Source organism: Ambystoma mexicanum, chromosome 4p (genome assembly GCF_040938575.1).
Source record: "Ambystoma mexicanum isolate Mex_15411 chromosome 4p, UKY_AmexF1_1, whole genome shotgun sequence".
Classification (NCBI taxonomy): Eukaryota; Metazoa; Chordata; class Amphibia; order Caudata; family Ambystomatidae; genus Ambystoma; species Ambystoma mexicanum.
In genome coordinates, this window is record NC_090927.1 from 1,247,303,161 (window position 1) to 1,248,387,905 (window position 1,084,745).

At 45.8% G+C, this 1,084,745-nt stretch overlaps 1 protein-coding gene across 2 annotated transcripts; it reads left to right on the forward strand.

The window, feature by feature from the left end:
- Positions 1–210,889: 210,889 nt before the first annotated feature.
- Positions 210,890–972,976, forward strand: GALNT2 (polypeptide N-acetylgalactosaminyltransferase 2). 2 transcript variants are annotated; one of them, XM_069606911.1, is made up of 17 exons: positions 210,893–211,071; positions 365,169–365,288; positions 538,228–538,309; positions 553,449–553,602; positions 614,847–614,945; positions 615,735–615,802; positions 648,914–648,979; positions 696,912–697,033; positions 714,950–715,037; positions 767,879–767,966; positions 834,386–834,489; positions 865,226–865,352; positions 889,084–889,176; positions 921,027–921,110; positions 928,503–928,629; positions 956,738–956,857; positions 970,389–972,976. In XM_069606911.1, exons 1-17 carry the CDS (start codon positions 210,967–210,969, stop codon positions 970,542–970,544), a joined length of 1,803 nt encoding a protein of 600 aa, XP_069463012.1. In that variant the 5' UTR covers positions 210,893–210,966; the 3' UTR covers positions 970,545–972,976. The 2 variants fall into 2 exon arrangements, with proteins under 2 accessions (XP_069463013.1, XP_069463012.1); XM_069606912.1 differs by lacking the exon at positions 365,169–365,288 and having other exon boundaries at positions 210,890–211,071.
- The last annotated feature ends 111,769 nt before the right edge of the window (positions 972,977–1,084,745 follow it).

Consider the following 1,084,745-nt stretch of genomic DNA (forward strand, 5'->3'; position numbering starts at 1 on the left):
CTAACTGTTATAAGCAGGGGGCTCATATGTCGGATTAACGTAACCCACTTCTGCTTTCAATTCCTTTAAAGGATAAAATCCCTTCTCCTCTGTGTCTAAGCTCTAGTTTTCAGGAGGGGAAATTGGAAACATCCACTCCTTCGCTGCTGGATCTTCTTTCTCACTCTGGTATATCTTCCATAGCTCTAAAACAGCTAACGTTTTCTGTAAATTCTTTCCCTTTATGTAGCATGCAAATACGTTGTCACATGTCGCAATACTGTTTTTGACAACAAACCCTCCTGAGGCCACGGCATGAGTGTCTTATTAGTCGTGCCTCAGACCCATTACGAATGATATGGCCTTATCTCAGCTGGTAATGTCCTGCATAAGTGTAGAAGAGGAGTGTTTCCCATAATGACAAGTCAATTTCGACTGCCTGTACGTAAACCATTTTTTATTCTTCTCTTTATGTTATTAAATATACCACACTGATCAATTTGAGCAGGCACCATCAATTGCTGCTTAATTATCAGAAAATCCAAATATTTTATCCGCTTTTTAAAACTCTACACAACAATGTTCTTTTTGTTCCTTTGTTTACACTTTCTATCAATGTTTGAAATTTCGTTGTTCTATGTAAGAAACCAGAAAGTGTCTCACCCGCTAGTCCCTGGGGATCTGTCATCCAGGTGGCCAGGACATGGCCATCGCTTTTGGATACAGTTCCTGGGGGCGGACCAATGCGGGAGGATCACCTCGATATGGGGTCTTTGGGGAATGGGAGTGGGACACCGGACGATGATATGTGGTATACCCTTCCTCGTAAAACCTTTTCCCTGTCCTGCCAGGTAGGATACTTAGGAACTCAACCCTCCTCTGCCCCCCGCCCCCCTTTCCTGACAGGAACACTTTTTCACAGATAGTTCACTGAGAAAGAAAACAGACTAACACCTGAGCTGTATACCTGACATGTCCCAACACAAGGGTCGGGGGAGAGTCAGGCAATTACTGCTAACTTAACACACCTGACTTCCATCACACTTCCCCACACGGATAAAAGGCGGAGCACAAAAGCACACTTTGAGCAAGACAAAACACACGAGGAAGCAGAAGTTGAAAACAAGGAGAAAGACGGCAAGACCAGAAAGGGTGGCAAAGAGGGTATTGCCCTTGGCCTTTTTGGAGAAAAACCGCTACTTTCACAAGCCCTCGAGAATAAGAAACATAAGACCGAGAATTAAAGCTGAAGAAAGGTGCTTTGTGTGTCGAAGGTATCCTGGGCTCTCCCCCGTCGATAGCCGAGGCGGGGAGGAGTGCTTGTCGCTGTAGTACTGTTGTTGACTCCTACAGCAAAGCAGCCTCAGTAAAGTCAGCACAGTCAGTGAGCCGGAGAGACTGATAGCAAACCAGTCTGTGTTAGAATCAAGGTTGCAAGTGGCAACATTGTATGAAGAAATCTGCAAAGAACAGAGTGTGAGGCATATGTGATGAGTGACGCAAATATAATTGAATATCCAAGGAGTGACTGAACTTTTGAAACCAAGACAGGTACCATATACAGAGTGGTCTGGCACTACGTGGGTGCTCATTCAAAGGTCTCTGTTAGGTATCCAACTGAGAGTGTGATATTGTGAACTGTGAAATTGAAGTGGTCCTGCAATGGGTCAAGCTTAATCCAGTGCACTTTCGAAAGTCTTCAATAGCTGATATGAACTGTAATTGGTCCAAGCCCGGCTGAGGGAGACTAATTGTGTAAAGGGATCTGAGCTTGGCTGAGGGGGATCCAGGGTGAGCCGTGAGTTACCCAAGAAAAGATATTCTATAAACATTGAAGAAGAGGATCTAAGCTCGGAAGAGGGGTATCCAAACTAAAGGTTATGGTAGAAAAGGGATCTGAGCCCGGCTGAGGGGAATCCAGGGTGAAGAGGGAATCGCCCAACTTGAATATTTGTAAGGGAACTATTGATTTGTTTTGGTACATCAGGACCTCTGAATGGAGAGACTTTGAGAACTTAAGAGACTTGGGCACAGAATGCCCTGATGTTGGTAATAGAACTGTGTCTTCGTGCCGAAGAAGCCCAAGAGTGTGCTATGCTCAAATGAAACGCCTTGTCCTGTGCTGAAAATTTGGTCAAGGGAGGCCAATGGCCTGAACATCCTGACTTATCATTTTGTGAACACTTTTCTTTTTCATGAACAATACCCCATACAACTTGCTTTTAGTGGCAAGGATTGGCAATAGCTTTTTTAGTATAGGCCCTTTTTATTTTGACAAGAGTCCACTAGGCATTATTATTATTTGATGGTTGTAGCTTGCTCCCATCTACCGATTTAGGTTTAGATTGGCGTTTATCACACCCTTGATAAAGTTCAATAAACACCCTTGGACTGTGGTCACTTGTGTCTATCTTACTTTGATACCATGCCTTCCTTACATTTATCATTGATAATTTAAGTCTCGTCTTTATTTATTTATTAGTTTCCTTTGATTTTTATCCTTCTGATTGACGTAAATCTATTGATCAAAAAATCAAAAATCACCTTAATGTTTTACTATTGTTTATATCTACTAGTTTAAACACAACAAAATCTTTACACTGACATATTTATAACCCCACACATGTGCACTTTAATAAATGTCCCCTGCGTACACCTTCCTTTACTATCTTTAGTAAATATATCTCATCTAATTTTTGCCCCAGTTTTGAGCTTTATATGCACTCGTCTTGTTAGCTTTGCCTCAGGAATCCTTAACACACCTATTTGGAGTCTTCTTAGTGTGTACCCTTCTGTCCCGTTGGAACCAGGAATTAAGGTATCTACTTCTCTTCTTTATAATCCCCCAAAATCCTGTTACTTGTATATATATATAGTCAATAGTGACGCTGGTCGGTTCACTTTTGGAGAATGTGTCTAAATACATTGACAAAGTTCTTTTCCCCTTTGTATCTTCGCTACCCTCCAACCTCAGAGGCACCAAAGATTTCCTTTCTAGAATTGACTAACTACTTCGGGAACTCAACTATATTCTGGTGACCATGGATGTTGTATCCCTATACACATCTATACAACATGATCTAGGGAAAAGGGCTTGTGAACAACTCTTAAACACCAGATCTCTCAACTACCTGTGACACACTGTAATAGTCCTTGGCATGATAGATCTCTGTCTAACGAATAATGTTTTCATGTTTAACAACGTGTTTTTCAGACAACTGCAAGGAACAGATATGGGCACTACATTTGCTCCGTCATATGCTAATCTCACCATGGGGCACTGAGAGAAATTTAATGTATGGTCCGAACAGAATGAAGCACAAACAGAAAATATCATATTGTTGCTTCATTACATTGACAATCTGTTTATCATCTGGGAAGGGACAGAGCAAGAGTGGGTTGATTTTGTCAGACTACTGAATAATAACACCCACAATCTCAGCTTTACTGAAAACCATAGCCAGAACTCTATAATCTTTCTAGATGTCAATGTGAAGATAATCAACCAACATCTTGCCAGTGCACTTCACAGAAAACCTACCGGATCCACCACTCCCTTCCATGCTATGAGTGGACATTCTAAAAACCTAATATGGAGTATCCCGTATGGTGAGTTGATTAGATTACACAGGAACTGTTCAACTGTGGATACATATGACAAAGAAAGTAAAATTACAGCGTGGGGCTTCCAACAACAGGAATATCCCAGGAGGGTCATAGAGCGTGCTTATATTAAAGCCCTCTCTGTGTAATAGACATATTCTACTATCACGACACACCAAAGACAAGATTGTTAATACAGATAAGGACATTACACGCCTTATTTTAACTTTTGGCATACAAGCACAATCCATTCGACATGTCCTGAAAAAGTACTGGAAAGTTCTTAAGGCTGACAATGACTTATCTAGCACACTCAACGAAAATCCAGACATCAGCTTTCACAAAAATTGCTAGTTTAAAGACACATTTGTCAGCAGTTTTATTAACTGTGATGATAGAAACAAATCCAGCAAGTGGCTTAGCAACCATGTACAAGGCTTTTTTAAAGGTACCAGATGTACGATCTGCAAATTAGCACACAGATGTACCTCATATGGACATCCCATATTAGGTAATTCCATCAACATTGCTAACAAGATAACCTATGAGTCAGACTTTGTAGTCTATGGCCCTCATTACAACACCGGCGCTAAACCATGGCGCTATTAGCACCATGGTTGGTGCCGGTGTTGTAACGGGTCCGCCATGGTTCAATGGGGAATTACCACCCCATTCCAAGGTTGGCGGGCTGTAATTCCCCATTGAACCATGACCCTTCCCCATTCCCATTTTCACCCCATAGGGCTCTATGGGAATGGGGAAGGCGCTAAGTATGGTACTGCAAATTGCGGTACCGTACTTAGCACCAAGTTCCCTTTGCGGGTCCCTACTTTAACGTCTGGTCTAGACCAGCGGTTCAGGACGGGTCCCGCAAAGGGACCTCGTAGTAAGGTGCTAAGTGTTTAACGGCGCCGCAGCCTTTTACGGCGCCGTTAAACACTTAGCGCCAGGGTCCTAATGAGGCCCTATGTCTTGAGATGTACGTGCAACAAATGGTATATCGGAAGCACAAAATGTAAGGTTAAGGTTTGTATCCAACAACATGTGAATTTGACTTTCCTTAGCTCGCTTTTCAGGGAGCTTTTGCAAACTTGACACATTTAGATTTCTGGCATACGACCCCTCCCAAACGTTGTTGGGGTCCTGGGGGAGAAAGTGTAAGGGCTTTGCTGCATGTGTTTTCTTTGGCATGCCTTCAATATGCCCGCGGCTCGCCATGCAGCAAGTGATTTCCAGAAATACCTCCCTTGTGCCAAGAACACCTCCTCTCCAACTATCTTTCATCTTGGCGCTGCACCCCCATAGAATACAGTTGAGTCCCACGACAAATTCGTTCCAATTGTACAGACAGCCCCTCTACCTTTTCCTTCATGTGCATCTTATCTCTCCCTCGCGCTCATCCCAACTATCTACATGACTTTGCTTCTCCATGCCACTACCGAATGCTCTAGCATACTCCTCCTATGCCTCTGCGACAGGCAAAGTGCTTCGCAGCCATAAACTATGACATGAGGCGCTATACAAATGCAAGATAACATAACATAATTATGTACTTGGCCCAAAGGATTTTGCACCTTAGTCAATCCACATATGCTCTCCCGTTACATCTCCCCTAGAACACTTGACTTTTCGGTGTTCTTTCACTAATCTTTCACAATTTCAGAAAGCTACTATTGGTCGCAAAACCTTTTCTGTGATGGCCCCCAGAATTTGGAACTCTCTTCCCACATATCTCAGCGACAAGTGCAACCACTTAGTTTTTAGAAAGAATTTCACAATGTGGCTATTCAACTTGAAACCTTAGCCTTCTCTCTCAACGTTTCTTTTTCTCCTTAGGGTGGATTGACACTTCTGCAGGTTGGCCAATTTGATGCCCTTTAGGGTGAATAGCAGTACTTTATAAAATCGCCTACATACAAACATGCCTGAATTCAAAGTAAAACTGGTCATGTCCTGAGGCCATGCTCTGAAGACACTGTTCATTGATACTGCAAACACAGTGCCAAAGGCCATGGCCTAAGCACCTCAAACACACCCACAGGAGCCACTGGGTATGGTCTGCGGTCATGAGCAGTGAACACTGATAAGCTATGCCTGGTGCATGGTGCCAGACCATTCCCCAGGCTCCTGAAAGAGAGAGACCCAATGTTCCTAGCGGGCATGGCCTGCAGCCATGTCCTGTGGACTCTGTAGGTGGGGACGTCCTGGACGCTGCTAACAAATCCAAGTGCCCAGTGGGTATAGCCTGTGCCTTGTGGCCATGTTCAGTGGACACTCTGCCTTTTCCCATGCACGGGCATTTCAAAGACACCCAAAGTGCCCACTAGGCATGGCCTGCAACCATGCCCAATGTATTCTATACTCCGGGCATGGCCTTTGCCCATGTTCCAGTATTTTCCGGTATTGTAAATACTGGTATCGCAAACTCACGCAAGTGCCCAATGGTCATGATCTGCAGTCATGCACAGTGGCACTGGGCCCATTGGATGGCTGGTTGCAATGCCATGGGGACCTCAAACGCATTCGCTGTTCCCTGATCAGTTATGCCTAGGCACCACAAAGAAACCCACAGGGGTACTGGGTATGGCATGTGGCCATGCCCATTGTATACGTCAATGGAGTATAGCCTTCAGCCATACCGCGGGCACTGCAAACACAACCAAAGTGGCACTACCCATGACTAAAAACTATGCCTGGTGGACACTGTAACTCGGACCACGGCCAAAAGCTGTTCCTGTGCCACGGTAAGTGCACCCACAGTGCCCACTCTGCTCTAGCCATAGAAAAAGACCAGGTCCCAGATACCTCAAGCAAACACTGCCCACTGGGCTCCATGAACCCTACACAGGCCCACATCCTTGATTGGCCGTGGCTCACAGCCCTGCCCAGTAGACCCTGTGACTGGATTGGGCTGCGCCCATGCCCCCAGACACCAGATAAACACGCGCAGTCCTGCAGCCACCTCATACAGATCCACAGTTTGTCTGTTTGTCCGTTTGTCCGTTTGTTTGTTTATTTATTTGTATGGCGCACCCAACCCAGAGGTAACTGGGCGCCTTTCCGAAAATAGGTTACAATTATACTTTAAGCTTTAAGCAGTGACCACTTGGCATGCCCGGAGGTCATTATGCCCGCAGCATGGCCTGCGCAATACCTAAATACAAAAGTATAGGACTACAAATCAATACAATAGATCTATTTATAAAAACAATGAATATAGAACTACATGATTAAGACAGGAATGAAAGACTCCTGACAAAGAATGATTTTGTTTATAAATAACAGTATGCATACTCATGTTTGCGATGGTTACGCCAACAGTGGGTGGCGTTTATGTCCCTTCCATTATCACGGCGTCCTTGTGTGCTGACGAGAACCACCGCAGATCAAATGACGAACGACTGCCGTTTAGCAGCAATAATTGAATACAGAACAGCGTGTAAAGTCCTGTGAGAAAAAGTGCTGAATACACACTTGAATTATTATTTCCAATTACCCACCATATTAGTTACTTGACCAAGAAGGAAACGCCGAGAAGTGTGTATTCCACCGCCAGCTTTACATCTCTTTCCTCAGATCCTGCTCAGATAACGGTGGGGTGGCAGCACAGAGCACTGGCACTGCTGCCTATGAGCATCTCAATGTATTCCTTCATTAAAGCCTGGAACGTATAAGCGTCTCATAAATTCAGTCACAGTTTGCACACAGCGTGCCCTGCAGACTCGCCCTCTACCAGCAGAAGAAGGTGAAATTCTGCTGCTGAATGGCAATGCTCCTGAGAGGGGCAGGCAGGCACCAGGAACCTATGCCGAGGGGTGACCCCATATTACACAGTGCCCACACTCCCAAAACCTCAAAGTGGGGTTCAGAGAAGTCTCCCACAAATCCTTTGGAAGAATAGGTCCAAATGGTGAATTTTAAAGCATGTTTGCCCCTATAAATGGATTTAAAAAGAAGTTAAAAGTAACTTAAATAAAAAAATATAATATGGGTTAAGAGTTAGGGCTAGCATGCTGGAAACTTTATGACACATTTTTTATTTGCTGGGATGTTGCACAAGAAGAGACGTGGTTCGAGGTGGAAGGTGTGCAGAGGGGAGAGGGTAAGGGGAGGAGAACACCAGGTTACCCACTCAAAAGAAGCCCACGGTGCAGAGGCCCACCGGGACATTTCCAGAGTACCCTGTAGGCCACTGCACCCCTGCCTAGGCGGAAATTCGGATTTAAATGAACTTATGGTATGTCCTTCTGGGCATGTCCACTTACAAAGGCCATGGCCTCCAGTGACATTGCCTAGCTGTTATTGAGATGTTCCTAGTCTGGGTGTTATGCTGCAATGTCTGGTGATGGATTTGGGCTCAAATGCATCTTTGCTAGTCTCTTTGTTCCCCGCTGGAAATCAGTGAGATAGAAACTACATCTCCCAAAAGCACAGTGTTGAGCAACCAGGAGAGTTGAAAATGGGATACGCATTGTTCAACTTTCATGATGCTGACATGCAGTTGCTGGCTCATAGGACACAGACTTGCAACACCAGGAGGCTTTACAAGTGCAGATTCATGTTCCAGGTTTTCCAGTAGTTCAGCATGGTGCATCCTGGGAGATGTTGTTTCTGACTGTGTGGTATCCAGAGGAATAGTATCCAGAAGGTTGAAGAGTGCCAATGCCAGTTTTAGGTCTTCAAATAGTGCATCAAGGTTTGCTTTGGAAGATAAAGTGTAGTTAAGCCGAATTCCGATATTTTCGATCAGCAATTCTGATGGCCCTTCTGGGCATGTGTGAAATATCACTAATTTAACACAAGTCAGTTAAGTTTTATTTAATCAAAATGGGTAACAAAGTTTTGAGCAATTTTAAAATTGCTCCCTAGAACGGGGCAGGGCACAGCTGTATGTGAAATTTGTCCAAGTGAGGTACTAAGGACGATACCGAGAAATCTGTCATGAAAGGTATTGCAATGCTTTTGATGAAATAAAAACTTCTTTTTCACTTTCCTAAAACTTTAAAATCATTCACCTACGCTCACCAAACTTCCCAAGTCACACAATGGAGCTCAGTTACAGTGTGGCTTCGAAATGTAATTTCTGCCACGAATCTGCCGAAAAACGGTCACAATAGTGGTGGAAGCCAAAATGCCATGTTTCTGCTGATCATGACTATATTGACACTGACAAACGCCAATCCGCCATTCACACCGGTAAACCACTCTCAGAAATGCACTCAGCCAGTGGACTTGCGTACAGCGTACGTACATCTACCAATGAGGAGCGGACAGTACGCCACAACATTGTTGTGAATACTTCGGGAAACAAACGCCATGGTTGTCTCCATGACCATCAGTCTGGCTTCATAGCTGCCAGAAGCATGGAAATTGCTCTCCTGAACATCCGTGAAGACCTGCTCTCTAACCTTGACTCCAATACCCCCTCTGTCCTCATCTATATTCATCTATCGTCTGCCTTTGATACAGTAAACCATGCCATCCTGCTCAACCATCTCCATGATAACTTTGGTATCACGATCAGGCCCTGGCTTGGCTGACCTCCTTCCTCTGCCTTCAACCCTCCCATGTCCAACTTGGGTCCTTCCTCTCCTCTTTCTCTATCTCTACCTGTGGTGTTCCCCAGGGGTCTATCCTCTCTCCCTGGCTTTTCAACCAATGCCTGGCACTTCTTGCCCACCGCATCGCCGCTCTGTGCCCCAACTATCAGGGCTATGCGGACAACACTCATCTCATTTTCAGGCTCCCTTCTGCCACCTCCTCTCCTTCTCTCATCTCTGACTGTCTATCTGCTATCCAGGAGTGGTGTGCCGCCAAAGATCTCTGCCTTAATGCCAGTAAGGCTGAGATTCTCCTCATTGGCACACCTGCTCCCTACTTTCCTATCACTCTCTGGCCGGCCTCTCTTGGCCCTCGTCCTTCTCCCACCTGTGAGGCTAAAAACCTTGGGGTCATCTTCGACTCCACACCCTCCTTCTCTCCTCACGGCTCTGACGTCTCTAAGAAGTCACACTACTAGCTGCACCTCCTCAGAGATATTCTTACTTTCTTCTCCTTCCCCCAGAAGCTCACTGTCTCCAGAGCTCTGGTTCTCTCTAGGCGGGGGTACTGCAACAGCCTCTTTCTTAATTTGCCTGCCTCTACTCTCCGCCGTCTGCAACTCATCCAGAACAGGACTGCAAGACTTGTCCTTGGCCTCAAGCCCAGGGATCGTATCTCTCTAGGACTAAAATCTCTTCACTGGCTCCCAGTGGCTGCGAGGATTAAGTTCAAAACCCTCTGAATTGTCCACAACGCCTTCTGGGGCCTCAATACCTTCAACTCTCTCTTTCTAAATATCGTCCTTCTAGGGCTCTTCGCTCATCCGCCTAAAACTCCCTCAGGGTCAGTTGCTTCTCCAAGCAACAAGTGGTAGATCTCTTTCTTCGGCTGAGGCCTCCCTCTGGAACAGCCTCCCTGACTCCCTGAAACTTGAGGAGAACCATCTCCGGTTCCAGAAGCACCTCAAGCCCTTCCTCTTTGCTTCTGCTTTCTCTCCTCCTCTCCCCTCCGGAACTCCTGACTGAAACTGCACTGGTCACTTGGCTACCCTCTGATCTCAGGCCGAGGTCCCCTCCCCCGCCAGCTGCACACCTGCACTGCCTCCCAGGCAACCCCTGCACTTGGGGGCTGTTTCTGTATCCCTACAGTCCCCACCAGCTCTTGACACTTGATGTCTGCACTTACCCCTGCACTTGCCACAAGCTGGCCGCATCTTTTACCTATTGTTTTTTTTATTTATTACTGTTGATCCTATGTACAGCACTGCCCCCTCCCCCTTCGTCCCCCACTTTCCCTTTCCCCCCTCCACTGCACTTGCGCGATCTCAATGTCACCTGGCCTACTAAGATCGTTGTCTCTGTCTTCCCACTGTTCCCCCTCCCTAGCCTCACGCGCCTTGTAACACTTGTGTATAGGTGCGTTATAAATGCCATATCATATCATGACAGATTTGTATTTTATATTTGTATTTGTATTTTTATTGTGCTTTATACAGCACCTTTTTTCCAAAGCGCTTTACATAAGACTATCAACAGTACATAAAATCAGCAATGCAAATTAGCATTCAACTACTGCCGGTATCAATCAATCAGAGGACTGAAGCAGGTGAGTTTTTAGAGAGGAACGGAACAAAGGATAAGAAGTATTGGAGCGAAGAGACAGAGGGAGCAGGTTCCAGTGAAGAGGTGCAAGGAGCTGAAAGGAACAAACGCGGGATTGAGCATAGGGGAAACAGAGAACATTAACTCTAAAAAGACCAGCAGAGCGGTGGCAGCGAGAAGGAGAATAAAATGAGAGGAGAGATGCAAGGTAGTCAGGGGAGAGTCTGTGATAAGATTTAAAAACTAGACAAAGAAAGTTATATTTAAGCTGAGAGTAGAAAGACAGCCAGCTGAGTGAGACAAGAGAAGAAGAGATTGAGTCCCGATAAGAGAGAAGGCAGAGTGAGCAAATAGAGGAATGATAGATTGATTTAAGAGGAGGGAGATGTGAGCAGGGAAGACCAAAGAACACGACAGAACAATCGAATAGTCGGGGGAAGACTAGCGAAGAGACAAGAAGTTTTGTAGCGTGAAAATTATGAAAAGGGCGGACTTTGTGAATATTTGTCAAACTCACAAGAGAATAGGGGACTCAACCCCCTCTCCCGAACCACAGAAGCCGAATAGATCGACCCTCCCATCGTGGTTGGCACGGGCACCTGAATATAATATCACAGGGAACCACGTGGCAGCCAATGGGGGGGAAGACGGAGTTAGGGAAAGGGGGTGGATTGACAAAGGAAAGGAGGGGAAAACATAACAAGAAAGTACATAGCAATAATAATACCTATTAGGTCAATGCTCCTGAAACCTGTATCTTACTCCTATACCTGTATCCTAATCTCACATACCCATAATGACCTTAGTACATTTCGTAGCAAGCTCTTCATATTTTTAGCAATGTTCTTATGAAACACCACCCTTGCGCACAACAAATGAATGTTAGCAATTTAGACTTGACATAAGACGAAACCCCTTTTGAAAGCACTCTTGAAACATAGGAAGTTGCAGACAAGCAGAATGGCACAGACAAATTAATGTACGAGACTCAACGCCCAAGGGGCACATTGAAGCAACAAACATGGGTTCACAAATACTAAGCACATGTCCTCTGGTTGTTCTCTGAAATCATATTTAGCTCTAAGTGAGTCTCTTGTTGTAAAACGAATAATAGCCAGTGTTAGCAGATAGCTTATTCAGAAATTAGATGGCGTGTTTAAGCATGAGCTGTGCACACAAGAAATAGCGTGTTCCTTCACACGCTCTCTCTTTTCATGGCATCACATCATTCAGGCAATACGCTCATTAATATGCAAATACCATGAGTAACTTAACTGACGGTCCGGACGCCTGATAGGACATCCGAACCCTGAAGATCAATGCCCAACACCAAAGCTGTGGTTTTCAGTAGAGAAATGCACCATTGCGGGCCGGGATACAGCTTCTCAGTCCTCCGGCGTTTCAGCATTCCGGCATATCATCGCGTCCTCAGCTGCCACCGCCCATGCAGACAATCTGTAATTACCTGCACTGAGGCACGGGCAGCAGCGGTTTTTTTAAGCAAGCAGACCAGCCCACAATCAGAACCAGCTGGCGTGCCGCGCGAACGCTAAGGACTACATAATTCCCAAAGCATGCTGGGAAGTGTAGTTTTTAGATACTTAGCGCCTTTTTGGATACAAAAAACACCTTCCTTTGCCCCATATTTGATTCCTGACAGTACCTCCTCTCTTAGGGCCCTTTCCAAGTTTTGCTTTCTCCGGATGTTGTAAATGAAATAAGCGTACCAATCGAGGTGCATGGACCGCGCTAGCCGGTTCCCATGAACAATCCTCAGGTCCATACCCTGCCCATTGAATAAGATACCATAATTGATTCTGTCTCCGTCGGGAGTCCAATATCTTCTTCACTTCGAATTCCATCTGCCCATCCTTGATAATTGCTGGTGGTCTCTGCACTCGTGTCCCGGGAGCTGGGGGTTTAAGCAAAGACACATGGAACACTGGATGTATCTTCAGGGTTTGAGGAAACTTCAATTTGACCGCTACCTTAGATATACATTTCACAATCTCGTATGGTCCAATGAATTTAGGGGCAAATTTACGAGGTCCTTTCAAAGGCAAATTGTGAGTAGCCAGCCATACCTTATCTCCCACCTTATACAAAGGAGCCTCTCTCCTTCTTTTGTCTGCATATTTTTTATACTGTTCTTTAGCCTGTTCTAAATTAGCTCGTGCCTTCTGTCTGATGTGTAGAAGTAACTTTTTTCTATCCTGAAGCATAGGAATATTCTCCATGTCCGGTAAATGCTCTGGTAACATATTCTGTGTTTCACCATACAAACATTCGTTTGGAACCATACCCAATGAAACGTGGTCAGTATTATTGTACGTGAACTCCGCCAACCATAAAGATTGTACCCAAGACTCTCTGCCATCATTTAAATAACAGCGCAAATACTGTTCAAGTGTCTGATTTACTCTCTCTGTTTGTCCATCCGTTTGTGGATGATAACTGGTGGACAACGCACAGTCAATTCCTAACATCTGACAGAAAGCACGCCAAAATTTGGAAGTAAATTGAGGGCCTCTATCTGATCCAATACTTTTAGGTAGACCATGTAATCTGACCACATTTTGTAAGAACAACTCTGCCAATTTCCACGCTCCCGGAATGCCTATACAAGGCACGAAATGGGCTTGTTTAGATAAATAATCCACTACCACCCAGATTGTGTTGTACTGGTCATCTGGAGGCAAATCAGTAATGAAATCCATAGATATATGTGTCCAAATCTTTTCCGGTGTGGGTAAAGGTTGGAGTAAACCTGCTTTCTTAGTATGATCTGATTTACTTCGTACACATGTTTCACACTCTTGAATGTATTTAAAAGAGTCTTGTCTTAATCCTGGCCACCAGAAATACTTTTCTAACATACTTTGTGTCTTTTTGCTTCCAGAATGTCCGGCTAGAGGGGAATTGTGACACCATTGTAACGCTTTTCTTTGCAATGCATGCGTTGGTAAATACAATTTCCCTGCATAATAGGGGAGACCATTATGAAATGTTTCCGCGGGAGTCACCCCTCCCCACTCCATCTTTTTCTTTCCTTTCATTTCTTGTTTTACTTGTTTCACTAATTGAGTCATTACCGCTCCTACTACTTTTTCCACCGGAATGATGGTCTTAACTTCTGTTATACTGCGGTCCAGATTTTGCTGCCTAGATAAAGCGTCAGCTTTACCATTATTTCTTCCTGGTCTGAAAGTAACCACAAAATTAAACTCATTAAAGTACTGTGACCACCGTAACTGCCTAGGACTCAATGAATGTGCTGTCTTGAAATATTGTAAGTTCTTATGATCTGTGACCACTGTAACTTGATGTTTGGCCCCCAACAAATAATGTCGCCACTCCAGAAAGGCTGCTCTAATTGCCAATAACTCTTTATCCGTAATAGAATAATTTTGTTCACAACTGGTAAGCTTACGAGAGTAGAAAGCCACTGGATGCCACACTCCTTCATCCTTCTGAGACAATACTGCCCCAACAGCCACATTGGAGGCATCAGTTTCTACTTGAAATGGTTTCTCCGTGTTAGGGTGTCTCAGGACCGGAGCTGACGTGAATGCTTTCTTTAACCCCTGAAAAGCTACTTCTGCCTCAGAGTTCCAACACAATTTAGTGGCCTTTCTTAACATTTTAGTAATAGGCGTAACAATTTGTGAAAAACTGGAAATAAATCGCCTGTAAAAATTTGCAAAACCCAAAAAGGATTGGATATCCTTGATACATTGAGGCGCTGGCCATTCAGTAACTGCTTGCACCTTCTTTTTGTCCATTACAATACCAGAAGGAGTCAAAATAAAACCAAGAAATTCAACTTGGGTGGTATGGAAGGCACATTTTTCTAATTTTACATACAACTGATAGTCTTGTAATTTCTTCAACACTGCCCTCACATGCTCTATGTGCTGCTCTTCAGAAGATGAATAGATCAAAATGTCATCAATATACACTATGACAAACACATCTAGGAACTCACTCAACACCTCCTGCATAAAATATTGAAATGCTGCAGGAGCGTTACACAATCCAAAAGGCATAATAAGATATTCGAACAAACCAAACTTAGTCCTAAAGGCTGTCTTCCACTCATCACCCTCCTTAAAGCGAACCAAATGATAGGCCCCTCTCAAGTCTAATTTGGTGTAAATCAATGCCGTTTTCACTTGGTCCAATAACGCTGAAATCAAAGGTAAGGGGTACCTGTTTTTTACTGTCACCTTATTCAATGCCCTATAATCAATACATGTCCTAAGAGTGCCCTCTTTCTTTGGGACAAAGAATAATGGTGATGAAACTGGCGAGGTGGAATGTCTAATAAATCCCTTCTTTAACATATCATCTAGATATCCTCGTAAATGCTGGTTCTCTTTTTCAGTCAGAGCGTAGATTCTACTACATGGTAACTTAGCTCCTGGTTCCAAATCAATCACGCAATCATAAGGTCTATGGGGTGGTAACCTGTCTGCTCCCCCTTTGTCAAAGACTTTAGCTAAATCATGGTACTGATTTGGGATATCCACAGCCATTGCTCCCACCATTTGTGGTTCTGCCACCTGGTCTGCCAAATATAATGCAGGTCTAACTTCTTCCTCCATGTGACCCTCACATTCCACCCCTGCAAACACCACCTCTCGCTTAATCCAATCAATCCTGGGATTGTGCTGATGTAACGAAGGATTGCCCAAAATGAGTCCAAACTGAGGTGCCGCTATTAAATCGAATACAATTTCCTCTACATGTCCAGACTCACACCTCATTACAATGGGCTGAGTTTGTTGACAAATGGGCCCCGAAACTAAGGGTGATCCATCCACTGATAGCAACCCCTCAACCTGAGATTTTTCTCTTAACTGTAAATCCAACCTTTTTACCAGTCCAATGTCAATGAAATTACCCGTGGCTCCAGAATCCACCATGGCAGACACTGTTTCGCACAGGCAAAAAACAATGTTACCAAAATGTACAAATGTGAATTTCTTTTCCCTATCGTATTTGCTATCCAATTGGGGAACCTATTTTGTTCTGGGCCTGTCGCCTGAGTTCCCCATAAGGCCGGCCCAATCCTTTTCCCGTCTCCCCCTGTTTTCTGTCCACACCTGCTCCTTTCTTTGGAGTATTCGGGCATGTCCTAATATAATGTCATGGCTGTCCACAATAAAGGCACAAGTTATTAGCCTTACGTTGCTCCTTCTCTGCAGTAGGCAATGGCCCCCTTACTCCACCAATCTGCATAGGCTCTGCTTCTTTATTCCTGTTCCCCTTACCCCAATCTAATCTGGCAAAGGGCAACACTTCTGGTCTTTTCTTCTCTCCCCTACGCTCTCCAATCCGATGATCCAGTCTTAGGGCTAAATCAATCATTGCCGTTGTTAAGATTCAGATTACAGGATTTATTGTGGTTATTGAATATAATTAGAACGACACCAAATAAAGATACTCTGATGTAAAGGATACAAGTTGAGTTCCTGTAGAGCTTCTCCCGATTGACTATTCTGAGTGTCTTCTAAGGAGAAGAATTTGATGATTGAAACCTTCCAACCAATGCCACTCTCAGACTATAATTAACAAACACAGCCTGAAAGAGTAATTAGTGGAAAGGTCCAGATATTGGATGGATTCACCAGTCTGTAGGATAAGAATAATATGTTTTAATCACTATTCAATTTTAACCTAATTCAATGTATGTGTCAGATTAAGGATATGCACTAACCTGTAGTTGTGGACTGGAGGATGAAATTGAGTTCCAGGAAGAATATTCAAAATAAAAACCAACGAAGGAAAAGGGGAGGTTAGTAAGGAGACTAACCCGAACGGAACGAGGGCCGCACTAGGGACGGGTCGGTGCACACCGGATAGCGTCCATAAAGTTCAGTGCACAGTTCTTGAAAGTAGAAATAACTTGAGGATTTGGAAGAGGAGGTAATCCTAGAACATGAATGTCCACAATTGACTGAGACTGGCTGGGACCTTTGGAATGAAACAGGAGACCAGAAGAACAACAGCGCAGATCCAGCTAGTAGAAAGGAAAGGCAGTTTAGGAACCACCAGAAATAGCAGCGCGGATCCGGCTAGCAAAGGGTAAGCAGATTGGAAGCTGCTTAGAAGCAAAGTAGAACCAGGCTCCGGAACGGAGATCCAAGAAACAACGATCAGAAGCGCCGAATAGCGGGAGACTTCCGTTTAAATAAGAGTCAGCTGACGTAAAATGCGTGAGTAGCGCGTTGACGTCCAGTCATGTGATACTCACGCATACTTATCGAATGGACTGATAATGTGTGCAGCGTGTTTGACAAAGAAGTTCGCCATGTTTTAGCGGAAATGAAGGCGTTTACCAGGAATCTTTCCCCAGAGTCGCCACCGAGTATAAAATGGTCTGGCTGATCTCTGGGCTGTAGATGTAGGGTGCTGAACTCGGACGTGAGAGGGCCCAGCAGGCATGACAGTGCCATCCCCCAAAGGGCGCGCCACCCCCCTGGAATTGTGGAACCGGCGCAGGAGAGCGGGTGCATGGATATTAGCGAGAGGTTCCCAAGAGCGGTCCTCCGGGCCGTAGCCCTTCCAATCGATGAGGTAATGTGGAACCCCTGCACGCATTCTCATATCTAATATGGCCTGTACCTCATACTCCTCGGAACCCTTTACAGAGAGAGCCACAGGCCGAACAGGCAGCCGAGTTCCGGCCACGAACGGTTTCACTAAGGACACATGAAACACAGGATGTACTCTCCAATGCGAGGGTAGCTTCAAACGTATAGCCACCGGATTCAACACCTTGTTGATCTCATAAGGTCCAACAAAACGTGGCAGCAGCTTTCTTTTCCCCGGCATTCTCAGGTCCTTGGTGGATAACCACACCGACATACCCACTTTATAAAGTGGAGACGGACGTCTGTTTTGATCTGCGTATTGTTTGGAACGTGCCTGTGCTTTCTCCAGATTCTTTTTAATAGAAGAATGCAAGGATGACAATTCCTTCAATTTATCGTCAGCCCTAGGAACAAGGCCGGAAGACTCTAGGTCCGCTGGAATGGACCTTGGATGCTGTCCGTATAAGGCGTAGAATGGAGAAGTCCCTGTTGAAGAATGTACCGAATTATTGTATGCGAATTCGGCTGCGGGCAGTACTTCCAGCCAGGTAGATTGGTACTGTAAGGTCAAACACCGTAGGAATTGTTCCATTGTACCATTAACCCGTTCCGTCTGTCCGTCTGTCTGAGGGTGGTAGGAACTAGACATGCGTTCATCCATTAGGAGAGCTGTTGATAATGCTTTCCAGAAACGAGACGCAAACTGTGACCCTCTATCGGTGATGACCACTGAGGGTAAACCAAAAAACCGAAACACATGTTTCAAAAACAGATCAGCTAGAAAAGCCGCAGAAGGAATACCCTGACAAGGCAAAAACAAGGCCATTTTCGTAAAATAGTCCACCACGACCCATATCGTGTCGAACCCTTGGATAGGGGGCAATTCCACCACGAAATCCATGGATATCATAAACCAGGGTTTATGGGGTACTGGCAAAGGATGTAAGAGCCCCATTGGTTTCTGGAGCGATCCCTTACTTTGGATACAAACAGAGCAAGTATTGACGTAGTCTATCACGTTTTTGGACATGTCCGGCCACCAGGCCCACCTCCGGATTAATTCCAGTGTTTTCTTCTGACCAGGATGGGCCGCGACTAATGAATCATGACCCCAGTTTAATGCCTTGGCACGGGTGTTTTCTGTTGGTAGATACAAGAGACCATTATAGTATGGGAGACCACCACGAATATCTAGATTCAGACGTTGTACATCTTGATGATTCTGAGATACCCAATCTATAATTTCTTGTTTCAAAGATGGTTGAACAAGGCAACTGCAAATCACTCTATCAGCCAATAAAGTCGGTTTGCTTGAATCTTCGGTAACAACCGTATGGAGCCGGGATAAAGCATCGGCTTTGGTGTGTTCTCTGGCAGGACGATATGAGATCCGAAAATCAAACTGGGCAAAGAATGAATGCCATCGGGCCTGCCGTGCAGTCAAACACTTCATCGTTTTAATGGCTTGAAGGTTCCTGTGGTCTGAATAAACACAAACCGGATATTTGGCCCCGAGTAGATGATGCCGCCATGTCAGAAAGGCATCTTTGATGGCCAAAAGTTCTTTCTCCGTGACTGTATAGTTTCTTTCATAAGGGGCCAATTTTCGGGAGAAGAAAGCCACAGGATGTTCTGCTCCAGTGGATTTGCAGACCTGAGAAAGAATAGCACCAATTGCCATGTCGGAGGCATCCGCCTCCACTATAAAAGGCAAACCAGGGTCTGGATGCTGTAGAACCGGTGCAGTGGTTAAGGATTCTTTTAGCAGATCGAAAGCCTTTTGAGCCTCTGTCGTCCAGAGAAACTCAATCTTGGAACTTGTTAAGGCAGTGAGAGGTGCTACAGTCTTAGAGAAGTCATGTATAAACCGCCTATAAAAATTCGCAAAACCAAGAAATGACTAAGGATTTGACAGAGGCGGGTACAGGCCAGTCTAGAATGGCCTTGACTTTGGACTGGCTCATTCTAACTCCCTGACTGGTGATATCGTAACCCAGGAACTCGACCTCAGAAGTGTGGAAAATGCATTTTTCTGTTTTTACAAATAGATGGTTTTCTCTCAATCTTTGGAGAACCTTGATGACATGTGTAATGTGATCCTGGATGGAGGTTGAATATATCAGTATGTCGTCAAGATAAATAACTACAAACTGATCGATTTAATCACTGAAAATATCATTCATAAAATATTGGAAGGTTGCGGGGGCATTGCACAGGCCAAACGGCATAACGAGGTATTCAAAAAGACCGTACCGGGTCTTAAAGGCGGTCTTCCATTCGTCGCCTTGTCGAATACGCACAAGATTGTATGCTCCCCGCAAATCCAGCTTGGTAAAGATGACAGAAGCACCCAATTGGTCCAGAAGGACGTTGATTAGAGGCAATGGGTACTGGTTCTTAATAGTTATGGCATTGAGAGCCCTATAATCAATGCAAGGCCTGAGGTCCCCCTCCTTTTTTGGAACGAAGAACAAAGGAGATGCCGCCGGGGATTGAGAAGGGCGAATAAAACCATTGGCGAGAGCATTGTCAATGTACTCTTTCAGGACTGCATCTTCCTTTGGAGTAAGTGAATAAACCCGTCCAGTTGGTATCTTGGCACCCTCCATTAATTCAATGGGACAGTCGTATTGTCGATGTGGTGGCAATACCTCCGCTTTACCCTTATCAAAAACATCAGAATACGCATTGTATTCAGAAGGCACTAGAACGGTGTTAGAGCTGAGTGCCCCAATACTGGGAGAATTGTCAAGGAAGGCCAACACAGGAGTGGACACCACATTCGACTCCAAAAAACAGTTTTTGTTGCATTAGGCCGATGGATATTGAATGTGACCGGTTACCCAATCAACATGAGGGTTATGCAATCTGAGCCACGATAAACCCAAAATCAATGGGTACTGAGGAGCAGCTATCACGTCGAAGACCAGGTATTCAGTGTGACCATCAGGCAGAGTTACCTTAATAGGAATGGTTTCTTCCGTTACCAAACCAGAGGACAAAGCTGACCCATCAACTGTATTAACAGCTTCGGGTACTGCTTTAGTAACAATGGGAATACCTGATTGTGCAGCGAACGTGTTGTCTATGTACTTGTTAGAAGCACCGGAGTCCAACATTGCTTTTGAACAAACGATGGTTCCGTTGAATTCCAAAGAAACTGCTATCTCTATAGAGGAGGCGACATATAAAGCGGAGTCCTGTTTGGTACTCGGCAAAGGAACCCCTGCTAGTGCCGAGCTTTGGCGTTTCCCGCTTTTTTGAATGGTTTTTTAGGGCAAGAGGCCAATAGATGCTCAGCGGAACCGCAATACATACATAGATTGTTCTTACGGCGATTCTCGCGTTCCGCGGATGACAAACGTCCACGTATAACGCCAATCTGCATGGGTTCAGGTTCACTAGGAATAGTTTGAGACACACCAGGGTGACCAGAAGTTGACGTAAAGGATTTTTTCTCCCCTTTTCTTGCAGATCGTCGTGCATCGATCTGGAGGACTAAATCCAAAAACTCTGAATAGCCAGCAGGAACCACAGGAACTGTTGACAAAGCGTCTTTTAGTTCTTCTGTTAGTCCTTTGTAAAACACTGCCGTTTTCTTGTCTTCAGGCCATTGGGTCTCTGTCGCAAGTTGATTGAAGCGAGCAAGATAGGCCAAGAGTGTCTGGTTACCCTGTTGTAAATTTAAAAGCTCCAAATCTGTCGCCTGGTTAGCATAGCGCATATCGAATACCTTACTCATGGCAGATAGTATTGCGTCACAGTCATAAAGTAAAGGACTGTTTGACTCTAATAACGGATTGGCCCAGGCTGCGGCAGAACCACCTAAATGAGACAGCACAAAAGCCGCTTTAGTAGTCAAATCCGGAAAGGAGCTGGGTCTACAGAGAAAGTGCAGACGACATTGGTTTATGAAGGTACGATAGCATTTAGGATCCCCCATAAACCTCTCGGGCGGAGCCAAGGGAAACTGTGTAGGCATCAAGACCTGTAACTCCCTGGAGGGAGGAGGAAAGCCCGAACCGGAAGCCACTGGTTCTCCACCTGTCGCTCCCTGTGGTGCAGATTGTATGGCGTCCTGCATAACGTCCATACGATGACGGAGGGTATCGTGAGCAGATATCATCTCATGTCTTAAATCAGCTATGAGTTGTGTGAGGACTTGTAAGGGATCGGTACCCTCCATCTTTTAAGGCTTCTGATTCTGTTAAGATTCAGATTACAGGATTTATTGTGGTTACTGAATATAATTAGAACGACACCAAAAAAAGATACTCTGATGTAAAGGATACAAGTTGAGTTCCTGTAGAGCTTCTCCCGATTGACTATTCTGAGTGTCTTCTAAGGAGAAGAATTTGATGATTGAAACCTTCCAACCAATGCCACTCTCAGACTATAATTAACAAACACAGCCTGAAAGAGTAATTAGTGGAAAGGTCCAGATATTGGATGGATTCACCAGTCTGTAGGATAAGAATAATATGTTTTAATCACTATTCAATTTTAACCTAATTCAATGTATGTGTCAGATTAAGGATATGCACTAACCTGTTAAGGTGGACTGGAGGATGAAATTGAGTTCCAGGAAGAATATTCAAAATAAAAACCAACGAAGGAAAAGGGGAGGTTAGTAAGGAGACTAACCCGAACGGAACGAGGGCCGCACTAGGGACGGGTCGGTGCACACCGGATAGCGTCCATAAAGTTCAGTGCACAGTTCTTGAAAGTAGAAATAACTTGAGGATTTGGAAGAGGAGGTAATCCTAGAACATGAATGTCCACAATTGACTGAGACTGGCTGGGACCTTTGGAATGAAACAGGAGACCAGAAGAACAACAGCGCGGATCCAGCTAGTAGAAAGGAAAGGCAGTTTAGGAACCACCAGAAATAGCAGCGCGGATCCGGCTAGCAAAGGGTAAGCAGATTGGAAGCTGCTTAGAAGCAAAGTAGAACCAGGCTCCGGAACGGAGATCCAAGAAACAACGATCAGAAGCGCCGAATAGCGGGAGACTTCCGTTTAAATAAGAGTCAGCTGACGTAAAATGCGTGAGTAGCGCGTTGACGTCCAGTCATGTGATACTCACGCATACTTATCGAATGGACTGATAATGTGTGCAGCGTGTTTGACAAAGAAGTTCGCCATGTTTTAGCGGAAATGAAGGCGTTTACCAGGAATCTTTCCCCAGAGTCGCCACCGAGTATAAAATGGTCTGGCTGATCTCTGGGCTGTAGATGTAGGGTGCTGAACTCGGACGTGAGAGGGCCCAGCAGGCATGACAGCCGTACATGTACTGGGTTGAGGTTCTACTTGGGCAATAGCATCCTTTAATTCCTCTTTCAGCCCTTGGTAGAACAACACTGTCTGTTTATTCGCAGGCCAATCTGTTTCAATCACTAACCTGTTAAATTGAGTAACATACGATACCAAGTCCTTAGTTCCTAGTCTTAAAGCTAATAATTCTTTGTCTTGAGCCAGGGAAATTTCCCGACGATCAAACAGTCTTCCAAATTCCCCCAAGAAACCATCCCAATTAAACAATAAAGGATCATCCTTCTGTACCAAAGGCATTGCCCAAGCTGCCGCATCACCCGTTAAATAAGAAATAACGAATGTGGTTCTAGCCTGTACGGTCTCAAAAGCCGTAGGTTTACACAAAAAGTGCAGTCGGCATTGTGTCAAGAATGTCATATATTTCTTAGGGTCTCCTGTGAATCTTTCTGGTGCCGCTAATGGCACACTACTAGGGGACTACACAACTACTGTAGGGGTGACTCTACCCGTTTGACCTCCTGTAGAGGTTCCTGCCCCATCCAGAGGGGTGCTCTGTGCTACCAACCCCTGTACTTGGGCTTTCAACCTACTGGATTCCTGTCTATCCTGCACTAACTCTATTTGTATATCTTGTAGTGCTTTTAGACCATCCGCTAAAGAGGGAGGATTCGTATCCATTTGGCCTGGGTGGTTCAATTACCCCGAAATCAGGGGCAGGTAATTCTGTCAAACTCACAAGGGAATAGGGGACTCAACCTCCTCTCCCGAACCACAGAAGCCGAATAGATCAACCCTCCCACCGTGGTTGGCATTGACACCTGAATATAATATCACAGGGAACCATGTGGCAGCCAATGGGGGGAAGACGGAGTTAGGGAAAGGGGGTGGATTGACAAAGGAAAGGAGGGGAAAACATAACAAGAAAGTACATAGCAATAATAATACCTATTAGGTCAATGCTCCTGAAACCTGTATCTTACTCCTATACCTGTATCCTAATCTCACATACCCATAATGACCTTAGAACATTTCGTAGCAAGCTCTTCATATTTTTAGCAATGTTCTTATGAAACACCACCCTTGCCTACAACACAACAAATTAATATTAGCAACTTAGACTTGACATAAGACAAAACCCCTTTTGAAAGCACTCTTGAAACATAGGGGGTTGCAGACAAGCAGAATGGCACAGACAAATGAATGTACGAGACTCATGGCCCAAGGGGCACATTGAAGCAACAAACATGGGTTCACAAATACTAAGCACATGTCCTCTGGTTGTTCTCTGAAATCATATTTAGCTCTAAGTGATTCTCTTGTTGTAAAACGAATAATAGCCAGTGTTAGCAGATAGCTTATTCAGAAATTAGATGGCGTGTTTAAGCATGAGCTGTGCACACAAGAAATAGCGTGTTCCTTCACACGCTCTCTCTTTTCGTGGCATCACATCATTCAGGCAATACGCTCATTAATATGCAAATAGCATGAGTAACTTAACTGACTCTCCGGACGCCTGATAGGACATCCGAACCCTGATGCTCAATGCCCAACACCAAGAACAAAGCCGTTCAACGCCGCAGCCGGGCGCTGTGGTTTTCAGTAGAGAAATGCACCGTTGCGGCCCGGGATACAGCTTCTCAGTCCTCTGACGTTTCAGCGTTCCTGCATATCATCGCGTCCTCAGCTGCCGCCGTCCGTGCAGACAATCTGTAATTACCTGCACTGAGGCACGGGCGGCAGCGGTTTTTTAAGCAAGCAGACCAGCCCACAATCAGAACCAGCTGGCATGCCGCGCGAACGCTAAGGACTACATAATTCCCAAAGCATTCTGGGAAGTGTAGTCTTTAGCTACTTAGCACCTTTTTGGATACAAAAAACGCCTTCCTTTGCCCCATATTTGATTCCTGACAATATTGTAGGGAGGAAATCGACAGGCGCGGGATGTCAGGGAGATAAGGAAAGATTAGATTCTAAATAAATACCAAGATTACGGGCAGTGGGAGAAATAGAGAGACTGGAGGGAGGAAAAGAAATAGAAGAGGGAGTAGACTGTGACAAGAGTGTTGGCGGGAAAGAATAAGACTTCAGTCTTCCTGGCTATTAAAGTGAGGAAATGAGTGGCCATCCAGGGTTTGAGGGCAGAGAGGCCGGATGAGAGAGTATGATGAATATCAGGCGTGAAAGATGAGAAGGAAAGGAAGAGCTGAGCATCAGCATAGAAGTGGTCTAATACTCCAAAAGAAGAAATGATAGGGGCAAGAAAAGAAGCATATAAGGAGAATAGAAAAGGATGTGTGGAATGGCATAAAACAAATGGAGCAAATGCCTGCCTATCCACCACAGTAAAATGGTGAATACAGAGGCACACCTAGCACTAGTGACATCCACCTGCACACACGGGGATGACAGCAAGCAAGTCATGCAGTGGTAATGCCAACACAGGACAGAGAGGGAGCATGCAAAGACAGAGTAGAGCCAAATGACAATGCAGCACAAAATGTGTGGTAAGTGGAGCAAAGGAAATGCATACATATGTGGGGTCCAACGTGCCAGGAAGGACATGGAAACAGGCACTATCTACAGGCCACCGGCCAGGTAACCCTCTTGCTCTCTGAAAGGGCTGACCACTCCTGCTCTCTCCTTGCTTCTACCTCTCAACTTCTCATCCTTGGAGACCTCAACATCCAATTGGATCCTTCTAATCCCTCCTCTGGGCTCTTCCGCAACCTCTGCAACATGCTTTCTCTCTCCATTCTGCCCTCTGGTCCGACACACTCTGTCGGACATACTTTGGATGTTCTCATCGCCTCAGACATCCCCATCTCTAACCCTCTCACCACTCCTCTCTCTTGGAATGACCACTTTCTACTTTCCAATCACCTGAAACTCGCTGTCCCTATGGCAAAGCCCACCTCAGCACTGTCACCTACCTTCGCGGTCATTCGGCCCATGAAGTGTGCGTCTGTGGATGCCTTTGCCTCTACTTTCTCCGCTCCTCCTGCTCCTGCGGTTGACTCACACTCTGACACAGCCCTCTCTAATCTGCATATTTATGATATGATCTTTTATTTATATTGAGCCCATACACAAGTGTTTCAGGGCGCAAGGAGGGGAGGATGCGGTACAAGAGAGGACAAAGCAACGATCTTAATGGGTCCTGTGACATTGAGAATACGCAAGTGCGGGGAGGGTAAGTGCAGGGGCCAGGGGACAAGTGGAAAGTGCTCAACACAAGTAGTGCGGCTAGCGGGTGGAAAGTGTATGACTAAAGCGCAGACAACAGGTGTCTAAAAAGTGCAGGTGAGGGGACAGTAGGGTTGCAGATACAGACCCAAGCGCAAGGGTTGACAGGAGGCAGTGAAGGTAAGCAGCAGGTTTGGCAGGGATCTGGGCCCAAAATCAGAGAGTAGCCAGCTGCCCAATGCAGGAACAGATAGAGATCAGCAGGGAAGAGGAAGAGAGATCTTTCTATCTCCATCACTCTGGACATCCTTGCCCCTGTCATGAGAGTCCGGCTGAAGCCTACCACCAAGTGCAACTCTTGGTATGTATCCGACCTTGCCATCCAGAAACAACGCACGTGCAGGGTGGCTGAGAGGAAGTGGAGGGCTTTGGTCGCATCCTCTGACAAAATGGCCTGCCGCCTGCTCCAAAAGCAATACAGACTCTCTGTCCTGTCAGGCCCACATCTCTGCAGCCTCTAACAACACGGCCAAACTCTTTGAAATCTGGAATGAACAGGCCAATTCTGCTGCAGTCTCTACCTCTATATAATAAAGTAAGATGATTACTAACTCCACTCGCTCAACTCACACCTTCCCACCCCGATTTAGCACCTCTCTATGATCTCACGTCCTGAAAAAATGGACTGCATGCGTTAATTACCTTACAAAAACAATATTTATTCAACTTGATTCAAAATGTTTTAGATATTTTGAATCAAATTGAATAAATATTGTTTTTGTAAGGTAATTAACGCACGCAATCAATTTTTTCAGGACGTGAAGTGCCGGGAGATCATACAGAGGTGCTAAATCGGGGTGGGAAGGTGTGAGTTGAGCGAGTGGAGTTAGTAATCATCTTACTCATTACTTTATTATATAAATCTATTCCCCTGTTGGTGGAGTGAGATGAAACATTCAGAATAGGGACGTTTTTGTTTACCTATTTGAACATACTGCAGTCTCTACCTCTCCTGTTCCCTCCCAGGCCATCTGTACAGCTCTGGCCTCTCACTTCACCACTAAAACTCAGGACATGCTGTCCTCCATCTCCTCTTCCTCTCCCTCTCCCTCTCTTGACATCCCTTCGGCCAATTCTCCCTCTCCTCCTTTCTCCTCTTTCTCTCTGACTACACCTGGTGAGATTTTTAGAGAAGTCTGATCTATGATAGTGTCGTACAAACAGGTGCTCTCCTGCTCCTCTAGAATCATCAAGGGCCACGTTGACACACTCACTCCAGTCTTGGCCGATTTCTATAATCACTCTTTCGCCACTGGAACTTTCCTCTCTCTCCTCATGCAATCCTTTGTTCACCCCCTCCCCAAGAAGCCATCTGCCGATCCTACGTGCCCGGCAGACTATCGCCCAATCTCCATCACCCCTTTCCTGGGCAAACTCTTGGGAAAGCTGGCCATCTCCCAGCTTACTCTCCACACTGAATCTGTTGGTTGTCTCCATGACCATCAGTCTTGCTTCAGAGCTGCCAGAGGCACAGAACCTGCTCGCCTAAACACCTGTGAAGATCTACTCTCTAACCTTGATTCAAGCACTCCTTCTGTCCTCATCCTCCTTGATCTTCCCTCTGCATTTGACACGGTCAACCACACCATCCTGATCAATCAAATATGAGAATCTGGGCATCATGGATCAGGCCCTGGAGTGGTTGTCATCCTTTCTCTTGGACTGCCCCTCCCAGGTCCAACGTCGTTCCTTTCTCTTCGCCAACTCTCTATCCACCGGTGGCATCCACAGGGCTCCATTCTCTCACCCTGGTTTTTCCACCTCTACCTGGCCACTTTGTCTCACGTGATCTCTACCTTCTCCCCTAACTTTCAGTCTTATGCGGATGATACTCAGCTCTCCTTCAAGCTCTCCTTCAGGCTCCCCTCAGTCTCCTCTCTGGCTTGTTCCTGACTGTCTATCCATGATTCAGGACTTGTGCACCTCCAGTAATCTCTGCCTTAATGCCAGTAAAACGGAGATCCTTCTCGTTGGGCACCTGTTCCCACTTTCCCTCGCTCACTCTTGCCGCCCTCCTTGGGCCCTCCTCCTTCGCCTTCCTGTTAGGCAAAATATCTTGGTGTCATCTTCGACTCCACTCACACCTTCTCTCCTCACATCTCTGACATTGCCAAGAAGTCCCACTACCAGCTGCACCTCCTCAAAGGTACTCTTTGCTTTCTCACCTTCCAACAGAAGCACACTGTCTCAAGAGCCCTGGTTCTCTCTAGGCTGGACTACTGCAATAGCCTCTTTCTCAATCAACCTTCTGCTACTCTCTGCCCTCTGCAAATAATCCAGAACAGGACGCCAAGACTTATCCTTGGCCTCAAGTGCAGGGACCGTATCTCTCCCGCCCTGAAATCTCTCCACTGGCTCCATGTAGCTGCAAGGATCAAGTTCAAGACACTATGCAGTATCCACAGCCCAAACTTGAGCCGGACCACCTGAAGTTCCGGAAGCAGCTCAAAACTTTCCTCTTCTTCTCTGTTTTCTCTCTCTCCCTCCCCTGCTGACCTACCTGTTGGCCACACAGACTGGTTGTTTTGCTACCCTCAGAGTGTCTCACTGGGTACCAGGCTCTCTCTTGATAAGTCACCCCTGCACTGTCACTCGGTCTTCCGCGCACTTATGGGCTGTAACTGATACCTCTACAGTCCTCTGCCTCCTTGCACTTACCCAGAGCCGCATTGCCCTGTGCTGCACTTACTTAGAGCATTGCTGTCCTGTTTCAACGTCCCACTCCAATGCACTTCCCCCTGCACTTTCTCACTCTCGCACTTGTACGATCTGAATGACACAAGGCCTAGTAAGATTGTTTGTCTTGTCTTCCCTCTGTCCTCCCTTGTATACAAGCGCATTATAAATGACATATCATATCATACTGCATGCAACCCAGCAGGGCAGGCGAAACATGTCACCAACAATACGCCCCTCTGTGTGCTGCACTAATAACTGCTTGGACAGAATTACATATTACCTGGGGACATGCAACGAATGGGGTGTGCATGAAAAGTATGCAATGCACACAAAGATCCAAACTGCTAATTGGAAATTGGCACATCACAGACGGTGGTGAAGACCACGTATCCATCAGCCAGGGGCATTTCTCCAGGTGATGTCAGCAGATCACTCATTCAGCATCTACAGACACAAACATAGGACGATCATGGACTTGACAGATAGCGTAGCAGCAGATCGAGAGGCACAGATCAACATTCTCACAGCCATTCCACCAAAACTGAAGGTGATGAGTGTCTTGCATTTCTGTGCCCGTGACTCTTCCAGACCTTTTTGGGACATGTAGCTGGCATCTCACAGCCAGCATTCAGTAGGATCCCCACCCAGGTCCTGGACGCCACCATCTCATGCTTTAAGGAGCACATCCTATTCCCAACAGATGTCCCCACCATTAACCCCTTTAAGACTAAATGTTACAGTGTGTCTGGTCTGGCAAGTCAGAGAGAGGAAACAGATTAGTGGACATTGTTGAACAAGTTACATTGTTCACAAACTTAAAGAAAACCTACTCTGAAAGAGGGAAGAGAAAGAAGTGAGACTAAGTCTTAGCTTAGTCTAAGGGTTACTCCCATTAAAAGATTAGTGGTGGCTGGTTTTCTGTACCCCAGTCACAATGATCCTGTAGTCTCTTAGAGTTCTTGGCCTCATAGATAGTTCACAGCAAAAGTCCACTTCAAAAAGAAAGATAAGTCTCTTGACTTTGGATAACCCAATGTCTTGGTCAGGTATTCCTAAAAGAATGTCTTTTCGGCTTCTCTTTCTACAATTTGGGACTTTGGCGATTGAGCGTCGGGATGCCGGTACTTTGTGTCACTTCTCCAGTCGCTTCCTACCTCATCAGCCTCCTTCGGCTTGGGGTGACCATCTTCATTGAAGTGGCAGTATTCTTCGCAGAGCCCTCGGTCTCCACCCACCAAGTCCTTGTGTGTTTCTCTGCTCTCCGGGTGAGGGATGCTTGTGGGGGGGCGGAATTTCATGTTCTCTGGAGGAGTCTGCCCTTGTCAGCTGACTTCCTCCTGGCTTTAACTTCCTCCCTGGATGTTAGGCAGAATCCTGTGCAGTTCCCTTAGGGAGCACTGCAGAAGATTAAGACTAAAGGTATATGCAATGAATCCCCTTTGGTATCAGTCTGTACCACAAAGATTTAGTTGCTAGCTGTGGCTAAGCAGTCAGACTTATCTCAAGAGGAAGATGAGCAGTATTCAAAGTTTACACAATAGGACTACAATACTATGGAACAAGGAAACACTGACCAAAGCTTGGTATCAAAAACAATATATATATTTATTTTACACACTCTGATGTTCACCCACAAATCACTATTATTAAAGTAAGTTAAAACAGCCAGGAAAAGTATACACAACTCCCTATTTAAATTATAGACAAGTTTGAGCAAGAGTGAAAACTGAGCAAAACGGCACATTGTTAACTAAGCAGATATGGCACTCTAACAATTTCTTCAGAGGGAGGGAAATAACAAGTTATACAGGTTTAGACTCCTAAAACACACCAGCAACACTTCCCAATTGGATTGGGAATAGGTTAAGCAAGGCAGCACATTAGCATCAACAGTACTTTGGTGAAAACCGAGCAAAATGGCACTTCAGCAATATATAAAGGGGAAGGAAAGGTGGTTATAAGAGTTTTAGGTGCACCAACACATTTCCTGAAGAGAAATGATCTAGAGAAGGCAGTTGTAACAGATTTAGCCAGAGTCAAGAGGCTTGTGCCAGAGTCAGTGGTACAAGGAAAAGTGCCTAGGTTCAAAATTTTCTAGTAGCTGCAGTCAAGTCTTTGTTAAACGATTGAAAAGGCAGTTGCAGGACGTAGAAAGATAATGTTAGATGAAAAGGCGACCAGCCCAGAAGGTACGAAAAGTTTTAAAACACCTTTAGCAATACCCAAAGGAACGGGAGGCCTGGCGGAACAATGTACCTTGAAAGTGGAAGAGGCTCCTGCGGTGACGGTAGTTCCTGGCAGTTCCTGCAGTTCAGGAGATCCAGCAGAGGAAGAGAGGTGCTCGTCGCGGAGGAAGGTTTGAGTTACTGCACTGCCCAGGGATGAAACCAGCCGCGGTGCTGCCAAAACGAAATAAAAGGTATGCTCCTTTAAATCGCGGTCATGGTGGACGGGTGCCTGGCTATCCAGTCTCCTAGTGCTTGGCACTGGCGATTTGACCAAGGTACGTCCTGGAAGGCGATTGGCAAACTGGTTGACCCCAAACGCTCAAGGGAAGAAGAATCTTGCAGGTGAAGATCTTCTCGAGTCGTTGGAAAAAAGTGGTGAGGATCTGCAGCAGGGCTTCACCGGTGGTTCAGTCATTGCAGATGTCTTTGGCTTCTCTCCTCTTCAGCTTCTTAGTTCCAGTGGCGACGTCTTGTCCTCCAGTACTTAGGATCCTGCTTTTATGCAGCAAGACCCTCATTCATACAGCCTAGCTGTCACCCACACAGTGGGGTGGCTATCCTGGTGGGATAACCCCCCAGCCTATCAGGGCAGAGTGCGACTAGGGTTGCCTATGTAACCCTGTCCAAGGTGCCTATTCCCCCTCCCACACATCCTGTCTACCCCAGACTCAGTGTCGCCGAAAGGAGGGCTTCTGTGCAGAAGCCCGCCACAAGGACGAACAAAGGATCCCCGACCTGGGTTAGGATTTCAGAGAAAGACACGAGAAATAAATATTATTAAAGTTCTGGCAATAAAACCTACCAGGGTAAAGTTGATATTAAAATAAACCAGCGGTATGTTAGAGGCTGTCAGTAAAAGTTATAGCCTCGAACAATGGGAAAATCCCATTGGGAAATATTCGTGGTTGAATATTTACGGTAGTAACCACTGCCACCAGCCAGAAACTTTGGAGAGAGGGACTGTACGGTACCCCCTCGAAAATGAACATTAGGGAAAAACTATTAACCCTTTCCAGTACTTCCATAGTAAGATGGGTTGTATTGGTTAAGTTCATAATTATTGACTAGTAAAGTCAATGGGGACTTTACATGCCCTGGGAGAAAGTAGTCAGTCCCAGGCTATGGAGTCTATGTTTGGGGGTCGCTACGACACCCCTGTGGTACTGCACTGAGGGTGCTGTGTAACACACATGTTAAAAAGATGATTCCTATGAGCGTGAGAAAAGCCCCATAGACCATAAGCACACAAGATAGCCTGGAAGAAAAAGGGTCTCACTCTTAGCAGGAGAAAGAAATAAACCCTTCAAATCCAGCAAAGCTGCTGGGGGACTCTATAGGTAAGGGACATTAACCTTAGAAGAGAATTCTCCCTAACACTGGAGTTAAGGCAAAAAGTCCATTGGCCATCTGCCTCTTCAGCAGGTGAGCATGAGTATTGGTCAGTAACTGCACCCTTATCCAGTAGGCTGTGGTCAGTTCATTTTCTGCGTCTTTTCCTTGCAGGTGGCTCCTGGTCCTCTGGTATAACCTCTGATGATGGTGTGGGAGTGGGGCGGCTGCATGTGCAGGTTGTGCTTGTGTCCTGGGATGTCATGCTGGACTTGAAAGGTAGACTACTGTGCTTGATGCAGCTGTAGAAGGGCCTTTGCCGTGATTGGTTCTTTCGTTCAAGAACAGTCTTCAGACACTCCTGCAGCCTGTTAGTGGCCTCCATACAGTGAACCAAATCGAGATGCATACTAACAACTGACGCAGCACGGCTGAATCCCCTACTTGATGCTGCTATTTCAGCACTGCTTTGCTGCAGCCTCCACCTGCTTTTGACGGACTTAAATTGGACCACTCTTTCCTTTTAATGTAGGCCCATGATGGCTGATATATGCAGGTCGAGCGATTCCTTTTTTTCGGTTTTTAAATTCTCTTTATTATATTTTTTGTAATAACAACAAACAAGACAGCATTTCCAAGAAAATGAAAGTCAGTGCCGCACAAAAGCAGACTGCACACATTTTCCACCACGCAGCATATTGACATATTCATTTTACAATTTCCGTCCGTGTCCACCCCTACAGAACATACAGCATCAGGTTAACTCTACAGGCCTTCAGACGGGGTCAGTGAATTGGATAGTAGATAGTTCTTATAAGGGCCCCATATATCTTTAGGTCTGGCATAAAGTGATGCCTGGGTCTCCTTCTGGCATGTGAGGAGTTGGCTGTGCTGCTCAAGATGTGGCAGGATCCTCTGCTGTCTGTGCAGCTGTCCTGCTGCATCAGACTCAGGGACATCATTTGGGGGTCGCGACCCCTGAGGTCTCCCTTGCGACCCCTGTGGTCTCCCTTGCTACCCAGTGCCATGTAGCTCTTTTGTTTCTGGGGCGGCTGGCTTTCTTGTTCAGACCTCTTTCAAAAACAGGCGGTACTACATTTGTAACACTTAAGCAGTGACCCTAAATAAGAAAGAATTGAAATAACAAATAATTTGTCTTTTTGGAATTCTATACAAAAATTGCTAGACTCATTAAAGGTTTATTTCAGGGGTGAGTCACTGATTTAGTCTGCTCTCAAATACCTCAACTCAAGGGGTGAAAGGTCACGTTCCATCGCTTCCTGTGATGTCATTTTGAGGTGGGGTCAAATGACATCACTTCCTGTGATGTCATCAGATGTCAAGGGTCGTGTGATGTCACTTCCGCTACCCCAGCCACTTTGGTGAAATTTCATCCCTGATCAGACTGTCTCCTGGCCTCGTGGAGGAGGTCATTTCGGCCTGCATCTAACTACGCAGACTGATCCCATATCTTAGCATTGTCATGTGCAGTAGGTGTGTTCAATGGGGTAGACGTCTGAGGTGGAGTGGTTAGCCAACCATCAGCCTGGTCGTCTGAATATTGTTGCTTTCCTCTATGCTTATGTTATGTTGTTATGTTATGTTACTTGGCATTTATTTAGCGCTCTATATATCATTGGTATGACCTCAAAGCGCTGGTAGGTTGAACGCCCTCGGGAACCGTAGTTCCGGTCAGTAGAGAGAGATAGAGTCGTAGGGTGCGTGGGTGCACCAGATATGTGTGCAGCTGATGTAATTGCCAGATAGTAGCTGCATTCTAGCGTTAGTGTGGTGCTGAAGATATCAGTTGGATGTGTGCAGTCTGGTGGGTGGGCACCCAGACTTGGCTCTGGCTGCGTTAGGCCTGAAGGACGCATATGTGAGCGACTAGGCCGGAATGTGCTCGGCTAGCTGCGTTTTATAGGGTGATAAGGTGTTCATGGGCTCGTGTTCGTATTTGAACAGCTAGGCCGAATTAATCAGGGGTATAGCTGTGTTCTAGTCGAATGATGGTGTATAGTAGAGAGTAAGCGTAGTGATGTGATATGATGGTTATCTTTAAAGTGCCCAAGACCAGGCACGTGAGCAGGATGGCAAGGAACAGAGCGACACACGGACACATAGAGACGGTCTGGGTTTACAGCGACGAGAGGGGGATAAGGATATATAGCAACAGCATGGGGAACAGGAAAGCAGGGTACACAGTGATACACGTGTGGGGAATGTTAACATTTACATTCGCATTTCTATCCAGATGTGATTCAGGCTATTGTTCACAGCTCCACCCAAGTGTGGGACAAGCCAACATTTGTATTTCTATCTAGAAGCTACTCAGGCTAACGTTCACAATCCTGTCAGGTCTGTTGCGGGCTAATGCTCACAATTCTAACGAAGTGTGGCATTGCCAACATTCACAATCTAGTATGGGTCTGGGCAGGCATGATCACAGTTCCAACCAAGTGCGGCATTGCCAGCATTTACAATCCTGTCAGGGTCGGTGCAGGCTAATGCTCACAATTCTAACGAAGTGTGGCATTGCCAACATTCACACTCTAGTATGGGTCCGGGCAGGCTAATGATCACAGTTCCAACCAAGTGCGGCATTGCCAACATTCACAATCCTGTCAGGGTCTGTCTGGTGCAGGCGAATGCTTACAATTCTAACGAAGTGTGGCATTGCCAACATTCACAATCTAGTGTGGGTCTGGGAAGGCTAATGATCACAATTCCAACCAAGTGCGGCATTGCCAACATTCACAATCCTGTCAGGGTCTGGTGCAGGCTAATGCTCCCAATTCTAACGAAGTGCGGCATTGCCAACATTCACAATCTAGTATGGGTCTGAGCAGGCTAATGATCACAATTCCGACCAAGTGCGGCATTGTCAGGATTCTCAATCCTGTCCGGGTCTGGCGTAGGCTAATGCTTGCAATTCTAACGAAGTATGGCATTGCTAACCTTCACAATTTAGTGTGGGTCTGGGCAGGCTAATGATCACAATTCCAACCAAGTGCGGCATTGCCAACATTCACAATCTAGTATGGGTCTGGGCAGGCTAATGATCACAATTCCAACCAAGTGCAGCATTGCCAGCATTCTCAATCCTGTCTGAGTCTGGCACAGGCTAATGCTCACAATTCTAACGAAGTGCGGCATTGCCAACATTCACAATCTAGTATGGGTCTAGGCAGGCTAATGATAACAATTCCAACCAAGTGCGGCATTGCCAACATTCACAATCCTGTCAGGGTCTTGCCGTAGGCTAATGCTCGCAATTCTAACAAAGGGCCTCATTACGACCCAGGCGGAAAACCATGGTGCTAGTTGCACCATGGTCCATGCCGGTAACTTACCGACTCCGCCATGGAGAAAGGGGGAATTACCACCCCATTACAAGGTTGGCGGGGCGGTAATTCCCCCTTCCTCCATGGCCCTTCCCCATTCCCATTTTTGCCCCATATGGCTCAATGTGAATGGGGAAGGCGCCAAGTACGGTACCGCAAATTGCAGTACCGTACTTAGCACCAAGGTCCCTTTGCGGGTCCCTACTTTAACGGCTGGTGTAGACCAGCGGTTATGGTCGGGTCCCGCAGAGCGACCTCGTAATCAGGCGCTAAGGGGTTAACGGGGTTAACCTTCACAATCCTCTCTGGGTCTTGCGTAGGCTAATGCTCGCAATTCTAACGAAGTGTGGCATTGCTAATATTCAGAATCCTATCTATAAGTGACGCACGTTACAGTTTAAATCTAACTAAGTGTGTCATTGCTAACAATCACTGTCCTATCTAGGACTGGCATCTAAGTCTGGCACATGCTACCATTCACAATTCTACTTAAGTGTTGGACATGCTACCATTCACAGTTGCATCTAAGTGTGGGACGTGCAGACAATTGCATTTCTATCTAGAAGTGATTCAGGCTAATATTCACAATTCCATCTAAGTGTGGCACATGCTAATATTTACAATTCCATCTAAGTGTGGCACACGCTAGTATTTATAATTCTACCTAAGTGTGGGACATGCTACCATTCAGGCTAATGTTTGCAATTCTCTCTGGAAGTTGGACTATTTAACATTCACAAACATGTCTGGGTCTGGCGCAGGCTAATGTTCACAATTCTAACTAAGTGCGGCATTGTTAACATTTACAGTTCTGAGGCAGGGTAATGTTGAGTGGCAGGGTTTTCCGGAGTAGAGTAATTGCTCTACATTGAGCTTCCACGCCGGGGCCAGAGCCTTCACCGGCGGGAATGAGCGAAATAGTCCTTTGACGAACTCCTTGACCAAACGATGCGACCATAAGGATGATCGTCCAGGAGATCTGGTGTAGCGGGAAATAGCCGCCAGATGAACTCTGATGGAAGCATGAGCCAGTCCTGCCTTGGCCAACGACAACAAATACAGGAGCCCCTGCAGAGCATTGAGTCACAGAGGGTCGAACTTCCATTTGTGCCCGTAGCATTTTAGAGTAGATGAAGCTCTGGCCTTGCCAAGCACCTCCTTACAATCCGCTGGGAGATCGTAGCCCCCAAACTCTAGTGCTGCAGGAGCCAGGCCTTCAGGTCCAGCGATCCTGGATCGTGGTGCAAAAAAAATGGGTTATTCACAGAAGTATTTTTATCCCACTTTGAAGAAACAAAGGAGAAGGAAGCAAAAACCTAGGGGACGAAGGCAGCAGAGAGCACCATGGCAAGGAAAGGGTGGGAGGCTGGCTGGAGGAGGAGGGACAAGGGGAGTGATTGATGGCCCCAGGAAATCAGGAGAGACTATGGAACTGAGGGGTCCTTTTTCTCGTTTTACTTTGACAGGAGGAACCGGAGGAAGCGGAAAGCTTTGAGTGGGCTTACTGAGGGACAGAAACCGTTTTGTCATTGATAACCAGCCCGCGTTGGGGCCGGAAAACAGGAAAACACAGAAGAGTTTTGCGAGTGCCACAAGAGCGCTATTGAGGAGCCGCCCGTTTTCGGGGATGAGCAATGGTCGAAGTGTATGAAAAGAAGTAGTGGAACTATGTTCCCTACTGGCCTGCTCCTACTGTCCACAAACCCCATCGCCACGCCCCATCCCATGCACAATACAAACCCCCAATCAAACACGCCTGCTGTTTAAGGGAATGTTCAGTGAAGTGCACTGAAAGTGCAAGTTTTAATTTCTTCCTGCACTTTAATTTTAAAACGAAATCATTCCGGAACGGTTTCTTTTTAAAATAAAAGTATGGGAACAGTAAAACTTAGTTTAAAAAAGTAGAGGAGCACCGCTCCCAACCGCTTCCGCCTACTTCGACCAATGGGGCTGAGGGACCAATAGAAGCAGTACCTGTCAGAGCATCGCAGGAGCCCTATTGCGAAGCTGCCCGTGTTCGGGGCTAAGGGGCAAGGAGAGGAGGTGCCGGCTCAAACACCGCCAGACCACTGAGGAAGGACAAGTGTGCAGGGCTAAGACACCGAGAACTGAGGGGCCATTCCATTCTCTTATGCCCTCCCTTCCACCGTTTGTTCTTGGTGTGTGCCACACTGCACGCCAACCGGCGCAGTGAGGGGGGGAGGGGGAGGAGAGAGAGAGAGAGAGAGATATATATAACTGGGAGAAGAAGACTCGAATTCTATGTCTGCCTCCTCTAATGGATAACATGACGTGGGGAAGAAGGGGCATGGTAAAGAGAATGAAAGGGGGATAGCGAGAGCGTTATGGCTCCTCCGGACTGCAGCCCCAACCTCCTTTTGTTTTCCAGCTGAAAACACTGTAGCAGAGACAGAGGGCATCCTCAGAGTCCACAGCTGTTTATATTACAGCACCAAAAGACCTAAGGCCGATTCAGCTCCATCCAAGTCTGGAATTCTGTTGGGTTTGTTGAATTAAAAGTTATATGTGAAGAATCCCACAAGAGTTTGTACTTATTCCCACACTGCACGTGCTTACACCCACCCTCACACCTGTTTGCCGCCGAACCTCCCTCCTGCAATATCCCCTTCCTGATAGGCACTCCCTAATCCACACGTTGAACAAAACGTCCATGTCTGTGTGTTTTTGTAGTAGCTGTCTGTGACAATATAAATACAGCATAGAAAATCCAAACTGCACAAAATGTTTAAAAAAGGGCATATTCAGCCACTTCTGAATTTCTTTTGCAACATTGAGTGAAGTTACGTCATGGGAGTGGAAGGGGCACGGCCCTTATAGGTGACAGTCCCAAAAGATGGAACCCCACTCAAATTCCTACAGGACCTCTTTGCTCTCATGTAGCGACAAAGCTGCTGGAGACATCTGGAGACATCGAAACCAAACTCAGACAAATAATCGACAGGTGATTTCTTTTTATTTTGTTCAATTCTTTACAGCATTTTTAGGAAATACACAAAGAATGGAACACAGAGACATGGGCCTGAGTTTCCAACTCACCCTGGAGTACGTTTGGTGATTGGTAAGTTCGAAATATTGAGTTTGGCACTTAACAGCAATCTTGGCTCTGCATGCCCAAACTCAGGTAAGTGGAGGGTCATATGGCAAGTCTGAGGAGATCACCCTGGAGTGGGGGAAGACCAGGACATGTCCCACAGAGGCAGAATGCACCCCTTTTGCAGGCCAGTGCATGTCCTAGGTGGCTGGAATGCCATCCCGCTTCGAGAAACAAGTTCACATTTGGCCCGGTAGTCAGCTGCCCTAGAGGGTGTGCATGCGTTTTCTTCGCTATTGTGATGAAAAGTGCCCCTGGTTCTGCAGAAGTCATTGAAAGTCTGAGGACCGCAGGGTTAACAACTGCCATCCGATTTGTGAAGAGGGTACAGAAGGAAAGGTCACTGTGTCTGGGGCATAGCTGCAGTCCATGCGCTTTTGGCACTGTAGGCACAATCTTTGTACCAGGACATGACCAAGACCCATGCTCTGAGGCCAGTGTAAGGGGCATGGCTGCACTGCGGTCACTGCAGCAAGAGTCACTCTGGCTGGGCATTGCTGAAGGTGATGTCCCGGATCCATGGCCCAAAGCACATGGGTGAAGGCCATGCCTTACAGGCACTGCAGGCAAGGTCACTCTGCCAAGGCTATGGCCAAAGGCAATGCACCAATCCGAGTGCCTGCCCGGCATGGCTGCAGACCTTGCCCATTGGGCTCTGCAGGCAGGGTCACAGTATTGGAGTCCTAACTGAAGGCCATGCCCAGTGAAGGTTGCCCACAAACTGGCTAAAGCCGTCTGTGCCGGCACAGCTACTGTACCTTGTGGCTACTGTATTGATGGGCACATCTCTAGAGACCTGGTCATAAGGCGTGACACAGATGCAATTTCCACAGGGCATGAAATCAGACCATGCCTTTTGCATACTATGAGTTACAGCACTGCGTCTATTGGCTGGCAGCCGTGCCCTGAAAGCAGTACCTACTAGTCATTGATGGCTTCATTGGTGATGTCATTTTTCGTGTCACCAGGGATGTCACCAATGATGTAATTTGTGATCTCAGTGATTCAGTCTGGGATTTCCTGATCAGTGTGATGTGGAGGAGGAGAGTTGTAGCGGCAAAGGCAACCACAACTGGCCCATTTCACTGGTGTTTTAGTTTTCGATTTTCGATTTATCATCCCGTCAACTCATGTATCTTCTGGGAATTTGCATATTTTATAAGGCTGCTCATTTTATTGCATCGTAACAAACACCTTGAAATAAATTCCAAGGTGCTGCAAGCTCAACAACGGTTCACTGTGTTTAATAAGAACTTCCCAGATGAGTTTTGTGATGAATCCTGCAGAGTCATCACTTATCTGCCGCCTGAAGTCTCCTCCCATGTGGCCAGAGGAAGGCAGCCGCTACCTGTTCCTGACCCTGGGGATGGTATTATGAGGGTGGATCGCATGGGAGGAGATGGCTATCAGGGGAGAGTGATGACTAAAGTGTGCTCAAAACTTTTACCATAATCATCATTATTTCAAAAATACTTAGGTTTCACTGAATGAGAACAAATGATTTTGCTTAACACTGTGTTTTTAACCAGAATATCTAATTTTCTGGCATCTTTTTCCTTTTTGCATAATTTGTGTGCTCAACATTTAACCTGAATCCTCTGCTGGCAACCTTTTGCCTTCTGACATGTATTTATTTGGATGCCTCATGCTCAGTATCGCTTTGACCAATTTTACTTTTTGGGTTTTTGGTTTTTAAACCATTGTGAATAAATTTGAACATTAACTAGTTCAAAACAACATAACATACAGTCATTGCTTATACTGAAAACAAACTGAATCAAAGCAGTGGACCTAGTCCTCTGCTCTCACTACGTGCTGCGACTCCCACTAATCGCCCAAGTGCACATGTATTTTTATTCAATTACCAACAAATAGGGTTTACATCTACAAAGCTCTGTTGGTGTGTTTTCTCTACCTCGCGAGAGTGGTGACTACAGCAGCAGAAAAGCAATATTCTTCTCTTTCTTGGGAGGAAGATCCCTTAATTCCAGAGTTCTTGATAGCATGTTGTGATTATTCAGAACCATTTAAATGTAAAAATCTGATAACTACTTATTTCAAACAAAAATCTATTCATTCTACAAGTTTATTTCAAACAAGAATCTATTCATTCTACAAGTGTACATGATAAGTCTAGAACACATCCAACATCTAATGGTTTTGGTGATTGTTATTTAAATACAACTGTCCAACAATGTAACTTAAAATAATTTGAAACTTCTTTGGACCCCAAGTCCCAGAAAGCCTCAAGTACTGAGAAAAGGAGCACAGAGTCAATGTGGATGGAATGTGACACCAAGTAAAATGTGCAGTCTAGTTGTCAAGATCCAAGCCAGCTGCGCGGGACATTTAAACATGGAAGGGGACGCTTGCCCAATGAAAACTCCTTGCAGCAGCTGCACGTTAAGCCAGCGAGTCAAGTGTTGGGGGCCCAGGGACGTGTCAATACCTTAATGAACATCTGGGAAGCATTTTTTAATACGAACCAAACAGAATTGAAAAGCAAAGACAAATATGGTACAATTCTCCTGATATGAGATGTCAGTTGGGGTAAACCTGGAACCAGCATTGCCAAAAGCCAAAAAACATTACAGAAGAAAAGCAAGGGCAAAGGTGCTACAATTCCCCCAATATGAGATGTCAGTATGGGGAAATCTGGAACCAGCATGCCATAAGCCAAAAGACATTACAGAAGAAACAATAGTGCAAAAGTTGTACAGTTCTTCTAATGTGAGATGGTAATTTGGGGGCAATCAGGAACATGCATTGCCAAGTGCCAAGTGATCTTGAAAGAAAGGTTGACAGAGCTTGGACAAACCTTCATATATGGGATGTCAGTATGGGGGAAGTTGAAACAGTAATACCTGAAGTCAATGAAGGTGTATTATTGAAGAAGTGCAAATGTGTTTTACAGAGAGACCTGATGAGAGCATCAGCTAATAAACCATTGTTAAGAGTGATATCACGGGAGTGCTGCGTACCTGTTTGTCTTGCAGAAGATCTTGGATTGGAAGCCAGACTGTCTGTATTTCACCGAGGTAAGTGCGACACGGGAATTCAGCCCAGACCTCAACCCAAGATTAAACAGGGCGGAGGGTGAACCGACTCCCAACGTCACGGTGTGCTCAACCCTGATTTTCGTGATGTCAGAACAGTGCAAGCACTGGCAGGGGGAGCGTAGAGATGTCAGTCCTTCAGCAGTTGTAGATAGTCCCAAGGCAAATCCGACAGAGAGGGGAAGCTGAAGGGTCTTGTCCACGGTGGGAAGCAAATCCGGCAGAGAAGGAAGCTGAAGGGAAGATTCCACGATGGGAAAACTAGCAGGCAGGAGAGGAGAGGGAGGCAGAACCAGAAGGCAGGCAGGAGAGGTGGAACACGATCAGAAGGCAGGGAGGAACCAGAGAAGGCAGACTGGAAGGGAACCAAGAGCAGGCAGGACTGAAAACCACCCCGGGAGCTGAACAGGAACCAGGCTGGGAACCAAGGGGCAAGGAACCAAAGAGCCCAGGGAAAGGACCAAGAGCAGGGAAGGCAACGGGCAGAAAAACAGGAAGCAAATTACGGAGCGGGAACACGATCAGAAACTAACCGCGTTGAGACGCAATCAGCTACTGCTCATCGCTCCTCTTATAGCGCCGCCAGCACCTGAGAGGCCTGGAACGCAAGCCGCCTCGTTCCCAGGCGCTGGCGAGCCCAAAACGAGGCCTGAGAAGCAAGCTCTCGTAACTCCGAGTGCCCAATCCAACGCGCATGCGCGGAAGCGTGGACATGGTCGCCCACGCATGCGCAGAGGAGCCTGATTCTGAACTCTCAGAGCCCCCGGGAGAGTGGAAACCCAAGCGCGGAAGCGCGAGTAGACCCGCCAAGATGATGCTGGTCGAAAGGAAGAGGAAAAACCCAGTCTCCGGGCAAGTGGCGTGACACTATGACCCCTCCCAGAAAGACCCAGAGCCCCAGCCTTCCAAGGGAACAGACGGTAGAATTTGCGAACAAGACGGGGAGCGTGCACATTATTGAATGGTTCCCAAGTGCGATCGCAAGCTGGATACCCTTTCCAATCCACCAAAAAGTGAAGCACTCCCCGACGTATATGCGAGTCACATATCTCCTGGACCTCAAATTCAGGAAACCCTCATACCTGAACGGAGGCCGGGCGAGGACAGGCACGCCCGAAATTGTCAACCACATAGGGCTTCAAAAGGGAAACATGAAAAACAGGGTGGACCCGCCAAGAGGAGGGTAGCTGAGCTGAAGGTGTAAGGCCACAGGGGACAGACACTGACCGACCTTAAATGGACCAAAATAACGAGGAGCCAGTTTGACAGGCAAATTACGGACTGGCAGGTTCTTGGAGGATAACCAGACCCGATCTCCCACCTGAAAGCCAAGTTCCAAGGTCCGACCCCTATCCGCCTGCCTCCTCATGCGTTCCTTAGCCTCAGCCAAGGTTCCACATGCTAGCTCGTGTTGTCTCTGTATGGTTGCCACCAGTTGATCAGCAGACGGAACCGCACTGGGCGGTACCGGATGAAAAGGCATCAACTTGGGATGTTGTCCTGTAGAACAATAGAACGGACTTACTCCAATGGAGGCATGAATGGCGTTGTTGTAGGAGACCTCAGCCAGGTCCAGATGCGATTTCCAATCGGATTGAGTGGCATTCGTATAGCATCGAAGATAGTCCTCCAGGGTCTGGTTTGTTCTCTCAGTTTGGCCGTTGGACTGCGGGTGGTAACCAGAACTCAAAGCCCTACGAATGCCATGATCACACAATTTGCTCCAAAAAGAAGAAAGGAACTGAGACCCTCTCTCCGAAATGATCTTCTCAGGTAAACCATACACTCGATACACCTCGTGTAGAAAGGCTAAAGCCATCTGGGTGGCAGTAGGTATCTTGCAGAACGGAATTAAATGGGCATACTTGGTGAAGCAATCCACTACTACCATAATACAGGTATAGCCTTCAGAGGGTGGTAATTCGACTATGAAGTCGGTGGCTATGGTGTTCCAAGGATAAGGCGGTATTTCAGTGGGTCTCAACAGCCCCAAAGGTTGTCTCCTGGGAGCCTTGACTTGAGCGCAGACTGGACAACTGTCCACATAAACCTTGACATCTCTAGCCCAGCCGGGCCACCAAAACTGTCTGGACACCAGGTCCCGAGTGGCTCGGACGCCACGATGACCACCGAAGTGCGAGTCATGGAAGCCATGTAGTATGTTCTTGCGGAGAGTATCCCCGGGAATGTAAATCCTCTTCTGAAAGAAAAGCAGTCCGTCTTGTTCCGTGACAAATGCTCGTCTGAGAAGAGCCGCTCTTTCAGGGTCGGCACCGGTCTCCCTTTGAATGTTCTGAAGATGGGAAGACAGCGTCAACAAGAAATGATCAGGTGAGATCAAAGGTAAGTCTTGATTGGGATTCCCCTCCTCCTTTTCCAAAGAGCGAGACAAGGCATCGGCTTTCAGATTGGAAGTACAAGGTATGTATGTTATGTTGAATACATAAGGAGAGAAGAAGAAGGCCCACCGGGCCTGACGTGGTGTCTGACATTGCAAAGAACGTAAGTACTGCAGATTACGATGGTCGGTTCGTACCTCCACCGGAAAGCAACCTCCCAGCAAATGGTGTCTCCACTCCTCAAAAGCTGTCTTAATGGCCAACAACTCCCTTTCAATTACTGCGTAATTCCTTTCACTGGGAGTCAATTTGCGGGAGTAGTAGGCCACCGGATGTTCAATGGCGGTGTCTTGATCCTTTTGCAAAAGAACAGCCCACACAGCAAAATCGGAAGCGTCAGCCTCCACAATATAAGGTAGCTCGTCCTGAGGATGGCGTAGAATGGGGGCTGTATAAAAGGCAGTTTTCAGAGAGGAAAAAGCTTCAGCGGTGTGTGAATCCCACAGATAGGGTATCTTGTTGCTGGTTAATCTAGTAAGAGGAACCGTAACATGGGAAAAGTGTGGGATAAAACGCCGGTAAAAATGAGCGAACCCCAAGAACCGCTGAAGAGACTTGACATCATGAGGTGGCTTCCACTCCTGGATCGCTTGGACCTTTCTGGAATCCATCTGAACGCCCGTGCCACTGATCACGTAACCCAAGAATTCCATATTGTCTTGGTTGAATGAACACTTCTCCGCCTTGGCGAACAGCCGGTTCTGTGACAAGCGATGGAGAACCTCCCTGACGTGTCTGAGATGTTCATCCAATGAGCAAGAAAAGATCAATATATCGTCCAGATAAACCCAGACAGAAATGCCTATCAGGTCGCCAAAGATGTTATCCATTAGACGCTGGAAGACGGCTGGGGCGTTGCACAGGCCAAAGGGCATAACCCTATACTCATAATGCCCAAAAGGTGTCTTGAATGCCGTCTTCCATTCATCACTGTTTTTAATCCGGACCAGATGATAGGCTCCCTGCAGATCTAATTTGGTAAAAATCCAGGCAGAATGTAGCGTTTCCAGAATACTACCGATCAAAGGTAATGGATAGCGATCCTTCACCGTAATGTCATTCAGCTGCCGATAATCAATACAAGGGCGTAGTGATCCTTCCTTCTTCCTGACAAAAAACAACGGAAATCCTGCGGGTGATTTGGAAGGAACAATGTATCCTTTTTTCATACAATCGGCCAAGTAATCTTGCAAAACTTGTCTTTCGGTCTGAGTTAAAGCGTACACTTTACCATGGGGAATGTCGGTACCAGGAATCAGGTCAATAGCACAATCAAAAGGCCGATGTGGTGGCAAGGGAATGTCAACAGGTTCAGAAAATACATGTTCAAAGTCAACGTATGCCTGTGGAATCTGAGACACAGAATATAAACCAGACGTATTGCCATTTTGTTCCAGAGAGGTAGTGATATTCGAGTCTTGGGACAAGACAGGCGGATTGCAATGCAGAAGACAGAAGGCAGAAGTAAAAGTCAAGGTACGGTTTCCCAATTGATCACTGGATTATGAAGTTGAAGCCAAGATAATCCCAAGACCACATTCGACGTGGGAGATTTGATCACGTCCAGAGCTATACGTTCCTTGTGTTCAGCGACCTGGAGAGATAGTTCCATGGTGTGTAAACGGATGGGTCCTGAGGACAAGGGTGTTCCGTCGATGACTTCTACCGGTAAAGCAGACCCTCTGGACAAAAGCGGTATCATATTTGTGGTAGCTAACACCTCATCGATATAGTTCCCCGAGGCTCCACAATCCAACAACCCATGGACCTCCAGAGATCGGTCAAGCCATTGTAAGTGGATCCTCATGGTCATCAAGATGGCTGGTTGCATAGGCTGGAGTACCGAACAGGAGTGGGAAAGGACTGAAAGAGGAGTTTGACCTGTCGTTGCCCTTCCATTGAACAACAGGTCCTCTAGTTTCCCGCCTTCTTTTGAGGACGTAGAGGGCATGTACCCAAATAATGACCAGCAGCCCCACAGTACAGGCGTAAATGCAGATTTCTTCTGCGTTTCTTTTCTTCCTCGGACAAAGGACCTCTTATGGCCCCCAGCTGCATAGGTTCGGGTCCAGGATCCGAAGAACCAAACGTACCAGCAGGCACACTAGACGTTCTGGGATTTGATCTCTCAAACCGAAGTCTCTCAGCCTTCCGTTCACCCAATCTTTGGTCAATCCGAAGTACTTGCTCAATGAGACGTTGGAAGGTATCTGGCTCCGGAATGTGTAGAAGCTCGTCTTTGTACTCTTCCCTCAGACCCCGGCGAAACAATGTTTTCTGAGTTATTTATGGCCATTGTGAATTGGTTGCAACTTATCTGAAACGACTTATGTATGATATTACATCTGCGTTCCCTTGTTTAATGTCCATCAATTGGTTTTGCGCGGCTGAGGCCAAATCGGGCGTTTGAAAGACCTCCAAAAACGCCTTTTCAAAAGCCACAAAATCATTTTGTATGGGACTGTTGTTGGCTACCAAAGGAGTTGCCCAAGCCAAGGCATTTCCAGCTAGGTTCCCCAAGATGTATCCGATCTTGGCCTTGTCGTTGTTGAAGTGAGTTGATCTGAAGAGAAAGCGAATCTGACAATGATTGCAAAATTCGGCCACATGCCGCGGATCTCCATCAAACTTGATTGGTGCTGTATGGGCTAAAGTACTTTCGGCTGAAGAGGCTCCCACAGCCCCCTGCGTTACCAATTGCCGTAATGTTTGATTTTCTTGATGTAATACTGTTATTTCAGCTCTAAGGGCACGCAACTCATCACGAAGATCGTCCTCCATCTCGGAATCGGAAGGCAAGCGTCCCAATCTGTTAAGATTGATATCACGGGAGTGCTGCATACCTGTTTGTCTTGCAGAAGATCTTGGATTGGAAGCCAGACTGTCTGTATTTCACTGAGGTAAGTGCAACGTGGAAATAAGCCCAGACCTCAACCCAAGATTAAACAGGGCGGATGGTGAACCGACTCCCAACGTCACGGTGTGCTCACCCCTGATTTTCGTGACGTTAGGACAGTGCAAGCACTGGCAGGGGGAGCGTAGAGATGTTAGTCCTTCAGCAGCTGTAGATAGTCCCAAGGCAAATCCGACAGAGAGGGGAAGCTGAAGGGTCTTGTCCACGGTGGGAAGCAAATCCAGCAGAGAAGGAAGCTGAAGCTAGGTTCCACAATGGGAAAACTAGCAGGCAGGAGAGGAGAGGGAGGCAGAACCAGAAGGCAGGCAGGAGAGGTGGAACACGATCAGAAGGCAGGGAGGAACCAGAGAAGGCAGACTGGAAGGGAACCAAGGGCAGGCAGGACTGAAAACCACCCCGGGAGCTGAACAGGAACCAGGCTGGGAACCAAGGGGCAAGGAACCAAAGAGCCCAGGGAAAGGACCAAGAGCAGGGAAGGCAACGGGCAGAAAAACAGGAAGCAAATTATGGAGCGGTAACACGATCAGAAACTAACCGCGTTGAGACGCAATCAGCTACTGCTCATCGCTCCTCTTATAGCACCGCCAGCACCTGAGAGGCCTGGAACGCAAGCCGCCTCGTTCCCAGGCGCTGGTGAGCCCAAAACGAGGCCTGAGAAGCAAGCTCTCGTAACTCCGAGTGCCCAATCCAACGCGCATGCGCGGAAGCGTGGACACGGTCGCCCGCGCATGCGCAGAGGAGCCTGATTCCGAACTCTCGGAGCCCCCGGGAGAGTGGAACCCCAAGCACGGAAGCGCGAGTAGACCCGCCAAGATGATGCTGGTCGAAAGGAAGAGGAAAACCCTGGTCTCCGGGCAAGTGGCATGACAACCATATGGGAAGAGATACATGGTAGGAGAGTACACCAGGGGATCTGCATGAGCCAAAAGGGAGATATTCCTGGGAGGGGAGTAAACCAGGATACCAAGAGTTTCAGTTGAGAAGTTTCCTGGCAGGGAAGTATACCAGAAAACCCATTTAGGACTGGTGTGTTAAAGAGATAGTTTGTCATATCAAGTTGTTGTTTAAATTGAACATTTTGTCAACCAGAGAATTCGAAAATACTTGCCTTTTGCCATACTTTAACCAATATTGGTGAAAAGACATTTCTTTAACCATCTTGAAAATAAGGAAAGACTTTCCTTTGTTATATTCCAAACAGTGTTGCGGAAAAGACATTGGGCCTCATTACGAGGTTTGCCGGTAAGGCAAAAACGATGCCGGTATGCTAATACCGGCATCATTTACCATCCCGTTGCCTTCCGACCCGCAAACGACCCCTAAATAACGGTGCCGACGAGCAAATACCGGCATGCCGGTAATAGGGGATAATTCCAACCCACGCATACATGCAAATACTGGCATCGCGAAGCTGGTAATCACGGGCTGCACGATGCCGGCCGTACAGGGATCGCGGACCACCCGCAAACAGCAACAGGATACAAGGCAGCTGCCACAGGTCCACACAATCCCCAGAGCTGGAGTCAATGAAGGCTGTGCCAGTATAAACTGAGCACACCCACACACCACAACCCCCCCCCACAGGTGTAGGCAATGTTTAGTGGCCCAGTACAAAAGGAGCACACCTACACACGTCCCCCTTCCTACACCAAAATGCTACCACTAGCAGTTGCAATCATGGCGCTGGAAGACATGCCTATAAAGCTACAACTACAGCAACAACAGCAACAACAACTACAGCAGCAACAACAGGCAGCACAGATGAGACGCAGGAGGAGAAGGAGGGTGAGACAGGCCCAGAAATTACCACCAGCGCAGCCACCAGTGCCTCATAGGCAGCCAACAATCCCTCGCACCAGACCCAGCCCATTCAACCTAACCCCTGAGCAGATCCACACCCTGTACAGGTTGGACCGGGACACCATCACCCCCATAGTGGACATGATACAGAACAACATTGCCAGCCACATAGAAATACGCACTGCCATCCCCCCACTACTAAAGGTGCTGTCTGTGCTACACTTCCTGGCCACAGGCACCTACCAACACACAGTGGACCAGCTGCATGGCATTTCACAACCACTATTCTCACGCATGCTGGACCACGTGCCTGGCTGCTCGGTGAGTTGCACAACAGGCCCATACTGTACCCGGGTGGGAAAGGGGGGATAGTGCACCTGGGTGGCAATAGGCAGTGATTGGAGAATGCATGCAGATCTAAACACACCTCACCTGAACAAGCCAAACGGAACATGACACATTACTGGGCCACATATCACAAATAATGCATATGGATGACAACAAGTAAGTGGCACAACCAGGGCACCATGGTGATGGCAAGCAATGCATGACTGAATAGGATGGCAACTGTGGCAATGTGGCTAGTGTGACCATGCATAGTAAAGAATATACAGCATGAATTGGAGGCTATACATTGTTGCACTACCACAGCACATCTGCCTCAGCATGCATATTTACACCCTGCATCATCTATTGAACCCCATCCAGTGTACCGCACCTCTTTACAGTATACATTCCATATAGGTGACTATTTTGTACACGTACTGGGACATGTGCATGCCCACACCAAATAGCTGCTGCCATGACTGTGCTCCCTGAAGGTGGCAGTTCAGAGTGACACACACCTATTTGTATCTGCTTGCAAGTGATGGAGGATATCCCTTGAGGCCGTGGCTACTTACCCCTGTTCGGAACCCGCAGAACAGCCATGAAGAGGAGTACAATCGTGCGCACACTCATACCCGTGTTGTGAATGAGCAGACCTTTGGCCTGTTGAAGGCGCGGTTCCGCTGCCTAAGTAGGGCTGGTGGGGTACTCCTATGTAGGCCTGATAAGGTGGCGAAGATCACCATGGCCTCTGTCAAGCTGCACAACATGTGCGTCCAAAGGAATGTACCACTGCCACCTGACATTGACATGCATGGGCTGGGTGAGGATGAAGGGGATAGAGACGGAGGCGAAGGAGCCCCCCTGCCAGTACGTGATGCATGGGATGGGCATGCTGTACGCCAAGCACTAATTGACAAATACTTTTGAAACGCAGGGACCATGAAAGTAATGTGCCTGTGACACACTGGCTGCATGTGGACATGCACACTTGTTTTGTCAGAAGTGCCCCACTGTACACCATCACACATCAAATGTACATGCACAAAAAGAAGTATGTCCAGCCAATGATTTTCTTGCACACAACAGGTTTATTTTCCAGACACGTGATAATGTGAACATAATCCCCTCACAACCCCCAGTGAACTCCCTAACCCACCCTACAAACCCCAATAATACCCAAGTAAACTCCCTCACCCACCCTAAAAACCCCCAAAATACCCAAGTAAACTCCCTCACCCACCCTACAAATCCCAAATGTCCCCATATGTACAACAAACACTGGTCCCTTGACCAACGTACATTTTCCAAATGTCATTGTCGACCCACTCTATTTCTTTGCTATTTTGGGATCTGGGGGTGCCATGGTCAAGCGCCGTGCACTCCTCCGTGTCAACCGCACGGGGCTCGATTGGGCCGAGGTAGAAGGGGTTGTGGCAGTGGAGGTGTCGATGGTCAGTCCCATGCCTGCCCCAAGGTGTGGGCGCTGCATATGAGGCAGGTTTGCAAGCAGGGCCTGCATAAGTGCCCCCAGCCACTCCCTCATGGCACTTGTGGATGCCTCAACAGCAGCAGTGTTGGCTGCGATGGCTGTGGCAATGGCCCAATGGCCCTCATGGAGTCATTTCCATCTAATATTTGTTGCCGCATCAGTTGGAGCATCGACTCCTGTCATGCCTCAACCCTTGACAGGCGAGCCTCGAAGGAGTCGTTGGCTGCAGGAGTGCTGGTGACCGGGGTGCTGGTAGGCAGGGTGCTGGTCGGCAAAGTGGTGGTCGGCAGGCTGGTGGTCGGCAGGCTGGTGGTCGGCAGGGCGGTGGTCAGCAGGGTGGTGGATGGCATCTGCGTGGGGCCCACGTCCAGGGCACAGTCCTCCTCAAAGAGGCCTATGTCTGAGTCTCCAAGGTCCGAGTCATGGAGGCAGGGATCGTCAATGTTCTCGGCCTCTGTAGGGGGGGGGTAGGCTGGTAATGGGGCTTGGGGTGGGTGTGCCGGACATGATGTCACCCTCATTCTCCACCTCTGTATCCACAACGTCCGTGGTGGCTGGCGGAGCGGGAATGGAAACGCCTCCCACTGTTGTGGGTGGCTGCTGCTGGACTGTGGCTGCAGGTGTTTCCTGCAGGGTTACTGCCCGGTGTGGCACACTGCCTGTTGCTCTGGGTATTTTCTTGGGCTGGGGGGTGGCGGTGGCCCTGGTCCCTTGCTGTGCAGTGGATGAACTTACACCCCTGTCCTGCATTCCATCTTCCTCATCGGTGCCTGGGGGATAGAAGAGATGCAGGTCATCAGTGATGGTGTCACATGGCAGCTATAACGTATTGCGCTGTGATATGTTCATACATTCATGCATCAATTTATTTCAGGGGTGTGGCATTTGGTGTTCTGAGGGGGCATGTGGGCAATCAATGCATGGCTGGTGGCATGGCATTGGTATGGTGTCTGTGTGGCGAGTTCCATGGGCACGGTTGGGTCATGTTGCACTTGTGTTGGGATTGGGATTAGCACTCAGCATACGTGTGTTGCAAGGTGTGGCACACATTCTTGACTGGATATGTTGATGTGAGCCTGGGACATGCATTACCTTGCCTAGTCTCACTTCCACATCACTTGTGCCACATCATGGTTTGGCCTACATGGATGTGTGGATGATGCGGCGCCCACCTCCTGGTCTCCGATTCCCTCTATGGATTCAGGATCTATAAAGCTACTGGTGGTCTCCTCCCATGCCATCAACTTCACTGGGGAGTGTGGGCCCCCGCCTGTCGCCATTGCGGCTCTCCTGTTCACCGCCAGGATCTTCCTCACCCTGAGGCGGAGGTCATCCCACCGCTTCCGACAGTCGCGCACACTCCTTGGGGTGGTTCCCACTGCCGACACCCCCTGTGCGACCTCCTGCCAGACTTCTTTTTCTTGGTTTGGGCCGCATGCTTCATGTCGGTGCTCCTGATCGTGTCGGGCATGCTGGGCCAGGGTGTCTGCGAGCATACTTAGCTCAGTGTCTGAAAAACGCTGTTTTCGCTTCCTGGGGGTCGCCTTCCTGGTAGCCTTGGACATCCTGCTTCTAATCTACCACAGAACAACACAAAAGAACTGGTGGTTGTAGAGGATGGCAATGGATTGTGTTTTTAAAGATGGCCGCCGGCCCATTTCCCGTTCCTGCGCGATGCCGTAATTTCCGTGTCCGTTTTTTGCGAACACGGTAATACCGTGCCGGTATTACCGTGCCGGTATTTAGGAGTTGGTATGAGGCGGTAACGCTATGGGCGGGCCCCGCAATGCCGGTATAGGGGGGTTGGTGGCCCTTTACTTGCATGGCGGTATTGCCACTACCAGCATGGGGGAAAGCACATGCTCGCGCACTTGTAATCACCCGCTGTTAGCGGGTTCATACGAGCACGGACCCGCTCATTCCGGCATGCCGGTAATTAACCCGCTTTTACCGGGCAACTCGTAATGAGGGCCATTCTGTTTGCCATCCTGAACAAGGAAAGACTCTCTCTTTGTTATATTCCAATCAGTCTTGTGGAAGAGACATTTGATTTGCCACCCTGAGCAACGTATTAAGTGAAAGATACATTGTATTGCCTTTAATAGACTATTGTTGAAATAGAATATTTTTGAACAATTTTCCTGAAACAATTCAGGGGAAGGGAACCAACCCCCGGACACAAGGATTGTTTTGTTACAGTTATAGTTATACGTTTTTGCAAATTTTTGTTGAACTGAAATTAGAAACATTTACCTTGCACCTTTTGATTGTGTATGTTAGGGTGAGTGTCAAATTTAGTTTGGACACATTTTCGGTGTTTGTTTGTTTGTTCACTTATTACGCGCTCCAGACCCAAAGGTAATAGGCGCAACATTATGAAGATGCAAGGGGTTGCCAGACATTTCGTCGAAAAAAATTGGTCGACCAGACAAATGGTCGAACCAATTTGGTCAAAAACCAAATGGTCGAAATTTTTTTTATTTTTATTTTAACCCTTTTTTTTTGGGGGGGGGGGTCCCCCACAACCCCCTTTTTTTCTCTAAAAACCCCTTTTTTAACTAAACGAAAACCCGAAAAATAAATATATAAATAAAAAAAAAATTCGACCATTTGGTTTTCGACCAAATTGCGTCGACCAAATTGCAGTCGACCATTTTTTTTTCGACCAGTTGACTGGACACCGATGCAAGGCTTACAGAGTTATACAATATACAGAGTTATACAATATACAAAGATATGCAAATATAATAGTAATTACAGTAGATGCAATGCATACTTCAAAGGGCAAATGTGGTGGCTATATAGTTACAATAATATATAATGTACAAATATACAAATTACGGAAGAGTCACTCTGTGGAGCCCTCGGACTCGGGGTAGAGTAGAGACACATAAATTCCAGCAGTAAGCAGAGTTCAAATATGCAAATTACAATATGTTCCACTACCATGTAACAGTTAGACTCACAGGTGGAACAGATTCCACATGTAATTCAAAGGTACCATATCGTTACGTGAGGGTAGTAAGTGAAAGGACTAAAGGGTGGGAAACTATGGGTCGGTCGAGATAATATGTTTGATAACATTTTTCCTGAATGATGAGAAAGGTTGGTCACTACGCAGGTCTTGAGGCATTGTGTTCCATAGTTTTGCTGCCTTTACAGGGAAACTATTGCCACCAATGGTGGTGAGCCTGCATCTAGGTATAGTCAGACAATTGGTATTGCCAGCTCTACTTGGTCTAGTAGAGATTCTTCTTTGGAATGTATCTGAAAGGTAACTGGGGGCAGCATTATTAAGGGCTTTGTGGGTCAGGGACAGCGTCTTGAGCTGAATTTTGTTACCTGTAAATAACCATTTATGTTAGCGTCTCACAGATGAAATATGGGTTCTTTTATTAGTACCTAGGGCTGCTCTTAGGGCATTATTTTGTCGTATCTGGAGCTTCCGGGTGGTAGTGTTATTGGCCCCACTGTAAAGGGCATTACAATAGTCAATTCTGGAGCGTGTTAAAGCTCTGGCCAGAATCAGACAACTATCATCCGAGAGGAAAGGTTTGCCTGCTCTTAGTAGCTTGCAGGTGTAAGCCGTGGATGAGTTTAAGGTATTTATCTGTTTGCCAAAAGACAGTGTGGAATCCAGATAGAAACCAAGGTTTTTTACCTCCTTGGAGACTTTAATGGGATTCCCATCGATATTGAATGAGGCAAACTCCTGTCCTAGTTTTTTGATGTTGGCATGTGAACCCAGAATCAACAACTCAGTCTTATCATCGTTCAAGCATAGGCCATGAGTGGCCATCCATGCTCGGATGATAAGATATACCTTGTTCAGCAACTCTGTGTCCTTGCTATGATCCCCAGAAAGCGGGAGGAGAATCTGAGTGTCGTCTGCATAATTCGTGTAGGTGACACCCAGAAGGTCCAGATCCTCAAATAAGGGCTTGGTGAAAATATTGTAGAGTGTTGGCTAGACACAAGACCCCTGAGGAACACCGCACAAAATGGGTTCGGGTCAGCAGCTGCCGATGAGGAAAACACTCATCGTTCTCTTGCTCAGGAAGGATTCAATCCATCTAATGGCTTCCTGGGAGAAGTGGGCAGCTGAGTCAAGGTGTCTACAGAGGACCTTATGATCAATCGGATCAAATGCAGCTGAGAGATCAAGTAAGAGCAGAAGTACTGTCTTCCTTTGTCTCTCAGCTCGTCTATTTGTGATTTTAAATCGATTAAGGCTGTTTCCGTTCTGTGTAGTGGGTGGAAGCCAGATTGTCTATTGCCTAGGCGTTTGTGTCGTTCAAGGTGATGTTGGATTTGATTATAGGCAGCTTTGTCCAATATTTTGAGTAGAAATGGAACCGTGGTGATGGGACAGTAATTGGTCGGAATGAGGGGATCTAATGTCTGTTTCTTGAGGAGGGGGAGCACCCAAGATTGTTTGAGGCTGGCCGGGATAGTGCCTGTAGCAAAAGAAGCATTGATTAGTTTAGTAATGAAAGGAGATAATTCTCTAGCAGCATGTTGTATTAGTTGTGCTGGACAAATGTCACCTTTGCAGTTGGAAGGCTTCAGTGACAAGATTATTTTTTCTACTTCCAATGTAGACATTTTGGAAAAATGGAATGTATTATTGTGTGCTGTCAGTGATGCACTAGGCAAAGGGTTATTTGACAAGCACTGTAAATTTAGAGCTTCTTTTTTCTGCTGAATTTTGTTTTGGAGCATGTTAATTTTATTAGCTAGGGCCTGTTAATACTGCGGGCTAATATAGCTGGCGGTAATACCGCCGAAAACAGGGATTTTCACCTCCAGAAAAAAACTGGAGTAAAACAGCCCATTTAGCGCCCATCTCGTGATAGGGCCAGCCCTTAAATGTGGCGGTAATACAGTTACCGCCACATTTAAGGGGTACAGCCCAACTCTTGATGAGACCCTTTGTCTTTTCTGGGTACCACAGGTTTTCTTCATGGTCTGTGTAGTTGATTTTTGAAAGGCATAACTTTACTTTTTCTGCATCGTGATTATGGACATATTTTTACATAAATGTTGTATTTGCAATTCCCATTTTTTTTAGATTTCACACATGCACATACTGGAACAAAGGGATGGCACCAATACTTCTTTTGATATATATTTTTGGATTACGATCGAAAGTATCGGGACCTGATTCATTGTTTCTTCATGTTTTTCTTTTTTTGTTGGTTTTTTTGTTATAAGGTATCTCCAGCCCTAAAGACAGGGGTATGTCTGAAATGCATTAGCTAGACTGCTATTGCGTTATTGATTCTATTCCTCTGAATTGTAGATATAAAGTTTCCTTTTCTGATCAAGTTATGAACATTGTTCAGAGACATTGAAATTACAGTAGCCTTTAAGGCCCGGTTGTTGAGATTGCAGCACCTTGGACATTGTTTTAATGTTTCTGTTGCTAATATTTAGAACCCAGAGTGTCAAGGGTTGTTACTGCAATGCTCCAGGGATTTCGTATGGAGGCCACTAGGGGGCACTGCTGCAACCCTTGCTGCCTCGGCTGTGATCCCTGCTGTCTCCCTTGCTACACCGGGCCACTTTGCTCGTTCCACCTATTAGCACAGTTTTCCCACATTAGTTGGCAAAATCCTACATCCTAAATATGACTATGTTGCCAGCAATCACTAATTTACCGACATAGTCAAACACAAAACATATGACAACTGTTAAATATATTTTTACAGTACTTGTCATTTCTGTAAAATCAGATATTACTTGCAATGTAAAATACAGTGGATTATGTTATCTGTGTTTAATGCAATGTACAGTAATGACAAAGCAGAGAACTGCTCTAGCAGTTCAGTTGCACTGCACTTTCTCTAATGGCACAAAAGGAGGAAAACCGTGATTTTGAGAGTTGTCCCAGCCAACACCAAGTGGTTATAATACATTGTTATGATGCATTCACAACTTTCCATCCATCCCACTTCAGTTTTGATTGTCTTCCTAACTGAGACAAGTATGCTCAGATATGGACCCTGTCCTTAGAGTGCCCAGAGGGCCAATGTACACCTCAGGGATGATGCCCAATGAGGCTAAAACTCGTCTGAGATTGCGTGTGGTCTCATGCAGAAGGGATACCACCAACAGTAGCAATTGGGGCTGGCCAGCTCCTTTTGTGTTGGGACCAAGCCTGATTGGCATATGATATTTCCCCTTAGGTAATGGCATTGCTGGCTGAAAAATGGTTTTGGGGGTGGGGGGACTGGGTTTCCAGAGAAATGCTAGTGGTTACGAATCATTTAATATCTTCCAACCACCACTGTTCAACTTTCTTCCAGCTCACGCATAATCCAAAGGAAAAATCTTAAAGTGAGTCAAGTCCTGCTCACAGAGTGGTATAGCTAAAAGGATACTCAGGTGGGTACCAAGAGGGCCATAATGTCCTTGAGATGGGGCCAGAAATTGGACCGACCCCTACACTGTCCGTAAACATATGGTGAGGTCACCTATTTGGTCAACTTTCAAACCCTCAGGATATCCATATTGTGCAAAATCAGTGCAATCCTTCCTACAGTTGTGAGGAAATGACTGCTCTGCTCTTAGTGCTAGAAAAGTGGAAGTGAGCCTCTCACTGTGGAAGGAGTGAAACTCACCACAACTGACATCCAGGGAACACCTGGCCAATAACATTATATGAACAGTTTCCCCCTTACCATAGTGCAAGCTAAAAAAGGACACTGCAGACAGCATGCCTGTGGAAAGTTACAGGATTTCAGATAATGTCTAGGGTTGAATCAAAGTTCAGCTCACCTAAATGTAGGACCTAGGGGTAATTGAACCCTCCCAGAATCCATGGTCCAGTCATGTTGCTTTTGTTCTAAGACCCAGAAACTCAACTGCATGCTTTGCATGAGTTTCAGAGGGCTCAATGCTGTAAGCAGGACACCCTTTCTTGCAAGCTGTTCACCTTGTGGATAAGCTAGGGGCAGCTCAGTTTCTGACCACCTTTGTCTACTTCACCTCAAGTTAATGGCAGATTGGCTTAAGTCAATGTGCCAAAATGAAGACAGACATTTCTACCCTGAAGACCTCCACTCATGGTAATGGTGTTTGGATGCAAATGCACCTACCACTTTCAGGGCTTGGTAAATCATACCCCACAGGCTTGAAGAGCTACTGTCACCCATCTACAAGACATAACTGTCATCAACTGTAATTTTGAACACCTTTTTAATCAACACAAGAGAGGAGTTGCAGGCTCTTCGAAGCCGTTAATCATCAGTGTTTCACTACTCAATGACCTGCAATCACATTGCCTCCACTGTCGCTCGCTCACTTGTGAACGCGCTAACCTTCTTTCACCACACGGCTCGCAGCACAGTGGGCCTCATTACACGGATGGCGGTAGGGATTTACCATTACCGGTATTGGAATACCGGTAACGTTAAATCCCCATGCGGATCACGACCCGGCACACCGCTATTAGCGGCATCGCAAATTACGGTGCCACTAATAGCGGCCAGGCCGTGTGCGCGCGACCCTCCATCCCGTAAATTACGCCATGCCGCTATTAGCACAGCATCACAAGGCCAGTGGACATGCTAATAGCGGCATGGTAAATCCACCCAAACCCCTTACCGCCATGGTGCTAATACCGGCATCGCGGACCACCCGTTAAGAGGAATGAGCAGTGTTCCCACCTGCCACAGGTGGACACAATCAGCACAGGTGGAGGCAATGGAGACTGTGGCAGCTCAAAAGGAGCACACCACACCCCTTCCCACACCCCTTCCCACACAAAGATGGTTCCAATACTGGCAGCAGTACATGGCCTGGGGGAGCTCATTGCAGCGCAGCTGCTACTACAACAGGCAGCACAAAGGAGACGCAGGAGGAGGAGGAGGAGGAGGAGGAGGGCAAGACAGGCACAGCAAGCACCACAACGGCACCTATTCATACCACAGAGGCACCCACCAATCCCCAGGATCAGAGCCAGTCCATTCAACCTAACCCCTGAGCAGATACACACCCTGTACCGTCTGGACAGGGTTACCATCACCAGCATCGTGGACATGATCCACGACGACATAGTGAGCCTCATAGACATCAGAACTGCCATCCCCCCGCTACTGAAGGTGGTGAGTGTGCTCCACTTTCTGGCCACAGGCACCTACCAGCATACAGTGGGACAGATGCATGGCATCTCACAAACAGTATTTTCACGCACGCTGAACCAGGTACTCAATGCACTCCTGAAGCATGCACCTGAACACATATCCATGCCACGGACTGCCCAGGAGATTGCAAACACAAAAGTTGGCTTCTATTCACTGGCAGGCATCCCAAGTTGCATTGGGGCCATCGACTGTACACATGTGGAATTGGTGGTCCCACATCACAATGAAGTAGTGTACCGAAACAGGAAGCAATTCCACTCTATCAATGTCCAAATGGTATGTGACGCCAACAAGATAATCACACATTGCTGTGCCAGATTTCCAGGATCAACACATGATTCCATGGTCCTGCGGAACTCAACTATCCCACGCTACATGGAGCGACACCCCGGACAACGTTTGTGGCTACTCGGTGAGTAGCAGGGCAAGCACATGGCAACGTGATTGGGGGGGGGGGAGAAACATACTGCAACTGGGAGTGATTGGGGGGGAGATACATACTGCAACTGGGAGTGATTGGGGGGGGGGAGATACATACTGCAACTGGGAGTGATTGGGGGGGGAGAGATACATACTGCAACTGGGAGTGATTGGGGGGGGAGATACATACTGCAACTGGGAGTGATTGGGGGGGGAGATACATACTGCAACTGGGTGTTGACTGTCGTCCGTAGGAGAAATGGACATACAGATGTACACCAATGTGCATCCGGGAAGGCCACGATGTACTTGGAATGAACCCACATGCAATTTGAAGCTGCACAACATCGACAACAATGCAGGTTGCAAAATATCACACATCCATCCACATTGAACATCCCACCATGCCACATTTCACAAGAATCTGCAACATGGTGTCAAGATAGTAATACACAATCAGCGCAGCACAACATCAATCCAGCAATGCGCACTTGAATGCATGCAAAGGGATCACCCCTAGACATAGCACTGAACCACACACCTATAGCACCACTGAAGTGATGCCTCACAGCATGGCCACATTGGTGTCAGAATGTCAGTACACTCGCAGTGTGGTACCAAATTTGCCTGGGACAGGGACACCTAAGACCTGGCCTCACCCAGGACATGTCAAATACTGTTGGAGGCATTAATGTTGCATTACTACTTGCAGGGTCAACCTCCCCCTTGCACGTTGCTGCCACACAGACCATCTGCATGTATGCTGTCAATTCAGTACTTGAATCACAATGCAATGTCAATTAGTGTGATGTGAACAGGCCGCTCTTGAGGTGAACAGTAACAGGACCCTGTTCATTCCCCCATACAGGTGATGCGGGCTATCCCCTGAATACCTGGCTCCTCACACCTGTACGGAACCCACAGAACAGGCACGAGGAGGAATACAATCGTGCACATACCCGTACCCGCATCGTGATCGAGCAGACTTTTGGACTTTTGAAGTCACGTTTTAGGTGCATTAGCAGGTCTGGTGGTGCTCTCCTGTATGGACATGAGAAGGTGGCCAAGATCACCATGGCATGTGTCATGCTGCACAATATGTGTATCAGACGGAATGTGCCACTGCCCCCTGACGTTGAAATAGAAGCACCTGATGAGGACGATGATGGTGATGAGGACGGAGGTGAAGGGGATGCAGGTCTTGCAAGAGGGGATGGGCAGGAGGGACGTGCTCTGAGACAGCATCTGATCAACCAAATATTCTGAGGAACATGTTTTCGTACTGTCACATGGTAATGGGGAGTAATGCACTGGTGTATGTTTACGAGCACGCAATGGACCCTGTCCCCAATAAAGTACACACACACAATTAAGTTGTCCAAGCCAGTGTTTAGATCTGAAACCAGTGTATTGAGTAACATTAAGGTGTGAAAGTGCAAGTCCAAAAACATCCCACCACCCTTCCCCCCACCCCCACAACAGACCCATAACACCCTTCCCCCCACCCCCACAACAGACCCATAACACCCTTCCCCCCACCCCCCACAACAGTCCCTCATGTGTTTGCCAAGTTTGCCCTGGCCTATGCACACATAGGGATCCCTATCGACCCCCTATTTTCAATAGTCCTCAGGGGGATTCAGAGGGTTGGCAGATGTGCGCCTGGTGGTGCGCGTTGACCACCGGAGGGGGCTTGTTTGTCTCGACCCAGAAGATGAGGATGGGGCAGACTGGCCTTGTTGGGAAATGTGGCGGTCCATAGTGTCAGCCATGCGTACCAGGACCTCCCTGAGCCTCCCTATCTCATCGCACAGCCTGTTGGTGTTGGCGTCCATCCGCTCTGTGGAGTGCCTCAACGCCTCCACGATGTTCTCACTGCGATTGGCAGCCTCCTCAACATGCTGCCCAACCAGCACAGACAGCTCTTGTTGGTGCTGCAGGATGGTGGTCAATTGGTGGGCAGTGCTGGGTGACTGTGCACTTGAGGCTGTGCCCTCGGATGCATCCACTACAGCAGGTGATGGCAACATGGGGGACATGATTGCAGGGACGGTGTCCTCAACTGTGGAATCAGACGCAGGGGTCTGGAATGGCACTGGCTCTGGTGATCCAGGGGGGCTTGGGGTGTGCATCTCCATGGCCTGGTCTAGGGTGTCCTCCAGATCGGATAGGGGGCAGTGGCGGCTGCCTCACCAGTGGAGCTTGCCGCAGCTGATGGTGGGCCCTCGGTGGCTGGCATCGGTGCGGGTGGGTTCACCACCGGTGGTGGGGCCGCAGTTGGTGGTGCAGCTAGTACTGCCGTGGCAGTGGCACTCCGACGAAGTTTGGCACTCGTCTGGTGCGGCCTGCCCCCCTTGCCCCTTGATGTTGTTGGGGTATCCGCCGGCTCCTGTGCCCTTGGCCTCTTGCATGTAGCTGTTGGCTGTGTTGCATCAGCGGCATCCTCCCCATCTGTATGTGAGCCTGTCATGGACGAGACGGGGGATGGCATTGGTTGCGTTTCAATATACTTAATGCAGATTACATTAATGATGCAGTTGTGGCAATTGGGACTTAGTGGTTGTGGATGCAGGTGATGTGCCAGTTCTGTGCCTCATCCATGCATGGTTGTGTTTGGGACTTGTCTGTGGTGTTGTGTGCATGTGTGTGTGTGTGTGTGGGTCTGACACAGGCATGGTGAGGGATGGATGCATGTGTGGATGTGTGTCCATGCATGAGAGGAGTCTGTGCTCACATATGGGGGGTACCGTACATTCACATCGCATCCTGTCATGTGTACACTCACCTCCATCAGAAGTGGTACCCACGCCGAGCTCCATGCTGCCTACTCCCTCTATTGACTCGACGGCAATCATGTTAGCGCACGTCTCCTCCCATTCCTTCATCAGGATTGGGGATCCATCTCCACCAGCACTGGCAATGCGGTGGTTCTCCGCCAGGATGCCCCTCACCCGCAGCCTGAGGTCGTCCCACCTCTTCCTGCATTCGCGCACAGTGCGCGTGCTGGTGCCCACTGCACTGACTTTGGCTGCGACCTCCTCCCAGATGGCTTTCTTCCTCAACAGGGTTGGCCGGCGCATGTCATTCGCGAAGACCACCTCAGCATTCTCCGCAAAGGTCTGTGTCAACATCACCAATTCCTCATTGGTGTATTTTTCTTTGCGCAGCCTGTCAGTCGATTTCTTGAGTGCCTTGGGCATGATGCAGGTGTCCACAATTGTTTGGCACGGCTCACGAATCAATACAGGTCCAGGGGGCAGAGGATGGCAATGGATTGTGTTTTTAAAGATGGCCGCCGGGCTCTTTCCCGTTCCGGCGCGATTACGCTATTTCCGCTTCCGCTATTTTGCGGTCACCGCTAATAGCGGTGACCGCTAATAGCGGTGACCGCAATTTGCATGTAGCGTGAGGGCGGAGGTGCTATCTGCACTTTCGTCAAAGCCGGTAAGGGACTTTTTTGGGACTTTTGCGGCATGGCGGTAGGGTCATTACCGGCATGGCGCTATGCTCGTGTCCGCATACTCGTAATGGTGCGTAATTAGCGCCCTCTTACGAGGGCGGACACGTTAATAGCGCCATGCCGCTAATATGCGGTTTTTAGCGCACAACGTGTAATGAGGCCCAGTGTCTCGGAGTCACTCAGCTTCACTTGACTCACCGGGGACGCAGTCTTCCAGTGTCCTTCTCTGCTTTGGTCGGTCCTTCGCTGCTGCAGCTGTTCCCTGCTCAACAAGCTCTTCATCCTGGGCATCCGACAACTGGGGTCACCGGAGTGGGAGTCCTCTTGACTCCAGGAGGTCGGCAGCCGAACTCTGCCACCGGAGGCCTTCTGACAATGCCAGACAGGCTCTGCTTCTGCGACTCAACAGCTCCTTTGCGTTTTGGACACATGTCTCACTGCCTTCTCCTCTGGTTTCTCCACCTGCAAGCACCTAACCTTCTTCTTCCCCTTCTCTGATTCCTTGAGCATCACCTGAATGGGCCATTTATAACGCCCCTTTGGCTCCAGGTGCAGGCTATTCACATTGCGCTCACAACGGTGTTGGTACGCAGCATCCCTCTTCCTCATCCCAGTACCAGAGTAGTGTGTGTGTGTATGTCTGAGTCAATAAAGAATGAATGCAAGTTCCTGTCTCGTCTCTTCCTCGTCTCAGTACCACAGTGGTATAAATTGGGAGATGGTTTCCTAACACAATAGGGAAGGGTTTGGAAATATCCCATGAAAGCTTGGGGGGTATTTGATTCTTGATGAAAGGGAAATGGGTGTTACTGTGTCTCACCCAAGGGTGCCTCAACCCCACTTCCCAAGTCTCCTCCTCCCAGGTGATCCTCCCTCGCATATCGACCCAGAGGGTCAGGATCCAAGAGTGATTGCTCTTTCCTGGCCACCTGGGGGGAGGATATTCTGGGGAAAGAAGTGAGGACGCCCTCAGATTCCTCACAGAACCTTTAACATAACATACCATGTATGCCCTTATGGGATTCTTACAGAGAATCAATCTAGTGTCTAAAGTGGCTCAGTGATGAATTTAATTTTTAATCGAGATGCATTGTTATTGTGAAGATTTTTACGGAATAAGAGTAATTTTCTTTTTAAACAAAATGTAAGAAGAAAATGTTAAAATGCTACTAACTTGTACATTGAGTGGATTTGCTAATGATTTGTTACCCTGCCGAATTCTATTTGTAGGGTTTCAAAAAGAGGTTGTAAAAGTGAGAGTACTCATTTACTTAACATGCTGGCCAGTGACATCACAGACACCAGAGACAATACTGGGGTGCATATAGTTCTTTTGCGACTCGCCATGTCAACACTGCTGCAGTTTGAAACCAATAAAGATAGGAAACCAGTTATTCGAAGTTACACCCTCTCTCACCACTTTCAGAAAGTGCCTCATATAACCCTGCCCTGCCCCTCCATCTCCCTGCTGCCACGTGTATATCCTAATCTTTCTATCCTAACCTGAAAACATTGTGTAACTTCTGTTGCGCCTCCCACCTTTTCAACCTTTGAACCGTGTAAGGTGTTAAACTGTTAGGGCCAGCACTGAACAAACATTCGAATAAATAAATAAAATGCACCATTTCATTACGTTCTTGCATTTTAAGTGTCCTAGTAACCAGGGACACACTCGGCTTAGCAACTATACAAACGAGTGTGCCCTAACAGTGATATTGGCCTATCTGTTTCATTAACTTCTCTTCCGACCCTCTCCCTCATGTGCCTCGTGGTGTGTCTTCTCCTCCACTGTGGTGTGACGCTAACCGGGGTGTGGCTGTCTGCTTTCTTAACGTTAAGATATTTAGGTATTTTACTGACACTTCGATACATGGCATTTGTAACATAAGCTTACTTGACATATCCTCTGTAAGAAATCTCCATAATACTAACCTTAATGCATCAGAGGAGGGGGACTTTCTGTGAATACCTTTGCCTCATTACATCTGTCAGTTCACATTGGCAAAGAGTGGGTCTTGTTCTTCATACAGTGCCACATTAGTAGTCCCCTTTCTCTTTCCTTCACGTTACAACACTAAAACCTTCACTGACGCTTATGTAGCTGACAAATGGCCAGCTGCTTAGGGGTAGAGAGGGCATGTCCCACCCAAAATCTGTACAACCCACTGTACTGTGGCCTGAAATGTGAAATGTGAAAGTGATCGAGGATCCTGTCAAAAGGAGAAACTCCCTAGCCTCTAGAGAACCTGCAGCAGTGACATTTCTTTTCTGCAGAAGATCCACTTTAGCAAGCAGGAAGCTGGCACATTCATGGAAAACGTGGCTAAGAATGAGATACATAACTGCTTTAGAACTAAATAAAGAGGGCTCTCAATCTTACTGCACCTGCACCTAATAGTGAAGATCCTATGGCTCATAACAGATAGTGAGGGATGGAACCTCATGGTTAAACTCATCGTCAATGAGCGGGATTTCATGCTGATCAATTAATACATGTCTAATACACAAATGAGCTACCGTTTTCTACTTCAAACTAGGTGAACTGCCAATGTCAATGTGGAGCGTGCTAATAATTGGGTTAGGCATCCATCTACTGCTAAAACCCCTTCCAGACAGGACCATCACAAAGGGAACATCGTATGACAGAGATTGGATGGCAATGCAGCTGTTGATGAAGGATTTGGGACAAACTTGTATATGCCGGAGCACCCAACAACCAGAGACTTTAACTTCTATTCAAGTGTGCGCAATATGCACCCAAAAATGGACTCCTTCCTAGTCTCAAATCACTTTGTAGATAGAGTGGTAGATGCTGAATAAAGCACAGTAACTCTGGGGGACCACACATCTCTGTTCCTCTTTCTTCAACACCAAATCCCAATACTTGGTGCGAGAACACTACAATACTGAGCAACAACCAAGTAGTGGAGGAAGTATAAAAAAAGGCACTGAAGTCTTTATCACATGAACCAAGACATCTGTCAGTGCCTACAGTATTGTCTGTATTTCACTCAAAGGCTTCCTGTGGTAGATTCCTGTTAATCTCTTCCTCATTTAAAAAATAAATGTTGAAAAATCCTGGGAGATTTGAGAGAAAGACTTGAGACAGCAAAAGCAAAATTTCCCTAACAGCAAATTAGACCTCCAGCTAAAAACTATGCTTGAGCGGTTAACAGATAAGGTTAACAAGATCCATAGGGAGCCCTCCTAGCCACACACAGCATCCACATCCACGGATACGCTGACGATGCACAGCTGTACCTAAAGAGCACCTCCATCAAGGACATCCATGGCTCAAAATCTGCCTCTCGCTGATCCAGTCTTGGACGTCAGCGCATACTTGAAGCTCAACCCCTCCAAGACCGAATTCTTACTCAGCACCAGCAACACCGAACACCCAGCCATACAGACCTGGCTATCAACCATGAACTCTGAGGGATTCACACCTGAGCTCACCTCCTGTGCCAAATCCATTGCGTTCCACAGAGATAAACACCTCTCCTTCAAGACACACATAGCTAAGAAAACTCAGACAGCTTGGTATCAGTTCTTCGTCCTGCGAAAAGTCAAGCCCTTCCTCCCTCCGGCCAGCTTCAGAGCCACCGTTCAAGCACTGGTCCTGCCCACCTGGATGGGGGCAATGCACTCCTCAAAGGCCACGCATCGTCCTCCCTTGTGCCCAAGAAGTGTGCTACACGCAGCTGCATGTCTCTTCAAAGGTCTAAACAGATACGACCACATCACCGCGGCCTTCATTGACCTTCACTGGCTACCACTGCATGCATGAATCACCTTCAAGTCTTGCGGCATCATCTTATAAGGCTTCACCCTCAATTCACCCAGCTACCAGAGCATTTCCGGCGGACAGAGCACCATCAGAAGCCAGAACATGTGCAGATTTTAAATCTGCCAATGCAAACGCAAAGGACCAGAAAACAAGCCTTCTCTACTTAAGTTCCAATATTATAGAAACTTCTTCCCCGTCAGCATCAGACTCACCCCAACACTCCTACAATTCAGAAAAGAACTCAAGACCCACCTCTTCAAGGAATCTCTCTGCCTCAACACCTAGTTCATCACATCGCCCCTTGCGCCACCTAACTTGCTAGACGCCACCTACTCTCTCCTCCCCGCCACTCGGTACAGCTGTACCCCTCCTCTGTGCCCCTCTGTATCCCACCCCCAGCTGTATATCTGTTCTGTTGTTACCTCTGAAAAGCGCTCTGTTATGCATCTGTACTGTTGTATACTTCTGTAAAGTGATCTGTTATGTATCGGTATTGTTGTATCTCGGTAAAGTACTCAGTTGGTTCTCAAATCAGGGTACGCGCACAATAAATACCACAATAGTGATCATAATAATAACAGGACCAAGTCAAAATATGCGCAGTTTCACTTTAAGCAAACGTACAGGTACATTGGCAAAACGTATGGAAAGTTACTGGTCTACAGGATCAGAAGGCACAATCTTCTAAAATGATATACTCGTTCATAGTAAAAACAAGAGAAAGGTGTATAAAATGTGAAGATTTTGAAGGTCACCTTTACTCCAGGAAGGTCTGTAAATCTGAAAAGCTTAAAGAATACCTGGACCGTCAGACTATTGGCACAAACTCTCAGGAAGACATGCTTGAAATAGACAAAGAATTAATGTTCAGGCCAGAATGTGCTGCTCAGATAGTTCTATGGACCTCCCTCCTGCTCCATTTTACATTTACTCTCTCTTCTAGCATCACAAGCTCTTTCTCCTGGATACCTCTGCCCTCGTTGCTGCTCTACACTCTCATCGCCTCATGACTCACCAGTATCTCCTCCTTCTTAGTCTCTAGTGACATGCTCTTTTCACTCAGGGTCCCGGGCCATGGCCTCCCATGGTCTACAGTTCTCCGCCTAGCAGCTCTCTCGTAGAATGAAAGGGCCTGTCGGAACAGGGTATCTCCTCTTCCTGGATGATAGCTTGGGATATGACATGCAACTGTGTAGTAAGGGGTGAGCTTCCATGTGATTGAACCATGTGCCTGTGGTCATGTGGGTTGGAAGGGGTAGGGCCTGAGGTTATATCAGCTGCTGCCACCATTTTGGATGTCAGACAGGCCTTTAATATATAGATGTCCTTTCCCGTACCTCCCTCTCTGGAGCCATGTGTGCTTCCCAAGCATGTGTTTTGGAAGCCAGGAAATCCACTGGTATGCAGGAGAAACCGTTTCCTTGTGATAGAATGCATTCATCACAGGGGAATTGAAACAGTAAGTGACATCCCTCTTATAGACACCCCCATTCTCGCACACAATGGCACAACATGATAAACTACTAGACAAATCAAATTGATATGCATTATTTTCTTATTTTATTCGTATTTATATGTTTATAGAGCGCCACAGCCCACAGGCATCAGGGTGCTGAACAAGGAGACAGGACAACAAAAAGATAACAGGACATGCGAGTATTTTCAGTGGAAGCGGGGGATAGAGTGGTAGGTTATTTATCTGAAAAGCGTTGTTTTCAAGTTCTTTTTAAACTTGACGTAGTTAGATTCAAGTCTAAGGTGGAGTGGAAGTTCATTCCATCTTGCAGTGGCTTTGGCAGGGAAAGCTCGTCCAAGTCTGTTTGCTTTTTTTGTATGACCTGGTTTAACAAGCCCTTTGTTTTCGGATCTTAAGGACCGATCAGGCACGTATGGGCTAATTTGCTTTTTCAGATATCCGGGGGCAGCTCAGAGTATACAGTGGAGAACCAGGGACATGGATTTAAAAGTAATACGATCTTTGATCGATAGCCAATGGAGTGGTTTTCTCTCGTTGGTGATGTGGTCCCTTTTCGTTTTGCCAGTAATTGTCCTAATAGCATTGTTTTGATCAATTTGGCATTGTTTAATGCACTTGTTGCTGGCCCCTATCATAAGAGAATTCCCGTAATCGAGCCTAGATAGTATGATGGCTCTCGCGATGGTAGAGCTATTTTGCTGGCTTAAGTGGGGTCTGGTTTGTCTTAGCAACTTTTGATGGCACCGGCACACCAGTTTAAGATGTGCAACATGCACATCTGCCCCCAGAGAAGCCTGTAGGTATATGCCAAGGGTCTTTACTTTGTCTGAGACCTTGACCGATGTGTTTTTGATTTTATATGCCGTGTAGGCTAGGTCAAGTTGGGCTCTGCTTTGGGGAGAACCGAAGACCATGAGCTCAGTTTTCCCTCCATTGAGGCACATCCAGTTGGTCTTCATCCATGCCTCAATGGAGTTGTAGATGGAATTGAGCTTGTCGCTGTCAGCAATGTGACAGCCAGTCAATTCTATGACCAGCTCTGCATCATCTGCAAAGCTAGTAAAGAATATTCCCAAGTTGGTAAGGAGGGTGCAGAGACAGCGCATATAGATGTTAAATAAGAGGTGCGAAAAACGAGCTCCCTGAGGCACTCCACAGTCTACCGGCTGGGGGCCGATGAATGGTCGCCCCATTGAATCCTGGAACTCCTGTTTCCAAGAAACAAAGAGATCCATTCAATGGCTTCCCAGGAGAAATTACCTGCCTTATCCAGCGCCTCTCGGAGCTTCTGATGGTCCAGCAAATCAAAAGCTGCCGAGGGTTCCAATAGGATCAGCAGTCCAGATTTGCCCCTATCCATTATCTCCAGCATTTTGGTCTGAAGATCCAACAACGGCGATTCGGTTCCATGGGTTTCTCTGAAACAGATTGTTGGGTGTGAAGTAAATTGTTTAGATCAATGTATTTTTGTAGTTGGCTTGTGGCTACCTTATCCATGATCTTAAGTAAGAAATTACAGTTCGTAATGGGGCGAAGGTTAGCTGGATCTCGATCCAGACCGAGTTTTTTGACTAGTGGTGTCACCGTTAATCACTGCTCATCAAACATACTCACATTCCTAGTTCAAACATTTGCTAATTAACCAATAATCACATTTTAAACATTTATAACTTCCTAAGTTACCTAACCAAAATAAGTCCTGCTAATGACCATGTGCATTTGGAACTGCAGAGATGTTGTGGGCATGCAGGAGCTGTATTAATATAGCCACTCTTTGAACTTGTGCTGTAGTGCATAAAACAATAACTCGAGAAGTCACCTTGTTTTATCCTGATTTGCAACATAACCATCCAGCTACAAGACGTGGCAAGATCAAGAATTTGACCTTTAACATGAGAAAATGACATGCCATAGAACCCCACATTTGAAAAGGTGAGTGTGATCTCTACTCAATCACGTGCAGGGCACCAAGTGAGGACAGCGTGTATAGATTGAGAGTGGCCACACTTTGCAGCAAAGCTTATATTTTGGGGGATCCGTTTTACCAGATGGAAATCTTTTTTTTAAATATATTTTGAACCAAATAAAAAATAGAAGTAATCACGTGTGACAAAAGCACCCATGAAACTTCAGTTCACTAAGCAAGCAAGTTCACCACTGTAGAGCCAGGGTCGACATGGCAACATAAAAATACTTAATTAAGGAGAAGGATACACATTTTCTAAAATGCAGATCAGCATAGTTAAAGTAAATCAAAGGCGTTTTTTTAAAATCTAACATTAATAAACCAGTTAATCATGTGCATTAAAATTGCTCTGAATTGGAAAAACGTCTCTATTTTTAAATCTTTTGTTTTCGTTTGGAATTATTATTAATATACTCCTTTATGGTTCTTTTGTTATTTATCAAATTATGTAAGGGTGTGTTACTGAATTAATTGTAGGATATTCATTACATTTTATCACAGTCGAACATTGTATCTAAACGGTCACTAGGTGGCGGACGGTTACAACTTTTCAATATTAAATGACTACAGTGGCGCAGTTGTAACTCCCACAACTAGCATGAATGGGAGGCAATGTTCCTTCGTTCGTGCTGAGAACACACATACATTTTCCTCCCATTTTCTTTACATTGTTAGGAGCCCCATTCTATGAGCACGGGTCCCAAGCTTCTCGTATCTTGGGAACTTGGACTTTTGATCTCCTTGGCAAGGCTGCTGAGGGAAATGTGAATCTCCACACACTCAGAATAACTTTGGAGTTAGTTAGTACCTGTTGCTTCAGAGGGAAAGAGTGTGATGATGTTTCTTCTCCTGTATTGGGTGCGCCTGCAAAGGAGCTTCATGCTCCAAACATCTGGTCTCCTGCCCTATCTGGATCTGGGTTCCCTTGGGCCCTGAAAGTATGAACCTCACATGGTAGATTGTAATGACCTACCTCCTCTAGCGACTTCTGAAGGTGCCACGGATTGTTGGTCCTGTTGATGTAACCTATACTGCCCTGGGAGCTCCACCATCTTCTGACAGTGAACTTTCCCAGAAGGGTTGTGGCTTGACCCAGTCGGGGAATGGTACAACCTCTCTAGACCTGGTGTGCTTGGTGTAGTCGGAATGAAGCCTTGGGTCCTTCTGGATCACAAAAGATTCCTTTTGTTGAGTTTCTGTGGTTTCGAAAAACTGATCTCCCTTCACCGTCATCTAATCCCAAGGATGACTTCAAGTACCTGAGGGTTATTATTTTATTTAATGTATTTGTTTTGGCATGTATAGCAGCACACCTTACCCTCAGGCATCAGGGCGCTAGTAACAGTAAGTGCGAAGGGACATTCTTCAAAGTGCAAGACCACGCACAAGGGTTACAACATACAGGTGGATCTTGAAAAGCATAATCTGGGAGAGCCATTCCTCATGTTGTGGTGGGGGGGGGGGGGGCTACTGCAAGTGTACAGGTGAGCATGAAATACAGAACTGGAGTAGGTGTCAGTCTGGGAGAGCCACGCCTCAAGGTGCGGGTGACTACTGCGGGTGTACAGGTAAGCATGAAATACAGAATTGGAGTAGGTGTCAGTCTGGGAGAGCCACGCCTCACAGTGCAGGTGACTACATCAGGTATACAGATACGCAAAAGGACACAATTATAGGGGGTTACAGTTAGTAGTAGGTAGGCGGTAGGCATCCCTTGGTCTCTAGTTGTGATCTAGAGTCACTGGAGTTGCTCCCCAAACGGCAAGCAACACAAACAGCAGTTGTCTTCACGTTGCTTTGCCAAACATTGTTGAAGCAGAGTCTTTACAGCTGTGGGTGAAGTAGCCAAAGTCATACAGTTGGTTCTATGCCACTCAATGATAGTTGAAAATCTGTTTTTTGTAATTCTTCAGCTAAATTTGGCAAACATAACCCCTTTTAAGAGTGTCTGTGCTGTCTTACCTCCCAATATGAAGGTTATGATGATTGACATTTTTCAAAACATATAACTATCATAACAACGAATTCCCCAATAAGATACAGACATTCTGGTACTTGAAGGCTTCTTGTTATATTTAGGTTGCCAATCGGTGCAACTGGGAGGTTTAGAAATTGCTAGGTCTAGCAGATGTTGCTCTCAACAGAGGCATACAGTTACCTGCCTGCCTGATTTGTAAGCGGTGGTCTCGTTTCATCCATAGACACTCTGCCTTCTGGGCAGTAAGATATGAGGGATGGTGCAAGTTAACACCCACCTGAGCTTTACCCTGATTTAGTATATAAGCTGGCACGGTCCCATGAGTGAAAGCTGTTCTGTTCATTGCGTCCATTGCTGATCTAGGGACAGCTGAGCATAGATAGGCACAGTGTATGCATGTTGCTCGTGACAAAGGTATTCACACTCAGTGCAGGCAGCAGAGTTGGAAAAAGTGATGTTAATCAATCCTAAAGAAAGATCAGAAAAAATAAAAAATACTTTATTTACTATGGAATTGAATTAGGCACAAAGACCATCCCTTTCTTTGAAAGAGAAATGTGTCAAATGAAAGGAAATCTACATTTTGTGACTGGAACCCATTGGGCATTTCTATATATAAAAAAAGAAAAAGCAGTAAAGCTATGTCATCATATTTTGCATACAAGTTGCAGCAACAGACTACATCATACATGGTTATGGTGAGTTGACTTTATTCCAAGAAAGGCTTACTGAGAAGTTAACATAATATGAAGCCCTCTGCATAATCGGTTTCAACGTTAAGGAAGTGTTTGTCTACATCCTCAGCATTCCTTAAGGATGTGTAGTTCTAGACCTGATTAAAAGGCCCAACACAGTGGCAATCATTCTTGCCCAGGAAAACGATTAAAGATATCAGAACCCCAGCGTACCAATGGCCAAGGGAGATTTGAGAACCAAAATTCCCAAAGGTTTTCTAACAAATCATATTATATAATCATAATGCTATAATTAGCTGACAAATAGGCTTCTCCTAGCTTCTTATGGGCAATCAATGGGGGCGGGTGGCAGGTGTCGTTCTATAAGCTCCCAGGTATTGTTGTTAGATACATTATATAAGAGTCATACAGAAGAGACACACAAGCTATTCAGAGAGACTGAGGAGAGTAAAAAAAGAGACTACAGAGAGGTTAATACCCCAGCTGGGAGCCCAATTTCACCTCATCCAGCACAACAGAGAGGAGTTTCCAGAACCTTCGAGAGAGTGCAAATGAATCCAAGCAGTTGATTGCAGAGGACAACACATGTTTTTCATGCCCTTCACTCCAGTCATCAGTCACCCCAAAAGTAGGTAAAGGCAATGTCACCCGGGGTACTACACTTATGAAAAGCATTAACAGCTGCAAGTATAACTTCTTTGTTTTCTTGTAAGTCACAATAGTACACTTGGCAGCACTGAATCCGAGAGCCAGTGCCTTGTCTCATTTTCAGGTATACACTCAATGCAGATAGGCTAAGCTCATTGCAAAGCGTAGACATTTCATGCGACCGGCCGTATTAAAGTCAATAATCATAAACATAGTTTATCTGCACAGGATTTGCTGATAAGCTCAAAGTCCAACTCACTTGTCAGTTATCCTATGTGGTCAATGAATTACCTGTTTTGAAAAAAAGTGTTTGCAAAGGGTTGAATGCGCTTGTATTTATTGGTTGCATTTCCAAGTAGAGGCTAAAGTGTGGGAATTCGTTTTGCGCCTCCATTACTAAGGAGACATTATATTGAGATCACATTTACAATCATGTCAATATAAACCATAGGCACATCATTAAGCAGAATGAAAAGTGAAGGATCAGAAATGATAATGTTATACTTGATTGTATGTGCTTTGCCACCAATACATACATAATTATTTTGCAGTTCTAAATGTTAGAACATATGAAATTCTGACCAATAATCCTTGGAATTCTGACGGAATTTGAAATGTATGTTACTCGTCTTATAGGTAACTAGAAACTACACTGAAAGTACTGCATTTCCTGAGGCAGATAAGCAGTATAGATGTTAGGGCAAGTGTACACAATTGCTTGCTTCAGGTGCTGTGCACCTCATGGTGTGGCTGATGAGCAAAAAAAAGATTACAAAAACTGGATGAAGACTGTGTGTGTCGCTCGCCTTTTAGGGGAGACCATTATTCAGTGTGACAGGCTACCACTGTCATTATGACCAGGGGTGTTGCTAGGTCTGGAAAAGACCCGGAGCTACACTAATGTCGTAGCTGTCGGGACTGGGGGCTAGCTGGCCTTTTGGTTGTAGCTCCTGAGATTCTATCCGGGGCTACACCCAAAAGACCAGGGGCTGTAGCCCCCTTAGCCCCCCCCCCCCCAGCAACGCCTCTGATTATGACTGTATTCAGTACATGTCTTTTTGTAAGTAACCACAGGGATATTGTCATCAGTGTTGACAGTATTGACAAGCATAGCCTTGTTTATAGGATCATTCCTTTGATATCATATGTACCTTAGCTGTGTATGAATGCAGGAAGGTATTGATCATACATAGTTATGGTTACATCAAACTTTGCATAACAAAATGTAAACATTCTTTCCTCTGTGACTTTTGTTACCATCCATGCAAGTTCACCAATTGTACCCACTTTGCAGTACACACTGTTCGGCATTGCTTTGTGTGCTCCAATCTATTGCGACACATGTTTCATCTACACCATTGCTTAGCATGTCTCCAGAGCCCATGCAATGGGCACTAAAATTAAGGTGTACCACAAGGAGACTGCTCGAAGATAACAAAGCAAACAATCAAGTAGGTCTAATACATGCGCCTAACACTAGAAAACAATATACCGATTCCCCAAAAAAGCCACCCACCCAACATGGATGCCGTAACAAATAGTCAAGCACTTTGCATTGATATTATGTGCTCCACGTCACAAACAAACTGGTAGGTATAACAAACATTTGCTCGACTACCATGTTTTTTTTTTAAATGTGAAATGTATTATTGTAACTGTATCATTAAGTGCTCATTTATATCATACTGGGAATTTTGTAGTCCATCTAACTATACAAACCTTGCCATAAAAATATATAATAAATAAAAGATCTTTAAAAATATATATGTAAAACACTACCACCATCACCACACAAACAAATCAGATAACAAAAAACGTTACTTTTATTGGCTAATGGAAGACAGTCCTCATGACACCCACAGCACTCACTAAAACTCCACACAAACACACCACTTAGTCAAATTGCGTTCATCCAAGTGCAGTCTGAAAACACAGGCTTTGCGTTCAAAGTGTACAAAAAACAAATCAGATCACCACACATGTTAGTTACCAATGAACATGGAATCCTTTTAGACACCCCGGTACTCACTTACACAATACTCAAACACAACTTTGAGTAAGAAAGTTTGATTTGATACATGTGCCGTTCACCAGGAAACGATCCTCAAACATGAGGCAATAAATGCACAACTACACATGTTACAGATCTATAACACACAAATAAATGAACAAAAACCTTGCGCCAATGATGCTTAACACCCCCACATGGACCCCTAAAAACTGCATGTGGGACAAACCTTTATACTATCATGCAAGAAATAAATCTCCAAGTCCTGAAGGCGAAAACCTGTCACTCCCACAATTTATTTTGAGCGACCCTGTCATCCATCATGAGATAAAAAGGCACATCAGGGAATACTTGTGTTAAATTCCCCTAGTGACACATCACGCAACATGGCGCATTGGTCGAGTGCCACTGCGCGTGCTGCGATCTAGAATTGTTAAGAAGCTTTTAAGCTCATTTGAACTTTATATTGGAAGACAGCTCTGTTCCCCCTTTGAAAACTGGTAGGACGCCGTTGCCGAGCTGTGATTGGACTGCAGAACGAAACTCATTCATCTCATTGGCCAGGGATATCATTGTCCCACCTACGGACCAGAAAGCTCTACATCTGCGGCACCCGCGCGCAGTTGCGCGCACGCATTGGTCGAGTGCCATTGCAAGTGCTGTCGGCTGTTCGCCTGCTTACCAGCAATCCAGAATTGTTAAGAAGCTTTTAAGCTCATTTATTTATTTATTTATTTTGCATTTGTAGAGCGCACCAAGCCCAAGAGAATCCAGGCGCTGGTTACAGTAGACAATACTTGAAAATCAATATTTTTGATAGTAAAAACTCTTAGTTGGGGAGGTACTTAGCTACTTTGAAAAGTCATGTAGTTGGTAACAGGGATTGCAGGAGATTAGAGGTCTTGTGAGAAGAGGCAGGTTTTTAGATGTTTGCGAAATATCCAGTATGAGGTTCTGCTCTTAGAGAGAGCGGTAGTGCATTCCAATGTTTTGCCACCACTACCGGGAAACTGCAGCCTCCTGCTCGTTGCAATTTGGATCTTGATGTCGAGAGGAGATGAGCGTGAGTGGACCGTGTGGGTTTAGCCAAAAGGGGTCTGGTACAGTTTTGTGCAAGGTATCTGGGCGCAGTGTTAGAGAGGCATTTGTGGTTTATATAAAGTGTTTTAAACAGAATGCGTTCTCGAATGGGTAGCCAGTGTATTTTTCGTCTGGCTTGTGAGATGTGGTCTTTATTCGAGATGTTTAGGGCCGCTCTTATTAAATTATTTTGTATGATTTGAAGCTTTTTGATATAACTGCTGCAGGATCCGGCAAAGAGCGCATTACAATAGTGCAGTCTGGAGATTATGAGTGCTCCTGCTACTGTGACACAACTCTCCATTGAATGGAAAGGTCTACTGGCATTAATTAGTTTGGTGGTATATGCTGTATCGCAGGCTTTAGTTAAGGATAGTGAAGCATCTAGATACACCCCCAGGGTTTTGACATCTTTTGAGACTGGGATAGTGTTGCCGTCAATAATTAAGGACTTGTAAGCTCTGTCAAGTTTATTTAGGAGTGGTTGTGAACCGATCAAGAGTAGCTTGGTCTTGTCATTGTTCAGGCACAGTGATTGCATGGCCATCCAGGTCTAAAAGGTTTGATAGATAGTTTGATGTGTGGGAGTCAGTGTTGTAAGAGCCTGATAAAGGTAGCAGGATTTGCATTTGAACTTCATATTGGAAGACAGCTCGGTTCCCACTTCAAAAACTGCTAAGACGCTGTTACCAAGCTGTGATTGGCCTGGAGAAGTAAACTCATTCGTCTCGTTGGCCAGGAATATCATTGGCCCGGCTCTGGAAGAGGAAGTGCTATATCTGCGGCACCCACGTGCACTGGCGTGCACGCATTTGTCGAGTGCCTTTGCGAGTGCTGTCGGCTGTTCTCCTGCTTATCTGTGATCCTGTCTAGCTCTTGTTGGTCGTGCAGCTTAGTACCACCTCCGTCCCCAAGCACCACACAGTCAGGAAATAATAACACTGCCCGTGCAGCGCTTGAAGTCACAGGTGGAGAATGTCGTCTTATCAGGAACCAGAAACGCCAAAGGACCCCCTGACCACTGTAAGGCAACGGAGGGTTAATCAACACAGGGAATGAACAACAAGGCCATATGATAGGATAGCAGAAATGGGCTTACCCGAAAGTGAAGGAGAGGGTGGCCTGAGATGTATGCAGGAGTAGTGGGGGTACAGCAGGCACTGGTCGGTTGTGTCTCTGACAGGACTCGAGATGGGAAAACCTCTGAGGCAAATACGTGGGACAATCCGTGAGCAGTCCAAAAGGCAGTTCCGGGGTCAATAACCAAAAATTCAGTATTCAATAGGATATCCGTGGGGCAGTCCAGTGAACAATTCCGAGTCAAGAAACCAGTAGTAGACAATGGAACCCAACAGAATGGCAATGCACGGGTGTTTCCAGCAAGGCAGACAAACAGCGTGATATCCGGGACAGAGATGAGGCAATCCGTGTACAGTTCCGTGGTCGAGTAATCGTGGTAGCAAAATATCCAAAAACGCCAAAGCAGTCCGTGAAGGAAGCAGCTGTGAAGCGGTGCTTCCGTGTTTCTCTGCTCCCTTTAACTTGTGTGGAAGGTCACATGATTCACTTCACGGGAGGGGAACGTGAAAAGTCCGTGTCACATGACCCGTGATGATGACGAAGGCCGTTGTGGATGCCTTGTCACGTGACGTGCGGTTCTGCGTGTGCCCAATCGGCAGCGCCAGTCGTGCGAAAACCTCCATGGGAGGTGCCAGTGAAGGAAGGGGCGAAGATCCCTCGGACCGTAACGTACGGGTCTCCTTTGTTTGGCAGGAGATCGCCGCCGTTCGTGTGCAGGGACACGAAAGTCACGTGAGTCTCGATGGTGGCGAATGTTGGGAGACACGACAGATCCAGAATTGTTATGAAGCTTTTAAGCTCATTTGAACTTTATATTGGAAGACAGCTCAGGTTCCCGCTCCGAAACGAGCTGTGATTGGCCTGAAGAACGAAACTCATTCATCTCATTGGCCCGGAATATGATTGTCCCGTCTCCGGAACAGGAAGTGCTAAATATGCAGCTCGGTTGAGTGCCATTGAGAGTGCTGTCGGCTGTCTGCGTGCCTGCGCGTCGGAGAGGAGGCTAACCAGCTATTTAAGTAAATGAATATTAGAAATTGCATAATTTTCGTGAGACTTCAATATGCCGGGTAAACAAAGGACAAAGTCCATCAGATACAATCTGAGGAGAGGGCAGGAGACTATGAACACTTTAGTTCCTAACCTTCTGCAGGATTCAGCTAAATCTCAGTCTGAACCCTTGGAAAACGCTGTAACTAAACTGAGTAAATGAAAGAGGAAAATTACCTCGTTTTTTCACACAGAGCCCGTGGCCACTATGCCCATTATGAATACTACAGATAAGTTCCTGGGTCAATTGAGTAATGTGACCCAAGGGCTATTGAGGCATCAGCTTCTGTCATTTGATGACATAGGGGGTCATTACGAGTTGGGCGGTAAGGGTTAACGGTCACTGGTAATGATGCCGGTGCCGGTAAACACTTACCGCCCTATTCCGAGGTCCCTTAGCGGGTCCCAGCAGGAACAGCTGATCTGACCAGCCGTTCTCTGCGGGTCCTGTTAAGGGACCTTGGAGCTAATAACGGGCCCACAATTTTCGGGCCGTTATTAGTGCCTTCCCCATTCCCATTGAGCCCTATGGGAGCTCAAAAGGGAATGGGGAATGATTAACTGAATGGGGACTTACCGGGTCCGCATAGGTCGGAATGTCCTGGTAAGTCCCCACTCAGCCAGACCGGACCCGGGTTTGGAGGCAGCCATGCCGCTAATAGCGTCATGGCTACCTCCAAACTCGTAATGACCCCCATATATAATCATTTTTTATTAAATCTTTGTTACTCTTTGCAGCAGAGCATGGCTGTGCCTTTGGACAGGGTTACTTCTAACAATGGTCTGATGACATTGGTGGAATCACAATGAGATCGGATGCCAGTTTTGACTTAATCAAAGATACAAATCGCTTATCTGCGTCACCATATTTGCTTATGCACTCTTCGCCTCACAAACAGTCTGATGAATCAGTTCAAAGTGAGGATGTTTACACAGAAATACAATCTTCTTTAGCCTCAGTGCAATTCGCCTTGAAGATTCTTTTAAAACTATGTGGCAGAATATGTAATTGTGTACAACCTCAAACTATTCAGACAAACAGCATTCCGGAAATGAGGGATGTTGATCCGCAGTTAGATTTGGGGCGTCCTATGACATTGGCAAAGAGCCCTATCAAGATGGCCGAGGTCCCGGACAGTAACAGTGAAAATAAATGTTAAAACGATCAAGAGACTGCAAACGTATCAACTGATGGGACGGACGCATTTTATTCTAAGAGACAAAAGCGTCTGGCAAGACGCCCTCAGGCACGTCATATGAGTAACAGATGATAACTAGCGAACAACCTAAGTGCCCCAAATGTTCAAAAAAGAAACTCGCTTGTAACAGAAGAACAAGTTACTTACCCTTGTTAATGTTCTTTCGACTGGATGTTTCTCGCATGTATTCCTCATCTATGAAATCTCCTATATCCAGTTTATGGAAAAGATTTCGGCAAAGGGCGCTGTATGTCGATGAGGTTAACTCGATGTCCCTCGTGGGCCTCTGTCTCGAGGATGAGATTATCGAAGGTATATATGGAATACCACCGCCCGTTGGTTTCAGTTCTGTTATTTTGTGTAGTAGAACTACCAGCATTAATGTGGTTTAGTCCATGCCACATTCTGAAGGAGCGCAAAGTGTAAATCACAGAAATTATACTGCGGGGTAGGCTGGGAGGGGCGATGAGGAATACGTGGGAGAAACATCCAGTCGGAAGAACGTTACCATGGATAAGTAACTTGTTATTCGAATGGATTGTGTCCTCCTATGAATTCCTCATCTATTACAGCATCCCAGGGCAGTATTAGTTTTGGCGGAGGGAGTACGAATTTTGCAATCAAGGGTTGTTATGAACCGAATTAAGTACTGCTTTCCCAAAGTTTGCATCCTGGTTTAAGGTGGAATCAAGGCAGTAATGCTTGTAAAAGTGTGAATAGTAGACCAAGTGGCTGCCTCACAAATATCATTTATTGGAACCCCGTCTTTGCAGAGCAGAAGAAGTAGCCATGCTCCTAGTGGAATGGGCTCTCAAGCATTCTGGGCGATCTTGCCCAGCCAGTCTATAGCATTCAGTAATAGCTAATATCCATCTGGACAAGGTTTGTTTAGTTACAGCCTGTCCCAGTATATCCTATAAACAGTTGGCCATCTAGATGAAATTTTGACATTCTTGAAATGTAAAACTCAGAGCCCTTCTTGGGTCAAGTCTGTGTAGCCTTTCCTCTTCCTTACCAGGATGAGGTAGCGGGTAAAAGGTAGGTAATACTAACGTTTGTTCCAGATGAAAATCTGATGTAATCTTCGGTAGGAAAGAAGGTTTGACCTTAAGAATGACCTTGTCCTTATAAAAAAGCATACAGGGTGGTTTAGAAGATAGTGACTGCAACTCACTCACCCTATGGGCTGATGTTAACACCACTAACTAGTTGGTTTTGAATGTTAGTAGTCTTAAATGACAGGAATGGAGTGGTTCAAATGGTGCACACATGAGAAATTTCAAAACAAGATTAAGGTCCCAAATAGGAACTTGAAAAGGAGATGGAGGGAACACGTTAGTGAGTCCTTTTATAAATTGTACTACCAAAGGTATTTTAAAATATGATGTTTCCTCAGACGAGCACTTGAAGATGGAAAGGGCTGCCAAATAACCTTTAATGGTTCCAACCTGGACCCCCAGATTGGCCAAATACAGCAGAAAAGATACCACCTCCGGTGTTTTGCAAAGATAAGGATCCACATTCTTATCCCTGCACCAGCTGTACAATTTGTTCCAATGACAGGGGTACAAAGACTTTGTTGCTGGCCTTCTTGCTGAAAGCAAGATCTCCATTGCGTCCTCTGGGAAATCCCAATTCTTGTATCTCAACCTCTCAGAAACCATGCATGAAGGTTGAGCGTGTTGACCTCTGGAGAGCCCGGCCCGCCTCTGGCGAGAGAAGGTGCTCTCTTTATGGAAGATGTTTTGGAGGGCAGATGGACATGTCCAGAAGGTCCTGGTACCACGTCCTGCTGGCCCAATCCAGAGCAATTAGGATCATGAATTTCCTGAACCTTCTCAACCTCCTGATCATGTGAGGAATGACGGGGACTGAAGGAAACGCATACAGAAGTGGAAACTCCCAGTCCACTACGAACGCATCCCCTAGAGCGCCTCTTGGGGGAATTTCCCTGGAGCAGAACCGTTCACACTTCCGGTTGACACTGGTCGCAAACAGATGCACTTGTGGGGTTCCCCAAAGGGTGAAGATCTCTTGAAGGACTTCCTGAGCTAGTTCCCCCTCCTGAGGAAGTTGTTCAAGCATCTCAAGTCCAAGATGGGTCTCAGTCCTCTGTCCTTCTTGGGGATTAGGAAATATGAAGAATACCATTCTTTGTTCCTCTCCGTTACAGGTACTGGCTCTATAGCACCTTTCTCTAACAGGCTCAAAATTTCCTGCAAAAGGAATGGATCTGGAACCTTTAACAAATGGTTTCCGGGCAGATGATTCTGAGGTCTCTGAATGAAAGGGTGGCAGTAACCCTGGGCTCTGGTTTCTAATGCCCAAGCATCCAAAGTAATGCCTCGCCATTCTTTCAGATGCTGAGACAGTCTGCCTCCCACTGGGGTGTCGTGAGTCAAGACGTCAGAGAGGTTTTCAGGCGGCTGAAGCTGTGGCTGATGGTAAAGATGCCGCTGCTTAGGCTGCTTTGTACCTCACCCTCGTCCACCACAAGGGAATCTTCTTTGGCCTCTTTGACCAGTCATTCCTCTCGCTCTTCCAACTGAGGACTAGAAGCAAAAAGATCTACTCCTCCAAAAAGGTCCACTGGCGTGTAAAGGCTTAGGCTGCCTGATGGCGGCACCTAGAGACTTGGCTGTTGCCTTCGAGGTCTGCAGCTTCTTGGGGCATTCATCAGCCTTGCTGCCAAAAAGATGAGACCTGTCAAAAGGCATACTGAGGAGTCTAGACTGCACATCTGGTGCAAATCCAGACTTCCTTAACCATGCAAAACTGCATATCACAGTGATTGCCGCCATGGCTCTGCTGATACTGTCAGAATCCAAACCTGACTGTGGAGACTTACACAGGGCCTCTTTCCCATCTTTTACGATGGCCAGGAAGCCGTCTCTTTCTTCCCCTTTGGGAATATGTTCAACCGCCATGTATACACAGTCCCATAGGGTGAAGGTAAATTTTACATGGGCACATGTAGAGTTGGCAGACTTGAGATCCATGCTCCTTGCAGAAAAGACTTTCTTTGACCAGGGATCTATACGCTTATCATCCCAATCTGGTGGAATGGTTGGATGGGCAGCTTGCTTGGAGGTAGAGGTTGCTGCTTGCACCAACAGGCTTTCTGTTGTAGGGTGTTTAGATAAGTAGTTGGTGTCACTACCTGACGGTCTATATTTTTTTGTCAAGTTTCTATTGACTGCTTGACTGCCTGACTGCCTGACTTGATTCTGGTGCTTCCCAGTTTGCACTTACTCTTTTTTGTAGAGCAACATGAAATAGTAGGATTGGATCCCTTTGAGGACCTTTGTCCAGGATATCCGTGAGGTGATCCTGTTCGAATTGTAGAGCAGGCCTGCTCCATCCCAGATAATCAATACAAAAGGGATCCTGGTCAAGACCCTATTCTGCCCAGGAGGGCTAACTTGTCGGCAGAAACAATTGAACAGGTCAATGGAGAAACATACATTACCACCAACCTGGTCTAGGCTTTTTTGGACAACAACCCTTCAATTAATGATGGTCGTACCCCCTCCATTGTTTCAAAATGTTTTCATTGCAATTTAGAACAATCACGTTTCAATGTCTATTTGAAGACATAACACAGAACGACAATATATTACCAAAACAAAATGAATTGCAGCAAGTGAAATACCAAAAACAAAATTTGTGCTGGCGTCTACACAGTCTGTTAAATGGATATCCTGCTGTCTAGGTACATCAAGACAGGGGTCGAGACAAGTGAACAAGTGAAACATAAGATGCAAGTGCGGTTAGACAACATTTACAACAAAACACAGTGTGTCTTTTTGAGGCACTGGGACACTAAAAGTCAAAGTTTACACCACAGTGTTTCGGCCCTTCTGGGGTTCATATATGAGCCTTTCTTGTGGGGCCTTCATCAGGACAGGACGGATGGGGCGTTTAAATGTTCTCTACATGTTCTCTACAATTCGAACAGGATGACCTCTCTGATGATTTTTCATTGACACAAGACCACAGCAGCTCTCGTCGAAAATCGGGCCTTTCGGCACGGGCTTGAGGGCGTGCAACATTTGGCTCTAGGAGATTTATAATGCCTTTTCTTCAATTGTCTTGTCAACCACAAGGAGTGGCGAGAGCCACTCCGTGACCTAGACCTTTTTACTTTTCTTCCGTCGAGGAGAGTGATCTCTCACTTCGTCGGAGGAATGTTTTTTTGACGGGTAGTCGAAGGGGATTTTTTGGGGAGTCTACCTACCGCCAATTTCCCTTTACACACCTTCAGAGCTTTTCCTGTCATCGATTGGCACGACTGACAGGTTGAGGTCTTGTGCTCCACAACAAGGCACCGCAAACACACCCGATGTGGGTCCGTCAGCGAAATTTTTGTGCCACAGTCTTGGCATTTCTTAAATCCGGCCTTTGGGGTTGTCAGAGCCGAAGACAAAGACATTACAACGTAATATGAAGCGTGCGGTAGTTCATGAAGTGATAGCTTACTGTCACAAGGGTCAGCTATGTCCTCTTCATCAAAGGAAGACTCCGTCTCAAAACCCTCCCCTTCCTCCTCACCTTTATCTTTCCTCCTGGGTTTCCTTTTCTCTTTGCTACCGGGCCTCTCCTTTTTTTTATGCAGATAGGGACGACCGCGGAAGGACGCCACATTGCCACTCTATAGGTGGGATGGTGGGCGATCCTCCGTGACCGTCTGAGAAAGGGGAAAAAGCCAAAGGCACAAAAAAACCCTGTGTGAAGTGTTCGGACGGATGTCGGAAGATCCGGGGTCCTTGGAACGTGGACGATGTGCGATGAGGCAGAAGGAGACCCAAAGGCTTTCAAGGGAATGGATCTCAGGAGGACGAGCAAGAAGGTACAGTTTAACAAGCTGAGGCAATCCAGTATGCAGGCAAAAGGTCCGGTACACAGGGAGGCAGGCGGAGACAAATGCAGGAGGCAAAGGCAGTCCAACAGAGACGCAGGGGAACTGGTACACAGAAGAGCAAAGCAGCACATGTCAGGAGGCAGAGGAGTCCGTAAGCAAGCCGGGGTCCGGTACACAGGAATCAGCGGGTCCAGCGGGTAAGGAGGAGGAGGTAAGCACGAGAGAGAGCAGGGGAGAAAAGAACAAGGAACCAAGGAAAAGAAAAAGAGGCGGACCGAGGTCCGAAGCGAAGGAAAGAGGGGAAACAACAGAACGAGCAGAGAAGGCAGGAACACCGGAGGAGGGGAGCAAAAGAGAGGATGATCCCAGGCAGGGGATCACCGAGCGAGAGAGGAAAAGAGCGGAAAACCACACGGAAGGCGAAAGCACAGAGCGAAGGCAAACCAAGGCGAAACCAAGGAAATGTTGCAACGCGCACGTAACACGGAAGTATGGGAATAAGTACTACCGGTTACGTGCGCGAAGCAGAAAAGGCTAGACCTGCACAGGACGTTCGGGGAAAACGTGAAGGGACATTCAATGGCGGATTACGGTGCCAGAGATCCCAAACATGCCATCTACCCCAAGGTGTGACAGTATGCCCCCTCCTGAGACACACTCTCCCAGGCTTACCGGGATGAAAATGATAAAATTTGCGTAGCAAAAGGGGAGCATTGATGTGAGATTTAGGCTCCCAGGAGTTTTCTGACCAGGGGTACCCTTTCCATCGTACCAGATACTCTAGTCTACCCCTGTGATGCCATGAGTCACATATCTGGGCCACCTCATACTCCTTTTGTGTAGTGTCTGTAGGTAGAGGGCAGAGCTTAGGTCTGCGGGACCAAGTATCTTCTTGAAAGGGTTTGAGCTGTGATGTATGGAACACTGGGTGTATTCTCTGAAGGCCTGCAGGGAGTTGAAGACGAAAGCCCACAGGGCTTATTTTGTGTAGAATCTTATAAGGCCCTATATACCTAGGGGACAACTTAGAGGGATGTACCCACCGGGGCAAGTATCTTGTGGAAAGCATGACTCGGGAAACCACTTCCCACTCGGGAACCGGTCTTCGGTGTCTGTCTGCTTGCTTCTTGTTGCGATTTTGTGCCATTGGAGGCTCATCTTCACTTTCTCGTGGACTTCTTGGATGAATGAAAGGGAAGTATCGACAGAGGGTATGTTAGTGGAGGTTATCGAGAGAGGTTGAATGGAATGCGGGTGATAACCGTAGGTGCAAAAGAAAGGGCTAATGCAAAGAGCGGAATGGGTAGAATTGTTATAAGAAAATTCGGCCAAGGGCAAAAAGGAGACCCAGTTATCTTGCTGTTGATTTATAAAACACCTCAAATATTGCTCAAGGGTCCCATTGAGGCGTTGAGTCTGCCCATTGGATTGAGGGTGGAAGCCTAATGTTAATGCTCTCTCAATGCCTAGTCTTTCGCAGAATGCTTTCCAAAAACGAGAGGTGTACTGACTACCTCGATCGGAAATAATTTTAGAGGGTATCCCATGTAACCGGAATACATCCTTCAAAAATACCTCCGCCATTTCGGTTGCGGAGGGGACCCCTGACAGGGGTGAGAAGTGAGCCAGTTTAGAGAAAGAATCCACCACCACCATGATACATGTACAACCCTGGGAACGGGGTAATTCGACGATAAAATCTGTCGAAATGGTATTCCAAGGTCCAGTAGGTATGGCATCGGGTTCTAACAATCCTATTTGCTTCTGATGAGGCACCTTGTTTCGGAGACAAACAATACAGGACTGGACGTACTGCTCAATGTCTTCTTTCATGTTTGGCCAATAAAAGTACCTCTGGAGGTAGTCCTGAGTACCCTTGATGCCTCTGTGTCCAGCAATCTTAGTATCATGACACCAGTAAAGTGCCATCTCCCTTTGGGCAGGTGAAGGTAGGTACAGTTTATCTTTCACCAGGTAGAACCCATCCTTGATGTCATAAGAGATCCCCTTAGGATGTTGTTCTACTTCAAACGTTCCTCCGGAAGCTTCCCTGACTTGTTTTAGAAATGTGGATAGTACCTCTATGCGCTTGGTACGGGGAAACAAAAGTTCCTTAGCATATTCCATCTCTGCGGTGTAGTCACTGCGGCGGGAACGAGCGTCCGCCACTAAGTTCTGTTCCCCTGGTATGTATGTGATGTTGAAGTCAAATTGGGCAAATAAATTTGCCCATCTTGCTTGCCGAGTGTTATAACACTCGAACTGTCTTAATACTTGCAGATTCTTGTGGTCAGTCCTGATCGTAAAGAGATATTCGCCCCCTTGAAGTAGATGTCGCCACTCCAGACATGCCAACTTCATGGCGAGTAGCTCTCGTTCGATGACTGAATAGTTTTTCTGACTGACACTGAGAGTCTTGGAAAAATAAGAGATGGGATGTTCTTTATTCCAGTGTTCCTGAAGTAGAACCGCTCCAATAGCAGCTGAGGAAACCTCAGTCTCCACAATGAAGGGAAGTTTCTGATCAGGCTGACGTAAAATAGGAGCAGAACAAAAGTCTTGTTTGAGAAGAAGAAAGCTGTCCTCAGCAGTAGCAGACCAACAGAATGGAACCGATCACTTCTTGAGCAGAGAGGGTATGGGCAAAACTTTTTGGGAGAAGGTCGGGATGAACTTCCGATAAAAGTTTGCGAGACCCAAAAATCTCTGCACTTCTTTGACAGACTAATGTGAAGGCCAATTTAAGATTGAAGTGACCTTCCGGGGATCCATCGAAATCCCCTTGCTAGAGAGGATAAATCCCAAATAGGAGATGGAGGAGGCTGAAAATACACATTTGTCCAGTTTGACTGAAAGATGGTTGTCCTTTAGTCGCTCGAAGACTTCCTTGACATGCTCCTCGTGTTCTTTGGATGATCTAGAGAATACCAAAATGTCATCAAGATAGACTATGGTGGTGTGACTTAGTAGATCTGAAAAAAGTCGGTCCATAAAACGCTGAAAGATGGAGGGGGCATTGACTAACCCAAACGCCATCACCTGATATTCATAAAGTCCAAACGGAGTCCTGGAGGCCGTCTTCCACTCATCCCCCGCCTGGATCCGGAGCAGATGATAAGCATTCCTGAGATCTAGTTTAGTAAAAATGGTGGATCCTTGGATGGCTTGGATGATCTCCGTTATAAGACGCATGGGATAGTGGTCCTTGATGGTTACTTTATTCAAGCCCTGATCTTCTATGCAGGGTCGTAATTCTTGAGACTCTTTCTTGGGTATAAAGAATAAAGAGGCTCCAGCCGGAGACCTTGAAGGCCTGATTAGTTCGTTGGCTAGATTCTTGTCCAGATATTCTCTGAGGTAACGCCTTTCTTCGATAGAAAGAGGGAACATCCGACAAAAAGGAACAAGAGCCCCAGGAGTGAGGTCTATGCAACAGTCTTCCGGACGATGAGGGGGAAGATGCAAAGGTACCTTTTCGGTGACTACCTCAGTAAATTCCTGCAGATGATTTGGCAGACAGTGTACTGCTCTGGACTCACAGCATCTTGCTGTCTTCACAATTTCGAATTTGGGTTCAGGCAGGCATTCCGCCTTACAGATGGCGGAGTGGAAGCTAAGGAGATTTTTAGTCCAGTTAATGGTGGGGTTGTGCTTCCGTAACCAACCTATACCAAGGATGAGAGGAAAGTGAGCCGCGCGGATGATGTCAAAGGCAATCTTTTCGGTATGTTGCTGTATATACATGACAATTTCTTCAGTGGTGTGAGTTATTAAGCCAGAGCTTAAAGGTTCGCCGTCAACACCCTCCACCTTCTGATCCTCCTTCTTAGTGATAAGAGACACTCCCTTCTGGGCAGCCCAATGAGTATCCATGAAATTGCCAGCGGCTCTGCAATCCAGTAGGGCCTGAGACTGTATCTCGGAATCGCCCATTTGTAGGGTCACAAAGAGAACCATGAGGCGAGAATCTTCAGTTGTCTTCGGGGAAGAAACGGAGGGAGAGAGACATAAGGACTTGTAAAGGCCCCTCGGAAGTGAGTCCTAACACTTACCGAGGCCGATCGTTTCCCGATCGTCTGGGAGGAACATCAGGACAGTCCCTAAGTAGATGTGTGGAAGCCCCACAGTACATGCACAGGCTCCCTTCTCTATGCCTTTTCCGTTCTTCTGGAGTAAGAGGGGCCCGAGAGGTACCTATCTGCATAGGTTCTTCTCGGTTAGCCCGCGAGGTAGAGGAAGAAGTGGGAGGAAGAGGGTCCAAGAGAGGAGACACATAAGATTTAGACTTCTTCTTCTCCACCCGGCGCTCTATCAAGCGGAAAACAATACGAAGGGCAGCAGTAACACGTTCATCAAAAGTTGTAGGGCGGGCTATCCGGGCCAACTCCACTTTGAGATCTTCTCTTAGACCACGTCGGAAGATGGCATACTGTGCTTGTTCTTGCCATCCTGCTTCTGCGCGACTTTCTTGAACGTCGTGATGTAGGTGAGTAGATCGGAACTGCCTTGACGAATGTCAAGTAGGTCTTCGGATGCTAAGAAGGCACTCTTAGTATGCAGAAACGTCTGTTGTAACAAGGTTTTGAAGGGGCTGTAATCTTGCAAAACAGGGCCGGTTTGGTTGACCAGCGGGGTAGCTCATGCCAGGGCATTACCGGTCATGGGGGTAATCATAAATCCAATCTTGGAGTGATCTGAAGCAAAGATCTGGGCACGAAATGAGAAGTGTAGATTACAAGCGTCCAGAGACCAAAGGGAGCGGAGGCAAATCTGTGAAAGGGCGCTCTCGCTCAGTCATACACTGCTGTAAGGCTGTGTTGGCACCCTTAAGATTCTGTACCTCCAAGTTGAGGTTCTGTACAGCGGCTACAAGTTCCTGAACCTGTTGAGGTGTAGCCATGTTGATATCCAGGTGTTGCAAACTGTCACAAGGGTCAGCTATGTCCTCTTCATCAAAGGAAGACTCCGTCTCAAAACCCTCCCCTTCCTCCTCACCTTTATCTTTCCTCCTGGGTTTCCTTTTCTCTTTGCTACCAGGCCTCTCCTTTTTATATGCAGATAGGGATGACTGCGGAAGGACGCCACAGTGCAGGACGGTGGGCGATCCTCTGTGACCGTCTGAGAAAGGGGAAAAAGCCAAAGGCACAAAAAAACTCTGTGTGAAGTGCTCAGACCGATGTAGGAAGATCCGGGGTCCTTGGAACGTGGACGATGTCTGATGAGGCAGAAGGAGACCTGAAGGCTGTCAAGGGTATGGATCTCAGGAGGACGAGCAAGAAGGTACAGTTCAACAAGCTGAGGCAATCCAGTAAGCAGGCAAAAGGTCTGGTACACAGGAAGGCAGGCGGAGACAAATGCGGGAGGCAAAGGCAGTCCAATAGAGAAGCAGGGGAACTGGTACACAGAAGAGCAAAGCAGCACACGTCAGGAGGCAGAGGAGTCTGTAAGCAAGCCGGGGTCCGGTACACAGGAATCAGCGAGTCCAGTGGGTAAGGAGGAGGAGGTAAGCACGAGAGAGAGCAGGGGAGAAAAGAACAAGGCACCAAGGAAAAGAAAAAGAGGCGGACCGAGGTCTGAAGTGAAGGAAAGAGGGGAAACAACAGAACGAACAGAGAAGGCAGGAACACCGGAGGAGGGGAGGATGATCCCGGGCAGGGGATCACTGAGCGAGAGAGGAAAAGAGCAGAAAACCACACGGAAGGCGAAAGCTCGCAGCGAAGGCAAACCAAGGCGAAACCAAGGAAATGTTGCAACGTGCACGTAACCCGGAAGTAGGGGAATAAGAACTACCGGTTACGTGTGCAAAGCAGAAAAGGCTAGACCTGCACAGGACGTTCGGGGAAAACGTGAAGGGACATTCAATGGCGGATTACGGCGCCAGCGATCCCAAACACGCCATCTACCCCAAGGTGTGACACTTACTCAGAAAAACAGAACTGAAGCCAATGGGCGCTGCGCATTCTATGTATACCTTTAATTACATCATCCTCGAGACAGTGGCCCTCGAGGGACATTGAGTCGACTGCATCGATGCACAGTGCCCTCTGGTGAAAAAAAATAACTGAAGCAGCTGAGGCGGGATAAGAGAGATATCATAGATGAGGAATACGTGGGAGGACACAATCCATTTGAAAAATGGCAATTAAAGAAATCTGGCAAACTAACCAGCTGGTTGGTTACCTCTAACACGGATGAGGATCCAGCTGCTGATTCTGAGGCAAATGACTTGGACGATACCCCAACCTGTGAAGGATCGATGGAACAGACGTCCACACCAATTCCACCATCAAATAACTTGAAGACGAAGATAAGCATTTGCTTTAAGAAGGTTGCAATAAAGAAATCTAAGGAGGTGTTTGATTTAAAGAATGGTAAACTGTTGATAAAAAAGTTTAATAAAAAAATAGATCAACGTGGCTTTGTCATTCTGAATTTTTATCCTCCCTAAGCCACATTCCGCAACTGTGAGTTTTTGGTTTTGGACGATTTTGCATTTTTTGAACCATTGAATTGCATTAACCCAAATGTGTCTATGATACACTACAAAAATCCAGGTACTGAAATCTTACTCCGGAGATTTAGAGATCTTCACTTCAATTGTGGGGTGGAACTGGACGTTGACAAGGATCTGGACGGCTGTTCTCTTCCGTCAATTCGGTCAGCTAATTTGAATACTGGGCAACCTGCTGTATCTTGTTTGTCTGTAAATACTGCCAATGTTCAACTGTCCAACAGTCAATCTATTCTAAAGCAGCTAGCTGAATGTTCCCATGCTGTGCTTTCGCTCCAGAATTGACATTCATCAATACTGTCTTTGAACACACTGAGCTTTACCCATCTTCTTTCACCAAAAGGCTCCTCAAGTTTATTATCACAAAACCATGTCTTTCTACTGCAGGAGACATGGCTTATGTCTAATATATGTGTTTTGACAGGTATTTTTTACACTAGGTATCAGCAAAGAAAGGAGAAAAGGGAAGACCTTTCGGGGTACTCGTAACAGGAGTCACCCATATGCTTAAATCACATAGAATTCCTACTTCTGGCTCAGATTATGTTCTGGCTGTTGAAGTGGAATTTACGTATCCCACTTTTAGACGACCACCATTGAATATTAATATATATGATCCACCTGGTGCATCACACAGTGAACATATACAGTTAATATTGCAAGATCTGTTTAATACATGGGCGGAGGGAGATGGTGAGGATAGGCAGTGATTTTAACTCACATTGTGTATGTAAGGAAGATTTATTTGGATGGAGGGGATTCAGCAGACACAGCTATATGAAACAATCTACACCTAATATCTATGGGTTAAATTGGAAGAAGTTCAACGAGAACTTGAATCTTAAAATGATTAATGGGTGTGTTGTGGGAGACAGCCCTGGGGAGTAGACCTGGGACTGGGACAGAGGAAAGCCACATTAGATTATTTCTTTGTTAATACTGAAGCCCTTTCAAGTGTGGGGAACATGTGCGCCCAATGGAATAATTGGAGTGATCATGCGGCTTTGGTTTTGTAAAAGGGCATTGTGGCAATTGAAGTTAATCATTCAGGCAATCGGATTAGATGTTCTTTAAATAATATCCCGTGTCTATGATTTCACTTGCTTAACTGCATTTTTGGGTTAAATACATAGATGAAATTGAAGCTTGGTTTTTGGCTTTTTCTGAGCATCATGCGACATTCAATCAGCCCATTAATGTTAGAACATAAAGTACACATGCCTGCTACAACAAGGTAACTGGAGATAGAAAACGCCAACTGTGACAGGAACTGAATAGAATTAAAGCTAAAACGGCTTGCCTATTGACGGCTTCAGGGTGATGAAGTTAGTTAATAATGCCTATAGGAATTGGTTGCGTTGGTGGCACTAGTCAAAGGGCCTCATTACACGGATGGCGGTAAGGATTTACCGGTACCGGTAAAATACCGGTACCGGTAAATCCTTAACGCCTTACTACGAGGTCCCTTTGCGGGTTGGGGGATTTAACGCCTGCTTTTTGCAGGCGTGAAAAACCAACCCGCAAAGGGACCCAGGGAGCTAATTACGGTACCGCAATTTGCGGTACCGTTATTAGCGACTTCCCCATTCCCATTGAGCCTTATGGGGCAAAAATGGGAATGGGGAAGGGCAATGGTGGAAGGGGGAAATACCGCCCCGCCAACCTTTGAATGGGGCGGTAATTCCCCTTTCCGCCAAGGCGGTGCCGGTATTTTACCGGAATGAACCATGGCGCTAATAGCGCCATGGTTCTCCGCCATCCGTGTAATGAGGCCCTTTGTCTTGTATTCAGTGGCAGAAAATGATCAAGGTCCTTGCCTCTGGTAACTCAAGAAGTATTTGGCCATTGCTTGGCAAGGCAAATGGGTAGTGGAGTTTGTAATATTTTTAACCCTATTAGCAAGGAGCTTGGAAGCAATTTTTGGGTGAGCATAGCTCAATTGTGGGACCAGCTAAGGTTGAGAGAATTCACATTCACTCTGGTGGTCCTACTTTTGAGATAGATGAGGATGACATTAAAATTGAGAATAGGAAGACAAAAGTCATCGACGGCCCAGGGGCCCGGATGGACTTGCTAATGTAGTACTCAAGAAGGATACCGATTTTTGAGTCTTGCTGTTCAAGATTTGATTTGATAAAATCCTCGCTGAGGGCAGAATACCTGCTTCTTGGAGAACATCTATTTTGATTCCTGTACTGAAGGAGGGTTCCCCATTATCCCTGGGCAATTAGCGCTTATTATCTATGCTTGATTGCACAGGGAAGCTTTTCTCAACTTTTTTGTTATTGGAGTTACGGAAATGGGTGGCAAATACTGGACTCTTAGACAGGTTTCAAGGCGGCTCTCGGTCAGGCTATTCGATGCTACATAATTTAAGGCTTATGGACTATCTGACAGAGAGAGCGCAGCTGAAGGATTCCCCGGTTCTTTATGCTCTCTTTGTGGATTTTCAATCTGCCTTTGATTCAATTGACAGAAATCAATTATGGAAGCTATATAGGTGTCCACCTACAGTTCTATATTTTGTGAAACTCCTACACCCAAATAATACAATCAGGATAAAGTTGGGTGGCGAGTGAGCCTTGACTACACCCATCCCCATAATAATGGGGTGAAACAGCTTCCCTGCTTTTTAACTTGCACCTAGCAGACCTACCTTCTTGCTTAGCTAAAGCAGGGTGTTGCCCTCCAAAGATTCACTCAATTCATTGCCAAATGCTTGCGTAAGCAGGTGACCTAGTGCTTTTAGACCACACATTCATGGGCCTTAGTCGAGTGGCTAAGGTTTTATGGAACTATGCTGAGGAAAATTGTTTGAAGATAAACGGAAGCAAAACACAATTTTGCAGCAAAAGAGGCTGCTCGCCCTCGCTTGATTTTTCGAGACTTAATAAATGAATATGTGAACAAATATAAATATCTAGGAGTAGAACTTGAACCTCACCATCTCGCATTAGTAAAGCCGCTCAGTTGACATCTCTAGTCTATCAGTTTCTCAATCAAGCAGGGTGCTTTACTCTTGAAGGTGCTCAATGACTTTACTTATAATACTTTGGACTGGCTATTTTTTATGGCCTGGAAAGCCTCATAATTATGGATCTTGCTTGGCTTCAAAGCATTGAGGGTAAGTTTTGGAGAAAGTTTACCACCCTGTGTTCCAATTGCTATTATTAGGCTGGAGCTCGGTCTACTTTCCTAACAAACTATGATCATGAAAAACAGGCGCTGATGGACATACAGACAAATAGCTGTCCTGAGGTGCATTCCCTACACAATCTGGGTCTGAAACCTGGTGGTAAGGGAGGAGGCGCCAAATACAAGACCTCTTTTGTTAGGCTTTTTGAGCAGTCAGGTTAGTCCCCAAATTGTGAGGAAGGGTATTATTCTCTAAAAAAATATCTGGGAACGAAGATAGAGCTTTGGGATTGGGTAGAAAATGTTTTGTACGTGTCAACATTAAGGAGTTATGGTTTTGTATCAGAGACGATATACTCTTTTAAGAAACCTCAACCATATTTGATTATTTGTCCTTCTAAGAATTTATACTTTTGTTACGTTTAAACCGTCTCCCGGTTCTTTTTGTATTAGGCCCTTTGACCACGGTCCCCGGGCGGAGAGGTACTGTTGAATTTGTCAAAACCATCTGGTGCTGGAGACGCCAAAGAATGTCTTAACAGAGTGTGTCATATTGGGTCCCACCTATAAGCATTTTCTGGGTGAGTACATTCACCATCTGGACACAATTAAATAAAATTCTTTTTGGCAACATTGTCGTAACACCCAAGGCAAATCTCTCCAACTAGCTCTATACAGAGTTTGGTTGGTAGCCTGCGAGAAATTTTGAAAACGAGATTGTTAAACTGAATTAATTGGGGTAGAAACGGTAAAGGTAATGTTTGATGCGATTTGTATCTTATTTTAGGTTGCTTGTGCTTATGGGAATTGATATATGATGTTTTTAACTTTGTAAATGAGTTGAATCAATTTTAAGTATATTTAAAAGCAATTGAAGGTAATGATTTAAAGAATGATTGTACATTCATTTGTATGTAGTATTAGGAAATGTGTAAAGTTTGGTTTACTTAAACACATTAATAATACAAATTAAAAAAAGAACTGGGATGCATTCAGGGCTGTTATTAGGGTGAAATTTATACACCTGGGGCTGACTTGGCGAAAACGAGAACCTTGGAACATCAACCTTTGAACTGCAGAAGTTAGAGCCTCAACAAAAATACTGTCTCCGAGAAATTACTGCCTAAGCGCTGGTGGGGCAGACAACAGCTTCATGTTTTAGCTATCAATAGGGCAGAGATATCTATACTGAACCTCAAACAAGCATGCAAGAATTATATTGAAATGAGAAAAGATTTACTCAAATGCGCCAACTTTAGGTTTGAAGTATATCTTGGTGAGTCAATTGATCTTTTAGTAAACACATTTTAGAGTTCACTTTTTGTTTTCAAAAAGAAAATTCCAAATAGATAGTATTTTTCAAAATTCTTTAATTAAGTATTTCATTGTAGAAACAAGCAGTTATTACTACCCTAGTGTTCGCATCACATCTGGTGGTAGTAGCAGAAAAAACAAACAAGTTGTGTCTGCCCAAGTGTTGTTGTCACACCTGGTAACTTTCAAGTAGATTTACACTCTACAAGTGGATTCTAACTCAGCCAGTTGTCACTCAGATTCTAACTCAGTTGGTTCTCAGTCAACACGTGTTTCCTCATTGCAAATACCAATGGTTGATCAGGAGAGAGAATATTTTCTATCAGAAAAGGAATAAAGAAAAAGAAAGCAGTACTCAATTAATACAGTTTTCTTAATTTATAATGATGCTATTTGTATCAGATTCAATAATTTCTAAATGGTAATATCATATTTAATAATTTGACTCACCCTGTTTTATTATAAAGTTTGCTTATAAATGTCTTGGTAGTTCTTGACAACTTCAAATTCACTCAATGGTTTAACTAGGTTTTTTGTAATACTGTTTTTTTTTGTTTTTCCAATATTTGTTGATTGAATAAATATTTTGGAGCAGCTGTTGGAAAGAGAAGACTAAATGAAGTTTCTATTTTGTTTAAATATAATGGGCTTGGAGACAAACATCTTATTAAGCTAAGCTAATAAGACTGCTGAAAAAAGACAATAATTCTTACCTTTTGGTCAGTCTGAGTCCAAATGGGACTGAAGATATCCTTTATGCCTTCATAAGCACGAAGACAAATTACTGGGCTGGTTGTGTGGCGTTTGTATTTGAAAAATGGCTTTTTATAGCTCAAGCAGTGCGCGATGACGTCATCACGCCGCGCACAACGCTGTTTTACGTGACATCATCGCGTTTTCCTAGCGTTCGGCAGACATTTTTAAGGAGCAATGTGCTCTGAGATTAATTATTTTTTTCTTTTTGGTGTAACGGTAGGTTATGTCCTATCTAAAGGTATTTAATAGTCTTAACTGTAGATCCAATAAACAAAGTATTGTTAATTTGGATTTAGTAGTAAATATGCTATCAGTTGTTTTTCATATTCAACGCGACTCGATTATGTCATCGCTTTAAGTACGTGCAGCTCACACAAACCTACTGTGAACAAATTAATAGGCTTTAATCATATTTCTTTAAAGCTGAAATGAAACTGTTGTATATACATGCAACAAAGGACCCAAAGGGGAATAAATTATATGATTATAAGTTCAAACTTGAGAGATTCAGAAATGATTTATAAACATTTATAAACCTCGGAACACTCTGAGCCAGAAGAAGTAGCAAAATATTTGGCAAATGCTGCATTACAACAAATTACTGCCACTCAGAAAGAGAGCTTAGAAGAAACCATCAAAACAGAAGAAGCATTACTCTATTAAATCACTTAAGGACAACAAGGCCCCAAGTCCGGATGACCTAACAAGTCAATTCTACAAGCAATGTGTTAGAGTACTGTTATCCCCATTATGATCACTTTTTAATTACAAAGACAAATAGGGGAAGGTTTCGAAGTCCATGGTGGAAGCAGCAATAAGTCTGATCCCTAAGAGCAGAGAGAACCTGAAAATTGTGGCCCTTACAGGCTGATTGCTTTTCTGAATGCCGATGCCAAAATAATGTTTTTTAAATTAGTAAACAAATTGGACACCTTCTTATCTAACATCATAAATTCTGACCAATCTGGCTTCGTATTGGGAAGGCAGGCATTCGTCAATGCCGGGAAAGTGGCGCATTTGATTGATAATGCTAAATGGTTTGCACTGTATTGGAAGCTGGATAGAATGTGTTCTTTGGGTCTGCAGGGTGATGGTTGGTGTTGGAGGTGAGGCAGCATGGGGGGGACATTACTGCACATGTTGTTGGGTTGTACTGGGGTGGTTGTGTTTTGGAGGGAAGGCCTTGATAGCATAGAGTTGGTTGTGGAAGCAGGTGTTTTGAGGTGTCCGAAACATACATTACTGTGGTTGAGTGGGTGTAGCAAGGGGGTGGCTTACTGCTCGAGAATGTGGCTTGTCAGGGTGCTGTTGGTTGCTCAGAAGCAAATATTAAAGGTGTTGAAGACCAGTAAAAACCCTTTGACAGATGAGTGGATACATAATTTGGTTGTACTGTCTGCATATGAGAAAGTGTTGTATAAGAAAAACAATCGCTCCAATATGTATGGCGAGGTTTGTCATCCTTGAGTGATCTATGTGGGTAGTTTTTCTGTGACTGTTAGTGTGCTGCGGTTTGGTTGTGCGTTTTTGCGCAACTGATTTGTGTGCTCGGTTTTTTTGTTACTAGTTGTAGGATCTCATTGTAGTTGAATGTGTTATTGAATTCTTCACAATGTTTCCTTATTATATTACTGGTTTGCTGATTTGTTGTGGTTCTGCAGCATTCTGCAGAGTCACTTCATTTGATTTTATGGAGCTGTATTGTACTTCCGCTTTGCTTCTTGTTTGATATTGTGGCATATTTGGACTTTTATTAATTAAAATCTATAAATAAATTACATTTAAAAAATGATATATCACAATTAAAAGACCTTTGAATATTACGAATATGTTAATATAATTGATGGGACTATGAAAACAGGGAGGATAAAAGGAGAATATAAAAAAGCCAGGCTAAGCTGACTAGAGCCTGCCCAATCAAAGGTGGTCTGCAATGCCCGGATTTTGCAATATAGTACAACGCAGCACAATTGAGGATTCTGGGAGAGTAGTGTATGGTGTGATTGGATAAAGAATGCTAGCACATGGATAGGGGCACAATGGAATCCGCTTGTGGAGAGAGTTTTTGACTACCGAAGTAATCAAGGCCTTGTTCACTTTACATAAACCCTGTCACAAGGTTAATGTGCAAGGCTTGGGATTCAGTGGCGGTTTCCTTGAGACTCACCACCTTAGCACCCCACCTGATGCCAATAAACAACAGTCCGGACTTCTCTCCCACGTTCCAGACATCTTCGTTTTGAGAGTGGCGCCATAACAAAGGCTGGTGCATATCAGATTTATTTATTTATTGATTTTGTGTATTTAGTACTTACAAACTTTAACACACTTGAGTAAACATTTATACAAAATACATGAAATCATTTAAATCATAAATATTATTCATATTGCTTTTGTACCTAATAAATATCCTATATGCATACATAAAAAGAGAATAGAAGAAAAAAAGAAAAGAAAAACGATTCATTTATAAACATTCTCCTCTAGCAGTTCATGTATTTTGCATAAAACCCTTATGAGTGCAATCACTAAAGATATCGAGTCCCCACTCATAACTCATGTCCAGAAATAGTTGTTGAACAAGAATCATTGGCACATTTGCTCAACACTGCCTTCCACAGTTCATAGATTGTTGCACAAGAAATCAGCAGATGTTTTAAAGATTCTACAGAGCTTGTATCACCAAATAATCAACATGGTATTTCATTTATACGAATGCCTCTAATCGGCCCCTACCTCTGCATAGTCTCCAACAAATGAAATTGAAATCTCATGAATATAGATCTATAGCCCTGGTCTGGGAACGTCCTTAAGTATAGTGGGACTTTGTTAGATTTACAATGTAGCATAGCCAATTCTGAATGAGTTTTGTATTATGAAATCTGATCATGCTCCTGACATATTCCACCATTTTTTATTTCCTATATAACTTTGTAGGTGTACTTGTCAGATTTTCTTTATTTGAATCGCCAGCCACTGACAGATCTTCACATTCTTTAGTAAAAACATTCAAGCTCCTGCACATTTTTTAATCATGTTTCACTTTCAGGTCCTCAAATAAGGAACTCTTTGGTGGAACCAAGGTTTTACGATACAACCTTAGCTTTGCCTGGTTAACATATAGTTTCCACATGACTAGACTCAGCTCATGTCTTATTATTGTGAATGGTATTGAAGCTGGTAACCCCAGTAAACATTTCCAAAAAGAACCTTACAAACTGTACATAATCTTCCAATCCACTAAAGCAAACTCTGCCCCATAGAACATTGATGTGAGAAACTTTCCAAGATGAAAAGGTGTAAGTAGGACCAATATAAACCTACAAAAACTATACTTGATTTTCCTTTTTTGTGAACAGAGAGGAGTCCATTTTGCTTTAATTCTATCATATGTGTCCTTATGAGTGTACATCCAAAAGAGGAAAGCCCACGTATACCAGTTTATTTGTAGCCAACACAGGACAGCCCTCATGTGCCATTTAAAGTTCTTTTTCATTTTTGCAATAGGTGTTATTAATATTGATGATTTTTCTAAATATATCTTTAAATAATGTTTGTGTAAGTATGCACTGAGGGCTCTTTGCAAACCAATTTGTGTCATGTTAACAATATCGATAGCTATTTCAGCAAATAACAATGCTGGTATCCTCATCCTTCCTATATTAGGTGGGAATGTACGGGGACCCTCTAGCTCCTCAGCAAGACCTGAAATATATAAGTTGAAGATACTTGGGGCAAGGACGCAGCCTTGCCAAAGACCCAAAGTGTTTCCATTTCTGCACTAAAGCTACCCTCCATGTTTAATCGTATTCGCATTAGAGTATTAGCATGCTGTTCTATTATTAAATTCAGTAAGCCCCCCAGTATGCCACACCTAAGGAGTTTATTCCAAAGCTTGTGTCGATTGACTTGGTCAAATGCACTAGTGAGATCAACACAGGCCATAAACAGCGGAGTATTTCCTTTTATATGTGATTGCTGTTATAAACGTCTATTAGAATTCCATTCAGTGAAGTGCCACAGTCTTTTCTAAAGTCTGTCTGCTGTTTGGTTGGTCTACTCACTGATTCGGCCCATATATTTAGATGCTGCAACAATAACCCTGCGAAGATCTTAGACAATGGCTACAATAAGGTAATAGGTTGATAGTCTGCTGGGTTATTCAGATTGCCTTTTTTATATATGGTGTGACAAATCGAGGGACTCTGTCTCTTCCCCCAAGGGATGGGGGCTTCTTCTATTGAGGCTGGGGAATTGAGCCTGCTATGCAACATTCCGCCAGGGATGGCGGTAAGCAGGGCCTCACAGGGAGAGACTCCACTCTTGGGGGAAAAGGACTCCCTTTCCTATATGCAACTACCTTCTTACTATTCCACAAAACCCAGTACGACTTCATCAAGTGACAGACAACTAAACTCCTATTACAAGTATTATTGTGATATACTAGAAGAACAATGTCAACCTGATACTGTGAACAGTAAGAACATGAGAGTAATGAAGAGTGCTTGTCTGTCAAATACTGACACTAAGAAACCAGCAGAAGGCATAATGAATATGAACCCAACACAAGAGAGTAGCTCTCGTTCGATGACTGAATAGTTTTTCTGACTGACACTGAGAGTCTTGGAAAAATAAGAGATGGGATGTTCTTTATTCCAGTGTTCCTGAAGTAGAACCGCTCCAATAGCAGCTGAGGAAACCTCAGTCTCCACAATGAAGGGAAGTTTCTGATCAGGCTGACGTAAAATAGGAGCAGAACAAAAGTCTTGTTTGAGAAGAAGAAAGCTGTCCTCAGCAGTAGCAGACCAACAGAATGGAACCGATCACTTCTTGAGCAGAGAGGGTATGGGCAAAACTTTTTGGGAGAAGGTCGGGATGAACTTCCGATAAAAGTTTGCGAGACCCAAAAATCTCTGCACTTCTTTGACAGACTAATGTGAAGGCCAATTTAAGATTGAAGTGACCTTCCGGGGATCCATCGAAATCCCCTTGCTAGAGAGGATAAATCCCAAATAGGAGATGGAGGAGGCTGAAAATACACATTTGTCCAGTTTGACTGAAAGATGGTTGTCCTTTAGTCGCTCGAAGACTTCCTTGACATGCTCCTCGTGTTCTTTGGATGATCTAGAGAATACCAAAATGTCATCAAGATAGACTATGGTGGTGTGACTTAGTAGATCTGAAAAAAGTCGGTCCATAAAACGCTGAAAGATGGAGGGGGCATTGACTAACCCAAACGCCATCACCTGATATTCATAAAGTCCAAACGGAGTCCTGGAGGCCGTCTTCCACTCATCCCCCGCCTGGATCCGGAGCAGATGATAAGCATTCCTGAGATCTAGTTTAGTAAAAATGGTGGATCCTTGGATGGCTTGGATGATCTCCGTTATAAGACGCATGGGATAGTGGTCCTTGATGGTTACTTTATTCAAGCCCTGATCTTCTATGCAGGGTCGTAATTCTTGAGACTCTTTCTTGGGTATAAAGAATAAAGAGGCTCCAGCCGGAGACCTTGAAGGCCTGATTAGTTCGTTGGCTAGATTCTTGTCCAGATATTCTCTGAGGTAACGCCTTTCTTCGATAGAAAGAGGGAACATCCGACAAAAAGGAACAAGAGCCCCAGGAGTGAGGTCTATGCAACAGTCTTCCGGACGATGAGGGGGAAGATGCAAAGGTACCTTTTCGGTGACTACCTCAGTAAATTCCTGCAGATGATTTGGCAGACAGTGTACTGCTCTGGACTCACAGCATCTTGCTGTCTTCACAATTTCGAATTTGGGTTCAGGCAGGCATTCCGCCTTACAGATGGCGGAGTGGAAGCTAAGGAGATTTTTAGTCCAGTTAATGGTGGGGTTGTGCTTCCGTAACCAACCTATACCAAGGATGAGAGGAAAGTGAGCCGCGCGGATGATGTCAAAGGCAATCTTTTCGGTATGTTGCTGTATATACATGACAATTTCTTCAGTGGTGTGAGTTATTAAGCCAGAGCTTAAAGGTTCGCCGTCAACACCCTCCACCTTCTGATCCTCCTTCTTAGTGATAAGAGACACTCCCTTCTGGGCAGCCCAATGAGTATCCATGAAATTGCCAGCGGCTCTGCAATCCAGTAGGGCCTGAGACTGTATCTCGGAATCGCCCATTTGTAGGGTCACAAAGAGAACCATGAGGCGAGAATCTTCAGTTGTCTTCGGGGAAGAAACGGAGGGAGAGAGACATAAGGACTTGTAAAGGCCCCTCGGAAGTGAGTCCTAACACTTACCGAGGCCGATCGTTTCCCGATCGTCTGGGAGGAACATCAGGACAGTCCCTAAGTAGATGTGTGGAAGCCCCACAGTACATGCACAGGCTCCCTTCTCTATGCCTTTTCCGTTCTTCTGGAGTAAGAGGGGCCCGAGAGGTACCTATCTGCATAGGTTCTTCTCGGTTAGCCCGCGAGGTAGAGGAAGAAGTGGGAGGAAGAGGGTCCAAGAGAGGAGACACATAAGATTTAGACTTCTTCTTCTCCACCCGGCGCTCTATCAAGCGGAAAACAATACGAAGGGCAGCAGTAACACGTTCATCAAAAGTTGTAGGGCGGGCTATCCGGGCCAACTCCACTTTGAGATCTTCTCTTAGACCACGTCGGAAGATGGCATACTGTGCTTGTTCTTGCCATCCTGCTTCTGCGCGACTTTCTTGAACGTCGTGATGTAGGTGAGTAGATCGGAACTGCCTTGACGAATGTCAAGTAGGTCTTCGGATGCTAAGAAGGCACTCTTAGTATGCAGAAACGTCTGTTGTAACAAGGTTTTGAAGGGGCTGTAATCTTGCAAAACAGGGCCGGTTTGGTTGACCAGCGGGGTAGCTCATGCCAGGGCATTACCGGTCATGGGGGTAATCATAAATCCAATCTTGGAGTGATCTGAAGCAAAGATCTGGGCACGAAATGAGAAGTGTAGATTACAAGCGTCCAGAGACCAAAGGGAGCGGAGGCAAATCTGTGAAAGGGCGCTCTCGCTCAGTCATACACTGCTGTAAGGCTGTGTTGGCACCCTTAAGATTCTGTACCTCCAAGTTGAGGTTCTGTACAGCGGCTACAAGTTCCTGAACCTGTTGAGGTGTAGCCATGTTGATATCCAGGTGTTGCAAACTGTCACAAGGGTCAGCTATGTCCTCTTCATCAAAGGAAGACTCCGTCTCAAAACCCTCCCCTTCCTCCTCACCTTTATCTTTCCTCCTGGGTTTCCTTTTCTCTTTGCTACCAGGCCTCTCCTTTTTATATGCAGATAGGGATGACTGCGGAAGGACGCCACAGTGCAGGACGGTGGGCGATCCTCTGTGACCGTCTGAGAAAGGGGAAAAAGCCAAAGGCACAAAAAAACTCTGTGTGAAGTGCTCAGACCGATGTAGGAAGATCCGGGGTCCTTGGAACGTGGACGATGTCTGATGAGGCAGAAGGAGACCTGAAGGCTGTCAAGGGTATGGATCTCAGGAGGACGAGCAAGAAGGTACAGTTCAACAAGCTGAGGCAATCCAGTAAGCAGGCAAAAGGTCTGGTACACAGGAAGGCAGGCGGAGACAAATGCGGGAGGCAAAGGCAGTCCAATAGAGAAGCAGGGGAACTGGTACACAGAAGAGCAAAGCAGCACAGGTCAGGAGGCAGAGGAGTCTGTAAGCAAGCCGGGGTCCGGTACACAGGAATCAGCGAGTCCAGTGGGTAAGGAGGAGGAGGTAAGCACGAGAGAGAGCAGGGGAGAAAAGAACAAGGCACCAAGGAAAAGAAAAAGAGGCGGACCGAGGTCTGAAGTGAAGGAAAGAGGGGAAACAACAGAACGAACAGAGAAGGCAGGAACACCGGAGGAGGGGAGGATGATCCCGGGCAGGGGATCACTGAGCGAGAGAGGAAAAGAGCAGAAAACCACACGGAAGGCGAAAGCTCGCAGCGAAGGCAAACCAAGGCGAAACCAAGGAAATGTTGCAACGTGCACGTAACCCGGAAGTAGGGGAATAAGAACTACCGGTTACGTGTGCAAAGCAGAAAAGGCTAGACCTGCACAGGACGTTCGGGGAAAACGTGAAGGGACATTCAATGGCGGATTACGGCGCCAGCGATCCCAAACACGCCATCTACCCCAAGGTGTGACACTTACTCAGAAAAACAGAACTGAAGCCAATGGGCGCTGCGCATTCTATGTATACCTTTAATTACATCATCCTCGAGACAGTGGCCCTCGAGGGACATTGAGTCGACTGCATCGATGCACAGTGCCCTCTGGTGAAAAAAAATAACTGAAGCAGCTGAGGCGGGATAAGAGAGATATCATAGATGAGGAATACGTGGGAGGACACAATCCATTTGAAAAATGGCAATTAAAGAAATCTGGCAAACTAACCAGCTGGTTGGTTACCTCTAACACGGATGAGGATCCAGCTGCTGATTCTGAGGCAAATGACTTGGACGATACCCCAACCTGTGAAGGATCGATGGAACAGACGTCCACACCAATTCCACCATCAAATAACTTGAAGACGAAGATAAGCATTTGCTTTAAGAAGGTTGCAATAAAGAAATCTAAGGAGGTGTTTGATTTAAAGAATGGTAAACTGTTGATAAAAAAGTTTAATAAAAAAATAGATCAACGTGGCTTTGTCATTCTGAATTTTTATCCTCCCTAAGCCACATTCCGCAACTGTGAGTTTTTGGTTTTGGACGATTTTGCATTTTTTGAACCATTGAATTGCATTAACCCAAATGTGTCTATGATACACTACAAAAATCCAGGTACTGAAATCTTACTCCGGAGATTTAGAGATCTTCACTTCAATTGTGGGGTGGAACTGGACGTTGACAAGGATCTGGACGGCTGTTCTCTTCCGTCAATTCGGTCAGCTAATTTGAATACTGGGCAACCTGCTGTATCTTGTTTGTCTGTAAATACTGCCAATGTTCAACTGTCCAACAGTCAATCTATTCTAAAGCAGCTAGCTGAATGTTCCCATGCTGTGCTTTCGCTCCAGAATTGACATTCATCAATACTGTCTTTGAACACACTGAGCTTTACCCATCTTCTTTCACCAAAAGGCTCCTCAAGTTTATTATCACAAAACCATGTCTTTCTACTGCAGGAGACATGGCTTATGTCTAATATATGTGTTTTGACAGGTATTTTTTACACTAGGTATCAGCAAAGAAAGGAGAAAAGGGAAGACCTTTCGGGGTACTCGTAACAGGAGTCACCCATATGCTTAAATCACATAGAATTCCTACTTCTGGCTCAGATTATGTTCTGGCTGTTGAAGTGGAATTTACGTATCCCACTTTTAGACGACCACCATTGAATATTAATATATATGATCCACCTGGTGCATCACACAGTGAACATATACAGTTAATATTGCAAGATCTGTTTAATACATGGGCGGAGGGAGATGGTGAGGATAGGCAGTGATTTTAACTCACATTGTGTATGTAAGGAAGATTTATTTGGATGGAGGGGATTCAGCAGACACAGCTATATGAAACAATCTACACCTAATATCTATGGGTTAAATTGGAAGAAGTTCAACGAGAACTTGAATCTTAAAATGATTAATGGGTGTGTTGTGGGAGACAGCCCTGGGGAGTAGACCTGGGACTGGGACAGAGGAAAGCCACATTAGATTATTTCTTTGTTAATACTGAAGCCCTTTCAAGTGTGGGGAACATGTGCGCCCAATGGAATAATTGGAGTGATCATGCGGCTTTGGTTTTGTAAAAGGGCATTGTGGCAATTGAAGTTAATCATTCAGGCAATCGGATTAGATGTTCTTTAAATAATATCCCGTGTCTATGATTTCACTTGCTTAACTGCATTTTTGGGTTAAATACATAGATGAAATTGAAGCTTGGTTTTTGGCTTTTTCTGAGCATCATGCGACATTCAATCAGCCCATTAATGTTAGAACATAAAGTACACATGCCTGCTACAACAAGGTAACTGGAGATAGAAAACGCCAACTGTGACAGGAACTGAATAGAATTAAAGCTAAAACGGCTTGCCTATTGACGGCTTCAGGGTGATGAAGTTAGTTAATAATGCCTATAGGAATTGGTTGCGTTGGTGGCACTAGTCAAAGGGCCTCATTACACGGATGGCGGTAAGGATTTACCGGTACCGGTAAAATACCGGTACCGGTAAATCCTTAACGCCTTACTACGAGGTCCCTTTGCGGGTTGGGGGATTTAACGCCTGCTTTTTGCAGGCGTGAAAAACCAACCCGCAAAGGGACCCAGGGAGCTAATTACGGTACCGCAATTTGCGGTACCGTTATTAGCGACTTCCCCATTCCCATTGAGCCTTATGGGGCAAAAATGGGAATGGGGAAGGGCAATGGTGGAAGGGGGAAATACCGCCCCGCCAACCTTTGAATGGGGCGGTAATTCCCCTTTCCGCCAAGGCGGTGCCGGTATTTTACCGGAATGAACCATGGCGCTAATAGCGCCATGGTTCTCCGCCATCCGTGTAATGAGGCCCTTTGTCTTGTATTCAGTGGCAGAAAATGATCAAGGTCCTTGCCTCTGGTAACTCAAGAAGTATTTGGCCATTGCTTGGCAAGGCAAATGGGTAGTGGAGTTTGTAATATTTTTAACCCTATTAGCAAGGAGCTTGGAAGCAATTTTTGGGTGAGCATAGCTCAATTGTGGGACCAGCTAAGGTTGAGAGAATTCACATTCACTCTGGTGGTCCTACTTTTGAGATAGATGAGGATGACATTAAAATTGAGAATAGGAAGACAAAAGTCATCGACGGCCCAGGGGCCCGGATGGACTTGCTAATGTAGTACTCAAGAAGGATACCGATTTTTGAGTCTTGCTGTTCAAGATTTGATTTGATAAAATCCTCGCTGAGGGCAGAATACCTGCTTCTTGGAGAACATCTATTTTGATTCCTGTACTGAAGGAGGGTTCCCCATTATCCCTGGGCAATTAGCGCTTATTATCTATGCTTGATTGCACAGGGAAGCTTTTCTCAACTTTTTTGTTATTGGAGTTACGGAAATGGGTGGCAAATACTGGACTCTTAGACAGGTTTCAAGGCGGCTCTCGGTCAGGCTATTCGATGCTACATAATTTAAGGCTTATGGACTATCTGACAGAGAGAGCGCAGCTGAAGGATTCCCCGGTTCTTTATGCTCTCTTTGTGGATTTTCAATCTGCCTTTGATTCAATTGACAGAAATCAATTATGGAAGCTATATAGGTGTCCACCTACAGTTCTATATTTTGTGAAACTCCTACACCCAAATAATACAATCAGGATAAAGTTGGGTGGCGAGTGAGCCTTGACTACACCCATCCCCATAATAATGGGGTGAAACAGCTTCCCTGCTTTTTAACTTGCACCTAGCAGACCTACCTTCTTGCTTAGCTAAAGCAGGGTGTTGCCCTCCAAAGATTCACTCAATTCATTGCCAAATGCTTGCGTAAGCAGGTGACCTAGTGCTTTTAGACCACACATTCATGGGCCTTAGTCGAGTGGCTAAGGTTTTATGGAACTATGCTGAGGAAAATTGTTTGAAGATAAACGGAAGCAAAACACAATTTTGCAGCAAAAGAGGCTGCTCGCCCTCGCTTGATTTTTCGAGACTTAATAAATGAATATGTGAACAAATATAAATATCTAGGAGTAGAACTTGAACCTCACCATCTCGCATTAGTAAAGCCGCTCAGTTGACATCTCTAGTCTATCAGTTTCTCAATCAAGCAGGGTGCTTTACTCTTGAAGGTGCTCAATGACTTTACTTATAATACTTTGGACTGGCTATTTTTTATGGCCTGGAAAGCCTCATAATTATGGATCTTGCTTGGCTTCAAAGCATTGAGGGTAAGTTTTGGAGAAAGTTTACCACCCTGTGTTCCAATTGCTATTATTAGGCTGGAGCTCGGTCTACTTTCCTAACAAACTATGATCATGAAAAACAGGCGCTGATGGACATACAGACAAATAGCTGTCCTGAGGTGCATTCCCTACACAATCTGGGTCTGAAACCTGGTGGTAAGGGAGGAGGCGCCAAATACAAGACCTCTTTTGTTAGGCTTTTTGAGCAGTCAGGTTAGTCCCCAAATTGTGAGGAAGGGTATTATTCTCTAAAAAAATATCTGGGAACGAAGATAGAGCTTTGGGATTGGGTAGAAAATGTTTTGTACGTGTCAACATTAAGGAGTTATGGTTTTGTATCAGAGACGATATACTCTTTTAAGAAACCTCAACCATATTTGATTATTTGTCCTTCTAAGAATTTATACTTTTGTTACGTTTAAACCGTCTCCCGGTTCTTTTTGTATTAGGCCCTTTGACCACGGTCCCCGGGCGGAGAGGTACTGTTGAATTTGTCAAAACCATCTGGTGCTGGAGACGCCAAAGAATGTCTTAACAGAGTGTGTCATATTGGGTCCCACCTATAAGCATTTTCTGGGTGAGTACATTCACCATCTGGACACAATTAAATAAAATTCTTTTTGGCAACATTGTCGTAACACCCAAGGCAAATCTCTCCAACTAGCTCTATACAGAGTTTGGTTGGTAGCCTGCGAGAAATTTTGAAAACGAGATTGTTAAACTGAATTAATTGGGGTAGAAACGGTAAAGGTAATGTTTGATGCGATTTGTATCTTATTTTAGGTTGCTTGTGCTTATGGGAATTGATATATGATGTTTTTAACTTTGTAAATGAGTTGAATCAATTTTAAGTATATTTAAAAGCAATTGAAGGTAATGATTTAAAGAATGATTGTACATTCATTTGTATGTAGTATTAGGAAATGTGTAAAGTTTGGTTTACTTAAACACATTAATAATACAAATTAAAAAAAGAACTGGGATGCATTCAGGGCTGTTATTAGGGTGAAATTTATACACCTGGGGCTGACTTGGCGAAAACGAGAACCTTGGAACATCAACCTTTGAACTGCAGAAGTTAGAGCCTCAACAAAAATACTGTCTCCGAGAAATTACTGCCTAAGCGCTGGTGGGGCAGACAACAGCTTCATGTTTTAGCTATCAATAGGGCAGAGATATCTATACTGAACCTCAAACAAGCATGCAAGAATTATATTGAAATGAGAAAAGATTTACTCAAATGCGCCAACTTTAGGTTTGAAGTATATCTTGGTGAGTCAATTGATCTTTTAGTAAACACATTTTAGAGTTCACTTTTTGTTTTCAAAAAGAAAATTCCAAATAGATAGTATTTTTCAAAATTCTTTAATTAAGTATTTCATTGTAGAAACAAGCAGTTATTACTACCCTAGTGTTCGCATCACATCTGGTGGTAGTAGCAGAAAAAACAAACAAGTTGTGTCTGCCCAAGTGTTGTTGTCACACCTGGTAACTTTCAAGTAGATTTACACTCTACAAGTGGATTCTAACTCAGCCAGTTGTCACTCAGATTCTAACTCAGTTGGTTCTCAGTCAACACGTGTTTCCTCATTGCAAATACCAATGGTTGATCAGGAGAGAGAATATTTTCTATCAGAAAAGGAATAAAGAAAAAGAAAGCAGTACTCAATTAATACAGTTTTCTTAATTTATAATGATGCTATTTGTATCAGATTCAATAATTTCTAAATGGTAATATCATATTTAATAATTTGACTCACCCTGTTTTATTATAAAGTTTGCTTATAAATGTCTTGGTAGTTCTTGACAACTTCAAATTCACTCAATGGTTTAACTAGGTTTTTTGTAATACTGTTTTTTTTGTTTTTCCAATATTTGTTGATTGAATAAATATTTTGGAGCAGCTGTTGGAAAGAGAAGACTAAATGAAGTTTCTATTTTGTTTAAATATAATGGGCTTGGAGACAAACATCTTATTAAGCTAAGCTAATAAGACTGCTGAAAAAAGACAATAATTCTTACCTTTTGGTCAGTCTGAGTCCAAATGGGACTGAAGATATCCTTTATGCCTTCATAAGCACGAAGACAAATTACTGGGCTGGTTGTGTGGCGTTTGTATTTGAAAAATGGCTTTTTATAGCTCAAGCAGTGCGCGATGACGTCATCACGCCGCGCACAACGCTGTTTTACGTGACATCATCGCGTTTTCCTAGCGTTCGGCAGACATTTTTAAGGAGCAATGTGCTCTGAGATTAATTATTTTTTTCTTTTTGGTGTAACGGTAGGTTATGTCCTATCTAAAGGTATTTAATAGTCTTAACTGTAGATCCAATAAACAAAGTATTGTTAATTTGGATTTAGTAGTAAATATGCTATCAGTTGTTTTTCATATTCAACGCGACTCGATTATGTCATCGCTTTAAGTACGTGCAGCTCACACAAACCTACTGTGAACAAATTAATAGGCTTTAATCATATTTCTTTAAAGCTGAAATGAAACTGTTGTATATACATGCAACAAAGGACCCAAAGGGGAATAAATTATATGATTATAAGTTCAAACTTGAGAGATTCAGAAATGATTTATAAACATTTATAAACCTCGGAACACTCTGAGCCAGAAGAAGTAGCAAAATATTTGGCAAATGCTGCATTACAACAAATTACTGCCACTCAGAAAGAGAGCTTAGAAGAAACCATCAAAACAGAAGAAGCATTACTCTATTAAATCACTTAAGGACAACAAGGCCCCAAGTCCGGATGACCTAACAAGTCAATTCTACAAGCAATGTGTTAGAGTACTGTTATCCCCATTATGATCACTTTTTAATTACAAAGACAAATAGGGGAAGGTTTCGAAGTCCATGGTGGAAGCAGCAATAAGTCTGATCCCTAAGAGCAGAGAGAACCTGAAAATTGTGGCCCTTACAGGCTGATTGCTTTTCTGAATGCCGATGCCAAAATAATGTTTTTTAAATTAGTAAACAAATTGGACACCTTCTTATCTAACATCATAAATTCTGACCAATCTGGCTTCGTATTGGGAAGGCAGGCATTCGTCAATGCCGGGAAAGTGGCGCATTTGATTGATAATGCTAAATGGTTTGCACTGTATTGGAAGCTGGATAGAATGTGTTCTTTGGGTCTGCAGGGTGATGGTTGGTGTTGGAGGTGAGGCAGCATGGGGGGGACATTACTGCACATGTTGTTGGGTTGTACTGGGGTGGTTGTGTTTTGGAGGGAAGGCCTTGATAGCATAGAGTTGGTTGTGGAAGCAGGTGTTTTGAGGTGTCCGAAACATACATTACTGTGGTTGAGTGGGTGTAGCAAGGGGGTGGCTTACTGCTCGAGAATGTGGCTTGTCAGGGTGCTGTTGGTTGCTCAGAAGCAAATATTAAAGGTGTTGAAGACCAGTAAAAACCCTTTGACAGATGAGTGGATACATAATTTGGTTGTACTGTCTGCATATGAGAAAGTGTTGTATAAGAAAAACGATCGCTCCAATATGTATGGCGAGGTTTGTCATCCTTGAGTGATCTATGTGGGTAGTTTTTCTGTGACTGTTAGTGTGCTGCGGTTTGGTTGTGCGTTTTTGCGCAACTGATTTGTGTGCTCGGTTTTTTTGTTACTAGTTGTAGGATCTCATTGTAGTTGAATGTGTTATTGAATTCTTCACAATGTTTCCTTATTATATTACTGGTTTGCTGATTTGTTGTGGTTCTGCAGCATTCTGCAGAGTCACTTCATTTGATTTTATGGAGCTGTATTGTACTTCCGCTTTGCTTCTTGTTTGATATTGTGGCATATTTGGACTTTTATTAATTAAAATCTATAAATAAATTACATTTAAAAAATGATATATCACAATTAAAAGACCTTTGAATATTACGAATATGTTAATATAATTGATGGGACTATGAAAACAGGGAGGATAAAAGGAGAATATAAAAAAGCCAGGCTAAGCTGACTAGAGCCTGCCCAATCAAAGGTGGTCTGCAATGCCCGGATTTTGCAATATAGTACAACGCAGCACAATTGAGGATTCTGGGAGAGTAGTGTATGGTGTGATTGGATAAAGAATGCTAGCACATGGATAGGGGCACAATGGAATCCGCTTGTGGAGAGAGTTTTTGACTACCGAAGTAATCAAGGCCTTGTTCACTTTACATAAACCCTGTCACAAGGTTAATGTGCAAGGCTTGGGATTCAGTGGCGGTTTCCTTGAGACTCACCACCTTAGCACCCCACCTGATGCCAATAAACAACAGTCCGGACTTCTCTCCCACGTTCCAGACATCTTCGTTTTGAGAGTGGCGCCATAACAAAGGCTGGTGCATATCAGATTTATTTATTTATTGATTTTGTGTATTTAGTACTTACAAACTTTAACACACTTGAGTAAACATTTATACAAAATACATGAAATCATTTAAATCATAAATATTATTCATATTGCTTTTGTACCTAATAAATATCCTATATGCATACATAAAAAGAGAATAGAAGAAAAAAAGAAAAGAAAAACGATTCATTTATAAACATTCTCCTCTAGCAGTTCATGTATTTTGCATAAAACCCTTATGAGTGCAATCACTAAAGATATCGAGTCCCCACTCATAACTCATGTCCAGAAATAGTTGTTGAACAAGAATCATTGGCACATTTGCTCAACACTGCCTTCCACAGTTCATAGATTGTTGCACAAGAAATCAGCAGATGTTTTAAAGATTCTACAGAGCTTGTATCACCAAATAATCAACATGGTATTTCATTTATACGAATGCCTCTAATCGGCCCCTACCTCTGCATAGTCTCCAACAAATGAAATTGAAATCTCATGAATATAGATCTATAGCCCTGGTCTGGGAACGTCCTTAAGTATAGTGGGACTTTGTTAGATTTACAATGTAGCATAGCCAATTCTGAATGAGTTTTGTATTATGAAATCTGATCATGCTCCTGACATATTCCACCATTTTTTATTTCCTATATAACTTTGTAGGTGTACTTGTCAGATTTTCTTTATTTGAATCGCCAGCCACTGACAGATCTTCACATTCTTTAGTAAAAACATTCAAGCTCCTGCACATTTTTTAATCATGTTTCACTTTCAGGTCCTCAAATAAGGAACTCTTTGGTGGAACCAAGGTTTTACGATACAACCTTAGCTTTGCCTGGTTAACATATAGTTTCCACATGACTAGACTCAGCTCATGTCTTATTATTGTGAATGGTATTGAAGCTGGTAACCCCAGTAAACATTTCCAAAAAGAACCTTACAAACTGTACATAATCTTCCAATCCACTAAAGCAAACTCTGCCCCATAGAACATTGATGTGAGAAACTTTCCAAGATGAAAAGGTGTAAGTAGGACCAATATAAACCTACAAAAACTATACTTGATTTTCCTTTTTTGTGAACAGAGAGGAGTCCATTTTGCTTTAATTCTATCATATGTGTCCTTATGAGTGTACATCCAAAAGAGGAAAGCCCACGTATACCAGTTTATTTGAAGCCAACACAGGACAGCCCTCATGTGCCATTTAAAGTTCTTTTTCATTTTTGCAATAGGTGTTATTAATATTGATGATTTTTCTAAATATATCTTTAAATAATGTTTGTGTAAGTATGCACTGAGGGCTCTTTGCAAACCAATTTGTGTCATGTTAACAATATCGATAGCTATTTCAGCAAATAACAATGCTGGTATCCTCATCCTTCCTATATTAGGTGGGAATGTACGGGGACCCTCTAGCTCCTCAGCAAGACCTGAAATATATAAGTTGAAGATACTTGGGGCAAGGACGCAGCCTTGCCAAAGACCCAAAGTGTTTCCATTTCTGCACTAAAGCTACCCTCCATGTTTAATCGTATTCGCATTAGAGTATTAGCATGCTGTTCTATTATTAAATTCAGTAAGCCCCCCAGTATGCCACACCTAAGGAGTTTATTCCAAAGCTTGTGTCGATTGACTTGGTCAAATGCACTAGTGAGATCAACACAGGCCATAAACAGCGGAGTATTTCCTTTTATATGTGATTGCTGTTATAAACGTCTATTAGAATTCCATTCAGTGAAGTGCCACAGTCTTTTCTAAAGTCTGTCTGCTGTTTGGTTGGTCTACTCACTGATTCGGCCCATATATTTAGATGCTGCAACAATAACCCTGCGAAGATCTTAGACAATGGCTACAATAAGGTAATAGGTTGATAGTCTGCTGGGTTATTCAGATTGCCTTTTTTATATATGGTGTGACAAATCGAGGGACTCTGTCTCTTCCCCCAAGGGATGGGGGCTTCTTCTATTGAGGCTGGGGAATTGAGCCTGCTATGCAACATTCCGCCAGGGATGGCGGTAAGCAGGGCCTCACAGGGAGAGACTCCACTCTTGGGGGAAAAGGACTCCCTTTCCTATATGCAACTACCTTCTTACTATTCCACAAAACCCAGTACGACTTCATCAAGTGACAGACAACTAAACTCCTATTACAAGTATTATTGTGATATACTAGAAGAACAATGTCAACCTGATACTGTGAACAGTAAGAACATGAGAGTAATGAAGAGTGCTTGTCTGTCAAATACTGACACTAAGAAACCAGCAGAAGGCATAATGAATATGAACCCAACACAAGAGAAGGGCTTTCCTTGTAAGCTGGGGAAGTCCCAGCCATGCGTGATGAAAAGAGGAGGAACAAGAGACAAGGAAGTGAGACCCAGGAGTTTCAAACTGGCCGGATAAAGGATGCTGGAAAACTGTGGGAGAAGCTATCTTGCCTATCCAAAAGCAGCCACAGAGATGAAGGACCAGCAGAACGCTGTCCGACCAACAGAGAGCAGGACATTCATACTAGTCCCTGGAGGGACGCTTGGGAAGAGCCAGTGGAAAGCCCTATCCTTGGCAGCCTGAGTAGGAGATACGCCAATAACAGACCCAAAAAGGTCTATTCGTGGTTGGAGAACCTGACCAACAGACCAAAAGAAGAAGGTGGTGGCATGGAATGGAACTGAAGGAAAAACCCTTTCATCGCTGAAAACCACCAAAGAAAAGTAAAGCGTGTTAGGAGAGCGACACAGGAGGGACCAGAGAATCATCCTGACTGGCCATGGAGAAGAGAAAGGGAACCCTGATCCAGTTACGCAGAGCCCCTTCAATACAGGGGAGAGTGGGAGACCTGGGAAATGAGGTGGAAAGAGGGGAGATCACTCAAAGACCTTGCATCCTTGTACCAATGATTGGCAAAAGTATTTGAAGAGTGAAGGGGTATGACCGACTCATCACAGTGATTGGCTAAAGTGTAAGAAATACTTAGGAGTACATGATACATACTTCTGTGAGTAGCAAGACTGTGAGAGGAATAGGAGTAAGACAGAGACTTAGTCTACACATCTTGAGAAGAAGAAAAGTGTTTGGAAAAATAGGAAGAACAAATACATTTGTGCCTAGGAAGAGCCATTGAAATAACTGAAGGAGCACAGAATAGCAATAGACTATTTGAAGATATCATACTGAAGAGAGTTGTGCTGAGAAGCACCCACAGGAGAAGGGAGTCATTCTCCAGCTCTTTTGGTATGTATTAATAGTCGTAGAATCAGCTTAGCCTAGTTTTGGCAGAGGATGGAGTAATAAGTTTGCACGTCACATCTGACGACGAGCACCTCAGTTTAGTTTTGTAGCAGGGCATCCCATAAACTAGGGTCATTGAGGCATTTTCTATATTATTTAAATAAAAGCAAGCTGAATAAGACACCTTTTAGTCCGTCTCCTCCTTCTGACCTAATATATAGGGCACTACATGGCTAGCCCTCCATGAAGCAGGTAGAATTTCCCACTGAACTATTGACAGAAACAAACTGTACAGGATCCCTGCCTAAACATACATACAAACATACATACATGCATACAGACATACCACTGTCACTCTTTAAGATTAGGATAGGCAGGTCATCAGGGCCCATTGCTCAGGAGCTTTTAGCTTTCAATATTCCCAGTGATAATTTCCCTTTCAGCATCCTAGATTTCCTTGATTACATAAGAGTGTCATCTTATTTGGAAACCCATATTTCCCTTTAAAATACTTTAGCCAAGAATCCTCTGAGATTTGAATATTAAGGGCAGATTTCTGGATTCCCTTTTACACAGCGCACTGTTTACAATATACTAAAAGGTGTGTGATTACATATATGTGCAATGTGTAACATTTCCTGACTATCAATTATATCTATCTGTGAATGGTAGAACCTCAGCAAGTTCCTATATCGCTGTTTTAAAAAGTTGATCTGTAACAAATGTGTATTGTCCCGACTCTTTCCATTTCATATAAGTGATCTAATGGACTTCATAAACTCACGTTTCTTGAGTATAACATATGAGATCCAATAACTACCCTTCTTAAGGAAGATGCCCCCTTTGACTGTATTAGCTATTGAGCAGAATCTGACAAGAAAGTAGAAGTCTTCGGGTCTATCACATAGTTATCCCTAAACCAATTCATAATATGAACTGTCATACATTTATTATTGGTTCACACGTAATATGATCTAGGACTGCTTCAAGGTCCTGAAACAATTTGTTGGCAACAATGCTTGCAATAGATATTGACCACTTCTATGTCTTTAGACGGAAATTTGATCTTTACCCGCTGTATATACAAGTTTGGCGCAGCCTACGGTTGTATGAGGATACCAGATGTTATTTTAGTTGCAATTAGAAGACCAGGAGTTGGTCTACCTTTGAGAGAAGTCTACGCTGTGAGTAAAGAGACATTGGGCCTCATTCCGAGTCTGGCAGTAACCCTGCCGGTGACACCGGCAGGTTGCTGCCGGACTCTGAATAATTTACCAGCGCCTGACCTCCCGGTGAGTCTGGCAGCTGGGAAGTCAGGCAAACGTATGTTTGTAAATCCCCACTCCCGTAGAGTCCGATGCTAACGGTGCCGGTGCTCCCATGTAAAGTCTGCCTACCGTGATCGCTGTGCCCGGCAGGGTCAAACATGTCGGGTACAGCGGCCCAGGCAGGCAGAATTGTAGTTTGTCGTTTCAGATACAAGGGTGCCAGTGAGCTTACCGGCACCCTTGTTTCTGAACCGGCAAACTTATTATGAGGCCCCTTGTGTCCCTCCCAGAGAGGTGGTTCCGTGAGCCAGGTCTCCTGAAGGGCCACGATGTCGTAGTCATTTAAATTGTTTACAGAGGCGTCCATGAGATGAACAAATCTTCGGGTGTTCCAACTTGCAAAATTAAAGTTTTGCTTGGGTTGTGCCTTGAGTGGTATGCATGACATACGAGCGGCGCATGCTGATAGTTCAGTTTATCTATGGAGGAATCTGGATGCTGGGTAACATGCCGGGCTATGGGTGAGCATGTAACTTTCAGTGATGGTAATATGGCCGTTGTGTCATGTCGGACCATCAAGTCGTTTGGGTTCAATGGAGCTATCTAAAAGCGAATCTTTAGAGATAGAAAAGCCCAAGGCAAATAGTTCAGCTCTTGCTTGCCATACTACATTGAGGACAACTCCCGATTGTATCCACAGTGTTGCTACGGATAGTTCTGCGTCCCTGAGAAATTCAACATGATTTATGTCCGAAGATGTTATATCTTCTAAGCTAGGGACATCATTGAATATATTAAGAATGCTTGATCTATTAAGTTCATATGGCGAATAAGGACTGGGTCGGCACTGAATAATCAGATGGTGCTAGGGCGCTTGTTGAACTTTATGTTGACTTGTCCGCTGCACCCTTCATTTTTGGTTTGTTGACTGAATCGAAGGCAGTGAACTATTTCCCACTGCCTGTAAGTGTCTATTCAAATTAAACAAAGTTTGTGTAGGAGAGATACAATTGCCAATGTGTGGAGGTATGTAGTCATCTGACTAAGTCAAGTAGCGTGCATTTAAATCTTTAGTATAGTTGTTGCCTGTATTTTGCGAAGAGCTAAAGTACAAAGCGACAGATTTTTCTATTTCAGCTCGTCTGTTCTAGCGTTAGAAATTCACTACCTTGAGTAGCAGGTAATATAGCGAGAGATATTCCAATAGTCAGGGGAGGTGTTGCTTCAGAAGGAATTGGAACTAATGAGTCAGCCTTCTGCTGATCCGTAACAGCTGATACAAGCTCATCTAGAGGCTGAAAGCTTAAGCTGGATGCTAGGCTTCTATTGTTGTTGACTTTTTGTTTTGCCCAATTTTCACATTTATTTTTTATTACAGCCGACCTTGCTGTCTTAATCTGTCTGTTTGGGATTGATATGGATCGTATAAAGTGCTTCAAACTAGTTTGTTTTTGTGAGGAATTGACTTTCATTTTTTCATTTTGGGTATAGATTTGATACATTGAACCCACCAAATCCGTTGCAGCTTGCGCTAGTGACCGAGTTGTCTCCACGTGCGGAGACATGGTAGTGATGGCATTATGATCACAAGTTGTTTGTTCAGAAGGAAGCAATATCTCAGCCGGGGGCAGCATGGTACCAGAGGCATCCCTGCTTTGTGTTTGTATGGAATGCAACTGCTTGGGTTTGGCCTGGAGCTGTTACAGGCGGCGGCACAATAGCGTTTGACCTTGCATCGGGAGTTAACTTTATATTAGTTTACGCCTCGCGTTGGAGAAGTTGGATGATGTGGGACGTCTGATGGTTAACTTTATTGTCCAAGCTTTTGAACAATTTAGTTAAAGAAATCAGCGCTGTACTCATTGCAGTTAAGGTAATGTTCAGAAGAGGGGATGCTGTAGGTCGACACAGTCGTTGGCTGTCGATGAGGTACTACCCCTATCTTTCTCTGGGTCGGGTTAGCAAAGGATATTGACAGTGCAAAAATAATTGGGGACTGGGAAAGATTGAGCCTGCACGTCGGCGGAGGAGAGGCAAGTAAAAGCATCTCAGTTTGCATCGCCATAGACAATAGATCTGTCATGGTGTCTCCGGTTTGTGGGATTATAATTTGAACAGTTTTTTGACAATAATCTACGTTCAGCTGTGCTGGGGCATCTTGTATTGAAGTAAGATCAATAAGAGATCTTTCTATGTTTGATGATAAAGCTTTATTGTCAGTTGGTACTGTGACAGAGGATTTCTCTTGCGTGGATACTAAATGAGTTGCGGCACGCTTTTCGGTTGGTGAAATGGAATCGTTGCTGAATCAGCTATGATGGGGTGTTTCAACAGGGTGATCGCAAAGCCTGCAGCGATTAGCGAGTCAGGTGGAGTGCTCAGACTGGTAGTGCAAAAGTATGTATGGGAAGAGTTTATAGAAGGTAAAGCCAATGCAGTGACGGTTTTGCCATGCTTAATCTCGGACTGCGTTATAGTTATTGGAGGCTCAAGGTGATAGAAGTCGCGGATGTCAATGGTATGAATTTTTTGCAGGGTTGGCCCTGAAATGCACGACTTCTTCGACGTGCTCAGAGTGGGAGGGGTTCTGCCAGAATTTGCTTCAAATGCATTACTAATTTGCTAGTCTCTTTCTGCAGGGGCATAGTAGATTTCAACGTATAAATACCATTCGATATAACTAAATTAGGTGGACACACTAATGTGTGAGTGATATGTTGGGGCTGCAAGGGATATTTAATAAAGCGGAACAATGGCTTGCCTGCTGAGAAATCAGCAAAGAAGTAGAGAGGCTGGGATGCCGCTGCCTACTGCACAGCTAAGCAGCCAAGCAGCACTTCTGATGCACTTCCCGAATGCGAGTGCGCGATCTTTAAATGGAAGTCTGGGTAGGGTGGGTGGGGCTTAATAGCTCTTCATTACAAACTTCTCCAAAGATACTGAGAAATTCTAAAAATAAAAAACCAACAATGTTCAGTTAGTATGTATCTGTGCCTTCCAGTAGCAGCACTTCTTAAGTCAGTAGATAGGGGCTAAGCAAGACTTCCAGCCGTACCGCTTTGATATACTTTGGAGGAGTTCCACAGGGAGGGCAATCAGGGCAGCCAAGCAGCACTTCCGATAAACTTCCTGAATGGACATGGTTACATGTTTTTATAGCTTCGCTAGATCAGACAATCCGATTTATTTGATTGGAGTGATAAGATCCTTGGGGCCAGCCCAATTCTGTTGGTGCCCGGTTACTAGTACACATTCTAGGGATATGTATGCATGCTCACTTGTCAAGCAAAATTTTCCATTAAAGCTATGGAGCATTGGTAGTAAATTCTCTGATGCAAAAATGTAATCTTTGTGGAAAATACTACCATCCCCTAGGCCATGTTGGCTTATTTGGAATATCACTGTAAGCATTCCCCTTCATTTTGTGTAGTGACCATGAGTAAATTAAAAGTGGCAGGCCATTATGCAAGTCTATGCAAAAAGGACGAGCATACTCATCCTTGGCACTTAAGGGGTTAACTCTGCCCATCGTAAGCCATGATCCTTTGATGTATTCTTCTTAGTAAGCCCTTCATGGCAATACCCTGGGGTCATGTAGTCTGGAACCCAGCAATTCAAATCTCCCATTAATTTAATTCAATGAAGCCCAGAATGGGTGTACCAAGTATTCAGAATTTCGTTTCCATGTCCCGTAAATTCATGCTCTAACGTTGTACGGGCATACAACTAAATGTTAATCAAAACCTTTGTTGGGTTGCTGCCTTATTTCTCACAGCAGGCCAACGTAATTTAACAACCATAATGTCATTATAATTTAATTCCCATATTTTGCTGTGTGGACAAAAAGAGTTAATTATGCCTAAAATAAAAAATCCAGAAGTCCGACCATTGTGGCCCTTTTTTGCCTTGTTTATAGACAAACTATAACCATTCAAACTGCGAAGAAGTCAGCCACACTTCTTGTAAAGCAAATATGTCAAAAGATGGTAAAACTGGGGAATCATTATGAGGATTTATGACACTTGAATGGCCTCTACTATTAAAACAAAGGAGCTTAACCAAGTAACTGCTAAAGGTTATTAGGATGTATGTAAGTATTTGGTTTGGCCAGTAAGAATGCAAGCAAAGTCTCCCCCCTCTCTGCCGGGATTATGAGAATGTTTAACCTCTCCTCATTACTAGAAATTACCACCCTGTAACCTTCACAAGAAAAAGTACATTTGAAACCATTTCCATCATCCTTAAGATTTGTGTTAGTGGCCTTGACGCAACACCATATCGAGCCCATCCTTCCTCTGTTAAATGCAAAGACCGAAAAATGCAAATTTAAAAAGGTTTCCGCCTCTTTCAATAACATTTTGAGAATCAGTCTTGATCTGACATTAATCATTACAATGTCCAGTCACTGATCATTTATGAATTTAATTTTAAAAAGATCCCCAGTTTCTGCCAGTCTAGGTGCTAGGATCTCTGAAAATAACACCAGAATTGATGAATGATTTAAAATGAGGCTATTGCAATCCTTAAAAATACTGGTAATAGCAATTTGACGGCTGGACTACATTAACAACGCTGTTTTGCAAGGAAGCTTAAGAGTAGGGAGTACAGGAGCAAAGTTCAGTGCTATTTGAGATCTCAGCCCCATATTGGATCTTTTATTAGTTTCCCTGTCTTTCCACAGCAGAGGAGTGACCCATTTGATACCACATTTGAAGCCCTCAAATGAATTGGACCCAGTATCAATTCTTATACTCCTTTGATTGTCCAACATAATGTCCTGCTCCACCAGGCTGACTTCTCCTACTCTTATAATATCCACTCCACTAATTTCTAGACTTCTATCGCAATTCTGTACTTGCTCCAGCCATATGGTTTGTACCTGGTTGGATTGGTCTAGCTTTGCCGTGTAGTAGGACATAATAGACGCTTGGCACACCTGTACCCCTCAAGGATGTCTGAGGCTGAGCCAGAGATTTCACTGCCTTCGTTTTGTTCCTTGTATTTGCTTTTGCCGCAGTGATTTCACTTTGTACTCAGCCCTCTTCTTCTGGTAGGACTATCACATTGTGGGGTGCATTCAAAGGCCCCAAACAGAAGTTCCTTTCACAGGAACAGCAGGATTGTAAACACTAAAACAAAAACTGCATGGCCTTTGTTTTGTTTTTCCAAGTAATATTGAAGAGCCATGTGGAAAAGGGGCCTACCTCTTAATACCAAAGCAAGAGCAGCATTTTAATTTACAAAAATAAGGAAGAATCAAAGATCCCTTTCAAATGAAAGACAGTATTTTTAAACAGGGACCCCAAAAACAGCTGGCACAGGTGTGTGCAAATGAAAGTAGTTTAAAGGTGAAAATGTATCAATGCTAACAGACAAATGTCAAAAAAACATGATGTGCGGGTTGACAAAAAGCAATGCATTTTATGTTTCACATACAAAACTTCAGTGACATTTTAAAAAGCCACTTTGTGTTCCTGAAAAAATGTCAGCCCAAGACAAACCCTTTTGCTATGGTGGGAAACTTCACAAGGAACTCTCCCTCTCCCAGCCAGGATGCCATATCTCCCATCTATTTACCAATTGCAATAAAGTGTCCTGCTAAAGGTGTCAAAATTCAGTGTTCTCCAGACCTGCTGGCTCTGAAAGCATTGACTGCAAGACAAGTTCCCCTTGGCTGGTGCATGCCTACAATGTGTGAAATTGGGGCAGCAACTTCACAGAGCAAGCTTCCAACACAAATGAGACTGATCAAAAAAACTGGGTACAGGCTGATCCACTGAAAACAAATGGCCGGAAGGCAGGATGAGGGCCATTCGTCCCACATGAAGATGCACAATTAATTTAAATGGACTATTATCATGTAGGTCTTTTTCTCAGCAACCATAAGCCATACTGATTTCATGTATGTACCATTTTTATGTAATTTCCAGGCGATTTTGAATATATAAAATTCATCCACCTGCGACTCATGGAAATGTAATATCTATCTAAGATGTGTTTCTGGCTGATCGGAACATGTTCCAAATGTGAGCGTTGGTGAACGGGTGGAGAATAGAATCAGGGATATGGGTAATAACTTACATATTCATAACTTTTGTTTTTTATGGAAACGGCAGAAAGGTGCCACATGGCGGTGCTACATGGTACGCACTTGGTTGTGAGCTTATCTAATTCCCCATGATTAGCTGAATCAGAAAATATGTATATTATGGCGGTTGATAGTAAAATTATGAAGTTGTGATACATTACTAGTTTTTTCCAAAGATTTGAGAGGAGAACAAAGGGCAATTATATATGGTAATTGCCATATGTTGCTCCAGACCCCTAAACCAATCCTGACTTGGAGAGAAGGGTAACTGTCCAATACCAGTTGTGGGAATTATTGCAAGATTGTAAATTGGTGGAGTCATCACAGCTATATAAGGGGGACTGCACTGAGAGAGCGGGAAACTGACAAGAGACAGACCATCAGGAAGGCGGTTTAAACTTACCATCTGACAGCTGTAAGGAGACACCAGAGGAGATTGCTGTGAGTGCATCTGGGTGGAGCTGACTCTTTATAGGAAGGCCTCAAAGCTGACTGTGTCCTATGGTGGAGAGCAGGAGGCCATCTTTGAGAGTGGAGTGACCAGACCCCTGCCCTATCTTTCCAGAGTATCCCGAGATGCAGCTGGCTTTCCTGAACTTTAAACAGAGGATTTCTATGTAAGTAGAACTGAACCCTGGGAAACCAAAATGTGGGGGAGTCTGCCTGCCTTAAATCCTTTCCAATTATAGTGGGCGGGAGGCAAAACCATGTAGATCTTTAGTCTATTTAACTAAATATATTAATTAATTAATTCCCCATTTGACAGAACACTACGGGGAGAATTTTGTTAAAATTTGAAATCAACAAAGCTCACTTCCTAGTGTGCGCTGAAAACTATATCCTATAATTTAATTGGTAATCATTTTTGTCCTGCTGACCCAGACTTCTTTAAGGAAGAAGGGTGTCTTTGTTCTTAAATCAGTTCAACCTTTTTATGCAGCTTCCCCAACACAGGTCTTTCAGTCGAGGGGGGTCTGAAATCCAAAATTCCCCAAATTATTCATATTTTTCTGTCTGACTCCCAACATAGACCAAAGAAAGGGTGGGTCTGAAGAACAAACCACTAAATCACCCTGTGTTTATTTTAAACCAAAAGTGTGGGCAAAATCATAATTGCCATATCTATTTGTACCAATATTGAAATCCTACTGCTAGCCTTTTAAGCCTGCAGGAAAATCAAAATCGCACAACACCACATGATAATTGCTTTCATTATTGATCAGTGTAATTATTTTGTGAAGTGCAATTTGTAGCAAGTGAAGAATTGTGATTGTGTTCTTTTCAATTCACTTTTGTGATTTATTGTCATGAGCACTGGGCCAAGAACACAGACACCACACTATCAAGTGATGGGGGTAATGGGTCACAGGGCACATATACACAGGGGGCCCGGCTGGACGCAGTCCTGGCGCCTTTGGTGCCAGGCTCATGTAAGGATGTAGCAGGAACACTTTATTTTTGTGCAAGAGTGCTTCATTCACAAGAACTTTTCTATGTGCTTTTATTCAGGAACACTTTCCATGGGCATACTGTTGGGGTGTGGCTCTACAGGCCCTGGCTGCACATGCAGACTCTAGGAGTGGCAGGGTGTGGCAAGCAGGACAGGACTAGTGGGCGTGGCCCCAGGAGCACAGTTATATAAGCTGTTCCATCCCCAATGCCAGCGCTTCGCGTTACTTTGCATTCTCATGCAACGTGATGCTCACCGCTGCTTGGACCAGCTTACTTACCCTTTTGGAACCCAGAGTTTATCCTGCATACTCACCTTCTGGAATCCGGCATTCATCATCGCCGCGTTCCAGTACTTCATGAACGATGTACTAAGGGAATTGATCGACGTATGTGCCCTAGTTTACATCAAAAACATCATGGTATACTCCTCTTCTAAACAGGACCATGTCAGGCACGTTCGCTCCATCCTTGCAAAACTCAGACAGCACCAGCTATACACCAAACTTGAAAAATGCTCCTTCCATGGCACCGAAGTCGAGTTCCTTGGTTTTGTCCTCACTCCCAGAGGCGCCCGGATGGATATGCACAAAGTAGACGCCATCCTTAACTGGCCATCACCGTCTTCAGTCAAAGGTGTCCAAAGTATGCTCGGCTTTGCAAACTTTTATCGCCAATTCATCCCGGGTTTCTCCCAGATTGTGCAACTGATCACTTCTTTATTACGAAAAAAACAACAAACTGTTCCAATGGACAGAAGAGGCGCAGAAGGCTTCCAGGAACTCAAGAAAAGATTTACCTCAGCCCCGGTGCTACGACACCCGTGCCCAGATCTCCCATATGTAGTCGAAACAGATGCCTCCAGCATGGCAATGGGGGCTGTTCTTTCCCAAAGGGATCCCGAAACAGGCCAGTTACAGCCCATGGCCTTTTGGTCGCGAAAATGTACTATACCTGAACTTAACTATGCAATAACAGACAAGGAATTCCTAGCAATCAAGGCAGCCTTTAAGGCTTGGTGGCATTACCTCATAGGCACCAGACATACCATCACAGTAATCACCGACCATCACAACCTACAATACCTCAAGACAGCAAAGGCTCAATTATCGCGTCAACTGCGATGGGCTTTATTCTTCACAGAATATGATTACATAATCACGTACCGACCTGGAGTCCAGAACGGAAAAGCCGATGCCCTATCCTGCATGGGTATTGATGAGAACACATATTCAACCCCAGATCCAGTGGCCATTATTCCAGGTGACAAACTACTAGGACTTACAACGAAGTTATCTCTGGATGAACTCCAAAAGGAAATTCGGCTCCTAATGAACACTGAGGCTCGACAAGACTGGACCACTCAAGCTGAACATTATACAACAAAGAACCAACTCCCGTATTTCAAAGGGCGTTTATATCTACCGAATAAGGCACTACAAGAACAAGTCATTTCTGGTTATCACGACCCCCTGATAGGACATCCAGGAATTGCCAAGACCCTAGCCAAGATGAAAAGAAATTATTGGTGGCCGACCTGCCGAAAGAACATTACGCAGTTAACTCTGTCATGTGGCATTTGTGCACAGAATAAATCCCAGAAACAAAGACCTGCGGGCCTTCTTCAACCCCTGGAAATTCCACCTGCACCTTGGCACACACTCTCCCTCGATTTCATCACAGATCTGCCTCCCTGTCAAGGGTTCAACACTATCGTAGTGGTTGTTGACCTATTCTCTAAAATGGCCCATTTCATTCCGCTTAAGGGTCTACCAAACACATCCAGTCTGGCAAAGGTGTTTTTAGAGCAAATCGTACGATTACATGGTTTCCCCTCCGTCCTGATTTCTGACCGAGGGAGTCAGTTTGTGTCTAACTTCTGGAGGAAGAGTTGTGCAATTGCCCAAATCAATATTCATCTGTCCACTAGTCAACATCCCCAAACTGATGGCCAAACGGAGCGGACGAATCAGACAATAAAGCAATACCTACGGTGCATGTTACATCAAGTGGAAGAAAGCTGGAAGGATGTGCTGTGGATAGCCGAATATGCCTACCACAACTCGCCACACAACAGTACCGGACAGAGGCCATTCTATACCGTATATGGAAGGCACCCACGTACTTCGGAATTAGATACCCCCACGGCCTTGGAAATGCCCGCGGTGAAGACTTTACATACGACCATCACTCAAGCCTTCAAAAAGGCAGCAAAACACTTGATCCAAGCCAAAGAAAGACAGAAAAGATTCTCTGATCAACACAGAAGAAAAGCCCTAGACTACCAAGTCGGAGATGAAGGGCCTCATCACGAGTCTGGCGGTAACCCTTAAATGCGGCAGTAGCGCTATTACCGCCGCATTTAAGGGTCTGCCAGATCATGGCTTTGGCGGATTTCCCCCCAGCTCTGAGCTGGGGGAAATCTGTGGAAAAATTGCAGAATTCCCAAATGGGCCCAATGGGGAATGGGCAATAACCCTTCCGCCAAACCCGTGATCTGGTGCTAATAGCACCGGGGGGTTTGGTAGTAGGGCTAATAGCGCTGGTGTTACCGCCCAACTCGTGATGAGGCCGAAGTCTGGTTGGCGTCTCGGCATGTGCCCATAAGAGGAACTCGAACATTTTGTCCCAGATATCTAGGGCCCTATACCATCAAGGCTATTATAAATCCTGTGGCAATAAAACTAGCTTTACAACAAATATGCAGATCCATCCCGTATTCCACGTGTCACTCTTAAAACCTGTTCAGCCTGGAACTCGGGTCAAAACACCACCAAATCCGGGACTGGTTAATGGAGAACCCGAATTTGAAGTTAAGGACATCCTAGATTCTAAACTCACCAGGTCCAAGTTATATTACTTAGTGGACTGGAAGGAATACAGCCCTCAGGACAGGACATGGGAGCCTAGCGAGCACGTCCATGCGCCACGCCTGGTAAGACGATTTCATCTGAACCATCCGACCAAACCAGGACCAGACGGAGGAAATACCTTGAGAGGGGCCTTAGGGGGGAGTGCTGTCAGGATCCATGCCCCTGACCCCCTCAGGTATAACAGGTATAACAGCCCCCTGGCAGCAGTGTGGCTAAAGCCCTTCACACTGGCCCCAAGGGCCTTAAAACTCCATCAGAAACATACATGGAGTCAGTCCTGGCGCCTTTGGCTCATTATCAGGAATAAAGCAATACCAGTTTTGGACCTTAATCCAACATGGAGGCCTTTTACACAGCTCAGTTCTTTAGAACCAAGCCATGCAGTCTAGTGTTTTGGGTGTGGCTGGGCCTGGAACTACTTGGCCTGGAACTACTTTACCTGGGCTATTTAAATCACACCCAAACAGCAGAACATGCTTCACGTTATTCTGCAGTCCTGCAGCGTAATGCTCACCGTGTCCAGCTCCTGCTCACCTGCTTCTCCGGCGGCCCGATCCTGAAGCCCCAGATCCAGATTCCATTAATAACCTGGAAGAACAAGAACAGCATCAGAGAGCAAAAACACTTACCTGTGAAGTAACCGGTCTTGAATTCATCCTGCGCTTCTCTAATCTCGCCCATCTCCGTGTTTCACCACAACCTGCAAGGGAGAAGGAACAAGATCAGCATTAACAAAGCACTTACCCGGGCAAGCAGCGCTTCGATCGCTCATCACTCTGGAACATCACTGCAACCTGTACAAAGAGAAGAGAATACAGGTTAGCAATTAACACCAATAAACAGCGCAGCGCTCCGCATCAATAACTCACCGTGGTCTTCGCCATCGGCGCGGCAACTCCGAGATTGCAACTGTCCCTGTGAAAACAAAAAGAGACATTGTTAGGGAACAGCGTAGTGGAGCAAGACGCAGAGAAGACAGAGAAAACTGAGGGAAAGAAAGAGACAGAATAAAGACGGAAAAGACATTATAACTCACCTGGAAGACAGCAAGCAGAGTCGTTGTCACAGCCAGTCTGGACCTGACGTAATGGCACATGGATCAGTGAAGCAACTAGGTCCACAGAACGCCCGAACCAACCGCGCGCCCCTGCACAGAGACGCAGGATGTAGAGTTCAACGCATAGAAACCTAAGGAGAGCAATAACCCCAAGGGATGGGATTTGGACCAGAGGGAGGTGGGAGTCCACCCATCACAGAACCAGTATCTTAACCCTTAATTCTCCTGTTATAGGTGCTACCCAACGTCTGGCACATAACCAAGAAGGGAGGGGTCCGGGATAACGCTTAGACCTCCAACCAGTATCGTGTGACGCCTCTGTGGATACCAGGTGAGCGTAACAGTCATATAAATAGCCATGATCGTCGGCGTGTTTAAGGGGTCTACATCCATTGAGCTGTTATAGGATTTTGTCCCACGTGTGTAACTTCTCTAGAAGAATCCACAATCCTAGAGGACATCCTCTCTTTGACAGTAGTCTCCTCAGCTATAGTAGATTGCGCAAAGCCAGCCTCAAAACTTCAACACTGTTAAGGCACCTAGCAGACTTAAAGGTATGTACTTCTTTAGTTGAAGCAAGGAACATGTGGAAAATGAAACTCGGCTGCAGAAGGGAATTATAAAGTCACATTGTGAATGCCAGATTTAAACGCAGGATTTAATTTCCAGCTGCAACAGTAAGAATGCTGTTTTCAAATAAAGAGACGTCAAGTAGAGTCTGGCAGTCTGCGGCAGGAGAGTCCGGGAGTCTTTCCACACTGTTGTTTGGTCCGGAGGAGGAGCCCTGCCACTAACTCCCCTGCTCGTAGCAGAGCGTGGCGGAGTCAAGGCAGAGTCTGGCAGTCTGCGGCAGTCCGCGGTGGACCAGTGGCCCAGCCGAAACCGAAACCTGCATTTATTAATACTAACCGTGTGAGTTTACCATCCAGCTGCGGGAACTGCGGGAAGTGCGGCTTTGGGTCATCACAAGTGCAACCGCACCACGATTTGAACCTGCATTGAATGGGGACCAGAAGTTGAAAACTGTAACTGTTTGACTGGAGAAAATTGACTCCCCTGCCTATGTTGTTGTCGATGCCTGGTTTGTCTGCAGCTTACATACGTGCTTCACTCTTCACGGCCCCTGGTGGTTACCCGAATTCCCCTAATCTAATCCTAATCTAGTGCACTGTGTGCAATTATGACACGGTTGTTTCCCTGCTACTAACTTTTTCTCCAACCGCATCATTTTGTGCTAGATGCTTGCTGTTTAGCTTGCAGCTGGCAATTGGCAGTCAGAGGGACGGGGGAGAGTCGGACCCTGTCCTTGGAGGCTGTGTAAACTGTATATTAGTCTTCTTTTTGGGGAGACCTGCGCTTTATGTGCTTTTATGTGCTTATGCTCTTTTTGGAGCTGATGTTACACGATTTCTGTCGGACCTTTGCCTGAGCTCTAGTCTATTTTTTTTTTTTTTAAACAGTCGGCACAAAGCGCTATCAGGTGTGGGGCTGCAAGTATATCTCTCCCCTCCCCTGTCCTGCTTACGGAATGTTATAGTTCTGTCCTTTTTACTTCTGTCAGACCATATTTATTTTAACCCTTGCATTTATTAACTTGTGCATGTGTGCTTTTATATTTGTGTGAATATTACCTGTCCCTTCATTGTACCCTATCCCGTAGTTAGCAGGTTGTTAGCAGGCTGGTGGGATAGTATCAAGTCTTGCTACCCTTGCTTATATATTTTTAATATTTTATACCTGCTGACACATTTTTTCTCTGATAAATCAGTATACTTGCACCCGCACTTTAGGACTACTCCCTAAATCATTAGTGGGGCATTGAAACACTTGTGTATAGGCGCGTTACAAATGCCATATCATAAATCATTAGTGGGGCATTATCAGCTAGGAGCACCACATGCATATCTCAGTGGGCAGTTACTGTTGCCTGTTCTGCCACAATATGTCTAAACGTAAGGCTAACGCCCCGCCGTTGGTGCCTAATAAAACAACAAAAAAGTAAGCCTAGCACCCTAGTTGGTCTGTCATGAACGGATCGCGGTCTTGGTCGCTTTGGCACCGTTGGCGTCACGTTCACGGCATCTCTTCCCCTACTACCAAGATGGCGGCCAAAGTATTAGTCAGCTGTCTAGAGCTTGGGAGGGGATCGCAAAGAGTGACTCCACCCCTTTCCTGGGAACCAGTATTTCCTAACAGGGAACCGGAGCGGCGTCGTGTTGCAACTGCTTTCAGACGCTACGCTCAGTGAGTTAGAATTATTACTCGGCTTTTCTTAGTCTGAAATAATTTAATTCACTAACTTTCTGTCCCTCTTCAGCTCACCTAGCCTCTCCTCTGACGTACGTGATCCCGCTCTGTTTACCTCCGAGTTCGGCGGTCAAGTAAGCAATTCCCATTTAAGCCTTTTCAGCTCTCTGTGCTGCCCCGCTGAATTCAACATCTTGTATGTTTTCCCTCATTAGTCTTCAATCACCCGAACCCTCGCTCGGATCCCCCTGACCAGCACGCATCTCTCCTCTCCCGAGAATCATTCCTCCCTCGGCCGAACGATCCCTCCTCACACAAGGACTGGTAGGTTTCACTTTCACATTTCACACAGCACCCATTAATCTTGCCAAAACAGATACTTACGTACTCTCTTTCCCAAGGGTGCACTCCCGTGCTTTCCACAAAGACCTCCAAGGCTTATTGAATGAACACGACTTCCAAGACAGGTATATAACCTCATTTAAGTGATTTACATCCCGCACTTATATCCACTCTTTAATCCTGCTGTCTCCCTTCTACAGCGCTTCCGGGAAAGATCACCGGGTTCACGCAAGTTCTCCCTTCGCTTCTAACCAACGCTCTCTAAATTCCTTGAAGCCAGTTTCATCTCAGCTTTTGTGCTCCCGCGCAGCAGGGTTTTTTTCCCCAGGAGGGTTTCCCTTGCGTTTTCTCTCCCAGTCAGGTTTGTCTTAGGCTGGTCGAGAGAACCTCAGGTGAATTACTCAAATCATCTATATAACCCGAAGAACAGGTCAGTGGACTGCTTTATCTATTGTTTGCGGGCTGAGGGCTGTGTGTGTTACTACCTTACTCTTGGAATATCTATTTGATTCATGTGTTTTCTATCTAACCTTGCACAATTCTAGCACTCGAATTGTGCACAGGTTACATGGTCTGGGTGGCTCTGAGGTTAGTTCCAATGTCTCTAAATCGGAATTAAAAAGGACCAAAAGCGCTCAGGACCCTTTAGAACAAACAACACTAAATGAGTATCTCAAACATACGGCGGGCAAAATAGAAGAGGGTATCTAACATAGTGTAGGGCTATTGAGGTCGCCAGTTTACACTCTAGTGAAGTTTGTGAAAACATAATGCCCTCCCTACCATCTCCAAACACTTCTCTGCTAAGTTTATCGCAGTGCCTTGAAAACCCCCCGAATGACAGTGCCACAGAAAGCGATCTAACGGAAGTAGGTGGTTGAGTGGGGGCTCTCTCTCTGTGGATATGGTATGTGACCGAGAGGAAGGAAGGATCTCTATAGGCAGTTTGGGGGGGATAGAACAGAAACCTCCTCCAGTTGTATGTGTGAATGACTATATGGACTCAGCCTCAAGTGATTTTAAAATATTGGATGAGGTGCTGGACAAGAAATTAGGCCCGGTTCTCGATAAAATAGGGGCCCTTAAAAACTCATTGAGCACCCCACTCTGTATCATGGATGACCTAACAAGAAGCCTAAAAAAAGACATTTTGGAAATTAAAGGTCTCGTTATAGAACGAAATGCCTCAACTGTAAATGGGACCGTGGTAAAAAGCCCAGCCCCACCACTGCCAAATACTACTAACAATCAACATGTGGGTGGATTGGTAGGCCAGAAGCCTTTAGTTTCTGCTCTCTTAACCCCTATCCCTGTACGTCCGAGCGTATCCCTCACCAAGGGGCCCGTATGGAAGGGTAATAGGGGCCCCACTGTGGTTTCTGCTGTGGGGTCTCATAGGAATTTTAAAGGATAATGGCCCCTCTCTTGAGCAAACGGTGCTTAACCTAACGCCAGAATCCGCACCTTTGGTTGGAGTAATCACAGGACTACCATGCTTGGACCCTGGCATGGTGGAATCTACTACTTCCCTCCTAAATAAAACAGCACAATGGATTAACATGCGCCTACCAGGGATGAAGGTAAACACTAGAGGCATTTTGATGGCTAGAAGGGTATCATGGGTGGGGAAGGAATCTTAAATGGGCAGAGGGGGACTCTGTGGTCGTCTCTTTGATTGCTCCAGCCATGCCTGATTATGTGGTTACTTGCATAAACCCTGAGTGGCGGTCCTGCAGAAGCCATACCCAAAACAATGCCTTCTTCCCCCTAGCAATTAGGCAAAACCAACAGGTAAGTATTCTGAGCAGTTGAACCAGAGAGACTACAGTGAGGAGATCAGCTAGAAAAGGCTTAGGGCTAAAGTCAATGGGTCAAAAGTCTTTTGCTCAAGATCACACAGTTCAGGGTCGTTCGTGGTAAAGTTCGTGGCACAGATTCCGGATGAGGTTGGTTGGTAGAAAAGTTAGTTCAAAGAGAAGAGAAGGACAAGCTCTTGGATTGGAGAAAGATTTCAAAGACTTTCACCACGGCTAAGCGAAACGCACAACCGGATTTGCACAGTACCTTAAAACGGAGAGGGGGCTGTAGCTGAGGCAGATGTTCCTGGTAGTTCCTGCAGGCTCACGGCTCCTGAAGCGACTGTCGGACTGATCAGAAGTAGGAAGACTGGAGGGTCCTGCACTACCCAGGGAAGAAACCAGCAGCAGCACCAAACAACAAATAAAAGGTGTGCTCCTGAAAACCCAAGCCGGGTCCGACCTTCCTGGCTATCTGGCCCACTGTAGATGTGTACAGCGAATTCGACCACAAGAGGGGTCCGGGCTTGTAGTTTGGGCAAACTGGTTGGTCCCACCAGCTCAAGGGAAGCAGTTTCCTGGAGGATCTTCTCTGTCGTCGGATTTGGAGATTCGGACCTGCAGCAGGACTTCACCGGGCGGTTCAGTCGTTGTAGGGGTCTTCTTCTTCCAGTTCCTCGTTGGTTCTTTCGTTCCAGTGGCGACTCTGCTCTTCCAGTCCCAGAGACCTGCTTTTTATGCAGTTTTCCCCCATTCATACAGCCTGGCTGTCAAGCACACAGCAGGGTGGCTGGCCTGGCAAGGCCAGTCCCCTTAGCCAATCAGACAAGAGTGTGACTTGGGTTACCAAGGGAACCCATGGCAGTGGTCCGAAGATCCTCCCTCACATCCTGCCTATCTAGACTCAGAAGCCCGCGGAAAGACAGCGAACAAAGGAGTCATCCCCGGTTTGGAGCGCAGAGAAAAACACAAGAAAGACTTTAACAAAAAGAAATGGTGACTAAACCCAGCCGGAACCAAAATAAAACATATATGGTCAAGCAGGTTTTATGTTCAAGGCTAATATAATAGCCTGAAACATTACCACGTTATGTAAGATAACCGCGGTAGAAAAGTTAGGGTAGATACCACTGCCACCAGCCAAGTCTAAATGTTAAGGGAGCGAAACAAGGCTCCAAGAGATACAGACAAAAAGGGATAAGAGTTAACCCTTTCCAATACTCCATCTAAGATAGGGTGTACTGGGTCTGTGGTTTAAAGTGACTATATAAAGTTAATGGCAACTTTGCCTGTTTCTGGGGGACAGTAGTCAGCCCCAGAAAAATGGAGTCAGGGGGGAAGTCTCAAAGACAATCCTGTGTCACTGCACTGAAGGTGTTGTTTAACACACACAAAAAGTGGTGCACATGTAGTAGGTGAGGCTCCAGTGCCCAAGATCACACAAAGTAGAAATACACATAGCACAACAAATGTAAGAGTGGGAGAAAAAGGCTCACATAAATCCTAGAAATCCAGCAAAGCTGCTGGGGGACTCTTTGGGTAAGGGAAATCAACCATTTATGAGAATGCTCCCTAACAGTCCTGCGGGAAATTGAGGAACTGGACTAACTTGTTGCCTTGGGGGAGGATGTTCAGCATAGGGGGAGGCCCAGAAAGGGACGTGAGGAATGGCAAAACCCTATTGGTAATAAGCTGGCGCCACCACACACAGTCATGTCCTTTCTATCCTGGAACATAGAAGGAGCTGCCACTAAGCTTTCTCAGAATGTGATGGCTACAGCTTTGCGGGAATATGATATAATATTCCTTCAGGAGACGTGGGCCCTCTTCCCTTTATCTTTGAATGGATTTGTTTCGAAATGTGTTGCAGCTAAGAAAGGTGGGCATGGGCGCTGTTAGGCAATGGTGGTTTGGCAATTCTGTTGAAGGCTTCATTAAATTTTACTCTAACAGTCAGGGAGACAAAAAATGTGAACATATAGTGCATTAGTGCACATCCTGAGCAGAACCGAGTAATGACTTTGGTGAATTTTTATGACAGCCCACACGCTTCTAATCAAGGGTGCCCAGGGGCATTGAGGGACTTTGTTGAATCACAGTGTATAGCTAATGGGAGTCAAAACTCTGTTAATCTTGGGTTGTGACTTTAATGCTAAAATGGGCTTGGGGATAATGCCAGAGAAGACTTTGCATATGGGATAGCCCCTATCCAAATGGCAGATGAAAGAATGTGTGCAAGGGAATTGCAGTTCAGTGAGTGGTTCCTGCACTCGTTATTCGCTCGCTGAACGGCCGCGTTGGCGTAGATCGACCTGGGAAGCCGACTTTTTATGGCACTCAAGGGACATGTACGATTGATTACTTTTGCATATATACAAAGGATTAGTATTTAATAAAGGAGATTGAGGTGGTTGAAAAACTACTTATAGTGTTCACCATCTGTTGAGGTTGGTATTAAGAGTTGATCTGACAGTGGCCCTGCATGTTAATCTGCCAGAATTGGGCCACTGCGAAATTAACCCAGTCTGTGTAAGTGTTGAGTAAAATGGGCTAAACCGGATACTAAGGCTACACAGTCTATGGTTTGTAAGAGTAACATAGAGGAAATTGCCATTATTCTCTCAAATGGGTCAAATTCTATCTCAATTTTTTTGGCCTCACATAAAATATGGAGGTCGATGACTGATACCTTCCAGCAGGACTTTAGAACAGGGAGAACGAACACTCAGACCTGGTTAGATGAATCATGCCGTACAGCACAGAATAACCTTAAAGGAATTCTACATGCAAAGGACAGTACAAGACGTGAGACAATTAGTGCCAGGCACATTATAAAAATGTCCTGACAAAAAGAAAGAGTTATCTAGAAGTGCTTGCTTGGGAAGAACTCATTCAGGCCATAGAGCTAAGAGACTCCAAATAATTCTGGGTGTTTGTGGCTGATGGGCCCCCTATAAAAGAACCAGGACCCACAAAGAGAATAGTGTAAGTGCAAAGGCATGGTCCAACCATTTTAGTTCCCTATATAAAGCGGATCCCCCATTACATATTCCGGGGTCAGAGGCACGACCATGTGACTAACTGTAAATGAGGGACAGGTCGCAGTAAATAGGCAACTCCACAACCGAGTTCCCAGCCCGGACGCTATCCCAGCTGATACTTTTTCGCAATGAGGCGGATTTGTAGTCCCCATTGCTAACTAATTTTTTGAATGCCTTTCTGGAACTCTGTACTTGTCCAGCCTCCTGGCGACAGGCAATAATTCACCCAATTTTTAAGAAGGGTGATCCAGGCAGCTCTTATAGACCGATATCTTTGTTGGATACTTCTTTTAAAAGTTTTGGCCGGGCTGTTCTGGAACGGCCGGAGCAGTGGATCTCTGACTCAGGGGTACTCGCAAAGATACTATATGGCTTCCGCCCCAGTTTGGGGACTAGAAATCAGGTTTTGAACTTGTACTTAGTGGGTGCAACATCAGTATTTGTCAGGGGAAGCCACTGTACTTGGCATTCATGGACCTGAGCACAGCGTTTGACAAGGAGGATAGGGCTATGCTCTGGGCGGTGCTCAGGTCCATGGGTTGTCTGGAGGACCTGGTGAAGGTTCTCCAGCTGATTCATGAAAACACCTCAGCATGTGTCAGATTTGGAGACCAGGGACAATGCACAGTCTTCTTTGAAACTTTTTTGGGTGTCTGTCAGGGGTGTGTGGTGGCCCCTGTGTTATTAGCCCTTTAAATGAATGGAGTATATCAGGCTCTGGTTGAGACCAATGCCGATTTTATCAGGGTAGGTGGAGTTCTGCTCCCAGTATTGGGTAATGAGGACGATATGCTTATAATTGCCCGTAGCCCCATAGCTTTACAATGTCTGGTGGATGCCTACACAGAGTTTATGTCCAATCAAAACCCCTTTAGTCTTTCTGTTCTTTACTGTATAACTCTCCCCATAGTACAGATTCGACACCCCGTGAAAAAAAATAGGGGAGATTCCACTTATTTTTCTGCAATCACAAACTGCCAGTGAACTCCAAGAAATTGGCAGTTATGGCCTGTAGGAGCACAGGCGGTAAACAACTCAAGATGCGCACAATTTGGAGTGTTGGAGAGTCCATACCGAGAGTCAGTAAATGTGAATACTTAGGAGTCTGCTTTAGTGAAAACCGGCGGGGGTCTGGCCATGTAGATAAACAATGCCTGAGCATGAGGCAGGTTCTTGGGGGGCTGTCCCGATTCCAAAGGAAGTGCCTAGGGCAACCTATTAATCTAATCCTGGAAGTGTATAGAGCTCAAACCAAAACTGCCACTAACTATGGGGCATGGAGAAAGTTACTAACATTGAAAATCTGGAGAATACCTTTCTGAAAAAATTGCTTGGGCTATCACAGTCTACACCCAATTATTGTACATACTTGGAATTGGGGTGCCCGCATATTGGTGATGAGTGGTTCATGGCCCCTTTGTTGCACTGGCTGGCGATATGGTCAAACCCAAAAGCCACGCTATCGCATACGATTGTAAGAGCCTTGGTGACTAGCTCAGTTAAACAGAAAATTCTGTGTCTCTAATATATTCAGAAATATATTGTCCAGCTAAACTGTGAGAGCTTGTTATGTCCACCAACATTTTTGTCTTCTTGTTCAGTGAGAAAATATAAGCAACTTTTTAATGCCATCCTTGTGTCAAACAGGGAAACTCTTGCTTTGGGGAACCCCTCGAACAGAAGGCACATTGTTTTAACAACCGTAGAGGGCATCCACCCGTATCTGCTTCATAGCCATAAGCCTTCTGACCGGTGGGCACTGACACAAGCTTGTTTTAACTTTCTATGGCTTGGGGCACAAACAAAAAAATCTGGTCACATAATGAAGAGCCTATAGCATGCCCATGCTGTCAATGGCCTGAGGAGAATCTATTGCATTTTGTGTTGTTCTGTCCGGCCTAGATGGATTTGAGAAGAAAAACATTGTTATCATTGCTTAAAAACGCAGGCCTCACCCAGGCAAGACCCGCTTTATTCTATTTGCTGTCAGCTGCCTCAATGTCCGTGGCTTGGGGTTCTGTGGATTATTTGAGAAAAGCATGGTACCAGCGGAACAAACTTTCCCTTTGTAATCTGACTGAACATTCATAAAGCCAGGACCACCTAAGAATTTATTGGTACTGGTGGAACACATTCTTACTGTAACTTGACTATGCACATGCACTTTTTATCTTCTTTTACTTGGTTCTCTTTTTTTTATTTATTAAGTATGTGCTGATGTTTTTTAAACAAAATAATTGTACTTTGTATTGATTCTGTATTTTATTTTGTAATGCGGTTTATGGATAATTTCTTTCCGAATAAACTTATTTGATGATGATGAGAAATACACTTATTCAAAGGGCACTTGCATGTGATTGATAAAACCAGGGAAAAACGAAGGCTTATTCTACATGTAAAACATGGCATTTGCAAACACAAAAACTGTGATGTCTAAAAGGGTGTGCATTTTGCAGTTTCACATGAATACACAGAGAATAATGTTCTCTCGCCAAAATGAACATATCATAAGGATAGAAATGAACAGTGGTGGTAGATGCAATTCTATTTAAAATAAAAAAAAAGGCCAAAGAAGAATATCCTTCACAAATATAAGTATCTGTTTCTAGAGGCATAACTGTAAGTTTCTATTTCCTGAGAAGGGCCCAGTTTCTATTCAGAATACTCGAGTGACCCGGAAATAATTTTATTTGGGCCTGTTCTCTGAGATAAGACGCTGGGCACCCATTAGCCTTGAGCGAACAAAGGCTAATAACTTCACGCCAGGCTCATGTCAACAGTGAAGCAGCAGAGCCTGGAGCATATGTTTCAAGAGAACTAAAACCCCAGACAAGAAATGAAACCTTGAGGGCTGTTTGATGGTCAGAATTATATATATGAAATGTGGTGACCATTTGTTTATATTAGGAAGATGTTTTCCCTATTAACATTTGAACCATGATACTTACAGAAATCAGACATATATCATTTTAAAGCTAATTACGAGCCCGTTTTTAAAATGTGTTTCTAGCTCTCCAGGCAATGTCGTGAAGCAGAAAGTTGGGGAGCTGGTGGCTTATTAAATGAGATATTGGTATCACAAATTTCAGGTTGATCATGGCTATAATAGTTGTATAAACTGCAAAGAAATGCTAGACCTGCAACCGTCTTCTGACACAGGGGTAATGTTAATGAATCTGTCATGATTAGCTAAATCTAAAAATCGTATCTAGTCTTTGCATCGAATCCCAAAGCATTGAATGCCTTACCATAGGAAAAAAAGCATCGAAAAAAAGCATTGAATGCGTTTTTTTCAATGGTAATGGGTTTATTTTAATTATAATGGGTTTCTGAGGTTAAAAAAGGGGGGGGAGGAGTGGGGCTCCCCATTAAAAAAAATGAAAAAAATGCATTTGATGCTTTTTTCAATGGTAAGCCATTTGATGCTTTGGCATTCGATGCAATGACTATAAACCTCTAAAAATATATATTTTATTCTTATTTGTAAAACCCCAGTTTTTGTCACTTAGGACTTTTTCAGTGCAAAATGACATGTGTGAAAAAAATGTTAATACAAGTAGGTGTGTTCTTTCTTCCCAGGCTTTAAGTTTCAGAACACCCACAGCCTATTGGCAGAGAGGGGCTGGGCTTTGGGGAGGAGAGGACCATCAGGGTCCAATTATAATTTAGAATGAATAAGCTGGCACCTTCCAATTTTAATATTTGTGAGGTGTGGTTTAGAGGGTAAAAAGGCCTCAGACAATGGGAAAGGGGGGAATTGCCTAAAAACCATCTGTGTCATGCGCCAGCTGTGGCGTTTGTGGCCTCGATGAAATTACCAACATTGAACGGTACGGAGCATCTGCAATGGTACCAGAAGTGACTGTAACGGACTAGCCTTCACCCAAGATGGCCGTCCGACGTCACTATAACAACACCTCACGCGATACACGCAGTGAGCTGTATCCGTCTCTGCTGGTTATTCCGCTACTGCATCCCGCGGTTCCCTGCCTTTGGATTGCTTCCCCTGTGTTAATTCCTCCCTTGCTCTCTCTCTCTCTTTGGGATACCTCCGCGTTTCCATTCTGTCCCTCTGACTGTTTTCCTCTTATTACTTCGTTCTGTCCTCTCTCTGTTACCGTCTCTCAGTGTTCCTCCTTCGGCGGTCGCTTTTGTTTTGTATAGTTGCGGTTCTATCTTTCTTCACCTTTCCTGTACATCTGTACATCCTAAAGCCACTCTGGTGTTTCTTCCTCACTTCTCTTTCTCTTTTCAATGTATACTGTTTCTCTCGTCCTCTTTCTATGTACTATCTGCAACCCTTTGATACTTACCCTTTGACGTCCTGGCCCATCTCTCTTTGGCTCGCGGGCACACCTTGTCTTAGGAGAATCCTTCCGCCCGCTCCTGTGGAGTCCCTGACCGACATTGATAAGGAGTGGATAATACCGCCAGCTTTTCAAGGCATTTGCCAGGACTACATCAACTGCAGGTTTTTTTTGATGCTTCAAGCTTTTTTACCTGCATTTGGGGTTGGCTCCCCGGGGTTCCCCTTTTGGTTGGACTCTAGATCCTGCCAGGGTGGGGTCCGGGGGAGCCAGAACTTGCCTTTACACCAAAAAGGAAAGGAAGCCTAAGAAGACTAAGGAACACCAAAAGACTCGCTACAAATCCTCCTCCGAGGACCGGCATTGCTCATCTGGAGAAGAAGGTGAGGAGGGGGACTAGGGAGGGTACTCCAGAGTCTACACGCCGTGAAGGTACACAGTATACAAGGTATAAAGCGCCTAATAACAAGTATGGCGTCTCTTGAACAGTACCAGGAATTAGTAGCAGCTATCAAGGCTTGACTGCTGAAGTCCAGAATGTACAAGCAGAGAACGCCACACTCAAGCAACAGGTTGCTAATAGGGATAAAGCTAGAGGTGATCTGCCTCATATCCCTCTGCCGTACGGGAAGTACGATGGGAATCCACAAAACGATCAAAGAATTTGTGAACGTATGTCAGGTGTACTTCACCTTTCGCCCCAGGACTTTCGAGACAGCTCGATCTCGAATAGGATTCTTACTATCCAATCTCACGGGTATCGCTCTAGCGTGGGCTACCCCGATGGTCACCAACAATGACCCGGCTTTACAAGATTACACCCAATTCTTTTTTTTTACCAACTTTATTTGGTTTTCAAGAGCATAATCATAGACATGCATACATTAAAGAATAACAAACAGTAAAATGGCCCATGTCTCTTTTTTTCCCAGAGTCCAGTTGCTCATGAGTTTTTTGACTGTTAGAATATACCCCCCTGCCTCCCCAACAAATCCTCCCAACTTTTGGGTCGAGTACTACATCTGTTTGGGCTTTCTTGAATGTTCCATGGGTCAGGTCCCCTTTTTTCTGCTCAAGGTTTGTATTGGCTGTTAAATGACGGACACCTTGCGAAGTAGATTAGGTTTAAAATACATCTGTTCTCTATCGTCTGTGAACTCATGCAACGGCATCCAGGTGTTCAGATATTCAGATATTTCGAGTAGGAGTCATGAGCTATTGCGTTACTTTTTCCATGGCATAACACCCCATAATCTCACCCACCACATGGCGACTACCGGCCCTTGTTTATTCTTCCATGCTTGCGCCAAGGTGATTCTAGCCGCACTCAGCACGTGGGTGATAAGGTTAGCTCTCGCCCCAGAGTTTGCATAACACCCTTCAACTGCTTCCCCCAATAACACCACCACTGGGTTGTGAGGCAATTGCACCCCCGTTATTTCCTTGACATGGCTCAAAATTTCATTTCAGTAGGTCTCTGCCAACGGGCAGGACCACCACATGTGGATCTATGTCCCCAGATTGCCCACAGATTACACCCAATTCTTACAACTGTTTCAAACAAGATTTTCAAGACCTGAGGTCCTCATCACATCCTATGAAGCCCTGCTAGACCTTATGTCAAGGTACCTCAGATGTATAGACCTATATTTCGTGCTTTCAGAAGCTAGCAGCAGAAGCCGGATGGCCAGATACTGCTCAGCAGACATTATTCCGGAGGGGGCGCCACGAGGAATTACCTACCGAGAGGAAGTACCTTTCGGGAACTTGTTACCCAGACCCTGCAGATCAAATACCGATTAAGCGAGCGGAAACAAGAGAAACGAAGAACCTGTAACTACCCTCCTCAGACTGGTCTTCCTGCTCCTATCAAGGAAGCAGTGTCACCTGATCATTCCATGGAAGAACCAATGCAGATCAGAATAACTCAAGGACCTTTGACTCCAGAAGAACGGCAGAGAAGGAGAGAATCGGTCTATGTATGTATTGTGGCTCGGCTAAACATCTATTGAAAAACTGCCCGTAAGTCCCTCCTAGAAGGAACGGAAACTTCAGCCCTCGATCCTTTGCAGGGTGACAAATCGTGGGAAAACATTCTAACCCTGCAACCACACTCAGGCAATCCGACCAGAAGGAGACACAAGACTGATGGTGTTTCCCGTGCACCTACAGAGCAACTCTCTAAGGGAAGTAGAGGTCTTAGCCATGTTGGACTGCGGAGCTGCAGAGAACTTTGTTGATGTGGATTGGTTAAAAGATCAAGGTATCTCTCTAGTTGACAAACTTAGGCCAATCCCTGTAGAAGGTGTGGACGGCACTCCCCTGTCCTCGGGACAGATATAAAAGAAACAGAAGTTCTTCAGCTGCGGATGGGAAGATATCAGGAAGAATTGGAGTTTGGCATCATAAGGGCTGCACACTTTCCAATAATCCTAGGAATCCCTTGGCTTCACAGACACAATCCTAGGATAGATTGGAGGCAGAACATTCTCAGTTTTGACTCTTCTTATTGCTATCAGCACTGTTTACTTCCCTCCGAAATCGAAGACACACACAAAGGACAGGCCCTTCCGGTATCACATCCAGTGGTATCTGCCATACCTCCCCAATACCAGAAGTATTCCGAAGTGTTTGAGGGCAAGAAGCCTAGATTACTGCCTCCTCATAGACCGGAGGACTGTTCTATTGATTTACAAGATGGAGCGGCAGTACCTTTTGGCTGTATGTTTCCTCTGTCCTTACCTGAGCAAAAGGCACTCCGTGAGTACCTTGACGTCAACCTGCAGAATGGTTTAAAAACAGAATCTAAGTCTCCAGGAGGTGCTTCTCTCTTCTTTATTACCAAGCGGGGTACTACAGAATTGAGGCCCTGTATCGATTACTGGGGGCTCAACTGTATTACCAAGCGAGACAGATATCCCATGCCCCTGATAAGGGATATCTTGGAGGCTGTTCAGGGCGCCGTAATCTTCACCAAGCTTGACCTCAGGGGAGCCTACCATCTCCTAAGCATCAAGAAAGGGGAAGAATGGAAGACAGCTTTTTGCACCCCCCCTGGGCCTCTTTGAATACAGAGTGATGCCTTTTGGACTCTTGAATGCGCCTGCTGTATTTCAAAGATTTGTGGACAAGATCTTTTCAGATCTGTTGTTCAGATCTGTAGTGGTATATCTAGATGATATACTTATTTTCTCCTCCTCGGAAGAGGAGGACCGTGGACATGTTACAGAAGTGTTAAGGCGACTACACTACCACAGACTGTTCGCCAAACCAGAGAAGTGCCAGTTTCACGTACCATCTGTATCATATTTGGGGTATGTCCTGTCAGAGGCTGGAGTTCAGATGGACCCAAGTAAGGTTGATGCCATTGTACGATGGCCAATACCCCAGAGCGTCAAGGAAATACAGAGATTCTTGGGTCTAGCAAACTTTTATAGACAATTCATTCCTCGATTTTCCGAGATCGTCTTACCCATTACTGCTCTGCTCAAGAAGGGTACGGTTTTTCACATGGAATCAGAGGCTGTCAAGGCTTTCCAATACCTGAAGACTCTGTTTACCACGGAACCTATACTTGCTCAACCCGACCAGACCTGCCAGTTTATTCTTGAGAATGATGCCTCTGATGGTGCGCTGGGAGCCGTACTTCTTCAAAAGGCAGCAGATGGGCAAGAACACCCCATAGCATATTACTCAAGAACCCTTACAGCCAGTTAGCGGAATTACGCAGTACTCGAAAAGGAACTATTGGCCATCAAGCAGGCATGCGAAGTGTGGCGACATCTTCTGCAAGGCACAGCTCTGCCTTTTTTGATCAGAACTGTTCATCACAATCTTAGAGTTCTGCAACAAATGGAATGTACCAACACCCTACACGCCAAATGGGTGTACTATTTCTCCCAATACGACTTTTTATTGACTTATATCCCAGGGTCTCAGAAGCAGGTAGCAGACGCTCTCTCTAGGAGTCCACGTTTAATGTCTGAGTTACCACCATACCATGAACCACTCATACCGAGAAAGAAGTTCATTGCCCTGGTGTCTAGTTTTTTACAGGAAGCCCAGAAAGAGAACCGGAAGAGGACTACATATCCTTCTCATTTAGTCCAGAAAGACGGTTTGCTGTTTCATGATTCAGCTCTGTTCGTACCTACCAGTCCCTTACAAGAGACTGTCCTCTTTTGGTGCCATGAGTCTCCTTTAGCAGGTCACAAGGGGCAGAAGGGGACTTTGGATCTGGTCAAACGGTCCTTCTGGTGGCCTACTGTAAACAGAGATGTCAAACAATATGTCAGGTCATGTCCAATCTGTGCTTCCAGTAAGACAACTACGGGTCATCCCATTGGACAATTGCAACAACCTTCTTTACCATTTGGTCCCTGGGAACACGTTTCAACCGATTTTGTGGTAGATCTTCTGCTTTCTAATGGTAATCAGGCGATTATGGTAACTGTTGATTCCTATAGCAAATTGGCACATTTTTCTGCCCTGCCGGGGGTGCCATCGGCCCCTGAGCTGGCCTCAGTCTTTCTCAAGGATATGGTCCGTCTGCATGGTCTACCAAGGACTCTACTCTCTGACAGAGGACCGCAATTTACTTCGAAATACTGGTCAGCCTTATGTGTCCAATTGGAGATGCAGAGAGCTCTCTCCTCTGGGTTTCACCCACAGAGCAACGGTCAGACAGAGAGGTTAAATGCTACACTTGAACAGTATTTATGTTGCTTCTGCAACCGGGATCAAGACGACTGGTCAACATTACTCTCATTAGCAGAATTTTATTACAACAACACATACCACTCTGCCATCCGGATGAGTCCATTCTACTGCACCTTTGGCTTTAACCCCCGACATCTACCTTTGAAGGACTTAACTGCTACTAATACTCCCTCAGTAGACCGGTTGCTTCATAACATACAGGAAGCACATGAGAATGCCAGAGAATCACTGGAAGAGAGTAGAAGGGAATAAAAGGATCAGGCCGATCATAAAAGGAGAACTAATCCTGATTGGAGACCTGGCACTCTGGTATGGTTGGCTACCAAATACTTACCTAGGTGGGTTCATGTTGGAAAATTCTCTCCTAGGTATCTTGGTCCCTATCCTGTAGTGGAACGAATCAATCCAGTGGCCTACAAGCTTCGATTCCCCAGAGTTGTCAGAGGGTCCATCCAGTCTTTCATACCTCTTTACTTAACGAATACATACCTGATCCATTCCAGAGGAAGAGGAAGACTTTTCGGACTAAGGCTTTCATTGAACCCAGGGAATATGAGGTCTCTCGGATAGTGGACTCTGGGTACAGAAAAGGCATTCTGCAGTACCTGATTCATTGGAAGGGCTACTCGGAACCCAAACAGACTTGGGAGCCCAGAAGTCATATCCATGCCCCCCAGTTACTACATAGGTACCATAGGCTGTTTCTGGGGAAGCCTGGGGGGAGTAACGAGAGGAGGAGGCAATACTGTCATGCGCCGGCCGTGGCGTTTGTGGCCTCGATGGAAGTTCCAACATTGAACGGTATGGAGCATCTACAATGGTACTAGAAGTGACTGCAACGGACCAGTCTTAACCCAAGATGGCCACCTGATGTCACTATAACACCTCACGCGATACACGCAGTGCACTGTATCCGTCTCTTCCGGTTATTCCGCTACTACATCCCGTGGTTCCCTGCCTTTGGATTGCTTCCCCTGTGTTAGTTCCTGCCTTGCTCTCTCTCTCAGGGATACTGTCATGCCTGCTCTTCCCCATTCCCCGGCACCCACGCATTCACCACCAGGTTCCTTCCCCGGTCCCGCTCATGTCCCACCCAGATCCTCATCGCATCACAATACCTGCCTCCCCTCCCAACAGCAGCGGGATGCTTCGGTCACGCCTCCCTCCAGTGGACTCGCGGGAGGACGAGGATGGTGGCGTCCGAGGTCCTGGCGACTATGGTCACGGTGGCTCTGGGGAACATTGGTTTCCACTGTTCGTGGCCAAAACAGACCGCCGCTCTCACTGGTTGGGACTTCCCGGTCACGTGGTTGCACGCAACGTCGCTCGCATGGACCAATCAAGGAAGTAACCAGTATAAAGAGCTGCCGACAACGCAGGGCCACGCTTCTCAGCTGTTGTTTTTGGCAGTGAGTGGCGTTACAAACTTTTGGTGTCTTTTGCTGGATTTTTGGACCTTGCTAACGGATTACCCTCTTGGATTTGGCTTATTGGAACTCTTGCTTTCCTGGTTTATTGACTACTGCCTTTGTATCATGGACTTCTTTGGATTAACCCTTGAAACCCTGCATTTTTCCACGTGGCAAGCTATCATCTCTACCCTTTTCATCAAGGTGCAATCAACATCGCAGGTTACCACAAGTACTGGGTAATACCCGTTCATCTTGCTGCTGTTGGGCTCCCTGTTTCCTGACACCCACCCTAGAGAGAGACAGCAAGAGATTTGCTTTCCTTACTGCAGCTTTACAGGCTACTCTGGTAGGTGTCATTTCATTCCTTGTATTAGAGAGTTGTTACAGTCATAGTTGTGAAGTATTCATACTTGATTGCCTGTTCCTTTGCAGCTGCCTGGTTAACCGAGTTACCTGAGTTCCTGCTTTCTGCACCTGTGGCCTCAATAACTGGCCAGGGAGTGTTATTGACTTCTCTCTCTGGCCGGTGCTTGGTGATGGAGGTATACATAGTCATCGCTGAGCCTCATCTGACAGATTTTGACAGATACCTCTGTGTTTCCATTCTGTCCCTTGGATTGTTTTCCTCTTATTACTTTGTTCTGTCCTCTCCCAGTTACTGTCTCTCAATGTTCCTGCTTTGGCAGTCGCTTTTGTTTTGGACGGTTGTGGTTCTATCTTTCTCCACCTTTCCTGTACATCAGTACATCCTAAAGCCGCTCTGGTGTTTTTCCCTCACCATTTTTTCTCCTTTCAAGGTATACTGTTTCTCTCGTCCTCTTTCTATGTACTATCTGCAACCCTTTGATACTTACCTTTTGACGTCCTGGCCCGTCTCTCTTTGGCTCGCGGATACACCTTGTCTAAGGAGGATCCTTCCACCCGCTCCTGTGGAGTCCCTGACCCACATCGAAAAGGAGTGCACATTACCGCCAGCATTTCCCAGGACTACATTAACTACAGGGTTTTTTTGGTGCTTCAAGCTTATTTCCTTGCATTTGGGTTTGGCTCCCCGGGGTTCCCCTTTGGCTTGGACTCTAGATCCTGCCAGGATGGCCTCTGGGGGAGCCAGACCTTATCTTTACACCAAAGAAGGAAATAAAGCCAAAGAAGACTACGGAACACAGAAAGACTTGCTACATATCATCCTCCGAGGACCCGCACTGCTCATCTGGAGAAGGAGGTGAGGAGGGGAATAGGGAGGGTACTCCGGAGTGTACACGCCGTGAAGGTACACGTCCTGACAATCTGTTTAAAAACTAGGAACGAACTGCCTAAAAATCATCTGCGTGAATGCTGAAAGAGGGTGACAGACTTTAACCTTACCAGGACAGCTGCCTAAACATCATTTATGTGCAACTATTGAAAGCTGGGTGGAGATTTAACATTGCCTGGGAGACAGCCATTGGGAGAGTCAGATGCTGGGATCCCTGCCAGGAGAGCCACATAATGGGTCCAGAACTGCTGATGTCTTTCCTGAGCGGGAATTTGTTTGATTTAATATGTTCGCCTTCGTTAATGGGCGGGGGTATGGAAGTAGATCCTTATTATATTTGATAAATAATACTTCTATTAATTCCCCTATAGCCAAATACCACAGGGTGATTTTGATAATATTCCAAATTAACACATTCATTCCTAGTGTACTTTAAAAACTATAGTCATTTAAAGTAATTGGGTACACCTACTTTCCTTGTCAACCCCAGACTTCCCTAAAGGGGTGTCCTTGTCTAAAAACAAAATACATAACTGTCACCATTTCTCAGACCTGTCCTTTAAGCAGAAGGGTGCTGAATGTAACTGAGGTCTTGGTTTTTGGTGCTGGGTTGATAAAGGCTTTGCTAATATTCAAAACAAATGTAATTCCACAAGTGAAAAATGCACACTCTTGTTGTGAGAGTGAGAAAGTGACCCTGATAGCAGAAAGATTTTGTATTGCTTTGGGGTGATGAGGGAAGAAGGGTTCTATCAATCCAAAGTTTTATCAAAAGTCTGTTGTGATTTCAAAACCGCTAGCATGTTTAAGTGAGAAGGGAATGTAAACATATAAAGTGCTGCAGGAATGTAAACATACAAAGTGCTGCATGTGTGAAATTGCTTTTGCAAACAGAACAATTTTGCATTTGATTTAAATCCAAACCTTATCAAGCAATGCTAATGCTTATGATCTTATAATGTTGCAAGGCATTGTTTAATTTTGACATTCAGGGGTTTTGTGGGACAGGAGTGTTGAACTGTTTATTTGGCCTCTGTTCCGTGTACATGAGACCCAAAAGGGAAATCAGAAATAAATGAGATTTGGATTGAAGCTTTGTTTTGTGCAGCAGAGAAGGTGGCATGTGTAATCAGTTGGGGCAAATATTCATTGAGACTACTATTTAATAAATATCTATTCTTTCTGTACCCCGGCCTGGTTCTTGGCTTATTGGTGCACTGGAAAAGGGATCTAAGTGGCTCTATAGGAGTCATAGACAGGGCTAGAAGAACAAAACAATATCTTGTGGGGTGCTTTAACGGGGGGGGGGGAACTCTCCAGGTTGAGGGTAGTATCTTAATATATTGTTACGCTATGCTGCTAGCAGCTAAATTATCAACCAGGACGAGTGGAGGGGGGTGGGGGATCAGATGTGTCACACATCAAATCAATGTATACTGGATTAAGCTATAGCACTTAATGGCCATCAGGAAACTCTCCATGGATGCCATGGATCTGGGTGAGAACCGCAGTACATTGGCAGTGAAGTAATGACCACTGCTCAATTTCTTGACACGGGACCACAGAGAATTGACCTGTCCTCAGAGATTATGTGCTCCGAATCTTTTCTGACTTGCAATAAATACTGCAGAGGGGGAGAATGAGGCACAGCTCAGACAGAACGAACAGAACGATGCAGGGTCGCACACCAGTAGATGTTCTACACTACAGTCTATGTAAGCTACTCTGTCGTAGACAAAAGAAGATTTAAACATGCTTTTAGGAAAGGTACCCTTTCTAACAAGCCACTAGATTATGGTGTAAAACGCTGGCTGCGGGGGGTGGAGGGGATAGAGAGGGATCAACCTCGGGATCAACCTCTCATTACTGGATAAGCGCTATTTTGTTCTGTAATAAAAATACACTTGCTCATTATTAAAACCAAATAAAGTGCATTTGAAAGAAAATAGAAATACTATTGATGAAATGTGTGACAGCGTCAGGTATTGACCCTAACAAGGGGGAATAGGACCACTCCCAACATGGTGTAGCCAGCCTACCAGGGCGTTTGCCAGAGAACGATTCTACCCCAGAGGAGGGCTGAGGAAAATGGGTGTGCCCCAGTCCCTGAACCCCCTAATAGTGCTGGGCATACCTGTGAACTTGGTACAGCTGTCTGTGACACCATGCCTTGCAGCCTCTTGCCTGGCAAAAGTCCTTTATTGTTTCTTGCCGGAGTACAGGTTTCAAAATGCCGTTCTTCCCAGAGGGAAACTCTATGATTGGGAACACACAGTCCCAACACGATTGTCGCTCCCCTCATCACGAGAGTCCAGAAACCCTGGGACACCGCAACAGCAACCCCACGCACAACGGTGTGGGGCTAAGAGGGGACACTCGCAGGGAAGATGTGAAAACTTGATTGGCCGAGAGCAGGTTCGGACTGGGGCAAGAAATAGTCTGGGCACCTAAATAAAAGTGGCCCTCAAACCCTTATCTGTGAACCGTGTGAATTCATGACTTTACAGAAAATGCTACTTACCGAGGCTTAATGTTGTTTGTTGCATTTAAAGTTTTGTGTAAACGCTTGAGAAAACCAGTGATAACATTCCTTTTGTGTTTTCTTAAGAAAGGCAGCCAAAGTGGCTGACATGCGCTTTACAAGACCGTGTTACATTACACTGCATGGAAGATATACAATTACTAGTGGTTACTTACCCACAATGATGGGCTTGTCTGGCTGGCTGTTGGTAGCTCTGCTAAAGCCTCCCTGGAGTGGATACTTGAACAACAGTCTGCCTGCAAAAACAAACAAAGTAAAGATGATGAAAACCCAATGAGCCCATTATACATCATATAAATACAGTGCGGGGCTTGTAAAAAAGATATGATGAGCACCACCTGGATATCAAGCATAACCCAATTACTAGGGGCTATCCATTTGGTTCTGGGCTGAAGAACTACTAGAGCACAGCATGCAGGAAATCTAACTTCCACACAAGATGTAAACTATAACATTTGCACTTTTAAATGAGTCTCAATGCTGCACCATTCCTGCAGGGCCAGGAGAAAATGATATGCCCAGGTACTTGCAGCATTTTACAGCTGCTACCATTGATGGCCAGTTAATGCCACTACAGCAGTGCCTGGCAAGTGCCCTTTCCCATGCCTACTAAAGCCCAAACTGTTGGCATTGCCAGCGCTAGCTGATATTACAACTAGAGCCTGTAATCTGCAGGCTAAATGCAAACCTCTACAGCAGAGGTACATTAATTCCAAACAATTTATGAAGAACAGAATTTTAGCACCTGAAGTTAACGCTAGCTCTAGGTTAAATGATGTTCCAAAAATCATGTTTGTTGTATCATGAGGCTTTTTTATTCCAAAAATGATCCTCCAAAAATTTACAATTTAAATGACTGCCTGTTTTTCTCAAGATTGAACCTAATTTTGTGCCAATTGTTATTTTTGTGATACAAATATTGTTCCTTTGCTTTCACAGTGCTAGCGATGCACATTAGTTATATACATGATTTTTATTTCTTTTAGGCATGTTTATATCTAAATCAATGAATTTGAATTGAATTTTCTGTTATAAATCCCTCCTGATGAGCCAATAGATTTGGTGAAACACGTGTAGACGGCACTACTATTTAAGAACAATTTTTGGAGGATCATTTTTGGAATAAAAAACCCTCATGATACAGCAAACATGATTTTTGGAACATCATTTAACCTATAGTTAGCGTTAACTTCAGGTGCGCTAGAAGGTGACTTGAAAATTCTGTTCTTCATAAATTGTGACACACTCGGCAGTCTGAGTGTTACTAGTCACCACCAAGCAGCACCCAAATTACCTTTATCAAAATAAAAACACAGTCAACCAAACACCAATTCGCTATCAATTGTATTTGAGACTTCAAATGTATAAACATTAACTCCAAACAAGGTCTATTTTTCTCCATGGCATTTCTATGAATAGTGCCAAGAGACCTCTTGAGATATTTGATCACAAACCCTTAACTCTTACGAATAATAAAGCAATGCCTACATGTGTGTTTTTTTATCGTTCTCATGTATGAATTATTCTTAAAGCTGCTAGGTGACGGGTCAAAGAAACGTAAGCATGTGATGCACCATTAGTTGGATATTTGTTCAAGGTGTTGTGCACCTGGTGTGAGAACAGGGCATCTACTTATTCCTTAGATTTGAGATTTTTCAGGCCATGGTCTGACTGGATTTATAGTGCTGCGAGAGAGCGCCGACGCGCCACTCTCACAGGCCGAGCCTCTGCGCTGTTAGACCAGGATTGCTGGCACAGTCAGTGTTAAAACATGCATAACACATTAACATACATGTGTCTAATATTTGCTGATTATTCATGTCATTTGTAATGCTGGTGGTGTTTGTACACATACTAGTAACGCTAGCGTTATTGAAAAAAGTTCTTTAAGATGTATAATTTGCAAGACCATTTACCAGACGCTCCCCCCTCACGTACTATCGGAAGAGCCCGCCTAACATGTGGACAAGGAGAAGAGGGAGAGTGGACTGGAATGGAGATGGTGAAGGACATAACCGATGGAAGGTGGAGGGCTCATGGATGAATGCTGAGACAAAGGACTCAGTAGCGCAGAGTGAGCAAAGACCTGGTGACCCAGAGTATCGGAGGGGAAAACATGAGGTAAAAACAAATGGCGTGTGCCATTGAGAAAGTCACTCTGAAAGCCATGATGCTTTCTGGAACTTAAAGTGCACATTTTTAGAGTGCATTGAGAAAGCCACATTAAAAAGACACACTGCACGCTGGAACTTAGAACCAGTCTCTGGCTGGCCTATAGGGCAATGCCCAGACCAAAACCACAAAATGCTAGTGTGAGACCGTTTTTTGGGGGTCAAAGTTGGCCACTTTTTTGGCCCATGTGGACCAGTTTGATAAGTTACGTCACCATGCGACTAGTAGTTTTGACCAGTGCTACTGAGTAAATATGCTTTAAAATGCACAATTTCCATCACATTTTATCAAAAACCTCCTACTACGCAGTCTGTCACAAAAGAAATGAATTGCCAATAGCAACTCAGTGGGTCACTTTTTTTTATTGGTGCCAGGGAGACCATTTTATGCCCCAGTCGACCCTCTACTGGTCCATTGCCCCCTAGTATCTCCTTCTCCATCAGCTTCCCTACACATGGCTGCAGTTCTGTGGTGGAGCTATCCACTGCTTTTTTGGATGCCAAATTGCAATGCTAGTTTAACACATTTGAAAGGGCTTGCAGCTGTCCATTATTTTTTATGATGTGGCTTTAAAATAAGCTGGTGGATGCTGGGAGGATTTCCAGATCCTCAAAAAGGGAAGATGCTGCCGCCACTGAGCTCCTAGTTTTATAGTCGGTAAACATTAAAAGCCCTTTGGGGATGAAAGGAACGTATCCAGTTAATGTCTAGGTGCACACCTATGGATTATAGTTTTTGTGTTCGATTTTTTGATAATGTGTGGGGTGCAAGGGAGAAAAACGAGCCCTGACACAAGGTGGCACAAATAATGAAACAACAGCAGTGGTCCACACTCTATTGGGACCCTCGCGCCCCTCGCACACCCTTTGTATGTTGTAAACCAACCAATAATGTTGTGTTTTTTGAACTATTACTCAAATCACTTGAAATAATGGTTTTAGATAAATTGTAAAATAGGAATTTACTTTTTGTTAATTTTATTTCATATGAATAAATACCGATTATATTACTTTTACATAGAACATCTTAACACATAATTAGAAGAAAACCAAGTTTATACCAATGTCATCATACAATGTTTTTATCCCCAGAGATTATTGCATGCACACCAATATAGTTATTTTCCATTAAATGCCAGCTCATTTCTCATGTCCTTGAACTCTTAATATTGGTGGCGTTGCAATCTCTTCAGTACTTGCTTTGCTCTAATCGTTTCGGGGATTGATCTCCTTCTTCAGGAGCTTTGTATTGTGGTATGATTTTAATGCTTTTCTATCTACAAGATAGTTTTACAATCTTTCATTAGACTCCATTGGTTTTATAGACAACTGTCAACAGATTATCAACAATGTTTACTGTCATGCTTAATCCTTATATAATCACCTGGATGATCTAGTCATTTGCTGACTCCTTCCGATTTTCAAATTTTCATCATAAAACTGCTCAAAATAGGGCACGTGTCTTCCTAAAAAATAGGGGAAGCGTTATTGTGGTCACCCGTTCTTTCCTTACTTGCACCAAATCATATTAAGTTTGTCTATTCTGAACACAGAAGTTGTTGTCATTTATATGTTAATTCTACTGAAAAAGATATTAGAAGGTATAGTGAGATAAAAATACAATCCCATGAAAAATATTCTCAATTGTTATCTGTTATTGGAAAGTGGATTAGGAGTTTTACCTGTTTGTCATAAAGCCTCAGCTATTCGGTACTGGCAGTGAAAGAATGCTGGCTAGTCACTGACTTCATGCAGTTTATGCTGCCTTAAGTCCCCCTAAAACCAGATCAGGGTTCGTATAAGTCTGTGTATTTCCGGGTATAATATGTAAATATCTTTTATATGCTAATTCTGAGTAGAGCTCAATTAGTTTCTTAAAAAGGCTTAGCCTTCTGGTGTGTTGTGACCATGAAAGTATCATTCCACTTTGGCCATCACTATCCAATAACAGTATCTCCACGTGCCATTTAGTGGAAAAATACCAGAGCACTGCTCGGATTGTCTCTGTGAATAGCAATATAAGAGGAAGGATGTTGGAAAACCTCCTCAGCTACAAAATTAGCTAATCTGTGTATAAAGTGTTCAATCGCATTGGATCATGAGATAACGGCTCACCATCTCTTTGTATCTCTGAGCGTATTCTGTATGCCAAACCGGGTCGCGAGACGGGCACAATCCAAAATGGGCGTTATTTATTGACATACGTCATCACGTGCTAACTTGATGAAGTCTCGTGTTGTTATTCAGTGCACGTATCAGTTATGGTCTCATTGAGGAGGTCAGAGCTCCTAAATGTAATAATGTTTTAGAGGTACACTAAATGTCAAGTGTCACCTCTACAAATAGGTGTTCATCTTCTGTATAGATTAAAGATATTATCAAGAATGGGCCAAGCTCCCGTGGTAATCCACTTGGAGACCACCAGGGCCTCTTAATGTTCTCCTGGATGAATATTACTATATTCCTTTTGATATTTTGCATTGTGCACTAGTAATGGGTAAAGTCTAACTTATATCTTTATCACTTAGGATAGTTCAGAGACCACCAGGCCTCTATATGGACTCGTTGGTAGACTTTAATAAACCCAATTCTATACGATAAATGGTACAATGTATGGCCCTAGGATGTGGCCTATTCTAGTAACTCAATATTGAAGGATTTGACATTTTGCGCTTTTTATTTGTTCCCTAATGACAGCTAAGGTCTAACGAGTATCAGTATTTATTCATATGAAATCAAATTTACAAAAAGTAAATCAATTTTTACAATTTTTTGTATCTAAAACCATTATTTCAAGTGATTTGAGTAATAGTTGAAAAAGCACAAAATTAGGGGTTGGTTTACAACATATAAAGCGTGTGCGAGGGACGGGAGGGTCCCACAAGAGTGTGGACCACTGAAAGTAACTTAACCAGTTCCGAAGTACACAGCCCAATCCACTGCCCTGCCACTGCCAGTACTGACGACATACACTTCTACAAATCGGGCAATGGGTTGCCTTCCTCGCAGATGCCACATCACATACCCCACTTCTGTTCTATGGCAAGTTAATACGCATCACCAAAAGAAACCTCAGAGAGAGGTAAACAAGGTCAATATGAGTGAGGCCTTATATATATTGAATGATTTTGGTAGAACGAGCACCAAGTATGTTATTTGCACTTGCTGTTTTGCGTATACAATTTAAACTTCCATGAGCTCCCTACAAGCTTGCACAAGAGGGCGGAAACTTGTTTTCAACATGTATACACATTTTCTCAGGATAGTAGATGGTTGATCAACACGCCAACATCTTAAATAACACAAATAGGCAGATCCCCTTTCCGTCAGCCTGTATTTAGATGTGCGTCACACGTTTTTATCTGTTACTGTCCCTAGGACCATTTGCCAATTAGTGGCCTGTTCTTAGACTCTCAACAACCCCCAAAAATGCCAAAGTAACTGTATTCACACAGCACAATCACACTCTACACTGAGCTGCACTGGCTGAGCCTGATTTTGACTGCCAGGGACATCAGATGAATTCTCCACGCTGTGCATGGGCACGGGTGCTATGTCAGAGCAGTGTATTTTTGGCCAGTCTTGGATGACCTTTCTTTCCTTACATCAGTGTGTGTAGCTAGTATTGTCTCTCACTGGCGCTGCTGGCTGCTGCTGGCTGCTGCTGACACTGGCCTGACCTGGACAGGCTGCTCACTCAGTCAGTTGGGGCAGGTGGGCCTTGTGTCAGCGGTGGGCATGAAGGCATGCGCTACCATCGGGCTCAGCCTCCCTCTCTCCTCCTAGCTCCTGCTGCTGCAGTTCAGTTCTGTGGCATCTGTGCACTGCAGGTCACTGGGTGCACGTGCACCAGATCCGGATCCGGTGTTGGGGCTGGAGGTGGGTGACCCTGATGATGCCTGCTCCTTCTGCTTGCCTCATAGTCAGGGCAGGATCCCTGGCTGGCTGCCACAATCTGGTGCATGTCAGACGAGACCCCAGTCATGCAGAGAACAATTCGCTCCTCGGCAGTCGGCACTCAGAGTCTCGCTTCCTTTTAAATGCAAAATTCAAAAGGAAGCAAAACGAAACTGAATGCCAAATGGACTGCTACCACATGGGCACTGGGGGCCACTGAATGCCAAATGGACGGCTAGTGCTCTCGCCCGTGGATCCAATGGGCACTGGGGGCCTGTTACTTTTAACAATAACAGAACCAATGCCCAGGCAGCCCCGCAGCCACCATCAGACTGGCTGAGAGCAAGGCAGCTGCCTGAGAGACTGGCGGCACTGCCTCTGCGTGATATCATGGAAATTGTAAAATATATACATATATATATATATATATATATATATATACATATATATATATATATATATATATATATATATATATATATATATATGTCATTTTTAAGCAGTCAGGCCTTCAAGTAGTAAATAAAAACCGGCCCACTCGGTTCTCAATTGTATTCGGCCCTGGGCCGAATGCCCGACTGCTCAGTCCGATGCTGCCTTGAGAGGTCAGTTGTATGAGGAGATAAGGGGTAAGAAGTGATGAAACAGGAAGACCTTGGGTGCCAGAAATGGATCAATGATGTTCTTGTGAGGTCAGGGGGAGAGGTGGCATCTGAGAAACCAGGTGGAGAAAAGAATGTGGAGCATTGTGCTGAGGATGTGTTGGAGATTGTGTAATAGAGTGCACATGTGGTATTGTGTATGTGTGTGTGAGAGCGGGAAATGGCAAGTCCCAGGGCTTGTAGGGGTTGTTGTGAGAGTGTGTGTTGAAACATCTGAAAGAGAGTGAAGAACAGAGAATAAGAGTGAGAATAGAGTGGGTTAAATTGTGAGACTGGATAGATGAGAGAAAATTAGTGCAAGAGAGACTGGAGGTGAGGTTGGAAGAGAGTGAATACAGGTGTAGAAGGCAGAGGATGGAGAATAGGAGGCAGCAGTAGTACTTGGAGGGAGAGAGGGAGAAAAAAGGATAGTGAGAAAGATGAGAGGGACAGGTGAGTAAGGTGAAGAAAGAGGGAGAGAGTAGGAAGAATGGTGAGGAAGACCAGAGGGAGAGGCAGGTGCTAGAGAACAAAGAGGAGAAGAGAAAAAAGATGGAAGCAGGGTGTTTTAAGAGAGAGAACAGAACAGGAAGAAGGAGAATGGAGAGAAATAGAGACAGAGAGGAAAGAATAGAAGCAAGAAGGCAGAGGCGGCGAAAGAGAGGAGGGAGAGGAAGGAGAATCAGAGGAGAGGGGTAGAAAGGGAAAGGAGAGGAGACAAAGACTGTGAAAGAGAGTGAGAAAGAGAGAGAGAGAGAGAGAGAGAGAGAGAGAGAGAGAGAAGGCATAACATAAACTTACGTTTCTTGTGGAACATCAGAGTAATTTCCTGAAATAGAGAATGCTATGGCCTTTAGTTCAGTTTAACATTAGACAGTAGGGGTTACCTGGCATTATTACTTACCCAACATCTGGAAAGTAGGGGAGTCTGGGCTAGGGTGGAGGGAGCCCAGGAGAGGTTGAGGTTTAGACCAGGGGCTCCCTTTAGTCTGGCCCTCCTATAGTCCGGTCTTACTCTTAACCAAGTTCTGATAATTAACAATACAGTCCCAATGCTACCCAAAGGAGTTGTAAAGTTTTCTAGACCACCTGTGAAGTATGCCAGCCCTGCACCCTGCAAAGAAACACACATATATATGGATCTTTGTTACAGTCTAGTAATGCTGCATAAAACTGGCGCTATTGCTACACAACTCAACAGTACTCTCGCGCCTTGAAACGCTTGTGTATAGGCGCGTTACTAATGCCATATCATATCATGTCATATCATACTCATTGTATCAAGTGCAAGAGGATATAAGACAGAGATAGCCGTGTAAGATGGAACTGAAGTTGCAGAACATATGTCTGAAACAGATGCAATAACCCTTCAAGCTGCTTTACCAGCCTGTATGTTATTCATTTTTCTTATCGGATATACCTGAGGCTACAAAACAGTGCTAAGAAGAATCAGGCTGATAAAAGTACAAACTTTATAGCTTTCTTCTAAAGACTGCTTGCATTATTTTCAAAGGTGTCAGTAGTCTGCTGTCAGGCACCAGGTGGAAACATCCAAGCATCATTAAACAGTGAAACAAATATTAGACCAATAAAATGGAGAGTAGCAATAGCAAAGACGAATAGTGCTTAACTACTAGTACAAGCAGTATGTGCACAAAACATTTCAATTACTGTTATTAGTTCTCTCCGCCTACGGCTCCTTTTCTATTTATCTCTTCAATTAAAAAGATTCCTTAGCTCTAGCAATGCCTTTCAGCGTGGCCTCTCCAAGGCTACCATGGCAACAATCACATAGGAACTAGTTACAGAGATTACAACCTGTTTAACATACTGTACACTCTACAGTGCAGCACGGAGAACTTTCTGGCAGCCGAAATGAAAGAGAGGCCTGAGAACTGACAGCGTGCACGCAACTTTGAAAGGGATGAGTGGCACACTGGGGTTATATTTCAAACTGAGCAAAATAAATCAAGGTGCTCCAGAAGTAGTATGTTCTGCCACAGGGGTCGCAACTAGACCATAACTTGCCAAAGGGGGTTGGGGGGCTAACATCATATGGTAGTGGAGAGGCTACCTCAGAGACTTTGTGGGGGCGGGGCCAAATTAACTTCTATTGTTCCACATTCTCCTCCCAAAGGAATGTGTTTGGGAATTTGTGTCAAATGAGTACCTAATGGTTCAATGCAATGTCCATTGGACCAGTGACATTGCCCAACAACATGATGGGCCTCATTGCAAGTTTGGCGATGTGGGGGAAAAAGTGTCGGTAATTCTATTACCGCAATTATTCCTGCACCGCTGAATTATAACTTTGGAGGTGAAGTGGATGCTGCATGCTGGAGGTGGCAGCAACTCTACCGGTAGTAAATTCACCCAAAAAATCCATGCAGTATTGCAGACAAAAAGAAAATGGGGGCTAACCACCACTTGGAAACCTGTGGTAACTCAACGGGGCAAAGTTGTGCTAACGGTAATCATGTTTGGCAGGAATTCAGCAGCGTAACCACCAAATTACCACAAAACTAGTAATGAGGCCCATCGATATGTTTTAAATACAAAATGCACATTTTGATGCTAACTGCCAACATGGCATTGCTGTGGTTGTGCTGTGGTCCATGGTTGCATTTGTCAGTTGGTAGTTTCTGATTCATATCCAGCTGCATCGTACTACAATCCGATCTAAGACTGAGTGGCGCTACAGTTGCAGTGTCTTTGAGGTGTCAGTGGGGTTTAGGGTGATTTGGTTGAAGTGATTTGATTGTGGCAGAATTCATCGAATTTGTTTTTACTTGAATTTGCAACAAATATATGCAGGGGAGACAACCTGCAGCCCCCCTCTCAGCCCCCATGCATTAATTATGTACCTAAACCCACCCCCTACATATTTTTGAGGCAAAATGTGTAGTCAAAAACGCAATGAATTATTCTGCGATCAAATCTACCGCAGTAAAAACTCTCATTCCGATCAATGGCCAGTCAGAAAGGTGGTTCCAGGAAAATGACTATATACTGTGGTCCCTCTACTTGTGCCATAGCACAGTGTTACCTGACATAGCATCCCTAAGTCTAGCAACACATCTCAACACACAACTCCAACAGCAAAAAAACATAGGTTACGCAATGGGAAGTACACCAACCGAAGACAAATGTCTGCATTAACTTTCCCAAACACCACATTATCCCACTACATATAAACCAATGCAATTCGCCACACTACTTGCACACCTTTATTCCAGACACCACAGTCAACCTCACAAACAATTTACATTAGCAACCTGGCACCAAATGAACTGCTGCTCTAGACAAATCACAAAATATCTAAAACGTATACATTACAGACAACCTTATCTTTTCAGATCTGCACACACAAACATTGCAACAATTCCTCCTTGCTCTGTATTAGTCCAATTTTACCACCTTTTACAGATCCTGAAGTTCCAAGAAACCGTGAAAAGACAGATGTGTTATGTAAGAGTCAATAACATAGCATAACCGGGCAATCTCATTTGGGGTGGTAGTGGTACCCTGAAGGGCCCAGGCAACTACAGAGTCTGTCAATGTGTTGGCAAACAATCGCTCCGTCTATTTGGCGAGTATTCTAATAATTCATTTTGGTTTCCTTGTCGCTTGACCAAAGATTCACTGTTGTGTTTGCTCAAAAAGTAATAGTATAGCTAGGAGGTTGATCTTCAGGTTTCATGCACTAAGGAAGGATGAAACTTACAATTTTCAATTTTTTAATTTTTTTGCTGTATTTCGTGATAATCAATACATAGTGTTCATCCAAAATCAAAGTGTACTTTGTTCAGCCGGGAAATTCTGTAAATTTGTCAAGAGAAACATCTCCACATGTTTCGCCACTGCATGTGGATCCTCAGGATGTGTATAATGTTTATGAAGATTTTTATACTGTTCATATGTTTGTTGATTAATCTGAGAAAATGTAAGGATAAAAGGGTCTGAATAGCTGTATAAATAATCCATTGGTATAAAAGGTAAGAAATAAAGGCCCTGATTCATGGATTATTTTGGCCAAAAGAAATGGGATTTGTGCGCCATTCTGTCCGCAAATCCCTGTTTAACTAATGGGGATTTGCGGGCAGAATGGCGCACAAATCCCGTTTTTTTTGGCGCAAATAATCCATGAATCAGGCCCAATATCTGTCAACTCTGTTGAGTATGTTCTTTTTTTTTTAATTCCCCAACATAGATCCTTATTTGGGATGATTGAATTGGGTTTATTTTCCAATATCTTGAAAGACGGCGATCACAAGGTGGGCAGGAAAGAGATTCAAGTTTAAAGAAAAGATGTTTAGAATAAGTCAGTGTTTTCATTGGTGTTTAAAACACTGAATCTAGCTGAGTTCAACTGATAAATATTACATGTTCAAAGGAGCATAGGTTGGCTAACTCTATGTTTATGAATAAAAACACCATGCTATCTCAGTGTTTTTAAATAAAGTTTGCTTGATCAAAAATCTATACAAAAAAAAAGAAAATCAGCTGATGTATATATGCCATATGTATTCTAGGCATGTTTTTTTAAAACAATTTTTATTCATTTTATTAAAAACAAACCACATACAACCAAAACTTGCAGTACATGTTTGACATTTCAAGGTATACATATATCTTCTCGCGTATACTGCTTACCCCTTTCCCTGCCGCTAGGTCGAGCTTACTTCGCCTTTCACATCTCCTTCTTCCAAAGGTGTTCCTTTTCCTCTGTCCTCAACAGAGTCTTGGTCACTTGACCAGTCCTGGGCGGGCCCGTATAGTGTGGCCACTAGATGTCTCCAGGCTATCAGGGTTTCTGCCTTCCTCCTCTGTTCCCCGCTTCTTGCCACACTGTCGTTTCAGCTTCAGTCCATTTCTGGAGGTCTCTCCACCATACTTCTATCCTGGGTCTGTTGCATGCCTTCCATCCCATGGCAATTCTCCTCTTGGCAAGCATGTTTGCCAAGTCCTTCAGTTTATTCACATGTTTTAATTGACGTGACCTACGGAATCCACCTACCAGACATGCCCATACTGATTCCACATCTGTCTTGATCCCTTTCTCCTCTAACCGACGGGCTATTTCTTCCCAGAATGTCCCAATTTCGGGGCATGCCCAGAACATATGCGTCATCCCCACATTCTCTTCCCGGCATTTGGGGCATTTCTGTCGTTCTGCGTTTTTTAAATTTTGCTATCCTTTGAGGTGTCATATATGCCCTATGGGTTATGTAAAGTTGTATTTGCTGTAGTCTAGCATTCCTAGATACCTCTTTATGATACCCTTGGGCCCGTTCCTACATCCCATCACTCATGGGTATCCCAGCTTCTTCTTCCCAGTCAATTCTCAGTTGCACCACTTCCTTCCCCACTTTGGACATCAATAGCTCATATATTCTGGAAATCTCATGCCCTCCTTCTGCTATATCATAAATTGTATCCATGGCGGCATCTGGTTGCTCTTCTAGTGTTATTTCCGACCACGTATCTCTGATTCATCGTACCATTCTTTTATATGTTATGTATTGCCCTCCATGTAACCCTGTTTCCTCTACTAGCGTCCCAAATGCCTTTATCTCTCCTTTGTGCCATATATCTCCCATTGTTACGATACCCACCGGTTCCCAGTGCCTCCTTATCAATTCCTTTAATTGCCCTTCCCCTCCAGTCAATGCACCAAAGGCACTTGTGGTGAGCACGGGGCTGGGTTCTCCATTACCTTTCAAGCTCTGCGCCATACCTCCCATCACAGCACCAACATCTTTGAGCGCTCTTTCATCAAGGGCGATTCTATTCCTAGTCCCATGCCATAAGAATTCCCTACATATGCTCTGTAGTCTGCTAAAAAATCTCTTCGGTATCAGGTATGGTATGTTCCCGAAAAAATTTAATAATCTCAGTAATACCACCATCTTCAGCAGCGACCCCCTTCCCATCATTGCCAAGGGGAGCTTAGTCCAAAACCTCATGCCATTTTCGATATTCTTCACCGCTTTCTCAGTGTTGTGCCGGTGTTCTGCCTCAACCGTGTGGTAAATGTCTATCCCAAGGTATCTGAACGTGTCTATTTGCCATGGTATTTGCAGGACTGGTAGATTGTCTAATGGGACTCCTACATACCTTCCCAGCGGGAATATGCATGATTTTCTGGGGTTCACCGCTATACCAGATAGCAGCGTGAATCGCTCCATCACTTCCAGGATATGTTGAAGATTTTCTTCAGGGTATTGTAGGTACAACAGCATGTCGTCTGCATATAGCGAGACCAAATGTGGCTTTCCTTTGATGCCAATCCCTATTACTTTGTACTGTTGCCTCAGGTATATTGCCAGGGGCTCCAGTGCTAAGATGTACAGCATCGGAGACCATAGGCATCCTTGCCTAGTGCCCCTACTCAGTTGCCACCTTTCCAAAATGACTTCCCCCGTCTTGACCCTGGATAGTGGTGCACTATATAGTAGTTTGACCCACCTAAGGTACCTAAGGTACCCCGGCCCTATCCCATAGCTAGTCAGGGCTGCAGTTAGCCACGGCCATCTGACCGAATCAAAAGCTTTTATTGCATCCAGCGATACTATTGCCATCTCACTCGGGTCCCCCTTTGTGTGTTCCATAACTCGGTGGAGTCGTCTGAGGTTGTTGGATATATGTCTGCTAATTTATTAATAATCCGTTTCATTCTGTTTGTTAACACTGCCTTAAGCATTTTGCTATCTTGGTTCAGCATAGATAGCGGTCTGAACGATCCGCAATCCTTGCTTGGCTTATTGGGTTTGGGGAGGGGGATGATATCGCCTCCTTCAGGGATTCTGGTAGCCGCCCTATTTCGAATGCCTCATTTAGCATCGCTAACAGCGGGGGGAGCACCTCTTTCCTATACATTTTGTAAAACTCACTGGGGGGTCCATCAGCCCCTAGGTCTTACTTGTGGGAAGTTGTATTACTACCTCCTCTAGTTCATCTAAAGTGATTGGGGCGTCTGGGTCCTCTCGCTCCTCAGCACTTATTCGTGGCAAGCCTATGTCCTACAGTGTGTCCATTATCTCCCCGCTGTCACTACCCCCTTCGTCCCCGTACAATCTTTGGTAGTATTCAAAGAACTCTCGGTTTGCGCCCTCTTGGGTGTCCACTATTTGCCTGTCCTCCCCCGTTATTGCTCTGATCGCGGGTCTAGGAGTCTCACATTTGTACAACCATGCCAGCATCCTCCCTGGATTATCTCCACCCGCATGTTTCCTCTCTACATATTTTTTATAGTTCAGGTTGGATAACCTTTCCCAATGGTCTGCACACGCCTGTTGCAGTTGGCTTATAGTTTCAGCATCCTCCTTAGTGCTACTTCCTCTCCCCAGAACTGTTTCCAGCTTAGTCTCCGCCTTCTGCAATTCCCTCACTATGCCTCCCTGCATCCCCTTGGACTTGGCTATGGCTATCCCTCTTACTACCACTTTAAAGGCTTCCCATAATGTGCCAGCTGACTCCACGTTCCATGTATTGGTCTCAAAGTAACTTATAATTTCTTCTCTTAAGTCCTCTCTGAACATCACGTCTTTCAGTGCCTCGGCTCTAAGTCACCACGTCGGAATCCTAGCCCTTGGAGGTCAGTACTGCCATGTTAGGACTAAAGGCGGGTGGTCGGATAGGACCCTCGCTTTATATTCTGTCTGTACCATTTCCACCATCATCTCCTGCGCAGCAAACATGTAATCTAGTCTTGTGTACAAATTCTGTGTGGCAGAGTAATGTGAATATTGCCTCTCTTGTGGGTGCTGCACCCTCCAGATATCCTCTAGCCCAAAGTATGTCAATAGGGTCTGCAGGGCTCTGGCAGCTGGGGCGTACCTGTCTTGCTTGTCATCTGACCTATCCACCTTCGGGTTTAATGTGCAGTTAAAATCCCTGCCCCATATCATCGCCCCTCCCAGGTGCGGGCTCACTTTATTGTATAGGGTCTTGAAGTATAACGTTGTGTCCTGATTCGGGGCATATGTATTTATGATGCATATTTCTTTATTTTCCACCAGCCCCCGTATTACCACCATCCTCCCATCTTCTTCAACCTTGGACTGTATTAGCTGAAATGGGACGTGCAGTGCTACCCAAGTAATCACACCTCTGGCATACGCTGAGTATGTTGCACCAACAACCGTCCCCTTCCATTTCTTCTGGATCACCTCTAACTTTTCTTTTGTGAGATGAGTCTCGTGTATTAAGGCTATGTCTATTTTCTGCCTTCTTAGGTACATCATGACCTTGTTCCTTTTTAGGTAGCTATTGAGCCCCCTGACATTCCAAGATATCACCTTAAGGTCCCCCATATTCTGGCCTTGTTCCCCCCTCCCTTTGCGTATCCTCACCCCCTGTCTGGAGCTCTGCCGCTCGTATATATATGCTTGTTTCCCCCCTTAAGCTACCCACACCTCCCCCACTCACAACACTGCAACTATCCCAACTTTTCTCCCTCCCCCTCTGTCCCCCGCCCCAACTCAGTACCCATTAACACTACAACTTCCCGAACCCCCCCCTACCTTCCCTACTTCCCGCTTCCCTGCCCCAACTCAATCCCCAACTCCCTACCTTCCCTGCCCCATCCCAACTGTTGCCCAGCTCTATCCCTGGATCTCAGGCAGTACTCGGGGCACAGCAGGGAGATAACGCCCTACTGGAATCTCAACAACTTTAGCTACTGGGGGTTGGTCGTCTTCATTCTGTGTCTCCTATATTGGTTAGTGTTCGCAGCACATTTTGGCTCATAGCTACATTATACAATTATATATTCCAGTCCAACAAGTCTGCCCGCTGTATTTATCAAACAGTTAGCGTTCGTCTTTTTTAGCGCACTAATCACTCCCATTACTGGTACCTCGCTGTTGCCCCCCCCGTGCAATATCAGCATAATGCCACATCACTTATCCTGTTCATGTCGTCCTTGGCCATCTGCAGACTCTGATCTTCGCTGGGTATCCAGCCAGCAGGCCACCTCCTCTGGGGTTTCAATGAAGTGTACTTTCCCTTTGTGTAAGACCTTAAGTTTCGAAGGGTACAAAAGCATGTATTTGAATCCGCCCACCCTCAATCTTCTTTATACCGCAACATAGCTGTACCGTTGTCTTTGTACCAGCATGGTATAATCTGGGTATGCAGTGACAGTAGCCGATGCTTGCGTTATTGTTCTTCTTTTCTGAAAAAATTCCAAGATCATTTTCTGGTCTATATAGTTCAATATCTTTGCTATTATGGCTCGGGGTTGGGCCCCGGGTTGAGGCCTTCTTGTAAGGACCCTGTGCGCACGTTCAATCACAAACCCCTGGGAGAGCTTGCCGGCCCCTATTTCCTGGATAAACATGTTTTCCACGTAGTCAGTGGGGTCCTGTCCTTCTTCACCCTCCGGTAGGCCCACCACACGTATATTATTGCGTCTAGCTCACCCTTCGGCCTCCTCAGCTCGGTTTTCCAGGTTGGACATTTGTTGCTTCAATATATGGACCTCTTTGGTGTTGGTGGTGCTAACCTCGGTATTGGTTTTTACAGCGCTCTCTAAGTCACTTGTTCGATCCGCCAGTGCCCTTACATCCTGTCTTAGTAGGTTGACCTCTATCCACACCGCATCAATCTTAGTTTCCAATGCCGCTTGCGGCTCCCCACGAGGATTTCAGTTCCGTTATGGCCACCAGGATCTGGTGGTCGTCTCTCGGCGGGTTCATGGCCGTAGTCTGTGCGGGCGTGGTCGGGGATTGCTGTGTTTTGGTAAATATGTCCATTGTTGGTTGCTTGACTTTACCTTAGCCCCTCCTGAAGGTCCATTACACTGAACGTCCCAAGTCTTGCTCGTCTGTTGCTCAGGCTTATGTCTCGCCCACAGTGTGTTGGTGCTTGTGCTGGCCCACAACCTTAGCTTTTCAAGCTCGGGGCTCTCAGTGCACGTTCATTCCTCAGTATGCAGGTCTACTTTGTGTTAGCCTGCTGTACTGATCCCTCGGATTCCTGGCTCTGGTGCACTTGGTTGTTTTGTGGGGGCTCCAGCGCTGCACCAGTTCTATTCTTATAGTTTGGCTCAGGCACTACTGGTCCTCACTTTCATGTGCATGACGCCCTCCTTCTCCACACAGGTGGCGTGCACCTTAGCACACCCAATGAGTCTGGACCTCACCTTAGAGCCAGTGTGCTGTTTTAGAGGAGGACAAGCCCGGCACCAGCTCTGCTAGCATAAGGGCATTTTGCGGGGCCACCAATGTCACGTTATTATACTGTCCTTATTTGTTAGCCGTTGCTCTTTTTTTTCGCCCCCTCCCCCCCCAAGGATATTCCTCCCTTCTTCTCACCCTTTTGCTGTCTCCAATTTTGTTTATTTATTCATGGGGGGTGCGCCTTTTTTCACGCCACAGTCGACTGTTTGTATGCCTCTTACTATGGCTTAGTTCCTCTGTCCCCATGGGGGCTTTTCTGATCTGCTGATCGGTGCCCAGTCTCGGCTAGCGCCCTCCTTTGTGTTCATCTGTGCCACGCTGCACCCGTTTTCTTGCTACCTGTCTCTTTGCCCCTGTCTGTTGTCAGAGGTGCATCCCTGGGCAGTCGGCTTTCTCCACTTTAAAGTCTGTTCCCCTCTGTCTCCTTCCGGGGCTTCGGTCCTCGGTTTTTGGCCCCAGTTGCTTTCGCACTACTCCGGTGCCTGCACTTGCCCAGACTTTTTTCATGGATAGTTTGCCTTGTTTGGTGGACTTGCTTTATGCCACTTTTTCACTTTGCGCAGGGGGGAGGCCCACCACAGCCCACCATAGCTCAGGTCTTCAAGTTTGGCTGCTCCTGCCCATTCCTTATTGTCATCTTATGACCAACGGAGTCACAGTTGTTATTCCGGACTGCTTCTTCGCTTCGCCTTGTGCGTCGTATTCGCTGGTACTGACGCTCGTCCGCAGTGCCTGCGCTTGAGGCGTCCCCTTCATTGTCTGCGAGCGCACGCTGACCCAGGGCTTCCGCGGCACCTCTCAGTGTCCCCCAATGCCGTCACGGTCCTTCAGACCCTGCAGACTTGCCACGCTCTTGTTAGCCTTTTCCCCACCATCTGGGGCGCCGGGGGTCCCGCTTGCTGCAATCTCTGGAGCCCTATGGCAATGCACTGCGTCAGTGATCTCGCGAGTGCTCCAGGGCGTGCAACTCAATGCGAGGGGTCGCTTGATGACCTTGTCTATTATTTATTTCAATCAGCTGCAGCCGTTGTCTGCCTGGATTACCAGTGCAGCCGTGCTCCTCTGCTTTCGCTCCGCATTCAGATGTTGCCAATAGTCGTTTTTTGTTGTTGCAGGGCTGACATTTTGTTTCCAAGTTCGAAATCACTCGCGGGGGAAACAAAGTTGCAGAACTCCTTCGGTATTCTTTCAATCCACATGCGGCCGCGTTCCTCAGAGCCCTCATGTGTTCCTATACCTGTGGCTGCATTCTTCGGTTGTTCTTCCTGCTAAAAGTCGGTGCGCTCGTACGGATTGATATGCGGATCCACGGATCTCACTCAGAAGGCAGCCTAGTCCATGGCTGCCAAGCCACGCCCCCTCTAGGCATGTTTAAACTAAGAAAAAGAACTTCATCCAATAGCTTATTTTTTTAAATTAGGAAGGAGGATATTTAACAGAGACATAATTATGAAGTCCAAGCTATAATATGCTGACCTGCTTTGCAAAAAGACCAAAGAAAAAGCAAGTACTTACTTGTTTTCAAAATACAGAAGAAGGAGATACTTCCTCTCACTTAAGGCTGTGATTAATTCAGTGAAAATGGAAGCTGCCTTAATTTTGTGGCTTTTAGTGGGCGCCGTTGTGTGCCAACAAAGATGGCTGCCTGATGTGATTTCTCCTTAACCTACAACATCCTGCCACTGATATCCTGCGGAGTGGGGCTCATATTGATGCGAGCAAACACAGGATCGTGACCGTTACCCCACCAGGCATACTCAGTGTAAATTTGGGTGAAAACCGAGTCTTCTAGGTCCTAAGGCGAGCCGAGCAGCAGCGGACAGCGGAAAATACAGCCTGCGCTTCGTGCGCCAAAACTGCCCGTTCCTCGCGGGTCAGATCAGACCGAGGGCGACACAAGAAGCGGGAGAGTGCGGATCCCAAGAAGAGCTGGGATTGAGTTGAAAAGAATCTCCCTGCTGCAAACCAGTGGCCAGTAGAGGAGAGTTTGTATCAGACAATGGAACCCCACTGGTGAAGAGAGCGTGACCGTGCCAAACATTGCTTGGGAGTCTGCCACTCTGTGAGCTGACTCTGCCTGGTATGAGGTGCGCAACACTTCTTGGGTTGCTGGTGGTGCCAACTGGTGGGATATCCTAGCCCCCGGTGGACCTGCGGTGAGGCTGAGTTGAAGTGGGCAGCAGTTAATTCACAATGCGTTTGACACACCAAAGCCAGCCCGCTCCTCGGTGCTCACCCCGATCCCCTGACGACTGGCAGCGTGGGGCGGCATGGATGGCCGACATCACGGTGGGCTGTGGAGCGACCCAATGAGTCCCTCCTGAAAGCATCCTGCGGAGCAGCGGAGGATGAGGCTGCGCTGCGGGCGAGACCCAACCGCAGAAGGTACCTGAGTGTGTCAATATACAGGAGGGGCCCCCATTTGCACAAAGAGTAGCAACGGCCATTTTATGAACTGTCCCAGAGCCCCAGTATAACAGCGTGACAACCGTGCGACACTGCGTCCTTGCCGCGCATCAGGCTCCCCGCTGGGGTTGATTCACCGGCCGGCCTCCCCTAGTGACACATGGCACCTCGCACCACCCCATGCTCTCCTGATGCCCAGAAGGAATAAATAGTTAGCCTCGACCCCAGGCATACAGGGTTGCAAAATAATTTGAACCTCACGGCTCCTTTGTCCTGGCTGGACCGTGTGCATTTCCAGGGGCCTGGAGATCCTCGCCAGGGGAACAATGCTGCAAACAGTGTCGAAAAGACCCATAACCCCACACTACTGCACAGGTGAACAGCGCCTGAGCAGACTACTTGCTGAACTAGACAACTGCCCCAAGCTGGTGACTGACCAGGTCTTAGGGGCCAACTAATTTAAACCAACTGTTCAAGCTAACAGGCAGTTGCCCTGATAACATACAGCAGTTAGCAAAGATGCCAACATACCAGCACTGGAGCAGCTATCTCCAAACCAAGATAAACAGGGCAACAGCTTTGGGCCACAACAGGCAGGTCTCGGTGTAGGGTGACTAAAAGCCCTGGTAGACACAGATTAAATAGTAGTTCTTAGACGATCTCCCTAGAGCAAATACTTAGTTAAGTGACACAGTGGAGCCCAATACACAGGCGAGAACCAATCTGTTGTCACAGGACCAGAACCCTGCACCTACTTACCTAACCCACCAACATTGCCACAATAAGAATCAACCGAGGGCAATCACACCACCGAGACACACGTAGTATAGCGCCCACTCAATGCTGGCATGACAAGGGGCGCCAGGGGCAATAAGAAAGGTCCAAATGGACGCCTACACCAGTGCGAACGGCAACAATGTAACCCAGGGCTCCAATCACTCTCCCCCAGTTATCACCCAGCCACACACTGAACCGAACATGGATCCGTACATGTCTGTGCTGCAGGCGGGATTTGTGGCTGTCAACAGCAAATTGGATGAAATTGGAAATACTACAGCCTCCATCAGGTCCGACATGCAAAAGGTGAACGCTAGGGTCTCAGAGGCAGAGCAAAGGGTAAGCACCCTGGAGGATACATCGACCACACATGGTAAAGCAATAGAAGAGATTCCAAAAAACCTAAAGGCAATTCGGGACAAGTGTGAGGATCTCGAATTCAGGTGCCGTCGCAACAATATCAGAGTTGTAGGGATGGCGGAAAGAATTATAAATGAACCAATGGAGCAATTTATTGAAGAAGTCCTCCGTTCACTGTTTCCGGAAGCCCAGTTCTCGCAACAATTTTTTGTAGAGAGGGCGCATAGATCACTTGCTCCACCTCCCAAACCAGGTGCTCCCCCAAGCACGATAATAGCCCGCCTGCTCAACTACCGTGACCTGGTCCTGCGCCTAGCAAGAGAGAAAGGTTCCCTGTCCTTCGATTCCAACCGGATACATATCTACCCAGATTTTTCCAATGGAGTCCAAGCAGCTGGACAGACATTTGACCAGGTTAAAAAGGCTCTCAGGGAAAGGAAAATACTGTACGCGATGCTGTTTGCACCAGAACTTCGACTACAGCATGGAGGCAGAGCCCACTTTTTTGAAACACCCAGTGAGGCCATGTCCTATATCGAGCAACACATCCCTGTAGCCCTGAATAATGGATGACAAATTAAAGCCAAAGCGCAGGGCCCAATGTCCAAACACAAGTAAAAGTCCTGCATCACAGCTGATTGGTGACGCACCCACGCCACTTCAAATTGTGGTTACGGTTTACATGAGTGGCAAGTTCTATGATTTTCAGTAGTGGCCACACATAGCCACCCACTGAGTCAGACTGTTATGTTAACTAAGGGTAATACATCGTCCAGTTGGAGGGATGTTGAGGGTGGCATGGGAGGGGGGCAAAGGGGATGGGTCACAAAGTTAAAAGCTGACATTTGGTTCAAGAATGACACTCACAGAATCGACAATAAGCACAGCACCATGATATCTTTCAATCGCATATGGCGGCAACAGGTCTGACGGACAGAGTGAATTTCCTATCATGGAATGTAAGAGGATTGGCAAACCCTATAAAGGCCAGGAAAATACTGGCATATGCCAGACGGCACAGGATTGACATCCTAAACCTGCAGGAAACACACGCAACGTCTAGGATTGTGGAAGCCTTCGCCTGTGACTGGGGTCCCCTGAGAATTGGCACAAAGTACTCCTCACAGTCCAGAGGGGTGCTAACCATCATACACCGGCACAGGCTTCCCACTAACAAAAATGGCGATAAACACCGAAGGGCAATTCGTGATCATATGGGGCACACTACAGAATCAGGAAGTAATCCTAGTGAATACATATCCCCCTAACATCGACACCCTGGAGTTTTACCTGCAAGTCATGTCACAAATATCACCCCAGGGAGAAGCCAGGATTATATGGGGAGGAGATTTTAATACAAAACTAAACCCCCACAAAGACAGATCACCCAGACCGCCTAGACATCACTCCAAAGCCACCAGGACAATAATCTAGGGCATGGTGGAGTTACAACTGATGGATTGTGGAGAGAACTACATCCGGCATTGGAGGAATTCACATTCCATTCAACAGTGCACTCTCCAGTTCACAGATAGACTATTGGTTACTCTCACCAGAACTCACCACACAAGTGAACAGATGCTCCATCCTCCCACGTACAATTTTGGACCATTCACCGGTGCTAATGGAAACAAACATGGTCCTCGCTGAAAAAATGCAACGAACATGGCGTATGCCACCGTCCCTGCTGCGAGATGAAACAATTATAGAACCACTAAGAGTAGAGATCAACAAATTCTTTGATATCAATGTGGGCTTGGTAGCTTTGCATGCCACAATCTGGAAAGCATTTAAAGTCTGGATAAGAGGGCAGCTGTTATCCAAAACACTGGTCTCATTAAAAACCAACATATACAATTTAAACCAGGCGGAAATCACCCTCATATTGTTGGAAAACGCATATGCGCCAGCTCCCAGCAACAAGACACTTAAGCCATTAGAGGAACAGCTGGAGAAATTTAGTAACTTGGCAGAACGTGAAATAAAATAGATTACACAACCAACCAGAGCCAGACGTTATGGGGAGGGCAACAAAGCCGGGAAGATGTTGGCGAATCTGATAAAGTCGGAACAGGGATTCAAACAGATTACGTCCATCAACGGGGCAGATGGGTCAGTACACACAAAGGAAGACAAGATCAATGAAGACTTCCTAGACTTCTACTCCGAGCTGTACAAGAACACTGACCAAGTGACAACACAAGAACTTGACCAATACAGGTCCTCCATTCCACTTCCCAGGCTAGAACAGAGGGACAGGGAAATCCTTGATAACCCGTTTACGCTGGAGGAAATCGGTCAGGCAATTAAAGATCTGACAGTGGGTAAAGCCTCAGGCCCGGATGGCCTTCCAGTAGACTTTTACAAATGCTACTCAGTCGAGCTGGCCACAAAAATATTAGAGCTTTGGGAAGAAGCTCTATCGTCCAGCAAGCTTCTGGAATCCATGAGGGAAGCCACTATTACCGTCCTACTTAAACCTCACAAACCCCCCCAAGATCCCAAATCATATCGCCCCCTCTCATTAATCAATACGGACACCAAAATATATGGCATGGTCATAGCAAATAGACTTCTCCCCCACATGAACAAACTGATACATCTTGACCAATCAGGATTCATACCTACTAGATCCACATCCTTAAATCTGCTGAGACTCTTCACGATTATAGACGACAACTATATCCCAGCGCTGAGGCAGTGGCGGTTACGCTTGACGCTGAAAAAGCGTTTGACTCAGTGTCCTGGGGACATATGTATGCCATACTGAACCGCATGGGGTTTGGCCCGCACTTCCAAAGTTTTATTCGGCTACTGTACAAAGATCCCAAAGCTAAAATTCAGACTAATCACACCGTGTCTGCCCGCTTTCACCCTACAGAGAGGCACACGTCAGGGATGCCCCCTATCTCCCCTAATTTTTGCCCTCACGATGGAGGGGTTGGCAGCACACCTAAGTCACAAGCACTCAAACCGGGGCATTCATATCAGAGGTTCCCCCATCTCGTCTCGCTTTACGCAGATGACACCTTATTATACATACTGAATCCGGAAACCAACCTACTACCGGTCATGCAATACATTGCAGAGTTTGCCAAATTCTCAGGCTATAAAATCAATCAAGCAAAATCAAAGATAATCCCTCTGGCACTGAGTGCCACAAGACTGGTTGCCATGGCACAGTTCCGATGGTCACCTAACTCAGCCCGCTATCTGGGGATAATCATAGCTACCGATAGAGATGCGCTGTATAATGCCAACTATGGTCCCTTCGTTTCACACCTGGGGACCAAACTTACACTATTGAACAAACTCCCCATTGCCATTACTTTACCTATTTAGTAATATGGCCGGGCAAAGCATTTTTTGAGTAACTGCAACGAGTGGCATCCAACTTCGTATGGGGTGGGGGAACAGTCAGACAGAGTTGGGGCAAACTAAGTGAGAAATTCGATACAGGGGGGCTGGCCGCACCAGACTTTTCCCTGTATTACTACGTGGCGCAAGCTCACTATGCTAAATATTGGTTCCAGGGCACGGAAGCATATGCCTATATACAAGTGGAGAAACAAGTTGCTGCCCCTGTCGACATTCGATCCATCATATTTGCCACAAAGTACAGTCGTTTGGGTGATCTAGACCGAGTGTCCTGCACTACATGGGCATGGGCGGCACTGTACCACAGAGTGGGCTGCTCACACCCTTATTGTGCCCCAACCCATTATGGCACTACTCAGACATGTCTCCCATGTCTCCCACATTAGATACCACGATATAAAAGAAATGGGACCCGGAAAAGACCTGAAACTGGAGGACCTATTCCGCGACGGGGAATTCTTACCACTGGATGACACTCACAGACGATTTAGTCAGGGACTTACTGTTACCCTACAATACCATCGACTAAAGGCAGCACTACAACCCAAATGGCCATCGCCCCATCCATTCATTCTAGACATAATGGATCAAGATGGTTTCAATGGAACCATCTCGAAGTTATATTCCACTGTCCAATCCCACACCCGTTACCAGAACATAATGAAATCCAAATGGGAAAGGGATCTGAAAATAGTAATCAAGGACAGACAATGGGCCAGATACTGTCAATATACCAAATCCATATAGCTAAACGGCAACTTACATCTAGTCCAATACAAAATATTAAATCATTTGCATATCACCACGGGGAAAATCGCCACATTTGACCGATCCACACATTCCTTGTGCCCCCATGCAGACTCCCAGAAGCCACCTCCTTCCATATGTACTGGGAATGCCCACCTACAAGACATTCTGGGATGAAGTGGCCTCTCACCTCAGCACCACACTCGAGATACAAATATCGGCGACACCTCTAAAATACCTCCTGGGTGACATTGGGAAGCCCCCATCAAGTCACAAAGGCTTTTCTCAGTTGCAACTACAGTTGCCAAACGCAATATTCTCAGACACTGGAAGGCGAAGTCCGGCCCCTCAATTCATGCATGGTTTCGGTACCTGATCGATACATATGAATGCGAAGACAGCTATGCAAATGGAATCACACCCACGAGCCATCCTAAAGACATCTGGGCCCCCCTCAGGCGTTACCTGAGTTCTGTCATCCAAGATGCTCAAACTGCGGGGTAGCCGTGATCCCAGAGCCAATCTACATTTATCATCGTGCTTTTGAAACTGTTGCCTGTTATACTGTTGCATGTAATGAACTGTACCACTTAATTATTGTTGTTGATGCTATGTACCTGTCAGCGGAAAAATAAAGTTTAAAAAAGAAAAAAAACAATTGCGGCATATGACATCATCACATGCATTTTCCAACGTGATGATGTCATCACGCTTCTAACCCAATAATATGTTAAAAAAAATGAAAAACAAAAAATATTTGCACCAGCCGCTGATCCGTGATACATTGTAATGTGTATAATTTCTGGTCAAATTACCATGTAAAAAGGTCTGGAATGATATTCATTGCTTGATATTTTGGCTGTTAAGATTGCTAATGATTTTAGCTACTCTATGAGTGAAAAAAGTTTAGATTCTGACCAGAATCATAATCAATTAATTAGCATGAAATGAAAATGCTACTCTCTAAATGAAGTTTGAACCCTGAAAATCCAAGGTAGAATAGGATTATGGAATTATGGTTGAAAAGAAAGTCAGACTCTAGGAGTGATAATGAGTGTGGTAGTGAGTGAGTAGTGCAAGGTAATCAAGATGAATACAGTTGTAATCAATATATTTGATCATTGGCATTTGAAAATAGCAACTGTTACAATGAAATATTAAGTCCATCATAACAAGAAATGTGTAAGTCGTATTCACATTTTTGACATATTTAAAGAAATGACCAAAACTCATTGTCTCGATTTAGACCACTGTGGCAACTATCCATTAAGGTTATCCATTTTGATTCTAGTTGCCTGAGTTTTCTTATGTTGTTTCCTCCTCTCAAGGTTTCCTTGGTTGTCGCAAAAACTGCAACTTTCAGGTTGTTGATAGTTTCCTTGTCATGTTCCAAATTGAAGTGTGTTGCCAAGGGATATTTTGGATCACAATTTCTGATTGCTCTCATGTGTTCAATGATTCATATCATATTTTCAGCTTTCTTATTGTGCTCCCAATGTGCCACTTGCTACAGTTGCACTTGATGCCACACACTACATATTGTGTATTGCAATTTATAAAGTCTGATATTACTTTGCTAATGCCATTTGGTAGTTGCACTTCTTGTAGTTTGTCCATGATGTGAGGACAGATTTTGCATCCTCCACATTTGTGGTTCCCCATTATTTCAGGCATTCTCCAAAGTGAAGCAATGGTTCCTGATTTTTGTTCTGAGGGTTTCACGTAGCTTGGATTAATGATCGTTTTCAATGATGTTGCTTTTTTAAATGTCATTGATGGTTTTTTGTCTATTTATTTTGTTAAAGTTGGGTTGAGCTGGAGAATAGTCCAACGCTTGGTCAGTATTTTTCGTATTTTGTAATGCTCTGAGCTGTAAGTAGTGATCAGTCTTACTTTCCTGTTTTCTACTGTGATTCTTTCCTTGGTATGATGTTTATCTACTAACAATTTACTTCTGTCTTTCTTCATGGTTTTTGATTTTGCTGTGTTAAGTGTTGAGATTCAGTAGTATCTTTCAATTAATTTTTCTCCGCTGTGTGCCAGATAGTTTAAAATTCAGTTTCTTCACTACAATTTCTTTTTATACGTAACAATTCACCATAAGGAATGTGTTGTATGGTGTGTGTTGGGTAACTGCTAGAAGCGTGAAGAGTGCTGTTGCCAGCTGTTGTTTTAATTAAAAGGGTAGGGTGTATTTCCTTGTCTTGTACATACATTTCTAAGTCTAAGAAATTAATCATTTCTGTACTTTCTTCCATTGTAAGCTTCAAATTCAAGTTGTTGTTAGATTCAATATTGTGTATACTCAAGGAGAGAATTTTTATCTCCATTCCAGATTAATAGTATATCGTCGATATATCTGCCCCAATATACTATCTTGTCTGTATCTGTGAAAAATGTGTGTGTCCCGGCGTGTTCCAGCTCAAAATAGCCCATGAATAATTTGGCATATGATGGGAAATGTCACCCCCATAGCCGTTCCTTGAGTCTGCCAATAGATTTCATTGTCAGAGCAGAAGATATTGTTCATTAGTGCAGATTTCAACATCTTCATTATCATCTTGATCTGCTCTGAAAAGGACATTGATCTTGATTTAAGAAAATGTTCAGCTGCTGCTATTCCTTTGTCATGCTCTATACAAGTATAGGGTGATGTTACATCCATAGTAACCAACCTATAGTTTTCTTGCCACATTTTTGACTCAATTTGTTGAATTACGTGTTTAGTGTCATATATGTAGGAAGCTAGGCATTGAGCTGAGGGATTCAAATATATATCAATGTATTCCGAGATTTGTTCTGTAATTGAACCAATTCAGGGACGTCATTTGGGTATCACCAGAGGTCGCAAGTGCGACCTCTGCTGATTGGCCGGCAACTTCTGTCACTCTTTTGCGACCTCTGGCATTCCTTCAATCGGAGAAGGGAGGGGGGCATGGCTACAACCACCAAGCGGTGCCGCATGTGCTTTGCTCCTCCATTTTGTGAGCAGCCAGCAGCACGTGTCAGCCAGCAGCACGTGTTGTCTGGTGTGGTGCTCCTCTTGGCTCCTGTCATGCTGTAGTGTGTCCTGCTATGGTAAAACACAGTAAGTGTTGTCTCTTGGGTCTTGAGTCTGGTCCTGCTGTAGTGTGCTGCTGGGTGGGTTGGGAATGGTGACAGACGGAATCATTAATGGCAATGCGATGCTGCCACACCGTGACGGCCTTGCTGCAGTGCGGAAGGGTGCTGATTTTGAACTTGCCTGCGGCTGCCGCGGCAGGCCCAGGCTGAGGTCGGTGGTGTGTGCAGTGCATCAGCACCAACTTGCCTGCGGCTGCAGGTGAGTTGCAGAAGCACTGCACACACAGTGAGTGCTTCAGCCACTCGCCTGCGGCGGCCACAGGTGTTACGCCTCGGCAGGCCTGCAAGAAGGTTGTTGCCCTCCGTAGGGGTATGCTTCGTTGTGCAAACCCATTCTATACCCACTGGCAGCTGCCCTGGAGAATAGTGGCTTCAGCTCACTCCGCGGCAATTTTGAACTACAATTCCCTTGATTCCGCCTCTCTTTGCCAGCTCAGAGGCGATGACACGTGTGCCTCGTTTTCGTCCGAGTCCGCCTCCTCCTTCCCGATTTAAACCTCGGAACCGGGCTGAACGCTGCTTCTGATAAATGTTGCAAAATCGCCATTAAGAAGTTTCACCTTCTATTTTCCTACCCTTCTTGCTATTGTGTACCGAACCTTGTTTACTTCGCTGGATTGCGATTGCCTGCTCCCTTTAGTCTCCTACCTTCGCCCGTGTATCAGAACCTTTTTTTTCGTCCACGGACTGTCTTGCTTGCTGTTTGGAATATTCTACTCAATTGTGTACCGGACCCTGCTATTGTTCCATGGATTGAACTTGTCTCCTGTTTGTGACACCCGTATGCGCATTGAATTGTGTGCCTTTTTGGATTCCTTGGTTGTCATTGCTCCTGCTGGTTGTCGGAGTACAGGTTTCCCCAGTGTTTTGGTGCTGCATATTGACACTGGGGACTTCCCATCTGTGCACTGTGCGCCGGTAGCCAGGTCGAGGCGCTGCTTGAGACCACTGCACCAGTAAGATCTTTCCATCGTATTCTATGTTTACCACTTGCTGCCAAGCACACCTTCTGTGTTCACTCAATCTTGCCGCCAAAATAACCATCTGCTTCACTCCACCACTTGTTGCTAAGGAACTCATTTACTGTTAACCACCTCTTGCTGCAATTAGACTTTATTTGGATTACTTCAATAGTGCACAGGGACGCTCTGCTGATAGTGCACCGACCCGACACTAGTGCGACCCTCGTTCCACCCGGGCATAGCTTCCCTAACTAACCTTCCTGTTTGTTATTTTGCCCTTCCGTTGTCAATTTCTCCTTGGATGTTACAGACCCAACAGTTCACTAGTGGTAAGGGTTTTTTTGGTTATTCATTCCCTTTATTATTTGACAGCTGTAGTCAAGGCAGTTATATTCCCTTCTTAAATTATAGGTGGTTTCCAGCTTGTCTTGAGTCAAGGGGAGGGTGTAGCTCAGGTACTACTAGAAAGATGTATTGGGGTAAGGGGATTCCTTTTTGTGCTCTCAGTTACTTACCTCTTGGTCTTTCCTTATAGCTGGGTCCGTGGCGGTGCGTTCTCCCGCTCTTTTAAGCGATCAGTCTCTCTGCCTGGTTCCACCCAGCAAAGAGTCATATCGTTGAAAAGATCTTGTGCCCTCACAGAGAGGAGGCTAGGTTGGAGGCCCCGACCTAAGCTCTTCAATCAACAAGCCAGTCCTGTGCCTTCCAGGTCACCGGTTTGGCGTGCTCTCCGTCCGGTGAGTAACAAAATCAGAAGCCATGGAAGAGGCGGATCCATTGACCACTTTGGTTCATTTGGTATCCGAACTACGGGCAGACATGACTGCAGCGCATAATGCCTTACACCATAGGATTGATAACCTGCAGCCCTTTGCTGCACCCCAGACGCCAGGTATGGACACGTCTGGTGCTACTGCCTCAGGCTCTGGAACCCAAACGGCCTCTACCTCTGGGTTCGCCTCTGGCCCGGTTCTGATGGCCACACAATTCCCGTTGGCCCCTCCGGAACGCTTTTCTGGTGACCCAAAGCAATACCAGACATTTATTAACCAATACAAATTGCATTTTCTTTGTCGTCCCTCAGCTTTTCCCAATTCCACCACGAAGGCGGCTTTTGTCCTTTCACACCTTGGAGGAACAGTGGCAGCCTGGGCTAATCCTCTGCTTGAGTCCAATAGCTATGTTTTATACGATTGTGACACTCTTATCACAGCCTTGAATAGGGTATTCGATACCCGATATAAGTCACAAGCTACGGACCTGGAATTCTTGAATTTACGCCAGGGTATGTCTTCCTTGTTCACATACCTTACTAGGTTCAATCAATTGGCAGCCAAGACGGATTGGCCAGAAGAGAAGAAATCTGCGGTATTTTACAAGGGCTTGTCTGAGGAGTTAAAAGACGTCCTGGCTACTGTACCAGTGGTTCCTACCACGTTTGGTGAGCTCCTAAATTTGGTGCTACAAATTGACGCTAGACGGTCTAAAAGAAAAGGAAAACGTAAACATTTGGCTCCAGAACCCCCTTCCGTTGATTCCATCAATGCTCCCTCTTCTGCTTCTCCGGAGCCTATGCAGATAGGGGCAGTACGTGGTCCGTTGATTCGTGCACAACGTGAGCACCGACAATCTCACAATTTATGTATGTACTGTGGTTTGGCTGAGCACCAACTTAAGGATTGTCCAAAGAAACCCAATAAGAAGGTGGGAAACGCCAGAACCCGGCGATAGTAGGAGTCCCTAGACCGGGGGTATCATCTTTGGACTCAAAAAATGCAGTTACCATACCTGTCAGTCTGCCGGTGGTATTTACCACCACGACTGACTCTTCCTTCTCTTCTGAGGCTATCATTGATTCCAGTGCTACGGGGAACTATATGGATTATGACTATGCCATCAGTAATAACGTACCTGTGGTCCCTAAAGAACAACCTGAAGCGGTACATGCTGTGGATGGCTCTTCCCTGGTCTCGGGTCTGGTTACTCAAAGCACGTCCGTCGTCCGGATGCAGACAGATGCTTTCATTTGACCTGATTAAGGCGCCCCAGTTTCGTGTAATTCTGGGTATTCCGTGGTTACAGCACCACAACCCTGACATCGACTGGGCAAAGAAGGTCGTACAATTCCCTTCCCCGGTGTGTAACGAGAAGTGTTTTCAGAACAGTAGTGTTACAAGTACCTCCTGGTGGCCTCAATGGCCTTGATAGGTGCCATTACCAATGCCAATGAACCTTGTATTTCAGCAGAATACGCTTCCTTCCGGGACGTTTTCGATAAAGGAGGCGCAGACCAATTACCCCTGCACAAACCGTACGATTGCCCTATCGACCTGATGCCGGGAGCTAAGATACCTGCTGGCAGGGTATATTCACTCATGTTCTGACTTGAGTGTCGTGTAGACCGTTGATACCTCCGTCCCCAAGTGACGCACAGGGGAACCTAAAAGAACCCCGCTGTGTGACCTTTGGAGCCACAGGTGGGAGATGTTGCTTCCCGGATCCACGGAACCTCAGAAACACCGATGCTGCTGCAGAAAGAACGTGGTTAAGTACCAGGCAAATACAATAGAATACAAGAATCACAGGGTCTGAATGATCTTACCTATCCGGTGTTTGGAAAACCCAGGAGACCTAGTGAAGGAGGTTCGAGACTCAGATGAGAGGTAGTCCCCAGAACAACGGGGACCGGAGTCACACGTGGGTACAGGACAGCCCACCTGAACCAAGGGCTTGGAGACGTAGCGTAAGCCCTCAAAGGGCAATGGCGTAGTGCAGACAAACAAAGTTCAAAGGGATGATCCGAAGGCAAGTGAGGGACGGGCCGAGGTTCAGCGATGAGTCAACAGTTCCAAGCAAAGGTACAAAGGATAATCCGAGGGAGTCCAGGTGAGTGATCCAAAGTCAAGGTAAACCAGAAGAGCAAGAAGTCCAGACGTAGCGCCAAACAGAGTCGAAAGACAGCTGAGAAGCGGTGAGTGCTCCATGCATCAAGCGTTATGTACTGGGCGCTTCCGGGTCACGTGACGCCCTCCATCGTCACGTGGGAAACGCCGCTCTGAGTCACTTGAGTGGACGACTCTTCAATGCGGAAGCGTCCTGCCGCCCCTTCTGCTGTGTGCTCTCCATGGCAACTGCCAATGCAGGAAGGGCTGCAACCGGGCACGTACATTGTACCCGGTACGGAGCTTTCGGTCCTGTGGGGCAACCAAATCACGTGAGTCTCAAAACCTGGGGGGAGTAGTGTGGGGAACCGGGGAAGGTGTTGTGGGGGTACTAGCAGTGTTCTGATGTGCAGAGGAGCGTCTAACAACTCACAATACCAGAAGACAAAGTACTAAAAGAGTACATTGACAAGGCATTGGTTACAGGGTTCATCAGACCATCGAGATCGCCAGCAGCATCTCCCCTGTTTTCGTCCCTAAAAAAGAAGGTGACCTTCGCCCTTGTATTGATTACAGGGCATTGAACGCAATCACCGTCAAGAACCAGAATCCTCTCCCTCTGATCTCTGTACTATTGGATCAACTAGGTTCTTCTGTAATCTTTACCAAACTTGACCTTCGCGGTGCTTATAATCTCGTCCGCATAAGAGAGGGGGACGAGTGGAAAACTGCCTTCAAGACCCGGTACGGTTTATTTGAGTACCTTGTGATGCCCTTCGGCTTGTGCAACGCGCCAGCCACTTTTCAGACGTTTATGAATGACATCTCTCACGATTGTCTGGACCAGTTTGTTGTGGTTTACCTGGACGATATACTGATTTATTCGTCATCCAAAAGTGAGCACACCGAACATGTGCGGTTCGTCTTGCAACGGCTAAGAGAGAACTGTCTCTTCGTCAAAGCCGAGAAGTGTATTTTCAACTCCTCTGAGGTTGAATTCCTGGGGTATGATTTTACCAATCATGGCATCCGGATGAGCCAGTCCAAGGTAAAGACTATTTTGGAATGGCCTGTTCCTACCACAACCAAAGCCCTACAGTCATTTCTAGGGTTCTCAAACTTCTACAGGCGCTTTATCTTCTCGTTTTCTGCCGTATCAGCTCCTTTAACCACCTTAACCAGCTCAAAACAACCATACCGATGGACCCCAGAAGCACAATCTGCCTTCGAGGCCGTAAAAGCGGCTTTTTCCTCGGCACCGGTGTTGCAACACCCCAATCCACTCTTGGCTTTTTTGGTGGAAGCTGATGCTTCGGGAACAGCCATTGGGGCTATACTGTCACAACGTTGTCAGGACTCGGGTGAGATACACCCACTAGCGTTCTTTTCAAGAAAACTGACCCCGTACGAGCGCAACTATCCTATTACTGAAAGAGAGTTATTGGCAGTCAAGGACGCTTTCTCTAAATGGCGTCACCATCTATTGGGTGCCCGTCATCTGGTTACCGTCTTCACTGACCATCAGAGTCTATTGGCGTTCAAGTCTATGAAGTGTCTCACTGCCCGGCAGGACCGCTGGCATCTTTTCTTTTCTCAGTTCAACTTCGTCATAACGTATCGGCCGGCCCGCCTCAACGTATGTGCAGATGCCTTGTCCCGCCTGCCCTCCCACCTGGAGCAGAACAAACCTGATTGCCCTCTCCTATTACCTTCTAGGGTAGTGTGTGGATGTACTCCGCGATCCTTACTCCGTTCTCTGATCCCTGACTGGGTGACTACACACAAGGAGGAATGTGTAGCTCTAAGTCTTGATGTGGTACAAGGACTGCCCTATATTCAGGGCCGCCTATTCGTTCCCCCTGGAGAGGCTTGTCTCCGTGCGCTTGCTTTGTCCCATGACTCCCTGATGGCTGCTCATCCGGGCCAAAAGAAGACAATGGACATGCTCTGTCATTGGGCCTGGTGGTCGGCTATGTCCAAAGACGTGATCGACTATTTGGCCTCTTGTTCTGTATGCGCTCAATGTAAGGTATCCCGGTCTATACCTGTGGGTTTGTTGCAGCCACTCCCAGTCCCTCACAAACCATGGTATATGGTCTCTATGGATTTCATTGTGGACCTGCCTCCTGTGGGCAGTTTCGAGACCATTTGGGTGATAATAGATTACTTTACGAAGATGGCTCTTTTTGTTCCATGTTCGGGTTTGCCTTCCGCCCCGACTTTGGCCTCAATGTTCCTAAAAAACGTGTTCTGTTTCTTTGGTCTACCTTCTACTGTGGTTTCGGATCTCGGGCCGCAATTTACATCATGTTTTTGGAGGGCTCTGACGGCATCTATTTGCATCGACGACAGGTTTAGCTCTGCATTCCATCCGCAGACCGATGTGCAGACTGAACGGGTCAACGCAACTCTCGAGCAGTACCTGCGTTGCCTCACTCTTCATTTCCAGTGCTCTTGGTTGGCCTTACTACCGGCCGCTGAATTCGCTTATCATAACTCTTTGCATGCCGCTTCCGGGGAATCGCCCTTTTTTTAATTATACGGTCACCATCCGCGATCTTTACCCCTGGATCCTGCCCTTCCTATTGACAATCCAGCTGCTCATGCTTGCGTTCGGGACCTCAAGTCTGTTCATAGGGCCGTTCATCAGCACCTTCTGCGTGCTCAGGCAAAAGCAAAAAAGTATGCTGACATGCGTCGAACACCTCCACCCAGCTACCGTGTGGGTATGAGAGTATGGTTGTCCTCACGCAACCTAAGAATACCTGGTAAGCAAATGCTCTTACCCATGTTTGTGGGTCCTTTTCCTATCACGAAGGTGTTAAATCCGGTTGCTGTGCGTCTTTCCTTGCCCTCTTCTTGGAAACAGCACCCTGTGTTTCATGTCAGTCTGCTGAAACCTTGCCCATCCGATATGCGGTTGCTGGTCCGGCCACCCCCGGTTCGGGTGGATGGCATTGATGAGTTCAAGGTGGCGGATATCATGGACTTTCGACGTCGTAGAGGTCACCCTTTCTACCTGGTTGACTGGAAGGGGTTTGGCCCTGAGGATAGGTCTTGGGAGCCTTTGTCTAATATTCATGCCCCGGTCCTGCTTTGCCGCTTTCATACCCGCAGGGGGTTGGTGCCGCCTTTGGGGGTGGATGCTGTTACGCCTCGGCAGGCCTGCAAGAAGGTTGTTGCCCACCGTAGGGGTATGCTTCGTTGTGCAAACCCATTCTATACCCACTGGCAGCTGCCCTGGCGAATGGTGGCTTTAGCTCACTCCGCGGCAATTTTGAACTACAATTCCCATGATTCCGCCTCTCTTTGCCAGCTCAGAGGCGATGACACGTGTGCCTCATTTTCGTCCGAGTCCGCCTCCTCCTTCCCGATTTAAACCTCGGAACCGGGCTGAACGCTGCTTCTGATAAATGTTGCAAAATCGCCATTAAGAAGTTTCACCTTCTATTTTCCTACCCTTCTTGCTATCGTCTACCGAAACTTGTTTACTTCGCTGGATTCCGATTGCCTGCTCTCTTCAGTCTCCTACCTTCGCCCGTGTATCAGAACCTTTTTTTTCGTCCACGGACTGTCTTGCCTGCTGTTTGGAATATTCTACTCAATTATGTACCGGACCCTGCTATTGTTCCATGGATTGAACTTGTCTCCTGTTTTTGACACCCGTCTGCGCATTGAATTGTGTGCCTTTTTGGATTCCTTGGTTGTCATTGCTCCTGCTGGTTGTCGGAGTACAGGTTTCCCCAGTGTTTTGGTGCAGCATATTGACACTGGGGACTTCCCATCTGTGCACTGTGCGCCGGTAGCCAGGTCGAGGCGCTGCTTGAGACCACTGCACCGGTAAGATCTTTCCATCGGATTCTGTGTTTACCACTTGCTGCCAAGCACACCTTCTGTGTTCACTCAACCTTGCCGCCAAAATAACCATCTGCCTCACTCCACCACTTGTTGCTAAGGAACTCATTTACTGTTAACCACCTCTTGCTGCAATTAGACTTTATTTGGATTACTTCAATAGTGCACAGGGACGCTCTGCTGATAGTGCACCGACCCGACACTAGTGTGCCCCTCGTTCCGCCCGGGCATAGCTTCCCTAACTAACCTTCGTGTTTGTTATTTTGCCCTTCTGTTGTCAATTTCTCCTTGGATGTTACAGACCCAACAGTTCACTAGTGGTAAGGTTTTTTTTGGTTATTCATTCCCTTTATTATTTGACAGCTATTGTGAAGGCAGTTATATTCCCTTCTTTAATTATAGGTGGTTTCCAGCTTGTCTTGAGTCAAGGGGAGGGCGTAGCTCAGGTACTACTAGAAAGAAGTATTGGGGTAAGGGGATTCCTTTTTGTGCTCTCAGTTACTTACCTCTTGTTCTTTCCTTACAGCTGGGTCCGTGGCGGTGCGTTCTCCCCGCTCTTTTAAGCGATCAGTCTCTCTGCCTGGTTCCACCCAGCAAAGAGTCATATCGTTGGAAAGATCTTGTGCCCTCACAGAGAGGAGGCTAGGTTGGAGGCCCCGACCTAAGCTCTTCAATCAATAACCCAGTCCTGTGCCTTCCAGGTCACCGGTTTGGCGTGCTCTCCGTCCGGTGAGTAACAGCAGGCTTCCGACGCGCATGGGACACAAATCCTCATTACACTGTGTGCTGGCTTAGCAGCATAGCGCCTCTGCCTTTTTCATCGGTAGACATGTATATGTCATGTTCCATGCTTAGAAGCCCTGTTTAAACACTCGTACACACCAATTTCACTCCAAAAACGAGATGGATTTCAACTTGATATTAATGACCAGTAATATTGGCATCACATTTAAATACTGTGATATTGAATGCAATTTTCCAAAAGATCAAATATAGAAGCATATGTCACAATAGATATTTTGAAAGACAAAAGCAAACTATAAACAGTGAGTCTCTTGCTCTATTCGAATGCATCATACTATTAATCGCCACCTCAGCACCTTTCAGTGCCTCATCTAGTTTACATAAGGAAGGACCTGAAGTGGTGGGTGTCCAGAGGGAAACAGTGTAGTGTACATGATTACCATCAGAGTTAATAAGATGTGGGAGTCTGAGATCAGGAAACATTCTAACATTCTTCCATTGACATAGCAGGAAGCCACGCACAATATAGATTTTTTTTGTTAATGTGATATAGTTTATTAAAACGTTTTCACAATGTATAAACATTAAAGATAAAAAAATACTAACATACAATTATAATATGTCAAACGCATAGATATGTAGAAGTAGTAAGATAACATTTTAAAATACAATTAACGCATTGCATATTGGTTCTTAAAAACGTCATTGTTTCCTGCATAACATGTTTCACCCAGCAATTCAGTATAGATATACATTTTTTTGTATTGTAAAACTGGATGTGTAAAACAACCGAAACAAGTCACGCTTATCATCATTAATAAAGAATAGATATAAAAACGTACAATTTAGTAAAACATGTAACGCTCCATTACACTTCAAAGTTCGGCATTTCTCATCATTATTCACGAACACTTTCACATTTAGCATCAATTCATCAGTTTAGATCTGTATTAGCCAAGTGAGTGACAGCAGACCGTGGCGAGGGGGACATGTGCAGAAGGAGAACCTTGACTCTGTTGCTATCCTGGCATCTCCACACTTTTTTAGGACTTACGTTTATGAAGAATGCACTCCACAGCAATGTATTGGTCTGCTCTATGAGACGGTTTATAGTGATAATTTCGAAAACAAAAATTTTGAAAGTCAAAATATCAAGAAAAAAAGAATTTTTTTTTTAATTAGGTTTTTTATTCGAAATGGGGGGGTTCTCCCCACCCCCCTTTTTAAAAAAAATGTTTGTTTTACCCATTTTCTTTTTTTTATTCCCGGATACCAAAATAAATATATAATAAAAAATAAAATTCGATATTTTTTTTTGTTGATATTATTACTTCGACATTATTGTCTTTCGAAAATGTTTTTTTTTCGAAATTATGACTGACCACCCTATGAGACAGAACACAAGGCAACCATTATAAGCTGGCTCTTGGTCTCAAGGAAAGAGCCTGTCATTGTTTAGAACACAGAGGACTGAACGCCATGTTTCTATCCTATTACGTTATGCAGCATTTGTAAAGTGCAACATACGCCATTTTGTGGCCATGTTGTCCAACAAGGATCAGGTGGAAGTTGGAATAGGACCACTTTCTCAGGTATGAGTCTGCCTGGCATGAAGAGTAAGGAGAGTGACCCAAGTAGGGTCAGGACAGGCTCATTGTAAAGATTTATGGTGGGCAAGTGGGGGTGGGGTAAAGAATGCCACCTGCCAAGGGCAGCAAGCATGGGGGGTTCTCTCCCCTTCAGCACTTTGTCTCCCCCTATGTCGCTTTATTCCTCTTTTTTCTCACCATGGACTCAGGCCTCTGCTCCTTCCTGTTGTCTAGTGCAGAGCTATTGCTTTCTCCCTAAGCTTGTATACTATCTCTGCACCAATCTGTCTGCTTGTCTATCCGTGACCGTGAACCTCTTCCCACCTATGCATGTACTTTTCTGACAGTTCCACTGCTTCCCTCTCTTCACCCCCACTGCTTTCTTCCTTGGACCTCTCCATCCTGAGAAAGCACACCTTTGTCCCCTGCTCCAGGATTTCTCTCTGATCCTGTACCCCTCACCATGTATTCATGTGCTCCCCTATCCAGCCTACATCTCCTTCAAAAGTGTGATGGACACGGCAGGTTTGCACACAGAACACTCCAAGTGCTCTCCTTTTCAGATTTTGGGTAAGGATGCAGCACTAGAATTGCAATGAAGAAGCACTGCATAAGTGGAATAACAGGTTTCCATGTTGGTAATCAGATTTTGTAACACACCAAACTTCTGCAGACCTTGTATGGTAGGATGTGTACCTGAAACAAACAGATTATACTTGTTTTGAAAGTGTGAGAGTGCAATGGTAGTAATGTATAGAAACAAGAACTTTAAATATGTTTTCCTCTTGAGTTATGCAAGCACATTGAAGAGCTACAGGAAGATGATCAGGTAGCAGTATTTACCAATACACTAATCAAACCCATTTTAAACGTACCTCTAGGATCTGAAGGAGATAAAAATCGGAGATGTCTGGCTGTTTTGTGCAGGAGTAATAAGTCCATGAAACCACTGCAAACAGTACAACACATCACTGAAGGCAGCTTATTGAATCAGAAGAAAATGTGGTCAGTGCCAAAATCATTGAAGACTGTGGATGCTATTGACTAGAAGAATACATGTTCTGTGGTGAAATATTCTCCTTCTCCCCTTTTATCCTGGCTTTCCCCTATCCCTATAACCGCCTATCCGCCCCTGTCCCCCCAGAATGTGATTTCGCTCTGTAGTCCTGTTAAATAACAGGGCGGATCCACATAAAGAGGGGATTTGGGTTCATACACTTCCCATGGCAACATGGGCCTTGACACACTGCTACATATGATGATCCATTCTTGTATGAAATGTCACAATACAGTGATATCGTAAGCATATTTTTCTTAGTGTACTGAGGGATAATGCTTTATGATGCCACTTCCTGTGTTGTCATGTGGGGGCATGGTCAAATGACACCACTTAATGTGGGAGAGTGGTCAAATGACATCACTTCCTGTGATGTCACTCTTGGAGGCGTGGCATTGTAATATCACTTCCGCTACCCCTGGCATTTTGGTGAAATGACGTCCCTGGGTATTGGAAGGAGGACTTGATGGGGAAGGGCACCCATTGTAATGGCTCGACTTTGGTTCACGTAGCCTTGGTCTGTAGGAGGAAAGAGAGCAAAGAGAATGACTACCGTTGTAGCGCTAGCTGGGACAAATCCCCTTTCTCACCAGCCTAAGGGCAGATAACTGATTGTCAGACTGGTGCTTACCTCAAATAGGGGCACGTTGCTCGGCAATCCCCAACTGGGGTATCCCAACTCGGCACTGGTATGAGAAGGGCTCTGCGTTTGGTCTGTCTCAGTTCCGTATAGTGAAAGACTTAGGCTCATGGTCCCGTATGTTGGGTCAAGTCAACATAACCCAGAATTTCACTCCTGACAGATATATTACATGGCCTGAGGTAGCAGCCATGTAGTTATGGCTAAGTTGCTAAACCCAGAGGAAGAACCCTTTTTGGGCGGCTTATAACTTTGCTCCCCCTGGACGAATCCTCATCAGACTTTGCAAGAAAAGTACATGGCCCACTCTGCATTTATTTGCAAGGTTTGGTGACGTTTGGTCCGGGGGGTCAAAGTTATAGGGGGGTCCCCACATTTTTTTCAGTCACACCTACTGCCCAAACCGCTGGATGGATTTTCACCAAATTTGCGGCAGGAGCGGCAGCTTGGTCCCGAAAGCGTGCTTTTGTAAATTTGGTGTAATCTGTCCAGTAGTTTTTATTTAAACAACCAAAACAATTAGTGATATCTATGTCCGCTCTGCGGACACACTTCCCTGTTCGCTCCGCAGAAAGGACACTGATTGGATAATCGGCTTGCGTCATGTCCACAGACATGTGTCGTTCTCTCTGATTGGCTGGGAGGAGGCGTGAGGTGCGTCAAATTCTTTTGATGCGCCCGCCATATTGGATGCTTGGACATGCGCTGGAAGTGAGCATAAATCCAATTTTAGGGAGCGTGCTGGTGTGTATGAGTGCTTGGAGAGGGTGGGGGAGTAAGAGATGGGTCAAATGCTGTATTTGTTTAGGCAGGAGAAGGCCATGATGTGTTTGCGGTGTCCGCGGTCAGCACGGTTGTCAGCGGATATACTAAACACTGGGCGCACTACTGGCTATTTTAGTTTAGTAAATTATTTTGTAGAATGTTAATTGAAGTGTATAGTTTTGAGGTGGATGTATTATGTTTTTGGGTTCTGGTCATTTGGTAGGTGTTTGTTTCTATGGGTGTGTTATGCTGCAGTGGTTGTGGCCAGGGCCTAGAGTCTTGGCCACAACCACATCAGCATAACTCTACAATGCTACCAACCATTTTGATTGTATGTGGGCTGCTTAGGGAAAATAAGTCTGAAGGATTTGATGGGGTCACCAGCCTATTACTCAGTAGGTGATTAGTAAGTACTGGGTGATTCTGCGGTGCTTGGAGATGAGAGAGTCTGAAATAAAGTAAGGGTTGCAAGGAAGGACCGGATGCTTGTGTTGCAGACTGAAGGGAAGGGGGAGATGTTGTATGTCTTGCTTTACAACACTGTACATAGTTGTAGATGATGTGATAGATATGACTGCCCCTCTGCATAGTTGAATGCTGTTGTGAAATCTAGAACGGAATGGGCAACCGCTGGAATGAGAGAGCTGTGTAGATTGGAAGAACAGTTGTACAGGCAATGGTGTTGTTTCAGCTGGGAGCCTTTCAAATAATATTGGCTATCTGTGTGCATAAATAAAGATGCATGTATTCATCCTGGTTGTGTGTAATTTTATAACACACTAGAAAGCCTTTTTCCATAATTATACTGTTATTTCTCTCATCTTTTAACATGAAATGACACGTTGTTAGATAACTGTGTGTGTGGTGTCTGATTACTAAATAGTCATTTGTAAAGGAAGTTGAAATTATAGTATGTATGTGAAATATGGAGAATGTATAGATTACTACGTACTGGGGGATTCTGTGGTAGGCGTTTGTTTCTATGGGTGTGTTATGCTGCGGTGGTTGTGGCCAATGCCTAGAGTCTTTGGTGCATGGCCGAAGGCCGTAGGCCATAGGCCATGCACCCAAGACTCTAGGCCCTGGCCACAACCACCGCAGCATAACTCTACAATGCTACCAAACATTTTTTTTGTGGTATGTGGGCTGCTTAGGGGAAATAAATCAGAAGGATTTGATGGGGTCAGCAGCTTATTACTCAGTAGGTGATTATTAAGTACTGGGTGATTCTGTGGTGCTTGTAGATGGGAGAGTCTGAAATAAGGTAAGGGTTGCAAGGAAGGACCTGATGCTTGTGTTGCAGACTGAAGGGAAGGGGGAGATGTTGTATGTCTTGCTTTACAACACTGTACATAGTTGTAGATGATGTGATAGATATGACTGCACCTGTGCATAGTTGAATGCTGTTGTGAAATCTAGAACGGAATGGGCAACCAGCTGGAATGAGAGAGCTGTGTAGATTGGAAGAACAGTTGTAGAGGTAGTGGTATTGTTTCAGCTGGGAGCCTTTCAAATGATATTGGCTATCTGTGTGCATAAATAAAGACGCATGTACTCATCTTGGATGCATGTAATTTTATAACACACTAGAAAGCCTTTTTCCATAATTATACTGTTATTTCTCCCATCTTTTAACATGAAATGACACTTTGTTAGATAGGTGTGTGTGTTGTGTCTGATTACTATTATAATCATTCCTAAAGGAAGTTCAAATGATAGATAATATGTAAAATATGCAAAATGTATAGAAAGGAAATTGTATGTACATCCAATGCACTATAATGCATTAAATGCTATTATGGTTGAAATGTGGATAAATAGATGTCAGTGGTTACACAAATGACAGAATGAATGAAGAGAATAACAGTTTGCACACTACTGTTTGTAATATGGGTAAACAGAAAGTTGGAGAGCAGACAGTTTTGCAAGTGATACTTGATCATAGCAGATGGGAGAAAGCTTTTTTACAGGTTATACAGGGTAATTGGAAGTTACCCTGTTTATATGTATTTATACAAGAGCTGTACATGTACTGTGCAGAAAATATTCATAACTGTAGTTTGTGTTCATGTATGTGGATGTGCATGAATCTGCAAGCAGAAGTATTGGAGAATGTTATAGTAAGTGTTGCTGTAGGTCCTTTGCAATCACAGCACAATTGTACTCAGAGTGATCAACAGTACATCTAAAGTGCTGAACTGTGATGATGGAGTTAGATGTAGAGTTCTTGGATGTGATTGGTGGATGGTTGTCTGACTGCTTAACAGTAGCCAATGAGGGAATGGTGCAGAGAGTGAAGTGGAAAGGGTAAAAGGGCTGTCCCAGTGTTAAGCGCTCCGGGGACAGCGCGGCTGTTCGCAGACAGGGCATGCGACATCCGTGGCTTCTCTGCATATCTGAGTAAGGACATGAGAGTCTTGCTGCTGAAAGCCGGATGAACACACTCTTAATAAAAACCACCTTTCAGTGGTGGCAGTAAACTAATATCAATAGTTGTGACAAATATTTGGGGCTCCTAGACATCCGCGAGACCCTGGCGCACAGTTTCTGAGCCTGATGTTTATTTTACCTGCAGTCTTCCACCTTGGCGGATTGACGCAGCGTTACTTAAACGCCCACCTGACGCAACATCCTGCTTCAGGCCACCCACAGGTAAGTCCTTACCTACCCAGCTGCATTATTCTAAATCAGCAGACACAGGCAACTAATGCCACTTGTCCTTAGTATTTCTCACAGGAACGGGCACACCAAGGACCTCGAATTCTTTACAGTGTACTTAGACACTGCCTCCTCTCGAGCCACTGCGCTCCAAAGATCCGGTAAGCACCGGCTATTTCCTCTTTCCTCTTGTGAACTCTGTCACTTTTTTACTGCTAGATCCTGCCGATTTGACTCACTCCTCAAACATTCCTGTCTGTTTACTCCAACAGACCTCAAAAGGATACCTCCACCCATGGAATCATCCTGTCCTGATTAAGGCCACCCCACTAGAGCTCACTTAGCTCACCTCCTGGCCGAAACACTGTCGTGTTGACCTTTTGTATTTTGTGTGTTGTTGTTCAACCCTACATTGTTCTGACGCATTGTCCACCGCTAAATGTGCTATCACCTCACTAAATCCGCTGGTCTCCTTCCCAAGGACACATCAGTGGACGTAGAAGCAATAGATTGATACCACAAATATTCAGCATTTGTACCCTACAAACTGGTTACTTAACCTCGAAAATGTATACCGGCTGATGTATCTTTTGCTCCAGATTATGTGTATTGAAAACACCCGCTGCAATTTAATTAAAATCCCATTGCAGCCTACAGAATTGTTTTGTCAAATATTTGTCACAACTATTGATATTAGTTTACTGCCACCACTGAAAGGTGGTTCATATTTAGGAGTGTGTTCATCCAGCTTTCAGCAGCAAGACTCTCATGACATTACTCAATTTTGTTTTACTCACAATATTACCCGCCTGGGCAGAGTAAGGCATTAACCAGGTGCCCTTTTTGATAATTTCTCTGCATATCTGGTATGGAAATAGGACTAGGGGAATTAGCTAATCAGGTGCCGAGGTAGTCATTCATAGGGAGAGAGGGTATTCATTTTTTCATTGCTGTATGCTGTGAAGATGTCTGTGGTTGCTGAGATTGGCAGACTTAGAGTGTGGATAGTGGGAGATCGTCATATTACTAATCTGCAGTGGTATGCAAATATGTGTGGCATTTCAGACAATGTTAGAATGCAGGGAGTGGAGGCTACCTGCTATGATGTGCCAAGGAAAAATGTGCAAGGTGTTTATACACTTTGTAGAAATATGGCTTATTTTAACACTCCTGATATTGTGGTGGTAAATTGTGCAGCAATGTATTTGGGCTATCTGAGTGCAACAAGTTTGCTGGGTGCACTGAAGCAGTTGTTAAAGGAACTGATGCACCTGTTTCCATCTGCTAAGATAATTCTTTCACATATACCACCTAGGACTGCATGGATGCCTTGTCATGTATTTAATTCTCAACAGGACATAGTAAGATGTCTTGTTCATGAAGGAATATCTTCTTTTATGTATTATGTGGGCATGTCATCATTTCAAAATGAGAACCTTTTGGAAGATGGTGCAATTTTTTCTTGTAATGGAATGACTTTCACAGATTTTGGTCATGCAATATTTATTGGTAATATGCAGACCTCAATCAGGAAGTTGTTGTGAAGTCATGTAACAGATAAAATCTAAAAAAAAAGCCTAAAAAGAAGATCTGCAAAAATAAAAAAGGCTCTTTTCAGAGGCAACCTCAAAGGAGAAGTGGGGCACACTATTTAAATTTTCATTCCCCACCCTCAGATTTTTCGATATGTCCACGGACAGCGCGGTTGTCCGTGGGCAGCATGTATTACATACAGGGATTTTGAGGTTGAGAGGGATGCAAATGAGACGTAGCACAGGAAGGGATTGGTCAATAGGTTTTACTGGGTGTGGTATGTGAGCAGAGAGTTTGTCAGAAAGTATTTTTCCTGAGAAGAGAGGAGATAGCGATGGCTGTGTGTTTCAGAAAGCAGATTGTCTGGATTTTGGGAGATTCGTGGATAAATTGGTTGGAGGTGCATGCAGATCGCTGCGGAGTGGCTGTACATCTTGGATTCGCTCATGTGGAAGTGCACTGGCATGAAGTGTGTGCAATGTAATGGCTGGATTCGGTACCTCTCTGTGCTACTCTGGTGACACAGTGTCATCCAGACATTATTATTATTCATTGTGGAGGGAACAGTTTAGGACATGTGTCTGGAATCTCTTTGCAATTTGCAATGAAAGAAGGACTTGGGAAAGTCATGGATATGTATCCAAACTCCAGAGTAATTTTTTCCTGTATTGCACAGAAACAAATGTGGCTGCGTTCTTCTTCATTTGGTTCACAAATGGAGAAAGCAAGGCGCAATGTTAACAAGGCTGTCTGTGCCTTTTTGAGAGATGTTGGTATGTCCTCTTTTCACAATGAAAACATGCTGGTCAAGTGGCACAGTGAGTAGAGCGCTCGCTTTGACATCCGTGCAGGGCCTGCTAACCCAGGTTCGAATCCCGGCAGGGCCAAACTCAGCCTTTCATCCTTCCGAGGTTGATAAATGAGCACCACATACTGTGGGTAATAATAAGCAGCGCTCAGATACCCAAGGGTTCGTAGCGCTATATAAATGCAAAATTATTATTATTATGTTTCGTAGTACACACATTTTTCGCAGACACAGAGTACATCTTACTTATGCCGGCAATCAGATTTTTCTGCGAAATATACAAAATGCATCGCAACCTTTTTTGGAATTAGAGCAATCCATTTTGCAGTAGGTGTTGGCCATTTGAGGTTTTCGAAACACAAAAAAACACCACAAAAAGGCTCTTTTCAGAGCCACCACTTCCTCCCAGAGAAAGATGTAATGGTTGTGACAGGGCAGCACTGCACAAATTTTAGATGTCCACGGACATCTAAAAATGCACAGGGCCCTGCGCACTTCATTGACACTCTCTATTTGTACTGTGAAAGATGGCTCTGAAAAGAGCCTTTTTTGGGGGGGTTTTGTTTTATATTTTTTGGTTTTTTTTAAACACGACATACAAGGAAAGGAAGGGAAAGGAGGGTAAGGAAGGGACACCAACCACGGCGATAAGAAAGGGCAGGTGGAGAGAGGAAGATGTAGGGTGGGCCTTATTGTTAGGCGATCCTCTGCACACCAGGCCACGACACATCAGAACACTGCTCACATTCCCCCAACATCTCCTCCCAAGCTTCGAGGCTCAAGTGATTCGGTGAAGCCACAGAACCGAAAGCTCCGTACCGTTGTACGGGCTCGATTGCAACCCTTTCTGCATTGGCAACTGCCTTGGAGAACGTATAGCAGAAAGGGCGGCCTTACGTCTCCACGCCGGTCACGTGATACGCTATGGCGTTCCCCATGTGATCTTGGTGGACGTCACATGATCCAGAGAAGTCACGTGACCCAGGGGCGATCAGTATAAAGGTCTGAGAGACAGAACGCTCATTGCTTCTCAGCTGGCTTCGGACACTGTTTGGCGTTACATCTTGCTCCTTGTTACCTTGATCACGGAACTCTATCTCGGACTCCCTTGGACACCCCTTGGTACTTTTGCTTGGAACTGTTTACCTGTTGCCGGATATTTGGACTGCACCTCGACTTGTCTTTGGATCATCCCTTGGTACCTTGCTGATCTTCTACGCCTTTTCCCTACTGGGGATTCAAGTCAAGCCCTGACTCCCACAGGTGGCTACCCTTCATCCACGCTAACCTGCGGTTCTACTATTCCAGGGACCGCCGCATCTAATGAGCCTCGAACCTCCCTACTAGGTTACCTGGGTCTCCCTTACACCAGATAGGTAAGACACTTTAGATTCTTTTGTTTACCTGCCTGTATTGTGATTGCCTGGTGCTTAACCTCCTTCCTTCTTGACAGCAGCATCGGTGTTCCAGAGGCTCCGTGGATCTGGGAAGACATCTCTCACCTGTGGCCTCAAGGGTCGCACAGCGGGTTTCTATTTCGTTCCCCTGTGCGTCACTTGGGGACGGAGGTCTCATCGGTCTACACGACACTCAAGTCAGAACAGACTGAGAAGCCGTATAGTCGTGTTAGACGATGCAGGGATCCACGGACGAACCCATAACTGCTTTAGTTCAGGCAATTACAATACTAAGGGCAGATATGGCCGCCGCGAACACAGTGATCCACCAAAGGCTGGATACCATACAGAGCGTTCAGCATCCCCTTCCTGCAGACCCGGAGTTTGGAGAGGGCAGCTCCTCCCCTACACCGCCAGTACCGACTCCAATAGTCCTCCCAACTCCTTCCCCCCTGGCTGCTCCTGAACGTTACCAGGGTGATCCCAAGACATTCAGAACCTTTGTTAACCAGTGCAAGTTACATTTCTTATGCAGGCCTTTGGCTTTTCCCACGTCCACTGCTAAGGCCGCCTTCGCCCTTTCCCATTTAGCTGGAACAGCTGCCGCTTGGGCTAATCCCCTGTTAGAAAACAATAGCCCGGTTCTTTATGACTTTGATTTGTTGGTCCTAGAAATGTCCCGAGTATTCGATACTCGGCACAAGGCACAGTCTAGGGATTTGGAGTTGTTGGAATTGCCTCAGGGCAAAAGAACGCTGATAGATTACATCACCAGGTTTAATCAGCTAGTTGCGGAAACATCATGGCCAGAAAATAAGCGGGCGGTGGTCTTTTACAGGGGGTTGAGTAACACCATGAAAGACGCTTTAGCAGTAATCCCTTCTATGCCTACTCAGTACCAGGAATTGGTTGATCTCGTCCTGCAGGTAGATGCACGCCGAGCGGAGCGTAGAGCTGAATCGGGGGCCTCCTCCTCTCCTCCTCTTGTTAATACTCCCGTTTCCGTTACTGAAGAACCTATGCAAGTGGGAGGGGTACGCAGTCCTATTACAACATCTGAGAGGGAACGAAGAAGGGTTGATAATGCGTGCTTTTACTGTGGCACCACTGGACATTTCGTGAAAGAGTGTCTTCGACGTCCCAAGAAGAGTCAGGTTTTTCGGAGGGCTCGACCTTAGAACCGGAGACCAGGTCGAGTGTCCCATCTTCTTCTCCGGGAACCCCTCTTACCTTTGCTCGTGTTCAACCTATCTCCGTAAAGGCTACTCTATGTCCCTCTACTGGCCTTCTGCATGCAGTCAATATCATTATTGATTCTGGTGCCACTGGTAATTACATAGATATTGATTTGGCCCATTCCCTCAATCTACCTTTAGTGGTAAAAACACGACCGGAACCTGTCCAAGCCGTAGACGGCTCCGCATTGATTTCTGGTCCTGTTAGACATCAAACCGCACCCCTCTTGTTGAACATACAGGACATACACACAGAAACCTTGAGTTTTGATTTGATCACCGCACCTCAATTCGGTATCATACTAGGGATACCTTGGTTACGTGAACATAATCCATTGATCAATTGGCAAGCAGGCACTGTACTCTTTGAGTCCGATATTTGTCAGAATTATTGTCTCCCGATCCATCAAGCCCCTGACACACCCTCTCGGGTCTTGGGAGCCCTAGCACAACTCACACTGACGGTTGACGATCCAGAAGTCATACAGTCCCATACTGTTGGGGGGTTGGTGTCTGGGATCCCGCCAGAATATCTGGCTTTCGAATCAGTTTTCGATCGAGGCTCGTCTGAGGTACTTCCTCCACATAGACCTTATGACTGCCCAATCGAATTGCTTCCTGATTCCACCGTTCCTTCGGGCAGGATCTACTCTCTGTCTCCTTCGGAGGAACTGGTGTTAAAAGAATATGTACAGAATGCCCTGCGTTTAGGACACATCCGCCCCTCCACTTCACCAGCGGCAAGTCCTATCTTCTTTGTACCTAAGAAGGAGGGGGATTTACGTCCTTGTGTGGATCATCGGCGTCTTAACGCGATCACCAAGAAGGATAGATATCCCATCCCGTTAATCACTCCACTTTTAGATCATTTAACACATGCTACCGTTTTTACCAAACTTGATCTACGCGGCGCATACAATTTGGTACGCGTTCGCGAGGGAGACGAGTGGAAAACTGCTTTCTGTACACGTTACGGATTGTACGAATATCTTGTCATGCCCTTTGGCTTATGTAACGCCCCGGCCACGTTCCAACGGTTCATGAATGACATTTTCAGGGATATTCTGGATGTGTACATGGTTGTATATTTGGACGACATCCTGATCTTCTCTCGTGACCTGGATGATCATGTAAAACACGTCCGAGAAGTATTAACCCGTTTAAGCAAACATTCCTTATTTGCCAAACCTGAGAAATGTCAGTTCCATAAGACCTCGGTTGAGTTTTTGGGTTTCCACATCACCCCTGGGGCGGCATCCATGAACGAGTCTAAGGTCAAAGCAGTCTTAGATTGGCCAGTACCTCAAACACTCAAGTCCTTGCAGGCCTTTTTAGGATTCGCCAACTTCTATAGGCGTTTCATCTCTTCCTTTTCCACGATTGTAGCCCCACTCACGGCCCTGACTAGTCCTCGGGTGCCATATCAGTGGCAGAGAGAACAGCAGGAGGCTTTTGAGACTCTGAAAACCGCCTTTACTACCGCACCGGTACTCCAACATCCCAATCCGGATCTTCCGTTCATAGTCGAGGCAGATGCCTCTTCCTTTGCCCTCGGGGCGGTGCTGTCACAAACGTGTCCTAATACCGGCAAATTACATCCAGTGGCATTCCACTCCCGTAAGTTTTCCAGTACTGAGTCTCATTATACCGTTACGGAAAAAGAACTCTTGGCGGTCATGGACGCGTTCCGTGTTTGGCGTCATCATCTTCTGGGGGCTAAGTATCCTGTCACAGTATACTCCGATCATCGGAACCTACAGGATTTGGCCTCCCTGAAATGCATTAATAGCAGACAGGTCCGATGGCATCTTTTCTTTTCCTCCTTCGACTTCCGTATTATGCACCGTCCTGGAACGGCGCATGGGAAGGCGGATGCCTTGTCACGTTCCCCGGGGGGGGTCCAATTGCCTATTTTCCCCGACACTGTTCTCGAAAAGAGTCATGTGATTTGTCTCTGTACTCCCTCATTGTCACTGATAGACTCGGTTCGATCCTGGACTAGCGATCATTCTGACCAGTTACGAGAATGGGATCCGGTATATTCTGATGGTTTACCTTTCGTACATGAACGCCTGTTCCTTCCTACACCTGATACACGTAATCTTGCCCTTGAGTGGTCTCATGACGCCCCCTTTAATGCCCATCCCGGACAAGAGCGCACTTTAGACCTTCTCAAGCGTTGGTGTTGGTGGCCTTCTATGAAGCGCGATGTGGAGTGTTACGTCAGGTCTTGTGCGGTATGTGCTCAGGCTAAACATCAAAGGGGTCGACCGATTGGGTTGTTGCTTCCGCTTCCGGTACCTCCCAGGCCCTGGCATACATTGACGATGGATTTCGTTACCGATCTCCCCAAGTCGAAAGGCTTCGATACCATCTGGGTAGTGGTGGACACGTTCACAAAAATGGCCCGTTTTGTCCCTTGCAAAGGTGTCCCTTCGGCCCCTGTCTTGGCGGACTTGTTTTTTGAACATGTGTTTATGCTATTCGGCCTCCCTTCGGTCATTGTTTCCGATCGAGGTTCACAGTTCACCTCTCGGTTTTGGAGATCCTTGACGAAACTATTGGGCATTGATACGAGGTATTCTTCGGCCTATCATCCGGAGACCGATGGTCAGACCGAAAGGACGAATCAATCGATGGAACAGTACCTTCGTTGCCTCATATTGCAACACCAGTCCTCTTGGTTGGCCGTTTTGCGGCTTGCGGAGTTTGCGTATAACAATGCGGCTCATTCAGCTACTGGTTATTCTCCTTTTTACGCCCTCTATGGTCAACATCCCAAGGTTTTGCCGGTCCCTGATGCCGCTGGTTCTTCGAATCCTGCGGCCACGACATGTCTTAGGGATCTTTCTGCTGTTCATGCGAGTACAGTGGTTCATCTCACTGAAGCAAAGGCCTCTATGAAGGCCCGTGTGGATGGCAAACGTCGTGCTGCTCCCCCTCTGGTGGTGGGTTCTAGGGTCTGGTTATCTTCCCGACATCTTCGCCTAGTGGGTTGCCGGAAATTGCTGCCTCGCTTTGTCGGGCCGTATGTGATCTCACAGGTTGTTAATCCGGTGGCTTTCCGTCTAGTCCTCCCCAGCTCTTGGCGTATCCATCCTGTGTTTCATGTCTCCCTCCTCAAACCCTGTCCTGACTCAGTCGTCTTCGTACCCCTGTTGCGCCGGTGTCCTTGACCTCTCCTGATGTTTTTGAGGTATCGGCCATTTTGGGTTCTAGATGGTTTAGGGGTAGGCTCCAGTATCTGGTGGATTGGACGGGTTACGGCCCGGAGGAGCGTTCGTGGGTTTCCGCATCTGATGTGAACGCCCCGCGGTTGGTAGCCCGCTTCCATAGGGATCATCCTTCCTGCCCACGGGGTCGTGGGCCGTTGGGGGGGGGCTATGTTAGGCGATCCTCTGCACACCAGGCCACGACACATCAGAACACTGCTCACATTCCCCCAACATCTCCTCCCAAGCTTCGAGGCTCAAGTGATTCGGTGAAGCCACAGAACCGAAAGCTCCGTACCGTTGTACGGGCTCGATTGCAACCCTTTCTGCATTGGCAACTGCCTTGGAGAACGTATAGCAGAAAGGGCGGCCTTACGTCTCCACGCCGGTCACGTGATACGCTATGGCGTTCCCCATGTGATCTTGGTGGATGTCACATGATCCAGAGAAGTCACGTGACCCAGGGGCGATCAGTATAAAGGTCTGAGAGACAGAACGCTCATTGCTTCTCAGCTGGCTTCGGACACTGTTTGGCGTTACATCTTGCTCCTTGTTACCTTGATCACGGAACTCTATCTCGGACTCCCTTGGACACCCCTTGGTACTTTTGCTTGGAACTGTTTACCTGTTGCCGGATATTTGGACTGCACCTCGACTTGTCTTTGGATCATCCCTTGGTACCTTGCTGATCTTCTACGCCTTTTCCCTACTGGGGATTCAAGTCAAGCCCTGACTCCCACAGGTGGCTACCCTTCATCCACGCTAACCTGCGGTTCTACTATTCCAGGGACCGCCGCATCTAATGAGCCTCGAACCTCCCTACTAGGTTACCTGGGTCTCCCTTACACCAGATAGGTAAGACACTTTAGATTCTTTTGTTTACCTGCCTGTATTGTGATTGCCTGGTGCTTAACCTCCTTCCTTCTTGACAGCAGCATCGGTGTTCCAGAGGCTCCGTGGATCTGGGAAGACATCTCTCACCTGTGGCCTCAAGGGTCGCACAGCGGGTTTCTATTTCGTTCCCCTGTGCGTCACTTGGGGACGGAGGTCTCATCGGTCTACACGACACTCAAGTCAGAACACTTATTCAGGTAAGTAGCAGTTCTTCTCATGCTCCTTGACCACAGTCTTGAAAGCACTTCAAAGGTTCTCCCCCCTGCAGAGTACTGCGTCGCAGTACATGCACAATACTGTGACCTTCGAAAGGTAAGGATCAACAGCATCATGTAAGACCTGCGAGGCAGATGGAGGGATGTGCTGCCCCACAGGAGTGGAAACGGAGGATGCTGTAGCGGAACTCAACCTACTATATTTATCGCAAGGTACAACCTTATGAATAGCCCCACCATGGAACAATTTTAGGTGTCGCTTCACTTAGGTAGTACCATAGCTGTACAAACCCAGTTTCCCACGACTCAGCAGCATCTTGCACTGATTGCAGGTCATATTGTGGCCATGTGCTTTTGGTACTCCATCAACAGTGGTAAATAACTTCCACACTCAAGATTCACAGTGAGAACTAGTAGTAGGGATTTCCACTACCTCATCTTCTTCATCACTCTCCTCTGTATCCTGATCCCTGTTCCCCTCTGCAGGCTCTCAGGGAGGGGTTGGTGGTGGAGGGGATGGGGTGCTGCTGAGACAGCAGTAGCACAAGCAGGGGTCATGGATGCCATCAGGACAGCTGTTTCAAAGAGCAAGAGCAATCCAATGGAACAAGGAGCAGTCTCTGTCCTGGAAGCCCAAAAACAGAATAAGGAGCAGCTCTGGGGTGTGGCCTCTTACAGGGGTACTGGGGTGCGCTTCGCAGACACACGCCCTGTCCCAGGACACTACGAACACGAAGAAAGGGCTAAAATAATTCCCAAAAGTATGCAGATCGCCAGGGACATAGTGTGAGAGATGTGCAAGGGTGAACTTTCCCAGGAAAATACCTTGGATTGCTGAAAAAATACACTTTTTAGGTGTCCGGGGGCCCGGACAATGTTCGTTATGCTTAGCGCGGGTGCGGTCACATGATGACGTCGAGGACACGTTGGTGAATGGGACAACTGTCCGTAGGACACCAAATGTGCGGGGTCGGGTCTACGCATGCGTGCGGGTGTTCTACGGACAGTGTTCCAGTCCCTGAAGTAATTAAAAGTGCGACACACGTGCGGCGGACAGGCACGATGTTCGTAGGGGCAAGGATGTGCTACGCATGCGTGCGGGTGTTCTACGGACAGTGTTCAGGTCCCCGACCAAAATAAATGTGCGTCACAACTGTGCGGACAGGCGGACGGGCTATGTGTTCTACGGACATATTCATTCTGGTTATGGACAATGCGAACAGGAAGAATGTTCTTAGGGCACTTTATTTTGCATAGCTACAAACATGAGGACGTCTTTAGTGTTCTGCGGACACCCCCCATTTTGACTACGCCTATTCAAACAGGTACAGTGTCCTTAGGACACCCCCATTTTGGTTAATTATGGACAGGTGAGCATCTTGTGTGTCCTAAGGACACTTCCATCTTGATTGAGGACAGTGCGAACAGATATAGTGTCCTTAGGACACCCCCATTTTGGTTAATTGAGAACAGGCGGACATCTTGTGTGTCCTAAGGACACCTCCATTTTGATTATCAACAATACAAACAGGTATAGTGTCCTTAGGACACCCCATTTTGGTTAATTGAGGACATCCCGGACAGCTGTGCTGTCCACGGACACCCTAACTGCCTTTTTAAAAAAAAATAAGACAAAGAGGAATATACTAACAACACACTTAATATTTTATTATTGTATAAAATATAAAAATTAAGAAAGAGAGGGGGAAGCAGAAACGGATACAAAATCAGGGGATTTAGGGGTTTGGACATGATGGTGTTAGGGAGAATTCTCTTATAAGGCTAATTTCCAAAACCTAGTGAGTCCCCCAGCAGCTTTGCTGGATTTTTGGGGTTTGCTTTTTTCTCCTGCTAAGAGTGAGACTCTTTTACTCCCACTCTTAGGCATGATTTGAGGTATGTCTCTGACTGTTTGTGTGTGTGATTTTGGGCTATGGGGTCTTTTACTCCATAGGGTATCATCTGTTTTTTTGCGTATGTGTTATACAGCACCCTCAGTGCAGTAACACAGGGGTGTCATAGTGACCCCCAAACATAAACTCCATACCCTGGGACTGACTACTGTCTCCCAGGGCATGTAAAGTCACCATTGACTTTACTAGTCTTGAATTGTGAACAGAACCAGCAAAAACCATCATACTGTGGAAGTACTGGAAGGGGTTAATTATATTGCCCCTGGGTCTGTTTTCAAGGGGGCACTGTCCAGTACCCCCTTGTCGAGTTTCTGGCTGGTGGCAGTGGTTACCACGCAAAATATTCCACCGGAATATTCTCTATGGGATTTTCCCATTGATTTTAAACGCACCAGTTTTTGGTGCAATGTTAAAGATACCGCCGGTTTATTTATTTAATATTAAATTCACGGTTGGGTCTTTTTGCCAGAACTCTTTTCTAAAATGGCGTTTGTGTCCGTCTCTGTAACTCTGACCAAGGTCGAGCCCTTTGTTCCACTTTTTGGCGGGCTTCTCCACAGAAGCCCTCCAAATGGTGCCACTCTGTCTGGGTTCCACAGGATGGGTGGGGAGGGGAATTGGCACCCTGGACTGCGTTGCCTTAGCAACTCAAGTCGCACTCTATTCTGATTGTCCCAGTGGTGAGCCGCCCGGCTCACCACTTAGCATGTTTGAGTGACAGGTAGGCTGTTGAATGGGTTTTTTTTGCATAAAAGCATGGCTTTTGGGACTGGAACTTCAGAAGTCGCCACAGGACCTAGGAATCCGAAGAGGGAAGAAGCTGAGCCATCTGCAACGATGACACCACCGGTGGAGCTCTGCTGCAACAAACTCACCACTTTCCCAACGACAGGAGAAGATCTTCTGCTGGACGAGTCTTCTTCCTCTGAGCTGGTGGTACCAACCAGTTCGCCCTTTTCGCCTTCCAAAGACGTCTCTTGGTCTAATCGCCCGTGCCAAGCACCCCGGCAGCCGGATAGCCAAGCTTCACCACTTTGACAGCGAATAAAAGGAACGCACCTTTTATCGGCGAACTCCACGGCTGGTTTCATCCCTGTGCAGTGCAACGACTCCATGTTTCCTCCTCGACGAGATCCTCTCTTCCCTTGGTCGAAACAACAAGCTGCAACCACTGCCAGGAACAACTGCCACCAATGGAGCTTCCTCTCTGTTTAAGGTACTGTGGGCCTCATCACGACTTTGGCGGTAACCCTTAAATCCGGCGGTAGCGCTATTACTGCCGGATTTAAGGGTCCGCCAAAGCAGGATTTCAGCGGATTTCTCCCCAGCTCTGAGCTGGGGGGAAATCTGCCAAAAATTTGCGCTATTACTGCCGGCGGGAAATCCGCCGGCGGTATTAGCGCGAAATTTCCCCATTGAGCCCAATGGGAAATGGGGCATTCCCGAATGGGCTCAATGGGGAATGGGGAAATGGGGCATTCCCGAATGGGCTCAATGGGGAATGGGGATTGACATTACCGCCTAACTCGTGATCCGGCGCTATTAGCGCTGGGGAGTTCGGCGGTAGGGCTAATACCAAGTCGTGATGAGGCCCTGTGTCCTGCCTGGCCTCCCGTTCCTCGGTTTGCCCAAGGTGACCCTTAGATCCTTGGATTTCCAACTGGGTTGGCCCCAGACCTTCTAACTTTACCTTCTTGAATCACCCCAACCTCTTTTGAACATTCTGCAAAGACTTTTAGTGCATTTTAAACCGTGTGATCCTGGGCACATTTCGCTTTGCTCCATTTAAAGTGGGCCTGGCCTATGAACTTTGGCTCTACAGTATATACTGCCTTTATTCACTTGCTGAGAACTCCTAAAAGTGTTGGGACCTGTTTTAAATTCTATGCTCTGTCTTTTCCTCTCCCTTTAACTGAACTATTGGAGTGCCATCAGGTTATGCGCTCACATCTGTTTTAACAAATCATGGTGTTTTAACTCTGTCTTATCTGATAGTTATCAAGGGAGGTGTGTATACTTTACCTGACTGTGTTTTAACTTGCTTTTGATTTAGAGTGCTAGTATATTGACTAAAGTGTGTTTTAAATAAATAATTATATACTTTTTATACAAAGCTCTGGTCAGTGTTTGCTCTACTGTGTTGTTAGCCCTATTGTGTATACTCTATATACTGCCTTACTCTTCTTGAGAGAGGTCTGACTGCTCAGCCACAGCTACCAGGTTAATCTGGGTGGTACAGACTGCTACCAATAGGGTTTACTGCTTACTCCTGTAGTCTTCATCTTTTTGCAGTGGTCCCCAAGGGAACTGTACAGAATTCTGCCTAACAGATGATAGGGGAGGAAGGGAGTGAAGTCTCATCATAACTTTTTTCTTGCTGGGGTGTTTTTGGGGATACTTGGGTGGGACATTGAAAGGGGGTACAGGTACATGTGGGACAGTAATATTTAATGTTTTCTGTTATATGGTCCTCCACACAGTTTTTTAGAACAATCACATTTTTCCTTAACAGGTCCATTTTTAGCTCCATTTGCTTCAGAGGATTTTCTAACATCTCTGTTATATTATTTTGAATGTTTGTATGGTCTGTTTAAAAAAAAATGTTAAGTACACATAAAGTAATGGTTATTAATGGGCTTATATGGAGAAGTGTAGTGTCTACCATTAGTATCACTGTCTTCAATCATTTTATTCCAGCCATTCCAAAGTACTAGAAATTTCTGTGTAAAAAATATATATATATTAGTTTTAGTGTACCGAATACAGAAAGTTTATAAATATATACAATAAATATAGAGTACTCACTAGTTTCTTACTAAGTTTTGCTGTTACTGCTGTATAGGTGTCCTGTTGACTTGTGCTGTGGAATTTCTGTGAGGTAATTCTGTTGGAGGCATATTTATTGCGTTTTGGTGCATTCCACTATGTTGCATATGCTATCTAATTGGACTGTTACTGTCTTATATACACAGTTTTAGTTCTTATTTATTATTGAATGCAGTGTATGTGCTGCTTTTTGAACATGTTTAGTGTTTTTTTGGATGATATAACAATGTAAGATACCCCCTGAGTTTTTGGATAGTGTTGATGTTGTCTGAGTCCGTCCGCGAACAGGCGCATGGTCCTCAGACCCACTAGTGCAGGTAGGGGGTTCAATATGTTGTATGTTATATGTATATAAACTAAGGACATCCTAGTAAACATTTATCAAATTTACATTATCTGTATATCTATTTTCAGTGAAAAAACTTTTTTACAGGAATGTTGTGGTTAAGTTGCGCTACAAAAAAACTATGAAATTCAGTGAAAACAACTTTGTTACAGGGACGTTATGGTTCCAAGTAAAACTGAAAACCCCCTGAAATTCGCCAGGTATGGTAAACTAAGCAACCATAACTCGCGCCACCACCGTGTACTGCTAAGACTAACACCCAGTACATCAAAGATAACATCACAAATATCATTGATGACATCACATGTGCATTTACTTTTCATACAAGGGGTTGTGAATGTAATGTTGGCAAAAAAGTATCAGGGATTATCGGGAGATGTGTAATAAACTACATGCTTCATTACGCAATGTAGTGCTCTAAAGAACATTCCATTGCAGTGTACTTTCTAGTACAGGAACCTACTCATACAGAAATGTAGTTATTGGCTGCAGCATACACCACAGAGGTGCAAGATTTGTAATTTTCCAAAATTATATAATGAAATGGTGAATGACTCTGTATCAGACTTTTCCGTACTGTAAAACATGTACTAAGTAGCTAATAATGCATCACTTACTACATATTTCTACTAATACACACAAAACATAAATAGACTACAGTGCATACAAATATGGGGCTTTTATATGGAGAGTAAAGTAAGCAAACAAGAGGCAGTATCATTAGCAACTGTGTATAATCTACATGATTATATTCACGCACAAAAATGATTGCTGTGTTTCAGGCCTGCTTCTTCCCCTATATATGTACATCTTAAGATGCCATTAAATTTGAAGGAAAGTAGTGTAAGAACATGTGAGAATAGCAATATCTATAAATGTTATACCTTTTGAAAGTTACTGACTGTCAGTAAATAAAACCACCTGGCCTAGATATGCCAGTGAACAAAAAAGAAGGGGCTAAGCATGTGATATCATCAGTGATGTGTGTGATGTCATGTTTGATGTCCTGGGTGTTAGTCTTAGCAGTGCACGGTGGTGGTGCGAGTTATGGTTGCTTAGCTTACCATAACTGGTGAATTTCAGGTTTTGTTTGGTTTTACTTGGAACCATAACGTCCCTGTAACTAAGTTTTTTTGACTGAATTTCATGGGTTTTTAGAAGTGCAACTTAACCATAACATCCCTTTAACAAAGTTTCTTTCACTGATATATATATATATATATATGGAAAAGGCATCATGAAAATGTGTTGGGAAATGGACATGTGCACTTTTAGCAACTTATGTCTATAGGATATTTTCATGAATTAACCTACAAAAACAGTTGGAAACTGTTTTTTAACCAATATTTCGAAAAACGTTGCTGTAAAATTGACATTTGTAGCCTGTTATTTTGAAAATGGTCTCTGGGGCAGGAGGCGAAACCCCCCAAATCTGTTTGGTTGGCTCTGGCTCATATTTATTTTGTTTGCTTGTTTGTTTGTTTATTATTTGTAATGCACGCCTCACCCAAGGGTAGCAGGGCGCAGAAGAAACAAGAGGATTGTATAGCTTGGTTACAGGATCGCAATAAATGGAATCCAGCTGAGGTTACATTGCTGGACGACATCAAGAACAGTGAAGGTCAACGCAACAAATTATAGTTACAAGAGATATGCAATATATACAAGTTAAATGATATGTCTAATCATAGAGGATCAGTAAATGTACAGAGTTATACACAATTTACAGTGATTAGGTAGAGTGCGGCTGGAGGAGCGTTAAGTATCATGTTCCTTAAGCCAAAGGATAGTGTTGGATCTGAATTGAGGGTATGACAGGTCTTCTAATGGATGGTGGTAGGGAGTTCCAGAATTGTGCTGCTTTAACAGGGAAGATGTTACCTCCGGACATAGTACGTTTGAATCTTGGCACCAGAAGGAGGTTAGAATTGACCTTTCTGAAAGGGCGGCAAGATACTGGTCTGGTGAATCTCGATGTCAGGTATTGAGGGGCAGCTTGGTGAATGCATTTGTGAGCAAGGGAAACAGATTTAAGGAATATATTATCTTTCGTTGAGAGCCAATTGACAGATCTTCTGGTCTCTGAAATGTGGGCTTTTTTCGGGAGGCTTAGGGCAGCTCTTAAAGCATTATTTTGTAAAATTTGAATTTTATTTGTGATATATTTTTGCTACCTACATAAAGTGCATTACAGTAGTCCAACTTGGACAGGATCAGAGCTCTGGCTAGGGTGATGCAGTTAGAAGGTGAAAGGAATGGTTTGGCTTCTCTAATGAGTTTGCATGTATAGGATGTGGCAGATACCATAGCGTTAACTTGTTTTTTGAAGGTACGTGTAGAGTCTAAATAGAAGCCAAGGGTTTTGACCTCCTTGGCTACGGTAATGATATTGTTGTCAATTACAAAGGAGGAGTAATTTGTGGGAAACATTTACACCCCATCCAATTAAAAGATTCACCAGCCGACACTGACCATACCTAAATGAGGTTGGTAAGATGCCAATCTATTTTTTGTTATATTTGATCTGTGTTACTTTACCATGCATACAGACAGGGACTGCATCCAGGCCTTTCAACTGTTTCACATGAAAAAAGACTTGGGCCTGAGGCGTGTGGAGGGGGGAGGGGGAGCAACTGGACCTATATTGTCAGCTAGCAGTCTAATAACATGGCAATATATTCCTTTATATATTACTTACGTTCTGAGGCTTACAGTGTGGAACCTGTCAGGCAGTCACTTCCATTAGGGAAAACAGAGGTGGTATCACCTTGTTGTCTTTCAACACTGTTTCTCCATGTCAGCCACTTGGTTACAATGAAGTATTCATTGCTATTCAGCTGGCGCTCAGTGTTTCAGCTCCCTGCAGGCTCGCCTTTTCGAAAATTGGTGGCTTATTACTGTATCTTTATCTCCATTATAATGTATGTACCCCCGTGGGTGCCTGAGACTGTTTTTCGCTAAACAGGGGGAACGGCCGGGCCTGTATACAGATCGAGTAAATTTGTGTTGAAAGATATCCATAAAACTTGTGTAAGAATTATGCATTAAGTTATCTTACAATAAACTTTTGTACGCATTTTAAAAAAATCAGAAACCAACAAAAAAAGTACACGTTTAAAAAACTCTGGTGCAATACATATCACGGACTTCTTGGTTTCTGATATAAAGGGGGTAAAATTAATGCCAGAAACAATGGAAAGAGTTCTTTAAAAAATGACACTTTGACCATGGGGGATATTTTAGAATGAGAGTGCACGCAACGGAAGGATACGAGAAGGAAAGTAAATTTAAATGGAAACCCACCAATTAAACTTCACCTTAGAGGCATGCTTTGAGGAGGCCGAAACATGGCGAATGTGCTACACAAAAGGGATAACTGCACCCATACTTCTGTAAGCAATGGAGGCAGGAACCACACTTTCCCCCGTTGAGATGTTTAGTTTTCAGCTGCCGGCTATACTTATTTGGGAAGGGGTCGAGCTCAGTTGCTTTCTAATATTCATGTGTGGGGGGAGGAATTTTCGGCCCAATAGTGCAAATTAAAAATAGGCACCCGAGGTCCAAAATGTGCGTACTCTCGGTGCGTTCACCAGACAGTACTGACATTCTCCCAGAAGGCGCGGTGTGTACAGTACAATCGTCTCCAGCAATCAGAGCTTGTCTCTAGGGGAGGCAGGAGGGGCTCAGCGGCGTGCTGTCGCCATGGATACCGGTGAACCACTCCCACCCGGGCTGCGATTGGCTGGCGACGCGGCTCGCCCTTTGCCCTGTGCCCCGCGCGCTTCCTGCTCCTCCTCGCGGCCTGGACGCGGCGGCGCCGGAGCAGAGCCCGCAACCCGCACCATGCGCAGGAAGTCTCGCGCCCTCCTCTGCTTCGCCCTGCTTTGGGTACTGGGCATTGCCTATTACATGTACTCGGGGGTCGCGAGTAGCGGTGGCAGCAGCAAGGTGAGAGAAGCGGGGGCAGAAGCAGCTTGTGTGTCTTCCTATTTCTCGCACCGTGTCCCTGCCGGACGGTCCGTGTATGACAGTGCCCCTGCCTTCTTCTGACCAGAAGAGCATTTCTTCTTTACCCTTTCCCTTGCACGCGCCCCCCTCCCCCCTTCTATCTGCTTTTATTTCTCCCTGCTTCGCGGGAGCGCGCGCTGCTCCGTCGCCTCCAAGGTTCCCGTTATTCCTCATTGTGAAATGCGGCTGTGCTCCCACTCTACGCCGCAGTTACCCCCACCCTCTCCTTTCCCCCATGGCCATTGCACAAGGGCAGCCTGCAGCTAGAACGCATCCCGCCTGTTGCCAGACCCTATGTACATGCTCTGTGTATTAATCACCCGTGAAGTAGTCGCGCCTGACACCCTGCCTGCATTGCCAATTGACACTGTGCTCCACTTCCAGGCCTGGGAGGGGGCGGGTGGCTGGATTGGGTGGTGTAGGGGGCATGAACCGACCCCTGCTCTCTGCAGTATGTAGTGCTGTTCGAGTTCTCTGTGTTCTTTATAGTAACCATGATATAATAATATCCCCTGTTAAATGTCAGTTAACGTGTAATAGTTGACTGTCCGTTTCACTGCCTTATTACACAGTTCAATTACTGTTTCTGGCCACGTATGCTGATCACATTTACATACGGGTATTTGGTGATTCTCTTTTTAATTAGTCTTCTCCCATTTTGGTCACCCCCTCACAACACTCCCTATGTTCCTAATAGCGCCACTCTCTAGTGCATTATGCAGACTACTTGGTAACGTTTGAGGTTGCCCTGGCAGTCTCTAACCTATTGTGTCAACGCACATCTGCTGAGATCACCACACAACCACATTTCCATACTTAAAGACCCAATGGAGTTGCCACTATTGCATTTTTGTTGTATTTTAGAAGTGTAGCGGTCAACCTGTTAGAGTTGTACTAGCAGTCGCCTGCCATAGTAATGCTGAAGCATCCAGAATGACCTCAGATTCCATATACATTGCGCTTCGGCGCTTGCACCCTGCATGCGAGGGCAAGCGTTGCGCTTGGGCGTTTGAGAACTGCAATACGTGCTGCCCGGTAACTAGTGCCAGGTCGCTGCTTTGTGCGTGGCCCCACGGATCGGTTCGGCAACAGAACCACCGTGCTCCTGCTTGGACCCCGAGAGGACGGCTGTATGCAGCTGCCGGCTTCGCGATGTCTTTGTTTAGGCGATACTGGGCCGCTGCTGCTGTCACTTTCACATGAGTAAGGCATCGGGTGTGTGAAGTAGACCGGCTTTCCTGGTGATTATTGTCCGCCCAACTGGAAATAGCCACGTCCTAGGCAAGCAGCTGGGGGGAGGAGGAGGGAGGGGGCGAGACGGAAAGAAAGACTGACTGCTCTCGAGTACAGAACAGGAGACTTATGTATTTTCCTGGAATGTGTCATGATCCTTGTCCCTGGTGCGCTGAGCTTACTTTGTTTGTTCACCACACGATTTTGCTGCATGCGTTTAAAGGGGCATTTGTGCTATCTTTACTTTCAAACAGCCTTCCGTCTGCCTGGCTCCTCTACGTTCCCGCAGCCGACCAGGTCTGTTTCCAATTAGAGAGCCCCAGTCAACTTTAGCGGTCTGCTACTAGACCGCTATTTGCTTTGATTCTGTGGCTACACTACGAGCATTGGCGGGCATGTCTCTCCTCCCCGGTTCTTTTGTATTCCTAATACATGTAATGTTTTCTTGTCTAACTGGTCATATTGTAAATATACAGGCCATCATGTTTTTGGGACAACATACCAGGTTCTCGGTCACTTTGGCTTTGCCATTGGCCAGAGCAAGTAGGACGCGTGTTCTGGTGGAAGGAATGGGTTACAGCACCCAAAGCCCGGTGACAACTTTAGGGGTGATTTGTCATATATATATCATGTAGCCTGGGGGCTCTAAATCCCTATGTCGTTCCTTCTGTTTACGAGGAGTGCCTGAACACCATGAAAGTGGTAGTGCGCTGTGTTTGCTGGGACTCCACATAAGGCAAAGCATTGGGACTCCTAACGAATTTGGCGTATACCATCAACCCCTTGTACTGGTTACTGCATGCAGTAACTGGAAGGGTCCGCTGCATGATTGTAAAGCAGACCCTGTAGATAGTGTCAATTTTAGAAGCTTATTGGACTCCATTGGTGAAATGCAGTGATAGCAGATCTGTTACTACAAGTCAGGGGCGTTCATTGCTCCGCACACAAGCAGGCTGATTATACAAGTTTTATTTATGAAACTCATAATTTGGTGTTTCGGTAAACCAGGTGCTATTAATGATCATTGCTTGTTCTAATCGGTGCTTTAAGTGGGGCGAGACATCGCAAGGGGTGTTCTAACAAGGGGTGACATTGAGGGGGGTTCCAAGAAAGGGAGTGGCCTAGGAAGAGTTGGGCGTGGCTTGACAGGTTTGGAAGTCAGCTGTTGGGAAATGTTCAGCTGCCATAAAACCATGCATAACCTGGCAATGTGTGGTTCGTTGCGAATGTCTTGTATTCAGAGAAAAAATACTTGTACAATGCCTATTTAATTTCTATTCAGTTTGCACCCACCAAAAATCTTAATCTGAAAGGAGATTAAGGATATTCAAGACCTTATTGAACACCAATGAAAATCAATGTCGGAAAATCAAAAATTGTGGTCATGAAATCAGCCAGCAAAAAGAAATGAGAGGGTTGTCTGGAGAGTGGGGGTACCCCGCTAGAAGTTGTGGACACCATTTTATACCTTGGCGTGACAATAAATGGGAGTATAAGTGAAATAGACCACTACCTATATCTAAGATCCAGATTGTCAATATTAATAAACCAGGGAAAGAGCTTCAAAATGAAATTTGATTGCAATAATCACATTTTATGAACAAAAAATAGCCACAAAAACTAATTTACGAAGCCGAAGCAATCCTCCATCTCTGTGTGGGAGAAGTTGGAGGGTTTGTTTTGGCGTGCAGTTCTGTATCTCCCAAATGGGCTTCGAATCTGCGCAGTAAGGCAAGAGCTAAAACTGCAATCTCTAGAATCCATGGTAGTATGTAGAACGATGGCCCTGTATAGAAAATGTACTGAAGACTCGGTAACGCGACCATTTGAAATCATGAAAGGCTGTTTGGGAGACTTTGGTAAACATCTAGGTTGTTGGAACTTGAAAGTGGAAAAAATCTTGAAAGGGAGAGATATTGAGATTGATGAACTAATGAGTAATCCATTGAAGGTTAAAAAAAAAAAAGACTTCATGCCTGGGATTGGATAGACACCAGAGAGAGTTGTGCGAATGATAACTTGGGCGCATGATGATTGAAGATGAGAAAGGTCTGAATATGCTTCCAGGCTACCTGCAAAAGTTCCCCTCGCCAAAAATACGAGATATGTTACTCGGATGTCGTCTAAACATTTTGAATAAAAGAGAGGTGCAGTGGGGTATTAAACCCGCAGTGCAGATTTTGTAATGTGACTAATTCCGTGGAATCCCCTATGCATCTCATATTGATCTGTGAATCACTAAATCTGGTGAGGAATTTCTTTTTGAAAGGGTATAAGAATGTGGGGGTGATATTATGGCCCCTGGACTGGTGAAATTGGATGCTGCTGGGTGAGCAAACAGGCCTGGTAATTGCAGAAATTATAATGCTGGAATTTGTATAAGTAGGTAATGGTGAGGGCGAGAAAAAGATTGGATCGTCTACTTGACTGCTAGATTGAGGGCTCTAGAATTGTAAGAATGAACTGTCTTTGAACTTCTGAATGTGCAATTGGGACAGAGGACTCATTAATTGTGGATTTCCATGTTTTTCTTTTTGTTTTAAAATTGGAGTGTAAATAGGCGATGTAATGTTGAAGGTTTAGTTGTCTTCTTACAATGTGTGTTCTGGACTATTTGAAAGGAAAATAAACCCAGAAAAACTGCGTTTGCGGCACCGCTGCAATCTGAAATGAAATTCGGGCACTCAGTCAAATGTAGGCTCAACTAAATTTCAATTCACGTTGTGCAATATACTGTCAAGTGAACATCCTCACTCATTCCTGTGCTGCAACGGTGAATGGTGATTCCTGCTGTATGCAGGAGAAAACATTACATCGGCTGCCTGCGCCTGCTGTGGGGGAGGGGTGACGGGTAGTCAACACTGCCCCAACCTATTCCACCCCCTCCCCCCAACGCACACATTTAAAAGGAATTAATGTTCAAGTACTGGGGGCGGAGGATAGAATGCTCTCTACAATTGTGGCTTAACTCTTGATAGAAAATGCAAAAAGTTAGATATAAAAAAAAAACATACTCCTTAAGGGCCAAAACAACGTGAAACTGTGCACATGTTACACAATGATGGCTGCTTTCAAGTTTTAGTGTGTAGAGCTTGCAGAGTGCTCGATCGGAAATGCTTCCTTTTCCAAACCACCTTGAAAACTATACTTCCACCAACACGATTGTTAGGGACAGTTGAAAATCGTCTGAGGCTGGCCCCGGTCGAAGGTATCTGAATGTAAAGTGTGAAACTTACGGACGGATGGAGATGACGCACAACGACGTTTCATAAGAAAGACTGGGAAGTGTTTGCGTCATTTGTCTGTATGTTGCTTGTATGTTGTAACAATTTGAAAGGTTTGAAAAAAGCAATAACATTTTTAAAAAAAATAAAAAACGATACTATACACTGCTCAAATGCTCAGCCTAGCCAAGTGCTGTTCAGGACACATGGTTCTTTCATGTTAATCAAGGTGGGCGGGGGGCTCACATCAAACATTGCTTTTGTGTGCCCCCTCTTCCTTTGGTTTGTACCTGGAGCGGTGCTGACCCCCCAGCAAGTAGCCTGTTGAAAATGATGAGGCCGATCAGCATCTGTTTGGTGGGGAGGAATCGAAAGGGCGAGGAATCCTCAGTTTACGCCCCTCCTCGCCAAACAGATGACCACGCCAATGCATCACACCTACAACAGGAAATGCCGGCCGTGTGCGCTAGACTACTGCCAGGGGCTAGGGAGGGGCTTATACGAGCCTTGAGCAGATGGTGGTAATTCCCACAAATGTAATGGTATTTAATTGACTGTAAGGATGAAGGCCCCATTTAGCCATACAAGGGATTTGAACCTGCACCAATCAAGCTAAACGCTGATGTCTGAGGCAAGCGTTTAACTTGCTGATCTGGGGACATATTGCCCCGAAAGCTTGTACAACAGTATACACCTTGACCTTAAAATGGTACCTTCCTTGCATTATTACTTACAGATTGTTTATAGCCTTTCACATGTACAGCAAATACTTTATTGCACCTGCCCTCTCTAGTGCTTTGACAACCAGGTCTGAGTTTTTTAAAATGTGTACTAACCCTAACCTGCGATAAACTATCTTTTTTTAAATAAGTTGCACTTGGCCCTTCCATTCGTTACATATAGAACCCCAAAATGGCCTGTTTGTAGTTTGATTTAAACCTTAATTTTGATTTCCACAGAATTAGCCCAAATGTTAACAACCTATACAACTCCCTCTGTCTTCAAAAAATGAACCTTCAAGGCAGACAAAGGCAATTTGGGGGATACCGGGATAAAGAAACAATCCTATCCACAATCAAGAAATTATTGAACTCGCGAGCAGATGGGCTATCCAACCTAGAATTGAAGAAAAATCCAGACACTTGGGCTGAACTATTGAGTGAGAGACGTAACCATACAAGAGAAATACCAGCCTCGTGGAGAAAAGCTACGGTAATTCCATTCTTCAAAAGAGGTGCAAGAGACGACCCAGCTCAAAATCGTCCGATCGCATTGCTGGACGTAATCGGCAAGGTCTTTGGGTCCCTAGCCCTGGATGCCTTTCAGAATTGGCTAAAAACAGCTGATCTGGCTGACCCATTTCAATCGGGATTTACCAAAAACACGGGGACCACAACGAACATGTTGCTGGTGAGTACTATTAAAGCAAAACCCTCCAGAAAGGCACGACAGTCTATTTAGCACTAATGGATCTGGTGCAAGCTTTTGACCAAGTCAGCAGAGAGATGCTTTGGGAAAAACTTGAAACCAATAATTGTCCAGAGGCAATAACTGGGCCAATTCGAGCACTATATCAAGACACCACAATGCGTGTAAGACTGAACAAAGTGGGGGACCTATCGGATGAGATAGTAACGGCCAGGGGCGTAAAGCAGGGGTGCCCGTTGGCCCCTGCTTTGTATAACGCCTATATTGCAGATTATGCAGACTCTGAGAAACAGTTAAGAATCCCCCCCCCCCCAACAGTAGGAGGATCAAAGGTCTCCAGAATTATCTATGCCGATGATATTATCCTCATTGACCTAACACCGGTGGGCCTACAAAGGCAGATAAATAACCTGGAAAATTATCTGGAAATAAACAATCTAGAAATGAACAAAACTAAAATCTTGACCTTGGGAGGGAAGAAAAAACAAGGCGAGAAATACAGATGGACTGCAAACGGCACGGTCTTAGAAAAAGTTGGTGTTCAAATACTTGGGCATGATGTTAAGCAACACAGCCTTGGAACAACCAATGCAAGAGGTACTCTTTGCAAAAGTACAAATGTTAACATCACAGGCAAAAGCTATCGATAATAAATACGGCCGATGCTCCCTGATCCCAGTGATCGACTTTTACAAGTCAAATGTAACAACAAGCATTATATATGGATCTGATGCCATGCCACAGCTGCCAGATCATATCTGGGCAAAAATAGAGAGCTATTTCTGGAGGAAGATCCTTGGGCTGTCAAACTACATCAATAACGCTGGTCGGAAGAGAACTGTGTCTACCATCGTTATCGGCAATGGTGGTGAGAATTACGTTGATGCTCTACAAGAAAACGATCACATAGCCGAAATCCAGGTTAATGCACATTATCAATGCAGAAATGGAGAGCGGAAAGAACATCGCTATGTCTAAATGAGCAGCAAAAAATAAGCAAATGCTGATAGATATGAATATCACAGCTGAAGAATTATCAACAAACCCAGTCACCAAGAAACTGACATAGATTAGATCGCAACCTTGGACCTGGCAGATCAGAAAAAAACAATAAGAAATATTCCAGCAAAAGTCAATACAGTAAGAACTTATTTGGCTAAATTTCCAGACAAAAAACTGGTCAGATTATTCTTGAGGTTTAGGCTAAACCAAATATTAACAAACAAAGTAAAAGTTATAAGGAAGCAAGCAGTCACAAACAACGGTCAGTTTTGCGAAGGAAATGAAATGAAAGAAACCTTCCGCCATCTGCTTCTGGTCTGCCCAGGGACCAAGCAACAGAGAGAACATCTGAAGAAAATCTTGGCAAGCAGGGCTACCTATGACGCAGAGACATGGTGGAAAGCCTTGGCAATTGGGGCAAATACACAATGGGCAGTGGGGGTAGCCCAAGATCTTTGAAGATGGATAATTGATATGAACGGTTGGAATGAGAAAGATTAAGACTAACGGTTGATGGAAGATATGGAATTGTTAGGTTTTTGTAAAAATTGTAACACAATTAAACAAAATAAAAAAAATGTTAACTTAGTCTTCAGATGATCCTCTTGAGTACACGATGCTTAAAATATTTTACAATTACTTAGACTTCCGATTAGCCTCTCCAGAGAATACATTATTTGTTATGTAACTTGATCTGTGTTGAATCTACAATAGAGAAAAGATTATTATTATTCTGTTGTAAGTTAATATTGGAGGGAATGGGAACATTGCAGGGTAGGATAGCCTTTGAATGTTCTATACTTCTACTTTACATTACAGGTGGCTGCTTAGAAGGCATCAAATTAGTTAGAAATCACTGGCTATGCTTGTTGGATTTGCATTCTTTTGACCTCACCCATAGGGCTTTCAAGGGGTTGGTGAAAAGATTAGTAAACAGTTAAGGCACCAAACAAACTATTCTCTTTAGCCTCCAAGGTGAATAGTGGGGATGTATTCGGAATACTATATGGGAAGATGTAATCGTCCCAAATGTATTGAGGTATATCCTCGGTATCAGGTAATATCTCCATAAATAATGTCGCCATACATATAGTCGCCGGGAAACGGCATAGGTGGCATTATGGGGACAATATATGGGGTAAATGGGAGCGGGGGTGTCTCCTGCTCCCTTTAAACAAAATATTGGGGTTGCGGGGGTGTCCCCGCAGGTTCAATGTGGTAATATCGCCGAACCATATCCTCAGTCATATTGTGGTAAGCTATATCCATATTAAATTTAACTTGGTGGAAACACTTGAAATTATTGGTGCTCGAAGGGTGCCTGGTCGTCCATAAACTGTAGATTATGTGGTGATAGCATGCTCAGACTATCCAGCATTTGCTGATGTATCATAGCAGCATGCAAGTTATATGCCATCAATTCAAGCGTAAACTCGTGGGTATAGCGGTACAAAACTATTGATGACCCGTGGGTGGTTTTTATGACTGTAAATGATTGTTACCCAATATTCTATATGGTTCAGTTCTATGATTTTATAAGGGGTATTTTAAATGAATTGGATTCCCAATAGCGTTTGTATTTGTCTATGTTGTGATTGACTGTAGTATTTATGATGACATTGCAATGTTGATGTTTTTTGTATAAAGTCATTTATATGGCTATATGTATGCAAATAAAATATTTATTTAAAACATGCATTCAAGGAAATGGCATGTTAATGTGTTTACTGCTTTATGCTATTGGAGCATGCAAAACGTCAATTTTTATAGAGCTTAAATCACTGTTGCTACCCCACCCGTTTATCCCAAGTTAGATATAGGAAAGCCTTTTTAATGTAATGCAAGGCAGTGTTGCTGCTAACACCCCATGTCCCTGTGCTCGTATAGATATAGGCCTTATGTGGGTCCTCTAGAGCGTTTCCACGTGGATTTGGGGTATGGTTGTGTATTGGACAGTCTTGTTTTCTTTGCTTGCCATACTAGTCCAGCAAGGGTGTTGACACTTTTGCACCTCTATATCTGTACCATGGTGGGTTATGTTCCTGCACACCTTTGTGGGAAAACGTATATTTCCAATGTTAGGTCGACTCTTCCACGTTCTCGGATTGTGTGCACCAATAACACTAGCTCCTCTAGTGTGACTGTAAACTATGCTGGCGAGTTCTGAATGCACACGGGATACAGGACCCGTTCACCATAGACGGAGGGACTCTTGATTCCATTCACGCCAAAATCTGTGCACGTTGTGGTATTTGTATGTCAAGTTGCAGCACACGCTGGGGTCCGAAATGAGACATGCTGATATTTTTGGACAAAGGTTGAATTTAATTAGTCGAGTTTAAAACACGCCTTGAGCTCACTTGTAGTAGTGCTCATTCACTTAATTTGTAATTTTGTTTATTATTTGTATTGCGCACCTTACTCTGAGGTAACTGGGTGCTGGAAAACTTAGTACATGTTACACAATAGGAAATAAACATGACGGGCATAGGTAAACAATTGTTGTAACGGGTAGACCTGGGTTACAGAATGGTCTAGGCATCACAGTGAATACAAATGGAGTATACAAACAGAATAAACGCCTGGGCGTACCAGTGGGTTCAGAAGTAGGTCGGAGGCACTGGTGCCGTGAGGGCATCTTATTCAATCAGTTATTGAACTTGCTGGAGAGCCAGTGTTTAATGCTGGTTTTGAAGGCATTGAAGGAGGGTTCCAGTCTGATGGTGGGGGTCGGTGAGTTTAATGTTCCTGTTTGGCAGAAGTAGTTCTCATCCATGCACTTCCAATGCTAGAACACTGTCCCAGTTGCTACTCTTATTTTTTTCACCAGTGCGTTGTCTACAAACTCGGTTTTCGTTATCTGCTTAAAATTCCTGCTTTTTGTACGGTGTAGTACCATGAACAGTCGGGTTTTCCACATCGCCAGTTTCAAAGGTACTCATTTTTATTGAGCTTGAAAGACTGAAAAACAGAGTCTTTCCTGGTGAGTTTTTCGAGCATTCTAGCAAGTATCTGCAGCTGGTGAATGGAATATATGGCAGGCTGTAATGCCGTTTTCAGAATGCTGAGTGGGCTCAGCCAACTGGGAATGAGGAGGCTACGCCAATGACGCGCATGGGCCGGTATTTGCTTAGAATCCCCATTCAAGTGGAAAGTCCATGGTGCATCTGCCCTGTGCTTCATTCTTCACTCTGGCACCCCCTGCCCATCCTCCTCTTAGCTGGGGGCTGGGGGTAGATGGGCTTGCTCCTCTCGAGGACATCAGTGCGCTGATCTCCCTTGTTGTGCTTTCTGCGTGCGATTGCCCAGCGCACACCCTCGCACGCCCTTCGAGCTTGTGCAGCGTTTCCCCCATCTTAGCAGAGTTGCAATTGCTGCCGTGGGGGTGGCAATCAATACCTTTTGTGTATCTGGGTGGATCCCCTCCCCTCCTCACTGGTGCTAAAAGGCATAACACTTTCTGAAAGGCTTCGATAAAACGCTGCGAATATGTCTTCCTTACAGGATACTTGTGATATTACTATGTAACATTTATAAGAAAATAACATGCCTGCTGTAACTGCGTCTGTTCTATTTGAGTAGGGACGTCGCAATGCCCGCTGAATTCCAGATGTTCCTGTAGCACTTAAAGCACAGGCTAGCCTTCCAGATCCCTTTCTTCTGGCATTCTACAACCCGTTAGCCCTTAATTGATGAGTAGCTGTTTACTGGAGTAGGTTTTATTTTTTTGCAATGCTGGAATTTAACCTCGGGGAGCAAGAGCCTACCTGCATGTTTATTTTAAACCACAAAACGTTTTAGAGACTTATTGAGCCGCTTAAAAATACAGCACACTGTCTGCGGGTGTATTTTTTTTAAGAAAATCCAAATGGTTCGAAATTGATTATCAAAAATGGGAAGCTCTTACGCAACAGGCCAGACAGGGGATGAGCATGTGGTGGTGTGTATTAGTGATGAAATGCCATTAAAGTACGTACAGGATATTGTAAGTCACCTCTGACTCTTGTGACCTTATGAAGGCGGTATTTGATCCTGGAACATCCTTTTAATAGGGCAGGGGGTACCTTATCACATGTCATTCATGTGGTTCTTATTTTCACCGAACCTTGAGGAATTGTCATTTGCAGCCATTGTGAAACGACGTCAGTGAGAGGACCGTTGAGGTGCCTATTTTAATGGCACCTCCATGTACAGAGTTTAATTGTAACATAGGTTGTGAGGGTAAGAGTTGTTTTCACCTGTTAGTGTGGGCAGAGGTTCAGCAGTGGAACAAGGCCTGCTGTGCCACCTGTCTCCAGATCTTCATGAACAATCTTGCCTTTCTGTTACCTGTTGAGCTCGATGTGGGCTATGAGCAAAGTATATCTGACACTGGGTGCAACCTTGGCTCGAAGAAATATTTGACGCTTTTAATCCGACCTCTTTTAGGTTGTTTAGGCTGAGTGATTACATATGTACTGCTGAAAGCTGCCTGTGTTGTTCTAGGACTTGCGGTTCGAGTCACTGGTGGTGTTCTATCCTCTGCCGTCATACTTGCCTCGTGAGTGCATGTGTACACAGCCGCTATTGTATTTAGGTTTAGTCTGTGTTGCTAGGTGTAACGTGCATACCTTCTCTGCATACGTTGCCTTTTTTTTGCTAACCGATTGTAGATAGAATATTGGGCGAATAGTCTTAGCAACATTGGTTGACCTGGGTGTGGACTAATATCAATTCCCCACCCCCAATAGCCTCACTGTGAAGCATAGTTGGCTTTGTTTGCTTTTTTTGTTGCTGCTCAGCATCTTTTGTCTCCTTTCACGGTGTTCGGCCTTGCACACAGTTCCAACTGTTCTCCTTTTTCTGGCGGTAGGTTTTGGAATGTCCCATTGGCCGCACTTTTGGCTGTTTTTTATTTTCTAATATTTTTGGAAGTGGGTACTTTGGACCAGTTTCAATGGTGATTGTTGCACTCCAATTGGGAGTTACTGAGCCTATAACCCTACGACTGGTTCTCACTGTAAATATTATGCAAAAATCTCTAGTCCACTCGAACTTCTGTCATAGTCTGTGAAGCGGAAGAGCTAAACCGAAAGTGGTCCATAGAACTCATGGCTCTGTCACTGGATCGTGTTTCCCCCCCACGCCCCCTCACTTTCTCGTTTTGTACATAACTAAGAGCCTGGTTAGAATATCGGTAACCGTTTGTCCCTTTTCGACAAATATGAGTACCAGTAAGTTCTAGGCCGTGTTGATGGCCTTTGTTTTGGCTTGTTCTTCCAACTCCTATTCCCCAATATTCAGTGGTGGTGTCCTTCAGTACACAGCATCACTTGTAGCACTTCACTTTGGCCTACAGTGAATTTCTGAAACTGAACTTCTGATGGTCACTAACTACACATTAGACTTCAACCAGCACTATTCCGAATGATTATTTACTAGCCATGCGTACTGTTAAAATAAATGCTTAGTTCCCTTCCCTAAATACCTTTGGGTGCATGCACTATATGATAAAGCTAGTAATTTAATTAAGCAACAGTCAGAAACCTGTTTTTGTGGTTTGTCTTGGCAGGGTATACCTGGCTTTTCCTCCAATGAGCTCGATTTACTTGAGTACTAATGTTGTCTGTCTTCTAAAGCCTGCCAAAGTCTTATGACTGTCTGCAAACTCGTTCTGTGACAATTTAATAATGAAAATGTTATGTTGTATTAGTCATAGCTAATCAATGCACAGGCACATCCATCATGTCATAGCGTTTGTCACGTGCCCCAGTATTAGCATACTTTGCTGTGATTAGCTTTGGTGCACCTGGGTTATGGCAGTATCTTCATGCTCTGGTACTATACATTTTATTTTGGTGTACTCGGTAGAGGGTTTGCAAAGTCTACTAGTGCACTTTGATGAGAGGACATTTTATGGAGGGCAGACACCCTTTACATGGTAGTCTAACTTGCTGGTGAGTATGGGCTAGTTTGAAAGTTTTATTTGATATTTACTGCAAACAACCATTATTTTCAATAAATGGCAAGTTTCACTGTGCATGGCTAGACTTGAGATGTCCTTATTGGACCAAATATCTATCTTACCGACAGATTCCATAGACGGACCTCTCTAAGACCAACAAGAACATTATACAGAAACTGCGTATCTGTCCCCCAATTTTAAACGCTCCACCATAGGGGGTAATAGCTTCCCAGTCAAAGCTGCCAAACTGTGGAACTCCCTCCCACCACCCCTCAGAATGGAGCTACACTATCATAACTTCCGAGCTAAGGTCATCTCATAGTTGAAAACGTAAGCCCCCTATCACAGCCATCCGACTAACCCATCAATCACTTGTTTACAGTACTTATGACACCCTATTGTACTTATGTATATATTTGTGATGTTGTTCATTTGTTGTATATTCTGTGTATATTTTGTTCTTTGTTGTAACCAAGTTTCGCAATCTCTTGTAAATGCTGCACACTGTTACCCGAGGGTACGATTGCGCATTACAAATATGAAGTCTCCTTATGCTGACCTGCACCGTTTTACAGAAAGCAATGGGAAATTGTCGCCAAAACTATGGGGTGACAGGTGAGTTATTTCTCTTAGAGTATGTAAACTATGAAACCTCGCCATGCAGGACTAGTGGGATTTTTAATAATTTGCAAAGCCTGTACTTGAATCATATATCGAGTCTTGCTGTTCTTTTTTTCCTTGCCCACTTTTGCCATCATGTTTTCAGAGCTCTGTTGTTCACCGGCATATGCTGGGTGCTCCCAGTGTTGCCAGGTAAGCTGTCATATTCTCAGGTGCTTCCATAATGTGCCAAGCATTGCTGTCCTTTACCAAACATTGACATCATATGGCAGGTGCTTCCATATGCTCAGTATTGCCACACTGTTTCGGAGTAAGCAGTTTTGCGAGTATATGCCCGGTTAATCACGTTATACACTTCACATTTTGGCAATATATATTAAATGGAGTTGTTAATGTCCTGCATCTAACCCCCTACAAAAATGGGGGCTTGTATGAACTTTTGTCTGTTTCTGACTTCTTCTTTTGAGCCGCAAATGGCACATTTTTCTGCTTCCCGTCAATTAAATGACAATTTATTTTGGGCAGCAGTTGGGCATTCTCTGCAGGAGGCAGTTGCGCCTCAGTGACATAAAACACCTTGGGAGGAACCCTTTGAGGCTTGACTGAATGGGTAACCATTCTCAAAGTAGCAGTTTTGCAAGTTGTCTGAGGAGTTGGTGTTTGGTGATCACAGGAGTTCTGGTAAGGGGCTTTCATTCAAATGCCACAGGACTAAGTTTTCTTTCCTGAACTCCTGGGGCTCCACACTCTTGAGTCAGGGAGTAGCCCACTTAAAAATAAACAAATAGACTTTTATTAAGTGGTTATGGCTTACTGATATTACGTCAACACCTTCCCTGAGGAAGAATACCCCAAGAATGGTTTGTGTATAGCTTCTGGCGAGTTTTGGGTAAACTGTGAGTGTGTCTGACGGACCGTTACTAAAGATTAGGATTTTAATATAGGGCCTAGTGAGTGTGAGGAAGACTGGTCCTTCCAAGGCTGAACACCAGGCACTGCCATCATGCGATTCAGCAAAGGTGCCCATCTACTTATCTCTTGATCATCCCAGGGATGAGGATTTGGCGCATGGTTTCTTGAGACTCCACAGAGCTGGCTAGAACAGTATTGTTTTGTGCTCTTTTTGTCTGCTGGTCTTTGGATATTTTTTCCACCTTCATTCTAACCTAAACCCTTGTATCCACACAATGTTCCATAATTTGTTCATATGGCAATTCATATTTATTGTAATAGATTAGCGTGCGTTACACCACTGAGTTGGTCGTGTCTATGGCTTTTGAACAGGTGTGACAAAGCTGTTTCTTTACAGCTGTCTAAATTTCAGCAGCCTTCCTTATGGTCTGTCTCTTGTCTATCTCTGTGTGCCCTCCCTCTTAGTGCGGTCCCCCTTATATAGCGGTGATGACCACACCACTTTTACAATCTTGGGGTAAGTACCCTGCAAACATTCTCGCAACTAGGATTGGACAGTTAGCCCCCTCTCTCCTCCCAAACCCAGCCTCCAAGTCAGGATTGGTTTAGGGGTCTGGAGCAACATATGGCAATTCCCATTTGTAATCGTCCTTTGTTCTCCTTACACTTTTTTGGCAAAAACTAGTTATGTATCACAACTTCACCATTTTACTATCAACTGCCATAATATACATATTTTCTGATTTAGCCAATCGTGGGTAATTAGATAAACCGGCCACCAAGTCGTACCATGCAGCGCGGCCATGTGGTACATTTCTGCCGTTTCCATAAAAAGCTTAAATTGGGTAGCCATTACAGTTCCCTGAATCGCAGGTAGGTGGATGAATAATTTTGTAAAATTATATATATTTTTTTTCGGTCTCCAAAATCGCCTGGAAATTAAATAATAAAAGGTACATAAATTAAATCAATCCACCTGCCTTATGGTTGCTGAGAAACAGGCCGAAATGATGAGTCCTTTTTAAATTAATTGTGAATCAGCATGTGGAACAAATGGCCCTCCTCCTGCAATACGGTTGTTTGTTTTCACTGGGTCAACCTGTACCCAGAGTTATTTATCTTTCTCCTTTGTGTTGGAAGCTTGCTCTTTGAAGTTGTGCTCCCATTTTCACACATTATTCATGCTCCGGCCAAGGGGAATTTCTCAGGCCGGGTGGCTGTTCCAGCGGGAGGCTCCAGCTGAGGAAAGATCTTGTCCCCTCCCTCCCCTACCCCCCCACTCTCTGCTTGGAGAAGTGACTGACCCTCAGAGTTGCAAGAAACACTGGCAGGCATTTCCAGCACAAGGTTTGATGTTTGGGATTGATAAAGCAAGGTCAAAGGGAGAGAGGGAGAGAGGGAGAGAGAGAGGGAGGGAGAGAGGGAGAGAGGGAGAGAGAGAGGGAGAGAGGGAGAGAGAGAGGGAGAGAGGGAGAGAGGGAGAGAGGGAGAGAGGGAGAGAGGGAGAGAGGGAGAGAGAATATAAATAAATAAATAAATAAATATTGGCCTGGTCATGTGCAGTTAATGGGTGGGTAAATGACCAAACACCCACAGGCCTTGACCCCTCCTAATATACAATCTCCCCTTAGCTGTCCTCCAATGCAGTAGTTTTGGCTAAACCGCCTCTTATAGCCAACACTTGTGGGCCAAACCATCAGACAATTGCCTCCTAAATGCCTCGAATTCCAATGGGAGGAGATCACGTTGCTTTTACAGCGTTCAAAACTCTTTTAAACTTTCCTATGCGACGAATCCTTCCCACCTACCCCACATAGCTGTGGGTCCCAGCACCTTCCTTTGTCTTGCTAGGGCTTGATCTGAAACACTTCTGCTGCCAGTCTGTTGTGTCTTGCCGCCTCAATCGGCTTCGGTGCTGCAACAGAGGGAGGCCTAGTACACGGCAGAGTGCATCAGAGCTACGCGTTGATACTGTATGAAATGGAGGCTGATGTTTGACACTTTTCCTACATAACCTAGTGCTTCCTTCAGTTGCAGGCGCTGATGCGATGCATTTTCAATGTGCACCCCCGGAGCAATACAAGTGCTTTACCCAAGTTGCTCGCTTGGTAGCTGAACACCGTTTTTAGTGTAATGTGATTCATCAGTGTTCTTTGTTCTTTCGATCAGGGTTGGAAAGGGACCCCAGAGCAGCGGAAATGGCGCCTGTGGAAATATGATGTCGTTATTGCTCAGCCCACAGTGTTGGCTTGCTCGTTCTTTAATGGGTGGCATTCTTTATTTTAGACGTGGGGTGTTGCTAGTCTTTGAGCTGCGGCAAGGGTCGCTAGAGTGGTTATTGGGCAAGGGCACGTACTGTGGGACTCCTGCTCGTCGAACAATAGTTACCAGTAAACCTGGGCAAGAAGTGAGATTTGGCTTATGGTTGCCCCAACAGTTCTTGTACACAGGCCTCACTGGCTTGCAGGACAAAGCGACCTGCAATTTGTGAACTCTTCTCTGCTCGGTTCAGAATGGATGCCGTATTACATTGCAGCATCAACGGTGGTAAACCTAACCCTGTGGCTTCAAAGCTAGTGCCTTAGGGGCCAGATCGTCTCTGCACACATGCCTTTTAATATGGACAGTTGTGTTTCTAGTGTCCTTCGTGTGCTTTTTGAACCAGCTATCCTGGCATTATTTTTGAATCCTCTCTAATTAAATGTTGTAACAGTGAACTAGAACCCTTCCCAGTCCCCCATCACACCTGAACCACAGCTCTTGGCTGTTCAGGTGTAGCACTTTTGGTGACTGTACACTTTTAATCTTCCCATTTTGTGTCCACCGCGTTCACCATATATTACCCTTTTTGTCCCTCCAGCATTCCCCTTTCACAGTTTCTCTTCTTGACTTTGACGCTCTTGGCCAAATGGCTTGGCAGTCCCAGGATTACTCTTCTGAAAGTTTTGTCGGAGAAAAGTACTGCCGGGCAAAGAAGCCGACATTCCTCAAGGGGTTGGAGCACTTCTTCAAATCGATCAATGAGCTTAGTATTCTTTTCTACAGTAAACCTTCCCTCGCATGAATTATCCCTCCTTTCCAACACCTTAGGACTTCATGCATATTTCTTTGTTCGGGTTTACTGCAGCATCATGACGCAAACCTTCACTAACCATACCCATCTGCATTTTACTTGCTGGTTTCTATCCCTCATGCTTTGTTTCCCCTTGTTTTCCTGCCCCCTTTCCCCTTGTTCACACCCTGGGGATTACCTGTCCAGTGTACATGTCTGTCTGCTCTGACACTACTACGGAGGCGATTTGGTGCGGTTTACTTTGTAACAAATCTAATATTTCCTTGGTACAGAAAGAAGCCAGTCTTCTTTTTTTTTTTTAAAAAAAATGTTATGCTTCGTTTCAGAGTCAAATGTTTGTCAATTCTCTTGCGCCTATAATTACAATCTCTATCAGATTGTGTTTAAACCTTGGAGCAGAAGGTAGAGTTTTCTCTAGCTGATCTAATATTTTCCACAAAATTAAGCTCGAACTTGAAACCTCACACAGTCAAAGTTGCAGTAAACCACCTGCGCGGTATTCTCTTCTCGTGCGTGTAACCCTGGGGGACTTGAGAAGGAGTGACCTGGGAATCTGATCTGCTCACTTGTTGTAGAAAGAGATGCGAATAATCGAGTGTTCTTTCTTCTGCAAAACACCATTGAAATGGTTGGAGTACCACAATCCTATATTCTCTCAACAATGGGCAGCTGACTAAACTAGCCACCCTTCCTACACGTTGTATTGGTTCCTAGACCCGCCCCTCCCCCGAGCACAGGAACTGGTTTTGTTTGGGGCACCCTGTTTTTGGTACATAAAGTTCACACGGGAAATGGCAAATGTTGATGGAAGCACAGCAAATGTGTCCTTTTTAGTTCTGTTGTGTTCTGAGGCAAGCACAATGAGTAGCAGCATCTAAAGAAAGGAAATGTTTTCAACCCACCCGTAATTAAAAGATGTCTCTATAATGATGTCTATCGCAGCGTTACTATGGAACAATGCCCATTGGGCATCCCAGGATAGATGGCTGACTTCTGTGATTTAGTGTTCTCTTTTCTTATTGGTGTGTACTTGCCCAATGCTGTTTCTTTGACCAGATGTGCTTTGTTAGCATGTGAAAGGCAGATTTCCTTCAGAATATTGTACAGCTCTTTGGCATGTGCTGAAGGTTCGAACTGTGAGGCCGTTTTTAATAACGGCAGGTTTCTTCAAGTCGGTCCTACCTACTACTATAGTGTGCCAAACCGTTTACCATTCCCCTTTTGTCAGTGCTTTTTTTGACCATGTTAGGACTAGTCGACATGTTGTTCTGAAAGCAGGTCCGTCTGCTGAATCAGTTAGGATGGGTAAATATTTATTACCTGCACAACTCTGGTTCTCCAAAAAGCCCAAGTCACGTGAATCTTTCCCCTCTTCTTTGAAAATGCCTGTAGTATATATCTGACATGGAGAACATTTTGACCCCACTTCCTTCCCCTAGTGTCCCTAATCGACACCTGTGATCTTGCAAGGATTACAGGTGCGATGTTTCTTTATGCAAATGTTGCACACTGCGGAGCTACAGGCCAATTTACTTTCCTGGATAGTAAATCGCAAGCACGGACACTTTAATCCATCTCTGCCCAACTTCCCCCAACGCCTCAGCTGCACTTGCATATAGAGGACTACACACCCAGACTAAGGTGCCATTTCTGCTCGTTAGTTGTTTGTCACCCCTACCAGACTGTCTAGTGTATGGACATGAAGGACTGTTCGCCTCGTTATTCCTGCTGGGGTTAGCAGCCCAGGCACAATAGTGAAATCAAAGCAAAGTCTCAACTTGGTCTAACAAAAGGAGATTTGTCGTTGCTAAACCTCAGGCAGCGAGAGCAGTTGCATTTGGGTATTTTTGGGTATTCAAATCGCTTGCTTTTACAAGAGTGATGTCTGTTGAATGATTAAGTTGAAAGGGAGTTTACAAGACTGCTGGCGGCTCGAGGGGGGAAAATGGAGGTAAAGCAGCCAGCGGGCGAATCGCCTCACAGCCACCTGCTATATTTACCAGCCATTGCATACCGCTCATGTGGTGGAGCACAGCTGCTACTCTGGTTGTGGGCACCTGGGTTGCGGTTCGTGTAATCTAGCCCTTCAGTAAGCGGCAACCATAATGTTTTCATCCTTTGTAGGTGGGCAGAGTGTATTCAGTGTCAGAGTTTCAGTTGCTTCATGGTTGATTTTTAGTTGGGCTATTAGACGATGCCACCTATAAGACAGAATATTGCAATAGAGTACAGATGGGGAGAAATGGCATATTTGGGGCGACGCACAGCTTGTTGGTGGTGTTTCTTTTTGCCCACCTGTTTGACTGGCCATGCTAATTTCCTCTGGCCGTTCCCATCCAGTTCCTTACCAAAACACCTCCTCATGGGAACTTTTTGAGCTCGCTTTATTCGAGCCTTACCATCAAATTTGGCATTCTTAAGTGCTTGCCAGTGTTTTTTCAAAGAAGTCTTCTGAGAGTTCATGACTTCATTGGAGCTGTATACCCACTACTGGTGTAATAAATGTCTTACCAGGTCTACTTTCAGCCACTCTATTTATAAACACTGCCTACCATTCTCCGAAGTCCTGTTAAAAACGAGCATTGGCAAAACCAACAGTTTTGGCTTGTGTATAACTTTTAGGCATTTGACACTCACTGCTAATAGATTCCCTGGTATTCGCACCTGCTACTTCAATGGCCAATTAATATCACTACGGCAGTGCCTGGCAAGTGTCTTTTCGCTTGCCGACACAAACTGTTGGTATTGCCAATTCGTATTTGTTTGTGGGTAGAACGTGCCAGGTATGCATAGTGTTCTCTGCCCCTTGAGTGATGGGGTTCATAGATTAAGAAATCCTCTTTGAAGTTTGCATCCTCTTGTTGCTTGCCAAACTGGGATGTGCATTTGTGTAATTTCATAATTTGCATCAATTAATCTGTTCTTTTACAACATATCAATGAAGCTAAATAGCCACATTTGTGAATTGAAAGCCTTATTTTTATGTATATTTTCTCCCCTAAGTTAGACAAGTGTTGGAGAACCTGTTGTGTTGATGGGTGTATAACTCCCTCACTGGGTCGTTTTAGCACCATTGGCGTAACACGCCTTCACCTTTCTGAGTCTTATCAAGCGAGCACTGTTGATGGCTAATAGTAACTCTAAGGCTCCAGGTAAGATTTTTGAAGTGTGAGCTTTGTGCTCCATATTTTTCGAGGTTTGGAGTGAAGTTTTTTTAAAGGGCGTTAAAAAAAGTTATCATTCCCACTCCTTATTTGGGGAGGAGATATTTTCTGCCAAGTGAAATGCATTATAAAAAAGCTATTTCACTGCAGCGAATGCATGTAAATTAAAAAAAAGGGCATTTTAAAAGGTCCTCAGTTCAATTCTATCCGTGGAGCTAATTCTGTGGCAGAAAGGGGCGGGCATCTGTGTTGGCTGCAACCTATTTTTTTTCTTAGGGATATTTGCTTCTCTTTAGGGAGTGGAAGTGGCACACAGCTTGAGTTCAGTACCACCCAATGTTCAGCAAAACTGCATCACTATGCAAGCAGAAGATATGGATGTGTGGTTATGGAGGCCCTTGTGCTTTAAAAAGACTGTCACCGCAGTATTCAGCTAGGAGGTGACATTAAAACTTGCGAAACAATGAAAGTCCCCCCTGTTGTAGAAGAGGCCGAACGACTGTAGTATGAAGCCATTCTGAGGTTGATTGCTTTTCTTTAAGCACTTCCCACTTCGAGCACTGCATAGTATTGGTCTGCATTTTCTGTTGCTCAGATAAGTGTTATATGTCCAACTCCACAAGTCACTTGCACAACGCAGCCCTGTTTGTAGTGCTGTTTTAATGTTCTCCAGGAGTAGTTTGCGTTCCCCCAGAGATCAGTGTGTGACCATTTAACACATTTAAGTCTAGGTGACCTCTAGGCACAATGGTCTGGCAGCCAGTCAAAACAGTACTTTCGACTTGTGCCCGCTGGAGGTGAAGGAAGTGGTGCAATGTACGTTCAAGGAGAGCGTCTCCACTAACTTGAAGAGCATCGCCTCCTATTGTGTTGCGTGAGTGGTATGGTCCGTAGATCTTATGCGCCACTTCTCGTGCTATGCAATAGTAGTGACCATGTAATACGTGTCCATTTAGCTAAGCAGGACCTTTCCGCATAATGTGTGCAGGCTGAGGCCAAGCACATTAGAAGCCACTTTTCTGTCCCTAGATTTGCCTCGCTACGGTTCGGTCAAGAAGAGTTGTGGGAAGGTCACCAAAAAGTGTGGTTTATTAATCCAATTTGGAATGAACAGCTGTATCCAAAGTAGTCAGTCTGATGGGAAGCATAGACCTGTTGTGTTTGCAATTGAAAAGTCTTGTTTTTGGAAGCAGAACTAACCCGTGGACAGGGTTAGGAATTAATCCTGAACCACAGCCTATTGTTATCCCGAAACGGTGTAGTCGATTGGTCGCATGCCTGAGAGGGAGGATAATGTCCCTTTTCAACTGAAGAAAATTACATCCACTGTAAGCATCTGGAGGACCTCCAGTTCTGTAGAATGCTGAAGCAATTATCCAGCGGGCCACACTCGCATGGTTCAGAGAATAAACGAGAGTATGTATTAGTGAATTATTTTAGCAAGACAACAATCAGATGGGAGAGACATTGGTGTGTATGTGTGTGGCCTTTGTAGCTCCTTTCCCACAGGAAGATCCCTTTTGCCATTTGGTTTGGCCTCATGCCATATACACACAACTTTTCTGGCAACATAGTCACCCCTTTGAGCGAGGGGGTAAAATATGCTGGATATAAAGCCTTGGAAGAAAAAAAACGTTAACCCTCCGTAGAGCAAAGTGGCAGCTCTGGGCATCCTGGTTACTATAGAGCAGAGTGGCAGCTCTGGGCATCCTGGTCACTCTGTGAAAGGGAAGTTGGACATCGAGTGCTGCATCATAGACCTGCCCGGAAGAAGCATTGGAGCTTATTGTCCTTGATGGTCTATTCATGGCATGTTTTTAATATTTTTCCATCCCATATTACAGTACTGTTTTTGGGGCTAAATGCCCAGCTTTTTAGAATTTGCAGTTTGGGGCTTCTCCAAATGGACTTTTTGAGGACTTCTCTGGCACATTGTTCCCAGCCGTTTTGGAGATTTGCGAGAAATGGTAACATTCCTACCACCATGGGGGACTACATAGGAATTTGTTTTAATGAAAAAGGAGCAAAACTCCATATCATCTTTGTACCAGGATTGCGCCATTTGCTCCTTAAAGGTGTATGGGTTTAGAGGGTATGCGGCAACACGAGGGCAGTTAGGTGGGCCACGAGTAGCATGGAGACGCCCCGCCCCATAACACAAGAGGTTTAATCATTTTTTTAGCTTTGTCTTACAATTTGTTTCCTAACATTGACTTGCACAATAATGTTGAAAAATCTATAATTTTTAGGAGAAGTGACCTTTTGGTGGCAGGGGGGTGCGGGGGGGGAACCACACCATAACGTAGTATATATGAGGTCATAAAATGGATGCACACGTAAGGGCATGGGCTATGAGCCAGGTGTGAGCTGATCTTCATATGAGAAATAGTGAAAGATGTTTTCCTGAAATCACTAGACGTGTGGCATCTTCTAATGGAAGAGAAGAAGAGTGGCATTTTGTGAAGTTTAAGGTTGCATTTGGCAAAGTCTCATGATAATCGGACTCTGGTGTACTGCATTGAGTTTATGAACCAAAATGTTCGTTAACGCATAAAAAGGATGTTGGTTTGAACATTTGTGAAGACTAATGCATAGGATCTGCTGAAACATGAACCACTATTTTAGTACCATAAAGTAGACACTTTTATCCCATTTTGACTTTGGGCACGTAATTTCTTGTGCTGAATTCATTGCACTTCTTGTGCTGAATTCATTGCAATAATTCTTTTTTCGTGGATTAGCAAATATGGACATCGCCAAATGTTACATTGTCTTTGTAAATATTACAGGCTGCACTGGAATTTGGATGCTGTATTGTCCACTCTGCTTATTTAGATGGACAACAGTGCTGCACTGCTGTCTCAAAGTTTCCGTCCAATATTCTCTTGGTGGTGATTTCTCGGCCCTTTTTACTGTCTTGGGGGTAATCGTTTTTTTTTTTTTAATGATCCTTTTTTAACCGGAGTCTGCTGTACAGATGCCATGTTTAAGTCACTTGACTTTTCCATACTTCATTTTCTCGTTTTGTCTCACAAAAGCCAGCACATTGAACTATTGGGTGCGTTGTCTTTTAATGTATGGGTAGGAAATATTCTGTTTCCTGAGGCTCCCAGATTTTTCTACCCACCAATATGCCCTTTGGCAGCGTCGGAGCTTCTGTTGCGCGTTGCAATTCTTGTTCGTTGGCTCTATCGTCCCAAAACGTAGTTTTGCACCTTAGAGTTGATGTAGCCAGATTTTAGTGGCTGCCTCCTCAGTTCTGCTTGTGATGTCGTACGCACGTGTTTTCCTTGCAGTGCGCTTGCGTAGGAAGGCTGTAGGCCAGCCAAGAGACTCCCACAGAGCAGAGGCGTTTGAGTAAGTGATGCACTGTAAGTGTAATTAATTGACATCTCGTGTGCGATAGCCTTCGGGCTGCCTTATCATCCTCCATCGCGCCTACCGTCGAACGGCTTAAATATATCTATTGGTTTTTTCCTTTATGCAGTCTTTGAATTCATCTACATGCTGCCTGCCTCCCCGATGGTTCGGCAGCACAATATTATGGAAGGCATAACACCGATATTGTTGTTAGTTCCCCAGAGAGCAGATTAATTTGAGGCCACTGCAGATTAATAAGCATCCAGACGGATGGTGGAGGGAGGGAGCGCTTCATTACCTTTCAGGGATGCTATGCAGATTCGCTGATTGCAGAAGGCTTGATGTTTGCGCGCCAGAGACCAGCCGGGGAGGGAAGATGTGTGGTCTTGTAGGCTACGTCTATGATTTGTAGCCTGACACGCTGTATCTTGGCTCATACACTTAGTAGGTCATGGAGAGGACTTTAATAACCTAGTCTAATAGACTTGCACACCTCCCATGTTAAAAAAATAAAAATGAACATTTTGCTGTAGTTCAAAATACAAATATATAGATATATATATATTTTTTTTTTTAATGGAGTGTTTGCTTTGTCACGGTTTCCCCTTGTTGAGCACTCTGTGTGACTGTGAATATATTATGCTTGAGAATTTAGTATCTCTCCCACCAACCTTTTTTCTGGGTGATCTGTGAGCAAGCGGCCTCTGAGCAGATTACCTTCTGCTTCTAAATGTGATGCGAAATGACACCCTGTGAAAATGGTTCAAAATCCCTTGTGCTTTGAATGTCGTTTGCATTCTTTCAGGCTCATGCATGTGGGCAAAACTTAACGGCCATCTTCATTACTCCTAGTCATACTCGTCAACCAAGTCACATTACTCTGTGAGACCCCGGTCTTCATGGAATGGAGCCTTCCATATTTTCATCTCTTCAGAGCTCTGCCCATGCTGCTGGGAGCATAATGCTCCATTCTGCCCATAACACGCTATTTATTATCCCAGAGGGTTATGGACCCAGGCACCCATCATCCGGTGGGAGAGGTGGATTGTAAGTACTCCAACAAAGATTCGCCACATTCCTCTTCTCTCCAGTACTTTGTGAGGAATGCAAAAGCTTTATTTTTGTATGGATCTAATAACTACTACCATTGGATGCTGCTAATGCACCCGTTGCCATCTTTATTAGCACACCATAAGGTTCACACCATGTGTCCTGCCTGCAACCCCTCTGTGCACAATGCTGTGGAACTGTGACCTGAAATGTTCAGGTGGTAATGGCGTACAAAATGTAACCATTTGAGAGGCCACCTTTGACACAGGGAGTTCTTTCCCTCCCCCAAGCTAAGTGTTGCACAATAAACGGTTAATGTCAGTACTTATATTCAGCCCCATTCTCCAATTCATCTAATACCACTTGGATCCCTCTGTAAAGACCGGAGGGGGGTTCTGCACTTCCGCTCTCTATATGGTAGAGGGGGGGCACAGAGACCCCTGCCAAGATTCTCTATTATGGTAGCAATGGACGAGCAATCAAGGCCTAGCTTCTCGGCAGGTGATGCGAGCTGGTTCTTAAGTACAGTCTAGTCCCCAAGCACCCACGAAGGAATGTCCACACACCGTATCAGTTAAAACAGTCTTTATATAATTAATATTCAAAGTCATAAACACGATCACGATAACTCACTTTGTGCTCTGAAAATCGATGGTAAATATGTACAATTCTAGAGTGGTACCACTAACGTTACTCTATCTTATTAAAGTGCATACGGTCAGAATGACACACAGATCAAAATAAAGAGGAAACCAGCAGTAGAGAGAGGTAGGAAAGCAAGATGGTTGAGCAATAGGCAGAATACTGGTAATTACCATTAAACACAGCTCTGTGTGGAGATCTCCCTCTTCCCCCCCCCCCCCCCCCCCCCCCAACCTGGGCAACCTGTAGAAGAAAGATACAAGCCCAGTCCATATATTATTCACCCTTGGACCTCCCAATAGTTCTGCAACCCCAAAGTACCTTGGTGTTGTAGTGTTCCGCATCGGGAAAACCGACAACCCTTCTTGAGTGTCCTCCCTTTCAGGCAGGAGTCACGGGTTGTCGAACGTCCGACGGAGAACAGGTTGAGCTACGACGGTGAAGTGGCCACGTCGTTCCTAGCGGTGCTCGTTGATGGAGAAGCCTAAACGTCCTGTAAGGAAGAGGCGTGCGGGGTACCTCGGTGTCAATGGTTCTGGACCGCAAAGAGTTGAAGAACTGTGGCACAGCAAGGGCGTCGAGTTGTCGGCGTCTTGTGGGATGTATTTACCCATGCATCCGAGCCGTACCTCAAAACTGTGCAGTACTGACATGAAAACATCATGATGGGCCAGAGCTTCCCAGAAAATGCACAGGGAAATGCAGGAAGAATAGGCTGCCACCCATTTTTGCCGATGTTATGGGCACAGAAGGACGCTGCCTAAAACCACCATTGGACTACCCGCACAGTAGTCTGAAACCATTGGGAATGGCAATGCTGATTGCCAAATGCAACCTAGAATTGTGGGGAATTCATTTCTTAAATCCCAAAAATGGGTGCAGTACCAGTACTCACCACTATCCAAAAGCCGGCAGTTTAAAACCACCCTGTGTTTCTCTGAAGGCAAGCCAAAGTGCCTATTTCAAACATTGCAATATGTGCAAAATATTTACTGAACACCAGCAGACATTTGGCAGAATGGAGTGTTGTGTGCCTACCAAATCTGGGAAATGAAGAGCCCAGAAAAATGCTTATAACAAGACTGGCTGCGCTGTGGATTTCAGCAGTTTAAGTTGCACTGGATTGAAAGACACTAAAAAAAAAAAATCTAAATGTTTAAATTGACTGAGTGACCTACTTTTGAGTGTCACATAGGTTGCAATTGTTTAAATGTCATAGTTTTGCACTTAGAATCAGCATTCTAGCTGCATGTGTAAAATTGCAAGTTAATTTAAAAAGCAACAAATAACATGACAGTAGCTGAACGTCTGGCTTAAGGAACTTGATTCTGCCTGGCAACTACCCCCATCAGCAGTGAAACTTGAGTCACCACTGTGTTCCCAGGCCAACCTTCCTTTTGCTGCCCAAGCTAAGGATATGCCATCTATCTGATAATTGAATTATCTGTGCTCTGCAGGAGAGTGAACAAAGCCCTCTTCACTCAGGCAAAGGTTTTTATTACCGCAGTCGTAAAATGTAGCTTCCTCTTGGCAGGAGCTGGGAGGGGCGCTGCCTGTGAGAGCAAGCTGGCTTGGCAGAACTGGAAAGAACCAGAAATTCAACCTTGTGCTGAGGGTAAACCACACCCCTTTGGAGCCAGAACATAACTTTAAAAAGATGAATAACTCATAGAGCGGACATGTGAAAATTTTATAAATGATACCATAATTCTTGTGATTTTTCTGCCCACATTTTAAGAGGTTTTTCGACCCGGTGGCATGTTCAGGGGGGTTTTAGCGGAAAAGTGGATATAACTCTAAATGTATGCATGTTAAAAATCTGAAACTTCATCAGTTAATGTCCCTACTCCCTGCACACATGTATGTAAAGTTGGGTCCATGTCAGAAATTGCAAAATCAGTTAAAAAGTGAAATATGTGCCAGTTCTGAATGCAAGCTCCCAGGAAGAGCAGAGTTTGAACAGGGGATACCTCCTGTAATGCATGATGGGTGCATATGATTTTAAAACCATATGTACCTCTGCAAATATGTATTTGTTTCAAATCTAGATTTGTGTGTAAGTTGACAGGAGGAGTGGACTTTCTGCAGGCTGTCAAATGACATCACTCTGACTCACAGCTCCCCCAATCAAATGATAAATGGAAGTTTGACCAATTAGAAGCTGAGAGAGAGGTAGGGTCAGTGATGCTAGAACACACCCACATTCTAAACACATAAAAGCAGACAGACAGGACAGATAGGGACCTTCCAAATCCATCTGCAGCGGGACGCTCTGCCGGAAAAATCCATACTTTACCTCCATCAACCTCCAGAGAGCCAAACTAGAGACTTCAATCTATCCAGAACTAAGAGACCAGACCAGAGAGAAAGCAGTGCTGTACCCAGAGAGACCCAGACCAGCAGAGAGAGTGACCAGAGCCCAGTCTAAAACCCTGACCAGATCCGTGATGAGGCCCATTTAATTCAAGAATATAGTGTGAGTACCCAGCAGAACTGTGTAGAACCAATCTCTTAGTTTAAATTCATCTAATTCAATCTATTTAACCTAAGTAGAACTGCCTCCTAGCTGTCACCTGTCATTTCTAGTTGCAAGCTGCACTTGTCATTTTGAGCTTTTGAAATTTGCAAACCCAAAAACGACCTTTATTAAATCGCTCATATCTCCGCGACCGTTTGGGCTAGAGACTTGCAGTAACTTTCTTCTGATAGCTTAGAATCGTAGCTTTGAATCGCACCAAGAACCGCATTCCTACCCCTTATAGTTTTACCGCAATCGCGGAACACGCATCCGCGAATTTTACCGCGATTTGCAATTTCTTCACATGTAAAAACTGCTGCTGTTTGCTTTCCATTTGCCAGAAATTCGTTTAACCTGCTAACTATCCCTGCATCATTGCTAGTGTGAGTCTGGACTAATATTAACTAGATACCACTCACCCTGAACCTCTGAAAGGGAATTAAAAGCGTTTCCAGCATATTTCTCATTCATTTTCAGCACATATCAAAGCAATTTGGGCCTGTGATTTCAAAACTCCTATCTGTTTTCTGTTGTCTAAGCTTGCTGGATTGAACTGATTACATTGATTGCATTTCTGAGAGCTGTGTGCTTTCCTCCCATTTCCTTGCATTGCATAAAGAGGGGGGGAGTGAATAGCCAGAGAAAAGTGATTACATTGTTTGGTTGAAATCATATTGAGTATTTTCTGTACTGCATTCATTGAATATTGCATCCACCTGAGCTTACATAAAGCATCCTCTACCACATTATACTTTTGTTCCTATTTACCAGTGTGTTACCTTATCCATTCATGTCAACTCATTAGTGATTATAAGAAGTGTGCTAGTGCCAGATTCTCTGTTGTTGATCTTTATCATATCAGATTAAGTGTGCTATTCAATTATTAATTTATTATAAAGTGTCATATATATATCTATTGTTTAAATTATCAAATAAACCTTTTAAACTTGCAAAACAGAACTACTTCTTGGCTCAGTGGGGTCAGGGGGATTCCAAGAGAGGGGTGTTATATAAGGGTAGTCATCCAGAACGCATGAACTGGACCTAAAGATATATCAATAAGGGTTTTCATTCAGTATTCCAGACTAGGCGTTGACTTGGCTGTAGTGTTGAATTGAATCCTCTTACAAAGTGGGGGCTCGTCCGGGACGTTTGGGTTAGAATACCACTTGTGCAGCTTAATACAGTGTGCTAACTGACGGGATACATACATCCGGTCGGATCACCACGCTGCATTACGCTGTGAAGCACTCCTCAAAAGGGACACTCCAAGAAAAGTTCTGTTCTGCAAAAATAAAATACAAACTTCTGTAAGTCAGGACAGAGACCAATCTCTAGAATGATGACCTTAGTAGACATGAAAATGGCCAGAGAGCACCTCTTGCATAAGCTATTTGTGAGAGGTGAATGGACCGAACAGGGCCAGGATGCGTGGTTGCAGGCAATCACACAACAGGTCACTGAAACAGAGTCAGATATATATAGAGATCAGGGTCCATTACATGTGGCCCTGAGTGAACTATATATGGCTCCTAAAGCCAAAGAGGAACACAATAAGATTGCCAGGATAGCAGCATACCTGTACCTATATATGGGAGACATGCAGGATAGATGTGCTGAAAGCCAAAATCTGGCAAATAGGCAACAGATGGTGTTAGAGAAGGTCCAATCTGACCTGGTCTCTTCTGAGCAGAGGCTGCAGAGGAGCCAGGAGTCAGAAAAGGACAGCAGACAGTACATCACTAAAATAAAGGAGGATATGGATGTGCTGCAAAAGGAAAAGTCAGAACAGGATACCAGATTTCTGGCCTTGCAGAAGGAACACCAAGAAGGTTTGGACTCCCTACTGCAAAGCCAGAAAAAGCTGGAGCAACAGCTAGACTTCAATAGGGCATGTGCTGAGCAGGTAGTCACCCTGCAAAGTCACCTAGATAGAGAGAAGGCAGAGAGCAACAAACTAATTCTGAAAGACCTGGATACCCAGGCAGAGTTTGATCAGGAGCGCCAGAATGCTGGTGCCTTCCAAAGGCAAAGGGACGACCTGGCAGCACAGATGCAGGCTCTCAGTCAGGAAAGGGATACCTTAGGCCAGGAAGTCTGCCATTTAAAAAGAAAAATAGAAGAAAATCACCTGGCCCACCAGGGACTGGGTGACCTCCAAAAAGAACACCAGAACTTGTTAGAGCACACCAGGAGGGTGGAGGATGCTCTAGCAAGAAAGGAGCAGGCCAATAGGGACACAGCTCAGGAGGTAACCCTCCTGCAGCAAAGACTGGCCCAGTGCTCCAGGACCAATCAGGAAACACAGAGAGAGAATGAAGCTCTCTGCCAGCACAATGATAGGCTCCAACAGCAGGTAGCGATGCAGGAGAAACTGATAGAGTCGAGTAAGGCCTTAACAGAGGAACTGAAAGTACAAATGCAGGCTCTTGCATTGCAACAGGGAGCAGGGGCGGATAGAGATGAGGTCCGCTGGGAAAGAGAGACTCCTGACCATAACCGCAGGAGCCCTAACCCCAGGGGCCTTCATCTCCCCCAGTCCCTGGACTCTACCACCCCCATGTCCCCTGGCGCACATGAGCACAGGGCCGCAGGGATGGCAGATTACTATCCAGCTAAGAGTATGGGGCTCATAGGCCAGTACCACTCAGGAATGGAGGGGTGGGCATCCGGGTATGGGCACCCAAGTACAGTACAGTTCAATGGGGAACCCCAGGAGAGTAGGCCCATTAAGGGCATCCTGAAAACCTCTGCCCAGTTAGGTCAGTGGAGGGGGTACCCATCAAATCCTGGCAGCAAGGAGGAATCTGAAGACTCCTCTGAACTGCGCAGGACACAGGAGACCAGGTCCCCACATTCTGCCAGCCATTCCCAGGCTCGCAGAATCCGGGAAAACCTGGAAGAACAGACGGGAACCTCTGGGAGCAGTGCCTCTGAGTCCGAGGAAGAATGGACAAGGGTTACCCGAACCAAAAAGGCCAATAAGGCAAAAAGGGCCTTGCTTAAGGACCCCTTAAAGCAGATTAAGGCGATCAGGAGCGTCATCACGCCTTACCATAAGAACGCTAAGTATTCTGTTTGGGAGCACTTAGAGTTGTTTGAACAAATGATGGAGACTTTCCATTTGAAGGACAGCCAAAGCTGCATTCAATATGTAAAGTGGACCTTCTCCCCGGAATACTCCAGTTTCTTTGCGGGGCTGGAGGACCAAAATCATTTAAGATGGTCCACCTATAAGGCGGCCATCCTGAAACATTTTTCTGTTCACAGAAATCCTCAAGAGGCTCGCAAGGCAGCCTACAATTTGCAATGTGGGGAGGATCAGGCCCCACAAGAATTTGTGCAGGAGTTAAAGCGTGCTTTTGCACAGACCACAAGAAGGGTGCGCACAGATAGTAGAGAGTTTTTCCATGCCTTGCCCAAATATATCATGACCCAGCTTGTGAGGGATTTTCATGAGAAAAGATCTTTAGACTGGGTCATTGAACAGGCTACCCGGATCTATGAGGTGCAGAAGCCCATAGAAAATAAAAGCAATGCCCAGAAAAACCCCAAAGCCAACAGCACCCCTGCTGCTGCCAAGGTGGCAGAGGTAAAGGTCACCCCCGTTTTGGATTTGGAGATGGGGGGGCCTAAAAACCTACCTGCACCTAATAATGCTAGGCCCAGAAGGCCCTCGGGCCAGTCACAGACAGGGAGCCAGGGAGGCAGCCCCACAAATGGGGTCCCTCGCTCTCCTGATTATGTAAGTCCACGTTACAAAGGTAACAGACCCATCCTGGGTTATGTGTGGACTCCTCCAGCCCAAGGGGGGGGATCCAGCCAAGCACCTAACCCAGGGAACTTCCCTCCAAACTTCCCACAGGAGGGCAGAAATTTACCAAACCCTGGGCAGAACTTTTTCCCCAGATATCCTCCCGACTTTCAGCCCCAAAACCATCCATCCTTCTTTCCCCAATTCCCTGAGCCCAGACCACTGAATCCGGGAGAGGGGAGGCCAAGGGTGGAGGGGTACCCAAATCTTCCCAACCCGGGGTATTACCAGAGGAGGGACAGCTACCCTTCCCGGGATCAGCCCAGGGGAGAAAACAGGGCCCCGTATCAGCCTGAGCGGGTTTCCCAGTTAGAGCGCCAGGTTCAAAACATGGCGCGGGATATGGGTCATATACTGAGGGCTCAGCAGAACCCTCAGATGGGCGTGCCGGCGCAGAACGCACCCAACTCTGGACCTGGTGCTCCAGAACAATGACGGGGGCAGCACCCCGATAACTCACCGGTTCCCAGGGAGGAGGCACAAAGGGAAGGGGGGTGTAAAGCCTTGGAGGAAGCTTCCTTCCTCACTTGTAAACAGCCCCTGGAAACCCAGGAACCGGAACCAAAATCCCTTGCCCCTGAAAGTCTGCCTCCTAAGGAGCAGAGGGGGGGTAGGAGAAACAAAAGACCCAAACAGACTCAGTTTGAGGAGGAAGTACAGATCTTCCAATTTGAGGGAGAGGGATCCTCAGAGGATCCTGGGAAAAGGATCTTCTCCTTCAGAGAGGGGGGAACTCCTCCCAAAGAAAAATGGGTCCCTAGGGATGCAAATCCAGACTGGGGAGATGTGGAGACTGAGCTACCGCCGCCCACCATCTCATCCCAGAACCAACAGCAAGAAAATCCCCTGGTTCAAACCCATCCTGGTGACTGCCTCCAAAAAGGGGGGGGCGGCCCAGAACCGGAGCCAGGGGAACCCACAATGGCTCTGATCTCCAGTTGCCAAATTTTTCTTTCAGATTCCCAAGGCTCTCCACAGAATTCTGCCCAAATCTCTTCGCTAGCAATGTCCAAAACCAGAAAGTTAGCCCACCAGTTGTCCAAAAATGTACATTATCTGTGCCCCCTTGAGGAGAAGGAGGGAAGATATTATGCCCCGGTACAAGTACAGGGACAGGGTACAATTTTGGCACTGGTGGACACTGGATCTCAAGCTACCCTTCTGTCCAGAAGGGCCTTTGATGAACTGAATGCAGGAAGGGGAGAGAATTACCAAATTCCTCTCACCTCTCTTCCTGGACAACTGCAGAACTTTGATGGGAAGGAAATTCCCGTCGAGGGGACGGCAGACTTGGACATTAAGATCGGGCGACACAAGTTGAAACACCCGGTCATAGTTGTGACCCCGGAGGGCACCCCTTGTTTACTAGGGAATGACCTCCTGAGAAGGTTGTCACCCCTAATAGATTGTGTAAACAAGGTCCTCTGGACCCAGACTAGCCGACCAATAAAATTGAAACAGAGTGTCAACCATGTTAGTTTAAACGGCACATGCCACATGGTTGAACAAAAATCTGACCAAGTAGAATTTCACTTCCAGAACAACCAGATTCCAGACGTGACAGTAATAGCAGTAGGACAACAGACTGGTGATGGGGGGGTCCTCTCTATTTCTGAAAATCAACCTTCCTTCCAGTCTAAAGTGGTATTCCACGCTGGAAGGAAACACTCTGAAATTCTATACTAATCCACAATCTGAAACTCCCACTCCTATAGTCCAGAAAGATGTGAAATCAGCTCAAAGTCTGGCTGATATTCAGGAAATAGGAGAGCAGTTGTTCATCCCTGTTCAGTTAAATGATGGGAAGGACTCTGTTCTCGCTCGAGTGTGTGTGAACAACGGTAAGAGCTTCATCAGCGAAGCCATGTTCCGCCAACTCCCAAAAGATCCAGCCATTCCCACCTTCAAACTGATAGACAAATGGGAAATGGACCTGGAAGCACCTAATTCCAAACATCTCCTGCCAAGCAGGTGTATGCTCAAAATCTCCATTGGCAACAAGAGCATAGTCTACAATTGTTGGGTCGTGCGAGACGTCCCTGCCGCCTTTTACTTAGGCAGTGACGTTCTCAATCGCTTTGCCATTAGTTTGGACCTAATAAACTTCAAAGCTTGGTCCCGATTAGCGGATAATCCCATGGGCTTTGATGATCCAGAAAAAGCATTTAGGTCAGCTCAATTGCTACCTTATGCAGTTGAAATTCAGATCAAAGAGGAAGTCACCATCCCAGAAAGGACCCGACAATTCTCCCTGGAAGTGAAAGTTAAAAGAGGACAATATTTGCAAAACCCTGATGCTTACATACATCTAAATGCTTCTCTCCAACTGCAAGGGTTAGGGGTAAACCCAACTCCATTAGTCAACATAGAACATGACACCATTCTAATGGAGGTGGATAACAGCGACTTAAAGAGTATTACTCTAGCCGCAGGCACCATTATTGGAATGGCGGTTGATGACCGACATTTTTCCATCGACTTAGTAAATGAACTGTTAGGACCAATCCCCAAGGACTGTTTTGACAGTGACAGTGAGGACCACGCAACACCAGACAGGATTTTTACCCGGCATGGGGGGAACTTCCTGGTGTACACTTCCTGCCCCTATGGTAAGGAAGATGTGACTTGTGACTTCAGGAGGGATGAGGTGATTTTCCAGGTCCATGAGGGCTGCCTTTCCCACCTGAAGCCTCCGGTCCAGATCAGCACTCTGACCAGGGACTTCTCCACCCAGCTGGAGGAGGCCGCGGAGATAGCCAAACCAGAAGTCTTTCCAGGCTTCAGGCAGATGGTGGAAGAGAGAGTCAACCTAGCTGATGCCTGTGTGACTCTGGAACAAAGCAAAAGTTGAAACAAGTTTTCTTGGATTTCCAAGATCTCTTTGCGGTAGACTCATATGACTGTGGTCGCACTGACATCCACACAACAACAATCCCCACGGACCCTGGCATGACTCCTGTGTTTGTGAAGCAATATCGCTTGCCTCTCGCATCAATGGAGTCCCTTACTGAAATAATTAAGAACCTTGAGTCCCGGGGAATAATCCGTCCAGTCCACAGCACCTTCAATAATCCGGTGCTGGGAATATTGAAGCCAAACGGCCAGTGGAGACTCTGCGCCGACCTTAGGGAGCTCAACAAACGGGTCCATACTTCCCGATGGCCTCTGCCCTACATTGACCAAGGTCTGGCCCAGATCCAGGGGTCACAGGTATTCACTGCAATAGACCTGACCAATGGATACTGGACCGTGCCTGTCAGTAGGGAGGACCAATACAAACTGGCTTTTACCTTTGGGGGCCAGCAGTACACCTGGACCCGGACTCCCTTCGGATACCTCAACTCCGGCAATGAATTCAACATTTTTCTACACAAGGCCATGCCTGACTTGGGTGCAAGGGGTAACCTGGCTTATGTAGATGATGTCCTCATCAAAAGTTCATCTGTGGAGGAACACATAGCGGAGATCCGTTATGTGCTGACACAGTTGAGGGCTGCCGGAGCAAAACTTTCCTTTCAGAAAGCACAGTGGTGTAGAACCCGTGTTAATTTCTTGGGGCATGAGATTACTCCTCAGGGTCTCTGTCCCCAGGAAAAGAAAGTGGAAGCACTTCAGAAACTGAAAGACCCCACAACTCTGCGGGAACTAAGGAGCCTCCTTGGACTGACTAATTACAGCAGAAAGTTCATTGAGGGCTACGCAGAGATCACCAGACCCCTGATTCATCTCCTGAAGGGGGGGGTCAAGTGGGAATGGGGTCCAGAACAAGCCGAGGCAGTAAAACAACTCAAAAGAAGCCTCTCACAAGCGCCCTGCCTAGCTTACCCTGTCAGAAACAAGGAGTTCTTCCTGGAGACGGGGTTTTCTAATACGTGCTTGACGGCAGTATTATACCAAAAGCATGACAAGGTCAGTAAAGTAATCTCCTATGCGAGCAAAACTTTATCCTCTGTGGAGGAAAAATTCAACGATTGTGAGAAGGCACTCCTGGCAACGGTGTGGGCATTGAAGAATTACCGCCCGTTTATCCAGGGGGAACACATCATAGTGGAGACTCCACACCAGCCTCTGCAATATCTCCAAAGTGACAGAATCCGGACCGGAAATGTGAGTAATTCCCGAATTACTTCCTGGATTCTGTCAATGCAAGGCTTTCCTGTGGAGGTCAGATATGGCCAAAACAAGAAGAGTCCCCTCGCGCAAGGTCTGGCTGACTTGCATGATTGTGCCAGAGAAAACTGTCTCGAGGACGAAAGTCTAAAAATCAAGGACAACATGGAGGCATACCTTAATTCCCCACACAAAGTCTTTGAAGAAGACAAGTGTGAGGGAATGCCCACTGTCTATGTGGATGGATGCTCTCACCATGTTGACAACGACGGGGAGAAAGAACTGGTGGCTGGCGTAGGGAATGCATGGGTGAATGAGTTCCCAGAACCCTCCGCTGGATACAAAATTGGTCCCCGAAGTAGTCAGGTGGCAGAATTGATGGCTGTGCATCAGGCCATCCTCACTGCTGTCCAGCATCAACTCCACGAACTGGTCATAATCACAGATTCGGATTATGTACGGAACGGGTTCGTGGAGCACCTGGTTAATTGGAAAACCAGAGGGATGTTATGTGCTAACAACAAACCCTTGAAACATGGGAAGTTGATCCAAAACATTGATGATCTGGTCACATCGAATGGGATGACCATCTATTGGAAGAAGATTAAGGGTCATTCCAAAGTAGAGGGACCAGACAAAACTGGAAATGACTTAGCTGATCAGCTGGCCAAAACCGGAGCCATCCAAGGGGATCTAATTGAGATTGAGTCCCTGTTGGGGGAAATCCAGGTCACTGCTATCACTAGGTTCCAGACAAATGCTCACAACGACCTTCCAATTGCACAATGGAGTAAGGAGACCCCCGATGCTGATTTGATCACCGCTCAGAAGGGGGATCCAATAATTGGTAAATTTTACCAGCACCTTGAGGACCCTGAGAACTTTCCCCTGACGGATACCGATTACATTGGGAAAGAGGACCTAAGAGTGTTGATGAAATGTCCAAAAATGTTCCGGATCCAAGACGGTTTGTTGGTAAGGAAATCCAAAGCTGGCCACGATCAGTGGGTGGTTCCTACCTCATTCCGAAGCCTGATGTTAAGTCACGCCCATGATGCGGCCACCGCCGGTCATAGGGGGTTTCACACAACACTGGAAATCTTAAGAGAGGTTGCATACTGGCCACACATGGGCCAGGACCTCAACCAATATTTGAAGGGTTGTCTTGTGTGTGCACAATTTCAGCCGACATCCCTCACACACCGGGCACCTTTACAAAAGCGGGGGATGACCCTGCCATGGTCAGATTTACAAATCGACTTTGTAGGCCCTGTGATTCGCTCGGCTAGGGGGAATAAGTACATGTTGACTGTGACATGCTTGTTTACCAAGTGGGTGGAATGTCTCCCAGCCCCAAATTGCAAGGCAGAAACTGCAGCTGCCTTGATGATTAACCACATCTTTTCCCGTTTTGGTCTACCTCAAAGGATTGAGTCAGACAGAGGTAGCCACTTCACCAGTGAAGTAATGACAAAGATGTGGGAGATACTGGGGGTCAAAAGGAAGTTGCATATTGCTTACCGGCCAGCTTCTTCTGGGGCAGTAGAGAGATATAACCGGACAATTGTGAGCATATTAAAGAAGTTTGTGGCAGATTCTGGGCCAAGTTGGGATATCCGATTACCTCTGGTCCTAATGGCCATCAGATCTACCCCTTCATCTGCAACCAAAATGTCACCATTTGAGTTGATGACTGGGCGCAAGATGGTGCTTCCGCAGCATTTGCTCTACAGGACCCAAGAGCAGACACTGATAAATGCCTCCACTACTCATGAGTATGTGGAGAATTTAAGGAAACACCTCCAACATGCTTTTGCTTATGCTCAGCGGAATCTAGAAAGATCAGCTGATAGCATGAAGACCCACTATGACCTGAAAACTTCCAGGAAGGAATATCAGGTGGGAGACCGGGCCTATCTATACAACTTCCAAAGGAACCAGGCCAAGCAGCGCAAATTTTTGCCTACATGGAAAGGACCATTTGAGATCATCGACAAAATCTCCCCTGTGGCCTACAAGATCCGCATCCCCAAAGGCGGTTCGGCAGAGGGGGAAGACAAGTGGGTCCACATAAACCAGTTGAAATGTTGCCATCCCAGGCACACTCTGCAACAACTGGAGGAATCCTCTGGAATCCTAGCGGGTACTGTCTCAGACTAATTCTGTTCCAATCATAAAACATACCACATCTAGTCTCTAAAATATTGTGATTTGCATGAAACTGTCTCTTAGTTATACTGTTTTTATTTTTTCAAAATAAGAATGTAATGTTTTGGTATGATGAAATGCATATGCTGCCCCACTATCTCAACAGTGGTGGAAAAACGTCTATGAGTAGGTATTGCCGCTCTTCCTTTGTCGTCCTAGGAGAAAGAAAACCTTGAGACGGGCCAAGGAGGACGATCCGGAGACCGGGAGCTGAGACGCAACGGGCTCGGGGTACCGCCCAATATTCCCATCAGGACCGGCGAGGAGAACCGATCGATCCGACCGGATGGAGGAAAAGATGCTGAACTGTGCCATCTATTGGAAGAAGATGAGGAAACATCCCAGGTCTTGCGAGTCCCATTCGTGAAATAGAATGGCCATCGCAAGAGGGGGGCTTGTGGGATGTATTTACCCATGCATCCGAGCCGTACCTCAAAACTGTGCAGTACTGACATGAAAACATCATGATGGCCAGAGCTTCCCAGAAAATGCACAGGGAAATGCAGGAAGAATAGGCTGCCACCCATTTTTGCCGATGTTATGGGCACAGAAGGACGCTGCCTAAAACCACCATTGGACTACCCGCACAGTAGTCTGAAACCATTGGGAATGGCAATGCTGATTGCCAAATGCAACCTAGAATTGTGGGGAATTCATTTCTTAAATCCCAAAAATGGGTGCAGTACCAGTACTCGCCACTATCCAAAAGCCGGCAGTTTAAAACCACCCTGTGTTTCTCTGAAGGCAAGCCAAAGTGCCTATTTCAAACATTGCAATATGTGCAAAATATTTACTGAACACCAGCAGACATTTGGCAGAATGGAGTGTTGTGTGCCTACCAAATCTGGGAAATGAAGAGCCCAGAAAAATGCTTATAACAAGACTGGCTGCGCTGTGGATTTCAGCAGTTTAAGTTGCACTGGATTGAAAGACACTAAAAAAAAAAATCTAAATGTTTAAATTGACTGAGTGACCTACTTTTGAGTGTCACATAGGTTGCAATTGTTTAAATGTCATAGTTTTGCACTTAGAATCAGCATTCTAGCTGCATGTGTAAAATTGCAAGTTAATTTAAAAAGCAACAAATAACATGACAGTAGCTGAAAGTCTGGCTTAAGGAACTTGATTCTGCCTGGCAACTACCCCCATCAGCAGTGAAACTTGAGTCACCACTGTGTTCCCAGGCCAACCTTCCTTTTGCTGCCCAAGCTAAGGATATGCCATCTATCTGATAATTGAATTATCTGTGCTCTGCAGGAGAGTGAACAAAGCCCTCTTCACTCCGGCAAAGGTTTTTATTACCGCAGTCGTAAAATGTAGCTTCCTCTTGGCAGGAGCTGGGAGGGGCGCTGCCTGTGAGAGCAAGCTGGCTTGGCAGAACTGGAAAGAACCAGAAATTCAACCTTGTGCTGAGGGTAAACCACACCCCTTTGGAGCCAGAACATAACTTTAAAAAGATGAATAACTCATAGAGCGGACATGTGAAAATTTTATAAATGATACCATAATTCTTGTGATTTTTCTGCCCACATTTTAAGAGGTTTTTCGACCCGGTGGCATGTTCAGGGGGGTTTTGGCGGAAAAGTGGATATAACTCTAAATGTATGCATGTTAAAAATCTGAAACTTCATCAGTTAATGTCCCTACTCCCTGCACACATGTATGTAAAGTTGGGTCCATGTCAGAAATTGCAAAATCAGTTAAAAAGTGAAATATGTGCCAGTTCTGAATGCAAGCTCCCAGGAAGAGCAGAGTTTGAACAGGGGATACCTCCTGTAATGCATGATGGGTGCATATGATTTTAAAACAATATGTACCTCTGCAAATATGTATTTGTTTCAAATCTAGATTTGTGTGTAAGTTGACAGGAGGAGTGGACTTTCTGCAGGCTGTAAAATGACATCACTCTGACTCACAGCTCCCCCAATCAAATGATAAATGGACGTTTGACCAATTAGAAGCTGAGAGAGAGGTAGGGTCAGTGATGCTAGAACACACCCACATTCTAAACACATAAAAGCAGACAGACAGGACAGATAGGGACCTTCCAAATCCATCTGCAGCGGGACGCTCTGCCGGAAAAATCCATACTTTACCTCCATCAACCTCCAGAGAGCCAAACTAGAGACTTCAATCTATCCAGAACTAAGAGACCAGACCAGAGAGAAAGCAGTGCTGTACCCAGAGAGACCCAGACCAGCAGAGAGAGTGACCAGAGCCCAGTCTAAAACCCTGACCAGATCCGTGATGAGGCCCATTTAATTCAAGAATATAGTGAGTACCCAGCAGAACTGTGTAGAACCAATCTCTTAGTTTAAATTCATCTAATTCAATCTATTTAACCTAAGTAGAACTGCCTCCTAGCTGTCACCTGTCATTTCTAGTTGCAAGCTGCACTTGTCATTTTGAGCTTTTGAAATTTGCAAACCCAAAAACGACCTTTATTAAATCGCTCATATCTCCGCGACCGTTTGGGCTAGAGACTTGCAGTAACTTTCTTCTGATAGCTTAGAATCGTAGCTTTGAATCGCACCAAGAACCGCATTCCTACCCCTTATAGTTTTACCGCAATCGCGGAACACGCATCCGCGAATTTTACCGCGATTTGCAATTTCTTCACATGTAAAAACTGCTGCTGTTTGCTTTCCATTTGCCAGAAATTCGTTTAACCTGCTAACTATCCCTGCATCATTGCTAGTGTGAGTCTGGACTAATATTAACTAGATACCACTCACCCTGAACCTCTGAAAGGGAATTAAAAGCGTTTCCAGCATATTTCTCATTCATTGCCAGCACATATCAAAGCAATTTGGGCCTGTGATTTCAAAACTCCTATCTGTTTTCTGTTGTCTAAGCTTGCTGGATTGAACTGATTACATTGATTGCATTTCTGAGAGCTGTGTGCTTTCCTCCCATTTCCTTGCATTGCATAAAGAGGGGGGGAGTGAATAGCCAGAGAAAAGTGATTACATTGTTTGGTTGAAATCATATTGAGTATTTTCTGTACTGCATTCATTGAATATTGCATCCACCTGAGCTTACATAAAGCATCCTCTACCACATTATACTTTTGTTCCTATTTACCAGTGTGTTACCTTATCCATTCATGTCAACTCATTAGTGATTATAAGAAGTGTGCTAGTGCCAGATTCTCCGTTGTTGATCTTTATCATATCAGATTAAGTGTGCTATTCAATTATTAATTTATTATAAAGTGTCATATATATATCTATTGTTTAAATTATCAAATAAACCTTTTAAACTTGCAAAACAGAACTACTTCTTGGCTCAGTGGGGTCAGGGGGATTCCAAGAGAGGGGTGTTATATAAGGGTAGTCATCCAGAACGCATGAACTGGACCTAAAGATATATCAATAAGGGTTTTCATTCAGTATTCCAGACTAGGCGTTGACTTAGCTGTAGTGTTGAATTGAATCCTCTTACAGTCTCTGGGGTCTTTAGGTGGCAGGAAACCCACCGGTGGATGCTCCTCGGCGCGTCGACGGTCAGGCCTTCTCCAGTGGGATACAGCGGCGACGATGCGGACGAGAGCGTCCTTGGATCAATTAAGTTCTTAGGCAACCCGAGCACGGCGGCTCCAGTCGGCAACGGCGGTCGGCGACAGTGGTGGACAACAGGCCGGGCGCTTCTCCTTGGAGTTCCGCAGCAGTCCCCGTATCGGGTCGGCAGCCTGACGAAGGTCTGTCTACCAGGGAGCCTAGGCAAAGATCAGCTGTGCACGATGGTCCCTCGTAGCTCGGGAAGAGGGTGTCTTACCAGGTCCTCTCTGGGTCAGTTCTTGAAGCACAGCAGCTTTCCAATTACGAAGGAGAGCAACAGCAAATCTTCTCGTCCAGCAGGGCTCAAGGTTAAGCTTCACTCCAGTTACTCGTCGTAGTGGACTTCAGCTTCTGAACACGATTTCTAGCAGTGAGAGGTCCCCAGATCTACTGTTGATCTCCCATTCATTCCGCTGGGTCTCACTCAAGCATCCAATCGCGACTACGGGCATTCATGCAGGCAGGCAGCCAATCAAGGCACACGAGGCATTCAGGCCATTCACTTCTCTCCAGACACTCACAACAAGTTATGTGTATTGGGACAAGTACCGAGCCAAGCTGCATTCATACCGGTTTCGGGCAGGGCTGTCTCAACCATTGTGTCAAACACCAGATAGACGGTCACAACATAGAATGTGGACTCGGTCCTCCCCAGCTAAAATGAGGAACTTTGAATTTATGAATTAAAGCCGACCGCGGGATTCGGGGGATGGGGGGGCGGAATAGCCGGGTGCCCTCATTAATGACCCGCGTGGGGGGCTTAACACTACAATAGCTTTACTTTGTCAAACGTTATGTGCTTCTTGAACTTCCAAAGTGGACAACAGCAGTTTTTCTTGGACTTCAGGGCTTTTGATTTGAGCCTATTTTGGTTCCCAATTTTGCATGATTAGGCTAAAATGATTGTTAAAAATATAAAACCTTTTAACTCTAGCTATATATGAGGTAGCGGCTGATGCATTTTCTTTCATTGGAAGAGGCATTCATATGTTGCATAAATGCAAGTGACCAAGTATAGCAAGGGAACCCCGAACAACCAAACGGTTATTTGTAGGCCCCCCTCCAAAAAAAGTCTTCACATAGTGGTAAAATATTACCTTTTTATAAAAGGTTATGAAAAATGTGATAAAAAGCCATACAACTTCAAAATCGGTTTTGTTTTTATTTTGTACAAAACGCCCAACCATACAGAGGAGCATTTTCATTATTCCTTTGCACCCAATTTATGCCAGTATTCTGCCAGCATAATGACTTTTTCATGCTTCCTGTACTTCATTGTAGCAGTATTACCACTGTGAGATGAGCAGTCATTATATACTAGTAATTCCACATCTGTGTTGCCTTTGGCCGCAATACTAGTCCATGCTGGCTTTGTCAATACATGCCCGTTTTCTCTTGCAAGAACAAAACTTGTCTTAGCCAGTAATACTAATGTAGAAAAACATACCTCTGCTGATTTGTACCCAAGTATGCCAGTATCTTTGCATAAGAACACTCATGTTAGATTTCCCTGTAATGCAACTGTATTAAGAAATTCAGATGCTAGGTGTGCCCCAAATAGCGTACTCATGCTTGCTTGGCACATAATTGTAGGGTTCTACGTTATTACAACAATGTAAATAACTTTGTGGTAATTTGCTTCATTGCAATCACTTCTTAGACTTTGTTTTGACTTTTTAGATTTTTTTTAATTTGGGGGGGGGGTCCACCTAACGATTCCACCCCGCCCCCTTCACTCCCACCCCTTACCCTACCGCAAGCCCCCTGTTGCACCCCTTAACATGTACACATTTCAAAGTAATTCCAAGGGTTTGCAACAAAGTAAATTGCCGTCTGGTAATTAACTTAGTTGAAACGACGGGAGACCAATTGTAGTAATGCAACTGTATGATATCCTGTCCTTGCTGGCTGTGCACATATGTGCTAGTATCCCCACTGAAGAATCCTCGGGTTTGCTTCACCGATAATGCCAGTAATAACATGCTGTGGTGGAAATAATTATACACACGATATTTTCCTGTTGGTAACCCATTACTCAAATACATTTTACATTAAATAAAAAAAGCTCCCATTGGAAGCTCCCAGCTATTGGCAATCTTACTTCGAATTGTCCATTCAATATGAAGTAATTTTTCTTTGGAAAAATTAGTTTTGACTGATTTACACATGGTCCGTTATGATTTTTTTTTACTTTTGGTCCTAAAGAAGGCGTTTGAATTAGGATGGATTTCTGTTTCAAATGTTTCTATTGTGCCAAATTAATTGCAAGTGTGGTAATGTTTTTATATATTTGTATGCGCAATTGTTTTTTTTTTTTTGTGTCATCGATGGTAAAATATTGTCTGTGCACAAGTTATTCTAATCAGTATTTTTTTAATTAGTTTTGAATTAGTTTTAGGTAGCATGCCACTTTGAATGTGCTTTGTGATTTAAGATTGCCAATTGTTGCTCAATTTCAAATGTGTTCATGTAAAATGGGGATTAATTTTGTTACTAACAGAAACCATTCTTGTTATATAACATCTTGTCCCCAGTACCTGGTTGGTGGAGGGGTACTGTTTTTTTTTCTGTATATAGCTGCAAGAAGAAATCCTGTCCAGGCTGGCAGTGCCAATATACGGCAGTAGTCGAACATAAGAATACCCTTATGTGAGGTGTCCAGTATGTCGAAACAAGTCTGGGGGGTGCTTGTGGTCTCATACAGAAGGTATGTGATGTAGCAGTTCGGGCTGGACTGCCCCTTTTGGGATGGGACCAAGCCTGGTTTGCATATGGTCTTTCCCCTTCTATAATGGCTTGGTAGGCAAAGGACGATGGTCTGGACGGCTGCCCAGGGCAATGCCAGAGGTTAAGATTCATTGTAAACTATCCAGCCATCACCTCTTTGTTTTTGAATAATGCCAGTAACTCAGCTGCAAGAAAATATGCCTATGTAGGTCACTATCCCAACTTTAAAACGTTGGTTTTTCGGGTGCTGGCAATAGTTATGCCGTGCCTGTTCATCTTCTCATGTTTGCATCATGACCACTTTCAATAAAAAATGCTCGTGTAAACAGTTTTTTTTTTTTTTTGTTATTTGATTAACTTTCCGGATTAAGACGATTCGTCACATATCTTGTCCCGCTGCTCCTCTGCCTGGGGCTGACGCCGGATTGAAAGTTGGTTAACAAATCCCTCTGGAGTCCTGCTTAAAGCTTGGCCCATAGGAGGGCAGCTTTCAAGGTAGATGCCTTCTTGTCTTCCGATGGGCGGTGGCTTCTTTCTGCCATCTTGTGGCTGCAGGGACCTAGGCCTTGCTGGCTTCCATTTGGGTCCGTGTTCCAAATTGGGGTTTGCAGATCCTTCTCCCTGCAGCCAGCTGAGTGCTCCTAAAATGAAGGTCTCGCCATGACAGCTTTTGCTTAATCGGGATGTAAACTGAACTCCCAAGTCTTCTTTTTTGTGTTTGTTTAATTTTTTTTTGTACCCATAATTGCCATAAATCGTTTTTCTTTTCCAGGCCCTTTTCTGGTTAGATGGCACAATAGTAAGCTCCTGTGTCTTGCAGGCGCTGCTGATTCGTCTGGCCTGAATGCATCAATGTGGGGCATCTGCCTGCTTTTATGGTGTTAAACATGCACGCTTTTTATATGGAGTTCTGTTGAGACTGCAGGGTTCATTGCATGTTCAAGACACAATAATGTGCTGCTTGTGTTATGTTTATACAGACGGCACAGAGAGTTAACTGTACTGTAGTAGTGTATCGTGCTAATTTAGAGTAGGTAAGAAACGCAGTAGTTTGACGAATAGACCACATCAAAGTAGCACCAAGTAGTTTACTAATGCAATGTGGCTAGCGCAATAAAAATACTGTTTTCACTACATGGAGCCTACGATAATTACATAACAATTTCTGCTTATAGTTGTTTTGCAAATCAGAACTTTGTTCTGCCATCTCCCCTAGCCAACTTTTCAAAACTGTCTTGTAACCTTGCATCGAAACCTGCGAGTTTGTGTTGGTTGAGTCTGAGATGTAGTGTTGCGGAGAATACGTTTTTCTGACCACTGCTCTGTGAGGTAGATTCTCTCACAAAAGGAAACGTCTGCTGTAGACTTCCAGAGATTGAGCAGGCCCTAGAGGTCTCCATTAGGAAGCCGCCAGGAAGGTTGATTGATGGAGGACGTGCAAACGTTATCTTTTTGGTTGATCAACCCTATGCAACCCTGCTTGTTTATGCACACCATTCTCCCACCATCCCTTACGCCCATCATCCTTTCTTTTTCTTCAACCTTCATCGTCGATTCCCCCCACGCCCTCCATCGTCTTATCCCCTGTCAGTTTATTACTTTCCAATTCACGTGCCGATAACTTGCTTTAACGAACTGCACAAACCAGACCCAAGAAGGGACCAATGTGCATTGCACCTCCCGACTTTGACCTTTAGCTCGGCTTGCCACCAAAGTAGGCAAAGGGCTTCCCCCTGAGCTGTTTGGTAGGAGGCTCTGCTCCCCTACTTTGTCTATGGTGCTTTGGCTTGCAGCCACAGAATATTGTATGGGTAGCTTTCAGAATTTCAGTGGCTAACTGTCAGCATGGCAGGTAAGATGGTATCTATATTTCTTTTCCCTGTGTACTCAATAGAGATGTGGCAACAATTACTGATGGATTTTACTGTGATCAATTGAGGTTTGATACATTAAGTCCTTGATTTCAAAATTATTTTTTGTTTTATTTGTGTTGCTTCATAGTATTTGCATCTTAGTTGTTCTGAAGCACTATTTTTTTTTTCCTGGACACACATTAATGATGGTGACAGGACGGATTGAATAGCCTTTATAACATTTCATCGTTTCATTTGATTTCCAGGATCGTCTCAGCTGTTGTAAAGTTTGTGAAGTGCGAAGGTTCTAAACATTGAGTGTGTCATTGCCATTGGCGGGGCAGATTCCCGTCCAATCAGCTTTCCTTTTAGTCCACCAGAGCGGATTGGGCTTCAGTGAGGAGTACAATCCGCAGTTGCCTCCATCATCAAGGGATCATTTTCACTTGGCAACAAGATGCGGGTCTGAAACAGCCTGCACTTTGCAGTAGGTCTAAGCAGATACAGCACTCAAGATTTGTTTGACGTTGCCACCTCCATACAGACGGTGGTTAAGCAGCTTAAAGAGTTACATTTGTTTGCAGATAATCTTAGCGCTCAGAAAAATAGTCTTTTGTTCTCCTAAGTGTGGGATTTTTTTCGAGTTTTGAGACTCGAATATTAAACTTTTAAATTGGTTTAAATCAGAAAAAAGTCTGCGAACCTTGGAGCATGAATCCCAAGCCACCTACCCCGTGTGAAATAGCCTCACATGGGTTAATTTTACACTACAGGGCAAGTTGCTCTCCATTTAAAGCAGTAGTTTAATGGGGAACTCTCATGAAATATTTTCCATACAAGCCACCAGCACCACTTCTCCATGTTGCCATTTTCCGTTTTGCCTCACTGGCTACCCAACCCATTCCTGAAGAAGTCCCTCCACACTGAAGCCGTTTGCACCTAGGAGTGCTAATAGTTGTGTCCTGAGGGGCAAAGGGCTGGTAGCGGCCCAAGGCCTGCGTTAATGTCCTTGATTCTCTAGGGCCTCTAATTTGGGCCAAAGCACTGTTATGAGCTGGTAAAGCCCGAATCCCCCTCCCTCCACCGCCCCCCCCCCCCCCCACGGCTCCCCAAAGCCCATTGTATCTTGCTTCAAATATTGAAGCAATTGCCAGTTGCACCTTGGGGGAACTTGCGAAATAGGCCCACAAATGAGCCATCGAACACCCTAGGGCTGCCATCTTTCTTGTGCCATGGCAATTATTACAAAGTATCAATACAAGACTCCACTTGTCACTGCATAGGCTTTCTGCAGCAATGAGTGAGGAGGTAATGGCTGCAGTTACAATGCAATAATAATGGAGTTGGGTTTGGGAATCGTTTTTCAACTTTCAAGTGCAATGATGCAGTCTTGAAATTGACTAAGTCAAAAGTGTTATTTTTAATGTTTTACTTCTTTCTGTTCTTCTTGCTCCTGTTAGAGGTGATTAAGCCAAGAAATTTGTAAAGAAAACAATTTGAGCAGCGCTAGAAGTCTGGCTTGTCCCTATGACTCAAACCACGAGCAGGGCTGTTAAGGGCGGTGGGGTGCAGGGGCGGAGCATGTAAAACTAGACTGCTCGATATTTTGTAAATTGTAGAAGTGACATAATAAAACATTGTTTTTATGATCCACATAATATACTATTCAAAATGTTCAATTTTCCTTCTGTATCAAAACGGGACTAGGCGGTCCGCAAGATTAACGCACATAACGACTGTATTCCATTTCCACTCAACAAGCCTTCATGAACTGTTACCTCCAGGCTATAAATGGATTGGCATGTGGTTGTTAATAATTATACTGCAAAATCGGAATACATTGCAATCACACTGCTCACCCATGTACTGTGCCCCGTTTTGGAGACTCAGGGATTTTGGACACATCTCTGGTTCGTAGCTATATAGGCAATTTTTTCAGGGGTACCTACATTTCCAAAAAAAGCACCTGAGGAGAATTGCCTTTCTGCTTTTTGGTGAATCTTTGCATATTTGGAAGCAGTGTTTCGACTGCCATTATTGCTTACTGCACTCCCTGGCTCGAGGCCCTGCTCCAAGTTCCCCCAATACACGCCCCTCCACTGCACTCCCTCGCTGCATCCGATTGGTGTTCTGGGTCACGGCACCCAGAACACCAAAAGGACTGCATCAGAGTATGCATTTTCTGCCCTTTGTTACATAGAGGAGACATCACAAGGCTTGAGCAGCCCTGGCTAAAAAAAAAATGTTTTTTGTTGGTCTGTTTTCAACTGCTATTGGCGTTTCCTGCACCCGAGACCTAGCTCAAACCCCCAACCCCCTTCCACTGCACACCCTCACTTCATCTGATTGGTGTTCCAGGTCTCGAGTCCCAGAACACCATATTTGAACCGCTTGCAGCTGGCAAAGGGCCCTCACAGCTGGCAAAGGGAGGCTATTGGTGCCTTCCTTAGGGTACCTACCATCTCTATTTCTTTGTTTGCCCTGGTGCCCCCGAAGCCACGCTCCCCCCTCTGCAGCTACTTCCGATTAAGCGTCATCTTCATTGATTCCTATCACTTCCATAGTTTGCCACACTGGCATTGTGCTTTGCAGTGTGTGTGATGGTAGGTTTGTTATATTAATCTAGCCGTTGTTTGTATGAGCCACACCACCCAGAACACCCCAAAGGCAAGTCTGCTGCTTAATCCCGATTTTTTTGTTTGCCACATTTGTATTTTCTCTTATAGCACTGGTTCCAGGTGTGGGTTCTGATGTTTTGAATCATGCCACTGTTTGGCTTTTCCACAATTGCATTCTGAATGTCTACGCCTCCCAGTTTGTTGTGCCACTTAAGCTTGCTATGGTTTACACTTTGCCACACTTGCATGTCACCCGACCGGGGCTTCTAATTTGGCATGCTGCTTGAATCTCGTTTCTTTGTTTTGCCAAACTTGAATTTGCCTCACTAGGGCGCCTAATTTAAATTGACAGTTTATATTTTGTCACTTTAATTTGTCTGGCTGGGTTTTCCCAAGTTGGATTGCTGCTTGATCCTCGCTGTTTGTTTGAGCAAACTTGCATTTTGCAGAACTAGGGGTCCTAATTGAGACTGATGGTTTGAAGCTCCCCATTGTTTATCCTTTGCCCACCTGCATTTACATAGCCGCACACATGACATGCACACTATTTGTCATCACCCTACTCTTGTCCTGTATCGCGCTTGGCTCGAGTACCACAACCAATAGAATACAGTGTAGTTCCACGCAAATTCGGAACAAGCTCCTCGCATAGCCTGACCCGCCAGACAATTTGTCACAGCACCCATCCGCACACCTGATATTATGGACGGCTATTGGGGATCTAGCCATTCCCCACCTACCTTCGATTGGGCTATATTTCACACACACTTTTTTTAACCACCCGTTTTACTACTTCTCAACTCAGATTACGGTCTTCCAAAGGGCGTTCATCCTCACAGCGCTTCGAAGGAATAGCAATGGCAGTAGACGCTATACAAATGCCATATAACATATCCTATTCATGAAAATGCGTCTTCTAAACTTTCGAGCCCAACGCTTTCTGTTCTTCCTTCGTATAGAGTGCATGTACTTTAAAATACATTTATTGTAAACATGTGTTCAACTTAAAACACTTTTTTTACAATACAATTATACCGAATGGAACCACGCGCACTGCAGGCCCGTTTGATGTGCTTCCACGTCTAAAGTGTTGTGCGAAACCATTTTGAAAAGTGGACCCCCTTGGTGTGCAATCCCTATCGTAAATCGCATAAGGTGTAAGTGACGAGGAAAAGACGTCCCGTCTTGTACATGTGCCATACTTGTCTTAATCGTTTGCCCATCCCACGCCGAGGCCCTCAGTTGTTGTCGTTGTAATCAATATGATATGCTAGGTTATTTATAACGCGATCGCGGACGCGAACCTGTGGTGCTCCGTGTCGTCTTGCTTCCAAGGCAGCACGTTGGCCCTGAGCTATCCTCCGGAGACAATAAGAATATATTGCAAAACATACTTTGCAAGACCCCAACTGAAGATAGGTTGATGTCCTAGATGAACTGAGAGGCATGAACAAACTGCTGCAGTGCCAGATCGTGTTACGTTTTCAGTATTTTAGGTTTAAAAAAAATAGTGATCATGCACCCAGGATCCCTAGGCTTTCTAGCCCACACAGGTTCTTCTGTGCCTGTGTGATGGTTCACTCACTTGGCTTTTCCTTGCCAGCCTCTGAACTTTGCCACAATGTGTTTTCTCATATAGTTCACTTCATGGGGCTCTAGTTCCTTCACCACATTGCTTTCATGCTTTTCAGCAATATTCAATACTTGTTTTCCACTGCACTTCATATGTCTACGTCACACAAACCTACTTGTTCGTAGCTTTGCCAAAAGCTTTTATTTAGTTTGGTAGTTGTCTCTTTATTTTGTTCGTCTTGTCTGTATTATTCCTCCCAACCCATTACATTGGATTTATTGCATCTTGCACATACGCTTTCATTCATGCCGCTTCTATTTTGGCTTCCCACCAGCCACCCAGGAGTGCCCAGGTTCGAGTGCTTTATCCTTTCTATTCACAGATCCCTGGCGTCTCCTCCAGGCAGCTGCTTTCTCTGTTTATGCTTTCTTCGGATTGCGAACCCCGCTCGCACTTTGCCTTCTCTTTGTGGGTTGCCAGTCGCGCCACTCACTTCCACCGGATGCTGCCAGTACCTTGCACCTGTGGATCTTTTCCGTGTCCGCAGCGCCTGCTGCAGACACTCAACCAGTGAGGCTCCCACATTTGTGGCACTCTGGGCCCACTCGAGCCTCGCCTCCACATCTCCTTGGGGTTGCTTGCCGGTGTCCAAGCTTTCCTGCAGGACCCACCTCAGCTGCATCCTTCTGCACAGGAGTCTCCCTTCAGGCCTGCAGCGCTCAGCCCGACTTCTCTCCTGCTGGTCTCACACCAACCTGTCGGTTCCACCTTTTTTATATACACCTGCAACCATTGCAGATGAGAGACCACAATCTCAATTGCCTCACTATAATTAGTGGAGCACTCTGGACTTGTCTGACCCTTGCAACAGTCGGCGGGCCTCTTACTTGTCTCAGTACTAGAGTGGTGACGTGACATGTTCGTCTTCAGTACTAAAATGGTCTGAATGAGGCGAAATGGTTGGCAACAGCCTATAAAGGCAGGGGAGGGTGTGAAGTTGGTTCTCATAAGGAAAATGGGTGTACCATGACTCTCCTGCGGCTATCCTCTCCCCAATCCCCAAGGACCCTCCACCCAGGTAATCCTCCCTCGCATCTCCACCCCCAGTGTCGGGATCCAAAAGCGATGGCCTTTCCCTGGCCATCTGAGAAGAGAATTCAAGGGGAGTAGGTGTGAGGATACCCTCTGGTGTCTCACAGTAGGTGCAGATCTCCTTGTATAAGTAGTGGCGCTGGACATCTGAACACACCCATCTGTAGGAAATGTGAGGGCTTGCACCCAAATGGTAAGTGCTTTAAATGGACAAAATAAAAGCGCTCCCTGTTTGCAGACAATGCCCAGTGAGAATAAATGATGTGCCAAAGATCACACTTAGAGCAGCATATCTGGGATCCTTTCACACAAACTTCGTTTGTTCTTGTATTTTGTGTTAAAAGTTTGAATATCCATATGAAATGACTTTTTTTTGCGTATCAAACTAGCAGAGATCGTAGCTATAAACGAAGCTTTAGGAGGAGTTGTACTATTGCTCGCTTTCATTGTCTAATAAGAAATTTTCTAGGGAACTACTGTGTGCGAGTGTTCAGTCAAATGTTCATCACAAATTCAATTAAACGTACATATTGGAATAGGCACTGCTAATAACAAAAGCAACTTTAAAAGTAATTTCCCAGTCATTCCAAAGCAATCCCTGCTCCATCAAATAAAGGTGAAGCCCACTTAGCGAAATAGCGTCCAGCGCCTAGTGTGCTGAGAGTAGAGTAGCTGCATGTTTCTTTCCTTGTGTTCTGCGGGGTAGGCCCTGAAGGAGACATGATGGGCACTGGTGGTGATGCAGAGAAGAGGGAGAGAGCACTGCTTTCCCCACCAAAGGCTGCAGAAGCTTAGTCCTTTAAGTGGCTATTAAGTGAAATTACAAGCTTTAATTTTCATCTAGCCACATAGTTGAGTACAGAAGTGCAGGTACTGAAATGCTGGAAAATAAGACGTGCAGGTACTGAGGGCCGGGTAGAACCGGCCCATTTAAAACACAGCACAGGGGTGAAATAAACCTTGGTCAGTCGATTTGATTGAGAGTTGGCTGCTGCCCAATGAGCCAAGAGTTCGCAGCCGCCACGAGTTAACAGTCCAAGAAAAACACGCTTCCCAGGGCCAAGGGACCTTCGTTTAAATCGTCGCTCCTGCTCTGGCTGCGCTGCGGGAACCCTGGTATACGAGTAGCGCGTTAGCAGTCCCCTGTGACTACTGGCAGTTTGCTCGGCTGAATATAGCAACAGCTGAACAAGCTTTAAACCTGATAACCAGGGCGGAAATGCACAGGAGGTGGGGGCAGACAGGAGGGGGAGGTTATGCCTTCAGCTGTGACGGGTTGTGTTTTTTTTTTTTTTTCTTCTTCCCCTGCTTTCAGCCGATTATAGTTGCCAGCAGGGAGATTGGACTGTGGGGGAAACACTGATTGGATGTACAGGGCCCAGCGTTTTAGTGTATCGTCAGTCCTATATTGCAGATTTGTATTCGGTCTCCGTAAAAGCAATCCCAGACTACCTTCTAGATAAACAATAGCATTGCCTGACTAATGAATGGTTACATTTTGGCGAAAATAAATCCACGGGGGAGAGGGGTGGGCTCTCTTGGTGGTAGGTCAAAACTGAAATTTACTATTGCACCAACTCGGTTTATCACATCCTTTTATCACAGATGTTTTTTTATGGCATTTTACCACAGCATTACTTGTTGTGGGCTGCCTTGGCTTAAACAATGCATTACCAATGGCAACTGTTTTGCCTATTGTGTAGGCTTCGGAAAGGCGTTCAAAAGGCACAGCCGCAGTGGTATTAACTGACCCATTGATGGCTGGAAAATGCTGAGTACCTCGGCATATGATGGCAGTGCCTGACAAATGCCTCATGCTTCTACACAAGCCAAACCTGTTGGCTTTGCTAATGCTAGTTTTTAATAAGGCTTCAGCGAAGGACAAACGTAGTGCTTCTTAATCGAGTGGCTGAAGGCAGACCTGGTGAAGACCTTTTCATTACACCCGTAGCACAATTGCAGCTGCAATTGAGTAAACTCTCAGAAGACTGCTTTGTAGTAGAGTGCCTGCCAATGTTTTCTCAATGTTTGATGTAAGGCTTGATAATGTTGGCTTAAATGGATCCCAGGAGAATGTGTTGTGCAGGGTGGGTCAGAAAGTGGGTGGGAATTCCCATGAAGTAGCATGGTCATGGGCAGTCAATCGATGGGTAAACCACACGTAAAAGCTTTGTGTCCTGTATGCCATTTCTCCCTAGTTGTACTCTGATGCAATCGTTTCAGCTTATAGGTGGTGCCAAGCGCCAACTTGTACAACAAAGGGTCGATGGAGGTCACTTCACAAATTCATTTCTCAGGGTTACCCCCTGAAATGTTTTTTTTTTTTTGCCTGTCTGTGCTGTTCCAGATGGGGTCAAGCCTTCTGCAAATCTTGCCTCCATAACATTGACAAACTAGATTTCCCGTGTGCCTTTCTGCAAGGTGGATACCTTGATATTCTTGAAAATAACGAATTTGCAGCAAAGCAACGCCTACCTTACACAGCCAGACGCCAACGTAAAATGATTTACATGCAGTCAGGAAAGGAAAGTGGAAATGAGAGAATCTTGTTTCTTGACAATAAGAGTCCATAGGACACCATTGAAAAGGATGGATTTGGTATGTAGGGAGAGGGAGGAGCCTAAATGAAGATGTGCTGTGTAATGAGTAGACAGCAGGGGGCTGAAGAGCCAGTGGTCCTATGGGACATTGTTTGGTAGGTCTGTTCCACCCTGTGGAAAACTACAATGGGCGGTTGGGTTCCGATATCCACTGGGAGAGATTTTAAAGGCTGCTTCAAATCCCGACCTGGATTGCAATAGTTTGCAGGTGTAGTGTTCTTTTACTTCTGATTTGTGATGCCACTTTGTTTAAATACTTTTAGCCTAATGCAGATATTCAGTGATATTTTGGTGCCTCCATCCACTGCATTGAGACCATATTTAATGATTTTAGGCCCTTTTGGACGCTGGTTGGTTGTGCCCTGCTTGCCATGCCTATTATCATCTTGTAGGTACCCTACATGGCACTTTGGTGAAAGTTGAAGAGCAGCGATTCGTTCTCAACAAGATGGATACTGATTTTTTTTTTTTTTCTGGGTTTCTCACTAGTGCTCAACAAGGTTAATATATGAAGTTAATAATAGATAATGAGGGAGTGTAAGTGGATCCAACAATTTCAAGCCATTTAAAGTTGTCAAATCTGAACATGACTTTACCAGCGACCGTTTGTAAATGCACAAGTATGGGCGTTCTCTTCCTAGGTGCTTTAGGTGTATGGTACATATATTGGTACGAAAGGTGCCTAACCCATCGAGAGCACCATTGCATGAAAACATGTTGTATATATTCTGCTTGGGTACATACTTTTTCACCGCATGCGAAGGACATTAATATTTTGGTCACACATGCTGCCCCTTCGTCTGGTCCTAGCAGCACCCCCTTTGCTTTCTAGTAGTTGCATTGCATGGCAAAATACTGTTTCTTTAGAGTATTCCTTGTTATAGGGCGTCATCTTCCTGGACCAGCCTGCACACCACATGGCATGTCCGCAGGGGCCTGATGAGGAATGACACCAATTCTAGGCTCCCGACATGGACGTGATGAAGCCAGGTTAACGTGGACCACACAACTGCACATGTTGGTGCAGCAGAATGCCACGGTTTAGAAGCTTTTGATAGGAAACATGTATGGTCGTCATCATGCAACATGCGTTGCATGTTTCAAGCACATGCCCTCGCCTCCCTGCTTCTTGTGGAAACTAATGCACATATTGCATGGAGGGGCGGGGAGGGGAAAGAAGAGTTCTTTGTGCGTAATGATGTCTTGAGTATGCGTGCTCTCGTTGAGAGCAGGTTGGAGCGCTAAAAGTAAGGCAGAAATTTCAACGGCGTAAATAACCGAGAAGAGGCTTGCGCTCCATGGCCCAGTCCTGACTGCATGTAGCAGTTTAGTAATGGGATAACCCTTAAGGAGTTGAGTAGCAAATTACGGGATTTGAGCAGTATTTTGATTCTGTTTAAGGGGAATGTCCCATTTGAACTACTTGGGAAGGTAATTGAATTTTACCCTGAACACTTGCAACTGGGCACAGGCATGAACTCGCATTTCAGTGATGGAAATGTTCCCATCCCAAGAGTTTGCATCTTACCCTCTGAAGCAACTCTGCTGTAAATGAGATGCATGTGCACAATACATGTTGCTGTAGCAGCAAGTCTATTTTTAAGTTGAGTGTGGGTGTTAGCTGGCATGCTGTGAAAAACATGCACAGCAGTGTGTAAAGCCCCATCTACACGCAAAGGAGGATTTTGCTCCATACTAAAGGGCACTGAGTGACTGGGTTAGGAGGCACGCTCTTATGCATTTGATTATAGCAGGTATGCCTGGAGTCTGTATGCGTCGTATGGGTCCACGAACTCCTGTGGGGTAGGTGGATGATTGGGATCACTGCTGGTTTAGTAGTAGTGGGGGGCTGTGACAAAATGACTACTGCTCTGCCGGAGTATAGGGATGAGTAGTGTCTTAAAAAGCCTGAATGCTATACCTCTTTAGCCTTGTGCGTTAGCACAGACGCGAAGGGCAGGCTTTATCTTTAGGAAAGCTGTGAACTACTCTGAATAGCACCCTAAAAAACGGAAGATTCCAAAATCCAAATGTTCAATTGAAGTTCTGAAAAATATAGGCTTTCAAACGATAAAATGCAAACCAATCGGAAAACACCTATAAAACCCCACCCCTGTAGAAGCACAGCAAATTATTATTTTTTTTTTTAAAGGGCACTCAGGATAAATGAGCAGGTGCGTTCAGGAAGCATATTGGAAACAAGGTCACTGTTCAAGGTTAGGTCATTTGGAAGACAATGTAGACAAAGGGCACTTCAAAGCTGCTATAGTCCCATGAAGTCGACCAGGAGGAGGGGGCGGGGGGAGTCTTTTCGGTGTTATAGGTGCTTTTGATGCTGGGTCGGGTAGAGTCATGAAGCAGTGGTAACTGGTCCCATCAATGCTTTGCGGTTTGGCCGCAGTGTTGGCTTGCAGGTCAAGGAAACTGGGAATAGCAGGTGGTGAGGTTGGCGGTACAGTAAGTCTGACCTCTGGAATTGAGAAGCAGAACTTGCCTTCACCGGCAAGGGGATTGACGGGCTCAAAACTGTCTGGGATCTGTAGCAGCACCTTCTTGGAGCTTGAGGGAGCTGGTGACCAGTTGGTCGTGTAGAGTTGGGGATGCTAGAAGACATGGCAGTTCTCGGCAGAGACAGTGGAACATTTGCATCTTGTGAACTAGGAGATGAGGACGTGTTGAAGTGTCAGTCAAGGATGACTCTGGCACTTTCCTTGCAGCAGCTTGCACTGTGTTGAAGGTGCTCAAGTCAGTGTCTAGGCGGTTCAGAGAGGATAGGAAAGCCACGGGTTGGTGGGGGCAGGTGTCCCTTCCTTTGTTCTGTGGTCACTGGGAGAAACGATCCATTAACAGGGGAGCACTTCTGTTCTGCCACTCCAGGGACCTTGGCTTGTACATTCAGAGAATCCTTCACCCCTGGTGAACAGGAGCTTGGTTCCAGTTCAGCCAGTAGAGGGCTTAATCCAGCAGTAGGTCACACCCACTGTTCCCTCAGGATGCTTATGGGACACAGTTCTCCTCTGCCTTCACCTCTATGGTAGAGGTCGTCTTTTGGATCAGGCGGCCCTCCCAACACACATCCAGTGAATCCTTGAGAGACAAAAGATGACTCCAAGAATGAGGTGTCCTCTCCTTGTAAAGGTAAATGTTACAGGGGATTGGCCAAATGCCATCCTGCTGTGTTGTAACCAGTGCCCTTTGCCTTATGACCTCACAATCGGCACCTTGCCTGCAGGAAGTGGGGGTTAGGGTGAAGAGTACAGGAAGAGATGGAGATCCCTATCGGAAATCAATATGGTGGTACGGTCTTTCAGCCCACCTTTACCTTCTGGTTTAATTCCACCCCTTCCCGTGCCTGCTGACTTCAAAGGCACTCGTTGTCTGGACCCTGGTGTGAGTGGCTTATATTATATTCCTGTGTCAGTTGTCTTTTTGAAGCGCACGTTTTATGGGGACCTCCTGCAGGAGGTTTTTTGTGCCCTGGCAGGACCATGTCTTTCCCCTGGGGAATTGGAGGCAGCATTCTGGCCCATAGTTCCATATGGCATTAGTGGAGGCACAGGCCACACACAAATTGACATCGGGCCTGTCCTAGTTGGGCACTGCTCACAGAGCCGACACTGGTGTGATATCAAATTGCTCTGGCTGTATAATTGTGCTTTCTTAGCAGTCTCCATGCCACAACTAGGCAAATCTTATGATTTAAGTGCCACCAGACTGATCCAAATTATAAGTGTAAGGCTTTTTCAGAAGCTGAAAACCCAACTCTAGATGCAGGAGTTTTGTTTTCAAGCAGCTGTTAGGAATGCATGTGACCTTTGAACAGGCCCTGTGCCCCGCCCCCTACAAACCCCCTCAGAGCTGGGTCCGGGGTGCTTGTAGGCTATCTCGTCTAAGACCAAAGCTTCAGGCTTTTTTGCAGAACTCCCTTTCAGAGACAGAATTATCTGCATCATTTTATATGCATAAAATTAAAAGAAAGCCCAGGCTATTCTGCCCTTACCAGATGGCCATTTTGCTACAGGGGCTGAGCGGGCCTTTCAGTCATTTTATCACAGTACCCACTGCTGCATGCTTTCTATGGCTTTTGTCCTCACCTTGTCTCCCCCCCCCACACACACACACCCACCCCTAGGACCGGTTGCTGGCCATTGCCAGAAATGCTTAACCTCTGTAGCAGTATCCTCACAAGTACCTCTCCGGGAGGGCACCACTACCAACACTCATGCCCAAAATACACCCCCAATAGTCAGTTGCCATGGCCACACCGGATGGATGCTGAATTGCCCACCATTGTCCTAATATCTCTGCTCTAACATTCTCAAAATCTATGCCGACACACTTTATGCAGACCAACTAAGCCTCTCACATAGCAATTAAATCATATTTATTTGCTTGTAATAGATACATAAGGCACCACCTGTGAAGTAGTCATTTCCAGGATCTGGAATCCTCCTAACAAATGCTACACCTCTGCAATTCAATTCCACATCACAGTCCGGGCCATTAAGTCCCAGCACCAAGGGCATTGCAAGGCTCCCTTATGGAAATAAGTTCCTCTGTGCCCTTGTCACATGATACTTTGAACAAGATTTGCATGCCGGGCTCTGGGTACTTCTGGTCTGCACACAAGCAACGCTCCCTCTTCCCAACTACCACTAGACACTCCTTTCTTTTAGGTCTGCTGGAAGGCCTGGACACAATGCTGATTCCACAGTTCACAGCATAACTGTTGCTGCTGCTCTACTATGGAACACTGCCTCTCACTTCGCTGCATCTGCAATCATCTGCCCTTCCGGCGTGCGGTCAAAACCCTCTTTACTGACTAATCCTCTGCCTTCTCCATTCAGCTGTTCGGTCTGTTAGCCCTAGCACTATGATGCCCCGGCTGGTGATGGTTGCTGCTCTACAAGTGCTCATAACATAACTCCCAGTAACATATCTGCTACCATCTTCTTTGTGCACCTTTCTCCCTGACCATGCCTCCTTATCCTGGTTCTGTGCACCATGGAAACACAAAGTGGACTTGTCCTCTTTGAACAACTGCAATTTGGTGTTTCTATGGCAACCACTATGGTCTTTCTAGTTTTTCCTATTAGGAAGTGCATAAGAGCCACCTATAGGCCGACCTATTGCATTAGCACGCAGCTTGGCGAGCCATGACCTGTGAGGCAGGACACACCCTTTTGTGGGCATTCATTTACTCACCCATTGATTGCATGCTAATCCCTATGGCCCTTCTCATTGACTTCCTGGACCCCCTACCCAAAAGAATCGATCCTCTTGTAATCTTTTTGAACTAGCTCTGTCAAGCAATAATATCAACCTTTGGTTTGCTAGTGTTCAGTCTGCTGAGAGTTAATGGCTTAATTGCAGTTTTAAATGCACTACTCGTGTAAATTAAATAGGTCTTCACCTGTACTTTCATCGACTTGACTTGTCCTGTTCAAAACCTTAATTGACAAAGCCAACAGTTTTGGCTTGGGTACAGGCATTTGGTAGGTATTTGGCAGGCACTTCTATCGTATGCTCAGGTAATCACACCATTGTCCAGCTATTGCTGTCTTGCGCCTGATGGTAGAGATTATGTCCTTGCCTGGCAAATGTGTTTCCATTACCTACAAAAAAAGCCCAAACTGTTGTTTTTGCCAACAAAAAGGTAAGTGTTCCTTGCATCTACCTGCTCACTAACAAGGGAGGCCCAGAGCCCATGGTGATACTTGACTCAGTGGGCAATCCGACTAGTAATGGTCCCCATAGCCCTCTTCAAGAAACTCTGGGTACTTGGGGATCTTATTTCAAGCTGATGGGCCCCACTGGCAGGTCGTCCCAATAGGGCTATGTTATGACCTCATTCCAGGCGTGCCTGCAATCTCTCGATCCTGAAGCTGCTCTCCAGGCTGAAGAGCATTCAAATGTCGTCCTGTTATATAGATGAGTTTTTCATTCAAGTGACTCTTAGGACCATTTCCCCCTCAGCCCACGTGCATTGAAGACTGCCCACCTGGCTGTGCTTCTTACAACAACCAATACCAGTCAGTGTTGCTTACCACTACTACCACGACCACTGCCCCTGCTTGTGTCGCTCACTTTTCTGCTCTAAAGTCGATGGTCCCAAGAGCTGTTTATTCCTTAAAACCTATGTGGCAGCTGCCTTCCTACTAAGTTCAACCTGCTAGCGCTTTCAGTCCATCAGAACGGCAGCACAGTGCCCAAAGACTGTCTAACGTTTGAATCTGCATTTTGATTACATTCTGTCTAATCGATCTAACCGCTTCATCCCCCACTCCTCATCCCGCCCTCTGAGATCTACCCAAGCCCACACCTTATCCATGCCTAGATTTAAGCTGCAAAAAGCAGGCGGGTCTAGCTTCCCAGTCCTCGCTGCTAAATTATGGAATACGCTTCCTAACCCACTCAGAGCTGAACCGTCCTATCACTCATTCAAGAGTAAAGCCAAAATCTGGCTCTTTCCACAGGACCGTGCTCCTACATGCGCCCAACACCCCACACCGTGCGCTGGTTATCGGCCCCAACTCGGTCATCTGCAATAGGACCTATACCCTGAACATGTATCACCTTGGAAATGTACTGCATAACGTCTGTATTCTATTGTAAATTTGTGTATAGTCTGCACACCTACTCTTGTAATTTATTCCTATACTTGCGTGTAACCCTGTTAATATTTAGGTTGTGTGTAATTCTTTTCTGTATTCCTGTATACCTGTGTATATCTGTGTCCTAAACAATGACTACAAACGGTGATCTTGCACCATCCTTTACAGTCCACTAGTTCACTTATTACCATATCCATATTGTGTAGTGTGCTTTGTTGATTGCCAACCACCCGCCATGTACTGTATTGCTTTGCCATAGCCTTCACTGATGTTGCAATGCCCTTCTCATATGTATTGCAAGAGTAGCTGTAATATTAGCTGTGTCCACCGTAGTTAGTAATTACACTCCCTACTAGCATAATGTTGATACTGTGGCTAACTATATTAGCCGAACGCTATATGTATGATTGTAGTTACTACCGTTCTGTTACTGCCTTAGATCTGCATCTCTAGCACTCCAAATGACTTAGTGTATCATTAGCGCTATTGCCTGCGGACAGTAGACGCCTAGCCCTCTAAACTCAATTAAAGCAGGACAGGCTGGTTACGGCTTATGATATTCCCCTTTTGCATTGTACTGTGTGAATTTCCTTGTACAGGCTCCCACTTCATTACCCATGGTCAGACCATCCTAGTGTAAACTTCTCTATCCTATGTAACGAACCAGACCTACCTAAAACTACCATAGCGGAATCTTACGTAACCAGAAATATCTGCAAACTCTCAGAAGATGATCTTAACCCACTGCTAGCAATCGCCCTCAATGACAAAAGGATCAATGAGAACCCCTGTGCCTTGGCTGACACTTACCACAAATGTCTCACTAACACAATAGATACCCTAGCACCTTGTGTCACCAAAACCAAACGGAAGGACAAAAAAAAATCCTCCTTCTGGTTTAATGAGCAATTAGTTTCTCTTAGACGGATTAAACAATCGCTTGAACACCGCCTAAATAAAACCCACACTCCAGAAGCCGTGGACGCATTCAACACCACAAATAAAACGTATAAAGCAGCCATCATTGCTCATAAAGCAGATGCCCTTAATACCAGAATAAGAAATGCCTCCTCTGATACAAAAGTTATTCGCCATCCTTAAAGAGCTGGAAAACCCCATCTGTATCATTAACCCGGTCCAACCACGTAAATAATGGTGCACCTCCATTCAAGATGCTCTTGCCACTGAAATCAAACTATTACAAAACAAAATGATCTCCAAAAGAAATCTCCTATCTGACAAACTTGCGCCGAACCAAATCACCAAGCACATAGGAGACACTACTCCCTCTTTCAATTTCACCCCAGTCTCCCAAGATTTAGTACATTGTACTATAACCAAACTCAAAGCATCAAACTGCAAAGGAGACAATTTCCCGGCACATCTAGTTAAACTATGTGCCCCTTCCCTCCCATAATCACTAATGTTGTGAATGCATCCTTTAATTCTAATCTGGTCCCAGTCAGCATTAAAGCAGCATGGGTCACACCACTATTAAAAAAGCCCACACTAAATCCACTAGCCCCCACTAATTACCGGCCTATAACGCCCGTCCCCTTTCTACTCAAAATCATTAACAAAATAGCTTACAACCAAATACAAACCCACCTTGAGCAAAATAACCTACTACGGGCTAGACAATCCGTCTTCATTCCCAACCACAGTACTGAGGCGGCCCTCCTGGACTTGAAAATCCAATTAGACACCATCAGAGATACAGGAAAAATGGCTACCCTGCTATTGCTCAACCCATCAGCAGCATTCGACCTGGTAGACAACAACAAACTATGTGAAACTCTTAAAAAAAGACTAACTTTTCAAACAACGTCACACTCTGTATTAAATCCTTTTTAATGGATCGAACATCCAGACTTGCCATCGGAAATGATGCAGCTGACCTTATAGCCATTCCCATCGGAGTTCCCCAGGGATCTTGTCTCTCCCCCACCCTCTACAATGCATATACAAAACTCCTATTCTCCGCTCTTGACGATATGGGTGTCATCTGCACTAATTTTGCAGATGACACCCAGATCCTCATCCCCATTACAGGGGACTACACCCCAGATACCTATACCATCAATAAAGTCTACGCCATAAATCAAAATTGGATGGCCCTCAACAGCCTTTGTCTTAACGATGAGAAAACTGAGGTTTTCATCGTGGGCTCACAAAAAAGAATAAGCACCCTCTTTCCTGATTATTCACATATCAACATAGACAGTACACAGATCCCAGTACTCAAGCAAGTCAAAACTCTTGGGGTATATATATAGACTCCAACCTCACTATGCATAAACAAATATCAGCCCTCTCCTCCTCCTAAAGCATACACAGCTAAACCTATCGCACTCAGCCGCCAATTCCTTACTCCTACAAACTGTATTACTTTGGCTAGAGTGCTGATTTTAATGAAACTGGACTATTGCAACATCCTTCTTTTAGGAACATCGAAATCTAACATCAATAAGATACAACTACTGTAGAACAAAGCCCTCAGAGCAGCACTAGGTATAAAGAAATCCGAACACGCGTCCAACATTAGGCGAGAAAATCACTGGCTGCCAATTGAAGCCAGAAACATTTTCAAAACACTTAGTGTCGTTCATAAATGCATCACAAACAAAGCGCCTAGCTACCTCAACAATACTATCAAGAAAAAATATCAAGAAAAAACTTCTGTAGGACACTTGGATCCAATAATTTGGCTCTCTTGGAAGTACCGCAATATAAATACAACAGAGCAGGAGGAAGCAGCTTCAAAGTCCTAGCACCGACTCACTGGAATGCTAAAAACACTTTGTGTTAAAAAAGCACTGAAAACATGGTTGTTCAATAAATGATGAATTCAGCTACTCCCAATCAACCATAGCACTAGAACGTCCCGACCTACCTTGATTTACCTAATTGCAATACCAAATGCTGATCCTAAGGCCTATATGTATGTCCAGTGGCGCCTCGGGCCTGTAACAGCAGTTTTAAAAGAACTGCTATTCACTGTTTGATGGATTGTAACATTGTGTAAGAAATGTCATAAGATGCCTGCAATTTTGCCGTGATACCTTCGGGCCTGGGCAAATAACGAATGTAAAAATAAATACCTGTAAATATTATCCTGTGTACGTGGCGGCTCTCGCCACCTTGCATTATTTGTGATCTGTAACCATGTACATAGAAGAAATGCGCCCATATGCCCTTGGGCCAGGTGCGCAATACAAATGAACTAAATACAAATACAAGGGAAGGATGTCGGTGTTGGTTTGTACGATTTGTAAAATGCACCTCTGCCATTTTCACGACCTTGTGGTGCCTGCACCACTTGAAACTCCCACTGAAAGTATTGCCGTTTTTCAGTGACCACTTGAAGGCTTCATTCATGTAGGAAGCCGGCATGGAGTTTAGCTCAGCAAGGTAACCTGTAATGGTTTGTCTAAAGAGTGCCTCATACCCTTGTCTCTCTTCTTAAAGCCTTAACTTTAATCACGACACTTTCAGATAGAATGTGGTGAGTGGGCATAAGGGTAATGAGCTCCTGGATTATACCTTGGCGTTTTGCGCCTTAGGCGCCCCCCACTCTGGGCTACTGGCCAAGGAAGGACCGCTGAGCCACACTGCCGTTGTAGGGATTTGTCTGTAACGCCTGTCTTCCAAGCAGCAATGCATATCATCTTTGCAACTATTTTAGTGTTTAAAGTTGATTTTCCCATTCCAAGAAAGCAGCTTAGCCTTTCGGTTTGGGGCCTTTTCTAATCCGTTTTTGAAGTTTTGTTTTTTCTTAACTGCATTGCAATGTCGTTATCTTCAAACCAAACCCTATGCAGAAGACTAGGTTTGAGCAATGGCTAACTTTACGAAATGCAAACCGCGATCTGCTAAAAAAAAAAGTGTTTATTGTAAAAAAAAATAAATACATTTTTAGTGTTGGATCACTGCCTATTTACATGTGAGCATCATATAAAGCAGAGTTAACATTTTCTTCAGAGCTTTGCTAGCGCGAAGGGTCTATGGAGTACTATTAAATGGTTTAATGCCTAAAGTTACATGTGATTTTTAATTATTTTTTTTGTTTGGGCTATACACCATCTCCAAACACTGTTGCATAGGAGATACGTGAGGAGGGACACAGTTTGTGGGTGTTGGAAGCAAGGCCACCCAGTGCAACAGAGGTTCGAATTCCGGATCCGCGTTTAGAAACCGAACTCGGGTTACCGAAATTAGGCGTGTTATAAAAAAAAAAAATATGGCCATTCCCACCCACTCCCCGCCCAAAACATATCATCCTGGCATCTCTCTGGGCGTGTTCTTTCAAGAAGTAACAAAGCTTTCGCCTGCAGGTATTATTCCGAAGCAGTGTGCTGAGTTAATGGCTTAATAGCAGCCATAAATGGCTACTGATGTAGTAATGTCTCAACCAAGCGGGCCTTCCATCTAGGCAAGTCCTGTTTAAAAACGAGCAATGACAAAGGCAACAGTTTTGGCTTGAGGTATTGGGCATTTGCTAGGTACTGCCATCCTATGCTCTGCTAATGACTCCAGTTTCCAGCAGTTTTGATATCACGGCCAGGTAGTGCTACTATACCGATGCCTAGCTAATGCCTATCCAATGCCTATCCCATACCTGCACAAAAGGAAACGCTGTTCGCTTTTCCAGTGCTTGTTTTCTTCTCTTTTGACAGTCCAATAGTGAATGCCCTTTATGGTCCCCTTTTTGCACACTGGAAGACCTTGGGTTTGCAAGATTTTTCTAACGGTCTGGTGACATCTGGGTTAAACAACTTTGTGGCTTAACAGCATTTCCAACTTGGTTGCATTTCTGGGCTTAGCTTTGGAAAGGGCCGCATTTCATTCATATTAGTTTTGTTTCTTCTGGGCAGCAATAGGAAATGCGCCCTGCCTAGCCTTTTTAAGGCAAACCTCAATCCTTCCCGCCAGGCCTCCACTAAAGTCTGAACACCCTTCCAGTCCTCTTGGGGTGATTGTTTTGCCCTGATTTTTAATAGTTGAACTAATTCTTTCAATTAAGCGGTTTACCACCTGACAATTTTGACGTTCCTCTACATAACTGGTCCCCTCTGAATCATTTTAGGAATGCCTTTAGTAATTCCACTCCGTTTGTGTGTTTTTGGTTTAGTTTGTATTTTCGTTTTGTGGCCACTTTGTTCATCAAACTTCAATAAACGGATTCTATATACCTTATCTTCCATAACATTGATCATGTCTGCGTGCTGAAGGGACTTGAATCCATCCCCCAATTAGTCCTCTGATGTGAGACTTCTGGTTTTTCATTAAACATTTATTTATTTATTTATTTTTAATCGATAAACTGTTGACTCGACAATTCCTCCCAACACTCCACCTCCTCCAACTCCTTGCTTGGGTTGTCTCTAACAGGGTAATGGGTGGTATGACGACATATTATTTTATTTATATCACACCCATACTCAAGTGTTTCAGGTGACATTCCCTACACAGAAGAGTCTGTATTAGACTGCAGAGCAGCTGAGTACTGTTCTCAAATTGGCTGTTGGGCGAGTGATTTATTTTTTATTTTATTGTGCATTTGTTAGATGCTTTTACAGTAAGTCAATTGTTTCAAAGCGCCTACATGGCAACAGGGAGGGAACATGGGATTGAAAACCATGAATACAGTGGAAGATGCAGAAAAACTTATTATGCTTTGAGTATTCAGAATGTGCGTGCAGCGAGAAGAGGGGCAGTGGGGGGGGGGGGTAAGTGCTGGAAAATCCATGCTTGTGACTGAGCAGCAGATGAAGTGCATTGTATGGTAAGTGCTATTCTGCCTGGGGCCACATTGGGTCGAAGGTGTGCAAGCCCACAGGATTGAGGCCGGTGGGTGCCGAGGCAAGTGCTGCGAGGTAGGCAGAGGCTGGGGCGATTGCATATGGGAGGCCAGCTCCCCGAAGGATAACTAAGGGCCCTGGCCACCAATCACAGCAACTGTGAGATTAGCAGAGGGAGGGAGGGAGGGCGTAAGGAAGGAAAGGAGGTGGTGAAGAGGAAAGTCTTGAGGAGCTTCTGGAATTTGATGAAGTCCTGCTCAGGATGAAAATGATGGAGGAGGCTGTTCCATAAGAAGGAGCTGTTTAGCGAAACACTTTAACAATAAAATAGAACTCCCTTACACAAAAATGGGCTGTGCAGGGGAGACAAAAATCCAAAGAGGATTTTAAACAAAAAAAAGTTGGAAGGGCTAGAAACAAGTGCCTAATTCCATAGAATGGCAGCGGGCAGCCAAGAGACTGAACTAGGGGGCTGAGCTGTTGCTATGGGCAGTTCAGCTGCCCCAGGGCTGCGGTAGCTGTTGGCTGGGCCGGATGGGCCCCACAGTATCCAGGGCCCAGGCAGCATGCCAGGATCTGCCCGGGTCAAAGTAGAACAGCCGTGTTGTGGGGCTGCACAGACCAGGCTGCCCAGCCGTGCCCCTGATGGCCCGACACGTAGCCAGCGAGTCGGGCCCTTTGAAAAAAGTTCTCCTGGGCTGTGTATGCCAAGCCTAGCCTGGGAGATGAAGAGCGGAGAAGACCGTTCCATCCTGGAGGGTGGTGCAGTGAAGAATAAGTCACTGGTTGGTCTCGTCAGCCAATCCAGGTGAGGAGGAGGGAATAACAGGCTGCTCCATTGAGCAGCCTGGGTGAAGAACAGAGTCCGCCATCTATGTCTAATGATGCATTGTTGAGGGGGCACCCCAGAAGAGACGGGCGCAGTGATCCGAGGCGGGATCCCCCTGTTGTCATGGTGACACCGCCTGAACTTTAAATAGGCATGGTATGGCGGTATCCCTATGACACTTCGGACGCTGCCTGAATCCAAGATGGCAACACGGGCCATGTGGTGATGGACATGGCCCCCATGCTAACCAGGCCACCCCCAAGATTTTAAAGCATGCTCCGGGTTGGCTCCGCAGCCAACTGGGCCCACCCTGAAGATTGCCCAAATCCACGGGGGTGTAGTGGTGATTATGGGCAGACCCCCCACTCATTCAGTGGTGCCCCACAACACATGGAAACGTGGGCTGCACAGTGAGTGCAGGTTGCCTCATGTGGACAGGGCTACCTGGAAGGAGGAGGGACCAGGCCCCAGTTGTCAGCATGCAAACAAGCTTCCATACAGTCGTGCGCTCAGCCGTGTCACCAGTACAGAGCCAGCCATGGAATCTGGGCCCCAGCCAGCACGACAATCGCCATTGAAACCAGCTCCACCTCCCTGCCCTGCACAGCCAGCTCGTCCACCAGCTTTGCAGCCAGCCGTGCGCTAGCACCGAGGCAAGACCCATGAAAGGTAATGTGAGAGTCTGACTGCAGCAGTCACCCCATTGTGACATAGTGTCTATATGTTGTCAGCTAATGTGTAGCTATATATTTTTTTGTGTTATGTTGGGAAATGTAGAGTTGGGATAAATATTGGGCTTATGTTGTGGAGGTGTAAAAGTTAAGTAGGGTAGGACGTTATATGTAAGGACTTGTAGAAGGGGATGTACCCTGCCGTGGGGGCTTGTGGAATAGTGGGGTGGCCTGCCTAGCCAGATGGGACCACCCACAGAGGCCCTCATCTGGCCTCCTGCTCCATGTGGGTGGCACCTGCGTGTAGGTAAGGGGTCTGTTGCGTCACTCGCCCTATGGTCCCAGAGACCACTCCAAGGAAGGGTGAGCTGACGTTGCAGGTCCCCAGTCAGTTGGTGCTCATGCCAGGAGCATCCTAGGGATGGTGAAACATTTAAAGGATGTGTGTTTTGTAAATAAAGTGGGGTCCCCGTTGGAATCCCGATAAAATTCAGTCTGGTGTCTGTCCCTTAGTGATCTAAGTACTCGGGGTTTAGCCCATCTGCTGTTTATTAGCAAACTTATTTTGAGTTGCAGCACCCCTTCCTACCGAGTGGGCCTGTGCGGTGGGGCTGGTGGTTCCCATGGGGACTGTTTCTGTTCTGAGATGAGGGAGGACGACATCCTTGCCTGAACCAGGGCCGGAAAACGGGGGCTACAGTTGTGTTCAGCATACAGGTGTGATAATGCTGCTCATTACCTAATTCTGTTCGGCTTGGGGGGTACATGTCTGAACCATCAAGGCTGCCGGTCGGTAGAAGGAAGTCTGTGCTGCTGCATCCAGGGTCGGGCTGGGACAAGAAATAGGCCTGGACACCCAAAAAAAGTGTCCCACCCTTCGCCTCAAAGTGGCCCACGCCTCGAGTCCCTTGACCTCAGAAATCACCTGAAGTGATGTCATTTGCCCCACCACAAAGTGACATCCTGGGAAGCGATGCAACACTACCTTTCACCCCTTGACAAAACACGAACTGGCATCAAATAGCATTGTTCCTAAGTACACTACGAAAAATATTGTTATGATTTCACTAATGTGATATACATTTCATACAAGAATGGATCACCATATGGGTCATTAATATCTGTGTATAGATCCATATTGTCAAATTACTGTAAATGCAAGCAGACGTCCAAGGCCAAATGATAATGTTATTGTATAGCACTTACGCTTAAGATATTTTTTATAGAACAAATATGCATACAATATCACCCAGCCTGTGTTGGTACTCCTTTATCAACCTAAGAAGGATGAAAGGCTGAGATGGCCTTGCAAGGATTCGAACCTTGCCATCGCACACACATCGCAGCAGCGAGCGCTAATCCCACTGAGCTATCATATCGGCTATAGTAAAATGAGCAATTATTCTGTAGCGGATACCATTAAACTGGTAACTGAGATTTAACAGCAGACCAGTTTTCCTCTGCAGGTCTGGTGCAAAGTTGGCCGCATGTCAAGCCTGCATGCATCTACTTTCAGGCTTCAGAGGTTGGCAAAATGGGGAAAGCGGCACACTCGCGGGGCATCCCATATACTTGTTACCTCATACATGCAAACATCCATCCTGAACAGCATGCCAGTGAGATGGGTAAGATAGACAAATTACAAGAAAGCCTTCATTGTGGCACAATGAAGTCAATGGCCACTTGATGTGCTATGGTCAAATATTTCTACACTGTACAGAAGCTTTTAGGCACAAGGATTTTGTCGAGTGACAGAGGACACCGAGATGGAATGTCTTGTCGTGAACGTAACAGACAACGGTAGAAAAAAACATGCTTTTACTGCAACTTGCGAAAGGCAAAATACATAGTCTGAAATGGATGCTTATTCTACTCTAAAATTGGTTGTTTATCACTAATACATATAACTAATACAATAGCACAGCAACTCTAGGGGGCACTGTGGCCCCTGTAGTGGCAGCACGGTGGCAGCCGCCAGTCTGGCGGCAGCACGGCCCCTCAACTGTGCATGCTGCAGCAGCATGTGAATGATGCATGCATCATAATTTATGATGCACACATTATATATGCAAATAAATCATCAAAACAAGGTAATACCTGTTACCTTGCTTTGATGAATTATGCCGTTGCGGGTCTTTTTTTTTCTTCAAAAATATATATATTTGTTTTCAAAAAGATATATATCTTTTGAAAATGTTTATTTTTTTAAATGTTTTTTTTTTGTTTTATCCAAACCGGCCCCCACCCCCCAGGGACGATTTCGGGCCTGCAACGGGCCGAAAGGCCGAGGGGGTCAATCCAACCCTGGCTGCATCTAGTTCTGACCTGATCGTATAATGGTCATTCGAGCGCCACCCAGCCCCTGACTTCTCTGCTCGCACCCTGTCATTAGCCACACTGTACACGGATGTACAAACGCCCTGAAGCAGTCGTACCTGCAGAATAGGCGTTTTATTGCGGAATTAAACCTAATTTTGCGCTAAATTGAGCCACCCTGCAATGCCTTCATGGGTGAGTGCAGAGTAGTGAGTGCCTCTATGCAAGTGTAGGCAGAATCAAATTGACACTTTGGAAGGCAGGTGGTTAAGATATGTGTAGCTATTTGCAATGCAGCTCAATTTTTCAATGTCATGCCGCCTTTCTTTGCAGGTTGAAGAATCCCGTCGAGCCTTGGCGGACACTGAACCTGTGATTTGGCGAGTGTTAAATTGCAGATTTCGATACTGTGTTTTAGGAACGTGCCTGATTGCATGTTAGATTTCTTTACATGCCGCAGATAATTGCATATTCACTAATTATACCAGTTTCGGATAAACCGGCGAAAAATAATCATTTGGTATAGGGAGTTTCCAGCTGAGGCGAGACGGGCGCACCCCTTCTGAAGCTTTAATAGAATTAAGGTTATGTCGGCCAGCTGCGTGCTGTATACTTTTACATAGTGTAATGATCATGCTGTCAATCACTTAATAAAACTGCATCCGTCTAATGTTCCATTCAAAACACTGTAAATGTGCTTTTGTCAAGGTATGTGGGCTTTGCTCAGGATTTGATGGGGACGCAATCTTTCGAGTCAATAGGTGATTTTAAACCTAAATAGATCACTGCTCTCACCCACCTAACCCTTCCCCGAGCCCTGCACATAATTGCTAGGTAGGTCATGGCGGTATAGCTGGGAGCCAGGGAATTTATGGGTAGAGCCAAAGCCAGTGGGTCTGGCCTGGCTCTTGTGGCCAAGCACGAGCCGAGCCTGGGAAATGGCCACACAAAACGGGGGAGGGGTCTGGCTGGGTGGCAAGAAAAGGGGGTGGGGCAAGAAAATGATGTTATGGAGTTGAGGGGCAACAGAAATGGCTAAATGGGACAGGAGGTCAAGAGAAAGTGCTGCATGGAGCTGGTGGCAGCTAAAGTGACTAAATGGGGTCAAGAAAAGGGACCCAATGGGACTGGGGGTCATGGAAAGGGCTGAAACTGTTCTGGGGGCAGCTAAAGGGGTTGGGGGCAAGAAAAGGGGATACAGGGTACTGGGAGGGGCAAGAAAAGGAGCTAGCGCGCAACAAAGGGGCTCTGCTTTTTTAATTTGCCACTGCCTCACAACACCTCCAGGAAGGTGTTCCAGTCCTGCCCCAGCCAAACAATGAGTGACTCTGGTGGGACAAAAAAAGAAATGGCCCTGGTCTGCTTGCAGTGTCTGCCCAACTTCCTGTCCCGCCCCATCCAATCATTGAGTGGCTGTGTAGGGATTGGCAGTCAGGTAGTCAGGACCGCAAACGCGCTCCTGTAGGTGCTGTCAGCACATCAGGAGCGCATCTTTTTTTAAATAAAAAGCTCTGGACTGCGTGGGCTCGTGGTGGCGTTTGTGGCCTGGGTCGTCGAGCTCTACATGGAGATGTTACATTGTTTAACCCTTCTACTGTGCCGCTCGCAGTAAAGGAATTAAGGCGCTGGGGCCTCGTATTTTCCGCCCGACATGTGGTGAGCAGACCGGAGTCTGGGGGAGGGAACAGAAGAAGGGAAGGGAGAAGTCGGAATAAGAAAGACTTCTTCGTTTTATCTTTTAGCAATGGCTGGGTTTTGTTTAATGCTTCAAATCAGCTTTTTGCTGATGCTAACTGACATACAAATTTAAAGTGGCCCTTCAACATTTTTGAGGGCTTAATCTTACACTGATTAAAACACATTTTGTGGTGCAGCCAGGTCCGCCTGAATTGTACAGGCCCATAGTTTGTCACAGACGATCTCTAGCGGTTTGTCACAAGGTTCTGTGCCTAAAGAGGCTGCCTGACCACCTTTAGTAGTTCCAAACTTCTATCGTTTTGGGAGAATTCTGCCGATAAATGTGTACCCACCCATCTGTTGCCTGTACGTGCTCACTGTTTGTTCTTTGTTGCACAGAAGAGTACTCCCACCCCATCCCAAGCGCTCAATCGCAATAGTAACAGGATTTTTGCCTTTGTTTTATAAAAAAAAAAAAAAAAAAAAAAAAAAAAAAAAATTTAAGGTTTGGAACAAAAGTTTGCAAAGCTATCTTTACCGAAGTATTCCTGTGGTTCTATGGCCTTTCAGATCGGTGTACGGATACATTGTAGTTCAGCTTTTTGTCCACCCTAGTTTGTATGCTCCCTATATTGCTGCTTTTAGTTTTGGCAGTACTTAGTACTGGTTTATATTTTTTTGTCCTATGCAATGCTAAAGTTCAAGGGTAAAGAGACGGAAAATATTTGATTGGCATGGCAACTGGCAATCTTTGGCTGCATGCGAAATTATTTTTGTTTCCTTCTCACCATTCTTCTAGTTATTGTTTCAAAATCCTTCTGCTGCTTCCTGGTCCCATACCATGGTCATAGTTCTTCATCCTATGCCCTTGCCCTTATTAGCAGTCCCCCCCTCATTCTTACTCTCTCCTGCGTTGCTTCATCTATTCCCCCTAGAGTGTGCTATGTTTTGGGGTGGACACGGTGCAAGAGAAGGTTAAGAACGTGTTTTGTAAGGGGCTGAACACCGAAAAAAAATATTTGGTTTACATTGTAAGACAACTGTGCTTTGAAGGGTATGCATAGGGGTTGGAAGGTCAGTCCCCTTCCCACTGGTAGCCAGTGTAGTGTGCGGTAAGAGCTGGCGATATGGTGTTGAAACGGGTTGTAATTAAGCAATATGCCCCGAGCCACAGGGCCATTACAGAGTCTGGTAATGTCCCTGTGGCTCGGGGCATATTGCTATTAGTACCCTGGCCTGCAAGACCTGGGTACTGATGGTAATCTTTTCCTGTTCCGAAATGCGCAGCGTTTCGGAACAGGGAAAAAAATAGACGAAAAAATGACCAGAAAAAATAACCGCTGGGAAAGGGAAAACGGAGTCTGTTTTCCCATTTCCATGGTGCCATCGGGAGAGGACACGCTGGGGACAGAGTCCCCAGCACTTCTGCTCTCGAAAAAACAAGGTAAGTTGGGTTGATGGGGGATTGTTGGTGGTTTGTGGGGGGCGCGGGTGGCCACAACACTCACCTGAATCCCCGGCGGGGGAGGATGGCAGCCTCCAGCTCTGCAGAGGCTAGGAGCGGCGATAACCCTGATCCGAGCGTCCTCATTGGGTGAGGGGCTGCCCCCCCCCCCCCGGCCAGGGATGTCAACGAAGCTAAATCTTTGAGCTATTCTCTGTGGTATGGACCGGGTGAGGACCCATCAGAATGTTTGTTACATTCTGGTTGACCCTTGCCGGGTACTAATGGGATGCAAGCAGCCATGCTTTGCACTTCCTGGAGCCTGAGGCACTAGCTATTGGTGTAATTTAGCCTTCATGGGACTATAGCAGCGACTGCAGTGCCCTTCTGCGGAAATGATGGGGAAGGAGGGGTTTTTAAAATGTCTGAATGCCTGTTTCATAACAAAAGGGATCGGTGGGAGGTCACAGGGGGAGGGGGTGAAGAGATCAGTCCATGATTATACCCAGATCTTTTGCTCCGTTGGAATTGTTAATGATTGGTCTGTGGTTATTGGCATGTACCATGCAATTGGGAATGTGGGTTTGTTTACCGGGTGCCTAATTTATATAAAACATTTTTTTTATTGGGTTGAGACGTGGTTATGTTCCATCTAATGATCCATGTTTTCGATGCAATCCGAGATGGGGAAACCTAGGTGGTGAAATCAATGGGCATACCCCTTATTTTGATGGTCTTTAAGATCTAAGGCGAGAGGAAGATGTGTACATACAAATTGAAATAAAAAATAAAAACTAGAGGCGAGAGGCGGACCATGGGGTACGCAGAACAAGCATTGCTGGAAATTATTTTTGAGTCCATTATGATTCATTGTGGGCCATCTTTTAGAAAGGATGAATCCAGTCTACAGCCAGAACTTTAACCCTTAGTTCAAATAGTCTGTCTTAGTTTGTTGTGGTTTATCTTGTGAGGTTTAATGTTCTCTGAGCAGTGGGATAGTTCTGATGAATAAGTAAGCTGTAGATCTGGGCAAAGATATCTGGAGGTGTTGATCCAGTCTGTCAGCACGCTGTTGAATTTAATTTCGGTGAATGTTAGTTCTAAAGCTGTTTTAGCCATAATCGTTTTTCATCCTTTAAGATTCAGAACGGCCATTTATCCCAGAAGGGCAAACCCATTCGGCTTACTTAATTCATTTTTACCAGTGTGTTCAGATTCCTGACCAGTTTGCCAGTACCAACGGATTAATTGTCGCAACGTGAAATTTGTGGGGGTGTTTCTCTACTGAAACTACTGCCAACATGCACTTCAGACTGTGCTCCCCTTATCCGTGCATTTTGCACAGATGAAGTACCCGGGGAATGGCTAGTCATGGCCCTGAGGGATGGTTCTGGAGAACCTCATTGTGGCTAGAACAGGATATCCCTACAACCCCCTCCTCCATATAATGTATTGTGTCTGACACTTTAGCATTAAAAAAATAGAAACAAACCCTTAAATCTCTGTGCCTAGATTTACAATAGAAGCAGATCGATCCCCCTGCTGCTTTACTGTTCTTGGCGGGCCACCTTCTGGCATCCCCAGCAAAGGTTACAACCATACAAGTATAACGCGCCTGGTTGTGTCATCCTTTCGTATTTTATGTGGCATCACCTCCCCTTTTTCTAAAATGCATTACTTTTTAATCTTCAATCTAAAAGAAAACAGCGGCTTCTTCTGTATTCCTGTTTAGGGTGAGATCTAGCAAGGTTGTAAAGTCTTTATAAATAGGGCATGGGCGAACTGTCACAAGTTTTGAAGCATCCCCACTGCCAATGTAAGTTCCTCACCAATGTCGGAAGGTAACCAATCCCGAAGCTGAGCTAAGCGGAATCCCGTCTTACCCCATTCCTTAGGTTTTCTGGTTTAGGACAGGGAATTGTAGCCATATAGAACTTGACGGGTGCCGGGGGGGGGGGTACTTTTGGAACAAACTTGAAAGGACCAAAAAGGTTTTTGAACCCTCACTTGAGCCATTTTAATCATGGCTTCCGACTCATTTCCCAATTTCTGCATGAGATCAAGGAAGGGCCACATAGAAATGTTTTTTTATGATTTCTCATATTAGAAATCAAGGTTTTGAACAAGAAAGTGTGCTGTAACTGCATAGCCCAGGCAACATCCAGTTTGTGAACATTAAGCCTAGCTTCGAGTCTACCCACTCCTAATGTTTATTTTGTTTATAAAGCACCAAAGCCCTAAGCCTTAAGGCATCCAGGTGCTACAGAAAAGGAATTCCAGGATTCTCAGGTTTCTTTACATAAACAGCCTCGTCTTCCGCAACTTTCTAATAGTTTGGATAGGACCCATTTTGCATTCATTTTCCTTAAGATACTAATCAAAACTATTAGTTGGTAGCAACTTGGGTCATAGTGAACGCTACTATTTTTTATTTTTTTTATTTTTTTTAAGGTTCGTGCTGAGGAAGCTGAAGTAGCATGGCTGTTACGTTCCATCCTGCGTCCCGCTACGCGGTGACGCAGGGCGTCCTAAATAAAAGCCCCGCCCCCGCGTTCGGGAGGGAGTTCCGGGGCCGACCTGTAATGAGCGTGGGTGTGTGATTCTTTCAGCTCCCGCTGGAGCTGCGCCACAGGCCGCGCGGCCTACTCGCATTACGCCAGCCCCCGCGCGCAGGCCGCGGGCCATCGACATAACAATGGCCATCATTTGTGTTTCGGTCCAGTAGATCATCCACCTTCTGAGTTCGAAATGTCAGATCTTGCAAGCAGACGTACCAGTTTGCAAACATTTAATAAATGCTATAATTTCCTCACATGTTTGACATACCTGGAACAACACAAATGTTTCAAAGGATGGAGTTCATACCGATGGAAGGAGTAGTATTGGTGCATTGAGTGCTTTCGGTATTGAGGAATCTTGTAACTGAGGCTAAATAGACCATGCTAGCCTCTGCTGCATCATAGAGGAGGACAATCGGACCCTCCCAAGAAGACTGCCATTGTTAATCTAAGTTACAGTAAATGAAAAGACCTGGACATTAAAAAAGACATATGATTATAGAATGCAAAGAAAAATGTAAAAACTAGAAGATAACACACACCGGAATTTTCAAGTGTGTAGCAATAGATGCTCTCCTGAGGAGCCCTTTGACTGTAAAAGGGTGAAACATGTGTAGAGAGTTGTGAATATGTTCAATAATAAAGGATGTATATATGGAAACTAAAGGAGTGGAAATGAGCTCATTTGGCCCTCACCACAAAAGTGTTAACTAAACTGATGGTTTGGCGCAACCGGCAGTATACTCCCATTTGGAACCTTTAATCTCTATCAATCAAGATAAAAGTATAAACCCAATGCAGACAACCAACAACTAAATACTATAAGGAAAAATCGTGTCTGGATTCGCCCAAAGAAAAGTCATTTTTTGATTGCTAGATTCATACAAAAGGTTTTCATGTCCTTCTGCTCTGACCTGTCAAAGTGGGTCCTATTATCAGACTAGCTGGTTTTTGGAAGTGTGGGGGTGGTGTTTGATTTTGTTTAGTTCCCTATTCAACGGTGCGACCAGTATAAAATGTGTTAAGGGTAGATTTCTTGAGTTGGCATCTAGTTTGGTTGGCTGCGTAGAAAAGTAACTTTGAAACACTGTTTTGTAAAAACCTTTTTGGTCATCAGACCTACGTTCACAAGAATACGCTTTAGATTTAAAACCTTTTAAAAACACAATTCTTTAAAATTCAATAAAAGAGGAAGAAACTACAAACCTCTGGACCATAGCATCAAATTTATTGAAACCATCAGTAGTAGCAGCTGCTAATCTGTTTTGGCCAAAAATGGTCCAGTACTTGGAATATCCAGTTGTAAAGGGTGGCTTAATTTTAGAATAAAGCTCTTCCTGCCCCCAAATGACTTGTTCTGAAGCCTCTACAATGTTCTGCGCAGCAGCAGAGGTGTCTGTTTATTGTAAACCATTAGGACGCCATCTTATTGCTTGCTTTTCTTGTTTCCATTAAAGGGTCCAACTTGTGTTTTAAAGCATCATGCATGCCCCCCCCCCCCCCTTTGCTCCCCTTTTTTCCTCTTGCTGAAAGTTTGTTTGTTTGGAGTTGTGAGTAGATCTGGGAGCTACTTGAGTGACATATAAAACAGGTGTATACAAGCATTAGCACATATACTGCAGATATGTTGCGTCCGTTTCTGTCGTAATGCAAGTTTTAATTTATTTTTGTGAGCATAAGGTGGGAATATTTTTCGCACAGTGAAGTACATTTCCTGTTTATGCTGTGAACAGTATGCTAAACAGTAGTAATGCCATAGTGTTCACTGAATGTTTCTAATATTTGGTGTCTCCGTAGCGGTTCTGTTAAATAGTCCATGTCTTTTTGAGGGGATATATGCAAGCTCTGCATAAAAAGCTGCCCAAAGGAAGTTACTCGTGTCAACCACAGGAGAGTATTAAATACTGATCACTTATGTTACAACTGCATTACCGAGGGATGGCTGTGAGTAATCTTTTCAAATAAAATAACATTCAACAGTTACTCTGCATTAAAACTTGTTGAATTTATTTATTTCGTATCTCCAGCTCCTAATGTACATGCCGAGCCTAACTGCCCTCATATTAATGACAAAAAAGCCTCTTCTATTCTAAGCAATACTCGATATATATATATATAATTTTTTAATGCAAAGAATATTCAAGACATTTGTTTTTAAAAAAGATATCCAATGTGTTGCATTAGTAAATGTGAACACAATGCTACGAAGATGATAGACTCAACAATAACAGAAATGTAATTGTATGGGGCACATGAAACTTGATTATTCATTGTTGGGGAAATTGTAACAGCATTCCAAATTCTTCAAACGCCACAAAACCCCCCATAAAGGCACTGAAGTAATTGTTCAGTCTTTACATCTGGCCGATAGACATTTCACAGTATCTTCCTTGGAAACCACAACAGTGTCTTGAAAACAGGCACAAGCATGCACTTCTGTGCCCTAATGTACATTCCATAAAGGCCTTCATCGGGCCATATTAAAGGTGTTAGTGGACAATTGAGTGGGTCTCCACTCTGCTGGTGTAATGGTTTGTTCAGAGCATGATTTTAAGAGTGGTGTAGTTGCCTATTCAATTGTGAATATTTAACCCACAGAAAAGAAAACGGGTGGGATACATTTGGTGTGGTGCGCACACACGACTTGGAGCAAGGGGCACTTAAAAAAAAAAGTTACTTTATTAAAGCTTGCAGCACAATCCAAACATTGTACTACCCGAGCTGTTAGCGTCCATGTGGTCATTACGTTTGTGAGATCTCTCGCATAGGATGAGGCCAAAGAGGTATATTACCTAAGAGTAAACTGTTAGTAAGTAGGTGTTCATGGACTAATTTCACCCAAGACGTCAAGGAAGATCCCACTTTGGGTGCCTCTGTGGATGTCTGATGGTGCTTGTGTGCTGACAGTGGCAACAGGATAACTGGCCCTGATGGTCTTGGCTAGAGCAGCATCGTAGCTTTCAGAATTAGTTGTTGGCACTTGGTCTGGGTTCCACGGCAGGCTAATGAGGCTTTGGATAATCCTATGGCTCTCCAGCACGGCATCGCTGTAGGCCTTAGTGCTGCACGCTCTCAGGCCTGTGAGATCTCGCAGCAGGGAGTGCTGCACCCTTTCAGACCACAGATCTTACTGGGACTAAATGACCACATGGACGGATCAAACGACAGTCGAGGTAGTGAAATGTGTGGGTGTTGTCTTTGTCCAATGATGATACAGTGAAACATTTGCACGAGGTCCAATCTAGAAATGCAGGGTATTTACTCCTGTGGATTTTTGTGACATTGTTACAGCATTCCAAATTCATTGTTCAATCTCCTGAACAATAGAGCATTATGTGGGCCATACAATTATTTTTGTAATAGGTGAGTGTCTATTGTCATCGCATAATTGTGTGTTTACATAAGAACGCTCCTTGCAGAGAACGAAGTGTTTTTAAAAAAAAGTTTTGCATATCTTTGCATTTATTCGATAAATAAAACTGAGCATTAAGAATAAAAGAAGGGACCATTTTTGTCACTAATGATCCAAATTGACTCTGCAACTCACCAGCTTGGACTTGATGTCATCAAATCCCAGCTGGTGAGTTGCAGATAAGGATCTGGGTTGATTGACCGAGGCGGAATAGACCGTCTGCAGGTGAGACATTAATCCACGGAGCAATCTTACGTTGCTTGGTACCTGCAAGGTACTTTGATACTGGAATTGGAACCAGCCATTTTCTGGCTGCGTACTGCCTGTACGCCAGGCACAGTAACCAGCAAGGCCATTTTACTGTGATCTGTGGCAATAACATTGAGCAAGAGTAGATCTAGTTAAAATATCCCTCAGTGAAATATTTCCAATTCATATTTGTTGCGTTCAGAGCATTTTTGTTTGATTATTAATATTGTAGGGCAGTAAAAGTACATATTTTAAAAACGCAGTGCTTTTTACTTGTGCTAAAACTAATCCGTGGAAACAAGTCTAGATTTTTTTAATCGTTTTTCAGAAATGTCTTGTTTCTGCTGTATAAAAGCAGAAAAATCCGATTGGTCCAATGAGTTCCAACAAAATCAAGATCCTTTACTTACCCAGAACTTCCAAGACCAGAATACCACTGCTGCTCAGGAGCGTAAAACCAGAGTTGCCGACAGCATTAATGCTCTTTCACAAGCACAGTAACTGAAACGTGTTCCCAGGAGTGGACTGGTAACAAAAGAGGCCCTGGTTATAAAAGTGGCCCCATATTACATATTTTCAGCAAGCCCGACACCTTTCCTATGGGAACATTTGGGAATACCACAAAAGAGACCCAGGGTGCGGAGGCCTACCGGGATAGCTCCAGAGTTCACTATAGGCCAGTCCACCCCTGCGTATTCCTAAATGTATATGAATGCACGTCTGCTCGTACATAATCAATTGTACTGGCAGAATAAAACGACAATATTCTGACTTCATAAGCAGACAGGCGGCAATGTAACTTTAAGGTATAATTCTGTTTAACAGAACACTCCCTGTCTGAAGGGATCTTTTTTCCACTGCATCACCCAATTCACCACACCAAGGAGAAAGCTAAAACTTGTGAAAAGCTTTTACTTTTACCACAGAGTTTCTTTTTACAATTTACCGAATGCATGCTTTTGGAAAAACCTTTCCTTTTTAACCAAGTTTGCAATCAAAATGCTTAACTTATGAAAAAGTTTTTATATTACAAAATAAAAGCACATTTGGTTTACTAACACGCTTGTAGTATTGTAGCCCCAATAAACGTTTTCCGCTTTACAACCATAACTCTGAAACCTATATTCTTATCTGTTCGTGCTAATAACCTTCTAGACATCAAATGGTGCCATTATTGCTTGGGATAATTGCCCCCCCCCCAACTTATGGCCCTCGGCGAATGACACTTTCCTCCGTCTAAAAAGCTATATTTTATTTTTCATTCGTTGTCATTTGTTATAGCGCCATTCGCCATAATACTACTCCAATGCGCTTTTGGTTGAAAACTCTCGGGGAGGGGGCGGAAGGGCCCAGACATTTGGGAAAGGCTTGGGAGGTGCTATTATGCGTGTGTGCATTTTAGCCAATTCTAGTTAAGCGAGGGTGGCCCATGTCTAAATGGAGTGTGTATGGGTGCAGCAGAAGAGTACTGTGGACTTTGGTATTGTGTTTAAGGCAATAGTTATGTGGGAAGCTACAGTTGGAGTTTTTGTCATTAAAAGTAGCTTCATTCTTATGTCTGTGGTGATGTGAGAGTATTTGTGTTGGTGCATGGTGTGTGGAGTGAATCCATGCCTTACGCTAAGCTGCGAAGGTGTGTGTTGCAAGGGGAGAAATGGGTTAATTGTACAAGCAATTAGTAATTCCTGGGTTTCATCTATGTACAAGGAGCATTACTCTGTCTTCAGGAGATTTAAGTGCTTGAATACAACTTTCCGACAGGTTCTTGGAGAGTGCCATCCCTAGTTCTTTCTATTGCCCGAACAAGGAGCCCGTTTCATGATTGCGTGCGACTGGCCTACCATCCTGTGCTTTAGAGTTGCCTGCCATGCGAATTCTGTACATCATCTGGGCTGCAGGCCTTTAAAGCGCATGTCTGCCCCCCTCGCCAGGCGGTGAAAACTATTCATACTGGCTTTCCAAGTCTGATGGGAGATGAGCTCATCCTGAGTTTATCTCCTGTTGGAGGAACATTATTTTTGCAAAAATGGATGTCGCTGTTAAAATAGAAACGGGACTGGTTCCCATGTCCGATGGCGGCGGCCATGGAACACTTGTTCCAAAATAACTGCAATCATCCGAAAAGGGACCTACTCCCTTTTCTATTTTAATGGCTCCTGTCCCGCAGGTAAGCTGGGGTGGGGAGGAAACCAATTGGGTTTTTCTAATGTGGGGTGGCAACAGGGAAAGACTCCTCCACATGTTAGAAAATAAAAATTAAGGATATAAATCGCCACCCGTGGAAGGGCCTCGGGTGGTTGGAATAAAGGCTGGGGATTGTTTATTCTCACCTGCTGTTCTAGCCACCTGATTGGCTGAGCGCCCTTCCCCGGGTGCGAATGACATTTTTAAAATGTTTTAGAGAAACTGCATTGTTGGTTTCCCGTCCCCGCTTAGGTTGCCAAGAGGCGGCGGAGTGTAACCCCCCCCCTCCAAATGCTTTTGCAAAGTGCCTTCACAGAGACACTATCGCGCTATAAATTTCTTGCTGTGGGAAACTTGGGCAAGACTGCTGCTCCGAGAAGTAATATTTGTCACAGAAAAAGGGAATGTGCCTCTTGAGCGGATATCTTTGTGTTTTTATGCAGCTCTGGTGTGCTCTACTTTCCAGAGCACAAAGGTTTCTTTTTTTAGGGGAAGGAAGGTATTGGGTTGCCACGGGCTGGCATGCTTTTGTGCCACTATTTAGTTTGCGCTGCAGTATCCAGTTCCTCGCCACAAATGACAGGTGCTTGACGTTTCCTGGCCAGTCACGAAAGGATGGCGAGATAAATAAACTGACAACACAAGCTTCGCCCTTTGCGAGGATGTGGCCTTTAGGCCTGTTATAATTAGCGCTGCAGCTGGATCACAAGATTCGTCAACGATAATGAGTAAACAAAAAATTAAAGCATTGCATTTAGTTTTGATTCGCTCATCAGGCCCTTGAATTTCTTGTCCTGAGATGTTGCTACAAGGCACTTATTTAACACTATTTTTTTTTTTTTTTTTTTAATGGTCTGGAACAACTTCTTGCTTTTTTAAATCTGCTCCTCGGCATCTAGCCTTTAGCTACTTAGGCTCATCTTGGAACAATGTCTTTTTTTGCGCAGTCCGTGCTCTCCCTATTTTGTAGGATTGGATAAATGCTTATAAAAGAGAGGTAGTAAGTAGACTCTCAGTTGCTGGCACCTTTGCTAGCCCAAACAGCAAATTAAATGCCTGATGTCTTTTCATATGCAACTCTGGTGGGCTGAATTCCTCAGACTGCCATTGCCCCAGCCTGACCAGTGATCTCCTCGACTGAGGAACACAAATGATTAGGGCACCCACACAGTGTCTTCTGGTATTCTGTTATGGCGGCTATTACGGGTCTGGATGAAAACTCCAGCTTTGAATTTGAGGCCCATGCCTCTACTGTGAAACACATGGGCAGCAAAGTCGGATATACCCATCCACACCACAAGCATTTATTACTTTGATGACACGCCTTATGTTCCATTTCTATGCTGACGAGAATTGCCTGTGCCTCCACTCCAATGTGTAGTGACTTCCTTTTCCAGCCTGTAAGCTCTACTCTGTGGCTATATACTTAAATATCAGAGGTTTCGTCATGCACCGTTCCCCGAGCCGCGCGCCATTCAGTCATTTGCCCCAACCTGGAAGACGTTTTTCTGCAAATGGTTGTAAAGGTCCTCCCTGCTCTGCAGCCAGCACCTACTCCACAGCTACCATATATATTTCTGCAATCTTTTCAGGATTGCCCACTACTGTAAACCCCTTGAACCCCCGCACCCCCTAGCTCCAGCATAGCAGAGGTTTCTTTCTCCAGCACCATCGCCAGAGCCCCAATGGATAGAACTCCCCAGAACCCTTTGTGAACGCATCTCTATTGGCTGCTCCTCATCCTATTAAGAGGGACCGAAACCAAAGGGTCAGCGTACTGACCTAGACGCTGCATCCTCCCGGATGACATGGTGATGAAAAATAATCAGTGAAAGTATTCCACTCTTTGGCAGGTATACCTCGCTTGATCAGCTTGCTTTCCAATGGTTGCAAAACTAAGATGTTTGTGCCAAACCAATTCTGCTCCAAAAGAATGTGAATACTAAACTGTTGCCCAACAGTACCGGTGCAGGTGAGAGAATTGGCTGTATTCGGATGTTGCGCACAATGCAGAAATCTCGCTGCACTCGATTTTGATATAAATCCTGAAGTTGCTTTTAGCTTCAAGGTAGGCCCGCTTCCCTCGGGTTAATGATACAGCTTGAGTGGACAATTGCTGAAGAGTTGCGAAAAGCCCCGCTCCTCAACCTTCAAGCAGACGAAATGCAGGTTCCTAGACAACAAAAAGCCGTCAAGCTTCCTCTGAGTCGAGAGTATGTTCTAACCGCCGACCTTTGCTCAATAGCTGGAAAGGTCTTATTGAAATGTAGCCCATATTCTAATAATTTAGGTAGCCATCGCCGTCTGACAAGTTTCCCATTGCAAAATATGGCAAAAGCTATTAAAGGTCTTCCAAGAACTCCTTTTACCATGGAATGCCAGAGGAAAAACTGGCTATACTTCAGTAAACCTTCACATTGACTCTGTCCGCAAGTGCATGAGTCTTAATGTGGATGGCTCCTCAAGAAGCACTTGCGTTTGCGGTTTTATCAGAAACAATATTTTGATCGCATAGACTACTGTTTCTAGTCCCTAATCCTCTAACACCCTTCCTCCAAGTCACAATCGCTGGCCAATACTTTCTTTAAAGACCAGGACTGGCAATTGGAGCCAAACACCCTTCTGGCGGCAGAGCATGGCATGTTTGACCAATGCGTTTGCATTTTCTTGTAATCGCACTGCTTATTTGGTTGCAGCTGTTCTTAGCAGGTCTTGTGCCCATTGTATCCATTCGGTATCAGTGCAATGGAGTTTTTGGCTTGAACTAAAGTGGTTACCACAGTGAGTAACCTGTTCCAAAACATTAATAGAATACAAAGTTGGTATAGTAGCATGCACGATCTAAAAAGGGAACGAAACAAGGCCATGCTAAGACAAAAGGTAATACAGAGAAAATGTATTTTGAGAAGAGCAAGTAAGATGGCGTAAGAAATATAATGTAACACTAAGGGGCTGTACCGAGTCATTTGTATCCAATAAATCGAATTGAGCATTTATGAGTTTAACACCTGAACATTGATCACATTTCTGTACAGAACAGTGAAATCCAAAAAGGGCGTCCACGTCCTCACTATACAAGAACAGTTATCTGTGCAGGGAACTTATACTTTTATGCTTTAAGAGACTATAAACTGGAATAGCTGCTAAGTGGCTTAAAAAAAATTGCATTTCGGCATTATGTTTTCTACTTCTTTAAACTAACTACTTGCATGCATACTAAAAGATCAGAGATTGCCCGTCTGTATCAAAGGCGATTATCTACTTGCATGTTTATTTTACTTTTGCTCCAGCTTTTTAGAACGCTGACTGGTTTTCATGGAGCTAATCAATTTCTTATAACTATATTGCAGTGAGTTACTATCATTGCCAAAAGGTAATACAGGGCATATGATCAGATGATGAAGGCTTTGATTGGTAAATCAGTAATTTTGAAACCAGATCTACGCATAAAAGTAGTGGGGGAGACATGCTCCAGATTACATTTCCTGTCAAGCCTGATCACCTGTAATGTTAAAGGATATTTATACCTTTTTAACCTTGCAGTAGTGTAGTTACTCTAGTCGTTCCCTGGCGGACCTGAAAGAGAAGCGGGTTGGTTAGGGCGTGTTGGTAGGACAAAGTTTGGAGAAGGAGTAAGGGAGCTGTGATGTGCTGTTGGCAGCTTCAGTTTGGTTGACACCGTTCGATGAGCTTTTTGGTGTGGTATCCGGTTCGAAGTCTGTAGTCTGCTGTTGTGTAAGGCTCTGTGTTTTGCTTATGTTGTGCTTAAGTGTGTGCGGGTTGCTATGATTTGAGGTATGGTTGTGTTTAGTGCTTGAGAGGTGTGTGAGGAGGGTAGATTTCCAGCATTGTCTGGAGAAACGCACTCGTATTGTCTTTTGAGATTTTAACGAGATTTCTTGCTTACCGTGATCTAGTTTCGGCATACCCAGGCTGTCTCTGTCTATATGTTGCTTTAGTCTCTGCAATTCTATCTTTGTTCTTACTCAGGCCAGCCCCTGCATCCCAGTTTGCGCCTGACGTAATTTGGTCCCCTCAGATCTATGCCCATACCGCTAGCTCTGTCTGCGTGTCACGCTGTATAGTTAAGTCCTTACCAGTCCGAACATCTAGCAGTTTTGTCATTTCTTTGTGTGCTTCGTGAATGCAGCAGATATTTTCTTCTTTGCTCTTGCAAAGTTTCTGCTCTGCCTCTCGATTAGCCAGTGCAGGAGCACAAGACAGTCCTGCTTAGGTGTCCTCTTCTGTTCACCTGTTCAAAATCTCCAGTATTGGCCACTGATCCTGTATTGGGTGGAGCATTTTTCGTGATATGGGTTCCTGCTGGAGAATTTGTTTGCTGGGTTATATTCCTTTGCGAGGATTTATTGTGGTGCTTTGGCCTGTTATTTTGTAGCTGCTATTCACAGTGGGTTATATACTTTTCTTGTAGGAGTTGCTCTAGATGATCGAGTCTGCCCTTCTCCTGGGCTTAGCAAGTGCTGCTGGGCTGAGCTAGCAGTGACCGAGACAACTTTGGTGCTATTCCTGTAGCATAGTAGCTTTGCAATATAGTCGTCCTAGGCCTCACGCCGAGGGTACACACGGGCGGGTGGACAGTCTTCAATTTTTTTCAGAGGGCACATTGATATGCAAATTTCTGATGATGTCCCATTCAATTGGTATATTAATGAGGCCCCCCACTTTTTTTTGTTAGGACTGGGGCCCCTGCGTCCAAGACAGTTTGTTTTGTGTTGGCTGCTTTTACTCGGATGGATGGATCCAGATTTTAAAGGTTGCTTTTGGATGTGTTCTTTTCTTAGTTCTAGTTTGCAGCCATTGAGGAGTTCATGTACCTCCAGAATGCTTTTTGCACAACTGTGGGTAAATGGATACAGGCGTTTGCTCCCAATCTGTGTAGGTTTAAGGCAAACTTTGATTCCCAAAGCTTGACTGGCATATGATTGGCAGAAGAATACTGTTGCAGGTATTTTATTAATAGGGTGAGTGTACCCAATGGCGGCTTCATGGCTTAGCATGCCCACATTGGTTTTCTGTACTGATTTCACCGCATTTGCATTCATAATAGAGCAGGGGTACACATTTTAAGTGGCTTACTACTTTGACAGTCACTTATCCCCTCAGCTCACTGTATATATACCATTTCTTTCTCTCCTCTGGGTAAAGGCGAGTGCATGTTTAGAGGCTGGATTTAAAGTATGTTCCATTTATGTCAATGATAAAAAATGTTTTGTTTTTTTGTTGTAATTATTTTTTGGGGTTTTAGGTTTTAAGGCCAAATATTTTAGTTTCTAAATAGATTTCATGGGCTATATTTGACAGTAGGCCTCTTGAAGACAGACGATCCACATCTTAATGAAGATATTTTGTTTGTGCCATATAGCAGTAGGCCTGGCGTAGAAAACCCCCTCAAACCAGCTTGACAAGATTTATTCTATATGTTAAACGCACTTGCGATCCTACCTGTTAAGATTGCTATAGATCTTCACCTTCCAGCTATAAAGAAATTATGATGGACGTGTTCTACCTATCCCTGTCACCTGCACTTTTTAGCTGGGACCAAGCTGCTCAACAATGTTGGGCGATCCCACGGATTGGTGCTTTGCTCTACTAACGGGGGTGTATAATGTGAAGGTTTGGTCAGTGGTGCCGTGTTTATGGAGCAATCCAATATGGCATTTGCACGAACTCTTGTTTGTCAAAAAACAGTTGTTCCCCCATACGTTTCTGGTTTGGTGTAGGGATATTAAGGGAGGCCTTTTGACCTTCCCTTTCGACATTGACATGTCTTGGACTGCCTTTACTATCTCTCTGAGCTATTTTGGTCTCTTCCTAGGATAACTTATTTTTATTAAGATATCAATCTCTTATCTCCTTACTCTTATTATATTCACTTATTTAGGCTGCTGTAATGCGCTTGTGAAGTCGGACATTGTTTCGGTTTCCTAACGACTCTGAAGTGCTACAGCTGACTGAAAAATTGCAGTCGTTAATAGAGTGGAAAGGAGAAAAGCTTTTCCAACGCCAACAGTTCGGAATTGAAATGTGGTGTCTGTGTTTTGTGCATCGCAAGGCGATGGTGAATTTTTTAAACTGTGTGCTTTGAGTTTTTAGTCCATGAGAGTCTGGGCCCGTTATTGTGTACCACCTTTTAAATGTAGTTTGCTTTTCTTTGGCTTGAAAAGGGTGCATTGCATGGTATTGCAGTTTTGAAGTGAATGAGGTGTGTAATGAAATGCTCATCACGGTATAACTGTGTACATAAGACATTTTACAATTCTGTTTAAAATGTTCAAACACTTTTAGTGTAGCAGTTTTCCCCATTTTCATGTTGTGATAAATTATTCCCAACCTGTGCAATGACACTCACCTATTTGACCGTTAACGGTTGCAGGGAGTAGTCGTCCTCCAACAGAATCCTAACCACCGAGCTGTAGGAGGCCCATATAGTTTCAACAAGTGCTCAATTAACGCACGGTTCGTTCTTAAAGGAACGAGGTGCAGTCTCTTTTCAATGGTCGAAGCACATAAGCCAAAGATGTTTATTTGTGACACTGCTGGACATCCTACCGATCACACAGACCGCCGTAGTTACTGCAGTTTAGGATTTGACCCTTTGTGTACCTGCAGGGCATACATACATTACAGCATCTCATTTAACCCATACACCTCGTTGGTCTTTAATTTCATTAGAGAATCTGATTTCTGCCATATAGATGGATTTATGGGAGCCTGATAACCTCGTATGGGATCCTTTTTTATTAAATTTAATTTGCTGAGAACGTTTTCTGGTGGTGTAGGATTTTTACTATTCACACCCAATGATTGGTGCTTACCAATGAGGTGGCCTGGAATGTGGGTGTGAATGCCGGATAACACCCATTGGTCCACAGTGGGCTGCCGGCGGGACCTCAACAGCTACCATCTTTTTCTCCATTGACCCCTGGCCCTGCATTTCCCCCTCTCAGCATGCACCACATGCCCCCCCTTCCTGTAACCCCCACCCACACCACTTGCCTGCTGGGGGCTGCTACACACGATTTTCTTTATTTTATTTCTTTTATCGTGGAGAAATTGGCTCGTTCGTGCAGCAGGAACATTTTCCTCATAAAAAGGATCTGAGTTCATTTGAAGGCAGGGTAGGCTAACTCAAAGTATGCTAATAGGTAGCCACATCTAGAGTAAATGTACTCTCTCGCGATGGCTACCTATTACTATAGTTGGATTTAGCCTACACTGTCCCACTGAACTACATTGAACAAACCTTTCATAATTTTGACATTAAGATGCCAGTCCTTCTTTAAATTTGACCACTCATTCCCGTACCACTTTTGTTTTTTTAAACCAACATTTACTTTCATACAACGTCTATTCTTGAGTGCGCCTCTTAGCTCAGGCTTGTCAGTTGCAGAATTCACATGCTAGAGTTCAACGAGGGGTACAGCATACAGAGATGCCTGGGCAAATAAGTCGTCAAACTTCCAGGATTTTCCAAGCTGAAGCCCCTCAAGCATCCAACATTACATTGTGTACCAACTTCCAATTCTTCAAATCTGCCTTGGAAGCACAACCCAATTATTGGAACACTTCCAATTCTTCAAATCTGCCTTGGAAGCACAATCCAATTATTGGAACACTATAGGCTCTGTACTCCTCCTTCCTTTAGCTGCAAAACTGTGGTCCACCAAACAGCTACAAAGTGAAGAAAGACATTTCTCCCCCTCCGCCCCCCCCCCTTGCATCCCTCTATCCCTGTGTTTGTAGTATCTATTTCTTGCTTTCTCATTCTCTTGTCTTCTCCTTGCTAATTTTCGTTCCTCCAGCAGACAAATGTGTGGCGAGAGGTGGCTGGGGCAGGGTGCACTTTACCACAGTCCAGCCTAGACACTAGCACTATGGTGGTGGATTGGAGCAGTATGAAGACATATTGACATAGCATACTCTAATCAAACTCATATCAGTGATTCTTAAAGAATTGGGAACACATTTCAACAATTCTAACGTGTTCCTATACTGTGCTTGTGGTGACGTGATGAAATGCAGGATTTGTACGGATGTCTGATATACCGATGGTAAACAGACTAGTGATAAAAGGTTGTTGCACAATAGAAAAGTACATAGCCATGTCTGTCTTACCAGTATAAATTGTATTGATCTCATGAAATGTACCACTAACCATCAGCATCACCCTTTCGGTGGCAATAAGATTTACCTGATAAACTACTCTGCATTTGAAAGCCAGCGTGTTGTCTGTTGTGCACAGTACTAAACGCGCTGCAGGGGCTTTCTACTGTGATCAAACTAAGCTAAAACTCAGCTGGCGAGAGCATAGGATGGGAGCACAAAGCATTCTCACGTGCAGGGATGAGTTTTATAGATCTTGGGTAGTCGAGAAACTCTGCAGAGGAGGTTTGACCACGAGGGACTGCTACTTCAAAGAGAAGCTTTCTAAATAGGCCTTTTCTCTCCAGAAAATTAGGTCTGTTGGAATAAGGAAATAAGCTTGGATGACTGTTTGTTTTTATTTTTTTCCTCTTCATTTGCTCCATGTTTTAGTTTATACTATTGCATGGCCCTGTTTATTTGCCATACTTTGTATGTTTTCTGTAATATTGCTATGCTTAACTTTTATTCTCAGTTTTCCCCTTTGCGAACCACCCTTCTTGGCATCTTTTTCCACTCACACCCTTTCCCTTTTCTACAGCCAATCCTCTTCGCCACACTTGTTTGTACTTCATTAAATGATAGCTTTCTATGCTCTGATTATTTTGAATGTTTTTTATGGCACCTTTTTGCTTTTTTTGTTTACGTTTCATGGTCACTGTAGTTCAACGTTAGCAAATCTCTCTTCTGATTATGCATGCGTGTTGTAATTTACCCTGCTGGGGTAAGGATGCTTTCTTGAATCCCTGCTTTCGTAGGCCCAGCTGAGATCTCGACAGTACTCGTCCTGGGCATTTCACACTAGACAGTTTTGGAAAATCCTGTATTTAAACTTAAATTGTGGGTAGGTTTGACATGTGGCTACTTGGTGTTTGCGGAGCCGCTTGATGTCTCTTACAGGAACTTATTTCTCTGTCATACATTCGAGAAACTTTGATAATTTACATTTTTTTCTTAACCGTTTTTCCTTGTTTGATAGCTAATGATTTGATCAAATGTGCATTTAATTTGAAACAGCAAAAGATTTTCCTCTGGACATGACTTCGCGATCTTGACGTGCTGTGCTATGTTTTACTACCAGATTGTGTATTATTTGGCCTTTAACAATTGGGACACCAAAAGATTACTGAATGCAAGAATTAAGAGCAGCAATACAAGGTGGCTATGCATGATTTAATCAGTGGACACTTAAAAGAAAAGGTATTACCTCTTGCATAACAGTATCGTTACGTTTCGTGCAGTTGGTTTTCATGGGAGTGCGCTGGCTTGCTGTAGGATTCCAGATGGCACCGTTTTGATAAATTTTGATGAATTTTGACTTGCTCCTTTCATGCAGTTCCCACACCCACTATATCTTGACGAGTAATGAGAACAAATGGCACAAATCGATATGAACGTAACTAGATGTGCTCAGGGAACCAGTGCGTAAAAAGCATATGGTGTGCTTCTCATTAGAAACAAGGTAAACAAGGATTGTCTGGAGCTAATCCAAAGCAATCTGAAAGTATCTTGGAGAGTTTATATTTAGCACCCTATCCTCCAAACCTTTGCCGCGGGCTCACCTGTACATCACTTACGATAGCAAATTGTGTATGGCCAATCTCTGGCAATATGGCATTTTGGTTGATCTGCTGCCATACTGCTTGATTCTGTTTTTACTGTATTGAACACGACTGGTACGGGCACCTGCAGCTGAATCAGCAGCCTTTAACAGTTTTTATTGGTTCCGTTACAATCAACATACATCAACTGATGCATCATAGTCATATTAACAACCCCCCTTGCCTGCTGACCACTGTTAACCACCATAGCCGCTTTTACGGGCACTTCAACAAAGGTCATCCAGTGAGGAATCTTTGTCCTCTGAAGCACCTGTTCTGCCCTCGGAGACGCTACTAGGTGTCTCGAGCTTATCAATGTCTGTGCCTCTTCCCACCCCCCTCTATTAGCGGCTTCTTGCCATACAACGGTTTCAGCATTGGCCCATTTCTGAAGGTTCTGCCACCATGCATCTGCACTCGGTCTCTCTTTTTCCTTCTAACTCCTAGCAATCTTCCCTGAATCAGCAGCCTTATTGGTAACTTTATCCTACTTCATGTCCACATCAGTTGGAAAAACTACTGACCATTTACTGGTATGTTCCCTGGAGCAACGGGGCTGCATTGCCAGAAGGACAACATGGTGGGCATGGACGCAGTTTTAGGTGGTCTAATGGTAAACATTTGGCAATCCTTTGTGATTGGACATAACTTTGCAATATCCACCTCCCCCTTCAAGGGTCAGTTTTAGGGTTCTTTGCTTAATTGCTGCTGACCTTGACCCAATTTGGGTTGCGTTCGAAGTTGCTCCTATTTTGCAAGTTGTGCTGCATGCTTTGCATTCACTTGAATAGAGCTCTTGCTTGTATATTTCATTGTTGCTAGAGTACAGCTTTTTCCCCATCTTATGGGACAGGCTGCCATTTTTGACTGTGTGGTCTACAATTTAGGACCAAACAGCATGCCACCAGTGAACCAAAGGTTTTTGCTCATTCCTGTAGAACCCAGACATTGGACCCTGGCGTCCCGTCAGTCAAGCTACTAGAAAGAACGTTTAATGACACCCAAGAAGATAATTTGTGGAGGATATATGCATGCTCTAAATGCAGATCTTTTTTTCTGATGAGCAATGTATGCACATTTGTCTTTCCACACTTTGCTGTGTAGGATGTTTTTATCGGGCAACATCTAATTCAGGTTAACTTCCCACCCCAAACCAGGCGTGCAGTTTTTCTTTATTCACACGCACATTTCTTTTTATGAATCTGGGATCCCCATTTTAAGAACATGGAGTTCTTCTAGCTTCCCTTCCCTTTTGGGTCAATAAAACACACATGGTTGCACAGATCTATTAACAAAATAGAATTAGTTCTATCAGATTAAAGATAGATACATTGTTTCTTCATAAAAGGCTAATGATCAAATTATCAACACACTAGTCACTTCAGTTTTCAATGCTACCGTTATGGAAATGGAGACTTTTGTAACACACAGAGCCGCATAGGTATATATGGATTTATTTCACCCTGAGCACGCAGACACCAGAAATCTTTCATTGTGAAAAAGAACAAATTAGTTTAAAATATCCCTACCTATCCAATTCTCGCTACTTCCCCTTAAAATACTGCTCCCTGCCCCTTACTCAAGACATGTCAGAATTTCAACAGCATTTTAAACTCAATTGCAACAAACTACTGGACCTTTGGGTACGTAATGGCTTGTTAAGAGGAAAATGTATGTTCAACATACATGGGGGCGAGGTACCTTCAGTGCGGTTTCTATTTAATTATTGTGTGAAAGCGTACTTTCTCACTTTCAATGGAAAAAAAAAGTGAATGGCTAGCGAATAATCGCCCTCTCCCATTTTTCTTGAACACTTAGCTTTAACAGTATTCTGCTTGTTGGCATCCCAGGAAGTGACTTTACTTTATTTTTCTAGGTATTCACAGTATGAGGGGTCCAGTGCTCTTCTGTGCTTGCGCAATAGTCGGGGAATCACGCTATATACAGACCATAAGTATTTTTTCATTGGTCTATAAATCCAGAAGCGCATAGGCTTATGAAACATTTACTTATTTCCAAGGATGTACAGTCAGTTTCTATGCCCCTGCCACTCAGTAATTCAAAATAACCGGAACAGGTTTTGATCCCTTTTATTCTATCACTCCTCTTAGGGTGGTTTCCCCTTTAGATCATACTCTATTTGTTTTTGGCTCAGACACCCTGTTATGGGCTTGCTCAATTCTCCCACTCTAGGAACAGGTGGACAGTTGGTAAAATGGGATTAACTTTCCTCCAAAGCCTGTTTGCTATTTCTTCCCCTGAAGGCCTGGGGCTTTAACTCCTGCTAGGCATCACTTTCATGGCTCTGATGATTCAAAAGGAGAGTAATCCATTCCTTGTCTGTCTTCTCGTCAATGCTTCTTTCTCTCCATTAGTGAGGTGAGTCTATTCTTTTTCCTGAGTGAGTCTTGTACAGAACAGTAACCCCACCTTTTTGATGGGTGTATACTTTCCCTAATCTAATTGGTCAATATGAGATTGGGCAGTTTTCCAAAAGTGACCTCACAGTAGACCTACCCCTCTGCAGTCATTGGGCATATTGATGAAGAGGGCGACTAATGAGAGCAACTGCTACACCCAGTTTCCCCCTCCTATTTATTGTAGTGTCATCTCAGGGATTTCTTAAATATTATAGCAATCTTCTAATGAATAATTGCACACAGTACCACTTTACACATTTTTCTCACCAGATTTCTTTCTTGAGTAAGATTCAAATGATGCCACATTAATCATAATAGCACGAGTAAGTACTGAGTTACAGATTGTTACATTTTTACTCTCTCCCACATTTATATTCACATTATTTTCCCATCTGAAAGCGATCAGCTCGTTCCTGTGGACGCTATGATGGCACACTAGCATGTGCTATTTCTTTATCACAAATGGTAATTTGCATACTGAAAGTTTTTCTACCACTTAATAGAGCATTTCTAGCTGAACATTGCAAAAGAAAATTACTTTATATGTTTTCTTGTTAAAGATGTTTGGGCAAACTAAGTGCTACTGTAAACAAAACTTGTTTTCAATACCATCTGTAGTTGGTTCAGTCACCCAACAAGCATCTGGAGTCTTCACGTTCTTTAGCTGATAGTTCTGGGCTAATCTTTATGACCCAGAGGCCTGGCCGTGATAAGGTGTTTGAAGTTTGGTTTTTCAAGGCTTTATGACTTTTGTCACTGCCCCCCCACCCTTCCCTTGACCAGTTCCCGGGTCTGTAGATTCTTCAGGTTAACTTTGTTTTTTTCAGATATTTTCCTTGTCTTCATGAGGCTCTGGGAGATCAGATTAGGCATCACAGATCTGCTGAACCCCCATTATCTGAAGCTCACCATATACAGATGCGACCCATAAATACTGTTTTAGGATTTACAGCTGGGTCCATTTGTTATCTTTATGGCCCTACACCAGTTCATCTCCGTGAGAAAGCATGGCATATGTTTTCACATTTCAAATTTGGGGAGGGGCGGTGGCATGGGCAGTATACAAATGTCAAGAGTTTTAGTCCTGACTTCCTTTAATGTGGTCCCAGTCACATGTTCAGCTTTTAAAATGTACATTTTCCTGTTCCCCTTGATTTTACCTTTTCTCCAAAAATACAGCATCTTTCTTGAAACTGCTAGTGTCTCTCCTCAGGAAGGGACACCTGAGCCCAGGGAGGAGTGCAGGACAACCTTCCCTCCCCCTTATCTGCCCCCAGGGAGGGCTACATGAGGTGTGCCGGCCCTCCAATTGGGGTGGCGGTGGAGAGGTGCACCCCCTTTCACATTATAAACTTCCCTGGCGGTGTAGGATGCCCCTCGGCCCCCTCTAAAGTGCAGCCTGACCTTTTCTTTGTTTACCAAACTTCATTGCGCAGAGGGGCACATTGGTGTGCCAAACTAACCCCAGGGTGCCCAAACCCTACTTCCCCCATCCATTGGGGGGGGCCTGTCTGATGTCTTTTCGGAATTGCATGGCGGTCCCTGTTTTCCTTGGTGGCTTGGACACCCGAGGCCCATATCTGTATGGTGTGCCCGTCTGAAAAAAATCATGAAATTCAGCTGTCGGAAAAGACCTGGGTTTAGGGGTGTTTTAGGCTTTCCCCTTGGCGCCCAGGTAGGTGCACCCGCACATATGAGGTACCGTTATCATCGGGACACGTGTGTGAACATGGGAAGGTAGGCCATGTGGTGTTGGCGGCATGTTTCGGTGGGTGAGCATTTGTGCAAGTCAGACCTCTGCGGATTCCCACGGATGCCCTCTTTTCGGAAATGCATTTTTTTTTCTCCTTAAGCCTAGCGGAGACGGTTGCTGCAATTCAAGCAGTATGAAATTTGCACGCGCAATTAGGCGGCGACTGAGAAACTAATGTAAAAATTAATGCTAGAGCAGAACTTTGTTCGGAGCGGCAAACCACCGCCTTTTATTGGTCAATAATCCAAGCATATCTAACCCTTGACTACTTACACTCATCTGCCTACTGGCAGTATAATACTACCAAACACTCCACCTTTCAACCCATTTTTGGAGGCAGTTTACAACTATACACAAATTCAGAGTTGGACAGCAAGAAGTGAATGAGAACATTGTATCAGCGTGACGTACTTACCAATTAAAACATACAGACCCTGTAAGCAGGCACTGCAGGGGTAGAGCAACAGCCTCATAAGTGGACAGAGAAACAGGCCTGGCTGCAGTGCTGGACGTGTGGGTGGCTGCTAGGGAGCTACAGAGACCCTTAGCAGAATCTGCGGACCAGTCCCAGAGAAGACTTTCCTCCCTTGAGAGCTGCTTGCTGCACCTGTGCGTGGCTGTCTGATCAAATAGTAAGCATCCAGAATAGTGCACTGGGGGGGGGGCGGGCCTCAAAAAATATTTCCTGCGTATACACAACACTTGATAAAGAACAGCTCACTCAGCAATGTCGGCTGGAGCATCAAGTGGGGCACCAAAAAGTTTGCGCACAGGGAATCTGGACAAGTTGACTCCCTGGATGTCCAAACCGACTGTTCTGGGCCAGTTAGCACTACCGGTATAGTACGTCCCATGTGACAGCACTACAGGGGCAGCCCGAGATGAGAGCAGTACCCCAAGGGGGTGTTCTTCTTGTGAAGAACACTTTCAGGACCCCTGTGGGGTCACATACGTCGCCCTGAAGAAGGCGGCCATTACGAATATCCACAAACTGCATTGATCTGCCCTGGACTGTTGTATATTTGCCACCGAAACGCTCACTGAGCAAGGGGGAATTTATTAAATGGTTTTTAGGCTGGCAACTTTTTGTACTCCCAGGAGACACTGTCAGCACTTACCTACTGGATCCACCCAGTTTTACCCCCTGGAGGGTCGGCAAAGTGTGTCCCTGTGTAAAAACAGTCAACCGAGACCACTGTTTGTTCTAGAGAATGGAATATAGAATGTGTATGTGAACCTTTTGGTAGAATCATTGTCAGTTGAATTACCTTGTGGCATAACACTTGCAGAACTCCCATTCAGTTGGTAGATGTGAATATTGCCTGCACTTTATATCCTATGTGTTCTCTGTGCTTCTTGCAACAGCGAACCTCTCTTTAGTGAATATCTAAGGGTCGAAACTTGTGTGCTTTGTGAATTATTGCTTGTGAATTTCAACTGTCATAGTTTGGTAACCATGTCCAATTAGACATTGTTTATTTATAATGCGCGCCACACCCAGAGGTAACCGGGCGCAGCAACAAGAATATGCAAAGTTTACAATGTTACAGAATCTGGGCATTACAATGGTACAAATTTACAATAATACAAAGATAACCACTTGCATATTTGAAGTGATACAGTATAGACAACAGGTTGATGGTAAATTAAAATACAAGATATAGACATTGGCTCTCTTGTTTGTTTAATATGTGTACTTTTCAAGATAGTTTTCATTATGATTTCTCCGGTACACTGTTTTTGCTTTAGAAGCAATTTCACCATTAGGGGTGTCATTATACTTTCTTAATCCTGTATTGTTAATTGTGAAAATCAACTCGACTTTTCAAATATAACCAATTGAGCTTACTCCTCAGCTCGTCTTTGTTTCCTTTTGGACAACTTTTGGCAGTACTCAGCCTTTTTAGATTGTCTTCATGATTGCCCCAGTCTGCTACCTGTCACTTTGGGCAAACCGAATCCTTTGTGTATGTTACCATACACTTTTGTAACCTGCACAAGTCAACTACCTTTGAAAAGGTCTGCCTGTGCTCTTTCAAAAAATGTATGCTTGCCATTCCTCACCACATTGGTTTTCCTGATTTACACATGCGAAGAAGTACCTCTGTTCAGGCCGTAAGCATAAAACTCCTGTGTACCATGGCTCAGTGTTTGGCTTGTGCTATTGCTTGTTTTGTGAAACACTACAAAAAATGTGTGATTTCTTAACTGCAAGAGTCGGGGTGGGGGGGAGGAAATGTAGCGGCGCATTGTTTTTCTCAAAATTCATAGAAGCCATTGCCGTACCAAGCCAACCATGTCCAACGCATACTTTTCTCGGTCATTTTCTCGCTTTCCCCCTCCCCCAACTATGGCATTTTCCCCTAACTAGTTGTTGCCCAATCTGCGCAAATCACCCCTTCCTAAACTTGGAATTTTGGCTACTTTTCAGAAATGTATGCCTTCCTGTCCTCCAATTCTGCTTTCCTACCCCTTTCTTCCATTCCGTCCACGCATATCCAAAATGGCCAAAATCGCCTACCTCTCACAAAACAGTTGATAACCACTTCAAAATAAAAAAAAAAATCGTTTCGGGGGGGAAGTGGGGGGGAAACCCATGGCACTTAAAGGGTTAAGTGCTAAATGAGTGTTTGCCCTGACATTTTTGAAAAATAATTGTAGGCTCTACCCACTTCCACAGTTAAATGGTTAATACAGATGCCATAGATCAGCTTGGCCTTGTCCATTCAAACCGTGGACCTTTGCACTGCAAAGTTTTCCCATCAGTGTGGCATGTAAGAATCCAGCAACCTGTAATGTCTCACTTCACCAGTAGCCTGCATACACTCCCACAGTTGTTTCTATTGGTCAGAAGGTATCAAGTAATTTTATCAGAAACAAAACAGAGTGCTACATAAGAGTGGACAATAACACCAGAAAACACAGGAAAGTTTAAATAGGGTAGGGTAGTGGAGTAAGAGGTTGAAATGTCGGGATGACTTAGGGTGGAATAAAAAGGGGCTTGGGATGGGGGACAAACAAAAAAAAAAGTTTCTGGTGTTTTGTCCACAATGAAATTTACCACTCTGTAAATGTTGCTGATAAGATCTAACAGTCGGAAACCAAAGATTGGTTGCATTCAATCATGGCATTGGTGGAATCACTGGAGGCTGTCCAACTACAAGGCTTTTATTGTTTGGGAATGTAATCATTTTGCCATACTGGGCACATCTGCCTCTTGGCTGATTTGCTACTAAAGCCCTGCTCTTATTGTAAGGAGACAGTGTGGCATATTTGTGGTTTGTAACAATCCCACCTTCTACTCTGCGTCTGGTTACATAAGTCATATTTTTTTTGTTGATGTAGTAGTTTCCTGTTTCGTGATGAAAGGCATATTTTTTAGTTGTGCACGTTTATAAATAAAAAAATAACTTGTAACATCCCTCGTGCTCTATTATAACCTTTTGGTGCTTAATGGTCATGGGTAAAGAAAGGAGAGGCCTTTTTACTGTGCACAGGTGGCCTTATGAAATGACAAGACGACAAGATGAGTGACTCAAAAGAAAAGCCGAGGTCTGGAGTACAGTAACCCATGTGCCGAAGTGACCCAAAACAACAAATCTAAGAATTCAAGTGATGGAGAAATGAAAGCCCACGATGGAGCATGGTATCTGGGGGCCAGGGTATAGAACTAGTTGCAGGCGACTAGCCATGCTTAGGAGGGGGTCTCAACATGTACACGATTTCATAGTCGCCAAGTGTCAATCATCACTAACCAAAGGCTAGTAGCAAGTGCACTTTTTGGGGATATCTATACACTTGGACAAGAAGTGGACTGCGTACAAAATCAGATTCTCCACAGATTCTTCTCATTCTTCAGCAAATTAATATTTTCCACATTCGATCCTAGTTGTCCTCCATGGTCTGTGGCCGTATTATTAATCTGATGGATCACTTACTGCTGTGGTTTGTGATGGCATGTTTTCGCTTTGACCGGTTGCAGTGACATAACTTCATTCCCAATATTTCAATTAAGGAATTTTTTTTTGTTTCAAATCTTTTTATTGATTTTATTGAAGTACTCTAGAACATATATAAGATATGGGTACTCCCCACTTTTTTTTGTTTCTTGGGGCCAGTTTCTCTTCTAAAATACAGGTGTTTCCTAAAACTTGATATTAAATTTGATATTTCATTGAACACGTTAACTTGTATATCCTGAAGAGGGCTGTGATAGTACATCTAACCACCTAGATTATGTGTATCACAGTTGCTATGCAACACCTGCTGTAACAATAGGAAAATGAAGGGGTGTAGAATGTACCAATCTAGGTACAGAGCCATATACAGCCATATACAATACATTAAAAAAATAAATGTTCTTCAAAAGACATAAATGTGGGGTTTATGGGATGAGCAGAGTGATGCTGTAAATGCATTGGGGGGGGGGGCATGGCCTCCCTGCCCTTGTTCTGTTGTCCTTTTTCATTTGTTTTCTGTATTGTTTTCTGCCCAGGAGTCCATGAGGGACTCCTGGCAGTGCAGCTCTTCCTGTTTTTGGTTTGGTGTACAGACCCATGGGATACCCTTATGGCACCCATGGGTGGGGGTACAACCCTGGGCCCCTAGTGTATGTTTTTGGACACCTGTGTGTGTGGCCCACAGAACAGGGTACGGGCTGGTGGCAGCTCCTTTCTGAATTTGACAGGTGCTCCGAGTATCCTCCATTTTGGGATACCCAGGCCCTGCCATTGGATTCAGTTGATTCCTGATAGGAAACAAGATGGCTCCTGTGGCCTCTTGTTTTCTGTTGCCTGTTACCTTGTTTTCCCAAGGTCCTCTGAAGCCCCGACTCTGTCCCTTCCCCCTGACTGGCTGTTTGGTGGAAGTTCCATATATGGTGGTGTTGTGAAGTCCAGGCCAGACTGGCTGGAGCCTTCCCAGTGGCTGTATGTTGTGGGTACACCCTGTGGGTGGGACCTGGGTGAATGGATTGTGTGACCAATATGCACTTCTTGTTGTGGATGTCTGGTTTGTAGTGTTTGACACAATGACTGAGACAGCCCTGCCCGAAACTGGTATGAATGTAGTGCTGAATGGCTGGGTACATGTCCCAATAAACATTCCTTGTTGTGAGAGGGAGGAGTGTGGCCTGAATGCACTGTATGCCTGCCTGGCTGACGGACGGCTGAATGCCCTTCTGAGTGATTGGTTGCCCGAGTGTGACCCAGCAGAATGAATGAAAGAGATCAACTACTAGATCTGGGGGCCTCACTGCTAGAATTTGTTCAGAAGCTGAGGTTGAAACTGACGCTTGATCTCAAAGCCGAGCCTGAAGAAGGTTGACTGCGGTCTCCCTTTGCTGACTGATCCAAGAGAGGACCTTGTTAGGCGCCCTCTTCCCGTGCTCCCAGGGACCATCGAGCACCGCTTACTTTCGCTGAAGCGCCCTGGAAATTTGACCCTCAAAAGGCTGCTGACCGGAGTCTGGGACCGACGAGAAGAACTAAGATGAGCACCGGACATTCCGTCAACCGTCGCCGCCAGGGTTCGCAGGTTTGCATAACCACTGGATGCCCGACAAAGCTGTGTTGCCCAGAAGAGGGGACCGATTGACGCCGTGCCATCGACGACCGGAGCCGCACGCTCCTTTGCCTAAGACTCTTTGATTCACGGACGCGCTCGTCCGCACCTCCGCCCACCTTATCCTGCCGGAGAAGGCCAGGCCGTCTATGCCCTGAGGAGCATCCACTGGTGGGTTTCCTGCCACCCAACGACCCTAGAGATGACAGACGACTCAACACCCTTGCTGGGCCACAGTTCTTCACAAACTCTTTGCGGTCCTGAACTATCTACATCGAGGTGCCCCGCACGCCTCTTACTTGCCAGACGTCTTCGCTCCGTCATCGACGAGCACTGCTGGGACCGAAGCTGCTGCTTCAACGCCCAGTTCACTTTCCTCGAGGGATCTAGATGATCCATGGCTCCTGCTTTAAAGGGAGCCGCTCAAGAAGGATCTGTCGACGACCCGGTGTCGAACTCTGCTATTCCAGATGCATTGGAGTGGTAGAAACATTATAGAAGGAAATAAGACTTAAAGAACAATATATGGACCGGGCTTGTGATATGTTCTTACTTTACAGGTTGCCCAGGTGGGGGGGGGGGGGAATCTCCACACAGAACTGTGGTGGGGGACAGTGTTCTGCCAATTGTTCTAACCAACTGCTTTTCCTCCTATGTCTATTGTTGGTTACCTTTATTTGGTGATTTGTGTAACATTTAACCAGAGTACAGTTAATGCACTTTAATGAAATCTGATAATTGTGGTAACACTTGGAACTGTATATATTTGCCATTTTAGATTAACTGAGCACAAAGTGAGTTATTGTGATTGTGTATATAACCTTGAGCCTTAATTATATAAAGACTGTTTTAACTAATAGTGTGTGGACATTCCTTTGTGGGGGCTTGGGGACTACACTGTACTTAAGAACCAGCCTGCATCACCACCTGAGAAGCTAGGCCTAGATTGCTGGACCAGCACTACCCTATAGAGAATCTTGGCTGGGGTCCTCTGTGCCTCTCCTCTGCCATATAGAGAGCAGGAGTACAGACCACCAACCCCCCCAGTCTTTACAGTGGACATGCTCTCCTCAAGATGGCCGCCGGGTGTAAACCAGGATTGGGAATTTTTAACTAGCGCCGATACTTTCAGACGCAAATTGTAGCGGAAGTAGAAACGCAGTATGCGATTGCAGGTGCAGAAGGAAGATACGCGTTTTCTTCCTGGCTTTGGTTGCACCTCATATTAAAACCGAAATAGAAAGAAATACTAACGTAAGAACAGGCATTCCCCATTTCTAAATACAATGGTTTTGTCGCTCTATTGGCGGACTGACACACAAAGGTGTCCAGTCTGATTAGATACTTAGACACTTCCAAGCCGTATTCTGGTGTTATCAAGACCTAGGTAACACCAATGGTGAAGTATAGTTGTGGGATAATACCATGGTGAAAACGAAAAGCTTTCACTCGCTAACAGATTAACCATTCTGTTAAAGATACAAACTTAGAATATATCACTTTTGTGTACAATAGAATGTCAAATACAGAATACACAAAGAAGCGTCTGAAAGTAAAAAATAGTTTAATTTTCTTGCTTTCATAGAGATATAGGAAAAAAGCTTTCATGAACCAGAAAGCCGACAAATCAATGTCAAGTGCGGCAGAGATCTAACGAGTGGCACACAAGTTACCTTCCACTTTAAGGTTAGTAATATAAATAATATCAAGACTGGTTTGCAAGCCAATTGAATGGGCAATAAGTGGTCGCTGTCCAATAGAGTGGACCAGAGCCCAATCCTGTTGGACAGACAGAAGCAATGCAATTAGAAGTATGCCCTGTGCACCTCTTATTGAGACGGGTCCGTAGATTGCACACTTGGTAGAGACATAGTTTAGGAGTTTTAAGTAGTTTCACATGCCTTTTGTCTAATAGTGTCCAGGTTTGAAAAACTGGGGGTATACCAGATTGACTCATACATCTAGCAATTTCACGTCCCGGTGAAGGCCCGTTATAAAGTCGAGTGATAACGCTTGGGAAAAGCATAGCACCGTAGATAGACTGAAACGCGTGTTGCCATAAACGGGACTACACAACATGGGCTGACTTTTCCCATAAAGGACATATAACATTTTTGTCCTTGTACCACCACAAAGTTATGTCTGTAAAAAGTTTGATTAAGTTGGAACTGTTTTCGATCTCCTTGGGTGGAGATGTATATATATATTCTGAGGCTTGTTGAATCTGTTTAGATCACATGCTGTGCATAGGCTGACATCTAGTGGAAGCTGCGGAGTATTGCAGTTTGTTTTCGAAACTCGAAAAAGGGCGTCGATACAGGGCGTGCCAGTAATACTATCCCTAGTGTGACGTCCACTGTACCCATGATCCCTCACGCATCTAGGACCCTCAGATTGTATTTTTCCGCCATACTGGTCGGAAGCATTCCGCGGAGTTCCCTGGCCTTAGCCATAACTTCTGCTAAAATATTGTTATATTTCTCCACCCCACAGTCAAGTCACCGAACATCCACACTCGACGCCGGCACAGAGAAAGAATCGACTGTCGAGAGCTGCACGACGGATTTGGGCCTCGGAAGTCCTCTGGCCTCGGCCCGGGCCTAGGAAGGCCTGCAAGTAGGGAGAGTGAGGGGTGGACATACTCTACACTCTTTTGGTATATAGGTAAATTCTTATTTATTCCTACACTTATTAGCACGCTGCCACAAGGTGCGTATGGAGGGTACCCCTTTCCAATTTTGCCCCAAGGGCAACCGCAAATACCCTTGGGTTGACAGGCACACCATGTGCAATCTCTGCTTACCGAGGGACCACCCCGAGGCTAACTGCAGAGCGTGTAGTAGGTTCAAAATGAAAACACTCAAGGACAGTGCGATCAAGCGTTGGGCCCACCACGCCGGGCGTCAAGAGGCCATGGCAGCGGAGGGCGCCTTCAGCGATGGCAGCAACGCCATGCTTTCGGACCGTGAGGGCAACGTGGCGTCAATTGACAGCCAAGCGCAAGTCCCTGACCTCGGAAGGTCGTCCGGCAGGGCGGCTATGGGGAAGACCCCCGGCGACACAAGCTCTACCCACAGCACTTCCACAAAACACATGAAGTCCAACCGAGACTCGACACGCAGTCGAGTACTCGGAAAGAGGCACATAGAGAACGGTCCGAATCGGTGTCCTCCTGGGCGTTCTCGATCTAGATCGCCACATGACTCCAGGCAACCATACTGTTGCCTGAAGTGCCTCGCTCACCAAGGTAACGGAGGGTCGATCATCAGAAGACGAAACCGACCTCTATCCCCAGTCCGCACTCCAGGAGTCAGCGTCAACAGGCCGCGCAACGGCTGCTCCAGAGTCCCAACCTCCACTTTCCAGAGATGGGGACACTACTCCCGAACCTCGGCGCCAGGCTTCGAAAGGCTCCGGAGGGGCGAAAAAACAGGGTAAACGCACTTCCACACACGGAGAAGGGGGGGAAAAAGAGGAAGCAGTCTCAGCCTCCTACCACACCTCAAACATTCTATCCCACTTAAACAGATGGACAAGTCTCAGTCTTCTGTTATCCCAAAGACCCCTGTTCAAACCAGTAGGTCTAGTCTAGATGAGACGGGGAAAGGCCTTCAAGAAAGAATCATTCCCAGTTCAAGAGAATGGTCTATGACAGTCCGTCATGTCAAGGATGTCGTCATTGGCAGATTTCTATGCCAAAAACCCTGAACACTTTCTCTCTCTTACCCCCGACTGGTCAACTCCCTCAGCCTCTAAGGATCCTATACCCCCAAGTAAGAAGTCCTGGGTTAAAGCTCCTACTTCAGACCCCTTCAGTATACAGCCCTATTCTCAATATCCCAGAGATCCATCCCTTTATGAGGATCCAGATTTGGGCATGTTGGAAGAACAAACTGGGACGGGCTAATATGGGGATGACTAGGACCAAGAGGAGGAGGAGGAGGAGGACAACCCAGAAACCTACAGGCTAGATTCCCCGGTAGATAAAGAACCCCAAGTTACCGACTCCCCTGTCGATAACCAGCCTCTCTTGAATGAAGTGCTGTCCAGAGCGGCAGAACACTTCCACATTGACACCCAGGGTGCTCAGGAAGAGAGGGACTTTGCCGAGGAGTTAGTGGGAGAAAGGAAACCTGTTGCCCAGGCCATCCCTATACTTAAGTCAATACAAAGGAGGATAGACCCTTCTCTTGTTAATCTCTATCTCAATAGGGCGGTAAACCCCAGAGTTGAGGCTTTTCAGGGCAGCCCAAACAGACCCACTGTACATAAGAGGGCATCTGAAACCGGACTCGCTGGTAGTTACAAACACCCGTAAGAGGGCGGGAACACCCTTATTGTCGGGAGCTCCTCCCGACAAGGAGAGCAAGAAGATTTATGGGTTGGGCAGGAAAGTAGCCTCCACTTCTGCCTACCGGGCAAGGATTGCCAACTCCACCACCCTGCTGGCGAGTTACAACTGCCACCAGTGGGAAGAAGTCGAGCACTCATAGATTCTGCCACAGAACCCTTAAAAAGTCAATTGGCACGGGTTTCGGCGGAAGAGCCGTGTCCGGTTGCATATTAAAGGCAACCTTTGATGCTGCAGATAACGCCGGCAGATTGATAGCAGAAGGTACTGTTATCAAAAGGCATGCTTGGTTGCGACAGTCTGGGTTCAAAGCCGAAACCCAGGCTTCATTGATGGACAAACCGGTGGAGCCGGATCTATTGTTTGGAAAGGCGGACGAGGACGCGCTGAAAAATGCCAAGGACGAGTATGAGACACTCAAATCCCTAGGCCAGCTAACCAATAAACCCCCCCAACCAGAGAGGGAATGGCAATTTTCGTCACCCACGCGGATAAAATTCCCAGAGAGGGTCTAACTATTCCCAGGGGCAGGGTACACAATGGAACAGCCAGCGGTCTACCCAGGGTTATGGCAGGGGTAATCCGAGAGGGCGTGGTAAGGGTAGTGGCAGCCCCAGTGGAGGCGGCGGCACGCCTCCACCAAAACAGTGACGTTCTGGTCCCCAGTAGGGGGACGCATTTCCAACTTCACCCAAGCTTGGGAAGGGATCACTTCAGACAGATGTGTGCTGTCCACCGTGTCCGCAGGATACTGCATAGAACTGTTAGAGCGTCCCCAAAACCACCCTCCATGAGAAAAAAATAAATTCCTTGGACCACCAAGAGATCCTCCTCGAGGAGATCGTCAATCTTCTAGCAAAGGACGCGATAGAACTCGTCCCGGGACACCTGGGAAACAAGGGTATTTATTCAACTTACTTCCTTGTGCCAAAAAAAAGATTTGACAATGTGCCCAGTATTGGATTTACGGCCTGCAAACAAGTATGTCAAGCCCCAAAAACTTTGCATGACTACTCTCCAAGAGGTAATCCCCCCCCTCCTAAAAAAGGGGATTACATGGCAACATTGGACATGAAAGATGCCCATTTTCATATTTCCATGTTCCCAGCGCACAGAAAGTACTTGCGCTTCAAGGTGGACAGTCGGCACTACCAGTTCAAGGTACTGCCCTTCGGGATAGCCTCGGCACCAAGGGTATTCGCCAAGGTACTGGCGGTATAGGCAGCACACTAACGCAGGGAGGCAATCCCGGTGTACCCTTACCTGGACGACTGGCTCATCACGGGGAGACCTCAGTAATTTGCAGAACAAACATTCAAAGGACGATTGACCTCCTCTTCGAATTAGGCTTCTCAATAAACGAGAACAAGTCAAGTCTGGTGCCAAGCACCTCCAAACAGTTCCAAGGAGCTATCCTAGACACGCAAGAGGGGTTTACCTTTCCATCAGAGGAAAGAATTCGGAATATACTGCTACAAATTCCGCAATATCGGGCCGGTCGCCAGATAACGGTACGCAAAGCATTGCGTTTGCTGGGTATGATGGCGTCATGTATTTACCTGGTCCCCCACGCGCGCCTGCGCATGCGTCCCATGCAAGAATGGTTGGCGAAACAGTGGTCTCAGGCAAGTGGTCAGTGGGACGATATAGTGGTCGTTTCGCCAACACTGGTACTAAGCCTTCACTGGTGGACAAGAGAAAATCTTTCCAAGGGGAAACCCTTTTACGATCCCGAGATACAGGTGGTAGTCGCAAACGATGCATGCCTGACAAGGTGGGGAGCTCAACACCTCCACCACACAGATCAGGGTCTATGGTCTCACTCAGTGGCCAAGAATCACATCAACCTGTTAGAGCTTCTGGCAGTATTCAGAGCGCTTCAAGCCCTACCTGCTGAATCGGTCAGTGCAGATCCGGACAGACAGCACTACAGCCATGTTTTACCTAAACGAGCAAGGAGGGACTCGTTCGCCAAATCTGTCCAAGCTTGCCCAGAAAATGTGGATATGGGCACTCAGACGGAAGATCTTGCTGTCATCTCAACATGTTCCAGGAGATCTCAATTCTCTGGCGGATGCTTTGAGCAGAGATCCCCTCCCAGAGGAACACGAATGGTGTCTACACAGAGAAATCGTAGAAGATATCTTCTCTCAGTGGGGTTTCCCCACTATAGACCTATTTGCCACAAGCGAAAACAGATAGTGCTCAGGATTTGCATCCAGGTTCCCCCAGCCAGACTCCCAGGGAAACGCCCTGTGGATGAACTGATGGGATGTTTGCGTACGCTTTTCCACCAACACCTCATCAGGAAGGTGGTCAACAAGATGAACAGTGTCAATGACGCTCGTCCTAGTTGCTCCCATGTGGGCGAGACAACCGTGGTTCCCACACCTACGCAGACTAGCGGTGTGCAAACCCATCAAACTCCCGGGCTGGTACAACCTACTGATCCAGCACCAAGGTCAAACAGTGCATCCTCAACCCAACTCAATGAACCTAGCAGCATGGCTCCTGAGGTCATCTCAAATTACCACAGAGGTGTATGGACATCCTAAAGGAATCTAGGAAGCCAAACACGAGGCACTGCTACTTTGACAAATGGAAACGATTTGTTATCTGGTGCCAGAATAAGCAAGTCAACCCAGTTGATTGCACTCCTTCCACGATTGTCACATACATGCTCCACCTGCTGGATGCAGGACTGGTATTTAACTCGCTGAAGGTACACCTGGCAGCGCTGTCGGCATACACCACATCCCATAACAAGGTGTTGTGGTGGAAGTTACCAGTGGTTAAAGCTTTCATGGAAGGAGTAAAGAGACTTCACCCTCCTATTTCAAACCCACCACCAGGATCGGACCTTAACGTGGTGCTATCTAAACTCATGGGCCCCCCCATTCGAACCCATGCATAAAAGCAGTCTCAAACACCTGACTTAAAGATGGCCTTCTTAGTAGCAATAACATCTATAAGAAGGGTCAGTGAAATTCAGGCTCTGTCAGTGCAGGATCCATTCTTTTCAGTTCATAAAGATAAACTGGTTTTACGTACACACCCTGGGTTCTCACCTAAGTTTATTTCTAAATTCCACGTGAACCAGTCCATCGAACTTCTGGCATTCTTCCAAGATCCACAAAGCTAGGCTGAGGTGAAACTACACACCCTAGATGTGCGTAGGCCTGTCCTCTACTATGTAAACAAGACCAGAATGCTAAGGAAAACAGATCAGCTGCTTGTCTCCGTAGCTATAGGCAGAGAGGGAGATCGCGTCTCTAAAGGTGCCATCTCTAAGTGGATTGTTAACTGTATCCAGCTGTATTACTCTTTCTGAAAAAACTCTGCCTTTCACGCCAAGAGCCCACTCTGCTAGAGGCATTGGGGCCACTCTGGCTTTCATTGCAAATGTACCCCTTGACACCATTTGCAAAGCAGCTACTTGGAGCTCTATTCACACTTTTACTCAGCACTACTGCATTGACACCCATTCCAAGACAGATACTCAAGTGGGACAAGCGGTTTTAAGACATTTATTTGCTCATGACCCTTCTCACATCCCACCTCCTAACACTGCTCGCTAATCTATGCAAACAGCATGTGATCTAAGCAGATTCAACAAGCCTCAGAAGAGATACATTATTCACCGTAATCGTATTTCTGATGCTTGTATCTGCTTAGATTCACATGCGACCCACTCTTCCTCCCCTCTGAGAGAAGGCGCATGGATGCTTGTAGTCTTATCTATATGCTTGGATTATCTGTACTCGCGCTACTCTTCATGCTACCTCATATCGGAGAAAATACAATCTGAGGGTCCTAGACGCGTGAGGGATCAAGGGTACAGTGGACGTCACACTAGGGATAGTATTACTGGCATGCCCTGTGTCGACGCCCATTTTCGAGTTTCGAAAAATAAACTAATACTCTGCAGCTTCCACTAGATGTCAGACTATGCACAGCATGTGAATCTAAGCAGATACAAGCATCAGAAATACGATTACAGTGAGTAATGTATCATATATATGTACATCCAACTTTAGCCAAAACTTTGCCCAAGCACTCACGACCACTTACTGAATTAAAAAAATATATATTGTTCCTTTATTAATCACAAGTAGTGCAAATAGTCAGTAAAAAGCATACATGACAGTACCTGGTCAGACCAGGCATGAAGCAGCACTCGCCCCAACGGGTGGAAAAAACGCCACGCGTTCCGCTCGACTCGCAAGCTTCCTCAGGCTTGTAGTTGTTCCCAACTATTGTTTTCTCGCTTATAAATAGCCTTGCAGGCCGTGTGGTGGGCTCCTCCCAGCTGCCATTCACGAATCCCATGATCGCCAGATTGAATTTACTGGAAATTAACTCTATGGTTCAGTGTGGTGGTAAATCCGCCATCTTGAAGTGTCCATTATTGAATGGAGAATGGGTGTATTTGTTGTGGAATTCAAATACTCAAAAGCCAACTGGAAAATTAGCTATTATGCGCGAGCTGCAGGTATGAAAGGAGTCCAACCACAAGCCAGTGCGACGATAAGGTATACCAACATCATAACGAGATTTCACGCCAGTGCGCAATTATAGTATTTGTTACCTCACCTTGAGAAAAATTCTCCACGGTGAGGCAAACAATCCGCAGGATGGGCTGAGTGCACAAAAACGGCTGCAGCTGCCACAGCTCAATTTCAGCAATGTCCGCCTGCACAATATGTAGAAAGGGAGAAAAGGACCCCACTGGGGCGTGACATATATATCTCCATATACCAAAGGGCTATATGCAGTGCATTATGGGCCTGCTAGTCCCCAGCTCACCAAACGGTGCAAGTGCATCTTGGTAGAAATAGTGCAGAAATGGAGATAAAGTGCAAATGCATATTATCCCTTGTGGGATAATACAGTACTAATGATCACAATCTCAGTGCATATATAAAGTGCTAATGCAACATTAAAATGACCTGAATGGCCTCTTTGGACAAGTGTCCTGAATATCTCCCAACACTGTGCGACAGGCTCACTAAAACTAAGCAACATGATCCTGGATCATCAATTCTATAGGCAATAGGTTCCAATGAACGTCTAACCTAACATTTGAAGTGTCACAATTGCTTAGTTCATTCTTAAAGTGCAGATGATACATGTATATAGTGTATAAAAAAAATATACATAAAAACGAGATTATAAAATGTATGTATACAAAATCAGTGCATTTAGGCTAGCATAAAGGTGCTCTAAAAGGTATATAAATTTAGCGTATACATGTTGACATCTAGTGCATAATGATAACAGACATTTGTTTGTTAGATTTAAAGTATGCAAATGTCACAGATGACTTCAATGGCAAAGGACAAGAGTCAAAAAATCAGAAAGAAGAAAAATGACTACTGTGGTTGGCTAATGGTACATAGTCATATAAAAAGACATATAACTCTGAATCCACATTCAGGCCGACAACTGTTATATTCAATGATAAAAAAAAGTATTCCATATGTCCAACCACTGGATATAAAATCCTGAATGGGTCAAGTAAAGGAATACGAAGAAGAGCAAACAGTAAGTAATTGGGGACCAGGTGTGTGAAATCTGCTCTGCAGGTGTGATGTAGCAATTTGTCCCTCTGTCCGCAGAAGCATGGCAGAGACAATTGAGTCTGCGCTGCAGTTGCATCCATAGGACTTGGTAAATGCACACCTATGTATTAGTTTGAAGCAAAAACAGTAGTTGGCTAAGGTGGCTTTATTTGTGATGTGTGAATCTAAATGTAACCAGTGAATGCGCTTGGGTGGATTTCACACATACTTACCGAATGCCAGCTCTTTACTGTCGTGTGTGACAAGTCTACGCCCACCATGTTTGGTTGTGAAAGCTTCGCAACATTCTTTCCGCTGCTTGTTATTGACTGACTGCTATGGCCAGTAGTTGGTCTAACTGAAGGGAGTCCTAGTGATGAAGTAGCTGAGTGAACAGGGAGGGGGTAAGCCCATAAACTATCAGTTTGGGCATCTATTATGAGGTTGAATTAGAAGAGAATGCACCCTTCTTTGCTTCTACTGCAAGTCATTTGTTGCAAAGGAATGGTGTATAGTGAGTCTCCTGGTTCTGGAATTGTTACTGCAGGAGCCGTTTGGGTTTAGACTAGATCTGTCCCTCTTCCTGCGGCCACCTGTGAAGTGAAGAACCTCGGGGTCATCTTCGACTCCACACGCCTTTTCTCCTCACCTCCATGATGTCTCTAAGAAGTCAAACTACCAACTGCACCTGCTCAGAGGTATTCTTCCTTTCCTCTCCCTCCTCCCCCCTCACCCCAAAACTTACTGTTTCTAGAGCTCTGGTTCTTTCCAGGGTGGACTACTGCAACATCCTCTTTCTAAATCTGCCTGCTTCTACTCTCCACCCTCTGCAACTCATCCAGAACAGGACTGCAAGACTTGTCCTTGGCCTCAAGCCTTGGGATCTTCTCTCTCCAGCCATGAAAACTCTTCATTGGCTCCCAGTGGCTGCAAGGATTAAATTCAAGATCCTTTGCATTATCGACAGGGCTTTCAAGGGCTTCTGAAAATACCTTCTACTTTCCTTCTGTAAATACCTTCCTACTCGAGCTCTTCGCTCCTCCAACTCCCTCAGGGTCAGTGTCTTCTCCAAGCAACGAGTTGGAGGTAGATCTTTCCTCTGCAGGGGCCTCCCTCTGGAACAGCCTCCCTCTGGAACAGCCTCCCTGCCACTCTGAAACTTGAGGAGAACCATCTTCTTTACTTCTGCCTTCACTCTCCCTATCCCCTGCTGATCTGCCTGCTTTGGCACAGTGCACCTGGTTTACCCTCCAATTTCGGCCCAGGTCATGCCCACCCAGCCACTCACCCGGACTGCCCCTGGCAGCCCTTGACTTGGGTCTGTGTCTGTTACCCTGCAGTCCCCTTACCTGCACTTACCAGACACCCCTTGTCTGCGCTCAAAACCTGCACTGGCCAACCTGCTGGCTGCGCTACCTTTTGTGTTGTATCCCATGCTCAGCACTTTCCATTTCTCTCCTCTCCCTTGCACGGTCTCTGTCTCACTGGGCCTAGTACTATTGCTTTGTCCTGCCCTGTTCCCTTCCCTTGCCGCGCTCTGAAACAATTGTGTATGAGCGTGATACAAATAAAATGTATCATATCATGCATCTTTTGTGGGTTCATACTGTTGAAGGGTGATGTTACACTGCATTGGGCGGAGTGTTGCCAAATCAGTATGCCACATATTTTGATTTACTGGATTTAGTATATCTGGCAAAGCACATATTCTATCAATAATCACGATTTTCCTTATAGAAACGATACTTTTTTAAATGAATTTGCTATGTACTATGTTGGTCCCACAACATCGCAGACCTTTAATGTTGAAATGGCTGAAGTTTGGTTCGGCTTCCCACCACCCTGGGCAGTAAACATTATTTTACACCTATACAGTCTTAAAATATCCATAAAGATAAAAGTTCAACATGCAATTGTGCATAGTTGAATTTCAATCTTGCGCTCTTCCTTTCACATTATTTCACACCTTTCATGCACTTTCTTCCTTCCCTGGCTACTCTCGCTTTTCCTGTGGTGTTTTTTGCTGACCTGTCTCTCAGCCCCATCTCTCTGTAGACATTTTGGTATTTCTAATGATTCTAGGTTCTGCTAAGGCACACAGTTTAATATTCCCAATGTACAATCCCATCCACCAATTCTGGGGAATTAAACGGGCAGTGATTGCTCAAAACTCTGTTTAAAAGAATTAAATTCCAATTTAAAACCAAGGTGGCCTCCAGCTTTCCACCAAGGAAATCACTACCATATTATAGCTACAAGAACAATTGTCAATAAAACAAATGTTACTGGCCCACACATCTGGCTCCTGGTTCTCATGCAAGCATTAATTTCAATAAGCAAGGATACCAGGCATTTTAAATGCACTGATTGTATAATTACTTCCCCATAAGTAACAATTTACTTTAATTATGGCATTGTCGCATATCGGCAAGCTTGTTCACATATTTTCAAATTGTTCAAATACGTCTGTATAGTGTGATGTTGTGAATGTTTATGTGCAGGTCATTTAACAAGCACAAGTGGTATGTGGTCTTTCAGGATTGAATTAGGAAAATTATGCTCCGGGTTTGTGCAGTCTTCTCAGAATATATATGTGCAGCTTTCAATGACCACACGTGTGAAGCTTGCGATGTACATAAGTGTAGTGTTCAATCTATTCCCATTTGTTTGCCTTCAGCCCTGCCAGGGTGGGTTGGAGAAGCAATATTCCACAGTAAAGATGCAATTTTATAGCTCCCTTGATCTCACATTACACATAGGCATGGTTGCGAATTTCAAGATGGGGACTGCAGGAATTTAACACTTTACACAATTTCTAGTTAATAGAACTCATTCCCTGTGCTCATTTCTGTTGGGCTAACGTCGCATTTTTTGGCTAGGCCTTTCCCAGCTGCAAAATATGAATATCTTGTAGACAATACTGTGCCATGAATAAGTTAAGGTCCAATTGATTCTACACAATCTTAAGCCCAGGGGGTGCCGTTTTAAATGGTGCTTAATTTTTAGAAAAGCAATAAGCATTTAAGTTGTACCAACATTGCATTCAGTTTGAACTTGTGCCTCTCCATGAAATAATGCATTGGGATCTAAGGTAAATGGGAGCCACAGGGCATTGGGGCTCTATTCCCAGCCCCTTTATTCCCAGAAATTGTACCATAAATACTCTATAGGGACAATTTGGGGTTCTCTCAAATTTCAAATTACTGTTTTAAGTGTGTTTTTCTATTTTTGGAGCATCAGTAGGCATTCAGTCACTCTGGAATTACTCCCATCAGCAAGCTCTGTTTTCAGCTGGCTGACTGGAAACCCATTTCCAACATGGCCTAGCCATCCCTCTGACTTATGACTCCAGTTTGCAATGGGATCCATCATCCAGATGGGTTCAGTTCTGCTCCTCCTTGACCATCTCTAGTTCCAAGAATCTTCTTCAATATTAACCTCACAATATTAATCCCTCAATTGTGTGTGCATGCATTTATATATTCTTCAGTTCCTCCTCAGATTTTTTGACAGCGGTGGGGCGTTCACGCCCACAATTGCTAAGGCGGGAGGGAAATGTAACCATGTTATGGAAAGCCACTTTGGCAAATAGCTCTGCATGTGAACACGTGAGTTTAATGAATTAGGAGCACTATAATCTATATGTCGAAGGAATCGTTATAAAATGTGTGAGGTTGTGGTGCGTTGTGTAATTCCTGATTATTTTTTCAATGTATTCCCAATTATTTCCATTACACCCTAGGCACATTTGATATGGGTTGGAATGTATGTTTTATATCTGTTTTCCATCTACAATTTGCAAATAGTGTCATGTTTGTAAAATGTTCCTTCATAGAGAGAATTTTTCAAAATGATTTAAAGTTTTGGGTTTAAACTGGAACATATAACTTTTGACTTTAGCGTGCAAATGAAAACATGCCGTCTTCGGCTTGCAGATGTCACTGTTGATGTCACCTGCACGTTCTCCTCCCTTATATGAATGCAGGTCAGGGAAAGGTTTCTTTTGCTTTTTCACATAGATGAATTAGCCCTCTATCTCGTGACCGGAGCTAATGGATTTCATGAGGAGCCTGGAATTATTAATGTGACGCGCCCCTATGAAGTTCACTGGCAGTGCTGTTGAGGCTTTGATGTGAAAACAAGTTTAAATATGGTGAATCCAAATATTCTGTGTGGCCTCGGTCTTGTGATGTGGCTGGCCTACAGATTGAGGTGTCGTCTCTGTCGGCACAATTAAACACCAAGCTATGTTTGGGGAGGTTTCCTTTCAAATAAGATTGCATCCTTTATTAGAAGTGAACATGTGACAAGACTTCAACTTTACAGTCACTTAAAGAAAAGGAACATTTTCTTTTTCTCTACACATGGCATCTGAATTATAGGAATTTGCAGAGAAACCAAGGTCTCTTTAAGCTTGGGCGGAGGGGACTGTGAAAATAGGTTTTCTGGGATCGAGAGACGTAGCACTTGTCTCGTTTCGGAAATTGTTATTTTATTTTTTAAATCTCTGAATGTGTCCTTAGGCCTGCTAAATACTCTGGCATATAGCACATTCTTTTACATGTAGCACAGTGCCAGCTTCTCTGCGTATCTTTATGTTCAATTAAAAGGGCTTGGCGATTGTCACATTTGTTCTTGGGCGCTCTCGCAGTTATTTATTTGCAACTCGCATTTTACAGGTGCAAGCCTTTCATCATGGCAGTATGCAAGATGTGCAATCCAACGGGAGGCATACTTTTGAGGATGGCACGAAGTTTCTTGCACCTCTCTCTGCTCTATGTAGATTCTTTACTTTCCATCTAAGTGCTGTAAGTGACCGTGTACAGAGCCTGCACGGTTTACAGAAACTTCTCCTACGCCTGAGCACTGGCCACTAACTTGCGCCAGGGGCTGTTTTTACTGTGCTCATAATTTAGCCTACTCGCAGGCCCCTGCGTCCAGTGATTCATTTAGATGTGTTAATGCATTTAGGTAAATGAGATGTCTTTTTTTTTTTTTTTTTTTTTTTTTTTTTTTAAAGCACAGCAACCCAAGCCTCCCACCCAAAGCTGAGGCTGACTAAAGGAGTATGTCTTCCGTATTTCTGTTTGTGATTGGTGCTCATTTCATTTCACACAACTAGGTTTGCTTTGTGCTCAGGATTTCATGCTTTGAGCTATTGAACAAATGTAAGTCCGTGGTCATTTTTATGATCCCATTTTGGCCCCCTCACCTTTTCCATAGATGGTTTTATTTGCAGCCTGAATTGAAGTTAATCTCCTGACCGGATTACTTGTATACACACTTGGGGGAATTGTATTTATAGACTGCGATATATCTACAAACCAGATCGTTTTATTTGCAATATGCAGATTGGATGCCGCCAAGACCACCCGAGACCATGCAGAGCCCCAAGACTAGCTGAGAGGTGTACAACAAATGTCGTTAAATGGTCCTTTTAATACAGGATCCAAATGGTATGCAAGTTTCAGTGCAGTTTGGTTTCACTCTGCAGCCATGTAAAGCCCTCCTCAGGAAAGGCCAAAAGCGGGAGCCCCGATATGTTACAATGGATTTTTTTTGTTGTTGCAGCCGGCTCCCTCCAGCCTCCTCCTGGAAAATCAAGTCTACGCCCCTGATGGAGTGACCCAAAATATGGTTGGCAGGGTGTTGGGAAGGGGGGGGGGTCGTCGCAGACCACCAAGCGGTTTCGAATTATGCAAAGGCCTTGAAGTGTAGAATTAGGGGCTTGAGGGGTGGCAGCACGGGCAATTGTGTGGGGAGGGTAGTGCATGTTGTGTGTTCAGAACACACTGGGAATCGGATGCCAATTCGTAGGTAATAGCAGCTATATTGAAATCAAAGCCTAATACTGCACTGCAGCCGGGACTGCAGGCCTAGGCCACAAACATGGAAATGTTTAAATAGGTTGTATCGTGGTCACTGGTGAGAAAGGCCAGAGCTGCAGACATTCATAGACCTTTCATTGTCTCATGTTGCCATCATTTTATATCCAAGTGTAAGGTGTTTCTTCCTCTGGTATCTAAAAAGGTGCTGAATAACAACCTGTAGGAGTCCTGAGCATGGGATATTTACACCTTACAGCACACATGCAAATTGAAAACCCGGGGGGGCGATGAGTGGACTCTTCTATGATGACTTTGTATGCCCTCAGCATAGACGGATTGCTCTGTGTGAGTGATGGCGCTGGTGGTTAACTCTGATTAGGAAGCACCATGGTTAAAATAAACAGTCGTAGGCCATTATCATTTGACCAGCTTGACAGTCGTTTTTTTATAAGACAGAAATGTGTGCAGTTAGGACTTTGGTGTTACGTAATGATTTTATACCATATGTGAGAAAGTCCGTTCACATTTGGTACATAAATAAGTGGATTGGGTCACCTGGGGGTAAGTTAATTCACCGCTGGTAAATAATCCATTATTAGCAATTGGGTCACTGGTCACATGTGGTACATAAATAAAGGCATCTCATGGGTTGGGTCACCTGGGAACAAGTTGATTCACCTCTGGTAAATGAATAATTACATGTTAAAAGTTAGAGCACTAGTAAACCAATCAGTTCACATTTGGTACGCTCTGATCTTCCGTCTTAGTCTGAACATTTGCACCCCAAACTTTCCCTTGAAGAGGGGGGGGGCAAGTAGACACTACACCACAATGGTTGGACCACCAAAGCTTCTTGACAAAAGTTCCAATCGTTAATTGTCATTCCCTTGCCAGTATAATTTACTAGCCAGGACACTCGCAAGCCTACACCAGAGGCAATTCGTGTTTTCCAAGCAAATATAAAGAAGTTGTGTTTAGAGAAATACAAACTTACTTGTAATTATTCTTATACAACACTATTTTTTTCAAAAAGCTTATTAGACACAATAAAACCTCAATCCAGTGATCTGTGCCACAGGGCCACGTAACTCAAATAACACTGTTTAAAAACCATGTGTATATTCAACTACGTACTTACAAACATTCTCACTCATAATTCATTTGTGCTCATGCTTAATCACACACCCAACATGTTTCATTCCACTCATACCATGTAAAAGAACATTTTATAGTAATTAATCAGGGGAGCACCACTTTATCCTATTTGACAATACTGCGTATTGTCAAATCAACTCTTAATACAGTTCTATTTCTACAACACCCTATTCCTTTTCGACGACTCCTGCCGAATCTTCGTATTGCCACCAGTGTTTGTTTGATTGTGAGGGTGACACAATAAAAGGGTTTTTGTACCTTCAAATTGGTATTTGGTTTACACTACACGGTTGATTCATTAATGACCATCAACTCGTAGACTCCTTAATGTGTCTCTGTAACCCCTTAACTGCGGTCACTGCTTAACTGACTATTTCTGCATTGCATACATACCCCTTTGAGCAATATTTCATCAAGCTTTTACTTCCACTTGAGAGTTTCAAAAAGACTTCTAGATGGACACTGGCAGCTGTGTTAAGGGTCCCTCAATATTTACAAGGGATGCTCTTTGTTCCTGCACCCAAAACCTAAGTCACATGTCACTTCTTATTTTCAATCTGTGCAACTCCATTCAGATTGCACTACTTAGGGAGCCCAACACGCGTGTATTTAATGTGGACCGGACTCCATTAACCATAATGCTCCACGCGGTGAATTGCATCTGAACTACTAATATTCTTACACTCCCACTAGCTCTTTTTTAATCCAGACACTACTTGTATTTATCACTTACTTGCACTAGTGCTTCTCAACTCTTTATCCCGAGTATCACTGCCGAAAATGGATAGCTCCTCTTATGCCCATTCAGCGTCCGCAGTGTTATCACACTGACCTGCTGCACCGTATATTTACTAATGGAATGACAGCAAAACAAAAACGAAACGGCCTGTCGGCGTTCTAACATTACAATCCACTAAAGCGCCTCACTTTTTCTGTGATTTACCTGATAAACGAGCATAATCCTCATACTTCCAGGTCCGGTTCAAGTCCAGTCAGGTGATGCTCACTCACATCCGTGGAGAAATACCTTCCATAATGGAGTTGCTTTTTTCTAATCCACAATAAACGCACCTACTCACCCCAAGGGACGTCCATATTTTCGCCACTAGCTGGTTCAGATCATGTAAATGACCTACTACTGCTTCTAACACCACTGGCGAGAAACTGGAAATTGTCAGCCCTTCTCTAGCACCACCAACATGATTGTATCGGCCTTTCTCTTTCACCTAAATCACTAGCCACATGATTCTTCAATATTAAACCATTCCATCCTTGAGACCTGGTCCTACTACTAATCAAGGATGTGAATTATTCTTTGTTCCGTTTTATTTCAATGCACTTGTTTTTGTACCTGTTCTTATCATTCAGATGATTGTCCAGTTTGAACAAGTTACCATTCTGCATCTTTTTCATTTAGCCCGCACTCTTAAGTCAAGAAAATATATTTGTTTACTTTTTCTATCAGTTCTTTTTTCCACATTCTTATCACTGCCCGGCTTCACTTGGTATAGGACTGTCCAATTAATATCTTCCGCTGTGTGTATCATCTCAATAAAATGAGGCTGTGTGGACTTGATTCTTAATGCAACTCTTATGCTCCGTAATACGGGTCTTCACTTTCCTTTCTGTCTTCCCTATATAAAGTTTATTACAAGGGCAACGAATGGCATACATCACCATGGTGGAATTACAATTGGTCAAGGTAGTCTGAGTCCACTCCCTTCTTAAACCTAAGCCAACTGTAGTACTCGTTTGTGTCTGTGGGCAACACCAACATTGGCCACATGAAGTGTGCCCTACTGGCTTGGGCAAACCCCACGTTTCAGTAAGAGTCAATTGCTTGGTTACCTGTCCCACTATATTCTTCCTCTTCACCAGGTCCATAATATTTTTACCCCGCTTAAAAGCAATTATAGGTCTCTCTAGCGGACCTTCTCTCTGTTCCAGCACTTGCCAGTTATGTATAAATCACCTGTCAAATGCAATACAGAAAATTAATTTGTTGACAAAACACCAGTTTGTCTTGTTTTTCATCTCGTTCCCTTTTTTTCTAGAAGAGCTTCCCGATGGCAATTTTTGCCCATTTCATTGCTTTGCTTGTAACCTTCAACGGGTAACCCCTTTATTGGAGTTTCTGTTTAAGAAGTTCAGCTTCTTGCTTATAGTCGGGCCTCCATGTGCTATTTCTTTTCAGACGAAGGAATTGGCCTAAAGGCAAGTTATTGCGCGTATGCTTTGGATGGAAGCTACTGTAGTGCAATAATGCATTCTTATCTGTGGGCTTATGGGATGTAGAAGTGCTGCCTTTGGGGTCAGTTCCCGTGGTTATAAAATTACCCCTTTCTCTCTTGGAGTTGTGATGGCCCACCAAAGCTGCCAGACTCGTGTCGGCCTCTGAAGAGACACCGTGGGAGAATTAGGGAACAGGTCTGTGACCACTCCCCACACTTTACCCAGCTTATGGGGTTCTCTATTTTTAATATCTTCTATTTTGTAATTCTTTTCCTGTGGCTCTCCAGATCTGTTGAACTACAATTCCCAAGATCCCTCACAATTGACCATAATGGCTAGGAGCGATGGGAGTGGTAGTCCAAAACGTCTGGCGAGGCAAAGGTTGCAGACCCATGTCCTAGATCGCTTCTCCTTCACTTTTGACAGGAATGGCACACATTACCAAGTACGTCTGTGCGACACAGCCAAAGAGTATTCTGGCACACAGTTGAAAATATACGTTTCTCCCCCTCCTACCTCGAAGCCAGTACCCGCGGCTTAGCGTGGGAATGACCCGGCTCCGTCTTAACAAAACGGCGCCTGACCTTACGCTCCCGACTCCGGGCAGACGCACACTCTCGACCCAGTGTTGTGGAGTGCCACGAGCCAGCCCGGAACAAGGACGGCCTTGGGAGACTCCCTTCAGTACAGAGGGAGCCTTGATGCCCTCTCTGGTTCGCCGGGAGCTTCTCGCCTGCAACACGCTACAGAATATGGGAGAGTGGTGTGTGTTTTTAACAAAACACAAACCTAGGGCCCATTTACACAATAAACCGACATGTAATGCAGGTTTACACAAGGAAGAATGCTCCCTGCAAGGCCACAAGTGGGTTGAGAAGCTCCTTGCAAAAAGCGATCCTGCGAGAAGGGCAGGAGCCTCTGACCTCCCTCTCCATCCCAGCTCTAAGTAATGGCGCCCAGCTTCCCCTGTCCCAAGACCTCAGCATTCCAAGGTGCCAGTCGCTCCCAGACCACTGACTGTAAAGCAATTAGACCCCACAATCAATCAGAAAAGATCGGAGTAGGGACAGGCTGCCCTCACGATGGGTCTTGTGATTTTCTGCTGCGAGGTACCGGGAGAGGCAAAACAAAAAACCTAAAATGAGAGTGGGAAGCTTTGGAAGGTTGCTGTGTCTGGAATAGAGTTGGGGTGACCTCGAAGTATCCTCTTAGCCCTTGTCTGCAGTAACCATTTGCACACTAGCTTTTAAAGTATAGCTCATGCTGAATTTGCCAGAACGTTTCACGGCAGCAGAGTGCTTTGCTAGTGCATCTCTATTTTTATGGAAATAAACCTTGTAAGAGGTGTGCTGGGCCTTTTTCCCTAGTGGTTGCATTTTTTCTGGTGTGACCATTGAGGGGTTTCTCTACAAGGGTCTTGTGATGTCTTTGGGGCAGGTGACCCCTTTTGGCCACACCCAGTACACATTGGAGCACATCCCCTTGTTGGAGTCCTTCTCGATTTTGCTTCCCACTTAAAGCATTGCCCTACCCCAAGCGGGTCTGAACATGTATATAGTGTGCTGTGACATCGAATGTGTAAAAGTATTTTCATATTGCACCTGGGTGGGTCATATAAAGTTGCAAAGAAAGTAGCACATCCTGGGTTGTTGTGTTTAAATCTTGCCCGATGATTGCTGTCTGTGACGCATGAGGAAATGGGACCAGGCTCAAAGCATAGATGCAGCAGAAAAAAATTGAAAGGTTGTAGGCAGGGTCTGCCTTGGCAGCCCCCTGGGCAGTGAAATAAAAATGTGATGCCCCCACCCACCCTGCATGCCCCTGGTCAATCCGGGGGTTGGGGAAGATGTCAATTTTTAAAAAAAAAATATTTTTAATCTGCCTATTCCTGAGCAGGGAGTTAGTCACTGGACTAAAGTGCTCATGCTAATGCATCTGTTCCTCCTCCTTCCCGCCTCTGCTGATCTCGTTTGCTGTGATTGCAGTCTGGGACCCTTATGCATCCTCTAGGCCCCTGACCGGCCACTCCCAAAAGCATCAACACCTTATTAAATGCGCCCAGCTCCAGTGCTGGAAAGCTCGGTGCCAGCACAAGAGTGGTGTGCATTTATTTCAATAGGGCACCTGTCACACGTTCTCCCACCACGCCAGCTTGGGGGAGGCCATTAAAGACTCCCCCGAGCAGGTGTGGCTGGGGGGTGGCTGGGCTAATGGCACTCCAGGGTGGCCGACCGGGCGGCCCTCCACCTTGGCAGGCTTTGGGTTTAGGAGTGACCCTTTATATGATAGATTAATGGCCTGCTAGCATACGCATAAGGAATGGGTTGGGGGAACGTTCCAGGTAGTGTAGTGAATGCATAGGCGCCATCATGGAGGGAGCAGCAGCTGGATAGTTACTGGATGCGCTGGTAAGGTGTAGGGTAATAAGTAGCTACTGCGGGTGACTTTTATTTTAGATTTCCGGATGTTCATGGGACATTCTAGTTGCTTCACTAAAGGCGCCGATATTCTAGATTACTCTGGCAGTTCCCTGGGGGGAAAAAAAAAACTCTTACCAAGGCATGGACCACCTGCTATGGCGTAGCATTTATGGCTTTCAAATCTAAACATATGGGCCCTACCATACACCAAGCGCATTTTTTAAGCCAGGTAGGCCCCATAACCAGGCTTTACTAAAGGCCAATTTGCAAATAACGTTTCTTTTTTAAAATTTTTTATTATGATCGGAAAAACCGACCTTTCAACAAATTTCATTTTGTTACATGAATGAATATAGAAATATAAAATCATACATAAATTATACAAAGATATCATCAAAGCAAAAAAATAATCCTGCTTAATTCATAAGGCAATATAACAATCGTCCTTGATTTGTAGAGAATTGAAAAAATTTACAACAGCATATCTTACACATTTTCTGTTTCCACTGTATAATTCCAACCATAGCCGATCGGATGTTAATACTACTTCTTCATTAAGAAAGAGGCATTTGAAATGAGTTATCCTACGTGGTAACAAAACAGTACACTCTACCAATAAATGTTTCATTGTTTCCATTTCTTGTTTACAAAATCGACAGGTTGTTTCATGTATAGATATCCTCTTCCATGTGTGCATTATTTCTCTTGTTGGCCATGTGTTTATTCTAAACCTCATAAAGTTTGCTCGATGAGCAGGATTGGGGATCCCTGCAAGTACTTTTCAACCACTCCTTGAAGTTTTAAAGCAAATGGATTCTGATTGAATTTTTGAATATTCAAACAGGCATCTCTAGTTTTAATCCAGTCAGATTTCCATATATTTGATTTAGCTTTGTTTGGATTTTCAATTGGGAGTGTTTCTGTTATGTCTGCTGCAGTCATAATTTTCTGTGCTAAAGTACGCCATGATTTAGCAAAAGTGTCTTCAGCTAATAGATGTTTTGATATGATCCTGAGGAGACCATTATCATTTTCACTCATGACATGTTTTCTGTACAATTGACATATTTTCCATTTGTAAACCGCATAACATATTAGCCCTAATTTGTGTCTAATGACTGGCAGGGCTTCGGACATCGGTTACATTAATGATTTCTTCCAGTATGCGCTTTCATACTTTGACCAGTAGACATCATTTTGACTTTTTTTTGTCTCTGAACCATACAAAAAAGTAGGTAAACTTTTGCTTGTAGTAGATTATCAGGGGATCTATTGTAAATTTACAAAGCTTGGCTCTTATGATTCTCATTTGTGACAGGGCTATATTATATTTTGTTTGTAGATGCTCTTCAAATGGCTTATCCGACAGATAGTTACTAACACAGATACCCAGATATATATGAATTTACAGACTGCAAGTTGGTCTTCATCAACTGCCATTGATAGGATTTCTGTCCTTTGTTCATGCCAAGCTGCATAACTTGAGTCTAATTGATGTTTATACTGAGGCAGTTTTTTATGGCATAACTATCCAGAGCATTCAACAATGTATGCAATCCAACTGGGGTTTTTGATATGAACAGCATATCATCGGTGTAAAGAAGCCAATTTATTGCGATCCCATGCAATTTTTGTGGATCAGTGATCGTGCCCCTGAAGGTAGTCCCTATGTCCAGTAAGAAAAAATTAAATGGGGCAGAGGCCAGCAAGCATCCCTACTTTAAGCCTCGGGTTGTTTCTATTGGCTTACATAGCAACCTGTCACTACTTAGATGGATTTGGATGGTTGTATTAGTATGGAGTTGTATGCTCCATTTCAGGATATACCAGGGACACTCTAGATCATTGAGGTTTTTTTGTTCTTGGAATAAGGTCAAAGGCTGACTTAAAGTCGACAAACGCTGTATAAATGGACTGTTTGAGCCGTTTTCCTTGTTGAATAATAGCATTGAAGGTTATAAGGTTTATTGCAGTACCTAAACCTGGAAGAAACCCAGTTTGAAATGAATCCCTGTAATGCAAGCTGTCAAGCCATTTGTTAAATTCGCCCAGGATCATGCGGGCAAAGATGTTTCCAGGGCAATCAGAGTGCAATGGGTCTGTACAAGACCAGATCCGCAGAATACCCTTTTTTAGATATAGGTAGAATTATTGATTTTTTCCAAGATGGTGGAATATTTCCAGACCCCATAATATTTTTAAATATTGGATATAATATATCCTCCCACAGATCTGTTCTCTTTAGCATTCTATTATAGATTCCATCCGGACCAGATGCCTGGGAATTACTCAGTTTAGTGATGTAGTAGCGAATATCATCCTGGTTAAATTTTACCTCCTGATCAGCAAAAGTTCTGTTCAGGTCGAAACTTACATCAGGAAAAAGTGTGCAGTAAACGTTGCCAAAGTAGGAACACCATAATTTTTCAGGAATGGGATTCATTTGAACTGAGGCTTGATGTTTATGGCAACCATTATTTAGGAGTACCCAAATTCCTTTGGATGATTTCATTATGAGCTGTTTCATCATAGCTTCTCCATGTTGATATTTCAAGGCACGTCTACTCCGGTGCTTTTTTTTTATAAGCATTTTTCAATTGCTTCATTTGCATCAAATTGCCTATTGATGAGGCATGCGTAGTATTGGCCATGTTCCTTATTTTTCCTTAAATCTGTTTCTCAATTTTACCTCCACGATCAAAAGTATGAACGTGACCTTGATGGCTCCGTTGACAACACACCCCTCCTGTCACAAATATTTGCATAGTCTGCACATAACATGATTTATCCAGATTACTAGGATTACAATATTTATCATTCAATATTTGTCTGAAGGTGACCAATTTTGGGGCCGACCATTTTATCCGATTTCCAGTATTATTGACCATTACTTCAGTTCCATTGTGATTCTTTACCCTTGCCATAGGCCATTCACATTTTAAACATAATTGGCTATGATCACTCATGTTTGACGGTTTTACAGTAAATGATGTTATTTGTGCCATGAATTGATTATTAACATAAATATCCAATATTGCTTATTTATTTATTCATTCATATTTTTAAAGCGCACGCTCAGCCCGTGGGCATCGTGGCGCTGTTACATATAAGCAATTGGCTGGTTACAGAAGGAAGGTTGTTAAAGTTTACAGGCATTTTGAGTTACGGTATATGTTTTAGAAATATACGTTTACAAGGCATTAGATTTACAATAACATGTTTTAGTTACAAACTTAGCAGTGCAGACATGGCGTTTAAAAATATGTCATTCATGTCGGAGGGGAGGGTAGGAGGTGATTATGTGAAGAGCAGGGTTTTGAGGGATTTCCGAAAGGAAAGCAGTGAAGGTTCCGCTCTAAGAGAGTTAGGGAGGTTGTTCCAGAGCTTAGGTGCTATGTGTGGGAAGCCAATGCCTCCAGCTTTAGCTCTTCTTATGGTGGGGACTCGGAGTTGGTTGTCATGGGGGGTTCTTATAGGACGAAGGGAGGATTTCCTGGTGATGGTTTCTGCTAGATAGGAGGGAGCGGTATGATTGATACATTTGTGTGTGAGGGAGAGTACTTTGAAGTTAATTCTTTCTTTAACTGGGAGCCAGTGAGCATTTCTTCTGGCCTGCGACACATGGTCGAATTTGGGGATGTGCAGGGCAGCGCGGAGCGCATTGTTTTGCACTGTTTGGAGTTTATTTAGGTTTTTGGTTGAAGTGCCAGCTAGGAGGGCGTTGCAATAGTCTAACCTGGCTCCTATGGTGGCTCTAGCAATGGAGAGGCAGTTGGGAGTGGTAAGATAGGGTTTTATTGCGAAGATGAGTTTGGTGGTCAGTGCGGAGGAGGAGGAGATGGCGTTGACCTGTCTTGTCATGGAGAGAGTAGCGTCTAAATATACTCCTAGGGTCTTCACAGCAGTGGAGACGGGTATGTTGGTGTTGTCGATGGTTATGTGTGAATAGTCTTGGCTGAGCTTGGAGAGGATTTCGCTGGGGGCCAGGATGATGATCTCTGTTTTGTCTCCATTAAGACAGAGGCCGTTGATCGCCATCCATGCCTGGATCGTGGAGTAAATGGTAAGGAGGGCTTCTGTGTCTTGGGCATAGTCTCCAGTGAGGGGGAGGAGGACTTGTGTGTCATCGGCATAGTTGGTATAAGCTATGTCGAGAGAGTCCAGTAGGTCGAAGAGGGGTTTAGTGAAGAGGTTGTATAGGGTTGGTGCGGTGCATGACCCTTGTGGGACTCCACAATTTATGGTAGTCGGAGGAGCATTGGCCTGGTCAGAGTACACCTTCATGGCTCGGCCTTCTAGAAAGGAGGTGATCCAAGAAGTTGCTTTAAGGGAGAAGTGGGCTGCATTAAATAGGTGAGATGTGAGGATGTCATGGTCCACTAAGTCAAATGCCGCGGAGAGGTCGAGTAGCAGGAGGAGAGCAGGTTTGCCTGTGTCCATTATTTTGGTGATTTGATTTTTTAAATCTAGTAGGGCAGTTTCGGTCCCATGGCCTTTGCGAAAGCCCGATTGTCTTCTGCCTAGGATAGAGTGGGTCTCTATGTATTGCTGAATTTGGTTGTGGGCTGCTTTATCAAGGATTTTAAGGAGGAAGGGGACGGTGGTGATGGGGCGATAGTTGCTGGGGGAGGTGGGATCTAAGGAGGGTTTTTTTAAGAGTGGGCGAACCCAAGCCTCTTTCAGGCAATGAGGTACGGTTCCTGAGGAGAAGGAGGCATTGATGAAAGCTGTGATGATGGGGGTGAGGGCTTCTGAGCACTCTTTGATGATAGTGGGAGGGCATATGTCTCCCTTGCAAATGGAAGGTTTGATGTTTTTGAGTAGAGCAGAGGTTTCTAGTTCTGTAACTTCTCTGAAGGCAAAGAGGGGTGTTTGCGGGTGAGTGTTGTGAGGGGGGAGAGGAGGAGTCGTGGCAGAGGTATTGAGTGCTTTACGTTGGGAAGCAATTTTGTCTTGAAGCGTTTTGACTTTATTTAGGAGGGCTGTCTGGATGCCTGTGCACCAAGCTTCATCCTTGATGATTTCATCTGGGCTGGACTCGGGAGTGGTGAGTTCTTTGAAAATAGAGAATATTTCTCTGGTTTTGGAACTGGATTTGGTTATTCTTTGTATGATTCAGATTTAGCTTCGAAGATGGCCATTTTGTAGGTCCGTGAGATTTCTTTGAACTCATTGAGAGAGGATTGGTTGGGCGTAGACTGCCAGTTGGATAAGGCTTTGCGCTTCATGGTGCGCAAGACAGATAGTTCTTCTGAGAACCAAGAGTTGGAGTGCATGGATTTTTTTCCTTTTTTGTCTTCCAGCGGGGCAATAGAGTCAATGGCTTGGGTGAGGGCGTTGTTGTAGATGTTAGCAAGAGAGGTGGGATCTTGGATAAAGGGATGCTTGAGTACAGGGATATCAAAAAGAGGAGCGAGATTGGTCGATGTGAGCTTTTTGGAGCTTCTGACTTTGGCGGGGGGTGCATGAGTAAGGATTTTACGAGTGGGTGTGGTGGGGATGGAGAATTGGATGAGATGGTGATCTGTCCAGGGGAGGGCTGAGATGGAGGTGATGGATGAAGAACAGTTATGATCTGCTACCCAGTCGATGGACCGGCCTTTGCAGTGAGTAGGTTTGGTGATTTTGTGGATGATGTCCATCATTATGCCAGGTAGCTTTCGGGGGTTGATCCCCTTGCATAGACCCATTCAGCATAACATAATTTCTATCGCCCATTATTGTAGACCATTGTAGACCATCGATGTTCATCCACTGTCCTGGCATTGGAATCTGTAGATAGAAGATGGGGATTTAAGTACCCATAATAACTGTATTCGTGATGGAGGTATCCAATAACAGCTGATCAAGAATGTTATTCAAGTGTTCAAAAAACTCCTCAGAAGACAGATGTTTTCTTACCCCAATATATATTAACAATTGCACAATGGCTCTCATCTCTAGGAATCTTTACAACTTGAAAACAAGGTATGGTGATTTATGCCATATGACTTCCAAGTGTTTTATTTTTCCAAAAGGCCATCAATAAGGCCCACCATTGGTCGCCCTAGAGCAGGTTCGATCGCAGGGACTATATGAATATCATAGAAGTCCCATACGTGCGAGATTCGCAGCTGGAGATCTTCACTTCCATTATTGATAAAATGTTTATACCCTCTAGTGTTGCATGAGACTAGGCTAAGTGAGTCAGATGACTGGGGCTGTTATGATTTCATCTCCTGATTTCGGTTCTGCCAATTATTTTGCACAGTCGCTAGAGTACTCAGATGTACAGAACTCTTCTCACCATATATTCTCGCTCTTGGAGGAACAAACACTTTTTTCATGTTCTCATGAATAGGTGTATCTTGACTCAGAACGAACCCTAGATTGTAAAAGGCAGTTTGGGCTAACCATAAGGTATTCAAAACAACACCTAATTGAATGGACAATCGGGCTTCTGACAAATCATTTCTATTCACAAATTCCACTAGACTAATGTCTGCTGACATCAAATCTTATAAATCTTTTAGAGCTGTGATTTCCGAACAGATATTGAGAAAACTAGCACGATTTAGGTCATATTTTGGGAAGGGATGACTACGACATTTAATTCATAATCTATGATGATTTTTGTATTGATTCCTTCCTTTATGGATGGTCATTGTAATCCTTTTATCCTTCTGATCCATTGGGATAGTTTTACCACCTATGAGCCCCTGTGACTGTAAAACGGGCCCCCCACCAATTGTCATCTCTGTTGCAGTACCCTGCTGCAACTGCTGAGGATCCTAAAAAAGGTAACTCAATATTCAGAGCTGCAGAATGTGATGGTCGACCATTAGTTTCGGACAGCTTCAATGAACTCCCCATCATAATTTGTTTAATTGTCTCATTCTCTAGCTTATATTTTTCAAAGGAGGCTCTCATTTCATCTCGCAATTCCTGTATAATGCAATGATTGGTTGTAGGTGAAGGGATCTAAAACCTGTTTCGACACCAAAAGTGCAGAAAAAAAGTTTCAAATGTTTTTTTAAAAAAAAAAATTTTCTGCATACTAAACCCAAAAATAAATAAATATAAAAGCATTCGAAAAAATTGTTTTCGCCACTTTTGGTTTCGAAAACAAGGGCATTCGATCCTTTGTTTTCGGTCCTTTGACTGGACACCGCAGTGATTTGCTCTATCCTTCTCCCCTTCGGGTGATTTTATTTTTTAAGACATATTCACCTTGTTGGTCAGATTATATTGTTTTTAGATTTCATAATTTCTGCATTTACTGATCTTTCAGGTTGCGGTTTAAGATATTTTTGAGGTCTCAGGTGATTGAGGGAAATCTTCAGTCTGCATTGACACATTTCTCACTGGTGGCAATGCAATAGCGATTAGGTAATGTAAAGGTTTGTATTTGAGGGCTGCACTTCCCATCTGTGATGTTTCAAATTTGTTCAGCCTTCTTCTTTGCTTGGCTGCGGTAACAAACTTCGCCGCTTTTCTAACTTTATTGATTTCCCTGAATCAGTTGTATTGATTAGAACTAGCTGCTTATCTTTAGTCTCCAATAAAGCTTTTGAGTGTGTTTTTATAGTAGTGAACAAGGGCGCGATCACCATGCTCTGAAATTTCTCAGGTGCACTTGCAGATGAAGTGTTACTGACTCTAGATGCACTCTAAGATCTTGTAGGGCTTGTAGGGCTTCTACAGTTATTACTAATGTAGTTATTTTATCTTGTAGCACCCTAAATGAGATTACCTGGGATGGAGAACATCCATCTTCCAAGTCTGTCTGAGTATGCTGATGCATAACATTCTGCATCTTCTTACTCTCGTCTTGAGCACAAGTTTTCAGTAAACCATGAACATCCGAATGGTTTGATTTTTCACTTTATGTTCGAGCGACTCTTAAAAATTTGCCATGGATAAAAGCTCTGTATTCATGCCGCTTAGAGTATTGTTTAGGGCCGGCGCCTCGGGGAAAGAGAAGCGGTTGGTCATGCAATCAGCTTGACTCTCCCTTATAAATATAAAGGGATGATTTTCAAGAGACTCACTAAATCTTGTTCGTCATGGAGTGGGCGCAACAAAGGATAAGGATCTATTTGATTCAATAGATGAGGATTTTTCAAACATTATCAGTGATTTATATAGATCCAACTTATCTTTCACAGGTGTTTTCCTTTCGATTTCCTTGTTGGCCACTTCATTACTAAATGTTGATTGACAAAATCCTCATCAAACTGAATCAAATCGCCTGTATTGGAGCATATATATTGAATCTCCGAGGTATCAGCCTAGTGATGACTTGAATTCTAACATCCAGGAGGATAGCTCGGGGGCAGCGTGCTCGACTTGGAAACAAGACGACATGGAGGAACACGGGTTCGATCCCTGGGTCCGCGCTTAGAAACCTCTGGGTATTAAACGCATTATAAATAACCTATCATATCATAACATTTCTTTATCAACATCACCAACCACCGTTTATCATTTTCTTCTCTCAGCAAGTGTTGCGCCTGAGCAGAACACAATGGTGGATTTTTTTTAAAGGTGAGTTGCACACCGCTGGGGAATGTTGGTTTTCTCTATCTGAGGCTTGTATTAAGTAAGTTTCCCCTGTGTTGCATGCCGTTGCTATTGTATCTGACATCTGTCCCAATTTGGTCCATGTGCAGGGGAATTGGTGTTAATCGGCGCCGTACTATCAATACAATTAGACGTTATGTCATTTGATGTAAGATATATGCATTGCCTATTTGTAACCTCAGTGGCAGAGGATTAAAATTACTCTCTTCTGCCATCCGATTAATAAAAGGCTCGAATATCTGCATTTAGCGAGACCGAGCGTTTCTTATCCTTATGTTTTTTTTGAGATGGAGGCCTTTTTATTCTGAAAAGGTGAGAGATTATAAATCTCCGGCCCAATTTTCCGCATACCAGATTTTAGCGTCTATACCTGATTTGTCATTACAATAAATGAATACAATGCCCAACAAGAGAAAAATGCAACGATGAAAATAAAAAATTAAATAAAACCATACAGGATAATAAATGCTTAAGAATTACCGCACTATATCAGTTCGCCCCGCCCTCGCTGTCCAGCGAGACAGCCAACACACTTAACCAACTTACTTCTGCCAATGCGCGTGTCATTTCCTTAGGGGTCTAAATGATTCATTCTTTAGGTGGGATATGAAATCGCGGGGGTGACAGGCCCTAACTGAAGCAATATGTGACGCAGCTGTAGTTTGTAACCTACTCCTGTTCCAGCGATGTGAAGCAGGCGAGATGGAAAATAACAGTAAGAGCACACTGCTATCGCGATTTTAACATTCAAGCATCTGCTGTACCTGAAGTCCATGCTTACTGACTGCTTTATCTGCAGTGCTGCCTCTCTGCATACACATCCTATCCACGACTCTGGTCAATGCAAGGCCACAGTGCAGCGACCTGCTTTTCTTGGGCACACCGGGGTCCATAAACTCCTGAGTAGATTACTGGGTGCTGCGCAGATCTGTTCACTCGCCCTATGCTGTGGACCGCAGCAGAAACACACGCTGTGCACGTAAATGCACTCTACGTTCAGTTGTAATGTTACTGGCACCAACTCCAGCTATGGTCATGGGTCAAGTTTTAATTCGGGAAAAGACATGTGAGATGCAAAGACTTCTGGTGGCTGAGGTGGTCATTATTTGTCACTGTGTGTAACCATTTTCTGTGTATTTGAATAGTCATTCCTTGAAGACCGTGCTGGTAATTGGGCCGACTCTCGGCGGATCTGAGATCCGGCACCAGATGTGTAGCCGGATCTCTGGATCCGGCCAGAGTCTGCCACCCAAGCCCATGAACCTCGCTGTAAAAAAGAAAGAAAAAAAAAACGCCTGCGACGGCAGCATTGCCGTTTACCGCCGGCTTTGGCACTGTTGTGTAATGCACAATGCTCGCTACATGTACAACTGAAAGGAATCCGTTGTACATGCAGCGAGCATTGTGCATTACACCAAAGCCGGCGGTAAACGGCAATGCTGCCGTCGTGGGCGTTTTTTTTCTTCATTTTTTGGCACTATAAAATGAGCCAGGGCTCATCAAGGGAGCGTGGCATAACTCCAGGGGTCCTGCTGGCCCGTTAGGCCGTACCCCCCTGACAAGCCCTGGCTCAATGGGCCACTGGCACCCCTGCCAGGCATCCTTTTGTAGTGATCAACACCCTCTCCCCACCGGGGAGAGGGTGTTGATCTCTGCATTTATTTTCTATAGGCTTGCCTGGCAGGGGACAGGGCCTCGCCTATTCAGCCTTAATGGTGGCGCTGCCCCTTGCCAGCTGGGTTGGGGCAGCATCACCATTAAGGTTGAAAGGAAGCTGAGGCTGGAAGCTGAGGCTGTTTTCCTGAAGACTGAAACTCCCGCGAGTTTCCCCTCTCAAAGCCCTGGCCGACGGTAAAAGGCAATGTTGCCGTTGTGGGTGCTTTCAATTTTCTTGCTTGATGGCCACTACCAACCCTGCCCCCCAGACCACGCCCCTCTACACCCCCAAACTCCTCCCCCACCCCGGCACTTGTGGGATCCCCCACCACATTTTTACCATTTCAACCACTGCTTGAAGACGCAACAAAAATCAGACGAAATGGAAAAAATGTCTTGGGTCTGAAAAGATCATCCTGTGGTGGCCAAACCGTAAGAAATTAGTTTGTTCTTTTATACGGCGGTTTCAGTCTGTGTGGAATGTGTTTACAAACCGTGAAACTGCCTTGTAACGGAGAAAGGACCAGTATAGTGGTTTTCACTTCCATCATTTAATGACTTCCAAACACCCCCCCCCCCGCTGTTTTTGTACCTAGTTTCTTTTCTTGAATCATAGCAGGAGGCCAGCACACACTACTCCACTGTTTGTGGAAACTTGTGTCTGCATCTTAATGAAACAGTGCTCCCGGAATTGAACAGCGAGACGGAGACAGTCGTCTCTGTATTTGGTTACGTTACAACACACTGCCACGAGAAGCTTAGTTTACCAATGTAACCAAGCTGACCTGGTCGATGTTTTTACGAGACGTTGAACTGTAACTCAATACAAAACGCGGTCATCTCGGGTGCATGGTTTCTGGGTACTGTAACGTGGTGCAATGAAAGGCCAATTCTCTCGCTATAATTGGACGTTTGGGGTGAACTAATCAGGGACGTCATTTGGGGGTCGCCAGGGGTCGCAACTGCGACCTCTGTGGTGTCCCTTGCGACCTCTGTGGTGTCCCTTGCGACCTCTACTAAAAAAAAAAAATTTTTTTTTTTTTTTTTTTTTTAAAGTTATGCAAGCTCCTGGGCTGTGGCTCTTTACTTCTGGGGTGGCTGGCTTTCTTGTTTAGGCCCCTTAAAAAAAAAGACTTGAGGCACTTGTTCTTATTTTTCTTCTAACACTTTCAGCACTGACCCTAAATAAGAAAGAATAGGAATACCAAATAATGTGTCTTTCTGGAATTCTATACAGTAATTGCTGGCCTCATTAAATGTTTATTTCAGGCACACTTCAGGGGGTGAGTCACTGATTTAGTCTGTTCTTAAACGCCTCACTAAGCCTAAGCCGTTCATCCTTCTGAGGTCGATAAATGAGTACCAACACAGGTTGGGTGATATTGGGTGTATATTTTTTCTATATAAAGCGCTTAATGATGTGTTATTATATAGCACTTACGCTTATCATTTGGTCATGGACGTCTGCTTGCATACACAGTCATTTGGTAATACGGGCCAATAAACACTGAACTTAATGATACATATGGCGATCCATTCTTGTCTGAATGTACATCATATAGTGATATCATAACTATATTTTTCATAGTGTACAATGCTATGTGATGCCATTTCCTGTTTCGTCAACGGGTGAAATGTCGTGTTCCATCGCTACCCGCTATATCACTTTGGGGCGGGGTCTAATGACATCACTTCCTGTGATGTCATCAGAGGGTCAAGGGTCGGGTGATGTCACTTCCGCTACCCCTGGCATTTTGGTGAAATGACGTCCCTGGAACTAATATCGCTATTGCCACGCACGCAGGCATTTGTAAACTATGCAGGGGTCAAGTGCTAAAAATAAAAGTGGGGGGACTAATCCACAACCGCAATGGGATGTGATGTCGCCCGAAATTAGCATATCTAGCTGAAATATGCACATTTCATTAAATTTGCTTCGCATAAACACCCAAATTGCACAGGGTGAATGTCCTTTACCTTTCATAAAATCACAACCCACACAAAACCGAGAGAGGATATTTTGTGCATGTTTTAACTTTCAAGAACCAATGCAAATTCTTTCCTTGGAACATGCAGTACCGAAATGGGACATTTCACCTTTAGTTGTTTGCTGTTTTCCATCAGGTTATGTAGAGCTGTGGTGAAGTTTCCAGCTGGCAAACCTGACGACTGCAGTTTGCAGTTCGATCCCCGAGGTTGGCTTTAATTCATAATTTCAATGGAGAGTTCAATGTTTCCCATTTTAGCTGGGGGGGACTGAGTCCGCCCTCTGAAAAAAGTGGGGGACGGGCACCTGCGTGTACTTTCGACTTTAGCCCTGAAACTATGCAAGGTAGCATTTTGTTCCATGCACTTTTGACGGCGTGCTACAGATTGCCGCCCTTATGGTCGCTTTTCGTGTCAATCGTCTAAAGGAAATGGTTAGTTGAATGAAAGCGAAAATAATTTGCCCCTGAAATTCTGTCGTGGTGGATGTGTTTTAGAGAGCGACCATCCTCTACATGCTTTCCTTTACAAAGGAGTATTCGTACTTGAAACCAATCTGAAGTTTGCCATCGTGTTTGTGACTGCGGTTTGGGGAGCCCCTCGCCCCCACGTGTGACACATGTCACGACCTATCAATAAGATGCTTTGCTCTAGTCACAAACAGGACACTAGTTGTAAACTTATTTCTTTATTCTTCAATGTATTCATGCACAAAGACCAATGGTGCCAAGAGATTACATGCTGCCCTGAATACCTTCAGTGATGACCACAAATAATTGTGAAAGAGGGAGATTTGTATACTTTGAGGTTGGCTGTACTGTCCAGGGCCCAACTGTTCTGATGATCCACTGAACCCACTCTTTAAAAATCCGTAAAAAGGCAATCTGTAATCCGATTCCAGGACTAGATGAGAGATCGAGCCCATGCTGCTGAAGCATGGCCTTGGCGCGAGTTGCATTACGCACTTGCCTATAGCAGTTTGCCATCCAGGGGGCCACATGTATGATCGGGTATCTTTGGATAATGTGGTTGGCAACGTTGGTCGACAAATTCTTTTTGCCCCTCTAGAAGGCTGATTGATGCTGTTAAAGTTGGAGCACGAAGTCCACAGGATGTTCCGGTTTCTTTTTAACATTGGGGAGGATTACGGCCATACCGCAGTGGCAGTTATTCGTGTACAACTTTCACCTGCAAGTACATCCAGATAATCTTACTTCTGGACATCTCTTTTCTGGACCATGGGGAATCTGTGTACCATTTATCACATCGAAGTTCATACCTTAGTGAGATCATGTGAGCATCTACACACAAGATGGTATACAGTGGTTATACCGAATAAAAGTGAAATTGAAAATTATTTTGAAACCTATGTGGCCGTGGGGTAAGAAGTGGAGAGGGGCTTGGGCCGGGGCGTTAAACATGGGTAAACTGGGGGGGGCTTGGGGTGTGGGACAAATCTCCCAAAAAATAAAACAAAAGAATTTTCATTTTGTTTCGTTAAAATGTAATTCTCCATTTTTTCATTCTGTAAAATCACATAGAACCATAGGGGATGAGATCGAAGTGATCTCACAGCTTAATTTTTTTTTACAGCAGTGGAAAACCTATCCAGTGACGGATCCATATACCCCTATGTAAGATTCTGGCAATATCTTACATTCACAAACTGGTACTCTCAAAGCTGTGAAGGGCCATGCATTTGATGCCACATCGCGAGAATGCTAGTGATCGAGGGACTTTATACCAATGTCTTCGCCTCCCTCTGCCCACCAGCAATGCATCTTGCTGTGACTTTAGTGGTTATGGAACCCATCTGCTGAGCGACTTTCCTGCTGCTGGCAAGCTAAATTGCTCTGCTGTGCAAAACCTGAAAGTTGTGAGAACACATGGAGTTTAATGTGGGATCACTCTTTGGTGCTGCAGTTGTCACCCGTACAACTGCAACTACATCAAACCAAAACCAGGAAGAACTTTTCTTAGTATGCCATTTGAAGATCATTCCACAAAGAGCAGGAAATGCTCTCCCAGAAATCGCACAAACATCTACGAGTACAGATGTCTACCACTGGCTATGGTGCATCTGTGAGTTCCCAAACCTGATTTTCTTGTTAAATCGGCACCTCTGCGTACATAGATTTAACATGTTGATCAGTGTTTAGCAGCATGCCAATTCCTCCAAGAGGTATTTTTACTATCTCTTAATATGTGTAAGATGGCGTTTGACGCAAAGATCAGGATTGGACTGTTGCAAAGCTGTGGAACTGGACTTAATGCGATTTTTCAGTCCGTGTGAACACCTGGGCAAGAGAACCTGATGGGTTAATTCCAACGTACCTTCAGGGATACTGACTGCATGAAAGGAGTCAAACAGCGCATAGATATAATTGGGATGGATGATGTGATCTAACACTGGGCACTGCTACATACCTTTTTCCATGTGTGCTAAAGTGAAGAAATATTGCTGGACCCATGCGAATTGTCGAAAAGGATGGACAATTCGGTAGGGTTCACCCATTGTCATTGCTTCAAAGGCAACGAGTCTGGCAAAGTAGAGTTGACCTAAATCTGATAATGCAAGCAACCTGGCATGAGCTGCATCTCTGATTTGACAGTTTCAACTGTTTTCAAATCTGTAACTGAGATGACTCTCGTTTTGAAGCTCTGCACGGAATAATCATTCTCTATGTGCCTGCGGTGGTCGTGAAACTGGAATCTCATCTGCAGCAGACGTCTTACGTTGTGTTGCTTGGTTTCGTTGGTGTTATGAGTAATGCCATATTCTGTGCACCGTCAACTGAAGAGTTGACACCAAGACTTTTAGCACGCCTGCCACTTCTCAGTGGTAGCTCCTTTGACCGTCTGCTAGAAGTAACCTTTTCAAGAATTTCCTAGAGCTTTTTGGATAGCCGTTAAGCCAAAATGACATCACAGCTGATGCCAAAAGTGTTAAAGGTCAAAGAAGCCCCATGCAATCTGTTTCTTAGTTCATCTTCCTTGGTATGACCAAATTACTCTTCCTTCCAAAACGTGTCAGTCTGATAATGTGGGATCAAACTAAGTCCACATCTCCCTGGGAAGGCCTTGTAAGGCAGCAGGAAGCTTTCACAGTTAATCGAAGTATTCTCTGGATAGTCCCTTGGGGAATGTGTACAGCTTCACTTTCAGGGTTCCAAAATCCCAAGCATTCCCCATCTATTTCTAGCGCTGTAGTTGACATAATAAATTGCACCCTTGTAGAATATTTGGGGGCTAAAGAACTAACCCATCTCCAGTGTTTTTTTTTTTTTATAGATTTTTGTTTCCTCTTAACGCCAATTAATAATGTGACCGAAATGTGCTCAGAGTACAGATTTTCCCCAGAAGAACTATTGTGGCTACACGTGGGCTCTTTGCAGGTGCTTTCATTTCCACAGTAGCTGGGACTGCATTTCTTTCGGCTCCTCCAAACACTCTGAATGAGTGATTGATGCCACCCCCACGGGTCTACATAATCGGACAGACTTGTTAAAACTTCATTGTTTCGTTTGCCAGCTGCGCACTTGCACCCGCTGAGCATGAATAATCAGATTGAACATGCAGGAATAGCTGCATTTTGCAGAATTTGTTAATTTTCACCTCTACTGTTATGGTTATCGTTTTTATAAGCTGGCAGAACAGTTGACATCTAGTTTCACAGCATAGCCCATTTTTATTTTTTTTAAATTTGTTTTATTGAGAGTTATGTTGACTGGGTGCTGCAAGTTTGTGTGATTCTTGAACGTGTTTCACCCCTGTGCAGACAATCCAAATGACTTCTGTCTTGCCGCGCAAGAGCCGCTCCTGGGTGGCAATACAGCCAGGAGCAGCAGCTATTCAAGAAATGCATGAGACCATGGTCAAGGATAAATGTTTTCGTGATATGTGAAACTGCCATCCCCAAAGCACTTGGGCATGTTTGTGACCGCCTGCAGTTCATCCTGGCCACTTTGTAATCTGAACAGTTGCAATAACTTGCTCCATGCTAACAATTCACTAACTACAATTGAGCATCTGACGGCAGGCATAGCAAAAATAAACGGTTGCAGTGGAAAGTCTGCATCCTACGAGGTAATAAGATTGTTGTCCTAACGATCCTTATCAAATGAGTCTTTTTGTTTAACCTAAAAAGCTCTGCCTACCTCCTATCTGCCCCACCCGAGGTGTATTTAAGATAAAAATGTGTCTTCACTTTTAAGCAGACAGTGCTGCTGACATGCTCCTCCAGGCAATCATCCTTGGGGAAACGGAGCCAATCCGCTCAGTGAGTCAAATGGTCACCCGGAACAAACCTCCACAAGGGAAAACCAGCGATATTTGGCTCTGATATGCGCTAAAGGCACCGTAGTGACTACAGAGAGCCCCAATGAGACAACCATCCAGAGCTCATTGTTTCTCAAACTGACCACCTCTGGTGAGATTCATCAATTTGCAAAATATTCCAAAGAATCGGGATCCATAGAACAATATTAAGGACTTCTTTAATTACTGTTGTCCCAACCATCATTTAAAGAGTCCGACCGATTCAACTGAAAATACATTGGCACCTGCGCTCACTTCTGCCAACACAGTGACCAGGCGCATACAAGATTGATACGGAGCCCATTTCTCTGCCGCTGCACATTTGAAAGATTTTGGTAAAGCATGTCTGTCCGTCTCGCAAGATGCCAAATGATAGTCTGGCATTTGTAGGAAGCCACAGTAAAGCCCTCGTACTAGTTGGAAAAGAGCTGCATGGGCATTTTCCCACCAATCGTGGAAGAGAATTACATGCCAGCAATCCAAGAAGAAAATGCATTCATCTGTGCGTGAGTAGTGTGCCAGGGCCATGGGGTGCTTGTTCAAAACCTAGCTGTAATAATACAGCACCATGTGTAGGAAATAATCCTGCTCTTACTCTTTTAGGGATTGTTTGTCATTTATATAACATCTTTTACCATTCCCACAAATATCAGTAGAGCCATTCAGCAAGCTGGTAAGACATGGCAATAAAGCAGGCTCGCCCATGGACCCCTGTCCTCTGGACATCAACATATCAATCCTGACACAGGGCACACCATTGGAATACTGCAGAAACCTCCTTAACCCATCACTTGCAACACCAATCGTACAAATCGGCATACATCAAAGCGCTCCTTAAGGACACAGCAGGCGACGTGGAAGACCTATCCCACTCGCGTCCCATCTAGACAGAATTGTGAATGTCGGCTTGCATCACACCAAGACAGGATTGTAAAGATTAGCTTGCGTCACATCTAGACAGATTTGTGAGGACTAGCATGCGTCACTTCTGAATAGCAATCCCACTAACCAACCCACGAACAATCTCTCTCCTCTGCATACACATCTCAAACTCTAAACACAACCATACCTCTAATGCATCACAAACCACGCACACTTAACACTGCAACAACAAAATCTACTACAGTCTTGCACAACAGCACACAACGGCTCCCAACTGAAAAGCACACCTAAGCTCAGTGAACGGTGCAAACCAAACTGAGGCTGCCAACAGCACATCACCACTCTTGCCTTTCTCCCACTCAATCCTACTAACCTTCCTCCACTCTCCCCTTTTCAGATCCACCAGAGCGCCTAGGGACCACTTCCGTGGAGACGGTGCGTGGTACAAATACCTTTAACATTAACATCTAAGTTGCTAACACATGTATTCTATCATTTGCCTGAATAGAAATGGTCTGCAGTGTAGATTGTTTGTGTGCCTGCTTCAGTGCCATGCCAACTTTTGGGATGATGAAGTGCTGTAAATATGCACGCTGATCTAATTCTAATGTCCGAGCGCAGCACAAGTTTTGGTCCTTGTCAGCTGATGTTTTGCACAGTGCCTCAGACATGTACGCGTTAGCACTTGTTGTTGTTTTATTTATTCATGCCCAAGGACATATGTCCAGCCTGTTTGGCAGCTCTTTCAGCTGTGGTTGGTTTGCATCGACAATTATTTTTATCGCTGCAACTAAGCCGAGGGCTGAAAGAATGCTGCCTAACAATCACTCCACTTTACTGCTTACTTCCAACTGTACATTGCCATGCCCCATCTTATTCAACTATTAACAATCTGCCATTAAAGCACTGGAGGGGGAGGGCTTTAACAGGTGTTGGGCCGACACCCGGGGAAAAATGAGGATAAGCAATACGAACACTTATTACACTCTCCCACCCCCAGGCTGGCATACATTCTAATTTTACCAAAAAAATCACACAAGTTTAAAAGTAACCGTTGACTGTGCTTGGAACCTTGGGATGAGGTTTGTCGGGGTAGAATGAACCAGAGTACCGATCATTGAATGTTTGGAGGAACGGTTCACCTTGTAACTGAGCGGTAGTGGTGGTGGTGCATGGTAATGTTTGGGATTGGATATCAGGAAAGATGAACGTAATAGCCTGAGCAAAGTAAGGGCTGTTAAGTGCATCTAATACCCTACATTGCCTTGCACTCTGGTAGGGTTCAGTTTAAAATAGTAAAAACTGAGATGTGTGATAAACCAGAAGGAGGCAGACCAAAAGAGCACATTTTAAGGGTGTTTTATTTTTAAATGATAAAGGCCTCACTAGCCCTATTTCTACGAGGGTATTGCCTACCTACAAAACCTAAAAAAAAAGGTGCTCGTCTGTCCTCCAAAGAAATCAAAAATTGTCCTCCGTCAAACCTACTTTCTATCTAGTCCCAACACTATTGAAAACCTAAATAACCAGAGGCATCTTCTATTGGTGGATGGCCAAGGTCACTTACTTTGATCTCCAAAAGCCGTTCTTGTTTCCATGAAAGAGTGTTCATTAGAAAAATATCACAAGTGCCTTTATCGATTCTAGGTGAAAATGTATTCATCTGTTCTCACAGTTGCATAATTCACCCCATCACTCATGAAATGTATCAATTCTTGATAATGGTTTAAACTTCTAGTTTTGTTAATTCAAGGGATTCTGCTAGTCTCCCTTTTCTGTCCAATTGTACGGTTCTTTGTATGAACCCTCCTGGTTAATTCCCACTTTACTTTAATCATTGAGGTCCTACAGACCCTGGTACTGCTTTTTATCCAATGCTGTTCGCTTCAGGTTTCTTGGGTTCCTGTAACCACACTTAGATTTGATTTCTCTTTGTTCCACCCTTCGTCCCCTCCCCCGAGCAATCCTGCTTACCTATATCTGCATTGGGTCTGCTTGCTGGGGTTGGCATCTCCACAGGGCAACTCTCCCATGTATTTCTCTCCTGGGCTTGCGAGGGTTGCTCCAAGGCCCCTCTGTTAACCTCTGGTTCTCTTCTCCATTTATGTACTGCCCGGACAGACCATCCGCTGCTACCGGTTCTGGGGGGGTGGTGCGTCTCGGCACAGACTTGAGGCTTCATTCCATGACCAGATTCTGTCAGCATTTTAGCGGGCTCCCAGCCCACCACAGGCTCAGCAGGGTCACGCCTCTATGTAGTAGATGGCCTTTGTGCCTTGGTCTTTGCATCGGCTCGACCACTGCACGTATTGCCGCTCCTCCAGTGTCCTTAGTTCTCTGCTTCCTGTGCTTGCGCTACCTCTGGCTCTGCGGTACTGTGCGACTCCAACCCTCCTGAACGTAGCGTCATCAGAGGCTCACTTCTGTGCTGGATTTTTGTTTTCCCCTTTCCTGCGCTAACCCTCCCTTTCCTGCGCTACCTCCCCTTTCCTACATGCTACGTTGTTTCATGAAAGGGGTAGGGTGTGTTGTTCCTTGTATTCAGAATACGCTCCAGCATTGTCCAAAGCCAATGGGAAGGGTTCAATGCCACTTCTTGTTATAGGGAATAGTTTTACTAGTGTGAAAAACCAGAGGGTGTTTCACAACCTAGTCCATTGGGATCCCATACTCGGGTGGGGTGGGCAGGGAAAGGCCATCGCTGTCGGATCACAACCTGCGGGTGGACAAGCGAGGGAGGATCACCTGGGGTAGGTGGTCCTCAGGATGTGGAGAAGCACCCAATGGTGAGACATTGCATCTCCCTTCTTCCATAAACCATTTAACCTGTATCCCTGTTTAATTTAGGGAAACTACAATTCCCATAATTCCTAATTTTTTGAAAATCCAAAGTTGCGCTTTCACCTTAATAGTTTGATGAATACTTCAAAATAAGCATGAATATAGTTGTCTTGAAAGGTTGCTTGTATATTTTATTGATGTCACAATTATAAATCTTTTTAATTGTCTTCATTTCAACAGATTTTTTTTTAAAGTTCAGATTCACTGTGTTGAAAGATGATGTAGCTAGAGTTTGCCATTTTTCATTCTACCTTATATTGCAAATTCAACATTGTTGCCTGCTGCCGTATTGCAAATTCAACATTGTTGCCTTCTCCACAACACGTGTTTTCCCGCTAATTCTGTATAGCGGTTCTTCAGGAGGTGCAATTTCAAATAAAAAGTTTTGCTCAATTATATCATATGTTCTCCTTTCTTTGTTACATTGTTGATAGAAAGTAAACTTTAGTCAATTAAGTAGGTGTATAAAGAGTTGGATGGGCTTGTTGCTCCAGTTGAGTAATGTTGTGGATGGTACTATTGTGTCATATGGTTGCCCTATAGGATGAATTTCTCTGTCCTCAAATTATTTGTTCCTATGGTGCGATTGCCATCATAATTCCTCCAGACTTTGTCGTGACAAAAGGACTGCACAGAGGAAGATGAGGCATGAGGTTAGGATTACCTCCCCTGACTTGCATTGACCCTGCCCCTGTAATGAGGTCACACAGAGGCACATAGCTATAACGATGTACACCTGCCACTTTTTAACACTCCTAGTGAAGATAAAAGGTGGTGCGCACAGGCACATTTTGAGCGAGGCTGGGTACGAGAAAGGAACAGCTCTTCCAAGGCTGATGCAAACCAGACTGTGGAAGGTGGAAGGCCAATGGCCTGATCAACAGTTGAGAGGATCAAGGGAAAGCCAGCAAGATTTCCATGCTTTCGGGAGGTTGAGTTTTTGAAGAGAAAAGCGGAGGAAAGAACCTTGAAGTTGCCAGAAAACGTCCTGCGACCCTGCAGGTGAACGGCAGAGTTGGGGAGGAGCAGAAGAGGCGTAAGTAATGGTCTTGAACTGCAGGAAAGAGATGAAAGAAATCCAATTAGCATAGCTGGTTTAGTTATCGAGGCAAGCAAGTCTAGTTGATGTTAAAGGAAAAGTGACTGTAATCTGAAAGTTGTGTGTGCGCCGATAAAATGCGAATGAAGGGAACAATTGTTGAAAGACAAGGATACAAAGTTGCAGTGTGGTCCTGCAAGATGAAGTCGCACATTTGAAAGTCTCTGTAAAATATTATGAATTTTAAAAGATATTGCAATGAAACCACGATAAGGAAAGAAAGTTGAATAAGAGGAAGTGACATTTGTGAACTGTGAAATATGCCAAGATGGCAAAAGTAAAATGAAAACTTTGGAAAAAGGCCAAGGCGGCAAGTGAAAGAGACTAAGAACTATGAATAGGAACTACAAGTGCCAAGAGTTATTGGTATTGCACACAAACTTTTGAAAAGGCCAAGAGGGCAGACTAAAGCGAGTGAGAATCATAAGTATCAAGAAGTATTGGTGCCACAAGATTTTATTGATAATGAATTGAAGGATTGTTGAGAGGTTGAAGTGGTCATGCAGAGGTCTATGTAAATTCTTTGCTGTCTCTAAAGTCTGACAGTGAGAAGATATGAGATAAAACATGGGCAAGGGAACCCCCGAAAAGGAGAGACCGGCTTGAACCTGACAGAGGGAAGCCTGTGCAGAACTGTGGGAAATTGAGATTATATAAACTGAGCATTGATAGCAAGGTGGAACAAGCCTAAGGAAGTGATTGAACTGCCCAGAGGTTGACATCCTAAGATTGAACTGTAATACCAGTAAGCTTAAGTGTGTAAGACTGACAGCACTGTGCCATCCACCCATCCACCCATCCTTAGTTTTTTTTAGAGAGACTCTAGAGCCTGTGGGGTTGAACCTGGGGAAGCAAGTTGCTGCTTAAGCCATTTGTTTTTGTTTAATGGTCGAGGTTAATCCCATTTTAGAGTTACGGCCAGTAAGGAATTCTACCAACCCACTCGAAAGTGTCAAAGCTTTTTGAAACTTCTATCCATTGTGTCTACTGCTCGGTACCATGGTAGTAGGCTTCTCAATTCCCATACAAGCAGATACTGTCTTCGTGCAAGGGAGTTCCTTATGGGAGTCCTTGTCCCTGAGAGTGGAGGCACTCCCAGTTAGGTACCACTTGCTCAGACCACAAGGAACGATCTTGCTTAGTGGGCTCACCTCCTTGTAGATAATTATGGACAAATCAAAAGTGGTGGCAGCCAGTGTACCTTTCTAGAGGTGGGCGAGGCCTGGGCTCCAACAGGAGCTTCAGCCCGACCCTTCTTTCGGGCAGGTACCCCCGGATCCGGGCTGCCAAGTGCACAGCGCAAATCATTCCACTGTGCCTGCGCCGCGCGGGCAAAATGGAAAGAAATGGTCAACATGGTTTCCTTTTTCTGTGGGAGCCAGGGATTTCATGGGCTCGGCCGTGGTGGGGGACACTAGAACCAGGCCTGACCCCCCCCCCCCCTCCCCCCATGCTCGGCTCTATCCATGAAATCCCTGGCTCCCCCAGCTCTAGACATTTCCATCTGTCGTGATGCTGAATGCCCATGTGCTTTGGAAGACTGGCTCTGTTGTGTGGTCAGCTGGTACCTTGGTTAATTGTGTGCCGACAATTAATTTAGTATTCAGTCATCGTACCTTCCGTTCTCTCTGCTATAGGGTAAAGCTGGATTTACAGCACACGGCAAAAATAGAAGACGCAATAGCGATACATTGCTTCCCCGAGCACGTTTGTGGTGGTTTAATGGAGGGACTCATTAATAATCTTTTCTGTCAGACCCTGCGTCCCCATCGGCCGGAAGAGCTGTAATTTGTTGACGCGTTATGGAGCTACAAATCAAATGTTAATTTTAGATGGGACAAATATAAAATTTGGAAGGGTCCCAGGCTGCTGTCCACGGCTCCCCCCTCGCCTCTGATGGATCCCCGCGTGTTAACAACGAAGCACCTTGTGCAGGCATATGTTGGCAAAAGACCGTCCCTGGTAAAGAAAGTGAGACCAGTGCCAGTATCTGCGTCACGTGTGTCTGGATGCATAAACGCAGCCGTCTCGAACCAGTGTAAGAGCTGTGGCACTCTGCTAAGCGGGAAAGCCGCGAGCAGCGATGCGATTCTGTGCTGCCTTTGTCTGCTCATTTCTGGAATGCCCGGATCGTGATGGGCTTCAGCGGTACTAGGCATGTGGTATGGGTAGGCTCGGCGGAAGCCACCAGTTGCGTTGTCATTCACCTTGTGGTTTTTGCTAAATCAGGACACTCGTGGAGTGAATGCGTGGGAGGACGCAGTCCCCGGCTCCCCCAAACTTTTTTTCAGAGGGTGGACGCCGTCCCCCAGGGTATTTTAGAGGCCGTGTGTAAAAGAAGACACTTTAGTATCTTGAAATTATGATGTTAAGTGCGACCTGGGATTTCGAACCACCGTCGCCAGGAAAACGAATGAACTAAAAGTGAAATGTCATATTTCTGGAGTGCACTCTCCAGGGTAAACATTGACATCAATTCTTGTGGCTTAAAACGTGCACACTTTAAAAAAAAAACATTTTCAGACCCTATTAAAAGAAAATGTTTTTTATATGATGATTTTATGAAAGGCAAATGTCCATTTACCTGTGAAACTTGTATGGTTATGCAAAGCCAATTGAATTAAATGTGCATGTCTCACCTTGATATAACTTCTATTGATGTCGCATCCCATTGCTATTTGAATGAATTCCACTTTTGTTTTTAGGTCTTGACCCCCATATACGCAGTGTATAAATTACATATCTGGCAAATGGTCCTGTGGCAGAAATACTGTGCGCTTTTGGGTACATAAGTTCCCCCCCCCCCCTTGTGCCTCATAGATGTATGATGTGATATACGTGTAACGGCATACTGCTAGTAGTCGCTATATCGTGTTGAGATGTACAGTTGTACCAGCCTTTGAGATGCATAGTGCTTTGTGTCTGGATGATGTATGTTGCGGTGCATGGTAGAGTTGAAGGGATGGTGCTTTGAATATAGGTTTCCAAGCAAGCTGCGATTGGCATGCTGGACTCTTGCACTTCAGTGCCAGTGGCGTGTAACATAATTTGGGGGACCCCTTGCGAGCCATGCTGAGGGGGCCCTCGTCCCAACTCTGGAACAAATCACTGATTGCACTACACTCTGCGCCAGCCTAGATTACCATGCTTGTGCAATACGCACAAACGTGCTGCTGCAGGGTTACACCGCACACTGCATTAGGAGAAAGATATACATGGGTTTTAATGCATAATACAGCATCTAAAAATCCAATACATACAAGTCACCAACAGTGCACAGGAACATTAGTTCTTTACTCAATACTGCTTTGTTATTAAAAGTGCCATGCCGCAATGAAAACATGTCCAACTAGCTGCACAATGTAGACCAGTCTAAACATGTAATAACCTAATACATTATAGCATGCCAGGCCACATTTAGACATAACTAGACTGGTTGCACCAAAATACCAGTCGAAGCAATAACACTTATGGTTTTTTTTTATCAGATGCCCAGAAAAATATACAGTGCTGCAGTAAGGAGCGGCTAGACTGGCAGCATCCAAATGTCAGTCTAGCCAGCCAATTACACTTAGCGGGACTGCTTTATCAGAGATGCCCAGTTAAAAAAAAGTTAAGCCAAAGTAAGAAATTACTAGACTTGCTGACCCAAAATGCCTCCCTAGCCACTAATACCACATAAAGCCTGCTTAGCCTGGACATGGATGAACATTTTGATTTATCGCATAATCCCCTCCCCACTCCCATCTGCCCCAATCCTTAAAAACAGCGGCCCAGAATGACCTCTGCATCCCTTTGCCTTGCCCCATAGGTAAGTAAAGGAATAAGGAAGAGTGGGATTAGGAGTAATGAAGATTACAGATAACCAAGCCATGCATTACCTCCATGTCCCTCTACGTCATCCCAGTACTTGTGTGTGAGTGAAAGTGCCTCATACTGAAGTACTGGGATGAGGGAGAATAGGGATATGAGTAATGAAGATTACTAATACTTAACCAAGGGATTAAACGCAAGTAGTGGTGCAACACCATTGAGCGGACTGGGCTTCAGACCCTCCCCACCACCCCATTGACATTTTGGTCTATGTTGACTCGACCTGGCTGACCTACAGAACTGGTGGTGGACAGGACACAGATGTTGAACGGCACCTGGGTTTCGCTGTTAACAAAGGCCCAACAATTACTAAATTAAATTTTTCACTGTTAGTACCTGCATTGAAATGCATAATTCTTTAGGCAATTGAAATCTTGATGTGGGTTTAGTACTTGTATGCCAAAGAAGTGATTGGAAGGGTAGAGAGGGGGCAGGCGACCGCTTAGACCGCTTATTCTTACAGTAGTCATAAGTTGGTGCTTTCAGAGGTAAAGGAGTGAGTTAACTGCTTGTAACATTGAAACAGCACTAGAATAGTCTCGCTATAATGCATAAAGAAATTAGATGCTCCACATAAATACGTTTTCCCTTCCTGCACTGCCTGTGCAGTAAGCACATCTTCCAACATTTAAAGGGTTTGCACCCCCCTGAAATTTAGCTTTTGTTGCACCCCTGAACACAATCGCACACTCTTCAACATACACACACCCAGCCACCCATAAGTGTGCCCCCTTTCACCATAAACTTGCACACACGTCTTGAAATTGAGGGGAGCACTATTACTTCAAAAAGAAACCAATTTTTTTTTTTTTAAAGTGACTCCGACTTCATAAAGAAATTATTTCCGTTAATGACCGAACCATAATGGAAATAATTTCTTTATGAAGGCCGAGTGACTTCAAAAAGTAACTATTTCTTTTCGAAGTAATATAGCTCCGCCACCCCCATGACATGGAGGACTCCAACCTAGAGGCCTCCATGTCATGGGGTGGGAGGAGCCCTCAGACTTCAACAAAGAAAGTTTGTTTGTAGTCAATCTGCCTTCGTAAAGAAATTGTTTGTTGACTCGACCTGGCTGACCTACAGAGCTGTTGCTGGACAGAACAGGACACGCGTGTTAAACAGCACCTGGGTTTTGCTGTTAACAAAGGCCCAGCAATTACTAACATAAAGCATTTTACTGTTAGTACCTGCATTCAAATGCCGGGGAAGTGATTGGAAAGGTAGAGAGGGGACAGGAAACAGCTTAATCTCACAACAGTCCATAAGTGGGTGCTTTCAGACTTGAAGGAGAGAGTTAACGAATTGTAACATTGAAGCTGCACTAGAATAGTCTGATTATAATGCATAGTTGCCCCCACAAAAATAAGTTGGCCCCTCCCCCACCGCCCGTGAAGATCCACCCCTCCCAATATTTGAAGGGTTAGCGCTCCACCCCTCACCCTGCAAAGGTTGTGTTATGGCCCTTGAACACAAGCACACACACCATTCAACATACACACGGACACCCAGCCACCCATACATTTAAGGGTGCACATTTGTACCATACACTCACACATGCACATGTCATGGGGTTGAGGGGAGCCCTATTACTTAATAAAGAAATGGTTTCTTTTTGAAGTCACTCCGACTTCATAAAGAAATGCGTTCCATTAAGGAACGCACCATAATGGAAATGTATTTATGAAGGCAGAGTGACTTCAAAAAGAAACTATTACTCAAAGCGCTCCCCCATCCAAGACATGGAGTCCTACAGCCTAGTGGCTTCCATGTCATTGGGTTGGTGGAGCCCTCGGACTTCAAAAAGAAATGGTTTCTTTTTGTAATCAATCTGCCTTCATAAAGAGAGATTTCTGTTACAGAAATAATTTCTTTATGAAGGCAGAGTGACCAAAAAACCAAGCAGGTCATGTGGTGGCCCCAAGTACCCTCATCCTTTCACTAATCTAACAAGAAAATGAAATGTAAGAGCGGATTTTGACCAAAATTGCTAGTCTCGGAGTCAACCCAAAAACTAGTGTATTCATTAAGGCCTGGGACCTTTAGGTACTAGATGCCCCCTTGCACTAGGAACAACCCCCCACCACCCCCCCACACCTCTCCCCCGCCTCCCCGTGGTTATTACTTTTCAGCATAGCCCTCTGGACTTGTTGTCTGCCAGGTGCGCTTCATCCCACAGCAGAACATGTAACTTCACACCGTGTGCCCCAGCAGAGGGGGCGCTCCAATATATTTTCAAAAAAAGCGCACAGGGGTTTCACCCCCTGCCCGTCGTGCATCCTAAGATCCCATGTTATGACCTTGCACAAGGCAGGAGCTCAACTGTCTAACACTAAAACCGCCGCAATATAGTGTCCCCACTCATGAAGGGACACTAATGGTATATGAAATTCAACGTGCAACTGTAGTCACCATTAAGTGCACGTTAGTCGCCGCCCCCCACGTCATGGCGTTTGGCTGGGAGGCGGCCTATTTATATGGCAACTAAGATGGCGGCCGACACTGAACGCAGTGCGGCCTCCCGTCATTTTTCAGAGAGTCTTGTCAGGTAAGCCGTTACTAACTGCCCTTTGGAATGCTCCGAGGTAATTTTCTTGGTTTTAAATATGACTACTTAGACCAGCACACCGTCTAACCACGGGGGGAGCCGGACACACATTTTCAATTTGCTGCATTTATTAGCTGACGGATTGCAAATGTACAATCGCCACACCGAAACACCCAGCTCGCGGTGTGCTTCAAATCACTTCCTCACGGGCCTTGCCTTAACAGGCCAGTAACTCGGTGTTTCCACAGTCATCCTGCTAATGTGGGGGGGGGTAACCGTACTTGCTCACAGGGCCTGGCATTGCACTCGGCACCTGCTGCTCACCTTCTTAATGCAATTCTGCCTTGTCCTCGTACTCTGGAATAGGTTTTGATTTACCGAAGCGTTAAGAGGGGCTTAATTCCAGCACCATCTAAACACGCACAGCTACTCTGTAAATTGGTGCGCTGCAGGCACTGTGTGGCGTCTACCTGGGGGATATCCAGTGCACATTGGTCACCCGCCATATCGGCTACACCACGGCGCATTTAGCATCCTAGCAGCGCATGTACTATTCGTGGCTTTAACCTATAGCCTGAACGGGTTCCCACATACCCTTATGCTACTAGGGCACCAGTATGCTTCTGCCCTGGGGTCACCCATTATTGGCCTTATTCCAATATGCTCCTCCAACTATCATCATGTAACACCCTTAAGTGGGGCCACCTTGGATACAGCCCCGCCTTACCACAGCCACCTGACCTGGCCCTCCCACCCCACTGGGCATGCTCACACATGCCACAACACCCACATACTTAACTGATCTCAACGCTGTCCCGCTGGGAACCACAGACCTCATCCACCCCTACATACACAGGCACATCGAAACCTGCACTTGCAACCATGAGGTTAATAGAAAATAGAGGAGTGGGAAACGGTATCCTCATTTTAGGCTGGCAAGACCAAATAGGCTGGATCTATACAAAGTCTACGGAAAGCAAAAGTGCAGAAAGGCATTGTGAAATCTTCAGCAAAAGTAGAGGCTGTATAATGGCGTGCATGCGTGCACCAGATTCACCTGCACAGCAAAGATCTAATAATAAGGCAAGGGGTTTGGCCTGTATCTGACGAGCAATTCAGTAACTTGATATGATAGGACATTTATAACGAGCCTATACATAAGTGTTTCGAGGCGCCACGAGGCAAGGGAGGGTCAACAGAGGGAAGACAGACCACGATCTTACTAGGCCAGGTGTCATTCAGATCGTGCAAGTGCATGGGAAGGGGGAAAAGGAAAAGTGTAAGGGGGAAGGGAGAGGGGGAAAGTGCAGTACATGGGATAGTAGATTAAATAGGATAATAGAAAGGCAAGATGGTGGCAAGTGCAGGTAAGAGTAGACATGAGCCTTACTCATGCATGATCAGCCGGAAATGCATATATTACTATTTTTGGTCACTTAGGCCCTTGGTTCTTTGCATTGCACATTTTAGATGCTTATGACCCCGTTTAAATGAAATTAAAACAAACACTAAGAAATACATTGCATATATTGGAAGCATAGGGCACTGTGTATTTAACATGCAGTGTTTGGTAGCCTAGGGTACTGCCCTCGGTGGTGAACTAGGAGTCTGATTAAGATGAGACATAGTCAATGGTGTTTAAATAAGAAACGCCTATTTATCCCTACCGCTATGACGGAATTTCCCTACATAACAAACTAAAACTAATGGTGCTTGTCAAATGTCCGAAAGAGAGAGTACATAGTGTTTGGACTAAGGACTATCAAGCACTACTACTTAAACAAATCCAGAGCAATAGCCTCTATCTTTGGGTTTCCCTTTGCCCAATTACTGGGATCTTTCCTACCGAGGTTTTTAAGTTATTCAATGTCTCACAATGCAGTCTTCCCACACCTATGCAGGTTTTGAATGGCTTGTCTCAAATCTTTATACAGTTCTGCCACATCCCATTCTTTGAATAGAAAAGGTCATTTTTAATGCAATTGCACCATTTCTGATTTGGTGTTGGAAAATGTTTCTTTGGTTTGGGCATGTGAACTCTCCTCGTCTCTGTTCCCAGTCTTGCTTTTATGCTCCCCCAAAGCTCTTTAGTTCTCAAATAGACCTGTTTTAGTGGGGGTCTCTGCTGGACTCATGTCTGTTCAGGTTTTCCTGGCTTCTGTAACCTTTTTTAGGCTTTTACAGCCTTGGATACAGGTGTTCACCCTTCTGAGCAGCGTTACCTCTTTGGCAGTGTCTGCTTCCATGCTCTGCCCTGCTCGGCAGCTGATGCACCGCTCATGCAGCGAACGCAGAACAATGTGGTCACTCCACCAGGCAAGACAGTTGCTGTAACATCTCCGTCTCACTCCCTTGACTTCGGCTTTGTTGCCATCTAGGACTCCAGCTTTCCATCATCTTGCTAGAGATCAGCTCACTTCCCAGGCTACCGATGGGTCCGCTGTCTAGTGTGGTTCTGCTCCTCCAGGATGTCTTCCCATCAGAGGCTCTGTGTATGATTCTCTGTTCCGTGCAAGTTCCTTGTTTGATGTATGTCATCACAAGCTAAATGAATGTTGCTCTTCTGACTGGAGTTCAGGCGAGATCCAGTGAACCTTCAGATTCCTAAAGCCAAAGAGATTGAAGAAATGTTACTTCTATTTTGGACTCTTAAAATAGTAAATTTTTCTGGTTCCCATGTAGGCAGACAATGTACTCTGGACTGGGAGTTCCTTACTGGAATAGGAGTCCTTGTCCCCCAAGAAGGGGTGCGGGGGGTCATTCCCAATGAGGTCCCACTTTACTAGAACCCTATGGAGGGTCTTGCTTAGTGGGCTCTCTTCCCCAGTCTCCAAGGGAGTGGCTCCCCTCGGGGGAGAAGGGACAAATTGTCTCATCACACCTTCTTGCAAAGGCCCCTATTGCCCCCTAATAAACTTCTCCTGCCAATCCTGCTCCACTTTCTAACTGTTCCTTCACTATCCTCCCAAATGCCATACGGGTTACTCCTCCCTCCCCATATCCCACTCCAAATACTTCAATTTCAGCAACATCCCATCTATTCCAGCAGCCTCCTCTTCTACACCTGCTCCCATTACTGACTTCATAGTTGGTCTCTGAAATAATTGGTGAACTGTTCAATTTTTTTAATTTTTTTTTTGTTGCAGGGATTGGGCATTCCAGTCAGCAAAATCTGGATTGCCCCACGGGATGCTGCAGCCCTGGGTGACCTTCACATCGACTTTGCCTCTTCATCGCTATCCCCTCGGATCTCCAAAAAAACACTGGTATTGGTCTCCTGATTAGCAAGGATACACCCTTGGCATCCTTTCTCATCTAATTTCACTCCCTCCTGCCTTTTCACAAATCAATGTGACTCCTTGTTCTCACTGATTACTATTCTCCTCCACTACCTTCAACTGAACATCCACAACCTCTTTTGATATTTGCTTCTTACTTGAAACTCCTAGCTAATGTCCCAGTTTTAAGTTGATGCACTGTGCTCAGCAACCACTGGTTTTGGAGAGTTGGTGACTGTTGGTGATGGTAGGTATTCATGGGAAGTTACCCGAAGGCACTTCATGCTCCAGTGTTCTCCAGCATGGGGTCTGGCATGGATTCACATGCTCATGAATATTCCCCGTCGTCAGGCTGGGAATCCTCGGTAAAGAAAAAACCAGTATCAGTTTCGTTTCTGATCTGTCTTTCGTAGTAATAACCAATCACTGGTCTCTGCGTCATACTGACCACAGCCAATGACTGCCCTCTACCTAAGCACCGCCTCTGGCAGCCATCTTCAGATTTTTACCGCACGTTCATGTGTTGGGATCCTCGTGCTATTGCTCTCGAGCGTTAGTGCTATTTTTTTCGCGCTTTTTCACAAAAACTTCGATTCTTTCGGTCAAAAGAGCCTCAAGCTCCACCGATCCTACATCCGATCAACGGGGACCCGTGTCGGATTCATCTGTGCCCCTCAAGGGTGAAGATTTCGTCGAGCTACGCTTCGGAGGACTCCAGAAGCTTCTCAGGCCCGGTCTCGGAGATGGCCCAGGAGAAGGGAAGCTCGACGCCCGGAAAGCTGTTCAGGGCCTGCCCTGGATGCCAGCTGCAGAACGTCTTCAAGGAGGACGAACACTCTTTCTGCCTTTACTGCCTTCATGGGGACAAGACGCACGTGGAGAAGGACTGTGCGTTTTGCGGCAACATGTCGGAACGGACCATGAAGGACCGCCATCAACGTCACGCCAGCTGGCTGGAGGGTAAGAGCCCGTCTGGCGAGAAGAAGAAGAAATCTGAGCGGTCTTCTAAGACCTTTGAGGGCGCCCCGGCGACGGGGGCCCAACATAAGGCCAAGCACCGCGAGTCCGCTGGCACCGGGAGCGCCGAACGGTCGGGCTCTACGGGCGCCAGGCAGGGCGCACCCTCCCCGGCACCATCAACCACGAGCCAACGCTCTGGGTCGGGTAAGAGGAAGGCCGAGCACCCGGCGAAGCTCCTGGAGAGACCCCGGTCGAGCTCTAAGGCAGAGGAGGAGCGTGGCAGTGCCCCCTCCCTCAAGGATAAGGCGGTGAGCGCACCTAAGGTGGTGAAGGCCTTGATCCATTCGACCAAGCCCTCTATCGAAACGGTCGCGGCGGCCCTGGCCCAGCCTGTGGAGGCTGCACCAGTGGTGGCGGCCTCGGGGCCCAGAATCTCCCTGCCTCCTCGGAGGGAGTCTTCTTTCGTGCCCATCGATAGGACCCCCGTGAAACCCTCCGTGGGGAAGAAGGGGGGGCAGGGCGTCGGCGTAGATTCGGCCTCAACCTCAGAAGAGGAACTGATCGAGGTCTTAAGCCACGGCCTAGGCGTGGAACAAGACCAGCCCGTCGGAATGGGCCCCGACGCAGGTGACGACGACGACATCGTCGAGGATACCGACGGGGCCCCTGCTCGCCCGTCGGATTCCCCTCTGCCAGCGCCGCAAGACAACTCAGCGGCCATTTTGTTGGCTATACAGTCCTTATGCTCCGAGATAAGGACGAGACTACCGTTACCGACGGAGGAACCTCTCCCGTCGGGGGATCCAGAACCGGGACCTTCTGGTGTTCCCCCTACCAAGAAAAGAAGGATTCATCCACCGCCTCCTTTTCAACCGTCGCGCCCCGTCCAGCCCTCCTCCCCGTCCACCCGAGGGGATGATACGGGGACTGACACGGCAGCGACGGGTACGGACGACGAGGCATACGACGAGGATTTTCCGTCGTCGCCTCCCACCAGGGCTTCTCCGCCCGACGAGATTGGATCGTTCCACTCCATGATCGCCAGGGCATCCGAGCTTTTCCAACTCTGCCCTGAGGAGAAGAAAAAGGAAGGCTTCCTTTACCAACGGCGCGAGACCAAGAGGAAGACGGTCCTCGCAGTGCCTCTGTTGGACGACATTTGGGATGAGGGCCTTTCCCTCCTCAAGAACCCTTCCACGACGCCAGCGAAAAGAGACCGGTACGAGAAAAAGTACCGGGTCCCGGACTCGGCCCCCCTATGCCTCCGGGCGCAGCCTACCCCGGACTCCGTCGTCTCCGCGGCAGCCAGGAAGAAAGCGGGGGGGGGTGCGGCCTCCACGTCGACTTCCCCGCCGGACGGCGAGGGAAAGAAATTGGATGCCATGGGGCGCAGAGTCATCTCGTCGGCGGCGACGACGATTAAAGCGGCCAACGCCTTGGCTATCGTGGCCCGCTACGACAGGGAACTCTGGTACAAGATAGCTCCCCTGCTGGATTTTCTGCCGGACGACAAGAGGGCGGAGGCCCTTGAGATCCTGCAGGAAGGTGAGGTGGCCTCGGACCACGCCATCACCGTGGCGACGGACATCGCCGACACTGGGTTCCGCCAGATGGGCAACGGCGTTTGCCTTCGACGTCGCGGATGGCTCAAGGCTACGGACTTTCGGCAGGACGTCCAGACCAGGGTCCTGGACATGCCCTTCGACGGGAACAACCTGTTTGGGAAGACAGTGGACGATTCCCTTCAGGCCATCAAGGCGGATACTGAGACGGCCCGGGCCCTTGGAGTACTGCAGCAACGGCGGACGCCCTTTCGGAGCGGCGGAGGCAAGGGCGCCTCCAAAGGTTCCGGCGGCGGTTTCGCTTCCTACCGTCAAGCGGCCCGCTCGTCGTCGCAAGAGGCCTACAGAGGACGAGGCAAGTCTGGCGGACCCCGCCGTCGTCGCCAAGGCGGCAAGGCCGCGTCCAAGCAGGATTGAACCGGCCGTGGGGTCGGGCCCCCACCGAAGCACCCCGGTGGGAGGCCGGCTGGCGGGCTTCGTCAGCGTGTGGGAGTCCATCTCCACCGACCGTTGGGTGCTGGACGCCCTGGCCCGGGGCCACGCGCTCGAGTTTCAAAGAAGGTGCCCGCGCGTCCCCCCCGTGGCCAGGAAAGAACTTCACGTCCCTCAACTTCTCCTGGAGGTAAAGGCGATGCTCAGAAAGGGCGCCATCGAACTCGTCCCAAAGAGGCTTCGGGGCTCCGGAGTCTACTCGCGTTACTTCCTCGTGAAGAAGAAGACGGGAGGATGGCGCCCCATCCTGGACCTGCGACGCCTGAACAAGTTCATCAAGGCGCAGAAGTTCCGGATGGTCACCCTCCAGCACGTCCTGGGTCAGCTGGAGGAAGGAGACTTCCTATCGTCGTTGGATTTGGAGGATGCCTACTTCCACATTCCCATCCTAAAGGGGCACCGAAAATTCCTCAGATTCGTGGTCCAAGGGCGTCATTACCAGTTAAAAGCCCTTCCCTTCGGACTGCGGTCGGCACCCAGGGTTTTCACCAAGTGCCTCGCACCGGTGGCGGCGCAGCTGCGCCGCGAGGGGATTCACGTCTACCCCTACCTGGACGACTGGCTCATCCGCGCCAAGACGAGGGAGCTCGCCGTGGTCCACACGGCAAGGACCGTCCAACTCCTCACGGACCTGGGATTCTCCGTGAACTACGCCAAATCCCACCTGGTGCCCGCGCAAGTCGCACTGTTTCTGGGAGCGAGGCTCGACACAGTGTCCCTTCTGGCCTCCCCGTCGGAGGAGAGGACCAGGACCATCCTGGGCAAGGTGCAACGGATGTTGGTGGCCGACGCGGCCAAGGTGAGGTCCATCAAGTCCCTCCTCGGGATGATGTCTTCCTGCATCTACCTCATTCCCATGTGCAGGCTCCGGATGCGCCCGTTGCAAGAGTTCCTGGATGCGCGCTGGATCCAGACGACGGGCAGCTTCGAGGAAAGGATCAAGCTCGACGAGAGTTTCCGACGAGCGATACGGTGGTGGGGCACCCGCGCGCATCTGACGGCGGGCATGGACTTCCAGACCCCAGCCCACCAGGTGACTGTGACCACGGATGCCTCCCTAGAAGGGTGGGGAGCGCACACCGAAAACCTGCACGCAAGGGGACTCTGGCTCCCGACGGAGAAGTCCCTGCATATCAACGTCCTGGAGCTCCGTGCAGTGTTTTGGGCCCTCAGGTCCTTCCTTCCGTCCCTCAAGGGCAAGGTGGTGAGGATCTTCACCGACAACACTACCACCATGTTTTACATCAGGAAACAGGGCGGAACCAGGTCCCCAGCGCTGTCCAAGGAGGCGCAGGACCTGTGGCATTGGGCCGTCGCCCAAGGGATTCTTCTGGTGCCGTTTCATCTGGCAGGGATAAAAAACACCATCGCCGACTCACTCAGCAGGGAGCTGCGCTCGTGCCACGAGTGGGAACTACGGCAGGATCTGGTGGATCGCCTCTTCCGACGGTGGGGCACACCCCAGATCGACCTGTTCGCGACGGCGACGAACACCAAGTGCCGGAGGTTCGCCAGCAGGTTTCCCCAGACGAGGAGCATGGGCGATGCTTTCTCGTTCCCCTGGGAGGGCCTGTTCCTCTACGCGTTCCCTCCCTTGCCTCTGCTAATCCGGCTCGTCAACCAGCTCAAGAGGTCACGGTGCAGGATGATCCTCGTCGCACCTGCGTGGCCGAGGCAGATATGGTTCCCGGACCTTCTGGACTTGTCGGCGTCCCCGCCAATCAAGCTGCCGGCGGACGCGGATCTACTCTCCAGGGAAGGAGGCGCCATCCTCCACCACGACCCGAAGTCGCTGAACTTGCAGGCCTGGCTCCTGCAGCGCTAGAGTTTGGAGGATACGACATACCGGCCGATTGCAGAGAGGTTCTTGCAAAGGCCAGGGCGTCCTCGACTCTTAAATGCTACGGACACAAATGGAAGAGGTTTTCTGTCTGGTGCCAAGCACAGAAGATTAACCCTCTACGGATTACGGCTCCCCAAGTGCTGCCGTACCTGCTGACGCTGGCCAAAGCTGGTCTGGCACACGCGTCCATCAAGATTCATCTTGCTGCGATCTCCCGATACACCAGAACCACGGGCCGGACGTCCTTGTGGTCTCATCGTCTGGTGAAAGAGTTCATGAAGGGACTGTTCAGATCGTTCCCGCCGGTGAAGGCTCCGGCCCCGGCGTGGGAGCTCAACGTGGTGCTGACCAAACTTATGGGACCTCCGTTCGAGCCTCTGCACTCGGCCCCGTTGAAGTTTCTATCGTGGAAAACAGCTTTTCTCGTGGCCATCACCTCCGCACGACGAGTGGGAGAGATCCAGGCCCTTTCCTGCAAGGCCCCGTACTTGACTTTCCACGACACGAGGGTAGTGCTCAGGACGCACCCCTCCTTCATGCCCAAGGTACCGTCGGACTTTCATCTCAACGAACCCTTGGTGTTACCTGTGTTCTTCCCGTCGCCTTCGTCGCCGGCTGAGAGGACTTTGCACTCGCTGGATGTAGCTAGAGCGCTGAAGTTCTACGTGGACCGCACGAAAGGTTTTCGGAAGACGTCACAACTCTTTGTGAACTTTGGACCTGTCAATCAGGGGAAGGCTCTCTCGAAGGCTTCCATCTCCAGATGGCTCTCCGGCTGTATCATGTACTGTCACCGGTTGGCAAACCGACCGCTGCCTGGCCGTCCGAGAGCCCATTCCACCAGAGCGATCGCAGCTACCACGGCGTTCCTATCTGGTGTGCCCCTGCTGGACATATGCAGGGCTGCTACGTGGAGGTCGACGCACACCTTCACGAAATTCTACTGCGTCGACCGGGATTCCAGGGAGGAGTCCAGGGTCGGCCAAGCAGTGCTGCGCAACCTGTTCGCCTGAGGTGAGCCTGGTGAGGAGGTAAGATGCTTAATGTTGAGTTGATGTGATGCTTAATGTTGAGCCTTTGCCACCTCCCGTGGTTGTGCATGTGTGTACTGCTATGTATTCTTTATTCATGAGCATGTGAATCCATGCCAGACCCCATGCTGGAGAAGGAACAAGTTACTTACCTGTAACTGTTGTTCTCCAGCATGGGTCTGGCATGGATTCACATGCGAACCCTCCCGCCTACCCCTCTGCGGCTCTTCACTTGGTCATACTGCCACTTCACGTGCTTCCAAATCTGAAGATGGCTGCCAGAGGCGGTGCTTAGGTAGAGGGCAGTCATTGGCTGTGGTCAGTATGACGCAGAGACCAGTGATTGGTTATTACTACGAAAGACAGATCAGAAACGAAACTGATACTGGTTTTTTCTTTACCGAGGATTCCCAGCCTGACGACGGGGAATATTCATGAGCATGTGAATCCATGCCAGACCCATGCTGGAGAACAACAGTTACAGGTAAGTAACTTGTTCCTTATAACCCATTAAAATGTGCACTTACCAGAGCATGTCCTCATTTAAAAAAATCTATATATTTTAAATGTAACTTTTTATTGGTTTTTCACAATATTCAAGCCCCTCCCCCATCCCTCACATGAACACTTATTCCTACAACTAGGCAATAGACAAATCTAGCCCATGCACACTGCAACATAGTTACAGGAGATCATCTTGGTACAACGCCTTCAAACATGTTGGGCACGAGAGAGCATTAAAGCCCTTCGGCACATACTTTAAAAAAGGTGACCCGCTGGCCATAAACTACATTGAGGAGTCTCCACGGCAAAGATAGGCCAGACTTGATCTAGCCACAGGTTTATGGACGGCACTGCAGACTTTCTCCATAGTCTGAGCACTGAAGGCTTAGCTGCAAGAGTCGTGTATGCAAGCAGTTTGGGATCAGCCGATGTGCTGTCCTGGGCCACAGCAGAGTGCAGACCAAACGCACATAAGAAGGGGTCCTCCTGTACCTCAATGTTCAAAATTTCTCGAATGAGAATATGTACCTTCAGGAAGAAGTCCTGTATAGCTGGCCAGCTCCAAAGCACATTTAAAAGCATACCCTCCTGCCTGCAACTACTCCGACAAAACAGAAATATTCAGATTACAACAATTGAGTTGGGCTGGTGTCTTATACCAACGAGTTTGTATGTTTACTTGGGTCTCCGCCAGCTCTGAGCACCCATTGCAAAAGGATCTATGAAACAGCGTGGGGTGTGTTAATAACTTTGTACAGATTGGAGACCAAGCCCCTGGTCTCAGCTGTATATTGAAAAACTATTTCCAGGGATGTTTATGATGTAGTCGCTAATTTAAGATTTGAAGGGGGAAGAGCCCAGTGTCTTGTCTGTGTGTATCTCAATCGGTCAGTTATTCTAGCCTAAAGACATTCTTGCATTTCACAAATGATAGAATCTGTCCATTTGAAAATAAATCCCTGATTTTAGTCCACCCTTTCTCCAACCACCCTGTGAAACCCTTGTCAGTCAGCCCCGGTATAAAGTTATTGTCAATTAGTGGGATGTACAGTGAGTGAAATTAAGTAGACCCCCTTCACTTTGAGCAGGCATCCAGGGATGTACATGTAATCGGATTAGAGTACAACCCATGTGGTCGCATGGGCCGCGGTAGCCAAGGTTGCGGCCAGAGGTGTTAACCCGCCTGCACCATGACTAACCAGATCTTAGAGTCCCTCTGCTCTGTAGTATTTCCAAAGTTTGGGGAATGCCAGACCTCCCACCGTTTTGGCTGCGTACAGTGTAGGTGGGGGCAGGATCATTTTTGTAACTACAGATATTTGGCCGAACTAGTCAAGTTTCTGGTTACTCCAAATCCTTCTGTATATCCTTGATCCGGATAGGATATTTGAAACCAAATAGGCTCCCTCCCCCCCCCCCCCCGTATCCCATTTTGGCAGTTTTAACCCCCAGGTATTTCACTGATTTCGAGGCCTATGGCTAAGGGAACCAAAGCTTGAGATCAGCCTTCAGAATTGGAGGTACACGTGGTCCCAGGATCACAGACTGAGTATGGACTGTAAATCCTGATACTGTTCCATATAAGCTCAAGCTCATTTCTTGATCTATCTCTTGAACTGATCGATCGGAATTGGTGACTGAGAGGATAACGTTGTCTGCAAACTAGTACATCTTGTTCTGAATACCCCCAAAGCTGATTGCCTGAAATATGTGTTATTCTGGATTTGTGCTTCGAAGGGCTCCATAACCAGGGCAACTAGTAATGGTGACCGCAAGCATCCTTGCTGGGTACTCCTACCCAGCTGGATTGTTAGTCCAAAAACGACCCTATAGAGTGTATAGCATGTATATTATATTGGCCGAAAACCAATAGCATCATGTGAAATGTGTGACAAACATCTCAAACACAGAACCGTCGAGGGAACCAGAGGGCGTCCATTTTGTGAAACTATTCGCCATTTGCTTTTTTCTTTTCTGTCTAAACCACTTTGCAAATGTATTCCATGATTCAAGCTCATACATGGTGCGAGGCCACAGCTTGCATGTTGAAAGATCAACCCAGACAGGAATGCCAAACAGTACAGAAATGCATTGTTTTCCTCCCTCACAAAGCCCTTGGAGGCAAGCAGAAACTGCATATAATCAGCGGCCCATGTGTCTGCTTGTCTTAACAAAGCTGTAGCAACAGGAAGTTGAAGCATGAATTGTATTCTTTGAGGTCCTCCTTCGCGGATCTGCCTCAGAACTGTCTGACACCTGGATCACGAATAGAAATGGGTAGATAACGTACTAAGGAATGTGTCTCTTACGAATATGATATCCTTGCTGAACAAGAGCTTTATGTTACCCATAACAAAGAACTGTGTCTGCAAACTGTTGCTAGAAGAAGTATATTTAGACTGAATAGAAACTTGACATAATGTGTCATAATTGTCAATCACCGAACCCTAGCCTAAAAAGATGCATTATGGGTGGTTTTGATTTGCCTTCAGAGATTGCCTTTCTGTATATATGTTGTTGCTTGAGCGATGCTCACTATCTTGCGTCTCACAAGGTCTGGGTGACGCACGTTGCGAGGCGTTAGACCCCAGTCGGCCAACTGAGCATACTTTGAAATAAATCATATCACTTGGAAAATCGAACCTCGTGTCCGTCATGTCACTAGTATATGGTGATTGTGCATTAGTTTCTATATGCAGGGGTTTTCACGGCCTAGCAGGATCGGTTTAGTTAAAGATCCAGGTGTTGATGGTTTGACAGGATCATCTGAAGAATCTCTGTGCCAAGATTGATCAATAGTTCCTCCAGGAATCCCCATTCCACCCTGTCCAACACTTTCTCAGAGTCTAGCCATAATAAAAGGATTGTCTGTTTTCTACCCGATTTATCCACCAGATCTACTACCAGTCAAATGTTAACCATAGTACTACTGCCAGTTAAGTAAGGCTATTGGCCTATACGATGAGCATACATTAGTGTCTTTCCCTGCCTTAGTGGTCAAGATAACTTGGGCTTCCTTCATTGAGTTTGGCAGTTTCTCACCGCTCAGAACCGCATTAAAGTCCGCCAGAGGTTTAGCCAGGATGTGGCCCAGGGATTTATAGAAAGTAGCAGCGAGGCCATCGGGCCCCAGTAATTTATTCGATTTTAACTATTTAATGGCCTTTAGAACCTCCTGGGGCTCTATCAGAGAACCTAAACAGTGGCAGGTGCTAATTGTGGCAACTCGACCATGCTTCGGTATGACATTTGATTTTCCCTGGTGGGATTGCTTGAGGTTCATTTAGGGTTCCTGGAAGAACTCCCTTTTCCTGGATTCCTCACCCCATTCCTTTCCCTGATTATCCATCACTGTGTGAATGAATGAGTGGTTGGTTTGTTGCCTCAAAAGATGGGCTAACAATTTTCCAGGTGTATTGCCCTGCTCAAAAAAGCTATGCTTTAGCTGGAGCAGGGTACTGTTTGCCCCTTTGAGTCATTAAAATCCTCAGCTGGTTGCTGGAGGCACTGAGAAGCTTAAAATGTCATCTATTCGTGCCAGCGCTATAAAGTCCACCTGCTCTATTAACTTGGGATATCCGCCCTTCCTCTCCCTAACCACAATGTGTTTCAGTGCTGTGGCACTAATAGAATGGTACCCCTGGCAACTGCTTTCAGAGCATCCCAGTCGGAACCCTCGGCAGTATCTTGAGGGCAGTTGGACTCCAGATGGTCACGGATAGTTTGCTTAAATGATTACAATCAAACAGTCCCGCAATATCTCTGGAGTGATATGCCATTGGCGAGAGGTACAGTTGTTGGACCAAGTCCTAAGTTTCAAAATTACCATATTATGGTCAGTCATAGTCATAGGTTCCATATCCAAGGACAATACTTATTGTGCAATGGTCGAGGATTCAATAATATAATTCATTGTCGAGGCTGAGGTGTGTGCCTGTGAGATATAGGTGTTTGAAAGGTCATTGAGGTGAAATGTTCGCCAGCCATCTATTAAATTCATGTTCTTGAGCTTGTGAGATGCCATCCCAACTGTTGAGTAAGCAGTTTATGCCAATCTATCCCTGCTCCCATCCATCAGCAAATTCATGTCTCCCATAAATAGTAACTCTCCAACCCCCACTGTTTGCACCTCCAGCAGACTGATTGTTTCCTGAGAGGAGTTTGCTGAGTAGGAAGAGATTAAAGTAAGCTTCCTCCCACCAATATATATCTTGCCTCATTGTCTTTCTTCATTATTATATTCCTTAAAACCCAAATCTTTCTGTGTAAGTATTGACGCACCCACCCAGAGGTACTGTAGTGAATAAAATCGAATCCGGAGTCTACGCTGCTCATCAGGTAGCAAGTGTCTCTTGAAGGGCTACTATGTGCAGCTGCAAGCGCTTATGTTCCCTAAAGAGCTGAGACCACTTGCATGGTGTGTTGAGACCCCAGACGCGTATAGTCCCTATGTTAACTGATAATGTGCACAGTCTCCAATTGTCAGATAGTAATGCCATGACTGCAGCTTTCATTCACCAGGTTATCAGCGCATCAGTTTGCATGTACAAAGAGAGCAATAATACGTCCCCAAACCCCCCGCTCCCCCACCCCCCTTCCTCTGTCGTGTCTATTAGGCTCATTACTCCCTTCCAAGGCCCCTGTGTAAACGCAATATGCCTTCCTTTCGGCTTTATGCCCATACTCTGAAGATGTTCCCACCTCCTTCTCACTGACCCGTTCAAGGCTGCTGATAATACATTGACAGCACCATTCGAAGATATAACCGAAATACCATCAACTGCTCCCATATCAACTTTTCTAATGAAACAACTCTATTCCAACCAAAGCCATAGGCTTCATGTGCTTGACGGTCCTCTACTGGCTTCACGTAGCACCTGTCTGATCCCAGGGTCACTGATCAGGTATTTTCTTCCCTTAGTGTACAGTATTCCCCTACCCCACTCTTGGCTCAGGGACGCTAGTACTGAAGGCGAACATCCAGCAGCCTGGTCCCCTCCTCAAGGGTGAACCATGTGAAAATTGTCCTTGATTTTGAGCTCTAGACCAAAGGGGTAGAGCCATTTGTATCTTGAGATCTGTCGTAGTTCTTCCATAATTGTCCTCAGCAACCTCCTCTTTACCAGCCTGGCTTGTTGAGACATCCTGAAAGATCTGAATTGTGAAGACTTGGAACTGGACACGGTCTGCCTTCCTGGCCTCATTCAGGACCCTCTCCTTCACTTTTTATTAATGGAATTTCACACCAATGTCTCTAGGCTGACTGTTTCCATCTCTTTTGGGACTGACTCTATGGGATCTGTCTATTTTGATTGGGCCCAGAGTACAGTTGGCCATGACCTTGAGAGAAGCCGCTGGATGCACCCCTCCGTGGAGTCCTATTCTCCTTCTAGAAGGAATTTTATCTGAAGGTTGTCCCTCCTTGCCCTGTTCTCGAAATCATCACACTTGGTTTGCATGGCCTCGTTTGTGTCTTTCAGAGCAGATACTTGAATCCCTTACCTCCCCCAGAGCTCTCTGGGATCTCTCTTATTATGGTCAACCCGGCCCGCTTGGCTCCGTAATCTCTCTTCTGTTTTCCCCAATGGATATGAGCATTTCTTTCCGGAATCCCGTTATCTGAGTGTAGGTAGTCTTTGATTTCCTGTTTAAGTTCGAGGGCGCAAACCACGCAGTCCGGTGTGAGTGTCAGTGTCGACCGCAGAGTGAGACCCCAACGATGCCCCAGCCATCATGTCCCAATGTCTGGTGGGCTGTTTAGGAGAGTGTGCCAGGTATGCCTGTATGCTCGCGTTTCTCGTCTTCCGTGAGGGTTTTTGGCATAACTCTTAAGGAGTTGATCAGATGGAGCCTCCACCTCCCTGGCCTCTCCTCATTGCTGCCTGCTTGCCCCCCTCACACCTCAACCCCATAGGCGATGGAGGCATTTGTCTTCTCCCTCCACTGGGCTCCCAACAGGCAGGCTATTGATGGAGTGATCATTGATGCAACTGGCTGCGTGGGTTAAAGTGCCCCTGGCCCCACTATTCTCAGTTGGGCCTCATTGTGGCCTTGTTGCCCCGCTGGGCGATCTATGTGCGGCCGAGAAGGGGATAGAGCATAGCCCGTGCTGCACCCGGGTGACTAGCAGCGTGAGACCTCGGCTGTCTCCCCAGGCTCCCACAGGGCCCTTCTCCCAATTACCAGGCTCCTTCTGGTGGTGGGGCTTTACAACACAAGGATGCAGACCCGGGCTCATCGTTCCACTTTAAGTGGGTTGGGAGTGAGGGGGCCAGGCAATGGCCCACCACCCGCCGCTTCTCAAGAAGAAGGGACCCTTTGCCTCTTAGCCCTGCCCCTTTTTTCGGTGCTCGAGGGTTTGGCGAGCCCCCACTCACCGCGCTCTGGAACGATGGTGGATGAGGCGAGCCGAGGCCCCCGCCCCCGGGGTGGATCACGTGCTCTCCAGCCTCCTCTCTCCATAATTCGGAGCATCAATTGTAGTTGGCGCAGGGTTTCTTCCAGCTTACACCTCGGCAGGGCTCGTCAGAGTTGCGGCCTTCGATGGCTGCAGTGGCCATCTGGAGGGAACCTCGGGGCACACTGCTCCTGTGAGCTGTCTTGCTGCTGCTCTCTGCTCTGCTGGAGGACGTTGCCGGCCCACTGGCTGTTAATCTCCTGTTCCTACAGTCGGAACACCACTTTGGCTTGAGCTGTAGGTAGTCTGTCGTTACTTGTTGCCTATTAGGGGCGTGAATTTTGGGCAGTCAAGTACTAGAGGGAGGACAAGCCTTTCTGGAGGAATTGTAGCAAATGTTTACATTTGTGCCTTATTGCTCATTGGTATAAGGCAGGACAAATGTTCACAAATGTGTTGCTGTGTGCCCCACTTCACAGCCAGTACAGGGTGTGGCATGGAGCAAGTAGGTGGTAATTTCTGGTGAAATTTGGAAAGTAAGCTGTGAGTACACTAGGACCAGTGGGCTGTAAATCGTGAACAGGCAGTTGGGTAAAACGACTGACAGAATGGAGGAATCTAGCAGAAGTGGCGGTGGCGCAGACCATATGTCAGCCGTCCATGTTCTTTGAAACCCCTAGGGTCACTCACTTTATTGTGAGAATTATGGATAGAGCTATTTGAGTTGTACATACGCGCAGACCCAGGGTGGAAAAGCATTTCGTCACACAAAGAAGTTGCCCATTTTGAAGGACTGCTTGGGACCAGAAGGTGTGTGGTTACTGAAACCTTTGCTTCAGAGTGGATGAAACACTGATGATGTATGTGCCATCAGCCTGGCCCAGTTGGACACCCAAGTTAAAGGAGAAAGTAAATACGATTTTAGAGCGATTCCATTTTTTTTCAAGGAAACAGAACAGTCATAAGAGCATCGATAAATTGAGTGGATTTGAGTTTCATTGCAGCAACTTGAATTCGAGCAAATGGATGTAGAACAGGTTTTGAACGATCAAATACTGACGCACGCATACAACAGGAAGATTAAGGAATGCCCATGGACAGCAGGAACCCAGACTTGGCTGCCACCATTGAGATTGCTTGCGTCATTGAAGTGGCATAAATGAACTGTAAGAAATTGAAAACCGAACCAGAGATGCCAGTATGCAGTGTGAGAAGCTAAGTATTTGCCAGTGTCGCAAGGATAGAACAACATAGAGTCATAGGGCAGAGAATGCTTGTAATGGGGAAATGCCATGTTATTGATGTGGGAACAAAGGGTATTTTGTAGGGATACATGTTGCCTGGCATATTTGCTTTGTTTTATCGCATGCAGCTTTCTGGATTGAATGGTGGGAGTCCCCCGATCTCATTAGCCCAGTAGGGTGGTTGATTTTCCTGGCACTGTACGTCCTGAAATAATGGATGCAGTACTCGCCTGAATTCATTACACCAATCGGTTCAATTTATTCATATCCACAAGATATCATTTCATAAACATTTTCATCATAAAAGTTTTTTGACTTATAAAACACATCAAACGCACAGACCCTTTATAAACCACAAGGCGGAAGGTTACTGTATGTGCTTATCGTTGGTAAATCACAAACCTATCACAATTTACAGGTGACCTAAAATAAAACCTAATACTCAACAAGTGTCTCTGAACACCATAGCCCAACATGTTTCTGTTCTTTTTTTGTCATAAATGGCGGAGGTTCTTCGGGGGAAATCTTTAGAATGCAGATTCCTTCAGCACCAATAGTAAAGGGTCAGAAAACATCATGAATGAGATGCAGGTAAAAACCTCAGCATAGTACTTGATCTCTGGCGCATTCCCTCTTTGGTTAGTCGCCCAATACTCGTAAAAGCAAGTATCAAAGTAGATAATGCTCACATATAGCATCAGAACACATCTGAATGTTCAACTGGTCTGATGGCACATCCGTTATAGCCCACAAGGTACTGGAAAAATCACTTGAGTCCAATAATGCTTCAATTGCTTATGTAAAGTCCAAAAGTGCATCAATCACTCGACTGATAACGGACCAACACTCAACAATGCAAGATTTATGTGCAGGTTGCATTATATCTACCTCCTCTTTGTGTCTGTGTAATTTGGTCCACCCCTGACCATGGAGTTAGGTTGTTCTAACTACGGGTACTTTTTCCTGTTTTTTATATAAGGGAGTCCTCCGACACATTTTTGGATTTTTTAAAATATTTTTTATCCTTTATCAAGGGACAATCCCGTCGGCTTTCCTACAAAGTAATGCAACTACCTATTATGACTAAAAACATTTAAAATGAATTAAAGATGTAGTATTTACTAACCTCTATTGGAACCTGAAGTCATCACGTCAAAAATCCTCAATTGCCTCTTTCTTCTGTATTACACTGTGTAAAAAGTGGGTTTGTATACAGTCGTCTTGACTTTGCTCTTTAAATATCAGTCCTACAAAAATATTTTATGCCATTATAGTGCCCTCTTTTGAATTTTTTTCTTTTTTAGACAATCTAAAAGCAAATGCTCAATTTGGCTTACCCTAATTCGTAACTCCTAAAGGTTACTAGTCACGATTTCATTGACGTCAAATATATACTTGAGCCTGGTCAGTTTGTGCGCTCTGCAATGAATACAGCATATATGTTCAATCCTCATATCTTATGCAATTGCTACTAGATGTTGGATGAATAAATATTTGCTTACCCTATCGTGTTGTCAAACCTGGGTTTCCCGTTTTACACTGCAGTCAATAAACTGTTGTTTCCTCAGTTTAAATGGCGGTAAAAAAATGTGAACTGTAGTGAATACCAGAAGTGATGTGAAGTAGTGCTTGTTCCCGCTACTCAATACTTTCCGCAAAAAGTTAGTGCCATCTTGGGTAGGACAAGTTCATCCCTAGTAATTTAAGGGAGAGTTTTTATGCCACTCTCAAACGGTCAAGTGACATTATCTGGGGATGTGATGCTTTGGCCATGTGTAAGATGAACGGAATTCTCTAATTTTATGAAAATTTCTGCATGTCATTTACAACTTCAATTCACCATTCATAAATAAGATGTAGTATTCTTTGTTTAGTTTCAAAGATACCTTACAAAAAGACAAACCTTCATATACACTACATATGACAAGCACATTACTACTTTAAAAACAATCACAATATGAAACCATCATATACATTTCACCCACATTTTAAATGACTATCAAAGTTATAATCTAAAAACAGGGACAGTTTCTCTCTATCCATTATAACACTGTGTAGGCGTTTTTTAATGATTGACCTCTGCTGATACATGGCAATATGCACTTTTGTTCATCTGTGTTAAGACAATAGGCCCCAAATCACCACTCTTAATAGATTCATACTGGTGTACAAATGGACCAAACAAAGTCATATATTGGGCCCAGTGTTCTATATTCTGTAAAAATGTTTAGCATTCTCAAGCGGTTTCTGACACATCTTTCTTTTTGTAAAAGCTTCATCTGTGGACCAATTAGGGAAAGAATTTGTAGCTGATTTATCCTCCGCCTTAATCTAAATGCACGCACTCCCCTGCTTGGACATTGTCTAAGATAGGCTTGAGGCTGAAGGTAACTATACACAACACCTACCCTGTGTATATGATTATGGAGAGATTCTACAGGTGTATAAGATCAAACCAAATCTGTTCATGCTTTTTGGTCTTAATGTGTCCAATTTTCGACTCGTTGCTCCACAGAACTGGATTTCTGATACTCTAGTCTGCCAAAACTGTTTGTTAGAACATGAAATAGCAGGGATGGAGATGTTGAGGAACGTAGCGTTGCCTTTAATGCATACTCTCTTTATGAGGCTTGCTGAGTGGTTTGTGAGTGCCTAATGGAGTGCTTTCAGGGATGTCGGAGCACGCTAGGGAAGTTGGTTGTGTTATGCTATCTTTCATTTCTATAGAGCCTACTGCCATAGTTCATGTCAAAGTGCTTTTGCCTGTCAGAGGTAAAGGAGTATCATTGAACAGTCAGTAGTGGTAGGGACGTGCAAAGTTGGGTAGATAGTTGGGATGAGGGCGAGGGATAGATCAGGTGCTCTGAAAGGCATGAGAAGGAAAAGGGCGAAGAGCGATTTGTACAATTGGACCGCATTGATTGTGGGGCTCCAGTGTATTCTACGATGTGCAGCACAGAAAGAAGAGCTGGCTGGAGAATAGGCGTTCGCTGCTCCAAGAGGAATGTCTGGAATGTATTCATTACATGGTGAGCTGGGGCATGTTGAAGCCATGCCCAAGAAAAAAGGCAGCAGAGCCTTTCTACGTACTTCCCTAGGGCCACATTTGGCAGAGGTTGTCTGTCGGAAGTCCCGAATTTGCCAGTCTTGCAACCGCTTCCTGAAAAGCAATGAAAAATTGGTTTCCTCAATTTTCATGGTTACCAAACCCCTAGGCATCTGTGCACAAAGTGTTTAAGAACACAAAGCAGGTCTATGGCTTAACTGTGGTCGGACGTCTGAGGCTTCTGCAGTGTCACGGTGAACCAAGGCATGTAGAAACCTTTCTCAAGAAAACGCAGCATGCAAAGCCCCTCTATTCACTCCCCTGAGCACCGAACGGCCTTCAGGTGCCTGTGCAACTGTGTGTGTGAGAATCCCGTATAACTGGATTAAAATGATGACTCTTAGGTTTCACTACATCAATATTGCAAGGAGGGGGTACATGATGGCAGCAATGGTGGTGATAGTACATTTTGTGCTGTGGCACATTGTGAAATATAGCAGGAACACCAATGAATTACATTACTGAAGTTAGTCTTTTACTAGTTCCACATTAGAGAAGGGTGCAAAAGGTGTGGTGATTTTCTGGGAGATGTGGAGTGACAGACAATAAATCATAGCTCACCCCTAATCTCTCCCACCCCACCAAAGCATTCACACCCAATATAGCTATAGCAACATAACTGCCCTTTTGTGCTCTTGAATCCAAAGTAACCCACTGCCATGCTTTGCCAATCATCTCGGGTAAATTTACAGCTCTTGGTCCTTTGTAAAGTGGGCTCTCGATACGTCCTAAACATGAGTGGAACGGAGGGGGTGGGGATGTCTTTTAATGTCTGATGTAGACTGGATACTGTTGTGCATGTGTTCAGGGGTAATGGTGTTTTTAATGTAGAAATTCATGCCTTGGACGCGGTAAATAGCAAGAACTTGGGTGCAAAAGCTGAAAATCAGGACGGTGATGTAAGCTCTGGACTCGGGATCCAATTGGTACATCCTGCCTGGCAGACGTGAGGATTTGCAGAGTTCAAAGCACTAGCTATGCCTGTTAGCAGAGCAACTATCCTACCAGTCAACATCGGTGGGTTTTCATTTCATGCTTATTTAATGCAGCCATTTTATAAAATTGGCTCACTTTCTAAACTAACTTCTTTCAAACTGTTACTTATGTAGAACACATTTTAACTAATGAAATGGGCGGCTTCAGGTTCAAATGAGCTCTCCCGTGGCATTGTTTTGCTAAAAAAACACTAAAAAACATGCACACAAATACTGAGACACATGTTAGCAATTGAACCTCTGCCATCAGAGTATCAGCAAATGTATTTTGTCCCAGCCACACAGCCTGTCGGGTTGACCATAATCAATGTTTGGAGTGTGGAACATTTACCAGTCCCTTTCACCACTGTCCCAAGTTGTTCCAGGTCATATACGAGCTGAGGAGTAAAGATGCAAATAAACTGCTCTAGTTATCTCTAAGCTTGGGGGACGAGAATTGATCTACATCAATAACCGTGGAAAATTGTGAAAAACTACACATGGCAGAACATTTCAAGTTGGATACTAGCAAGGCATAATTCATTCTCTCTCTATTCCCCATATACACAAAACACCCCGTTTCTTAAGCACTGAGACAATTACTAGCCAATGGCTAGTGCGTGTTTTGTGGCACCACTTTATATATTTTGGGCCAGCACAGGCAGAGCTTTAAATTGATGCTACCTTGCCTAGGGACCATAACTTTTTTTTTCCCCACATTTTTTCCATAATTTCTTGTCCTGCTTGGTGGCATTTTTAACATCAATCCTGCTGAAGTCCAGACACCCTAGATTCATGCACAGCACTGCCAAGCGGAGAATATGCTATTTAAGCATTGGAAACTTTCTGGGGTCACCTGCTGCTCTAATTGCCCTTGCACAGTTCCCCCGGAGGTTTGTGGGCTGTCGGCACTCTTCTGTGCTACTGTACACTAATCACAAGAACCCAGAAAATGACAGTGTGCATCTCTGCTGACTCTAGCCTTAGTAGTGTAAATAGACCCGGCTCGGAGACGCTGCTTGTTGCTCACTCGTCAGCCAATCCTAGGCTAGTGGTGCAGACATTGTTAACGTCCATTTCCGAGTGGCTGTGATACTTACCTATATTATGCAGCCAGGCCTCTGACTCATCTGTCTTGAATACACTCAGTGACTCACTCTTCAGCCGACGGCTCTGTCTGACACCAACGCTGACTTTGAATCCGCAGTGAGAACGAAACATGGGGCTATACGCTACTTTGACCGCATGCTGCGGTCACCACCTCAAATGCACCAGCAGCTAATGTGAGCAGTTCATTTGCTTACAGTTGACATTTGTAGCAATTAGGCTGGTCATGACAAACGGCAAACGAAATGCAAATGGGACACTGGTGACCCATTGCTTGCAACACAGTGTAAGGTATTGGTCCAAGTAGTGAGATGGATTTGCTTTCACTTGTGATTTGCAGACTTGTGAAATTCTTCATAATCTAGTAAATAAGTAGTTACACAATCTGTATACAGGCAGAACTGAACAAACCAAAAAGTAGGTAAATCGAAGAGGATGGACCGGAACAGGGGCTTTGGAAAGGGAAACTTTTGAGTTTGATGGGAACCTTTGCAATTGAAGGGAGCAAATGGATAGAAAAGAAAAGGGACTATGAAAGCAAGCGAGGACGTTATTTGGTTGTGGTAGTAAAATGTTTTTATGAAGCACTGCACAAAACCTTACCAGTAAAACCAATTCCAAGGCACGCATAATAATTTACAATACAAATGCAACATGCATTACAAAGTAAAACATGCAGCAGCTAAATCTACATAAACAGGGTGGGTCAAAGTAACTTTAAAATGGGAAATCTCTAGATGGTCGATGGGTATTCCGAATGTAGGAAACTACAGCCTTTCATTGAATAACCTAAATGCAGCCTTAAAGGACAGGATTGTGACTGAAAGAATGCCACAGTGATGTCAGAGTAAAGGCATATCATATTTATCAGTGCTGTGCACTGTACGCCTGTCACAAACTTGACATTGTTTTTTTTAGAATATTCTTTTTGCAGGTTTGCATTTCATTTGTCCAGTCTTAAGCATGTTAATCGTTGAGGGGGCCTGAGTTTATCAGCTTCTTTAGGCCAATGTTGAACGCCTGTAAAACAGTTGAGAACCATGATATTGTAGACCTTTGTAGAGTGAAAACAATGATCTACCTTTTCTAGGTAATGCAACAAGTAGCATATTTTAAGATCTAGCACTTGCACACTTGGCATGAACATTGGTTGCTGGCTCCCAAGAGCTGTCCTTAGGCCCATAGCCCACCCAATCCACATCCTGCAACACCTGACTTCTCCATTGTGAATCCAAAATTATTTGCAATTCATATTCATCCTGTTCCTCTCTCCCACACAGGTGGTACCTGTGTCTTGACGTTCTTATCAGCTGGTTTCAACACTGACCCATGAAACACTGGATGAATTTGCTTGTCATTCGTTAATTGCAATCTTACAACATTAGATTTCAACACTTCAACCACTGAAAAACGCCCCAAATAACATGGTTGTAAATTCCTTGGCCCTTTCGATCATATATTCTTAGAGGACAGCCAGGCCTTATCCCCCTACTTTATATGTGAGAGGGCTCCTTTTGCTGTCTGCATAATACTAATACACGCTTTTAGCTGTTTCCAACTTTTGATGAGCCTTCTGCCCACCCAATTGGATCTCCAAACTTTTATTCTGCACTGCAGGTACTGTTGCCACCTCTGGCAACATATCAGGTAACCATCTCGGATGACGTCCATATATACACAAGAAAGGGGACCTATGCAAAGACCCGTAATCTACATAACTCTGCGATCCCTAACATGTCTTACCAACTGCTTTCATGTTGGGCAATTAAACATCTCAAATAACTGTTCCATAGTTTAACACGCTCTGTCTGCCCATATGTCTGCAGATAACTTGTTGATAATTTAACTTTGATGCCCAATTGTTGGCGGATGCTTTCCAGAAGTGAACTGCGCCCCCTGTCCAATTCCACAGGTTGCAATTCCATGTAACCTTACAGTATTTTTCATAAATAATTCTGCCAATTGCCCTGCCATTAGAAGTCCTTTACAAGGCACAAAATGTGCCCTCCTAGTAAGATAATCCACCAACACTGTCATATCCTCGCATATTAGGCTACTTGGTCACAGAATCCATAGAGAGCCACCCACGGCTCCTGTGGGGAAGGCAATGGTTCTAATAATTCTGCTTGCACTTGATGTGCATCCTTGTTTTGCGCATAGATCTCCCAGCTTAGTACATATTTCCTTACCATCAGGTACCAACAAAAGCTGCCAATAATATCTGTTATTTGTGTTCTGCATAGCCGGATGTCCTGCTAAAGGCCCTTCATAAAACCATGCTGTGATCTGTTTTTGTCTATCTAATGTAGGGACCTAAATGTGTGATCCTTGATAAGGCAAACCCTCCCAAATATAGTGTGTCGTCTTTGGTGCACTCCTCCTTCTGAGTCATTCTTTGCGTGATAGTTTCCACAATTCCCTCATCTACTGCACCTACGATCCTTTCCAATGGCACAATGGGCTGTACTACTTTCACCAGATTTTCCTCCTCATGATAGCTTGACAACACATCTGCCTTAGTTATTCTTTCCTGGATGATGCGTGATAATGTATTCATAACCAGTGGAATATTATGATTAACACAACTGTTGCGCATTCAGTGTGTTTTCCGACTTCAAATACTTCACATTCTTGTGATCAGTGTAACTGGTGATGGTATGTCTTGCCCACTTGAGGTAATGGCTTCATTCTCCTGAAGCTACCTCAATAGCCAATACTTCCCTATAGGCTACTGCATAATTACGTTCACAAGATGAGAGTAATAAGCCACAGGATGCACTACCCCTTACTCAACTCTACGTGAAAGTATTGCTGCCACAGCATCTCCAGAAGCATTGGTTTCCACTTGGAACGGCCTCTATCTGGATGCCGCAAAAGACGTAAATGCCTGTTCTAGCATCTCAAAAGCCCAAGATACTTGTTCATCCCAATCAGAACTAACTCCCTTTTTCAGTAACCTAGTGATTGGGGTGTCTATATAAAAAAAAATGGTATACATTTCAGATACAAATCTGCAAACCCTAAAAAAGATTGCACATCTTTGACTTTCTTTGGCACTGGCCACTTTGGAACTGCTTTAACATTGCTTGGTTCCATGCCCATACCATTAGGTGTTAAAACATACCCTAGAATTGATACTGTGCTTGATTACAGAATACACTTTTACAACGTACATCTGATTTTTTTCTCTCAAACCGCTATAACGCCTGTCTTACTTGCTCTTGATGCTCCTACTGATTTGGAATAAATGAGTATCTTTGATATTCACAAACACATCCAGTAACACGCTCAATACTTCTGGCATAGAAAATTGGAATGCTTCCGGAGTGTTGCACAAGCCAAACAGCATCACAAGTACTCTAACAAGCCAAACATAGTCCGTAATGCAGTCTTCCACTCGTCGCCCGCTTTAACCTGGACAAGTTGAGCACCCCTCAAATCTGGTTTGGTGTATAAACTCGAGCCGATCGAATTTGATCCAACAACACTGAAATCAAAGGCAACGGAGAACTATTCTTTATCGTATCCTTATTTACTGCTCTGTAATCTATGCAAGCTCTAAGCGTACCTTCTGTTTTTTAGGAAAGAAACTGAGAGAACGCCAGCAATTGAAAAGGTCTAATAAACCCAATGGCAAACATCTGGTGCAAATATTCCCGAGGATGTTGATTTTCAGCTTCTGTGAGTGCATATGTAAGACTGCATTGCAATGTTGCTGCAAGCTCCAATTCAGATCGTGCAATCATAAGGCCTCGCAGGGGGCAATGTTTCAGCTTTTTTTTTTATATAAATCAAACTAGTCCTGACACCACGTTGGCAATTCAGTGGTTACTGCACAAATCTGATGGGGAATAACTTGTACTAGCTATCAACCCTACTACTGGTTTCTGCATCTGTGTCCTACGCATTGCTTAGCCAAGAATGACACTGCCCTGGCTTGCCAGTCTATAGTTGGATTTTGCGCCACCAGCCACGCCATTCCTAAAATGATCTTAAACTGAGGTACAGCAATTAAGTCAAACACAATGCTCATGGTTGGGGAAGCAACTCGTGCCTAGCACTTTGGTTTGGGCGGTAATGGGCCGGAGGTAAATTAAGACCCATCTACCGGCCGTACTGGTTCAATGACTGATTTTGCCTCTATTGGAATCTTCAAACTTTTGGCATAATCTACTACATCTGTGAAATTCTGCGTTGCACCAGAATCAATCATAGCAGGAGTTGTGACTGCATGGTCCTCAAATGTTAATGTTACCATGATCGCGATGTGGGGTTTCCCTCATGGAGTTACTGAAGAAGTATGTCTGGGCTTGTTTCTTCCCTCTTGTGCCAGAGTCCATACCCCCACCTTTCTTTCCATCTCCTTCAGGGAATTTACAGAATTAATCATTGCTTCCTTTGGGCGTGTTGGGAGAATCCCGTATAAAATGCCCAGACATTCCACAATAAAGACATTGATTGTTTCTTCTCAGCCTATCCTTTCCTTGTGGGCTAAGGGCCCCCCGACCCCAACACTGCCTGTCTGCGTTGGTTCTGTGTCCTGACCTTTTGACTCATGAGCTTTATCTAAGCATACACATGATTGAGGGTCCTTGCGCCTCTCACCTTTCTCGCCAACAACCAATAGTTTAACCGTAAAGCCAAATCAATAAGTTTGGTACAAGACTGTGCCTGAGGTTCTACTTGAGAAATAGCATCCTTCAGCTTGTTTCTAACCCTTGATAAAAGTGTAGCTGTCTTTTCTGTCAGACAATTCGCTTCAATTACTAGGCGATTACACTGAGTCACATATGTGATCAGATCCTTAGATCCTTGTTTTAACATTAACAATTGCTGGTCTGCTGCTAGCACAATTGCCTGTCTATCAAACAACCTACCAAACTCTTGATTAAACTGACCCCAATTATACAATATCTGGTCATCCTTATTAACCAAGGGAATTGGCCATACTGCTGCATCACCTGCTAAATAGGATATGACAAAAGCAGTTCTAGAATAAGTGGTTTGAAAGGCCAGCGGTTTACAAACAAATCGCAACTGACATTGTCCTAAACATCTGGAATTTGCGTACGTCACCTGAAAATCTCAGGTGCAGCTAATGGAACTGTCACATCAGCAGCCCCAGCAGTTTGCGCTGCACTACCAGCCCCCGCTGCATGCAATCTTGTACCTGTGCCTGCAACACTGCAGTTTCTGCTCTAGACCTCTAAAACTTTCTCTGAACTTCTTTCAATGCCTTAATCATGTCTGCCAAGGCATAAGCTGTCATGTCCATGATGCTCGGTTAGTTAACAGACCGCAGGCTTGCGATTATGTCACGTGCACGACCCTCCCACCTTGATTGGCACGAAGGGCCCACTTTAATTACACGGGCCATTTCAAGGAAACCAATGGGAGGGAAAGGGGGTTAGGGAGAGGTTGTGGATAGGCACAGGTATTTGGGAACACCGGAAGGAGGATTAGGGTGAGGTGCTGGATGGGGGTGGGAGGAGATTAGGAACGGTCTCCCTACACTGCACACCTGTGTATCTCGTGAAACATAACACCGTGCATGCAATTAAACATTGATTAGAATTCTCTTTTTCAATATACTTAATACCAACATGTGCATATTCATGAAGTCCCCCTCCTTTGTGTAAACGTGTTATTACCATATTATTGACCCAGTTCCTGGTGTATTGCCTTCCACCAGTCCTTTCACTCCATAACCTGCCTAAATCATGACCCTACAACACTGCCAATCATAACTGTAATGAGCATGATGACCACGTTTAATATCTGACTCCCAATATATTTATGGATCCTTGGAGCAACTCCACTTGTGTCAATACACTTTGTTCATTTAAGCAACTCCACTTATGTCAACTCTAGTCCTTTTCTCTTGAGCCTTCAGTGCACTGCAAATAAATAAAACAATACATTCTATCATACTCGTGTTACGTTACACGAACATTAGCCAAACTTGGAAGCAGTTATCTGATGCCTCCGGACCCGCAGACTAGTCCAGAGGCTGAAGTCGGTGTTGCGTTGATCAGTGTGCTGCTGCAGATTACGCTGATTCACTGCCGGGCCGTTTCCCGCTGCACCCGGCTTCCCGTTAAATCACTGCTGCGCCTGGATGCACGCATCTGTCCTGCAAACTACAGTGTCACGTGCCATTGCTAATCGCAAGCACCCGTGACTGGGCGCTGGCTGCTTTTCACCTGCCTGTGCACATGCGCACACCCGCCCCCGTCCTCTGGGAATTGTAGTCGCGCCGGATTTAGAGCTTCCATGCAACTGACGCGGGCATGTCCGGCTGTAGTAGCGCGACAGTCACAAAATGACATGGCATTTTCGGCAAATTATATCAGAGTATGTCATCTTCAATGTAGAATACTTTTTCTCTCGCAGGTGAAATAATACCACCCGTAATTAACAGGGTTCGAGGTTGAGGGGATCTTGGAGATATTTGTCTCCTTGTTAAAGCCAAGAGGCTGGTTAGCTTGTCACACCAACAGCTACCAGGAGCTACTGTTTGGCTCCCTTGGCCAACCGATGCCGTCCAGCTTGCTTGGCCAACCGATGCCGTCCAAACATACCCATGGGCATTTGAAACCATCCATACATAAACATTTGGACACATTTATACAACATTTTAGGCATAAGGATAATAAATATGGAACAAAATGAGATGTTTGTGTCTTATGTGGAAGTCATTTTTGCAGAACGCTTTGCACTCGCTCCTTATTCTGTTGTGGTAGCGCCTGGTCACTGGTTGGTTAATGCTGGATGCCCAGGAGCTGTTTTAGCTCCTGCTCATCCAATCTTAATTTTGGTCCCTAATGAATAACACCTGTTCATTCTATAATCCTCAAGCAAGCTAGCCGAACGTGATGACATTGTGGAAGTGACGTATACTCGGTTATGTAAACACAATATGGCGACTGGGCAAACCAGAAAGTAAGCATTACGATAATGAGAATATATGCATAGACTACCCTTATCTAGTAATTGGTAATGGACTATTCTTCAGTCTTAATTGTCATCCCATGTTGACATTTCACTGTGTCGTCATGATAATAAGACGTCAGCCTGATGACATCATAAAGAAGGGGTGGAGGGGGGTAGCAATTCGGTTAAAAATAAATTGTGCATTAAACTGGTTCAAAGCACTATATGACAACCCGGGTGTTGAAAAGATATAGATTGTCACATATACTCATTTAAAAACTGTCGATAAATAAAATCTAAAAATTAACGTCAAAACTGAAACCCTATCAGGTAAAGTGTACATGTTCAGAGTAATCACTATTAAGCCATATCTCAATTTACATCTTTGAGACACCTTGTTGTACCCATGACAGCTAAGCATGTTCCATTATTCAAATAGGATACATTGAAATATCTAATTGCATAAAGTGGCGCATAATCACAAATGAATAGTGTAGGCACTTTCTTTCCAAGACTCAAACACTAATGCCTACAACCTTGGTGTACAGTATCTCACTACTATTGTAATAAGTGTCCCAAAATTAAACCTGTCCTGATCCCATTGCATGTACATTGCATATTCATTAATGAAAATGCACCAAAAAGGGGCCATATGTGAAAAAGAAACAGAACAAATCCTTAGCAGATGCTTTTGTTGTCTCAAACTCCCAGGGTACTGTATCTCTATACTGTTGTAGTATGCCTCCAAAAATTGTAACATGGCTCTGTCCCATCTCCTACATATTGTGCATCTATACAAGATCTAAAAAAAAGGTTGCCATTTGATAAGTATGTTTCCTCCTATCTGTGAAAAATCAAAGTAAAGAAGCTTAAATCTTCAGTAGGTACTTGTGCACAACTACATTTAAAGAAAACATGTGATGTCATGTTCTTCATTCCTTCCTCCAGAATGGAGGGAATCCAAGAAATCAATCAGAAGTATTCTTTTTGTTGGAGTCTTTTATTTTTTTTTCCCCCCTGTCACGGCGCACATTCTTCTCCAACTTGTCCACAATCTGGTATCGCATCTGAGACATGTCTGGCTTTTGAAATGTCGAGCTACTGCTGATCTTTCATTGTTGGATGTACATTGGATTGATGCTTGTTCCACCGAGTCTTGGTTTCCTGGTGGTATAGCCAACCTAGTACTTGTCACATGGACATCTGGTGGTATACACAACATTGTGTCTCAACTTGCACTTCATTTGATCAGTTTGCTTGCCTGCTTGGGATGGAACACGACGTTACCTCTGGTGACACCATTTCAATTGTTGCATGGTACTGTGCCTGTTCTGGCCTCATAGTACAATTACAATTCCCTCCCTTTGTGTACACTAACATGTGACGTAGGTTACTACTACTTAGTTGATATGCCAAAATCGGACGCTCCTGAAGGAGATCTCCGATTTTTATGTCCTTGAGTATATTTCAATGCTTTAAAATGGATCTTTTAATCTTATTACTCTGAACACTGTATTTTGAAATATTAACCGACTGTGTCGATTTAGTAAGAGCTGGCTGTAAAATGTGTTCCCTACCTTGTTCAGTGGTTCTTTTGAGAGCTTCATCCAATTCCTCTTTACTAGCCTATTGCTGAACATTTGTGCAGTACTGTTGCTAATTGTGCCCGACTTTCTTTGCATCACTTATAAGTTTCACACTCAGAAGGTGACTGAAAGGTAAACTCCTTAGCGTAGATGCAGGGTGGAAACTTAGCAGAGAGAGATATATATCTCTATCTATTTCTATTAGATTCCGGTGTAACATGGACGTCTAAAGAAAGTGTCTGATTTGCATACTTCATTAATGAGCATATACAATTCACCAACGAAGGTAAAGTATAGAATCAAAATCTGTTCTTGTACCTATCCATATAACAAAAATATAATGTAATCCATAAACCTGCCCCAAGAGCAGATTTCATTGCGCCAGATCGGGTGGTTCAATACGTTATCAATTTCAAATGCATACATGCAACTGTTTGCATAGGTGGGGGCTATATATGGGAATCCCTTGGTAGGTCCAGACATTTGTGAAATATATTTGTCTTTATATGAATTCTCAGAGAAGCAATATTATGAACTATTTGGAGGCCCTTATTTCACCCTGTTGAAGTAATTACCAGTCCAAGTGAGTGGGGTATCGATGTGTAAATATTTTTCACATCTATTGTAAACAAAATATCTCCTTCTCCACACCTTTAAGTTTATTTAGGAAATCTGTAGTATCTTAGATGTAAACATCTGTTGTATGATGGGCTGTAAAAAGAACTCCATGTATTTGCCCGAAGGCTGTAGTATGTCATCCACGGCAGATACTATTGGTGTCCTTGGTGGTTTCCGGAAGTTCTTGTGAATTTTTGGTAACAAGTAGAAGTATGGAACTTTAGGATATCTATTACATAGAAAATTCCCAGAGTTATCGTTAATCCAACCTATGTTTTCTGCTTCTGGTAGGATCATGTCTAGATGTTGTTTAATTTTAGGGGTAGGGTCTGATGTTGGTTCTAGATAAGTGTGTTGGTTACTCAACTGTCCATTACACTCTATCTCATAATCCCATGTCTTTTGTAATACTATTCGTCCCCCTTTATATGCTGGTCTTATTGTGATTGTATCTGCAAAATGGGGACTAACCAAAGACTGCGCTCCTCTAATAAGATTTCTGTCAGGTTTTTTGGAAGATCGAGTGTGAAAGTTCATCCAGACTGTTCTGATAATTGTACTTCGTTGCGAGAGTGGTTTATGCTGTGTTGTCCAAATACAGGTGTTTACTATTACTTCTTGTACCGAATATTAATAAGGTGGTGCCTGCCTCCCCAGGTATAAGTTTGCTTTACACAATGGTCTGGAATGAGCACTACATCTTCCAATGGTTTGGGCCTTTATGTTGGACTTGAAGCTGCTTCATAGTCATACACTGCATCGTGCGCGTGACAACATCAAAACTAATAAAAAGATTGCAGTTTAAAAAAATATATACATCTTTAAGAAAATGTGTGGCTCTTTGATGGCTAATACAACGAGAAATAGTCTGCACTTGGCAAGGCTCTTTAGAGGTGCAGTGTGGTGCACCCAGCTTAACCGTTCTAGATCATTCTCCAGGTAATAGAGCACAGGAATGCCCCTTTGCGAATTTTCTTGGATGCTTAGGAGCCATATTTTCATTGTTCAGTGAATGGTTCTGAGAATGATTGTTTTTGTAGCCATCTGATATGAGTAGCTGGGTGGTTGCTTGATAATGGTCCGTATTCTGCGAGAAATAGCCCAAATAGAAGTGTAAGACGTAAACAAGAAATGTGTCTCAAATGATGGAAGAAGGCCGATGATTTGTTTTGTATTTTAAGGAAAAAAGTCTTTGTATTACAAAGTAGATCGGTCAGAAGCAGATTGGCACAGAAGTCCCTCTCGTAATACCTTTTGACACCTTTAAAGCCTAGCATTGAGTCACTGACCACAGATGTCACATCTACATAAGGATTTTTAAGAGGCTTATGAACTGTAAACTAATCACGAATTCCATTAAGTATCGGATATTGTAAACGTTAGAACTGATTGACAGTGATTGAAATCCCTCATTGCTCCGGCGTAATCCTTGTGGATTCAGTAATGCTTTTAAGCCTGTCCTATGACTGAGACCCAAAGTGGTTGAGGCTGCCAGTTCTTTCCAAACACGTATCCTGTTGGTCATGCCAAAACCACCTGAAGGGAAAAACCTGGGAGTGAGTAGTTTTGTTTTCACATTTTATTTTACCACCATGTAAGATTGCCTTTTTTTAATTTTATTAACTTTTTCTTTTTCAGGGCATATTTCTTAAGCATATATTGTACTCAAATAGGACATAGCATTAGTATCAAATATAGTGTACTCTCGAATAGCACCTCTCTGCCATTTTGTTGGCCTGGCTGCACGTGTCCCTGTAAGAAAAGGATACGTAGAGTTTCTTAGTGTAGGGGGAAAGTCTGATATAAAAACTGTGAAATAAATGGGTGCAGGTCAGAAGAACCCAAATCTGGAGTACCGCTGTGGATTAAGGGTTTGATGGCGATACTTGGGTATGGTTTATGCTCATCCAGAGGGGACAAGAATCAGAGATATCAGAGATATCATAAATTTCAGGGGTGCATGTTTGTGTTGCCTGCTGTTAGATGTGCGGTAGAACTAAAGGAATAAGCGTTGCCATGGCTGTTAATGTTGTAACTGACAAGCCTTTGGTTGCTGTGTGTAAGGGGATTTTGTATGTATAATGTATGGTAATATGAGATTTTAAAGGTGGATTTGTTATTCTGGGAGAATGCGGGTCCAGTACACAGGCCAGGGGTGCATGTAGTGGGGAGCATAATGCATTTGATACCAACCACGGGCGCGGTTCCTGCACTTTTAAAATATTCAGTTTCACTTAATGAGGCAGAGATACCAATTGGATCATTTTGATATGAAGCAGCTAGGGAGTAAATTGAGTTGTTTGGTTTTTAACTTAATCCTGGGGTGCAGTAAAATGGACTACAACCCTGTGAATCTTCTTAGTAGCCCCATTTTCAGAAAACACCACAGACTGTTCTGACACAGAATGGGCACGCTTGCTTGTTCGCAATAGATGTTTTGTGATTTAAGTAGGCAATTCCATTGCCAGTCTACCTTATGTACAGATATTTAAAACCAACAATTTGGGAAGCATATTGATGCATATAATCTGTGCGAAAAGATGACTCTGGGAATGTTAAATGTTTAGGTGGCAGCTTCGCAAGTGAAATGCAGGCTGACATTTGCATACTCCTGTTTGATTACTAAAATGTCTTTCTGGCCAAGTTCTTAAGTATTTGCATCAGTAAAACTCCATTCTTATGGAATCGGAAAAAAGTACTTTACATTCCATAAAAACCATTTAAGTTTTCAGATTGGTGCAAAACAAATCAAGCAAGGCAACCACTGACGTGAGTTCACTCGTAGTAGAGCGTCTTAGTGCTACTTGTCCTATGTGCATTGCTGCGGTGTGGTCTGATTGCTGTGAGGTATATGCTTACTTTACTGAAGTCAAACACATAATTGAAATGCTGCATATGGTCAAGATTGCAAATGTCTTTTATACTCCTTCCAAATCTGTTCGAGGAAACAGGAGGCCAATTTTTTATTTGAGTGTGTGAAGCTAATTCTTTCCATAGAAACCTCACGCTTATTCACTCCAAGTATTTAGTGATCGGCCTTTCAGTTCTGTTGTCAGTGGCCGAAGTGGAGTTCCTTCATTTTCTATGCTGAAGACTTTTTTAGTTTGGCCTATTGGGCGTTGCTTGCGACCCCTATAAGCAGAAACTATTGCATTAGAGTACAGATTAGGAGAAATGGCATGTGAGGGTTGCAATGCCAGAAGGTGCAGTTTATTTGCCCACCCATTGACTTCCCATGCTAATCCTTACAGCCATTCTCAACCAGTTTGTGCCCCGCCCCACCTAAATCATCTCCTCATGGGGATGTTTTAGGCGGCTTCTTGGAATGTTTGTTTTAAGTTTGTTGGAATGCTTGTTTTAATAGGCACCAACAAGATTGTGCTGCTGGCTTTTTTAAATTGAATGGTTTGGAAACCTTGAACGAAGCATTGATGTCCGCCAATAGCCAAGAACTGCAGGGCCCGGCTACTCTCAACCCCAACTCTGACCAAAACTTTAGTTATTCCATAGTAGCTATGGGGAAACTCCAACCCCTGACATGTTTAAACTTTGCAGTTTAACAGATTTTAATTTCAGCACTAAGCTTTAGTAAGGCACACCCCAGATTACACGAAGGACATTTTTAAGTGGCATTTAATTGATTAGCATGCTTCCTGCAAAGAAAGTTCATCATGAGAACCTTTTCAAATGTATAGAGCTTCCAAATCACAATTCTTAACACTCGTTTACTTTTGGGGTTAAGGAAATCCTCTACCTTGCGTTGATTGTGAATTTTTATTATATTATAGTGTTCCAAGATGCTGCAAAAATAGAAGATGCACTATATTAGACCACTTCAAAGTACATGATTGCACCATACCGAGTGTACATGTTTTAACTAACCATAGAGCAGAAACCCTTAGGATTTGTAATTTTGAGTTTGGCTCTAATTTATTGGGGTTAGGCATGCTGTAGTTGTGTTAACACAGATATTTGTCGGGCTTACACACTGTGAATTTTCACTCTTTAGGGCAGACAATTCTTGGAGGTGACGCATTCGTCCCCAAATATCTTAGGTTTTCAAAGGTTATCCTCAGAACCTATTGTCTTTCACCTTTTCGTAGTGTGTTTTCCGATGGAGACCTGCCATAGTTGGTCCAGTGCATCCCTCCGTTCTTCAGTACGCTATCTCAGACCACAGTGAATGTGTTTTAACCTATCCTCCTCTTAACAGGAGGCAACTGGAGATACAGAAGGGAGGCTGGAAAGGGGTTATAGGTAGAGGCGTTTACCACTGGCAGTGTCCTATTTAGGATTTCTGCTGCCCTAGGCTCAAATGGGTGCATGCACACCCCAACTTTACTCTCTCTGCCAGACTTTACACCTTTACCAGATTCGGGCTCTTCAACAAACTGTCTGCATTGTCCAAATTGTACCCCTTCACCTCCATTTTGGCTCAGTAACATTAGGATGTTTTTAAGGTTGCAGGGATTAGAAAGTCATTGCTTCCTCTCTATTCAAGCCTGTCATCTTCTATGTTATGTTGGTTCAAAGTGTTTTCAGATCTCTGAAGCCCACGATTTGGAGAAGGCAGTGTGTTCTGCGTGCGCTAGAAGCAATTGTTACGGCTAATTGTCTAATTTTGGTAAATGTCATCTTATTGTTGTGCATTTTTATACCGCCTTATATACCATTGGTATGATCTCAAAGCGCTGTCGGTTGAATGTCCTTGGTGACCATAGTTCAGGTCCGTGGAGAGTAGGGTAGCATATAGTGCTTGGGTGAATCGTTATGTTTCCAGCTCGTACGGTTTGCGCTGAGGTGGATGCATTCTAATGCTAGGTGCAGTGGTTGAGATCAGTGGAATGTGTGCAGCAACATAGTTGGCACCCGAGTCTCTGTTCTGGCAGCCGTGAGGCCTGTGTAAGATTGTGTGCAGCTAGGCAGAATTTTTAACAATTTTTTTTTCGTGGGGTATACCTGCATTCTAACAGACTGAGGTGTTCAAAGAGTAGTGTAGGTATATGTGCAGCTAGGCCAAAATTGAACGAGCAGTATAGCTGCACTCTTTTGTTGGTTGAAGTAAAGTGGAGAAGGAGCATATTGGTAGAAGTGAGTCTCTGTGCTTACTGGTAAGAGGCCCCTATTCTTGGTTACTCTCCGGAACCAGATAAGCTGTCTGTCCTGGTGGTTCACGGTAGTGGATCTCCAAGAGATTCTCTGGCTGGTGCGGAGTATGTTGTGTGTTCCCCTTTGCACAGTCCTTTTCCAGAGGCTCTGTTGTGTGAGAGGTCCCGTATTCCGGGTCCCTAGTCATAGTTTATGGCAGGTTACTGAGTAATTCCTTTTCAAGTTTGTGGTTGCTGTGTGATTATTTATTTTTTTATTTTTTTCAGGAGAGTCCAAACCAGCATAGTTGCTATAGAGCCTCAGGTGTGGGAGTTCTTGGCTTTATTCCTCGGTAGGCCACGGTTGCCTGACCTGGGCAAATACCGTCTTGTGTACCCGATGGATGGCATATGACCCAACTGTAATGTTAGAAACTTAAGTGCTATGAGGCTCTGCAGTAGTGGCTGTGTGTTGATTCCCAGATGGGTAGAGCTAGACAAGGGGTTAAGGGGAAACCAGGCAAAACATAGTTGGCTGACAGGGGGGACCTGCAATGGGGGCTTTACGTGTTCATTTCCAGGTGGGTAAGGTTTGGCAGGAGTGGGCCAAGTTGCATTTTGCTGTTAGAGGAGCTATTACGCTTTGGGTATGTTGTGGTGCGCAAGGGTCTGCGGATAGGTTTGTTTGCCCCTGGTTGGCATCTCCTGGCGCTGTGCCTCCTTATGGGAAGTAGTGACAGGATTTGGTGGGCCCGGGTTAGGCCCGTCCATTGTGCAGCCAAGGTCTTTGACAGTGTTGGATGTATTGGGGACAGGCGAGGTGTGCAGAGGGAACTGAGCCATGGGAGTGGTTGCGGGAGTAGAACTGTTGCCGCACACCATGATCGGTTTTCCCTGGGTTAAGGAGGTGGTGGTTTCCGGTCATCCATAGGTCTATACCTCCTTAGGCAAGCTGCTAGGTCAGGTTGTGGATAGGAGCTTGTTTTGGGGATTCTCAGGATAATATGGGTGTCAGCGTAGTTCTAGCAGCTGAGATTGTGGGAGCGGATAATCCCTGGCAGAGAAGTCATGTAGAGGGTGAAAGAGTTGATGGGCAAGCGCCTGGGTGTACTCCGGTGTTGACAGGGCAAGCAGGGGAGAGAAAAGGGGGGAAGGAAAGTTATTTGTTTCTTGTTGAGGAACAAGGCAATCCAGTTTAGTGCAGAGTCTCGGATTCCTAGGGAGTGTAGCTGGTGAGAGGCTTGAGTGGTTAATGTTGTCAAAAGCTGCTGAGATCAAGCGCTTCCTTCAGAGTCAGGCGAGACTTTGAGATCATCCCAGATCAAGATCAGTGTGGGTTCTGTTCCGTGGCCTGGCCTGATTAGGTGGGGTATATTAGGTTCTTGGATTCTGCAAAAAAGTTGAGCTGAGGGTAAGCAGAGCAGTTTTGCCAAGAATCTGGTGTTGGAGATGGGCCTGTAATTGATTGGCTGGAGGGGGTCAAGGCATGCTTTTTTTCTGAAGGGGTTCGACATGTGCTACTTTGAAAGGTTCCGGGAAAAAAGCCAGAGGTGAGGGAGTCATTGAATATGGACTTCACCCATTCTCCTGCACAGTTGAAGATTTCTTTGAGAGAGGTGGGCCCAGAGGGTCGGCTGCTGGACATTAGTTTGTGGAACTCCTCACTCCAGATGGGGTTGAAAAATGGTGCTATGGGGCGGGGATGTTGGAATCTCGAGGAGTGGTTGTTGGGCAGGGGGTGAGATTGGACAGTTTGGTATTAAAGAGCTGCTGTCCTGTCCAGTGCTGTTGTGGAAGTGTTGGGAGAGGGAGTTGCAGAGCGTTAGCATGGACGTGGTTGGGGCAATGGTGCTGGAGGGCTTCGCGAATTCCGAGATGATCCTGTGGAGCTCTTTGCTTCTGCTGCAGTTCAGGATTCTTTTATTATAGTATGCTTTTTTAAGGCCTTTCGGATCTCAGATTTGTAGTTACGGTGATGGTGGGCGAACACAAACTTGCTATGAGGGGGTTTGGATTATTGCCATTTGTGCTCGAGAGAGCGATTATGGGTTTTTAAAGTCTTCAGGTGGGGTGTGAACCATTTGACGATAGTCCTTCGCGGGTGAGAGCGGGGAGTGAGTCATTAATCCAGGAGTCAAAGGATGTGATAGGTAGGGGTCTATCGGAGGTCGGGAGTGTGCGTAGCAGGGCTTCAGCCATGTCCGGTAGTACATTGACCTTGTTCCTGCATTTGTGATCAAGTGGGGGGGAATGGGCGGGCCTTGGGTGGTGGGGGGGAAGTGTGCAGACAGATAAATGTACGGCTGAGTGGTCTGTCCAGATGAGGGGCATGAGGGCTGGACACAGGAGAGGTCAGATGAGCTGAAGATTGCATCTAGGGTGTGGCCTTCGGTGTGGGTGGGACCTGTGGTATGCCAGGAAAGGTGGAGTGCCTCCAGACTGTCGACCTCAGACCAGATATTAAAGTCCGCCAGTAGTGTGTGTTAAGGATTTCAATCAGGCGATGCACACCTTAGTCTCGGCCCAGTATGCAGCGCACAACTGAAATGCTTATGTTTTTAGATTAGATTCAAAATTGAGATGGTACACCACTCATATCACACGCCCTTTTCAAATATCCTGGGTCACAATGGACCAGGCTGGTTGATAAAATATGATATTTATTTGAAAATTAAAAGAAATAGTACACATTTTAATATGGGGCAGCAATCACCAATGGGGGTGATGAGAACAATAGGAGTGTAGGCAATGCACTGTTTGACACATCTACAAAACACCAGGGAATAGGAGCACTTTTTGATTTTAGGTAAGATAGCACTTGAGTTGGAATTTCCCCCTGCAATGTTCCCTCAACCCACAAATAATCAATTCTAAATGGATATGAAGAAACAGCAGGTAATCAGGAATGACAAATGGAAAACAATTGAAATCAGACCTTCGCTCCCCAAACAAGAGAGAAACTGATTTTAAACCCTGGCAATGCTAAAAATGACACTCGTAAATGGAGGAATAAATGCATGAATGTGTGTAAAAAGCTTGAAATCAATATTCTTCACTACATCAACCATGCAGAAGTACAAACAATCACAAGCAATGGATCATCAAGAGTATACAGTTTGAAAATGAGTGGCAGTTTTTAAAACGTGTTTGCAGCAAATGACACGTTGGAAAATTAGCAAACTTTGCAAATCCCGCCTGAAATTACCAAAACCAGTTTTTAATAAAAACTGGTGAAATATTGTAAATCGCAATGCGGTTTTGTGTTGGGGTGGGTGGGTATCTATAGATCATAGGTACAATATGGAAGTGAAATCAGGTCTCTAACTAGTAAATTGAATGAGTTACGGAAGATGGAGTGAGGTGCATTTTGAGTAAAATGAAGCGGTGAAAAAGGAAAGGAAATCAGTTTGTCGAAGAACAGTTTTAATCTAGAATACAGCATTCAGGTTAGGATACCAAAGAGGGACACAGTAAGTTCCAGGGTTGATTCGCAAATTCAACCCCAGTTCCCCAGCACCTGCCCTGGCAGAACCAGTCCGATTACTCGAAATAGGATTAATAGGTTAAGATTTACACAAGACCGATTTACTACAGAGATGGCGCCAGCACTAGAAATCAATGCAGGGTGGTAAGAATAATTCAGACAATATTACAAGTTATCAAGATAAGGATAGGATGACTTGGAGAGGGTAACTAAGGGCAAGATATACTATGGTTTTCTATGGTTCCTATTGATACTCACAGTACACTTTTTTAGTTTTGGATTTTCTACAGTCAGCGGTTCTGGTCACCACACTGATCTGGTCTAACAAAGGACAGCCAGACAAAATCAGCGGGACAGGATCAACTGGGCAGAGACTGCTTACCGGGTAGAACTTCTGGACTGGCAATTCACTGGATAATGCAGGTCTCCAGGTTAGCAGGAAGGCGGCAGCATGCAGTCAGTGGTAGCAAGCCAAGCTGAATCAGGATGCCAAAGGTACCACAGTTTTCCCCTTGTTACTGGGAAATGTATGGGTTTTTAATATTGTAGGTCTTGCTGGAGCAGGATCAGCAATGCTTGGCCTTGTAGTTGGGATCTGGAGTCTGGAAGATGAAGCAGGAACAGGATGCGGTGCAGGAAATTCAGGTAGTCTTAAGATTTTGTCAGGGACCCTTATTTATAGTGCAAAATGACATCAAGGTAGAGGCTGGGCAGGGTTACCTACGCACGTCCTTAAACTTCTTGGATTGGGCAGGGTTGCTAGTCTCTGCCTTGCTTTCAACTGGTTTCATTTCTAAGGGAATGATGTCGGGTTTGAGGTGAGGTTTACAATGTCCAGAAACTCCCACATTTACTTTACTGAAAATCTGATTTTGCCAAAAACATAAATTTCTACAATTGCAATCTCTTGGCAAATTATGCACACAGGTTACATATCATGTGCAGCACAGATCAGCCCTATCCCCCAGTCTGTGTGACCTTGTTTTGCCTTTCAGATACATTTTGGTAATTTAAACATGAGATTTGGCCTAAAATTCCACAATTTTATACTCAGATGCAAATTATCCCCAGGGATAAATGTATGTACAAAATGTTATGTTTGCAACATTAATACTTTCCTTGGAATCTGTGATATTTTGTAACTTCTGTTCCCCATGCGGCAATGAGTTCTACCAAGTTTTAAAAGCAAGCCCATAAAATTAGATTAGAAACTGCAACCTTTTTTACATTTTTACTAATTCTTGCTGCAGAGATAGTCTTTAAAGTTTCTTAATAAAATAGTCTTTGTAACCAAAAGGCAGTCCATTGTTACTAGATCCTTTTTTTTTTATTTTTTCTTCCTCCAACTGCAAGCAACTGCCATTTCCTTCAATGCAAGGGGTGGGGGGTTTCCCCATCCTAATTGAAAGTTTTATTGCCCCTTACACTTGACAGGTTAGTGTCCCAGGACTTCTATTGTCCCAGCCTGGAGCACAGACGATTGTCTGACGAGCGTGTGAACTTTCTTTGTCCTAGCCCATTCAAAGTTTTTCAAGCTGGCAATTTTCACGTACGTGTCCTGGATTGATGGTGTCTCCCTTCCTTGGGGAAGTTTCATGGCTGGCAACTGGAATGACTGGTTTTTCTGAGAGCTTGCAAATCCAGCCCATGTGTTTTAACTCTTTAATTTCTTATTTTGGGTCCTGAATTAAACCAACCTGTGAAATAAGATAGCCTATGTGTATTATCACCCCTAACATAAACCCTTTACATCGCTAAGTAAGCAGGCTTTCATTAATAATTTATTTTTAAACAGGGCAATTTATTTTTCAATCGGCAAAGCCCATTTTTCCACGTGTTAAAACTGCTAGCATTTCTTTCTTTAAATTCGGTTTTGCAGCTCCCTTAGCTGCCCACACTGTCTTTGCAGCTGTATTCATTTCCTTGAATGCAGGAGTTTTATCTAAAGTGTGGATACATTTACACTTGACCTGGCTCGGAAGGTTAGTCTCTTTGAACTGCAGAGTCTGGATACATTTGAAAAGAAATACACGCGTGTTCCCGTGCGAGTGAAAGCGAAGTTGCTTATTGATTTCTCTCAGAGCTGAATTGACTGGGCCTGTCACTCAGGAATTATGCCTGGTTTTGGTAAAGCACAGTGAAATATCCTGGGATTGACAGCCTTTTGAATCGGTGGTTTCAGAATGAACAGATGGAATTGGCATCAAAGCAGCATTTTTAAAGGGTGAAAATGTTTCATTTTGAAGGTGAATTTTGGCTTTTGCAGCAATGCCGTGCTGCCTTTCCACTTGATTCCATATATATGTTTCAGAACATGGTGGCATACTTTTTCAGTGTTTCCCCTTGTTCCACTTTGCCTGAAGTGTGCTAGGCAGGATGTTGCAGCCATTTTTCTCTTGCTGTCAAAACATAGTCTTGAGGTCCTGGTGCGCACGGGAGCCAGCGCAGCCAGGTTGCTGTTTCTTGTGCAAATGCAGCTTAGTGATGTGGGGCAATGCCGTTGAGTGGGTCAATGCATCCCATGTGTGAGTGCTGGGTGGTTGACCGGAGTGGTAGCTAGTGAGTCGCACACACTTGGCAAAATGTCTGTCGTATCCCGGTGGCCTGTAGATTAGTAAGAAGCTGTGTCAGAGAGTGGTCAACAGGTAGGGTCTGACTAGAAGGGATTCACAGCTGTGCATGGCTGGGTTTTGGTGAGTGAGATGGAGATGTGAGGTCTGTGGAGGAGGGCTACTGCGCCACCTCTGGAAGGTCTGTTGTGGGAGATGAGCAAGTAGTTTATTTGTATATTTGTATAGTGCTTATACACAAGTGCTTCAAAGCACTTAGAGGTGGGAAGGGAGCAAGGGAATACAGTAGTCATTCTTAGGCCTTGAGTTTCCGAATTATCTAACAAAAAGTAACTAGCGTACTAGGCTTAACTGCATTTCTCCTAGTGCAAGTGCATGAAGTGTTTCAGGCGAACCAAATTAAGGAAGGGAAGACCAAGGGGGAACACGACAGAACTTACTAGTCCTAGTAAATATGGGTTAAGCAAGTGTACAGACAGGCAAGGGGTGAGAGGGGTAACTGTGCACAGACCAGCAGGGCCCTGGGTTAAGTGCCGAGGTGTTACACCTCTCATGGAGTGTATGTTGCAAGTGCAGTAGTCTGAACATAGTGCAGAGGCCCAGAGGCAAGTGCAAGACTGGTGGGGGAGCCTGGGACCTTTGAGGCTCTGACGGTGAGCCAGTTGGTCAGTAAAAACTGAACAGTTAGGAAGGGAAGGAGGAGTGAGCAGGAGAGAAAAAGGTTAGCAGGGGAGAGCGAGCGAGAGAGGAGGAAGCAAAGCGGAAGCTCTTACGGAGATTCCGGAACTTGAGGAGCTCCGGCTCAAGGCGGAGAGAGCCAGGGAGGCTGTTCCAGAGGGAGGAACCTGCAGAGGATAAAGATCTACCCCCAAATCTCTGCTTAGAAAAATGTCACATTGCATATGCAAGGATCTCTAGCTTTAGCAGCAGAAAAATATGTGCAGTGAGTCTTTCCCATCCTGTATTCTATTATTATTGGAAAATGGTCTTCGTGGCCATCATCTCAGCAAGAAAAGCTAAAACGGTTGGTCCCTTTCTGCTTTAAAACCTCAAGAAGGGGTTTTGAAGTAAAAGTGCATCCGTCATATCCATTCCACTTGGCATCTGATATGTGCATGTTGATGGAAACAGATTTTCCTTTCTGCACCCCCACTTAAATACTTCTTGAGAGACTTCATAATGTCAATGTACAACTGTCCAACATTTCCCTTTCACTGACCACCTTATGCCTCCTCACACCCCAGTGCTCTTTAAGTAGGTGTACTGCTTTGACAGTGACCTCCAGCTTTTCACCCTATCCTCTGCTATGGTGGCTTGGATGCACCTCCTCAACCTTAATGAATTAATTCTGCACCTTACCTACTGCTCCACCAAAACCCTAACATGTTTGTTCCATGTTCTCAGATTTTGATTGCTGCTACTTTCTTGGCCCTGATCCCTGCTCCCTGTGCTCCTTTGCACCCTCATACAAAGTACAAAGCTCCACAACAGGCAGACTATACACGCTCCCCCTCCCATGTCTTCCTGCGGGATGGCTGTTTATTTACTATTGGAATCTCCATGTTCCTCCTCTTGGTATTTCAATCCATCCATGGGCTAGCTTCCCCTCTCGGAAAGCTCCAACTTCTGCTACACTTCCTCAAACACTACACCTCTTACCAGTTCCCTGTCCTCTTTGTGCTGCTTTCTGGTTTTGCTAATTTTGACTCTTTATTGCCACAGTCCCATATTTTGTTGACCATAAACCAAAAACTCTTCAGCCTGGTTGGTGCTCCCCAGTTGTCATGCTCCCAACCCGCACCTCCCCCCTATTTTAGTGTGCTTCCTACCCAAATAAAATAAGTACATGGGAGGACGTTTCCGCATTGGATTTTCAGTTGCTGTCTGCAGAGGCTAGTATGTTGTAATATGCCCATTTTGTGTGGTTTGAGTCAAGATTGTTTGAATCAAACTACACTGAGGCCATGCCTCAGGTGGTGTTGCAACACACAAGATCTTCTTGGTACATCAGAAACCTTAAAGCATTTGCTCTGGTTCAACTGAACTTTCACATCTGCGAGCTAAAACCCTGCCTTGTCAATCTTACCCGTTAACCAGAGAGTGGATCGAAAAACTTTACCAGTAATTAAAACATATAGACTGAGTGATTTGTTATTGTGGGATATTGACCCGCTCACAGGTTCGTGCTTGTGGCGATGCTGAGGGCTAGAAATGATGAAAGGGTCATAATCCCAAGTGAAAACGACCTCCCCGGCTGACGTCTCTAAGGTTATTAGCACATGAATTTGTGCAAAATAAGGTGAGCACTTGACATTTTCCTTTAATGAACATAGGAGCTAGTAATAAACTTTACATGTTTTGTTTCAATGCTGGTCTGCTTGGGGACTTAACTGAGCAGTATACTCTCTGCCTTTTGTCAGTGGAAGACCATGCTTTCTGTGCTGCTTGTTGGACTGCTGCTCAAATTAGGATGTTTAGAGGAAGGCTAATACCAAAGATTATGAACTGAATTCCAGACATTCTGGTTGGCTAAGGAGAGGTCCATAACGGCATTCAATATTCAACATTAAATGGAATAGCCAGACAGCGGACTAGTATCCAACTGGAAAGGTCTAGCCTGAGAAGTCCAAGTAGGACTCCTCAGAAGCCCCTTAAACTAAATCTTCTTCAGGCTAGCCTCAACTGCCGGTATACTGACCTAAATCTACGTACATGTGTCATTCCCCCCCCCCCCCCCCCTCCACCACACGCACGAGGTCAGTGCAGCATTTTTCCTGCTACCACCCGTTGGCACATTGAACTAGGGTGCCAGACTTTCCGGTTTTTCCGGGACCGTCCTGGTATTTTGCCCTTGTTCCCGGCATCCCGAGAGTTTTTGTGGTTTTAAAAGCATGTCCTGGGATTTGAGGGACAGGTGGCCTACGGTTCCGGTTTTTGCGGGAACCGATTAAGAAATCCCTAAATCGGGCCCAACGCTGGTTTTCCTGCTTACGTGAATGCTTTTCAACCCACCTGCCCCATTTCCTCCTGCTTCCACTCCCTGGCCGCTCTCCTCCAGTGAGAGGAGTGTGCCTGTGAACGCCCCCCCCAACAGGCCAAGGACATAGACGTAGGACTACTGTTTAATCGGAGTCCTGTTTGTGTATACTGACTGTAGTCCTACGTCTGCCTATTGCAGGCCTATCCCTGTTTTTACTTTTTATTTTATCTGGTCACCATACATGGAACAGGCTGCAAGGTCTTCAGCCCTCTTGGATACCCCCTCCTTCACAAACCAGCCGCTCTTCTTGCGGCAGCTCTAGCAGCTATTAGACCTGGAATTCTCACCAACGCGTACACCCCCCCCCGACAATCTCAAATCATAGCATCATAGAGACGGGGCCCGGTGCTTCTGGCCCCCACCAATAAACACCCCCTTCTCCCTACACCCCCACTAACCCGCCCATTTATTCCACGCGGCAAAGGCTGCCAGATCGTCGTCAGTGCGCTATATTTAACCACTTGAGATTACATTAAATGAATGCTGCTCATTTTGTTTACGACCTGTGAGGAATGGTGACCACTCAAAAGCTTGACGTTTTTATTTGCTACACATCAACATTTCGGTTAAACAAAATATGAAAGTATTTGTTGAGCAAGGAGCGCTTTCTCTGTTCAGAAGCGCTGCTTTGAAACGCCTTTCAACCGTTTCAGACGGGCAGAGGGTAATGGACAAAGACATAAAATCTGACCGTTTTAAAAAGGCTTTCTTTGTTTAACCGTTAACACCTTGCAGTTCGTGCGGATTTATTTCAGTTAACATTGTGCCAAGAGCTCGCAGATGAGCTTTCTTCCAGTTTAGTAACGATTGTGTTCTATTTCTTAGCTGAGCTGATGCTAGGCTTATATGTGCTCAATAGGAAGCTTGTAAGAGGATTCAATTCAACACTACAGCTAAGTCAATGCCTAGTCTGGGATACTGAATGGAAACCCTTATTGATATATCTTTATGTCCAGTTCATGCGTTCTGGATGACTACCCCTATATAACACCCCTCTGTTGGAATCCTCCTGACCCCACTGAGCCAAGAAGTAGTTCTGTTTTGCAAGTTAAAAGGTTTATTTGATAATTTAAACAATATATATATATCACACTTTATAATAAATTAATAATTTAATATCACACTTAATCTGATATGATGAAGATTAACAACGGAGAATCTGGCACTAGCACACTTTATAATCACTAAGGAGTTGACATGAAATGGATAAGGTAGCACACTGGTAAATAGGTACAGAAGTATAATGTGGTAGAGAATGCTTTATAGGGTTCAAATGGATGCAATGTTGAATGAAATGCAGTACAAAAAATCACTTGATAGGATTTCAGCAAAAGACAATGTAATCACTTTCTTGGACAATTCACCCCCCCCCCCTTTTATGCAATGCAAGGAAATGGAAGGAAGCACACAGTTCTCAGAAATGCAATTAAATGTGATTCAGTTCACCCCAGCAACTTAGACTACAGAAGTTGAAAACACAGGCCCAAATGCTTTTAAATGTGCTGGAAATGAAGAAAAATATATGCTAAAATGCTTTTAATTCCCTCTAGCGGTTCAGGGTGAGTGGTATCTAGTTAATATTAGTCCAGGCTCACACTAGCAATGATTCAGGGATAATTAGCAGGTTAAACGAATTTCTGGCAAATGGAAGGCAAGCAGCTTCTGTTTTCACACGTGGAGAAATTTGCAAATCGCAGTAAAATTCGCGAATGCGTCTGGTGCGATTACAGAGGAACTACAAGGGCTAGCAATATCGTTTTGGGGTCCTAGGAAAGCCTAGGATCTCAGCTTCCAGATGAAAGTTACTGCAAGTCTCTAGCACAAACGGTCACGGAGATATGAGCGATTAAATAAAGGTCGTTTTTCAGATTTGAAATTTTAAAGTTCAAAAAGACAAGTGCAGCTTGCAACTAGAAAATGACAGGTGACAGCTTTACAAATGACAGGTGACAGTTAGGAGGCAGTTCTACTTAGATTAAAATAGGATTGAATTATATTATTTTAACTAAGAGATTGGTTCTGCACAGTTTTCTAGGTACTCACACTATATACTTGAGTGAAATGGGCCTCGCCATGGATCTGGTCAGGTTTTAAACTCGCCTCTGGTCTCTGCACTTCACAGTGATCTGGGTCAGCTCTCTCTGGTTCTGCTAACAGGTCAGCTCTACTCTGCTGGTCTGGATCTGGATAGATTGAAGTCTCTATGTCTGCTCTCTGAAGGTTGATGGAGGGAAGTATGGATTTTTACGGCAGAGCTTCCAGCTGCAGATGGAAATGAAGGTCTCTACCTAAGTTTCAGTAGTCCATTTATATGTTCTGCAAGTGGGTGTGTGTGTTGGTCATAACTAAACCTGCCCCTCTCACTTGTCATTGGTCCAGCTTTCATTTCTCCCCTGATTGGGGGAGCTAAGTTGTGTCAGAGTGATGTCAGCCATTTATGATCTCTTGCAAAAACTCCCCTGTCATCTGTGCACCCAAATCTATATATGATCAAAACACATATTTCACAGTTGTTTGAAATTACATACCCATGTCACATATCACATGAGGTATACTCTGTCCCAAATCTGCTGTTTCTAGGAGCTTGCATTCAGAAATGGCACATATTTCACTTTTTAACTGATTTTGCCATTTCTGACATTGACCCCACTTTACATACATGTGCGCAGGGAGTAGGGACATTAATTGATGAAGTTTCAGATTTTTAACATGCATACATTTAGAGTAATATCCACTTTTCCGCTAAGACCCCCCTGAACATACCACCGGGTCCTACCATGTCTTAAAACGTGAGCAGAAAAATCACAAGAATTATGGTATCATTTATAAAATTTTCACATGTCCGCTCTATGAATGATCCATCTTTTTAAAGTTATGTTCTGGCTCCAAAGGGGTGTGGTTTACCCTCAGCACAAGGTTGAATTTCTGGTTTTTCCAGTTCTGCCAAGCCCGCTTGCTCTCACAGGCAGTGCTCCTCCCCTTTCCTTCAGGAGGAAGCCACTTTTTACGACCATTTACGACTCCTGCCATAAACCAACTGCCTGGGTGAAGGGGGTTACATTGTTCAGAGCTCCTGTATTCTGTAGGGGGCTCCCCTTAATTCAATTATCAGAGAGATGGTATATCCTTAGTGTGGCCAGCAAAAGGCAGATAGGCCTGGGAACACAGTTGTGACTCAAGTTTCACTCCTGATGGGGGTAGCTGTCAAGCAAAATCAAGTTCCTTAAGCCAAACTTTCAGCTAACTGTCATGTTTTTTTTGTTGCTTTTTAAATTAACTTGCAATTTTACACATGCAGCTAGAATGCTGATTCTAAGTGCAAAACTATGACATTTCAACAGTTACAAAGGCATGTGACACCAAACATAGGTCACTCATTTAATCTAAACATTTTCGATTTTAGTGTCTTTAAATCCAGTGCAACTTAAACTGCTGACTCCATAGCAGTTTTGTTATAAGCATTGTTTTGGGCTCTTCATTTCCCAGATTTTGTAGGCACACAACACTCCATTCTACCAAATGTCTGCTGGTGTCCAGTGAGTTTTTAGATGTGTTGCAATGTTTAAAATAGACATTTTGAGCCTGCCTTCATAGAAACACAGGGTGGTTTTAAAGCGCTTTGAAGCTAACCGGCGCTACTGTTTTTCCTTTGGCAACCCATTTCCCTCATGGCAACCCGGCCTATCATTCTCGCACTGGTGGGTGGCAAGTGAGGCAACCATTTTGGTGTGCGCACAAACTGCGCAGCTTTCCTGGATTTCGGCGCACATGTGGGTTTTCCGCCATCTTGAATTTTCTAAGCCCACAGCACCAAATGTTGTAGCATGATAGCTTAAACGTGGGTCAGGACACCCAACAAGCCCCCCCACGCGACTGCACTTTGAATTTGAGTCGATGGGGAGTCGGGTGCACAAGGGTTTTGACCCACGCACCGGTCTGTCCGCATAATCTTCTTCCAATTCTGCAAATGGCACAGCTCAGCATCTTCTTCTCCATCCGGTACTGATCGATCGGTTCTCCTCGCCGGTCCTGATGGGAGTATTGGGCGGTACACAGGGCCCATCGCGTCTCTGCTCCCGGTCTCCGGATCGTCCTCCTTGGCCCGTCTCCAGGTTTTCTTTCTCCTAGGACGACAAAGGAAGAGCGGCAATACCTACTCATAGACGTTTTTCCACCACTGTTGAGATAGTGGGGCAGCATATGCATTTCATCATAACGAAACATTACATTCTTATTTTGGAAAAAAAACAGTATAACTAAGACAGTTTAATGCAAATCACAATATTTTAGAGACTAGATGTGGTATGTTTTATGGTTGGAACTGAATTAGTCTGAGACAATACCCGCTAGGATTCCAGAGGATTCCTCCAGTTGTTGCAGAGTGTGCCTGGGATGGCAACATTTCAACTGGTTTATGTGGACCCACTTGTCTTCCCCCTCTGCCGAAGGACCTTTGAGGATGTGGATTTTGTAGGCCACAGGGGAGATCTTGTCGATGATCTCAAAGGGTCCCTTCCATGTAGGCAAAAATTTGCGCTGCTTGGCCTGGTTCCTTTGGAAGTTGTATAGATAGACCCGGTCTCCCACCTGATATTCCTTCCTGGAAGTTTTCAGGTCATAATGGGTCTTCATGCTATCAGCCGATCTTTCTAGATTCCGCTGAGCGTAAGCAAAAGCATGTTGGAGGTGTTTCCTTAAATTCTCCACATACTCATGAGTAGTGGAGGCATTTATCAGTGTCTGCTCTTGGGTCCTATAGAGCAAATGCTGAGGAAGCACCATCTTGCGCCCAGTCATCAACTCAAATGGTGACATTTTGGTTGCAGATGAAGGGGTAGATCTGATGGCCATTAGGACCAGAGGTAATCGGATATCCCAACTTGGCCCAGAATCTGCCACAAACTTCTTTAATATGCTCACAATTGTCCGGTTATATCTCTCTACTGCCCCAGAAGAAGCTGGTCTATAAGCAATATGCAGCTTTCTCTTGACCCCCAGTATCTCCCACATCTTTGTCATTACTTCACTGGTGAAGTGGCTACCTCTGTCTGACTCAATCCTTTGAGGTAGACCAAAACGGGAAAAGATGTGGTTAATCATCAAGGCAGCTGCAGTTTCTGCCTTGCAATTTGGGGCTGGGAGACATTCCACCCACTTGGTAAACAAGCATGTCACAGTCAACATGTACTTATTCCCCCTAGCAGAGCGAATCACAGGGCCTACAAAGTCGATTTGTAAATCTGACCATGGCAGGGTCCTCCCCCACTTTTGGAGAGGCGCACGGTGCGTGAGGGATGATGGCTGAAATTGTGCACACACAAGACACCCCTTCAAGTATTGGTCGAGGTCCTGCCCCATGTGTGGCCAGTATGCAACCTCTCTTAAGATTTCCAATGTTGTGTGAAACCCCCTGTGACCGGCAGTGGCCGCATCATGGGCGTGACTTAACATCAGGCTTCGGAATGAGGTAGGAACCACCCACTGATCGTGGCCAGCTTTGGATTTCCTTACCAGCAAACCGTCTTGGATTCGGAACATTTTTGGACATTTCATCAACACTCTTAGGTCCTCTTTCCCAATATAATCGGTATCCGTCAGGGGAAAGTTCTCAGGGTCCTCAAGGTGCTGGTAAAATTTACCAATTATTGGATCCCCCTTCTGAGCAGTAATCAAATCAGCATCAGGGGTCTCCTTACTCCATTGTGCAATTGAAAGGTCGTTGTGAGCATTTGTCTGGGACCTAGTGATAGCAGTGACCTGGATTTCCCCCAACAGGGACTCAATCTCAATTAGATCCCCTTGGATGGCCCCGGTTTTGGCCAGCTGATCAGCTAAGTCATTTCCAGTTTTGTCTGGTCCCTCTACTTTGGAATGACCCTTGATCTTTTTCCAATAGATGGTCATCTCATTCGAGGTGACCAGATCATCAATGTTTTGGATCAACTTCCCATGTTTCAAGGGTTTGTTGTTAGCACATGCCTCTGGTTTTCCAATTAACCAGGTGCTCCACGAACCCGTTCCGTACATAATCCGAATCTGTGATTATGACCAGTTCGTGGAGTTGATGCTGGACAGCAGTGAGGATGGCCTGATGCACAGCCATCAATTCTGCCACCTGACTACTTCGGGGACCAATTTTGTATCCAGCGGAGGGTTCTGGGGACTCATTCACCCATGCATTCCCTACGCCGGCCACCAGTTTTCTCCCCGTCGTTGTCAACATGGTAAGAGCATCCATCCACATACACAGTGGGCATTCCCTCACACTTGTCTTCTTCAAAGACTTTGTGGTGGGAATTAAGGTATGCCTCCATGTTGTCCTTTATTTTTAGACCTTCGTCCTCGAGACAGTTTTCTCTGGCACAATCATGCAAGTCAGCCAGACCTTGCGCGAGGGGACTCTTCTTGTTTTGGCCATATCGGACCTCCACAGGAAAGCCTTGCATTGACAGAATCCAGGAAGTAATTCGGGAATTACTCACATTTCCGGCCCGGATTCTGTCACTTTGGAGATATTGCAGAGGCTGGTGTGGAGTCTCCACTATGATGTGTTCCCCCTGGATAAACGGGCGGTAATTCTTCAATGCCCACACCGTTGCCAGGAGTGCCTTCTCACAATCGTTGAATTTTTCCTCCACAGAGGATAAAGTTTTGCTCGCATAGGAGATTACTTTATTGACCTTGTCATGCTTTTGGTATAATACTGCCGTCAAGCACGTATTAGAGAACCCTGTCTCCAGGAAGAACTCCTTGTTTCTGACAGGGTAAGCTTGGCAAGGTGCTTGTGAGAGGCTTCTTTTGAGTTGTTTTACCGCCTCGGCTTGTTCTGGACCCCATTCCCACTTGACCCCCCCCCCCCCTTCAGGAGATGAATCGGGGGTCTGGTGATCTCTGCGTAGCCCTCAATGAACTTTCTGCTGTAATTAGTCAGTCCAAGGAGGCTCCTTAGTTCCCGCAGAGTTGTGGGGTCTTTCAGTTTCTGAAGTGCTTCCACTTTCTTTTCCTGGGGACAGAGACCCTGAGGAGTAATCTCATGCCCCAAGAAATTAACACGGGTTCTACACCACTGTGCTTTCTGAAAGGAAGGTTTTGCTCCGGCGGCCCTCAACTGTGTTAGAACATAACGGATCTCCGCTATGTGTTCCTCAACAGTTGAGCTTTTGATGAGGACATCATCTACATAAGCCAGGTTACCCCTCGCACCCAGGTCGGGCATGGCCTTATGTAGGAAAATATTGAACTCATTACCGGAGTTGAGGTATCCGAAGGGAGTCCGGGTCCATGTGTACTGCTGGCCCCCAAAGGTAAAAGCCAGCTTGTATTGGTCCTCCCTACTGACAGGCACAGTCCAGTATCCATTGGTCAGGTCTATTGCTGTGAATACCTGTGACCCCTGGATCTGGGCCAGCCCTTGGTCAATGTAGGGCAGAGGCCATCGGGAAGTATGGACCCGTTTGTTGAGCTCCCTAAGGTCAGCGCAGAGTCTCCACTGGCCGTTTGGCTTCAATATTCCTAGCACCGGATTATTGAAGGTGCTGTGGACTGGACGGATTATTCCCCGGGACTCAAGGTTCTTAATTATTTCAGTAAGGGACTCCATTGATGCGAGAGGCAAGCGATATTGCTTCACAAACACAGGAGTCATGCCAGGGTCCGTGGGGATTGTTGTTGTGTGGATGTCAGTGCGACCACAGTCATATGAGTCTACCGCAAAGAGATCTTGGAAATCCAAGAAAACTTGTTTCAACTTTTGCTTTTGTTCCAGAGTCACACAGGCATCAGCTAGGTTGACTCTCTCTTCCACCATCTGCCTGAAGCCTGGAAAGACTTCTGGTTTGGCTATCTCCGCGGCCTCCTCCAGCTGGGTGGAGAAGTCCTGGTCAGAGTGCTGATTTGGACTGGAGGCTTCAGGTGGGAAAGGCAGCCCTCATGGACTTGGAAAATCACCTCATCCCTCCTGAAGTCACAAGTCACATCTTCCTTACCATAAGGACAAGAAGTGTACACCAGGAAGTTCCCCCCATTCCGGGTAAAAATCCTGTCTGGTGTTGTATTGTCATCACTGTCACTGTCAAAGCAGTCCTTGGGGATTGGCCCTAACAGTTCATTTCCAAGATCAATGGAGAAATGTCGGTCATCAACCGCCATTCCAATAATGGTGCCTGCGGCTAGAGTAATACTCTTTAAGTCGCTGTTATCCACCTCTATTGGAATGGTGTCATGTTCTGTGTTGACTAATGGTGTTGGGTTTACCCCTAACCCTTGCAGTTGGAGAGAAGCATTTAGATGTATGTAAGCATCAGGGTTTTGCAAATATTGTCCTCTTTTAACTTTCACTTCCAGGGAGAATTGTCGGGTCCTTTCTGGGATGGTGACTTCCTCTTTGATCTGAATTTCAACTGCATAAGGTAGCAATTGAGCTGACCTAAATGCTTTTTCTGGATCATCAAAGCCCATGGGATTATCCGCTAATCGGGACCAAGCTTTGAAGTTTATTAGGTCCAAACTAATGGCAAAGCGATTGAGAATGTCACTGCCTAAGTAAAAGGCGGCAGGGACGTCTTGCACGACCCAACAATTGTGGACTATGCTCTTGTTGCCAATGGAGATTTTGAGCATACACCTGCTTGGCAGGAGCTGTTTGGAATTAGGTGCTTCCAGGTCCATTTCCCATTTGTCTATCAGTTTGAAGGTGGGAATGGCTGGATCTTTTGGGAGTTGGCGGAACATGGCTTCGCTGATGAAGCTCTTACCGTTGTTCACACACACTCGAGCGAGAACAGAGTCCTTCCCCTCATTTAACTGAACAGGGATGAACAACTGCTCTCCAATTTGCTGAATATCAGCCAGGCTTTGAGCTGATTTCACATCTTTCTGGACTATTGGAGTGGGAGTTTCTGATTGTGGATTAGTATAGAATCTCAGAGTGTTTCCTTCCAGCGTGGAGTACCACTTTAGACTGGAAGGCAGGTTGATTTTCAGAAATAGAGAGGACCCCCCATCACCAGTCTGTTGTCCTACTGCTATTACTGTCACGTCTGGAATTTGGCTATTCTGGAAGTGAAATTCTACTTCGTCAGATTTTTGTTCAACCATGTGGCAGGTGCCGTTTAAACTAACATGGTTGACACTCTGTTTTAATTTTATTGGTCGGCTAGTCTGGGTCCAGAGGACCTTGTTTACGCAATCTATTAGGGGTGACAACCTTCTCAGGAGGTCATTCCCTAGTAAACAAGGGGTGCCCTCTGGAGTTACAACTATGACTGGGTGTTTCAACTTGTGTCGCCCAATTTTAATGTCCAAATCTGCAGTCCCCTCAACGGGAATTTCCTTCCCGTCAAAGTTCTGGAGTTGTCCAGGAAGAGATGTGAGAGGAATTTGGTAATTCTCTCCCCTTCCTGCATTCAGTTCATCAAAGGCCCTTCTGGACAGAAGGGTAGCTTGAGATCCCGTGTCCACCAGCGCTGAAATTGTACCCTGCCCCTGTACTTGTACCGGGGCATAATATCTTCCCTCCTTCTCCTCAAGGGGGCACAGATAATGTACATTTTTGGACAACTGGTGGGCTAATTTTCTGGTTTTGGACATCGCGAGAGAAGAATTTTGGGCAGAATTCTGTGGAGAGCCTTGGGAATCTGAAAGAAAAAGTTGGCAACTGGAGATCAGAGCCATTGTGGGTTCCCCTGGCTCTAGTTCTGGCCCCCCCCCCTTTTTGGAGGCAGTCACCAGGATGGGTTTGAACCAGGGGATTTTCTTGCTGTTGGTTCTGGGATGAGATGGTGGGCGGCGGTAGCTCAGTCTCCACATCTCCCCAGTCTGGATTTGCATTCCTAGGGACCCATTTTTCTTTGGGAGGAGTTCCCCCCCTCTCTGAAGGAGAAGATCCTTTTCCCAGGATCCTCTGAGGATCCCTCTCCCTCAAATTGGAAGATCTGTACTTCCTCCTCAAACTGAGTCTGTTTGGGTCTTTTGTTTCTCCTACCCCCCCTCTGCTCCTTAGGAGGCAGACTTTCAGGGGCAAGAGATTTTGTTTCCGGTTCCTGGGTTTCCAGGGGCTGTTTACAAGTGAGGAAGGAAGCTTCCTCCAAGGCTTTACACCCCCCTTCCCTTTGTGCCTCCTCCCTGGGAACCGGTGAGTTATCGGGGTGCTGCCCCCGTCATTGTTCTGGAGCACCAGGTCCAGAGTTGGGTGCGTTCTGCGCCGGCACGCCCATCTGAGGGTTCTGCTGAGCCCTCAGTATGTGACCCAGATCCCGCGCCATGTTTTGAACCTGGCGCTCTAACTGGGAAACCCGCTCAGGCTGATACGGGGCCCTGTTTTCTCCCCTGGGCTGATCCCGGGAAGGGTAGCTGTCCCTCCTCTGGTAATACCCCGGGTTGGGAAGATTTGGATACCCCTCCACCCTTGGCCTCCCCTCTCCCGGATTCAGTGGTCTGGGCTCAGGGAATTGGGGAAAGAAGGATGGATGGTTTTGGGGCTGAAAGTCGGGTGGATATCTGGGGAAAAAGTTCTGCCCAGGGTTTGGTAAATTTCTGCCCTCCTGTGGGAAGTTTGGAGGGAAGTTCCCTGGGTTAGGTGCTTGGCTGGAACCCCCCCCTTGGGCTGGAGGAGTCCACACATAACCCAGGATGGGTCGATTTCCCTTGTAACAGGGACTTACATAATCAGGAGAGCGAGGGACCCCATTTGTGGGGCTGCCTCCTTGGCTCCCTGTCTGTGACTGACCCGAGGACCTCCTGGGCCTAGCATTATTAGGTGCAGGTAGGTTTTTAGGCCCCCCCATCTCCAAATCCAAAACGGGGGTGACCTTTACCTCTGCCACCTTGGCAGCAGCAGGGGTGCTGTTGGCTTTGGGGTTTTTCTGGGCATTACTTTTGCTATCTATCGGTTTCTGCACCTCATAGATCCGGGTAGCCTGTTCAATGACCCAGTCTAAAGATCTTTTCTCGTGAAAATCCCTCACGAGCTGGGTCATGATATATTTGGGCAAGGCATGGAAAAACGTATTAATAAATTCTCTGCTATCCGTGCGCACCCTTCTTGTGGTCTGTGCAAAAGCACGCTTTAACTCCTGCACAAATTCTTGTGGGGCCTGATCCTCCCCACATTGCAAATTGTAGGCTGCCTTGCGAGCCTCTTGAGGATTTCTGTGAACAGAAAAATGTTTCAAGATGGCCGCCTTATAGGTGGACCATCTTAAATGATTTTGGTCCTCCAGCCCCGCAAAGAAACTGGAGTATTCCGTGGAGAAGGTCCACTTTACATATTGAATACAGCTTTGGCTGTCCTTCAAATGGAAAGTCTCCATCATTTGTTCAAACAACTCTAAGTGCTCCCAAACAGAATACTTAGCGTTCTTATGGTAAGGCGTGATGACGCTCCTGATCTCCTTAATCTGCTTCAAGGGGTCCTTAAGCAAGGCCCTTTTTGCCTTATTGGCCTTTTTGGTTCGGGTAACCCTTGTCCGTTCGTCCTCGGACTCAGAGGCACTGCTCCCAGAGGTTCCCGTCTGTTCTTCCAGGTTTTCCCGGATTCTGCGAGCCTGGGAATGGCTGGCAGAATGTGGGGACCTGGTCTCCTGTGTCCTGCGCAGTTCAGAGGAGTCTTCAGATTCCTCCTTGCTGCCAGGATTTGATGGGTACCCCCTCCACTGACCTAACTGGGCAGAGGTTTTCAGGATGCCCTTAATGGGCCTACTCTCCTGGGGTTCCCCATTGAACTGTACTGTACTTGGGTGCCCATACCCGGATGCCCACCCCTCTATTCCTGAGTGGTACTGGCCTATGAGCCCCATACTCTTAGCTGGATAGTAATCTGCCATCCCTGTGGCCCTGTGCTCATGTGCGCCAGGGGACATGGGGGTGGTAGAGTCCAGGGACTGGGGGAGATGAAGGCCCCTGGTGTTAGGGCTCCTGCGGTTATGGTCAGGAATCTCTCTTTCCCAGCGGACCTCATCTCTATCCGCCCCTGCTCCCTGTTGCAATGCAAGAGCCTGCATTTGTGCTTTCAGTTCCTCTGTTAAGGCCTTACTCGACTATCAGTCTCTCCTGCATCGCTACCTGTTGCTGGAGCCTCTCATTGTGCTGGCAGAGAGCCTCATTTTCCCTCTGTGCTTCCTGGTTGGTCCTGGAGAACTGGGCCAGTCTTTGCTGCAGGAGGGTTACCTCCTGAGCTGTGTCCCTATTGGCCTGCTCCTTTCTTGCTAGAGCATCCTCCACCCTCCTGGTGTGCTCTAACAAGTTCTGGTGTTCTTTTTGGAGATCACCCAGTCCCTGGTGGGCCAGGTGATTTTCTTCAATTTTTCTTTTTAAATGGCAGACTTCCTGGCCTAAGGCGTCTCTTTCCTGACTAAGAGCCTGCATTTGTGCCGCCAGGTCGTCCCTCTGCCTTTGAAGGGCACCAGCTTTCTGCCGTTCTTCATCAAACTCTGCCTGGGTATCCAGGTCTTTCAAAATCAGCTTGTTGCTCTCTACCTTCACTCTATCTAGATGACTTTGCAGGGTGGCTACCTGCTCCGTGCATGCCCTGTTAAAGTCTAATTGTTGCTCCAGCTTTTTCTGGCTCTGCAGTAAGGAGTCCAAACTGTCTTGGTGCTCCTTCTGCAGGGCCAGAAATATGGTATCCTGGTCAGCCTTTTCCTGTTGCAGTATATCCATATCCTCCTTTATTTTAGTGATGTACCGTCTGCTGTCATTTTCTGACTCCTGGCTCCTGAGCAGCCTCTGCTCAGAAGAGTCCAGCTCAGATTGGGCCTTCTGTAATGCCAGCTGTTGCCTACTCGCCAGATCTTGGCCTTCAGCACATTTGTCCTGCATGGCTCCCATATGTAAATATAAATCTGCCGCTACCCTGGCAATCTTGTTGTGCTCATCCTTGGCCTTAGAGGACATATATAGTTCACTCAGGGCCACATGTAAGGGACCCTGGTCTCTCCATATATCTGACCCTGTTTTCGTGATTTGGGGTGTGATGGCCTGCAACCAGACTGTTTGGTCCTGGTGAGTCCACTCACCTCTCACAAATAACTTATGTAAGAAGTGCTCTCTGGCTATTTTCATGTCTACTAAGGTCGTCATTCTAGAGATTGGTCTCTGTCCTGACTTACAGAAGTTTGTATTTTATTTTTGCAAAACAGACCTTTTTCTTAGAGCGTTCCTTTGAGAAGTGCTTTACAGCGTAACACAGCGTGGTGATCCGACCGGATATGTGTATCTGGTCAGCTGGCACGCTGTATTAATCTGCACAAATGGTAGATCTAACCCAAACGTCCGGCACGAGCCCCCAATTTGTGAGAGGATTCAATTCAACACTACAGCTAAGTCAATGCCTAGTCTGGGATACTGAATGGAAACCCTTATTGATCTATCTTTATGTCCAGTTCATGCGTTCTGGATGACTACCCCTATATAACACCCCTCTGTTGGAATCCTCCTGACCCCACTGAGCCAAGAAGTAGTTCTGTTTTGCAAGTTAAAAGGTTTATTTGATAATTTAAACAATATATATATATCACACTTTATAATAAATTAATAATTGAATATCACACTTAATCTGATATGATAAAGATTAACAACAGAGAATCTGGCACTAGCACACTTCTTTATAATCACTAAGGAGTTGACATGAAATGGATAAGGTAGCACACTGGTAAATAGGTACAGAAGTATAATGTGGTAGAGAATGCTTTATAGGGTTCAAATGGATGCAATGTTGAATGAAATGCAGTAAAAAAAATCACTTGATAGGATTTCAGCAAAAGACAATGTAATCACTTTCTTGGACAATTCACCCCCCCCTTTTATGCAATGCAAGGAAATGGAAGGAAGCACACAGTTCTCAGAAATGCAATTAAATGTGATTCAGTTCACCCCAGCAACTTAGACTACAGAAGTTGAAAACACAGGCCCAAATGCTTTTAAATGTGCTGGAAATGAAGAAAAATATATGCTAAAATGCTTTTAATTCCCTCTAGCGGTTCAGGGTGAGTGGTATCTAGTTAATATTAGTCCAGGCTCACACTAGCAATGATTCAGGGATAATTAGCAGGTTAAACGAATTTCTGGCAAATGGAAGGCAAGCAGCTTCTGTTTTCACACGTGGAGAAATTTGCAAATCGCGGTAAAATTCGCAAATGCGTCTGGTGCGATTACAGAGGAACTATTAAAGTTCAAAAAGACAAGTGCAGCTTGCAACTAGAAAATGACAGGTGACAGCTTTACAAATGACAGGTGACAGTTAGGAGGCAGTTCTACTTAGATTAAAATAGGATTGAATTATATTATTTTAACTAAGAGATTGGTTCTGCACAGTTTTCTAGGTACTCACACTATATTCTTGAGTGAAATGGGCCTCGCCATGGATCTGGTCAGGTTTTAAACTCGCCTCTGGTCTCTGCACTTCACAGTGATCTGGGTCAGCTCTCTCTGGTTCTGCTAACAGGTCAGCTCTACTCTGCTGGTCTGGTCTGGGTCTCTGGTTCTGGATAGATTGAAGTCTCTATGTCTGCTCTCTGAAGGTTGATGGAGGGAAGTATGGATTTTTCCGGCAGAGCTTCCAGCTGCAGATGGAAATGAAGGTCTCTACCTAAGTTTCAGTAGTCCATTTATATGTTCTGCAAGTGGGTGTGTGTGTTGGTCATAACTAAACCTGCCCCTCTCACTTGTCATTGGTCCAGCTTTCATTTCTCCCCTGATTGGGGGAGCTAAGTTGTGTCAGAGTGATGTCAGCCATTTATGATCTCTTGAAAAAACTCCCCTGTCATCTGTGCACCCAAATCTATATATGATCAAAACACATATTTCACAGTTACACAGTTGTTTGAAATTACATACCCATGTCACATATCACATGAGGTATACTCTGTCCCAAATCTGCTGTTTCTAGGAGCTTGCATTCAGAAATGGCACATATTTCACTTTTTAACTGATTTTGCCATTTCTGACATTGACCCCACTTTACATACATGTGCGCAGGGAGTAGGGACATTAATTGATGAAGTTTCAGATTTTTAACATGCATACATTTAGAGTAATATCCACTTTTCCGCGAAGACCCCCCTGAACATACCACCGGGTCCTACCATGTCTTAAAACGTGAGCAGAAAAATCACAAGAATTATGGTATCATTTATAACATTTTCACATGTCCGCTCTATGAATGATCCATCTTTTTAAAGTTATGTTCTGGCTCCAAAGGGGTGTGGTTTACCCTCAGCACAAGGTTGAATTTCTGGTTTTTCCAGTTCTGCCAAGCCCGCTTGCTCTCACAGGCAGTGCTCCTCCCCTTTCCTTCAGGAGGAAGCCACTTTTTACGACCATTTACGACTCCTGCCATAAACCATCTGCCTGGGTGAAGGGGGTTACATTGTTCAGAGCTCCTGTATTCTGTAGGGCGCTCCCCTTAATTCAATTATCAGAGAGATGGTATATCCTTAGTGTGGCCAGCAAAAGGCAGATAGGCCTGGGAACACAGTTGTGACTCAAGTTTCACTCCTGATGGGGGTAGCTGTCAAGCAAAATCAAGTACCTTAAGCCAGACTTTCAGCTAACTGTCATGTTTTTTTTGTTGCTTTTTAAATTAACTTGCAATTTTACACATGCAGCTAGAATGCTGATTCTAAGTGCAAAACTATGACATTTCAACAATTACAAAGGCATGTGACACCAAACATAGGTCACTCATTTCATTTAAACATTTTCGATTTTAGTGTCTTTAAATCCAGTGCAACTTAAACTGCTGACTCCATAGCAGTTTTGTTATAAGCATTGTTTTGGGCTCTTCATTTCCCAGATTTTGTAGGCACACAACACTCCATTCTACCAAATGTCTGCTGGTGTCCAGTGAGTTTTTAGATGTGTTGCAATGTTTAAAATAGACATTTTGAGCCTGCCTTCAGAGAAACACAGGGTGGTTTTAAAGCGCTTTGAAGCTAACCGGCGCTACTGTTTTTCCTTTGGCAACCCATTTCCCTCATGGCAACCCGGCCTATCATTCTCGCACTGGTGGGTGGCAAGTGAGGCAACCATTTTGGTGTGCGCACAAACTGCGCAGCTTTCCTAGATTTCGGCGCACATGTGGGTTTTCCGCCATCTTGAATTTTCTAAGCCCACAGCACCAAATGTTGTAGCATGATAGCTTAAACGTGGGTCAGGACACCCAACAAGCTGCTGTAATAAGTAAAAGATATCTGTCACGCAGTCACCGTTGAGTATTGTGTGGGGGTAGCATGCGTAGACCTCACCATTAGATATGGACTGGGAACCAAAAGCCAGTCCACCCCTGCTCACCATACAGCAACGAATGTCTTCTGCACTCAACCGTTTGTATTTCGAACATCAAGCAAGCGCAGTCGCAACAGAATCGTTGACGCTGCACCAGAGCGCCTTTTTTTTTGTGTATCGGTTTGTACTCTTCAGTTTGGTGCTTCAGTAACCTGCTTGGCATAGTTGCCAAGCTTAATTAACAAAAACAGGTAAAAACATACTTTGGAAAAAAACGTATTGCATACAAGCCTTGGCGCTAAGGTTGTTTTTTTCTTGTTTTTATGCAGCACATTAATGAGGGAGCAGAGTCTTTTATGTAACCCATTTGGCCAATGAACCGGAATGCAAACAACGGTTTTATGTGGCCGTATGATTCCATCCAAAAGTGTTCTTTGGCAATTCTTTGGTAATTCAGTCTGGATTGCCTTACGTTACACGTTCCTCTTAGTTACTGCTGTCCAATACAGCAATGTTTAAATTGATGTTTTCGGGAGGAGGCAGGGTGCGTTCTCGGCATGGAACTTATGTTTTTAGAAAGTCTGAACCATGTTTTACATTTTAATCCCCATATGTCGAATAAGTGACAAGAATGAAAATGTTCTTGAATTGACATGCATGAAGACTGGATAAAGCTTTTGAATGATCTTAGTTGATTTCTGAATAGTTGCTGCAAAGTCCAACTTTTGATTCACTAGTTGGGCAGCCTTCACTTGTGGAGCATTTCTCCAGAGAACGGACCATTGTAACAGGATTTTTCCTGGATTGCAAAGGTTACCCAAATCGCCCTATGATTACCTTCCCGACGAAAAGAACCACACTGTTCTCCTTTCCTTCAAACAAGTTTTCTCATTGTGCCCAACCTTTGAGAAAAAGGAAATGTCTCTAGTATATTTTTATTTATAAAGATAAAGTGCTGCAATGGTGTTTGCGCAGCTTCGAGGCATTAACATATACAACCATACAAAATTAAACAATCTACCTTATGAGAAATGATCAACCATACATAAAATACAAACCAGTATGTACACGCATGTCACGGCTGGCCCTGTTTTGTACTGCTTGCAGCATGGCCAAGGATTTTTTAGACCAACGGAGGGAGACTGCTCAGCAGTAATGAATGTGGGAAAGATGAACTGCTTGGACCAGCATATCCTTATGAGGGGAAATGCTAAGGGGGACGTTTTTGGCAGGTTAAAGATGAAAATGACACACCTTCACGAAAGCCTCAGCCTGGTTGTTGACTCTGTTTCAGTGCAGCCAACCATGAGGGTGATCTACCCTGGATGAGATGTAATGCATTATCACATCCAGAATTACACTACGATTTCGCTATATACCCTTACAAGCCTCGCCTTGGAGGCTAATGGGAGTTTTTTCGGTGGATATTTGACACCATAGAGCAGAGTGTTGGATCAGCCAGGCTACGATTTGGGAGGGGGGGTGGTATGGGGGACATGGGGGGGGACATACAAACGTTAGGCAGCCTGAACCCTGGGTCAATCTACATGTGAAAGGTGTTGATAGAAACTGACCCATGTGCTCCTACAGACCCATCTTGCGGAAGCATCCAAGCCACTGCTGCAGCCCTGATTCTACTCCACGACCCCCCCCCCCCCAAGACCAGACCATACAGATGTGCACTGGCTTCCTTGGTGGGGAATACTGCCAACAGTCTGTCCACTTGTTGTTCTCTATCCCTTAAATGAAGCAGCTCGTCTCTAATGTCCGCGATCATCGTCGCTGTGCATCTGAGCAAACTGACCTGAAGTTGAGCTGTTACTTCAGACAGAGGTTGATGCGGCTCTATAATTGGCGCGGGTGAGTCGTGCTTGTTGTCCCGCGGGTTCTTGCCATTTTTGTTCCTCATTTCAAAGAGGCGCTTATCCACTAAACCTAAAAAGAGCTTTGGTTCTTCCTTTGCTGAAGATGAGCGTTAAGATCTTCCGACTTTTTTTTTTTGCAAGTAGTGGTTCTTTGCAGACAACTTTCAACGTTGGTTATCCCTGTGCTGACTGCTCTGGGTCCGGGTACCTGTTTACTCTTGCAACTTTTTCACAAGTTGTCCATAAGATGATGATTCTCGTGTAGAATTTGCTCGCTTTTAACTAGCCTTTCCAGCTCTTTAAAAGGGGTGGGACACGCGAATGTTACTAGTATGCCACCCAAAGCAGGTAGTGTTTGTGTGGCTTCTAAGGTGGAATTCCAGAATTAAATTTTTTCAAAGGAAACTGGCAGAGAGGGGGTGGGGGTTAATTCATTACCCAAGAAGTGTTGATGTACGTATGCAGTTGCTAATAAGACTGCAAGATCCGCAATTGTTTTTCCACCAAGGGATATTTGCATGCAATAATCTGTAATGTTTTCAAACGGATGCCCCTTTTGTACAATTGTATAAGTGGGTGTGCAGGAAGGGAGTGCTGGGGGAGGTTGGGGACAAGGTAGGGAAGTGAAGGCTTTGGCTTCACATTCGTGAACACATTTCATATTCACAAGCTGTATTGTCACACATGGTTTCCTGTTCTTCTGAGCATGTTTAATCGGGTACAGAGGAATGCTCAATGTCCAGAGTTCAGTCCTGATACTTCTGTTCATTGACATTGTTTTGGTCAATATAGGTCTACACCATTTATATGGGTACACATGTATTTTATAGAAAAATGGCAAAGGCACCCTCACCCCGAATCTGCCAAGCTTTAAAGGTTGTATTGTTAGTGCGTTCTCGTTTGTTGTTGGATGGTTTTATTCACGGGTCTACCTTGAGATCCACCAAAGCCAGCTGGATAGATGGTTCTCACATGAAGCTATATTGGAACCTGTGGGTATGCACCATTCTGTACAAGAATGTCTGAATGAACTTCTTGTTTAGTCTGCTCAGTCAGATGGCACCTAGTCCACCTTATTTGACTGAACTCATTACCGCCATTAACCAACTGATTCCTCCTAAGCTGCCCATGGTTTTCCTGCAAGTATCATTTTCTGTTCTATGGTGCGATCAATGGGCATGGGATCTGCCTTTTACTGAACTGTAAATGAATTAGTTTTGTACCACTTTATGTAGGCAAAATGCCATTCAAAAAGACCCGAGTTGTTTGTGTTCAAAACCTAGCCGTCCCCACCCATGCACATCCAGTCCACTGAGTTTTAATAAGGGTTGGAAAATGCAGAATACTATGCGTTTTTATTTTCTTTCTCTTCCGATTGAGACAGGGAGGGAAGCTTAAAGGAAGAGCACCAAATTCTGGGCAGGCACTTGCTGTACATGGAGAAATCGTTAGCTACTCTTTGGATCAGTTAAATATTTATTTCTGTAGAATAGATCAGAACAGTTTAAAATCTCCCTCTGTAAAATGACCTGCTTGTCCGGTGCGAAAGACTTGATCAGAGTAAGAGGATGGTGAGCACTTTGAAGCATTAACCCTACGTTTCTGAAGGTTACTATTCGCATTACCTGTTAGGTTGAGCCTTATTTGTAAAGCTCAACTTTCCCCATTTCAGTGGGTCATCCTGTAGGTAGGTCACTGTTTCGCCAGGGTGCTATTACTGGATTACAGTGAGAAGCGTGTGAAACTATGTGCATCGAAACTAGACCATAGCGTTATAATCTTAGGCATTGGAGATGTGATATTCTAGTGGTTTTCCAAACCAGCCCTCACAGCCGAATGCGAGACTGTCCACTTGTAAAAACAAGGAAATATCGAGGCGGAGTACCAAAAAAGGAAATGCACCAAACACGGGCTATACAGATTCACAGATCTTTAATTCTGCACAGTTACAAAGAAACACAGATCTGATACAGATGGCTATCTGGCTCTCGACACCCCGCAAGGAGTACCAGCCCGCCAGAGTGAGGAGGGAGAGTGCTGGACATCTAAACATTTACATTTTTATACATTTCCTACAATATTGTCCAGCCCCTCTACAGGTTAATAATCTGCGGTCTAGAGTTTGTGCCGAGTTCACATATAGCTCATACAATAATACGCACATGGATTACATAGGTTTGTGTTTCCAACAAGTTACAATGGCGAAGTGTATTCCTGGATTTAGCAGTGAGCCTTAGTACATATCCCTTCACAATGTAGTTCTGCCAGTGTCCATGCTCGACATTTACATAGTATTGTCCTCGATGTGTATTTGTGGATTAGGTTTGTTAATACAGACGATCCTAGGACAAGTCAAACTTGGTGCAAGGTCGCATTACCTAGCCTAAAGAGTCGGCCCTCGCACAGTCTAACCATTAACAAGGCTCAGAGATCGGGTAAGGCTTGGTTTCAAGTTGGAAAACAGTCCACCATTTTAGAACAAGAGAATTCACATACAAACAAATCAAAATGGCAAGAAGGGAGAAAGTGGACAGCCCTGTCTAGTTCCCCTAAACAATTTGAAGGAACCAGACATTACTCCATTAACCCATATTCTAGCCGAGATATCATATTGTAGAGCACCTACAATATTTGGAAATTGTGGGCCAAAACCGATTCGAATCAACGTGAAATTGAGGAAAGACCAATTGACACAATCAAACGCTTTCAGCATCAAAAAACACAATCATAATTTCATCCACTTCAGTTTTTGAAAGACCAATTATGTTCAACACGTTTCTAATACTATCGTATCCATACCTACCATTCATAAAACCAACTTGTGAGTAATCTATTAACTCCCCTATGTATTTCTGTAATCTAATAGCCATAATCTTTGTGAAAATGTTCATATCTACATTCAAAAGAGAAATGGGTCTAAAACTGCCACACTTGGTTGAATCTTTTCCTTGCTTGGGAATTAGCGTGATAACTGCCTCTCGCATTGAGGGAGATGACCTCCTTTCTGAGAGAAACTGATTATAGAGCCTACATAATCTTGGGACCAAGACCATACTAAAGGATTTATAAAACTCAACCGGTAACCCCTCAAAACCTGGAGACGTACCACCCTCAAGAAGCTGAATCGTTTCACTCACCTCATTTTCACAAATTGGGGCATCTAAAGCATCTCTCCCCTCATCAGACAAAGTTGGCATATCTATCTTTGCAAAAAAATGATTCAGCGTCAATTCATCAGACTGAGTATTCTGAGTATAAAGAAGCATAAGTGTTTAAAGCAATCACAAATCTCTAATTTTAGCCTTAAAGTTCCCGGTAGTATCTGAAACCCTATGAATAAATGTCTGTTCAGTCAAACTCCTTAACCTATTAGCCAATAACCGACCACTCTTCTCCCCCTCCTCCCAAAATATTTGCTTCATGAAATATAACCCTCTTTCAACCTGTTCATCTAAAACCTCTCAACATATTCTTAGCCTTTTCAACCTCCAACCTATCCTTTTTCCTACCGGATAATGTATATTTTTGCTGCGCAAGTTTTAATTTCAATTCCTCCCCCACTTTCCTCTTCCTGGATGTCCAATGAATCAATTCTCCCCTAATGGTAGCTTTAAAAGCATCCCATAACACTAGATCATTAGCGGAGTTCAAATTATCCTCAAAGAAATTATCAATAAAAACATTTAGTTCCTCACAAACCTTCTCATCCTTCAGAATAAACGTCTTTGATCTCCATTTATCTCTATTCAGTGTCCCCAATTTCCTATCAATATTCAATTTCCCCAATGCATGGTCCGAAAGGCATCTCTCACTTATATTAACTTCCCCAATATCAACCAATGTGTCCGTTACCAACAAATAATCCAATCTTGAGTAAGAATTATGAGCCGGATAGTAGAACGTGAACTCTCTAACATTGAGATGAAGCAATCTCCAACTATCCACTAAATCAAATGCATCTAGAAAGTCGTTAAAAACACCACTTAATTTGAAACCTCAAACCCACATTTTAATAATCTGTCCAAAACACAATTAAAATCGCTGCCCAAAACAATCTTGTCACCTTTCATAGTTTTTAAACAATCCGCTAGGATTCTAAAAAAATCAATACCATTTGTACAGGGGCTATACACAGATCCGAAAGTCAAAAGCTTCCCTTCATAGAACACACCAACCAAGATAAAAACGTCCTTCATCCATAACAACATTCTCAACATTCATGCCTAAGTTTTTTTTTTTAAACAACAAACCCACACCTCTCGATCTGCCTGAGTAACAATTCAATAAAACTTTCAAATATTTTGAAGTACCATAAAAGTACTCGGCTGACTATTAAATGAGTCTCTTGTAAGAAGATGACATCCGCTTTTTCCCTTTTCAACTTAAGCATTAGAGAATTCCCTTTCTTAGGACAATTCATCCCTTTAACATTCCATGTGACAAAACTTAAAGACCCCATCTTTTGCAATTCAAAGAATAAACAAAATATCCATGTCTACATCCAACATACAGCGGTTAAATCCTATAATCAAACCATTTGCCACAACCATGAGTAAAGTGAAGTAAAAAAAAATGAGAAAACCCCTCACCCCACAAACACATAAAGCCAACAAACACAACAAAACAAACCGCAACCATGTTGACTTGAATAATGTCCAGGACAAATCAACAAAAGTAAATATACAACCCACTGCTACTAAACTGCAACCCTCTGAACTTATGCCCAAATCATTTACAATCACAATATTTCTCCCTTTAATAACAGTCAGCAGAATACCAATTCCTCCCCCAACATTAATAATCATAGTATTGAACCTACATTTATTACATTTTCATTCTTAGTCAGTTAGTAATTTGTATATCTACCCAATTAGTATTCAAACATTAATCAGATCCAATAATCTAATCGATTGCCTATCCCATACTTAAAAATGTAGGATCAGCATTAAATATTATAAAATTTGTGGAAAACATAAACCCACTAAATCAACAGCATTATAACCCTATAATGCACTCTGATTATCCACATCGTAAAACCGACAGTATACAACAGTGAACAGTTAGTGTGAAGGATAATAAAATAATTGTCAACAGTAAGGACCCACAGCAGAGAACCCCCAACCCATTAACCCACTATACCACTAATCAACTATGACAACAAATTAACCAATTTAATTCTTAACCTTACCAAGATATTTTAAGTCAAACAATGCTACGACATCTGGCATGAATGGGGAATTTCAACCTCTAAACCATTTAAACACGTACCAATAACAACAAATATCTAGATCCAAATACTTCCAATGTGGTAATGTAATGTTGTAGGCCCCAAAAAGCACCAATTACATGTTTCAAAATAAGGTGTCGCCAAGCTAAACCAAGGTGAGCAATATATCGTAGCCAACAGCAAAGCAATACACATCAGTAATAATCGAAAAATATATTCCGTCTCATATCAGGCAACAGCCATTCGATGTGCACTAAGAAGGCTTGGTTGTTTGGAGTTGAAAACTATAACCTATGAAAATCAGTCATTTAACAGTGCCTTTGTAACCGTACCAAGAAAGGCATGAACATGTGAACATGTCAGCACGGCATCACAAGGCGTCCACCTCTGACTCCCCCTTTTTTTAAAAAAAATCTTTTCCGTACATTGTTTCTATCTTCATCCATCATGACCAGAGTCAACTGCCATCTCGAGCAGTCTTTTAAACAACTTCCACCAATTCCATATATCCGCAATAAACAGTAACCGTTTGTTCTGTGTGTTGCACTCAGGTACCTCCAAATCATCAAACAGCCCAGCGCTGTAGAAGAATCATCCAAAAACATTGATGTAATACCCACAGATTGTGTTGGCTAGGGCCCCTTTTAATTCCGAGTGAGCACCTTCAGTCTTTGCCCAACAAACCAAACCATGCCAAAGCTCGACAATGCGGGGTGATCTCCATCTTCTCTTGCAAGTTTATTCCGCTCGCCTTCCTAACAGTCATACGTGGTGTCTTTGAGAGAACGATGCCCCGCCACCCTAATGCAGCAACCCTTCGCATGAGTGAGCAGGTTAGGACTCCCCCAAGCATGCTATGAAGAGTTTATGCCCGAATTTCAGGAATCCGGCAACTCCTGCCATCACCCCCAGTCCCCTCCAACCCCACATAACCCCCCCACACCCCCCACCATTCGCCTACGTAGATAATCTACGCAGCATGGGGAGGAGGGATAGGTGGCTCTGGTGAGGGATGGGCTCCAACAAGTGCGTGCTTGTGTCTGAGAAAAGAGAGGCTGCCATGTGAATTGCTCGTAATCATGTAGAATGATCGCCATTCCCCCAACGCAGATGCATAGTTCTGAGTGCATGAATGTAAGGCACAGGTGAGTGCGAGTGCTCCATGTAATTGACCAAAGTGAGCGAACACCATAGATTAGGCCCCGGATGAAGACGAACTGGAAAGGAACACAATCAATATCTGAAAAGTCCTGGTCCGTAACGCACTGCCAGCACATCTCCATATTAGCAGCTACGTGTTCCGTTGCTCCCAGTCTCTGCCTCTTCGCTGACAGTCGCAACAGGGAATTCAAAGCTGGCGGGATGCCAATCATCCCCCATCCTCTCTATCTCCATTATTTCCGGCGCCATGTAACCTCAATCTTACGGTGGCTCAACGATTGCGTGCATCGGTCATCGGTCACATGACCAACGTCATCCATCAACCAGCAGGTGCTTTACTCAAAACCGCATCAACATGCACTGCTTGTTTACATTCGATCGTGCAGCACATTCCAAAAAGGTTGAAAGCCCAATATTGTAACGGAAAAAATTTACAATGGAAATACTGAAAATAAAAAATAAAAATCACAATAAATATGAAGTTAATATCAAATAGAGCCATAATGAATCACCTTTTTTTCTTTGTAGCGCTCTTCTGTGGTACAGATGGTGTAGTTTCCATGTTTGAGGACTCCAAATTTAATAAAAAGGTTTCAACACTCCTGTGGTCAGTAAAGGAGTGAGTTTGACCATCAAACAGCACCCTCAAGACTGCAGGATATACCATATAATATTGCATTTTCATATTTCTCGCCTTCTCCTTTGCTGCCTGAAAAAGCCTCCTTTTGTCCAGTACATCTTTGCTAAGATCACCAAATATCATAATCTTGTTTCCACCCCACGCCAGATCACCCAATTCACGTGACTTCTTCAAAATAAGTTGTTTAATGGGGTACCTGAGAAACTTTACTACAAAATGTGTTGGTCTTTGACCCATTGCTGGTTTCCTTCCCAAGGACCTATGAGCCCTTTCTATTTCCAGAGAAACGGATAAATCCAACTTCAGAATCAAGACTAAAGCTTTCTCCAAAAACTGCACAGGATTCCCATGCTAAACATTTTCTGGAAAACCAGCCACTCGAATGTTTCTCCTCGAGAAATGTTCTTGTTCAGACAGTTTCTCCAGCAGTTTTTTCATTTTGTGCTTCTAGTCTGTTGATCTTATCTTCCAATTTTAAGGTCTTTTCATTAGCTGCTGATAAATGTTCCTCAATATCAGACACTTTAACAGTGAGCGCGGAATCTTTCCTCAGTACTGATCATCCTGGCCTTGATTTCTGAGATGTCCAAAGTTACTTTAGTAAGAGATTTGTTATCTCTTGTTTCAATTCCTTCTCCTTCTCTCCCCTTCTGGTGTTTTGCTGGCTGAGAGGACTCGGCTGAGTTTGAATCAGACATATTGTAAGGGAATATAAAATCAGACAGGGCACAGGAGCACAGCCTCTATGCTGTCATCTCCTGAGCTTGCAGTTCTAGAACCTCGTTCCCGTCAGTGTTTATTCCCAATTAAGACCTTCCTGTGGTCTTCTCGCTCCTAGGACTCATCTAGAACCTTCCAGTCTCTTGTCTAGACCTCTCTCGGGTGTATTGTCTGTCTTCCCCGCAAAAATATTGCTCTAGGATCTTTTGTCTATAAATCTCTAGGGTCACTGTTCATATCAGAGACTTCTCCTTGGTCTCTCGTATTTGTTAGTGCTTTTCCCCCCGCAGTCTGGGTGCTAGTGAGGCAGTCTATTGTCTTACCCTCCTGCTAGGTGTTTTACTTCTCAAGTTTTCTTCTTGTTCAGTCCTCTGGCCTTCCGTCATGCTTTTAATTTCTGTGGCAACACCCTGCTGTGGATATCACTTCCTGCCCACCACAGGTCCTAATGGTGCCCTGTATTTGGCAGAGTTTCTGTTCCAATATAGCAGATGAGAAACATCCGTCCAGGTTGTGGTTCCCCAATTTCCTCACCAAGCTTTGAACAGCGTGCCGGACAGCTTCTTCTCGGCATGTCCTGGTTCCTGGTTCATGTTTTTCATGTGACCTTTTTATACCCCAGGGATCTGAGTTCTGTGTAAATCTGCCTGGGACTGGTCTGTCCCTTGATTGACCATCTGTTTTGATACTTTTCCATTGAGCCTGTAATTAGTTTGCTACTCCACTTCTCTTACCCTCTTCATATTGGCTAAACATTAACTGGCCTGTTCTCAGTTACTGTCTCCAATGTCCTAAATGTGCCATGACCTCCACACTAATGTTGACTCACTGGTACGCTTGTTCAGCATCTCGTGTTGCTCAGTGATTGTCTGTGTATGTGCAGAGAGCTAGTGTGGCTTTTCGGTACTGATGCTCGCGCCTTGGGCAAAACTGTAGTTCATGGTCAGTTTTAATCAAAGCCCAGGGTTCTTGGGACTTGAAGCTTTTCAGCAGTTGGTGTCTGCCTCGACGGATAGTAGATGCTGTCACTTAAGGGTGATTGGCCACTCCATCGACCCCCTGGGAGGCTCATTGGGTAGTGACCAGACCATCCCAGCCCCTCTGATTCTTGGCCCCCTCATAATGAAGGCTGTGGAGTTGCGCGAACACTTCACAGCCTGCATGGTGAATTTTCAGTACTCTACACTCTAACCCACCTCACTCGAACACAAAATTGTGTTGTCGAGACCACTTGAGGAACCTGTGTCCATTGGTGCGAGGTTGCGTTTGTCCGGATGATGTAGAATTTGGTTGAAAGGTTGTGTTCTGAAATGTATCCCTCTCTGGAGGGATGTTCAGTTTCCATATGTTATAATACTTTTTATACTGCACCCATCACCACCTTGGTGGTGGCTGGTGTGGGCATGTTGGAAAGTAGAATTGAGTAAGTGCAGGGTGCCGTCAATGGAGTCGACAATAGAAAATTAAACTGTAGCAGAAGGGGCGGGGGTGGTTATAGGATTTTTTTTAAAAGGAAGTCTCAAGAATCAGCTACTTTTTTCTTTACTGGTGGTGTAGAAATGCAAGACTGTCCTTGAGTCGAAGACTTTTTTGGTCTCCCCAAGAACTAAAATAGTCACAAATGGAAGCGCTTCACTATGTGGTGCTGGTCTCCAAAGATTACCCCTCTGAGGTTCACGGCTCTGCAGATTCTTCCAAACTTGATATCCTTGGCCAAGGCCAGACTGGCGCACGCCTCTATCAAGGTACATCCGACAGCTATCGCTCGCTACACCAGGAAGGTCCCCAGGAAGGTCTTCACTTTGAGGAACTCCTTGACGAGTCGATGAGACCAAAGGACTTTTTTGATTTTTCCTGCTGGTGAAGGCTCCTGCCCCAGTGTGGAAATTCGACGTGGTGCTGACACGGGTCATGCGGGTGGGGGGGGGGCCTTTGAGCCTATGCATCAGGCCCCTCTCGTGGAAATCTGCTTTCCTTGTGGCCATCATCTCTGCCAGGAGGGTGGTAGGTGAGATCTAGGTCCTATCCTGCAAACAGCCATACCTGACTTTCCACGAATCGAGGTTGGTGCTGCGGATGCACCCCGCTTTTATGCAGAAGCTTCCATTGGAATTCCTTAATGAGCCTTTGGTGTTGCCTGTTATTTCCCTGAAGCCTTCGCCACCAGCTGAAAAGGCCTTGCACTCACTGGATGTTGCTCGTGCCCTTAAGTTCTACATGACATGAAGTTTTCGGAAGACTACTCAACTGTTTGTGAACTTTGGTCCTGTGCACCATGGTAAGGCCTTGTCCAATGCTTCCATCTCAAGGTGGCTCTCCGGCTGCATCATGCACGTTTATCGGTTGGCGAACCGACTGCTGCCTGGCTGTCCGAGAGCCCACTCCACCAGAGCGTTCGATGTGACGACGGCATCGCTGTCTGGTGCACCCTGCTAGGCATCTGTAGGGTGGCTACACGGAGGTCCACGCACACCTTCCCAAAGTTCTACTGCATCGACAGGGATTCCAGGTGGAAGTTGGCCAAGCAGTGCTACGCAACCTGTTCGCCTGACATGAGTCTGTTCCAGAGATAAGAGTTGATTGCTTCTGTTGAGCCTTGCCGCCTCCCGTGGTTGTGTAATGTTGTACTGCTATGTATTCGTTATTCATGAGCATGTGAATCCATGCCAAACCCCATGCGGGAGAAGGAACACTTTACTTACCTGTAACTATTGTTCTCCAGCATGGGTCTAGCATGGATTCACATGCAAACCCTCCCTCCCACCTTCCCCCCTCCCCCCCTGCGGCTCCTCTTAGTCATACTGCCACTTTACGTGTTACAAAATCTGAAGATGGCTGCCAGAGGAGGAGTTTAGTGGGAGGACTGTCATTGTATGGGGCAGTATGACCCAGAGGACAGGGATTGGTTTAAAGGAGAAAGTTTGTAAGTGAAACTGTTTTTCTTTTACTGAGGAGTCCCAGCCCGACGGCGGGGAATATTAATGAGCATGTGAATCCATGCCAGATCCCATGCTGGAGAAAATAGTTGCAGGTAAGTAACTTGTTCCAACTCACTCCTTTTCACTCTGATGCATTCAGGATATTAACTTATTCAAGAACCAACTGAAAACCCACTTATTTAGTTAACTTACTCTATCCATCTGTATTTTGCAGTTCCTTGATGCCATTGGTGAAGGTTGCTCTTTACAAATGTTTGTTCAATTGCTGGATCGAATTATATTTAAATGTGTATTAGATATGTCCTAATACCTCTTTACTAATATCCACCTGGTTTCTTCTCCATTAGTTGCATCTTTTTGCCACTTTAACATCTTATCTCACCCTAGCCCATATTCCTTCCTTCAGCAGACTAGGGTCTGTATGCCCCAGGCGGGAGCACAGTACAGAAGTCCAGATAAGCCGTCAAGCTCGGAAATGTGGTGGTGGTTTGGCACAATGTGAAAGCCCTTTAACATAATGTGGTTGACCTGTACAATTTATTGTATTTGTTTTTTTTTTTTAATTATTCTCCTACTTGCCTAGAACATCAAACACATTGAGTACTTAATGCATGCACCCTCAACGCAGCCAACATTTGAAGAGAATTGATGCCAGCACTTCATCCAAACCAGTCTCCTTAAACTCACATCCTGCCTCTTTGGCACTGTGTTGAACCCTACTTTGTCATGGAATGGTGATAAACCCATTGAAAATGTGGATGGATATGTAATAATCACGCATAGATTTGAAAAATCATGATTTTTTTGTTGGCTTTGTCTTGCTGATATTAGTTTTTTTGTTGCTCAATCTTGCCAGAGCAGGAAATTTTTTAAAATTTTTTTTTTTTTTACTGACAATTTTAAATGGCATAAATAACTTGGAGACACATTAATTAGCAGCTTCTCAAGATAACTGCCATCGTTTGTATCAATTCTTTAAAACTGAGATGCTTTGAGGTCTACGTCTGCTGTCAGTAGATTTATCATAACCACGGTGGAATGAACAGTTGCCTTGAAATAAAATTAAGCATGCTTTTAAAAAAGGGCACCACGCCATTAGCTTAACTGAGAGCATGTCTTCTGTCATCGCAAGCGGTGCCTTAAGTGGCAAGTGAAACCAAGCCGTGGCTCATCAAGGGAGCAAGGGCTAATGGTGCGTGAGGGGTATCCTGCTGGTTCGTTAGGCCACACCCGCGTGGCGAGCCCTGGCTCAATGGGCTGCTGGCACCCTATCCAGGCAGCCATTTGCAGAGATCTGCTCCGGCCCGCCCCGAAACCGTCCGCCCCCTCACCACCCCCGCCATGGCAGCACTGATCTCTGCATATATTAACCAAATGAATGCCTGGTGGGGGACAGCACCACCTGTTTTCAGCCTTGATGGTGGTGTTGCCCCTCGACAGACATTCCTTTAGCTAAGAGATGCAGCAATCCCACTGAGGGGATTGCAGCATTGCTTAGCTAAATTGCTGCCTGACGAGGGGCAGCAGCACCATAAGGCTGAAACGCTGAGACTGTGGGAAGCAGAGTCCTTTTTCCCTAAAGCCCCCACGAATGAGTGAGAGCTTCAAATTTTAGAAGAACAGGCTTTGGCTTCCTGCAGCCTCGCATTTTCTTTCTTAATGGTGGCACCGGGCACTGGCATCTCTTCGTTAGTGATGCCTCACAGGTGCCGATGCCACCATTATGGAGAATAAGCCTCTAGTGGCTAGGGCTGACCGGGGACATTAGGGAGCCCTGGTAGGACCCTGCCTTGGAAACATATTTTCTAGGCCAACGGGGCTCAGCTGTGGCTATCCTCTTCCCACTTAAAGCCTTAGTTGCAAGTATTTGCCAGAAAAGTTAGTTTCTCTTAGTCAGATCATATGCATTGGTGACTTGCGCTTCAACTACAGGCTGCTTTATACAGTGTGGAGAAGTCTGAGCCCACGTATATTTACACGTGATAACTCTAGTAAACCAGACTGTTTTGCGGGAAAGCAACTAGTAAAACCAGACTGTTTCAGAGACCGCTAGGGGGGGGTGCAGAGTGATGGCTGCCTAAGCTGCTGGCTCCGTCATCCCCCAGGGAATAACGGCTGAGTATGGCGTCCTGTGCCTGAGTCGCCTGCCTCTGCGCTGAGGGGGCACTGGAGGTGACCAGGGAGCAGATGGGAGGTACAGGAAACGGGCGGCCGCTGGATCTGTGAGCACTGCTATGAGAGGCCTGACTGCAAGTCCTGCGCTCGCACTGGCGCTGGAACTCTAGAGAGGGAGAAGACACCGGAGTTCCAGACCTCGAGGGTCCCAATACCCCCCCCCCCCCCCTACAAGTAAGACACAGCGGGAAACTGGGAGGGTCTGGAGTCAGCGGCGACCCGGGAACCATGCTGGGCTGGTGCGGCCCCTGCATTGCTGCGGCCACGCGCTGAAGGCGGCTGCCTACTGAAGACTGGCACTGGGAAGCTGGAGCGGACTGTGGCCAAATCATAGTGGGCTGCCTGGGTGAAAACCCATAAGGAAACCTGGCGGAAGAAGCTTACGTCAGCACTTACTGGCCAAACTTTTAATTGCCTTCCCCTGGATGGGCTACTGCTGGCTGGCAGATACAGGCGCAGGTGCACTGGGATGAGTGCTCCTCATTCACTAGCTAGGCCGCCTGGGTGAAATTGCTCGGAGCCCCGTGTGGAAGTCAGCCCTAACCGGGAAACAATGGGAAGGAAGACCCTCTAATGCAACGGAGATGGGCTGAAGGTGGACCCAGGTGAAGGGATCTTCCCACTGTCTGAATATCCTGCACAGAAGAAGCAGCCTGGCTGAGCAGAGTCCCCTGCGACCTCCAAGAGGTGGACACAGACGAGATATATTAGTCACAATAGCCTCAGAGGAGGGACCAGGGGTGAAGGGGACTCGGAGAGGGGGAATGGTACTGGCAGGCTCTGACTGGAGCTACCTGGTCATCTGGACAGTGAAAGGGCTAGTGTCTGCGGTGGTAGCATTTAGCCAGCCACATAGTGAGTCCTGAAGGTGACGGCTGGCCGTGCTAACGGTGGGGGTAAAAGCGGAGGAGTTGCCATAGTTGTGGTCCTCAGACCAGCAAGATGTCGAAGGGCAGGGCGAAGCCAAAGACGGGCCCAGGGGACATCAAGTCACTGCTGGGGATTCAAGGGAAGGAAAGAGGCTAACCCTGAAGAAATCGTGGCAGTGATTCACTCTCCCTCTCCAGGAACAGCAACGCCAACAGCTTCACTAAGGAAAACCTAGTGGAAATGATCTCCTTACTAAAGCAAGACCTTACGAAGGAAATAAAGGACCTAAATTCCCACATGTTTGGGCTGGAGACGAGGGTAAATGAAGTAGTGGACACCTTGTGCAAAGAAGCCCACGACCAGAGCTCTCTAACAGAATCCTGGGCTTAGAGAAACAGATCAATATGTTGTGCAGGACCTCGAAATTCGCTCTGTGAAATATCAGGATTTGCGGAATACCGAGGGATGTCACTGATCAAGACCTGGTGGGGGCTACGTGAAGGATCTAGTTCGAGCTCTGTTGGACCTTCCTGAAACTGCAGAGGTGGAAATAGATCGAATGCACAGGGTCTACACTGCGCTACAACAGCGTTGCAACCTGCTGCTGGATGTGCTCTCTCGTATTCGCTTCTTTTAGCAAAAGGAACAGATCATGGCGGCAGTGAGGAGGCAAGAACCGGTCCAGTTCCATGGGAAGCAGGTAGCACTATTCCAGGACTTGGCACCGAGGACCCTGGCAAACAGGCGGAAATTACAAGTGGTGACTGCCTGGCTGCAGGCGCAAAGGATCAAATATCGATGGGAGTTCCCATGTAAGCTTTTCTTCAAATATAAAAACATGAAATACTCGATTGGCTCAGAAGAGGAGGCAGGACCACTGATGAGTGGTTCACAGAAGGTCTTGGCCCAGAGAGCGGGGTCCCGAGGCCACAAAGACTAACAGCGATAAAGCCAGGAGGCCAGGGAAGCCTCCGGAGGCGACGCCTAGCTCAGGCAAAGACTGTGGTGTGCCTAAAATGAGCAACCCTTGGCCTGGGTGCGGGCTTGTAGAGAAGAGCGGGTTCTTGCATCCACTAAAGAGGCGAGGCCAACCTTCCTCAAGATAAACAAGTGGGCACATACTTCAACAGACAAAGGTCATGGTGCACGGGGGCGATGAAGGCATGAAAGGAAAGGGTCTAATTCTCTTTTTCCCAATTGACGGATGGCCGTTATGTTAATGTGTAGGTACATAAATCTGCACAACTTTGGGTGGTTGGAGGGGTAAACTTTGTAATGATTTATGGGGATTTGGTTCTTGGTGTCATGATCACTGCTTCCAAGGAGCCAGGACCAGCCCAACGTCCTTGGAAGCAGGCCCCTAACCCTAATCCTAGGCACCAGCCGGTCCCTACTGGGACGTTTTGGACCTTGTCCTGGCGCCGGTGGCACCAGGCTCATCAAAATCATCGGTCCCGGCACTGGAAGCGCCGGGCTCATAATTGGTGTGAAAGTGCTTGGGTGGACTTACCTGCAGCAGACCATGCTGCTTACTTACCAGCCACTTAGAAGCCCTCTGTGAACAGGAACTACTTTCTTACCTGGGTGGGACAGCTCCACTCCCTGGATACAGCACTGGAACTCTTCTGGAAACTGGAACTCTTTTCTTACCTAGGCGGGGCCGTGGAAGAAGACGCCTCATCACTCCAAGGCTATTAAAACCACACCCGATAGATGAAACCTGCTTCGCGTTATCCTGCATCTGCAGCAGAACGCTCACCGAGTCTGTTCCAGTCTCTCTTCTTTTGATCCTGAACCTGCAAGAATTATACTTACCATTCCAGTATCCAGTCAACATCAGCACCTGCAAAAGACAAGAAACAACAGGTTAGCAAGGCAAACTTTACACGCAGTGCTTACTCACCTGATCCATCGGCAGCAGCCGTGTCTTCACGCTGCACCTTCGCCTGCAAAGACAAAAGCATTGTTATACTTACCGGCACGCTGTGAATTCCGGATTTCTTCATTCTGCATTGCCGCCTGTGACGACAAAGTATTGTTAAAGCATACTAGCATTCTGATGACTCCGGCGGTGCAAACCAACATCTGAAAGACAAAAGAAAAAGACATTAAGCAGGTATTTACTTATGCCCATCGCGCTCGTCGCAATAAAACGCCTGCGAATACTCCGCCGTCTCTTTAACACGAACTAGGCTGCAAGGAAAGAGACAGGTGACCTGGGGGGGGGGGGAGAGGGAGAGGGAGAGGGAGAGGCAGAGGGAGAGGGAGACCGACCGAGACGCCCCCGACCATTAACCCCCATATTCTTTCACCTGCAGAAACCTCACTCTTCGAGTTCGACCCCAGAAGCCAATCGAGTCCTGCACATCACTTTTCGAGTCAGACACCTTCCTGCCAAGACCCGCGCCTCCGTGGGAATCGGGTGAGCGTTACACTTGGTTCACGGCTCAGTCCTCTATAGGATGCACATGTATCGGGTGAGAGGTTCTCAGCCCGCTGACTTGGCTGAAGCGGTATTGTCCCTCCACGTTGGGAATGCACGGGGATGGAATACAAGATGGCTAACCCGAGCATTAACTGCCTGCCCCTAAATGTTAGAGACTTACTCGCCCATAAAGTGAAAAGCGATCGTCCAGAGGCTCGCCTCCCTGGAGATAGATATTGCATTTATACAGGAGACACACTTAGTTAAGGAAGACGAAAAACGTTTGGTTGGGAGGGGGTATGTAAGGGGGGTACTTTGCGTCAATCAGGCAGAAGAAACTGGGGTGGGGGTGACTATCTTGGTCCAAAAAGGGTTGCTATTGCGAGTATGGGAGGTCTTGAAGGGCACACAAGGGAGGTATCTAATGATTTAAAGGGGACCTGGGAGATGCAAGGGTCACGCTGGGGGCAATCTATGACCCGAATGAAGCAGGGCGGATTTCTTGGATGGGCTTAGGGGAATTGTCCTACATGATTGCAATGAAAACATTTATGGCACACCTAACAGGAAAGATGGTACGGTTTTCCCGCACCTGGCCTCCATACCTTGACTTTGTACACGAAAGGGAACAGAGGTACTTCCACCTGCTGCAGTGATGATCGTCCTGAGGGAAGGGGCGTGCCTGTGAGTGGGGGAAACGGGGATGGAGAGGGGGGGCATTGATCTCTTAATTAGTATGCGGACAAGAAGTGCTCCTATGTACATTGGTTAAGCCTTGTGAAGCAAAGCGGTTTGTTTGGGGTGGGGGGCGAGGGGTTGAAATGTATGAATTGTATAAGGAGATTCTGAGATACTTGATGAAATGGTCGGTATGCTTGCAAATGACTTTGTTGTACGGTATCTCAATAAAAATTATACTGCAAAAAATAATCTACTGACCAGTATATTCGTTGCACTGATTTTATTAAAGGTGTTTGACTTTTTTGGGAAACTGCTCTAGCCCAGGCGTCCCTACTTGCACTATAATCCTTAGTGGTATCTTTATTGCTTGTTTGCCACTATTATGTAAGAGATGACATAAAGGTAATATTTTTCTCAATCTACCTCCTTCAGACTTTCTAACGGTTCTCCCTTCATGTGATGTCTGGTGTTCAATTTCTCATGGCCTTTCCACTTTCTCTTACACATTCTCCTCCTTCTTTTGCCCTTTCCTTCTCATCTTACCTTTCTTCTTTCTTTCCATTTCCCTCTTTCCCTCCCCTTTCTTTCCTACTCCCTTTCTGTCCCTCCATGCCATTCTCCCCCTGCGCCGTTCTCCCTCTTTTATCCTATACACCGGCCCTGCCACCTGAGTGCTCTTCTATTTCCAAATTCCACCCTCCATGATCTTAACACCCCTCTTTCTCACACACATGCAATACCTTACCTCCACTCTCTCCCAACACTGCAGCAGTCAGCTCATCTCTCCTCGACTGCTGCTTGCTTTCCTCCGCCTGGCCCCTCGGTCCACTAACTCTACTCCTCACACAAACGCGTTTCATCCATCTTTGATTTTCTGTTTTATTTTTTTTATATCCCACCCTATCCTGCTCTGGTGATCGGTCAGCAGGGAAAATTTTGACATAGAGGGAGTTTGTGTTTGGAATTTATGTCCAGTGCTGTGCTGCTTCCGAAAATCTTCGGCGTCCTGCATCGATGACGTTGATACACCGCCCTCGAGGACCTCCTCCGACGTCACTGGATGTTATAAGTAGAACGCCCTTATCCTCCGTTCCGTTTTTTCCGCGAACGTGTTCGCTTCGTGAATCTTGGTACACCTAGACTCTTTGGAGTTTCTGTTGTTCATCTCGGTTCTTCGAACCTGTTCGTAAGAAGTGCGGGGACCGTGGGTCCAAGATGTCAGTGACAGACTCTCACGACGCCTGCCTCTGGTACCTCGGGGAGGCCCATGACCCGGATGACTGTGTCGACTTCCAGTCGCTCACGTCCAGAGCCTTGCGGGAGCGCAAGAAGAAGTTATCCGTAGGTAAGGTGTCCAAGCCATGGAAGTCGAGGTCTGCAGGGCCTTCGATGGACGGCTCGAGGAGCGACTCTCCGCGTCGTCGTCGGAAGTCCAGTGGGTCTCGGTCCCGGAGTCGGTCTCGCCACTCCTCTGCCTCTTCTAGGCACTCCCGGAAGCGGCGTCATCGGTCACCTTCCCCGTCCTCATCCGAGGACTCCGACCGTCGGCGGGTCGCTTACCCCACCAAGCATGCGACAACGGAGGAATGGGCTTCCTTCGGGAAGAAAAAGTTGGCGATTCTCGAATCGCAGGGCTCTGGTCCGTCCGCGCCTCCGAGTGGGGTCGGTCGTGATCAGCCGAAAGATGCCCCTCGCACACCTTCGGGCTCGGGTGCTCGTCACGATTCGCGGGAAAGGTCCCGCTAGGACAAGGGGAATCGTTCTCGGCATGCCCGGTCCAGGTCCTGGTCCTCGACGCGCTCGAGACTGCGTGAACCTGTGAAGTCTTCGAGGAAGACATCGACGCCTGTGGTGCCGAGCTACTCGACGGACACTCTTGAGGCTCTGCCTCCGAGGAAGTCGTCGGCGCCCAGGATGTCGAGGGACACGCTCGGGGCTCTGCCTTCGAGGCCTGTGTTGACGCCGTCGATGCTGTCGGCGCCGCGTCTGTCGTTGACGCCGATTCACTCTACGCCTTTCGGTGCTGTGCCGACGGGAGTACCCCGTGGCTCGGGGGAACCACCTAGAAAGGCTCTGGCCAAGGTCAAGCATGGCTTTGGTTCCAGTTCTGTGCCTTCTTACCGACATCTGGCGTTCATTTCGGAGGTGGATGAGGGCTCTGATGATGGCATGGTGCCTGACACGGTGCCTGACGAGATTCTCTCAGGCCATAGCCAGTTTGAGGACCTGAAGCAGTCCCTGCATGATGCAAGTGGGCTGGACACCTCTCCGGAGGTGGAGTTTTGTTGGCCTGAGCCTGGCACTCATGCCGATTCTTTATACCGGCGCCTTATGTCACGGTCACCGAGTACTTAGGATGGTCTGCTCCCCCAGGGGAGTTTGTTCAGGATGACCTTACGGGTATCCTCGACATTGGTACTCCAACTGACCCGGTACTGCCATTCCACATGGCTCTGCAAAGAAGGGTGGCAGCGGCTTGGACTGCTCCGGAGAGTCTCCTGGCAGTGAGCTAGTCTTTGCCGCGAAAATACCGCCCAGCCAGTAGTGACTCCTGCTACTTGTCCAAGCACCCTACTCCGGAGAGTTTGGTGGTGCAGGCGGCTACGGCCCCAGCAAAGCAGGCGTCGTACCCTACCATCCCTCCCGATGGGGACAACAAGCGTTTTGACGGCTGGGCGAAGAAAGTGTTTTCTGCAGGGGGTATGGCGCTTCAGGCGGCCATCTCCATTTGTGCCTGGTCTCGTTTCACGCATACTCTGTGGAACTGTTTCCTTGGCGGCTGAACATATTCCCGAAGGGGACGAACGGGATGGTTTCCTTGCTATGGTCCAGGATGGTAAGGATGCCATGTGTGAGTCCGTTCAGTCGGGTTTGGACTTAGCTGAATGCATCAGTAGGTCCATGGCGGCGAGCACCGTGACAGGTTTGCGTGGTTGCGGAAGTCGGGGTTTGCTCCTGATGTGCAGTCCCGGCTCCTCAACATGCCCTTTGATGGTGAACACCTTTTTGGCAGCAAGGCTGACGAGAGCCTTGAGAGGTTGCAGACCTCAAAAGCTGCAGCGAAGTCGTTGGGCGCTGCAGTTCGCCAACCTCCGCCTTTTCGTCCTAGGGGACAGCAGTGGAGGGGTGGTTCCTTTCGCTATTACTCGTCCTTCAGTAAAGCGGGAGGAGCTGGCAGTCAAAGAGACCAACGCAGGGGTACCGGAGGTGCCAAGGCCGCTCGGGCTGTTGCCTCTTCGCCCTCAGGCAACGCCGCAGCCGCTTCAGATCAGTCATGAGGCCATGTCCCATGGTTCGCCGGTTGGGGGAAGGCTGGTGCAGATTCTTCCAGAGTGGCGCGCCATTATTTCAGATGTGTGGGTTCTGGAGATCATAACCCATGGCTACTGTCTTCCTTTGCGGCAGAGGCCTCAAGACAATCCACCGGGGAATCTCTCTTTGAAGAGTCCAGATCCGCTCCTTGTGCAGGAAATTCAATCCATGCTGGAGAAAGGCGCCATAGAACTGGTGCCTGTAACGGAGAGGAACAAGGGATGGGATTCCCCTTATTTTTTGATTTCCAAGAAAGACTGGGGATTGAGACCCATCATGGACTTGCGTGGTTTGAACAAACTCCTCAGGAAGGACAAGTTCAAGGAGGTTACTCTTTCTCAAGTCCTCCAGGCCCTTCAACTTCAGTACTGGTTGGTGTGTCTCGACCTCAAGAACGCTTATTTTCATGTGCCGATCCATCCGAAGCACAAGAAGCACCTGAGGTTTGTGGTTGGCGACTCGCACTTTCAGTTTCGGGTCCTGCCGTTCGGATTGACCTCCGCCCGTGGGTCTTCACCAAGCTCATTGTAGTGGTGGCAGCGCACCTCAGGTAGGGGTAGATGTGAATTCCCCCTTTCCTGGACGATTGGTTGATCAGGGCGCGCTCTCCCGAGCAAGTCCTGGATCATCTTCACCTGCCACTCCCTCCACAAGCTGGGCTTCTCCCTCAAGTTAAAGTCCCATTTGACACCAACTCAGAGGCACAGGTACATCGGAGCAGTGCTCGACACATCCCTGGGGCAGTGTTTCCCTCCCCAGGTGAGGGCTCATCACATTAAGCAGATGGTGCACAAGTTTCAACTTGCCCAGACTCTCCCAGCGTTTGAGTTCTTGAGACTGCTCGGCCTCATGGCATCCTGCATTCTTCTGGTGCCAGAGGCCAGGTTGCGGATTAGATCTTTGCAGTGGGCACTCGAGCTCCAGTGGTCTGTCCTCCGGCAGGATGTCGGACCCTGTTCAGGTGCCGTCTTCGGTCGCCCGGGACCTTCTATGGGTTCCATGTAATAATGTCGCCACAAAAATCTCGCCATACAAAAATATCGCCGGAAAATTCCCGTTTTTTGTGGCGACATTATTGCATGGAACATGCGGGGGACACCCTGCAACCCCCAAATTTGTTTCTTTTTTTGTTTTCATTTTTTTTTTTTACCCTGTCCCCATATATATGGTCACCCAAATAATATCGCCACAACCTTTTCCCGGCGATATTATTTACGGCGACCATATATATGGGGATAATATTACCTGATACCCTTCTGTGGTGGGCCGACGAAGGCAATCTGATGATGGGGGGACTCCATTTTGGCTGCTCTGGCCGGAGGTGACGATCGTGTTGGACACATCCTTCACGGGATGGGAGAGCTCATGCCAATGAGTTGACAGTCAGCGGTCGTTGGTCTCTGTCAGAGTCCAGACTCCATATCACTCTGTTGGAGCTGAGGGCCGTCAGGCTAGCCCTGAAGGCTTTTCTGCTGACTGTGCGAGGAAAGAATGTCCTGATCCTGACGGACAACACGGTTGCCATGCACTACCTCAACAAAAAGGGGGGGCAGGGTCACTTCCTCTGTGCAGGGAGGTGATGCAGCTCTGGTTCTGGGCAATCCAGCAGGAAGTTTCGATCTCAGCAATTCATCTGGCAGGAGACGAAAACGAGACGGCAAACGCTCTGAGCAGGCGATCTCTCATGAGTGGGAGTTGGCTCCGGAGATTCTCCTGGAGATCTTCGCCCTTTGGGGGACCCCTCAAGTGGATCTCTTCGCCTCCAGTGTCAACCGGATGTGCGAGAGGTTCTGCTCGCGGGAATTTCCTCCAAACGGAGCCTTAGGAGACGTGTTTGTGGGGAGTGGTCATTCCCACTGCTGTATGCGTTTCCACCAGTCCCCGTCATCCCGCAAGTACTGCGGAGGTTCGGTTCCCGGATGATCCTCATTGCTCCGGCGTGGGCCCGGAGGACGTGGTACCCGGACCTTCTCGACTCATCTGCCCTTCAGGTCGTCTTCCCTACCGAGACGATCTGCTCTCACGGGACGGGGGTCAGGTTCTCCATCCAGAGGTCAGGTCCCTCAACCTTACGCTTTTTTTCTGAAAGGTTGAGGTATAAGGATTGGGACCTCCCTGAAGACGTGATGGAGGTGTTGCTTTCAGCCAGAAAGCCAGAAGGCCCGCAACAAAGTTCCTTTACCATTGCCGTTGGAGGAAGTTCTGCGACTGGCGCAGGGTTAAAAATGTGGATCCTTTTGCATGTGAAATTCCCATGGTTCTGCCTTTTTTCTTTCTTTGGCCCACAGGGGCCTTCAAGTGGGTACCATTAAAGGTTACCTGGTGGCGCTGTCCATATTTAAGCGCTCGTCTGAAGAGTGTTCCTATTTTTAAAATTCCTTTAATTTCTCCGTTTCTGAAAGGGCTCACTAATGTGTTCCCTCCGTCACCTTTCCAGGTGCCTGGTTGGGATTTGAACCTTGTTCTCAAGTTTCTGATGGGCGCTCCGTTTGAGCCTTTGCATTCATGCCCTTTGAGACTGTTAACTCTGAAAACGGTATTTTTAGTTGCGGCCACTTCCGCTCGCAGAGTGAGTTAGTTACAGGCACTTTCAGTTAAGCCACCCTTCAATGTGTTTCATAAGGACAGGGTTGTCCTTAGAGTTCGTCCTTCTTTTCTTCCGAAGGTGGTGTCGAATTTCATTTAGGCCAGAAGGTTGTTCTTCCGGCATTTTATCCTCCTCCACATCCTGGTAAGGAAGAGGAGAGGCTCCATAGGCTTGATCCTAGGAGAACGTTAAGCTTTTATATTTCACGCATGTCCCGGGTCAGAGTGGACGATCAGCTCTTTATTGGTTACGCTGGAAAGCGTTTGGGACAGGCTGTGACGAAACAGACTTTGTCTCGCTGGATTATTTTGGCTATCTGAGTGTTACCGCTTGGCGGATAAGGACCCACCGGTCGGCTTACGGGCCCATTCTACCAGGGGTATGGCTGCCTCTACTGCCCTGCAGAGGGGTGTTCCTATTCGCAACATCTGTGATGCAGCCACCTGGGCTTCGGTACATACTTTTGTTTGTCACTATTCCCTTGATTCCATCCGGGGGCAGGATCTGGCCTTTGGCAAGGCGGTCCTTTACTCTGCAATTTGATTGGGCATGCTAAATTTGTTTTCTAAATTCTTTTCCCACCTCCTTGCATTGGTACTGCTTTGGGAGCCTGTCATAGATATGGAATACGTCGGAGGACCCAGTCCCCTCGAAGAACAAGTTACTCTCTTACCTGGTAACGTTCTATCGATGGGATGGTCCGACGACTTGTTCTTCTGGGGGAGTCTGGTCCGATGTCTGATCCATGTGTTTATTACCGCAGCTCAGAGAAACCCTCGATGTAGTTCTCAAGAGTCTTTGCCAGAAAAGAGGCTACTAGGTATTGTGTAGGTGACAGTGGTACCAATGCTTTCACACTGCAGATAACACAGAAGAGTTGGGGACTGGGGCCCCCGCCCTGAACTCACTCACCCCACCTCGGGGGTAGGTCAGCCTATGAAAAGGCCATGTTAGGCCACTTACCCTAGGTGGGGAGGGGAGAGTTCCCTGCACCCCGCTGACTGTCAGGCTGATAAATGCTAATAGATTGAATGTGTTGTGATTTTTGCTTTTATTTTATTTATTGGACATTTGTATGGCACCTAGACACTAGTGCTTACAGGTGCCACAAGACAAGTGCGGGGGAGCTTAGAAAAACAGTAACGGTGGTACTAGGCCGTGTGCCGTTCTTACCGCGTGGCGTACCATTCTAGGAGTGGAGTGGGTCTGTTGTGTGAGCTGCTTGTTTGCTGCAGAGTCTTTGCAATAAACCAACTTACCTGCATTTACTTTTTGCCTTTGTTACTTAATTTTGACGATGAGAGAGTGTGGATTCCCTGGGCTGATGCAGGAGGTGACCGTGGTGCTGACTGAGCTGCCTCTGCTGTGGAGAAGCAACAGGTGAGCCACAAGCGACTCACACCACACCCCTGGGTCGTGTGCATAGCTGGGGAGTGGCAGTAGCAGCTGTCGGTGTTGCCAGGGTTCAGGCCCGCCATTGGAGTGAGTGAAGATCTGAAAGCTGATGAGCAAGAGGAAAGTACCCGCGAGCATCGGAAAACGTGACAGACATTTTGGCTGCTTGGGCAGCCAGCAGTATCAACAACGCCGAAGCAGAATATAGCATCTTGACACTGAGGAAGCAAACAAATATAACATTTGGAGGCATTCTTAAAATAATAGCAGTAATTAGTAAGCAATGAAGTCTTGCAGTAGACCTTCTACAGAGTTTTTTTGTCCAGTACGTCCCAGCAAAGCAATCGTGGTGTCTGGCCCCAGTGAAGCGACCGTGGAGTGTTATTTTCTGCACCTGTTCCTGAGTCTGTAGATCATTACTGCTGGATTGTAGCAGAATTAGGGGGAGGATGTTGGCAACAGTGCATCCTCCTGAGTTTCTTGCCAAACCCAGGAGCACCCACTACACCATGGTGTGATTGGAGACAATATTGGAATAATAACTTGGGCGCAGTGGAGTATGATGGTATGACCCCTCTTGCACTCTCTTGGACAAGAAAGGCTGAAGAAATGCAGAGAATTGACACCGATAACAGATGAACAAGGAGGAGGTGACATGGATGAGTATCAGAAAGCTCTCCTTCGGTTATGCACCCAAGACGAATATAGCGATAAATCGTTACAATTTCTATACTCATAAACCAGAAGGAAATGAGTGGTTAGGGGAGTATGTCAGTGCTCTAAGGACACTTGCGAGCACATGTGAATTCACTGTCAGGATGGGAACAGATGAACTTATAAAGTGCCAAATTATTATACACACAACCTAGTGATTTAGGAAAGGTTATGGAGATGTGGAAATCCCACCCTCGAAGAAGCAATTGAGATTGTGAAAAAGGTGGAGCATACAGTTGTGCTCCCGAACGATCAAGGAGAAGGAAAAAGGATCAGGCAAATGCATGTAAAACTAACCCAAGTAAAGAAGAGTCAAGTGAATGTAATCATGAAGAGGATCAAGAAAGGTAGCACGAAGGAGGAAGACTCCAAAAAAGAGAATTGACTCAAAGGGGAAAAGAAAAAGACCTTGGTATTCTCAGATGGCGAGAAAGGGAGATTACAGGTGTGGTCGAGTAGGTCATTACTCCAGCTCTAGGGTATGTCCTGCTCTCAGTCTAAAGTGGTCGAATTATGGGCTAAAAGCTCTTTTTGCTTTCATGTGCCGCAGGAAGAAGTGTCTTGCGTTCAAGAAGTTGGAGGATGAGAGTTCAGATGAGGACCACGTGGTGGTCATGCAGGAGGCTAGAGAAGATTATTCTCACATGAAGTGCCCAAGTTCAGAATTGATGGCTTCAAGTGAAGGTAATGGTGGACAGATCCTCGCCCAGGTTAACAGTGATCAATGTGTACTTGGCAAAGAAGGGAGTGGACATTTTAGGGTGGCTGGATCAAGCAATGTTGGGAATCGGGCTTGATCCAAGAAGCATTTAACCTGTTTGTACACAATGCCACTGAGTAAGAACAGTTTCCAGAAGTGTTAAATAAGGTGGGATGCTCACGGGGATTGGCTCACAGGATTGTGTTTAAGTCGGAAGCAAAACCTGTGTGCCTCAAGCTAAGGCACATTCCCATATGTATCAGAGGAGAGGTGGAAGCTGAGCTGGAGAGACTTCTGGAAGGGGGCACAATTAAGAGTGGAGGTGGCAGAATGGGTCAGCCCCATTGCAGTGGTACGTAAGAACGGATAGATCAGAATGTGTATAGATTTAGGGATGTTAACAAGAGCATAGTGGACAAATTCAAACTGCCTGTAATCAGAGAATCCTTAATGTGTCAGAAATGCAGCAATGTTTACGAGCCTTGACTTATCAGCGGCGTATCAACAGAAACCCCTCACGGAGGATTGCCAGACTTTGACAACCTTCATCACACCATTTGATCTGTTCTGCATCTGCAGAATGCTGTTCGGCTTTGCGTCCGCAGGGGCAGTATTTCAGAGGGTGATGAACAAGATTCTAAACGGGATTGAGGGTATGCTGGTGTACCAAGACAACATTTTGGTGTATGGGAGGAATGCGTTGGAGCAGAAGACTGCATGAGGTGTAAAGAAAAATAAGTTCCAAGCTACTGGCGGCATAAGCTCCTTATTTGGCATTTATGCCGGTGCTGCACCTACACAAAACACAGCATTTTAGAATAGCCACAAGTGAATTATCACCGCAATGGCCGTGTCCAATGCACAGTGGTGGCCTGCTTTAGTGATATATATATGCTCAGTTGTTATATGGGACAAAAACAGTTTGAGGTTTCTTCCTGTAGAGTCCATGCAGCCAGTGGCCGTTTCATTACCACAACCAGTGCTTTAAGTGGGGTGAGAAACTGTGATGGGCTGCAAGAAAGGGGTGTGGCTTGCATTATGGGCATGGCTTGGCGTGTCATGCCCAATGACAAATTGCCTGGTTCTTTTTTATTTTTTATTGTACATTATCCCTGCTGGTGACAAGCCAGTGTCGAATTTTATTGTGCGGTTTCATGGGTGCTGAATTCATTTTATTTCATTCACTAGACTGTGTCAAGCAGTCGATTGATTGAAATCAATGGAATCCAGCATTTACGAAATAGCACAGTGTAATGTGACACTGGCTTGTCAGCAACAGGTCTCTGATTCGAATCCCTGCATGGCACAATAGGTTTTTTTTATTAATTTTTATTGTGCTGTTCTAGGGATTCCGACCCGAACCCTGGCGCTCAGAGAACAGTGTTGCAGTGCACTGTGCTAGTTCTTAGGTGAACAATTGCTTTTTTGTGTTCAATAGACTGCTTGACACATAAAACCCGTTATGGGCTTTGTGTCAAGCAGTCTATGAATTAAACGAAATCCACCACATAAGTAATAGCACAGTGCAACGTGACACTGGCTAGTCACTGGTAGTGCGCGGTTTTGCACCCCGCGCACGGAAAGGGAAAACAAGCGATTGTCGGGGCTGTAGTGTGAGCCCTGGCAGCGCCACCATGCTCGATTGAGCTTTCGGGAGACTGCTGGGGCTCCCTTAAAGCCCCGACTGCAATGTATGCATATCAGTAGTTCCTTACACTAGAATTGACTTTCCAGGGCTTAACTAATGCTGCAGTTCCGTCTTAACAACATGGAACTGAAAAGCCCCCCACCCCCACCTCCCTACAGGGTTCCTATGACTCTTCTGTTATAGGTTCAGAAATAACAGATTTCCTTAACTCGCTCTAGTTAGTGCAGCCATACGCTGCAACTATCTGTGCAATGTAAACTTCCACGAGGGTATTATGTCTTCCCATTCCACCAGTGTATACTACACCCCTACCTGCCTGCGTCCTAGTGGCAGTTGCCTGTGACTCAGCCAGCCCTATAACTTCCTGCCTTGCATACTCTAGCCATAATCCATCCACCTATATATCTTCACAAAAAGCATCAGCTAGCTATAAAAAAAAAGCAGAACGTGTCCATAATCACTCCAGCAAGAGGGCGGGCATAAGCTCCATCTACATTTTATTTGGCGCTTCAGTCCAATAAGATCCATGTACTTGTTTGCTTCTGGTTAGTTGGACATTTCTGTAGTGGAATATGGTTTTTAATGCATATGTTTTGGGAATGGGGCCATGCTCTTTTGAATTATATTCCTGCCTTGGTGTCTTGCGTGGCTGGAACTCCATGTTTAGTTGCTCTGATACTTTTTTAGGGGTGGCAGGGTGCTGTTTGTGTAGAATTTGATTTATAGTCTGCAGTTTTAAACTTCATCGATGACTAAGCAAGTAGAACTAATTCAAGAGGTTTGAGAAGAATGTAGGTTACATTTTGGAATGGGTACATTTGACTTTTGGGCAAGGTTTGGCGGGGCATATTTTGTTTATATTATTGCAGTTGCTGTTGTCCACTTTAAACGAATGTTTTTTAAAAAAAACTATGAAAAATAGTGTTGTGCAATAATGGCTGCTTATGGAAACATTGCATAACTTCTTCTCTCTCAGGAATAGTAGTGGAAGTAACGATCAAGGACGAGATGACCTCAATGTACTATCGTATGAACTTTGACCTTCATCATCATGATCCGATGTTGAACAAGCTGCAATGAAATTATTAAAACAAAAACACATGCCTGCTACAGTTGACAGTTACTTTAGTCACCGGAAGTATTCTAACTAGAGTGATGCCTTGTTGTGCCTTTGCAGAAGTCCTTTCATGCAAGGATACAAACAGTATATATGAGGCCAGGAGCTTGTCCTTTATACACCAGATTAGAGCTTCACATTACAACTGGCATACGAGGGCCATAACACGCAATCTCACTGGCCAGTTAGAATTATCGTGCTAAAAAACGTTGTGCATCTTCTTGCCAGTTCCATCTTGTGCCTTTCATAGGGTCACATGCCGGGTACAGCTTCACATGCCATTGTCTTAAAGGGCAGCCTCCAATCTGGAATTCTGCCATCACATGCCAGTACATGCCTTCTATTCCTGGTTTAGGCACAATTTGGAAGAATAGGGCCTAAAATGTGCAGGTGTTGTATAAAATTGTAACCTATGAAAATGCATCGATTTCAACTTCCTCAAAATAGTAAATACACATTTTCAAAAGGTTGGAAAATGTAGTGAGTGATGCAATGTGATGTTCGTAGCAAACTCTGAATTGCCTTTAGGCACTTTTAATGAATGTGCAATTCTCCCGAGTGCCCCCCTTTAAGAGCTACATAAAGAAGTCTGCATAACGGGGCTTTTTCAAAAGCTGCTATCCTTCAGCATCTACAGTTACACGAAACCTATTACGAGGAAGCTCAGGCATATGCTTTATTTATCCCAAAGAGGATTACCTTGGAAGATCAACGAGGCTTAGCTTATCGTTGGCTGGTTTAGATTTGTTGATTCATGGTGTGGCGGAGCTGTGTGTACTGGCAATATCCCAGCACAGGGAGATTTGTGGACAGTACAAATATTCTGCCCCATTATAACCTGCCATGTATTTGTTGAATTGAGTGTTATTTTTTGCTGGTGTTCAAATCGACCTTTCTCTTTTTAAGGGCCCATAGATCTCCTGGTATGTTACAGTATCTTTTACACTGCATATCATGGCTGTAGTGGCCTTGAAGCATCAAGCCGTGTCCCAGTGCAGGCAAATACATTTTGATCCCCTTCCAGGATAACCAGGCTGTATGAAAATGATAGCCGAGGTGGTTGTGAAGTTATAGGAGTTTTGATCAGTTTGATCTTGAAGAAAGAGTGCTGCCTATTATTCGCTTTTAAACTTTCTTGGAGGCAGATACTAGCACAGTCCTGTAGTGGTACTATCTTTCACCATGTTGCTTATCTATAAGGCCCTTGGGGTGTGCTCAAGGGTGCCTCTGAGTAGTGAAGGCTTTTAAACTTGAGTTAGTTATCAATAGGGAACAATGCAAGATCTAATGGTCTATAGGGCTTTGGGTTTTGTTTGCTGCTGATGTGAGAGATTTAGATGGGGCTAAAGAGGAAAGCTTAGTTGTGGGTTTGATAGGTGTTGATGTGATGATGGCTAGGCCTGTGACAGCAGTCTGTGCGGTTTGTGCGTGTAGTGTAAGGTGCTAGGGGAGCTTAGCAGTGAGTCGGTTAGTTGGGGGGAAGGGAGGGAGTAAGTCTTGCAAGTCAACACGACCTGCAACTTTGCACTCCTACCTCTGGCCATTTGCCGAAATGTGCCTATGTATCATGTGCCATGTGTGGGGATGGTCCCTTCAAGGCCGCCTTTGTTTGTAGGTTTCGATGAAGCACCTTCATTCCACACGTTGCTGTGTACATTTTGGTATATTAAACTTAAAACATACGAGTTTGGCTTGCTGATACCTAGCCTTACAGATGAGGTGTGTATCGGCCACTTTTACTGCTTAAAATAGGCAAATACTGCCCAAAAATGTGAATCTGGAATACAAATGATCCCACTAAAAAATGGCAAACAGCCACGTATAATCTTGCGCCCCTACTTTTACCCACACAGCTCAATGGATATGTTTGGACCAGTAGTGCACCCAGTACCACAGGAAGAAGCTACTATTACTTCCTTAGTGGAAGAAGTAAACGTGCATCTTTTAGTGCGCATGACTAACTAGATGCAAAGAAATGACTATTACAAAAACATTTTAGTTTTCCAGTTGGAAAGATATTTTTAGTTTATAAAATACTCCTATTGGGAATTGAACTTACATATTTACTCCCTAAAAATCATTTTACTCCCAACTTTAACAAATGATGAGTAAAATACTCCCACTTCCAAATGTTATCTGGAGCACTCGGGTTCTAGCTTTCCCGATTAACCGCGTTCGGATTAAAACGATGCATCTGGCCTTACCTTGTGTCCCAGTGCCCTTTTATCAGTTGCAAAGTAGATTTTTCAGACGTCTAGCCATATCGACCTTTTGGGAAATAACTGTACACCTTTATTGTACTTTTCTGTTCATTCGTTACATCGGACAGCTGCTCTTTATTGGCCAAAGCGGGAGATGAATTCACGTACAGTACAAGAAACTGCTAAAAGGTCTGTGCATTTCAAGGGAAACTGCGGTTATTAGCATCTGAGCAGCTGCATGCATGCTGCCAGGATGCATGTTTGGGATATCATGTTATCCCATTTTTATGGTGTCATATTACATTTTAAATGTACTACGATTTTGAAGTGGGCACTTGACCGCTTTCTTAACTAATTGAATGATGAAAACGCGTGCTTAAATTTGACCTTTACTGCACCTTTTTTCTGCTTGGACTTGAAGAGGGCGCTTTGAAAATATGTTGTATGTTGTCTTAGCAAAGAGACTAATGGTTCACGAGGGTTAATGAGGCGTACAGCAGTGTGCTTCAGTATGTGGCCGGCCGATAGACACAAGAAAATGTTAGTTCACTAATTTACCTGCCGTGCAAAGACCAGAACAAGCCCCATTTTTTGCCGGTTCGAAATAGAAAAATCAGTATAAACGCTAAACCTATTGCAGCAGACAGCGTGGGCGACATTAAACCACTTTGTGACGAAGCACAGGATCTATTAATTGAATGGGCTAAAATCGGCGTGGATGATCCAGTTCCCATAATATAGCAAAAGACACGGTGAGAAAGAGGTTATTGATAAAAGATTGCCTACTTGCCCATATTAATTAGCTGCAAGTACATTCTCTTGTAATCACAGGACCATCCAGTTAACTGTTCTCCTCATGATTTTTTGTATTGAGGCTTAAAGTGGTGCTTCTTACAGGTACATAGAATGTATGGACCTTAACACCGGCTTCGGATCTGGTCACAAAGACCCGTTACGTAATTAATCTGACATTTGCTATAATAATTTGTTTTTGATATAGCGCTTTAATCTAAAGCGCTTTACATAGGACGTATTTACATACATTGCTCTTCAGCATCTATGCAGTTGGATGCTTATTTGAAGTACCCCATACTGGGAGAATGGTGTTTGATCAAGACTGCTTTTTTGCTTTCATGTTTACCTAGCACAAAGCAAGCATGTGGCACACTCGCCTTGCTAATATTGCTGCAGGATGAAACGATTTGCGGTACAAACATGAACACGCATAGCCACCACCGTATGCTTCCAAAATGCATCAACCCAGGAGCAAAACTATCATGCATTTTACCCACAAACATAACTATCTCCCCTGCTGACCCCCTCCATAAAGTTCCCACCCCTTTCCCCCGACTGCCACATTACCTCGGACAGCAAATGGCAGTGGTGTGCAGAAAACTTTCAAGTAACCCATTGGGTTACCTGCTAGGTGGGGGGGGGTTTACGTGTAGGCATGACATGATGATGCATTTTCCGTGGTCCTTAATTGGAAGGCATGCACAGCCATGATTTAAAAGGGATGTTTGATAAAACAAAAAGTAAGCCTCATGCCGAACTACCGCCATGCACAAACCCAGAGCTTTTATTTTGGTGTTTAGGACTGGTGGGGGAATATACATGTTTCCATTGTAGGCCATATAGTAGTGTTCCTAGCCTAGGACGTTGCTGGGGTCTGTAGCAATTACAAAACTTTTATGCTAATGGACTTTGGCCAAATCTGCACTGCAGTCGTATCGAAGAGCTTAGGCTTTCCCGTGGAGGTCTTAACTCCAGATCTTAGTCTCTGGAGGAAAGACATTGAGCTTGGGGAAGGGCAGAGGGTGGGAAAATGGAAAATAAATGCTGCAAAGCGATGAGAGATGCAGCAGGAGATGACCGTTTTGTGATGGCAGTGTTTCAGGTCAGGCCTGTTAAGTGGACCATAGCTCTGCAACAGAGGTGTAAGTGACAAGTTTATTGTGTTTCCAAGGCAGATTTGGAGAATGAGTTGGCAAACCATGTAATATGGACACATGAAGGGATCAAGCATGCGCACGAGTCCTGGAATTTTAGTGGCATATTTGCTCGGATATCTCTATAGTCTTATCCGAGGTCAACTTCAAATGTTGGGTCTCCCACACCTGATCCAAGAGTGGCCTAGTCGAGATTAGTGTGTATGGCTGAATGTTGGCATCAGAGGGTAAAGGAATGGTCAAACCAATAGAGTAAACTTGATGCCAAATTGGTTAAGAGTTTTCACGGTCATGCCATGATGGACTATATTTGAGTTCACAGCAAGAACATTTTGTCCCGTACTTGAGGATCTGGATTAACAAAGGTTTGAATGTGTTCGCATCTTCACACAATTGTATTCAAACATATGTTGCACTGGAAAGGAAAGTTTTTCGGAAGACTTGATTAAAGGAATAGATTTAATTTAATACTTTTTGTAACGATTTATTGTAATTCCGCCCTGCTGCAGAAGTACGCTTTTGATTTCGTGCACTATTTTGCAAGCCCCGTAGTTTATATAGTGAGCATATGATCGCGTGTGACATCATTGCATGCCTATGCAGTCCCTCTCTGAAAATCTGTATTGTGTGTTTCGATGTAGGGCAAGGAGAATCATTGTTGCTTGAAAGGCAAATTCTGCCAGGGCAATGGAGATCTCGCACCAGTGTGGTAATGAACAGACTCTTTGTAGTCAGACCAGAGAAGGGGACAGAGTTGAGTAGCCCAGAAGAGGACTTTTCTGCAAGACATTTTTTTTGGGATTTCATAGGCCCCCAAACCTCCTACTCTCCCCACGTCTTGCAGACAGGCACAAGACTGAAACGGCAGTAAAGACTGGACCCCTTACAAAAGGCTAGAATGGAATCAATCCACTGTGGCAGATTATCTATGTAAGGGAGAGCGGGGGAGAGACCCCCGTCAATGAGACCCCCGTCAATCTCTCCCTCCTCGCCCTGTTGAATCCTCTTTAGACGACCAGAGGATTTCACCTGGAACTTTGTTGTTTGAATGCAGTCTAGTCTACAGTCCTTCTATAGAGGCGAAGCCCAACTTCCAAGAACAGGGCAAGCCTTTTACATTAACCCAGCCATCCTGGAACATTTGGTGTGTCCTGCTGGCTGGACAAGACTAACGGCAAGCTGAAACTACTGGCACACAGCAATCTGCTCACACTAGGCGAGACCCTGCAAATGCTTTCCAACATCTTTCCTGGTCGGGGAGCGCAAAACAAAAGGATCCACCTTGCCTCTAGAGCACCTGCACGGGGTACCCAGGCAACAAGAAGCCCAGAACTAACAATTCCACCTTCAAGTCCACAAAAACTAAGTGCCAACTTGTTTGTTCCAGTTTGTCTGAAAATGTACAGACACCAAATATTCATATTTCATCAACAGATCAAATGATTTACTATAGTCAAAACAGCAGCTTACTTTGAACACACATTGATCACTATTCTTCTGCTCATTAGCAATTGTTTGTCAAGTATAGACACAGTAATGTTTCTTTTGAGCTAACGTAAGGTCTAGATATCTTTCTCTTGGGTTCATTGTTATTTTCCAGTGACAAACCATTCAATGTCATTCTGGCTATAGTCTTTCATAAAATCAAAAGGTTATTTTTAACTAAATTACTAACTTATCTCTTGTATATGCACAGAGCTACTGGTTTGTTTCCTTAGTATTTTGTCAATTCTGGATCTGTGTTCGATTGTAGGGATACGTAGTTATTTTTGTTTTACCAACATATAATTTATTGCATGGACCATGTATTCCATTTAGAACGTAGATTCAGTTGGTTGGAGTTTAAAGGCTAACAGGCCCCCGCGCTTTCTGGTATGATTAGGTGCTGTAGTGCGTCCTGCGTCATGGCACATGGTTTGTCTGGGAACAAAAACTCTAAAGTTCCCAAAAAAGGTTTACTGGGTGGTTAGACAAACCTTGTTGATTAATGGTGCAGGTGGGTGGTTGCTACCGCTATGTTGTAGCCATGAGTTTAGTTAGTTCAAGGGTATTGTAATAGAGGAGCAAAGATCTTGACTTGTCATCAGTAAAGGGTTTAATGTTGCAGCATACATAAAACAAATGTCCTAGTAAACATGCTAGGTACAGGTGAAAAAAGGGGAAGCAACGCGTTTTGACCTTAGTGTTTGTCAAGGCGGGGCAAGTATAGGTGATCCTGTGTAGGATTGTGGTGCCTGGTGGTAGTGGTCTCCCAATTAATGTGGGCAGGGGGCTGGTTAAGCTCCGTAGTTGAGTGATCTGACGAGTAAAACATTTACTGATGACGACAAGTCAGGATCTTTGCTACTCTATTACAATACCCTTTAACTAACTAAACTCATGGCTACAACACAGGGGTAGTAACCACCCACCAGCACCATTAATCAACAAGGTTTGTCTAACCACCCAGTAACCATATAGAACGTACATGCTATTGCAATTAGTATGTTCAGTGTTGATGCTTAACTTTGTATGTCAATTGTTTGCGAAGTGACTTACAGAACCGTTTGCACAAGCTTTATGGCCTCTTACTGGTTCTATGTTCCATTGTTCAAGTTAATTTCTTAGGATAATTATCGTCTTTTTGTAGTGATTAAATAGAAACTTTCGGGAATTGGAAATGTCACTCAGCGACTTGGACACTTGAGATTTGCGATTGTCGGTTGCACTAGTTAATACAAAGAAGTATTGCCCCCTCCTTCATAAAATATAAAGATCTCTATTCTTCAGTTGCGCCAGGACAAAGGGACCAAATGAAATTAGCAGGAAGTAATTTCAAGGTTTTTCTTCATTAGTATGTGCAATGTATGTATTTTGGTATATATCTAAAATCAGTAACATGTCCTCATTCCCAAAATCGATAGGATGTCTTTCAGTGTTTCTGCCTGGGGCCTTTTTCAAAACAGGATTGAATCCTCAAACAGTAGTTAAATTGTTCAAAGTGCATTAATAACGTAGTTCATGTTTGAGTAGTAGACAGAACATTATGTGTTGGCAAAAGGTAGGATTTGAGGGAAACGCGAAGGACATACACATTTCATTAGTCGTATTTACCACTTCCTTACAAGTCTAAGATCTAGTAGTTAGTCCTCAGTCTGTGAAATTCCAAAAGTTCACTTTCATTATTTATCCTGTATTGTACTCACCCAGCTTGCTATGCGTGAATATTAGATCATTGTCATGGATTTTGGAGCGTTCCTGGGCTAGTTGTCTGTTTCTACAATAGACAGTTCATACTGAGATTACAGTACGGTCTCCTACCATCTTCGCATAACATTAGTCCAAAGTTGGATATCCACATAGTTCTAAATTTATCTTCCCTATGTTGAGTCACGTCCCTCAAAGTTCATCCATTACCCCGATCACAATTCATGTAGTGTTCATTACATTAATCAAAATTCTATAACGTTCCTTGGGGTCGTAAACCCTGCCCCACTTTTTTTTTAAACCTGTTATGGGTTCAGCTATGGTATACAGTAAAACTGGGAGGTAAAGTTTCTTTTAGAGAACATTAGAAAGGAAGTGGAAAATCCCCAAATTGAACGCTGATATGACAACAGTAATAATGGTAAAGAATGGTACCCAGTGATGATGATGCAGGAAATAATGACTGAATTAACAAAGATGAAAAAATATTGCTAGAATTAAGAGTGGGTAAAACATACTGACTAGCAGAAAAAATATTGAAATAAAGGCAACAAACTGTAATGATAGGGGCGAGTTTTAGGTGTAAATAAAATGTGACACACAGATGTAGGTTATATTTGGTATAAAGGGGTGGGAGACAAGAGTTTAGGAGTAGGAGAGGTAAGGGGAGGGGTCACCCCCGAAAAAAAATATTTTTACAATGGGCAATGTAAAAGGCATGTTATTTTTTTCTTGCAATATTGATTGCACTTTGATTTTATTGCTGAAATTAGTGATGTACAATTACACAGTAAACCTGACGGGATGCTCTATGCTCCAACATACCACATGATCTCTTAAAGTTTTACATACTCTGAGGCCCCTTAAGGTGCTCAAAGAAGTTGCCAACAATGGGGAGGGAGCAGAGTAGGAAAATTGCTACAATTTTTCACACTAAGGTTGACCGTATTCCCTCTGAATTAATGAGGTTTAGTTCTGCTCGGTTTGCCAATGCCTTTAACTCTTGCTGGGACCAACACAGCTATCGCAGCATGTTTCCATCATTTATGCCAGTGGCCTGGAGTGCAACTGAAGTGTATATGGAAATCCAAACGATCTGTATCCACTAGAGACTGCTGCCTGGCCAACACTGCAAGACGTTTTCTTCAATGGGCTTGTTCCACTCCAAATCACCTGAATAAATAGCTCTTTTCACCCCGGCAGTGGTCCTCACTGCCCCAAAAAGCCACCCTCTTTGTTCTTGAAATGCAGTAAGATTTCGACCCGTTTCAAGGTTGCCATATGTTTGAAAAACATGAACTGTGTGGTAACTGAACGATTATAAAGTCAACATGTTGTGGACCTATTCCAGCCAGGTTTCCGGATAAGTATGGCAGCAGAGGATGTAGTGACGGCCATGGTAGTCATTAAAAAATGGTATTCAAAGGACACATTGAAAAAATACAAAATAGCAATTTAATTGAACTTTGTTACATGTAACAAAAGATGACAAAGGCACACGGCAACCTACATGTATCAGTCATCCATACACAAACGCACTCCAATCATTAATCCGTGCATGGTAATACAAAAGCAGAGATAAAAGGACATTTTGTCAAGTATGAAAAAAATAATATAAACTAATAAAACAGATCGGAGGTGAATAGCACGAGAAACATGATTACTCTGAAATGGATGTAACAAAAGCACATATTGCTTAAAGTCCATCATCTGGCATATTGATCCTCCAGAACACAGTTTGCTGAAAGTCTGCCATCTGGCACGGTGAGCATTGACTCACGTACATTGATCCCAATAGTTAGTCTGATTTTCTCTCAATGTTAACCTGCACTTTATCTTTTGAAGGCTGATTCCCCTCTATTGGTTTGGTCATTGTGGTCTTATCTGAAAATAAACACTTCAATGAACTCAAACTGTGAGGAGGCACTCATTTGATATTTTTGTACTTCAATGGTTTGTTTTTATCTGAAAAAAAGCCTTTGACAAATCGAAATTTCGGGTGAAGGGCATAATCCATCAAATAGTCATGTTTGCATGATGGCGTACAATGTTTATTTGTAAAGGCGGTATGTCTTATCTTTGTGTCCATCCTGTAAGAAAAGATACCAATAAGTATTTTGGTCACTAGTTCTGGACCTTTGAGATACAGGGCTCGTCGGTGTATGTAAAGGAATGTTAGGGCATCTGTTCAAAAACGGATCCTGTCAACCAAGTTGGCATATCTCGAAAGGATCTTTGATAGTATGTGATGGGCCAGAATGTGCTCAATAACAATATGCATTGTGTAATGGACCATCATTAAAAAAAAAAAGCTTACCCAGAAGGCTCTTGGAGGAATGCATGAACTTGGGCCAGGCAATAAGAAATGTGCATTGTTCGACTGCTGTGTGAAAATATTGATTGTGGTTAAATATATGGAAGGTTGGAAGAATTGCAATCTGAATAAATGTCAAGATTTGGCAAAGAAAAGCATGAAATACCTGTAAGGTGCGCAAGGCAGCGTTTTCCATGCTCAGTAAGATGGAGATCGACCGGCTTAAAGCTGGGTCAGTCTTGTGAGGTGAAAATGAAGCAGGCTAAGTCTTGTGCATATTACTAGACTGAATGCTGCCCTTACTGTTTAATGCGGGTGAGCAGGCACCATCTTTTAAGTTCATATCCAGTTTCAAGGACACATGTAGTAAAAGTGTTTTAAGAAGAAGTTCTACTTGGGATCTGGTGCTGACTTGTAGGAATAGTGTCTCAACACTTGGCCGATCCACCTTTTGCCGTATATAAATGTCTGAAAGCTTGCTATGGAGGATTAAGCACCTGCAAATTTCAGTTGTGGATCTTTTAGCGATGTTCTGAGGTGTGTATGGTTGTTCTTTGGTCATCTCAAGATACCATTACGGGCTTGGGCTAACTACAATGTAGGTGACATTTTTGATTTGGCAAGTTGTGAAACATTTTCTTTTCTATGAAAAATTATTGTCAGTAAATTGTCATTTTCTAATCGGAAATTAACGAGCTGTACTAGCCACATCGAATGTGCCCCTATGGATGGGTAGTTTGACATGCAGTGCCTTTGCAATCCTATTGCCCCTCTGGGATGTTGAATGGGTGGCATGTTTTCGTTTATCTTTGCTATTGGTGTTGATTGAGAGTGAAAAATCAGTCCAGATCCTGTGATTTCCATGAGTTTTGAAACACTGCAGTTTGGATGGATTCATAATTTTTGATTGGGGGTGTTCCTTGAAAACATTGTGACACTTGTGTTGCTTCATTGGATGATCGCCTAGTGCAGGTTAATAAAATGTCTATCTGTGCACCAAAGTCTTTGCTGCATTCTTAAGAAGGCACAGTGGTTGTCTGTGTTACAGTACATTGTCAATCATGATGTTCACTATCTGAGGTCTAGTTTATTAGTGTAGTTGTTAGTCTTACAAATTGGCTATATGGCAAGTTGTCTCAAATTCTTAAAGTGCAGCATTGCTTTTCTGTCTGTAGGCTTTTTACGAAGGTTATTTTACAGTTGTGCCATCTGTTTACTGTAAGGTCTTGAAAAGGAACTTTCCGAGAATTGCAGTGCATTGGGAAGTTTGAATTAAGGGTGTTGAGCCAAGTGACAAAATTAGCAAGGCCAATAGCACTGCCCGGCTAGATGACAAAAATGTTGTGCATATAATGTTTCCAGCATGTAATGTTTGTGGAAGGAAGATGGTTTACAGGGATTATCTTCGAAAACCAACATAAAGTTGGTTATGCTTGTAGTGAAAGCTGCATCTTTAACTTGTAGGTGACTCTTATTAACAAAAGTAAAATCATTTTAGCATAAAGCCACTAGAAGCAATTTAAGGATGAATTGTGTAGGAACTTGGCGAGGTGACCTTTAAAAAAAAATAAAAAGTTATAAACTTTTACAAAAAAGAAAGTCAGTGTTACATAATAACCTTAATTGACATCATAGTTTTCCAGTTCATCTTATAGTTTTCATCATGAACCCTTAAATGATAATCTACAGAATTGGTTTAAAAATGTCTTCCAATAATTTTGTTAGGGCTAAGATTAATTTGAAGTTTTGTCCCCAACAGACTATTTCCCACCAGTCCTCACATTGAGCAGTGGTCTTTCCAAAATGAAGATTCCCAAATATTGTGTTAAGTTTCTCAGAGCCGGATAATATACAGTTGTGTTGCATAGTTTCAACCGCGTTGCAGCAGAGGTGACCATTTTTGTCCGCACATCTTTATTCTTTGGCTCTTCACTATCTATTTCGTGTGGAGTAAGTTCATACAGAATCTCGGGAATAGATTTCGATGATGCGGGCTGAGGAATATTTCCATATATTTAGGCAAGGTCATCATCGGTTTTACTTCTTTGCTTATGTTATCGAATAATCTGTTTTTGTTTCTGTTCAATGTTCTCGGGCCAATCTCGGTTCCAATTTTTTTTTTTGTTTTAACTGCGCCAGGTTTTCTCAATGGCAATTTAGAGTATCCAATATCTTCTAAGATTATGATACATTGGCTTTCTGTTTATAAAATGCTATTAAAGGTGCCAAGGAAAATATGCCAAACATTTTATAAATTCTGGTTCTCTGTGCTGCAAGATTCTTGATCTTGGACTTAAAGGCAATGATCCAAGGAGTGTTTGCACTTGAGTTAATACACATTCCAAGATATCTTGTGGACTCCACTTGGTTCAACAATTCTTTCCCAAGATGCCACCAAAACAGCTTTTTTTTTTCCCTTTTAGAATTCTGCAGTATCAATATCTCAGATTTACTTGCATTGATGTTTAAGCCAATTACACTCAACGTAAGTTTGAAGTAAATCAAATTTTCTTTGTAGGCCAATGGGGGGGGTTTGGTCTAGCATCTCTACGTCTTCCGCATAAAGCATCCAACCTAGTAGATTCCAATTGATCTTTGGCAGGAACGAGTTTGAATTTTTAATCGCTTCCCCAAGGTCTGATATGAATAGGTTGAAAAACAGCGATGCCAATGGACACCCCTCTTTAACGCCTGTGTGTGTTGATCCGCTTTGATTGAAGACCAGTTTGAGTCGGGCATATTTTTACTTCAGTTCCAGAGTGGAAGGCTTTGATGGCTAGAAGGAGGTTTATTGGACAATTCCATCTTTGTAGTTTAGTCCATAATAGCTCTCTGTCAATACTGTCGAAATCCTGCATCGGATCTATAAATGCCAAATAGACTGTTTCCATTCTTGATTGATTTGAATTTTTTACAGGTTGATTTAGTAGCCGGTTGAGTCCGCAGACTGCTCCTTTTACAAATCCTGTCTGCTGACAGTCGTAGTTGTGCGAAGTTTGGACACAGTTCCTCATTCTCATTAGTAACAATGAGGCAAAGACTTTTCCTAGTATGTCTAAAAGCGCAACAAGGAAGTAATTTTCAGGGTTTGTTCTTTTCGCCTTCTTGTGTATCGGTACCACAATTGCTCTTTTCCAAGACTTTGCTATTTCTTTTATCTGTGAAAATAAAATCACACATGTTGGTCAACTCTTCTGGAGCGTCTTTCAGAATCTGGTTACTCCGTCTGACGGGACCCGGCGCTTTTGAATTGCTGACCTTTTGAATCCATAGAAGGATGTCATCTGTCAATTTTCCATATATCTACATAAGGGAGGTCTGCATCTGGCGGATTTCCTTTTTTTCCATATAATTCATCGTAATATCTTACCCATTCTTCTGGAACCATGTTACCAGAAATGAACCAATTTGTGCCTGAGTTTTGTTTTTCAGCTCTTTCCAGGGTTGGTAGTTGTGCAGTATGTCTGATTGCTTTTCGAAACTCTTCCGTATTACTAGTTCAGGATCATGCAAATGTCTGTATTTAAATACAGCTCTGCAAAGTCCTTGCTGTAGTTCTGTGTATTCTTAGAGAAGAGAGGAGTATCCAGCTCCAGTCATTTGACTAATTGCCAGTTGTAATTCTTTCTTAAACTTGCACACGTTGCCAGGATGTAAGTCAACTCCGTTCTATCGGGCTCTACCAAAACTGATTGCTTCAACAAACTTTGTGTGGAAGCCCCCTGTAGTTGAAGCTCATAATCACTATTGTTTATAGGGACTATTTTGAGTGATACAACTCCTTACGTTTCCTGAAATGAAATAGTCCAACATGGATTTTTTTTGCCCTCTTCAAGTAATGCCAGCATGTTGTAACGCTTACCGGAACTCTGCGGGGATGCCCTGGAAGCTCTATGTCCACTAGCTAGAGCTACTATCAAAAGGACATTACAGGAATGATTTATATTAGCAAACCAGATAGCCTCACTTGAGCTTTTAATTTAAAGAGCTCTCCATCCTGCTCTGACACAGGGGCGCTTGTCCTGAAGATGAATAATCAAATGGAAGGATGTCTAAGAAAAGAAAAAAATACCTATGCAAGAGTGTAATACTAAGTATGAGGAGCCTGTGCCTAAATGGGCATGGACATTGTGCTCAGGGAATATCCGTACTAATGGATTCCTAATGTAAGTGAAAAAACTGCACGTGAATAATTAAAAAATAACACAACCTAATATTCTATAGTCTCAAATGGAAACAACACGGACTGGTCGCAAGCTCAAGTGAGTAACAATCCATGCACACAGAATATTCCAAAAGGCAATATGGAAGAAAGCTGACAGAAAAATTCTAGGTACGAGCGTGAGATTACCCACTAATAATACTAGCTAAAAGTAGTGACTAATTACGTGTCACTAAACTCAAGTAAACACAAGCAGTTGTGGAAGCACTAATCTGTAAGCGCAACAACACGGAAAACAATACGCCACTAACGGCGTTCTCAATTCAGAAAAAACACCACAGAACGATCACCTCAAAACACGAAGATAGTTTAGATTATCTTGGCAAGGCCACCAAAGTACTTGCGTGAACTGGTGTTAGTGCTTAATTCCTCTCGCGGAACTAGAGAGCAGCCGACACCGTGACGAAACTAACAGCTGTGGCAAAATATATCGTGAAGGGAAAAACAAATTGAACTATTAAAAGGGCAAGGGACACGGAGGAATATAAAATATGAGAAAAGACTGACTGAGGGCAAAAATATAACGTAAAAACTGACCGGGAAAACAGCTGAGGAAACATGGAGACTGCAGTAAGCGTCGTTCTGCAGCAGCAGTCAAGATGCGAAGTGTGGACCTCTAGGGGGGCGGGGCTAAAAAGGGATACTGAGCAAATGACCAGACCCGTAAGGATAGTCTACCCAAGACACACACACAGGCAGCCATTAAAAGGAACCAGGAAGTCCTATCCTGTTAATGGGAGGTCATAACATGAACCCCCTTAAGGCTTCTTTTCTAAACCCTAACGTTGAGCCAGGACTGTGGTCATGACACATGTCCCCTTTGGTCTGACCATTCAGCATACAGATGCTTCTCACTTTCATTTACTCTATCCATGTCTTCGCTATGTTGGCTTTTGCAACCAATATAAGGTTGGCTTTATTTTCAATGACATCGCCTAAGGCTGGGCAATTGATGCTCAGATTGCCACATATGATTATTGGGTTAATCATTGAAGTCCTCAATTAAAGTAGTTATTTGGTCAACGAATTTGATTGAACCAGTTGCTTTGTGTTGCCAGTAAAGATTAATTGTCATTTGATATGCTTGGGTCGGCTCTAAGACGAGTGTCTGGATGTATGGATTTGGATTCTGGGTTTCTTTTACTTGGTAGCCCATTCCCTGTTTTATAAATGTTAATGAGCCTGCCATTGGGAGTCCGTTTTGCCCTTTTTATAGCTGTATTCATGAACATATTGAATCCCTCAGCAATTGGCAGTTTGGTTATCCACGTCTCTTGCAGGCACAAGATGACGAATCGTTTTAAATTGTGTTTGTCCTTCGCAAACAAATTGACAAATCCCCTGGAGTTCATTGAGCCAAATAAAGTTTTTGTCTCTTGTCCTTGTTCTTGGCGTTAACTCTTGTTTCCAGTCGTAAGTGCCTCGGCCAACCAACTCCATGCACCATGCTTTAGATCTTGGTCTTCCATTCGCATGGCTTTGATTGTCGTTGAGGCCGTTTTTGGCAATTTATCGTGATCTTTAATGGATTGATGTTTTCAAAGCCACCTTTTGTCCTTTGAAATTTGTAGGATCTGCTTGGTTGTGGATGGTAAGTCACTTCAATTTTTTTAAGTCATTTGTACTATGTCGGAAGCTTGTGCTCGAGCTTTTTGTGGTGTTCTAGAGTTGGGTTCTTTTGGTATTACCAACGCTTGTCGTTACTTATTGATGTTTTTGGGTTTCTCGTCTTGTGCTTTGACATCACGGAATATAAACACGAACAATACCAACGGCAACCGACATTGCGAGGCCTCGAGTAATAGATCACAGATCATCCTTGATTGAATGTGCAGACGGACACGATCGCATTGCTGTTCTTCTATGAATTCTACTACACCAATGTTGTCTGATTTGATTGCGCGAAGCATCGGGACGTGATGAAGTAAGCGTAATGCATTGCAGCAGTTCAGAATCAATCTCAATCCATCATTCATTGACTGTATTCGCTCCAGTAATAATAGTTTGTAGTAGGTCGTTTTTCTGGCCTTTTATTGCAAACCTTGTCTGTTTTTGTTATGTTCCAATAAGACCACAGACTCATTTCATCTACTCCTATTCGGCTGCAGTACTCGGTGAACTGGAAGTGTCTCATGAAGTAGTCTGTTTTTTTTTTAGTTACCGTTTCTCCTTTACAGGATTCGTCACACAACTTTGCGTCGCATTTTTCTCTTTTCTCTGATAAGGTGAGGAACTAATTCTGGGTGATTTGCATTCCTCTTACAGCACCACCCTTCGGTTCACAGAGTCAGCGTCTCTGAATTCCTAGAGTACAATAGTCTGCTTTTGTGTTATAGCTTGACTGTCCCTCAGACCTTCTTGCACTTCATCTTCTGAATCCATGTCATGAGTAGTCATGTTGAACATGTTTATCATTTCATCAGAAGTATTCAGACAGACTGGTATTTGTCCGCTCACCTGTGATATGATCATTGCTTGAGTATTTTTTCTATAGTTTTCCATATTGGTCTTTTTTGCCTTAGATTTGTCTGCTACCTCTGGGGAGGACAACTTCAAATTTCAAAGAAATTTTCGCAATCCATTAGATTTCGCCTGTTCCTCTTTTGAGAAGTTTTTTGATCTTTTTCGTCTGGGTAGATTTTACTTCACTTGTGGTGTTTTGTCCTCGTTGGAAGATTGGGAAACTACTGTCAGCTATGTTTATTGCATGGTTTCCTGGTGATTTTAGGCCTATTGGATTTCCCGCTATGCCTTCTGCATCTGCAGCGGTGGAGGGCATACTAGTTGATTCACTTCCTCCCACTCTGGGTGAGTTCTTGTGCATTCCAAGTATTTATTTTAGTGAGCATGTTTTTGTTGTGCTATTACATCTTTGGTACTAATATTAGACGGAACTAATGCTGATGAGGCAGCTTCCTATGCCTATCTATCCCATCATTTGTGGCATCCAAGATTTCGGTGTGGCTGCTTGTTTCTGTGTAGTCTTGGTTTTTAGCAATTTAACTTTTTGATTTGCTGTTTTAATAGTGCTTGGAGTTCCACGTAGATTCCTAACCATATTTCTGTTTGTTTGTAATAAAAGTAGTGCCTCTTGGGACACCTCGGCTAAGGGTTTCTTTTCTTCGCCATTCATTTTTAGTTCAAAACTGAGTCCTTTGTGCCAAATCTGCCCTCTCGGTTTCTTGGTTAATTTTTTCTGATGTGAAGGCAGGCGCTCTGTTACCAGTCTTTAGCTTCTTCTCCTAACGCACGTTTTCATGACTTCATCAATCTTCAGGGAGGCTGAGTTTCTGTTTTTTTCAGGCGGGTCTGCATTTCTGTTTCAGGTGTAACAAATTAATTGGCTCTGAGGATTCTGGTACTTGTATTTTTCGCACTTGATTTTGCTGGCAGGTGACTGGAAACAACTCCCTCCATAGCAGACCCGCCTGAAAAAAACACAGAAACTCAGCCTCCCTGAAGATTGATGAAGTCATGAAAACGTGCGTTAGGAGGAGAAGCTAAAGACTGGTAACAGAGTGCCTGCTTTCACATCTTTAAACATTGTTCCAGGAGTCCCGGGCTCACAAGGCAGTGCAGCAGGGCCATCATGCCTTACATTGGAAAGCCACAACCACGGCTTTCCCCCTCCCCTCCCATCAAGGGGACGATTTGTGCTATGGAGGGAGTTGTATCCAGTCACCTGCCAGCAAAACCAAGTGCAAAAAATACAAGTATCAGAATCCTCCGTGCTAATTAACTTGCCACACCTGAAACAGAAATGCAGACCCGCTTGAAAAAACAAAGCAACTCGGCCTCCCTGAAGATTGATTGAAGTTAGGAGGAGAAGCTAAAGACTGGTAACAGAGTACCTGCCTTCACATCTTTAAATAATTTTCTTTTAGCATGACCTTGAATGCTTCAATGTTTAGGAGCTTCGAATGCATCATTGCCATCAATGTAGATTGATGTTTATAATTATCGTTTGTGCTCATACAACTTCAAAAAGGGCTAGTGATATTGTTAAGGCCGACATGATACTTGTGTTTAGTTCTTGGGCGACCCTGTTTGAATTTGATCTTGTAGACTCATGAGGTTGTTTACAGTTACAGTCCTTCTCACTTTTTGGATAGTCTTTGTATGAAGGAAGAGTCAGAGGCCAACTCATCGGAGTCTGTCGTCCCAGCACTGGCGTTAGCTCTCACCTTGTTTGTTATGCTAGGCATCATCTCTGCAGGTATTTTCACTCGTTTTGCTCCTTGTCTAACTTGAAAGCAAGTGAGGCCTGGAGGAGAATATTATTCTATTCTCGGTTTATTTGAAGGGACATTTAGATTTGTTTCTTTGGTTGTATAGACTTCAAATGGCATGTCTGTCTTAATTTATTCACTCTGTTAGTGCCCATCTGTAGGGATATCTCTGCAATATCGCACACTTCTCAGCAATGTTTAGCGATCCACATAGGGGCAATGACGCTTCCCTTTGGAGTTCTGGCTCGTCCAAGTCATCACGTGGATTTTTATTTTTTCGGGGATATTCTGATTTAAGACTTCAAGGATGGCCAACTATGTTTTCCTCCTGTCTATTTGCCCTTCTTGACCTTCCACTTCATTGTTATTTTGCGCTGACACATTTGACAGTATTTTCTGTGGTTGATTTTTGGGGTGTTCATGCTCAGGTCTGTATGTATCAAGCTCTGTAACACTTAATGTCTCCTTGCCTTCAGCCTGCCTGGTCTGTGTGATTCGCATGGTCGGAGTTAATGGAAAACCATTGTTCCTTGCCATGCTCTTTGTCGTACTCCTGAGTGTTTGAACTTGTGTTTGGACTTGTGGTCTCCTCGTGTTGAATTCCTGCATGACTTCCTGCATGCATGTTATTTGTAATTCCACCAGTTGCCACTTCTCTGACATTGGGTATGTTTTTGTAGGGTTGCACATTTACTTTCAGTAACCATGACTGCGGAGGTTGTTCATCTCTAGAGACACTGAAATGTTCTGCTATTGTTGCTGCTGAGCAAGGGGTGGCTGGTACTTTTGTTATATCTGTATGCGGTGGGGGTGTTCTCAAAGTGCATGCTGCTTTGATATTTGAAGACAAGCAAAAGTCAGACGGGTCTGCGTTTTTAAGTTTGATGTTGGGAGCTTTTTCCACTGCCCCTTCCACCACGGCTGCTCCTCCTAAATCCTTGCTACATACCTCCCCTTGCTCCACGCTTAAGTTATTATCGGACTGGGGGTCCAAGAAGGGAGAAGCTCTTACATCTGTCTCCAAGTCGGCGTCCATTTCATCGGCAGGTCTCGGGACTCCAAATGACTCCATGGCAATGGTCGATTGTTTCAATAGGCAGAGCTGCGCCTGACGTCTCGTTTGCGGCCGTACTCTCTCCTCTCGTTCTGGCTCGTTGTCTATATCAAAGGCCATTGTATTGGAACGTTTTCATTCAGTTTCCAGTCGCGTGGTCCTTGGTAACGCAGGGAACACAGGAATCATTCCTGACACTCTGCAATGCTCTGCATCGTGGAGTAGGTATTTGAAGGTGGCTCCTCCCCTGGACAGCGATCAACAGTGAAAGCAGACTACTTCAATGCAGGAAGAATTTTGCAGTTGTCGCGATAGCCTGAACACGGGAAACACTCCTGACACTCTAAAGCGGTATGCTATGTCATCAGCTTCTTTGAATGCCTGTTCTTGAGGGATATTCATACACCATGCTGTGATTCCAAATTGACCAGTAGGTTATTGGATATATCAAAAGGATGATGTTCAATAACCCTGTTGGTGTCCCTGTTGTCTTTGAGGAGGGCGTTTGTAGAAATGGTCCATTGCTGTATAAAACCCCCCATTGTATTGTGAGATGGGTTCCAGTATTGAACCACATAGATGCTATGGGGCTACCTGAAGGATGTTAACATTTTTTCCTTATTTCTGTTAAAATGCACAATTTGGGGCTCCTGAAATCTCAGCGTGTTTTGAAATGTGCTTCTCATTTTCTTAGCAAACAGTCTGATATTCCATGTGATATGACACACACACCCTCCCGCATAAAAATGCGCCACTTATTAGCTGCTGTTTAATGTCACATACAATTCCTCTTACCCTGATATTCCATGTGATCTAGCTTTTTTTGTATAAAGCTCATCATGTCTGTCATTGTATCTTTTTGCAAGCAAACCTAGTGCGCTGTATGACAGCTCATTTGTTATGATTTAGTGGGTGATATTAGGAAATTGGAATGCAATAGTAAGACGAGTGCTCTTATACTCTGACTTGGGTTATTTGATAGAGCGGACCATAGCTTTCCTCTTGGTCCTGTGAAATTTGGAATAGCTAAAGTCACTTATAATGGACTCTTGCTTATCTTGCCAATCGCAGTGTCTATTGCTCTTATTAGGTTTTGAGTCACAACTTTTTTTAAAAACGTTGGTGTCCTCAAGCGATTGGCACTATCGTCTAATTTGTATGTTTAACCATCGGTAAAATTATTGCAGTAGCACGAAAACGGTTCTATGCGAATGGCATGCTAATTTGCTAAATCTATACTATGATAAAACCAACCAAAATGCCAAATTAACTGCATGAAGGAGTTCCAGAATTAGATCAAATAACCGTTTTAATATGTAACGTATGCAAGACTGAAGTTATCGTGTTGGAAATCCTGGCATCTTAGTGGACAAAATATCTTTTGCTCCCAAATAAAGTAAGTCTTATTTCCATTGTCTAAAACTGATCAAAAGTGTTTCTTTTTCACATCAAGTGCCCTTAGTCATTGAGTATATTGCTTCTTCTAGACTATTGCAGTTTCATTTACTTGGGTCTCCTGGCGCATTCCATTAACAAGCTTCAGAGTTCCAAATGTGGCAGCTAGGTTACTTCAACAAACAAGCGGGAAGCCTATCATTCGAGCTATGCGCTGATTCATTGATTGTTTTGGAATATCCTATTCCATTTAAATTGCTCTGACATTTAAATGTGTTGGAGGCGAAGAAAGAATCGCTATTAAAAAAAAAAAAAAAAAAAACAGGCCATGAAGTGTAAACTAGTTTGCAACAGTGTTCTTGGGGGTGGATGGAATGATGCACATACCACACCTTTTTTTGTGTGCAAATCAGCCTGTAGATCCTTTTCAGTAGAGGCTGCCTATTTACAGAGTAGCTTTCTGCAATGTATTAGGGTTTTAATAATTTCCTGATGTTCAGTCTTTCCATTTCTAAAATAACGTTTTGCGGTTGCATCCTGATTATCCTCTTGTACTAATGGTCATTCGCAACACCCACCTGTGTAGTTGAGCTCCATTAAGCCCCATGTTGGGCGCAAGTCTATGCTTGATAAATATAGTAGCAAAAAGTATCTGTACTCCTGTAGACAGACCTAGCACTCTCCAATTGTTGAAAATCAATGATCCGGTAGGTCGCTGTTCCGAATCGCTTGATGTGCTTTGCACACGTAAGTACACTGCACTGAGAATGGGCGTGTTTGGCTGGCCCACCCCAGAGCAGACGCGGAGGGGAGGCGAGAGTTGGCATGCTGGGACCTTCTTTGCACGCTTCCCACCTGTTTCAGTGTGATGCAAATATCGCAGAAAAGAAACGTCCTAGGGCCTTGACGTGTGATTTTCGAGCCTTCAAGTTTTATTCCTCGCATCGAGACACTTAAAATGAGCCTTGCCCAGTCCTTCTAGAGCCACGTTGCTGTTTTGCTGATTTAAGGTAACTGTCGTGTGTGTGTGTGTGTGTGTGTAGACCCTGAAATCCGGAGAAAGGGGGTGGGGTGTCCAAATGTCATGTAGCCAGTTATGTCTGGAGGAACCTGATGAGTAGTTGTGTATTTATGTTCGCCTGTGTGCATTATTGTATACAGTTTTCGCAGTATTCCTTTCTTCAATAATTTCAAAATTTACACTGATTAGTGAGTAGACTCATTGGTTTTAATTCAATTGTTTCATTGTATTCATATATGTAATTTATAACAATTTTGTGCCAATTTTGTGTTTCGCCCTTCCTTGGGCTTTTTCAAGGCACTAGTACAGTGGTTTAGTGCATCGTGTTTTTTTTAGAAATACAGTGCAGTTTGTACATATAGAAAATTGCAATCATTAATTCAAAAAAAATGCACATTTTATTTCTTGGTTCTTTTGAAATTCCTGAATGAAGGAATTTCTGTGCTGCTTTTCTTAAGGTACGTTGTTTTCACTAATGTGGGGTCCTGTTAAAGTTGAAGATCCTGCAACGTCTTGCATTCCATATTCTGATCTCTGCCAAATTGGGTCAGTTGGTCTGGGTTCTGATTGTAGGTAACCTATGTATCATTCCCTGCTGGTATTGCTTCTTGTGCTTGGTGTTCGGAGCGTCCACCTGTTTCTCGTGGCCACTATACAATAATGCTCACAGGCTAACGTAGAAACACAACTGCTTACCTAAACCTCCAGACCGGTAGGTGGATACCGGTCTCTATATAGCCAGGCAGCCACTGATCTCCACATAGCTTGGATTAGTCAGAAATTGAATTAACCACTATAAACTAAGAAGGGCATAGAGCGCACTGACTAATATTGTTCACCAACCTCAAAACATATCCTAACTGATAACTGCAAAATTTGGTGCTGATTGGAACGGTATAAGGAACAAAGGAACAGATTTTCTGCTATGTATTCATAGAGAGATGTAGCATAACCGAACAATTCACAAACCGTTTGAGAACTAAATGGGAGACCAGGAACAAACGAATAACAGCAAGGAAGAGATGATGGGAATTCAAACAGGAATTGGAGCAAAGAACGCACCTGCTCAAGGGTGTAGGCCAGCAGTATTGCTACACAACAGGTGGGTCCACTGGCTCTTTATGGCCTTTGGACCCTTCTAAAAGAACTAGACACATCTTTGAATCGGTATAACGGCCATTCTAAGCTGTTACTCGGGCAGTGCCCAAGTATGTCCTTGCTGTTACTGAAGCACCAGATTTCTGAAAGGTGGTGCCGACCAGAGCACCACCAGAAATGCACCCTCTTTCACACACTAGGTATGGAATGCAGGAACAAATCAAGGTTCCATTATATAAAACTGGTACAGCAGAAGCAATTTAATTACAGGGTTTAATCTCACATGAAGTAGAAAAGTGCCCCTTAAACACACTGGCTCTAGGACTGTCTGAGATGATGAAAGCTTCTCCCACTGCAGTTATCGTCCAGAAGCAGAACTGCAATGGGTGTATAGCAAAGCGTGCGAAGTAGCAACCCTTGCACACAGTAAACCTTCAGCCTATGCAGTGGTCCCGCAAGCGTCCTTCACACACAGAGCGAGAGCAGATAATTGGTCCACCAGTACAGTGCGTGCTTCCTTCACTCACAGAACTGGGATTGCAACGTCGGCAACAATGAAGGCTTCGCTTCCCCTTAAAGGCGATCAAGTAAACGTGTGTCCCCCAACGAACTTACCCCGACTCATCCTATGCACTGTGATGGATCATTGAGATTTGTATGGGATAGGAGCTCTGTGGAGAGTCGTTGCGGTCATAAGCATGAACTGCAGGGCATCTCTGGAAGAAGAATGAATGGGAGGGGAAAATACAAATGCTATGAGAAGGAGGAATCCCCAGCACACACTACAGAGAGGAAAGACACTGATCGGGGCGTGGGAGGACTGCATTACTCCTGCACAGTAAACCTGAGCCTTGCTTTATGGGTGGTAGTGAGAAGGAGGAGGATGGAGTTGGGAAGAGAAGGGCGGGGTACGTCGCTAGCAAGAGCTATGTGGCACTGAGGGCTCGAAATGGGCCAACCTAGCGTTGCTGGAGGCAAGGAAGTGTGGGATGTAACTTGCTGGGAGCAGAGTGGGGCTCAATTATGACAAAGCGCTAATTTGGAAAAAGTGCACCATCTAAGGAAAAGCTACCCCTCTCTTGCTTTGTTACATTTTTCAACCAATAATATACATGTGTAGGTCCTTCAAAAGGGCTGTAGTTGGGAGAGTATTTGATTGTACAGTGAAGCCATAACCTGCCTGCATGTTTTCCCCCCTTGTAGGGAAGCCCATTATTATTCTATCCATGTCGGCTGCAACCACTTCCCTTTGAAATGCTGACCAGTGACCTTGAATTGGTTACTGGAATGGGTTCCTAGTAGCGGCTATCATCTCGCCTCGAGAGGAGATCACCAGCAATGACTGGCTCCATTTTATTTTCACGCACTGACTGGCCAACAGCTGTAAATGTGCAGCGTGCTGAGACCGTCGTGGAGAAAGGTTTGGTAGAGCACCCAAAGTACTGCCACACGTGTGTGTGGTATTTGTAGAACGATGCTACACTTTTATTATAACTGATTGAGGGCTGTTACAATATGTTATGGGTAACAAGGCCACATACTGACTAACGTGACAGCCTGACATTTAATGCATGTAAGCGCCAGAGGGTTGGCAAGTAAATGCAACTGAATACCTGGACAATTTGCAAAAAAAAGAAGAAAGGCATATGGTGCGAGCAGTTGTGTTCACAGTAATGCCGGTGCTTAAGGCGAGCAGTTAGGTTTTCCGAACCGCTTTGCGCGTGATTAAATTGCGTGTTTGATGTTAATTGGCACAAGAAAGGGCTGCCCGCCCGTAAGTGAAGCCTCTGTTTGAATACGATTCAGCATCACGTGCTTCAAGCAGAGAGGCAGGGCAGAGATGTATTGCCTGTCCCCACGCCCCGTCCCCGGCTATTACCAGTTGTCCAGGAACAAGAATGCAGGTTCAAAGCCGCAGGGAGCACGTTTGTTTATTTGCATGTCCTTTAGAAGTTTGTATGATTTGTTTCCTTTTGGGGAAGGAGGCGTATGCACAAAAACCTCTGGTGGATTCGTTCTTGGAGTAGAAGGATGTATACGCCCCCCGGTACAATGTCTGTGTACCAGTTTTTTATAAGGTGGTGTGCGCTCTGCCACCTGAGGCGGGCAAGAGACGGCCAGTTTCACCACTGTAACTGATGCCCTGTACTGTTTGGTGTTCTATTATGCCCAGTGACTTGCATTTCCTAGTTCGCATTTGTTAATTCAGCCCCTTTTAAGCTTCGTGTTACACTTGCTTTGTCCAGTTATCGGAACTTCCATCTCTGTGGAAGTCTTTTGTAGCTGCTTTCGTGTGAGCGCCTTGAATGCAGACTCCCACTGTAGTCCTTCCCTGTACTGTCTAAAGGTTGAGATTGCGCCAAATCGGCCCAAAGAACGATCCACGTGCTCCTAAACACATACACTATTGCTTGTGGTTCGAGTCAGTTATTAATCATGGAAACAATTTAAATGCTTACCACCGACTTTGCCATGTAATGTGATCTGTTGCTTATTTTTCTAGCATTTTTGATTCCCATTAAACCCAGTTTATTTTTTTGTTTGGCTATTTCACTTTCTCATTTGTTAATATTGTCTGCTTGCTTGTTTTTTCGTTGTGGAGCGAAGAACCTGTTTTATTGTTATACTTTTTTTTTTTTAAACACGTTTTTGAAAGACAGCTTATCACTGCAATGCCCCTGCTGCACACAAGTGCGTTCAACGCCTGAATGTTGCAGGCAGATGCGGAAAGGCGCAGGAGCCCTCGCTCCTTGGCATGATTAGCATGTGGCTGTGCTGCAGAGGAAGGGGAATGAGTATGGGTGGGAAGAGGGGGCGGCTTAGCGTGATTGCATGACTGGAGAGGAGAGGGAATGTGTTGTGGTGGGTGATACATGGCAGGGGGAGAGGGTGGTGGTTCAGCCTTTAAAATGCAGAAATATCGTATAACCGTTTTTTCTAGACGCTCAATCTTCAAAGTTTGAAATTGCTGGTAGCTATTTAGCTCCTAACAGCAAAGGAGAGCCTAGTTAGCAGGAGTTACCTTTGGCTTCTGAGACCAACTGGTGCCATGCAAACATTCCAATATGATATTAACTTTGTGTATTTGCTAATTTGTATGCAGAAGAAACATTTAGAAGACATTTAATGCGAAATGAATTGTATATGATGGACGAAACGTTAGTTTGCATATCAAATGGATGTTGGATTGGAAGCATTCTGTATACTAGCTCCTGGTTCCTCTGGGGTAGGTCCTGCCTACTGGATGATGCCAGATAACCCAGGAGCTGGTTTTAGCTCTTAGTCATGTAACCTTAATTTCAATCATCTTATTTACAGCAAAGTTGTCCTTGCTCGGTCGCGTCTTCCTTGCTCGGTCGCGTCTTCCTTTTTATCTTGTCCCACTGTACCCCATTCCTTTATTTGTACTGACTCCAAACCAGATGTAATCTGTAAGCCACTAAATGCAGGAAGATAATAAGGAAGCACTTGCCCGGGTAGATGCACAGCAATTCAAGAGAATGCACCAGCTTCATAAAATGAGCCTGTGGTTGAGGAGTTGTAGTAGTTTTTTTTTTAAAACTTTGGTTTTATTGGCATTTTAAAGAATATAACAAGCAGGCTACATATGTAATCACCAATCGTTCACGATGCACTTGCCCAGCAAACTCCCTCCCCCCCCCACCCACCCTCCCGCACCCCCCTTCAAACTCCCCTCCCCCCACCCCTCGTTTTACCAACTCGAACCATGACATAGGGAGATTTGGACTTTTCTTTTGCGTCCATTACTTGGTAGTGAGTGTGAGCGTCGGCGTTTTTTGGTGGCCGATGGCCGGCCGAATGTCCCCGGGCCGTGGGCGCCCATTCCGTCCATAAGGTCCCTGGTACTTTTTGGTACAGTCTTTCGTCTTAGTCCCCCCGAGCCCCGCTCGGCCCCCCCTCAGGCTTCAGTGCACATCCCATCCCCAGGCCTCCCTTACCCCCTGCCAATTTTCAAGGAATGACCCAGAATCATTGTTCACCATGGCCGTTAGTTTGTCCATTAGAAACGAGTTTTTCAATTTCTTTAGCCAGTCAGCCTTGGACGGGGTCTCCGGGCTCTTCCAATTCTGTGCCAATGCCACTCTCCCCGCCCGTAGCATCGTTTCCCACATTCTGGGGTACCTGTAGAGGTCCGAGGTCTCTGGCGGGAGGCCCAACAGCACCATCAGGGGGTCCTGGGGAAGCAGTTCCTCTGTGACCTCAGCCATCCAGCCCCTCACCTCTGCCCAGTATGCCTGCACCTTCGGGCAGTGCCACCACATGTGGCCTCGTGAGCCCCTCTGGCCGCAGCCCCTCGGGCAGTCGGGGGACACCGCCGTAAACATTTTAGACAGTTTCACAGGGTCCCTGTGCCATCCCTGCAGAATCTTAAAGTTATGTTCCATATCTGCCGTGTACAAATTACCGTGAAAAGCAATTTTGAAGATCCTTGCCCAAGCGTCTTCCGAAATCACCTCTCCTGCGAGATCGTTCCAATATGAGCGAAAGCCCCTCCGTTCTACCAAATTCACAGTGTTGAGGATTCTATACATTCCGGAGACGGCTCCCTTTCTAGAGGTCGCCATATCAAGGAACTTCTCAAAGGGGGTCAACTGCCTCCTCAAGTTCTCTCCCCATGATTGGTCGCCGAGGATTCCCTTCAAGCGTAGATACTCAAACACGGAAAGAGACCCCCGCCCAATGGCGTCCCTTAGGTCCTCATAGGGCAGGAATTCCCCCTCCCGGAATAGCTGTCCCACCCATTCCAGACCCGAATCAGACCATGCCTGTGCCTTGGAAAAACCCCTGTTTCCTAATCTGAACGGGTGTCCCCAGAGAGAGGACATTGGGGATGGCCACGTCGTCAGGTGCGCCGTCTGGGGGCCCTCCCTCCAGACTGCCCAAAGGACGCCCAAGGTGGGATGGGATTTCAATCTGTTCGGGATGAACCTGTGTGGCGCCCAGAGAAGATCACGTACCTTGAGGGGGTGAGCGTCCATGTCCTCCAGGTAAGACCAGTAGGTGCCCATCCCCTCCCTCATGTGCTCCAGGAGGACTCGCAACTGGGCGGCTCGGAAATAGAGCTGGAAGTCAGGCAAGCCGAACCCCCCCTCCTCCCTCGGCAGGGTCAAGACTGCCCTCGCAGTCCTCGGGGTCCTACCCTGCCAGATAAACTCTCGGACCGCCTTCTGTAGTGTCCTCATGAGGTGGTCGGGAATGTTGGATGGGAGAGAGGTAAAGAGATACAGTAGGCGCGGTAGCACGTTCATCTTTACTGCCGTCATGCGGCCGTACCAAGACAAGATCATAGAGCTCCACCTCCTGAGGTCCCTAGTAATGCTAGCCAGGGCCGGTTCATAGTTAGCGGGGGACAATTGGGATAAGTCTCTGGTGAGGAGGACCCCCAGGTAGCGTATGGCAACCCTGCCCACTGTGATCCCATGAAATATTCCCACGGGGTCCAGAGCCGGGTCGTTTACCCGCATGGGGAGAAGGACCGATTTGGAAGCGTTAATCTTTAGCCCCGAGAAGTGCCCAAATGCGTTCACCAGGGACAGGAGGGGGGGGAGGGAGGCGCCGGGGTCCACCAGGTACGCCAGGATGTCATCGGCGAACAGGGAGAGCTTGAATTCCACCCCCCCCTCATTATCCCTCTGATCCCCGGGTGCGACCTCACCGCTATGGCCAGGGGTTCCATCATAAGGATATACAACAGGGGGGACAGTGGACAACCCTGTCTCGTGCCCCGTGAGAGGAAGAAGGGGTCAGACAGCCTGCCATTCACTTGTACCCTGGCCTTCGGAGCTCTATAAAGAGCAGTCACCCAACCCCTGATGTGTGCACCGAATCCCATTCTCTGGAGGAGTAGCTCCATATATCGCCATTCGACCCGGTCGAACGCTTTCTCCGAGTCCAGAGAGAGGAGGCTCGCGTCAAGGTCGAAGTTCTGGGCGTGGTGGATCAAGTTTATAGTTTTACGGATGTTGTCCGAGCCCTGCCTGCCCCTTACAAACCCCACCTGGTCCCCATGGATAGTGCCGGCAGAATCTTCTCCATCCGTTTCCCAATGATTTTGGCAAGGACCTTGACATCGATGTTTAGTAGGGATATAGGGCGATATGAGGAACATTCAGTGGGGTCTTTACCTTCCTTGGGAAGGACGACAATTATGGCCTCCATCATGGAGTCTGAGAGGGTCCCCCCCTCTAATACTGCATTGAAAACTTTTACTAAGTGTGGGGCCAGAGTAGAGCGGTACCGTTTATAGAAGGACACTGTGAAGCCATCTTCCCCGGGGAAGGTCCCCGCCTTCATCCCACTAATAGCGTTACCCACCTCCTCCTCGGTCACCTGCCCCTCCAGTCCCTCGGCCATCTCCCCGGACAGGGCCGGTATCCGGACCGAGTTGAGAAACCCCTCTATCTCCTCGTCCCGCCCGTCATATTCCGAGGTATAGAGTTTTTCATAATATCTCCGGAAGGCCTCTCCTATGTGGGGAGTGTCATAGCCCGTGGTCCCCTCCTCGCTCCTCACTGCCTTTACCATTCTTTCCCTCTGGACCTCCCTCAGTTTCCAGGCTAGGATTCTGTCCGCTTTGTCCCCCTTTTCGTAATACTTCTGCTTGACCAGTTGGAGGCTCCGCTCCGTTTTGTGTAGGAGGAGGTCTCGCAGCTGGAGCCGATAATCGGTTAGCGATTCGAGCCGACCTTGATCCGAGGGGGCCGCTCGGGGCCCCACCGGTTGGAGTTGGGCAATTTTCCCCCTCAGGGCTTTCTCCTGGGCTTCCCTCCCTCTTTTGGCTTGAGCGCTCATTTTGATGAGAAAGCCCCTTAATGTGGCCTTGAAGGCGTCCCATAGGGTGTGTGGGCCCACCTCGCCATTGTCATTAAATTCAAAGAATTCCGTAATAGCCTCTAGCACCTCCTGGGCACGGACCTCATCCCTCAGCAGGGAATCGTTACATCTCCATCTCCCTCTGCGGTCGCTTAGCCAGCCTCTTGCAATGATGGTTCGAACCAGGTCGTGGTCCGACCATGGGACGGGGTCGACCTTGTGGCCCGAGACGTATGGGTGCAGGGACTCGTCCACCAGGATGTAGTCAATTCTAGAAAAGGACGAGTGGGTGGACGAATAATATGTGTAGGAAGGTGTACCCGTTCCGGGGGAGGGGAGTGTGTCCACCAAGCCCAGCTCTGTGTTAACCTTCCGGAAGGACCGGGCCATGTGGACATCCGTGGGCCTGGAGGGCTGAGGGCCAACACGCCTTCTGTCTGAGTCGGGGTCGATTACCATGTTGAAATCGCCTCCCACCACCAACCCCCCCCGGACAAAGAGCTTGAGTTTCTCCGCCACTCGCTCCCAAAACTGGGCCTGGCCCTCATTTGGACCGTAAATCTCCGCCAGGGTGAGCGGGGAGCCCTGCAGGGATCCTCGCACCAGCAGGTATCGGCCTTCCGGGTCCTTCACTATTTCCTCTTTTACAAAGCCCACGTTTCTCCCCAGTAGGATGGCCACCCCCCTCTTCTTGGCCCTGTGGGACGCACAGAACACCTCTCCTATACCTCCCCCCCTCATCGTGGGTTCCTTCCCTCTTGCCCAGTGAGTCTCTTGCAGGAAGAGGATATCAAGACCAGCCCTTCTGAATTCTCTAGAGACCAGGGACCTCTTCGTGGGGGTGTTCAGGCCCCGTACATTGAGAGTGCCCACCCCCAGGGCCGGCAGACCCTCAGCCGACATCTAGCGGCTCCACTCTCCATGTCGGCTCACCTACACCACCCTTGTTTGGATACTCCCATGGTTGAATCCTTTGCACCCCCCCCTCCCCACCCCTTCCGGAGGGCCTGTAACTATTCCCCAACTGCCCCCCGGACCCCCCCCAAACTGAAACCTCCCAACTCCCGCGTTGACCCCCTCCCCCCTCCCCGGCGTCCAGCCAAATTGTCCCGCCATATCTGGCTTTTGGCCGAACCACCAGCCCGCTCCCCTGGCCGGGCCGATCATTTTGGAAGCTGTTCCTCCTGAGCCCCCCGGGCCCCCCAGGGCCCCACCCCTTTAATACATCCCATATACTTGCTGTTCGTCGGGGCGTAGTAATCGGTACAACCACATGCACCAAACTGTGCTGTCCCAACCTGTGTGCAGCGATCCCTTTCCTAGTCATCCGGGTCTCTCCCCTCCCCGTCTTTAGCCGGTGATGGCGTATTCATTTTTCTGAACTTTCGTGCGCCGGTTCGCCTCCTCCTTTCCCCCGACGGGCCGGGTCCACTAGGTCCTGCCCTCTCCGGCCCCGACGGGCCCCTCCGGTCATTCGTGTCCGTCGCATATTCCAGCAGGGCTCCCCGGATGTCCTCTTCCGTGGCCAGGGTAGTTCTTTGGCCCATGTATTCAAAAGTCAGGGAGAAGGGGTAGGCCCATCTGTATCGCACTCCCTTCTCCTTGAGTAACTGCGTGAGCGGGCGGCACATTCTCCGCTTGGCTAGCGTGTAGGCGGAAAGGTCTTGGAATATTGAGACCTGGGCATTGTTGTAGGTGATATTTCTGGCCTTCCTGGCTTCCTCCAGCACCTTCGTTTTTTCCGAATAGTAGTGGAACCGGACCAGTATCGACCGGGGGCCCCCCGGTCTGCCCCCCGCCCTATGCACCCTGTCGAACGTAGGTTCTGTGGTCATCTCTTCGGCGAATAGGAGGGTGATGATGTCCCGCACTGCTCTGATGACGTCCCTCTCTGTCTCTCCTTCCAACTCCGGCACCCCGAAGATTCTGAGGTTATTCCTTCTCTCCCTATTCTCAAAATCGTCCATCTGTCGGGCTCTCTCCTCTTCTCTCTTTTCCAGGGCCTCCAGCCTCACCTTAAATTGTATATCTTGGGTCACTGATGAGGATTGATTGGACTCAACCTGGAGCAGTCTGTCCTCGACCTTTTCCACCCTCTGGTCCATTTTCTCGAGTTTCTGGGCTATGTCAGAGCGCATGTCCCTGATTTCTTGTAGGATCGAGGCGAAGCCCCTCTCCATAGCTGACGGGGGGGGGGGACCGCATCCTCCGGCTGGGCCATGGTTCTTTTGAGGCCCAAACCGTTGTTGCCCCTATTGGCTTCTTGAAAGCGGTACCCCTGCAAAGTCTCTCTCCAACTCATCCGGTGTATGACCCGAGGGCAGGGACGTCCGCCTTTTGCGCCCCCTTCGGGGGGGGAGGGGAGGCCTCCTCGGCACGGGCCGCAGGTGCTTCCGTGAGATGGGCCCCGCACCGGGGAGAAAGCTTCACCTCACTGAGGGCGGGTACACGCCCCACCGTCTCCCGGCGGGGGCCTCACACCCTATATCGAGGTCACTGTGGCCAGCCGGGGCCCGCCCTTGCTTTTTTTTTTAAATTTTTTTTTTTTTTTTTTTTATTTTCTTTTTTTCCTCCGGGGGGGTCGTGGAAGCGGCCGCCCCCGCGGGACCCGATCCTTGGGGCTCTCGACGGGGGGGTTGCAGCTCCTGTCCCCCTGTCCCCCTTACACTTAGGACTGATCCCCACAGTGGGGGGGATCCTTCCGGGCGGGCACTCGCCCCACCGTCCCTCAGCGGGGGCCACTCACCCGGGTAGTAGCTTGAGGCAGGAGGGGGGCCGGTGCTCGAGCGCGCCCCCTCACCTTCGATCCCCGGCTCGAATCCACGGACTCCCCCTGGGGGCCCGCTCCCGCCGCCCGCAGATCCACGGCCTCGACGGGGGAGGAGGGGCCCGTCCTCCGCAGCGGCCGGGCCTGAAGGCGCGAGAGGGACTCCGGGTTCGCTCTGGGACCGCGTCCTCCCGTCTCCGCTCCCCGTTCCCAGCGCTGGTCACCGGCTCCAGTCGGGGCTGGCTTGGACTCCGCTCGCCGCGTGTCGTCCGGAGAAACGCCGGAAGGCTGCGCTGCCCTGCTGGTTCTGCGGCGGGGCGGGCCGCGTATCTCGCCTTCCCGCGGCTCACGCGGGACTCGATCTCGGGCCCCCCGGGGTCTGCCGACTCCGTTCTTTCGCTGCGGGGGTGCCCGGGGGGTCAGCCGGCCGGAAAATGCAGGTGGGCCTCCGGGGGGGTCTCAGGGGGGGGCTCAATACCCTCTGACAGACCGGATCCGGCGGGAGCGATGCGATCAGGCAGCCATTGCCTGTGCGCCCCCTGGTGGCCTCTCGAGTTGTAGTAGTTTGCTTCCCGTCTGTAGAGAATCCAGTGGCACTGAAAAGGAAGATGGCCATATAATCTTGATCTTTGCTGGCACCCTTCACCTTCCCACCATATCTGACCTGTGGAAGATTTGTTTCACCAAACTCGCTGTCCAGATTAATAATGGTTTCTGTGATGTTTTTGACATTGTCAAAGTTCTTTAGTTTTTGGTTCCGCTGGCTTCCATTTAAGGTTAGTTTTCAAGTAAATTCTGACACGTTTGCTCTGCATGCATTTTAACTTGACCATAATGTGGACCTAGGTCAGAAACCTTCGTTGCGCGTTTGCACACCCCACAACTAGCTCAGTGACTAGATAAATGTTAAGATAAAGTATTTGAATTCTTTGTAAACCAACTACTATTCCAATCTTGAAAATGAAAATCATGCTCCAAACTTTTCTTAGATTTTCAAAAAGCAGCAGCCCCATAGTTGGCACCAATAGTTTGGACTGGTATGCACAGCGTTCGACCCAAATAAAAAAGCTACAAATGCCAATGCATTTCAGACCCTTGGTCCATCTTCAGGGCCAGTAACTCTGAACATTTTACAAACAATTATATGCCCAGTTGCCCGGATCAAATATTTACAAGAAAACAAAAATAACCGAATCAAGTTAATCGTTGTTCCAGTAATTCTCAAACGAGGGTCATCAATGGTATTCAATGGCAATTAAATGACACCTTCCTGTGGCATAGGTGCAAACAAGAAAACATTAATCACCATTCTTAACATGTCATGAATAACCTAAAAATACAATCGATCCATGGTAACATGGTTCAAAATATAACCAAGACCATTTCCTTGAAGCCAACAGGATTAACACATTAACAATCTCATTACAGTTTGGACCATGTGGAAAACACAAAATTAAACAAATATTGGAATCATGAAAAATGTACTTTAAAAAAATGATAGTTTCCAGTGCACCCAAAAAACACCAGAAAGACATAGTAAAAGAAAAGGGGGAGGGGGGGAGAAATTGAAACAAAAAATTGGTTAAAAATCCAAATTCGTCCCACTCACTACTTATTTCCAACTGATAGACAACTGATCAACATTGCGCAATGGTAGTCTACTACCAAAACTGTGTTTATTTGCATTTGTTGAGCGCGCAGCAACCCAGGGGCATCGTGGCGCTAGTTAAACATTATTTTTTTCTTAGTTGCAGAGAATTGTTCATGGTTAACAGTTGGTTATTATCACTGGTTCGAGACAGTTTTACATATTACAGATAGTACTTCTTGGTAACATTTACATAGACATTTGCATGTGCTGGAGTGGGATTAAATGAAGAGGGAGGTTTTGAGTTTTTTTTCGGAATGCCAGGGAGTTTTCAGCTCTAATGTCGGCAGGTAGAGCGTTCCAGGACTTGGCGGCTGTGTAACAGAAGCTTAACCCTCCAGCTCTCGCTTTGTGTATGTGGGGGGTGTCAATTTTGTTAGCGTAGCGAGTCCTGCTGGTCGTGTGGAGGATTTGGTTATGGTGTCCGGTAGATATGAGGGTGCAGTGCGAGTGACATTTGTGGGCGAGAGTGAGGATTTTGAAAGTTATGCGTTCTTTGACTGGGAGCCAATGGGCTTCTTGTGTGGCATGGGTAATATCTCTTTTAGGGATGCTGAGTGCTGCTCTTAACGCATTGTTTTGAGTAATTTGGAGTCGGTTTATGTACCAACATAATATATTCATGAAACCCCCAGTTGGGGTGCAGATTCATTCCTGGTTGTTGGTAATGCAAGAAGCATATATCCGGTTACAAAAATTGGCAGGCTTCCTACGTCCGTGTTCCAAATGTGGCAAATTGCAATATGAATGAACGTTCTAGAAGGAAATGTGTGAACGTTGCTTTAGTAACTGTATGCTATTAGGGAAAACTAAAAAACTATTGGCTCATGCAGCCTAATCTTACTTGTGTGCCATGGTTTGTATCCCCAGACAGAATAAACTACGCATCTCTTCTATCACGCTCGCCCCTTAACCTGGAGGAAAGGCCAAATAGTCTGATCTTACTTGACCACGCTGGATGTTTTCAGAGTCAAGTGCGTGTCGTAATCGCCGATTTTTTTTAAAGGTATAGAACGATCTAGTCTGAGCCTTTCCTGCCAGACACTCGAGAAAACATTTTAGAAAAAAAACTGTCAGACTAATGTTTGTATAACTTGCGCTTCGTCTGTTGATACATGCCACATACACAGCTCCCCACCCACACATGCTAGAATGCAGCTGTGGCTATGCAAATCCGGTCTAGCAGTTCACATAGCCATCCACACTGAAACCCCGGACGCAACTCAACACTTTTGGCATTAGTGTACAGCGTCAAACTACGGAAAAAGAATTCAGCCAAGCTGAGCACACATCAAATCTCCTGCACTAGCACTTGATGCTAATCCACCAACAGCACTCACCCACATGCCTGACCTCGGGGCTGCTTAGGGTCCAGCCAACCCCACCGAAGTCTTAACCCGGCAGAATGCACACACGCATCTTAAACTTTACTCTTAGAATCTCCCACACATGGACTTCGGTCCCCGAGGGCGTTCCAACCACAAAGCGATTTGAGGCCATACAAATGGGGAAAGGTGCACTATATACATGACGGTTACAATAACCAATTAATTCCCTTTTACTTTACCTAATTTGTAAGCACTGCATTAGAAGCATTTCCTTTATTTTTTTACATTACTACATTTGGACGCCTCTGGAATGTTGTAAATTGATGTGTCCATCTTATTACATTTGCTATAAAAAGTGACCTTGGTTGAATCTCTTTTTGCACGTCGATCTACGACACGAGGTTGATTACTAGCGTCGTCTTGTTCTCCAGAAGTAGCCCCTGTCCCTGATTGTTGTATGCCCAGTAGCTACTTTAAACTGCATATCAACTATTTACTCTGTGTACCACTCCCAGGGCGCGTCCCAGGGCAATGTCTGGAAGATAGTTCATGGCTCCACCAGGAGCAAATGTAGGAATTGCACATCAGTTTTTTTTTTCAGATCCAGAAGTCTGCCTGCACTGTTTTGCACAAGTAACAGATGTGTAGTATAACGTGGGTGTTTGGTAGATTTATGTAAAAGTTACTATATTCTAGGCAACACACAGTAATGTACAAGCTAAGTTCACTCTTTTTAAGCATTGGGCGAGGTCAATGCCATATGAACGAGTACTGAGGTTTCTTGCAGAATTCACTAGTTTTGGTCTATCGCCTCACAAAGCTGGTCATTGGAAAGGTAGATGGTTTTGTTGACATTGTCTGATAGCAGTGCTTTCGTTTTTGAACCACTGAGGCAGTGCGTTTGCCTCATCCATTCCTGGAATTGGAATAGACCATTCAGTTGGTCTGTGTTTTGTTCTGGCCCTTTTACATTATAGGGCATGGTTTGCACATCGTCTGTAAGGGACATTCCAAATAGTTCAGTAAGATTAGCCTGGGTGTGCACAAACCGTTACTGGGAATTTGAGAGGCAACAGGGCCCTCTGCAGCTTATTATATTGCATTTTGACAAGAGCGAGCACATACATATTTGAGTCCAATTCATGAGGAATGAGGAGATAAACATTCAGGCTACTTTGTTTAACCAACGGGTGTCTGTAGGCTTTGAATTGCAATAGTTTGACCAAGTCTCTTAAGCAGTCAAGATCTAGGGTTGATGACCCTACCTCAGTGACAACTGTAAATATTTTCCTGACTTTGCATCCCTAGTTGGTCCAAATGCAGGTTGTCGTGCAGTATCTGGAAGTTGAATACATTTTCAAAAAGGTTTGCATGTTTATCTGGTTAAGGCCAAAATGACGATAATCTAGGTTTTCAGAATAATTCCCTATTGACCATTTTATTCATCCTATTGGTTACACTCCATGAAGTCCGTCTTCCTCTGAGAAAGTGGGAGTGCATAGCTAGGATCGCAACAACTGGTTCTTAAATCTATATAAAGAAGACAATCTTGAAGACAAACCATGTAAATGGCACACAACACCGTTCGAAATTGTAGCACCATCTCAAGTGTAGATAACCCTTTTGGACCAGGGATCCAGATCAGCAACGGCCAGACTCCACCCAGTCTGCACCAGCAACAAGTAGAGGCTCTCTTTTGAGATGCAGCTGTCAGAGGACGATTTTCCGCTACTGATTCTGCCCATGAAAGTTGGTTAGCAATCGAACAAGCCTCTTTTTTTAATTTGTACCTAGCAGAGACCAGTGTAGAAACTGTTTTGGCACAGAATGATTAAGACCGGTCTTCTTCAAGGGCAAACAATTATTTTCACTGATCTTGTAATTACCACAAGTCTGTCAAGTGCGCGTGTAGGTTGCTTGTTGGTCTATTGCCAGGTTGAACTTGTTCAGAAGAGTTATGCTCTGGGAGGCAGCAGTTAATGCCAGAGGAAAGGAGTTTTTGCAGTAAAGGTTTTGTATTTGCTGATCAGATTGCTGCATGAATGGAGTTCAGAATCAACCAGCGCCACACCCCATTATGGTTTAGCTTCTGCGTCCCAGGGTATCTTGTTTAGATGCACAAATCCTTGGGTAGATATTAATCTTTGGGCTGGAGACTCATCACAAGGCTCCCTGCTTTGCTATCCATGCTCCCATAAGGATCAGTGCAGTGAGCATCACATACTTTCTGATTATGTAGTCCGTCACAGATCAGGTGGTACTTTACTTTTAATTCGATACCAAAGATTTTTTTAACACACTAGTTAAACACTAGTTAAATTAGTTAGACATTAGTCCTCCCCCTTAAATTTTTTGCTCTATTCTTGCAGCAAGACACATACCCCAAATTTCATCTCAAATGAAACCCGTAAGTTCTCCTCCATTAAGGACATTACACGTTTTTTCACCTGGTTTTGCTAGGTATTCTAGGCAGTTTCTTGCCTTACCATCATCTGATCTGTTACAGGGAAAACAATGCTAAGGTGACATTTCTGAAGGTATAGTCAAATGAAATACACGTCAGTGAGTTATGCTGCACACTCGTACCTTTTATTCATCCAGAATTGTTAAACAGTTCAGTTATGAAAGACTTGCCAATACCTTGTGGTAAACAAGCACTCCATATCCTTGGTCGCCTGATAGTAACCAACAATCCATCACCAACCCCTTGCTTCAGTTCAGGCAATGTAGAGTATGGGAATCATGGTGACTGGGCAGCTTGCCCCCATGCAAGGAGATTAGTTAGACATGCAGCGGAGGGCCTGACTGGTACCGCTCCTGCATATTATTGAAGTGCACCATAATTTATTAGCACCCTGTAACGCGGGAGAAACCAATCGGGTTGCTTGGACAATGGACTGTAGCCCACGATCCAAGCCTACGTGCCAAGCAACCTGACGGCCCCCCCCCCACCCTGCCATCTCTCCACCAAACCCTCTCCCCACCCTCCCTTTATGCTAAACTGTCTGGTCCCCCAACCCCACCTACCGTGTATCTTTCGTGTCCCCGCTCCTTCTTGGTCTCCTTCTCGGCCGCCATGGAAATGGAAGAGGGGCTCCATATGGAGCCCCACCTTTCCAATCCACGACGCCCATCTTGAGAATGTATTTTCTTTGAATGAATGAATGCGGTGTCCCATTCATTCAAAGAAAAGAAATTGCTCTTAGCACCCCGGGTTACCGAATTGGCACCTCGGGGTGCCAATAGCAATCCTGTATTCTGCAGGCTACACCGGCTGGGAACGGCACTGGGATCCGACGTTGGTCATCTCTTCTCTCGGGTCTGTAACTTGGGGCCACGGGCCGCTACCGGCTGATGTTTCCCATAGAGCACAGGGTTATTGCTATATCGAAGATGCAGTCACTGGAGCTGCCTTTGGGTAGGGGCGATTCTCAGAATAATTGAACAGAGCCTATAACCGCCAAGCCTATTATATTTTCCCATTTCCAAACCCACTGTTGATGCTTAGAAAAAGTATACAGGAAATCTCGTTTGAGATAACCAGTAACCCAAAGGAACACTGCAGAGTTGTGACACATTTGTTTAATCTTAATGTTGGGACAAACTTGTAGTCATAATTTGACAATTTGCCAAAGGTTCATCTGGCGCAAAGTTGAAGCTTCATATTGGATACATTTCCATTTTCTTCAAGTCTGCTGCAGCATAGCACACCGTACAGTAAAAAGGTGGAGGCTTTCTTCCCCTTACTATCACCAACTATGGGTCAATCGCGGCATTGCAGATAGCCAACATCCTATCCATGCTCCTTTTGGTGTCTTGGGCATCGCATTCTAGGAAAATATTAGACTGCATTTGTTGAAGCAAATCAAACCTTTAACTTTCTTTTTCCTATTAGAAGTCCAGTGAAGCTTTCTTGCATAATTGCAGTGCCGGTCTCTCCCCTTCTCTGGGGATTCTGAACTTCAAGAACTTATATTGCATAATCGCTTAAGCAGTTCAAAAAGGCTTTGTTGCTAATTCCTAGGTGGCATTAAGGAAGCTTGTAATTCTTCAGACTGCTTCAGATAAGGATTTCATTTCTACTTACACTGCCCGTCTCCTCTGTCCTGGACGTGCATCTCCCGTAAAACTGGCTTGAGAGGTTGAGGGGTGGGTGGGGTTTCATTTTTAGGAGCCAAACGTAAAGCTGTTGTCACCATTTTGGATCATAGGAACTCCCTTTTTTTTGTCGGTGTGGCGGTGTCTAGCCTCATCAATGACTGCCAAAATGTTCTATGGGGCGTAGGAATGTGTGTTCAGTCTGAGCTTCACGAGCAGCGAGTTTCCAGCAGGAGCATGCTCTCCTTGATGGTTTAGTCTGGTTTTTAAGATTCTGAAAACTGGAAATACACTGGGATTGTGCAAATGGGGAGCGGACCATGATGTATGAGATGCTAATGTACCGGGGGATGCAAAACTGTAAATCTACTAGTGGGATTATAAAACTGTGAATGTATTGGGATTTTGCAAACCGGAAAGCAAGACGATGCAAGCATAGTGGAATTGTAAAATGTAAACTATGCTGCCAAATTTGGTATATTCTATGGCTGTAAAATCTGCTGTTCACTAGAATTTTTCACACTATGATGGGATATTGAAACTTGTATACAGGGCTTGTCCAGAAGGGCTCTAAACTGTGATTTTACAAACTGGGAGTGTACTGGAATTATATAACATTAAATTGTGAGTGTACTGTGATTCTGCAAACGAGACGTGACGCAGGATTTTAATAGGAATTTGTGAACTGCAAATAAAGTGGTTTTGCACAAATTGTATATTTTTGGGGTTGCCAAACAAATATTCTGGTTTTATGCATACCAGAAATATAGTGTGGCAAATGGGGTATTGGAAGATTTGCAACCTGCTAGGGTCGTGTAAACAGGTTGCGGAAGGTGGTATCCTGAAAATATACTGAGTTTCTATAACTGAGGAAATAATGGGTGAATGTCAAATTGAGTTCACTGAACTGGGCATACTGGGATTTAGACACTGTGTACACTGGCACGGTCAAACTCTGACTATACAAACTAGGATTGTAGAATTGGCAGGTCTTGCAAATTGTTAAATATACTACTAGTCCTGCAGGGCTAGCTACTTAGTTCACCTACTCGACCCCCCAAAAATCTACTCGTCAATTGTAAATAAAAAAGCCCCAAAATGTTTTTTAAAAGTGTTTGCTTTAAATTTGATGCCCGTTTTAAAAAAAAAGTAACATTCCATGCCACAGTCAGAAAACGTAATCTGGCTGGATGCAACAACGTTGGCTTGTCTAGCCACTTAACTCTACACATTTGTTTAAACCAAAGTGTTACGTGGCTGGGCAGGGCTGCATTGGTGCAGCCCATCTGGTTCTGCTTTATGCCTCTGGCATGGCATTTTTTACGGCCAATCATGGTTAAAACCAACTTGATACCATGTTTGATTTAAAAATTGCAGCCCCAGGCCTGAATTTGCTTCACTGCCTCCAGGAGGACTGAACCCTGGGATGGCTCTCCAGCTCCTGTGCAACATGAACAGGAAGCAGGGCGAATGTCCTGGTTCCTGCACGTGAGTGTTGGAGCCAGAATTGCCCCTGGCATCTCTGCATGTGCATGGAGGTGCAGGAGCACCCCCCTATAAGCATTCAGAGCGGCAGTACTCCAGCCTGCATCCCCATATGGGACATTCAAGATGGTGGAAGCAAAACTTCCCTGGTCTTGCATGGCCCATTGTGCATGCACACTGGGGTATGAATTGTCAAAGGGGAAAAAAATGTTTTCCTTTTGACCATTCAGCCAGCCCAGGAGTTGTTGCAGTTGAGGGAGCGCTTTGTGTTAACACTGGGCTGGCTTCAGGGTATTTGCTATTTACTGAAAATAACTTATTTTCAGTAAATTGCAAATTACTCGACATGAAGGATCAGAACAAAGCAAGTTCTTCTCTCCCTTCATAAAATCTGACTATGCAAGGAGTTTTTGCGAGCTCTGATTGGAATTGGCACCGTCTGATTGTACTGGCAATTGTAAAGCCTTAAGTGTTCTAAATTAAAGTGTACTGGGAGTGTGTTCGCTGGGAATATCCAGTAGCTGTCAACACTATAGTTGGGTGTATTGGACATTTCAACCAGGGAGACGCACATTTTAAAACGAGTTTGGAAACTGACCATTTCAGTATATTTACCTTGATTGTCTAACTTTACACCCAAACTCTAAATGTACTGAGATTTTGAAAACTAGCCATGTTCAACTGCAAGCACACATGAATTGTACAAATTGGGGCTGTACAGTGAGTTTTCTCAATGGGGTGGGGAGGGGGGGTCTACTGATATTTTGAAGACTGATCATAGTGCAGAAGACCCAAGTGGGAAGATCGTAGGGCAGGATCAGGGAGAACGACCACGTGACCCTTAAGTGTTATACAGGATCTCATGGACTACCTGCGTTCCCCAGCCTATTAGGCCAAGTGTGTCCCAAACCATTGCACACCAAGACCAGAGACACAAGGAGTTGTTAAACTCTCCTGCAGTAGAGTCTCAGATAGTGGCCACAGAAGTGGTGGAAGCACACAGCAGCACAGACCTGCAGTATGCAAGCCTGTTACCATGGGAGAAGAATTGGTCATTGGAGTTACCGGAAGAGAGGCGCTTTGTGGAGTTTGTAAACCACTCACTCATGGGGAAGATGTAGGTTGTTTACTGGCAGAGAGCGATGGAGATGTGGTGCGGCATGGGAAGAAGCATGCCAATTTTGCCCGACCTTAAAAATATCAGAGGCTCTATTGGTTCTGTCTTAGAGAAAATCTGGCAGTTAAATATTTGGAAGCTCGAAACACCTGAAAGGAATAAAATGGTAGTAAAAACATAGTAAAAACCTATAGTAGGGAGCCTGGGCAGACAGAAGCAACCCAGGCATACTGTAGGAAACTGGATGACCGAGCCACGTCAACAACTTATTATGCTGCTTGATGCTGGCTGCATAGTTGAAAAAGAGGGAGGCCAGGAGGAGGAGGAGGAGGAGGAGGAGGAGGAGTTGGAGTGGCAGTCCAGAGTGGAGCCTGGCAATGCAGCAACCTTGTTGCAAAGAGCCTGCGGGGGATGTAGTCTAGACAATGGACATGGCCAGACCCTATCAAGTAAAAGGGATCCTATGATTGCCATAAGGTGAGATTAGTTTCTGCTATCCAGATCGGGGCAATAAGTGAGACCCTGGCAGAAGCCATAGAAAGCAACCAATGTTTTGGGCTCAAGCACCAGAGGTGTTGGAGGAGGGGAGGAACTGTGGGCTAGTTGGGATAATAATTTCAGTCTGGCAATCTTCCGGGGCGTGGGGAGAAAGCTTTGCTGGTAATTCTCTCTGGTATCTTCTAAGGCAATGGGGAACAATCTATTCCTTCAAGGCGGGGTGTGGTACAGCAACCTTGGAGCCTAGGAAGCAAACCTGTGTGGAAACATGAGGGAGCCATCACCGACAGCAGGAAGCGCTGTGCAAGAGACATTTCGGACTCTGGCCTTCAGTCCCACTGAGACTGCAGACTTTAGGAATTGGATATGGAATTGGCCGATTCAAACAAAAGTGCACGGACCAAATGTAGATGTTCAAATGAGTCTTTTTAAAACGTGTTACTAAAGATGGAATTTACTTGTTTTGTTACATTGGGAATATATGGAGGCGGAACAAACTGATTTACTACCAAGGTGAGCAAACTGGGAACACATTTGGATGTTGTAACTGGAGTTGTGTAACACTAAAATATGCATTCTGAAATTAACTGTGTGCACATGCTGGTATTCTGAACCGGGTATGTTGGATTACTGTGCATAAGCACAACCTAGGGTATAAGTGTCCATCTGTGAATTTACAAACTGGAAAAATATTCCAATTGTAAAAGGAGTATACTTGCACAGTTGAAGCTGGGATTATATGCTTGGGTTGTGCAGAACAGGGCATTCCCTGCAGCACAAACTGTGAATCTCAGTACATAATGAGGTTGCCCATCCAAGTATATTTCCAAATTCTCTAAATATATTCTGATTTTGCGCACGATCTTTACCATGATTTTCAGCTTAGGAATACACTGGAATAATCTTAGTATACTGGAATTGGATAGACCAAGTATATTCTGGGTGGACCAAACTTGTAATATGCTGGGAATGTGCAAACTGAAAATGTCAATCCAGAAATATAATGCGGTTTTGAAAACTGTCATATACTGAGATTTTTTTTTTTTTTTTTTTTTCTTTTTTTTTTATTGATTTGGTTGAATTTAATCAACCTTTCAAACACAAAAAAAGGAAAAAAGTACAAAAATACAACATTTAACATAAATTCCAACGATCATTATATAGAAAGAGACATTTGGTCAATGCTCAATATACAAAAATCTTAAAAGGCAACTGAGATTTAATTTTAGCTTCAAATGAGAACAATTCCTTTGCAAGTATTTGTGGACCCTTTACCTCCAATTTTGTCCAACCACTGGTCTCAATTTAAGAGAAACTCCCAAAGAATCCCAAGTGGCCTGAATTGAAGTTTCATGTACTTTCATCGCCAGACACCAAATTTACCAACGTTATTGTTGTAACATAATCTTTCAATTAACTTAAATCAGAGTTTCACATTGAGCAGAAAACGCCATCTGACCCAAGATTCAGGCAGAAGTGAAATCATTGTAAATGGTTTAAACGCGCCCTTTGCACCCCCGCTGCACCACCCATTTATTCCTCTGCAGAGTTTTTCTCGCAAAACTTTGAAGGGTGTAAAACACACCTACCTCCAAGAGGAAGGGAATAGCGGTCATTGACTGGTTGTATTGCTTTTGCGTCGTGTAGTTGCCCTAGAAACCACTTACCAGACCACACAGACCAAAAGTTCTTGGCCTCAGGGAGGCAATAACCAACAGTTAGACATATAATTGGCTCTTTACAGGTCCTTTATTCCCATAAAATGTAAACACATGCACCGCTCTGTAAATGAATAGGGTTGAATACACACAAAGATACACATAGGATAAGTTAGGATAATTATGCTACATCACCGTTGGTGTGGTTGAAGAAGAAAGCCTCATCTAGGCCACCACGACACTACCCAGTCCCAAGGCAGGTAGACGGAGGGATCACACGTGCAAGTAGCATTAGGCCATTTCACTTAAAAAGCCCTGCACATCAGCCCATTGCATAATGAACTTCATCCCATGTAGGAAAGACTGGACTTAATCCTGCATGGTGTGGCTAACCCTATTGGCAAAGTGGTACGTCACACATCTAAACAGAGCACAGTATGTTCTGTACATTGTGGGGTTCATTTAAAGGCCCCAAACAGAGATCCTTTTCACCTGAAAAGCTGCATTTATACACTTCCACAAAAACGGCCTGCTTTTCTTTTATTTCACATGAGGGACAAGCATTTGAATACTGCAAGCAAACACGGCACTGCTTTAGTTTCCCTGTCACATGAGTGGCACAGATTGAACACTAAGCAAAATGGCACTGCTTTGCTTATAGTTCACCTGAATGACGAGACGTTATACATTGCATCCAAAAACTTCCTTGATTTACATTTAATTCACATGAATTTCAACACTACAATCAGAAACAGCTTTTGCTTTCACTTGAACAGCAGACCTTTAAACACTGCAAACGAAAAACGGCTTGGCTTTTCTTTTGTTCACGTCAAATTAAAGAACCATGTTGAAGGGGGGCCTGCCCCTCATTATCAATGGATCCACAGCAAATGCAGTCTTGCTCAAAAAGGAGAAATCAAAGAATCCTGTGACCTGCAAGACAGGATCTTAAACATTAGAAGCAAAAAGCCTGCACACATGTGAAAAGAAAAACGGCTTTAAAAAGCCACAGTGGGAAGATAGCACTGCTCACGTAGAAAATGTCAGGGAAATATACTCGTTGGCCCAAGCAAATGTACATTATGTTCCAACCCACAAAACTCCAGTCACCTTTTGAAGAGACACTTACTACAGGAAACACCAGTTCGGGCTGTGGCAGGAAACTTCACATTTAAAAACGCCCTGCTTCCAGCTGGAAGTCGCACCTACGAGTGAACCATTGTGCAATAAAATGTGATTCTGCTGAGGGCATCATAATTCCTGACTGCCACACATGAAGGCAGGAGCCCAGAGATTTCAAAGAAGGCAAAGTGTGGCTAAAGCTTGAACAGGTGGTGTGAGCCTTTCCTGCACCCACCTCAAAGAGCAAACTGCAAAGTTCAAAGGGACTAATAAAAATCTCTGGTCACCGGCTGAGCCCAGAGGAAGACAAATGGCTGTGGGGATGAAGTGGCACTCCCAATTGACATTAAGACTGATTTAATTTTAGGCATTCTTGGCAGCACTGAGAATGAGAATTAATTTCATTTTATATTTTTTCGTGTAATTTCCAGGCAGTTTTAAAGGTATTAATTGCATTTTCCTTGGACTTTGAGGACTGAAGGGGCCAGTTAGACTAGTTTTCTGGCAGATCTTAAAATGGGATAAATGTGACAGTTGATGAAAGGATGGAAAATTAAATTAGGAACATGCTTGATCATTTGCAGAGTCATCACTATTGTACATTTTATGAAAATGACAAAAATGTGCCAAAGGAACATGCTACCTCGTACAGAGTTGGCGATCGATGTACCGAATTCCCTATGACCAACTAAAACCACATTTCTAGTTCATATGGCAGGGGCTAGTACAATTATGAAGTTATGAGGCATAACTAGTTTTTGCCAAAAAGTGGTAATGAGAACAATTAATCGTAATAAATGCAAACAGACAGATGGTGCCCTCTTCCCTTGAACCAATCATGCCAGGGGCGGAGAGAGGAATTATAAACTGTCCTGTCCGAGAGGCAGGGATAATTAGAGTACGCCCCCTAGATTTTAAAGTTGGTGATGCCATTCATGTTATATAAGGGGGACGACTGTACTAGGTTAGGGACAGATGCACCAAAATCCGTTGAGGCAGGAGAAGATGGCTGAACCTTGCCATCCTTGAAAGTGCAGTGACCAGACCCCTTGCCCTAGCTGTCCAGTGTGTCCTGAGATCCAGCTGGCTTTCCTGAATCCCAAACAAAGGCTTGCTTTGTAAGTAGCATATAACCAGTCCTAAATTACATAAGCCCTTTATTTTTGTAGCATTGCATCCAATATTTCTCCCATTGAAAACCCCAAAAATTGCCAGTGTAATTCAGACTCCTTCCCATAGAAGAATCTATTACTAGCCTGTGTATGTTGGCAGATCTCCTTTGGAAAACCTCTGTTGTCTGTAAATCCTTACTATTTTTCTTAAGTAAATCAATTAATTCCCCATTGAAATTCACAGTTCAAAATTGTTGAAGTTCGAAATCAACCATCTTGTCCCTGGTGTTGTATTTAATTATAGTCATTAAGGTGTTGCCTCAAAATAATGAATCTCCTTGTAACTGAAAACCAAATTTGTCAGTGTATTGTGTGCATTACCAAACAAATTCCCATTTGCACCTGTCCTATTAAACCCTAAACCGTTGTTCCATTGTGAGAAATCCCCTTTGCCTAGAAGACTGTTATGTGCCTTTGTCCTTTAAATTGAAAACCGATTTCCCTATTGTAAGTTAAACCCCTTCCCTGAGCTGCCTGTCATAGTAAATCAAGTGTAAACAAATTTCCATTTGCTACTGTATTTTTCCTGTTTGCCTTTGTTTTCTCCCAAAACAGATTTTCCCACTTCATGTCTATTTTTGCCGTGGTGTGCTGATTGGGGGATTGGGGAAAGTTTATAGAATACTAAAGTGTAAGCAATACGAACAATAATCAAATTCCCATTCTGCTATTTTGCTCCAAATACGGGTTTTCACTTTCTTTGCTAGCTTCCCATCTTTTGGTGGTGGGCTTTAACCCAAATCTGATTTTCTCTCTCTATTTCTACTCCTTGCCACTGCCTTCCATTCAAAGGAATCAGGTTTAGCTGATTTGGGGCTGAGTGTTGCAGGGGGAGTGTTTTAACTGTTGGTACTATTATTTTGTGATAAATTATTATTCTTTTTCTGTTCTCCCATATAAAAAGGAAGTAACTGTGATAGTATATCTTAACACGGTTGTTTAGTTGAGATTGTTGCGTTTGTGTTGCCACAACATGGGTGGCTGTGAAATTGTTTGATTTTCCTTATTAAATAATTAATACATATCTTATTGATGCACACCGGCCTGGATCCTAGTCCATTGTGACACTGTGTTTGTGGAGGTTGGGTGCGAGACGAGTTGGAGGCTTACTCAAAAAGAATCCCTAGTATATTAAAAATAAAGTGTTTTATTGTAAGCCACATTCATTTTTGGGGAACGAATCCCTGGCTGGAGTGTGCCGTGTAACAAAACCGTGACAATTCCCTTGGCTTGTGTCTACCCTTCAATTTACATGCAGTGGAAGACCATAGATTGTGTTCAGCAGTTGTGTGAAAAAGCATTGCAAACTGACTTGTTGAATCACTGCAAACACTCCCAGAACATGGAAAAAAACCTACCAGTGTCAGTTATGGATTTCATCGATGTCTAACTTAGTCAATTGTTTCATGCTTAATCTGAGATTTCTTATCCGTACATACATGTCGCACTGACTTTCCTGCCTAGATTTCTCTGCAGGATCGCCGTAGCTCCAGGTGATGATGGAGGCGTATTAAAGAAGCAGCACCTGGAGCACACATGCTTGTTGCGCTCCATGTTACTGGTGCATGACCTGGTGGCAAACTCATCCTAGATGTCAATTGGATGGGCAAAATCTTTATTTTTGATCTGCCTCTAAAAACATATTTTTTGTCTTGGTTGCGTATTTATAACGTGCTTAAATACCCAGAGGTTTCCAAGCGCGGACTTGGGGATCGAACCTGTGTTGCTTTGTGTTGTCTTGCCTTGCTAGGTGAACACCTTGCCACTGAGTTCTCCTCCCAGGACACATCCCGGGAGGATAACCATCCACTCGGTATGATGCCATCATTAAACGAAATTGAAGGCACACCTTTGCCGTGTGTTGGTGAACTGATTCACACCGAGGTGATGAATGGAAATCTGTGATGCCATCATAACCACTGGCATTGCACTACTAGGCAACATTCCAAACCATAATTTTTCCGCCCGCTGTGCTATGACGCAAGAGGAAACCAACCTTCTGCATGCGCACAGAAGCAACACCAGACCTGTTTCTGCCACATTGATTACCATCTTTGAGTTCTAGCTTGGAACTCTATGCACAACCATCTCTGGGAGCTTATCTGGTCATACACCTCCACCGCACCTTAAGATGTGACATTTCAGTTCAGGCTGAAGTCCGCTTTTACGGAAACATTCAAGGAAAGTAGTAACAGCTCACATCCTGCGCAATTCAGTACTTGAGAATAAACCTGAGGCCCAACAAATGAAAGGCCTAGTTTATAAACTGTGTAGTTAATAAATTTCTTAATGGATGTACTGCCAAAGTTTGTGCCAGGTTTGGTGGCCTGCTTTTTAAAAAACACAAATCACCCAGCGGGTGTGAGGATTACAATCCGATGAGCCTGATTACAAAAAGTAAGATTCTGGAAAATGCAACTTTGTTGCAGTATGAGTACCGCTCTTGACTATTTTCAAAGTACAAGATGGAAGTCAACCTGTAGGCACTGTTCTGTAAAGCTGAGGAAGTGTTTGCCCCCGAGAATGGTTCCGTCCGCTCTCTGTGATTAATATGACTGGGTCCAGTATCATTGAGCTGGGCTGCTCTATAGCTCAGTTTCCGAGTGAGTACACAAATACCATAGCCTCGCCACTGCGTTGTTGATAGTCACTCATGTTGATGTAAAGTGAAAGATTCAGTCCCTTCCCTGGGATCAGAAACCACTTATGTTTGCACTTGTTATGGAATTCAAATAGAGGTGGAATGAATAAAAATATTTTCAAGTACTTTCATTTGGTCTTCAATGCTCTGCATACTGGCAGAGAAGATGCATGGGTCATGTTAAGTTTCTCAACGCCTTTTCTTCGGGCAGATGCTCTTGTTTACTGTGGTTTCTAGAGACTATAAAGTGACTAATGTATTGACTGAGTTGCTAAATGAATGCTTACTTGCCAAGTTCAGCGGGTTGCTCGCTGTGCTTCCAAGAAGTCTACCTGTGGAACGAACTAGGTATTAAAGTTAACACTCGCTGTCCCAACTTTTTATGCAAAGTTAATTATAGACCTGATTTGAAACCTCATGGGAACTAGATTGAAAAGGAGGAATATCAATATCTAGGTGGGGAGAAAGTTACATTTGCACAATCCTTTTCAGGACTTCAGATTGATCCTTCTCATTTTTGTCCAATTTTTGATTGGTCATTCGAGTAATGAAGATGAGATTTCTTGAGGAAACTAATAGTGGTCATTAAAAAAAGAAAGGGTCATTAAAAAAAAAAGTAAACGGGCCAGAATGAAGAGACATTGAAAAGGAAAACCAAAAGGGGCGAACGAGAGGGAAAATGGATTTAATCCTATACAGGTAAAGGGTTGTGTGGGCATCTGGCACGGCCAATAAATAATGTGAAAATAATTATATCTCGTAATTTAGGCGTTCTTTGACTCCTCTCAACTTCTCGCAACACATTTCACTCACCTCTCGCACCTGCCGATACCACCTCTATAATATTCGCAAAATCCATCCCTCCCTTACTTTCCACACCTCCAAACTCTTAATCTCCTCTCTCGTCTTTTCTACTGCTCTTCTTTACTCTTTGGTCTTCCCCGCATCTCAGCTTGCCCCTCTTAAGTCCGTTTACCACTCGGCTGTTCGTACCCTTTGTCTCCTTACCACCCGTGACTCCATCTCCTCTTCGCTCTCTTGCCTTGGCTGGCTACCTTTCCACTCACAGCTAAAATTCAACTTTCTCTGCCTTGTCTTCAAATCCCTCCTCCTTTCTCTCCTTGTACTCCCCCCTCCCGCTCCCTTCGTTCTGCTGACCATTTCCTTCTCACTGTACCTCCATCCCCCTGCGCTTCCTCCCGTTTCCGCTCCTTCCAACTCCTTGCTCGCCTGCACTGGCACTCTCTCCCTCCCACAATCGGCTGTACCACAACCTTCTCCTCATTTCGCACTTCCCTTAAATCCCTCCTCCTCCATTCTCCTCCTTGAAAACTCCCCCTTCTCTCTCTCCTCTTCCCCCCTTCCCTGATTCCTTTTCCCCCTTCTCCTGCTCTCTCTCCCTTTCATTTTCCCTCCAATCCGTCACCCCCCCACTTCTAGTCCCACTCCCCGTCCCACTCCCCTTTCCCCACCCCTTCCATTAATTGCCCTTTCCACTGTTTTATAGAATGACTCATGATGTAAATTTTTGCTCCCACTGTTACTGGTTCTCTTGTATTTTGTTGTTCCAATGTACAGCGCCTTGGTGTAAAGCGCTCTATAAATAAATCAATCAATTTGTAGTCTATTATGCTTGGCATGGCAGAGCAGTTTTTGAAGGAGCTTTATTGTGCCAGATAGCCAAGGCGGAAGAGGCTTACCTTTTGGTAAAAAGGGGAATAATGGACTTAGCTGAGCCAAAGAAGATTGCTTGACCAAGCGAAAAGCTTCATCAATAGAATCTGCTTCAGAAGAATTAAGCATATTTAATGGAAAGAATAGACTAGGACAGAAGTAGGTCATTGATGAAGGGTGCTACTTGTCTGTCAACAGAATGCTGCGGGCCATTCGAGACAGACCAGGTGGAGAACAAAAAATGATCTGCAGTTTCAACAAAAATAGAAGACAAAGCAACCAGATTAGAAGAGATCATTATGTAAGAGCCACAACCCTTTTCAGATTTGCTAGACTTTACAAGTGCTTCCCTGCGGCATTACACCACACAATGATGCTGCCGCAAAGACCACATGAGTTTGGTAGCTGGAATGCCAGGAACGTTGGGTTACTTGGCTCTCAACAGAGAATCGATCAAAACTTGCGCTTTTACCAACTGCCAAGTTTTGGGTTGACAACACTATGTGCATCTTGTTGGATTAGTCTACCATCAAAGCTGTCCCTGTCATTATCTAATAGATGCTGTATAGCAACCTCCTCTAAACAAATCTAGCACTTGGTCTTCACTCATCCTGAGCTTTTGTGTGTACGGAGTGCAATAAACTTCCTGAAAGTACTATTAATCTGTATGGGGTCATTGTTGAGTTTGTCACGTTTAGGCTTAATGTAGATAATGGGTTTGTGCCTGTGGGTTCTGGTGGTCAACCAGGCTAAGGCCTTACCTAGTTTATCTCCCCCCGCGCCCCACCCATGCAAATGCTTTGTGTATTCAGTATATTCCAATTTATCAGATCTATCCACAGACAGATGCAGGTACATGTCTCTACCAACTGCTGCAAAGCTATCAATGGCAAGACCTTCAATTCCAGTTGCAAATTTGTGTTGTGGCGAACCAGAAAGAAGAGTCGTAGTAAAGATGATGCTACTGAAGAGTTGTAGAAATTCCTGATCTATATTTAAGTTTGCCATTCCTTTTAGTGGAAGGATAATGCGTGTGCACCCGGTTGTAGGTGAAAGGGTTGACTGCAATTGATTTGAATGCAATAGTTTAGAGTCAAAAGGACCGAAAAAAGGTCGTTTTTTTGTAAGGGGGGCCTCCAAACCCCAGTTTTTGGTGTAAAAACCACTTTTTTTTCCTATACGGAAGCCAAAAAAAATACATTTTAAAAAAGGCATTCCACTTTTTTCGATCCTTTTGACTCGAAACTATTGTAATTCGAATCAATGTATTCAACCCTTTGACTGGACACCTGTGCCCCCTACTCCAGCACCTTGATTCAAATGCGTGGAACGGATTGGAGTGTAGAACGGATTGGAATGCGTGGAACGGATTGGAGTGAGTGCAACCGATTGGAGTGCGGGGAGCAGACTGGAGCGACTTAAATGGAATGGTTTGGAGTGCATGGAACGTTTGAAAGAGCATGTAACGCATCATATCGCATCACCACGCTTACTCTCTTCTTAACACCACCATTCAACTAGAACGCAGAGATACTATGACACCATTCGGTATAACTGTTCTCATACCAACATCTGCCTCCTACTCCCCATCGCTCTTAACTAAACACTGCTGGTTACGCACCCCCCCAGCCAGGCGTTCTCCTCTGGCACAACGCTGCCCCAATCGGTCTGGATAAATCCGGCCAGAACGAACACAGTCTTGATCTCTCAACCACCACACCTACCGCTAAGAAGCAGCTATTACACAAATGCCACACCAGCTGCACACATATCCGGTGCTCACACGCACCTTTGACTCCCTCTACTGACTCGAACTTCGGTTCCCAAGGGCGTTAAACCTACCAGCGCCTTCAGACCATACCAATGGTACATAAGGCGCTCTATAAATGCAAAGTAACATAACATAACCTGCATGACTCTTCATATACTTCTAGCCCAATAATTTGAAACTTCCAGGTTCTATCTCACGTGCTGCCTTTATGGGGTTCTCCAGACCCTGTTGCTGCTTTAAAGGGGATAATGTTACATGCCTTGTCAGCATGCATTTCTTGGGTTTCCCGGGTACCCACATTACCAGTTGATTCTCTTGATATACCTTGTCTCCTGCTTTCCTGGCCCGTCCTGCTTCAAGTGTTATCTAGACTACTCCCTGGGATTGGCTTTCCCGTCCCTGCATCACTCGTTGCGTTGATGCCTCTGCTTCTACTTCAGTAAACCTGCCTGCTCGAACAGCATTCATCCCCTCACTCCATTATAAGATCCCTTCCTCCACTCGCTTCTGGTGTCTGTGTTCGTTTGCAGGCTCCCAGCCCAGCATATCCTCAGCATGGTCACACCACTGGGGGAGATGGCTACTTCCTCTGCTCGCTGGTCTTCCAGCGTCCTTTGCTCTCTGCATGACTACTCATGCCCCTGCCGGCTCCATGGTACAGCGTGGCTCTGCCCCTCCAAGACGTTCTCTGCTTAGGACTCTCCTTTGTTTGACTCTCGTCTGAGAATAGAGCATCCAGTCCTCCCTTCGACCCTAGACGTCTACCTTCGGGCCCTGGGCCCACCATAACCTCTTCGTGGTCGCACCTTCAGGTGCGGTTCACTTTGTGTGGCTTTTCTCTCACAGGCCTTGTGCTTTGCTGTGCAGGGCGGACACCATCTCCCTCGGGCGTCTGCTTCCTTCCACACTATGGCCGACTCTGCTGCGCTGTACGGCTCCTCCCCTTGCCGAAGTCCTCATATCTGGAACTTGCCTTGGTGCTGGGAAATTCCTCCTCCAAGGCAGGATATTGTTTTTTTTTATCTTCGTCTCTTGTTAGCTTGATCCTGTAGCGAGAGGGGGCATATTGTTCAGGCAGGTTAAGCACGTGGAAAGTTAATCATAACTTTGGGTCAGACACATTGAAGTCTTCAATATGTTCTTGAGCCAAATGGATAGGTGTAGTGTCGGGATTACTAACTGCCATGTTAAGCTGATGAGAACTTCTGTATAGGGTGCTCATCATGGGCATGGGTGTGCGTGTCCCCTGCAGGGAGTCACTCCCAATAGGTCCTGTTTGACAAAACCTCTACTAGGGTTTTGCTTAGCGGGCTCACCTCTGTAATGAACTGTAATGCTTGTGTGCGGAAGTTATCAGATCTGTGTATTATCAACTTAGGCTTTTAATACCTGTTCTGCCATATATCAATGAAACCGACCAGGTTCTATGGAAAAATGTAGCTTTTTGTAGGTCGCCCAACAGAAGACCAATTTTCTTTTCAGCTGATTTTGGATGGCCTCAAATTGCACAAAAAAAACACATTGTCGCTCCTGCACCTTCCTCCACCAACAAGATTGGTTCAAATCAGGGATTCCACCCCCCCCCCTGCACTCCTCAAACCGCCCTCCCTCAGAACCCTCCACCCTCCCCAAAAATAAACACACTCAAAAACATGCAACAAACACACACTTACCCGTTCTGTCGCGTCCGTTTCCGGGTCCTGGCTGCCTGCAGACCCTGCATTCACTTGTGTGTGACGGGTGTGACAGTTTGCTTTAGAAAGACCGCTTTGTGCAGTCTTTCTAAAGCAACCTTTTAGTGAAAAGATCTTTTGGAAAAGGTCTTTGCACTGGGAACGATCTGACCATGCTCTGGCTGCGGGGACAATAGTTAACTCTAAGCATGACTATTGTGGCACTCGTCTCCTAGGAGCACCAGTGAGCCAGCTACATCGTCTTCAAGGGGCTCAAAATGCTGCAGTTAGATTGATATATTATCGCTCTAAAACGGTATCTGCCTCTGTGTATTGGAGGAATCTGCATTGGCTGCCTGTTCAGAAGCTAATTGAATGTAGCTCTTTTAATGTTAAAGGACATTTGTACCGCGCACTATCGCCACTGAAGTGGTCCCCTGGCGGCTCTGAAAAAGGGGAGCAGAGGGAGTGGGTTAATGGGAATAAGCTGGAAAAGTGCAAGAGCAGTGATGTGCTGTTGGCAGCCTCAGCCAGATGGGTCAGTTGGCTGGGTTTGGGGTGTTTTACGGTCCGTAGTCATCGTGTTATGTTGTGCAAGTCTATGTGCGGTTTGTTTTGTTGCATTGTTGTCAAGTTTGTGCGGATTGCTGCGTTTTAGGTTTGTGGTTGTTTGGTTAGAGTTTGAGAGGTGTATGCAGAGGGATGGAATTGTTGGTTGGTTAGCATTGCTGTCCATTGCAATTATGGGATTCCATCTAGGTGCGGTACATGCTGACATTCACATTTCTATCTAGTTGCGACGCGAGCTAAAGTTCAGAATTCCATACGAGTAAATGTATTCAGGGTGTAGCACCTAGCTACCTGGTTTCTAAATTAAGGCCCCATCACCCGTCTCCTTCTCTTTGCTCGATGGGGCAGCTGGTCATACCACAGTCTCATTTTGTTTTCTGGGGTGACTGATTTTCAATTCTGTGCTGAAAGGGCTTAAACTGGTTATGTAGTGATCGAAAAAGTGTGCCTAGATGCAGGTTTCCTGATTAGCGCATATCCTTTCGGAACCATACACATTTCAAATCACCGCCCTAGCCTCAAATGGGTGGGTCCCCCATGGGACAAGAGATGAATACCCTGGGTTAGTAGGGGTATAAAAGTATAAACTCTATAATGTAATTGTGTCTGTCCTAATGAATACCTAAAGATTTCTAGTCAGTACTCCTACTAGACGTACTGCCTGGGTAGTTATGGGAAATTGTTTGCATTTTTATGCCCCATTCTGCTGATCGACTTGGAATTTACTTTCTGAAAAATCTGCCAGCTCTACTGGTTCCTACAGCAGTGTTTGAAATTAAGAATCAATGTGCAGAAGCTAAAGCTAGCTCCTGTGTCTGGCATCCCCCAGTAGGCAGGAGCTACCACTGGGTGAAGCAGGAGCACTCCGCAAATCAAACGTCCACAGGAGAGGCTAACTTTAACTGTTTGCCAATTATGTTTGATCAATTGTTTAAATGTGTGCTGGCCTAATTCAGCTTTATTAACATTCTCAAATACTCAGTTAATGTTACATATGAATGTTTGTAAGATGCGACTTGGCCAAACGTAGCTCCTGCTAGTGTTTGTTTTCTAATCTTACCGGGCTCTCCTAGGCTAGAAGCAGGAGCTAAATAGATCGCAGATCCCAGCAATTTCGAGCCCTGGTGGAGCCTGCAGATTGTTAAATGAGAACTCTGCCATGATTCTGAGGGTTATACTTCAACTTGTCTGTGCTCCAGGCTTTTAACCATCACCAAAGCCCATAACCTGCATTACAGCCCTTGGGCATGTTTTACTAATAAATCTATCAAGGTTGTAGGCCCATTACGCCCTCAGCCCACTGGAGGGGGTCTAAAAAGCTATTCTAAGCAAGATTATACTTTCTTTGCCGTTTTGCACACTAAAGGGGACACATAGATGCATCTTTTCTCCAGTAGTTTACTGAGTCATGCCAGATTGGCACATTACTGGACTAGAAGAAGACGTGGGGCGGAGCCAGAATAATTAAGTTTCTTTTGAAGCGCTCCTGGAGAGGTTTTGCAGGAGGCGTGAATGGGTGCAGTAGGGCTTGAAGTAACATTAAAGTCTCCTTCTCTGCAGACGGAGGAAGTGTGCTGGAGTGTGATCAAAAGAGGCAGATGGTGGAAAAGTGGTCTGCCAATAAGGCCGTTTCTGAGGTAAGGAGCAAGAGCATTGAACTACTCTGCATTTGGGAACGCCACAATGATGTGCCTGACTGGTTTGATGCAAGGTCTGACGAAATGCGTCACACGAAACGGCAGAGCGCCTGGAGGGATGGCATGAAGTGGGATAGTCACAGCCAGGAAAAGTGGCTTAGAAGATACTATCTCGTATAGCCTGCAGATTGCCCAATGGAGAGTTCCCTCACTGTTCCAAGCGTGGTTATTAAGCCTTATAGACCAAGCCCAAGGGCAGTACCTGGAGTTATGGACCCAAGTGCAGTGCATCCGGCACGCCAGTGTGGTCTGTAAGACTAGTACATCCCTCGCTCTTTCAAAAGTGGAAAAAAAATTATGAAGAAGTCGGTGAAATTAATGTATTTAAGGTTTAATTGAAACGTTTGGCCTGCAGATCAAGAGCGATCCATATTTTGAGTTTTATTACAGTCTCTACCTTCATACTTGATGAGGGAGGATGGCTTCCAAAATGACTGCGCCGCATGTGTCTGGTACGGGCAGGCAAAGTATTAGCGTGGCAAAGTATTAGCATGGTGATATGGGCCGCGTCTGCCATGTGAGGCCCGGTGAAGATTGAAGGGCCGGGTCCTCACCCTGAAGGTAAGGAGAGGCCTGCAGGGGGATTTTTACTGCACGAGCAATACCTGCCAGGTGAAGTTGAGGTCTTGCCAGCCAGCGCACAGCGCTTAGAGCTCTGCACACAGTGCCAGGGTGCGTAGCTATGACAGTTTGTACAATGCATGCATGTACCGATTCGTCTAGCTCGCAGATTAGTCTCAGCAAACACCATTATGGGGTGCACAAATTGACGAAGTATCTGTAATACAACATGAACATCGTTCATTACTGACTGCATCAATAGGGAACATTTGGAGGACGTTTTATTTGTTTTTTTATAGTTTTGTTATTAGGAGGCCGAAATTATTTAATTGACTTTTTTCCTATTACGTATTAAAAATGGACAGTGGTTGTGGGGAGCTCCAGTGAATTGATAGTCCGTGGTGTTTGTTTCTAAAATCCCTGTGGTTTCAGGGAAAAGTCAACATTTTGAAGGGTCGCATAGCCTTTTCTCTGTATTGATAAGATCAGTATGCTGGCGAAGCTTACATTTGAGATGCAAGTGCTCTTCGTTGGAAGAGGTTAATTAGAACCATTTCTACCAAAGCGTATGCTTCTGGCTCTTTCTGACTCTAAACGCCCCCCCCCTACCTTTTCTGTTTGAAGCAGCCAATTGAACTCTGCCATCCATGTTTCTGTGGCCACCTTGCAGTGGTACTCTTCCTGCTTAACCTACTTATCTAATTTGCCTTTAATTGTTGTGCATCCAGGGACCACATTCTGGTCTTGTTTTAACTGCATATTTAAATTTTAAGAACATAAATTCAAGTAATCCAAATGCGTCAGGCAGCTTGTCTCGACTTGTGTGGCCTCTAGGTGCTTGTCTGGCAGGCATTTCCTTTGTTTTTTTTTTTTTTCGTTTTCTTTTTTGCATGGCTCATTTTTCGATAGCATGTGTGCTTTGACACTGTCCCAGTGGCCACATTTTGATTTTGTTGGCTCTCAAAAGGCACTCCTTATAAATGAAGCACAAAAAGGTGTGTACTGTTCCCCTTGGCTCAGTGTTACATGGATGCGTTAGCCAGATAGTTTACAAAACGTACCTCACTGGCTGCAAATGGGTGATCCCGAACAATGAGATTGTAGGAGGTGTCCTAGTGGACTGTCTTGAAGAGACACAGTTGTGCATGTGCAGCTAACCTTGGTTTGTGAATGTTTTGTATGTGCGGTTTTTATTTCCCTCAACTGTTCCACAAGTGTGTGCAAACCTTTCGGTTATCTGTTCCTTTTTAGTCTTAGGACATACCCATGAAGGATTAACATTTTCTTTCCTTTGTCTAATGTTTAAAGGAATAGTTCACTCTAAAATTGTATTGGCTCAAAAGAAGGGCCATGATCAAAAATATATATAAAATATATTTTTTAAGAAAGCTATGTAAACTTTTGAGCAAATGAGGCTCAGTCGCACATCTCAAGCACTAGGAAGCATCCATTTCGTGAAATGGATGAGCCTTCTGTGCTTCTGTTAATCTCTGCACTTGTGGAACTAATGAAGCAAAAGCCAGCCAGCTGTAATAAAGAAAAGCTACCACTGGTTGGCTTTTGCTTCATTGCCAGAGAGCAGAGAATGCAAGCAGGAAGGCTGCATGCAGGTAATGGCTTATTTCTTTTTTCTTGACACCGAGTTTGCGGTGGGTCGGGGGGGAGCCCAGGAGACGCAGAGCTGAAGCCACCACACTCATAAATACAGCGTTGTTGTATTTATGATTTCCGTGGTTTTCTAACCACGGCAATCATAAATACAACAACGTTGTATTTATGATTGCTGCGCCTTTGCTTGTAGGCAAGTGCAGAAAATTATGAATATTTCACCAGCATCCAACAGAGTTTTCATAAATGCTATGACTTTCTTTTCTAGTTTCCCGCACGGGAAACTAGAAAAGAAAGTGGCAGCAATTATGAAAACTTAGCCGGCAGCTGGTGAAGTACTTATAATTGCTTTGCCTTTCATTTTACGTTTTTTGTGATTCCCTGGGCTGGGGGAGCACCGAAAACGTAAAATGAAAGTGAAGGCAGCCTCCTCCATGTTCAGCTGTGCTCTGGCTGCAGTAAACAAAAGCTCCAAGTAGGGGGCTTTGCTGCTTGATTAGTATCGCCATGGCAGAGCTTAACATGAACAGAGGAGGATGCTTGAAATGACGAAATGGATGCTCCCATGTAAACACTTTGAGCCTCGGTTGCTCAAAAGTTTGCATAGGCACTTTCTTTAAAAAGATGTTTGTTTTTGATTATTGCCCATCTTTTGGGACAATAACATTTTAGAGTGAACTATTCATTTATCATGAAATGCGGCATAGAGTGCTAGTTTGTTTCATCCAGTCATTGCAACATTGTATTCAGTCTCGTACTGTCGCCTCTCCTCTTTGTATAAAGTTGCAAGCTACCTCCAATGTCGCTTAATGTACCCGAAGATCTTGTGCTGAGGTGTATAACCTTTTATTTGTAGTCCACTAACAACCATATCGAACTGGCCTTGGTTAAGGACTAGCATTGCCCACACTACTTTATGTGCAATAGCAGTGCCAGCTAGAAATCAAACTGGTTTCTCAACAGAATGCTGTATAGTGCTCCAAGAGTGAAGGGCATGCAACAATATGTGTTGGTGGAGATCATTGTAGGCGTTGCCCTGCTTAAAACCCAATAAAGTGCCTCCTCGTGCAATGGTTTCTCAGGTAGGAACAGTTACATCCACTTTAATTGAGTAATGGTTTACTTGCGTTCACCGGTCTCCTAATGGGGACAGATGGATTTACAAAATCAAATTTTATCGCTGTCCGTTTTCTATTTTTCAATGCCCTCATTTACACTTGTGAAATGCTTTGCTCTTGAATTATTACTTTATCAACTGCGGCCATTTTCCATGCAGCCACTATTCAGGCATTTGTAGAGCACCAGTAACTAGTGGAGGATTTGGGCTTGAACAAGAGTAAGATGGGCTCTGGTAAAATATATCTTGCTAGCGCGCCATTCAATGGAGGCCTGAGACACAAACCTCCCTTGTTAGGCTCATGCCTTTACTCCGTCCCATGCAAGGTGTCCCCTGCACATGCATCCTTAGTGCACTTCAAGGGGGGGGGCGCAAAGTGATTGGCTTTACAAGCGCTGCAAAGCATTACAATGTCCACCACTTAAGCAGAACAGCTCAAGCCTCACAACCATAAACTGACACTGTCCAAGTAAGTATCAATGGTTTGTGGACTGCCGACACTTTAACATTAAGGTGTGTGTTCTGGCAAATTAAACCAGCGAAGCGCACTGTTTTCATTACTTGCTCAGGGTTGTCATGCTTGAATCACTATGCAGTATATTTTAAATATAAAATGTAATGATCCTGTGGGGTGCAAATTCAGCCCCAGACATAAAGGAAACTGCATTTGGCTATGTTGGGCCTAAAAGGCAGAACATTGAAACCATGTGGATAACTACCAAATCAAAATGCTGTTTCCAGAGAAATAGAATTAAATAGGCCTAAAACATGCAGAAACTGGAACACTCATCTACCACATATCGGAAGGCTGTTTTAAAAGAGGCATACTTTCCATTAAAGGTGACTGATGCTAAAATGCAGCAAGTGTAAAAGGGAATTGTTTACCATTGAAACTCCTTATCACTCAAATATATATATAAGAAGGGGACATTGATGTCACTGTGAGATATTGAAAGGCCAACTGTGTGATTTGAATGTAATATTCAAAGTGAGTTCAGAAGAGCTGTGTTCTGCTCAAAAAGACAGTTTCAGAGACAATTCAAAGACTTTTTCACCCCCACAAACTTGTCCCCCACCCTCCCTCCTGATGTAAAGTTGAAACTCTGCCCCAGACCTTGTGGGGTTAGCAGATGACACCACAGATGAACAGATAAATAGAAGACCCATTGATGGGAGGATTGTTTTTTTTTTTTTAAATAAGGATTTAAATTCAATTAGCGTTTTGGCCCAGGACCTGAATGACAAATTACATGTTTGAGAACTCCTTTGTGATGCTGAGAGGGCAAAGGATATACCACATGGCTTGAAAGACCAGGCCACTGCAGCAGACCTCTGACTTCGCAAGAGTGTTTAATGATTTACACCATGCCAGAGTCATCAGAGGAAGAGGGGCCTGGATTCCTTAGAAATGAAACCTAATTTACTTGAGGTGGCTATGAGTATATCCAGAATCAGAGTTTGATTTTCTCAGAAATTATAAGGCACACAGAAATGATTTAAATATCACTGTAAAGATCAGGAAAGGGTCTTTCTGTTGCTGCAACTCTTGTCAATGGAAACCAAGTTGCAACTGTAAATGTTTGTCTAGAATGATATGAAGTAGAAACTTGAGCAGGTAGTAGCAACTGCATGTAAAATACGGTGACACTGACTTTTATTATGTGCGAGTAAACCACGAAAAACCACTGCTCGTATCTGCAACCTCATGCAGATATGGGAGTCGCTTCATTAAGTCCGCCATGATAAGATGAATGTAAATATATCCATATTGTTAGTGTTATGCTCACCTGGTCTCTGCGGAGGCGTTGGGATATGGTTGCAGCCCTTTCAGGGGTGAGGTCGCCCGGGTCTGACTTCGCCCTCTGCGCTTATGTGGCGAATGGTGGTAATATGTGATGCTGCTCGGGACTGCTCCTGCGTGGAGAATAGGGGGCGTGAGTATGCCAGCTTGTGCACCTGATCCCCTTCCAGACCCCTTCTCCCAAACCATGGTACCCGTGGGATGCGCTGTCCCTGGAAAGCTCACCTGTTTTGGCAAGCACTCAGTTCTGCTGCTTCTGGCAGGGGTGCTTGTATGATGTGGACCGAGTTCCTTCACTGGTCTCTTGCACGTGTTAGTCCAGTCCTGCTGCGACTAAGCAACTATACTTCAGGTAATTGTTCCTGCTTGCCTTTGTCTTTCCTCGTCGGTTTTTGTTGTATTGTAAAGTTCGTTGTCTTATATTGCTGTCTGTTCCACTTTTGATGTTTGCTCTTTTGCTTTCTTCCCTTGCAAGTGATGTTGCCAGCCTGGCAGAAGCTGCGCAGCTCGAGGTGACAGCCGGAGGGAATGAGGAATGAAGCTGCAGCAGTACAGTAGCTGGTAAGTTGTTAACTAGGTGGCGCGCAGAGTTCAAATGCGGCGTGGCCCTAGGACGGATGTTCTTACCTTGTCTGTCTTCTTCACAGGGTCAGAGTTCGTGGATGCGGAGTGCAGTGCTGCGGCGTCGGGATCATGATCACTGGATGTCAGGAGATGAATCTGCACATGAAGCGATAACGCACCGGCTTCTTGGAGGTGAGTATGCAGGAGAATGCCTTGTTTCAAAGGTAAGTAAACTGGTCCAAGTGGCGGTGAGCGTCAAGTTGCACCCGAGTGCACAGTAACGCGAAGCACTGGCCTTAAGGATGGAGCAGCTTATATAGCTGAGCATCTGAAGCCACGCCCACCAGGTTCAGCCTGCCTGCCACACCCGATGAATCGGCACCTGAAGACCAGGCATAGGGAGCCACACCCGATGAGTCAGCACATGAGGATGTTCTCTGGAATAAAGGCTTTCAGCTCTTGGAAAATTCTTGTAAAATAAAAGCACTCCTGCACTGAAATAGTGTTCCTGGTCACTTCGCTATATGAGCCTGGTGCCAAAGGCGCCAGGACTGAGTCCAGCCAGGGCCCCTGTGTCTATGGGTCCCAAAGGGACATAAGGGAGTCAAGTGACCCATTGCCCCCATCACTAAATGGTGTGGTTTGTGTTCCTGGGCCTGTGGCCATGACAGCTAGGCTTATTTAGAAGTTAAAGAAAGTTGTCATGTAGGGCTTTTCCAGTGCAAAATCCTGACATGTGTAAACATGTAAATCCCAGTTGGTGGATTGATACTTCCCCCTTATCTAAACTTCATAACTCCAGGAGCCTATCCACAGAGAGAGGCTAGGTTGGGCACAGGAGAGAACCGTAGATGTCCAATAAAATTCTAGGGCCAATAAGCTGGCACCTCCTAATTTCTATAATTTGGGAGTGTGGTTAAGTGAATATAATGGGGTGCAGAATGGAAATCTGGGAGAGCTGCCTAAAATCATCTGGGTGGAAATACAAAGAATGCTGCAGAATTTAACCTTGCCTGGGAAACTGCTTGAAATTACCTAGGTTGCAGCTGCTGAGATATCTTGATAAAACCAATACAGGGGACGGAGGCTGAGATCTATGACTGAGGAGAGGCAAAATAGAGGGATTGAACCTGGAGAATATGCATGACTCATGGTGGGTTCTGAGGGTCCCTGTCCTGTGCTTGTGCCTGTACCTGTAGATGACCTAAGCTTGATGTCCTTTTCCCTGAGCACGAAAAACAGATTCTGTGTAAGTAACTTGTCCAACTCGAACAAGATCTGGTGGGGATCTGCGTGATGCAATGTTCTCTTTATTGATTGGGTGTAGCAATAATTTAATTCCCTTAACAGCCAACGAACACAGGGTGATTTTGTTGAACTTAATAAACATCACTCCCAGTTTGAATGAAATTCTAGTCTGTAAAGGAATTGGGTACTCCTATTTCTGATTACCAACCTAAAGGAAGGGGTGCATTAAAAACAAAATTCCATGCTGCTTCCCATTTCCCTGCACCCTCCCTCAAAGCAGAGGGGTTGCCAATGATCAACTGAATAGCTGAGGTTTTGTGCGCTGGGACAGAAGTGTCTTTTCAAAGATATACCAAGTGGAGTCTGTGATTTTAAAAAGCATACCTTTTACTAAAAGTAAGTGGCTCCTGGGAGAAGGGCCTTGCATAGTGGTGAAAGAGAAAAGGTTTCAAATAGAAATAAGTGTGTTCTGAAAAGTTTGTTGTGCTGTAAGACTGCCAGCATTGCTAAAAGCGCACCACCAGTCCACATTCTTTTTTACATGTGATAAATTAAACCAAACTGCTAGCATTTCCAAGTGCGCAGTGCGATTTTAAAGAATGAGCGCTGCATAGGTGAAATTGTTTTCTCCTTTAGTAAAAGCTTGGCATATTTACATTAAACATTATATGAAGTAGTGTCTCACATAGGCTCTTGTGATGTTTCAAGGTGCTACATGCTATTAAAAGTGAACCCCCTACAAAGCATTTTGACTGTACATGTTGTGGGGTTAAAAAGAATTGGTGATTTGTATTAGCCTCAGCCGACTAGTATTTCAATTTACGTGTAAAAAACAAATTAAGGGAAGCATTTGGCCCACAGAGTGAGGTGGCATGATCAATATTACGGTTTCTATTCTGTAACCTATATACTTTATATACACAAGCATGGTTCTTGGCTCATCTGTGGAACTAGGGAAGTATCTATGTGGCTCAATCTGAGTCATAGACTGATTAGATTGAATCACATCATTGCTATATTATCTGTGGCACTTTTGATTGGGGAGGGAATGAAATCCCCATTTTAAGGGTGGCCCATAAATATCACTACTTTCCTCTTTATGTTCGTAACTATGCAAATCTGAAACCACATTGGTTCTATTTCTATCTCTACCATTACCACATACTATTTACAGAATGGGGTTGACTTAATCACCAATTGAGATGTTTATGTATGGAGTGATGTATATACAAATTAAAGAGACGTTAATTTAAAATGTGTGTTCTGGATGCTACCATTACCATCTGAGACAATTCTGAGTGGCTCTCCTAATCCTAGTTGTGACTCCATGGCCCTCATTAGGAGTAAGCCGGTCCAGAAATAAGGTGCCGATAATGACGTTACCGGCACCTTTTCAGGACTTGTTAACTCAGTCTGCCGGTGGGGGCTGTGAACTACCTTCAGTCCTGATCTGCTGGTCGTTCATGCCCCTACTGGCAGATCAATCACTGAAGCACTGGGGCAGCTACTAACTGTGTTGGTGCTTCAGTGTTCCCATTCCCATGGGGTCCTATGCGGAAAGGAGAACGTACTGCCACTGGCCACGATTTCCCGATATTACCGGGATATCGGGTGGCGGAAATAGTAAGCAGAGGTTGCTGGTAGGCTGCTGGTACTACCGGCAACCTCATAATGAGGGCACATGACTCAATCCCTTCTGCAGGTGACCACCACCATCGCTTTATTCATTTTCTTGAGGCGTTCGAGCGCTGCTTGACCTGTGTTAGTGATCTAGCCTGAGGAGGAAAAAGCTATTGCAATTTAACCATCTTGATTGGCTGTGTGCTTGTCATTGTCCTAGCAGAAAGGACTAGCATTTGAATCCAGATAGAAAATGTGGAGGCAGAGCCGGGTGTGGGTGGGCCCATGCACACAGTGTGGCTTCACTATTTGCATTTTCAAGTTTTGGTCCTGCCACGTAGGATGGATATTCCAGCAGTAATAGAGGACAGTGGGTGGCACACAGAGGTACTGTTAGTAGCTGTGCAGATATGGCGTTCAGGGAGACAATATACGCTGTGTAATTTTAATGTCATTGATAAAGCGAGGCATGTACTGCCATGTGTCCAATTTGTTTTGGTTACCTATAAACCGAAATTAATGCATTGGAGTACAGCTAGTGAGAGATGGCATATGAGGAGGCACACGATGCTTATAGGTGTTTGGTCATTTACCCACCCATTGACTGCATGGCAATGGTAATCCCTATGGCCATGCCCAACAAAGTCCTGCCCCTTCCCACCCACACCACATAGTACTGGGATCTCTCTGCGCAAACTTTATGCCTTAAAATCAAACTTTGCACTCTAGGTCTGCCAGGGTTTTTTGAGAGTTGGTGATTTAATTGGTGCCGTAAAGGCACTACTGGTCTAATGTCGAAACCAGGTCTGCCTTTAACCACTTGACCAGCTCAGAAATCTCTCCATTGGCTCCCAGTGGATGCAAGGATTACATTCAAAACCCTCTGCATTGTCCACAAGGCTTTCTGGGGCCTGGGTCCAAAATACCTTCAGCTATCCCTCTGCAAATACCTCCCCTCTCAAGCTTTTTGCTCCTCTAACACCCTCAGGGTCAGTCGTTTTTCAAAGAAACGAGCTAGGGGTAGATCTGTCTTCGGCTGGGGACTCCCTCTGGAACAGCCTCCCTGCCACTCTAGAACTTGAGGAGAACCATCTCCGGTTCCGGGAGCACCTCAAGACCTTCCTCTTTGATTCTGCCTTCGCTCCCCCCTCTCCCCTGCTGATCTTTTCTCTTTTACACCGTGCACCTAGCCACCCTCTGTCCTCTGGGCCCAGGTACCTGCTCACCCTGCCACTCTCCCACACTGCCATCCGGGCCATCCCTGGCACTGGGGTCTGTAGCTGTACCCATACAGTGCCCTCCCTTTTTTCTTGCTGCACTTATCAGACCTACCCTGTCTTCTGCCTGAAACCCAGCACTTGCCAATTGCTGGCTGCACTACCACCGTTTGGTGCCTTTATTGATTTATTATTTATCTGTTTCTCCTTTGTTCCGCACTCTCCACTTCTCCCCCTTCCATGCACTTTTCTCCTCGCCCATGCACTTGCGCGTTGAGTGTCACTGGGCCTAGTAAGATCATTGTTTTGTTCTCCCCCGTTCTCCTCCCCTCCCTTGCCTTGTCGCACTCAAACACTTGTGTAAGAGTGCGATAGAAATACAATATCAATGCCAATTTATAAACAGTATGCATGGCCTTAACTGAAATTCTATTAACAAGCATTAGCAAAGCCATCCGTTTTGGTTTGTGTATAGGTATTAGATGGCCTTTTTCCAGCCACTGCTATCATATGCCCATGTATCTTCACCATTTTCAAGCTGCTACCATTAATGGCCAGTTAGTTGGCAAATACCTTTCCCGGATCTAAAAGTTAGGGATAACTGTTGGTATTGCCAGTACTGCTTGTTTTAGTACATTAGTTTTCCTGCCAGCTCCTTATGCTGTTGAGTGAAGCTGATAGTCCCTCGGATAATGGAACTCTTCTCCTCTGAGACGTCTGCTGTAGGAAATAGTTGCTCAAGTCTTGCCCGGATGATGGAGAGAATTACCCAATAAATCCATGGGGAGAGTGGAAGAAGCTGGAGCGGGTACATTGGAAGTCGAGCGAGTAGTCCTCAATGACCAGGAATAAAGACAGCAACCTTCGTAGCTCTTATTAGCAATTTCGCCTCGGTAATGTAGTACTTCAGTGACCATTCGATAATCTGAATTAATTATTCAAAAGACAAAACTACTATGGTAACAAAAGCAAACTTGGGTTGTAGTACATTGTTCAACCATCATATATTTGTTTTTCCAGTGCTCTTGTATTAACTTGCTCTTATCTTTTGAATGTTGTTGCTTTGTGTGATTATTTGATCAACTGCAGGCAATCAAAACACAGATGTAGAAGTAAAAGCCAACTGTTTGAGTGGTTAAACAAGAAGCGGTTTGTAGCCACTGCTCTCGATGGGTTGCATACCGGTTTTTTACTCACTAAAATTAGGAAGATGCTCCCAAAAGTAACGTGCTAAAGACTTCACTGGTTTCCACCTGTTATTTGAATGCGTTCGGAATAGCAGCTCTTGATACACTGCACAGGCGCACTTTACTTCAGCCGGCAACTTTTTGCATTGTTTTAACTTTAAACGTACTCGTCAGAACACCTATTTTTATTTGTTATTCGGTGTGCTCAAAGTATATTAAAACAATGTGTTTTCAAATTCAAACGTCTTTTTACTTAATCATAGTTTTTATATTTATTTATTTTACTAGTAACTTCCAAGAATAGGGAGTTCAATACATGAAATCTGAAACATACTGGAGCCCTTTAGTTTCCAATTTATATCATAGGAGCTTGGTTAGCTTGATGCGAACATATCAGTAGCTGTTTTTGCCTGCCCTGTCCAACGATTGCCATACAAACACCTCTTTTCGGGAGTCCAGATTTGATTAACAGGAGGTAAGAAGCTCTTGGGCACTACTCGCGGAGCAGGAGCTATGACTGCGCAACGTGGAGCTAGTGCAGTTGTCGTAAATCAATCTTTTCAGATGAAATCCAAACTGAAATATTTGTCCCATCAGACTCTACCAGATTGGAGGCAGGAGCGATCTCCCAAATTCCAGCAATTTGGAACCCCTCTGTAGCAGAATGCCTTCTGCGAGGGTGTGCAATTGTAAGCCTTTTCATTTTTGCTTTGTGATAAGATTGGAGTTTACTGCCTCAAAGTGAATTTTGCCACACCTGCCCCCTTTTCAGAATGTGCCATGCTAAAAGGTATGGAGCACACACGTGTACTCTGGGGCCCTGGCTGCTGGCACACCAGCCGCTGCAATCTGAATTGGCAACATGCCAGCTACAGAGTAGCATGTGCCTTCCTGAAACAGCCTGCCGGATTCAAAGTTCATTCCAACAGCCATGGGCCGCCTCTCAGTGCTGTCACCAATGTTCAAAATACGTTCAACTGCATTTCCTCTGCCTGGTGGAAGCTCATTGGATAAATGTAGGGTGTATCTGTTTAAATGTAGTGGCTTATGAAGATCAAGTTAAATTACCAAAATCATAGCGCTTGCTTATTATCCACTTTTTTCCTATTGTGACCTTCGGCTGCAGCGCCATTGGTGTATGGCGCCTGGGACTTCCACCCACCACAGATGGTGGATTGCCCAGGAATCCCTTTGTTCTTTCTGGGAAGCAGTGACGCCTTTCCCAGGAGAACAGGACATGTGTCCTCTAAGTGTGGGATGGAACTGGGAGCTTTAATGGGGCCTCAAACATACAGTGACGTCATAGAAGGGAGATTATTACTGGTGTCCTTTTGATCTGAGGCAGACGGGGCACAAATGGAAGGAAGTGTAGCTGGATAGGACCTTCACATGGGAGAACAGGCAGCTATCTTGGGTATGCCAGGTTCCCACTTGCTTCCAAAGACACCCTAACTTCCTGCACACAAGGGGCAGCCATCTAGTCTGGTTCAAAGTGAGGCTTGTGGCAGTCCAATGAAGAAATCTATTAAAGCAGATCAAGTGGACCCCCAGGTCTAGTTCGATGTTCAATCGCAGGTCGAAGATGCTTGGGGGTTGGCGCTTGGTCAAGACACAGCCGTTTGCATTCTTCTCGACAGCAAGCTTCTAGTTCAAGCCAAAGCAACGACATGCTCAGCTGGCATGTTGCAGCAGGGAACTGGTTGAAGGACACAGCAACAGTGGTCTGACGAGTTTGAAGAAGGGCCAAACGTAGCCGTTGATTTGAATGAGTTTGAACTTGATTGGCAAAGCTCAATGTGGTTTGATGCGGTAGAAATGCAGGAGACCAGCTGCTTGGCTTCTTCAGTTGCTGTTCATTCCAACTTGGGGCTCGGGACAGAATTAACCCTTGTTCTATCTCCCAACCCGGGGAGGTGGCCCAACAGCTGCTGGAGTCCTTCACCTCCAGTGAGGTCCTGGCTACAAGTGTAGCTGGCAGAGAGGCAGGTCTTGCTACAGCAGCAGTTCACTCCCAATGTGCGCTCAGTTGGTAAGGAGCATTGCTTGCCTCTGACTTGGAACACTCGATCATCACCTCACTGTCGGAGGGCCATGGAAAGGACACCTCTACCAAAAGGGGTCCAAATGAATTTTTCTTGAAGTCCAGCAATAAATCAAAGGAGTGGGAGACCGCTGCCTCTTTTTATAGGCAAAAGTCCACAGGGGATTGGACAAAAAACAAGCTACTTTAAGGGGTCTAATCCATGTCCTTGTGACGACTGGTCTTTGCCTTATTGCATCATACCCAAAGTGCTTTGCACTATAGGAGGTATTGGGGACATTAAGGAAAAATAAGTCCAGAGAAAATAAAGATGGTGGATATCTTCCTTAGGTTTGCTGGGCTCTGTGAATACCCTAACTCTCCCCCCTCCCCCTTTCCCTGCCCACAAAATCAAAGGCCCTTTGGCATGCAATACCCTAGTGCGAGGCTAGTTCCTTTGTTTAGGGTCTGCTTTAGGGTCTGCCCTTTCAGTTCCATTTCCCAGGACTGCTCCTGCTGAGGGACTGTCCTGCTGAAGGGAGGTGTTACCTTACCTCACAAAGGGTCAAGAGGTATCGTTTTTCAGGTGCTTCTCCTAATGGTTGGCAGAGACAGGCTATCTGACTAGAATACACAAAACCGTTCCACAGCTGACTTGGGATCAATGTTGACGTGTATGATTCAAATCCAATGTGACTTTGTGAATTATCAGCCACCATACACCATACAATCTTTGTTTAAAGATTCAACTTCAACCAGGATGGAAATTCCTCATTCTGTATTATTAAAACAGAGGTGCAGATTGTAAATGCAGCTTTGGCCCTGCATTGACCTGGCTGTCACAGAAGCTTTTGAAAGGGAACCTGTGACCTCTGAACCTGCTCTCACACTAGAGAGCAAGTGCTGAAGATCAGAAGACTGAGGAAGCAAGGCACATGTGTTACTGTGCTTTTGGCATGGCTCTTTGAAAAGGAAGGTTGGTGAGCAGACCACCCTTTCTTAGATGGAATCACCCACATGATTTTAGATTGAATAAAAGATCAACACCATGTGACTAGTGGTGTTTGGGCATTAGGGTTTGAGTCCACTTGGTCTGCACGTGATGATTTCTGGTGTATTTATTTAAAACCTTTAAAACCATTGATTATGTGGATTGGCTGCAAGATCATGTGTTGTGGAGGTGTTGCCCACACCTCTTGTTAAGATTAGTACTTGTGTGTTCCCAGATACCGTGCGCATGAAAACAATTCTTGTTCTTTACATCCTTGTTTGTAATACATTGTATACTTTTTATTGGGGTGATTTAAGTGTTCAGCTGACACGTGTTTTGCACTCTCAGGGTCTTCATCAAGGCTAGTATGTTTGTGTTAATTGACCAAGTGGTGAGGTTGTTCCAGATGTTTGGTTGGTGTGGATGCGTTCCACTGTTGGTCCTGTTGGATTACATAAAGTTGGGTGCGCTAGGCATTGGGTCTGGCTAGTTGGCTTGATGCTCTTGAATTCAGTTCGGGTGGCACTGGTGTGACAGACTGAATCATTCAGGAGCATCAGGCCAACCAACCATCTGGAACAACCTCGCCATGAACACAAACTTACTAGACTTGATAAAGACCCTAAGGGGTTGAAACATGTCTGCTAAGCACTTAAATCACCCTAACAAAAAGTATACAATGGATTACAAACAAGGATTTGATGAACGAGAATACTGTTTTTGCTGTGCAAGGTATCTGGCAACAACACACAAGAACAAATAAAAACCAGCTTGGGCTTCTAAACCCTTGCCAGATGGAAATACCTCACATGAAGTAGGAACTTAGAAAAATGTTTAACTCTGTTATCCTTCCCGTCGACCCCGTCTCCCCCTCCTCTAATGGGGTGACTGGAGGGATGGGATTTGGCTGAGTGGCAGAGCTGGGGGTGGAACCTGGGCAGGCAAGTGAAAGACTGAACAAAGTAGATTTGCTTTTTTCAATTCTCTGTTCCCCTCAAAGATGCCGGCTTAAAATATAAAGGCTTGGTATTAAAGGTGCTGTGGCTTAGTTCACTGGTTACCACGCAGTATTTTACATTTAATATAAATGTGAGTATAATTGGAAGTGTAAAAATCGTTTTAATTGACATGTGCTAATGTTGCTTATTGTGCTGCACTTCATGCCCATTCATTGGATCCACCTGCAATACATGCCACCCACTACTCTGCTTTTTGTTTTACTACCCGTAGTATCTCAGTCCGAGGCGTCCAGTATATTTACACCTGCCTTGCCCCACTCTCCCTCCCTTATGCCACTTAGGGCCACCTGAAATGGCGGAACTAAAGAGACCAATAGTAAGAAAATCTGACTTTCTGTTGGCTCCGGTTTCTGTACAGTGGTCAACCAGGTGGCGCTTGTCAATAGTGCATCCTTTATAATGTTCTTGGATGGTCTTCCTGGCAGGAAGGAGAAGACTGTGAGAGCGCCCGTCATGTGGTGTGTGCCCTCTGTGGCATGCAGGTCCAAGCTCACCGTTTGTACGCGCTTCTCCCACCCCCTTGCGCCTTTCTCCTTCCTCCACAATGTTCATTTTCTCAAGTTACATCGCCGTGGCAGGAAGGAAGGGACACCTCTGACCCTCTACGCACCTCCACCCCAAGTATTCAAGATATCACTTTGCCCTCTGGACAAGTAAGAAAGGAAACCCTGTATGTATAGACAAGGCAGCCGGTTCCATGTTGGGCGACCGATCTATTTGGCGGGTGGCCAGGGGCTGTGCAGTTTGATCCAGGGGTTCTTGGCTTCCTGAGGCAGGGGCTTCCTAGGCGCTGTGCGGATCGTGTCTCGCAAGGCTAGAACCACGATCGGGCTTCAGACATTCGCATTACCACTTTTGATTCCCCCAGAAATACTAGTTTGCTTTGCAAGTGTGAAAAAGCATTGGAACCCGTGGAGTAGCAGTTTCACAAAACATAATTACATATGTAGGTTTTGGATGGGACTGGACGAAGCCTTCCTGATCTTGATGTCATTTCATCGCTGTGCAGACCTGCTGCTGTTGAGCCCATTCACATGAATGCTGGAATGACCCATTTGGCGTCATGCATTTTCTGCTGTGGCTTCTTTCTGGCTGCTGGGTTTTAGTCTCCTAAAGCCACGATTAAAGAGATTCAGAAGCATTGATTTCTCAGCCTGGCAGACTAATATTGCTAGCTTGCACCTTACCTTTCTTTCACCCATTGATCTGTGCGGAAATTACATGTAAGAGTGCATATTTGAGATGATTCTCTTACACGCCTGTTTCTCACTCTACGTCAACTCCCTCAATGTCTCCTTTTCCTTTATGGAATCTTTTTCCACTTTGTATAATGGAAGGCTCTTAAGACTGATTTGTTTCCCCCAGCATGTCCATAGATATAGTAGAACGCATCGATTGTTTTATTTCATGGTTTGTATTTTACTTTTATTTTTACAGTTTCTTCTGATCCATTGTCTTAGCCTCCCCTGCCTAAGAAAGTTAATTGAAATGTTTGTGAATATATAGGTTCATTTGTACAGTGGCTGCTGCCTTTTGGTTTAGCGCACACTTTAACATATTTTTTAAATTGAATACAATGTTAGTAGTGGGTCCTCAAGCTTCCCCCTCCACCCTTTTGGGCCCCCATCTCTGTTAATGTGTTTCGTAAGCTGTGATACCTCTTTGCTTCCTCTGCAGGTCAATGCATAATAACGTATGGACTGCTGACCCCTGTAACCTAGGAACTTGAATCCATGTTCAAATGCAAAATGACACCAATGCTCAATGAATGGAATGTTACCTGGCCTGGGAAATGTGACTGTTGGTCATGTCTATTAAAGCTACTGGCTGTTTTCACTAACCCATCTCCCCCCTTTGTAGATCCCTCATACCCCTCGAACCCTCCCCGAATCATCATCATCATCCTCCTCCTCCTCCTCCTCCTTTCTCTTTCTGCTCCCCGCTTTCCTTTTGCTGTGAACACTGAGGTGGAATGTTTCAGTTTCTGACGTCTTATAAAACTCCAGTAAAAGAAGAAATGTTGCCGATTCTTCGCGTGTTGGTGGCAAACGCTCGTCAGCTCTTAATACCAGAACATTAACTTGCATCAGTCTCTTGAAATCGGAGTAGTTTGGGAATGCCACCAACTGTCTTTGCTGTTTTGTGGTTGTGAATGTCGTCACAGGATGGCCCCCCTTGCCTATTGGATATCGTGGATGTTGAGAATTCCTAACATGCCATGTGGTGGGAGTCTGGTGGCAGCTCGGTTTCCCTCCCTCGTGTGCTTTATAATCTGCAATAGATTGTCTTTCTACGGCCGGGGGTGGGTGAAGGGTTGTGGGGTGAAGTAATTGACTGACCTTACTTGATGAGCTAGGTTAGCAAGTGTTAGGTCTCTTGAGTGGGTGAAGCTGCCGTCATCCATCCCAACAAGCCATTATATTGAACAGATCTGCTCATCTACTGATGCGTTTTCCCCTCGGCATTGGAGGCCTCCGCTTGCTGCAGAATTTCCTTTGAATATTTAATTAATCGTGTTGTGAAGTGCTCTGCGTTCAGTGTTGAGAAATAATTGTTTTGAACACCTAACTATTCAGCCTTCTTAGCTCGTGTATGCTGTTACACTTACTGTGCTGTAGGGCTCACACATTGAGTGGGGTAAATGTAACAACACTGGAGACAACCTACGAGTGGGTGGCTGTCAATGCGGATTTATTTTAACGCACCTCTATCGGAGAGGTCTACATTTCAACGTTATTTGTGTAGACCTACAATTCGTAACCATCGATGCTACTTGCAAAGTGTGCTTTAAAGGGGTGACCTGTAACACTCCTCCTTTTTCATAACAAAGGAACAAGTTAACACCGCCCCACAATATATACAATACTACTAGGACTATACCTACAACTTCTCTTCACACACTTAGGGGCCCAGGTTACCTCTGGGTGACATCCAGGGTTGGTGAGCTACTGGTGACCCGTTGAAAACTCCACATACAGGCACACCCTTTATTATCCTGGTGAGTGGATCTTGCACCACCACAATACCATCGCTCACCCCTGGCACCCCTCACTACAAACCACCCACAAATGCAGGAACACATTTTCAAACAGGCTGAGCCAGTTCCGGTCTATGTGCTCCCAGCCTTAATGTTCATGATTCCGGGTCCACTCTGATGCCCCTTAGGTCCGCATGATGCTAGTCCAACTGTTCTTGATATCTCTGCCGGACAGTTTGGAGCTCCAGGGCCGGTAAAGCCGCTTGTGGGGACACCAGGGGCCACATCGGCCTAGTCCTTCGCTGGTGGGGCCACAGACTCTAGGAGGACGCTGGTGTTCCGATGACGGGCCAGCTCAACTCTCGGGATCGCTCGGAGGTGGTGGCCGCCTGTTTGGTGCACTGGCATAGGTCTGATGTTGCTTCTGGCTGGAGTCTGATCTCGCCAATGAGGGGCACCTGATGTTGCCCGGCTAGTTGGTCCTTCACTGAGGGCGCACGAGCGCTCCTTGGGGAGCAGCTACCCTGTTGCTGGGCGGGAAATGCAGCCCTCTCCATGCGTGGAGTCCTCTTTCGTGCTGGTCTCTCGATGGGCTGGCAGGGGCTCCCCTTTGCGATACTGTGCCACCCCCTTGATAGGCCTTCAGAGCTGATGGGCGCACAGAACAGCGTTCCATGAGCCAAGCACTGGGTGCAGGCCCCTATCTTGCCCATCCCACTCTGTGAGCCACTGCTCCTCCCCTTTGCTGTTTTGGGGAGATGGGGTACTCAGGCTTCCCATGGCGACCTTCATTATCCTGGTGCTGGAACACCCCCAGCCTCACCTGATGGATGCTGGTGGGCTGGCAAGAACAGCCAGTGTAGCTGCCTCCTCCTTTTGGGGCGCCGCCGGCTTCACTGTCCTTTCATTATTTTTCCCAGTGGTATTGGGCCACTTCCTCTCCTTTTGGGGCTACCACCAGCCGCGCAACCCTGAGCACTGTCCTCTTCACTATTCTCCGACATGGAGCGTGTTCCATGGAGCATTTTCCTGGGGATGTTCTTTTCCCCCAGCCCAGGCCCGGATCAATGTTTGGGTCTCTGGCAGGCCGCATGGCGGACGCCTTGCTGAATTGCAGCCACACCCCTTTTTGTCTCACAGCCAGTGCCGTCGCTACTTTGTTCCTTATTTCCCCCCTCCATTTTTGTTTTTTTAAAAAAAATGTTTTGGGCCCAGCCTGTCAGAGGGGCCACACCTTTTTCCTTTGTGGTGTTACACCCGTTGTAGGCCAAAGAAAACTCCTATTCTCCCCTCTTTACTCTGCTTCGGGCAGAAATACTATAATGTATCACTGCTGCGGCCTGTTGGAATAGGCCAAGCCCCTTTTTGAGCCGCGCAGAGCCCAGAGTAAGCTTTCATTTTTCCATTTTCTCACCGGTGCGGGCCCGGGTAACTAAGGGCCCGCTTCCTCTACGAACACCCACCGGGGTCCCCCAATGGCCGTGCGTGGAGGCCCAGATGCCGTCCGGTGCACCTTCACCGCTGCGGGCCCCGGCCTCTCTGGACTCTGCCCACTTTCTTTGTCTAGCAGCTGCACCTCCATGCAGCTGATGCTGTTGTTGCTTCTGCCATGCGGCCACCTGCCACCTCAGGCACCAGACGCAGCACTGGCCCTGGGCCACCCGGAGCAGCCTGCGCCGCATCACCTCACGTGGCTTCTTCCGCCTCCTCCCTCAGAGGCTCCTCGTCGCCATTGTTGTGGCCCACTCCTGGGTCACTGGAGTGGGCCACACAGATGCCGGGATCATCAGACATGGACACCAGGGCTGCGTTCACGCAGCCAACTCTGAGCAGGGATCACCGGAACTCCACACGTGGGCTGGGCGAACCCAGCTCACTGTAGCCCTGGCTCTGGGGCCACCCAGACCGAGTTGGTCCCACAGCTATGTTCACATGGCAGACCTCTAGAGGGACGGTGTTGCCCAGCAGGGGCACCGTCCACGTGCAGGTCCCCACCATTGGGCCTGCGCCATACGGCGTGGCACCAGCATGGTGCCTTCAATGAGACGCTGGAGCCAGCTCTTCGTTAGACTGATGAGCCGGAAACGGCTCGTCCCATTTATTGAGTTGGTCATGTGGCTACTGCCATGTGACCTATTACAAAGTCCTGGGAGCTACCATGCTCCCAGGAGGGGTGACCTGCAACAGTGCTTGAGCTACACGACCCATCAACGATCATCACTTGCCATTTGTTGGCTCCTGCTGAAAATCCCAGGAGGATGGTCTTGATTTTATGGAGTGTACTTTTCTCGGACGAGGAAGGACGCTGAGCTGCATGAGGGTACATGGTGGCACCGAGTGTCTCATGAAAAAAAATACACGGAGTGGCGAGTGAGCCAGCTATGGATAAGTCAAACGGTACTCGACTTGTTAACTTTGTTATAGCTTGAACAGCGTGTCAGACTTTTGGTCTCCCCAGTACTATTATGGAGAAGTCGCATCTGTATCCGTGGAATCGCTGGCCAACAAGTTTCAGAGCCACTTAACCCCGAGAAGCCCGTCTCTTTGGCTAGGTCTCCCCACCCCCTCATATTTTCCGCTGAGTTTTTTTCGGCCGAAAAGCGACTTGGAAATGTCTGCCACGGAAATTATACCCAGTTCCTGCTGAAAGCAAATGTAGCCAAAACATCAGAGTGAGGATCCAAAAGATCAGCAAGGAATTCTGAGATGTTGCCATAATTTTCACAGGGGTGGGTGACAAATGATGGGGGAGAGGAAAGGTTGGAAATGGGGAATGGAAAATGAAATAAGAGGTATGGACCTGGTAAGTAAGTCTATAGTTAAGTGGTGCTTGCTCATTGTAAATGCACTCCTTATCTGTTTTTCAGCTGATTTCAGTTCGTTCTCGTTTGTGACTCGCATAGCAGTAGTTGCCGCTGGAACCCAGAAATCATAGAAAATGCACAGCGTACCGAAGTGTCCATTTTGGACAAAGCCAACTGGGTCCCATTTTTAAAAGCTGTTCAGTTAGCAACGAGGACTTACCATCATAACAGTGTCTTGTGCTATGTACTTTCACTCAACGACTCTGATAAGTGTGCTCAGCCTTCCTGCGCCTATCCACTAGCCTCTCCCTAAGGCTGCAGCCATTTCATTTCAAATGGCTTTGTTTTGTACAGATATTTGGTGGATTGTATGCCAGACCCACCGCATGTTTCGCGTCCATTTTCCTACACTGTAATCTTAATCCTAATTGTGTCCTAGGACTTGCTTTGAGTTTCTAATTGTATGCATTGACTATAAAACCACTGCAGTGCCCTTTTACCTAACGTCTACAACTAAACCTCTTCCTGCAGCATTTGATTATTTTGGGCGTTTTATTTGCTCATTGGATTATTACACTGGTAAATCCTACTCATTTTGTGTACATATATTCTATCGATCAACAGTGTTGTCCTGATTGTGAATTCTACTTTACTAAGATTGAGGCTCAGATTTATGTATTTGGAAAACAGAGGGCAGATCACTGAAAGCCTTTCCTCTGTCCTGCACAGGCTTGACACCCACCCAGGCAACAGATATGAGAAATCTCTTCAATCCAGGGTTGTCTGTGCCTGAGGGCAAGCTGAATGCCAAACGCACACCATGACCTTCTGCACGAAGTTAATTCATTAAACTCCTACCCCAATTAATTGCAGATATTATGCAGCTTGCTAACCCTTGGCCCACCTGCCTCCTAGACTCTCCCACTTGTGGGAATCATGAGGGGACAAAATTAGAGCTGTAGCTACGCCTCTCCCGTTTTATCACTTGCTAACATAATCATAGCCTTGTACACAATGTTCACTTATTTTAGCGGTGCAATGATTTAATCCAACCATGTTGGCTGTAACGCCACTCCAGCTCAGTCTGAGGTGAACATGGGTTCTCCAGCATGGGGTCTGGTATGGATTCACATGCTCATCAATATTCCTCGTCAGGCAGGGAATCCTCGGTAAAGAAAAAATCAGTATCAGTTTTGTTTCTGATCTTTCTTTCTTAGTAGTAACCAATCACTGATCTCTGGGGTCATACTGCCCCCCAGCCAATGACTGCCCTCTACCTAAGCCCCTCCCCTGGCAGCCATCCTCAGATTTTTACCGCACGTTCAAGTGTTGGGAGTCCTTGTGTTTTAGCTCTCGAGCTTTTACTGCGTTTTCGCACTTTTTCAGGAGATTTTTCTCTTTTTTTCGGTTAATCGAGCCTCAAGCACCACCGTTTCTACTTCCAATAACGGGGACCCATTTTGGAATTCTTCTACACCCCTCAAGGGTGAAGTTTTCGTTGAGTTACGCTTCTTGGAGGATTCCAGAAGATCTGTGGCCTACCTCAACAGACATGGCCCAGGGCAAGGGAAGCTTGACGCCCGGATCCAAGCTGTTCAGGAGCTGCCCAGGATGCGGATTGCAAAATGTTTTCAAGGAGGACGAGCATTCGAGATGTCTCTACTGCCTTCATGAGGACAAGACGCACGTAGAGAAGGACTGTGCGTTCTGCAAGAACCTTTCGGAACGGACCAAGCAAGATCGTCGTTCCCGCCTCGCCGCCTGGCTGGAGAAGGGCACCGCAGCTGTGAAGGTGAAGAAAAAGTCTGAGCGGTCTTCTAAGTCCTGTTAGGGTGCCATGGCGACGGGGGCCCAAGAGAAGGCCAAGCACTGCGAGTCCGCGGGCACCGGGAGCGCCGAAAGGTCGGGCTCCTCGGCTGTCAGGCAAGGCACGACTTCCCTGGCACGATCCTCTTCCCCGAACCAGAGCGCTGGCTTGTGGTTGAAGTCCGAGAACCCGGGTAAGCTTCTGGAGATGCCCCGGTCGATCTCAAAGGGAGCCGAGGGGGAGCGAGGAGATGACCCTCCTCCCAAAGCGAAGGCCCAGGACGCACCTAAGGTGGTGAGGGCCTTGATCCACCCGGCAAAGGCCTCTATCGAGGTTGTCGCAACGGCCCTGGCGAAGCCGGGAAGAGGCTATGCCAGTGGAGGCGGCCTCAGTGTCCAGAGTTTCCCTGCCACTGCGGAGAGAATCCTCTTTCCAGACCATCGTTAAGACCCCCGTGAAGACTCCGGCGGAAAAAGAGGGGGGGGGGGCGGTGGCCATTACGGACTCGGATTCAGCCTCCAAGGAGGATCCGGTGGAAACCGTGAAAGGCCTCAACGAGAGGTTCATAGGCCTCAATGAGAGGTTCGAGAAGGTTCCAGCCCAGTGGAAGGTTCCCGCTGACGTGATCGAAGATGGCGACGACGAGGGCCCAGTGGAGCAGCCATCCCGTCCGTCGCAGCCATTACCTGAGCCCCAGGATAGCTTGGCGGCCATTTTGTTGGCGATCTAATCCTTATGTACTGAGATGGACGAGATTACCACGGACCCCGACAGAGGATCCAGAACCAGTCCTGTCGGGAAGCCCTCCGAACAAGCGGCGGAGAGTCCACCCCGCTCCGCCCTTCATGCCCGCGAGGCCTGTGGACCCCTCATCCCAATCGCCGGACCCTCGGGAGGCTACGGCGATGGATACAGCGACGGGGACGGATGACGGCAGCGATGACACAACGGACATCCCGTCATCCCCCCGCCCCCTCCCCTCGGGCCTCTCCTCCCGACGAAATTGGCTCTTTTCACGCCATGATAGCCAGGGCATCCGAGCTCTTCCAGTTTATAAAAAAACACCATCGCCGACTCACTCAGCAGGGAGCTGCGCTCGTGCCACGAGTGGGAACTACGCCAAGACCAGGTGGATCGGCTCTTTCAACTGTGGGGCAAACCCCAGATCGACCTGTTCACGACGGCGACCAAGTGCCAGAGGTTCGCCAGCAGGCTCGCACAACCGAGGAGCATGGGCGATGCTTTCTCGTTCCCTTGGGACGGCCTGTTCCTGTACGTGTTCCCTCCGTTGCCATTGCTGCTCCGTCTCATCAACCAGCTCAAGAGGTCCAGGTGCAGGATGATCCTCGTCGCACCGGCGTGGCCGAGAAAGATCTGGTTCCCGGACCTTCGGGACTTGTCACCGTCCCCACCTATCAAGCTGGCGACGGACGCGGATCTTCTCCCCAGAGAAGGAGGCGCCATTCTCCATCATGACCCGGAGTCGCTGAACTTGCAGGCTTGGTTCCTGCAGCACTAGAGTTTGGAGGATACGATATCCCGGCTGACTGCAGAGAGGTTCTTGCAAAAGTCCTCAACTCTCAAATGCTATGGACATAAGTGGAAGAGGTTCTCCGTCTGGTGCCGTGCACAGAAGAATAACCCTCTGCGGATTACGGCCCCTCAAGTATTGCCGTACCTACTGTCGCTGGCCAAAGCTGGACTGGCTCACGCCTCCATCAAGATACATCCTGCTGCCATCTTCTGATACACCAGAACTACAGGACGGGCGTCCTTGTGGTCTCATCACCTGGTGAAGGAATTTATGAAGGGACTATTCCGATCGTTCCCGCCGGTGAAGGCCTCTGCCCCGGCGTGGGAGCTCAACGTGGTGCTGACCAGGCTCATGGGTGCCCCATTCGAGCCGATGCATTCGGCGCTGTTGAAGTTCCTGTCGTGGAAGACAGCATTTCTTGTGGCCATCACCTCCGCACGACGAGTGGGAGAGATCCAGGCCCTATCTGGCAAGCATCCATACTTGACTTTTCACGAAATGAGGGTGGTGCTGAGGACGCACCCCTCCTTTATGCCCAAGGTGCCGTCGGACTTCCACCTCAACGAGCCCTTGGTGTTGCCAGTTTTCTTCCCGTCGCCTTCGTCTCCGGCTGAGAGGACTTTGCACTCGCTGGATGTGGCTAGAGCGCTGAAGTTCTACGTGGACTGCACAAAGAGTTTTCGGAAGACATCACAGCTGTTTGTGAACTTTGGACCTGTGAATCAAGGGAAGGCTCTCTCGAAGGCTTCCATTTCCAGATGGCTCTCCGGCTGCATCATGCACTGTCACCGGTTGGCAAACCGACCGCTGCCCGGCCGTCCGAGAGCCCATTCGACCAGAGCGATCGCTGCTGCCACAGCGTTCCTGTCTGGTGTGCCCCTGCTGGACATCTGCAGGGCTGCTACGTGGAGGTCGACGCACACCTTCACAAGATTCTACTGCGTCGATCGGGAATCCAGGGAGGAGTCCAGGGTCGGCCAAGCAGTGCTGCGCAACCTGTTCGCTTAAGGTGAGCCTGGTGAGGAGGTAAGAGATGCTTAATGTTGAGCCTGTTGCCACCTCCCATGGTTGTGCATGTGTATACTGCTATGTATTCTTATATTCATGAGTATGTGAATCCATGCCAGACCCCATGCTGGAGAAAGAACAAGTTACTTACCTGTAACTGTTGTTCTCCAACATGGGTCTGGCATGGATTCACATGCGAATCCTCCTTCCTTCCTTCCCCTCTGCGGCTCTTCACTTGGTTATACTGCCACTTTACGTGCTACCAAATCTGAGGATGGCTGCCAGGAGAGGGGCTTAGGTAGAGGGCAGTCATTGGCTGGGGGCAGTATGACCCCGAGATCAGTGATTGGTTACTACTAAGAAAGACAGATCAGAAACGAAACTGATACTCATTTTTTCTTTACTGAGGATTCCCGGCCTGACGACGGGGAATATTGATGAGCATGTGAATACATGCCAGACCCATGCTGGAGAACAGTTACAGGTAAGTAACTTGTTCCTTATGAAACTTTTATACTACACCAATCCCCATCAGTGGTCTTGAGGTGCCACCAACTTGTCTGATAAAATGGTGTATTGTGCCTGGACTAACCACACTGTAGTTTGTGGAGGAAGAAATTGAAACTGCTCAAAGTGGGGGTGGGGGAAGCAGGAATAGGATAAAGGGGCACAGAGCTAACACACGGGGGGGCAACATGATGTGATTGCAATAGATGGAATGATTGTATAATTAGGGGTCTGTGCAACATCCAGTGCATCTTGCAGAATGTTTATCTAGAAACTGCGAGTTTTCATATTTTCCCCGTAACTACCATTTTCCAGTGATGCAGCTTTCTGGTACTGTAGGAGAATTATTATTTAGTAAAAGCATGGTTGTGCGATGGCCTAGATATGTGCTCGAGAAGCCCCTAAGTGTGGAAGCCAGAATTTTCTGTTTTTTTTTTTTTTTCAGACACCTGCTGAAAAATCTCAGATTTTATCTGTGAATGCCAAGCCAATTGTCGGCAGTGAAAGGGCAAGGATAATCTTTGTAACGGTGAATGAGGGAAACCCGAATGGGAGAAAAGACATAGGGAAGGGAGGTAGTAGTAAAGTCCCCACAAGAACCATACGTCTATGGATTCTCCATGAAGACAAATTCACTGAAGCATGCTGTGGGAGATGTCATGCGAACTCATTGTGTACTCCACTGCCACAGGCTGAATAAGCGACAATGCAACATATAAATGATTCTGTACCCGGGGTTTGCAACCTTCGCTCTCCAAATGTTTTGGGCTACAACTCACATCATCCCTAACCAGCAAAGACAATAGACTGATGGCATGCGAATTGTAGTCCGAAACATCTGCAGGGCCAAACATTGCTAACTACTGTCCTATATTACTAGCATCCAGGGCAAAGACATGCAATGGCGCCCAGACTCCAAAGGAGTCTTAAAATGCAGGAATAGTATACAAGAGGTTAACTTGGCACAACAATTAAGTGCAATAGTCCCCCCCCCCCTTAAAGGATAGGCTAAAGATTGTAATTGCAAATATGAAGGGGCCCACCAAGAGATTCATTTAACAACTTGGTAAAGGATAATGCCATTCTATGTATTTGTGATTACACTTCCCCGCTGACATGTGAAGTGATTACACTTTGCAACTTCGGACTTTGCATCTAATGAGAATATAGTTTGTATGACCCTTTTATAGCCAATTGATATTTATTTAAATAGCACTGCTTTGGCGTTAATTTTGTGTCAAACTTCACCCAAAACATGCTTACTGTGTTATTTCACATGGGTTTACTCCACTGATGGGTGGGATACTTTTGGAAGTCTAAAAAAGTGTATGCAAAGTTATGTTTCATTTATCAGCTTTTAGAGTGAATTTTGAATTTGACTGAATCGTACATTATAATATACGGAGTCCTTCAATATCGGTATGCTTTGCTGGCAGCGAGGAGCTATTTTTTTGATTTCTCATGTATCATTTTATAGGGTTTTATATTCTTGTGTCCGTGTGTCTTTTATACCTCGTTTGAGATTCATAATCCTATTTCTGTACCTTACCTATTAAACACGCATGAGAGGTGCCCCGCTGTCATTTCACTATTCTGTGGTGTTGGTTGCTCTCGCTCACTCCCTTAAACATTGTATGCAGTGTCCGCTTCTGCCACATGTACGGGCTTGCGTTCCTTACTATGTGCAATGCAGATGAAGGCAGTGGGCTTTGCACTATCAGTCCAACCCAAAACCGAATGAGCATTTCCCATCAGTACCAGTAAAGACAACTGAATAAGGATTTGCAGGGATGTGGAGCAAGATGGCGGGGAGGTAGCGTGGTTGACATGGTTGTGCCACTCTTTATTTGGCATGTCAAAGGCTCAAGTTATTTTGAGTAGATCACCATGTTTCAGCGAAGGATGATGATTTGACAATTTGTGTTTAACAAGCCACTTTTCAAAGGTTTAATACTCACTTGGTTAATTTGTTTGTTTCAGGACTGGAATGAAATTGATGCAATAAAAAAAGAACGCAGTAACAATGGGGAAAACCAAGCAAGCGTGGAGACCTTGCCTCCAGGTACAGAGAGCGACCATTGCACTTGCAATACACCTTTTTGAAAAGGTTTTGCATGCTTGTTAGGTTAAGCAAATATTTCGTTTTGTCCTCGTATCAAAAGTAGTAATCTCCTGCTCAGGAAATCGTGTCTGATCGTTGTGATAAGCGTGAGTTGGTAGCCTTCAAATTTCCACTGATGTGCACCAAACCCTTAAACCTGTGCAGAACAGAATTGCTTAATAAACGGTAAAAATGACAACTTTTCTGTGCACTTCTCAGGCGCGATCCCCGGACGCCTTTCAACACTTGCAACTGTAGCATATTTTGCTTGAGCAGCCCCCTTCTCGGCTGTGATATATATTTGTTTAATGTATTTTTTATTTAAAGCCAATTCCCACAGTGCCCTCCCTCTACGCAGATTTGGCTCAAAGTAGTTTAGGCCCTCACTACAAAAGAGTAAGCTTCACCATTTATGTTGAGAAGCCCATCTTGGAGTCCTGATTTTTGTATTTACCTCCCTAACCCCCAAAGACTCTGCCTTGGTAGTAGACAATTGCTGTTTCCTAACATGAAGCTGCTTGCAGTCTTTTATTTGCAGCCAGACATTGTATAGATTTGTATTAAAATGTGTGTATATATTGCACCCATTGATACCAGCTCCACTTTTGTGTGTAAGTTTTTATATTTTTAATTGAGGCTTGTGAATCCGAAGCAGGATGATTTGGCGCGGCCTATTGGCCGCGGAGCCTGTTTTGCCGCGCCCATTTTGGGACGACCAGTTCGCCGCTGGGTTGTTCTGGCGTCAGGATGTTTTGGCGCGGATATTGACCGCATTGTGAACAAGGAGTTGGGGGAAGGGGGGTGGGTAGTGGCTAAACTGTTGAAATACACAGATTGCCCACATGTGCAGTTCGTGTGTTTTTAGAGTCATGCAGCAGTCCGGCATCACTCGGCGTGTTCCCCCTCAGCAGCAACCCCGGCATATGTCAGGGGTATTGACAAATACATGGGCATGGTGCAAGGAGCGGGGGAGGTGTTTCGAAATAATCAGTTCCTTTCATGGCGCACACCCCCGAAACTTGACAGGGTCCTTGCTTTCCAGCGCCGTAAGTGATCAAACGGGACAGCATCGCCATATGATCTGCGCAACTGTCGTGGCAAAGAACGCAAGGTCAGAGATAGAAATACTACCTCTTCTATAAAATATATCTATTCTTTCATTAATTATACAAATCTTGTTTCGCCAGGACTCCGGAGTTATGCACCCAAAGCTCTCCAGCGCCAAGAGGCGTCTGCACGGATGTCCTAAGCGCATTAGACCATGTCTTGCAGCCTGCAGTGATATGGCTGAGCCACACTCCTAGCTCAGGCCCTGCTTGTATAAAGCCACATGCTTTTTTATTTTAAACTTCCTATGTCCAGGGCACACATTCCTACTGTCTGTGGCAGATGAGCGTGTGATGGCTCATAAGGACAATCGTTTAAGTATTTGGGACCGGTGTGGCCCTAGGGAATTAGGTATCCCATAAGGGCACCAGGTGATGAAGAACATGGTGACTGCCACAGGTGGGGTGACTGGATTTGTGCGCATTTTTTTTCCACTTGTTGCTAATCATGGCCAATGCAGCATCTGTGATAACGTTTTTATTTTGTAAATGCTTCTGCGAGAGGGTTCCATGCCCTTACACAGGGGGGAGGGGGGGGGGGACTTGGTTCTGCATTTCTTGCACAGGGGGGGGGGCTTGTTTCTGCTGCCCTGCACATGAGGTGGGGGCGGGGGGGGGCTTGGTTCTGCACAATTCTTTTCAAATGCAACACGTTGACAGGCACAGTACCTGTCAACGTGATGCATTTGAAAATAATTATGCTTTTAAATTTGGCATGAGGGAGTTTAGACGTGGCTGCAATGTCGGACACGTCCAAACGTCCCTCGCGCCTAATCGGCGGCGCCAGAAAGGCTTCTGCGCCAAAATGGGTGCGCCGAACTGGCTGTCGCGCCAAACCGGCCCGCGCCGAAATTGGCGGCGCCAAAAAGGGATGTACCATGTGAATCTGATTAGATTGACATGGTTTGCATAGACCACCATCTACTGATATTACGTTTTCAAATTCATAAAAGGGGCTTCGAGTAGAGAGTGTAGATCCCTGCATAGTGTGGATCCCTGGATATATGTACCTGTCACACTAACTTTACTTTTAAGTGCACGCATACCCATGATCCCTCATTTCTCAGCAGATTGTTTTTCCACCATTAGGTTGCAGCAAAACCTGGAGTGTCTGGTCAAAACGTCAAATGATATTGCATGTACACCAATACAAATGGTGGAGGCAGTAGCGGTCCAGAGCAGCAGCATACTCGAAAGGCATACCACACCAAAAGGGGACTAGTAGGGAGTGTAGGGGAAGGTGAAAAGATTGCATATTTTAATTGCTTAATTTGTACACTATCTCTAAACCCCTTTATTAGTGGGAGGCAGGCCAAAATGAAGGAGGACGTGAGGGATACAGACAGAGCCACAGTTTTGGACCAGTTAGTCAACCGACCTGGTGAGCATGCTTCGTGTATGCAGACGGACTGGGTCCCCCCCCTCTGGTAATAACAGGCAGGCTACACTGAAAAGTGGGAACACAATGAAGACACCAAAATCTTTGTAGAAACCAGGAACAGATTTATTACAGGAAGAGAAGTAAGCTCATTGCCAGCAGGATAGTTTTGACACACTGAACTAGCTAGGAACGCCCACTGATATGGAACCCAGGGCCTGGGGAGTACCCTGGGATGCAAAGGGGGGTGGGGGAGGACAGCAGGGAGACTGGGAAGGATTGGAGATGGTGAGTAGGAAAATGAGGAGGCTGGCGCAGATGTACAGGGAGAGAGACGCGCACAGGGAGACAGGCTGAGGGGCCAGGATAGAGAAGCAGTGAAGGAGGCCAGGAGAGAGAAGCAGAGAAGATAGAGGCCAGGAGACCCACTGGTGGAAAAATAGCAGTGTTGGGGAGGGAGGCAACCAGGGGAGGAGAAAGCCAGACTGGGGGGAGGGGGCGGCAGTACCTGCCAGAAGGGCCTCTGCAGCCAACCCACATCAGAAGACCACACCGCCAGCAGTCTTACACAAGGCTGTTTTGTCCCACCCACTGCAGCAGGGCCGGCCTCTCACCCAGGCAAGTGTTTATTTGGGCAAGTGTTGCCAGGGTCGTTTCCAGGGGCGATGGGATGCAGAGCGGGACACACTTTCGGATATTCTGTGTGATTACCAGGCATGGGGAGTTGGCAGTTTGAGCCCAGAGGGGATGTTCATTGTAGGGTATGGGGGGGATGAAATTATACTGTGCATGGCAGTTGGGGCCAAATGGGAGGTTACTTGTTGGACTAGGGAATGGAGGAGGTTCCCACAACAGGGGATTGCTTGCCGACTCAAGATTATTGCATTGTGTGGACAAGTTGCTTTCGAAAGTGCCCCATCCTGATGGACACAAGTGGAACTGGTTTTGCAGGGTTCATAAAGACTTCATGCTAAAACAAAGGGGGGAATAATTCTAGCATGGGGCGAGTGAGAGGAACACTTGAAGGGGTTTGCAGGCTGCAGCTGAGCAACAGATAGAACTAGTTATTTGGTGGGATCATGGCTTGGGTCCACAACCCTCCACCCACACATTGCAGGGGACACAGAGGAAAATACATTTGGGAAAAATCACCCAATACTTTGGAAAATGAAGTTTTGCAATACATTGAATACAGTGGGGAAATTAAGTCATGTACTATTTTGCAAATAAAAAGGAGGCATAGAAACTGCCATTTCCACAGTATTGTCTCATTAAGCTTGCTCGTTTTCGATTTTGGCCTTTGGAGAATACCCTGTTTAAATTCTGCTCACTGTGCAATACTAAGTTTCTTTGGCAGTGCTGTATATGGTAGACATGTGCTGAGTGCACCCTCTCCTCCTTGGGGGGCCTGCAGAGGTTTGGAAGGGGGCATTGAGGGGTGTTGCTCCAGGCCAGGTCATGCAACACAGCATCTGTTCATAGAACGCAAGCCTGTCAATTTACATAAAAGCAGAGGGCATCATAGGAACCTAAGAATGCCCACAATTTTTCATCCATCCAGCATGATACGTGAATCCCTACTTTGAACGTCCATGCACTCCAGCTGCCACCTCTAGGGTTTCAGAAGAAAGATTGCTAAGAAGCATAATAGTCACTGCTTCTGTGCACTCATTCGTTCATCCACCTGTTCGTGTGCTGGGGTGCTGCATGCTCTCCTCCCCCACAGTACTCAAAGCACCCACATTTAAGAGTTTAAATCACCAGTCTTTGCAAAAAAAGTGCAGCCCCCCAAATAACTTGCAAATACATGTCTTGTGCATTTGTGCTGAAAGCCTTTAATATTGGGGTTACCCTGCCTTCAAGTGCCCCGATTTGTGGCTGAGCATGCAAAAGAGGCCTGAGGTGATAGTGACGTGCCAAAGATCACACTACTTGTTCAAGTGGGGAACCTGTATTAGAATGCAAGGGTCCCGATACCACAGCTGATTATTCAGTTACTCAACCACATCTACTGATTATTCAGTTACTCAACCACATCTAGTCTGCAGTATGTAGGATTGAAAAAAACAAAACAAACATTGTAAGTTTGCTTTAAACCAGGTTTATTTAGTGCGTTTTCTATCTTTTTTTTTTTTTTTAAAGCTGAGAAGTAAAACGAATGTCCTGAGCCCTGTGGGTGGGAGTCTACGATTCAGAAGGAACAGACCGGTCCCTGAAGCATCCTTGTTAAAACCAAGTCATCCCGGACACTATTTGTTCTCCACAATTTTCCTTTTTTAAATGTTATGGAAATGTATAATGCGCTCTGTCACCCAGGGGGTATAATGGCGCTGGAGAGAGGACAGTGATCCATAGCCAACTAGCTAAGTCATCTAAAACAGATAGGTTTTTAAAGCCTTTTTGAACGCCAGGTGATTTGGCAGGTTTTTCAAAGTCAACGACAGGTCATTCCATAGGTTGGGCTGCAGCTACCGAAAAAACCCACCTCCAATGTGAGAACGGCGAAATGGAGGAACACGAAGCAGACTCCGCCGAGGCAGATCTTGGCGACCGAGTGGGGAGATAACGAGTGAATTTAGCGCGCAGGTATTCAGCCCATTGATTATGCAAGGCGCGGTGTACCAGGCAAAGAGCCTTGAACCCAATGTGCTGAGTGATGGGCAACCAATGCAAAAAGAGCAGAACAAACAAGATATAAGCCCCATAAGGAGAACCCGTAGGCACCCAAGCGGCCTGGTTTTGCAGGCGCTCAAGCCGCTGGACTATGCCTTTAGGCTGGGCAAGATATAGTTTATTACAATAGTCCAAGTGACTCGGGACCAGGGCTGCCACCACCAACGTCTGCAGGATCCGGGGTACAAGGGGAAGCACCTTTCTTAGCATTTTAAGATGGAAATGGCCGGCTTGACAGACAGCTGAAACTTGTGCTTCCATAGAAAGGATAGCAGAAATAACCACCCTCAAATTCTTTACCTTAGCAACCGGAACCGGGCCAAGAGAAGACTGCCAAAAATAAACGGCCCAGTGAGGTGTCAAGAGGAGAACCCACTACCAGTACTTCAGTTTTGTCTCCATTGAGCTTCAGCCATTTGTGGTTCATCCAACCTGCCACGGCAGACAGGCACCGATGCCGGCACGACAACTCAGCCTGAAAACAGATCCGGAAACTTTAAAAAATCTACCACTTGCCAGCAGAGTTTCTCCAGGCAGACCCAAAGCATTGCTATAAGTCCCGCTTTGATCATGTTGGGGGTGGGGGAAAGCGGGGTGTGGCGAGTGAGGGACAGCGCACCCACTTGCAAGTTTGAAGTGTTTTTTGTTTTGGGCAACCCTGAGTGCTGGCGATCACAATGCCCCAATAAGCGCAGTTTGTACTGAAGAGGGATGGGGGAAGCCTACCCTCTCCTCCCCCTCCTATAAATTCATGACGCGGAAGGAGGCCAGGGAAGACTGCAATCACCCATTCTATTTTTTGACGAATTCCCAACAGACACGGTTGACATGTATGTCGAGAGATACATGAACGTGAGCGTAAGTTCTATAATTGGAGGACGGACACATATACATACTGTCTTTGCTTTTATTTTAGCCAAATGCAGAAACTGCAGAAAGCCAGAGATCCTGAGCAAAGCTTGCAGATGCTTACATGCGAATAACCCTATGGAACTGCAGGAGCACCTATGTGACCTGAAAGGGCCAAGTGTGACTAACCTATGGAGAATGTAGTTTAGCGTGGATATTGTAGGAACCGCACTATGTAATGGTTTAGGAAAATCACAACGGGCCACAAGCCCCTTAGCAAGAGCAGAGTTGATCTGAATTCAAGATGGACAGAGAGCAAGACGTGTGAGACAGGACCTGCAGCAAGGCCATGAGATGCAGATGGCATTCCATTCCCCAGACAAAGGCACCAGCTGCAGTAAATGCGAATAATTCCTCATAATTCAGAGCTGCACAGCTCAAATTCCTGGTCTCTGAACACGTGACCCGGCCGAAGCAGACAATGGACAACGACCAGCACTGGGAAAGAGCCCATCTCAGGCTACCAGACAGAAGACTGCAACAAATGTGCTGAAATATGAGAAGACTTGCACCGAGCAAAGGAGCACTCTCATAGACTAAGGTTTAGTATCCTAGGGGTGGGTAGCAGCGGGTTAGAGCCAATGGTAAGCCCACCACACTGCAACTTTGTTATAGTGACTTGGGGATGGACCAGACAAACCACCTGACATGCGATGGCCAGTAGAATAACATCTATAGTGTCCACCATAGGTGGTAAAGGGCTCCGTATCCTATTAGGAGAGCCGATAGGTTGCCTGGAGAAGGCCCAGGTTGGGACGTCATTCTGACGCAATTGTAGTGTATAACAGGCCTGCGAGCCGATGACGGATGAGTTGCACATGGATTCTTCCTGTTCCTGTGCTGATCCCTGTTGGTTTTGTCTGTAATTAACCGCAGTTTGAACTTGCCATTGAAGGAGTCCTCCAATTGTCCTAAAGCTAGGTGGTAAATAATGCAGGTGCGCTGAAGGTCGATGCTGGCTCCTTTACATAAAAAGTGCCAATTTATCAAACATGCCTGTAATAGTAGTCCAAACATGCATTCCTTGTGAGCATGCAATGCAAACTGGACATAGTGTCTTGTGTCTTCACGGATCGGTGTTCTGGAAAGACAATTTGTGCTGCAGCACCGCTCTGTCTTTTTCTGGTCTAATTCATCCTGTCTCCTTTGGAAGAGCATGCACAGTGTGTGCCAGAGTTGCCTTCCATGGGACCACTACGAGCCTCTGCGTTGAGCATGTAAGCTGTTTAAACCGAGAACTCTTACAGAGCAAAGGTCTAGGCGCTGGGATCATATGCCATGCAGGGAGAAAAATCGTTGGGTGAGACTGCTGCAGTGGAAGAACGCGAAGCTAAGGAAACAGGCTCCCAGCAACTATGTTGCTTGTCAAACATTAGTGTTGGGAGTGTACGTAAGGGGGATTGGCAGCAAATCTTTGCGCTATTGTCAGCCCCTCCTGAAATCCTTGTCACCTTGGAGAATGAGGGGATCTGAACATTTCAGCAATAAAATTAGTGCATGCTTTGGTTTGCGCTTGTTTGTGAATCTGGCCTTCTTATTGGAGTTATGCAATGGAGACAGTCATCTTAGAGGAGGAGCGTATACTCATTTTCCATCAGCAAATATTGTATAACACCCCCACTTCAACCACAATAACGTACTCTCGTAAAGAGGATCAATGCTGGTCAGATAGCACAGCGAGTTAAGCGCTCACCCCCGATATGTGCAGCCTGCTGTGGCAGGCTTGAATCCTGGCAGGTCCACTTGGTCTGTCATCTTTCTGAGGTTGATCAGTTGTGTACCAACCGCTCTGTGGTATAATGTCATCTATTATTTCAGCGCTTTGAGACCCAGGGGTATGCAGCGTTATATAAGAAATTGATACATTATATTTATGCAGAGCGTCTTCAGTGGCCAGCTGCTAGGTTCAATATAAAAGCAAATTAGTCTGAAGAAAAATTTTAAAGCCAAGATTTCGCATGAGAAAAAAAATACTTTTTTCAGTTTCCGTTTCCTTACTCCAAAGTATACATAAGAGGGTAACACACTAATCAATCAGGTGCAGACTAAACCGGTCAACCCCAGAATAGAGAAAATACAAACCAGCTCCAAGTAATCCTCTTTAAGTTCAAGGACGTTTAAAGGCAGACTTCCGGGTAGTCGCTACTGCAAGGAAAACTGGTCCCCTATCGACTAACGAACCTCCAGAAAAATAAATGAAGCGTTCGGCAGAAAAATGGGCACTTTAGCATCTTATGAACTGTGCAACTCTAATTCCCCAGCCCTTATCGCACAGTTAAGAGACCACTTCGATGAAGTTGACTAGTGTCTGAGCCATACACATCAGCCACGATTAAAATGTTCATGGATTGAAAACCATCTGCTAAAGTCGTAAATTAAAAATTCATTATACTCGGGCAATGCTGGCAGAATGGTGGCGTGGACAACTATTAAACGGCATGTGCATGGCTCAGCAAGTCCGACTTCAAACATGAGACTCTAGCTAGCCTACTATAACAAAAAGTAAATACATCGAAGATACATTTTTATTTGGCGCAACTCTAGGTGAGGCTCTGGAAAGCCAAAGAAGAGAACGGAACAATAAAGCTTGGGACGCATTTCTGGAAAGGCTTGCCAACAAAGGGGCCCTTTATCCGCCAAGCAATCCTTTCGGGGACAACCTTTTAGTCGGAGGACAACTCTCACAAGTTATCAATCTGGTAAACCTGGGTTCAGGGAACAGGAGCTTTTGGAGCTCATCGCCAACAGCTTGGAGGCAGAGCACACAACATAGGCCAAGCTTCCAGAGAGGCAGACACGACTGCAAAATAACTCTCCGGTGGTGGTCCCCTCCTAGGTAACCCCAGTAGGGAGGAGGAGAGGGGGTTGCATAACCTCATACGCACACACGGGAGGGGATGACAGACCAGTCTGTTTTAAGTACAATCAGAGGTATACTCTATCGAGCTGCTATCAAAGCCACATCTGCCAGAGACAAGAATACTTTTGTGACCTTTAACTCTGCTACAAGAGGAAATCCAAGCACTCCTCTTAAAAAGCGTGATAGAACATGTTCCATCAATGCATGTTGAGATTCACTCGGTGTATTTATTTTCTTACCCAAAAAAGACCAGACCAAAAGGCGGTTCTAGACGGCCTTGGGGCCAGCCAACAGATATGGCCTCAGTTGTCCTGAATTATTGTGGTTTTAGATAACTCTACTAAAGTCCGAAAACATGACCACAATGGATATGCAAGATGAATACTTTAACATTTCAATGTTCCAAGGCTATTGCAAGTATCTCTGCTTCAAAATAGATCTGAAGACCTTTCCAATTCAGTTTCTACTTTAGGAATTGCTTCGGCATCGCACCAAAGTGCTCGCAGTCGTGGCAGCACACCTGCATCGCAAAACAATTCAGTATAAACTCATCTAGAGGGCTAGCTGATGACTGGAAAGTGCAGAAGTGTGTCTACTTCATACACAAGAGACAAACTTGCTGCAGAGTCTGGGATCAACAGAAAGAAATCTAGCCTTGTCAGAAGAAAAACTAAAAGATTTCTAGGAGTTTGTTTTACAAACCTGAGGGAAATAGCTTATCGTACTCTAGAAAGAGTACAAGCATTGCAAGCACAGATTCCAAAGTGTGCAGAGGGTTGGCGATAAACTTTTAGTTGGAAGGCCAAGAATCCAGCTGCGTGCATGTGGAGGCTCGGGGCTCTGCCCTAGTCGATAAAAACCTGCATATATCCTGCTCCCAGCACCCCACGGAGGTTGGAAAGGGTTGTGCCAAGCTGTAAATGTGAGCGGCAAGCACTGAGCGAGTTTTTAGTGAACTAAGCGCCACGGGCATGGAGCTTGGGCAGTGGTGGCATGCCGACTGCCATCTTGGATTGTGGCCCAGCTACAGACCCGGTAGGCCGGCACAGGGCATTCATTGAGAGCCTAGGAGTGTAATCATGCGGCCAGTGTTGCAAAGGCTGATCTGGCAACTGGCCCCTGCGCTGGTTCCCTGCTCCTGATGCTGCAGAGAAGACTGTTGTGGCCCATACAGTGAGAAGGAGCAGGTTGGGTGTTTGGGAAAGGTACAGACCATTGTCTCTGGGCTGTCTGGGAGTCTTGCTTTGCTCCTGACTGGCCCAGACTGGGGACCCAGGATTATTGTATGTAATGGCGCCTCACCAAGAGCTGGCGATGAATGCAACACATGGTAAACTGAAGTGTATTGTCTCAATGTGTGAAACAACCTGGATGCGGTAGTTTGGGTGCTGAGGGTGCCATTGGCCCTCACTGGCTGCCATATCAGTGCATGGGGCTGGAGATTGCATTGGCCTATGGCTCTCTACTGGTGGGCGTTCTGCCTGGGTACATGCAATTACAAGAACATGGAGCTTGGGGGAACACACAGCGAGCTGACTGGTGTGTACCGCCCTCCTGGTTAAAGGTCAGCAGATTGAACGGTACCTCCAGCAACACTGTTCTAATTGCTGTCTAATGAGCACAACTATATCCCTCCTATCACAATTCCCCGTACCATGGTGGAGTTGGCTTGGGTTCCCAGTCATTGGGGGTCTTTGGTAATGAGTTGGTGGATCGGGCTGCGTATGGGGCCACGTTGCGGGCGGAGGTGGATGTGAAAGTTCCATTGCGTGTGGCTGAGATACAGGTGATGGTGCGTGGGGAAAATTAAGGATATGTGGCAGGATCAATGGGATATGAGTTCAAAAGGACAGCAGTTGTATGCAGTGTGCAGGGAAGTGCGGGTTTTGGCGTTTGAGGGGGGGGTAGAGTTGTCATGAAGAGAGGAAACTATTTTGTATCGTCTATGGTGGGTCATGCAGGGTTGGCGGGATGGAAGTGTTTGATGGGTAGGTACATCAGCGGTGTGTGAGGCTTGCAGGTGCCCAGAGACTGTGCCTCATATGTTGGACTGTGTGAGGTTTGATGTACAGTGGGAATTACTCAGAGTCCGGATGAGTGGCATTGGGGTGGTTGTACAGGGGTTATCTGATCTCCTCAGTTGGAAAAGAGGGGTGGTGAATTAACAGTGTAGGTTCCCGTTTCAATTTGTGCAGGAGACTGGGAAGTGGGATGAGATCTAGTGGAGATCGATGGCTGATTGGTGCTCTTTTTGGCGAACATCATCTTAATAGATGGAAATCGCTGGCGTCAGATTTCTGGAGTCATCCTAACAAGGAGCTTGACTGGTGCATGGGTGTTGAGGGCAAGCAGCTCAAACAAGTACAGCAATCTCCAGGAGAGGCCGGTGGAGATGCAGTGACAGAACACACGAGAAGCTGCTTGAGATTCTTCAGGAATTCAGGTCCTCACTTGAAAATAAAGTACAAACTGTGGGCGTTGTTTTCCTTGATCAGAGCAGACCTCAAAGGTGAGAGTTACAGATGTTTGGCAGAGTGGGAGATGTGGAGGACACTGTTACGGTGCTACAGTTCAGGCGTTAAGCTCTTATCCCAGCAACAAGATCCCTGGAGGAGAGGGCAAAGGGTGTGGAGGGTCACCTAAGGAGAAATGTGAGCATTCGGGAGTGGCAGAGGGTAAGGAAAGCATAATATGAAGCGATTTCTGGAGGAACCTATTGCGGGCACCATAGAGATCAAAGGCCTATCGAAATTGTTCTCAATTGAGGGAGCTTCAGGTCACTTTATTAGGGTATTGAGTGCAGACCTACCTTCGGGAAGCAATCGAGTGCTTTACTATCATAGGCGGAAGAATAAGTTTAGGGAGCATAGAAACAAGTGAGTGGGGTTATAACAGTGGAGGTAGGGCAATAGTCGGCAATGGCTCTGCAACTAACCAGGGGAGGAAACAGTGGGGATCAGATACCCTGGCGGGTGCACCCCTGTGGCCCATTGTGGTGAAACCTTGTGACAGGGATGCAATCCTACAAGGCACCGGACGGTGCTTGGCCTACACTGTGGGCAGTTAAACAATCATGGTGTTTACTGGACTAAACTCTAGAGGTACAGAGCCAGCACAAATCATACGATGCTGCGAGGAGGAAGCTTGTCAATAAATGTTTTATCGAGCCAAACTAAAAGTGCTGGAAGAGGGTTGCTATTTTTTTTTTTCACAGTCCGAGTGAAGCCTGGAACTGGCTGGAGCCCAGGCCTGAGTGGGGGCAGATGTGGTACAAGGAACGTGACGGTTTTGTCCAGAACAGAAATCGCTCGAACTGAAACTAACGCACCTCCTGATATGTAGGATGTGTGGACACAGATGGCACCCTGACATTGGAGGAGATATTGTGGTTTAGTGAGAACAGCGTCGGTCATGATCGTGGCCCTCCAGGCATTTGGAGCAGAAATTGAGGGTTGTGCAGTCTGTGCCATGGCTGGGCTGCTGTCTGGTTGGGCTTGCTTGCTTGTTGGGTTTCCGCAGGGAAGTGGGGATACTAATAGTGAACAATGTGCCTGCTTGCATAATATGGGGATGGTATTGGCATACCTAAGTGTTGTAGAATTGTTACTGTGCTATAGAAGATATTGTAGGCTCTACCTGGAGGGGGGGTGGGGGTTCATTGGTTTTTTATTAGTGGGGAGGCAGGGGTAGTGCTCTTAAGGCCTCGGCTCTCGGCAGAGCTACAGCCACCCTAGTGTTCCACCACTGGGCAAGTCACCGGACCTTCGGGTGGAATCTGTTGGATGTTTTTCAGGGTGGATGCGGTGCGTCTCTTGAGATGGAGATGGTTTACATCCACTGTTCTCAGTGTTCTTGTTGCTCTATTGGTCTTTTTCCCAGGTATCTAGTGATTGTGATTTATTCTGTAGGTGGGCGGATTACGCTTATGGCTGCTCTGAATGTAATTAGTTGGAACATGCAGGTAATCAACAATGTGATAAATAGGAGTAAAATACTTTCATATTTAAACGGACACAAAGTGGATCCGGCTGTTCTAAAAGAGACCCACTGTACTGCTCAAGGACTGGGGAAGTTGGGGATGAGACGGAGAGGGCAAGTGGTAGGGACCTTCAGTTCTTCCCATGCTAGTTTGGTTATGCAGGCCTCTGGACCGGAGATTGGGCAATCGCTGGTGACGGGCCAAGGAGTTCTGTGGGCATTGTGTGACGAGTGTTGGGACGCACCATCCTGTTGCTGGGTACTTATGCTCCTAATGTGGGCTGAATTCTTAGAGAAAGTGTAGGATTTGATCAACATTGGGCTCACTGTGCTATGGATAAGGCATTTCAATTGTGTCCTCATTAAAGAGCAGGACACTAGGAATAAGAATGTATGACCTTTTAGGTATGGCATCAAAGACGCTGTAGAAAATGACATCGGATTTGTGCTTGTGTGGTGAATGAAACATGGCGAGGAGCTAGTTATTGGTACTACTCTGCGTTAAATGGCTCCTGCTCACATATAGACTATGCCTTTGAGGGAGGAGTTGTTCTGATTGCAACAGCAGAGTTTCTGGGCGCGTCCCTGTTGGATCATGCACCTTAGCTCTTGGGGATCTCGCGAAGGGGCTGAATACCACTTATTCCTTGGTGGAGATTGGACCGTATTATGCCAATAGACACTGCATTTAAGTCTTCCCTAGGGGAATAGATCCAGGAGTTCTTGGATTATAATTGGGACTCTGCCAAGTACAGATTCACTGAATGGGAAGCTCTGAAGGCGTTTGTTGGAGGGGTGTGCGTCTCCACAAGGATTGCAGTACATAGTGTCCTGCTGGCCAATGGTCACGGGCCTCAAACGATCAGTGGCTGCATTGCAACTGAGGATTGCCAAGGGTAGGCAGTGCACATTGTGCTGGAATCAGCTGTGAGTGACCTACATGTGGCGTGGGACAGATAAAACCATTAGGTTTATGCTCTATATGTAGTGTGAACACATTCGGGAGCAGACAAAGCTGGTAGGCTCTTGGCCTGTTTAATATAAAGGGAGAGGTCGGTTGGGGCGGGGGACGTGGCGGACAGCATCCATGAGAAGGTGTCGATGTTGGGAATGGCCACCTGGTTACGGACCAAGACTGTGGTGGTGATGTCTTTCGTGGATTTGACAGAGGGCGAGCAGCCTCTTAGTTAGGTGAAGCAGATTTGCATCAACTGACATCGGAGCACTGCGAGCTGCTGGGCGACAGTAGGGGTGCTTAATGTGAAATGGGCTACCGAGAATCTGAGGCTGTGTAAAAACCCCAGGGTGAATGGCTTGACGGTCGAAGTGTACAAAAACTATAAGGAGTTTCTTGTGCCTAAACTACTGTAGGTCTTCTTGGAAACTAAGGAACGGTAAGTCGAAACTATTGCATTACTATACAGCTAGGGAGAAATTGCATACGAGGGACAGAACGCAATATAGGTGTTTGGTTATTTAGCCAACCATTGACTGCCCATGGCCATTCCCACCCACTTCCTGCCCCTCCCGACCCAAAACGCATCCTCCTGGGATCACGCTTTACTGGTGTAATGTATTTTTGGGTCTGCCTTCAGCCACTCTGTCCTTCACAAAGTCCTATTAAAAACAAGCAATGGCAAAGTAACCCCTTTTGGCTTGTGTATAAGTATTAGACATTTGCCAGGCACTGTTATTATATGCCTAGGCACTCGCACTATTTTGCAGCAATGGTAAGTTAATACCACTTGGGCACCACCTGTCTAATGCCTTTCCTATGCGTACACAAGCCCAAACTGTTGGCATTGTCAGTGCTTGTTTCAAATGTTACGATAGCGTTGGCACTAAATTGCAGGCGTGTAACTTGCAGAAGTTAGCTTGTGTAGAATTGCATACAGCTAGAAATTTCCTCCAATTTGTGCAGTGCACATCAAGAAGCTATCAAGTGTACATCCCAGAAATGCTAACTTGCAGTTGTGTAATAGTTCACTCCAAAAAATGTAGAGTGGGTGAGTATCAACCAGCACATTCTCAAGAATCAAAATTTTGCCTTTCATAAAGTGTTTTTCCTCCCAGTTTCAAACTTTCTTTTTTGTTTTCGATTTTCGCGTTTCTAGTCTTTGCACCCTTAGCCATGGGCATGTTGGCGCATTATAAGAATTAAAAAAAACAATAGTTGCACCTTTACTTTCGTTTCAGGCAAGGTACGATGGCAAGACTTCAATCAAGAGACTTATGTTGGTGTCACGGCCGTACGACCAGGTCAGGACCCCTATGCCCGTAACAAATTCAATCAAGCAGAAAGTGACAAATTGCAAATGGATAGGAGTGTTCCAGACACAAGGCATGATCAGTAAGTATTGAAATATAACCTCATAGGATTGGAATTTGCTATTAAGTCAACTTGATAACTTTTGTAATAGCGTTTTTTGTAAATGTTTGTATCTATTTACATATGCTTTAATATATACAGATTCTAGAGTCCAGACGTTTTGAAAATGTGGCTTTACTTCAAAAATCTCCAAGCATTTGCAAAACATTTTTGGGAGCAAAGTGCGCTTACAGAAGATGGATTGAGTCAGAGGTTGTAGCTGTTTGGCTCTTAACAGTAATTTCACCTTTGACTTGTATTGGAAACTTAAAACCAAGGCTTAATGGGAATTCAAAAACTTGGCATGCAACTATTTTCTACACTTTTATTTAGAATGATGGAATGATATCTAGTGACTTCATTGTCAATCATTCTTAAAGGATGTTCTTACAGTGTATGCAACGTTGCGAGTCCCAAACTTGACTTCTGATTGGATGCAGGTGTCTAAACTCATAAAGATTTGTTGTTTATGCAAATCTCCCTCTGAAAATGTTAGCCCGACTTGCATGAATTCTTAGCCCAAATGTGCATGTCCCGCACCCAGGTTTTGACACTTTATAATCACTATGGAACTATTATTATTTTATTATGGTATTTATTGAGCGACGACCTATCTTCGAGATGCAACAGAGCGCTTTACAGAGGTAAACAACTATAATAACAGATTTGACCACAGTAACTTGACCCTTTGGTAGCCTTCTCTTTCAGTGCTGACAATGTGACTAGACAGCCAGTCTGGAGATGGGATAATTATCCCTAAATGCTAAAGAAGAAGCCTTAAGAACTGGCGACTCGCGAACACAATGATTACTTGTGATAATTTCCCTTGACTTTTGAAATCCTTCTCATTTGGATAATTTGAGCTGTTTTCCAAAGCACACACTTGGTTACTATTTTAGCCAATAGTTCTCCCTTTAACCACAGGGCATACAAGTTGGTCATAAAGACATTTCATCAAGAATGATTTTGCCACCTAGCCCTTAGCCATCATTTGAAACTGTCAACAAAAGTGCAATTTGCAGTCTTGGGGTGTGGGTCCATTGCCCAGGGGATAGTTGTCTAAAGTGGCCCAGTGCACATCTTTTGATGCTTTGTTTTGGACCAGCTGCAGTCTTATTGTAATTGGTCGTCAATCTAGATTGCCAAACGATGCTGAATATGTCCACTTTTAATCCGTTACATATTTTATCTGCCCCACAGTAAAAATAGTTACCCTCCTGGGTGTGTCTGTTACTTCAGCTAAAGAGGTACTGGGATTTTTATTCTGGCGGAAGTGCCAATCAAGATAAGTATGTGCTTCCTGTGTATACTTTGTGGACATCTTTTAGTAGTATTTCAGATGAAAGGTCGTTAATATTTCAAAAAATGTAAAGCAGAATTCTAATCCCTTGCAATATGTTTGGACTGGGGCTTCTAAATGTGATTTCGTCCAATTTCTTTGTAGTTATCCCTGAAAAGTAAGTGTATGCTGTACTATGTGCTCAGATTGTTGAATAAGGTTGTCATGATAGTATTAGCGTCTCCCAAGAGAGGTGGGTGGGAATGCATGTGTTTTTCTAATGCGGTTAAGGTTCATTAAACCCATAGACACCGAGTGATCCATGAATATTAATGTTATGTCTCATGTTGTGGAACATTCCTGATTTGTACGGAGGTACAATGTACTTGTAACAATGCTTCAAGCGGGTAATTTTGTCCCAGGAGAAACGAGGAAAGAAAAAACAAAGTACAAAAGTCATGCCCATCGTGGTTCTTGTTAATACACATGTGTGGGGAGTATTGATCTGGTTGGAACATGGGGTTCCGTTGGATGTGAAGCGTAAGGGTGTTACTCCCTGATCTTAACTGTGTAGGTATGTGACAACTATCTGCCACATTGAATGGTTTACAGAATTGCTCGTTTAATGTCTATGCGCCCAATGTAGCCAATGCTTCCCTTTCCCCTGACATTTCATCTAGATGTGCATCCTTCATCGAAGACTTGCTTATTTTAGCTGGTGATTTCAACTGTACTAATGATAAACAATTGAGTAGGTCAAAACAGACCAAGGTTGTCCGTGAGGTATCGGTCACCAGTTGAACATCTGCCATTAGTTGTTTGACAGCAGCAATGCTGACATAGAACCTACTCTTGTTTTAAAGATTTCTTTTAACTTGTACGCCATTTACAGACACGATTGAGTTATTTCTCTGTCATGCGGTCTGGCTGGATTCACATGCTCATGATTATTCCCTGTCGTCTGGCTGGGAATCCTCGGTAAAAGAGAAAAGATTTGCTTTCACTTTAAAACTGTATTTCTCCACTAAATCAGTCACTGTCCTTTGGGTCATACTGCCCCATCCAATGACTGTACTCTCCCTAAGCCCCTCCTCTGGCAGCCAGCTTCAGGTTTTTACAGCACGCTTCAGTGTTGGAGTCCTTGAGTTGCTCTCAGTTATTTGTACGTTTTTTTCCATGAGAAAAGTAAAATGTATGTATCAAAGAGCTTGTGCGATCTTTCCTTCATCTGCTGACAGTGGGGACCCGTTGTCGTTGAAGTTCTCCTCCCCTCAAGGGCTAGGTTTCATCAAAGATTCTCGAAAGCCATCTTGGGCCTACTTGGTGCCCTCCGACCATTCCTGAGGAGAAGGAGGGAATGGCCCTCTTCAGATGCTGCATCAAATGCGGGCTGTGGAATGTGTTTGTGGAGGACAAGTACCTACAATGCTTCTACTGTCTACGCCCGGACCATAAGGAGGTAGAGTGCGAGATATGCCTTGGTTTCTCTAAGAAAATGACACCGGCATAGTAGGCTGGCGGCATGGCTTAACACCAAGGCCTCTGACCTGAGATTTTACCTTCACTGCTTGAATCGGTTTGCATTTGAGGAAATTAGATGCAATGCAGAAGTTGTTTGTTGCATGTTGTGTTGAATTGTCTCTCCCCTTTTTGCCTTTTTTGTACATAAGGTCATGTTTTTTAATCATGAATTCTTGTGATTATTCACTGAGTGCTAGTATCAGTATACAAAAGATATATTTTTCTAATTTGACATTGATTTGAAATGTGATTTGTTTCAGGGGAAACCAGCATTCCCCACTTTTGGACCCATTTAATTACAAGTGACCAAATAATACCCATACATTAGGGTATAGTTATGTTTTCAAATTGTGTGTATATGTGTTGGGAACCCATCCATTTATGTTGGCTAGGAATCTTATTGCTGCAACACCTTTTACCCATCTGGAAAAGGGACCAGTCTGGTGCCTGTTCTGCTGCTACCAATGCCTGAACCTGCTGCCACACTCCTCATGACTGGAATTTCTTGGCCAACTTGTCTCGTCTGCCGTGTGCTGTGAGTGGGAGGTGCCCTTCTTTGTCACGCGAAAACAGTGGTGAACGCCTAAGGTCAGTTGCCTTCTCCAGCCAGGTATCACCTGGACCTACATCTGCTTATGAGATCAGAGCCACTGCCTACTGAGGCCCAAACTTGACACCTACTGAAACTACTGCCTTTGCAACCTCGACCTTCTGTGTTGGGACAAACTGCGTGGCCGAGTGGCTTCAGCATGTAACTTAGCTCAGTTGTTTTCTGCAACATAGAAAGGGGACAGCGTATATACCACTCTTGTTGCCCCTCTTGCCCTGTGGGGTTTGCATAGGCCTTCAGTGTTTTGCATGAACACTGCCCTTACCTAACCATGGGTGCTAGAGTTCTGTCCTAGTATTCCTCCTTGAGAACTCGCAAGAGTGTGTGTATTGGCAGTTTACCCCACCCCCTATTCTTTTTCTTAACCAATTTACCCATTGGTACTTTTATTTTTCTAATTACGTACCTGTTGGAATTCACCAAGTCTTGTGCAGGGATACTTGTAGCTGGAACTCCTTCCCAGGAACTTCCCTCCGGACTGAATTGCTTTATGAACACTTGAACCGATTTACCTGATTAGGATGGGACTTTCTACTTTAAAGGTAACTGCCATCTACTGACAAGGCCAGTTGTTTTCTATTGCTTAATCCCTTATTCCTCTCCCACTTCAACAGTTTATACTATAACTTTGCTTTATTGTATTGTGACACATCCAGGGAATTGGTCACTTCTCCTCAGCCGCCCCCTTTGGGTCTAGAGAGGTGTGCCTGCTAAGCTTAACATTGGCTAGGGAGACGGGGCCAGCTGGATCCCACTGGTGGTTTCTCACCTTTGGTGGACAAGGAATCCTCAAATAGGGATTTTATTCATCATCTTGCGTGTGAAAAGCCTGACTTGTTTGTTGGCTATATTGGCATTGACCATTATAACTGTATGTACGACCCTTTAATAATGGCTGCTGTGGTTGCTGACCCTCTTACAAGACCCTCGTTAGACCTACATAATCCCTGGCAAATGTGGGTTCTGGGGGAAGCACTGGGCATGGCTGAAGGTCATGCTCTGGGCCATGTGCACTGGACATGGTCACATGCTTCCCAAGTGGGTACTTTGGGGCTCTTGACATAACGTGGTTCTTGCTAAACACTATGGCCTGGGTACAGAGACCACTGAAATAACTACAGGCAATGTGCACATGGTGTTGTGTGTGCCATGCTCAAAAGACCAAGAAAATACCAGAAATTCAGTGTGAAAGGTTTAGACGAGTGATGGTTGCAGTGCAAAACAAGACCATGGATATTTTCTTGATGAATTCTAACTTGGCCCCCTCTGTGCACAGCTCATGACACCACAAAGGCAAACACAATCCTTTGAAAAGATGAGGAAAGATTTGCTTTCTTGAACAGTGCATCTGATTAGCTTAAATAGATTGAAGAATTGGTTGTTGAAGATAACTGAACAGATGTAGATCATTAATTAGTACCCAGCGGGAGTTTTGGCGGGGGGGGGGGGGGGGTTTGGGTTGAGGGGGTGGCAGCCTCTCAGCCAATGAGGCGGCGTGGAACAGGGGCATTACCAACGGTAATCAACCCACTCCGAGCAGCCTCCCGGCTGGAGGCCGCCATCTTCCCCCGCCTGGGAATTAGGTAAGTGGTGTCCCACGCCCCCCCTCCTCCCCATCCACAGAATTCCCTCACGGCCCCCCCCCCTCCATCCCCACTTAGCTTTGTTGAAGTCCATTTCTGGAGCGGACGCGCTGGGAACCGCTCGGGCCTGTAACTATGGGCCCTGCAGCATTACCTGAAGTGGTAATGCCCCACCACTCATCCCTGCTCAGGGCCTATTGCTTAATTAGACTGTTCTGCCTCTAATTTATACGCTGCACCGCTGCCATTTCCATGTTATCCAGTCAGTGTTGTGGCTCAGTAAGTGAAAGTGGGGTTGATTGGTTCGGATAGAGGCATAAAACGGGTGTTTTGCTCATCCTTTGAGGCTTGTACAACCACGAGTAACTGGCGCCTGTGCATGCTTTCAGAATGTGCTTTGTATTGTGCACTAGACGTCTGTTTCCAGATGGGTGGCATCCAATGATTTTGGGGGGGTTGGGTATTTGGATCTGTAAGTTGTTTTGAGTGAGTGTTTTTAGCAGGGGTGTTTGGTAGTCCTCTGGGTATTGGGGGTGGTAGAGAAAAGGAAATGGTTAGTAGGTTTTTGGGTGTTCTCTGGATATTGCTTAGATCTATCGTGCAACATTTCTAAGGATTTAACATTTGTGGAGAATTTGCATGTTTTGCTGTGTTTATAGTGCCTTGTCAAGGTCATGTTTGTAGAGTTGCATCAATAAACTGAGTTATGACTCAGTTTATTTTAAGGGGATCTTTTAAATTCAATTTAACTCAGTTTATTTGATGTATACTATGTTGCTAAACACTTTGTTGTATTAGGTAAGCAAGCACATGTGTATATCCATGAGGGGGATCAACAAAATGGATCTTGCATACCCACCACCAAGGAGAAGTGCTCAAACGTAAGTTTGTGGCTGTACAGAAGAAATTAATCAACACAGAAGGCGGGGCTAGAGTTGACGATTTTTGGGGTATATATGGATTTGGCTATTTGGAAGAAATAACATTGAAATTACCTTCAAATGAAGGGTCTTACCAATCTTGTGTGCTTTCCTTGTTTTCTGGCCTTTTAATGGGTGCCAATTCCAATTAAATGAGATGTCTTTACTTCTTAATGGTTGCTGTTTTCAAATATTCATGCCCATAAATGGATCACATGACATTTCGTCATCCCTTAGTGTAAGTGTGGAAAGCTGGAACATGGAGTACCCCCTAGTTTGGCAAGTTATATGGCTTTAAGTGCTCCATGTTGTTCTATTCATTTTCACTTGATATTTGGAGTGTGCATTATTATAACTCCAATTCAAATAAAGTATGCACCTTTAAAAAAAAAAAAAAAAAAATTGAAATCTGAAAATCTTTCCATCGTTCTGCAGCATATAATTTCTCAAGATCCAGCTCAGGACTGGTCAATACTGAGATAAAAAAAAAAACTTTTCATACATATTGGACTTGTTAATGAACGTCCATTGCTTTAATCTAAATTAGATTTGCACTGATAGAACCACGATTTTAATAATGGACTTTCGTATTGTCACTAACAAATATTGATGTAAGACCGAAACAAATCACTATATATTAAAGGCACATCAGATGGGTGTGACGGGGTCAAGTTTTTTTTTTTACCCTGTCAGAGGTAGGTAGGAGGCCTACCATGTTGAATGCATGAGCCTGTCCTTTCCCGACAGGGGAGAGGGGAGCATGTGGGGGTGAGTTGGGGTGTCTGCGGGGGTTAAAGGGTGGCCAGTTGGGGTGTCAAGGGGTCATGGAAGTGGACCAGACCCTGAAATACCCCTGCATATATCTTTACGATGATGGCCGGTACTACATTGTTCGCCCAATGCCTTACACCCTGCGGTCTGGCCTGAGTTCTTTGTTTCTTTGCAGAACTATCCGGACCAGAAAGCGCAGTGAGATCCTACAGTTTCAGCAGACCCTGGAAGAAAACGAGCGCCCAGATACGCGGACGACTCGTGCAGCATAAAGAAAATAAATACCCCACCCAGCCTGAGACCAGCTTTAAGCTAACCGAAGAGCCACTAACTCAATGATCGACTGTTAAAAATGCTGCAAAGCGAAAGGGGGTATGGCTAAGAGTTTTTATTGTTACCTTTTCAATGCAGTAGCTCCACCGCGGGTGGAAAAAGACAGCCGTAGATTGGGCCCCAGAGTCAGTTCGAGTGTCTAGCCAATTGGTGGGGGGAGGAGAAGTAGAAAAGCAGGAATACACCGGTATACGTTACTTAAAGATACAGGATGTGGATGGTGAGGCCAGGAGACGTGGAGGTTGACCAAGAGACCAGGCGGAGGATGCAAGCATAGAGTGGAGCGCCGAAGAGCCTCAAGCAGTTGGATAGTAGTGCAGGTGAGGCATTGTGTGTGTGTGTGTGTTTGAGAGAGAGAGAGAGGGGTACCTTGTGGAAAAGTGTAGTTGTAATTGGGATTGTGCATGTGAGATTGAAAGTTGGTGGAGGGGGTTGTAAGACCTTAGTATAAGTGGTAGGAAAGTAAGGGGGTGAGAGATTTGGGAGTGGAATAGATAAGGGTATCGAGAGTGGAATTGCTAGGCGAAAAGGTGCTAGATGTAGATAGGTGGGTGGAGTGAGTGAAGGCAGGAGGAACAAGAGAAAAGAGGTGGGGGGGGGAATAGCAGGAGGAGAGAAGTGAAATGGTTGGAGTAGGAGGGGAGGAAGACCTCAGGGGAAGTAGGAGAGGAAAGAAGAGTAGAGGATGGTGAGACGTACTATCAAGGAGATGAGTGATGGGAGAGAGTGCACAGGAGATTGTCTGAGGAAATTACAGGCACGATTCATTCCGAAGGACCATCAGTTGGGGAATATTAGAATAGGGAATCCCTTAGGAAGTCCAGGAAGGAGTTGGATAGATAAGGCCTCGGCCTTTCGGCCCTCCCACGGTTAGGCTATTTTTAGACCGTAGCGGCTACCGATTTCTATTGTTAAAGCCAGCCTTTGGTGTCGGGCAAGTCTGGGCTAGGATGGATGGAGATTATGGGACCAGCTACAAAAGCACTTCAGTCACATTACAAAGCAGCCAAGGTCGGCGCCTAGCAGGACTTGATAATGCAACGAAAAATACATTGAACCATACTTAGTATTTGAGTATTTATTTTAGGCCATCTGTGACAAGTATTGTAGTTGTCATTTATATAGCACCTTTTCACATTTGTATAGCCTCAACACGCTTTGTGGTAGGAACACCCTCTGGGACTGAAGTCCAGGTATGGGAACATTCTCAGAAAGGGCTTAAAGTGCATTTGGCCAAAATTTGGAATTGTGTGGACTGGCTAGACACTCAAGAGTTCAGGCATGTGGGCAGGAGCTGAGGGAGGTTCTGACAGAACGCTAGTGCAAGACTCGAAAATTGGCATGGAATTTCGCTGTTTTCTAATGGCAGAGGTGTTGAGGCAAGCCTGGTGTAAGGGTGAAGTGTTGTGTGGCCAGCTAGACTGAATTGTCGTAGTCGTAGCTGCATTCTAAAGTGTGTGGATGGATAGCCGTGCCTGCGCAGATGTCCATAGAAGTGATGCGTTTATATTTGCCTTAAGCTCAGATGGAGCTTCTTTGATCTCGCTACGTGATCCGGTCGTCGGAGAAGACAAGCTACCGTCCTATGCTATTTAAGGCATTATAGACAGGCCACCCTCAAAGCATAAAATAGCTCTGCTATCTTATTCTGTATTGTAAGCGTTGAATCCAGACTGCATTAAGATTTAGAGTTGTAGGATTTTCTAGCATAATAGACAAGCCACCTTTTATAGTCTTACTCAATAGCTTCGAAGTTCCATAATGGGCTAACAACGGGCATATTCTTGTGCAGTAGGAGTATAGAGTAAGGATACCTGCGTGGGTTATGAGTTGGTGGTTGACTTGTAGATCTTATAATTGCAATGGATAGATTACCAGATTAGGCAGGATAAAATGAGGTGTACCCCAAAAGTGGCTACTCCCAGATCTATCTCGCTGCAGCACATAACTCACCCGTCAATCCATCACAGATCTTCCAAGTGAAATAGTTGTGCTAACCATCACAATCTCTTGTAGAGCCGTATCTGTGCAAGTCTTCATATTTCTTGATGTGCAATTGTCTTTGAAGTAGTTGGTGCTAAGGTCATCTGTAAAGGCTTTATCTCTAGATTGGAAAAGGGCATGCTGGTTTAAAACATCTTGTAATAGACAGGTTGTCGTCCATGTGCTTGGGAGTCCCAATTCAAGATCATTCGGAGTGCTTTATCAGCATTCCCCTTAGATCTTTGACACACAATGGGCTACCTGTATGGGTCCTTTAGGAGTGCGGCTGAGGTGGGGGTATAAGGACGGGAACACAGGGCATATTCCGTGCCCTGACCAGCTACCATCAGACTGTTAAGAGTTATGTACCGGTAGCCTGAGTGCACCAGTCTGAGCAAACGAGGCCCGGAGGGTGGATGTGTGTTAGTGTACAGTGAGTGGGCTGGGTATGCAATGATTATAACACAAAAAATAACTAATACAATAATAATGAATCATAAATATCGAATTTCAGTCATAACTAATTTTAAAATGGCTAATTCGATATTATAAGATTACATTTCGAATTATGAATTCTTTGAATAATATTTAAAAAATATAAACCTAAGTTGCAATTTTGTATTTGGCCTTTGGGTATCGCTGGCTTCTATGGGTTTTTTCATTGTGACGTAAACAGAAGTTTTTATCTGCCATTTTCTTCTGTTCTTCGGAAGCGATCGGAGGTGCTGCTGGACTTTCCTGGATTTTTAATGTTCTTTCCTTTTTTGGATGCCTATAGAATATTTTTGGTGGATTTTCTGTGCTTCTCTCCTGGACTTTGGACATTTTTTTTTTAATCGGGCACAGCTTCGAATTGGAATTTTTTACGGTATTGCCTTCATTGCTTTGGATGCGTTCGGTTGTGCTGCTGTACTTGCCTGGAATTGTACTGTATTTTTTGATTACAAAGGATTTAGTTATCTTCAACTTTTCGCTTTTCTGTTTTTTTGGTTCTCTGCTTTTTTTTGGGTTTAATGGACTTTTCTTTAGATTTGGATTGGCATCGATTAACTACTTGCAATGGATTTGTTGAGCCATGACGTCTACACTGGTAAGTCATTTTTATTTTCACATTTGTGTTTTTTCGTGGTGTATGGTATCCTTTTTTTAGATTGAAGTTGTGTTTTTGGCTTATTTTGTGTTGGTACTTAAGGCAACATGTAGATCAGAAATTGGTGCTAACTTTTCTGTGAATTTGTTTCTTCGCCCAATACTGCCTGTGCAGTCTGTAATTCTGTGAACAATTGATCGTTTCTCAACTGTTTAATGAATTTACACAGCATGGGTTTTATTGTGCTGAATTTGTGCCATGGACCATTTTGCCAGCCATCCTTGAAATTATTTGTTTTTGGGGTCTCTTGGATGCTGGCCAAATAGCCATTCCAAATAAGTTGATAAAACTGTGCATTTCTGCTTAAATTTTAGATTCGTTATTCTAGATAACTGGCAACCATTTGTAATGATTTGTGTTCGTTATTTCGTAATCGTTATTTTTTTAACTTTGTTATTTTGGTTTGGATAAAATCACATGTAACCAGTGGGCCGCGGGTTGAGCTAGTAGGGCGCGCTGCCGCGACAATAGTCTGCATCCCCTGCAAACGTGACTTGGTGTGTAGATGTGAGTGAGGCTGTTGTATGCAAATGAGGCTGTGGTGATGGAAATGGGGGTGGGAAAGAGGGTTTCCGGTTGCCGTAGGGAATGGTTTTGTGGGCTTTTCTGAAGGAGAGGTGGTTATCAATGCAGCGTATGTGGATATTAAGCGAGTTCCAGATGCCAGGTGTTCGGATGGAGAAAGGGATCCTCCTAATCTTGAGCACTTGTAATGGGCAATAAGGAGAAGAACCTAGGTAGTGGGGCCAGGAGATATGTTAGGAGAGCAGATTGGCTGCATAGTAGAATTTCCGTTTTGCCAGGGTTGAGGATGAGGTGGTTGAAAGCATAATTTGCAAGCAGTTCATGTTGGAGTGGGGTCTTTGATTCCTAATAGCCTGTTTGCGAGTATGGAGTGCTCAATTGCATTGAAGCTGGCAGATGGGTCGAAGGATGAGTGCTGCATATCCTTCTGTGCCGTAAGTCATTCCAAACCGATACAAGAGGGGACTCTGTTCCTCGGAGGGGTCAGAAGCCTGTTTGGGCTGGGTGAAGAAGGTTGTTGTATTGTGTGGAGACATAGCTGTTAATACACAGTGGTCCAGGAGTTTGGCAATGAAGCAGGTGTTGTAAATAGGCCGGTAGTTTGGGGGGGAGGAGTGGGTCGAGCAACGGTTGTTTGAGGAGAGGTTTGATGTAAGGAGCTTTTAGGGCTTCCATGAAGATTCATGAGGCGAGGGACTGGTTAAGGAGGGACTGTGGAATGCTGCCTGCACATGTTAAGATGTTCTTGAGAAGAGCAGGGATCTCCAGGGGAGCCTGATGGGCGGCTTTGCACTAGTAGCTTGAGGAAATTGCGTTTAGATGTGGGAGAAAGAGAACACTGACCTAGGGTGGTAGGGCTGGCTTTAGGTGGAGAAGGGGAAGGGGTAGGAGGCATCCGTGCTAGTTTTGAAAGAATGGCATGGTGTCTATCAATAGCGATATTGTGGAAGTGTTTGGACTGGGCGCCACAGAATGGGAGTTATGGTGGGTTTTGCGGGGGGAGGCCCATTGAGCAGCCTGATGTCTTCAATTCTGTGCAGTTCCTGGGTTGGGTTACCAGAGTTGAAGATTTGGTTCCCGTGGACGTTTTTTGGTTTTCCGAATTTCAGACCAGTAGTCCCTGGCCAGTCCATCAGGATTTGTTTTGGGGAGTGTGGTTGGTTCTCCAAGTTCGCTCCAGTTGGTGCTTGAGAGCGTGGATTAATTTGAGGCGGGTTGAGTTCCACTTGGCATTTGGACAGTCTGTGAGGGGTGCTTTTCGTTGGAGTGAGGCGGAAGAGGGTGCTGGAGAGGCAATGATCGAAGACTTCAATGGAGGGTGGCGGGGGGGGGGGGGAATCTTCCTGGAGTGAGAGTGCTGGGAGTGAGATTAGGAAGGGATTGGCTAGATCCGGGTTAATGTGTTAATGATGCCTTTATTCTAGAGTGCTGTGGGAAGGGAGGGGTTGGAGATAGCAGGCTGGTGAGCCGGGAGAGGGAGGGTAGAGAGGGCAGGAAGGTGAAAAAGATTGCAGGGGTATCTGCCCAGATTAGAGGGCGGATATAAGGTTTGTGGCGCTGAATACTGTAGAGGGTGTGGCCTGCATAGTGGGTGGGGAGAGTTGTCAAGTTGAGGGCTTCTAGGTATTGAATGAGAGCTGGTCATGAGTTTTAGAAAATGTCAAACCAGATGTTGAAATCTGCTAATATGGCGAGAGAAGGATGCTGCATTAGGGTGGTTGATGGTGTCACTGAGGAAGTCTGCAAAATTGACATTTTGCAAGCAGTGATTTACAATACGTGCTGCAGGCTAAGTTGTCCTTAAGTAGGCATGGGATCTGATGCTTGTGTGGGATGGCCAACCCTCTTCTGCTGCATCGATTGGGGGAGGCCTTGTGTGCAGCAGGTTCGTAATCGTCAGCAAACCAGGTCTTTGTGATGAAGAGGATGGCCTGGTTTTCTTCTGAGATGGTCAGATGTTACATTTGTTTTTGGAGACAGACATGGCATTGATGAGTATGCAAGAGAGAAGGTTCTTTTTCTGGGAAGGGCGTCGGAGGTGTTATGGATAGAAGCAGGGGTTAGGGTGTGTGTGTGTGTGGTGGCGAGTGGGAGGGTCTGACAAGGTCAGGGTTGCAGGGTGTGTTTTAGGACAGGAAGGGCGATGGGAGGGGAAGGAGGACAATTGGGGCGTGGAAGAGAAGGTGGGGCGTTACTGAGATTGGTGTGTTGGCCAGGGTGGCTCTTGCTGCATTTAGTGATGGGAAGTAGGTTGTGAGGGAGAAGCGGAGAAAGGGTTGTGGGGGGGATTTGTGTGTGGGGGGAGGGGAGTAGTTGGCTGGGGGGCTGTTGAGAGATGAGGTTGGCTGAATGAGTGGATGTTTTTGATTCTAGCTCGCCAGCAGGCTGCTCGGATTTGGGATGCAGGAGATCTTCATCGAGGTTGCACGGATGGCTGGTGGGGGTGGTTTTTGGGCTGGGGGGGGGGGTAGGTGAGCGTTGTTGGGGAGAATTCTCATAAATTGCTAATTTCCATTACCTAGTGAATCCCTCAGCAGCTTTGCTGGATTTCTATGATTTATTTTTTTCACCTGGTAAGTGTCAGCCTTTTTTCCCACTCTTGCATGTGTTTTGCTGTGTGTTTCTACCATTTGTGTGATCTTGGGCTCTGGAGCCTCACCTACTCCATGAGCACCATGTTTGTGTGTTACACAGCACCTTCAGTGCAGTGACACAGGGTTTTCTTTTAGACTTCCCACTGACTCCATTTTCTGTGACTGAATGTCTCCCAGAAACATGTAAACTTGCCATTAACTTTATGTACAGACCAGTACACCACATCTTACATAGAGTATTGGAAAGGGTTAATTCCTATCCCTTTTTGTCCGTTCCTCTTGGAGCACTGTTTCTCTCCCTTTACATCAAGGATGGGCTTGTGGCAGTTGTAACTACCCTAATTTTTCGACCGCGGTTACCTTATATAACCATGGTATTGTTTTAGGCTATTATTTTAGCCTTGAACATAAACCTGCTTGACCAAATACATTTTATTTTTGCTCTGGCTGGGTTTATTCGCCATTTCTTTGCTAGTCTTTCTCGTGTTTTTCTCTGCGCACCAAACTGGGGTTGATTCCTTTGTTCGCCGTCTTTTCGCGGGCTTCTGCACAGAAGTCCTTCAGGCGCCTGAAAGTCTGGGTAGGCAGGAGTCTTAGGACCCCTGCCATGGGTCTTCTTGGTAACCCAAGTCGCACTCCTGTTTGATTGGCTGGGTGACTGTCATTGCCAGGACAGCCACCCTGATGTGCGACTAACAGCCAGGCTGAATGAATGGGGGAAAACTGAATAAAAAGCCAGTCTCTGGGACTGGAAAGGCAGAATCGCCACTGGAGTGAAAGAACCAACGAGGAGCTGATGGAAGAGGACCCCCTTCAATGACTGAACTGCCCGGTGAAGCCCTACTGCAGGTCCGAATCTTCAGGATCCGATGACCAAGATCCTCCAGGAAACTTCCTCCCTTGAGCTGGTGGGACGAGCCAGTTCACCCAGACTGCAAGCCAGGATCCCTCCTCTGGTCGAATTCGCTGTACAGAGCTACAGTGGGCCGGATAGCCAGGAAGGTCTGACCCTGCTTGGGTTTTAAGGAGCGCACCTTTTATTCGTTGCTTTGCTGCTGGTTTCTTCCCTGGGTAGTGCAGGACCCTCCAGTCTTCCTACTTCGTGTCAGTCCGACAGTCGCTTCAGGAACCGTAAGTCTGTTGGAACTACCAGAAACGTCTGCCTCACCTACAGCTTCCTCTCCATTTTAAGGTTCTGTGCAAACCCAGTTGCTCATTTCGTTCAGCCGCGGGGGAAGTGTGTGGAATCTTTCTCCAATCCGAGGGCTTGTCCTTCTCTTCTTTGAACTAACTTTTCTACCAAACAACCTCGTCCGAAATCCGTGGCACAAACTTTACCGCAAACTACCCTGAACCATATGATCTTGAGCAGAAGACTTTTGTCCTATTGACTTTGGCCCTAAGCCTTTTCTACCTGATTCTATCCCTGTAGTTCCTCTTGCTCTATTTCCCCGAGTACTTACCTGTTGGTGTGGTTCAATTTCTATTAACTTTGTTTTTCCCTCCCTTTTGAATTGCTGGAGTGCCATTTTGCTCCCACTTCATTTTGTGAGCTTAACTTGTCTGGGATTTAAGGGAAGTGGTGTGGTGTATTAAGAGTGTGATTTTTAAACTGCTTATTATAGTGCCACGTTATATAACTAAGAGTTAAATGTATATTCCTTTACTTGAAAACCCAGAGTGAGTGTTGGCCTAAATCATAGTAATTACTGTCCTTTTGTGAAACTTTTTGTTACTGCTCACTTACTCTTGAGATAAGTCTGGCTGCTCAGCCATCGCTACCAATTTACTGTGTAGTACAGGCTTTTACCAAAGGTGAATTTGTACTGTCACTTGTAGTCTTAATTGTGTGGTGCTCCCAAAGGGTACTGCATATAATTCTTCCTAACAAGCGTTTAACTGGGTGTGGTGAACGGAGAGATGGGGGCTGTGTATGGTGGGCGGAGGGGGCGGACTAGTGGAGGGAGAGGTTTGCTGGGCAGGTCATTAGTTCGGTTTCTGGAGTGCCAGTGTGCAACTCTGATATGGGCGGTGTGAGGAATGGTGTCTAGAAGTGGGTGAATGCTCCTAGATTAAGCACCCACAGTAATGGGTAAAAATGTACCTAGATTCAGAACACAGTGGTGGAATAATGCACCTAGATTCAGAACAACCTAATGGGAAGAATGTGCCTAGGTCCGAACCCACAGTAGTGGGAAAATGTGCCTAGATTCAAAACATACAGGGAGCTACTGGCCAGAATGTAAATCGGTAGAGTGCGGGCAAATGCACTGTAAGAGTGGTAGGGTTTTAATTTAGCACAGTAATGGCTGTTCACAGCCTGTACCAACCTTGCCTTAAAGGGATAGTCTAGTAAAAAATGTATTTAAAAAATAGATGGGCAACATTAAAAAAAAAAATACTAGCACTTTTTTTTTTTTAAACTTCCTATGTAAAATTTTGAGCTATTCAAGCTCAAAATTCGCAAAAGCAAGCACATGGGCGCATCCATTTTGTGAAATGGATGCCCGCCTGTGGTGGCTTTTGCGGCACTAATGAAGGAAAAGCCAGCCAGCTGTAGTAAACAAAAGCTACCGCTGGGTGGCTTTTCCTTCATTGGTGCTGTACGCGGAGGACGGGGACCGGAGACCACAGCAGGTAAGCTGCAGCTGAATCTCGGTAAGTGCTATTTATTTTAAAAAAAAATAAGCATTATCTGCGTTTTTTTTTTCTAAGTTTTCCGGGCTGGAGGAGCCCGGAAAACTTACAACGTTTTTAAAGCTGCGGTTTTATTTATATTTGTTTGCGGTCGCTTTTGAAGCGACAGCAAACATAAATACAACGTTGTGTTTGAAAACGCTGCGGTTTTTCTTTCCAAGTTTCTCGGGCTCCTCCGGCTCGGAGGAGCCTGAGAAACTCGAAAAGAAAAACCGCAGCATTTTCAAACACAACCGCGTTGTGTTTCTGCCTGCTGTGGCTATCACTTTGGGTCTCCGGTGCTCCCCCAAGGGGGTTGCAGAGGCCTCACCTGCTTAAAGTGCAGTCGGTGGTGCACTCGGCACACAGAATGGTGTCATAAGTGCATTTGTTTTCACCAAGGTGGAGATGGCCCACAGGCGGAAGCCGGGTGGCAAATTAGATGGATGGCTTCTGGCTAACTGTATCAACTGAGCTGCTTGGAGAGATCTGGGAAATTGGATTGGAAATGTAATTTCTCAGCATGTAAGCTGTTTTAAGAGGATCAGTCGACTCCCAGGAATTTTCAGAGTCGGAGTACAACCCAACCGAAGGGGGACGATCTTACAGAAGATGGAACCCTGGCTCAGGACTTGAAGAGCAAATTAGGGGAGCAGATCAGGGACGCCTGGAAAAAATGCATCCAATTTAGAAGGGTCAAAGCAAGTGGAAGCGGCATTACGGTTGGTGCTAGTACTCCAGCACTCTAAAAGTGGAGAAGCCTGGATTCTGGTTGCATGGAAGATGGGCGCATTGAATCTCCAGTCACGTCAAAAGAAGTGTTTAACACTCAGCCCACCATAATGAAAGATTTGTTGAGGACCTTGGACGAAGGACAATTGCTGATAGTACACAGAATCGAGAGACTAACAGCGCTTCAAGCAGCCATCACAGGAAGGCATTGACGATAATTGGTGCCTTTCACTGTACTACATACTTTCACTGTACTACATAAATGGATAAGACCTGCTTTCGTTGTGAATTTAGTCAGAGTGGCTGAGACTGCTAGATGGTCACAAGATCTTTCAAAAATCGAAACCCAGTTGGAACTACTCCCTGTTGGGCAGAATCCTGTGCATTTCCCTTAGGGAGCACTGCAGAAGATTAGGACTACAGGTGAAAGCAATAAATCCCCTTTGGTATCAGTCTGTACCACAAAGATTAAGTTGGTAACTGTGGCTGAGCAGTCAGACTTATCTCAAGAGGGAAATGAGCAATATTCAGGGTTTACACAATAGGCCTTCAGTACAATGGAACAAGGAAAGACTGACCAAAGCTTTGTAGTAAAAGAACATGTATATTTATTTTATACACTTCTAGTAAAACACATCTATCACAGTTCTTAAAGCAAGTTAAATTCGGTCAAATAAAGTATGCATAACTCCCTAGTTAAATTGTAGACAAGTTTGAGCAAGAGTGAAAACTGAGCAAAACGGCATAGTGTAAAACAAACACAAATGGCACTCTAGCAATTTCTCACAAGGGAGGGAAAGCGCAAGTTATACAGAAATATCTTCTTACACACCCTAGCAACACTTTCCATAAGTTTGTGAACCAGTTTAAGCAAGGCAGTGCATCAGTATAGAAATTACTTAAATGAAAACTGAACAAAATGGCATTTCACAAGGTTTAAAAGTGGGAAGGAAAGGGTGGTTATAAGAAGTAGGTGCACCAACACGTTTCTAGTAGAGAAGCAATCTAGAGAAGGCAGTTCTAACAAATTTAGCCAGAGTCAGTAGGCCTGTGCCAGTCAGTGGTCCAGGGCAAGGGCCCAGGAGCAAAATGTTCTTGTAGCTGCAGTCAAGTCTTTGGGTAACGATTCGAAAAGGTGGATGCAGAAGTTGAAAGACCATGTTAAGAGAGAGGGGCGGCCAACCCAACAGGTAGGTAAAGGATTTAAAACACCTTTGGCACTACCATGTAGAAAGGGCGGCCTGGCGGAACAATGTACCTTATAAGTGAAGAAGTGGCTCCTGCGGTGGCGGTTGTTCCTGGTAGTTCCTGCAGTTCGGGGGTTTCAGCAGAGGAAGAGAGGCTCTCGTCGTGGAGGAAGGTTCGAGTCACTGCACTACTCGGGGATGAAACCAGCCGCAGTGCTGCCCGACGAATAAAGGGGACGCCCCTTTAAATCGTGGTCTGGGTGGACTGGTGCCTGGCTATCCGGTTTCAAAGTACGGGGTACTGGCGATTCGACCAAGGCAGGTCTGGGAAGGCAATTGGCAAACTGGTTGTCCCCACCAGCTCAAGGGAAGAAGGCTCTTGCAGAGGAAGATCTTATCTTGTCGTGTGGAGAAATGTGGTGAGATGCTGCAGCAGGGCTTCACCGGTGGTTCAGTCGTTGCAGAGATCTTTGGCTTCTCTCCTCTTCGGCTTCTTAGTTCCAGTGGCGACGTCTTGCTCTTTCAGTCCTCAGAACCCTGCTTTTATGCAAAAGATCCCCATTCATACAGCCTAGCTATCACTCACACAGTGGAGTGGTCATCTTGGCGAGAGACCCTCCAGCCTATCAGGATAGAGCGTGACATAGGTTGCTGAGGCAACCCTGTCCAGGGGTCCTACTCCCCCCCCTCCCACACAATGGACCCACCCCAGACTCAGTGGCGCCGAAAGGAGGGCTTCTCGGCAGAAGCCCGCCAAAAGGACGAACAAAGGATCCCCGACCTGGGTTAGGAGTGTAGAGAAAGACACGAGAAAGAAGTTGTATTAAAGTCCTGGCAAATAAAACCTACCGGAGTAAAGTTAATATTAAAATGCACCGGCGGTATGTTAGAGGCTGTCAGAAAATGTGGTAGCCTCGAACAATGGGAAAATCCCATAGGAAAATATTTGCGGTTGAATGTTTTCGGTAGTAACCACTGACACCAGCCAGAAACATTTGAGAGAGGGACTGTACGGTACCCTTTCGAAAATGAAGATAAGGGAAAAACTATTAACCCTTCCCAGTACTTCCATAGTAAGATGGGTTGTACTGGTTTAGTTCACAAAAATTGACTAGTAAAGTCAATGGGGACTTTACATGCCCTGGGAGACAGTAGTCAGTCCCAGGGTATGGAGTCTGTTTGGGGATCACTACGACACCCCTGTGTCACTGCACGGAGGGTTCTGTGTAACACATGTGAATAAAGATGGTTCCTATGGAGGTGAGAGAAACCCCATAGACATTAAACACAAAAATAGCCTAGAACACACATAGTAAAGATGCCTAAGAGTGGGGGGAAAAAAGAATCTTACTCTTAGCAGGAGAAAAAAACACCCTTCAAATCCAGCAAAGCTGCTGGGGGACTCTATAGGTAGGGGAAATTAGCCATGAGATGAGACTTCTCCCTAACACTCCCTATAGTAAAGGTAAGTGAGGAATCCTGGAGTGACTGGTATATGACCAGGAGGATTATTGCCTGAGGCGCTACATCTTTGATTAGAACAGGGGGAAACTCCAAGGCAGCCGTTTCCAGTCGGAGACCTCATGAACAAGTTGCTGGGATGGAAGAATTGCCAGGAGGTGAAATAATTGTTAATCTTGGGACAATTCCGACTTCTTGCCGCCCTATCTACAAAGTCATCTAACTACTACACAAGCCCTCTAGAAGCTCTCCGGACAGTCAATGGGGAGCCACCGTAGCTGACTGGGGCGTGGGAGGACCCAGTGAGGCAAAGCCCGTAGTCTGAACAAGAGAAGGAAGTTCCACAGGGATTCTGGTCCCACCGGTCAAAGCCAAAAGTGAAGGGGTAGAAGTTCCTGTCATGGCCAATATGAAACCACCACAATTTGTGCCTGGGCCAGAATTGGGAGTTTGATTCTATGCATTTTTTTCTATTCTCTGGTTCTGTCTTGAACAGAGCATGGCGGAACCTATGGCTATCTGGCTATTGACTTGTGGGGTGCATGAATAATCTCCTCTATGAACTAATCCCCCCACCTGGATCCTGAAGATTAGCCTGGAGATCTACCGATCTGTTCACTGATGAGCAAAAGTCCCCAGAATCCACATCTTGAGTGGTCTCTTCCACAGGACTGACAGACTGAAAATTACATTTCTGTAATGGTTTACGGGAAAATTGCCATGCTTTACTAGATTTGGGTAGTAAGCAAACTGGCATCCGACTGACTGAATTGACCAAAAGGAACCAAGTCCCGGAAACATGTCCCAAATGTGTTTATGGGGACATGGACATTTACCCTAAAGCTGAAGGAAACCTTTAAATATTTCGAAAACACATGTACAGTCCACATGATTGTGAAGCCCTGATTGCTGTAGGAAATAATCCTAGGCACAGGCTGTCCCTTATTTGATAAATGCCTGAAGACACTCAAAGCTCGACCACAACAAGGGGATTCAACCTGCCGGTCTCAAGATAGCGAGCCCATTCCCAGAAGAGGGCGACTTGGAGCAATGGGCAGAGTTATGTGACAGTCTGGGCTTTGATCCTGTCAGAGGGGGATAGGGACCCCTCCCAGGCTGCGAAGGTAGGCCTACCAGGGCGAATGCCAGAGCCTGTCCTATCCCAGAGGTGATGAGGGAGTTTGGGCGTAAGGGAGTAATCCCTAAACCCTTCACCCCAATATGCATTGAATATGAGGACAGGTACCACTTGTGTTCACACAATGCCACGCATCCTCCAATCTGGCTAACGTTTTATTTTGTTGCAGAACTACCTGGATCAGAATGCACCGCCAGACTGAAGAAGCCCAGGGAACCGTGAAATTAATCTGAGGCTTGATAGTTTTTGACCAACCAGCAGAGCATAAAGAAAATAAGCCTTGTATCAGTGGTGAGCAGACACAATGAACAAATGGTTACAATTGCCACAAAGCGAAAGGGTGTTGTGAAAGCGGGTGGGGGAGAAAAGGGGGAGTTTGCACCTTTTCATTGCTGCAGCCCATACCTGGGGTAAAATCCAGTTGCAGATTGGGGCCCCAGAGTCCAGTGAAGGGCCTATCCATTGAGGGAGAAGGGAAGGAGTAAAGCAGGAAGACCATGGCAGATGTGTGGGGTATTTGGGTGAGGTCAGGAGGCGTGGAGGTTGACTGAGACCAGGAGGTCGGCAGAAGGTGTAGCGGAGTGCAGTGTGTGTGTTGTAACCTGTTGATAGTGAAACTGATTGTGAGCGTAAATAGTGTTTTGGGTAGAAATGTAGAAGCGTGGTATGGGTGAAGGAAAATCATGGCATGGGAGGGGTGAGATTTGGGAGTGAGTGAACGAGTGAAGGGTATAGTGAGAAGGTAGGTTGAGTGTCTAGTAGGAGTAAAGTGTTTAGAAGTAGGTGGAAAAACCACAGGGTAAGAGGAAGATGGGTGGGAGAGAGGGGGTAGAATGGGTGGAGTGGGAGAGGAGGGAATAGAGTTAAAGGAGTAGAGAATAGGGAGATTTAGGATAAGGGAGACAGGAGTTGGAGGAAGAGTGCATGGAAGTCTGACGAAATAGAGGCACAATTCCTGAAGACTATCAATTGGGAAACAATAGAATATTGTAAGCCCAAGGAAGTCCAGGAAGAGGGGGTAAGATGGGTAAGGTCGAGTTTTTTTTTTGTTGTTTTATATACCTTGGGGGGGGTTACTGATCTCTAGTGTTCAAGTCAAGCTGTTGTATTGGGGGGGGGGGGGTTCTTTTGCTTTTTTTTAAAAGGCCATTAGTGACGGGGCCCACTCACAGCTTTGACAAAATCTGCGTATGTTTAAAATTTGAATACGCCATTTGTTCACATTTCATTCGCTCAACAAAAGGGGCTCTGCTCAGTAGCTACTCTATTCTACCAATTAAATTATTCCCAAGTGAACGTGATATGATGTTGCTTCCAAGGCCGCACAAATACACATACAAAATGGTGATTGCCACTGCCTACTTAGTGCTAGGTTGCTGGCTATTAGATGTTATTTGTGCTATATTAAAGGCGAGAAACTTAAATTCACGAAATCCCTTCTCAAAACACCAGCTACCATCTGACCAGACAAAGCAAATATGTTCTGTAGAGAGTGTTTAAGCTCTGAGAGCTAGCGCGTAGAATTGCGTTGATGGGTAATTTCCCACTCTCCTCATGGACTATTTAAATGTGGTATTTTCTGTCCAAGTTGGATGAGGAGTTTCATTTATTTGTGCAACAAATGCAATTCGATCTGACCTCCAAGCTGGTACACTATATTACTCCCATGTTATGTCAGCCTAGTGGTTTTGTCAACTATAAAACCACTTTAATTTCATTCCTATTAAATGCTGCACCTCGTTTACTTGTGTTCTTTATATGGTTATGTTAGTGATCACACTTAAGACTCAATGCCTATTTCAAGGGTATTAATTGAAACTCGACAGTATTGGTGGCTGGGTTTGGATAACACCTATACGAACTAGGGAAGAAACCTAGAAGCGGACGTGGGACTAGTCTAAGAAAGTGTCAGGAAAAGGCGATTATAAATAAGTAAAAACGTTAACAAGGCTTTCCTGGGTGGTTCTTCAGTAGTTGCTTAAAGTGTCTGAGCGTGTCCCCTTTGCAAGAAAACCAGGTAGAAAGCAAAGGCAATGTTCCCATAGGAAGGCACTTAAATGAGTCTGCCCCCTTACTTTTCTTGCTCCTTTTAAGAATATTGGCAATGCAAGAAGCTATTTGACGTCTCAGGAATTGTAAGAGCACAGTACATCCATGGACGGCAGTTCGAAGGGATTGGTTCCTCCAACGTATTCCACATCTATGACCGGTAATCACCACAGCTGTGCTGCTTCGGAAAATTGTCTGCGTCCTGTGTCGATTACGTCGATACGCTGTCCTCGAGGGCCTCCGTCGAGCTGACGTCAACGGATGTTCTAAGTAGGACGCACGACGCCCGTAGCCTCAGTTCTGTTTTTTCCGTGAACGTGTTTGCTTCGGAGATCTCGGCGTGCCTCGGTTCTTCTGATTCTATTGGTTCTTCGAACTTGGTTTGTGAAATTATCATTTCTTCTACCCCGTGGTCAGGATTCAAGAAGTGTCGGGACTGCGGTTACAAGATGTCACTTACGGACCCGCACAACGTCTGCCTCTGGTGCCTCGGCGAGGACCACGTCACCGATGACTGTGACGAATGCCAGTCTTTGACGTCAAAGGTCTTGCGTGAGCAAAAGAAGCTGTCGGTTGGTAGGGTTTTCAAGCCCCGAAAGTTGAAATCCATTGGGCTTTCGTCCGACGATTCGAGGGGCGTCTCTCCGCATCGTCGCTGTAAGTCCAGGGGGTCTCTGTCCCAGAGTGGTTCCCGCCATTCCTCTGCCTCTTCGAGGCACTCGTGGAAGCGCTGTAACCAGTCGCCTTCCCGGTCCGCCTCCGAGGACTCCGCCAGACAGCAGGTAGCTTGTCCTACCAAGCATTCCTCTCCTGCGGAATGGGACACATTTCGTAAGGAAATGTTGGCAATTTTCGAATCGCAGGGCTTCGTTCCATCCGCGCCTTCGAGAGAAGCCGCAAGGAACGTGCTAGGGCCACCGTTCGCACGCCTTTGGGCTTGGACGGTCGGCGCGATCACCGGAAACCTTGGAGGTCCCTGTCAGACAAGGTGGATCGCTCTAGCCATGCCCGCTCCAGGTCCCAGTCCTCGACGCCCTCGAGACCGGTAGAGCCTGTGAGGTCTTCTAAGAAGACATCGGTGCCATGTCCGTCGAGGGACTGTCTCGAGGCTCCGCCTCTGAGGAAGTCCTCAGCACCATCGGCGAGGAGGTCGTCGAAGGACTAGCTCGGGGCACCGCCCTTGAGGTCTGTGTCGAAGCCATCGGCGCCACGCTCGACATCTATTTTTGTCAGCGCCCTCAACGCCCTTTTTGGAGGCTTTACCGGAGGTACCCCGTGCATCGGTGGAAACTGAGGAAGGCCCTGAAGAAGTCGGTAAGGCCTGTATTTGAGCCTTTTTCTGTGCCCTCATCCAGGGAGTTATTCCAGCCGCTGGATTACATCTCTGTGGTGATGAAGGGTCTGAGGAAGGTTTGGTTCCTGATGACATGTTATCTGGTCATAGCCAGTTGGAAGACCTGCTTCAGTCTTTGCACGGTGCCAGTGGTCTTGATACCTCCCCGGAGGTTGAGTTTGGCAGGCCTGAGCCTGGTACGCATGCTGAATCTTCATACAGGCGACTCATGTCGAGGGTGACTAAGTACTTGGGATGGTCTGCGCCACCAGTGGATTTTCTGCAGGATGACCTGACAGATATCCTTGACCAAGGTCCACCAACTGACCTGGTGCTGCCATTTCATATGGCTTTTCAGAGAAGGGTAGCGGCGGCTTGGACTGCTCCGGAGTGTCTCCCGGCTGTAAGCAAGTCGTTGCCGAAAAAATTACCGTCCAGCCGGTAGCGACCCCTGCTACTTGACTACGCACCGCACTCTGGAGAGTTTGGTGGTGCAGGCGGCCCCAGCAAAGCAGGCGTTGTACCCAACCATCCCTCCTGATGGGGACGACAAACGTTTCCATGGCTGGGCGAATAAAGTGTTTTCTTCAGGGGGTATGGCTTGACAGGCAGCCAACTCCGTGTGTGCATTAGCACGTTTCACTCGCACTCTGTGGAATTGGCTCTTTGGCGGCTGAACATATTCCCAAAGGGGAGGAGCAGGATGGTTTTCTTGCCCTCATTCAGGATGGCAAGGATGCATGTGTGAATCCGTTCAGTCGGGTCTGGACATGGCAGACTGTGTCAGCTGGTCCGTGGTGGCAAACACCGTGATGCTCAGATTTGCGTGGTTGCGGAAGTCGGGATTTGCTCCTGACGTACAAGCCCGGCTTCTCAACATGCCCTTTGATGAACATCTTTTTGGCAGCAAGGCTGACGAGAGACTTGAGAGGTTGCAGACCTCCAAAGCTGCAGCTAAGTAGTTGAGCGCTGCAGTTCGCCAACCTCTGCCTTTTCATCCTAGGGGACAGCAATGGAGGGGAGGTTCCTTTCGATACTACTCTTCCATTGGTAGATCGAGGGGAGCTGCAAGTCAAAGGGGCCACCGTAGGAGTACCAGAGGTAGAAAATAAGGTACTTGAGATGCCAAGGCCGCTCGGGCAGTTGCCTCTTTGCCCTCAGGCACTGCCACAGCCGCTTCAGCTCAGTCATGAAGCCATGGCCCATGGTTCGCAGGTGGGGGGGGGGGAGGCTGGCGCAGCATCTTGTAGAATGGCGTGCCATTACTTCAGATGTGTGGGTTGGGGAGATCGTAGCCCACGGCTAATATCTTCCTTTCCGGAAGAGGCCTTGCGACAATCCACCAGGGAATCTCTTTGAAGAGTCTGGATCCGCTCCTTGCGCAGGAAATCAAATCCCTGCTGGAGAAAGGCGCCATAGAACTGGTGCCTGTAGCAGAGAGGAACAAGGGATTTTATTCCCCATATTTTTTGATCCCGAAAAAAAACAGGGGATTGAGACCCCATCATGGACTTGCGTGGTTTGAACAAGCTCCTCAGGAAGATCGAGTTCAAGATGGTTACTCTCGCTCAAGTCCTCCAGGCCCTTCAATTTCAGGACTGGTTGGTGTCGCCAGACCTCAAGGACGCTTTCATGTGCCGATTCATCACAAGCACAAGAAGCAGCTGAGGTTCGCGGTTGGCGACTTGCATTTTCAGTTTCGGGTCCTGCCGTTCGGATTGACCTCCGCCCGAGGGTCTTCACCACGCTCATAGTGGTGGTGGCAGCGTATCTCAGGAAAGGGGGATTCAAGTCTACCCCTACCTGGAAGATTGGTTGGTCAGGGCGAGCTCTCCCGAGCAAGTCCTGGATCATCATGAGTCACCTGCCACTCCCTTCACAGACTGGGCCTCGGCTTCTCCCTCAACTTGAAGTCCCACTTGACACCTACCAAGCAGCTCCAGTACATCAGAGCAGTGCTTGACACATCCCTGGGGATGTGTTTTCCGACCAGGTGAGGGCTCATCACATTCTGCAGATGGTGAACAAGTTTCAACATGCCCAGAGTCTCCCGGCGTTCGAGTTCTTGAGGTTGCTCGGCCTCATGGCATCCTGCATTCTCCTGGTGCCGGAGGCCAGGCTGCGGATGAGATCTCTGCAGTGGGCTCTCAAGATACAGTGGTCGCAGTCCTCTGGCAGGATGTCGGATCCCGTTCAGGTGCTGCCCTCGTCATCCAGGATCTTCTGTGGTGGCCCGTCGAAGGGGATCCTGTGAAGGGGGGCTCCATTTTGGCTACCCTAGCTGGAGGTGACGATCGTGACGGACCCATCCCTCAAGGGATGGGGAGCTCATGCCAACGAGTTGACAGTCCGCTCTGTCGGAGTCCAGGCTCCATATCAATCTGTTGGCGCTGAGGGCCGTCGGGCTAGCCCTGAATGCTTTTCTGCTGCCTGTGTGGGGGAAGACTGTCCCGATTCTGACGGACAATACAGTGGCCATGCACTACCTCAACATTAAGGTGGGGTGGGCAGGGTCTCTCCCTCTGTGCAGAGAGGCGATGCAGCTCTGGTTCTGGGCCATCCAGCAGGAAATTTTGATCTCCGCAGTTCATCTGGCTGGAGATCGCGGCGGCGGACGCTCTGAGCAGGCAGAGCACGGTCTCTCAAGAGTGGGAGCTAGCTTAGGAGATTCTCCTGGAGATCTTCACCCTTTGGGAGACCCCACAAGTGGATCTCTTTGCCACCAATGTCAACCGGAAGTGCGAAAGATTCTGCTCGTGGGAATTTCCTCCAAAAGGAGCCTTGGACGTATTAGTGGTGGAGTGGTCCTTCCCATTGCTGTACACTTTTCCTCCAGTCCCCGTCATTCCGCAAGTGCTGCAGAGGTTACGGAGGTTCGGTTCCCGAATGGTCCTCATTGGTCCGGGATGGGCCAGGAGAACGTGGTACCCGGAGCTTCTCGACATGCCCATCTGCCCTCCACGCCGTCTTCCTTTCTCACGGCAGGGGGGGGGGTCAGGTTCTCCATCCAGAAGTAAAGTCCCTCAACCTTCATGCTTGGCTTCTGAAAGGTTGAGGTGTAAGTATTGGGTCCTCCCTGAAGACGTGATGGAGGTGTTGCTTTCGGCCAGAAGGCCTGCAACAAAGTCCCTGTACAGTTGCCATTGGAGAAAGTTCTGCGATTGGTGCTGGGTTAAGAGAGTGGATCCTTTTTCATGTGCCATTCCTGTGGTTGTCTTTTTTGCTTTCTTAGCCCACAAGGGCCTGCAAGTCATTAAAGATGACCTGGTGCCGCTGTCCATATTTAAGCGCTCGTCTGAGGAGTGTTATTATTTTAAAATTCCTTTGATTTCTCAGTTTCTGAAAGGGCTCACTAATGTGTTCCCACCGTCTCCTTTCCAGGTGCCTGGTTGGGATTTGAACCTGGTTCTAAAATTACTCATGGGAGCTCCGTTTGAGCCTTTACATTCTTGCCCTTTGAGACTGTTGACCTTAAACTGTTTTTTTTGTTGCGGTTACTTCAGCTCGCAGAGTGAGTGAGTTGCAGGCACTTTCCGTTCACCCTTCGGTGTTCCATAAGGAGAGGGTTGTCCTTACGATTCGTCTTTTTTCTTCCGAAAGTTGTCGGAATTTCATTTAAGCCAGAGGGTCATTCTTCCAGCGTTCTATCCTCCTTCGCATCCTGGTAAGGAAGAGGAGAGGCTCCATAGTTTGGATCCTAGGAGAGCTTTAAGTTTCTACATCTCGCGCATGTCCCGGGTCAGAGAGGACGATCAGCTCTTTGTAGGATACGCTGGAAGGCGTTTGGGACAAGCTGTTACTAAACACACTTTTTTTGTCTAGATGGATTATCTTGACAATTTCTGAATGTTACCACTTGGCGGGTAAGGACCCTGCAGTAGGCTTACGGGCCCATTCTACTAGGGGTGTGGTTGCCTCTACTGCCCTGCAGAGGGGTGTTCCCATTCGTAACATTTGTGAAGCAGCCACATGGGCCTCTGTCCATACTTTTGTGAAAAACTACTCCCTGGATTTTATCCATGGGCAAGATTTGGCCTTTGGCAAGGCGATCCTCTATTCTGCAATTTAATTGGGCATTCTAAATTATTTTCCCACCTCCTTACGTTGGTACTGCTTTGGGAGTCTGTCATAGATGTGGAATATGTCGGAGGAACCAATCCCTTTGAAGAGCAAGTTACTTTCTTGCCTGGTAACGTTCTTTCGATGGGATGTTCCGACGACGTATTCCACATCGCTCCCTCCCTACCTGCCCCTCTACATAATTTCTTATGCGATTGCAGCTTTGGTTTCCACAAGGGTTTCTGTAGTCACACTGGCAGGAGATTGGTGCCACACATTCTGGGGAAAAAAAACAACTGAGGCTACGGGCGTCATGCGTCCTACTTATAACATCAGGTGACGTCGGCTCGACGGAGGCCCTCGAGGACAGCATATCGACGCAGACGCCGAAACTTTTCCCAAGCAGCACAGCTGTGGTGATTACCTGTCATAGATGTGGAATAAGTCGTCGGAACATCCGATCGAAAGAACATTACCAGGTAAGAAAGTAACGTGTTCTCCTTGCAAGGGGTGTGCTGAGCTTTTTTTTCCCCCCCGTGGGTTGGATTTTTTTTCTGGTGTGAGCCTTGAGGAGCTTCTCAACACTATTCAAAACTTTCAATTCCTGCACAAGAGACCTTCGAAACTGATCATTGGCTGTACAGCTGTTGCCTTTTGGGAATTACCCAAAATTAAGGTAAACGGTTAAATTGGTAAAAGAAATAACTTATCTGTGTGCTCTTTAATAAATGTGATTCTTTTCGCCAGCAAAGCACATGACTTAACAATGTGGCTGGGGCACCTATCATAAAAGGGATGGTTCAGAGTTTTATGGTTTCCTTGGGTTTGCGTGCTGCTTTGGGGCTGGTGATGAAGCACGATATACTATTAGTGCTGCTATAAATATTAGCAGCCGTTAATTAATTGAGCGATTGTATGCTGTTAATTAGGAAGCCCGAGTTAGACGGTGGGGCATATGATCAAGAGATGTGGAGATAATGCCAAGAAAAGCCCAACTTTCCAATGTTGCTTCTTTACTGTGCAGCTACATTGCTGCTTTCAGCTTAATTTGTAAAGGTTTCAAAGACAAAATAAATGACAGTAGATTGAACCCACTGGCATTGCTCTGTACCCGAGTTTGCTCCCACTTGCTTGATCATTTTTTCCAAAACGTATAACGTGCCTTGTTCAAGCAGTGGCTTTTGAAATGTTTTTACTGCAAAAGGCAAAACAAATCTATCACTGTTATAGTTCATAGTTGGGATTGCTTTGCTCTTCTCTTTTGTGCCGATATTGTGGCATGTAAGGCTTCTGCATTCCTGAAGCTATTGGATGCAATCGTGCCAAGGACATTGGTAAAGGACGAACCACGCCACTGAGGCTGCCCCCCTTCTCCAATCAGTCACACCATGTAGATTCAACTTAGTCTGATTTCTTTGCCCTTGGCCTTTTATTTATGGACTGAATTAAATAAATGGTTCTTGCTAATGAATAACTAATATCTTGCAGCATGCCGTTAATATGCAGAATTCTGCGCAGTGGTCTAATTATTTTGCTCTACTTGTGCGATTTGTGTACACACTTATCTGTCATGAGCGCAACCAACTGATGAAGTACATAAAGCACTCAAGAAGTGTCATGAGAAGGAAGGAAGGAAGGAACAGAACACTGACACTTCGATTAAACCAAAGATGTGAGGTTGGTAGAGAAGGGGTTTTTGCACAAACCAAATGAGCCGTTTTAGCAGAGTGGAGGTTCTGAATCTAAAGGAAGACCTAACCTAGTAGGGCTCTTTCGGTGGTCTCCTTGCTAGGTGTTGTGTGTGGCCCCACGGCCCTTCCAGGCACACGCACTCATACAATGAGGACACGGGACGTGATGTTGCTCGCTGCGCGTCCCGGCGGCAACTGCCGCACGGATGCAGTTTATTCCTACGGCGCATGCGCGGGTCACAACGAGGCCCGCGCATGCGCGGGTCACAACGAGGCCCGCGCATGCGCGCTACCATAAGCTGGGACGTCGCATCCCTTTTTAACTTTAACCAAAACAGTGTAAACCTTCGGGGTGTGCACACCCCTGCACAACTTGTGACCATATGGGCGGTTGCATTGTCAACTTTAAGTCTCACCTCACATTCTCGGCTCAGTCACCTGAGTCGGGGACGTAATCCTTGAGATGCCCCGGTAGCCTCCGCTCACGGCGGACCGGGTACCTTGGCGAGGTGGTGGGCGGTGTGGGACACCCTGATTCAGAGTCTGTGGGGGCCCTGGCTCGCTCACCCTCCTGATCTCCAGGTGGCTCCTCCCGACCCACGGATTCCTCCGGAGCCCCGTTCTCAGCGGGCATCTCGAGTCTTTTGAAGAACGATCGGTTGCGCGTTACTGTTCCTCGGTCGCAGGCCGCCTTCACCATCGTGCCTTTCACATGCGTTACCTTCCACGGGCGCGGCTCAAATGGTAGGGACAGCTTCCCTTCGGGGTGCCGGTTCCTGACCAGCACTGCGTCCCCTACTCGCACCTCCTTTTCCTGCAGACCCCTCCGTTCACTTTCTTTGTTGTTGCGCCTGGCCCGTTCTTCCTGGACTCCCTCGTTATTGATCATTCCTGGCAGACGGCCCTCCTCTTCCGGTAGCATTCCCCTCGGGCATCGTCCGAACAGTGCTTCGGCGGGAGCCACTCTCGTGGACTGGTGGGGCGTCGTGCGATATTCTCGTAGAAATTCCACTAGTTTTCTCTCCAGGTCTTCACCGCCACTGGCGGAAATTCTTAGAACCTTGTTGAGGGTCCGCATCATTCTTTCAGCCTCACCGTTGGCTCGCGGCCAGAGTGGGGACACTCTGCAATGCTGGATCCCCTTTTCTCGGAGGTAGGTTGCGAACTGGCTGCCTGTGAACGGCGGCCCGTTGTCTGAGCACAGTAGGTCCGGGAATCCGTGTGTGGCGAACATTTTGTCCAACGCCTTCGTCGTGAACTCCGTCGCCGTCGACTCCACCACTTCCACCTCCGGGTATCTGGACCATTGGTCGACGGCCACAAGAGAGTGCATGCCACGACCAGTCGACCCGAAGTCCACGTGAACAGTCCCCCATGGCTTGTTACTGCGCTCCATCGATCTTATTGGTGGGGCTCTGTCTCCTGGGGTCGCCGCCTGGCACGCTACATATCTCTTCACGAAGCTCTCCAATCTCCCCTCCAAATCCGGGAACCAGACTTTGGCTCTTGTAAGAGGATTCAATTCAACACTACAGCTAAGTCGATGCCTAGTCTGGGATACTGAATGGAAACCCTTATTGATATATCTTTATGTCCAGTTCATGCGTTCTGGATGACTACCCCTATATAACACCCCTCCCTTGGAATCCCCCTGACCCCACTGAGCCAAGAAGTAGTTCTGTTTTGCAAGTTAAAAGGTTTAATTGATAATTTAAACAAAATATATATATATATATATATATATATATATATATATATATATATATATATATCACGCTTTATAATAAATTAATAATTGAATATCGCACTTAATCTGATATGATAAAGATTAACAACGGAGAATCTGGCACTAGCACACTTCTTTATAATCACTAAGGAGTTGACATGAAATGGATAAGATAGCAACAATACTTTTATGGTTTCCAATGGATGCAATGTGGAATGAAATGCAGTAAAGAAAATAACTTGATAGGATTTCAGCAAAGACAATGTAATCACTTTCTTGGACAATTCACCCCCCCTTTTATGCAAGGAAATGGAAGGAAGGCACACAATTCTCAGAAATGCAAATGTAATTCAGTTCACCCGGCAACTTAGACTACAGAAGTTGAAAACACAGGCAAAATGCTTTTATATGTGCTGGCAATTAAGTGAAAAATATGCTAAATTGCTTTTAATTCCCTCTAGAGGTTCAGGTGAGTGGTATCTAGTTAATATTAGCTCAGGCTCACTCTAGCAGTGATGCAGGGATAGTTTTTATGAGGCAAACGAATTTTTCTTTAACGGAAGGCAAGCAGCAGCAGATTTTTACACGTGAAGAAATTTGCAAATCGCGGCAAAATGTCAAATCGCGGCTAAATTTGCGAATGCGCCGAGCACGATTACAGAGGAACTACAAGGACTATCACTATCATTTTGGGGTCCTAAGACAGCCTAGGATCTCAGCTTCCAGATGAAAGTTACTGCAAGTCTCTAGCACAAACGGTCGCAGAGATATGAGCGATTGAATAAAGGTCGTTTTTCAGATTGAAATTTTAAAGTTCACAAAGACAAGTGCAGCTTGCAACTAGAAAATGACAAGTGACAGCTTTACAAATGACAGTTGACAGTTAGGAGGCAATTCTACTTAGATTAAAATAGCTTGAATTATATTATCTTAACTAAGGGATTGGTTCTGCACAGTCTTGCTAGGTACTCACACTATATTCTTGAATTAGAATGGGCCTCGCCACGGATCTGGTCAGGTTTTAGACTGGACTCTGGTCTCTGCACTTCACAGTGATCTGCGTCTGCTCTCTCTCTGGATTCTGAAGATTGAGGGATTTAAAGTCTGGATCTTTCTGCACAGCTTTCTCTGGAGATTGAGGGATTTGAAGTCTGGATCTCTGGAGGTTGATGGAGGTGAAGTATGGAATTTTGGCAGAGCTTCCAGCTGCAAGTGGAAAATGAATCTCTATTTGGCTTGCACTATCTGTTTAGAATGTGGGTGTGTGTGCAGCATCACTAGACCCTACCCCTCTCCACTTGCCATTGGTCAAATTTCCATTTCTCACTTGATTGGGGAAGGAACTGTGAGTCAGAGCGATGTCATTTTATGGCTTGCAGAGAGGACACTCCCCTGTCAAATTGCACACAATCTATATTTGATATAAAAAGACATATTTGCACAGGTAAACATTTGTTTAAAATTACATGCACCCCTCCCATATCACAGGAGGTATCCCCTGTTCAAACTTTGCTCTTCCTGGGGGCTTGCATTCAGAAATGGCAATATTTGCACCTTTTTAGTGGTTTTGCAACATCAGATGTTTCTCCAGATTTGTACACATGTACACGGCCTGTCCATACATACTCCAGTAAATTTTCATTTGTCTAACTTAAACACAGTGTCTAATATTAACAATTAGCAGGGTTTTGCCCCAGAACATCACACAAATTGGAGTTTGGGCTTGAATTGAAGGTACATTTTCTAAATTAAGGCTCTCAAGGTTATACATTTCTGTCATTTGATTACAAAGAGTTATCAGTGTTTTTGTAAAATATATATTTTGCTTTCAAGTCAGTTCTCAGAGTGTTGGAGTCCGCCTCCAAGACTTGGGTGGGTCAGTCACATGTGTCCTCTGGGCAGGCAGGCCTTTGTTGACAGGAAACAGTAAAAATCAACATATTCCTTTCAGAGGAGAGGGGCCATTGTGTGGTCTCTGGGAAGCTGAGATCAGGAGGCCAGGGAGCCACTTTGCATTTAATTAACAGAACCCTGTGATTTCCTGGCTTCTTGTGTTGAGTTCTGAAGTGTCAAGAGTTCTCAGGACAGGCAACCCCTTTGAACTTTTAATGAAATAAGACCCCTTTCTTTGCACTAGACAGTTTTGCAAGACAGCTCTCCTGTCAGAGCTTAGACCGCTAGCGCCACCCTCAGGATTTTGTGGTTACTGCATCCATCCTTGGGATTTTTTTTAGATTGATTCATTTCAGCAAATGATATTACATGGAGTATATTGTCCATGTTCAGGACATGGCATTGGTGTGTTTCTGCAGTAAAGTAATTCTGTGCCCATGATTTTGCCATATTTGACATTCAAGAAAAAGGAATTCCCAACAGTTATGGGCTTGCTTTTGGCAATCAGCATTGCCTCTCTGAGCTCACAATATAGGCGAAATGGGATTTTCCTGTGCATTTTCTGGGGAGCTCTGGCCATTATGATGTTTTCAATGCCAGTAATGCACAGTTTTGGTGGTAGGGCTTGGATAAAAACATCCCACAGTCTTAGCCGTGCCTTCGTTTTGACGACCCCTTGATGACCAATATGGGCCAGTTCGAGCACCCTTGTCCTCAGTGCCCGTGGAATGATGATTTGTCGCCCTCCGAGTATCAGCCCATCGTCTGAGACGGAGAGTTCATCTCTCACTTTCCAGAGTGCCTGGAGGTCTCTCTGGGCCGCCTCTTGTCGGCGCGAGTTGTTGCGCAGCACCTCCCTCCAATCACCGCTCCTCACTGCGGTTTTGATAATGCTAAAAACCTCGTCGTTGGAGGATTCCGTCGCTATTGAAAGTCTTGAGTGCCATTGGAAGGGACCCTTCCACCACTTGACACAGCAGCCCATGCCATTCGTTCGCTCCAATGTCAGTGACGGTGTTTTCCCTGTTGGGGTGGCGCGACAAATAGTCGGCCGGGTTGTTAGTTCCTGGTCTATAGATTAGTCGCACACCATACTCCATCAGGGCCAGCAGCCACCTTTCGATCCTGGGGGGCGGCTTGGATGACACGCCTGCAAGTATGGGCAGTAGCGGCTTGTGGTCGGTCACCACCACGACGGGTTTGCCCAAGATGTATAAGCGGAAATGGCGACAGCCCCACAGGATGGCCAACGCCTCCCGTTCGATCTGCGAGTATTTCATTTCCGTGTTTGAAAGGGCCTTACTTGAGTAGGCGATGGTACGCATGTCCCCGCGTTCATCAGGTTGCAGCAGCACAGCCCCTACTCCCACCGGACTCATCGACCACCACCTCCGATTCCACCTTGGGGTTGAAGTATGCCATGGTGTCCCCATCGGACAGGGCGTTCTTCAGGTCCTGAAATGCTTCTTGTTCACTGGCACCCCATTTCCACACTGCGTCGTTTCTTGTTAGCACCCTGAGTGGTTCTGCCAGCGACGCCAGCCCTTTGATGAAACGCCCGCAGTAGGTTACCATCCCCAGGAAACTCCTTACTTCCGTGGGGGAATGTGGGGCGGCGGCTTCCTTAATGTCCTTGACTTTGGCCGGGTCAGGTGACACACCGGCCGCGTGAAAGATGAAACCGAAGAAACCAATGCGGTCTTTGAAGAATTCGCACTTTTGCCGATGTAGGGTGAGCCCTAAGTTCTTCAGTCTGTGGAGCGTGCTCTCCAGTCTCTTCATGTGCTCCCTTTCCGAATCCGCGAATACTAAGATGTCGTCGCTCATGTTCAATACACCTTTTAGGCCTGCCAACGCCCCCCTGATGGTGTTCTGAAATACTTCGGCAGAAGACGAAACTCCGAAGCTCAGGCGTTTAAATTGGTATAGACCGTCATGCGTTGTGAAGGTCGTTATGAATCTGGAGTCCGGGTGCAGCTCAAGCTGGTGGTAGCCCGCCCGTAGGTCTAGTTTTGAAAATACTCTTGCACCTTGTAGCTCTCCGATGATGTAATGTGCCTCTCCCTCTTGATTGCGGCGTTTGGAAGGCGCATCTCTATGCAAATTCTCACCGCGCCGGGCTGTTTCGGCTTGGGAGTCACCACAATCGGTGACACCCAGGGTGTCGGCCCCTCCACTCTCTCAATGTCCATGCTGACGAGAGATCCGAGCTCTTCCTCCACCTTCTCCCTGAGGTGGAATGGTATCCTTTGGTGCTTAAGGGCTGTCGGTCTGATGGATTCATCGATATGTAGGCGCACCGGGGGTGCTTTCAGCTTCCCTATTCCCTCGAAGATGCCTGAGAACTTGTCCAGCAGCGTCTCGATGTCAATCTGGTAGACTTCATATGCAAAATGAACCAAATTGAGGGCCTCCGATGCGGCACAGCTGAGTAGCGAGTGAGGGCTAACGTCCGTGACAAAAAACCTTGCCTTGATGGTGTTTTCACCTCTTGATACCGGTGACACAAACACTCCCTTGAGTGGCAATGGGGTGTCTCCTCCAAAAGTGAATATCTTCGCAATGGATTTGTCCAGTGCCGGGGGGGCCTGGGTGTCATTGATAGTGTTCCTCCGCCAGCACGCATACCGATGCTCCGGTGTCGATGAGGATCTGTGTCGGCACGCTCAGTATGTTCACCACACACTTGGGTTGTCTCTTCCGTTTGCTTCCTGAGGCAATGTTTGAAATGAAAAATACTTACGTCTTCGTCCTCCTCCTCTTCCTCTGCAAGCTGCAACCTCTGTATCTCTTGTTCGAGAGCTGCGATGCTGCGCTGCCTTCTGAAACTGCTGCCCCCTGCTCTCGCTGGGCCTCTCTGTGTAGGCACAGGAGCGGGGGCGCGGCACATGCGGGCATAGTGTCCCTGTCCATTGCACCGTCCACAGGATCTTATTTTGGCAGGACATTCCTCTACATGTGGCAGGTCATATCCGCAGTTTTGGCAGAGTGATCCGGGCGCTGCAAGATGCCGGTTCTCAGTTGTCTTCGGGACCCACTTATCCTTCAGCTTGGTCCGTTTGTTCATGGCAAAAGCTTCTTCCCGCGTGCTTGGCCTAACCGCTGCGTCCATGCTCGCTCCTCTGGATTCTGCCAGCTCGTACGTCCGGCCACTATCTAGTATCTGCTGTAGTGTCCACCCCGGCTCTCTCAGCACTTGTCGCCGCAATTTACCTGAGCTGCAGCCCTGGAGGACCTGGTTTCTTATCAACTCCTCGTTGTCCCAGCGACATGTGCTGGCCATCAGCCTCAGTCTGGCACAGAATTGATCGAGGGATTCTTCCTCCCTTTGCTTCTCTTTGCAGAATAAATATCTTTCATAGTCAACATTCGACTGTGGAATGAAGTGGTTTTCTAGCGCAGCCTTGACAGTGGTGTACGTGACTACTTGCAGGGTGAGTGATTCGTAGATGCGCATTACGTCCAGCCCGGCCGAATACAGAAGGGTCGCCCTTTTTGCATCGTTGGTTGTTCCGGTCGCTGTGAAGTACATCTCGAGCTTCTTTACCCATAGTAGCCACCTGGGGCCTAGTTTGGACGGGGGGCCCGACGTATCGAACTCCTGCATTGGTAACAGCGACCCCTGTTGTGTCCTCACTGCTCTTGTCGCTGCTTCTGTTTCTTCGTCGCTATCGGCCATCTTCACAGGTCGCACAGGCACCTCTGGGTGTGTTAGAGGCCGCAAACCTGGCTGGGGTAGGGCTACACGTACCTCCGGCTGTTGTCTGTCGCCTCTTCCCCTTGTGTCTGTTTTTCCAGATTGTCCCCAGGTTGTTGGGGACAGTCAAATGTTCCAAAACTTGATTGTGTCTTCTCTGGGTAGCAGCGCACGAGCACCTTTTCAGGCCGCTACTGCTCTGAGGAGAAAAAGAACGTTCACGCTAGGTCCGCGTCGTGCCATCGCGTAATGATGCGGATTGTACGCCCACGTGTGTTGGGCGAACGCTATGGCGGCGATCCCGCCTTGTCGCCAATTGTTGTGTGGCCCCACGGCCCTTGCAGGCGCACGCACACGCATTCATACAACGAGGACACGGGACGCGATGTTGCTCGTTGCGCGTCCCGGTGGCAACTGCCGCACGGACGCAGTTTATTCCTAGGGCGCATGCGCGGGTCACAACGAGGCCCGCGCATGCGCGCTACCATAAACTGGGACGTCACACTAGGGTTTTCCATTAATTTTGCCGTTTAAAATATTCCTTCAAGTTGGGCTCGGTTTTTTCTCCAGAATTTGCCAAAGGGGTAACATTTCAAAATGTGACTTTGAAATTCTGAATTTAGCCCAATTAGGCGGGTGACATCTAAAATTCACAACTCCCATACATTTTGTGTAATTCTTATTTAGGTAGATTAATGATGTTTCATCTTCTATGGCATCAGAATACAGGTGCAAATGTGTGCAGATTGTTCTCTGAATTCTTTTGTTGGCCACATAGCATTCTAAAGGCTGTTACCCCCACACCCTCTCCGAAGTAATAGACTCCTTTTTAAAAAGATAAGAAATTAATCCAGATTCGACAGCTCCACTACATGAACACGAAATTAGAGTAATAGCATATTGATGTAGTCACTTCATCATGACTGGCCCTAGATCTGGGCAGTATGTGCAGTCGCCAAGGGCCCTTCAGCCCACAGCTAACCCCTTGTACCCTCTGTAACCGGGGGAACAATAAGACATGATGGTTCATTCAAGTTACCATTGTTTTGGACAAGACTTACTTAACCTTTTAAGTGACAAGAGTACAAAAGGGGCATTTTTATTCTGAATGTACACAAAGCGGCCAATTAGCTGCCCACGTGTCGTCTTCATTGAAATTTCACACAAAAGAAGCTATGAACATCTTTTATTCTCGCATGCCTTATAGAATACAGAAGTTTGTTTTGCCGATTGTCAAATTTTCCTCCATCATATGATGCATGCTTTTTTCAAACGAAGAAAGTGTCATTTTACCATGTTAAAATTGGGTTTTTAAGTATGGAAAATGCATTTACCCAAGCCCACAGGTGGTTATTATTATTATTATTATTGGCCTTTAACTGAACGAACTGCATTCTGATATTTTGTCTTCTATTCAAGAGGGGAGGAAATAACGCTGTAATAGTACTTTTTGCTTACCACTTTTCTAAAAAGATTTATATATTTGTCCGAGTACCTTTTTATGATTTGTGTACTTCTTAGTAAAAAAAAAGGTTCTTTTTTTTTTTTTAAAGCCAAACGTGGGGAAGGGGAGAAAAACGGAGGCGAGGATAAAGGAGTCATGATAAATGATTGCAATGCACCACGATAAACATAAAAGAAATCCTGAAACTGCTACCAAAACACTTTACTTCAGTTAGAAAAGCAAGCCTTTTTGTGCACTGCATTCAACATTCAGATGGTGTTTTCAAACCAAAGTTGAAAGAATAACTGTGTCAAACAAAATGGCTACCAACTGTAGCTGGGAAAATGTGCTAAAGTGCCTGAGTTGCAGAGTTCTCAAATTCCAGCTTAATCACTAAAGCAAGTGTGTGCCCCCGGCAAATCAGTTTATCTTGGTGTTTTATTTGCTGTGATGGTTTGTCCATAATGGGATGCCGACCTGCCACCTATTATGAAGGAGCCAATACTGAGAAAACAAAGTCAGGGAACGTAGTTTCCCTTTGCAGTTCCTCAATTTATTTTAGGCTTCAGCATTTACGAATAAATCCATAAACTTCGATAGCAGTTTTAACATGCTATTGAAGTTTATGGATTTATTTGTAAATGCTGAAAACTATATATTTTTAAAAAAACCACAAACAAAACATGCATGCAGAGTCAGCCATACAAGGCCGTGTCATTGTCTTACTCAGTTTAGCATGGCCCATTGAGGCCACATGCTAGGGTGAAGTGCCAGTATTAGTTGGGGTGCTCCTGCAGCTCCCCGCACAGTTCCTGGGCCCAGTGCATTAGTTCCTGGTGCTCTGGATCCATCGTGCATGTACTAGAATGAGGAAGCTAGCCATGCCTCCTGGCTCCTATGTACATGGTGCATGAGAGCCGGACGGTCTGATACTAATGAGAAGGCATAGTCCAGAGCTTGTGAATGTATGCTTGCATGCGAGTGTTGTCTGCACCAGTGCATGGGTGAAAGTGGTGTGCGTTATTGAGAGAAGCTGAATGTGCGCTTGACTGCATGTGTGAATGGTTACGAATGTTTGTGTGTGGAATGCAAGAGCAAGGCTGGCCATTGGGGCAGCCAGCATGGACCTTTCTTTAGTGGCATGGCATTTTTTACTACCATTTAAATAGGAAAAACCATAGATATGAGTTCCTATGGATTGGAGGGGCTGACTACATTGGGGCAGTACGTGCAGATATTTCTTTAGTGGCGTGTTTTACTGGCATTATATGGCCAAAGCCAACTTGATTAATATGTAGAATACTGGCCTACGTGAAAAGTTCTTATGTGGGCATATTTACCTATATGGCTCTATACTGGTGCAGCCAGAATTACCATGCTCTTAGTGGCTTGGAATTTTCATTGGCATTCTTGTCAGAGTCAGCAGGACTATGTTCTTATGAGGGATGCTGACATGTATTAGTACAGCTAGCATGGACATGATTCCTTATGTTCTAATTATTGGCACTATGGGCTAAGCAAACTGGAGTATGTTCTTCTGTGGGAATACAGACCTATATTGGAGCAGCCAGCTAGTATGACCATATATAAACAGTCGATTATTTTACCAATGGAAAAATACTGCCATATATTGTGTGCAACAGCAGCAGAATAATGTGTTGGAAAATGGTCCTGTGCACTACTGCTAGATTTCTATTAGATGTTTTCATGTGGTAACCTATAAAAGCGATTGTAAACTTTATGGCCGTTTACCCATTTTTTTCACAAAGTGTGCTGTAAAATGCACTATTTTAAGCTATTTGCAAGATTTTCACTGGGTGCCGGTTGGAAGAATTCCCCGAACCTCTTGGTTGACTCAGGATCACTCACTGCTCTTGATTGATCCCACATATTCATAGGAAATGTTCTCACCCCTCCATTTAAAAGAAAATATGACAAGCTGCCGCTACTTGTTTACCAGAGTTCTAAGTCTCTAGGACTAAATTGGCTCCGTGTCAGCTACTCAAAGGTCTTCTTATATTGAGAAATGAGTAGAAACCGTTACTAGTGATATGCAGGACATACCAAAGTTTGTCCCTTACCTTCTTTAATGCAACTTCCCATGATCCCCCTCGTGTATTTAAGGCTCAATCTATTTTTGTGGTGTTTCGTGTCATTACATATGCAAACTGGGGGTCTGCACATCTTACTGTTCATGGCCCTATAAATTTAAGGGGGGTGGGGGGGGCAGACCCACGCACATCTCTTGATGCCATAGATTACAGGTGTTCTTTGTACACCCCAAATTAAAGAGCTTGTTTTGCTGACAAGGGGAGGACAGGCTATGCTAACCTGATGGGATTTGAATTTAAAAATATGTAGCGTGACTGGCAGAGAGCAACGGTGATATTTGAGGTCTTTATAATGCGCGACTGAACAGACAACTGTATCTAGGTGCAGAGTGTTATGAAGGAAAACCTGAATTACTACACTTTGCCCATGATCGTGTCCACCCCACTCCGTACTATCAGCCGAATTCATGTAAAAAGATGTATTAAGGGACTTATGGAACTAATACAATGACTCGCTGAGTTCCCAGGGAAGCTTATTCCACAACCTGGGACAAAACTCTGCAAACCTGTCTCCTCTAGGGCGCCACTGAGACGGTGGTGTCACCAACCGCAGTCTGTCCCCAGATCATAGATTCCGGTTGGGTCGATATCTAATCAGTTTTTCCCTTGGATGATATAATGGTGCCTGATTATGTAGGCTTTTATAAATCGGACACAGGATCTTGAAGTTTATTCTCTTACTCACTGCCAGCCAGTGGATGGAACAGCAGAGTGCTGAAATTGGGGAGGATTTACCAACTCCAAAACCGGTACAGTCGTTTTTTTGGAATGGCTGCTAGTAAACTGTTCGAATAGTCTGCCTGAGAATTAACTAAAGCTCCCACCACAGCTGCATGGTCCTCAGCTGGAACACATGGAAGGGCATGCCGCAACAGGCGCAGGGAATAGGACACCGACTATTTTTCCCCCAACCTGAGCGTCGGAGTCCAAATAGTCTTGCCATATACATCCAAGATTTTATTTTGGTGCCAAAACAGAGACTGGTACCCAAAAAAGCAGAGTGGATGTTTTGGTCCAATAAGGTGATGATTAGTGGCAGATGTTCTTCAGAATAAAACCTAAAGAGAAGAATCTAAAATAATGTACCTTAGGAAGCTAGGTTGTGAACAATCTAATATTAGATCGGATTCATAATGGCTACCAAAAAAGAAATCGGTGATGCAATTTCATTCATGGTAAAATATAACCCGTCCTAATGGCAACATCGAACTTTGGGGGAGGATTTGCAAATATACTTCCTACAGACAGTCGGAGTTAACGTGCCAATAATAAACTTCCTGCTCACGTTGACTGCAGTAGAAGTAGAAATCTGAGACCTCTGTCGCTCTGCAGGGAAGCACCACCTAGTAAACGTTCCACAGTACAGACGGAACTGGATGCTTCCTCAGCCCAGTCTGCCTGTAAGTGAAAACAAACGGTTTGTGAAAGAGTGCTCCTATTGCAGCCTGCCAATCCCGAATGTTTGCAGCTGCTCTAGAAAATTGAAAAGAGCCACCAAACGCCCTCTACCCCCCTCCCACACACCTAGAATAATGTCTGTCCATTGTTTATGAAGGCCAAATAAATGGTGACAGGAATTGATAAATACCACGCAACTTGGTTTCTGTAGGAGCACACTGTAATGATAACACATGCTAAAGAATCACGGAAGAAGCAGGCTGGGGCCCCATCTATGATGGTGACACGAGTGACTGCTGTTACAGGCTTTTGCAGATAATTAATATGAAGTTAAGTCTGACACCTGAGCAGGTAGGAATGGAGCAACAAGCAGAAGGGGTGCTCCAACTTTCTAAATCAGTATCTTGACAAGAAGAAGAAAAAGCTGTGTGGTTAGGAAGCCTGACCAGGTGCTTGGAGCGTGCAGCTGCTCTCTACCATGCCCACTTTGTGCTCCACATTGTAAAGAAAATGAGAGCATATATACCCTTTGTAGTACGTGTTTTCTGCAGGAAGGTGCACAACAGCTCTGAACTCCTGATGTCCCACATATCCATGCTGTGCATGTGTACTCCCCTCACCCCAATTCTTTCCTTCTCAAACTTTATGGGCAATGGGCTGCCAACCCACGAGTACCCTCACCCATTATGGAAGAGCCACGAGTTCAAATGTTAAATGGAAACGTGGTTTCCCTTTTGAAAGTGTTCCCCAGTGTTAATTGTCCAATGGACAATTCAAGGCTTGGGACATTTTGCTTGCATTGGAAATGCAGGCTAGGGAACTGCACATCTTAATATGTGAGAGGGCACTTTTGCTCCTCATCGCACATCCAGACTGAATGAATTGGTTTGGGGGTGTGGCGCAGAGGGAGATTTGATACTGGCCATCTAGGATAAAACAAGCTTGAAGTGTTATTACTTTGGTAGGACGTTTATTTACTAAGCATCTGTTTAGTAGTCATGTGTGGCGGTTCAGATGGATAGAGATGAGGATCTTCCATTTCTGGGAATTTATATGACAAAAGGAAAGTGTAAACTCCGAACTGTCGCTAAGCTATGGGTTTTCCCTACCTAACACAGAGCTAACTGGGGTGCTCGTCAGTTGTCTGAGTCCAAAAAGAATTCTCGGCCTCTGTCCAAATCTCTGTCCCTACCACTATTCGGAAAGAACAAAGGCACAGGCGAATGACTCCCTGCTCATGTGTTCTGTTTTTCAGCAAAGTCACTTAAGTAGTTGATTCTTAATTCTTGGAAACTACTTTGAGTTCATACAGTTCAGAAATGGGATTCTTCAGCTTTTTAAAAGTGTCCTTGACACCTTGCTTTTCCCTTCTGACATTCTTCTCACTCTCTTGACTTAATATCCTTATTGCTCTTTCTTGACCCAATGTCCACACTTGCCTGGGTGGATCGGTCAACAACACTTTCAAAGGGCTTCTTGCTTTCTCTGCACTGTCCTCTAATAAAGCAACACATATTATGGTTCCAGTAATGCTCCTCACTTGGTTTCCTCTGTAGTTTTACTGGGACAAGTATGATTCTCCCCGTAATGATTATTACTTAACTTCCACTCTTTAGTATTACTGCAATGAGTATGATTCATATGCTCGATATGTTGATTATCCCTACTGGGTCGCACGTTGTCCCTGTTAACTGCTTTCCTTGTTGTTAGTGTCACCGAGCTTGTCTGCAGGATGGGAAATACTTAGTCAGGTTGGCTTTGGTCTTCTCTCCGGTTTGCTTTCTCCCTCTCCATCCGTTCCATGTTTCGGAAGACCCAGTGGTCTCGGCATTGTTGCTGGACTGGACAATCCCCTGTGTCTTGGTTGTGCCACCTCTCCTGCTTCCAGCTTTCCCCACGTCCACTTCATTTGCCAGCTGTCTGCCGGATCAGCATGTAACACTTCCTAGTTTCTGGCAGCTCCCTCTGCTGGACTGACTTGAAACTCCCGGTCTTCTCAAGAAAAGAGCTACTCTTTTTGACATGTAGCTGAGACTTCTAGAGCAGAGCTGTATATAGTTCTCTCTAACTTTTTCTTTATCGCTCAATCACTCTTCTCAGTAATGCCAGTGAGTGTTCTGTAACACTGTTCTTTCCAGTATTAACATGTTTCCCTGGTTCCATGTGTTAATATACCCGCAAAAATATTGCCATACAAAAATATCGCCAAGTTTTTGCGGCGATATTTTTAGGCATGTATCCAGTGGGGGACACCCCCGCAACCCCTGTATTTTAAAGGGAGTGGGGGACAACCTGCAACCCTGCTCTCAAACCCAAATATTATCCCCAATAAAAATATCACCTATGGCCGTTCCTGACTACTATTTATACGGCGATATTGTTGTTGCGGATAATATTACGTGATAGCATTTCCTCATATGAAACATTGGTTTTATGGTGCAATAATGAACAGTAGCTTGTTCTTTTAGGTTTCTTTAAAGCTTGGCTGTTACTGTTTGCTTGTGAGCCGACAACTCGGGGAGTCCCTTACTGGAACAGGAGTCCTGGTGCCGTCCAAGGGCGGGGGGAGAGTCTTTCCCAGTGAGGTCCTGCTTTCCTGTACCCCTAGGGAGGGTATGCTTAGCAGGCTTGCCTCCTTAGCCTCAGAATGAAAGGCTAGGGAGAAGTGACTGAATCCTGCGATACGTCACACATGCCACAGTAAGGAATGGCTAGACTAGCTACACCAAAATGGCTTTTGTGGAAAGTCTGAATCGGGAGACTAACGAGGTGACATTTTAAGTCGAAAGGCTCTCTATTAGAAGAGCCCAAACCTATACCGTCCCTAAGTTTCTTCGCCCCGTTTTCTCAAGAAATGAAAGTAGTAGAAAGGAGTGCTTGTCAGGATGTCATACAAAGTAATAAGGTCCACCGTCCAGAAAACCTATACTGCCATCCCAACTTTAACACAAATAAGCTGATTACTGCCAGCCCAACTTTACCAATAATAAGCGTCATTGCCCAAAAGGAAAGAATACTGGAGCTCCTTGTCCAGTGGCACAGGGCAAAATAGAAGACCAACTGTCTGTCCAAAATTCCCGTCTTTGGGGTTGCGTCAATCTTGGACCAGAACAAAGGGGCTTCTTGACCCATAGCACAGTTTGAATCCAAAGAAAAAATGTGTTGTTTCCTGTAGCTCCCCCTCCCCCCTCTTACCCCACAATATCCGCGGACTCGTATTTCCCAGATTTGGTATCTCGCATCTTGGAGTCTGGTTTCTCTCATCCCTCCTTGGCGTTTTCCTTCTCTTAACCAATCTTGGGGTCTCAAGTCTCTTATCCAACTTTGGGGTTTTGATTTTATTCCATTTGCCACACTGGACGTGCACTGACACCTCATTGCTACGCCTTGATTGGGTTTGCATCTTGCATGCCACGAAGCAGTGGCTCATTTCTCATTCTTATTTCAGCAAGGACAGTGCCCAAAGAGGGTCATAAACCATACCAGCCATTAGTGTAGGAAGGTATGTCATTGTACAAGTTAGCACTTATATAAATCAAATGGAAGTGTCAGGGTTGGAAATTGAGGGAATCTGGCAGTTCTTTAGCTCCTGCTTTCAGCCTAGAAGAACCTGATAAACTGAACAGCTACCTGGAGCTACTTTAGGCTCTCAATGCCAACTAATGCAGAACCACACCAATTTTTATTTAACTCTGTGAATTGGGACAATCTATAAATCAACATAAGGGCAAATCTGACAGTTAAAGCCCAATGGGTCACAAATAATGGACGGTTAGATTTTTCCATCTTATGTGGAAGTTAGTTGCGGAAGGGGGGGGAGACTAGACAGTGAACCCCTCTGCCCCTAGAAAGAAGCAAGAACAGCCCAGAAAAAGTGAGGACAAAGTAATGGTCCCAAACAAGGGGACCCGGGACGGACGGCCAGGTGAGGAAGAAGGCCCAGGTACTGGCGAGTCTGCTGGTAGGAGCCCAGGTTGACTGGGTCCCCCACAGGTGTAGCACGGGTGTGGGGAGGATCACTGCTCCAGCTTGGGCACACAGGGACAGAAGAACCCATGCCGTTGGCAGGAGGTTTGCCAAAAGGAGGACCACAGGCTAGTGGAGAGCACATAGCAGTGGGTGGCCCTCCAGATGCCAAACACAAAGGGGAAGTGGACCCCTGCCCGACAAAGGAAAAACACCCTCCCCCCAAACTCGTTCAGTCCCAGGAAGGGCAACTGGAGCGCTGTTGGCGGCAATGCTCAGAAGTCATTGAGGGGCACACGGGTGCGGCAGACGGAGACCTTTGAGGGGTGGGGGGGGGGGCGCAATATGGCCTTCAATAAAAATGATCTGAAGGAATGGCTCAGATCCCTGGAGGGAAGAATGACGACCCCCTTCCAGGATGTGTGCGATGCTTGGGGATGAACTGAGAAGCTCTTTGAAGGAGGTCAGGGGGGAGGTGAAAAGCCTGGGTGATATAGTGGACATTACTGAGCATGGGCTATCTGAAGTATCGGAGAAGGTGAAACAAAATGGCAAACTGCTGGAACAAGTTGCCAGGATGACCCAAAACGTAGAACTGCATGCAGAGGACTTGGAGAACCGGTCGCGACGATCTAACATCCAAATTAAAGGGCTCACAGTATCGGTCCTGGATGCAGATCTTAGTGGCATACCCAGCAGTGCTTTGGGAACCTGCTGCTGTACACGCAACCAGAGGATATGAGGATAGACAGAGTCCTTCGAACCGGTCATAAGACGATGGGTCTGAGAGCCAGACCAAGGGACGTCTCAGTGGTTCCCTCCTCTTACAGGTAGAAAGAGCATTTTGCGTGCGGCGAGAGGCTAGACAAACTCTGAACGGCACACTGATCAGCTGTTCCAGGATCTGGCATTGACAACTCTACAGAAATTAAGAGACATGGGGCCGGTGACAAAAGCATGCTTAGACACAATACAAGTGGCCTTTCCATTTGGTCTCTTCACCCTGGAAGGCGTGCAGCATTGCATCACAACGAGGGCAGAGGGCCTGGCTCTTCAACTGGAGGAAGATTAAGACGACACACCAGGCATACTTAAACCTTTTATCGCGAGGTCACAGGCAGTGGGAATGGTCCGGGGGAGGCTGAGGAGAAGAGGGGCACGCTTGAAGGGTCCTCGGGGAATGGGGGGGAGGTGAGAGGAGTATCTCCTGTCAGCAGGTAGGGCTGTGTGAGGGGTAGGACCTTGGGCTAGAAGGGGCCCAGGAGGAAGGCATGGAAGGTGGACGAGTTCATGGAATTGTGTGGGGTGTTCGGTAAGAATTGGTGCAGTCACCCTGTGTGAGACTACACAACACTTACCTGCGTGGTATTGGGTAACCCACCTTTTGGTATAGGTCTGTGCTACACAAGTTGGTAGTGTGACTGAGCAGCCGGGCCTATCTCAAGAGGGGTAAATGTGAGCTGTAGAGCTGTACAAATGAAATCTGTAAATACAAGTAGCCAAGTAACACTTGCACTCAAGGTTTCAGTTATAAATAATTATTTAACATTCATTTTTAAATAAGCATTCTTTAAAGACAATTTATGTAACAATGTAAATATACTTTAAAATTACTTTTCAGAATCAAAACAAGTTGGTGGATAATCTTTGGATATGCTTCATACACAATTCCTACACCCCGAGATGACTTCAACCACAAGGACAGTAAGGAAATGTATAGATCACACTAGTTATACTTTGCAGATTCTGAGGTTGCAGAAAGGAAAGGTTAGGGAAGGAAAAAGGTCAGACAGTTTCTCAGTAAATGTGAGGACAACTAAATCTCCCAGTGAAATCTAGATCAGCCTTTCCCAGCAGTAACGGTATACAACTAGCTACCACCTATGAGGGACAAACTGCATCAAAGCCAATGGACTAGAAGAGTCTTCAGGGAGCCAGAACCGCCAAAGTAATTTGGGACAGTCTATGGATCTGATGCACTTCTTGGATCAAAGTCTTGCACAAAGTTGGAGTTTCGGAAAATCACTTGTAGGGTCATAAGCTGTTAAGCCTGTGAGAAGGGAGTTGGAATCAACTCGAAAAGATAAGCCAATGCAATTCCCATATGAGAAGAGCGCAGCTAAAGGCAATAAGGGAAGTGCCCCAAACCTAAACGGTACCTCTGGTTTGAAGAAGAGTGGTCCAGCTGGATTCTGTCTTGCTACAGCGGTGCAGACCCTTGTTCCAAAGCCTCAGACGTGGGTCAAAAGAGGGAGGACGTCTGGAGGATTCCTGCAGCGGTACTTGGGAGGTCGTCGGCAGCTATGGGCTCTTTTCAGTTCAGCAGCACTTCAGTTTCAGCGCTTAGCAAACAGTACTGATGTAGATCTTGGATACTGGTTGGACTCTTTGCTCCCTCGGTCCTGCACGCTGATGAGAGGACTCTGGATCTGTAGGTCCTTCTTCGGGATGGTCCTTGGGAGTCTCTTGGAGCTTCTAGCCAGATTCGTTCCGCGGCAGATGTTGCACTAGACTACGACTCGACCCCGGGAATTGGGCTCTCGCATCAACCGGAGAAGTACAGCAAGTCGGAGGTGGTGGTACAGTGGAGTTTGTCTCAGGGTTAGATGGTCCAACTAACCCAAGGGGAGAAGTCGTTCCATCCGGAGCTTCTGTCGGTGAAAGAGGTCCGCACAGCAGCAGGGCTTCACTGATCAACCTAGGTTAAATAACCTTTAAGGACAGGTCCTACTATTCTGCGAAGTAGGATAGGCTGTTCCAATATGGCCCCATTCTCGTCTCTGAATGCTGACTGCACCAAGCAGAGGTTAGTCACACATCGAGTCATAGTGTTCAGTGCTTCCACTTTAAAAAGACAAAAGATATGGGTTTATTTGAGTCGGGGGAGAACTGACATTTTAGCATTACTAGCTTTTGTTAAAGAATTTTTTTTTGAATATAGCGGAGAAAGACTGCCTGAGTGCAGTGGACAGATATACTGAGAATACTCTTGTTTGTCTTTTAATTGCGCTTCCATTTTTTTTTAATAGGACAAATGGAAGTTAAAATGGTGTTTTTTTAAAAATTGTTTTTTTTATTCTTTTACTCTTTTTTTTCTCATTTTTATCTAGCTATACTTTTATTTTGGATTGCATATAAGGTTTAAATGTAAACTAACATAATGCTTGTATAAAAAAATATATATTTTTAAGGTTGTTCAAATAGGGTGAACATTGTTGGAACGGAAGGCAAGTGGATTCTGTATTTAGGGCCTCAAACATAAGTCACCGTCCGTGAACTGGCAGAGTTTCATAAAAGCCATAAGTTAAGTGGAAACGTACAATCTTACAATAACATAGTTTGAATATGCACTTTGTTCTGCCTTATGGGGATTAGGGCATTCTTATGTATGTAGTCTTAACATGTTTGTTATCTCTTGCAAATGAATAACAAATGACCTATGCTGATGCAGGCTTCATTTTTTTTGTATAAAAGGAGAAGCTGTGTACTATTCAGACACTGGACTGCTCCACTTTTCATGAAATGCTGGTCGCGGCAAAACCTATTATAAGCGCAAAATAAACCTTACCTGGTAATTTTGAAACGGTCTCAGATACTCTACTATAGCGCTTAGAAGTCTCATTGGCAGATATGCCAACTGTGAACATTTTGTAAAGAAAGCAAATAAGGTATTTGAAAGAGAAGGAACATGTGAATATTTAATTGAAAGGGAAAGCAAATGAAAAGTGAAGAACTTTCAGGAATGTCTGTATGCAATACATAGCTAAGAAAAGCCGTAGCAGGATAGAGTACCAAGCAGATACAGAATTGGATAAAGTAGACCCAAGAAGATATTACATTTGGAAGTGAGTGCAGTGCCCATGTGAAGTACTGGCAAGAGAGTATACACAGCAGTTACAAGCATGTTTGAGACCAGCCCTGGCAGGAGAATACACCATGCACAGACATACTGAGCAGTGCATAAGCAATATATTGCCACATGGGGTCTTGAGAAGGAGATCATCAGGACCCATCAAAGGCTCTGTGAAACCAAAGGGAATAGCGGTGAAAACCTGGCAGGGGAGTACACCAGGTATCCTAATGGGACAAAGACAAGGAGTCAAGTTGTTTTGTGGATCAATAGTGTTGTGAAAGAAGAGAAACTCCAGGAGCTGTTATCTTTGAATACCCAACAGAGGGAGGATAAATCCCAGGGATGGGACCACCTTCTGGAGCAAGGAACTCCTTCTGGAACTTGTGTTGGGATGATGCATTTTTCCTTTTGAACATTTATAAACCACTCGAGGCCAAAGACATTACTCTTTTCACCTTAGAGTTTATTTTATTAGAGTGTGAGGGCCGGAATAGTACTTTGGACACAAGACGGTTTTGTTTTGGACATCGACAGACCCTTAAATTTGGTTTTAGGTAGGGAAACATCTATAGTGCATGGACATAGGCCTTTCCCCACCCCTTTTATTTTAATAAAGATCTTTGACCAAAACCACAAATCCCTTGTGTCGAGCCTCAGTCCTGGCTCCTCACACAGTTCTGATTGGTTGACGGGTGATTTAATCAGATTGGCAAGGTCGCCCAAAGTTGGAAGATTGGTTCATAGATTTGGTGAAAGAGGATTCTGTGTTCTTCGTAGGAAAAGGAGTAGATGCAAGACAATAGGCAATGAGGGTCTCTGATATGGGGAGATTATTTTCGAGGGAAAATGGGGGATACCATGTCTCACCCGTTGGAGCCATGACTGACTTTTCCATGTGATCCTCCCACATATAGTCGACTCCCCCCTCTCCTCCCCTCCCACCCCCCCCATGGTCACGATCAGGTAGCGGCTACCATCCCCTGGCCACATGGGGACGGAGTTTGTGCCGGGAGATAAGTGAAGGCTCAACTAGATTCATCGCAGTAGTTAGTCTGGCAGTCTTGTGGCGACTTTGTCGGGCATGTTTAACAAACACCAGTAAAGTTATGGTGGATTTAAAAAGGCTTGGGAAAAAAATCTTCCACCAGAAATAAAGTAGAATATTCTATTTGAGCCAAGTCATACATGCCACACCACCACCTAGTAACCATTGCTGGAAGTTTACCTCCGCTTCAGAGCCACATCAGCAAGGTATGCAAATTACCTGAAACGCAAGCCTTTTTTTTTGTCCATAGAGAAATTTAGAAAGAATTGTCTAAACAACTTCGGCACGAAGCATTGACACGATTTCCGGAGGGGATCTGGGGTTATTAAGTCCAGTAGTTGACATATTTGTTGAGGAAATATTTTAGCTCCCAAAATTATAGCTACATATCCCATGGTGCTTTGCAGCAGAGACTTTTCTGAAATGGAAAAAGCCGACATTTCGATGAGTGATAAATGGGGTTATTTCAGAAATTAAGAGGTTGAGTGGAGAGAGGGCGGGGGACAGAATTCAGAGCTCTAGCGTTTTCTCATTAACTGGCATATTTTCGCATAACTAGGGCTTATAGTGAAAAACGGGACCGGAAACTGTCACATGAATGACAGGTTAGTTTACGACTGACCGGGGGTATTTGTAGGATATTGGAATACTTGATCACAGGTCAAATTGACCTTTTCTATTTCACCACATTTTTTGTCATAATTTTTTTGTTGAATTTTGGTCAAATTAGGTTAAGGTGGGGGGAGGTGGAGGGAGGGTGCGGGGGGTTCCCCCTGCAATTTTGAACAAAAAACGACCAAAAGAAATTTGGTCAAATAGGAAAAGCTTTGTTTTTTTCTGTCAAACCTAAATCATTTGTAGTACTTTACTATTATCCGGGTTATACTAACCACAGTTGTGGGAAAGCGTTTTTAAAGAAAAGTTTTTTTAAAAATGCGATTCATACAAAAAAGTGGAATGTTACAGCTACAGTGAGGTGAAAAGTAACCTATTGGGGCAACATATCGAGTGACCCTCAGTGAAAGGCCGTGACCACTGGCCATGGCCATAGGCCATGGTGCCCAAAAGAAACCTAGTGGTGTGGCCATGTCCGACAGTGGGCCTTTTTAGGAAACCTATTGGAGCCTTATGTAGAGTGGCCACAGCCAATGGTTGTGGGCACTGGCCATGGACAAAGGCCATGACTAGTGGGCCTGAAAAAAAAGCTATCTGGGCAACATGTAAAGGGGCCATGGACGAAGGCCAGGCCTATTGTCATTGGCAAAGGCCATGGCTAGTAACTGGGAAACAAAGGCTGTGCTTTAAAAGATAGTGGGCACGGCCGAAGGGCTGTAGGCTGGCCATGGCCACCCTGTGAGTCCAAAAGAAACACATTGGGGGACCATGTACAGTGGATATGGCCAAAATCCATGGAAAGTGGCCTGTGAAAAAACGATTGCATAACAAAACTCCTGAAATTCACTGAAAAAAACCGTAGTGAAGGTGCAGTTAAGTTGTGCAGATTTAACGCAACAAAGCCCTTACAATTCAGCAGATCTGGGACGTCATGACCAGCTTAACTCTTTGCATTTTTGTTGCAAAGCCAATACATATAATAAGAGGATTCACAATGACATACAAAATTTCATTAAACGGGACATCAACTGTTGCGCGCTGAGTTAAGCTGGTTGTGACTTCCCGTATCTGCTGAATTCCAAGTGTTTTGTTGTGTTAAATCTGCACAACTAACTGCACCGTAACTAAGATTTCTTTAGTAAATTATATATTTATATATTGGAGTTTTTCTTTTGGGGGAAATATAAAGCAGGAATCTTACCTAGCTGTAATCTACATATATATACATATATATATACATATATATATATATATATATATATATATATAGGTTTGTATGTTTGGGTATTCGCCAGCCCCATAACAGTTGGTGGGCTGAAATGTTGGCCCACGGTCGGCATACCAGTCTGGGGTGTACTGGTGATGGTGAAATCTGACCAACCCCACCCATTCGTCCTGCACAGGGGTGGAGCGGGGTCAGGCCCTGTGCTAGCAGTATAGGCGATTTCGGAAGATTGATGATTTTTGAAAAATAGTAAGTTGGGACACAATGTAACATCCACATGGCTATAGCAGAGTCCCACGTGCATGTCGGTTACAGACGCTGTCAATGCCGGGTGTGTACTGCTAGTACTGCATAAATGGAGACCTTCATGAAGGATATTGCGACTCTCAGTCACAGATGGCCTCCAGAATACACCAACTCCCAGATGCAGTGCAAGGGTTTTTATTATATTGTTTTCAGCTGGCCGTCTAGCTGTCTCACTCTCTCACACAGTGATGGGCAGTCTCTCCCTAATGCAGGCTTCCCTAATTCCCTAGATCGGTTCTCGTGATCGTTAACCTCATCTAGCTAAACATCTGTCATTTTATGATGGCCTAAAGGTTAATGCCTCATCTATCTAGCCTTCCACAGGGAGCAATCTAGGATTTCCTCAGGAAATGATTCGGGGTTGTGCCTTCCAGGCACACTGGTCTACACTATCTGTTACTTTGCAGTTTCCTCTCCCTCGACCTCGCTCACACTCTACTATGCTTCCTTCTACTTTACCTACTGTCACTCTTTGCTCTCCCTGGTTCTCGTATTTCCTCTCCGCCTACCCCAACCAATAACTTGTACTTCACTACTCCCTTTCCCTCTCCACTCCACTAATCTCTTCCCCTTTCAACTCCTACTAGCCCCACTCCTTCCCTCCACTCCTGCTTGCACTCCTTTCTCTGTCACCCTTTCATCCTCTCCCCGCCTTCCCACTACTGCCCTCACCACTTGCATGCATATTCACTACAGAATATCTCATTGTCACCAATCTATACCTCACCTTTCCTAGAAATTGTATTCACGCGCCTTCACACAGTCCATCCTTCTGGTCGGGGCAGTGACTGGGGCCCCTGTTAACTGTCACCTACCCCCTCTGGTGTAGTAATGACTCTGCTTCACCCTAGGAGGCCTTACACCCCAGGTTAGAGGGGTCCCCATCTCTTCTTGACAGGGAAGATTACTGACCATAGGACCCATTGCGACTGTCTACGCAAGCAAAAGTTCATGCTCAGGAACTTCAACATCTCCGCTTTAGTGGGAAAATGAGTGGACAACGACTTTTCTAGCAGACATTGGCAACTTTGATTTAAATTACTGGAAAACCAACTGATAAGCTTGGTCACACATTGGAGCTCATTTGCTCTTGCTGGCTTCAGCAGGGTCCAACAACTTGAAAGATTTGCTGCTTCTGTTATCATGGTTGAAGTCCTTGTGAGCCATCCGTCCGGTTGCCTCTGAAGGCATAATCCTTTGCTGCCCATTTAACTTTGTGGGTATTTTTGATTTCCCAAGATGAGGAAGTATCCGGTAATATTGCCCCCTCACAAATGATGACAATACATAATGTTGCAGGGAAAAGGCACAATGGTGACCATTTGTGAGGGGAGCAGGGCTGTCCCCTGCTCATCTTGGGGTGGGGGGTGAAGAGGGGTGGCAGGGAATAATGTCGCCGCAAACCACAGCCTTTCTGCAGCAACATTTATTGCCACTCAGCCTTTTTGCTGAGACATTATCGCATGGAACCGATGAGGCATGGTACATGTGGTAAAGCGGTTAAATGCTTCTAATCTTTTGTTAGATTTTCAGAGCCATGACACTAGTAGACTCGTGCAACCGTTTTCTTCAGCAGGATTTAGAGAATATCTTTGCCAAGTCAGATGGGACGTTGAACCCCCTATTTCAGTGGGTGTTTATTTTTCTAGTTCTGAAGCACAAGAGGGTTACTCTGTCTGAAAACATCCGTAAATGTAGAATTTTAGATGGGGATTCGCAAGGATCTTTCCTACTGGTGGCAATGGTGTAACCACCAGTGAACTGTAAGACCCATACATTCAAGACAAAGAAAACCGTTTAACTCTTAAGTCTGCGGTGGGACACATGTATTTTTCCAAGTTTTGTATGCTACCCTTGGCTATAATCAACACCGCAACAGTTGATAAAATGCCTTGATATTTTGGCACTTCATCTACTCAGATGATAATTAGTAATCCTGATCATAACCACTAAATTAATACTCTTCGTTAGTAAAATCCTAGAAAATGCATTTATAAGGCAACTGCTGAATTAGTGAATCCGAGAGGATCATGTGCAACCAGTAATTGGGGTTTAGACCACCCATGGATACAGAATTTGCACTATTCCTTAAGAGGTATGAGATGTTAAAGTTACTAGATGCCATTTACTCTGCCATTCATTCTTCAGCTGCTTAGTAACTTCATTTGGAAAGGCAGGCTTTGCCTTAGGAGTGGATAGTTTCCTACCCGTCTGATCAATACCTGCTAGTCGTTTTCCTATCTAACCCGACTATTCGAACGTGCAGTTACAAGCTAATCACTCACTTTTCAATATGCTTCTGAAACCTTTAGCTGACCACATTCCATGCCTTATCACTTCCAAATGCTGAATGGATAATACTCGGCATTTAGACTCTGCTGCCCAACATCTGATCTGCAACACATCCCTGCTTTCTACATATTCTGGACTGGAGGATGGAAAACTGCTTTTGCCTCAACACTATATAGGCTGACATTTGTTGTGGCACTTTCATCCCACCCTCTTTTCCCTTCGTGCAGACTTTCTTGGGGGTACCATTAAATTACTCCCTCTGCCTGGGACAGGCAAGTCCTCTCCTCCTCACAGATTAAAGTAAACACTAAAATCTAATTTTCGTTTGCAATATTAAATGCCTTTTGCTACACTTGACTATGCAAGTTGCCTGCGCAATGGTCTGCTCGTACCTTGGTTACAACAGTAGTCTGTTTTTTGTTGGTTTTTTTTGGCCTTTACTAAAACTTCAATGAAGACCTACAGAACAAGGCTTCCATGTCAATCTTGTGCCCGGAAAACATGGGGCCATGCTATGGTTGCAGTACTCCCCGCCCCCCCCCCCTTCTTTGGCTTCCAGTCAGGGTTTCAATCAACTTCAAAAGCTCCATATACCATTCATGCAACCTATTGTACCTCTGGCCATACCTCCCTTAAACAAGAGGTGAGGAAATTACCTCTCTTCCAAACTTTACATTTGTCCAAAAAAAGCAGGGTGGCTGAACCCTGTATGCAGCCGGGGCAATCCTCTGGAATGAAGTATCGGGTCTGAGGACATCTGCCTATTTTGCTTGACAGACAAAACAGTGGCCTTAATTTCAGGACTATTATCTGCATCCTTATTGATTCCTGATTTTCTCATATTCCATTAGACCCAAGATATTAGGCCTGCACCCTGGTCTGTCCTGTCCCTAGTTTACTCCTAGCACTCTTATTATTATTTTTTTTTATTTGTTACGTGCTCTGTGCTTCATTATTGCACCCAATCTGCTCATCACTGTTTTTTTCACATGCCCCTGTTGCTTCTCCCACTTGTGCTTAAATGATTTGCAATTTCTGATATTTTGGAAATATTCTAATGTCTTTACCTCATCCTTTGGAGGCTATACGAAGCGTCTTAACATTTGGCATTTTACGAAAGACCTATTAAGTCTGTTGGGGGATATGGGGGCGGGGGGGTATGCGGGTTACACTGCTCACTATTGTTTGATGCATAGCCAGCTATGTCGTCTTGCATTTGTATGTGGCATTTGATTATTTTTACGTATTTTCTTATTTGATTTGGATTATGTACATTGCTAACATGCTGCTGTGCATTGGCTCCCTAGGGCTTTGAGGCGCACTGCAGTGTTTCAAAAAACCAGGACAGAAAATAAATCAAAGCTGCATCAAATCAAGAGGATTCGGAAAGCACCTTGAATCGACGAGGGGGGGAGGGGGAGGGTGGTCCTAGGAAACATTGTATGAGGAGGGGCAACTCCATGAGTAAGAAGATATCACCCCTATTTGGATGGACCACTCGAGTGAGGGCACTAGCATGCAGTGGCAGACTGGTGCCTGCTTTCATGTTATGCTTTGCTTTGACTTACCGTTAGGCTACACCATGCTCTATACAGTGCTTTATTTCATGGCCATGCCCTCTCCTAGGTCTGGGTAGCAGGGAGGGAAGCGTTCGGGACCCAAGCCAACAAAGCGCAATACCGGTGCACGGAAAGATCAACACTGATGGGCCCTTAAGAAGGCACAGATTGCAAAGGTCTTCTACTTCCTTCCCTAGACGCCCCAAAACATTTGGGAGGGATTGTACGTCAGAAATCCAAATTTGCTAAGCCTAAAAAAGCTACCTGAAGCCAAGCCAAAACAACCTCTAATATTAGTTTGGGGGGCAGTTCCTAATTTGTCATGGATACGAAAAAAAATGTATGACCAAAACCCTAGGCTTGTGCTTTTGTGCAAAGTGCTTAAGGGCACACTGTCTATGACTCAATATGGTCAGGCTTTTGAGCCTTCCACTGTGGTAAGTTATTTTGCATTGGTGTAGCTCCTACTGCTTTGCGTAATGGTGTCACAGTGCTTTGCCTGTCAGAGACCAAGGAGGAGCATAATAGAAAATGGAGTAGTGGGAGGGAGGCACAAAGTCTCTTAAATAGTTGGGGATGAGGACGGCAGATAAAGAAAAGTCTGAGGAAGGCAGGAAAAAGAAAGTAGAGCTATGCGTACAGTTGGAACAAATTTATTGTGAGACTCAACTGCATTCTATGGGACAGAGTGCCAAAGGGAGAGACAGCTGGAGGGAGGTTTGTTGGGAAGCAGGGGTGAAAGTACCAGGCCTTGTGGCGATTTAGGACAAGGTGGTTGTAGAAGGAAGCTTTGCAGGAGAGTTAGGAGATCGAAGGGGGACCCACCTATGGAAGTTAAATAGGAATGGAAACGTAGCGAATTGTAAACTTAGAATTACGCGTGTAGCACAACTCCATTTTAGAAGGTAGACTCCATTTTAAAATTTAGGGCTAGTGTTAAAACTATGCTAGCATGCTTACTTAGTCCAGAGGGTTAGAAGGATGCGCGTGTGCTCTTTATTCGCAGCCTTGATGGCTTTGCCGAAGGTTAATTCCCTGACTATCGATACGCAGTTCTCTATTGTATCTTATCAGGAGTGCATGCAACCCAGCAGGTATGTACCCAGCAAGGCCAAGAGAGGCCCGAATGAATCTTCAAAGAGCAACCGCACAATACGAAGGGTGAGGGCTTTAGGTCCTTGCCAGTCTGGACCATTAAGTTATAGCGATCTGTGACCCGCCCCCTACTCCCACATTTCAGACAAAAAGAGTAAACTGACCAGCCCCAGAACCCCTGGCCATAAAACTGTCAATTAACCAGGCAGATCGGAGAACAAGGACTGGCTGCCCCCACCCCCAATTCATGTGATTAGTGCTCCGAGGTGCCACAGCAGGTAAAAGTATGCCATAGGTGGGAAAGATGTGGAGGCGCCAACACATCTGGGAAAGAAGCGGAGGTACACATAGTTAGCACGATCTCCAAAGTATCTGCTCCACTCATGTCCTTGGTACCAGGTGCACTATTGAACTGTGAAATAATTGTCTCACAACGCTGTGTACTTTGGTGACGAAAGAAGATGATCCCTGTATCGAGCAGGCTATATGTGTATAGGGTCCCACCAACCAGCTACTTGGATTTGTAACCTATGTGACTTGTCTTTTGTGACGCTGTGTACCCTTAAAAGCTGTTGCCTATGCTGTTTTTGTCAGAATGCTCCATGGCAGCAGAGTTCTTTGTGGCACCTACTTGTATTTTTGTGAGATTAAACCTTGTTCTCCTTGTAAGAGGTGTGCTGGTCCTTTTTCCATAGTGGGTTGTATTTTTTCTGGTGTCAGGGGTTTCTATACAGGTGTTTGCCACTTCAGGGGGTGTGTCTGGAATGTATTCATCTCATGGTGGGACAAGGCATGTTGAAGCCATGTCCCAGAAGAGACGGCAAAGCCCTTCTACTTACCTCCCTAGGCCCCCAACAAACATTTGGTTGGGGTTGCAGGTCATAAATCTTAATATGCCAAGTTTGACACCTGTTTTCCTAATGGCGGTTTTGGGTGCCTGAAAGGCCTCTTTTTCCCCCTTGGCGTCAAGACCTCTTGCCCCGCTGCTCGGTCATAGCCGTGGGTCTCGTTGCGCCTATGCTTCGATGGTCTTTCCTCAGACCTAGCGCTCTCCTTAGAGCGTTGTCTTTTCTCCTTGGGGATGGCCATACCTCCAGTGGATTCGACATCCAAGGGATAATCTAGGTAGTTGCCTTCATTTAACCAGCACACCAAGTAGCAATGCTGGTCTTTTAAGGGTTTTAAAACTGAGACCTTTAGAATTCTTGCATTGTTTTACTGCATGGTGGGAGTACGGAGAGTAGGTACAATCTGTGTGCTTGTCCCCCTCGAATACAAGGGTATTCTTTTCACTTCAATCTCCACTAAGTTTGAAGCCTCCCATTGAAAAGAAAGGTTTTGTCGCTAGATCGTTCTTGAAAATGATGAATAGGGAAGAGTGTAGTAAATGTTTGGAAGAGAACGCGAACCCCCCCCCCCCCCCCTCAGCTTTAACGTGCTGTTGGAATCTAAAGGGAGGAAGAGGGACTAGTGCACCCATTGGTGGGGACCGAAAACACCCATAAAGAGTGACTGCCTACAAAATGGAACATTTTCTTTCCTTTCAGGAAGGGAAACTCAAGGTAACTGAGGATTCCCAACCTGACGCCTGGGACTATTCACAGCATGTGAATTTTGAAAGATACCAATGCTGGAGAACAGGAGTTACAGGTAAGCAACTTACACCTTGTCATGCATACCAATCAGATTTATTTTTATTTTTACCAAAACCTTAAGCGTTTACGTCTGTACAAATTACTTAACAGCCCGTCTATGGCTCAGCAGTGATCAGACTTTGAGCCTTCTGCAGTGTCATGGTGAACCAAGCCATATAGAAACCATGCTCAAGAAAATGCATCATGCAAATCCCCTTATACTTACTCACCTAAACCACGAACAGCCAGGTTCAAAAGCTGGAAGGGAATGTGCACATTTAACTGAAGGTTGGATGTTGACATTGCTTCCCTGGAACCGGCGGGCCCAGTCTGGAGGGTCCAGACTCCTGCTTAGGACCTTTATTGCGATATTTATAGTGGTGTGAGCGCTAGGGACTTTATGGCAATGTTTATAGTGGTGTGAGCAATGGTAATCCTTTTAGGCTGAATGATTATGAGAGTAATTTACATAATCCAGCCTTTTGACTAGTTTTCTCAGCCTGCGCTGCATTTATTTTGTCCATTAAGAGGGCACCATGCAAATGTTGTGGTCAAAACAGGTTTGCTTTGACTTTTACCATGTGACTATGCCCATGCTCTGTACAATGCTTTATTCCTCGGCCAGGCCAACTCACATGACTGAGTTGGGGGGATTTTATGTGTCTTGTGAGTGAAAGACCGATTTATATTAGCCATTTTTATTTAGGTTGTACATCAAGAAACCTTAATATGGAGGTATTTTAACATAGACCCGCCTCTTTTTCTTACAATTCGCAGGCTTCACCCTGCAAGCCTCTTTGCTCCTCCCCACCAAGACTCTCCCAAGTCAAAACTCATACGCACATATACCAACACATGCACCCACACACTTATCCGTTCTCCTCGTCCTGCGCTTCAGAGGTCCTGCGGAGCCAGTCAGCCCCTGCGAGCACTTGTGTGGGGCAAGGGCGTGACAGTTCGATTTAGAAAGACTGCACCGTGCGGGCATGGAGCATTTTTTTAAATCGACTTTTGTTTTGTTATATATAAAAGACCTTAATAAAAATCTTTTCACCTAGAAAGGAGTAGGAAGGGAAGCCTTGGGGAAACAAGACCACAGTTCAACACCAGTGCATCGAAAGTTGCCACCGAGTGTCCTCTGAGGAAACATGGGAGTATTTTTACAATGTTTGTAGTTCAATATGCATAGCTGGAGTCTCGTATGACCCTTCTCGTTCTATAGGATTATAATTGTACAAAATTCCTGTTAATGATTACCAGATTCAAAGATTGAACAAGAAGGTATGGGATTCTCGGCGTTATTTCAGCCCTCAACTGGATGGCTTCCTCTTATAAAACAAAAGTAGAGGCTAAAGGCATGTTTATTTTTAATACTTTTCTGGGAGGAGGGAGACATTTGAAACATTTCCCTTGAAGAAACAGGGGAGCTATTGTTATAGGTAATGAACCTTTTGTCTACAGAAAATCGTGACACTGTTCAGGCCTTCCTGCTCACTAAATCTAGGTTAAAAAAAACAATAACTGGTAGTGCATGTATGCTCTGCATTTAGGAAAATCGCTTGTGATGGTATATTTCCAGACTATATAAATTTGATATAATGTGCAAGAGGCAGATTCGGTAATGTGCAGGCCTATGAAATTGTAATGTTCTAGATACCAAATTAATATATTCTGATTATTTTTTACTTGAAAGCAAGGAAGAAAAAAATAATCTCAAAGGTCAGTTATGATTGGCCTATTTCTGCTATTAAACTCGTTTGTATTACTTTAAGGTGCAGACGGAAACAATGGCCTCAAGATCTTCCTGCAACCAGCGTTGTGATCACGTTTCATAACGAGGCACGATCAGCTTTACTGCGGACAATAATCAGGTACCACAGACCATCTTTAGGCACATTTGTGAAACTTTCAATACGGATTTCTACTATAAATGCAAATTGCATAATGTGTGGGTATGTGGTGGAATCACTTTAACATCCTTTAATAGCATGCGGTGAGATGTTAAATGAGCAGAGGCCTTCTTCGGAGTTGCAGATTAACCATAAATGCTATTTTGTGTACGTTTTTGAAAGCGGAATCCGTGATTGCTTGATTTATGCAAAGGGCATGATGTTTCCTGCATTAATTTATTGCATCAATTACTGGTGATCTGGCAACGATGTACATTTATTATACATTGATTGTCTTTTTATATTTTATGTAAGTTTCCTTAGCAAACCATATAAAACAGATCAATAATAGAATTGGGCTATTCTTTTGAAGAGCAGGTCTGCAGGCAACATACACCTTTGAGATAGCTTCACTTGGAGTGGCCATTCCCTATAGCAAGCATGGCATATACCAGTGGAAAGAATGTCCCCATCTTCACGAGTCCAGCAACCCTAACTTAACTTGAAAAGGATACTGCGCCTTTTGTGGGTTCTCTTAGGGGTTGCTTGTCTACACTGTTACTCTTTGGATTGCCTGCACTATCAACGCGAGCTCTGTTGCATGCTCCTGTTATCCACATTGGATGCTGCTCTGTGTGTCTTACTGAGATGTGTTGACCAGAGTAGTGTGCCCCCCACCCCCCAGCCACACCTGTATCTGTGATAAACAGAAAAAAAGAATAAATAAGACATCTAGTAATGGCGTATGTCTTTTTGCCTTCTCTTTTACAGTGTGTTAAAAAAAAGTCCTGCTCACCTTGTGAAAGAAATTATACTAGTCGATGATTACAGCGACAACCGTAAGTGACTGTTTTTCCACCTTGCACCGTCCTGCTTGTAATATCGATCGTAATGTGAATTGCAGTATCAAAATGAAAGCTCAACCACTGTAATTCATATATTTTGTACAATTGAATATCTGATCATTTTATTTAATGTGGTCGTTTTTTAATTTCCTTTTTGAGCTTTCACGCTTTGCTTAGTTCGCTCTTAACACATGCAGGCCTGCATTTTGTTCAAACGCTGGTTAAACTATGAAACATTTTACATTAATGCACAATTTCTATACTTTTTTCTGGCAGTTTTTATTTATTTTGAAGTACTTGTGTGCATGTTGATATTTGCTCTTCATCCTCTTTTTCTGCTACTGTTGATGGATCTTATTTAAATTTGCCTCTTCACCCATGGCTTTCTCGTGTAACCCTGTTCCCTTAATTCTTCTGGCTTTATTGAAAGGGCATTGTACCGCCTTCATTTTTCTTTTGACTGCAATGGTGCTGAATTTTTTTGGACCGATTACTTGAGTGTAGAGGTTTTACTTTCTCTGCCTATTGCTCCATTTGCTGGAACTACATGTATCATCAAAATGGCTTTGTGCTTTTGATGCACCAACTGTTTTAGAAACAAAATTCAAGGTTTTCAGAAAATAGCTGGGGACTTTAATTTTCAAGCTGAGAAACCTGCCTCTGGTAACGTCTAGTGTTGGTTGCAAAACCAATATTCCTAGTCCTGTTTTACATTACGTATTCATCCTAGGTCTTTTCAATCACCTCATTTCCTTTGGACAGGCCCTCTGGGCCCATCAATCGTAGGGCTCTGAGCCTTGCAATCACGTGCTCATCGTTTCGTCACACAGGCCTTATTTGATTCGTTACTCCACTGCTGCAGCAGTTTCTCTGCTGGGAAGTCGAGTTTTGAAGTATTTTATATGGGCGTTGGCCTTGGTTCTTATGTTATTTTAGGCACTATTTGTATAGCGCTGGCTGCCATTGGTATTGCCTCGCAGTGCTGAGAGAATGAATGCCCTTCGGTAGATTGTAGTCTGTTTTGAAAGTAATGATGGAAGTGGTCAAATGCGTGTGTGCATATTACATCCAGATAAAAGGTAGGTAGAGAATGGCTGGGTCTCTAACAGCAGGCCATATTACAAACACGTGAGGATGGGTGCTGTGTCAAATTGCCAAAGAGTCGAACTATGTGAACAGCTGGACCACATTCTACATGCGACTAGGTTGTATTCTATGGGTCTTAATGCTTGGGTCGAGGGTGATATGCCATTTAGAACGCACCTGTAAGCAAGTGTTTCTAGGCGCGATGTGTAGGGCAAGGTTCTAGGGAAGGTGACTGGATTCCTTCTACATCCATACTTTCATCTGGGTTATCTAGGAGGATAGAGAGAAGGTTCTTAAACAACCACAGTTTGTCATTGCAGGGTTTGCAGAATTAAATGCACACTGTCACAGGTGCCTAAACGTTGTGATCAGTGGACAGCATTTGGAGTCCATAGAGAAAACTTTGTTTGCGTCTGCCAGTGCAGCGGTTTGAGGTTGTAGCTCTACTCCAAAATGTCCAGAGGAGTAGGATGTGAAGAACTATTTTAAATATCCAGCATTTTCATGGCCAAACGGGGCACCGCTCTGTGGTGTGACACTATTGACTGAATCAGTCTTTGAGCTGCAGTGAATAAAGACGGTACAGAGTGGCATAACCCCAATCATTTTATTTACAAAGATGTTTCAGACACGAACAAGACAATTGGAATGAGCTGAGATTTTTCTTACATGTTAGATTAACGTTTAGACTCCAAACTGCGCGTGACCTAGCATTTGGAACCCATGCCTTTTGACTTTCAGTTAATAAAGAAGTCATTGCCTGCGGAAGTTATTAGGGGATACAAGTTCCAGCACTAGCGTGTGTCCCAAATCATTGAATTAATTCTTATAAACACCGTCCTCATGATGCAATACATGAAAATTAAAGATGCAGGTCGCGGGACACTAGATGTAGTCTTTAACTGGCATGTGTTATTTCCCCTGTACGATTGTATTAATACATAGCATATGCAGTCCTTGCCCATCCCTACATGTTAGGTGGTATTTACATATTTTTCATTTACCAATGCATTTCTCCTCTTTTTTTGTATTGCATTTAATCAAATAGAGCAATGATAGTTAAAGAACAGTTGCGGTTTAAAAACAGATTTTTTTGAGCTCTAAATGTTTGTATGGTTTGGTTAGCAAAACGTTTTCTTTATCTCTTCCACTTTCGTATGAGGCACATGCCAAACACTTTCATGGTTTTGTACTGTGTACCCTCCTCAATCCCCCGTTTACTAGGGTTCTAGTGCTAGCCACCCTATTCCGTGTCTGAAAAATGGAGACCTGTTCAGTTACTAATTTCTACCCGAAATACCCCTGAGGTGTGTAAAATCATGAACAAACCCTGTGCAGCCCAGAGGTTGAAGAGTGGTTGCCTCACAGTATTAATCCGAGCATAGTCACGGAAGCAGTTTGTTGCAATGCCCCTGATGACAAGTAATGCAGAGTGCATTTGCAGTGTAAAATGGGGATTTGGATCTGTGCTCTCAGAACTCGATTGGATTTTTCCCATTGCTGTCCAATGCCGTCTGGCTGCATGTGCTGGCCTTCATGACTTTCATAACTACTTGGGTACCTGTTGACAAGTGGCAAAACCTTAAAGCTTGGATCTGTAGTCTGTCCGCTCGTTAGTGTAGCGTGCCTATCACTCTGTTGGGTGTGACGGAGCAGAGAGATTGTGATATAACCAAAAGTCAAAATCGAGGGGATTGGGTCCTCCGACGTATTCCATATCTATGACATGTAATCACCACAGCTGTGCTGCTTCGGAAACTTTTTCCTGCGTCGATGCGCCGTCGTCGAGGACCTACTCCGACGTCATCCGATGTGATAAGTAGGACGCACGACGCCCGTAGCCTCAGTTCCGTTTTTTCCGCGAACGTGTTGCTTCGTGAATCTCGGTTAACGCCTCGACTCTTTGGAGTTCTGTTCTTCTCGGTTCTTCGAACCTGTTCGTTTTTGTGGAAATCCTTCGTGTGAAGATGTCTTCGACCCCGCGTCCGGGCTTCAAGAAGTGCGGGGAGTGTGGGTCCAAGATGTCGGTGACGGACTCGCACGATGCCTGCCTCTGGTGCCTCGGGGAGGCCCACGACACGGATGACTGTATCGACTGCCAGTCGCTCACGTCCAAAGCCTTACGCGAACGTAAGAAGTTGTCGGTAGGTCGGGTGTCCAAGCCCCGGAAGTCGAAGTCTGCGGGGCTTTCGACGGATGATTCGAGGGGTGACTCTCCGCGTCATTGTCGGAAGTCTCGTGGGTCTCCTTCTAGGAGTCGGTCTCGCCACTCCTCAGCCTCTTCGAGGCATTCTCGGAAGCGCCGACACCGGCCGTCTTCCAGGTCTTCTTCGGAGGACTCTGCCCGGCACGTCGCTTACCCCACCAGCCGTGCGACGCCGGAGGAATGGGCTTCCTTCGGGAAGAAAATGCTGGCGATTCTCGAGTCGCACGGTACTAAGCCGTCCGCGCCCCCGACTGGGGTCGGTCGTGAGAGGTCGAGAGACACCGCTCGCAAGAGTGGTCGGCACGAGTCACGGGAGAGGTCCCGTTCGGACAAGGAGACTCGTTCTCGACGTACCCGTTCCAGGTCCCGGTCCTCGACGCGTTCGAGACCGTGTGCACCTGTGAGGTCTTCGAGGAAGACATCGACGTCTGAGGCGTCGACAGGCTTTCTCGAGGCTCCGGCTCTGAGGAAGTCATCGAAGCCGTCGACGCTCAGGTCGTCGAAGGACACGCTCGGGGCTCCGGCTTCGAGGGCTGTGTCGACGCCGCCGATGCTGGCGGCGCTGCATCTGACGTCGACGCCGATTTCCTCGACGCCGATCCTCTCGGCGCCGATGCCTGTTCTCTCGACGCCGGCGCTGATTCGCTCAACGCCTTTCATGTCGGAGGTACCCCGTGGCACGGGAGAACCCCCTAGGAAGGCTCTGGTTAAGAGCAAGCACTCTCGGGTGCCTTCTTTTCGCCACCTGGAATATATTTCAGAGGCGGATGAGGATTCTGATGGCCTGGTTCCTAGTCGGGTTCCAGATGAAATTCTCGGGCCATAGTCAGTTTGACGATTAGAGGCAGTCACTGCATGATGCCAGTGGACTGGACACCTCTCCGGAGGTGGAGTTTTGTAGGCCTGAGCCTGGCTCTCATGCCGATTCCTCGTACCGGCGCCTTATGGCTAGGGTTTCTGAGTATTTGGGATGGTCTTCTCCCCCAGGGGATTTTGTGCAGGATGATCTAACGGACATCCTTGATGTTGGTCCCCCAACTGACCCGGTACTGCTGTTCCATATGGCTTTACAGAGAAGGGTGGCGGCGGCGGCTTGGATTGCTCCGGAGAGTCTCCTGGCGGCAGATCCTTGTCGCGAAAATACCGTCCAGCCAGCAGCGACCCCTGCTACTTGACCAGGCACCCCACTCCGGAGAGTTTGGTGGTGCAGACGGCCACGGCCCCGGCAAAGCAGGCGTCGTACCCTACCATCCCTCCTGATGGGGACGACAAACGTTTTGATGGCTGGGCGAAGAAAGTGTTTTCTTCTGGTGGTATGGCGCTTCAGGCGGCCAACTCCATTTGTGCCTTGTCTCGTTTCACACACACTCTGTGGAACTGTGTTGCGTTAGCGGCTGAACATATTCCCGAAGGGGACGAACGGGATGGTTTCCTTGCTATGGTCCAGGATGGTAAGGATGCCATGTGCGAGTCCGTTCAGTCGGGTTTGGACTTAGCTGAATGCGTCAGTAGGTCCATGGCGGCGAGCACCGTGATACGCAGGTTTGCGTGGTTGCGGAAGTCGGGGTTTGCTCCTGATGTGCAGTCCCGGCTCCTCAACATGCCCTTTGATGGTGAACACCTTTTTGGCAGCAAGGCTGACGAGAGCCTTGAGAGGTTGCAGACCTCAAAAGCTGCAGCAAAGTCGTTGGGCGCTGCAGTTCGCCAACCTCCGCCTTTTCGTCCTAGGGGACAGCAGTGGAGGGGTGGTTCCTTTCGCTATTAATCGTCCTTCGGTAAAGCGAGAGGAGCTGGCAGTCAAAGAGGCCAACGGAGGGGTACCAGAGGTGGACGACAGGGTACCCGTGGTGCCAAGGCCGCTCGGGCAGTTGCCTCTTTGCCCTCAGGTAACGCCGCAGCCGCTCCCACTCCGTCATGAGGCCATGTCCCATGGTTCGCCAGTTGGGGGAAGGCTGGCGCAGCATCTTGTAGAGTGGCAAGCCATTACTTCAGATGTGTGGGTTCTGGAGATCATGACCCACGGCTACTGTCTTCCCTTTCGGCACAGGCCTCGCGACAATCCACCGGGGAACCTCTCTTTGCAGAGTCCGGATCCGCTCCTTGCGCAGGAAATTCAAGCCCTGCTGGAGAAAGGGCCATAGAACTGGTGCCTGTAGCGGAGAGGAACAAGGGATGGTATTCCCCTTATTTTTTGATTCCGAAGAAAGACGGGGGATTGAGACCCATCATGGACTTGCACGGTTTGAACGAACTCCTCAGGAAGGACAGGTTCAAGATGGTTACTCTGTCTCTCAAGTCCTCCAGGCCCTTCAGCTTCAGGACTGGTTGGTGTCACTCGACCTCAAGGATGCTTACTTCCATGTGCCGATCCATCCCAAGCACAAGAAGTACCTGAGGTTCGCGGTTGGCGACTCGCACTTTCAGTTTCGGGTCCTGCCGTTCGGATTGACCTCCGCCCGAGGGTTTTCACCAAGCTCATGGTGGTGGTGGCAGCGCATCTCAGGCAAGGGGGGATTCACGTCTACCCCTACCTGGACAATTGGTTGATCAGGGGGAGCTCTCTCGAGCAAGTCCTGGATCATCTGTCCGTCACCTGCCACTCCCTTCACAGGCTGGGCTTCTCCCTCAATTTAAAGAAGTCCCAGTTGACGCCAACACAGCGGCTCCAGTACATCGGAGCAGTGCTCGACACTTCCCTGGGGCAGTGTTTTCCTCCCCAGGTGAGGGCTCTTCACATTCGGCAGATGGTGCACAAGTTTCAGCATGCCCAGACGCTCCCAGCGTTCGAGTTCTTGAGGTTGCTCGGCCTCATGGCATCCTGCATTCTTCTGGTGCTAGAGGCTCGCCTGCGGATGAGATCTTTGCAGTCCTCCGGCAGGATGTCGGACCCGGTTCAGGTGCCGCCCTCGGTCGCCCGGGACCTTTTGTGGTGGGCTGTCGAAGGCAACTTGATGAAGGGGGCTCCATTTTGGCTTCCCTGGCCGGAGGTGACTATCGTGACGGATGCATCCCTCACGGGATGGGGAGCTCATGCCAAGGGGCTGACAGTCAGCGGTCGTTGGTCTCTGTCGGAGTCCAGACTCCATATCAATCTGTTGGAGCTGAGGGCCGTCAGGCTAGCCCTGAAGGCTTTTCTGCCGACTGTGCGAGGAAAGTGTGTCCTGATCCTGACGGAGAACACAGTGGCCATGCACTACCTCAACAAAAAGGGGGGGGGCAGGGTCACTTCCTCTGTGCAGGGAGGCGATGCAGCTCGAGTTCTGGGCCATCAGCAGGAAGTTTCGATCTCGGCAGTTCATCTGGCCGGAGACGAAAACGTGACGGCGGACGCTCTGAGCAGGCAGAGCGCGATCTCTCACGAGTGGGAGTTGGCTCAGGAGATTCTCCTGGAGATCTTCACCCTTTGGGGGACCCCTCAAATGGATCTCTTCGCCTCCAGTGTCAACCGGAAGTGCGAAAGGTTTTGCTCGCGGGAATTTGCTCCAAAAGGAGCCTTAGGAGACGCTTTCGTGGTGGAGTGGTCATTCCCGCTGCTGTACGCGTTTCCTCCAGTCCCCGTCATCCCGCAAGTGCTGCGGAGGTTACGGAAGTTCGGTTCCCGGATGATCCTCATTGCTCCGGCGTGGGCTCGGAGGACGTGGTACCCGGACCTTCTCGACTTGTCCATCTGTCCTCCACGTAGTCTTCCCTACCGAGACGATCTGCTCTCACGGGAGGGGGGTCAGGTTCTCCATCCAGAGGTCAGATCCCTCAACCTTCACGCTTGGCTTCTGAAAGGTTGAGGTATAAGGATTGGGACCTCCCTGAAGACGTGATGGAGGTGTTGCTTTCGGTCCGAAGGCCAGCAACAAAATCTCTGTAGCGTTGCCGTAAGTTCTGCGACTGGTGCAGAGTTCAGAATGTGGATCCTTTTGCATGTGACATCCCCATGGTTCTGTCCTTTTTACTTTCTTTGGCCCACAGGGGCTTGCAAGTGGGTACCATTAAAGGTTACCTGGTGGCGCTGTCCATCTTTAAGCGCTCGTCTGAAGAGTGTTCTTACTTTAAAATCCCTTTAATTTCACAGTTTCTGAAAGGGCTCACTAATGTGTTCCCTCCGTCACCTTTCCTGGTGCCCGGTTGGGATTTAAACCTTGTTCTTAAGTTTCTTATGGGTGCTCCGTTTGAGCCTTTACATTCTTGCCCTTTGAGGCTGTTAACTCTGAAAACAGTGTTTTTAGTTGCGGTTACTTCCGCTCGCAGAGCGAGTGAGTTACAGGCACTTTCAGTTAAGCCACCCTTCACTGTATTTTACAAGGACAGGGTTGTCCTTAGAGTTCGTCCTTCTTTTCTTCCGAAGGTAGTGACGGAATTTCATTTGGCCCAGAAGGTTGTTCTTCCGGCATTCTATCCTCCTCCGCATCCTGGTAAGGAAGAGGAGAGGCTCCATAGACTTGATCCTAGGAGAGCTTTAAGCTTTTATATTTCACGCATGTCAAGGGTCAGAGTGGACGATCAACTCTTTATTGGTTACGCTGGAAAGCGTTTGGGGCAAGCTGTGACGAAACAGACTTTGTCTCGCTGGATTATTTTGGCCATCTCGGAGTGTTACCGCTTGGCGGGTAAGGACCCGCTGGCTTGCGGGCCCATTCTACCAGGGGTATGGCTGCATCTACTGCCCTGCAGAGGGGTGTTCCTATTCGCAACATCTGTGATGCAGCCACCTGGGCTTCAGTACATACATTTGTAAGTCACTATTCCCTCGATTCCATCCGAGCACAGGATCTGGCCTTTGGCAAGGCGGTCCTTTGCTCTGCTATTTGATTGGCTATTCTAAATTTTGATTCTAAATTCTTTCCCTCCTCCTTGCTCTGGTACTGCTTTGGGAGTCTGTCATAGATATGGAATACGTCGGAGGACCCAATCCCCTCGAAGAACAAGTTACTTTCTTACCTGGTAATGTTCTTTCGATGGGATGGTCCGACGACGTATTCCATATCGCTCCCGCCCTGCCTTACCCGCTGCAGAATTTCTTTTGCGATTGCAGCTTCCGTTCCGCAAGGCTTTGTGTCTGACTGGCAGTTGACTAATGTCACACGTTCTGGGGGAAAAAACTACAACTGAGGCTACGGGTGTCGTGCGTCCTAATTATCACATCGGATGACGTCAGACGTCGGAGGAGATCCTTGACGACGGCGCATCGACGCAGGACGCAGACGCCGAAAAAAGTTTCCGAAGCAGCACAGCTGTGGTGATTACATGTCATAGATATGGAATACGTCGTCGGACCATCCCATCGAAAGAACGTTACCAGGTAAGAAAGTAACTTGTTCAACTCTGCCTGGTGAACACGGGTAAGGCGTTGGGTCTGCGAAAAATAAAATATGAACCAAAATAAGGAAGTGCCTTTATTATAAATGTGCCACTTGGTGACATGTGCTTTGACCTTCCATAAGTCTTTATCATCCTGGTCCCAACTGCTATTAACATTATTGAATAGAGCAACACTCAAACCTGTTATGAGGATGCCCCATTCCCCAGCATGCGGTCTGGCATGGATTCCCATGCTCGTGAATATTCTCTGTCTGGCTGGGAATCCTTGGTAAAAGAAAAAAGTGTCACTTTCATATTAAAACTGCATTTCGCCTCTTAACCAATCACTGTCCTCTGGGTCATACTGCCCCCATCCAATGACAGTCATCTCCCTAAGATCCACCCTTGGTGGCCATCTTCAGATTTTTACTGCACACATCAGTATTGGGAGTCCTCAAATTGCTCTCTGAGCTGGTTTCGTGTTTCTTCATAAATGTTGTGCAAAATAGTTGGGTGTTGACCGATTTTTGCTTCTTACTCGACGAAGTATAGAGACCAGCAGCGGTGTTCCGCTACTGGCGAAGATCTTCATCTACCATCGGATCATCGACGTTTCATGAAGGCCTGGCCTTGGGGCCTACTCTGTGCTCTTTCAGCATGGCTGAGGAGAAGGCAGTCTGCAGCATTCTCAAACTGTGCGAAATGTGGTTTGAGAAACGTCTACGTAGAAGATCAACACTATAAATGCTTGTACTACCTGCATCCGGTTCACGATGACGAAGGATGTGAGGTTGTGTCGTGGTTTCTCAAAGAAAACCAAGAAAGATACAGCAGACTGTCAACATGGCTTAAGTCGAGCAAGGGCTCTGACACGACTGAGGAGCATTCTCCCTCTCGGAGGAGGTCGAGACCCTTCCCGTGTGCGGGAGGTCCAAGAGAAGGCCAAGCTCTGTGACACTTGCTCCGCTGGGTTCGCCGCTACATGGGTCCAGAGTTGGGCAAAAGGTGTACTCTTGCGTCCCGTCCCCTTTCCTCCATACTGCATGGGCGTTCGTTCCTAGGAACAGGAGACTGAACGTTTTTCACCAGAAAAAAAAGTCTTCCCCTTTTTAATTTAGAGGCGTGCAGGGGTGCATCCCTGGGAGCATGCGCTACCCTGACTCCGCCCACCAGCGCCACACCTCGCTCCCCTTTTCCACATCAACTGGAACGGGCCGATTTCACCAGCGCTCCTTCGTTTGAGTGCTCTTCCCCGGATTCGTTTTTCTTTTTGTCATTCAGGTACTTGGTCCTCCGGCGTCACGCTCCTCACCGGCACATGCCGACTTCAGCGGGCTTCGGCAGGTGTCCAGCCTGTGAGGGGCTTTTCCCTACGTCCAACCCCACGCTCTTTGCCTCTGCTGCCTTGGCCTCGACCACGGCAGTGTAGGTTGTACTGCGTGCGACGCACTGACTCCACGGGCACTGAAGAACAGGCTAGCTAGGTGGACGGAACTCTTCGAAAGGTCGCCTCCAGAGGACTTGGAGAACTTCGTCAGACAGAGATCGAGACCCACGAGAGGGCTGCCATTTTCCATTGCACCCTTTAAGGGCGACTGCTTCCCGAGGAAACACCTGAGCGCGAGGAACCTCTTGGGTTCTCGCAACAGCACACGGACTGACACTAGTCCAGCTACCGGCCTCACGGCTGTGGGGTCATCAGATCCTTGTGGAAGCGGTGCTGAGGGGCTGCACATTTTTTACCGGGTGTAGACCCGAGGGGCGACACCCTAGTACCGGCCCAATGTCTGAGGGGGCGCCTGCATGCAGCACTAACGGTGACACTGCCGAGGGCAATACACCGTCCAGGCCTAGGCCTGTGGTGCAGGGTAGGCCTCATGCTCCACCACAAGTCTTAGAGGAGGCCGGGGCCCAGGGAGCCATGCACCACGACTTAGGCACACAGCTTGAAAAAATGGCTGCTATGCCAAATAACATGGCCACTCTTCCAATGCCACTCCTAGGACCGGAGCAGGCAGGTGAACGAGTTTCAAGGTGGGACTGGTGTGATCCAGGTACGTGGCCTACAGTTTATCCATCGGCAGCGCAGGGAAGGTTCCCCCTGCATCCTAGACAGTGTGCTGGGGCCCCAGCAGCCCCTAGTCACTCCGTCAATCTCTCCTGCCACCTCTTCAGCCTCCACAGAACGGTTCTTCGAAAAGGTTTCTGCCGTTGATGCGAACCCCCCTTAGATGAGGGCCATCCTGGGGGATGCAGTCAGGGACTTCATCCCTCCGATCACTCCACCGGCACCCATAGTCCTCCCTCCCGTAGCTCCGGCACCACAGGCCCCAGCGCACCCCCCTGCTGCCTCTGCCGGCTCCTTCGATCCGTTTCCCCTGTCTCCCACAGTACAGATGGCTCAACACCAGCGTCCGGTTGCCACACCGCAGCCCGCGGCGCCCAGCACTCTTTCACCCGCTCCGGACCAGCCGGACACTCTGACAGTCATCAGCAAAGACCTTCCATGACCGGCTTGCAGGTTTGGCAGAATATTTGGGGCTTCCTCAACCTGTGGTCGAGCAGCCTGAGCAGGGGGTCTTGGCAGAAGACCTCACCCTACTGTAAGCGATATTCAATCAACACTACAGCCAAGTCAATGCCTAGTCTGGGATGCTGATGAAAACCCTTATTAATGTATTTTTATGTCTAGTTCAGTACTCTGGATGACCACCCTTGTATAACACCCCCTCTTAGAATCCCCCTGACCCCACTGAGCCAAGAAGTAGGTTTGTTTTGCAAATTAAAAGGTTTATTTGAGAATTTAAACCATATATATATATCACACTTTATAATAAATTAATATCTGATAGTACACTTAGACATATGATGTTGATCAACAATGGGTAATCTGGCACTAGCACACTTCTTTACAATCAATGAGGAGTTAGTATAGGATGGATAAAGTAGCAAAAATACTTTTATGATTTCAAGGGAAAAGCAATGAGGAATAAAATGCAGTACAGAAATACTTGATATGATTTTAGCAAAAGATAAGATAATCACTTTTTCCCTGGCAATTCACCCCCCCTCCCCTATGCAATGTAAGAAATGGAAGGAGATGGAAAGAGGAGCACACAGTTCTCAGGAATGCAATCAAATACAATACGAAATTCAGTTCCCCCCCCCCCCCCAGCAAGCTTAGAGGAAACAGGTAGGAGTTTGAAACACAGGCCCAAAATGCTTTTAAATGTGATGGTAATGGATGGGAAAATGTGCCAACTGATTTTAATTCCCTCTAGAGATTCAGGGTGAGTGGGAGATGCGTGTTGGTATTAGTTCAGGCTCACTTTAGCAATGCTCTATGAGTTATTACCAAGTTGCAAACGGATTTTAACAAAAGAAAGAATGGAGCGGCTAGTTTGACAAGTGGAGAAATTGAGCCCAAATCGCGGTAAATTTCGCGAGTTCGTGAATCGTGATTGCGGACAAAGTATAAGGAAGTCGGTTCTAGGCTTGTTGGAAAGCTTAGATTCTAAGCTTTCAGAGGAAAGTTAAATCTCGTTCCTAGCCCAAACGGTTCCAGAGATACAGACGATTAAATAAAGGTAGTTCTTCGGATTTAAAGTAAAACTCAAAATGACAGGTGACAGCTTGCAGCTTCAGAATTGACAGGTGACAGTTGTGCAGCTTTACAAATGACAGATGACACGATTTCTAGGAGGCTGTTCTACTTAGGTTAAAATAGTTTGGATTAGATTGTTAACTACGAGATTGGTTCTGCACAGTTCTGCTAGGTACTCACAATATAAATTTGAAATAGGCCTCGCCACGGATCTGGTCAGGTTTTGGACTGGACTCCGGTTCTGGTCTCGGCACTTCACAGTGATCTGGCTCTGCTCTCTGGTTCTGCTCACAGCGGTCTGGGTCACTCTGGATCTCTGGTCTTGTCTCTGGCAATTGTTCTTGGCAAAAGAATTCAAACAGCTCGCCCTGCTGTGGAATAGTTTGCAAATGATTTTAAGGTTGCTGAGGCCTGCTGAGAAGAGTTCAGTTTGTGGGTTTAGGCCCTTGCTTTAAGTTCTGAAGTAAAGTTCTGGTCTTTGGAGATTGATGGATTTGAAGTCTGGATCTCTGGATGTGAAGTAGTCGGTCAGCATGCTCCGCAGCAAATGGAATTGAATGTCCCTACCTGTCCCAGCAGTCTCCTTTTTATGTGTTTTGAAAATGGGTGTGTGCCTGGGCCTAGCTAAGCCTGCCCCTCTCTACTTGTCATTGGCCCAATTCTCCCCTCTCCCATGATTGGGGGAAGGAAATGGATTGTCATCATGATGAGGTCTGTTTATGGGTCAGAGGATCCTCCCCTGGTCAGTTTGCCCACAAATCTATATTTGATTCAAATACATCTTTCCCAGATATACAATTTGTTGAAATTACATGTGCACATTATATATTCCTTATGGTCCATGCTTGTCCGCCTCTGATCTTCCTTGGGGGTTGCATTCAAAAATGACAACATTTTGCGCTTTTAACTGGTTTTGCAATATCGGACATTTACCCAAAACTACACACATGTGCGCAAGGAGTATGGACATTAATTGATGAAGTGTCAGATTTTAAACATGCAGACATTTGGAGTGAGACCCTATTTTCCGCTAGCAACCCCCCAGAATACACCACAGGGTCCTAACGCCTCTCAAAATGTTCACAGAAAAATCACAAAAATATTACTTATATAATTCTGACAAGTCCGCACTATGAGTTATCTATCTTTTTAAAATTATGCCCTGGTCAAAAAGGGGTGTGGCTTCCCACATCACAGGGTGGAATAACTGGTTTATCCACTTCCCCCAAGCTCAGCTGCTAGCAGAGGCACTGCCCCTCCCAGTTTCCCCTAAGAGGAAGCCACTTTACGACGCCCCCAATATAACATTTGCCTGAGTCAAGGGAGTTGCATTGTTCTGTTCCTTCCAGTTCCCAGGTGCTCCACCCCTAATCTAATCAGAGAGGTGACAACTCCTTTTGGCAAGGGGCACCAGGATGCAGCTAGGCCTGGGAACAGTGGCTGAACAGGTTTCTCCTGTCGGGGGGTAGTTGTCAGGCAGAATCCAGTTTCACTAAGCCAGGTTTCAGCTAAATGTCACTTTTTGTTCCCAGTTTTCTACATTCAAATCAAACTGACAATTTGTACCTATACATTAAATAATTACTTCATTCAAGTCATTTCAGAATATGGTTTTACATTCTTCCACCTCTTAGCAAGTCTTTCCTTGGTCTGGTTTTGTTTCATTTGTGCAGTTTTACACAAAAGTCTGGTGGTTTTAAAACGCCGGCTTTCTGATAGTGGTGAGTACTGGTAATGCAACCATTTTTGGGATTAAGAAAATGAATTCCCCGCAGTTCTGAGTTGCTTTTTTGGCAATCCGCATTGCCATTCCCAATGGTTTCAGGCTACTGTGTGTGTAGCCCAATGGTGGTTTTAGGCAGTGCCCTCCTGTGCTCACAACATAGGCAAAAATGGGTGGCAGCCTATTCTTCATGTTTTCCCTGTGCACTCTCTGGGGAGTTCTGGCCATCATGTTTTCCATGCCAGTACTGCACAGTTTTATTGTAGGGCTTGGATAAAAACATCCCACACTACGAATCCCTACCAGAACAGCTATCCCGATGCAGAAAGACATTGTTGCCTTGGCCAAGGGGTGGCGCAAGCAACGCTTGGCCCAACCTGTCAATCGGCACCTCAATGCAAAGTATAGACAGAGGGGGATCCACTCTCACTGTCGGCGCACCCTCAACCGCACTCTTCAGTGATCACTGCGACGTCACTCAACTCTAAGCCTCAGTTGTTCTCAGCCACCTCGTCCTCTGCGCTGCAAGGCAAGGAGGAAAAGATCGTGGAGGCGTACGGGAAGAAGTTGTACGTGCATCAATCCAAGGCAGTTGCTATGCTGGCAGTAGTTAACCAGATGCTTTGGTGGGAAATAGCGGAATTCCTTCCAGAACTTCCGGTGCCGAGTCATGAACGCTTCAAAGCAGGCCTAGGAGAAGCCAAGCTGATACCTCTGGCCAGGCCATCTGCATCCCCACAGACATGAGAAGGACGACCTGGCCTCGGGCTACTAAATTTAACCCCGATGTCCAAGACCGCTTATTGGACCTTCCTTTCGAGGGTAGAGACCTCTTCCACAGTACACTGATGAGGAATTAGGAGAGACTGCGCATGCAGACTTTGGACGAAGTTGGATCATTTCATTCGGTCATCTGAACTGTTTGTTAGTCCCTGAAGGCTTCCTGTACCAACACTGCGAGGAGAAAGACCATGTACGTTACCCTCCTGGACAACATCTGGGAAGAAAGCCTAGCCCTTATGAATCAGAATTGAAGGTGAAGTGGCCTTGGATCAGGGCATCACTCTGGCAGTAGACGTGGCAGACAAAGGTTTCCTCTGAGAAATCAACAAGTCTCTCTCCACGGTTTCTGCCTTTTTATTCAGCTTGTGACAAGTCTTCCAAATAATATGAAACTGTCGGAGACCTAGTTTATGCTGCTATGTCTGAGTGGATGAGGCCTGAACCCATGGCACCTAGTCACTTTGGCTTAGCTGACATCTAGCATTGTATGAAGATGAATCTAGTGCCTTTTTAACATGTTGTGGGTGGAAAGCCTAAACCATGCATCTATGGTAGGATCTAAGACATAGGATCTATTAGGAGTCCATAGACCGTCAGCTGAAGACGCCAATGGTCGGAACATGGGTCAAAGAATGTGGCAGGGTGAGGGGCCAGATGGGAGCAGCTAACACACTTGGTCTACAGCTGCAAAAATCCTTCCACCAGTCCTTAACTTTCATTCAGACTTGCTCATGCATTAGTAAAATCTGAAGTTGTTTTCCATTTCACCTGGTATTTGAAGGTCTTCTTGTTCTGCAGGATCTGTAGTGTTATGCACCTCCTCGTACTCAAATTTCTCTATTTGCGCCCCTTGTTTCAGACTTGGTACCTTCATTTTCTGCTGCATCTCTAATACGCAATTAACGAAAACCTTCAAAGGATGCTACCTAGACAACAATTGTTTTTTGTGAAGCCTTTATTATAGCTTTCACTTTGGTAAACAAATGGGTCCCGTGAGCTTCACTGGTCTTTGCTTTGTGTGAGCACTTCTATCAAATAGTCACTATCGCAGTTCCATTGAGTTACCAAATAAAGGTCACTGGTTTCTCCCAAATAAATGTATTTTTTGCAATCTTACTACATTTTGATGTTTTCTATCGCATGTTTCCCAAGCCAGCAACACTCTAAAACACTGGGGTTGATCAGTTAAACCTGCAGTCTGCATACATGAGCATCCCTGCTAAAACACAAAGCAAAATGCATTTGGAATCTGCTAAACCTGAAGGTTTGCACACTGGACAGTGGTACTTCATGAATGTGGAAACGCCACCATGGTAAAGAAACAATCCCTCTTTTTCAATGAAGACTTTTACACACTCCTGCCCCTCATTCACATCTAGAAATGCGCACTCTAGCAGACATCAAGCAAATGCATTCTCAGTAATGTTGAGCAGTTATTTGTAAAGCGCAGCATTCACCATTTCCATGGTTTGTTAGTGCCCAGAGCTGTCAAAGATGCAAGGTTGTTTTGCTATTTCTGGGTTGCCCTCAGGATAGATTTCCCTGAAGGGTGACGCAGAAGGCAGGTGTACTAAATTTAAAACACCCTACAGTATGATGCACACCCATCATATGTCTCGGGTCTATTCGGGGCTTGAGTGCTTCCCTGGCACCTGGGAATGTGTGTTAATCCACTGCACAGGAGACGATTCAATTCTCTTCAACCTACCCCTAATCAGAGAACGGCCAGGCTCTAGGGGCACTCATAAATGAGGATGGGCTTGGAACTTTGCCTCCTTTTGGGAGCAAGGGCCTGTTAGTGGGGGCCTGCTAGAAGCTTTATGGGTATTGCTATAGGGGGTTTTCTTGGGCTGGTGTTGGGCTCTGCTTGGAGTTCTGTGTATACTCCAGACTTTTCTATCCCTTTACAACTTGACACTGGTTACTTTGTCCTGTATGGAGAGCTTTAGGATTATCCTGTGTCCAGCGGGCATGTAGTCTGCTTACATTGCAGGTGTACTTTCAGCGCTAAGGTTGATTGGATGTACTGTGTGCTATTTTACATGTTTGGGTGTCTTTTGAAATGTCACCTTTCCGCTGCTGCAAAGCACTTGCAGGTGTTGTCAAGGTAGAAGGTTCAGTGCGGGAGAGACAAACTCAATCTTATTGACACTCATGCCCCCCACCCCCCAAGCGCACGCACACTCTTACACACGTGATGTAACACACCTCGTCCCTGCTGCACATGGGGAGTGTACACACACATACCTACTATACACTCCACTGTACCTTCCATACCCGCCTATGCACGACCACCTACTGTTAAGACGGATTTCTGAACTCTGTCCTGGTGGCGCAGAAGTTCAGAAGGCCAACCTAATTACTTGGAACAGGGTAACCTCTGGACGAGCCAGACCAATCAAGGTAGCGATCGCGGCGGTCAAGACTAGGTCTCAAGAGGGGTGAGGGTGACTGAAAGCCCGCAATGAGCACACAAAGCAAGAGCGCTTACAAACTACTCCAAACAGTTGTTATATCAAAAATATATACACATTTATTTTAAGGCCTTTAAAATAATGACCGCAGCGAGAAAATCACAATATCACAATATTAAGCCAACACATACCATATCAACACAATATATATACAAATACGACAGTCGCAAGCGTTATATGCACGAAATGTGTAGTCCACCTGAAAGGGAAGGAAAACAGGCAGTGCGATAACGCTTTAGACTCAGTTCGCCTTCAGAGGCACCTAACTAGATGGCAGTCCGAGCCCTGCGAAGAGTGGAGCCTTGTGCTCAAAGTACCTGCACACGCTGGTGCCAACGGGCAAAAGGAGAAGCTCTTCGGAGGAAGTCAGGCAGTTCGGGTTAGTGTACAACAGAAGAACAGGTTCCGCGACTCAAGCGCAGCCTCCACAGCGAGCAGAAGCAGAGCGCGAGTACGGACAAAAGGGTGCTGTTTTTACACAGCGGGGAAAAGCAATGGGCTACTGCAGGAGGGCGACCAGATCCTAGCTATACTACTCACCGGTCCACGATGCAAGCAGACCCAGGCTTCTCCACGTTAGTTTCAGCAGCTGGCAGGTTCAGAAGAGCAGGGAAATGCCTCGTCGTCGTGTAAAGCAAAAAGACGTCCCAATCGAAGAAACCTGCACAGTTTTGTCACCACAGCAGGGCAACGGAGCGGCCGTGTGTATCCGAGCCAAATGTACACTCCTCCCTTCAGACCTGGGAATGCCAAGTGCACGAAGCTATGAGAGTGACAAGGACTCGGGATACAACACAACCTGGCGGCGGTTACAGAGCAGGACTCCCTTGTAAGCTGGTCAGTCAACTGGATGGCCCAGAGACACTTCCGAAGGCTTACTTGGCAGGAGATGAAGTCGCCGGGAATAGCTGTTCCTGCTATTCCAAAGGTCGAAGCACCAGTACAGGCCTTCTGGTTCGATCAAAGGAGGAAAGGGTTTCACAGGACGACAGCAGTGCAAAGGAGGATTCCTTCAGCGGGTCACCAGCGATTCCTCGGTCCAGCCTCGTGGTTGCAGGATACTTGGCTCCTGTATTCCTTCGTTCGTGAGAACTCAGGAGATCGACATGGTAGTGGTGTTTCCAGCCCCCTCTTATCCACGGTTCCCTTCGCGCCAAAACGGAGGGGAGCCAATGGGAGATCCACTCATCAACACACATACCATACGTGGACCAATCACGGACCACGGTGGTCCCAGGCATTCACACCACCCTAGACACTCTGGCACCCAGGATGTGTATTGGGACCAGACATCCCAGCGCACACCCTGGAGGCACACAAACGACATGTAGAAGCCCGCGAAAGCAACCACGTTTCGCGGGAAAGTACATGCCCAAATAAGGAAGGCCCCGGGTTGCTCGACCTGGGGAAGGTGAAGGGAGCAAGACGGTCAGTGGACAGGACAAAGGAGCCTCGTGGTCTGGCCATTTTGGGAGCCAGGCCACCATTTTGGGTTCAGTGCGAAAAACGCGCTCAGAACGCCAAAAGGAGCTCAAAATACACAAATCGATCGCTGCCACCATTCCAGTCCCTGAATGACTTCCACCGATCAAATACCATCCTAAACGAGTATCTAGGGCCTGTAGAAGGCTAGAGACCCAAGAGAGCTGTAACTTAGCTTACAGTGCCCTCTTGTGTCATGTTGCACTAAAGCCACAACATGATAAAAGAAACTACGGGAAACAGCGTTCCCGGTACTGACTGTCTTAAGGGCATGTCAGTTTCCCCATAAGAAAAGGAGTGAAAGCCCAGAGGAGTGTGGCAGAAGGCTGCACTTCTCTGGCAAAGTCAAGAACAAGGTGAAAAACAACAGCAAAAAGTTTAGGGGTTGCCACATGGAAGGAAAATTACCTACAATTACGAAATCTTTCCTAACACCTACTATACCCCAACTCCCATAGCTCGCACGAAACAAACATACACCTATGTCTTCGATAGATCTTCACTGCTCCAGTACACGTTCATCCTGCTTTGCTCATCGGCTACATGTCTTGATGCTTCTTACCAGGATGGAATAGATGACGCAGCTGACAGTTTACATTTCAGTGACAGCACTAAGGATCTCATCACAAGAAATACCCCAGACTTGATCGCTAACTCTACTTTTCCACTGATCACCTATGTTGGCTTCCAAGGATTATAGCCATTTACAGAATATATCGATGCGTGTGGCTGGTTTTGTTTTTTCTGCTGGTCCTGTTGTACATCCCACGGAAGGGTTTCCATTATCGAAGTAAAATATTCGAACTGTGAATTAAACTGGGTATAAAGTACTTCAAGCATGCTAAAACGGCCGGAGGACTCTGCTCTTGCCACTCTTGACTGAATATGCAAACAAATGGCTATGCTATAGGACTTGGCGTACCCCGTTTGGAACTGTACAGCTCTACTGGGGGCATTCTTTGGCAAGCTCTTCAAGCCCCGAAGGTCCTTTGCAGTTCTAAAACCTGACGTCTTTCCACTTTTTGTTTACATTATTGAAGTTGCTTCACCCAACACCAGACAGGCTAGTCCCACGTGTTTTGAGAGCTCGGCGTAGCAGTTATTATGGACAGGCAGGGGGGGCCTCAATCCTGATGGACTGCTCTGAAGTCTTTATCCCACACAATGAAGCGCTGGGTCACATGTTGCTGAGCATTGCCTCCTGACATTACTGATTGTGGGAGGCAGCATATAAATGTAAAGGTTTGCTGAGGTACAGGCTGAAAACCAAAAGTGCTCTTTTCAGCAAGACACTGTGGCCAGCTAGTCAAGAGGTCTGAGGTGTTTCATGCACCAATAGATTCCTTTGGGTGTGCAGAGTCCAATGACTGACCCATTTCAGCTTTGGCAGAACTAGTGAAACTCGCGGTCAGCCACTCGTGAAATCACTAGTCCGCCATCTACCGATTGCTAATAGTCCGAGGTTGAAGTGTAGAGTTTGGAATGTCCATCTACACGGCTATTTATCGCTGTATGTACGGTGGACCTCGCAAAATATGTGGCAACCCCACTCGCTATGTAGTTATCTCTAGAGGCCCAGGGGCATCTATGTCAATTGGTGGTCGCCAGGGATAACCACAGCTGCCACTGACGATCGATCCCCTTTGCAGCCCTGACAATGCCAGTGCGACCACTGGTCAGAGGCAGTGCCAGCTGATACTGGCCTGAGCACTTTGTTTGAAAAAGTGATTTATTTTTTGCCTGGTTTTCTATTTTTATTTGTGGAACAAACCAGCTCTGGCCTGAAATCAGTTTGGTTTTGACACTAGGGCACTGTCCAATTTCTCCGTTTTTAAAATTACTTGGTTTTTACTACGTGGAACCCCCTGCTAAAAGCAGCTCATTCAGGGGAGCAGCTGCATTGACTGTGAAAAGAAAAGTAAACCTTTTCCACAATAACCCTTTTCATTACATCTTCACAATGATTGTTTTGTCGTTTAATCCCCATACTTCTAGTGAGTTTGTTCAGAAGTGCCTTTTTCATATCATAGGTTTGACACTTAACTGCAAACTGTTAAAAATGCCGTTCTGTAGTTTTAATAATTCTTCTTTTCATGCAGTGTGTAGAATGAGGCTGGTGTGGCTCGCTGGTTAAGTGCTTGCTGCTATTAAATGGTTGGTCATTTTGCAGTTTAAATGGCACTCGGAGAGCTGCCAATGCTTCTGAATGTGATGAATTGAATACCATTAAATGGGATAACGGTAGGATTGGTTATTTACAGTTCTGTTAAATAGCAGCAAGCACTTTACTTAAAATTAATTTATTTACCCAGCTTATTTCAGCCAACATTCTTCTTTAAGGATGGATTTTGAATAGTAAGGTTGATTTAGCATGACGTGTGGTGCCTTGTAAAACGATTTTATGAAATGCAAGCAACTGGTTCTGCTCAACGCAAGCAGAGATATGCTCTACAGAAAATGAAGAAATCTTTGTACATTGGAGCACAATTTAAGATTGCATGTGAGGAAATGTTTTCTAGTGGCTGTTTGGGGACTGAGTCTAGGACACCTGTTCTTAAATCCCTGATTTTCGACTTGGCCAAATTGTGTGATCTTGGACAAATCAAACTTCATGCACAGAATGCTCCTGATCTGCTAGAATTAGATCACGTAGACGTGATTCAGTTCAGTATGCAGTGTAAAATAGTTCCTAAATTAACTAGTCTCGCCCAAATATGTACTCCCCAAACCCCACCCACATTGTCCTGCTTTGGTTCTTGCAAAATAATTGCCTGTGATGCCCTTGTCATAATTCTGCCTTTGATCTTAAATACTATTGTATCCAGTGGCACGAGGCTGTGCCTGGGCAGATGTACACAAGCGAATACCGGGTTTTATCTGGCATAAGTCATGCAATGGTGGCTGTGCTTGGCATCTGACCAAATCTTGGCTAAACCTGGCACCTGGGGCTTATCCTGGCATCAGATGGCACTACCTGGATATATCAGGCTCCTCTTAGCATATTATGACTGGGCCTTAGCATATTATGACTGGGCGTGTGGGCCAATATTTAGCCTTTTTCTGTATTTTGTATGCAAAGATTTAACTGGCATATGGCAAGGACTGGCTTCATGAGGCTGGAGAGGCATTTGATGGCAGTCAACCTGGTCTCTGATGGCTGTGCTTTCTGCTTTGGTACCTCGTTATTTTCATTTATAGTTGGTGTTTTTACATTTGTGACCTCTCTTCCTGTAGTTTCATTAGTGGGGGTTGTAGGACTATTCATGGTTACTTACTGGGATGCCCTCGGCGTGGTGATCTTTTGCTACCCCAGTTATTTTGATGGATTTGATATCCCTGCCCAGCAGCCCCTAGATGTCTGCTTGCTGCAGTCATGTTTTATTCAAACGGGCCAGGAAAGTTTCTTGGTCGAGAAACGTTTTTGCTGAACAGAAACTTAACTTTTAATGAGGGCTCCTAGCCAATCAGAGGAGCAGTTCTTCCAGGCACCTATACAGTTCCAAAGAGGTGCAAAATCTGAAAATGTTGGTTTCACCATGGATAGGTGGACACTTTGCATCATTTTCCACGTAGCGATGCTTCTTGGCCAGTTATTCTGCCATGTGCAGATATTGCTTGAGCTAGGTGCAGACCGAAACGTGTTGTAGTTTGATATTGCTAGAATAGGGTTTACTGTCGAAAAATCTGTTCACCTGTGTAATAAACACAACTTGTACATTGCGCGATCTTTTTTTAAAAAAATGCGTTTGGGATACCATTAAATATTGAGTGTTCACCAGTGGATAGTCTCAATGATCCTGAAGCAAAGAATGCAGTTTACCGATGTACGCTCTCATATATAAAGGAGCCAAACTGATTTTCTGTTAAAACAAGTTTAGCCTTTCACTGCGCAAACACAAAAGAATTGAAAAGGTTAGCAGTATTTTACTTCTAATGGCCCCATTCATCCTCCCACAGATCCCATGTTTAACGACTTATCCCCTCCGACGCGTCGTAAACTTAATTAGCCGCCAGGTAGCCGGCTCCAATCTGTGGCATATCTCGTTGCTACCGTTTTCCTAGGCTTGCTTTTTTTCTGCGTCAAAAATCTCTAAACTTCGAGGTCACTCGACAATGTATTAGTTCTCGGATTGTCTCCACGGCCTGCCCATTAGAGAGTGCCTTGCTAGATTTATGGCTTCCTCCGAAACCACCATAGAAAAATCCTCTGAAACGCCAACAGACCCCTGCTCCGCGCTCGTTCAGGCTTTCAAGGTTGGGGAGTGGGGAGAGATGAGGGAAGAAAAAGCATCAGTACTGTAGGATTGTGGTTCTTCCTCGAGAGCGCATTCTGCTTCATATTTGAACATAACGGTGCTACTTGAATTTGATATGGAAGGAGTCAGTAAGAAGCTTGCTTTTCCCCACTACGTGCACACTGGAAGAATCGGATGCTTACCGAAAATCAATATTTTAGATTTTTGAACAGGCTCCAGGCGGAATGATCAAATCCCTCTCTGCTGAAAAAAGATAAAGGGCCCAACTGCTCCAGTATGCCGCCGACATATGTCAGGGCCCTGGTGAAAAAGTGAAAAAAAAAAATCCACAAAACCCAGTAAGATGCCAGCGACATTGAGGCAGACTGCTTCAGAGTCCCGAGCTGTTGCTAAAGTGCCAGTATCATTGATGCTGGTTTCAGCGCTGGGTCCATATGGGCCTTCGGCTCACAGACTCTGAATCGTGGTAGAGCCAGTCTCGGATCAGTTTGAGCCAGATGGCTTCTTTGTACACAGATCTTCATAGTACAGCACAATTTAAAATGGCTTGTGGGTATTTTCAAAGATGGAAGCACCTCTACGGTGCCAGTATTTTTCAGACCTCCCGAAAGTATCCTGGCCAGAGGAATTACTAGATAGTCAATTGTTTCCTCATTACAATTAAAGGGCTTTCAGGAGGCAAATGGCCTAGACACTTGATCTGGAGTCAGCCGTATTTAACTGTATTTCAGCCATGAGTCCAAACTTTGCCTCTTACAGGGGTGGGGGTGTTTAGGGCTATAGAGACACTGAACCGGATTTCAACTTCAGAGGCAATTCATGTACATGGTACTACTGACCCTCAAACCAAAAATACAGGTTTTGCCCCATAATGGGGCATGTAGGATATTTTGTGTAAATTTGGGGTTTGGCGGTATTTTCTTACCGCCAAAAGATGAGCAGTACCTTGATAATACCTATCCGCACGTTTAGATTTGGTTTGGCCTCACATCATTTTAGTGACCATACTTTATTACATTATATTGGAGCATCTAGTAATATGTACTACTGGTGGTATTTTGTGGTAATAGGTTACTTCGTGGTGAGCATAATTTTCCTTCCCTACATTATAACCCCATCATACACAAAACCTTCCTTACTATTATAATACTCCTAGTGATTTAGAGTGTCTTGGACCTACATCCAGGGACACCCAATACTTTTACATAGAGTGCCACCGACACCCTGTGGCCGGTATCACAGGTTTATTTACACCAGTGATCTATGCCCATAGGCATTGCTGGCTCATAGACCTCCAGCAATCTATTTATGCTCTCCAACAACATGCAAGGAGAACACACACACACCTGTTTATCACTGCTTATTGTTTATTATTCTATCTGCATGGGCAAAATGACAAATGTATTACCAAAGAGAATAAATCTCCCCTGTCTCAAAATTACATTCCCAAATGCAATAAAAGAAAAAAAAACATACACCATCTGTTTTTATATATTTGTATTGCATACAAATATCATTCACAATGAAATTTTACCATGTACATGCATTGTTATCTGTAATACAAGAAGAGAAAAATACATAAACGGACCAAAATTCACTTTGTAACATAACATTATGAATGAAATGCAGGGGATTTCTTTTGGCTACTTGTCATGATGCCTGCCCCCGGAAGACTAGACCAGGCCCAGCAGCCCCGGAAGCAGGCATCATGCCACTTGGAGCATGCCCAAAAGCTCCAGTTAGGGGCTATTTGGGTACAGTCCTGGCGCCTATGGCGCCAGGCTCATAAAGATAAAGTCAGTCCTGGCGCCATGGGCGCCAGGCTCATTATTGATAACTCACCTGAAGCAGATCATGCTGCATACTCACCTGAGGCAGACCATGCTGCATGAAGACTCAAGCCAAATGAGGCTTAGGAGGGACTATTTTACTGAAGGGACTATTTTGTTACTTGGGTGGGGCTGTGGAAGAATACTTACCTGGATCTTCTTCCAAGGCTATTTAAACCACGCCCGGACAGCCACACGTGCTTCGCGTTATTCTGCTTGCTGCAGCGTAACGCTCACCGTGTTTTCAGCAGCTCCAGTCTTCAGCCACGCCCGCTTCAGTCCTGGGACTCCTGAAACAAGAAGACAAAAGGATAAAGGTTAGAACAGGAGTTTTAACTTTAATCCTTACCTGAATCCTGATCCATTTGGCCACGGAACTGAAAGACAGAAGTCTTTGAAGCATCGCTTCACATTCCTACGGCGCCGCGCTGAACTCGCCTGCTTGGCGGTACTTCAGCATTCCATCACGCTCTCTCCATCTCGCGGCCGCCCTCCGACACCTAAGGAGACAAAGACAGCAAGGTGAGCAAGGGGACTCTCTAAGGCCATACAAGCTACCCCCAAGGACTTACCTGATTTACCACGGGAGGTACTCACCTCATTTTGCGTCGGCGCAGTCAACTCTGCTTCATCGCCGTACCCCAGCCCCTAAGGGAAAAAACACAATAGACTTACCTGAATCTTACCGGGTGCCATTTGGAAATCCTCGAGTGGATTAATCGGCAACTTGCAAGGAATCGGACAGAGTGAAGAGCAGACATTTGAACTCTTATGAACAATTGGACTGGAACTCACCAATTCCTCTACGCCAGTGAAGTAACTGGTCATCGATGCGCCCCTGCGGTCGACGCAGGATGGAGAGCTCATCCTTCCAAACCATCAGGTGAGACTAAGGAGGGGACATCAAGAGTGATCAGTGGGAAGACAACGGGAGTGGGGAAGGTGGGTTGACACTCAATTCCACCGGTGGTTAATTCCTCTTCTCCTTTGCAGAAGAATATTCTTGCGAGCCAGACAAACTAGGCTGAGCGGGCCAGTCCAGTCAGTCATCTCGGCGCTACACGTCACGCTAGTGGAAATAACAGTGGCCCAGTTCCGGTCGACGCCCCCGTGGGAACCAGGCGAGCGTAACACTACTCTCCCTAAATGATATTTTTAGACCAGTCATTCATCAAACAACAGCACAAAGTAACCTCACTTCAACCATATATGTGCTTACCAGAAAGATTTGTAGCTCTTCCCCCCACACAACCTTCTTTGACTCGCATCAGAAGAACAGGCCCAGTCAGCATGAATTGCCTCTGTAATCTTGGTGTCTGAGATGCACAGCGACAACTTCCAAGCCAGTGCCAGTGACACCAAGATAGTCTGTCTCCCAAGCCCAGCAAACACTAACTAACTTATCTCTCTGGCAGTCTTCCCCCCCCTCCCAGCAGAGCTCTGCACCTACCTCCTTTCCCTACGTGATAAATCTGCAGACATTTTGCTCCAATCAGGTTGAAAGGCAGCATCAGCCTTCACTTTTGCACAATAGACTCTTTAGCCAGGGAGCAACTGTATCTAATATTTCCTGGTATGCAGGGTCTCTGCTTTGTGCAAACTGAACACAGAAGAGAGAAAAAAAATATATGCAAGTGCACTTTTAAAAAATGAATTTTCTTTTCACCTGATTTTGCGCACAGAGATTACATTATAATGTTAATGAGTTAGCACTAGTTGATTAGTAATTGTTAATCAAATCGGTCAGTTATATAAATAATGTAGTCTCCTATGCATGAGGTATTCCAGAGAAGAGAAAAAAAAATTGGTGCCCTTTTAAACTTTGCAGCTTCACATGTAGTGTTTTTTTTTTACTGTATTATAAATCCTGTACCTTGCATGTCTCCAGCCACATACTCGCATGTTATACTGACAATATAAAACTGGCTATATGTGTGTGCCACATTATTGCTGGCAATAAAATGCCATTACATTCAGTGAAGCGCTACAAATACTATAAAGCACTATATATATCACTACAGGCATTGCTTGACAAACAATTCTGAGTCAAACCTGAATCCCTATCGTGGACAAGGATATGATGCAAAAACAGAGCTGGACCAGGGGTCCAGCAATTTCTAACATTTCAACCTTCAGCTGACAGTCTGGTTATTTAACCGTTGATTGCTGGCTCCAAGGCTACAGCTTCTCCTTTGGATAGCAAATCAAAAATAATGCTTGGGGCAAAAATAGTTTTGACTCGGGATTCTTGGCTTTGTGAACAGCCAATGTTTTTTGCACCATGGCAAGATGATCATTAGCTTTAGGAAGCTGCTTAATCCAGAGGAGCCAATTTACCTCCAGAATTGCAGTGTTGTCCACTGATACAAGATGGGAAAGACATGGCAAGACAAATGCTGCAAGTCTCTGTACCAAATGGACTGCGTTGGTATTTTCATGGGTACAGCAGCAGTAATCAGTAGTTACTCCTAACTGAGATCTGCTAACTTTACGCAGGATGTGCAAAGCAAAGGACTAGACATGCCTTTTGACGGTTCAGATTTGTTTGGGATGAGAGGCTCTCGATGTTTAACTCCCCATCAGGCTGCAAGGCCGGTGGGTCAGTCCGACTGCCGCTTTTGGATGGGGGAGCTTTAGACCTTACTTATTCACGTTTAAAGGTCCCCTGGCATCTCTAAGCATCTGCTTCAGTTCCATCTGGACTGCAGCCACCAAAACCACTATATATTGTGTACCTATTACCTCTAGTCTCTTGTAGGGGTGGAATACTTCTTTCTAGAGAAGCATGACAGTTAACTACATTAACTAGACCAAGGCTATTGTTTGTCTTTATTGAAAAAACCCTCCTAGAACCCCATACTTGCTTTTTCCAGGAAACTCCTGTTCTTGAAAGAACCAATTGAGCATCTGTGGAAGGGAGCAGTGGAGCTTGTTCCAGGAGAGGAAATTGGGGAAACCCTCGATCCTTTTTTTCCTGATGACAAAGAAGGATCCTGAAAAAATCCCCCGGGAAAGACTGATTCAATATGCCTACTTTAGGACGGGCCTAAAAGCTTGCAACCTCAAGACTGGCTGGTATCTTTGGATCTGCAGGACTTCTACTGCCACATTCCTATCCAACCCAAATGTTGTAAATAACTGTTTTGTAGTGTTAAGCACTCATTACCAGTTTGCAGTACTCCCATACCAACTCACTTCCACAGAGTATTCAGGATGGTATTTGTGGTGGTGCCATCTACACAGGAAGAAAGTACACATCTCTCTACCTCGACTGGCTTCATAGGACCAGATGGAAAGAGGGAGCATTACGAAACTTAAGGATGACATGCAGCCTTCTTTCATTTGAAACGCTTTGCGTATAGGGGAAGTTCTGGATACGGAGCAAGGCAAAGCAATAGCTCGCGTTCAACCATAAAGGGGGTCTCATGCAGGGGTTTTCTTATGGCTGTTACGACTCATGGCATCCAGCATCTTCATAGTACCAGAAGCAAGAAAAGAAATGTGGTCTCTACAGTGGTCCAGGATGAGCAAGTTGTCTTTGTTCAGGGGATTCGATACCTGCTTTGGTGGACATCATGACCATCCTCCTTGGGGGCCAGGAAAGCCCCCATTCCAACAACTGTGTCTGACTTTCACCATAGTCACGCGGGCATCCTTGAGGGGGATGGGTAGCTCATCTGCAAGCTTTCAGTGAGCGGTCGATGGGAAGCCATGTAAAAGACCTAACGCATCAACTTGCTCAAACTCTGGGCAGTTAGTCTAGCACTGTGGTTCTTCATGCCAGCAGAGGTTTGACTATCTGATTTCTCATTGACAATCCTAAAGCCATGCTCTACATCAACAAGATGGACGATGGGGGCGTGCTTAAGCTATGTACAGAGGTCATGCTCTGTGGTTTTGTCTAATGCAAAACGAGGCATCCGTTACGCTTCACACTAATCTAGCACACTGGACACTCAGGCAGACTTGCCAAGTCTGCTCACGAGGTTGTTACACAAGTGGGGGCTGAACCGGGAGATTATGGATGAGATATTCGCTAAGTGGAGACCACCCAAAGTTTACTTGTTTGCAACCTGCTCAAACGACAAATACAATATCTTCTGCACCAGGGAGGTTTGCACAGTAGAACTACCTGGGCAAGGCACTAGTGAAACCCTGGGAATCCAACTGGGTTTGTGTTCTTCCCCATTTGCTGCTGATTACTTTGCTGCCGAGGAAGTTTAAGCGTAGGTGGCAGCAATGTTGACTGCCCCAGAATGGCCATGGAGAAGCTGGTACCAGTCATGCTGGACATGCTTAGTCCTCTCTGGAAGATCCCCTGGAGGGACGATCTACTGACCCAATCGAGCAGCAGGATGTTTCACCCAAACACCAATCAACCTTCATGCCTGGATGTTGAGAGGTTGGCTTGCGACAGTTGGGAATCTTCCAGGAGAGGTACTTGGTGTGATGCTTTCTGCTAGACGACATTAAACAACGACCATATTTGCTTGTTAATGGCAGAGGTTTGTGAGTTGGTGCCAGGACAGCGCTAGACCCATTATCATGCTCCACTCGCACAGTTAGTTTTTACTCTAAGTCAGGCCTAAATCTTAATGCAGGCAATGGTTACTTGGCATCGCTTTGCATTATCAAGATGATTCATGAAAAAGGTGTTCTTTTTGTAAGGTGCCCAGGGTCCTTCAATTCTTGACAGGGCTTGTAAATTCCCTTCTTTCGAAAGCCTTTGAGCTCCTAGCATGTGACCAGATTAGTTTTGAACTTTTAATAGCAGTCTCTTTAAAACCTTGTATACATGCCTGTTAACCACCTCTTTAAAGATGCCTTTTGTGGTGGCCTTGACTTCAGTTGGGTCCTTCAGCCCTAAACATGCCTATCAAGTTCGCCAGATTTCTTACATTGTGGGAAGGACAATGTGACTTCGGGTCAAACTATCGATTTTATCTAAAGTAGTGAACATTTTATTTATCACAACAGTACCCTTACCGGTCTTGTTGCCGCTACCTCATCCTTCAAACATGGAAAAAAGCTGCACAGGCTGAACCCCATGAGGGCATTAAAATTGTACCTACCAGGAAAAAAGATATCACATATGAGTCTGTGGATAGGAATTAACGTGTCCACCAGAAAAAAAAATTACCAAAGCAAGTGATTTCTTTTTTCAAACGTTTGTGTTTTCTTACGTCCATTTGTCTCCCATGTTTTTTCGGTGCTTAAGAGATCTGATGCCTGACTGTATTTGCCCTAGTTTTCATAGTCTCAGTGGTTCCTAAAGTGCATTTGAAATATGTAAAATATTCACTGTTTTTATCCCTGCAGTTCAGTGAGTAACTGGTAAAGGTCGATTCATTTCCCCCATGTGATTTTTTATTTTTGAACTCCTTAATAAATCACTTAATGTCAAATTGGTGTATGTGAAAACATTTATCTGAAATAATTACTTTAAAATATTTGTTACCTTTTTTTTGGGGTTGGTATTCCTTTGCACTCTATGAAAGGTAGTTGGACTCCCTTCCTCTACCGGCCTACTCGTAAAACTTTTCATTACCCCTTTCACCCAACTCGTTTGTTTTTATGGATTGTAATTGAGACAGGTACTTTTCAGAAAGGTCTTTTAATAAAATACCCACATTCGGCACTTTCCCTAAGTTGATGTCTGTATGGTGTCGCAATAAAATTAACTGAGGCTGGCGCTGCTTTCCCATTCTAAGCCCTTTATTAGTGTGCACGACGCTACTTAGTGTCATGCAAAACAGTAACTCTTTATATTAAAAAAAGGGAGGCCACTCCTGACCAGGTAAAGAAAGCGATCTTCGCAACCATGTTGACAATGAGTCCTAAAATGTGACTGCGCCTTACCCCTTTGCTGTAGCGTAACCTCTACGGGGGCAGCCTCCCTGGATTCTTCTTACCATTTTAAATATTTCTGTTTTAATGGTGGAAATGATTGTCTTTGAAGTAGTCTGTGAAACGTACACTGCCATTAGGCTCTCTTTCTAGTTGAGAGTTGTATGCAAGCTTCAACACATCACTTGCCAGGTGCAGGTGCTGGTTTGCAAAGTTCACGTTCCTTGCCAAACAAAGAAAACAAACATAAAGTAGGTTAAGTACTTTCTGAAAGTGAAGCCATGCACTTTTAAAATCTTGCCTACGTTACTGGTTCTGCACCGTTTCCAGCTTTTGTTGAGGTCTGTCATTGCTCCTGTTTTTTCAATGACAAGTGGGTTCCCTTTCAGAGTCTAGAAGGTGGTACAGTACACCTACTGTTTGGTTGAAGATGCATTGTTTGTTTTTTTTTCTCTGCCCTGTGTGACAGGATTAGTAGTCATGTCAAGGGATGGTGACCCCTTGGCCTGTATGGGAGATCGAACAGGATGCAAACTAGGGACATTGGTATACCGGTGGGGAAAGGAGTCAGTTGGGAGGGCACCCGATCCTGTCCCTTTGTGCCTGTATGATTGATTATAGTTCCATTCTTGATCACCCCATACCTCTGTATGAAAATGCGAACATTAATTCTATTTTCAGAGTACTACATGTACCAGCATTCCTGCCAGGGTCCTCAACAGAGAAGTCCACTGGAGTCTCCAGGAAAAACTCTAGTCCGTGCTTCCCCACAGGCAACACAGAGGGGACTGCTATGTGACGCAGGACCCGCAATGAGCGTCGGCAAAAACTGCTGCATACCGCTCACCTACACTGACTCACCTGCAGAGCAGCTTCCTGCGGAACGCTGACGTTCGCACGAACTGGGACCGTTTTTTGGAAAGACCGCCATTGACAACAGCCAGTGGATATGCATGAGGAAAAGGGGTGGGGGCCTTAGCCCTCACAAGAATTTGCCTAATTGTGACACCTCCCAGGCAGGGAATGATCGATCCAGGGAACCAGTGGGTGAGCACCCGTGAGAGGAAGGGATAGATAAAACACACAGAAAGGTGTGCGTTTTGGTTGATGCTGTAGGGGGCAGACCAAGAGGAAGGATGATGTGTAGGAGCGTGAAGGCTGGTGAGAGAAGGTGGTACTGTGTTGGGTATGTGCATGCAAGTGGTGTGAGTGGTAGTAGGGAGTGAGTGAAAGGCTGAATGAGATGGTGAAAGGAGGATGACCTGATGGTGGTGGTAGTAGTAGTAGTCTGGAGGGGAGAGTAGGAGTGGAGTGGAGTGGAGTGGAGTGTGGGATGGGAGGAAGAAGAGAGGACATCGAAGGAAGAAGCAGAGAGACGGAGAGCAAGAAAGTGGAGACACAAGATGGTGCATGGAGTAGGAGTAAGGGGAGACGAAGGCCTTTAGGGAGAGGAAAATCTGAGCCAAGAAGGAGCAGTGTGGAGACCAAGTTGCCTGCAAGGCACAATCCTTAAACCACATCTTGTTGCAATTCGTGGATACGAACCCTGGATTTTTCACTGAGCGAAGCTAGATAGATGAGGCATTTACCTTTTGAGGCCACCATAGAAAGCTATACAGATTTTAGGTGCTGGTTTACCGATTACTGGGACCAATCTGGGGATTAAGGGAAGTCTCGGTTGGGATGGATTGGCCATCCGAAATGGCCTCTAAGCCCATTGGAAATAAAAAGTAAAACGATTAACCTCATTTGAGAGTTGCTTTGTTCTTCAGCAATCTGACACCTGGTACACATTTCTGTGACTTTTGCGCCTTCAAACAGAAATGAAGCCTACTTCATCTGCCCAGCCCGAGGCAAATCGGTTTATGGCATCCTACGTTGCCAAAGCGCATGGTTGCACAGTTATATCATGCAAATCATAAGTTAAAAAAAGGGCTAAAAAAAGGTAAAGTAATATACAATTGTATATTCAAGTACCCAATTGTTTTTTTTTTTTAAACGATGCTCAACTGTGGCTTGGGTGTGCAAAAGACCATTAAAGGAAGGATAAGCAGCAGGAGATAGGTAAGAGGGCACTAAAAGGGTCTACAGCGGTTCGATACTTTGTTCATAAGACTGAGTTTCAATTTCTCACTTTGAACATCTCTCTGCATGTACAGCAGAAGATGCAAATCCCTTTCTGGTCACACTTCTTCACATTGGAAGTCAATGCATCCTGATAAGTGTTGAATGACAAGAAGTGTAAAAAATAAAGCCTGTTCAGTTATTGTGCTGAAAGTGTTGGCCTGAGTAAGGCTGAAATAGCAGGGTTCTTCCTTGAGATACTCTCTCTGATTGAACATACAAAATATTGTCATTTTTTGGGGGTTACTCTGGAGGTTTAATTTTCTCTTCAAATTGAATCGTGCTGGTTCTATAATTGTGTTCTGTAATTTAAACAATGTTATTCATCTAGATTTGTTTCATAGTTTAAAGCGCTGAGCTAGCTACAGAAGTTTAATTTATTTTTCTTGCCCCTTCTAGCGGACGATGGCTCTCTCTTGGGAAAAATTGAGAAAGTACGTGTGCTACGGAATGATCGGCGAGAAGGTATAACTGTTTGTTTGGTGAAGGGTTCTTTTTAAAAAAAAAAAAAAAAATGCCTCGATTGTAGAGTAAACTTTATAGATCCTGCTATAGGTTGAATACAAAATTGTTTTTCTAATCTAACTTGTTTGTAAACCCTCATCTCTATATATGCTCTTTAGTAATAATAATTTGATTTATATCCACATACTAAGTACAGTACTCATTTTATTACAGTGTGCCAGCATAAAAAGCAGCCCCTTTGTCTTAATACAAGGGTACCTCCATCCTTTTCTTCCAAACTTCATTCTTTTTAGTTTTGGCAATTTGGTGATGCTGTTCACTGTCTATGAACCTAAACAATTTGGATGGGAAGTGAAGGTAGGAGAGTTTGGCTTTTTACTTACGGTCATCATTTATTCAATTTTGGGGCTTAAAACCCCGCCAGCCAAAATAAAGGCAGTGGAAACTTACTGAACAAAGGAACGGTGATCACAGTAACAAAGGTTTGACTGGTACCCCCCCATTCTGGTCTCTCGCTCCCACCAGGTACGGGTGTCCGGCCTCTGGCACTAAGTCCTAATGCTTAATGTTCCCTGAGGTTCCTCTAGTCCCCTTCTCAAGTGTTGTTGAGTCATGTGGTTCCCGGACCCAGGGCTGTTTCTAGGCAAGGATGAGCCCAGGGTGAAACACTAGAATGCCTCCTCCTTACCCCCAGATAAGGCATTTACCTTTTAGGCCATCATGGAAAGCTACACAGATTTTAAATAGATGGGGGTTACTGATCACTAGGACCAATCTGGGGATTGAGGGAAGTCTGGATTGGGATGGGATTGCCCATTCCTAGGTTAGAGAGGACGGCGGCCACTGGGACAAGCAGGTATGTCAAACATGCACTGCAATACCTCCTTGGTGCAGTTAATATGGTGTTGTAGGGTGAAATTGAAAGTGGAGATTGCCTGCCTTTGTGGCGCATCTGTAGTGACTATGACCATCACACTGCAAGTGTAGCTGTTGAGTCGTGCCTCTAACCTGTCCTGTAAATTAAGTTTTATTACCTCCAGTTTCTTTATCATAGCATCCTGGATTGAGTTACACCAGGCTTTCTTTGACTGGCCCTTCTCGAGCGTTATCCTAGAGGTTTTTCTAATTCCTTGAGGATTGTAACTAATTCCTTGGAGTCGTATTGCGCCTTTTTCTATTCTTGATTCAATGTTTATCGTTATTTTTCTTGCTTGCATCACTGCCATTTTATATTTTTTGGGCATCCATGCTATGTTACTTTGTACCCATCTGTGAGTGTTTCCATATATAAAAACTTTTCCTTTTGCATTTCCTGAGAATCTTCAGTTCAGGAGAGAACCACGTGTTCAATTTCTTTGGGGGCCACCATTTTAGTTTTAAGCGGGGCTAACAAATGCATTGCTTTATTCATTGCTGCTTGATAAGATTTAGTGAGTTGTTCAGAGGGGGTGCAAGTTGGGTAGGTCATTAAAGGTAAAATATAATCCTGCATATTTTCTGGCTTCACCTTCCTAATATTTCTTGAAGTAATCCATGTTTTGACCACAGCTACAGGCTTTATTTGTTTGGAAAAAAGTATAGAGCAGTGGATAAAAGAATGGTCAGACGATGGCCATGGCATAATCCTGAGGTTACTTAGTGCAATATTATGTGCAATCCAGCCCCGTTACCCTTTGTGTGGGTAGCTTCTTCAATGCATTGGGAAAAACCCAAGCTGGTTAACTTTTTCTCCAGCTGTATGGCCTATCCATCACTCTTATTTCCTTTCCACAGGTTAACATCTCCCATCAGCATACATTTTAAGGAGTGCTTAAGCAATGGAAGCATCAAATCACCCTTTTGAGTTATAAAATCAGCCATTGGTATTGGGGGCATATATATTAACATTTACTGTTATTGTGGCCTCAGTCCGTACCTTTATTAGTAGGGTATCGTAACCCTGTGGGCTAGTAAGGTTTCCCAGATATCCAGATTAGCTTTGTGTGAATGAAGGCCACACCGCCCCCAGTTTGGCTCTGCCTATTCCTTTATCGCATGGAGTAGTTACTAGGCATAGCCGGGCTCATGGAGGGGATGGCTGCCTCATGAAGCGATGTTTGTTATTGCACATATATCAACGGCATGTTCCATAATGTAATCGGCCATTTCTGTGGCATGTTTTGACTAGAGGTCTTGTGTTAAGTAATACGGTATTCAGTTTACTTTTTTTTCCAGCTTCATGCCTCGTGTCTCTAGGTGAACCCGAACTAAAAATCCCTAGTTTAACATTATCCACAAGTGGAGATACTAGCGGGATAGCCTTGTTACTTACCTGTGCTAAATCCTCGACCTGCATGCTAGTAGAGACAGAGGTGTTTAAGACTTTCTCCTCCAATGGGCTGTTCTGAACCGTAATGTTGTCCACGGGCTCCATACATGTTTGAATAAGGAGCAGTGCAGTGCTCAAATATTCCTCCCGAGTGACACGATGCAGCCCTGGTCATATAGGCAGAATTATCCAGTCCTGGTCCGCATGCTATCTCGAGCTGCCTCCAATGCTTCAAGTAGATGCATACTAAGAGGGGTCCAGGGACAATAGTACAAGAGCTTACCTCAATCAGACTAAGCTGCAAAATGGCAACACAAAACGGCATGGAATGGCAAAGACCTGCTTGGGTCCGTGCACGTGCATGCTGTTGTGCTTGTTGGCAAACAAAAGAACTGGAAAACTACAATTCTGCTGTGAGTTGTAGTTCACCAGGCAAAGCCTAAATCTGGACGTGCATGGACGATCCTGGCAACAAGTGGATACTTTTTAAAAAGTAGTTTTGTGCTTAAACAATTAAAATTCAAATCTCCCTACTTCAACAAATAAATACACATAGAAGTTGCTCCAGTGGGTCAAATACAGTTGCATAATATAAATACTCATACGTCCCGTCCCCTTTCCTCCATCCTTATGGGCGTACCACAACATGGACAGTACCGAAAACTTTAGCAGTGAAAACATTGAGCTTTCCCTTTAAATTTAGTATAGCGCGTGTGGGGCGCTGCCTTGGGTGTGGAAACGCCCTGCTTAGGCCCCGCCCTCCGGTGCCTCACCGTAGTTCCTTTTTTTGCACGAACAGTGTCAGACCTGGCAGCCAGCGCAGAGACTCTTTAAGCTTTCTCCCCGTTTGTTTTTTTATTCCTGATTTCACTTTCCTTCGGTGCCTCGCCTCCCCTGGCGCATGTAGTCCGCAGGATGCTTCAACAGATGTGCCTCATGTGACCACTCGTTCCTGGCCTCAGACCCCCCCCCCCCATGCACTCTGTCTTGAGTGTTTGGGGCCCGACTACAGCTGGGACTCATGTTCGGCCTGCAGCGCTGCCGGTCACAGGGCATTGAAGAATAGTTTGTCATGTTGGAGTGGGATTTTCCACACTTCTCCGCCCCACCTTAAGGACTTTGTCTTCAGGATCTCTCGTCAAGACAAGCTAGACCCTCTGTTCAGCACAACGCCACCGTGCAGCGACTCCTTCCTTGGGGTTCCCACGGATCGGGGTTTCTCAGATTCATGTTCTGGCAGGCCTGAGGCCTCTAAGACTATCAGCGCCTAAGCCAAGGGGCTCAGCTGCTCGACCAGGCTCTCCTCGGATGGGCGGACACGTTAGTCTTCTACCACATGGGGTAAAGGATCGTCGATTGCCACCTCAGTCTGTCATCGGCTAGATCCAGTATGGCTGCCAGCAAAGGTGCCGAGGGTGACCAGCCTACTGGAGCTCGCTCTGAGGTCATGAGTCAGGGTGTTACGACTACCGGCCGTCCCGGTTGAGGGCTCAACGCCTACCAGAGTGTTCTCGGAGGTCGACGCTTCTGCTTCGGGTGCAAGACCCAAGCTGTATCACAAATCGCCAAGGAGTCGGGTGTGCTAGAAGAGGGGAAACGCACCATTATCCAGTCTGGCATCCCCCTCCAGAAGTATGTCCTGCAGGTGGCACGAAAGGTCGGAGAGAAGCCCATGGCCAACGCCCAGGTGAACAAGAAGTTGGACAGCAGGTTTTGGCTGACAGACGGGGAACCAATCCTCCTTGCCTCCCACCCACAGCCACATTCCTCTGTGGTGGCTGCGGCCTCATATTCTAAGCCATCATCTTCCTCCACCAGTAGCACCTCTAGTTGGCTCTCCAAGGAAAGGAGGAAAAGTCTTAGTCTTTGGGAAAGCACTGTTACTTCATCTCAGAACTGCATCTGCGGCAAGCCAACACGGACGCCCTCTTGGCTGCCGCTAACCAGAAGCTGTGGCGGTAGCTCAGGGAATTTCTGCCCGACTTCCCTTCGGACATGTGACCCTTCTTCAAGACCTGTCTGGCAGATGACCGGGCCATTGCGCCAGAACTCATGGAGTCTTCGATCTCCCACTTTGACACAGCCAGCAGAAGGTTGTGCCTTGGGTCGAGAAGGATGGCATGGATGCACACCACCATTTCATCTTGCGTGCAAGAGCGGATCCTTGATCTGCCCTTTGAGGGCGTGGACTTTTTAAATTAATCTACCGATGATGAGTTGACAAAGAAGAAAACCGCCACTCAAACCGCCAAGTCCTTGGCCATCCTGAGAAAACCAGGTCAGAAATCCTTCCTCCAGTCCGAGGGAAGGGCCGTGATCAAGCCTGTGCTTTCGATGGCTTAAAGGGGTTCCGGGACCGTGGTACACAGATGCCTGGCGGGTTGCACAGCGACAACGGCAAGAAGCTTCAGAGGACGTTGCGCTGGTTTTTCTGCTCCCTCCTCCTCTGCCCCCTGCTTCCGATGCCAAGAAACAGTGACGTGAAGTTTGGGGAACACAGCTCGCTTGTTGGGGGGGGGGGGCGCATTTGGCTCTGTTCCAGGACACCTGGAAGCGTCTTTTCAGCAACCTGTGGATCCTGTCGTTGGTCTCCACAGGCTTCAGTCTTCCTCTTCCTTTGCATGTACCATCCTCACCTCCTCCTTTGTCAGATCTGGTCCCCGGCTCTTTTATGGGAAGTCCTTTTGCTCTTGGAGATGCAGGCGATGGAACCGGTTCCTCTTGTAGGCAGGGGCTTCCGTTAATATTCCAGGATTTTTACAGTACACAAGAACAATCGGACTGGCCTCAGGATAGTTCTTGACCTGTCAGTTCTAAATCTGTCTTTACAGTTGGAACGCTTCAAGATGATTACTTCCGCGCACTAGGGGTGTCACGGTATTAGTTTTATGACGGTACAATAACCTTCTTGCCAAATGACGGTATAGCAGGTGGAGCTAACTAATCTTAACAAATATTTTCTAAAAGGTCATAAATTGTCAGATTTATCATCACAAACAAAACTAGGCACCCAGGGCCAGAATTGGGCTTTTCAACATACTTTCCACTGAAATGCCACCACTTGCTTCCACCAAACACACGTGTGGAGAGGAGGGGAGTGGGGGGGGGGAGCTCTGCTGCGACTGGAAAAGCAAACTGAATAGCTTTTCTTAAGTGGTCATTTAGGCTTTTAGCTCCCCCACTGGCTACTGGTGAAGATTAACATGTTGCCATCTTGATAACCTGCATGCCACAGATCAATGGAGGCTGATGGTAGTATACGCCTGTGCACATACACACGTACACGCGCTCTCTTTACGTTACAGCCTTTAGTTTACTTGCTGGCGAAAAGGTGTTCAGTAATCACGGACATGTTACCCTTTGGTATGGCAGCAGGGAATACCCACAGAGACTACAGAGACTAATTATATGTAAAATCAATGATAGAATCAGGGAAATCCCCCATTGTCATATGTTTAGAAAACATTATCCATTATAAATATATAAACCCCAAAGCCGCCAACCCAAAGTAAACCCTCTTCCTTCTTGGCACTGTATTTATTCTTCATATTGCTAACATATTGATTTTGTGACCGGCACGTGTGGTTTATGGAATGGCATTAAAAACTGCTCTAACTGAAAATACTTGGCAGACGGCACATCCAACAGTGCAAGACCAAGACTGCGCAGCACTTGCTTACTGCAGCCTTTCCAAATTAGATTGAAAAGCACACTTAACGGTATGAACAGTATATCGGTATAAACAATGTGACGGTTATTATTGTTCAATTAAGTGGTTCACGGTATCTTTAACGGTATACCGTAATACCGTTACATCCCTACCGCGCACATAGCAGAGTCTGTGTGCAGGTGACTGGATATGTTCCCTGGACCTCAAGGATGCGTACCTGCATGTACCCATCTATCAGCCGCATCAGACGTTTCTGCGGTTCATGATTGTCGTACCACTTTCAGTACAAGGTGCTGCCCTTTGGGCTGAATTAAGCCCCTCGTGTCTTCACGAAGTTGATGAACGCAGTGGCAGCCCTTCTCTGCTTGTAGAACCATAATTTGCTGGTGAGGGCAGGGTCACTCGAAGGGGTGGTGCACTCCTGCAAGAGTGACGGATATCCTTCATTAGCTGGGGTTTTCCCGCAGATGAAATCGCAATTATGCCCATCTCTGGTCTTCCTAGGGGTGCGTTAAAACACTATTGTGCAGCAGGTGCTCCCCACACAAGGCGATGGGACACTTTCTGGCCAACTCGACCACGTCAACATGGTGGTTCCAGCACATCCTGATGGCCTCCTGCGTGCTCACTGTACAGCACGCTCTCCTCAAGATGATGCGCCTTCAGCGCCACCTGGCAGCCAATTGGGGAACAGGAGACTGGTTCTCAGTGGGACAGGATCCCAATACCACAGCTACTGTTGTCCGATCTTCACTGGAGGCTGATGGAGGGCAATGTCTCAGTGGGAGCCCCCTTCACCCTTCCGGAGCCTACCCTTGTGTTGACGATGGACTCTTCCCTCTCAAGTTTGGGGGGCTACTTTTGAGGGAGATGCAATTCATGCATCATGGTCCAGGACGGAAGCCCTCTTGCATATCAACTTTCTCCAGCTGAGGGCAGTGAACCTGGCCCTCGGGGCGTTCTTGCCCCTCAACAGGGACAGGTCTGTTTTTGTTAAGGAAGGACAATTCAACTACGATTTTTACCTGAAAAAGCAGGGTGGCACCCGTCCTCCCCCCTGCACCTTTGCATGGAGGCAGTTTCAATCTGGGAATGGGCCCTGGCTGAGGGGGATTTGGATTTCAACAGTCCACCTCCTGGGGGAATGCAATGCAGAAGCTAACCAGTTGTTGCTTTGGGTACAACACCTACAAATGGGAGTTGCACAACTACTCCTTGTTGCCCTTGTTCCAGCGTTGGGAGGCGGGGGGGAGAAGGCTGCGGACCTGAACTTGTTCATGTCCCCGGAATTCCCTGGAATGCCTAGTGCCTCCAGTTTGCTTCATGGGCAGGTCGGCGTTGGAGGTCACTGGGAGATACCTTCCAGATCTGTTGACACGGCTGCAGGTGTTATGCGTTCCCACCCACTCATTTGCTCCAACTGACACTCTGTAAGTTTCCAGGCCTACGTAGGTTGTGGCCTCATTCTGGTTGCCCCCCACTGGCATTCGGATCTGCTGCAGTTGTGCTCCCAGTGTCCAGTCTATCTTCCGAGCCCCACCAGGGTTGTTACGCACACCTGGTTCCCACGGGGGCGTCGACCGGAACTGGGCCGCTCTTATTTCCACCAGCGTGACGTGTAGCGCCGAGATGACTGACTGGACTGGCCCGCTCAGCCTAGTTTGTCTGGCTTGCAAGAATATTCTTCTGCAAAGGAGAAGAGGAATTAACCACCCGTGGAATTGAGTGTCAACCCACCTTCCCCACTCCCGTTGTCTTCCCACAGATCACTCTTGATGTCCTCTCCTTAGTCTCACCTGATGGTTTGGAAGGATGAGCTCTCCATCCTGCGTCGACCGCAGGGGCGCGTTGATGACCAGTTACTTCACTGGCGTAGAGGAATTGGCGAGTTCCAGTATTGACTCTAAAGTCCAATTGTTCATAAGAGTTCAAATGTCTGCTCTTCACTCTGTCCGATTCCTTGCAGGTTTCCGATTAATCCACTCGGAAGATTTCCAAATGGCACTCGGTAAGATTCAGGTAAGTCTATTGTGGTTTTCTCCTTAGGGGCCGGGGTACGGCGATGAAGCAGAGTTGACTGTGCCGACCCGAGATGAGGTGAGACCCCCGTGGTAAATCGGGTAAGTTTTGTGGAGGAGCTTTTATAGCCTTAGAGAGTTCCCTTGCTCACCTTGCTGTCTTTGTCTCCTTAGGTGTCGGAGGGCGGCCGCGAGATGGAGAGAGCGTGATCGAATGCTGAAGTACCGCCAAGCAGGTTAGTTCAGCGCGGCGCCGTAGGAATGCGAACCGATGCTTCAAAGACTTCTGTCTTTCAGTTCCGTGGCGAAATGGATCAGGATTCAGGTAAGGATTAAAGTTAAAACTCCTGTTCTAACCTTTATCCTTCTTGTCTTCTTGTTTCAGGAGTCCCAGGACTGAAGCGGGCGTGGCTGAAGACTGGAGCTGCTGAAAACACGGTCAGCGTTACGCTGCAGCAAGCAGAATAACGCCAAGCACGTGTGGCTGTCCGGGCGTGGTTTAAATAGCCTTGGAAGAAGATCCAGGTAAGTACTCTTCCACAGCCCCACCCAAGTAACAAAATAGTCCCTTCAGTAAAATAGTCCCTCCTAAGCCTCATTTGGCTTGAGTCTTCATGCAGCATGATCTGCCTCAGGTGAGTATGCAGCATGGTCTGCTTCAGGTAAGTTATCAATAATGAGCATGGCGCCATAGGAGCCAGGTCTGTACCCAAACAGCCCCTAACTGGGGCTTTTGGGCATGCTCGAAGTGGCATGATGCTTGCTTCCGGGGCTGCTGGGCCTGGTCTGGTCTTCCTGGGGCAGGCATCTTGACAGGGTCTGGCAGTAGAGCACCCACATCTGGCCAAACTGGCATGACGGCCTGCTTCCTGATCAGCCGAGGCTTCAGCAAGCTCAATTTTCAGATGACAACTGGGACATCATTAAGGAGGCTTTTGACTCGTTCCCAATATAAGGGCAAATGGACTATCTTCTGCCATTGGGCTCAGACAAGGGTCTGGACCCAGTCACCTGCCCTCTGGAGGACATACAGGCTTTTTCAGTACACCTTGCTTGTTCTGGAGTTTGAGTGGATACTTGCCGCACTTCTTTGGCAGCCATCGGGGCTTAGGAAAATTCCCCTGAGCATTTGTTTTCGGCAGCCATCCCGGTGGTAAAGGCCCACCTTAAAGGGTTGTCTTAAGCTTTTTCCTCTGGTGCATAGGCCGCATCCGGTCTAGGACCTCAGTGTGGTTCTTGCAGCTTTGCAATGCAAGCCTTTTGAGCCGATGGCCTCTGAACATCCGCTTGGTGATGCTAAAGACTGTTTTGTTGGTGTATCTCACCTCTGCACGCAGGATAAGTGAGCTGCAGGCGGTGTCTTCATGTTACCCCTTGACCATGTTTCACAAAGACAAGGTCATTGTGCGCACTCAACCAAACTTCTCGGCTTCAGGATCCCGGGAAACTTGGAAAAGAAAACCTCAGCATTTATAAATGCAACAGAGTTGTGTTTGTTTGCAGTGCCTTCAGCTTTGAGTCTCCCGGGCTTCCCCGGTCTGGGGAGCCGAGGAGACTGAAAGCGAAAGCCGCTGTAGTCATAAATGCAACGTTGTATTTGTAAATGCAGTGGTTTTCTTTTCTAAGTTTCCCGGGCTACACAGCACAGGTGCTAAATATATATTCAGTGTTAAGAAAAAAAATAAGCACTTACCTGCATGTAGCCTTCTGCCTGCATTCTCTATCTGGCAATAGTGAAGCAAAAGCCGCCCAGTGGTAGCTTTTGTTTATTACAGCTGGCTGGCTTTTAGTTCATTAGTGCCGCAAGGGCAGAGCTTAACAGAAGCACAGGAGGTTCATCCATTTCACAAAATGGATGCCTCCTAGTGCTTGAAATGTGACTTTGAGCCTCATTTGCTCAAGTTTACATAGGACCTTTCTTAAAAAATAATTATATGCATATATATTTTTGATCATGGCCCATCTTTTGAGCTATTAAAATTTTAGTGAACTATCCGGTTAACAGTAGCAAGTAGACATGGAACACAATATTAAACATGGATTTTCATTCGCTTATATTGCTACAATTATATAAATAAAGGGACCTCTCCTAGATTGTTCTGCAGTAAAAGCATCTCTTGCTACGGTTTGATTCATTGTTCCAACCATTAGAAGCAGCAAATGGTAATGCAATCAAGCTGAACAAGTCTTGAGTACGTTTGCAATTTTAGGCTATATAAAGCTGCCCATAACGCCCAGAAGAAAACATTTTCACTGTACACAAGGCAACATTTTTGGCTTTGATAATGTTTTTCTACCTGTGGGCAGTCTTGCTTTTCATGTAAATGGCACACGTACAGGATATTGTACCACCGAACAATGAGGGAGATGAATGTAGCAGGATAACCGACAATCTTCTAAACTTTATCTGCTAAAGCCACCATTTGTTTCCATCTCCTGGTCGTCTTTTTTCCTAAAACCTGAAGAGCAGTTATTTTTTCGTCTCCCCCCCCCCCGTAAACTGTATAGGTGACCATATGCACAGGTCATCATGACCCCGATTTGCAATGGGCTTTCATTGGTAAATCAGTGTATTCTGAGATCTGGAGTTTTGTTTGTTTAATTGGATTACTATATCAGAAAACATGTTTTTTTTATTTTTTTTAAAAGCAACTCAAGGTTTCGATAAGTGATGCCTCAACAACCCTTATTTGATCGCCTTAAAACAATGCAAACAAGATCATTAGCCTAGTCTTTCTTCAGTATCAAAAATTGATACTGCACATATCATTCCTTAGTTTGGCCCATTACTTCTATCTTCACACCCAAACCTCTTCTATTCCATGCAGTGGATGGCCCCTTACTTTAATCCAGAATTAAAAAATAAATGCCATTTTAGCCCTCTCTCCGCACCCAAACCTGCATTCTGGTAGACCAGTGTTTCTGGTGAAATTGTCACTTTGCTCCAGATGTTTAGTATCACAAAGGCATGCTTCGTTTTTGGGAGATGTGAGCCATCTCAAAATGAAGAGGAGCCTAGTTGGACATTTACCTGCCTCATGGTTGAGGGGAGATGGATTGCTATGGGCATGGCAGGCTTCTGTCTTCGACCACTGTCGGTTGTTGCTGTTGTCCGTCGCTGAAGCTGCCTCTTAAGTATCACCAAAAACTATTTTGCTAGACATGGTGAGCTTCAACTGGCTGTCCTGCAGTTGCACCTCCTAACTGCTCTCGGGCCATCACCCACCTCTATAAATAGTCCTGCCACAACCTAGGTGTGGGCTGTTTGATTCTGTACCCCATGACTATTGCCCTTAGCAGTCTTTGGGAGTGGGTGAGGCATTGTATGTAGCTGTCTGAGAGATGTATGGTGGGGGTCCATAAAAAACTTATGTGCACTGCCTCTCTAAACTGATCGTACCCTTAAGGCCAGACTCGTCGAATATGGAAAGATGCCTGCTAAAGACCAAGGCAATTTTGTAATCTTGCTCCTACTGGACCCATCAGCAGCGTTCCACCTTGTGGACCACCAAATCTTGACTGAACATCCGTCCTCCGCAGCAGCATTATCTCCATATGCTGCCAGTTGGATCCAGTCCTTTCTGACAAATGAAACAAGTCTTCGCACCCACCAGCAGCAGCTCAGCCAGTAGCCATCCACTGTGGAGTACCCCAAGGCTCTCATTTCACCCACGCTTTGTAATATTTTTACTAAGCTCCTCTTTGATCGTCTTGACAACCTGGGTGTCACCTACACTAATTATGCGGATGACACTCAGGTCCTCATCACTCACTGGTTGCTATGAGAGAGCTTCTGAAAAGATTAATGAAATCTACCTTGAAATTCAGGCCTGGATGGCCACACACAACCTCTGCTTAAATGATGACAAGAGTGAGCTCCTGATCGTCGGCACCCAAGCCCGTCTTAACAAACTCGACCACTGGTACATATCCTTTAACATTGATGGCAATATCCTCAAAGTTGCCAAAGAGGTTAAACCCCTTGGCGTTTACTTAGATTCCACCCTCTCATTGAAAAACAAGTAGATTCCACAGCCTCCACCACCGCATACACTAACAAATTAATCAACAGCTACAAACCTTTTCTGTCCATGAACAGTTGCCTCACGTTAGCCAGAGCCTTGATCTTGTCAAAATTGGATTATTGTAACACTATTTTTAGGATCTTCGGAGCACAACTTGAACAGGCTACAAGTGCTCCAGAACAATGCGTTGCGCTGTGCCTTGAACCTACCGTGCTCCAGCCATATCCCAACCTTCAGTCGTGACTCACGGGTTACCAGTACACAACAGAATTAAACTGCGTACACTTGTCATTACACACAAATGCCTGGCCAACATAGCCCCCAAATATTTCAGATAAATTCTCAAGGCACCAATCTACCAGACCCACTAGATCTACATACATGCACTGCCTCAATATACCCAAGTATAAACTGAAAGAATCTGGAGGGCAAGTTTCCCAGTGCTTGGAGCCAAATGCTGGAACTCCCTCACTCCTGCTACTACAGCGGAATCCCTTTCTCGTCGTTCACATCCAAAGTGAAAATGTCTCCTCACCTAACTACCTCAATGGCCTTATCCAATCTTAAGTCAACCCTGGCCCCTTCCTGTCTCATTATTCTGCCAGAGTGTTTTTGTTTTATGGCTCATTATGCACCAAGTCATCCTCTATTATCTCCGTTTTCATCTGCCAAATTAATATTCTTGACTTGGCCTCTCGTATTGCGCACTGTATTTCCAGGACTTCCAGTAATTTGTGGTGCCCGTCTCATCTACTTAACTGTTACTGCTACCATTCTGACCACCTGTAACCTGGTCCATAGTACTTTCCTGTCTTCTGCAACTGTAACATCTTTTCTATGCTCAAGCGCCCAGATACCTCGGGGTTAGGCGCACTATATAAATAATAAAGTAAACTAAATGTTGGGGGTTGATCTCCCCAACCCCTCATTTTAGACTGCTATTGCTGGGAAAGGCTTGTCTAGAGCTCATTGAAAGATTTAAGTATCCTCACATATGAGAACCTATTTAACCTTTTTCCTTCCTTAAACCTTACCTTTCTGAAACCATAACTAATGTGATATATAAATGCCATTACTGTCCTTGTAAATGAAGTCACCTCAGGCTGTAGGACGTGTGAAAATCCTATCCAAAGAGTATCCACCAACTTGTGCTGATACTGAAAAGTATTTCTAAAGTATATTTACATTGCTACATGACTTTCCTTTTTAAGAAATGCTTATTTTAAAACTGTTAAATACCTATAACAGAAACCTTGAGTGTGTTACTTGGTTACCTGTATTTACGAATTTCATTGCTACTGCTCTACAGCTCACATTTGCCCCTCTTGACATAGGCCTGGCTGCTCAGTCACACTACCAACTTGTGTACTGCAGACCTAGACCAAAAGGTGGGTTACCTAATATCAAGAAGATTAGTGTTGTGTAGTCTCAAACAGTGTGACTGCAACAATTCTTAACTAACATCGGGGATTCTTAAACATTAACTGAGACACCTCTCCATTTCAAGGGCAAGGCTTGGGAGAGCACAGCTCTGGTTCATCACATGTGCTTTCACTAATCCTAGTACCGCCTTCTGGTTACTGGAAACGTCCTTAACTGGAAAATGCTAGTTCTCAGAAGAGGTTTCTATTTTTCTTCTCCACGATCAGCCTTCAGTCTAATCCACTGTCAATTGGATATTATCACTTAGTACCAAAATTGCATACTCTGCCTCAAGTCCTCTTAGCCTTCAAATTGTTAGCCTGTTTTCTTATCCATACTCCTGCTTTTCCTCTCTTCGCTTCATCCAGAAAGCAAAGACTGGTTACCCTGTGTATGTGTACAACATGCCATTTTGCAGACAAACCCTCAAATCCTTAAGACCGCTATGGAATAAAAGCTTCTTAATATAACAAACTTCAGCCGAGACGCTTAATGTAGATAATTCGAACTCTGTATAGTTGGCGCCACAGGAATTTTTCTGAAGATCATTTAAGTTCAGTCCTTTCTACATGCTCCAAGCATTGCACCTTGGTTTTACCTGTTTGGGGATTGTCTGTTCTGCCTTTGTTTTTGTTTCAAGTCTTTTGCCATCTCGGTCTTTGTGGTGATTTCAGCTGTTATGTTTGTGTGATGGCATTCCTGTAAATTTAGGTCAGGTAATTTCATTAAAGTCCATGCGCCATCCTTTAAGAATTGTTCAAAAATCTCGACTCTAAATCGGTGCTGTGACATGCTGCATTCAGCCGCACCCAGTGCTTGGAGAATTCATCAAATGTGATGCCTCAACTTTGCAGTTCTCTGGGGCCACTCAGCTGGAGTCTTGAGTCCATACTCTCCTGTGTGGGCTTTTAATTAGGGCGGTTTTGGCCATGGCAAAATTGGCTTTGTGGCCGAATTGACCACGGTCAATTTGGCCGCAAACAATTGTGCCACAACCAAAACGTATACATCCGCCTAGTAACGCAGGTTCCAATCCCGGCGGGACTTTAATTCTTCCCAGGTTGAAAAATTGAGTACTACACGGTGGGTAATATCACTGTTATTACAATGCTTTGCCGCCCTTGGGTTATCTAGTGCTATAGAATAACTGGTATTAGATGGGGCTGAGTCTTTTTTTTTTTTGACCGAAACCCAAGGGCAATCCTAAATGCTGCCTGTTAGCTGGTCACCATCTACTCACATCAGGCAGCATAGTGTATGGTATTAATTCATGTTAAGTACTCATTACTAAACTTTTCCACCTCCCCCCGTGACCCCCTCTAGTCTGCTCGTTCCAGACTTTTCAGTCTCTCGCCCCTTTGTGTCCACACAAAATAACACGCGGGACCAGTAGCCTTATCCCCCTCCCCCTTGTTCCTCTGCTACGTTAATCCTGCTATCTCTCAGCCAGTCAATAGTGTTTTAATGACGACCTCATGGACGCCCTTCTCCCTGTCACAATCTGCAGAACGAACGGTCTTGATTGATGCCCATGGTTCAACGAAACAACAACAAAACTCAAATCTTCGGCACGAACGTTGGAAATGAAATGGAGACCATGTTTCTCAAAATAGTTACTCTGACGAAATCGGCTTCACGTTCTCCCACAAGTGCATCTTCTCTGCAAGCAAGCGGTCTTTGCAGAAAGGTGTGGTGCTCAACTCACTAAACTCCTTTAAAAAGACTGTAAACATCTTTTCTCTCCTTGCTGCTTCACCTGCTTACAGTATCATAGGAACTGAGACATCGGCTCTTTTTTCGAGGATCAAATACACTAAATGAGTCACACATGTTCCCCAAACCTAGAGTCAAACCACAGAAGATAACCTGTGAGAGGACCCTTGGAGTGGAGTTGGTTGGTTTGTTTGAATTTCCTACTCCCATTTTGATCCACTTGCACTGCATGACAGCAGGGATGAAGTGGAATATCAATTTAAAGAGTGACACTATTGCAAATAACTTTAGACACCTCGTGGACGTATGCTTACTTTAAAATGGATGTCTTAACGTTCAATTATATTTGCTGAATAAATCGGGCATGCAGTGTCGGCTGATGTTTTCTTCTCCCTTTTATATGCCCTGGTATGATTATTTTGGAAGGCATGTTTTTCCTTTCACAATTTTATTGGTCCACAGCACGTCCGGCATATTGGAGCTATTAAATAAGCCATGCAATGAGCTCTTAGCTTAGTGCCTCTCTAACCAGATGGTACATTTTACGCTTGTAACAGCCTGAAAAGTGATCCCTTTCCTGTGTGAAGGTAGACTTTCTACCGGATATATGTTTTGCTTCCCCAGCAAGTCGAATCTTCCTCTCCAAAACTGCACACCATAAATGAGCAACATGGAACGCCTCGGATTTAGGGTCACTTGAGTAAAGCACCCCCTGAAGCCCTGTTTAAATCTCAACAACGAAAGACCTTTCACAAACACTTTACTGTCATTTGTGAATTCTACAATCGAACTGCACCGAACGCTTGAGCAGCTAATTAAAGTGGTGTAGTGGTACCTCCTTTTTTGGAAGTGGACACACCGTCCCCCCCCCCACCTCTTCTCCCCCCAAAACCTGCATACGGATATCGAAGCGGACTTCGTGAGCACAGCCTGGACTCCTTCACATTTGGTATTCGGCTACGGCTGCTCTCATCTTGAGAGGAAACACTTCATTATGTTAAAGGCAATTGCTGCACACTGCTTTTCAATCGATTGATGTAAGAGTGGAGGCAATGGGCAATAGGACGGCAATATAAACGGGCACTTATTCCTGGTCTGGTCACCTCTGTTGCTTCATTGTTTATTGTAGTCCTTTTCGAACGTGATCTGTTAAAACCCGAGACCGACGCATTGAGCGCATGACTTTTGGTTGAAGCAGGTCCATATAATGTGCCAAGTAAAGTGTTACCCTAAGTGTGCCACTAAATTGAAAACAAAAACATCACCATCTTAACCTCCAAAAAAATGACTCTGCACAAGCAGGATTATTTGTGCTGCCGTTAAAATATGAAATCCCATTAAAGTATCCTGAAACCCTCCAACAAGTTCGATAGTCTTCATGTCTGGATCAGTACACACCCCACCACAAATATATGAAGTGTCCACAAGTGTGGGACAACACAGTGGGAGATGGCTGGTGGTTCGAGGACCCAGGGTAAGGCCTTTAATACATTCTGAAGTTCATAAACTTAGTCTTAGTGGGCCCATGTCCCTCCAGGGGCGCCCTACTCTACAAAACATCCAAAAGAGGTGGCCAACAAAAAGGTATGGTCCTATTAGCACGTTATAAGCCTCCTAACCTAAACACCTTGCTTAAACGTAAATGTTCCTAAATTAATATTCACAAATCTTATTCTACAAATGTCCAGCCCTAATCTGTGAAGCAACATAAAGTTCTCCTTATAGACTCTTGAAGGTGTTAGTATTTCAAACTCTTTTCTGTCTTTATGCTTTTGGGATTTGCCGTTGGGCCTCTCCAGGCCCACTTTTCTTCTTGCACTGTCAAGTCCTTCTATGATCTTTCGACTTGTTGGGCCTCTTCCCCCACCTCCTTGATTCTTCACATTTGAGATGGGTCACATAGGGGCCTATTCTCTGTATTCAGGAATAGATTGCCCCCCCCCCCCCGGTTCCCAACATGCCTGCACAGGTCTCTCTGGACCCCTGGTTCCGAGCATTCATAATGTACATCTCTCCTGGATCTGTGACAACCTCGTTCTTCGTAGTTTGTGTCTGTTTTTAATTAGATGGCTTCTAATAAAACAATTACCTCCTATCAGGTAGTGGCCTCTGTCTTGGCAGGGATTGACAAAGAAAACGTATTTCTCTTTGTGATATGTGCACCTCACTGGTCTTATCCAGCTTTTTATATCCCCTGGGAGGTGGATGTCTTTGTTCCACCGTTTGTAATTGATTGGGGCAGCGAGTACCTTGTATCATATTCACGGATTGGGATGGCCATATGGCTTCGCATAGTTGGACGTTAATAAATAGTGTCTTTCCTGCCTTGGTTGATCCCTAAATCGGTCTAGCAGGTCTGGCCTGTGGCTTTAGAGGCTCTGCGGATTTGCCTGCACCATCTTGGATTTCAGAAGGTCTCTGCCACTGGGAAGTGCTCTCTCCAATGTGGACGCTTTGCCATCCCTCTCAATTCTGTAGGTATGTGAGGGAAACCATGTAATCGCGGCCTGCAAACTCCAAAGGTTCACAAACGAATGTGCCTGCTTAAATATCTGGGTTTCAGTTCATAGACCCTTTCGACAATACATGAAATGAAGTGGTTTGGGTATTCTGGTCCATTGGTAGGTTGTCTGGTATGCCACAGGTGGGGCTTTGTAGAGTGTGTGTTGAGAGGGGAATTATGTTGTGCATGCAAAGAGTAACGCTGCAACTGTTCATTTATCAAAGCTCGCATTTGCAAAGGGGTCTGGAGTGGGATTCATTGTGACTGGGCAGGGAGTAGTGCAGAGGGTTTGCTGCTCTTGGACATATGCCCTCGTGGCTTTCAGCCAAACTTGTTAAGTAAATCACTGCTTGTTTTGCTTCTGATGTACTGCCATGTCTTTCATGAGAGGGCATGTCTGTCAGAAGCCTCGGTTGCTGACAAAACAATGCCCAGATGTGGGGTTTTCTTAAGCTGAATGCAGTGGCAGAAATGTTGATGCAGCACTGACTTTGCAGAACCATGGCCCAGCCACGTCGAGTTACAGTGTGAAGGGGTGCTTCTAAACAGGACCTTGGGCTGAAATTCGCTGGTATGTTTAACTGGGAGGGATTCATCTTGGATAGCGCTCCATAGTCTGCTTGTTGAGGAAAGCTGAAATAAATTGGATTTGGTTTAGTCCATCGTCGGAAGGGTCTCCTCCTTAACCAATTGGAAGTAGCTATTAGTTATATTATCAGGATTCTTACTAGATAACTCCATTTGTATGTTCCCCAGGCTCTTTGGTGGAACAGTGGGTGGGATTGGTTAATTGTGAAGAGAGGCAAAATTGCAGTGCTTTTTGTTGAGGATGCAAATTGGAACCTGAGCTCTGCATGCTGATTAGCTTTCTACATGTGGAGTATAGGAGCCATCGAAGGCTGTGTCCAGGAGAGCTTCCTTATTCCAAACGTGTATGCTGAAGTCTTAAGGGGCTGAATACGTATGTTGTAGTTGGAGGTGTAAGTTTGTGATGTTTGAAGTCTATGGAAAACGGCATTTATTTTTAATGAGCCACTCAAGTGGCTGATTTGCGATTGCGTGTGGTGAGCGACATGGAGCGAAATGGGTTAGTCAAAAAGGTGGCGAGTTTTCTTTGAGTTTTACAAATGTCTAAATTATAATTGTTCTTTTAAAATGCACGTAATACCAACGAGTGGTTTCTAAGCGCAGGATCGGGATTTAAACGTGTTGTGCTGCGTTTTCTTGCTTCCAAGGCACTGTGGCCCCTAGGCTATGCTTCCACATTGGACTTGCTGTCGCTTGCGTTATGGTTGGGAGTTTGGCTTTAGTGATTGATGCATGAAGATGTCCTTTGTTGCGGTTTAGATATTCTGAGAGACATGGAAAGTGTTCTCTTAGGGGTTTTGCAGTGCCTTCATGTGATTAATTCAGTTGTTTTAGTTTCCTGGGTGCTGTGCAATGTGTTGTAGACAGAAGGTTGGGCTGGTAAGGCGTCCCCTTGGGTCATCTCTGTGAATGAAAGTTGAACTATTCAAATGTCGCTGTGAGTGTAGGTTAACATTTTGTTCTGTTGAGCAATTTTAGGTGGCCCTTTTAGGGGGTGGCTTTCACTTGTTAGCTAGTTCTAGCATTTGGCCACCATGGTGAAAAGGGCTGAGCCTCCGTGCTCGCAAAACCTTTCTAAAACTACTTTGTTTCGCGATCTTAGGTTTAGGGGATTTTATTTTGGAGGAATACTGCTCCTTGATCGTCAAGTGCTCTCTGTGCAATGCAAAGGGCTTTATAACGGATCCGTTTTTTACAGATTTTATTTTATTCGTAACCAGGATAGTACTTCGAAAGCCAGTGTGATGCCCCCCCAACCCGCTATTGAGTGTGACTACGAGTCTGGCTGCTATGTTTTTGATAAGTTTACGTTCTTTTGTGAGATAGTCGGTCATGCCTAGGTGCATGCTGTTTGGTTGATTCTTTGCAGAATCGGAGAGATGATGGCTAGCATGCTAAGGAGAGTTGGGGCATAACCCGCTGGATGCAGCGGAGCTGGTAGAAGCACTTTTTGACCGTTGTATTGACTGGGGTTCCAGTGTGTCTGTTGTCCATTAATGTGCCTAGTTTCTTGATAACCTTCAATGGTTTAGGGCAGTTAACCATTTCCCAAAAACCCTGGTAGAGATGTTTTAGTTGCTGCGTGAAGTGAGATGATTGATTTCTATTTTGTCTGGATTGAGTTTTAGGTAGTGTTCAGATGGATTTCTGAACTCTGACTTGGTGGGCAGAAGTTCAGAAGGCCAGCTTAGTTACTTGGAAAAGGCTAACCTTCTGGGCAAGCCAGACCAATCAAGGTAGCACTGGCCAAGACTAGTTCTCAGTAGGGGTGAGGGTGATCAAAAGCACACACGGTAAACACCACAAATTATTGTTGGGTGTGTGTGTGTGTGTGTATAATATATATATATATATATATATATCAAAAATACATATACATTTATTAAAGGCTTAAGTCACACAAAGCAAATCTCTGCAGTATTAACAGAACCAACACAACACTAACTATTGAACATGTATACAGTAACCTATGGCCTCATGGGATATTACATAGTACAGATCCACAATCTGCAAGGAAAGGGGTCTTGCAGTGCGAATATCTTATAGGCAGTCCTTCACAATTCAAACCCTAGCTAAGAGGCAGTCCAGTCCCTAAGATGAGTGGAGCCTTGAGCTCAAAAGTACATTCAGTGCTGATGCACTCATTCGTGCAGTTATGTTCAAAACTGGCTCTCTTCAAGGGGCTGTAGCGACTCAGGAAGGTGGGTGAGGCAGTGAAGAATAAGTTACTACTATTCGCAGAGGGGCTCCCCAAGAGGGCAGAACAGTATCCAAGAGTTGGTGGTAGCTCAGTAGCACAGGCTACCTTGACATGGAAGAGTCGCCCTCAGGGGACACTCGTCCGTAAAAGTCTATGGATGCGCCTAGGGCCTCTGGTGAGGGTTGCAAGTACTTACCGACCCTCGGCGCACTCTGGACCAAACTTTGGCAGTCTAGTCCACTTCAATCACAGGTTCAAATCCTGCAGTTGCGCGGCTTTCCGGGGCTGCATTCCGGGAATGATTCTGTTGTGGGACCGTGGCGATTTCCATGCTCCTGGTGAAGGGATCAGGCCAGTTCCACTGCGAGTCTGAGGGCACAGCAGCAAGGCACCCAGGGCAACAGTGTCCGCATATGCTCAGTCATACTCTGCTAATTCCCAACCTTGGAACGCTAGGTGTACGAAACCCGGCGGGAGAGTGCCTTATACCCAGAGCTTGCAGTCTCCAAAGGCGGCGGTTCCAGTGCAAAGGTCCTGTACGAGCTGGTCAGTTCACTGGGCGTTCCAGGAATACTTCCGAAAAGGCTCGCTTACAGGTTAAGCAGGAGGTGCCAAGAAAAGTTGGTCCCGCTAGTCCAATGAGTCGAAGCGCCCTTGCAGGCCTTCTAGGTTCGATCAGAAACAAGGGGTCCGACGGGACAACAGTGTGCTCAGGGTGCCAAACCTTCAAGCGGATCACTAGCGATGCCACGGATATGCTTCTTTGGTTCACAATACTTGGCTCCTTTACTAAGTTTGGTGTGAACTCAGAAGATCACCTGGAATGGGTGTAAGATGCCTTCTCTTAACCAAAATCGCCTTGTGACAAAATGTAGAGAAACCAATAGATCTGCTCACATACAGCCATCCCAGACGTGGACCAATCACGGACCACAGTGGTCCCAGTCATCCCAGCACACCAGACATCCAGGCACTCAGGGTGTGTATTGGAAATAGACAGCTCCAGCCCACATCCTGGGCGCACACACAATGCATGCAGAAGCCTGCGAAAGCTTCGGTTTGCACTGGGGTCTGTATGACCAAATAAGACATTTCCCCGAGTCTACTCGACCTGGCGTAGGCAAAGGTACAAGATGGCCAAAGGACAGAACAAAGGATCTTGTGACATGACCATTTTAGGCACTGTCCTGGGCCAAACGCTGTAAACGCGGTATGGACCACAGAAAAGAGTTGAATACATAAAAAGTAACATCTGCCACCATCTCTGTCCAAGGCACACCTGTACATTCACCAAAAATCCTTTGAAGGTGTCTAGGGCACTTAAAAATGAAAAAGGGACCCCAGCGCATGTACTGTAAGGTACATTGTGCACTGATAAAATGTTACAAAGAAATAGCAACAAAGCGAAAGACCACGGGAAACAGTCTCCCACTCTTAAGGGCTTGTCAGTTTCCCCATAAAAAAATAAACATAAGCCCAGCATAGTACAGTAGAAGGCCAGGCAACTTGCCAAGTCAGGTTAGGCTGGTCAGACAACAGCGAAAAGTTTGGTGGTTCACAACTGGAGGAAAAATTACCCATACATGGAAATATTTCATTAAAGGTAGTCAAGTCATCCATTCATTTAGGATTCACCTGAGGCAGTTACTGAGGGTTATGCTGGAGTTGGTAGTCTGTCATTTCGTATATGATTGGTGTTTCTGTCAGATAGTTGTAACAGGTGAGCCCATAAGAATTGAAGATCTTCATCAAAGGGGTTATGTAGATTTTGAAGATGAGCAGTGAGATGCTTGATCACCGTGTGACTCCACAGGTAATGGGGTTATGGGTTTGAACTGAGAGATTCTGGGGATTCCTGGTTTGTCAAATAGAATTCATTTCTTCCAGAATTCTAATGGGTGTACTCTGGTTAATTGTTGAAAGCTGCTTAGATGTTGAGTAAGAGTGCTGAGGTGATGTCTACTGCAATTTTGAGGTCATCCTGAATGGAAACTAGTGCAGAATCGATGCTTCCCATAGATCTAAGAATGACATCGGGGCTATATAGTTATTAGACTCTATGTGCTCCAAGATGTGGCTGTAAACATAACTCTCTGGAATTGGAATTTTGGCTGTGTATGGTGTGCTTGAGATGAGACGAATGTTGGAAGGCTATTGTGGCTCTCCGCCAATGTTTTTTTTGGAGGTAGTTCGACATTGGCAGTTTTATCTGAGTAAAATTCCTTCAAGTAGAAAACTGGGGTTCACTTTTTAAGGATCTGTGTTTAGCTGTTCAGGGCGCAGGTGACAATCTGAGAGCCAGCTTTGTTGCTAAATTTCACTTAATGTTATTGGTCTGATTCGGATATTGGTTTAAAGCTGTTAATCTGTGGGGTTGTTGGACAGATTACTTTATCGCGCTCGTACACAAGTGTTTCAGAGGGCGACAAGGTAAGGGAGGGGAAAAGGGATAACAAAACAATCTTACTAGGCCCAGTGACATTGAGAACGTGCAAGTGCATGGAAATGTTGCTTCTAATTCAGTTCCCTATTGCTTTGTTGATTCTTTACTGTATGTTTAGTACTTTGCTTCTGGAAAGCTTGGTGATACCATCATAGTTTTTAAATAAGTGAAGGTATATTACTGATAGAAGCAGGGTTTCTCATCTAATTTGTTAAAGTTCTTTTCCGGATGAGGTGCATTATTGGTATGTTTGGAATAACGTTTATTCGAAGGGATTGTGTCCTCCGACGTATTCCTTATCTTGATAGATTCACTTCCAGCTTGCTGGCCTCGGAATTTTTTTTTCAGTAGAGGGCGCTGCGCGTCGACGTCCCTCGAGTTGGTGTCCCTCGACAGCCTCCATATCGGCGCCGACGTCATCATGCGTATAAATAGACCCGCGCAGCGTCCGTTTCTCAGTTCCGTTTTTCCGCGCTTTGTGGGCCTCGGAATCGTGTTGCTCAGTTCGTTATTCAAGTATATTCTACTTATTCCTCGAGTATATCTTACTCTTTTCGATGGGTTCCTCATCTGGACCGTCAACCCCATGGTCCAACTTCAAAGTGTCGAGATTGTGGAAAGAAAATGTCGTTGACGGTTCCTCACAGGATCTGTGTTTGGTGCCTGGGATCGGAACACCATTGTTGAGAATGCGAGGACTGCATGTCCATGACGGTGAAAGCCTTGAAGGAGCGTAAGGGGAAGCTCGAAAGAGGTAAGACGGTTAAAACTTCTACTGCTTTGAAAGTTTACTCGGCAGAGTCGAGGCATTCGTCTCCTCACCGTCACAGGAAACCTTCTCGTTCAAGATCTCGAAGCAGTTCCCATCACTCTTCGAGATCCAAACATTCGAAAAAGAGATGTCGAAGATCTCCCTCTTCTTCGTCTTCCTCTGTTTCCCCGGAAAGGGTCACCTGCCCCACAAAACACAGCTCTCCAGCTAAGTGGGAGGAATTCTGAAAAAAGATGCTTAGCGTCTTCGAGAAAGCGGCCTTGACCCCCTCGGCGTCGGCTAAAGGCGATACCCTGGGTGAAAGACCCGAAAAATCGAAACACTGCGAGTCGTTGCTCCCGGCGAAAGAAACTGCCAGAGAGCGTCACAAACCCTCGAGCAAAGGCAGTAAGACTGCGTCATCGATGCCATTATCGAAGGGTCCATCGACGCATAGGTCGGTCGAATAGACTCCGTCCTAGACGCTGATGCCGATAAAGGATAAACCTACGACTGTCACTACTTCAGTCAGTAGTCATACCGAGGGCCTACACCATGACCTTGATAATGTCGGCGATAACCTTGACGACTCCGAGTAGGATTCCGATCCTCCCGAGTTCTTCAAGGTCGCTGCATACATTTTCGATGCCTTTTTTAGTTTCTTCGAAGCCTTTAACTTCCGAGTCGACAGCGTCGAAGTTTTCTCAACCGGTCACTACAAGCCTTGCCCCCTCTGCTTTAGAAATGGGTGTTAAGCCTTTTCCACGGTCAGATTATTTTAGAGCCTTGTCCTCTATTTATGAAGAAGGGGCGGATTCTGATCAGGACAGACCTTTTGGGTTGCAGAGAACTACAACACCTGTACCAGAGGAATTTATCTCTGATAAATTCTCGGAAGATAATAGGTTGAAAGACCTTCAAGAATCCTTGCATGATGCAAGTGGGTTAGATACTTCCCCTGAAGTAGAATTTGCCAAACCAGGGGAACATGCTGAGACCCCTTATAGAACTTTAATGGCCAGAATAATAGAATTCATGGGCTGGTCTACACCTTCACCTGCTTTTCAACAAAATGATCTTACAGACATCTCAATAAAAGGCCCACAGGATGATCCTGTGGTTACATTTCATACTGCATTACAGAGGAAAATATCAACCAATTGGGAAACTCCTGAGGTTATCCCGGCAGTTAACAAAAAGCTATCTGCCAAATATAGGGTATCTACTTCTGACCCTGAATATTTGTCCAAACATCTAACTCCAGAGAGTCTGGTTGTTCAAGCAGCAACCTCATCGAACAGTAGATCTGCATACCCTACTGTTCCACAGGACAGGGATGATATGAGATTTGGCGCTATGTCAAAAAAGGTTTTTTCTGCATGTAGCATGGCACTTAAATCCATTAATGCTACTTGTACGCTCGCAAGATTCAGCCATACACTTTGGGAGTGTGCATCAGCGGCTGACTGCCTCCCGGAAGGAGAAGAAAGGGAAGCTTTTCTAAACATCATTAAAGATGGTAAAGACGCAATGTGCAAATCCCTTCAAACTGGCATTGATTCTGCTGACAGTATCAGCAGGGCCATGGCGGCAAGTACTACAATCCGCAGATTTGCGTGGTTTGGTTTTGCTCCAGATGTACAGGCCAGACTTTTGAATATGCCCTTTGACGGCTCTTCTTTATTTAGTAAGAAAGCTGATGACAGCCTAGAGAAGTTAGACATCCAAGGCAGCAGCAAAATCCCTTGGAGCTGCAATCCGCCAAACTCCCTATCGCCCCTCGGTTACCTCTTGGAGAGGTAGGTCCTTTTGTTTTTATTCCGCATTCGGAAAAGGCAGAGGACAGCCGGCTCAAAGAGGTCAAAAGAAATTCACCCGAGGTGGACGGTTAAAGGTACAAAAGCCGCAGCAGGTGCCTCTTTACCCTCGGCATCTGCATCAGCCACCTCTAAATCACTCTGAGGACTCTCCTCACAAGACACCAGTAGGGGGCAGGTTAACTCAACATCTGACGGAATGTCAGGCTATTACGTCAGATGCTTGGGCATTGGAGACAGTTGCCCAAGGTTACTGCCTGCCTTTTCTAAGCACCCCTCAGTCATCCACTTGGGAACAACTCTTTGAAGTTTCCAGATCCGCTCCTTTTGCAGGAGATTCTAGACCTGCTGGAGAAAGGTGCCATAGAACCGGTACCTGTAGCGGTAAGGAACAAGGGTTGGTATTCCCCCTACTTCTTGATACTGAAGGACAACTGAGGACTGAGACCCATCTTGGACTTACGTGTCATGATGCCTACCCCCGGAGCACCAGGCCTGGCCCAGCACCCCCGGGAGCAGGCATCATGCCCCCGGGTAAAAGCCCAGCGGCCCCTTATAGGGGCTCTTTGGACTCTGTCCTGGCGCCGTTGGCGCCAGGATCATGTTGGACATCAGTCCTGGCGCCATAGGCGCCAGGCTCATAAAGGTAGGTGTTTTGTGCACTTACCTGATGCAGACCATGCTGCAAGATTCAGGCCTCCCTGAGACCTGAAAGGGACTATTTTTTCATTGGGACTATTTTGCCACTCGGGCGTGGCCAGGGAAGGATACTTACCTGGAACTACTTTGGGGGCTATTTAAGCCACGCCCAGACAGTAGCTCACGCTTCGCGTTGTTCTGCATCCAAGCAGCTGAACGCTCACCGTGTCTGCTCCTGCATCTGGTCTCCATCCACGCCCGCCTCGACCCTGTAAAACCTGTAAGGAAAGAAGAGAAGAGAAAGGTGAAAACCAAGAATTTTATCAAACTTCTTACCTGCATCTGGAACCTTCACGCCAGCGTTCCTGAGAAAAGACTTTCATTTAAAAGCACCGCGTTGCTCGCTGCAGCGCCGCGCTTCACTCACCTGTCCCTGGGAGTTCTTCTGGCTCCACCGCGACTGTCTGCACCGGTCGCCACATCTCTCCGCCTAGGGGAGAGAAGAAGAGACAAAAGGTGAGCAGAAGGAACATATGAGGAAAGCCTAATTTTCCGCCATAACACTTACCGGTCTTCTGTTGGTGGATCATTCCTCATTTTGGGTCGGCGCCGCTTCGTTGGCAAGTACCGCACCCCGGCCCCTATGGGGAAAGGACAAAAGACATTATTGGAGGAATATAAAGACATTAAGAAGGATCGCCCCCATCGCTAACTCACCTGAGTTTACCATCGGCAAGTCAATCCCTCAACGCATCGCCTTCATTCTGCACCTGAAATAAAGGACAGATCACAGGTTAGGAAGGCAACAGAAAAGGAGGCTCAACACTTGAACTTTTGTAATCTTCATACTTATGGCGTTCCGCTCAGAAAAGTCAAGTGGATTTTGCCAGCGCCATTCTGAAAACCAGTGAAGTAACTGGACTAACACGCGCCCCTGCACCAGAAGCAGGATGGAGAGTTCATCCTTTCAAACCATAAGATGTGCTTCAACCGGGGATTTCGGAGGAAGTTAGAGAAGAACGAAGGGGGCAAGGAGGGAGCAAGCACACTATTCTGCAGACTGTTAATCCCCTTTCTCATCTGCAGAAGGATATTCCTACGGGCCAGACAAGCAAGATTTGATGGTCCTGTTCAGTCGGTGTTCCGAGTTCTGCACATCACGCTCGAAGAGGTCACAGCAGCCCAGACCAGACCAGCGCCTCTGTGGGAGTCAGGTGAGCGTTACATTAGGAGAATTGAACAAATTCCTCAGGAAGGACAAGTTCAAGATGCTAACTCTCTCTCAGATCCTTCAAGACTGACTGGTATCTCTAGACTTCAGGATGCTTATTTCCATGTGCCAAACCATCTCAAACACAGGAAATACCTAAGGTTCGCAATTGCTAACTCTCACTATCAATTTCGAGTTCTTCCATATGGGCTGACCTCCGCACGAGGGTCTTCACCAAGCTAATGTTGGTAGTGGCTTCAAGTCTAAGGACGGAAGGGATCCACATCTACCCCTACCTAGACGATTGGTTGATCAGAGCAGTATCTTCGGAACAAGCTCAGATCCAACTAGATTATGCTTGCCACTTCGTTCACAAACTGGGCTTCTCCCTCAATTTAAAGAAGTCACAGATGATACCATCACAGAGACTCCAGTTCATCGCAGCGGTCCTGGACACTTCCCTGGGGAAAGCCTCGCCACCAGAGGTGAGGGCTCAAGATATTCTGCAGATGGTCACCAAGTTTCAAAATGCCCAACGTCTCCCAGCCTTTGACTTTTTGAGGTTGCTAGGCCTCAAAGCATCCTGCATCTTCCTTGTGCCAGAGGCTCGACTGAGAATGAGATACCTCCAGTGGGCACTAAGAACTCAGTGGTCGCAATTCTGAGGAAAAATGACAGATCTCCTTCAGGTTCCGGACAAAGTGGCTCGAGACCTTCAGTGGTGGGCCTGTCGGGAGAACATTTTGAAAGGAGAACTGTTTGGCAACCATGGCCAGAGATAACAGTAGTCACGGATGCCTCACTCACGGGGTGGGGAGCCCATGCCAACGACTTGACCAACAGCGGTCGTTGGTCTCCATCGGAGTCCAAACTACATATCAACCTGTTGGAGCTGAGAGCTATCAGACTAGCGCTGAAGATTTTTCTGCCATCTGTACAAGGGAAAAATGTCCTAATGACGGACAATACAGTGGCTGGCACATGTAGGATCACTGCCACTGTGCATAGAGGTGATGCAGCTCTGGTTTTGGGCAATTCGAGAAGGAATCTCTCTATCGGCAGTTCACTTAGCCAGAGAGAAGAACTTGACAGCAGACGCTCTGAGCAGGCAGAGCAGTCTCTCACGCGTGAGAGATAGCTCAGGAAGTCCTTCAAGAAAACTTCGCCCTTTGGGGAACCCCCTCAAGTGGATCTGTTCGCCGCCAGTATCAACAGGAAGTGCGATCAGTTTTGTTCAAGGGAATTTCCCCGAGAGGAGCGCTAAGGGACGCGTTCGTAGTGGACTGGGAGTTTCCACTTCTGTACGCGTTTCCTCCAGTCCCTGTCATTCCTCAGATGATCAGGAGGTTGAGAAGATTCCGGAAGACTATGAGCCTAATTGCCCCAGACTGGGCCAGGAGAACGTGGTACCCGGACCTTCTGGACATGTCCATCTGCCCTCCGATTCGTCTTCCACACAGGAAGGATCTTCTCTCACAGATTCTCCATCCAGTCATCAGAACCCTCAACCTTCACGCTTGGTTTCTGAAAGGTTGAGATACAAGGATTGGGACCTCCCAGATGACGTCATGGAGATGTTGCTTTCAGCCAGAAGGCCAGCAACAACGACTTTATACCGCTGCCGTTGGAACAAATTTTGCAGCTGGTGTAGAGAAAAGAATATTGAACCCTTTTCATGTGGTACATCAATGGTGTTCTCCTTTCTACTCTATTTGGCGAATTCAGGTCTTCAAGTTTGTACGATCAAGGGCTACCTCGCAGTGCTATCGATCTTCAAGCGCACTGCAGAGGAACCATTATATTTCAAATTACCCTTAGTAATACAATTTCTGAAGGGGTTAACTAATGTCTATCCCCCGAGACCGTTCCAAGTTCCCTTATGGGACTTAAATTTAGTCTTAAATTTCCTGATGGGTACTCCTTTTGAACCACTCCACTCTTGTTCGTTAAGATTTCTCACCCTTAAAACTGTCTTATTAGTGGCTTTGACATCTTCCAGGAGGTTGAGCGAATTACAAGCCCCATCTTGTAAACCCCCTCATACAATTTTTCACAAAGACAAAGTTGTCCTGCAAGTGAAGCCCAATTTCCTCCCAAAGGTGGTTTCTGAATTCCACATCACTCAGAAGATAACCGTACCCTCATTCTGTCCTCCTCCCATCTAGGGAAAGAGGAAGAGAGGCTACATAAGCTGGATCCAAGGCGAGCCTTGAGTTTTTATATCAGTAGACTTGCTAGGATTAGGCAAGCAGACCAACTGTTCATAGGTTACACAGGGCACAAATTAGGATTGCCAATCACAAAACAGACCATTTCCAGATGGATTAGCTTAGCCATTCTGGAATGTTACAAACTGGCAGGGAAAAAGCCCCCTCCAAAATCTTGGGGCTCATTCAACCAGGGGTATTGCAGCCTCTTCGGCCCTCCAAAGAGGGGTACCGATTTGAGACATATGTGCAGCTGCCACATTGTCGTCCGCACATACCTTTACAAAATTCTATAATCTGGTTTCCTCCTCTAGCCAATAGACTAGATTTGGCAAAGCTGTGTTGCACTCTGTTCACTCTTGAAGGGGAATATGACAATTTTACTCCCACCTCCGTTTACACACCACTGCTATGGGGGTCTATCAAGATAAGGAATACGTCGGAGGACACAATCCCTTTGAAGAACAAGTTACTTCTTACCTGGTAATGTTCTTTCAATGGGATGTTCCTCCGACGTATTCCTCATCGCCCCTCCCATCCATCCCCCCAGTAAAACTTCCCTTGTGGTTGCAGCTTATGCTCCTTGAAGGTCAATAACCAATTCATGCACAGCTAATTTCAAGCTTCAAACCGGAACTGAGCAACGGACGCTGCGCAAGTCTATTTATATGCATGATGATGTCTGCGCCGATACGGAGGCTGTCGAGGGACACCAACTCGAGGGACGTCGACGTGCAGCGCCGTCTACTGAAAAAAACATTCCGAGGCCAGCAAGTTGGAAGTGAATCTATCAAGATAAGGAATACGTCGGAGGAACATCCCATCGAAATAACGTTACCAGGTAGGAAGTAACTTGTTCTTTGCTTTAATGATTACTGCTTTATAGTGGCGATGTTTAGTAGATGACCTTGTCTTATGGGTTGTAGTGTTCCCTCCATGTTATTCCACATCTTGTATTTTTTGTTCCGATGGGGTGTGACCCATCTTGCTGAAGCCTTTCGCCACCCCCTTCCCTGGGAGAGTGACGTGCTTTAGTGGGATAATGGTTATCCAGTTTTCTAGTGTCGCTAAAATTCTTTTGGGTAGTAAGAGTTTTGGATCGTTGGGGTTGAGTTTGGTCGTTCATAAAATATCAGCATTCCTCCAGGTTTAGTTTTCCAGCTTTTCTTGGCGGTGGTTGTTTATACCTTTTGTGAGTTGAGTTGATGCATTGGCATGTTTATCGTAGACGGAATCATTAGATGATCGTTCCAGAATACTTGAATTGGTAGAGGGGTGTATTCTAGGCCTGCTGAGAAAATATTCCGTTGAGACTGTGGCATGCGGTGTGTGAAGCTCCTTTGACCATTTGTTTGAGGTGAAAGTTGGCCATGTAGGTGTACAACCTTTGGGTGCAGATTCACTTTGCTCATTGGACCAAATGTTGAAGACTGAGGTCTGTTGGATGTTTGTTTTGTATGACTAAATTAGTATTACATTTGCAATGGTTTCTGCAATAGATGGATTGTATGATAGTTGTCTGCTTATTTTATGCCCTGTATTTTCAGTTATGCAGAGCAATTTGCTATGCAATTCTGTAGGTTTGCTAATTAAATTGACACTTGTGTAGCAAATCTAGCTATTTAAGTTACCATCCTCCATAAAAGCAGAGCAGTAACCATCTCCTCCACTCTTCGTGCTAAAGGCCTGAGTGGCAGTGCAAGATCAGAAGTAATTGGGATGATACATTTATTAAGCTAACTATATCCTGTATGGCAAAGACCAGTATGTTGTTTTTTTTATTTTTAAAAGACAGTCCTGCAATTCCATTCCTAAAAATGTAAGTTGTTACATAATGCATCATTGCATTATTTCTATTGCAGTGCATTGTCTCCATGCTTTACAGTCAACTTTAGGGTAGTGTATCTAAATCTCATAATGTCAACTTTATTTCATTATGAAGAGGCAGGTGCATCATATTTGAACACTTATATACGAACATGATCACACGTCCAAATGCTTTCTATAGCAAACCTAGTTGGTTGCATTCATTTGTGCAACTGGTGCTCAACCCTTAAGCTGATCCCATAATCCTTGACATTCTATCTTATCACCCTGTTGCTTTATACCAGATACCCTGAAAGTGAAATGGCTGCAAACTACAATATTCCACATAGTTTGTCCAAGTGCTCTGCCAGCTACGACATCCACTATGTTTATTCACTTACTTTATTTCCTTTTACATAATGAATACACATAGCTAACTAGATGTTTATGCAAAGTATGCACAGCCTCTTTCTAAAGCTACCTGCCTCCACCCTCCGACCTCTACAGCTAATCCAGAACTGCGAGACTTGCCCTTGGCCTCAAGCCCCGGGATCGTATCTCTCCAGCACTGAAATCACTCCACTGGCTCCCAGTGGATGCAAGGATTAAATTTTAAACCCTTTGCATTGACCACAAGGCTTTCTGGGGCCTGGGTCCAAAATACTTTAACTTTCCCTCCGTAAATACCTCCCCTCTTGAGCCCTTTGCTCCTCTACTTCTAACTCCCTCAGGGTCAGCCGCTTCTCTAAGAAACGCGCAGGTGGCCGATCTGTCCTCGGCCAGAGCCTCCCTTTGGAATAGCCTCCCTGCCACACTGAAACTCGAGGAAAACCATCTACGATTCCAGAAGCTCCTTAAAACCTTCCTCTTCGCATCTGTCTTTGCCACTTTCCTCCCCTGTTGATCTGCCTTCTCTTCTGAGCACTGCCTCACCTGTCAACGGGGCCCCCCTGACTCAGCTACCTGCCCTCCCGGGCATCCTCCGGCACTGCCTCTTGGCCACCCTTGCACTGGGACCGGTTATCTGTACCCCTACAGTTCCCCCCCACTCCTCTCCTGCACTTATCAGATGTTATCCTATCTGACTTGCCCTGCACTTCTCCCCTCACTGGCTGCACCTATCACTGCTCTTATCACCCTATTTATTCACTTATTTTATCCACTAACTTATATTTTTCCAATGCCTTGCACTTCTTTGCCCCCCCCTTTTTCCTTTGCACTTTTCCCCCTTTCCCTTCCCGTGCACTTGCGCAGTCTCAATGTCACTGGGCCTAGTAAGATCATTTTTGTTTTTGTTTTGCTCCCCTGCTCCCCCTCCCTTTGCCTGGTCGCGCTCTGAAACACCTGTGTATGGGCGCAATATAAATAAAATATCAAATCAAGTATTGATCAATAGTTTCGTTCAGTTCATACATCCAAAGATCTACCGCAATACCATACACTGTAGGTATCCTCCAAAGGTCGCTTTACTCTGATTATGATGGCCTTATATATTAGCGCCTGCGGAAGAGAGCCCAGACTGTTTTGAGAAGCTTTTTATCATATCAATTTTTGTGTCCATTCATGTAACTAATCTTTTACATTTTAGAGAAACTCTTCCAGGGCTTGCAAAGTCGTTTCACCCACTTGCTTAGTCAAGTAGATTTTATGAAGGTTGGGTACCATTTGCAGGGGTGGTTTTACTTTTTTTTTGCTTTTTAAACCTTTTACTTTTTTGAAGTAAATGTCAAAGATTTCAATGTGCCTGGCTGGCCTCTGGGTGGCAGCAGTGTGCCAAAAATAGTGGGTTTGTGAGAAGTACCATTTTGCAGAAAGGACGTTTGCGTTTTTTGTCATCTGTTGCCATGGGCCGAGTGCCTTTCTCTTAGGTCGAGTATTTAAACTAAGTTACTCTACTTGCAGGTGGAGCAGAATTTTAAAGAATCTGCAAGGCCTGACTCCTGTCACTGTCTTTCAGCGAGATAACTTCTGTATTGTTGCTTATTTTATGTCTTGGGTACAAATAACATCTGGTGACATTAACAATGTTAAATATTAGTACAACACATTGACTCAAATGGGTTTGTTTACTAATCAAGACATTTTTAATTAGCAATCTCTGCTAATCAATTTTTGAAAACTAATTTATGCCTTGAAATAGGTTGGAAGGAGTGGTTGATTTGGTGGTTTAGTGCGAGTTGGATCAAGAGCCATTCAGTCTGGCAAGGCCATGTGGTTTGAAGTCACTATTTTGAGGAATTCTTTGGGTGCCACAGCGATACCACCTCACTGGTCTGATAAACTTGGATGTGTTTGAAGTTGGTGGGGATGGATTTGTGTGCTATTACCTTGTAATTGGCGGACTACCAGGTTTCTGTTATAAGGAGCATGTTGGTTCCCCCTTTAAGAATTTCACAAATCTCTATTCTGTGTTTATCGATGAAACAGGAATTGATCAGGCTGTATTTCTTATTGTGTCCTTCCTCTTAATCACGCGTCGGTGACATTGAATGCCCTGTATTTCCATGGTGTGTGTGTAATCTGTAATACACTTGTCAGTTGGTTGACTGGTTGTGAAAGTAGGCTGTTAAATTGAGTCTGATGTTTTGTAGTTAAACCGGACCAGTAGGTTTACAGGTTAGGTTGTTTAATTCGGCTTGATTTTAGGAAGAAAGTAGTTATAGGGTGGTCTGTGATGATAATGAGTGTATAGGTTGAGGGTGGTTCTTAAGGTCATGTGGTCTCAGGCATCTGTGCTATGGTTTTGAAGTTGATATTCTAAAATTGTATTTCAGTTTTTCACTTGCAAGGTTGGCTATTCAGGGTCTGGTTCTTGTGCCTATGTACTTGTTCTCTTATTTTCTCATGTCTTCTCGGGAGGTGGAAAGATAGTGTGAAACAAAGCTGCTTTTGGATCTGGTTTATATTCTTTCTCTCCAAGGGGCATGTGGTTGGGTGTTGCTCAGTGGTGTGTATATACGAGCCAGTTGGTGGACAATTGGACAATATTTGTGGTATTGGTGTTGCACCTGTAAGAGTTGACTTCTGATTCTGTCCTTCCTGGAGTGTCCCATTGTCACTGCTCAATCTTAAGCTTTGGTCTTGGAAACATAATGCTGACAAATTTTTACGCTCATAGAGTATCTCTTACATGAGTGTGAGTGGCGCATGGAAGGATATAATACACCTCAGTTTGCTTTTACTCAAAGGAAGTCTGTGTGGCATTTGAATGATGAGGATAGTATGTTTTAGTCTGGGTATTTTTGGATACCTAGATGTGAAACACAAGGAGGCACAATATACAGCAAGGCAATGTGTTTTTTGGATGCCTAAATATGAACTCCAAGAGGAGGTGTAAAAATATCACGTTGCAAGCCATCTTCCAGGCACAGTCGCCCCCACCTCGTTCACCCCAAGGGCACAGCACACCATTCGCCAAGAGCCAACCATCACCCACCAGTGGTGAGAATGAAGTGCTCATTTTGAGTCTTGCCAAGTGTTGGACCTTGAAGAAAATAAAGCATGACCACTCAGAAATAGATGTGTGGCAGAGTGTAAAACAATGCAAGGTCTTCTGTTGCGGGTATATGGGTGTGGGCATATTGGAGCACTTTGGTGGCAATGTGCTGCCAAAGGGGCACACGATTTATGAAACCCAATTGTATACAGAACAAAATAACTTTCTGCCATTTTTCGCAAACTCCCCAGTTATGCTGAAACTGCACTAGCGTTCCCCCCCCCTTCCTCACGTATATAGTTTTCTTCCAGACAACCTGCCTATCCTTCAGTCCTACTCCCAGCTTCAACTGACAAGAGTCTCATAAGTGTCAGCTCACGCTTCATGCACTGGCACTAAGTTCATCCCTTGTCTGTAAACTCACATTAACAAATGTACAACCTCAGCATTTCTCCTTGTGTTTCTCCCATAAATCAGCTTCCCCTTGGCAGTGTTTCGTAGCCCGCAGAGGCTCTACCACCCAAAGAAAAATCTTCCCTTTTCTGTAATTAACTTACCAATTTAGAACGCGTTTCCAGCTCCATGGGCTGGTGTAAAAGCGCACTGTCTTGGATCATGTGCTGGTTGCCTGAACTAACACTATCTGGTGTCGGTACAGAATGTCGATGTCCAGAGCGTATTCCCTTATCCATAAATAAGTACAGTTATGACTGTTTGGCCAGGTCCCCACTCAACAAAACTGTTAATATGAATGTATCTACAATGGGCCCGTGGGAACTGCTGCCGTTTCAACCTTCACTTTGGTTTTTAAGATGCTACAAATTGGCAACTAAAGGGCTTTAATTAGGTGGGGCTCGGAAACTAGGTCTGGGGGGGCGCCTGTAATTTGAAAATAAATCTCTTCTAGACAGCTTTGCTGAGCATCTCCAAAACCTAAACGCCACCGAAAAGCTACTTCTAGCAAAATCCTGAGTACATCTGCAGTGAGCTCTGTGCAGTAGCATGCCTTGCTTTGAAAACATTGATATTTGAAGGAATACAACCACTATACATGGGCCGTAACTGTCTAGCATGGCCACGTGCTAGCAGATTAATACAAATGGTTTGAGTTCCTGAGAAACTAAAGGAAGAGCCATGCATCCACATGCAGCAGTGTCGAGCATCAACCTTAGAAAATACATTGCAAGTTAAACCTGATGGAAAGTGCATCAGAATAATCAGATAACAAAAAAGTTGGGGGGTAACTGTGTGTAGTGCGCTCAACTTCCTGGAGTCTTGTCAAAATGCAGCAGAAAATACACGAGGTTCCCCTTAATACCTCAAACGTAAAACACAGTGGTAGTTGAGTGTACTTGTACTGCGCAAGTAGACCAAAATTACAGTAATCAATACTGAAAGTTCAATTTCAAAAACCCATAACATCAGAAAATATATATAGATGAAGCCATTGGATATGTGCAGGGTGATTTATTCTAAGCACAGCCGACACGTGTTTCGACCATTCGGTCCTTCTCAAGGCTGTTATTGATGCAGTTACAAAATTCGATCTTCAACAGAAAAATGCATATGATCATATACAAATGTTGGTGTGAGATGAATTATACACATCAAAACATAGGTGATACAAAAAATATTGTGCAATTAACAAGAGACAGAAAATGAAGAAAAGAAGGGTGTTCAAGACATGTATACAAGATAAATATTATCAAAACTGGTGTACATACCCAGGGTCTGCACGGACAATCATGAAGGGCGAGAGCAGGAGTGGGCGAATAGGATGTGAGCTACTTTAGCACATGATCAAAGTTCAATTGCTTAGTGTAGTCAGTTTTTTGCTATGTTAGAATAGATTGGTTCCAGCTATTAGTGTTATTGCCACAGTTCACTCCAATCTAGGTAATCCATATATTAATAGTGCACAGATACCATTGCACGTGAGCATTGTTGAGACCCATTACCTAGCGAAAATGCCTCATGTCATTGTTAATAGTCAAACTCACCAGTCAAATAATTCTGTGGATGATCCCTACAGATTAAGGCATGAAATAAAGGAATACATACTAAGTATACAAGGTGGGTATTGGGTATTGCAGAGTAATAAGTTCTGGAGAGATAAGTGTTGAGAGAATGAGCGAATATTCCTTACCTTAGTTAATCTTTAGTAGAGCTTCTTGGGTGAAATAAGTTGATAACACGCTTGCAATATGGTGCCTTTATCAAAAATCCACTGTTTTAAGCCATCTGAGTTTTTGGGGCTTAATTGCCTGAAAAATAGGTCAATATCACTATATTGAGTACCCAATGGCGATATAAGTAAATATACAGAGATGGAGAGAACAAAGGGTTAAGCAAAGGGCACAAAAGGCAAGAGTTGCCCTTGCTCTCAACTTAATGTATGTCTTGGTGGGGCGCAGTGGCCAGTCTATTTCACTGAATCTTCATTGTATATAAAGGTCTCAATACCTGAAAAAAACAATGTAATAAAATCTAAGTTAGCCGGCAAAAAATGTCTCCCTGTAAGGGCAGTGAGCCTCAAGGATGGGGTAGCCATACCTTTAATTCTGTGTTGCAGGGCTAGATCCCAAGCAAATGCCTGTACTGAGTGTCCACGCTCTGCCAGGCGATCAGTGTTTACATTACACCAGCGCGTCTGACGTCACGCATAAATGCGTGATGTCTCGCGCATAGACTAAATGTGACGTCATGCGCAAATGCGAGTAATATTGCTACATAAAATTAGCTGAGAAATTCTGATTAGCTGGTATCTAGATTATTAAAGGCCTGATTGAGGTAATGAGTGATGTAGTAGGAAAGTTAATATGCATGAGTAAGAGGACCTAATGGGGGGAGATTCAAGAAGTATGTATAATGATGCTATATTAAAGCAAAGAAAGAAAAGATATAAGTAATGCACAGTACATACGAGAAAATTGTCAGAAGAATCCTGATCTCTAGGAGATGAAATGGGAGGCTGGCCTGGATGGTGGGTAGACAGGAGGTCTAGTGAATAAAATAAAGGGAAAAAACACAATCGTAGTCCCGAGCCAAACATGCTCAAACAATGTATCTAGTGAGGGCTGACTGGAGTATAAAAGATGGACAATAATCTAGTCAGAAGATCTGAACAAAAGTGATCAAATACTGAAAATATCAAAAGTATAACTAGTAGAACCGGACTGATGCTTGGATGAGTCAACAAGGCATTGACCAGATCATGTTAACAGATGAATGTTTTTCAGATCATCCATTGTTAATAAAGAATATAGATCCAAATTACAGGAAAACATACATTTCATTGTCCTTGTTGGACACATCGTAGATTACAAATTGTTTTGGCTTCCAGTTGTCTCAATTTGAGCTTTAAATCTCCTCCCCTTTTCCCAATAGATGACTTCTTAAGGCCAATGAATCTGATATCTTCAACATTGTCCATCTGGTGACATTCCTGCCAATGAGTGGCTAGTGGCAGCAAGTGGTCCTGTTTTTTAGGACTACTGAGGTGCTCACGTATTCGGATACGTAGCTGCCTAATCGTGCTGCCCACATATACCTTCCGGCAGACACACTCAATTGCATAGAACACATACTTAGTCCTGCAATTAATGAAGTCTGTGATCTTGGTTCTAATACCAAGCGGAGTTGTGAATTCTATTGAGTCCGGGTATGCATGCTTGCATACAGTGCAGGTTCCACATTTGTGGAATCCCTTAGTTGGTAACCATTCCGAACCTTTGGATTTGGAGTTGGCGATGTATGAATGGCAAAGTCTATTTTTCAGAGTTTGTGCTCTTGTGTACACAAAGGATGGTTTCTCGCTCAGAAAGGGCAAGATGTCTGTCTAATTTGAACAGGCCCCAATGTCTTCGTACCATGTTGTATAGCTTGTGTGCATGGGTAGAATATTGTGTGATGATATCCATGCGTTTCTCCAGCATGGGGTCTGGCATGGATTCACATGCTCATGAAAATTCCCCGTCGTCAGGCCGGGAATCCTCGGTATAGAAAAAAATCAGTATCAGTTTTGTTTCTGATCTGTCTTTCTTAGTAGTAGCCAATCACTGTTCTCTGGGTCATACTGCCCCCAGCCAATGACTGCCCTCTCCCTAAGCCCCGCCTCCGGCAGCCATCCTCAGATCTTTACTGCACGTTCAAGTGTTGGGAGTCCTCGTGCTGTAGCTCGAGCTTTTGCTGCGTTTTCGCGCTTTTTCAGGAGTTTTTTCTCATTTTTCGGTTAAATAGAGCCTCAAGCTCCACCGTTTCTACATCCGATCAATGGGGATCCGTTTCGGAGTTTTCTACGTCCCTCAAGGGTGAAGTTTTCTTCGAGTTACGCTTTTGGAGGATTCCAGATGTTCCGAGGCCTACATGGCCCAGGAGAAAGGAAGCTCGACGCCCGGGAAGCTGTTCAGGACCTGCCCTGGATGCCAGCTTCAGAATGTTTTCAAGGAGGATGAGCATTTGTTATGCCTCTGTCTCCATGAGGACAAGACGCACACGGAGAAGGACTGTGCGTTTTGTGGGAACATTTCGGAGCGGACCATGAAGGATCGCCAGCTCCGTCTCGCCAACTGGCTGGAAGGGAAGAGCCCGTCAGGCGAGAAGAAGAAAAAGAAGTCAGAGCGGTCTTCTAAGTCCTGTGAGGGCACCCCGGCGACGGGGGCCCAACAAAAGGCTAAGCACCGCGAGTCCGCGGGCACCGGGAGCACCGAACGGTCGGGCTCCTTGGCTGCCAGGCAGGGGGCATCCTCCCCGGCGCCATCAACCACGAGCCAATGCTCTGGCTCGGGTAAGAGGAAGTCCGAGAACCTGGCAAAGCTTCTGGAGAGGCCCCGGTCGATCTCAAAGATTCCGGCAGAGGGGGAGCGAGGCTCGGACCCTCCCCCCAAGGTGAAGGCCCCAGGCGTCCAGAAGGTGACGATGGCCTTATTTCACCCTGCTAAGACCTCGATTGAGGATGTCGCAGCGGCCCTGGCTCAGCCTGTGGAGGCTACACCAGTGGAGGCGCCCTCAGGACCCAGTCTCCCTGCCACCGCGGAGGGAATAGTCTTTCAGGCCCATTGAGAAGACCCCCACGAAGTCTTCGTTGGAAAAGGTGGGGGAGGGGCTGGTGGCCATCGTGGATACGGACACGACCTCTGAAGAAGAGCTCATTGAAGTCGTGGAAGAGGCCCATCGGGAGGGATCCCGACGAGGGCGACGACGAGAGCGACGGTGTCGCCGACAAGGCTCCTCAAGAGCACTCGCGCCCGTCGTTTCCGGCGCCGCAGGACACTTCGGCGGCCATTTTGTCAGCGATTCAGTCCTTATGCTCGGAGATAAGGACAAGGTTGCCCCTTCCCCCGACGGAGGTACCTGAGCCAGACCCGACGGGGGAACCGGAGCCAGGACCATCGGAAAGTCCACCGCATAAGAGGACGACTCATCCTACGCCACCTCTCCCACCTGCTCTGCCTTCCCCCCGGTCTACTACCCACAGGGATGATACGGACACGGCTACGACAGGTACAGATGACGACGGAGGCGATGACGGGACGTGTCCCCTGTCGCCCGCTGCTCGGGCGTCCCTGCCCGACGAGATTGGATCCTTTCATGCCATGATTTCCAGGGCATCCGAGCTTTTCCAGCTCTGCCCAGAAGAGAAGAAGAAAGAAGGGTTCCTTTACCAACGGCGCGAGGCTAAAAGGAAGACGGTCCTCGCCGTACCGCTTCTTGATGACATCTGTGATGGGCTCGCCCTCCTCAAGAACCCTGCCACGGCGCCGGCAAAGAGGGCCCGGTACGAGAAGAAGTACCGGGTCCCCGATGCTGCCCCCTTGTGCCTTCGGGCACAACCTACCCCAGATTCGGTTGTCTCGGCGGCGGCAAAGAAGAGCTGGGGGGGCATCGGCCTCTACATCAACTTCCCCGCCGGACGGCGAGGGCAGGAAGTTGGACACGATGGGACGACGGATCATCTCATCCGCAGCCACGACTATCAAGGCGGCCAACGCCCTGGCTATCGTAGCTCGCTACGACAGGGAGTTGTGATTCAAAATCGCCCCTCTGTTAGACTTCCTTCCGGACGCCAAAAGGGCTGAGGCCCTTGAAATCCTACATCGCCGACACCGGTTTCTGTCAGTTGGGCAACAGCGTTTGCTTGAGACGACGAGGATGGCTCAAGGCCACGGATTTCCGCCAGGACGTACAAGCCAAGGTTTTGGACATGCCCTTCGACAGGAACAACCTGTTTGGGAAGGTGGTTGATGAGTCCCTTCAGGCCATCAAGACAGACACAAGGTGCCTCCAAGGGATCCGGCAGTGGCTCCTCCACGTACCGCCAAGCGGCAAGATCTTCGTCCCAGGAAGCCTACAGGGGACGCGGCAAGCCAGGTGGTGCCCGTCATCGACAGGGAGGTCAAGGAGGCAAGGCGGCCTCCAAACAAGATTGAACCGACCGTGGAGTCGGGCCCCGACCGAAGCACCCCAGACGCCCTGGCCCAAGGGCACGCCCTTGAGTTTCAGAAGAAGTGCCCTCGCGTTCCACCCGTGGCCAGGAAGGAAAATCACATCCCTCAACTACTGTTGGAAGTAAGGGCGATGCTCAAGAAGGGTGCCATCGAGCTCGTCCCAAAGAGGCTTCGGGGCTCCGGAGTTTACTCAAGGTACTTCCTCGTAAAAAAAGACAGGAGGATGGCGCCCCATCCTGGACCTACGACGACTGAACAAGTACATCAAGGCGTAGAAGTTCCGTATGGTCACCCTCCAGCACGTGCTGGGACAGCTGGAGGAGGGCGATTTCCTGTCGTTGGACTTGGAGGATGCGTACTTCCACATCCCCATTCTAAAAAGGAACCGAAAGTTCCTCAGGTTCATGATCCAAGGGCGGCACTACCAGTTCAAGGCCCTCCCGTTCGGATTGAAGTCGGCACCCAGGGTGTTCACCAAGTGCCTCGCACCGGTGGCGGCGCGGCTGCGCCTACAGGGGATCCACGTCTACCCCTACCTTGACGACTGGCTCATCCGGGCAAGGACGAGGGAGCTTGCCGTGGAGCACACTGCAAACATCCTCCAGCTGCTCACGGACCTGGGATTCTCCATCAACTTTCCAAAATCCCACCTGGTTACGTCGCAAGTCGCCCTGTTTCTGGGAGCCAAGCTCGACACAGTGGCGCGGCTGGCCTCGCCGTCGGAGGAAAGGACCAGGACCATTCTGGGCAAGGTGCAGCGTCTGCTGGCCACGGACATGGCCAGGGTAAGATCTATCAAGTACCTCTTCGGGATGATGTCGTCCTGCATTTATCTGGTGCGCCTTTGCAGGCTTCGGATGCGCCCCTTACAAGAGTTCCTTGACGCCCGCTGGGTCCAGTCGACAGGCAGCTTCGAGGAGAAGATCCCTCTCAACGAGACGTTCCGTCGGGCGATCCGGTGGTGGGGGTCCCGCTCCCATCTGTCGGCGGGCACGGACTTTCAGATCCCAGCTCACCAGGTGACTGTGACGACGGACGCCTCCCTGGAAGGTTGGGGAGCACACTCCGGAGATCTTCACGCGAGAGGCCTTTGGCTCCCGTAGAAGTCACTCCACATCAACATTTTGGAGCTCCGCGCAGTGTTCTGGGCCCTCGGGTCCTTTCTCCCGTCCCTCAAGGGCAAGGTGGTGAGGATCTTCACCGACCACACCACCACGATGTTCTACATCCGGAAGCAGGGCGGAACCAGGTCCCCGGCCCTATCCAAGGAAGCCCAGGATTTGTGGCATTGGGTCGTCGCCCAACGGATGTTTCTGGTGCCTCTTCATCTGGCAGGAATAAAACAAACGATCGCCGACTCACTCAGCAGGGAGCTGCGCTCGTGCCACGAGTGGGAACTACGCCAGGATCAAGTGGATCGACTCTTCCGACGATGGGGCACACCCCAAATCGATCTCTTCGCGACGGTGACGAATTCCAAGTGCCGGAGGTTCGCCAGCAGGTTCCCCCAGCCGAGGAGCATGGGCGATGCTTTCTCATTCCCCTGGGACGGCCTATTTCTTTATGCATTCCCTCCGCTGCCGTTGCTGCTCCAGCTCAAGAGGTCCCAGTGCAGGATGATCCTCGTCGCACCGGCGTGGCCAAGACCGATCTGGTTCCCGGACCTTCTGGACTTGTCAACGTCCACACCAGTCAAGCTGCCGACGGACGCAGACCTTCTCTCCAGAGAAGGAGGCGCCATTCTTCACCACAACCCGGAGTCGCTGAACTTGCAGGCCTGGCTCCTGCAGCACTATAGTTTGGAGGGTACGACATCCCGGCCGACTGCAGAGAGGTTCTTGCAAAAGCCAGGGCGTCCTCAACTCTCAAGTGCTACGGACATAAATGAAGAGGTTCTCTGTCTGGTGCCGTGCACAGAAGATTAACCCTCTGCGGATTACGGCCCCTCAAGTACTGCCGTACCTACTGTTGCTGGCCAAAGCTGGACTGGCTCACGCCTCCATCAAAATACATATGGCTGCAATCTCCCAATATACCAGGACTGCGGGACGGGCGTCCTTGTGGTCGCATCGCCTGGTGAAAGAATTCATGAAGGGACTATTCCAATCATTTCCGCCGGTGAAGGCTCCTGCCCCTGCGTGGGAGCTTAATGTGGTGCTGACCAGGCTCATGGGAGGGCCCCATTCGAGCCTATGCATTTGGCGCCTCTGAAGTTCCTGTCATGGAAGACAGCTTTCCTCGTGGCCATCACCTCCGCACGACGAGTGGGAGAGATCCAGGCCCTATCTTGCAAGCCTCCATACTTGACTTTTCATGACACGAGGGTGGTGCTGAGGACGCACCCCTCCTTTATGCCCAAGGTGCCGTCGGACTTCCACCTCAACAAGCCCTTGGTGTTGCCAGTTTTCTTCCTGTCGCCGGCCTAGAGGACTTTGCACTCGCTGGATGTAGCTAGAGCGCTGAAGTTCTACGTGGACCGCACGAAGAGTTTTCGCAAGATGTCGCAGCTGTTTGTGAACTTTGGGACTGTGAATCAAGGGAAGGCTCTCTCGAAGACTTCCATTTCCAGATGGCTCTACGGCTGCATCATGCACTGTCACCGGTTGGCGAACCGACCGCTGCCCGGCCGTCCGAGAGCCCATTCAACCAGAGCGATCGCTGCTACCACGGCGTTCCTGTCTGGTGTGCCCCTGCTAGACATCTTCAGGGCTGCGACGTGGAGGTCGACGCACACCTTCACAAGATTCTACTGCGTCGATCGGGACTCCAGGGAGGAGTCCAGGGTCGGCCAAGCAGTGCTACGCAACCTGTTCGCCTACGGTGATCCTGGTGAGGAGGTAAGAGATGCTTAATGTTGAGCCTGTTGCCACCTCCCGTGGTTGTGCATGTGTGTACTGCTATATATTCTCTTATTCATGAGCATGTGAATCCATGCCAGACCCCATGCTGGAGAAGGAACAAGTTGCTTACCTGTAACGGTTGTTCTCCAGCATGGGTCTGGCATGGATTCACATGCGAACCCCCCGCTTACCCCTCTGCGGCTCTTCACTTGGTCATATTGCCACTTTACGTGCTACCAAATCTGAGGATGGCTGCTGGAGGCGGGGCTTAGGGAGAGGGCAGTCATTGGCTGGAGGCAGTATGACCCAGAGACCAGTGATTGGTTACTACTAAGAAAGACAGATCAGAAACGAAACTGATAATGATTTTTTTCTATACTGAGGATTCCCGGCCTGACGACGGGAAATATTCATGAGCGTGTGAATCCATGCCAGACCCATGCTGGAGAACAACAGTTACATGTAAGTAACTTGTTCCTTCCTTGGTGAACGAGCTGCTTTGTTGGGGTTGTCGAGTTTAAGCATGTCCCCTCTCAACTTGCTGTCTGTTCTGGTGCGCGCTATGGCTATAAAATCAGAGTAGCCCCTTTCTCTAAATCTAGCAGCTGCTAGTTGCCATCGTAAAACCACTGTTATGAGTATCCCGGCTGGGGAATTCTACTGGCATGTCGCAACTGTAGCACTGCTTTATCATTTTCACAAGAAAGTGAACTAATTACTGCTAGATTTAGAGAAAGGGGCTACTCTGATGTTATAGCCAAAGCACGCACCAGAACAGACAGCAAGTTTAGAGGGGACATGCTTAAACTTGACAACCCTAACAAAGCAGCTCGTTCACCAAGGAAACACATGGATATCATCACACAATATTCTACTGATGCACAAAAGCTATACAACATTGTACGAAGACATTGGGGCCTGCTGAAATTAGACATCTTGCCTTTTCTGAGCGAGAAACCCTCCTTTGTGTACACGAGAGCACAAACTCTGAAAAATAGACTTTGCCCTTCATACATCGCCAACTCCAAATCCAAAGGTTCGGAATGGTCAACAGCTAAGGGATTCCACAAATGTGGAACCTGCACTGTATGTAAGCATGCATACCCGGACTCCACAGAATTCACAACTCAGCTTGGTATTAGAACCATTATCACAGACTTCATTAATTGCAGGACTAAGTATGTGGTCTATGCAATTGAGTGTGTCTGCCAGAAGGTATATGTGGGCAGCACGATTAGGCAGCTATGTATCCGAATACCTGAGCACCTCAGTAGTCTTAAAAAACAGGACCATTTGCTGCCGCTAGCCACTCATTGGCAGGAATGTCACCAGGAGGACAATGTTGAAGATATCAGTTCATTGGCCTTAAGAAGGCATCTATTGGGAAAAGGGGAGGAGATTTAAAGCTCAAATTGAGACAACTGGAAGCCAAAACAATTTGTAATCTACGATGTGTCCAACAAGGTCTGAACAAGGACAATGAAATGTATGTTTTCCTGCAATTTGGATCTATATTCTTTATTAACAATGGATGATCTGAAAAACATTAATCTATTAACATGATCTGGTCAATGCCTTGTTGAGACTCGTCCAAGCATCAGTCCGGTTCTATTAGCTATACTTTTGATATTTTCAGTATTTGATCACTTTTGTTCAGATCCTCTGACTATTATTGTCCATCTTTTATACTCCAGTCAGCCCTCACTAGATATATTGTTTGAGCATTTTTGGCTCGGGACTATTATTGTGTTTTTCCCTTTATTTTATTCACTAGACCTCCTGTCTACCCACCGCCCAGGCCAGCCTCCCATTTCATCTCCAGAGATCAGGATTCTTCTGACAATTTTCTCGTCTGTACTGTGCATTACTTATATCTTTTTCTTTCTTTGCTTTAATATAGCATCATTATACATACTTCTTAAATCTCCCCCCATTAGATCCTCTTACTCATCCATATTAACTTTCCTACTAAATTACTCATTACCTCAATCAGACCTTAAATAATCTAGATACCAGCTAATCATTTCTCAGCTAATTTTGTGTAGTGTTATTACTCGCATTTGCGCTTGCACATGACATCACGTTTCGTCTATGCACATGCGTGTGACGTCAGACGCGCTGGTGTAAACACTGATCGCCTGGCAGAGTGCAGACGCTCACTACAGGCATTCGCTTGGGATCTACCCCTGCAACACGGAATCAAAGGTATAGCTACCCCATCCTTGAGGCTCACTGACCTTACAGGGACACATTTTTTGCGGGCTAACTTAATTTTTATACGTTGTTTTTGTTCAGGTATTGAGACCTTTATATACAATGAAGATTCAGTGAAATAGACTGGCCACTGCGCCCCACCAAGACATACATTAAGGTGAGAGCAAGGACAACTTCTTTGCTTTTTGTGCCCTTTGTTCTTTCCATATCTCTGTATATTTACTTATATCTCCACTGGGCACTCAATATAGTGATATTGACCTATTTTTCAGGCAATTAAGCCCCAAACTCAGATGGCTTAAAACAGTTATCAACTTATTTCACCTAAGCTCTACTAAAGATTAACTAGTGTAAGGAATATTCACTCATTCTCTCAGCACTTATCTCTCCAGAACTTATTACTCTGCAATACCTAACAACCACCTTGTATACTTAGTATGTATTCCTTTATTTCATGTCGTAATCTGTAGGGATCATCCCCAGAATTATTTGACTGGTGAGTTACCAGCATTCTCTATTTTGCATGACTATTAACAATCACACGAGGCATTTTTCGCTAGGTAATGGGTCTCAACAATGCTCATATGCAATGGTATCTGTGCACTAATTAATATATGGATTACCTAGATTGGAGTGATCTGTGGCAGTAACACTAATAGCTGGAACCAATCTATTCTAACATTGCAAAAAACTGACTACACTAAGCAATTGAACTTTGATCATCTGCTAAAGAATTTCACGTCTTATTCCCCCACTCCTGCTCTCGCCCCCTTCATTATTCTGTGCCTGACACTGAGTATGTACACCAGTTTTGATAATATTTATCTTGTGTATATGTCTTGAATACCCTTCTTTTTTCGTTTTTTGTCTCTTCTTAATTGCACAAAATTTTTATCACCTATGTTATGTTTATAATTCATCTCACACCAACATTTGTACATGATCATATGCATTTTTCTGTTGATGATGATCGAATTATTGTAACTGCATCAATAACAGCCTTGAACGACCGAATGGTCGAGAACACGTGTCGGCTGTGCTTAGGAATAAATCACCTTGCATATATCCAATGGCTTCATCTATATATATTTTCTGATGTTATGGGTTTTTGAAATTGAACTTTGAGTATTGATTACTGTACTTTTGGTCTACTTGCACAGTATAAGTACACTCAACTACCTCAGAATAATCAGATATGAGCAATGCTGGATGGATTTGGGCCGGACCCTGTAGTGCTACCAGTTTGTTGGGCCACAATGGCATCTTACTGTGCCTAGTGCTTGTAAAACATAGATCTGTGCGATGAGCTGGTGCCAGTGCTTCCTAGACAGAGAATGTCGTGCCCATGTGCCATTGTGCCCTTTACCATCTACTCTTAATGGCAAATTAAGTCCTCCTCTGACAGCGGTTTCCCTCCTGGGTATTTCAGAAACTGAGTCTTCAGATCTTCACTCTGAAATTACAGTATGAGATGTGTGTTGTACGCTCTTTATACTATTGATGTCACTTTCATCTTGTTGGTTGACCAAAAGCCTTGCTGCTTGGTAATCAAGACTAGCAGATTTTTTTGGTTATGTTTATATTTTGAGTGTCTCAATAATGCTGTATTCAGTTCACTTTGTAGATGACTTTTTTTCTTCCCTTATCAATCTATTTTGTTACTCACTTGATTGCAGGCCTAATGCGGTCTCGTGTTAAGGGGGCAGACGAGGCCCAAGCAAAAGTGTTGACCTTTCTCGATAGCCACTGTGAGTGCAACGAGCACTGGCTGGAGCCTCTCCTGGAAAGAGTGGCAGAGGTAAGTTTGCAAGGTCGAACCAAGGGTGGTTTGAGTGAGCTGTGTACCTTCAAGGTTTGGAATCAGTGTTGTAAAAGGCATTTCACAAAACGTCAGCAGTTGTTCTTCGGTCTGGCAAAGGGATTTTCTTTTTCCAGTTTGGCTTCCTTAAGCTGGTGGGTCATGGTGTTAATCCAACTTCTATGTGGCACTATGCTTTTCGAAACTTAATGGTCTTTAGGCCCAAACTGCAACCACGGGCAATGCCAATGGAACACAGAGGCAGTCGTTCAGGTTTTATGCAAAAACGAAAGTATTTGGGGGAGTTTCATGATGCCATTGAAGAGTGGTGTTGTGAAATGTTTCTTGCTCGGATCTTGCTAGAATTTGCATTAGGACTGGAACATCATTGTTCGGTTCAGGAGCACGGTACTATGCAGGGTGCAAGCCAATGAATACATCTCCTGAAATGTGACGGATGGTCCCTTTAGGAGAAGCCGAAAATGGGACGGACTGCTGCACTTAGAACAGTTTTTAATCCTGGGGTTATCTTGGCTTCTGCCGGCCCTGTTTTTATCATTCATTTTACTGAGCGTTACCTCAATACACCTTTGAAGGTCTCCAACACCAGCTAATATTACTAAGAGACCATGAATGGCTGGACCGGTGTACGTTGTCAGAGACTGCAAACTGAGCAAACCCAACATGGTATTTTAGACTAAGATACAATAACTGCTCTTTAGTGCCTTTTTTTGGGAAAGCATTAAACTGGAAAAACGCGTGTGTTGCTGTAATGCACAACCTGTAATATCGTACATGCTTTGTCAGACTTAGTTGGATTCGACAAAAAATAATTCCTTGATGTTGTCTGATCACTCTCAGACAGGATGCCATATGCGTCCTGTTGGTTTTGCTAAGAAGAACCTGCTCAAATGAAGCATTCTTATGTTATCCTACTAGGATTTATACCACACAAAGCACCATGCCACAAAAGCTCTTCATAGTGTGAAATCTGTATTTGACCAGTTAAAAGGGGAGGTGTAATTGCATTTAAAAGATAAATATGCTCTGAAATCTGTCCATGCTGTTCTCTCGACCAGAATGACTGCAATGTTTGCTTTTTTTCACTAAATGTTATTTGTTTAACATTCTGACAATCCACTGATTTCTTTTTGGAATGAAGAGCCCACTTTCTGTACAACTCGCCGCCTCCGTGTTTACCTGCTATTAAGAGTGGTTTCTTTCCCTTAATGCTGTTTGCTCTTCAAATAAAATAGTACTAAAACATGCGGCTGCGCATGTGGCAGGTACCTTTGCTAAGAGAACAGGCTTGGTGGCAGGCCAGGGTTCTATGCAGGCCCGTGTTTTCAAAGTTAGTGTATGGACTCTGACTCAACAGTTGCATGACAATGTTGTCCATGCGTCCATCATAAGGAAAGCAATGTTTTCACCAGTCAGCAGTGTCTGCACCCTCATTGTTTGGGCAGGGGAATCATCTAAGCTAGAATAGCTTCACGTAGATGCTTCTGAAGTGCACAGAGATGGTGGAATGGAGGGAGTCTGCTGTATCCATACCGCCATTTTAGCTGGTCCTCTGTGACATAAGTACAATCTTGTTTGGTTCTTAAATTAGAAAAATAAGGCTAGCAAGGATTTTTAAACCCAGCCATCTCAAATGATTAATCGATTGATGTGAAACCCAAGGCTCAGTTCTGTGTTGCCTCGGATAGATGTACCGTTTATATGGCAATACATTGAATATGCACCAACCTGCCCTATTCCAAATGGTAGGTGGCTACTGCAGTCCTTTTTTACTTGGTGACACACAGTCATGGATTTATAATGACATCCATCACTACAAGTCCCAGAATGCAAAGAAAAAACTTTCTCAGCTGCTTTCTCCTGATGGAATGGGTCATGTTGACAAGGTGGAAATCGCTAGCTAGTTGTCCATCCAATAAGTTGCATGTTTTAAATTTGTTTGCATGAAATTGAACAATAGAGTATTTCAATCTCAAACATGCAGATACATTCATACTTCACATATTACATTTTTGAAAAGGGTCACTTTTTCCTCTGTCTGGTCTTGGCAGTGCAAAAACAACCCCCTATCCCGTCTCCCCTCTCCCTGTACTCCTTTTACACTCGCTTGTAACTATAGGCCCTAAGCAACAAAACATTTTTTGTGTTTTGACATGAATGTCGGGTTAACTCCTCCTTCAGCTTTTCCAACCCACTAATTCCGAAAACCATGGCATTTTCTTTTTTTTACTGTTGTCCTTTATCCAGTCGCCAACTGCAAAATTTGTAAACTGTTGAGTAATAGATTTTTGTGTCAGATTCTCTCCTGATGAACCATGGTAATCAACCATGGGGAAACACGTGTAGAGAGAGAAATGAAAGCAATTGAAGTGAAATTGTAACAATTAAAAACAAAGATTGACAGAATAGATTAGATCATTAGTGATTATTGTGGAACAAATCTGTTAAACAGTTTTCATTTGGTGCACTGAATAAGGGACACAACAGTAAAAAGAATGCTTTAAGTATTGTAACGGTCACAGTAAAAGTGCCCTAACGTGCTGACAACTATAGATAAAATCTAAGGACTCGCCCAGGAAAAACCACCCCAACGGACCGAATTTCTTGCGAATAAAGCAAAACCATGACATCCTAATTAAAAACAGGTTAACTGTTTCTTCCATCACTGCTAGGTGTCTGCTTTGGATTCTGATGCTTAAAATGTAGTTTACCAATCTTTATCGCTATGGTTGGCTCAAAAAATCCGGTTTTGTTACAGCATCTTTATACGTTTTATTTTAAATTGTACAACCAAATATTTTGTCCCTGACAAATTGTCACATTGTAATTAATTGAAGAAAGGGTAGTTGTGTGTTAAACTAGACAAATGCTCTGAATGTTCTACAGACAGTTACGCATCCTAGTCAGTCATGCATCTTAATTTTGCGTTCATGACTCACAGCCAACTATTCAAAGAAGTAGGCAGTGCCTCAAATGAAAAGCAGTATGGTTGCATATTGATGAAAAAATACAGCTAGTTGTATTAAACCTCCGAAGAGTACCTTTACACCTAAGGGAGATGATTGGGCAAGAACTTGACAAGTTATTATAAGAATACCTAATTGAGTGGGTGATTGGCCTCATGCCATGGGTGTCCCACATCGTGATTCAGTTTAGCTGAAACGACAAGCGTGTCTACATATCTACGTAAGACATGTCTCCTGAATAAAGCAGTCGGGCAGTAATACTATTCCTGTAGGCATGCCAGTCTAGATGACCTGCTGTGTCTGATCTTCAGGATGAGGCATTTTTCTCAAAACTAGATCTATAGTCTGAATACACCAGATCGTTTTGAACCTTGAGTCTTAAAACATCACCAACTTTACTATTCATATAGGCCTCTACCAGTATGAGGCTTGATTTTGAGACATTTTGGTGTACGCATCCACCAAAATTAAACACACAGAATGCCTAGCCAATGTATTAGCCTGGCTGCACAAACCAGACATAACCCCTCCATAAAAAAGTGGGAATTTTTAAAAAGGAGATTAAGGTTTCGGATAAGTTTTCCAGGCAGCAGTGTTGTCCTTTGATCCCGAAAATGTGCAAGACATTAACATACCACCCTAGCCCCAGAATGCTTTTGAAGTATGAAGCTTTCTTGGCATGGTTATGTGCTGTTGAAGGTTCATCAAATATCTTGTCACCCTGTCTGAACCACAACGGAACCTCCCCAAAATGACACTCCCTGTAAGTGGACAACCAGGGAATAAGACATTCAGGACATCAAGAAGTCTAGAACAGAGAATGCAAATATGACATCCCTTGACACTGCACATCCAACTAAGATAGTTGTCAATGCGAACCAATGTTGATTAGGAGTAGTTCTAGCACAGAAAGACACAAGTGGGGAGGTGTTACCTATAACCTGTGCAAAGCGGTCACTGTCGGGGGGTGGGGGGGTTAACAAAAGTATTCCCAGATCAAGTGTGAATCATTGGCAGTTCTCTGAGGTGGCGTCATTAGATTTATGTATGGAAAGCAGATATCAGTGGTGACGTTACCACAAGGCCCTGATTCCCACCATGTCTATAGCTCTGCACCACCAGCACGAATGGAAAAATGGCTCCTACAGCTACAGAAGTATGATGTGGCCGTAACATCCCACCCTGGGTGTGACAATCCAGCAGATTATTTATCTGTGTACCCAAAAGAACTGGGCAGTTGCCCACAGAAGTGCATATTTCCATGGTCAGAGATGGTGGTTCCAGCATCCAGGACCGTGCGAGAGCTGGGCAACAAATGAATGCATTCAAATGGTTCTTGAGGCCGTACAGACCAAAGTATTGAAAGAGCTTTTGTCCCCTCAGGAATAGCAAAGCAATTGTATGGAAACTATACAACAGTATACAGTCTTTATATCGAACCCGTTATAGTGAATGCTAATATCCTGAGTATGGTATAACGAATACCTTTATAGCAAATGCATTTCGGAGTGGGGAAGGGTTACAGTTTTTCAGGAAATGTTTGCGGTGGTAAACGGGTGTTTGGGGCGGACCACCCCAGCCCCAAAAATACATTCACTTCAAAGGTTTTCGTTGTAAAATACTCGCGGTATGTGCCGTCGCGAAAACGGATTTCGATATAAAGACATGTAGCCCTATGGAACGTTGGCTATAAACTCTTATCACCTGAATTATTGCTGTGTGACATACAAATAATCGTTCCCGGCACTGCTTCCTAGGGTGCGCGAACTGGCAACCCAGGTCTTCAGGGATCTCAGAAGACCAAGGCAAGACTACAAGAGGTTTGGTTCTCCCATCTATTAGTCACGAGTTGATGACTTTGTACAGAGATGAACATAGTGTGAAGATTCGATCCCAACCACTGCTGCCTTCAATCCACTTGCAAGAGAGAAGTGAGAACCCATGGGCCCAACTGAGCATAGACTTTTGAACATTCTGTACTGACTAGAATTGAGGGTCATTAACCAGTGGTAAGGATATATCGAAGTTGTTTTTGTGAGATCCATGGTGGCCAAGAATGTGAATCTGGCGCACTGATCTTTACAACACATGGCCTCACCGCAGAAATCAAAACTGCCAAATTGGTCCCCATTTCAATGCAGAGAATTTGATGCACTGTGCCCCTTAATTTCTCCTAGAGCAAATCACCCATCGTTTAACCCACAGGGATGACAGAAGCGTTAATGGGGCGATGTATCCGAGGAACACTGCCAGCCCATCTGACACTGGCCTGCCACCAGATAGAAAAGTAGGTGCTATGAAGGCAGATGCATGCTAACAAAAGGAAAAGCATTCGCAGGCACATAGTGCGCAATAAAGTAAAAACAGTGAACTGTATTACCAGTGCAAAAATAAAAGACCAGAAAACAAATTTAGAGTCCAGTTTGAACGCCAGCCTTGGCAGGACAACTAACAGGCTCTGTAGTAACAGCCAGGTAGGACTGCCACACAGTCACAAGAAATAAGTTTCTTTGACGAATTCCCCCAAGAGGACTCTTACCCAGTCATGAAAGCTAATCAACACTTGCACCCAGAGGTGTTGTTAGGGAGGACTGGGGGGGGGCATATGCCCCGGGACTTTTGGTTGTAGACCCGGATAGAAGCTCAGGGGCTACGAGCTGCACTAAGACTAGCTAGCCGCGAGTCCCAATAGTTGTGACTGTTAGGCAGAATCCTATGCAGCTCCCTTAGGCAGCACTACAGAAGATTAGGACTACAGGTATATGCAATAAATCCCCTTTGGTTTCAGTCTGTACCACAAAGATCGAGTTGGTAGCTGTGGCTGACCAGTCAGACTTATCTCAAGAGGGAGATGAGCTGAATTCAGGGTTTACACAATAGGGCTAGAGTACTATGGAACAAGGAAACACCGACCAAAGCTTTGTATCAAAAATAATATATATTTATTTTACACACTTAGTTCAACACACAAATCACTATCATAAAAGCAAGTCAAAACAGTCAAGAAAAGTATACACAACTCCCTATTTAAATTATAGACAAGTTTGAGCAAGAGTGAAAACTGAGCAAAACGGCACAGTGTAAACCAAGCAGAAATGGCACTCAAACAATTTCTTCTGAGAGAGGGAAAGGACAAGTCATACAGGGTTAGACTCCTAAGCACACCAGCAACACTTCCCAATTGGATTGTGAACAAGTTAGGCAAGGCTGTACTTTAGCATAAGCAATACTTAGGTGAAAACCAAGCAAAATGGCACTTCAACAATATATAAAGGGGAAGGAAAGGTGGTTATAAGTGTGTAGGTGCACCAACACATTTCTTTGTGAAAAGCAATCTAGAGCAGGCAGTTGTAACTGAAATAGCCAGAGTCATTAGGCCTGTGCCAGAGTTAATGGTACAGGGCAATGTGCCCAGGATCAAACGGTTCTAGTAGCTGCAGTCAAGTCTTGGTTTAACGATTGAAAAGGCGTTGCAGAAGGTAAAAAGACAATGTTAGACGATAGGGGCGGCCATCCCAGAAGGTAAGTAAAGGATTTAAAACACCTTTAGCAGTATCCAGCGACAGGAGGCCTGGTGGAACAATGTACCTTGAAAGTGGATGAGGCTCCTACGGTGGCGGTAGTTCCTGGCAGTTCCTGCAGTTCGGGAGATCCAGCAGAGGAAGAGGGGCTCTCGTCGTGGAAGAAGGTTCGAGTCACTGCACTGCCCAGGGAAGAACAAAAGGAGGGGATCCCAAGACAAGCTACCGATTGATGTCACACATCTAGGCTGGAAATTTAAACTGACCTGAGGCAACTGAGTCAAAATCTTGTGTGAAAGCATATGTCACAAGATATACGCGAAAGCTGGTATTAGAAAAAATATATGTTCAATTTTATTTATCTGATATATATTCTAAAACGGCAAGGACAACAACGGGTCCAATTATTAAAAAGATAATGTCTAACAACATATAACAATGAGTGAAACACTGTATTTCAAGGCATTCAAATGAATGAGTTGGTAATTGTCAAAATTCACTCAAACCCATTATTACTTTCAAGTGGTGTTAGTAAAACAAGGTGACTTCCAATCATGGGCATTTATCTATGGTTTTATAAAGAGGCCCCTGTGGGGATTGTGTCGACAGGGATGACTCTGTTTCCAGCCTTAGGTGTGTACAACCGCAAGATGCTAGATGTCAACTGTTGTAACCTGGACACCTGGTAGTCCAAATAAGGCTTTCATCAGGACACATGGAAGACAACTGAAGTGGGATGTCGTGTTTTTTCACAAGGAATGCTTTGTATTAGCCAGTGTATCTAGACAAAAATACAGGAAAGTGTATTAAAAACCAGCTTCATCACGAATAGCAGTTGTGATGTTGCCACATACTACTTAATATTTCCAGACCTTTACCACATTACTTGATGATCATCTTAGATATATCAATATTCAATACTATATACATCACTTTGTGTTGTTTAGATCCAACTTATTTGTCCTTATATATTTTCCTTCTTTAGTTAGGCTGATTAACATTTTAGTTATACTTCAAAACCTCTTATGAACTCTGAGGTCAAAAACATTCAGGTTGATGAAATCAATGAGAGAGCAGCCTCCAGTCAATTCTGAATGTGCCTATTTATTCATAGCCTTTATCTACAATGGTACCTAGTGATTTCTTCAGACAGACGCTCCACAAAATTTAGGCAATGTTTATTTTTAATTAATCGGATGTGCCCTTGTGGGCGAGTAGGAGCATCCTAGTCCGGCTGGGCTGTTAGACCATGTCAGGCTGTGTTGGGGAAACAAAACACATGCAGGGGCGGATGACCATATGAATAAGCTTCAGCAATTTGAGTAATCGAATCTGTCAGTGTATTTATTCCTACCTTTAACTTGCTTATAAGCCCGTCTGGCTGTAGTTCCCGGATATATTTTCGGGGTTGGCATCCAAAGGATACTTTCTATTGCGAAACAAGCTTGAAAAATTGCTTGCTGGATGTTCTTATCGTACGAGCGTTCTGTGAAAATTAATTTTAAAAAACGCTGTATGTTAGAATGGTGTTACGCTTGTCTAGAAGTGACTGCATCGATTCACAATTGTCTGAAAAGGACACACTTGTGTTTGATTCAGCGCGGCTACAGCGTTTTCAAAATCCGTGTGCGGGTGCAGAAGAGTCAACCTGATCACATGCCCAGGGAAGAAGCCAGCCGCGGTGATGCCAAAATGGAATAAAAGGTACGCTCCTTTAAATCGTGGTCGTGTTGACCGGTGCCTGGCTATCCGGTCTGAGTGCTTGGCACTGGCGATTCGACCAAGGCAGGTCCTGGAAGGCGATTGGCAAACTGGTTGACCCAACCAGCTCAAGGGAAGAAGGCTCTTGCAGGTGAAAATCTTCTCTTGTCGTTGGAGAAAAGTGGTGAGGATCTGCAGCAGGGCTTCACCGGTGGTTCAGTCGTTGCAGATGTATTTGGCTTCTCTCCTCTTCGGATTTCTCAGGTCCAGTGGCGACGTCTTGTCCTCCAGCCCTCAGAGCCCTGCTTTTATGCAGAAAACCCCCCATTCATACAGCCTAGCTGTCACACACACACAGCGGGGTGGTTATCCTGGCGGGACAACCCCCCAGCCTATCGGGGCACAGTGCGACTTGGTTTGCTTAGGCAACCCTGTCCAGGGTGCCTATTCCCCCCCCCCCTCCCAGTGACGCCGAAAGGAGGGCTTCTGTGCAGAAGCCTGCCAAAAGGACGAACATAGGATCCCTGACCTGGGTCAGGATTACAGGGGAAGACGCGAGAAAGGTTTTAACAGTTATGGCAAAAATACCCAACCAGAGAGTAAATTCGGACAATGGGAAAATCCTATAGAAAACTATTCGTGGTTAAATGAAAAGTGGTAGAATCACTGCCACCAGCCACACTCTGAAAAAAGGGGGACGAGACATCGTCCCCTACAAAACAGACACACAGGATAAATTATTAACCCCTCCAGTACTTCCATATAAGATGGTTTGTACTGGTTTTGTTCATAAGATTTGACTAGTAAAGTCAATGGTAACTTTACATGCCCTTGGGAGGCAGTCAGTCCCAGGGTATGGAGTCTGTTTGGGGGTCTCTGACACCCCTGTGTTACTACACGGAGGGTGCTGTGTAACGCACACAAATAAGTTGACACCTATGAGTGTGAGAAAAACCCCATAGACCATAAGCTAAAAAATAGCCTGAAACGCACATCAGCAATATGTCTGAGTGGGAAAAAGAGTCTCACTCTTAGCAGGAAAAAAAAATAAACCCTTCAAATCCAGCAAAGCTGCTGGGGGACTCTATAGGTAAGGGAAATTACCCTTTTAAGAGAATTCTCCCTAACGGTGACATTAGCGTAGCCCAGGATCTTTTCCAGACCGATCAACACCCCTGTCTCACCCATCGCCAGACAGTGAGGAACAGAGCTCTGCTCTAGGTGACCTCTCGAGGTAAAGATGCATGGTCAGTTCTCTGCAGGTGCATGTCCCGAGTCAGGCGAGTAAAGTGACTGTTGAGCCCTGTCTTGAGATGTGTGTCGGAACGTATATCCCAAGAGACTGACCAAGCACCTTCTAAATTTTAAAGTGTACGGTTAATTGAACTGATTGATATACTACACAAATATAGCCCAGACTGGTTCAAGTGCGAAGAAGTAAGATGTATGCCATTGGTTTGAAGTTTTTGTTTATGCTAAAGGAGGGATGATGCGTAGGATCTAAAGTGGTGCTCTCATCACAGCGTGGTGATGTAAAATGCATCACCACACCAGATTAAATAAAAGGACTAACTGAGCACGGGCGTATCGGTCACCTGCACAAAGCCAAGCGTCCTGTCTTTGTCCACCTAGCCCCCAGTGATTGAGAAATAACGTGTGCACCACCTGCGTGCGGAAGAGCCTAGTCCACGCCACGCTAACACCGAGCGGTGGCTTGTTTTCCAGAGTGAGTTTCTTGACATGAGTTGGTATTTTGTCTTTGTGTGTAATTTCTCGTCCTCTGCTACATACATGTGTGTAGATAACATAAATGTACACAAGGATCCAGTCACTGTTCCGCACAAAGCTTCAATTTAAAGGACTGACAACCACAGTAGCATAAGGTGATATCCCCAGCCCATGCTCACTTTAATACTAAATGGTAGCACACTGGAACCTGTTTGTTATTAATGGTTGATCACGATGTAAGCAATATTATGAAAACCAAATGAATTGTAAACACTGACGATCTTTATGTATAGTCTGTTAGAATCGTTAACAGGGCGCTGTTACCTTTTCAGAAGATTAAATGGCGATGTTAAATGGATCTGCTGAAAGCAATTGAAACTCTTCTCAAAATTGCCATAGCATTGGCTTGTTGGCAGGAAAACATTGTTTGCCTTTGCCAAACCTTCCTCCAAGCATTTGCATGAAACACCGGCCACAGAGGCAGCCCCGTTTGAATGGCTGGTTGTTGCTCTAGAAAATTCGGCATCTCTGGCAGCCTCGGAGCAGTTGCATTTTCTGTTATTCCACTAGTGAAACCAAACACACCGGCCAGACTTGCATGTCATCTTTCCAAGGATCGCTCTTTTCATTCCGGGAAACTACGAAAACCAAACATGACATTACTGGAGTAGTCTGGATTTTCAAGTGCAGTCCAGTAACTGGAAATACTTCCCTACTGAAGGGCAAGTAGTTCCAGTTTACACAGGCATTGTACACAGCCGGGCTGGCATCGAGCTGCATTAAGATGGAACATGCTTTTGCCCCGTGATTTATTAAAATCTACTGCAGCTGCCAGGGAAGGGCAGCTAATGGTGCGAAGAAGCAAAAACATTCCCGTGGTTTCATTGAACTAACAAAGTTACAAAGGTTTCCCTGTGCAGCGAAAAGAAAATGGCGTCTGTAAATTCACCTATTGTGAGACATGAAACCTCTTTAGAGTTCACTCCAATCATCATTTGCACTGTGCTGCTAAGAGGTGACACTGTGCCCCCAAAGTAGCTGTGAGAAGACGCCAAAGGGGCTTTCTTTGTCTGTCTGCGGTAACCCTCTGCGGCTTCAGAGGGTGAGGGTCGCCGAATACTGCTGATTTAACAGGACAAGGCGAGGAGTGCGATGAGGGGGTTTACCTTGAACTGTCACTACTGCCTTTGGCTGCTGCCCTGCTTATATTTCTGCGCACCTAGTTCGGCGTGCCCAGTTCGGCGCAGGAACGTTTCGCTGCCGGGATCTTTTGGCGCGAGGGATGCCAGCTGGAATGCTGGCTGGGTGCAACCGACAGACACGAAAGCAATCAACAGATTCCCGGCATACCAGATACATTTTCCAATGCAAGATGGGATTTTCCAATTCATCGATGGGGCCCCAGGGCGGGGGCGTGGTGGTGGGGGAGGGGGGAGATTCAGATCATGTGAGGGGATAGCAGGGGAACAACTAGCCAGAGGAGTTCAGCGTGAAGAGCAATGTACGCGCACGCCCGCCTGCAGTGTGAAATACCTGCCCCTGTTTTCTCAGTGTGAGCTTGGCCCCTGTTTGTGTCTGACCCGCAATGTAAGAATACCTGTCCCTGTGGTGTAAGGCACTGCGTCCCCACAGTGACAGTATGGGTGCGGGTCTCGGGCCCCAATGTGAGAGTGCGTGTAACTGAAGCAGTGTGAAGGCAGTGTGTGCATCGGACCGAGGTGAGAGTATGTGTCCTGTGGCGTGCAGCGGCACGAGTGTGACACAACAGTGCAAGAGTTTATGCCCCTGCAGTGTGTATATGTATGCAGTGTGCCTGTGAAATGTGTGCGTATCTGTCTTCACACAGTGTGAGTTTGTGTCCCTCCAGTGGGAATTCAGGAGCACAGCACCCGAGTGCTTTTTTCCCGGTAGTGCAGTGAGAGAGTGTGAGTCCTTGCACTGTGAGTGCTTTTCCCTACGGTTCCTGCTCCCTGTATTGCACCCCTTTTTCCCATAGTCTGCCATTGTGTATTTCGGACAGTGTGCCAGTGCCTTTCTCTGTAACGTGATGGGTTGTCTCTGCAGTGTAATGTTCGAATCTGTGCTGGTCCCACAATGCGAGTGTGCGTGTGCCAGCAGTGTGGGTATTGCACGCACGATATGCGGGCACATGTAGTGAGACAGCGTTTGTCCCTGTAATGTATGCATATGTACCTACTGTATAATAGTCTGATGCCGGCCGTGTGAGTATTTGTATTTATTTTATTTATAAAGCGCAGCCAGGCCCGGGGGAATATGGGCGCATAAATTGGGTCTGGTTACAAATAAGAGCAGTAAACAGGTGTTCCGTTGCAGTTACAGGTAGGAACAAACAAAATATAGCAGGTACATGCAAAGATACATTAAATTACAAAGTGAGCTGGCAGCAGTCCATCATGCTGGGATCGATAGGTTAGGCTGTTATGGAGTCCAAGTTGTGGAGCCAGCACTTCGTGTTGTGTTTGAACCGGTTAAATGAGGGTTCTGCTCGTAAAGGCGCGGGGATGGTGTTCCATAGTTTGGAGGCTTGTACAGGGAACCTTACTCCACCCGAGTTATGAAGTTTGAATCTCGGTATGGTCATGGTGTTAGTTTGTGCTGCTCTAAGTGGTCTTGAAGAAGTGTGAGGTGTAAGTTGGTTAGTGAGGTATGCTGGAGCAAGGTTAGCTCTGACTTTGTGTGTAAGGGCTAGCGTTTTAAGGGATATTCTATGCTTGACAGGGAGCCAGCGAAGATTGCGTCTGGTCTCAGATAAGTGCCTTTTTGGGAATGTTGAGGGCAGCCCTGATGGCATTGTTTTGGACTACTTGTAGTTTATTGATATTTTTGTGACTAGTGCCCAAGTAAAGGGCATTACAGTAGTCTATTTTGGAAAGGACTAATGCTCTGGCGAGAGTAATGCAATTAGGTGCGGAAATGAATGGTCTGCATGCAGTGATCAGCTTACAGGTGTATGCAGCTGATGATGCTACTGCATTGGTTTGTTTGGAAAAGGATAAGGTAGCATCGATGTAAATACCAAGAGTTTTAGTGTTATTTGATACGGAGATGAGATTGCAATCTATGGTAAAGGCTTTGAATGAGGGATTAAGATTTTTGAGTTTGGCATGAGTGCCCAGGATGATCAACTCGGTTTTTTCGTCATTGAGACACAAGCCATGCTGTGCCATCCATGCTTGTATAACAGAGTAGAATTCATTGAGGGTGGTGCTGTCAGTTTCATAATCACCCGTGATAGGAATGAGTATCTGGGTGTTGTCCGCATAGTTGGTATACGTGACACCCAGATAGTCAAGGATATCGAAGAGGGGTTTCGTGAATACATTATAAAGTGTCGGAGACACGCAAGAGCCTTGTGGGACTCCGCAAGGTACTGGTGAAGGCTCAGCAGAATCCATGGGAGAGAAGACGCTCATGGTTCTGCTCGCCAGGAAGGAGCTAATCCAAGCCGAGGCTGCGTCTGAAAAGTGTGCTGCCGATTTCAGGTGGTGACAGAGTGTTTGATGGTTGACCAAGTCAAACGCTGCTGACAGGTCAAGCAGCAAGAGGAGTGCGAGTTTGCCATTGTCTTTCAGGTTTTGGATCTGGGTAGTAAGGTCAATTAGTGCAGTTTCCGTACCGTGTCTCGGTCGGAAGCCTGATTGCCTAAGCCCTAGGAGATTATTAGATTCGAAGTAGGCCTGTATTTGTAGATAAGCCGCTCTGTCCAGTATTTTTAATAAGAACGGTAGTCGTTATCGGCCTGTAGTTAGACGGGTTGGCTGGGTCAAGAGTGGGTTTTTTGAGGAGTGGAATGACCCAAGCGTCTTTAAGGTTGTCGGGAACTATTCCAGATTTGAAGTAGGCATTGATGAGGTTGGTAATGAATGGAGCCAGGTCGTGCGCAGCTGCTTTAATGATCGGGGCAGGGCAGGCATCACCTTGGCAGTTTGAGGGTTTAAGTTTCCTGATGATGTTTTCTACTTCCCAAGTTGAGAGGGGTGAGAAGCTGAAAGGTTTACAGGTTGACTTTAAGGTCGATGGTTTGTTAGGTAGTTGTTTGTAGTCCGGGTCAGCTAGTAGTAAGGATTTTTTTGCGTTGTTTTTGGATTGTAGGCGAGCTATTTTATCTAATAAGGCTTTCTGACTATTACTACACCATAGTGCGTCAGTAATACATTTGTCAGTGGGGGCAATGGGGGATTCTAGTTCTTTGAGTATCTTGAAGAGTTCTTTTGTGTTGGATTCTGCTTGTGTGATCCTTTTGTTATAAGTGTCTTTTTTGGCAAGAAGTATGGCTTCTTTGTAGCTAGAGGAGGCTAGGGTTAGTTCAGACTTATTAGAAGGTGTGGGGTGTTTTTTCCAGAGTGCCTCAGCGGTTCTTTTAGTTTTACGTAATTCTCTTAGCTGGGGCATGAACCAGGTGTTAAGGTGACGCTGTGGTTTCGGTTTGCGCAGTTTTAGCGGGGCAATGGAGTCCAGAGCTTTGAGTATAGCCTGGTTGTAGATGTCCACTAAAACTGTGGGGTCAGCATCTGAGTCAATATTATTCAAAATAGGGAGTAGTATAGGTAAAAGTTTGTCGGGGGTAATATCTATCTTGTTTCTCGTGCGGATGGCTGGGGCAATGATAGGCACCGGGTGGGGTGTGTTAGCTTTGATAGCAAAGGTTAATTTATGATGGTCCGACCAGATGCATGGGTCATTGGATAGGAGGTCAATAGAGCAATTGATGTGGGAGAGCCAATCTAGAGTTCTACCTTTTGATATGAGTAGGTTCGTGGATAATGTGCGTATGACCCAGTTCAGATAAGGTGTTGTCAAGGGCGTTAGTGTCCTTAGGATCATTGAAACCAAGGTTAAAGTCCCCAAGTAAGATGGTTTGAGAGTTAGGTTTGGTATTTATGGTTCGAAGTGATGCAATGGCCTCTATGAAAGAGGAAATGGGTCCTGGTGGTCGGTAAATAAGGAGAGTGGGTTGTGTGTGAGCTGAACACAAAAGCGTGTCCCCCGTACTGTGTGTATATCTGCCCAAAATGTGAGAGTGCGTGTGCTTGCCATCCGGGGCAAAGGCGGGGAAGGGGTTGCATGTGCCAGTGCGTGCCCCTGAAATGTTACTGCAGGATACTGGAGTGCAGAGGGTCACTGACCTGTAGCACACCTGCGCTTCTCAGTTTTCCCATTGCATGGTTTGGCGTGAGGGCGTTTAGACGTGGCTGCAATGTTAGCCACGTCCAAACGTCCCTCGCGCCAAATCAACGGCCAGAAAGGCTTCCGCGCCAAAGTGGGCGCGCCGAATGGGCCGTCGCGCCAAAGCGGTCGCGCCAAACTGGCCAGCGCCGAAACGGTAGCGCCAAAAAGAGCTGTACCGACGCCCACCATGGAGGTGGTCGCATCCTTCCCCTCATTGATGCCCCACTGCACAGTCTAAAACTAAGAGTAACCTTTTGATTAGCACGATCACTGGCGAGGCTTACGACTTGATGAAATTAACCACTTTCTGGGAAGCGCTACCTTAGTGAAGGGGAGCGATATAAGGGAGACTGACGGAGTGCAATTTTGTTAAGATGAAAGGCAAGTTTATGCAGCAGCAATAACCAGCTGTTGGGAAGGGTTGCATAGGCGACTCTGTAGCTAGCCCTCGGAAAAGCAGTGTGTTCTCACTCGACCTGATGAGCTCTGGGCTCTTGGATTGCGATAGCGATCTCCCAGGGGTTCCAGATCTAAAACCCATTACATCTACTGCCTACTGGTGCAATTGACCTGCCCCTCGCATGCACGTCAGCGCCCTAAAGTGCTACCACGAGAACCCGATTAAGCCCCTGATGACTTGTACAAATGAACCTGCCAGTGCGGAATCCATAACCTTTCTAAACCCAAACCTAGAGGGAACTAAGATTGCTATTCTTTCAAACGGCACACCCAGCCCTTTGGAGAGAGGATTTCAAGGGAGGAGAATGTAGCCACCCACAACCAGCCTGCTAATACCATAACAAAAGCTGTTTGTTATGCAGCTGACGGCTGGGAATGGGATCTGCCAGTGTGTAAACCTCCTCAAAGTAGGGTTCCCACTTGGAATACCATCTATTTTTGCCCCCACTCTTGTCCCTGTTCCAACTCTCGAAGAACCAGTACAGGGCTGCCAATGTTCACTTGTCCTAATTGAAATGGTGGCTATGCAGAATCTCCTAACGTGGGCCCTTGACAGCTGGAGACGTGTAGGTGGCATGAATCAAGTGAGGCAGTCCAACCACACCCCAAATAAAGATGAGACTCCACCTGCTACAAAGGCCCCTCCGCCCTGCTCATTATGACATGCCATCCAGAGTGTCAGCAAAAGAGGGCACCTCAAAGAAACCGGACCATGGCATTACCGCCATAGCCAACAAACCGCATTATAAATCGGCATGTAAGCTGGGTGGTAAGTTGGGGTGTGGAGATAAAGAAGCAGAGCACAGAGAGGCACCAGAATTGGTCGCACACAGTGTTCCAAAGCCGCAAAACCATTTTGGGACAAGGTATGGCGCTTGGAGCAATGAGAAGGCATGGTGGGGGGTGGTGGGGCACTGATATTCTTGCACAGTCCACAAATGCCCCAATGACCAGGCAGAAGCTAGAGACTCGCTCACAAATAAATGTCCCCACTGGCTCAGAACAGTCTGTGGATGCCGTTCTAGAATCAGAGAGGACAACATACGTTTTAAGACTGTCCCACAATCAAGGAGGCCCCATGGCACCATTTGCATTGAACTAAGGGCCCCAAGACTGGCCACTGGCTTAATGGGTATTGGAATGAGATGCTGCCCCTTTCTGTATATAGGAATTGCGTACCCCATGGTAACGAGGTCCTCGCACCCACCACTCTCCGGAGCAAATTTAGCCCTGGGGAGGACCATTAACGGATGTGGGAGTACTTGATGCATGTTATTTATGTAGTGTCTAATTCTCTTAGAGGCTGTTAATCCCAGAACTGCCCATGGGGTGGTAGATGCTGTTAGTCACTTTTCTTGACATCGGGCGGGGGAGGGTGTCACCTGCTGTTTATTATTTTTATGTATTATGATGCATTTGTCTGTACTTTGATGGCCTCACGGCCAAATAAAAGATCTATTTTATTTAAAAGCTTGACCAAAATGTGAGTCTAATATACTATCTTGGACGGTGCTACCAACGGGGAAGGGCTTGTTTGAAGCCCCGGTTTGAAGTAGTCTTTTCGTTGGTACGCAGGGCATGTGCATTTGTGCGTTCGTTTGCACCCGTGCTATGTGGCCCAGCTCTTTACTGTGGAGCCGAGACTGATATTAACACCATAGACGCCACATGATGAATGTGCAACACCAATTCATTTGGCAAGTAATGATCCTTCTCTGACCGCCATGGCCTGCCAAAGCAATCCAGACAGGCTTGGTGGTGAACTCTGTGGGAATTCGTCCAGTAGACCTTCATTTCTGTGGCATGTGTAGACCATCGAAGGAGTCCGTGTTGAGCGTGATATTTAGGAATCACGTATCCTCTTTAACATAACAAAAATGAGGTAATAGTGGCACCTGCCTCACGAACCCAGTCAAATCAGCATTTGTGGTTGAGAGGCCTGCAATTGTATGGGCCTGCTTACTGTACGTTGGAATGCTGCATGCGTTTTTAAGTCCCATTTTGTTTCTAGACTATTGTTTAAACGGCCTAATTGTTGTTGCCCCCAAAAATGATAAAATAATTAAATGGCACATTAATGGCTTCTTATGGTTTCCACTTCAAATTCTAATAGTTTTATTCTAATTGCTTTCTCACAATAAATCTGCGCTAAAAGTGTATCGGCCCGTCAGTAATGCGCACATTTTTCTTGGTGGTCCAGTTACTAGCATTCTGTAGAGGGTGTGGATAAACGCTAGACGGTAAACTGCATGCAGTGTCGATGGCGGCAAATTCAAATGTACATTTGTTCAACCTTAATTATATCTACTGCTATTCCCTCCTTTCTTTAGGACAAGACGAGAGTTGTGTCTCCCATCATTGATGTAATTAACATGGACAACTTCCAGTATGTGGGCGCGTCTGCCGATTTAAAGGGTGGTATGTACAAAAAGTGGAATAGTTTTCATTGCTTAGCAAACATAATCGATACCATGGAAAATAAGCTACTCTCTCTTCACCTAAGGTGGTTGCCTACATTTCAGTCACTACTGGTTCAGGTTGTAGTGTTTGCACACTGAAATGGAAAATGACTTTATACTCTATTGTGCACCACCTTCCTGTGGCGAAGATGGGAGGAGGGGACCCTGTCGATGTTCACATGCTTCCTCGTTAAATTCCTTATCTACAAAACAATCTATTTAACTGAACTCTTCCTCCTCCCACCCGCCTTCTTACTGTGGTAACTGCATCTTTTGCTACACATCCCCTCAGATCTCAAGCCATTCTCAGTGTCTGTTCCTAGTCCTCTTTACTAACTTCCCCCTGCTCACTCGCAGCCCCCAGACATCAAGCCCATTCCCACTTTGTCTGGCTTCAAAACTGTCATGGAGGGGCAAGAAAGCAGCCTGCTGGTATTGCCCCTCATGAGGCCCACGTCCTGCCCTACCCACCTGTAGGTAGATGTAAATACTGAACACTGATAATCTTGTAGCTTATTTACATATTCCAAATGTTGATTGTCATATATGCAAGTCTTTTGTCATTGGATCCGTCCTCCCTTTTCCTTCTCTGACAACTCGTTACTGTATGTCTTTGCAAATAGTTTACCGTTGGTCCAGATTAATCTGGGGGGAAAATGTCTTTAATTATTGTACTTTATAACTTTTTAAATTTTGTAATGGAACAAATCAATTAATATGTATTTTAACTATGCTTTTTGATGTAATTGTGTGAAATGTTAATACAACTTGTGTAAGGTTTCATGTATGCCAAATCACTAACAAACAAAATAATAATTTACTGTTCTAATGCACCCAATTTTAGAATTTCCCACTCAATCATGTGTGCTTATGTACAGAGTTTGTCAACCCTCTCCTGTCTACTATTATAAATGCAAAAATACAAACCTCAACACTTGCCTTTAGTTTTTGTACGTAGAGGATTTTCACTGGAACCTAGTGAAGGTGCCCTTTACCTTGCTTTGCACCCAGCTCTTTGTTTGCTAGTGATTTTGAGGGTGTTCCTGTTTCAAACCTCACATGTAGACTCTGGTTCTCACTGGGTGTTTTGTGGGGATAGTTGATGTGTTTGGAGCAGATGGGAGGCAATATTGTGTACAAGTAAAGTTGAGGTCTATTGAAAGGCAATGGTGTACTACTGCATAATTATCTGGGTTCAAAAGAAAACTCATTCTAAAGAGCAATAATCCAGAAAGTTGAAAGGGCCGATCTAAACAGTCGATGGCAATGATGGACATCTAAAACATTTCCCTCCATTCTACAGAATGCAATTCATGTAATTGATGCTAAGATCAGGCTGCAGTTTTTCTGAATAGGCTCTTGACACGATTTGTAATTAAAAAAATCAAACTTCAAGAATGGTGTACTGCTTCTTTTAGGACCCTCTCCATTATCAGTGCTTTACCAAGGTCTGTAGCGAATATTTGGGACTCAACACAAACCTAATGCCTCATATGAAGGTCTGATTGCAGTGTGTAATAAATATTGAACAGAACTGATGAGGGAGCATGAGTTCATGATGTTTGGGAGCATAGAATTATTACAGAAGCAACAATTGAACAGTGAGCAGGGAGCCAAACTATTTGGAGGACACAGTCCACAGTGGGTTTAAGGATTTTTGCTGTCCTGTGCCAAATTACATTTTTACAGGTAACCTCTCCTCCCCAGCACAAGGTCACCGTTTGTTGGTTGGTTATGTCAGTCTCTGCTGATGTGCTGTTTGGGCTAGTTCTAGGGCCATGAAAAACAGACTGGCATCTTAGCCAGAGGGCTAAATCAGTCATCTAAGGCATAGAAACTGCAGATAAACACAAAATAACTAAAACAGCACACTTCACGTTATGCAGAATAGAAGAGCTTGTTAATTAAAGCAACTAATGTCATCTGTCGACAAGAACAAAAAAAGCAAGAGTGTCAAGTATCAAATGGGGAGTTTTATTTCAATGTTTATCACAAAATGCCATATGTGATTGAGTGGTGGGGGGGCGCTGTTGCGCAGCTCGCGAAATGGCCGCAGCCTGAGAGTGCTCCGGCAGAGGCTTGGGGAAATATCAGACTTTCCTGTGATCTTGGCGGTGTGGCTGTTTTCCGGACGCAAGGAAGAGACTATTGGATTAACCACCACGCATTTTGCATGAAATCTGAAGTGTGAGAGCTGGAGGAGAGCGGCATCGAGGACTTTGTTCTGGCGGCTGGCCCACTGTGCCTGCCATTTTTGATGGGGAAGGCCCCCGCGGCGCTCTCCAGCGGTGTATGGAGTCGGGGTGCCTTGCCTCCCTGTTAAGCGTGTGCCTGCTACCAGCCCCGCAGTTCTAAGGGGCCCGGTGTCCTGAGAGCCATGATCGGCGGTGGCTCTGAGGCGAGCGCGCCGGTGCGCACTGGTGCGCGAGGGGATTAATCTGTGTGCCGGGCTGAGTGCTGCCGCGGTGGTCCGCGGCCGCCCGAAGGACTTGTCCCTGTGGAGCCTCTGATCGCGGGGCAGGGGCAATGGAGGCTTCACGCCGGGCTTGGCTCAGGCGACGGTCATCTGGCACCAGTGGTGAGTTGGGGGACCCGTGGGGGGGGGGTGGGTTTGTTGGTCATTCTGGCCCCCCCGGGTGGCTGTCATTTCTGGCGGCTCCTGCTTCTTCGGCCCCCCCACCCCTTCCTGGAGCATTTCTGCTGGTTGCTGGCCGTGGGGGCCCCTGTCGGGCGGTCGGAGGAGCTGACTGGCTCGGGGGAGACCCGCAGGCCCCTCGACATCCTTGGAAGAGACACCTCCCCTGTTGGTTGATGGGGTTTATCCTTCTTACACCCTGACTTGGAGACGGGCTGTTGGCCATTGGGGGCTCCATCCTGTGCAGTTCTATTTGATTTTGCAGAGATATGCGTAGCAACTATTGTGATGCCTGGTGCCCCTTTCTGTTTGTTTGCTCTTTGCTGAGCTGATAACACTGCTGGCTTCTGATCTTGGTCTTGAGTCTGACTGGAGATCTGCGCCTATATTTGCCGATCCCTGACTTATTGTGAGCTACATCAATATCGGAGGACATAATCATCTCACCTGCACTGCCATCTGGACATCAGGTTACAATCAGGGTTTGTGTCCTGCTGTCCTGGGCTCTACTCCCCGCCCTCCCCTGTCTCCATCGGTGGTGTCTGTGGAGAGAACTGCATTTGGTGTACACCTATTTGAGATATGGGGAACCAGAAAATAACAATCTAAGATGGATCACTATACTCGTGCTGACCCACCACAGCAGAGTGACAATCCTGAACCCCCTCACTTGGACATTTCTACCCTCAGACCCTGCTGGCGCTTAAGAGTAGCACGGACAGCCTGGGCGCAAAAATAGATGCTCTTAGCTGCAAAGTAGATGTTTCGGCAGTTCAGATTGATAAACTGCGGCAGGATGACAGGCAGAACGGATTGGGTCCGGAGAAGACAAGATTACGGGCTTGCAGCGGGAGGTGGCCTCATTGCAGCAAACGATCAAAAAGCTGGCTGCCAAGAATGACGATTTAGAGAGAAGGTCGAGGAGGAACAACATCAGGATCACCGGGTTGGCAGAGTCTACTCCAATAGATAACATGGAGGTGTTTGTGGAAAACCTACTTAAAGAGATCCTGGAGAATCTGCCAGTCTCAGACATGTTTATGGTGGAGCGCGCCCAGAGATCCTTGGCGGTCAGACCTCCTCCTGGGGCCCCCGAGAGAGCTATAATTGCCCGCATTTTTAATTACCGTGACCGAGATGTATTGCTTCAGGTGGCGCGGGCCAAGGGGCCGCTGAGATGGGGCTCTGCGACTATTAGATTGTTTCCGGATTTCAGCCAGAAAGTACAGGAGCTCCGGAAATCTTCAAGTAGCAAAGAGCGCTCTTAGAAAGAAAAATATACAATATTCTATGATGGACCCCGCTAAGCTCAGGGTGGTGTATGAGGGGAAGACAATTTATTTTTTACATCGCCGCAGGCAGCAGAGAAATTTGCTCAGGAAATCCGGTCCCTGGGGTCATCACCCAGCCACCCACCATAGCTGGTTTGGAGGACCCCTTTCCCTCCTTGCGGTGCTGATCGGATCCCTGTCTTTCAGCTGAAATGACCACCTTGCGTTCAGTGTGGTATGGTCTAACTTTTTTTGGTATGAACGTCCACATTGTGCCAAACAGAATGTGGTACCCGAGCCTCTTGCCATTGAGGGGCACAGCGGCCGCCGGCTCCCCCCATTGCCCAGCGGCGCTTTCTTGGGGATTAAGTGGTATGGTTGTTGGTTGGGGCGTGGGGGTGGGTCCTGGAGGCCGGTAGGTTGTTGTTTCTGGCGTGGGTGGAGGGGGTTAGTTTCAATTGTGGTGGTGTATTCAGTTCTTGGGGGTTGGGCGGGGGGGACTTCACTTCTGGGTTTCTAACGTTCTCGGTGGGTCATAACTTACTAAATTGTCTTTACAATGCAGCACTAATCAATGTTTTTGTGGCATCTGTCAACTCGGGTAATGCCACCTCAGCCATAACGTGGTAGTCACACCGGGGCTACATTCCTCTGGTAACTCAGATATAACATTGCTTACATGGAACATTCGGGGCTTCACTAATGACAAAAGGCACGGCTAATTGCTAACTACGTGAAGAATCACTGGGTCAATGTCCTTTGTTTGCAAGAAACCCATTTAGGAAAGAATCACAATCTCCCCGCCTTGTCGGCCTGGGGTGTCCATAGATATGGGTCCTCCTTCTCAACGCACTCCCATGGGGTTGCAATATACATTCATCGTTCTTTGGAATTTAAACTTCATAAACAGTTCTTGGATGGGGAGGGGCGGTTCATTTTAGTAGCTGGAGAGATTGCTACTTGGTCTGTCATATTCATAAATATTTATGCCCCTAATTATGATTCTCCCGACTTTTTTCAAGCGTGTTCGGAACCACCCGCAGGCCTTTCCAGGTTATGAGATAGTTTGGGTGGGGGACTTTACCTTAGCCCTTTCCCCAGTATTGGATAGATCTTTAGCGGTACAGAGGCAACCCCCTTGTGCAACACAAAAATGGCAGGCTATTGCGTCAGATTACTCGTTGTTTGACATTTGGCGTTTGCTTCACCCTGGGGTGCGGGAATTCACATTTCACTCCGATGTCCATGGGAGTTTGTCTAGGATCATATATATGTATGTATATGTGTGTATGTATATATATATATATATAATCAATCCATGGGCTGTCCCGGGTGGCAGACGGGGCGGCGATACTCTGTCAGACCACTCTCCGGTGCTCGTGAGATTTAGGGGCCCCTCGTCTCCTCCCAAGACACTCCGATGGCGGGCTCAGGCTTTGGAGGATGCGTTGTTCCGGGAGGATCTGCGCCAATCTATTGCGGAGTTCTTCCAGTTGAATGCAGCATCTGTCCCCAGACCAGGTGTGGTATGCGCATCTTTTAATGTGTTCCTACGGGGATGGTGTATATCACGTGAAGGGGGGGGGGGCGCCTCCAAAGTATTCGCAGAGCGATCGCTCTGAAAGAAAAAGAAATTAAAACCCTAGAACTTCAGCAGGACAGTGGGAGCTCCCCTGCCCTTGTGGCCGATCTAGCGGTAAAAAGACAGGAAATCTGCTCTCTAATGGATGGGGAGGAGCGGTATCTGGGTGACCCCGTTGCTGCAGAAAGGTACGCAGAGGGAGATCATCCAAGCAGAACTCTCGCCTGGGCCATTAGGCAGGAGAACCACTTGACCCCCATACCCCCATACTAGAAATAGCGAACGTAAGGGGGGAACCCACCAGGTATGCTGAGGAGATTAATGAGACTTTACGCCAATATTATGAGCAGCTATATTCTGCTCATAGTTCTGCAGGACATGATGAGATCGTTCAATACCTTGACAGAGTGGCCCTGGGCTGGCTGGAACCGAAGGTGGGATCGCTTCTTAATGACTCCCCCCCCCCCCCCCCCCCCCCCCCCCCCCACTGAAGAGGAAATCCGTAAGGTTATAAGGTCGCTTCCGGACGGTAAGGCCCCGGGTATAGATGGCATAACAGCAGAATTATATAAGGCCTTTCCGGACCTACTTCTTCCCCACCTTTGCAAGATGTTTGAGGAAGCGGCATCCTCCGTAGTTCTTCCGGGATCCACTCGGACTGCGCTAGTTGCGGTGCTACTCAAGCCTAACAAGGACCCCAAAAAATGCACACCTTACTGTCCCCCGTCACTGATAAACACGGACAATAACATTTTCGTGAAGCTACTCGCGAACCGGCTTCTCCCTCACATGCCTGCACTGATTCTTCAGGATCAGGCAGGATTCATCCCGGGGAGATCTACTCAGAATAATCTCCGTAGACTTTTTACATTAATGCATAATGTGAATTCAGATGTTCCTATTGCGGTGGTGGCCTTGGACGCGGAGAAGGTGTTTGACTCTGTTTAATGGCCTTTCCTGTTCGAGGTCCTCCCAGACATGGGCATCATGTTTCTTCACTGTATCCGCCTTCTTTATTCAGCTCCCTGTGCACTGATATACACAAACGGGATTCAATCCGTTCCCATTTACCCCAAATGGGGCACTAGACAAGGGTGCCCCCTGTCTCCCCTCTTATTTGCTCTTGAGCCGGTGGCCTGTGCCCTGAGGGAGTTCCACGCCCACCGCGGGCTAACAATCCGCTCGCATGTCTCTATTGTGTCCCTCTATGCGGATGACATGTTATATATATATAAAACAACCTCGGATCAACTTGCGCCCTGTGATGCAGGAGATATCAACCTTTCGGGAGCCATCATGCCTACAAATAAATTGGTCTAAATCTGAAGTACTCCCGCTTACGGCCGGGGTTACCCCGCAGGATGTGGGTGAGTCCTTTGCATGGTGCCCACAGGGGATCCGTTATTTGGGTATAAAAGTGTCTACCTCCCCCAAACAGTTGTTTGAGGAGAATTATGCTGCCACCCTGAAACATCTGGAGCATAGAGTAGACACGTGGGTGCGTCTCCCTATTTTGGAGGCTGCCCGCATCTCCCTATCTAAAATGGTTATTTTACCAAAACTGTTATACATTTTTAATAATGTTCCGGTTTGGCCTCTCGCCTCCTTTTGGAGCTGCACAAATTCACTTATGTCCAGGCTGATTTGGGCGGGGAAGCGTCCCCGCATATCATTGCGTACGCTGTGTAACACACGTGCCCACGGGGGGTTGGAGGTCCCCAACCTGTTTCTTTGTTTTTTGGTTGCCCAGATACAATATTCAATTTGGTGGTGGTCCCCAACGAGTGAATCCCCACACTCGCTCGCTTCCTTTGGGCGGCCCGGGAGCGTCATTTGGGTGCGGAGGTCCAACCCTGGGAGATTACGCTCAAAGCTTGGGATCAATTGGCTACATGTGTTGGAACTTGGATTTCTCCCAAGTTGGCCATATACAGTGTCAGAGGGATTCCTTTAACGCATGAACAGGTCTTCATTCGTCATTTTCTGAACTTGCAAGTCTACTCCTTGGGAGACGTGGCGCCGCAGGCTAAATTTATAACCTGGGAGGAACTTAAGGCCGGGGGTGACTGGACTCCGGTTACCCTGTTGTATTTTCGCCGCCGGGAGCTGCTGAAAACAAAATGGCCCGACTTCCCACATGCCCCCGAGGTGTCTTCAATATTAGAGTACATGGTGGCGCCGACTACTCTTAGGGTTTTTTTTTTTTTGACCCTATACAGCCTGGCCCGGTCGCTTGGACCTCCTGTCTCATCATCATACAGGGACAAATGGGAGGGTTGTATGGCTCGCTCACGAACAGAATCTCAATAGGGATATATATTAGCCCTGAATAAATTGATCTCCATCAATAATAGATTTCGTTTGATCCACTTTAAATTTCTTCACCAGTTATATTACTTTCCTCTCACTTTACATAAGCTGTTCCCACTCAGACCTTCGAACTGTAAAAGATGTCTACAATCTTCAGCTGATTTTTTTCATGTGGCTTGGGCTTGTTCTCATATTCAAATTTTTTGGGTGGCGGTTGCAGATGTGATGGAGCGTGTGGTGGAATCTTCAATCCCCTTTGTCCCGGAGACCTGGGTCCTGGCCTGGGTGGACCTGCAGGCGCATAGCGACAGGCGCTTGTTCGGTATGGCCTCCGCAGTTGCTAGATCATTAGTGGCACGCACTTGGGGGGAGTGGGGGGGGGCAGCTTTAGCCCCTTCTGTACAACAATGGCTGAACCTTATGGTGTCATGTGAGCGGAGGGAGACGCAGTATACTCAAATGCTCCCCTTACACAGTAGACCTAAAGACTATTGGCAAGCCTTTAGAAGTTTTATGTCTCGCGAGTCAGACTGCGAGAAGGCTTCACTGTCTCCAGATAATGGGGTAGTTTAGGAGTTGTCGCTCTTCTATTTGGACCAGTCTCCGGGCTTCGATGTGGATTCTGGTTGGGGGCTTGTTTACTATATTATGATATTTGGATTGCGATAGTTATGTGCTGTAGTGTATACCGAGGATTATAACTGCATGAATTCAGAACCTAGAAGGGAAGGGGGGGGGTGTTTGGGGTGGGTTTTTTACCCTAAGGGGTGGTTCTGTTGGTGTTTTCTTTTCTCTCCTTTGTTTTTATGGACTAGTTATTTGCTTTTGACCGGATGTATTGCATTTAATTGAAAATGTTAATAAAAAAAGTTTTAAAAAAAATAAGTGATTGAGTGGTGATTATTTGCAAAGTATGTTAAAAAGTTATCCAAGGGTGTTTCGAAAAGATCTTTAGAGACGGGACCACAATTGAGAACTGCTCAGTAGGGCACAATTAATTTGACCTTTGTGGAAAATGCCGGCATGAATCAGCTGGTGGCCATAAAACCATTTTATTGCCGTGTAATGAAAATCAAGATAATTGAGGAGCTTGCTAAAGAGCAGGTTCACAAGAATTTTGTATTGATGGCAGAGTAACCTTTGACTTCATTTATGTAATCTTAACAATTAAAAGCTTTAGATTGAGATTGTTCAGCTGTGTGTGGCGTTGCTTTGCGGATGACAACTTTTGTACGTAACTTCTTGCTGTATAAAAATACATTTATTAGTGTCTTAAGCTCACCACTGCTGCTCGAATACCTCTCAAACATTACCTTTAATTCTCTGTGGGCCACACAGTTATTAAAACATAGCTGTTCAGCTGCTCTCAAAATTCAACTAATTTAAATAAAGTTTTTAAATAGTAAATTTACTGATGGTGCTAGGAGGGTTAAGGCCACCCTATTTACCAAACACAATTAAGGTACAACTCCTAATCCCAGAGTTGGGCACCTGCGCGCTACGGTGAGCTTTCAGAAAAGCTGATTTAACTAAAGTATAGAAAAAAGGAGGTCTAATGTAAATTCACTGTACTTGTTTTGACAATTTTAAAGGAAAGTATAATCATTACAGATAAGTCAGTTTACATATGAAAATGTTTTCATCACTCGTGTTGGATCATTCCACCAAACTATTTGCACAATATAATTTATATATTTCAATGTTCTCGTGCATTTTCAGCAATCCAGATGTGATATGCATTTTTAGTCTGCATTTCTAATACCAATGTATTCCTCGACTGGGAAATTATCCATTGGATTTTCTATAATTAAATCAAATTCATTTTTTGTAATATAGATTTAATTCGGTAGAGTTCAAATCGGACTTTTTCATTTTACGAATCTGATAGCATGAGTTCTGAATCGCTTATCTAATTGTCAATTTGCAAGGAATATTTTAAGTCAAAAATCACAAATCTGCAAAAAAGGAGACCTGGCCCCAAAATAAACTATTGATATTTTAGTGGGGACATTACGGTGTTTTTATTTAGCCGTTCACCAAATAAATCTTAAGTGATTACTGGTTTTCAAAAGACGTCATCTGACGTAGTCCTGAAAACATTTAACACTTGAAAATCGGGAAGCTTCAGGCCCTCTTCCGTCACTTGAAATCCCAGCTGAATACACCATTTTCAGAGCAGATAGGACTCAATCTCAGGGAGGTGGAGTTGCTATCTCAGCTAAAACTAATCTCCAACTGAGATTATGCCGCATTGAAAGCGTTGCTGGCTACAAACCCCTAACTAAACTAGCTATTGGTGACAAAACCACCATCAACCTCATTGTCCTCTACAGAGCTCCCAACTCTAATAGCCATCCTGAAATAGACATCCCTCTTCTGCTTGCCCCACTCATCAAACCCAATACTAAATGCGTCATCCTCGGAGACATACATTTAGGATTCAATGATAGTCTTGACATCAAAGCAGAAACCCTTCACTCAGCTCTTAAGGAGGTGAGCTTTACACAACTTGTGAACACCCCCACCCATATCAAGTGCAGAACCCTAGATTGGATCCTTAAGCATAACTCCACCATTGCTATTGATTCTATCTCTCCACTCAGCTGGACAGATCACTTCAACATACAGTTCACTATTATTACTGATGAACCCCACCCCACTGAGCAAAAATCAACTCACACTTATGAAGCTAGAAATCTTCGAAAGCTCACACCAGATAACCTGAACCCCACCCCACTGAGCAAAAATCAACTCACACTTATGAAGCTAGAAATCTTCGAAAGCTCACACCAGATAACCTTAGTCCCATACTGAGCAAAGCCTTAGACACCTCGTCAATCACTAGCGACAACCCATGTCTCCTAGCTGACATTTACAAAAACTGTCTTCTACTATCAACGCGGTAGCAACCCTAACCACCAAAACGAAACGCACGGATAAACAGTCCTACTTCTGGTTCAATGACGACCTGGTTGCTCTTAGAAGAAACAAACGCACCCTGGAACATGCCTACAGGGAAAAACCCCACACCAGAATCAGAAAATGCCTTCCTAATGTCTAATAAGTTATAAGTCAGCCATAATCTCAACTAAAGCGAATCCCTATAAGACACGGATCAACAATGCTGCCTCTAATTCCAAAGAACTATTCTTCATCTTGAGAGAACTGGAAAACCCAATCTCGATCATTTAACCCATCAAGCCGAGCAAAGAATGGTGCACCAACATACAAGATGCTATAGCAACCAAAATCAAATAGCTAAAAACCAAAATTACAACCAAAAAGGAATTGCTAGCAAGCAAACCCACCAGTGACAAACACCCTCTTAATCCCATTGCTATTGCCAGTCTACTATTCGCCTTCACCCCAGTCTCCCAAGAATTAGTCTGTGACACCATCTCCAAACTTAAAGCATCAAACTGCAAAGGGGACTCCGTCCCTGCTCAAATAGTTAAATCGTGCGCCCACACGCTCACACCTATCATTACCAATTTCATGAATGCCTCCTTCAAAGCAAACTTGGTCCCAGCTAGTATCAAAGAAGCCTGGGTCACCCCACTGCTAAAGAAACCTTCTCTAGACCAGACTGTACCCACGAATTACCGTCCAATAGCGACAGTTGCCTTCCTACTTAAAATCATTGATAAAATAGCCTATAATCAAGTCCAATTCCATTTAGAAAACAATCAACTGCTTGGCTCAAGACAATCTGGATTCGGGCCAAACCACAGCACAGAAACGGCACTACTGGGCCTCAAAATCCAGATGGATACCATTAGAGACTCAGGAAAACCATGTATCCTCCTGCTATTAGACCATTCTGCTGTGTTCGACTTAGTGGATCATGAGAAACGCTGTGCTACACTAGCAAAAGAATTTAACTTCTCCACGGATGCAACTATGTGGATTAAATCCTTCCTAGGTGACCGAACCTCTAGAGTCAACATAGGCAAGGAAGCAGCTGACCCCATCCCTGTCCCCATTGGAGTGCCCAAGGCTCCTGTCTCTCACCCACACTTTACAACACATACACGAAGCTCCTCTTCTCAGCCTTAGACGATATGGGTGTCTACACCAACTTTGCGGATGACACCCAGATCCTCATCCCACTCTCAGGGAACTACGCCCAAGACAACCTACTCATTAATAAAATGTATGCTATTATCTAAAACTGGATGGCCCTAAATAGCCTTCGTCTCAACGATGAGAAGACTGAAATTCTCATCGTGGGCTCCCAACCTAAAATTAGTGCTCTCCATCCTGACTATGCTTCAATCAACATCGACGGCACCATGATACCAGTCCTGAAACAAGTAAAAACTCTAGGAGTTTACCTGGATGCTAATCTCTCCATGACCATCAGTAGCCTCTCGTCCACCACATCATACACAGCGAAATTAATTGCGCTAAGCAGACAATTCCTCACCCCTGCTAACTGCGTTACTCTAGCTAGAGCTTTGATTCTCTCTCAACTTGACTATTGTAATGTATGACTATTAGGTACCTCGAAATCTAATTTTAAAAAACTACAACTTATACAAAATAAAGCCCTAAGAGTGGCCCTAGGCATATGGAAATCTGATCATAATCTAAGATCAGGAAAGATCACCACTGGCTACCTGTTGGAGAAAGAGTCATCTTTAAAACTCTGTGTATAACCTACAAATGCCAACCGGACACAGCAGTATTTAAATAAAGCTCTTAAAAAAATATATATATTCATAAGAACACTAAGGTCCAACAACCACCGACTTCTAGAGATACCCCGTTACAAGAATACTAAAGCAGGGGGTAGTAGCTTCCAATACTTAGCCCCCTAACATTGGAACTCCCTTCCCAATAGTATCAAAGAAGAGCGCTCCTTTTCAGGATTCAAAAAATCACTCAAAACATGACTGTCTTGAGAGGGTGTAAATACGCTCTATTCAATATGCACCGGTCATCTTTATGTAATAGAATGTAACTGTTTTTTGGAAGTCTGCACTGTGCAATATGTGAATAATATTGTGTATTATGTGAATTATCGTTCTGCAACCTCGCCATGATGCCCAAGGGTCTGGGCGTGTAACAAATGTAATAAATAAATAATTGTGCAAAGCGGCATATTCTCCCTTACCTTAATAAATCAAAGGGTTTGTTAATGATGTAATGTGCCCGGCACAGCAAAGAAACATACCCAATAAACGTTTCTGCTCTAAATACCTTCTTGAGGGCATAGTGACAATCAAATTGGGTCTTACTATCGAAAATCTCAAACATAGATTAGTTTAATTCAAGCAGCATTTTGGAATGTTAGAAAAACACTTCATTACAAATAAATGGCTTCTATCTTCTTTTTATCAGGTTCTCATTGCAATCTAAGCATCCATTTGTTTAATTATTTTTTCAAACATCACAACATGGTACAGTTCTCAGAAATCATCATGAAACTTAAGACCGCAGTCCTTTTTGAAAAATATTTATTTTTGTGGGAAAGCCAACATGTAACAATTCACCTGCAACAGTAGTTCAAGCCTGTTGCCTGCCAACGTACTCATTCGAATGTATTGTGTCCTCCAACAGATTCCTCATCTTTGACATGTAATGTCCAGCTTCTGCTGCTTCAGATTTTTTTTTTAGGCAGAGGGTGCCCTGCATCAATGGCGTCGATGTCCCTCGGAGGCCTGCTTCGAGGGCGACATCATCGGATGTTATAAGTAGCACATAGGGCGCCCGTTAGCCTCAGTTCCATTTTTCCACAAACGAGTTTGCTTCGTGAAACTCTCTGCGCCTCGTATTTGCTGTTGGTTTTTCAAACATGTCTTCATCTCTGATGATGCCGCTTTCTGGATTCAAGAAATACCGGGACAGCGGTTCCAAGTTGTCCATCACAGACCTACATCGAGTCTGTCTGTGGTGCCTCGGCGAGGGCCACGATAAGGATGTATGCTCCAAGTGTCAATCCATGACATTAAAGGCCTTGAGGGAACGAAAGGGGCAGCTCAATCTAGGCAAGGTTCCAAACCCCATAAGTCCCGACCTGCTGGGCCTTCGACCGATGAGTCGAGAGGTGACTTTCCTTGGAGGAAGAATGCCAAGCGCTCTAGGTCTTGGAGGTCTAGGAGTGGTTCCCGCCAGTCATCGTCGAAGAGATCGAGGAGAAGGCACCGCCGGTCACCTTCCTCGTCGTCTTCACCAAGCGGGTGAAATGCCTGTCCAAAAAGTCGACACCAGCAGAATGGGAGGCTTTCTGTGTAGAAATGCTTAAAATCTTTGATAAATGGGCCAGGCTTGGACCGCGCCTTCTGTGGAAGCTGGCAAGGAGCGGTCTCTGCCAGATATCCACGCGCCCTCGAGCCAGAGTAAATGGGGTGATCCACATCGAGAGCCCTCAAGGCCTCGGTCGGACAAGGTATCATTCAAGACGTGGAAAGAGGTCAAGGTCGTCAATACCTTCGAAGCCATCAGTGCCACGGCCGTTGGTAACGTCATCGACCCCTGTCACGCCTTTGACGCCAGCTGTACCAATTTTACCAGCCCAGCCCCCAGTGACTGTTGAGCCTCCAAAGAAGGCGGGAACTAAGTCAAAGTCGATGCCTTTGACAATTTCAAAGCCTCTGCGTACCACGCCAGAGAAAAGCTATGCCATTCTACCGAAAACATTTTCTTTAAGTCCCTCACTTCCATTTTTGAGGAGGAACGTTTGGATGAGGATGCCCCTTTTGGTCTCCAGTTTGGGACCCCTAATGTGCCTGAATGCCTCATTTCAGAGGAGCGTAGGATGCAGAATCTCTGCGATACTTTGCATAATGCATGTGGTTTAGACACCTCTCCTGAACTGCAGTTTGGCAAGCCAGACCCAGGGGAGCATGCCAACTCCTCGTACTGACAACTTGTGTCTAGAGTTGTTCACTATTTGGGCTGGTCTAGACCTCCTGTGGATTCTGATCAGGATGATCTTATGGACATTTTGGACAACGGTCCACCTACGGATCCCGTGTTACCTTTCCATGTGGCTCTGCAGAAAAGGGTGGCCAGGAATTGGGAAAACCCCAGAGACTAATCCAGCGGTTAACAAATCTCTTAAAAGAAAATGGCGCCCCTCCAGTAGTGACCCCGGCTACCTGTCCACACCCCACTCCCGAGTGTCCTTGGGTCCAGGCAGCTACAGCTACCTCGAAACAAAGCCGTACTGTACCATCCCTCCAGATAGTGACGATAAGCACGTAGATGGGTGGGCACAAAAGGTATTTTCGGCTGGGAGGATGGCGCTGAAATCTGCAAACTCCACTTGTGCCCTGGCAAAATGTTTGTAGACTCTGTAGGAGTGCATCTCTATGGCGGCAGAGCATAGTCCACAGGGTAAAGAAAGGGACAGCTTCCTGGCTATTAAGGACGGCAAGGAAGCCATGTGCGAGTCCCTTCAGTCTAGGTTGGATTCTGCAGATAGCATCAGCAGGTCCATGGCTATGAGCGAGGTGATTCGCAACCACGCAAACCTGCGTAAATTGAGTTTTGCACCTGATGTGTAGGCTCGACTTCTCAACGTGCCATTTGACTGGTCTCTTTTTGGCAGCAAGGTTGATGAGAGCCTTGAGAAGTTGCAGACCTCTTAAGCAGTCGGCCACGTCTTTAAATGGCGCTGTTAGGCAACCTCTGCCTTTTCGTCCTAGTGACAACCTTGGAGGGGTAGATCTTTTTGCTACTACTCATTTGGAAAGGGGAGAGTAATGGCCAGTCAAAGATGCCAACGAAAATGGCCTTGTGGTGGACGAGGTAGTGGTGCCAAGCCAGCTCAAGCAGCAGCTTCTTTACCATCTGCCTCTGCTACAGCCACTTTAAAACCGTTCTGAGGGCTTGAGTCACAGCTCATCGGTGGGGAGCAGACTGTCTCAGCATCTGGAAGAAAGGCGACACATTAATTCAGATGCTTGGGCTCTGGAAACAATAGCCCACGGTTACTGCCTTCATTTTATAAAAAAACCTCAGACAATCCACTGGGGAGACACACTTTGAGGATTCCGGATCCTCTCCTTGTGAAGCAAATCTTGACCCAGCTAGAGAAATGCGCTATAGAACCAGTGCCTGTAGCGGAGAGGAACACGGGTTGGTATTCCATATAATTTTTGATTCCCAAGGAGGACGGGGGACTGAGACCCATCTTGGACTTGAGATACTTGAACAAGTTTCTCAGGAAGGACCCATTCAAGATGGTACCTCTTTCTCAGATACTTCAGGCCCTCCAACTTCAGGAGTGGTTGGTGTCATTGGACCTACAGGATGCTTATTTTCATGTGCCAATACATCTTCAGCACAGGAAATACCAGAGGTTCGCCGTTTTGGGTCCTGCCATTCGGGTTGACCTCCACCCTAAGGGTCTTCACCAAACTACTACTACTGGTGGTGGTGGCAGCGCATCGCAGGAGAAGGGGATTCAAGTCTACCCTTACTTGGACGATTGGCTGTTCAGGGCCCGTTCTCCCGAACAAGCCTTGGATCATCTCAATGTTACCTGCCACTCACTTCAGAGTGGGCTTCTCCCTCAAGTTCACAGTCACACATGACACCTTCCCAGCAGCTCCAGTACATCAGGGCTGTCTTAGACACATCCTTGTGAAAGTGCTTGCGACCTAAGGTGAGGGCTCTAAACTTTCTCCAGATAGTAACAAAATTCCGGAGTGCCCAGAGTTTTCCGGCCTTCGAAATTCTTGAGCTTGTTCGGCCTCATGGCATCCTGCATTTTTCTGGTGCTCAAGGCCCGCCTGAGAGTGAGGTCCCTTCGGTGGACTCTCAGGACACAAGGGTCCCAGTTATCTGGCAAGATGTCGGACTGGCTTCAGATTCCAACCAGTCTCTCCCAGGATCTTCTGTGGTGGCCCTGCGAGGCAAATATTCTGAAGGGAGAACCTTTTTGGCAACCATGGCTGTAGGCCGCGGTAGTGACTGACTCCTCACTCATGGGGTGGAATGCCCATGCCAACGATATGACAATTGGTGGTCGGTGGTCTCCATAATATTCCAGGCTACACATCAGTCTTTTGGAGCTGAGAGCTATCAGACTAGCGCTGAAGGCTTTTCTGCCGTCTGTATGGGGAAAGAATGTCCTGATGATGACGGACAACCCTGTGGCCATGCACTACCTCAAAATGAGGAGGCGTAGGTTCACAACCACTGTGCAGAGATGCAATGTAGCTCTGGTACTGGGCAATACAAAAAGGAATCTCCCTATCGGCAGTTCACCTGGCCGGGAAGGAGAACACCGCGGTGGACGCTCCTAGAAGGCAGGGCACAGTCTCCCACGAGTGGAAACTAACTCGGGAAGTCCTTCAAGAGATCATTGCCCTTTGGGGAACCCCTGCAGTGGATCTGTTCGCAACCAATGTCAACCAGAAGTGCGAGCTGTACTAATCAACGGAATTTCCTCCAAGAGGAGCTCTAGGAAAGGCGTTTGTGGTGGATTGGGAATTCCCGCTACTGTACACGGTTCCTCCAGTCCCCATCATTCCTCAGGGACCCGGGAGGTTGAGGCAATTTGGGACCCACTTGATCCTCCTTGCCCCGGATTGGGCCAGGAGAACGTGGTACCCGGACCTTCTGGACATGTCCATCTGTCCTCCAATATGTCTTCCACAAAGAGAGGATCTTCTCTAGCGAGAGGAGGGTCGGGTTCTCCATCCCGAGGTCAAGACTCTCAACCTTCACGCTTGGTTTCTGAAAGGTTGAGGTACAATGATTGGGACCTCCTGGATGACGTGATGGAGGTGTTGCTTTCGGCCAGAAGGCCAGCAACAAAGTCTCTGTACCATTGCCTCTGGAATAAGGTTTGCGACTGGTGCAGGGAGAAGAATGTTGATCCTTTTCTGTGTACATCTCCAGATGTTCCATCCTTTTGCGTAATTAGCACAGTTATTTAGGTTGGAAACATTAAGGCTTACCTAGCAGCGCTTTCGATCTTTAAACGCTCAACTAAGGAATGCTCCTAGTTCCAGCTCCCACTGGTCACTCAGTTTCTTGAAGTGCTGACAAATGTGTTCCCGCCTTCTCTCATGTTCCGGTTTGGGACCTCAACCTGGTTTTGACATTTCTGATGTGTGCCCCATTTGAACCCTTGCACACATGTCCGTTGAGGTTGTTAACCTTTAAGACAATTCTATTGGTTGCTATTACATCTGCACGTATAGTGAGTGAGTTGCAGGCACTTTCTTCCAAGCCACCCTTTACTATATTCCACAAGGACAGGGTTGTGTTGAGGGTGAAACCCTCCTTTCTACCCAAGGTAGTTTTGGTCTTTCACTTAAGTCAGAAAACTGTTCTTGCCAACCTTCTATCCTCTGCATCCTAGTAAGGAAGAGAAAGGGGTAAAGACCCTAGGAGAACATTAAGCGTTTATTTTTCCAGAATGTCCAAAGTCTGAGTGGACGACAAGCTCTTTGTGGGGTATACAGGACACAAACTGGGCCAGGCTGTTCTATACGGACCTTGTCTAGGTGGATCATCCTCACTATTTCTGAATGCTATAGACTGGCTGGCAAGGACCCTCCTGAGGGCTTGCATGCTCATTCCATCAGAGGCATGGCCACATCGACTGCCCTGCAAAGGGGTGTCCCTATCAAAAACATCTGTGATGCTGCAACATGCTCAGCAATACACATGTTTACTAAGCATTTGTTCTCTGGATACATCCCATGCTCAGGATTTTGCTTTTGGTACACTGCCTTAAAAAAAAATATATTAATTCTGCTTGTCTAAATTCTCACTCTCCTCCTATCTTGGATACTGCTTTGGAAGTCTGTCAAAGATGAGGACGACGTTGGAGGACACCATCCATTTGAAGACCAAGTTACTTACCCCTAGTGTTCCTCCCTGACCAGGCTCCCTTAACTCGCAAATGTGCCCCCACTTTCCCCCCACACGATGCCCCCGTGACAACATAAAATCCAATTTAAATTGCCCTGCAAAATCCTGATTAATCTTTTTGTTGAACAGCCTGGCACGTGAAAGCGACGTCATACGTTGACCGCCCTCGCCAGGGAAGTAGCTAGCAGACGTGAGGCGAACAGATGCCCCCTGAGAACAGGGCGCCGCAAGTGTTGAGGTCACATGAACCGAGACACCAGCGTAGATTAAGCACACAAAGTGGCTCCGGCTGCTGGCTTGAACACCGGGGTGGACCGCAGTGACTAGATCCCAGCAGAGCCACGTGAACCTCGGCCTCTCTGGCCCTGTGCTCGGCTTAAGGTGGCCGTGCGGACAAACGGTAAGCACTAGCCCCCAGGTACAACAACTGTGGAGGGGGCACTGATTTTGAAAAAGGGTGCACCAGTCAGGATACCAGGAATAGCGCACCCACGACGAGACCTGCGCCCCGGCCGCTGAGAGCACTGGACGCCTCGGACCACCCTGCAGCACTGGGCCACCCTTCTCCCCTCCCCCCCCATCTGCAAGAGGCTCCACGCTGTGTCAAAACGACATACTTCCCTGATTATTTTCAGGTAAGGCTGCAGACACACTCCCCCTATACAGAGGACACAACAGAGCATGGGCCCACAAAGCACCTCACCTTCAGCGCGTACCCCATAGGTACACCATGCACCGTTGTATGCCATTACAAGGGTGAAAACCAATATGGTACTCGACACGCGCCTGCCTACAGGACAGAGGACGACTCACAGGGCAAAGGGTTATAGGATCCGATCCATTGCAGCACACATAATACGAATACAGTGGCACAGCCCAAGTACAGGGACTGTGCGGCCAAGAAACACCCGGAACAGTGAGGTGGCCTCGCACATAGGCAGCAACCACCCCTCGTTGATCGCCTACTCGCGCTGTGGAGCAGGCAAGTGTCCCACACCCAGTCTGTCAACCTATGATACGGAAAAAAGAGTTCTGCATCTCCCCTCTTACTGAATGAGACAAGCAACGACTGCACAAACTACTGAGAGGCGGCTACAGGTGGTGTGGGCCTCCCAGAACTCACCATTGAAACAACGCTCAGTGATACGGGAGGCCAGATAACACAAAAGACCCCTTGGAGATAGCAGAAAAAGCGGTGAAACTTGGGCACGACACAGGAGGTGTGGGCCCCATTCCGAGAGGCGTGTGCCTGCCTCGCTGATTTGAAGGGCCTGCTATAGCGTGGGCAAATTAAGAGGTTGGCCATGTACAAAAGACCCAATATCTACGTCTTGACGCCATAACACGCACCAAATAAATGCCTCAAAACTGAGAGGAGCCGTGCTGCACCATGATTAACTGAGGAGCACCAAGGTTCAGAACTCTGGGGGAACGAAGAGAACATAAGTCGGATCCCTCAATTCGGTCAGACAGAAGAATCCCAATAGTGACAGCAGAGACGCGTCATCAGAGGCAGGAAGTGAGAATCCGAGGACCAGGTGGGGATGCTAAGTGACCTCCCGACGCATGCAAGGAGGAGAGCAAGGGTGTGTGGCCCCCGACCTGGGGTGTCTGCCTGCCTCAGAGGAGCAGAACTGAATACAGATACTCTGGGGTGACTAACTTTGCAGCGACTCAACTGGAGATCACCCCTACGGCTGTCCCCGTTTGGAATAGACAGATGTCTACCAACCAACCCTTCCGCACGCATAGGCAGAAAGTATTCTGAGATTGAGATCCTGAGAGGTGGCCACAAGGGAAAACATCAGTGCATATATCCCAGACACAGGTTGGCAGACTTTGCATACCCAGGCCGGAATGGAGGCAGCGACCCCCACAAAGGCAGAGCGACGGGGAGTCAAGACTCATTGCCATCAAAGGAGATGTCTCCTCATTGCTAGAGGAAATAAGAGGAATGCGAGCTGATATTGGTGGGAAAATGGACAAAATCAATGTCCGACTGGACAAGCTGGAAGAGAGACTTCAAGAGGTAGAACACAACCAGTCCTCCCTCGACACCATGGAAACGCAAATGGATGTCCGACCTGGTGGAATAGAACGTCGAGAAGCAGAGATGGTCCTAAAGATGGACGACTTTGAAAACAGAGTAAGGAGAAAAAAACCTCTGGTTCTTCGGAATTCCAGAGAAAGAGGAGGGGGAAACTGGGGGAGACTTAGAGTGTGCTCCCACAGATTCTAAAACACCTCTTCGAGAATGACTCAATTGAAGTCACAAAGATTGAAAGACTCCACAGGGCCGGATGACCGGCTGGAGGCCCAAGATCTGCTCTAGCTAGTTTTCACCACTACCGCGACAGGCTCAAGATCCTCAAAGGCCAAAGTGAAAGGTTCAGGAATGATGGGCATGGCACGCATCTCTATATTCCAAGACCTGTCGTCCCTTGCCCTTGCTAAGAGGCATCTCTGCCAGCCCCTAACCAAATGGTTAAAGGGAAAGGGAGTGTGATGCAGATGGGGATTCCCTTTTTTATTATCCTTCGAACTAGACGGACAGAAACACAAACTGGTATTGGAACCAGAGATTGAAGATGCCATTCGGGAGCTACTTGATGAAGGTCGCACCCCAGGAAAGGGGACAGGAGGCGAAGGAGGCACAGGATGGCGGGTGAAGGGACCTGAGAGGAGAAGGATTCCAGGCTTGAGGAAATTAATTAAACTCAATGCGTCCTTACCCAATGCACATTGAAGTGACGTGAGAAATTGTTGATGAAGCAGCGCAAAGAGACCCTCGCACAAATGAACTCACCTAGGAGTCACCGGTGGTGAGTGAAGCACCGGCCCACAGGCAATAGACCCGCAAACTGTTGCATGGCCCCGCACAGGGCCAAGTAAGCTCTGACGCTACTAGTAAAAGTTGAGAAATGTCACCAGTGTTAGTTATGCGATAAATAGTTGGGCGGGGGGAGGGTAAAATGAGGGCACCCGACAATGTGGTGTTGAGAGCAGGGGTTTGGGTGAAGGACCTCGCTGGTGGCTGACTCGCCTAGTAATGTTAACTGAGAGGCTAGGCGATCCGGAGGGAGGGAAGCATAGGAGGGCAGCATAGGGAGGGGGGGGAAGGGGGCTAGAGGAGGGGTAGGAGGAAATCTGGGGAAATCTCATTTAGCAAAAAGGCTCAAGACACGTCCTTTCCCACATTTAAACACGCTGAAATTGAGGCCTGCTCTGAATGTAGAAGTAAGCGAAGTTCATAAGCACCGCTCATGGCTTCGACAACTTGCTTAGGTAATGATCTCTGTGTATGTACGTTGAATGAAGGCCTTAATTCACCCAGGAAAAGATCCATAGTAGCCAGAGAGTTGAAGAGATCAGGAATTGATCTATTTTTACAAGAAACCAGATACCAGAAGGGTGAAGAGCGTAGGATAACAAGTGGCCTCATAGGTGCACACGCGGGGGTCGGCATCTTGATACGAAAAGACCTACATTTGGAAGTAACAGACATGGTCAGACACTGAGGGCAGAGCACTACGAACATCAGGCTTCATTCAGAAGATAAGGCTCTATTTTGCCACAGTTATGCTCCCAATCAGGGCCAGAAGAGATTCTTGGAAAGAACCTTAGAAAAGATAATAGGAGAAGCACAGGGACACCACATACTTGGTAGATTTCAATATATGGATGGATGTAATCCTAGATAGACAAGCTGGAGGAGAAGTGCATCATGAGCCCACAGGTCAATGAGGCTGAGGTCAGCATGGCCCTCGACCTCTACCGCTTGAGGGACAGCTGGAGATATCATTACCCGCAAGAGAGGCTTTACCTTTTACTCTGCCCCACACAGCACTCTCACAAGGAGAGACTACCTATATGTATCAAGAGACCTGTGGGAGGTAATGGCGAACTCTCATATCCACCTGATTTCATGGTCAGATCATGATATGGTGTCCATAGATATAAACTGGGAGGGTCTGTGCCCCCGAAGCTCAAATTGGCGACGCACTGACGCATTATGGAAAGACCCAAGTTTTAGGGAGGAAATAGAAAATAAAATCAAACAATTCTTTATCAAGAATGACACCGGAGAGGTGAAGAATACTACGGTATGGGACGCGGCCAAGGCCACATGGAGGGGTATCCTCATCAGAGAAGGGGCTTGCAAAAAGCATGCACGCTTATTGAGAAAAGACTAAGCAGTAAAATAGTGGTGGCATAGTCTAGCTCAAGGCTCCCCCACACAGACAAAATTGTCTTGTGGAGGCCAGTGGCTTAAGAGAGGAACTAACTATTAGAGGAGGGAAAAATCTTCCGGAACTTACAGTTCCTTAAGCACAAATTAGATGAGAAAGGAGACAAGGCTGATGCCCTCCTGGCAGCACGATTACGGAAGCAATGAGCCGAGAGGTGGGTGACTGGTAGAGGGAGCAGATGGCAAAAATACAAATACTGCAGACGGAATTTAGGAAGCATTTGCTTCATTCTATGAAGCTTTATATAGTAGTGAAGGCACAGCACCCAAAGGGGCCATTGATTATTATCTAACAGAATCCCACCTCCCTTCCCTGTCTGAAGCAGAGGCGGAGGCCCTGGAAACCCTGATTACAGGAGAGGAAATACAGAAAGCCATCGGACGCCTTAAACTGTGGAAAGCGACGTGCAACGAGTGACGATGGCTTCACCCCAGGTTTCTATAAAACATTCTCTGCGATTCTGACTCCCTTTTTTTTTTACTTTTTTATTAGTGGCAACACAGAGATACATGACACTCCTCCACCTGGACCATACAAAACAAATTATTTACCTCATGATCACGACATTCAAGTAAGATCACACAGTCGTCAGAGGCCAAGTTGCATAAGTAAGTTCTGAATGGGCCCCATATGTCCTTGGGCCTGCATGTAGTGGGTCGGGTCATAACATATTGTTCCTCTGACTCATTTACATACGTTAATTCACGCAGAAATTGGTCCTTGCTGGGTGGGTTCGCATTTTTCCATTTCAATAGAATACATTTCTTAGCAACTGTTTAATGTTGCTTGTGCAATCTTCTTCTAATTTTCTCGGAACATTTGCCTATGTCTCCAAAGAGGTACTTTTGGGGACTCGGGTCAGGGGGGGGGGGAATCTGTGTGACCTCTTCAACATTTCAGCGACCTCCCTCCAGAAGCTCCTCACCCCCTGGCATTCCCAATACATATGATAGTCTCCTGCCTGTGGCATATTACATTTGGGGCAGGCATCCGAGGCACCTGGGGCAAATTTCGCTGTTTTAATTGGGGGTGTAATGTTATCTATTCAGAATCTTAAATTGTATTAACCGCAAGCCTGCGTTCAAGGAGACCTTCTTAGTCAAGGAACAATATCTATTCCTTTTTTCGTCCTCGATGGGACCCTGTAAGTCCCTTTCCCATTTTTCGTTTACATGGTTAATTGTAGGGGTTTGGCCCTGTACCGCTGTATATAGTTTAGAAATACCCAGGCCACCATCCGAGGTCACCAACTGCAAACATGGGTGTGGCTGTGGTTCATCTGGGAACAGAGGCCACTTTTGAAATGCAGACAGCATGCGGTAATACTGGAGTGTCCGAAGTTGGCCACGTCCAAACGCTCTCAGTATTTCTTCCAGGGACACAAATTTACCATTTATAAACAGGTCTCCAATTTTCATTTCCATATTAGGGTCCTAGGCCTCTTGTATAGTGCTGTCATGTGTAGGGGGTATACCTGGATAATTCCAGAGAGTGACCTCTGGATTGTAGGGTGTTTCTATTCTGTCTTCTGTATATAGCCTCCCATGCCTTGACCGTGCAGCTGACTGGGTTGTATTCACACGTATCCCTGTATTGTGTATCAAAAATGACTGATTGTATGTTTGTGGGGTGTGTGTTATATTACTCTATTAGTGAATGGGGTGTCTCCTGAGTGGTGTTATACCAATATTTTGCAAATTGTGCTTGAGCCACATAGTATAGTTCAAAGTCGGGAGCTGCAATACCTCCTGTAGAGTATGACTCGGCCATCTTCTCCCAACTAATCCTAGCGGTCTTCCCACTCCAGAGGAACGTTACCACTATGGAACGGAGTTTAGCAAAAAAGGTACTACCAGGCCATATTGGAATGTTGACAGATAGAGGAGCTTAGGAAGGATTATCATCTTAAGAACCGCCACCCTGCCATGTAGGGATATCGGCAGCTGCCCCCACATCTGGAGTTTCGTGGTGATGGCTTGCAGTGTGGTCTCATAGTTGTCCTGGTATAGCGTATTTCTATCCCTGGATACCAGGATCCCCAGATAGCTAATGTGTTCATCAGACCATTTGAGTCCATGTAGCACATCAGGGCACTCAGTGGACGGTGTGAGTGGGAATATTTCAGACTTGGCTCTGTTCACCCTGTACCCAGAGTAAGCCGCAAAATTTTGAATTTCCTCCATTATGGGCGCTATATTTGTTGTGGGTTCACGGATGTATAATAACGTCATCAGCGTACAGTGAGATTAACTGGATTGAACCTTTTATGTTTATGCCCTTGTCAGCGTGTCTCAGCCGTACCGCTGCCGCCATGGGTTCTATAGTCAGTGCAAACAGCAGGGGCGAAAAAAGGACAGCCCTGTCTGGTGCCCCTACCAGTTTTTGTCTTTTAGCTGAGCTTGTATAGTTCCGGGGGCTCTGATGTTTACCACCATTGGCTTTCTTAATTTCACTACATCAAGCTTCCTTGTTAACATAGAGATGTTTCCCGGTCAAGGCGCTGTTTCAGACCACACGTCCACCCATTACAGGTCACGCAACCAAGAGCTTCAGGCCTCGTTCAGAGGTAAAGATGTGAGTCACCAAACAGCTTCTTAAAGCGCAGCTTCACAACTTAATCACCTTGGTTTCTTAAAACCTTTAGTTTAGTTTCCTTGTTAAATTTCAATTCATTGCTAATCAATGGCGTTCAGCTTATATCATTGTATTCAATGTAATGGGTAGTCTGGTTATCAGATTTGCTTTTAGTGAGTTCAATATGTCTGCTTCTGATAAAGGTGACTTTTGCTCCATTCATTCAAACTTATTTCAACCTAAGTTTCTTTCGCTACTTTCATTCAATGTGATAACCAATAAAGCAAACGTGTTAATTTCCTTAAGTACGCTATGTTACGTTTACTTGCTTCATTCAGTTCTGTGATTCAATAATGTTTGTTTCATACAAGTAACATTGTCAGTTTCATTTGATGTGTAAAGTTACTTTCTTTAGTTTCATTTAGTTTGGTATTCAATAGAAGTAATCATATGTTGCTTTGTTCCATATATTACGTTAATAGCAATTATTTCATTCCACTTATGAATTGACATAAGTAATTTGCTCAGTTTAATTTATTTGACCAGTATTGTATTTTCGGTCTTCTTAGAGCACCCCGGGTATTGAGTGTCCAAGACCCTTACTCCGTCTAGGCAGCTCCTTTCTGGTGATAACCAAATAGCCGGGCACTTCACAATGCACTTGCTAGCTGTTCTTCAGGGCTTCTCCTTTCTGCAGGGCCTGCTGCTCGCCTGTCCAGCTGGGGAACTCTGCATTCACCTTCCGACAGAATTCCAGGGACTTTTGATGGCGTATTTGCGTCTTGGCTTCACTTCTCACTCCACTTCCACTTTGGTCTTGCCTCGGCTTCTGCCTCCTTTCTGATGCTTGTTCGCATTTTTATACACCTGAGCTTTACTAATAGGCTGCAGGTGTAAGTTAAGGACTTGCCTTGCCTGACTTGCCTGGTCACAATTAAACCAATTAATGGAACATGCCTGACCTTCATGCCTCTTCTTCGTCCCAGTATTTGAATGGGAGGTCATTTTAATGGCGCCTTTCTCTTCCTAGTCGTAGTACTGTCATGTATTTTCAAGGGGGAGAGAAGTGCAACACTCCTAATGACCCAAAAAGGTCTGAGGAAGTTTTGGTTGGCTATCCTGGGGATATGGGAGGGATACCATGTCCCATTTAATTTTTTTTACCCTTCCTCTTCCTTTGTTTAACCTGGTTCCTATCCTTTCTCAAAGATCACAGGACTGAACAATATCCCATAATGTTCTGTTATCAGGGTTCCTTTTGTAAAGTAAGATATGGAATACCATGTCTCACCTATGGGCATCCCACATCAATCCTCAGGACCCTGTATCCAGGTGATCCTCCCTCACTTGTACATCTCCAGGGGACGGAAAGTGATTTTCACTGGCCACCTATATAGAGGATCCAAAGGGAATAGAAGTGGGAACACCCTCAGGTTTCTCACACTGCCCATGCACAACGGAAATTAGTCTGTAGGGGATCTTAAACCGACATGTGATGGGTGGATCAGGGAACTCTTTTGGGGTGCTTCACATTCAATATCTGGGTGATGAAGTACTCTTCGGGTTTGTTTGTCTCTAGGAAATGATTTGTGGACAAGGTGGGCAGGTATTTCCAACTCATGTTCCTGAACATTCTCCCTTACTTAAATACATTTGTATTGGTTTGTCACACGAAAGTGGTCTCCACTTTATATGGAATGATTAAGTATCTACCCACCCTCCCAGACTCTGGACACCTGCTAGTCTTGGATGGGAAAAGGCTGTTGGGGCTCCTAGCAATGACTAGGACTCGAGGAGTATGTGCAGTTACACCGTAGGGTCTCCTTGCTAAACACAAGCTTAACCAGTTCATAATATTGCACCATGCTTGTATCTCCCCAGCACGTCAGCTTAAATTTGATCCTTCAGGGTGTGGGGACTGCACCCGGGGGGCGATTTCTTTCATTTAATGTGGCCATGTCCATTTGTGCAACCCTATGTCCTAGAATAATATTGCCCCCATGGAAGCGGCCGGGTTGAGGGACATGGTGTGGTGTCAAGAGACTGAAGTAAGCTATAGTAATTTAGGCCCACTTAGCCAATGCCCACGAGACAAAGGGGGTGGGGGGGGAGGTGAAGAGGGGTGGCTATCGACCCTTCAGACAGTACTCGCTAGAGCTGTCTGATCAGCATGTCATCAGAATCACTGAGTCACCATACAGAATTTGTTTGGGGAAATCAAGGGTTTGTTTTTGTGGAGTGGGGGTCTGTAGCTATGCGGTTTGTGGCTTTATGGCTATAAATATTTTTTAAGAAACCGGTTATTGTGACATCGTACTAGACCGCAAAGTGACATGTCTGTGGTTTCAAAGTATTAGACACTGCTGTTTTGCCCTGTTGACAGTATATACGTTGAGTTGGGTGTCAGCCAAACGTATAATAGCATAGCCAACACACAGCACATTAAAAATCACAGGTTTGCAGTCAATACAGGAAAACCCCTTGGACAATGCAAGACATATAGGATTAGCTGAGGATATGTCTGTCATTTCACATAGTGTACTTGAGAACATCAATTTGTTTTTTCTGATAGAAAAGGGGCCCGAAGAGTAAAAATTCAATGATATGAACGGTGCTTGTTGAATGGGTTTATCATGCATCTCTAATCAGGATAGTGACATTGGAAAGCTGAAATGTGACAAATACAGCAGTTGGGCAGAATTATATGCAGTACCCTTTGGGAACACTACACACAATTAAGACTATAAGTTATAGTGGTAGCAGTAGCGGAGCAGCCAGACTTCTCAAGAGTAAGTGAGCAGTACAAGTTACACAAAGGGCAGCAATTACTGTGATTCAGGCAAACACTGACACAAGGTTTCTAAGTAAAAGAATATATATATTTATTTACTGAACAGTTGTATAACGTTTCACTATTCTAAGCAAGTTAACAATCACAATCATAAATACACCACTTCCCTTAAATTCCAGACCAGTTAAGCTCACAAAATGAAGTGGGAGCAAAATGGCACTCCAGCAATTTAAAAGGGAGGGAAGGATGGTTATTAGAAATTAGGCAAAACCAACAGGTAAGTACTCGGGGCAATTGAACAAGATAGACTACAGTGAGATCATCGGATAGAATATGCTTAGGGCCAAAGTCAATTGGACAAAAGTCTTTTGCTAAAGATCACACAGTTCAAGGTAGTTCAAGGTAGTTCGCGGTAAAGTTCATGGCACAGATTCCGGACGAGGTTGGTTGGTAGAAAGGTTTCTTCAAAGAGAAGAGAAGAGAAGGACAAGCCCTCGGATTGGAGAAAGATTTCAAACACTTTCACCGCAGCTAACCGAAACGGACAACCGGATTTGCACAGTACCTTAAAACGGAGAGGGAGCTGTAGCTGAGGCGGACGTTCCTGGTGGTTCCTGCAGGCTCACAGTTCCTGAAGCGACTATCGGACTGACACGAAGTAGGAAGACTTGGAGGGTCCTGCGCCACCCAGGGAAGAGAACAGCAGCAGAGCAAAACAACGAATAAAGGGTGCGCTCCTTAAAACCCAAGCAGGGTCCGACCTTCCTGGCTATCCGGCCCACTGTAGCTCTGTACAGCGAATTCGACCAGAGGAGGGGTCCTGGCTTGTAGTTTGGGAAAACTGGTTGGTCCCACCAGCTCAAGGGAAGAAGTTTCCTGGAGGATCTTCTGTCGGATTTGGAGATTCAGACCTGCAGCAGGGCTTCACCAGGCGGTTCAGTCATGGGGGTCCTCTTCTCCCAGTTCTTCGTTGGTTCTTTCATTCCAGTGGCGACTCTGCTCTTCCAGTCCCAGAGACCTGCTTTTTATGCAGTTTTCCCTCATTCATACAGCCTGGCTGTCAATCACACAGCAGGGTGGCTGGCCTGGCAAGGCCAGTCCCCTTAGCCAATCAGACAAGAGTGCGACTTGGGTTACTAAGGCAACCCATGGCAGGGGTCCGAAGATCCCTCCCTCACATCCTGCCCCTCTAGACTATCAGGCACCTTAAGGAGGGCTTCTGTGCAGAAGCCCGCGAAAAGAAAGCGAACAAAGGAATCATCCCCAGTTTTTCACGCAGAGAAAAACACAAGAAGGACTTTAACAAAAAGAAATGGAGAATAAACCCAACCGGAGCCAAAATAAAATGTATTTGGTCAAGCAGGTTTATGTTCGAGGCTTCTATAATAGCCTGGAACAATACCACGTTTATATAAGATAATCGCGGTAGGAAAGTTAGGGTAGTTAGCACTGCCACCAGCCAAGTCTAATGTTAAGGGAGCGAAACAAGGCTCCAAGATGTACAGACAAAAAGGGATAAGAGTTAACCCTTTCCAATACTCCATGTAAGGTGGGGTGTACTGGGTCTGTGGTTTAAAGTGACTATATAAAGTTAATGGCAACTTTACATGTTTCTGGGGGACAGTAGTCAGCCCCAGAAAAATGGAGTCAGTGGGAAGTCTCAAAGACAACCCTGTGTCACTGCGCTGAAGGTGCTGTAACACGCACAAGTGGTGCACATGGAGTAGGTGAGGCCCCAGTGCCCAAGATCACACAAACACAGTAAAAATACACACAGCAAAACACATTTAAGAGTGGGAAAAAGGCTCACAATGTTACCAGGTGAAAAAAATAAATCCTAGAAATCCAGCAAAGCTGCTGGAGGACTCTAGGTAAGGGAAATCACCCATTTATGAGAATTCTCCCTAACAGCTCACTGATGTCAATCGACGCATAGAACATGAGTGGCACAGTAAATGGTATTTCCTCAGTCAGTTTAAATGGAGTTTATAAGATAATTTGTAGATGGATCACATGCATTCTTCAAGAAATAGGAGTACATTAGATTAAGACAAACTTTCAATATGCTGCAGGATGTTATATAAATTGGGGACACATTCATTCAAAAAAGATCTACTTTATACTCACTTTTCTGTGTATGCAGACACCATATCTGCCAGTAACCTATGAGGCTATCTTGAATGACCGTTTTTTTGTAAATTGAGAAGACCCTTGCATATCAGGGGAAAGCTGCTTCCTTCACGAGCTGAAAGAATTACTTCTTGCATCCACCAAGACATTGGCACTGCTGTCAACTTGGAAATATGGAAATCCACAGTTGAGCAAACATTGTGTAAAATGACTGTTTTTTTTAATGAAAATGTGCAGCACTGAACCAGGGATATTCATCGTTTTTGTCTGAGGAAGGACCTGTTCTTCCGGAAGCCAGACTGGCAGGAGTGTAGTTAGGAAATGCTGTGCAGCCTGGGCTTCAGGAGGGAGAGAATACAGAAAGAAAATGGAGACCAGAAAAACCTCTGGGTGAGCAGATGGTAGCGTGAGGGGCTGAATTGCCTCAGCTGCTAGGTGATTCAGGATTGCTGAAGAACCACACAACTCCAAAAGAGGCACATTAAGGAAAGATCTCAAGGGCTGGGTAACAGCATGGTGCGGGACTGGATACGAACAGGGATGGTGAAGGAAGGGGTGCATAAAAGAACGTACTGGTAAACAACGAAAGTGTCCGCTCTGCTGGGAACACAGGGCATTGAGACACCAGTATAGCCAAAGGCGATCCAAGTGACCTCTTTGTTGCGTGCCCATGCATGCTATACTCCAGTACGTGTTGACCATCTTGGAATGAGACGTGTACTCCTTGGAGACCAGATCTTCCTAGGCACTCTGGAGGACGTTGTAGCAAAGTTGGGACGTCCGATCACAATACAGGAAGACATTTTATTTTACAAAGGAAGTTCAGAATAAAGGGCATAGAAATTAAAATATACCGTGGCATGAAAGTAATTGACTTTAAACAAAAATCAATTAAAGCCGCGATACATAGATTTGATAATTAAATTGTTACACAGCTAAACAACAAATGTGTGGCATGATGACACTGGGGACATTTTATGTACATGCAGTGTCTCTTAAATCCTTGTGAAATAATAAAATATCAGAACAGCATCTACTATTGACTTTTTGTGCTATCCATTAGTTAATTTAAAAACTCCTATATGGACAAGCATGAATCAACATGTCTATGGTGGCACCTTTTTGATGGGTACATTTTGTGATGATTTATGGACTGTTTGCACATAATCTCAAAACGTTCTCATGGTGGCATGGCCAAGATGGTGCCAGAGTTAGACGGAGGTTCTTGGAACACCCTACTTGGGCACTCTGGTCTGTCACGTCCCCAAGGCCAGCATCAGAAAGCAGTTGAGACGAGATAACCTGGTGAGGACTGTCCCCCACCCTCCCCTGCACCTCGCCAGCTAACTTGGGGTAAGAACTCGGAAATAAGACTGCAGAGACCAGCACAAAACACCCCACTGATAGCCCACAGACTACCAGGCACAATGTCGGCCAAACGAGAGGGGGTTGGGGGCACACCAATACCTGAGAGCAGTGTGTGTGAGAGAACCGCCTCACCCAGTGGGACCACCTGCGAAGAGGGGGCAGTCTGAACGTGATTGCAGACAATTTGCAGTAGCCCCTGAAGTACATAAGGTCTGGGAGTGTGACAATGAAGCCAGAGTGAATCCGACCCGGCATAAAAATGCCAGCTGCTGCCGTCAGTCGTTAAAGTTTTACAAAGAGGAGCAACCGTAAACTAGGAAAAGCAGAGGCTGGTGAGTGGCCCCCCTGCTGATGCTCATCCTTCCTGGGACACCTACACATCTGCTTGAGCTTCAAATGTTGGCTGCTTTAGTTAGTGTGTGTCTTTAGGACAGTGTATGCCATTTCCCCATTTGAGTGCCACCTTCTAGTCTGCTTGAAACTTGAATCTGAGTGGGCTTTGTATTGAATCTGAATTTGAAGATGTGGGAATTTTGTTAAGGTGACAATGCAAATCCAGTCGGGAAACAGTTGCTGTTCGTGGTGGGGTACAAAGGAGTTTCCATTGAGTGCAGTGATAACATGGCAGAAGATTGTTGAGAGAGAGTACCAAAGTCGCTTTCTTGCTTTTCTATCGAGTAGCAGAACAAGGGGCTGCATGTCTCATCACCACCAATGTCTCTTACATTACAGATCACTGCAGAGCACCAATGATTTAGATGCAAATCACAGTAATGAATCACAAGTTAGAGTGGAGAGCCAGTGATCTCTGAAGTCCCCTTTGCAATCACAAAGGCATTGCAGCCCTTAATAGTGATTTCATTGGCCATGGTGCTGGTGTCTATGAAATATGTGAACATGCTCCAAAACTGCCAGACTTTGCCTTCCAGATAAAAGAGCATATCCAATAATCTGTGAAGGGTGAATCTGCAGCACTGTGTTTGCATCTGTTGGTATGTATGTGTCGTCGGGGTATTATGACATGTCATACAGTACCTCTTCTTTATGCCTTGATGATGTGACCCACTCCCACACACTCCTGTTGGAACTTTCACTTCTGTCCATCCTTTCTGTTGTATTGTTACCCTTCTAAATTTTGATTTTTGTTACACACATTAGCAGCCCTCAGTTCAGGCAAAGTGCCACAACACCAAAGTAAATGTACAATGTCTGAAGGTAAGTAGACTTTACACCCCTTCTGAATCTGATTCTCCCCTGCCCTCTATTTACAGGACTAGTTAAGGGTAGTCCAGGATGAGGGGTGGCGAGGCAGGGTTGGTTTATGCAGAATGCAGCGCCCAACCTTGGTGCAAGAGGAATACAACCTCCCACAAACAAATTACTATTACAATAAAGTGCCTAGCGGACCTCAAGAACTCCCCAGAGCCTTGCTCCAAAACAACCCACGGATCATAACCCACCCTTTATTAGTAGGGCCCGTAGTTGCTCCTAGCTTTCCTGTCTAAACACACGAAAGTTTGGTCCAAGTTGTAAATGGATGTGTGCTCCCCTGTTCTTGTGAGCATTGGTTGAACACACCTAGGACGTGCAGGAAGACTTCTATACTTGTGCCTAAAGTGCAAGACATTATCTTCATACAGGCCTTCCAATAGATGACAGCCCTCCTTGAGTTGTTCTTAATGCAGGGAACAAAATGTGCACAGTGCACTTAACATTAGTCATTGGCTAGTGATAGTTAACTCTCGGCGAGTAAGAAATGGTGTGCTAGCTCTATAGAATTAAGATGGCTAGTGGCTTTTCATGGCTGGCCAGTAACTTGCAATTTGAAATGTTTACCCCTCAATTTTATTGCACCACATGTTTTGACTTTTACAGTTCCCTATCTTCCCCTTTGCCCACTTCAGTTTTCACTCCAGACTACGTTCTGGCTGCTATCCTGGGCAGGATCACAATTCATCTCTACTCTGAGAAGGCGTAGTACTTTAAGCCCACTTCAGCAGTGATGTGCGCAGTATGAAAAACTTAAATTAAAAGAATGGATCAAAGAGGAGGATTGGATAAAGCATGGGGTTCAGGTTAATAGAAGAGGTTGGGTTTATAACTGGGTGGCCCAGTTTGTGGGTGTGATCTTGGGCAAGTCACATAATCGCAGCATTCCTTATCTGCCAAAATTGTGACCTCTGTTTTTGTCCTTATGATCTTCTACAGCGCACATTATTTGTTTGACTTTCTTCTAATTTATTTTGCACATTTTAAGGATGCCTAACCTTTTGGCCAAGGAATTGTGTGAATGACTTTAAACCAGTGAGCAACATTTGTATTTTTTATTTATATTTTTCTCTTTGAAATTGGTAGTGCGGATGTCAGGGAATCCTACTCGCATCGATTGAAGTCTGAGAAGCACTGGCCCCGTGCATTAGGAACTGTAATCGGGACAGACAGACATTGGTTACATAGGAAAAAGTACCAATATGGGTTTGCTGGAGTGTATCCAGAAGGGTTCTCGTTAGGCTACAAAAAGGAAGCAGATAGGTTTGCCACAGTTCCCCTGCATATTCTGTAGAGGCAAGTAACAAGCAGTTAATCCGCTGCTACAGAGATCTGTGTGGACAAACTAGGCTGTTGGAGTACTGCGCAAATGCAGTACTTTTGCAATAAATATGGCTTATTATCAGAGACAAAAAACCTGGTTGCTCAGTGTCAGGATATTATTATACGGCACAGACAAGTCTGGGATCTCCTTCCCTACAATGAATGTGGCGCACAATAAAACCGCTTCTTATTTCTACAACATATATTCTTTCTTAAGGAGACCTCCAACCCGTCTCGCACCCAACATCGACAAGCGCCCGTGGCACAATGGACTAGGAACCAGGCTGGTGTTTTATCAATGAATATTTTATTAATTTAGGATTTAATGTTAAATTAGAATAAACAATTCCAACAGCCACCAAGGTGTAGCAACACAAAATGCAGTATCCTTTTTGGTCAAGCAGCACCCTGAGACAACTCAAATATATACAGTACACGGATTTACTTTACTTCTTTCACCACTACCATCAAAGAACAGTTCAAAACACCAAGAAAATGAATGCAACAAACGGGCAAGTGCAAGCGCACACAGAATGATAGTCTGAGCACTCCTCACCCCCACCTAAACCTCTGCTAGGCTGGTCAGTTTTGGATGGAAGGCAATGGTAAGGAGTGGGAACACAAGGTAAAAATCAGATTTTTTTCGCACAACTGCCATAGGACAGAACAGAAGGGAGTTCGTACTGCTTATACTTAAGATATGCAGGGCTTTAGAGAACTTTAGCCAGCACACACAAGGACCTTCGGTTTTATGAAATGCAACACGTGGGCAAATGGAAAGGGAATGCAAATGGGAATTCGTTTTGAGAACATAATAGGCAAAGAGGAACAGGCTAGGAAAACGGTTTTTAGGAGGAGCTCAATTTCAATGGAAAAGAAAATGCAAATGGAGTTAGTTTTTACTAAGGCTGCAAATGTGAGGCAGGCTCTGGGCAATAGGGTAGCTCACAATAGGAAAATCGTTTTTTTAGGTAAAATGACAGATGCAAATAACAGCTATTCTCGTAAAAGGAATAGCTCACAAAAAGGTTACACTTTTTGGGGTTATGGTGGCAGAGCAAGGGGAAAATACAGTTGCAGATGGAAATTCGTTTTAGCTGGGCACAATTTAAACACGGACAAAATTCGTTACTCAGCTCACAATAGGATTGATTCGTTTGGGCAACACTTTTAGGACTATAACAATTTGCAATGCACTGGAAGAGATGGTGAGTTTCGAATCTCCATAATACAAATCCCATTAAATAATTGGGCGAATTAATTGATTTACTTATTAAAATATACTAAGGATCTACACAGGCAAACAAATGATTCTTCAATGGGAAAACGACTACAAGGCACAAGGATTTTTTTAAGTTCACAGACCAATAAGATGGGGGATTTTTCCATGGGGAATCTCTATGGCAATGCTGAAGAGGATAAGGCGTATGCACTCTATGGCTTGGGATATTTATACTTCTAGTAGAGGGTTAGATGGACATCAGGGAGCATTGGAGCCTCATTGCTGGGACAGTTAAGGGGTCAGTCAAGGATTCCCTCTGGGCCTCCAAAGCAGCTACTAGACCTCCTGGCTCCTCTGCAAGATTTAGGCCTCACTCTGGCGGGATCGTTCCAGATTTCGCCAGCTGCTCACCTCGGGATTTAGTAGGAAGAGTCCTGATTTGAGGAGGGGTTATTTGGTTATAGGGTAAGTGACATCACTAATGTCTCATAGTTCTTGCAGAATGGACTGGGCACTGTTCACAAGTCCACTCCCATCTGCGGGCTGTTGGGTCCAGAAAATGTGAGTGTTTTGGGAAACCAGAGGAGACCCTTTCGTCATCTTACTCTGATAGGGGGCTGGGTCTGGTTTTTGCACATAGAAATCTCACTGCATGACAAATGCCTGCCCTTACTCTTCATATTTGGACACCTATGAGGGCCTTTCCGAGCAATATATTTTACTGCCAATCAAATGACCCTGCTTAGAAATGTCTGTTCCATTGCAGAGCTAGTTTTCCCTCATTTACTCCCAAACTATATCTGTGAAAAATATGGTGCTCGGTAGGGTGGAATATGAAACATATTTTGCATGTTTCCTCAAATTTTCATATTTCTCAACCACACCAGGAGTGCCCCATGAGGTTTTCCTAAATAACTTGAGTTGTGTAGGCCCCACCAAAATAGTTTTTGGTTGACCAGAAGCAGTCAACTTTCACCTTTTCAAAAATCCTACCCCGATTATTATACCACAAATATTGCCAATGTTATACAATAAAAAGCATAGCTCCCATTTTGTACGATGGCAGTGAAACCACTCATTAACCCTGTCTCCCACCCTTGGGATGGGTCTGTTCATGGCTGTTACGGCAAGAGGGGGTCCTGTGTTTAGATTTGCTCAGAGCTTCAGGAGCTAATTGCCAGCTACGGCCAGTTTTATTGTGGCCTAAGTGGTTTGTATCATAAAAGCTGGAGAGCAGAGCTGCCTTTATCTAGCCCCCACCACAAATTTGATCTCTGCTGGAATTTTAGATTGTATTTCTAAGAGCAAGCACTGATGCTTGAAGGGAAACCAGCCATCCATCCCCATGACAAACAGGCTTTGGAATCAAGTTTCACATTTGAAGACAAAAGCAGAGAGAAACGAAACCAAAACTAGGACTGTTGCCACCTAGCCATTATGGCCAGTTTTAACTCCATTTTACATTCAAATAAACTCTTGGAAATGCACACAATTTTAACATTTAAAACACTTGCAAAGTAGTTCCCTGCACCCAGGGGTTACAGAATGGCAACATAATTGGATTTTTAGAGCCTTTAGTTGTATATCTAGATGCTCGGTGTCATTTTAAAGGTACAATTGAAATGCCACTTTGTGAAGTTTCAGCCGTGAAAAAGCCTTCATTCTGCTGCAGTTCAACATCCCCTTGTAGATTTTGTGCATTGTCTCCTCTATGATGGAATCATGATGGCCAGAACCCTAGTTCATATATTACAAATCATGCACAGATGTTCATGAGCATGTCTTTAAATTAAAGGGAAAACGGATTCTCTTTAATGTTCTTGACAGAATGCAGTCTGCTTCACTGCAACTGTTGCTCACAAAGCTGGCATCCCCTTTATGGTTCTGTGGACTGTAATTTCTGATGTTACTTCAGCTTTTCCCTAATTTGGCCATTCTTGTCTCATGTCCTTCCCTTATACCGGGCAATTTACATGTTTATGCCTCTCCAGGTTTTGAGGCCCAAATTCACTCCTTTTTGTTTTGAAAGTGCAGGGCCCCATTCCCACATAATTTCAAGGCATGCCTTTCCTTTACGGGAGCCCTCATAACTGACTCCACCCTTTGATATCCGGAGATATTTCTCCCCACATCAGCATGCAAGTCAATTAGGTCATTGGGTGCAAATAGATCACAAGGTTTAAGAGTACCAGTATAATGACTGGAATGTACAGTCGCACTAGGGAGAAGAGAAAAATAAGCTGCACGTTTTGCTGCAAAACGGGAGCATAAATGCTGTTGACCATGTTACTGCAGAACAAGTTGCACATGACTATGAAAAAACAATTGAAAACCATGCTTTTGCAATATGTGTTGCTTAACAGGAAACACTGTGCTGTGTGCTTTGCACTGCCTATAAAATAGGGAAATATGATAGGCCATATCTAGATATGATGGTTGATGTAGATGTATAATAGCCGAATGGATTGAACCTGGGCAGAGTTCTACACTCAAATAATTCTGTGCTTATATCATAACCACATTGCAGCTGAAATTAAAGAGCGGCTTGCAAATGACATATATTACAAAATAAACAAAACATGTTTGTTAATTGATTGCACTACTTTTAGTGGAACGCTTGTGCTATGCCTGCCTTCTGCAGTTGCTAATGATTCTGATGCGAAGACTTTTTTGACTTGCTTGAGCTTCAAGGTACTACAGTTTCTGATGTTGGTCTGGATAGCATTCAAACGTTGTGTGCTTTTATAAGGAATGTTGGCATTATGCTGGATGCCTTAATTGAATTGAGATATATATATATATATATATATATATATATATATATATATATATATATATATATATATATATATATATATATATATATATATATTTTGTTTTTTGAGACTGCTGCAACACTGTGGTATAACTCTCCCAGATGCTGTCACATTGTTAACCAGGGCCGTCGGGGTTTTAAGGTCCATGATAAACACCCCTGGTCCATACGCGGAAGAGGCCATGGAGGCCTGCACCAATTTGTCTTTTAGCGGGGTGGTATCACATGACCATAGTAAAATTCCAGCAATAAATGCAGGACAATTTTATAGACGTTTGTCAGAAAACCTAGACTGGCTACCAAAACCTCTTCACATGTAAGCACTAATGTGTCCGGTGCCGATTGTAGAGAGAAGTCTAAAACTCTCATGCAACAAGTAAAGGTACTCTACCCAGCAGACTGGCCACAAGGGCAGGAAGAAATTGATATTCAGCATGGGGACAAAGATGGGAGAAATTTGCTGAATCCTCGGGGTGAATGTGGTGGATAGTTTAAAGGGATTTTGGGAATATAAGAAACGTAATGTTGCCTACATCCCAGCAGCTATCATGCCATTGTGAGGGCAGCAAAATCCATAGCTGTATCCACCAGTGGATGCAGACATAGTTTTTGTTGGATGAATGATCTAACTGCAAAAAGAAGTTCCCTTGACTCAGAGATTGTCATCCTATAGTTCTGAAATATGAGCGCCCACCAATCCAGAGATTTGATCCACTTCGTGGTTAGAGAAGGGGAGAAGGTGTGCTGAGACAACTTGCTGCTCTTGCAGCTTTCTCCACATGAGCCAATGGGGTCACTTTTCTGGCTTAATGTCCCAGTTTCCTGTACAAGGAACTGGTCTCTTGTTAAGAGGTTTACAATTTTCTGATTTCAGAACATAAATAACACCTACGTTTTTGTGAAGTAACATTGTGTCCCATAGCACATAACCAAGTCCTTAAGATGCCATGAAAATGCTAGATAAATGTACATAAACATGACGCTATTTAGAGTGTATAAATTAGAATTTTTCCATTGTACGTAAGTGTTGAGAGCCTTCGTTTTTAGTATTTCAATGAAAAATGTGTGCTTTTCATTTTACCCTTGTTAAAATTACAGCACTTATGGATAAGTAAAATGTCAGTATAAACCGACAAGTGCACTTAAACAGGTCCAAGAAATGTCACAATGAAAACCTAGACGTTTCTTTTCGATGGTTCACACAGTGGTAGCTTTGTGAAAACTCCCATTTTCTTCAAAATTCGTAACATTTCTATGGCTGAACAGGGCTCTTTGGGAGTACCTGCAAATGTTTTCTCAATTTAAAGCAGGGATTGGATTGTCATTAAAAAAGACCGATTGTCCTGTGAACGTGTAGCTTAATTCTCTGCTCTCCGGCAGCAACAAGCTTAAGCTCGCAGTAGGAGTCTTCTGCTTGATTACTGCACGAGAGCAGAGAATTAAAAGAAACAGCTAAAACGGTTTCTGCTTCTAAAATGGATGCTTCCAAGTCATGATTTGGAGCTTGTTTTAAAGCATATTTTCATAGGCACTTCCAAAAAAACATATTGGCATGTTTTTATTTCTGGGCAATATTTTAGAACCATAACATTTTTGAGCGAACTTCCCCTTTAATGTATTAAAATCAGGTTTGATTTAAGGCACACACCTAGCCCTTACCTGGAACTGCTGCATGCCGCAGAAATTGGATCTACCACATTAACTAGAACGCTTTTTGAAAATCCATAAATGAGTGAGGTAATGTTTTTGCATGACTAATGCATGTGCATACACCTACATCATCAATCACGCAAGTAGCAGATGAAGGTAACTTAGAAGCGCATTTGCAGATGATGCAAACACACAAATACAGATAATTTGCAAAGCACATTTGAAACCACCCACACAACACAATACATACCGTATGGTTGCAAATAACCAAACCACGGAACGCACACATGGAATTTGCAGCATGCCTATAACATCCAAAGGTGACTGCAAAAGACGCATCACACTCGATGCCCGTAGCACTCTTGGAATATGTACTACACAAACGTTACTTCCGTAAAGAACCTACGCATGAATCACATGTTAAGTATATAATCTTACTGAAAACTGGATAATACTGAATGCCTTGGCTCTGAGTAGAGATGAAACTGAGCTCTTGGCACTCCCAATATGGTTAAGAAACTGGACCTGTTTCAGAGCTGATGTATAGAGGACACACACATTGTTAAAAGGTGGTCTTCCTTGACCAACAACTTAACATGAAAGATCATGTTCGCAATCTTGTCTCATCCTCAGCTTATTATATTAAGCTCTTGGCCCATTGTTGTCCTTATATTAAACAGCCCAATGCCGAGACCATTGCAAGGGCTATAATGGGTGCCATAATTGACTACTGATACAGTCTTCTGTACGGTATCAACAAAGGTGACTGTAATCGATTACAGGTAATACAGAATAGCGCAGTGCGTGTGTTTACTGGTACTGCTTGGAGAGACCATGTTTCTGAGGCAAGACGAGGTCAGCACTGGCTCCCTGTTGAGTCGAGACTATTTTATCGTCGGTTACCTATTACACACAAATGCTGATTGGGCAAGATGCCCTCCTACCTACAGGACCTGCTCAAAGAAAAAATCTATGTGAGATACCTTAAGTCTAATAACACCCATCTGCTGGCTGTGCCCAGATGTAACACCATCAAAGCCACAAATGTAGCCTTTCAGAATGCGGCTCCAAGAGCTTTAAATGGACTTCCCTCAGAACTCGGGGGCTTAAAGTCCACTGAACCTTTCGGGAAGAAATTGAAAACTCTGATTTTCAGCTGATCCTGCTCTTTCTCCTGAATTCCTCTGTCTAGCCTGGATTTTATTTGCCTATTAGTCTTTTGTTGTTGTTGGTGCCCTTAAGCCTTCGGGTCCATGGTTTGTGCGGTATAAATTATTAAAGTAAAGAGCAGTATGCACATAACAGCAACAATACATATAACGTTAATGAATGTAATCGTGCATCACGCTTAAGCGATACCCTCATAACCTGGGGATTGATTAACAGTTAAATCAGTTTTATTGAATGACACATATGGGCTCAGTGCTAGGAAGGGACAGGTTTTTAAAAAGAGGGGTTTCCAAAGAAATCAAAAATGGAGCAATTCCATCTTCCTTAAGGACTGTGTGGTATCTAGGTCTTTCATCTGAACTGCTCAGCTTTGTTGGTTCTTTCTGCAGTATTCATCCCAGTCTGGCTGCAGAGTTCTTTCTAGATGGTACCCCACCTTTCAAACTTCACAGGTGGTGGGGTTATGGTGGGAGGGGGCTCGGGAGGGATGCAGAGCTGGGCTTTCTTCAGATAATTCCAGTGCTAGGTCACTCTACTACTCTTTCTGCACCAGTACTTGGCACTCCTTTTCTTCCTCCTCCTTTCCCTACTTCCCACTCCCCTACTCCACACTTCAGTGTTTGTTATCCCGACTCTAATCATCCCTCCAGGTCGCTGCTCTTTTCGGAGTCCTCTGCTTTCTACTTTCCTTTCCAAGTCTGTGTTTTCCTTCACTATGCTCCTCTCTCCAGGACTCTGGACAGCTTTCACCCTCTCCTTCTCTTTAAATATCAATGTTCTTTAACCCTGTATTCTACACTCTCCTTCCTCTTGATTTTCTGCCTTGCCCTGTCTTTTCTTTCTCCCCTTTCCCTTGCACACCCTACATATCGCAACCAATGCGCTCCTTTCGTTCAATAACCCACCTCCGTTTTTACTGGTGTCTGCTTGCTGTCTTCTGATTGGATTACATCGCAAGGTGCTTTTTATAGTTGTGTGCATCCACCTCCCGACTTCGCGAATGGCACTGCTCATCTGTGGTGCGAGGGCTGTGGAGGGTGGCATTTGAATACCTACCTTTGAATTCTTATTCACCTGTTGTGCATTGTTCTGCAATTGTCAGCCGAGCAACCCCTACGAGAGCGGCATCTGCCACCTTTTCTCCAACACCGCAACCCAGGATGGATGGATGGATGGATGGATGGATGGATGGATGTCCAACTCACCATCCCTTCTGCTTCCCACAAAGATACCCCGAAAATGTACTGTCCATTAAATGGGAGTCTTGTGGTTCTCTTGACATGAAACCATTTGTTTGCAAATAGCGAGACACTGCTTTCCTTTGTTCCCTTGTCGCAGTTTCCACTGTTACAGGCTGATTTTACATTGTGTAAAGGGCTGGATGGAAACGCATCTTGCCAAATGGCATGCCATGTGAGTCTGTGGTATGGGGTTTGGGGTTTGGTCAAGTGGGGATTTCTCAGATGACTCTTGCCGTCCTTGTTGATGGGTGATGGGGATAAATGGGAAGGCCCGGGTTGACTTGGTGTAAAATCCCCGTGTTCTGGGGCGTTTCTAAAAAAAAAAAAATTTATAATAAATGCAGTGCTTACTTCTTATGCTGCACCACAGATTTGAGCAAAACTGTTATTTGGCAAAAATTTCTTTTTTGGAGTGAGAATTCTTGTTGACTTGTGCTTTGCCTTATAAGAGGTTTCTCTTGAGGTGGGTGGTGGCACCCAGCAGCCCATGGTTCCCACATCACTCTGCACAAAACATGTGACTTCATCACAATACACATCAGACTGAGACCAAACAAAGGCACGTGCGCAGAGCAGGATTAGAACGCGTACAAAAAAGCAAATTGCTAGAAAAAAATATTTTTGAAAAGGTTGCAATGTACTACCTGCAAAAAAGTGGAAAATCCACAAACCCTGGCCATGCCAACGATAAAGGTCCCAACACTTGACCAAATGACATTTTTCCTTAATGCAAACCCCACCAAACTAAAATTCATCCGTCTCACACTACATCTGCTTATTTAGCCATTCACATTTTGGACTATATTTGGTATGATCATAGGGAGAACACTGGTATCCATTCCTCCCTTCATGTCAAGTGCCCCTGGCTGGCAATGCTTATATGCCTCTTACTATAAAAAGAGACCTCGTGCATGGGTTGGTCCAGGGGGGCATGCCTTTTCCTGTCAGTTCAGGACCTCTAGGCTTAGTCACCACAGACCGTCTGGCCAGTTCAGCATTCAACTGTTTGTTCAATACGATGCCCGTAGGCTTATCTCCTTGTCCCTATTACTTCAGCTCAGTTTCTTTTATTGGAAACGCACTACCATCTCTCTAAGACCATGACCCCTGCTCTGCAGTCCTTGGGCTCATTTACGCTAAGATGACTTCACTCTTCTGCCTTCTGGCCCTTCCCCTCCCCACCCCTCCCCCCCAACAATTCCAGACCAAGCCTACATGGCACAACCTGTAAGCTCTTTGATGGCAAACATCCATTGCCCGGGCAGTTGCTTCAAGGCCGGGGTATAAGAACTGCTGGGCGTAATGGGTTTGTGCAGCCTAATGATGTGAATCCGGCTCCCCTCCTGCGGTCTGTTTGTCTCTTAAGAGGAACACACCTTTCCAGTCTATTCCCAGGTATGATTTGAAGTACCTCCGGTATTGGGCAAAAGGTTCAGTTTTCAACCCTTTCTCCATCACCTGGCACAGGCTGTCCAATCTCTCCTTGGGAATTATTCGCCATGCTTCCTTGGGTACAGGTACATAGTCAATTAGTTGCAGGCAGTGCATCATTTGTGCCGGTGTTTGCCAGAGGCCAACACGGTACTTTTTCGGCACTGTCACTTTATTTTCTTTATCTGACTGCTTACAGCAGTGCTCTGCTACGGAACAGACAGATCTTCAACAAAAAAAAAGACAATGCCAGCAACGAGGCGTCCCACGCCACACAATGCACCAATGCCTGGCTCTGCAGCAACTCTGATGGGCTCCCGCGCCCTACGAAGGAGGACCCCTCGGCGGGGGCCCCCCTTAGTGCCGACTGCCTCACGAGGCACGGGGGCACGAGGAGTCGTGGGAGGAGGGGGGGTGAGACAGGCACTACGCCACCCGGAAGGGGCGGGGGGCGGGTGACGTCATCCTGCGCGCTCATTGGCGCTTAAATACACCTGGAAAGAGCTGCAGGGTCTCTCTTTGCCGGCTCTCGTCTACGTTGCGACTCACAGCTGAAATTGCTCCTTACTTCGGTGTTGCTGCTGCTGTGAGAGGCGAGGAGGTTTCCAGTGACGTTCGGGTTTGCGGTGTCCAGCCCAGTGGTTTCCTGTGTCGTAGGTTTTCTTTTCCAGTTCGAAGGACGGTCGGCGTCGCAACGGAGAGATAGAAGGTATGGGCCGAGGGAGATTGAGGGGATTTGTTGTTGGTAGGGCGGGGAGGTGGGGTGCACGGTCGGTCCTGGGTTGGTGGGGGCCCAGGGTGTCCAGGCGGTGGTTGCACGCGCGGGCACGAAGGGAAGGACGACTTGCCCCGAGTCTTTCGCCCAGGTTGGTGGCTGGGAGCTCGGGATGCGCGGTTCGGTGAGTGTGAATTATGGGCGGGCTCACATGTCCTTGGGTGGTGGGGTGGCAGGGGCGATCGTCTGCCATGCAGAGCAGTGTTTGGGAGTGCATTACTAGCAGCCTACATGGGTCGGGAGGGGTCGGGATGAAGCTGAATGGCACCGATGCGTCGGGTGGGGGTTTTGATGGCATTCCAGGGATGTCAATTGGAAGGGGGGAAGCGGAAGCGGCCTCGGAGCCTTGTGCGAAGATAGAGGTGCGGGGGTGGTTGGCGAGGCCAATTGAAGTGGCGATCTCGTCGCGGTTCGCACATATTCTGGGCATGGTGGACCTTCAGCAGAGGGGCCACGCAATGGTTGGGAGTCGCATGGGGGGGCCCTGTGGCACAGTTTGGGTGGTGGGGAGAGTCAGGGCATGCTGGGCTGGTGGCACATGGCGGGGGGCACAGCCACGGCATACAGGTGCTGGAGTTGACGCGGGGGTTCTGCCGACGGCGCCACTGCATCTCCAAACGGCGCGGGGTTTGTAGTTGCATGCCCTTTGGCACGCACGTGCATGGCCGTATGTCGGACATTAATGACATGGCAGGTCCCCGCTCTGAGCCTTTTCCCAAGGCACATTTGCGTGCCTTCGATCGAGCAAGTGAGCAGGGGGCCACGCGCCCGTGTATAGGGTTTTTTGCATCATGTAATTATATATGGGCAGCACTCGATGGGGAACAGTGGTGTGACGAGGTGTGATTGTGCTTTGGCATGGCGGACTTTGAATGGTGTCGAGGAGTCGCTCGGGCTGTGGGCTGTGCGAGACAATGGTTGATGCCATTGGGCAATGCATTACCATGGGACACTGGGTGTCAAATGTTAAACTGTGGAGTTATGGCAAAGCACAGCGAAGGTAGGGATTTCCGAATATCATGCATTCAAGGGCAGTTGGTTTGGGAGGTCGGAAGGGGGGGCCTTTTGTCCATGGTACAAAGGAGTTTTGGAAGTAGGTGCACACGTTGGCGTGTTGGGTGGTCCTCCCCTTGCCACGGTGTGGAGCAAAGGCATGCGATAGTGGCAGGGGCCGACGCTTAACTGGGTTGGGTTTCGCAGCGGGACACATGGGTGTCAAGTTGCAGATTCAGTGAACTGGCTCTGCGGTGAGTGCTGATTCAAAACACATTTGTGCGACCATTGCGCTTGCATGGAAGCTCACGGCTGGGATGACTTTCTCCACGGCTAGTGGTAATTTCGGGACGGGTTTTGGGTTCGCCCGGTGCTCAAGGGGACGGCAGGTTCCGGGGGGCAATTGGACCGATGGCTCCGGTCGGTCTTGGGGTCGTGGGCGGCGGTGGGGTCAAGTGATTGTGCCATGCATGTTTGGAAATGGGATGGTCTCTCAGCGCGCCTTTCCAAGAGTTTTGTCCTAGTGCTGCAGGGTGGTAGGTGAGCGTCGGCCATCGGGGTCCGCTGGTTTCGAGGGACCTTTCCATAGGGCCATTTTGGCGCGCTTTCCTGGACACAAAGGGGGTTTGCGGGTTATTAGTTTGTGAGCCACAGGCTCAACACTGTCGCATGCACAACGGGTCACTGTAAATGCATGGAAGGTCAAACGTGGTGGGCATTGGTTCAGTACTGAGCTACTTAAGGGGAGAGGGGCAGCGGGCCAGGTCATGGACAGGATCTGCCAGGGTGCCAACGGTTTTCAGAAGTTTTGGCTCCCCCTTTGAACATGATTTTGGGGGGGGGGTGAGTACGCTGGGGGATCTCCAGAAAGGGGTTGGTAGGATAACGTAGGTGCGGGGCAGCAAAAAAAAAAAGTTTAACACCCATTCAAACTCGACTCAGAAAGTATGAGGGAAAGGGGGGTTGATAATTTGCATGATGGTTGTTGGAACACGAGAGGAAGAGGTGGCAGTGGAGTAAGGGTGCGACAAAGCGGTCGCGATGCCTCGTGTTTAATGGCGGCTTTTTTTTTCCTGGTGGGTGCCATAAAAGGCATTGGTTTTGCTGTTACAGGTGGTAAACAAATGTGCGGAGATAATAGGGCAGTTGTTTAGGTCCAAATAGATTGTGCAAGCAGGGTGACGGTGGAAGTGGGGGTACAAGGTAATGCTTTGTTGTGCCGGGTTGGGGAAGTCCGAGGTGGGGTGCGAGAAAGCATGGCTATGGGATGGCTGCCTTGGGTCGGTAGAGCCGGAATTAGAAAAGGGGCAACTTACCGCTCACAATCTATTTAAAGTTTTTCCAGATGGGTCGGCTGGGCATCAATGTTAAGGCAGCCTGCCCCTCAAGGAAGGATTTGAACCAATGCCTCCAGGAGTAGGTGAGAGGTGGCCGACTGCACCAGTGAGGCTTTCGGTATGCTTTGTTTTAACCGTTAGAGCAACTTCAGGAATGTTTTCCGATGGGTTAACCTGCGTACCTCTGGGACCACATGTCCCAGAATGCAACTGGTTCAATGCTAGGCTGGTAAGGAACGGCCTAAGCGGGCTTAAGTTCTAGGGTGGCTACCTGCTGCTGCTAGATTGGGGCAGTCAGCTTGGTTAGACAATTTCACGGCAGGCCCGGTAAGACGTGATGGGGGGGGCGCACGGTTTGCGGTGGTGGGGGTCCAAAAAAAAAATATGGTACCAGGCACTTAACAGGAGCCTAGTCTTAAAGCAGCATGACAGTTGCACTTACCATGGAGAGGTGGAGCTGGCAGCCGGAAAATTGTAGCGGCGGTTGGGTTGGGAAACAGGCATGGGATAAAATACATGTGAGGCTATGGGGTTCACAGGTGCCAGCTGTGGCAGGAGGAAGCAATGGGTGCTAGGAACACCGCACGTTTTGATACAGTGGGGAATTTAGAACACGCATATACACAAGTGTTTCAAGGCGCAAAAGGGGTCTGGAAGGGTTGGAGTACCACACAGGGGTTTAATCATTCATGCCATCTGGCCATCACAGGAGGAGGTTAGCATTCTGAACCATGAGGGGTTTAAACCGCGGTGGGCAATAGGGATGGGTTTCATTACAATAATATACCCTAGATGGGGTCGGTAACAAAATAGGATGGCTGGGGGGTCCCGATTACCGGGTGGTGTGCGGTGCAATAATAGTTATTTAGCCACGTGGCAAGGCAGAGGTTTGGGGGTAGTGCGTCTCGAGTTAATGCATATACAATTGGCTCTTGCCAGGTGGGGGGTTGTACAACATTATTAGTATAGAACTGTGGCAAGGTTGGCGGTTACTAGGAGGCAGTTGCTTGACTGCCGGTTTGGCTCTGAATGGGCGTTTGTGGTTGGGCTTAACTACTGCATGTAGGAGAGGGGTGCTCGGGCGGGCGAGGGAAGGGGGGCAAAGGGAGGGGGCCGCTAGGTGGGGCAGAGTACGTGCACATTTACAGGGGGGTTGCTAGGAAGGGGAAGTGGGCGATGGTAGAGGGTACACGGGAGGAGGGATGGAAGAATTGGCAGGTCTTTCAGCACACTGAAAGGACAATACATAGCCCTGGAGCATGGTGTTTTGGGGGGGGCAACGACAGTTTGTCGACTCGCTCACTGTTCCTTTCATCCTTCAGGGTCCACCAGACAGCTCACGTACCACGCAGGGAGAGGAGCCGGCGTATTTTGCGCACCAGGTGGCAGCAGCGGCGAGCCCCCTAGTTTGGGTTAGGAAGACAGGGTTGCCACGCTTCATCTTCTAAGGATGGACCGGAAGAAGATGGGAGACGAGCAGTCAGCAGTAGAAGCAAGGGTCGAGATTCGTAGTTTACTGCATCCGCTTGAGATAATGAACACAGAGGCCTGGGCAAGATTTGCAGTGTTGGCCAAGACCGAAGGATGGGAAACTGCGGTGGCCAGGATGGGGGGGGGCCCACAGCGAGACGGCGAAGCAACCAGCTCCCGGGCTGCAGCCGCCTCCTCCTACTCGGGCTCGTCATCTCCTACAGGGAACAGGGTTAACCAGGCGAGTCCTACAGCCAACAAATACGAGGAGCGTGGACACGCAAGGTCGAGCGAACGGTTTGGGGCACCAATGCCAGGGGGCGGCGGGCTACCGGAGGACGTGTTCCGAGGGCAGGACACCCTGCAGTCATGTGGGAGCAGAGGGCAGGCCGGAAAAAGGGTGAGGCCTGATGAAAACCTGCAGAACTGGTTGGCGGCATTCAGATTCATGGAGCAGATAATAATGGACCACGACCACAGAGCATGCGTGGTGGAGGAACACAAAGTGGGGGGGCACGTTTTGGCTGAGGAACGACCCAAGGTTTAGGAAAAGCATGGAGAGCGACCACGGCTTGCGATGGGAGCACAAGCAGGTGGGGGATTAGTGGCTAGGAGAAGGGGGGTCAACCCGGACTGACAATAGAAGGGGCAGCCGCAAGGGAGGTCAAGGCACGAACAATCGAAAGTATGGGGGCCTACAGGACAATTCTCTTTTAAGGGGCACAAGGGCTCAGCCGGAACTCAATTTTATCAGCAATCATTACTAGATGGGAATGTAGACAATAATAATGGTCCAAAAATAAAAGATTTTACAAAAGTGCATTACTTATCGTAGTTGGCGTGGTTCGTCAAACTGGAGAAATTCCTAATCAGCAGGGGCTTTGGATGGGTCAAGCATTCCTGATTAGTTCGAAAACTGCGGGTTGCTTCGGGGAGGACAAAGTTCAGTTATCCGAAGTGGGGCAAGGGTGATGGTGTATAACCTAAAGGATGCTCTGCAGGGGATGGGCTGCAATTGAACAGCGGTGGGGGGGGGCAGGGGTGAGTGTCGTTTTGGGTTTTTGCAAATGAAGGAAGCCTTTAGGGGCCCGAAACGCTCCCCCCCACCTAAATCTGGGAGGGGGGGTCTCCAGTTATGGAACGGAACGGTCAAGGGAAGACCTCTTTCGGCACGCCGCTGCCAGGTCAGTTGGCCCTCCTGCAGGGGAGCCCATGTAAGCTGCAAACAGTCAGGAGGAGCACCAGCGGGGAAGGCTGCAACACAAGTCATCACGCCACCGGTTGTCAGCCGGAGGGCCTGCGTGCCTGTTGCGGACGGAGTGAAAGGGGTGAAAGGCGCATTGATAGTTTAACTGGGGATTCCTGAGCTAAGGCGACCAGGTGCATGAGGGGGAACTCACTACGTCCGGTGGCCCGCTGTGAGTCATGGCGGGGACACCGGTCGCAGCGACTGGTCTTTGGCGGACAAGCCCAGCGGATGTTACCTGGTGTTCCCGTTAGAAAGTACTGGCGGAGACCACAAGGGGAACTGCACAGCCATCAGTTTATCAAGAACGGCGCCCAGGAGTATTAGACTCAGGGGAGGCCCACGTTAATGGGGAGGGTTAGGGGGCTTGGAAGACCTTTCCAACTCCAAAAGTGGGTGGGGGAAATGGGAAGTGCATCGTTGGAAACTGAAAATTGGAAAGTAACAATGAAGTCAGCAAGGGGGGGGGTGAATTGAAAAGTTTGCACTGTAAACAGGGCTCCGGCAAGTACGTTGGTAACTGAGGGGAAGGGGGGCCCCTGGGAGATAGGGGGATGATAGGGGGGGGGCTCAAGAGCAGGGGGCTTTTGTGATTGGCAGCTTAAAGAGATCTAAAGAAACTGGGGGAGGGGGGCCTTGGAGTGCGGGGGGTAGGGGCCAGCAGGAGCAGGGGGGTTAGTTGGGGTGGACCCCTCCTTAGCGAAAGGCAGGGGAAAAGGATGGGGATAAGAAGGATGCTGGGCTCGGGGGGGATAGCTCGCGCTTGATGGATGGGGTTCTCTAGAACAGGAGGGCGCGATGGGGGCCGGAGGGGATGGGACAGCTAAGGCGGCAGGGAGAGCTAGGGCTGATCGGGGTCTTGGCCGAAGGGGGGAGAGGGGCTCCCTGGCATGATGGGCTGGAGGAAGTCCTGTTTGGGGAGGGAAAGTTAACTATGATCAATAAGCCAACCTGGGGAAGCGGGAAGAGGGAATCCAGGGGAAAGGGAGCAAAAAAGGGGAAAGGAGACCGGAACGCATCCATTAGAAGGCGCCTAAGCGGAAATGGAGAATGGAAAGAAAGTAAAGCACGGAATACAATTGCACTTGAATAGCGTTGGGGAAAGAAAATGAAAAGAAAAATTGCAAAATAAAGAAATGGCCAAAGGGTAGAGAGGGACTGCTGAGGAAGGGACTGGGCGCCCGCGTCGGGTCCCCCAAGGACCCAGAGGGGTGGGGGGGGGGGAAAGTTGCTTGCTCTCAGCGCAGAAAATCCTGAGCGTGAACGGAACACCTGTAAGCTAACTCCTGACTTTATGTGTAATAAAGTTTGCTGTGGCAATTTTTTCTCCCACTCACCCTACTGGTCTCTGCCTATCCTTTTGGGTGGAGGGGGGTTGGGCTGCTTTGGGAGGAGGGTAGCTGGGCAGGAGTGAGAGACGGAATGTGGAATGAAAGCTGGGGGGGCTTTGGGAGCAACAAGGTCTGTCACCGTGCCACCCCACTGAGGGTGTCGGCGCTACGCTGGCCTGCTATAGCACGCCACTGTGTTTATAGCAGGCCAGCAGGGTCACCCCTAACGTGCCAGCCAGGGTGCGCAGACTCAGTGAGTCGGTAGACACAGCCTGGCTGGTGCACACAGGCAGGGAGTGGGAGCAGCGGCCGTCGGCAAAACATGTTTTTTTATGGGGGGGGGGGTGTGTTTTGCTCCCCCTGCATCCCCTTGGCTGAAGCAGTCGGGCCAGGCTTCGGGACCAGTGTAGTCCTGTCCTCTCTTCTCCGTCGCATTTATGTGCCCGTGGGGAACTAAGGCGAGTAAAAAGTTAAATTAGCCAGCCACACGCATATTTCCCTCTGCCGCTCAAATTCACTAAAACGGTAAGCAGTGAGGGCGGGAAGCCACTCATTTCAGAGGGTTGGCACAGCTTTGAATGCCCAATGTTGTGGATGGGTGCCTTTTCGGAGAGTGTAGCTCAGCACAAGGTGTGCCACTTGTTACTGTTCAACATTTACGAGAGTCTTTCTTGCAGCGGAAAGTGTGACCTGTGAGTGAAATGTTAGGTTATTTGGTAAGCCTTGCGATACTCTGATATTGTGCGATGCAGCCTATTCTGCTATTAGAGAAGCCCGAATTATACGGTAATAATGTCTTATAGAGGTTACTTAAAAAATAAAAATTTCATAACAATGCCACATGGCTGCATGTTGCTAAAAAAATATCATTGTGGCTTTAATTTTCAAATCCTGAATGGTAAACTAGAAGTTCCAGAATGCAAGCTAATGCCAAGCTGAAATAACTCCATGGCACTTTCAGTGATTTAAGACACGGAATAAATAAGTTGTGTAATAAACAAAGATAGATATGCAGATTCTATCACAAACATCCAGTTCGTCGTCGTTCATGATGTTGAAAACATTTGATCAGTGACTTAAAGCAACTTTATTGTTTTGCATATCAAGATTCTAGACATCATGGATATAAACACATCTTCAAATGGGCACTTTGTGTTGCTCACTTTAACTTGTGCAGACTTGCAAGGTAACTGGTGTCTTGTGACCTCTTTTGAGATGGAAATGTTCCATCATGCATATGAAAGACTGCCACAGCCACCGAAATGTGTTTTGAACCTGAACGACCTGCAGAATAAGCACGGACGCAGGGAGTGTCTCTTTTACTAGCTGTGACTTGGGAAACGGGCAGTGCTTGAATGTCCCGCCTTAGCGATTCTATGTTTGGCTCAGGAGAAAGAGAAAGCGTCCAGGACGGTTTCTTGAGCCTTTGAACTAAAGGTACGCTCTGTACGCAAATAGGATACTGCTGCAGTTGGTGAGCACTCGCTTCTCCTTATTCTGAAGCTCCTTGCTAGGTTCTCCATGTCAGCAAGGACTACGACGAGAAAGAAAGATGAAGTGGTAATGGCCAGATTAAAACTCGGTGCAATGAAGATTACTGGTAAGTAATTTGTCCCCTTTGTACACTTCGGTAACCATCTGCCTTTGGAATTCCCCAGTCACTTTCTTTTAGGCCTTTCTTCAATTTCTTACTGAGCTCTTTTTACACAATCGCTTACAAGTAAAAACTGTTTTATTGTTCGAGAAGCATTGCGCAAACTAAAATAATGTTTGTTTGCAGGCTTCGATTGGAACTTGGTTTTTAAGTGGGATTATATGACACCAGAACAGAGGAGAACACGGCAAGGGAATCCAGTTGCTCCGATTAAGTAGGTTCTGGTTCCATCTTACTTTTTACTGAAGAATTTCTGATGGCCAACGACTGGGTGATGCTTTTTGGAGTAATGTTTCTCTTTTGTGCTACTAGAGCTATACGTTTGCAGTATTTAAGTAACCATACACTCTTGTGTTCCAAAAGCATTCTAGCTACTAATTGAACATCTGGGAGTTCAAAGTTACTATTGCATACCATTTCCGTTGCTAAAATGTTACAAAATTATAGTTGTGTTGTACATGTTTATGCGCAATCCTCCAAATTTACAAGCATGGGTATATGTTTAAGTGTACATCAACGTTCGCTGATGTGCACGCAGTTCGCCACCATTCAAAACTCCATATGCAGTCAGCAACCAATAGAGCCTGTTGCAGCATTCAACAATAGAGGAAGCACGAGGGCAATCCCTCCCTAACCTGAATTAAGTGTAATACAAATATTGATTTGTAGGCTTTCCAGCTTATAGTGCCAACCCAGTATTTATGTCAGAACGTCAAAGTAATCTGTAACCTTGTGATGTGATTGGATTACAGGCCCTTCCCTCTTGTTCAAGACTGTGCCCAGCTCCGCCAGTGTACTGCCAGGCATGGTGTGGCCAGAACTGGGCCACATAGGGTTGCAGGTTTAAATAGGCCGAGAATGAAGAGCAACCTTGTTAAACACTAATCAATAGACTGTTACAAAGTTCCTACAGAAGATGCAGCATGATGCCCAGGTCACAAATGCGAATCTAGTTAACAGGTAAGATAATTCTTCATCAGATAGTAACAGTACGGTTTTTTTTAAACCAAGCACACATTCAGACATACTTTGATATTTAATTTTATTTAATAATGTTAGTTTATTTAAACTTTTCACATGATTATATAAAATCAGAACTGATAAAGAGAAAATATTATATGGATAGCATCATTCTTGAAAAAAGGAATTAAGAACACAAAGTAAATGTCATAATTATCACATTTTTAATAAAGCAGTGGGCATGTGATGTAATTGACTGGTGTGGTATTACACCAAAAACTGTATAAAACAGTTGTTTAGAAAAGAAAATGGTAATCGGGCAAATGATTATTAAAATGAAAGCAAAAATACAAGTGAATCGCTGTGGGCAAATACTTAGATCTTAAATTTATATGTCCAGCAGTTTTTCAATCCTAAGCCATATGTTATACATTGCCATATGCATTTTTAGGCTGTTTGAGTTCACACAGTAATACCAAAACATAGGTTCCTTGATTCCAGATTGTGTACAAGATTACCAAAATGCAGGCTATATTCTTTTACCATGGATGGGCACGCCAACAGTAAGTGATTAGCTGTTTCAATGATTAGGGTGTTTTTACACACCCGACAGAATCTTTCTTCTGGGATCAGTTGGTCATAGCAGCCTTTGTTGGCCAGGACCGGTAAATGATCTATTCTTGGGAGAAGAAGAAAACGTCTGAGTCTACTGGAAGGGCGCACAGAGTCAGATACTTCTGGATATTCTTGAATGAATATAACATATCATGAACAAATTGGTATTTTTTGAGTGTGTTCAAGTGCTCATAATTTTCCAGCCAGTCCCATAGATCAACCCGTTTTGACCAGGCAATTTGCGTAGAGTTGCTGATTCCACTCCTAGGAATCCAACATATGGTCTTATAGAAGGATTCCATTTTCACTTTTAAGGGGTAGTTGCGTGACTCTTTGGAAAGTTCTTGATAGATGGAGGTCATAAGAGTTCACCGGGTTTTTGCACATCTTGCGATACATCTCTGCTCTTCTTTTCATCACGATCGATTTAAGGGATGCAAGACCTAATTCGAGCCTGATTATGGCCATGGGTATGCATTGTGGGAGGCCCAGTATTCTCCTCCAGAATTTTCCCTCCACCATTTGAAGCCATTTCAGATCGGTGGATAGCAACGCATCTAAGCCATAGACCACCGTAGGAGCAAGGACCTGCGTATATAGTTGAAAAACACCTCTTATGGTATAGCCAAAGTTATTGGTTGAAAATCTGTGGATCAAGGCTTTTACCTGCGCAGCTTTAGTTGTGCCTGATTTAATGCAGGAGATATATTCGCCGGTAGCATCAAATTCTACTCACAGGTATTTATAAATTGGAGTATATTTTATTTCGTGATCTTGAATGATTAATTTCGGTCGGGCAAGCCTCCTTCCTGAGAATACCATCAGTTGTGTTTTTTTCTAGGTGATAAGGCCATTAGACTCTGCATAATCCCATAGTGCAGTGGCCGACCTATGTAACCCACTAAATGTATGATCCATTATGATAACCTTGTCGGCATAGGCAAGAAAAGGGAGTGCTCGGATCCAATTTTAGGAGGGCAGTTGTGCGCTGCTGAAACCGCTGCTGGGATATCGTGAGTAAAAAGGTTATACAGAAATGGCGCAGTGACTCAGCCCTGCTTGACTCCCCTGTTCTGGGCGATTAGGTCGGCCATTGTGCCTTGGGAATCCAATTTAAGTCTGGCAGTGGTGTTATGATGTAGAAGCCTCAAGTAGTAGTGGAGTTCCTCAGGGCAACCCAGTAGTTCCAATTTCCGCCATAGAGAGCGGGGCACTAGATCGAAGGCGGCTCGGAAGTCAATAAACAGGGCATAAAGTGGTGGATTGCTGTTCTTGGCCATGGTACGTAGGAGATGGAGAATTAAGATTTTGGGTGGTTGAGTAGCCTTTTCTAAAACCCCATTTGAACTGATTGAGTATACCTGTTTATCGGCCCACTGCTCTAGCTTCTCCTGTAGAAGAGACGCAAACAGTTTGCCGGTGCAGTCGAGCATGGAGAGTACACTGTAATTTCTCGGCTCCATCCTATGTCCCCTCTTGAATACCGTAATTAGAAAGGTTTGCCAGGAGGCTGGGATTACGCCTGTCGCCATTATTTTGTCAAATTGAATTATTGAATTTTCAATAGCTCTGCCCAGAATTCCGGATTGCTTCTGAGAAACCTATTTGCCAGGCCGTTAGGGCCGGGTGCTCTAGAGGATTTCAGGCGTTGGATCTTAATAATTAATTGTTCAATTGTGACAGTAAACTGGAGTTTCGGGGAGCAATGAGGATGGTGCGCTGCTCCTCTCCTGCTCGGATGTTGCTAGTCAGGAGAAAGGCCGTCCACTGTTGGGGCAATACCCATGATTAATCCTATCAGTGCCCATCACCCCTGGCTTCTCCCAGCAAGCTCCAGATGTTTCAGTGTTTTTTGAACATATCACTTTGACCATTTTCTGCCAACTGCCAATTTTCTCAGGTCTTTTTTTAGACTTAATCCAGGCGTTGTTTATTCTTCAGTAATCTGCATGTTGAGTTATAGAAGGCCAGGGATAAGCAGGTAGATTTAGCATTACAAATTGCAGCTCTTCTCGTTTAACGTCTTATAAATGTCAAAGGTTTACTCTCTCAACTATGGCTATCGTGTTGGTAGAAGTGGTGGAGTGAAAGGAAGCAAGAAGCAATCCTCCTTTCAAGCTCATTAACAGACAGTGAAATAAAATGATGGGTGACATGATGGCTCTAATTGAGCTGCATGGGCCGCGTTGTGGATATTGTTTGCATGCCAGTGGATACGGTTCCCTGCCTGAGTGACTTTCATGTCTCCCATGGGGCTGACCAAGGCGGCCTTGTCATCAGCAGTTATTGATAATGCGAGAGAGCTATGATCGCTCCACGTATTTGAGTTTATTTTCAGGTCTTTAACTCGCGAGGCTATGTCCGGGCTAGCTAGCACGTAACCAATTGTGCTGTGTGCCCGGCCGTTACGCCAGGTGTGCTTCCCAGGATAGTCGCTGAGTGATCTGCCATTGATTATTTCCATGTCCCAATCGTAAAAGAAGTTTGACCAACCTAGACCTTCGGAATTGGGAATGGGATAGAGAATCTTGCTTACCGATTTTAGTCGGGCATTAATGGTGGTTACCTCCAGATAATTCATACGGCAGTTGAAGTCACCAGTGATAATGACAGATTTGTTCCCAGCTGTCATTGACCAATGGATAAGGTCATGAAGGGCCTTCTGAATGGCCTCAGTAGATTAAACGCCGGGAGGATTGTATATGGTGATAAGTATTTTATCAATAGTCATCAAAGGATCCAACACGGTCGATGGCAATGATGTTGTCCTCTTGTTTGGTTTTCATTTGACTGGAATTAATGGACAGTCTGACTCCCACTATTAGCCCCCGAAGGGTCGTCCCCTTAAACATTTCTTGGCTGGAGACTGATATATCTGATACCCGTTAAGTATGGCAGGGGAAATTAGCCAAGTTTCTTGAAGACCTATACAAGAGTGCCTGGTCAAAAAAGAAAGAGACCCGTCTGAGGATAGCAAATGTGAGAAGCCACAACAGTTCCATGAGACAATGGTGTAATCTCACTGTTTATTTATTGCCAAAGGAAGTGAAACAGCGAGCCACGACAACACCCTCTGGGTGAACTTGGTCACTCGTAGGTAGAGGAGAGGCAGCAGACGTTTGGATAGGCTCTTTGTTGTCTGGTTTTGGCCAGCTCGGATCTTCCAAGTCTGGGTCGGGGTCAATCTCTACGTCCGCCACTTGTAGGCTCTTCTTGTAGCTTTGCGTCATTTACGCGGTGGATAAGAATTTGCAGTGGATAGCGGACACTGAGTTTTTCACGTGTAAAGGCTCCACATTTTCGAAATAGTCTGATCTAAGAACACGTAACTGAGGCACAGAGTATAGTCTGGTCATAAGATCAGATCTGGTGAGCAAATTACGTTCTCTGTTGGTACAGGTTCTTTATGATGCATATTCGATTACCCGTGTGATCAGTTGCGTTGGACTCTGTTGCAGGCTGGGTAGTTTTTATAACTGTAGTTGGTAACAGTAACAGGGTTTATGTTAGGAGTCGAAGAGATCTTGTCCAGATCATTGTTTAGCTGTGAAGACCCCAAGACTAGAGACACCTCGGCATCTCTTGGAAACACGTTCTCGTTATCTGGGATAAGCCAGCTAGTTACCATTCCTTGGCCATTGGTTTTACATTTTACTTTGATATTTTTTATTCTATATTTCGATGTTATCAGTATTGACTACTCCAAGATGGCAGACCTCTTTAAATTCAATTGTATGTAGTAGTGCTCTTATTATTACCCTTGTATGAATGTGCACGTTTGTACTGTGAGCATGGGTTTTAGCTCAGTATTTCAAATTGAACTCTCAAAAAAATGTAATATTAATGGCAGTGCTCAGAGTAAAAAAAGAAAATGGGACTGCTGTCATATTCTCACCCCCAAACTGGATGGGGTTTGGATTAGCATCCACATTGGTGGGGGTGCAGAGGAGGGGGGACCACTCTAAGAAATGAATGGGGAGAAAAAGCATAATGGGACAGCAAAAACCATGCAAACAACAAAAGTACACAGAACAACCATTTATAAAACGAAGCACAAGCATGCATATTTGAGTTCCAATGGAAGTACATAAAACAGCCGCTCTAAAAAATAAACGAATAATGATGTAGATGCAATGGACCCAACTGAATAACTTTTGGCTTCTTTGGACAGTTGATTGGTAGCAAACGCCAAGTTAGCTTACTGGTGAAGTCTCTTGGAGAGGTAAATCTCTTTGCTATCTAGACCTAAAGGAAAACGTATCCGATTTCTTTTTTCTGCATTACTGTCTCACTGTATTGTCAAAGTGCACTCTAATGATCACACAAGCATTTCTTTTGCTCATTTGTTTTAAGAAGACTTTGTGGCAAATTACTCAACTAAAACAGTCTGCTACTAGCAAATAGAATACTTTCTTGGAATCAATTGCATGTGTCTACATATTTGAACTGGGGTGTCCTTTTATGGCTTTAAAAGGGTTCCCTTAACCCACGTCTATTCATTCAGAGAGATGAAAGTATCTTTCATATACTCTACCAGGAAAAAGATGTACATTCAAGTTACCTTAACCATAGCTGTTATTCTGTGGGCAATTCAGAACCTTTTAATACGTTCAAGTGTACATAAACATTGTGTTGATGTAACCGGATTCTTGTCCACCACCAATGGCTACTGCCTGCTTGTTACTGCAGTTTGGGCTTTTGGGGTACTTTTTTAAGATCAACCTGCGTAAAGGATGCTTTCCAAATGTGCAAGTGCTTCTTTCAGTGCTCCCAAAATCTACTAGCCCTCTCGCATTGCCGAGATTTTATGAAGGACGAATACCATTTGCATGGTACTCGCCCTTGCTAGTGATTATGAGGATGTTTGAAACTTGCAGTTAATGGCAAGTAGGTTTCACTGTGCGTGGCTGGCCTTTGGGTGACAGCATTTCACAAAATATTAAGTGTGCTTACAGTGACATTCACCATGTTACAGAAAGCACTGGTAAATATTGTCACCATTGGGCGAGTGCATTTCTCTTAGGTAAAGTATGTCAATTAAGGAACTCGTCCAGCAGGTCTAGTTAGATATTTAAGTATTTGCAAGGCTTTTCTTTTTGATGGTTTCCCATTCCTCCTGTTCTCCAGCATGGGGCCTGGCATGGATTCACATGCTCATGAATATTCCCCATCTTCAAGCCGGGAATCCTATGTAAAAGAAAAGTTTCACTCTCACTTAAAAATTGTATTCCTCCTCTAAACAATCCCTGAGCTCTGCATCATACTGCCCCAGCCAATGACTGCCCTCTCCCTAAACCCCTCCTCTGGCAGCCATCTTCAGATTTTTACAGCACGTTCAAGTGTTGGGAGTCCTCGCCGATTTTGTTTCACGCTTTTTCAGTAAAAAGTTACATTTTTGTCAAACAGAGCCAGTGTGCTTTTTCTCTACATCGGCCGACGAGCAGGGATTCGTTTGTCAGTGAATTTCAACACCCCTCCATATCGTCTCAGTTTCATTGAAGATTCCAGAAATCTATCGGGCCTGCTCCGCACTCCGTACCATGTCTGAGGAGAAGGAGGGCGCTCCCTTTTCAAGCTATGCACCAGTGTTTGTGGAGGACAAATGCCTCCAATGTCCATCTGGATCAGAGAGAAGCGGATTGTGAAATATGTCTCGGGTTCTTCCAAATGAACTGTGAAGGATTGTCACACTAGGTAGGCGGCGTGGCTCAGCGCCAAGTCCTCTGCCCCGTGTGACAAGCAGGGGCATGCCTCACCCAGGACCGGCCGATCGAAAGGGCGGGCTTCTAAGTCCTTTGAGGGTGCGCCATCCGTGGGGGCCCAAGATGAGGCTAAGCTCTGCAAGTCTGTTTCCGTCAGGGTCCCTGTGCAAATCGGTCCCGCGATGGGCAGGGCTCGCTCATCCTCCCCATCTGCCTCCACCTCCAGCCATCGCTCCAGCTCCTCGTCAAAGAGGAAATCGGCTAAGCCAGCGACGCTGTGTGAAAAGCCAAATGGCCGGGGTGAAGTCGTCATGATCGACTTGGTGACAGCCACACTTGAAGGCCAAAGGGGCTGACCCACTAAAGGTAGCCCGGACATTGAAGAAGATGCCATCACTGAGACCCAACCCCACAAGATGCAAAGAAAGGGGGGCCTGGCGGGGGGGGGAGGCCTCAACCGTACTCCAGGGCACGGATATTTCTTCCTCTGACGAGGTGGAAGTGGGTATGCTAACAGTGGAAACCGTGATGGGGATGACGGAAGTGGCGACGGCGGACCTGCCGACAGCGGGGGCCCTGTAGGCCTACTGCTCTGACCCCTCTGAGGGATGTATCACTGGACATCTGATGCTGGACCGATCTGCGGCTTTCGATACGATAGATCACAAGATCATTCTCCAACGTATCGGAACAGTCGGGAGAGCCTCAAAAGTAGTGGTTGACTGGTTCAGTTCCTTCATGAAGGACAGGACCCAGCAGGTAACACTGGGAGGTTTTCTCTCAGAATTACTATGGCTAAAATGTGGAGTTCCACAGGGATCAGCATTGTCACCATTGATCTTTAATCTATACATCCGACCATTATTTGACATATTAAGGAAGTATGGATTAAGATTTTACTCTTGCGCTTATGACACCCAGATTTATGTGGAAACAGAGAATATAGAGGAGGCTTTTGAAAAGGTCAACCAGTGCATGCAGGAAATTAGAATATGGATTGCATGCAATAAGCTACTGCTTAATGCAGCTAAAACCGAGCTAATTTTATTTGGAGCAGGGAGTAAGATGAGGGCTGAAAAACAAAGCACAATCCCACGGATCCTAGGGGAAGAGATTCAGTTTTCAAGGAAAATAAAGAACCTTGGATGCATATGGCAGGAAAACCTAGGGAGCAAAGCCCAGGTATGGGCCAAAGTGAAGGCTGTGTATCACTCCCTATGTATGCTTAGGCATGTTCTCCCCTTTGTGGCAGCAGAAGAGCACCCAGTGGTCGTAGTGGCGTTAACCAACTCCCACCTCGATTACTGCAACAGTCTAATGGCAGGGATTCCAGCTAAACGGATGAGATTGCAAAGGGCCCAGAATGCAGCAGTCTGGCTAATTGCCCATCTAAGAAAAAGAGACCATGTGTCAGCATCGCGTAGATCTCTCCATTTGTTGATGGTGGAGGATTGGGTGAAGTTTAAGATGGCCTGCCTTATGCATAATGCTTCTAAGATCATGCACCAAAATATTTGAGTACCAGGATCCACCACCTTCAGCTAACGAGAGATCTCCGCTCGGGAGATAAAATGTTGACTATACCCCGGACAAAACCGATCTCAAAAGGAGATAGGTTTTCGTTTTTCGGTCCGAAGTTATGGAACTAACTACCATTGACTATCCGTTCATGTTCATCACTGGAAAGCTTTAGAAAATCACTAAAAACCTTCCTATTTAACTGAACCTAAGTGATCTATATCACAGTTGCTATACTCTGATCAAGGCACAAATCATAGTTAATTTCTGCGCCCGAATGTAGTTAATTCTGCCTGGTACGCGTAACATTTAAAAAAAAAAAAAAAAAAAAAAAATCCTTTCCACTCACCCTGGTGTCGGAAATTGAGAAACCGGTGCCGAAAACATTGGTGGCCCCGGACCAACCTCCGACGAAAAAGAGGAAGCGGCACCCTACACTGTCGCATCAACCTCCACACGTGCCCCCCTCCACAGAGGAGCCTCCCACCCCCACGGGTATGGACAGGACGACATGGCCGTGTTGGGCGGTTTGCCGCAGCCAAGGGCTTCTCCCCCGGACGAGGTGGGTCGTTCCATGCCTTGGTCTCCAGAGCGTCGGAACTCTTCCAATCAACACCAAAAGAGACCAGGAAGGAAGGGTTCCTATATGAATGACGCAAGGCCAAGAGGAGAAATCTTAGCAATGCCTCTCCTGGACGACGTTTGGGAGGAAGGCCTGGCTTTCATGAAAAACCCGGCCACAGCCCTGGCCAAGAGGGATCGGCTGTAGAAAAAATACTGGGTGCCTGAATCGGCACCCAAATGCCTACATTCACAGCCTTCCCCGGACTCTGTGTTCTCAGCGGCAGCGAGAAAGAAGTTGTGTAACCCCTAGTCTTTGTCCTCCGTCCCTCTGGATAGCGAGGGGAAGAAGTTAGATGCCATGGGAAGAAAAGTAATCTACTCAGCGATGTCAACAGTCGAAGCGGTCAACGCCTTTGCAATCCTGGCCAAGTACGACATGGAGCTGTGATATGTGGCCCTGCTGCTGGAGTGCCTACCCGACGACAAGCGGATCGAGGCACTTTCCATCCTCCAGGAGTGGCATCGGACCATGCATCACGGTGGCCCTGGACGTCACGGACACGGGGTTCCAGCAGATGGGGAACGGTGTCTGCCTCAGCCGTGGCTAGCTGAAAGCCACCAATTTCCGTCATGAGGTCCAGGCGAGGGTGCTGGACATACCCTTTGATGGGGCCAACCTCTTTTAAGACTGACACTGAGACGGCCCATGCCTTGGGAACTCAACACCACCCATCCTTTTGTGCCTCCAGTGGGAAGTCTGGCAGATCTTCTAAGGGTTTCAGCAGAGGGTCCTCTTCGGTCCCAAATTGCCAAAAATTCAGAATGGTCACGTTGCAGCATGTGCTCGGCCAACTGGAGGAAAGATTTTGTCACTGGATCTGGAAAACTAGTACTTCCACGTCTCCATCAACGAAAAGCATCGGAAGTTCCTGCCCTTCGTGGTACAGGGAAGGCACTACCAATTAAAGTTTCTCCCGTTCAGACTGAAGTCGGCGCCCAGTTTGTTTACGAAGTGCCTGGCCCCAGTGGCGGCTCATCTGCGGGGGATACACGTGTACCCGTAACTCGCCAACTGGCTCATCCACCCCAAGTCAAGGGAAATGGCCATCGTACACACGTAGTGGACCGTCCGGCTGCTGACGGATCTGGGGTTCTCCGTCAACTATCCAAAGTCCTGCTTGATTCCATCACAGAACACACTCTTCCTGGGGGCTAGGCTCAATATAGGTCTCTTGCCAGGCGGCTCCCTCGGATGAGAGGATAGCGTCTCTACTGGGGAAGGTGCAACAGTTATTGGCACTGAAGAGCGCCAGGTGCGGACCATGAAGTCGCTGTTCGCATGATGTTGTTGTGAATCTACTTGATCTGGGCAAAGTGGTGAGTCTTCACAGACAACACCACCACAATGTTCTACAGCCGGAAGCATGGGGGCACCAGTGCTCTCCAGAGAGGGGCAGGACATGTGGCACTGGTCCATCGCCCAGCAGATGTTCCTCATCCCCTTTCCCCTGGTAGGAGCCAAGAACACCATAGTCAACTCCCTGAGCAGGGAGCTGCACTCCTGCCACGAATGGGAACTTCAACAGGATCCGGTGGAACGCCTCTTCCTCAAGTGAAGCAGGCCCAAAATCGATCTGTTTGCGACAAATTCCAAATGCCAGAAATTCAGCAGCAGGTTCCACCGGCCGAGGAGCATGGGTGATGCGTTTTCCTTCCTATGTGAAGACCTGTTCCTGTACGCATTCGCTCCCCCCAGTTGACGCTCCTGCTGAGTCATCCATCGACTCAAACGGTGCCGATGCAGGATGATCCTCATCGACCCGGCATGGAGGATACCAGTTGCCGGTGGACTGCAGTGAGAGCGCCGTCAACTTTCAAGTGCTGCGGGCACAAGTGGAAGCGTTTTGCTACGTGGTGCCAGGGGCAGAAGATCAATCCTCGGAGGGTTACAGCCCCACAGATTCTTCAGTGCTTGTTGTCCTTGGCCAGCGCGGGGCTGGTGCACGCCTCTATCAAGGTGCATCTGGCGGCTATCTTCCGGTATACCAGGTCGCCAGGACTCTTTTCTTTGGTCCCACTGTCTGGTCAGCGAGTTCCTGAAAGGACTGTTTCGATTGTTCCAGCCAGTGAAGGTGCCTACCCCGGCGTGGTACTAACAATTCTGATGGGGGGGGCGGAGGGGCACCCTTCGTGCCTATGCATCAGGACCTTCTCAAGTTCCTCTCATGGAAGACTGCTTCCCTCGTGGCCATTACCTCGTTAGGGAGATGCAGGCCCTGTCCTGCAAACAGCCTTATGTGACTTTTCATTACACAAGGCTGGTGCTACGGATGCACCCCTCCTTCGTTTCAAAGGTTCTTTCGGAATTCCACCTCAACAAGCATTTGGTGTTGCCGGTGTTCTTTCCAAATCCTTTGTCGACCGGCTGAAAGGACTTTGCACTCGCTGGATGTGGCTTGTGCGCTGAAGTTCTATGTGCAACGCACAGTGTTTCCGGAAGACGTCTCAACTCTTCGTGAACTTTGGTCCTATGAACCATGTGACAAGTGTTCCTGTTTGATGTGCCCCTGCTGGACATCTGCAGGGCTGCTACGTGGGGGTCCACGCACACCTTCATAAGATTCTACTGCGTCGACAGGGATTCCAGAGAGGACTCCAGGGTCGGAAAAGCAGTGCTATGCAACTTGGTCGCTTGAAGGTGAGCCTGTTCCGAAGGCAAGAGTACTTTCTTCTGTTGAGCCTTGCCACCTCCTATGGTTGTGTAATGTTGTGCTGCTATGTATTTATTCATGAGCATGTGAATCCATGCCAGACCCCATGCCGGAGAAGGAACAAGTTACTTAAATGTAAGTATTGTCCCCCAGCATGGGTCTGTCATGGATTCACATGCGAACCCTCCCTCCCCCCCCCCCTCTCTGGAGCTTTTCTTGGTTATACTGCCAGTGCTTACCAAATCTGAAGATGGCGGCCAGAGGGGCTTTGAGAGGGCAGTCATTGGCTGTGGCCAGAGCTTAGTCATTGGCTGTGGCCAGAGCTTGGTCATTGGCTGTGGCCAGAGCTTGGTCATTGGCTGTGGCCAGAGCTTGGTCATTGGCTGTGGCCAGAGCTTACTGATTGGTTTAGAGGAGAAATACATTTTGGAAGTGAAAATGGAAATGTTTTTTCTTTTACTGAGGATTCCTGACCTGACTAGTCCTCTTCCTAACACCCTCTTTATAAAAGGGAACTCCAAATGCTGTCAACAGGAAGTCTAATCTTATTAATCATTCAACCTCTTGGTTGACCCTAATCTGCAACAAAAAAGTTCAAACGGTTTTCGCACTGGGATGTTGTGCCAGTCTCATCCTTTAGCACCTTCACTTACTTGGGTTGATGGAGGTGAGCCTCTTCTTGCCCTCTGGTACCTCTATTGGTATAGTGTTTTCCTTTTCACGGCCATGGTGGGGGCACTGGCATAAAGCCTCTCCTGGCATGCTGGTTCCCAACCCGTAGGTTGCTCGTTTGACTGGTGCTCAGTTTTTCGCTGGGTTTGCAGTACTGGTTTGAGTGTTTCCCAGCTCTCCAGACCCCTACTACTAACTCTCCTCTGGCTTTCTCTCGTGGGTCAGTCTGGGACCGCTGATGGAGCCTCTCCTAGCTTTTCAGATTCCAACTCTGGGTTACTCTGTTTCTTTTGATTCCTCTTTAATAGGATTCAGGTTCTCCGGTGGGGGGGGTCCCACCTTGCTTTTTCAGTTCCCCCACCACGGGTCACTTTTTACTCAAGGCTTAGCTTGATCCAGGTCTGGGGTTGGTGGTGCGGCTCTCCTGCATCCCCAGTTCCCCATCCTTGCTTACACTTTTTTCTTTTTTTTCTGGCGTTGCTTGATCTGGATCATTGGTCTCTGGCGGGAGCACCTCTTCTGGCTCTCCAGTTCCCCACCCTGGTTGATGCTGCCAGAATCAGTCCTGCAAAGGGGCATACCTCTGTTGCATCCATGGTTCTCCTTGTTATTGAGTGGCCTGAGCTCATGTCCTCTTGGGTTGAAGACTTCTTGTGTAGCCTTACTACTAGAAGGCTATTCTCCAGGTCTGTGGCTTTCTCCACTGGATCTGGGTCAATAGGTGTGTTTATGCCCATTTTAACCCCTGATGCCATATCACTGCTTCAGTCGGTCTCTGCATCCGTGCACCATTTCCCACTTTCTGCTTTGGCTTTATTTACCTTTTTAAGAGGGCTAAGGCCTCTAATGGTTGGTCATGCCGCTTTTCACTTTAAAGTCCTTTCCTAATTGGTCTGTTCCATTAATGTGCCTAGTTGCTCCATTTGTGCAAGTAGCCCATAGTGACGCGCCGTGGCCGCTATCTTGGGTTTATTCAAAATTAGTTCTGCTGTGTGTGAAGACGGTTGGGCAGCGTTTGCTGGTCCATTAAGGTCTCCACCTTTGCCCCAAAATATGGTGTCCAGGATAGAGGGAGGAGTAATGTCAGAAAAGCATGTGGCCCATGCACTCCTGTTGATCTGTGCCCTGCTCCAAGATATGCAAACTGGGTGTGGACCTGTAGTCCCCTGACTGTTTCCCTTAGGTGCGATGTGAAGCCGCATGAGGATCACTGAGCTGGTTGGTAGGTTGGGCCACAATAGAATGAGGACTGGGTTGAAGATTTCAAAAGGGCATTGTTTTTACTGTTCCAGGTGGAATAAATTATATCCAAGTGATGTGACTCTTGCCAACGGTTGGGCTTTGGGTAGTGGCCAAAATGCCCAAGACACCTGAATCGGAGCTTCCCAACAGTATAGGACATAGTGGCCATTTAACTTGCCACAACTGTGATCTGGGTTATCTGATTTGGTCTCCTCCAGTGAGAGCTGCTTCATTGGACACTGTCTCTCCAAAGTGAATTCACATAGCCCATGTAGCACTGATGCTACCTACCTAAAGCTAGCAGTTTTTTCATGATTTGTAATTTGACCTAGATGGCCAAACATGCCATGGGGCAAAATGGCTTTCTGGCTACTGTCCATCACTTTCACTCGCCACTTAAATGTGATGCTTCCATCCCGATTAAGGCTGTGGTCATTGTCTCCTCCAGAAGTCCTGTAGTGAGTCGGGTCTCCCATTTATCCCAGTCATATAACACTTCAGTGTACTAGGCATTCCCCTAATGCCTCATAATCTCATGTGAGAGTATTCTGGTTAGAGATTATGCGGTCAAGCATACTGTAATGGGCTTAGTTATGCTCTCACTCATTTCCAGCCAATCTGTATACAGATGTGTATGCAATCTGTGGTCTTCATTTTGAACAGGCAAGGCTGACTCAGCTTTCTGAATTCAATACAGCGTCTACAGAGACGGGAACCTAACATATTATTGTTAACCCTCCACTTGCTCTTACTGGGAGGATTCTAATGAAGAGTTGGTATACTATGACAGTTAGATTTCACTTAATGAATTTACTATTCTGAACGTTGGTAACACTGTAGTGGAAAAGTGACATGTTTATATTGACGAATCGAGCTTGCGATGGTCTTCCAGTGAAAGCTGCAAGTGTGCGTCGTCCTCGCCGAAGTGGCAGGATAACCATTTTGCAGATGGGTAGATCTCTGACACATCATATGGATGTTTTATAGTGGTTTTCCATTTTGTCACTCAAACAAAACTTCTGACCTTTGCGTGCAGTTTGGAAGGTTCTGTGTAGTTTAGTTTGTATTTAAAGAAGCATCCTGCAGTCGAGATCTTTGAGAACACTTAGTTCGTCTTACGTAAGGCTAGTCTCGTCTCTGGTCAAGGCTTGAAATTAACCTCCATTACTGTACCCACGCGGCTGAATATTTCGATTTCCTATTCATCCTCTCCATTCTCTCAAGAATCCTAAATTACCTGCCATCATTTCTCGAGTCATCTTTCCTATGATGTGCCGTTTCCCTTTCTCAGAGCCAAAAACAGAATTGATCCATTCCACGTTTCGTTTCAGGGTTTGTAATCCGACATGGTCTTGATCTTTTGTGAATCCGTCTACCTTTGTTACCTTTGCACTGATTAGCAGCCTTTTCCAGTGTGCACTTTATATATGCACTGTAGTTGTAATTCTTACAAAGCGTTAATTTCATGAATCAGGTGTTCTTCTGTTGCAGAAGAACTGTTGCGACCTTGAGGGAGCCTGTTGGGCTGATGGCTGTTGAGGGAAAATTATGGTTTTAACCCTTTTGTTACTTTTTCCCAACATTTTTATATATTTTTTTTGTTTTGAGCTAGAAAGGGGGGGTTGTTTGGCAATATGGCAGCCAAGACCGAGCAGTAGTAATAGTAGTGATTTATTGAGCGCCTTACTTATCCACCAGTGCAATGCATCAGTTTCAAGGTGCTAGATTTGTCCTTACATAGATAATACATTTAATAACATTACATCGATAACTGTACAAATAAGATATCAAAACGATCCACATAAATTTACACAAAGCGGTTCGAGCCCCATACACATTTTCAGCCCTGAGATTTAAGGAATATGTCTCACAATGTGCATCTCTTGTTCCAGGCCCCAGTGATCTCCCATGAGGACAGGGAAATGCCCTCCTCACTGGTGTTCCAGTTAAGCACCCGGTCCCACTTAAGGCCGCCCAAATCGCCAGGGCATGATTCATAATCGAAAGGAGAATTTCAATCAAATCTTTCTTTTTCTAAGGGAGCTGCAATGCTTTCACAACCGTAATTCTTGTAGAAGCCTTGCCGTGCATTGCCTATAAGACCACCACCAGCACACCCACCCACCTAGCTGCATAGCTCTGTAGCTCAGATGGGTCACACTCCTTCACCAGCCAGGCCATCACTAGGCTCAACATGAAACTGGCGTGAAAGCAAAAGCGCTTGCTATTCTGCTTGGTTTGTTTTGGTTGAATGCCAACTCGCCAATATTTTTTTACTCTTTAAAAAAATATATATTTTCTTTTACTTTACCACAAATGTAGAAGTGGAGGGTTGGGTATATGGAAAGAGGTGCGTAGGCATGAGTCGATGGGTGTCTCCCTTCCTGACCCCACCATTTTGCAGTAAAATAAATTCAGTTTTTCTGAAGTTGAAATTCAGCCAATTCACAAAGATGCACCCCTACGGCAATCTGGGCCACACCATTGCTCTTGCAGGTCAGGAAGCAGTCTTCAGTCAATACCTACACAACCCACCCTTAAGTTGGGAAGCTTTCATGCTACATATTGTAATATCAACGGCTTCACCTCCTGTTACCCTCACACTTGAACGGTCCCCAGGGTTGCTGCTTCTTTTTTAGGAACATTTTTGCACACACGATGTGCACACAACAGCCTGGGGGCAGTGGAACAGTATTTTAAACTTCTCCGGTGCATTAAAGTGTACCATTTCTACTGAAATAATGCCATTTTGAGTATTTTGTACTAATGTGTGCTCTTCATGGTACAAAACCTCTCCCTTCTTGCTTTTTGACATCATGCTGCCCTCTGCGGCTGGAAACTGCAAAACATTGTCATGCACTTTTGTGGGTTCCAGCCTTGGCTTACGAGTTTTAATGCTTTGTTTATCTGTTAATGGTTAAAGCTGGGTTTGGATGTTCCCAATCCGCATTTCAGCCAAGGTATGTCTGTTGGGTACCACATTCATTGACATTCCTTTTTTCGATGTTTTTATTTGCTAATTATTTTTTTTCTCAAAAAACTCATTAAAAACATAGGGGTATTCCAAGATGGCAGCCGGTACTGGGAGGAAGTGAGTATGCAAGCTCAGTCTCCATAATGCCCCATCCAGCCCAACCGAGCACTTGCCCCAGTATCAGGTCGGTGTGAGGTCTCGAGTGAGCCTGGGGGAACCAACATTAATGATATGGCAGGAGAGAAAGTTGGCAGGCCGCACCACCCATTTTGAGCCCCAGCAACAAAGGAAGACTAGAGGTGGTGCGCCGGCCCCGGATCAACATCTAAGAAGCACCCTCCTGCGGCAGAATGAAAAGTGTACTGTCGCACCCAGTGTGCAAACCGGAGAAGCCTGCGCCCAAGTCCGTGCAGGAGCGTGGTACCGGGGGATCGATAGCAACCCTGCCACATGAGCCCACCTGGGCCTGGCTGAAGAGAGATCTAGGGCAGTGAGCCGGGATGCGTAAACTGCGCAGACCAGGGCCCTCTCCTTGCCCCCCCAACCCCCAATGCACTGGAAGCAGAAGCCTCCTTCTGGCCCAGAGGCATTCTGCAACCCCAGACTGCAGTGAGCGGTGTCAGAGACCAGGCGGCCTGCGGCACAGCTCCAAACCTCAGCGGGATGACTCCACGGAGCGAGTTGCCCAGGAAGGGGCCCCCGGAATGGGCCCTTGAGGTAGAACACCCCCATCAGTGGGTGCCAGCAGCATCCTAGCCAGGGCCTGCGGACAGGAGAGTTTGGGGCCATACAGGTGCCCCAGGCCCGTAGAGCACCAGCAAGTTTAGCAACAGTTCAGACCGTGAGGAGGTGAGCAACTCCTGGACCAGCTCCCATCAGCTTCTACCAGCTTGTTACCGCGCGAGGCCTGCTGCGGTGCAGACTGGGGGTCTGCCCTTACTCCAACAGAGGCAGCTACGTATGATTTCCCCGGCCCCTAAGGGGCATAACTCAAGTAAAGATCAAAGCAGCAACTTTGTGGTAGTCCTCCACAAGTCCACCAGCAGTACTCTGCTTCAGGAGCAGTGAACACCACCCAATGCCAGGAAATAAGGTGCAGGGTACATCTGGCAAGCAGCAACTACTGCCCACGTCATGAGAGAGAACCCTCCGTCAGTGCTGGGGGAAGGACCCTGAGGTTGCCCTCACTCCGGTGCCAGAACACGCAAATGAAGATGCACACCCCCATAGCAGCACCAACACTATGGCTATGTCCAAAGAGGTCCTACAAGCATGCTTAAATGGCTTGCAGAACAAGCTCACCGCCTCCCTTCCAAACCCAGTTTGCAACACTTAACTCAAAAGTGAAACCAGCGATCGAGGACTTGAAAAAAGATGTCGCCAGTCTAGAGGAGCAGGTTGGCACTGTGGAGAGGGCGCTTCAGGAGATAGTGGAAGACAACAGAAAAACAGAGGAAACTTTTGAGGACTTCAATGTGAAGACCTCAAACCGGTGGCGGCGGTCAAACTTTCATGTTTGCAATCTGCCAGAGGAGGTAGCGGACAAAGAACTTAAGGAGATGATCTAGCAGATCTTTGCAGATCTCCTGGGGCATGAGTTCATTGACCGAGTACACAGGACTGGTCCAAAACCGCTAGGCCAAGGAGCGCAGCCCAGAGATACGTTGGCAGCATTAACAAACTACCCCCATAAGCAACTTATCTTCGGAGCGGCCTTCCCGGCTGAGCCCATTACCTACAATGGGGCAGAAATCTGCGTGTACCAGGATATAGCCCAGGTAACCCTGCAGAAGCGCAGGGAGATGGGCCTGGTCGTAAGGGGCCCTACAGGCTAAACAAAGGAATTATAAATGTACCTTCCCTTCTCTTCTCCTGTGAGACCTCCTCCGTGAGGCCGCACAGAATTACTACAAGTGGTGTAGTCAATATTCTTCATCTTAACTATTAATATATGCGACCTAGATCTGTGCGGAGGCGCCTTCAAGGAGAAGTCATGGTAATGGTCGCAAGTGAGAAGACCGCAAATCAAGAATAGGCGCACGGGCCCACAGGACGCGCATCCCTCAAATGATCCGGCACCTGCGTCGACATGCAGAACATAATGGACAGATGGATACCCACACCACAGAGGCCCACAGTGAAGGGGACTTTGGAGGCAGAAGTTAACCTTGCCAGAACCCACTTAGAATCACAAGAGTGGTTATATTATACCCCGCTAGTTTGCCCTGGGACCACCAGTGAGCCAAATCTGACGGTGATCTGCCCGAAGAATCCTTGGCAACTTTGGCATGCTCCAGGGAGTTTGGGAAGGGATAGGGGGTGCAGTGGGAGTGTTGCAAGGGAAGGGGGATGGGTGGGGTTCAGATGGGTTCAACACGTAGGGGAAGACAGCAGGAGGAGGGGCAGCAGTAGCGGACGGATTTCAAATGCCTGAAGCTAAACGTTAGGGGCTTAAACTTAAATTTCCCTATGAAAAGACAGTCGAGAGGTTTTGTCTGAGAGTACAACCAGATGTGGCCTTCCAAGAGAGCCATATTAGGTAATGCGACCTGCATGAATTCAAACTGCGACATTAACCAGGCATTTACAAATCTAACGCCAGGGGGAAGGTGGCTGGGGTGCTTATAGCACTCCGCTCTCACTCTGACACCCAGGTCCTGGAATTGGGGGCGGAAAGCCAGCCCAGTTATCTGATCCTTCAGCGGGGGATAACGCTCACAAGAGTGAATATTTAAACCCCAAATTCAGGACATGATGGTTTTCTTAAAACAGTGTTAGCAGACCTGGAGACCTTTTGGGAAGGGGGAAGATTCTGTTGATGGGGGATTTCAATCTGGCATGGGATTGTAGGTAAAATGTCACTTACTTATATTTTACCTCTATATTTGTGGACCCCCAACTTTTTGCTTTTGTTTCACCCTCCTGCACTGACTTTTTGCCAGTGGAGCGCAGCCTCAAGCTACACTCCGCTGGGCTTTCAATCATTCTAGGGAAACAGACTTGTCCTTCTGACAATCAGTACTGTGACCAAATGCTTCCCTTATTATCAATTTTTTGCCACTTTTCTCAACTGCATTTCAGTGGGCAAAGTACATTACAGTACCGCGCACTGGTGCCCTTGCGTTTTCTGGCCCTAGACATTGCTTGGGGATTTTTGGTAACTGGACAGATGTACCTAGTAGACTGGTGGCAGCAGAAGCTTTTCCCTGTATTAACATTTACTGAGCCATACCGTGCTTACCGCATGACTGTGGCTAGTGTTCGTCATGGCAGTGCCACAAGGTCTTTTGCCTCCTCCTTAGGCCATTTTGTCAGTTTGCCTTCCCCTTGCTCTTTGACCTGGGGAGTCCTTATTTGGGCATGATTTCTCCCACGAAACCTGGCGCTTTTTGCAGGCTAGTGTATGTAACGTGTGTGGATAACCAGGAAGTGGGCTCAGACTGTCTGGTCCCAATCCACACTACTGGTGCCTGGATGTCTGGTGCATGAGAGCTCCATTGGTTGCTTATTGGACCACTGATGGCGTGAATGAGCGGAGCAGATCTCATTAGCCAGCTGGGTGCGAGCACGCACTGGACTTTGGGATATGAAGAGGGGGCTCTGAGTGCAGACCCGCAGATCACCCGGAGGTCTGAATCGACCTCTACACGGAGCCAAGTATGCTGAAAAGGGAAGCAGATCCAAGGACTGACCGGAACCGCGCAGATTTGCCCTCTATCTGCGAAGACCCACAAAGGTGCTTCAACTCTTTTGAGTGGTGGAACCAATCACTCTCAACATCTCCTTGGTGCCCTTCAAACAAGTCTTCTCTGAAGTGTCCCTGGGCTTTTCAGTGGTCTGACCAACTTGGACCTTGGCACCTGTGCTGGAGCGAAGGTACATATAGTTTTGTCTCAAGCTTTGGGAGAACCCTAGTTCGCACTACAAAGTACCTTGTCAAATCTGATCTTCCCTACTGCTTTGGGCCGCGAGAGAAGTGTGGGTCAGTCTGCAACACTTTGGTGCTCCTGTGTCGCTGTGCGACAGTGGCTGTCTCTGCTTGCGCCATTCCCGCCTTTCTTAGTGTACTGAGACCAGCTGCATCAGTGCTTTCTTTGTCCTGCATTTGTGACGAGGGATCCAGGTCCCGCATCCTCACCCGCAGCACCTGTGCACTTTGAAGCGTAACCAAGGACGGGATTTCGTAGTCAGGGCGGCCATCTTCAAACATGCCAACTAGTGAGTTCTCCAGCATGGGGTCTGGCATGGATTCACATGCTCATGAATATTCCCCGTCGTCAGGCTGGGAATCCTCGGTAAAGAAAAAAACCAGTATCAGTTTTGTTTCTGATCTGTCTTTCGTAGTAGTAACCAATCACTGATCTCTGCGTCATACTGACCACAGCCAATGACTGCCCTCTACCTAAGCCCCGCCTCTGGCAGCCATCTTCAGATTTTTACCGCACGTTCAAGTGTTGGGATCCTCGTGCTATTGCTCTCGAGCGTTAGTGCTATTTTTCACGTTTTTTCTCAAAAAACTTCGATTTTTCGGTCAAAAAGAGCCTCAAGCTCCACCGTTTCTTCATCCGATCAACGGGGACCCGTGTCGGATTCGTCTACGCCCCTCAAGGGTGAAGATTTCGTCGAGCCACGCTTTTGGAGGACTCCAGAAGTTTCTCAGGCCCATCTCGGACATGGCCCAGGAGAAGTGAAGCTCGACGCCCGGAAAGCTGTTCAGGGTCTGCCCTGGATGCCAGCTTCAGAATGTCTTTAAGGAGGACGAACACTCCTTTTGTCTTTACTGCCTACATGAGGACAAGACGCACGTGGAGAAGGACTGTGCGTTTTGCAGCAATATGTCGGAGCGGACCATGAAGGACCGTCAACGTCTCGCCAACTGGCTGGAAGGGAAGAGCCCGTCAGGCAAGAAGAAGAAGAAATCCGAGCAGTCTTCTCAGACCGACGGGGGTCCAACACAAGGCCAAGCACAGCGAGTCCGCTGGCACCAGGAGCGCCGAACGGTCGGGCTCTACGGGCGCCAGGCAGGGCGCATCCTCCCTGGCACCATCAACCACGAGCCAACGCTCTGGTTCGGGTAAGAGGAAGGCCGAGCACCCGGCGAAGCTCCTGGAGAGGCCCCGGTCGAGCTCGAAGGCCCCATCGGAGGGAGAGCGAGGCAGTGTCCCTCCCCCCAAGGAGAAGGCGGTGAGCGCACCTAAGGTGGTGAAAGCCTTAATCCATCCGGCCAAGGCCTCTATCGAGACAGTCGCGGCGGCCCTGGCTCAGCCTGTGGAGGCTACACCAGTGGTGGCGACCTCGGGGCTCAAAGTCTCCCTGCCACCGCGGAGGGAGTCCCTTTTATGCCCATTGACAGGACCCCCGTGAAACCTCCGACAGAGAAGAAAAAGGGGGGCAGGAGGTCGTCGTGGATTCGGCCTCAACCTCTGAGGAAGAGCTGATCGAAGTCTTAAGCCACGGCGTTGGCGTGGAAGAAGACCAGCCCGTCGGGAGGGATCCCGACGTAGGAGATGACGATAACGTCGAGGGTGCCGACGGGGCCCCTGACCGCCCGTCGGACTCCCCTCAACCAGCGCCGCAAGACAACTCGATGGCCATTTTGCTGGCTATACAGTCCTTATGCTCGGAGGTAAGGACGAGACTGCCGTTACCACCAGCGGAGGAACCGCTCCCGACGGGGGACCCGGAGCCAGGCCCTTCTGGGAGCCCTCCTCCTAAGAAGAGAAGGATTCATCCTCCACCTCCTTTTCAGCCATCGCGCCCTGTTCAGCCCTCCTCCCCGTCCACGACTCTTGGGGATGATACGGGGACTGACACAGCCGCAGCGGGTACGGACGACGAGGTTTACGACGAGGATCTGCCGTCGTCACCTCCCACCCGGGCTTCCCCGCCCGACGAGATTGGATCGTTTCACTCCATGATCGCCAGGGCATCTGAGCTCTTCCAGCTCTGCCTGGAAGAGAAGAAGGAAGGTTTCCTTTATCAACGGCGCGAGGCCAAGAGGAAGACGGTCCTCTCCGTGCCTCTACTGGACGATATTTGGGATGAGGGCCTCGCCCTCCTCAAGAACCCATCCACGACGCCGGCTAGAAGGGATCGGTACGAGAAGAAGTACCGGGTCCCGGACGCGGCCCCCTTGTGCCTCCGGGCGCAGCCGACCCCGGACTCCGTCGTCTCTGCGGCGGCCAGGAAGAAAGCGGGGGGGGGTGCGGCCTCTACGTCGACTTCCCCGCCGGACGGCGAGGGAAAGAAATTGGATACGATGGGACGCAGGGTCATCTCGTCTGCAGCGACGACGATTAAGGCGGCCAACACCTTGGCTATCGTAACCCGCTACGACAGGGAGCTGTGGTACAAACTGGAGAGGTGGCGTCGGACCACGCCATTACGATTGCGACGGACATCGCTGACACTGGATTTCGCCAGTTGGGCAACGGCGTGTGCCTTAGGCGGCGTGGATGGCTCAAGGCTACTGACTTCCGTCAAGACGTACAGACCAGAGTCTTGGACATGCCGTTCGATGGAAACAACCTGTTTGGGAAAACAGTGGACGATTCCCTTCAAGCCATCAAGGCAGACGCGGAGACGGCCCGGGCTCTTGGAGTTCTCCAGCAACGGCGGCTGCCCTTTCGGAGCGGCGGAGGCAAACAGGGTGCCTCCAAAGGTTCCGGCGGCGGATTTTCCACCTACCGTCAAGCGGCCCGTTCGTTGTCGCAGGAAGCTTACAGGGGACGAGGCAAGTCAGGCGGACCCCGCCATCGTCGCCAAGGAGGTCAAGGCGGCAAAGCCTTGTCGAAGCAGGACTGAACCGGCCGTGGGGTCGGGCCCCCACCGAAGCACCCCGGTGGGAGGCCGGCTGGCGAGCTTAGTCAGCGTGTGGGAGTCCATCTCCACCGACCGTTGGGTGCTGGACGCCCTATCCCAGGGTCACGCGCTCGAGTTTCAAAAAAGGTGCCCGCGCGTCCCCCCTGTGGCCAGGAAAGAACATCACGTCCCTCAACTTCTCTTGGAGGTAAAGGCGATGCTCAGGAAGGGCGCCATCGAGCTCGTCCCAAAGAGGCTTCGGGGCTCCGCAGTTTACTCAAGATACTTCCTCGTGAAGAAGACGGGAGGATGGGGTCCCATCCTGGACCTACGACGACTGAACAAATTCATCAAGGCACAGAAGTTCCGGATGGTCACCCTCCAACACGTCCTGGGTCAGCTGGAGGAGGGCGATTTCCTGTCGTCGTTGCATTTGGAGGATGCCTACTTCCATATTCCCATCCTAAAGGGACACCGAAAGTTTCTCAGGTTCGTGGTCCAAGGGCGTCACTATCAGTTCAGAGCCCTTCCCTTCGGACTAAGGTCGGCACCCAGGGTGTTCACCAAGTGCCTCGCACCGGTGGCGGCGCAGCTGCGCCGAGAGGGGATCCACGTCTACCCCTACCTGGACTGGCTCATCCGAGCCAAGACGAGGGAGCTCGCTGTGGAGCACACGGCAAGGACCGTCCAACTTCTCACGGACCTGGGATTCTCCATAAACTACGCCAAGTCCCACCTGGTGCCCACGCAAGACGCACTGTTTCTGGGAGCGAAGCTCGACGCAGTGTCGCTTCTGGCCTCTCCGTCGGAGGAAAGGACGAGGGCAATTTTGGGCAAGGTGCAGCGGATGCTGGTTGCGGACGCGGCCAGAGTGAGGTCCATCAAGTCCCTCCTCGGAATGATGTCTTCTTGCAATTACCTCATCCCCCTGTGCAGGCTCCGGATGCGCCCGTTGCAGGAGTTCCTGGACGCGCGCTGGATCCAGACGACGGGCAGCTTCGAGGAGAGGATCACACTCGACGAGAGTTTCCGACGAGCGATCCGGTGGTGGGACACCCGCGCACATCTGACGGCGGGCATGGACTTCCAGACCCCCGGCCACCAGGAGACAGTGACCACGGATGCCTCCCTGGAAGGGTGGGGAGCGCACACCGAAAATCTGCACGCGAGAGGCCTTTGGCTCCCGACGGAGAAGTCCCTCCAGATCAACGTCCTGGAGCTCCGTGCAGTGGTTTGGGCCCTCAGGTCCTTCCTTCCGTCCCTCAAGGGCAAGGTGGTGAGGATCTTCACCGACAACACCACCACCATGTTCTACATCAGGAAACAGGGCGGAACCAGGTCCCCAGCCCTGTCCAGGGAGGCGCAGGATCTGTGGCATTGGGCGTCGCCCAAAGGATGTTTCTGGTGCCGTTTCATCAGGCAGGGATAAAAAACACCATCGCCGACTCACTCAGCAGGGAGCTGCGCTCGTGCCACGAGTGGGAACTACGACAGGATCTAGTGGACCGCCTCTTCCGACGGTGGGGCACACCCCAGATCGATCTGTTCGCGACGGCGACAAACTCCAAGTGCCGGAGGTTCGCCAGCAGGTTTCCCCAGCCGAGGAGCATGGGTGATGCTTTCTCGTTCCCCTGGGAGGGCCTGTTTCTATACGCGTTCGCTCCATTGCCATTGCTGATCCGGCTCATCAACCAGCTCAAGAGGTCACGGTGCAGGATGATCCTCGTCGCACCTGCGTGGCCGAGGCAGATATGGTTCCCGGACCTTCTGGACTTGTCAGCGTCCCCGTCAATCAAGCTGCCAGTGGACGCGGATCTTCTCTCCAGGGAAGGAGGTGCCATCCTCCATCACGACCCGAAGTCGCTGAACTTGCAGGCCTGGCTCCTGCAGCGTTAGAGTTTGGAGGATACGACATACCGGCCGACTGCAGAGAGGTTCTTGCAAAGGCCAGGGCGTCCTCAACTCTTAAATGCTTTGGACACAAATGGAAGAGGTTCTCTGTCTGGTGCCAAGCACAGAAGATTAACCCTCTGCTGATTACGGCTTCCCAAGTACTGCCGTACCTACTGACGCTGGCCAAAGCTGGACTGGCGCACGCGTCCATCAAGATTCATCTTACTGCGATCTCCCAATACACCAGAACCACGGGGCGGACGTCTTTGTGGTCTCATCGTCTGGTGAAAGAGTTCATGAAGGGACTGTTCAGCTCGTTCCCGCCGGTGAAGGCTCCGGCCCCGGCGTGGGAGCTCAACGTGGTGCTGACCAAGCTCATGGGACCTCCGTTCGAGCCTCTGCACTCGGCTCCGTTGAAGTTCTTGTCGTGGAAAACAGCGTTTCTTGTGGCCATCACCTCCGCATGACGGGTGGGAGAGATCCAGGCCCTTTCCTGCAAGGCCCCGTACTTGACTTTTCACAACACGAGGGTAGTGCTCAGGACGCACCCCTCCTTCATGCCCAAGGTGCCGTCGGACTTCCACCTCAACAAACCCTTGGTGTTGCCTGTTTTCTTCCCGTCGCCGGCTGAAAGGACTTTGCACTCGCTGGGTGTGGCTAGAGCGCTGAAGTTCTACGTGGACCGCACAAAGGGTTTTCGGAAGACGTCACAACTCTTTGTGAACTTTGGACCTGTCAATCAGGGGAAGGCTCTCTCGAAGGCTTCCATTTCCAGATGGCTCTCCGGCTGTATCATGTACTGTCATCGGTTGGCAAACCGACCGCTGCCTGGCCGTCCGAGAGCCCATTCCACCAGAGCGATCGCAGCTACCACGGCGTTCCTATCTGGTGTGCCCTTGCTGGACATCTGCAGGGCTGCTACGTGGAGGTCGACGCACACCTTCACGAAATTCTACTGCGTCGATCGGGATTCCAGGGAGGAGTCCAGGGTCGGCCAAGCAGTGCTGCGCAACCTGTTCGCCTGGTGAGGAGATGAGAATTGCTTAATGTTGAGTTTAATGTGATGCTTGATGTTGAGCCTTTGCCACCTCCCGTGGTTGTGCATGTGTGTACTGCTATGTATTCTTTATTCATGAGCATGTGAATCCATGCCAGACCCCATGCTGGAGAAGGAACAAGTTACTTACCTGTAACTGTTGTTCTCAAGCATGGGTCTGGCATGCATTCACATGCGAACCCTCCCGCCTACCCCTCTGCGTCTCTTCACTTGGTCATACTGCCACTTCACGTGCTACCAAATCTGAAGATGGCTGCCAGAGGTGGGGCTTAGGTAGAGGGCAGTCATTGGCTGTGGTCAGTATGACGCAGAGATCAGTAATTGGTTACTACTACGAAAGACAGATCAGAAACGAAACTGATACTGATTTTTCTTTACCGAGGATTCCCAGCCTGACGGGGAATATTCATGAGCATGTGAATCCATGCCAGACCCATGCTGGAGAACAACAGTTACAGGTAAGTAACTTGTTCCTTCTCCAGCATGGGGTCTGGCATGGATTCACATGCTCATGAATAAAGAATACATCATCCTAATCATCACTTGGGGGGCGGGGGGAAAGTGATTGTATATATATAGATATTTTAAATAGTGTGTGTCTAAGTAGTAATATTACTCTTTGCTATTATTCACCTGTGTGTCCTGGGCCTAATAAACTGTATATTTTTGATATACTACTAACGGTAATTCCCATTGTCCTACTGTGTGTTCATCCAAGAACTCGTATCACCCCAACTACACCAGAGACTTGGCCTTGACTGCTCGCCAAGCTACTTGAATTGTCCCGGCTAACTTAGCAGACGTGTTCCCTGTTTCACTAAACTAGGGTGGCCTCCTAAACATATGTTCACCAGAGCAGAGTTTAGAAATCTATTCTAACAGAACCCGGTGAGGGATAGAAGTGCAAATACATACCACGGTTTATAGTGACTTTTTCGACAGTCACTATTTTGAAATACAAATATGTGGAAACAAAATTGGGAAAAAATTTTTTTTTTTTTTTTGAATGCCTTTTTTTATTCTAGTAATTTTTTTTTTTTTAAAACATCTTTTTTTGGCCAACTAAACAAAACTAAACCCTTAAAAATAAACAAGAAATTTGAAAAAAATTATTGCGTCACTTTTGATTCGACATATTTGTATGTCGAAAAAATGTTTTCGACATAATGACAGGATACCACGTACCACGGGCAACCCCCCCCCCCCCTTCACAGTCTCTCTGCGCTAAGATTGACCTCCTGGCCCTGACCGATACCTGGAAGGCTCTTAAGGGAACATAGAAGTGATACACCACCCACTCGCAGGTCCGTAATCCCTTCTCCTGAATCGACTACATCTGGTCCTCTGTTATCATTCTGGGCTCAATTAGGGAGATAGACCTTGGAACTATCCTCGTGTCCCATCACGCACTGCTTACTAGAAGGCTGGACTTGCAGATGGTGAGGAGAGGCCTATGGGATTGGTCTTTGCCCAAGGGCTTCTAGCAGATCAGATATTGAGGGAAGAAATAGAAACTAAATTAAGGACTTCTTTGAACTCAAAGCCTCTCTGGAAGTTCGAGCAAAGCCTTTGGGTTGCCTTCAAGGCGACCCTTCGGGGAGACCCTAATAGCAATTGGAGCGGCATTGGTAAAACAGGCCTTTGCGCTCTGTGAACTGGAACTCCATGGGATCATGTGCAAAATGGAGAAGGATGCAGGGATGCAGCTTCATGAAACATATAGGGGCCTTCCTGGTAAACTCAAACTGTTCCAGACTAAAAGGGCAGAGAAGGGGCTGCTACACCTGCAGCAGAAATACCATGTGGAGGCCAATAAGCTACTAGCATGCCAACTGAAGCAAAAAGCGGCATCATAGACTATTCGAGTGAGAACTCCCGGGGTGCTACAAAGCTACCAACACAGGACATCACTGAACAATGTGTGTCATTCTACACCTCCCTATACATGTCCGACGGCCCAATTGTGCCTCACAGGGCGCTTACCTCCACTCGACCCCCTTATTGAAGATATCCCTAGGAGAAGGAGAACAATTGGAGAAAGACATTATAGTTGAAGTACTAAGAGCAATTGGGACAATTCCACCCAACAAATCCCCTGGCCTGGATGGCTGCCAGTCTTTTTTTCTACAAAACTTTACAGAAGCAACTAGCCCCCAGTCTAACTGGCCTTTTCAAAACATTTGGCAATCCAGATGCCAAAACCCCTACAATGGAAGAAGCAAAAGTGGTTCTCTTCCCAAAACTGGCCAAAGATCCCTTGCTTTGTGGGTCCTACTGGTGTTTTTTAATATAGATGCCAAGTTCTATCCAAAAATCTTGGCAAACTAGAGGATGGTCCTCATCGGTACACCAGCTCCCTCCTTTCCTGTCACTCTCTGGCCGGCCTCTCTTGGCTCTCTTGGCCCAGTTCCTGCTCCCACCTGAGAGGCTAATAACCTCAGGGTCATATTCGACTCCACACTCCTTCTCTCCTCACATCTGACGTCTCTAAGAAGTCACACTACCAGCTGCACCTCCTCAGGTATTCCTCCTTTCCTCTCCTCTCCTTCCAACAGAAGCTCACTGTCTCCCGAGCTCTGGTTCTCTCTAGGCTGGAGTACTACAACAGCCCCTTTCTAAATCTGCATGCTTCTACTCTCCGCCCTCTGCAACTCATCCAAAACAGGACTGCGAGACTTGTCCTTGGCCTCAAGCCCAGGGATCGTGTCTCTCGATAACGGTAATCTCTGCACTGGCTCCCAGTGGCTGCAAGGATTACGTTCAAAACCCTCTGCATTGTCCACGAGGCATTCTGGGGCCTCAATACCTTCAACTCTCTTCCTAAATATCTTCCTTCTTGAGCTCTTCGCTCATCCGCCTCAAACTCCCTCAGGGTCAGTCGCTTCTCCAAGCAATGAGTTGGTGGTAGATCTTTCTTCGGCTGGGGCCTCCCTCTGGACACCCTTGCAGCCTCCCTGAAACTTGATGAGAACATGTCTGGTTCCGGAAGCACCTCAAAATCTTCCTCTTTGCTTCTGCTTTCTCCCCTCCTCTCCCCTGCTGAACTCCTGGCTGAAACGGCACTGGTTACTTGGCCATCCTCTGATCTCGGGCCCATGTCCCCTACCTGCCAGTTGCGCACCTGCACTGCCTCCCTGGCAACCCCCACACTTAGGGACTGTTTTCTGCATCCCCACAGTCCCCCACCAGCACTTGACACCTGATGTCTGCACTTGCCATCAGCTGACCATACTTCTTATTGTTTGTTTATTCTATTCATCCCATGTACTTTACTGTCCTCCCCCACCCCGTACTTTGCCCCTGCACTTGCACGATCTGAATGCACTTGGCCTAGTAGGATCGTTGTCTGTCTTCCCTCTGCCCCCCCCCGCCGCATCGCGCCTTGAAACACTTGTGTATAGTCGCGTTCTAAATGCCATTTCATATCATATCTCCTCCCCAAACTATTACATCCGGACCAGTTGGAATTTATCAAGCAGTGGCAAACATTAGATAACATGTCGAGGATTTGTCACTTGAGAAAGCTGCGAGGAAAGCCACTCCATAAGTCGTCATCTCGGTCTACGCAGAAAACGCGTTAAACCAAGTGGAGCGTTCTTTCCTGTCCTGCATAATGGAAATCATGGGGTTTGGGGCGTCATTTCTGCAAAAGGTTTGCACCAACTATAGCAATCTGACAGCTAGGCGATCAATGGTTAGCTGTCCGGGACATCTTGCTAAGAAGATGAAACAAGCATGGCTGTCCCCTGTCCCTGTTCCTCTATGCCGCAAGACTCAAGGCAGAAATGCTTTGTGAACGTGTGGACAGTAGACCACGTAGCTGCCTCAAAAATATTTCTGATTGGTACACCCCTTTGCAGGGCTGTAGAGGTAGTCATGCCCTTAGTGGACTGTTCCCTTAATACTTTCGGGAGATCCTTGGCCGCTAGTCTGTAGCATTCCGAAATTTGTGACCTGCATAGCCTATAAAAAGCTGATCGTCAATACGAAGTTTGGATAGCCTAGATATGTAAAAGCTCAGAGCTCTGGGTGGATCCATTTTATGTAATCTTTCCTCCTCCTTTCCAGGCGGCGAATAGAATGTGGGCAATATAATTTTCTGCCTTACATGAAAATCAGATTTTGCTTAAAAATGAAGGCTTAACCCTCCGAACAGCTCTATCCTTGTGAAAGATAGTAAAGGGTGGCTAGGATGAAAGTGCATGCAATTCACACACTATTTGGGCTCAGGTTAATGCTACCAAGAGAATGGTTTTAAATGTTAACCTTAAAGGATATGAATGTAAAGGTTCAAAGGGTGCGCAAAATTACAAATGTTAGTACTAGATTAAGGTCCCAAACTGGAACCTGGAAAGGAGATTGGAGGGCGTGGGAGGGGTTGGGGATTTGTGAGTCCCCTTAGAAATTGTCACCAGTGAGATTTTGAAATATGAACGAGCACTTAAAGATGGATAGTGCTGCCTGTTTCGGACCTGAAGTAGGTCCGACATGTTTCCTGAGAACTAGGACCTTTGTGACCTGAGGGCCCTTTGAAGGGATCTCATTCTCAGGCGAGCCTGTGGCACCAGAAAAATGCATGATGCCATGAGGCTGAGCAACTTAAAAAAATCAAATGCCGGGAGATGCTGGGCACTTTGAAATTTGGAGACCATCTGTAGAATGTCTTGAGCCCTCACCTCGGGTGGCGAGCTCTTTCCCAAGGGTGTATCCAGTACAGCTCAGATGAACTTGAGCTTTTGAGAAGGTGTCATATGAGACTTGTAATTGAGAAAGAAGCCCTGTCTGTGAAGAGTGACGGGTGATGTTGAGATGATCCAGGACTTCGGAAGAACGTGCACTGATCAGCCAATGGTTCAGGTAGGGGTAGATGTGAATCCCCTCCCCCCTCCTGAGACTTGCTGCCACCACCGCCTGCCATCATTTTGGTGAAAACCTCTGGGGCAGAGGTAAGCCCGAATGGCAGAACTCGAAACTGATAGAGAACTGGCAACTGCGAACCTCAGGTATTTTCTTTGCTGCAGTTGAATTGGCACATGAAAGTAAGCACAACCACATACAAACAGGGAACACCAGATATATAATACACCCCGGTCACACCTGGTTAATTATCAAACATAAAGGACCGGGTGTAAAGTGCATCTGTGTAGGGAGCCTGAAATAACCTCTGAATTTCTAATGTATGGATTAAAAAAAATGGAATTCCAATCCGTCTTTTAATATTATTCCTCACAATTTTATTAATATAAAATCCCAATATATAAAACGGCTATAAAATTAATTCATCATTAATACAAGAAATGTTAATACAATTAATTTCATGTAACTCATTTGAGAAGGTTATAGAAAAATCAATCAACCCTTAATCAATGAGTGATGAAAACACTAGTCAAATTACCCTCAACATAAACATAAATAAAAACATTCAAAACGAATCCTACTGCCGTGAGTGTGCAGTACAGTAACTAGACAAATCACCAAAGGTATAGAACAATTGAGAAAAATTGTGAAAAAAATAACGCATCAAGTATTACAAAAGAATTACAACATACAAATAAAATATAATTCATCTGAAGCCAAATCTCAATGATTGAGGCATAAACAATCCCAACATGTTTCTTTCCACTTAACAAATGATTGGGAATTCTTCAGGGGTTTCTTATGTTGGTAATCTTGCTGGTGTAACATTTATTTTTTTTAATATTTTTTTTTAAAGGCAGCACTGATAGGTCTGTTTGTGCTTCTTATCTTCACCAGATTAATATATTAATCATTCAATCAGTGGTATGGTAGGAATATCAATTTCCTCATCTAGCTGAAGACAATCACCCTCATAATTTGATGTTTATCCATAAAGCTAGTTATCACAAGACTGGGCATAATTGAAGTGATGTATTAGTCCGCGTTGGCAAACCATTGGTACTATGTGATCACAATCATCCACAATCCACGTGTTGCGTTATGGTTCCATTCCAAACATCCGATATCTTTGTCAGTGTGTGTTAGTAATATACAAATTCATACTGTTCATACTTCATACAGCAACAAGATCTTTAAATGCGACATCTAATTGTGTTGTAATGTACGACAACTTTTAACATCTCCGTCCACCTAGTCTGGTGGGGAGATGAATTGACACATGAAAATAAGCATCCTGAAGGTCCAATGACACCATGCCACTAGTCTGATCCTAACCAGACATCGAAAATTGCATCTATACCCTGAACAAAGGCATGAGAGTAGTTGGCCCCAGCAACCGCTACTTAACTGGGTGGTATTTCTGTCAATCAGAGCTTGGTTGGTGGTATGTACATGCTACTTATTGTGCCGCCCTCTCCCCATAGGCATTCAATAGGCTTGTAGTCAAATTGCTGTTACCTGGCTGAGGGCAATGGAGGCCTGGTCAGAAATTCTTACAAATAAACCCCCTTAGTAACTATGAATGTGAGTTTCCCTTTCTCTTTAGGAAACATGTTTTCTGACCAGTGTGTTTTGACTACTTAAAACGTACCAGTAGTCCTGAGACAAGTCTTATTGCATGGGGGATGTTTGGACTTCTGAACCCATATCCTGGCACTTACTTTTGAACTACTTTACTAGAACATTGGTACTTGAACTATCTGGCAATAGGACTTCTTATGCTTTAAAGGTACTACCCTTTTATAGTTTTTAAATTGTCTAACCATTTTTTTCTTCCCCTCACTTAATCTTAAACAGTAGTGCTTGTATTTTGCTCCTGTATTTTAAACTGTGTAATTGTTAGTGGGGCATTTGTGTGTGTGTGGGTGTATATGATTGCTTTTGTATCATGTAGTATAATTGACTTTTAATTGAATGTTTGTATTTTCTTAATAAATGTTTATATACATCTATATGAACCTCTAATGCTTGGCAGTCCACTGCACCAAGCTCTTGATCTCGCAAGTCCTTGCTGTCCACCCTACACTGCCCAGAAGAGGGTTTGGTTAGACCAAGGTGTGCACCTTGCTCACCCACTAGGTTGTTCTCTCAAAATCCCATGTTGATTCTGAAAATAGCAGGGACCACTCTGTGAGATCGTGCAATCCGTACGCAATGATTTGTAGCCACTGGCCATTCAAGGCCCTATGACCATGCAAATGGGTTTACATTAGTCTTGCACTGAAACTGGCAATCGGTGCAGAGACCAAAGTCCACCTGAAATGTGCTTAGTTTTTAACAGAGTAGATGTTCAGCTATGTTCAGTAATTGTATTAGTTGCCACAGCATGTAATTTGGATAGGCCAAGTGGAATTGTTTCCTGGACAATCTGTGGGCAAGGACAAGTAAGTAAGGATCATTTTCAAAACTTCAGATGAAGCAGCTCTTTCTGACCAAAACCACAATATTTGGGCCCAAAATGAGTTTATTCTTTTCAAGTGATGTGGGTTGTGGAGGCTCTCCCAATAACGATGGGAGGAGGCAGATCTCATATGATCAGAGGATGTTGTGTGTCTAGCCACCAAAATCTCGATCTTAAAGAGGTTTCATTTTAAGAAATGTCCTATCCATTTGTTTATTGTGAATTCACTGTTGGAAGCAATCGACTGCATCCCTTGGGTCAGTGTTGAGTTAAATGAGAATTTGTCAGTCATCAGCACAATTATGTGCTGTGACACCATAGGATTGCAGGAGTAAATAATCAACATTAGTGGGAACCATAAGAAACCTCTTGGAACAATGCATCTAAGGTATGGGTGTCATGTGAAAGTAAGAGGCATAAAGATACCTGCTAAAAGCAGCTCGTTATAAATGTTAATCAGTTCTGTACAGTCTCCATGACTGCCGCCCCACCCGCAGTTACTATCTGTTGAACCACTGGTCAAGTACTATCTGAGCCCTGGTGCTCCATCCTCGCCACCTCCCTGTTCAAGTCCTCCAAAATGGAGGTAATCACTGGTCCTGTCTCGGATAAAGAGCAAAAGCCGGCCTGTTGCAGGTTCAATAGTTTTAGTTTTCACAAAGTTCTGGAGTTGTTTCCTTTCTTTTTTCCATAGATTTAGCCACAAAAAGGTTATTGGAGATGGGGCGTAAAAGTTGCCAATTCACATTGATCAGCCTGTCATTTCTTAGGAAGGGGTGGGATACAGGAGTAATAGAGGGGGCTTGGAACCAAGCCTCAGGCCAGAGATCTATTAATAACTCGAGAGTTTTTGCAGATTTTTGAAGCAGTCTGGCAGTGGCTGAGCCAGTCTATTATCAGTTTCCATTGATCTGAAGGAGGTGCTTGTCATCAAAAACCACCCCGCAACGTGGAGCGTTTGCTGAGTTTTGAAGCAGTCTGTGACGGGCTGGGTCTATGGGCCAAGAGAAAACCAATGCACAGTCTCCCTCGCTCACTCTCCCGCTCAACAACGCCCTCTCTCCATTCCACGCTTCTGAAGAGTTGTCACTGGCCCTTAAACTCCCCAGGACCTGCGCTGAAGAGCCTTTCCTGGTTGAAAGTAGAAATCAAGGTGAGTGGCAGCAGTGCTTTTGATGACATTAATACTGTTACTTATACAGACATCGACTCTGAGCTAAATTTCATCCCCAAGAAAATGTTGGTCACCCTCGTTGCAGGACCCCCCATGTAATGAGGGTGAGAACATTTCTAGCAAGCTCTTAAACATTCACTGTCCGTTCAATATTGAAGTTGTAATTGCCAACAGCACGGCACTCCACGCTAACTGCACGAGTGAGGTGCCTTCCTCCCCAAAGGTGAAGACAACTGCGGGTGAGGAAAGCGTACCTCCTCGTCGGCCCTCGATCACCTCTGACCACAACTGGCCCCCCTTACCCCCCCCGCCCAGACGCCAACTATTCTACTGATAAGACACCACTGAAATCTGTTCCCTTGCTTCCTCGTTCCGGCAACGCCCTACATCATGGCCTCCCCCCAGCCTCCCTTCTGCAAGGACGACAGCCGCTTTGGGCTTACGACGGAATGATCCCTCAATTTCAGAAACTCAGCTCATCAGCATTTTGATGCCGAAGTGGAGTGTGGGAAAACAAAGTCCCTCCACTACATCTGAGAAGGACTGTTATACCACCAGGGTACTCGGGAGTGAAAGCATTTCAGCACCCGCTCTGCCCTGGTCATTGGGGGACGTGCCTTCAAGGCGCCATAGCAGTGTTGGCTCCATCTAGAGTAAGAGTTTGGACTAAACTCCCATTTGGTAAACATTTTGAGCACTCCGGCAAGCTGTATAAAAACCTTCACCTTTGAGACCTCAAACACCAGGAAGGCTCAGCAGCTCCCAGTTATATCTGATAGAAATGACCGGGACCTAAATCTGAATTAACCCCCCTAGGGCCCTAAACGAGAAACTCACAACCAGATATAACCCATCCATTAACTCTGGCTCCAACAGCGAAGACAATCAAAGAGGGTTTTGCACTGCAACAAAATCCATCTGACTCCCGCATCGGCTGACCCTCTAGCCAACCAGTGTTTATTTTTATTTTTACAAGAGACCTAATGTGGACAAAAGTTCAAAATCACCAAGCCCCCGATTCCAACTGCCCTATGGAAGACAAGGGTGATGTATTGGATAGTGCACTGCTGGAAAGTATGGAAAACCTAGAGGTCAAAACCTTAACCTCTGAAGTTCATCAAGTCAAACACACAGCGAGAACCGTTAATAAAGAGGACCTAGTGCCCCAGGTAAGACAACCACCTCCGACTGACGCAACCTATCATCATTGGTCTTACATTACGAAGGAGCATCACAGACTAACCATGAATCTGGAAGAAAGCAAGCTCCCGGAACTCAGTTAGCAGTGTACCCAACGCCCTATCACCAGTAGCAACCCCAACGTGTAGCAATTGTGAAAAGGCCTACAGCAAGCGGCCAAGATTAAGCTCAACATACGGGGACGTGGCTGAGTGACGCAGTCACTGAGGAAGACATATATCACCTTAACAAAGCTATGCCCTTGCCTCCAAATGGGTCTAAAGCTCAAAAATGCACATTCCATAGATAGAGCTGTGAATCTGCTCAGGGCATCAACAGCAACACGATAGCAACCTTCACAATCACCCTGGCCCCCTTAATGAAACTTTATGAGAACGTGAGCGACCAGTTAGACAATAACACAACGGTAGCTATGCTACATTCCAAAGTAATCATAGAAGGTTTTATAAACGCTATCAAATATAAATTGGACAAGAACACAGCTCAGACAATAAACATTCTTCACAGCATCCAGGACCCAATTATCTTGGCAAAGGACAGAAGGATACTTGAAAGATCGTTATCCTTGGCCCCCACCAGGAACCAATTGAGAGCACTAACTCAGATATTCTAGCTCCTCTAAAAACCAACCAGCGCAAGAGGAAAAACAAAACCCTTGCTGCACTCAACTATTAATAATACAAAGCTCAGGGCAACTGTAGTGATGGTCCAGCTGTTCAGCCACTATCTACTATAATCCAGGAAGACCTACAAACCTCAGAACGCTATGATGCTTGCAAGGTAGAACTCGATTACTCCAAAGATGGCAGTGTTCATGAGGTAGATTGTTGACCTTGACCACCTGGCTGAGGCGAGAGATGGATCTATCGGGGACGCAGCTGAACTTGTTCAATTTTATATTGGACCTGCGTCTGAAGAACCGATCAAAGAAAGGATTGACCTATTGACTGGGAAGTCTGAAGCTCTTAAGCCCAGCCCTAGCGACTCGGCATCAGTCATCATTTGTGCCAATTCCAGGAAGAAGGGCACGGCAGGGACGAATTCACAAATGAAAGACCAAACGAGGAAAAAAACAAAGTATGTAAAGCCGCACCCTTAACCAAGATCGAAGTGAGCAAATCATTTAAAAAAAAAAAAATCTGACCTTGCCTATAAGCATTGGAGTCTCAGCCACCAACAAGGGTCCGCCCTTAAGGCCTACACAACAAAGCTTGGACTCGAGAAAAATCAGAACACCCTGCGCCCCCATACAGATGTAGCTCCTCAGTCTTTACCGCTGCCTAGCCTGGATATCGCTGATGATTTAATGAATGTATCTACCTATTCAGTGGCTGAAAACGAAGATCAGGGGTCATACAGCAATAACCGAATTCCAGGCGATTTTCAACACACACAGGGAGATGTACGGGCTAGCATGCAATCGGCTGAAGCATCCCATGAAGCACAGATTGTCTGCCCCCCATAGGTTCTCCTGTTATAGGTGATTCCATTGGCAAATCTCAGGACATCACAGATGTGAAGTTTTAGCCCTTGTTTTTAGGGAAGGATGACTGTAATCTGAGAAATATAGTAAGAAGAGCCCCGGGTGATATTGTGAGCACATCTGGGCTAAACTATACATCCGAGGAAGAACTTAGTGTCTTCCTCAGACTGCTAGGCGTCCGCTTCGCAACAATTTTACCGGAGACCTAAAGATGAACGCAGTAACTGTGCATAAAGTGGGCAATTTGGAAGTTGTATCCGAGAAAGTTGATTTTAGATCTAATCTAAACAAACACCTAGTCTCGACCACGCTTGGCTCTGACCGGGACTCTAACTGCCAGAATAGTCATCAGTCGACATCTGACTCTGCAAGAGGAAGAGCAGGTGAGGATGAATGAACCCACAAATAATGACCCAGCCATCTTTAAAACACTGGCGTTAAGGAGATCTGCAAGGCGGTGAACAACCCAGACTTGTATCACCAGATAAACGATCCAGGTGCCCGATAACAAGCAAAAAGCCCTGCAAACGGCCTCGTGAAGACACCTGTCTGCTCCTGGAACGGCTACTTCACATACATAATGAATCGTGCTAACTTGGTGCGGTTGTTGCATCATCTCCCCAACATCAGTCTGGTGACCACGACTTGAAAACAATTGACTTCCCAGAAGAAGCCTGTTTGGACATGGTGATCATTCACCTTCCCTCTAAGTTTATCAAAAATCAGCTTCTAGACGAGTACCCGGGCCTGTTAAGGGGGGGGGGGGTTTGACCTAAGGGAACTAAGATCTTAGGAGGAAGCCAAGCTTAAAGGTGCATCAGGAATTTTTGTGGCTTCATCAATGGGTGCTGAATGTACAAGACGGTCATACAAGGAAACAGCCATACAGCCGGCAGTACTGCCCCACAATAACAAGTGGGGTGACCGTGAAGCCTGCTGACTTATTAGTCGCCGTCGCGTTTGAGAACCATCGAGTCAGCCATAGCACCCATTTATAGAAAAATGAAAGGAGGGATACTCCCAACAAAGAAAAATGGAGTGGGTTGGCTGGGGCGCGCGGGCAACCAAAACCAATGGAGCATAACAGCCCAAGAAACCAGAACGTAATACCCTGGTTGTAGGAAGTTGGAACATAAGAGGGTTTTAACACTTATTTGGGCATGGTGATCTGGACTTTGACGCCTACAACATAATTTGCCTCCAGGAAACATGGATGATGGGTGTGCCGATCCTAGCAGGATATACAGTGCCTTTTTAATCCAGCAGTGAAAGGGCAGCAGTGGAGACCAATGGCTGGTTTAATAATGGCACTGAAACACAAAGCTAATTTGGAACTCCCGACCTTGGAAAATCGCAACCCATACATCCAGGTCCTCACGAACAGGGCGAAAGAGTCCAACGCCATACATTTTGAACACACTGCTTGTATTTAACCTGCATTGGAACACCTCAGCCCCTGAGGCTGCTCAGTTTCTGGAAATAATGATGGACTCTTTGTTTGGGCCCTTGGAAACATGGCAGGACCCGCACATTATGATCTGTGGAGATCTAAATATTCACTGCTTCGATTAAAAACAACTGCCTCTTTGAATATTTCTATCCGGCAGAAACTAAAGCAGACAAGAGGTCTTGGGTGGCGTGAGGAGTTGTCAATAAGGAACATCCACATGTTAAACGGAAATGCCAAGTGTGACACTCTCCTCCCCCTGTCCCTACCCCACCACCAAGTGATACTTGGAAAAACGGCCTTGACAGCAAGATCTAGGATTACTACTTTGTTTCACATAACATGCTAAAGTTTAACATCTTGTGGTTCTGAAAACTAGGGTGAGTGACCATGATATGCTGAAATATTAACCTGCATGGCCCAGACCTGGACGTGGCTGCGGGAGGAAATTGACTCATTGTCCATCCGGAGAGAATCGATTTGTTGACCCGGAGATTTGAAGCCCAGGCGAGCATGGAAAAAGTACTCCCATTGAGCAGATCATAGATTACCTGCAACTGATGATGGACTTTGTGGAACTTGAAAACAGGACCCAAGACGTTCCTTCGCCCCATTGCACACTTAAGACCAAATATTGTCCAAAAGGAAAAAATATCTTGAACTCCAAACTGAGACGTCTGAACAAACTGGAAACAAATGAAGCAAGAACGATCAGAAGAAAACGGAAGCAAAACTATTGTAATTGGGTTCGATCACAAACATGAGATGTTACAGAAAGATTCCAAAAACATGCTGAGGGGTATTGAGTCCAAGAATACAAGTGAGATCTGGCAAGGGATCAACGGCTTAATTGCCCCTCGAGAGGCGCTAATTATATGATAGGTTATTAGTAACGTGCTTAATACCCGGAGGTCTCTAAGCGCAGACCCAGGGATCGACCCTGTGTTGCTCCATGTTGTCTTGCTTCCAAAGCGAACACGTTGCCCCTGAGCTATCCTCCCAAGATGAGCAATGCAGTTTTGCCGCGTGCCTGGTAAGAACACTTTACTTTATTATTCCAGGCGGACGAGCCAACCAGAAGACCTATTTCCACTTCAGAAGGTGGAGGATGGACTTTCGAGACCACGAGAGCCGATATCCTCTCCCTCATTAACAAAGCCAGCAATTCCAGGGCTCCGGGACCTGACTGGATGTCAAACGCAATGTTAAAGAGTGATCCTGAACGGTGGGCAGCTTTTTTTTGGGTACTATTTGAACAAATTAAAATGGTAAGGCGAGTGCCCTAGTTGTGGAAAACATCATTGGGTTTAAAGCTCTGTTGGATGTCGCAGGGAAGCTCTTTGCCACATTAATATTGCAGGGCCTTTCCAAATGGACCACTGCCTCTGGAAACTGACATCAGGTAATCTGGCTTTGTTAAAGGAGTGGGAACAGCCCTAAACATCTTTCTCATCAACTTTCTAATAGTCATATGAAGGAGAAGAAAGCCAATAAACTCTACCTGTCCTTCATAGATCTGGCCCAGGCCTTCGATACATTTGATCGTACAAAACTCCGGTTGAAGTTAGAAGAGTGGAAATGCCTGGGATACATGGTGAAGCTATAACATACCTTTACTCAGAGACTGGTCTAATAGTAAGACTTGATGGGAGGGGTCTCCTCAGAACCCATTAATACCATAAAGGGCCTGAAGCAATGCTGCTGCTCTCTAGCTGCAGCTTTATTCAACTTGTTCATATCGGACATTCATAATGGATTGAAAAGCGCAAGAAGTTTCCCCTCTGAAATTAGCTGGCACTCACCTGGACAGGCTCCTGTATGCAGATCTTGTTCTGATGGATCGGACCCCGGTCGGCCTGCAAAGGCAACTAGATGTTCTACAAGTGTATGTTCAAGACAACTGGCTACAGATCAACTCAAAAAAGTCTTGCATACTAATCGTGGAACTAGGGGGGGGGGGGGAGTAGTAGAGGCGGGAACTTGATACATGAATGGCGAGAAACTCACCTAAGTAACCTCAATGACTTAATTGGGGATGTGCGTAAATAACAGCTCAATCAACGCCCCGATAGAGATCATCTTGCGAAACAAAGTCAAGACCTTAGCTGCACAGGCCCAGATAATATTGAAAAAATACTGTACATTTATTTCTAGTAGAAAGTACTCCATCTGCAACGAATGTACAACAGCTGTAATACTCCTTTCTCTTTTGTTAATTAATTCTAACAGACGGAAATACCTGACGTTCACGCTAGTTGTTGGTAAATCTACTTTTCTCTAATCTTATTATATAGGAAACTTTTGTATTTTATGTTTGGACAAGTAAAAGGTTTTCTTTAAACTAAATACTAGTAAATAAAAAGAAATAAATTAACTCCAAGATGGTCCTGGTGATCAGCAAGATGTTTAACAAGTTTTAACAAAGTACTGTGGGGCAAGGTTCACCAAGTGAACTTAGAGCATTTGGTTGCTTGTACTAGCTCAGCAAAGACCGGGTTAACTCGAGGGATAACAAGACTAGATTGGTGAATGTATGAGGTAGCTCCCTGTTCGTCCACCATGCTACCAAACATTAGGATTTCTTTACACAAAATTACAAGTTTTCGTCATTTATTGGACTAGCTGAAAATATTGTGCCAAGATGGAATGTTTCAGTCACCTAGATCTTCTTCATAGGCTGGTAGAAAGCAAAGTGAGGTGAAGGAGTGAGTTTCACACCCAAAGGTGGCATGCAGTGCTGTAATCATCCTAACCACTATAAACCTACACAGCAGATCCGTCCACTTGGAGACAAAAAATTGCTTGCATTTAGAATAAACCAGAAAAGCTTACGCTGCACTTTCAATGTGCGTTTTACATTTTTAAGTATTTAGTTTATAAACTTAAAATTACACCAGCATTAAAATTTACAAAAGCATAACATGAATATGTAAAAGAACATAATCTGAAATCCAGAAGTATACAGCAAATAAATACAACACAACTGCAAAGAAGGTATTCTTATTGCAAACAACCATAAAATGGCACTTCAAAGTCTCCTCAGGAAGAGGGTGTAACTTTAGTCATCTGTTTAGGGCCACCATGAGTGAGGCACTGTGTCCACGCATCAGTTGCCCTAAAGTTTTACTCGAACCTGTGATTACTTCTGGAGCTTGTGCTTTGAAGTATTGGATTCTAATCAAAGTAAGCTTAGAACTTCGGCGCATTAGGTGTTTGTGTGATTCAGGGGAAGAAGTGCACCACAATCTGCAGTACAGGGGCCACTCTGCTTGTGAAGACCATACACCAATACGTTAAGTGTTGGCAGTTGGTTTAATCGGAAACGCAGACAGATTCCGAGCCCCATTACAAGGAAAGAGATGGAGATGTAGTTTGCTAGGTTTTCTCTTCCTCTGTAATTTAGCGTATTCCATATAGGTCTGATGCGTAGCTAAAAGGTAAATTGTCAGACCAATCCTTAGTGAACAGTTTGTACTTTGTTCTAGCTGATCTATGAACAAGCTCCTCAGTTGATTAGATCTCAATCAATACATTGGTCATGTTGGTCTTGAAAATATTCAAAGAGTCCAGCAATTGAGAGATTGGTATTTCCCCTGAAACAATATACAATTAATTTGTTGGAAGGGGATAGAATCTTTGCTAAATTAGTTAATTGTCTCCAGTAAACCCTGCATTGTAGGGAAATTCACCCTAGTTCATGCCTGATGGCATTATGAATAGATGTTGACAGACTAAGGGTTTCCTTCAATACAACTCCCCAGAGAGTATTAACAAAATGACCCAAGTCCATTGTCATGTTGAGACCATAGAAAATTGTTGGTTCCACTTTAGCTAATTAATAGCGAAGTAAAGGGAGGAGCGAAAAGGTACACAGCTGATTTTTCTTTAGCTGGGATATCAAATGCTGTGTTTTTTTTATTTTCAGGGAAGCTTTCCATTTAGTAATAGGGCTACTGTTGGTGACATTAAATCCCATATATCTAATGGAAGCAACCCATTCTATCCTTTGTTCACCCACTTTTAAAAACATGGTTTTAGTTCCGATTCTGGTACTGAAAATGACAACTTTGGACTTCTTGCCACTAACCAAGAGGTTTATTCTGTGTGGTGTATTCAAAGCACATGTCTAGCTTTCACTGTAACCCGATCAGGCTTATCGAAAGAGACCAGCTCATCAGCGAAAGATAGCCAGTTCAACCTGAGGTGGCTTAACTTCGTTGGAAATTCAGGTACGGCAGACCAGAGGTGATCAAGATCGCTGATGTATGCGTTAAATAAGGCAGTGGCCAGGACACAACCTTGTTTGAGGCCAACCGGTGTCACAGTGGGTCCTGACATTTCTTCCCTAGTCAATCTCGCTTTGATTGTAGTACCCGTGTGTGAAATTGCCAGTAGTTTCACCAATTCAGGCAGAGCATCCCAGGTTAATGTGATCCACAAGATGGTACGGTTTATTCTGTCAAATGCATTACTCAGGTCTATAGAAGCCATGTACGTAGTGCCAGGGGAACCCTTTTTACTGCCACCAAGAGATGGGCCATGATGGTAGCGTTTAAAGCTGTACCCATCGATTCTTATGTATTTATTGAACATTTGAATGCTGCCTATACAGCAGAAAGTGTTTTCAGGTGCCACAAGACAAAAGGGTTTTTTTGGGGGGCGTGGAGGAGGACATAAGAGAAAACAATAACGGTCATACTAGGCCTTGACATTCGGATTGTGCAAGTGCAGTATCAAGAATTGCAGGGGGAGGCGGCAGTTCAGGGTAAGGTATGGGATAGGGGGAGGGAGAAGGGGAGAAGTGTTGGAGGGAGGGGCCAGGGGAAGACTGAGGTAGGGTAATGGTGTAGGGGGGACCAGCCTCAGAAGGCTAATTAGGGAAGGGAGCCAGAGGGCAAGTGCAGGTAGGAAGTGGTGAGAAGGGGAGATTGGACGAAGGATGGCCTGGCCCTGGAGAGACTCATAAGGGACACAGTCGTCCAGTCATAGCGGCAGGAGACGACTAGCAAAAGGGGGGTGGAGAATAGGATGGTCTTGAGGAGCTTCTGGAACTTAAGGAGATCCGGCTCAAGATGGAGAGGGGCAGGGATGCTGTTCTATAGGGAGGCTCCTGCCAAAGAGACATTTACCCCCCACTCTCTGCTTGGAGAAATGTCTGATCTGCAGAGTTGGAGCTAGAGGACTGAAACACTCTAGCAGGGAGGTATTTAGGGGATTCGTTGAAATGTAGCAGGATCCCAGGCCCCAGAAAGCCTTGTGGATGCTGAAGAGGGTCTTGGATTTGATCTTTGCAACCTCCGGGAGCCTGTGGAGAGATTTTAAGGCTGTAGAGATGCAGTCCCTGGGCTTGAGTCAAAGGATAAATCTTGCAGTCCTATTCTGGATTAGTTGAAGAGGGTGGACTGAGGAGAGAGGCAGATTAAGGAAGGGGTTGTTGGAATAATAAAGCCTTGAAAGAACCAGAGCTCTGGAGATGTTGAGTTTCTGGGGGAAGGTGAGGAAAGGGAGAATGTGCTGAGGAGGTGAAGCTGTTAGTTAACCTCCTTGGCAAGGTCAGCGATGCAAAGAGAGAGGAATCAAAGGTGACACCCTTGTTTTCAGCCTCACACGAGGGTTAGGGGAGGGGGCCCAAGGAGGGCAGCCAGAGTGTATACGGGAGGGAGGGAGTAGGGGTCCCAATGAGAAGGATCTCTGTCTTACTGGCATTAAGGCAGAGATCATTAACAGCACTCCATACCCAAAGAGCAGACATTTGGGAATGAGAGAGGAGGAAGAGGGAAGCTTAAAGGAAAGCTGTATGTCATCAGTATAGCACTTGAAGGTTGAGATCAAGTGGACGGGGGGTGGGGGGGACAAGGTATATGTTTAAAAGCCTCAGTGAGACGATAGAGCCCTGAGGGACGATGCAGATAAGAGAGGTAGAGGAGAGAAAGGGGTCCAATTGAACGTGAGGGCCGATTCAAAAGGAAAGAGGTTAACCAATCCAGTGCCCTGTCTGGGATGCCCAGGGTATCACAGAGCCTATGTATGAGGATGGAATGATTGACTGTGTCAAAGGCAGAGTACAGATCGAGAAGAATAAGGGTGGAAGGAGAGTTGGAGTCGAAATTTCAGGTCATCACAGGTGTACAGGAGAGCAGTTTTCCGTGCCTCTGGCTGCTCTGAAGCCAGACTGGTGGTCGTGAAGGCAGCCAATAGATTCAATGTGAAGAATTAGTTGGGAGATTACCAACTTTACCAGGAATTTGCCCAAGAAGGGGGTTGTGGGGATAGGGCGGTAATAAGCTGGGCAGTAAGAGTCTGTAGATGGCTTTCTTAGGAAGGAGTGCACAAGGGAGTGCTTGAGGGGTGAAGAGAAGGAGCCAGTGGAAAAGGAGTGGTTCCAAAACTCTGCCAAGGAAGGGAGCAAGAGAGGCAATGTTGTCCTTGATAGTTCTAGAGGAGCAGCGTAGCACCTGTTTGGAGGAGAGTTTCATAGAGCATACTCTCTTGGTGACCTCATCCAGTGCTATGGGTGAGGAGGAGAGTAGGGGCAGGGGTAAGCGGGGCAGAAGGGGCCTGCATGTAGGCGGGGGAGGGAGGGGTGTAGAGGAGAAAGTAGACAGAATATCCTGAGTCTTAGTTGTGAAATGGGTGGCCAACACTGTGCAGAGGGCCTGAGAAGGAAGATAAGCAGAGACTGCAGTAGGATTGGCAAGTTCCTTGCAGATTTTGGAAAGGTCAGCTGTGTTTGGGGCTCCAATGCAGTCTGTATTGCCTTTGGAGCAGGTGACAGGCCAGTTTGTCAGAGGATGTGCTAGAAGGCAGCCACGTCCGTTCAGCAACTTTGCACTTGAGTTTCGACAAGGCTAAGTCGGATTCATATCAACTATTGCACTTGGAAGCCGGCTTCATGCGGATCCTCATGGCAGGGGCAAGGATGTCAAGGGTGTTGAAGTAAAGGTTAGCAAGAGCTGAGTCTGTGCAAGAGTGAATAGGAGTGGGGGTTGAAGGAGGTGGCCAAAGTGACCACAATTGGGGATCACTCTTGATTACTATGGGTGCTAAGCCATCGGGCCGGGAGGCCTTGACCCAGCAGTAGTCCATAGTAAATCGTCCTTGTCCCACGGGCAGTCCCCCATGGTCCCAGCTAACCTGCTGCCCATCCAAGTTGTTTTCCGGTTGGGCATACTTAGTCGGAAACAAAAACGCTATCCAGGAATCTGCGGAAATAGGGCAAGACAAATGACTGTCACTTCCCCTTCCAATTTATGGTAGTGCAGAACTCTGCAGTGTTGCTGTTTTTCAATGTTTCCAACATAACTTGGTTATCTTTGATAAATATTTGGGCCCAGAGTTTTGACGTAATTCTTGTAGTTCTGGCTAATAGATTTGTTCTGCTGAAGGAATATTACTGGAGAAAGATCTTTCTGTCAACACTTTTAGCCGTTTTCTCGTTTTTCTTTTTTATAGCTGCAACCACCCTTCTGTCATAGACATGTAGCGGTTTTGCGAGCACCTAGTACTCCTTTTGGACATTTCTTTGGGGCATTGGAGGATTGTAGTATTGGTGTACAAAAAAAGTTCCAACTGGGCTTTTCCCTTTGAACACTCATTTGGTATTAATTTCCTCAAGATGTTACTAAAGTTTCCATGTGGTGGAGTTCCAGTTAACTGTTAAGCTCCACAAGGTCTTTCATGGACTACACATCCGATTTAAGTTTTGGGATGCATATATATTTTTCAATGCTTGAGGTAGCTTCCCCACTGTGCCAAGTGAACAGATAGTTAGCCACTACATCCTCCACCAGAGAACAGATTGACATACCCCAGCTCTATACAAACGAGTCCCAGTCCACCCCTGAGCTTTGTTGTCAGAGGTGGCACACCTGGGTACAGCAAGGACTTCAGTCAGGCACCGTCCGCGCAATCGGAGTTAAATTCCCAGATGGCCCTGATCCAGCCAATTAGTGATGACACCCAATTCCTGCTTATAAGGAGGAACTCGGAGATTGTTACGGGTTCCAGTATACATTTATAGAAAGAATCTTAAAAGGTGATGACTCTGGTAATAAGACAATAGCAAGCAGACCTTTGTGAAGTGTTTTAACTTCTTAACTCTCTGATATTTAAGTTGACTGCAATTGCTAGTCCACCAGATGGACGCCTCATGGTCCCTCTTTTAGCAGGTTTAGTAAATGTTTGTATCCCTCCATGTCAAAATAAACCATAGTCGTCGTCTCCTGGAACATTAATACATGTTTGTCCATCAATCGGGAAGTTCGAAAATTGTGAGGCCTTGTTATATTGGCAAAATCAGACGTTCCAGGAGGTTGACATTTCTATGTGGTTTAAGAGGACTTAGTGCTGCCTTCGAGTTAGCGAACATCTTTAAAGCCGCCTACAACCAAGACCAAGCCTGCTGCTTGTCCCTACCCTGAGATGTAGCAATGGTGCTGCTGTTAAAGGTTGTCCCTACTTGTTCGTTATTATTGCCACTTTTTTCTTCCTTCTGGTGCAGCGGGGTGGCTAATAGAAATACCTCTGCCTCCTCAGTGGTTTTGATGTCATAATGATCATATCCTAAGGTTCTTAATTTTAAACGTTCCTCCCAGACCAATCGAGCCACAATGTTCGAGTAAAAGTGGCAGACCAATCGATCCCCTCCCTGTATGGGAAATTGCACAAAATCAGTGTCGCCCGCACGAAGAGCACAGCATTTATTCATCCTTGAATGCCCATTAATGTGGATATTATCCCAGCCAATTTATTTGTTGGAAAGGAGATTTATCACCGTTTCAGAAGCATAGGTGTTAAAGTTGTCACCAACTTTTTCACGTGGGTAAAGGACAATGGTGATCAGATTTTGAACAGGGTGAAAGAAAGTAGACCTTGGTTCCCTCAGAGCTCTGTCTTCTGTGTTGTCTTATCCCCTGTAGTTTATACGCCCATTGATGAACTGTGGTACGGAATCCAGTATCACTTCTCTTGTTAATTGCAGAAAAGCCGTTCTTTTTCTTCGGTTGCCTGTGTAACAAGTGTTCAGTAAATGTGAACTCTCCACTACCAGAGGCACAGTAGGTGGCAAGTTGGTATTAACCTCATACACCTGGGTATTCAAATCAACACTTTCGTCTGCATTAGGCAATGATATGAATCCGAGGCATGATTTCCTTTTGTTTTTATTAACAGCCCTTGCATTTTTAGATGCCTTCTTTTTTTCGCAGTTCTCCCTCTTAGGTTTAGTTTTACGATTATTGATCATAAGTGGGGAAATCGTGGTTACTAATTCAATGATGACCTGCCATGTTTCAAAGTCCCTGGCCAGGCTGTGGGCCAAGCGCAATCCCGGGCGACTAAACACTAGAAACATGCTGAGACCAGAAGACAAATCTCCAAGGGAGTTGGGCTGTTGAGTGTTTGACTGAAGGTTTGTCTCATTGGTGTCACTGTTGGACACGTACCAATCCTGTCCGCATCACAGGACAAAGACCCCATTGGGTTATTTATATGATTGCCCCTGCGGGCCTCTGTTGGGTGAACAAGTGATTGAATTTTGTGCTCCACTGCAAGTAGCTTAGATGAATTTTGCTGAACAAGGAATTTGATGTTGTCATAAAATCGAAGTAAAGATTCAAGAACTAGATGCAGTGCTGAAATAGAAGCCGGACTCAAGTTCTCCAAATTAGGCAAAATGTTGGAGTCCCGTCTTAGTTGGGTGTTCTGTGGGGGAAAATATCCATGTTCGATGGTACTCTCAAATTGGATTTCCTCCTAGGTGAGGAGGCGTCCCTCCCTTGTAGATATCCTTGATTGCAGAGGACGGATGTTCAATGATTACAGGTTTGCGAGGATTCCCCTCCCTCCTCCAGGTCCCCCATTTCAAGATTTCTTTTAGAAGTCTGCGTCAAAATAGTGCTTTATCTGGCAATGCGATGAGTTTCCCTGTATAGATGGTTAATTAGTTTGAATTGCAGCGATTTATGACACCCTCTCTTGGGGCTAACACAGCGTTTAGCGCGTGGAAGCTGACGAGCCCTGTGCTTTCGTGTATTAGTGGAGTCAAAGCAGAAAGTGTTCGCTTATAGGCGACATGCTCAGGAGTTTTGCAAGAGGTTGTGATTTAAGACTGTGTACATTTTAATTTTGAAACCCTTTTCAGGAGAGAAAAGTGTTGATTCCACCAAGGCCGAGGGTTCAAGTGGGTCAGTTTGCTCAATCTCCCCAAGTTCACGTACCAGATGCGCTTACTTCTCAAGGATGCTGCCTTGGTAAGGCAACTACAAGTTCCTGCCGACCAGGAGATTGTTTGGTGGCAAGTAACAAAGAAGGAAAGCCAAACCTGCGTTGCGCTCACTGCCTCCTGTTTATAAGAAAGTTAAAAATGAATAGAACGTCTGTATTTTGTGCAGTTGGTGAAGCTGACGCGTGTCTCTGCGGTCTCAACAGTATAAACAGTAAATACCTGGAGGCGATTGAAGGCAGCCGCCGACTGGAGGAACAAGAGAACTCGGCGCTTCCCGCTACTAGCACTGCAAAGGAAAGACTGCTCTTCTGCAGCAGACCAGCAACTAGCGTGTCTCCTGAGAACTCGGCTCACTCTCTGTGGGCTTTTAACAGCTCCTCCAAAATGGTTAAAGCAGTACCATTAACCCGGTGTTTCCAAGAATGTGACAACATGCTTTCTAAAGCAGGGCCTAATGAATCTCAAAATAGGTAATTATTGTTCATGTCTCAGAGTGCACAGTTTGAAAAGTCAAAGTGTGGGTTTTAATGTATTCACTTCACATGCAAAATTGCATCGCTAAAAGCATCTGCACCAAAGTTGAACTTTTTCAAATCCTTACTGCTTATTCTCACGCGCCAATACCAATTGCACTGATTCGAACACTCAGTACTACACAAGTCACTTGACTGTGCTTATGCTTCTAAAACAGTCCACATTTTATTGAGGTATGTTTAAGTGATGTGACTTCTTTCTGTCTTTGCAGAGGAGTAGAATTGCTAGCAATTACATGAACTTGGGTAATTATCATATGGCATGGTACCTGCTGGGCTAGGTATCCTAGTTCACCATACGTCATCAATATTCCGATGGGATTAAAAAAGAAAGGAAAAATCACTCCTACATGTAATGTGAGGGTAAAATAGGCCATTTTATCTTTACAGACATGCACAACTCCACCTAGTAACGATCACTGTGAGAACCTCCAGATCGAAGCCGAACATCAGTGCACTGTTTCTGCAAATTAGCTGGAAAGTTTGCTTTTTGCTATGCCACACTGACAATGCCTAATAATGGTGAAATGTGTGTTTGGTTGGATGTTGCATCCTAGAGAGTTGCTAGCCGTGGTTTGATCAAACCCCGAGCACGGAGGCTGTATATGGGTTTACCTTGGGCAAAAATGTCACATGACCATGGCAAGACCACAGTACAGTCTATACACATTATATAGTCTGGTACATTCCTCAACGCCTAGTGGAAAACAATGGACTTTTTATTATAGGGCGCGAGTTAAGATGAGTCGACTCCAATAGGAGCCCCTTAAAGTTCTATTGTTAATAACTTTTGATTTCATTAATGGATTTGGATGAAATGTTGTAAGTGATGGGTACACGCACCCCCCCCGCCTCTCCTACTGCAAAGATTCGTAAAGCTTTGTAAAAAAAAAAAAATCAGTTATTCAGAAAAGTTTTCGCAAAGTTGCAGCCTACTTCTCATTCATTTTCCAATGGGCAAACCAGATCAATTTTTGCCATAGCGCACAGTGCAAACCGGAAGTGTTCAAAAGCATGCTATTTGTGGTTTAGGGTTATTCCGTGCAGTAGTTATTTAAATATTTGATGGAAAAGGGGGTGAACCTTCTCAAAAATAGGTATCTATATCTTGGGGATTTACCCAAAACTGGGTATTTTGGGAAATCAAACAGCCACCATCTTGTTTTTCTCTCGATGCAAGATATTCGAGGTTATGGGAAAATGAAACTTCGGAAAAAGCCCTTTGCAGGTAAAAAAGATGCAGATGCAGTCAGGCTAGAAGTGGGGGGATGAGGGGCGAGTGGCTAGTGGGCGGCACATGAAATTCAGGAGTTGGAGGGGGGTCTAGGACTCAGTTTGCAACACAAGGCTTTCTGAAGCTTCATCTATAGCCTCGAACAGCCTATATCTCAATTCTCAAAGCAAACTGTCACAGAAACCGTGTGTGTTGTGGGGGTGGGAGGGAAGAGGGCAGTGGAGGTGATGAGACCATCTGGGGAGTGGGGGAGCTGGTACAGATGAGGGGGCACTTGGTGGGGGTAGGAAAGCATTTATTTCTGCAGATCTTCCCGCTATTCATGGCTATTTTTCCAATATTCAAGGCTATAAAGGACTACGGATAGACTGACGGGTGTAAATTCAGCCCTGGTCAGTGATATGATCGCCATCCAGGTCTCCCATTAACGCAGTTTCTAGGATAGACCCTGCTTAGCTTCAAAGAGGAAGCTGCCAGCCCCCTCAGCCCATGTTGCCTGATAAATGAGCCAAAGTTACAAGACCACTTAAAGAAATGTGCCAGCCCTTTCCTTGTTTTCAAGCTAAGGTGGTTCAGTCCCACTTTGAAACTAAGCAGGGTCAGTCCCGGTTACTGCATGGATGGGCATTCAAATGGACATCCACTTTTTTAAAAAACTTTAAACCGTGCTACTGTCAGTCCTTGAAAGTTCTGCACTCAAACCTTTTTTTTGCCTTTTGCTATATTGCATTCTGGTATTTGTAGTCTCCCAGTCAATGATAAAACATATTTTTACAGCTACACTTGGTTTTCCACTCCTGCAGTAACCGGGACCGACGCTGCTCGCCTTTAAAACGAGGACAGGGCCAGCCCCCTAAAAACCATGTTGCCTAATAAATGAGGCCACGTTACAAGACCACTTAGAGCTACATGGCTGGCTCCTTCCTTGCTTTGAAACTAAGCAGGTTTGGTCCCGGTTACTACATAGATGAGAGACAGCCCACAGCTCCAAATGCTGTGTTGTCTTAGTTTTAAATATCTCCTAATACGCAGCATCCACATAATTTTCCTTAAACCGTGCTACTGTCAGTAATTGAAAGATTTGCTCTGAGACACTTTTTTTTTTACCTTTTGCTGAATTGCATTCTGCTGTTTGTAGTCTCCCAGTCAAGATGGGGGAATAATGGCACAATTGTCCACTTTGGGATTTTGTTTTCCAGTGAATATTTCACAACAGATTGCTGGGTTTAAAAGGTGAGCACCTTTTATACTTGGCTAGCATATTAAAAGTCCAATGCTATTTTGTCTTGCTCCCTTTCTACAGAGAAGGTCAAGTGAACTGCATTTGTATATTTCACTTTAAAATATATGTTCACTAACTGTGCAATATATTCATGGGTGACAGCTTTTGATTTTTGCTATAGGGGCTAAAGTCCCTGGGCACCGGTTATTCCTGCTGGTCATTTTCTTCCATTTTCTGTGCTGCTTAAATGCGGTTAGTTCGAGTTGTGTGATGTATCACAACTGTCACCAAGAGACTGGAAATAAAACAAGGGGCTTGTAGCACACTGCTTAACCAAAGTGTGTGATCCTCTGCAAATAATTGAATCTCACTGTGCATTGCCCAACAACATTGTGAGTTCACAAAGCCTGCAATATTTTATACTTAATACCACTGTCAAAACAGTTCCAAATCAGGTTGGCATTGATGAACGTCTTTGAGTGATGGGTTGCAAGTGTTTTTAAAATAGTGGCCATGCCCAGTGGCCATGGCTTGTGGTCTGGTGCGGCCGTGCCCACTGGCCATGTGTGGAAAAAATCTATAGAATAACAAAACCCTTGAAATTCAAGGAAAAACTTTAGTTGCATGCAGGTTAAGGTTTATCGCTAATTACATGTTCTAGGAGAACACTGATAACATCACAAATTGCAGTACTGGTGACAACACCAATTACATTGTATATACTGGATAACATCAACAATAGCATTAGATATTACATGATTAATAAGTTAGCTCATAAAAACGTTGATATTCTTAACTGTTTAGGCCATGGACTTGGCCATGCCGAAAGCTTTGGTCGCTGGCCATCACTGAACACCAAAGCTAGTGGTTAGTTTGTGTTGCAAAATACCAATGTGCATGGTTAAAAGCCATGCCTGGTGGCCATCACTGTTTCAAAATATACTGTGGGAACATTGAAAGCTGTAGCCAGTGGTCATAGCTAAAGGGACATAGCTAGTGCCCATTAATATGTTGGAATATAAAATCGGCACAACCACAGGCTAGTATTGTGTTGAAGGCAATTGCTAGTGGCTGGCTAGTGTGTGTAATATACAGTGGGCACGTCTGACGTCCATCGCTAATGGCATGTTAATATTTTCGAATATACAGTGGACATGGCCAAATGATGTACAAACAGCTCATGGTCATAGGTATTGGGTAGTGGCTCATTTATATATTAGAATATATAGTTGGCACAGCTAAATATTGTGGCCACTGGCCAGTAATGTGCTAAAGCCCTTGGCTAGTGGCTGATTAGTGTATATAATACAGTGGACACAGCTGAAAGCTGTAGCCACTGGTGAAGTCTAAAGTCTATGGTTGGTGGCCTGTTAATATTTTAAAATATACAGTGCACAAGGGTGAAGCCTGTAGTCGGTGTCCATGACTGAAGACCATGATCAGTAACCATGGATGTGTTAAAATATATTTAGCCATGCACACTGACCATGGTTGAAGGCCATCCTTAACGCCGGTTACTGTTATGTAATTAGTGATGTCGTCAGTGATGTGATCTGTGATGTCCTAACTGTGGTCATAGGCTGCGCAACAAGGGGTGCGCAGTTAAAGTGGCTTTAGCTGTGTTTCCGGGGCTTTGTTGAGTTAAGTTCTCACCATAACGTCCATGCAACTGAAGTGGTTTCCTTAAATCTTTGTATATCAATGGCTTGGATATAGAGCTGCAAAATGCTACACATTATCTCCCCTAAACAATCAAAACATTGCTATTTGGAGATGACGCTGTGATTGATAAAACAGAGCTTTGGTGAAATTCCTAGGTGGTTTTGGCCAATTTTGTGTTGAACGTAGGCTTACTAGCATTGATAATTATAAGGGTATGGCTAGAGGGCACACTGGCTGTAGTCCACACTTTTGACTAGGTGGGGCTTGGATTTGCCAATAGCCTTTCTTGGACGTCACATAACACTAATGTAAACCTGAAAATGTTCCAGACAATAAGGACTTTCTTTTCTTTCTTCAATTCATGTTGTCCTAAAAGTGTATCAAGATGAGGCAAGTCTTTTTTTACATGGGGTAGAACTCTGGGTATTGCAGGACCACATTGGTCTAGATACTATTGAGAATATTTTTATGAAAAGGTTAGCAGGAGTTAGTAGATGAGCCACCACCATTGTGCTACACAATGTGCTTGTACGACTTTAAATAAATTACATATTGTTTGTTTATTCATTTGTTAAGCGCACCAGACTCGTAAGTAAAAGGGCGCAACGACAAGGAAATGCAAGGCTTACATAGTTACGTATACACAGGTTACAGAATTTACATATAGCAAGATGAACAATTTTTGCATGACTACAGGATATATACAATATGAACAAAAGGACTGAAGCAAAGGTACATGCACTAAGGATATAACACTTATATGGTTACATATACACAGGCTACAATATATACATAAAGAAAGAATATAGCAAGATATACCGTTTTCTTAATTGCAGGCTAGTGTCCTCAGGGGAGAGGGTGATGGGAGGCTAAGGATTGGTGGCAGTGATGTGTTTTATTAAGTTTTTCCTGAAGAGTGGATATGGTTGGTCAGCTCTCAACTCCTGGGGCAGTGAATTCCAGCTTTTGGCAGCCTTAACAGTGAAGCCATTACCCCCGATGGTAGTAAATTTGTATTTGGGGATATTTAGGCAATTGGTGTTCCCACTTCTAGTTGGTCTGAGAGAAGTTCTTCTCTGGAGCTTGTCTATAAGGTAGCTAGGGGCCGCATTGTTCAAGGCTTTGTGTGTCAAAGAGTGTTTTTAGAAGTATTTTATTGGATGTGGAGAGCCATTTGTGTTGATGTCTCAAGGCAGAAATGTGGGGTTTCTTGTTTATGCCAAGGGCTGCTCTTAAGGCGTTACTCTGTAGCGTTTGGAGTTTTTGAATAGTAGATTTGTTAGCCGCAATGTAGAGGGCATTGCAATAGTCGATTCTAGAGAGTATAAGAGCTCTAGCCAGGATCAGACAACTATTGTCGGAGAGGAACGGTTTACCAGCTCTAAGAAGTTTGCATGTGTAAGCCGTAGCCGAGGTAAGGGATTTGACCTGCTTGTCAAAGGATAGTGTGGAGTCCAAGTAAAATCCCAAGGTTTTTACTTCATTGGAGACTTTAATAGTATTGAAGGATGAATATTCTTGACCTAATTTTTTTTATATTGTATTGGCCTGCGAACCCAATATTATTAGTTCAGTCTTATCGTTCAAGCATAGACCGTGAGTGGCCATCCATGCTTGGATGATAAGGTAAACCTTGTTCACTAGGCCCATGTCCGTACCGTAATCCCCAGAAAGTGGTAAGAGAATCTGAGTATCATCTGCATAGTTAGTGTAGGTGATACCCAGCTGGTCCAGATCGTCGAACAGTGGCTTAGCGAAGATGTTGTAGAGGGTAGGCGAGACGCAGGATCCTTGGGGAACACCACATAGGATAGGTGTAGGATCGGCTGATGCTGTGGGGGAGAAGACTCTCATGGTCCTCTCACTCAGGAAGGACTCGATCCACTTGATAGCGTCCGTGGAGAAGTGAGCTGCAGAGTCAAGGTGCCGACATAAGACCTTGTGGTTGACCAGGTCGAATGCAGCAGAGAGGTCGAGTAGGAGCAGGAGTACTTTCCTTCCTTTGTCTCTCAACTCGTCTATTTGGGACTTGAGGTCGATTAGGGCAGTCTCAGTTCCGTGCAGTGGACGGAAGCCAGATTGTCTGTTGCCCAGGAGTTTGTGCAATTCTAAGTGCTTCTGGATTTGAGTGTATAGAGAATACTGGGTAGACATTTGTGCAGACAAGATATTCCATAAGAGCATATTAGTTGGTTATTTTATCACTCATGCATTTTGGTAAACTGGTTTGGTTCCAATGTGAGATCTATTAGTGGCGAGGCTCGCTATGGTTCCTGTATGGATTGCAATCCATGCCAAGCCAAAATTGAAAGCCACTGTATTAGAAGATCTAAGATGATAGTCTGGCCCAAAAGGGCTACGATCATAAAATATTTGCATGTTATGGATATCTATGAACCCTTTATATTAATCACATCCCTCTTATAAAGGATAGTCTTGATTACCAAACTATATCTGGACGGTTGCCTTTTTTTAATGTAATTTTGCTATGTGCTGGTCTTGTGCAATCCAGGCCCACAACATGCATATGTGGTTTAGAAATGGAAGACTGGATACATTTTTTTTTTAGTCTGTTGGTGCTCTAAGCTAAAAAAATGTTTAATTCCCTTATTGGTATCCATTTATTTTGCTAGTTATATGGCAGCCGTGAAGTTTTTGTTCGCACTACACTACACAATCTGAACTATAGAAATGAGTAGTCTGTAAGACGACCCCAGAGGATTGGATCGAAGATGCTCAAACTTCTTGAATTTTAAATGTTTCATATTCTAACTAGTGTACAGGCTTGTGTACACGGGCCAAAGCGCAGGTTTTCATTGACACAGTAGGACCACTATATATCCTAAGCCTACAGCTCCCTCTACTGGTGACAACAGGCAAAGCTACTTCATTGGACAAACCTACATCTAGCCTTTTATTATATCGTATTAGAAGATATTGAGGAGTCTGCCTGTATAGTGAGAATTGTTTTTGTGCACATGCCTCACTAGGCTGAACTCTAGCGCAGGATCGGAGGGCCACTGCGCCATCTGACACAAGATCGGGTATGATTGCAAGTTCTGTGCACATCCCCTCGGCCTGTTGGTAACTTGCGTACTCGATATGCGGGGTGTTTAATGTAAGAGATATGTGCCTTCACCAATTGAATTATGGGCAGTAGGACCCAAACACAATTTAATTTGAACAAAGGTACACTGAAAATAGAGGGCAATTCAATGTGTGTTTGGTGTTTATTTGTTCTGTGCCACACAACCTAGTATGGATACTATATAAATGCCAGAAACTTATGTACGGTTCAGCAGGTATGGGTCCAGTGCATTGCGGTTTAAAATTCAAGAGGATCTCTGACCTTGGCCGTACTCCCTCCTCAACTCGTATTATAAAGGTGAATAAACAATCCCGAGAGGCATTATTTTATTTAGTCAGGACACTTCCCAGCCCATAAGACACTACCTGTTATTGGCCTAGTGCCCTGCAAGAGGTGTAATGCAGCTATTACTCCTTTTTACCCTTTGCACACTTGGGACCTGTTAAGACCACCATGGATCTGTTAAATGCCTGATCTCGCTCAGCTGTCTCACTGTGAAGGACCCCACTTTCATGCTGCTTTCCGCTAACCGGATTCAATTCTTTCCTTTCCCTGTAAACACAAGCACACTGGAAAGCTCTATACAACTGTTGCTTGTGGCAACTCTCTTGATGTCTCACCAGAAGGACAGCCACTACTTCCATAGCTACATTCTTAACCTGCACTTCCCAGTCAGTATGTGTAGTGGCTAAAGGATAAAATTGTGGTCCAAAGTGGTCCTTTACCTTTTCCGCTACTCACTCCCCTATCTAGGATTGGTCTACTAAAGCCTCCGTCAGTCAGCAGGTCTGTGAAAGCATAAATGTCTATTCCCTTCCTGGGTGCCTCAGCCATGCTTACATACATGAGTTAGCCCCTCTCCATGGACCAGGTTTATTATGCCTTGACCAACATAATATCAGTATTCTTGTCATTATGTGATTGGATTCTCCCTTCACCTTTTGAGGTGAATCAGAGGAAATCCTGTCGGACTACTCTGAGTGTTTATTGCCAATCCCCTGAAAAGTCTCATTAAGTCCTTGCACCTTCTTACAGCGCCCTGCTTCCCTATCCCGACGAGTCCTCAGTCATTGGGGCAGTCAACTGGCAATCACCCAGTTAAGCTCCTTCCAAACAATCTCTCAGGGATGACATGCTGCCATCTACAGTCAAGTTCCGCTCATCACAGTTAATGACCTCATTACCAATGAGAAGTTGGCATCACCCCAGGAACTATAGAGCCGAGCCCCTGCACTCAGCTTTATTAGTCTATTTCCTGGCCATCAAAATGGAAAACTGCACCCCAAGTTTACAAAAATGAAATGGGTATACATATTTCAAAAGCCTGATTTACATTCAACATATTAATTTGCCTGTTTGGTAAATAACATATGCCGAAATGTCAATAACATTTTAAATGTCTGCATCAGTGGGATTCACAATGTTGTACGAGTAACCGGTACTAAGGAGTTGTGAAGTAGGACAGATTGTTATTTTTGTTGCCCACCATGTACTGTGCTTGGGTAGCTCATGGCGATCTTGCCCTGGTTGGCCTACTATCCTTGGCTGCAGAAGCCTTTATTCGCCATGGGGCAGTCACAAAAGTACTTTGTTACTCTAAAAGTACTGCTATTCCATTTCAGGGGTTGGACCTGCATTCTATATAACCTTGAGATTGTTTTGTAGCATCGCAAGAAATCAGTACAAACTCTTGTACTATGCGTGTTCCGAGGAACCCAAAGGCATCCTCACTTCTACTGACCCTGGATCCTCTGCTCAGGTTGCCAGGGAAAGACTATCGCTCTTGGATCCATCCCGACTATGGGGGTGATGATGCGAGGGAGGATCGCCTGGGTGGAGGGACCTTGAGGAGTGGGGAGAGGATGTATTTGGGTGAGACATGGTATCCCCCTTTCTCTTGTAATATTAAACCCATCCCTAATGCTGCCTTCATAGGCTACTGCCAGTCATTTCCTCTTTCTTACACACAACCATTTTCCTTTAAATCTGGGACGAGAAAGAGGCGAGTTGTGCACACTCCCATTCATTCACACCACACTGGTACTGAGACGAGGAAGAGGACTGCAGATGAATACCATTGTAGGAGTCTGGCATGTCCAGTGAATAGGATTAATTATGGTCAGGCAATTGAAACCAAGAATGTGCACCTGCAACCAGTTAACTGGCCACCAGTGCATAAAAAGTGGGACCACCAGCAGAGGAGCAGCACAACTGCCTGGAGGACAGGACACGGCTGACTGTTGAGCAGGCTGGTTCTATGGAATTTCTTCCACTGAGGAGGGTCTAAAGCCATGTTTTAGCTCACTGTACCCTTTACAGATTAGAAATTCCATAGAATAGGGTATTTGACGCGTGTTCATTCTCAGTAGAGGGGCTCCAACACTCAGTCATGTGTTCTTTAAACCTAGAGGCAGTTTTGGAGAGTATTAGGGCTTCTTCTCTTTTCTCCCAGATTTCCCTCAACATATCCATGACATCCTGGGGTTCCAGTCCATTGAGTAATTCCAATGGGCAACGACCTGTGGAAGCCTGAGGGGTCTTCCTAACTACAAACAAAGTCCATGGAATCATCGGATCCCAATTTCTGCCATCCTGTTCCACTAACTTTCTCAGTATGGTCTTCAATCTTATTAAATCTTTCTACAATGCCATCTGTCTGTGTGTTTATATACGGAGGTTCTTAACGTGGTAATATGCAACAGTTGTTTAACCTCCCCCATGAGTTTGCTCATAAAGGTAGAGCCTTGATCTGTCTGTTTTTCCTTTGGAAACCCCACTCATGAAACAGAAGTGAGCAGGTGTTTCTGTTCTCTCTCCCGGCCTCTTCCTTGACCCTAGGGAACATTGCCTGCTTGGGTATCTCTTGGACAATTCTATCCCTTTGCCGGATTCGGAAGGGGTCCTTGACCTGATTCTGCAACACTAACATCACCTCTAAAGTCTGGATCTATAACCCGAGCTAGCACATCAATTCCGAACCTCCATCCTAGTCCTGATTTGGGAGCCAGTCTAATGCAAGCATTGGGGGTGAAATTAGAATCAAGTCAGTGGGTATCAGTCTTCTTTCACCTGGGGGAATCGTCTAGTCTCTACTGCTGCAAACGTCAAACCCAATAGAGTACTTAGTCGCTACTGATGGGTCTGCTTCTCTGGCACTTTTCAAATGGTAGCATTCCCCAACATTTTTGCAGGCATCATGAAGCAAGACACAGACAACAGATTCAATGTTCTAAATAAAATGAATTCTCTTATTTGCCAGGATGGAGTAAGGCCTAACTTGCCCTATGCTAAGGTGGGAATTTCACGACCTAAAGAAACTAAGGATAGTCCATGTCAGTAAGTTCAAGTTAAAGGTCTGTCTGCGTCCAAAACCTACACTTGCCCTCATAATTAAAAGTAAACCATTTGTAGGCATGTCAGTGACCAAAGAAACGGTGTTCCAAATAAAGTTACAAGCTACTTCAAGCTCCTGGCTTACTTTCCAGCTTCCCCTTCCCCCAAGTTAAAAAAAAGTTCCAAAAGGTATTGGGGTTCTCTTTACCAAGAAGTCAGCTCTTACAGCTTCCAACCAGTTCGAAAACCTACAATCTGTTCAAATCTCTTGGCTTTCAAAAACAGTTCAACTTTGTGATCCTTCAGGCTTTTCAATAGTTCAGATTATTTCTCCTTCACTTCAGCAATCCTGTTATAAGACGATGTTTCTGTATCTGTACTTTCCTTGGCTCTTTTCAAACAGGGTTCGCTCAGTCTAGGCTCAGTTGATGGACCACATGATCAACCCATTACTAACGCAACAGATAACCCTCGACACTCTTATACTTCTGCATTCTTTGTGTTTTCTTACTAACATCGGTTTCCTCTCTCTGCACCCAAGTCATGGGTTTACATTCAATTTTGATTCTCCTTGGCAGTCTCTGGCTTTTACCACAACTTCTTTTCCAAACAACCCACTCTGTGGTGTTCACCCTTTTCAACCACCTTGCTTTCACAGCATTCAAGTGTTAATTACTTGCTTTTTCACTAGTTCATAAATGCTCATTACTTGCTTTTCACTTTGTTCATATGCTCATAACTTTTAATTAGTTTGGTATTCAATATCCCTTATTTCAACTTTAAATGCATTCATAACTTGCAGCTTGCACGGCATTCAAAACCCCTCAATCTGGTTTTCACGACCAATTGCTACAGGTTTCTGTTCGTTCTGCATTACCATATGCCCATTTGCAGCCCCAGGAGGGAGCGTCCCGGTAGGAGTGTTGCCTTTATTCAACTCACTGGTATGCGGCCGCGCCTCTGGGCTTCAGCTCTTCTTTCCGGCTTCCTTCTGCTCCGCAAACCCTTTTCAGGAGCCCAGCGAGCAGTGCACACCTTCCAACCTTGCTGCTTTCTGTCGGTAGCTCCGCTCGTTCTCACAGACGCTAGCAGTGGTCTGCAATGCTTGGGAGCCTTCCGTACCCCACAGCTCTGGCTGTGGGCACAAGGTGGCTGCAGGTGTCTCAATGCTCACAGGCCGCTTGGGCCCCGGTGTCGCTTTCTCCCTTCTGCAGCACCTGGTGTCCTTCCTGTCATGTTTGCTCTCAGAGGGGCTCCTACACTGCTTTGTAACTCTTATAACAGGATTGCTAAAGTGAACGAGAGAGGGCAGTCTGTATGAACTATTGAAAAGCCAGAAGGATTACAAAGTTGAACTGGAACAGTTTTTGAAAGCTGAGAGATCTGAACTGATTGGAGGTTTTGAAGCTGGTTGGTGGTTGGAAGAGCTGGCTTTTTGGGGAAGGCAACCCTGAGACTTAATGAACTGTGTTCTCCTTTTGGGGAAGGAGACCTTAAGACCTTTTGGAACTATTTCGAATATAATTACACCTATCTTAAAAATGATCATAGTAGTTATTTTATACCACAGCGCTGCAACCACATTACTTTCAAAGTATATTTGAGTGTTTCCTCTATAGTCCAGTTCCCTAGCAAAACATTGGGCTGTGTGACATGGTCAGAGACCTGATCCTGTCAAGAGGGAATGGGGGTACACCTCAGCCTGCGGTAGGAGCCCTACCAGGGTATTTTCCACAGCCATTCTTGCCACAGAACAGGATGTGGCAGATGGCAGGGCCCCAGACTCTGTCCCTTATACTTGTGCCTGGCAACAAATATAAAGTACGACTTGAAATCGCCCCATACTTTCCATGCCGTGTTCTGGCCATTGGATTCCTTGTGTATGGACCATGCACAAAAGGTTGCGCCCACGATTGCAGCACAAAAGGCTGCAATTCCACAGCTGCAAATGTTTGTGTGCAGCCCTTTCCTGGTGCATTTTGGGGGGTCCCTCTCCCCCCCAGTGCCCTCTGAAACCCAGCTGCTATGCGGCACCCTGCGCCTCCTGCCCCATCCTCCTCTTACCGGAGGCAGGCTGTGGCTGCCTGCTTCTCTCCTCCTTGGGGGCACTGTGTAACACGGCACCGAAAGCCTGGAGCAGAACACGGTGTTGTGTGCAACCTTTTGTGACCCGGTCTTCCGGCACTGTGACACACAGACTGTGTACAAGCCAGTGTTCTGTCTTCCAGGATTTCAAAACCGAAAGTCCTTACGGTGGAGAAAGAAGCGAGCAACCCAACTGCGAGAGTGCCAGTGGTGAACTGCAGGACAGCTTAACAATACGAGCTGCAAACTAGTGAGCAGGAAGATCATGCTATACATTCAGGAACTGGGCGAGTGAATACAGTTGTTGGGGGCTGCCATTGAAAAGCTCCAGCGGACCACCGTTGGAAGATCATATGAATAAAAACTTTTATTCAAGTGGGCTGACATTGCAAGTCCTTGGTGGACCCACGTTGGAGAGGGTGGCTTCTGAAGTCCTTTAAAGCCTCACCTGTACCAAGTGATTCCAGGGAAAGGCCAGGCTAGTTATAGGGACAGGGACCTAGGTGGATTTCAGGATCAATGGGAGCAGGGTTAAAAAAGGGTGCACTGGAAACCGAGCAATGTGGGGTTGTTTGGGTGAGATGAAAGGATGAGGCAGACCACGAGGAGGTAGGATGGTGTAGCAGAACATGGAGGATTGTAAAGTGTGTGTGCGCGAAGTGAGGTATTTGTTGGTGAGAGAAAGTGGTACTTGGGTGCGTGCATCGTAGGGAACGGTGAATGAGTGAAACTAAGGAGGGGAATAAGTACGGCTAAGTGAGAATGGTGATGGAGTGAAACAAGGGTGATTGGAGTGGAGAGCAGGAGTAGAAGGCAAACAGAGGGAGTGGGATGAAGAGGGAAGTGTAGAAGAAAATAGAACATCAGCGCGAGCATGCAATGAGATGAGTGAGACGTGAGTTTTTGGAAGGCACCTCTTCTTGATAACTTTCTGATTGTGGGACCTGGGATAGGATCCATGTAGATTTATTCAGAGTAACTAAGTTGTTATGGCGACTGCCTTTAGGCCCTCACCGGCAACCAGTCAGCTCTTCGGTAGTAGAGGTACGAGAGAGAGTTGGCCTTTGTTGAACCTTTTTTCAAACCTTCCAATAAAAACCCTGTGAACGGTCAAGAGCTTGTGTGTTCTTGAGGCCATATGTGAAAGCTGTTGCTCAAATTATGAGTGTGCCTCAAATAAAATGCTAAATTGTTTCACTTGCCAGGGGTTCTGTTCAGATATTGCCTAGTGCTTTTAAATATGGTAGAGTTGAGCTCAATGTGGCAGCATGGAAGTTTCCACATTGTCATGCCAGTTTCACTTTATCTATTATGGAGGTTCAGAAAGAGGACACAGACACGGCAAAGGGATGTTCTACTGTGAAGTTTATTTAAAATAAGGCCCATCTATCCCTATAACTATGGAGTGCTCTCTGCTGATCTTTCTAGCTAAGGTGCTAGTCCTTCTGGATGAGTGTCAAAAACAAATCAGCCCTATGTCCCTATCTAAGCTATCTGCCCTATAACTATTATAACTAAGGTCAGGAGAATGATTCCCTTCTCCTGGTGCTTGTGTTTTGTCACGTTTTTCTTCTCACTCCTTACTCCTTTCACTAGATCATATGCAAATAGTCTCTTGTCATCCAGTATCAAGTTTTGCAGTTTTTAAGTGACTGGCACTTCCCTGGTCCTTTTTGTTTCTTGTCAGCTTACGTCTATTTAGGTTCCTTTTCTCCATATTGTAAGGTTCCTGAATCTTTTACTCTTCTCTTTTATACTAATTCAAGTTCCAATTACAATTTTCCACAGTGCTTTTTCATCTGCGTTTGGGCTTCCTGGCTTCACAGGTTTTTTTTCTCCCAAAATGTCTTTCTTGTGCTCTTATCTTCAAGATATGGTTGGGCCTTCACCTTTTCCCCAAAGTGATAAGCCTCCAACTTCATTTCTTTAGAACTCTATGCTTTTAGTATTGCTTCTCATCTCATTCACAGTTCTGTTTCCCTGGATTATTTCCAATAGTTTTCCCATTAGTACTGGGACAAGTTTCACTCAATTTATGAGTCCCGCTAGGTTTGCTGTTATCCCAATTGCCTGTTTTACACCTTCTGCGTTTGGGGCAATGTCGGCGGTGCTTGCAGGCCTTTTGGATTCTTTTTCCTTTTCGTTACTGCTCGATCGCCTGTTCTCTACGGTGTGTTCTTCCTAGATGTGCTGGTGTCTTTGGGACGTCACAGGGATCATGACTCTGACTAGGAGCTGCTTACTCCCCCGGATTGTCTCTGTGCTATTGTACAGGCAGACTGCCCACCACTCTGATTATTTGGTCACGCCACCACTGTTCTTTCTTCGCCTTGCTTTGCTTTCTTCCTCCCTCGCACACCGGTTGTTCAGCGTTTCTGGTTCAGTGCTGGAGAGACTGTTTCACATTGGCTCTGCATTCTCCCAAAGCCCAGCCTTCTAATGCTTTCTTATGCAAAGTGAACTTTCCGTGCGTCTGTTCTTCAATCTATCGGCTCTCTGCCTCCTGTCTCACTGATTAGTCTTGCATTCCTTTTCAGTCTCCTCATTGCAGTCGATTGCAGACTTGAATTTAAAGGGATATCTTCAATTTCTTGTTCATAATATAACCACATTTCCTTCATGAGTTTATCTTGTATAAATGCATATTAGCCATCAGGGAGTTCCTCACCCTCTTGGTGAGTTTGCACTTGCCTCGACTTCTAAGGAGGGTGTTTCAAAGCAAGCTCCCCTCCTCAGCCTCAAAGCGGGTGCTCCCACATGGGGAGAAGGGACACATTCCCCTCACTTCATCACAAAATGTAACCACATTGCTGTCTCTACAGTATTGCCTCGGACTGTTACCATGCCAATTTCACATTATTGGCTACTTTCTGGGAGCACAGTGAAAATGTTAGTGTTGCACTTACTCTGAAAAGAATGTCATGGCATTTTCAGATTATTCACAGAAAATAAGCCCATGCCATCGAATTGTTCTAATATCCTAACCGCTGACATTGCTCTAGGCTATCCTTCAGCTGTTTTTCTGCTTACAATGCCATTAAAGAAAGGAGTAAGAGCATATGCAAATAAGACTTAGTATGGCCCAAAAGGGCCATCTGCACGATCACAACTCTTCATGATACCACAAACAAACCCAGACATGTTCAGTCCTCGTTGAGCGTAATCGGTGAGGTGCCGCTTGGGACTCTCGCCACAGCAGGCATGAGGACTAATATCTGGGCACAAAGCCAAGCCTTACATAGAAATGGAGTTGCTTACCACCAATCCACGTTGTCCCTACTATTGCCACAGGCTGGGGCCAGCCAATCCTACTAGGCTAATCCCATAAACAGGTTGATACCAGGGACATAGTGGAGTTAAGAACCCCATTTCTTGTTCCAGGCAACCAGGGCAGTAAATTGACTTGCTGATGTCAACTGAAAATGTTCTGCTCGACGACACCTTGCTCTTGCACCTTGGTTCCCTCAAAGGCACAGTACAAGATGCAAGGAGATTTAATTCTGTTCATTTGGAAATATGAATGCAGTGCATGTAGATTTGGGTGTGGGGGTGTTGGACAATGTATAAAGGAACTTGCAGTGTTGGTGTACAGTGACCCAGGAAGGTCACAATATGTTTTTAATTTGCTGGTGGAGATCTATTAATTGCCATGGACAAGCCACACCCTATCATATTGGAGGGTGGTAGCATTGTTAAACCTCCCCACCCCCCAAATAAGGAGCACTTCCTGAATATAAGTGAAGTGGACCTTATTGCATAAATCTTCTCACCCATTGGATTTGAAACAGTGAATGCCATCATACAAAGCCAGAGAAATCAACTTGCATCAGAATTATTATATGCTTATCAATTGTTTTTTATTTGTTTATTTGTGTCCTTTGTTTTACCTGACTTCTAGTTCTGTTTTCTTCCCCACTCAGGACACCAATGATAGCAGGCGGACTGTTTGTCATGGACCAATCATACTTCGAAGAGCTGGGAAAGTATGACATGATGATGGATGTTTGGGGAGGAGAGAATCTAGGTAGGTGCATTAATGGATATGTTGTCCTTGTTTCTTTTAACCAAATTAACATGCTTAGTCAGAATAAGGTGGTTATAGTTCCTAGACCGTATTAATGTTGTATATGTGATACCAAAAATAAGCCTTTATGGGTTTACTGTCGTCCTGGATAAATTATGAATGAAATGTAAATGGGAAGAGCAGGCAGCGCTGGCAAATTAAGCAAAGGGTGGCAATGCAGATAACAAATTATTTTCATTTTGGTCCCGGGGTTGCTGTTTGCTTATTAAAATGGCATTCTAGATGCCAAATCCCATAAACATTCATTTTCATCAGTGCAGGACACATTCTTTTTCTCTTTTGGACATGGCCCCTGCCAGAGATTGACCTTCTTGCGAATTTCTGGAATTTTTACGTCCCTTTAACAACGTTTTTTCACTGAATTTTTTAGGTTTTAACCATAATGTCCCTGTTTTGACCTAATTTATTATGTCTTTAATTGCATAGGCTTTTGAGTGAAAATGTTTCATGTTACTTAACTGTTATTAACAATTCCTCTTTTAATATATATGAAAGAATTGTAACCCTCCTTTAACAAACATATTTTTTGCAGCGCATACTGATGTGTCGTTATCAGCAACACATGCTGGGATGCAAGTCCTGGTTGAATTGCCTAGGGCATGAGGCTCGACCATGACCGCAGCCCCACCAAACCACGCCTGTTACCTACTGCACTTACCCTGCACCCTAGTTCAGTGTCAACGATTTCTACTATGACCAATTGCCAGTGCTCATGGCTTGTAGCCATGGCCAGTCTTCACAATCCATGGGACATGGGCTTCGGCCATGCTTCATTCCCGAGTAGGCAACTTACAGTAGACATTTGTCCTTGCCGAGGACCAGGCACCAAAGTTGGATGACCATTTTTTTGTACCTACATTTTGACACTTAAAAAAAAAAAAAAAACGCAGGACAGATTTGCAAAACCTTGTTTTGAGGTACTTGCTGATGCTCCTCGCGAATGTTTGCTGTAATCCTGTCCAGCACGTTGGGCTGTAGCCACAAGCAGAACTTTTTTCCCCATTCAAACCTATCTAGATTTAAAAAAAGCGTTACTACATAGCCTGTCACTGGTGTCCACTTTAACCCCATTGCCGATCCTTGTGGCCATGGCCAGTAGCCAGATTGTCCTGGTCATGGCCTTGGGCCATGTCCCGGATAATCAGGCCACTGCCCATGGCCACAGGCTATACCTCAGTAACCAAAGGTATATCACTATTTTTTGTACCTACATTATGACACTTTTTAAAAGATAAAGCACGGACACGTTCGCAAAACCATTCTTTCGGATCCTTGCCAGTGCTCCTTGCACGAGTTTGCTGCAAATCTGGCCATGTTTTATTGTTTGAAGTGTCAAAATGTATGTACAAAAAATAATCCTGTAACATAGCCCCCACTTGACAAAATCCACTCAGACGTTGCACAAACATTCAAGATTAGGTCTATAATTTTTCTGAAAACGTGTGCACATTCGTCAAACAGCAACAAAGTTATAAGTAATTTGAAAAAATGTTGAGCCCCCCCCCCCCTCTCTATTTTTGCCTCCTCTTGACAAAAGCCCACCAATCTTGGGGAAACATCTTCAAGTCTGGGTCTTAAATCTTTTTGCAAACCTTTGTGCAGATTCGTCAAAGGTCACCAAATTTATAAGCCTTTAAAATATTTTGGGACTCCCCCTTTAATTTTTCCCCACATCCTTTGCAGAACCTTTCAGTCATGTCTTAAATGATATTGCAAAAGTTCATGCAGTTTCATTGAGTGGCACCAAAGTTATACACCATCCAAAAACTGTTTTTCACTGACCTTGTAATGCAGAAATGTGTTGTTGCGAACATCAGAGATGTTCACAAACATCACAGAGCTGTCCCCAAACATCTGAGATGAAATATAACCCGATTTTTGGCTTTATATGGTCACATCATCATCACCCCCTCACCTTCCCAGAGATGGATTCGTTAGTTTGACAAGTGCAAAGTTGATTTTTAATGCTTTTACTGCTGTGTCCGTGACCTATGGGCGCTGTTTACAAAGCCAACATGGCGTCCGTTTCAAAAGTTTTGACGCACCTCAGGTTTTTAATTGACCAATCAGCGAGCATGTATGATGTCCGCAAACATCACGCGGCTCTCAGATTGGTTCAGCGGCATCCGCGGACTCCGAATCATACCACCCTTTTGCCCTTTAAAAAAAAAAAAATCACTGGACTGATTTACACCAAATTTACAAAAGCATGTTTTTGAGACCAAGCCGCCGCTCCTGGTGCAAATTTGGTAGCAATCAATCCAACGGATGGGCTGTAGTCTTTTTCCATTGCGTCTGAGGATTTCCACACATTTTGGGACACCACCTTATAACTTTGATTCCCCCCCAAGGCCGTCCCCCCCACTCCCCATCCCCCGACGAAACCGCACCTTCTCCAGCATGGGGTCTGGCATGGATTAACATGCTCATGAATCCTGTCAGGCTGGGAATCCTCAGTAAAAGAAAAAAACGGTTTCACGTTAGTTTATAAACTGTCTCTATCCTATACATCAATCAGTGAGCTCTGGGTCATACAGCCCCAGCCAATGACTGCCCTCTCCCTAAACCCCCTCCTCTGGCAGCCATCTTCAGATTTTTTGTGCACGTTCAAGTGTTTGGAGTCCTCGTGTTTCATTCTTTGAGCTTTCTGCATTTGTCATGCTTTTTTAGCTAGGAAAATCCTGTTTTTGTTCAATCGAGCCCGTGTGCTCCTTTGTTTTTTCATCCGATTAATAGGGACCCGTTTTTCAGCATCTTTCATCGCCCCTCAAGGGCAAAATCATTGCGTGTTTTCTTCTTGGAAGTTTACAGAAGGCCATCCAGCCTACACGGCACTGGATCATGTCGGAGGAGGCAGACGGGGCTTCCCTCTTCAAGCTCTGCACCAGCTGCGGTCTGCAGAATTTTTTCACGATCAACAAGCATTCCCAGTTCCTGTATTGTCTTCATCCGACGCACAAGGAAAGATTGCATGATCTGCTATGGTGTCTCAAAGTGCACGATTAAGGATTGGCATGTCCGACTGGTGACTTGGCTCAAAGCCAGGGCCTCTACCCCTTGTGGTCCACAGAGGCATGCCTCATCTGAATTCAGCCAGCCAGAGCCGGCTTCTAAGTCCTTTGAGGGCGCTCCATTCGTGGGGGCCCAAAACCAGGCCAAGCACTGTGATTCTGCTTCCATTGGGGTGGCCACGCAAGCAGGTCCTGCGACGGTCAGGACGCAGTCACCGTCTCCATCAGCCTCAATCTCCAGCCATAGCTCCAGCTCTTTGTCAAAGAGAAAGTCGGCTCCCCCGGGGAAGCTGATGGAGAAGCAGAAGGCCAAGCAGGACAAGGTGTCCAACCTGCTAGTTAAGGCTCAGCTGATCCAGGTCAGCAGTTAGGGTGGCTCTTCCTCCCAGGCGGGAGGCTTTGGCAAAGTCAGTGGAGAAGACTCTGGAAAAAAGGGCTGCTGGTCTCAGCCCAATGCCGACCGCCACAGGACCCAAAGAAGGGTGGGTTGTGGAAGAGCTCCAGGGCACAGATATTTCTTCGTCCGACGAGTAAGACATAGTTTCCATCCACACCATCCTGGAGGAGGGTGGTGGTGACTACCACCAGACCCTCGAGGAAATGCCCGCCGGAGCATAGCGACGATGACATCAGCGGGGACGACATAGGCGCTGGGCCCAGTGACCCTGTTCCCAGGCACCTCCCAGAGATCTGTTGCAGGATATTATCTCGACTCTCCACATACTGGTGTTGAAGATTCAGAAGAGGATCCCGACGGCACCACCAGTGACACCACTGGCGTTGACCCCGGGGCTACCACTGCGGAAGGAAAGAGGACACCCTACGCCTCCCGGGACACGGAGACGGACACAGACGGTGGAATCTCTGCACCACCAAGGGCTTCTCCGCTGGACGAAGTGGGATCCTTCCACTCCATGATTGCCTGTGCGTCGGAACTCTTCCAGCACACCCTGGATGAGAAGGTTTCCTGTATCAGCACCGGGAGGCGAAATGGAAGACCATTTTGTCGGTACCACGTCTGGGATGAGGGGCTGGCGCTGCTGAATAACTCTGCCCCGGCAAAGAGGGACCGGCTAGAAAAGAAATACTGGGTGCCAGAATCTGCACCCAAATGTCTGCGGTCACAACCATCGCCAGACTCGATGGTCTCGGCCGCGGCTAGGTCATCCAACCCGTCGAAGTCCACATCTGTCCCCTCCCCCAAGCCCCCCACGGATGGGGAAGAAATTGGATGCTGTGGGACGGAAGGTAATTTACTCAATGGTGAGGACCGTCAAGGCAGCCAACACCTTAGCAATCTTGGCCAGGTACGACCGGGAGCTAGGGTACAAGATGGCTCCGTTTCTGGATTTCCTTCCAGAGGACAAGCTGGTAGAGGCAATGGAAATCCTTCAGGAAGGCGAGGTGGTGTCGGACCACGCTATCACCGTGGCCCTGAACATTGCAGACAAGGGGTTCTGCCAAATGGGAAACAGGATTTGCCTCAGTCGTTGTGGCTTACTGAAGGCAACCAACTTCAGACAAGAGGTCCAGACGAGGGTCCTGGACATGCCGTTCGATGGAGACCATCTTTTCAGCAAGGCAGTCGATAACTCTTCAGGCCATCGAGACCGACGAAGACGGCCCATGGCCTGGGCATGCTGCAACAGCAGTCTGTCTTTTCGTCCCTCAAGAGGGGAAGTCTGGTAAATCCTCAGTTTCGGCGGTGGAACGTCCTCTTACCACCAACCAACCCGTTCTACGACCCAGGAAGTTTACAGGGGTCGTTCTGAAGCATTTGGAGGTGGATGTCGTCATCAAGGCCCCCAGGGCGGTGTGCTGGCCTCCAAGTAGGACTGAACTGGCCCGGACGTTGGGGCCCCACCCCTGCAGCCCAGTGGGAGGCCAGCTGGCGAACTTCATCAGCATGTGGAAAAGCATCTCCACCGATCGATGGGTGTTGGACGCTCTCGCCCACGGACACACATTGGAGTTTCAGCAAACTGTCCATGAATACCACCGGTTGCCTGACAGGAACACATCCCTCAGCTGCTGCTGGAGATTTGGGCAATGTTAAGAAAAGGGACGATAGAGCTGGTTTCCGAAACGACTCTGGAGTTTACTCAAGATACTTTCTAGTAAGAAAAAAGACCGTGGGTTGAAGGCCCATACTCGATCTACGACTGAAGTTCATCAAGTCCCAGAAGTTCAGGATGGTCACGTTGCAGCACGTGCATGGCCAACTGGAGGAGGGAGACTTTGTCGTCGTTGGATATAGAAGACGCGTACTTCCACGTCTCCATTCACGTAAAACATTGCAAGTTCCTGTAGTGCCTGGTTCCGGTAGCGGCCCATCTGCAACTACAGGGAATCCATATGTACCCATACCTTGACGACTGGCTCATCCAGGCCAATTCATAGGACATTGCTGTCGATCACACAGAGGACCGTACGGATGTGGACTGATCTGGGGTTCTCAATGAACTACGCAAAATCCTGCTTGACTTCATTGCAAAACGCCTGGTTCATGGGGTCCAGGCTCAACACAGTATCCTGCCTGGCGGCTCCGTCGGAGGAGAGGATAATGCCCATTTTGGGCAAGTTGCAACGGCTGTTGGCACTGAAGATCGCCACAGGGAGGACCATAAAGTCGCTGCTCAGCATGTCGTCATGTATCTACCTGGTCCGACTCTGCTGGTTGTGGATTGATGCGACCGCTCCAGGAATTCCTGGACTCCCGTTGGATCCAGGTGTCCTGAAGCTTCAAGGACAGAATCGTGCTCAACGAGTTGTTCAGTCGGGCGATAAGGTGGTGGGGCATGCGCTCCAACATCTCTGCGGGCACAGACTTCCAGAGCCCTCCATACCAGGAGACGGTCACAACAGACGCTTCCCTGTAAGGGTGGGGGGCACACACTGAACATCTCCACGCCAGAGGCCTTTGGCTGTCGGAGAAGGTGGTACACATAAACGTCCTGGGACTACGGGCCATGTTATGGGCCCTCAAGTAATTTCTTCTTTCCCTCCAGGGCAAAGTGGTGAAGTTCTTCATGAACCATAAAACCACAATGTTTTACATCCGGAAGGATGGGGGCACGAGATCCCCTGCGCTCTCCAGAGAGGCGCAGGAGTTGGGGCAGTGGGCCGTTGCCCAGGAGATGTTACTCATTCCTTTCCACCTGGCGGAAGTCAAAAACAGTCGCCGACTCCCTCAGCAGGGAGCTTTGCTCTTGCCACGAGTGGGAGCTTTGACAGGATCAAGTGGACAACCGCTTCCTCAGATGGGGCAGTCCACTGATCGATCTGTTTGCGACGGCAATGAACACCAAGTGCTGGTGGTTGGCCAGCAGGTTTCCCAAGCCGAAGAGCATTGGGCACTCATTCGCCTTCCCTTGGGAAGGCCTGTTCCTGTACGCGTTCTGTTTGCTGCTGCTACTATGAGTCATCGGTCAACTCAGATGGTGCCGGTGCAGGATGATCCTCATTGCACCTGCGTGGCTGAGGCAAATCTGGTATCCGGACATTCTCAGCATGTCAGTGTCCCCTCCAGTGAAGCTACCTGTGGTCGCGGATCTTTTCGCCAGGGAAGGAGGCGCAATCCTGCACCACGACCCAGGATTGATTAACCTGAAGGCCTAGCTCCTGCAGCATTAGAATTTGGTGGTTATGATCTGCCTGTGGACTGCATGGAGGTCCTAGCCAAGGCCAGGGCATAATCAACTCTGAAGTGTTAGACACAAATGGAAGCATTTCGCGACTTGGGGCAGGTCACAGCAGATTAATCCTATGAGGGTCACGGCTCCCCAAGTCCTTCTGTACTTGTTGTCTTTGGCTAAGTCGGTGCTGGCGCACGCCTCCATCAAGGTGCATCTGGCAGCTATCTCCCGCTGCACCAGGTCTCCGGGATGGTCTTCTTTGGTCACACCATCTAGTGAAGGAGTTAATCAAAGGACTGTGCTGTTCGTTCCCGCCGGTGAAGACCCCTGCCCCGGTGTGGGAACTCAACGTGGTGCTGACTAGATTCATGGGGCCCCCATTCGAGCTGATGCATCAGGCTCTGCTCAAGTTCCTGTATTGAAAGACCGCTTTCCTTGTGGCCATCACCTCTGCAGGAGGGTAGGTGAGATCCAGGCCATGTACTGCAAGCGGCCTGACTTGAGTTTCTACGAGACAAAGGTAGTGCTGCGGACGCACCCCTCCTTCATGCCCAAGGTTCTGTCTGAATTTCATCTCCACAAGCCCTTGGTGTTACCTGTGTTTTTTCTGACACCTTCATCACCGGCTGGAAGGACTCTGCACATGCTGGATGTGGCTCGAGCACTGAAGTTTCATGTGGCCCGCACGAAGAGGTTCTGGCAAACTTCTCAGCTTTTTGTGAACTTTGGTCCTGTAAACCATGGCAAGGCCTTGTCCAAGGCTTCCATCTCCAGGTGGCTCTCCGGCTGCATCACTCATTGTCACTGGTTGGCAAACCGACCACTGCCTGGCCATCCGAGAGCCCATTCTACCAGAGCAATTGCTGCAACAACTGCGTTCCTGTCTGGTGTGCCCCTGCTGGAAATTCTACTGCATCGACAGGGATTCCAGGGAGGAGTCCAGAGTTGGCTAAGCGGTGCAACGCAACCTGTTTGCTTGAAGGTGAGCCTGGTGAGGCGGTAAGAGTGAATGCTTCAGTTGAGCCTTGCCACCTCCAGTGTTTGTGTATGTACTGCTATGTATTCTTTATTCATGAGCATGGGAATCCATGCCAGATCCCATGCTGGAGAAGGAACAAGTTACTCGATGTGTTCTCCAGCATGGGTCTGGCATGGCTTCACATGCAAACCCTCCCTTTGCGGTTCTTCTTGGTCATACTGCCATTTTACGTGCTACCAAATCTGAAGATGGCTGCCAGAGAAGGGGCTTAGGGAGCGGGCAATCATTGGCTGCGGCAGTATTACCCAGAGCTCAGCGATTGGTTTCTAGGTGAAAGAAAGTTTATAAACTAAAGTGAAACTGTTTGTTTTTTCTTTTACCGAGGATTCCCAGCCTAACGGGGGGAATATTCATGAGCATGTGAATCCATGCCAGACACATGCTGGAGAACAGTAGTTATAGATTGGTTTTGCGATGTGAGGAACAGGTTACCTTTCTGGGGTGGCCATATACTTTTTAGCAATGTTTTGCAAGGATTTGTCCGGGGGGGCAAAGTTATAAGTTTTAGTTAAGCAACTTAACCATAAGCACAGGGCCATACATATCACACACTGCAGTGAACAGATAATTAGTTACTGTCCTTCTATATTCTCCAATACAGGAGGTTTGGTGTGTATGGGGCTACAAAAATAATTGTACTCACTAAGTTTGAGGGTAGCAAATTGATTTGTCCCAGACACAAAAGCTACAAACTAGATTCTAGAACAGAACTCGCAGTAAAACAACTACAAGACTGTTTGAAGCACTATTTTGATTACCTTGTTGAAGAAATTTCAATAGTTTGAATGTATGGCTTTAAGAGGTAAGTTATACAATACTGTACACCCTAACAATAATAAACCTACAACACACATCTGCCACAATTTCACAATTAAAATGAGTTAATTATGCACTAAAGCGCGTTTAAAGGTCAAAGGAAATGGTCTATTTTGCTAGCCAAACATACATTCTAGAAATTGTTCAGATTGACATCCTGCAGTATGACATTGCTAGTTTCTTTTCTTTTAAGTGTGACCAGTCTTTTGTGTGACCAGCATTATCATCATCTTTAAGGGAGTATGAAGCCCTCTGACATGCGATGTAATGTATCACTGAAATCACATTTACACACAAGACATTGCTTGAGCAATGTAAATCCCTACCCCAATCACATTTGAACTCTTGGAGATTGATAGATTGCCAGACAAGTGATCTGTAGCGTGTTGTGCAGCAGAGGATCCCAAGAATAAAAATTCTGTATGGGGTCAGGGTATGGAGGGGAGAGAGAGAGAGAGAGAGACAGAGACAGAAGTTTCTTGGCATAAATGTTTATTCAAAAGTAAATATGGACAAAACCTACCTAGCCCTTTTACTAAGATGGGTTCCTTTGCCTCAAACCAAATATTAAGGACTGTCAGGATGTCCGAAAAAGTATGTAGTCCTGGGTCAATAACCTGTTTCGCGCCCTTAACTTATTGTTGTGAAGTGCTTGCAATGTGTGCATGATGAGCTGAGAGAATGTTGGTGTACTGCAGCAGAATGTTTTGGTGTGAATGCTGTGTCAAGGTTCTAGTAAGAGTCATTTGGGAGAAGTCAGCCTAGGTGATGGGACCCAGTGGTTTGCTCTATAACATCTTGCAATCTATGAACTAAATCTTGAAGAACCTAAGCGGAGTGTCAGGAAGATAGCTTTTCTGCATTGGCGATGAGGATTTCTTCCAAGCACTGGTAAAGAACCTGCGAGCAAAGAAAAAGACAAGAGGAAAAAGTGTAACCGTCTGCTGAAGGGGGAGCAGAAGAGGAGTGGAACCACTGCCCCCATGAGAAGCAAGTCCCATCACCCAGGGGAAAAAGAAGGGGATGTTATAGAGGACCAATACTAAAGTATGGTCCCAGCCCCAGAAGGGGAAGCGAGTGGGCTTGACCAAGAAGTGCCGCTGTACAGGCTAATTAAGGGCAGTGTATAAGGGGTTTTCAGCATCCATAGCACAGCAGAAGGGCCCCGGGCAGAAGAGAAACCCAGATACCGCAGGAGGTTGAGAAACACTGCCCCAGTACATAAGAAATATAACGGGGAAAGACTGCAATTGAGGAGCAGCTTTGCTGTGTAACGAAATGTAGTTGGCAGGAAAATGTCCCGAGAAGAAGGGGGTGCAACCAGTAAGCACCATGGCCCTTTTTTATTAATCCAGCGTCCGCTGCTGTGGCTCTTTAACATGTATCCGTTGGGGTTTAGCACGCCAGTAGGAGAAGAGAAGCGCCATTTGCCCCTTGGGGGGTGTGGGGTAGGGGGTGGGGGGGGGGAGTCCATTGTATCCCATGCAAGGAGGGATGGCCGTTGCCTGCGCGGAGCTCAGTTGTGGCTGAGAGCGGATGCCGTGTGATGACGAAGGAAAGGGGAGTGGCGGTGATGAAGCGCTGGAACGCTGGGAAAGATGTTGGCTGAGGACGCCGTACCAAGGTCTGAGGAAAGGACCTGGACGCCTAACAGTGCAATCGCTCAGATGGCCTAGGAATGAGGAAATGGCCGTGCAATGTATCGTGTGCGCACGCCGATATGAGAGGAATTTCATGAGGGAATGCAGCAACGGTCGGCCGGGATAGTGGGATGACACAGAAGCTCTAAGCATGTGCAAAACATGGTGATGCTTAGCAACAGTGATTTATTGTAAATTTGCTGACGTACTATGGAGTGCGGCCAGAAACACATGACGTAACTGCAAATGAAGAGTTTCTGAAGTGCGAGAGGAGCAGCATATGTGTGCTCAAAGTGTACTGGAGGAAGTATTTTGTCCTGCCGGGCCGCAAAGTAGCTTGGTTAGGCTACGGTGACAAGTTAAATGTGAAACACGCACTGAAGTACGGAAGTGGCCATTTTCCACTACGTGCCAGGGCATCTGGTGCTGTAGCAACCTTATCGGTCAGGTCTGGCTGAATGAAGAGATGGGCATGAAGGGCAAGCCCTCATATTCCTGTATCCTTTGGGGGTTAAAACAGTGTACAGTGAAGAACAAATCGAAGCATATGCATGAGTTAAATACTGTTGTATTTTAAATGTGCAAAATTTGTGAAGATTTTGCTTTCCATATTCTGTGTGGTTATGGATGTTAATGATGATGGCTCTGCGGAGGATCCTGTTTAGTTGTGTTTTTGATTTTGCATTTTCAGAAATTGCAGGTCTGTGGGGAAATGCGTTTCAGGCTGTGCATTTCAGGGACAGTGCATCTTTGGACTAGAAGTTGCTTGCTATTATTATTTCGATTTGGATTGTGTCCTCCAACGTATTCCACATCTTTGACATGTAATGTCCACAGCTGTACACTTTGGAAACTTTTTCAGCAGAGGGTGCCCTGTGTCGATGTCTGGTCGATGTCCTTTGAAGGCGATGTCACCAGATGTTATAAATAGGACGCACGGCGCCCGTAGCCGCAGTATTGTTTTTTCCGCAAACATGTTGCTTTGCGCCTTATTTGTTCATGGTTACAATGTCTTGCTCTTTGACCCCTCCGACTCCGCGGTCTGGCTTCAAGACCTGCTGGGACTGCAAGTCGAAAATGTCGCTCACCGACCTGCACCACATTTGTTTGTGGTGCCTGGGCGAGTCTCACGACACAGACAACTGCTTGAAATGCCAGTCGCTGACTGCCAAGGCCTTGCAGGAGCGGAAGGGGAAGCTCCAGGTAAGTAGGGTCTCTAATCCTGTTAAGTCCCAAACATCCAAATCTAAGCCCAAGGGGGATTCCACTGACGGCTCGAGGGGCCACTCTCCGTGTTGGAAGGAGTCCTGGGGATCTCGGCCCCGGAGTGGTTAACGCCATTCGTCTTCCTTGTCGCGGCACCCTAGGAAGCGCTGTCGCCTTCCCTGTCGTCCTCGGAGGATGGTGCCTCGGAAGGTTGCGTGCCCAACGAAATTTCTGACTCCGGGGGAATGGCGGCGTTTAAAGAAAAATTTGTAGCGATTTTTCAATCGCAGGGCACAGGTCTGGTAGCGCCTTCTGACGAAGCCGGCCAGTATCTGTCTCGGACAGTGGCTCGCACGCCTTCGAGCTCGGGACCACAACGCGACTCACATCGGGAGCCTTCGAGGTCCCATACGGACAAGGATTCGAAGAGTCGCAAAAGACCTGTCTCTAGGTCTCGGTCCTTCTCCCCAGCGAGACCGCAGTTACCTACTGAGGGCTCGATGCCGGCGTTGACTTGGTCGTTGACGCATTACCAACGTACCATCCCACGGCGCCGTTGGCACCTGTGTTGACGCTGAAGCCTTTGGCGATAACGATTTTGTGGTTGTCGACGCTCTCGGCGCCTTCGGGGATTTTTTCTCAATTTGCCTTTGGACTACCTGGATATCGTAGATCCTCCAAGGAAGGCTAAGGCGAAGTCTGAGGCCAATTTTGGACTCCAGGCCCACTTCTGTCACCAGATCTGGGTTTCAACTCCCTCTGGCTGACATTTATGAAGAGGAGGAAAGGTATGAGTTTGAAGACCCTCGTGAACTTCATGAAGCTCCACATTTTTCTGGAGACAGTCAGTTGGAGGAGTTGCGGCAGACCCTCCATGATGCCAGTGGGTTGGACACTTCCCCGGAAGTGGAATTTGGTAGACCTGAGCCTTCATACAGGAGGCTCATGAAGCGGGTCTCGGAGTATCTGGGCTGGTCCAGTCCTCCTGAAGACTTTGTGCAGGATGATCTAACGGACATCTTGGATCAAGGTCTGTCCTCTGACCCGGTTTTGCCATTTCATCTTACCTTAAAGAAAAGGGTGTCGGCTGTTTGGCAGTCCCTGGAATCTCTTCCGGCTGTTAATAAGGCTTTGAACAAGAAATACCGCCCTTCTGTTAGTGACCCCAGCTATTTATCTACTCACCCCACTCCCGAGAGTTTGGTGGTTCAGGTGGCTACGGCCACCTCGAGGCAGGCGGCGTACCCTAACATCCCTCCGGATAGGGACGACAATCACTTTGATGGTTGGGCCCGGAAGGTATTTTCTGCTGGGAGCATGGCCTTGAAATCGGCCAACTCCACGTGTGCCTTGGCAAGGTTTTCACACACTGTGGAATTGTTTCTTTAGTGGCTGAGCATATTCCCAAGAGGGAAGAAAGGGTTGGGTTCCTTGCTCTCGTGTAGGACGGCAAGGATGCATGTGTGAATACCTTCAGTCGGGTTTGGATATGGCCGACAATGTTAGCCGGTCCATGGCTGCGATCACCGTTATACGCAGATTTGCGTGGTTGCGAAAGTCTGTGTTTGCTCTGGATGTGCAGGCTTGTCTTCTGAACATGCCCTTTGATGGCGCATATTTGTTTGGCAGCAAGGCTGACTAGAGCCTTGAGAAGTTGCAGACCTCCAAACCTGCGGCGAAATCTTTAAGCGTTGCGGTGCCTCAACCTCTGCCTTTTCGTCGTAGGGGACAGCAGTGGAGGGGAGGTTATCCTTTGGTAGAACGAGAGGGGTTGCCAGTCAAAGGGGCCAGGGAAAATGTACCTGTGGCGGTCAGGGAATCGTGGTGCCAAAGCCACTCAGGCTGCTGCCTTTGCCTTCAGGCACTGCCACAGCCGCTTCCAAACAGTCATGAGGCCATGTCCCATGGTTCGTCGGTTGGGGACAGACTGTCTCAGCATCTCGAAGAATGGCATGCCAGTACTTCAGATGCGTGGGTTCTGGGTACCATAGCCCACGGCTACTGCTTTCTTTTCCTTCAGCGGCCTCATGACAATCCACCGGGGAAACTCTTTGAAGCTTCTGGAGCCGCTCCTTGCACAGAAAATATTGAGCCTGCTGGAGAAAGGCGCTATAGAACTGGTGCCTGTAGCAGAGGGGAACAAGGGATGGGATTCCCCTTATTTTTGGATCCCAAAAAAAGTCTGGGGATTGAGACCCATCATGGACTTGCGTTGGTTGCACAAACTTCTCAGGAAGGACAAGTTAAAGATGGTCACTCTTTGTCCTCCAGGCCCTTCAATTTCAGGATTGGGTGGTGTCTCTGGACCTCAAGGATGCTTACTTTCATGTGCCGATTCATCCCGCGCACAGAGTACCTGACGTTTGCAGCTGGCGACTTGCACCTTTAGTTTTGGGTCGTGCCGTTGAGATTGACTTCCGCCCGAGGGTCTTCACCAAGCTAATGGTGGTGGTGGCAGCGTACCTCAGGCGAGGGGGGGGGATTCATGTCTACCCCTACCTGGACGATTGGTTGATCCGGGCACGCTCTCCAGAGCAAGCGCTGGATCATCTGTCTCACCTGCCACACCCTCCACAGGCTGGGCTTCACCCTGAATTTCAAGAAGTCACATCTGACACCTTCCCAACAGCTCCAGTACATCGGGGCTGTGTTAGACACGTCCTTGGGGGAAGTGTTCGCCTCCCCAAGGTAAGGACTCATCACATTGTGCAGATGGTGGACAAGTTTCAACATGCCCAGAGTCCCCCAGCTTTCGAATTCTTAAGGTTGCTCAGCCTCATGGAATCCTGCATTTTTCTGGTGCCAGAGGCCAGGTTGCGCATGGGATCCCTGCAATGGGTCCTCAAGATGCAGTGATCGCAGTTCTCTGGCAAGATGATGGATCCCGTTCAGATTCCACTCTCGGTCTCCCAGGATATTCTGTGGTGAGCCAACGAAGGGAACCTGATGAGGGCAGAACTATTTTGGCAATAGTGGTGACGATAGTGACGGATGCTTCCCTCACAGGATGGGGCGCTCATGCCAATGACTTGACCACCAGTGGTCATTGCTCTACGTCGGAGTTCAGACTCCACATCCATCTGTTAGAGCTGAGGGCCATGAGGCTTGCCCTGAAGGCGTTTCTGCCCTCTGTACGGGGGGGGAAGAGTGTCTTGATCATGGCGGACAACACAGTGCCATGCATTACCTCAACAAAAAAGGGGGGGGTTGGGTAATTTCCATTGTGCAGAGAGGCAATGCAGCTCTGGTTCTGGGCATCCAGCAGGAAGTTTCGATCTCAGCAGTTCATCTGGCCCGAGACAAAAATGCGGCACGGATGCTCTGAGCAGGCAGAGCTCGATCTCTCACGAGTGGGAGTTGGCTCAGGAAGTCCTTCAGTAGATCTTCGCTCTTTGGGGAACCCAGCAAGTGGATCTCTTAGCCACCAATGTCAACCGGAAGTGCAAGAGATTCTGCTCAAGGGAATTTCCTCCAAGAGGAGCCTTTGGAGACATTTGTGGTGGATCCGTCATTCCCACTGCTTTACGAGTTTCCTCCAGTCCCCGTCATTCCTCAAGTGTTGCGCAGGTAACGGAGGTTTGGTTTCCACGTAATCTTCATTGCTCCGGATTGGGCCAGGAAAGCGTGGTAACCGGACCTTCTAGAAATGTCAATCTGCCCTCCATGCCGTCTTCCCTAACGAGGAGGATCTGCTCTCTCTAGCGTTCGTGAGGAGGGGGCGAGGAGGGGAAAGGGGGGGGGGCAGATTCTCCATCCAGAGGTCAAGCATCTCAACCTTCACGTTTGGTATCTGAAAGGTTGAGCTAGAAGGATTGGGATTTCCCGGATGATGTGATGGAGGTGTTGCCTTCGGCCAGGCGGCCTGCAACAAAATCCTTGAACTGTTGCCGTAGGTTCTGCGACTGGTGCAGAGATCACAATGTTGATCCTTTTCAGTGCTCCATTCATATGGTTTTGTCGTTCTTACTTTCTTTGGCCCACAGAGGCCTTCAAGTCGGTACCATTAAGGTTACCTGGCAGCGCTGTTTATCTTTAAGCGCTCGTCTGAAGAATGTTCTTACTTTAAGATTCCTTTGATTTCTCCGTTTCTTAAAGGACTGACTGTCTTCCCGCTGTCTCCTTTCTAGGTGCCGTTTTGGGATTTGAATTTGGTTTTGAAATTTCTCTTGGGTGCTTCGTTTGAAACTTTGCACTCTTGTCCTTTCAGATTACTGTCCTTCAAGACTGTGTCTTGGTTGCGGTTACTTCCACTCGCAGAGTGAGTGAATTGCAGGCACTTCCATCTAAGCCACCCTTTACTGTGTTTCACAAGGACAGGGTTGTACTGCGAGTACGTCCCTCTTTCCTACACAAGGTATTATCTGAATTTCATTTGAGTTAAAAGGTGGTTCTTCCATCTTTCTACCCTCTTCCTCATCCTGGTAAGGAAGAGGAGCGACTTCATCGGTTGGATTCTAGGAGAGCTCCTCGAAGCTTTTAAATTTCTAGGATGTCCAGGGTCCGAGTGGGCGATCAACTTTGTGGGATATGCTGAACACCGATTGGGGCAGGCTGTTACCAAACAGACCTTGTCCAGGTGGATTATCCTCACATTTACGGAGTGTTACCAATTGGCGGGTAAGGACCCCCCCATACCCCTGAAGGGTTGCAAGCTCATTCAATTTCTGATGCTGCTACATGGACTTCAATCCATACGGTTGTTAAACATTATTCCCTGGATCTAATTGGGTACTCTAAATTCTTTTCCCTCCTCCAGGTACTTCTTTGGGAGTCTGTCAAAGATGTGGAATATGTTGGAGGACACAATCCATTTGAAGAACAAGTTACTTACCAACTGGTAATGTTCTTTCGACTGGATGTTCCTCCAACGTATTCCACATCGCCCTCCCAGCCTGCCCTTTTGGAGAATTTCCCATGCAATTGCAGCTTCCGTTTCCGCAAGGCTAAGTGCAGTCAAGCAGGCATGAGACTGTTCTGAGGGAAAAAACTTAAACTGAGACTACCGGCGCTGTGCGTCTGATTTATAACATCTGGTGACGTCACCCTTGATGGAAGCCTTTGAGATACATCGACCCGGCGTCATCGACACAGGACACCCTCTGCTGAAAAGGTTTCCGAAGCGCCCAGCTGTGGACATTACATGTCAAAGATGTGGAATATGTTGGAGGAACATCCAGTCGAAAGAACGTTACCAGGTGGTAAGTAACTTGTTCAACTGTTGCGTAGAGGCAAGGGAAGTACTTAAAGTGTGCTTGAAGTGATGTGAAGGATATTTTAAAGTTTTGAAGAAAATAGTAAATGTTGTTTAATAATGCCTGTTGAGAAGTATGTAGGCATTAGTGAGTGGAAGGAAATTATGTCCCAAAAGGATTGAGGGTGGGGGTTGGTTGCGCCTTCCATGTGAGTGGGTATGTGGTGTCCCACAAGAATGGTGGGTAGTGCCTTCCACGTTGAGACTGGGTACATGGTGTCCCAAAACAATGGAGGGTCGCGCCTTCCGTGAGAGAAGTGAGGGTTTGGTGTCCCACAGAGTGGAGGGTAGCGCCTTCCAAGTGTGGGTGTATGGTATCCCACAAGATGGGAGAGTCACGCTCTCCAAGTGTATATGTGGTGTCCCACTAGGATTGGAGGGTAGTGCCTTCCGTGACAGAAGTGATAGTAAGCAGAATATATTCGGTACCAAGTTAGGGATGTAGGCATATCCTGAAATGTTGGAGTGCTGCATGGAAGCCAGCAAATGTAGAGAGTGGGGGACGCCCTCCGTGTACAGATGTGGAGTATGTTGAGGGCTGGACACTCTCCTCACTTTTACAATTTGCCGCTCTCCTTAAAAGATGCTGCAGAATCTTTGGGTGTGAATGCTGTGTTCTAGTAAGAGTCAGTTGGGAGAAGTCAGCCTGGGTGATGGGACCCAGTGGTTCGCTCTATAACCTCATGTAATGAATTATGAATAAAGCTTACTTGAAGAACCTAACCAGTGTCAAGAAGATGGCTTTTCTACACTTATCAACTAAACTAGAAAGGATGTGGGTCTTCTTGGTCCAGAAGAATGAATTAGTTCCAAGTAGGGTTCCAACTTGGGGTTAAAAACAAAGTTCCAACATGTACGGAAACAAAGTTCCAAACCGTGCAAAGCAAAGTTCTCTGCCTTCAAAGGAAAGCCATATTACAACTCAAAAATGTTAATGCCAAGAGAATGGTTCACTTATCTTGGTTTCACTCTGGTTTCTCACTGTGGTTGCAGACGCAAGAGATGTGTCTACCTTTGCCTGGCTTTCTTCCATGCAGTTCTCAAACCACAAGGGGAGGAGAGGATGCTTCCCTTCCCCAGGCCCCTTCTTCACAACAATATCAATTCAAAAGGAATCCCATTAGTTAGTGGTCCACTGCAAGCGTGAAACCCAAAGAAACTACTCTGTCTATACCCGTGAGGGGAAAACGTGAAAATATTTAGGAGACACAGCTCATGAACAGGTTATACACCGTCATCAGAAGGTTAAAAAACTTATAAATCTTTAATTTAATACACATAAAAGTACTCAAAATACTAACATAGATACCTACAAATAATATCTGTTAAGAACAACAATTAAAAAAGCACGGATATCGTCAATTCCCATCAAATGGTGAGATAACACATAAATATACAGTAAATTCAGAAAACAAATGGCAATGTACTTTAGTTTCTGATTATTGTTAGATGACAGGTTATTCTAATCCTGTACATATCCAGGACATTGTCTCGACATGTTTCTGTTCTTGGAAGGTTTACTCAGAGAACTTTCATCAGGAGAATTTTTCAAAATTACAAACATCCAACTTAAAATTATCCACTTTTATCTAAGTAGAACAATGTGGTGTGCACGTGCAACCTATAGATGCAAAGAAAAAGGAGGGACAGATAAGGATCTACTAATAGCTAAAGTACATCTGTCAATTACCCCAAAAAAAAGGGGGAGTAGGAGAACCACTGGAGCTTAAAAAAAGGCGTTCGAGAATTAAAGTAAGTCACGGCTTCTTGTTAAAGAAAGCTTGGCCATCAAGAGGCTCACCTGATAGTTGATCCACTAGTGGATTTATCGTACACTAGAAGGAGGCACTAGGCAGAGTTCCTTAAATGCATTCACTCAACCAGATCGACTGAGGACACTTAGTCAGTTAGTTGAACTACTATGCGAGACCACGGGTCGTGGGATTATATAAAGAAACACATACAAAAGGGTGGTCTAGAATGTGTATCCATCTAAAACCAATGAATAAAGCAACCTTGTGAATGTATAACAAGGCCCAAGCAGATTCGAATAAAAACGTCTGGGTACTCCGGACGCATAATAAATGTCTACATGGACACTAGGAGGTGGTAAACATTTCTGAATCCATATCTATGGCGGCTAGGTGGTGTGTGCTGGGGGGCACCCCAATTAGCCTGTGATCCATACGTGCAGCTAAAGGGTAGTGCAAGGCTAAACCTAGGGCGGATCGGCATTAAAGTGGAGGAATTCCCAGCACCTAAACACCACAAAATGTGTAAAGAGTATGTGGTATAAATACCCTTAAGTGATAACCAGATTGGTGCAGGTACAAGGCGCTTACCGAATGTTGGTAAGCCGTGTCGGCTGGTAGGTATCCCAGATGGCTAGATCTAGCAATTGTCCAAAACATCAATCTTTGGCATAGTTGTGTGTCTGCGTCTACACGGATAAGAAGGGAAGGCAACAACTCGGAAACAAACATGAATTAATCCCGTTCCTCTCCATATCGTTAAAGGCACTCAGAACTACTAGAAATGCTCTGTTCAGCAAACACAGCTATTAGTGTACCTTCTCAAAATTGTGTCGGTACGTAGAACATGGGCAAAGATCCGGTGCCATGTCTGTGGTTAATGCAGCGTCTCTGGCTAGCGCGCATCGCTGGAAACATTGTATATAATCGGAACTATGGAAACCCTGCGAGCATGCACGGAGATCTCTAAAACGTGAATGTTCGTGATCGGGAAAACCGAACGGCCATGTTAAGAAGTGGTGGATCTGGGTAAACATTAAAGCCTACCGGGTTACGTGCGGCTTTTAAATGAGGACGCTTGCATTAAATGTCAAGCGTAAAGAAAACATAATGGGGCTGAATCACAGGTATTCCAACCTCTTTTCTCAGGGCTCGCAAGGATCACAAAAGTGCACAATAACACTACGGGGCATACCATTCACATTAAGAACACGCTCGACAGTTGTATCTAAGATCTACAGTTATATTAAAAGTTAGAGTGGAATTCAAAGCTATCATCTAACCTTGTGAGTACTTCTTATCCAAGTTAACAGTTCCATCTAACAAAGTTCTATCATGGAATGTCAGTCAACTGTTAAGTGTCATACCCAAGTATTATAATGCATTAGATGGAATAAATCATCAATTATATAACATCTTCGGAATCCCATCATTGACTCTTAATCACTAGTATCTTACATTTCAGAGTTACATGACATACGTTTACTTGATGACTGATTATTAAAACCTGGTTCTATACAGTAGAAATTTCATGTACATTTAAACTCTGTTTTTCTCTATTTTTTGTGATCCTGGATACAGGGCCATTAGTGAATTTGATGCCATTCAACTGAATCATTCAAACCCCTAGAGTCACTTTGTAATCTAAACATCATTTCTTGTTCTTTCCTTAAGAGGCTATTTTCCAGTGTTTGTGGATTTCCACCTGTAAGAGTCTGTAGTACAGTCCAGGTGAAGTCTTCGTATTCATGTTTTGCCTGTATGATAGGTGCATTATAAGTTCTTTTTTTTTAAACAACTTCGGTGTTCCATAATCCGCACTTTAATCTTACGTATAGTTTTACCTACATACATCAGACCACAACTGCATTTTATTAGGTCGACTACATAGTTGGTGTTGCAATTAATGTTTTCTGTACCCATGGTTTGGATAGTCCTACGTCAATCTCTTTGCTTTTGCAGGTAAGTTTACACACTCCACAGGCTCCACGGAAAATGGCCGCTTGCAGGAGGCAACCCCCAAAGGGTGGTTAGATTCACCAATTTTGGTGTGATTTAAGTCTGCTTCCACTTATTCTGTTGCCAATGGTGGTACTTCTTTTGTAGGCAAACATAGGTGTTGGTAGTGGCATTTTGGAAGTCTTAAAGATTTTCCACTCTTTGGTAATCACATTTTTAATCTTAAGACTAAGATCCCTGAACGTGTTGACACGTACAATTCTTTCATCCTTAGGTTTCTTCGGTTTTTCTTCTTACAGTGCCTCTCTGTTATTGTTAAATGCTCGTTTGGCTGCACGTTTGATCAGTTTTTCGGGTACCCCCTTTGTTTAACCTTTTTGCTCAACACTCTTGCTTCAGTTTGTTAGATACTGTTGTTAGAGCTGTTCCTTTTAAGTCGCAAAAATTGCCCAAAAGGTACATTATCACGTAGGTGTTTAATGTGGTGACTGGTATATTGGAGAAGCAAATTCTTATCTGTAGGTTTATGATAGGGTTTAACCTGCAAAAACCCATTAGTGTGAAAGATGGTCAAATCCAGAAAATTGGTGGTTTCTCTACTCGCAGTCATTGTGAATTGCAGATGAGGATTCAGATTATTCATCCATGTAAGGAAGTTGGTTGCTTGCTCACTGGTTCCTTCCCATATCACCAGAATGTCATCTATATAGCGGTTCCATTTTTTGATGTTTACTTTAAACGGATTCAGATTACTATATATATTGGTCTTTTCAAAAGTCTCCACATATAAATTGGCGACGCTCAGGGCCATCGTGGCCCCCATCGCTGTACCTTCCACCTGTTGGTAGTACGCCCCGTTAAATTCGGAAAAATTCCTTTTTAGGGCAACTTCCACGCACCATAGTATGAAGGAGGTGGGAACAGGGTCATGATCTAATCTATTTAGTAGAATTTCTTCCACTGTCTCTAGGGTCGCTTGTTGGGGAATGTTCGTGTAGAGTGATACGATGTCAAACCCCACTAAAAACATTGTTTCGGGATTGAAGTTGAGATTTTCATAGATGTTAATCACATCTCTGGTGTCTTTCAAGTATGAGGTAATCTGCTGTACATATCCTTTAAGGTAATGATCCGCATACGTAGAGAGGGGTTCTAGAATAGAATTAATCCCTGCCACAATTGGTCTACCTGGAGGTTTTATCAGGGTCTTATGCACCTTTGGGAGAGTGTAGAAAATCGGAGTGGTTGGTTTCGTATTAATAAGGAACTCAGCCTCTTGTCTGGAAATCCACTCTCAATCTTTAGCTTTGGTAACCTTCTCCGTGATCAAGCTAAGAAGTTCTCGAGTGGGATCTTCTTTCAGCCGTTTATAATAGTGGACGTTCTCCAATTGGTTTTCACACTGTGATGTAGTCAATCCGGTTGAGCAGCACAATACCACCGCCCTTATCAGCCTTTTTAATGATGATTACGGGGTTATTAGCTAATGAATTTAGAGCTCCCTGTTCAGCTTTGGTGGGATTTTGAAAAGGTTTCCGATTAGCTTCTAAAATAGCAACTTCAGTATTGACTTTTTTTTTTTTCCCAAAAATGAGGGATTCGGGAGAGAAACTACAGGAGGGTGGACAGAAAGTAGATGGGTTGTGGAGTCCTGTATGGTTCATCATCTTATCGCTGTCTCTGTTGGTATCCTGTGCAAAAAATTCCCATAGGTGGATCTTCCTAAGTAACTTATTGAATTCCATCCGGAACTCGAACGGGTCATGTTCTTTGGTGGTTATGTATCCTAATCCTTTGTTCAGCACTTTTAGTTCTACCTCTGAGCGTTAATAGTTCGAGAGGTTAATCAGAAGCGATTCCTACTCCGGGTTTGTTTTGCTCCCTCGTCCCAGTTGTTGCGATTCGTGGCCTGATATAAAAAACGGCCCTGATTGCCTCTTCGGTTTCCATTGCCTGATCCTCTCATTGGTTTACCTCGGCCTCTATTTGTCTGTTGTTTCTTCCCCGTCGATGTTCCTTCCCCGCTGTCATCTGTATCAGTACTATCATTACTGGTACTGTAAGATGTATTTCTAAATCTTACTCGTCTATTCTTATTAGACCCGTTTTGTTGCAAGTTCTTGTTTACATAATCAGCTTTGACATAAGGGAATGCTTTCTCATGTGTGAAGCCGGCCAGATCTTTTTTGAGGCGTTGTATTCTTTCATTGGTATTGTTCACTTTAAAATCTTTCATTTCTTTTCAATTTCTTCTAAACTTTTCTTATAGGTTTCCAGTGGAAGTTGTTTCTTAATATTTTCTTCAATCTTCACCAATTCGACCTCAATTTTCAATGCTGTTTCTTTCGCTGTATCGATAATTAATATCAGCCAATTGCGGCCACATGGGTTTGCAAGGTAGCTCCACTGGACCCGGAATTTCTCGTTGTCCAGAAAGAGTCTAGGTTCGTTCGTCACTGTCAATCCTTGCGGAAGTGCTTTATTTTTCAAATACTCGAGCATAATTGCCCCATGTAATTCGGTTCTTGTGAGGCGTTTCTTTAATTGTACTAGTTTGTTCCATTCATCTGTATTCAGAGTGGAATCTACTATATCATCTTTAGTCAAAATTGAGACAGCTGCCATTAGTGCAGCTGCATAATCATTGCTGTAAGTTAATGTTCTTTCTTCAACAATTTTCGTGACTACTAAAAATTACTCAAACAGGGTTTTACCCACACAAAAAAAGGATTCCTGCGACCTAAGCCACTATGAAGGATATCAATTCAAAAGGAATCCCGGTAGTTAGTGGTCCACTGCAAGCGTGAAACCCAAACAAACTACTGTCTATACCCGGGAGGGGAAAACGTGACAAAGTTTAGGAGACGGAGCTCATGAACAGGTTATATTTTCTTCACAATACCAGGGAGGACCCTTGTCTCTTCTCTCACCTTGTTTCACCTTGCTTTCAAACCTTTGGGATACGGGTCTCAAACCCGTAAGATTCTTTTGTGACAGCGTGGCAGACCTGGTTCACTAGTACTGCAACAATAAGGATGACTGATGGTAATCTTTATTGGGGTCGTGTCGCAGACCAGTCTTCCTTGCTTTCATTCTTCGGGAAGGGACTTTGCTTACCTTCTTCCCCTAGGGGGAGGGAGGGGGGACACTAGACTGCTGAATGTGGTTCTTGCAGGACATCCATATTCCTCCACATTCCTCTCTTGTCACAGTACTGATCCTTTCACTCCCTTGTGAGTCATTGGGAGGGGGGTTGATCTTCCTCCTCACAGTGCTGGGAAAGGGATTTTCACTTGGGTATCGGCTATTCTTCCTCATCCCAGTACTTTTAAAAGGGACCAACTACTTATGAAGAGTGGCTCCTCCTAGTGAAAATGGGACAACATCTGCCGATTTTATCACAATTTCTCATCCTTGGGTACACTGGGAAAGCTAAAACCATCATACACATCCACCATTTTAGAGAACTTTTACAACAAACACAAATGTATGCAGTCCTATTGTTAGACGTTGTTTTGTGCAAAACAGGGTACAGCTAATTCTGATGGCTCTTTTTGTGACATAGCAGTTCCAAATGCACCCATGCGAAGTTACAAGACAAAAATACTTTTCACTGCATACACGTCAAACATGTTAACTGAATCCAGAATGGAAGCAGTAGTTCTGACAAACTTGGTTTCAGTAAGTCGCTGCTCTTAGATCCAGAAAACCAGGGCGAATGGCCCTTAGCTAATTTAGCTGCAGGGAATGTTCTGCTTTGCTACTAGCCACCCATTTAACTAAATGCATAAACGTGTGGGGTTTCACACCATTGATGCTGCTTACTTTAGAAGGCACCACGTAATTAAATCATGGTTTCTTGTAAACTTTTTAACATGATCAAAAATGCTTCCAAGCACTTTACACTGAGGTAAAGTTTATGTAAATTGAGCAGAGTTCTCGGTGTTGCTTTACCTTCGTAGCTCTAAGCTCATTGTCTTGATCTTGCTTTAAACCTGCCGGCAATACATGCACAACTGATGTAGCCCCCGGCCATGCTGGCTGTGGCTTTGCCAGTAAGCGCAAATGTTTTAGCCTTCTACACTACTTAATTGACAATACCTTAAACCAAGCTTTCCTGAGATGCTAACACTGCTCATGATTCGCTATGCTTGCCAGGATGTCACTCTACGTGGACTGTGCACTAATATGCTCCCTGTAGGAGAGATTTTGGCTTGTATTAACTTTTGGATCACCGAGGTCTGCTCCTATTTCCTGTGCAGCCTTTTGCTACCTATGCTATCTACCTGTAACTTACCCGTAATGGCCTTTCCATGACCTGTGCAGTCTATGCTGCTTGTGCTACTTGCCTGCAACATCTGACTTCCCTATCCAGTGTAACTAACGCCTACTGTGGTGTACATACACATTTTGTCCTGTTCCTGCACCTTACGTACTGTACTATGCACTTTCTGTAACTGGCGCCTAGATGCCTGAGGGTTGTGTGCGCTGAAATAAATGCAAAAATAAACAAATACAAATTTGGCATAAATGGAGTATTCTGTGGGGGGCAGAGACTCAGCTAGACCATAAGCTGCATGGACAAACCAGCATCATGTAATTTCTCGTTGAATACATCAGTTTCTGTCAGTGGTATCAGACAGTCTGCCCTATATTTAAATTTGCTACTACAGGACATCTCTTAAGGGTTCTTTTTTTGATAACTTCTGCAAGTTGTTTACTTAGGCACTGTGTGTTTGCCATGTCTTCTAGTGATCTTCTCACTTGTTTGGCTTCACAGTCTTTAAATGATCTTCTGGTGAAAAACTGTAAAGGCTTGCATGGGCAACTCGGCCACAATGACAATTCGTCCTAGTTTGAGTTCTGTGACTATTTTTTCTTCCTGGCTTCCAGCAGGGCTTCTGTTAAGAGTCTAGCCCGTGGTCCCTCGGCAACTTGGATGTTCCTCTAAAGAAATTACTGTTATGGCCTGGCAGTTATCATGCTCAACCATTGCCGGCCCCTTAAGCGATCCTGCCTGCACCACCTCTGGTCAGGTCTGAAATGCACTTTACCAAAAACAAAGTGACCGGCGTCCTAAAGTTTTATGGCAGTCTATCCGGTATGCCACCTTATTTGTTAGGGAGGATTTCCAGTACGACATTGGTGTGGAGTTCTGAGCGACCAAACTAGCGTATATACAAGGGGTTTTCACACTTGGTTCAAACCTCAGTGTAGGGTAGGCTGAGCAGTAAAGCTTGAATTTGGGAGATGAGAGGCTTGACGTAGTGGTAAAGTTAACAGACTGTTCAGTATTAGGTTCACACTGATTTGTACAAATATACTATTAAAACGCATGCATTGAAATGTCAAGGCTGCTACGCACCAAATAAGCAACCATATACACATGTATCTACATAGCAGTTAAAGGGTATTACACACAACTTTATAATTCACACAGTTCCAAAATACCAATCTAAGGTGAAAACCGTACTGTTTTACATAAAGTGGCAGAAAGAAAAAAGTTTTGAACCAAAGAAAACATAACCCTTATAGTTACAAGGCATTACCTTGTAAAAGCTGAAGTACCAATGTTCTAGTTAATCAGTTCATAGGTGTCATGGGGAGACGTAGTGCAGTGAATATGGCAAAAGATCCCACACTGATAAATGCCTATCAAACATGCACTCAAGCACCAAAAGCATCCACGCTATTCCTGGGGTGTGCAAGTGGAACGCAATGGAAATGTATCCTTCCCCCTCCTTCCCTTCTACTATGTGACCGCCCTCTCTGGTCCCGCTCCCCTCTCTCGTGTAAGACTAAAAACTTGCGTGTCGTCTTCAACTCCTCTCTCCTTCTCACCTCATATTGCAGACCTTGCAAAGAAGGCCCACTTTCAGCTACACCTCCTCGGAGGCATTCCTCCTTTCCTCCCCTTCCCCCAGAAACTGTCTCCAGCGCTCTGGTTCTCTCAGGCTGGGTTACTGCAACAGCCACTTCCTTAATCTTACTCTTTCCTCTCTCCACCCTCTTCAACAAATCCAGAATAGGACTGCGAGAATTATCCTTGACCTCAAGACCAGGGACTGCATCTATCCAGCCCTAAAATCTCTCCACTGGTTACCAGTGGTTGCAAGGATCAAATTCAAGACCCTCTGCATCATCCACAAGGCTTTATAGGGCCTCGGACCTCGATGCATCCATCTTTCTCTTCCTAAATACCCCCTTGCTTGAGTCATTTGGTCCTCTAGCTCCAATTCTGCAGAGCAGACGTTTCTCCAAGCAGACAGTGGGGGGGATAGATCTCCATCTTCGGCAGGAGCCTCCCTGCCCCTCTCCGACTTGAGCCATCTGGCTCCAGAAGCTTCTCAAGACCTTCCTTTTCTCCACCTCCTTCCCTCTCCTCTTCCCTTGCTAGTCTCCCCCTGCTGCTGCAACTGGTTGCCTGTGTCCCTTATGAGGCTTACTGGGGCCAGGCCCTCCTCCGACCAGTTCCCTGCCCCCCTCCCCCTGCACACGTTTTACCAACACTTGCCCTCTGGCACCCTTCCCTGGTGAGCATACTGAGTCTTGTCCACCCCAGTACTCGCACTAGTTGACCCCCACCCCTTTGCCCCTCTGTTCTCCCTTTAGCACTTGCCCAGCCCCTCGGGTCCGTCCCTCCTGAACTTCTCCCTCTCCCATTCCTTCGCTCTGATACCCCCTCCCTCCTGCACTTATTTTCTCCTGTCCCCCTAACCCCTTGTCTTGTGGTGCCTGGAAACACTTTTTGCTCTATAGGCACCATACAAATGTTCAATAAAAAATAAATATGAAAAGGAATGTGGGTCAGGAAGCTCCTTATGTTTACAAAGACAGTTGGAAAGCTCAATCAAAATTGCTGTTACAGGTTCTGTTAGTGCTAAGTCCACATAAAAGACAAGCAATGACAGGTCCTGTGAGCGAACACCCTTGATTGCATTGTATTGTATAAGGTAACCTTAAGACAATAATCACAAGGATGAGTAAACACCAGCTGGAACGTCGGAGAGGCCCACGAACCCTGGTGACCAAACATGGACCCACAAAGGCTGTAACTATAAAGGCATTTTAGGTTAATACGTAAGACTCCTCCTGACAAGAACAACTAGTGATTACAGAATGGTGAGGAAAACAGACATCCACACAGGAGCTGGACACAAACGCCACATCTAGCAATCAATAGGGAACAAAGAGGGAAGTGCAAGGGAAAGTAAAGAAACCGGAGCAGGTAAAACGAAATTACAAGTGCAAAACCTCCCCTCTCACCACCCAGGGAAGGAAAGGAAAAGGGTACAAATTAGGAAATCTCTCATTAAGGGTTGGAATCAAGTTTACACTTTAGAGCAGGGCAAAGTAAAGGAATACATAAAACAGATGGGGCTGCACAGCAAAAGGAAAGCAGAAAATACTAATAAGCACACTAAATTCGAAATACGCTGTTCCAGGAACTAAAAAATTAGGAACTAGACACTAAGTATAAGAAGTAGGAACATGTGACTGGTGAGAAACAGGAAAACTGCAACAATGACAAGCTCTGCACATAAGCTAACAGGCTTTTAAATCTGGGTAACTAGCACATGCCTTGGGTGTGCAGTTTGCTAGCACCTGCCAGGCACAAGTGCTCCTTATCCTCTGCCCAAACTTGTCCTACAAGGGTGGAGATGAAGCAGAGGGCCAAGCCTTCTGGGAATCTGTCTTTAGATTAAAGCAGTATTCTGGCTACCAACAAGCTGAAATGGCTACGTAAGGGAAGTGAAATGGAAAATGTGGATTTAGAGCTCCCAAATCACCACAGCACTGGCTCGTAAGGTTTGGAAGGAAAATCTAATGGAGAATAAACCCCAAATCGGGCCCTCGGGTGGTGGGAACGAGGGCGAAGGGAGCAAATTGTGACCGTGGGTTACCTTACTAAAGAGGGTGGGGGGTCAAAAGTCCAAAGGTTCCCCCAAAGCTAGACTGGGCCAAAGCCAACAGGTACATTCATTTTTTTAATGATCAAAAATAGTAATCTTTATTTCCTAACAAGAAAGGAGTAACTCTTGATTCCTAGTCCTCTAGTAGGGATCACCGACCAGATTTCCACCTCCCATTGTCGGGTAAGAGTAGTTGGAGGGATTGGACTATGTGCAGATTGAAACCTTATGGTGATGTTCCACTAGTAGTAAGTAAACATGTCCCACAAACGAATATTTACAGAAACTCGACCCCCCGATAAGTGGGGTGGGGGGGCACTGGGGCACTACTTAAATCCTTGGTCTGGGTGTACGTAGTCTAGGGTTGCTGGTGCAGACCGTTCTGATGCATTTTTGTGGGTCTGGCTAGCATCAATTAAAGTGTCTCAATCTAGAAACCGTTCCAGAGACCCAGTGGTTGGACTGCACAGATAAAGAAAGGTTACTACTGTGACTCCCATAATAACTAGCTCCCAGGACACTGCAGGCGGGGTGAGTGGGTGGATTGAACCTGGTGAGGCAGGCTCATATCTTGCAGACTGTAGAATTCAAGCTCCAGCAGTGCCCCTTCTTGGTGGAGGGCAGTTGCTGGAGGTGGTCAGTTTATTGTCCCACAACAGTGTTCTGCTAACTGTCAGTCCTACAGGCGAGATGGTGCCAGTTATACTGTTGATGACCCTTCAATATATGGTCAGTCTCTGGCGTTCTCTAGGGATACTTCAGAAGTCCGCCAACAGTGTGGGTACAATGCTGGTTAGGTCCACTAGTCTAACTGAGTAAGGCAACCATTTAAGTGCTTCCCGTCTTGCAGATATTCACAGGTGTATGGTTTTAACAATATTTGTTCCTCAGTAGCAGTGTATCAGCTTTCCACTGCATTATCTTTGGGCTTCTGACGTAGTTCATGTAGGTGACTTCCAGAATAGTGCTTTAGTCTCTCTTAATACTGAACCTGGGCCAGGTGCTGTCCCATCGCACCAACAGAAAGAATCTGCACCCTTCAGCTAGTGAGTGAGTGTCCAATCAGGGGCAGCTAACTTTCCAACATCTGCCCACCAACAACCCTACCTTGGCTGGAATGTGGATAGTGACCCGACAGTCCCAGCCCCAGTTTAAGGCACACAGCACTGATCAGTAATCCAATGCTCCACCCCACGAAAGTGCATTAGCTTATTTGAATGTTTAGGGCCTGCGAGGGCAGCAAGATGGGCAAAAAGCTAAATGGCAGGAAGGTCTGGGCTATTTACCAGAAGGAGCAGCCATCTTTGAGAATAGCTATCAAAAAAGCGTTTAGGGTAAAAATAATCTTGCATGGAAGTGTGCAAGAAAAGTGTAAATCGTGGTTCGCTGCCATCACGCTGTCTTGGGCATATCCCAGAAGCAATACAAATATTACAAGGCAAAAAGAAAATGGGACAGTCTCCTGCAATGCTCCACTGAAGTTGGCTTTTGTTGCAGTGTAAAAAAGGAAATGGGAGAAACTTTCCTAGCACTGGCAGCTTTAGGGCCACACCAGTGCTAATCATTTGAGTTGAACAGGTAAGTGAAGCTTAAAGGACTGCACTGACCCTCAAATTACTTAACAAATGCTTTGGGGGCTTCATTGAAATCCATAGAGGAAAAGTTATTTTTTTTTAAACTATATTTTCCCTAACAATAAGAGGGTTCTATATTATTGTGCTAGTAATCTTTTGCTTACACTTAAGGATGTGGTATTTATTGGCTTGCAGCCCAAGAATCTCCAATTTTGTGGTCCGGTTGTAGGCCAATAGTTTGCATGAATCGGCCATCGGCATCAGATTTTACAGTTTGTGAACAAGCGGAGTTCCACTCCTTATTGCAACTAAAGTCAGGCCTTTTATCTCTGACTCTGAGCATAGAAAGGCAGTGTTGTGCCTTGAAGAAACACACAATTCAACTGAGGAAACTACTGGGATTTCATTATCATCAAGGCTTTATCACTTTGTTAAATGGTTCCAGAAATGGTATTTAAACACCAGATACAAATCTTCAGAGGCATCTAACTTTATTCAAAGGTAGCGAATGGGTTTCTTTGTGTTGTCCATTTGTGCCAGCCTGTGGTTTTGTCTCAATCTGTTTTTCTGCCAACCAAAATGCACACCATACAGAAGAGAGATGATATGGCATTTATAACGCGCCTATACACAAGTGTTTCTACCCCTGTCACTAGACTTAAAAAGTAACCTCTGTTTTTCAGCAAGTACCAGACCAAAGTCTGTAAGCCCAACTCGTATAGAACTGTCCTAAACCACTTTCACAAACTGGACAGGGAAATTAAACTAGGACCAATTGTGCTTTAAAGTCTTAAACATCACCCAGGACTTAGATTTCTGCACTCAGTTTAGCTCCACAATTCAGTTCACTAACTCAATTTATGCATTAATGTTCTTTGTAGAAATTTCATTCCGTGTGTGGCAATGTGGGGGAAGCCTTGAAATCATCCCATGCAGCAGGGTCGGCCACGTCTTCCGCAAGCAGCATCCTTACACATTTCCAGGCGGCAGCGGGACTGTATTTGCCAGGTAAGCACACTATTGTCAAGCCATAGTTGATTACAAACAGCTGGGTGAAATACTGTTTTCATGAGGTGAAGCAGTACGTTTCCTAATTTCCTTTGAATATATTCTAATGCAGGCAACATGTTCTGATAATCTGCTGTTAAACATGAAGGAGGCTTCAACAGTGCATCATTCTACACTTTTGTTTCGAAGCTGGAATGTATGAATGCCTATAGGGTCTCATTTGAAAATATACTAAAAAATGCTATTAATATTAAAAATGCTGTTACATGTAACTTAATATTTTCTTGGGTCTTGATGGAAAAGTAGAACTCTGCCCTATTTCACCATGTCTTTGAGCTTGTCTGCCTAAAAATATGATTGATTACTAAAGCTATGAGGATGGGTTAACTTAAATTGATACAAGGACATATTCAAACACAACCAGTGGTCCTTTCAGGATTCCTTAATTTGATACGGTTTTAGGATTGTAGCGCCAAGTTCACTACTTGGCTCAAACCGCTGGGCTGTTGTACCCAACAATGTTATTTGCTTCTTAGTCCAAGAGATCTAGCACCCCTGGAGGCCAGCTTAATTTTTATCCCACGTTTTCATGTTGGGAGTCCCCTTGTTTGGCTCCTTGAAATCCTGATGGTGGTTCTTCTAGTTTTTTGATGATCGTCTTTGTTTCTTCATCTTTACCCATAGCCGGTTCAGATCCAGTTTGTCGTATCTCCAGACCGTGTAAGGCCACAGTCTCAGACTCGGGCCTTCACTACGCACCATGACAGAGGCTTCCAGGAAAAGTCTTTTATAGGCCTCCAAGTGCGGCCTTGAGATCTTCATCGAAGATGAGCATCAAATGCATTTACTGCCTACAATGTGGACAGCTGTCCCATCTGTCAGTCTTTCTTCTAAGAACTGGAGAGATCATCATAGGAGGTTGGTGGCCTGGCTTCAAGTAAAGGCCTCTGACTCTGCCTTCGTGCCCAGTCATACCTTAGCAAAGGGCCGGTAGATCCAAAGAGCGCACCCCTCTATTAAGAGGTAGGCATCCTTTGAGGACCCTTCCCTAGGGAAGATAACAAAAAAGGTGAAACCATGTAACGCTGCTCCTTCCTCTTTGAAAACTGCACCTATGACCACCATGTCGACCACTGGAGAAGCGTTAGCCTTTTCAGAGAAAAGGCGCTTGACAACAACTTCTCCGTTGACGGACCATGCACCACTAACGGGCCAGGATCCTCCTGCAAAGTGCAAGTTCTCACACTCGTCTGAGGCATAGATCAGTCGACGTCCTTGTATCTGCTACGACAACGAACATCTCATTGACTACCTTGTATTTGACCATTTTCATCCCGTTGCCGGCCACAACTACCGTCACCACGGCTCTTGCCCCCATATCCAAGATGGCTCTGCCTCCAAGACCTCCTTCAACTCCATCTGTTCCAGCGGCAGCTAGGTTTTGGTCGCCATAGGCTCCTGTTAACACCTCCTTCTCCAAGGGTACAGCTGTTCCCTTCCTACCAAAGCCAACCAAGGCCAAGCAGGCCATCACTCTGTGCCTTGTGGGTATCTCCTTAGGCAGCCCCAACGGCTGTTGATTCATCTATCCAACTTTTCAGACGAGCCCCTGGAGGGTTTCTACTCTGACCAAGAAGGTGGGCAGGAGGAACATGACCCCATACTTCCTAGGCCTTAACGCTCTCCACAGCCTGCTCCACCGGCTTGGCCAACCAGCCACTGGCCTCGTCGATTTGTCGATGAACATTCTGTCCACTCTACACACAGTTGTATCGGAACTGCAGCAGGATCTGCCTCCAGCAATACCCCTGCCTGCTGCTTCTAGAAGTCCACCTTCACCATCACAGCCTCAACTGGAGCCCCCTCATCAGACCCTGTCCGCTCCTCACTAGTTTTCCATTCCCTTCCTATATCCATAGTGTATACTGCAGCGCATACGGATACAACACGGGGTACTCGGTGGGGGGGGTTTACTGATTTCCACTACCTAATTCCTGAAGGTGGTGGACCACCGGACATTCACTTGCCCGCCACGGATTCTCCACCGGAAGAAATTGGCTCTCTTCATTTCGATGCTTACACGGACTGCCAAACTATTCAATCTGGTCCTTGAAGAGAAAAAGAAAGGTTTTCTTTTTGAGAGGCAGGTGTCCTCCATGAAGATGGTGGCATCCATTCCTCTGTTGGATGACATTCGGAAGGAAGGCCTGTTGGTCACAAAAAAACCTTTCTCATCCCCTCCTAGGGTGGAGCTACTGGAAAAGTACAGATTGCCTGAGACCACTCCTAAAGGCCTTGAGATCCAAAATGTGTCTGGACTCAGTTTCAGCTGCAGAGTGAAATTGGTCATGCAATCCCTCTGCCCTTGTATGGTTACCCCCCTCCCCCCAATCTGGAGGGCAAGAAGCTGGATGCGGCTGGCAAGCGCATCATTACGACTGCTGCACCACAATCAAAGTTGCTAACACTTTGTCCGTTCTCTCGAGGTACGATGGAGAGCTATGGTATAAGCTGGGCCCATCATTGATTTCCTAGCAGATGACAAGAAGGCCGAAGCTTCACCTTTATTCCACAAAGGTGAGGTGGCTTTTCTACGCGATCCCCGTCGCCTTGGACATCGCAGACTCTGGTTTCTGGGAAATGGGCAATGGGGCAGCGCTATGCTGCTAGCAATGGCTCAAAGCCACCAACTTCCGGACGGAAGTCCAGTCAAATGTGGTGGACATGCCATTCAATGTGGTGGACCTGTTTGGTAAAACTGTGGATGGCACCCTAAAGTCCATCAGGACTGACACTCAGGCAGTATGCTTCAGCAGCAGAAGCAGTCCTTTCGCTCCTCCAAGAGGTGCTTCTCAAGGTCTTCAAAGGACTACAGGCCATCCTATCAGTCCACTCGTTCCAGCACTCAAGCTTATGGGGATGATCAGTCATGTGGGGAGGGAGAGGGGGAGAAATGCAGTGTCGTTGTGGGATGTCCTCCAGGACGCAAACATCAAAACAAGCCTGACTCGGCCAAGGGTCTGCAAATCCACTTCAGCACCCCGGTGGGAGGTACTCTGTCTCAACTTATCAGAAAGTGGTGCAACATCTCCATCGACAAATGGGTGCAAAATATCATCCAACAGTGTTATAACCTAGAATTTTGGGAGAAATGTCCTCCCATACTCCTACGTCCTGTCCCTGTTCCTCCATACTGCATGGGCGTCCCTCCCAAGGGACGGAAGACAGAACCTTTTTCACCAGAAAAAACATTCTTCCCCTTTAAATTTAGAGGCGCTGAAGGTGTGGCCCAGGGAGTATGCGCTGCCTTGACTCCGCCCTCCAGCACCACACCTTGGTCCCCTTTTCTGCACCGACGGGAACAGGCCGAATTTACCAGTATTCCTGGGTTTGGCTTCGGCCATGTAATTCCACACGTGGATACTACTTCTTTGTCTTTGTTTTTTGTCTTTTATCATTCAGGTACTCTGTCCTCAGACGCCACGCTCCTCCCCGGCGCATGTAAATTTACACAGGGTTCAGCGGGTGTCCATCCTGTAACTGGCTCTTCCCAACTTCAGACCCCCATGCTCTCTGCCTACGTTGCCTTGGCCCAGACCACGGTTGGCAAGCTTGTGGCTTGCTCTCATCAAAAGCGCTGAGGAACAGACTAGCCAGGTGTAGGGAGCTCTTCTAGAGGTCACCTCCAGAGGACCTCAAGAACTTCGTGAAACACAGAGCCAGGCCCAAGGTATGGCTGCTATTTTCCATTGCACCCCGCAAAGCAGACTCCTTCCCAAGGACTCTACTGCGCGGGAGGGACCGTTCAAGTCCTTGTACCAGTACGTGCACCGAGGCTGCTGCAGCTACCGGCCTTCGGGCTGAGGGATCCTTGGATCCTCCCGGTAGTAGTGTTGAGGGACCGTAAGGTTCTTGTACCAGATTGTCATCAGAGGGGCTCTGCCCTTGTACGCAGCTCCACCGACCCCCGGGGTCGAGGGTGTTGCATCTACTGGGCCTAGGCCCGAGGAGCAGGGTAGGCCTCGTGATCCACACGCAAGAGTCTTGGAGGAGGCTGGGCCCAGCAAGCCAAGCAACACGTCACAGGCATGTGGCAGGCAGCTCGACAAGATTGCTGCCGCGCCAGACCGAGGCACCCGCCCAACACCATTCCAGGAGTTCGGCGAGGGATGAGTGTGAAGGTTGGACTGGCCTCAACCAGGTACGTGGCCTACAGCCTATCCTTCTTATGCGCAGGGCAGCTTCCCACTGCGACCATATAGGCAGGGTATGCAGCGGCTCCAGCAGCTCCCGGCTACCCCGTCAGTACCCCCTACCACCTCTCCGGGCAGTGAAGAGGGGTTATTTGAGAGGTTCCTCAGGTTCATGAAGTCACCTCGGATGGGGGTTATCCTCATGGACGCCATCAAGGAAGTCCTCCCTACGATGCTAGCAGCACCACAAGCACCTCCGCCGGCGTAGCCCCTGCCTCCCCAGCCGATTCCTCAGGCGGTTCCATACCAGCCTCTGCCTCCTCAGCCTCTGGCCGCAGTCACTGTGCCCCAGGCTCCGGCTACTCCTCCACCTCTGTAGGATACGGATGAGGAGGATCCGGACACGCCATCCTCAGCCAGGGCCTTGCATGAACGTCTTGCTGGGCTGGCAGAGTACCTGGGCCTACCCCAACTGAGGTCGAGCAGCCGGTAGAGGGGGTTCTGGCTGAAGTCCTCACACAGCGCCCCTCTGCCGGTTTTACTACATCGGTTTGCAGGTTTTCCACTGCAAACCGATGTAGTATCCCTGGCCAAGAAGGGTTGGCTCAAGCCCCACTCTGTCCAGCCTGTCAATCGACGCCTGGACGCCAAGTACAGGCAGATGGAGTTGGATACACTCTTGCTTGCGGCCCAGCCTCAGCCACACTCCTTGGGATCGCTGCGGCATCACTATACTCCAGTCGTCCTGAGCCGCCTCCTCTGCGGCGCTGCTAGGCACGGAGGAGATCTTGGAGGCGTACAGGAAGAAACTATTCCAACGCGTCCTTGCATCTTCGTCAGGCCAACGCAGATGCCATGCTGGCTGCCGCTAATGAAAGGTTATGGCGGGAAATTGCGGACTTCCTCCCGGATCTCCCTACGCAGAGCCAATCACCTTTTAAGGCGGGCCTGGCTGAGGCCAAGCTGGTGGCGCAGGACCTCATGGAATCCACAGGGGCCCATATTAACACCTGGCCGTGCCATCTGTATTGCCTCAGACATGAGAAGGACCGTCTTGCTCTGGGTGACGTAATTCAACCCGGACGTCAAGGAACGCATATTAGAACTACTGTTCGAGGCGGTGGGGGTGGACCTCTTCCACTCCACCACGGACGAAGAGCTGGACAAGAAGAAAAACAGCTCACGAATGGCCAAGTCTTTATCCATCTTGACAAAGACCACGCCCAAGTCGTACACCCAGTCACAGCAGCACTCCGATAGGGGGCTTACGTATGGAGGGTTCTGCAGCTTCCAGGAACAAAGATCCAGGCAGCCGGACCGCTTGCCGTCTCAGAACCGGCGCAAGCAACAAAAAGGGGCTGGGGGGGAGAGTAAGGGCTTTTTCCAGTCCCACTCCTCCGCGACAGCCTTCGAGGGCAAGAAGGCATGCCGCGCCTCTTCGGGTCCACGTGTCTCCAGTGGGGGGCAGGCTTGCTCTCCATGCACATTTCTGGTGCCAGAATTTCACTGACCCCTGGATCCTCTGTAGTATCCACGGGTACCGCCTACCTATCCCAGCCTCTCCTCCCTCCTCTACTCCCTCAGGTTGGGACAGCAACTCTTCTGGCGGAGATCCAGAGGCTCGTAGATAGCCAGGCAGTGGAGAAAGTCCCAGCCTCCCAGCGAGGCTTGGGCTGTTACTCAAGGATTTTCGCCATTCGGAAGTAGAACCAAGCGGGCCCGAGAGTTGTGCTGGACCTTTCCACCCTCAACCTCTCCTTACCCCTACAAAAATTGAAGATGGTTACGCCAGCTTTTATAGCGGAGACATTGTGCAAGGGAGGCTGGATGTGATCCCTGGATCTGAAGGGCGCGTACCTACACATCCCAATTTGGCAGCCCTGTCGTCTTTCCTATGGTTCAGGATCATGGGCTACCATTTTCTATACAAAGTCTCAATTCGGCCCCCAGAGTCTTTACCAGGCTCATGAATACGGTTGCTGCCTGCCTCAGAGCGCAGGGCCTCCACATCTACCCATACCTCGACGACTGGCTCGTCAGGGCTACATCTCCGGAAGCGGTTCACAACTCTTCCCATGCCCTTATAAACACACTGCACGATCTGGGCTTCTCGCTCAATCTCAAGAAGTCGCAGCTGCAGCCCACGCAGACTGACATTCTTGGGCCTCATCTGGGATACATGCTTCGAGAAGGTATTTCTGTCGGAGGACAAGATCTCGGCCATCAAGAGGGCCACCACCCACTTCCTCAGCAGAGAAGTGTCCTTGGCATGGTGGTACCAGCATCTCCTGGGTCTCTTGGTGGCGGTCCTATTAGCCGTTCGACACACAAGATTGTGGATGAGGATTCAGCTGTGCTTTGCGGCCTCATGGAACCAGGAGCAGGGCTCCCAATCCGAGATGATCAACGTTCCTCCATCTCCCCACCCGGACCTAGCATGGTGGTCCAAGGACTGCAACCTGCGGACAGGCAAGCCTTTTCGGCGGCCCACCCCGCAGGCCACCACCACCAGAATCCTCGCTCAAGGGCTGGGGAGCCACCCTGGGCGATCTCTCGGTCCACAGGACCTGGACTCGACAGGAGCAGGTATACCACATCAATTGGTTGGAGCTGAACGCCATCTGGCTAGCGCTCAGAGCATTCCTACCACTTAGGGGCAAGGTTGTCCTCATCCAGACAGACAAATCGACCAGCATGTACTACGCCAACAAGCAAGGAGGCACCAGATCCCCTCCTCTGTACAGACTTGCAATCAGCATGTGGGAGTGGGCCCTGGAAAAAATCTACCTCACGGCAGTCCACCTCCCGGGGAAATCCAACCTGAAGGCGGACAGGCTCAGCAGGTTGTGAGCGGACCATTAAGAGTGGCAGATAAACTACCTTGTTATTCAGGAGATCTTCAACAGGTGGGGTCATCACCAAGGTTGGATCTATTTGCCACATGATACAATAAGAAGAGCCCCAAGTTCACCTCCTGGCAGGGACAGGGTCCCGGCTCCCTGGGCAAGGCATTTCAGCTTCAGTGGAACGGCTTACGCCTTCCCACCCACTCTGCTGATTTACAGAGTGATTTGCAAGATCAAGGAGTCTCGCCAATTCAACATCATTCTAATAGCTCCATGGTGGCTAGCCAGGCCATGGTTTTCGGAGCTGCTCAGCCTCCTGAGATGCCTCCGATTCACCTCCCGGCAGGCCCAGCACATCTTCTGGCGCAGCAGGGGGGGGCAGGGTCCTCCACCCCACGCCTCAGAAACTAGTCCTCACAGCGTGGTGCCTGAGCAGGTAATGCTGCAGCACCGCATCCTCGCACAGGCTAATCTGGAAATCATACAGGGCGCTAGGAGCAAGGCTACCTGGGCCCAGTATAAAGGTAAATGGACCAGGTTCTGCCAAAGGAAACCGACCCGACCCCCCCCCCCCCCCCCGCCACCCCCTTCCCAGCATGTACTTTGGACGACATGCTCTCCTTCTCGGCGCACCTCGCCCGCTCGGGGGTCCAGGTAGACACCTGCCGTACATACCTTGCAGCCATCAGGGCTTACCGAAACTCGGGGGGGGGGGGGGGGGGGGGGGAGGGGAGAGGAGAGATCTTCTCATTCTCCAATCCTATCGTCAAACATTTGACGGGGGCTCGCAAGGCTCTGCCTGCCCATCAAGAGGCTGCACCCCGTGTGGGACCTTAACATTTGACGCACTTGGGGACTGTTCTGCATCCATACAGCCCCCCACCAGATCTTGAGAGCTGATGTCCGCACTTAACCATGCACTTGCCACATACTAGCCTTTATTTTACTCATCTATTCCCATGTACTGCACTTTCCTTTCCTCCCTTCCCACACACTTGCACGATCTGAATGACACCTGGCCTAGTAAGATCGTTGTCTGTCCCCCTTGTTCCCCCTCCCTTGCCTAGTCGTACCTTGAAACACTTGTGTTTCGACGTGTTATAAATATAAATGCCATTTCCTAACATAATCTTTGGCTCCCTGGCTCACAAACCATTTTAGCCAATGGCGTCCGCGGACATCGGGCTGGTCACCATCAAGATGGCCTTACTGGTCAGCCTCACCTCAGCTCATAGTCGGCGAGATCCAGGCGCTAGTCGCCTCGGAACCATATACTACCTTTCACATGGACAAAGTAGTCCTGCGGACACACCCCAAGGTGCCATCTGGCTTCCACTTGAACGAGGAAATAGTCCTTCCTACGTTTTTTGCCGATCCTAAGGACTAAGCACAGAGTGCTGCACTGCCTGGATGTCCGGCGTGCCCTGAAGTTCTACTTGGACAGGACCAAGGGATTCCGCTATTCGGAAGCCTTGTTTGTCACCTTCGGAGGCTCAACACCAGGCTATCAGGCCCCCATATCCCTCTGGATGGTCTCGACCATCAAAGGAGCATATGAGGGCCAGCACAAGCCGCCGCTTCCGGCCAACATGCATGCCCACGCAGTCGGGGCCAAGGCAACGGCCATCACATTCCAGCGCCATGTCAACGGCCATCACATTCCAGCGCCATGTCCCTTGGCAAGTCATAAGCAGGGCAGCCACTTGGGCCACTCCCTTGGCTTTCTGCAAGCATTACTGTTTGGGTGCCGGCTCTAGATTTGATGCAGCTTTCAGACAGGCATTTCTCAGGAACCTATTTGCTTAAGGAGGGTCTCCTCTCCACCCTGGGGCTACATTCAGTTGTAATCGCCCATGCAATATGGAGGAAAGGGGACGGGACATAAGAGTAATTATAAGTTACTCACCGTAGTGACTAACGTACTCTTAGTCCATAGTCCCCTTTCCTCCATACATCCCACCAACCTCCCCCCTAATAATACTGGTGTCACTAGGCAATGCTAAATCTATTGACGCTTCAATGGGGACTGAGGTATGGCGCCGGAGGGCGGAGTCAGGGCAGCGCATGCTCCCTGGGCTGCACCCCCGAGCGCTTCTAAATTTAAAGGGGAAGACTTTTTTTTTCTGGTGAAAAAGGTTCCGTCTCCCATCCCTTGGCAGGGACTCCGTGCAGTATGGAGGAAAGGAGACAAAGTCGCTAAAGTGAGTAACTTATAATATTTGCTCCACTCTCGGTGTAACCCTACTCCATCAACAGGGGTCTACACAAGAGAGCAGATGTGTTGTGGTCTTCACAAACATTTGACATGGATGTTTTAGTAAATATCTTATGCTTTTAGATTTACCTTAAAGACTAATGGGAGTTATTCATTTTGTCTATAGGTTATTAAAATTTGCATTACACTATAGAGAATTGAATTATGTTACAGTTGCCTTCTGTCCCATTATTTTAAATATGTATGTGTGAGACTGACTGATGAGGAGAATAGTTTGAGATTCAGTGCCCTGCAGAGCCTAGGAAGTAATTGAGTTTTCTTTTCCTTTCTTCTTTTGTCTGCTGTTAGATGAGTGGCACACCAGCGAAAACCAGCATTAGTACACCTGCAGGCAGTGTTAGATATACTTTACGCTATCCTTGTGTCTCCTTTCATTGTTTTGAAAGCAGCATAGGTGTTAGTCCTCTTTTGTGTGAACATAGAATTAAATGACCCAAAAGCTTTTGTTCCCATTTTACAATAGATTCTGAGTAGCATAGCAATGAATAAACCCCTAAAGAAGGCGATATGTAATACCTCTTGTGTACATTCGTTGAACTTGTTCAAACAATAAAGTGAAATGTGGAGAAACATCAGACCATTGCGGAAAGGGGGTTTACAATATTTGAGGCAACTTGCTAAAGTAAAACAGACTTATGTTAATTGGCTAAAATCTCATAGGTAAATGATGGCTTTGAGAGATGCTGAGAAGATGTTGTAATGTGTATCATATGTAAAGTTGCTTGTGCCTTTTGGAAGCTTGTCAAATCTCCTGCCATTCAGGGTTTAATTCACACTAAATTCTTTTGCAGATGGGGAGCAGGTGCAAGTGGATCTAGGTCACCTGGCCTAAGCCCTGCCCACCTGGTGCCTTCCTGCCTGCTGCTCTTTTTCACCACTTAGCAAGCCCCGCCCACCTGGTGCCTTCCTGCTTTCCGCTCTTTTTCACCACTTAGCAAGCCACGCCCACCTGGTGCCTTCCTGCTTGCCGCTCTGATTCCCTACTAAGGAGCCTTCCAGCTTCTTTTCCTTTGAGATGGGGAGCAGGTGCAAGTAGATCTAGGTCACCTGGCCTAAGCCCCGCTCACCTGGTACCTTCCTGCCTTCTGCTCTTTTTCACCACTTAGCAATCCCCGCCCACCTGGTTCCTTCCTTCACCATCAAGGTCTTGTGACCAATGCTGGATTTGACTTTTATGGACTTCATTCATTCACGGTGCGTCACTCTTTCTCAACTCTCATGCTGGAGTTCCTTTGCATCTTGTACTCATGGTGGCCCTGAATCATGCTGTTCCCATCTTCATTTTGTATCCTGGCTTGCAACATTGCGTTACTACTGACTTCTGCAATTGTATTCGCTCTCCACTCTTGCTTCTCCACTCTTTGTGACTGCTTACACTCTTTTCTCTCCACCTTTCCCTTCTCCCTTTTCCTATCTCCTCCCCTTACTTTCTTCTATGCACTTTATCAGAATTGTCCCTGGACCTAATATGATAGCAACCTCGTCTGTTTCCTTCACCCTCCCATTACGGTTTTTTTCCTCCCCACCACCCCTCCAGCACCATCTGAAATGTCGTCGGGCCTAGTATGAAAGTCACTGGTTTTGTTCCTCCCCTCCCATTACGGTTTTTTTCCTCCCCACCACCCCTCCACCCCTCCAGCACCATCTGAAATGTCGTCGGGCCTAGTATGAAAGTCACTTGTTTTGTTCCTCCCCTCCCTTCCTGCACCCCTCTCCCTCACCTTTTGTTTTTCTCCGGCTCTACTAGAAATGTCGTCGGGCCTAGTACGGTAGTCGCCTGTCTGTTTGCATTTCCTTCCCACTCTCCCACTCCCTTCCTTCTCTATGTCTTGGCTCTTGCACTATCTGAAATGTCGTCAGGCCGAGTACGATAGTTAATTTCACATCCTTACTGTTCATGGCCTGGAAGAATGTGGTTGTATTTTCCCTTGTTCCCTCCCTTGCCTTGAAGTGCTTTGAAACACATAGTTTATTTATATAGTGCCTATACACAATCATATCATAACCAATTCCTGAGGATAAATGGGGGGAGCATTTTGCTATGTTATATGCTAGTTCTGCTAGGGTAGTTACTTAGCCCAATGTAGGGGGGGTATTGTTATAATGCTATTGTTCTAGATGAACGGCTGATTTTTAATCTCAGCCAGGTTGTGTACCCTTTGCTATACGGCACAAATTGGCCATGATTTCTCTCCAATCTCTGGTAGATCTGCAGGAAAGGCAGATATGGAAATAAACCTGTAGTCTTTACGGGTACAGGTTTGAAGTGCCAGTTCCCTGTATGCGCATATGAAAATTCTGTTATTCATCATGGGCACCCATTAGCCATATGGGCAGGCCTGTATAGCGAGACCAGATTGACAGCGGGCGAGAGTGGCTGTTGATAGAGGAACACTTGGGTTTAGGTCAGTTGATTGCTCTAGATGTGTTGGGTCGTCTGATTGGTCGAGTGGAGTGTAAGGTTACAAGATTTTTAGTAGACGCAGATGGGTTAGTTGAGGGAAGCGAGGGTTGCATCGGAGGGTGTAAGGGTTGGCATATTTTCTCATACTCGCTCTTATCTGTAGATTACTTCTATAGATTCTGGTGTGGATCAGTATAGCGCATCCGGTTCCACAGATCAGCAGATGTCCGAGTGGTAGTTTAATGCAGTAGTCTAGATTGTCTGAGGATTTTGTTTAAGTTTAGAGGTACTAACTGCGGTATGGTATCAGATTGTACCCATTTCTATTGAGAATACAGGAAATATATGGGGGGTGGGGGTGCTCTGAGTCTTGTATGCTTGTTCATCCAGTTAGGAGTCGTCACTGGGAGGTTGTCACTGGGAGGTTGTCGGTTGCATCGCTGATAGATCTTTGCATCTATCAAGTTGGTTGGTTGAATAGCTAAGTCTTAAGCTCTTTCTTGCTCGTCAGGTGGCTCACTTTTAGGCACAAATGTTCAGGTAGGTTGTTCCAGAATTTAGTAACCAGGAAGGATGAAGAGGATCCTCCTTACTGTTTCTTTCTGAGGTTTGGGACTAGGCTAGAGAGTGTTGCTGGGCCTTCGTGTTTGTGAGGGAATGTAATGCTGGAACTGGCCTACAGGGAAATGGGCCTATGGACAAATCAGAAACACAAAATGTTGGTGTGGGACACTTTTTGGAGCAAAGTGGGCCACTTTTGTGGCAAATGTGGGCCGGTTTGATGAGTTAATTCACTGTGCGGCTAGTTTTGGTCAGTGTTGCTCAATAAATATTCTTTAAAATGCACAATTTGCTTCACATTTTATCAAACACACCCTTGAGTACTATTCAAACAGTGTCACAAAAGGAATGAATTGCCATTTGCAGTTGTGGGCCACTTTTCCATTGGTGCCCAAGACAATTTTATGGGCCAGACCGATCCTGCTGGAACGTCTTTATCAAGGTGTGCTAGGAGCGATGTGCAAAGGGCAATATTTTGAAGTGAATTATTTTCTTGATTGGAGCTGGTTTTCTTCATCCTGAGCAGCAGTCTTGCTGCTGCATTTTGACCTCTTTGTGGTTCCTTGACCTGTTTGTCTGGATATTACTGGTGTAATCGTAGCCATGGTTCAGTAGGTGAAAGTTAAGGCAGAATGTGGCATGGCAGGTGAAGTTGGAAGAAACTGTTTCTGACGATGGCCTTTACCCAGAGTTCAAGTGTGAGGGTGCTGTTCGTTATTGTTCCTAAATTCTTTACTGTGTTGGACGGGGCTGGTCATAAGCCCATCTCATCAGGCCAAGGGATGCTGGTAGTGTTCGAGGATGTACCATTGGTTGAATCAATATTTTTATTTTGTACATCAGAATCAAGTCACAAACTCATCAAATATTACATGATGTCAAATTCAAAACAATCGCCATGGAATTATAGATAGAGTAAACGTGCAAGTAAGATTCATGAAAATAGTGCAAAATAAATAAAAATTACTAAATTAAAGGGGAAGGGTGAAGGAAAAGTACAACGCACAGCAAATGGCATTAGCTTCATTTGATAAATTTCATCCATAAGTATCCAGAAATGACTCCCAAATGTCTGTAAATTTATCATAGTTTCCATACTGCTTGTAAATGGCTTTCTCATAAGTGGATATGGTCAACAGTTCATCCACCCAATCATCGATACAAAAGGAGATTGTGGAGTTCCAAGCACTCAGGATAATTTATTTTGCCATCATACAGGCCCGGAGTAACCATACTTTCTTACAGAAAGGCAAGTCCTCCGATGAATATGCATCTCCCGATGCCTTCATATTAATAGTGTAGCTTAAAACCAGGCCCAGTCTTTCACAAACACCTTTCCAGACGTCCTTTGTTTTAGGACAGTCCCAGATTAAATGACTTAACAAGCCTCTCGCCATTTTGCTTTTCCAATATATGTCATTGTTCATAAGGGGCCTTTTGTACATGCGCTCCGAAGTCCAATTTGTCCTGAAGAGAAGTTTGATCTGTGACGCTCTCAGGCCCTAATCCATGCTGACTAGACTAACATTGTTGCAACATCTTTGCCAGCAACTCTGATCAATTCTTTCACCAAGTTCATTAGCCCAAACATTGGCCAGCTCGGGAAACCCTGCTGCAAGTGAATAAGAGTATGCGATACATCGTTGCAGCTGGCTGTGTTGCACTTCCGCTGGCCACCAATGCCTTCCATGCTATATTCAGATACATTATTTGTGCTGGGTCTATTTTGGCAGCAATCATTGCCCTGGGCTGTCGGTAATCCGCATACGTGCAGCCTCTCCAATCATAGTTGTCACAGCTATGCAAGGGAACCCATTTTCCATCCACAATCAGATCTTTAGTTATTTGATACCCCCCACCACCTCCCACAAGCACCAGGGTGGCCAGAAGAGCACCTTCCCATCAGCTACAGATTTTGACAGATTGATGCGTCCAGGAGCAGGAAAGGGTCCCTTGCAATAAGGCATGATATGTTGCCCCAACATTCACGCAGAAAGGCTGTCAAGGGGTTAACAAGACAAGGTCAAGTCACTGTTGTCAACAAGGCTTTGGGAGCCAAATGCAAAGCATTGTTAAACTCTGCTATAACCTCATCCGACAGATCTTGTTCAGAGCCCACAGTCTGGTATAGGTGCCCAACGGAAAAGGCTAGATGATGATCAAAGAAGTTAGGCAAACTCCTACCACCTTGTCTCAGCTGCAATTGCATTTTCCACAGAGCCAGCCTTGGCGGTTTGCCATGCCACTGGAACTTTTGTAAAGCTCTATCCAGTTCTTTAAAGATGCTTCTGGGCATTTTAATAGGTAGCATTGAGAGAATGTAATTAATTTATCCTTGGGGCCAGGTTAATTTTTATGCAGTTTATTTAACCCACAGCGATAATTTCAATAGTGACCACATTTCCATATCGGAATTAATCTTGGGCATTAAAGACTCTGTTTATTTTTGGCAGCCTCGCAATCTTAGAACAGATCCAAATACCCAAGTATTTTACTTTCTCAGGGCACCATACGAAGTCAAATTAGGTACATGTGTGCCTCAAGCATTAGTTTATCGGCAGGTTCTCAGATTTGGTCCAGTTCACCTTGTAGCCCCACACTAAAAAAGCTGAATATTGTCCATGAGATGTGGAATACCGGTGACCCGGTCACAAAGTAGGACCAGCAAGTAGTGTGCATAAAGCCCCATTTTATTAACACCTACTCCCTTTCCAACTGCACTAATAGCTTCATCTGATCGCAGCATCACTGTCAGAGGTTCCATCGCTAGGATAAATAGTAGAGGGCAGAGCGGGCATCCTTGCCTAGTCCCTCTATTCAGCTTGAAGGGATTTGAGATCAGGCAATTAGTAAGTAAACTGGTATTAGGGTCAGTATATAAAACCTTCACCCATTTTCTAAATTTGTCTCGAAACCCATTCTCTTTAAACACTCAAGGGTATGACCACTCAACCCTATCAAAGGCCTTTTCGGCATCAAGAGAGACTACCACAGCAGAACACATTTGCTTTCAACCAATAATAGCCAGAAGCAATTGCCTCATACCTGCCTGTGAGGTTCATGATACAAAACCCACTTGATTAGCATGCACTATTGATGGCCCAACGTGTTCCAGTCTTGGCCAGGATCTTCGCCAGTAGCTTACAGTCGATGTTAATCAAACGGATAGGTCTATAGCTCCCACATCTAGTTGATCTGTCCTTCTTAATCAAAACTGTTAACAAGGCATGCCGCATAGATTTCTTAGGTTTTGTTTGGGTTGAGTTTAGTCTGTTTGCAGTCATCCATGCGCCCAGGAGTGCTATGCATGTTTTAATGTCTCAGTTGTTAATTTAAGGACTGTTCTGGAGTTAGATTTGTGTTGTCCACGTAGTTTGTAGCCAGTGATGGCAGATAACATCGATGAGGTCTAAAAGGGGTGTTGTGAATATGTTGAATAGGAGGGATGAGAAGGTGGATCCCTGAGGTAGTTTTGCATGTTGGTGGAGGAGATTGGCATTTGAGTGGACCCATTACCATTGTTTCACTTCTGCCTCTGAGGAAAGAGGTTAGCCAGCATAGGGTGGCTTCTTTAATACCAAATGTCTTCAAGTCTTCTTAGACGGATCCTGTGCAAAAGTTGTCGACAGCTGTTAAGATGTCTAGTGGGATAAGAACGCGCTTTGAATTGTCTGCCTTTTTTTTTAAACTTCTTTTTATTAATTTCATAAACATAGAGATCAACATAGAGGGGAAAAAAACGACTTTGAGGGGATTAGGTCCTCCGATGTAGTCCATATCTATGACAGGTAATGTCCACAGCTGTGCTGCTTCGGAAAATCTTTGGCGTCTGCGTCCTGCGTCGATGACATCGATGCGCCGTCCCAGAGGACCTCCTCGGACGGCCGACGTCACCCGATGTGATAAGTAGGACGCACGACGCCCATAGCCTCAGTTCCGTTTTTTCCGCGAACGTGTTCGCTTCGTGAATCTCGGTACGCCTCGACTCGTTGGAGTTTGCTGTTTTCAATTCTCGGTTCGTTGAACCTGTTCGGTTTGTTGTGAAGACCTGTTCGTGGCGATGTCTTCGTCTTCAACCCCGCGTCCGGGTTTCAAGAAATGCGGGGACTGTGGGTCCAAGATGTCGGTCACGGACTCACACGACGCCTGCCTCTGGTGCCTCTGGGAGGCCCACGATACGGACGACTGTGTCGACTGCCAGTCGCTCACGCCAAAAGCCTTGTGGGAACGCAAGAAGATGCTGTCGGTAGGCCGGGTGTCTAAGCCCCGGAAGTCGAGGTCTGCGGGGCTTTCGACTGATGACTCGAGGGGCGACTCTCCGTGTCATCGTCGGAAGTCCAGTGGGTCTCCTTCCAGGAGTCGGTCTCGCCACTCCTCCGTCTCTTGGAGGCATTCCCAGAGGCACTGGTCGCGGGAGAGGTCCCGCTCAGACAAGGGTAGCCGTTCTCGCCATGCCCGTTCCAGGTCCCGGTCCTCGACGCGCTCGAGACCCCGTGATCCTGTGCCGTCTTCGAAGATGATGTCGACGCCTGTGGTGCCAAGGTCATCGATTTCTCTTGAGGCTCCGCCTCCGAGGGAGTCGTCGATGCCGTCGGCGCCTTGGTCGTCGAGAGACACGCTCGGAGGCCTGTGTCGACGCTGCAGCTGACGTCGACGCCTTTTCTGTCGGCGCCGACTCGTTCGGTGCCCTCGACGCCTTTCGAGGCGGTGGTGTCGGAGGGGCCCCGTGGCACGGGGTTTGCCCCTAGAAAGGCTATGGCTAAGGTCAGGCAGTGCTTTGGTCCACAGAGGTCTTCCTCTCCCCGCCTGGAGTACATTTCAGAGGGTGATGAAGGCTCTGATGGGGGCTTGGTTACGGTTACGGTTCCTGATGACCTTCTCTTGGGCCATAGCCAGTTTGATGATCTGCGGCAGTCGCTGCATGATGCCAGTGGACTGGACACCTCTCCGGAGGTGGAGTTTTGTAGGCCGGAGCCTGGCACTCATGCCGATTCTTCATATCGGCGCCTTATGTCTCGGGTTACCGAGTACTTGGGTTGGTCAGCTCCCCCAGGGGAGTTCGTTCAGGATGATCTCACGGACATCCTTGATCTCGGTCCAACCACTGACCCGGTTTTGCCTTTTCATATGGCTCTGCAGAGAAGGGTGGCGGCGGCTTGGACTGCTCCGGAGAGTCTCCCGGCAGTGGGCAAGTCTTTGTCGCGAAAATACCGTCCAGCCAGTAGCGACCCCTGCTACTTGTCTAGGCACCCCACTCCGGAGAGTTTGGTGGTGCAGGCGGCTACGGCCCCAGCAAAGCGGGCGTCGTATCCTACCATCCCTTCGGATAGGGACGACAAATGTTTTGACGGCTGGGCGAAGAAAGTGTTTTCTTCTGGTGGTATGGCGCTTCAGGCGGCCAACTCCATATGTGCCTTATCTCGTTTCACACACACTCTGTGGAACTGCGTTGCATTAGCGGCTGAACATATTCCCGAAGGGGACGAACGGGATGGTTTCCTTGCTATGGTTCAGGATGGCAAGGATGCCATGTGTGAGGCCGTTCAGTCGGGTTTGGACTTGGCGGATTGTGTCAGCCGGTCCATGGCGGCGAGCACCGTAATGCGCAGGTTTGCGTGGTAGCAGAAGTCTGGGTTCGCTCCTGATGTGCAGTACCGGCTCCTCAACATGCCCTTTGACGGTGAACACCTTTTTGGCAGCAAGGCTGACGAGAGCCTTGAGAGGTTGCAGACCTCCAAAGCTGCAGCAAAGTCGTTGGGCGCTGCAGTTCGCCAACCTCCGCCTTTTCGTCCTAGGGGACAGCAATGGAGGGGAGGTTCCTTTCGCTATTACTCGTCCTTCAGTAAAGCGAGAGGAGCTAGCAGTCAGAGGCCATCGTAAGAGTGCCAGAGATGGAAATAAAGGTACTCGAGGTGCCAAGGCCGCTCGGGCAGTTGCCTCTTTGCCCTCGGGCAACGCCGCAGCCGCTACCACTCAGTCATGAGGCCAGGTCCCATGGTTCGCCGGTTGCGGGAAGGCTGGCGCAGCATCTTGTAGAGTGGCAAGCCATTACTTCGGATGTGTGGGTTCTGGAGATCATAACCCAGGGCTACTGTCTTCCTTTTCGGCAGAGGCCTCACGACAATCCACCAGGGAGCCTCTTTGAAGAGTCCGGATCCGCTCCTTTTGCAGGAAATTCAAGCCCTGCTGGAGAAAGGCGCATAGAACTGGTGCCTGTAGCGGAGAGGAACAAGGGATGGTATTCCCCTTATTTTTTGATTTCGAAGAAAGACTGGGGGATTGAGACCCATCATGGACTTGCGCAGTTCGAACAAACTCCTCAGGAAGGACAAGTTCAAGATGGTGACTCTTTCTCAAGTCCTCCAGGCCCTTCAACTTCAGGACTGGTTGGTGTCTCTCGACCTCAAGGATGCTTACTTCCATGTGCCGATCCATCCCAAGCACAAGAAGTACCTGAGGTTCGCGGTTGGCGACTCGCACTTTCAGTTTCGGGTCCTGCCGTTCGGATTGACCTCCGCCCCGAGGGTTTTCACCAAGCTCAAGGTGGTGGTGGCAGCGCATCTCGGGAAAGGGGGTTTCACGTCTACCCCTACCTGGACGATTGGTTGATCAGGGGGAGCTCTCCCGAGCAAGTCCTGGGTCATCTGTCCGTCACCTGCCACTCCCTTCACAGGCTGGGCTTCTCCCTCAATTTAAAGAAGTCCCATTTGACACCAACGCAGCGGCTCCAGTACATCGGAGCAGTGCTCGACACGTCCCTGGGGCAGTGTTTTCATCCTCAGGTGAGGGCTCTTCACATTCAGCAGATGGTGCACAAGTTTCAGCATGCCCAGAATCTCCCAGCGTCCGAGTTCTTGAGACTGCTCGGCCTCATGGCATCCTGCATTCTTCTGGTGCCAGAGGCTCGTCTGCGGATGAGATCTTTGCAGTGGGCACTCGAGCTCCAGTGGTCTCAGTCCTCCGGCAGGCTGTCGGACCCAGTTCAGGTGCCGTCCTCGGTAGCCCGGGACCTTCTGTGGTGGGCCGTCGAGGGCAATCTGATGAAGGGGGCCCCATTTTGGCTGCCCTGGCCGGAGGTGACGATCGTGACAGACACATCCCTCACGGGATGGGGAGCTCATGCCAACGAGTTGACAGTCAGCGGTCGTTGGTCTCCGTCGGAGTCTAGACTCCATATCAATCTGTTGGAGCTGAGGGCCGTCAGGCTAGCCCTGAAGGCTTTTCTGCCGACTGTGCGTCGAAAAAGTGTCCCGATTCTAACGGACAACACGGTGGCCATGAACTACCTCAACAAAAGGGGGGTGGAGGGGAAGGGTCACTTCCGCTGTGCAGGGAGGCGATGCAGCTCGAGTTCTGGGCCATCCAGCAGGAAGTTTCGATCTCGGCGGTTCATCTGGCCAGAGACGACAACGGGACGGCGGATGCTCTGGGCAGGCAGAGTTCGATCTCTCACGAGTGGGAGCTGGCTCAGGAGATTCTCCTGGAGATCTTCTCCCTTTGGGGGACCCCTCAAGTGGATCTCTTCGCCTCCAGTGTCGACCGGAAGTGCAAAAGGTTTTGCTCGCGGGAATTTCCTCCAAAAGGAGCCTTAGGAGACGCGTTCGTGGTGGAGTGGTCGTTCCCACTGCTGTACGCGTTTCCTCCAGTCCCCGTCATCCCGCAAGTACTGCGGAGGTTACGGAGGTTCGGTTCCCGGATGATCCTCATTGCTCCGGCGTGGGCCCGGAGGACGTGGTACCCGGACCTTCTAGACTTGTCCATCTGCCCTCCACTTCGTCTTCCCTACCGAGACGATCTGCTCTCACGGGAGGGGGGGGGGGGGTCAGGTTCTCCATCCAGAGGTCAGATCCCTCAATCTTCACGCTTGGATTCTGAAAGGTTGAGGTATAAGGATTGGGACCTCCCTGAAGACGTGATGGAGGTGTTGCTCTCGGCCAGGCGGCCGGCAACAAAGTCTCTGCACCAGTCGCAGAACTTTCTCCAACGGCAACGGTACAGAGTTCAGAATGTGGATCCTTTTGAATGTGACATTCCCATGGTTTTGTCTTTTTTGCTTTCTTTGGCCCACAGGGGCTTGCAAGTGGGGACCATTAAAGGTTACCTGGCGGCGCTGTCCATATTTAAGCGCTCGTCTGAAGAGTGTTCCTATTTTAAGATTTCTTTAATTTCGCAGTTTTTGAAAGGGCTCACTAATGTGTTCCCTCCGACACCTTTTTTGGTGCCAGGTTGGGATTTGAACCTTGTTCTTAAGTTTCTTATGGGTGCTCCGTTTGAGCCTTTACATTCTTGCCCTTTGAGGCTGTTGACTCTGAAAACTGTGTTTTTGGTTGCGGTTACTTCCGCTCGCAGAGTGAGTGAGTTACAGGCACTTTCAGTTAAGCCACCCTTCACTGTGTTTCATAAGGACAGGGTTGTCCTTAGAGTTCGTCCTTCTTTTCTTCCGAAGGTGGTTTCGGAATTTCATTTGAGCCAGGTTGTTCTTCCGGCGTTCTATCCTCCTCCACATCCTGGTAAGGAAGAGGAGAGGCTCCATAGGCTTGATCCTCGGAGAGCGTTGAGCTTTTATATTTCGCGCATGTCCCGGGTCAGAGTGGACGATCAACTTTTCATTGGTTACGCTGGAAAGCATTTGGGACAAGCTGTGATGAAACAGACTGTCTCGTTGGATTATTTTCGCTATCTCCGAGTGTTACCGCTTGGCGGGTAAGGACCCTCCGGCTGGCTTGCGGGCCCATTCTACCAGAGGAGTGGCTGCGTCTACTGCTCTGCAGAGGGGAGTTCCTATTCGTCACATCTGTGATGCAGCCACCTGAGCTTCAGTACATACTTTTGTACGTCACTATTCCCTCGATTCCATCAGAGGGCAAGATCTGGCCTTTGGCAAGGCAGTTCTCTATTCTGCAATTTGATTGGGCATGCTAAATCTGTATTCTAAATTCTTTCCCACCTCCTTGCTTGGTACTGCTTTGGGAGTCTGTCCTAGATATGGAATACGTCGGAGGACCCAATCCCCTCGAAGAACAAGTTACTTTCTTACCTGGTAACGTTCTTTCGATGGGATGGTCCGACGACTTATTCCATATCGCTCCCTCCCTGCCTTCCCCGCTGCAGAATTTCTTTTGCGATTGCAGCTTGCGTTCCGCAAGGCCTTGTGTGTCTGACTGGCAGAAAACTGATGGCACACGTTCTGGGAAAAAACTGAGGCTATGGGCGTCGTGCGTCCTACTTATCACATTGGGTGACGTCGGCCTTTGGAGGAGGTCCTCGGGGACGGCGCATCGACGTCATCGACGCAGGACGCAGACGCCAAAGATTTTCCGAAGCAGCACAGCTGTGGACATTACCTGTCATAGATATGGAATACGTCGTAGGACCATCCCCTCGAAAGAACGTTACCAGGTAAGAAAGTAACTTGTTCATTTAACTGAACATACCCCAACCCCCCCCATAGCTCCAATGGATCACCGCCCCCAAACCCCCCCCCCCCCCCCCCCCCAGTCGCTTTCCATCTTAACTTTTCAACCATAGATGTCCAATAGCCTGAGTCTTTGACGGCACCATTGCTCCCTAAATTCCCCTTTCAGATCGGCCAGTGTCTCACCCCAGTCCGCAGAGAAGTTCTCCAACCTGCCATTGGCTGCATAAGTTGCCCATTCCATCGAAACTATGTCCCACATCTTCCGCAACCAATATTGCTCTGTCGGAATTGCAGGGCTCTTCCACCTCTGTGCAATAAGGGCCATCGCAGCCAAAAAGAAAATCACTTCCACCTTTATACTCCCTCGTCTCTCCTCTTTATTCCCCTGTACACCCGTCCCCAGTAGAATTTTTTGGGAATCTTGGCTAGCTCTCTCCCCCAGAGCCTGAGAAAGTGCCCGAGTGATATCTCCCCAGAAAGGCTGAACATTGGGGCAATCCCACCATATATGAGGTATATGAGCTCTTCCCCGAGCTTGTACATCGCGTGTAGGCGAGCCGGAGTATAGTGCCATCCATTTAAATACTTATACCAAGCCTCCTGCAATTGGGTCGCCCTAGCTACCTTTGGGATCTGCTTCCATAGTCTCTCCCAGTCCTCTTGCTCCATTCTAACCCCCGGTAGCTTGCCCCAATCTCTCATGTACGCCCAAGCGGTTTCCGGGCCAGTATTCTCTAGCCGCTTTTATAGTTCTGAGATTAAACCTATGCCTTTTTTAATGTCTGTTAAATGTGTTTGATGGTGGTTCGCCTGTGTTTTCAACTTTCATAGGTTTTTCTTTTCGCCTCGTCATGCACATGCCGGATTAGTATTGCTGCCCATATGCTGATGTTTGCTCATTCAAATTCCTTATCCTTAGACATATCCGAGTCATTAGAATGGCGTTAGTACATGTTTGTGTATTCGTTATCGATACACGTGTATTTTCAGCTCTACGGTCCACGTTTGAAATGATGCATTCTGAAAAATGTACATTCGCGTTGGTATTGATGTCATTTTCAGTGTCTTTGTGGCATGTGCACGTTTTGAGATTTCTCTTGAAAATGTTTTGGAGTTAAATGGAAAACCACATTCTTCCAAACTAAAGTTTAGGCATTTTTTGACATTGGCATTTTAAGTGTGAAACGTTAATTATACTTGACTTTGGTATTCATACTCCTCTGTCTTAAATTAAGGTTGGCCATATTTAGTTTAGCTCAATTTGAGAAATCGGACGTTAGTGGCAACTGGTCTTTTGGCTTTCTGTTTAAAGTGTTTGTAACCTTAGGTGGGAAATTGGTTGCACTTTAGGACCAGAGCTGTGCTTTCAGCACTATGTCAAAACGTCACACGGAGTCGAGACCCCCAGGAAACACGGCATAATAGGCACTCCCGCCCTCAAGGAAAGGCCAGCCGTTCAAATGGAACTAATACAAACTGCTTGCGCCTTTGCAAGAAGACTGGATTGACGCACACTTCCTTAGGACTATCACAAAAGGATCCATGAGATGCAGGGAAACACAATACAGATTCTTGAATTGTCACGCAATAGGCTACACAATGAATCACAGAGAATACCCTGAACAGGGGCTTACCTGCTTGTGAACTGTACCCAGCCTTGAACCTAAATAAGGCAACAGGAACTTGTGGAATTTAGTATAAGTGACGCAGGAGAGTCTACTATGGCACTAAAGGATAATTACCTATACGCTAGTACGCACCACACCGAACCGGATGGGCTCCTGATAATGGCAGAGAGGCTCACCACGCCACCTTTCCTGAGAGTGCTGCAGGTGGAGAGCTCACCGAGCCTCCAGGGTAGCAGGTGAGTGCAGCGGGAATCCTGCTTGCTGCCGAGTCCTAACACTTTACTGGCATGGTGTAGCTTATTATTTGCGCTTGTAGCAGCAGACACTGATGTGTGCCTATGCACAATTGATCATATGTGGATGTTGATTAATATGCGCGTCTCATTGAAGTGTCTCTTATTTTCAGAAATACCCGTCGGGCTGCAGAGGCATGGATGGACGAATACAAGAACTTTTACTATGCTGCTGTGCCTTCAGCTAGGAATGTACCTTATGGCAAGTAAGTCCATCTTGGTTCTACACCAGTTTCTCTGTTCTCCGCATCCATTCTAGTCAGGACCATTTAAGTAAAAATGGTGGCAGTGTGGCTAGACTTTGCTTGTGCTCGTCTCTGCCCTCTGGCCGCCTCTGGTTACACGTGCACAATATGGTCACAAAGTGCTTTAAGTGGGATAAGAAATCGGGGGGGGGTGTTTTATGCATCGTGATGTAATATTTGGGGGCCGGGGGGCCCTCAAAAGGGTCTCGCGCAGCCTCCAATCCCAAATAGCTAATTAAACTTTAAAGGAGTGGCCTGTGTAATTAAAGGACCTAACACAGCCAATTGAGTCTACATATGTGCAATGAAAGGGCAGACATTCTGGTTTAACAGTTGTATTTAAATATGGTTAATGTGTGTAAAAATGTTGAGCAAAATAAAAAAATATATATTTATAAATACATTTAAATATAAAATCTAACATCAAATCAAAAGGTGTCAGTGCACCATGCAATGCCAGTTCTTGTGAAAGAAATCTTATCCGTGCATGCGTATTAAAGACATTCTAATCTAACACAAAGTGTGGTAAAAATCAAACCATGCATTCTTATAATTTTCCTTTCCTGTTTGAAAAATACCTAATTTCACACTGCTTTAACGGATGTGATTCCAAACATTACTGAAGGTGACGTCTACTGGTAAAGAGCAATATTGCCCCTCGTATTTGTAAAGACATTTGGTTATGTAGTGCCCTGGCACAGGGGCAATATTTGGGGACTGCCATGGCTGAACCATAGCTATCCCTGGTCACACTGGACTGCCCGCAGATTACCGCAGATGACCATGTTTGCCCCAAATGTGTGGATAGTCTACTTAACTTAGCCACGGTGGTGAAAAGGAAGATGGCCACAGTTTAGAAACCTACTCCATGTGTTTCCAGACAAAGGAGTTCATGACACAGCTAGATATGTGACAGCACCCCAAAGCTCACCTTTAAATGTGCTGTCACTGGTTTGTGGGCGAGGTTGAACTTCACCAGCAGGAGGAATGCCTCTACCAACCGGTCTCTGCGACCAGAACCAAGAAAAACCGATCGCCACTGAGCAAGTGGCCTACTCTTTAACCTGTGCTCGTCTGTAAAGGGGTTTACATCTGGCGGAGGGAGGCGTTTGGTGGTTAGACTTGGCTAGCGTGGTGAAGGTCTGCACCGTATAAACAATTAGTCTTACTCTACCACAACTTACCTGGCTCAACACGCCTTGTGTAACTTGCTATAATGGGTGAATTGTGTTGGGTTGTACAACATCACACAGACCGAATTACAGAAACAGTCCTTCACCAGGAACTCGTGTCTCACTGCTGTCATTAACCTTGTGCTACATTTATGTAATATCCACTGGCTTTTGGTAATCTAGTAAACCATGCAGAAAGCAGTTCTTAAGTAATGTACTTCCTCCCTTTGCTTGACATTTTTCAGGTTTCCGTGCACCTAATGCCCGGGCATTCATGCCGCCCCCCCCCCCCCCATCCGCTCTCCTTGATGCTGTAAGGGACTTTGTCCACTTTAGTACTAGTTTTGTTAAACTTGTTGAGTGTCACTTCCCGTGATGTCACCGGGTCAAAAGGTCATGTGATGTCACCTCCTGTGTAACCCTCAGGTATGGGGTCACTTCTGCTACCCCTGGCGTTTTGGTGAATTGATGTCCCTGAAAAGAGGCAGAGGGCCCGCCCAATAATCCACTTTCTCACATCAAGGTCAGGGGAAAGGTCTTTAAATATAAGAGGAACGCTAGTTCAGTGGCGGTGGGGCGTCTTTCTAAAGTAAAGTAAGGGAAGGAGGCGATAGTAAGTCTGAAGAATGAATTGAATGGCCCGACTGTTAAGGTTTACCTCCTGTCCTTACCTCGCCTCTTGTCAATCCTTATGTAAGGCCGTTGAGTGTGTTCTGCTTTATCTTTAATGGCAGACACCTGCATCCCGAGTTTAGGCCTTCCCAACCAATTTGTATGCAGATACTGTGGGAATGGGAGATTAAAGGCGTGGGCAGAGGGGGGGTAGGGTTAAAGTAGGGGGGGGGTGGGGTCGTCTTGTGTGTGGTGTTGACTGTCCCGGTTGTTTGTCTTGAAAATCTGGTTGACCCTTGTTTTATCAACGTGCAGTATGTATTTTATTTTAGTAGTATACTTTGGCATTTAGGCAGCTATCAGATTCTCGCCCAATAAATCAGGACACAGAACCACTCTTACTTAAACAATACAAATCCTAGGGAAATCCAGAATTATTTTATTTGAGCGAATTCAATGTTTGCTGTGTTTTGAGGACAAGACGACGTCTTTAGTGATTACGGACCGACACAGACAAGTATTTTGAAGTGCCTCCTCTAAACATATCAAAATTCATCGGGTTTTTCTGTCATAAACACGTTTTCTGTCGGAAAGAATTCCCAACATCTCTCTTCTTGTGCCTTCCTGAATTTACATCCTCACTCTGTCAATGTCTAGTTCCGTTTTGAACAGATTTCTAGAACTGGTGCTCCGTGGTCAAAGGTGAACTTTCGGCGCCATCTAGGGGTTAGAACGGGTACAGCACGAGAAATACATATTAACACAAGCTTGAAGTTGAAAACGAGGAAGAGTTTGATTGCAATTCTAAACTAACATACACCGCAGACATTTTAATCAAAACGTTCAATTAAGTCGTGCCGCACGGATTAGACTGGAGTACGTTTTCTGTTCCATTTCTAATTGAAGTACTTTCGCTGGGTTACATGTGATTTCGAGGAATCACAAAACGATAGAATATTTAACTGGAATACACGCTTGCCTCACCTTACTCAAATTTGCTAGAAACCGGACTCCTATTCCAAGTAAAGGTAAATATAGTAGTTATGTAACTTTTTTTTGTTCTTTCCAGTTTGCCACACCCGCCCAAGCGTAAACATGTTCATAATGGAACAACTTTAATTATCCCCTAACATGGTGGCGCAACACATAACCTTGTGGCTTCGGCTGTGTGAGACTCCACGTTCTGACCCTCTATTTGGGGGTTTGGGTGGGGGATCGGGGAGGGTCTAGTGTTCGTGATACCGAAGTAGGTGGTTTGCGGGGGGTGGCATTCATTCATACGTTTGATCCTACGCTACTTAGGTGGTGGTCTTATGTGTAGCGGCAAACGCAAATAAGGAACATCCACACATCGTAATGTCAGCCGGAAACTGGCCCCTTTATTTTCTGCCGCTCCCAACTCATCCTTGTCACTTTGGTTTGGGGTCAACCCAAACGTTTGATAACGACAAGGATGGACCGGCTGTTTACCAGAACGTTCCATTCTCACCATGAACAGCTACCCCATCTATTCGATCCATGTCGTCGGGGCAGTTTCCAGTCCGTTTGGTGCCCAGTACGAAACACTAAATTGCACCCCGCACCCCCGCACGCTCGGCATGCGCGCCGCTCCTAAACTATACCCTGCGGTTAAGTAACTCCTACCCAACGTCAATAAATCACTGTTATACACATGAAACAGGTTTTATTACATTGTGATTCAAGAACTTTTTATTAAAATAGCATTTTATTTTTCTAACAATTAGTGTCTATTTTAATTTCTTGTATGTGTGACTTGTAAAAGCACACCATTAGCTTTTTGGACCCTTGGCTTCTCTGGTCCATCGTGCAACTGGTCCTTGATTTGTCGCTCTCCTCCGGTCCTTGGCTCCCTTGCATGCCTGCCAGGTATTTCCATGTCCTTCGTGACACTGAGCCAGCCCAGGCATTTCCTGTTAATTGCTAGGATTGGTATTTGTGTTCTTCCAATTAGAAGTATGGGCCTAGAAGGACCTCCATGCAAAGTGAAAATTCAGGACAGACTCATGGCGTCACGCATGGCGTGGGCCCCCCACTTGGCAGCAAGGCCCTTGTGAGTTGCTATGCTTTTCTGTCACCCCTCTGGTCCTTGACTCCCTTGTGAGTCACTTTTCTGCTCAGTCGCCCTTCTGGTCTTGGGGAACCTGGTTGATCGCTCTCCTCTGGTCCTTGGTTCATATGACCCATCACCACTCTGGTCATTGGTTCCCTCATGAGTGGCTCTCCTGGTCCATCACTCCTCTGGTCCTTGGTTCATATGGCCCATCACCCCTCTGGTTATTGGCTCCCTCATGAGTTGCACCTCTAGTTAATCACTACTCACATTTTGATGTAATCATAAAATACCTGGGTGGTTACCAAGGATAATTTTTGGCAAAATAAGGGAAGAATAGTGGATTTACAATGCATCCGCTTGTACTCCCCCAAGTGAACAAGCCAAGTACCAGATGCTATGGCAGTATTGGCGAAAGGACTCAGTCATCTTGTTCACGCTAGAGTTGTCCTGTCAATGTACTGAGCATGAAGGAAACTTTCAGCTCTCTTTAACCAAGCCTTAACATCAAACGTTGCACTCAAAGTGCATGCCAGTGTTTTTCAAAGCAGTCTTCTGAGAGTTAATGACTTAATTTGAGCTGGAACCACTACTGGTGTGGTAAAAATGTCTTAACCAGGTCTGCTTTCAGCCAATCGATGTATAAGCACTGTGAGTGTCCATCAGCGAAGTCCTGTTAAAAAAAAACATTGCCAAAGCCAACAGTTTTTGGCTTGTGTATACGTTTTAGGCATTGGGTGCTCAACCTTTCTTTGCACACTTTACTAGGGGATTATCAATTGGGCAGGCTGCTTGTAGCACAAAGTGAACTTGAATTCAGGTGCAGCCTGATGCTATGTGTGTGGGGGCACCATCAGTCATCCCAGGTCGCGCATTGGCTTTCAACACTGTTGATTATGGGGCATTACTAAAGGTTATATTCATCAACATGGAAAACTATGGGCTACTTTTCACCAAGGGGTCAATAACAACCATGCTATTCAACATGCATATTTTAAGTGAAATCATTCAAAGACTGAATTTTATTGGATAAGTTCACCTTCTTTTACTTATTCAAAATGTAACTGTTTTTTTTTCTTTGCCATGCTCACGGAGGTAATCTGCATTTATTTATTTTTTTCCGTTCACTTTTAGATTCTGCTTGAAATGGATGCACCCTTGTCTTGGGGGAACAACATGCACCCAGTACGGTCCTTTCAAACTGTACAATCTGAAACTGACAAAAAGCCAACATCTTGTGAGTTTCATACAGTATTTCAGGCCCTGGTTGCTTTCGATTTTTACCAGCGAAATTAGCTTTCCGCTTTCTATTTTGCCTCCACTACAAATCATTGTACATGCTACAACAGGCCACAAAAAGCGCACTAAACCTCTTCATGTTAGCGAGAACCGTCTCTGGGCATTTAAACACGAGGACAATGGAGAGGGAAGGGAGTCTTTATGCCTGGGTACAGGGCAGTTTCTAATCCATAGGCTGCGGTGCCAAGCCCATAAAACTTTGCAGCAGCGATCAGCGCTGCCGATAAGCCACGGGGAAGTTAACTCCTAACATGATTGAAAAAGGAGTTGACTTCCCCATGGCTTATTGTTTCTGCACTTCACCCACTGTGGTGCCGAGTCTCATAGTGACCCCCTGCTGCTAATGAAATTTAGCAGCAGGGGTCCTGGCGCCGCAGCGGGGATTGAAATGAAGAAGGCTGAGGGGCGGTGAATGTCAAAAGGAGGTCGTTTGTACACGATTGCTCGAGTAGCTGATGTGCTCACGTTAGGTGCCGGGGCAGGCACCTAACGTGAGCACATCAGAGGCAGCGCCAGCAGCTGCTGCCTCTACTCGAGCAATCGCGCACAGCCCAAGGCAATTGAGCTCGCCTCATGGCGAATGCGCCCCCAGGGCAAGTCGAGCCGTCACCAGTGTGGGCTATTGCGCCCCCGGGGCGATTGCACCCTGGCGGTCGCCCGCCCCTCCCCGGGCCAAGAAACGGGCCTGCATGTCGTAGTTCACTTTACGAGATCAACTGTTCCCACGTCCATGGAGAACACTTGGTTATTTTAGTCCTCCTGTGTACGCCGATTACTCATGTTACCTGGTCACATGGCTTCCTCAGAGTGGGGGTTGATGAGAAACTTTTGTCATGTCTCAGCTGTTAACATGGACCGTTTTTTCCTGTCACCGTTACATGGTTTTGGTCGAACGGTGGGCGTTCTTTCTGCGACATTGATTGGCGTGCTACCGTCACCTACTTGAATGTCAGAGGTGTGCGCTTGCATACGACTTGGGAAGTTGGGACACGGATCTATCGCTAGTCTCTTGGGGTAACCTTGTACGCACTCGTCTCCCAAACCTTGGCTCGGCAGGGCATTAATCAGAGGTGCTCTGGGGTGTTGCAGTAGTCTCTCAGTAATTGAAAGTTGGTCTGTTCTAGCAGCATCCTCAACAAATTCAGGCTAGTGGGCGTGTTCCTCCAGAGCTACCAGCATGTAGACGCGGAAGTGTAGTGACCAAAGAAGTCCATGGCTTTTTCTTCCCATATTCTCTCAGGTAACAGTGTACTGTGTAATGTTTCTAGTTGAGTCTGCTGTTAGTACACCCCTTTAAGGTTGATGCCAGCAAATGCTCCATCCTGGGAAACAATAAGTTTGGTCGTAACGGCGGGCGAACGCGCCAGCGAAAGCAGGCATGGCGGGCGCCGCCCCTTAGTGGGGGCGGTACAGGCCGCCCTTCCCCTCCCCCCAGGCCTGTAAGAAAAATGCGCCGGGGGGGCGGATGATGACGAAAAGGGGACCCGCCCCCCCCCCGGCAGGGCGCGAAAGCTTCAGGGGCAGGGCGGGAAACCGGGGAGAAGCCGGGCATAAAAGCCCGTGCTGGTGTGAGCACTCACACATCCTCCCTCGGTTTCCCGTCTTGCCAGAGCTGCGTCGTTTTTGTGTCGTGGGCAGCCAGTCGGAGCAGCGCTCGTTCCGCATCAGGCAGCCATCCGCATCGTTGCAGTGGTCGCGAGGTCGGGGACAGGGTCGAAGGTGGTGACGGTGGCGTTCTAGCGTCGGCAGAAGGAGTACGGGTATCGCGTCGGTACAGGAGGTAGTGTACGAGTTCGAGGAAGTTCCCGGTGCTGCAGCGGTCGGTTCCAGGAGCAAACGTTGGAGGTAGGCACTGGGGATATAGGTTCGCGGCGTTGTGGAGATGGGGGGGAGCGAGTGGGGTCGATGTCGGCCCCGGTTCTGGGGGGGAGGGGGGCATTTTCTATAGTTAGGGTATGCCGTTCCGCATTATAGTGCCTGTTATGTCTTGCCGCGTTTAATTCTTATACGATGGCCTCCGAACTGCTGGGAGGTCATCAGGGCCGCCGTCCGTCCGTGTGCCTCTCATGGGTGGCTCGCTTTTATGAAGGAGCCGCGCCGCGTCCAATTTTTAAAGCCCATAGTATTTCTGGTTGGTATAGCTCCCTTGGTCTGGTCTGCGAGCCAGAATGTGCAGGAGCTGGTCGAGTGGCACAGCGAGCAGAGCGCTCGCTTTGACATCCGTTTAGAGCCTGCTAACGCAGGTTCGAATCCCGGCGGCGGGACTAATTCTAACTTTTGCATCCGCGGGCACCCAGAAGGCTCACAGCCCCACTGTAGTCCCAATAACATCATGCACACGGTGGGGGCCATGAGGAGCTGGGGTAGGGCGGGGGGGGGGTTTGCAAGGAGGAAGGCATACAGGTGGGGGGGGGGGCACACCGCGGCGAGGGCGATGCATTTGGGAACGAAAAAATGGCGGAGCCGCCGTGCCGCGTGTATTCCAAGCCCACACACCGTGATCGTGTGTGTGGGTGGATGGTTTGGTGTGTGTGAGTTTGGCATTTGAAGGCATTGGCAGTTCATAAGATTGCTGGTGGGAAAGTGGTTTTAACTAATATTTCAGGAATTCTCCAAAAGGTTCAGGTTTTGAGCAAGTTGCTGAGCACTATCCCTTCTTAACAGAGGCTCTTAGGTGTTTCTTTGTTTACGAAGGGGGGATGGCTTCCTTCCTTTTCGGTTGTTTGGAGCAGCTCCGTTGGTCTGGTCTGCGAGCCAGAATCTGCAGGAGCTGGTCGAGTGGCACAGCGAGCAGAGCGCTCGCTTTGACATCCGTGTAGAGCCTGCTAACGCAGGTTCGAATCCCGGCGGCGGGACAAACTCCACCTTTTGCATTCGCGGGCACCCAGAAGGTTCACAGCACCACAAGTAGTCCCAATAATATCATGCACACGGTGGGGGCCATGAAGGCGCTTGGGTAGGGCGGGAGGAGGGGGCGTGGGAGGGGGGGTTCGCAGGGAGGAAGGCATACAGGTGGGAGGGGGCACACCGCGGTAGGGGAATGCATTTGGGGGAGCGCGAAATGGCGGAGCCGATATCGGCGGCGCGGGCGGAAATTGTTGGGGCTTGTGTGTGTGGAGCTGTGGGTTCGCGCTGGTCCTTTTCTAGCATGCAAATTGAGAGGTGCTCGGCACGGGAGAGGGCAGGGGCCGGGCCCCTGTGGCTCTTGGGAGGGTGGGCTTTTTGGAATTGACGGTGAAACGTCTTTGTTTCTGCGGATTTTCGGGCCGCTGTCGTTCTTCTTGGATCTCTTCTGTCGTTGAGTATGTTGGCTGTTGTTGCCTGGTGCCTACATGTGTGATGGCCTCAGATGGGTGGGTCGCTTATGAAACTGCTGCACCGCGTCCATTTTAGTCAATAGCACGACGGCTAATTTCCGGCGGCGGGGCAAATGCTAACTTTTGCATGGCACCCGGAAGGCCCACAGCCACATTACAGTCCCAATAACAGCATGCACATGGAAGGCGGCGGGGGAAGGGGGGGGTTTGCAAGGAGGAAAGCATACAGGTGGGAAAGGGGGCAGAAGGGAATAAATTTGGGGAACAAAATGGCGGAAACGCCGTGCTGCATGTATGCAAACCCACACACCGCGATCGTGTCATGCCGGTATGGTTTGGTGTGCAGATGTGTGAAGGTTGGGCAGTTGTAGGCTTTTACAAGTTTTTACAAGATGGCGGGTGGGAAAGCGGTTTTCAACTAATATTTATGGAATTCCGCAAAGGTTCAGGTTGGGAGCAGGTCACTGAGCAATATCCATGCTCAACAGGGGCTCTAAAGAATTTTCTGGTTCACGAGGGGGAGATGGCTTCCTTCCTTTCGGGCGTTTGGTGCAGCTCCATGGGGCGGGTTGGCAGGGATGTGGTTTCAACTAAACTTTCAGGAATTATACAAATGGTTAAGGTTCCGGTCAGGTTGCTGAGCACTAGACATTCTCAACAGAGGCTCTTAAGCCTGCCCCCTTTTACGAAGAAGAAATGGCTTCCTTCCTTTTCGGTTGTTGATGCAGCTCCGTGGGTCTGGTCGGCGAGCCAGAATTACAGGAGCTGGGTGAGTGGCACATGGGGCAGAGCGCTTACTTTTGACATCAGTGTGGAGCCCGCTAATCCAGGTCCGAATACCGGCGGCGAGGGGGCCACGAGGAGCGGGGGTAGGGCGGGAGGAAGCGGCGGGGGGGGGGGGTTTGCAAGGAGGAAGGCTTACAGGGGGGTAGGGGGCACACCGCGGCGAGGGGAAGGCATGACCCAGCTGCAATAGGCTAGAATATTTATAACCCTAATTTAAGCACCAGATCAGGGCGGGCGGCAAAGGCACGGATGAGGGGGAGGTGCGGTAAGGAAGGTGCATATAAGGATAGGGACTCATAAGCAGGAACATGGAGTTTCGAGGGTCCCTAGCGGTTGTGCGCCGGGCCACGTGGTAGGAAATGGGGGTTATGGTTTATCTGACAATTTTCTTTTCTTGGCTGCCGCGCCACTTGCTCTAACTGCCATTAACGCAGGGTGGATACTGGAAAGGTTTGCCGCTGGGCATAGGTGGGGCAAGTTAGCTTATATTCTTTAGGTCCACAACCTTGTGCGGCAGTCATTGTTGATTTGTTTTATGTATGTGCATGAAGCGATTGTTTTGTTAGGAGAATAGTGACCAGGCAGCAGCCTGTCGCCTCAGACTTCTTGGTCATTGCAATTCAATGGGTTTACGATTTCACCTTGGCGGGCTTACTGCTAAGCTGCCAGGTATTATGGCTGAACAATACAGTTCGGGCAGGCAGGTCTCCTTACTGGTCGGCTGATGGGATGAAACAAAGATGGTGTTAGGGGCTCATAAAGGGAGTTGCATACTGTATTTGACACTACTTCGCCAGAAAACAATTGGGAGTGGAAATGGTTTTGGTCACTGCCAAGCAGTGGCAATCCCTACACGGTCGGGCGGCAGATCGGGCCCATGGCAAAGGAGCACTGGGGGGGGGGTGTCTGCCTGTAGCATGATCACAAATTGATGAAACAAGGATGGTGTTAGGGGCTCATAAAGGGAGTTGCATACTGTATTTGACACTACTTTGCCAGACAAAATTGGGAGCGGAATGGTTTTGGTCACTGCAAAGCAGTGGCAATCCATACACGGTCGGGTGACCTGGCCTCTGGGGAGGCCCCTGCGCCCCGGGTTTTGTGAGGTCACTAATCTTAATTTCACATATTCTCATTGGATAAGGTTGTGGCTTGCTGTAAATGTGTAATATGGGCCACTTTGAACATTAGTTCCAGGGCCTCTTTTGGTTCCAAGTCCACCAGTGTTCACAGTATATAGTCAATGTGTGTTGTGTATTAAGATATAATACTACTCTTTAGAGCGGAAAGTGGTTGAACAGCATTATGGGAGCAGTAGTTTCCTGGTGGCTACTTCCTATTGCTGGAATAAAAGGGCGGCAGAGAAGGACAGGTCACGGGACCAGTGTGAAAACATGCCTTCAATTCATGCAGAAATGCGGCAGATCGGGCCCATGGTAAAGGAGTACTGGGGGGGGGTGTCTGCATGTAGCACGATCACAAATTGATCAGGCCTTCATGCATCAATGGCAGAATTGTTGAGCCTGCAGACAGAAGTACGTTCGTCTAGGCATATGTTCAGTAGAGTGTGCCTGAGTGGCCGGTGGCGAACTACAATACTATAGGTTGAATGTATTACACGCTTTAAACAGTGGACGACACTACACTAGATTGTGCCTGCGTGGCAGGAAGAGAGAGGTATGACATTAGGCTGAGTTTTGGTGAGTTTCCAACCATGTGAGGTCAATGAAGGGAGTGGTAATTCGGGTAACGGTCAACTAAGGGAGGGGTAATTCGGGGTATGGTTACAAGTGGTACGCTGGGCAAGGTAAGAACGCGCGGCGTGCTGTGGTCGGGCACCGATCAGGCATTCATTTTGTGAGGCAAGGTTTGCTAGTAAACGCCACATGAGTCTATGCAATAGGAAATTTATACACGCGTATACACATCGTGGTCGGGGGGCAAGACCACACGGAGCACCACACATTCGCGTCCAGTCCACTCACCCCGAGCAGAAAGCGGCTGGGGAATGGGGGTGCTCGGTCTGGGGAAACGGGGAGTAAGGGAGCCATAATATTAAGGGGTACAGATCCTGACACAGCGAAGTGGGGGGGCAAGGGTTAGGGCACAAATAAAACTACCAAGCATGATCTGTTGTTGCCCCCCCTCCCACTTCTCATTCCTCGCTAAACAAATAATCGCATGGGCGGTTCTCTGAAAGGCAGGGGGATGATTCTGGATTCGCCATCCCCTCATCACTTTAAAAGTACCAGGTTATTTTGAAGGGGACGGGACACACCTGTCCGAGGTGGGCACTGCTTTGACGTCATTAGAATGATGACGGCACTTCAAAAATGCGGGATGTGTATGAGAGGCCCGAGTGGGGGGTGGGGCACCTCCCAGGATGCCAGCCATTAAAATACAGGGAGTGCCCTGTGGAAGCAAGCTGGGGTGGGGGGAACTCTCTGCCGCCGGCAGCCAGCAGAGAGTCTTGGAGGAATCACAGGCCAATCCCTGAAACAAAGCACTGCTAGCAGACCCACAGGGGAACGAGCAGCCAAGAGTTTAGATGCACGGCGCCCCAAGAGCAATAGGCTTGGGGGAGGCCCTGGGGAAAAAGGGGAGGGATGTAGGGGACTTGGGAGGCAATTCCAAGACCCAAATTGCGGGGGGGGGAGGGAACGAACCACAAACTAAAAAGAGGGCAGCAAGTGAAGCTGGTTGGAGGGGAACAAGAGGAGAATACGGGGGGGTATGCTACCGGGACCAAAAATTACAGCAGGGGTAAGTCGTCACGAAGGGGGAGGGGCAAGAGGGGGGAGCTGGAGGAAGAAAGGTAGGAGCATCGGGGGCGGGGGGAGCTCGGACAAGGAGGGCCAGCAAGGACAGGAAAGAGGGGGCCTGGCGGGGCGCAGCATAGGGGACCGGGGGAATGGGGGAGACAGTTGGGAAAGGAAGACAGTACGAGGGACAGGGAATCAGGAAGAGATATGACACCAGCCAAGGGGGGGGAGGACACCTGCTAAGGCTGCAGTTGGAGGGGGGGGGGGGCGCCTTGAGTGAGAGGGAATTGCGATGTTTCTGGGGGGCTCGGGGACACAGCAGGGAGACCTGGGGGGGGGGTTTGGCATAGCGGGGGTAGGACTAGGATGCCAATAACCGGAACAACGTGAAGGCGTAGGGGGGGCTGAGCAGAGTTTGGCAAGAAAAGGTTAGATGGACGTCGCAAGCGACGGCCAACTAGGCAGGCAGAAAGTGGGGGCCGGCATCGGAGGGCGGTGCCGGCCCAAATACGGATACGTAAATAAAATGTAAGGGCACTTGTGGTGGTGCCGGTATAGGAAATTGTAAGGGCACTAGTATGGTGCCGGTATAGGAAATTGTAAGGGCACTAGTATGGTGCCGGTATAGGAAATTGTAAGGGCACTAGTATGGTGCCGGTATAGGAACCTGAACGTTAGCGAGGCACCGCGTGGCTGCCGGTTTTAGCTAGAGCCCGTAGGACACGGGGCAAGTGTGCGGGGGGTCGGGCACCCGCTACAAGACCTAGCAAGGGGCAGGGTGAAATGGGGGGCACAAATAATTGACTGCAACTACGGCCGGGGTAGAGAGAGGGTGATAGCCAGGGCCGGGCTCAATCCGAGGCGTCCACCGGACGAGTACGATTGGGGGGGAGGGGGGGGGAGCCCTAGGTAACCGCACTCGGAATAGTGTATCGGTGACGGTGAATTACGGATCGCCTGTAAGATAACTCCAAGACTTTATGCAAATAAAGCTGCTGAGGCATGTTAACCTTCCAACCCAAACTGGTGTCGTGTCAATTTTCTACTGCTTGCATGGTATGACTGATTAGGAGTAGAGGGGGGGGGGGTAAGAAAGGGACGGATAAAGGGGGGGGAAGGCAAGGCGCTGAGTGCCCACGCTATGGGTGTTTCGTTTATACTATTCCCCGGTGTCCCTCGTGGGCCAGGTCAATTATGTGGTATTGTAGCGCAGACAGGATTACCATCTTATTACCACCGAGGAGTCGTTGAGAGTTTGAAAGATCATTAGTCTTTCACCAACAGTAGTGTGTGTGTATGACGTGGAAGTCCACTGACATTTGTCTCCCCCAAACCACTTTGAATGCTTACATTTTTCTTATATGATGCACTTGAAGATATTCAGAATTGTACCCTCAGCAGTGTTACTAAATGTCTTCAAGTGATGATCTCATCAGAAACGGACGGTTTGTGACTTTGATGTATTGGTACGCCACAGATACCTCTGCAGTATGCAAGGGCAGTGGGTGCCTTGAGAGGAAATCTGCAAGATTTGCATCCTTCCCAGGCTTATGCACGAAGTCAAATTCGTAGTCTTGTAACCACAGCCCCCATCGTGCAATGCGCGGCAGCCTCTGCCAGACTTTTCCCATATTTGGTTGTTGATTACAGTGAATGGCTTCCCAAACAAATTAAAATGTTCACTTGGCACACATGGCTAGGCTCTTTTTCAGCTTGAGTAGCTTGCTGTGTTTCCGTGAGGCTCCTGCTTGCATAGGAGACGATGCTCCTCAGGGATGTCGACTTGTCAGAGTATTGAGCCAGTACGGCTCCCAGACTGACGGGGCTGGCATCCACTGTCACCTGTGTGTTAAGTTTTGGTTCCAAGTATGACATAGACGGCAGAAATGTCTTTGGATTTTGTCTAATGCCTCTTGACGGTCACGGCACCACACACAATCTTGATTGTTCTTGGGGTATAGGATACTTTTACCAACACCTGTTTTTACGATTGGTGTTTTGCCGCAGGAGTTTTTCCCAAAAACTCAATCGAAATTTCTTTTAGTGGGTGGGAAGGGGCAAATAAAGGGTTGGGGGAATACAAAAAAAATCGTTAAATGAAGGGTCGCTTGGGGGGAACCCCCACCCAAAAAAAGAGGTTTTTGTAAAAACTCCTGCAGCAAAACACTGGTCGTAGAAACGAGTGTTGATGAAATGACATGGAACGGTTCTTGGTAAGGTCAACTAGAGGGGCACTGACTGTTGCAAAATCAGGAAGATATTGTGTGCAGTGGTTTGCAAGGCCTAGAAAAGATCTAAATTGTGATGTTGAGCGTTTGGGGTGCGTCCGTCAGTGCTCTTATTTTGTCTGTGCCAGGTGCAATACCTTTATATGAAAATGTGTGCCCAAAACATGTTTGGGTCTGTCTATTGAAGTCATCTTTGTCCCTATTACTGGTGAGGTTTGCTTTTTCAAATGCTTTGCAGACCTGAGGAAGTGTGGCATCATGTGTGTCTTGTAAAGTACCGATTAAGAGTAAATCATCACTGTAATTGAAATTGTTTGGTGGATAACCTTATGTATTACCATGTGAAATATCTCAGCCGCTGATATTTGGAATTTAGCTGCTTGTATCGGGATAGGCCTAGGTGTCTTGTGATGTACCTGGAGTCTTCACTGATCTCCAAGTGTTGATGTCTTTTATTTAGATCTAGTCTCGAAGACTGTGGTTCCATTTAACAGGTGTATCATGTCTGTTATTCGTGGTGCTTGGTGTCTCTCTCATGATCGCTTGGTTCGGTATTCTCATGTCTATGCACCAGAGTATGTGGTTTTCTGGGCCTTTCTTAGGCACTGCCACTATGGGGGACACCCAGGCAGTGTGGCCTTTTGCCGGTTCTGTCGTCCGCCTTGCTGAGATACTGTAGCTCTTTTTCTACTTGGCCTTGGATGTTAACGGGGGATACCCCTGTAGTGCTGACCTACCAGTTTTACGTTTGGTAGTGGTACGTAGCTTGACCTGGCATCCTTTCAGCTTAGGAATTTAAATAGTGATTGGGAAAGTGGTTTCAATCTTGGCAGAGGCAGTTCTGTACCAATTCATCACGACATGTTATATTACATTTACCAAACACAATTGAAAAGCTGATTTGAAGCTCAGTTTGCATCTGCAGTCAGTCAGTTTTTAGAACCTGTATGTTAGACATTTGTTCTGTGTATAAGCACATGGCTGTGAAGGTACCCCTGCAATGTAGTGGCTCTGTAGAGCCATACGCATATATGGCCACATTGGCTTTGTGCAATTTGGCTGTCTTGGTCAATTTCTGAAATTCCTCTTCGGACATGACATTTACAGAAGCGCCGATGTCCATTAAGAACTTGTATGGCTGCCCATTTATATTCCGTGAGCGTATGGAGTTGTGCTCTGCTCTAGGATTCCCAATGGCGTATACATATCAATTCTTTCTTCTCGCGTGATTTGATGCAGTGTCAGTTGCTTGTGGATGGACTGGCTGTCGGCAGATGATTCAGTCTTTTAAGTTTGTGTTGTCTAATGTGAGATGCAGACCGTCTGTTTGGTGACCAACTTTCTGGACGTAGGTGGGGGGGGATCTCAGATTTTCTGTCTATCTTCTCTTATCCTCTTTCGCTCTCTGCATAGGGGCATTGTTGCTGAATGTCTCACTGTCTCTAGAGTATGCCTCATTCAGTCTCGGTGTCTGGCAGACTGAACGGAAATGTTCTCTTACTCATGTGGAAAACTCGGCAGGCCCCATCGTCGCTCATAGGCACATCTATAGCAAAGTCTTTTTGTGCTTTTTTCTGGTACTTGCTTTGACATCATTTGGTTAACATCTTCGAGTTAGGCACAATTTTGAATTTGTTACATTGTGGTGACTTGCATTTAAATTGCCATGGTAGTCCAGGCCATTGTGAGAATTTCAGGTATTTTTTTCTTTTTGAAGTGGGTGATTCACACTAGATTTGCGATTTAAGTGTCTGTTCGTTGGAGTGGAAGACACAATGCCTCACTCGTGTGCGCAGTCTGGTCATGACACTGTCCATTGTTTCTCCTTTTAATTGAGTTGTGTGAAACGCATGCCTTTTCATAGCCTGTATTCTCGAGTATGGCGAAGTGATCACCCAATTTGTTTTTAATCTGGGTATGTGGTTATTTTATCTTCCGGCATTTCAAATATTATTTCTCCCACAGCCGGCCCTGCTGTTAATGAGAAGGCCGTTAATTCTCCTATAGTCTTGTGACCTTTGACAAATCAAGGTAATTAGTCCCGAGCTCACTTTGCAAGACCCTCCCTAGGGGTCTGGGCAAGTGGGACCGCACTGGGAGACACTCCCCCTTAGGGCACAAGGACTCCTGTTCCCATGAGGAACTCTTTCAGCCATGCCCCATGATGGCATACATGGGTCTATCCGATACGCAAAAAGTATCAAATCCTGGTAGTTGACTCAAGAGAAAGATAACTTATGCCATTATTAGCAAGAAAGAGAATCTGTCTATTTAAAGAAAAACAGCCAATTAACTGATTTGAGGTGGTTGAAGGAGTACACGCCGAACCAAGGCGAGCGAGAGGAATGCATACGCAGGCAGGGGAGGCCCCCTGGAAGAGTAACACCACAAGGAGACGGAGCTGAAGAGAACCTCAGAGCCGGTGACGTTCAGAACTGCTCTGAACCAGAGAAACGCTGGAGACACAGCAGGTGCAGGCAGTGAGAACCTGAGGAAAATCCCAGTAAAAATGGCGAAACCTTGAAATCAAAGTTGGTGAAATTGAACTGTAATACTGTGAGAAAGAGCATCACAAATAATCCTGAGATGGAGACCATTAAAACTTGGTTAACACTACCCTCGGAAGAGGGGTAAAATATCCTGTTCAAGAAGCACAGAGTGGAATGCATCAGAGAGATTATTATGAAGTGAACGTAAGAGAAGCCCATAAGATATAAGATACACTAGACATACCACTCCAGGAAAAACTGAACTGCAACTACCCAGAAAGCAAACGGCACACAGGAAAATGCACTTGATAAGATTACCCAGGACTCATTAACCTGGGTCAAAGGTCAAGAAGGACAATATGGAAAGCAAACTCCAAAGAGGAGGCAAAAGCCTTGTGATAGTTACAAGAACTGATACCGAAGGTGACCAGAGACTGGCGCCACCAGTACTAACAAGAAAGAAACAATGTAACAGTTAATAACCTCTTGCTCCTCATCCAACCTATCACGATCGCATCGAACCTCACCTCTGACCCTACGGCATTGGTTGACTTGTACAACAACACTATCAACCTAGCTATAAACTCCATTGCCCTGCTTAAACTCAGTAAAGAGAAACACAGAGCTCACCTGAACACCTGGTTTACTCCCAGCCTGAAAGCCCTACGTAACGAGAAAAGACATGCCAAAGCTATATGGAAAAATAACCCCTCTGAACAGAACAAGAATAACCTCGCCTCTCTTGCAGACAGGTATACAAAGGAAATCATTCAAACAAAAAAGATACTTTCAACGAAAGAATCAAAAAAGCAAATTAAAGCACAAGGGAAACCTTCTCTTTCCTAAGAGAATTAGAATCACATATCGCTACTAATGACGTGTGCATCAAAAACAAATCCTGGTGTACGGATATCCAAAATGCCCTTTGCAACGAAATATCCATGCTCCAAGAGAAAATTGCAGCCAAAAAAAAACACACTGCATAAGAATGCATTAGTGATGCCAGAAACCCTACTACAAGAAATCACCACCAAACAATCTAAACCAAGTAATCTGTTCAAATTCAAACCTATCTCAATATCGGAGGTGGAAAATATTATCACCTCACTTAAACCCTCCAGATGCCTTGGGGACACTTGTCCAGCACGTATTGAAGAAGCAGCTAGGGACCTAGCTCCTTTCATTACTACATTCATCAACGCCTCTTTCAAAACTTGCTCAGTCCCCACTAACCTGAAAGTTGCCTGGGTTCTACCCCTCCTTAAAGTCAAATCTAGACCCCAGCACTCTCACCAACTATAGGCCAATTACAATGGTACCATTTTCTCCTAAAAATCTGCGATAAGGCTGCCTACCGTCAAATTCAATCCTACTTAGAGACTAACAATTTACTGGGCACCCGCCAATCGTGATTTAGACCAAGACATGCGACAGAGACTGCCCTCATCGACCTAAAGAACCAAATGGACGATCGAAAGGACAAAGGAGAAGCTTCCATTCTTCTCCTTTTGGACCTATCCACTGCGTTTGACTTGGATGACCATAAAGTCTTGTGCAACCATCTTAAATCAGCTGCCCATTTTTCAAATGAAGCCACCACTTGGATCAACTCATTTCTAGACAACAGATCCATGAGTGTTCTCACCTACTTCTGCAACAGACCCATTACCAATCACATGTGAAGTATCACAGGAAGCTTGCGTTTCCCCAACCATGTATAAAATATTTACTAAGACCCTCTTCGATATACTTAATAGTCTGGGTGTCTCATATACCAACTATGCTGATGACACCCAGATTCTCATCCCTATCCAAGGGGACTACGACACTGATGTAGCCTTGATCAACAAAATCTACTTAATCTTACAAACCTGGATGGCCACCCATGGCCTATGTCTCAATGATAAGACCAAGCTCTTACTCATTGGGATCAACTAACAAACTGAATAAACTCTCTCCTCAATATAATTTCTTAACCATTGATGGAATTAAAATCAAAGTCTCGAAGGAAGTAAAAACTTTAGGTTTTTAACTGGATTCGGCTTTAAATCTCAAACAAGATAACACCATTGCCTCTGCTACCAGCTACATGTGTAAATTGATCTACAGTTGCAAACCTTTTTTTTCCTCTGAAAGTTGCATCACAATTGCACATGCCCTCATCCTGTCAAAGGTGGACTATTGCAACGCCCTCTATCCGAGCACCAGTAAACACAAAATCAGCAAAATGCAAATGCTCCAAAATAACGCATTGATAACTGCCCTAGGCATTCCGAAAACTCAGCATATCTCTCATGCCAGGCGCTCCACCAATTGGCTCAAGTGTCACACCTCGCTGTTAGGAGAATTCTCATTCTATGGCTAATTTCACTCACCTATTGAGTCCCCCAGCAGCTTTGCTGGATTTCTGAAGTTTATTTTTTCCACTTGGTAAGAGTGAGCCTTTTTCCCACTCTTACGTGTGTTTTGCCATGTGTGTTTTTATTGTTTGCGTGATAGTGGGCTCTGGAGGACCCCACTCCATGAATCCCACTTTTTGTGTGTTGCACAGCCCCTTCCGTGCAGTAACACAGGCTTGTCTTTGCGACTTCCCCCGGACTCCATTTTCTGGGGCTGACTACTGTCCCCCCGAAAACAGGTAAAGTTGCCATTTACTTTACATAGTCATTTAAAACTACAGACCCAGTACACCCCATCTTACATGGGGTACTGGAAATGGTTAACTCCTATCCCTTTTTGTCTGTGCCTCTGAGCTTTGTTTTGCTCTTTTTTAACATTTAGACTTGGCTGGTGGCAGTGGCATCTACCCTAACTTTCCTACCGCGATTATATTATATAAACGTGGTACTGTTCCAGGCTATCATAGTAGCCTCGAACATAAACCCGCTTGACTAAATACTTTCTTTTGGCTCCAGTTGGGTTTATTCGCCATTTCTTTTCGTTAAAGTCCTTCTTGTGTTTTACTTAGCGTGGAAAATCAGGTTTGCTTTCTTTGTTTACCATCTCTTGGCGGGCTTCTCGCAAGAAGCCCTCCTTTTGGCGCCTGGGTGTCTAGGTGGGCTGAATGTGAGGGAGGGGTGTGGTCACCACCTGCACAGGGTATCCTTGGAAACCCAAGTCGCACTTTGTCATGATTGGCTAAGGTGGTTGTCCGGGCCGGACAACCCCCCTGCTGGGTGATTGACAGCCAGGCTGTGTGAATGGGAGATTTTCACATAAAAGGCAGGACTCTTGGGCTGGAAGTCAGAGTCGCCACTGGAACTGCAAGGAACCGAAGAGAAGCCGAAAAGACAACTGCTGCAACTACACAGTCCCGGTGGAGACCTGCTGCAGTCCTGAGCTATCTACCCTTCAAACGACCAGAGAAGATCCAGTCCGGAGTCTTCTTCCCTTGAGCTTAGTGGGATTAACCAGCTCATATTCCACAGGCAGAGGATCCTCTTCTTGGTCGAAATCGCTGCATACAGCTGTGGTGTTCCGGATAGCCACCTGAAGAGCCTTTCCTGTTTTAAAGGAGCGCACCTTTAATTCACTGTTGCTTTTGCTGCTGCTGGCCTCATCCCTGGGTAGTGCAGATCGCTCCAGACGTCGTCCTTGTCCCCACGACTGAAGTCAAAGGAACCGTGAGTCTGCAGGAACTACCAGGAACAACTGCCATGGCACCAGCTCTTCTTCACTTGAATCGGGTACTGTTTCCGACCTCGAGGAACAAGGGTAAATCCCTTTTTTCCTCACTAAAGACTTGTCCTTATCTTTCACTCTTATAACTTTTGCTTCCTCTTGTGACAATATCCAAGTACTCCTGGCAATCTCGAATCGGGAACTGTACTAACCGTGTGATCCTCGACAACAGGAAACCTGTTCCACTTGACTCTGGCACAGGCCTATTGACTTTTATTCTCTTGTAGGAAAGTGTCCTCTGATTCTATCTGCCTTGACAAAAGTATTGCCTATGATTTGTATTCCCAACACTCTTGTGGTGTTTCATGTGCTAAGTGTGTTTTAACTCCGGTAACATTTCTTCCCGTGGGTATGCGTATCTTTAGTAACACATTACTGTCAAAAAGTGATCGCATCTGTCCCTCCGGTAACGTCTTTGTTTCACAATACCGGTCTGTCAAAACCAAAGGTACTTACCTTGAATTGTGCTGCACAAAGTGAATTGATTGTGTGTAGTGTATTCTACGTGTGGGTTTACATTAATAGAAGTGAAGTGTTTTACGAACAGATGGTCTAGAAATGAATGTACTTTTACTTTTCGACCAAAAACATTGAGTCAGTGTTTGCTTGAGTCACAGTAATTGTTACTTTGTTTAATCTCTACTACTGCTCATTTGATCTTGAGATAAGTCTGGCTGCTCCGCTACTGCTACCACTTTAACAGTGTAGTGCAGGCTTGTCCCAAAGGTGAACTTGTATTACCACTTGTAGTCTTAAATGTGTGTAGTGGTCCCTAAGGGCACTGCACAGGATTCTGCCTAACACTCATCCCTACACAGCAACTTTCATATCTGTATACGAAGAAAATGTATATAAGGTATACAAGAAACTATATATAATGTATAATGATGCAAAAAGATGTAAAATGACTTAATTGCCAAATGCCTGCAACATATGTAACTTGTACCGTGCCCAGATACCTGAGGGTTGGGAGCGCCATATAAATGAATAAACAATACAATATACAAATTGCATAGTAACAACGTCTAAAGTAAAAGAAGCAACTATAAGGAGAAGGGAGGTATTCTCCTCACCTTAATTAGAATAGTTGTAAGGTCAGAATTAGTTTTGGACAGCGGACTTGGTCATTTGGGCATTTCCTGATGAGTACTTCAGTTATTTACATAGGCAGGGAGCACCCACATAGTGATTGGTAGGCCTTATTATTTAATAAATACGTTTTTAAAATGTCATCACTGTTTACGCATCCTCCTCCTGACCCGCCACAGACCGCATAGCATCAATGTATACCTCAGTCACCTGGCCCATTTGGACTCCGTGTTCGTGTTGTCTATCTTGTCGAACTGCAGCGGTACCTGGATTGTGAACACTTCTGCAGGGGGGTGTGGATGCGGGTCTGGCCCGACCGCTAGGTCAGATGAAGAGGGTTCTTGATCAGACATGATGGTATTCTTGTAACACTTATTTGATTATGGTGCAGGTAGGCACCCTCTCCTCTTAGCATTGGATCAATGTGGGGTTGTTTATAGGCACATGATTTTGGGTGCAAATACCATCTTTAAAAAAAAGTTTTATTTGCAAAGCAGTTTAATTTAAAACGTTTTGCAAAAATGTGGTTACTTCCAAGATGTCCTCCCCAGTGTCTTCCGTCAGCTTTTGACATTACTGACCGGGAGCAGTTTTATTTTCAGACTATAGTCCCAGCCTCTTCTATTGAACCAAGTATTTCTGTAATAAATCTAACCGCTGCGATATATAATCTTGACATTCTTTCCTCTCAGCAGTATTTTCCATCTGGCAGGCCACTTTACAGAATCTACAATCCGGGCTGGTGGCCTCTCTACTGGCCCTGGCTGCTAGGATTTTTTGTTTTGTGCAAGTTCAGTCGGATTTTCATAAAATCTTTCGTGTATTGAGGGTCAGGGAATTTTCTTAGGTTGTCTGGTATGTGTCCCCTGCGTCTGGCTTTGATGGCTGTATTGCGGAATAGCTTATACCTACTTATTTCATCTGCTGTTGAAATAGAGTCCAGTGTTTCCTTTTTACTGTTCCTGGTGTATGCAGGTGATCTTCGCCTGATGCACCTAGTTCAGTTATTCTGGTTTTACATTAGGCTCCCCAACTTGCAAGTGCGTTCCTGTCTTCCTTCATCAGCGCTGTTCTGAATATTGCTAGCATCGGCGGTGCGTTTGAGTCGATACTTACCAAAGTAGTTAAGGTTCTTCCATTTCACGCTGCTTTTAGGGGGCAGAAGCCCAGCTCTTGCCTGATTACTTGGATTGGGGTTGCTCTTGGTAGCCCCAACACCCTTTTCCAGAAGATTCCTTCTAATAATGCCCAGTTTCTTTGGAAACCAGACTAGTGCTTCTGCCCCGTATGTTTGAGTCGGCACGGCTTTCACTTTATACATTTCCATGATGGGCAGGATGGAAAATTTGCGAAATCTGCATTTTATGATCAGTGCCTGGTTCGTGCTTTTCCATTCAAGGCGGTTCGGGTTTGTGTTTCTACCATACTGGGGGATTTTGCGCTTTCAATTTCTTCCTTCCCGATGGACCATCCCTGGCCGTGTTACTACTTTTGTTTGCCTTTCTTCCTTATCAAAATCTTTGGGGTTTTTTTGGAGTTGACTTGCAAGTTGTTTTCAGTTGCATAATCCCTCAGGGCCTTTGACTGCATCTTTAGCAGTCTGGTCTAATAGAACCAGGTCATCTACGTAGAGTAACAGCAGGATCCTGACCCCCCCAATTGTCGGTGGAAAACATAGAATTTTATCCATGGATTTGTGAAGATCTGAGATGTATAAATTGAAGAGGGTCTGTGCTAGCGGGCAACCTTGCTTTACTCCTCTCCATGTTGAAATGCTTCTTCGCAGCCATCCATTGGGGTTCAAATGTATTTTGATGGATGTGTTATAATGGAGGGGCTTTATTTGGGCCACAAGATCTTCTGGGCATCCCCAAGTTGTTAATTTTGATCACTAGCGCTCCCTGTCGATACTGTCAAATGCCTTTAGGAACTCGATGAAAGCCAAGTACAACTTCCCGTTGGCTTAGAAAGTTTTGTCCATCAAGGTTGATGGGGCTCATATTGGTGGTGCAGTGCCCAAGCCCTTGACAAATCCAGACTGGAAAGTGTCAAGGTGATTTGTCTCGCTGGCCCAGGTGTTAAGTTGTTTTAGAAGCAATGATGCATACATTTTTCACAACATGTCTAGCAAGGCAATCGGCCGGTAGTTGATCGGGTCATTTCTGTTTCCACTTTTAAAAATTGGAATCTCGTTAGCCATTGTCCACGAGACCGGTAATTTCTGGTGTTGCAATACATTCTTCAGGATTAGCTCCAACATTGTCACCCATGCCTCTGGATTCTTTTCAGTGATGCATTTGATAGTCCGTCTGGTCCTGGGGCTCAAGAATGGTTTGAGGGATTAGGTGAATCGGGTCTTCTCTCTCAAAATTCAGGAGCCATGCTTTTTGTGGTTGGAGCACAGTTCGAAAGGATGTCTCGGTGGGAGCATATGTTTCAAAAAAGGCCACCCAACCATCCTCTGACCCTCCGTTGATTTGCAAATGACTGGACTCCTGGTTTGACCGATTTAAGAGGCCCTGTATCTCTGCTGTTCTTGGAGCTAATGGATTTCAGCATCGATTCGGGTACTGCTGTATAATTCCGCTTTTATGTCTCCTGAACCATTTATGTAGTTGTTTTTTCAGTCTATTTACTCCCAAATACCAGTTAAGCGGGTTTACCCTTTTAGCTCGTCCGGTGTCAATCCTCATCTCTCATTTTCTTTCGACTATTATTTGGTTACATGCGTGTGCATACCCCTCTGCTGGCTTCACCTTATCCCCTATATTTTTTTATCAACAAGGGAATTAGAATTTAGCCATAGTTGGCTGGGTTCGGTGGTAACATGTTAGATGGGGTATCGATTTCGTCCTTAAGGGTTGTGATTGCCAGACAGACGCTGTCCTTCCTCAACCTGCAGCAGTTCGGTTTTTTTTTTTAAATTTAAATTTTTTATTTTCACAGTAAGCAAACATAAATAAATGTACAGCAGTCCATGAAATTCACACATCAACCAAGTGAAAGCAAAGTAATCAATTCGCCATAAACAATCCAAACATCATATAAACATCAAAAATAGAACAAGGAGGAAAGGAAAAGAAGAAAAAGAAAAGGAAGAAAGAGAATAAGAGCGTAGGAGTAGAAGACATAAAACAAAAATTTCAATGCAAAATACTATACCTCAGACAAAAGGGCATTACAAAAACCATCACACAAACTATAGGTATTATATATATTATGAGTGTTCAAGGGTAAGTACATAATACCCCAGATCAAAGATCAGGTTTATCCATATGCATCAAGAAAGCAGCTCCAAATGTCCCAAAATTTTTCAATGTCACCAGTGAGTTTGTAAATGGCTTTTTCATACGTTGAAACAGTAAGTAGCTCCTCCACCCAGTCATCGCTGTTAAATGAAGTACTTAATTTCCATGAACTCAATATGAATTTTTTTAGCAACCATGCATGCACGAAGCAACCAAACTCTCTTACCAAAGTCCATTTCCTCCAGAGAAGAGTCATCACCCAAAATCAGTAATGAAGCATTCATGGTGATTGTGACATCCAAGACCAGACTCAACCTCTCCCGAACCTTATCCCAGAATTGCCTCGTCTTGGGACAGGACCAAATCAAATGACTCAGAGATCCTCTCGAACATTTACACTTCCAGCAAAGATTGTTGTCCAAAAGTCGTCTCCTGAATAGTTTCTCCGGCGTCCAATAGGCCCTGAACAACAACTTACTTTTTTTTACCTCCAGGTCACCGGTCCCAGCCTGGTCTATTTCACGCATAGCCTTTGCCCATTTCATTTTTAAGATGTTGTCGTCACTAGAACTATGGATCATATCTCTAGACACAAAGATGTAATCTATAACTGAGGCTTGTGTTCCTCTTTTCCATGTTTGATTGCATTGTCCTGTTTCGAAGTGTCTGTTTATGATAAGCAGGTTTCGGCTTTTCATTAGGTCCATCCAGAGGTCTCCTCTTTGAATTGCATCTTTTGAGGCTGTCCCTAGTTCTTGAGCAGAATTTTGTTGGTCCTTGGCGCAGTTGTAGTTTACCCAAAAAGTATAATTGAGGACTCCTTTTGGTTGCATGCTTCATCCACCGCCTGGCCCACCACCTTTAGCATTTTGTTTGTGGAGCACCTAGTTGGATTAGAGTAGATGTTTATGGTAGTTAGGGTTTTTTCAGTGATCTGATTCGTCTTCCGTGGGCTCCCTTTGTGCCCCTGAACGGTTTGTTTGATGTAGGGGTCTCTGGTGCGGTGAAATTTTACTTCCATGTCTAATCCATTCCTAATCAGTCAAGAGGCCTGCGTGGGGGCGTCCTTTCCTACCCTTCGCTGCTGGTTCAGGAGAGTAGTGAAGCCGTCCAAGACTGGGCAATCCCGCAACCAGGTTTATTGTAAGCACACAGTGTTAGAATGGGACTAGTTCAATTCCACTTTAGCGAAGAGATGGGAAGAACCCCTTGTGTTCCATGAGATGAGCTAGGGTCTTCCTCTTCTTCACCAGGGGGTTGAGTTGGGAACTTCCTCTTCACCAGGGGCTGTCCTATTGCATGGAAGATGCTGGGGTGGCGGCCAACCAGGATCAGTTGTCCTCGTCTAAGGCTTGCTGTTTTGATGGTTCCACATTTCTCCTTGTTGGCGGGCTCCCCCGTTTCACTCTGCTGGGTTATTGTGTGTGTCAGCTGTGTGCCAAGGTGCTTTTCGGATGGGGTCTAGATGTGAACCTCACCCTGGGACCTTGAGGGTGTCTTTTCGGCGACCTAGCCCAGAATCGGGTGGGAGAACCACTGATCTTCGGGTATGGCCTGCGTGACGGCCTGCTTGTCTTTTTACTTTTATCGCTTGTATTTCTCCTCTCTTCTGCTACGTCTGTCAGATCATATCCTAGCAGCAGGAAACCTGCGGCTACAGAGAGCATCACATTTTCCACCACAATAGAGTGTAGGTGGAGCTGGACTGGGTCCATCCGTTCTTTCTCGAATTCTACAATTGCCAGATCATCTGTTAATTTGTCTAAGAGCCGGGATGATCAGCTCCAGACCTTTGACAACTACCCTCTCAAGTCTCAGAGAGCGCTCCAGTGGTCTGTGACCTAGTTTCCCCTCATTGATGTTCTAGAACCTGGATCTCCAGGCCTTACCTTTAGGTGTTGTCATTTTATAGGGTTTTCTATGTTGCTTGCTCGATCCCCGTTTAGCCAATGGTTGGCTATTAACCGGTTTGCTCCTTTTGTCACGTCAGCCTGGTTTTGGAGTTTGTGGCTCCATGCAGGTCTTTTTTTTTTTCTCTGGGGGGCCATCAGGGTGGTTATCCAGGATAAAGTAGACCTCTTTAAATCTCGTTGATTTAGAGCTGTGTTGCTCCTGCTCCAAAGCAAGAGCCACTGCTCTCTTCCTTCCGCCAAGGTTAAATCACTAGCATAAGTATCTGTGTTCTGGTAGCTCACCCTCTGGACGGTCAATGGTGATGTTGAGTCGGCTCGACTGGTCTGAGTCTTCACTCGGGTGTGTGTCTTCTCCATTCTCGAATAGGTTGAGAGGTTTAGAAGTGCATTTAGCATTTTGTCATTCAAAGTCATCCCTCTTCTCATTGAGTTATCTGCCAGGTTTAAGCCGTCAACAGTTTGTCCTATGTTTGTGCCCCAGTTGGTTGTCTTTTGCTTTTGAGGCCACTGCCCCAAGGTGTTGGTTCCGTTTTGCTTTGGATGGAATTTTCTCTTTTGCAAAGGTTTTAACAAGGACCCCATTTTCTGTCTTTGGTGCACTGTAGTTGGGCTAGCAGTTTGTTCTTCTCTTACTACTGAACACTGGGAAGGATTTCGGTATCCCGTTGTGTGGTTAGGTCGACCGCTGGCATATAATTGGGTAGTGTAGATTGCGTCTATACCCCTGTATCGCACGTACCCTAGCTGTTAAGCCTCATGTAGTTAGACCGGCTTCTTTCTGTTACTTCAGGTGCAATGGTGACTTGGGACTCCTTGGCAGCTAGATCCACTTGGCGCACCTCGGCTATCCCGTTTCGCAATGTGCCGATTATCTGCATTGGATTCCTTAAAGACATTCTCTTCTGCCTTGGCCCCGGTCAACCATGCCATCCTGCTTAACCACCTCTGTGATAACCTGGGTATCACTGATCATGCCCTGACCTGGCTGACCTCTTTACTCTCCAACCAACCCTCCAAGGTCCAACTTGGGTCCTTCCTTTCCTCTATCTCACTCTCTACTTGTGGTGTTCCCAAGGGGTCTAACCTCTCAGTAGCATTTCAACCAATACTTGGCACCTATCGCATCGTTGCTCTCTGGGACACTCGGCTCGGTTTTCAGGCTCTCCTCTGCCACCTCTTCTCCCTCTCTCATCTCCGACTGTCTGCAATCCAGGAGTGGTGTGCCGCCAACGACCTCTGCCTTAAGAGATCCTCCTCATCGGCACACCTGCAGATTCCTTTCACGTCACTCTGGCCTGCCTCCCTTTGCCTTCTTCCTTCTCCCACCTGTTAGACTAAGAACCTCGGGGTCATCTTCGACTCCACACTTTATTACCGTCTCTAAGAAGTCAAACTACCAACTGTACCTCCTCAGAGGTATTCTTCCTTTCCTCTCCTTTCCCAGAAGCTGTCTCTAGGACCCTGGTTCTCTCTAGGCTGGACTAGTGCAACAGCCTCTTTCTAAATCTGCCTGCTTCTACTCTCCGCCCTCTGCAACTCGAACAGGACTGCGAGACTTCATTGGCTCCCAATGGCTGCAAGGATTAAGTTCAAGACCCTCTGCATTGTCCACAAGCCCTTCTGGGGCCTGGGTCTGCAATACCATCAACTCTCTTCAGAAATACCTTCCTACTCGAGCTCTTTGCTCCTCCAACTCCCTCAGTGTCAGTCGCTTCTCCAAGAAACAAGTTGGTGGTAGATCTTTCTTCGGCTGGGGCCTCCCTCTGGAACAGCCTCCCTGCATCCCTGAAACTCGAGGAGAACCATCTTGGGTTCCGGAAGCACCCCAAGACCCTCCTCTTTGCTTCTGACTTCTCTCGTCCTCTCACCTGCTGATCTGTCTGCTACTGCAACTGGGCACCTGGCTACCCTCTGAATTCGGGCCCAGGTCCCTGCCCACCCACCTGCATACTCACACTGCCTCTTGGCAACCCTTGCAGTTGGGTCTGTATCTTCAACCCTACAGTCCCCTTACATGCACTTATTAGATACCCATTGTCTCCGCTTAATCTCTTGCACTTGCCTCCTGCTGGATGAGCAACTTGTTTGATCTCGTGTTCAGCACTTTCCACTCCTCCTCTGCCCCTTGCACTTTACTCCTCCTCTGCCCCTTGCACTTTACTCCTCCCCTGTCCCGTGCACTTTCCTCCTCCCCTGTCCCCTGCACTTGCGCGATCTCAATGTCACTGGGCCTAGTAAGATTGTTGTCCTGTCCGCCCTTGCCTTGTCGCGCCTTGAAACACTTGTGTATAGGCGCGCTATAAATATCATATCTGTGTGGCTGAGTTGTTCGAGCAACAGCTGCAACTGTCGGTCATAAGCTTTCTACTTGTTCTAGATTCTCCCGAAAGTTCACCTGCTGTAATAAAACCCTTGATGAAAATCATCCTTGAGTGAAGCATTGCCAATAAAGTCGATTGTTCATTCAAAGTAGCATTCATGGCCTCATAAAGGTTTGTGAAGATGGGCCATAGCAATGGTGATCACCAACATTTATCCGTAGAGATCTAGGCCAGATTTTCTTGGGTGGTTACTTTTTCTTTCCTGTTCGGTTATTTTCTGGGTCTTTGGTAGAATCTCGTGGTTTATACGGTGTATGGGCTCCCAGTGAGGCATCAGTTACAGCAGCGGTAACTGCCACTTTCCTTGCCCATGTTTTGTTCTGAAGTATTGGGTCCAGACACGATTATACTAGCGTTGGACCCCGTCATGTAGACAGTGGTCACTGGACTTTGGAATACTTGGTTAGCTGTGACCTCTTAATTTATTCCAGGTCCCAAGGTCACGTTACTCTGGTTTAGGTCAGTGTTCCCGCCAGTGTTCAATTCCCCTGGTTGAAATTCTGTACGCCCACTAGGTTGGCCCACTCAACCCCACCATCAAGTTGGTGTAGTTCGTTTAATACCTTGTACGCTAACCTTCATCCTTGTGATCTGCGATTCATTCGGTAAGGAGTTTTTCATTATGCCTACTTTGGATGATGTCTGTAGCCAGGATTGCTTGAGTAGATAATGCTATTATGGTGTCCACTCTTATTCATCGTTTTTCCAATTGCACGGATGGTGCGGAGACCACAGGGAGCGGGGGCCAATTGGGGAGTCCTCCATCAGGCATGCTGATTGATTAGGGGACGGAATGATCACATTAGAATGTATTGACTCTGCAATGTTTTCCGGCATTCCCAGCTCTGAATGAGCATTCACACCAGTCGTGTCGGCGCCGGCCATGTGGCTGGGCTCCGATGTGAAGTCTTCAAAGTTTCCGTTGGGCGGGGGGCCTTGCCGTTTGTTATGCCGCGGCAAGGGTGGATCGGCCATGCATATTGCAGGTTATTTGTTCAAACACGTTTTATTCCTCATTAAAGGTTCCGGCCCCACCCAGCTCTTGGTCTGTGGCAATGCTCTGAAGAGCAGGTGAGGGTGGGGGCCGGACCGCTGTGTATGTGCTCAGAACATTGGTACCAGTCGTTTTCCCAGGTATTTCTGTGGGCGAGTCTGTCCAGGGGCTGAGCATAGGTGGCGGGGACAGTAGAGCTGGTGAGGAAGATGAACATGGAACCATGGGGAGCCAGTCGTTCAAGTTTTACTGAGTCATGGCTGGAATGTTAGCCCCAGCCGATGTATCAGAATGGCTCCTGACCCCTGACTTACTTGAACGGTTGCTCCACGGCCTTGCAGAGTGTTGACTAGAGGTTTGCCAGCTGCGCAAGCTATGCGCTCTCAGTTCCTGCAGTCGCTCCCTCAAGTAGACTAGTCCAGCAGGCCACATTTGAACTGCTTCCTGGGCATGAATTCCCCCACAGATTGTTCCACACACTTCTTTTGTTCGTTTGAATAAACAGTCTCCGGCCGAGTCCCCAATCGCACTCGTCTGGAGTCGGCTGACTGGCAAGTGACTGGACTCTGCTTGGGGCTCGGCGCAGGCGCTCCTTGCCTGATGTCGGCTTACGTAGGTTCCTTTTCCTCAAAGCCACAGCAACCTATTTCATAAGTAACATTCAGCTTTCCAGGCACAGAGGTTTACTATCAAAGAGCAAGACTTAAGGAACTTTCAAGCTCTCATGCTGCCATGGTGTGTCATTAAGCAGAAAAGTACATACCAGATCTCCCTTTATCTTCTAAGACTTCTATGCGGCATAGTAGAAGGAACACACTGCAACTACTCTTCCCCCCGCCTCCCCCTCCCCCATGAAGACAATGCCATATGTTTGAGGGAAAAGTGTTGGCATTTAAAAAAAAACATTTTGGTCCATCCCAGAAGTTATCCAATGCCATGCTTCTAGACCAATGTGAAAGTGTCTCCAATTCCTAAATTGTCTATCGTAAAGACAGATCTAGCTATTGAGAAGTGGCAGGAGGATTTCTAGGATTAAGATTTGCCTGGGGTATTACCTGCCAGCCTATGTGACATGTGATGCCAGCAAACCCTCGCTTTCAACATATTTTGTGGTTGTATTTCATCCCTGTAGGCTTCAAGAGTGGCACACAGATGCATGTCATTGTTGTCAACGCAGTGGAGAGGAGGCAGATCTAGTATACATGTTGGCCAAAATGGAGTGAAGTTCTAAACCAAAAGCTCTGCTTTAACATGCCACTCCAACACTGCCATGCAAGTCCAGATGGATCGTTCAATGGTACAAAGTGCTGGTCTCTTACATGAAGCCAGTCTCCCCTTTGGAAGTTGTTTTTGGGGGTGTTCAGGGGACAGAGGGGTTTGTTGGTAAAATGACAGCCGGATCCAGCTGCTCCTTTCAAACACAGGTTTCACTTAAATTCACGCCCAACGTTGGAGGGCATGTGCCGACTAGGTCCCCCTTGTTGGCTGCCATTTTGAATTTTGGACTGTTCGTCTCCTGGCTTAGTAGTTTTAGTTGGCCTGTATGACTTTCTGCAGTCAAGAATATCAGTAAAGTAGAATTTCTTATTTATTTTTTTATTTGCTTTTCTTATTTACTTATGGAACAATGTTTCTGTGCCACATGTATTCTCTTAATTAAATTAGAGGAAAAGGCAACATCAAAAAGACAATGGGCACACTGGAAAATAGAAGGTAATCATAATGATATATTGTGCCTGTTCTGAATCTGCTTCTTTTCCTTTGTCCAGCATCCAGAGTCGTCTGGATTTGAAAAAGAAACTGAATTGCAAGCCCTTCAAGTGGTACCTGGAAAATGTCTACCCTGAATTAAGGTAAAGATTAAAATTGCAACTTCTATTTAGAAAAAACGATGCTTCCCCAAAACCTCAGAAATTGCTAAAAAAGTGCTTTGTCCATTATGTTGTAGACCTTTGTCTTGTTAAGAATGTTCTGTGGTACACATTAATAGATGAGGGTTGTTAAGACACCTTCAACCAAAAAGCTTAACAAATTCCCCATTTAATTAGCTGATTGTTTTAAAAGACTACTTGCAGTTCATCTAATGGAATTTTGAGCTTGAGTGACCTTTGTACTTGCTGCTTTTTTTAACGGCCATCTCTACAACACTAACCCCTAAGATGAAGGTGTTCCTGAAGGACATTGTGAAGGTCATCCCCCAGGTGGCGCCGCCGGAGCCCCCTCCTCCAGGGGGTACTCCTGTTCCTCCTGCGCTCCTGGTGTTGGCCCCTCCACCTCCTCCTGTACCACCACCGCCGCGTCCCCTTCAACAGCCGTGGACCGGTCTCTGGCTCTGGTCTTTGGGGGGACCCCTCCGGCACCTGTGTCCCAGGCCAGGATTCCTCTCCCCTTGTGATAAGGGAGGGGGGGGGTGATGACTAGGATAACCGTGACTACCCGGACGGACGATGAGCCCTCTGCACCTGTTAAGGCCTTTCGTGACCACCTCCAGGGCCATGTGCAATTCTTGGAGGTCCCTCTTCCTGAGGAAGCCTCTCAGGATTCTGGTGTGCTAGCAGAGGTCTTGGTGAAATGCACCATGATCCGGTTTGGCATTCCCCTCCAGAAGGATGTCCTGCAGGTGGTGCGAAAGGTCTAGGATAAGCCCAGGGCCTGCGCCTAGATGAACAAGAAGTTGGACAGCAGGTTTAGACTAACAGACGGGGAGCCAATCCTCCTTGCCTCCCACCCGCAGCCCCATTCCTCTGTGGTGGCCGTGACCTCTCTGTATTCCAAACCATTGTCTTCCTCCATGGGAGACACCTCCAGTTGCCTCTCCAAGGAGGACCATGTCCTTGAGTCCGTGGGAAAGCTGTTACTCCATCTCAGGACTGCATCTGCGGCAAGCCAACGCAGACGCTCTCTTGGCTGTGGCTAACCATAAACTGTGGCGGGAACCCGTGGAATTGTTTACCATCCTCCCCTCAAACAAGCAAGCCTCCTTCTAGGCAGGTCTGGCAGATGCCTGTGCTATTGCGCAGGACCTCATGGAGTCTTCAGTCCCTCACAGTGACACAGCCAGCAAAGGGCTGTGCTTGGGGGTCGAGATGAGGACGGCGTGGATGCACGCCACAAACTTTTAATCTGACATGCAGGAGCGGATCCGGGATCTGCCCTTTGACGGTGTGGACCTTTTACATTTGTCCAAAGAAAAAACCCCCACTCAAACCTTAGTCATTGGCCATCCAGACAAAACCAGATCAGAAATCCTTCCCTCAGTCCCAGGGTAGAACTGAGTTCAAGCCCTGTGCTTTCTCCACATTCAAGGGGTTCTAAGACCGAGGTAGACAGGGGCCTAACGGGTGGCCCAGCGACAACAGGAAGAAGAAACAAGAGTACGTTGCATGTGTTTTTTCGCTCCCCCCTCCTCTGCCCCGCCCTCTGACCACCAGAAGCAGTGACGTCACGGCCAGAGAACACAGCTCGCCTGTGGGGGGCTGTTTGTCTCTGTTCCAGGACACCTGGAAGTGTCTCTTCAGCAACCCGTTGATCCTCTCGGTAGCCTCCACGGGCTTCAGCCTTCCTTCCTCTTCTTCAGATTGGGTCCCCAGCTCTTTTTTACGGGGGGTCCTTGCACTCTTGGAGATGCAGGCGATAGAACTGGTTCCTCTTGTAGATGGGGTGGGGGGCTTTGGTTACTATTCCAGGAGTTTTGCGATGCCTGCGAACAACCAGGCTGGCCTGAGGGTAGTCCTGGACCTGTCATTTCTAAATCTGTCATTACCACTAGAAGGCTTAAAGATCATTACTCCCATGCACATAGCAGAGTCTGTGTGAAGGGGACTGAAGGTGTTCCCTGAACCTCAAGGATGTGCACCTGCATGTGGCCATCTATAAACCACATCGGAAGTTTCTGTGGTTCACAATTATGTCGTGCCACTTTCAGTACAAGGTTCTGCTCTTTGGCCTGAACTCAGCCCTGCGTATTTTCACAAAGTTGAATGCAGTGGCGGGCCTCCTGCTTGGAGGGCCATTATCTGTTCCCTTAGTTGGACGACTGGCTGGTGAGTGAGGGGTCACCCGAAGGGGCGGTACACTCCTGCCAGAGATTGGCAGAGATCCTTCATCAGCTGGGATTTTCCCTCAACCAGAGGAAATCCCAGTTATGCCTGTCTCGGGGAACTGGTCTTGCTAGGGGTACGTTCGATCACTACTGTTCAGCAGGTGTTCCCCAGGTCTGAGAGGCTTGTGTCCCTACACAAGGCAGTGGGGCACTTTTTGGCCAACTCGACCACCTCAGCATGGTGGTTCCAGCACATTCTGGGCCTGATGAACTCCTCACTGTACAGCACGCTCGCCTCAAGATGAAGCACCTCCAGCTCCACCTGGCAGCCCATTGGGATCAGGAGACGTGATCTCAGTCGGATAGGATCACAATACCACTGCTCCTGCTGCCCGATCTTCGCTTATGACTGATAAATGACAATGTTTCGGTGTGACTCCCACCACCCGCCCGGATCCTACTCGGGTGGTGATGACTGACTCCTCTTTCGGGCTGGGGGGGGAGGGGGCAACTCTGGATGGCTACGAGATTCAAGGCGCATGTTCCAGGACAGAAGCCCTCCTGCATATCAGTCTGCTCGATCTCTGACCCTCAAGGCGTTTTTGCCCCTCGATCAGGAACTGGGCTGTTCGGTTCAGGATGGACAATTCCACTACATTGTTTTATCTGAACAAGCAGGGTGGCACCTGTTCCCCTCGCCGCTGCGTGGAAGCGGTATCGATCTAGGAATGGGCCATGACAGAAGGGGATTTGGATTTCTGCAGTCCACCTCCCAGGGGACAGCAATGCCTGGGGGGACCAGTTGAGTCACTTGGGATCCAACACCTATGAGTGGGAGTTGCACAGCGACTCCTTGTTCCCCCTGTTCCAGCGTTTGGGGGGGGGGGGGGGGGTTGTTCACCTTGATTTGTTTGCATCCCCCCTGGAATGCCAAGGGGCCCCCAGTTTGCTTCATGGACAGGTCGGGGGTCACTGCACGATGCCTTCCAGATTTGTTGCCACAGCCACAGGTGTTGTGTGTTTCCGGCCACCCGCTGCTCCAATGGACTCTCTGCAAGTTCTGGGCCTCCGTGGGTTGCACCCTCGTACTGGTTGCCCCCACTGGCTTTCCAGACCCTGGTTTTCGGATCTGCTGCAGTTGTGCTCCCAGGGTCCCGGCCAACTTCCCATCCCCAGCAGGGGCTTCCTGACACAGCAGGGTGGTGCAATGGAACCTCCGGACCTGGCCAAACTGGCTGTGGCCGCCTGGTTCCGGATCAGCTGAAGCTTCAGCATGCTCAATTTTCAGATGACAACTGGGCCATCATTCAGGAGTCTTTAAACTCTGTCCCAGTATAGTTGCAAATGGACTAAATTCTGCCATTGGGCTTGTGACAAGGGGCTGGACTCTGGCACTCATCCTCTGGATGACATTCTTGCTTTTTAGGCGCACCTGGTTCACTCTGGAGTTCAGGTGGATACTTGCCGCACAAATTTGGCGGCCTTCGGGGCTTACAAGAATTCCCCTGAACTTGTGTTCTCGGCAGCCAACCCAGTGGTTTAGGCTCACCATGAAGGATTGTCTAGGCTTTTTCCTCCTTTGCATAGACCTCATCCAGTGTGGGACCTCAGTGTGGTTCTTGCGGCTTTGCAACGCAAGCCATTTGAGCAGATGGCTTCTGTTGACACCGGTTTGGTGACGCTAAAGACTGTTTTATTAGTGGCTCTCACCTATGCGTGCAGGGTTGGTGAGCTGTAGGCGTTGTCTTCGTGCGAGCCCTTCACGTTTCCCAACAAGGTGTTAGGCAGAATCCCGTGCAGTGCCCTTAGGGACCACTACACACAATTAAGACTAGAGGTGGCAATACAAGTTTTACCTTTGGTACAAGCCTGTACTACTATGTTAAAGTGGTAGCAGTAGCGGAGCAGCCAGGCTTATCTCAAGAGTCTGAGCAGTAGCAGAGATTACACAAAGGGACCACAATTACTGTGACTCAAGCAAACGCTGACTCAAGGTTTCAGGTAAAGAAAATATAAGTACATTTATTTTTAAACCGTTTCTTATAAACACAACACTTCTATTCAAAACTACACGAAAAATATACTACAACTAACCGATTCACTTTGTACGGTATAACTCAAGGTAAGTACCCTATGTTTTAACGGTCGGTGTTGTGAAACAAAAGACGTTACCGGGAATACACTTGCAATCACTTTTTGACAGTAATGACAGTTCGGTCTTACTAAAGAAATGTGTATCCGCGGAAAGAAATTTTACCGGGGCAAAAACACACTTGGCACTTGAGATACCCAGAGAGAGTTGGGAGCAAAAATCATAGGCAATACTTTTGTCAAGGCCGACAGAATCAGAGAACACTCATGGACAGAAATTCAAGAGTAAATAGGACGGAGCCAGTGTCAAGTGGAACCGGGTTCCTGTTGTCGAGGATCACACAGTCTGACAGTTCACGATTCAACCTAGCCAGGAGTACTTGGATATTGTCAATGGAGGAAGCAAACATTATAAGGAGGGAAGATAAGGACAAGTCTTGTAGGAGGAGAAAAAGGGATTCACCTGATTTCCTCAAGCAGAACACAGTAACTTATTCATTGAAGAAGCTGGTGCCACAGCAGTTGTTCCTGGTAGTTTCCTACAGACCCACGGTTCCTGGAGCTTCGGCAAGAAGGACGTCGTCTGGAGGGGTCTGCACCACACAGGGCTGAAGCCGACAGCAACGACGGTGAATAAAAGGTGTGCTCCTTAAAAACAGGAGAGGCTCGTCAGATGGCTATCCGGACCACTACAGCAGTGTGCAACGATTTCGACCACGAAGAGGATCCTCTGGCTGAAGATGAGCTGGTTATCCCCACCAGTATCAAGGGAAGAAGACTCCAGACTGGATCTTCTCTGGTCGTCGAAGGGTAGATGGCTTAGGACTGCAGCAGGGCTTCACCGGGACGGGATAGTTGCAGCAGCCGACTTCTTCTCCGCTTCTCTTCGGTCCCTTGTAGTTCCAGTGGCGACTCTGACTTCTAGCCCAAGATTCCTGCCTTTTATGCGAAAATCCCCCATTCTCACAGCCTGGCTGTCAATCACGCAGCACTGGGGTTGTCCAGCCCGGACAACCACCTCAGCCAATCATGGCAAAGTGTGACTTGGGTTCCTAAGATACCCTGTGCAGGAGGTGACTACACCCCTCCCTCACATTCAGCCCACCTAGACACCCAGGCGCCTAGAGGAGGGCTTCTTGGCAGAAGCCCGCCAAAAGACAGTGAACAAAGAAGGCAAACCTGGTTTGCCGCGCAAAGTAAAACACAAGAAGGACTTTAATAAAATGAAATGGCGAATAAACCCAACCAGAGCCAAAAGAAAAAGTATTTGGTCAAGCAGGTTTAAGTTCGAGGCTAATATAATAGCCTAAAACAATACCACGTTTATATAGTATAATCGCGGTAGAAAAGTTAGGGTAGGTACCACTGCCACCAGCCAAGCCTAAATGTTAAAAGAGCGCAACAATGCTCTAGGAGGTACAGATAAAAAGGGCCAAGGATTAACCCTTTCCAGTACTCCATATAAAATGGGGTGTACTGGATCTGTGGTTAAATGACTGTAAGTTAATGGCAACTTTGCCCTTTTCTGGGGAACAGTAGTTGGCTCCAGAAATGGAGTCGGTGGGAAGTCTAAAAGACCACCCTGTGTCACTGCACTGAAGGTGCTGTGTAATACACAAAAGGGGGCTACTGAAGTGGTATACTCCAGAGCCCACAATCACCAAAAACAGATGAAATACACATGGCAAAACATGGGTAAGAGTGGGAGAAAAGCTCACACTCTTACCAAGTGGAAAAAATAACTCCAGAAATCCAGCAAAGCTGCTGAGGAACTCACTAGGTAAGGGAAATTAGCCATTGAATGAGAACTCTCCCTAACACAAGGTCATCTTGCGCACTGGGCCACATTTCTTGCTCAAGGTGGTCTTTCCATTTCATCTGAATCGGAAGATCTGCCTGCCAGTGTAGTTCCCGAACTCGCAGTCCGAGGCAGAGAGCGCCCTGCATTCCTTGGACCTCAAGAGGGTCCTCAAGCTTTATCTTTCTCTGACAAAATCCTTCAGGAAGTCTGAGGCACCGTTTGTGGCTTTTGGGGGCTCTTTCCCCTGCTCTCTGGCTTCTAAGGCTTCCATCGCCCGTTGGATGGTTCAGGCCTTTTCGGCTGTCTGTAAATCTGTGAGGGGATTCATGCTCATACAGTCAGAGCCAAGGACACAGCCGTCATGTTTCAGAGACACGATTCTTGGAAAGTCATCAGCAAGGCAGCTATTTAGGCCACTGCATCGGCTTTCTGTAAGTATTATTCCCTGGACACCATCTCCAGGTGAGATGCAAAGTTTGGTCCGGTGGGTCTGAAGAACCTTTTTGCTTCAACCTAGGTCTCTTGTTCGTGGAATCGCCCACAAGGATGGTGGAAAGATTATGGGACGTATGAATAAAGTTACTCACCGTAGTGACTAGAGTACTCAATGTCCCCATACCCCCATATATCCCACCCACCTTCCCCCGCTTGTATGCCAAGGGCTAATATTTTCAGATGTTCTAGATATCTAAGCGTCCAATGTGTTCAAAGGGGACTGAAGTGAGGTGCCGGCGGGCTGGGCGTTCCACGCCAGTTGACGCCCTCCCCTTCTCCCCCCACGCACTATACTAAATTTAAAGAGGAAGCTCACATTTCAGGCTGCCAAAGATACCGGTACCATCCCATGTTAGGGAACACACAAAGGATGGCGGAAAGGGGACGAAGGGACTAGGAGTACTCTAGTCACTACGGTGAGTAGCTTTAATTTTAACCTTATCTTTACAAACATTGCCTAGTGATCAAAATGCTCACTTCAGTCCTACTCTTTTTAAGTGCATTAGCATTTATCAACTGATAATTTCGGGAGCCATTCTGCAAATGTACAGCTTCTCACAAAGGTGGGATGCACATGCCTGCTTTCATGTCCGCCACATACACATTTATGAAACATCTAATTACTGATTTGAATGTGTGTGCTGCTAAGAAATGGTTGCACATGTAAGGAAATGCATTGGATTTCTTTTATGCTCGCTATCTTCAGTACTTTAATTGGTTGCAGTGAGGAGAGCCATTGAACAGTACAAGAGTTCACTGTTATTTTCATAGAAATTATTAGCTTTTAGTGGTGATCAATCTTTTTTTTTGTTGCAGGGTGCCTGATCACCAAGACATTGCCTTTGGTGCACTGCAGCAGGGTACTAACTGCCTTGATACATTGGGACATTTTGCAGATGGAGTTATTGGAGTATATGAATGTCACAACGCAGGCGGAAACCAGGTATTACAAAGTTGACTTTCTATGCTGTTTGTGTAATATTTATAACTCCTACTGTAAAATACTCCATGTTTGTGGCATTGGTATGGATTTCTTTCTCCAAAGTTCAGCACTTACTCTTCTAGACCGCCAATCATAGCATAGACTTGTACGGAAACCTCTCTAAAATCAAGCTTTCCACTTCATTTCTGTCTGGATTGTAAATCTGCTCACGACCCAGTTGGGGAACTTTGTCATGATTTCTATCCAATGGATCTTTGATCACCTCCCCTAATTAGATGGGTATTGATTGCCTGTGGCGTCAAAGCACTTTTGCATTTCCCATGTAATATTAGCCAGGGTTTTTCTCCCCTCCAGTTTGGAGTATTTGGAGCATTTTATTTTCCTTTGACTTGAAACCATTGTTTCAAACTTTGCTGACATTAAAACTCTGCAGCTTCTCAGGCATGGATTTTAATTTGTGTAGTTAAAGGCTCTTCAAAAAAATATAGTTCAAGATCTTGCATAAAGTTCTCCCTATTATACCACCTGAGGGGAGAGGATGGGCAGGTTTTCTCAATACATTCTGGTACCCAAGAAAGGACGACTCCTCCATCCCATTCTGGACTCCGGGCTTTGAGCAAGTTCCTGAGGAAGGACAAGTTCAGGCTGGCGCTCTTAAAAGGAATTTGGTGCTCTAGAACTGGCTGGTGTTGCTGGACCTACAGGACGCCTATTTCCACATGCTGATCCATCAGAAGCGCAATTGATTCCTGAGATTTGTCATCGGGGATACTCTTTCAATTCACAATGCTCCCTTTTGGCTTAACCTCCGCTCCTAGGGTTTTTCGACAAGCTGGTGGTGACTCAATTCCAGGAGATCCGGTGTCAACGTATTCTCTTACCTGGATGACTGGCTGATCCGGGGAAAGTATCCAGAGCAGGTGTCAATGCTGCTCGAAGCAACCTAGTCACTGCTTCACAGTTTGGGCTTCTCCATGAACTTCTAGAAGTCCCATTTCACACCAACACAGAGGCTCCAGTTCATCGGGGTAGTCCTGGACACCCGGGCAGGGAAGACGTTTCTTCCCTAGGAGAGAGCCCCCAGTGTCAGACTATCTTTTCCAGAACCGCAGCAGCTTAAGTCGCTTGCTTCCTCTGCCTCCTAGGCCTAATGGCCTCATGCATCTTTCTGGTGCCAGAAGGCACGTTACACATGCGATCCCTTCAGTGGCTTTTGAAGGAACAGTGGTTCTAGTACTTCAGCAACATGAACATCCTCAGGGTGTCGAATTCAGTGGCAAACAACCTCTCATGGTGGGCCAGCAGGGAGCGCATATTGACAGGGGAACCCTTTTGGCCACAGTGGCCACAGGGCCAGGTGGTCACGGGTGCATCCCTGAAGCACTGGGCCCTCACTGCGTGGCTCTAGGTGAGCGCTTAACTTGCATAACATTTTTTCTAGCATAGATGAGAAACACAATATGCAATAAAAACAAACCTCCTCAAGTTAAACATTTGAGTGACCTTAGAGTGTGTGCATATTGGCCATAAACAAAGTTCTTGTTTCACCACATTGTAGTGTCCATACTGCTCATCTTTACTTCTGTTTTATATTCCTAACTGAAGGTTGATCTGTGTACAAAGGCCCACCACTCTTCTCAGTGGATCCCCTTCACGCCTTTTTCAGTTACTGGATCAAATGGGTGGATCAGAACTGTAATATATTATCCAGGAGCATAGTTCAGGGGCAAGGTGTCAGTCTTGGAAGCAAGACAATGCAGAGCAACACAGGTTTCAATCCTGGTGCCGTGCTTAGAGACTTGTCTCTGGTTTGAAGTGTTATAATAAATATATTTCACAATGTTTTACCTGTAGCCTTCTTTGTTCTGCTTGTGTTTCTAGTCTACATATGACGCTGACTGGGATTTCAGACTGGCACTCGGGCTTAGCATAAACCATTGTCATTGTCCTGGTACATCTTGCCAGAGTGTCTGCTTCCAAGGCAGTAAAAATGTGATGAGCCCTTCCTTTAGGTTAGTGAGAATTTAGTAAGTGAATCTTCAATACTTGAGTCTTCACCATATAAACCTGTTTGCAACCAGACACAAAATTCCAAGTGCCTTCAATATCTATCTTTGGACATCCAGGTCCACAACTTGATTCCCTTTGAGTCATCCACATCTTTCAGACCTTGAATCGCACCCAAAACTGTTAACTTATTCTCTTATCCCTATTTGGTCCTGTCGGACCTTTACTCTTTTCTGATTGCAGGAGACCAATAAACTCCTCTGCATCCCTATGTTAGTTTTGGGTTGCTTTGTGATGTCTTGGGGCTTCATCCCAGGTTTTTTTTCTCAAATTTAATAACCGAAGAAGTTGATAAGTCATATCTGTTTTTTGGTAACTAGCCGTCGCTCTCCCAATGTCATACCCTGGGCTGTGTTGGATCCTGTCTGAACTCTATGTACGCTGTATAGTACCGGAGAGACTTGGGACACTGTGACACCATTGCACCATGTGGTTGTCAAACAACATGTGGCACTTTGTCCGTAACAGGATTACAGCTCACTGCTACATTGTGACAGTCACATCTATCTGCATAGCTAGGGTGATATTTGCATGCTGCAGTCCAGACACTCTAATGAGTCATAGCCTGCTTACTTGGACGCAGTTTTGTGTTGTCTTTCCCTGCACCCTGACCTGTATGCTGTGAGAGACTGACATGGAATGCTGTGTGTGAGAACGTTAGGTTCTGAATGGTTCTGTGATGTTAGTTGAGAAGATGGGTTGACTGACAAAGGATGCCGGTGGATGTCTGTCCATGTAACTTACCTGATGTGGCCTAAAGGTTTTCCTGTACTGGGAGATGGCACTTAGTAAATATGTTTCCTGTTACTACACTGGTGTCAGCGTCATGCTAAGGGCCATTGGGTCCGGAAGGAGCGGACAGAGACTTTGTGGTGCTTGGGGCCCTAGCCTGCAAGGGGCAGATGGCAAGATCACTGCTAGGGTCTGAAAGTTGCTCAGAATGTGAGAAGAGGGGGCTACAGACAGCAGTGCACAGACAAGTGTTGCAAGGGGCAGCACAACATAGGAGAGAACCTCTGGTCTGTGGTGTGTACTGAGAAGCCAGAAGGGACGAGCAACCACTGCGTGAAGATGCATTGATCGGTTTGTCTGACTGTGGCTGCAGAGGAGGCCGGCACTGGGAGTGGATGCATTTGTAGCAGGAGGCCAGTTTGAGCTATTGGGGCAGAGAGCTGTCCTGCGCTGAATCTCACCAACACTGGTAACATCTTACAGGGCTCCTTTGATGTTCGTGATCGGCTGGATCGTTCTGCGAGGGCCATTTCGTCCAAAGTTCTGAGCATCTCTTCGGACAAAGAGCTGTGGGCTGAGGAAAGAACCTAGCAACGTTCTGATAACGTTGCAACGTTATTGTGCTGAATGAAAGCCCTGGGGGCTGTTGGTTGAAGTTTTATTTTTTCTACATGCCAGCGAGTTGGTGTGCTGGTATGGTGCAGATTCCTATTCATTCAAGCACGACACTGACAGCAGTGTAGGAACAGGAAACATCTTTACAATGTTCCAGGTACAGGAATACATTTAGGTCACATCAGGTAAGTTACTTGGACAGACATCCCCGGCATCCTCTCTGTCAACCCCTCTCCTCATCTGACATTCACAGAACCATTCAAAACATAACTTTCTCACACACAGCATTCCATGCACAGAGGCAGGGTGCATGGAAAGATAACACCATATCTTCCCCCTTAAATACCACAAGACACCACCAGAAGCAAGAGACACACATACAGCACACGCAACACATGAATCTCTGCTTTCAAAACAATTGCTCCCAACAACGCACCCACACAAACCTTGAAACTATCCTTATCCTTATTCAGTGGGACAATATGCACCATAAAATGACACACCTTTCCTCTACGACGAAGGGATATACACTAACTACAAACAAAGAATACCACCGCCAAACCATTCAACAACTTCAGGCTTCCAGCCCCAAACCACACAAGCAAAAACCATGCCGTATTAGCATGTAAAGTGTTCCCCGGAAGGCAAGGAGAACTGATCTCCTAAACACCTCTCCACTACAACATACCAGGGTACCCCAGAGGGCACAGAGAGTGGTAAACAGCATCGAAATTGAAATGGGTAGGGCAGATGGGTAGAGCTACTGAGCAGAGCTGGTATCAAGTCATTTTTTCGAAGCACAAACTTCCAAAAACCAATCCTGAGAATACATCCTTTCAAAAAGCCATTCTTTAGAATAGTCATATTCTCAAAACAAAAAAAAATCGAATATGATATCTAAATGAAGGTAAGTATTAGTGCAGGGCTGGGGCCAGGGTTAGGGTTTGGGTTGTGGCTTGGGTTATTTTAGGGGTTAAAATGGGGATAGGGTTAGGGTTGGGGTTTGGGTTAGTTTAAGGGCTATGTTAGGGTTGGGGCCAGGGCAAGGGTTTAGGGTTAGGATTGGGGCTTGGGTTAGGGCGGGGGGGTCGGGGGGTGATGGTTGGGGGAACCTCCCCCCCCAATATACACAAACTTTAAAATGTTAAAAGGGGCTGGCCAGTGCTGAAATTTCAACACTGGACAGCTCCTTGTAACGTTTTAAAGTTACAAAAAAAGCATTGAAATGCTACTTTTAACATGTGAAAGTGCATTTCAATTGAAAGCACTCCATGTCTATTGTCGATGGATTGGTTTTGGAAGAAATGCATTTTTGCATGTTAAATATAGCTTTTCGGAACTTTTTCTTTTCAAACTTTGTGTTTGAGGGTTTAGTGATTCAGAACTTTGTTTTCGAAAGAATCACTATAAACCGCAAAGCTAGGAGCCATGGCAAGGGATTGTTCGCCAGGTCATGGATCCTGCCAAGATTACCCAGTGCAACATAAATTGGCACAATAACTGGGCCTGAGAGAAGAGGGGGCGGTACAGGGAACACCTGAGTAAATCAACACTGAATTGCAGTTATTTCTGCGTCCTGCTTGGGTTTAATTCGCAGGCCTCTGTAATACAGGCCAAAAAGATGTGCACTTCTGTTGTATGGTCTAATTTGAAGAGGGCCTAAACAATGAAAAGATTTCTTTTTTATGGCAGTTACCTGGCACGAAGAAAGCTTGTTACAGCACAATGCAGATTTTTATTCAAATTTAGTTTACTAGCCTAAATACCATAGTCAACAAGAAGTACTCTTTGTACTCCCTTAAAAAAAAAGGAAATCCCTTTCATTCCACCAGTCAGAATTAGGGTGCAAATACCCCTACCTCAGAATCTTATGTGGATCTCTCCACTTTTGTTTTCTGGTGCATTTAACAGGTGCCCTCGCAACTTGCTGGACTTCTATTCATTTTGCAATGTTAGCTTGTTTGCAATGCCTCTGTGATTGCAATTTAGGTCTTGAAACACCCCTTCTTGGTAAAAGTCACTTTTAGCTTTTAATAAAAGTAAAGTCTGACCCTCAATCTTGCACAAATTTGCCTAAGAATTGTTCCTTAGCTTTGGTGCCATGTCATTGTAGACCCTTTTTAGTACAGTGGTACATCAAAGGCTAATAAAGACCAATGTTAGTTAAAAGGCATGTACAGTAAAAAAAAACAGGTGTACACAATGATTTCTGGAATTTCCCGTCTTTGACATTGCATTTACTGTATATTTGGCTTTCCTGAAATCACATTGTCCATTTCCGTTTGCTTTTGACTGAAACAGATTACGTCACAATTTATGTTGACGGCATAGTCTATAAGGTATCATTTGGTCATTCGTCATTACCTCAACAACCTTCTCAAACTTTTTAGCAAATACTTCTATGTTCTCTCACTTGTAATTACTCAAATCTCATCAACTATTGCAATTGCCATCTTGTCTCCACACTAAATCCGCTCATTAGCATTTCATCCCGTAATCCTCTCCGTAAGACGCTGCTTTCTCTGGAATGTGGAAAACCTGGCTTTCTTCTACATTGCGTTCACAAACTCCAATGGTGTACGTACATTGTGTGGAGCCTGATCTCGCATGTTTTGCGGTCTGCAAGTTTGGCATTTTTACAGTAGCGGAGCGCCCCCATTGCTTACTAACTGTTGCCCTTTTGCCTTTTTCAGTTTCACTGGATCTTCTCCTTTGGACAAAAGGTATGTGTATTCCATTTGTGTTCTCCTTGCAGACTTGTGGATCTGGGTATTGCGACTTCAATGGAATATCATTCCACTTTATTTTCCTATCTGGGGCAAGACACCTCACACTTTTTTTCTCTGCAGCGTGAGACTGCACGCATTCAACTTGCAGTAGGTCCTCGAGTTGGACCCTTCTTTGCATTGTCCATTGAGAATCTTCGTTAAGATTTATATTTGGGCATTTGAAGTCTGATGTGACCCCAGTGCTGCTCTTACTGTTTGAGACCTGGGCATCCTTTCCTCTGAACTGAATATTTGAGATATTTATATGGTGGTAAATCACCTCAATCTTGAAGCATCCATAAGAGGAAAAGTAATATTTCATATTTCTGATTCTGAGGTACCTCTTCCCCGTTTCAGTTTTGTATGTTACCTTGCCCAGGAAGGAATGTTGCAATCGGATGAGAATGATCATGTCAACGTGAAAAGTTGTCAACCGCTGTTGCGTTCTGCTCTCGGCTATGTCTTCAGAGTTTTCGTGGAAGTGCATCCGCTGTCCGTTACTGGAATTTGCATTCTAATCAGAGGCATGATGTTGCCAAGTGGTTTCGGCTAATCCCGTCTCAATCCTTTAGAATGGCGTTTGTCTCGCCATTTCTCTGGAAAGTGTTATAATTTTTAATCACATGACTTAACATTTCTCAACAATAAGCATTATGCTTTATTCTTCCCATTTTCAATGTTTGACGTATACATTTGCTGCACTTTGGATTCCCATCTCCTAGTACGTTTATTTCATTGTGTGCTTAGCTTTCCTAGAATTTTGAAAATTCTTAATCCTTGGGCCTCCATCTCCATACAGCTCATCCGACTGAAAAAAGATTCATCCCATCTTTTGGCCTGTCTCTTGTTTTCACTTGATCTATTTTAAGGTTGGAATATTCATCCCACTTGCTGACTTCATGGCCTTGAACTTGAGGGTATCTTGCTTCAGGATCTTGAAAATCGAATAGCCTTTAAAGATATCCAGAATTCCCATTGGCTCTGTGTCCTCATTCAGTGATCAGTATGCTTGATGTCAACCAACTGCATGAATTTGCACTTATAATTGTTGTTTTGCACTTTGAAAACAATATTGCATCGTAGAATTGACTTGTCCATTTTCTGTGTACTTTATGCGCACACATCACTCTAGGTTTGTAAATGCACTTCCTTCGAGCTTGGTTGTTCTCAAGAGACTGCCTTATTTGGTTTAGTAGAATATACTCCTGATTTTGTTAGTACCAGAGGACGCTCATTGTGTATCCTTCCATTTTTGAAATAGCTTGCATAATGTTCCCTCCTCCTTTTGCCATCTTTGCTCAGGGTTAGGATGACGGGATACAATGGTGCTTAATGAATTCCCTTAAACTAAGCATTTAGTAGCTGTTTTACTTCAAGGAGGACACTCATTTTTTGTAGCACTAAAGATCTAATTATTCCCCATTTTGCCTTCTATTTCTAGCACCCGCAAACATTGATTTGAAGGAGTTTCTAGTTCGGTCTTCCTCTGTATTCTGACTTTATCTTGAATATTTTGGTCCTGTTGCACTGCTTCAAATGTTAAGATGTCTTTGGTGATGATGAGCATTCAGAAAATGAAGGCTCTTTTCTCTCTTGAATCACAGGTCTACTCGCCAGCATTGACTGTGTTTTTGCATCTTGCAGAATAAGATGTATTTGCTTTTTACATCTAATAAATGTAGGGCTAAAGATAATTATTCCAACAAACCTTTAGCTGACTTGCTCCACTCAAATTCTGGAATAGAAAAGCCAGTAGCATAAGGGCGGCTCCTTTCTAGGAATTTGACCCCTTGCACATACGCTGCTTATAATGAGGAAAGAAGCAATATAATACAGCTTATCCAAACTTAGTTTTTATTGCGTTCAGCCAGTCCTTTAGAGTTGAAACATGCAGAGTTGTTGTGTTCTCCATCTATATGGCCCCACCATCATCTTTCATGGGTGCGTTATCCTGCTTATGGGCCTGATCAATTGAAATAGCAGAGAATGTATTTTTGACTTATGACAAATTTAACTTGCAGGAATTCTTCATTAGTGTTAAAATTACATTCTGTAAGTGCAATCATATCACTTACGTGGACAGACCTTTTTTTGCCTAGTTGGTATGGCCCAAAGAGGAGAACCAACGGCCAATCTTGGATAGGCCCTCTATAATAGAGCATGGATTACCAGATTCTGAACTGTCGGAAAATGCATTTTCTTGTCTTCCAGTGATGTTAGTTGACTGTCTCCCAAGTCTTGGCTGTGCTCATTATATGCATGCTACAGAAGTACAAAGGCTGTTGGTTGTGATTTGTTTTGGCCCTATGGGTGCTTGTAACATGGGACACTTTTATATAAATGAATCTGCCTTTCCAGCTGTGTGAACACCAGTTTGAACAAACACTCCAGTCCACCCAATTTCATCCAGAAGATGTCCAAGTTTTAAGAAATGCCATCTCAGTATGGAGCCCAGTATAGCTTGTGTTTATCCTCAGTTGTTGACCAGTTCCACCCGATTTGTTTTTCTAATGAGCGCAGTGGTTGATTGTGTATATTTGGAACCTGCCCTGGATTGAGGGGTGTACTACTATGAAGACTGTCTTCACAATATTAATTGAATGGTGAGTAACGGACAGTGACCTGGCCTAGAAATAAAGGAAGCATGAAAGATGGTATAATTTCACCATCTTTTAACAGTTCTTCTTGTTGGCCTGCATTGTATGCCGCCTAGGAGATTTAATTCCTTTGCAGGTTGTCACTAGCCTGAACCTGTCAAAGGCTCCACAAGTTATATTCTTTCTCCATGGCTTGCAGTATTGTTGGTGGTCAATTTTGTTTGGTCATTCTTGCTTTGGCAGAGGGCACTCTTCTGAAAAGAGAAGCAGGAGGAATGCTGGTGTAAGGCTCAGGGTGCTGTTTTCATTTGCACCAGTATCAAACTGCCCATTGATGGTCTGATTTAGTTCCTCTGAAACTATTGTCTTCATGATCAAACAGTGACATTCTTGTCCTATTTAGTCATGAGCAGTAGTAGAGGTGGGATCACGATCAGTGTTGTCTACCAGACTAATAGTAAAGAGCCCTCCTTTGAGCTAGAGGAATAGCAGCTTTTCCCATATTGTAGCAGACATTTTATTTCTTATGCTCGTGAATCTGCTTGGAATTACATGTTGTGCATATACTCTGACATCTAGTGGTAATCGTGGAGTATTGCATCATTTTTCAAATATCGAAAAGGGATATTGACCTCGGCGTGTCTGTAACACTATCCCTACTGTGATGTGTAGTGTACCCTCATGCGTCGAGGTCCCCTAGATTGTTTTTTTCCCCGCCATACTGGTCGGTCACTTTAATGGGGAGCTTGTGACAATGGTTTATTGCTAAATATTATCCATATTATCGCGTCTTTGCACCTTTTCATCGTTCTTCGGCAGCAGTTTCCAACTTCCCATCTGAAGATTACCGCAATTTAATTTTCGACGCTGGCTGGCTGGGGCTTTCTTCTCAACATTCTCCTCCATTAGAAAATGCCTTTTCCTATTTTTCCCTCTTCTTTCCCTTGTCTGGCTGCTGTTTTTCTACTTAATAAAGGAGATGACTCCATTTAAATGCTGTCCTTCCTGTAATAGGTTGTTTCCTTGGAGGGACACTCGCTAAGAGTGTAACAACTGTTTGCCTCATGACCACAGGGAACAGCGTTGTAAGGCCTGTCGACTCTTTAAGCCCAAGACACTTAAAGAACAGCACACTAAGTGGTGGGTTGCCTGCGGCATGCATGCCAAATCCCATTGCCCCATTGGCACATCTGACAAGGAACCCACCAGGAGCCACGGCTCCAGTTCGGAGGCTGATGACATTTTTACGGAGTCATCCGACTCGCCCATGCCCAGCCCAACTAGGCATGCTGAACACACTGCTACAGGGATATCGCTCACTAGCGACAGGGGCACACATGCTTGCACCAAGGCAAAGCACACCACCCCCGGCATCCCGCGACAGTACTGTCAAAGAAGCCAACTGCACCCGCAGGCCCGCCAACCTTTGGGGAACCCTCCATTTCTTGACCCTCTGAGCTTCCACCTCCACGTTTAGAACATGATTCAAAGTCTTTCACTTCCCAGGGTGCTCCCTCTAAATCTTCAATGCCCTTTTCAGACACGTCACCATGCACGTAATCGGTTAAAACCTACCCTAATTTAAGGAAGCAGTTGTCTAAGACAGACTGCCATATTCCCTTGTCTCTGGCCTCTTCCCTGCTGTCAGTCCTTACACAGTAAAGGTCCTGTTCATGAAGAGGTAGCTTTCCCATCCCTGAAACTCCATTACAGGGACCTGGACTAGGGCAAGGTTTGAGGAATGTTTCGGATAGGTGCCAGAGATTGATTTCTCAGACCAATTTGATAAGAGAACTCATAAGAGAGCTCTTCCCTTAGATGAGGACCCTACGCCCTTCTCGTCACCTACGCTTAAGTCCCCAGTTTTCTACACTACCGCTCCTGTTCATCATCTAACTGATATTTCAGGGGATATATTTCAAGATCAGCAATATCAGGATGAAGAATTATATTACGTTCCAGACCAGGGAAACTCCCAAGAACCTGCCTCTCGGGGCCCACACACATGGCTTGTCACTGATGGCCAGGGGGCTTGTTTCACTACTCCTACTCGTGAGGCAGAGCCTGACATCTTTGCAGACCCCATGACTGTCGTACATTCCAGAGACGCGTCTCCTGTTGACGACCAGCTGCTCTTTAACAATATCCTTAAAGGCAGCGGATAATTTCAAAATATTCCCTCAAGAGGCGGTGCCTGGCCCTGACTTTGTAGAGGATATCCTTAAAGAGAAAAATCTGGTCAATCAATCCTCCTTCTATTAAGAAGCATATAGCCCCTTCTTTACTCATGCCCTCCTTGACACAGGCTTTTAACCAGTGCATGGAGAAGATGTTCAGACCTGCTCCTCCGGATTCCCTTTATATTCAGGAATACTCTGTTCTCGATTCACTGGTGGTCACAGCAATCAGGAAGCGTGCAGGCGTTCCTTTGTCTTTAGTGAGGATCCTCCGGCAAGGACTGTAAAAAATGAAATGCCTTAGGCAAAAGGATCGTCATCTGTGGCATATAGTACCAGCATTGTGAATAACACCACCTTGCTTGCCAGCTTTAGTGATGTCCAGTTCGGTCTTATTTTGGACGGGCTGGAGAGTTTTCCTGAACCAGCCAAGTCGCAGTTGCTTGCTATTGTTCAAGAAGTTACCAAAAAACACTTTAGACTCTGCTGAAACAGCTGGCAGTGTGTTAGCTGAAGGGGCTCTTCTAAAGTCCTTTGTCTGGAAAACCCGACCAACAATTAGGTGTTCAAACAGAACGTTCAATCAATATATATATATTTCAAGTAAAAGCATATACTTGAAAGAAAATTGCGCATCGATGTGAGAGGACTGCTTTCACCCGCACTCCTGGGTTTGGCTTCGGCCTTGTATTTCCACATGCTCTTCCCCGGATACTGTTTTCTTTATTCAGGTACTATGTCCTCTGGCGCCACGCTCCTCCCCGGCGCATGTCGACGTCCTTGAGCTTCAGCAGGTGTCCAGCCTGTGAAGGGCTCTTCCCTACGTCCGACCCCCACGCTCTTTGCCTCCACTGCCTTGGCCCCGATCACTGCTGGGAGGGTTGTGACGCGCTTACACTGCACACTCCGAAGAACAGGTTAGCTCGGTGGTGGGAGCTCTTTGAGAAGTCACCTCCAGAGGACTTGAAGGACTTTGTCAGACAGAAGTCGAAGCCCAAGGTAGGGCCGCTTTTTTCCATCGCACCCCGCAAGGCTGACTCCTTCCCAAGGAAACACCTGAGCGGGAGGAACCTTTCTCGCACCATCACTGGTACCAAGGCTATTTCAGCTACTGGCGACAGCACCATCACCACGGATTCCTCCCAACCAGTGTCCATGGAGTCTGGTCCCTTTACGAGCTGGAGTCTCAGATCAACTGGCTGGAGCTGAAAGCTATCTGGTTCGCTGTTAAATCTTTCCTTCAGCTCATTGGGGGAGAGGTTGTCCTCATCCAGACGGACAACTCCCCCAGCATGTATTATGTCAACAAGCAGGGTGGCACCAGGTCCCCTCGGCTGTGCAGTCAACATGTGGAAATGGGCCCTGGAGAACATCTACCTGACTTCTATCCACCTCCCAGGGGAGTCCAACCTGGAAGCGGACAGGCTCCGCAGACTGGCAGCAGACAATTACGAATGGCTATTGAACGGTCAGGTCCTGCTCGGGATCTTCAGCAGATGGGGGCATCCTCAGGTGGATCTCTTTGCCTCCTGGTCCAACAGGAAGTGCCAGAGATCTGCGTCCTGGCAGGGGCAGGGCCCCGGCTCCCCAGGTGACGCATTCCTGATACAATGGAATGGCATGACAGCGTATGCATTCCCGCCCACACCCCTGGTCCACAGGGTGATCTGCAAGATAAGAGTATCATGTCAACTCTGCATCATTCTGATAGCTCTGTGGTGGCCGGCGAGACCATGGTTCTCGGAGCTCCTCAGCCTCTGACAGGCCACCCATTCACCTGCTGCTGGGCCCAGCTCACCACCTCTCGCAGCAGGGGGGCAGGGTCATCCACCCCGCTGCTCAGAAGTTAGAGCTCACAGCATGGTTGCTGAATAGGTCACACTGAAGCATCTGAGCCTTTCACAGGCTAACCTAGACATCATTCAGGGTGCTAGGAGCAAGGCTACTAGGAGCCAGTACAAGAGTAAATGAACTAGGTTCTGTCACTGGGCAGACTCTAAGGAGATCAACCCCTTTACTAGCAGATTGGATGATGTGCTATCCTTCCCTGCAGACCTCGCTCACTCAGGTGCAAATAGACATGCCACACCTACTTGGCAGCCATAGGCCTAAAGGAACTCTTGAGGAGGTGGTCTTTTCCTCCTCCAACCCAGTGGTTAAACGACATCTGCCGGGCCTCACAAGGCTCTGCCCGCCCATCAAGAAACCACACCCTGTGTGGGATCTCAATGTGGTGTTGGGCGACCTGGCGCACAAACCTTTCGAACCATTGGCGTCCGCAGACCTCAGACTTGTCATCATTAAAACAGCTTTGTTGGTGGGTCTAACCTCTGCTCACAGAGTCGGCGAGATCCAGGCACTGGTGGAGTCAGAACCCTATACTACTTTTCACGAAGATAAGATGGTCCTGGGAACACACCCTGCGTTCCTACCTAAAGTAGTCTTTTCTTTCCATCTAAATGAGGAGATAGTGTTACCCACGTTTTTCTTTATCCTAAGGACGATGCTCAAAGGGTCTTACACTGTCTGGATGTCAGGTGCGCTCTGAAATTCTATCTGGACAGGACCAAGAGGTTCCGCAAGTTGGACGCTCTATTTGTTACCTTTGGAAGGGTCAAGGCCCAGGTATCCGGCATCCAAGGCCTTTATAGTAAGGTGGATGGTTTTGGCCATCAAGGAGGCTTATGAGGGGCAGTAGAAACCTCTTCCAGCTAACATGCATGCCTACGCTGTCGGAGCCAAGGCCACGGACGTTGCATTCCAGAGACTGTTCCTGTGGCAGGTCATCAGCAGGGTGGCCACCCCTTTGGTTCTAAGGAACTTGTTTTCTTAAGGAGGGTCACCTCTCCACCCTGGGGCTAGATTCAGTTGTAATCGCCCATGCAGTATTGAGGAAAGGATGGGACGTAGGAGTAATTAATAGTTACTCACTGTAGTAACTAACATACTCCGAGTCCATAGTCCCCTTTCCTCCATGCAGCCCACCATCTTCCCCTCTAATAATACTGGTGTCATTAGGCAATGTAAATATTGTTGCCGCGTCAATGGGGACTGAGGGGTGGCGCCGGTGGGCAGTGTCAGGGGAGCGCATGCTCCTAGGGCCGCACGCCTCTAAATTTAAAGGGGAAGGTTTTTTCTGGTGAAAAAAGTTCCGTCTCCAGTCCCTAGCGGGGGATGCCCATGCAGTATGGAGGAAAACGGACTATGGACTAGGAGTACGTTAGTCACTACAGTGAGTAACTATTAATTTTTCAAGACCTATCTGCACCTTACACTGATGAAAGTAGAGAATACAAAAAGCGACAGACTAGCTTCTCCTGCAATAAAGTACAATATGTATGGACATTCCCATGTGGCCTAATCTTTTCTGCAAACAGGTTCTCTCCCAAGATTTCCATCACTGATGAATTGCTTTGTATTGGGCATTGATAAAACAGGATCAGCATCCTCAGCCCATAAACAAGATGCACGTACACCACGAGGAAGCAGATGAATTTGGATGATGGGATGGGAAGGGGAGGTGGGGTCTAGCTGGAAGACCAATAACACATGATGCAAGAGCTGATGAGGTATTTGTGGAGTTTCATACTGAAGGAGCCTTTCAAAGCATTGGAGTTTAGATAGAATTCTTGAAACAACCAGCGAACATAGGAAGGCCCTATATTCATGTACACTGATTTTGAGCTTCAATGTTAATTAGCTAGAGGGAGGAGGCGATTGACGGGTTGGCAGTACGTTTTTGGTCCAGAGTGGTAATATTGGGAGTTTCTGGGGGGTGAGGGCTGTATTACTGTTTTTAGGGGGTGGTTCTAATGTACTATTTTAGATATATTTTCCACTATGGTATTCAATTCGGAAACATGGTACTTCAGGTTTTATTTATAAATGGCAATTCAAATGCTTTACATAATTTTCGCGGCTTGAATTCCCCTAACAAAAGGGCTTGCTTGTTCACCCTGCTTAAAAATCATGTGGCAGAGGTAGCATTCATCCAAGAGAAACTCTTGACAGGGAAAGACCAATATAGACAGGCATACAGTGTTCCTGCAGATATTTCAATTATCTGCATGAGGGAAGGGAGCGGCAGTGCCCATTATTGTTCAGTCAGGGGGGGTCCACTTCCAAGTGGGGTCCTGGGCAATTGATTGAGGGTACATTTATAATGGTAAGGGGCGGCGATTGGTGGTGTCTGAGCTGACTTTGGCGTCGGCATACTTTCCCACTGTGGGACTTGTTTATTTCTTTTTGTATTCTCTCGACACTATACTAGAATTCTCGGTAGGGGGCCATTCTACTGGGGGAGAAATTCAACATTCTTATGTTGGCTGAGTCAAATCACTCAAGACCTGCGCAATCGAAGATCGTGTAGCGCCCAGGTCTTTGATGGATCATCTTGCTAATCTAGACTTAAAGAACAGATGGGGACACCAAACATCCACAGGACAAAGCTGCACCTTTTCACATATTTGTATCATCCTGCAAGCACTTTCCATTTGCAGCACAGTTGCTTTGACCCTCGACTACAGTCAGTTAAAAAGCCCTGGACAATGCCACAATGTCCTGAGGGATGAACTAATTATAAAAGGAATTGCAGTGGGCATCAGTGTGTTCTTCATCCTCAATACGCCTGCATTAACCTCACACAATAAGGCCTATTGCTGGCTGAAGCATCCAAACAGGCCCAAATTAGGCAAGAGACTCTGGACTTAATTGCAAAAAGAAATGAAAGAATTGAAGGGGGAACTCAGGAGTCTTTAAAGTAGCTCCAAGAAGTGTATAAAAAAACGGTCGCTGCTCTAGATCAATAGAGCTGTAAGAGCACTGCTGGGGCTTAAAAGGAGCTCTTATGAAAATGGCAACAAACTAGATAAACGGTTGGCCAATGCCCTGTGTATTAAACATCAGAAGAATGGTTGGCCACCAGGGTGGCGCACGGATGAGGAACACCTCCGTGTGAGCTCCAGACCCATGTGCCCCAAAAGTGATTTGAGCCCCCACTTTTGACCCCCCCCCCCCTGTGCATATCAGCTGGCCAAGTTGTACGAATTTGCCCCCCCATCCACCGGGCGAAATTTTGTGTAAAAACGGAAGAATCTACCCAAAGAAAAGACCGTCTTTCTGTGCCCACCCCCTCCCTGCAACGTAAGCTGATACGGAAAGCGAGCTGTGGCCGATCGGGATCTGAGGCATCATTAAAAGCAAGTTGGCCAGATACGCATATACTCCGCTTCTCCCAAATCCCGACCCCGGAACCGCAATGCCGTTCGAAGCTTCGGAGACGGGAGCGGCGGCCACCAAGGGCGACATCGCTGCCCTCCTGAGTGAAATTAAAAACATTGCGTCCAGCCTCGGCGGCAAAATGGATAGGATGACACACAGAGAGTGGATAACATTGAGGAGAGACTGGAGGGCATCGAGAACAATCAAGCCTTGATAGATACCCTGGAAACCCAAATGGACCTCTGGATACGTAACATAGAAAAGAGAGAGGACAAAATCTGCCTTAAAATGGACGATTTAGAAAATCGAGATAGAAGGAACAACCTACGGTTCTTCGGGATACCGGAGCGCGAAGGGGAAACAGAAGAAGACCTCTAACAATACATGATATCATTAAAATCCTGGCAGCAGATGAGGACATCGACAAGCCTAAAACTGAGAGAATACATAGAGCCGGTGGTCCACCAGGCGGCCCGAGGTCAGTCCTTGCCAGATTCCATCGATACCAGGACAGAGCGACGATACTCAAAAAAGCTAAGATAGCGGGCTCCCTCACTCTCGGGGGGGGGGGGGGATTTGGGGGGCTCAGATCACCATATTCCAGGATCTAACCTTGCTCATCTTGGCCCTAACACGTCTCTGTAGTCCCCTGACGAAATGGCTTAAAGAGCAAGGCACGAGATACAGGTGGGGATACCCCTTCTCCCTCACCCTTGAGCATGGGAGCAGAAAGTTACAGTTGCGCTCCGAGGAAGAGATTTGAGATTGTATCGCGGATCTTCTGGCAACGGGTCCAAAAGAAGGAGCACGGGAGGCGCCTGAGCAGGACAGAGCGAGATGGGAGCTTCAAGGTCCGAGGAGGAAAAGAGTCAAGGGATCAAGGAAGTATAGACGGCCCAACGACACACCAGACAGTAACAAATGAGACCATTCACCAATGTTTCAAACCTCTGCGACGGATATCAGGATATTATTGCATATACATTTACCTACATCCCGGTGCCTAGCACACCCCCACTGCGGGGCCAAACCCACACTGGGCCCGCTGCCTGGAGGGCAGGGAGGAGCGGAAGGTGGACGATGAACTGGGAAACCACATGTATCAATATATTTTCCATTTAAAAGCAAAAGTTATTTTTGTATATTAATATGTTTGGGGGAAGGGGGCTCAAAATGTTATTATAATAGCTGTGGTAGGGGTCGTGAGGTAACGGCCTGCACTGGTGATCCGATAGTGGACCGGCTGTACACACACAGTCCAACTCGGACGCCACCGAGCCAAGACGAAGACCCTCATGGAACAGGGGAACGATGAAGAAACCAAACTGAGGGCACGGGGTATTATGTTCAATACCTTGAAAGCGAGGGGGGGAGGGGAGGGTGGCAGAAAGAATCACTGCCCCAGCTAATTACGGGCACCTATCGGGCTACTTCCACTGCGGCGGCATCTAGCGACGGCCGATGGGACCCGATGAGCAAACCAAGAAGGCACACAACTGATCAACAGACATGACCGATCAAGTGACAGGCATGGCACAATCAAAATCAGCACTTTGAACGTCAAGGGACTCAACTCTCCCACCAAAAGATTGCTAGTTTCCAGAGAGTTTAAAAGGGCTAAGCTTGATATTCTTTTCCTACAGGAAACCCGATACAGCAAGGGAGAGGAGAGGAACGTCCCATATAACAAAGCGGGCTCCGAATACTGGGGCTCAGGCCCACTCAAAGCTGGAGTCGGCATCTTGGTCAGCAAAGCAATCCGGTTCAAAATCCCAAAAACCTGGGCTGATGTAAGCGGCAGAGCGCTCGTATTGGTCGGCAAAATACAACGCACCACCATCACACTTGCATCCATATATGCACCCAATACCGGACAGTCCAGGTTCCTACAGCAAACAGTTCCTAAAGTCATGACTGAAGCAGAAGGCGAAGTGATCTTGGGAGGTGACCTTAACACGTGGATGGATCCAGAACGGGACAGACAAGCCGGCAATCCACTTGCAGCCGCACCACCCGTATCCGAACGCTGGCAGGTTGCTGACATGATGGACGCCTACAACCTTAAAGACGATTGGCGACACATGAACCAGAGGCAAGCGGGATTCACATTCTACTCTGCACGCCATGTTCACCAGAATTGATTATATATATCTCACCTCAGAACTCACCGAAGCGATGTCCGAATCCAGTATATCTCCTGTATCATGGTCGGACCACGACATGGTCACAGCCACCATCAATCGGATGGCTCTCCCTCAGAGAAGCTCTGAATGTCGATTCAACGAGACACTCTTAAAGGACCCGATTTTCCAGGATCAATTTAAGCAGGACATCAATCAGTATTTTGAGCAAAACAATACAGGTCAAACTCCCGTAAATGTAGTATGGGAGGCAGATAAAGCCACTTGGAGAGGAATACTTATTAAAGAGGGGGACGCTAAGAAAAGAGAGTGCCAACTCATAGAAAACAGGTTCCAAAATGAAATTACTCAACTGGACCTCATCGCCCAATCTTCCGGCCCTGACAGAACCCAAAAAATTGAGGAAGCTAACGACAAGAGGGAGGAACTGCAGCAATTAGAAATGGATAGCATTGTGCACAAACCACTCACAATCTCCTGGCTGGGACATCTGAATGCTATCAAGATGGTGAGCCTCCCACGATTCCTATAACCATTTCAGGTCCTGCCCATCACAGTTCCGGAAACATTCTTCAAACAAGTGAAGAAGGTAAAATCTGAATTTCTATCGGAGGGTAAGAAACCAAGGATACCTTATGAAACCCTGATACTACCAAAGGAGCAAGGAGGGGTGGGATTCCGGATATTGAGCGATACTACCAGGCGGCGCAACTCAGAATTCTTATTCCACACCTACGTTATAGAAAGGACCTAGGACCTACAATGGGTCCAATTGGACAATGGCAATCTAACCCCTGCAACTCTCGCAGAATGGTTATGGGTCCCCAGACCAAAACTCACAAGAAGACTATGCAATCACCCAATACTGGTGACAATATGGAAGGAAGGGAAAGGAATGTCTGGAGTCACCACATGGCCTTCTCCCCTGAGTCACCTTGTCCCCCGGGATCAGAGAAGAAATCCCCGAACACGCCAGATATCAAGCTTGGTTCGATGCCGGACTTGAAAGGGTTGGCGAGCTGTGGAGAGATGGAAAATGTATAACCATTACGGAACTAGAAGAAGCCCTCCAACTGCATCCGATCCCGATCTTCTTGTACTTGCGATTGAAAGGTGTCTTATCCAAAAGGGAGTGAAGGCCAAAACACGGAGAGCTCACGCCCTTTGAGACAATCCTGGACACGACCAACACAAACAAAGGCTTAATAGCACGCATGTACAGCGCCGTGATCTGTAGAGAACAAACTCTGCCTCAAAGAGAGATGGGGGGGAAAAAGATTTTGGCAGAGAATTTGACCAGCAGGCATGGGACAGAATCTGTGAAACGCCATCCCGAATATCAGTCTCAGCTCAATATAAGCTACACGCAATAAAGCTACTCCACAGATGGCAGTACGACCCATACAGGCTCTCCAAAATGTTTCACCACCTGCCCAAGATGCTGGTGACAATGTGGCATGGATGCCAATTACTGGCATATGTGGTGGGACTTGTGGAGTTTTGACCTCAATACCTCTGAGGTCGACACTAACCAGTGTCGTTCACAATCACTCTTGTCCGTTTGTTTTCTCAACTTTCGTGCTCATCGAAAGTACTGTAAAGTAAATTGTAAAATCAACACAAAATGCTGTCATTGTGAAATAAACATACACACACAGAACAACGTTATGGCTTGTAGGATCTTTTCATCCTGATTATTTTCTTCGTGTACATTTACCCACCTGGGTAAATCAGGACTCCGCCAGGCGCTCTATATTTTTTACTCCATTTCTTCTTATGACACAGCTAATCATATCATGTATGCAACAGTGGAAAGCTATTTGCCTTGACAAAAGCCCAGATATGCGAAACGCATGGTCATGTAGTCGACATGTTTATGGACTAGTTTGAGAACATAGCACAGACTCTGCTTAAATGCATCAATGCTTGCAATTTCTAGGGTGCATTGTCACTCTTCTAACAATTAGCACATCACTAGGTAAGCATCTTGATGTATGCATTGTAACTATATAGGCTTCTGTGACTTAACAGAGCTGATAGCCTTGTCTAAAGATTGATGTCATTTTCATTGTGAAACTACTCTCAAAGAATAATATGCGTTACAGTATTACTATGAACCTTTGCTCTAAATTTAGTTAACGAATTACAAGTCTAATTCTACTAATTAGCCAGTCTTATACTTTGTGTACGAATGCTAGCACTAGAGCACCTTCTCTTGAACAAGAAAACTGGTCACTACTAGTAGCAAAGGAGGTAAGTTTGGTTGCCCTAATTAGGCATACTCAGAAAATGGCAAAAATATTACTCACCCAAACAATGGTGGGGAATGGACTGGGCACTAGCAGAAATGGACCTCTGGAAACTTAGTTGGCTACCAAAAGTACACATCCCACCACCCCCCTATTAATTGATATCAACCCAGCCACAGCAGCTGACTTAAAAGTATGGGGCCAGTTAATGCTGAGCGTTAGTTACTCTTCCTCCTTTATACTCCCTTTTTGACAACCCGTAATTCTCACTGGAAATGGTCATCAGGGTATTTAGGGCTGTGAAAGAGGGAGGCTGTGTACTCCCGCAGAGCATGTTCTCAAATAACATTAAATAGATTTTGTGAACATTAAAATAGAGTGTAAGGGAGAATTCAGCCTCTGAGAGATCAACAGAATGGATTTTTTCTAAATTGGGCATTGGTTTTCAAACGGGGAAATATGCAAAGGGCTTCCATGGAGAACACTAAAATAGGACTGTTCCCCCACCAACAACCAAACACATGAACATCGGGAACATGATTTAGGTTACTCCCCAACACAATAAAAATGGGTTAATATCTGGATTTAAAATAGGCAGGTCATCTATAGGTCTGCAACACAAGGAGACCTCTAATAAGATTGTACATAGATGGAATCTGTAACCCGTTAATCTCTTCAAGGCCCCAGCGGGAGTGTGGTGAACAAGGATAATTTGTTCACGTCTGGTGGTCATGCCCGACTCAGTTTTGGAGGAAGGTGCTACAATTTATAGGAAAGATAATAAGAGTGAAGAGCCCATTTGATAGAGGTGTAGGCCTCCTAGGGATACCTGTCAGCGGAATGTACCCCCTTGGTGCGCCCAGTAGTGCATTGAACACATCATTGTAACTGGCAGATAAGCTCACAATAGCAAGAGTGTGGCACAGAGAAAGACCTTCCGCAATGAATGTGTGGCTTAATAAAACTTAGATATTGGCAATGGAAAGTCTGCTTAAAAACTTAAGATAAACTTCTAAAAATATATATGGGATGTGACCAATATTGAGATCTCACTTGCTCAGAAAGAGTTTTACAGCCGTTTATCTATTCAAGTAATTTTTCACTCTAACAAGACTTATTTTATGCCTATTGTTCAATACCCTAGATTTGATTTGTATGATAGTTTGGTAAGTAACAAAACAGTTTGAGGAGGGCTTAGGGCGAAGGTGGGCTTTTGGTCACTCTCGGAAAATCCTGATTTTTTTAAAAAATTTTTTTTTTTTAATTTTGTTAATTCTCGGTCGTAATAGGATATACCGTTTTGGAATTTTGCGGTTGTATGATATTGACCGAGGTGGCCGGTCGACCCTGGCGGTAACGGCCCGGGACCCAATTTAAAGGCCTCACAGGTAGATGGGTGATAAAGGTGTTTTTATTTTTTAAATAAACGCACCTTTGTTGCGCTGTCAGGCGCTGCGCAGTGCGGCTGTCGGCAAAGTCAATTTTCCATATTGATGACTGGGGCGTCATCAACATGAAAACAGACTTTGCTGATATTAGCACTGCGCGTTGCTGGGCCGCGCAAAACGTCATGTTTCCTTTATTTTTCTCACAAGAAAGGCACCATTAGTACCAGTGCCGAGAACTACACAAGTGGTAAAGGGGGATCGTTTAAGGAAAGGGTGCAATGGCCACCCAGGCTACTCGGAATGCAGGTTTGTACCATAGAATACATTGCACTCTCTGAGCAGCCTGATTGGCCAGTGCCCATACCAGGTAATCATAAATGCATCAATTAATGCTTGTTGGATTATCAAAGCATACATTAATTGTTGGATTATAAATGCATACATTAATAATTGTTGGATACAAAAAACACAATTATGCGCAATCCATGTCACTAATAGCGCACAAAGCTTGAACACGTTTTCACAAGCATTGAAAGATAATTTTCTAGATAGCTTGCAGCTGGGAGAAGACTGCTGAGAAAACAATCATAAATATAACCTAAGAAGCATGCCCTTCACAGTAAAAACAAGCTGCGGGCACTTGTTCCAAAAAGATGCACTTCAACGCTTGCCAATATGAAAACCACTACCTGTCAGGAAGCGACATGCGAATGCATCTAAACAAACTTAATCCGAGTACAGAAGAGGATGGCGTATAGCTCATTAATGGATCGGCTAATGCCATTTTTGTCTCCCTGCACACTAATTCGTTTTGGCTCGGTCAGTTGGTATTTGGGTACCTTTTATGGCTAAAAACATTAAAATATCCTTTCCACACATTGAAGCTTGACTTTAATTGCTAGGAATTATTTGCTCTCTAGCATTATTAATTTAGGCTCCTTGTTTAAAACAAAGTACTTGGGCAAACGCCCCTTGAATGAGTTTTATTACTGGAAGAAAGTTAGAATCCGTTAAGGACTTTTTCTTGCTCCCCTTTAAGTAATATTCTAGTTGCTGACTGCTATATGCACTGCAGGTGTTTTTTATGAAGGGGCAATTGGGGGGGTATGAATGTCATGTTGAAAGGGTATGCATCACTCAGTTACAGGAAAGTTTGGAAATTACAAAGCTAATGAAATTTAAAGAAACGTAAATATGCAAACAGAATGCTGCAGAGGGCCCTCAGATTTTGGGGTCGTTCTTTGTGTATTCTGGCATCCAGCAGTTGATTAAATAGGTCTTCCAGAGTTATGGCTAATGTTGGGATATTCATCTAGAAATCTGAGACTTCTTTATAAGGCAGTGAAAACCATGTAGCTCTTCTATTCTGCCCTTAAAGGATGTCATCGACCCACCTAAATTAAGGGTGCAGCTGCTTTAGGGCCCTTCATTCCCTGCATTCAAGAGTGTCTGTAAATTAAGCCCTAGCTGTGTAGTATTCAAACAGGATTTGTATGACTTCAGTCAGGATTTTTTAACACCTATGTCCCAAATTTGTGTAAAACTGGCTCTTTGAAGTGGATAGGTCGCTGCAATGATTTCTTGTTGCAGCGCTGATTGGGAGTGCGCTCATGGTCTTTGTGAAGAGGGTAGATAACAGGGCACTTAATCCTCCTAAGTGTAGCCAGTAGAGAGATTTTTGGCAACTGCTATGGAAGTCCTTGTTTTTGGCACAAACTCTCCCCTGTCGTTCTGGCCAACTGATTGCTGGCCTGTCTCTCTGGGCCCTTTTCCCCAGCCGGCCCTTTCAGTCAGGAATCTGGGGGTAAAAATCACTTTCTCTCTCTCAATGGATGAGCAGGTGGCGGCGGTATGCAAGGCCGCCACTTCAAACTGTGCATTCTCCAGAAAGTTCTCCCTTTTATTCTGGTCAAATTTCAAGCTCCAGTGGTGGCCGCCCTTGTGCTGAGTGCAGTGGATTACCGCAACTCATATCTGGCCCAGCCTTGTTTTCTTATCAGTCGTCTCCAACTCCTACAAAACGCTGCGTCCAGGGCTATTCTTCACCCCACCCCCCCCCCCCCCCGTTTGGGGCTCATAGGTTTCCTCTGCTTAGGCAGCTCCACTGGCTGCCAATTGAGAAGCAGATCCTTTTTAATTCTGTGTGCATCGTCCATCGTTCTGTTCACGGCCTACGGGCAGAATACCTTCAAGTGAAATTTTCGTGGTATGTTCCATCTCGCTCTCCCCGTTCGCAGTCGGCTCTTGTGGCCTCTGTCCCTCGTGTTAGACTTTCCCGTGTGGGCGTGCGTGCGTGTGCTTTCGGTGGCTGCTGCCAGGGCATGGAATGCCCTTCCTTTTGCGTTTCGTGTTACTGTAGATATCTCACTTTCCGTCGCTCTTTGAAAACTTATATGTTTTGAGCTCTCTTTAAACGGTCGTGTGTTGCTGCTGGCGCCATGATGCCTTTGGCGAACACGCGCTAAATAAATATTGGTAACATAACATAGCATTGTATCCATTTCGGACATATGAGTTGGGTAAGCAAGAATGTACCTTTTTCATTATCTGCTTTGAATTTCCTGTTATGGTCACGTGTCGTCTCCAGCTGTTCTTAGCACACATGATCCCTGTATAGTGTAAGAGGGTCAGCAATGTGAGACGGACACAAAGGTATAGTTTCTCACAAGTTGCTATTTTATTAAAAAGGGTGAGACAAATGCCTGTCGTTCCCTAAACTAACAAGGCTGTCCCTACCGAACAAACTAAGGCTAAAGAAAAATGACATAGTGTCCAAAACCTATCTGATTGGCACACTAATCTACACAACAAAATTATCCAAGATTTGTTTGGCTGTCTTAAATACCACAAAATAACATACGTCATAAACAGTAATCCTTGTGACCAAGGTTGGATTCCCTTCCCCTGGATCAATTCAGGAATATCTGGAATCAATTTCAGTGTCAAGAATGTTCTGTGTAATTACAAAGTTCCATTCAATGTATCATACAAAGTGCTTTCCTTCAATATGTTCTTTCACTTAGCAAAGTGATTATCTCTCCTCCAAAGGCTTGTTTAGAAGACAAATGTGTTGCCCTTGAACTATCCGTCCACATATGAACCAACAACGACTTATCTTGATAGTCTTTTGACTTTTAACAAAATGTGTTGCATCTCTTTCCAAATTGATATTCCACAAAAGGATAATTGTTCTCTTGCTTGTTTTTTGGCTTTAGTCAATGCAGGTTATAGTTCTCTTCCCCTTGGTTTCTCATACAAGGAGGGCTTTGCTACTGCAGACTTTGTTTTCAGTTTGTGGAGCCTCATCACTCTTCTCTCTGGCTTTGGTAATACTGGTTACAATTGTCCCCTATTTGCAATCCCTCAAGAGTTGCACAAAGTTTGCATCAATGCAACTGTTCGGTAATCAAAATAAGCATTCTCACCTAGCGGTCCCCTTCAGAGCACCCTGGGGGTCACCTGCATCAGACGAACTCACCGGTATGCATTGATGTCTCCTGACTCCCTGGTGTTGCTGCTAGTCTTTTTGGGGCTCCTTCTGTCTGCTCCGTTTGGCTTGCTGCAATGCTCACAGACCTTCAGTGAAGCTCTTGCAGCTCCGTTCACTCTCCGGTGTAAACTCAATACCGTAGCAGTTCAGTGTGTAGTTCAGTGTGTTGGGAGCTCCTCTCCCACACGACGGTGCCGCTTCCCGCTGTGCACTCAGCATGGCCAAGTCTCCCCAACATCTACCACAGCTAGTTGCCACCATCAGCTTCTGCGTCCTACTGCTGCTCTTGCTCCTGAAAGTCATTTGTTTTTAAAGGTCCCGCTCGGGTGTTTCCTATTAAAACTTGACCACTCTGAGCCCCTCTCCCCTGTCTCAGTACTATGGGCTTTATGGCACTTTAAGTCCATAAGGTTCTTGTTTGTTTTTAAGTCAAAATTGTCAGTTCCACAATAAGCCATTAAGGCTTTCAGAACATCAGGGGAATCGTGTAGAGAGGTCTTCCCATCCCCCTGGACATGAGTTACCTCCCATGTGATCCTCCCACATAACACCCCCGGGGTCTGGATCAGGTAGCAGCTGCCTTTCCCTGGCCACATGAGGAGGCACATGTAAGGATTTTTGGGATGATCCCACTAGTTTCATCACAATAGCTCAGACACAAATGGTCAGTGGTCTACAAACAGTGAGATGATTTAAAGCAGATTCACGGACTACCCTCGTGTTCTGATAGGAAACACACCCACTAAATGTGTTTTTCTTAGTGAGATTGGTGCCTATTATGGTCATTGGGTGGAGTTGCTTAAATAGTGTATGAGAGGAATGTGGTTCCTCTGCCATCTTTGGTGGCTTAATCTGTATCGAATCGTAATCTAGGGATGAGTGACAAATGCGAGGACTTGTGCATACAGCCTATGCACCAAAATGTAGGAATCCAGACAAGACAATGCAGAGGTTGGGAGGGGAAACACCTGGGCAAGAACGTAATGTCTTGGGAGGGGGTCTGCAACCTGCGCCTCTCCAGATGTTTTGGACTACAACTCCCATGATCCCTAATCATTGATTATGCTGGCTAGGATTGGAGGGATTTGTAGTCGAAACATTTGAAGAGCCAAAGGTTGCCGGCCCCTGGTCTAGGAAACACAAACTGACAGGCTTGGCAAAGAGCTGGTATTGTTGCTCAACGAGTAGTCCTACAGGGATCAGCAGATTACTCCACCTCATATTCGGTCGAAGGAGAATTAGCTGCAGTGTTTTTTTAATCAATCTTGCTGTATGTGAGTTTAGGGCAAGAATTCAGGGGAGTTTAGGGGGATGGGGGAGCGGACTGTACGGGGTCTCCCTCTCCATATACATGCCGCAAAAACAACCTGTAAAAAAAGTACATTCATTCTCCAATGAAATAATCCTAAACCGTTGTATGATGAACATCATTGTCATTTGAGGCACGTGAGTAGAGAGACCATGCACTTCGAAATTATTTCAACCTCGAACCATTTTATGCTCCTTATGAGGTGCATAGTAAAACTGTGGGGGCAGCAGAGTCGTTTCTTGTGGTACACCCAGCGCCAAAATTCTCGAGTACGCCTAGGAGAAGCTGAAGGTGTCCATGAGTGCAGAATGAATACTCTGTGCAATTGGAAATCTTCAGGCTACTCTTTGCACCTAGAAATGTAATGTGAGGAAGAGAAGCAGGGAAAGTTCCAGCTTCACTGATGGTGGCAATCATCACCATGCCAGATAATACCAGGCCACACTTTCATAGCAGTGTCCTTTATGAATACATGCAGAGTATCCTTGAAGACATTAATACATCGCAATCGTTGCTTAATGCCATATAAGTTGGCGGCACTTAGCCATCCAAGGGGGAAGCCCGGTTATTCCTTGTGGCTCTCCCATATGTTACTCAGAAGGGGATCATTGTGTATTTGACATGTTGGGATTTTCCATTATTACTGTAAGGTGCTACATTGCCATTTGGCCAAGGATCAGCTCAAACTTGCAATTTTTTTGAACAAAGCTATTGCTGAAAAGAAAACTTATAAAATAATGTGTACCCCCATATGGAAGTCTGATTTGAAGCTCTGCTTTAGACTAATATTACCGTGTATGTTATCTGCACATGGCATTACACAAAGATATGATTCGCAGAATTATATTGTCCCAGCTTTCGACCTATGGGGGTGGTATGGTAACTGAAAACTTGTTGCACAGCTGCCCGCCTTCGTGAAACCTGGTTGGGGGCAGTTGGAGGAGTTGGGTGTTAAGACACCACAGTATACCATGCAATGTTGTTGGAGCGCAAGCAAGATAACGATATATGTTATCTCCTTTCAAAGAACCTATTTTGATGTGACTTATATTAAGATAGTATTAGAAGCTAATAGCAATGACTAATGTGGACAACCACATCTGCAGTAACCATCATTGAAAGGAAGCATCTTTTTTGAGTTAACATAAATATCGCAATGTTAAAACATTCACATTACCTTTGCAGGAATTCAAGTTTACATGCCTGTCCGATTGCCATTGGCTCTTAAAATCTGAACATGTTTTGACAAATTGCATTTGGTTTTTAGATCCATGTAACAGCTCATGAACCAATACAATCCTTATGTCTATATGCAAAACTCTTTGCATGGCTAATGTTTTTCATTACTCTTTCAGGAATGGGCTTTAACTAAGGACAAGTCAGTGAAACACATGGATTTATGCCTTACTGTTGTCGACCGAGCTCCTGGTGCAGTGATAAAACTGCAAGGTTGTAGGGAAAATGACAGCAGACAGGTGAGCATATCTAATGATCTGTTCTTTAGTTCAGTAATGCTAGATGACTCACTCCAATCTTTTTTCAATTTTCTTTCTATACGTTTTTTTCCTGTCAGGCTGAAGTCACCGAAATCTATTGTATTAAATAAGAGCATTCCAAAAAGCAGTCAAATGAGTCAGTAACAGTCTGTAACAAGTGGAACAGCAGAAGCAGGGAATCCAATCACCCCCTCCCAAGCGTGCTGCCCCCCTCCGGTTTTCTGTGAGTCAGCAATTCTGATGCTACCCAGCCTTCTTTGTGAGACCACCCCCACAGTACTCCGTATTGGTGGGTGTGTTAATATGTTGAATTGGGAGAGCTGCAGAAGTTCCCGGTTTCTACATCGAAACCAGCTTAATTATGGGAAATGTCATGGGCAGTAGATCTGGGTAAGACAGTGGATTTTGGGTAAGTAGGTCTATATGTTGGTATCTGGGCCTGTGGCCATAACCGGATGGACAAGTATGTTGAAGATTGGAGGGCAGGCTCATTTCCGACTTCAGTAATCTTTTATTTTGCATGCTCATGATAAAACACTTAATCTCCCACAGTAAACTGCACTGTCCTGCACGATCAGGATCCAGAATGTCATACCCATCAAACCCCCCACAATGCACTGTGTATTTCTAAGGAACTATTCTTCTCAGAGTCCACCTCACGTTTGTTGTGTATTGGAAGACCTATAAAAGGAATATGCACTTTTTAGCACTGCGCAACTCGCTGCTGCTTTTGTTCGAAGCCTCGACATGTAATCTGTACATTTGAACTTCCCCTCATGTTGGCACCATAAGGCTGAGAAACTACTTCTCCTCCTTCAGACTATACTGGCCCACTGGAAGCCCTGTAACCTCTGCCTTCTCATTCCTCTCACATCCCCCATACGTTAAATTAACACTCCTGCTCAGAAGACTTCCAGCTACACTTTTCAATTGAGAATTAAATTGGATCTGGAATCGTTTGCCCAACCGGGCTTTTGTGTACAGAAAGGGAGACCATATCTCTCGGTTAATGCAATTAAACACAATGATTGCACAATGGCTCCCTAGTCTGGCTATAAACATCATAATTGAAATAGAAGTAACCGAATAGTGGTGTATACTTCAGACTTGAGCAGTTGACTTAAGAATCGGGCAAAAGTAATCAAACTAAATAGTGTGCAGTCAAATATCATTGGAGCTAGGTAGCGGAAATCAAAGAAATTAACAGTAAGGTTGGGGAGGATTAACTGCAGCATCAATCAATCTGATTTCAGTTTTGAATCATGGAGGTCAGATAAAGTGTAGGCAGTTCTGTGGGGAAGACACCATTGTGGCACGGACACATTTCACATTGGGGATGATTTTCCTTTAGAGAGTGAGCTGGTCTGATTAGCAACCGGAAGTGACTTTCCATGCCCTTTGAAACTGGGTAAAACAGACCTCATTCAAGGAAATTAAATGACACAAGAAAATGTTCACCAAATTCCAACAGTTTCCAAACTTTTCCTGAAATTGTCAGGATGTTATGGTTGTGGCACATCGGGCCACAGCCTAGCCTCCAGCATCAAGACTTTCAAGGAAAGGGAACATTTGGGGTAAAACGGATTGGTGCACCAACGCTTCCCGTGAACACCCCCTGTTCTCATGCCCTATGCTATATTCTTGGCCTTTCCCCCGATATTGAATGGAAGTGACTGATTTGTCATTTTAGTCCTCATCCCCAGTTATGCCCCTGTGTTTCTTCTACATTCATATAAAGTGGAAATAAATAAACCAAGGAGAATCCACATGAAAGGGTTCTGAGCCACCTTCGAGGTAGGGGGTGACTGTTGTAATGTGAAGATGCAAAGCATAAGAGCAGTGGCTCCTTGGGAAGCACGGAAATAAGCTAACCTGTAAGGGCAGACATGAAATACAATAGCATGTGTGTTTTTTTTGGAAGAATATGGAGTAGCGCACATTTCCAAGAATGTGAGAAAGCTAGAGGCGATCTATGTTAAACATTGATCTTTATCATCTGATGGCTCTCCTACTTCACTCTCCTCTTCCTTGCCTCAGTGGCACAGTAAGGATGTGCTAGCTGCACAAGCAACTTAAGGATGGGAAGTGATTTGAGAAAAGAGTGGGGCAATGAGGGGAAAGGGTTTCACACCATCACTACTGGATGGACAGTGAGGACAGAAGAAGCACAGTGTAAGCCCTCCCTCCTTTCATACGAACTCAAGTCTTATGTGGACTGTATTGCTAGCTTTTGCCACTCCTCGCCACCAGGCATAGAGCAGGTGTATGCCATTGGAAAAATCAGTGGCAGTCAGACTGGGCAGCAGTCTGGCATCGCCCTCCTCCCATTTCTCCTAACCATAGCCAGATGGTTTCCACTGAGTGTGCAGCATGCCCATCGATCAGGATCTGCGCCCTCCCCTCTGCACTCAGTGTACCTCTCTTATGGGCTGTTAACACGTGTCGCAGCCATTGGGCAGAGCCAGGCATTCATTCGGCCAGCTTCAGCCTGCTTTGTCTCAGGTGCAGCCCCACTGCAGTGCCTTGCCACACACCAAGCATCACGCCTCAAATCCCATCCCACATGGTCCATGTAGTTGCATTCTGATGTCTCTGCCTTGCTAAACTCTGGAAGCAGTGGATGGAGTGCAAGCGGCATCACTACGGTCGCTGACTTTGCTTCCCAAACTTCTGCCAAGGTCTGTATCTGCTACCCGCAGAATGTGGTTCGGAGGGAGACCTAGAGGCTTGCTGTTCCAGTGGATTGACGATTGAGGAAAATGGCGTTCTTTCCTTTGCCCCTCCCCCCCCCCCCCCTTTGTGATTATTGGCCTGTGTAGAGCAACTGGCCTAGTTTCTTGCACCTTTAGGATGCATGTCACATCTAACTTTTCTCCATCTAACTTTAGGAGAACACGCAGTACATTTTGTAGAACATCGGGGATAAATGGGGGTTCTTTATTTACATATACGTAATGTATTTACATTTGGGACATATAATGTGCTGAATTAGTCAAAGTGCATTCTAGCACATACTTTTTTAGTTCTCACAGCTTTCTTTCACAAGCGTCTTTTTTTAAATGTGTCTGTGTATGCGTTCTTGGTTCTGTGCATACACCCTCCATGTAGCACTCACTAAGAATCCTCACACCCGAATCTGGAATAGGAACATGGCTGAATATGCAATTTGCACATACCCAGAAGATGTATAAGGAATGTCGGGGATGGAAGCAAAGAATGTTGGCAGATTTATCCTCTCCATCTGGATGCTGGATCTGAGTGGTATTTAGTTGCGTAATTGGTTCCATGTTCTTAGATGGCCAGTTTTTTGCCGAATGTTCACCACGCACAACTCATACATTTTTTTAGTTTGGGTGCCCCCCAAAAAAACCTACTTCCCTGTTATCTAGTCCCTATTCCCCCCTCCCCCCCAAACCCTTCTATCCCCTTACACCATCCCGTTCACCCTTGCCCCCAATACTTTTCGATGAGTTACTAACTGGCGAACATTTTCGGCAAAAAAAACTTTGCCGGTGAAAAAAGCCTGGTGATGGGATAACGACGTTCCACGTAATTTAATTTCACACCAAACAAAAGGTAAAGGTTGTGTTAGTCCACAGCTATACATCACTTGAGCAAAAAATCAGGTTGCATTGGAGTGAACATTTGGGACGATCAGAACCTCTGAGATTTGAGTGGATTTCAGAGTTTGGGAGAACATTTTCATAAGATTTGGGCGGTTGAGGAGGGGGGGGGGGGTGTCTGGGAGAAAATGGCAACATTTGCTGTGAGCCTTCGTGAGATTTAGGAGGTTTCGTTTTGTGATTGGTCTTCTCTGCTGAGACTGACTTGGTCCTGGGGAACCTAGTGTTGTGTGGAGTTCTCAGCTGTATAATGAAGAGTGATTACTAAGAAGTCCCCCTGTTGGAATGGAGCTTCTAACTGAGGCAGGGGGAATTCTGTGATTTTTAAGCTCTGCTAAGACATATGCGCTTTGCAAGGCATGGGGCTTCTAATATGTTTAGTCTGGTAGGTACATCTGCACTGGGGGAGACTGCTTTCATCGACATGTAGCCCTTTTTTGGAGGGCTCTGAACTAAGTGAGACATTCCTTTTTGGATAGGTGGTCTTCTAGGGGCACTTGTACTTGGTGATTTAAAGTGCATTCTGGGCCTATGTTGGCGTCTGTATTCTGAGACCCACTGCATTCATATGGCGCTCATCTTCCATTCAAAGGGCTGGAACAGGGGTAACGGCCCGGCAGCCCAAATTTTCAGCACGAGCGAAACAAGGGTGGATAACGCAGGCAACCTGCCATTACCCTCGTTTCAGCCCTTCGAATGGGATGATTAAGGCTATTAGAACCCCGGGTTGCCAAAACAGTAACCTGGGTGCTAAAAAAAATATATTTTCCTTTGTGTAATGGGACACGTGCAGCGTCCAGTTGTACAAAGGAAAACACTTCAAGATGGCCACCATGGAATGAAAGCAGGGCTCCGTGTGGAGCCACTCTTCCCTTTCCATGGTGGCTTGCAGGAGCGTAGAGGAAGGAGCATCAGTGGCGGGGAGTGCAACCGCTGCAGAAATAAGGTAAGTGGTGGGGTGGAAGGGGGAGAAACAAAGGGGGACAGAGGGTGGGGGGAGGTGGCGGGGGGGGGGCGCAGCTGTCTGGTGGGAGCCATTGATTCCTTCAAGTGAAGGAACCAGAGCTAGTCGGTGTAAATCAACCAGAGCCACTGGCACTTCCAGCGAAGTACAAACTGGGGAGGGAAGGATGTCCAACCGGCACAGTGGGCCTGATGCAGTGCTGCTCTGGACATGTGTAGATTAGAAGTATGCTGTTCTTCAAGGCTTCGTCTCCACCTCTCGTATGGAGCAGCAAGCTCCATGGAGTAGAGCCCTATGATGAAAGTGCTTAAAGCTTGACATAGTGTGTCTGTAACCGGATGTAATTGACGTAGCAGAGGTATGATGAAGTGCTCAACATAATAACAAGACATGTAACAGATTCCGAAAATAAAACCGTGATTGAAGACCTGCTATGTGGTATGTAACAATGGGACAGAGCGAAAGAATTTATGCAGCGCTAAGCTCGCCACTGAAACCAGAGCCCTGCTCTTAAGTGCAAATTGGATGAAAACAGGAGATAAACTGTTGCTGCATAACCTTAACTTGAGTTTGATTTTGAAGTGCTGATAGATTTCAATGACCCGCCGTTAAATGAAGATGTTAATCTGTTTACCTGCTTGTTTCTGCCAAGGGAAAACCTCTAACACGGGATGAGACACTTTGCATAGCCCTCGAAGCGCAGTTGAAAAGAACCAAAGACACCTGAGAACGCATTCTTATGACTCAGATATGGTGCAGAAGGATGCAGGTTGTTTCTCAAAGACAAGAATTACTTGATTCAATGCTTAGTGAGAAAGGGTATAGGCACCAATCGCAATGACTCCATACATGTCTTGAAACTGGCCTCCGCCAAACAGTCAGTGAGATGCGAGTAGAATATGGACTTGCTGAGCTCAGAACTGATGCAAATGAAAGGGCGCTCCAGGAGCTTGCACAGTGCAAGAATGTGTCAGCCAGGCAGATGAGTTATAGATCTTTGCAAGGACAGCCTTAATTAAGAGTAAAGATGTGATAAATGGAAGTAGAAGGAAGAACCTGCGGAACAAATTTCTCATGGAGTGAACTGGTGACAACTAATAGAAAGGATAATGGAAAGATAATTCTGTGGACACCCTAAAAGGTTGCATGAGGAAGGATGGTTGCAGCATGTACTGCTAAACCGTCATTCCATCACAGTGGAAATTAAAATGCTGTAGGGTATGAGGTGGAATATGTGTAGCCTACCAGCACATAGCCATAACCACCTACCAAGATGTCTCAACTTAGCCTTTAATCGGAATCTCCATGAGGCCTGGTACAGAAACGTGAACAAGAAAAAGCGAGCTATTAATGTACACACACTTTATAAAGTGAGAACAGAGGTTTCAGAAAATATTTGCACTGCAGGGATCTGCCAGGATCCTGGTACTCCATCTCTGTGCAAGTGGAAAACGAGGAAACTAGGAGCATTGGTGGTGATGACTCGACAAAGATGGGGTATGTAAAGTGGAGAAGGCCACTAAACAGTGCCTGAGGAAAAAATTAAAGTCAACTAGAGGGGGTCAGGGGGCTGGAAAAGGACAGCCTTTAGTTGGCATGGACCGGTATGAAATATGTTAAGTTGTTTGAAGAAGCTGTGAACTCCAAGTGCAGTGGAAGTGGCTGGTCTCCGCCCCAAATAAAGGTGGGTGTGAGTGAATGAAGGACCAGGCAGACCAAGTTTTCATACTTTGTGATAATCCAAGAGACGTCTTGGTTTCTAGATATGCAGAATTTGGATTTTATATTTTCCACTAGCAGTTTTTTACCCACTAGTGTCACCTTCTGGTGTGAGCATTGGCATCCCAAACCGCATTCTGATAGAGGGCCGTTTTTGATTCTTAGCTCTTGGATGAGAATGTCAGGTTTCACGCATTATGTCCAGGCTAAACTTCTGGACATGCCCTTTGATGGCCAAAAACTGTTTGGGGCGAAAGCTGATGCCCTCCAGAAATTCCAGGCCATAGTAAGGTCATTGGGCCTAGCCAAAGTCATTGGGCCTAGCTGTGCAGCAGCCCTCCATGTCTTTGGCAAGAGGCTGGGGTTTTCGTCCCTCAGGCTCCTATGCCACCTGGGGTTATGGCCAAGCCACCCTGGTTTTCACCAAGCTGCTAGCAGTGATGGTGGTTCCTCTCAGGAGGGAGAGCATTCATGTCTACCTACCAGGACCACTGGCTCGTCTGAGCTCTCTCCCCAGATCTAGTATTGGAGCATCTACTCGGTATATGCACTCTATTGTACAGCTTGGGCTTTTCTCTGAACTTCAGAAAGTCTCTGGTTTCGCCATCCCAGTCTCTGATTTATTGGAGCCATCTTGAGCACTCGTCTGGGCAGGGCATTCCCATCTGATTAAGTGGCAAAAATCTTTCAGATGACCAAATGTCCTCTGATCGCACGACTAAGTCCTGGCCTCAGTCTTTCTGCGCTTTCTGGGCCTCATGGCCTGCTGCATCCTAGTGGTAGTGGAGGCAAGGCTGTGCATGAGATGGCTTCAGTGGTTTCTCTGTTGCCAATGATCAGTTTTGTGGCCACATGTCAGAACTTTTACAGATCTCGGACCAGGTGGCCCAGGTTCTTGGGTGATGGGCCGTGCAAGGCAACTTGAGTCACATTTTCGTATTTCTTGGCACCAGGTAATGGTGGTCATGGACACATCTCTGACTGGTTGGGGCGCAAATCTGACAGAGAGGATCGTGGCCTCCTGTAGAGTCTTGGGAACACATTAAACTTACAGGAGCTGAGAACAATCAAGCTGCCCCAAGTCACCGACCTCCCCTCTGAAACGCAAGATTGCGCTAACCCTGACCGTCAATGCAGTGGCCATCCATTACCTCAACAAACTAGGTGGTGTGTGGTCCTTGTCTAAGTGCAGAGAAACAATATGACTGTGGCTCGGGGCAACATCGTCTTTCTGAAGGCAGCCGATCTGGCCAGAAGAGAGAATATCACAGCAGATGCGTTCAGCAGGAATACTTTGGCCTCCCTTGAATGGGTGTTCTGCTAGGATGTTCTGGAGAACTTCTTTTAGTTAACTCAAGTGATTGTCTTCACTTCCCATGTTTACAGGAAGTCCAAGTCATTCTGCTCCAGGGAGTTTTCTCATCGGGGATCTCTGGAGGACACGCTGATTGTAGAGTGGGCATTTGATCTCTTTTATGCTTTGACGCCGATCCTTATAATTCAGTTGGTTCCTGGGAGATTGCGCCTGTTCAGAACCATGTTGATCCTGATCACACCGCACTGGGCATAGAGGATGTGGTATCCAGAGTTGCTGCCCTCTTTGGTGCCTTCAATGGAGAGTCTATTTGCTGTCCAAGTCGGGGGGGGGGGGTGCTCCAACCAAACTTCAGCAACCTGAGCATTGATTCTTGGCTACTGAGGATGAGATACAAGAGTCTGACTTGTCAGACGACATCCTTGATGTACTCCTTTCAGCTCTGAGATCCACAACAGTCGATGCATGCAGATGGCATACATTTTCAACTTGGTGCTGGGAGAGGTATCTAGACCTTCTATCCTGGCTGTTGTGCCTCTTTTTTTATTTTAGTTTTGGCTTTATTTTTTACTTATTGCATTTGTTGATGGCACCCAGACCCGGAGGTAACACAGCACTAGTCATTTTGTGGTACAGAAAGTAGGGGAGACAGTACAGTAGTAGTGGTTACAAGCAAGTTACGGTGGAGCAGTATGTTATAGTCAGAAGGGAGTAGTAAGCTACTGACATTTTGTGCAGGCGAGAATTGAGCGTATTTGTTGAACAGTCGTTCTTTATTTTGTTTCGAAAAGGCAGGTTAGAGGGTTCTTCTAGGCTAGGATACTGGGTGGTAAGGAATTCCACATGGTGGGGGCGAGGGTGGTGACGCTGCAACCACTGGGTCTTTCTGTTGAATCGAGGGGTGAATAGTTAGGTGGAGGAGTGTAATCTGAGTGTTGTGTTTTCTGGTGATGCGGCGGGTGAGGTACAGGGTAGCTGTATTGTGGATGCAGCGGTGGGTGATGGCAAGGAGTTTGAATTACATTCTCGCTTTGATGGTAAGCCAGTGAACCTTGTCTGATATGCGAGATATGGTTGGAACGTATCAGTCCCCATGCAGCTCTTAGGGCATTGTTTTGGATCAACTGTAATTTATAGAATTATTTTTATTTTATTTTTGTTGATTTTTTTTCAGTGAAGTGCCAGCTAAAAGAACGTTGCAATAGTCAAGTTTACTCCCAATTATTGCTCTGGCTAGGGTGAGGAAGTTGATGGTGAATTTTCTAGAGATATTGATGAGTTTAGTAGAGTAGTCTGCAGAGGCGGCAACTGCCTTGACCTGTTTCTGCATGTTTAGTTTATACTCGAGGTAGACTCTGGGGGTTTTGACGTGGGGGGACACCAGTGTCATGTTCCCATCAATGCAGGAGGAGGCAAAGGCTGGGTCAAGGTGTTTTAGACTGTGCAAGGAGCCCACGATAAGGAGTTCTGTTTCAAGGTTCAGGCAGAGCTTGTGAGTTGCCATCCATGCCTGGTTTATGCTGTAGCTGTAGATGTGGTTGATGTTAGTCTAATTCATAGTAGGAGAGATTCAAGATCCTTGGGGGATGCCATAGGAGACTGGTATGTGGTCAGCTGCTTCCGGTCCCCCGAATACCCTAGAGGATAGTCCAGACAGGAAGGAATTGATCCAGTTGGCCACTTCGGGGAAGAGATTGAAGGAGGCAGTGAGGTGGTGGTATAGAATAGTGGTCAACGAGATTGAAGGCCACGGAGAGGTCTCGAAGGAGGAAGATGCCAAGCTTCCTGGCATCGGATGAGATCGAGCTGAATCTTTAGTTCAAGTAGGGCAGATTCTGTGCTGTGTCTGGGCCGGAAACCTAATTGGCGGGTGCCCAGAATATTGTGTAATTCTAGATGAGATTGTAGCAGAGTAAGCGGTCTGGTCCAGAATTGTTAGGGAACAGTCGTGATGGGGCCTTAGTTGGTGGGAAGACTGGGGTTGAGGGACGGTTTCTTCAGGAGTGGTGTGACCCAGGCTTCGATGGAGCTGGGCACATTATTGGATTTGAAGGAGGTGCTAATGAAATTGGCAATGGTGGGAGTTAGGGGCTCAGTACACATTTTGGCGCAAGCAGGCCTGCAGATTGGCTAGGATACCTCGCCGCTATTTTGGTTTTTAAGAGGTCTCTGGAACAGGGCGTTTTTCTTCACAATCCCCAGAGTCATGCAGTTCTTGCGAGGTTTCTGTAAGCAGTGTCCGCCATGCCAATTTGTTGTCCTGGCGTGGGCTTTAAAATTGCCTTTGACGTTCCTTATGGGAGCTCAGTTCTAGCCCCTTCATTCCTGTTCTATTATATTGCTCAACCTTAAGATTATTTTCCTGGTTGCCATCACTTTTGTGAGATGTGTAAGTGAGTTCAGGTGTTATTTGTTAAACCCCTCTTATTTGGTTTTCTCCAAATAGGTGACTTTGACAGTGAGGACCTCTTTTCTTCCAAAACTGGTCTGATTTTCTTCGGTCAAAAAATCCATCTTGCTGTGTTTTTCCCTCCATCTCATTCGTCTAAGGCAGAGGAACGATTCCATTGGCTGGACCCAGGGGACATTAGGTTCCATGGTGCCCACGCCATGATCTATCCCTATCGAGCCCACCTCAATGCCCTTGATCTCATCTAACAGGAGTGCTGAGACCCACGCGTAATCTATGCGAGAAAGAGTTGGGAACGGTGGAGAAAAATGTGAACCCGCCCTCGCACCCCTTTCCACACATCTTGCAACCGCATGTTGTAAAATTTTTCCTGTATGGACTTGGAGGCAACCGCTCCCTTGTGAGAACCCTGAGAAGAACTCCTATCCAACTCGCGTGACCAGGCCAGGTTGAAGTCACCCATCAGCACTATATTACCTATTGCAAGCCCTTCTAGAGAGACTAATAGATCCCTCAAGAATGCCTCTTGCTATTAGGGGCATACATCGATGCCACTGTGGAGTCCTTCCCGCCAAAGTCCCCCTCCCCCCCCTCCCCCTCAACATAATATTTCTGCTCCCTTGGAACCTGTGATCCTCAAGTCGCAGCCATCTCTGAAGGCTAGCAGCACCCCACCCCTGTCTTAGTGGGGCCCGATGCATAGAACACCTAAGCCTCCCCTGATCCCTACACAAGTGGGTTTCATGAAGGGCTAACACATCCAGTTTGGGCGACCGAGTAAACAGCTCTTGTTGTGCCTCTTTAGAGGGGGGAGTTTAAGTCCCTAACATTGAGTCACCCACTTGAACATGTGAGACCCTGTATCAATTGCCCCTTCATGCCAGTAGCCTTTGTGGGGAGCCATAGCTTCCCTCAGAGCCCTGCAGTGCCCCCGAATGCAAACACTGTTGTCTCGTCATTACCTCAAGGACCGGGACTTGCCCTCCCATTCCCCCCGCCCCCGAATCTCCCACGGGCAAAACTGCCCTTCTGGTATACAAGATGGGGTAACACTTGACCCTTCCAGCTACTGACAATTCCCCTTACCACCACGATCCCCTAATGTTTCCAAAGCACACCCTCCATGTTACCCTTTATGACTTTAGTGGCTCATTTTGAATGGCTCTTCTTACCGGATTCCACTCTGTCTCTTGGTGTGGGCCTCGAAGTGGGGGCCTCTTCCTCCTGTGAGTCCCCGCTATGGACCATTCCCAGGGCCTGTGTTGCGTGTGTCAATTGTGGGACGCTGGCCCTCCTGTTTGGCGAGGTCCAGCTCAGTCTGTAGTAGAGCACTGCCTTCCTGGTTGATTGGGATGCGTCGTTGCGACCCATCCAATCGAACACCAATCTAAAGGGTAATCTCCATTTATAACGACTGTTCCTTTTTGACAATTCTCAGAACACAGGGCCCATTAGCCTTCTTTTCAGCAGTGTGCTCCACACCAGGTCTTGGTACAATTGGATCGGGAACCCCTGATATGGTAATTGCTCCTTGGGCCTTGCCGCCCAGAGAACTGAATACCTAATCCTAACCTTTTGACATGGTTGGGGCTTACTATTTGCTTGGTTATAGTGACATTTTGGTGCAATATTTTAAGTGATTTCGGAAACTGTTGCTTCTCATTTTGTTACAAAACGTTTCTGGACTGCTACAAAGCCTGTTATTCTACTCACAGTGCCTACTTAGATCTTCACCATGCCCTGAAAGACTAGAATGTTCTCTTTGTACCATCTGATGGCATACATACAGACCACCTTTCAGCATAGCCGTAAAGCTGGGATTAAGGGACGAGTGATGGCTACTAGGGAAGCTTTTTATTATAAATACTCATTCAAAACTGGCTGGCTCTGAGGTGTTTTCATTTAATGGTTAGAAATAGCAGTATTTGTTTCCATTAAGATTTTATTACTGTTTTGATACAATGGATAATTTTAGCTTTACCATCTGTTAAGGGCATGACACTCCAGGCAAATTCCACAGCTACATATTTCAAGATACTCTGTACATTGAATACTTTACTCCTACTCGTATATTTCCATCAATATTTAAATACTGCCCTTAGGCACCCATTTATACACAATGCCAGACACATCGCTGTCTAAAACAGGTTAGTATTTAAACTGTATAACTTTGCCTACTACTCTAGTGGAAATTTCACCCCAACCTCCTCAAGTCCCGACGCATTCATGCTATATCTTTACTTTAACTCTATGGGATCCAGTAACAGAGTTCAATCTTGGTCTACAGCTTCACAGTCCTAGAAACATTTCTTACATTTCTTTTGAATATTTTGCTAAAAAGGGTGACCACTTCTGCAATATTTCATGCAGAATCGTTAAACATGTTTAATATTTCCATATTGTAAATATCCCATGCTGTAGCTATCAATTCTTGTGACAGCAGTCTAGGTTTTCTCCATGCTCTTAGCAAATTGAACCTAGCTGCAAGAATAATATGCACCAGATGACCCAAGGAGTTTCTGTCCATATGTTGAAGGGCAAATTACCCCTTAGAGGAATCTCTCTCCAGTATGTGTGCCGACCACAAGTGCCAGTATGAGCATGCAACATCTCCAGCAAAGGCGACTAATATCTGCTTGCATCCAGAACAGCTTGTGAGGGGGATAATGCCAGCGATGTAACGGTTTAAGTGCATGCAACTTATATTGGGAAGTGATCGAGGGCCAAAAAACGGTCTGACAAAGCAGAATCCATAAACTGTCATCAAGGTCCTTTCCTATATCTGCTTCCCATTGCTTTCTTACCCAAAAACCTATTGCATATATGCTAGTAGGATAGTTCAGTATGCCTTTGAGGTCAATCCCCTTTCATGCCTATGTGTGAACACACTTTTCGACTGGTGAGCTCCCTCTGGAGGTAATCTCCCCATTTACTATCCATCAGTACCCCATTAAGCTGCAAATATGAAAAAACAGGGCATCGCCCGATGTTCACGAACTCCTGTCATTTAGTCAGTTCTATAATGGTGATGCTCCCACGTCTGACCTGCATTCTCTAGCCTAATCTTACGCTATAGCTGAAATCTTGCGATCAACTAATTCATTCCTAATTAGTGTGGGCAAATACAGCTGAGAGGAGATGGCCAGTGGACAACTATGTTGCATCTCGCTGCTTCCACATATACCTACATACAATTCTCTGCGACATGACATGGGCAATAATATGAAAATGTCCCTTCTGTGTTAAAAATGTACAGCTACAGACCCATATACAAGGCGGTACCTGGTATCAAGTAGAACCCAGCTTTTTAGACAAGTGGAATCGTGCATTTGTAACTAATTTTGTGCTTCCAGATGATGAAATTCATAAATTGTGTTGGGGAGGGCAGAGTAATCTAATATTTTTAAAACTTCATAACTGAGGGAAAGGAATTTAAGATAGTATGATGATTGAAATCTTTTCTGTTTTTTCTTTTCCAGAAATGGGAACAGATTGAGAGTAATGCTAAACTGAGGCATGTGGGCAGTAACCTGTGTTTAGACAGTCGGAATGCCAAAAATGGTGGCCTTACGGTAGAGGTCTGCAGTCCTTCTCTGTCTCAGCAGTGGAAATTCACACTGAATCTACAACCGTAGAATGGTTTATGGAAGAGAAATGGAACGTTGCCTCATTTCACAGACCTTCAGAAAGGATTTGATGCATTACTGATAAATTTCTTAAACTTTCCACAAACTATATACCTCAGTATTCCATCATGGTGCTGGACGTAGGAGGAGCCCAGCACACATGACAATTGGAAGACTGGGAAGGGAGAAGAGGGGATTCAGCGGACATGGAATGCTGTTGCACCAATCTCTCCACACATCCTGACAAACTGATCCTTTTTGGTAAAGACATACCAATAACCGTGCTGGCTCTTCCATTGCACATCCAACACCCAGAGGAAAAGAGACCGCAAACCAAGATGATGAATCTAAGGCACAGAAAATTGACTGTATTCCGGAATGGGAAGAAACATACTTGATTAAGCATTTTAGGAGAGGGGTTGCAATCGGGACATATGAAATCTCCATTTGCCTTCATATGAAGTGTTTTTTTCATAATCGAAAGAGACTCGTGTAGAAGAGATGTATTCCTTTCTCTCTTCCTCCCTTTCTCTGTGTTGAATTGTTATATTTGATTATGAACTTTTCTACCAGTAAAAGTAAATCTATATATATACATGCATAGATATATAAAACTTTCTCGTCAAGTCATCTGTTTATAACAAATTCTTCAGCCTGTAATTATCTGCAAATATGAAGTGTTTTACTGAAAACAGAAATACAAGATTAGAACACGCCTTTGCAAAGGATGTGTCCTGAGCTCTTGCACTGAGAAGGATTAGAACCTTTTCCACTCCTTCCCAACAAGGCTTTTGCATCCACTATCCGTTTTCAATGAAGAATTATGTATTACACTGTATGACCTATCAGATTGCTTATAGAACAATTGAGTCTGCCATTTCTGGAGCCTGGAAAAGTGGAGTGTGCCCTCAGTGTCTGTATAAGATCAGTTGTGTTGAAGTATGTTTTTGATTCCCCCCCCTTTTTATTTTTGTGTAAATATCTTAAGTGAACCCCCTCCTTCCCCCGTTTTTAAAAGTGTCCTTGTGATTTAAATATGTGGATAATGTCACCTTTATTGTTGATCAAATGTGCATTAGACAGGAACTGAATATGCAACCTGGCTGCATGATGCCAGTTCAGCAGATCGCAGCAATATTTCTGCCGCAAACATAAGTGATGCAAAAGAACACTCTCTGTTCCTAGTATCTTCTGTTGGCTCCAGTAGAAGATTGCACAGTGATCTGCATAATTTTTAGTTGGCTATGTGGGATTTTATGTATGCTTTGTCAAATCAAACCTTTAGGAAACCTATGCCACGGAACAGTCATTCGGCCAACCCATATGCAAGTTATCAGAAGACAATCTGACAAACTTTTTCTCAGTTTATGAAACCTCTCCAGCACTTAGACAGCAGTGCAGCACCATTGATAGCGGGTGCTCATCAATTTAACAAGGTTGCTTAAGTGGGGACATACAGAATGGTAGGAGGACCTGACCGAGCCAAAAGATGTGCTAGTTTGTTCGCATAGGGCACAGCTACCTGTTTTATGGAACAAGCTTTGGCATTACCATGTGCACACCATGCAGCCAGGAAGTCCAGATTAAAGCTTGATGGGTTCGACCTGGAAAGCACCTAGTGTCAGCAGATCCTGATTTCAGTGTGGTGGACATTCTATGAAGCTGATAAGGATGCGCACATAAGCCTGTACCATCCTCACCCCCCCCTTCTTTTTCCTAGTCTCTCAGCACAACAAATGTAACACCGACTAGTGTCCTTCACATAGGTTCCTCTGATCCCGTTATATTTTCCTTCCAGTGTTTAAAAGGAGCCCACCTTTGGCATACAGTCTCGACAGTTGGATGATGGAAAAGCGGGCAATCTAGTCAAGATGTGAGAACTAACCGTGCATAATGTCTATTCTGAATATAAAGTATGGTCTTCTTTCTGTGACCTTAAACTTGTTAGGTTTCAAATACTTTGGAGCCCAATGATCATATGTACAGGTTCTGTGCATCTTAGGTTTTACACTGTACAATAATCTAAATGCATCACTGGGACAGTACATTGAGCAGAACTGGTAATATGAGTATTGCTTTTGATGTTTAGATATGTTTACATGATGCAGTGTGCCAAAGTTACTTGCTGTGAAGTGCTTATTTTTCTTTAAGTATAGGGTTTACCAGCTCGAATTTAAACAAAAATAAACATCAATTGCCCTGGAAACATCTACAAATATCATGGGCGTCGTCTTTGTAATTATATTTTCATCTTGAAATCCTAACTGAGGGCCTGTATGATCACATTGTATTTTTTTCCAAATGTCAAACGTATAGTTTGGTCTCATTTTTTTCCAGCTAGTATAAAATATTTGATGTACAGAAATTGTACTTGCTCATTTTATAGATGGAAACCATCCCTGAAAATTTAACTTAAATAAAGAAAATAAATACTTTCTAAATAGTGAGTTGCTTCTATTTTTAATTCGAAATTGGGCAAACTCCTTTACTGTTCGAAGACTGAATGTGTTCAATTCTTAAAACAGTGTGGTTATTTCATGCAAAAAGTACTTCTTTAACACATCACCCAACTCTCCCCCCCCCCCCCCATCCCCCAAAGAAGCATACATCCTGTCCCACTTCTCCAATAGACATGGAACACCCCTCCTGCTCTTACAGCATTGATCATTTCTCATTAAGTATCAATATCTCACCAGGCCGGCATACCACTCCTGGCTGTAGCTCTCTTCTCCAGGGATCGGAGTTTGTTTGCATTTTATTTTGCCTTCCTTGCTGTGTTCTGGTGTTTTGTCTTTGCCAGCTAAAAGTTCAAGAATTTCTTTCACTGCTATATCTGTATTACTGGAGCTTCTTCACTCTGAAACTGGTAATATTTTTTTTTTCTGGACAGAAGTATGACTGTGTGGAAAGGATTTTAATGTAGGCAAACACTGCATATTGATTGATCTTACATTGCCTTTCTTGCATTGCACTTGGTTTGGTCACAGGTTGCCAATTCATCTTACAATGGTCAGTGCTTTGAGGGGTTTACATAGTATAGCACATCATGCAGACCTAAGGTACCTACTAATTGCTTAGAAACAGGGTTTGCTCTGGGGGGGTCTGAAAGGTGTCTCAATGAGATCTGAAACAAAATATCTACCGGGCTTAAATCATTAGCCATCCCAAGGCATCAATGTGCTTTCATTTTGGGATGTGGTCCTCAAGCATAAGCTATTTCCTAGCACAGATGCACACCTGAAACACAGATTAGATCCACAGTGGTGACCAGCGTCACTAAAGCTGTTCTTCTGTTTGAGTATCCACGCCAAGACGGTGCCATTGCTACCATGTTAAGAGCAAATCAGCTATAAGAAAAGCAAGGACCACTAGGTTTCTCCTAGAGAATCCATGAAAACTCAAGTCTTCATGTTAGGGGTTAGAAATGAGAGATGGACACAGGGTTGTTGTATTTGTAAGTAAAGACATTTTTATTGAATACAAATGGGTTAGAAAAATGCCTTTCTAGCCCTATTCTAAAGAAACAACCTATTCTGACTCACACCTCTAAACAAACAACAAAAGGTGCAAGGAAATGTCTTCAACCTGATGTTAGAAAAAGTGTTCAAAATCAAGTGTAAGAATGACTCCAACAAAAATGTTCTCCAAAGTAAAGACCCTTGGATCCAGAAGGTGGTCTCGTTCTCCTGAATTCTTAAACAGGATGGCAACACATATCTTTAACAGTTACTTGGTGACTCACAAACTTTTTGTTCAACGGAAGGGTTCTGTTCAAGCAAAAAGGTCTGCAACAGTCTTTCTATAAAAGGTTTTATATCTTCACAGATTACCAGATATACCCCTCAGACATCTTAATACAATGTTCAGTTGCCTGGTATACTCGCCTTCCAGGACTTCTCTTTAGGATTCAAAGATCACCTGGTGTACTCTCCTGCCATCAATCTGTGTACCATTTCAACAGCCTGGTATACCTACCTGCCAGGATCTGTGTGTTTCATAGTTCCTTGATGTACCACAATAGCATATACCATGTGGTGCTTGATATAGCTATCTGTGGTAATATTGTATTCATATGTACTTGCTCATGCATCTGTATTTGATTGGGGTTTGCCTTTATACTTTGTCTTGTATGCAATCAAACATTCTTCTTATTGAGGCTTGGCTTTGTCATTTGCCTCGGCTGCATTCATACAAACTTTGTATATTTTCTGCATTAGCAATCTTGTACCATTCAATCACTTGTTGGTGCTGTTGACTGGACGCATCAGGGTGCCCAGCTGCTTTGGGCAGAGTCTCTATTTTCCAGCATCACTGGTGCACGTGCCTCTGCGTTTTGGCTTCTTCTGCCTTCCAGTTTGGAATGTGCGGACATTCCCCCAGGACCCGGTGCGGTTCCGCAGACACACACCAGTGCTCATTCTCAGCCCAGTGTGAAGTATGCTGCCTTGTCGAGCCTACCGAAGCTTCAGGAGCTCCTGCACTGCTCCAGGTGTCTCCACGGCTATTCTTGCTTGCACACAGCATCTCTATGCCTGTCCTGGCAGCCTCCTATGCTTTGCCAGCTCTCAGTGTGCCTCATGCTCCGGAGCTCAGCGGGGATGGCAGCGTCTTGTTCTGCACTGCTCGCTGCACCTTTTAAATGTCCCGCTCATTGCAGGTTTGGAAAAATGAGTCTACATGTTGCACTTCGAGCTCCTGTAACTTTGCACAAACTCCCTTGTCATTCTCCTCTCAGTACATGAGTGGTTATGCGCGTTGAATTCTACAACTTTCTTTGGGCTTTGAACTCCTTGATGCTTTTTCTCATGGATTTCACAAAAAGGCACCTCTGAATTGGAGATCATGGTTACCTTTGGACTTTAATGTTTTTTCTCCTGGACTTTGAATAAAGGCACATTAAGCACAAAAGGGGTTAGGTGTGAGTTATAGTTTTTTCAGTGGAAAGAGGTCCCCTGACTAGAATGATGTAGAGAAAAGGTTTCTTAGCTTCCTCTACAGGGGTAAACGGTCGAACAAAAGGCCATCCATTAAGGTCTTGCGGTTCAGGGGCTCTTTCTCATGGGAAAGGGGGGGGCACTGTGACCCCTCCAATGAAGTCATAACATCTCCCTGGCAGTTGTCTCCACCCATGTGATCTATCCTCATGTAACTGCCCCCAGGGTCAGACTCGGGTAGAGGCTGCCATCCCCTGGCCATGTGGGAGGAGGTTCCCACTGGGGAAAACCTGATGACTCCATTGGATTAATCACAATAAGCTGTTTAGTGCAGGCCATGGGCGTTCGTGGCACTGCTATATGGAGACTGCTTCGTCTCAACTTCTTGGAACACGCAACGCCCCCTCTCCTACACCTTTTGCTGTGGGGGTGCCCCAAAACTCAGTCCTCTGCAAGCTCCTCTTTACACCTTGTCCCTTAGCATATTCCTCTTCCTTTGGCTTTCATTACCACCCTTTTGCTGATAATGCCCAAATCTTCTCTTTTTCCTCCTTCACCCCTCTATCCCCGAACCACTGGATGACCTTGTGCTGCTTAATTCACAATTTTTCCAAAACTGAATGATTAACCTCTCAGTTCCACATCCTTTGTCCTGGCCACCTCGTGCTCTAGCACATTGAAGTGTTTTGTGCCAGATGGAATTACCAATAAAATGTCTCAGACCAAATAACTGGACAGACTCCAAGAAGATAGTACAATACTGCTTTTATCTAAATAAAGGAAAGCGTGGTTAATAGCCATTCATCGAATCAGTGTATGCAGGATCACAACACTTCTGGTTATACTTAGTTTATAAAATGCCACATGCATCATCTATGTCGTCCTATGTGGCATATTACAAAAACCTGCAAATTAACAAGGGGGAGGCCCTGGGAGTCCCTCTGCCAGAAATTAGTCCTGGTTACAATATACTTACCCGGATTCCTTAGCTCACTATCTTTCACAGAGGAGAAATATCCTAAACATATCAGTCTTTGTCCTGCCCAGGGACGTATCAAGGGGTGGGATTGGATTAGGGGAACATGTCTACATATAGAATGCATGAGTGTTTGTTTTTCATTGGTGACCCCTGTCTGTAGGACGCGCCCTGAGCTACTTCTACATACATAGTTATACTGATTACAGCAGAGAATATGGCAGCGGAATAATACTTTGCAACATTGTATGTAAAAGTGCATGGCAGACTTTTCTGATTGGTTGGCAACCCATATCCAACCTTGGACATTCGGCTCACTAACTGACATGCCACCCTATTTGCAGTGGTCACCACAACCAATAAAAGGATACTTAGAAAGGATACATGAAGGCTCCCGGATATCTTCACAACCTTCAGTGACCAATCCTCAAGGAAGAATCCTTGCTAATAATTCTACTCACTGTGTGAAGAATCACCTGAAAGGATGAATAACTAAGCACAGTCTCCAATCTGTTTATAAAAAAAAATTTGATAAGTAACAAAAACCTTTGTTGGGCCTCCTAATAACCACTATCACCACTAACCTTAATTGATTAGATGACTTGAATGAATGGGGAAGAACCAGGAATCTCCAGATGGATCCAAAGGAAATGACGACAAGGAAGGGAAGGTTAGTAGGAAACTGAACCCGGGCGGAACGAGGGCCGAACTAGAGTCGGGATGGTGCAGTCTTGGTAGCGTTCATGTTCAATGCACGTAACATCTTTCTTTGGTAATATAAATTGTTAGGTTCTCACTCAGGTGCAGTCTGTTATTCACCCTTGGCTTAATGAGTCCAAATAATACAGCATAAGTAAAGAAACTCAAAACCAACTGGTTTGTAGGGCAGATTCACCTCCTGGAGCAGTCTACAACTAATATAACTTCCGTTCTTTAGGAAGTAACGTGGAGTGTTCAAATAAGCCAAAAATGCATAACTAATGCCACGTACCTGAAATGATCATAGACCGCATCCGCGGTTGGAGCAAGACTGACGTGGAGGATGACCTGCAATGGGACGAGCAAGCAGATAGCTGTAGCCGTCCTGGTAGAAAGCAGTCCTTGTAGACAACAGCACGCCGCCAGAATCTTTAGTGTGGAAAAAGGCGACCACGGAGAGTTGCAGGAATTATGCTGACGCGACGGCAGGGAAGCCGCTGTGTTACTGAAAGTGCTTTAAGGAGCACTCAATGAAAACCGACGCGGACGGCAGGAAAGCCGCCGCATCAATGGAGTGTGCTTTAGGAAGCACACAACTCGCATAAAAATGGCGAGCACGAGGAGTCACCATAAATAGCCGCTGGAAAGACAAAATCCAAAATGGCAAGACGGGAACTCCAAGAAACGAGAAGAAATTCCGTTTGGACGTGACCACACGGAACGCCAGCAAAAGCTTGATCAGAAGCACATAGCATTCTGAGGAAGGGACCTAAATACGTGCCCTAGACATGTGATTTAATGTGGCTTCAATATCGCTTGGCAGGCAGTTTGGAGAACAGTCTCCAATTGGTATAAAACAGCTTGGCTGCCGTTCTAAAGGCATAGGGACTCTTACTACCACACCTCATAGGTGAATGCATGACGGTACCATCCCCCAAAGGCCTCTCCACACCCCTCCTTGCATGGAACCTACAAAGTAACAATGAAGCATGAATGTTACCCAAAGGTTCCCATGTCTGGCCCTCAGGGCCATAACCTTTACAGTCAATCAAATAGTAAGGTTTGCCCTTGCGTATTCTCATGTCCATGATTGCTTTCACCTCATATTCATCAGAACCTCTAACCTTAACAGCCAAAGGTCGAATAGGCAATCTGGTCTTTGCCTCACATGGTTTGATCTAAGAGACATGAAATACTGGATGTACTCCATCGAGTAGGTAACTCCAAACTAACAGCTGCAGGATTAATGATTCTGTTAATGACGAAAATCCAATGAACCTTGGCAGGAGTTTCTTCTTACCAGGTATCTTCAAATGTTTTGCTGACAACCATACTTTCGTCCCAACCCGATATACGGGTGCAGAAGTTCTCTTGGCATCCGCAGAACGTTTGGTAGTTCTTTGAGAACGGACCAATTGTTGTTGAACTCGTGTATGCAACGCTGTTAAATTTCTCAAAGTTTGGTTTGCTGCTGGATTGTCTGACGTCAGATCTGGATCCAATGGCATGGACCTGGGATGTTGTCCATATAGTGCACAAAATGGAGTAGTACCAATAGATGAATGTCAAATTATTGTATGCAAACTCTGCTGCTGGTAACATAGATAACCAGTCGGACTGATACTGCGCAAACAGGCATCGTAAATACTGTTCCATGGTACTGTTAGTTATCTCGGTTTGACCATCCGTTTGTGGGTGAAAAGAGCTGGACATTGTCGTCAATCAGCAGTGCAGAAGTAAGCGCCTTCCAAAAATGTAAAGAAAACTGAGAGCCTCTATCAGTGATGATGGATGTTAGACCGAAAAAACTAAAAACATGTCGCAGAAATAGATCTGCAAGTACCGCAGCAGTAGGCAGGCCTGTACATGGTATGAACAAGGCAAGTTTAGTAAAGTAATCCACTACAACCCAAATGGTGTTAAAACCATATTCTAGCGGCAACTCAACCACGAAATCCATAGAAATCATATACCATGGTTTATGAGATACAGGTAGTTTTTGCATCAACCCCATGGGCTTGCCAGGCCTGTTTTTGCACTGGGCGCATAAAGAACATGAATTGACATAATCGATCACGTCTCTGGACATGGTAGGCCACCAACACCATCGTTTCAGTAGTTTGAATCTTCTTTTGTCCAGGATGAGCTGCCATAACTGAGTCATGTCCCCAACGTATGGCTCTGGTGCAAATGTCTTCCGTAGGTAGGTATAAAAGCCCTTGCATAAACGGAAGACCCTTTTGGATCTCTAAGTTCTGTGATTGTATTTCGTGCGGGTGATGTAATACCCACTCTTGTAAATCATGTTTCAATGAAGACTGGGCAGAGCAGGTACACACCACATGATTTGCCACTAAAGGAATAGGTTCTGTCTTGACCTGGTCAGTTCCCAAAGGTGACAATGCATCCGCTTTGATAACTTCACGTGAAAGACGATAAGTAATCTTGAAATCAAACTGCGAAAAGAATGCATGCCATCTGGCTTGATGTGCAGTTAGACATTTCATTGTTTTGAAAGATTGGAGGTTCCGATGATCTGAATATATCACCGGATGTTTGGCTACTAAAAGACGATGGCGCCATTCTTGTAACGCGTCTTTAATTGCTAAGAGTTTGCGTTCTGTCACTGTATAATTCCGTCCATATGGATTAAGCTTGCGTGAGAAAAAAGCCACAGGGTGTTCTTACTTACTGTCGGGACAATTTTTCGAAAGGATGGCACCTACTGCAATATTCGAAGCATCCGCTTCTACTATAAATGGTAGATCAATGTCAGGATGTTGTAAAACTGGAGCAGTAGTAAATGCTTCCTTCAGGGTTTCAAACAACCTCTGTGTTTCTTTGTTCCATACAAAATACACCTTAGAACTGGTGAGAGCTGTTAATGGCGCTACCGTCTGCGAAAAACACTTGATAAAGCGCCGGTAAACATTGGCGAATCCTAGAAAGGACGGCAAAGCTTTCGTATTGTTGGGGTAGGCCAGTTCAAAATGGCCTTCACCTTAGAATTGCTCATACGTACCCCTGTACTGGTAATGTCATAACCCAAGAATTCAACCTCATGAGTATGAAACACACACTTTTCGGCCTTCACGAACAGTTTGTGCTCTCCAGGTCTGTTTAACACATGAATGACATGATGGATATGCTCCTGGAGTGATTAGGAGTAAATGAGGATATCATCCAAATAAATGACCACAAACTGGTCTAGAATATCCCTAAAGATGTCATTCATAAAAAACTGAAGTTGCAGGGGCATTGCATAATCCGAATGGCATCACAAGATAATCAGTCCATATCGAGTCTTGAAAGCCGTTTTCCATTCGTCACCCTCGCGAATGCGTACCAGATTGTATGCCCCTCGGAGATCCAGTTTTGTGAAAATGACCGATGATCCCAATTGATCTAACAGAACACTGATTAATGGTAACGGATATTGATTCTTTACAGTTATCTCGTTAATGGCTCTGTTGTCAATACATGGTCTAAGGTCTCCTTTCTTCGTGACAAAAAACAATGGCGAGGCAGCAGGAGACTATGAGGGACCAATTAAACCCATCTTGAGTGCCTTATCTATGAATTCCTTAAGAACTGCATATTCTTTTTGAGTTAAAGAATAAACTCTTCCTGTTGGAACCCGGAAGCAGTTCTATAGGGCTGTCATAAGGACGATGGGGAGGCAGATGCTCCGCCCTGCCTTTGTCAAAAACATCACAATAAGAGTGGTACTCTGGTGGAACTTGACTCTCTTGTGCAGACACCGCTCCAATTATGGCAGCTGTGTCTAAAAGAGAAGCCACAGACGACTCTCTAACCACTTCTGTGTTTTGGAAACAATGCTCATTGAAGTATGCGGAAGGATACTGTATTTGACCAGACTTCCAATCAATGGAATGATTATGCAGGCTTAACCAGGTGATGCCAAGAATTAGTTTATACTGAGGTGCTGCGATGACATCGAATATAACTTTGGTATGTCCATTGCATTGAATCACCTCAATGGGAATGGTTTCTTGAGTGACCAACCCAGAAATAAGAATTGAACCATTAACGGTTTCAGGTATCTTCTTAGTCACTGTAGGTATGACAGCCCGTTTCAAAAATGATTGATCGATATAATTGTTAGTAGCCCCCAAATCAATCATTGCCTGTGTTTGTAACTTCCCACTGGGGAAACGTGATTCCACCATTATAGCAATGGGAACAATCTTAATGGAGTCCGCTTTACAACTCTGCACAGGGACCCCTACTGAGGCCGAGTCTTGGCGTTTCCCTGACGCCTATTAGGTTTCTTTGGACATGCGACCAACAAATGTTCTGCAGAACCACAATACATGCAGAGATTGTTTTTTCGTCTGTTCTCTCTTTCAGTATTCGAGAGACTCCCACGTATGGCCCCTATCTACATGGTTTCTGGATCACTGAGAGCCACAACTGGAGGATCAGACCGTGCCATAGAAGGCAAAAATGGTTTCTTTTCACCCTTACGAGCGTCTATCTGTAGGCTTAAATCAAGAAGTTCATTAAACCCGGCAGGAACCACCGGTACCGTAGAGATGGCGTCTTTAAGAACCTCTGACAGCCCTTTATAAAAAAACAACTGCCTTCTTCTCAGGCCAACTCGTTTCGGCAGTTAATTGATTGAATTTAGCCAAGTAAGACAATAATGGTTGAGTTCCCTGCTGAAGATTCACTAACTCCAAATCATTGGATTGAGTGGCATATCGCATGTCGAAGACCTTACTCATTGCTTCTAATAAAGCGTCAGTCATACAACAATGGACTGTTATTCTCTAATAACGGATTTGCCCATACTGCTGCTGTACCACCTAAATAGGACAACACAAAGGCTGCCTTGGTGGTTAGATCTGTAAATGAACTTGGCCTACACAGAAAATGTAACCGGCACTGATTAACAAAAGAGCGATACGTTTTGGGATCTCCAGTGAATCTCTCGGGAGGGGCGAGAGGAAATTGGGTAGGGATCAGCACTTGTACGGATTCCCTTGGAGGTTATAGATGATCCTGAAGCTGAAGCTGAATTGCCTGTTGCGGGAATCCCACTACCCTGTTGCGGAGCTGCATGCATTGCATCCTGAAGGACATCCATGCGATGATGCAACGTATCCTGGGCAGTAATCATTTAATTCCTTAGATCTGCTATCAGCCTAGTTAAGGCTTCCAGAGGATCTACTACCTCCATTGCTACGGCTTCTGATTCTGACATGCCACCCTATTTGCAGTGGTCACCACAACCAATAAAAGGATACTTAGAAAGGATACACGAAGGCTCCCGGATATCTTCACAACCTTCAGTGACGAATCCTCAAGGAAGAATCCTTTCTAATGATTCTACTCACTGTCTGAAGAATATATAGTCAGCGTGAAGAATCACCTGAAAGGATGAATAACTAAGCACAGTCTCCAATCTGTTCTAAAAAAACACTTGATAAGTAACAACCTTTGTTGGGCCTCCTAATAACCACTATCAACACTAGCCTTAATTGATTAGATGACTTGAATGAATGGTGAAGAATCAGAAATCTCCAGATGGATCCAAAGGAAACAACGACAAGGAAGGGAAGGTTAGTAGGAAACTGATCCTGGACGGAACGAGGGCCGAACTAGAGTCGGATGGTGCAGTCTGGGTAGCGTTCATGTTCAATGCACATAACATCTTTCTTTGGGAATATAAATTGTTAGGTTCTCACTCGGGTGCAGACTGTTATTCACCCTTGACTTAATGAGTCCAAATAATACAGCATAAGTACAGAGACTCAAAACCAACTGGTTTGTAGGGCAGATTCACCTCCTGGAGCAGTCTACAACTAATATAACTTCCGTTCTTTAGGAAGTAACGTGGAGTGTTCAAATAAGCCAAAAATGCATAACTAATGCCACGTACCTGAAATGATCATAGACCGCATCCGCGGTTGGAGCAAGACTGACGTGGAGGATGACCTGCAATGGGACGAGCAAGCAGATAGCTGTAGCCGTCCTGGTAGAAAGCAGTCCTTGTAGACAACAGCACGCCGCCAGAATCTTTAGTGTGGAAAAAGGCGACCACGGAGAGTTGCAGGAATTATGCTGACGCGACGGCAGGGAAGCCGCTGTGTTACTGAAAGTGCTTTAAGGAGCACTCAATGAAAACCGACGCGGACGGCAGGAAAGCCGCCGCATCAATGGAGTGTGCTTTAGGAAGCACACAACTCGCATAAAAATGGCGAGCACGAGGAGTCACCATAAATAGCCGCTGGAAAGACAAAATCCAAAATGGCAAGACGGGAACTCCAAGAAACGAGAAGAAATTCCGTTTGGACGTGACCACACGGAACGCCAGCAAAAGCTTGATCAGAAGCACATAGCATTCTGAGGAAGGGACCTAAATACGTGCCCTAGACATGTGATTTAATGTGGCTTCAATATCGCTTGGCAGGCAGTTTGGAGAACAGTCTCCAATTGGTATAAAACAGCTTAGCTGCCGTTCTAAAGGCATAGGGACTCTTACTACCACACCTCATAGGTGAATGCATGACGGTACCATCCCCCAAAGGCCTCTCCACACCCCTCCTTGCATGGAACCTACAAAGTAACAATGAAGCATGAATGTTACCCAAAGGTTCCCATGTCTGGCCCTCAGGGCCATAACCTTTACAGTCAATCAAATAGTAAGGTTTGCCCTTGCGTATTCTCATGTCCATGATTGCTTTCACCTCATATTCATCAGAACCTCTAACCTTAACAGCCAAAGGTCGAATAGGCAATCTGGTCTTTGCCTCACATGGTTTGATCTAAGAGACATGAAATACTGGATGTACTCCATCGAGTAGGTAACTCCAAACTAACAGCTGCAGGATTAATGATTCTGTTAATGACGAAAATCCAATGAACCTTGGCAGGAGTTTCTTCTTACCAGGTATCTTCAAATGTTTTGCTGACAACCATACTTTCGTCCCAACCCGATATACGGGTGCAGAAGTTCTCTTGGCATCCGCAGAACGTTTGGTAGTTCTTTGAGAACGGACCAATTGTTGTTGAACTCGTGTATGCAACGCTGTTAAATTTCTCAAAGTTTGGTTTGCTGCTGGATTGTCTGACGTCAGATCTGGATCCAATGGCATGGACCTGGGATGTTGTCCATATAGTGCACAAAATGGAGTAGTACCAATAGATGAATGTCAAATTATTGTATGCAAACTCTGCTGCTGGTAACATAGATAACCAGTCGGACTGATACTGCGCAAACAGGCATCGTAAATACTGTTCCATGGTACTGTTAGTTATCTCGGTTTGACCATCCGTTTGTGGGTGAAAAGAGCTGGACATTGTCGTCAATCAGCAGTGCAGAAGTAAGCGCCTTCCAAAAATGTGAAGAAAACTGAGAGCCTCTATCAGTGATGATGGATGTTAGACCGAAAAAACTAAAAACATGTCGCAGAAATAGATCTGCAAGTACCGCAGCAGTAGGCAGGCCTGTACATGGTATGAACAAGGCAAGTTTAGTAAAGTAATCCACTACAACCCAAATGGTGTTAAAACCATATTCTAGCGGCAACTCAACCACGAAATCCATAGAAATCATATACCATGGTTTATGAGATACAGGTAGTTTTTGCATCAACCCCATGGGCTTGCCAGGCCTGTTTTTGCACTGGGCGCATAAAGAACATGAATTGACATAATCGATCACGTCTCTGGACATGGTAGGCCACCAACACCATCGTTTCAGTAGTTTGAATCTTCTTTTGTCCAGGATGAGCTGCCATAACTGAGTCATGTCCCCAACGTATGGCTCTGGTGCAAATGTCTTCCGTAGGTAGGTATAAAAGCCCTTGCATAAACGGAAGACCCTTTTGGATCTCTAAGTTCTGTGATTGTATTTCGTGCGGGTGATGTAATACCCACTCTTGTAAATCATGTTTCAATGAAGACTGGGCAGAGCAGGTACACACCACATGATTTGCCACTAAAGGAATAGGTTCTGTCTTGACCTGGTCAGTTCCCAAAGGTGACAATGCATCCGCTTTGATAACTTCACGTGAAAGACGATAAGTAATCTTGAAATCAAACTGCGAAAAGAATGCATGCCATCTGGCTTGATGTGCAGTTAGACATTTCATTGTTTTGAAAGATTGGAGGTTCCGATGATCTGAATATATCACCGGATGTTTGGCTACTAAAAGACGATGGCGCCATTCTTGTAACGCGTCTTTAATTGCTAAGAGTTTGCGTTCTGTCACTGTATAATTCCGTCCATATGGATTAAGCTTGCGTGAGAAAAAAGCCACAGGGTGTTCTTACTTACTGTCGGGACAATTTTTCGAAAGGATGGCACCTACTGCAATATTCGAAGCATCCGCTTCTACTATAAATGGTAGATCAATGTCAGGATGTTGTAAAACTGGAGCAGTAGTAAATGCTTCCTTCAGGGTTTCAAACAACCTCTGTGTTTCTTTGTTCCATACAAAATACACCTTAGAACTGGTGAGAGCTGTTAATGGCGCTACCGTCTGCGAAAAACACTTGATAAAGCGCCGGTAAACATTGGCGAATCCTAGAAAGGACGGCAAAGCTTTCGTATTGTTGGGGTAGGCCAGTTCAAAATGGCCTTCACCTTAGAATTGCTCATACGTACCCCTGTACTGGTAATGTCATAACCCAAGAATTCAACCTCATGAGTATGAAACACACACTTTTCGGCCTTCACGAACAGTTTGTGCTCTCCAGGTCTGTTTAACACATGAATGACATGATGGATATGCTCCTGGAGTGATTAGGAGTAAATGAGGATATCATCCAAATAAATGACCACAAACTGGTCTAGAATATCCCTAAAGATGTCATTCATAAAAAACTGAAGTTGCAGGGGCATTGCATAATCCGAATGGCATCACAAGATAATCAGTCCATATCGAGTCTTGAAAGCCGTTTTCCATTCGTCACCCTCGCGAATGCGTACCAGATTGTATGCCCCTCGGAGATCCAGTTTTGTGAAAATGACCGATGATCCCAATTGATCTAACAGAACACTGATTAATGGTAACGGATATTGATTCTTTACAGTTATCTCGTTAATGGCTCTGTTGTCAATACATGGTCTAAGGTCTCCTTTCTTCGTGACAAAAAACAATGGCGAGGCAGCAGGAGACTATGAGGGACCAATTAAACCCATCTTGAGTGCCTTATCTATGAATTCCTTAAGAACTGCATATTCTTTTTGAGTTAAAGAATAAACTCTTCCTGTTGGAACCCGGAAGCAGTTCTATAGGGCTGTCATAAGGACGATGGGGAGGCAGATGCTCCGCCCTGCCTTTGTCAAAAACATCACAATAAGAGTGGTACTCTGGTGGAACTTGACTCTCTTGTGCAGACACCGCTCCAATTATGGCAGCTGTGTCTAAAAGAGAAGCCACAGACGACTCTCTAACCACTTCTGTGTTTTGGAAACAATGCTCATTGAAGTATGCGGAAGGATACTGTATTTGACCAGACTTCCAATCAATGGAATGATTATGCAGGCTTAACCAGGTGATGCCAAGAATTAGTTTATACTGAGGTGCTGCGATGACATCGAATATAACTTTGGTATGTCCATTGCATTGAATCACCTCAATGGGAATGGTTTCTTGAGTGACCAACCCAGAAATAAGAATTGAACCATTAACGGTTTCAGGTATCTTCTTAGTCACTGTAGGTATGACAGCCCGTTTCAAAAATGATTGATCGATATAATTGTTAGTAGCCCCCAAATCAATCATTGCCTGTGTTTGTAACTTCCCACTGGGGAAACGTGATTCCACCATTATAGCAATGGGAACAATCTTAATGGAGTCCGCTTTACAACTCTGCACAGGGACCCCTACTGAGGCCGAGTCTTGGCGTTTCCCTGACGCCTATTAGGTTTCTTTGGACATGCGACCAACAAATGTTCTGCAGAACCACAATACATGCAGAGATTGTTTTTTCGTCTGTTCTCTCTTTCAGTATTCGAGAGACTCCCACGTATGGCCCCTATCTACATGGTTTCTGGATCACTGAGAGCCACAACTGGAGGATCAGACCGTGCCATAGAAGGCAAAAATGGTTTCTTTTCACCCTTACGAGCGTCTATCTGTAGGCTTAAATCAAGAAGTTCATTAAACCCGGCAGGAACCACCGGTACCGTAGAGATGGCGTCTTTAAGAACCTCTGACAGCCCTTTATAAAAAAACAACTGCCTTCTTCTCAGGCCAACTCGTTTCGGCAGTTAATTGATTGAATTTAGCCAAGTAAGACAATAATGGTTGAGTTCCCTGCTGAAGATTCACTAACTCCAAATCATTGGATTGAGTGGCATATCGCATGTCGAAGACCTTACTCATTGCTTCTAATAAAGCGTCAGTCATACAACAATGGACTGTTATTCTCTAATAACGGATTTGCCCATACTGCTGCTGTACCACCTAAATAGGACAACACAAAGGCTGCCTTGGTGGTTAGATCTGTAAATGAACTTGGCCTACACAGAAAATGTAACCGGCACTGATTAACAAAAGAGCGATACGTTTTGGGATCTCCAGTGAATCTCTCGGGAGGGGCGAGAGGAAATTGGGTAGGGATCAGCACTTGTACGGATTCCCTTGGAGGTTATAGATGATCCTGAAGCTGAAGCTGAATTGCCTGTTGCGGGAATCCCACTACCCTGTTGCGGAGCTGCATGCATTGCATCCTGAAGGACATCCATGCGATGATGCAACGTATCCTGGGCAGTAATCATTTAATTCCTTAGATCTGCTATCAGCCTAGTTAAGGCTTCCAGAGGATCTACTACCTCCATTGCTACGGCTTCTGATTCTGACATGCCACCCTATTTGCAGTGGTCACCACAACCAATAAAAGGATACTTAGAAAGGATACACGAAGGCTCCCGGATATCTTCACAACCTTCAGTGACGAATCCTCAAGGAAGAATCCTTTCTAATGATTCTACTCACTGTCTGAAGAATATATAGTCAGCGTGAAGAATCACCTGAAAGGATGAATAACTAAGCACAGTCTCCAATCTGTTCTAAAAAAACACTTGATAAGTAACAACCTTTGTTGGGCCTCCTAATAACCACTATCAACACTAGCCTTAATTGATTAGATGACTTGAATGAATGGTGAAGAATCAGAAATCTCCAGATGGATCCAAAGGAAACAACGACAAGGAAGGGAAGGTTAGTAGGAAACTGATCCTGGACGGAACGAGGGCCGAACTAGAGTCGGATGGTGCAGTCTGGGTAGCGTTCATGTTCAATGCACATAACATCTTTCTTTGGGAATATAAATTGTTAGGTTCTCACTCGGGTGCAGACTGTTATTCACCCTTGACTTAATGAGTCCAAATAATACAGCATAAGTACAGAGACTCAAAACCAACTGGTTTGTAGGGCAGATTCACCTCCTGGAGCAGTCTACAACTAATATAACTTCCGTTCTTTAGGAAGTAACGTGGAGCGTTCAAATAAGCCAAAAATACAGAACTAATGCCTCGTACCTGAAATGATCATAGACCGCATCCGCGGTTGGGGCAAGACTGACGTGGAGGATGACCTACAACGGGACGAGCAAGCAGGTAGCTGTAGCCGTCCTGGTAGAAAGAAGTCCTTGTAGACAACAGCACGCCACCGGAATCTTTGATGTGGGAAAAGGCGACCACGGAGAGTTGCAGGAATGACACTGACGCGCATGGCAGGGAACCCGCCGCGTTACTGAAAGTGCTTTAAGGAGCACTCGAAAACCAACGCGGATGGCAGGAAAGCCGCCGCGTCAATGGAGTGGGCTTTAGGAAGCACACAACTCGCATAAAAATGGCGAGCACGAGGAGTCACCATAAATAGCCGCTGGAAAGACAAAATCCAAAATGGCAAGACAGGAACTTCAAGAAAGAAGAAGAAATTCCGTTTGGACGTGACCGCACGGGACGCTAGCAAAAGCTTGATCAGAAGCACATAGCGTTCTGAGGAAGGGACCTAAATACGTGCCCTAGACACGTGACTAGCCATGTGATTTAATGTGGCTTCAATATCGTTTGGCAGGCAGTTTGGGGTATAGTCTCCATTTATTATAAAACGGCTTGGCCGCAGTTCTAAAGGCGCAGGGACTCTTACTACCACACCTCATAGGTGAATGCATGACACTAGCAGCACATACATAGAAATGAAACCCAGGTGCTTTGAGATAAGTCGGCTCTCCTATTCTTTTCCCCATTAGTCTACCCTCTCTCATTCGTAGGCCTCATGCTAGTGTCTTTTGTTGGAAGACCGACCATGCCAGCCTGCACGGTCTCTGAACATTCAAGTGAGTATAGGCACACCATTATCTTAGTTTCAAGGCCAATGAATAGCACTTGTTTGCGAGCTCATCATCACATGTTAAGAGACCACACATTTGACAATTTTGACAGTGTATTTAACACTATTTGATTTCATTATACTGGGTGCAGTTGCTCCTCTTGGCCTTTAGAGACTTGATCACTCTATCGCATATAAACTTTATACACTTTTAATAATCCAATACTTGGCATCTGTAAATGTTCTTGTTCCTCTTGAGAAATATGTCCTTCACACATGATCTACTCATTGGACTCCCTTTGTACTTTGCCTTCATCTCTCGAAATAGCATCCTTGGTCGCAGGCCAGTGTACTCTATTTTGCAACCGAAAACCAATCTCGTCATCTCTTCACGATATGATCCTGGGCTTGTATTTTGAGTTAGCTGGGTTGATTGACCTAAGCAGTCATCCATCTTCTTCTAATGGTCGTCCTAAACGTTGAATATATACCTCTATAAGCATGCTTCTAAATGTTCTTCCTACCTTACGTTACTGCGTGTTTATAGCTGACCCGTGAGTCACTTCTTCTATTTTCATGATTACTGCATCATTGAGTACATGTTTCTTAGTGCTCCAGTTGCATCATCATCCTTAAGTATTTTCATATTGTTTCAGCATAGGTTCTTATATCATCTTTGTGACATTCTTTTGCTGCCATCAAACTTGGTTTTAACGTACATCCATTATGTTCATGGATGAATTTCGACAGCTTGACAAGGGGCATCCTTCTTGGTAGCATTCCTCCACTACGTCATCTTGTGGGTACACACTGTGCATATAGACTCTCACATACTCAACGTGGTACAGGAATATTGCAAGGATTCGTGCACAGGTTCCCACATGTGGCTCTTTGTCATTCCAATTGGATGGTGCTAAGGGGTTGAGAACAGGGAGGTGTCACCTGCTCTCAACCCCCCTCTGGTCGAGTTCTCTACCAGACTCTTTGCCGCCTCCTTCTGCAATTCCTGCTTTGTTGTCTTCTATCATTTCATCATATTTTCTCTTCTTTGTGCCCATATCTTTGTCATCCCCCACCCCCCTCAGGTGACAAGCATTTTGTATATGTTCATCCACACTCCAGGTCATCATATGACAATCTCCTGCTGGTGCACAGAATATCCATCGTCCCACATATTTCTTCCGATCTTTGATAATAGAACTTCGTTCCTGGAGGTGGAAGGGTACTTTTCTTCTCACAAATATTGTCTTCACTTTGCACTTGTTCACCAGTTATAGTATCCATGTCCATCATTATCTTTATTCCAATAGCTTTCTTGGCTTTCTTTTTACATTGTCCCACAATGATCCTTATGCAACAGAATCCTAGCAATACGAACACTAGTTTGCTAGCCAGGTCGGAATCCATGAAAAGAGAGATGTAAACCAATACTCTTCAATTTAATCTACTTCCTCCACCATCTTCATGTGCAAAGTTGACAGCATGGTTATCGCTTGCGTCGGGGTTCAATTTTCTCCATAAGCAGGTATAAATGTACAGCAAGAAGGCCCGACCTTGGCGCACATGCCTCCTTCCATTGCTGTAATTAAGTCCAGGACATACCGATTCTGAAGTCACTCTTAATTTCTCAATTGCATTGAATCCTTTTATTGTTGCATTGATTGCCTGCAGCAGCTCCCATCTTGTAATCTGCGGCCACTTGGGGTTTACTGCGCCTTGAAGTCCTGGCAAGAATATAGCTGTCATTATCATTGCCGTCTTGCTGAACAATTTATGCTCATCTGGGATATTATCATAAGACTCCATTGATTCTGCTGAAAATAAATTGCTTCTCTTCAGTCGGCAGCGTTTGGGTGATTTCTTTGTCCTTAAATGTTCATCCATTTTTGGAAATTCATCAATATGGCGATCACTTTGGGGAATCACCAATGCAATTACATGTTGCATTATCATAGAGCATATTCCTCCCCAATTCTGCATGTAGGCTCTGGATCCACAGGCCCAATATAGATTAATTAACACGGCAGTGCCTCCATTCATTCATTTCTGGGACTTTAATTATCTGTCCACATCCTTTATTTTTCCCAACCAGGATCAGGCCATTTTACCTGAAGCATGTTGTTGCATTTCTCAGTGGTGTATCATAGAAACTGGTCCTGCTTCATTGTCGAACCCTGCGAGTAACTTGGAATACTTGGCCCCTGATTCCAGACATTTGGCACTCACTATCTGCATTATACTTGCTGATTCTTTCTTCAATAGATGTGCAAGGCAGGCGTAGACCTTCTTCCCATCCAGTACTAGTAAAAACACGTCTATATATCACTAACTGAGGTCTTTCTCCATATCTTGGCTCTCCTGGTTTTTCAGTGATGTCTGAGCAATTTAACTGGACAACCTTTATTCGTTCTCCTATCTGGGATGCTCTTCCAACCTGATCCATTTTCCATGCTTGTTTTCACATGGGTATTTTCATATGGAAATGGCAATTTTGTCTGCCATCGTAACATAGCCTATTTTCCTTCAAAGTGTCTTCTGGTTCTGCATGCTGCTGGATGACTGAGGCATTTTGCTTCATGTGAAGACATGTCTCTTGCAATAAATGGTCTTGCCACATTCGTGGCGTAAAGTATTAAGGAACAAAAATAACTTTCGTCCGATGTTCTTTCGCCCACCTCTTTCATGTGCTGGTACCATAGGTGCCTTCATGGTTTTCTTCAGCATATCTTTTAAAGAAAAATAATCTTCTAGTTATATAACAGGCTATTTGTGCTTATATTGCGGACAATAGGTGTTTCATTAATATCCTTCATATCAGTGCCGTTAATACCCTACATGTTGGTGCCATTTTCTGCAGCTCTTCACAAGGAGAAAAAACTCAAATCATAATATCAGCTGATATCGTCATCAATTTCACATGCAACCCTAAAGATTATTTTTTAGATGGTAATGAATCTCTAAAATGTTGAAGCGTCTCCATTGTATGAATATGCAAATGTATCACCTCCTTTTTTTTTATCCATTCTATATATGAAATTGGAGTATTGTTTAAATTATCACTCTCCAAACAATCCAGTTGTTCCTGGGGTTCTCCAGGAATGCAGCAATGTGTATTCCTCTTTAAAAATCAACGCTGGATATGTATAGACCAGTGTAATTGTGGGTATCATAAACGAAGATCAGACTTTTTTTTTTTCTTTCTCTTTCAAAGCTTAAACTCTCTCTTTGTCTGTTTAGGCTTCTACGGAAAGTGTTCCAAAATCACTGTAAATATATCAGTTCAGAAGACCGCCCTAATCTAAAAATGTTTTGATTTATTTATCTGTGTTCTTGGTCATAGATTGTGTTGTCATTCGTTGCCACTCTTCTTTTGCTACTCTGGGGGCGTTTTCTTCGCTGTGGCTAGATGCAGGAAAGGTCAATGCTTCACCCTTGTCGGGCTTGATATCATGCAGAGGGATCCAAACCCGTTGATTTCTGAGCTTCACAGCCGTAGGTCTTACTTCCTCCACCTCATAAGGTCCATTGACTCCAAACCCTCCGAGCTCAAAAGCGACTGACCTAAATAAGAGCCTCTTCAAACAAATAGCCCTCCAATATAAAAAAAGCCATTTTAGCAGCAAAATCCAACTCCTTCAATGATAGGATTTCAAAGGCCAATTCCCAAGCTAAAGAACTATTTGCAATCTTTAATTAATCACTCCTCCGGCTACCACTGATGAGATAACTAAAGACAAAGCCTGGTGCGCTAGCATTCAGTCCGCCATGCTCAACAAAATAAAATTCCTCCAGAACAAAATCAAAAGCCCTCCCAAACCAAAAAACCAACTGCCCTACACAAGACAAGCGTAGTAATTTCAATCACGCTCAGTTCTCCTTCAGAGACGTCACTGAACCTGAGGTTCTTAATCTCATCAAAAACCTCAAACCATCCCTCTGCAAAGCAGACATTTGCCCTCCCGAAATCACCAAGGAATGCGCTAATGATCTAGCGCCCCTGATTACTGCCTTCATTAATGACTCTTTCCAAACAGGAACTGTCCCAAACAATCTCAAGGAAGCCTGTGTGCGGCCACTTCTAAAAAAAATAAATTAAAAAAAATAAATAAAAAAAGCCACACTTGACCCAGCGCAACCCAACAACTACAGACCGATGACATTCCCGTTCCTCCTAAAAATCCTGGACAAAGCACCTCACATCCAGATCCAATCATACATAGAAACTAACGCCATACTAGGCAAAAGACAATCTGCCTTCCGTGTCGGGCATGGAACAGAATCCGCCTTATTAGACCTAAAAAATCAAATCTCACAGATCATGGACAAAGGCAAACCTGCCCTGCTCCTCCTCCTTGATCTATCAGCTGCTTTTGACCTGGTAGATAACCAAACACTCAACACCCACCTCACCCATGCAGCCCATTTCTCTAATCAAGCAGCATTCTGGATCACTTCCTTCCTTGAAGGAAGAGCCACGAAGGTCTACTCTGACACATCAAACACAGATCCTACCACTATAAACTGCGGTGTCCCCCAAGGATCTTGTACAGCCCCCACCCTCTATAATCTCTTCACAAAACCCCTCTTCGACCTACTTGACTCCATGGGTGTTGCATATACAAACTATGCAGACGACACTCAAGTACTTATACCGCTATCTGGACTCTATCATCAAGACGCCACGGCCCTTTACAACATCTATGCCACTATCCAAGCTTGGATGGCACTAAATGGCCTCCTGGGCCAGACAAACACATTATCGAAACTAAGCCCCCAATACAGCAACTTCAACATAGACAACTCAACCAACTCTGTGTCATCCTCTGTCAAGACTCTAGGTGTTCACATTGACGCAAATCTATTGATGAACAAGCAAGTCAGCGCCATAGGCTCTGCATCAGCGTTCAGAACCAAACTCATCAATGCCATTAAACCCTACCTATCCACCCCAAACTGCTTGGCCATAGCTAGAGCAACTATAGGAGCCAAACTAGATTATTGCACCACCCTCCTAGCTGGCACCTCTGCCAAGAACATTCACAGACTGCAAACCACACAAAATCATGCCCTCAGAGCCGCTATGAGCATCCCTAGAAGAGACCATATATCCAACGCCAGACGTGAAGCACGGTGGCTCCAGGTCAAAGACCATATTACTCTGAAAATCCTCACCATCGCTCACAGATGCATCAACAAAACCGCTCCAGCATTCCTATCTGAAGCAATATCAAGGACCACATCCTTTAGCCCCACCAGAGCTCAGTACACCAACCAGCTACACATACCACGCATAAAGAGAGCCACAGCTGGAAAGCTAGGCTTCTCCTATATTGCACCGAAACTATGGAACTCGCTCCCTGCCACCCTTCGAGCTGAAACTTCAGTCTGTCTTCTGCAACAACCTCAAGGCCACTCTCTGCAACTAGCAAGTGGAGGACTGCCTCCTCCACTTCTGCCATGTATATTGTAATATAACACAAATGTAATATAACTATATTGTAACCTGTGTATATGTATACTGCTAATGACCATGTAACTAAGATTTGTACCTTAACAAGTGCCACGATGTCCTCAGGCTGTTGTGCGCTATATAAATACGAACAAAAACAAAATTGAATCGAGGGGTATTCCAGGGTATACCCATTTTCTCACTAGCACCTCGTCTCTTGGCTAAAATACTGGAGATTTTAATGAGTCTTCTAAACTAATAGGCAAATTATCCATTTTGTTCACTTTTGACGCCTCCTGTTGATTCTTTATCTGTTGATAGATAAAGTAAATACTTTGATTCATCGTTTTCAAATAATCATGCGTCTCGTCACCTAATGCCTTTGCTACACTATGGGTATCTGTATTGGCCCTTGTTGGGGGGTGGGGAGGTGAGAGGAGTTCTCATATGGCGTCCAGTCACCAACTCATGGGGCGTTAAATGGTGATCTGAACCAGGTTGATTGCGTAATGCATACAATGCAAGGGGTAGACTATGCAGCCATCCCTTTAATGTTATTAAGTTTTTCTATTCCCTCTTTCAAAAGGCCATTTAATTTCTCATACTCCATTGGCTTGCGGGTGATGGGCTGAAGCAAATTTATGCTTGATGCTCAAGAGTGAAACTATATTTTCAAAGAGTTAATTCACAAAGTGCGTCCCATTGTCGGATTGCAAAACTTTGCACACACCCCATCTTGGAAATAATTCACGGACCAGACATTTTGCAGTGCATGCAGCATTTGGATGTGTGCATGGACCTGCTTCGATCCATCTAGAAAAGGGACATACTACAGCTAACATGTATCGATAACCATTACATGTTCGCAACATATCTATGTAATCTATATGCAGATGTTGGAAGGGGCCATTAGGTCTAGGGATTAGTCCTCTCACCATTTGCAGGGTCTGTACTGCTGTACATTTCTGGCACACAATACAGTTTACAATGAACTGTGCCACATGTTCACTGAGGTTCGGTACAAACCAGTCTTCTGCTATTGTAGCAGCTAGACTCTCTCGAATCACATGCGCTAGATAATGGAGCTGCTCCATTGCTACTCTCAACAATGCTAGAGGCATAACTGGCTTGCCTGTACTGTAATGCCTCCAAATTGCCTCAGTGGGGAATAAGTAAGACCCCCATTTTTTCCATAGCTCCTTTTCTTCTTGCAAGGCTCCTCCTTATACCTCAATTAACTGTACAATGGACATCAAATTAAACCCTTCTTTAACCAACATGCATCGCCTTGCTGCTTTCTTCGTGTCTTTCGTCTCATTATCAAATATGGTTGTATAATATGCAGCACATTTGGCCTCTAAATCTGTGGCTTTGTTCCCGTGAACGATTACATCCGTTCTTTTTTTTAAATGCACTGCACATTTAATGATGGCTATGGTTTCTGGAAATCTTAAGCCTTCAATGAGCTTGTCTAATAGCCCTGCATTTTGCAGGGGAGTACAATCTGCGCAGAGGAAGCCCCTCCTTTTCCAACGTGACAGGCCTGCGTGTACGGTTGATGTCACATAGGCAGAGTCAGAGTACACCTTCACTTCCTCCTCAAAACGTTATAGTGCATCAATAAGCGCTGCTAATTCTGCAGCATGCGCTTAATAGGTTGACGGCAATCTTCTACTTATCAATACTTCAAATGTTCCCCCTTGAGTCATCTTTACTACTGCTAATCCCGTATGTCTCACCCCTGTTTTTTCCTCGATTGTAGATGAACCATCAATGAAAACCACTTCTCCCTTCCTAGATCATTCTCTCTAACATGGGGAATATCATTCTAACATTGTGTATGGCCTTACTAGATCATTCTCTCTAACATGGGGAATATCATTCTAACATTCAGTGTATCTAACAGTCATGCACATAGTCATCTTCTCCCACTAGTTCAGCTATAAACATTGCTGGATTTACTGTGCTACACCTAACAATTTTGATAGAGTTTGAGATAATTACCTCGTACCTCGATGCTCTTTGAGTAGTCGATTTACTTATGGGTTTTTCTAAAATTGCAAATAATGCATGCTCTACAAATAGTTATTGAACCCCCATAGTTCTACTTGAAGCCTTTTCTGTGGCAAATGCAGCAGCTGCAAAAGACTGTTTGCAGAGAGTGTGTCGTTTCATAACTGCATCTAAAATCCCACTGTAAACATCTAATTTTTTATGACCTTTTCCTAATGTCGTTAAGGACTGCTGTCATGACTCCTCGAAATAAGTAAAATTCTTCACCATAAATTGATAACCCTAATACACAGGAGCTGTACTAATCATGTTTTTTAATTAATTAAATCCTTCAGTCGTGTCTTCTGTCCACACTAATTTGCTGCATTTGTTTCATTGTTTTTGGCAGTACAGGTTTCATAATGGATTCTACTCTTTCGAGTGTCACTTTTCTTCTTTCATGCGAGATTAACTGTCATATGTATAATCCTTCTTGACTATATTGAAATTTATCTTGGTCCACTTTATACCCTTTTTCTGCGAGTATAGTCATAAGTTTGACAGTCTTCTCTACATTTTTCTTCTGTCTCACTGCACACTAAAATATCATTGACGTATTGAATTATGGCACTTTCAAGCTGAGCGTTTCCCAAGTCCATCTGACGGAATCTATTAAAAATCAAAGGTGAGTTGCAATACCACTGGGGCAAATGAGTATGTTTCAGGCGATATTGTTCTATGTGAGAACAAAATCAAATCCTGAGAGTCATGCAGGGGAATTAAGAAAAAACAATATTTTTAAATCGGTAACAGTAAAATACCTGGCTTTTGACCGAACATTGCACAGTATTGTTGCAGGGTTTGGAACTAATCGAAACTCTGCTTCGACTATTTTGTTTAGGGGGCGAAGATCCTGTATGAATCTCCACGACCTCTCCCCGCCCCCCAAATTCATTTTTTTTTCCAGAGTACATAGCCGTGTTGCATGGAGAATCTGATGGTACTAGAATGCCTTGTTTCATTAGGGTGGATATAGTTTCAAATATTCCCTCTTCTGCTTTTCTGGGCATTGGATATTGTTTTTCATGTGTCAAAATAGCTCCTGGTTTAAGCTTAATTTTCACTGCTCCCTCTCCTTTCAGTAGCCCCACATCATATGGACTTGTGGTCCACAAAATACTTGCCACTTTTTTCAAGTCTTCCTGAAAAATGTTGATTTCTATTTTTACCAACACACCTCTGTGGTACCTCTATGTTCTCAACCTAAATCCAATAATTGAGACTTATAAAGAATACTAACTCATCTGAATAGTCATCCCTAAACAGTTCTTCATCTGTCAAATGTGTCAGTCTATATCCTTCATTGAGGGCTATACTGTTCTCCATCCCCTTACCTTATCGTGTGTCCCATGAAGCAGCACCCTTTTTTCTCTCACCAGTGCTGCTTCTAATGCCAAAGGAATAACTTGCCATTCCTTATCCATAGGAATTTCTGGCCTGAACAAAAATGTATCAGGTATCCTTAATAATTTTCTTGCCAATTTAGGTAACCATGATAATGAAAGTCACTCATATAAAAATACCTCCTCGAATAGAGGAACTCCCGTAAGGCTTTCTTTCCTGTAAGGGCTAATATAAATTTCCCTCACATTCATATAATGTATCCCCGGGGTTGAACACACTATGCCTTCATCAGTAAAAGCTATCTTCATGTTAAGCTTCGTCATTAAATCACACCCTAGTATGTTTACTGGTGTCTGTTTAGAGTACTGCAATGGCATAGACATGTCGTGTTCCCCTATAGAAATGGGTGAATCGTCTGTAAATGGAACTACATTTGTCCCCCCAGATAATCCCTGAGCATTCATGCCAATGCCCGACATTGGATATTTCCCCTCACGGACACAGGAACGAGATGCTCGAGTGTCTACAAGAAATGAACATGTCTTGCCTCCTATTGTCACCTTGAGGCTTGGTTCCTCTTGGGGGTCTGGTTTTACAGTTAGTACTGAACACAGATCATCACGTGGGCTGTCCTATTGTGGGTATAAATGCATCCCCATGCCTGTGAAAGGATTTCCTCTCACCACTGTCTCACTTCCTAATTTGGGTTTTACCACTTGTGTAGCTCCCATGTCCATTTGCCATTGTGATGCACCTGGCTGTTGCATTGGGATGTATTGTATTTGTTGAGCGGAAACCTGTTGCATTTGCATAGGTGTTTGCTATTCCTATCCCAGGATCACTCTCTGCATTAGTGCTTGTTGGAATTGCTGGGGTTGTGGCAATTGTCTATACTGGCACTTGCTGAAACTGCTGTGATTTTGGCGCATATGCCTGATTTTACGTGTGATCTAGTATGTGTCCTATTTTTTCAAAATTGCAACATATTAGTGGGTGTCCACCATTAGATCCTCCCTTTACTTGAGGTTTTGAAATCCTCCTGGTCCTCGAGGCCCATTCCCTCTGGCTCTTGGCATATAATTATACCGATTCTGGTCTTGGGCATTGACTATATTATTTAGCTGTAGGAACTGCACTACTTGTGCAGTGCTTCCCTCATTACTTGTCAACACCTCTCCCTCTATAACAAACTTTGATCATTTCTTCTGCACCAACTTCCGCTGTTCTTGCTTTATACCCTCAGCTTTCTTCTTGTCTTTTCTTTTAGCATTCTGCAATAATGCATGATTGCCAATTGTATCTTTGGCCATGGCTTTGCTTCCATTCCCAGCTGTTTCTTTAACTGCCTTTGTACTGGCTCTGGCAGTCCTTGACATAATATGCTATAAAATAATGCTACCATTTCATCCCACAGTTTGTGCGTCTCCGAACGAATGCTACCATTTCATCCCACAGTTTGTGCGTCTCCGAAAGTATCTATCCTTAATAAAAGCAATGCATCCTCCCTCAACTTCCTAGCCCTTATCGCCCCAATATACAATGTTTCTCCAGCATTGGATCTTTCATGGATTCACATGCTGTGAATATTCCCCGTCGTCAGGCTGGGAATCTCTCCTCTAACTTAGCGTTTTCCTATGGAAAACTGCAACACTTCAGTGTCATATTAATGTCCCTTTATAAATAGCCCTGCCCCCACGGCTTCACTTCAGATTTCAACCGTCTCCAAAGTGTTGGGATCACCTCGTGTTGGTTGAGTTTTTTGCACGTGCTTGTGCTACGCTGTTTGCAATGTCTTCTGGTACGAAGAAGTCTGTGTTCCGGCCCTGTGCGACTTGTGGGCTAAAAGTGTATGAGGGGGACGGGCATATGGACTGAATCTATTGCCTTTACCCTCATCATTCTGCTGACTCTTGCGAGATTCGTAGAGGTTTCTCGCAGAAGACCCTTAAGGACCGCAATCGGCGGTTGGTTTGCTGGCTTAATGATGGCTCCTCTGCCGCTTCTGAGGTGGGGTCGGTGAGGTGCTTGTCCTCTGAGCAGCCTGTGCAGGTGGTGGATCATTGCCAGGCGGCCTCAGCTGAGCTGCCGGCAAAGAAATCTCGGCCTGCTCCTGGATCGGAGGTCAGCAAGAGTGGGGCCTCTTCGAGTAAACACCTGGCGAAGGGGGCTGTTTCGTGCAAACATGGTCGGTCGGACCATTCCCGGGGGTCTGGAAGTAGGCCCGAGAAGTCAAGCTCCGGAAAAGGGGCATCTCTGGAGAAGGCCAAGGGTGGCCGTGAAAAAGACTTGTCGTCGAAGCGCTCCTTCGGGGGACTATCATTGGTTGTCCTCTAGCCGAGAGTCCTCGAAGCACCGGTCTCCAGAGGGGCTAAGCCGACTGGTTCGCCAGGTAAATCTGCACCGCAGGTGGCGGTTCTGATGACATCCTCGTCGACGGGAGTTCTGTTGTCGACGGGTCCCCTACCATCTACGGTACCATCGTCAACGGTTGTGTCATCGGCTGTTAGGCAGAATCCAGTGCAGTTCCCTTAGGGAGCACTGCACCAGATTAGGACTACAGGTGAGAGCAATAAATCCCCTTTGGTATCAGTCTGTACCACAAAGATTTAGTTGGTAGCTGTGGCTGACCAGTCAGACTTATGTCAAGAGGGAGATGAGCAGTATTCAGGGTTTACACATTAGACCCATTAGACTATGGAACAAGGAAACACTGACCAAAGCTTTGTAGTTAAAAAGTATATATATATATATATATATATATATATATATATATATATATATATATATATACTTCTAATAAAACACATGTATCACAATTAGCAAGCAAGTTAAATTAAGTCAAGGAAAAATATACACACGCCTTATATGAATTGTAGACCAAGTGAACCAGAGTGAAAACTGAGCAAAACGGCACAGTGAAAACAACACACAAGGGATCCTCTAACAATTCCTCACAAGGGAGGGAAAGCACATGTTATTCAGAAATAGGTTCTTATACACCCTAACAACACTTCCCATCAGTTGTGAACCAGTTCAGCAAGACAGTGCATCAGTGTAAGCAATACTTAAAATGAAAACTGAGCAAAATGGCATTTCACAATGATTATTCAGTGGGAAGAAAGAGTAGTTATAAGAAGGGGGTGCACCACACAGTTCAAATGGAGAAACAATCTCGAGAAGGCAGATCTAACAAATGTGATCAGAGTTAGTGGTACAGGGCAAGGGCCCAGGAGCAAAATGTTCTTGTAGCTGCAGTCAAGTCTTTGGTTAACGATATTGAAAAAGGTGGTTGCAGAAGTTGAAAAGACAATGTTAAGAGAGAGGGGTGGCCAACCCAACAGGTAGGTAAAGGATTTAAAACACCTTTAGCACTACTGCGAAGAAAGGGCGGCCTGGCGGAACAATGTACCTTAAAATGAAGAAGTGGCTCCTGCGGTGACGGTTGTTCCTGGTAGTTCCTGCAGTTTGAGTGACCCAGCAGAGGAAGAGATGCTTTCGTCGTGGAGGAAGGTTCGAGTTACTGCACTGCCAAGGGATGAAACCAGCCGTGGTGCTGCCCGACGAATAAAAGGTACGCTCCTTTATATCGCGGTCCAGGTGGACTGGTGCCTGGCTATCCGGCCTCCGAGTACAGGGTATGGGAGATTCGACCAAAGCAGGTCCGGGAAGGCAATTGGCAAACTGCTTGGCCCCACCAGCTCAAGAGAAGAAGGCTCTTGCAGTTGATCTTCTCTCGTGTGGAGAAAAGTGGTGAGACGCTGCACCAGGGCTTCACCGGTGGTTCAGTCGATGCAGATGTCTTTGGCTTCTCTCCTCTTAGGCTTCTTAGTTCCAGTGGCGACGTCTTGCTCTTCCAGTCCTCAGGACCCTTCTTTTATGCAAAAAGATTCCCATTCATACAGCCTAGCTGTCACTCACACAGTGGAGTGGTCATCTTGGCAGGAGACCCTCCAGCCTATCAGGATAGAGTGCGGCATGGGTTACTGAGGCAACCCTGTCCAGGGGTCCTACTCCCCCTCCCACACAATGGATCCACCCCAGACTCAGTGGCGCCGGAAGGAGGGCTTCTGGGCAGAAGCCCACCAAACGGATGACCAAAGGATACCCGACATGAGTTAGGATTCTAGAGAAAGACACGAAAAAGAAGTTAGATTAAAGTTCTGGCAAATAAAAACTACCAGAGCAAAGTTAATATTAAAATGCACCAGCGGTATGTTGGAGGCTGTCAGAAAAAGTGGTAGCCTCGAACAATGGGAAAATCCCATAGAGAAATATTTGCGGTCGAATATTTATGGTAGTAACCACTGCAACCAGCCGGAAACTTTTGAGAGGTGTAGTGTAGGGTACACTCTCGAAAATGATCATGGGGGGAAAAAACTATTTACCCCTTCCAGTACCTCCATAGTAAGATGGGTTGTACTGGTTTAGTTCATAGGATTAGACTAGTAAAGTCAATGGGGACTTTACATGCTCTGGGAGACATTACTCAGTCCCAGGGTATGGAGTCTATGTTTGGGGGTCGATACGACACCCCTGTGTCACTGCACTGAGGTTGCTGTGTAACACATGTGAATAAAGATGGTTCCTATGGGGTTGAAAAGATCCCATAAGCATTAAATACAAAAATAGCCTAGAACACACATAGCAAAAGTGCCTAAGAGTGGGAAAAAGAGTCTCACTCTTAGCAGGTAAAAAGAAACATACCCTTCAAATACAGCAAAGCTGCTGGGGGACTCTTTAGGTAAGGGAAATTAGCCATAAAATGAGATTTCTCCCTAACATCGGCTCTGGCGACGAATGGGTTTGATAAAGGTCCGATGCTGTTCTCGTCATCAAGGTTGTATACGGAAGGTTTGGTGCCACCGAGTGGCGCGTGGAAGGCGTCCACCTTTGACTCACTGATGCTGGACCCATTTTACATCAAGAGGTGGCTACTTTTTCGGTGTCGTCGGAGGTAGACGACGACCAGGAGCAGGTGTGGCATCCATCAGCCTTTGGGCTGCAGTGTGTTGGACCTTCGATGTCGGGGGCTGTGGGGGCTGGCCCGGCTAGTTACAAGCTAGTGAACCCACAGGCTATGTTGTCACTCCAGGTGCTGTCCACGTTACAATCCTTGTTGGGCCAGCTGGATTAGAGGTTGCCCCCTCTGCCTGTGCTTCCGGTAGGTCCTGTCATGGACGCGGCTGGTGTTCCACCATGTTTGTCGGCTACGGCGAGGTTGCCGGGACCTCTGCCAGTGATTGAAGAACGTCCTCGTTCCTACCCTGAGGAGGGGGAGCTGCTGGAGTCCGAATCGGACAGTGTGCCACGTGAGTCCATGTCTGCTGGTTCTTTGGCACTGACGAGGGACGTAACGTGGGATTCAGACGGGGAGGTGGAACAGCCTCGTAGTCCAGCACAACCATCTCTGCCCGATGATGTTGGGGCGTTCCACGCCATGATGGCTAAGGCATGTGTGGAATTTGGTTTGGCTCCTGAAGAAGAGCGTAAGGAGTGCTTCCTGTTCGACCACATGGGCAAGAGACAGAAATCTGTGTTCTCCATGCCTATCCTGGACCACGTATGGCAGGAGGGCCTGCGCACGATGCAACATCCCTTCTCGGAGCTGGCTGTCAAGGGGAGGTCGTTAGGGAGAATTCTCATTTCATGGCTAATTTCCCTTACCTAGGGAGTCCTTCAGCAGCTTTGCTGGATCTCTGGAGTTATTTCTTTCCACTTGGTAAGAGTGTGAGCTTTTCCCCCACTTGTATGATTGTGGGCTCTGGAGTACACCACTTCATTGGCCTCCTTCTTTTGTGTGTTACACAGCACCTTCAGTGCAGTGACACAGGGATGTCGTTCAGACTTCCCATCGACGCCATTTCTGAGGATGACTACTGTCCCCCAGAAAAGGGTAAAGTTGCCATTAACTTTACTTAGTGAAACTAACCACAGATCCAGTACACCCCATCTTACATGGAGTACTGGAAGGGTTAACACTTAGCCCTTTTACCTGTACCTCCTAGAGCATTGTTTCGCTCTTTTAACATTTAGAATTAAATTCCTGTCTGTGTGTTCTTCGATTCTGTCTGCCTAACTAATATATTGCATATGATTTTTGCCCCCAACTCCTTCTGGGTATCTCAGGTGCTAAGTGTTTTTTTGCCCCGGTAACATTTCTTGCCCTGGATACGCGTTTATTTAGTAGACCGAACTGTCAAATAGTAATCGCAATCGTATTCACGGTAACGTGTCTTGTTTCGTAATACCGGTGCGCTTAAACACAGGGTACTTACCCTGAATTATACCGTACAAAGTGAATTGGTTAGTTGTAGTGTATTTTACGTGTGGTTTTGAATTTAATAGAAGTGTTGTGTTTATAACAAATGGTTCAAAAATAAATATACTTATATTTTTTACCTGAAACCTTGAGTCAGTGTTTGCTTGAGTCACAGTAATTGTGGTCCCTTTGTGTAATCTCTGCTACTGCTCATATGCTCTTGAGATAAGCCTGGCTGCTCTGCTACTTCTACCACTTTAACATAGTAGTACAGGCTTGTACCAAAGGTAAAACTTGTTTTGCCACCTGTAGTCTTAATTGTGTGTAGTGGTCCCTAAGGGCACTGCACAGGATTCTGCCTAACAGGTTGGAGAAGAAGTTTAAGGCCCCGGACTCTACTATGAAGTATTAAGTGTCGCAACCTACGCCGGAGTCAGTGGTTTCGGCTGTGGCCAGTCGTAAAGCCCAAAGTCGGCACAAGTGTGTGACCCCTCCGGACAGCGACGCCAGGAGACAGGATGCCCTCAGGAAGAAAGTTTTGACTGGTGGGGCGACGACGGTGAAAGCGGCTGTTAGGCAGAATCCTGTGCAGTGTCCTTAGGGACCACTACACACAATTAAGACTACAGGTGGCAAAACAAGTTTTACCTTTGGTACAAGCCTGTACTACACTGTTAAAGTGGTAGCAGTAGCGGAGCAGCCAGACTTATCTCAAGAGAAAATTAGCAGTAGTAGAAATTACACAAAGGACCACAATTACTGTGACTCAAGCAAACACTGACTCAAGGTTTTTTGGTTGGAAAGTAAAAGTACATTTATTTCTAGACCATCTGTTTGCAAAACACTTCACTTCTATTAAATTAAAGCCACACATAAAATACACTACACACAACCAATTCACTTTTTGCAGCACAATTCGAGGTAAGTACCTTTGGTTTTGACAGACCGGTGTTGTGAAACGAAGACGTTACCGGGGGGGGACAAATGCGATCACTTTGACAGTAATGACAGTTCGGTCTTACTAAAGATACGCATACCCACGGAAAGAAATGTCACCGGAGTTAAAACACACTTAGCACATAAATCAACACAAGAGAGTTGGGGATAAAAATCAAAGGCGATACTTTTCTCAAGGCAGATAGAATCAGAGGACACTTCCCTACAAGTGAATAATAAGTCAATAGGCCTGCATCAGTGTCAAGCGGAACAGGGTTCATGTTAACGAGGACACACGGTTAGTACAGTTCACGATTCGAGATTGCCAGGAGTACTTGTATATTGTCACACGAGGAAGCAAAAGTTATAAGAGGGAAGGAAGATAAGGACAAGACTTTGGTGAGGAGAACAGGGATCCACCCTAATTCCCTGAGGTCGGAAACAGTACCTTATTCAAGTGAAGAAGAGCTGGTGCCACGGTAATTGTTCCTGCAGACTCACGGTTCCTGTGACTTCAGTCGTGGGGACAAGAAGGACGACGTCTGGCGCAATCTGCACTACCAAGGGATGAGGCCAGCAGCAGCAAAAGCAACGGTGAATAAAAGGTGCGCGCTCCTTTAAAACAGGAGAGGCTCTTCTGATGGCTATCCGGACATGGAGTATAGGACAACTGCCGTGGCACCAGCTTTTCTTCATTCGAATAAGGTACTGTCCTTTGGTTGTTCTCGCCGTCTGACCTTGAGGAATCGGGGTGAACCGCTTTTTCTTACCGAAGGCTTGTCCTTTCTTCCTTCCCTCTTATAACTTTTGCCTCCCTTTGACAATATCCAAGTACTCCTGGCAACGTTAATCTCCAACTGTTCTAAGTGTGTGATCTTCGACAACAGAGCCCTGCTCCTTTTGACACTGGCGTAGGCCTATTGACTTTATCTGTCTCCTAGAATACGTCCTCTGATTCAAGTGCCTTTTTGACAAAAGTATTGCCTATGATTTTTAAACTCTTATACCTTGGTTTTTATTCAATGTGCTAAGTGTGTTTGACTACGGTTACATTTCTTCCTGCGGGAACGCTTTTCTTTCGTAAGACCGAACTGTCAAAAAGTAATCGCGTATTAACCGCCAGTAACATCTTTGTTTCACAACACCGGTCTGTCAAATCCTAATGTACTTACCTTGAATTGACCTGAACCAAAGGAATTGGTTGTGTGTAGTATATTTAGAGTGTGGTTTTGTGAACAGATGGTTTAAAAATAAATGTACTGATATTTTTTCACCAGAAACCTTGAGTCAGTGTTTGTTTGAGTCACAGTAATTGTAGTCCTTTGTGTAATCCCTGTTACTGCTCATTTGCTCCTGAGATAAGCCTGGCTGCTCCACTACTGCTACCACTATAACTGTGTAGTTCAGGCTTGTACCAAAGGTGAAATTGTACTACCACTTGTGTACTTAATTGTCTGTAGTGTTCCCTAAGGGTACTGCAGAGGATTCTGCCTAACACATACTTCCACATTCCCATGCGTCGACGGCACCGGAAGTTCCTGTGGTTTGTCGTAGCAGAAGATCATTACCAGTTTCAGGTTCTCCCGTTTGGTTTAAAATCGTCTCCATTTCTTTTACAAAATGTTTGGCTCCAGTGGCGCTGTGGCTCAAGGGCATCACGTATATCTGTGCCTGGACGACTGGCTGGTGCGGGGTTCGTCACCAGGGGAGGCGCAGGAAAGTCTTGGTGCTACAATGCAGCTGTTGCAACGGCTGGGCTTCACCGTAAACTTTGAGAAGTCTTTTCTGTTGCCTTCCAGGGACTTGGTGTTTTTGGGGGCAGAGTTTTAGACTCGTTGGGGACTTGTTAAGCCTTCGGGCGAGAGGGTGATGGATCTCCGGCAAAGGGCGGCGGAGTGGAAGGTTGGTGCAAGGGTGTCGGTCCAGACTTACATGTCACTGTTGGGGGCCATGGCGTCATGCAATGTGCTGGTGCCGAACTGTCGTCTCCATATGAGGCCAGTGCAGGAGTTCCTCGAGGACCGGTGGGCTCACAGTCGGGGCTCGTGGTCTGACAAGATGGTGATCGACGGTCTGGTGGATGCCCCTCGATGGTGGCAGTCCTCAGAAAATCTGGTTCGGGGCATGCCGTTGCTGGAACCAGAGTGCCAATTCACGATTGTGTTGGATGCCTCTCAAACAGGATAGGGAGTGCATCTCGGTGGCTCGCAGGTGCAAGGCCTGTGGTCTCAGGTGGAGTCTCGGTTCCAAATAAATGTGCTCAAGCTGAGGGCGGTAAATTGGGCCCTGAAGTCATTTCTGCCGTGCATACGGGGTTCGGTGGTGAGGATGTTGACAGACAATACCACCACAATGTTTTATCTCAGGAAGCAGGGAGGCACGCATTCCAGGGTGCTGTCGAGAGAAGCGCAGGATCTTTGGCATTGGGCTCTGTCGCACGATATTGGCATTGTGGCGTTTCAGCTGCCGGGAGTGTTGAATGTGCAGGCGGACGCGCTCAGCAGGAATGTCGGCCATCTCCACGAATGGCAGCTGAAGAAACAACAGGTATCCATGATCTTCAAGAAATGGGGCCATCCTCAGTTGGATCTCTTCGCAACGAGGGAGAACAAACAGTGCAGGGAGTTTGCCAGCAGGTGGGCTCACCCCGAGTCTCTAGGGGATGTGTTCTCGTTCCCGTGGACGGGCCGGTTCGCTTATACTTTTCCTCCGTTTCAGCTCATTCGACGGACCCTCCAGTGGATCCGGAGATACCCATGTTGTGTGATTCTGGTGGCTCCGTTCTGGGCCAGGCAGCCGTGGTTCTTGGATCTCCATCTGTCCGTCGCGGAGCCGATTCGGTTAGAAGTGACGCCAGATCTTCTGTCACAGGACAAGGGCGATGTGTGGCACCACAATCCGGGGTCTCTCAGCCTGACGGCTTGGCTCCTGACTTCTCCGAATTTGGCCTGCTAAAACTGTCGACGAATTTTGGAGGCTGCAAGAGCCCTGTCCACGAATGTCTCCTATGCATGCAAATGGAAAAGGTTTTGTGTGTGGTGTAAGGGCCAGCCGGGGGTGGACCCTTTGAACATTTCACCTGAGCAGGTTCTTCCATACCTTTTGCTGTTGGCGGAAAAGGGCCTGGCGCTATCATCTATAAAGGTTCACTTGGCTGCGATTTCGCGATTTACTCGGAGGCAACATGTGGCTCCTCTGTTTAGTGATCGTCTGATCAAACATTTTATGAAGGGGTTGTTCTGTACTTTTCTTCCAGTCAAAAAAATGGCCTCTGGTGTGGAGCCTTAATGTGGTTCTGTCAGGTTTGATGAGACCAACGTTTGAACCGATGTTGACAGCTCCTTTGCAGTTTTTGTCCTGGAAGGTGGTTTTTCTGGTGGCCATTACTTCGGCCAGAAGGATGTCTGAGTTGCAGGCATTGGTTGTGGACCCTCTATATTTGCGGTTCTTGAAGGACAAGGTGGTGTTGGCTACTAATCCGCACTTTATCCCAAAGGTGCCAACAGCATTTCGCAAACTCGCTTCAATTGTGTTGCCTTCGTTTTTTGCTTCAGCCTCCACGTCTGCAGAACGTACTTTGCATTCGCTGGATGTGAGGAGAGCGTTGAAGTTTTATTTGCATCGTACTCAAGATTTCAGACAATCAAAACAGCTGTTTGTGGTTTATGGGCCGTCCATCAAGGGACGTGCAATCTCCAAACAAGGACTTTCTCGTTGGGTGTCCTCTATTTCGTTCTGCCACACTAAAGCTGGAAAGCCTTTGGGAAAGACTCTGAGGGCACATTCAACGAGGTCTACGGCTTCGTCAGTGGCGTTATGGTCTGGGATTCTGCTGGTGGACATTTGCCAGGCGCCCTCCTGGGCAGTGCCGCATGCCTTTACCTGGCATTACTGTCTGGAGCAGCAGCATTGTGAGGATGTGCAGGTGGGACGGGCGGTCCTGCAATGCCTGTTTCAATAAGGTAAAGCCAGCAGCTTCGGGTTATTTGTTAGAGCTTGATCACTGGATGGGTTATTTGTCTCATGTATGTGATTCTGTTTCTATATTGGGATGCCTTTGCACTCCGCCATGCATGGTTGGTACTGCTATGTAATCTATTCACAGCATGTGAATCCATTAAAGATCCAATGCTGAAGAAGGGAGTAGTTTCTTACCTGTAACTCCATTTCTCCAGCGTTGTCATCTTTCATGGATTCACATGCGCCCACCGGCCACCAATGCAGGCAAACCTGATTCGGGTTTCCTACACTTTGGGGGTTAAAATCTGAAGGGAAGCCGCGGGGGTGGGGCTATGTATACCCTATGTCCTGTTGGTGGGGTCTAAAGCACCCAAAAAGGATGTTGATAGGACACTGAAGTGTTGAAGTTTTCCTTAGGAAAACACGAAGTTAAATGACTGAGGTTCCCAGCCTGATGGGGAATATTCACAGCATGTGAATCCAGGAAAGATGCCAACGCTGGAGTAATGGAGTTACAGGTAAGAAACTACTCCCATCTGGATATTGTACTCTAAGTGTGTCTGCTCTATAATAATTGAATGGTGCTCCGTTTGCATTGTTTTGCGCAGTTACTTTTGGATACCCTGCTTTTCCAAATGTCATCAGCTCTCTCCCCCACGATAGCTGATAAGCCTTTTATATCGCCTATAACGATACTCTAAGCAAACCGAACCACTCATCCTAAAACCGCAGCATCCGGCACACACTTCACCACACTGCAGCAACAAACACACCACACATGCCTACACATAACAGCACACGACGGACTCAGAACCGAATATGAAGCTGCCAACAGAACTTCTCAGCTCTCTTGCTCTTCTCCAAACTTTGTCCTACTAACATGCCTAACCTACCTGCCTTTGTTTCAGATCTGCCAGAGCACCAGGGGACCACTCCAGTGGTGGTAGTGCATGGTACAAATATCCTTTAACATTAACATATAGCTAGTGTCATTCCTGACGTCCTTTTCTCTAATTCTTTGATCCATTTTCCTGCACTGGATGTTAAACTCTGCAGTGTGCACTTTAAATTTTCCTTATCCATCTGGGGCCATGGGATATACTGTGGCTGCCCCCCTCCTTTCTCTAATAGTGGAAACTGTGAAAACCGTGGTCCTTGGTCATACCTACCCACACTCCTCGTTCTCCAGGCAGCATCATCCTCGCTGCTTGTTTTCTTCTTGTCAATGACCTTTGCCTACTCGCATAAGGTGGGGAAACGTCCCATGTACTGTGTGATCGTACTTGCGGTAGTTCAGTATTCTGGTGTTCTTCCTATAGGGTCCTCTAAATCTGACCATTTTACTCCTTAATCTACACTTGTTTCTCTTGAAAATCCATATGCACCCTCTTTTCGCATCCTCTCATTTTGTGTCCATTCTTCATCTGACATTATTGCGCCCCACCTCGTATGACTATTTTAATCTTCCGCGTCCTTAAGATCTAACTTACTTAAAAATATTGTTCTATGATCGTCTGTTCTGATGTCATCTAAACCTCCTTCTGTGTCTTTCAAGGAGGCTCTTTGATCACCCTCTTGAGTTCTATATCATTCCTTACCTCTAGTTTGTCTATCATTTCCCAGTTCTTGTCCCTATGGTCTCTGTCTTCTCTCCATGTTGGTATGTCGGATAATCCTTGCAATTCTCCACGGGACAGTTGTGACCCTGTCTCCACTTCGGTTCGCTCTTGCGTTTCTATGGGTATCATGCTTCTACGGCACAGATATTAAATCTCATCATTTTTAAATCCCCTACTTCTGTTCATTTCTTCCTCTCCTCGTCTCAACTCCTCTTCCTCTTGCCTTCTTTGCAACCTACTTACTTTCAATCTTTGGGTTTCTACTTATTCTCATTTCTCTTCTTCTAGTCTTTCTTTTTGCCTCATGCTTTCTCCGCTTACATTCCTTGTCCCTTTCTTGTTTGTATAGTCTGTTCTTCCTCCTTTCTTATCTCACGTTTCCCTTCCCTCTTTCTCGTACTCCATCTTACCTAGTTTAAGCAGTATTTGTCCTCCCATCCATTTGTTTGGTACTATTGTACCTTTAGCTATATCTTTTATTCTTTTTTGTTTCTCTGCCTCTTCCTCTATCGCTATCTGTTTATTCTGTCCTTTTTCTCATCACGCTGTCGACTTTTATTGCGTTTCTATCTATATTTGCATTCTCTGCATTTACTCTCTTCCTCTGTCGCTTAACTAGTATAGGCAGGATTTTTATGGTGGATTTGCATACACTGCTGCTTTTAATTACTTGAGGGTGAAATCCCTTCGATTTATCCTCTGTCTCGTTTCTCGGGAGGGAAAAGAGGAGCAGAAGGCGTTACATCTTCCGCTTTATGCTGATTAAGCATCCAATCCTTATTGACTGGGTCTTCCTCCTCATTCTGGTACATTTTCCAAAGCTCTAATACTGCCAATCTTTTCTCTAGCTTCTTTCCCTTGTGTGGTATGTAAATGTCACCAGATCACGTGATGCTGTATTTGACAATTAACCTACAGGAAACAAGAGCATAAATGTCTTATTGGTTGTGCACTTAATCCATTCAGAATGATACTGCCTAATTGTGTCTGTATATCTTGGTAATGTTCTGCATAAATGTGTGCAAGGTGTTTCTTCCATGATTTCAATTCCGACTGCCAATACTTACCCAACTTTTTCCCCTTCCATTCTGTTAGGCAGAGTTTGTATGCAGTACCCTTTGGGACCACTACACACAACTAGGACTAAAGGTGTAAGCAAACCAACCTTTGGTATAAGTCTGTACTACACAGTTTTGGTAGCAGAGCCGAGCAGCCAGGCTTATCTCAAGAGGGGAATGTGAGCAGTAATGTTACACAGAGGTCTACAATCACAAGTGTTCAAGTAAACTCTTACACTCAAGGTTTCTTCGCCAGAAGAGTCAATTCAATAGGGCTAAAGTCTTGGATAGGATAACACGGTTCTGGTAAGCAACTGGTAAAGTCTCTGCACAAGTTCTTGGAAGTAGTTTGTAAAAAGAAGAATCATGTGTTGGGTCACAAGGTGATTAGGACTGCTAGTTGCAAATGTTTCACGCACTTTCACTGCGAGCGGTAAGCACTCTGTCTCGTTTCACAGTACCTTTCAATGAGGAAAAAGATGCAGCTTATGACTTCTGTTCCTGGCAGTTCCGGCAGATCTCGCTGTTCCTCAGTCGCGGGGACAAGGACTACGTCGGGGGGCTCCTGCACTGGGACTGGTCGAAAAAGCTGGCAATGGCAAACTTCAATTCTGATGGCTCTAAGTAACGCACACAAGCTTGTGTCCTTCTCCCTGGTTATATGGTCTCCTGCAGCTCTCTGAGGAAGATGAAACCAGCTCTGAGATAGGTATCCAGGTGGCTTACTGGTGAGTTGATTGGTCCCACCAACTCAATTGGAGAAGTTGTCCTTTCAGGGCTTCTCTGTCAAGGTGAACTTGGTGATTTGGACCTGCTGCAGGGCTTCACTGGGCAAGGAGTTGCAGCAGCCGTCCTCTTCGAGCTCTTCTTCGGTTCTTTCGTTCCAGTGGTCGACTCTGCCTTCCAAGCCAAGAGACAAGCCTTTTATTCAGTTCTCTCATATTCATTCCAGCCTAGCTATCATTCACCCAGCAGGGTGGCTATCCTTGCTGGACAGTTAGCCAGCCAATCACCACAGAGTGCATTTGGGTCTCATAGGAGACTAAGCACAGGGAGTTTCAGGCACCTCCCTCACTTCCTGCCCACCCCAATCAGGCGCCAGAGGCGGTCTTCACTCCTGAAGCCTGCCAAAGGCGAATGAACAAAGAGACCAAAAATGGATTGGTGTGCAAAGCAAAACTCCACAAAGAAATGGTGAAAAAAGAAGACCGGGACCTGTTTTTAGCAAGGGGGCTCAGACGCCATCTTGAAAAACATGGCTCCCACGATTTAACACTACCGGACCTACGAATAGTTTGCGGTCAGGAAAAATCATGGTCATTGTAAAACCACTGCCACTAGCCATTCTGAGAGGAAAGGGTAGCATTTGACGGCTACATGAGTATCTAGACACAGGGGATACTAAGTAACCCCCCCAGCACTCTATTGTAAGATAGGGTGTGCTGAGTCTAGGAATTTAAAAGACTAGTAAAGTCAATTTCACTTTACGTACTCTGGGAAACAGTAGTTTATCCCAGAGAAGGTATTTAAACCTTGGGAAAGCCTGAAAAGGTGTTCCTGTGCCACTGCACTGAGGGTGCTGTGTGACACAAATGAAAAGATGACACCTATGGAGTTGTTGACACTCCACAATTCAAAAAGAAGCAAACACAGAAAACACATTGATTCGAAAGTACAAAGTCCCAAATTTCAGCAAAAGAGCTGCGGGTCTTTAAGGTAGAGAGGAATTGGCACATTTATGAGAATTCTCCCTAACACTTCCAAGTTTATTAAATATATGGTTTTAAATGTTTGACCAGGCACCATCAATCGCTGTTCGAGTTCCAGAAAATCAAAATATTTTCTCTACCTTTATTATTTTTTTAAATAATCTATTGACACAGTTCGTACTCCTTTGTCTTTGTTAACACTTTCCGTTGATTATTTTCATATAATTCTTTGTTTTTGGTATCTTTAAGCTATCTTCTTTAGATTTTGGTTTCGTGCAATTCTGACTATTTTACATCAATCCTTTGTCCAAAAAATGTAAGGAAAAATGTTTATTTATGCTATCATTTTTTTTTTCCGTTATAAACATGTTATCCTTTATACAAACATATATTATACCGTTTACATATGTGCATATTCAATATATATATATATATATATATATATATATATATATATATATTCCCCATACGTATGTCTTTTACTGCCGACCGTATGTTGATCAGGTGATTCTTTATGCGCTGCTCTCCGTGGTAAACTTTGCGATCATCTGGCTTGTGGGCTCTAGGTCGGAATTGTACAAAAATGTCGACCTGAGAATTGCGACGGCCAAAAATGCTGCCTTTAAAAAAAAAAAAAAAAAAAAAAAACGTACACCACATAATATATGTGGGGGGGGGGGGTATGGGATATTATAGTAGTATGGGGACTGCGGGGGGTCTCCCCCCACATATCTATGTGGTGCAAAGAAGGTTTAATTTAAGAAAAAGTCTGCATTTTCGGCCTTCGCAATTATGTGTGGTCTCAGTGATCACATAGATCCCTCTAGGTCGATTAGACCTGAACCATCCGCACTGCTACCAAATGCGCTCAAGCAACTTGAAGCGTCTTTGTGCTAGATGGAATTACCAATAAAATGTCTCAGACCAAATAACTGATGTACAAACTATCCGGTTGCCGACAGGTAACCCACACGCATTCTTGTTGGACAGAGTCTTTGTTTTTTATGCAGGTGAGTTGAATGAAATTATATTTAATTAAAGACAAAGCTCAAACATGTATTTTCACAATTGAATTCCAATATTAGAAAGGCTTGCTTGAAACCAATTAAAGGGATGGTCTAGTAAACATTTTTATTTAAAAAATAGATAGGCAACATAAAAAAAAAATACTAGCATTCTCCGTTTTAAAACTTCCTATGTAAAATTTTGAGCTATTCAAGCTCAAAATTCGCAAAAGCAAGAACATGGGCGCATCCATTTTGTGAAATGGAGGCCCTCCTGTGCTGGCTTTTGTTTTTGCGGCAGTAATGAAGGAAAAGCCAGCCAGCTGTAGTAAACAAAGGCTACCGCTGGGTGGCTTTCCCTTCATTAGTGCTGTAGGCGGAGGACGGGGACCGGAGACCAGAGGCGGAACGAAAGGCTGGGTGAGGAGGGGGTGACGATGGGCCAGAAAGAAAGCATTTAAGGCCTAAATCTTGAACAATTCAGTAATATACATTATGGACATTGGCCAGCATTATGCAGAGGAGTAAACTGGTGTCAGTGGTGGGCTTAGGAGGGCGTGGAAAGTGCCTCTTCCCTAGTTAGAAGGTGACATTGAAATCTGGTTTAGAATAGTTCCACTGATGGGAACGCCTCCTTCTCTTGGGAGGACCTCCCCACGGTCTGCCTGTTCTCTGTAGTGTCCCCCATGTCACATTGCTGTGAGAAATATCCTGAGTGTTCAATAACTACAAAATACAAATTCTGTTGGCTGTCTCCCTGCTTATGATCCAGGGCTATATGGGTATATCCCTCAACCTGTGGAAGCATCCAGGCCCTACAGCCAGTCTAATCTGGACGTGTGAAGGAAGCTTTTCTTCATGCAACAGGGGGATTTGCAGAATTGTCTTTTTGGGCAATGATTAACATAGAATTATGTTGCAGCAATTGCAGTGTCGTCGGAACACACTTGAGAGGACAGACTGGTGTAGGTGGGCAGGCAACACAGTGATAACCCCCAAGCACCTAAAATGCACTTTTAAAAATGCATTACCTTCTATCGCCTTTGCCATGCCATTTCCCTGTCTCTACTAGGTCCTGCTAGTCCTGGGCTGGTAGAACTACAGTGCGGATGTACGATAGAGTAGTAAAGGAAGCTATACAAGGATTGAGACTCAATTTCTCCTAAGTGCAAAAGAAAACAGTTTGCTGCTATAAGCATTCAACCATGTGTTGATTTACTTTAAATGGGAGGCAAGGCAGGAATTACATACACTATACAAGTTAGATGTTGATTTTACTTTTTTATTGTTTTGGATGGTGTATTCAAAGGGGATAGGTCCTGATGAGTGCACTGGCTTTTCTGTAGTCTTGTTTTACAGAGCTAATACAACAACGGCCATGACGGTGCATTAAACCTCGCAAAGAAATTGTACTGTTCTCCAGCATGGGGTCTGGCATGGATTCACATGCTCATGAATATTCCCTGTTGTCAGGCTGGGAATACTCGGTAAAGAAAAAATCAGTTTCAGTTTAGTTTCTGAACTGTCTTTCTCCTAATAACCAATCACTGGTCTCTGGGTCATACTGCCCCCAGCCAATGACTGCCCTCTACCTAAGGCCCTCCTCTGGCAGCTATCTTCAGATTTTTACCGCACGTTCAAGTGTTGGCAGACCTCGTGCTATAGGTCTCGAGCTTCTACTGCGTATTGCGTTTTTTCAGAGTTTTCTCTATTTTTTCGGTCAATTGAGCCTCAAACTCCACCAATTCATCCGATTAACAGGGACCCGTTTTTGGAAGCTTCTACGCCCCTCAAGGGCACATTTTCATTGGACTTCACTTCTTGGAGGATTCCAGAAGATTCTTGAGGCCTACCCTGCGTGGAGATGGCCGAAGACAAAGGAGATTCAACGCCTCTGTTCTGGATCTGCCCAGGATGTGGACTACGGAACGTTTTCCTGGAAGATGGGCACTCCCGGTGCCTTTACTGCCTACACTCAGACAAATCGCACGTGGAGGAGGCCTGTGCGTTGTGCAAGGACATGTCCGCCCGCACCATGAAGGACCGTCGCAAGTGGGTCGCTGAGTGGCTGGAGACAAAGAACCCGGCGGCGGATGACCCCCGGCAACATACTTCTCCTAAGAGGAAATCTGAGTGGTCTTCTAAGACCTTTGAGGGTGCTACAGCGATGGGGGCCCAACAGAAGGCAAAGCATCGCAAGTCCGCAGGCACCGGGAACGCCGTTGGTACGGGCTTCTTGGCAGCCAGGTTGGGCGCAGCTTCGCTTACGCAGTCAACCACGAGCCAACGCTCCGGCTCAGCGAAGAGAAGGAAGTCGGAGCAACCGGGTAAGCTTCGGGTGAAGGCCCGATCGTCCCCGACTGAGAAAGCCAAAGGAGAGCGAGGCGCTGACCCTCCCCCCCACGGTGAAGGCCTCAGACGTGCCTAAGGTCGTGAAGGCCCAGGTTCACCAGGCCAAAGCATCTGTTGAGGGAGTGGTGGCATCCCTGGTGAAGGTCGCGGATGCAGGTTCCCAGGAGACATCCACCAAGACGAGAGTTTCCCTGCCCGCCCAGAGGGAATCGTCATTCTTGCCCATTGAGAAGACTCCTGTGAAGATGTCGTTCATCTCTCCGAGACCCTCGCCCCTGGCCGAGAAGAAGGGGGGGTGCTGTGGTCCAGCTAGACTCAGAGATCTCTTCTGAGGAGGAGCTTTCAGGCCTGACGGGGCCTGAGAATAAGGGTGTCGAGGCCGGGCCCTATGGGAAGGACCCCGACGAGGCGGATGGGGAGAGCGACAAGGGAACCAATGAGGAACGGCAGGGCGGGGAGGAACCGGACCCCACGCCACTCCCGTTGCAACCGCCGATGCTACCGACAGACCGGTCGGAGTACATCCTACAAGCTCTGCACATTGTGTGCACAGAGATACGGGCAACAAGGCTGCCCACGCGACAGGCGATCCGGCACCTGGACTGTCGAAGGATCCACCGGCTAAGAGGAGACAAGTTCATCCGCCACCGTACTACTCCTCGCCTCCATCCCCTCCACCGAGGGACGAGACGGAGCTGGATACGGCGACGACGGGTACGGATGACGACGGAACAGATCTCCTGTCGCCGGTACCCAGGGCTTCTCCCCCCGATGAGATTGGATCCTTCCACGAGAGGCCAAGAGGAAGACCGTGCTCTCGTTACCGCTGTTGGACGACATCTGGGACGAAGGGCTGTCCCTCATGAAGAACCCATCCTCGATCCCAGCGAAGAGAGACCGGTACGAGAAGAAATACCGGGTTCCAGACTCAGCACTGATGTGCCTCAGAGCGCAACCGTCTTCAGACTCAGTGGTCTCCGCGGCGGCCAGGAAGAAATCTGCAGGGTCGGCGGCATCGACTTCCACTTCCCCACCGGACGGCGAGGGAAAGAAGCTGGATGCCATGGGACGGCGGGTCATCTCATCGTCGTCGGTGGCGATGACCATTAAGGCGGCCAACGCTCTCGCTATCGTGGCCCACTGTGATAGGGAGCTGTGGTTTAAAATCGCCCCTGTACTGGACTTCCTCTCAGAGGCCTTTGAAATCCTGCAAGAAGGCGAGGTGGCTTCGGACCATTCCATCACGGTGGCCACGGATTTTGCTGACACTGCATTCCGCCAGATGGGTAACAGCGTTTGATTTGCCTTTGCCGGCGTGGTTAGCTTAGGGCCACCAACTTCTGTCAGGACGTCCAGGCGAGGGTGCTGGACATGCCTTTCGACGGGGACAACTTGTTCGGCAAGGCGGTGGACGAGTCACTGCAGGCAAGGCATACACCGAGACGGCACGTGCCTTAGGCACACTCCAACAATGACGGCCGTCCTTTCCGTCCTCCTGAGGCAAGTCACAGGGTGCCTCCAAAGGATTTGGTGGCAGCTCTTCTTCGTACTGTCAAGCAGCCCGTTGTTCATCCCAGGAGGCCTACAGAGGCTGCAACAGGGCCGGAGGAAATAGTCATCGCTGCCAAGGGGCCCAAGGTGGTATGGCCTCGGCGAAGGACTGAACCGGCCGTGACGTCGGGCCCCCACCCGAGCACAACGGTGGGAGGCCGGCTGAACAACTTTGTCGTGTGTAAGTCCATCTCCACCGACCGTTGGGTGCTGGATGTCCTGGCCCACGAACACACCCTGGAGTTCCAAAGGAAGTGTCCCCGTTTTCCACCTATGGCCAGGAAAGAAAAGCACATTCCACAACTGCTTCCAGAGGTACGAGCGATGCTAACAAAGGGCGTGATAGAACTCGTCATAAAGAGGCTCCGGGACTCCGGAGTGTACTCACGGTACTTTCTCATCCGAAAGAAGACCGCCCATTCTAGATCTCTGCCGCCTAAACAAATCCATCAAATCCCAGAAGTTCTGGATGGTCACCCTTCAGCACGTGCTGGTACAGCTGGAGGAAGGAGACTTCCTGTCGTCGCTGGACTTGGAGGATGCTTATTTCCACATCACCATACACAAGGGGCATCGAAGGTTTCTACGCTTCATGGTCCAAGGGCAGCAGTATCAATTCAAGGCCCTCCCCTTCGGTTTGAAGTAGGCCCTTAAGGGTCTTCACCAAGTGCCTGGCACCGGTGGCGGAGCGGCTGCGCCTGCAGAGGATCCACATCTTCCCCTATCTCGACAATTGGCTCATCCGAGCGAAGTGAAGGGAACTCGCCATCGAGCACACAGCGAGGACTGTCTGCCTGCTCACGGAACTGGGGTTCTCGATAAATTATGCAAAGTCCTGCTTGGAGCCATCGCAGGACGCTTGGTTCCTGGGAGCCAGGCTCAACACAGTGGCGCGCCTAGCTTCATCATCAGAGGACAGGATAAAAGCCATCCTGGGCAAGTTGCAACAGCTGTTGACCATTGAAGTTGCCAGGGCGAGGTCCATCAGGTCCCTGCTTGGCATGATGTTGTCATACATCTTCCTCGTTCGGCTGTGCAGGCTGCTGATGCAACCGCTGCAGGAGTTCCTCGACGCCTGTTGGATGCAAGTGGTGGGAAGCTTCAAGGACAAGATCGTCCTCAAGGAGACATTCCGTCGAGCGATTCGGTGGTGGGGTGTCCGTGCGCATCTCGCGGCCGGCACAGACTTTCAAACCCCAGCACATCAGGAGACTGTGATGACGGACGCCTCCCTGAAGGGATGGGGCGTACATACCAGAAATCTCCACGTAAGAGGCCTGTGGCTCCCAGAGGAGAAGTCGTTGCACATCAACGTCCTGGAGCTCCGAGCCGTGTTTTGGGCCCTCAAGTCATTCCTTACGTCCCTCAAGGGCAAGGTGGTGCAGGTCGTCACCGACAACACCACCACGATGTTCTACATTCAGAAACAGGGGGTCACCAGATCCCCTTCTCTCTCCAAGGAAGCGCAGGACCTATGGCACTGGGCTGTCGCCCAGAGGATGTTCTTGGTACCGTTTCATCTGGCAGGAGTGAAGAACACTGTCGCCGACTCAGCAGGGAGCTGCGCTCTTGCCACGAGTGTGAGCTTCAACAGGGTCAGGTGGACCTACTGTTTCGACCATGGGGCAATCCCCAGATCGATCTGTTTGCGACGGCGACGAACGTCAAGTGCCAGAGTTCGCCAGCAGGTTTCCCCAGCCAGGGAGCATGGGGGATGTGTTCTCATTCCCCTGGGACGGCCTGTTTCTCTATACGTTCCCACTGTTGCCGTTGTGACTCATCAGTCAACTCAGACGGTCCCGGTGCAGGATGATCCTTGTCGCACCGGCGTGGCCAAGGCAGATATTGTTCCATGGAATCCATAAAACATAGGTGTACCCTACCCTCTTGGTGCAGTCTAATTAAAAGTGAGAGGAAACAAACGACAATTTCTTTTCGAGAGTGCTATAAATTGTCTCAATTCACTAATAGTGGCATTTGTCCTTGTTTTAGTGAAGTTGAGTTGGTTGGAGGGAAAATAACAACAGTCATATGTTGACCTATAGTCATTGAGCAATTCAAAATCATAGAAGAAATACTCATTCGGAAAAATGATTTCCTCCAAAACATTTGTGCATTTTTTAGAAGTCTTTATATTGATTTCTTCAAAGTATAGTACATGAAAACACTTAACATGGATCATTCAGTTTCATGGTGCATTGTGTGAAGATATAAGAGAAAACATATGTAAATTGTTTTGAAGCATAAAGACAACTTGACAAACGAGTTAAAATTGCAACAGGTGTGCTACTAAGTGCAATCCAACGAAAATTACAGAGGAAAGAAAAACATACAACAAACAAGCTTTGGGGAAACTCTAATGCAGTAGTTACCCCCGGGTATGTAGGGAGTTCTTTGCTAGTTAGATTCCCTTAATTCCCTATATGGATAGGTATAACTAAACTAATCCTTTGTCCATAGGGTTTGGTTAAATTTATTTTCTATGGGCTTCAATTTTGCCCAACCTGTGGGTCTTGGTACGGTAAAAGAATTCTTTGCCAACGTGGTACTGAGTAGAGATATCCCAGCTATTCACGTTTCGGCGGTCTTGTGGCTCTCGCATGCATCCGCCTTCATCAGGGAATTTTATTTCGGGACCCTGTGTAGGTGTGGAAAACCAAGCATAAAGTTCAGATTAGCCCTCACATTACCTGTCAGAGTAGTTCTGACACTTGAATCATAATCCTCAGCTCAACTGACAATAGTTTTACCTGCAGTGGAGCTTATCCGAGTTCTGGGTTGTGGAGTGGGCTGGAGAAACGAGACACCCCTTATCTTCCTGTGGGGTTGCCGCTGTACCTAATGCAGGTGCTAGTTGTGTGGACTGAGGTGTCCGTATTTCTTTCTTTGGTCCCGGTTGAGGGTATAATAAATCTGTAGGGGACCAATGGGATGGCAAGAAAGAAGAAGAGAAACAAGAGGAAGAAAAAGTAGAGGAGGAATACTGGTCAATGCCTAGTAGAACACTGGATCCAACGTGTTGAAAAACGGAATCCATTATATGCATAGAGGACATGCATAGAGGACATACCCATTCCCAGGTAAACCAAGGTGCCCTTATGTAGGGGTTGAACAGGTATGCTGGCTCAAGGTCCACAGAATGGCAGCGGTGCGCCTTGTCGTGGCGGTCTTGATATTTTCAAACTCTATCCTCCCATCTGCCGAGGCCTAAAAAAAGGGGGGTGGTATAAGTGTATATAGATTTGTATTGTTTTATAAATCTGTGCTAGCCGTTGGTTAGCTGACAAAAATAGTAGCTGGTTCTAGTGCTTTATGGAGCATGTACAGCTAGTTCTGGTTGGTGGCCGGACCTAGTAGAGGCAAAATGACCAGCAGTACACATGCAGGTGCTCCCGTATGCGTGTGTGTTCCTTGTTCCTGCAGGCTGAAATGTAGGGGAAAGCTTAGCGTGAATACGCATGCCCCGTGAGAGAAAACTTCATGGCTTAATGTTTGGTAGAACGCATACATCTGCTCGTGTGCATCGCTAGTTCTGTCATGCAAAGTGGATCGTAAGACTCGACGTGGAAGCGAGTGCCCAGAAAAAGTGCTTCGTTGCAAAATACCTGTGGCTAATCGTGCACATGGGGTATGCCTTAGGCATCTAACTCACTTGTCTCCCAGTGGCAGTGGCTTCTACGTAAGATGGACGAGGGCTGTCCGCGTCTGTTTGCAGCCGTCAGCTCTGGTTTTGCTGTGCTGCTAGCGTTGTCATAAAAGCGAAAGCCGCGTTCGTGTACGAGGCTTTCGTTGCCATGGGAACGTGGGCGGCGTGCCTGATTGGGGCACGTGATCGCGGAGGCCCTGGTTACGGTGGCGTAATTAGCACCATGGTCCCTTAGCGCCATGGATTTTAACGCCTGCAAAAAGCAGGCGTTAAACTCACCATGGCGCAAAGGGACCTCAGAATCAGGCGTTAAGGGTCGGTGCCATTTACGGCGCCGTTAACCCCTTAACGCCTGATTCGTAATGAGGCCCATTGTATCCTCTCTTCTTGTGGGTGGGTAAGGGACTTATACCTCTATATGCAAAAAATTGTTCAGTGTGGGATCCTAGTGCCCCTGTGTCTCCTGTGTCTGTTTTCTAAGTGACCGGGTGAAAGACTTCATTTAGTCCTTGGTGGTATGTGTTTAAACGATGTATCCACCGTGATTCCTTATGCAGAAGGCTATGTGTAAGATCCGGTCCTCCTTTAACTTTTTCTAGAACCCACCACTTCATATCATTGGGCGTGTGTCTAGCCTCTATGATGTGTGGGACCAGTGGTGCTGTCAGTGTTTTGCACCTGATTTTAGATCTGTGCTCGGAGATTTTCAAATGGACAGATCTCATTGTCTGTCCGACATACTTAAGGCCACATGGGCATTCAATACAGTAGATCACTTGAGCACTTTTGCAGTTCGTGAAGTCCTTTAGAATCCAGTTCCTTTGTCCGATTTTGAAAGATCTTATTTTCATGGTGAAACGACAAGCCACACAGTTACCACATGGATAATGGCCCTGTATGGGTCATAGTATTCTCTGACCTGTATGTGAGGGTTCAGCCTGAAATAATGAGTGTCAAATGTTCTTTCAGGTTTTTAGCCCTCTTATAGGCAAATCTTGGAGATTCTTCCTCCGGAAGATTTCGTTTGGCAATGTGCCAGTGTTTCTGTACAATTCTTTTGATTGCTGCAGTGTGTTTGCCATGTGTCATGGCACATGTGATCCGGTCTTCTTCTTCACTGGGTTCTTGTTCTCTTATTTGAACGAGCTGTTCTCTGTTCATGTTTAAGGCTCTCTTCATGGATTGATTTAAGAGCCTTGTAGGGTATCCCCTATTTTTCAGTCTCTGGGTAAGGGTTTCTGCATTTATTCGAAAGTCTTCTTTCTGTGTGCAGTTTCTGCGTATCCTTAGAAATTGACCGTAGGGTAAATTTTGTTTGGTGTGTAATGGGTGGTTGCTTGTGTGGTGAAGAAGGGTATTCCTATCTGTATTTTTCCGGTGGAGGTTACAAATCAATTTTCCCTTGTGGTGTTGGATCTCGAGGTCAAGGAAAGTGATCCTGGATTTATTGTGTTCTATAGTGAACTGTATGTTACTGTTGCACGAGTTCAACCATTCCCAGAATTGTAAAAGCTGGTCCAATTGCCCTGTCCAGATGAAAATCACATCATCGATGTATCTATGCCAGTGGTTTAACTGTTCTTTCCATTGGTTCTATTGGGAGAATACATGTTGTTCTTCGTATTTTGCCATATACAGAATGGCCAGGCTGGGGGCAAATGCTGCCCCCATAGCCGTGCCCTTAGTCTGAAGATATATTTGTTTGTCAAATATAAAAAAGTTGCGCTGAAGGGCCAGGGTCATCAGTTCAATTATGAAGTTAGTTGGAACCCTATCTTGAGTAGGGTTGCTGGCAAGCCACTCCCTAATGCATTCTATCGCATCTTCTTGGGGGATGTTGGAGTAAAGTGCTTTTATATCCATTGTAACTAGATATTGGGTGTCTGGATCGAAGGGTACATTTTCAAAAATGCTAATAGTATGCGCGGTATCTCTCAGGTACGTATCAGTTTGAATGCTGAGTGGTTGCAGGAATCTGTCCAAAAACCTGCTCAATGGTTCTAAAATCGACCCACACCCTGAGACTATTGGTCTCCCTGGCGGGTTGATTGAGTCTTTGTGTATCTTAGGAAGGGCGTAGAAGCATGGAGTCCTGCCTCCCGGAGTTCTCAGAAACTCTGCTTCTTTGGGGGAAATCCAGTTCCGTTCCTGTGCGTAGTCAACTGCTTGTGATATCTCCAGACCTATGTGTTTTGTTGGGTCTTTGCGGAGCGGGGTGTAACATTCCCCATCACCTAGAATGGCCAGTACCATGTTCTTATATTGCGTTGTAGACATAATTGCTATCCCACCCCCTTTGTCCACTGGCTTGATAATGATGCCCTTGTTACGTAACTCTAGGAGTGCTTGTTTTTCAATCCTGGTGAGGTTGTGATATCCACCCACGTGTCTAGTGATCTTACTGTCCTTTAGTTTTTCAAAATCTTGTAGAACACATTTTTCAAATGTTAGCAGTTCTATGGGAATCTGTCCATCTGCTGGGGTGAAAGTAGAGCGGGTATGGAGGCCTGTGTCTATGATATCATCCCCCTGGTCCATTGAATGTCCTCTGAAGAAGGTCCGGAGCCTGACTTTCCTCAGAAATCTGCGGATCTCCATCTCTGAGTCATACCAATCCGTTTCTACGGTGGGAACGAAAGACAGGCCCTTTGTGAGGACCGATATCTGGCCCTGTGTAAGTTCAATGTTGGCTAAGTTAAAAATCGGTGACTGCCGCTGTTCTCTATTCGGTGCAGTTACCTCTGTCTCCCTCGTCTCGGTCTGAACCCTTGCCTTCCTCCTTTTTGGGTGGGTGCCCATTGGGGATATCCCCATGGCGAATTGCCAAACCCGCCACTCCCTAAAAAAGGAAAGAATTGTGGTGGTGGGTATGGGAAACTCGGTTGGCGATCTCGGGGAGGTTGGCGAGTTTGATCATCTGAGGATGGTCCACTACTAGATCCTGAAAAATTCACCCCTCTGCGTCTGTTACTTTGTGGTCTGGTAGTTTGAGGGCCTTGCTGTGAACCTTGATTTATGTTAGCCAGGTAATCATCAGCAATGTAGGGATACACTTTGTCTAGTTGGAAATCCTTGATGTTTTTTTGTAATTTTTTGGTTTTTCTGGACAGAGTAGCAGTTTTAAAGTCTTCAAAAGTTTGGTTTAGATCTGCCAGCTGTTTCAATGCATCAGTGATAGTAGTATTAACTTTGAATTTATTTTCCTCTGTTTCTAATTCTTTCTGCATGTGGTGGCTAATTTTTTGAGCTGTGTTGATCGTTAGGACCATTAGGTCCCTGCTACATTTGGTGGCGATGTAACTGAAATTCTTCACATACTCTTTGTCATCTAAGAACAGACATGGGGTGTTTCGTACTATAAGTCCGTTCTGAATGATATTTGCTTTCAAATACTAAGGAAGTGGGCATGTAATTCAGTTCTGAATGTCTTCTTTTTCAGTTTTAAGATCTCATCACCGGTATTACTAATCCCCCCTGTCGGGTCATTACCAGTTGATGAGTCAAAGAATGATGGCCCTTCTATTATAGCTTGTATCTGCTGTTCAGTAAAGCTAAGTGTAGCTTGTTCTGCCATTCCTTAGTGAAGGACAAAATGGGATGAGGGAATGGGGGGAGGGCAGAAGTTGATGTAAGCCCACTTGTTGAATACGGAAGAAAAAAGTTGTTGTTACTTCAGGGAGATAGTGTGCGTGTCTCGACTCCAGGTCTATCACACCAGTGGCCCAGATTTCTTTTACTAGGGAGAGGGTGAAGGTGTTTATTGGTGGACTGGTAATTGTGGGAGAGTTATTTTTCTGCAATGTCCTAACTGTGATCATTAGTCCTTAGCAACTTGGGTTGCCCTTATTTGTTATCATGAGGAGCCCCCTTCGGGGTTCCGGGACGAGGCTGATATTGTACCTGGACCTTCTAGACATGTCCGCGTCCACTCCAATCAAGCTACCGGTGGACGCAGATCTTCTCGCCAGAGAAGGAGGCGCTATTCTGCACCACGACCCGGGGTCGCTGAACCTGCAGGCCTAGCTCCTGCAGAGCTAGAGTTTGGAGGATACGAGATCCCGGCGGACTGCAAGGAGATACTTGCCAAGGCCAGGGCTTCTTCGACTCAAATGCCACGTAAATAAATGGAAGAGGTTCACCGTCTGGTGCTAGGGACAGAAGGTAAACCCTCTACGGATTACGGCCCCTCAAGTGCAGCTGTACTTGCTGTCGCTGGCCAAGGCGGGGCTAGCGCACGCTTCTATCAGGATCCATCTGGCGGCTATCTCACGCTATACCAGAACTCCAGGACGGTCATCGCTGTGGTCGCATCGCCTGGTTAAGGAGTTCATGAAAGGACTTTTCCGCTCGTTTCCGCCAGTGAAGGCTCCGGCCCCGCGTGGGAGCTCAATATGGTGCTGACTAGGCTCCTGGGTCCTCCGCTCGAGCCGCTGCATTCAGCGCCTCTGAAATTCCTATCGTGGAAGACAGCGTTTCTGGTGGCCATCACCTCTGCACGACGAGTGGGAGAGATCCAGGCCCTCTCCTGTAAACCTCTGTAATTGACATTCCACGGAACAAGGGTCGTGCTGAGGACGCACCCCCCCTTCATGCCCAAGGTGCAGTCAGACTCCCATCTCAACAAGCCCTTGGTGTTACTCGTTTTCTTCCCGTCGCCTTCGTCACCGGCTGAGAGGACTTTGCACTGGCTGGATGTGGCTAGAGCGCTGAAGTTCTACGTGAACCACACAAAGTTTTCGGAATCCATCACAGCTGTTTGTGAACTTTGGCCCTGTGAACCAAGGGAAGGCCCTCTCCAAGGCTTTCATTTCCAGGTGGCTCTGCGGCTACATCACGCACTGTCAACGGTTGGCAAACCGACCGTTGCCTGGCCGTTCTAGAGCCTATTCGACCAGAACGATCACTGCAACTACGGCGTTCCTGTCTGGTGTGCCCCTGCTGGACATCTGCAGGGCTGCTACGCGGATGTCGACGCACACATTCACGAAATTCTACTGTGTCTACTGGGATTTCAGGGAGGAGTCCAGAGTCGGCCAAGCAGTGCTGCACAACCTGTTTTCTTGAAGGTGAGCCTGGTGAGAAGGTAAGAGATGTGTAATGTTGAGTTGTTGTAATGCTTAATGTTGAGCCTTGCCACCTCCCGTGGTTGTGCATGTGTGTACTGTATTCTTTAAATATGAGCATGTGAATCCATGCCAGACGCCCCATGCTGGAGAAGGAACAAGTTACTTACTGTAACTGTTGTTCTCCAGCATGGATCTGGTATGGATTCACATGCGAACCCTCCCGCCTACCTCTCTGCGGCTCTTCTCTTGGTCCTACTGCCACTTTACGTGCTACCAAATCAGAAGATGGCTGCCAGAGGAGGGGCTTGGGTAGAGGGCAGTCATTGGCTGGGGGCAGTATGACTCAGACCAGTGATTGGTTATTTGGAGAAAGACAGTTCAGAAACAAAACTGAAACTGATTTTTTCCTTACCGAGGATTCCCAGCCTGATGACGGGGAATATTCATGAGCATGTGAATCCATGCCAGACCCATGCTGGAGAACAACAGTTAGAGATAAGTAACTTGTTCCTTCTTAAACAGGACTACAGGTCTCAGAATGCAGAGCAACGATGTGAAAAATGCCCCAAAACCCTCATAAAATGTGTTTTTGTATTTTTTTTTCTTATTAAAGGATAACTTTTTAAGGAGCAATTAAGGTGCCTAAACATAATGCTACAAAACCCTTGTAATTCAGCGTATTGGGAAACTCGGCTAGCTTCGCTCCTGTTTTATGGCATTGTGAATCCCTTCGCTTTTAATATATATGTGTTCTTGGTCTTTGCAACGGCAACGTGCAGAGTTAAGCTGGACTTGAGTTTCTCCAATGCACTGAATTTCAAGGGTTTTGTTGTACCATAATTTTGTTTCGACACCAGTGGGCACTGCTGGCCATTCCCTCTGTATTTTATTTGGTGGCCATGCCCACTCTACAGTGTATTTTTTTAAACTCTAACTGGTCATTGGCCATGGCCTTTGACAATGGGCAGCGGCACACCCTCAGGCTGTGCCCACTTTAGTTTTTAAATCACTCACTAGCCATGGCCTTCAGCCATGGTCAGTTGCCAACCCCTTCAACCTTGCCCACTGTATATTTTAAATCACGCCATGGCCTTCGTCCGAGCCCACTTTATATTTGTTTTACACTAATAGGCCACTGGCCACAGCTGTGCCCACTGTAGATTTTACGTGATTTTTCACCCTTGACCTCACTATAGCTGTATAAATAAAAATGTAATTTTGTTTACATTTTCCCCCATAACCTTGGTTAGAATACCAATGTACCCACATATATTTTTTGATTATCAGTAGTTTCGGATAGCTGTGATTTTCGGAAAAAAACTGCCAAAACAAAATGTTCCTGTGGACCTCTACTCACTCACCAAATGCATCTTCTCCTGTGGCTGCGGGTATCCAGCTGAATATCTGCAGCTACAGGAAAACGTTTGTGCTGCAAACTCGTTCCCTTGCCGACCTCCAGCTCAGAAATTTTACATGGCTCCCTCTCCACCCTATACCCCCAACCTCCAGCCTGCTGCCTTTTCACCCTTTCCCCACCTCCAAATGCCATCTTTCTGCTTTTTTTTGTTGATATTCACGGATATAACCACGATTATCTCTCGGATCGGGTGGAAAAAAAAATGCCACCTTTTTCATTTCTGGAAAGCCTCTCTTCTGCAATGCATCATGGGGATATGACTATAATTTTGGGAGAAGGGGGCACACCCTTCTTCAAATATTTAACATACTAATGGGCAGAGTAACACCAAAGTACAATAGGATTGCAAGTCAACGCTTCGTGCTCAAGTTGATTCGGACCTAGTCCAACTCCATCAAGCGGTGTTCGCTGTGCAGTGTAGCTGAAATTGAACGAAGAAGTAGGCCGAAAGTGCTTTTTTTTTCTTCTTAACTTTATTTTTATTAACAAATCTTTCCCAAACTTTCCATTTCGTGGGAGATGGGAGGGGTTGGTTAAGGGGTATACAAAAAAGTCTGCAAACTTTCAGCCGAATCTGTCGCACCAGTCAAACTTTATTAGCAATTAATCTTTTCGATTTCCTATGTAACTCCCGACTAATTTTAACTATAAGGCATCGACCACCCTATTATATTACAAGGCCTGCGGTAGCAGCCCTGTAGTTATGGTTAAGTTGCTCAACCCATTGGAAGAGCACTTTTGAGGGGCTTATGACTTTACTCCGCCTGAACCAATCCTTACCAAAATTTGCAAAAAAAGTATATGGCCCCGTCTGAATTTTTATGGCAAGTTTGGTGAGGTTTCATCAAGGGGGCGCAAAGTTGTAAGGGGTCTCAAAACTTCTGTTTTTTCCATAGACTCAATGAAAAATGTGCTCCCGTCTACAGCCCAAACCGCTGGACTGATTTTCGCCAAATTTGCAGCAGGAGCGATGGCTTGGTCCCCAAAGCGTGCTTTTGTCAATTTGGTGTAAATCCGACCAGTAGATTTTCAAATTGCCCAAAACGGAGGAAAAATAAAATCAGTGATATCTGGGTTCGGTCTGTGGACCCACATCCCTGTATGCGGACGTCCGATTGGGCGACGTGAAGTCCGTGGTAAAGTTATTAGAAAGTGGGATAGGTTTGAAACGGAAACAAAAATATTTGCTTGTGGTAATATGGTCATAGGGTTCTCTCTTTGCCTTCTGCAGGCTGCCATGGAAAGGGAAGAGGGGCTCTGTATGGAGCCCCGCCTTCCCTTTCCATGGTGGCCATCTTGGAAAGGCATTTTCCTTCCTACAGTGGGATGCTGCTGCTGCAGGGGTACCGGTGTAGGAAGAAAAATATTTTTTTTAGCACCCCGGGTTCCTGGGCTGCTAATGGCCTTCATCCCCCATTGCAAGGGCAGGAATGGGGGGAAAACGGTCCATAGCCCTCGTTATTTATAACTTGCCGAAGCCCACAGGCATTAGTGCACACACAGACGCACTTTGCTTGGGCCGATAACTTGGGCTGCCGGGCCATTATCCCCCGTTCCAGTCCCTGGAACGGGGGATGAACGCCACATTATTTCCTTTAGCGTAACACAAAATGCTAATGGAAATGTTGGAAAATCTTAGAGTTTATGTACTTTACAGAGAAATTTAAAGTGGATGGAGTCTATAAGATATTTTTTCTCTTTTTTTTTACTGTGAAAGGTGGTTCCTAAAAGAATGTTTCTTTTTTAGTTTTTTAAAGTTTTTTTTTTGCAGGAGAGTATATAACGTAAGGTGGGGAGGAAAATGAGGGAAGAGGCACCACACACTAATATGTAGGGGCAGGTGGACAGGGTAAGATGTTTGGCCTTTTTTTTTGGTTTGAGCTGTGCAATGTTGTTCAGGGCTGACTATTGGGTGTCATTATAAAGGTCAACTAGTTTACTGTTACTTCTAAGGTAGGGGGCAGTGTTTCTCATGCTCCTTGATTACAGCTTCAAAAGCACTTCGAAATTGCTTCACCCTGCAGAGTGGTGTGTTGCAGTATATACAGAGGACTGTTGTCTTCAAAAGATATGTCAGCAGCCGCTTTTATTGCTTGCAAGGTAGCTAGTGGGATTTTGTGGCCTACAGAAGTAGGCTGTATGGTTACAGTATTGGTTGAGGAAGATGTGGACTAAGACAGCCTACTACTTGCTAAGAAAGGAACAACCTTTCTGAGAACATTGAGCTGGTTGGATTCGTTGTGGCAGCACATGGAGGTGGTCCCTTAGGAATAATGTCCAGGTAGTCCACAACGGAGTACAAAGTTGCACTCAGTGCTTTTCACTTTTGTAGCTTTAGCCTTTGTTACATTCTCAACAATGGTAAAGAACTAACACCCGTGATTCTCTCTGGCTGCTTGAGGTAGGCACTTCCTCTTCATTGTCTTTGGAAGTACTGCGCTTTTTTTGTTGTGTAGGTCCTCCAGCTGGTGGTGGCTCTTGGGGAGGAGGGATGGCAATAGCTGATGCCAATTTTAAGATAAATAGCATTTTGCTAATATTCTTCCAAGTATGTGCTTTGTATTAGATTGTTAATGGATAATGAGTAAAAATAGGTGTAGGAGCTGCGCAAGGGTACATTTTGAGCTTGAAAGTTCCTAGACCAGAAGAAAATGCAGTTCCGAACTGTCCTCGAAGCACGGACCCGATCGCATTCGTAGACACGTCATCATGCCACGCATGGTCACGTGGCACTGTCCGGAAGGTCCGCGATGATGTCAGATGTTCATGGACACAAAAACAGTGGAAAAAGTGTATAGAAGTGTTAAAAATGTTGTTAGAAGATGGAAAATGGCAGCGTTTTTAGGTGAAATTTTGTAAATTGGACACAAATGTTGCTCTATTTGGGCAAGTATGATATTAGTAAGTTATAGGAAAATGGCATGCACTGGTAAAAACCCATGAAATTCACTGAAAAAACATTGTTAAAGGGACATTATGGTTACAAGTAAAACCGAAAAACCTCAGAAATTGCCAGTTATGGTAAGCTAAGCAACCACAACTTGCACCACCACTGTGCACTGCTAAGACTAACACCCAGGACATCAAAGATGACATCACAAATATCATTGATGACATCACATGTGAAATTAATTTTGATGAGAAGTCCCTACAAGGAGTTGTGTTTACAATGTTGGTAACAAGATGTCAGGGGTGATCGGGAGACCTATTTTGTATTTGTGTTTGTTTATTATTTATATCGCGCACCTAACCCTGAGGTAACTGGGTGCTGGAAAAACTTGAGAATGTTACAGGCATACATACATAGGAAAGCAACAGGCAGGTCGACCAAGGGTTACAGGTAGGTCTAGTAGCCAATAAATACATATAAGAGCATAGGTAGCAGTTGAGTGACAATACAATAAAACACAAGTACAAGTCAGTTGAAAGCCGTTGTGGTCGGAGTGCAAACTAGGGCCTCAGAATGAAAGGCTTATCAGTGAGCCAACTCTTTACTCTGGTTCAGAAAGAACATAAGGAGGGTTCCATTCTGATGGCAGGAGGCATGGAGTTCCAGCATTTGGTGGCTTGAAATGGAAGCTGCCTTTTCCAGCTGTTTTTAGATTTAACTTTGGTACTGTGAGGCAGTGTGCGTGGAATGAACTGGTGGGTTGGGCAGATTGGTGTTTGGAGAACTTGTCTGACAAGTATTTGGGGCTGGAATTTGACAGGCATTTGTGGGTGATCGCTAAGGTGCGTAATGTTATTATATTGCGCACCGGGAGCCAGTGGTCCTTCCGTCTGAATTTCGAGATGTGGCTGGACCTCGGAATGTTTAGTGCTGATCTCAAGGTGTTGTTTTGTAAGACCTGTAGCCTTTTGAGATTCCGTTTGGCAGATCCTAGGAATAGCGTGTTGCAGTAATCGATCTTTGAAAGCACTAGGGCACTGGCTAGCGTAGTGCAGCTAGTGGGGGACAAGTATGATTTACAGGCATTGATCAGCTTGCTAGTGTAGGCTGGAGATGATGCAATGGTGCTAACTTGATTCTTTAGGGACAAGGTAGAATCGAGATAAACGCCAAAGGTTTTGATTTCCTTAGCATCGATATTGAAGGACAAGTACCGCAGGTCGAGTTTAAGACGTGCCTGAGTGCCGACAATCAAGAGCTCCATCTTTTCGTCATTAAGGCAGAGGCTGTCGGTAGCCATACAACCCTGGATTTCCTAGTAGATTTCGTTAATTATCCTGTCAGTGTGATGAGAACCTGGTTGTCATCTGGGTAATTCGTGTAGATGACACCCATGTTGTCAAGACGATCGAAGAGGATCTTCGTGAATATGTTGTACAGCGTTGAAGAAACGCATGAACCCTGAGGCACCCCGCAGTGGTTGGGGATCGGCTGAGGCTGTGGGCGTGAAAACTGGTGTTTCGATTGGATAAGAAGGATTTGATCCAACTGGAGGCATTGGTGGAGAAAGCAGCTGCTGTAGTCAAGTGTTCTGTGAGGATCTAGTGATCGACCAGATGAAATGCGGCTGAGAGGTTTAACAGCAGTAAGATAGCCAAGTTACCTTTGTCTTTAGCCTCATCCATCTGTATTTTCAGGTCCAGGAGGGCCGTCTCCGTGCCGTGTCTGGGCCGAAAGCCAGACTGTCGGAGGCCAAGTAGGTTGTTGTCCTCCAAATGTTTCTGGATTTGCAGGTATGCAACTTTGTCCAGAATTTTTAAGAGAAAAGGGAGGCTTGTGATTGGCCTATAATTCGTTGGCATGTTAGGGTCCAAGTTGTTTTTTTTTTAAGAGTGGCATAACCCATGCCTCCTTGAGGTTGTTGGGGACTAGGCTGGAGTTGAATGAAGAGTGTTTAACTGAGGCGATGAAGGGGGACAACTCTTTGGCACCTTCCTTAATGATGGGGGACGGGCACATATCTCCTCAACATCTTGAGGGTTTTAGGCCTCTGATGATGTCTTCGACTTCTTTAGGAGTAACTGGGAAGAATGTGAATGGTGGGCACCGAAGGGCTTGTTGCTCTGGAGAGTGCTTTGTAGAGGTGCTGCTAGTGAGGCTGTTCTTTTTGGCTTCTATTTTAGTTTGAAGTGATGCTATTTTGTCAGCTAAGGCTTGCTGGATTTTGGCACACCAGGCTGCATCCTTTATACAGCCCTCTTTTGGCAAGGCTGGGGATTCCAATTCCCTTAAAATGCTGAAGAGCTCCTTTGTCCTTGATTTAGCATTGAGGATTCTATTATTGTAGGTTTCTTTTTTGGTGGTGAGGATGGCAGATTTGTAGGAGGCAGCCACTGTGGTGAACAATGCATTGTTGCGAGTGGTAGGCAGTTTTCATCATGTAGTTTCAGCCACTCTTTTGGCGTTTCACAAGATTTTTAGTTCTGGTGTGAACCATTTGTTGAGGTGGGCAATTGGTTTGGCCTTTTTTGGTTTGAGCGGTGCAACGTTGTTCAGGGCTGACTCTAGGGTGTCATTATAAAGGTCAACTAGTTTATTCGAATCGAAGTTCTTATAGTTGGTTGCGTCCAGGATATTATTGATTAAAGGATGTAAATTAGGCAGTGTTATGTTCTGGGAGTTCCTAGAGAAAGTTGGGGGGGCAATAATGTGGTTCGGGGGTGTTATTCCCTGGATGGGAAAGGAAATGTAGTGGTGGTCTGACCAGGCGATGGGTTCATTCTGGAGTATTTTAGTAGAGCAGTGAAGGTCTGACAACCAATCCAGTGTTCGACCCTTGATATGCGTAGGCCCCATGATACGATGCTTAAAGCCAAGCTGGGAGATAGTTTTCCAAGGTTAAGGCATTGGTATTGTTGGGATCCTGGAGCCCTAGGTTAAGGTCTCCAAGCAAGATGATTTGCAAGCCTAATTTGGTATTAGATGTTAGGCGGTCTTTGATGTCTTCCTCGAAAGAGGAGATGAGACCTGGCGGACGGTAGATGAGGTGCATAAGGATAGTTTGGGTAGCTGTTAACGGGATTTTAACGGATAAGAGTTCAGCAGATGGTAAGCTGGTATGGGAGGTGGCTCTGAAGCCTAGATGGGTTTTTGCTATAAAGGCAACTACCCCTCCTTTGCCTGGGCTTCTGTCTGCTGTGATAATAGTATAACCCTCTGGGAGGGCTAAGGAAAGTGCAGGCCCTGCCGCCTGGTGGAGCCAGGTTTCAGTAATGGCAAGAAAGTCCAGGCAGTTTGCAGAGATGAGGTCCGCAATATCAAGTGCGTGGGCAACTAGGGTTTGTGCATTGATCAGTGCTCCTTTGATGGTAGGAGGCATTGATACAGAGATTGGTCCTCCCATGCTTGTAAGAGCGGTAGGTGAGGGAACCCTAGTAGGGGTGGTGGAAATCGGTAGATAAAGTGAGTCTATGATCTCTGTAGTTGCTGCTGAGCGAATGTTCGGCATGAACTTTTTAGGTTTAGATGGTGGGAGATGGGCGACCTTGAGGTCGTGTTACCGTTAGAGAAGCAAGATCCTAGTCTCTTGTTTCTGATATTCACGGGGCACGGTATTAATAGAGTAGATGGTGTGGTAAAGCGTTGGAGCCGTTCTGCAGGGCTGAGTACATTATTGGGGATATCTCTGATGTAAATGTCATCTGCGGGTGTGTTGTTTTTGCCAGATGAGTATGGAAGGAGGGGGGGAGTTGTTAGGTGTGATAGAATGGAACAGCAGGAGGATTGAGGTCATAGTGAGGATAACTCTGTGGAGGAGGGCCATGAGGGCAGGGAGATAGTAACCTGAAAGGCGCAGCTAAGGGCACAGGGGTGAGGAGCCCTAGCGACACCACTAGTGTGCAAGGGGTGGGGTTCCAACGAATTGGCGGCACAAAAAGAGCAGCAGGCTGAGTTATAGGGGCCTAGTGACCTAGAGACACAACACAGTGCAGAGGCTAGGTACAGGGTGCTATCATGAACTATTTAATCTATTAAAGAATGTTCTCATCTAAACAACATTGTATTGGAGTGTTGTTGTTAATGCAGGAACCTAATCATACATAAACATAGGCAATGGCTGCAGCATGCACCATAGAAGTACAATATTTATAATCTTGTAATTTTGGATAGTAAAATAATGAATGCTACCTTATCAGAGTTTTGAATAATGGTAAACATGTAATAACTAGCTAACAATTCAAGACTTACTACACACTTTTGCTATTATAAACAATACATATGACGACCCACAATGCATACAAATCAGAGGCACATACAGGGAAACTAAAGTAAGGGAGAAAGAAACAGCATCTTCAGAAAATTTAAATAACTTAAAAGTGTATCTTCATGTATACAAATTAATTGTGTTTGATGCCTGCTTATTGCCCCATGTATGTGCACCATGAGGTGAGACCAAACCCTAAGGAAAGTACTTTAATAACATATGACGAGGTTAACGTCTAGATATATAGCACCTTTTGAATTGTATTATTCTGACTGTCAGTGAACAAAACAACATGGCCTAGATATGTCAGTGAACAAAAACAAGTGGCCCAGATATGTGATATCAGTGATGTCATCTTTGTCCTGGATGTTCGTCTTAACAGTGCACGGGGTGGCGCAGGTTAGGTTTTTCGGTTTTAACAATAATGTCCCTTTAACAAAGTGTTTTTCAGTGGTTTTTATTAGTTCAACTTAACCATTACCTCCCTTTTAACAAAGTTTTTTCAGTGAATTCTATACATTTGTATTAGTGCACCTTAGCCATTTAACAAAGTTTTTTCAGTGAAAAAAAAGTTAAAGTGGCGTTATTGTTACAAGTAAAACCGAAAAACCCCAGCAATTTGCCAGTTACGGTAAGGTAAGCAACCATAACTCGTGCCACCACCATGCACTGCTAAGTCTAACGCCCTGGACATCAAAGATGACATCACAATTGTCATTGAAGACATCACTGATGACCTTAGAAATCTGGGCCACTTGGTTTTGTTCACTGATATATGAAAGCCGACCGGTTTTCTTCACTGACTGTATGAATGGTTACATTGAAAGGTGGCTATATATGTAGACAACGTTAACCTTCTTATATATTGTAGAAATATTTTCCTTAGGGTTTGGTGTCATCCAGCTCATGGTGCACAGATATGGGCCTATAAGCAGGTCATACACACACAATTAATTTGAGTACTTGATGATGAACTATAATGTTATTGACATTTTGTCTTTATGTTGTTTTTGTCTTCTATACTGTAGTTTGCCGGTATGTGCCTGTAATTTGTATGCTTTGTGGGTCTTCGTATGTATTGTTTGTAGTAACACACATATGTAGTAAGTCTTAACTTATTACCTATGTATTCCATGCTTAACATTACTAAAACTCAGCAAGGACATCTTTCATTATTTCACAAAGCAAAATTACCAGAGTAGAAATATTCTACATCTACAGTGTATGCTGCATCCATTTCGTATGTGTATGTATGATTAGCTTCCTGTATTAAGAACAACACTGTAATATGTTTTCTTAACATAAGTACATTTGTTCATATGTTAAGTAGTTTTGCATAGATCTCCCAAACACCCCCCAACACTTTGTTACCAACATAAACAGAACCCCTTGTAAGTACTTGAAAATGGTGATGTCATCTTTGATGTCCTTGGTGTTAGTCTTAGCAGTGCACAGTGGTGGGACGAGTTATGGTTGCTTACCATAACTGATGAATTTCTGGGGTTTTTCGGTTTTACTTGTAACAACGTCCCTTTAACAAAGTTTTTCCACTGAATGTCATGTTTTTTTTATTATCAGGATACACTTAATTCTCTACATGTCCTCTACATCATACTGCACTCCACATCCCCCAATATGGTAGCCACAGAATCTGCGGACTGTGAGACTGTCTGCGGACTTCGGACGGCATTCACACTGCCCAAAAGCACAGGGGTTACCTTACATTGTTGTATCCTGCAACAGGCAAAGACATGTACATGAAACAATAAGATATATATACCACATCCAAAAATAAATATGTATAGAAATTCGGTACTTGAGAAACCAGAAGTATGTTGTCATAGGTTGCACAACATAATGGAATGCACAAAGGTTAACTGTACACCTAACAGTAGCACCTCAGTGGAATCTTCCTTACACACTGAGGAGCTGGCAGTAATTCCAGAGCAAACCTTTAGAAAAATAGTAAGTGCACTATATTTCTTTTTGTACCATTACAATTTATTATGTATACATAACTTGTAAGAAATAGCAGTATTGTTTTCTTTAAACCGAAATGGCATGCAAAGTGGAGTGGTTGGAGGAACATTTCCCCCATGACGAAATGAATGAAGGAAACCACTCTAATGTACAGAATACATTTTTTAAAGCAGAAAGTGATGTAATTTGTTGAGATGTCACTAAAACATGGTTTCCCTTTTAACAGTACATAGTGGGAATGAAGAAAGTCGGTTCCGAATTACAATTAAATAAACCTGAAGATGGCCACAGACTGCCCCTAACTGCAAACGCACAAAATGAACTAATAAACTTATCTGCAAAAATGGATGAACTAAATAATAATTGTATACAGTTGATGACGTTTGTTAAAAATCATGTCAAAGAAAATATCTGATATCACTGCCCGTTTTGTACCTGTTCTCATTCACCATGTCCCAACCAATCATCCCCATCAAATTCCCTAAATAAAAGACGCTATGAAAGCTCAATTCCTTCCTCCCCTCATGAAGAGTGCATAGAAAACCCCAATTCTCCCATATGTTTCCTATTCTGATTCCATGTCTCTTTCCTAATTGATTGTATGTTTTTGTTTTAATAAATGTGTGTACTGTTGGTGCATTTATTTTTTTAACAGCCCAATTTGGAGTCTATGGACTGCATGACATTCCGGGCTGTCTGTGACCAAAATGGAGGTGCCTTCGTCCATCACGCCTGTCCGCAAATGTCCGCTTGGTTGTGTTGCACTTTTAATTCGTTCGGGGACTCCAGCCCTGTCCTATGGACACTAGCACGCATGCGCACACCATGATATTATGATATTTTATTTATATCGTGCTCGTACACAAGTGTTTCAGAGCGCGACCAAGCAAAGGGAGGGGAGCAAGGGAGAATTAAAACCAACGGTCTTAGTAGGCCCAGTGACATTAAGAATGCACAAGTGCATGAAAAGAGGAAAAAAGGGGAAAGTGCGGCACAAAGGAGAGAACAGAATAAATAATAAGTGCAATAAATGAATAAATGCAATCAATAAAGGCCGAGGCAAGTGTGTGATTTGTTACATACGGTATATCTGAAAAGCGCAGAAGAAAAATAAAATGGGGGACTCTATGGGTACATATACAAGTGCAAGGGGTGGCTCGGAGGCAGTGCAGGAGGGAATGCAGGTACCTGGGCCCGAGGGAGGCCGGGAGAATGGAGCCAAGAGAGAAAACAGATCAGCAGGGGAGAAGAGGGGCGAAGAGGAAGGTCTTGAGGTGCTTCCGGAATCAGAGATGTTTCTCAAGTTTCGAAGTGGCCGGGTGACTGTTCCAAAGGGAGGCCCCCGACGAAGACGGTGATCTGCCACAGCTTATTTCTTTGAAAAACGACTGACCCTGAGGGAGTTAGAAGTAGAGGAGCAAAGGGCTCGAGAGGGGAGGTATTTACGGAGGGATAGTTGAAGTTATTTTGGACCCAGGCCCCAGAAAGCCTTGTGGACAATACAGAGGGTTTTAAATATAATCCTTGCGTCCACTCGGAGTCAATGAATGGATTTCAGAGCTGGGGAGATATGATCCAATGGCTTGAGGCCAAGGACAAGTCTTGCAGTCCTGTTCTGGTTGTAAAGGGTGGAGAGTGGAGGCAAGTAGATTTAGTTACAGTAGTCCAACCTAGAAAGAACCAGAGCTTGGGAGACAGTGAGCTTCTGTGGGAAGGAGAGGAAAGGCAGAGTACCTCTAAGGAGGTGGAGTAGGAAGTTGGACTTTTTAGAGACGTCAGAGATGTGTGCAGAGAAGGAAAGTGTGAAAGTCAAAGATGACCCTGAAATTCTTAGCTTCGCAGGAAGGTATAGGAGGAGGGCCAGAGAGTGAGGGGAAAGGATGGTGTAGGTGTACCGATGAGGAGGATCTCAGTCTTGTTGGCATTTAGACAAAGATCATTGGCGCCACACCAATTTTGAATGGCGATTAGGCATTCAGAGATGAGGGAAGGAGGGGAGGTGTCTGAGGGAAGCCTGAAAATGAGTTGGGTGTCATCAGCATAACATTGGAAGTTTGAGAAAAAAATGCAATAGGCAAGAGTAGCTAGGTATTGGTTGAAAAGGCAATGCGAGAGGTTAGACCCCTGGGGAACACAGCAAGTAGCGGGGGGAAATAGAGGGAAGGAAGGACCCAAGTTGTACCTGGGAAGGTCGATCAGAAAGGAAAGAGGTCAGCCAGGCCAGAGCCTGATCAGTGATACCCAGGTTGTCACAGAGACAATTGAGCAGGAGGGTATGGTTGACTCTGTCGAAGGCAGAGGAGAGATAGAGTAGGATGAGGACAGAGGGAATGTTAGAGTCAAGGCTAGAGAGCAGGTCTTCATGGATGTTCAGAAGAGCTGTTTCTGTGCTTCTGGCAGCTGGGAAATCAGATTGGTGGTCATGGAGAGAGCCAACAGAGTCGGAATGAAGATTGAGCTGTGAGATGGCCAGCTTTTCAAAGAGCTTCCCCAAAAAAGGGACTAATGGAAATTGGCCGATAGTTAGCTGGACAAGAGGGATCAGCTGTAGGTTTCTTGAGGAGAAGATGCACAACAAAGTGCTTGAGAGGGGAGGGGAAAGATCCAGAGGCAAAGGAATGGTTACAGAAATGAGCAAGGGTATCGATGTGGTCCTTAATGGTGTCCAGTCATAATGTCGAAACAATAATGTCGAATTACAAAAATGTCGAATCCAAAAAGTTGAAAACAAAAATGTTGAATTTTTATTTTTTTATTTATATATTTTTTTTGGGCTCCGGGGGTAAAAAAAAAAGGGGTAAAACAAAAAGAAAAATTAAAAAACAGGGGGTAAGAGGGAACCCCCCCCCATTTCGGGAAAAAAAAGCAACCAAAAAATAAATTCGACATTTTTGTTTTCGACTTTTTGACTTTCGACATTATTGGATTTGACTTTTTGACTATAAACCGTCCTTAATAGTTTTAGCAGAACAGGGATTGATCTGTTTTGATGAGGCTTTCATAGATCGGACTTATTCTAGAAACCTCACCGGGGAGAAAAAAGGAAAGGAGGAGAAAGAAGGGGGGAGGGTCTGAGGGAGGGTCAGTTGGCTGAGAAGGAGGGGGGCAGAGGAGAGGGAGGACAAGATGTCCTGAGTTTTGGAATTAAATTGAGAGGCAAGGGAGTTGCAAAAAGCCTGGGAGGCAAGAGGAGGAGTGGAGACTGCAGCAGGGTTGGCCAGCTACTTGCAGATTTTAGAGTTTGGCCGAGTTGTTTGATGCCGCAGGGACCCAGGCTTGAATGTGGCCTTACTTCTTTGAGTGGACAGTGAGACAGTATTGCCTTTGGAGCAGGCGGCAGGCCAGTTTGCCATTTCTTCTCAACCGCCCTACACTTATGTTTAAGTGTAGCTAGGTCAGAGTCATACCAGGAATTCCACTTGGCGTTGGACTTCAAACGGATCCTCATGACGGGGGCAAGAACATCAAGAGTAGCAGGAATAGAGCTGGGACAGGGCTGTGTCAGAGTGCTAGTCAGCCTGAGGTGGAGAAGGTGGCAGCAAAAGCTTTGATTGACATATGCTTCATGGGCCGGATGTCCGAGAAGGTGGGTGGCAATCTTGGGGTAGGCTTGGCTTGGGGGAGGAGATGAAAAGATGAGGGGAGAGGAGGCAGTGATCACTCCAGGAGAGAGTGGCAAGGGGAGTAAAGATGGGAAGGCCAGAGGAGATCAAGACATCCAGTGTGTGACTGGCAGAATGAGTAGGACCAGAGGGGAGGATAGAGAGGGAGAGTGAAGAGCAGAGGTCACGAAAGAGCACAGATGAGGAACAGGGAGAATCAAGATGGATGTTGAAGTCATTAAGGAGGATGAGTTGAGTGGTTGAGGCCAGGAGGGAGAAGGAGAGGTCTGCCCACTCGAAGAGAAAAGAGGTAATTTGACCAGGGGGCTGGTAGAGAGTAGCAACAGTGAGAGAGTGGCTACGAGAGAGGGAGAGCCTGCAGACAAGGCATTCGAAAGAGGAGTAAGTCTGAGTGGGGATGATGGAGGCAGGAATCCACTCAGGGAAGATCAGGGCTACACCCCCTCCAGGCCAGTTGGATCTTGGTTGGAGAGGATCTTGTAGCTGACAGGGAGGAAAGTGTCAAAACCCATGACAGAGCAGGCCGTGAACCAGGTTTCGGTAAGACCGAGGATATCAAGGTCAAGTTCTTCTAGGAAGTGGCAGATGGCAGAGGAGTGTTTGACAGCAGAGCAAGAGTTGAGAGTGGCAACATCTCCGTCTCCAGGCAAAACCACCTCCTGCGCAATAGGTGTCTGCAAGACAGCCGTCTTGTCTGCGGTTGGCTGGGGATGTTGTCATGTGACCGCACCTAAGCTGCTTGTCGAGAGTATCTGCAAACAGTGTCCGTATACCCAGACAGTTAAAAACTGTATTTTTGGCCAATCCAGGGTGTTTGAAGCTGAAACCTTACCCTTGCAGAGCTCCAAGGCTGTATTTTAGTTGATCTGGCAACTTATTAACCCCTATCTGTGGGTCGCCTGTACGCGGACAGCCCTTCTGTAGGTACCAACCCACTACTGCTCCCCATTGTGTTTTTGGCTGTCCAGGAGAGGGCACCTGCTGCTGATTTTGGTATTGGCCATCTCTGCTTTCTGCTTGTTGGAGACAATGGCTTCCATGGCCACTGCAGCTGCCCTACCACCACCATCTGGAGGGCCTGTAGGGGGGAGCAGGTGTGGTGTTACAGAAGTGGCTCAAGAGGAGGATGAGGTACTGGACGGGCCTCTCTCCATATCCTGACATGAATCTTGGGTATGGCAGCTTTTTACCACCGTTGGGGGTGTACCTAAGGCTCGGGTGGACATGGTTAGATGCACTGAGTGCAAGATTGTACTCAGTTATGTAAAATCAGGTTGGTCCAGCTACAGGACCACCTCAATGTGGCGCCCCCTCAGATCAAATCACAATGAAACAGATGCGAAACGTCGTACCTTTCGAAGGGATGAGTAGGCTGACAGCCACTACCGCACCCTCATCCGCTCCTGCCACCACAAGTGACACTCCTGTGGGGTGTAGGATCCCTGCGGAAGCCTCGCAGGTCATCCACGAAAGTCGACCATCTTTCGAGGGAGACAGTGCTCTGTATGTACAGTGACACACTGCTCTGTAGGGGGGAGCAGTTATGGAGTGCATTCAAGGGTGCGGTGTGGTCAAGGAGCATGAGAAACACTGTCCCCTACCTGATTAAGGCCCACCCAACATCTTACTCTCTCCACTTGCCCCTTTGTCCCTGTGGTTCATGCCCCTTCTCTCCCTCCCCTGCCTCTCCTGCGAAAAACAGCCCAATAAAATATAAAACACAAAAATTGAAAAATGTTCTTTTCAGAGCCACCTTTCACAGAAGTGCCAAAAAAGGTTACAGGCCCCTACGCAGCCTGCGAAGTCTGTGGACAGCGCGGTAGTCTGCGGACATCTAAAAAAATGTCGGTGGAGGTGGCATCAAAAACATGGAACTCTTTTGCGTGTGAGAGTGCTGACTCTGAAAAGAACCTTTTTTGTATTTTTTGTTTTTGAATGTTTTTCTTCAAGTTTTAAAGTAAACTAAGCAACATTCTACTGAACTAAACCTTTTCTTTCAGCTTGCAAAACAGTAGCCATTTTGTTTCTGCCGTGCTTCCATGCATTTTTTTATTACTTACTGGAAAATACATTCTATATTTACAAAAAGTGCTTCAAAGCTTTTTGAATGCTTTGCAGAAAAGCTGATTACCGGCATCGGTAAGATGTACTCCATCTCTGTGGAAAATATTGGCAAAGTCAAATTTAATATCTTCAATATGGAAAGACGTCATGCCAACATCTCCCAAAAATGCGCACACAGCCTTGTTGACATTGCGCCTCGCTTTCTCCATTTGCGGACCAAAGGAACTTTAGTGCATCCACATCTGTGTCTGGGCAATGTGAGAAAAAAATCAGTCTCGAATTCGGGAACATTTCCTTCAATTTGCCAAATGTCTCCTTCATTGCAAACTGCAGTGAAATTCCAGTTGCATGCCATAAACTGTTCCCTCTACAAAGAACAGTGATAATGTCTGGATGTTGCAGTGTGTGCAAATTGACACAAAATGGGAGCAGGTCCACCCACTTCATGCCACACACTCCATATGGACATGAACATCATGAAATCCAAGATTTTCAGCCATCCTACACTGTCCTGCATACACCTTCAACCAATGGATCCACAAGTCCCCCAAAACCCACACACACTGCTCCCTGAAAGACATGGCCATCTGCACTCCTCTCAGCGAACACACCTTCTGCTGAACTCTCTCCTTGCATACCACACCCAGGAAACCATATTGGCTAATCCCCTGGGCTGCGCAATCCCATTTCCATGCGTGGCATCCTCAAAAGACCCGAAAGTGGCGCGTGCCGGCAACGGACTACCACAGTGTCCATGGAGAGTTCGTCCAATTGAAGGGGGTGGGGACGGAAATGTAATGCAATATAAGTTATTTACTCTTTAGTGGTGGCTCTGAAAAAACTTTTTTTTGTTTTTCTTTTTTGGGGGGCTTTTCAGATTCTTTTTCCTACACCGACTCCCATGCACTGTACATCATGTTCACAAGACTTTTGAGTACATTTTGAATATTGCCAAGAAAGATTGCATTGCCACAATCTGTTAAAGTGATGCCATCAGTGAACAAAGTATGTCCACCATCCACCAGAATGTTCTCATTTGGGAAGGATGTTATTACAACACCATTCAAAAATCAACATACCCCTTTGTTCACAAGGGCCTTCCAGTGTATTGTTGAGGATAAAAGACATTGGTGCAACTCCATAGTGCCCTAGGAGGTATATGTGAAAAGATTACCTTACCACATGGAAACAGTTCCATTAGTGCCTTCAGCATATCTTTCACTGCAATCTGCAAACTATGTCCTCCACAATGACATCTGGACATTGGAAATGAGACCTATTTTTGCAATGTGCAAATAAAGCCTCCCAGTTTTGCCCAGGCACACCACATCAAAAAGCCTCCACTCCCTCCAATCCAAGGTTAGCAAAAATGCCACACATTTCTGTGTACCTTTTCAAATTCACTGTGCAAGAATCTCCCACAATCCAGCCAGTAAACCATCTTCCCTACACAAAGCAATGAAAAGAACTGTTACCCTCTCTTCCTATAAAGCACAACCAGAAGACCTCATTGGCTAATCCCCACAGTCCACTTTCCATGCCAGGCATCCTTAAAAGTCCCGAATGTGGCATGCCCTGTCCGCGGATTACCGCGGTGTCCGGGGACACCGCAACACAGGACAGAACTTCTTCCCTTTCCACTTCAATCTTTGTAGCACTCCCTCATTGGCTACTTTCAAGCGGTCACACACCCATCCAACAATCACATCCAAAAACTGTACATCTAACTCTGTCATCTCAGTTCAACACTTCAGATGTAATGTTGAAACTCAGAGTACATGTCTCCTATTACTCCCAAGCACCTGCATCAAAAACGACTGTAAAAATCTCCAAGATTTCTATTAGCAGATTCAGCCACATCTGCATCGATCTACACAAAGTACATGCATGCATATATTTTTAAAATTACATTTCAAACTCTTACAAATGCATATAAACATGGACCCTACCCTGAATTAACCTACTCAATAATCGTACTTTCATTTGTCCCACCTCCTGACAGCAACTGGCAATTACTTACAATGCAGTGTGGTTGCAACATTTTTTTAATGAGCATTTTCATAACAATTTCAAAACACATATTTGCAATTTAAGCAACACACACTGTCTTTTTACAAATATTTATTTCAGCACCATTTCAAGTAAAACAAATGCATGTATAGATTAACAACAGTGCTATATGTACATTTTAATAAATAAATGAAAGAAAATGGAAACACGTTTTCCAAATTATTGCAATAACACTCAGTGTGTGCAATTTCATTAACTTTCCCACACATGCATACTTACTAACATTCCCCTTTCTAATCTGTACATGCTTATAGGCTCCTCCATTTTTCTCTGCATTCTGGGACTTGCAGTGCACCTTTTCTAATGCAAATAGTGCAACCGCAACTCCCACAATACAAACAAAAGAACCATCATTTAACAATCATCTACACATTACAATGCATCCCATTCGCATGTATGCATGTAATGACAACATAGCAAACCTTCACTTAGATGCCACTTAAAAGTGTTCTATAAATATTTTCCATCTCCATTTCCTTTTTTTTTTAGAAAAAAGTTCCACACAGTGCTGCTATAAATCCACAAAACAATTTTGTTTACTTTCATGAACAGCCTCCCAAAAAGGGCAGCTTTTTAAACGCTCAGCATTTTCCATTTTGAATTGTACAAAAATTTCACACTTTCTTGCTACGGCCCTGTTGGGCATACTTATCATGGGACCACCAGCCCCATTAGCAACACTGCCAGTTCTCCTGTGTCTGCATTCCCATAGAGTCATATGCAACTCCACAGAAATAGGGACTAACATTTTCCGGCACCTGACTTTCCAGGCCAACAGGACGTGTAATCACCTGGTGGCACTGGGAAGCTAGCTGCCGAAATATTATTAGGAATCTGGTTTCAAACCGTCTGCATGTTATTACCTCTTCTTCCCAACAACTTCGCCTACATTCACAAATGTCTTCTTGTACTAAAATTACTTCCCCATTACCATACATACCCACTAAAGTTCTTCTTTTGCAATTGCAGTGAAGAACAAACACCCTTCTGAAAGACAACAACCTGAAGAAAACTACTCTTCACATCCTACAAAGTAAGTAAACTAGTGTAGAAGTATTCTTTCCGTTATTCATACAGTTTAGTGTAACCGCTTATTAGACTACAAAATTCCTTTCAAACCAACATTTATTTCACTCTTAATCATTACACCTCAACATGTACACTTTGTATTCTCATCTGAACACCATTATCATAACACCCCCTATTATCCTGAAAACATTGTAATGTCCTTACTTATTCATTCACATTACCACTCTCTTATGCACTAACCCAAGCCCTTCACACATCTACACACACAGCTACTCTTACAAACTTCTCAACCACAACTAGCTGCCCACACAGCCCTCTATGTCTGCCCTCATATTCACACACTCGTTCAAAATACACGCAAATATATTCCACAACTTTCAAACCACAATTTCCTTTTTTCTCCAACGGACCAAACAGAATTTCGGGACCTGCTTCCAAAAGCACCTTCCACTATATCAAAATGTTAGCAACACACCATTCCACTATAAGGAATCTTCTGCTGAGACTGTACTATGCAAAATGTCCTGCTTTACAACTGCAACATTTTAATAACATTCTCCTACATGGGACATCCAAAGAACTCCAACAAATAGAACACATCCAAAGTAAATATTTTGGAAGTGAAGATGACTTTGAAAAGTCAGTAACTTTAGAGAACATTAACGAAAACCTTACAAACGCTAATCTTTTAATAAACACATACAAAAAAGAAATAGCAATGTTTAAAAGCACATCTGCTGAAGTACCAAACCAAGGATATGTGTTGTCGCATAATGTTTTATAAAAAGAGCACCAGCATTGTAGATATGACTTACAAAATGGAAGACAATGAGGAATCCCAATGGTTTCAATTAGCTCTATATATTACAACAGAAAATAAATACAAAATAAATGACCCCTCAATACTTTGCACATACTGCAATACAAAGCGTGATAATATCCAAATGCCTTCACTAATAACTTGGAAATATCCCCACTTCCAAAACCTTTCCAACAGCTTGTATAAGAGCATTATTATCCAAAAAGTACTGCCATTTTAAGCTACAATACGCCTTCAACCCAAAACAGCCAAATTGCCTCCTTCTGAATTACTAAAAGGCATTTGTGGCAAAGTAGTATATTTGCCATTAGATCTTAACGAAAATGTAAGAACTCCAGGAGTGCAATGGCCAATAGTTCAATCATTAATTATTCTAGTTAATGGTGTACCAACGAAGGACAAAAACATTTGGCAACAAATAGTAGACTTAAACAAAGTTAGGAAAGCACTACAATATCTAAAAGAAAACTAACTACTGCAAAGATGTAAACATTGAACAGAACCTAAGGGAAACCATCCAAATAATTCAGGATTCATCACCAACTGGCCAATTTGAACTTGTGGATCCTATTACTGCATGCAATATTTTAGACCAGTATACGGTTCACCCACTACACCCCAAAGGCACCATAGAAGATGCATTAGAAGCAAATCAAATGTGTCGAGCCAAAGGATCTCCAATTGGCACATGGGAGAAAAGTGTAGAAGCACATGCCTTTCCTCTACTCTTTCCTACAGGAAAAAGGGGGAAGATCTGATGAAAGATCCACACAAATAACAGAATCAGAATATCGCTCTTTACAAATGTGTTCTGGAGACCCCAGATTCAGTCAAAATGTTCAATACATATTCCACCTCCTGTTCGAAAGTGAAATAGCAACTCTGTGTTACGGTGTTGCACACACATTGAAAAGAGGCTCCAATTTTCTAAACATGTCAGCTACCCAACTACTTAGAATGATAAAAGACAAAGATGAAGTTTTGCAGTCAAGTATCACAAATCTCTTGGCAAACATGTTCATATTAAAGGATATTTGTACTGTACACCATCACCATCGGAGTGGTCCCCTGGCGGATCTGAAAAAGCATATGGGTGGGGGTGAGTTAGTGGGACCAAGCAGGAAATGTGCAATAGAGCAGTGATGTGCTGTTGCAGCTTCAGTTCGATTAGCACTGTTCGCTGAGCTTAGGTGTGCTTTTCGGTCAGTAGCTGTCGTGTTCTGTTGTACAAAGCTATGTGCGATTCGTTTTGTTGTTGCAGTGTAGTGAAGTTTGTGTGGTTTGCTGTGCTTTAGGGTTGTGGTTGGTTAGAGTTTTAGAGGTGTAAGCAGAAGGGTGAGATTGTTAGTGGGTTGGTTAATGGACTCACTATCTAGATCTGATACATGCTAATTTCCAAGTTCCTTCCAGATGTGGCGTGTGAATATCTCCCCATTTCCATCTAGATCCGGCACTTGCCAACACTCACAATCCCGTCCAGATGTGAAGTGAGCCAACACTCGCAATTCTATCTAAATGTGGCAATGGCCAATATTCACAATTCTATCTAAATGTGGCAATGGCCAATATTCACAATTCCATCTAAATACAGCAATGGCCAACATTCACAATTCTATCTAAATGTGGTACTGGCTAACATTCGCAGTCCTGTCTAGATGTGACGCGAGCTAACATTTGCATTTCTATCTAAATGTGGCAATGGCTAATATTCACAATTCTATCTAAATGTGGTACTGGCCTTACATTCACAATCCTGTATAGAAGTGACGCAAGCCAACATTTACAATCCTGTCTAGATGCGATGCAAGCTGATATTTGCAATTCCATCTAAATGCAGCAATGGCCAACATTCACAATTCTATCTAAATGTGGTACTGGCTAACATTTGCAGTCCTGTCTAGATGTGACGCGAGCTAACATTCGCATTTCTATCTAAATGTGGTACTGGCTAACATTCGCAACCCTATCTAGAAGCGACGCAAGCCAACATTTACAATCCTGTCTAGATGTGATGCAAGCTGATATTCACAATTCCATCTAAATGTGGCAATGGCCAAAATTCACAATTCTATCTAAATGTGGTACTGGCTAACATTTGCAGTCCTGTCTAGATGTGATGCACGCTAATATTCACAATTCTATTTAAATGTGGCAATGGCTAATATTCTTAGAGCCTTGGGCCCTTAGCCGCAGGGGCTGCCGGGCAAGGGGCTGCCTAGGTCAGGTCTAGGATGAGGAACGGTGGACTAATCAGGGCCTGTGTGGGGGCAAGGGAGGCAGGATTGAGTTGGGGAAGCTCAAACTGGTTTTTGGGAGCCGTGAAGGTTGTGCTGGGGGAAAGCAGTCCCAAGGTGGTTAAAGGGGGCAGGGGCAGGGGCACCAAGACATGGATGCTTACCTATTTGCCAAGATGGAAATGGCACAGGAAGCGTGTGTGCAGAGAGTTGGGCCCTCGTCTGCATCCATTAAAGTGCCCAATGTTAGGACACTTACCCGGAAGGCTGTGGGACGTTACCCACCCTGGCAGCTCTATTTCAGGTTCCGGTTTGCCTGGAGAGGGTTCTCCCGACGTTCGAGCCTGCTGCCTTGTTTCACTCGCAGACATACGCATGCGCCGCGGACCAAGGCGACCGACGGCTTGTGTACCAAGCCTCGTTTTCGTCCTGGCAGGGCCGTGGCGCATGCGTGGGCCGGCCCGCACTGCAAGCCTCGGCCTCATGTCGTGACTGTAAATAGTGGTCGAGTGCAGGAGCGAGTCGCATCTTAACACGGTTCGTTCCTGACTCGCCGCTGTTTTTCGCCTCCTTTTGCCTGCTCCTGTTTGGCTCCTGGATCCTGTTCCTGCGCCTGTCTTCCCTTGCCTCCAGTTTCTCTGGGTCCGGGTTCCCTGGTCCTTCCTCCTGGATCCCAGTTTCCTTGTGGGAGGGTCCTTCTCTCTGGGCTCTCTATTCACGGGGCTCCCTCTCCTGGAATTCTCCCCTGGGTTCACTTCCTCTCAGCCTTGCCTGGGTACCAGCTCAGCCTGTCCGACTCCTACAGGCTCTCTGTTTCTCCTGGATATAAACTTTTGGCCAGATTACCAGCATCATTCCACCTGCTCTTCCTGTATTCAACTTCCTGGACTTCTTTTCCCTCCAGCTTTCATCAGCCTCTCCTGAGTCCAGTAATAGACTGTTTACTTGGATCATCTATTGGAACTGTGTGTGTATCTCTTCACAGCAAGATACGGAGGACTTCCTCGTCAGTCTATAATCTGCATACTGAATCCCTTGGACTTGCCTCCAACCTTACCATCTTCCCTGCCAGTGCTTGCACTGTCCTGACGTCACATAAATCCGCAGGGAAGTGGTCTTGTGGCATCGGGAGGTGGTCCCCATCCATTCCTATACTATCAGGACTGGGTTGAGGCTGCTTCCTTGTGTCATCTTCTCATCTGCCGGTTTCCTGATCAACCAGACTGGCTTCCCCAACACAGACGTCTTCCGGAAATAAAGGTACAGTCAAGTTACGTGACGCACAACTTAACACCCAATCAGGGCCTGGAGGAGGGCGAGGGAGGCTAAACTGGGTTGGGGAAGCTCAAATGGGTGTTTGGGAGCCTTGAGGGTCGTGTTGGGGGAAAGCAGCCCCAAAGGGGAGGCAGGGGCACCAAGACATGCACGCTTACCTGTTTGCCAAGATGGAAACCATGAGCGTTTGCCAAGATGGAAACCATGCGTGGTACAAAAGAATACTGGTTCCAATGTCACACTGATGTACGGCGTATGCTAAGGTACACTGGCCTACACACATGGTTTGTTACTTTTGCAGAATATGCATGGGATGACGTGCCCGACTTCCTACACATAGCAAACCAGAACAAAGAAGGAATAGACCTAAAAACACCAGGAAAACTCTGCTCTCTTGACCCTCTAAAATGTACAGAGTGAAAGGTGGTTTTCCGGGATATGAAGCACTGGGGCATGAAGGGTCATGTGAAGGCATCATTAGTCGGACATAGACAACAAGTTCAAGTTCTCTCAAAAAAAGTTTTATTAACTCAGAAAGGTAGGGTGGAGTAATGCCTAACTTGCCATATGCTAAAGTGGGATTTCCCTACCTAAAGAAAACTAAGGATAATCTGTGCCAGGAAGTCCAAAGTAAAACATCTGTATGTGTCCAAAAACCTACACATGCCCTCACAACTAACTGCATACAATGTGTAGGGATGTCAGCATCAAAATGAATAATATTTAGCCGTCTCTGTGATAATGTGGGTATCACCGATCAGGCCCTGGCCTGGCCGACCTTTTTGCTCTCTGTTTGATCCTCCCATGTCCAACTTGGGTCCTTCCTTTCCTTTACCTCACTCTCTACCTGTGGTGTTCCCCAGGGGTCTAACCTCTCTCCCTGGCTCTTCAACCAATACCTGGCACCTCTTGCCCACCGCATTGTCGCTCTCTGCTCCAACCTTCAGTGCTATGCGGATGACAGCTCATTTTCAGGCTCATTTTCAGGCTTCCCTCTACCACCTCTTTTCCTTCTCTCATCTCTGACTGTCTGTCTGCTATCCAGGAGTGGTGTGCCACCAATGACCTCTGCCTTAATGACGGTAAGATGGAGATTCTTCTCATCGGCACACCTGCACCCTCCTTTCCTGTCACTCTCTGGCCGGCCTCTGTTGGCCCTCTTCCTGCTCCCACCTGTGAGAACCTCAGGGTCATCTTCGACACCACACTATCCTTTTCTACTCACATCTCTGATGTCTCCAAGAAGTCAAACTACCAACTGCACCTCCTCATAGGTATTATTCCTTTCCTCTCCTTCCCCCAGAAGCTCACTGTCTCTAGAGCTCTGCGACACTTGACTCACACAACCGTTTCCTTCGGTCTTGCCGGCCTCCTCCTTATGGCTTGCCACCAGCCTCCAGAGTCCTGTACCTTTGCTTCCCGCTGCATAGGCTCTGCACTTTACCACAGGTTTTATACATTCCTCCTGCCACACCACCACACTGGAGAGGTTTGCCTGCACCCAGCAGTTTTTGGGCACTCTCCCACAGCTGACTCCCATTTCTTTTGAAATTCCAGCTTTTAAAGCTCCCACCTCCATTCTCATTCCAAAAAGGACGGCTCACCAATAAAGTGGTAGACCTGCTTTTGCTCTTGTTGTCCCCGTCCTCATCCCAGTACCTGACTGGGGTTTATAAGTGTTTGCTTTCACAAAGTGAGAATTTGTTGTTCTAGGTGTTCTCTTCTTCGTCCCAGTACCATACTGGTGCACTTTGGGGAATACTTTAGGAGTGTCACAGGGAAAGGGCTGACAAAAGCCTACAAAGGCTTGAGGGATGGAGGGTTTGCAGTGAAAGGGAAATGGGGATACCATGTCTCACCTAAGGACGTCCTCTCCCCACTCACCAAGTCTACTCCACCCTGGATATGCAAGGGTACCCCCCTTGCATATCCAAAAGTGATGGCCTTTCCCTGGCCACCTGAGAAGAGGATACTGGGGGAAAATAAGTGAGGACGCCCTCAGGTTCCTCACAGTCACCAGGGAACACAAACCATTCCAGGATGGTGGTAAATTAAAGTAGGCTTTGGTCCCACATTGCCAGAAAACATCCATTATGGTTGCAGTTCCATCACGTAAGGCTAGCATGGGGAATTGCCTATTGCACTTTTCATTTTGACCGATAGGCACTCTTCCTTTGCCCCTGAAACAAAATAAAGATCAAGTGAGTTTCTGTGCTTTTACTGGTTGTTCACGTTGCTGCATGCATATCTGCTGACATGCGACACCCATATACTTCTGGATTTTTCGTCTGTATTTTTTATGCCATCTTCTGTGTATCCCACTGGTCTCTCTACTTTGAATACTGCTCGCTACTTCAACCATTTTTTGTTCCAGTACTTTGTAACTTCTAAATACAACTGTGGGTTTACAGCACACTTGTTATAAACTTGTCCTTTTTTCCCTGCACCTTCATTTTTGTTTGTTTCTTTGAGTCTGGCATGTACTGTGCGCCCCTTGAACTGCCCTGCTATCTTGCAGAGTACTAAGTGTCCCAAGCCCTGTGCCTCTAATGTTGGCACTTCTTTAAGTATGAACAGTCTGGGGGTGCCAACCGCATGTGGGATAAACCCACATACATAACATGAATCATACTGGGTCCTGCCCATTTCTTTCATTGTATCATACCAAATATTGGTTCCTTCTTAATGATGCTCATCTATGATATTGGCATTCTTTCTTGATTTAATTTCTCTTCTATATCTGGTGGCGAGGTTACCCCTAATTGCTGTTACATTATTTTAGTTTCATTATTTATCCTACTTCCACTCCCTAGGTTTACTCTTTCTTCATAGAATAAGAAAAACAGAGAGAGAAAAACAAACATATCCCTATATACAGTTTCTTCATTCTTCTACTGTTTCCTGCTTGTGTTCCAAAGACTTGTGTTGACCTCTCAGTTCTGGTTTGCCCCAATGGGCGTATTGTCTCTATGTAGTCTTTCATAGTCTCTAATCTACTCATCTTTGGTTGATGGTGCTCTCTTTAGTGTCTTCTTCTTGTTGAGGCTCTTCTGTTGTGCTGGTGACTCTTTGGACATCTGTCAAGTGAAGCTAGGCACAATGGGTTTTCAACTTCACTGCTGTTGGTGTGGCATAGATAACCTCATGGGGACCTGTGAACTTTGGCTGCTTCCAAGTTCTGTTGTGTTGTCTTCCATAGACTCGGCCCCAAGGGAGTACCTGTATAGTCTGTGTCATCTCTGTGCTGCTTGAGTTTGCTGTGGCCCGTTGTGGTGCAGTTTTGAAATCGCCTGATGGGACACAAATCTTGCACATGTTGACAGATTTTTAAGGAATAAATGTAATTCTTCCCCAAGGATATCTGCGCTCCTGTGAGCGTCTGACATTATTCGTTTTGAGGCAACTGGCGCATGCATCCTCCTACCTGTCACCACCTTGTGCAGTGACAAGTGGTGGTCCTCGCTTGGCTGGTTGCATAAACTCAACAGTGCTAAGGACAGGCAATATAGCCAGCTCCTCTTTAGCGTGGCACATATTTTTGCCAACTTATTTTTCAACAAACAGTTTAATCTTTCCACGATCCTGTTGGCTTGTGGCTGGTACGCTGTGCAGAGCTTGTGTCCAATTCCTAATAATTTTGTAATCTCACTTAAGAATTTATTTGCAAAATGATGGCCGTCGTAGGACCTAAGGACATCACATATCCCCCACCTTGGAAATAACCCTCTGATGTAAAATCTGCAGCTACATTTTTAATTAGTGTGTATACAGGGACCCGCCTCAATCCATCGTGAAAATGGCATACAATCATGTAACGCTAATTACTGCACCAGTTTACCATGTCAATGAACTCAATATGGAGATCCTCGAAGGGCAGGGTAATGTTTTCAGTGTGTCCCCATGGTGGAACATGTGGCATGTTGTACAAATGGCCACAAACTTATCCTTTTGCTCTGCCAGGTTCAGAATGAACCAGTCTTCTCTGATGTCGGTAGCGATGTGCTGCTTGGGTGCATGTGTTGGATTGTGGAGCTGCTTTAAGGCGATGGTTAATAGCTCCGAAGGCATGACTACTTTACCTCTGTCGTCTTGTCTCCAGATCATATCAGTGGGCGATAATGTACATCTTCATTTTGCCCATAATATTTTCTCGATGTGACACTCGTTCCTGCAACTCAACAATGTGCGCCACAGACATAGAGTTGGTCAATTCTGATAATTGCTCCTGTTTTACTGCTAGGACAGGCATTTTGCTTTCCATTGGAAAGGCCATATAAGCTTCCTCTTTGGCAGCTGTATTTCCATGTGAAATTGTTCTGTTCTTTTCGTGTGCCAGGCGTACTTCACAATTGCTACATGAACGGGTCATTTCAGTGCATCTATTAATCTTGGCAATAATGCTGCATGTTGAACTGGTGACTCATTTGACATTCTGTACCTCCTCTTTTTTCATCTTTATACACCTGAATGTACAGCAGATGTTACATATGCTGAATCTGTATATATGGTGACATCATCATCCGATGACACCTCATGCGCTTCTGTGAGTGCTCTGAGTTGTGCTGATTAATGTGAGGGTACTCTTTTCGCATTACTGTCTGATATTCTTCCGCCTGACCATTCACATATCTTATCACTGCTTCTCCTGTGTGTCCCTGTCTATTCTCCTGATTTATCGTTGATAACACGTCAACATAAAGCACTGGTCTGTATCGAGTGCATCCTGTGATGAATCCTGCAGAGTCCTCAATGCTCCCTGGCCTAAAGTCTCCTCCCATGTGGACAGGGGAAAACAGCCACTACCTGATCCAAACCCCAGGGGTGGCATTATGAGGGAGGATCACATGGGAGGAGATGGCTGTCAGGGAGAAGTGGTGACTCCCTTAGGAGAGGTGCAGTATTCGTCCTTTTGTGAGGATGAAGATCCTATAATTCCCAAATATCTGATGTCCTTCTGCCACTACACAAAAGCCACACATCCAAAAGCCCCATAGATAATATATGAGAAGCCACCTAAACTGAATATGTTTTCCCTCTTTAGGGGTATATTGGTCACATGTGGTACCCCCTGACTGCAATGGTTCGGTCTTGGGTAAAAATCCTAAACTTAAAGCACGTAATGTTCATATGACATTTGCTGTTTCCACCAACCATCATTTGAAGCAATGTGACTATGGATACCTAGATACATTATGGAATTCAATGCCCAGAATGCCTATAATACTGGGACAAGGAAGAGGAGGGAAGGGTTGATGAGGATCACGGGTGACGTCAAACAGACCGTGAGGTATATTTGTTCCGATCCTACCCACCTGAGTAGGACATTTAAATTGAGTGCCCAAAAACACATCTGTGCAGCAGAGGCAGGAGAAGGAGAGCGGCAGGGGAAGCCGAAGTAGATGCCATGGCAGAGTGCGCAGTCGGAGAAGAGGTCGCAGGAAACTGAAGTTTGCACACAGTGGGAAGCAGACATGAGGAAGAATGCCGAGCTATGAGAAGCCCAGCAGAGTGAGAAGTGCTCCTGGGTAACAGAGGCCTACTCCAGCAGACTGACATGTCTGAAAGCCAGGGGGAGCCTTACAAGCTCCCAAGAAATGGCGCTTGAGCAACAGCAGTCACAGGGTAGCGGTCAGCGGTGCTGGAGGACCGGAAAGGATCTGACAGTGGCCCAAGTTCCCACCTGCAGTGAGATCGCAAGGCAGCCCTGTGAAACCTCCTGGAGACACCGAAGGAAACAGGTGAGTTTATCTATAGAAAAAGGTAACCCTGGGCCACTGCGTAGGGGAAAATTACAAGATAAAGACAATTGTGAAATCCGACTAAGTAAAAGAGAAACGCAAATAGGGTACAATTCTCCTTACATGGGACATCAGTTTGGGGAAACCTGGAACCCACATTGCAACCACAAGCAGAGAAACTATCAAGAGTGGTGAGAAATTGAAGCCATTCCTTGCAGGCAAGTAAACAAGGAGAGAAGTAAGTTGCATGACATTAAAGTCCATTCCTGGCAGGCGAGTACACCAGGAAAGAAACAGTCACAGTTGCTTTCAAATAGAAAACGTTGTGGTCTTAAAGAAAGTTGTGTGTGGAGCTAAAACATATTCCTGGTAGGTGAATAAACCAAGGGGGGCATAGTGGTTTTCAAGAAGACAACTTTGTTGAGATAAAAGGGTTGTATGTGAAGTTGAAACCATTCTTGACAGGCGAGTGAACCAGGAAAGGAACAGTTGTTTTCAAAGAGAACACTTGTTTGACATAAAGAATGGTAAGGAAAGAAGATATTTGCCTTATTATTACTTTATCCTTTTGACAATTTATTGTGTAACAAGAGACATTTGCTATGCTGACAAAGATATCCCATGGAAAGAAGGGTTGTGACGTTTTCCTGAGTAACCATTTTTGCCATTTGGAAAGAACACTTTGTGGAAGAGACATTTTCTTTACCCATTTGAATGGAGTATTGGATGAAAGGAACCATTTTCATTGAACTGAATAGAACATTGTTGAAACAGAACTCTGCTAAAAGTCTTCCTGAATGGATTCAGGAGAAGGGAATCGAACCCTGGTCACAAGGATTCCTTTATGTAAAATTCAAGTTTGAACTTTTGCACATTTTGGTTAAACTAAAAACAGACATATTTATTTCATGCACTTTGATTGTATGTATTAGTGTGAGATTCAGATATATTTGGACACAAGATCATCTTTCTTTAGCTTTTAGTTTGTTAGGTAGGAACACTTTAATTGGGATAGGGACAGTTAGGCGTTTATCCCATCCCCATTTAAGTTGGATAACTATTGAAAGTTGAAGAAACTACAACTTTGTGTCTGTCTCTCATTTCTGACCCCTCACAATCCCCACTAACCTTGCCACTCTCTTCAGGAGCTCTTTCGTACACTACCACAGTCGTGTACCTGATCTTTGGATTCAACGGTTTTGGCTACAAATGGTAGATTGGACAATATTATTTCATACCCAGATTCTCTCTGTGGTGAGGGTTGATTTGTTTCTCTCTAAAATGGTGAAAACTGCATGCTCAATATAATGTTACTGGGCATCCCATTGTGATTGTGGCAGATTTCAGAATTGCGAATGCAGGAGCAATTAGAGCTTGCTTGCATGGCAAATTACCTTGCATTACTCGATCTAAGAGCCCACTGTAATATGCTAAAGGCTTATGTTTCTGAGAAGATCCATATGTAAGCACTGCTGTCATTACCTGTCCATTTGCATGCAAGAACAAATACAATTGTTTGTTGTAATCTGGTGTTGCTAAAACTGGGGCATTGCTGATTGCCCTTTAAGATCTTTATAGCATTTTGACATCTCGTCTGTCCATTCAAGGGCTCCTTTTCATTTTCCTGGCATCTTTCAGTGCTTGTATCAAGGGCCTCACATAAGCAGAGTAGTCAAAAATGCATGTCCTGCAATAAATGCACAACTATAGGAACTGCTGCATCTCCTTTACTGTACTGCCTTTGGTGTGGTCCTCACTGCAGTGGCTCTGTCTGGCATTGTTGTTCTCCCTGCTGACTAGTATTTGCCCTAAGTACACCACTTTCTTTTGGCTATACTGTAATTTCTCTTTGTCTACCTTGTATCCTTTGTGAGTAATTTTAGGAGCTTGAATGGGTCTTCCCTACACTGTTCTTCTGTTGTGCTGCATAATAACAAATCATCTACACACTGAAGCACTATGCTTAGTATCTGTATGTTTTCGTAGGCCCATCTGGAAGACCTATTGAAGACACTAGGGGACTCAGTGTAAAACTGTAGTGCAAATCGTATAGCCCGAATGGTATGAATAGTATGTTGGCCAGAAGCAAATCGCATCATGTGACAAACATTGCAAACCATGAAACCTGAATGTGATCATTGGGAGTCCATTTTGTAATTGCCTACCATTTTCTTTTCTAAACGCTTTTGCAAATATATTCTGTGCTTCAGATCTGCACAGAAGGATTTGCGAGGCCACAGCTTGAACTTTGAATGCTAACGTAGGCAGGAATGTGAAACCCTGCAGAAATGCATTGTTTTTCTTATTCTGTGAATACTTGCCGCTGTACATATTCATCGACTAATCAGCAACCCAGGTGCCAGCCTGTCTTGCAGACGCTGTTGTAGAAGGCAGTTAAATAAGAATTATATGCGACTAACGGAGTTTCTAAACGAAAGATGGTATTTTCTCTGCTTCAGAACTGTTTGATCCTTAGCCCATGAGCGCAGCGAATAGATAACATTAGTTGGAATGTCTCCCTGCTAGAACATGGTATCCTTCGTGCCAGTACCCCGTGTTCCCCAAAACAGTAAGCTGTCTCTGCAGCCTCGGCTAGAAATACCAAATATTTAGACTGAATGAAGTTACGTGCATAACTGTCAATTACTGAACCCTACCTTGTATGTCATGTATATGGGCGGACCGAATAATGCTGTATAATGATGATGTGTTATGTGTATATATATTACTACTTTACCGATGCTCGATCTCTCTCCTCTCACAGTGTCTGTGAACTCACCTCGTGAGGTGTTGAGACCCAGTCGCCACACTGAGATACTTGTGTGAAACGAACCTCACCACTGGCATGTCATTAGTATATCGTTATTGTGCCTTTATTCCATATAAAATGTGCCCGAATAGGGACCCTGCGTGTGATGCTCCATCGCGTACGTTGAAGGCAAGGACGAGTCGAGGACGAAGCTGTCGGACCGGGATCGGAAGGTGTTCGGGGTGCCCCTGCAGAAGTGATTAGAGACTCCTCTGCAGATCTGTACACAGCCGGTCCTGATCGACGAGCAGCGCCCAGAGAGCATCAAGGCAAGGGTCCTGGAAGTGAGGCAAATTGTGCCAGACACATTGGTCGTGACGATTCTTGGTTGCACCTGTATCCGGGCTAATTGCATCCTGAGTGACGAATTGATTGATCAGGTGAGTCGTGCCCCGATTCTTAAACGTCCTGATATTGGTTGAGTGTTGCACTTGCAAGTACAAAAGCCCAGGTGAAAGAGGTAAGAGTTAACCATGCCTGGGAAATAGTCTTCCTCCCTAGTGAGATTTTTTCACTGTGGTACACAGTCTTTGGAAACTGGCCAGGCCGTGCCACCCGAGGGGTCACCGGCGTATGAAATGTACATTAAGTATGGTATTGGGGCAATTGTGTTTAATGCGATTTGGCATAGGCAGACCAGACGTGTATCAGACCTTCAGTGGCCGAATAATTGGAGCTTCGAGCTAGCACGCATAGAACATTTGGAATCAGTACTGCTACGGAAAAAGGCCAGGCCGGCAGCGTTCGACGCTGTTAGGGACTGGAGGAAGGAAGCAAATCAGCGCTTGAAAAGTAGAGAGAAACACGCACGTAGTCACATGTCAAATTCTGAGAAAGCGTTAGTGCATGATCAACAGAAGCAGACAGAAGCCATTAGGAACATGGATAGGAACTTCCAATTAGATCTAGCGAAAATATATCTTTTATCAGATTTGCATACATCAGACGAATTGATAAATAAGATACTGAATGAGCGAAGAAATGATCATCCAAGTACTGACCCAGTTGCACCGCCTCCCTATGTATCTCCTCCTGCTGCTATTCCCACGCTTGCATCTGCACCTGCAGTAACCGTCCCATCTGTGCCAATGACATAATTTCCTCCACCTCCTACAGAGCATGAGTTATACGCTTTAGCTGGCAGTTCCGCATCAGTGGGGCCTGAAAGAGGACGAATTCGACAGACTCGTAGTACGATTAGTAAGGAACGGAAAGACGAACTTAAATGGTGGGCTGAGACGTATATTGATGATGGCGATTAAGTGGCTGTTCAAAGTTCCCTATATGATCAAAGAGGCTTTGGTGAACTGCTATTGTTAGAATACATGGGAGATTATCTTGTTAATGTATGGAGTGACATAACTGATAATGGGACACCGCAAGAGTTGCGCGATTTGATTGTCCTTTCCTGCTCGTGAAATAGTGCAGCGAAAATATGAGAACATATAGGGTGAATATTTGTGTTTAAGCGAGAACTTGATCGATTGCATAAAGATATGAGTAAGCGTGAACCGCAAATGTCATATATCCAGAAACGATTTCTTCCGCCGTTGAAACCTGTTAATGAAGAGAAGCGAATTTGTACGCGAGATGCGCCTAGGCAGATTACGGATTTTGCCATTTCCCCGATTAAATTGCTTGATACGTTTAGTCAATATACACCGGAAATGCAGAGAAAAGTGTTACAGGTTATGGTGGAATATTTACAGGATGAATGCACAAAGAAGGTTTGTTGTCCTGCTGATTTGATGACTATTTAAAAAAGAGCATTATCGTCTGACACCGGAACTGCTGCTTTTTCCCTTGATTTGGCTGTGTTGCTTAATAGACGCTCAGATCCAGAATCCCCTACATTGCAATTACCCATGAGGGAGGTGCCTCCCAAGTTTGTCCCGAAAGTAGAAATTCCTGCCGTAGGACAAACGCCAGCACGTACGATAGAAGCCCATTATATCACACAGTTTGTACATGTCCCCTTTTCTAGGCAAGAAGTGAACACTATAAAACAGTAGGTCCCTGATATTAGGAAAAATCCTGCCGGTTTTTATAAGGAAATTGAACCTGTTTTGAATTCATCTGTTTTTACACTGAGTGACATTGATTTATTATTCCCTGTGATTCTTCCTGCTGACATATGGAAACAAATTAGAAATATAAATGATGCGCCGATGTTGGGCGATACATGGGAAACTTTGATTAGAGTCGGTGGTGAGAGAAAGGCTGGAGAGAAACCTCCACAAGTAATTTTAACTTTGCCCTCACGGATAGTATCGAAATTGAAAACTTTAGTGCCTGAGAAGAAAATAGTTTGGGATAAATTGACTGCTTGTTTACAAGGTAAATCGGAAAGAGCAACGGAATTTTTTAACCGATTTGAAGAAGTATTTGCAGATTTGAGTAGACAAGATCTAAGTACAGAAGCTGGAAAGAGATTATTTGTTGACAAATTTGTGTGAGGATTGTTACCGGAAATTCAGACATGGCTAATGACATCTGAAAGTGCATGGCAAGCAAAATCACAAAGTGAAGTATTACACATGGCTAAATATTATGAAAACTGAGTAAATTCAGAAAAGGATAAAGTAGAACGAAAGAAAGGAGATCTGAAAACAAGAGTGTTACTACCGCAGGTAGCCAAAGGTAATAGAGGTGGCGGAAATGCACCATCTAGAGTCCAATTTGCATTATCGTTCAACATACATGGGGGTCCGATAGGTATAAATCAGTGTGCCTATTGCAGACAGAAAGGCCATTGGCGAGCACAGTGCCCGCAATTACAGAGGTTAAATGGGACTATTTCGAGAAGACCGTTTAGAGGTCGTCCAGGAATAGGGGGCCAGAACAGAAGTCAGTTTCAGTCACAATTTCAGGATAATCAAGTTTATCAGAATCAGCAACAGAACACCATGAATGGTGCAAATGTTTTTGATAATCCCTCCAATGCATATTACTCCGGAGACTTTACATCTGATGATGTACTGTACCCTGACGACAGCCCTAAACAGGGTTTGGAACCATTGCCTATTCCCGTTCATCAGAAGGGCCCTACGTAGAAATGAAGGTTGGGAATAGGGAGCATATTTTTCTAGTGGACACAGGTGCACAGAAATGTTCGGTCAACCATCAGCAGGTTCCAAATATACCACTGTCAGGGCATAGCAATGTTTCAGTAGGGTTCTCAGGTAACCAGTAATTAGTCCAGTTTCACAGCCAGTGCCAATCACATTAGGTCCATTCATTGAATCTTGTCCATTTATTTTGACGACAAATTGCGGCGAGAATTTGTTGGGGTTGAACTTGTTGAAGAAATTGAATTCAGTAATTTATTGTTCTCCTGATGGAGTGTACTTGACGATTTCGCCACAACAAACTCCCGTATCGCAATTCATGACTTTACCATTACCGACTGAATTAAGTAATGTACCGACTAGTATATGGGCAGTAAATGATAACGATGTAGGAATTTTAAAAGTGGAACCAGTAAAAATTGTTTTGAAAGAAGGAATTACACTACCGCACATTCTGCAATACAACATTTCAACTGAAGGTGAGCAAGCTCTGAAATGCATTGTAGCCGATTTAATATCCAGAAATGTAATAGAAGAAATTTCTGGAAGTATATGCAATAGTCCGATTCTTCCACTTTACAAGAAAGGAGGTAATGAAATCCCTTACCGTTTTATAATTGACTTACCTGCAGTGAACAAAATTGTTCCTCCGCAATTCCTGCTAGTCCCCAATGTCAACACAATTTTGACTATGATTCCAGCCTCTTCATCACATTTTAGCAAAATTGACTTGAAGAATGCATTTTTTAGTATTTCCATTCATTCAGCAGTAGATATCTGTTTGCGTTCACAATAGGAGGATGCTCAGTCACATTCACACATTCCTCAAGGTTACACTGAAAGTCCAAGTATTTACAGTAGGGCATTGAAGGAACAGCTAGATATGCTTGAGTTACCAGCAGGCTGTATATTATTGCAATACATTGATGATCTTCTTATAGCAGCAGATTCAGAGGATATTTGCAAGGAGGGTACTGTCTTATTATTGAAACATTTAGCAGCACATAGACACAAGGCTTCATTGAAGAAATTCCAGTATTGTCGAGAGGAGGTGGCCTATTTGGGCTACCTCCTATCGAAGGAGGGAAGGAGATTGACACCAGAACGCATAAAAAGCATCTCTGATATGCCTACTCCAAATACGCAAAAGGAAGCCAGGGCTTTAATTGGCATGGCTTCATATTGAAGGCAGTGGATTCCAAACTTTTCTATGATTGTAAAACCCATAGTGGCACTGACAAGGAGGGATGTTACCTTACCTTTGCCATGGAACATGGAGTGTCAAAATGCTTTTGACCTGCTCAGAGCTGCGCTATGTTCAGCTCCAGTTTTGGGCACGCCAAATTATGAGAAGTGCTTTATGTTGTTTGTGCATGAGAGCAATGGATGTGCTTTGGCTGTTTTGACTCAGGAACACAGGGCCAAAAATAGACCTTGAGGTTATTTTTCTTCCACATTGGATCTTGTTGCATGTGCTTTGCCACGTTGCTTGTGAGCTGTTGCTGCCGCGTCAGTGAAACAAACCGAGGGGATGGTTTTTGGTCTCTCTTTAACCGCGAAGGTACCCCATTCAGTAGATGTTCTTTTAAATAGAACACAGTCGCAACATTTCACATCCGCCCGACTAACAAGGTATGAACTGATCCTATTGCACCGCATATCCAAATTAAGAGATGATGCTCTTTGAATCCGGCCACGTTATTGCCTCCTCCAGATAAAGGAGAGAGTGAGGAGAAATTATCACATGATTGCTTAATTATAACTGAGCAAGAGACAAAAGGAAGAATTGATTTAACTGATATACCTCTGAAAGGGCCAGATGGAGAACTGTTTTGTGATGTCTCTTGTTTTAAATTACTGAATGGCATATCAACTGCTGCTTATGCCATTACCACACTGAAAACTATTGTAGAGAGAAAACAAATCCCATATAATTTAGCAAAAGCTGCGGAAATAATAGCTTTAACCAGAGCATGTGAAATTTCTGAAAACCTTACTGTGAACATATACACTGACAGTCAATACGCCTTTGGGGTGGTCCACAACTTTGGCCGATTATGGGCTGAAAGGGGTTTTCTGACGTCACATGGATTCAAGGTTCAACATGGCACTTTAATAGTGAAACTGTTGTCAGCACTTGCGCTTCCTAAGCGACTAGCAATAATGAAATGAAACGCCCATAAAAAGGTAACGTTTAACGTAGGAAAAGGAAACACATTTGCGGATAGAATCGCGAAACAAACTGCCACTGATTCACACACCAAAATGTATGTCGAAACAACAGAGAGGGTGTCTTTCCTGATAGAGGATGGAATTGGGAATGTAAACGAAATACAAGCAGAGGTTACGCCTGAGGAAATAAAACAATGGTCCGAGGGTCCAGCAGAATTAGATCCCGAGGGTTGTTGGGTAGACAAAGAGAACCGTAGATGGATGTTGCCGAATGCATATTTTATGGCAATGGTTACTATGGCCCATGGTCCAACATATTTGTGCGAAAAAGATTTTTCAGCGCCTTGATTCTGTGTGGTACAATGCCAATATTACAAAAACTGCCAAGAGGTTGGTTCAAAATTGCATGACTTGTTTACAACACAACATTGGAAAGGGAACAGTGACACCAATAGGAAGTTTTGGTTCTCCCTCAATGCCCTTTGAAGTAATCCATTTCGACTTTATAGAAATGGAGAGATGCCACAACTTCAAGAATGTCCTTGTAGTGGTCTGTGCATTTAGCAAATGGATAGAGGCCTATCCCCTGAAAGACTGTTCAGCCATGCCAACAGTTAAATCCATGTTAAAGGAATACTTTCCGAGGTTTGGGCTACCACGTGTCATATGGTCAGATAATGCCCCCATTTTATAGCTGCCATGATACTACAGATCTGTGCAGGCCTCCAAATTCATAAACGATTCCATTCAGCCTAACATCCGATGAGTGCCGGTCTTGTGGAACGGCAAAATGGTATTTTGAAAAATAAACTGGCGAAAATATGCACCAAAAGTAATTTGAAATGGCCTGATGCTTTACTGCTAGCCTTGTTATCTATGGGTACGTCTGTGCAAGCGAAGACTGGTCTCTCCCCCTATGAGATTATAATGGGGAGACCAGCCAATGTATGGAATGTGCCACGTCCAAGAAGGTTAAAGGATATAGAGTAGCCATTACTTACTGAATACTGCAAACAGTTGACTCAAAACTTGCGTTTGACTCATCAGCAGGTGCAGGAGGCTCTTCCTGTCAGATACATTGGGCCAGGCCATCGTCTGCAACTAGGGGACTGGGTCATGATCAAGAATTTTGAGAGAAAATCTTTGTTTGCACCGCAGTGGAAGGGACCATACCAGGTACTCCTGGCCACGCAGACTGCGGTTTGAGTGAGCAATCGGAAGCATTGGATACATGCAACGCACACAAAAAGAATCATGTTTCCTTTGCCACATGAGAAAGAGACCGATGATTCTGATTTCCAGAGTGAACCAGCTTTAATTGCTCACAAGGACATCGCCAAAATTCAGCCAAAACCTCTTCCTGAGCCCAAGAAGGGGCCTGGGGAGATTGCAACAAAATCTGAAACATCAGTGTTACCTCAACCTTGTTTGCCTGTTGCCTCATCATCACCAATTGCATCACCAAGTGGCACCGTTTCTGCATCTGCTGCAAACAACGATAGTGCATTGTTCATCGACCACCCTGTGGGCCTCATCCCGAGTCTGGCGGTAACCCTTAAATGCGGCGGTAGCGCTATTACCGCCGCATTTAAGGGTCCGCCAGATCATGGCTTTGGCGGATTTCCCCCCGGCTCTGAGCAGGGGGAAATCTGTGGCAAAATTGCCGATTTTCGAAGCGATTACCGCCAGCGGGAAATCCGCCGGCAGTAATAGCGCGATTTTCCCCATTGCGCCCAATGGGGAATGAGGAATTCCCAAATGGGCCCAATGGGAAATGGGCAATGACCCTTCCGCCAAACCCGTGATCCGGAGCTAATCGCACCGGGTGGTTTGGCGGTAGGGCTATTAGCGCTGGTGTTACCGCCCAACTCGTGATGAGGCCCTGTACCTGGAGCTTTAAGGTACAATCTGCGTCCACGAATTTGGACGTAATTACAACAGCCTTTGTTCCTGACCCACGGATGGGGCTGGAAATGGAGGCCTAGGGAAAGGCAGCGTATGAGCTGTATCGGATGAAAGCTCTGACACGCGATTTCCCAGTGCTATTTTTGAAAGTGAAGGGCTTTGCAACCTAGCACAGACAAGCAGGGGCAAAGATACCGACACTATGCAAAACTGATGTTGATACTTGCTCCTATATTTTGGAGGTAAACACCAGCTTGCTGCCATCTTAAGCAGGCCGAATTGAACTTGCTTACATTCTACTGACTAAATGTGTGTTGCCGTGTGAGACTTCTCTCGATGGACGCTGAGAAACTTTTAAAATAATCCTTTATAGATCATGCCTGTATTCGCTCGTGCTGCCTCTTGCGCTGATGAAGACATTAATAGAACTATAGACATTAACATTGAATCTGCTCCGAGAAAGACTTGGGGCCTCATTACGACCCTGGCGTTGGACCATGGTGCTATTAGCACCATGGTCCATTCCGGATTCCGCCATGGTGAATGGCGGAATTACCGCCCCATTACAAGGTTGGTGGGGCGGTAATTCCCCATTCACCATGGCCCCTTCCCATTCCCATTTTTGGCCCATAGGGCACAATGGGAATGGGGAAGGCGCTAATTACGGTAATTAGCACCAAGGTCCCTTAGCGGGTTGGACTTTAACGCCTGCAAAAAGCAGGCGTTAAAGTGTGAATCGGGCGTTAAGGGTTTAACGGCACCGCAGCCTTTTACGGCGCCGTTAACCCCTTAACGCCAGGGTTGTAATGAGGCCTTTGGTCTATTAAGACTAAACTGCTCCTGGCCGTCATATTTATCTGCATTATATTTACACTAATTCCAATGTCCTGGTATTTAGAAGATATACATCAAATGAATACCCTATTGTCCACTGTCAATGCTCCCACCATGACCCCGGCTCATGTGCTTGTTGTGAGAATTCTCATAAATGGTTGATTTCCCTTACCTAAAGAGTCCCCCAGCAGCTTTGCTGGATTTCTAGGATTTATTTTTTTCACCTGGTAAGAGTGTGAGCCTTTTTTCCCACTCTTACATGTGTTTTGCTATGTGTATTTCTACTTGCTGTGTGATCTTGGGCACTGGAGCCTCACCTACTCCATGTGCACCACTTTTTGTGTGTTACACAGCACCTTCAGTGCAGTGACACAGGGATGTCTTTGAGACTTCCCACTGACTACTGTCCCCCAGAAACAGGTAAAATTGCCATTAACTTTTTGTATAGTCACTTTAAACCACAGACCCAGTACACTCCATCTTACATGGAGTATTGGAAAGGGTTAACTCTTAACCCTTTTTGTCTGTGCCTCTTGGAGCCTTGTTTCGCTCCCTTAACCTTAAGACTTGGCTGGTGGCAGTGGTATCTACCCTAACGTTTCTACCGTGGTTATCTTACATAACGTGGTAATGTTTTAGGCTATTATATTAGCCTTGAACATAAAACCCGCTTGACCATATATGTTTTATTTTGGTTCCGGCTGGGTTTAGTCGCCATTTCTTTTTGTTAGTCTTTCTTGTGTTTTTCTCTGCGTGCCAAACCGGGGATGACTCCTTTGTTTGCTGTCATTTCGAGGGCTTCTACACAGAAACCTTACTTGAGGCACCTGATAGTCTAGGTAGGCAGGATGTGAGCGAGGGATCTTCAGACCCCTGCCATGGGTTCCCTTGGACTCTTGTCTGATTGGCTAAAGGGACTGGCCTTACCAGGCCAGCCACCCTACTGTGTGATTGACAGCCAGGCGGTATGAATGGGGGAAAACTGCACAAAAATGCAGGTCTCTGGGACTGGAAGAGCAGAGTCGCCACTGGAACGAAAGAACCAACGAGGAAAAGGAAGAAGAGGACCCCTACAATGGCTGAACCGCCCGGTGAAGCCCTGCTGCAGGTCCGAATCTCCAAATCCGACGACAGAGAAGATCCTCCAGGAAACTTCTTCCCTTGAGCTGGTGTGGGACCAACCAGTTCGCCCAAACTGCAAGCAAGGACCCCTCCGATGGTCGAATTCACTGTACAGAGCTACAGTGGGCCCGATAGCCAGGAAGGTCGGGCCCTGCTTGGGTTTTAAGGAGTGCACCTTTTATTCGTTGTTTGGTGCTGCTGCTGGTTTCTTCCCTGGGTAGTGCAGGGCCCTCCAGTCTTCCTACTTCTGATCAGTCCGACAGTCGCTTCAGGAACCGTGAGCTTGCAGGAACTACCAGGAACGTCTGCTTCAGCTACAGCCCCCTCTCCGTTTTAAGGTACTGTGCAAATCCGGTTGTGCGTTTCGCTCAGCCGCGGTGAAAGTGTTTGAAATATTTCTCCAATCCAAAGGCTTGTCCTTTTCTTCTCTTTGAACTAACTTTTCTACCAACCAACCTCGTCTGGGATCTGTGCCACGAACTTTACCGCAAACTACCCTGAACTGTGTGATCTTGAGCAAAAGACTTTTGACCTAAGCCTTTTCTAGCTGATGATCTCACTGTAGTCTCTCTTGTTCAACTGCTCACTTACCTGTTGGTTTTGCCTAATTTCTAAATAACTTTGTCTTTCCCTCGCTTTTAAATTGCTGGAGTGCCATTTTGCTTCCACTTCATTTTGTGAGCTTAACTTGTCTGGAATTTAAGGGAAGTGGTGTGGTGTATTTATGATTGTGATGTTGACCTTGCTTAGAATAGTGAAATGTTATACAAATGTTGAGTAAATAAATATATATTCTTTTACTTAGACACCTTGAGTCACTGTTTGCCTGAATCATAGTGATTGCTGTCCTTTGTGTAACTATTTGTACTGCTCACTTACTCTTGAGATAAGTCTGGCTGCTCCGCTACTACTACCACTATAACTGTGTAGTGCAGCCTTGTACCAAAGATGAAATTGTACTGTCACTTGTAGTCTTAATTGTGTGTAGTGTTCCCAAAGGGTACGGCATATAATTCTGCTTAACAGTGCTTTCTTACACTCTTCCTCCATGAGATGTTAAACACAGAAAAGGTTACGATAACAATACTCTGTTATTGATTATGAATATGACACATGCAATCTTGAACCGATCCAATTGCTGGGTGTGCTCGCATTTACCCCAGCATGGGGAAAGAGGAATGGGTTGGATACATCTACCCCTGAGTACTGCCTGTTCTGCATCACTAAGAGGTCTGTTTTTTGGAAGATGGAATGATAGTGTCACTGGAAACTTTGATGAAACTAACAAAAATTAATTTGAGAGATTGGTATTGACACCCTTGGGTTGTTCTGTATTTACAAATAAAAGCAAAATGAACACTGTATCGACCAGCCCCATTGATAGACTCTCTAGACCTTACCAGTCGCTTATTACTTTTAAAATGGCTCCTGTAGGTAACAAAGATGCAATGCCTCCTTCCTACACTATTAACCATAGTCCACATTCTGTTCCATTCTGTTTGCGGAAAAAAGGTTCTCACCCAATGGGTACATTTACCAGATGTATGAATACTGCTGTACTTGAGCACGGAGAGAAACCATTATATGTAGGTGGTCCAGTATATTTTGTATGTGGGGATCAAGCCTATCCATGGTTACCCAGAAAATGGGAAGGTACCTTTTATTTAGGGATACTTTTACCTGGTGTATTTCTCCTACAACCTCTGAAATAGCAAAAATATCCAGATCTCGGCCCCGGTAAGATGATGCTGCTTGGCAAATGTTTGGTGACATAGCTAAATCCTTTATACCTTTTTGGGGACACGCAATAAATTAATGGAATATTAGAAGACTGTCCAGGGTGTTAGAGAAAACAATTAATGAAACCACTGACATATTATACAACATGACACTGGAACAAAAAGCAATCAGATTAGTTGCACTTCAGAATAGAATGGTTCTTGACATTATTTTGGCCGACTGTGGAGGTGTATGCAAATTATTGGAATCAGCATGCTGTGTTTTTGTAAGCAACTCCTCCCCTACACTATTTGAAGCAATTAAAAAATTACACGTTCTAAATTCTGAAATCCACGTTCCCACAGGTGGCTGCAATCTAAAGTTGAGTACATGGTTCTGGGAACTGTTCAGATCCTGGGGATGGAAATTGATCGCAATTTTGACCATGATATTCGGTATCCTCATACTCTGCTGCTGTTACATGCAATGTTTGCCAGCCATTTGTTCCATAATCACAAATGAATGTGTACAGATAATTAGTACAAAGATCCTGAAGCCCAAACCCATTATGATGAATGGTGGTCTCAAACAAGAGAATGAAATAATCAAGGAGTTTATGGCTATCAATATTTCTGATAATGATTATAATAGCGACTTGGGTAGTTCGGAAAGTGATGCTTGGTCCGATGATGATGCAATGTTTGGATGATGCTATTGGCTTAAGGCCAAAAGGAGGGTTTGTAAAACTGTAATGCAAATCGTATAGCCCGAATGGTATGAATAGTATGTTGGCCAGAAACAAATCGCGTCATGTGACAAACATTGCAAACCATGAAACCTGAATGTGGCCATTGGGAGTTCATTTTGTAATTGCCTACCATTTTCTTTTCTAAACGCTTTTGCAAATATATTCTGTGCTTCAGACCTACACACGGTGCGAGGCCACAGCTTGAACTTTGAATGCTAACGTAGGCACGGATGTGAAACCCTGCCGAAATGCATTGTTTTTCTTATTCTGTGAAGCATTGACGCTGTACATAAGCATCGACTAATCAGCAACCCAGGTGCCAGCCTGTCTTGCAAACGCTGTTGTAGAAGGCAGTTAAATAAGAATTATATGCGACTAACGGTGTTCCTCCATGAAAGATGGTATTTTCTCTGCTTCAGAACTGTAAGACCCTTAGCGCATGAGCGCAGCAAATAGATAACATTAGTTGGAATGTCTCCCTGCTAGAACATGATATCCTTCCCCGTGCCAGTGTCCTGTGTTCCCCAAAACAGTAAGCTGTCTCTGCAGCCTCAGCTAGAAATACCAAATGTTTAGACTGAATGAAGTTATGTGCATAACTGTCAATTACTGAACCCTAGCTTGTATGTCATGTATATGGGCGGACGAATAATACTGTACAATGATGATGTGTTATGTATATATATTACTGCTTTACCGATGCTTGCTCTCTCTCTCCTCTCATAGTGTCTGTGAACACACGTCGTGAGGTGTTGAGACCCGGTCGGCTGACTGAGAGACTCTGAAAATAGCCCAGACTTGTTTGGGAAACGAACCTCACGACTGGCGTGTCATTAGTATATGGTTATTGTGCCTTTATTCCATATATGGTCTTACAAAAATCCCCCTGTGGTAACAGAGTGTGTTGCGGGGGGGAAATGTGGTGAGATACTGGGAATCTGGATGCAATAGCACTGAAAAGAATGCATTTATTAGGTCCATCACTGTAAAATAAGCTGCATCTGCAGGCATTTCATATAGTATAGAGCACTAATGGATACTCAGCCTCCACTTTATTGTTCAGAGGCTGGAGATCACGTATGAATCTCCACAGTGAGCCTTTTGCTTTTTTCACAGGGTATATAGTCGTGTTGTGAGGTGGATGGTACTATGATGCCTTGTTCAATTAGTGCTGTAATGGTGTAATATATTCCTTCATCTGCTTCTCTGGATAGTCGATATTGCTTGACTGTAGGGAGTATTGCACCTGCTTGGAGTTTGATTCACACTGCTCCTAATTGCCCTACATCATGGGGACTGTCTGTCCACAAACAGCTGGGCACTGTTACCATATCCTCATATAACGGTGATGGTGATGTTGTGGCTGTCATTATAGTTTGTGGGTTTTATCTGTGTTGCACTACCATGTGACAGTGTATGCATATCTCAAACAGTATTTCCTCCTCTGATTTTGTATCTGCGAATAATTGCTCATCAGTTACTTCTCCAATTAGCAGTGTGGGGTTGATGCATAATACTGTACGCCATTCTACTGCCTCTTCATCTGCACCTGTTAGAATGATGGCTTCTTTTCTGGTGATCACAGCATCTATGTGTACGGTAAACATTGATCCAGGTGCTTTTGTTCTAAACAGAAACTATGCTAGTAAGCGAAATATCGTGTTTTGCCCCCCAGGAAGCCATTCTATCCGGACCATCACTGTGTACATGGACATTTTTTCATGCACTGGTAGTGCTTGAATTGCACTAGTGCTGCATAGCGCTTGTATCACTGAGGCTACTCTGGTGTAGTGCATGCCTGGTGTAGAGCACACTTTCCCTTTGTTTGTGAATGAAATTGTCTTTTTCAGTCTACTCAAAATATCTCTTCCCAATAAATGTACGGGTGTCTCTGTACTGCATAATAATGGCATTAACATTTCCTGTGACACGATGGTAATGGGTGGATCTTCTGTGAATGGAACCTTGTTAATAGCGCAAGAGAATCCCTCCGTGTCCATGCTTCTGTTGGTCAAAGGAAACCATGCTTCCCTTTTACAGGACTTGGTGGCACCTGTATCAACCACCATAAAGGTTAACATCCTGTCTCCACTCCCACCTTAGATACTTTCACCACTGCATTATTGCCATGCTGCACTTCATCTGTAATAAAAATATTCCTCCCCTCAGAAGTGGAACACTTCTTTTGGAAAAAAGAGTATCAATCCAGAGGAGCACTACACATTCACATACTTTTGTGGATAAAAGATGGTCCTACATTTGACCATGACTGATGCCACTGTTTTTCAGTTTATTCACAAATACATATCCTGCAGCATCCCTTCAGAAAACACACATACTGTGACCTACGTACACAAATTATACGCTTCCAAAAACATAAGTGTGGCAAATACTGCCGACGCAGATATAAAACCAAAGGTAAATATTACACCAACTGCTGCTTTGGTTTCCCTAGACCAGTTTCAACAAAAGGACAAGTAAACAGCTTCATGTCTTCTGTTAGACACAGTGTGAAAGGAAAATCATTTAAAAACACATACAGAAATAAAAGAAATGAAGCTTCAAAGTACATCAATGATTACAATGCAATCATTGCCCTCTTGTGGAATGTAAACATAGATATACAATATATTACAGATAATGCCACTGCTGTTGCAAGATATGTCACAGCCTACCTAACCAAAGCTTAGAAAACAGAGCTAAAAGGCCTCTGTGATTACATATCATCTGACAAAACACTTTCACAAAAATTGTACAGCTTTGGCATGAAAATGCTGTCCCAGAGAGAAGGTGGATGCTACAAAGCTGCAGACCGTTTAATAGGCACATCTAAACACATACTTTGGCCAAGCCTTGCTCCAGCTGCATCCCGAAAAAAAGTACTGAAATCCTACCAAGACATAGAAACAATAGCCAGAAATGATCCCAACAGCTAGATCATTTTAAAACACTATGTATTATCCACATACTACCCAAACAGAAGTACTGCTTTGGAAAACATGTTCCTGTACCACATAGCCCAACATGTCTCCTACAAAAATAATGTGAAACCAGATGAAAAATGTGGAAAATATGTGGTCTGAGCTTGTGAAGGAAGCCTCATCAAACTTACCTAACCCAGCCTAATTAATCATTAATTAATGCGAGCGATGCTGTGGACTGCTTTGTAGAGTGAACTCTTACCATTGACTGCAGCATTCCATTCAGGAACAGCACTGTGAGCTGAGCTCTTGCTGGATCAACTTTGCTTCCTGGAGGAGGCGGATCGTGCAGCAGTCACGTGTTTAATCACGTGACTTTTTCCCAGCATTTATTGCCGGCCTAACCGCCTGAGCGGGGTGTTTTGTTTACTTTGAAGGACTGCTTTGTAGCGTGAACGCTTACCATTGACTGCAGCATTCCATTCAGGAACAGCACTGCGAGCTGAGCTCTTGCTGGATCAACTCTGCTTCCTGGAGGAGGCGGATCGTGCAGCAGTCACGTGTTTAATCACGTGACTTTTTCCCAGCATTTATTGCCGGCCTAACCGCCCGAGCGGGGTGTTTTGTTTACTTTGAAGGACTGCTTTGTAGCGTGAACGCTTACCATTGACTGCAGCATTCCATTCAGGAACAGCACTGCGAGCTGAGCTCTTGCTGGATCAACTCTGCTTCCTGGAGGAGTTGGATCTTGCAGCAGTCACGTGTTTAATCACGTGACTTTTTCCCAGCATTTATTGCCGGCCTAACCGCCCGAGAGGGGTGTTTTGTTTACTTTGAAGGACTGCTTTGTAGCGTGAACGCTTACCATTGACTGCAGCATTCCATTCAGGAACAGCACTGCGAGCTGAGCTCTTGCTGGATCAACTCTGCTTCCTGGAGGAGGCGGATCTTGCAGCAGTCACGTGTTTAATCACGTGACTTTTTCCCAGCATTTATTGCCGGCCTAACCGCCCGAGCGGGGTGTTTTGTTTACTTTGAAGGACTGCTTTGTAGCGTGAACGCTTACCATTGACTGCAGCATTCCATTCAGGAACAGCACTGTGAGCTGAGCTCTTGCTGGATCAACTCTGCTTCCTGGAGGAGTTGGATCTTGCAGCAGTCACGTGTTTAATCACGTGACTTTTTCCCAGCATTTATTGCCGGCCTAACCGCCCGAGCGGGGTGTTTTGTTTACTTTGAAGGACTGCTTTGTAGCGTGAACGCTTACCATTGACTGCAGCATTCCATTCAGGAACAGCACTGCGAGCTGAGCTCTTGCTGGATCAACTCTGCTTCCTGGAGGAGTTGGATCTTGCAGCAGTCACGTGTTTAATCACGTGACTTTTTCCCAGCATTTATTGCCGGCCTAACCGCCCGAGCGGGGTGTTTTGTTTACTTTGAAGGACTGCTTTGTAGCGTGAACGCTTACCATTGACTGCATCATTCCATTCAGGAACAGCACTGCGAGCTGAGCTCTTGCTGGATCAACTCTGCTTCCTGGAGGAGTTGGATCTTGCAGCAGTCACGTGTTTAATCACGTGACTTTTTCCCAGCATTTATTTCCGGCCTAACTGCCCGAGCGGGGTGTTTTGTTTACTTTGAAGGACTGCTTTGTAGCGTGAACTCTTACCATTGACTGCAGCATTCCATTCAGGAACAGCACTGCGAGCTGAGCTCTTGCTGGATCAACTCTGCTTCCTGGAGGAGTTGGATCTTGCAGCAGTCACGTGTTTAATCACGTGACTTTTTCCCAGCATTTATTGCCGGCCTAACCGCCCGAGCGGGGTGTTTTGTTTACTTTGAAGGACTGCTTTGTAGCGTGAACGCTTACCATTGACTGCAGCATTCCATTCAGGAACAGGACTGCGAGCTGAGCTCTTGCTGGATCAACTCTGCTTCCTGGAGGAGTTGGATCTTGCAGCAGTCACGTGTTTAATCACGTGACTTTTTCCCAGCATTTATTGCCGGCCTAACCGCCCGAGCGGGGTGTTTTGTTTACTTTGAAGGACTGCTTTGTAGCGTGAACGCTTACCATTGACTGCAGCATTCCATTCAGGAACAGCACTGCGAGCTGAGCTCTTGCTGGATCAACTCTGCTTCCTGGAGGAGTTGGATCTTGTAGCAGTCACGTGTTTAATCACGTGACTTTTTCCCAGCATTTATTGCCGGCCAAACCGCCCGAGCGGGGTGTTTTGTTTACTTTGAAGGACTGCTTTGTAGCGTGAACGCTTACCATTGACTGCAGCATTCCATTCAGGAACAGCACTGCGAGCTGAGCTCTTGCTGGATCAACTCTGCTTCCTGGAGGAGTTGGATCTTGCAGCAGTCACGTGTTTAATCACGTGACTTTTTCCCAGCATTTATTGCCGGCCTAACCGCCCGAGCGGGGTGTTTTGTTTACTTTGAAGGACTGCTTTGTAGCGTGAACACTTACCATTGACTGCAGCATTCCATTCAGGAACAGCACTGCGAGCTGAGCTCTTGCTGGATCAACTCTGCTTCCTGGAGGAGTTGGATCTTGCAGCAGTCACGTGTTTAATCACGTGACTTTTTCCCAGCATTTATTGCCGGCCTAACCGCCGAGCAGGGTGTTTTGTTTACTTTGAAGGACTGCTTTGTAGCGTGAACGCTTACCATTGACTGCAGCATTCCATTCAGGAACAGCACTGCGAGCTGAGCTCTTGCTGGATCAACTCTGCTTCCTGGAGGAGTTGGATCTTGCAGCAGTCACATGTTTAATCACGTGACTTTTTCCCAGCATTTATTGCCGGCCTAACCGCCCGAGCGGGGTGTTTTGTTTACTTTGAAGGACTGCTTTGTAGCGTGAACGCTTACCATTGACTGCAGCATTCCATTCAGGAACAGCACTGTGAGCTGAGCTCTTGCTGGATCAACTCTGCTTCCAGGAGGAGTTGGATCTTGCAGCAGTCACGTGTTTAATCACGTGACTTTTTCCCAGCATTTATTGCCGGCCTAACCGCCCGAGCGGGGTGTTTTGTTTACTTTGAAGGACTGCTTTGTAGCGTGAACGCTTACCATTGACTGCAGCATTCCATTCAGGAACAGCACTGCGAGCTGAGCTCTTGCTGGATCAACTCTGCTTCCTGGAGGAGTTGGATCTTGCAGCAGTCACGTGTTTAATCACGTGACTTTTTCCCAGCATTTATTGCCGGCCTAACCGCCCGAGCGGGGTGTTTTGTTTACTTTGAAGGACTGCTTTGTAGCGTGAACGCTTACCATTGACTGCATCATTCCATTCAGGAACAGCACTGCGAGCTGAGCTCTTGCTGGATCAACTCTGCTTCCTGGAGGAGTTGGATCTTGCAGCAGTCACGTGTTTAATCACGTGACTTTTTCCCAGCATTTATTTCCGGCCTAACTGCCCGAGCGGGGTGTTTTGTTTACTTTGAAGGACTGCTTTGTAGCGTGAACTCTTACCATTGACTGCAGCATTCCATTCAGGAACAGCACTGCGAGCTGAGCTCTTGCTGGATCAACTCTGCTTCCTGGAGGAGTTGGATCTTGCAGCAGTCACGTGTTTAATCACGTGACTTTTTCCCAGCATTTATTGCCGGCCTAACCGCCCGAGCGGGGTGTTTTGTTTACTTTGAAGGACTGCTTTGTAGCGTGAACGCTTACCATTGACTGCAGCATTCCATTCAGGAACAGCACTGCGAGATGAGCTCTTGCTGGATCAACTCTGCTTCCTGGAGGAGTTGGATCTTGCAGCAGTCACGTGTTTAATCACGTGGCTTTTTCCCAGCATTTATTGCCGGCCTAACCGCCCGAGCGGGGTGTTTTGTTTACTTTGAAGGACTGCTTTGTAGCGTGAACGCTTACCATTGACTGCAGCATTCCATTCAGGAACAGCACTGCGAGCTGAGCTCTTGCTGGATCAACTCTGCTTCCTGGAGGAGTTGGATCTTGCAGCAGTCACGTGTTTAATCACGTGACTTTTTCCCAGCATTTATTGCCGGCCTAACCGCCCGAGCGGGGTGTTTTGTTTACTTTGAAGGACTGCTTTTTAGCGTGAACACTTGCCATTGACTGCAGCATTCCATTCAGGAACAGCACTGCGAGCTGAGCTCTTGCTGGATCAACTCTGCTTCCTGGAGGAGTTGGATCTTGCAGCAGTCACGTGTTTAATCACGTGACTTTTTCCCAGCATTTATTGCCGGCCTAACCGCCGAGTAGGGTGTTTTGTTTACTTTGAAGGACTGCTTTGTAGCGTGAACGCTTACCATTGACTGCAGCATTCCATTCAGGAACGGCACTGCGAGCTGAGCTCTTGCTGGATCAACTCTGCTTCCTGGAGGAGTTGGATCTTGCAGCAGTCACGCGTTTAATCACGTGACTTTTTCCCAGCATTTATTGCCGGCCTAACCGCCCGAGCGGGGTGTTTTGTTTACTTTGAAGGACTGCTTTGTAGCGTGAACGCTTACCATTGACTGCAGCATTCCATTCAAGAACAGCACTGCGAGCTGAGCTCTTGCTGGATCAACTCTGCTTCCTGGAGGAGGCGGATCTTGCAGCAGTCACGTGTTTAATCACGTGACTTTTTCCCAGCATTTATTGCCGGCCTAACCGCCCGAGCAGGGTGTTTTGTTTACTTTGAAGGACTGCTTTGTAGCGTAAACGCTTACCATTGACTGCAGCATTCCATTCAGGAACAGCACTGCGAGCTGAGCTCTTGCTGGATCAACTCTGCTTCCTGGAGGAGTTGGATCTTGCAGCAGTCACATGTTTAATCACGTGACTTTTTCCCAGCATTTATTGCCGGCCTAACCGCCCGAGCGGGGTGTTTTGTTTACTTTGAAGGACTGCTTTGTAGCGTGAACGCTTACCATTGACTGCAGCATTCCATTCAGGAACAGCACTGCGAGCTGAGCTCTTGCTGGATCAACTCTGCTTCCTGGAGGAGTTGGATCTTGCAGCAGTCACGTGTTTAATCACGTGACTTTTTCCCAGCATTTATTGCCGGCCTAACCGCCCGAGCGGGGTGTTTTGTTTACTTTGAAGGACTGCTTTGTAGCGTGAACGCTTACCATTGACTGCAGCATTCCATTCAGGAACAGCACTGCGAGCTGAGCTCTTGCTGGATCAACTCTGCTTCCTGGAGGAGTTGGATCATGCAGCAGTCACGTGTTTAATCACGTGACTTTTTCCCAGCATTTATTGCCGGCCTAACCGCCCGAGTGGTGTGTTTTGTTTACTTTGAAGGACTGCTTTGTAGCGTGAACGCTTACCATTGACTGCTGCATTCCATTCAGGAACAGCACTGCGAGCTGAACTCTTGCTGGATCAACTCTGCTTCCTGGAGGAGTTGGATCTTGCAGCAGTCACGTGTTTAATCACGTGACTTTTTCCCAGCATTTATTGCCGGCCTAACCGCCCGAGTGGTGTGTTTTGTTTACTTTGAAGGACTGCTTTGTAGCGTGAACGCTTACCATTGACTGCTGCATTCCATTCCGGAACAGCACTGCGAGCTGAACTCTTGCTGGATCAACTCTGCTTCCTGGAGGAGTTGGATCTTGCAGCAGTCACGTGTTTAATCACGTGACTTTTTCCCAGCATTTATTGCCGGCCTAACCGCCCGAGTGGTGTGTTTTGTTTACTTTGAAGGACTGCTTTGTAGCGTGAACGCTTACCATTGACTGCTGCATTCCATTCCGGAACAGCACTGCGAGCTGAACTCTTGCTGGATCAACTCTGCTTCCTGGAGGAGTTGGATCTTGCAGCAGTCACGTGTTTAATCACGTGACTTTTTCCCAGCATTTATTGCCGGCCTAACCGCCCGAGTGGTGTGTTTTGTTTACTTTGAAGGACTGCTTTGTAGCGTGAACGCTTACCATTGACTGCTGCATTCCATTCCGGAACAGCACTGCGAGCTGAACTCTTGCTGGATCAACTCTGCTTCCTGGAGGAGTTGGATCTTGCAGCAGTCACGTGTTTAATCACGTGACTTTTTCCCAGCATTTATTGCCGGCCTAACCGCCCGAGTGGTGTGTTTTGTTTACTTTGAAGGACTGCTTTGTAGCGTGAACGCTTACCATTGACTGCTGCATTCCATTCCGGAACAGCACTGCGAGCTGAACTCTTGCTGGATCAACTCTGCTTCCTGGAGGAGTTGGATCTTGCAGCAGTCACGTGTTTAATCACGTGACTTTTTCCCAGCATTTATTGCCGGCCTAACCGCCCGAGTGGTGTGTTTTGTTTACTTTGAAGGACTGCTTTGTAGCGTGAACGCTTACCATTGACTGCTGCATTCCATTCCGGAACAGCACTGCGAGCTGAACTCTTGCTGGATCAACTCTGCTTCCTGGAGGAGTTGGATCTTGCAGCAGTCACGTGTTTAATCACGTGACTTTTTCCCAGCATTTATTGCCGGCCTAACCGCCCGAGTGGTGTGTTTTGTTTACTTTGAAGGACTGCTTTGTAGCGTGAACGCTTACCATTGACTGCTGCATTCCATTCCGGAACAGCACTGCGAGCTGAACTCTTGCTGGATCAACTCTGCTTCCTGGAGGAGTTGGATCTTGCAGCAGTCACGTGTTTAATCACGTGACTTTTTCCCAGCATTTATTGCCGGCCTAACCGCCCGAGTGGTGTGTTTTGTTTACTTTGAAGGACTGCTTTGTAGCGTGAACGCTTACCATTGACTGCTGCATTCCATTCCGGAACAGCACTGCGAGCTGAACTCTTGCTGGATCAACTCTGCTTCCTGGAGGAGTTGGATCTTGCAGCAGTCACGTGTTTAACCACGTGACTTTTTCCCAGCATTTATTGCCGGCCTAACCGCCCGAGTGGTGTGTTTTGTTTACTTTGAAGGACTGCTTTGTAGCGTGAACGCTTACCATTGACTGCTGCATTCCATTCCGGAACAGCACTGCAAGCTGAACTCTTGCTGGATCAACTCTGCTTCCTGGAGGAGTTGGATCTTGCAGCAGTCACGTGTTTAATCACGTGACTTTTTCCAAGCATTTATTGCCGGCCTAACCACCCTTGCGGCGTTAAGCCCTGGAGGCAGTAAGGGCTGGAACCGCTGTTTTGCTGTTTGGCTGTGACCTGTGAGTAACCTGGATTGAGGCCTTCAACTGCTAACTTTACTTACAAGTATTCTATTAGCTCTCAGGGTTTGGGGTGGAGAGTCGGACTCTGGCAGCTCCACAAGCTGTCGGGCGTTCCCTTCCCTGAAAACTGAACAGCTGCCTTAGCCTATTCGGATGAATGTCACCACTTCTAAAAAAAAAAGAATTTACATAACTGCGTATTGACTAACAATACTATTAATTTAAGTTTTTAATACATTTGTCATTAGTCTGTGTAGCACTTTGCGTGTGGCGACAAAGTCTGCCTTTTTTTATTCTATTTCCTTTTTAAAAACATTAACAAATTTACCCTTTTTAACTGAAATTTAATTCAAGTGCTTTTTGGGTGGCGTATTAAATGCGCCGACGCTTTTACTATCTTAGATCAAGCAAACTGGCGGCAGTTCCATCTTCCCTACCTCTTGCTCCTCAGAAAAGGAAAGTAATGGGAAGTACGCCGCGTCCGCATGCGGCTTCAGCTTCCCGAGTTCCTAAAATCGCAAGATTTAAAGCAACAGTAGCATCGCGCGATATACAGGAGATGTTCTCCACTATGGGTAAAGACAAAAGGGTATGTAGCAGTGATCTGCCCCGTAATTTTGCTGCGCCCGATATTCCTTCTGCCATAATGCAGCCTAAATCCAAGTGCTCTATTTCAGATATAACAATGTTGAAGGATAGCGAAATTCCAATACAACCGGCTCTTTTGCCGGATTCCAATACTGATCTGAGAAAATTACCATGTGACAAAGATACACAGGCTAAAAAAGAAGTGATCACACCGTTGCCGTGCAGTGATAATTTTATGCCCACTAGCAAGCCTTTAGTTATACCTGGGTCAAATTGTTTATTAACTCCTGCTGCTCCGTGTATTTCTTCTATGTGTGGTACATCTTTTAATCCTACGGTTATAGCATTGGCTGACGAGTCTATAAAGGATCAAGACGAACTTGATCACTGTTCTAATTCATCCCTTATTGATAATAATGTGGTGCCTGAGGCAAACTACGAACTACCTGAAATCTCCCACATTTATTCTGATGATGAGAAACATATGTCAGTATCCTCATATATAGCGCCTACTCCCAGACGGTCTCATATTATACCGAAACCCATCCCTCTTCCTTCCATGCCCCTGCCTTCTTCGCCACTTCCATCTACTGCATGTCTGTCTTCCACAATACTAATTGAAACCACCTTGCATGCTATGAATCTGGCTATATCATCATTGTTTAAATTATGTGAGACCTTGGATGAAAAACTTAAAATCCAGGATAAACAACTTACTAAATTAATTAGATGGCAATCACAGTTACGCTTACAACAGTTGAAACCATTAAATGACATTACACTCATTCCTCCTAAAAAATCAAAGTTACCTCCTGCTAAATTATGACAGCAGAAAGCAACCAAGGATTCTCCATTTAATCAATTGGAGAAACCGAAATTGGCCATGGAAAATACAGCTACATCTGCCCAGTTTACCCTACCTTCATTCCCACATATTATTCGAGAACTTCATTTCCCTGTTCAGAAGTGTGCTCCTGTATGTCCATTAGCTAATATTGTGTTGCCTTCAGCATCAGTGAATGTACTACAATCTTCTAAAGAACTATTTACAATTTTTTCGGGTGCTGCCCCTGCTAAACAGACTCATACAAGCCCCTTAAGAATGATAACAAAAAATCGACCAAAGCAGCATATTCCCTCCTCTATTGCTAAATCATTCTTGAAAGGGCTAAAGCTACCTGCCAAAAATAAAATGACCATGGCTGCTAAAGTAGTACGGGATAAATAGGCAAAAATCGCTGCTGAGAAAAGCCTAAAAGGGCTTGTAAATGTACAACTTTTAGTTGAACACTCGCCCTTAAATAACATTCTGGCCTTGATTGACAATGAATCTGCTGTATTGGATAATCACCCGAAATTAATCACTGCTCCAAGAGTGAAAGATCTATTGGATGCTGAATTGTGTTTAAAACGTGCAGAGTTGCGCAAAGAAATAGACCTTTATCTAGACGCTAAAAGTATTAAACTTCCTCTAGCTGAAACTAATATCATTGATGGATCTAAATTTAAAGATAGTTCTCTTTCTCAAATTGGAGCAAATAAGCTATCTCAACTTAGATTGGCTTCTACCATAAAATCTGTACCACAGCTGCCTTCCCTTCCTTCCTTGGTGGTTGCTAATAAAATGGATCAATGTAATTTATCCTCCATGCCTCCAACCTTAGATTGTATCATAGCTTCAGCCATTGAACAATACATGTTAAAATATCACCAGACTTCTGGTAATAGTGCTGCTACATGTGATGAAGGCGGGCAGAAATTACCTTCATCTATTGCTACTTCTAATCTAAAACAAACTCTATTTGCTGCTTCTAGTTTAAAGCAAATTCCGTTTGGCCTTACTGAACAGGTAAGTTCCCATGCGATACCCACTACGAATTCGGAGAGTACTCAAAATAGACAGAAAAAAACTGATGTAAAAAAAAATCTCCATTCACTAATTATTAAATGTAGGCCCTTGCCGTATCATTCATATGATCTGAATCGTGCTAGCCTTTTAGCCATTTTTGGTGACATATATGCATTGGAGGATATTAATTCGGGTGTCAATGAACAAGTTGAATTCTTAAATAATAACGACCTGTCTTTAGTGCGGCTCTGGCTCCGCTCAAGAGTGGTTTTAAATACTCTTTGGGCCGCTCGCTCAGCCTTGTGGGATCTGGGTTTTGATCTAGCTATTGACCATCAAAGAAGCTCTGCTATTTCGGTTTCATGTAAAGAAGCACAAGTAACATTGGACGACTCTACTAAAGCGGATTTGAGTGGTTCACAATGCAAACAACAGTGTAAATGTCGGTGTTCTGCCTCTCAAGCATAACGTTTCCCCTGGTAAGCAACTCTCGTTATTAAGCTGGAATACTAGAGGCTTCAAACAACTTTTTTCTGATGCTGCCCTTAAATTAAGAGAGTACAATTTTATACTACTACAGGAAACATGGCTATCTAACTGCCCGTCATGGGATGGTTATTATTTCTGCTACTAAGGGCCGCCCAATGTCTGGTCTGTTGATGATGTTGAAAACAGCTCCATCCATGAGTGCTATCTCACATGAAACCTTGACCCCGTATATCCAGTTAGCCCAACTATCTATTGACGAGTGTCAGTATTCTCTGATTAATACATATTGGAATCCAGCTGCTTTCTCCACCGATTCCTACTTGCGCTCTCTTGAGCGCTTATGGGGAAAAATATACCAATACAAGAAACAATCGCACATAATTTTAGCGGGAGATTTAAATCTCCATTGTTTAAATAATAGCAAAGCATTTTCCGACGATCGATTACGAAGCTGGAATGCGTTTATACAGTCGAAAGATATGTTCATGGTGAATGGATCATTTCCTGAGGACTCTCCTCCCCACCCGACATGGAAAAGGGGTAGT

What these genes read in the sequence shown, in the direction of transcription:
- GALNT2 (XM_069606911.1), top strand. Translation starts at nt 210,967, where the DNA reads ATGCGCAGGAAGTCTCGCGCCCTCCTCTGCTTCGCCCTGCTTTGGGTA. An exon ending in GTCTGCCGATTTAAAGGGTG is followed by an intron (nt 715,038 to 767,878) that starts GTATGTACAAAA and finishes GTTTGTTTGCAG; the next exon opens with GCTTCGATTGGAACTTGGTT. An exon ending in AATCCAGTTGCTCCGATTAA is followed by an intron (nt 767,967 to 834,385) that starts GTAGGTTCTGGT and finishes TTCCCCACTCAG; the next exon opens with GACACCAATGATAGCAGGCG.